At 50.1% G+C, this 1,029,880-nt stretch overlaps 5 protein-coding genes, 2 long non-coding RNA genes and 3 pseudogenes across 8 annotated transcripts; 4 read left to right on the top strand and 6 right to left on the bottom strand.

Moving 5' to 3' along the window:
• Positions 1-18,311: 18,311 nt before the first annotated feature.
• Positions 18,312-20,815, top strand: LOC131559855 (serine/threonine-protein kinase pim-1-like; the record flags this gene model as incomplete). The annotated part of the gene is made up of 6 exons (XM_058808359.1): positions 18,312-18,488; positions 18,555-18,911; positions 19,028-19,078; positions 19,276-19,642; positions 20,284-20,450; positions 20,699-20,815. Coding segments are annotated over 6 exons (1,236 nt in total), but the record flags the coding sequence as incomplete, so codon positions are not given.
• A 17,620-nt stretch (positions 20,816-38,435) lies between these two features.
• On the bottom strand, positions 38,436-39,092 carry LOC131559606 (zinc finger protein 3 homolog). Its single transcript, XM_058808023.1, has one exon. It carries the CDS (start codon positions 39,090-39,092, stop codon positions 38,436-38,438), a length of 657 nt encoding a protein of 218 aa, XP_058664006.1.
• A 16,118-nt stretch (positions 39,093-55,210) lies between these two features.
• Positions 55,211-967,214, top strand: LOC131559605 (zinc finger protein 11-like; annotated as a pseudogene).
• Positions 70,778-71,728, bottom strand: LOC131559857 (olfactory receptor 14C36-like). Its single transcript, XM_058808362.1, has one exon. It carries the CDS (start codon positions 71,708-71,710, stop codon positions 70,778-70,780), a length of 933 nt encoding a protein of 310 aa, XP_058664345.1. The 5' UTR covers positions 71,711-71,728.
• Positions 132,654-134,136, bottom strand: LOC131559866 (uncharacterized). 2 transcript variants are annotated; one of them, XR_009274926.1, is made up of 4 exons: positions 134,051-134,124; positions 133,465-133,500; positions 132,859-132,931; positions 132,654-132,773 (listed from the first exon to the last, which is right to left on the bottom strand). It is a non-coding gene; the product is annotated as an uncharacterized LOC131559866 (long non-coding RNA). The 2 variants fall into 2 exon arrangements; XR_009274927.1 differs by having other exon boundaries at positions 132,661-132,773; positions 133,320-133,500; positions 134,051-134,136.
• On the bottom strand, positions 141,155-142,844 carry LOC131559865 (uncharacterized). The gene is made up of 5 exons (XR_009274925.1): positions 142,755-142,844; positions 142,305-142,340; positions 142,141-142,179; positions 141,683-141,751; positions 141,155-141,290 (listed from the first exon to the last, which is right to left on the bottom strand). It is a non-coding gene; the product is annotated as an uncharacterized LOC131559865 (long non-coding RNA).
• On the top strand, positions 375,565-376,515 carry LOC131559856 (olfactory receptor 14C36-like). Its single transcript, XM_058808360.1, has one exon. The coding sequence runs from the start codon at positions 375,583-375,585 to the stop codon at positions 376,513-376,515; it is 933 nt and encodes a 310-aa protein (XP_058664343.1). The 5' UTR covers positions 375,565-375,582.
• LOC131560133 (zinc finger protein 850-like) lies at positions 638,129-854,386 on the bottom strand (annotated as a pseudogene).
• Positions 967,215-977,617: 10,403 nt separating the features above from the next.
• On the top strand, positions 977,618-978,489 carry LOC131559849 (olfactory receptor 14J1-like; annotated as a pseudogene).
• A 20,273-nt stretch (positions 978,490-998,762) lies between these two features.
• LOC131559604 (olfactory receptor 14A16-like) lies at positions 998,763-999,695 on the bottom strand. Its single transcript, XM_058808022.1, has one exon. It carries the CDS (start codon positions 999,693-999,695, stop codon positions 998,763-998,765), a length of 933 nt encoding a protein of 310 aa, XP_058664005.1.
• Positions 999,696-1,029,880: the final 30,185 nt, after the last annotated feature.

Raw genomic sequence — 1,029,880 nt, 5'->3', positions numbered from 1 at the left:
AAAGGGAGAAAGGGAGAAAGGGAGAAAGGGAGAAAGGAGAAAGGGAGAAGGAGGGAGAAAGGGAGAAAGGGAGAAGGGAGAAAGAAAGGGAGAAAGAAAGGGAGAAAGAAAGAAGAAAGAAAGGGAGAAAGAAAGGGAGAAAGAAAGAAAGAAAGAAGAAAGAAGAAGAGAAAGAAAGAGAAAGAAAGAAAGAAAGAAAGAAAGAAAGAAAGAAAGAAAGAAAGAAAGAAAGAAAGAAAGAAAGAAAGAAAGAAAGAAAGAAAGAAAAGAAAGAAGAAAGAAAGAAAGAAAGAAGAAAGAAAAGAAGAAAGAAAGAAAGAAAGAAAGAAAGAAGAAAGAAAGAAAGAGAAAGAAGAAAGACAGAAGAAAGAAAAGAAAGAAAGAAGAAAGAAAGAAAGAAGAAAGAAAAGAAGAAAGAAAGAAAGAAAGAAAGAAAGAAAGAAAGAAAGAAAGAAAGAAAGAAAGACCGAAAGAAAGAAGAAAGAAAGAAAGAAAGAAAGAAAGGAGATATGAGATTCAGGCTCTGGGCCTCTTCTTCCCATCAGTAATCCATCTCATCCTTACCTGTGTGTGTTACACGTCTTTCTTTTGTGTGTAAAAATGTTCTGTTTTGAAGTAACAAGAATCTGGAGAGTGGTAGATTTGCCTTTGTAGGAAAGAAGGGAAAGAAAAATGGAGGCAGGCTTTGCTGCTTCATTGCTCAGTAGCTCTAACCAGAGTCTGGGGTCAGGATGTGAGCTGAGCCCCCAGACTGGGTCTGGCTCCTCTGTTTTCCTCTGAGCATGCTGGTGTGGGACATCCCATCCACCCAGGCACAGCTGGAGTCAGGCACAGTGTCCCCATGTGTCACCAGCACGGGATGCCCCAGCCTCAGCTGGGTCCCCAGCCCTGGCACTGGTGGCTCCTGGAGCTGGGGACGCAGCTGTGGGGAGCTCTGCTGTTCGCTGGGATTTGTCTCCTGGTGGATTTTAATAATTATTTTATTAAGGGGAAGGTGTGGTGCCCTCAGATAACTTATTATGGATGCTCTGGCAGTGTGATTATTTCAGTACTGCAGTACTGCCGGTGTGGTTTGCTGGAACATTCACATATTGATTCCAGATTCCTTTGTTGCCTGTACTAGAAAGAAAGTCCCTTTTCCCTCACTCCCTGTGTGGAGAGAAACAAAGAGTAAAGGAAGGTAGATGTTACCTGAGGCTTGCTCACACACCGAGGTAATTTTTGAGAGCTGCAGAGCCACTTACTGACTCATATCTGGGGCTTGTTTTCAAACCCTTGATAGATTTTGAATTATCTTACAATGGCAAACACGGATGCTCACTTGGGGACGAGCCAGGGATCTGCCTTAGTGAGCTGGATCACCTTTGTTCTGCTTGTTCCAGCCTTCCCAGGGGACATTCCTGTGCCAAGGGGGCAGGGTGGTGCTGCAGGGGGAGAGTCTCCTGTCCCTCTTGGGCTCCTCTTGATGGGCAGTCAGTGGCTGTCAGCTTTGTTCAAGGGGTGGGGATGGGATGGGATGGGATGGGATGGGATGGGATGGGATGGGATGGGATGGGATGGGATGGGATGGGATGGGGAAGCCACTGCCAGGAGTGCAGTGAGTTACTGCACAACCTTGGTGGGAGGTTTGCAGGTCAGTGTGTGATGTACAACTTGCCACCCTGTAGCTGTGCAGTGAGTTGGGGCTCAGCCCTGTCCCCATGCTGGAACACAAACCCACCTGTGGAATGTGGAATGATGTGCTGGAAAGGAGCCCAGGATGAGACCTTTCTCCTTTAGTGAGGAAACACGGCTGATCATTTGGTTGCTCTAGAAGAAGAGAGATGGGGTTCTTTGGTTATCACTGCGTGCTGCATATTCCACACAGCAGCCCTCTGCTTTTACTAATGTGGTGCACAACGTGCCTGATCCTCCCTCAGTTGTGAGCCTGGTGGAAGCATGTCCTGTTTTCCATTTGTTTATTAATTTATCATCTTGTTTTTAGCCTCTGTAAAGCTTGATATTGCTATAGAGCCTGGGAAACGTGCACAGAGCAGAGTAACAGATAGTTGTGATTTGGTTACAAGGCAATAATTTAAGTGGACAGGTTTAGCTGATAACATAAAGCACACGAGAGAAATCGCTTTGGTTTATAAATGTCAGCAGAGCCCCTGTGAGGGAGCTGCTGCCTGGTGCTGCTGCTCCAGCCAATATATTATAAGGAGATATAAACAGATGTCTGAAAAAATCTGGCTGACCAAGATTAAAAGAATGGGGCTATAAATTAAAGTCTTCCTCGGCGTCTCTTTAAGCATCTTTATGGACAGAGTGCATCCAAATGAAGGAGTGCCAGTGCTCAGAGTGACCTCCAGGTGCTTTGGGCTGCAGAGGCAGCACCCACGGGTGGGGACAGCTTGTGGGGATGGCAGTGTCTGTCAGAGCTGGCATGGGAGACCAAAGCCTGTCCTGGTGCTTCTGCAGCTGATAAAGGGATTAAATCAGGAGCAGGAATAACACCATCCCTGCAGTGTCGCCACAGGATCAGTGTCTCCTGCTTGGAAAATAAATGCTGTCACTCTGCTTTGACATTTATTCCCAATGAAGGCCTTGTCATTTGTGCAGTGACAAGGGTTTCATCCTCTGGGAGTACCTTTCCTGTTGGACACTGTCTTTTTGGCTGTGAGGCAGCTGAGTGACTGAGGAGCAGGTGGGTGGCACGTCCCCAGCAGCGGCATTGGGAGCTCTGCTCACACCCTGGGGCTTTCTCCTGATCCATCATGCCAAGGCAATGCAATAACACCTATTCCAACTGAGAGCAGGTTCAGACTGGATATTGGGGAGGAATTCTTCCCTGTGAGGGTGGGCAGGCCCTGCACAGGGTGCCCAGAGCATCTGTGGCTGCCCCTGGATCCCTGGCAGTGCCCAATGCCAGGCTGGACATTGGGACAGTGGGAGGTGTCCCTGCTGTGGCAGGGGGTGGCACTGGATTAGCTTTAAGGTTCCTTTCCACCCAAGCCATTCTGTGAGTCTGTGATCTTATTTTTAATTGATTTTAATTTATTTTAGTTGTGGTTAAAAAAATCCCAAGAGTGGGATATTTTTTAATTGGTAAGGGTTCCAAACCAGTTGTGGGAGCAGGAATTTGCTGCTTCCCCCTCCACAGCTGGAATCCTTCTTGCAGGTTTGTGGAGGGGATTTCACAGCTATTTCTGCTCACTGGGTAGTTGATTTAAAGCTGGAAAATTAACTAGAATGGAAACTCTTCTTTCCCTTTATGAGGAGCAAGGGATGAGGTCTGGCAGCTGTAGGATTTGCAGCTCTCAGGGAAGAGGGACGATTCAGTAACACATCTATGCAGTGCCTACCTGTGGATACACATATTTTATTTGCCTGAGGTGTCAAGGAGAAAAAATGTTACGAAATGGCTTAAATGAAAACGTGGTTTCGTATTTTTTCAATTGAGTTTCATTTCTCAAATGCAACTTAATGCAAACAATAAGTAAGAAATTAATTTCTCTTGGAAAAAGCTATTAACCGAATGGTTCTGTTTTAGCAGCATGTGAAGCTGTGTAATTGCTTACACATGTATTGCTCCAGTGTGTGCTCCCAGTTGTTGAATAGTATCAAATTATAGGAATCAAAGAGAATCAACTATTTTTAAGGGAAATGTCTGGAAGCTACATACTGAAACATGATTAAAATTCAAGATTTCCAACTTACTCGTCTAAATCATCAATTTTAATCACATTATTCAAGCCAACCTACCCTCAAACACACTTTTGACTTCAAAATACCCCAAACTAAATAAGACAGAAGACCTTCCTTGAACAGCTGTAACATTTTTAATGTCAATGTCAATCTTTTTATTGAAAACAGAGATTTTTTCATGGTTTTTTTATTAAAGCAGCACATTTGTCCTGTTGTGCCATGAACCTGGGTCGCTGTGCTGGGTGGGGAGGGGAGATCTCTGGAGCACCAAGAGCTGCTTAAACACATCAGGGCTGTGAGTTTTGCTCTGGGGTTCGGATGCTCCTGGTTAAATCCCATTTAGTGTGCAAAGGAGGAGCAGGAAGGGTTTGTGCCTGGGCTGATGCAGCCTCGGGGATTTGGCTGTGCTGGGGGTGCAGCTCATGAGCACCAGGCCTGGGTTTGGTTTTGTTTTCTGCTTGCTGATTAGACAGATGAGTAATGCCATGGTTGACTCTCACATTTAAAAGGGAAATGTTAACAGAAGTTTTATAGTTGTGTTTCACCCCTTTGTGTTGTTATCAGGGATGCCCTGGGTTTGGGACATTTGGGAGGGTCACTCGTTCCTGTGGCAGCACCTGAGCCCCACTCAAGGTGTCAGGAAGGGATCTCCACCCCTGGGCAGGGAAGGAGGAGTCGATGGACAGAACTTTGGGGGGGCTAAAGGGTTAAAAGATGAAACCTCCTTGGTGTGGGTGAGCACATGGTGGGGAAAATCCTCTGCTCCCAGCACTGTCATATTGTCTCTATTCAGTCTTCTGTTTTATTTTTGATAGGGTTTTAATAAACCTTTTAAATTTTTTGGAAGTGAGTAGCATTTCTCACACTGAGAATAGAGGGCTGGGCCCCCCAGTTCCCCAGCCTTCTGGAGCCTGCTCCTGTTCTTTCCCTTTTGGATGATTCCCTCGATGGGATTCCATCCCTCTCCCTCCTCTCCCCTGGCAGGATGCAGCTGGAGCTGTGCTGTGCTCCCTGTCAGGGGCCATTCCCGGCTGTGTGACAGCCCAGAGCTGCCGCAGCCACTGCTGGGGCTGTGACCTGGCCTGCCCAGCGCTGGTGGCACAGCCAGGAACGCTTTGGGCTTTGGGGGGAGGCAGCCAGCCGGGCCCTGGCTGTGTCTGCGGAGGAGGGGATCGTCCTCCCGCCTCCCGTTCAGCCCGCGATGGCATTTCATCCTTCAGAGCCTGGCCTGGAAGGGACCTCCCAGCTCACCTTGTTCCACCTCCCTGCCATGGGCAGGGACGTCTCCCACTAGAGCAGGTTAGCATTGGCTGTGTTTTCCTTGCTGACAGAGCCCTGTCCTGGTGTTGCCTGAGCCAGGGACAGGAGATGTGATGTTGGCCTTTTCATGGAGATCCTACAAACTCCTTTCTGACCAGCACTCCACTGCCAGCAAGGGGCACACATTGGTGAGGGCACCAAATTCCTGCAGAGCCCGATTTCTCAGTGTGGGAGGATGCTCCCATAGATAGACAGAGATTAAAGGTCCTGTGTATCACAAATTTAAGGAGCAGGAGAAGGTTGGGATCTGTCCATGGAAAGCATTCCAAGTGTGGAGGAGGAACATGTAGCCTATCCTCCCCTAAAACGGGGAGATAATCACACCTGTCCTCTCACATATGCAACCAATGCAACTTCCAATGGACAGGACTGATGGAGAGAAAGAGAGTCTACCAGAAATACAAACCTTGTTTTAATAGGAAATCCTCCAAGATGGATTTTCCTGCATTTTCTAAAAGCATTTATACCTATTGGATGACTACAGGCTTTGAAATGTTTCTGTCTGAATTGTGACAAACATCCCAGACTTACACAGGAGGGACCAGGTCCTTTGATCAGGGAAATGTCTCTTTGGTCTTGAACAGGGAGGGATCAATCCAGTTGTTCCCAAGACCAGAGCATTTTGTCTGTGAGTACATGTATTTATTCTGCAAAATAATTACCCTTGCCTTCACTTCCCTTTGGTAGGAGATGCTCCCTGTCTCCTGCAAGCTGTTACTCTATCCCAGGTATCTTTTTAGGTAAAAATAAGAGAGAAAGGAAAGGTTGAATAAGAAATCCTCCTCAGAAGGGGGAAGATGAGCAGCTTTGGTCTGTCTGTCCATCTGTGAGCAGCTCTGTGGCTGTTCACCTGCATCCTTGCTGTCCTGGGCAGGCAGAATTCCTGCATTAGGAGAAGAAGAAATGCCATCAAGAGGTAGCAACAAAATATTGCCTCCCTTTGACCCCAGTGCTAGACTGGCCATTGAGATGTGTTTGTGGTGAAAACCACTCTGAATTTCATATCTTTTCTGCATTTAAAACTGAAGCTTAATGCATTCTGTGTAGTTTTGTTGGCAGATAGTAGTGATCATAAATTCCTTTTAATACAGTATTTCTACACCAGCACAGCCTTGATGTGCAGCATACCTGGCTGTACTCTGCGGGATGCTTTGATTTCCCTTTGGCAGCTGCATTTTATTCTGTCTGACCCAATCAGACACAATTCCCCTATCTCCATGTAGCCTTCAAATCCACTCCTGGTGTGGAGTTTTAGTGCTCTGCTAGGACCTGGGCTAGAAGGGAAGGAATCAGTGTCTGCTGGGCTCAGGGTTCCACCTCCACTGTGGATCAGAGCCAGCCTGGCAGTGGAGGGACACCTTGGGTGGCTCAGGGTGGCAATTCTGGGAGGGAAAAGCAGCACTTCAGGGGTGCTGCTGCATGGGAGGAGGTCAGTGGTAGATATCCCACTCCTCACTGTATGGGATGGGGAGGAGCTGCTCCCAAGGAAGAGCACGTGTCTTCAGTTCCCAGTTCCTCCCCAAGCTGGAGCAGTGCAGTGCTCTGAAATAACGTGACCTTTGCTTGCAGGTCAGGCTGTTCCTGCAGAGTCACACGTGCGGCTGAACCTGCGGACAGGAGAGAGAGAAGCCAAACTCCCGGACAGAGAATATGGGGAAGGTGACACGAGAGAAGAGAGAAGAAGAAAAAGGTACAGATATACAAGGCTTTGGGTTGGGAGGGCTGTGGGATTCATGCCTTTTATTAGAGGCCAGGTTCCCTGGTACACTCAATTCCTGCATCTTCCAGAGACTTCATTGCTGGGTGAGGAGCTCAGCAGTGCTGAAAGCAGAGGCCTGTCCTTTGTGTTCCATTTGGGATGGCAGTGGAAGTGCCGTGAGTACACTTTCAGAGCACTTCATGGCTTCTCATGCCACGACACCAAAACAGCTTCCACATAGCCTGTGGAGTTCTGGCAAAGTCTTTGGGTTGTCCTTGATTTGCTATGTTTGGAGTGTGATAGTTCTCTCTGCGCTTTTTAGGCCGAGCTACTTCCAGGAGTCTGTCTTTTGGAATTTATCTGCTGCAATCTAAAAACCTTTCTCCCGTACTGCTGTGATGACATCTTGTACTGCAACATGCAAAATGATTTGAGCTTCTGCTCAAACTAATGTTGCCTTAGCTAGGCTAGCATCATGGTGTAAGGATGTCCTAATGGTTAATGCTTCGGCCATTTGTGCAATGGTAGGTTTCAGGGACAGTGACATGAGGGATGAGAGAAAGAGGAAAAAGAGATATGCAGGTCATTGGGTTAGATAGCCTGTGGAATTTATGCCATTTATTGGAGTCCAGAATCTCTGGAGCACATAATTCCTGCCTCTTTCTGAGATTTCATTGCTGGGTGAGGAGCTCAGCAGTGCTGAAAGCTGAGGCCTGTCCTTTGTGTTCCCTTTGGGATGGCAGTGGAAGTGCCCTGAGTGTACATTCAGAGGCACCTTCATGGCTTCTCATGCCATGACACCAAAACTAAATGTGCAAGGTGGCTTCCTAGAATGACATTTAGTCCTTTGAAATATCTGCAGGCAGTGTTCTGAAACTGCTTTCTGAGCCTGCTCCGTGGGATCAGCTGTGAGAGGCTGAGGGCTGGCCTGAGCCCGGTGCTGTGTCCCCCTGGGAGCAGCCCCACAGGCTCACGTGCAGAGAAGGCCCTGCCAGAGGCCCTGGAGATCTCACCTGCCCTGCAGCCACCATTGTCAAGGTGCTGTAAACATCAGCTGGTGCTGACTTTCCCCTTGGACCCTTTGGTTTAGTCACTATGGGGAATTTCTTTCCTGAAGCCCGTGGGATTTCACCCTGGCAGCTGTGATGGGGATGCTCGGGGAGTGTGGGGCTTTGGGGGCAGCTGCCCGGGCAGGGGCTGAGCTTGGGGCCCTGTTGGGCCCATGGCCCCAAGCAGCAGCAGCAGCAGCAGCCGCAGCCGCAGGGCCCAAAGCCCCGTGCCCTCTGCCCAGCACAGGCTGCCCTGTCCCTGCAGCTGTCACCCGAGTGGGGCCCAGGGGCCAGTGGCCGCTGGCAGCAGCAGGAATGCGGGCAGGGTGAGGATGCCCTGGCTTGGCTTTTGTCTCTGGAACAATGCGGGCTCAGGGCAGTGCAGAGCAGGCTGGGAAGCAGAGCCCAGGGTCTTTGGAGGCACAAAGGCTTAAAGATCAGCCCCTGCAGCAGCCCAGATGCAGGTGGCCCAGTTGCCAAGGCTGTGGTGGCCTTCTGTGCGTGCAGGTGGATTTTGCATGGCTGTGGCCTGCTGGCCGCTCTGGGCCCAGGAGTGCCTGTGGCTGCAGCAGGAAGGGTGGCTGAAGGTTTGCTGCCTGCGTTGGTGGCATGGCTGCAGGGGCCAGTGCAGTGAGAGCCCCCTGGGTGAGAGCTGGTGAGAGCTGAGCTCTTGGGGACAGCGCTGTGCCCCAGGCCAGGAAGAGCAGCAGTGCCCAGGGCCAGGAGTGGTGTCAGTGGGAGCCCCTGTGCACAGGGACCCCCAGCCCCGGGGTGGCCGTGCCAGCACCCCCAGGGACGCCTGCCTGTGGGAACGCAGAACAAGTGGAACCCAAGTGTGCAAAGGCTGCCTTTGCCCAAAGGAATGGCCAAGAGAAGTCAGGTTTTAAAAAGAAACAGGATTTATTTGCCGAAGATCGGCAAATCTAGGATTTACAGAACATTTTCTGCTATGACAATCGTTATAACTGTAAAAACAGCAATGTAGAGAACATATTTACATGAGATCTGAGGGGCTAACAATCTTCAAAACATATTTACAGAGAACTTCTAATGTAGTCAACATATTTACAGAAATCTTCAAAACTTTCAAACATATTTACAAAAGCGTGGCATCTGTGCCATCATGTGCATGAGCCCTAGAAGAAAGGAAACAGCAGAGCTGGAGTCAGCTGGCAGCACTGGGCCCAGCAGGGCTGGCAGCTGGGCCCCAGGGGCTGGGCCGGGGCTGGCAGGGCTGGTGTGGCCCCAGGCAAGCGCAGGGCAGGCCGGGGCTGGTGCTTGTGGCAGCACAGTCCAGGCCCCCTGCGGGCACCGTGTCCCTGAGCGGGACCATCAGCCCAGCCCCAGCCTGGCGTCACTGGACCCAGTGTGTGTGCGGGCAGGGCGTGGGAAGCATCTGCCTGTCTTACCTGTGGGGCTCCATCTTCATCCAAGGACCATGGGCTCCTCCTCATCCTTCTCGTCTACTTCCATGTCCTCGGTGTCATCCTCCTCATCTACGTCCATCTCCTCGATGGTGTCCTCCTCGTCTACTTCCATGTCCTCCACAGTGGAGGACATGGAAGTAGAGGAGGAGTCCACCTCCATCATTTCTTCATCATCCAGCCCCTGGTCCACTTCCATAGCCTCCACAGTGTCTCTGTCAATCTGCAAGGGGCAGCACAATCTCCCAGTGGGCTTCCTGTCCCACACAATCCATTCCTACATGGCTGCAGCCTGCCCAAGCCGGGTGACCCCTGCCTGGAATGGCACTGTACCTCCATTGGCACAGAAGAGCACATCGTGCCGGGGTTGGCACTCCAGAACAGGCAGCAGGGAAAGACCAGGCAGCAGGAGCACCTCAGAGCTGAGGGTCAGAGTGCAGGGTGAGCAGCAACTGACCCTTGGCAGCCGGTGAAGTGTCTGCTGTGCTCGTTTCCAGGTCCTGGACGTTCCACCTGGAACCCTCTGTGAGCTGTGATGTCACTGAAGTTTCAGGGCCGCTGCGCAGTGGGAGATGGGGATGGCAGAATGATCAAATCCTTGAATGGTTTTGCTTGGACGGGACCCTCAAAATGATGTGGCTCCAAGCTGAGCAAGCTCCCAGCAGAGCAGGTTGCTGCGGCCCCTGTCCCACCTGGCCTTGGATGTTGCTGGGGATGGGGCATCCACAGCCTCTCTGCACTGGTCCCTGTGTCAGGGACAAGCACCCTGAGAGTAAAGAACTTCTTCCCATCATCAAATCTCCTCTACCTCTTGCAGTTTGATCTCATTCCCCCGTGTCCTGTCACTACAGTTCCTGACCAAGAGTCCTCTCCTAATTCCCTGGGTCAGGCTGTTCCTGCAGGGTCACACGTGTGGCTGGACCTGCAGACAGGACAGGGAAGCCAAGTTCCCAGTAAGAGAAAATGGGGAAAATGACACGTGAGATGAGAGAAGACAGAAAATGTAGAAAAATGCAAGGCATTGGTTGGGTTGGGCAACGGGATTCATGCCTTGTATTAGAGGCCAGGTTCCCTCGTGCACTCAGTTTCTGTGTTCCAGCCTGCCCACAGCCAGCCTCTATGAGGGACCTGCACTCCCAGAGCTGGGAGCGCACTTGCTTAAACTGCTGGTGAACGAGGCGAGTGAGGGATCTTTGTGTGGAACTCCAAACACTGTGGATTGCCCTGAAGAGGGTCTAGGAAGGTGACAAATTGGGGCTGGGCACACAGATGGAAAATGGGAGAAAAATCAGAGTAGCATTGCAGTGAGCCAGGACCAAAACTGTAGAAGAGAGGGGAGAACCTTCCAGGGGGTGTACATATAAGGAAAACACAGCAGTTCTACTCGGTGATACGAAACAAACGAGCTGTATCATCCGGAGCCTGCAAATGCCCATGGGTGGCACCATTGCATTCAGAGCGGTGTCTCTCTTTTTCCTTGGTCACTTTGCCCTGAGGTATTACTGTTCCAGTGGTAGGCCTCGGGGCCCTCAACACTCCCCCCTTTTTGTTGTCTATAAAGAAGGCTTCTGCCCTAGAGTTTTGGAGGCAGTTAGCAAAATAGGACGAAATAACCAACACAATGAATACAATAAACAAAGTCCACACAAGAGTCTTAACTAAAGATGAAAGCCAGCCTTTCATCCCCCCTTTGTTTGGAAAGTCCAGTGAACCAGTTGTAGTTGCCTTCCATCTGGATCTTTTTTCCTTGATCTTTTAGCAGCTGGATGCCCTGGTACACTGACTCCCTATGTGAGAACAGGTTGAAAAAACACATGCCTTCAAATGCCTGACAGGCATGGCCATGGACAAGAAATTGTGGCTTGTCTGTGGAAGCACCCAGCTGAAGGCATGTGGCTCCGTGAGGAGCATCCAGATTCCTGCTGCAGCGGCAACCAACGGCAGCATCCTCTGACTTTAGCTAATTTAGTATCTGGAGGCTTTGGTGGCTGGAAATTAAACAGATAAAGAGATTAGAAGATGAAATTTAAGTTCTGGTGCCACTAAACTTTCTCTCCCGTAAGGCAAGGGTGTGAACACAGCTTATCAGAAGAATCATGTATCAATGCTAAAATATAATTTTTACAAATGTTAAGACATAGTTCCTGGTTAGTGGTGTCTGAGCTATCTTGGTCTTGGTGTGTGTGGTCAACGCTGCTTAGGAGATCTTCTTCTGTCCTTCTCCTTGTTCTTTTCCAGGCTGCTGCTGTCCCTCTTAGGCTTCCGCTCTGTTCTTCTGGTGGTGGCTCTGGTGTTTGCCTCACCATTCCCAGAAAGAGTGTTTATGTATTTTGCTGGGATCGATCCTAGGAGTGTTGCTGTAAAGACAAGGGCATCTTCGCATCCCCAAGTATTTAATGGGAAAGGGCCCATGAATTTGTTTAGATTCAGGGTCTTTGATCAACACAGGTGGCTGTTCTTTTAATTGGGCTGCAGTTGAATTAGTAAACTGCCTGATGACTGGGGGAGTTGGCTCCATAAAGGAGTTGGTCAAAAAGTTGAATACATAAAAGGCCTTGGCCAGTCTGTCAATGGAAGATAATATCTGGATTACCCCTCTCATTTGATCAAGGATCCTTTTTGTGGATCAGTGGGCCCTCTCAGCTATGGACTTTCCAGTGACGGAGTGTGGAATGCCTGTGATATGTTTTATACCCCAGTGGTTAGAAACTTGCTGGAATCAGTGCAAGGTATAAGCAAGAGCAGTATCAAATTTTATTTCCTGTAGAACTGCTAAGGTGGAAAAAACTAAAAAGTAATGTTTTATAGCATCTTCTGATTTTTCACCAGCATGGGCAGAGGTGAAAACCGCACTGGAAAAGATGTCGAATGAGACCTGGATGTATTTTAGTCTGGCGAAAGGGGCTTAGTGTGTGATGTCTGATTGCCAGACGTGAAGACTCTCTAGTCCTCTTGGATTGACTGCAGCTCTGACAGAAGCAAGGCCATGTTCCTGAAAATTTGGGCAGGTGGCTACATGGATCTTGCCGGGTCTCGGGTAATTTTGAACATCCTGAGCAGCGCAGGAATGTTTTGATGGTAGAATTGATGGCTGATCCTAGCCTGTGTAAAAAAGATCTAAGGCATATTGCAGTGGTTCAGATGTTTGAAGTAGGCAATTGAGGTCCTCTTGAGTGAGAAGTAAGTAAATATTCACAAGGTCTGTTCCTGCAAGGGAGCACAGACGCTGTCTAGGTTTCCTGCAATAGTTCTGCAATAACTTTCTGTTGGGTTGTTATTGTTTTAGTAGGTTGGTGTGCTCTGAAAACGCATTCAATTATTATCAGGATCTGAGATAGTATAGTCCCACTGAAACAATAATGTATGGAGTTTTGGACTTACACCAGGGATTGCCAGGGAGAAAGGAAAATTAGGATGGTATCTGTGTGCCTGTTTAGTTTGAATCACCCAGGATACCTTTTGTACAGCTGCTTCGGCCTCCGGTGTCAGTGATCACAGGAATCGAGTCCTTCACTGCCTTAAAGGAGGAGCAGGAACAGTAGCATGAGATCTTCTGTGGTGATTCCCAGCAGTGAACGTACACAACTGATGCTTCCACAGAGCTGGTGGAGTCTCTGCAGAGTCTTTGGGTTGTCCTTGATGTGCAGTTTTTGGGGTGTGATGATTCTCTCTGTGCTTTTTAGGCCTTGCTTCTTCCAGGGCGCTGTCTTTGGACTTTATGTGCTGTAATCTTAAAACCTTTCTGCTGTACCACCGTGATGACATCTTGTACTGCAACATCCAAAATTATTTGAGCTTCTGCACAAAGGTCTGTATCGTCGATGTAATGAAAACTTATAGCATTAGGCTGTCTTTTCCAGCTGGGCAATAGAATTTGGTCTCCAAGGCATTGACAAGTAGTTGGGTTCTTCTTCATTCTTTGAGGCAATACGGTCCACTGGTACCTCTGTTAAAGGTGATTGTCAATTTACAGATGGAAAAGGCAAACAAAGGGCTCTCATTGGGGTGCAAGGGGATGTCAAAAAAGCAGTCAATTAGATGTATAACAACCATCTGCCAAACTCGAGGTAACATGGAGGCTGAGGGCAGGCCGGACAGAAGGGCACCCATGTCCTCAATGACCTCGTTGGTTTTCCTGAGGTCCTGCAGTAGCTGCCTCTGGTCTTTGCCAGGCTTTGTATATCAGGGACAGGCAGATTGCAGGGGCTAGTAGATGGTAAAATGTGGCCCACAGACGGCTGCTCCTGCACGTGGGACTGCAAGGCCTTTAACTTTCTGCCTGGGAGGGGCCACTGATCCACCCATATGGGGTCGTTGATCTTCCAGGTTGACTGAAGTGTGGCACAGTACTCAGTGGCCACATCTAGAAATCCTGAGGTGTTGATAGGATCTCTAGCCTTGTCCCTCATTGGGACAAGAGGTCTCTTCCCCAAAGTGTTATTGGTGCCCGGGTGACGAATGATCTTACTGTAGCAACTGTGCCCTCAGGACCTTCCATGCAGAGTATACCTTGACTCCTGAAGCTGGTAGTGGCTCCCCTGCTAGCTAATATTTACCCCAGCAGCTGGGTCCAGGAGCCATTATTTTAGTGAATCAGAGCGGGAAATTATGGTGATGTCAACTCCTATATCTAATAATCCTGAAAGACATCTCTTTCTCGCTTTAAATGACAAAGCACACTTTAGAACGGGTCTATTTCTGCCTGTTGTCTGTGCCCACATCACCATTGGATCAGCTGGTGTGGTGATCATGTCCCGTAGGAGGTCGGCTCTGACTGTAACTGTTCCTTTTGGAATGGAAAGTGGAGGGTCTAAGCATAGAGCCTGGACAGTTATCTCCTGCAAAGACATCAGGGCGAGTACCTCAGATAGTATCGTGAGTGTCTCCATCCCTTCCCTGGTGTTGGTTAAAATCAAAATGTGTGTCAGTGTGTTGGATAATACTCTTTTCTTGACCTACAGATGGGGACACTGAGAGGTGTTTTAAAAACTTTTATTCCATTTTCAGTCTCATGAGAAGGATGAGACAGTACAGATGTTACAATTCACGCCATCAAAATCCGAAGCCAACTACTTCCTAATTATTATACATTATAAGCGTTTCTTGGTCTATCAGCCTTTTGCCATGCCACGTTGTAGATGCCTTAAAGCCAATTAGTTAAAACTACCCCTCGTGGGTCCCACTACAATGCATCTTTCATAGCTCTGTTTTTCCAAAGTCTTAGTTGCAAGGCCATCTTTTGAAACTTTTTGCTAGTTCCATTTCTCTCTCAACAATATCTGTCCTATTCCACGGCATTTTTAAGTTAGTATTTCTTGTCTCAAGATTTATATACAGATTCATACTTTGTGGGCCTTCTATTAGGCCCTAAAAACTTTCTACAAATCTATTTCCCACATCAGTGCACTTGGCTCCTTCTCTCCTCATTGTGCCTGGCAAGCACAGGAGCCCAGAGCTCCTGCAGAACCCATCACAGCACTCAGTGGGAGCAAACTTGTGTCCAGTCCTCACCTGGAGCTGTGGTGCCCAGCATTCCACCACACTGGAATGAGGAACTGTTCCTGCTCTTTCAGAAGGAGCTAATGAGCTTTGGCCTTCAGATCAATTGTCTGCAGGCTCCTGCAGTGCCTGGTGCTGCTCCCTTGCCAGCGGCACCCCAGGCCAAGGGGGCACATCTGGGCTGCTGTGTCTGGCTCTAGGGCTCCCTGTTCTGGGCAGTGAGGAGGAGCTGTAGAGGCTCTGCAGGACTGACAGGATGGGCTTTGGGGTTGGCAGGAGAAGCTGAGGGACCTGGGCTGCTGGAGCTTCTGAAGAGGAGGCCCAGGGCTCCTCCTGCAACTGCTCCAAGGGTGGTTTCAGAGAATCCCAGAATCAGCGAGGTTGGAACAGACCTTGGAGATCATCAAGTCCACCCTGTGCCCTGACACTGCCTTGTCTCCCCTGAGCCTCCTCTTCTGCAGGATAAACAACAACAGCTCCCTCAGCTGCTCCTCCAATCTCTTGTGTTCCAGATCCCTCAGCAACCTTATTGCCCTTCTCTGGACACGCTCCAGCCCCTCCATGTCCTTCCTAAATTGGGGGCACCAGAACTGCAAACAGCACTCGAGGTGCTGCCCAAGCAGTGCTGAGCACAGGGGAAGAATCCCTGCCCTGGTCCTGCTGGCCACACCATTCCTGAGCCAGGCCAGGAGCCATTGGCCTCCTTGGCCACCTGGGCACACTGCTGGCTCATGTCCAGCCTGCTTTCCATCAGTCCCTGCAGGTCCCTTTCTGCCTGGCTGCTGTCCAGCCCTTCTGGCGCCATGTTGAGGGAGGGAGGCAGGGAGGGAACGGGTCCAGATCCAATCCTTCCTGAAATGTGGTGTTTGCTGGCACTGCCAGTTCCCAGACCTTGATATTTCCATATTCTGGTACAGCCCAAGTGCAGCAATTTGCTGGCAAAGAAAGCCAAAACCAAGCAAATACCTGGTACCTACAGCAACCCGATCTCGGGTTTGCTGACACCGCCAGTACCCAGATCGGGAATGTTCCAGAAATCTGCACAGCTTAATTCCAGCAGTTTGCTGGCACAGAAAATTAGCATCTGGAAATTTCTCAGTGACAGCAAAACCTAAATGCAGCAATTTTCTTGCAAAGAAAGCCAGAACCCAGCACCTTCCCGCTGCTGCCACCAGCACCACCCAGATCTGGTGTTTGCTGCACAAGTGCCCAGATCTGGAAATTTCCCATTGCTGGCACAGCCCAAGTCCAGCAATTTGCTGGTACAGAAAGCCAAAATCCAGCAATCTCCTGATGCCAGTACAGGTGGCCAGACCTGGTGTTTGCTGCCACTGCCAGTGCTCAGATCTGGATAGTTCCCTGTTCTGGCAAAGCCAAGTCCAGCAATTTTCTGGTCAAGAAAGCCACAATCTGGCAATTCCCTTCTACCGTCACTGGAAATGCCAAGATCCAGTGTTTGCTGGCACCACCAGTGCCCAGATGTGGGGATTTCCCGGTGCCGGCACAGCAAATTTCTTTGCCAGTAATTTTCTGGCAAAGAAAGCCAAAACCTTGCAAATACCTGGTACCTACAGCAACCCAATCTTGTGTTTGCTGACACCACAAGTGCCCAGATTTAGAATTTTTCAGGTCCCTGCACAGCATAATTCCAGAAATATGCTGGCACTGAAATTTAACATTTGGCAATTTCCTGGTGCTGGTACATTCCCCACCCAGATCTGGTGTGCGCTGGCACTGCCAGTGCCCACATCTGGCAATTTCCCTCTTCTGGCACCGCCCAGCTCCAGCAATTTGCTGGCAAAGAAAGCTAAAACCTGGCAATTTCCCCTTGCCAGCACTGCCCAATCTGGAGTTTGCTGGCAGCAGGATTGCAGGAAAGAAGGAAGGAAAGAAGGAAAGAAAAGAGGAAGGCATCCAGATCCAGTCCTTCCTGGAGCCTGAAATGGGCTCTTTGCTGGCAATGCCAGTGCCCAGATCTGGATATTTCCCTATTCTGGCACAGCAATTTGCTGGCACAGAAATCCAAAACCCGTGGCATCTTCCTGCTACTGGCTCTGGCACCACCCACATCTTGTGTTTCATGTAACCAGAACCCAGATTTGGAAATTTCTCAGCACCAGCAGAGCCCAAATCCGGCAGATTTCTGTCACTGGCAATGACACCACCCAGATCTGGTGTTTGCAGCCAGCGCCAGCACCCAGATCTGAAAACTTCCTGGTGCTGGCACAGCCCAAGTCCAGTGATTTGCTGGCACAGAAAGCCAAAATTTGGAAATTTCCAGGTTTGGGCTCCAGCATTATCCAGATCTGGTGTTTGCTGGCAACGCCAGTGCCCAGATTTGGAAATTTCCCGGTGCCTTCACAGCCCAGGCCTAACAAGTTTTTTTAGCTAGCTGGGGCAGAGAAGTTCCTTGGACTGTGACTTTCCTTTTTCTTGGAACTGTTTACACCTGCTCTGGACTGAAAACCCAGACAAACACCGGCAGCTCACACCTGTGGCCCCCCGAGCTCTGGGACACTGCATTCCAGAACCAGAGGGACTTAGAAGAGACTGAGTGAGCCAACTACAACCCACAAAAAGAACTTTCTGAATTTGCCATCTCTTCAGCACTGTCAGAGGTTTTATATAATATTATTCATTTTTCATGCTTGTGAATACTTCACTTGTTAAATAAACTTGGGTTTTTTTCACTTTTCTCCAGGGAAGTCTTTCCCTGAACTAGTAGGGGGAGGGGCCGCTTGAACTTGCTTTCTAGGCGGACCCGTTTTGGAGATTTCCTCCCCAAATTTGCCCTAAGCCAGCACAAACAGTCATCATGAAAATTTCACCAGTGGCATAATTTCCTGGTGGCAAATCTTGTGACAGAAGCTTGACCTTGTTCTCCATGAGAGAATCTTGGGAAGAGCAGACAGGAGAAGATTCCTGGAAAACTGAAACAGCTTTCCAGAAGGGAAATGGAAATGAAAAAAACAATCCAAGGTGTTTTCCTCTATTTATTTCTATGCTCCCCTTTTCTATGTTGCATCCCAGTAATTCCAGATGCACCTCACCTCTAAGATCGGTGGCTTAGTGATTTTTAGATACTAAAATACCATGAGCCACACACAGTTTTCCTTCCCCTGTTTTTACAGGAAAGCAACACTGGAGATGTAAGTGCAGTGCTTGGGTCAGGTAGGAATCCTACCCCATGGGAAGGTGGCCCGACAGTGTCTGACCCTCAGCAAGGACAATGCACAGCAGCAAGCGAGGGGATCGCTGTGCCAGTGTGCAGGAGTCAGGGCTCTGCATCCGGGCTCAGCACTGCAAAGTTCCCGTGTTTGGGCAGACGGAGGGGCTGTCCCCGGGGCGCGCGGGGCTCGAACGTGGGGCTCGTGGGGCGAGCGGGGAACGGACACGGGGACGAACGGCCCCGGTGCCTCAGCTGCAGCAGCGGCAGCAGCAGTGGCAGCAGCAGTGGCAGCAGCGGTGGCAGCAGTAGCGGCGGCAGCAGAAGCAGCAGCAACAAAGAGATATTTTGAATAATCTCTTTCTCTTCTCTCTTTCTTTCTCTTTCTCTCCCTTTCCCGCTGTCGGGCACCTTTCTCTCGGGGTCCTTGCCCGGCCTCACTCTCCTCTCCCCGCCTCCCTCTCCCCTGCCGGGCTGGGCCATGCCCCCGGCCCCGGGCGGGGCTGCCCCGAGCCCGGCCCCGGCCGTCCCGCCGCGGTCTCGCCTCCGCCCGGCTCTGGCCGTACTGGCGGTGGCGCAGCTGGGCGGGCATCATTGCCTGGTGCGGGGGCGGCATCGCCGCCCGTCGGCTCCGCCTGGCCCGAGCCCGGCCCCGGACCCGACGCAGGGTCCAGTCCCGACCCCGGCCCCGGCCCCGCACCCGGCCCCAGTCCCGGCCCCGGCCCGTGCTCTTCCCGGGGCCCGCGGAGGACACACGCGGCGCGGCCGCTCCCGCCGCCTCCGCTGCGGCTTCCCCGGCCCGAGCTCCGCCGCTCGGCAGCGCGGCCGCCGGCCCCGAGCCTCCCGTGCCGCGTTCCCGGGAGCAAACGCCTGGGCATGGCCGGCCCGGGGCGGGTGAGGGGCGCTCGGGGGCCGTTGCTGGCCCCGGGCCGAGCGCTGACAGCCGCGTCCCGCCCGCAGGGACGGCGCAGGAGGCCCTGCAGGAGCGGTACCGGCTGGGCTCGCTGCTGGGGCGCGGCGGCTTCGGAAGAGTCTTCGCGGCCACGCGGCTCTCGGACGGCGCGCCGGTGAGCGGCGGGGCCGGCGGCGGGCGCAGGAGGAGGGGATGGAGGAGGAGGAGGGCGGAGGATGGGGCTCGCAGTGCGGGCGGCGAGCTCACCCCGCTGCTGCCCTTGGCTTGCAGGTGGCCATTAAAAGGGTGCCACGGAATCACGTCCGGCACTGGGGCGAGCTGGTGAGTGAGCGGTGCCAGCAGCCGGGGCTGCCGGCCGGGGATGAGCCGAGGCCCGGCACGGTGGGAGCCACCAGGACGCCCCGAGGGAGAGCGGGCGTGGGGCCAGCGCAGGGCGCAGAGCATCCCGGGCTGGCTGAGGGCTTCCCCAGGCCTGGCACGGCATCGGCCCCACTGACGGCATCGTGCTCCTCCCGCAGCCCGACGGCACCAGCGCACCCCTGGAGGTCGTGCTGCTGGCCAAGGTGTCCACTGGCTTCCCTGGTGTGGTCCAGCTGCTGGAGTGGCTCGAGCTCCCCAGCTGCATCGTGATGGTGCTGGAGCGGCCAGAGCAGTGTCAGGACCTGCAGCATTTCATTCGGGCACGGCAGTTCCTGCCCGAGGAGGTGGCGCGGGAGCTGTTCCGCCAGGTGCTGGAGGCCGTGCAGTACTGCACCAGCTGCGGGGTCCTGCACAGGGACATCAAGCCAGAGAACATCCTGGTTGACCTGGACACCGGGCAGGCCAAACTCATCGACTTTGGCTGTGGCACCTACCTGCAGGACACAGTCTACACTCACTTTGCAGGTGAGCCTACCCAGGGCTGCGCTCCCGCTGCTGATATCTCATGGCCCAACATCTCCCAGCCCAAGCTGGCTGTGGCAGCGGGAGTTCTCCCTTTTGCTGCCAGTCAGGGCACTGAATCTTCAGCTGAGTTACTTTAGAGCAGGGCTGGGTGGGCAGCCATCTTCCAGCCCTGCTGGCAGTCTCTGCCAGCCACTCTGCCCAGGACTGGGGCTGGGCTGGGGCAGCCAGCCCGACCAAACCCCCCGTGGGTGGGGGTAGCAGAGAGGGAGGGCGGAACCTGTGCCCCAGCCACTTTGGTGTGCAGACAAGAGGAAGGGCTTGGGCTGCTCCACTTGCCCTGTTTGCCTTGGCTTCATAATATCTTTGGGGCAATGCAGGCAGGGAGGATAAGGGCAGGTTTTTTCCCCAGCATGGAGGGGTTTTTCCTTTGCATGTCATGGTCGGGCCTAGCCAGGGCTGCCCTCTTCCAACACCAGAGGCTTCTTTTCCAACCCTAACGTTGTGCACAAGTCCCAGGTGCTGGTGAGAGGGCAGTGGTCGCCCTGTGTGCCCCTGATGCAGCCCCCGCACACTCAGGGATGCTGGGGCCAGGCTCGGGGAGCAGCAGCATCCCCCTGATGAATTCCATCTGTATTCCATAGGAACACTGTCGTACAGCCCCCCGGAATGGAACGACTTTGGCTGGTACCATGGCGAGCCAGCTACCATCTGGTCCCTGGGCATCCTGCTACACCAGATGGTCTGCGGGGAGCACCCTTTCAGGAGGGGCCAGAACCTCAGCTGGGGCCAGCTCCCGCTGCCACAAAGGCTCTCTCAAGGTGGATCCTCTTCTCTGGGCACGGGGGGAATCCCAGTGCTGGGAGCCAGCAGCAGGGTTGTGGGCATCCCGCTCTGGCAGCTGCTGAGGAGGTGGCACATGTCCTGCTCTCCTCCAAAACAGGGAATTGATGGGAAAGTTTAGGCCCAGCTCTGAGCACATCCAGCATGGCCTGGGAACAGGAATAGTGGGGTAAAGCAGACAGGAGCCTTCTCTGGCCGACCGGCAGTTTCTGCTTTCTCTCACCAACGTGCAAAGACCTGATCAGGTGGTGTTTATCCATGAACTCATTGGACAGACCCACACTGGAAGACCTGTTCTGTGATCCTTGGATGTGGGATATTCCTCTGCCATAGAAGAAGGGAGAGAGCCACAGGCACACTTTGATCCAGAGCCCTGGTAAGTTCCTGCTCCACATATGCCTTGGCAGTCAGAAGCAAAGGAACCCAGAGCTTTTTGTGCTGCCAGTGTCACTGCACCAGGGTCATGGGATGGGAACACGCAGCCCTTGTGCTGGAGCTGAGCTGCTCTGCCCAGCACTGGTGGCCACCATCCAAGCTGGTTTTGCTTGTCCTGGTTCCCTGACAGCTGGGGCCCTGGGCAGAGCCCTGAGAGCCTGGTCTGCCCCCAGGGAAGGAGAAGGAGCCCCTGGAGAAGCTGTACCAGGTGGGGATGCTGCTGCTGCTGCTGCTGCTGCTGGAGACAGCGAGGGTGACATCAGGGATGACAAGCTCTTCCTCAGCCTGGCCACTGGAGGCTGAAGGTGATGCACTTTGATTCTGGCACCTTCATCAAAGCCAAACTCCACAGGGAATTTGCAGATGAGTCCCCATCTGGGGAAATTCTGCCAGATTTGGGCATGACCCTGCGTGGCGGGGAACCAAAGGCTCCCCCTTTGCTGGGGCAGATGCAACTCATTCTTCAGTCGCTGCCCAGCTGCTTTTGGCAGGGCTGGGGCATGGGCTGGGGTGGGTACGAAATGGGAGTGGGCTCCTGTCCCTGCCAACAGCCCCCAGCACCCCCCATGCCCTGGGCTGGGGCTGGGGCTGGGGCAGCCAGCTTGACACAAACTAAGCGCATGGTGGGAGCAGAGGTGGGGCTCCAGAACCCGTGCACAGCTGCTTTGCTGTGCAGGCAAGGAAGGGCTTGGGCTGCTCCACTGCCCTTGTTTGCTTTGGGGTCACTGTGATTTTGGGGGGCAGTGCAGGGGGGAAGACAGAAAGTGTGGGCTTCCCTCACCAGTGGGTGTGTTTTTCCCTGGCATGCAGGGGTTGGGCCTTCCTCAAGGCCCTGACAGAGATAAGAGTTTTTACCATTTGTCTTGTTTTCCCTTTTTGCATCTAACCTCTTTTCAATAATGTGTTGTTTGTTTTTCCAGAGGAAATGTTCCAGGTGGTCCAGTGTGGATGGGGAAGTGCTTGGGAGCAGCTGTGGCGTGGATGGGCCGTGCCCTTGGGGAAGGCTGAGGCCATGGTTTGGGAGCAGCTTTTCTTCCAGCTGTGGATGGTGTGAGGTGGGTCCCTGTGTGCTTGGCAGGGTGGGATCAGAGCTTTTGGGAGCTGGCAGCGAGCACAGGAGCATCCTGCTCTGGGCAGCTGCTGAGGGCTGGATGTGCCATGGCTGGCTGCAGGCTGGGCACATGTGCTGCCCTCCTGCTCTGCTGCCAAAGGCAGCAGCGATGGGCAGCTCTGGGCACAGCTCTGGGCACAGCCAGCATGGCCTGGGCACCACAGGCCTTGGCACAAGGGCACAGGAGCCCTCAGCTGACGGGCCCTTTCTGCTTTCTCCCCTCTCAGCCGGGCTCTGCGGGTGCTGAGGCTGCTCTGGGCTCTGCCAGGGCTCTGCTGGGCTCAGCCCTGGGCCCAGCTGGGCTGGCTCTGCCCTCACATTGCTCTGACAGCTCTGTATCAGACGAGCCTGTTGCGAGCACAGTGCCTGAGCTTTCTGCTTTGGCGGGTGAGTGAGACTCTGCTGCAGGCCCAGAGATTGCTGCTGGGGACACACATGCAATTGGCAAGGACCCAAACTCTCCACAGTCCCAGTGGAATGCCTGGATCTGTACAGGGTGTTTTGTCTGTCCCATTCTTCCTTCCTTATTGGCTGGAATTGTGCAATTGCACTTTGTTCCTCCTCTAGCAGTGCCACGAGTGGGCCAAAGCTGGCGAGTGGGCCGTGCTCCTGAGGCAGTGCGGTCTGGAGGTAATGGATGGAGAATTGCCCTTCTGCACTGCCAAACCAGAGCAAAAAGTTGTGAGTGGGATTTTGTATCTCTAAGAAATCCCTGACAGTTTCAAAGGGAATGTGCAGCTCATTCCCAGGCCAAGAAGGAAGGTGATCTTCTAAAGGATTTGGGCTTTGACAGAGTTTCCATTCCCAGTCCTGCTTGGAGCTGGAAGGGCACAAATCAATTTCCTCTTGCTTCGACCACAATTTCAAATACCAATATTGGAAACAAAGCCCAAAATCTTTTAAAAGGCTGGTGAGGTCAGTAAGATGGATCCATGCCATCAGCACATTTACAATGTAAAGAACTGACTTCTCTTTTGAAAAAGATCATTTACCTCTTAATGCAAAGAATGTGTCTTTGCATCTATGTTTTTTTTTTTTTCACTAATATTGTGTTATGTTTTTTCACTAACACTTGGATTTTATTCTTATCTTTTACAATTTACCTAGTTTTTTCCTTTTTCCTTTTTTTCCCTCTAAATAGAAAACATGTCCTACAGAAGAAATGTCCTTTGCTCCTGGTTTCCATGTGGAGCAGCTCCCTTCCTGCTGGCTGAGCTGCTCAGGCAGAGCCCGGCAGCTCCTGGCCCTGCAGGGCTGAGGCTTTTCCCCGTTGCTGGGCACAGACTGATGGAGCAGCACTGCTCAACTCAGGTGCACAGAGGGACCAGCAGCAGCTGCCTTTGGCCACCTGAGGCTCCAAGGCCCAAACTCTGAGCAGCCAGGGCTGGAAGAGACTGGCAGGATCTGATCCCTGACTCTGGGCCAGGGCTGCACAAATGACCCCACAGCAGCAGCAGCAGCAGCAGCAGCAGCAGCAGCAGCAGCAGCACATGGAGCTGACTTTGAGCACAGCCCCTGCCCCTCTTCCCTCCCGTGTGCAGCGGTGTCACAGCAGCCTGAGGCACCTGGGAGCCCCCAGTGCCAGCAGGGACTGGAGATGGCAGCCCTGGGCTCCTGGAGGCTGTGCAAGGAACAGAGCTGGGCACTCCCTGTCCTTGGGAGCTTCCAGATGGAAAAGGCTGCTGTGCCCAGGCAGCTCCAAGGGCACAGAAAGGAGGCTCTGGAGCACTGGATCTGTGCCAGTGCCACAGTCCCGGGCAGCAGCCAGCGAGCCCTGGGGGAACAGAGGGCACAGCAAGAGGGACAGAACCAGGCAAGGGCAGAGACTGGAGAGAGCCAGGCCCGGGAGCAGGAACAGCTGCTCCATTGCACTCTTGGAGAAAGCTCTTGGCTGGTTCAAAGCACTGAAAGGCGTGGAGGGCAGAGAGGAGGCCACAGCAAACAATGCTCCTGTTTGCACAGCCTCCCCTCTCCATGTCCCAGAAGGAATTGCATGGACTGTGTTCTTCTCTCTGAGTTGTCTCGTTCAGCATGAGCAGCTCAGCACCAGGAGTTGAAGGAGCTGAAGCCTCAGGCCACAGGAGCTGGGCAAGAGGGAACTTTTGGAGCAAAGTAATGCTGCTAAAATAGCCCCAGCTGAATGCAGTGGATAGAATCATGGAATCACAGAATCCTTTCTGTTGGAAAAGCCCTCTGAGCTCACCCAGTGCAGCCACTCACCCAGCAGTGCCAAGCCCAGCACTAAACCATGTCCCTGAAATGCCAAGGCCTGGACACCAGCCCAGAGTGAGGCCTGGACAGCAGGCCCTGAGCCAAAGGTGGCCTCTGGATGAACCTTCCAAGCAAAGGTTATCTTTGTATCTGCTCCCTAATGAAATATGCATGGTCATTAGCACTGTGATAGATGTAGCCACTCCTTAGTGAAACATGTATTGACCTTTGTGTATTTAGAAGCCAGACAAGGCCATGAAATCTGACATCTTGCCTTGTTTGGGGCTGTAGGGTCAAAGTCACCTCCCTTGGTTCCTCCTGGGGCCCTGGCCAGGCTTTGGGAGGCACCCAAGAGGAGGATGAAAGCAGATGTTGCCACACTAGCAGTGCTGTCAGTTTGTTCATTCAGCACTGTCAGAGCTGGGCCCTCTCCCAGTGGGGTTGGAGCCTCACCTGGGGCTGGAGGCACCTGCAGGAATTCCCAGTGCCCAGGAGTGGCCCTGCAGCCCTTGGCTGTGACAGCTTCCCCAGCTGCTGTGTGGGTCTGGGGGATGGTAAAGGCTGAGGGTAAATGCTGCTGGATCTTTGTTAATCACTGCTGCAATCTTTGGTGGGGATGGTTGGGTGCATTGCTGAGCTGTTCTTTTTGTGATTCTTTGCTGCTCTGAACTGCAGGAAATGACACTGATTCCTTCAGCTGGAGTCTGTGTCTTTAGTGCTGACCCTGCCCACTGGTAAAACAAAACGGGCACAGTCTGTCCAGATCCCAACAAAATGTCACTTGTTCAGTGTAAATGTGAGGAATCAGTCCCATCAGAAATTCCCAGGTGGGAAGCCCTTCCCTGGAGTTCCCTGGCTCTGGAGTGGGCTGAGGTCGCAGTCCTGTGGGAGCAGTGGGGCAGTTGGGTAAAAGAAGCTGCACCCCTGGATGGCTTCAAATGCATCCAAAAATTGCATATGGAAAAGGAAAAGACCTTGTGGGTTTGGGCAGACAAAGATGAATTTGTTGTGAGTACATAGGAAACAGCACCTTCAGAAGAAACAATTATTGTTGGAATGCTCCCACATGGAGCAAAAGAAGAAGGTTTTAATCTTGAGCTGATATGCATTTGTGCAAATGAAATATCTATAAACATAATAATTATATATGTATTTATAGTATAATAAGACCTCAATATGTATATTTATATAAATTTATTTATGTCTGTATCTATATTTCTATATCACTATCTATCTATAAAATTATATAATAAGGTGAAACAGTGCTGAAAGTAGTAATTTGGTATCTTTGGCTGCTCAGGGATGTAACACTAAATACCCTACAGAACAGGATTGGCCAGGACCCTAATGTCAGTGGTCAACTTTTTGAGATTGTATACAATGAAAAAGGGAGAAAAGGAGGAAATTGGCTATTTTTGCAGGGTTTGCTGATACTGTGATGCAGAGTGCTTTTCTGTTCCTGTGAAAAATACAGTGATTTTGCCTGCTGGGTTTTTCATGTACCAGATTATGCACAAGCTGCAGGAATTGGTTTAAAGGGTGAAGGGGTTAAAAGAGCAGTTGGAAAAATGAGGAGATGGGAACCTTTGCCCATGGAGAACCCATCTCCCAGATGTGCTCCATGTCCTTCACAATGGCCCACTGGGGAAATGGAACCCCCTGGCTGTGCACGGCTGCCCCCATTTTGCAAATCCAACCATGGGCAGTGAGACTTGGGCTGCCTGGGAAATTGTTTTGGCTCTGATGGCCCCTGGCAGGGCCAGGCCAGAGGCTGCAGGGCTGGGCCTTCATGCATTGGAATTAATGAGGAGAAATTCAAAGCAAATAAGAGCCATCAGTACTGAAACAGGAATTCAGATTCCTCCAGGACACTTTGCTTTGGTAACTGCGCCCTTGGAGCTTGGCCTTGCAAAGTGTTCCTGTCATGGCAGGAGTAATTGATGCAGAATATCCAGGAGAAATTGCAGTAATTCTGTAAACAATAGTGACCAGGATTGGATTAGTCAACCCTGTGACAGGGTAGCACAATTATTGATACTGCATTTTTCGGAGTGATTGTGAAAAAAGGAGATCGACCTCCAATCACCACTGTTTGTGCAAATAAAGGGCTTGGGTGCAGCAGTCCTAATATTGGAGCCAGATTGTGGGTCCTGAGGCCAAAAGGCCCTCCCAAGGCAGCTGAAGGAGCAGCTCCTAGGAAAGACAACTCTGAGTCCTGAAACCTGGGCAGGAACAATGGGAATGTGTCCCTGCAGCCAAGGATTCTGTGTGAGAACAAGTAGATCTGCCAGGATACTGTTTTACACATCCTGCCAGACCAGATCTCCCTGTTTGCCCCAAGGACCCCTTTGGGAAATGCTCTGATCCACGGGGCTCCGTGTGAAGGCTGCTGTGACACTGAGGGACTTGCACAGGAATTCCATCCAGGAGCCTGGGTGCCCCTCAGGGACTGGGACCCGGCCCCTTCCAGCCAGAGGGGAAAGGGCCCCCCAAGCCTTGTTAGCCACAGACAGCATGGTAAAGCTGAACAGCAAAGGGCCTCGGGGGCATTATTCTGGAATTAAAAAGGTGCCAGCTCCATGGACAACAGAATTCTTATTCCTAATTTGAATGGGATTGAGCAAAAAGAATGAAGAACGGTGTCACTAAAGTACTACTGATGTCTGTAAGGTGTACCTTGATAGTCAGCCAGAATCTTTGTCTGCCACAATCACCTCTCGTGTTTCACCAAGGGATTGGTCATCAAAATGTAATGATGGCTTATGATGGATTGCTGAGCTTCTTTTGTAATTCTTTGCTAATGATGATGTGCTTTGCTGAGCTTATCCTTTTGTAAATCTCTGCAGCTGTGCATGATATATATAAATGACACAATTCCTTCAGTTGGTGTCTGTGTCTTTGGTAGTGACTCTGCTCACTGGAGAAACAGGGCCCCCTCTTGCCTAACTGTTCCCTGGGAAGGCAAAAGCCCTCCCTCCAAAATTCCCCCCTTCATACCATGAGCATGATGTGCTCTGGTCTGGGGTATGCCCGGGCTCAGTTGGGGTCCCCTGTCCTGGCTGTGTCCCCTACCCAGCTCCCCCGCAGCCCCAGCCCCTCCCCAGCGTGGCTGGACGAGGGGCAGGACAGGCCTTGGCTGTGCTGCAGCTCAGCAAGAACAAAACCATCTCTGCGTGCTCAGCCCTGTGCTCAGCACCCGGCCCAGCAGTGTCTCAGTGCCAGGGGCTGTGCCCTCAGTCCCTGCCGGGGGTTTCCATGGCAACTGCCAGGCCAGGTGACCCAGGTGTCCCCCCAGTGCTGGTTGCCATGGAAACAGTGCCCAGCCCTGCCCCTTTCTGTCTGGCTGACCTGGCCTTTGGCCCTGGCAGTGCCGGTGTCTGCTGGTTCCTGGTGCCAGAGCGGCCAGCGCGGCACAGGGCAGGTGGCCGTGGCACAGCCCCCAGCAAGGGATCCCCTCTGGCTCTGGGCACTGACACCAGCCCTGAGCAAGGGCCAGGGCAGCTTTCCATGGCCACCAACCATCACAACGGCTCTGGGCATTGGTTGCCATGGCACCAAACCAAGGAATGGGTCCCTGTGGCCGTTGCCATGGCACCTGGTGGCACCAACGAGTGTCCCTGCAATTGTACCTGGAACAGCCCTGGCACCGCTTTGTCCCAGAGTTGCCATGGCAGCTGAGGGCAGCAACAGCTGGTGCCCTGCAAGGGCCCTGGGGCAGACGGGAAGGAGCAGCAGAGCAGGGGTTGATCCATCCCCAGTGCGCTGCACAGCCCAGGGCAGCATCCCAGAGCGTCCTCATGGAGCTGCCAACAACATCCCCCCTCTGCAGCCCTGGCCTCTCCCCCAGCTCACACAGGTGCCCCATCCTTGCAGGCACAGACACAGCAGCACTGGCTCAGCAGCCCCTGTTTGCATTGCACAGAGCAGGCAGGAGCACCCCCATGCTGTTGCTGTGGGGACATGAACCTGAGGGAGCACAAATGCCATCAGCCCTGGGGCCAGCAAGGGCTGGGGGAAGGCAGAGAAACCACCCAGGTTTGTCCTGGCCTCTGCAGTCAGCCAGAAAGTTTGTTCCCATCAGCTGGGAGTTTCCTGTGAGTGCCATCCTGTGGGTGCCCTGTGATGGCACTCAGGGTGATCTGTTCCATAACCTTGCTGGGCACCCAGGTCAGGCTGACAGGACTGGAGGTCCCCAGCTCCTCCTTCCAGCCCTTCTTGGGGATGGGCTCACATTGGCACCTCCAGTCCTCTGGGAGCTCCCTGCTCAGCCAGCACTGATGGTAAATGATGGAGCACAGCCTGGGGAGCTCATCCACAGCTCTCTCATTGCCCTAGGATGGATCCTGTCTGATCCCATTCACTTGTGAGCATCTGAGTGGCTCAGCAGGTCACCCACTGCTTCCTCCTGGATTCCAGGGGCTGTTCTGCTCCCTGTGTCCATCTACCAGCTGAGGAGAACACTTGTCCTGAGGATATCCTCTCCTAATATTGAAAATTGAAACAAACTAGGGGTAAAGTAGCTCAGCCTTTTCCTTATCTTTTGTTACTATATTCTCCACTGCATCCAATAAAGAGTAGAGGTTCTCCTACCCCTCCTTTTTGCTATTATTCTTTTTATGAAAACATTTTTATTCTTTTTGCAGAACCCTCCAGGTTAAGTTTTAATAGAGTTTTCAACTCTCAGCTTTTCTTTCTGTATGACCCAGCAACATCCTTAAAGACTTCCTGAGTTGCTGGTCCTTTTTCCACCCCTGAGTCTCCAGGAAAGCTCCATGGGCAGCCAGGCCAGTCATTTTCCTCACTAGCTCATCTTCTGCTGCACTGGGACAGGCTGCTTCTTCCCCCTTATGATTACTTCCTTGAAATGTCTCCATCCTTCCAGGACCCCTTTGCTTTTACGGGCTGTTTCCCTTAAAGCAATCAGTACCTGATTAGGTATTCCCCAAATCTGCAGCCTAAACAGGCCAAAGTCTGCCTTTCCTAATTCCAGTACAGAATTTGGTTGCTGCCCCTCCCTCTTTCACAGAACATTGAACACTTCATTATTTCATGGTCACTGTGCCCCAGGCAGCCTCTGAGCCCCACATCCGCCACCAGCCCTTCTCTGTTTGTGAACAGCAGCAGACAGAACTTTCCTCGGCAGTAGGAGTGTTACCAAAAATTTGGTAAAACAGAAAATTCCTTAACCCCAGTGTAGCATTAAGAAGCAGCATTCTTTATTCAGCTGGATGCACAGGGGAGAGCTCCTCCCAAAGCCGTGCATGCTGAGTACAGGAAAGTTTCTGTTTATATTCTGTATTTTTCATACATATTCATTGATTGTCCTGGACTAAAAATACATATGATAATCATTTCCCCAAAATAATTAATATATTTCCCCTCCCCTTTACCCATGCATTCTCCTGTCCTGGGGGTCTCCCTGGTGGTCCCTGGTGGTCATGGACCCCAATGTTCCCGTGGGCCTGGCTGAGCTGGCAGGACACTGAGGCTGCTGAACTTCCAGTTCCCCTTCTCACACAATGGGCATTGTGTGGTTTCCACAGGCCTGGGGTTGTGGAGAACAAGCTCCCGGCGTGAGCTCACCTGGTGAAGACAATTGATCATCTGGTACCATGTGGTCACAGAGTGGGCTATGACATCACAGAGTGGTTTAGGTGAGGTCATCGAACAGCCATGGCATCATAGTCTGCCTTTGTGACATCAGAGATCCAGCTGTGACATCACAGGGCAGAGGTCTGACATCACAGTGCAGACTATGGCATCACAGACTCTGGTGTGACATCGGAGACCAGCTGTGTGACATTGCAGAATGGGCTGTGACATCACAGAGCAGGTTGTGACATCCCAGAGGGGCTGTGTGACATTAGAGAATGGGCTGTGACATCCCAGCAGGGCTGTGTGACATCCCAGAGGGGCTGTGTGACATCCCAGCAGGGCTCTGTCTGGTCACTGGGTTGGTCACTCTGCCCCAGCTCCCCCTCACAGTTTCTCCCAACAAGTCCAATGCTGTCCATTCCCAGCAAGGTCCCTGTCCCCCAGGATCCCCCCGGCCCACCTGGAGCCACAGCCTCCACCAAAGGATGTTCTGTCGATGGAAGGAGACCCAGACATCGGTTTGATCATCACAGGCCCAATTTTATTGATCAGTACGGCGGGTTAAATACAGTTAATAATGAGCTTTATACATATTGCAAAAGTTGAGCTCAGGATTGGTCAGTTACATATCAGCACCTACGCCTACTTCTGCATTCCTATGGTTCTACTTTTGATACTTTTCACATATTCTCAGGATATATTCAGGACTAATCTCTACTCCCTTTCCTCATGTTGCAGCAAGGTCACTGCTGACCTTTCCTTTTAGCTTGCTGACTGCTGGCTTTTCTCCTTCAGCTTAACCAGCGGCATTATTTCAGCGTGGCCTTTCTCAGCTAACCAATTATTAATAAATCTCTCCACAATGTTCCACAGGATCCACCCCAGAGCCTGACAGGGGAAAAGGGGCCAGGGCTGTGTGACCAGGACAGCAAGGACAGGGATTATCCAGGTCACTGTGGCCTGGGTTGGGTTTCCCAGGGCAGGAAAGATGTCTGGCAGCTGGAGCAGGGTCTGGGAAGGGCCTCCAAGGTGGGGCTGGAGCCCTTGGGCTGTGAGCAGAGGCTGAGGGAGCTGGGCTGGTCCAGCCCGCAGCAGGGAAGGCTGAGGGGCTCCTCATGCCAGCCTGGCAGTGCCAGCAAAGAGCTGATGGAAAACACAGAGCCAGGCTCTTCACCGGGGGCTGGGGGGAGACAAAATCCAATGGGTGGAAGGGGAAAGAGGGGAGATCAGCCAGGGCATGAGAAGATGAAATGAGTCAGGCTGGTTTCAGCATTTCCTCAACACCAAGAGCAGCCTGACCTCCCTTCTCCATCCACCACTGATAGATTTGCAAATCAGGAATTGTTTGAGCTGTTCTGTCCTCAGTCCAGGACAAGAATCCTGATACAAGAACTTAATTGTGTTTATATCTATCACAGAACCACATTAGTCAAAAATTAATTTTAGTATGCAAATCAGTTGTGAACAGTGGACTCATCAGACACTGCTGGGACATTGCACATAGCTCAGGGAAGAGTTTGTAATTGTGTGATTGTTATTTTAATGGTGTAATTTTTATTAAGTTATATCCTGTTCAACTCTGGTCTGTTGGCTAGGTCCAGTGTGGGCTGGAGGGAGCTCAGATTTGCACAAGGCTGCTCTGAATGCCAGCCTTGGATGGGGAAAATGGTGGGGTGGGGGAAGGGACAGAGTCTGATTGATTGTCAGCCATGAAAGGTCCTGATTTTCATACCCAGTCAAACTGCATGAGGAGGTACTTGGATTCAATGTCAATTGGAGATTGCACATTTCAATGAATTACTAGTAAAAAAAAAATTACAGGACCTAAAAAAATATTTTCTTCCTTTTTTTTTTTAATTCAGGGTATTCACATTGAATTGGCTTCTGAAATCATACTAATTAACCACACATTTGATTTGAACACCTAAATCAAATTATCCCCAGAGATTTGGCTTGTTAAGGTGTTCTGAATGTTAATGAGTGCTGGGACACTGAATTCCTGCACTGAAGAACTGAAGGCTGAACAAGCCTCTGGAGCAGGAAAATTCAGCAGCAGCCTCCAAAGTGCTGAGGATGTCAGCAGTCCCCACTGAGGCCATCCCTGCCCAGATACCGTGGGGGAATGGGCAGACAAGGAGAGCGTCCCTGGGGCTGGGGCAGCACAACTCAGAGGCACCAGTGGCTCCAGCTGGGAAATGGAGTGTGGAATGTGGCTGGGAAAGCCCTGCCTGGGCTGTGCCAAGCAGGACACACAAGCCCTGACTTCCATCCAGTAGAAAACTCTGTCAAGGAGATATTTAAAAGCAATTACAATTGTTTCTGTATTCTGAATTGGACTTCCTGGAGAAATACCAACAAGAGATCCTCAGGAGCTCAAAACAACAAAACAGTCTTTACTGGTAACTTTAGAAAATCTGAGAATTTTTGGCAAAAGATTTAATATGACATTCAATCAACACACAACACTTCTTAAAGCACTGACTTGGCCCATTCAACTTCACAAACTCTAAGCTATTTGAATTTTACATTACTCAAATTTGCAAAAGGACCGAAATAGAAGAAAAGGACAGAAAGAGAGAGAAGCAAAAAGGATACAGAGGAGCATACACAGAGGTACCAACTCCTGGATTCCAGTAGCGTTCAGATGGAAATTCCAAGAGGAGGTAGGGTCAAGATATGTGCTTGCCTTGTGGTCAGCCTTCAATACCCCTTGGTCTTCCTGGGCCCTTCCCCCAGGTGGGACTGTGGCTCATTTGGTCCCTCAGGAGCTGGGCTGGGGCTGCAGAGGTGGCTGTGGAGCATTGCCTGTGCTGTGCCAGGCACTGGCAGACACTGCTGGGCTGGGATAGAGGCTCTGGGGGGACTGGGGTCACAGGGCAGGGCAGGGCTGGGCTTCCAGGACAAGGGAGGGCTGGACCTGCCCCTTCCTCCCCTATTTGAATAAGATCCCAATATTACCAGGTAGATTGTGCCATGGCTCCTCTGACCCCTGCTCCTGGGCCAAAGGCGGCAACTGTGGTGTTTCACCTCAGAGACACTTTTGGCTGGCTGGATGGTGCAGCTGAGCACCAAAACAAGTCCAGGCTTGTGGAAACTCAGTTTGCCTCAGGTGAGAAGGCTTCAGGCTAAGGTGAGGAGGAAAAGGAGAGAGATTCTGCTGGAGGGTTAATATCAAGAGTTTATTCCATGGTCACAGACGTCTGAATCTTAGGTAACAGCACCAACAAAATCCCGACCGCATGGCCTGAGTGACTTTTTAAGCTCCGGGGGGAGGGGGAGGGAAGGGACAGGTGAGCCACCAACCAGTTGGGAGGGGCAGGGTCTCAGGAAACGATGACACCCAGACAGACCAATGACCTCTGGGCACAGGGGCATCTTTTGAACCTGACCAACCACACGATGGCCTTGCTGGAATGTTAAGACTGATTGACAACCCCGCAGGGGGCAAGGGGGAAGGGGAAGAGAGATATTGCCACACCTGGGAAGGGGCTGGGAAGTTTAAAACAGGAAATTGAAACACACTGCAACACTCCCCACACATGAAATGTCTTGAGACAAGAAATTCCTCCACTCTGTCACAATAGGGAATACTGGAGGTGAAATCCCAATTCTGGCCATGGGCACCGAGATAAGAAGGACAGTTCTTTTCCTTAGGAATGAAAGCCCCAGTTCTCAGTAAATTTCTGGTTTGATTGTTTGGATTCTGTTTGGTTTTGTTGTTGCTTTGTTTCCCTGGTGTGCCTGAAGTGTCCAGTCAGGAGCAGAGTGACTCTTGCCAAGGAACTTTGTGCTGCTGTCCCTTAATATTCAGTCTGGTTATTGCTGCTCCCTTGCTGGGGATTTCTTCAGCGCACTCAAGGCCTTGTTGGTAACAGGGTGAAGGAGCCCTGGCCCAGGCTCTGGCCCAGGGGGACATGGAGACGCTGCCGACGGGTTCCTGTCCCCCTGTGCCACCCGCAGGGCCCCGTCCCCCCGTCCCCGTGTCAGGCTCTGGGGTCGATCACGTGGAACATCCTCTGGGGGAGGCTGCGGGGCCGGGGGTGGGGGGACCCGGGGGGAAAGGGGACCCCGCTGTGCACGAGCAGGGTTGGACTGCTCTGGGGGGACTGTGAGGGGGGCCGGGGCAGAGTGACCTCCCCAGTGACCTCACACAGCCCCTGTGATGTCGCACTGCCCCTGTGATGTCACAGTGCCCCAGTGATGTCACACTGCCCCCGTGATGTCACACAGCCCCTGTGATGTCACACTGCTCCTGTGATGTCACACTCCCTCTGTGATGTCCCAGAGCCAACTCTGAGACGCCACGCTATGATGTGATACAGCTGCTCTGTGATGTCACAGAAGTCTCTGTGATGTCAGAAAGTCACTCTATGATTTCACAATCTCTACTGGGATGTCACAGCCTGTTCTATGATGTTACACAGCCACCCAGTGTTGTCACAGCCAACTCCCTGATGTCACAGAGCCACCTTCTATGATGTCAGGATCTGCTCTATGGCCTCACACCCTACTCTATGATGTCACAGCCAGCTCTGTGATGTAACAACCCCCCTCAGTGATGTCACAAAACCCTCTCTGTGATGTCATACTGACACTCTGTAAGGTCACAGCACATACTTTGACCTCACTGCCAGCTCAATGATGTCATGCAGTCATGCCATGATCTCACAGCCTGTTCTGTGATGTCACAAAGTCCCCTCTATGACACTGTAGCTGCTCAGTGACCTCACAAAACAAATTCTGTGATGTCACACAGCCCCTGGCTGACATCCCAGCTGCTCTGTGCCTCTATGACACAGCCACAGAGGTGCTGCTGTGACACAGCCCCCTCAGGGCCATCCCACAGCTCCTGGCAGTGCTGAGCCCCTGTGAGCTCTGTCTGTGCCCTGCTGGTGTCCCTGAGGGACCCTGGCAGTGCCCCAGCCCTGCTGGGCTGTGCACAGGAGCTGCTCCTGGCCAGAGCTGTCTCTCTGCAGTGCTGCCCTTGCCAGGAGCTGCCTCTGGGCCAGGAGCCCGGCTCAGCTCAGCAGCACAGACACAGCAGAGGGACTTTAATGAGCCTCTGGGGCTTTGCGGCTCTTTGCATCAGACTCAGTCCCTCGGAGTGTGCTCAAAAAACCTTCTCAGGGACTCAAAAAGAGGGTGAAACACTGAAGTTTCTCATACTTTAAATAGATCCATCTGAGGGACAGGACTGAGAAAGTGTCCCCAGGTTCCAGGTAGAGCAGAACACTGGTGGCAGTGATGACAGGTGGGGACAAGCGAGGAAAAGGTGTTTCTGCTGCTGAGCAAACCTGCGCCTCTGTTCCTGCAGGCTGTCAGCATCCCCCAGCTGCCCCACGTGGCTGGGCCCTTCCTTTGCTGACAGCTCTGCCTCCTGCCTGCCTCTGCCTGCCCACACAGAGCCTTGGGCTGCTCTCGGCTCCTGCTGGGGACCTGCTGCACCACAGCCCTGCCCTGCCAGGGAAATTCCTTTCTGCTGGTGTTCAGTCTGGACCTCCCAAGCTGCACTTGCTGATATTCGGTCTTCTTCAGGCTTATTCCTACTATGAAGAAAAGCTCCAGCCTCTCTGAAACCACCCATCCATCCCCTTCAGTCCTCAGTCTCTACACCACTGACCACAGAGGCCACAGACTCTCCCTGCTGGTTTTGTGATGAGGCCTCCAAACCCCATTCTGGGAGATTTTTCAGTCCTCTCCAAGGTCTGTGAAAAGGGAAAAGTAGCATTCGAAGTTATTTTCTCCTAAATCCTACAGTGACAGAAAACGAGTCAGTATCTTTAAACTGAATGGGGACAAATTAACATTTGTTACAAGGAGGAAATATTTTACAATTAAGAAAGTGGCAGGAAACTGCAACCGTTTTTTCAGAGAAGTGGATTCCCCATCCCAGGAATTGTCCAAGAGCAGGAGCTTTGTGCAGCGTTGCCCATTGAAACCCTCTCATCTCCAGTGACAGAATTCCTGCATTGTGGGTTCTCTGAAGTGCTGGGTGCCCTCACAAGGCTTCTGGCCAGAATGTCTGCTGAGGGCAGCCAGGCTGCTGCAGGGGCAGTGACCTCACAGCCATCACCATGGCAGCCCTGTCCCCTGGGCCTGGCTCTGCCCTTTCCTCTGCCCCTGCCTTGGCTCTGCGGGCATGAAGAGTTTTGTCATTAATATCTTGTCCCCAAGGTGCTGGGGCCAGTGGCTTCCCAGTCAGGCTCCTGGAGCAGAAGTGGCTTTTCAGAGCCCAGCCAGGAATGAGCCCTGAGGCAGCAGCTCTGCAGAGGTGGCCACCAGGCCAGGCTGCCAAGGGAGGCTTCTGGCCGTGGCCTGCAAGCAGCTGCTGCTGCCAAGGTGCCTTTGGTGCCTCAGGCTCTCCCTGGCACAGCTCCCAGCACGGCACTCTGCCCTTGTGCCCGAGCCCTTCCCTGTGCTGGGGCTGGCCTGGGGCTTTTCCTGCAGCGGGACCTGCCCTGCTGATGGCACAGGAAAGGCAATTCCTGCTGGAGCAGGAGGCTCTGCCTGCAATGGGCTCCAACAAGGTCCTGTTTGCAAAGCCCCCAGTGGGAAATGAAGGAGGGGAGTCACACTACTTTGGGGGTGAATAGTGCTGAAACCAGCCTGACTCCTCCATCTCAAAGTTCAACATCCTCAGAGGGAGCTGAAGCTGTGGCAGAGCTGGAAAAATCCCCAGAGAAAGGAACAACCAAGTGACACCACTGAGAGCTTCTGCAGCGCTGCTGAGCTGGCCCAGCCTGGGCACATCTGACTGACAGGGCAGCACCTCAGACAAGAAAAGCCCTGTCCCAAATTTTAATGGCAGCATCTCCTGACATTTCCCTTCTTGAGGGGTGTGGGGATTCCTCCCAGCGGTGGGGAAACCCTCAAGGTCACTGCTCCAGGCTGAGCCAAAGGGAATTGCCCATGGTCATTGGTCTGGGGGAGTGACATCAATCTCTGCTTAATTACAGGTTTTGCTTAATACAGTTGCTTTGAAATAATTTCCTAGTGCTCTGTATAATATATTTTACATCTCTTACATCCTGGCATAAATATTTCTGATTAAGGCAATTTTGTCTAATCATTACCATAATAGATAATACATATTTATATAAATATATCTGCCCATGACAGGAACCCTGTGAGTGTCTGGGACATCCTGGGTCTTTGGCAGCCTGGGAACTCCTGGGATGTCACTGTGGAGCCCCCGTGAGTGCCTGTGACAGATTTGTGCCTTTGCAGCCCAAGGTGTCCTGGGATGTCACCATGGAATGGCTGAGACTGCTTCTGACCACAGGGCTCTTTACCATCCCCAGAAAGCCCTGGGAGGTCTCCATGGAGCCCCTGTCTGTGCCTGTGACATTCCAGCTCTGGAACAGCCTGGAGACTCTTGGAAAGTCCCCAAGGAACCCCTCTGAGGGCCTCTGACAAATCTGATCTTAAGCAGGCAACCATCACCAGCTCCCTGTTGCTATGGTCAGTTTCCATGGCAACCATCACCAGCCCCCTGTTGCTATGGTCAGTTTCCATGGCAACCATCACCAGGCCCCCTGTTGCTATGCTCAGTCCCTCGGCAGCTCCATGGAGACCCCATGCCAGGGGTGGTTGCCATGGACACCAGCTCAGGCCACAGCCCATTGCCATGGCAACCATTTGCAGCCCCATCCCCAGGCTCATGGGATCCCAGAATCACAGAATTGGCTGAGCTGGGAGGGACCCATCAGGATCCTCCAGTCCAACTGCTGGCCCTGCACAGGACACCCCAACAATGCCAGCCTGGGCCTGGGCCTGGCAGCGCTGCCCAAACGCTGCTGCAGCTCAGAGAGCCCTGGAGCTGGGACCCTTCCCTGGGGAGCCTGGGCAGGGCCCCAGCAGCCTCTGGCCAAAAACCTTTTCCTGAAATCCAACCGGAGCCTGCCCCGACTCAGTGGCAGCCGTTCCCTCCACTCCTGTCCCTGGGCACCAGAGGGAAGAGGTTCCCTAAGGCCCAGCCAGGGACCCGCTCCAAAGGCTGTTGCCATAGCCACCAGGGCTGGCACCAGCGGGGATGCTCTGTTTCCACGGGCTGGAGTTCAGGAATGGGATTCCCCAATTTCCTGCCCCCGCTAAACCCGTGCTGCCCTCACTGCCCTCCCGCCTCCCCTGGAAAGCCCAAAGGCAAAGATCCCGGGCTGGGATAAGAACAATTTATTAGGAACAGGAACAAGATAAGGGACAAACAGAACTGAAAAAATATTGATAACAGAAGGGATAAATGAAACAGTTCACTTGGAAAACTAAAACACAACTCACTGGGTATTCCTGGCCACAATTTCCCCTGTTTGGAAAGGACACCCTTCTTCTCAAGGAGAGAGAGAGAGAGTGTCCCTTTTCTGCACCTGGAAATTCTCTGAGGTGGGAGTGAATGTAATGACACAGCCATGGTAAGACCCTCATGTTTTTCAATGCCACATCATGACACTGGTAGGGGCAGGGAAAGGGACGGGTGTCTTTCCAGCATGGATCATGGGGAACATGGATCACCAGGGCTCTTTCCAATGTGGATTCTCCCATGGGGGATGAAGCTGGAGTGGTGGATGAAGCTGTTCCTGCATTTGTGGCATTTGCAGGGATCCCTTACTGGTGGCTCCGTTGGTGTCTGGTCAAGTGAGAGCTGGTGGTGAAGCTCTTCCCACACTGGGGACACTCGTAGGGCCTCTCCCCTGTGTGGATGCGCCGGTGCTTGATGAGGTCGGAGTTGTGCTTGAAGCCCCTCCCGCACTCAGGGCAGAGGAAGGGCCTCTCCTCAGTGTGAATCCGCTGGTGCTGGAGGAGATTGGAGCTGGTCTGAAACCTCTTCTGACACTGGGGACACTCGTAGGGCTTCTCCCCAGTGTGGATGCGTTGGTGGGTCACAAGGTTGGATCTGTAGCTGAAGCCCTTCCCACACTCCCCACACTTGTAGGGCCATTCCCCAGTGTGGATCATCTGGTGGCTGATCAGGTGGCAGCTCCGCCTAAAACTCTTCCCACACTGCAAGCACTTGTGGGGCTTCTCCCCATCATGAAACTGCTCATGGACCACCAGCTCTGAACTCTGGCTGTAGCTCTGCCCACCTTCCTGGCTCAGGGTGGCTCTTTCCTCTTCAGAGCACCCTGGGCTGGGATTGGAGCCCCTCCTCATGGGGGATGTCTGAGGTTTTTCTTCCCTGTTGGATTCCTGTGCATTAGAATCACTCAAAGCAGCCTCTTTCATGAGGTTCTGCCATGCAGATTTTTCCTCCCTGGTCTCCATCCTCAGTTCCTTCCCTGGGGAAGGAAGGACAAGGAGAGTATGGGATTTGCCTCCATGCCAGAGGGAAGGGGAAGGAGATTCCCCCAGTGCATCCCCGGCAGGATGGCATTGGCAGCAGGGTTGTGCTGCAGCCAGGGGCTTTGCTGGGCTGGGAGATACAGCAGGAGAGAGGGGGAAATAGGAACTGACTTCCTTCTCACCTATCTGGGTGTCCCGGGGATCCTTCCTCTTCCTCACAGCCTCCTTCTCCATCCAATCAAGGTTTGGGAATGGGAAATCCTGTTCTGGGAAGAAAACAAAGGGTGTGCACATTGTCTTTTGTACTGGTTTGAAGGCAAACCTGGGGAGGGTCTAAACCAGAATTACAATTTAAAATAAAATTAAGATCAAGGCAATGATACAGAAACACTGACTTAAACTGACAGAGTCAGGATATAACCTGATACCCTGTTGGTCAGGGTGGTGGCAGCAGTCCCAGTAGATGGTGGTGCAGTCCTGTTGGAGAGATGAACACGATTCTGTCAAAGCAGTGATCCTGTAGAAGGGTCTGGTCTTCCTCTGGATGTCCAGTGGTGGCTAGGGAGTTCTTGACCTCTGGGAATTCAGAAGGCAAACTGCTCCTGGTGTAGCAAAGTGTGAGCTTATATCCAGGTAGGAATGCTTGGATCCTCCCCCTGGGCGGAGCATCCCACAATGGGAGGATGGAATTTTATCAGTCCTGCAGTGACACTCAATGGCCCATTCACAGGAGATATCTCCCCTGGAGGGCATTATCAGGGCTGAGTCATGGAAGAGATAAAGAACACTGCCCCGCCTGTTTATAAGAGTTGCTGAAGGTGGGGATTGAAAACATGCATTTGGTTACATCTTGCATTGCACCCTGAAACAGTGGGGTAATCCCTGCTCAGGGGGTGAACACCACCCCCCTTACCCAAACTGGCTCAGGTGTAAAACCCCCACCCTGGGAATGCCACGCATACAGGGGACAATGTCACACTTACCCTGCCCCAGGGGAGGGCTCTTTTTCCTGTCATTCCCTTCCTGTCCCCCTTTTCTATCCCATTTACTGTTCAATAAAATTCATTTTGGGTTTGGTCTCATTAGCACCTTAATTGGGGCAGAGGAATCTCTCTAACACTTTTCTTAACCAGACTCACCAGACTGTGAAATTATTTTGGCACAGTGAGTTTAGGCACTGTTCTCTGACCCCAAGTGCCTTTGACAACAGCATGGTTCCCTCCTCTGAGGAGGTTGTGGTTCTCTCTGGAGGAACTCTTTGAAACTGGGCTGCAGCTTCCTCTGAGTGACTTATGGGAGAATTGATGAGGTAAATCGCCTTTGTGGGCCCGGAGTGTAAAGAAAATATTTTGTTGTCCTTCTATTACAGCGACCTGATGAAGGTCTTCAGGGTGAGAGAAGTGGACGAGAACCTTGGTTCATGATCAGAAGACTGGATTTATTGATATATTATATATAATACATTATAACTATACTAAAAGGAATAAAGAGGAAAGTTGCAGAGGCTTGCTAAGCTAAGAATAGAAAGAAAAGAATGAATAACAAAGTTCTATGTCCAGCAGAAAGCAAGGACCAACTCTCCTGTGAGTGGTCAGCAAATTCAAACACTCACAGAAGACCAATCACAGATGCTCCTGTTACATTCCACATCAGCAGATAATTATTGTTTGCATTTTTCTTCTGGGGCCCCAGCTTCCCAGAAAGGACAAATCCTAAAAGAGAGGATTTTATGAAAAAATGTCTGCGACATCCTTCCTTGAAATGTTTTTTAAAATCACAGGAGGAAAGGGAGCAAATGATACCAGCGAGACTGACAAGGTTCATTCACCCCATGGTGAGGAACATAAGGCTGCTAAAAGTCCTACAAGAAGCTCAGCTCAAGTAGCTAAATTCCCAAATAACTCCTGAATTCCCAGGCTTGAGTGCTTTGCGAAATGTGAGAATCATTTTTCTCTTAAACCCTGTCGCCTTTGTGACTGCTACAAAGAGTTTACTTTCCTTTTAACGATATCTGTATTGGGCTGAATTTACACTTTTATCAGAATGTGCTAGCAGCTGAGCTGGAGCTGTGCAGGAACCAGTAGAACTTGGAATTGCCAGAAATTTTCATCACATCTGACTTGTGGAAAATCAAATATTCATCAAAGTGATTTATGCAGAGTCAAGTTTGATTTCTGCCAAATTATTTTGTCCAGTGCCCAGGGGATGCTCGAGGGGTCTCTGTGCCTCTCGCCCTGGGGGATGCTTGGCAGGGGTTTGGGGGGGGTTGTCCCTGTCCCTGTCACCCCAGGCCATTCCCCAGGGGGTCTCCATCATTCTCTCCCCGGGGAATGCCTGGAGGGTCTCCCTCCCTCTCATACCCTGTGCCAGGGGGTACTCAGGGCAGTCTCTGTCCCTCTCAGCCCAGGGGATGCTCGGGGGTCTCTGTCCCCTCACCCTAGGGGATGCTTGGGGGGTCTCCATCCCTCTGGCCTCAGGGAATGCCTGTGCAGGGCTGGGAACCAGGGGCTCTGTGTCCCTCTCACTGCTGAGGGTGCTCAGGGCTGGGGGGGCTCTCTGACCTTCTCACACCTGGGGAGACCGGGGGGGGTCTCTGTCCCTCTCAGCCCTGCTGTGACCCCACCCAAACATCATCGGGCTCAGAGGGACAGAGACAGCCCCAAAGCCCCAGAAGGGCTGAACCTGGGATTTGGTTTGGGGCTTAGGGTTTAGGAAGGGGCTGGAATTGGGGCTGGGCTTGGAGTTGGGGCTGAGATTTGGATTAGCGCTGGGATTGGGGTTAAGGCTGGACATGGGATTGGCTTTAGGGCTGGGGTTGGGATTGGGTCTAGGGCTAGACAATCTGGCACTGGGATGAGATTAAATACAGAACTGTGAGTGTGTCTAAACATGGAGTGAGATTGAGACCAGGGTCAGGGTCAGGTTTGGGACTGAGCTCACCCAGGGCAGGACAGGGGGGATGTCACTGCAGGATGTCCCTGGCATCATCCCAGCCCTCCTCAGGCACCTCCAAACATGAGGGGCAGCTGGGTGCCCCAAGATCCAGGTGCTCCCACGCTGCCCCTCAGTACCAGGCAAGCATTCCCTGAGGGCAGCCCTGACTGTGACCACTGGGGCTCTGGGAACAGCCCTCACATCACTGTGGGAGCAGCAGCAGACAGGATGAGAGATTCCCACGCCCAGTTTTTCCTTTGGAAGGGTGAAGCCCAGCTGCCCTTTTCTTTTGGTGCCTCCTCCTCTCCTCAGATGAGGATGTCAAACTCCCCAGGAGCAGGAAAATCCCCATTCCCTCTTTCCTTGTGGCTGCAGCCTGGAACATCCACCCAGAATGAAGGACTTTCTGAAAGCCCTGCTGAATGACACTGGCAAGAGGTTTGTGAGAAGGGGAAGAAATTGTATTTTGATAGTAAATAAAACGTGCAAAATTATTCCTTTCTGTTATATTACTTTTCAGTCAGTTCTGGCCTGTTTTCAGAGTGCCACCTTCTCAGCTGACTGTGTTTGTGCCCTCTTTTCTCTCCTGCCTCTCTTTGTCTGCTCTGTTTCTCTCTCAGTGTCTCCCTTGACCCAGGGATGCTCACACCAAAGACCGTGCCCGGATTTAATTCCCAATTCAGGAGCTACAACAACCATGGGGGAAGTTATGAAGGCTCGCAGTAAAATGCCACTGTAAGATCTTGCTCCACTTGGCTTTTGGCTACTTCTTGACAGCTTTGCCCTCAAGGGCAGGAACATCTTTTCATAGCTGAAAACTGGAATTCCAGACCCTGGCAGTGTGTGCCGTGGATCCCAGAGGGGCATTCCCGAGGCTCCCAGGGTGCTGCTCCTGCCGTGCCTCCCAAGGAACTTCTCTCCCAAGGGGAGAAGCTCCAGCACCTCTGTGGGCTCCCAGAGCACACAGCAAAGGTGACTTTGATGGACATTTTCCAGGGACTGGGGTGGGAAGAGACCCTGTCCATGGATTACGACCCCGCGAGGGAGAGATGCCTCTGCCCCAGTGAAGGAGCGAATGAGAGCGTGGGAAAGCAACCGACGATTATTGAGCGTGGACTGAACGGAACAAGAAATGGGGAGGAGAAAGGGAGAAAAAGAAAGCGGGAAGAGGTCTCAAAGAGAGAAAGAAAAAGGAAAGAGGTCTCAGAAAACAGAAGGAAATGGGAAAAGGCTCCCGCCCGTACTCCGCAGCTCCCAGGAACACCCGCAGGGCGTAGCGCCTTTTACAATTCCAGCCAATCAGAGGACGCGGTAAACAATTTCCAGCCAACCAGAGCTTTTCTCGCCGATGACTCACCGGTTGCCAGGCGGGCCCGCAGAGCCCGGCGGCCCCGGAGCGGAATTTGGGGCTCGGGCCGGGGGGACGGATCCGCCCCGGGGGGTCCCCGAGCCCCTGCCCAGCCCTGGGGCCGATCGGGGGCTCCCCCACCCAGCAGCCGGTGCTGCGGGGCCGCGGGGCAGAGCGGTGGGAAAGGGGGGTCCGGGCTGGGAGCGGAGGAAATGCGGGAGGAAGAGGAGGGAGAGGAGGAGCAGGAGCAGGAGCGGGAGAATCGCGGCGCCCGCAGCGCCCGCACGCCGAGCCTGCAGCACCCCCTGCCCCGGGAGCATCGCCCCCAGCCCCGAGCCGCAGGGGAGGGCGGAGGCCGAGCTCGCCCCGGCTCCAGCCAGGGGTCTCCAGGAGGATTTTTTGGAGAGTGTTCGGAGCCGGCAGATCCCGGACTCGAGCCCTGGATATCTCCGGGCTCCCTAAGAGGAGCTTTTTCGGGGGGAGAGGAGCCGCGATCGCCCCTCGGAGGGTCCCGGGGGTCCACGTGGGGATGGCCTGGTACCGACGGGGCGGGACATTGATTTTGGGGATCCCCGTGAGACCCGGGGCTGTGGAACAGGGGAACCCCCGGGGCGGGGAGAGGGGAAGGGGCGATACCGGAGATGGGGGACCCCCGGCAGCCCGGAGATGAGGCGGGGACGGGACCCCCTGACCCTGACAGGAGTGTCCTGGGGTGACTTCATGATGCTCGTACCCCCATCGGTCTGTTTAGCCCAGAAATGAGTTCTGCACCTTTAAGGCTGGTTCTGAGAGTGAAGAGGAGGAGGAAGAAGCTGCAGTTTGTTTTCAGAAACTGCACTCACTCCTCCACATTCCAGCTGCTGGATTGACAGACAGCAGGACAGAGCTGTCCTTTGCTTTTAGTTAGTTTTTAGCTCGCTGAGGCAGAGAAGTTCCCTGGACTGTGGTTTTTCTTTTTCTTTGGAGCTGTTTAAACCTGCTCTGCACTGAACAGCCAGAACACCACCGGCAGCTCGCACCTGTGGCCCACCTGGCTGAGCCTGGGCCACAGCATTTCCAGTGCTGGAGGGACTGAAAAGAGACTGATAAGAGACTGATAAAACACTGATAAGACACTGAGTGCGTGGAGCTACAACCCAAGGAGGAACTTTCAGAGTTTGTCATATATTTTGGAGCAGCAAGAGGTTTTATTGCTTAATATTGTTCAATTTTTGTGCTGGTAAATGCTTTGCCTGTAAAGTAACGTTTTTTTTTTTTCCACTTTCCTCTAAGGAAATATTTTCCCAAACTGGCTGAGGGTGGGGCTGCTGAATCGGCATTCTAGAGGAAACTCCTTTTGGAGGGTTTCAACCAAATTTGCCCTAATCCAGGACAAGGTGGTAGAAAGAAGGGGGAACCCCAAGTGGCTGGATTGAGGGGAGGCTGGAGAAGGGGACCTTGGGATCCCAGAACCTCCTAGAATCCAAAAGCAGGACCCTGGAGAGGGGGGATGCCCAGGCCCCATGGGATCCCCAGAAGCCCTGAGATGGGGGACCAACCATAACCCAAGAGGGATGAGACTGGAAATGGGAAACTCCTGGTGGCTTTTTTTTATTCACTCTTGATTTTGGGACATCAGGTGACTTATAGAAATGGACGTGGGTGGGAGGAATCCCCAACCATAGGCATTCACACCTTGTTTTTCCCTAAACCAGGATTTTCCCCAAACCTTCCCACCATAACATCTCCTCTGTCCCACTCTGGGTGAGCTCAATCCCAAACCTGACCCTGATCCTGGTCTCAATCTCACTCCACGTTTAGACACACTCACAGTTCTGTATTTATTCTCATCCCAGTTTCAGACTCGTCTATCCCAATACCCAATCCCAACCCCAGCCCTAAAGCCAATCCCATGTCTAGCCTTAACCCCAATCCCAGCGCTAATCCAAATCTCAGCCCAAAATCCAACCCCAGCACCAATTCCAGCCCCTTCCGAAACCCTAAGCCCCAAACCGAATCCCAGGTTCAGCCCTTCTGGGGGTTTGGGGGTGTCTCTGTCCCTCTGACCCCGATGATATTTGGGTGGGGTCACAGCAGGGCTGAGAGGGACAGAGACCCCCCCAGTCTCCCCAGGTGTGAGAAGGTCGGAGAGCGCCCCCAGGCCCGAGCACCCTCAGCAGTGAGAGGGACACAGAGCCCCTGGTCCCCAGCCCTGCACAGGCATTGCCTGCGGCCAGAGGGATGGAGACCCCCCTGAGCATCCCCCAGGGTGAGGGGACAGAGACCCCCAAGCATCCCCTGGGCTGAGAGGGACAGAGACTGCCCCAAGCACCCCCTGGCACAGGGTATGAGAGGGAGGGAGAACCCCCCAGGCATCCCTCAGGGTGAGAATAATGGAGACCCCCTGGGGAATGGCCTGGGGTGACAGGGACAGGGAAAACCCCCCCTAAGCATCTCCCAGGGCAAGAGGAACAGAGGCTTCACAAGCATCCCCTGGGCACCAGACAAAGTAATGTTGTTTCTTGTCAGAAATCAAAATTGACCCTAGATAAAATGCCTTTAATTTACTCTTCCCACAAGTCACTTGTGATGGAAAGGCAAATAAATCTCAAAATTTTATAAACTTACAATAGAAGCTATTTTGTGGCAAATCCAAATTCCTTTGATCTTGCACAGCTCCAGCTCAGCTGCTGGAACATTGTAAAAAAAGAAAAATGGAAAATAGGCCCAATACGGATTATGAAAAGGAAGGGGAAGCTATGTGTAGCTGTCACAAAGGTGACAGGGACAAAGAGAAAAATTATTCTAACATTTGGCAAAGTCCCCCAGCCTTTGAAACAGACCTCCCCTGGAGGGGGCCAAGTGTGACATTGTCCCCTGTGTGTGTGGCCTTTTCAGGGTGGGGGTTTTACAGCTGAGCCAGTTTGGGTAAGGAGGGTGGTGTTCACCCCCTGAGCAGGGATTACCCCACTGTTTCAGGTTGCCATGCAAGATGTAACCAAATGCATGTTTTCAATCCCCATCTTAATCAACTCTTATAAACAGGTGGGGCAGTGTTCTTTATCTCTTCCATGACTCAGCCCTGATAACGCCCTCCAGGGGAGATGTGGAGAGTCTGGTTCAAGCATGGCTTAAAGAAAGAGGCCATGAAGGTACACAGCTGAGGGAAAAGTAAAAGGTAGCTGTAAAGCAGCATTTCCCAGGCTTAATTCTGTAAATAATTAGGCTCTCAAGCACCACTTTATAAACAATAAGATTCTCAGACAGTCTTCCCATAACAGGCAAAACATTCTGTCCCTGGGCTCTCTGGGAACAGATAGCTGCTCTGGGAACAGATATGAAGGTTTTGAGAACTTTTCATATCACAGTGAGAACGCTGGTCCTGTTTTCAATAAACAAACCAAAGGTATTGTAAAACAAAAGGAGGGGCTAGAGTTTTTTCTGTAACCTATGGTGAGCTCGGATTTTGTAATATGCATGAAGTTAATTAACACTATTATAAAAGATGACTGATCTGATCAATGAATCGGAGTCGATGCTCATCAATCGGAAGGTCGTCTCCCTTCACTTCAATATATGGTGACCTCGCCGTGATACTGCGACACCACGGAAAGTGAAGAAAGGGTCAGGTTCCGAAGTCCGAAGTAGCAGCCAGAACAGCAGAAGCACGAAGGAAAAAAAGCGGAGAAAAAGATGCCGAGACGCGCCGTGCTCTGGGTGATCATAAAGACTAGCCTGGCCGAAACGTGCGGCCGAGACCTTGAGGAGCTGCAAAAAGCGCGCTTACGATTTATAGGTATGGAAAGGCAAGCCGCATATGATCTTTTTATTGCTTTCTTGCAGAAAAGGCAGATTAAGGGGATAGATTTACAGAAAGAATTACCAGCACTTTTGGCTTATGGTTTGGAATGGGGGATTTTTGTAAACCCCCACACGGTTCACAAGCTGTCGGAATGGCGTAAATTCGGTGATATATTATGACAGGCTACTTTAGAGGATGATAAAACTGCCAAGAAGTTGGGTAAATTATGGCGTGTCATTAATAACGAATTATTGCAGTTTCAGGCTGAAAAAAAGGCTGCTCACCAGGCTACTGCTGCTCATGACCGTAATAAAGATTACGACCAAGATAGGGAATTTGATAAGGAGTCGGGAACTCCTCTCGGCCCCGCAATGAGGACGGTTTTATTACCTGCCTCACCACCCTCCTTGACAAGCCAAGCTGCAAGCCAGGCTACAAGCCAGGCTACACAGACCGCTTTATTACCCGCTTCGCCGCCCCCCTTAACGAGCCAAGCTGCGCAGGGTGCCTTATTGCCTGCCTCACTGCAGGCTACACAGAGCACTTCTGAGTCTCCCGTATCTGCTGTATCACAGCAGCCATGGCCAAAACCGCATACTCTGTTCCCGAAAAGCAATCAGTTGATCCCTGGGGAAGAAAATGACCTAGTGGCGGCTATTGCGAGGGAAAGATGAGACGCGTGGGCTGCCTTGGCCAAAGATGCAATGGAAAAGGGAGATCAAGAGCTCATAACTGTGGCTAGTGAGCTGGCTTGTTCGGTTATTTTCAGTTCTCAGGACGGGGGGGGGCATCCAGGCAACAATCACTGCTATTGATTGGAAAATGTTGTCTCAATTACGAGCTAATGTTAGTCAGTTTGGAGTTAAAAGCGAACCAGCCAAACAAATGCTCGATTATATTTTTGACACTTGCATCCTTCTCATTAATGATTGTCGTGGATTAGCCAAATTGATTTTTACCCAACATCAGCAATTGCTGCATTAGCGCATTGGCAAGCGCTTGTTAACCAGTGTGTGGCAGTACAAAGGCAGCAGGGTGACCCTCTCCATGGCATTACTGTTAATGAGCTTATGGGCCTGGGACCTTTTCTTCGTACTGAGGCACAAGCTCTACTGGGCCAGGAGAAGTGCCGGGAGGCTATGAGGTTAGTTAGACTCGCTATAGAAAGGGTGAAAGAACCAGGAGGGGTACCTGTATATATGGGAATCAAACAAGGCAGAGAGGAATCATTTGGCTCTTTTATTGATAAAGCTGGTGCTGCAATTGAGAGAGCTGGGGTACCCGAATATATGCGTGGAGCCCTTCTCAAGCAGTCTGCTCTTCAAAATTGTAATTCTGCTACTGGGAGCATACTTAATACCCTAGGTGCCAATTGGACTATAGAGGAGGCATTAGAGAGGATGGCTCTCATACCTACAGGACAGCAGGCTTTTGTGGTAGATGCGATCAAACAGTTAGGAATAGGCTTGCAAGAACAGGCAAAGACCTCTCAGAGTCAGGTGTTGGCCGCTCTTGCACCTCTCCAAGTGTCAGCTGCATTGGCAACAGCAAATAGAGGGGGCCGCATGAAATGCTACCGATGCGGAGGCATGGGCCACATGCGCCGGGAATGCCAGGCTGTAGGACTCTGGTGCCAGAAATGCCGTTTGGACACTCATAATATGGGCGCTTGTAGACGGAAGTCGGGAAACTTCCCCAGGAGCGCACATCCCAGCAGTGGCCGCGTCCAGACACAAGTCGCCGCTGCAGCAACAACAGCACCCCCTCCTGCCTCCAACCCTCCGCAGCAGGGAGCCTCCAATCCACCACAGCAGGGAGCCTCGGCATGGACCTGGCAGCCGCAGTAGACGTGACATTGATGACTCCGCACCCGCAAAAAATCCCAACAGGGGTCCAAGGACCTATTATCATACAGGATAAAGCGGTGGGTGCTCTGCTCTTCGGAAGATCATCTGCATCTATGTTGGGACTGTTTGTTTTGCCTGGCGGTATTGACGCGAATTACATGGGAAAGATTATGGTGATGGCATACACCCCTTTTCCTCCTCTTCAAATTAATAAGGGACAAAGGATTGCTCAGTTGGTACCACTTGAGGAAATGACTAAGGGAATACAACCCATAAAAGGTCAAGAGAGGGGAGAAAGTGCTTTTGGCTCTACGGGAGGCCTTACTTTGTTGACTCTAAACCTTGCTGAGAGACCCAAGAAAAGGGTAGAAGTAGAGTTCAAAGGAAAAAAAAAGGTCATTTTCAGGCCTACTGGATACTGGAGCAGATTCCAGCATCATTAGTCCTAGCTGCTGGCCTCAACACTGGCCTTTGCAGCCAGCAGCCACTGCAGTATCCGGGGTCAGAGGATTTACCCTGGCTAGCCGATCGCCTCCCCTCCGAGTTCACATAGATGGGAAACAGCTCACAGCAATTTTTTCAGTGGTCCAACTACCACCCACTGTTCAATGCCTTATAGGGCGGGATGTTATGGCCCAGCTAGGGGTGGTCTTGACTAATGAACACCCTTTGGAGTAAAAGCCATTGCTTGGACTTTCCCAATTCCCATTACCTGGATTGTTGACACCCCGGTATGGGTTAAGCAATGGCCTTTGAAAGGGGAAAGTCTTCAACACGCACATCAGCTCGTCTCCGAACAATTTCAACAGGGACACTTGCGTTTATCTACCAGCCCCTGGAATACTCCAATTTTTGTAATTAAGAAGAAGTCTGGAAAATACAGGTTGCTCCATGATTTGTGTGCTGTTAATGATCAGATGGAACCTATGGGCTCATTACAACCTGGATTACCTAACCCGGCCATGATTCCAATGGATTGGCCTCTGCTGATTATTGACTTAAAGGATTGCTTTTTTACCATCGCACTCCATCCACAAGATATGCGACGGTTTGCTTTCACATTACCTGCGATCAACAAAGAAGCACCTGATCAGAGATTTGAATGGACCGTTCTTCTGCAGGGCATGCGCAACAGCCCCACCTTGTGTCCGCTTTATGTCAATGCAGCATTGCAGCCACTTAGGAAACAATGGCCTAACAGTGATATATCATTATATGGATGATGTATTATTTGCTCAGCCTATGCCTTTCACACAACAACAAGTCCAGAAAATAAGAACCACACTGGCACAATACTCTCTAGTAGTAGCTTCTGAGAAGATCCAAACAACTGCTCCCTGGAAATACCTGGGATTGTCCATGACAGAACAAACAATCAAACCTCAAAAATTGCAATTAAAACTAAAAATTACCCCTTTAAACGATGCTCAAAAATTCTTGGGTGATTTACAGTGGTTAAAACCAATGGTGGGAATACCCAATGAACTGCTCGATGAGTTGCGCCCACTGTTAAAAGGAACTGACCCTACTTATCCGGTGTGTATTACTGACAAACAACAGCGGGTCATTCAGCAAATTGTGGACTGTGTTACACATGGGCATGTTTATCGAAGGGATCCAGACCTACCCATAGATTTGGCCATTTGGAATGGCCCACAATATCTTTTGGGGGCACTTACGCAATGCAAACAAGAAACGGGGGAAACACGGATATTAGAATGGATCTCCCCTCCGCTGCAGCAAACTAAGACTCTTTTTAGAAAAATTGAAATGTTAGCGTATCTGATAAAGAAGGGCAGAGAAAGGATGTTGCAGGTGGCTGGGGCAGAACCAGCTGCCATTAAGATACCAATGAAAAAGGATACCTTGGACTGGTATTTGACTAATTCAGAAGATTTGCAGGAAGCTCTCTTAGGTGCATGTTGCCCCATTGAAACAGATCAGCTTCGACCAGCTTTGATTTAATGGATAGGGGACTGGGACTGGATAACTCGTCCAAAGCGAGAGAATTCCCCTATATCATGTGCCATTACTGCATTTACAGATGCTGGCAGGAAATCAAGAACTGCTGCAATAACCTGGCAAGAAAAGGGAGTATGGAAACATCACATTCTGCAAGCGGAAGCAGTGGACAGCTTACAAACCATGGAGCTGTTAGCGGTGGTATGGGCAATGGCACAGCTTAAGGAACCTTTGAATGTTGTTACAGATTCTCTGTATGTAGCAGGAGTTGTAGCAAGAATTGAAGACGCTTCCATAAAAGAGGTGCAAAATCAAAGACTATATGAACTATTATTGCAGTTAAAGAGAGCTACAAGATCCAGGGAACATGCTTATGCCGTAATTCATATTAGAAGTCACAAATGGGATGTTGGTTTAGGAGAATGGAATGATAGGGCAGATAGATTGGTCACCATTACCCAAAGCACACCTCTGTCAAGTCACCAATTGGCACGAGAAGCCCACTCAATGTTTCACCAAAATGCAAAAGGCTTAAGTAGAGAATTTAAGATAACACTTACAGAAGCAAAAGCCATTGTGAGGGCTTGCCCGACTTGTAGTCACCATAATGGGGGAAGTGGTTTAGGCCTAGGAGTAAACCCACAAGGCCTGCAAACAAACGAATTATGGCAAATGGACGTTACACACATCCCTAGTTTTGGCAGGCTAAAATACGTACATGTGTCTATCGATACTTATAGCAAATATATATGGGCAACGGCTCAGACAGGAGAAAGAGCTATACACGTGGAAAGGCATTTGTACAGTTGCTTTGCAGTGATGGGTACACCAAAAAGAATTAAAACAGATAATGGTTCTGCCTATATCAGTCAAAGGATAGGGAGATTCTTAAGAAGTTGGGGGATTTAACATGTTACAGGGGTCCCAAATTCCCCAACAGGGCAGGTTATCATCGAAAGGGCACATGGTACCTTGAAGAAGTATTTAGCCAAGCATGAGGAAGTAACTGACCCCCAGGCAAGATTATTAAAAAGTCTATTTGTGATTAATCATTTGTGTGTATTCGGAGATGTAGGGCAACCCCCGGCAGAACTTCACTATAAGCCACAAGAGATTGGTGAGCAGAAAAAGGAAGTATGGGTAAAATACCGAGATCCCAAGACAGGGTTATGGAAGGATCCTGCTAAGGTCCTGTTCTGGGGAAGGGGATATCTTTGTATCTCCACCCCTACAGGAGCATTGTGGGTACCTGCCAAGTGGACTAAACCTGTTCTTGATGCAGCGATTGGTGGACCAACTCACGGAAGAGGACAAGGACCGTCTAGAGAAGAAGCTGCCCCTGATCCTGCGACCACTACTGCTACAACTGAAGGGACACTCGAAAGCGATCGACAGGGCCGTAACACGCCGTTGCCGGACGGCCAGGGAACTGATTGACATTGTCGAATCATTATCATCTTCGCACATAAGAGGACCGGCAAAAGAGAACTGCCTTGAATGCCACAGCCCAAATTGTGCTGCTTGGGTTGCACTGTGTTGTGGGGGTTGTGATAGGACCCTTTGGGTGGAACAGTCGTCGCTTTTGCATTTGTGGTGTAGCACCTGTAACTATAGACATACATGGGAATATAATTGGGAGTGGGCACTACAGAATCAGACAGGGCTAAACACTGCCTCAGCTTTATATCTTTATGAATCTCACGAGCAGAAAATCTTGGCCTACTATCGGTGGGAGGTACAGTGTATTTTGAAAAGAGTTAAAGCTCAAAGTGCATCATATATAGCCTCTGCAAGGTGTAGAAAACTGGTACCCTTAACACAACATTCCGTTGTAGGGCCTATAAGAGGAGATCCCAATCAGGCATTAGATCACTGCATTAGAAGGTTACAAAGGTGTGGTCTTCAGGTATCGGGAACAGTAAGGTTAAAAACTGATAAAAAAAAGAAGGTAAAAGTAAGAACAGAAAAATGTGGTTCGCTTTTGTTATATTGCTTGGTGTAGTGGTGGCTGAAGAATTAAGGGTAACACACTTTAATCAACCTAGAGATAATGTATGGATAACACTTGCTAGACAGATTAACCAATCATCTCTTTGTCTCAGCCTTGGAGAAGTTACTAATCCATTTCGAACGTGTTTAGTTGGACTTCCAGTATGGTCTCCTCAAGAATTTTGCAGTTTTATTAATAACCACACTTTATGCATGCGCAATATGACAAATATTAAATTGCCCTTACAAAGAGGGTATACTGCCAGCCAGAGTGACGGCTACGGCCAATGCCTGCTAATTCAATCACTTAATACTCCTTTGCATTCCCCTCCTGAGGAGTTAGATCTTTTTGGAAGTGCAAACGCTAGTATGACCAGCACTTCCAACGGTGGGTGGTTCAGCTTTGATTCCTTTAATCCTCAAAAGGTGAATCAGCATAGGCGGACATGGGCTACTCTGGATTCATCTCTAAGCCCGGACATAGTGTCCAAGCAACTTTATAACCAATATAAAGGCTCTAGTATCATGACACCTAAGAAATTACCCACAGGGATATTTCCAATTTGTGGAGATAGAGCCTGGAATGGCATACCAGCCCAGCCGCAGGGTGGACCTTGTTATTTAGGTAAGTTATCATTATTCCACCCCAATATATCTTTGTTAATGCAACTAAGTCATAATACAAGCAGGCAGAGGCACAGCTTACATAACTTAGACTGTAGTCAAATAGGAGATCCATTATTCTGGAGTAAACTGAAACAAGTGGTGGATTCAACTATCCTACCAGGAGGTGCTGCAAACAAAGCGATGAACTTAGCAAAACAAATAGGGTGCTGGGCTAAGGGTGAATTAAATAAAACGTCACAGATATTAGATATGTTAACTGCAGATGTACAAGGTGTTAATCACGCTGTTTTACAAAATAGAGCTGCCATAGATTTTCTGCTTCTAGCACAAGGCCATGGGTGTGAAGAGTTTGAAGGGATGTGTTGCATGAATTTATCTGATCATTCTGTATCTATTCATGCTAAGATAAAAGAGCTACAGCAAGGGCTTAACAATCTTAAAGAAGAAGAAGGATTGGGGATTGATGAGTGGCTTAAAAGTTTAGGATTGGGACCATGGTTAAGGAACCTTGTGATATATGCTATAGTGATATTAGGTGTACTTTTAGTGCTTTATTTATTTTACCTTGTTTTTGTAGTTGTATCCAAAATATGGTTGGTAGAATGATAGAGAAAACTTGGCAAACTAACCTCCTTTCTCAAAAAGAAAAAGAAGGGGGAAGTGTGGAGAGTCTGGTTCAAGCATGGCTTAAAGAAAGAGGCCATGAAGGTACACAGCTGAGGGAAAAGTAAAAGGTAGCTGTAAAGCAGCATTGCCCAGGCTTGATTCTGTAAAAAATTAGGCTCTCAAGCACCACTTTATAAACAATAAGATTCTCAGACAGTCTTCCCATAACAGGCAAAACATTCTGTCCTTGGGCTCTCTGGGAACAGATATGAAGGTTTTGAGAACTTTTCATATCACAGTGAGAACACTGGTCCTGTTTTCAATAAACAAACCACAGGTATTGTAAAACAAAAGGAGGGGTTAGAGTTTTTTCTGTAACCTATGGTGAACTCGGATTTTGCAATATGCATGAAGTTAATTAACACTATTGATCTGATCAATGAGTCGGAGTCAATGCTCATCAATCAGATGGTCGTCTCCCTTCACTTCAATAGGGAGATATCTCCTGTGAATGGGCCATTGAGTGTCACTGCAGGACTGATAAAATTCCATCCTCCCATTGTGGGATTCTCCACCCAGGGGGAGGATCCAAGCATTCCTACCTGGATATAAGCTCACACTTTGCTACACCAGGAGCAGTTTGCCTACTGAATTCCCAGAGGACAAGAACTCCCTAACCACCACTGGACATCCAGAGGAAGACCAGACCCTTCTACAGGATCACTGCTTCGACAGATTCGTGTTCATTTCTCCAAGAGGACTGCACCACCATTTACTGGGACTGCTGCCATCATCCTGACCAACAGGGTGTCAGGTTATATCCTGACTCTGTCAGTTTAAGTCAGTGTTTCTGTATCATTGCCTTGATCCTTATTTTTTTACTGAATTGGAATTCTGGCTTAGACACTTCCTCAGGTTTGCCTTTAAACCAGTACAAAGCTCACTGTGCTCATCCCTTGTTTTCCTCCCTTGTTTTAGGAATATCCTATTCCTAAAACTTGGCCAGATGGCGGAAGACACTTCAAGGAAGATGAGGATGCCCAGGACACCCAGGCAGGTGAGAAGGAAGTCAGTTCCTATTTCCCCCTCTCTCCTGCTCCATCTCCCTGCCCAGAAAATCCCCTCGCTGCAGGACATCCCTGCTGCCGACGCCATCCTGATGGGTATGCACTGTGGGGATCTCCTTCCCCTTCCCTCTTGCACCGAGGGAAATCCCATCCTGTGCTTGTCATTCCCCTACCAGAGAAGGAGCTGAGGATCAAGATCAGGGACGACAAATCCCCACAGCAGAACCACATGGAAGAGGCCGGTTTGAGTGGCTCCATGGGAAAAGAATCCAATGGGGAGGAAAAGCCCGGAGATCCCCCATGAGGAGGAGGGGCTCCAAACCCAACCCAGGGTTCTCTGAGGAGGAAAGACCCACCCTGAGCCAGGAAGGTGGACAGAGCTTCAGTCAGAACTCGGAGCTGGTAGTCCATGGGCAGCTTCATGATGCGCAGAAGCCCCACAAGTGCTTGGAGTGTGGGAAGAGCTTCAGGCAGAGCAGCACCCTGATCAGCCACAGGATCCACGCTGGGGAATGGCCCTATGAGTGTGGGGAATGTGGGAAGGGCTTCAGCTCCAGTTCTGCCCTTGTCATACACCAACGCATCCACAAGGGAGAGAGGCCCTACGAGTGTCCCCAGTGTCAGAAGAGGTTTCAGAGCAGCTCCAGTCTCCTCCGACATAAGCGGATTCACACGGATGAGAGGCCCTTGCGCTGCCCTGAGTGCGGGAAGGGCTTCAAGCACAACTCCAACCTCATCAGGCACCGGTGCATCCACACTGGGGAGAGGGAGAGGCCCTACGAGTGTGCCCAGAGTGGGAAAAGCTTCACCCAGATCTCTGTCTTAACCAGACACCAATGGAGGCACCTGTAAGGGAAGCTCTGCCAATGCCCCAATGCAGGAGGACTTTGGTGCACTGCCCAAACTTCATCCATAGTTGGAGGATCCAGGTTGGGAAGAGCCCTTGTGATCCATTTTTCCTTCTGATCCATGCTAGGAAGATACCTGTCCCTTTTCCTGCCTCGGCCAATGACATGATGTGGGATGGAAGAACATGAGGGTCTGGCAATGACTGTGTCAGTACATTCACTCCCACCTCAGGACATTGCCAGGGACAGGAAAGGGACACTCTCTCTCTTTCTCTGTCCCTGAGGAGAAGGGTGTCCTTTCCAAGCAGGAGGAAATACGTGGCCAGGCAGACCCAGTAAGTTGTGTTTTAGTTTTCCCTGTAAGCAGTTTTATTTATACACTCTATCATCAATATTGTTTCTGTTCCATTTGTTCCTTATCTCATTGTTGTTCCCAATAAATTGTTCTTATCCCAGCCCGGGATCTTTGCCTTTTGTGCTTTCCATGGGAGACGGGAGGGCAGCGAGGGCAACGCGGTTTTAGCGGGGGCAGGAAATTGGGGAATCCCATTCCTGAACCACGGCGCCTGGAAACCGAGCATCCCAGCTGGTGCCAGCCCTGGTGGCCATGGCAGCAGCCTTGGGAGCGGGTCCCTGGCTGGGGCTGTGGGAACCTCTTCCCTCTGGTGCCCAGGGACAGGAATGGAGGGAACGGCTGCCACTGAGTCGGGGCAGGCTCCGGTTGGATGCCAGGAAAAGGATTTTGCCCAGAGGCTGCTGGGGCCCTGCCCAGGATCCCCAGGGAAGGGTCCCAGCTCCAGGGCTCTCTGAGCTCCAGCAGCGTTTGGACAGCGCTGCCAGGCCCAGGCTGGCATTGTTGGGGTGTCCTGTGCAGGGCCAGCAGTTGGACTGGAGGATCCTGATGGGTCCCTCCCAGCTCAGCCAATTCTGTGGTTCTGGGATCCCATGAGCCTGGGGATGGGGCTGCCAATGGTTGCCATGGCAACGGTCTCTGGCTGCAGGCCTGAGCTGGTGTCCATGGCAACCACCCCTGGCATGGGGTCTCCATGGAGCTGCCGAGGGACTGAGCATAGCAACAGGGGGCCTGGTGATGGTTGCCATGGAAACTGACCATAGCAACAGGGGGCTGGTGATGGTTGCCATGGAAACTGACCATAGCAACAGGGGCTGGTGATGGTGGCCTGCTTAGGATCAGATTTGTCACAGGCCCTCAGAGGGGTTCCTTGGGGACTTTCCAAGAGTCTCTAGGCTCTTCCAGAGCTGGAATGTCACAGGCACAGACAGGGGCTCCATGGAGACCTCCCAGGGCTTTCTGGGGATGGTAAAGAGCCCTGTGGTCAGAAGCAGTCTCAGCCATTCCATGGTGACATCCCAGGGCACCTTGGGCTGCAAAGGCACAAATCTGTCACAGGCACTCACGGGGGCTCTATGGTGACATCCCAGGAGTCCCCAGGCTGCCAAAGACCCAGGATGTCCCAGACACTCACAGGGTTCCTGTCATGGGCAGATATATTTATATAAATATGTATTATCTGTTATGGTAATGATTAGACAAAATTGCCTTAATCAGAAATATTTATGCCACGATGTAAGAGACGTAAAATATGTTATACAGAGCACTAGGAAATTATTTCAAAGCAACTGTAATAAGCAAAACCCGTAATTAAGCAGAGATTGATGTCACTCCCCCAGACCAATGACCATGGGCAATTCCCTTTGGCTCAGCCTGGAGCAGTGACCTTGAGGGTGTCCCCACTGCTGGGAGGAATCCCCACACCCCTCAAGAAGGGAAATGTCAGGAGATGCTGCCATTAAAATTTGGGACAGGGCTTTTCTTGTCTGAGGTGCTGCCCTGTCAGTCAGATGTGCCCAGGCTGGGCCAGCTCAGCAGCGCTGCAGAAGCTCTCAGTGGTGTCACTTGGTTGTTCCTTTCTCTGGGGATTTTTCCAGCTCTGCCACAGCTTCAGCTCCCTCTGAGGATGTTGAACTTTGAGATGGAGGAGTCAGGCTGGTTTCAGCACTATTCACCCCCAAAGCAGTGTGACTCCCCTCCTTCATTTCCCACTGGGGGCTTTGCAAACAGGACCTTGTTGGAGCCCATTGCAGGCAGAGCCTCCTGCTCCAGCAGGAATTGCCTTTCCTGTGCCATCAGCAGGGCAGGTCCCGCTGCAGGAAAAGCCCCAGGCCAGCCCCAGCACAGGGAAGGGCTCGGGCACAAGGGCAGAGTGCCGTGCTGGGAGCTGTGCCAGGGAGAGCCTGAGGCACCAAAGGCACCTTGGCAGCAGCAGCTGCTTGCAGGCCATGGCCAGAAGCTTTCCTTGGCAGCCCGGCCTGGTGGCCACCACTGCAGAGCTGCTGCCTCAGGGCTCATTCCTGGCTGGGCTCTGAAAAGCCACTTCTGCCCCAGGAGCCTGACTGGGAAGCCACTGGCCCCAGCACCTTGGGGACAAGATATTAATGACAAAACTCTTCATGCCAGCAGAGAAAAGGCAGGGGCAGAGGAAAGGGCAGAGCCAGGCCCAGGGGACAGGGCTGCCATGGTGATGGCTGTGAGGTCACTGCCCCAGCAGCAGCCTGGCTGCCCTCAGCAGACATTCCGGCCAGAAGCTCTGGGAGGGCACCCAGCACATCACAGAACCCACAATGCAGGAATTCTGTCACTGGAGATGAGAGGGTTTCAATGGGCAACGCTGCACAAAGCTCCTGCTCTTGGACAATTCCTGGGATGGGGAATCCACTTCTCTGGAAAAACACTCTCCATTTTTTGCCACTTTTATAATTGTAAAATATTTCCTTCTCCTAACAAATGTAAATCCACCCTCATTCTGTTTACAAATATTGAAACTTCTGTCACTGCAAGATTTGGGAGAAAATAACTTTGATCACTTTTTTCCATTTCACAGCTCTTGAAAAGGACTCAAAAATCTCCCAGAATGGGGTTTGGAGGCCTCATCACAAAACCAGCAGGGGGAGTCTGCGGCCTCTGTGGTCAGTGGTGTAGAGACTGATGACAGAACAGGAATAGCCTGGGAGGGATGGATGGGTGGTTTCAGAGAGGCTGGAGCTTTTCTTCATTGTGTAAAACAGCCAGAGAAAGGAATAATGGCACCAAGGGCAGCTGGGGAGGCCCAGTTACAACACAACGAGAGCGAAATTTCTCTCCCAGGGCAGGGCTGTGGTGCAGCACGTCCCCCAGAAGGAGCCTGGAGCAGCGCAAGTATTTGTGTGGGCAGGCAGGGGCAGGCAGGAGGCAGAGCTGTCAGCAAAGGAAGGGCCCAGCCAGGTGGGGCAGCCGGGGGATGCCGACAGCCTGCAGGGACAGAGGCGCAGGGCAGGGACACCGTGGGACAGCCTGGGCTGCACAGGGCACAGGGATGGGCAGCAGCTGCAAGACAGCCCTGACAGAGCCAACTTGGCCAGCACTTTGGCCATGGCTGCTGGGCCTGGGGCCAGAAGGGGACAAGTGACCCTTGCAGGGCTGGGGCCTCATTGCCTCCTTGGCCCTGCTCAGCAGCCTGGCAGGGGCCGCCCCATGCTCCTGCCCTTGGCATTGCACATCCCCACATGCCAGTGCCCATCCTGGGAAGAGCCCTGAGCAAGGAGGGAGGGACAGGATCTGCCTGGCCAGGGGCTGGGGCTCAGGCCTGGGCCCTTTGCATTCCTGAAACACATCCAGGTGTGCTCAGCACCAGAGACACCTTTGCCTTGCTTGTCCCCACCTGTCATCACTGCCTCCAGTGTTCTGCTCTACCTGGAACTTGGGGACGCTTTCTCACTTGTGTCCCTGACAGGGATCTCTTCAAAACACAAGAAACTTCAGGGTTTCAATAGAACTGAGTCCCTGAGGGTCCTGTGACATCCCTGAGGAGATTGTGACATCACAGAGCTGGCTGTGACATCACAGAGTAGGAGTTGAGACCATAGAGCAGAGTCTGCCATCATAGAGGGCGGCTCTGTGGCATCAGAGAGTGGGTTGTGACATTACCTGGTAGCTGTGTAACATCATAGAGCAGGCTGTGACATCACAGAACAGATTGTGACATCATAGGGTGACTTTGTGACATCAGTCTTCTGTGACATCACAGCACTGCTGTATGAAATTACAAGGTGACATAGAGTTGGTTCTGTGCCATCACAGGGGCAGTGTGACATCACAGGGCTCTGTGACATCACAGAGATGGCTGTGTGATATCAAAGGGGCAGTGTGACATCACAGGGGCAGTATGACATCACAGGGATCTGTGTGACATCACAGGGGCCTGTGTGAGGTCACTGGGGAGGTCACTCTGCTCCGGCCCCCCTCACAGCTCCCCCCAGAGCAGTCCAACCCTGCTGGTGCACAGCGGGGTCCCCTGTCCCCCTGGGTTCCCCCGGCCCCGCAGCCTCCCCCAGAGGATGTTCCACGAGATCGACCCCAGGGCCTGACACGGGGCCAAGGGGCCGGGGCCCTGGGGGTGGCACAGGGGGACAGGAACCTGTCGGCAGCGTCCCCGTGTCCCCCAGGGCCAGAGCCTGGACCAGGGCTCCTTCATCCTGTTACCAATGAGGGCTTGAGAGCGCTGAAAAAATCCCCAGCAAGGGAGCAGCAAAAACCAGATTCAATATTAAGGGACAGCAGCACAAAGTTTCTTGGCAAGAGTCACTCTGCCGGTGATTGGACACTTCAGGCACAACAAGGAAACAAAGCAACAACAAAACCAAACAGAAGTCAGGCATTCAAACCAGAAATTAACCAAGAAATGTCCCTGTGTGTGTGTGACACAAGTGAGGGTACGGATAAAAGGAATACGGCCCAAAGGCTTAACAGGCCTCACACCTAACAGGACTTAAACCTTAAATGTGACTGATACCTTAAACATTAAAGTTTAGCAAAACAATAGCATTTAGCATTTTTTAACCTAACTTATAACCTATGACTTAGCAATTAAACAGAGGAATAACACTTAACAATATTTAACTTAACCAATAACTTAAATAAAATGTAACAATTTAGCAAAAGAACAACTCTTAGCAGCATTTAATTTAGCTTAGAACTTGTGACTTAACCTTAATTACTGATATGTGGATATCTGACTGACTCAGCTATCCAAGGCACTCAGACCCCTCAGAGAGCAGCATTTCTGCCACATTTCCCCAGCACAGGCACTCCTGTGTGCACACAGACACCAAGAGTCAGTGCAAGGCACCTGTGAGCAATTCCCCTGAAGGCAGAAAATGCTCCCTGTGGATGCTTTGGCATCTCCCCAGCAAAGGGCAAAGGGTTGAGCCTGGAGGAGTGGGGGGATCGGCCCAGGCTCCGTCGTTGTTCAGGATCCCCGAGTGCAGCAAACGGGAGAGTTCCCGGCTGGGAGAGGCCCCACTCAGAGGGAGTCACTGGCCCAGGAGAGCTCCAAGGGCTCCTTTAGGAGCACTGTTTGTGGGGCCCCAAGAGAGGGGCTTCAGTCCCAGCAATGGTTCATCCTGGCCGCACTTGGCACCAACAGCTTTCTTTGGCAGTGTGAGAACAGGGATGTTGTGCCAGTGAGGGAACAACAACAGTTCCCAGGGCTGCTCCTACAGAAACCAGGAGCTGGTTGGGTAGCAGCAGTGCCTGGAGCAAACAGTGTTTGTGATGAGCTGCAGAGGAGCTGAGCCCAGGGGCTGTTGGCCAAGGCCGAGGCCCAGGGAGCATTTCTCAGCTGGCAGGGCGGCCTGAGAAGGGGAGGGGGGAATGCAGCGGCACAGGGCCCATGGAACCAAGGGACCATTGTGACACTGTGGGGCCCTGTGAGACCAAGGGACCAATTTGACACTGTGGGGCCCTGTGAGACCAAGGGACCATTGTGACCCTGTGGGGTCCTGTGATACAAAGTGACCATAGTGACTCTGTGGGGTCCTGTGAGACCAAGAGACCATTGGGACACTGTGGGGCCTCATGGAATCATGGAGAGCACTGTGACATTGCTGGGTCTCATGGAACCAAGGCGACTGTACTGACGCTGTGTGGCTCCATGGATTGTAGGGATCACTGTGACACTGAGAGACCCCATCAAACCAAGGGTCCATTGTGACACCAAGGGGCCTCATGGCACCATGGAGACCACTGTGACACTTTGGGGTGTCATGGGACCAAGGGGCCATTGTGACACTGCGAGACTCCATGGAGCCAAAGGTCCATTATGACATTGCAGGGTCTCATGAAAACATGGGGAGACCATTAAGACACTTCACAGTCTCATGGAACCAAGGAGCCATTGTGACACTGAGCGGACTCATGGAATCGTGGAGACCATTGTGATACTGCAGGGCCTTATGAAACCTAGGGACCATTGTGACACTGCTGGACCCCTTGGAAACAAGTCACCATTATGGCACTGTTTGTATGACCCCATAAAAACAAGGGAACACAGAACAGCTCTGGCTGGTTTGGCTTCCCAGGGACCATCTGACTGGTCCAGCTGACCTTAGCATGTTGAGGGTCTCTTCTCTTCTGCTGCTGAAACACTGGGGCTCCATGTTTTCCTTCCTATGGAAATGATCTCTCCTCCTCCAAGCACCTATAACCAGAACTGGGATTTCACCTCCAAATTTCCTTATATCCAGTGATTGTTCCAATAGGAAAATTGCCAGGAGAAGTCTGTCTTGCAGTCGTTTCACAAGGGTCACTTCCCGTCTCTCCTCAAACCACTGGGGAAGGCTCCATGCTTTCCTTCCCATGGAAAAGAACTGTCCGGCTTCTCCAGGTGCCTATGGCCAAGATTGGGCTTCCACCTCCAAAATTCCCATAATCCAAAGACTGCTCCCAGACAAAATCTGCCATTCCTGACAAGTCTGGCTGGCTTTGGCCTAGTCAGTCTCTCACCTGCCTTCCAAATCTTGGGGCTCTGTGCTTTCCTTCCTATGGAAAAGAACTGTCCTGCACCTCTAGGCACCCATGGCCAGAATTGGGATTTCACCTCCAACATTCCCTATTCTGATAGACTGGAGGAGATTGTTGGCTTGAAACATTTCATGTGTGGGGAGGAAGGGGCAGGTCCAGCCTTGCCCTGCCCTGGAACCCCAGCCCTGCCCTGCCCTGGAACCCCAATCCCCCCAGAGCCTCTATCCCAGCCCAGCAGTGTCTGCCAGTGCCTGGCACAGCACAGGCAATGCTCCACAGCCACCTCTGCAGCCCCCAGCCCAGCTCCTGAGGGACCAAATGAGCCCAAGGCCCACCTGGGGGAAGGGCCCAGGAAGACCAAGGGGAATTGAAGGGGAATTGAAAAAGCAAAATATAAGCATATAAAAAACAATATGAAACCATCAAAGTCAGTAAAGAAGAAAATAAATCACAAATAAAAAAAGAAGAAAAATTACCTAAATCTAAAAACTATAATCCTCTTATAAACTATAAAGAAAAAAACTCTTTTTCTTTAAAACACAAAAAAAATTAAAAGTATTTTCAAAATAATATCAAACAAAAACCTCCATACTAAAATAAACAAATGTTAAAATAACTGGAATTTCATCAAAAGTTTAAACAGGAAAAAAAGTCCAGTATCCTCAAGAGAAAATCTCTATTCCCAGAGATAAAAATAATTTTAAAAGTAAATAATAAAAACTTTTACCTTTAAACAACTCATCTTTTAAACAATACCCCATAAGTCAACATGGCCCATCAGCAAACTGTAAAAAAGCTTGAAGCAATAAAAACAACTTCACAACTTCACAATACCTAACTTCCGCCAGCAACTGCTATCCATGACCAAATAAAGAACCACAAAAGCCCTATTTTTTCCTCTTGTAAAAAAATCTCCATAAGCTTAACACCAAAACTTCTCTCTCAAGGTAATCTAAAAAAAAGACTATTCTAGAAATAGCAAACTAACTAGAAATTTTAAGTTTAGTTTCTCCACATTGTCAGTAAAAAGTTGTAAAGACAAAAAAAGTGTAATAAAGAGTTTATTTTAATTCTTTCTACTTTTTACTTTTTAAATTTATTTTAATAACATTTTCTTTATACCCTTTTTAAATTTTAGGCCTACTTTATCTTTCTTGTAATACTATCTTACAACAAAATACATACATAAATAATTAACCAACAATAAAACCCACCACATTTACAAATCAATTAATTAAGAAATCTCAAGATTAGAAAAATCTTGAATTAACAAACCAAAACCACTACAAAGTCCTAAAGAACCTTTTGCCAAAGTTTCTCTGATTTTGTAAAGTTACCAGTAAAAGCTGTTTGGTTGTTTTGAGCTCCTGAGAATCTCCTGTTGGTATTTTTCCAGGGAGTCCAATTCAGAATACAGAAACAATTGTAATTCCTTTAAAATGTCTCAGAGAGAGATTTGTTTCAGGGATGGGGGTCAGGGCTTGTGTGTCCTGCTTGGCCCAGCCCAGGCAGGGCTTTCCCAGCCACATTGCACACTCCATTGCCCATCTGGAGCTGCTGGTGCCTCTAAGTTGTGCTGCCCCAGCCCCAGGGACGCTCTCCTTGTCTGCCCATTCCCCCACGGTCTCTGGGCAGGGATGGCCTCAGTGGGGGCTGCTGACATCCTCAGCACCTTGGAGGCTGCTGCTGAATTTTCCTGCTCCAGAGGCTTGTTCAGCCTTCAGCTCTTCAGTGCAGGAATTCAGTGTCCCAGCGCTCATTAACATTCAGAACAGCTAAACAAGCTAAGCTTCTGGGAATAATTTGATTTAAGTGTTCAAATCAAATGTGTGGTTAATTAGTATGATTTCAGAAGCCAATTCAATGTGAATACCCTGAATTTAAAAAAACAGCAAGAAAATATTTTTTTAGGTCCTGTAATTTTTTTTTACTAGTAATTCATTGAAATGTGCAATCTCCAATTGACATTGAATCCAAGTACCTCCTCATGCAGTTTGACTGGGTATGAAAATCAGGACCTTTCATGGCTGACAATCAAACAGACTCTGTCCCTTCCCCCACCCCACCATTTTCCCCATCCAAGGCTGGCACTCAGAGCAGCCTTGTGCAAATCTGAGCTCCCTCCAGCCCACACTGGACCTAGCCAACAGACCAGAGTTGAACAGGATATAACTTAATAAAAATTACACCATTAAAATAACAATCACACAATTCCAAACTCTTCTCTGAGCTATGTGCAATGTCCCAGCATGTCTGATGAGTCCACTGTTCACAACTGATTTGCATACTAAAATTAATTTTTGACTAATGTGGTTCTGTGATAGATATAAACACAATTGAGTTCTTGTATCAGGACTCTTGTCCTGGACTGAGGACAGAACAGCTCAAACAATTCCTGATTTGCAAATCTATCAGTGGTGGATGGAGAAGGGAGGTCAGGCTGCTCTTGGTGTTGAGGAAATGCTGAAAGCAGCCTGACTCATTTCATTTCCTCATGCCCTGGCTGATCTCCCCTCTTTCCCCTTCCACCCATCGGCTTTTGTCTCCCCCAGCCCCCGGTGAAGAGCCTGGCTCTGTGTTCTCCATCCCCTCCTCGCTGGCACTGCCAGGCTGGGATGAGGAGCCCCTCAGCCTTCCCTGCTCCAGGCTGGACCAGCCCAGCTCCCTCAGCCTCTGCTCAAAGCCCAAGGGCTCCAGCCCCACCTTGGAGGCCCTTCCCAGACCCTGCTCCAGCTGCCAGACATCTTTCCTGCCCTGGGCAATCCAAACCAGGCCACAGTGACCGGGATAATCCCAGTCCTTGCTGTCCTGGTCACACAGCCCTGGCCCCTTGTCCCCTGTCAGGCTCTGGGGTGGATCCTGTGGAACATCCTTTGGTGGAGGCTGTGGCTCCAGGTGGGCCGGGGGGATCCTGGGGGACAGGGACCCTGCTGGGCATGGACAGCATTGGACTTGTTGGGAGAAACTGTGAGGGGGAACTGGGGCAGAGTGACCAACCCAGTGACCTGACACAGCCTGCTGGGATGTCACACAGCCCCTCTGGGAAGTCACACAGCCCCTCTGGGATGTCACAGCCTGCTCTGGGATGTCACAGCCCATTCTCCAATGTCACACAGCTGGTCTCTGATGTCACACCAGAGTCTGTGATGCCATAGTCTGCACTGTGATGTCAGACCTCTGCCCTGTAATGTCACAGCTGGATCTCTGATGTCACAAAGGCAGACTATAATGCCATGGCTGCTCGATGACCTCACCTAAACCACTCTGTGATGTCATAGCCCACTCTGTGACCACATGGTACCAGATGATCAATTGTCTTCACCAGGTGAGCTCACACCTGGAGCTTGTTCTCCACAACCCCAGGCCTGTGGAAACCACACAATGCCCATTGTATGAGAAGGGGAACTGGAAGTTCAGCAGCCTCAGTGTCCTGCCAGCTCAGCCAGGCCCATGGGAACATTGGGGTCCACGACCACCAGGGACCACCAGAGAGACCCCCAGGACAGGAGAATGCATGGGTAAAGGGGAGGGGACATATATTAATGATTTTGGGGAAATGATTATCATATGTATTTTTAGTCCAGGACAATCAATGAATATGTATGAAAAATACAGAATATAAACAGAAACTTTCCTGTACTCAGCATGCACAGCTTTGGGAGGAGCTCTTCCCTGTGCATCCACAGAATCACAGAATCACAGAATCACAGAATTTTCAAGACTGGAAGAGACCTATAAGATCATCTAGTCCAGCCGATGTTCTAACTGTTCAGCTAGATCATGGCAGCAAGTGCCACATCCAGTCTTTTTTTAAATTCTTCAAGGGATGATGCCTCTACCACCTCACTGGGTAAATGATTCCAGTTTCTGACCACTCTTTCTGTGAAGTATTTCCTTCTTACTTCTAACTTACATCTAGCTTGACGCAACTTGAGACTGTGTCCTCTTGTTCTATCCGTTGTCGCCCGGAGAAAGAGGCCGACCCCCAGCTCACTACAGCCACCCTTCAGGAAGTTGTAGAGAGTGATGAGGTCACCCCTTAGTCTCCTTTTCTCCAGGCTGAACAACCCCAGCTCCCTCAGTCGCTCTTCATATGGCTTGTGTTCCAAGCCCCTTATTAGTTTCGTTGCTCTCCTCTGGACACGCTCAAGTAACTCAACGTCCCTCTTAAAGTGAGGGGCCCAGAACTGGATACAGCTGAATAAAGAATGCTGCTTCTTAATGCTACATTGGGGTTAAGGAATTTTCTGTTTTACCAAATTTTTGGTAGCACTCCCACTGCCAAGGAAAGCTCTGTTTGCTGCTGTTCACAAACAGAGAAGGGCTGGTGGCAGATGGGGGGCTCAGAGGCTGCCTGGGGCACAGTGACCATGAAATAATGAAGAGTTCAATGTTCTGTGAAAGAGGGAGGGGCAGCAACAAAACTTCTGCACTGGGAATAGGAAGGGCAGACTTTGGCCTGTTTAGGCTGCAGATTTGGGGAGTACCAAATCAGGTAGTGATTGCTTTAAGGGAAACAGCCCTTAAAAACAAATGGGGCCCAGGAAGGATGGACACTTCAAGAAAGTAATGTTAAGTGGGAAGCATCAACATTGGATAGAAGATCCGGAAACTTAGGAAGTGTTTAAGGATGTCGTTAGGTCATGCAGAATGAAAAGCTGAGATGTGAAAGCTCAATTAGAACTTAACCTGGCCACTTCTGTGAAAAATATTAGGAAATGTTTCTATAAATAAACTATTAGCAAAACATGGGATAAGGCGAACCTCTACTCTTTATTGGATGCAGTGGAGAATATAGTAACCAAAGATAAGGAAAAGGCTACACTACTTAACACCTTGTTTGTCTCAATTTTCAATATTAGGACAGGTTTCTGACAGGACAAGTGTTCTCCTGAGCTGGTAGATGGGCACAGGCAGCAGAACAGCTCCTGGAATCCAGGAGGAAGCAGTGGGTGACCAGCTGAGCCACTCAGATGCTCACAGGTATATGGGATTGGATGGGATCCATCCTAGGAGGTTGAGGGAGCTGTTGGATGAGCTCCCCAGGCTGCTCTCCATCATTTACCATCAGTGCTGGCTCAGCAGGGATCTCCCAGAAAACTGGAGGTGCCAGTATGAGCCCATCCCCAAGAAGGGCTGGAAGGAGGATATGGGTGGCAGGTCCTGCCTGAGTGATCTGATCTCCTTTTATGACCAGGTGACCTGTCGCTTTCTCGGCTGTTTCAATGACCTGGAAAGGCCCGGGGTGGCCTTGGACAGCCCGCGCTTCAAAGGACGAGAAGAGGCTTCAGGTTTTTTCTCGGTCTCGGTGTTTATTAATTGTTTATCTAAAAGATTTTCTCTCGGCCCGACAGAGGTCTGCACGGCAAGCCAGCCACGAGCACACTGCGAGCCCCCGGGGCGGTCACCTATCTTTATACTCAAAATTACGTATACAATATTTATCAATTTTCCCCAATACCTTTTACCCTTATTAACCAGTGCACTTTTAGTAAAAACCAATCCCAAACTGCCAACATCACCACAGAAGATGGAGGCCAAGAAGAAGAAGAAGAAGGACAGGACACACCCCAATTCCTCCATCTTACTTCTTTAGACCCTCCCTATACAGAAATCTTAAACCCTGTGTTTCACTCTAATTAACTTATCCCTTCACCATTTACCCCAGTGAAATCCTCCCATCCTCATACAGGTGTCGTCTCCTGTGTAGGATCAAAGTCCAGCCACCAGACACTTCTGGCAATATTCCAGGACTCCCGCGCCCCCCAAGGGTGGTCTCGATCACTCTGCACATCAGTCCTGAGGTGCTGAGATCCCACAGTGACCCACCTGCGGATGCAGGAAAGGCTGTGGAGGTTGTGTGCCTGGAATTCAGCAAAGCCTTTGACACTGTCTCTGACAGCATTCCCTGGAAAAGCTGCAGCCCACAGCTTGGGCAGGTTCTCTCCTCGCTGGGAGATTTAAGAGCTGGCTGGAGGCTGGGCTCAGAGAGTGGTGGGGATGGTGCTGCACCCAGCTGGTGTCCAGGCACTGGTGGTGTCCCCCAGGGATCTGTGTTGGGCCCAGTCCTGTTTAATATCTTCACTGGTGATCTGGGTGAGGGGATCGAGTCCACCCTTCACAACTTGCAGATGGCACCAATCCAGGTGTGAGTGTAGATCTGCTGGAGGGCAGGACAAGAAGACACAGCCTGAAGCTGCACCAGGGGAGGTTCAGGCTGGAAAATAGGAATGAGTTCTTCACATAAAGGGTGAGTGAGAATTGGAATGGCTGGCCAGGGGGAGGTGGCAGAGTCCCTGTCCCTCTTCAGTGGCACTTAGTGGCATGGTCTGTGTGACAAGGCAGTATTAGGGCATTGGTTGGACTTGATGATCCCAAAGGTCTTTTCCAGCCTATTTCATTCTGTCATTCTGTGATAATTGGGACACTCTGGGGCCATTGTGACACTGCAAGGCCTCATGGAACTAAGAGGACCATAGTGACACCATGCAGCCCCACAGAACCAGGGGTCCACTGTGGTGCTCTGAGGCGAAATGGAACCAGGCAGTGCACCGTGACACTCTGGGTCCTTGTGGAACCACAGAGGCCATTGTGACACTGAAGGGCCTTGTGTAACCAAGGGGTTTCACCATTTTGACACTAGAACACCAAGGAGACCATTGGGAGACTCCAGGGCCCAGTGGAACCAAGGGGCCATTCTGACACTGCAGGGCCTCATGGAACCAAGGGGCCATTGTGACAGTGCAGGATCCTGTGTCACCAAGGGGCCACTGTGACACGAGGGGGCCTCAGGGGATCTGGAAGAACGTTGTGACACTGTGTGGCCTCGTGGAAACAAGGAGTCCATTGTGACACTGAGGGGACTTGTGGAACTACAGAGACCATGGTGATAGTGTGGGACCTCATGTACCCATGGGGCCATTGTGACACTCTGGGGCTTCATGGAACCAAGGGGCCACTGTGAAACTGCAGCACCAACAAGAACATGTGAAGCCCCATGGAACCAAGGAGTGCATTGTCACATTTTGGGGCCCCACGGAACCAAGGAGACCATTGTTGCTCTGCATGGTCTCATGGACCCAAGGAGAACAGTGTGACAGTGCAGAGGCCATTGTGACACTGAGAGGCCCCCTGGAACCTAGGACATCTTTGCAGATGACACCAAGCTGGATGTGAGTGTTCATCTGTGGGAGCATAGAAGGGCTTTGCAGAGAGACCTGGACAGGCTGGATTGAGGGGCTGAATCCAGCAATTTCAGGTTTAAAAAATCCAAGTACCAGGCCCTGCAATTTGGCCCCAGTGCTATAGGCTGGGAATGGAGTGGCTGAACAGCAGCCAGGCAGAAAGGGACCTGCAGGGACTGATGGACAGCAGGCTGGACATGAGCCATCAGTGTGACCAGGTGGCCAAGAAGGCCAATGGCTCCTGGCCTGGCTCAGGAATGGTGTGGCCAGCAGGAGCAGGGCTGATGTGCCAGCACTGATCTGCCCCCAGCTCTGCATACAGACATTGTTGCTGCAGCTCCAGAGAAGGCAACAAAAGGGCATCTCTGCAGAAAATTTTGCTGGGACATCCTTTACTTCCTTTAAATACACCAAGAGTGCAGTCCCCAAATGACACAGTCTGTGGCCACAGGGAACGTTGAGAGAAACAAAATGAGAAATGGCACAAGCAATGATGTTTCTTTGTGGACAGAATGGAAAAACTAAAACAAAGGAAAGAAATCTCCAAAATGAAACCAACAAGAAGTATCAAAAACTAGTTTTATTACAAGTGATTTGCAGAAATTGACCAGCAATTTAATGTTCCTGAAAGCACCCAGTCATCAGTCTCCTCACAGCAGCCTTGAGCTCCTGGTTCCTCAGGCTGTAGATGAGAGGGTTCAGGGCTGGAGGCACCACTGAGTACAGAACTGACACAGCCAGATCCAGGGATGGGGAGGAGAGGGAGGGAGGCTTCAGGTGAGCAAATATGACAGTGCTGATGAACAGGGAGACCACAGCCAGGTGAGGGAGGCAGGTGGAAAAGGCTTTGTGCCGTCCCTGCTCAGAGGGGATCCTCAGCACGACCCTGAAGATCTGCACATAGGAGAAAACAATGAACATAAAACAACCAAATAGCAAGCAGGCACTAACTGCAATTAGCCCCAGTTCCCTGAGTGAGGAATTTGAGCAGGAGAGCTTGAGGATCTGGGGGATTTCACAGAAGAACTGGCCCAGGACATTGCCATGGCACAGGGGCAAGGAAAATGTATTGGCTGTGTGCAGCAGCGAATAGAGAAAGGCACTGGCCCAGGCAGCTGCTGCCATGTGGGCACAAGCTCTGCTGCCCAGGAGGGTCCCGTAGTGCAGGGGTTTGCAGATGGACACGTAGCGGTCGTAGCACATGATGATCAGAAGAGAAAGCTCTGTTCCAAGGAAGAAGTAAATCAGAAATAGCTGTGCAACACATCCTTTGTAGGAGATGTTCCTGGTGTCCCAAAGGGAATTGTGCATGGCTTTGGGGACAGTGGTGCAGATGGAGCCCAGGTCGCTGAGGGCCAGGTTGAGCAGGAAGAAGAACATGGGCGTGTGCAGGTGGTGGCTGCAGGCTATGGCACTGATGATGAGGCCGTTGCCCAGGAGGGCAGCCAGGGAGATGCCCAGCAAGAGGCAGAAGTGCAGGAGCTGCAGCTGCTGCATGTCTGCTAATGCCAGCAGGAGGAAGTGGCTGATGGAGCTGCTGTTGGACATTTGCAGTGTCTTGGCATGGGGATCTGTAAAAAAAGTAATCATCGAATAGTTGTGCTTGGAGAGGACTTTTAATATCCTAGCATAGTGTGGGGGCTTTTTCCCCCGACTGCCTGCCCAGGGCTCTGCTGCCTGGAGCTGTCCCTGCCAGCAGCTGCTTCCCTGTGCCCAGGGCTGAGCCCTGCCAGTGCTGCCAGAGCCCAGCCCAGCCCTGGGGGCTCAGTTCTGCCCTGCAGACCCCTCCCAGCTCTGGCACTGCCCAGGGGCAGCTCTGCCTCTGCAGGCTCTGATGGAAACATCAGAGCAACTCTGAGGAGGCTGGAAAAACAACACTGATGATGCCTCTAAGGGGCCCTGTGCTGATTTTGTTACTGCCAGGTTTATTAACATCTGAGAGAAAATGTTTTCATTTTTCCCAACCTGAACTGAGAGATGAATATCTATGTGCAATTTCCTACCCAGGCAACCTAGACTAGTAGATTAAAAAAGCAGGATTTTCCCTTTTGTGCAGCCCCTGCCTTGCTGTGGTCCCTGGTATAATCTACTTGGAAATGTTCTGCAGTTAAATGCCATGCTGGGAGCAGTCCTGAACAATGCAACATCCTCCCCACACAAGGAGAACACTTCCAAGCCTTACCAGCTGTCTCCTCCCACCCAGATCTTGTCCCCCAGTGCTGGGAGCAGCTGCCAAGGATGGCTGAGAGCTGTCCCTGGCAGGCAGCAGAGTCCCTGCCCCAGCACAGCGCCCTGGGCTGCAGGACCCTGCTCTGCAGGACAGCCCTGGGCACCCCTGGCTGCTCTGCACAAGAGACAATCAGAGAATGTACTCACAGGGTCTGTAGGCATTGGGATGTTCCAGCTTTAGGAGATCACTCCAGGAGCTGCAGCTGCATTGTCCTGCAGCCAGAGGTTCCTGTGCCAAGGGCTGGCAGTGATTCTGCCCCAGGCACTTCTCAGCACCTTCCCAGCCCTGAATGATTGAAGCTCTCTGTGCCTCTGTGCTGTGCCCGGGGTGGCTGCAGGCAGTGCCTCAGCCCTGCTGGGCTGGCAGAAGAGCTGCTCATCAAGAGAAATGTGCTTTTGAAGCTTTGCTTGGTTACCAGGAGTTGCCTCTGTGCCAGGAGCCCAGCCCAGCTCATCAGCACAGACACAGCACAAGGACTTTAATGAGCCTCTGGGGCTTTGTGCTCAGGCCTTGAACATCAGTCCCTGAGAGGGAGCTGAAGAAACCTCTCCAGAACTCCAAGTCAGAATCCCACTCCAAAGTTTCTTGGACTTTTAATGGGTCCCACTGAGAGACACAACTAAGAAACTGTCCCCAGGCTCCAGGCAGACCAGAGAACTGCAGGCAGTGATGACAGGTGGGGACAAAGAGAAGCCAAGTCTTGGTGCCCTGGGGCACAGCAGCAGGGTCTGTGCCACCAAGGGCTGTGAGGAGACACCTTGTCCTGAGGCACTGGAGCCTCCTGGCACAGCCCCAGCCAGTCTGGGCACTGTCAGCCCCTTGTCCTGCCCTCAGCATCCCCCTCCTAGCCCACATCCCAGTGGCCTCAAGGATCTGCTGGAAGGAGTCCCTGGAGAGCCTTGCTCAGGAATGGCCCTTGGGGCTCCTTCATGCTCCCAGGGACTGCATTTTTTCAAAGGACTTTGGGTTTTGCTTTTGCCTTGGAGTCTCTGAGAGGTTTGTGCAGTCATGGCCTCCAATTCTCTGTTGTAATTAGTCCCTGGAGAGGCTTTGTCAGTAAAAACACTCAGTGGGGCTCATTAATGCTTCGAGGTACTTCAGTTTTTTTAAGGTACTTGGTGTTTCCCTTTTGATACAGACTCTGTGAGCGGTTTGTTCAATCATGGCCCCAATTATCTGCTTGAATGAGTCCCTTGAGATCTTTGTACTGACACTCAGTGGGGCTCATTAATACTTTGAGTTAGTCAAGATTTTCAAGGTACTTTGGATGTTCCTTTCTACTCTGAATCTCTTAGAAGTCTTTTGTCCAATTATGGCCTCCAATTCTCTCCTCCAAGGAGTCCATGAGGAGCCTGTGTTGGGGATGGACCTCAGTGAGACCCATTCATGCTTTGAGACACTTTGGGTGTTTCCTCTGACTTTGACTCCTGGAAAGGTTTGTGCCATCTCCTCTCACTCCCTGAGGTTCCAGGGCTCAGCTCCAAATGCACCACGGAGCTCATGAGGATCAAGAAAGTCCTGACAAACCATGGCTCTGCCTTGATTTCTCTCTGGTCTAATGCATTTTATCAGGAAGTTTTCTGTAGTGGTTTTGGTTCATCACTTTGAGATTTCTCGGCCAATGTATCAAACACTGTGGTGGGTTCAGTGTTGGCTAATTAGCACTGCACTCACTAGAATATACTTACTCATTTCCTGCCGTGAGGTAGGATTAGGAGTAAGGCAACATAGGCTCAAAACTTTTAGAGGATATAAAGAGAAGTTTATTAATAGTACCTAGAAGAAAGAGTAATAAGAATCAGAACAAAACTTTCAGAACACTTCTCCTCTCCCTATAACCTTTTCTGTCTTACTGACAATATAAAGAGAGAAAACCTAAAATTTCAGTCATTTTACCACCTCTAGAATAGTCTTTTTTCATTTCATTCAGGGAGAGAAGTCTCTCTTCCGTGATAGGGAGATTTCTCCATAAGAAAAGAGTTCTCTCATGGCTCTCAATTTCTATGAATAGAAGCCGCCTGGAAAAATCTGCAATTGTGAAGTCCTTCCCATTTGTTCACAGCTTTTCCCACAGCTGTGTTTATGGGCCATGTTGTTTAAAGGTGAGCTGTTCAAGAGCAAATGTGCTCTTCATCTATTTCTGACATCATCTTATGTTTTCTATTTCTGAAATCATCTTCAGCATTGGGAACAGAGGTCTTCTTCTTCTTTCCCTGAGGGCACAGGGTCTCATCACTCTCTTTCTATATTTAAACCTCTCATGGGATCACAGCTACTTCAATATTTGCTTACTTTAGCATGGAGGCCTTTGCTGAACTAGTCATCTCCACATACTTTCCATTGCATTATAGGAAAAAGAGAGTCTGATCTATCGATTCTATCCTTCTCCATAGCTTTACAAGAGAATTTCAGCCCCAAGATCAAGGCATCTTCTCATCCCCCCCATCAGGGACTCGACTTCCTCTTCACCTCAGTGTCTTCCTGTTGCTCCTCTGTGTGCCTGCTCTTTGTCCTTTTCTCTCACTCTATGGAGGATGGAGGCACTGAAAGAGTTCATATCTCACCTGGGGACTGCAGATGGTTCCGTGACCCCGGCCGGGCTCAGTGCTTGCAGCCGGAGCTGTTTTACAATGGAGGTTTCTGCAGCGGCTGCACTGGAGCTGTGTCAGGATGGGCTGCGCTGGGGCAGGGCCAGGATCTCTGCCAGAACACAGCAGCAGCACGGGTGGGGGCCGATGGCTTCTCCTCCCCCTGCCTTGCCCGGCAGCCGATGGGGCCTGGCGGGGTCCCTGGGAAGGGGCCCGGGCCCACAGCAGGAGCCGCCCGGCCCGGCCTGGCTGAGATGGGGGCTGGGTCAGCCTTGTTAACCTCTTTGCCAGCCAGAAGGGAAAGAGACCCTCCCGGGCTTTCTCATCTTTAACATGTGTCTTCACAGAGGTGTGTACAGTTTCCTTAGTGGTTTAACAGATTGTCAATTCTCAAAGCTAATTACTTGTTGTGTTTATTGTCAGAAATGGAGGAAACTGCTAGCAGCTTCTCTTAGAACATCACTTCCATGGTGCGTAACCACCACAACAGCACAGAGCAAAGAAATCCTTTGTCCATATGTAGTGGTCATGTGCCCGAGGCCTCAAAACACCACATTGGGAGATCTCTGGGCCCTCTCCAAAGTGGTTTCATTTGAAAACATTCAGCTCATTGTCTAAGAAAATCACCAGAGGACAGGGCCAGCCTGACCGTTCTGTCCTGGCTACTTTTGTCTGGGAGCAATCCTTGGATATACAGAATTTGGGAGGCCAAATTCTAATTTTGGCCATGGTCCCTGGACATGAAGGCTGGTTCTTTTCCATAAGAATGAAGGAACAGAGCCCCAGGGTTTCAGGGGAAGATGAGAGGCGAATGCCAGAGGCCAAGCCATCCAGAGTTGGCAGGTTTTCTTCTGAGAGGTACCCTTGCATTCAGGAATTGTTTTAGGGAGAATATGAATTTTGGCAATGGCATCTGAAAAGAGGGATGGTTCTTTTCATAGCAAGGAAAGCACGGAACCTCAGTGCTCCAGGAGCTGATAAGAGGCAGCCCTTGACATCCTCGCATTGCCCAGACCTGTCAGGTGGCCCCTGGGAGGCCAAGCCAACCAGACCTGTTCCACTTTCCCTGGGTTCCATGGGGCCCCACAGTGTCGCAATGGTCCCTTGCTTCCATGAGGCTCTGAGGTGTCATAATGGTGACACCAGGTCCTGAAGGGTCCTAATGGTCTCTATGGTTCCATCAGGCCCCACAGAGCCATAATGGTCTCTGGGTTCCATGAAGCCCTGCTGTGTCACCACGGCCCCTTGGTTGCATGGGCTCCAGTGGTGCCACAATGATCCCCTTGGCTCCATGAGGTTCCATAGTGTCAGCATGGTGTCCTTGGACCTGCTGAGACTCTCAGTGTGTTCCCAGACACCCCCAGCATGGTTACTGACATTCCCAGTATATCCCAGTTGCCTTCAGCATACTCACAGTCATTCCCAGTCACATCCACTTGGCCCAGTAAGGTTCACTTTCCACCAGTATGACCCCAGTCACTCCCAGTGAAGGGAGGGGACCGGGACAGACTGGGACAGGCTGGGATGGACTGGGACACAGGGATACACCAGGATAAACTGAGATACACCAGGTCACACTGGGATACACCGGGTCATATTGGGATACAGCAGGATACACAAGGATACACCGGGATACACCGTGCCCAGCACTGGGACCCACTGGGTGCAGGATCAGAGCACACTGGGACTCAGCAGGGCCAGAACTGGGGCAACAGGGATCACAGTGGGACCAACTGGGATATACTGGGAGTGACTGTAACCATACTGGGGGTGACTGGGAACACACTGAGAGCGACTGGAGTAACTGAGTCTACACTGGGGGCAACTGGGATTGACTGGGACTGTGCTGGGGAAGACTGGGATCACAGTGGTTTCCTACCGGGGTCATACTGGGAGTGACTGGGTCTGTGCTAGGGTGTCGTGGTTTTGGTTTGCTAATATAAGATCTCTTTAATTTTGAGATTTTTTTTGGCTAATGCACTAAAGAATGTGGTGGGTTTGGTGTTGGCTAATTACTAATACAATTATTTTTGGTTGTGAGATAGGATTAGGAGAAAGGTAAAGCAGGCTCAAAACTTTAAAAGGGTGGAAAGAAAAATTTTAATAATAGTAAGTAAAAAGAAAAAAAAAGGTAGTAAGAATCAAAGCAAACTTTTTAGAATACTTCTCCCCACAACTTTTTCTTTCTCACTGACAATGTAAAGAAACTAAACTTAAGATTTCTAGTCAGTTTACTACCTCTCAAAGAGTCTTTTTTTAGTTCACTTAGGGAGAGAAGTCCCTCTTGATAAAGTTATGGAGACTTTTCTACAAAAGGAAAAAACAGTTTTCTCATGGTTCTCAATTTTGTCATGAATAACAACCGCCAGGGGAACCTTGCTATCGTAAAATCTTTCTTATTTCTACCAACCTTCCCACGGCTTAGAGATGGGCTATGTTGATTGATGGGGTATTGTTTTAAAGATGAGCTGTTCAAAGGCAAAAGTTCTCATTATCTATCTCTAAAATCATCTTCATCTCTGGGAACACAGATCTTCATTTTTAGAAGCACAAGACTGCGCTCTTTCTTTGTGCAAACTTCTCATGGGATTACAGCTATTTCAACATCTGCTTACTTTAACATAGAAGCCTTTACCTAATATCAATTCAAACACTTTCATTTCCTTATCGTTTTATGTATTATAAGGGAAAAGAGTCTTTTCTTTATGGCTTACAAGAGGTTTTCAGCTCTAAAAACAAAGCATCTTCTCACCCCTCCCATCTGGGACTTACTTACCTTCTTCTTTATTACCTTTAATGTCTTCATCTTGTTTTTAATATACTTGCATTTTTCTCTTTTCTCTCACTCAAAAGAAGATTGAAGTACTGAAAAAGTTAACATCACGCCTGAAGCCTACCTAACCCACCGGTAACTACTAACAGAAAGCTGTGGCTCAGTTGTGTTCAGATCAGCTTTATAGTTAGTGTTTAGTTTTCCACACCAGCCACAGAAGTCTCTGGTCTCAGCCACGCTAAGAAGAAGAAGAAGCAGCAGCCTGACAGCGAGATCTTCACAGCCACAGCCAGCCCTGCTCTGGCTAAAGCTCTGCAGCCTCCCCTGTCTCCTTGCCCGGCAGCTGCTGAAGCCCAGCCCGGCCAAACCAGAGCCCATGGAGAGAGAAGCCAGCAAGCAACCCAGAAAATAGAAAAGAAGCCCAGCCTGCAGCAAGATGGCCTGGCCCAGCCCAGCCCAGCCCAGACACAGAGCAGAAGCCCAAACCAAAACCCAGCACCTCCCTGCCGACCAACAAAGAAAAGAAAAGTTTCTGAATTTTTTGGTCTTTACCATGTGTGTTTCACAAAAGCATGTCTTAGCTTTTCAGCAGCTCAACAGACTGTCAGATACACAAAAAACTTTGCATCACTTCCCTAAATTTCCTCCCATTCCAAAACATAACACAGGGGCCACTGGGAGCAACTGGGATCAGACTGGGAGGAAATGGGAGAAACCAGGACCATACTAGGAGCAACTGGGATCATCATGGCATCAGAGTAGGATCATACTGGGAGGGACTGGGTCTGTGCTAGAGGCAACTGGGATCACACTGGGAGGAAATGGAACTATGCTGGGACAAATGGGATCATACTGGGAGCAACTGGCACCACACTGAGGGTGACTGGGATCCTTCTGGAATCATACTGGAAGTGACTAGGAGCAGGCTGACGGCAATTTGGACCATGGTGGAGCAACTGGGATATACAGGGAGTGACTGTAATCATGCTGGAGGTGACTGGGAGTGGCTGTGAGCAAATGGAATCATACCGGAAGCTACTGGGAGCAACTGGGAGTGAGTGGAAACACATTAGGGACAACTGGGATGTACTGGGAGAGACCAGGAGTGACTGGAATCACAAAAGAACCATAAAGGAAGTCACTGAAATAATACTGGGAGTATCTGGGATTGACTGGAATCCTACTGGGCGTGACTGGAATCCTACTGGGTGACTTGGAGTGACTGGGACCATACTGGAGGCAAACGGCACCGTACTGAGAGTGACTGGGTTCATCCTGGAATCATACTGGGAAGGACTGGAACCATACTGGGAGTGCCTGGAACTATAGTAGGGGTGAATGGGAACACCTGGGATCATACTGGGATCATGCTGAGAGTGACTGGGATGATACTGGGAACATCCTGAGTGTAACTGGAAGTGACTGGGACCATTCTGGGGGTGACTGGGAGCCACAGGGCCCATGCTGGGAGTGACCTGGGGGAACTGGGGGAACTGGCCCAGCTGGGGCTCAGGGTTGTTCTCCCCCAGGGCTGCCCTGGCTCCTGCTGCCACCCTGGGCCCCACAGAACCAAGGGAGAGGGGACAGGGACAGGGGACAGGGGCAGGGATGTGGAGAGGTAGAAGGGAGTTCCAGGGGGTCCTTGAGCCCAGGAAAGGGGAGTCCGGGGTTTCCCAAAAAGGGGAGACCAGGGTGGGGACACCGGGGATGTTTGAGAATGAGGAGTTCAGGGGGTCTCTGGTTTTGCACAAAGCTGGGGCTGGGAGCTGGGAAAGGCAGGAATGGGGGACCAAGGCATTCCAGGGAGTCCCAGGGTCAAGCCAATGGCCAGTCTGGAGGCTGGGAGCCATGGGATGGCCAGGAAAAGGGGAGCAGGGAGCCCTGATGTCCAGAAATGGGGTGTGAAAAATGCCTGTATTTTATGATTGGCTTTTCGCAAATATTAAAATGAATATTATATGTGTTGTATTAGAAAGCAATGCTGTATTAATTTTCTTAAGTACTGTGGTAAATATAGTTTTAGGTTATAAAAATTGTTAAAATAGAAACTATGCTATGTAAGATGTTTGTTTAAAAGAAAGGACTTGCAGCGAGATAACAGCCACAGGACACCTAGATCTTTCAGAGAAAAAGAATTTATGGCCTTCTTATCAGAAGAAACGAACTTCTTCCCACCTTGGAGGTGCTATTAGGATTAGAGGGAAGAAGTTGACACTGATCAGACAGAATCCTCTGTTTGAATGGAATTTATGCATCATGTATGAAGTGTATGAATATGCAACGGGCTATTGTTTTTAAGGGTTAATCCTTTGTTACCGGGGGTCCTTTTTTGGGCTTGTGCTGCCCAGAAAAGGTACCCGGATGTCCGTAACTCTTTGTTTTTATTGTCTCATAATGTCTTAATTCAATTTGTCCAAATTGTTATTGCTCTGTGTTACTATATAGCCATCTTATTACTATTAAACTTTAAAAATTTTAAAAACAAGTGATTGCCGTTTTTCACAATTTGGTAGCATAGAATGGTTGCTAACACCTCGCTGCCGGTGCTTTAGGAGAGTCAGAGTGGGGAAGGCGTGCCCTGCCCTCTTTGGCAGCCTTGCTCTGCTTCCCCTGAAGTGACCGACAGACGCAGGTTACGATCTGTGGACAAAAGGAGACAATAAAACAAAGAGAACGGGAAAAGGCTCCCTACAACTGCTGTAATTTGCCCCCTAAGAGTAGTAGTGCGCACGAAGAACCCGGGAAGGAAAAAGGATTGGTAAGTACTTCTGGGGGGGGCAGGCACGGGGGATGAATGCGTGTGAATGAGAGGAGGGCTGCTTGTCCCAGACCTGCACAGTGAGTGCAGAGTCTCCCATGCTGCGTTTCCGACTTTTCGCTGGAAAAGTGGCCAGTAAAGAGACAAAGCGACTCATAAGAGAGTGAAAGAATCCCCCGGAGTAACTGGGACTGGGTCTCAGGGAGGGGTTGGACCCCTTGGAGGTGGGGAGCAAGGTTTCCTAGCCCAATCCACTAGGAAACAGGACAGGAGGGGCCCCTAAAACCTGCTGGGCTGAGGGATTTATATTCCAAGAGCATCCAAGAGCAGGGTTGAGCAGAATTCTGTCCGAGTGAGGATATGCCCAAGAACACTCAGGGCGGGACAACACAGCTAGATTGAGGAATAAAAAAATGCCCAAGAACATCCAGGGTTGGACAACACAGCAGAACAAATTAAATGCCAAAGAGTATCTGTAGTTGTACCACACCGCTGGGTTGAGGGACAGAAAATGCCCAAGAGCATCTGGGGTTGAACAACACAGCTGAATTGAAGGAAAATTACCCGAGACCATCTGGGGTTGGACAACACAGCAGGATTGAGGGAAAAATTGCCCAAGAGCATTTGGGGTTGGATAACACAGCTGGGTTGAGGGATATCCAATAGCACCGGGACTGGCCAGTAACACCTAAACTTGTAATAGGTGATGTGAAAGTAAAAGGTACCTTATTGTTGTTTTGTGGTGTGTGAGAGTGAGACACACACAGAGTCAGCCTCAACTTGCCGGGCGGGTGGGAAGGGGGAGGCAGCGGAAAGAGGAGTGAGTGACCTGCACACCAGGCTGTAGCTCCCGGGTGGGTGGGGGCTTCTGGGCCGAAGAGGAGTGAGTGACCTGCGAACCAGGCTAGCGTTCCCTGGGCGTGTGAGGGGCTGTAGCTGAAGAGTGTGAAAGACACGCAGACAGCCTCACAGGTGCACGGACACCAGAGGCAGCCAGAGTCAGGGCCCTTCTAGGGGGCCTGGTGACACTGAGACCTGGAGGTAAACCCCAAAGCAAAAGAGGGGGCCACAAGGACCTGTGATTTCCTAGCAATAAGGATCCACTTTGTGTCTTGACGGTGTGAAGGAATGTGTGAAAGTGAATGAGAAATAAAAGTGAGTGAATGTAGACGAATGAAAGTATAGGTAATGTCGACTGTGCATTTTAAGCTTTACCATATCTCCTTGGAGGGAGGTGGATTGTATTGAAAAGCAGTGTGAGAAAAAGATTTTCAGGTGTAAGTAGTTGAAAGAAAAGTGGTATTTAAGTTGTTAGTAAAAAGTGAAAAACTGAAGCAGGGGACGAATAGATAGAATATTGAAAAATGAGACAGAAATCCAGTAATGTGAATACAGGAAAAGAAAAGCAGAAAAAAATTACCAACAGAAATACCCCAAGACAGCACTTTGGGAGTTATGTTAACAAACAGAAATACAACTCATTGCAAAATACAGGATATGCAGGATATGCAGAAGTTGATGAGAAAAAACATGCAAACTTGTGAATTATATACTTAAAAACAGCATTAGAAAATTTAACACAAAAGAGTTATATATTGATTTAAGGTATGCCTTTAGAGTAGCACATACCTTAAGAAAAATTTTAAAAGGGAGATTGCTTAATTAAAGAAGAAAAAGATTAGTACATGAGAAACTTATTTTCGAGGTTTTAGAGGCATTAAAATTACCTAAGAGAGATAGCAATAGTACATATTAAAGGACACCAAAAGGTAAAGACCTAGAAATAAGAAGAAATAAAATAAATAATTGGCAGATCAAGAAGCTAAAGATGCAGCAGAAAATAGAGCTGAAAGAGTTAATATTAACTCCAAATGAAGAAAAAAAAAGGGGGGGGGAATTAAAACAAGATCGTGGCGAACAAGATAAATTGGGGAAATAGAAACATCTTGATATGGAAGACAATTGGATAATAAAACGCTTACGAGGGAGTAGCAGAAGACATGTATCAAAAAGCCCGGTGGGATACACAGGCTAGGTGTGATCATTTTTTTAAAAGAACTATGGGCGCATTGAGACTTTTAGAGTAAAAAAACAAGTACCTGAAACATGTATAATTTGCCAAAAGATAAATAAAAGGGTGATGAGAAAAACAATATGAGAAGGTCGTCAGTTAGCTCGTCGACCATTTCAAAGCATCCAAAAAGCAAAACGGGGAAAGTATAGAGCTGAGAACAAATTACCTCATCCATTCCCGTTCGCTCCCCCACTCGTTCGCACCAGCCCTCCCAGCCCCTGTGCCGGCTACGGCACACTCCGTCTGTCCCGGTCCGTCTGTCCCGGTCCGTCTGTCCCAGTCCGGCCGCCTGGCCCGCGTTCTTGCCGGGGCTGGGGGCCTGTCCTGCCGTGTGCACCGTGGTTACCGCGCTGATCGCACCGAGGGGGTCCCGTCTGTCCCATCCCCGGCTGCCCTGACTCTGTCGGCTCCCGCCGCTGCAGCCGGGGTCAGTCCCGGCTTTGTCTCTGCCGGATCAGCCACCGTGAGCCGTGTGGGGGCGATCCCCGCTCCAGCTCGGGCTGCACCGGAACGGCCCCTCGGGCGATTCAAACCATAGACCCCGCCTTTGGAGCACCCAGACCCTGAACTGTGCCGATCCCCTCGGGCGATCCCGACTGCAGACCCCGCCTTTGGAGCACCCAGACCCTGAGCTGGGCCGATCCCCTCGGGCGATCCCGGCTGCACACCCCGCCTTTGGAGCTCCCAGACCCTGAGCTGGGCCGATCCCCTCGGGCGATCCCAACCACAGACCCCGCCTTTGGAGCACCCAGACCCTGAGCTGGGCCGATCCCCTCGGGCGATCCCAACCACAGACCCTGCCTTTGGAGCACCCAGACCCTGAGCTGGGCCGAGTCTCCCCGTCCTGCCCTGAGCTCCATTGCCTTGGTAACCACAGCTCCGGCTGCTCAGGGAAACTCTCTAAAGGAATCACTTTATCGAAACACTAAAAATTCAGTTAGAAGAAAGCCCTCTCCTGATTCTTCCTAAAAATACGTGAGAAAGGCTGTAGAAGATAAAAATCCAAAAAGAATGGGATAAAGAGATTGGTCTATTTCCATTAAGAGAGGTTCTCAAAGCGGGGTGATGGATCAGAGTTTGTAAATGCTTCTTTGACTTTGTCTGAGGTCTGAAATTTTAAGAAATAAATAAAAGAGGTATTTGGAGAATCCCATAGGCATAGCTGAACAATTAGACCAACTTTTAGATCCAAACATGTATACTTGAGAAGAGATGTGGTTGGTAATGAAAATAATATTTTTCTCAGGAAGAAAAGCAATTAATCAGAGCAACTGAAATAAAAGCTTAAGAAAAAGATAATCCGCAGGGACCCCCAGAGAAGACAAAATGCCAACTGTACCTCCTGAATGGGGTTAAAATAATGAGGAGGGGAGTAAACACATGAACAGTTATTGTAATTACATAACCAAGAGAATAAATGAGACAGCATATCAAAGGCGAAATGTGAAAACAAAAGATTTTTGAGAGACAGATTTTAGAGGGGAAAGAAAAAACTCCAACTAAATAGATAAACAAACTTTAGAGAAAAAGGAAAATGGTCCTAAGTAAGCAGAAGATCTGAAAATCTTTAAAGAAATAGGCCCATAAAAAAAAAGTCATAGGCTCTAATTGTTTTGGGGGGAAACAAATACCATCAGGAGCCTGTGATAACTTTAAAAGTGGGTCCCCAAGAAGAAGAATTGGAATTTGGTATAGACACAGGGGCAGAGAAAACCTGCCTGTTAAACGTTCCAAAAGGTTATAGTGTGAGCAAACACATAGTGAAAGTAACAGGGGCAAAAAGAGGAAGTTTTACATTTCTGGTCATTAAAGATGTGGTAATTGAGGGAAGAAATTAAAATTTAGATGGGAGATGTGTTATTGGTCCCAGGGGCAGGTAGCAATTTATTGGGAAGAGTCTTACAAGTGCAATTAAGAGTAAGAGTTATATCAGAAAATAAGAAAATGACAGCTACAGTTTTGAAATTAAGCAAAGAGGATGAAGAAAAAAAAAAAAACAACAACGAAGTTTGGGCTGGAGAAAGAAATAGGGGAAGAATAAATATCGACCCCATAAGGGTTACAACTGAGAGAGAAGAAAGAGACAAGTTGAAGTAGAGAAGTAGTTAGGAAACTCTGAGATGTTAGAATGTGAAGTGATGACATCTTGGTGCTCGAAGAGAGCAGAAGTGTGAATGTAAGTTTTTTGCATGAAAGGCAGAGAAGTGTCTTAACACATGGTTGTTAAGAGGTTATTCAATGCCACACTGGGGTCCGGAAAAGCCTTAGCAGAACGGGCCCTCCTTGAAGAGAAAAGAGGATAAGTTGACGAGAGAAAGAGAAAGAATGTCAGGAGCACCTGGGCACGCCAAGTTTGGGGTTGTCAAGGCTGGGAGGTGTCTGAGCGCTCCCTACGAGCGGCGGACTCTCGGGGGCTGCGGCAGGGACCGATCCATGGAGGTGCCCCGGGCGGCGCTGGCAGCAGAGGACACAGGTTTGCGGCCAGGAGTGGGCTGGCTCCGGGGCAGAGCTGCCGGGGGGCTCCCAGACTGTCGGGGTCCCGAGCCCAGGATGGCAGCGTCGGCCCGGGAAGTGGGCCGAGAGAGAGAAGGAGAGAGAGAGAGAGAGAGGGCAAAAGAGACCCAGGGCAGCCCCCAGGGTCCCCATGCCCGGGGCTGCTCTCCCCGGCTCCGGCCCTGCAGCCAAGGGGCCGCACCGGGGGAAGGGCCAAGAACAGCACTGACAGCAAGGCCGTGAAGAGAGGGGGAGAGGGGCTAGCACTCAAAGATAAAATCAAAGCGGAGATTGATGACTCTCCAAACCTCACATAGCGGTTTGTTTTTCTTAAGTAATAAGTTTTTTGTTGTTTTTTTTCTTTTGTGTGTTTTGTTTGCCGTTAACGAGAAGGATTTTTTCCTGAAGAAGAGGCTGCTGTAGAGAAAGCTTTTAGCTAAACCCAGAAAGTTTAGAAGGAAAGCGAATAGTAAAAGTTAATGCAGTATTATCTTTCTTTTATTACTATGCTATTAAGAAGTCCTTTCCAGGTACTACTGAAGCAACAATCAAAATCACCGAAAGAGAGTGAATTCATGCCAGCAGAATCAAAGGACTTGTGAAGAAACTTGAGGAAGGGACTATCACATTTAAACCGGGTGATACTGAACTGACTTTCCAATGGGGACTGAGTGGTAATGGTTTGAGAAAACCCAAATGATCCAAGAAATGTACAAAGAATTACACTGAATTAAGAAATAAGATAATGCTTATATCACTGGTTTTGAGCACTACCTGAATAAAGCATCTCCTTGGGGGAGGAATACCTCAGATAGAAAGATCAAGAATGTTTTTGTATTCTGACCTTAGCCCTAGAATTGTACAAGGGAGAAGGGGAATTACTATTTCCATTAGTAAACTTTACTTGATTCATTCCAATACTGGACATGCTAGGTGGGTTATAAGTAAATGCTTAAATTGTAAGAGTAATTAGTGTTGTGATGCGCAAAATTTATGCTCTTATTGCAAAAAGTGTTAAAGTACTGACTTGGTTTTGTGGATGGGAATTATTAGTGCCTGTTAAATGAGAGACACCTGAGGAACAGTAAGAGACCACAGTTAAAGAGTGTCAAAAACAATTTGCCTAGCAATTAGTTAAGAGAAAGTGACAAGAAAATAGAGGGCAAGACCAGGTTGGCCTCTGTATTTCGGCACCGAGAAGATCAAATACACCTGCTGTGGGTTGCAACCTCACAGGCATGGGAGGTGGGAGTATAAGCCATACTGGCCCTCTGTTATTCCTGTTTCTGGCACTCATTTGTTGTCTTTTCCCTTTCGGGATACCAGCAGGATTGTGTCACAAATGCTACAGAAAGCATCACATAGAAAGAAACCAAAGTTCCTCCTTTATTACACACACCTATGTCAACAGCCACTGCTATAACCCATCCAAATTAAGAACTTGTAGGCAAAACAGAGTAAATTATTAGATTACAAGAAACTTAAGAAAAAGTGGCAATAGATTTAGAACTGAATGTCCAAAAGGAGAGAGATGGATTTGTTTTAAATTTAATCTTGAAGATACGGTTCAAGATTTGGAAAAAAACCCCAAATAATAAACAAAAAGGTAAAACCAGCACAGCAATCTAACTCTGTATTGACTCCAAATTATCTGTTGAATTGTATTACAAGACTCCAAGCAGTTATAGAAATGATAGCAAATAAGGCTGCCCAGGCATTAGAGTTAATATTAAGTCAGCTAAGCCAAACAAAAACTGTAGGGTATCAGAAAGGTTCGCTTTAGACTATTTATTGGCCAAAGAAGGGGGTGTTTGTGGAAAGTTCAATATATCAGATCGTTGAAAATTGATGACCACAGAAAAGTCATTCTAGCAAAAGCAAAAGAAATCAAAAAGAAAAATATATACGCATACAATAACCCAGGTACCAGTCCAAAAATTAGAAAACAATGTTAAAATCTAGCTGGTGGGGTAATGTATTAGAAGAAATTAAGATCTTTCATTTGTGTTACAACTGTTTTTATATTTCTTTCTTGTGTAATCCCGTGTTTTATTTTACCAGCATAGTCCAGAAGATATAAGTAGAAAAAAAATATTGCTCAAGCCAAATGATTTACAAAGAACAGGAGTGAGGATTGTGAAAAATGCATGTATTTTATGATTGGCTTTTCGCAAATATTAAAATGAATATTATATGTGTTGTGTTAGAAAGCAATGCTGTATTAATTTTCTTAAGCACTGTGTTAAATATAGTTTTAGGTTATAAAAATAGAAACTATGCTATGTAAGATGCTTTGTTTAACAGAAAGGGCTTGCAGCGAGATAGCAGCCACAGGACACCTAAATCTTTCAGAGAAAGGGAATTTATTGCCTTCTTATCAGAAAAAATGAACTTCTTCTCACCTTGGAGGCTCTGTTAGGATTAAAAGGAAGAAGTTGACAGTGACGAGACAGAATCCTGTATTTGAATGGAATTTATGCATAATGTATGAAGTGTATGAATATGCAACAGGCTATTGTTCTTAAGGGTTAATTCTTTGTTAATGGGGATCCTTTTTCAGGCTCCTGATACCCAGAAAAAGGTACCCAGACATCCGTAACTCTTTGTTTTTATTGTCTCATATTGTCTTAATTCAATTTGTCCAAATTGTTATTACTCTAATTGTGTTACTATTTTTATAACTATTTTATTACTACTAAACTTTTAAAATTTTAAAAACAAGTGATTGGCGTTTTTCACACTGACTGTTCACCGCTGCCAATGCTGACAGTATTCTCCTAACACACCTAAGCTTCCTGTCTTTCAGTGAGAGAAAGATTCAGCTAAAGTCAAGGAAACAGGGCAGGGGAGATGGAAACCTTCCCTTGCGATGCTTTTGGGAAGGCCTGAAGGGACCCTGCCTTCCCTTGGAACAGAGGTGCTCACCATGCATGGTGTTGCCTGACCTGCCCTAGGTGCTCCTCTATTCCAGAAGGACTTTTGCCCACTTCATCACTTGTCTGTCCCTCCAATTCCAGGGCCTCAAACCTGCTCTGTGAGATACTAAACCTGTAAGTCAGCTGTAAGTTTTCAGAATATGGCACTGACCATGGCTCTAAGTAAGTTTTTTTAATCAGGCTTACAATATATTTTAAGAAGAAGAAGGAACAGAAGGGGTAGATACCACACAAGAATCCAGCACAGTCTTCCCAGCTTTTTTGTCTGGGTTCTATGAAGCACACTGCCCAGTGCTTGCATTATGCTGTCTTTTCATGTGTTCTGGTGACCAGAACCATCCCATGGCCAGGCCCAGGATAATTTGGGTGCCAAAGTCCCATTGCCTGCAAACATCACACTCTTTTTTACCCAGCTGGTGCTCATCTCAGCATATTTGCTGAGACGACTTTAGGACTGTTTTCCTTAACTTGGCAGTTCTAGCAGATGTCCTTATGGCCCCTAAATTCTGCATCCTTTGTGTCCACTATCAGTGGGCATCCTTCTTCCCAAGCTTTGTCAACCTCACTCTGGGTCTGAAATCAGTGAAACGGGCCCAGCCCTGAGTCTTAAAGACAATTCTAGCAACAACTACTTTGCTTTTCTAACACCTGGCCATCACTTCGAGCTTGTAGGCTGCTATGTGTGTCACAGGTTAAATGTCTCTTCCTGTTGATCAGGCTTGGAAGCATGGACAGCCCAGGCATGACAGGACATGTTTTCTTCAGGAAATGGGACGTAGGGCCCAGTTTGCAACAGGTCCAGGCCCGCGCCTTCCAGAGCGCCAGAAGGTTCGCGGCGCCATTGCAGGGCTTAGGGCGCCACCTTGTGGGCGAGAGCCGCCATGACAGTGCGGGCGCCGTGCAGCGGGGCCGGAGGGCGGGAAAGGGCGGGCGGGTGTGAGGGGCGGGGCGGATCGTGCCCAGAGCCGAGCCCGCGCTGTACCTCGGCGCCTTCCCGGCTCGGTGTTGGGAGCGAGCCGCCGCTGCTCGGGCTCTGGGAGAAGCGTGTGGCCGCTGCGGAGTCCCAGCCCGCAGATCTGGCTGCTGGCCGAGGCTGCAGTGCAGAGCTGCCATGCCAGAGCTGCCGTGCGCCGTGGCGCTGCCAGAGCCCCTGGCAGAGCCGGGCTGGAAGTGCCGACAGCTGAGGGAAGCCCTGCCATGGCAGCGCCCCAAGCTCTTGTTTATCCCACAGAAAGAGAGGATCAGCACCTGGAGGTGACTGCGTCATTCCTGGAAAGGGACTATCTGCTTACAGTTGCGATGTCTGGCAGCAAGCAGGATGGCGCTGGTGCCAGGGAGCCAAGTGAGGGCAAAGCAGCCCTCTGACAGCCTGGCCCAGGGGCTCTTGTGGCAGCAGGCAGCGTGGGGATCAGAACAGAGGCAGGGGGAGGCAGGAGCTGCTCGGCCATGCTGGGGCTGGGAGCCTCCTTCCTGCCCAAGTGAGGACCAGCTGGGCCAGGGGGCAGCTCCTGGGACAGCCGTGCCCACAATGGCCCCTGCTCTGCAAGGCATCCAGCCCTGCCCATCAGCCAGGCAGGGACAGAGCAGCCTTGGGGCCGATGCTGCTGCAGGCTCAGAGCCCCGCAGAGCTGCTCATGCCCCGTGCTATTGGCTCTGTCCCCTGCAGCCTGCATGCTGTGTCGCCGTGCAGAGGCTGAGCCCTGTGCCTCCCCTGGCCCTGGCAACTGTTCCTGTGCTGCTCCTGCACTGCCCAGGGCACCCACGGGCCCTGCTTGGGCCGCACGCAGACCAGAACCAGCTGGGGCTGTGACAGCTCTGCTGCTCTGGGCCCAGTCCTCGGGCACAGCACCCGCCTGTCCCTGGGCTGGGGGCAGTGCCCAGGCTGGGCTTGGCAGAGCCCGTCCGCTCCTGGAGGGCTGGGGGCACTGCTCTGGCCTGGCCTGGCCCTGGGGTCCCTTGGCATTCCTGCTTGCCCTTGCATCCACCAGGGATGGGCTGCAGCTCAATGGCCCCGGCCTGGCCGCACACTCAGGCCTGGAGCCTTCCCGTGGCTCCCCAGAGCACGAGAGCCTCAGCCCCAGCTCCCAAACACGACCTAACAGGGTTTGCTGATATTGATCCCTGTTGGACCTTTGAAAGCATTTTGAAAGTAACCTTGTTTGGCAACTCCTTCAAGGAACAAACGTGATTCGCTTCTAATCAGTAAAAACTTTATTGGTTTGCTTGCACTTCCTGTAGGGTATGCTAATGCTTCCTTTGGCGTTCCAGAAAATAATGAAAATCTAACAAATTCTAAAGAGAAGTTCTTGAATCCACTATGAGGAGAAGTCTCTACATTCACTATCCTTACATACACTTAAGTAGCTGCTCCTGTAACATACAAAGATGTAGTGGTTTACCTGACTGGACCACACAACAGGATGTTATACACACCGCTACACTAAAAAACTTCTCTTCCCTGTTCATCACAAATTTAAAGCTCTTCTCGAGGTCCTGACTTAATTTTGCATGCACATTCATACCTGCAATCCCTCCCCATGCTCAGTTTTCACCTGGACTTACCAGGGAACAGATGTTCCATACTCACCTCAAGCAATAATCTACGTCTGTCTTCCTAACCCTCTTTTTCTTCACTGACTTCTACTAATCTATAAAATAACTGTGGACCCTCTGCACAAAAGAAACAACCAATTAATAGCCTTAAACACTTGTGATTGTGCTGCTGCTTCTAACAATCTTGACCAACACAGCACTAAAATCAGAAATCAATTCTCACATCCTTCCTGTTCTCCTGCCCCCACCACACCTTGGCTCCAGCAGAAATGTTCCCTACTGCAGCCTGGTGTGCTAAGAACAATCAAAGGCAGCAGCACTTTTCCTCAACATGCTGCAATCTGAATTGCACTGAAATTGCAGCTGTTGCATTGGAAGCTCAGCACCAGCACCCCACATCTTCCCCGAGAACTGAGGCCTGAGCTCCCCATTTCAACACACCCTGTAAATCAGGCTGCCTGGAAGATTGCAGGCTGGGAACTGTGTGAACACAGCAGTGCATTTCAGCAGAGTTATGGAAGTCTCATGGAAGGCACATCCTTTATGCTTAAGATTCTATTCTACAAAGTCTAACCAGCAATTGTTTTGGTGGCCTGTGCAGGTTTTGGGGACTGTGCATGTTTCCTTTGGATGTTGTTTTCTTTGTTTCTAAATACAAAATTCACTGGATTCAGAAGCGAAACCCCAGATTCATTAGAACAAAGAACCACAGGGACATATGTGGCTGACAAGAACACTCATCATTTCTAACAGTAACACCAGAAAGAGAGGAAAAAGATAAAGATGATTTAAATACCTGAAAGGACTCGAAATGTCTACGTAAGCTGTCAAGTGACTAAGTTTTTGGTAAACTCTAAAAGTCCAGATTCCTATTCGGTAATTGTCTGAAAGAAAAGAAAGCCAGAAATCTGGTTGACCTTTATTTTGCCAGGACTTTCTCACGGGATTCTACCATAACTTGGATCACAAGTGAGGGTGGCAAATTTTGACTAGAAAACTTTGATAACTAGGAAGCATTTTTTCCTCCTCACTGAATTACAGGAAGGCTTTAAAAGGAAAAAAAAAAATAAAAGAGCACAAAGAAATTCTATCATACCTCTTAGGCGTTCATCATCTTTGGAGAACAAAAAAAAAACTCTAGCACTTCCTGTGCATGGTAAAGAAAGAAAACCTAGAAAAGGACAAAGGGATTTGAGCATCCTAAATTGTACTATCAAATTTCACAAGTTAACACAAGTTAATCCTGTAGTGCTTCAGAGAAATGCCATACATTGAAAAGCTTTATTCCCTAGAAACCAAATAGATCTTTTTATTTTCCAAATCCTCTTTTAAAGAGAAAACGGACTGTGTCTTTGGCTTTTGGCCAAACTCAGTTTGGAGTTGGTCAAACCAAAATGACCCAGTTAATTTCCTGTGCTCTACTCTTTCTTTCCATATTCACATTCACATCCAATGGGCTGCTGGGAGTTTTGACTCTGTGCAGCACGAACGGTTTTCCAAGATGACTTTCATTGCTCAGAGGTGTGAAATGTCAGTTTCCCATTCCCTGAGTGCTGCTATTAATATTCCCACAGCATCCAACTACTACAGCCAAGTAGACAACAAAGAAAAATGGAACTTGCATTTCTTGGTCCTGTTCAATTTCTGACATCTCAGGCTCATCGTCACCCCTCAGAACTGCTGTCCTGGAAACGTGGATCCTCTTGCCATGTGGCTTTTACCGGCTTTATTGTCCCAAGCGCGTGAGGCTCTGCAATGACAGCACCAATAGAGAAAAAAAGCCAAAACCAGATTATTGCTCTAATTGTCAGGAAAAATGCCTCCTTTCAAGTGAAATACTTACAGTGGAGAAGAGAGATTTAGGAAGAACAGAGTCTGCCCCTGCCAGATTTTCTAAGCTACATTTCTGCTCCAGTATTTTCCACTTTGTTCCAGGGATCCCTTATGTATTCTTAAACATTTCTCATTGCATTCAGAAGACACTGAATACCTTCTCAGTTCAGCTCAAGTCTGGGGGGCTCATTGCTTTGTGCTGTTGCGTTGGATTTTTTAATATTTTGGGTAACTTCACAGGGTTTCTTTTCTCTCCTACATGACTGGGACTCGAGTTAATGTTGTTTCATCTTCATTTCAGACGGCCTCATTTTATCTAAGGTTAGGACACCCCAATGATCATGTGTCATTCCATTTCCTTTTTCTAAAGGTCCAAGAGTAGAATTCAGTAACAAACAGAATGTTCATGGATCTTGGGGCCAGCTCTCGGACTTTGCTCCTCCCTCTACATTACCGCACATTTCCTTAAAAGCCTTGTGAGTTCCTATGAAACTTGATATGACTGGTGTGTCACCTTTTTCCCTGTTTGAGGAATTCAGGGCATGAGAACAAGCTTTTTCACCACTCAGCAAAAACCCCCAATGCCTTCTCAAAGCATGCCTTTCAGAATTCCTGAGATGCAAGCATGAGGCACCTCTCAATAATCTACCACAACCCTGGCAAGCAGAAATGAAGATCAAAATGCTTCTGCCTAATTACTGACTTCTGTTGCTGAAAATCCCCTGCATCCTGACCTTTTTTACACCATATTGCCCTACAGTGCCTGCCAGAAGCTCTTCCTTAGCAATGGCACTGTTAGATGGGTTCTGCTGTTACCTTCTTTGATGCCCAGCTCCTCTGTGACTCCAAAGAAAGAAAACTTGAAGTAACTCATCTCCTGAGCTGCATCATCCTCAGGCAAATGTCCCAAACGGTCATCTGGGGCAGAGTCCTGTGCATCCTCTTTGTCCCAGGGTATTTCCTCAGTCTGTTCTGGTTTGTTCTTTGAAGGTCTTTCAAAGAATAAACCAGAATAGACGGAGGAAATACCGTCTATTCTGGTTTGTTCTTTGAAAGGCCTCTTTCAATTCCGCAGCAATGGTGTAGGAGTTGTCTTCAGACACATGAGGCAGTGTCTCACTCTCTTTCTTCTTTTTTTGGCTTTACTGAAATGAGATTGTTCAAGGATAGCAACACAGCAAATGTCCTTTTCAGACACAGCTTCCCTAAGAGCCACCTTGCTCTGAATGTCTCCCTAAGCATATCCAAGCCTATTAAGGAGTGGTTCATTATCAAGGGTAAGCAGTGGGGAAACATCTGAGGTTGAAGTCTAAAGGAAGGAACAAGAGTCCTTTCTAATTAGCCACATCTTTAAGTGACTTTTCACTGAATACACAGTTACACAGAAATCAAGGTATTTAGCCCAGACTTCTTCCTGCCAGTAGAAACATCAAGAGCTAATAGGGTTTGCCCACAGAGCTGCACATCTCAGGGTCCCTGCACTGACCGTTCTCACCTTCACTTCCGGCAAGGAACACACGGCCTAGAAAGAAAAGATGACAGTGCTACGTGCTGCTGTTGGAGGTCCCAGTTGAGGTCCGACGTCGCTGGTGGGAGCGGCTGCTCCTACGGGATGTCCCCGACCATGTCCCCCTACGCCTGGGCCTCTCAGCACTCGCTGCTGTCCTCCTGCTCCTGTCCTGGCAACTCCTGGACCGCACAGTTTGAGTCGAGGCCCGGCGCTGCTGGCAGGAGCGGCTGCGTCTGGGGGATGGCCCTGACCATATCTCCCTTTGCCTGGGCCTCTCAGCCCTTGGCCTTGTTCCACTGCTGCTGCCACGGCGACTCCTGGAGCAGACAGGTGGACTCTGGGCCCAGCCTTGCTGGCGGGAGCGCCTGCGTCTGGGGGATGGCCCTGACCATGTCTCCCTTCGCCTGGGCCTCTCAGTCCTTGGCCCTGTCCCTCTGTTCCTGTTATGGCAACTCCTGGAGCGGACAGGTGGACTCTGGGCCCAGCCTTGCTGGCGGGAGCGCCTGCGTCTGGGGGATGGCCCGGACCATGTCCCCCTTCGCCTGGGCCTCTCAGCCCTTGGCCTTGTCCCACTACTGCTGCCACGGCGACTCCTGGAGCGGACAGGTGGACTCTGGGCCCAGCCTTGCTGGCGGGAGCGCCTGCGTCTGGGGGATGGCCCTGACCATGTCTCCCTTCGCCTGGGCCTCTCAGTCCTTGGCCCTGTCCCTCTGTTCCTGTTATGGCAACTCCTGGAGCGGACAGGTGGACTCTGGGCCCAGCCTTGCTGGCGGGAGCGCCTGCGTCTGGGGGATGTCCGTGATGGTGTCTCCCTTTGCTTGGGCCGCTCAGCCCTTGGCCCTGTCCTACTGTTCCTGTCACGGCGACTCCTGGACCGGACAGGTGGACTCTGGGCGCAACTTTGCCAGCGAGAGGAGCTTCTCCTGCGGCCGGGCCCAGCATGTCTGGAATGGACCCTGTCCTCAGGGTCAGGGGACGTGCTGCACGTTGCCCTTGATCTGCTGATGCTGCTGGTGTCCAGTGAGGAAGATGGCAGCGCCTGCTGCCATGCTGCGTGTTGGGGCCTGCTGTGGCTGCCCATCTCTGGAGATGGAGGTGGGGAAACCAGCACCAATGGCACAGGGCTGTGGGAGCTGGAGCTGATGGCCTCTGACCAGCCACGAGCAGATTGCAGTCCTGACTGTCTGGCTGGCCTGGGGCCATTGAGCTCTGACTCATCCCTGGAGGCTGTAAGGGCAAGCAGGAATGTCAAAGATCACCCAGGCCCCGGCCAGGCCAGGCCAGAGCAGTGCCCCCAGCCCTCCAGCAGTGGATGCTGCGCTCTGCCAAGCCCGGCCTGGGCACTGCCCCCAGCCCAGGGACACCGGGGACTTTGACTCATACATGTTCCGAGCCCAGCACAGCTGTCACACTCCCATCTCTGTGTGCTGTTCCTCAGGCCAGAGCAGCGCCTGTGGGTGCCCTCAGCAGCACAGGAGGAGCACAGGAGCAATTGCCAGGGCCTGGGGAGGCAAACAAGCTCATAGCACTGAGAACAAAGTGTACCAGCACGTGGTTGTCTAGCCAAGCGCTTCTGCTTCTTCCCACTTTGAGCCCTTGCCGAGACACAGGTTCCCTGCAGAGCCCCAGGTGCAGCTTCCCAACTTACCCCTGTTCCTCTGCCTCCTCCCTGCCTCCGGGGTAAAGGCAATCCTTGGCGTTGCACTGGCCGTGCCTCGCTCCTAGATCTGCGAAGGCATCGTTGTCCTCCCATGTTGGCTGTCTGATGGAGAAAGGAAGAGATGATGAATTTCTGCTGCTCTCCCTCACGGAGGTCCGGGGTGTCCCAGCTCTTTCTCCAGCACTTTTCCAAGTTGGGGGTGAAGCTGAAGCCCAGACTCACAGGACAGAGCAGGGCCAGGGCTCCTGGGGCAGGGCCTGGCACAGCACAGCACTTGCACCCTCCTGGCTGGTGGGCCAGGCAGAAGGACACCAACCTGAAGGGGACTCGGATCCCCAGGATGAACATTTCAACAGGGAATTCCCCTCTGTCTCTGCACAGGGGGCACTGGAAATACATAGCACCAGCGCGCAAGGCCTGTCCCTGCAGGGCAAACACAGGCAGGGTGAGTGAGGCCCTGCTGCTGCTGCTGAGCACCTGCTGTGCCCCGGGGCTGAGGGGAGGGCTCCTACCTGGATGCAGTCCCTGTGGAACCAGGCCCTTTTGCACGTTGGGCACACCAGGGTTGTGAAGGTCTTTCTGTCCTCCACAGGCTCCAGGCAGATGAGGCAAACGGTGTCCGGCTCAGGAGTCGCCTCCACCTCCTGCTCTGGACAGTGCTCAGGGCAGAAAGAGCTGGGGGCAAAGGGATGGGGAAAGTGAGAAATGCTGGATCATTCCCCAGGGGTGGCCATAAAGAGAGATGAGGTACCTGAACGGAGTAACGTATACATTGACACAGCCGCCCTCCTTGGTACAGGGCAGGTGTAACCATCTGTCACAGTGCTCCCTGCAGCACATGATGGTTGCCCCGCTCTGGCCGCAGACGCAGCAGTGCTGGAAAGAGCCAAGCAGCTGCAGCAGCAGCAGCAGCAGCAGCAGCCTCGAGGCCTCCCCAGGCAGCCCCAGGGCTTCAGGCAGGGCGCAGGACGTGGCCGCTGCTGGCTCCCAGCCCACAGAGCCGCCAGCTGGAGGAGGGAGGCTCCTGTGGCAGGGTCTCTGTGCCAGAGCTGCTGGGAGCCAGACTTTGTCCCAGCTGTTGGGCTGGCCTTTCTTTCCTGCAGTCTGGGCTAAGCTCTGGCAAACCTCGCCAGGCACAAATCTCCCTGCTCTTGTCAGGCTCTCACCTTCTGTGCCGCGCGCCGCACTGCAATTAGGAGATCTCGAGGGAGAAAGCCCATGAGTCCCCTGCGGTCCGTCTCTTGCTGAAATAGTAGAGTGGTGAAGAACTGCAGCCAAGGGGAGAAGCTGATGAGGAGAGGGCGGCAGGAGCTGCCCATTGCAAAGGTGGAGAGAGCGCCCGGAGCCACTCACCATGCAGAACACGTGGGCACAGAGCCCACCCTTCTGCAGTTTGTCACCACACATGTCCGGGTCAGCCTCGGCACGGCGACACAGCATGCAGGCTGCAGGGGACAGAGCCAATGGCACCGGGCATGAGCAGCTCTGCGGGGCTCTGAACCTGCAGCAGCATCGGCCCCAAGGCTGCTCTGTCCCTGCCTGGCTGATGGTCAGGGCTGGAGGCCTTGCAGAGCAGGGGCCATTGTGGGCACGGCTGTCCCAGGAGCTGCCCCCTGGCCCAGCTGGGCCCCACTTGGGCAGGAAGGAGGCTCCCAGCCCCAGCATGGCCGAGCAGCTCCTCCCTCCCCCTGCCTCTGCTCTGATCCCCACGCTGCCTGCTGCCACAAGAGCCCCTGGGCCAGGCTGTCAGAGGGCTGCTTTGCCCTCACCTGGTGTCGTGGGTTGACAGCCTTTATCCCAATATCGCGTGTTGTGTCTGGCAGCTGTGCCTTTTCTCTCTTCTCCCCCCCCCCCGGCCGTCTTGCTGCGGCGGGGCGGGGAAGAGAGGGGGGAGTGTTTGACCAGGCCTTTTTGCTGTTGGCTTTTGCTGCTTGGCTTGGCTAGCCGCTTTGCTTGCTTGCTTTCTGCTTTTTGTGCTGTTTTTTTTTCCTTTTCTCTTGCTCCCTCTTTCTTACCCTCCCCTGAAGATACTGGACCGGCTCCGGACCTGACCTGTAGACGTCCAGGACACCCGAAGCTTGCAGAGAAGCACCGCGCCCTCTCAACACACAGTCTGTTTTTTTCTTTTTTCTTTTCTTTTCTTGTGTTGGGGAGTGTTCTTTTGTTACTTGTAAATAAATAGGTTTTGTTTTCCACTTTGCTCCTCCGAGAAATTCCTTCCCAAACCCGGTGTTGGGGGAGGGGTGGTTGGAGGTTTGTTTTGTTTTGGGGGGCTCCCTTTTGGAGATTTCCCCTAATTTGTCCTAAACCAGGACAATATACTTTTTGGTGCGTTGGCCGGGAAAAAGGGAGGCCAAAAAACAGTGGAAAAAAAACCTATAACAATAATATTTTGGTTTTGGCTATTTTGTGGGCATATTGGTGATTCATAATGTCATTTGGAGTGGAAGCTTGCCGGTCGTTCTGGTCCCTAGGGGTTTTTGAAGTTTTAATACTTTTGTGGTCCCTAGGGTTATTTCCTTACCCAAAAATAGCTCTGATGTTGGCCCTAATAAGTAGCTTTTGTAAGCGGGGGGCACTAACCAGAATAGTCATTGTGCTGGTCTTATGTATGATGATGTGTCGGATAAAAATGCTGGACTTTATTTCAGGAATGTATGGACTGTTATTATGGTTGTTTACTCAGTTTGTTTGGGGAGAAGAAGGGGAAGGGGCTTTTCAGCCTTTGTCTTCCTTCTTGTCCTCCAAATTGTTGACATCTCTATTAGAAAATACTGAATTTCCCCTGAGTTTGAAAGAATCCATCTTTCTGGCATTTAATTTATTAAGCCTTTTCTATACTGTCTGGAGTGTGTATAAAATGAAGACTGAGATTTCTAGAGGGGTTAGAGACACTCCTGACTTAGGAGTAAAACAAAGCAGGAAAAATCTTGACTGGAGTGGGAAATGGGAGGACATGGGCCAGACTTTAAAGGAATTTTCTGATCCTATGGACTGGGACTTTCCATCTGATCAAATTCAGAATCCAGTCGAGGTGGCAAAGTATTTGAGGGAGAAGTGCCATGGTAATACTAAGGAAGAAAGGATTACTGCAGTGAGCTGGGCCTTGGCATTTGTTTACCGTACTCTGCTAGATACTGTGGAGCAGCAGATAGCAGAAAGGGAACAGGGAGATAAGTTAGTTACTACCCCAGTTACCCAGGCTGCAGCTAACATCCCAGGCTCCAGGCTAGCAGCTGCATCAGACAGTAGGCCCCAAACCATGGCTGTTGCAGCTAATACAAGAGGTGGAAAGTGTAAAGGCAAGACCGATCGAAAGGTGGAGGATGATGAGGATGATGATGCAGGAGAAGGACCCTCACCAAAATCAGAGGCCACATCAAGAGGCACAGAATCTGGAGCTAATATTGACTCCTTTTCTCTGAAGGACCTCAGAGGCCTAAGAAAGGATTACAGACGACAACCTGACGAATCTATAATTAGTTGGTTAGTCCGCCTTTGGGATGCTGCAGGGGAGGTTACGATTTTGGATGGTACTGAAGCGAGGCATTTGGGATCCCTGTCACATGATCCTGTCATCGATCAAGGTATGATGAGGGGGGCTAACCCTCACAGCCTCTGGGAACGGGTCCTAAGAAGCGTAGCAGAACGATACTGTGTACGGATGATCTCTATATGCAGCAGACACGGTGGAAGACCATAGAACAGGGGATCCAACGCCTGAGAGAGATGGCGGTGGCAGAGCTCATTTTCTCAGATGAGCAACAACAACTAGAAATCCGGACCTGGTACCATGCACACCTGTAATGTGGAGGAAACTTGTGCGACTTGGGCCACCTGAATACGCTTCTGCCCTAGCAATAATGAAGCGGGATGATACATATGAGACTGTGCTCGATATGGCAAAGAAGCTTCGAGCGTATGCAGATGCTGTGCATGGCCCAACTCATGCCAGAATTGCAGCAGTGGAAACCCGACTGCAGAAACTAGAGGATAAAATTGAGGAGAATCATAAGAAACTCCGGGAAGAGATTAAGGAGGACCTTATTCAAATCTCAGCTGTACGAATTAGAGGTCCTGGTGTCCAACGCTGGCGCTCCTTTGATGGGGAGAGAAGGTACACCCCACGGACTGAGTTATGGGTTTTTCTGCGTGAGTCTGGAGAAGACATGAGGAGATGGGATGGAAAACCCACCGCTGCTTTGGCACAACGGGTGCGTGATTTGAAGAAAAGAGAAAGTATCACCAAAAGGATAGCAGCTCCGGTCGCTCGTAGCCGAGATGTTAAGTATAATGATGACGATGACATGTCCGATCCCCTTGAAGGAACTTCTAAGGCATATGGCCAAGGAAAGAAGGACAATCTGGCTTAGAGGGGCCCTGCCTCCAGCCAGGAAGAGACACGGGAGAACCGGGTTTTTTGGAAGGTGTGGATCAGATGGCCTGGCACATCGGAGCCACAAGACTATGAAGCATTGGTTGACACTGGATCACAGTGTACCTTAATGCCATCGGAACACGTGGGGACAGAACCTGTTTCCATTGCTGGAGTGACGGGAGGATCACAACAGTTGACTTTGTTGGAAGCTGAGGTGAGCTTGACTGGGAAGGAATGGCAGGAACACCCGATTGTGACTGGTCCAGAGGCTCCGTGTATTTTGGGCATAGACTTCCTCCGGAATGGCTATTACAAAGATCCTAAGGGATTCAGGTGGGCTTTTGGAATAGCTGCAGTGGAGATAGAGGGTATTAAACAATTGAACACCTTGTCTGGACTATCAGAGAACCCATCTGCAGTAGGACTCTTGAAGGTAGAGGAGCAGCGAGTGCCAATTGCCACCTCAACAGTGCACCGCAGGCAGTACCGGACGAATCGAGATGCCGTGATCCCCATCCACAAAATGATCCGAGAGCTGGAGAGCCAAGGGGTGGTCAGTAAAACCCACTCACCCTTTAACAGCCCTATCTGGCCTGTGCGAAAATCTGACGGAGAATGGAGACTGACTGTGGACTATCGTGCCTTGAATGAAGTGACTCCACCACTGAGTGCGGCTGTACCGGACATACTGGAACTGCAGTACGAGCTGGAGTCTAAGGCAGCAAAGTGGTATGCGACCATCGATATTGTTAACGCGTTTTTCTCCATCCCTCTGGCAGCAGAATGCAGGCCTCAGTTTGCTTTTACATGGAGGGGAGTGCAGTATACCTGGAACCAACTGCCCCAGGGGTGGAAACACAGTCCTACCACCTGTCATGGACTGATCCAGGCTGCACTAGAAGAGGGTGAGGCTCCAGAACATCTGCAATATATTGATGATATCATTGTTTGGGGGAGCACGGCAATAGAAGTGTTCGAGAAAGGAGAGAAGATAATTCATATTCTCTTGGAAGCTGGATTTGCCATTAAGAAGAGCAAAGTCAAGGGACCTGCCCGAGAAATTCAGTTCTTGGGGGTGAAGTGGCAAGATGGACGGCGTCAGATTCCTGTGGATGTTATTAATAAAATCACTGCCATGTCCCCACCAACTGATAAAAAGGAAACACAAGCTTTCTTAGGCGCTATAGGTTTCTGGAGGATGCACATCCCTGAGTATAGTCAGATTGTGAGACCCCTTTATCTGGTTACCCGCAAGAAGAACGACTTCCATTGGGGCCCTGAGCAGCAGCAAGCTTTTGTCCAAATCAAGCAGGAGATCGCTCATGCTGTAGCCCTTGGTCCAGTCAGGACGGGACCAGATGTGAAGAACGTGCTCTACTCTGCAGCTGGGAGCCATGGTCTGTCCTGGAGCCTTTGGCAGAAGGTACCTGGCGAGACCCGAGGCCGACCATTGGGATTTTGGAGTCGGAGCTACAGGGGGTCTGAAGATAACTATACTCCAACAGAAAAGGAAATCTTGGCCGCCTATGAAGGAGTCCAAGCCGCCTCGGAGGTGATTGGTACAGAGGCACAACTCTTTTTGGCACCCCGACTACCGGTGTTGGGATGGATGTTCAAAGGAAAGGTTCCCTCTACCCACCATGCCACCAATGCTACTTGGAGTAAGTGGATTGCCCTCATTATGCAGCGCGCTTGAATTGGGAAGTTAAATCGCCCTGGGATCCTGGAGATAATTAGAAATTGGCCTGAAGGTGAAAGCTTTAGTGTCGCAGATGAGGAACAAGAGCCAGTGACCCGGGTTGAGGAAGCTCCGCCATACAATCAGTTACCAGTAGAAGAAACACGTTATGCTCTATTCACCGATGGTTCTTGTCATGTCATAGGGATGAAACAGAGGTGGAAAGCAGCTGTGTGGAGTCCCACTCGACGGGTTGCAGAGGCTACTGAAGGAGAGGGTGAATCCAGTCAATTTGCTGAAATCAAAGCTATTCAACTGGCCCTAGGTATTGCAGAGAGAGAGAGGTGGCCAAGGCTCTATTTGTATACCGATTCCTGGATGGCAGCCAATGCTCTATGGGGATGGCTGAAGAGATGGAAAGAGGCGAACTGGCAGCGAAGAGGAAAACCAATTTGGGCTGTGGAAGAGTGGAAAGATATCGCTACTCGGGTAGAGAAGTTACCTGTGAAGATTCGCCATGTAGATGCCCATGTCCCCAGAAGTAGAGCTAATGAAGAGCAGCAAAACAACCAGCAAGTACATCAGGCTGCAAAGATAGGGGAGTTGAAGATAGATCTCGACTGGGAGCATAAGGGAGAGTTATTCTTAGCACGATGGGCCCATGATGCCTCAGGCCACCAGGGTAGAGATGCCACCTATAAGTGGGCACGAGACCGAGGGGTGGATCTAACCATGGACAGTATCTCTCAGGTTATTCGTGACTGTGAGACGTGCGCTGCCATCAAGCAGGCCAAGCGGGTGAAGCCCCTCTGGTATGGGGGGCGGTGGTCTAAGTACAAATATGGGGAGGCCTGGCAGATTGATTACATCACACTGCCTCAAACCCGCCAGGGCAAGCGCTATGTACTGACCATGGTAGAAGCCACCACGGGATGGTTGGAAACCTACCCTGTGTCTCATGCCACAGCCCGTAACACTATCTTGGGCCTTGAAAAGCAGGTCCTTTGGAGGCACGGTACTCCCGAGAGAATTGAGTCGGATAATGGGACTCATTTTAAAAACAATCTTATTAATACTTGGGCTAGGGAACATGGCATCGAGTGGATATACCATATCCCCTATCATGCACCAGCTGCAGGGAAAGTGGAAAGGTACAATGGATTGTTAAAAACCACCTTAAAAGCATTGGGTGGGGGGTCTTTAAAAAACTGGGAGCAGCATTTGGCAAAGGCTACCTGGTTAGTTAACACTCGAGGTTCCACCAACCGAGCAGGTCCTGCTCAGTGTGAGCTCCTTAATATAGTAGATGGGGATAAAGCCCCAGTGGCCCATGTCAGAGGTTTGTTGGGAAAGACAGTATGGATCAACCCTGCCTCGAGTACAGACAAACCCATCCGTGGGATTGTCTTTGCTCAAGGACCAGGTTATACATGGTGGATAATGCAGAAAGATGGAACAACACGGTGTGTACCTCAGGGAGACCTGATTGTGGGATGAGACTCATATATGAATGTCATTGTTTGTTGAATGTGAGACAGAAGGAAACTGTAAGTGTCAAAGGTCTGAGCAAGTAAGATGAGAGGAATGCGTAAGTGTCAAAGGTGTGAGTAAGTGAAATGAAAGTTTTTATTGTATATTCACAATATGGGATAAGGGGTGGAGTGTCGTGGGTTGACAGCCTTTATCCCAATATCGTGTGTTGTGTCTGGCAGCTGTGCCTTTTCTCTCTTCTCCCCCCCCCCCGGCCGTCTTGCTGCGGCGGGGCGGGGAAGAGAGGGGGGAGTGTTTGACCAGGCCTTTTTGCTTTTGGCTTTTGCTGCTTGGCTTGGCTAGCCGCTTTGCTTGCTTGCTTTCTGCTTTTTTGTGCTGTTTTTTTTCTTTTCTCTTGCTCCCTCTTTCTTACCCTCCCCTGAAGATACTGGACCGGCTCCGGACCTGACCTGAGACGTCCAGGACACCCGAAGCTTGCAGAGAAGCGCCGCGCCCTCTCAACACACAGTCTGTTGTTTTGTTTTCTTTTCTTTTCTTGTGTTGGGGAGTGTTCTTTTGTTACTTGTAAATAAATAGGTTTTGTTTTCCACTTTGCTCCTCCGAGAAATTCCTTCCCGAACCCGGTGTTGGGGGAGGGGTGGTTGGAGGTTTGTTTTGTTTTGGGGGGCTCCCTTTTGGAGATTTCCCCTAATTTGTCCTAAACCAGGACACCACCGAAGATGGATGACAAGAAGAAGAAGAAGAAGTTCAGGACACGCCCTAATTCCTCCATTTTGTCTCCTAGAACCCCCCTGTATGGGGATTCTAAAACTTGTGTTTTCACATTATAATTAATCTATCCCTTCAGCATTTATCCCCGTGTGATCCTCCCATCCTCATATAGGTGTTGTTTCCTGTGCAGGATCAAAGTCTAACCACCAAACACTTCTGGCAACGTTCCAGGACCTCCGAGCCCCCCAAGGGTTGTCTTGGTAACTCTGCACATCAGGAATGTGCTGAGTTCCCACAGGGACCCAATGAGGGATGGAGGGAAACACGAGCCAGGAATAGGGGAACCTTGGGAGGGACCTGCAGCAAGGATTGCAGGAGACAGCAAAGGTGTCAGAGAAGGATGGGAGTACCCATGTAGGGGCTGGAGGTCCCAGGGAGGGACCTGAGAAAGGATATTGGGAGCCAGGGAGTGATCTGGGAAAGGTTGGGTGGCCCAGAGCAGGCGTCAGGGAGGGCTGGGGGGTTCCAGGCAGGGTGGGGGACCTGAGGCATCTGTGGGGGCTCCCTGTGCCCATCCACTCACTCACTGTGCACCGTGACGCGGAGCCGGGTGCTGCTCTTCCACACGGCCCCTGCCCCAACACTGCACCTCACAGACATAATTCCCCAGTTGGGACACCCCCATGGTGGGCACCAGCAGCTGCGGGGACCCTGTGGGTCCCCCACCACCTGCCTGTCCTGGTAGAACACATGCAGGAGAGGGGCTCGGGGACGCAGGGGGCTGGGGGTGCTGAGGCAGCTCAGAGTCAGGGGGGAACCTACAGTGAGCTCGGGGGGACCCTCCAGCACCGGCACCGTGAAGAGCTCTGGGAAGGTGAGGGGAGGTGAGGACTGTGACTCTGAGTCTGCTGGGAAGTGGCTTTGGGATTGTCAAGATATTGGAGTTTCAGCCACAGGGGTGCTCACTGTGCACTTTCACTGTCACTGGTGCTGCTAGCCGTGACTGCCAGGACCCCACCAAGCCCTCACATCTGTAGCGGCCACTGTGGTGCAGCTGCAGAGGTGAAAGGGACAGCGTGGTCCCCTTTAGGGACCTCCCGAGATCCTTCTCTTCTCGGTAAAACTGCACCCTGGTGAATGGTTGTCCTGCCGGCACTGGCAGTGTAGTGTCAAGGTGTGCCCCTCTAGCAGTGCCTGTGCTGGCACCTGCAGCACCAGTGGGTCTGTGGGACAGGAAGGTCACATCTCACTGATGAGACCGGGCTGAGGTGGGTGCCAATAGCACTGGGGACATCCGGGTGCTCTGGGGTGCTCTGGGGTGCACTGGGATGTCCCTGTGTGCAGGTCACAGGCCCTTGCCACACGAGGGATGTGAGGCCACTCATGGAGCGGAGCTCACCCTGTCCTCTCAGGAGCCATGCTGATCTTTAAAGATCCCCCTCATCATCTAAGACTGTCACAGGGAGGCTGAGCCCGGTTCTCAGTCTGTCACATGTGTAGGTTCCTCTCTCGGTGACACTGAGGCGGTGCTGTCCCTCCTGCCACCAGCACTGCCTGTTCTTGTACCGGGTGGTGGCACAGGCAGTCCCCGAGCCCTGGCAGGTCAGTGTCACCCGGTCCCACAGCACCGCTGGCCTCCAGGGAGGCTCCACCAGGAGCTGGGTGGTCTGGGCACCTGTGGGTGACAGGAGACACCAGCCTGCCAGGGCCAGTGTGGGGCTGGGGACAGCAGGGTGGGGCCATGGCATCCCCCGAGGACTCACCAGTGAGGCTGAGGGTCTGGGCTGGAAGGGAGAAGGGACAGGGCTGGATGGGGGTGGCACCATTGGGGAAAGCACCACATGGGGTATGGGGGATGGGGGCTGTCCCCAAAGTGCCCTTGTGTGACATAGACCCCTTGGGGACAGAGACACTGCGGGCACTCCTTGCTCAGGCAGGACACTGGGTCACACTGTGGACACCCCTGAACTGGGGACGCCATGGTCACCCCATGCTGGCACAGGTCACCCCCACCAGGCCCATGAGGCCTCTGCAAATCCTTGCCCCAACATTTTTGTCCCTACATTCCTGTCCCTTGTTCCCATCCCCTCGGCCACCCCATGGCTCCGGTCACCTCATGCTCTGGCTCTGCTGGCATTGGGGGCCTCAGGGGACCCTGCAGCCCCCCTGTACCCCCTGCCCTCCCCATCCCCAGGGTGTCAGGCCCGTGCCTGGGGCACTCACCCCACAGGAGCAGCGTCACCTTGCCGGCCATCCCGGTGTCCCCAGCCATGTGCACTGGCTGTCACTCATTGCTGTGGCAACCGCTCCCCTGGCTGGCTTCTCTTTGAATCCAGTGGAAGGAAGCAAGGTCACGTTTTGTCCCCACGTGTAGGTAGCCCTTGGTGGGGGCAGGGTGGCCACAAGCTGGGGACAGGCTGTGGGTAGGGTGGGGACAGGATGGGGACAAGGCTGGGGGTGACATGGTGGGACATGGGGTTTGCAGGACTGGGGGGCTCAGAGGGTTTGAGGAGCCAGGGCTGTGTGTCCAGGGGAATGAGGGATCCCAGGGGAATGGTGTCCCTGGGAATGGGGGTCTGTCATGGTTTAGGCCATGGTCCTGGAGAGAACCAAGGTCCTGGGGGAAGGGAGAATTCAGGGGTTGGAATTAACAGGAGGGGGTTCCTCGGGAATGGGGCGCTTGACCATGGAGATCCTGGGCAATGTCAGTACTGAGATGGGGGTTGCAGAGAGGGTGGGACATAAGGGATGGGGGTCCCATGGTTTTCCAGGGGAATGAGGGTGCCAGGGATGGGCAGTGGCTGGGTGAGCCCGTGGGTCTCAGCTACTTTATGGGGTGCTTCAGATTTTGGGGTGACCCAGAGCCAGCTCATCCCCCACAAGGTGCCGGAGGCCTGGGGGTTGCCTCAGACAGATTCCGAGGGACACTGGGTCGGTGTCCCCACACACCCAGTGACTCTGCCCTTTCTTCATTTCCATTTCCATAATTTTATCCCTCAATTTCACAACCCCCTGAGTATGTGGCTTGATGATCCTGAGCAGGCCCTGAGCAGAGAATGGGTTGGGGGAATCCCAGGGTGGGGCAAGCAAGACTGAGGGGTTTGCAGGGAGGGTTGGGGAGGCTGTGAGGTGTGAGGGTATCTGGCTATGCCTCCCCAACATTTTCACTTTCCTGCAGCAGAAGGAAGAGGCCGTTTGTGCTGAGTGTCACATGGTGGTGGGGGAAGGGTCTTTCCTGGGGAGCACATCCAGGGGTCTCCTGTCCTGGGGGGATCCGGTCCCAGAGGGGACACATGCTGGACAAGAGGGTCCTGTCCTGGGGGATGGCAGCTCCGGGGGGCTCCAGACTTCTCCATTCTTGCTCATCCCCTGCAGGATCTGAGCTGGCAAGAGCAGCTGAGGAATAGAGCCCTGGTCAGGAAGGAGCTCCCAAACTCCTGCTCCTTGAAGCCAGTGGCCATCCAAGGGTGGGTCCTAGCCATGGCCAAGCTCCACTGCACAGGGATGGCCGTTGCCCAGCCCTGCTCTGGCCAGCCCCAGGTGGCAGCCAGCACCTGAGGGTCCCCCTGCCCCCTTGGCTTTGATTCTGGCAGCTCTAGAGCTGCTGCAGATGTAAGAATTCTTTGCAGGAAAAAGGCCTGCCTGTGGTTTCCTCAGCTCTGCAAAAAGTAGAAACCCTGATGGGAGCCCAAGCAGTGGCTCTGCGAGGGCCTTTAATGGTATTCAGAGCAGGGCAGGCTAGAAACCCACCCTGCAGGGGCAGCTGTGGGGAAACCAGTCTGGAAATGCAGCAATATATAATTTTGTCCCTGTGCCCAAGGGACTGAGAGAGCTCCAGCATTACTGCAAATCCCACACCAATCTGCTCAACAGCCTGACCTGGACCCTCCTCCTCCTCCTCCCTGCCTTGCCGTGCATGGACAGTGGCCGGATGCCCGGCACCCACCACAGCCACTCTCTCACTGCCCTCCGCACCTGGATGGGAGAGAAAATTGAGCAAAGGGTTCCTGGGTTGAGACAAGGTCCAGGAGAGCTCACTCATCAAATCCTGTCACTGGTAAAACTGCCTCGGAATTAGAGATATGAGTTGAATTTATTGCTGACAAAATCAGAGCAGGATAAGGAGAAGTCAAATAAACTCCTCAGTACACCTTCCCCCTGTTGTGAATGACAGTGTAGTCACTGGCTTTCACTACTATATTGGTTATTGCAAATTATTTTGATATGATACAGTTTGTAATCACTTTTTAACTGCTTTTGATAGACCACAGTTTGTCAGCCTTTTTAACCTAATCCCTGTGTAGAATATATATTTATAGCATGATAAATATATTATAGTTTAGGCTCTCACAAAAGATCAAGATAGAGACAATGTGATGTGTATTACAACATTAATTATTGCAAAAGTAGCTAATGCCTTTATTTGTGTAACTAAGTGACAATTATGAGAATAACTCAGATAATTACGTGAAATAGCACATTGTGAAATGTTCATATAATGTACTTGATAGTGGAACCCTGGAAAAAGTTAAAGATAGAATCTAAAATGTTAGGCTTTGTGCTTTCCCAGATCAACTGCACCTGCGTAAGCAGTATGATAAATTATATAATTGTTAGATGTGATGATTGTTTAGTAATTAAATGTAATTATTATATAACCATAAGAAGAATAGTGAGAAACTATGTTGGAAATTCAGAGAGGGGCTAAATTTATGTATACAATAGAACAATATAAGTTTAATAATTAACATGAAAGTTATGTAACGATAGAGTATAAAACATGATCATTTCGGATGTATGGTCGGAGTCAGATTTGGGTTGAATATACCCCGATTCCCAGAGCTCTTAATAAAAAGCACCGCATATAATCGCTCCGTGATTATGTGTTTTTGAACGCTAACATTTTGGTGACCCGAAGATGGGACCCTTGTGTGTGCTGCTGAGCGAGATCGTGACTCGATCACGCTCCAGCCGGCACCGAGGGATTCTCAGGGAGCCCATCGGCCGCGAACGCTTCCGCCGCTCACAAACATCCCCGGGAGAAAGGTAAGGTGCTTTTTACTTTGGTTTGGATGCCTGCCAATAAGTCGCAGCGAAAGCTACGCTTGGTTGGGCTAAAGGAATTCCTGTTGGTGTAAGCCTAGGCGCCGTTCCGTAAGACAATCGCGAAAGTGTTGCAGGTTCGGCATTTGTGGTATTTTTGAAATGGAGAAACTTAAAGGGATTTTGGGCAGTAACACCGCTATCCCACAAAATTCTCCTTTGGGGTGCTTATTAGCACATTGGAAACAAGGTAACTTTGGGGAAGGATTACGTAAAACTAAGTTGATTGATTATTGTAATTCATGGTGGCCAGAATATGCCTTGGAGAATGGTGAAAAATGGCCAAAATACGGTACTCTGCAATATAACACTATTTTGCAGTTAATGTCGTTTTGTAAACAAGAAGGAAAATGGGATGAAGTCCCATATGTTGATTTGTTTTTCTGCTTACGGGGAAAGCCAGAATGGCAGAATGAATGTGGATTATTAATGGTTAAAACATCTGCAAAGTGTGGGGTTTGTGAGGAACATTGTTTAGAACACTTGGCGTTAAGAGAAAGCTTGAGTAGGGAAAATTATACAGATATTGATTTACAAGTAGCGCCAATAGGAACAAGAGAACCTAACCCTATCCCACCTGTTTCATCTGTCCCTATCCCACTACCTGCTCCTCACCCACCTACCCCTGAACCTGTCTCATCTAGTAGACCTTTCCCTCTTTATCCTCCTCTCCCATCATCACCCGATCCCTCTTCCTCGGAAGATGAGCAAAACCTAACTGTGATAGAAAGGGGAAAGAGGTATGTGAGTGAAAAAGGTAGCGATGGTAATGAATCAGTGACCCCAATAGCTCATAGAACCCGGGGTCGGGCAAAGCTTGCTCCAGTTGTGCATAGAGATGGCATAAGGAAACAAAAATGGACTGTGATTGCCCCCTTGTGACAAGGTGTCGGAGTGGAAGGGCCAGTATTTGTAAAAGTGCCTTTTTCCCCGTCAGACTTAGTTATTTGGAAACAGTCAGACGGATCTTATAGAGAAAATCCTGATAAAGTGGCACGTGTAGTAAAAATGGTTTTGAAAACGCAAAATCCTGACTGGGATTACATACAGGTGATATTAGATACTCTGATATATTCTACTGAAAAAGAAATGGTACTTAAGGCACCCAAAGAGAGGGCAAGAGAAGATATTAGAAATGGGCTGGTAACAGGGAACTTAGATGTGAATTTCCCAATTGAGGATCCAAATTGGGACCCTAATTTATCATGTGATATGAGGAGAGTACAGAAATACCAAGAGTGGATCCTAATAGGAGTTCAGAATGCTGTGCCCAAAACTATAAATTGGTCCAAACTATATGAGGTTCGACAGGAAAAGAAGGAATCTCCCACTGCATTTTTGGAGAAGCTTAAGGAGGTAGCAAGGAAATATACAGACCTCCAAATGGATACAGAGCAAGCAAAGGTTCAGCTTGCTCTCATATTCTTGGGCCAATCACAGGATGACATTCGTAGAAAATTGCAAAAATTAGAAGGGGAAGAATTAAGGAATTTGGATAAGTTACTCGAGGTCGCCTGGAAAGTATATAACAATCGGGAAAAAGAAGCTAGTAAAAGGCAGCAGCAGAATCTTTTGGCAGTAATACAGGGGAGAGGGAACCCAAATTTCAGGGGGCATAACAGGAATGGTCGGGGTAGGAGACCAGTTACCCAGGGGTTAAGCCTGAATCAATGTGCATATTGTAAGCAGGAGGGGCATTGGAAGCGAAATTGCCCAAGTTTGAATAACCAGTTTGACCAGGGCAATCAGTTCCAGCAGGCTACCAAGGAGATGGTCCTGGGGGAGTATACCAGCTGACTAGACCTAGAACCGGGAGAACAAGTTAAGGAACCTGTTGTAAATATACAGTTAGGGCATAAAGAGGTCAGATTTCTAATAGATACGGGAGCTACTTTTTCTGTATTGAATGATTTGGAAGGACAAATTGGGGACAAGGAAACGACAATAGTCGGCGCTACAGGGAAAGAGGAAAAACGGTCTTTTCCTGCAACCCCTAAATTTGTGTTTTGGAAATAAGGTCATGACACACGAATTCTTATATGTACCTGAGTGTCCAATTCCGCTTTTAGGGAGAGATTTGCTAGCAAAACTTGATGCGGTAATAACCTTTGAAAATGGAGAACTTATAATGAAAATACCTGAATCAAAGACGGGACAGATATTAATGATCAAAGAAAAACCTGTCCCCTCTATCCCTAGGGAGGTAGCAGATGCAGTGATTCCCTCTGTATGGGAGACGGATATACCAGGGAAATCTAAAATTGCACAACCAGTGCATGTAGAGTTAAAAGAAGGGGCAAGGGCTGTACAAGTCAAACAATATCCCATAAAACCAGAAGCACGGCAAGGAATAGTAAAGATTATTGAGAAATTCTTGAAATACCAAATTTTAGAAGAATGTGAATCAGAATTTAATACACCAATATTTCCAGGAAAGAAGCCAAATGGTGAATATAGATTAGTGCAGGATTTGAGAGCAATAAATAAAATAACAAAGGACATTTATCCAGTGGTAACAAATCCTTATACATTGCTAACATCTGTAAAGGAGATATATAAATGGTTTACCGTAATTGATTTAAAAGATGCCTTTTTCTGCATCCCCCTTGACAAAGAAAGTAGGAAACTATTTGCCTTTAAGTGGGAAAACCCAGGGAACGGAAGAAAGACCCAGCTCACCTGGACATGATTACCACAAGGCTACAAGAACTCGCCCACCCTATTCGGAAACCAACTGGCAAAGGAACTGGAAATTTGGACTGAAAATGGGCAAGTACCAAGAGACCAATACTTATTGTTGCAGTATGTTGATGATATACTAATAGCTACAGAAGAAAGAGCAACCTGTATAAAGGTAACCATTGAGATTTTAAATTCACTGGGGATGGGAGGCTATAAAGTATCCAGAGGAAAGGGACAAATCGCACAACAGACTGTGATTTACCTGGGATGTGAAATTTCACAAGGGCAACGAAAACTAGGTACTAATCGTATCCAAGCTATTTGTGCTATTCCAGAGCCCCAGAATTTACATGAGCTGCGAGTCTTCCTCGGGATGGCAGGATGGTGTCGCTTGTGGATCATGGACTATGGACTGATTGCAAAACCCCTATATGAAGCTCAGAAGACACAGCCATTCACCTGGGGCAAACAGAAAGAAGCCTTCCTAAAATTAAAGGAAGCACTGATAACTGCTCCAGCATTAGGGTTACCTGATCTGTCTAAAGATTTTCAGCTGTTTGTACATGAAAGGCTGCGCCTAGCACTAGGAGTCCTGACACAACGTCTGGGAAGCTGGAAAAGGCCGGTGGGCTACTTTTCCAAACAACTCGACAACATAAGTGCCAGGTGGCTCCCATGTCTGCGGGCAGTCGCAGCTACTGTAATCCTGATACAAAAAGTCAGGAAACTTACTATGGGAAGGCACATAGATGTCTATGTACCACACATGGTAACCACTGTCTTAGAACAAAAGGGGGGCCATTGGCTATCTCCCAGCAGGATGATGAAATTCCAGGTAGTCCTGACTGAGCAGGATGATGTCACATTAAAAACAACTAACCTTTTGAATCCAGCTTTGTTCCTAGGTACCACAACTGAAGAAGGCCCATTAGAACACAACTGTGTAGAAGTAATAGAGTACACCTATTCAGCAAGAGAAGACCTGAAAGACGTCCCACTAGAGCAGCCGGAGTGGGAGCTGTTTACAGATGGGAGCAGCTTTGTGGAAAATGGAATCAGATACGCTGGATATGCGGTAACAACAAACAACAGTGGAGGCAAAGGCATTACCACCAAATACATCTGCCCAGAAGGCAGAACTGGTTGCTTTAACCAGGGCACTAGAATTAAGTGAAGGGAAAAAGGTGAATATCTGGACTGACTCAAAATATGCCTTTGGAATGGTGCATGTACATGGAGAACTGTGGAAAGAAAGAGGACTGTTATCTTCTCGGGGTTCGCACATTAAACATCAGGATGCAGTCCTGCAATTGATAAAGGCAGTACAAAAACCTGAACAAGTAGCAATCATACACTGCAAAGCACACCAATCATGAAACTCCAAAATCTGTGAGGGAAATCGAAAGGCAGACTGGGCAGCCCGACAGGTTGCTCGAAAGGTACAAACAACAATGGCATTGATACCTTTGAAGCTTAATGTATCCCAATTCAATTTGCCTCCAAAACCAAAACCAATTCAATTTGCCTCCAAAACCATATTCAGTAGAAGATGAGAGACTGGCACGTTTGCTAAATGCACAAAAGAATTCAGAGGGATGGTATGTGACTGCACAAGGACAAATAGTGGTACCCCCCTTGATAATGAGAGAGGTTCTACAAATTAAACATAACGAATGTCACTGGGGAGCAGAGGCATTGGTAAAATTGCTAAAGCAGAGTTTAATTTCAGTACGGATGTTAACAATGGCAAAATCAGTAATGTCAAAGTGTGATATCTGCTTGAAAAACAACCCAGTGGTCAGGCGACAGGCACAGCTAGGAAGAATTCGGATAGGAATAGAGCCAGGAGACTATTGGCAGGTAGATTTTGTAGAACTACCAAGGACTCGAGGATACAAATACCTGTTAGTGGGGGTTCACACATTCTCTGGCGGGCCAGAAGCCCTTCCCTGTCGCACGAACCAAGCAAAGGAAACGGTTAAGTGGTTACTACAGGAGATTATTACCAGGGGTATCATCAGATAGGGGACCCCATTTCATAGCTACAGTAGTAAGAGAGGTAAGTAGATTGCTGGGGATAAATTGGGACCTCCACACACCATGGAGACCCCAGTCACGTGGACAGGTAGAGAGGATCAATCAGACACTAAAAAGGCAAATCAGTAAAATATGCCAAGAAGCCAAATTGCAGTGGCCCCAGGTTTTGCCAATAGCACTGTTGAGGATTCGGATAAAGCCTAGGAGTGGGATGTCAGTCAGTCCTTATGAGATATTGTATGGGAAACCATATGAATCTCCTGAGCCTAACCCTAATGTACACGTCACAGGAAAGCAGGAAGTGTATAATTATGTTCTGTCTCTTGGGAAAACTTTAGCTCGGCTCCGGAGTATCCTTGTGTGGAATAGACCACTGACTCTCGAGAACCCAGTTCATAACATACATCCAGGAGACGAGGTGTACATCAAGAACTGGAACAAGGAACCGCTGAAAGAAAAGTGGAGTGGACCCCATCAGGTACTACTGACCACCTTTACAGCAGTCAAAGTAGCCGGCGTGGAACCCTGGATCCACTACACCCGAGTGAAGAAAGTCCATCCTGGATCACAGACTGTATAAACTCTGGAATGAACAAAGGCTGCAGATAAGACGCTTTTAATTGCTTTCAGAATGCTATCAGTAATTGTGCTAACGTTATGGTTATTAATATCTTTGGGATGTGGAATGCAAAATGATCAACCAACCACTCTTCATTCTAGAATGAAGAGAGAGGTACAAACGGAAACACAGGTGATAAAGGTTTCTAATGCAGTTTGGGCTGAGAATGTAATGATCGGATTAGTCAAAGATTTTGCCAAAATGCAAAACACCAGCCAGATAACTGCCTGTCTGCCAATACCAAAGGCAACAGGAGACCCAGTAAATTGGGGAATCATAACATCAAAACTACCTGAAATACAAAAGAACAAAACAATTACATGTAAACTGGTACCCGAATCGAGGCAAGTTACAGAAACAACTCTGGTATGGGAATGTGAGGCCAAGGATAGGAAAGATCAGATAGAACCTTGGGACAGTGTGTGGTCTGTGAGTATTCTTCAAAGATTCCAATATATGGCAAACACCTCTTGGTGTATTAAGTGGGAAGGCCCCGAGAATGAAACAGATCCAGCAATAACGAACACTGACACTAGTAGCAGAACAAGGGCAGACAAAGTAAATTGGTGGGCATGTAATAAAACTTACGACGGCACTTCAGATGATGAAGACATAAAACAGATGCCACCCCTGGCAATAGCCCTACAAATTGGTTGCGCTTGCAGAGGGATCAAACATAAACAAGGCAAAGTGAATTATAAAGTAATTATAGGGTGTACCAGGATTACAATCCGAGGTCCAGGACAATTTGTACGGGCAGCAAGTGATGGTACCTGGACAACACATCTGCCTGTAGACGGGAAAGTAAAGGAGATTACTTTAGGCCTGCCAACCTTATGTCCAATTTGGAAAAAGTCCCCATTTAATGGAAAACATGAACTTCTGCAGATAAGAGCAAGACGAGAAGTTCTAGACAATGAAAATCCAGATGACACTTGGCAAGAACCCTCTAGTGGAGTGAAATTTGGATGGGCCCTAGACTCATTGCTTGGTCCTATAGCAAACTATAAGAGCAGAGAGATGCTGTACAAACTTACAGGTCAGGTAGGTAGACTGGCAAGAGTCACCCGGGAAGGATTTAAAGAATTAAATATACAATTACAAGCCACCACAAAAATGACTTTACAAAATCGATTGGCCCTAGATATGTTACTCCTGAAAGAGCATGGAGTATGTGGATTTTTAAAGGGACAAGTTGGTCATTGCTGTGTTCACATCCCAAATGTAACTGCAGATGTAGAATATGACATCAATCAGTTGAAACAAATAGATCATGAAGCACAAGAAGAGCAAAAGGATTTGGCTACAAGCTGGTTAGGAAAAATCTTTAAAGGATTGGGGTGGAATGTGAGTTCATGGATTAAATCTATCATTGAGAGTGTGATAATCTTACTAATTGTATTCTTAGCAATTTGGTTAGTTTACAGCATCTTAAAGGGAGAGATACAGAAGAAAACATCCTGGAACCAGAGGATAATAAAGGCACTAACACGAGATCCACGCCCACCATCTTCTGGTTCTCCAGTTCATAACAGCATCCACGACAACGTTTACATCAACCCTGGATTTGAAGAACCATGTACGAACTGAGGAATAAAGGACTGTATCAAGTGAAAACATTTACACCTATAGTGAAGTGAAAATGCTTTGAAAGGGGGGAGAATGATAGTGGAACCCTGGAAAAAGTTAAAGATAGAATCTAAAATGTTAGGCTTTGTGCTTTCCCAGATCAACTGCACCTGCGTAAGCAGTATGATAAATTATATAATTGTTAGATGTGATGATTGTTTAGTAATTAAATGTAATTATTATATAACCATAAGAAGAATAGTGAGAAACTATGTTGGAAATTCAGAGAGGGGCTAAATTTATGCATACAATAGAACAATATAAGTTTAATAATTAACATGAAAGTTATGTAACGATAGAGTATAAAACATGATCATTTCGGATGTATGGTCGGAGTCAGATTTGGGTTGAATATACCCCGATTCCCAGAGCTCTTAATAAAAAGCACCGCATATAATCGCTCCGTGATTATGTGTTTTTGAACGCTAACATCAGGACCCCCCAGAGCCCCCCCCAAACTCGCGCAGGACCATCCCAACGCCCCCAGACCCTCCCAAAACCTTCCTACGACCCCTCCCCAAAACCCTCCCAGACCCTCCCACGACCACCCGCTTCGTGATCCCTCTTAGGACCCATCCGCGCCCCCCAGGTCCCCCCACAATGCCCCAGGACCCCTCCCCAAAGCCTCAAAGCCCCTCCCCCCCGCCGCCGATGCCCTCTCAGGCCCCTCCCGCTCCTGTCCCGAGCCCGGCGGGTCCCGGCGGCGGCGGGGAACGGGGCGCCGCTTCCAGCTCGCCTCTGATTGGCTGGGCTGGTGCCGGGGAGGCGGGCGTTGCTGAGGGGAGCTGCACTGTGATTCGTTGGTTCGGGGCCGTGCAGCGCGGTGATTGATTAGTTCGGCGGGACGCGCCGCTCTTGGCTGGGGGAGCCGGCGCACGCGGCGGAGGCGCGGGGAAGTTTGAGCGAGTCTGGATCGTTCTCAGGTGGGTTTCGGGGGATCTGAGGGAAAGTGGGAAGGTCTGAGGGGATTTTGGGGGATTGTGAGGTTGGTCCGGGGAGAAATTTGGGGGAGTCGGAGGGGATTTCATAGGGTTTTGGGGGGAATTGAGGAGTCTGAGGGGGATTTGGGGCAGTCTGATGGATTTTGGGGGGTCTCAGGTGGGTCTGGGGTGAATTTTTGGGGGAAATGGGGGGTCTGAGGGTCCTGGGGAGGTTTTGGTGTCCAGGGTGGTCCTGGGCCAACACTGGGGGAACTCGGGGGGGTTTGGGGTTCCTGGAGGGGTCCCGGGGGAGATTTGGGGGTCCCGGGGGTCCCAGGCCCACCCTGAACCGGGGTCTGGGGTTTTGGGGGGGAGGGGGCACAGCAGCGGTTCCCCCCCCCCTCCGGTTTTTGGGGTCTCCCATGGTGCCCCCTCCCCAAAAAGCTCTGAGGGCCCCCTGAAGTGGCTCCTGTTCCACCGGCCGGTGCCCCCTGTTCTGAATAAGAAGCTTGACTAGGCCAATATTCAAGCAGCAATCAATTATTTATTATGGTAAAGTATGAGCAATACAGCGCTGGGTACAGTGGGGGAAGTTTTCCCTCCAACTGCACGCCGATAATTGATGGTTACAGGTATTTATAGGGGTAGTCATCAGTTTTTTTCAGCAGTTTCTATTTCTAATCTTTTACTCATCAGCAATTTTTATTCCAAATTATTACATCACAATTCTACACACTATTGTGATTTTAATTTCTCAGGATGTATCTCAAAGGAGTATCTCCAGATGTTGATGGTCTAGTTTCTGAAAGAAGAAAGACGAATCCCATCTGGTGGGGTCTAGCTCCCCAGATGTGTGTCCACCTTTTAATTGCAGAGACTATAAATCTCATAACAGTGATGTCTAACTTCCCTTTGGTTGAAACTATAAACTCTTGAGGTGATGTTCATCTTCCTTTCTCAAGCTGTTTTTCTCTGCTTCAAGAAGGCGTGAGATAAGCGTATTTCCTTTACATGTATTCCAAAGCTATCGTTTCAAGGATACAAGTAATTTTCTAAAATTATACTTCAAAAGGTTATTATTGCAGAGCTTTTTTATGGATTAAATTCAAGGAAAAAGGAACATCCTTAATACCTTAATTCCAATGCTCCTAAATCAACTAGGGTTAATTGCAAACAAAAGATAGGTTCAAAGGCCTTTTTCCATATTTTATTTTCCTCAGTTACTTTTAGAATTCACAGCTCTCCCATTGTCGATGTCCACATTTAGCATTCACAAATACACACGTCGCTTGTTTGTACCTGACACGAAACACAGCTTTGCATCTCACAGTCCCCCCTCTGCTTGTATAAATTATTATTTATCTTACTCATTCGTGTCTGGGCTTCAAATCTGGCCAAAACTTTGGAAGCTTTCTCTTTTTGGTCTCTTTTCTTTAATTTCATTATTTTGGTTATCTTAGCTGTTTTCTCAAATCGACCAACTTCTCCGGTAGCCAATGCTGAGTCGGTTACTGCAATCTGCATGCTTTGAATAACTGAGTGGATTAGTCAGATAAAACATGGAATAAGGCAAGGTAGAAACAATAACCCAGCTAATGAGCACAATAGCAGGAACTCTATTTTCTTCTACCAAACTCTTATTCCAAGTATCTGGTCCCACCATGAGGCTTGAAGAATGGAATTCTGTTTTTGGACAGGGACATGAGCTACTCTTTTGATCTCTGCTGCTAAACTTCGAAAGGTTTTTCTGTAATCATCAATCTCAACTTTTCTATCTACGGGGCAGTTAGCTGTAAGCTTTTTGTTTATAAATCTCATATATACAACTTGGGGCTTTCTATAGGTCATTTATATTCTCAGGTTTTAAATTTTCTCCAACTCAGTATAATTTGCCACTCATAGTGCACATTTTTAATTGGTTATGGTCATAGCACACTTCCCTAACATGGGAATGTGTCATGAGCGTTGATTCTATTTTTCCCCCAATCCAGACAGTATGATTGCATTTGTCACAGACAGCGGGAGCAATAGGCTCTGATCCTGCAGCTTGCTCGTGGATTATGTGGAGTTCAGGAGTGAGGATATTAAGGCCCATTGCCTGGGATGCAGTGATCAATACAGTGAAAATAATCCTCAGAGGGTTTAACTCTCTACCTCTCTCAAGGCCCCTTGGGTTGCGTCCAAGGGCCGAGATGTAGATCTTCTCGATAGCAGAGTTTATACCCTGGGATTTAGTCACTGATATCTTTTGTTTCATTTTTGCCTTTTGCCTCATGAGCCTTCAGATCTCTATTTATCGTGGTTGTGGTCCGATTCTTTTTAATTCAGGCCAATTGGCCCCTGAGTTTGGGGGATGTGCGACTACAATAGGGTTGGTGTATGTGCCTCCCCTCTTCCAGCGATACTTGGCTTCCTGCCACTCTTTTGCTTTGATTTGATATTTAACTGGTATCCAATTGCCATTGTCACACTCTACTTTTTCTATTTTGGCTTTTGGTACTTCTTGTAAATCAATTCTTGCTCTTGTTTTGTGTACTCAAGTTCTCTACCAATCTTTATCACCTGTTTTAATATATCTTTTCCTTACTGCAGCCCACAAAGTTTTGTCACTTTCTTTCTCTATTTCTTTCATACAATTACAGCAGAGAGCATTAGGGATCTGTCCCCTTGGTAGGTTTGTATACTAAAATTCTTCACACTCTATACAATTAAAACAACTCTATGGATAACACAGTTTGGAGTAGTACAGTTTACTTCTTGTGAGTACAGCTGGTTTTGCAGCTTAAGGTAGGAGCATTTTCGTGACATACATCAGTCTCTTTTTAACTTGATATTCAGTTCTCCGGGGATAGATGCAATTCTCCACTGGGATTCAGCAGGCGTCTCTGTCGGTGGTTCCGTCTCTGTCGTGGTTCCGCTGGTCCTTTGATCCATGACGCCTGTGTCCAGCCTTTTTCCGCAGTTGGACAGCACTATCGGTGGTCAGCAGAGTTAAATATGGACCTTCCCACCTAGGAGACAAACTTTCTTCTTTCCACCTTTTAATCAGCACCCAGTCACCTGATTTTATTTGATGTATGCTAAATCTGAGAGGGGCTGATTGAGCAATTACCCCTTTCTCCCTTAGTTCTAGGACATGTTGTCCCATCTTCTGGATGTATTTTTGAATAGTCATATCGGCTGTGACTACTGATGTTTGGGGTACTTCCTGGGAATCAGGCATTCCATAAAGCATCTGATATGCAGAAAGTCCTGTATCTGCATTTTGAAGTGTCCTTATATTAAGCAATGCTAAAGGTAAACATTTTACTCATGACATTTGGGTCTCAATCATTAATTTTGTTAACTGCTGTTTTATTGTTTGGTTCATTCTTTCTACTCTCCCAGAGCTCTGGGGGTGCCAAGGGGTGTGATATTCCCAAGAAATCCCCATGGCTTGTGTTACTCCTTTTATGATGCTGGAAGTAAAGTGGGAGCCCTGATCAGAATCATTTGCCCTGATAACCTCAAATCAAGGAATGATTTGTTCTAACAATATTTTAACTACAAACTTCGCTGTGGCTTGGGCAGCTGGGTAGGCTTCTACTCAATGAGTTAGTTGATCTACTAATACTAACAAGTATTATCTGCTTACCTTTGGTAATTTAGTATAATCTACTTGAACTCTTTCAAATGGTCAGTAGGCTATTTTTCTACTACTGGTTGGAGCTTGTCTCACTACCTTTTTGTTAACCTTTTGACATGTCAAATACCTCTGTGTTATTTGTTTCGCTATTTCAAAAATTCTAATACATGTATAATATTTTAAAAAATGATCACATAAGGCTCTTGTTCTCCCATGAGTACGTTAGTGTAACTGGCTTAGAATCTTTCTAGCATAAGCTTTAGGTAAAATCTCTCTCTCATCTTTCCCCTGACATTTATTCAGGGCCTTGCTAATATTTTGCCCTCTGGGGACTGCTTCCCGGATTCCTTGAATAATTATATTCCTGAGATCTACCATATTCTTCCTGTCTTGGTCATTGTTATGGTCCCAGTTAGGGGCTGCCAGGGGCCATTTCATTTCTCTTAAAGGTCCCTGCTGGTGATCTCTATCCTAAATTCTCATGCCAGCCTGTCTTATCAGCTGCCTCTCCTCTGCTGTAAATAAAATACTTAAAATTGACTGAATCTCTATCTAGGTGTAAATACTGGGTCTTAGAAACTGATCTAACCTTTCAGACACCCCCAGGGGATCTTCAAGTAACTTTGCTATTTCTTTTTTAAAAGCCCTTACATCCCTGGTGTTCAGGGGTGCTGACACATATCGATGACTGGTCTCTCTTGATTTCTTACTAATGGTACTTCTCTCAATGGGTACAGCTGCCCCCCCTTCCCTTCTTTATTGCTATCCCCAATGCTTTCTGCTCATGCCCTTTCCTGGCTTCTCATTCTGTGTGCTGGTGGTGAATCAAGTACCGGGAGCGGAGCCACCGGGGCTTGTGACAGCAGGAGCAGGAGCCACCGGGGCTTGTGGCAGCGTCAGTGGAGCCACCGGGGCTTGTGGCAGTGTCAGTGGAACCACCGGGGCTTGTAGTAGTGGCAGTGGAGCCACCGGGGCTTGTGGCAGTGGCAGTAGAACCACCGGGGCTTGCGGTGCAGGGGGTGCTGGAATGGGTGCAAAGGGTGCTGGGTTAGGTGCTGGATGAGGCACCTCTGCCAGTGCAGCTGGCTGTGGTAGATAAGGGGGGGGGAAGGTTATCTAAGGAGTCCCACTGATCCCTTTCCTTATTGGTTTTTAATGCATACAGAGGTGTAGGCCAGGACCCATGCCATAAAGCAGCATAATCACTTTCTTCTTGGTTAATAGGGTCCTTTTTATTTACATAGGCATTCAAGGCCTTACAGATCCACCCTTCAGATGACCCGTACATTGGTCAGTATAAATTATCAGGTCGTATAATTTCCTTAGTCCATTGTACCACACAATATTGTATCATTTTCTCTTTACTTTTTCCTCTCCTGGATTCACATTTATCCTACAATTTTAACATTACCCCAAGGGGGCTGTCCTGGGGTATATCTGGCAAAATGTTCCCTCTTTTTCCAGTACTTTCAGTACCTTTATTTTCCTGCTGGTTTATACCAGCTCCTGGGTTTTTGCTCTGGCATTGACCCATTTTATCCCCAAATGGGTGTTCCCTCACTCACTTTGACCTCACTTGTTCAGACCTTAGTCCTTTCTTGTCAGGAATTTCCTTAATAAAAGGTCCCTTCTAATGCCTCCCGCCTCTGATTTTCCACAAGGAAAAAAAAATCCTCTCCATAACTATTATCTTACCTCCCCCGACCTTTTATACACAGAAAATCCTCCTCCACACGCTTTGTTCCTTCATCTGCCGCCCCCCTCGCAGGGTAGCGAAACTGTGGTTAGAAGAACTCCTCACTCGTGTCGTGACTAGGTCACGTCTCATACACACACCATTCACACTCTTACACACCTACACCCATGCTTATCCCACCAAACCAAGCGATACTTACAGCCTCCTTTTCTTGCCTGGGTCTTCGTGCACGAGTTTATTACAGGTGAATTTACTGCAGTCTACTCTGGGAGCTCAAAATTCATTGCTCATAATTTACCTTATGGATTTCCTCTTCCCTGAGAGATTCCCCCGTCACTCAGAGCCACCGGAGGCAGAAGCCTCCAAGGTGGGGCGCCTCCCTGAGATCAGGAGTCTCCCTCAATGGATTTGGAAATTCCCGGCCAACGCAGCAAATTTGTTATGAATAAGAAGCTTGACTAGGCGAATATTCAAGCAGCAATAAATTTATTACTTAATATGGTAAAGTGTGAGTAATACAGCACTGGGTACAGTGGGCGAAGTTTTCCCTCCAACTGCACACCGATAATTGATGGTTACAAGTATTTATAGGGGTACTCATCAGGTTTTTTTTCAACAGTTTCTATTTCCAATTTTTACTCATCAGCTATTTTTATTCCAAATTATTACATTAAAATTCTATACACTATTGTGATTTTAATTTCTCAGGATGTATCTCAAAGGAGTATCCCCAGATGGTCACGGTCCCATTTCTGAAAGAAGAAAGACGAATCCCATCTGGTGGGGTCCAGCTCCCCAGATGTGTCCACCTTTTATTGCATAGACCATAAATCTCATAACAGTGATGTCTAGCTTCCCTTTGGTCGAAACCATAAATCCTTGAGGTGATGTTCATCTTCCTTTCTCAAACTGTTTTTCTCTGCTTCAATAAGACGTGAGATAAGCATATTTCCTTTACATGTATTCCAAAGCTATCGTTTCAAGGATACAAGTAATATTCTAAAATTATACTTCAAAAGGTTATTATTGCAGAGCTTTTTTATGGATTAAATGCAAGCAAAAAGCAACATTCTTAACACCTTAATTCCAATGCTCCTAAATCAACTAGGGTTAATTGCAAACAAAAGATAGGTTCAAAGGCCTTTTTCCATGCTTTATTTTCTTCAGTTATTAGAATTCACAGCTCTCCCATTGTCGATGTCCACACATTTCGCATTCGCAAGTACACACGTCTCCTGTTTGTACCTGACGTGAAACACAGCTTTGCATCTCACAAGCTCAGTGCTCTTTAGCAGTTTAGAGAAACCTGGGATGTCACTGTGTAGCCATTTTCAGTGCCGGTGACATCAGAGTTCTTTAGCAGTGCAGAAACACAGGGGATGTCAGCACAGAGCTGCTGTCATTGCCTGTGACCTCACTGCTCTTTAGGAGCACAGCGGCCACTGGCTTGTCACGATGGAGCCCCTCTGAGTGGCTGTGACAAAGCACTTCTTTAGCAGCCTGGAGCCCCCTGGGATGTCCCTGTGTATTTCCTCTAACAGCATGTGACCTTATGGTTCTTTTGCAACCTTGGACACATTGGAATGTCACTGCAGAGCCTGTGAGTGCTTGTGATATTACAGCTCTTTAGCAGCATGGAGACTTCTAGGATGACACCATGGAATCCCTATGAATGCCTGTGACATCACGGCTGCTTAGCAGCCTAGAGACACTTGGGATGTTGCCACTGAGACCCTGTGACAGTGTGTGAGGTCAGTGCAGTTTAGCAAACAGGGGACTCCTGGGATGTCCTCATGGAGCCCTTGGGATTGGACATGACCTCAGAGTTCTTTAGGAGCTTGGAGACCTCTGGGATGTCACCACAGAACCTCAGCGAGTGCCTGTGCCAAATGGGCCCCTTAGCATGTCAAGACACCTCTGTTGTCCTCATGGACACCAGCAACTGCCTGTGACCTTGCAAGTCAGACCCAGTGCAATCTCCACCCCAATTCCATACAATTTGTGTCATGCTTGGATCCCATATAGTCTATATACTCTCATTGCTAGAATCCCTAAGCCTTCTCTATACCAAACATACATTTTATTAGCTACTATCACCTGTCCTTTCATATTATTCCAGATGATCTCCATTTCACCGGAGAGTGAGGTCAGGACAGGAGAAATAGTACACCTGATGGTGTACTATTGGGCACTGGCATCGTCTCTGTTCATCATAATCTTTTTCTTGCTCCTTGCCAAAATTCATTCTTCCATGTCCGTTCTTCCCTCCTGCTACTTTACCTCCTATAACATACAACTTATGGTGTAGCTTATTGTTACCCCAAGGTTAAATCTCCTTGAAGTACACACAAGGTCTCCCCATCCTCCCGAATCACCCACCAAGTACACCCAGGTCCTCGGGCAAAGACGATCCCACAAATGGGTTTGCCTTTTCCCATGGGGGAAGAAATCCACACTGACTTCCCCAGCCACTTCCCTATGTGTAATGCAGGAACCTTGTCTCCTTCCACAGTGTCTAAGGGCTTGGTTTAGGTGGGACCAGGGCAGTAAGCAGATACCCTGGTATTGACTAGCCAAGTGGCTTCTGCCAAGTTTGCATCCCAGTGCTTCCAAGTCTCATTACCTAATACCCTAAACATAGTTTTTAGCAGCCCATTTTATCTTTTAATCTTCCCAGAGTCCTGTGGATGGTAGGGAATGTGATATATCCACTTAGAGCCATGCATCTTTGCCCAGGAGTTTGTAAGATTGTTGTGAAAATGAGTCCTACTGCCTGACTGAATTCTAGCTGGGGTTCCATGTCACCACAAAATGCGTCTTTCAAGACCTGAAATTGTTTTGGGCAGTGGGATGGTTTACTGGGTATGTTTCCAGCCAGCCAGTTGTAGTCTCTGTCCTGATGAGGATATAACTCTTGCCTTGGCATGTTGGTGGCAATGACCCAATGTAATCAGTTTGCCAGGCTTCACCATTCTGGAAACCCAGCCACTGCCCTCCACTCCAAAGATGCTTCACACGTGTGGCTTGCTTGATGACAGTGCATTGTTTCACACTGATGGACTCCATGGTCAGATCCACCCCTTGATCAAGACCCCATCTATGTGTTGCATCCCTTCCAAGATGCCCTGATGTTTCATGGGCCCATTGGGCTGTAAATAGCTCACCCTTTCTTTCTCAGTCTAGGTCTATCTGAGCTATTGCAATTTTGACGGCCTTATCTATTGGTCCATTGTTTTGATCCTCCTCAGTGGAGAATCATAGCTCAGCCAGGGACTTGTTTATGGAACCAAGCTGAGTTTCTTACTTATAGCCAAATTAATTGCCCAGTACAAGCCAGCTTGTACTGTAACATCTCACTGGCCATGATGGGTCTGTTGAAGGGTGAGCAGGTTCTGCTGATTACTCCTTGGCTCTCCAGTTGTCGAGTTAGTTCTTGGATAGGAGTTACAGAGTCTTGGTTTGTGTGATACTGCCACCAGTGCACTGTCCTGGTAGCAATTGGTACTTACAGGTCTTGCACCTGCAGCAATCCTACAAGGGATCTTCTGAGAGGCCAGGCAGGGTGGATAACTGTTTGATCTTCTCTGCATTCACTGTAGCTACACCAAAAGCCCATTGACACCCTTTCAAATCTTGAAGTACCTTTTCCTGAGGTAGTTGATGCCTAGGATACACAGGGCCTCTGGGCCAGTCACAGTGGGGTGCTTTTGCCATCTGTCTCCTGTTAAGCTCACCCCAGTCTCTATTACAGACAACTCCTGGCCTCCCCCTGTCACTCCAGAGATCCAATAGGTTCTGCACTCTTGTGCCTTGGTGGCGTCAGTGTACACTGTGCACTGGTATCTACTAAAGCTTTGTAGTTCTGTGGATCTGATGTGCCAGGCCATGGAATCCACACAGACAGGGGTTTTGGTAGGCCTACAGAGGAGTCTTGGCTCTGGAGCCTGGAGCACCACCTCCCCCTCCTTCTCCACTGACCTTGTATTCCCTCGCATGTTCTTACCTCCTTCTCTTCTTTAACTAGATGCAAAAACCTGTGACTTTGTTTTGATTTCTCTCTTGTCATGATATGTCATCACAGAGGCATTCCCAGCCTCTCTCATTGGCCCAGTTTTGGCCAGGAGCATGTCCCTCCTCCGAGCCATTAAGGATTATCTCTGCTGGACATGGTCAACACTTTCAGCAGCTTCCTACAGGAGCCATCTTTGTGGCCCCCCTGCTGCCAAAAACCAGGCTGTGCAAAACTCACCTTTTGGGTTACATCTTCTTGTAACGATGTGTCAGTGCATTCATATCCAATTGTCACATCCACCAGAATGCCTGTTTTTCTCTTACAAAGATCAGATCTGCTATGTAGTTCACTGTTGTGTTCCCTCACAATGTGGTTCTTGAAGCAGTGTCCTTTTTAGCTTTGTTGATTAATATGTCACAGATGTAGTTTTGTCTTTTAATCCTAGCCTTTTGTGTTGTTAGACAGTTTCTAATGATGTGGGAGCATGTTTCATTTTCAGGCTTGCAGTGTCTGCAGCTTTTGACGCATTGATCTTATCTTTCTCTTGCCAGGAATTTCCTTGTGTAGACATTGGCCCACAGCTGCAGTGCTGTTACTAGTTTTCTGTGAGGTGTGCCTCTGTATCTCGAGATCTAGAAATTGCTGATGTTATCCTTCTTAAAGTCTGTAATAGCACAGCCTTGGGATACCAGCTGTTTCCATTTCTTAAGTTCCTGTTTCCTCCAGTTACATGCTTGTAGGTACTGAGTTTTTGGAGTAGCTGCTTTCCATTCTGATGTTGTATCATCACCAGCACCATCCAGCAGTTCTATCTAGGTTTAGGCTTCCATATTGACAGGATCTTTTCTGGATCTCCTGCAGCTCTCATCCATAATTTCCTATATACTTGACCTAAGCATTCTTCTTTCAGGATCAATCTTAAGGCATCATCCGAACATTGGACAAGTCCATGTAATTTTCAAGCCTGTGTACTTGGATTGAGTCCCATCAACTTCGTGATACCCAAACCTCCATCCTTGGCTACACTTAACACCATGTTTGTGTGATGCAGTTTGACATTACACATGCATGGTGTTAAGTGTAGCCATTCCTTGATAGTTGATCGAATCTGTAGGTCAGGGGATTCAAGGAGCCCTGATTTTGCATCCATGTGGTCTGCCAAGTACATTAGTCTGGGGATGATGAATGTTTTTTTGGAGTGCCAGTTTTCTGAAGAGGTTTTAACATGATGATATATATTCTCATCCATATTACTCACCAAGCTAACTACATGGGAGTCCACTTCCCTTTGCTGCAGACCATGTAGAAAATGTGCTGGTGGCTCACGGTGTCAAAAGCCTTAGCGGTGTCCACAAGTACGACACCCAGCAGTCTGTGTTCTCTTTTGGCAGGTCAAATTATTGTTTGCAGGAGTATCAATTTCTCAGAGCATCCCCCTGCTCTTATAAAGCCTCTTTGGCTTGGATTGAGGGGGCATACCTTAGTCTGCCTTGCTGTCGTTATTCTGGAGAACAGTTGTAACAAGACAGAACCAATCTTGATGGGTCTCCAGTTATTAATGTCCTTTAAATGTTCTGATTTGGTTGACCTTGGCATTAACAGTCCTGCATCCCCTCACCATACCTAGGATTTTACCTGATGTTAACCAAAGGTTGAATATCTCCATGATCCAGGAGAATTCAGGGATCATCCATCTTCTTGATGTCCTTTAGGGTGATCCCATCTGGACCAGGAGCTGAGTTTCGGCTGATTTCTCACACATTCTTCTCAATTTCTTTAGCTGTAATTAAGTCCCTGAAAGTGCAGTTGTTGGCTTTCCCTTTAATTTGGAAATTCCCAAGGCTCTTAGTGTTTTCCATCAGGCTTTAACTTCTGAATAAACTTTGCTGGGTGGAATGCCACTGGACAAACATTCAACATCATCCAGAATAATTTACCCTATTTAGATGGAATAGGTGCTAGAAGCACAGCTAATTAACTCTCTTGATTGCTTTCTTCATGATCCACTTCTGGTGACCTCAAGTTTCTTTCTTGGGTCCCTATTTTGTTCTTATCTGTGGTTGATGTTCTTATCTGGCTTACCATGTGCAGGCATCAGAAGCAGTCCTGCACTGACTCATTGACCAGTGATGTCATCCCCTGGCCATTAAGTAACTGCTTGAATGCCCTCGGGAAGGGGTTGAGTTTCCCAGCTGAAAGCCATTCACCAGGAGTTCTCTGATAATGGGCCTGAGCTACCCCTCCTTTTGCTAGTTGATGTTCCCCAGCTGTTCCTCCTAATTTTCTGGACAATGACTCATGCCAGGTTCTGTTTTCATACCCACCGCTGGTTCTCTGGGGAACAGTCTCCTTTTGTCAGGAATTTGCTTTGCTGTCTTGGATGGAATGTGTTCAGCTATGAGTTTATGGATGTTTTTGTTTCTCTGAAACAGAGCTTCTAACCTGATCAGTAGATGTTCTTCCTCCTTGGTCCAACACCTTTTGTGAGCTCCTCAAGCAGGTGGAGGTCTCCTTTGCATGGGAAGCAACAATCCTCTCCCGATTTCTGACAATTGGATGTACCAATCTTTTGTGTTGTTCCAGACTGATTTTTGTTTGTAAGTACCATCCCCATGGCTCGCACATCCACTACCCAGTTGCAGCTATTTCAGCCATTGTCCTGCATTTAGAAGATGACATGCAATACTGTGATAGTTACTGTTTTTCCTCCTGTGCTTAGCAGATCGAAAACAAATCCTCCTTTTGCTGTAGGCTCTTTTCAGGTGTTCAGTTAAGCCCAACACACAGTCCATACAGGTTCCACAGCCTGGACATGGTGGATTTTTGTCAGAAATCATCACTGTTGGAATGCCCTAAGGCATCTGATTAACATGTTCCTGGCATGGGTGGGGATATTGCCAGCATGTTGTTCTCCAGCTGAGGAGGCGATGTTTCCATTGTGCTTTCTCTCTCATGCTCACCACTTTTTTCCCTGTGGTTAAGTACCAACAGCTCATTGGTCCTCTGGAGACAGCTGTCTTTTCCCACACTTCGATGATGTGTAAGATGTTCATGCACCTCTGGCAGCCTGGTCAAATTCTCCCAACTTGTGGACAAGTGAACACATTCATTCATTTCAAACACTCCCTAGTTATAAAATTCCTATGTCACCAGTTTGATTTCATTTTCCACCAAATCTAAGGGGGCAGATGGTAAATTTGCAGACAACAGGTGTACAAGGGGTCTAATTTCAAATTTCTGGATCCCAGGTCTACCCAGTCAGAAAGGCTGGCCTGGGTGCAGGTTGATTCCTGGAATAAGCATACCAACGGCCCCATTTTACAGGTCTAGAATTTTAGTTTGTCGCAAATTAAGGAGAGGAAGTATTAGATTGCTAGTGGAGCCCCTGACCACTTGATGATCTTTGCCCAGTACAAACCCATGGGCCAGGTTTTGGGACAGAAGCTATGCAGCTCTTACCTTAAATTTGTTTCACTTTATATCTGGACGTCATTGGCTGGTGATTCCAAAAATACTTTCACAGACAGAATCACTAGGTTGGAAGAGACTTTTAGGATAATGAAGTCCAACCCGTGCCCTAACACTACCTCAACTAAATCCACGGCACTGAGTGCTACATCCAGTCATTTTTAAACATATCCAGAGATGGTGACTCCACCACCTCCCTGGGCAGACAACTCCAGTACTTTATCACTCTTTCAGGAAAAAACTTTTTGTACCCAACCTAAATTTTGTCCAACCTAAATTTCCCTTGGTGCATCTTGAGACTGTGTCCTCCCATTCTGTGAGTTGTTGCTTGGAGAAAGAGACCAACTCCCACATGACTACAACCACCTTGTCAGGTAGCTGGTGAGAGTGGTAAGGTCACCTCTGAGTCTCCTTTTTCTCCAGGCTAAACAACCCCATCTCCCTCAGTCGTTCCTCACAGGGCTTGTGTTCCAAACCCCTCACCAGCCTTGTTGCCCTCCTCTGGATGTGCTCAAGCGTCTCAATGTTCTTCCTAAACTGAGGGCCCAGAACTGGACACAGCACTCAAGGTGCAGCCTAGCAGTGCCCAGTACAGGGGCAGAATGAGCTCCCTGCTCCTGCTGGCCACACCATTCCTGACCCAGGCCAGGAGCCATTGGCCTTCTTGGCCACCAGGGCACACTGCTGGCTCATGTTCAACTGGCTGTCATCAGCACCCCCAGGGCCCTTTCTGCCTGAGCACTGTCCAGCCACACCGTCCCCAGCTTGGAACATTGTAGGGGGGTTATTGTGGCCAAAATGCAGGACTTGGCACTTGGACTGGTTAAACATCACTTTCTTGGACTCTGCCCATCCATCCAACCATTCCAGGTCTCTTTGCACGGCCCTCCCACCTTCCAATAGCTTGACACACACTCCCCCCTTAGTGTCATCTTCTAACTGGCTAATGGTAGACTTAACACCCTCATCCATGTCATCAATAAAGATATTGAACAGAACTGGCCCCAGTACGGACCCCTGAGGGACAGCTCTGGTGCCTGGCTGCCAGCTGGATGCAGCACCATTCACCACCACTCTCTGGGCCCATCCAGCCAGCTCTGAGCCCAGCACAGAGTGCTCCTGTCCCAGCCATGGGCAACAGCTTTTCCAGGAGCGTGCTGTGGGAATGTCTCAGTTTTAAAAGACAGGTGTCTGCTGAGGAAAGCAGGAGCCTCTCTTGAAATGGAAAATGCAAACCCCCCTCTCTCTGAATTACTATATTTTTGAATTTAAAGGACTCTCAGGCAAAGATATGGCAATAGGAATAACAGCTGTTTATTAGGAAAAATAAAAATAAAAATGCAGTAATACAAAACAACACTGCCAGAGCCAGAATACGACCTGACACCCTCTTGGGTCACAGTATTGGTAGCAGTCCTATTAAATGGTGGCTGCAGTCCTCCTGAAGTGACAGATGTGGTTCTGTTGGAGCAGTGATCCTGTAGAAGGGTGTAGTTTTCCTCTGAAGATCCAGTGGTAGTGTAGATGGGCCTGGTCTTCCTCTGGGAATCCAGTGGAAAAGGCTGCCTGTTGTGTTCCAAATTTCAGATTATATCCAGATAGGAATTCTTGGCTCCTCCTCCTGGGCAGAGCATCTCCCAATGGGATGATGTAATTTTTATCAGTCATGCAGTGAGACTCTGTGGCCCATTAACAGAAGATACCTCCCTGGGGGGAGGATTGGGTCGGGAAGAGATAAAGAAAACTGCCTCACCTGATTTTAGCAGGTGGCCCATTAACAGAGAATATCCCTTCCAGAGTTATGAGAGATAGGTCTGGAAGAGATAAAGAACACTGGCTCACCTGATTTCAACCGATGATGATAGAAAAATACTTCTGGTTACATCTTGCATTTCAGCCTAAGACACTCCGGGACACCAGGGATATCTCCTAAGGGAAATGGGCTGCTCAGGTAATTTTCCTCTTCCTCTGCCTTGGAGCAGAATATTCTCTTCTCCCCATCATGACCTATGTCTGCTCTGTCTCCATCTGCAAAGCCTTGTGGTCACTCTGGTACCCTCCTGGGCAGCAGAGCTTGTGCCCCGCATAGCAGCAGCTGCCTGGGCCAGTGGGTTTCTCTCTGCTCTGCTGCTCATAGCCAGGACATTTTCCCTGCCCCTCTGCCAGGGCAATGCCCTGCGCCAGTTCTGCTGTGAGGCTTCCCCAGGGCAGTGCCAGCGGCAGCGGCTCCCTCAATGGAGTAACTGGAGGCAGAGAAAACCAGCAAGCCCTTGGTTAGCATCTGTGACAGCCGGTGACAGCCGGTCTCCTCGCTCACTCTCAAACTGGTCCTAGTCCAACCAGAGCTGGGCAGAGCAGTTCTCATTAGGTCTGGGCACCAGAGTGTTGCCACCCTCACATCTCTGGGTATTGCTGCAGCTGCACCTGGCTCAGGGACTGGGCAGACCTTGCAGCCGGCCAGTACCACCCTCCCGAGCTGCACACAGCTGGGCCCCAAGGAACATCCAGATCAAGTAGACCTGGCATCCTTCTTCCACCCCAGACATGGGGAAACCCCAGAGTCCCATTCCACCACAGAACTGGGTAGACCCAGCAGCCCCATCCAACCCAGAAACCAAATTTCAACATCAAAAAATATATTTTTGACAAAAATAAACTGTTTTAGTTTTTTTTTTTTAAATAGACGCATTTCTACATTGAAGAAAGAAACTCCTTCGGAAATACATTTTTTAAACTGTTTTTGGATCGGACCCACAACACCACAGTGGTGATCACAGCCAGCATCTGCTCTTGGCTCTGCCTGCACACCCACCCATCCACCCACTCAAATTGCCACCACCAGACCCCACACAACCCACAGCAAACAACCTGGGTGGGGGGATGGTGTAGGGGCAGCAGAGCCTGGCATGAAGTGACCAGAACCTAGGCCGAGCTCCCCTGCACACCGGGAGAGAGCAGGAGAGCGGAAATCCAGACACAAGGACAAACGCACGGAGGGAGACATAGAGACATAAATACAGAACACAGCTTTGCTGACAGGGTTTTTTATTATTCAGGGGAAATGGCCCTGGGCTCAGAGGGATCCTCCAGGATCGATCATCTCCTCTTGCCACCGGAGGAGGACAGGACACAGATGTCAGCACCACTTAGAATCCTAAAACACAAAGCCCAAAACGTCACCCTTCTGTTTCCATTGGGATGTGAGAGGGCCCACTCCTGTCCCTACAGGCACAGCTCACCTCCTCATGGGTCAGGCGGGTCCTGCTGCCCCAGAAAACAACACCCCTGCTTCAATACTTAACACAGAGTGGACTGGGAATAAAGACAACGTTAGAGACACACTCAGGGCATAGGCCTGGACTGGGTGGCAGGGGAGAGCAGGGGGCCTTGGGGAAGGGGCTGTGGCAGCAATGGGGTGCAGGAGCCGCTGTGCTGCTGCCCAGAAGAACTGGGCTCCTGGCCATGAGCCACAGCTGGGGCAGGGGTGTGCCCTGGCTCATCCAGGGGGTCCTGGGGTGACAGGGATGGAATGCAGCAGGGCCCTGGGCAAAGGCTTCACTGGGGAGGAGCCCTGGGGGAGGGCATTGTCTGGGCTGTCAGGAGGGGTGCACTGGGCTGTGCTAGGACAGACTGGGATGGCCTGGGCTGTGGTGGCCATGCAAGGGGAGGGTCTGACACCGGCAGAACTCGTGGTACCCACCAGAGGCGTCTCCAGGACCACAACATTGTCTAAATCCAACTGCAGAGAGACCAGGAGATGTCCCCAGTGCCAGCAAGGGATGGGGGGAACCCTCTGCCCCCCAGTTCCCTGAGGGGATGCCCTCCAATGCCAGCAGACCACTCACCTCCCAGAGATCATCTTGGGTTCCTTCCAGGAGTGCCTGGAAAGGAGAACAAAGGCTGGGTCTGAACTGGACCTCGTGGCACTGTGGGGGGACATGGGTGCAGGGAGAAGGGTGCGGGCAGAGGGATGGGAATTCAGGGCCTCCAAGGAGATCTGTTTGAGGTGGGGGGAGATCCAGAGACACTGATCTGGGGTCACTTGAGGGCTCAGAGGACAGGGCTGGGAGTGTGGAAGGAGCAGGGTGTGAGGTACAGGGGAGGAGAAAGGAATTGATATGTAGGGACATGGGAGTGCAAGGGAGGGGCTTGGTGGGGACAGAAGAACGAGGATGGGTGGGGACAAAACCAACAGTACTGGGAGATGGTGTGGGAGTGGAGGGTGAGTCAGGGAATTTACAGGGGGACCCCTCTGCAGTGGCCAGGAAGAAAGACAAAGGATTGAGGGGGGACATGGAAGGAAAGGCCTCAGGAAGGGTCAGTGGGAGGGCAGCTGGGGACCCTGAATGGGACACAGAGGAGGGACCAAAAGGGTGGGATGGGAGGCCAGAAAGGGCAGGATGTGGCGACAGCGTTTGGCTGGTGCCTCACCTTGGCCTGTGCTGGCGGGCACAGCAGGATGGAGAAGAGCAGGGCCACGCTGAGCACAGCCACCTTCATCTTCCTCTGGCTCTGGGCAGCGCTGCTTGAGGCTCCAGCAGGTGAGGAGCACCTTTATCCCTGCCGGGACTCCTCCCTGCACCCTCCCTGCCAGCCCCCAGGCCAAAGCCCGGCTTGGCACAGCCCCAGCCCTGGCCACAAGCCTAGCCCTGGCACAGAGTCCATCCCACCCACCTGTGGCACGGATCCAGCCCTTTTGCCTGGCATCCCTCCAGCTTCCTGCACAGGGCAGCTGCCGCTGGAAGGGCCCGGGCACCTGTGGGGCTAAGGGGGGCAGCCAGGGAGCCAAAGGCACCTGAGGACCCTGTGGGGACAATCCCCAGTCCAACACAATCCATCCTCCAACAGCCCCAGTGCCAGATCCCCCATCTCCTGCTGCCCCTCCCCTCCCAGAGCTTTCCCTGTGGGACACCCCAGAGCGGAGCCCGGCCCCAAACCCAACATTGTGGGAGAACAAGGGGAACAAGGGACGTGTGATCAGGTGGCTGATTGGCATCTCAGACACCGCAGACACTGGGGAGCACTGGGCAATGCTGATCACCTGCAGACAAGGCTGAGGGCTGGGGAATGGCTCAGCAGTGACAATTCCCACATCCACACAACTCGATATCCCTTTCCCCGCAGATGCCAAACCCGACCAAGCTCCATGCCCAGAGCACTGTCCAGAGGGGAATATGCCCTGCCCTGCCCCTCATCCTGTCACACCTGCAGCCACGGAGCCCTCCCAGAGCACCTGGGTCATGGCCCTGGCTCTGGGCCGAGGCCAGCACTGGCCCTGACCAGGATGTGCCCATCCCAGGGCACATGGGGAAGTGGGCACCTGTCCCCAGGCAGCCACTCGGAGCTAACTGGGGTAACAGAGGTGCCCTGTGAGGAGGAGGGGTGTTGGTGCCCTGCCAGCATCTCTGACGAGCCCTGTTTACCCAAGCCCTGAGGCACCAGGAGGACATTCAGACATCTTGGGCTTCCAGGAAGGAAAATCCACAGAGAGGTGGTTCCTGAGAACTGTCCAAGGCTGTGATTCCTGTTTGACATTCCGGGGCATTAGTGAAGGGTTCTGCACCTCTCTTTTTCCAGGGACATTTTTGATCCAGCAGAGATGTCTTGTGGGCCACCTGGGAAAACATTTCAGGCCACTGCCTTGACTGTTTGCTCTGGAACTTGCCCCAGGAGCTGCAGGGCCCAGGAAGATTTTTCTGTGGAGAGCCCCAGGGCTGAGAGACCAGAAGTTACCCTTGGGAGATCCTTGACTGATGGACAAGAGCTGTGATGTCTTTGGGTTGCTGAAGACACCATGGAATGGAATTGAGGACGTGTCCACAGGATTCTAATTGCAGAATAATGGCCAAGGTGAGATCCAGACCTCCTTGGAGATCAGTGCCAGTCAGGGGGGTGGCTCTGGACAGCCACTGACCATGTGCCACCAGCCCAGGCAGAAGGAGCTGGACAAGCTCAGAGAGTCCCAGTGTAGGCAGATTGGCCCTGCAGCTTCAGGGACCCCATGGGAATGTCCCTGCCCCCCTCAGGGCTGTGCATGAGCTGTGCAGAGTCTCTCCCTCCAGCTCTCAGCAGCATTTCAGCAATGAGCTTTTTCCCCTCTTTGACTGACTGGTGCTTTTGCACAAACAATTTACATCGGGGTCCTCGGCACAGGAAAGGCTCAGACTTCATGGAGCAGCGCCAGAGCAGGCTGAGATGCTCCAAAGGGTTGGAGCACCTCTGTGACAGAGACAGGCTGGGGGAGTTGAGGTGGTTCAGTCTAGATCAGAAAAGGCCATGGAAAGACCCAGTTCAGACCTTGCAGGACTTCAAGGAACCTCCCAAGAAATGTGGGGAGAAATGTTTTAGTAGGGCTTGTCTCACTGGGGAAGGGGAAATGGTTTTAAAGCAGAAGAGAATAAGTTCAGACTGGAGATAAGGTAGAAATCTTTGATGCTGTGGTGGTGAAACACTGGCACAGGTTTCCCAGGCACCTGGTGGATGCCTCATCCTTGGAAATATTCCCGGTTGGATGGGCTCTGAGCAGCAGGATGGAGCAAAAGATGTCTCTGCTCCCACCCCACAGGAGGCCCTGTGGTGTCAGCTTCCAGCATGGTCGGTGTCTCTTGTAGGATTCGATTCCCCAGGAGAGCAGAGGGAACACACAGAAGCACAGATGGCAGGAACATCCTCCCATGGAGGTGGGAATATTCTGGATCCACAGGCTCAGGCTGCACTGTTTTGTGTCTGTAGATGGACACCAGTGTCAGAAGAGACTGAGAACCAGGAGGCCCCACAGTGTCTCTGAGTTCCCTTGGTTCCGGGAGGCCACACAGAGTCCCAAGGTGTGGCAGTAAGTTCCTTTGTTATGAAACTGTGCTGTTATAAAAAAAAGTAGTTTGTTCCAGTTGCCCCCCATGCATGTTGGTTTGTCCCAGAGATCCCATCCCCCTGTCCATCTCCCTCAAGAGCTCCCCCTAATTCCAGATCCTTCCCTGCCACTGAGGGAAACCCTGCCCTCCTCCCTTGTCCATTACAGAAACCCCACCTTTCTCTCTAGAAACTTCTGTGTCCATCTTGTATCCCTCGAATGCCAATTGCTATGCTCAGTCCACTCTCCTCCCCTGTTGTTCCCCACTGGCTGCCATAATGTGTGCCCTGCCCTGTGCTCCTCCCCAGGTTTCTGCCATTGCTTCTGGTTTGCATCCTCCCCATGTTCCCTGTCCCGTACTGAAGCTATTGGAACCCTGGATTTGCTGTCACTTGTCCCTGCACCCTCTCAGAGATTAAATCCTCTTGGGAACCTGCACAAGTGATCTCTCTCTTTCCTTGGCTCTGGGTTTCTCAGCTCAGGACAACATCAGTGGCTGCACAGAGCAGCTGCTGCTTCTGGGAGAGAGCGGCCCTGCTTGTACCACCAGCCAAACCAGCCCCAAGGGCGGACAGGGAGTGGCCACTCCTGGCACAGGCCAGGAGACAGGGCTGGCTGCAGACATCTCCGAGTGGCCGCCGTGTTACCAGGGCCCCTTTGGCTCCATGAGGCCCCACAGAATCCCAGGGTCCCTTTGGCTCCATGAGGCCCCACAGACTCCCAGGGTCCCTTTGGCTCCATGAGGCCCCACTGAATTCCAGGGCCCCTTTGGCTCCATGAGGCCCCACAGAATCCCAGGGCCCCTTTGGCTGCACGAGGCCCCACAGAATTCCAGGGCCCCTTTGGCTCCGTGAGGCCCCACAGAATCCCAGGGCCCCTTTGGCTCCATGAGGCCTCACAATGTCACAAGGACCCCTGGACACCACAAGGCCCTGAGGTATCCCAGTGGATCCTTGGTTCCAACTGGCCTTGCTTTGTCACAAGGGCCTCTGGATTCCCTGAGACCCCACAGTGTCACAGTGTCCCCTTGTTTCCACAAGCCACAGGGTCACAATGAACATCTTTAGGCACCAGAGTGTCACAGCATCCCCTTAGTTCCATGAACTCCACAGTGTCACAATGTCCCCTTGGTGCCACTTAGTCCTGCAGTGTCACAATGGTTCCTGGGAACCATGAGGCCCTGAGGGATCACAGTGGATGGTTCCATGAGGCCCCACAGGTTGGCATCTCCTCTTGGTTCCACAAGGGCCCATGGCCACAAAGGGGCTTCTGGATTCTACAAGGGCCCAGAGTGTAACAGAGCCCCTGTGATCCCATGAGTCCCGGCAGTGTCACCATGTCCCCATGAGTCCCTGCAGTGTCACAATGTCCCCATGAATCCTAGCAGTGTCACAATGTCCCCAGGAGGCTCTGCAGTGTCACAGAGGAGCAGCACTGGAGTGGGCACAGCCCCAGGGGAGGTTTGGCAGCGTTCCCCTCTCTGTGACACCACAGCGGTGGCAGCCACAATGCTCCCCACTCTGTGACACTACAGGTGTGGCAGTACTATGTCCCGTCTCTGTGACACCACAAGGGTGGCAGCCCCAAAATTCCACTCTTTATGACCCCACAGCAATGGCTGCCCCAACATTCCCTTCTCTGTCACACCAGAGCAGTAGCAGCACCAACATTCCCCTCTCTGTGACACCATAGTGGTGGCAATCCTGACCGTCCCCTCTCTGTGACACTTCAGTTAGGGCAGCCCTAAGTCCCTTATCTGTGACACCACAGCTGTGACACCCCCAGTCCCCCCTCTCTGTGACACCAGAGGTGGCACCCCCAGCATTCCCCTCTGTCTGACACGAACACAGTGGCAAACCAAAGATTCCCCTCTCTATGAGAAAGCAGTGGTGGCAGCCCCAACATTCCAACATCACATCGGTGGCAGCCCCAACGTTCCCCTGTCTATGACAACACAGAAGTAGCAGCCCCAACATTCCCCTCTCTGTGACACTGCAGCAGTAGCAGCCCCAGTGTTCCCCAGGCTGTGACACTGCAGCGGTGGCAGCCCAAAATTTCTCTCAGTGACACCATTGCTTTGGCAGCCCCAGTGTCCCCCTCTCTGTGGCACCGCAGTGGTGGAAGCCCCCAAGTTCCCCTCTCTATGACACTGCAGGAGTGGCTGTCTAAAGTTCTACTTTCTATGACAGCACCACAGTGGCAGTTCCAACATTCCCCTCTTTGTGATATTTCAACATTTGCAGACGCAGTGTTGCCCTGTCAGTGACACCACAGTGGTGGCAACCTCAGTGTTCCCCTCTCTGTGACATGACAGCGGTGGCATTACCAGTGTCCCCTTGTTTATGACACCAAAGCGATTGCAACCCCTGTGTTCCTCCGTCTGTGACACCACAGAGGTGGCACCCCCAGCGTTCTCCTGTCAATGACAGCATTGCAGGGGCAGGCCCAACCTTCCCCTCTCTATGACACTGCAGGGATGGCAGCCCCAAATGTTCTCCTGTTTGTGACACCACTGCGGTGGCAGCCCCAGTGTTCCCTTCCATGACAGCACAGCAGCAGCTGCCCCAACCTTCCCCTCTCTGTGACCCCACAGCCCTGGCAGCCCCAGTGTTCCCCTCTCTGTGACACCACAGCTGTGGCAGTCCTGTTTTCCCGGTCTCTGTGACACCACAGCTGTGGCAGTCCTGTTTTCCCGGTCTCTGTGACACCACAGCTTTGGCAGTCCCGTTGTCCCAGTCTCTGTGAGACCACAGTGGTTGCTGCCCAAACGTTCCCCTCTCTGTGACACTGCAGCTGTGGCAGCAGCACTTGAACAGAAGCAGCAGCTGTGGAACAACAGGGGAGCAGGGGAGGAGCAGAGACAGAGCTCTGGAACAGCGGGGGATGAGCAGTGGTAGAGCAGTGTTGGAGCAGTGGTGGAGCAATGGTGGACGAGCAGAGGAAGTGTGCTGGAACATCCCCAGAGCAGCAGTGGAGCAGCTTTTGAGGAGCAATGGAGTGACCATGGAAAAGGTGGAACAGTGGTGGCACAGGAAACACAGCCATGAACAGTGGTGGCACATTGGTGACACAGTGGTAGCACATACGTGGCACACTGGTGGCATTTTGGTGGCAAATTGGAGACATGTTGGTGGCACACTGGTGGAACTTTGGTGGCATATTTGAGACATGTTGGTGGCACGGTGGCACACTGGTGGCACACTGGTGCACATTAGTAGCACATTGGTGGCACATTGGAGGCATGTTGGTGGCATGTTGGTGGCATGTTGGTGGCACGTTTGTGGCATGTTGGTGGCACAGGCCCCACAGCCATGGAGCAGCGCCGGAGATGCCGAAGCTGCGGGACACGGAGCAGCTCCAAGCGCTGTGTCCTGCAGGAGCCGGCCCCTCACACCAGAGCAATCCCATCAGGCTGACCCAGAGCGGGGGCAGCAGCAGGAATTGCTGCTGGGCTCTGGAAGACATGGATGGAGAACACTTAATGGTGCCCTGGGGGTTTGATCCTGCTCATTGTGGCCTCTTTAGTGATGCTGGGACAGTTCCAGTCCACCTGAAGTCATGAACTCAGGAGATACTCAGGACAAAAGCAATCAACTGCCTTCTTTACTGCAGGGAAACACAGCTTGGGAGAAGTTTAATGATTCCTGATTTAGGAACCAAACTGGGTCAGTTATTGGCCTGTGGTTTGTTCTAGTCCAGGGAGCAATTTCCAAAGTGCTGCGCTTTGGCATTAAAAATGAGCAACATGCCTCATCATCTGGATATTGCACTTGGAGTACAGAGCTATTTGTGGTTGTTATGATCGAGAAAATCACTGGAATTCTTTTCTCGATTTCACTCTTTCTTCTTCTCTCTGGGATGAAGCCTCCAACACTCCCTGCAGGTCTGCTTTCCAGAATCTGCTCCTCTGGAGTTGGGATGGGACAAATGAGCAGTGGGAAGAGGGAGGAAAATGAACCATTCAAACTGCAAACTTTATTTTTGTAACCTCTGGGTTTCAGTGTTTAGAAGCCGGCATTGATAGTTTTCTCTGACCAAATCCCTCATTTCTCACTTTTGCCCTGGCAGAAAACCTTCCTTTGGCCCCATTTAGGAACTGACCCTTGGAAACACCTCACTGAAGATGCTTTTTTGGTTGGTTTTGCTAACAGATGACAAGAAAATCAATGCAAAGGGAGGGATGAGGGAGAGGGCAGAAACAATTCCTTTCTTTTGTCTTCCTGGTGGAAAATCTCCTGTGGAGCTTGTGCTGCAGCCGGAGATGGCCAAGGCCAAGGGCTGAGGGAAGCGATTCAGCTGAGGCAGCTGAGACATCTCTTCCCTGGTTTGCAGCCCTGGGGCTGGCAGGGGACACAGCTGCCCCCCATGCACCCCACACCCCCTGGAATGGGGGATTCTTCCTGCCTCTGCTAGATGCTCCTTCTCTATCCCTGGCCTGGGTGCTCCTGGTCTGAGCTCCCTGCCATGGTCACTGCTGGGGGTGGGGAGCAGGAGGGAGGAGTTCAGCGCCAACCTGGGAGGTGCCAGCGGGGTCAGAGATGTGTGGAGGTGACAGTGACAGAGTGACAGGATATGCAGATGGACACAGGGACAAGAAACACCTCTGGGGGAAACTTGCCTCTTTGAGATTTAGGGAAATTTCCTTTGGGACACACACATGGACACAGACACACAAACACAGAGTGTAGCTTTGCTGAAAGGGTTTATTTCTCATTTGAGGAAAAAGGCCCAGGGCTCACAGGGGATCAGGTGATTTCTCCAGAAGTGATCATCTCCTCATGCAACTGGAGGGGGACAGGACATGGTTTTCACCAACAGTTCCTAAGACAGAGAGCCCAAAATGTGATCCCCTGTATCCCCTGGGACAGGTGAGGGGCCGTGTGCCCACCCCTGTTTCTGGAGGGTGAAAAGAATTGACGTCTGGATAAACCCAGGACAGGATTTGGCCCCTCAGATCCACAGGGTTCCCAGACCCCCTAAGCCCTGGGATGCTCCAAAACTGGCCTAAGAAATGCCCCCAGGGGGACTGTGGGGTTCCCAGAGCTGCCCAAGTGCAAGGAAAGACTTGGGGTCTGCTTGGAGCAGCACCCCCAAGAAACAATCAGTGAAAGCTCCTTTCTGTCCCTCTGCTGGCCCCAAACTCTGCCCACCCAGGACACCCAGGGTCCGCACAGGATCATGTGGGAGCCAAAGGAGCACCAAGTGCTGCTCACCTATCCATGGAGAGCGGCAGCCAGGCGCTTCTGCCGCAGGAGAGCCTGCAGCTCTTCAGCCACAGGGGGCTGGGGACAAAGGCAGCATTAGAGACACACTGGGGGCACCGGGCTGCACTGGGAGGCAGGGGAGAGCAGGGGGGCCTTGGGGAAGGGGCTGTGGCAGCAGTGGGGTGCAGGAGCCGCTGTGCTGCTGCCCAGAAGCACTGGGCTCCTGGCCATGAGCCACAGCTGGGGCAGGGGTGTGCCCTGGCTCATCCAGGGGGTCCTGGGGTGACAGGGATGGAATGCAGCAGGGCCCTGGGCAAAGGATTCCCTGGGGAGGAGCCCTGGGGCAGGGCATTGTCTGGGCTGTCAGGAGGGGTGCACTGGGCTGTGCTGGGACAGACTGGGATGGCCTGGGCTGTGGTGGCCATGCAAGGGGAGGGTCTGACACCGGCAGAACTCGTGGTACCCACCAGAGGCGTCTCCAGGACCACAACATTGTCTAAATCCAACTGCAGAGAGACCAGGAGACCTTGCTGGTCACTGGGATGTCCCCGGTGCCAGCAAGGGATGGAGGGGACACCACTGCCCCCCAGTTCACTGAGGGGATGCCCTCCAATGCCAGCAGCCCACTCACCTCCCGCAGATCATCTTGGGTTCCTTCCAGGAGTGCCTGGAAAGGAGAACAAAGGCTGGGTCCGGACTGGAACTTGTGGGGCTGGAGTGACACACAGGTGCAGGGAGCAGGGCGCAGGCAGAGGGATGGGAATTCAGGGCTTCCAAGGAGATCTGTTTGAGGTGGGGGGAGACCCAGAGACACTGATCTGGGGTCAATTGAGGGCCCAGGGGACAGGGCTGTGGGTGTGGAAGGAGAAGGGTGTGAGGTACAGGGTAGGAGAAAGGAATTGAGGTGTAGGGACATGGGAATGCAAGGGAGGGGCTTGGTGGGGACAGAAGAACGAGGATGGGTGGGGACAGTGGGAGGGCAGCTGGGGACCCTGAATGGGACACAGAGGAGGGACCAAAAGGGTGGGATGGGAGGCCAGAGAGGGCAGGATGTGGCAACAGTGTTTGGCTGGTGCCTCACCTTGGCCTGTGCTGGCGGGCACAGCAGGATGGTGAAGAGCAGGGCCACGCTGAGCACAGCCACCTTCATCTTCCTCTGGCACTGGGCAGCACTGCCTGAGGCTGCAGCAGGTGAGGAGCACCTTTATCCCTGCCGGGAGTCCTCCCTGCACCCTCCCTGCCAGCCCCCAGGCCAAAGCCCGGCTTGGCACAGTCCCCAGCCCTGGCCACAAGCCTAGCCCTGGCACAGAGTCCATCCCACCCACCTGTGGCACGGTTCCAGCCCTCTTGCCCGGCATCCCTCCAGCTTCCTGCACGGGGCAGCTGCCCCTGGAAGGGCCCAGGCACCTTGGGGCTAAGGGGGGCAGCCAGGGAGCCAAAGGCACCTGGGGACCCTGTGAGGACAATCCCCAGTCCAACACAATCCATCCTCCAACAGCCCCCAGTGCCAGATCCCCCATCTCCTGCTGCCCCTCCCCTCCCAGAGCTTTCCCTGTGGGACACCCCAGAGCGGAGCCCGGCCCCAAACCCAACATTGTGGGAGAACAAGGGGAACAAGGGACGTGTGATCAGGTGGCTGATTGGCATCTCAGACACCGCAGACACTGGGGAGCACTGGGCAATGCTGATCACCTGAAGACAAGGCTGAGGGCTGGGGAATGGCTCAGCAGTGACAATTCCCACATCCACACAACTCGATATCCCTTTCCCCGCAGATGCCAAACCCGACCAAGCTCCATGCCCAGAGCACTGTCCAGAGGGGAATATGCCCTGCCCTGCCCCTCATCCTGTCACACCTGCAGCCACGGAGCCCTCCCAGAGCACCTGGGTCATGGCCCTGGCTCTGGGCCCAGGCCAGCACTGGCCCTGACCAGGATGTGCCCATCCCAGGGACATGGGGAAGTGGGCACCTGTCCCCAGGCAGCCACTCGGAACTAACTGGGGTAACAGAGGTGCTCTGTGAGGAGGAGGGGTGTTGGTGCCCTGCCAGCATCTCTGACAAGCCCTGTTTACCCAAGCCCTGAGGCACCAGGAGGAGGTTCTGACATCTTGGGCTTTCCAGAAGGAAAATCCACAGTGAAGTGGTTCCTGAGAGCTGTCCAAAGCCATGATTCCTGTTTGACATTCCAGGGCATTAGTGAAGGATTCTGCACATCTCTTTCCCCAGGCACAATGTGGATCCATCAGAGAAGTGTTATGACTCAGGTGGAAAAACAATTCAGGCCACTGCCCTGACTGTTTGCTCTGGAGCTCACCCAAGGAGGCGCAGGGCCCAAGGGGGAAGATTTTCCTTGCGGGTTTTGCTGCTTTGTGCCCTTGGAGGAGAGATCAGAGTGTCCTCCTAGGGGATTCTTGACCAGATGGACAAGAGCTGTGACACCTTGGAAAGAAATTGAGGCTAAGGTCACCTTTGAGGGAAACTGAGGAAGTGTCTGCAGGACCCTAAATAGTGAATGAATGGATGAAGGAGATTCTCACTGTCCTGACCCACTATCCAGCAAAACCACAGCCAAGGGAAGAGGCCTGGTGGAATCAGGGGGGAAGCAGACCTTGTTGAGCCTGGCGCACACTGGGCAGTGTGGGGTGATCCCCTGCTGGTGTCCCAGCTGTCAGTGTAATACCACTGCTCTGGTGGACTGGATCCTTAAGAAACAAAAGAAGTGATCAAGCTCAGGGGAGGAGGGTATTTGGTCACACTTCTCTTCTCTGGGAGTTTCTTTCCGAGGGGGGACATTCCATGAGAATTGGGATGCGGTAAAGGACAGGGCTGAGGGCAGCTGCTCCCTCTCTCTCTGGGCTTTGGATGAGGACGCTGGGAGCGTTGCTTGGGAAAAGGAATTGGTTGCTGCGGGTGGCCAGAGCAGCTTCCCCAGGCAGGTGCTGTCAGGTGCCTGCAGCACCGAAAGCGTCTCCACTTGGGGCTGCCTTGACAACTCCCCCAGCCCAGCAGACCCTGAGCCCGGATGGTGCAATCAAAGCCTCACCAGAGGGACGAGAGGACTCCTCACATAGCAGATCCAGCCGGGTTTATTAAGGGAAAATCCAAGGGTCCAGTGAAGTGAGGGTGAAGAGGGAAACAGGAACAAACAGGAACACAACATGTGTCGAAGGGAACCAGAGGCGAAGAGCCAGGAGCAGGGCTGGGGCCAGGGTATATTACTGGAGGAAGGCAGGAGGGGTCAGGGTACAAATTATCCAATGGGGAAGGGAGCCAGGGGTGGAGTTAAGGTGGGGTGACACAGGACACACCAATGGGGGAGCAGAGTGGGAGGGGTCTCTAAGGGAAAGCCAATGGAGGAACGGGGAGTACAGAACTTTCTGGAACTGGGGGACGAACAGCAGTCGATTGACAACAGCACATTAACATTAACAAGCAAAGAACCATGGGGAATTGTGGCAGTCTCTCACCTTAACTTAAACAGTGGTGTCCTCCCATGGCATTCCAGGTTCCTCTTCTCCATGGCAGTCTCCAACATCTCCCTCTTTTTTATTTATTAAATAAACATTTCCCAGTGTTTTGTCAATTGTTTTCTTAAAACACATCAGTGCTGCTGAAACGATAACAACTATAAGAAGGACCCACAATAAACTTTTAAGAATGGGGGCCACCCCCACAGGAACACTCCACTGCATGAGCTTTTTGTCCATCATGTCCACAACTTTTTTTCAGTAAGAAGAGTCTTCATTTGCTCTTGCATTGGTTTGATGTTGGCCTGGATCAATGTGCTTTTCGATGGCAGGTTAAAACAACAAAGCCCTTTGAAATCTTCACAACCATGGCCATGGGAGAGCAGCAGGAAGGCGATGGCTGCTCTGTTCTGAAGGGTGGCATGTCTGGTGGTTTCCTCGTCCGCTAGAAGGTCTGATAAGGCAGCGGACGTAGCGTTAGTCTGCTTACTAAGCCAGCACTCCAGGTGAAAAAGCTCACCGAGGGCCTTCGCAGCTGCAACCCATGGTAGAAAGATGGAAACAATGATGGTGGCAGCAGCTGTTAAGGTATTTTGGGGTGTCCTGGGAGTGGCCATCTGGTCCTCAAGTGAATCAGTTATCGACTGGTCGAGCACTGATAGAAACATGAATGGTCAAGTTAGTTGTCATTGTAATTTTCTTCATTTTGTCCCTATGGAAGGGAGGGCGAGGGATTGGCAATTGGGGTGGGTGGAGACAATTGCCTTGGCTTGGTCTCTGGAAATCTTAAACTGACGTACTAAAGCTGGAGCATTCTTATGGAAGAATGCATGGCTTAGACAAGCCTGTTGAAAGACATGAGGTGCAGCAGGGGAAATGTGGGTGACACTTGTTGCCAATGCTAACAAGTCTGCTCTCCGGTTGCCCTCAGTGATGTATCTTGGCAGCTCTGTGTGCGACCGGATGTGCAGGATGTGATAAGGTTGCTCTCTGTGGGAGATGAACCAAATTAATTCAGAGAGCAAGGTGTATAATTTTTTATTTTGGACTTTCTTGAGCAGAGCATGCTCTGCCTGCTCTGCTTTCCCGGTGACAAATGCAGAGTCTGTGATTAAATTGAAGGGTTGTTGGAATGTTCAAAACACCCTCACTGCTGCAGTAAGTTCTGCAGTCTGGGGGGAACCTTCAACAACCCGGATATCAGACTCCTCCTTCTGAGTGTGCGGGTCCCTCCAGTGAACACTGACTTGTGAGAATTGCCTGAACCGTCAATGAACTCTGTGATAGCATTTTTGAGTGGAGTTTTACTTTTATATGATTTTGGGGACAAATGCAGTGAATCTTTACAAAGTCTGTGTTCAGGATAATGAATGGAAATTTTTCTGGGATAGCTGTCTAATGAAATTTGCGGGTGTTCATTTGTTTGTAATAGAGAATCCAATTGTTCCAAAGTATAAAAGAGGTAAATGCACACCAGATCGCAAGCTGCGAGGGTCCGGAGGTGATGTTGGCCTATAATAATAAGTTTGGCTCCAAGTTCTGGTGGGGTGTAACTGTTTTATGTGGTTGGTGCGGCAGAAAAAGCCACTCGATGATGATGAGTGGGTTTTTTGCAGTATCATCCCACTGAAAGAGCAATGCATGGGAGTTTGGGCACTTACCAAAAATACCGAGGCTGAGGGGAAGGGACCAGTCTGTCCAATGTGCCTGGTGGTGTTTGATGGCGTTGGTGACTCTCTCCAAAGCTTCACAGGCTTCTGGTGTTAACGAGCGTGGGGAAGCCAGGTTGCCGTCTCCTCGTAGAAGGTTGAAGAGCGGTGTCAGTTCTTCTGTGGTGAGGCCCAGGAGAGGTCAGATCCACGTGATGACGCCACACAGCTGTTGCATGTCTCTTAATGTGTTGGCGTGCTCGTTGATGGATAGACTTTGAGGCACCATGGTCCTTCCTGTGAATAAAAACCCGAGGTGCTTCCATGGGCTCAATAGGTGGATTTTTTTCCTGAGCTATCTGAAACCCCGCGCTTTCGACAGCTGCGACACTCTTGGAAAGTGCTGCGTCTAAGTGAGACTTGGTGGAAGCACAGATTTGTACATCATCCATATAATGTAGGTGTGAGACTCCGTCCGAAGTTTCTCTCACCTGCCTCACGGTTGTCATTGGGGACCACTGAAGAAAAGACCCGTGTCTGAGGTTTCTGGCCCTGTTGGAGAAAGTTACATGCCAAGGGCCCCGAGACCTGAGCACAGCTCCCGGTATTGCTAAGCTATTGTTCACAGGTATGTTTGCTGTATGCTACACTGAACCCAATGAAAGGAAGAAGGGGGCACCTTGCCTTTGTGCAACAATAGCCTTGGAAGTTGTCCCACCTCTCGACCTGGCTGGACTTCTGAGTTTTGGGTGGTCCCCACAGAAAACCCCTCACTTGCCTTACGACTGCCGTGACAGACAGACTGAGACGTAAGAAGCCTCTCCATCAAAGACCGAGACATGAAATCCCTACGTGAAAAGGCCCCCCACACTCTTTCCAAGGACTGGGACTGAGGGCCCCTAACCTGGGGGAGGTGTGTGGGGGAGGCAAGCTGACCAAAGGAAGATGGATGTTGCAGGTGCGAGCAGTGGACCAAGAAGATAATGGCTCCTGCCCACTGCTGAGAACATGGACTGTGTGTACCCTTCTCTAAATACCACTTTTTCCCCCCAAAATACAATAGACTACCTTTGATTCAGTTTCAAGTTTTACCCCTTCCCCCATCAAAAAAAGGAGTATAATAAGAGTTTGGATGAACTGCAACCCTGAGATCTCCCCAGACGTGACCTGGTGAACTCCATTGGCTGGACATTGAAGGACTTCGCCGTTCTACGTTTGGTAGCTTTGTACCTTCCTTTCTCTTCCTCCCTCTTTTTCTCTTTTCCCCAATTCCTCCCCAATGCATTTTGTTGTGGTTATTCAATAATGGTACATTTGTTTTGATTATCATTGCAACCCCCTGTACCGTGTCGGTGTTTTTTGCACTCTGAGATCAACCCACGAACCATCACGAAACCCGTTCATAAGGATGGATCGTGACAGTTGCATACATAATATATAAACCTTCTATCAAGCCTTAAAAATTCTCTACAAATTCATTTCCAACATTACTGGGTCTGGCACTGCCATGATCTGGTGCTTGCTGCCACCACCAGTGCCCAGATCTGGAAATTCCCTTGTTCTGGCAGAGCCAAGTCCAGCAATTTTCTGGTAAAGAAAGCCAAAATCTGGCAATTTCCCACTGCCGGCACCAGCAATGCCAAGATCTGGTGTTTGCTGCCACTGCCCGTACCCCAATCTGGACATTTCTTGGTTCCAACACAGCCCAAGTGCACCAATTTTTTGGAAAAAGAAGACAAAGGGCAGCAATTTCCTGGTGCCAAGACTGTCACCACCCAGACCTGGTGTTTGATGGCACCGCCCATGCCCAGATCTGGATATTTCCCTGTGCCACCACAGCCCAAGTGCAGTAATTTGCTGGCAAAGAAAGCCCAAACCAGGCAAATACCTGGTGCCTACACTACTCTGATCTCATGTTTGCTGACACCGCCAGTGCCCACATCCGGAATTTTTCAGATGCCTGCACAGCATAATTCCAGCAGTTTGCTGACACGGAAAGTTCACATTTGGCAATTTTCTGGTGCCTGCACATTCCCCACCCAGATCTGGTGTGTGCTGGCACTGCCAGTGCCCAGATCTGGCAATTTCCTCGTGCCAGCAAAACCCAAATGCAGCGGTTTTCTGCAAAGAAAGCCAAAACCCGGCACCACCCAGATCTGCTGTGCTGGGGTTGGTTTAAAAGAAGAGGAAGACCTCAGCTTAAGGCCATGGGAAAACCCTCTTTAGTTGGGGTGAGCAGGAGCTCCCACCCTTGATCTCCTCGTTCAGTTATACAGATTGTCACTGGCAAGTTCTGAGTTCTCTTTGCTACCATTGGTTACTTTTTACTGCAAAAATTGTAGTATTCTTAATCCTTCCTTCCTCTTGGATCTTTCCCTCAGATCCCAACTTAACCCCTTGTGAAGGTCCACCCGAAATGAACGGGTGACAGATGATTTTTTGGTGCAAAAAATAACCAACAAAGGCACAGGGGTTTTGCAGTAACAAATCAACAAATTGCAATTTTATTGATGATAACCACAGCTGAATATGCGTTTGGTTAGGGAATCTGGGGAAGAGAAGGGTAGGACAAGGGAAAAAGGGAGGAAAGTTGGTTAGGGAAGGGGTATAGCTACCAAAATGTGATGTCTTCAGGGTCCCGCCGCCGAAACTCGCTGGTGCACGCTTTGGGGAGATCTAAACAAACAGTCAAAGTGAACCCCAAATATACTGTTCTTGGTTGGGGGAAGGGTGGCTGAAATTAGGTTTCCATGGAGGGGAAAAGAATAGGAACAGGAGGAGGGGGAGAGGTTATTCCATTGTTTTCATGGCCGAATGCTCGCAGGTACGTTGACTCTGGGCAGGTTTCCCCCCCTCCCCAAGTTGGGAAGGGGTACAGTCCCAGTCTCTGGAAGGAGGTTGCCATGGGGGTGCCAAAGAGGTACCATGGGGGTGCCAGGGGGGTTCCTTGTCTTGTCTTGGTTCCTTGATGAGGGGATTCGCATCTCTGTTTGTCTGTCACAGTGGTTGAAGGCAGACAAGAGGGGTCTTCTCTTGGAGGGGGGAGCCACCCCAGAGATCAGTCCAGCCAAGTCAGGAGGTAGAGAGCCATTGTTCAGAAAAGGGCAGCATGCCCCTTTGAGTTCAGCATGGCATGTTCTGCAAACACCACCTGTGAACACACTGAATAAGCATGAGACTTTCTTTCCCAGCTGGCTTAACAGTTTTTTATCATGACAATTGTGAGGCAAAAATGAAGGATTTTTGGAGGGACTTCCACACCCCTCCCCATATATAAATGTATAAATATCCCTGCTAGACCCTGGACCCATGCTTTTTTCTGCTTCACTCTCCATACCGTGCATGCCGTCCTGTTTGTTGTGTTTGCCTTCATTAAAGTTCTGTTTCCAGAGCACCAGATGAAAGCAGTCTCTGTCTGTAAAGTGGCCAGAGCCAGTTCTCAGGGAAACCACTGGTCACCAGTCCAGACGAGGACCAGAAGGTTTCACTGGTGTTTGCGGGCACTGCCAGTGCCCAGATCTGGAAACGGCCCTGTTCTGGCACAGCCCAAGCGCAGCAATTTCCTGGCACAGAAATCCAAAACCCGGCAACTTTCTGCTACTGGCTCTGGCACCGCCCACGTCTTGTGTTTGCTACGCCAGTGCCCAGATTTGGAAATTTCCTGGTGCCAGCAGAGCCCAAATCTGGCAGATTTCTGTCGCTGGCAATGACACCACCCAGATCTGGTGTTTGCTGGCAGTGCCAGTGCCCAGATCTGAAAACTTCCTGGTGCTGGCACAGCCCAAGTCCAGTGATTTGCATAGCCATGGAGCAGAGAGCCCCGAGAGTGCCCAAGCTGCTCTGGCTGGAGGAGGAGGAGGAGGAAGAAGGCCCTGGAGCTGCCCCAGCACAGGAGACTGAGGAGGTGGTGCCGTTGAATCCACCGCAGGAGGGTGAGTGGCAGTGCTGGGCTGCAGGGCTGGAGCCTGCAGCCAACTTGGCCCCATGCCATGCCATGCCATGCCATGCCATGCCATGCCATGCCATGCCATGCCATGCCATGCCATGCCATGCCATGCCATGCCATGCCATGCCATGCCATTCCCTGGGGAAATGCCCATGGACAGGACAGAAAAGAGGCTGGGCAGATACCCCACAATGGCCGTGCTCCATCCCCTGGGGCATCCTGGGGCTCTCCCTTCCTGGAAGCGCAGGGCTGGCCTGTGTTCTCCAGCCTCTCCCACAGCCTCTCAGCTCTGGCTGCACTCGCTCTTTGCCAGATGCAGCCAAGGACCGGACTCAAGAGCAGGAATCCAGCCGTGGCCTCTTCCGCAGAGCAGCGCAGGTACCTGCAGCCATCCCCACCTGGGCCGGGCCTGCTGGCACTGCTCGGCCAGACCGGTGCTTGGAGCAGGCCATGGAACGTCTCTCTCTTCCAGCCCTTCCTTCTGCTGCAGACACTGCGGAGGCTCCTGCGCCTTGGCCGCACAAAGACCGGCGGCACTGGCACCAAGGGCACAGCCCAGCCCGACTCCAGGCCCGGCCACCTGCGGGCAGAGCCTGCTGCCAGCTCAGCATCCTCGGAGCTCGCAGCAGCCTCTGAGCAGGACAGGGCCCAGTGCAGGGCGAAGGCTGGCATGGCCCTGACTGAGGGCATGGCCACCATCCACACCTAGGCTCAGGGCAGGCTAGACACTCAGGCCATGCCCACACTGACCGGGACTCCTGTACCCACTCTGGAGGTTTTCCAGAAGGGTGCTGCTTCTCCACAGCAGGTAAGCAGCCTGGGGCCAGGGCTGAAGGCCTCCCAGGATCATGTGGCCCCTAAAGCTACATCTGCTGGACCCCCTCAGCCTTTGAGGTCATCACAGTGGCTGGGAAGGCAAGCAATTCTTGGGGGAAGCTGGGCAAGTTGCTCCCTTGGACAGCACTCCAAGTCTTCCCCACACTGCCTCCTCCAGGTGTAAGCCACGGTCAGGGACATTCTCCAGAGACTGGTGTCCTCTGTCACCGTGGACGCCGGGCTGCAAATGGAGATTCTGAGCCTGACAGAGGAACACCCTGCTCAAGTGGTGATGAGCCTCCTATGCTGTGCCCCAACGTTTGACAGGTATGGAGCATAAGTGCCTCAAGAGCTCACTGGCTCCTAGGGCCCCATGCCCTGTCCAGCAGGCTCTGCCAGACAGGCAGAGAGCTGCGGGAGCCTCGGGCCCCTCTGTTTCCTGAGGCTCTGCCATGCTCCCTCTCTGCCCCTCAGGGCACCGGGGCTCTGTCCCCCGGCCCCATGCAGCTGCACGGGGCACAGTGCTGACTCACAGCTCTGGTCCCACAGAGCCACCACGCTGATGTGGAGAGGCATGGACATGTCCGGAGTGTCCGCCCAGGAGGTGCTTCCAGCGCTGCTCTCTGCCATGGAGGAGCAGCCACCCTACGGCAGCTTCTCCTGTGGGGACAACGAGGCCGTCCTTGCCCTGGCTGTGAGTTTCTGGAGCTTTCCTTTGCTCGCCCTCTCGGTCACCTCTCCAGCAGCTCTCCCTGCTCTCCCCAGCCTGGGCTGAGAGCTGGCCTAGGGGCAGGCTCAAGGGCAGCAGACTGCATACTCCCACTGCGTCTCCACTCGGGCCCTGCCTCGTGGACACCTCGGCACTGATCACTGCCTTGGGGTAGGCAAGTGCTGCTTGTCTTGCCAAAGGGCTGCTTTGTCTCTTGCAGGCAACTTTGGTGCTGTGGAGGATTGCCCCCATGTGCGAGTGGCACTGCGCCATTCTGCTTCATTCTCCCCAACTGTTTGTGGCTCTGTTCTTGCAAATTGTCACCACCACAGAACAGATGCCAGGGGACGTTGAAACCTGGAGATTCTGGAGAGCGTGCCAGGAGGAGCACGGCCTTCCCTGCCACCCCCACAGGTGCCAGTCGCCCTGTCCTTCCCACGCCCTCGCGGCCAGGGCCAGCGCTCCCAGAGTGACCTGGCCTTTGCTCGGCACGCAGGTTTGCAGTGCAGACCATGAGGACTCTGCTCTCCCAACTGGGCTTTGGAAATAATCTGCTGGCTCTGGAGCACAAGCAGCTCTGGGGCACCCTGCTCTGTGCTGACACCCAGCACTATGCAGCAGGTCTGCTGGCCAGGGGGGATCCCCTACTCCTGCCACCACCGCCAGCATTTGTGCCCCCTGCCCAGAGTGCCCCACACAGTCCCCGGGGCTGTAAGCGAGAGGGCCTTGTCAGCGAGGGAGGGCCGAGCAGACTGGGAAAGGCTGGGAGAGGAGGATGCCCAGCAGCAGCCGCCTCCCAAGGGGCCCATGTGCCCTTGCAGAGTGCTGGGGAAAGATCAGACCTCTGTGAGACCCTGCCTGGGAGAGGTCTGCCCGCCCGGCTCAGGGCCTTGGTGCCTTTTCCCCTGGCAGGGAGATGCGCTGTGGCTTGAGCCCCTTGTGTGCCCACATGGCCTCACACCTGCTCAGCCTGCTCGTCGGGAAGCAGCCCCGCTGGCATCTGCCTGCCCTGGCCTTCTTTGTGGTGGTGAGCCTGATGGCCAGCGCTGCCTGGCTGAGCTGCCTCCCAGCTCTCTGGCCTCTCGTAGCTGCAGCCGCCTGGCACGCCGCCCATGCCCTGTGCTGCTGCCTGGGCCTGGCCCTGTGCAGCTCCGGGCTCCTGCCAGCTGACTCCTCTGGCACTGCCCTCCTGTGCCTGACACTCACCTCCTGGAGTGTCTGGACCTGAGCAAACATGGTCCCAGTGCCCTGCTGGTGGTATCCTGGCACCTGCCCAGCCAGTGCAGGGACAGGCTGTGCCTGGCAATCAGAGGCCTCGTGGTGCTCAGCCAGGAGCCCTTGCTGGTGAGAAGGGGACAGGGGCTGAAGGCACGCTGGCAGTGTGGGGCTGGGCAACGCAGACCTCTGGGCTTGGCAGGGCTTTGGCAGCAGAGGCAGCTGCTCCCAGCTCTCCTGCCTCCTGCTTCAGCTGTCCCAGTGCCCCAAGCAGCTGTTGGTGCTGCGGCCGTTCACAGCTTCACAGCACAGCCTGGTCTTACACACAGGGAGGAGGAATACGCAGCCTGTATCAACACCTGTTGCAGCAGCTGGCTGATCCAGATGCAGAGGTGGTCCAGATGAGCCTCTGTGTGCTCACACGTATGCTCCAGGACAAAGACCTCCTGCTACCCAGCGTCACCGCCCTGAAGCTGGCTGAGTCCCTCCTGCCACACTTTGAGAACTGTGCTCTGTAAGGCTCTGTGCCCCCAGCCAAGGGCACTGGACATTGCCTGGAAACTTTGTGCTCTGTGCAGTTCTGAGCCTTTGGCCCAGTGGGCCCAGAGTAGTTGGTGCTTAGGACTTTTCCTTTCCTTCCAGGACAACAGCCATGTGCAGCTGCTCTCCATTCAGCTCTTCTGCAAGGTGATGGAGCTGGTAGTGGAAGACGGGGAAGAGCTTCTCACAACAACCGTGAACCAGAGCCTGCTCCCTCTATTCTTGCGCTGACACGATGAGAACCTGCACGTGGCCGAGGTGAGGTTTTGTGCGATGCTGCCGCATCCCTGGCAGGGGGCTCAGCCGCCTCCTGCCCTGGCATCTGGCAGGCTCCAGCCTCCCCTGGCCGTGGCGCAGGGACACAGGTCCTGTGCCCTGGGCTCTGGTACCACCTGCAGCTCTCTGCCGCTCTCCAAGCCTCTTTCCAAGCCCTGCTTTGTGTGGCACGCTTCCTGAGGAGGAGGGACCTTGAAGAGCTGTTGACGAAGGCGCAGCGGATTAAGTTCACTGAGAGCCTGGTGAGGACAGCCCGGGAGCCCAAGCCCTGCCCCCGGAGCTCGGTGTGGGGGCCTGGCAGCTGTGGCCCTGCCCAGCGCCGCAGCCGGGCCCGCCAGCCTGCTCCCCCCGCGCTACTCCCTGCCCTGGGCCGTGTGGGCCGGCCCGGCCGGTGCTGGGCGCAGGGAGTGCCCGACCGAGGGGCAGAGCCCGCGCCGAGCCTTCTGTGTCAGTGCTCCCCGCAGCTGCTGCAGGACGAGAGCTGAGCGGCCGAGCACCTGCGCTGGGCCCTGCTGCACCTGCAGAGCCCACAGAGGCCCCTGCGAGAGGCGACCGTCAGGTTCATGGGTGAGCCAGCAGCCCGGCGCCCCTCCCTGCCCCCGGCCCGGCTGCTGCCCCGGCTACAGTGAGAGCCGCGTCCGGGCCACTGCAGCCGGCTGGGATGGCCCCGGCAGGAAGCTTTCCTTGGATTCCCTCAATCTGGCCTCTGACCTTGGCTCTGTTCCTCTCTCTTCCAGCTCTTCAAGCCCTGAAAGAAGAGGAGAGTCCATCGTGCACGAGCAAACTTCTTCAGATGACCTTTGAAAGAAGATCTTCAGGACTTTGTCTGATGGATCAGATGTACCAGTGTCCATCGGCGATTTCCAGTGCCCATTGAGGATGGGACTGCCTGCAGAGCAGGATGGACCAGCTGGAGCTCCAGGCACAGCTCTGGCTGCTCACAGCTGAGCCTGTGCGAAGCTCCAGGAGCTCCTGCCATCTCTCTCCCTGTTGGCAGCTCTCTCCCTGCAGCCCTCAGGCCCTGCCCATCCCCTTTTCTGCCTCCTAGCTCACCCCTTTGCTTCGTTTTCCCTTAATAAACTGTTTGGGTTTTTCACTTTACACACGTCTCTGTGGAGCTGAAGCAGCGCAAAACCTGAGCCCGGGGATGCGCAGGGCCCTGCTGCCATTCTCCTCCGCACTGTGTTCCGTGCACGGACAGAGAGGAACAAGGGCAGCTCAGGCTGCAAAGGTGCCTGTCCTGCTGCTCCAGCTGCACAGCACCATGGAGTTAAAGGTCGTGCTGAGCACGCTGAAGGGAGCAAGGACCCTGGGTTTTAGAAGAGCCAGCTCAAGTATGCTGTGAACCCAGCTGTGCGGGATTCCATGGCAAGCATCCACTGAGGGCAAAGGAGCTTGCAATGCCGGAGGGTTTCACAAAGAGATTCCTGAAAGAACAGCAGCGCTCCATCCCTACACAGGGACAGGAAGAGGGCAGAAGCAGAGACCGTCATGGCCTAACAGTGAGCTCTGGGTGTGCCTAAAAGCAAATGGAGCAGCAGCAGCAGCAGCAGCAGCAGCAGCAGCAGGGAGTGGCTGAGACTGGGAGGCGTGACCGTCCCAGTGGCTGCAGCACTGTCAGTCAGTGCCTGCAGGCTCGGTGTGGTTCTGGCATCTCTGGTCTCCCCACAATGAGGAATGGCAGCCCCTGCCTCAGGCCCAGTCAGAAACGCAACCAAGTGAGACCAGAGGGAGGAGACCCTTCCCACCTCTGTTGGGCAGGGCTGCAAAACAGCCGCTGCGTCTTCCTGCCCCTCTGTTTGGGCTGTGCTTAGCCCAGAGCCGGCCAGCTTGTGCTCTGCTGTCCCAGGAGCATTCTGGGCGGGCAGGAGAAGGGCTGCGAGCACGGCACAACGTCCTGCAAGGGGCTCACCAGAGCCTCCTGCGGGAACAGGCTGTGGGGTGCGGAGGTTCTGGTACCTCACACCATAACCAATATGATCTAGTGAAGCCAAATTTACTATCCTTTAAAAGAGTATATTTAAAATAAATCTCTGCTGTCCACGCATCTCTACCTAATACATGATTGGTTAATCCTAGGTGTTCACGCATCTAAAATAGAATGCTGATTGGATCATCTAATTTTTTACGCATCTTGCTGGGGTTGTCTGGCCTACCCATGGCTCACTTTCCCAAGCTTGCTGACAAACGTGCTGAGTCCCGATGACTCTTCTTCTTGTGTCTTTTTTGAGGACATACCAAGCCCGATTCTGAATATGTCCATAATTCATTCTTTGTGAACGGTTCATTGTCCATTATTACAAGCAGGCTGGATTGTGCATCGTCTGAATATGGCCACTCTCTTGCAAAAACTCCTCCATTCTGTCTCTGAGCCAGCATTTGAGCCGGTTAAACAAAATCCTCCCTCTCACGCTGTAAAGAATGTGGAATTAGAGTTGGAATGTGACCCTGAAATAGAAGCAGCTAAGCAACTAAAGTAGAAAAAAGTTAGTCCAGAAGCTATTGTAGAAGGGACTTTTCTCTCCAATGATGTAGAAGCTTTTCCTGTAGTAACTAATGCTGCAAGCAGAGTTTGAAAACCTTTCGATTGGAAGATTTTAGAAAAGATGAGAGCTGCAATTTCACAATTTGGTTGAAAATGCCAACTTGCACAGTCACTTCTGCAGTATATTTTTCCATCTAACACATTAATTCCAGCTGATGTGCATACCCTAATAAGACTTAGAATGCCACCCCATCAGCAGGTGATGTTTCATAAAAGCTCGGAGGAAAAGTGTGCTCAAGAAGCAGTTAAGACCTAGAGTACAGGGTGATCCTCTGTATGGTTTAACAGCACAACAGTTACTTGGCAAGGGGCCCTGGGCTACTGCCACTGCCCAGGCTAGGAGCATTGATCAAGTCTTACAGATGAGCCAACAACTAACATGTAAAGCATTTCTTGCACTTCCAGATAAGTTACACACTATGTCTTTTACACAGATTTGTCAAAGAAAGAATAAAGACTTTGATAAATTTGTAGACAAATTGCATGAAGCTATCTATAATCATTCTGATTTAGATTCAGACACAAAAATACAATTGGATGGACTTTGGGGTCATTCCTCCATTCCAAATGGCTTTCCCTTCAGTCACAAGAGGCTTCCATCTCTTCCAAAAATTGCCTGCTGAAACTCTTCTGCTCCCTTGCAAATCAGTTCACTAATCCAGCATAACCCTTGAAGCATGGACAGATGACTCTTCAACTAATTATAGTTGAAAAGATGGGTATTTATTTCAGCCCTGGTCACATGTGAACTAGTTTCCAAAGACACGTGCAAGGAGTTGCAGACTCCTGCTCTATATTTCTACAGAAAAGGTTTTACATTAGGTTTCTAAGGACCCATAATACATAATTATTACCTCCCTGCTTCGCATTTTTATCAGCTGAATATCTATTACAGCTGCGCAATTGTATTCCCTTAACTGGGTTGGTGAGATTTTGAAATGAGGGAGTGGTTGTATGGGAGGAAGAAAGCAGTCTTCCTCATGGTGAACTCTTCTCTCATGGCCAGTTGGCAAGACCTTTTGACCTGCTGCTCATGGTCCAAGCCTCTCCTAACTGTTCAATTATTCTTAAGGCAAGGTCTTTCTATGGTCTCAGCTTCTTCACAATTGCTTCCTCTATCCCTGTCACTCCTAGCTTTATGTTCCTAATATATTTGGTACTCTTTAACTAAGGTACATGATTTCTGCTAGCTGTATTACTAACTTAGCTTCTTACCTCATTTTAAAATCTTAACTAAAATATGCAGTCTTCTACTATCCCAATTCTATTCCCAGCTGAGCCCTCGACTCATCCTCACTTTTCAATTATCCTCATTAAATTTTCAGCTAACCCCTTGACTCACCTCAGGCACATCCCCGACTGCCTCTCTCCCAGTAGCTCAGAGCTGCGTTGCACAGCGCTTGCTGTGCACCACAAAGCACAAAGCAGGCTGGCCTGGTGGGCCTGAATATTTCTGCCAAACACTCTGCATCTCACACCTTTGCTCTGGCTCAGTGCAGAACTGCAGGGTTGCAGGCGCTTCCTCCCAGAGCTGCGTGAGGCGCTGGCTCCTGCAGATGGGCCCTGCCAAGCTGTCCCTGCCTCACGCTGGCCTCGCTTCCCTGGCACAAGTGCCGGGCCTGAAGGAGCTGCCCTGTGCTCCAGCCTGCCGAGCAGCCCGGCTCCCTGCCCCAGTGCCCAGAGTGCTGCACACACTGCTGGCCTTTGCCAGGAGTTGCAGGGCAGCCGGCAGAAGAGGAGGAATCCTCAGCCAGCCCAGCGGCCCACGGCTGCCCTTGGCCTTTCTCTGCTCCTGGGCACACTCCAGACGGCCATGGCCTCCAGGCCAGGCTGTGCCCAGCACGGCTGCGCTTCCCCTCGGCAGCAGCCAGCTGCCACCTGGGCTCTGAGAGCGGAGGATTCGCCCGCTCCCAGCAAGAGGCACCCAGGGCCCGGCTGCTGCCTCTTGCAGCTCCAAGGGCCTCCTTCCAGCCTGCCTCTGCTGGGGCTCAGGCTGCTCCGGCCTCTGCCGGGGCTCTGCTGGGGCTCCAGCCCGGGCAAGGCTGGGCCCGCTCTCACCTCACAGGCGCTGACAGCTCTGCACCACAGGAGACCTTCCCGAGCACCCTCTCTGATCTTTCTGCTTTCTTACTTGAGCAAGGCTCTCCTCCAGCCAAAGAGATTATTGCATTTAGGGATACAAATCCAAGTGGCAGGAACCCCATTGCTCTCCAGTCACAGCTGAAGGCCTGCATCTGCACAGGGTGTTTGGGCTGCCTCATTCTTCCTTTGGTTTTGCCTTCAAATGCCATTGCCCTTTCTGCCTCAACTAGAAATACCACAGCTGTGCCATAACCTGCCAGTGGGTCATATTCCAAAGGCAGTGCAGTCTGGAGAGGATGAATGAAGAAGAGCCCTCCTCACTTATGAAACCATACAAAAAAAGCCATATGTGTGACTTAGCACCAATAAAAAACAATTGGTAATTCAGAAGGAAATGTTGAATTTTCTGAAGGGGTCAGAAGGAGGAGAATCTTCAAAGTGAGTTGATGTTTCAGAAACTTTATTAATTACAACTCTAATCTATAATTCTATGCTACAAATCTCTTCAGCAACACTACTCTACAATCCTACTCTAAATTGGTAACAGAGATAACATCTTGACATGATTGCTACGTTCTAGTCTCCTAGGGTTAGGGTTAGAGTTAGGCATGGGCTTAGGTTTAGGCTTAGGCTTATGTATAGGTTTAGGTTTAGGCTTAGGCTTAGGGTTGGGGTTAGGGTAAGGGTTAGGGTTTGGGTTTGGGTTAGCATTTAAGGTTAGGGTTACGATTTAGGGTTAGGGATTAGGGTTAGGGTTATTCGTCTTCTTCACTGAGTTGATGACTTGTGCCAGGATGAATGGTGGCTTGGCTGAAGTTACAAATTGATGCTGTCCACCGGAAAAAAAAATACAACAAAGAACAGAGAACCATTACTTTCCAAGCTCATTGCCTCAGGGACTCAGTCAGGATACATCAAGTTCCTGGAAAGACCCAGAAAGAGGAGCAATGGGACCATCTGCTCCTCAGCCATCCCCAATGTGCAAGACCTTGCCATCACAGGCAAACCTGGCCCAGAATCCCACTCATCTGTTTATTGTGATGTCTTCATCTTGCTGGGATTTTTGCCCTGCCAGTGCTCTAGAAATGGCGCTTTCTGTCCCTGGGTTTTCTTCCTTTCAGGAAACTCCAATGACTCACATAGGTCCCTGCCTTTGAAAGACAGGCACTGTGCTGATTCCCACAGGGACAGAAAGCAGTGTCTGCCTTTCCATGCCCTGCCCCTCGTGTGCTGGATGGCACCTTCCTTCCCAGCAGGGCCAGCCCAGTGGCACTGGGCCCTGCAGTTCCCTCTCTGCCACACAACCTGGCAGTAACCCTGGCACAGTTCCCGTCTGCTTGAGCGTGCCAGGCAGCAGATGGGGCTGGGACAAGTCCCTCCCAGCTGTCCCTGTTTGCGTGGCAGAAACCTCTGAGGGTGGGCTGGGGGGCACAAACCAGGGCCCCTCAGAGGCTCACAGTGAGCCCCCCACAGCCCCTCCGGCCCACAGCCAAATCTCTGACCCCTAGGCTGGGACTGGCTTCCTTGGGTTCCTCCACCACCATTTCATGTCTCTGTACCCTGCATTGCTCTACTTCAATTCTTTTGCCATTAGATAAAACTGAACACTCCACCAAATCACAAAAGAGGGCAACAGAAACAGTCAGAGGACAGAGCACCTCCCCTCACAGGAAATGCAGAGGGAGCTGGAGTTATTCAGTTTTGTGAAGAACAGGCCCCAGGGAGACTTTATTGCCACTTTCCAAGACTTCAGAGTGGCTTTGAAGAAAGTGGGGGACATCTTTTTTAACAGGGCCAGTTACAATAGGATATGGACAAATAGTTTTAAACACTAAGGGCATCTAATCAGAATAGGTCTAAGGAAGAACTTGTTTACTCGGAGCATGGTGCCACCCTGGCACAGCTTACCCCAAGAGCTTGTAGGAGCCCCATCCCTGCAACCATTCCAGCTCCAGTGGCAAAGGGCTCTGAGCAACCCGATCTCTTTAAAGATGTCCCTGCTCATTGCAGGACACTTGCACCAGAGGACATTTACAGGGCCCTGCCAGCCCAGCCCAGTCTAGGATTCCTCACCATTTTCATTTGAAGAGCAGCAAGAGTGGAGGTGAGGAGGAAGGGGGCTCATCTGCTGCCTTGGGGGCTTGAGTGGAGGAGGAGCCCATCCCTCAGAGCCTGTTTCACCTGCAGCCCCTTCACATTTTACCTGCAGAAGCTCCTTGGCAGACCAGCGCTGCTCCTCGTCTGTCTGCAGGCAGCAGCTCAGGAAGTCACGCAGCAAAGCCGAGAGGAGCTTGGGCTGCCGCAGCTGTGGAGTCCCTACTGTGGTTATCAGGTATGTAGCCTGGAGAGAAAGGAGACACCAGGCTCCACCTCCTGCTTTCACATCTCTAAGGCTCTCCCAGATCCCTTTGTTTAACCTCTGTTCTTCAGTGGCAGTTTCTGCCCTGGCACAGACTCAGAGATGACTTTCCTTTACCAACCAAAAACCCAAACCCCAATGCAGCCACAGCTTTTCCACCATCCTGCAGATCTTGCCTTGGCAGCTGATTTCATTGCCTGACCTAGTTAGTGGGAACTACATCAGCAAAAGGACATCTGCTTCTCTGAGGATTCATGCCAGCTTGAGAGGGCTTTTGGAAGAGGGACTTTGCTATACTAACTAATTTCAAGGGTTAGTACATGAAAGGCATCTCTGCAGTGCTTGTTGGTCTTTTAAGCGCACGTGCCCTAGAACAAAACTCATCAAGCTTTTTGTGCTGTTCTTGAAAACAATGGGAATTGGAAGAAAAGAAAGGAAATCCATCAGTGAATAGCCAGGTAGGGAAACAAACATTTACAATCTCCTCTTCATCACAGACACATTAAGATGCCTGCACAAATGTATTGGGATGAAAATGCCTGCTTGGGCACACAGGAGCCACTTGCAGCTCTGTCTCTCAGCAGTCTGAAAATTTCAGCTTCCCATTTTTGCAGCAAAAGAAAAATTGTCTAGGTCAGAAGAAGGAGAGGTTCCATCCCTATGGACACCCTCTAGTCATTTGGCTGCTCAAGTCAATGCATTAATGGTAGGCCCATGCCAGAAAGTACCAGGAAACAAACAGGAGGTTTTGGCAGGCTCTCCACATCACCAGGCTCTGGCTTGGTGACGTGCAGAATGTTGCTTGGGCTAGGAGAGAAACACGGTCACTGAGTGTTTCAGCGGCACTGCACAAGAAGCAGAAGAGACTCTGTGGCCTTTACACCCTCATGCCCATGTTTTCCAGTGAGAAGAAACTGCACACAGGATTAGGTTCCTCTCTAAAGACCACGGTTTTAGAAACTTTGTTGGGTTTGGGTTTCCTTCCTTCATTTCTGGAAAGATAACAACACTTTTAAGATGCTTTTTTCCTGTTATTAAGGCCATCTACACAGACAAAAGAACTGGAACCACTAACCCAAAGGAAAGTGTTGAGTGAGAATGGAGTTTGTTTGGAGTTTGTTTGCATGTGGTAAGGCTTGAGTTCCCCCACTGATGCAACCAAAAGTCCAGCAGATGCTGATGTGTTGCAGGGACATTTGTAGGAGGGGACCTTGGTGGAAGTAGTTCCAGCAGATGGCAATGGGATTTTGTCCAGTGGCACACAGGACATGGGAGAGGTGAGAAAGACAGTGGGATCAGTGAGTATTTTCTCCTTACCGTGCCAGAACTTTCGCCCAAGTAAGGAGGTTCTTGTTCTATCATTTCAATTCCCACAATTCCAAAAGACCATATGTCCACTTTGGGGCCATATGGTTGACCTGTCACCACTTCAGGCGCCATCCACCAAGGAGTCCCGGTTACCGAGCACCGTCTGCTCTGCTCAGGGGTGAGCTGAGTAGCGAGGCCAAAATCAGCTGAGGAGAAAACAAAATACTGCTTTTATCTGAATTCTGTGCAATTAGGAAAGCAAGCAAAAGAATTCCCCACCAGAAGTTTGAAATTGCTCTGTTGAATCTCCTGGCATTGGTGACTTTAAAAATCCCCCCATGTTTTACACTGCCTCTAGCAGTGGCTTTTGTTCTTTGGAAACTTTAGACTTGTAACTCCCTCCCTCTGGAAGGGACCCACACAGAGCAAGGCCACTCTTGACTGCTTGTGGCTCCTTCTACCTCTGTGCACGTTGCAACTGTGCCCTCAGCTCGCAGCAGGGGTCCCTGCACTGCCACCAGCACCATTTTTGGGGAGCTGGCAGTCACGCCAAGCAGCCCCACACCCACATCCCTGGAACGCTGCACCTGACCAAGAATATACTGACCCAGTTTGACAGAACCGTCGGTTCTGAGAAGGATGTTGTCACTCTTCATGTCTCGATGGATCACATCGTTTGCATGAAGAAAATCCAGTCCTTGCAGGCACTGAGCGAGAAAAGAGAAACAGAAGGGCAAAAATGAGTGATGTGATTTCATCACACAAGAAAGGAAACAAAAAATCTAAAAGATTCCCTCTCCAGGGGAATGGGGAGTAATGGCAGAACAGTAATGGCCACTGAGAGGAAGAGCTTGCTGCTCCAACACTTGCAGAGCAGGACCTTTCTGAGGAAAGGCACGTCAGCTTTTGAAAGAGCAACAGCACCTGCTGTTGTAGGCTGTCCCCTGCCAACCAGCCAGGATGACTCCTGCTGCAGCGCATGTGCTCAGAAGCAAAGAGCATTCTGGCTGCACTCCTATCCTTTTTAGCTGAGCACTGAGAGAAACGAGTCTGTCTCTTCTTTCTTTGCTGTTTGTTTCAAATCCTGCCACCAGCACCTTTGCTTTTACAGGCAAGGAATGCAGTGAAGACAGACTCCAGGCAAACATTTAGAGAGGCAAGGTGGAGAACAGCAAATACAAATACAAGAGACAGAGCGAGAATACAACAGCAGGAGATAAGAGTGCTGGCACTGAGTACAGGGAGTTCAGGGGCACTGGCAGGCCTTTCACTTGAGATGCTTTTACTTGCCCATAGCATACCAGCAACACAGAAACAAAGTTCGGCACAGGAAACCTCCCCTGTTCTGAGCCCCTGTTTCCCAGACAATCCTGCCCAAGCCCTTGGAAACACAGCTGGGATTGCTGACCTCCCGACTGATGGCTGACATCTCATCTTCAGACAGGCAGGTCTGGCTGACGATGTCGCTCAGGACACCTCCATCCATGTACTCTATAACCAGCAAGAGTTCCTTGCCCAGAAGGTAGCTGAAAGAAGGAAACAAGCAGGTAGAGATGAACATGCATGGCTATGTTGATTTTTTGCTTCCAGGTTTCTTATTTCCAGATGCCTTTGTGACAAGGACAGAATCAAAGGAATAGACATTCCCTCTTGGCTGTGCATTATTTGCAATCTGTGCAGTCTCATAGAGAAAGACACATCTGTGAAAAAGGAGATGTCTTAGATGGGCAGCAAATGAAAAGTGCAGTTAGAAACAGCCCAGATAAAAAACATGTCAGGCATGGTGTTTCTGGAAATAAGCACCTAGTCTTCCTGGCATGCATAGCAATGGCAAAGAGGGGCAACAATCCAAGGGAAATCCACTTTAGGATGGTTCATCTGCACTTAAGAAACTTTAAAAAATCAATCCCAAATAAATGTGGAGGCAGTGAACTTTGAGGCTATTGAGTTAGGAAGATAGAGCTGATCCAGGTTTTGAATAATTTTGGAGTAATTATCAAATTAGGTGTGCCAGGGAAGACTCATGCAGACAAGATGCACTCTCTTCTCATCCATTGGAGATGAGTAGAGAAATATGAATAAATAAAAATTAACAGCTTTACTTGCTGCCACTGACCAAAGTGGGTTTTGAACCTCTCATGTTTGCTTTATGTAAACACACATCCATGGGATAAGACCATGACCTCTCACCTGTCTAAATAATTCACAACATTGGGACTCCTATAGCACTTCATGATCATTATTTCAATAAAGGTTAGCTCCTTCCTCCTCACTCCTTGAAGATTTATTTTTTTTATTGCCACCTAAAATGACATTGAAAATCAGTAACTTGAGAGGTTGGTGGCACGAGACCACAAGGCAGGTGGAGCGAGTGATTTTGCAATGACACAGCTTAGCTGTGCCAAACTGCCTTGTGATTAGGCACTGCAGTAATCAGGAACTGACATTCCAACAGCCCATTTCTCTGCTCCCTTGGGAGCCAGTTACAGGACACGTGGGGCCACTGACATTTGGCCTTGACCACTTGGTAACAGCGGTGTCTCAGTTATCACCCACAAACCTCTAACCACACTCTCTGCTGCTTTGTTTGGGACTCAGAAGAAGGAATCCATGCCTTAATACTCTGTGGGTACATCTTGTGATATGGGCAGGGCTTAGGGCTTTCAGGGACGCCTTGCAGATCTCTCCCTACATGCAGTTCCCAAGTGCAGCACTGCAGGTGGCTAAGGAACTACCAGTAACTTTCAGATGGATTTGCTGGCAGCCAGAAATGAGAATTCAGGACTCTGAAGCTGCAGCCCCTAAGAGCAGTGAGGTGCTCGCAGGCACCACCTTTGTTTTAGCAATGGAGAGCGAGTGAGCGCGTCCTTCTCTGAAAGGAACCGCTGCCCTCCGTGCCTTCCTTCTGGCAGCTGAGGAGGACAAAGTCCCAAATGTGTTCTGTGGGCTGGCACCAGTCTGTGCTTCTTGTGCCTTTTCAGCACAGCTCTGCCCAAAGCTCCAGCCACAACTCACACCAGAGGGGAAAGCCCTCGAGTGCAGTGAGCCTGCAGGGGCTGTTGACATTTACCTCTCCTCCTGTGGCAGTGTCGAGTGCTCTGTAAACATCTCCAAAAGTCCTAGAAACAAAACAGAAGCAGAGAAAGGAGAAGCTGTTTAGATCTTGCAGTGAAAGCCAGCCCACATAGGAGATCTCTGCTGGAAGTGTCAAAACCTGCAGGATGCAGGAGGGCTCTGCCAGAAGGGAGATGATGCATTTTCCTCTCAAGTGCATGGGCACTGGGCCTGTTCCTGAAGCACTGGGGTTCAATTTCTAAAGGGAGTTTAGTCTTTCCTCTTGGGTTTCACTGTCTAAACAATGTGGTTCCTATCCTGACCACAGAGTGTTTCTGTCTTCAAACCAGGGGAAAGAATTGTTCCTGGGAACTGTTATCTCACAGCTTTGATAGGGCATAGGTTGCTCTTTCAGGCAAGCAAGTTTCTTCTCTTTTCATTAGTGTGCCAGTATGATTTTGAGACATACACAAAATGCTAAAGAAATTAACACAGAGCTGTCCCACACTTGAGAGACAAGGAGACCTTCCAGGTCCTGTTCCTTGATGCAGGCAATACCTCGGTAGCAAGGCATCTCTGACAATGCCTTCTGAGCCCACTCACAAATTCTGAGCAGCATTGAGAGATGGGACAATCTATCCCCAGTGTGTGATCATCTTTGCAGCTGGCCTGACTTCACGCTGGGTAGACATTCCACCTCAAAAACACCTGGCCCACGGTTGTGCAGGAGTAACTGCTGTTGGACTCACCCGCTGCCAATATAATTCAGATGCGTGTATTTCATCAGGGGATTTTCAGTGGTGTTCACCATTCTCCCTGAGGGAAACAAAATGCAAGATGCTGACTTTAAGGCAGAGATCCCAGCTTCCAGGAGATACAAAAGGCAGCCCCAGTGCCTGGAGCTCTGAGCCCTTTGTGGTCGGCTGGGTAACAACAACCACAACCAGGCAGACAGCCCTGCAGCACAGGTGGCCAGCACAGAGACTGATTTGTACAGTCCTTTGAAGAGTTCTCTTGACAGGAAACAAAGCACAGGGACATACAATCCCAGGAGAGGAGGACATCTTCCCCAACTTTCAGCAGTTTGCCAAAGGAATGCCTTCCCATTTGTAAACCAGAGCAGCTCCAGCTGTAACCTATCCTGACGGGGCTTTCAGCATCAGGACCCTGACCTGTTTATGAGCAGGCTGAGCTCAAAGCTGCCCCTCTCCCAGCTAAGGAAGGCTCCAGCCTCTGCAGTCCCTCCAGCCCTCAGGGACAGGGCAGCGACCACAACAAGGCTGGCAAAGCCCAAGCATGAGCACTGACAGGCACTGATGGGAAGAAGCCAGAGTGAGCCTGAGCCCCAGACAAGCTGTTGCCCCCATTCAGGACACAACAGGATGGGCTTTGAGATCAGCCACACCGAGGCACAGATCAGTGCCCTTTTTGTCCCAACTGGTGATGGCAGACACAGAATCCACTGGGCTCTGGTCTCAGCCCCACCAGGTCTCTTATCTGAGAGCACAGCACTGGCAGCTGTTACGGGCAAGAAGCAGATTCATTGGGTTGTGCTGCAGAATCACAAAGGGCTTGATGTGTTTTCCTGGAGACTGATCTGAGCAGGGCCTGGGCCAATGGGTAGGATTCTAACAGTCATGGGAAAGAGTGGGAATCAGGTATGGAAAAGTGCCATGGATCTGAGGGATATACCATGGCTGGGCTGGAGGCTCTCTCCTGAGAAATGCCTGCAGTACAGTTTTATCTGATCACACCACTTGGATGTGTCTCCTGGACACATCTTGATAAGCATAAAACTAGAAGATTAAATAAAGTTTGTTATCAAAGTCTCTGTTTTTTCTTTGGGGGCACATGGAAAATACCTTGTGCTCTCTATTTGTCCTGTAACCTGATGTTCTTTCAAAGTAGTTCTTATTGACAAAAAGATAGCATTCTCTTCTTGACAAAAATATAGCATTCTCATGAAAATAAACTGCAGATGTAGTAGTGGTAACAGTAACAGTCATAAAAATGACATCAGTAAAATGTGGGGTAGAAGGGCTCCTTCAGGATGGAGAAAAACACAACAAAAAACCCCCACCAAAAATGAACAACAGAAAAGCAATCCCACCCTACCCCCCCAAAAAAATCCCCAACCAAAAAGACAAAACTCCAAAGTCAGTCCATTTCTGTGAAGTTTTTTTGCTGTGATGACTGGTTGGAAGTCAGGAGTCTAAGGAGAATTTAGGAAGCTAAAAATTCTGTTCAGATTGGCCACTAGCACACAGGATTGCCTGGATCATTTGCTAGGTCACAGCCTTCTGCTGATCCAAGAACAATCCCTGCTTCAGCCTTTAGCAGAGAGGGAAGCTCAGGCAAACCCAAGCCAGTGCCAGGTGCCCTCAGAGGCAGCAGGAACACCCAGAGCTCTCTCGCTGCCTCGGAGCACAGCACTGCCTCTGGGGAGTCCTAAATGGCCCTGGGACACCGAGCTCAGGAGGAGCATTTGGTACAGCTCTGCTGACACCTGCACACAACACACTGTCCCTCAGATAAGAAACACCCCAGACATACCCAGCAGCTCCAGGTACTCCTCCTCAATCTCCTGTTCCCGGGATGTTCCCGAGCCTGAGTTCCCAGGTTTTACAGAAGGGCTTCCTCGAGGTGATGCTGCTGCGGCAGCAGGTTCAGAGCCTATGATGTGCTGGACCTGGAGCATTTCTGGTGGGCACTGTTCCTGTGCCTCACTCCTAACTTGGGGTCCTTCATTGCCACACATTCCCTGCAAGTCTTTGCAGGCTGCCCGTTGAGATGTCAACACTTGCACCTCAAGTCAAACAGAACAAAGCAGTCAGACACTACAGCTTGTCCCTGTCAACCAGGAGTCATCGACTGTGAGGAAAGGCAAAGAACAGATTGACAGGGGATACAACAGCTTGTTTCAATCCTCCATCTGGGTCACCAAGTTCCACTGTAAAAACACCTCAAGAAAAAAGGAGAGCAGGAACAGGCCAGCAGGAATCAATTTGGATGACTGCTGGCCAAAAGGCCAAAGGACAAGTTTCACTGTCCAGGGCAGATGTTGAGATTCAGCACACCAGGAAATGTCCTTCAGAGGGACTGTGATACACACACTACAGCAGCATGGCACTCAAAGGCAGCACCCCACTCCCTGCTGCTCTGCACTGGAAAGGCAAGAAGGGCAGAAACCACCAGATTGGTGACTGCAGTGGCTGCATCCCTCTTTCACTCACTTGGTTTTGCAGAGACTGACGGAAATGATTAAGTTTCTCTCTGATGATTTTCATTTCTTCCTCCAGCCGCTTATGCCTTGCCTTGATCATACTGTGAGCTGTCTGAAGCTCTGCATCCAGCTGTTCCTTCATGTTCTCTAATAAACAAAAGAGAGGACATTTCATGAGTGGAGTGGCTGCCACTCTTTCATTCACCTGGTTTTGTTGATCGCCCCTCTGCTGATGGAGATTCTCCTCTTGAATTCTTCCCATGTCTTCCTTGTTCTTTCTCTTCACTGCCATGATGTCACTCTGAGCTTCGGGCAGCTCTGCTTGTGGCTCTGCCTTGATGTTCTGTACACACAAAAGCAGAGCAAGGGACTGAGAGCTGCCATCAGGCTCAGCTTTTTTCCTCTTGCAGCCTCCAAATCACATTTATTCAGCCCCTTCTTTCTGCTTCCCTCCCCACATCTGCCTCCATTGCAAAGCTCCTGTCCCAGGGCTGATCTCTGCAGATTGCAAGGCTCTGTGCTTCCATTGCCTGTGGGACTCCTGGCCTCCTCAGTCCCAAGAGCTCTGGTTTATGCCCCTCTTCCTGCCCTTCCCTCTGTCCCCTGGCCAGTCAGGCTTACCTGGCCATTCTCCTGTGGCTCTTCCACCTGCTGCCTGAGTTGCTCTTCCTGCTCTCGGGCTAGGAACAGCTCTCCCTGAGTCTGGCATGGCAGCTCAGATGAGGCAGTGTGCTCCTGCTCTTTCTCTAGAAGCACCTGCACAGAAAGCAAGAGAAGATGGGTTTCAACTTCCCATACGCCCTTTGTGGGCCAAGACTCACAGACTGCTGGGCTCACACGTTCCCAAAGCACTGTGCTGCTGCTCTCCTGGGTCGTTCTCTGCCCGAGGGGAGGCAGAGATTCCAAAGTGACCCTGGCCCTACAATCAGGGGCCATCTGGGACTGAAGCTCCAATAGCCTCTCAGGCAGCTGACAGGGAAGGGGTGGCATTTCTCAAGGGTCTGGTGAGGGCCTCCCTCTGCTTCTGCCGTGTCCTGTTTGTCTTTCAGTAGTGACTGACTCCCCGCCCTGTCCCACAGCTCCATCCTGGCTCAGCAGGGGCTTCCTGGGTGAGCTCACTCCTTGTGAGAGACACTTCTGGAGTTCACCTTCTCTTCAGGCCTGCACCAGCATTCCTCCTTCCTGACATCCACACTCTTGTTAGAAAACCAGGTCATTCAGGAGATAAGGATGCATGCAAAGATCTCTGATGGAAGTCAGAGAACCTCTATGGCCACCTCAGTATATGGAGGAGGACCAAGGTGTTTCTTCTCCCTCTTTTGTCAACTGAGAATTCTGACCAGCAGTAACAGAGTTTCTCATAAGGCCCCATTAATGAATGCACTCACACAGCCCTGGGGATGCCAGTGAAAGAAACCATGTGTCATGTATGGCATGGCATGTATGACCAGAGTCACCAGACCCCAGCTACAGCATGGGATAGTTCCACTGCCTTAAGACATGCAAAAAATTAAAGGACAAATGAAGGCTTCAGGTCAGAAAAGGCTGGAGTAGAAAAACATGAGTGGAAAAAACAACCATCTCTGGAGGGGTAAACATCTCTGCCTGCTCAGGATCAGTCAATGGAATTTGTCTCTCCTTCTCTCCTGAAAGGATGCCTTTAGGGGAGCTTTGCATCTTCCACTGCTTTGGAGCAGAGCCAGGAAGATTAAAATAGATAGATAGACAGATCTCACTTTTATCATCTCTCTTTACTGTGCTGTAGTATTTACATTCTTTGAATGGAGAGAGATATAATTCTCTCTCCTAGGTTTTTTTTAAGGGAAGGTAGTGAGAAACTCATAGAAGGAGAGAAAACAATTATTATCTCTACTTGCTGTTCTTGTTTTTTAGTACATGAAGAATGTGTTATAGTGATTGTTTACTGAAAGTGATTTGTTAATTGGATTTTAGTGATAGTTGTTTAGACTGATTAGATAATTAGATAAAAGGCTGTGTGGAGACAGTCACGAGTTTTTCTTTCGTATGTTTTTAGTATAATATCTCTTTAGTATAGTTTTAATATAGTACTAGTGTAATATAACATAGCTTAATAAAGCATTTGTTTAAACTTCTAAATCATAGCGTGAAAGCACATTTTTCGCCACGTGGGGGTCACCCTGGATCAATCCTGTCCTTTCTGTCGCTACACACATCAGCACTCGGCAGCAGTCCCCCAAAAGGCAGCCATCCTGAACTTGCTCTCCTGTTGCTTCAGTAACCCATACTCTTGGGGAATCTGGAGCATGTAGGTCCTTATGGAATGCAATCAGACCCAGAGCGCTGCACTGGGAACGGCTCTCTTTGTGCATCTGTGCTCGGGCAAGTTCTTCACTTGGACTCGACCACACTGATGGTGCTAAAGTGGCTGGAATCAGAAATGCAGCCCAGCCCCTCCCAGCTCCTCTAATCTCTGAGCACCAGCTGGAATGCAAGGGCATTGATTTCCTACTCAGTTCCCAAACACAACACACACTGATTCCCTGGGCAGCCAAAAGACACGGGAGCCGTTTACTTGAAAAGGATGGGCAAGCCCTACTGGCTGGTCTGGCACCAGAACAGCTCGTTCTGCACCAACATCCCTGCCCCCAACTATGTGTTCTTGTGCAAAAATACTGCATTATCCAGAACTGCCTCCTTGAACACTAAAATTCTAGCAGAATTTCTGCCAGTGCTGGAAAAGGGCAGGAAAGATTGAGAAAAAAGCTCCCTTGCTCCCTGGAGAAGGAGAAATTGCACAAGGCTTCTCCTTCTAGCAAACAAACAAATAAACAAAATATGAAAGTGTTACCTACTCCAGTGTCTAAAGCACTTGGATGCAGTGAAGAGATGTTTGGCAGGGAAACAGCCCTTGTGCTGAGCATTGGCTCTATGGATCCAAGGCAGGGATCAATGGCAGTCTGCCCGAAGGTCCCTCATGAGCCCCCATGGTCCAGGCTAAAGCTCCCTCAGCACCTCCTCCCTGGCCTTGTGCTGCACCCCTTGCCCAGCTCCCCTGTCCCTCTGTGCCCACGCTGCAGCCCCTCCATGACTTTCTGCTTCCCAGGGCCCACAGCTGCACACAGCACTCCAGCTGTGGCCGCAGCGCTGCCCAGCACAGGGCCACGCTCCCTGCCCTGCTCCTGCTGCCCCACTGCTGCTGGCACAGCCACCGTGCCCTTGGACTTCTTGGCCCCCTGGCCCCACGCTGCCTCATCTTCAGCTGCTCACGGCCGCCAGCCCTGCGTCCTTTGGGCCCACGCAGCTCCCCAGCCACAAAGGTGCCCATTGCACTTCAGATACTGCAGGCACCATTGCAAGGTGTACATCCTGGGTTTAGCATTACAAGACAGCAGTCAAGGACTTGCAGCTTTGCTCCCACTCTAGGCTCCAATGCAGTTTTCAAATGCAGTTTTCAAAGCAGACTACACAATAGAAGGTATCGACAGACACATGCAGTGTCTGGTTTTTACCTCAGAAGAAGGGTTCAGAACTACTCTCTTTGTTTCTTTTGCCACGCCTGACAAGAATGCCGCCCCACAGCTTCATGGACAACACAGTCATCTCCTCACAGCTTATCAAAGACCAAGAAACAGGCAGACTCAGAGCACCTATCTGCTCTGCTACTGGCTGCTCTGCCTGAAGAGGCAAAAGAGCAACCTGGCAACAAAGGCACCAAAATCCCTGACTTCAAGCAGGACCTCTACATCCCCAGTGTGTCTCTGAAATACTCCCAAGTAAACACACCCAAGAAGTTTGTGGAGACAAAGCACCAGAAAGAACTTGTGTGGTCAGATCAACACTTTTTTTTTGTGCCTGCAGCTACTTGGCCAGTCTGTGCAGGGGGACAGGTCTCTTCACGCCACAGTGTCCCCTGTGTATCCAACAAGGCTGAGCACAGTGTCTTTGACATGCTCCCCCCTCTGGGATCAGGGAGCCTTCATGCTTCAGGCTGGCCCCTATCAAAATGCCAGGAAGCTGGTGCCTAAACTTGACAGACCAAAGCCCATTGTCCATCTCTCACAGGCTGGGGGCAATCACTGGGTCCTGGCAGGACTCCAGCACTCAGCATCCTCAGCCAGCAACAGTAAGTGCTGGCTGGTCAGAAACTTGCAGCTCTGCCCTGCACTAAAGACAGCAGCACACACAGCTGGCACCTACTGGCTCAGAATGTTCAGGCTGTGGTGTGAGCACAGCTGGAGGCTGGTGCTCATCCACCCCTTCTGCCTCCTCTTCGGCCTCCTCTCCATTAGCAGAGGGAGCCAGGGGAGAGACTGCTGTTGGTTCTGTGATCTGTGGACAGACAGCAGTGTGAGGGACACAAAGTTACCTATAATTTATAACCTTATTTCTATTCAGCACTTTATGCTATTCAGCTCTATTTCTACAACCAGCTCTGCTAAGGACAAATCAAAAACTTTGATAACAATGGGATTTTAAGTCACTGCAACTAAATTTAAATGGGCTAATTCAACAGAATTGCTAATAGTTCTGAATTAGACATTTCGCCCTGGCTACTATCAAGAAGCAACATTCTCTCTGCAAAATGAGCTTTTCATTCCTTGAAAGTTCTGAAATGGAAAATTGGGAAATAACCAGCGATGCCTTTGTTATTGCTGCTGCAGACATGGATATGGATTTTCTTTCAGCCTACCCAGCTGGCCCTCTACACTCTACTGCCACAGGCCAAGCTCACAGCTTGCTCTACAATTCTTAAGCACCAGGAACATGAAATGTTCCTTTCTCACTCACCTCAGGATCAGCACCTCTGAATACACGCTTCAGGTGACCTGGAGTGGGCACGGGAAAATGAACAAGTGCTGTGAGAAAACTGCCTGGGCTGCTGAATCCCACAGAAGAGAAGAAGTCAACCCAAACAGAGAGTATTTTTCTTTATCAACATCCCTCCACATGACATAGTTCCTTCACACAGCCGGCAAGAAATCAGGACAATAATCTTGGTTGTGCCTACACTTTGGCCAGTTTAGCCAGTAAATGAATACAAACATGATCAAGAAAATGCAAATTGTTCTTCAACACTCAATGCTTCTGTTCTGTCCAGCAGATAAAGCAGCTATTGTTCTCTTATCTTTCAGGTACTTTTTTAAAAAAAGAAGTTGCATGCACTAATTTCCATTAAGTTGCTGAAAACAGTCACCCAGAAAAGCTTGCCCCGAATCCCCCTGAGCTGTGGCAGTTCTATTGTGAAACAGCACAGCAGCAGCTCCAGGCCTCAGGAGCAGACACTCACTGCTTTGGCACTTGCACTTCACTGCAAAGGGAATCACTCTTTTAGCACTCTGTCAAGGGTCAAAATAGACAGTCAAATCCTTTCATTACAAAATTTGGAACAAAAGAAGCTTTCCCTGAGTTCTGGGGAGAACTACAAAGTCCTTAGAAGGCCTTCTGAGAAGGCCTCCCAGTCTGCATTTTGGAAGCTGTCCTGCTTGTCCCAGCAACCTGAGGAAATGACAGACTCTGCTGCCACAGACTCTCCCGTGGAGGGAACGGAGCCCTGCAGGTTCCCCTGCAAATGCTGCCCCTGTGGCTACAGACACCCCCTTTTAGCTGGGCCTCTTGACAGGAGCTTTACCAAACCACGGGCATCCTAATGCTCTTTCTCTTTCAAAATCAGAAACTCGGCCCCCAAGAAAGAGCAGGAAGACATACAAAAGCCAGGTAAGGATACACCCTAACCTAAGTAGAATGGAAAACTCTACTTACGTGCAAAGTGTGTAACATAATACGTGGAAAAAGAAATGCCATAAGCAGCAAAAGCTGCTGTGGCCAGATGGTGAAACATTGTCATTTTTGAAAACTAGGTAAATAGAAGAAACAAGGCTCTTGTCAGTGGGCAGCTACCCACTGACAAATACCCCAACCAGAAAAGTTCTCCTCAACTGAGCAAGGCCTAGGGCTGCTCTGACACTCAGGCCTTCCATGCACCAAGGCAACCTTCTGATGTCACAACGACAAGGTGGCAACCATGCCCTGACATCACAAAGCAAACGCTCCATGTTGGTCTGTGAGTTTATGCAAAGCAATAACCAACCTTCCCTACAGCAAACACAAAAGAGCCTGGGAAGTTTTTCTGTGTCACAAAGCAGCGCAAAACCCCCTCACGGGCCAAACCCTGTTCAGGGATCCAAGAGGAACTCCAGGAGTGCCCCAAGCACCTACAGCCTGTACCCCAACTGAGCACTCAGATGGGAAACAAGCAAAGGAAACCAGACCAAGATAATGGCCCACAGCATTGCACATGTGAGAAATGACTCTCACTTTTAAAATTTTAAAGGTTTAGTAAACCTTAACAAAGGACTGAATCAGGAAAAGTTGCAGCATTGGGAGTCTCTGTGACTAGCAGCCATGTGCTCATCTACAAAAAGGATGCTCTGCCTTTTATACCCTCAGCCCCTCCAAAAGTTTTGTCAGTCAACTCTTTCTCTGCTGTCCATTGGTGGAGATTACTTTCTTGCATGCTGACTGGAGGTCAGGTGTTGTTACACCCTGCCTGCTGGTCACAAGCCAGCCCTCCCCAAATGCCCTGACTACCCAGGCTGTTGCAAGGGGGACGGGAAAGAGGACTATGGGAGGATATATTACAATATAATCACTGCACATTTGAACATCCACATAACATCTACTTCTTAATTGTCAGAGCCAACCATTGCATTACTCGTCTAGAACACACAGAACCAGGAGAGAAGCCACTGTTGGCATCACAGCTGAAATGTTTCCTAACAAATCTCCCCACATATTTGCACCTTTATTGGACATGCCCAGGGCTCCGGTGCGGGTACATCTCTGCCTCTCTTCCCCTTTGGCAGCAGTCGAACTGGCAGCACCTGCCCGCCAGCAGCAGCTGCTCCCAGCTGGGAACGCCACTGGCGCTGCTGATTTCCAGAGGCTTCTGTGTGCCAGGGGAAGCCAAGGCAGGAGCGGGTTGAACGGTGCTGGCGCTGCTGCTGCTCTGTGCCAGAGAGCCCCGGCTGGGCAGGGCACGGTGCCCACTGCGCTGCGGGCTCCTTCTCCTGCCACAGCTGGGCACACCTGGCAGCAAGACATGACAACCTGTGGGCAAGCCAAGGGGTTTCTGGGGCTGCACTGCTCTGCACACACCCAGCACACCTGCAGCACAGAATTTTAACCCTCAAATAGGTAAATCAAAGGGAAACAGCAGGAAAAGATTTCATTTTGACCATTCTTACCTGCTCAACAGAAGTCTTCAAAATGAACGTTACCAAGCAGGGCCCAATCCCTGCTGCCAGCTCAGGGTTAGAAGAGAGACAATCCTTGATCTCAGCACTGGGTGTGTGGGGAATCACTTCCCTAATACGTGCACACTCAGCAATCTCACTTACTAGTTTGTGTCCATCGATCTAAGACATATTCAATACTTTGCTGAAACTCACAGGCTAAATATTCCCCTATCACAGACACCTTTTCATTAAAATCCTTTCGTTAGGATTTTTCCTGCTGAAGCTGAGAAGTTTCAGCAACAAAGTGTAAACAATGGTTATCTACTGCTGTGGAACGTAACAGGTGGATGCATGATTGGTCTCCTGTGGATGTTTGGATTTACTGACAACTCATGGCAGAGCTGGGTCTTGCTCTCTGCCAGGAGACAGACCTTTGGTATTCATTCCTTTTATATTCTTAGCTTAGCTAGCCTTCTGACAACTTTTCCTTCTATTTCTTTTAGTATAGTTATAATGTAATATATATCATAAAATAATAAATCAAGCCTTCTGAACATGAGGTCAACTTTCTCACCTCTCTCTTCATCCTGCAACCCTTGTGACCATCATCACATTCCCCCAAATTATTTGATTTACTGATTGATACTTATTGACACTTAAATCACTTCTCCGAATTTACTGACAAGAGAATAGGAGTGTCCTGTATATCCCTACTGGTCATTGCCCCAGGTTCAGGAGGAGACAGACCCATGCACAAAATAACCCAGGACAAAACTGGGCTTGCAAAGCAAATTCATTCTGTTTGTTGCACTAGCAAATAATACATACCAAGCCCTGGATTCCTAAAAATTTGCTGAGCAGGAGAAGGAGGTGGAGTGTGGTGCTCAGCAGCAGGGGCAGGTAGGCAATGCACTTTCAGGACATCCCCTGGATCAAAACGCTGTGCATCTCATCCTTCTCACCCTTCCAGCTCAGAACCAGGCCTGGGATCTCCTGCTCAGGAGTGGAATTTCCCAGTTACAGCATTGGCTCACACATGGCTGGCGTGTGAGATGAGACCAATGAATCCAGGATTTAAAAGAACTGGAAGAGTTAAAATTTTAGCAAGATTTAGTTAGGGGGAAAGAGTATAGCAAGAAGAGTAGAAATAATAGGGGATAGTTAATTTTTAGCAGATAAGGTAGTTAAGGCTAGGGTAATATATCACTTGCCTGTCTTTACTATGTTTAAAGAAGCAGGATGGGATGCAGATTTCTTTGTGACAAAGAAGAGGACCGTAGCCTGCACCTGGGCCCCAAAACTTCAGCTATAGCCAAGGGGTGTGAAAGCCTGCCAACAGATCATAAGGAAAGAGGTCAAATTGAGGAAGACGTCTTTGCCTTCATCAGAAGGAGACCATTCCCCACTTGAAAACCCACTCACCCATGTGATGTGAAACAATCCGCAAATGTGAAGGAACTTTGGACTCAGTTATAATACATTTGAATACAAAGGGGGTAGGTGGGGTTACCTAATGAATATGTATTAGTTGTTTTGGGAATTATATGAATATGTAAGATTTTTTTAGATCAGTAGAGAGACAGTTCTTCTTCACACATGTCTTTAGGAGACAACTCCTCCTGTGCCTGGTGCTGTAATAAACACACCACCTTCTACCTTTAACTGTGGGGAGTTCTATTCCACACCTCATTTGGTGACCGCGGCAGGAACGCTTCCCTGCTCCAGTGAGAACATCCGGGCTCTGGACGTCTCTGGGCGCTGCCAGGGCATTCCTTTCCTGGAGGCACCTCCGCTCTCAGCTGCTCCTCGTGGGGGACAGACAAGACTGCTGGCACTGTGGAGAAAGGGAACGTTTAACTCTGTATAAAGTAACCCGTAAGGCATATGCAGGGGAAGGGCTGTTCACAAGTCACACAGAGATGTCCTGTGCGCAACGTACACCTGTACAGTTTGGGTTTGGGTCTGGCTGCTGGCAGAAAGGATTTGCTGTGTCAATAAGGGCCTGCTAGCAATTCTGGGGGTGAATTGAGCAAATCCTGTTTTATTGCTGCTATTTTTCCTGTGTGTTGTAATTGTGGCTGTGTTTTCAGTGTGTGAATGTTTGAGGAAGATGATGTAGGTGGATGCTGATGTGGTGTATGGTGTGTGTTGTGTTGAGAAGAGTGAGCTCTCTGTCCCCTCATAAAGAGATATTCCCTTCCCGGTGAGCCTGTGTGTGTGGACTTTCTAGTTGCAGGGATTGGTGCTCCCTGTGACACCTGGTGCTTGGGAATACAGGGGGGTTGAGTGGTTTTTCTCCCACATTGTGGTCATTTGGGACTGCACGGTTGTGTTTGGGGAGATTTTAGGATTTTGTTTTCAACAACTGCAGTAATTTATGCAGAAAACTACAGTGTGGTGATTTATTATGTTAAACTATGGCAGTTCCTTTCTACTGCCCCCCTCTCCAAGCATTTAAAGTCTCCTGCCACGAGGTGGACGTTCTCTTTCCTTCCCTGGACATCCTCTTTCCTCTCCTGGACACTCCCTTTCTCTCCTGGCGCTGTTCTCCATTAAAGCTGTGGGACTTTGGTCCCGGGAAGAGAGAGCGCCTCTCGTCTTTTGCTTTTGTCATTGTCAGTGTCACTGGGCCCAGAGCTCGCCAAACTGATCCCCCACAAGATGAAAACTGACAAATGGTCCCATATACACAGCTCAAAAATTGGCCACATTTTTGATGGACTGGGGTGTTCGCCACATTTTTGGAATTCCCTATTCCCACACAGGTCAGGCAATTGTTGAAAGGATGCACCACACTCTAAATCCCATTCTAGATCAGTAAAAGGGGGAGTGGCCCAAGCAACACCCCAGATGACGCTGAGCAAAGCTTTTTATGTCTTTATGTTTTGAATAGCGCATTTGCAGGACCTAATCCTCCAATTTTTAGGCACTTTTAAAACAGCACACAGGCAAAATTGAAAGAAAATCCTGCAGTTTGGATCAGAAACCTTGAGTTAGGACAAATTGAAGGACCATTTGCACTAATCACTTGGGGCAAAGGGTATGCTTGTATTTGCAAAGGTGTCGGACCTAAGTGGGTCCCCGTGAAGGACATGAAACCGTCTCATACATGAGAGTGCAGTGACAATTCCACCAGCAGGGAAATGAGCACACAGACGTGAGCCGCACAGAGAAGCTACAGTTCATGCCTGATGTTCCCTGTTCAACCTGTGAAAGCTACAAATCTTGAGTTTGATGTTGATTATTGGACTGTGAAAATGGTTTGTATCGTAGAGCTCTTTCAGCAAAAGCATGGTGTCCACTGTGTTCAAAAGAATTCTAAGATATCCAAATTTGTAAAAATTGAAGGTTAGAGGGACAGTTTAGTGCCCTGTAGTTGGCCAGTCCCTGAACAAATGCTAAAAGATTTGCTTGAAAACTGAAATAGATGAGGAAACTTTTGCCAAAAAACAGCTGAACAGGAACACGGAGTTTGATCAAAGGATATACTGGCACTTGTTGGTTTTGCTGCTTGCTTTTGCATGCATACATGCCTGTAGATCAACCAAAAATGAATGTTTGCCTTGCTTTAGCCAAGTCAGCAGGCTCAGACACCGTGTGTTTGACCCATTTCAGCCCAGACAAATCCTTTGCAACCCGTCTGGCCGGTGTGCCTGTGCCAGCCAAGGAGCAGCCAATACCCAATCGTGACAAATATTAGTGTGAGGCTGCCAACGAGACCAATTCCATAACAGCTGCCATCACTGGGCCCCTGATCATCTTAAAGCACCTTCTGAACCTCAAGAATTGGAATTCTTGGTTCATTGGTGATGGAATTTTGTGCTGAGTTTCAGTACCAGGGAGATCAACAGTTAAATATTACTCCCCATCATCCTGAGGACAGATACTCAAGTTTGTGGTGCAATTGTACTACCCCAGTGCCCCCTAAGGGTGAAACTCTGACAAGTAGATGACCTAGATGAGTCCTCAAGCCAATTAGCAACAGAATATTGGCTCATTTGTGGAGATAGAGCCTGGCAGGACATTCCCTCAAAAATTAAATGTGGCCCATGTAGCATCAGACAACTCACTGTGATAGCACCTAGCATTAAATAAGCCATCAAGAGAAAACAGAGCAAAAAGATGTGCCCATTATAAAGAAAACTGTAATAGCAATTTCAGACCCTAGGACCCTGCAAAATGAGGTACATCGAATTTATTTCTCCATCAACTTGCCTCGGGCGAGGCATTGAAACCATTACACCGATTGGGGTGTTGGCTGAAGAAAGAAGACAGTGCTACTTCCATTGCAATTAGTGACATGATGACTGATGTTAGTTCTGTCAGACATGCAACCTTACAGAACAGAGCAGCAATTAATTTTCTTTTACAGGCACATGGGCATTGTTGTGAGGAATTTGAAGGATTGTGTTGCATGAACCTGTCTGATCACTCACTGAATCCATCCACAAAAGCATACAAAAGCTGAAAGATTTGACAGCTCCTGTTAAAGAAGATGGTGGGTCATGGTTAGATGATTTGTAACAAGGATGGAGCTTTGCACCTTGGCCAAGGGAACTTTGTAGAATAGGTCTCTATATGTATTGGGAGTTTTGGTAGTGATAGTAGTAGTAATACCTTGCATACTTTGGTGTGTGTAATAAATGATGGACAAAACTATCAAAAAGTTTTTATCATACAAGAGAGAGAGGGAGGAAATGGATTCAAGAACTCACAGAGAATTCTTGAAATCTCACAGAGATGGTGGGTGAAAGTATAGACATGGAGGAAGGTTTTGAATTAAGACCTTGGAACAGGCTAAACTTTTTTGGACAATGACTTGTAATTGCTGTCAGACATGACTTATGCCCTTTGTACTGACTGGACTTTCACAGCATTAAAATTGCTGTCTTGGAATATAGCAAGGCTTAATGCTAGCAAAAAGGATGGTTTAAGCAAGTAATAAGCAGGTATGCTATAGTAAAAGTATGAAATGCAAGGTAGTTAACAAACAACATGGTTACAAAGGTTTCTTTTTAGTTGTACCGAGAGAGGGAATTGTGGGAATCCTTCAAATCAGAGGGTTTTGGGAAAGCTGCAAAAGGCAGGCCTCAGAGACAGCAGAACAGCAATTAGAGCTAAGCAGCAGCCATAAGACTTGTCAGCAGAAAAGTTATATAAGTGGTAGAAAAATAAGGACAAATAGAACAATGGTCTGTGTATTAATGCTTGGCTAGAATGACTCCCTAAGCTTCAAAAAAGTATTTTTAGCAAGGTATTAGGAACTTCTAAGCTTAAAAATGGAGCTCTGTCCATTGTGTTTTAAGGCTTACAAGAGGGTATTGTATTCAAAATAAGCAAACAGTGTTTTAACAAAAGGTACGTGTGCTTATAGTGATTGGATAGAACTACTGTCAATATGCTTTTGCTTTGTGTGATTGGTCAAAAAACTTTTAAAGTAAGTTGTAATATTAAGTTCATTGCCTGCTGCCAGCGATGTGAGCTGCTGGCATCTTCCCATGGTCATAACCATGTAATGAGACTGATGCTGGAAAACAAGCAGCTCGAGGCGCGTTCCTCAGCAGCCCCGTCCCGTTCGTGATTTGTACACAGACCCCCAGCTGGCAAGGGTATATATGTGTTAAATTGCATCTATGATAAATTAATATGTATTATTTCATTCATTTTGATATCTTTTAATTTCATATAGATTTATATCTTTTCATTTCATATAGATTTGTTTTCTTCCTCCAGCTTCGGAGTGTGATGATTTACCGCAGTGCAAAACCTTCTGCCCACTCAGCAGTCAGCCCCCAGGTGTGTGCATGCACACCCACCCACTGTGCCTGCTCTTCTCAGCATCTCAGGGCTGCTGTTTGCACAGAATTGGGATGAATTTAACTCGACAGAGCCACGAGTGGGGTGTCCAGCTTGCCACTCATGTGGCAATGAACAACACAGAGCTCCCAAACCACATTATCACAGGTCATTTCATTCCTGCTGGGCAATGAGGAACTCTTAAAAGACACAGAAAAGGGGTGGAAAACATTGGCATTGAGCTACTGCTGGTATCCTCCTGGAGGAAAATCTCATGGGTTTCTTATGGTGGTAGCTTTCCAAAGCCTAGGAAAACAGCTCAGCAGTGGTAGCCCAATTGTGAATGGTTTTCCTGACTTGGCAAAGCTGGGGTGTTAACAATGGACTCTGTCCTTGATTCAAATCACCTGCCCTTACCTGCAGACAAAAGCACCACCACCACCAGCAGAAGCTATATCGGTCAATTTTCTCAAAAAGCTGTGTTAAATTTGGGAGAGGAAAGGAAAACACATCAGACACTGTGGATTAATGACAAGATTCTGAGGATCAGTTCCAAAGCAAAGGGCAGCAGCTTCTCTCTGGGCCACTCCTTGTGCTCCAAGGCAGCCGGGCTGCCCTGGCTGCCCAGGACCCTGCGCCCCGCGGGCTCTGCAGAGCTGCACAGCGGGGAGGCAGCTTCGGGCACCTCAGCCCCTGGGCAGGAGGGGCTGCTTGCTCTGCAGGGCTGCCTGTGGGCAAAGCAGGGTGCTGGCCTTCTGCTCTTGGCCCCAGCCTGGCCTTGCAGGGCTAATCCTGTTCCCTATCTCAAATGTGCTAAGGACAGACTTGTTTGTTTGCAGCTCTGCACAGGTGTGATTTGCACCACAAAATACTGAAGGACTAAGGCCTGAACAACAGATCCTGACTGAAGCCTCAACAACAGGACCTGAGCCAAAGCTGCTCTCTAGATCACCTTCCCAACCCAATGTTCCATGTATCTGCTCCTTAACCAAGTGTTATTATCAAAAGGAATGTTGCATCCATTCACTGGTGAAACACGTCTTCACCTTTCTGCATGAGGAAAAAGGACAAGGCCACACCTGGCCTTGGTTCCTCCTTGAGCCCTGGCCAGGCTCAGGGAGAAAACCAAGAGGAGAATGACACCAGCTGTGCCCCAGCAGAAGCTCTGGCACATTGCTCGTCCAGCACGATCAGAGCCGGGCTACTCTCACAGCGCACTCGGGAGCCTCGTGGCCACCAAAGGTGGAGGCACTGCAGGATTTCCCGGTTCCTGGCCATGGCTCTGCAGGGCTGGGCTGGGACAGCTTCCCCCAGCTGATGTGCAGCTCTGGATGAAGGGGAAACCATTGGGGTACCTGGTGATGCATCTTCCTTAATCACCAGAGGCACCCTTTTGTAATAATGCTGAGGTGCATTGCTTAGCTTATCCTTTCCTGACTCTTCTTTGCACTTTTCCATTACAGTAAATCACACTGTTCCTTCAGCTGGTGTCTGTGTCTGCATCTCTGACCCTCCCCACCATCAAAACAAACACACAGCCAGTTTAGCATGAGACCTGCCTTTCTGCCAGCCCACCTCTTGGCAAACACCCCTGATGGCCATCTCCACAAATGAAATTCCCACTTTGCAACTTCCTTTTCTGCAGGCAGGTGAGAAAAGGATCCACTCCCAGTTCTGGACACCTCCAGAAACTAGCTGCTTTCAGCATTCACAACCCTGAAGTATCAACCTCCTTCCTTAACCGGCCACAGGGAGCTCCCACCAAGAGGCCTTTTGTCCAAGGATACCCACAGGAGAGCTGGAGAAGGGAGCAGTTTGAAACACAACTGCTTCAGAGTTTAAACCTGCCTTTACCAAATGAGCACACACCAACCTGTCCCAAAGGGAAAGCAGGCAGGATAGAGAAGCTCCTCTCCCACAACAGCAAACTCTGTGTTTCCTTCTTTTCCAGCTGGAGAGTGGAGGCCATGGGCTGCACCTCACTTTGGGAAGGAGCCCTGGGAATTGGCCTGATCTGGGAGGGCAGCAAAAGGAATTCCCCAAAAAGTAGGAAAAGATTGTCTGGAAGGAATAGATGATGACAATATTTCTTCAGAAAAGCAAAAAAAGGATAATTGTGATGAACAAACATTCCCAGACCTGAGATGGAGATCTTCGGGGCATCTTCAATTCCCCCACTGCTGGTGTGCCTTGGTGATTTTGGGGAAAAGAAGCGTTCGGCCCATTCAGCCTTTGTACTGGCAGTAGGGTGCAGGCCTGTGGCAAGGCCGAGCCTGCCTCGTGGGCTGGGCCTGGGCTGTTGGGCTCGGGTCCCTGGGCCAAGGCTACCTCCTGGCCTCCTAATGGGGTTGGGGATTTTGCTTCCCCCTTCTGGTCCTGGGCCACCGCTTTGTGGGCCAGATCTGGGGTTCCTTGTCCGTCCACATGGGCCAGGGTCCCCCAAGGCCTCTCTGGCTGCTCTGCTGCTGCTGCTCTTTCAGACAAAGACAAAGAGACAAAAAAAAAAAAAAAAAAAGAAAAAAAAAAACAGGGTTGAAAGAGCTGGCAGCAGCTCAAAAGCATTGAAGGGCCAAAAATTAGCTTCAGCCCAAGTTGTTCAGTAAAGGGCTGTGGGCAAGACATTCCACATTCCAGAAATTTTCTCAAATTGTTTGAAATTGTTTGATGACTGTCAATGGACTTTGGATAACTATTGATGGATTTTTCTGTAGCAAGCCTGTTTCAGGACCAAAAGGGACTTTCAGAGATGGAAAAGAGGAATATCTTCAGTCCATGGACTTTTCCTGAAACTCAGCTCCTTGAACTTGAATTTTCTTTGCATTGTTTTTGCTTTATCTTATATTGTAAAATTGTTTTAGTAATATGATAGAATTTTATGTTCTACAGGTGAAGAAATTCCCTGTTCATTCCACAGGAGCACTTGAGTGATGTTTGATTGGCAACAGATAACCAGTCAAGTGTTGGTCCTTTTCTCTGCATGAGCCCAGCAGAGAAAATTACAAGCATTTTCCTTTTTAATTTAACTAAATAAAAAAAGGTGACATGTTGCAGACATCTTTTATGAAAAATCCTTTCTTAGGATTTTTCCTTCTGAGAAGCTGCAGTTTCAGCAACAATATGTAAACAATTATTATCTGCTGCTGTGGAATGCAACAGGTCCACCTGTGATTGGCCCATCTTGGATCTTTATAATGAGTGGTCAATCAAGGACCGAGCTATCTCGGACAAAGCCCGAGAGAGCTGCCTTTTGTTATCATTCTTTTCTATTCTTAGCTTAGCTTATGAGAGGAAACCTTACCTTCTTTTCCATTTTAGTATAGTTGTAATGTAATACATATATCATAAAATAATAAATCAAGCCTTCTGAACATGGAGTCACCATTCTCATCTCTCCCTTCACCTGAAAACCCCTGTCACCACGGTCACAGGAGGGTCTCTCTTGCCTTGGTGAGCCCTCAGCCCTCTGTGATATACCTCACCTCAATGCACACTTCAGGTGCTTTGTTGTTTTCTTTTTCTTCCTCCAAAACACCAAGAGATCAAAATTCTTGGTAAAAACAGGACTTCTACTTTCAGTAAAAGTCAAAAAGAAGCTCTGCAAGGCTTCTTCCTAGATACAGATAAAATACTCTGGTGATCTTATCACATCCTGTTCTCAAACTTTTGGCTCCAGCTTCTACTCTGGAACACCATGACTTCCTTGTAATCTGAAAGAGGGAACAAATCAAACCTCAAAAACAGGTCCTACCTTTAAAACCAGTGTCCCTCCCACCAGAAACTTTTTTTCCTGTTGTGATAGATGAGTCATGTGATGATTGACTCTCACAATTATTAGACAAATATAATGTATGTGAAAAGAGCACATTATATGGCTCTATGCAGATATTTACCATATGTGTTTTGATGTATTGATTAGTAGTGCTGTATTAACATTTTAATAATATGATAAATGTAGTCTTGTAATTGAAAGGTAGCTTTTGTAATTAAAATAAGAACTATGTCAGTGGGATTTTTTTAAGAAAGGAATGAGGCACTCGCACCTGATAGCAGCCACAGGAAACCTAAATCTTTCAGAGAAAAGAATTCATTGCCCTCTTATCAGAAGAAACGAACTTCTTCTGCCTCGAAAGCACTGTTAGGATTAGAAGGAAGAAGTTGATGATGACCAGACAGAATCCTGTATTTGAATGGAATTTATGCATCATGTATGAAGTGTATGAATATGCAACGGGCCATTCCTTTTAAGGGTTAATCCTTTGTTAATGTGTGTCCTTTTTCGGGCTCCTGCTGCCCAGAAAAAGGTACCCGGACATCCGTAACTCTTTGTCTCTATTGTCTCGTATTTTCCTAATTCAGCTTGTCCAAATTATTCTAATTGCATTACTATTTTTATAACAATTTTATTACTAATGAACTTTTAAAAATTTTAAAAACAAGTGATGGGCATTTTTCACAATGTATACAGGTTAAGAAAAGTTTATAGATTTATAGTTGGGCTGTATCCCTCGCGTGGTTATCAAGGGAAAACTGGGGTTGGGACATCTGGGAGGGCTGGCGTGTCGCTATGGCCACACCTGACCCCCAGTCAGGATTTGAGGAAGAGATCTCCACCAGTGGACAGCGAAGAAGGGGTTGATGGACAGAACTTCAGGAGGGGTTAAAGGGTTAAAAAGGGAAAACCTCCATTGTGAGGGGCCTGAGAACATGGTGGGGGAAATCTTTTGCTCCTGGTGCTGTACCATTTTCTTCATTCAATCTTCTGTTGTATTTTTGATAAGGTTTAATAAACCTTCCTAAACTATGAAAAGTGAGTAGCTATTTCTCACACTGTGGTCTGCAACTCTCACTCTTTATTACAATAGAATGCTTCTTTTTATTAGGTTTACATCAGTTCCATATGCTTTTATGAGCTTTTATGCCTTTTTATCTATATATGTTTATTACCACTATCTGCTTATTGCAACATTCCAGGAATCGCTTTTGACTCTTCTCTCCATATTCCTGCAGAAGGTCAGATCACTGTGGATTTTACACCAATAAAAATCCAGGTTGTTCAGATCCTAGGTGTGATGGGCAGGAACAATTTCCCTGCTGACACAGGGACTGATGACAAATCCCTCTGTTGTCACTGAAAACAAAAGAAAGGAGGAAGTTTCTGCCCATTGGAAAGTCCCCGTTTGCCCTGGAGGACTCTGCCTCTTCTTTCTCAGCAGCAGCTCAGCAGCCGGATGCCAAGGACAAGAGAGGGAGGGGTGGTTGATTTGTGTGACAATTTAACAGCCCTTGCAAACAAGAGCTGAGTCTGTCAGTAACATCTCTGCAGAGGCAAGTCCTTGCTGAGGATGCAGAGCTGAGTCACTTGTGTTTAGTTTGCATCTAGTTAATGGCATGGTGGGTTTTCATGCTGCAGGTGTGGCCCCTGTGACAGCAGCCTGTTCATCCTTCAGGGGGTTTGCACCCACAGAGACAGTGCTGCTCCTGCCAACACACCACAGTTTGTCCTCATGCCAAAAAGTCCAGGCAGAACTTACTTCTTAAAGGAGCATTTTCCTTTTGCTCTCAAACCAAAGATTTAGATGTAATGGTATAATAGAAACAAATCTCTTCCCCTGTTGTCTGTTGGAACAGGAGGAAAATCCTATGACATCCAGATAGCAAGGCGCTGATTGCACTTCCACTCTGGAAATGATTTGCAGGAGCAAGTAAATAAAATTCTCTGCTAGAACAGCGAAGTCCTGCCACTCTAAATCAGTGTGGTGCCTGAAGGATTTTGTAGCAGAGTTGCACCTAAGTTGATGCTCAAGAAGTTTATAAGGTCCAACATAGACCTAAGGTTTGCACAGCAGAGTTTAGGCTGACAGCTAAGGGAGCGTAAATTAAATGGTCTTTCCAACCCAGAAGGCTGATGAGAATTGTTGGTATTTGTGCTGTCCTTCCTTGTTTAAAGGATAGCAACATATTTGATGAGATTTTGGAATTGCAGCTAAAAGTCATGGCCAGATTTAGTCACCTAAGTGAAATCACCAGATTTCTAATTGTGGAGGTCAATATCAGTGTAACTGCTTCTGGTAATACAAAAAGCTCTTTCAAGACACTTCTTAAGAGAAATGTCTTTTTCCTTTTCACTCTTAACTGCAAAGCCCCTCCAGGATGTACAGCAAACAGGTTATCTAGACTGTCCTTTGTTAATAACAAGAAACTTCCCCTTAAATCAGCCTGAATTGCACAATTCTCATCTGTATGAAGGAATTTCATTTAGTCTCTGCTGTAAAGAAGTGATTTCTATGCAACAGGGCTGACAAAGGGCTGACCCAAATTAACAAGAGGGGTATTTGTAAGAGCTGCCATTACTCATCACACACTTTAAACAACCCATACCACTGAGCCCAAAGCTAATATGGCTCTGTGTTAAACATTTCTGATGGATTACACATCCTTGTGTGAAGATGGAATTAGGATATAAAGCCAGTATTTTTGCATATACAAGCATTGTGCAAGAACATTGCATCTTCAAAATGGAAACCAAATATCACCTGTACAGGGTAAATGCTGCAATAACATGAATACACTTCTCCCATCAGGTTCACAGGCAGCTTAACCAATTCTGTGCTTGCAGATAATCTGTTCTGGCATCTTTTAGGGCCCTGAACCAGGAAAGTCACACTGAAATACTGTGAGACCATGAAAATTTCTCCAGATCCAAACCACTCTCCAGGTGACACAAGTGACTGCAGCAACCCCCAACAACGCAGCAAAGACCAGGTTTGCTGTGTTCTCTTTGTCATTGTAGGTTTGTAATTCAGGCTCACAGAAAGGCTTGAGTTGGAAGGGGCCTTAAAGACCCTCTAGATCCAACCCCCTGCCATGGGCAGGGACACCTTCCACTAGACCAGGTGGCTCAGAGCCCCTGCAAGCTTTGGCAAATACCCAAGGACACCTTTTCCTCTGTTTTGCAAGGTCAGATTTCCATGCTCACTTTCACAGATGGCTCCAGTCTGACACAGGGCATTGCTGATTGGTCACTCTTATCTCCACAGCCCAGGAGAGATCCTGTTTTGGATGGCTCTCACTGCTCCCAAGGCCCCAGGGACCAGCCGCTGCCTCTCCTCCTTCTGCTTTCCCTTCCAGGATCAGAGATTTCCTGCTGCTTCCTCCACATGTGAGACAACTGGAGGAGATGAGGGGCTGAGGATGTGGCTTCTGACAGAGAGTTGATAACGCTCAGCTGAGTATTTTATTCTCCTGCCACTAAGCTGTCAGGCTGCTGCTGAAATTCCTCCTGCTTGGAAAGGGCTGGTGTGAGCAGCAGGAATTGTTGCTGGCTGGAACTTTTCCAAGAGCTGGACAAAAGAAGCATTTTGTGGAAGGGCACCAGCTGCCCTTGGTCAGCAGCACAAGGTGTGAGGTCCCCTTTGAAGCCCATCCCTGCACAAGGAAAGCCTGGCCTTCTCCAGTGCCCAGAGCACTTTCCAGGCTTTCAGACTGGCCTCATCCCTCACCCTGGAGAAGCAGGTTGCTGTTGGAACTCTCATATCCACAGTTTCTGACTGGATTGCCGTGTAGTACCACAGACAGCCCTGGAGACACCAGTACAGACTCCATCTGCAATAAAAGGGGACTTTGTTCCAGCTTTTCCCTTGGACCAGCGTGCAGCAAGCCCACCTGGGCCTCATTCAGGTCTGTCTGGGTGGTAGTCAGCTTCTGTGGGATCTCAGCACCTCAGGATGGAGGTGCAGAGTGGCCGAGAACACCCTTGGGGGGCTCGGGAGTCTGGAATGTTGCCAGAAGTGTCTGGTGGCAGGGCTTTGATCCTACACAGGAGACGACACCTGTATGAGGACTGGGAGGATTCCACTGGGTGAATGGTGAAGGGATAAGTTAATTAGAGTGTAAAACACAGGGTTTAGGATTTCTGTACAGGGGGGTCTAAAGAAGTAAGATGGAGGAATTGGGGCGTGTCCTGTCCTTCTTCTTCTTCTTCTTGGCCTCCATCTTCTGTGGTGATGGTGGCACTTTGGGATTGGTTATTACTAGAAGTGCACCGGTTAATAAGGGTAGAAGGTATTGGGGAAAAATTATAAATACTGTACACGTAACTTTGGGTATAAAGATAAGTGACCGCCCCGGGGGCTTGCGGAGTGTGCCCATGGCTGGCTTGCTGTGCAGACCTCTGTCGGGCTGAAAGAAAATCTTTTAGATAAACAATTAATAAACACCGAAACCGAGCAAGTGGCATCCCTGAGCTATCTCCGGACATAAATCAGCCGGGAGAAACAGAAAGCGACAAGTGGCGTTCGCTGCGTGGGCTACTCCCCACCAACCCTTTTGGGGGGGGATCAGCCCTGAAGAGCTGAAGAGCTGAAGAGCTGAAGAGCCGAGAGGGCAGCTCCGATCTAGGATGAGTTCCCAGGAGAGCACTGATAGCTCCTGAGGAGAGAAGCCTGAAGAAAAAAGAAAAAGAAGAAAGAAAAAAAAACGGCCAGAATTACATCTCTCAGCTTCTGCCGAAGACAGTTCGTAGCAGAGCAGTCCGGATCGGAACCGGCAGGCGCCTCTGGATTCCTTCTCCTGTGACCTGCTGGACAGAGACAGGGAGCCTTCGGACAGCTCTGACAACAGATTCGGTGAGAAGGTCAAAAAATAAGAACACGGGGGGCACACTCTCCCAAAAACAACGGGAAATTTTGTCCGCCTTACAAGGTGTGGCTCAAGCATATACAGAAGGGATCCCAAAGAAAGAATTAAAACAGTTATTGTTGTGGGCAAGGCTTAATTACCCACTGGCCGAAACATGCCTGCTATTCGAAGTGGGGTTTTGGCAGGAAATCAATAGGCACTTATATTTCTTAGCGACAAAAAAAGACGAGACAGCGTTAAAGCTGCTCTCGCCGGCAAGAGTAATGCTAGAAAGGCATTTCGGTACAGTCGAAAAGACTGGGAGAGCAACGAAAAGTTGCGGCACCCTCGGAAGGTGGGGGGGAGGAATGCTCCAGGAAAAAATTAGCTCTGGCCTCAAGAAGCCAGGGGGAAAGGGCTCTCGAGAAAAGAGAGCAGGAAATAATATTAAAGCCCCCGGTCCCAAAACCCAGAAACCCCAGGAAGCTTCTAAAGCATCCTGAAACTCCGGAGAGTACAGGAGAGTCAGGATCGGAAGGGGGGGTGAAGGGGGAAGAGAAGGGATCGAGGGGGGGCGCTTTCCCGCGGCGCGGCAGCGGCGGAGCAGGTGGGGAGCGCGGGTGAAGAGATAAAGGGAGACACGAATTCCAGTGCGGCTTTTGTCAGCGCAGAACCGGGGGTGGCAGCCGCTCCGGCCGGCAGAGTAGCGGAGACGCGCGTGGTGGGCAAAACTCGCAACAATCCGGGAGCAAAGTCGGGTCGGATCTTGGAGAGGACCCGGGTGCCGGCGGGGGGCGGGCGGCACACACCGGCAGGAGGAGCCAGGGACACAATGTCAGAGGGGGAGGAGACAGAGTCAGGGACAGACCGAGGGGAGGAAGCCTCGGAGGTGGAACAAGGGGGGGAGAGTGACGTCAGCTCGGGAGAGACAGGGAGCGGCTCGGAGAGCACCCATGCGCAGAGAGTAGAGCGCGGGCGGGCCAGGTTCCCTGTGACGTCTCGGGCGAGGAGGGGCCGTGCTCGGGATCCTATGTCCCAGCGGCTCCACACCCTCTTCGGACTTGGTACCTCTGGATGAAACCCTCGGAGTTCCAGACTCATCCCTTCAAGGGAGACGTTCTGGTGTTCAAGCTCCATTTTCAGCTGAATTAAAAGCCAGGCAGACACGGTCTCAAACGAGATCACGAACACGGCAGTTGACAGGACGAGGGGCAGTCGAGCTCATGCTGTCATCCGAGCTGGGGAGACCGGTGACAGCGCCACCTAGTGGGGGGCAAGGCTTTCACTTGTATCTCCACAGATCGAGGTCTGACGTGGGTGTCGGCACGACACGTGAAACCATTTCGAGTGCGAGAACATGAAAACGTGGATCCCAGAAACAAAGATCCAAGAAACAAAGAGACGAGTACTCAGACAGGGGTCGAGACTCAGATTGCCAAGACGACTCGGAAGAGAAATAAAAAGAAACTAAGGACTTTGGGGGAATTCTCTGTTAAGGTCCTGAATGAAATGCAAAGCAATGATGTCACACAAAAGCGAAGCCATGAGTTTTATGATGCTTATGCGCATCATTCTTTCATTCATTGCAATAAGCAATGGGGGTAATTTACCTATTAGTCAGCCAAAGCAAAATGTATGGTAGAATTCTTTGACATCTCTCCCATTTGGAGAGGAATTTTAAGAGTAGGGTTCTATGTTTTAATAGTTCTCCTAGTCCTCATACTTGTCGTCCCATGCATATTTGCATGTTTAAAACACACTATGAATCGGATAGCAAAAGAGGTCTTCCTGGTGCAAACAGAGGGGGGAGATGTGGGATCTCAGCACCTCAGGATGGAGGTGCAGAGTGGCCGAGACCACCCTTGGGAGGCTCGGGAGTCCTGGAATGTTGCCAGAAGTGTCTGGTGGCAGGGCTTTGATCCTACACAGAAGACGACACCTGTATGAGGACTGGGAGGAATTCACTGGGTGAATGGTGAAGGGATAAGTTAGTTAAAGTGTAAAACACAGGGTTTAGGATTTTGGTACAGGGGGGTCTAAAGAAGTAAGATGGAGGAATTGGGGCGTGTCCTGTCCTTCTTCTTCTTCTTCTTGGCCTCCATCTTCTGTGGTGATGGTGGCACTTTGGGATTGGTTATTACTAGAAGTGTACCGGTTAATAAGGGTAGAAGGTATTGGGGAAAAATGATAAATATTGTACACGTAACTTCGGGTATAAAGATAAGTGACCGCCCCGGGGGCTTGCGGAGTGTGCCCATGGCTGACTTGCTGTGCAGACCTCTGTCGGGCTGAAAGAAAATCTTTTAGATAAACAATTAATAAACACCGAGACCGAGACAAGATCAGAAGTCTCTCCTCGTCCTTTGAAGCGCCGGGCTCTTCAAGGCCATCCCTGGGCCTTTCCAGGCCACCTAGACAGCACAGAAAACTTACAAGTGGCGTCCCTGAGCTATCTCCGGTCATAAATCAGCAAAGAGAAACATGAAATCTACAGAAGGGATTGTGAACTTCTTCTTCAGTGAGATTTGATAAAACTCGAGTCTCATTTCAGTGTTGCGGCTGACCCACAGGGGTACAGCTTCCAGTGGTGTCTGACTGGCAGGATCACCACTGGAGAAACTCACAGGGACCTCAATGAATCAGGTCCCTGTTTGGGTGCCAGGTGTAGTGTTGTGGCACTACTGAGGCTCTTGGAGTGTCCAGCACTCATGAGCCCAAAGCTCACTGCTACCTTAGAAAGCCGAGAGAATAGGCAGGATGGGTCTTCATATGATCTCCTGCAAAGTGGGTTTATTGGTACAGGAACAGGGTACACAGCTGAACAGGCCCCAGGGACGAAGACAGAATGTAGGCTGAGGGAAAAGGGCCTTATATGGGGTAGTGAGGGTGGAGCTGAGGGTCAGGGCACAATGGATATGGGGGAAAATGGTGCAGAGGAGAGGTCAGAGGTCAGGTCAACCAATAGGGAAACAAGGGTGAAGGAACACAGCAAACTAGGGCCAATGGAGGGACAGAGAGAAAAGAGCATTCTAGGGCTAAACAAATGTAGGCAATAGGAGTTGAACTAGGGTAATTAGGCCAATGGGCCAATGGGGTAACATAACGTGACATAGATCATATGTCTGCAAAGATCTATGGGAGAAGAAAGTGTCTCACCCTAACCTGAAAGCCTATTCCTCTTATCTGGAACCAGTTCTCCATGTTTGGAAGATTGAGACTCTGATGGCAGGGCTCTGGGCCTCCACACATCCTCACAGCTGGCCCAGGGCAGGTCTGGAGTGGTCTTGGTGGCAGATTGGACTTGGCACAAACTTGAGGAGGGAGTCTGTTTTCAACAGGGAGCTTAGGAGTTTCAGATTACTAAAATAAATAAAGAAAACCCCCTCTTTGCCTGGCTGCAGCCAGTTCTCCAAGCTAAGCTGACCCCAGGTGAGTGAGGAGAGACAGGACTGGTTTGGAAATGTCGAGCAAGGCTCTCCACACTGGGTCAGATCTCAAGACACAGCTTCTCAGAGCAGGCCAGACCTCCTTAGGAAAGCCCCTGGGTCTATCAGTCACAGAATGCTGCTAGCATTTCTTCTCTAAAGAGAACATACACCCTTAAAACAGGAATGTGGATTTATTAGAAGCTATTTGAAATATTTCTCTGTAACAATAGAAAAAGAACTTCCTAGTGAACTGCACTACAGTTGAGGGAAATCAAAGCAAAACCATGATTTGTCAGGAGTGCTTGATCATAATGAGCCCCATGGTGCATTAGGAGCTGAGCCCTGGAACCTCAGGGCCTGAGAGGAGATTGCACAAACCTTTCCAGGAGTCAAAGATGGACAAAAACCCCAAAGTTTCTTGAGGCATGAATGGGTCCCTCTGAGGTCCATCCCCAACACAGGCTCCTCATGGACTCCTTGGAGAAGAGAATTGGAGGCCAGGATTGCATGAAATCCTCTAAGAGACTCTGTGCAGAAAGGAAAATCCAAAGTACTTAAAAACCTTGAGTATCTCAAAGTATTAATGAGCACTACTGGGTGTCAGTACAAAGCTCTCAAGGGACTCATTAAAGAAGAAAATTGGGGCCATGATTGCACAAAACTCTCACAGAGTTTGTATCAAAAGGGAAACACCAAGTACCTTAAAAAATCTGAAGTACCCTGAAGTATTAATGAGCCCCACTGAGTTTTGTTACTGACAAAGCCTCTCCAGGGACTAATTACAGCAGATAATTGGAGGCTGTAACTGCACAAACCTCTCAGAGACTCCAAGGCAAAAGCAAAACCCAAAGTCCTTTGAAAAACCTGCACAGAGGCTCCTGGCCCAGAGGCAGCTCCTGGCAAGGGCAGCGCTGCAGAGAGACGGCTCTGCCCAGGGGCAGCTCCTGTGCACAGCCCAGCAGGGCTGGGGCACTGCCTGCAGCCCCCCTGTGCACAGCACAGGGGCACACAGGGGTTAAACTCAGCCTGGGCTGGGAGCACAGAGCAGAGCTCACCCAGGGCTCACTAGAGCAGAAATCAGCCCAGGTTTGAAACAGTCATTCCCTGGCTGTGGGAAGAGAAGCTGCAGTTCCTGCAGGGATCTCCTGGAGCTGGCACATCCCACGGCTTTTAGGACCTTTCAGGAGGACTCTCAGAGCTGCTCCAGGGCAGGGCTGTGGCCCTAGGGCAGGGCTGGCTTTCCCTGCTGCCCCAGCCCAGGCACAGCCCAAGGCAGCTCCTGTTGCCAGGCTCTGCTGCAGGGCTGAGCAGCCGGGGCTGCAGCCAGGGGTGCCCAGGGCTGTCCTGCAGAGCAGGGTCCTGCAGCCCAGGGCGCTGTGCTGGGGCAGGGACTCTGCTGCCTGCCAGGGACAGCTCTCAGACAGCCCTGGCAGCTGCTCCCAGCACCGGGGAGAAGCTCTGGGGGGAAGGAGCCACCTTGAGCAAGGCAGGGGCTGCTGATGAGAGGGGCTGGGTGGGGCAGGGCTGCTCCCAGCTCCAGACCAGCCTGGGTACATCTCCAGAAGACACTTCCCAAAGAAGGTAAGCCTGGGATTGCTGTAAAGATCAGGAGCTTTCCTGAGAGTGTTTCAATTTTCTTCTTGGAGAAGGATGGGAAATTTGGGGTGATGACAAAAAGATTTTTGCTTTTTATACATTTTGAATGTATTCATAGTTCTGTAAATTACTATTATATAGTTATAAAACTATAATCCTTACTCTAGTAAACTCTTAACCAACTCTGTTAAATCACTATTATATACTTATATAACCATAATCCTTAATTACCATTAGTATGTTTCCTAACCTTTCTCTTAGATTTTAGAAAAATAGACATTTTAGACTGTCTAAATATATTCCTGAAATACTGTGTAGTCTTATTATCAGGAAGAGGATCTATAGGAGCATTTTTTTAATTGACCAGAATGTGAGCAGTCACAACAAATATTTTTGGCAAAGAAGCCTTTGGACCTAATCCAACAGGTTGTACCAGGGGTGTGTAACTAGGGAAACTGAATCTCCTATTAGATGTTACTGTTAAATTTTCTTTATCAATCAACCTTAATAAAGTGTGTAAATCAGGGCCCAGGTGTGCCCCATCCCCACTGCGATGCCTGGAAGCTTCCAATAAATGTGTGGTTTTTACTTTACTGTTCTAACACTGTTGCAAGTGGGTTTTTTTTCTCTTTGGGTTATGGACAACAGAGTGATGAGAGAAGCAGAACAGGAATTATAATCCCAGATTCACAGAACATTCTGAGTTGAAAGGGACACACAGGATCATCAAAGGAATGTTTGGACATTTACACAGACTCCAGAACTGTAACTTTGGGTGGTCAGTCTCTCTGCTGGGAGCCTCCCAAAGGGCCCTCAGCCACTTCTCAGCCCTGGGCAGCAGCAGCATCACCTCTGCAGGGCCCAGCAGGGCACTCCTGAGCTGCCCTTGCCCAGCTGCATACAGAGCCTGCCCCAGCCAGGGCCCTGCACACAGGCAGGTTTCTGTAGGGCCCCGGCCAGGGCACACGGGCTGGGATGGGCTCTGTGAGTGCTGGCAGGGACAAGGCTCCTCTCAAGAGGGAATGTCCAGGCCCAGGGAGATGCTCAGGGAAGGAGAGGGGGCTGAAGAGAGCAGTGCTGGGGGCAGGATGAGGGCACTGTTGGTGTGTGGGAGGTGCCAGGCACAGCTGGGCACGGGAACACTGTCCTGAGTGCCCGGCTGTCTCTGCCCTGCCCTCTCAGGCACAGCACCACAACATCTTCTCTTGGTTCTGCCCTGCCCTGATATTGTCACTGTTATCTGCTGCTCTCAGGGAGGTTCTGGCATTTGCATCAGCTGAGTCAGGCACTGCCCTTGGCATTCCTGCCAGGCAGGGCTGTCCATGGGAATGGGGTGTCCAAGCTTCCCTGGCACCTGTGAGGCTGTGGGCAAAGCAGTCCATGGGAAAGGGGAATGAGCTGAGCCCCCTCCCTGAGATCCCACCATGGGCACAGCCAGGGATCTCCTTGCTGTGCCCTTCCAAGCTCTGAGCTGCCCTCCTGGGTGCAAATCTGTGCCAGAGCCTCTGGGACTTCCCTGAATGTCCCATGGGGAACTGCAGAGGTGCCAGAGCTGAGGAAATACTGCTGGGTTTGCCAAGGGAGCCGTGAGTGTCCTTGGCACAAAGGGGTGCTGAGACCTTGCCCAGAGACCTTGAGAGAGGGTGAGACATTCAGGGATCCCTCTGCTCTGGGCAGGGTCTGGTTTATCCCAGGGTGATCCAGGAGTGTGATTGTGCTCTGATTGCAGCCAAAGGTGCAAAGGAAGTTGGGAACAAGCCCATCCATCCCCTCACCTTCCCTCAGCCACAGGGAATCCTTTGCCTCTCCCATCTCTCAGTGGCAAACTCTGAGTGCAGCAGGAATGCTGGGGATTTCTGACCTCAGAGAGCCAGAAATTATGTGTGGGGAGGAAAACAATTCCTAAAAAAACCTTCTGCTATTCATATCTTATGGGACTGTGAATGCAGATGCTACCAAGCCTGTCTGCTTTAGAAGCTATTCCCCTGTCAAATCTTGAACATCCAGCCTTGTCCCTCTGCCACATGGCCACAAACCCAGGGCACTGGGGCAGAGATGGCTCCTCGAGAGCCCCCAAGCACAGGCCTGGCTGCTCCTGGCACACTCAGCCAGCACAACTGGAGCTCAGGCAGGGACCTGGGTGAAGGTTTTCCCAGAGCAGGAACAAGGCTACAGGGACAGTCTGCGGGGAATGGCCCAGGCTTGGCTCAAAGCAGCCCCTCCTGACTTGTCACTGTCCTTTCTCCATTATCAGATCCCCAAGTGCAGCCCCAGCAAATGTCCAACAGCAGCTCCATCAGCCACTTCCTCCTGCTGGCATTGACAGACACACGGCAGCTGCAGCTCCTGCACTTCTGCCTCTTGCTGGGCATCTCCCTGGCTGCCCTCCTGGGCAACGGCCTCATCATCAGCGCCGTAGCCTGTGGCCACCACCTGCACACGCCCATGTTCTTCTTCCTGCTCAACCTGGCCCTCAGCGACCTGGGCTCCATCTGCACCACTGTCCCCAAAGCCATGCACAATTCCCTCTGGGACACCAGGAACATCTCCTACACAGGATGTGCTGCTCAGCTCTTTTTCTTTCTGTTCTTCATCTCAGCAGAGCTTTTCCTCCTGACCATCACGTGCTACGACCGCTATGTGTCCATCTGCAAACCCCTGCACTACGGGACCCTCCTGGGCAGCAGAGCTTGTGCCCACATGGCAGCAGCTGCCTGGGCCAGTGCCTTTCTCTACTCACTGCTGCACACAGCCAATACATTTTCTGTGCCCCTGTGCCATGGCAATGTCCTGGGCCAGTTCTTCTGTGAAATTCCCCAGATCCTCAAGCTTTCCTGCTACAAATCCTATCTCAGGGAATTTGGGCTCATTGCAGTTAGTGTCTTTTTTGGTTTTGGCTTTTTTGTGTTCATTGTTTTCTCCTATGTGCAGATCTTCAGGGTTGTGCTGAGGATCCCCTCTGAGCAGGGGCGGCACAAAGCCTTTTCCACCTGCCTCCCTCACCTGGCTGTGGTCTCTCTGTTCCTCAGCACTGGCACATTTGCACATCTGAAGCCCCCCTCCATGTCCTCCCTATCCCTGGATCTGGCCCTGTCAGTTCTGTACTCAGTGGTGCCTCCAGCCCTGAACCTCTTCATCTACAGCCTGAGGAACCAGGAGCTCAAGGCTGCAGTGAGGAGACTGATCACTGGATGGTTCCAGGAACATTAAACTGCTGGCCAATTTCTGCCAATCACTTGTACTAAAAGACATCTTTCATACTTCTTGTTGCTTTGGTTGTGGTTTGTTCTTTTTTCCTTTGTATTAGTTTTTCGTATTGTCCACAAAGAAATGTCAATGTTTGTGCCATTTCTCATTTTGTTTCTCTCCAACTTCCATGTGGCCAGAGACTGTGTCAATGAGGGGCTGCACTCCTGGTGGCTTTAAAGGAGCTAAAGGATCTCCCAGCAAAGTTTTTTCCAGAGATGCCCTTTTGTTGCGTTCCCTGGAGCTGCAGCAGCAATATCTGTGTGCAGAGCAGGGGGCAGATCAGTGCTGAGTACATCAGCTTTGGTCCTGCTGGCCACACCATTCCTGATCCAGGCCAGGAGCCATTGGCCTTCTTGCCCACCTGGGCACACTGCTGGCTCATGTCCAGCCTGCTGTCCATCAGTCCCTGCAGGTCCCTTTCTGCCTGGCTGCTCTCCAGCCACTCTGTCCCCAGCCTGTAGCACTGCAGGGGTTGTTGTGGCCAAAGTGCAGGACCCGGCCCTTGGACTTTTTAAACCTCACCTTGTTGGATTCATCCCGTGGATCCAGCCTGTCCAGGTCACTGTGCAGAGCCTTCCTATGCTTCCACAGAATCAACACTCAGATCCAGCTTGGTGTCATCTGCAAAGATGTCCTTGGTTTCGTTGGGGCCCCTCAGTGTCACAATGGCCTCCTTGTTACACCAGGCCCTGCACTGTCACACTGGTCTCCTTGGTTCCATGAGACCATGTGTCGCAGACATTTCTCCACAGAAATCCTCTCTTTCAGATTTCTGCGTCTTCGGGAGGCCAGAGGCCCCCGAAGAGAAGGTAAACAATTATTATCAGCTGCTGGGGAATGCAACAGGAACACCTTGATTAGCTAATTTTCTGTGTTTATAATTAAGAGCCAATCACCAGTGCAAGCCAGGGGACTGAGTCCTTGGCCACAGCTTTGTTGTGGATTCTTTTCTATCTATTCTTAGCTTAGCTAGCAGCTCTGCAAACCTCTCTCTATATTCTTATTAGTATAACTATAATGTATTTTATCATATATTAATAAATTCAGCCTTCTGATTCAAGAAACAAGATTCACCGTCTCTCTCTCACCAGCTGCGCCCACTCAGGTCGCAGTAATAACCATGCAGAGCAACAATGGTGTCCTTGGTTCCATTGGGCCCCAAAATGTGACAGTTGACCCCTCGGTTCTGTGGGGATTCACAGTGTCACAATGTTCTCGTTGGTGCTGCAGTTTCACAGTGGCCCCTTCGTTCCATGGGGCCTCAGAGTGTCACAATGGCCCCATGGTTACATGAGGTCCCACACTGTCACCATGGTCTGTGGGGTTCCACAAGTCACTTCAGCATCACAATGGACTCTTGATTCCATCCCGCAGTGTCAGAACAGCCCCTCGGCTCCTCTGGGCCCTGGAGTCTCCCAATGGTCTCCTTGGTTTTGCAGTGTCAAAATGGTGAAACCCCTTGGTTACATGAGGCCCTGCAGTGTCACAATGGCCTCTGTGGTTCCACGAGGACCCAGAGTGTCACAGTGCACTCCCTGGTTCCATTTGGCCCCACAGCACCACATTGGACCCCTGGTTCTCTGGGGCTGCATGGTGTCACCATGGTCCAATTAGTTCCATGAGGCCCTGCAGTGTCACAATGGCCCCAGAGTGTCCCAATCATCACAGAATGACAGAATCAAATAGGCTGGAAAAGACCTTTGGGATCATCAAGTCCAACCAATGCCCTCATACTGCCTTGTCACCCAGACCATGCCACTAAGTGCCACTGGAGAGGGACCATGACTCTGCCACCTCTCCCCTGGCCATCCCATTCCAATGCCCACTCACCCTTTCTGTGAAGAACTTCCTATTCTCCAGCCTGAACCTCCCCTGGTGCAGCTTAAGGCTGTGTCTTCTTGTCCTGCCCTCCAGCAGATCCACACTCACACCCAGCTTGGTGCCATCTGCAATTTTTGAATGGTGGACTCGATCCCCTCACCCAGATCACCAGTGAAGATATTAAACAGGACTGGGCCCAACACAGATCCCTGGGGGACAGCACCAGTGCCTGGACACCAGCTGGGTGCAGCACCATCCCCACCACTCTCTGGGACCAGCCTCCAGCCAGCTCTTTACCCTGGGAAGGGTGAACATGTCCAAGCCATGGGCTGCAGTTTTTCCAGGGAATTCTGTGGCTCATGGTTTTAAAGACTTTGAAGTCCAGGCACACAACACCCACAGCCTTTCCTGCATCCACAGGCGGGTCACCTGGTCATAAAAGGAGACCAGGTTGGTCAGGCAGGACCTGCCACCCCTAAATCCACGCTGGCTGTCTCTGATCCCTCAGCCATCCTGTGGGTGCCCTGTGATGGCACTCAAGGTGATCTGTTCCATAACCTTGCTGGGCACCCAGGTCAGGCTGGCAGGCCTGGAGTTCCCCAACTCCTCCTTCCAGTCCTTCTTGGGGATGGGCTCACACTGGCACCTCCAGTCCTCTGGAACCTCCCTGCTGAGCCAGGACTGATGGTAAATGATGGAGAGCAGCTTGGGGAGCTCATCCACCAGCTTCCTCATCTCCCTGGGATGGATCCCATCTGATCCCACACACCTGTGAGCATCTGAGTGGCTCAGCAGGTCAGCAACTGCTTCCTCCTGGATTACAGGGGGCTGTTCTGCTCCCTGTGCCCATCCACCAGCTCAGGAGAACACTACTCCTGAGGGCAACCTGTCCTAATATTGAAATTTGTGGCAAACAAGGTGTTAAGTAGCTCAATCTTGTCTTTATCTTTAGTTACTGTATTTCCTACTGCATCCAATAAATAGTAGAGGTTCTGTTTGTCTGGTGTTTTGCTATAATTTTATTTATAGAAACATTTCCTATTATTTTTCACAGAAGTGGCCAGGTTAAGCTCTAGTTGAGCTTTCACCTCCTTCCTTTTCTTTTTGCATAACTTAACAACATTCTTAAACACTTTCTGAGTTACCTGTTCTTCTCTCCAAAAGTGATGCACCCTCCTTTTACCCCTGAGTTCCCACAAAGGCTCCATGGGCAGCCAGGACAGTCATTTTCCTCACTAGATCATATTTTGCCACACTGACAGAAGCTCCTCCATCCCCTTAAGATTACTTTCATGAAGTGTGTCCATCCTCCCTGGACCCCCTATTTTTTAAGGGCTGTTTCCCTTTAAAGAATCAGTACCTGAATTGGTACTCCCCAAATCTGCATCCTAAATAAGCCAAAGTCTGCCCTTCCTAATTCCAGTGTAGAAGTTTTGTTGCTGCCCCTTCTTCTTTCACAGAACATTGAAAACTTGATTATTTCATGGTCACTGTGCCCGAGGCAGCCTCCGAGCCCCACATCTGCCACCAGCCCTTCTCTGTTTGTGAACAGCAGCAGACAAAGCTTTCCTTGGCAGTGGGAGTGTTACCAAAATTTTGGTAAAACAAAAAACTCCCTAACCCCAATGTAGCATTAAGAAGCAGCATTTTTTATTCAAGTGGATTTATGGGGGCATAGCTCCTCCCAAAGCTGTGTGTACTGAGAACAGGAAAGTTTCTGTTTATTTTCTTATTTAGCACACATATTCATTGACTATTCTGAACTAAACACAAATATGATAATAATTATCCAAAAATCATTAACATATTTTCCCCGCTATTTACCCATGAGTTCTTCTGTCCTGGAGGTCTCTCTGGTGGTCCCTGGTGGTTGTGGACCCCAATGTTCCTGTGGGCCTGGCTGAGCTGGCAGGACACTGAGGCTGCTGAACTTCCAGTTCCCCTTCTCACACAATGGGCATTTTGTGGTCTCCATAGGCCTGGGGTTTGGAGAACAAGCTCCAGGTGTGAGCTCACATGGTGGAGACAATTTATCATCTGATAACATGAGGTCACAGAGTGGGTTATGACATCACAGAGTGGGTTATGTGAGGTCATTGAGAATCTATGACATCACAGACTGTCTCTGTGACATCACAGAGCCAGAAATGACATCACAGGGCAGAGATCTGACATCACGGAGAAGATGATGACATCAGAGATTTGGTAGTGACATTAGAGTCCAGTTCCATGACATTAGAGAATGGGCTGTGACATCACAGAACAGGCTGTGTGACATCCCAGCAGGGCCGTGTCAGGTCACTGGGTTGGTCACTCTGCCCCAGCTCCCCCTCACAGTTTCTCCAAACAAGTCCAATGCTGTTCATGCCCAGCAGGGTCCCTGTCCCCCGGGATCCCCCTGGCCCACCTGGAGCCACAGCCTCCACCAAAGGATGTTCCACAGGATCCACCCCCGAGACTGACAGGGAACAAGGGGCCAGGGCTGTGTGACCAGGACATCAAGGACATGGATTATCCAGGTCACTGTGGCCTGGGTTGGGTTGGCCAGGGCAGGAAAGATGTCTGGCAGCTGGAGCAGGGTCTGGGAAGGGCCTCCAAGGTGGGGCTGGAGCCTTTGGGCTGTGAGCAGAGGCTGAGGGAGCTGGGCTGGTCCAGCCTGTAGCAGGGAAGGCTGAGGGGCTCCTCATCCCAGCCTGGCAGTGCCAGCAAGGAGGGGATGGAGAACACAGAGCCAGGCTCTTCACCGGGGGCTGGTGGGAGACAAAAGCCAAAGAGGGGAGATCAGCCAGGACAGGAGGAGATGAAATGAATCAGGCTGGCTTCAGCATTTCCTCAACACCAAGAGCAGCCTGACTCCCTTCTCCATCCACCACTGACAGCTTTGCAAATCAGGATTTGTTGGAGCTGTTCTGTCTTCAGTCCAGGACAAGAATCCTGATACAATACCTTAATTGTGTTTATATCTATCACAGAACCATGTTTGTCAAAAATTAATTGTAGTATGCAAATCAGTTGTGAATGTTGGACTCATCAGACACTGCTGGGACATTCCACATGGCTCAGGGAAGAGTTAGTAATTGTGTGATTGTTATTTTAATTGCATAATTTTTATTAAGTTTTATCCTGTTCAACTGTGGTGTGTTGGGTAGGTCCAGTGTGGGCTGGAGGGAGCTCAGATTTGCACAAGGCTGCTCTGACTGCCAGGGCTTGGATGGGGGAAATGGTGGGGTGGGGGTAGGGACAGAGTCTGATTGATTGTCAGCCATGAAGGGTTTGGTTTTCATGCCCAGTCAAACTGCATGAGGAGGTACTTGGATTCAATGTCAATTGGAGATTGCACATGTCAATGAATTACTAGTAAAAAAAAAAAAAATTACAGGACCTAAAAAAAAAAATTTCTTGCTGTTTTTTTAAATTCAGGGTATGCACATTGAATTGGCTTCTGAAATCTGACTAATCAACCACAAAAGATTTGAACACTTTAATCAAACTATCCCCAGAGGCTTGGCTTGTTAAGGTGTTCTGAATATCAATGAGTCCTGGGACACTGAATTCCTGCACTGAAGAGCTGAAGGCTGAACAAGCCTCTGGAGCAGGAAAATTCAGCAGCAGCCTCCAAGTTGCTGAGGATGTCAGCAGCCCCCACTGAGGCCATCCCTGCCCAGAGACCATGGGGGAATGGGCAGACAAGGAGAGCGTCCCTGGGGCTGGGGCAGCACAACTCAGAGGCACCAGCGGCTCCAGCTGGGAAATGCAGTGTGGAATGTGGCTGGGAAAGCCCTGCCTGGGCTGTGCCAGGCAGGACAGACAAGACCTGACTTCCATCCAGTAGAAAACTCTGTCAAGGAGATATTTAAAAGGAGTTACAATTGTTTGTGTATTCTGAGTTGGACTCCCTGGAAAAATACCAACAAGAGATCCTCAGGAGCTCAAAACACAAAACGGCCTTTACTGGTAACTTTAGAAAATCAGATAATTTTTGGCAAAAGATTTAATATGACATTCAATCAACAAAAATCACTTCTCAAAGCATTGACTTGGCCCATTCAACGTCACAAACTCTAAGCTATTTGAATTTTACATTACTCAAATTTGCAAAAGGACCAAAATAGAAGAAAAGCACAGAAAGAGAGAGAGGCAAAAAAGATACAGAGAAGCACACACACAGCTACCAACTCCTGGATTCCAGCACTGTTCAGATGGAAATTCCAAGAGGAGGCAGGGTCAAGATGTGTGCTTGCCTTGGAGTCAGCTTTAACTACCCCTTGGTCTTCCTGGGCCCTTCCCCCAGATGGGACTTCAGGTCACTTGGTCCCTCAGGAGCTGGGCTGGGGGCAGCAGAGGAGGCTGTGGAGCATTGCCTGTGCTGTGCCAGGGACTGGCAGACACTGCTGGGCTGGGATAGAGGCTCTGGGGGGATTGGGGTTCCAGGGCACGGCAGGGCTGGGGTTCCAGGGCAGGGCAAGGCTGGACCTGCCCCTTCCTCCCCCGCACACAAAATGTTTTGAGCCAACAATCTCCTTGAGACTGTCACAATAGGGAATGTTGGAGGTGAAACCCCAATTCTGGCCATGGGCACCTGGATGAGGAGGACAGTTCTTTTCCATAGGAAGGAAAGCACAGAGCCCCAGTGTTTGGAGAGCCTCACTAGGCCAAGGCCTGGCAGACTTGCCAGTAATGGCAGATTTTGTCTAGGACCAGTCTTTGGATGTAGAGAATTTTTGAGGTGGAATCCAATTTCAACCATGGGCACCTGGAGAAGCAGGACAGTTCTTTCCCATAGGAAGAAGAACACAGAGCCTAACCCAGGGTTTTGGGGACAGATGAGGGTGATTCTTGTGAAACCATTGCCAGCCAGACTTGTCCTGGCAATATTCCTATCAGAACAATCTCTGTATATAAGGAAATTTGGAAGTGAAATCCCAATTCTGGCTATGGGTGCCTGGAGGAGAAGGACAATTCTTTTCCATTGGGAAGGAAAGCACAGAGCCCCAGTGTTTCAGCAGCAGATGAGAAGAGACCCTCAACATGCCAAGGTCATCTGGACAAGTTAGGCAGCCAACGAGAGGCCAAACCAGCCAGATCTGTTTCATGTTCCCTTGCTTTTATGAGGCCTTGCAGTATCACCATGGTCCCTTTGGTTCCATGGGGCCCTGCAGTGTCACAATGGTGCTTTGATTCCATGGAGTCCAGCAGTGTCACAATGGCGCCCAGGTTCAATGGGGTCCCAGAGTGTCACAATGGTCCCAACAATTCCATGAGGCCTTGCAGTGTCACAGTGATCTCCATTGTTCCACAGGCCCCACAATGTCACGTGACTCCTCTGTTCCATGAGCTCTGCAATATCACAGTGGACCTTTGGACCCTGGGGGTTTGCTGTGTCACAATGGTCTCCTTTGGCTCCACAGTGTCACAATGGACCACTGATGACACGAGGCCCTGCAATGTCACAATGGTTGGTTCCATGCAGCCCTGCAGTGTCACAAAGGCCTCTTGGTTTCACAAGGCCTCACAGCATCACAATGGTCCTCTTGGTTCTGTAGGGACCTCCAGGGTCACAATGGCCTCACTGGTTCCATGGAGCCTCATACTGTCACAATGGTCTCTATGATTCCATGAGGTCCTGCAATGTCACACTGGACCTTTGGCTCCATGGCATCTCACAGTGTCACAATGGCCCCTTGGTCTCATGACACCCCAAAGTTTCACAATGGTCTCCATGGTTCCATGAAGCTCCGCAGTGTCACAATGGACCCTTGGTTTGATGCGGCCTCTCAGTGTCACAATGATCCGTGCATTCCATGGAGCCACACAGCATCAGTACACTCCCCTTGGTTCCATAAGGCCCAGCAATGTCACAGTGCTCTCCATGATTCCATGAGGCTCCACAGTGTCACAATGGTCCCTTGGTCTCACAGAGCTCCACAGTGTCACAATGGTTCCTTGGTTCCATGGGCCCTGTGCTGCTGCATTCCCCCCTCCCCTTCTCAGGCCACCCTGCCAGCTGAGAAATGCTCCTTGGGCCTCGGCCTTGGCCAACAGCCCCTGGGCTCAGCCCCTCTGCAGCTCATCACAAACACTGTCTGCTCCAGGCACTGCTGCTGCCCAACCAGCTCCTGCTTTGTGTAGGAGCAGCCCTGGGAACTGTTTTTGTTCCCTCAGTGGCACAACATCCCTGTTCACACAATGCCAAAGAAAGATGCTGATGCCAAGTGCGGCCAGGATGAGCCATTGCTGGGACTGAAGCCCCTCTCTTGGGGCCCTGCAAACAGCGCTCCAAAAGGAGCCCTTGGAGCTCTCCTGGGCCAGCGACTCCCTCTGAGTGGGGCCTCTCCCAGCCGGGAACTCTCCCGTTTGCTGCACTTGGGGATCCTGAACAACAACAGAGCCTGGGCCGATCCCCCCACTCCTCCAGGCTCAACCCTTCACCCGCTGGGGAGATGGCAAAGGATCCACAGGGAGCATTCCCTGCCCTCAGGGAAATTTCTCACAGGTGCCTTGCACTGACTCTTTGTGTCTGTGTGCACACAGGAGTGCCTGTGCTCGAGAAATGTGGCAGAAATGCTGCTCTCTGAGGGGTTTGAGTGCCTTGGATAGCTGAGTCAGTCAGGCCTGTAAGTGAGGTTAAGTCATGAGGCCTAAGCAAAGTTAAATGCTGATAAGAGTTGTTCCTTTGCTAAGCTGTTATGTTTAATAAAAGTTATTGGCTAAGTTAAGTACTGTTAAGTGTTATATCACTGTTAAATCATTAAGTCATAGGTCTTAAGTTAGATTAAATACCATTAAGCGCTATTATTTACTAAATTGTGAAGTTGAAGGTATCAGTTAAGGTTAAGGTCTTAGTTCAGTTCTGTTAAGTTTGGGCTCTGGTAAATATCCTTGTGTCACACACACACACAGGGACAGTTCTTGATTCTTTTCTGGTTTGGTTGCCTGGATTTTGTTTGGTTTTGTTGTTGCTTTGTTTCATTAATGTGCCTGAAGTGTCCAGTCAGGAGCAGAGTGACTCTTGCCAATGAACTTTGTGCTGCTGTCCCTTAATATTAAATCTGGTTTTTGCTGATCCCTTGCTGGGGATTTCTTCAGCGCTCTCAAGCCCTCCTTGGTAACAGGGTGAAGGAGCCCTGGCCCAGGCTCTGGCCCTGGGGGACACGGGGACGCTGCCAGGGGGTCCCTGTCCCCCTGTGCCACCCCCAGGGCCCCCCCCCCCCCGTCCCCGTGTCAGGCTCTGGGGTCGATCTCGTGGAACATCCTCTGGGGGAGGCTGCGGGGCCGGGGGCGGGGGGACCAGGGGGGACAGGGGACCCCGCTGTGCACGAGCAGGGTTGGACTGCTCTGGGGGGAGCTGTGAGGGGGGCCGGGGCAGAGTGACCTCCCCAGTGACCTCACACAGCCCCTGTGATGTCACACTGCCTATGTGATATCACACAGCCCCTGTGATGTCACACAGCATCTTGTGATGTCACAACACCTCTGTGATGTCACACAGCACCTGTGAGGCCACACAGCCATCTCTGTGATTTCACAGGGCCCCCGTGATGTCACACAGCCCCTGTGTGATGTCACACAGTCCCCTGTGATGTCACACAGTCCCCTGTGCTGTTACACAGTTGCTCTGGGATGTCACAGAAGGTACTGTTATGTCAAAGAATCACACTGCATTGTCACAGTTTGTTCTGTGATGTCACAGGCTGCGCTACGATGTTACACAACCACCCAGTGATGTCACAACCCATTCTCTCATGTCACAGAGCCACCCTCTATGATGGCAAGGTTCTGTGGCCTCACACTGTGATGTCAGTGATGTCACAATCCCCTCAGTGATGTAACAAAACCCTCTCTGTGATGCCATACTGCCACTCTGTAATGTCACAGCACACATTTTGATGTCACATCTCGCTCCATGATGTCATACAGCCATGCCTTGATGTCACAGCCTGCTCTGTGATGTCACACAGTCCCCTCTATGTTGCTGTAGCTGCTCAGTGACCTCACTCAATAAACTCTGTGATGTCACCATCCAACCTGTGGCCCTGGCACACAGCCCACTCTGTGCTGTCACACAGCCCCTTGCTGACATCACAGCTGATCTGTGCCTCTATGACACAGCCCCAGAGGTGCTGCTGTGACACAGCCCCCTCTGGGATGTCCCACAGCCCCTGCCAGTGCTAAGCCCCTGTGAGCTCTGTCTGTGCCCTGCTGGTGTCCCTGAGGGGCCCTGGCAGGGCCCCAGCCCTGCTGGGCTGTGCACAGGAGCTGCTCCTGGCCAGAGCTGTCTCTCTGCAGCGCTGCCCTTGCCAGGAGCTGCCTCTGGGCCAGGAGCCCGGCCCAGCTCAGCAGCACAGACACAGCACAGGGACTTCAATGACCCTCTGGGGCTTTGGTGCTCTTTGCATCAGACTCAGTCCCTCACAGTGTGCTCTAAAAACCTTCTCAGGGACTCAAAAAGAGGGTGAAACACTGAAGTTTCTCATACTTTAAATAGATCTTTCTGAGGGACAGGACTGAAAAAATGTCCCCAAATTCCAGGTAGAGCAGAACACTGGTGGCAGTGATGACAGATGGGGACAAGCAAGGGAAAGGTGTCTCTGATCCTGAGCAAACCTGTGTCTCTGTCCCTGCAGGCTGTCGGCATCCCCCAGCTGCCCCACCTGGCTGGGCCTTTCCTTTGCTGACAGCTCTGCCTCCTGCCTGCCTCTGCCTGCCCACACAGAGCCTTGGGCTGACCCAGGCTCCTGCTGGGGACGTGCTACACCACAGCCCTGCCCTGGCAGGGAAACTCCTTTCTCCTGGTGTCCAGTCTGGACTTCCCCAGCTGCACTTGGTGCTAATATGTCTTCTTCAGGCTCATTCCTACTTATGAAGAAAAGTTCCAGCCTCTCTAAAACCACCCTGTCATCCCTCCATGGTTACTCCTGTTCTTTTCCCAGTCTCCACACCACTGACCCCAGAGCCATTAGCCTCTACCTGCTGGTTTTGTGATGAGGCCTCCAAACCCCATCTTGGGAGACTTTTGTGTTTTCTCCAAGGTCTGTGAAAAGGGAAAAATAGTGGTCAAAGGTATTTTCTCCCAAATGTTGCCTTGACAGTACAAGGATCAATATCTCTAAACTAAACAAGGGTGGATTTACATTTGTTAGAAGTAGGAAATATTTTACAGCTATGAGAGGGGCACAAAACCACAGCTCTTTTTCCAGAGAAGTGGATTCCCTATCACAGGAATTGTCCAAGATCAGGAGCATTGCGCAGCCTGACCCAGTGAAACCCTCTCCTCCCCAAGGACAGAATTCCTGTTGTGTGGGTTCTCTGATGTGCTGGGTGCCCTCACAAGGCTTCTGGCCAGAATGTCTGCTGAGAGGAGCCAGGCTGTTGCAGGGGCTGTGACCTCACAGCCATGACCATGGCAGCCCTGTGCCCTGGGCCTGGCTCTGTGGGCATGAAGAGTTTTGTCATTAATGTCTTGTCCCCAAGGTGCTGGGGCCAATGGCTTCCCAGTCAGGCTCCTGGGGCAGAAGTGGCTTTTCAGAGCCCAGCCAGGAATGAGCCCTGAGGAAGCAGCTCTGCAGGCTGGGCTGCCAAGGGAGGCTCCTGGCCATGGCCTGCAAGTAGCTGCTGCTGCCAAGGTGCCTTTGGTGCCTCAGGCTCTCCCTGGCACAGCTCCCAGCATGGCACTCTGCCCTTGTGCCCGAGCCATTCCCTGTGCTGGGGCTGGCCTGGGGCTTTTCCTGCAGCAGGACCTGCCCTGCTCATGTCACAGGAAAGGCAGATCCTGCTGGAGCAGGAGGCTCTGCCTGCAATCGGCTCCAGCAACTCCAGCAAGGCCCTGCTGACCTCAAAATTGCTTCATAGAACATTATATTCTAATAATTGTTATGGCACCTGTACTGTGGAGTAAATAATTCTGGTTAAGATCTTCCTGTAAAATCATGATCACAATCAATCAGAGCGGTATTTGTATAAATGTATCTGGTATTCTGTCATTAATCCTGTGGGACAAATTGGGTTAAAGTTCAATTCTACCTGTCCAATCTTTTACACCTTTGACAAGTCTGGGGCTCCCCCTCGTTCCAACGCCGAGGTCTCCTCCCCTCGGTCTGTCCCTGACTCTGTCTCCTCCTCCTCTGACGCTGTGACCACTCCTCCCACCGGTGTGTGCAGCCCGCCCCCCGCCGGCACCCGGGTCCTCTCCAAGATCCGAGCGGACCTCCGCACCGGGTCTGACGTCACAATCGCGCACCTCCCGCATCTCACTACGGTGGCCCTTTGGGGCTGCGCAATTTCCCCCATTTTGCCGCCCGTGTTTACCGCCCCCACGCTGGTTTGTGACTCTCCCCCCCGGTTCTTGCGAGTTTTGCCCGCTGCGCGCGTCTCCGCTACTCTGCCGGCCGGGGTGGCTGCCACCCCCGGTTCTGCGCTAACAAAAGCCGCACCTGAATTCTTCTCTCCCTTTATCTCTTCACCCGCGCTCCCCGCCTGCTCCGCCGCTGCCGCGCCGCGGGAAAGCGCCTCCCCCGATCCCTTCTCTCCCCCCTTCACCCCCCCTTCCGATCCTGACTCCCCTGTACTCTCCGGAGTTTCAGGACGCTTTAGAAGCTTCCTGGGGTTTCTGGGTTTTGGGACCGGGGGCTTTAATATTATTTCCTGCTCTCTTTTCTCGAGAGCCCTTTCCCCCTGGCTTCTTGAGGCCAGAGCTAATTTTTTCTCAGAGCTTTGCTCCCCCCCTCCTTCAAAGGGTGCCGCAACTTTTCGTTGCTTTTCCAGTCTTTTCGACTGCTCCGATATGCCTTCCAGCATCAATCTCGCCGGCGAGAGCAGCTTTAACGCTGTCTCATCGTTTTCTGTTGCTAAGAAATATAAGTGCCTATTGATTTCCTGCCAAAACCCCACTTCAAATAGCAGGCATGTTTCGGCAAGTGGGTAGTTAAGCCTTGCCCACAACAATAGCTGTTTTAATTCTTTCTTTGGCATCCCTTCTGTGTATGCTTGAGCCACGCCTTGTAAGGCGGACAAAATTTCGCTTTGTTCTTGGGAGAGTGTGCCCCCCATATTCTTATTTTTTGACCTTCTCACCGAATCTGTCGCCAGAGCTGTCCGAAGGCTCCCGGTTTCTGTCCAGCAGGTCACAGGAGAAGGAATCCAGAGGCGCCTTCCGGTTCCGATCCGGACTGCTCTGCTACGAACTGTCTTCAGCAGAAGCTGAGAGATGGAATTCTCAGTGACTGCTGTTTTTTGCAGACTCTTCTGTCCATTTTTTTTTTTCTTTTTTCCTCAGGCTTTTCTCCTCAGGAGCTGTCAGTGCTCTCCTGGGAACTCGTCCTAGATCGGAGCTGCCCTCTCAGCTCTTCAGCTCTTCAGCTCTTCAGCTCTTCAGGGCTGATCCCCCCCCGAAAGGGTTGGTGGGGAGTAGCCCACGCAGCGAACGCCACTTGACGGTTTCCTACCGGCTGATTTATGACCGGAGATAGCTCAGGGACGCCACTTGTCGGTTTTCTCATGGCTGATTTAGGTGGCCTGGAAAGGCCCAGGGATGGCCTTGAAGAGCCGACGCTTCAAAGGACAAGGAGAGACTTCTGATCTTGTCTCGGTCTCGGTGTTTATTAATTGTTTATCTAAAAGATTTTCTTTCAGCCCGACAGAGGTCTGCACAGCAAGTCAGCCATGGGCACACTCCGCAAGCTCCCGGGCGGTCACGTATCTTTATACCCGAAGTTACGTGTACAATATTTATAATTTTTCCCCAATACATTCTACCCTTATTAACCGGTGCACTTCTAGTAATAACCAATCCCAAAGTGCCACCATCACCACAGAAGATGGAGGCCAAGAAGAAGAAGAAGAAGAACAGGACACGCCCCAATTCCTCCATCTTACTTCTTTAGAACCCCCCTGTACCAAAATCCTAAATCCTGTGTTTTACACTCTAATTAACTTATCCCTTCACCATTCACCCAGTGAATTCCTCCCAGTCCTCATACAGGCGTCGTCTCCTGTGTAGGATCAAAGTCCAGCCACCAGACACTTCTGGCAACATTCCAGGATTCCCGAGCCCCCCAAGGGTGGTCTCGGCCACTCTGCACCTCCATCCTGAGGTGCTGAGATCCCACATGTCCCCCTTCTGTTTGCACTAGGAAGACTTCTTTTGCTATCCGATTCATAGCGTGTTTTAAACATGCAAATATGCATGGGACAACAAGTATGAGGACTAGGAGAACTATTAAAACATAGAACCCTACTCTTAAAATTCCTCTCCAAATGGGAGAGATGTCAAAGAAGTCTACCATACATTTGCTTTGGCTGACTAATAGGCAAATTACCCCCATTGCTTATTGCAATGAATGAAAGAACGATGCGCATAAGCATCATGAAACTCATGGCTTCACTTCTGTGTGACATCATTGCTTTGCTTTTCATTCAGGACCTTAACAGAGAATTCTCCCAAAGTCCTTAGTTCCTATTTATTTCTCTTCCGAGTCGTCTTGGCAATCTGAGTCTCGACCCCTGTCTGAGTACTCGTCTCTTTTTTTCTTGGATCTTTGTTTCTGGGATCCGCGTTTTCATGTTCTCGCACTCGAAATGGTTTCACGTGTCGTGCCAACACCCACGTCAGACCTCGATCTGTGGAGATACAAGCGAAAGCCTTGCCCCCCACTAGGTGGCACTGTCACCGGCCTCCCCAGCTCGGATGACAGCATGAGCTCGATTGCCCCTCGTCCTGTCGACTGCCGTGTTCGTGATCTCATTTGAGACCGTGTCTACCTGGCTTTTAATTCAGCTGAAAATGGAGCTTGAACACCAGAACGTCTCCCTTGAAGGGAAGGGACTGGGACTCCGAGGGTGACAACCAGAAGCATCAATCTGAAGAGGGTGTGGAGCCGCTGGGACATAGGATCCTGAGCATGGCCCCTCCTCGCCCGAGACGTCACAGGGAACCTGGCCCGCCCCCGCCCGCGCTCTACTCTCTGCGCATGGGTGCTCTCCGAGCCGCTCCCTGTCTCTCCCGAGCTGACGTCACTCTCTCCCCCTTGTTCCACCTCCGAGGCCTCCCCCCTTGGTCTGCCCCTGACTCTGTCTCCTCTCCCTCTGACGCTGTGTCACTGGCTCCTCCCGCCGGTGTGTACAGCCCGCCCCCCGCCGGCACCCAGGCCCGCCCTGCAATTCGACCCGACTTTCCCCCCGGGTTCTTGCGAGTTTTGCCCGCCACGTGCGTCTCCGCTATTTTTGCCGGCCGGAGCGGCCGCCACCGCCCGGCGCCGCGCTGACAAAAGCCGCGTCTGCACTCTAGTCTCCCTTTATCTCTTCACCCGCGCTCCCCGCCGGCTCCGTCGCTGCCGCGCTGTGCCCCCCGCGAGGAAGCGCCTCCCCCCTTCACCCCCCCTTCCGATCCTGACTCCCCTGTACTCTCCGGAGTTTCAGGACGCTTTAGGAGTTTCCTGGGGTTTCTGGGTTTTGGGACCGGGGGCTTTAATATTATTTCCTGCTCTCTTTTCTCGAGAGCCCTTTCTCCCGGCTTCTTGAGGCCAGAGCTAATTTTTTTTTTTTCCTGGAGCCTTGCTTCCCACCCTCCACCCTCCTTTTGAGGGTGCCGCAACTTTTCGTTGCTCTCCCAGTGTTTTCAACTGCTCCGATATGCCTTCCAGCATTATCCTTGCCGGCGAGAGCAGCTTTAACGCTGTCTCGTCCTTCTTTGTTGCTAAAAAATATAAGTGCCTATTAATTTCCTGCCAAAACCCCACTTCGAATAGCAGGCATGTTTCGGCCAGTGGGTAATTAAGCCTTGCCCACAACAACAGCTGTTTTAATTCTTTCTTTGGGATACCTTCTGTATATGCTTGAGCCACGCCTTGTAAGGCGGACAAAATTTCCCGTTGTTTTTTTGGGAGAGTGTGCAATTATGTTCTTATTTTTGACCTTCTCACCGAATCTGTCGTCAGAGCTGTCCGAAAGCTCCCTGTCTCTGTCCAGCAGGTCACAGGAGAAGGAATCCAGAGGTGCCTTCTGGTTCCGATCCGGACTGCTCTGCTACGAACTGTCTTCGGTAGAAGCTGAGAGATGGAATTCTCAGTGACTGCTGGTTTTTTTTGCAGACTCTTCTGGCCGTTTTTTTTCTTCTTTCTTCTTTTCCTTTTTTCTTCAGGCTTCTCTCCTCAGGAGCTGTCAGTGCTCTCCTGGGAACTCGTCCTAGATCGGAGCTGCCCTCTCGGCTCTTCAGCTCTTCAGCTCTTCAGCTCTTCAGGGCTGATCCCCCCCAGAAGGGTTGGTGGGGGGTGCCCACGCAGCGAACGCCACTTGTAAGTTTTCGGTGCTGTTTAGGTGGCCTGGAAAGGCCCAGGGATGGCCTTGAAGAGCCCGGCGCTTCAAAGGACGAGGAGAGACTCCTGATCTTGTCTCGGTCTCGGTGTTTATTAATTGTTTATCTAAAAGATTTTCTTTCAGCCCGACAGAGGTCTGCACAGCAAGTCAGCCATGGGCACACTCCGCAAGCTCCCGGGCGGTCACGTATCTTTATACCTGAAGTTACGTGTACAATATTTATAATTTTTCCCCAATACATTCTACCCTTATTAACCGGTGCACTTCTAGTAATAACCAATCCCAAAGTGCCACCATCACCACAGAAGATGGAGGCCAAGAAGAAGAAGAAGAAGAAGGACAGGACACGCCCCAATTCCTCCATCTTACTTCTTTAGACCCCCCTGTACTAAAATCCTAAATCCTGTGTTTTACACTCTAATTAACTTATCCCTTCACCATTCACCCAGTGAATTCCTCCCAGTCCTCATACAGGCGTCGTCTCCTGTGTCGGATCAAAGTCCAGCCACCAGAGACTTCTGGCAACATTCCAGGACTCCCGAGCCCCCCAAGGGTGTTCTCGGCCACTCTGCACCTCCATCCTGAGGTGCTGAGATCCCACACACATCATCTGTAGGGATTTTTTCTGGCTTTTATAATTCTTCTTTGCAAATATACTCTTAAAGAACTAATTTTTAAATTTATGCAGGGTATTAACAGACGCTCAGTTGATGAATTTAAGCTGCCATTCGGTGTGTCGAGCCGTGGCGAAATCACTGATTCAGGTACCATTGGAATATTTGCCATGCACCTTCTTTAGATTTTTATATATTGTCAAGTTTTTATTTTCATGAGCAGTCTCACAGTTTCCTATCTATAACTCTTAAATACAGGTTCACTGTTAATTTTTTTAGAAATACATTGATCAAAATCTCTTCATGTTTCAGATACAATTTCACAGCAAGTGAAACTTTGCTCTGAAGTAGATGAAGAGGTCAGCTGAGTATCAACTCTGCATATCTCATTCCTTGGGGTCTTTTGAATTTGTTCCCAAACAGTACCTAAAGCATTATTCAGTAGATATTTCAGGGCTAAAAGTAGTCGTCAAAAGGGAATAATGTTTTCTGTCTCCTGTTTAAAGCTGAATCACTTAGAGGAGATATTTGTGATTTAGTGAACATGCCTGGAAACAAATCTTTAAAAATTAAGGTGATTGCAATATTGTTGTGGTTTTTTCTTTGTTTGAAGTGCCTGTGTAGTCTAAGAGCTTTAATTAGAATAAGATTTAAGCACTTAAGTATCCTTGTGGAACTGGTTCTGAATATTCTGTTGAGGGGCAGAAGGGTTGAAGTCAGAGTATTCTTTGGAAAACTGAAGTGGATTATCCCAATTGCCTTGTCTGGCTTTATTTTATCTGTAAAACAATGAATTCAGTGGTTTCCTCAAACACTGGGTTCTTTTCACAGTGTCTTTACCAGCAGATCTCTGCTGTAGCACACTTCAGTACAGCTCATTTTTTGCAATAGCTTCTGTACTTTGCAGCTACAAAACACTGTTTGCTACCACAAAATAAAACACATTTCTTGTGCTCTCCCTGCTGATTTTCATATCCCTGACAACTTTTTAGACTTTTTTAATCCTAAGCTATTAAAGTACTATCAGGACTGTAACAAAACTGTGGTGCAGCCAGAACAAGGATGGTGTTTGGGGCTGTTGTAAGTGAACCAAAGGGCCCTTGGGGCTCGTGTGTTGCTTTCCCTGCCTCGACCACTGGCCCAGCACTGCTTGTAGGACACTTTCAAGGTGTTCTAAGGACACAAGGGTGGTGGTGGTTTTCCTTCCTGCTCTGTGTGTGAGCAGAGAACTGCTGGGACACTTGGATATTTATAAATCCCTGGGTCCAGATGGGGTGCATGCCAGGGTGATGAGGGAGCTGGCAGATGAACTTGCCAAGCCTCTCTCCATCATTTATCAGGAGTTGTGGCTCACTGTGAGGTTCCAGATGATTGGACACTGGCCAGTGTGACACCCATGTACAAAAAAGGTAGGAAGGAGGATCCTGGTAATTCCAGGCCAGTCAGCCTGGCCTCAGTGCCAGGTGAGAAAATGGAGCAGTTCACACTGAGTGCTATCACACAGCACTCACAGCCTGGCCAGGCTATCAGACCCAGCCAGCATGGCTTTACCAAGGGTAGGTCATGTCTGACCAACCTGGGCTCCTTCTGTGAGCAGGTGACCGCCTGGTGCATGCAGGAAAGGCTGTGGGTGTTGTGTATCTGGGCTCCAGCAAGGCCTTTGGCACTGTCTCCCACAGCACACTCCTGGAGAAGCTGCAGCCACGGCTGGGACAGGAGCACTCTGTGCTGGGCTCAGAACTGGCTGCATGGCCGGGACAGAGAGTGATGGTGAATGGTGCTGCATCCAGCTGGCAGCCAGGCACCAGTGCTGTCCCTCAGGGCTGTACTGGGACCAGTTCTGTTTAATGTTTTTATAGACGGCATGGGTGAGGGCTCGAGTCCTTCATGAGTAAATTTGCAGAGGACATTAAGCTGGGAGCTTGTGTTGATCTATTGGAAGGAAGGAGGGCTCTGCAGAGAGACTTAGATCAGTTGGATGAATGGGCAGAGTCCAGCAGCATGAAGTTTAATCAGTCCAAGTGATGACTTCCACATTTTGGCCACAAAAGTCCCCTACAACGTTCCAAGCTGGGGACAGTATGGCTGGGCAGTGCTCAGGCAGAAAGGGCCCTGGGGGTGCTGGTGACAGCCGGTTGAACATGAGCCAGCAGTGTGCCCTGGTGGCCAAGAAGGCCAATGGCATCCTGGCCTGGATCAGGAATGGTGTGGCCAGCAGGAGCAGGGAGCTCATTCTGCCCCTGTACTGGGCACTGCAGAGGCTGCACCTTGAGTGCTGTGTCCAGCTCTGGGCCCTCAGCTTAGCAAGGACGTTGAGATGCTGGAGCACATCCAGAGGAGGGCAGCAAGGCTGGTGAGGGGTTTGGAACACAAGCCCTGTGAGGAACGTTTGAAGGAGCTGGGGCTGTTTAGCCTGGAGAAGAGAAGGCTCAGGGGTGACCTTATGGCTCTCTACAGCTTCCTGCAGGGAGGTTGGAGCCAGGTGGGTCGGTCTCTTCCACAGGGCAGCACTGACAGAACCAGAGGACACAGTCTCAAGCTACAGCAGGGAAGGGATAGGTTGGATATTAGGGAAAAATTTTTCACCAAAGGAATAATGAAGCACTGGAATGCTCTTCCCAGGGAGGTGGTAGAATCACCATCTCTGGATGTGTTTAAAAAAGCCTGGACATGGCACTTGGTGCTGCAGTTGAGGTGTCAGGGCATAGGTTGGACTCGATGATCTGAGAGGTCTCTTCCGGCCTCATTATTCTGTGATTCTGTGATTCTGTGTGTGTCCATGGCAATATCACAGGTACTCCTGGGCAAAGTCTCTGAAGCTGCTTTTACTTAACTCAGCAGTGTCTGTCAGAAGGAGAGGACAGAAATGGGGTGAAGTACCTGCTAGAAGGAATTTTGGCTTCACTGATAATTCTGACAAAACTTTTATTGATTTTGGTGGACTGCAGTTATCTGTGTCTTTAAGCCCATCTATTTGGTGATGTCTGAAGGAGGTTTGGAATATTTCCTTGTATTTGTTTCTCCTATGTGCTCTGTAATGCCTTTTGATACATACATAGAGGATGCACAAAGATTTAAACTTGGGCTCCTGATCATATCTAAGCTTATATCACCATCTGTAGAAAAATATTACTCTTGTGATGTTTCTAAGAGATAAATACATTATCTACAACAGTATTAATTACATATTATATCCTATTAATTAGATAGTATTTGAGATTAAATTGTGGAACCTGTTTTAATAGAATCCAGAAACAATGAATGAATTGTTCTCAAAACTCTACAAAGAGGCTGAGAAGATCAAGCAGTGGAAACTGACTGTGGAAAGTGAACTAAACCAGAAAGAAAGAAAACTCCAAGAGAATAGAAAGATTATTGAAGCACAGAAGAAAGCCATTCAAGAACTGCAGGCCAGTATTGTACAGTGTACATTGAATAGATGAAGTTCAGTGCTTCCTGATTCAGTATGACACTATTTTGATACAGTTAAATATTAAAGACTGTTGCAGTTTGGTTTGTGCCTTGAGAAAATGATTATTTTGAGAAGTTGCAGGCACCTGTCCTGTGTGAGGGTGGGTATGAAGAATATACCTGTAAGTGTCTCTGTTGCTGGTAAATTATTGTTCATTAATTATTACATCTTTCATGCAAAAGATGACTCAGCATGTAATACCAGATAAAACAGATTTCTGTCTACTGATGCCCCAAATTACTTTTTCATGAGGGATTTGAGAAGTCAAAGTGCATTTCTAATAAATTTTTCAATAACAATGTCTTTTTGCATTTGTTCCCTATGAAATCAGTTTGAAAATGAAAAACTCCATTTGAAACTGAAAGATGAGATATGTGAAAATAAAGATCTCTTGAAAGAGTAAGTAATAGAACCAAGTATATATTTTTGTGGTGGAAATAATCAGTTTCCATGTGGGCAGTTTTATGTAGCTGTTAAATTTTCAAGGTCATTTCCATTGTTACTCCTTAGGTACACAAAGCACTGTGCACTCCTGTGCAAACATGACATTTTTCCCTCCTTTAGAGCTGCTGCTTCGAGACATCTGTGTAATCTGCTCAAGGAAACCTGCACTCGCTTTACAGAGAAGACCAGCAAATGTAAATGCTTTTTTAGTTTTTATTTATCAGAGTAAATGTGCTTCTAGCTTGCTCTAAATTCACAAATAGAAGAAAGAAGAAGAAATTTCTCGTGCTGTTCAGAAAAGTTCTCCAGTTGAGATCGACTGGATGTGGCTCTCAGAATGAGAAGTGAATTTTAAGTGGCTCACAAAATTGGAAGTGAAGCCCCAGGTCTAACAGACTTGTGGTTTGTAATGCTGAATGCAGAGGGCTTTAGAAGGCAGTGAGATTGCTTGCTGCAAGGTTACCAGCCTGGGAGCTCTTTGGGTGCCCAAACAGTGCTCCAGGTTTGAGGCAGTGCCCACAGCCCCGACTGGCACTGGAGCCACTGCAGAGCAGGGCAGGGCTCCCCAAGGCTGCTCAGCCCATTGAAGCTTTGCAGCCCCAGCCACACTCTGGGAATATATTCAGACATAGGAAGTGACACTTCATGCCTGGTTTTAGGCAGTAGAATCTACTCTAAATTCCCAGCACTCTGGAACAAATTTCCAAAGCTGACATTTCCTGTTTTCAGCCATCACATATTTATTGGGAAAAAAGGTCTGAACCCCAAGGTATAATGAGTAACTGGAATTCTTCTATGAAACTGAACAAGCCAATACAGTTGGATAACTTAATGAAGTTTAAATTATTGAGGTTTTAAAATACGTTCTTGACTGGAAATCCTACTTTATATGCAACTTAGAATTGGTATTATAATCATTAGAATTTTACTAACTTGATCGTGGATACTTAAGAAGTGTCTATTTCTTTTTAGCCTTAATTCTAAAAACACTTGTATATAGATGTACTGTTCTTTTTTGATAGCTGTTTCTTTTACTGTTCACTTTTTAATTGTTTTCTTAGGAAAAAATAGTATCAATTACAAAAGTGAAAGGAAAGAAGGAAAATATGGACATGGAGTGTTGCAATTTTATAATGACAGCTCTGTGGTTATAGGTATCTGCTGATAGGAAGAAATTCAGTGCTAAACCCTAGATTACAGTTTATAAAGTCAAACAGTTTTGATACATTATTATTAAATGGCATTAATACTATAATAATTAATATGGTCACATAAACTGATCCAGAATTACACTTTTCACAGAAAAAATATCTTAGGAAGGAAATTAAAAAAGTTGAGCTTGCTTAATGTTTCATTGAAATACACATTTTCCCTAGATTCTGTAACTTTTGGCAGCGTGTTTCATAATGACTTATTTAATAAGAATGGAGTTGATAATTCCTTTTTAAATTTATTATGCTGATTAAGTATAATGACCTGGACAGCTGGCATTCTTGTTCAAAAGAAAAACTTTCTCATATGTTCTTGCTTTGATAGATGAACAGGAAAAGGAAGCAACAATACAATTGTATGAGGAACTTCACAGCAACATAGAAGTAAGTGAGCAAGCTTGATGAAAGGAATGTGAGTTATGTGAGCTGAGCTGAGTTCCATGTTTATATTGGGATACTGTTTGTATCTATCATGTGTGGGTCTCATGTCATGTGTGATGCAGGAAGTTGGGTTTTCAATCCCTTTTCAAGAGTTATTTTTGCGTTATATCAAACACATTCAATGGAGAAGGTGCAGCAGTGTGTGGGATGTAGATCCTGTGGTCTGGGTGATATGTGCTGTGGTCTGGGTGATGTGTGCTTAGTGCTGGGTCACTGCCACAACTTCTGGCTTCTCTTTGGGCTCTGTTTCACCTCCCTGCTGGTTCCTCAGAAGGGCTGAGGTGGGCAGCAGCCCCTGGAGAAGTTCCAGGGTTTCCGATATTGAACTTCAAATATTAAATTTTGTTTTTAGAGAATGGCAGTGGCATTTGAAGAGCTTTGTGTGCAAGCAGAGAACGACAGATTGGAAATTAGTTTCAAATGTGAGAATTCTGTTTATTGAGTTTATGCAGCTGGCTCAGTTTTGTACTTCATAGCTTGTGTTACACATGCAGTGTCAGGGCAGAGAAATGTGAAGGGCTGGAATGGTGACCAGCTCACACTGAGACACTGGGACCCTTCTTTTATTCATGCTGCCTTTGTTCACTGCCTGGCCCCTTCTGTTGCTGTTCCACTGGGCCAAAGCTGGAACTTTATTTCTCAAACAGTCACTCAAAATTGAAGTTTTTTCTGTGAAGTACAGTCTAGAGATCAATACTTACTTCCCATAGTTTGTTTATTTAAATGACAATGCACTAGTGTATAGCTGCAGAAACTTTAGCTAAATGCTCTCTCTGTGTATGTATACTCTGGTGTGTTCCTGTTTCATTTTTCACATGCTCTTTTCTGTTTGTATTTTGATTATAAAATCAAACATTGCCTCAACAATTACTCTGGGGAAACAAATGGTACAGCTGTACAATTCCAAGCAATCTTAAAGTGGAAGTTGTATTGAACTTGGAGTACATTTCAGCTAGAATGTTAAATATGGATGTTACTGTATCTCCAAAGGAAAAGAAGAAGCAGAAAAAGTGGACAAGTTTGAGAAAGATTGCAAACTGGAAGTGTTTTGCGGAGAAAAGAAGAAACCTCACAACTTTATAAAAGTTGTAAAGCCCGGTATGTTTATTTTACGACGCGCGCCGGACGCAAGTCCCCCAACAAGGCATGCGTGCCTCTGAAGACCTCAGGTCGCCTTTTATCCCCCTCCCAAATGCATATGCATACAGTTTCACAATAAGTTCATACATATTCATTCCGCGTGACATTTAGCACTAGTTCTTCTTTATCAGAGGAATTCCTAGGTCTGGGGCAGATCGACCTTGCGGTAATTTCTGTTTTTCTTTCTCTGTCTCCTTGCTGTCTCTGGAATGCGGCTTTTCTTTCAGCTTTGGCCCTACAGACCTCTCACCTCTTCCAGGCACTTCACCTAATTCAGAATGGATCTCCACTCCGTCTCAAAGGAGAAATTAAATTGCAAACACAACAGAAGAAAAACCACCTTCATCTTAAAACTAAAATCCTCTTATAAACTATAAAGAAAAAACTCTGTCTCATAATAATATAAAACGTATACAAAACCCCTCAAATTAATATCCTTCAAAACCCTCCATACTAAAATAAAGAAATGATAAAATAACTGGAATTCATAAAAATTTTAAACAGAAAGAAAAAGTAATCCAGTACCCTCACAAGAAGATGTCTTCCGAAAGATAAAAATAATTTTAGAATAAGTAACAAAATTTTTTACCTTTAAAGGATTACTCTTTGAAACAACACCTCATAAGTCGACATGGCCCATCAACAAGCTGTTAACAATCTTGTAGCAATAAAAACCACTTCACAATAACAAAGTTCCCCAGAAGACTGTTATCCATAACAAAATTAAGAATCACAAAAAATATTTTTTCCTCTTGTAAAAAAACTCCACAACTAAACAAGAAAAACTTCTCTCCCAAAGTAAACTAAAAAAAGGCTATTCTAGAAATAGTCAATGAACTAGAAGTTTTAAGTTAATTTTAAGTTAATTTTAAGTTAAATTTTACTTTCTTTACATTGTCAGTAAAAAGAAAAATGTAAAGAAAAAAGGTATTCTAAAGAGTTTACCTTAATTCTTACTACTTATTTATTTTTAATTAAATTTTAATAAATTTTTTTAATTTCCTTTAAAAATTTTAAGCCTACTATACCTTTCTCATAATCCTATCTCACAACAAAATAAATATATAAATAATTAACTGACACTAAAACTCACCACACTCACCAATACATTAATTAAGAAATCTCAAGAACAGAGAAAACTTAAATTAATAAAACAAAACCACTAAAATGTCATAATAAAACTTTTGCAGAAGTTTCTCTGATTTTCCAAAATTGCCAATAATGACTGTTTTGTTCTTCTGAGCTCCTGAGAATCTCTTGTTGGTATTTCTTTAGGGAGTCAAACTCAGAGTACACAAACAATGGTAATTCCTTTTAAATGTCTCCTTGAGAGAGTGCTTTGGGGGATGGGAGTCAGGGCTTGTGTGTCCTGCTTGGCCCAGCCCAGGCAGGGCTTTCCCAGCCACATTCCACACTCCATTTCCCAGCTGGAGCCGCTGCTGCCTCTGAGTTGTGCTGCCCCAGCCCCAGGGACGCTCTCGTTGTCTGCCCATTCCCCCACGGTCTCTGGGCAGGGATGGCCTCAGTGGGGGCTGCTGACATCCTCAGCACCTTGGAGGCTGCTGCTGAATTTTCCTGCTGCAGAGGCTTGTTCAGCCTTCAGCTCTTCAGTGCAGGAATTCAGTGTCCCAGGGCTCATTAACATTCAGAACACCTTGACAATCCAAGCCTCTGGGAATCATTTGATTTCAGTTTCCAAATCATTTGTAGTTAAGTAGATCTCAGAAGTGTACTTAAAGTGAACACATGATATTTAAAAAGACAGCAAGAAAAGATTTCTTAGGTCCTGTTTAGTTTTTTTTCCTGTTAATTTATTGATATATGCAGTCTCCAACTGACACTGAATCCAAGTACCTCCTCATGCAGTTTGAATAAATATGAAAATCAAGACCCTTTATATCAGACCATCAATCAGACTCTGTCCCTACCCCACCCCACCATTTCCCCCATCCAAGGCCTGGCACTCAGAGCAGCCTTGTGCAAATCTGAGCTCCCTGCAGCCCAGGCTGCACCTGCGGCTTTCAGCTCCTTGGCTCCAACTCCCACCTGCTTTCCTTGGAGAAGAAGCTGCCCGAGGCACAGAGGGACGTTCATTTCTTGTCAGCCAACAAAGCCAAGGGAAGGCACAGCTCCATCAAATGCAAAAGTCATTCTTCTCCCTGGCTCTGCCCTGCCCCTGATCCCCACAGCCTGTCCTGTTTCCTTCATCCCTCATTTGCCAGGGACTCTCTGGGACAAGGGAGCTCTGCTCTGGCTATAGAGGGAGGTCCAGGTGCCACCACTGGAGTGGGAATCACAACTCATCAGGTTTGTGTCCTTTGGGGGTCAGGAACTGGTGAGACTCAGGCACAGAAATTTTCTCTTCATGGCCAACAGACCACAGTGGAACAGGACACAATTTAATAACAATCGCACTCTTCCCTGAGCCATGTGCTATGTCCCAGCAGCACCCGATGAATCCACCATCCACAAGTGATTTCCATACTAAAATTACTTTCAGACAAACATGGTTCTATCATAGGTATAAACACAATTAAGTTCTTGCATCAGGATGCTCAACCTGGAGTGGGGTAAAACAGTTCCAACAATTCCTGATTTGGAAAGCTTCCAGTGGTGGATGGAGAAGGGAGGTCAGGCTGCTTTTCCTGTTGAGGAAATGCTGAAACCAGCCTGACTCATTTCATCTCCTCCTGTCCTGGCTGATCTCTCCTCTTTCCCCTTCCACCCATTGGCTTTTGTCTCCCACCAGCCCCCTCCCCGTGAAGAGCCTGGCTCTGTGTTCTCCATCCCCTCCTGGATGGCACTGCCAGGCTGGCATGAGGAGCCCCTCAGCCTTCCCTGCTCCAGGCTGGACCGGCCCAGCTCCCTTAGCCTCTGCTCACAGCCCAGGGGCTCCAGCCCCACCTTGGAGACCCTTCCCAGACCCTGCTCCAGCTGCCAGACATCTTTCCTGCCCTGGGAAACCCAAACCTGGCCCCAGTGACCTGGATAATCCCCGTCCTTGATGTCCTGGTCACACAGCCCTGGCCTCTTGTCCCCATGTCAGGCTCTGGGGTGGATCCTGTGGAACATCCTTTGGTGGAGGCTGTGGCTCCAGGTGGGCCGGGGGGATCCCGGGGGACAGGGACCCTGCTGGGCATGAACAGCGTTGGACTTGTTGGGAGAAATTGTGAGGGGGAGCTGGGGCAGAATGACCAACCCAGTGACCTGACACAGACCTGCTGGGATGTCACAGAGCCCCTCTGGGATGTCACAGCCTGCTCTGTGATAGCACAGCCCATTCTCTAATGTCACACAGCTGGTCTCTAATGTCACAGCCAACTCTGTGATGTAATCTTCTGCTCTGTGATTCCAGATCTCTGCCCTGTGATATCACAGCGCGCTCTGTGACGTCACAGAGGCAGTCTATCATGTCATAATTCTCGATAATGTCACATGACCCACTCTGTGATGTCATAGCCCACTCTGTCACCTCATGTTACCAGATCATAAATTGTCTCCACCAGGTGAGCTGACACCTGGAGCTTGTTCTCCAAAACCCCAGGCCTATGGAAACCACACAATGCCCATTGTGTGAGAAGGGGAACTGGAAGCTCACCAGCCTCAGTGTCCTGCCAGCTCAGCCAGGCCCACAGGAACATTGGGGTCCACGACCACCAGGGACCACCAGAGAGACACCAGGACAGAAGAACACATGGGTTAAGGGGAGGGGAAATATGTTAATGATTTTGGGGAAATGATTATCATATTTATGTTTAGTCTGTGAAAATCAACTAATATGTGTGCAATATACAGAATATAAACAGAAACTTTCCTGCACTCAGCCTTCAGGGCTTTGGGAGGAGCTATCCCCCGTGCATCCAGCTGAATAAAGAATGCTGCTTCTTAATGCTGCATTGGGGTTAAGGAGTTTTCTGTTTTTACTAAATTTTTGGTAACATTCCCACTGCCAAGGAAAACTCTATGTCCTACTGTTCACAAACAGAGAAGGGCTGGTGGCAGATGTGGAGCTCAGAGGTTGCCTGGAACAGAGTGACCATGAAAAAATCAAGTTTTCAATATTCTGTGAAAGAAGGAAGGGCAGCAACAAAACTTCTACACTGGAATTAGGAAGGGCAGACTTTGGCCTATTTAGGATGCTGATTTGGGGAGTACCAAATCAGGTACTGATTTTTTGAAGGGAAACAGCCCTTAAAAACCAAGGGTTCCAGGAAGGATGGAGACATTTCAAGAAAGTAATCTTAAGGGGGAAGGAGCAGCCTGTCCCAGTGTGGCAAAAGATGAGCTAGAGAGGAAAATGTCTAGCCTGGCTGCCCATGGAGCTTTTGTGGGAAGTCAAGGGAAAAAAGATGGAGCATCACCTTTAGACAGAAGGTCAGGACACTTAGGAAATGTTTAAGGATGTTATTAGGTCATGCTGAAAGAAAAGTTAACATGTGAAAGCTGTATTAGAGATTACCCAGGACACTTCCGTGAAAAATAATAGAAAATATTTCTATAAATAAATTAATAGCAAACAATGGGATAAGGAGAACCTCTACTCTTTATTGGATACACTGGAGAATATAAAAACTAATGATAAGGAAAAGGCTGAACTACTTAACACATTATTTGCCTCACCTTTCAATATTAGGAAAGGTTGTCCACAGGACAAGTGTTCTTCTGAGCTGGCAGATGGGCACAAGGAGCAGAACAGCCCTTGGAATCTAGGAGGGAGCAGTTGGTGACCTGCTGAGCCACTCAGATGCTCACAGGTGTATGGGATTGGATGGAATCCATCCCAGGGGGATGAGGGAGCTGTGGATGAGCTCCCCAAGCTGCTCTCCATCATTTACCATCAGTCTTGGCTCAGTGGGGAGGTTCCAGAGGACTGGAGGTGCCAGTGTGAGCCCATCCCCAAGCAGGGCTGGAAGGAGGATCTGGGGAACTCCAGGCCTGTCAGCCTGACCTGGGTGCCCGGCAAGGTTATGGAACAGATCACCTTGAGTGCCATCACAGGGCGCCCACAGGATGGCCGAGGGATCAGAGCCAGGCAGCGTGGATATAGGGTGGCAGGTCCTGCCTGACCAACCTGGTCTCCTTTTATGACAAGGTAACCCATCTGTGGATGCAGGAAAGGCTGTGGATGTTGTGTGCCTGGAATTCAGCAAAGCCTTTGACACTCTCTGACAGCATTCCCCGGAAAAACTGCAGGCCACGGCTTGGGCAGGTTCCCTCCTCGCTGGGAGATTTAAGAGCTGGCTGGAGGCTGGGCCCAGAGAGTGGTGGGGATGGTGCTGCACCCAGCTGGTATCCAGGCACTGGTGGTGTCCCCCAGGGATCTGTGCTGGGCCCAGTCCTGTTTAATATCTTCACTGATGATCTGGGTGAGGGGATCGAGTCCACCATTCACAAATTGCAGATGGCACCAAGCTGGGTGTGAGTGTGGATCTGCTGGAGGGCAGGACAAGAAGACACAGCCTTAAGCTGCACCAGGGGAGGTTCAGGCTGGAGAATAGGAAGTTCTTCACAGAAAGGGTGAGTGGGCATTGGAATGGCTGGCCAGGGGGAGGTGGCAGAGTCACTGTCCCTTTCCAGTGGCACTTGTCTGGGTGACAAGGCAGTATTAGGGCATTGGCTGGACTTGATGATCCCAAAGGTCTTTTCCAGCCTATTTGATTCTTTCATTCTGTGATAATTGGGACACTCTGGGGCCATTGTGACACTGCAGGGCCTTGTGGAACTAAGAGGACCATGGTGACACCGTGCAGCCCCATAGAACCAGGGGTCCTCTGTGGTGTTCTGGAGCCAAATGGAGCCAGGGAGTGCATCGTGACACTCTGGGTTCTCGTGGAACCACAGAGACCATTGTGACACTGCATGGCCTTGTCTAACCAAGGGGTTTCACCATTTTTGCACTGCAAAACCAAGGAGACCATTGGGAGACTCCAGGGCCCAGTGGAACCAAGGGGCTGTTCTGACACTGCAGGGCCTCATGGAATGAAGGGGACACTGTGACACTGCAGGATCCTCTGTAACCAAGGGCCCACTGTGACACGAGGGGGCCTCCAGGAATCTGCAAGAACGTTGTGACACTGTGTGGCACCGTGAAAACAAGGAGTCCATTGTGACACTGAGGGGACTTGTGGAACCACAGGCACCATGGTGACAGTGTGGGACCTCATGTGACCATGGGGCCATTATGACACTCTGGGGCCCCATGGATCCAAGGGCCCACTGTGAAACTGCAGCACCAACGAGAACATTGTGACACTGTGAAGCCCCATGGAACCAAGGAATCCATTTTCACATTTGGGGTCCCATGGAACAAAGGAGACCATTGTGACAGTGCAGGGCCTGGTGTAACCAAGAGGCCATTGTGACAGTGAGGGGCCCCTTGGAACCAAGGACATCTTGGCAGATGACACAAAGCTGGATGTGAGTGTGGATCTGCTGGAGGGTAGGAGGGCTCTGCACAGGGCCCTGGACAGGCTGGATCCAGGGCCCAAATCCAACAAGGTGAGGTTGAACAAGTCCAAGTACCTGGTTCTGCCCTTTGGCCAACAACAACCCCTGCAGTGCTACAGGCTGGGGACAGAGTTGCTGGAGAGCAGCCAGGCAGAAAGGGACCTGCAGGGACTGATGGACAGCAGGCTGGACATGAGGCAGCAGAGTGCCCAGGTGGGCAAGAAGGCCAATAGCTCCTGGCCTGGATCAGGAATGGTGTGGCCAGCAGGAGCAGAGCTGCTGTGCCAGCACTGATCTGCCCCCAGCTCTGCACACAGACATTGCTGCTGCAGCTCCAGAGAAGGCAACAAAAGGGCATCTCCGCAGAAAACTTTGCTGTGGGAGATCCTTTATTTCTTTTAAAGGCACCAAGAGAGCAGCTCCTCATTGACAAAGTCTGTGGCCACAGGGAAGGTGGAAAGAGAAAAAATGAGAAACGGTATAAAGCGTGATAGTCCTTTGTGGACAGTGTGGAAAAATGAATACAAAGGGAAAAAAGAACAAAACACAACCAAAGAAACCAGAAGTGTGAAAGATGTCTTTGTGTGAGTTGCAGAAATTGGCCAGCAGTTTAATGGTCCTGAAACTAGCCAGTCATAAGTGTCCACACTGCAGCCTTGAGCTCCTGGTTCCTCAGGCTGTAGATGAGGGGGTTCACAGCTGGAGGCACCACTGAGTACAGAACTGACATGGCCAGATCCAGGGATAGGGACGAGATGGAGGGGGGCTTCAGGTGAGCAAATGTGGAAGTGCTGAGGAACAGAGAGAGCACAGCCAGGTGAGGGAGGCAGGTAGAAAAGGCTTTGTGCCGTCCCTGCTCAGAGGGGATCCTCAGCACAGCCCTGAAGTTCTGAACATAGGAGAAAACAATGAACATGAAACAACACAATGCGAAAGAGATGGAAAACACCATGGACCCAAATTCCCTGAGGTTTGAGTGAGCAGGAGAGCTTGAGGATCTGGGGGATTTCACAGAAGAACTGGCCAAGGGCATTGCCATGGCACAAGGGCAGGGAAAATGTATTGGCTGTGTGCATGAGAGCATTGAGAAAGCCACCGGCCCATGCAGCTGCTGCCATGTGGGCACAAGCTCTGCTGCCCAGGAGGGTCCCGTAGTGCAGGGGTTTGCAGATGGACACATAGCGGTCGTAGCACATGATGGTCAGGAGGGAAAGCTCTGCTGAGATGAAGAACACAAAGAAAAAGAGCTGAGCAGCACATCCAGTGTAGGAGATGGTCGTGGTGTCCCAGAGGGAATTGTGCATGGCTTTGGGGACAGTGGTGCAGATGGAGCCCAGGTCACTGAGGGCCAGGTTGAGCAGGAAGAAGAACATGGGCGTGTGCAGGTGGTGGCCGCAGCTACGGCACTGATGATGAGGCCGTTGCCCAGGAGGGCAGCCAGGGAGATGCCCAGCAAGAGGCAGAAGTGCAGGAGCTGCAGCTGCCGTGTGTCTGCCAGTGCCAGCAGGAGGAGGTGGCTGATGGAGCTGCTGTTGGACATTTGCTGTGGCTTCACATGGGAACCTGTTCATGGAGAAAGGAACAGTGAAGAGTTAGAGGAAATAACTCTGTAACCAAAATCAAAGCCATTTCCCATACACCCTCCTCTGTAACACACAGACATTCTTTTGTCTTCATGAGTTCATTATAAGCTCTCCCAGAACTTTCCTGGTGTTCTTGTTTATAAATCCTCAGCATTTCTGCTGCCCTCAGGGAGAACAGAGCAAGTTCTTTGAGGTAAACTGATGAGTGGAGAATGAGGGGAGATGGTCTGTCATTTTGACCTCTTCAGGATTTTTCTGGGTTTTAATCTTTCTCCTGGGGAGGATGATCACCTTCCCATGCTTCCCCTAAAGAAGTCCCATGCACTGCTGAGAGGAGATGTTTCCACAACAGCCCAGCTCCACATTTGTAGCCAAGGACTCACGTTGCTCATTTCACCAACCCAGCAGCATTTTCAGTGTCACAACAGCTCTGCATTTCCCCATCAATCCTATAACTCAGAGATGCTCTAGGAAAGGTTCGCACCCTGGATTGGGGGTCCCAGCTTGGACTGAAATCTCAAAGAGACTTCCAAGTGTCCTTATGCTGGCATTGGATGAAGGGAGATACAGCTCCTTCCCTGGCTGCACTGACAGCATTGCCCAGAGCCGGGTGCTGGGGACAGCATCACCCTGAGCCAGCTGTGCCCCCTCCAGAGCCCCCAGGGCCGGGCAGCTGCTCCCAGCCCTGTGCTCTGCAGAGGGAACTGGGCCTGGGGCTGCAGAGCTGCCCCACGGCTCTGCTGCAGCTCTGCCTGCACAGGAGGGGCTGCATGCCTTGGAGCCCCGGCTCTGAGGGCAGAGGCTGGGCTGGGGCACAGGAGGGCTTGTTCAGAGGGAGGGGCTGCACTGGAGGGGCTCCTGTGGACATCTCTAAACTCTCCCTGCCACAGTATTTCTGGGGTTTGTTTTCTGTCATTGCCTGATCTTGTCTCTGCTTCCTGGAGATTTCCCTCCTGCAGCTGTTTCCCTGTGCCTGATCTCCCTGCCAGCACTCACGGACCTCAAATCTCTGTGCTCTCTCCTTGGCCTGACAGAACACTGCCTGTTTGCAGGGCACTGGCTGGGGGCAGGTTCTGTTTGCAGCTTGGAGAAAGGACAGCTCAGACTGAGCCTGATGGCTCCAGCAAAGGTGAGGCTGGTGCTGTCCATGGGCAGAGTGGCTGAAAGAAAATACGAGATCTCCTACTGATCACTAAAACGTATAGTTTGCATTGTCTCAGGCACTTGTCAAAATTAATAATAAATAATTAATAATCAACCTTTAATATTTATCTCCCCCTCCATGCCATTGTCCAATATTAGGAAAATGAATACAATATCTTAGAAAATTTCCTCATTTTTTACAAAGTCCTTGTCTTGGAAATATTCCATGACTGATGAGACCCCCTCAGCTTGACAGAGTTTCATGAGCATTTTACCTCCCCTGCACCACAAATACTCAGAGTTGTACTCACAGGGTCTGCAGGCATTGGGATGTTCCAGCTTTAGGAGATCATTCCAGGAGCTGCAGCTGCATTGTCCTGCAGCCAGAGGTTCCTGTGCCAAGGGCTGGCAGTGATTGTGCCCCAGGCACTTCTCAGCACCTTCCCAGCCCTGACTGATTGAAGCTCTCTGTGCCTCTGTGCTGTGCCCAGGGTGGCTTCAGGCAGTGCCCCAGCCCTGCTGGGCTGGCAGAAGAGCTGCTCATCAAGAGAAATGGGCTTTTGAAGCTCTTCTTGGTTACCAGGAGCTGCCTCTGTGCCACCAGCCCTGCCCAGCTCAGCAGCAGAGACACAGCACAAGGACTTTATTGAGCCTCTGGGGCTTTGTGCTCAGGCCCTGAGCATCAGTCCCTGAGAGGGAGCTGAAGAAACCTCTCCAGAACTCCAAGTCAGAATCCAACTCCAAAGTTTCTTGGACATTTAATGGGTCCCACTGAGGGACACGACTGAGAAAGTGTCCCCAGTCCCCAGGCAGAGCAGAGAACTGCAGGCAGTGATGACAGGTGGGGACAAAGAGAAGCCAAGTCTTGGTGCCCTGGGGCACAGCAGCAGGGTCTGTGCCACCAAGGGCTGTGAAGAGACACCTTGTCCTGAGGCCCTGGAGCCTCCTGGCACAGCCCTAGCCAGGCTGGGCACTGTCAGCCTCTTTTCCTGCCATCAGCATCCCCCCCTAGCCCACATCCCAGTGTCCTCAAGGATCTGCTGGAAGGAGTCCCTGGGGAGACTTGCTCAGGAATGGCTCAGGGGGCTCCTGAATGCTCCCAGGGACTGCAGGTTTTTCAAAGGACTTTGGCTTTGGCTTTTGGCTTGGACTCTGAGAGAATTGTGCAATGATGGCCTCCAATTATCTGCTGTAATTAGTCCCTGGAGAGGCTTTGTCAGTAACCACATTCAGTGGGCTCATTAATGCTTCAAGGTACTTCAGTTATTTTAAGGTTCTTGGTGTTGTCCTTTTGATACTGACTCTGTGAGAGGTTTGTGCAATCATGGCCCCAATTATCTGCTTTAATGAGTCCCTGGGGAGCTTTGTACTGACGCTCAGTAGGGCTCATTAACACCTTGAGATACTCAAGGTTTTTAAGGTAGTGTATGGATTTAAGAATATTTTAGGTACTTTTAAGGATTTTCCTTTCCTCACTGAGTCTCTGGGAGGTTTTTGTGCCTTCCTGGCCTCCAATTCTCTCCTCCAATGAGTCCATGAGGAGCCTGTGTTGGATATCTTCCCCTTTTCTGCTTTATAGCAAAGATGGAACTGAAAGAATTTTGTAAGACTTTCTAAAAGCATCCAATGAAACATGGGAAAATTAACAATACAAGAATAACCACTAAGAGAGTTAAATGTCCTGTTTTAGCTAGACATCATACAACCCTTTAGTCCCTTGCATTGGAAGGGTTTATTGACCCAGTCTTTGTTTTCCACTTGAAGCTTCTTGAACCCTTCCTTCAATACCTGAATGCTCTTGTGGATTGACTCACTGTGCCTGGAGAGGTTCATGCAACACATGCCCTCAGTCTACACAGCCATGCCCATGTGCCCAGAGTAAAAACTCTATCACTGTTCTGCAAGGTGGCATGTCTGATGGTCTCTATGTCTGAGAGCAGGCCACTCAATGTGCAGGAGGTAGCATTGGTTTGCTGACTTAGCAGGCACCCAAGATGGTCTAATTGTCCTAAAGCTTTAGCTGCAGTCACCCAAGGTAGTCCAAATTGAGGGTGCTACCATCCAATACCTGGATTAAAGCTTTCAAAGCCATCTCTTTGATATCATCCAATACTTCTCTGGAGATAGCTGCTGTTTGATCATCTGGTAGGCTGTGTTGTCCTTCTCCAGCTAGATGATTGATTGTCAGTTCTGCCCTTGCCTCATTATTAGCATAGTCTGCTATTAATTGATTTAGTAAACACTTCATCCCCCTTCCCACAGGGTGTAATTTGTAGGTGACAACAACATGGTCAAAATATATTTTAAATCATAGGAGTTTAAGATATGTGCTGTAAACATGGCACTGATTAGGCCATTAAAAGAAGGCAAGTCCTTCCTCTGGTCTTTAGCTGTCCTATGCAGATCCTTGATTTCCCCATAAACCAGTGGCTGATACCTGGGATTCTGCTCCCTTCTTTCGAAACATCCCAGAGCAACGAGGAGTTTTGAGACTATTTGCCAGTCTCCTTCCTTAACTGCTTCTTTCCTTTCCTAGGAATATTTTGGGGTTGAAGGTAGGGGTGGCTCTGGGGAATCCAAACTGTCTTCTGGGAAGGAAGAATACCTTGGAGGAGAAACATTTGGATTAGAAATTGTGGGACATTTTGGCTTAGTATCTTTGACTTGGGGGTTATATTCTTGCTGGAGGGTGAGGCAAAGGGCATTGCCATTTAGTCAGGTGTTGGGAAGGAAGGTCCTTGATTTAGGATGGTGGACTTCTGGGGTGGAGTTCTGGAGGCATTGCCCAGGGTGAAAGTGGAATGATTGACAGTGGGGCATGACTCACAGTTGTGGGGGTGTAGTCTGGAGGTTTGTTCAGGGTGGAAGAGAAGGTTGTGGTAGAAGAAAGTGGAGGAGCCAAGATAGAGTGAGGATGTTTGGGCTCCTGAGCCACATTCAGGCTCCTTCCATCTTGAGTCTCCAGGGCATGATGCTCCAAGACAACCTGGCATTGCCATCTTGGATCATCGTGGAAGGTCTGATAAAGGCAGGTTTGGGGGGAGGTCCCAAGTTAGGAGTGACCAACGGATAAAGTTTTTGATACACTGATTGCTGATGAAGTATCTCAAGGATAGTGTGGAAGATGGGGAGCATGTGGGGTGCAATGGGGTCGCTTTTGATCGAAAGGTTGTACAGTTTAACTCCCACTGAGTCCCAAAATTCAGTGATATGGATTTTTTCATCAGAGGCATCTGGAAAATTTTTAATGATTGATTTTAATTCATTCTTTGAAAATATTTTGTCATGATCAGTGAGAATTAACTTAAAGCATCCATATATACTCCTTTCTACTTTGGACATCTGACTGCCCATTTTTCTCTTTCTCTGCCTCATGGGGAACAGCCACCAGAACACACTAAATCAATTATGGGATGTGGGTGCATATTGTAAAAACACAGTGGCAAAATGGGCAATAAATGTCTTGCATTTCCCCAAATCCACCTGCAATCCTATGCAGGTGAAACCGTCATCGTCCCTGCCGATCCTGGGCAAGGTCCCTTGAAACAACGATGAATCCGCTTGGCCCAGCACAATCCACAATCCCAGGGAGTGCTGCCCTATCCATCAGCTAACCACTCTGATGTGACTAAATGTCATGGTCCCTATTCGGGTGCCAAAAGTCACAATGAGGGTGGCTGTGACAAACCTTTCTGGTTCTCCAACTTCAGGGCAAGGGTGGTGAAAATGAAAAGGAGCAAATGCTGGGGAAGATGAAACAGGAAAGCATTATAAACATGATTGCCTGGCAAAAGATTTTGAGAATATGGAAACTATAAGTGAGACTGAAATGAAAGCAAGCTTTGAGATACCAAGCCTTAGTTACTGAACAACTAGAAAACAATGGTATGGCTGGTTGAAAGCAATCTTCCTTTGATGAAATAATACCCTCTGCTTGCAGACAAGTCCAAGGGTACGAGCAGACCCTACTAGCCGGGCAGAAGTGGTTCAAGGAGTAATTTTTAGGGTTTAAAATGTAACACAGTATGGTAATGTAATAATTCTTATAGGCTGTGTGTAAATGCTATAAAATTTGTATCTTGTACTAGATTGGTTAGTGAAAATTAGAATATGCAGCACAGAAGAAGATTTCTTCTTTTGTAACAGGAACTCCCCTCCTCTTTCGGGTATCCATTTTGGGCGCCTCTTTCGAGCTCCTCTTTAGGGCCTGCTTTGAGCTGTGGCTGGCAGCTCCAAAACAGGCCCCTGCACCCACACCCTTTGCAATAAACCACAAGTTCTGAGACCTGACTTCAGAAATCTCTCGTCTCCGTCCGTCCCGATCATCCTACCTTCTGATGCTCCTACACTCCTCTACCCCCTCTTTTCCTGTATTTATACTCTAAACTCTCCTTTGTCTTTAACCCCCGGACACCAGGAGCATTTGACTCAAAAAAATCCTCTATGCCCGGACGCTCCCGTGTCTGACCTACCAAGCAGCTGCTGTGTATGTGTATGTGTGTGTGCGTGTCTGTCTGTCTGTCTGTGTTGTCTGTGTGTGTCTGTGTGTGTGTGTGTGTCTGTATGCCTATGTGGCTCTGTGTGTGTGTCTGTGTGTCTGTGTGTGTGTGTGTCTGTGTGTCTGCATGTGTGTGTCTCTGTGTCTGTGTGTGTGTCTGTGTGTGTCTGTCTGTCTGTGCTGGTTCTCTCATGGCTTCTGCTCATTGGTACAAGGTTGTGTCAACCACCACGGACCACAACAAAAACTCCTTTCCTTCATCTACTTTGTGGTGTAAATGAACCATTCTATCTAATCATGATCAGAAAAAATCAGAGCTGTATTTATATAAATTTATCTGGAATTCAATCTTTAATCCTGTGGGACAAGTTGCTTAAAAGTTCCAATTCCACCAGTCCAATCATTTACACCTTTGACAAAATCTGGGGCTGGGATTGGATCCAGCCGCTCACATCTCCTCTCTTAGAAGGAATTTTAGAAGTCTAGGGGTCCTGCAGGGTTTGAGAACCCCTGGCGGCTGCTGGGTGTAATTTCTCCATCTCATGACTCAGCAGGAGTTTTCCTAATAAAGAAATAAAGCTTTTGCCTGAAGCTCCCACTGTGCCCATGACAGGAACCCCTGTGAGTGTCTGGGACATCCCAGCTCTTTGGCAGCCTGGGCACTCCTGGGATGTCACCGTGAAGCCCCCATGAGTGTCTGTGGCAGATTGGTGCCTTGGCAGCCCAAGGTCCCCTGGGATGTCACCATGGAATGGCTGTGACTGCCTCTAACCATAGGGCTCTTTACCATCCCCAGAAAGTCCTGGGAGGTGTCCATGGAGCTGCTGTCTCTACCTGTGACATTCCAGCTCTGGAACAGCCTGGGGACTCTTGGAAAGTCCCCAGGGAACCCATCTGAGGGCCTGTGACAAATCTGATCCTTAGAAGGCAACCATCGCCAGGCCCCTGGTGCTATGGTCAGTCTCCATGACAACCATCACCAGCCCCCTCTTGCTATGGTCAGTTTCCATGGCAACCATCACCAGCCCCCTGCTGCTATATTCAGTCCCTTGGCAGCTCATGGAGACCCCATGCCAGGGGTGGTTGCCATGGACACCAGCTCAGGCCTGCAGCCAGAGCCCGTTGCCATGGCAACCATAGGCAGCCCCATCCCCAGGCTCATGGGATCCCAGAACCACAGAATTGGCTGAGCTGGGAGCAACCCATCAGGATCCTCCAGTCCAACTGCTGGCCCTGCACAGGACACCCCAACAATGCCAGCCTGGGCCTGGCAGCGCTGTCCAAACGCTGCTGCAGCTCAGAGAGCCCTGGAGCTCGGACCCTTCCCTGGGGAGCCTGGGCAGGGCCCCAGCAGCCTCTGGGCAAAAATCTTTTCCTGACATCCAACTGAGCCTGCCCCAACACAGCTGCAGCCGTTCCCTCCACTCCTGTCCCTGGGCACCAGAGGGAAGAGGTTCCCACAGCTGTGGAGAGATTTATTAATAGTTGGTTAGCTGAGAAAGGCCATACTGACATAATGCCGCTGGTTAAGCTTAAGGAAGAAAGTCAGCAGTCAGCAAGCTGAAAGGAAAGGTCAGCAGTGACCTTGCTGCAACATGAGGATAGGGAGTAGAGATTATTCCTGAATATATCCTGAGAATATGTGAAAAGTATCAAAAGTAGAACCATAGGAATGCGGAAGTAGGCGTAGGTACTGATATGTAACTGACCAATCCTGAGCTCAACTTTTGCAATATGTATGAAGCTCATTATGAACTGTATTTAACCCACCGTACTGATCAATAAAATTGGGCCTGTGATGATCAAATTGATGTCCGGGTCTCCTTCCGTCGACAAATGGTGGAGAATGCGGGCAACGCCGAATCTCTGTCCTTTTTTCTCGGATTAAAAGAAAAAGGGGATTACGCCACGGTCAAGGAAGTTGGGTTTGGGTCCTTGCAGCCAGGACGGTCCGGAATTTGAAGCACCCTTGATGTTCACAATGGCGAATCAAGCCAATACGTGCTGCGGGAGCCTGGAGAGCTGCAACAGCGCGTGCTGATTAATAGGTGTGGATAGGCAAGCGGCATATGATTTATTCGCCACGTATTTAGAACGGCGAGGAATAAAAGGGATAGATTTAAAAAAGGAATTACCAGGGTTATTAGCTTATGGCCATGCTAAAGGTATCTTTGTTAACCCACATACAGTTCATGAGCTAGCAGAGTGGAAGAAGTTTGGGGAAATACTATGGGATACAGTGTTAGATGATGATAAGTCAGCAAAGAAATTAGGAAAGCTATGGCGGGTGGTGTATAACACGTTACTTCAGCAGGTATCTGAGAGAAAGGCAGCAGAAAGGGCGACAGAAGCTCATAAGAGGAATATAGGGTATGGTCGTGAGGATGATCCCCTGGCATCTTCTGTAACTAAGATACTTATGCCTAAGGGTCCTCATCAAAGTGGTGTGGAGGATTTTCCTATAGGCGCAGTGGAACCGTCTGCACCTTTCCTGTCAGAGGGGGAGGGCGAGTCGGATGGTGGGGGTAAGAGAAAACCAGCTTTGCCTCTGCCACCAACTTCAGGCGGGTTGGATGGTGGGGGTGGGAGCAAACCAGCTTCGCCTCCGCCGCCAGCTTTGCCTCCGCCGCTTCCCCCGAGTGAGCCGGCTCCAGTTACAGCTTCGGCGGGGGGGTCGCTTCCCCTGCCCGAGCCGGCTCCAGCAGGGGTGCCGTTTCCCCCGCGTGAGCCGGCTCCGCTCGAGCCGGCTCTGGTTTCACTGTCAGCTCCAGCGGGGGGGCCGCTTCCCCCGCGTGAGCCAGCCTCTGCTTCACTGCCTTCCCTGTGCGAAAACTCGGTGTCTGCACCGAAGTGCCAGCAGCATAGCACCCTTAAAGAGTCAGATCCCATCCCAGGGGCACACTGTGATCCATGGGGGGAGATGGCTAAACAGAGGAGGGAAGCTTGGGCTGCTTTGGCGAAAGAAGTAATGCAAATGGGGGATGGTGAGGCGGTGGAAATAGCTTCTATTCTTGCATGTCCAGTCACATACACACCACAGTATGATGCACAGGGGAACCTTACGCATAATATAGCAGAATATACTCCCTTAGATTGGAAGCTGTTAACTCAGCTACGTTCTACGGTTAGTTAGTTTGGAGTAAAAAGTGAACCTGTTAGGCAAATGCTAGATTATCTTTTTAATACTCAGGTTTTATGTCCTAATGATTTAAGAGGAATAGTTCGGTTGATATTCACTCAGCATCAGCAGTTATTGTTTAACGCACATTGGCAGGCGTTGGTAGATGAGTTGGTTGCTGTACAACGAGCTCAGGGAGTGACAGTAGAGGAGCTGATGGGCTTAGGGGCATATTTGCATACAGACGCACAGATGATATCGGGAGCAGATAAACTTAGAGAGTCTATGCGGCTAGTGCGTGCTGCAATAGACATGGTTAAAGAGCCAGGAGGGTTACCGGCTTATATGGGTATTAAACAAGGTAGAGAAGAATCATTTGGGAATTTTATCGATAGAACAGCTACTACTATAGATCGGGCTGGTGTTGCAGGGCGCTATTGAAGTAGTGTGCTTTGCAAAATAGCAATCCAGCAACACAAAGAGTCCAATTTAGGGGCAAATTGGACTATTGAGGAAGCATTAGAGTGAATGGCATTAATGCCAACAGCTTCACAGGCATGTATAGCAGAAGCCTTAAAGGAATTAGGATTAGGGTTACAAAAGCAAGCAGAGTTTACTCAGAGTCAGGTGTTAGCTGCTCTTGCTCCTCTCCGAAGCGGCTCACTGGCAGTCACACAAGGAGGCTCGAGACCATTCATCAAGTGTTACCGATGCGGCAATGAGGGACAGACACAAGTTGCCGCCGTGACATCGGAGACACCAGCTGCTGCCGTGACATCACTGCCACGTCCTGCCTGCAACCTGCAACAACAGGGAGCCTCGGCTTGGACTTATCAGCAGCAGTAGACGTCACACTAATGACGAACCAGCCTGAGAGGATACCCACTGGAATAAAGGGCCCTCCTATATTAAATGGACAAACATGTGGAGCATTAGTGCTGGGACGTTCTTCTACAACTATGTTGGGATTATTTGTTTTGCCTGGTGTTATCAATGCAGACTTTACAGGGGAAATACAAATCATGGTTTACACCCTTTATCCTCCGATTAAAATTACAAAAGGACAACGCATCGCACAATTGGTACCACTATCACAAATGACATCGGAAATACAATCATTTACTGGTCAAACACGGGATGAAAAAGGTTTTGGCTCTACTGGTATTACACTTTTAACTGTGGATTTACAAAATAGACCAAAGCAAAAAGTTGAAATTACTTATGGGCATCAAAGCATAACTCTTTATTGATTATTGGATACAGGAGCAGATACCAGCATCATTTCTCCAGAAGTGCGGCCACAACATTGGCCTCTATTTCCATCATCAAACACAAGCATGTTTGGCTAAGGTTTTGTATGTGATTAACCATTTATGCATTTTTGGGGAAGACGATACCCCTCCTGCAATGAAACATCATCCGAGGTCAGGTCAGGAAAATACTAAGGAAACAGAGGTCTGGGTTAAGTATAAGAACCCAAGTACAGGATTATGGGAAAAACCTGCAAAAGTATTATATTGGGGTCAGGGGTATCTTTGTGTTTCCTCACCTACAGGGCCTTTGTGGGTGCCTGCTAAGTGGACTAAACCTGTTTTTGATGCAGCCTCTGGTGGATCGCCTTACGGGGGAGGACAGGGAGCGACTGGGGAAGAAACTGCTTCTAGTCCTACGACCGCTACTGTTACAGTTGAAGGGGCACTCGAAAGTGGTGGACAGAGCACTGACACGTCACTATCAGACAGCCCAGGAGTTGATTGGTTTTATTGACTCATTATCAACTTTTCGCTTAACAAATCCAGCGAAACTACATTGTCTTGACTGTCACAATCCACATTGTGCTGCCTGGATAGCTCTACGTTTTGGGGGTTGTGAAAGAACTTTTTGGATAGAACAATCATTATTGTGGGATTTGTCGTGTCATACTTGTGAACACGAGCACACGTGGGGCAAAAGCTGGCAAGATGAATTAAGGAGACAAACAGGGCAAAACACATATATAGCTTTAAATCTTTATGAGTCTCCTGAACAGAAAATTCTTGCTTATTATCGATGGGAGGTACAATGTATTGTGAATAGAATTAAGGTTCAAAGTAAATCACGTATAGTTTCTATAAGGTGTAGGAAATTAGTGCCTTTAACACAGCATTCAATTGTTAGGACCCTTCAAAGGGGATCTGATAGAGCATTAGATTGCTGCATTGACAAGTTGCAAAAATTGAGTTTGCAAGTGGCAGGACCAGTAAGGTTAGGAGCAGCAAGATTGAAGACAGATAAGAAAAAGAAGGCAAAAAAGGGAATGCTCTCATTTGAATAAGGATATCAGTGATTGCTAATTAATTTTCTATGATTAGGACAATTTTACAGTTGTGGGACCCTCGGGAGGATATAGTTGTTGAGGAAGATAACGAACAAGAACTACGGTTACGAAATAAGATACGCCTTGTATTAAAGAAAGAGCTTGAACTATTAGCCTCATATAGTAAAAAAGCTGAAGAGGCTTTGCGATCACCACCACTGAATTGGTTGCATTGGGTTGAAGAAACAGACTTTTATACTGGTCCTTACTTATATTCACTTCCTTGTTATGTTTGCAAAAGGGATAATGATAAATGCTATGCATGGGTAGCTTTGCATTGTGCAGATTGTAATCAGGTTTATTGGTATTCACAGAGGTCAATAGACTATTTATGGTGTGCACCTTGTTCTGGAAGGTGGATTTGAAATTTTATCTGGGTTAGAGCTCTTGAACAAAGTACTGGCCTGCCAGGACGGACAGGATTACAGCTTTTTGAGAGTGCGGAACAAGTGGTTATAGCATATCTTAGGTGGAAGTTGCAGGAAAACTTTAGAATATTTGAAATTAATAAAGCCTCACGCATCATAGCAGCTCACTGTAAAGCTGAATTGCCTTCAAACTTATCTCATGCTATACTTGTGAGCAAGGATGCTGATTTGGAATTAGATCAGTATATTCAAAAATTGACTCAGCCTTACAATAGACAATCTAGCAAACCAGGGAAAAGACAACGAAGAAAGGAAAAACAAAGCAAGCAGAAGGAAAGAAAGGAGAAGCAAAGCAAGCAGAAAGAAAAATGAGATTTGTTCTTATTATACTGCTCAATGCTGTAGCAAGTGAAGCAGTAGGAATAGCACACTTTAGTCAACCAAGAGAAAATTTATGCGTGACACTTGCTAATCAAACTAACCAATCATCGCTTTGTCTTAGTCTTGGAGGAGTCACTAACCCATTTCGAACATGCCTGGTGGGACTTCCGGTATGGTCTCCTGGAGAATTTTGCAGTTTGATAAACAATCAAACCTTATGTATGTCTAACATGTCAAACATCACATTGCCAGTACAACAAGGGTATACTGCAAGTCAGAGTGATGGCTATCATCAATGCTTACTAATCCAATCACTTAACACCTCTTTGCATTCTCCTCCTAAGGAATTGGATCTTTTTGGAATTTCAAACACCAGTATGTCTAACACTACAGCTGGCGGATGGTTTAGCTTCAAATTTTTGGATGCTCAGAATTTAAACCAACCTAAAGAAACATGGGCCACCCTAGATTCATCCCTGAATGTGAGTGAATTCTCTCCACAGCATTACAGTCAATGTAACGGCACAAATATCACGGCACCAATGAAATTACCCACAGGAATATTTTTGATTTGTGGAGACAGGGCGTGGAATGGTATACCAGCTAAACCACAGGGTGGACCCTGTTTCTTGGGAAAATTGTCGTTGTTTCACCCTAACGTGTCCTTACTAATGCAGCTGAGTCAAAATTCAAACAGGAAAAAACGTAGCATACATGACTTAGACTGCAGCCAGATAGGAGATCCACAGTTTTGGGGCACATTCAAACAAGTAGTGGTTTCCACTATCTTGCCAGGAGGATCTGCCAATAAAGCCATGAATTTAGCAAAACAATTAGGATGCTGGGCAAGGGATGAGCTGAACAAGACATCACAAATTCTAGACATGCTAACCGCAGATGTGCAAAGTGTTAACCATGCTGTTTTGCAGAATAGAGCTGCTGTAGATTTTTTGCTCTTAGCACAAGGGCATGGATGTGAAGAGTTTGAGGGAATGTGTTGCATGAATCTGTCTGATCATTCAGTGTCCATTCACATTAAGATAAAAGAATTGCAACAGGGACTTCACAAACTTAAGGAAGAAGACGGTTTAGGAATTGACGAATGGCTTAAAGGCTTAGGACTTGGGCCATGGCTGAGGAACCTCATGATCTATGCTATAGGGCTACTGGGTGTAATTTTACTGTTTTTGCTTATTTTGCCTTGTATCTTTAACTGTATTCAAAACATGGTCAGCCGTACAATAGCAAAAACATGGCAAACTAATCTCCTTGCTCAAGAAGAAAACGGGGGAAATGTGGAGAGATTTATTAATAATTGGTTAGCTGAGAAAGGCCATACTGACATAATGCCGCTGGTTAAGCTTAAGGAAGAAAGTCAGCAGTCAGCAAGCTGAAAGGAAAGGTCAGCAGTGACCTTGCTGCAACATGAGGATAGGGAGTAGAGATTATTCCTGAATATATCCTGAAAATATGTTGAAAGTATCAAAAGTAGAACCATAGGAATGCAGAAGTAGGCATAGGTGCTGATATGTAACTGACCAATCCTGAGCTCAACTTTTGCAATATGTATGAAGCTCATTATGAACTGTATTTAACCCACCGTACTGATCAATAAAATTGGGCCTGTGATGATCAAATTGATGTCTGGGTCTCCTTCCGTCGACACACAGCCTCAGCCAGGGACCCGCTCCCAAGGCTGTTGCCATGGCCACCAGGGCTGGGACCAGCTGGGATGCTCGGTTTCCATGGGCCTGGGTTCAGGAATGGGATTCCCCAATTTCCTGCTCCTGCTAAAACCGTGCTGCTCTCGCTGCCCTCCCTCCTCCCATGGAAAGCACAAAAGACAAAGATCCCGAGCTGGGATAAGAACAATTTACTGGGAACACCAATGAGATAAGAAAAAAATAGGAACAGAAACAATATTGATAACAGAGGGGATAAATAAAACTCTTTACAGGGAAAACTACAACAGAACTCACTGGGTCTTCCTGGCCACAATTTCTCCTTCCTGGGAATTTCACCCTTCTCCTCAGGGAGAGAGAGAGTCCGTTTCCTGCCCTGGCAATGACCTGAGGTGGGAGTGAATGTAATGAGAAGGCCATGGCCAGACCTTCTTTGTTTTCCATCCCAAATCATTACATTGACAGGGACAGGAAAAGGTACAGGTGTCTTCCCAGCATGGATCATAGGGAACATGGATCATCAGGGGTCTTCCCAACGTGGATACTCCAATGATTTGAGTTGGGGCAGTACACAAAATCCTCCTGCACTTGGGGCATTGGCAGGCCTTCCCTTACCGTTGGTATCTGGTCAATTGAGAGCTCTGGGTGAAGCTCTTCCCACTCTGGGGACACTCGTAGGGCCTCTCCCCAGTGTGGATGCACTGGTCGGTGACTAGGCTGGAGTTTTGCTTGAAGCCCTTCTCACACTCAGGGCAGAGGAAGGGCCTCTCCTCTGATTGAATCTGCTGGTGGCTGCAGAGATTGGAGCTGGTCTGAAACTTCTTCTGACTCTGGGGACATTCGTAGGCCCTCTCCCCAGTGTGGATGTGTTAGTGCCTGATGAGGTGGAATTTCTGCTTGAAGCCAATCGTACAGTCAGGACAGCGGAAGGGCCTCTCCTCAATGTGAAATCGCTGGTGCTTGAGGAGAGTGGAGATGGTGCTAAACCTCTTCTGACACTCAGGGCAATTGTATGGCCTTTCCCCAGAGTGGATCCTCTGGTGGTAGAGCAAGAGGGACTTCAGCCTGAAGCTCTTCCCACATTCCCAACATTCATAGGGCCGTTCCCTGGTTTAGGTTCTCTGGTGGCAGATCAGGTTTGAGCTCTGGCTAAAGCTCATCCCACATTCTCCACACTCGTAAGGCCTCTCCCCAGTGTCGATGTGCTGGCTCCTGATGGGGTGGGAGTTGTGCTTGAAGCCCATCCCACAGTCTGGGCAGCAGAAGGGCCTCTCATCCATGTGAATCCGCTAGTGCTGGAGGAGGTGGGAGCTGGGGTGAAACCTCTTCCCAAACTCGGGACACTCGTAGGGCCTCTCCCCAGTGTGGATGCGTTGGCGCCTCATGAGGTGGGAGCTGCAGCTAAAGCCTTTCCCACACACCCTACATTCATAGGAGCATTCCCAGTGTGGATCATCTGGTGCTAGATGAGGATGCTGCTGTGCCTGAAGCTCTTCCCACACTCCGAAAACTTGTGGGGCTTCTGCCCATCATGAAGCTGCTCAGGAACCACCAGCTCCAACCTCTGGCTGAAGCTCTGTCCACCTTCCTGGCCCAGGGTGGGTCTTTCCTCCTCAGAGTGCTCTCAGCTGGCTTTCCAGACCCTCTTCCTGTGGAATCTCCTGGGATTTTCCTCCCAGTTGGATTCCTGTGTCTTGGAGTCACTAAAAATGGCCTCTTCCATGAGGTTCTGCTTTGGGGATTTGTCCCTTCTGGTCTCCATCCTCAGTTTCTTGTCTGGGGGAAGAAGGACAAGGAGAGGATGGGATTTGCCTCCATGCCAGATAGAAGGGGAAGGAGATTCCCCCAGTGCATCCCCAGCAGGATGGCGTTGGCAGCAGGGTTGTCCTGCAGCCAGGGGCCGTGCTGGGCTGGGAGATGGAGCAGGAGAGAGGGGGAAAGGGGCACTGACTTCCTCCTCACCTTCCTGGGTGTTCCCGGGTATCTTCCTTTTCCTTACAGACTTCTCCTCCATCTGGCGCAGGTTTGGGGATGGGAATTTCTTTTTTCAGGAGAAAAACAAGGGATGAGCACATGGTCTTTTGTACTATTTGAAGGCAAACTTGGGGCAGAGTCTAAGCCAGAATTACAATTTAATAAGAAAATGAAGATGACGCAATGATACAGAAACACTGCCGTAACAGTCAGGATATAACCTGACTCACTGTTGGTCAGGGTGGTGGCAGCTGTCCCATTAAATGGTGGCTGCAGTCCTGTTGGAGTGATGAACGTGATTCTGTCGAAGCAGTGATCCTGTAGAAGGGTCTGGTCTTCCTCTGAAGGTCCAGTGGTGGTTATGGAGCTCTTGTCCTCTGGGAATCCAGCAGGTAAGCTGCTCCTGGTGTTGCAAGACTCAACTGATATGCAGGTAGGAATGCTTGGGCGGAGCATCCCACAAGGGGATGATGGAATTTTATCAGTCCTGCAGGGACACTCAATGGCCCATTCACAGAAGATATCTCCCCTGGAGGGCATTATCAGGGCTGAGTCATGGAAGAAATAAAGAACACTGCCCCGCCTGTTTATAACAGTTGATGAAGATGGGGATTGCAAACATGCATTTGGTTACATCTTGCATTGCAACCAAAAACAGTGGGGTAATCTCTGCTCAGGGGGTGAGCACCACCCCTCTTATCCAAACTGGCTCAGCTGTAAAACCCCCACCCTGGGAAGGCCACACACACAGGGGACAATGTCACACTTGCCCTGCCCCAGGGGAGGTCTCTGTCCCTTGTCACTCCATTCCTCTCCCCCCCTTTTCTCTTTCTTTCCATCTCTCTCTCTACCTCACATTTACTGTTCAATAAAATCCACTCTGGATTTGGTCTCGTTAGCACCTTAATTGGTGCAGAGGCATCTCTCTCTAACAATTTTCTTAACCAGATTGCGACATTATTTTGGCACAGTGAGTTCAGGCACTGTTGCCTGTCCCCAAGTGCCTTTGACAACAGACTGGTTCCTTCCTCTAAGGAGTTTGTGGTTCTTTCTGGAAGAACTCTTGGAAACTTGGACACAGTCCCTCCTTCATCCTGGGTAACTTATGGGAGAACTTATGAGGAAAATGGCTTTTGTGGACGGCCAGTGAAAAAGAAAATATTTTCTTGTCCTTCCTTGAAAAGTTTGTTAAAATCACTGGAGGAAAGGGAGCACATGATATCAGCAAGACTGACAAGGTTCATTCACTCCAAGGTGAGGAACACAAGGCTTCTAAAAGTCCCAGAAGAAGCCCAGATCAAGTATCTAAATTCCCAAATAACTCCAGCCAGGGGTCTCCAGGAGGATTCTTTTGGTGAGTGTTCGGAGCCGGCAGATCCCAGACTCGAGTCCCGAGTATCTCCAGGCTCCCTAAGAGGAGCTTTTTTGGGGGGAGAGGAGCCATGATCACCCCTCAGGGGGGTCCCGGCGGGTCCATGTAGGGATGGCCTGATACCGATGGGGCGGGACATTGGTTTTGGGGATCCCCGTGAGAGCCGGGGCTGTGGAACGGGGGAGCCCCGGGGCAGGGAGAGGGGAAGGGGCGATACTGGAGCTGGGGGACCCCCGGCAGCCCGGAGATGAGGCGGGGACAGAACCCCCTGACCCTGACAGGGGCGTGTCCTGGGGTGACTTCATGATGCTCGTACCCCCAAAGGTCTGTTTAGCCCAGAAATGAGTTCTGCACCTTTAAGGCTGGTTCTGAGAGTGAAGGGCAGGAGGAAGAAGCTGCAGTTTGTTTTCAGAAACTGCACTCACTCCTCCACATTCTGGCTCCTGGAATGTAGTGATGCCTTAAGGAGCTGGAATAGAGGCCAGATAAAGTTAAGTGGAGTAAATTAGATATTTATTGAAGTGCCTTCAAAGGTCACACCCTGGGAGTACTGGAGCCACAGATGTGGCTCTGCCTGGATGGCTCTGAGATGGGAGCAAAAGAGGGCTTGGTCACGAGATCTCACATTTTTGTAAATGTTAGTACATTTATATATAGGAGTTAACTGCCCAATTAATAGCTTCAATAGCTTCAAATTATGAAGTTTTGTCTTCCTTGCTTGCTTGCCTGCCCTCCTCTTTTCATGTTGTTTATGCTTTGGGCCTGAAGTTTGAAGAGATTGTCCTTGAGTCTCCAGCTAGAACAGGATTGTTTTGTCTTCGCCACTCTGTGAAAAGATATCAGTAACACTTAATATAAAGCTAAAAGCTGCACACCAAAACACAGTAGAAAAACTTAAAACCTAAGCTATCAGTTGTCTGCTGACAGCCAGACAGCAGGAAAGAGCTCTCCTTTGCTTTTAGTTAGTTTTTAGATCACTTGAGGCAGAGAAGTTCCCTGGACTGTGGTTTTCTTTTTCTTTGGAGTTGTTTAAACCTGCTCTGCACTGAACACCCCGACCGCACCAGCAGCTTGCACCTGCGGCCCTCTAGGCTGAGCCTGGGCTGTGGCATTTCCAGTGCCAGAGGGACTGGTAAGAGACTGATAAGAGACTGATAAGAGACTGAGTGAGCTGAGCAACTGCCCACAGAGGCACTTTCATCTCTTTCATCTCTTTCATCTCAAACAGAGGAGTTTGTCATCTCTTTTGTAGCGGGAAGAGGTTTTATTGTTTAATATTGTTCATTTTTTTGTGCTAATGAATACTTTGCCTGTTAAATAAACAGGTTTTTTTCCCCGTTTTCTCCGAGGAAATATTTTCCTGATCTGGTTGGGGGAGTGGCTGCTTGAATTTTCTTTTTAGAGAAAACCCTTTTGGAGGTTTTCTCCCAAATTTGCCCAAATCCAGGACATGGTGGTGGGAAGACAGAGGACCCCCAAGTGGCTGGAGTGGGGGGAGGCTGGAGTGGGGGACCCTGAAATCCCCCAGCATCCCTAAGCAGGACCCAGGAGAGAGGGATCCCCAGGACCCGTGGTATTCCCAGCATCCCTGAGGACGGGAACCACCAGAAACCCAGAGGGATGAGACAGGAAATTGGACACTCCTTGTGGCTTTTTTTTTTCTTGATTTTTGGAAGTTTTTATGGACACCAGATGACTTCTGGAGATGGATTTGGTTGGGAGGAATTCCCAATCCAAGGGATTCACACCTTGTTTTTTCCAAACCAGGATTTCCCATTCCCAAACCTCGGCTGAATGGAGGAGGAGAAGGCTACAAGGAAGAGGAAGATGCCCCAGAACACCCAGGCAGGTGAGGAGGAAGTTAGTGCCCCTTTCCCCGTCTCACCTGCTCCATCTTCCAGCCCAGCATGGCCCCCAGCTGCAGGACAACCCTGCTGCCAACGCTATCCTGCTGGGGATGCACTGGGGGGATCTCCTTCCCCTTCCCTGTGGCATGGAGGCAAATCCATTCCTCTCCTTGTCCTTCCTACCCCAGAGAAGGAGCTGAGGATGGAGACCAGGGAGGACAAATCCCTGCACCATAACCTCGTGGAAGAGGCTGTTTTGAGCAGTGCCACAGTGCAGAATTCCAATGGGGAGGAAAAGTTCCAGAGATCCCACAGGAGGAGGGGCTCCAAAGCCAGCCCAGGCTTCTCTGAGAAGGAAAGACCCACCCTGAGCCAGGAAGGTGGACAGAGCTTCAGCCAGAGCTCAGAGCTGGTGGCCCATGAGCAGCTTCACAATGGGGAGAAGCCCCACAAGTGCTTGGAGTGTGGGAAGAGCTTCATGCAGAGCAACCACCTCATCAGCCACCAGATGATCCACACCAGGGAATGGCCCTACAAGTGTGGGGATTGTGGGAAGGGCTTCAGCTGCAGCTCTGCCCTCGTCACCCACCAACACACCCACACTGGAGAGAGGCCCTACGAGTGTCCCCAGTGTCAGAAGAGGTTTCACACCAGCTCCAATCTCCTCCTGCACCAGCTCATTCACACGGAGGAGAGGCCTTTCCGCTGCCCTGACTGCAGGAAGGGCTTCAAGCCCTCATCAGGCACCGGCGCATCCACAACAGGGAGAGGCCCTACGAGTGTCCCCAGTGTGGGAAGAGCTTCTCAGACCGCTCGTTCTTTACCCGACACCAACAGAGTCACCAGTAAGGGCAGCCCTGTGAGTGCCCCAACTGCAGGAGGAGCTTCATGCACTGCTCCAGCTTCATCCCCCATGGGAGAACCCACAATGGTCAGAACCCTGGCGATCCACATTCCCTGTGATCCATGTTGGGAAGACACTGGGCTGGTTATTCTTTTATTTTGGCCCTAATTTTCTTTGGATTCATCTTCATCCCTTTAAACCAGAGGAAATTGGGGTAAAAATCAATAAATTCATTGAAGGCATCTAAAGTCTCACTTTTTACTTGTGTTTCAGGGGAACCTGAGATTCAGGGAAATAATTGGGAGAATTTGGGGTTTTGGGGGGTATTTTGTGTACTCATTTCCCTTTTCTTGGCACTCAAAGAGACAAGAGGGGATGTTGGGAATTTAGCTGCTAGAAACTGGAACAGTACAAAGCCGTGGTTAATTGCAAGTCCTGCACCTGTGAGATAGCGTGTCCTTGGGCCTAGCTGTAGTATAATAACAAATAGTGGAAGAGACATGAGAAAAGAGAGATGTAACCCCTAAGGAATGAGGAAGAGTTCATGGTATAGTTTAACCAATAGATTGCTTGGCTTACAGAATATTCATAAGATTATTATTTGCTGTATAAGTGTTTGATGCATTCTTCAATAAACGGGACCTGTGATGAACCACCTGGTGTCTGGGTCCCCTTCCTTCAACAAGGGTTCAATCTGTCACCTCAATGCCACTGAAAACTACTCAATCCCAACCCAAAATTCCTTGATTCCACTGCTCTTTGGTGTGGAATGGGGTTGGAATGGGATTGAGCAAAGATGGCTTCAAATCAGGAGGGTTGAGATGGGCATTGGGTGGGACAGGATGGGTGGTGTGGTGTTTGGGAGGTGGAAAATGGGGGAAATATGGCTTGGGAAGGTGGCCATGATGTCCAGGAGGGGTGGGATGTGTTGGGACTGGGGAGGTGGGTTGGGGTCTGAAATGAGACAGCCAAAGTTTGGGGATGATGAAGGGAGGGGGAGCCCATTACTGAATGAGTTTTTGAATAATCCACATTCCTGAAGAGATTTTGAGGTCTCTCATGTTTCTGAGGCAGTTTTGGGGCACTCCCCAGCTCATGGGAGTTTCCTGAGAGCAGCTCTATGGAGCCCCATTGCCAGAGGTGGTTGCCTTGGGCACAAGCTTCGAGTTGTAGCCAGAGTCCGTTGCCTCAGTGCTGGAGAGCAGAGAAATGATGAACGGCCCCCAGACATCTCCAGTGTGTTTTTGGGGGCAGGGAGAGTTCTGCATAGGTGGGGTGGTCACTGTCCCACCCCAGCCACTGCAGCCTCTGGTGCAGCCCCAAAGTGGCTGCCAAGCCCCTGGCACCCCGAAAACCCCACCTGAGAGAGGGACCAGAGCAGGTCAGGCTGTGACACGGGTGTGACACTGACATTTCCCACGGCCCCAGAGCTCACAGCAGCTGAGATCCAAGGCTGACTGTGAATCTCTCCCTCTCTCTCTTCTCCTGACTTCCTCTTCTCAAAATCTGGTTAACTTGCAATTGGACAGGTTAGAGTTTGCTAAGTCAGTGCTATATGAAGTGCTTTACTGTAATTCAATGCTGTTTAAGATTTCCCAAGTACCTCATTCTCTGAAGTTTGCAACTAAAAGTTTGTTCTCCACCCTCCTGAGAAGTTTGTTGTTTTCTCCCCCTGGCCATCTGTCCTGCAGGCTGTGCCCCCTGTGCGTGCTGCTCCTCTGCCCTGGCCGGCTGCACTCGCCCATCTCACTGTGCCCCAGCATTTCTCACCCAGCGTTTCTGTGCCCTCCCTGGGCTCCCTGCACCCAGCGCTGCCGGCTCCTGGCACACAGAGCCAGGGCAGGAGCCCACCCTGCCAAGGGGCTCTGGGGCAGGGCGGGGGCTGCGATGGCTTCTGAGCTCAGCAGCTGCTCCTGGCATGGTTCCATGGGGACCGAGCACAGCAACGCTGCTGAGCATTGTCCCTGCTGAGGGTCACACACTGCCGGGGCACATTCCCTGCCTGCAGGATTGCTGAACATTGTCCCTGCTGAGGGTCACACACTGCCGGGGCACATTCCCTGCCTGCAGGATTGCCGAGCATTGTCCCTGCTGAGGGTCACACACTGCCGGGGCACATTGCCTGCCTGCAGGATTGCTGAGCATTGTCCCTGCTGAGGGTCACACACTGCCGGGGCACATTCCCTGCCTGCAGGATTGCTGAGCATTGTCTCTGCTAAGGGTCACACACTGCTGGGGCACATTCCCAGCCTGCAGGATTGCTGAGCATTGTCCCTGCTGAGGGTCACACACTGCCGGGGCACATTGCCTGCCTGCAGGATTGCTGAGCATTGTCCCTGCTGAGGGTCACACACTGCCGGGGCACATTCCCTGCCTGCAGGATTGCTGAGCATTGTCTCTGCTGAGGGTCACACACTGCCGGGGCACATTGCCTGCCTGCAGGATTGCTGAGCATTGTCCCTGCTGAGGGTCACACACTGCCGGGGCACATTCCCTGCCTGCAGGATTGCTGAGCATTGTCTCTGCTGAGGGTCACACACTGCTGAGGCACAATCTCTGTCTGCAGGATTCATGCCCGAACCAAGCACTGCACTGATGGCTCCAGTGTTGCTTTCCAACAAAAACAGGGGAAGGCAAACTGTGTGCAGCTCATGGTATTTTAGAGTGTCTAAAACTCGCTAAGTCATTGATCTTAGAGGTGAGATCCATTTGGAATTCATGGCATGGAGAAGAAGTGCAAGATGGAAAAGGGGAGCATAGAAAAAAACTGAGGAAAACATTTCAGATGATTTCTTTCCATTTTCGTTGCACTTCTGGAAAGCTGGTTCAGTTTTCCAGGAATCTTCTCCACAGTCCTGTCTGCTCTTAAAAACTTTTCCTGGAGAATGAGGTCAAGCTTCTGTCACACGATGTTCCACCAACTGCAGCTTCTCTTGGTCTTCCACACTGTGTGTGCAGCAGGACTCTTGCAGCAAAGCAGGACAAATGTTTGGAGAACTTGACAACTTGTCCTTTCTTTTCCTGGTGGACTGGGGAGTTGTGGCATTGGTGAGGTTTTCATTGTGACTGTTCCACCCTTGGAAAACAGGAGGTGGTACCAGGACTCGTTGGGGAATGCAACCCTGACTGAATTCAGAGAATTTCCAGAAGTTGCAGCAAGAAATGGAAAGTTGTGTGATAATCATTCACACATCTCCATAAACACCTGGAAAGTGATCTAGAACATGAAAATTGGTTGTCAGAGGCAGTTTCTTTCTGTTTTCAGTTTAGATGATTCTACATCTCTTGTGCTGGTATAAATCAAGAGCATGAAAACAATCACTTCATGATAAGCATCAGAACAAGCTGCATCTCCCAGAGTAGAAGACTGAAAGAATCTGAAAAGGAGAAATGCAGTGAATGACTTGGTGAACTTTGTCTGTAAGAAGGGTAATTTTTTCTAAGAGTTTCTAATCCATTTCCTCTGCTTTTCTCCTTCTTAATATGGCCATTTCCATGCCAGATTCCTCATGAAATGAGAAGCCTGAGCTTGCAGACGTGCATGAAAGATGTCCTGTTCCTCTGCAGGGGCAGTCAGGCTGAAACAGGAAACAGTTTTGAAATAATTGTGTGATAGATGAGTAATGCAATGGCTGAGTCTCACAATTAAAAGGCAGATATTATGGATATCTTAAGACAAGTTTTATAGACTTATAGTTGTTTTACCCCCCTTATATTGTTATCACAGGGTTACCTGGTAGTTGGGGTATTTGGGAGGGTTGGCTTGTTACTATGGCAACACCTGACTGCCAATCAAAGTGTAAGGAAGTGACCTCCACCACTGGACAGTGAAGAAAGAGTTGATTAACAAGATTTTGAGAGGGGCTAAAGGGTTAAAAGGCGAAACATCGATTGTGTGGATGAGCATATGTTGGGAAAAATCCTTTGCTCCCTGTGCCATAATATTTTCTGTGTTCAGTCTTTTGTTGTTCTTTTTGATAAAGTTTTAATAATCCTTTTAAATTTTTGGAAGTGAGCATAATTTCTTACAAATGGGGACTCGTCTGCAAAATAAACCTGGTGTCCTTAGGAGTTTTCAAAAGGGGCGCCCCCTTCCACCTATTGGACGGAGTCTACTGGACTCTCCCAGTTCCACCAATGGTTGCAGGTTGGAAGCTCAAAGACACCAGGAGGCTGGATAAAGAAAAGAGTGGAAGAGGGGTGAGCACATCCACATAACTATTTTTGGCCAGATTGTGACTCCATAATTCCAGTATATGAAAGTGATCTTCACATTAGTAATATACTGGATCCATCCTGGTCTCTTGAAGCGTCAGGATATTGGACATTAGAAAGGAAAAAGGAACAGTGGGATGCATGGAGGGGGAGGAAAGCGGGGATCCCATAGACAAGGACCCCATGGCTGGTGGGACATGTAGGATTGAAGGGTTTGTGGGGAGCTGGGAGCAGGGTTCACCCATCAGGGAAACCGTGTTTGTGCTGGGACGGGGACCCACAGTGGGATTCCCATCCACCAAACACCAAGGGAGCTGGTGAGCTCCACATGGCGCAGTGGCTTGTGTGGTGCTCAGAGTGGGGGCAGTCTCTGGGGCACAGCCAGCGCTGTAATTTCCAGGGCCAGCCGAAGCCGGGCTGGAAGCGGGGTGACCACCAAGGGGTTTGCTGCAGGGAGTCACCCAGGAGCCAGTGCAGCAGTTTGTGTGCTGCCGAGCCAAGGGGTCGGGGCAGTCCGGCCACCAAGCTAAGTCATGTCAGGGCAGAGCTGCCAAACCAAGGGGGTCAGGCTGGGCCGGCTGCTGAGCTGAGCCAGACAGGGGCAGGCAGAGCTGCTGAGGCTGAGTCGAGTCAGGCCAGAGGCAGGACCGCAGCCATTGAGCCAAACTGGGATGGGCGGAGCCTGCAAGTTGAATTGGAGTGAGCGGAGCTACCGAAGGCAAACCAAGTTAGGTTTGAAGCGGGATGGAAGCCACTGCATCAAATCAATAATCGATAATTATACATGGTGGAGTTGCTGAAGCCGAGCTATGTTGGGCCAGGGGTGGGACTGCAGCTGCTGAGGGGAATTGGGCCAGGGGCAGGTCATAGCCGAGCTGAGCCAGGTGGGACAGGGAGCAGAATGCGACCATGGGACCAGAGCATTGAACCGCGGAGGAGAGGAAGGGCAGGGACCAATCTGGTAATACGGAAGCCCTGGATTGTAAGAATTTTTTCTTTTTTAACTGGTAAAAAGAGAAGTACAGGTTTTTGGGTTTTTTCTCTCTTCCCTTTTCTTCTCTTTCCTCCTTCCCTTGTTTGTTTTATTCCCACTTCCCCTTTCCTTTTCCCTTCTGAGAGAGGCAGGCTCTGTCTGGAGGGCCTGTGGTTGGAAAGGTAGGGTTCTGTCAGAGGAGGGCCTGTGATTGGCCAGTCAGGATGGGACTGTGGGCAAATATGGAATCCCTAAGGGGAGAAGTTATAAATTGAAGAGCTAACAATAGTTATACCCCCAGATGGCCCACTGGGAAGGAAACTAGCCTGGTGGAAATATGACCCAAATACCAGAGATAAGGATGAGCTCAAAATGATTCACTAGTGCATGGTAGAATGGACCAGAAGGGAAATTAGGAGCAATCATGTATACTGGCTGAGATATGGGTCAGATGAAGGATGGATGTGTCAGGCATTAAACATCCATGTAAGAGCTAAGAAACCATTCAATCAGGAAGAGAGTGACTATGCTGCCTGCTGTGGGAGGGAGAGTTCACCCTCAAAGGTGAGCATGTTTAAGGTATCAGAAAATAAAGAATGGGACCCATTAGAACACTTAACCCCTCCACCTCCAATAGCCTCAGATGCACCTCCCCTACCCCCTGATGGGCCTAGCCAGAACACCAGGAGCAGGGTAGAACAAAGACAGGAAAGCAGATCAGGGGATGGGAACCAAGCAGCGGGATTATATCCCCTGAGGGAAATACCCCTGTGTGGGGTACAGGGAGGAATTAGATTTGTAACCATGCCTCTCAGTTCTTCTGATGTGAGAATGTTCAAGAAATAATTGAAAGGATTACTAGAGGACCTCACTGGATCAGTGGAACAGTTAGACCAGTCTCTAGGGCCCAATATTCATACATGGGAAGAGATGCAATCAATAATGACCATGCTATTCACACCAGAAGAAAGACAGATGATCTGAGTGGCAGAGATATGGATATGGGAAAGGGAGTGTGTGCAAGGACCTCCTGGAGATCTGAAAATGCCCACAGTGCACCTCACCAGCGACCACAACAGCACTGGGGGGAGGCAAGACATGGAGGAATATAGAACATTGATTATAAGAGGTATCAAAGAGGCATCTCCATGTAATTAAAATGCTCGTAAAGCTTTTGATGAGCAGCAAAGGAAGAAAGAAACCCCAACAGAGTGGCTAGAAAGACTGAGAAGGAATATGAGGCAATATTCAGGGGTTGACCCTGATACAGTGGCCGCACAGGTCTAACTAAAGATAAATTTTGTCACTCAAGCCTTGCCAGATATATGGAGAAAGTTAGAAAAGTTAGATGGTTGGCAAGAAAGCAGGTTAGAGGATCTGTTAAGGGAAGCACATAAAGTCTATGTAAAGAGGGACTAAGAGAAGATCAAGACAAAAACCAAGGTAGTGGTAACTGCCATTAGGGAAGGAAACCAGCATTTAAAGAACAACCCAGGTAAGGGAGGAGGATTCCAAGTGCAGGAAGATAGATGGAGGGGAGATTCACCTCCTTGGGACCGGGCATAAAAAGGAGAGTTTGGGAAACAGGGGAAACTACGACCAGTTGGCCTTTACTGTAAAGAGAATGGGCATATCAGAAAGAATTGCCCCCAGAGGGAAAAGGAGCAGAGGATGTATGAGACTGAGCAAAAAGGAGAAATGGAAGACTAGGGGTGTCAGGGGCTCTACCTCCTGGGTACCATCAGGAGCCCTTGATAACTTTAAAAATAGATCCCCAGGAGGAAGAATTTGAATTCTTAGTAGACACAGGGGCTGAAAGAACTTGTGTTTGTAGAATCCCAAAGGGGTGCAAAAAGGGTCAAGATACTGTGCAAGTAGTAGGTGCTAAAGGAGGGTTCAAAGCCTCAGTTATAATGCAAATAAAGTTTGAAGGAACAAAAAAAATAGGAATTGGGGATGTTCTATTCGTTCCAGAAGCAGGATGCGATCTATTAAGGTGAGATTTACAAGTGCAGCTAAGCATTTTAATACTCCCAGAGGAAGGAAAAATGGTAGTTAAACTTCTCCAATAAGGGAAGGGATGAGGGCAAAATTCATGAGATGGTGTGGGCAAAACCATAGAATTGAGGCAAATTGAACGTGAAACCTACAGTAATAAAATTAATTGATGACAGCTATCCAGTCTGTGTATGACAATACCCACTCTCCCTGGAAGGGAGATGAAGACTGCAGCCACTGATCCAGGATCTACTTGAGGATGAGACCTTAGAACCATGTATGTCCCCCCATAATACACCCATATTACCAGTAAAGAAGTCAGATGGGACTTACAGACTTGTTCAAGATTTGAGAGAAGTGAACAACAAAAGAGTGAATCGGTACCCAGTAGTGCCTAACCCCTATACACTACTGAGTAATATCCCCCCAGCACACCAGTGGTTTAGTGTCATAGACCTAAAAGATGCTTTTTGGGCAGGTCTACTGGCAAAGAAAAGCAGGGATATATTTGCTTTTGAATGGGAGGATGCTGATTCTGGGAGTAAGAAACAGTTTTGGTGGACTAGGTTACCCCAAGGGTTTTCCAAATCTCCAAACCTCTTCGGTCAAGCCCTAGGAGAAGTAACACAATTCTTCTCCATCAAACCTGAGATAAAGCTCATCCAATATGTAAATTATTTCCTTTTCACAGGACAGGAAGAAAAATAAGTTTGGCAATTCACCATAGTGTTGTTAAATTTTCTCAAGGACCAAGGACTTTCGGTATCAAAAGGGAAACTCAAATTTGTAGAGAGGGAAGTAAAATTCCCTAGGACATGTGATTTGTCAAGGGAGCTGGTGGCTGAACCCTGAGAGAATTACGGGGTTAGTCTCACTCCCACTGCCAAAAACAAAGAGAGAAATCAGAAACATTTCTAGGCTTGTTGGGATATTGTAGGCTATGGATTGAAGGATGCACTCAGGCCATCCAGTTCTTGTATGAAAAGTTAGTGGAAGAAGAGATTAGGTGGGGAAAAGATGACGAACAAAAGTTTGAAGCTTTAAAGCAAAACATTGTCAGTTCACCAGCACTGAGTCTTCCTGCCTTCTATCTGTTTGTGAATATGGAAAAAGGGGTAGCACATGGAGTATTAGCCCAGGACTGGGGAGGATCCAGGAAACCAGAGGGCTATTTATCAAAATTATAGACCCTGTCAGCTGGAGATGGCCAACCTGCATTCAGGCTGTGGCAGTTACTGCCATACTCATAGCAGAAAGCAAAAAATTAACCTTTTGGGGGAAAATTGAAGATATATATTGCAAAATCAGTAAGGAGTATCCTGAGCCAAAAGGCTGAGAAATGGCTCACTGATTCCCGAAGGCTAAAGTATGAAGACATCTTAAAAGATAATGGTTTAGAGCTAATTATGAGTAACCAACTCAACCCTGCCCAGTTTTTGCATGGAGAAACATATGAGAAACTAAAACATAATTGCCTAGAGGCTATAAACTATCAAACTAGAGTAAGAGAGAACATAACAGATCAAACACTACAAGGTGGAAAATTATTGTACCTCAATGGATCTTCATGGGTAATAAAGGGGCACAGAGTATTGGGGTACGCTATAGTGCATGAAGGGTTAGAGGCCATAGAAAAGAGAAAGTCACCTTCCAACTGGTCAGCACAAGCGTGTGAGTTGTGTGCCCTAAAACGAAGTCTGGAAACATTATCATGGAAAAGGGGAACAATATATACAGGACTCAAAATACACTTTTGGAATAGTGCATAAGTTTGGAAAAATTTGGGAAGAGAGGGGGCTATTAAATTCAAAAGGAAAGGGACTGATTCACGAAAATTTTGTCTTAGAAGAGTTAGAAACCTTACAATTGCCAGAAGTAGCAGTGGTCTATGTTCAAGGGCATCAAAAAGAGGCAACACAGGAGGCGCGAGGGAACAATTTAGCTGATTTTGAAGCTAAAAATGCAACTGAATCAGAGACAGATAAACTAATAATGGTATTAACACCCATAAAAGAAATGCAAAAAGTCCCCATATTCAGTGGGACAAAAGAGGAAGAACTCATTGAAATAGGAGTCAAGAAAGAAAACAAAGGGAAGTGGAGATGAGCAGGTGGGAGACAAATATTGAATAAACCCCTTGCCAGGAAAATGTTAGAAGGCATACGTGGAACAACACATTGGGGTACACAAGTACTAGGTGATCAATTTCTAAGGGATTTGGGCTGCATAGGAATTTTCAGAATAGCTAAGCAAGTAACTGAACAGTGTGTGATATGTCAAAAAGTGAATAAGAAAATCGTGAGCAAAACACCCAGGGGAGGGTGAGAACTAGCCTTAAGGCCCTTCCAAAACATCCAAGCTGACTTTACCGAGCTTCCCCAGGTACAATGGTGTAGGTTTTTGCCAGTGATAGTAGATCACGTGACTCATTGGGCAGAGGTGGTACCCACTGTGAAAGCCAATGCTAGTGTTGTGAGTAAAACACTTCTAGAATCAATCATTCCCAATATGGGAGGGCAAACAGGATTGATTCAGACCAGGAAACTCAGTTCACATTGAAGATATTGCAGAAAGTTGTTCAGGCCCTGGGAATAAAATGGGAATTACACACTCCATCGTATCCACAGAGTTCTGGTTGGTAGAGAGAATGAATCAAATTCTTAAAAGAGCTCCAGTTAAGCTAATGATTGAAACTCAGATGTCATGGATAAAATGTCTCCCTTTGGCCTTATTAAGAATTAGAACCCAATCCCAGTCAGATCTGGGGGTGTCACCCTATGAAATGATGTTTGGCTTACTCTTCCTGACCTCACCCCAGAAGGTTGCCACCCATGAGGAAGGGGAAGCCAATGCCAAGAAATAAGTTATGTCCATAGCACAATCCTTAGAAGGGCTAAGACATAAAGGGGCAATTCCTCAAACTACCACCCTGGATTTCAGGATCCATAATATTGATCCTGTGAATTGGGTGATGAATAAGTCATGGGAGATCAGCCTCTAACTCCTCAGTGGGAAGGTCCCTTTCAGGTACTGCTCACCACCGAATCGGCTGTGTGAACTGCAGAGTGGGGATGGACTCATGGCAACAGAGTCAAAGGCCCAGTACAAGAACCCAAAGAGTGGACTATAACACCCAAGCTGGGTGAAACAAGACTGACTCTCAAGCAGAGACTGAAAGACAAGCAGGAAAACACCAAGACAACCAAAAAGTAGAGTCAAACTTCCACCAACCAGCTCGAGAACTGTCTTCCTGTTTTAGTGGGTGAGAATTACCAGCATCTGTTGAGGAGAAGCACACAAGGGACTGTAAAAGGTAATGAGGCAGCATCCTTAAGAAGTAAGACAAGCAATAGAGGGCAAGATCGGGTTGGCCCCTTTGTTCACTACCAAGAAGGCTCCATAGCCCTGCTGTGGGTAGAAACCCTGTTGGCATGGTAAGGTGGGGACAAAAGGCCATGCCACACCTCTATCATTGCTCAGTTGTCTTTTAATTCAACAGGGACTGGAGGGCAGGACTGAATTGGCCTCTATGCTCATCCCTAACACACACTGATTATGGGTAGCAGCCACATAGGCACGGTAGGTGGGAGTCAAAGCCATACTGGACCTCTGTGATGCCCTTTTATCCATTCCAAATAAGTGTGTCTAAGGAAAATCTGAGATTTTTTCTGCTGTTGCCACTGTCCTTGCCCACATCAACAGATGCTGGTATGACTCATTCAAGAGACAGAGAAAGTTTTATACTTAATCGTTCGAGCAAAATTACTTATAGAAAAAGAAAAGGGGGGTTTGTTATAGATGAGTAATTCTATGGTTGACTCTCACAGTTAAGGAGTGAATATTAAATATATGTTAAGAGAAGTTTTCTAGATGTATAGTTATCTTTCTCGTCCCCCTTGCATTGTTATCACAGGATAGCCTCAGTAGTCGGGGCATTTGGGAGGGTGGGCTTGTTACTATGGCAGCACCTGACTTCCAATCAAGGTGTAAGACAGTGATCTCCACCACTGGACAGTGAAGAAGGAGTCGATTGACAAGACTTTGGGAGGGGCAAGAGGTATAAAAGACAGAACATCCATTTTGTAGATAAGCATGGTGACAGAATCCTTTGCTCCTGGCACTGTTATTTTCTTTATTAAATCTTCTGTTGTATTTTGAAAAGTTCTTAATAATTTAAATTTTTGAAAATGAAAATGGTTTCTCACATGAGGTTGGGAAATGTGAGGCAAGGTTGTCCATACTAGGTGAGCTCCAAGGTACAACTTCACTGACCTGGCCAGACCTCCTTAGGAGCACCCCTACATCAATATAAATCACTTAATGCTCCAATCAGCCCTTCTGCAAAGAGAACAGTAATAAAATACACTCTTTAAAATAGGATTACATATTACTTAAAAGCTCTTTGAAATATTTCTCCACAACTGTAAAAGAAAATCTTCCTGATGAACTGCATAAGAGCAGAGGGAAATCAAGGCAGAACCATGGTTTGTCAGGACTTGCTTGATCCTAATGAGCCCTGTGGTGCATTTGGAGCTGAGCACTTGAACGTCAGGGCCTGAGAGGAGATTGCACAAACCTTTCCAGGAGTCAAAGTCAGAAGAAAACACCAAAGTGTCTCAAAGCATGAATTTCACTGAGGTCCATCACCAACACAGGCTCCTCATGGACTCCTTGGAGGAGAGAATTGAAGGCCAGAATTGGAATAAACATCTCTCAGAGATTCAGAGTGCAACGGAAAATCCAAAGTACCTTAAAAACCTTGAGTATCTGAAAGCATTAATGAGCCCAACTGAGTGTCAGTACAGAGCTCTCAGGGAACTGATTAAAGCAGATAACTGGGGCCATGATTGCACAAATCTCTCGCAGTCTGTATCCAAAAGGCAACACCAAATACCTTAAAATAGCTGAAGTACCTTGAAGCATTAATGGCCCACTGGGTGTCATTACTGATAAAGACCCTCCAGGGACTAATTAAAGGAGATATTGGAGGCAGGGACTGCACAATCTTTTTCATAGAGTCTGTATCAAAAGGGAAACACCAAGTACCTTAAAATAACTGAAGTACCTTGAAGTATTAATGAGCCCCACTGAGTGTTGTTACTGACAAAGCCTCTCCAGGGACTAATTACAGCAGATAATTGGAGGCCAGGATTGCACAAACCTCTCAGAGAATCCAAGGCAAAAGCCAAACCCAAAGTCCTTTGAAAAGCTTACAGTCCCTGCAGGGAGCATTCAGGAGACCCCAGGGCCATTGCTGAGCAAGGCTCCCCAGGGACTCCTTCCAGCAGAGCCTTGAGGCCACAGGGATGTGGGCTAGGGGGGGATGCTGAGGGCAGGACAAGGGGCTGACAGCACCCAGCCTGGCTGGGCTGTGCCAGGAGGCCCCAGTGCCTCAGGACAAGGTGTCTCCTCACAGCCCTTGGTGGCACAGACCCTGCTGCTGTGCCCCAGGGCACCAAGACTTGGCTTCTCTTTGTCCCCACCTGTCATCACTGCCTGCAGTTCTCTGCTCTGCCTGGGGCCTGGGGACACTTTCTCAGTTATGTCCCTCAGTGGGACCCCTTAAAAGTCCAAGAAACTTTGGAGTTGGATTCTAACTTGGAGTTCTGGAGAAGTTTCTTCAGCTCCCTCTCAGGGACTGATGTTCAGGGCCTGAGCACAAAGCCCCAGAGGCTCATTAAAGTCCTTGTGCTATATCTGTGCTGCTGAGCTGGGCTGGGCTCCTGGCACAGAGGCAGCTCCTGGTAACCAAGAAGAGATTCAAAAGCACATTTCTCTTGATGAGCAGCTTTACTCCCAGACCAGCAGGGCCGGGGCACTGCCTGCAGCCACTCTGGGGCACAGCACAGAGGCACAAAGAGCTTCAGTCAGTGAGGATTGGGAAGGTGCCGAGAAGTGCCTGGGGCACAATCACTGCCAGCCCTTGGCACAGGAACCTCTGGCTGCAGGACAATGCAACTGCAGCTCCTGGAGTGATCTCCTCAAGCTGGAACATCCCAATGCCTACAGACACTGTGAGTACATTCTCTGATTGTCTCTTGTGCAGAGCAGCCAGGGGTGCCCAGGGCTGTCGTGCAGAGCAGGGTCCTGCAGCCCAGGGCGCTGTGCTGGGGCAGGGACTCTGCTGCCTGCAAAGGACAGCTCTCAGCCAGCCCTGGCAGCTATTCCCAGCACTGGGGGACAAGATCTGGGTGGGAGGAGACAGCTGGTAAGGCTTGGAAGTGTTCTTGTGAGGGGAGGATGCTGCATTGTTCAGGATGGCTCTCAGCATGGCATTTAACTGCAGAACATTTCCAAGTAGATTATACCAGGGAGCACAGCAAGGCAGGGGCTGCAGGAAAGGGGAAGTACTGCTTTTTTAATCTATTGTTATGGGTTACCTGAATGGGAAATTGACTGTAGATATTCATTTCAGTTATGCTTGAGGGAAATAAAAAAAAAATTATTTCTGATCTAAACAAATCAGGCAGTGACAGAAATCAGCACAGCGCCCCTCCCAGGCAGAATCATTGTCGCTTTTACAGCCTCCTCAGTGTTGCTCTGACTTTGCATTAAGAGCCTGCAGAGCCAGAGCTGCCCGTAGGCAATGCCAGAGCTGGGAGGTGTCTGCAGGGCCGAGCTAAACCCCCAGGGCTGGATTGGTCTCTGGCTGCACTGGCAGGGCCCAACCCTGGGCACAGGGAAGCAGCTGCTGGCAGGGACAGCTCCAGGCAGCCGAGCCCTGGGAAGGCAGTGGGGGGAAAGTGCCCCCAGGCTGTGGTGGGATATTTAAAGTGATCTCAAACAAAAATATTTCATGATTAATTTCTTTACAGATCACCATGTCAAGGCACAGCAAATGTCCAACAGCAGCTACATCAGGCACTTCCTCCTGCTGGCATTGACAGACACGTGGCAGCTGCAGCTCCTGCACTTCTGCCTCTTGCTGGGCATCTCCCTGGCTGCCCTCCTGGGCAACGGCCTCATCATCAGCGCCATACCCTGCAGCCACCACCTGCACACGCCCATGTTCTTCTTCCTGCTCAACCTGGCCCTCAGCGACCTGGGCTCCATCTGCACCACTGTCCCCAAAGCCATCCACAATTCCCTCTGGGACACCAGGAACATCTCCTACACAGGATGTGCTGCACAACTCTTTTTCTTTATGTTCTTCATTGGAGCAGAGTTTTCCCTCCTGACCATCATGTGCTATGACCGCTATGTGTCCATCTGCAAACCCCTGCACTACGGGACGCTCCTGGGCAGCAGCGCTTGTGCCCACATGGCAGGAGCTGCCTGGGCCTGTGGCTTTCTCAGTGCTCTGCTGCACACAGCCAATACATTTTCCCTGCCCCTGTGCCATGGCAATACCCTGGACCAGTTCTTCTGTGAAGTTCCCCAGATCCTCAAGCTCTCCTGCTCACTATCTTACCTCAGGGAACTTGGGCTACTTGCTGTTAGTGTCAGTTTATCTTGTGGCTGCTTTGTGTACATTGTTTTCTCTTATGTGCAGATCTTCAGGGCCGTGCTGAGGATCCCCTCTGAGCAGGGACGGCACAAAGCTTTTTCCACCTGCCTCCCTCACCTGGCCGTGGTCTCCATGTTCCTCAGCACTGCAGCACTTGCTCATCTGAAACCCCTCTCCATGTCCTCCCCATCCCTGGATCTGACCCTGTCAGTTCTGTACTCAGTGGTTCCTCCAGTACTTAACCCCCTCATCTACAGCCTGAGGAACCAGGAGCTCAAGGCTGCAGTGTGGGGACTGATGACTGGATGGTTTCACAAACATTAAACTTCTGGCCAATTTGTGCAACTCACTTGTAATAAAAGCCATCTTTGATACTCCTTGTTGGTTTAATTTTGGAGGATTTTACTGTTTTATTTTTTTTCATATTGTCCGCAGAGAAATGTCACTTTTTGTGCTATTTCTCATTTTCTTTCTCTCCAACTTCCCTGTAGCCACAGACTGTTTCAATGAAGAGGTATTCCCTTGGAGGGTTTAAAGGAAGTATAGGATCTCCCAGCAGAGTTTTCTGCAGAAATGCCTTTTGTTGCCTTCTCTGGAGTTGCAGCAGCAATGTCTGTGTGCAGAGCTGGGGGCAGATCAGGGCTGGCACAGCAGCTGTGCCCAGCAGCAGCAGCGCTTGGTGTTGCCAGTGCTGCTACCGTGGCCCTGCCCCGCTGCCCTGGTGGCCTTGGTGTTGCTGCAGGACCTGAGTGCTCTCGGGGCCAGGCACAGCCCTGGGGGTGGCAGTGCCGGGGCTGCAGCAGGGACAGGCCATGGGCACTGCTGGGGCAGCGCTGACGCCTCAGGCCAGGCCCTGGGGGCTCCAGGCCCCTTTCCCAGGCTCTCCCAAGAACACAGCCAGGCCAATGCTCAGCACAGAAAAGCCCCGTGAGCAGCCCCAGGCTGGCCGTGGGCAGGCTGGGGGCAAACAGCATGGCTGGGGCTCTGCAAGGGCCCTGGGGCAGATGGGAAGGAGCAGCAGAGCAGGGGCTGATCCATCCCCAGTGCGCTGCACAGCCCGAGGCAGCATTCCAGACCATCTTGATGGAGCTGCAAACAACATCCCCCCTCTACAGCCCTGGCTTCTCCCCCAGCTCACACAGGTGCCCCATTCTTGCAGGCACAGACACAGCAGCACTGGCTCAGGAGCCCCTGTTTGCATTGCACAGAGCAGGCAGGAGCACCCCCATGCTGTTGTTGTGGGGACATGAACCTGAGGGAGCACAAATGCCATCAGCCCCTGGGGCCAGCAAGGGCTGGGGGACACCAGGGAAACCACTCAGCTTTGTCCTGGTCTCTGCAGTCAGCCAGAAAATTTGTTCCCATCAGCTGGGAGTTTCCTGTCCCGCTGCAGATGCTGTTGCTCCGAGCCAGAGCTACCCTGGCAGCCACTCCCAAACTGCCCTGAGCATTTCCTTTGCTTCACCTTTGCTTTCTTTACTCTTCCCTTTTACAAATTTCTTCCTGTTTCCCATCCCTCTTCCGTCCCCTGCAAACAGCCCATCCCTGTTTGCCCTTTCCTCTCTGGCCCCACTCCCCATTGCAGTTCCTGACTTGCCCCCATGGGAACATCCCTTGGGCAGCAGGATCATCCTACAAGTGCTGCAGGAATTGTCTGCAGGCCCCTGCAGTGCCTGGTGCTGCTCCCTTGCCAGAGGCACTGCAGGCCAGGGGAGCACATCTGGGCTGCTGTGTCTGCTCTGGGGCTCCCTGTTCTGGGCAATGAGGAGTAGCTGCAGAGGCTCTGCAGGACAGGCAGGACAGACAGGGCTGGCAGGAGAAGCTGAGGGACCTGGGCTGCTGGAGCTTCTGAAGAGGATGCCCAGGGCTCATCGTGCAACTGCTCCAAGGGTGGTTTCAGAGAATCCGAGAATCAGCAAGATTGGAAAAGACCTTGGAGATCATCAAGACCAGCCTGTGCCCTGACACTGCCTTGTCTCCCCTGAGTCTTCTTTTCTCCAGGCTAAACAACCTCACGTCTCCCACCTGCTCCAAACAGGACTTGTGCTCCAGACTGCTCACCAGCCTTGTCGCCCATCTCTGGACAATCTCCAGCCCCTCCATGTACTTCCTAAACTGGGGGACCCAGGACTGGACACAGCATTTAAGGAGCTGCCCAACCAGTGCCCAGCACAGGGGAACAATCCCTGCCCTGCTCCTGCTGGCCACACCATTCCTGAGCCAGGCCAGGAGCCATTGGCCTTCTTGCCCACCTGGGCACTCTGCTGCCTCATGTCCAGCCTGCTGTCCATCAGTCCCTGCAGGTCCCTTTCTGCCTGGCTGCTGTCCAGCCACTCTGTCCCCAGCCTGTAGCACTGCAGGGGTTGTTGTGGCCAAAGTGCTGTGCCCGGCACTTGGGCTTGTTAAACCTCACCTTGTTGGATTTGAGCTCTGAATCCAGCCTGTCCAGGGACCTGTGCAGAGCCCTCCTACCCTCCAGCAGATCAACACTCCCAGACAACTTGGTGTCACCACATTTCCATGAGGCCCCAGAGTGTCCCAATTGTCTCCATGATTCCATGAGGCCTCCCAGTGTCACAATGTCCCTTTGGTTTCATGGGACACCTTGGTGTCACAAAGTCCGTTGGATCCTTGGGCCATGCAGTGTCACAATGGCACCATGGTCCCCCAAGACCCTGCAGTGTCACAACGGATCCTTCATTCCATGAGGTCTGGCAGTGCAGCAATGCTCTCCTTGGTTCCACAGTGTCACAATGGCCTCTTGGTCCCAAGGGTCACCACAGTGTCCAACATTTTTTTCTTCATTCCACGAATCCCTGAGGAGCAGCAATGGCCCCTTGGTTCCATGGGGCCCTACAGTGTCACAATGGCCCCATCATGACACCAGGTCCTGCTCTGTCACAATGCTCTGCATGGTCCCACAAGGCCCTGCAGGGTCACAGTGGCCTCTTGGTTCCCTGAGGCCTCAGAGGGCCACCATGAATTCCTTGGTGCTGCAGTGTCACAATGGAGCCCTGGTGATACAAGATCCTGCACTGTCACCAGGGACCTTTGGTTCCATGGGGCCCCACAGTGTCACAATTGTTCCCTCGGTTCCCAGAGTCCTTGCAATGGAGTAATGGCCCTTTGGTTCCATTGTCCCGAGGCTCTTCCTGGAGTCTCCTTGGTTCCACAGTGTCACAATGGCCCCTTGGCTCTGTGCTGCCATGTCGTACACAGTGTCACCATGGTCCTCTTTGTGCCACCAGGCCCCACAGGGTCACATTGGCCCCTTGCTTCCCCAGGGCACTGCAGTGTCACAATCATCAGAGAATCAACCAGGCTGAAAAAGTCCTTGGAGAGCATCAAGTCCAATCTGGGACCCAACACCACCTTGTCACCCAGACCAGACCATGGCACTGAGTGCCACATCCAGTTTTTCCTTAAACACTTCCAGGGATGGTGACTCACACATCTCTCTGGACAGCCCATTGCAGTGCCCAATCACCCCTTGTGAGGAGAATATTTCCTAATGTCCAGCCTAAATGTCCCCTCGTGCAGCTTATGTCTGTGTCCTCTTGTCCTCTCACTGTTCCTTGGGAAAAAAGCCTGATCCCCACCTGGCTGCACCCTCCTTTCAGGGAGTTGTATAGAGCAATGAGGTCTCTCCTGAGCCTCCTCTTCTCCAGGATGAACAACCCCAGCTCCCTCAGCTGCTCCTCACATCACTTGTGCTCAAGACCCCTCACCAGCCTTGTTGCCCTTCTCTGGAAACACTCCAGCCACTCCATGTCCTTCCTAAATTGAGGGCCCAGAACTGGACACAGCACACGAGCTGCTGCCGAACCAGTGTTGAGCACAGGGGAAGAATCACTGTCCTGCTCCTGCTGGCCACACCATTCCTGATCCATAGGAGGGCCAGGGGTTGGATGAGGGAAATGGTGGGGAGGGAGTGGGGACAAAGTATTATTGATTGTCAGCCATAAAGGGTCTTGATCTTCATATCTGTTCAGACTGCATTAGAAAGTACAGGGGGTCAATATCAATTGGACAGTGCTGATAGAAATCTATGAACAGGAAAGAATAAATGTTAAAACAATTTCTTCTGCTTTTTTTTTTTTTTTCAGTATAGCAGATTCACTTTGAATACACTTTTGAAATTTGTCTAATTAACCACAGAAGAATTTGAAACTTCAATTATTACCAAGGGCTTTTCTTGTTTGAGTGTTTTGAACTAGTGTTTATGAGCGTTTTTCAGTGAATTCCTGAACTGAACAGCTGAAGAAAGAAGAGGCCTCTAGAGGAGTAAAATTCATCAGCAAACTCCAAGTGGCTGAGGATCCATCCCCATCAGAGCAGCAATGAACAGAAATGGGCACAGCTTTGTGGCTACCCCAGCATTGGGATGGGCCCTGGGCCTGGAGCAGGAGCAGCTCTTGAAGGGCCCCAAGGCCGGGGCTCTTGTGCTGCCCTGGGTAGATGGGATGGCAGCATGGGCTGCAGAGCTCTCAGCACCTCAGCCCAAGGGGAGCAGGGCAGCCAGGGAGCCTCCTTTGGCCTTGGCCAAGCACCTTCCCCCATGGCTGGGGCTGAGTCCTGTGGCAGCTGCAGCTGCTGCTGTGCCCTTGCCAGGGGCTGAGGCCATGGGGCAGTGGCCAGATCAGCCTGGCCTGAGCAGAGATAAGGGGCCAGAGCCAGCTGGGCTGGGCCGGGCAGAGGTCCCTGGTGCTGCCCAGAGCTCAGGGCAGCTGGCAGAGCTTGCAGGGAGCTGGGCTGGGCTCAGAGAGCCTGGCCCGGAAACCATCAGTGTCCATCTCAGCCTGGCTGAACGTGCAGGGGCAGGACTCAGGCCAGGCCTTATGGGGCAGGGCCAGCGCCTGTGCAAGGCATTGCAAACAGGCAAGTGGCCCAGAGAGGAGGCTGCTCTGTGCCCTTGGTGGTACGGACAGAGCAGGGAGGGGGCCCAGGACATTTGTCACTGTCAGCCTCTGTGCCCAGGCCTTGGCAGCCCTGGCTGCTGAGCCCAGCTTTGGCCTGGGCTGAGTTTGGCTGAGGCCCAGCTCCACCCTCCTGTGGGGCTCAGGGCCTGTTCCCAGCCATGGCCAGCCCTGGCCAGACTCTCTGCTGGCCCAGAGACCGGCAGAGCCCAGGGCAGGGCTGTATGTGCAGCCCCAAAGGTGCCACAGGCCCTGCAGGAGCTGGCAGAGGCTGCCCAGCAGGGAGGCCATGGGGCACAGAGCCCCAAGGCTGCTGTGGGCACCACGGCACAGGGGCCGTTCCCAGCCGCAATGCTCCTGGCCTGGGCTGGGCCTGCACAGGGGCTGGGCCACCATGGCTGGGCCAGCACAGGGCCACAAAGGGGCCATGCAGCCGCTGCTGGAGCTGACAGCAAGGCCAGGAACACACAAGCAATTGCTGAGCATGGCCTGCGCTGGCCAGGCCTGACTGTGCCAAAGGCAGAGCTCAGCTGCCCTTGGGGGCTGCAGGAACAGTCCAGAGCCCAAAGAGCCTCCATGGCTGTGCTGGAGACCAAGGCTGCAGCAGGGAAATGCAAGGCTGCTGAGGGATGGTGAGGGCATTGAATTCCAGCTCACACCTCAACTATCTGATGATCCCAGCACCATGCTGGGCCCTGTTTCAGACTGGAGCAGAGCAAATGTTGATGGGACAGCAGCCCTGTGGAGCTGTCAGGGACCTTCAGCTTCCAAGGTACTCTGCTTTTCTTTAGGTGCTCTTGAAGAGATCCAATCCCAGCTGGGCACCTCTGGGCACAAGTGGCACTGCCTGTTCATGGGCACACAACTTATGTCTGCCTGGAAAGGGGCACAGGTTTTAATACCTGTTTATATAATATTATACAAGCAAATCTTTATTACCTGGGTCATTTGAGTACTTTTAAGAAATGACAAAATTTTCCCATTAGGAACGGGGATTTCCTGGAAGCATCCTGATGGCAGAACAAGAAGAAATATTGATCTTCTCATCTACTTGCGTCACCAATATTCAGTTTATTATTTAATCTCATTCTTCCATCAGGTGTTTCCTGCTCTTCTGTTTTAATGACCATTTCTAAGAACATCTTTTCATTTAGAGCAGATGGATCTTTGTATTTCCTGCTGCTCCCAGATTTGCTTCTCTAGGTCCTTTCTGGTCATTCAAGTACCTCTGACATGGTTTGAGAGGAAGTAGGTTTTCTGGGATATGCTGTGGTCACACCAATGGGGTTCAGATTTGAATATTGACACCTGGTGTGGCCACTGGGGACATTGGATACGCCTCTGAGAACACAGGGGTTGAAAAGCAGAGCACTTCACTGGGAAGCTCTCTTGGATTTCCGGTGGGAAAAGAGTTTGAATCTCTCTCCCCGTCCCAGCTACCGGCTGGGCAGGGGGAGGGTAAAGCCATGCGGCTGTGAGGTAGGCTGGGCCTTGGACAGAGATGGGAGGTAGGCCTGGCCCAAGGGTGGAAGAGAGAGAAGCACCGGGAGGTATTGGGAAGCCCCCCTGAGAGAGTCGGTGCCTGGGGCTGTTACCTTGAAATTTGATATCATGTGTTGGCGGCACAGCCTGACCTGCGGGGTGGGGGGGGTGGGGGGTTTGCAGCAAGAGGGTGTCTGGCCACTTGTGGGAGTTTTAACCCCTTTTTAGATAATGAAAGCTTTACAGAATATTAACCTTTCCTAGAAGAGAGATAGAGTGGAAGATGAAGAAGGAAATGGGCAAGTGTGATGAAGGTTTGGGCCAGTGAGAGATGTTGGAAGAATAGAGAAGAATCTTAGGTTGGAAGAGATGATGGAGTGGCTTGCTGGACTCTTCTTGTATAGCCATGGACAGAACCATGTTCCTTGTGACACAGAGACTGCATCCAGGGGGAGGCAATGGTTCCGAACCAAGAGCGTTCAGTGTTGGTACCCCTCGGCCTGAGGGAGTGAAATTCAGGGGGGACAGGTGTCCGAAAGTTGAGACTGTGCTCTTCTTGGATTGGGACAAAGCATCCTTAAAAGACAACCCTAGAAGCATCTCTGGTTCATGTTCAATGGGGAAAGCACTGGACATGAAAGGAAGAGGTCACTATGGCACAAGAAGGACTCCTCTCCTCTTGACGAATTGAGAATTGATTATCTACAGGGTGGTGATGGACCAAGAGTTGGTGATTTGGAGGATAGACTTATTGGAAATTTGGTGGGGGGAGGAGGAAATGTATTTCTAAGGTTTTCATTTTCCCTGTGTGCTTCTTTTTACTTATAGTTGTAGTTTAGTTAATAAAATTTTCTTTATTTCTAAGTGGGAGCCTGCTTTGCTTATTCCTGGTCACATCTCACAGCAGAAACCAGGGAGAAGGTATTTTCATGGGGGCACTGGCATTGTGCCAGTGTCAAACCATGACAGCCTCCCAATTGACTGGTTTAATGCTTTGAGGTGCAAGAAGTTGACCAATATTTCTGAAGTTCAAATAAATATATAAATAATCACCTAAATTATGTTTATATTTATCACAGAATTGTTTTTTCTTTTGGCCTTATTTAAAACTGTTCCTGTATGGAAATCCCTGGGGGCTATGGGACATGTCGCATGCTGCTGGGACATCTCAGAAAGCTGAGAGAAGAGCTGTGATGGTTATTAAACTGCTCAAATGTTCAACTTGTGTTTGTTGGCAAGAAACCTTTCTGTGCCTCTGAGTGTCACCCGGCCCTGAGCCCAAAGGACACAAACCTGATAAGTTGTGATTCCCACTGAAGGGACTGCACTTGGACCTTGGCTCTGCACAGGAGAGCTCTTCATCCACTTTCTCTCTTTTCCTCCCTCTGGGCATGGAGGGAGCTCCTGACTTCAGTGTGTGACTCGTGTGTGCAAAGAGCAAATCTGGGCAGAACTGGGGCAGGGAGGGTTTGGGGGGTCCTTGGGATCTGTGCTGAGTTCAGAAGGTGTTTTCCATTGCTCTGAGATGTCTGCTGTGCAAAGTGGGTTGAAATTCCAGCAGAGAAATGACTTTTGCATTTGATGGAGTTGTGACTTGCCTTGGCTATGTTGGCTGACAAGAAATGAAAATCCCTCTGTGTCTCGGGCAGCTCCTTCTCCAAGGAAAGCAGGTGGGAGTTGGAGCCAAGGAGCTGAAAGCTGCAGGTGCAGCCTGGGCTGCAGGGAGCTCAGATTTGCACAAGGCTGCTCTGAGTGCCAGGGCTTGGATGGGGGAAATGGTGGGGTGAGGGTAGGGACAGAGTGTGATGGATTGTCAGCCATGAAGAGTCTTGATTTTCATATCTATTCAAAGTGTATGACAAGGTACTTGGATTCCCTGTCAGTTGGAGATTGCACATATCAATAATTAACATGATAACAAACCTAAACAGGACCTAAACAATCTTTTCTCACTGTCTTTCTAAATAGAATATATTCACTTTGAATACCCTACTGAGATCTACTTAAAACAAAGAATTTGAAAATTAAAATCAAAATATTCCCAGGGGCTTGGGTTCTTAAGGTGTTCTGAATGTTAATGAGCCCTGGGACACTGAATTCCTGCACTGAAGAGCTGAAGGCTGAACAAGCCTCTGCAGCAGGAAAATTCAGCAGCAGCCTCCAAGGTGCTGAGGATGTCAGCAGCCCCCGCTGAGGCCATCCCTGCCCAGAGACCGTGGGGGAATGGGCAGACAAGGAGAGTGTCCCTGGGCCTGGGGCAGCACAACTCAGATGCACCAGGGGCTCCAGCTGGGAAATGGAGTGTGGAATGTGGCTGGGAAAGCCCTTCCTGGGCTGTGCCAAGCAGGACAGACAAGCCCTGACTCCTATCCACTAAAAAACAACACTTTCAATGAGATATTTAAAAGAAATTACAATTGTTTGTGTACTCTGAGATGGACTCTCTAGAGAAATACCAACAAGAGATTCTCAGGAGCTCAAAACAACAAATCAGCCTTTACTGGCAACTTTAGAAAATCAGACACGCTTTGCCAAAAGATTTGTTATAACACTGTAGTTGTTTATGGTTTGTTAATTAAAGATTTTTCTAATCTTGAGATTTCTTAATTAATGTGTTGATGAGTGTGGTGGGTTTTAGTTTCAGTTAATTATTTATGGATTTACTTTTATTACTTTTTAAAACTCTTCAATTTCAAACTATGGCAGATATTTAATCAACAAAAAACACTTCTCAAAAACATTGACTTGGCCCATTCAACTTCACAGTCTAAGCCTGGTTAACCTAATGTTAATCAAAATTTGCAGGAGCACAGAAACAGAAGAAGACATAGAAAGAGAAAGACCAAAAAGATACAGAGAAGCACACAGACAGCTACCACCTCCTGGATTCCAGCACTGTTCAGATGGAAATTCCAAGAGGAGGTAGGGTCAAGATGTGTGCTTGCCTTATGGTCAGCCTTTAATACCCCTTGGTCTTGCTGGACCCTTCCCCCAGGTGGGCCTTGGGCTCATTTGGTCCCTCAGGAGCTGGGCTGGGGGCTGAAGAGGTGGCTGTGGAGAGTTGCCTGTGCTGTGCCAGGGACTGGCAGACACTGCTGGGCTGGGATAGAGGCTCTGGGGAGATTGGGGTTCCAGGGCAGGGCTGGGCTGGGGTTCCAGGGCAGGGCAAGGCTGCACCTGCCCCTTCCTCCCCCACACACTAAAAGTTTCAAGCCAAAGATCTTCTCCAGTCTGCCACAGTAAGGCAATGTTGGACGTGAAATCCCAATTCTGGCCATGGGCACCTGGCCGAGAAGGACAGCTCTTTTCCATAGAAAGGAAAGCACATAATCTTGCCAAGTGTTCTGGGAACAGATGAGAGGTGACCCTCATGAAACCACTGCCAGCCAAACTTGTCCTGGCAATATTCCTATGGGAACAATCCCTGGATATAAGGAAATTTGGAGGTGAAACTCCAATTCTTGCCGTACGTGCCTGGAGCAGAATGTCAGATCTTTTCCATAGGAAGGAAAGCACGGAGCACCACTGTTTCAATAGTGGATGAGACCCTCAACATGCCAAGGTCAGCCTGACTAGTCAGGTGGCTCTTGGGAGGTCAAACCAGCCAGACCTGTACTGTATTCCTTTGTTTTTATGGGGCCCTGAAGTGTCACAATGGTGCCTTGGTTCTGTGGGGCTCCACACTGCCACAATGGCTCCTTCATTCCAAGAAGATCTGAAATGTCACAATGGACCCCTTGTTCGATGGGATCCCACAGTGTCACAGTGGCTCCCAGGTTTCACAATGGTCCCACTGATTCCATGAGGCCTTGCAGTGTCACAATGGTCTCCATGGTTCCCCAGGCCCCACAATGTCACAGGACTCTTCTGTTCCATGAGCCCTGCAATGTCACAATGGACCTTTAGACCCTGGAGGTTTGCAGTGTCACAATGGTCTCATTTTGGCTCCACAGTCTCACAATTGTCCATTGATGACAGGAGGCCCTGCAATGTCACAATAGACCTTTGGCTCCATGCAGCCCTGCAGTGTCACAAAGGCCTCTTGGTTTCACCAGGCCCCATAGTATGAAAATAGTCCTCTTGGTTCTGTGGTGACCCCCAATGGTCTCACTGGTTCCATGAGGCCTCACAGTTTTCACAATGCTTTGCTTATTCCATGGATCCTCATAGTGTCACAATGATCTCCATGTTTCCATGAGTCCCCCCAGTGTAACAATGATCTTCTTGGCTCCATGGTGCCCCACAGTGTCACAATGGCCCTTTGGTTCCATGAGGCTGTGAAGTGTCACAATGGCCTCTCCATGATTACACAGGGACTTGCAATGTCACAATGGACCTTTGGCTCCATGGGGTCTTGCTGTATTACAATGATCCCTACATTCCATGGAGCCACACAGAGTCAGCACAATCCCCTTGGTTCCATGAGGCCCAGCAATGTCACAGTGTTCTCTATGATTCCATGAGGCCCCACAGTGTCACAATGGTCCCTTGGTCTCACAGAGCCCCACAGTGTCACAATGGTCCCTTGGTTCCATGGCCCTGTGCTGCTGCATTCCCCCCTCCCCTTCTCAGGCCACCCTGCCAGCTGAGAAATGCTCCTTGGGCCTCGGCCTTGGCCAACAGCCCCTGGGCTCAGCTCCTCTGCAGCTCATCACAAACATTGTCTGCTCCAGGCACTGCTGCTACCCAAACAGCTCCTGGTTCCTTTAGGAGCAGCCCTGGGAACTGTTTTTGCTCCCTCAGTGGTACAACATCCCTGTTCTCACACTGCCAAAGAAAGCTGTTGATGCCAATTGCGGCCAGGATGAGCCATTGCTGGGACTGAAGCCCCTCTCTTGGGGCCCTGCAAACAGCGCTCCAAAAGGAGCCCTTGGAGCTCTCCTGGGCCAGCGACTCCCTCTGAGTGGGGCCTCTCCCAGCTGGGAAACTCCTGTTTGCTGCACTCGGGGATCCTGAACAATGACGGAGCCTGGGCCGATCCCCCCACTCCTTCAGGCTCAGCCCTTTGCCCTTTGCTGGGGAGATGCCAAAGGATCCACAGTGAGCATTTCCTGCCCTCAGGGGAATTTCTTACAAGCGCCTTGCACTGACTCTTTGTGTCTGTGTGCACACAGGAGTGCCTGTGCTGGGGAAATGTGGCAGAAATGCTGCTCTCTGAGGGCTTGGAGTGCCTTGGATAGCTGAGTCAGTCAGGCCTGTAAGTAAGGTTACATCATGACAAATAAGTTGAGTTACATGGTATTAAGAGGGGTTTTTTTGCAAAGTTTACTATGCTATAAGCTAAGTTGAATATTGTTTATTGTTATTCCACTAATAAATCCTTAAGTCATTGGTTGTAAGTGAGGTTAAATACTATTAAGTGCTGTTATTTTCCTAAATTGTGAAGTTGAAGGCATCAGTTAAGGTTAAGGTATCAGTGAAGTCCTGTTAAGTTTGACCTTTGTCAAGCTTTTATTTCTTTATTCATTTTATCCTTGCCCTCGCTGTCCTTGTGTCTCACTCACACTGGGAGAGTTCTCAGCTCATTTCTGGTTTGATTGCCTGGATTCTGTTTGGTTTTGTTGCTGCTTTGTTTCTTTGGTGTGCCTGAAGTGTCCAGTCAGGAGCAGAGTGACTCTTGCCAATGAACTTTGTGCTGCTGCACCTTAATATTAAATCTGGTTTTTGCTGCTCCCTTGCTGGGGATATTTTCAGCACTCTCAAGGCCTCGTTGGTAGCAGGATGAAGGAGCCCTGGCCCAGGCTCTGGCCCTGGGGACACAGGGACGCTGCCGGAGGGTCCCTGTCCCCCTGTGCCACCCCCAGGGCCCCAGCCCCCCGTCCCCGAGTCAGGCTCTGGAGTCGATCTCGCGAAACATCCTCTGGGGGAGGCTGCGGGGCCGGGGGCGGGGGGACCCTTGGGGACAGGGGACCCCGCTGTGCAAGAGCAGGGTTGGACTGCTCTGGGGGGAGCTGTGAGGGGGGCTGGGGCAGAGTGACCTCCCCAGGGACCTCACACAGCCCCTGTGATCTCACACAGCTAACTATGAGATGTCATCCTATGATGTGCTACATCTGCTTTTGATGTCACAGAGGTCTCTGTGATGTCACAACCTGCTCTATGATGTTACACAGCCACCCAGTGATTTCACAACCCACTCTCTGATGTCACAGAGCCACCCACGATGATGGCAGAGTCTGCTCTATTGCCTCACACTATGATGTCACAGACAGCTTTGTGATGTCACAAACCCCTCAGTGATGTCACGAGACCTTTACTGTGATGTCATACTGGCACTCTTTAATGTCATATCACATACTTTGAACCTCACAGCCCCCTCTATGATGTCATCAGGCCATGCCATGGTGCCACAGCCTGCTCTGTGATGTCACAGAATACCCTCTATGATGCTGTAGCTGCTCAGTGACTTCCACAACAAACTCTCTGATGTCATAGACCAATCTATTGACTTCAAAATTGCTTCCTAGAGCACTATATTCTAATAATTGATAAAGCTCCTGAACTGTGGAGTAAATAACTGAGGTGAAAATCTTTCTGTCCGATCATAATCAGAATCAATCAGAGCTGTATTTATATAAATATATCTGGTATTCCATCATTAATCCTGTGGGACAAATTGGGTTAAAGTTCAATTCCACTTGTCCAATCTTTGACACCTAAACCTTTAAAAAATTCTTGGGCTGGGATTGGATCCAACTGTTCCCAGTCTCCTCTCTTAGAAGAAATTTTAGTCTAGGAACCCTGCAGGGGTTTGAGGATCCATGGTGGCTGTTGGGTACACTTTCTGCACCTCAAGTCTCAGCAGGAGTTTCTCCAATAAAGAAATAAAACTTTTGCCTAAAGCTTCCACTCTGCCCATGACAGGAACCCCTGTGAGTGTCTGGGACATCCCGGCTCTTTGGCAGCCTTGGGACTCCCGGGATGTCACCGTGAAGCCTGCGTGAGTGTCTGTGACAGATCGGTGCCTTCGCAGCCCAAGGTGCCCTGGGATGTCACCATGGAATGGCTGTGACTGGCTCTGACCACAGGGCTCTTTACCATCCTCAGAAAGCCCTGGGAGGTCTCCATGGAGCCCCTGTCTCTGCCTGTGACATTCCAGCTCTTGAAAAGCCTGGAGACTCTTGAAAAGTCCCCATGGAACCCCTCTGAGGGCCTGTGACAAATCTGATCCTTAGCACACAATCATCACCAGCCCTCTGTTGCTATGGTCAGTTTCCATGGCAACCATCACCAGCCCCTCTGTTGCTATGGTCAGTTTCCATGGCAACCATCACCAGCCCTCTGTTGCTATGGTCAGTTTCCATGGCAACCATCACCAGCCCCTCTGTTGCTATGGTCAGTTTCCATGGCAACCATCACAAACCCCTGTTGCTATGGTCCGTTTCCATGGCAACCATCACCAGCCCGCTGTTGCTATGATCAGTTTCCATGGCAACCATCACCAGCCCTCTGTTGCTATGGTCAGTTTCCATGGAAACCATCACCAGCCCCTCTGTTGCTATGGTCAGTTTCCATGGCAACCATCACAAACCCCTGTTGCTATGGTCAGTTTCCATGGAAACCATCACCAGCCCTCTGTTGCTATGGTCAGTTTCCATGGCAGCTCCATGGAGACCCCATGCCAGGGGTGGTTGCCATGGACACCAGCTCAGGCCTGCAGCCAGAGCCCGTTGCCATGGCAACCATAGGCAGCCCCATCCCAGAACCACAGAATTGGCTGAGCTGGGAGGGACCCATCAGGATCCTCCAGTCCAACTGCTGGCCCTGCACAGGACACCCCAACAATGCCAGCCTGGGCCTGGCAGCGCTGTCCAAACGCTGCTGGAGCTCAGAGAGCCCTGGAGCTGGGACCCTTCCCTGGGGAGCCTGGGCAGGGCCCCAGCAACCTCTGGGCAAAAATCTTTTCCTGACATCCAACCTGAGACTGCCCTGACTCAGCTGCAGCCGTTCCCTCCACTCCTGTCCCGGGGCACCAGAGGGAAGAGGTTCCCACAGCCCCAGCCAGGGACCCACTCCCAAGGCTGTTGCCATGGCCACCAGGGCTGGGACCAGCTGGGATGCTCGGTTCCATGGGCCGGGCTTCAGGAATGGGATTCCCCAATTTCCTGCTCCTGCTAAAACCGCGCTGCCCTCACTGCCCTCCCACATCCCATGGAAAGCACAAAAGGCAAAGATCCCGGGCTGGGATAAGAACGATTTATTGGGAACAGCAACGACATAAGGAACAAACAACACCAGAAACAATATTGATAACAGAAGGGTCTGTTTGCAGGGAAAACTCAATAAGACTCACTGGGTCTTCCTGGCCACAATTTCCCCTTCCTGGAAATTTAATCCTTCTCCTCAGGGAGAGAGAGAGTCCATTTCCTGCCCTTGGCAATGACCTGAGGTGGGAGTGAATGTAATTACAGGGCAATGGCCAGACCTTCATGTTTTTCCATCCCACATCATGTCATTGGCAGGGACAGGAAAATGTACATGTGTCTTCCCAGCACGGATCATGGTGAACATGTATCATCAGGGCGCTTCCCAACGTGGATAATCCAATTATTTAAGTTCGGGCAGTGCACAAAATCCTCCTGCACTTGGGGCATTGGAGGCCTTCCATTACCAGTGCCTCCGTTGGTGACTGGTCAAGTGAGAGCTGCTGGAAAAGCTCTTCCCACACTGAGGACACTCGTGGGGCCTCTCCCCAGTGTGGATGCGCCGGTGGGTGATGAGGGTAGATTTTTACTTGAAATCCTTCCCGCAGTTGGGGCAGCGGAAGGGCCTCTCCTCTGTGTGAATCTGCTCATGCAGGAGGAGATTGGAGCTGCTCTGAAACCTCTTCCCACAGGTTGGGCACTCGTAGGGCCTCTCTCCAGTGGGGATATACCAGTGCCTGATGAGGTGGGAGTTGTTCTTGAAGCCCTTCCCACACTCAGGGCAGGGGAAGAGCCTCTCCTCTCTGTGAATCTGCTGGTGCTGGAGGAGACTGGAGATGGTCTGAAACCTCTTCTGACACTGGGGACACTCGTAGGGCCTCTCCCCAGCGTGGATGCGTGGGTGCCTGATGAGTTCTGACCTGTAGCTGAAGCCCTTCCCACACTCCCCACATTCATAGGGCCATTCCCCGGTGTGGATGCGTTGGTGGCTGATCAGGGTGCTGCTCTGCCTGAAGCTCTTCCCACACTCCAAGAACTTGTGGGGATTCTCCCCATCATTAACCTGCTCATGGACCACCAGCTCTGAGCTCTGTCTGAAGCTCTGTCCACCTTCCTGGCTCAGGCTGGGTCTTTCCTACTCAGAGCACACTAGGCTGGGTTTGCAGCCCCTCCTCCTGTGGGATCTCTGGGGATTTTCCTCCCTGTTGGATTCCGGTTCCTGGACTCCCTCACACAGCCTCTTCCTCCAGGTTCTTCCTACGCGGGGGTTTTTCCTCCCTGGTCTCCATCCTCAGCTTCTTGTCTGGGGGAGGAAGGACAAGGAGAAGATGGGATTTGCCTCCATGCCAGAGGGAAGGGGAAGGAGATCCCCCCAGCGCATCCCCGGTAGTATGGTGTTGGCAGCAGGTTTGTCCTGCAGCTGGGGACTGTGCTGTGCTGGGAGATGGAGCAGGAGAGAGGGGGAAAGGGGCACTGACTTCCTCCTCGCCTGCCTGGGTGTCCTCATCTTCCTCGCAGCCTCCTCTTCCATCTGGCAAATGTTTGGGAATGGGAAATCCTGTTTTCAGCAGAAAACAACAGATGAGCACATTGTTTTTTTTACTGTTTTCAGCAGAAAAGAACATATGAGCACATTGGTTTTTTTACTGGTTTGAAGGCAAACCTGGGAAAGGGTCTAAGCCAGAATTCCAATTCAAAAACAAAATTAGGAACAAGGCGATGATACAGAAACCCTGCCCTAAACTGACAGAGTCAGGATATAACCTGACACCCTGTTGGTCAGGGTGGTGGCTGCAGTCCTATTAAGTGGTGGCTGCAGTCCTGTTGGAGTGATGAACGTGATTCTGTCCAAGCAGTGATGCTGTAGAAGGGTCTGGTCTTCTTCTGAAGGTCCAGTGGTGGTTATGGAGCTCTTGTCCTCTGGGAATCCAGCAGGCAAGATGCTCCTGGTGTTGCAAGGCTCAGCTTATATCCAGGTAGGAATGCTTGGATCCTCCCCCTGGGCGAAGCATCCCACAATAGGATGATGGAATTTCATCAGTCCTGCAGTAGCACTCAGTGGCCCATTCACAGGAGATATCTCCCCTGGAGGGTGTTGTCAGGGGTGAGTCATGGAAGAGATAAAGAACATTGCCCCACCTGTTTATAGCAGTTGATGAAGATGGGGATTGAAAACATGCATTTGGTTTACATCTTGCATTGCAACCTGAAACAGTGGGGTAATCACTGCTCAGGGGGTGAACACCACCCCCCTTACCCAAACTGGCTCAGGTGTAAAACCCTCACCCTGGGAAGGGCACACACACAGGGGACTCTGTCACACTTGCCCTGCCCCAGGGGAGGTCTCTGTCCCTGTCACTCCCTTGCTCTACTCCCTTTTCTCTTTCTTTCCATCTCTCTCTCTACCTCACATTTACTGTTCAATAAAATCCACCTTGGATTTGGTCTTTTTAGCACCTTAATTGGGGCAGAGGAATCTCTCCAACAGTTTTCTTAACCAGATTGTGACATTATTTTGCCATAGGGGGTTCAGGGCACTGTTCTCTGACCCCAAGTGCCTTTGACAACAGCATGGTTTGCTCCACTGAGGAGGTTGTGGTTCTCTCTGGAGGAACTCTTGGAACTTGGACACAGGTTCCTCTGACCAACTTATGGGAGAACTGATGAGGAAAATGGCTGTTGTAGGTGGCCGATGACAAAGAAAATATTTTGTTGTCCTTCCTTGAAAAGTTTGTTAAAATCACTGGGGGAAAGGGAGCAAATGATACCAGTGAGACTGACACGGTTCCTTCACTCCAACGTGAAAAACACTAGGCTGCTGAAAGTCCCAGAAGAAGCCCAGCTCAAGTAGCTAAATTCCCAAATAACTCCAGCCAGGGGTCTCCGGGAGGATTTTTTGAAGAGTGTTCGGTGCCGGCAGATCCCGGACTCCAGCCCCGGATATCTCCGGGCTCCCTAAGACGAGCTTTTTCGGGGGGAGACGAGCCACAATCACCCCTCGGAAGGGTCCCGGGGAGTCCACGTGGGGATGGCCCGGTACCAACGGGGCAGGACATTGGTTTTGGGGATCCCCGTGAGAGCCAGGGCTGTGGAATGGGGGAGCCCCGGGGCGGGGAGAGGGGAAGGGGCGATACCGGAGCTGGGAGACCCCCGGCAGACCGGAGATGAGGCAGGGACAGAACCCCCTGACCCTGAAAGGGGTGTTATGGGGTGACTTCATGATGCTCGTACCCCATCGGTCTGTTTAGCCCAGAAATGAGTTCTGCACCTTTAAGGCTGGTTCTGAGAGTGAAAGGGAGGAGGAAGAAGCAGCAGTTTGTTTTCAGAAACTGCACTCACTTCTCCACATTCCGGCTTCTGGATGGACAGACAGCAGGACAGAGCTCTCCTTTGCTTTTAGTTAGTTTTTAGATCTCTGAGGCAGAGAAGTTCCCTGGACTTTCTTTTTCTTTGGAGCTGTTTAAACCTGCTCTGGACTGAACAGTCAGAATACCACCGGCAGCTCCTCCCTGAGGCCCACCGGGATAAGCCTGGGCCTAGGCATTTCCAGCGCTGGACAGAACTGATAATAAACTGATAATAGACTGATAAGAGACTAATAAGACACTGATAAGGCACTGATAAGATGCTGAGTGCCCGGAGCTACAACCCAAGGAGGGACTTTTGGAGTTTGTCATCTATTTTGGAGCAGCAGGAAGTTTTGTTCTTCAGTATTGTTCCATTATTGTGCTGGTGAATGCTTTGCCTGTAAAATAAAGTTTTTTTCCACTTTTCTCCCCAGAAATATTTTCCCGGACTGGCTGAGGGTGGGCTGCTGAATCGGCATTCTAGAGGAAACTCTTTTTGGAGGGTTTCAACCAAATTTGCCCCAAACCAGGACAGGGTGGTGGAAAGAAGGGGGAACCCCAAGTGGCTGGATTGAGGGGAGTCTGGTGAGGGGGACCTTGGGTCCCCAGAACCTCCCAGAATCCAAAAGCAGGACCCTGGAGAGGAGGGATCCCAAGGACCGATGGAATCCCCACCAGCCCTGAGATGGGGGACCAACCATAACCCAAGAGGGATGAGACTGGAAATGGGAAACTCCTGATGGCTTTTTTTTATTCACTCTTGATTTTTGGACATCAGGTGTCTTCTGGAAATGGACGTGGATGGGAGGAATCCCAACCCAAGGCATTTACACCTTGTTTTACCCCCAAACCAGGATTTCCCCAAACCTTCCCACTGTGACATCCCCCCTGTCCCACTCTCGGTGAGCTCAATCCCAAACCTGACCCTGATCCTGGTCTCAGCCTCACTCCAAGTTTAGACACACTCACCATTTTGAATTTATTCTCATCTCAGTCCCAAACTCATCTATCCCAACCCCAGCCCTAAAGCCAATCCCATGTCTAGCCTTAACCCCCATCCAAGCTCTAATCCAAATCTCAGCCACAACTCCAACCCAGCCCCAATTCCAGCCCCTTCCTAAATCCTCAGCCCCAAACAAAATCCCAGGTTCAGCCCTTCTGGGGCTTTGTGGGTGTCTCTGTCCCTCTGACCCTGATGATGTTTGGGTGGGGTCACAGCAGAGCAGAGAGGGACAGAGACCCCGCTGGCCTCCACAGGTGTGAGAAGGTCAGAGAGCCCCCCCAGCCCCGAGCACCCTCAGCGGTGAGAGTGACACAGATCCCCTGGTCCCCAGCTCTGCACAGGCATTCCCTGAGGCCAGAGGGATGGAGACACCCCCGAGCATCCCCCAGGGTGAGGGGACAGAGACCCCCGAGAATCCCCTGGGCTGAGAGGGACAGAGACTGCCCCAAGCACCCCCTGGCACAGGGGTGAGAGGGAGGGAGACCCCCCAGGCATTTCCTGGGGTAAGAAATGATGGAGATCCCCTGAGGAATGGCCTGGGGTGACAGGGACAATCCCCTGGGGAATGGCCTTGGGTGACAGGGACAAGGACACCCACAGGGCATGGGCTAGGGTGACAGGGAGAGAGACAATCCCAACAAATTCCTCCTGAGCATCCCCCAGGGCAAGAGGCAAAGAGACCCCTTGAGCATCCCCAGGGCACTGGACAAAATAAACTAGGCAGAAATCAAACTTGATCCTATATAAAATACTTTGATGAATATTTGATTTTCCAGAGAGTCACATGTGATGGAAATGCAAACAAATCCCAAAAAGGAATAAACTGACAATAGAAGAATTTCTGTGGCAATTCCAAGTTTCATTGGTTCCTGCACAGCTCCACCTCAGCTACTGGCAGGTTTGAAGAAAAGAAAAGTGGAAATTAGGCCCAATACAGATTATTAAAAGGAAGGGGAAACTCTGTGTAGCTGTCACAAAGGTGACAGGGATGAAGAGAATAATGATTCTCACATTTGGCAAAGAACACAAGCCTGTGAATTCCAGAGTTATTTGGGAATTTAGCTACTTGAGCTGGGCTTTTTGTAGGATTCATAACAGCCTTGTGTTCCTCACCATGGGGTGAATGAACCGTGTCAGTCTCACTGGTATCATTTGCTCCCTTTCCCCCAGTGATTTTAACAAACTTTTCAAGGAAGGACAACAAAATATTTTCTTTGTCATCGGCCACCTACAACAGCCATTTTCCTCATCAGTTCTCCCATAAGTTGGTCAGAGGAACCTGTGTCCAAGTTCCAAGAGTTCCACTTAATAGGACTGCAGCCACCACCCTGACCAACAGGGTGTCAGGTTATATCCTGACTCTGTCAGTTTAGGGCAGGGTTTCTGTATCATCGCCTTGTTCCTAATTTTGTTTTTGAATTGGAATTCTGGCTTAGACCCTTTCCCAGGTTTGCCTTCAATCCAGTGCAAAATTTAGTGTGCTCATTCCTTGTTTTCCTCCCAAAACAGGATTTCCCATTCCTAACAGTTAGCCAGATGGAGGGAGAGACTGCAAGGAAGAGGAAGATGCCCCAGGACACCCAGGCAGGCGAGGAGGAAGTCAGTGCCCCTTTCCCCCTCTCTCCTGCTCCATCTCCCAGCACAGCACAGTCCCCAGCTGCAGGACAAACCTGCTGCCAACACCATACTACCGGGGATGCACTGGGGGGATCTCCTTCCCCTTCCCTCTGGCACGGAGGCAAATCCCATCCTCTCCTTGTCCTTCCTCCCCAGGGAAGGAGATGAGGATGGAGACCAAGAAGGACAAATTCCCCCAACAGAACCTTGTGGAAGAGGCCGTTTTGAGCAGTGCCACGGTGCAGAATTCCAACAGGGAGGAAATGCCTCAAAGATCCCACAGGAAGAGTATTACTGCGACCTGTGTGGGCCGCAGCTGGTGAGAGAGAGACGGTGAATCTTGTATCTTGATCAGAAGGCTTGATTTATTAATATACGATATAATACATTATAGTTATACTAATAAGAATATAGAGAGAGGTTTTGCAGAGCTGCTAGCTAAGCTAAAAAGAGATAGAAAAAAACCCACAACAAAGTTGTGGCCAAGGACTCAGTCCCCTGGCTGAGTGCATTCCTGCAGGCCTGAACCCTGCTGCCAGCACAATGGCAGCACGGGTAGTGAGACGCTTCCTTTCCCCTAAACCACTGAGGCATGCCAGCAGCAGGGAAATAGAAGCTGCCCCGAGAATCTTCATCTCGGGTCTGGGAAAGTTTGTTTCCCACAGCATCACGGCACCACCCCCACTGGGCTGGGGATCAAAGGCAAAACTTTTGGGAGCCCCCTCCCCCTCGCCGCTAGGGCACAAGAGGGGCAGCAGAGATGGCTGCCTCCATGGGACAGCAACCGAAACACCACCCCCCAAACCGCCGAGTTTGAAAGCCGGCAGCTGGACTGCCACAACAGTGAGCTGGCGGGCAGCCCCCGCTGCACGGAAGGAGAGACCCCCCTCCGGAGCGACTGCTGGGACGTCCGGTGGAAGCATCGGGGAGGGAGCCGGAACTGGGGGGGGAACCGCGCTGAGCGTGGGATCCGCCGCGGGCTGCTCCAAGGGTCCCGCGGGTTCAACGGCGTTTTCTGCTGCTGACTCCGGGGTCCGCTGCGGAGGCGCAGTCACAGTCGCCGTCGCAGTGCAAACAGGCAGCAGCGGAGCTGAGAGAGACGGCGGAGCGTCGCTGTTGCTTAGCAACAGGTCAATCGTCGAAAGTGCTGTCTCTTCTGCCTTCTCCGACACAGGCTCTGGCGGGGGCAGGGAGGCCGGTGAAACCGCGGGCGGGACCTCCTGGAGAGGCGGAGACGGGATCTCCTGGAGTGACAGCTCTAGCAGGGCCATGGAGGAAACCTCGGAGACCGGTGCCGCCCCCATCTCTGAAGGCGGAGACTGAGAGGCCGGCGCTGGCTTGAGCGGCCGCTCCCATCCCCCCGGAGAGAGAGAAGGGGGGGAAGGAGAACACTCCATCTGAGCATGCTCCGGAGAAAGAGTAAAAAAAACTTCTTCGCGCCGCGAAGTTTCGGCCCCCCCCGCCGCGAAGCAGGGGGGGGGGGAAAAAGCCCAAAGTCGTCACCCACCGGGTCTTCTGCCAAGGGCGGTGGAAACGGAGCTTGGCCATAACAGTTAGAAATCCATTGAAAACAAGCTGCTCTGCGTTTCAGGACTGGGAAAAGCTTTATAAATGCTGGGTAGATGGAAGGCAGGACACGTCCCTCAATGTAGACGCACTGGATAATGGAGTCCATGCACTCCCAGACAAAAACATCTAAAGCATACAGAATATCAGCAAAGAACCCAAAAAGCTTTGCCCATCTAAAGAACCCATAGATATCTGTTTCTGACAAAAACCATCTTCTCTGCACCAATATTTCCAGAGGGCTATGAGCTTTTCCTCTGAAGGAGAGAATTGAATCTCTTCTGGCAAGGCATGGGTCCGCCATACAAACAGCCACAAGCTACGAAGGGCTGGTTCATCAGGGATAGAAAAGTGAACAGTACCTTTTGAAAGAGTCCAGCTTGCTCTGGCCAGCTCCACAGGTCTGCTGCTCTTTTCCATCATCTTTCCTGATGGTTTTCCAGAAGAAGGTTCTCTTTGTGGTCAGCCTTGGCTGTGAACTCTGTCCAAATCTTCAGTTCTTCAGCTCCTGGCTTGAATCCACTTTCTGATCACTTCAGAGCAACCATCAAATGCCACACATACAGGATTTTTACCCAGTGCAGCAATTTTGCTCCTCTGGTCTTATCAGATTAATTTTTGCTCTGACACGAGGGGTCACCAGATATTACTGCGACCTGTGTGGGCCGCAGCTGGTGAGAGAGAGATGGTGAATCTTGTATCTTGATCAGAAGGCTTAAATTATTAATATACGATATAATAAATTATAGTTATACTAATAAGAATATAGAGAGAGGTTTTGCAGAGCTGCTAGCTAAGCTAAAAAGAGATAGAAAAAAACCCACAACAAAGTTGTGGCCAAGGACTCAGTCCCCTGGCTTGAACTGATGATTGGCTCTTAAGTATAAACATAGAAAATGAGCCAATCAAGGTGAATCCTATTGCATTCCACAGCAGCTGATAACAATTGTTTACCTTCTCTTCTGAGGCCTCTGCCTTCCAGAAGACACAGAAATCTGAAAGGAAGGATTTCTGTGGAGAAATGTCTGCGACAGAAAAGGGGCTCCAAAGCCAGCCCAGGGTGCTCTCAGGAGGAAAGACCCACCCTGAGCCAGGAAGGTGAACAGAACTTCAGCCAAAGCTCAGAGCTGCTGGTCCATGAGAAGCTTCATGATCGGAAGAAGCGCTATAAGTGCTTGGAGTGTGAGAAGAGCTTCAGGCACAGCAGCACCCTGATGAGCCACCAGATGATCCACACTGGGGAATGGCCCTACAAGTGTAGGGAGTGTGGGAAGGGCTTCAGCTACAGCTCTGCCCTCATAACCCACCAACGCATCCACACTGGGGAGAGGCCCTACAAGTGTCCCTAGTGTCAGAAGAGGTTTCAGACCAGCTCCAGTCTCCTCCAGCACCAGCAGATTCACACAGAGGAGAGGCCCTTCCGCTGCCCTGGCTGTGGGAAGGGCTTCAAGCGCAACTGCACCCTCCTCAGCCACCGGCGCATCCACACAGGGGAGAGGCCCTACGAGTGTGGGGAATGTGGGATGAGCTTTAGCCAGAACTCTAACCTGATCTCCCACCAGAAGACCCACACCAGAGAACAGCCCTATGAATGTGGGAAGAGCTTCAGTATGAAGTCTCTCTTGAGCTGCCACCAGAGGATCCACACTGGGGAAAGGCCGTACAAGTGTGGTGAATGTGGGATGACCTTTAGTAGGAGGCCCCAACTGATCATCCACCAAATGACCCACACTGGGGCGAAGCCCTACAAGTGCCCTGAGTGTCAGAAGAAGTTTCACACCAGTTCTCATCTCGTCCAGCACCAGCAGATTCACACAGATGAGAGGCCCTTCCACTGCCCTGCCTGCAGGAAGAGCTTCAAGCACAACTCCTCCCTCATCACCCACCGGCGCATCCACACTGGGGAGAGGCCCTATGAGTGTCCCCAGTGTGGGAAGAGCTTCTCCAGCAGTTCTCACTTTACCAGACACCAACGGAGTCACCAGTAAAAGAAACCCTGCACATGCCCTAACCGCAGGAAGAGTTCATGCACTGTTCCAGCTTTATCCCCCGTTGGAGAACCCACATTGGGAAGAGCCCTGGGGACCCATTTTCCCTGTGATCCATGCTGGGAAGACAGCTGTACCTTTTCCTGCCCCTGCCAATGATATGATGTGGGATGGAAGAACATGAGGGTCTGGCCATGGCCCTGTCATTACATTTACTCCCACCTCAGGTCATTGCTAGGGGCAGGAAAGGGATTCTCTCTCTCCCTGAAGAGAAGGGTGAAATTTCCAGGAAGGAGAAATTGTGGCCAGGAAGACCCAGTGAATTGTGTTTAGTTTTCCCTGTAAATAGTTTTTCTTATCCCTTCTGGTATCAATATAATTTCTGTTCCATTTCTTCCTTATGTCGTTGCTGTTCCCAATAAATCGTTCTTACCCCAGCCCGGGATCTTTGCCTTTTGTGCTTTCCATGGGATGTGGGAGGGCAGTGAGGGCAGCGCGGTTTTAGCAGGAGCAGGAAATTGGGGAATCCCATTCCTGAAGCCCGGCCCATGGAACCGAGCATCCCAGCTGGTCCCAGCCCTGGTGGCCATGGCAACAGCCTTGGGAGTGGGTCCCTGGCTGGGGCTGTGGGAACCTCTTCCCTCTGATGCCCCGGGACAGGAGTGGAGGGAACGGCTGCAGCTGAGTCAGGGCAGTCTCAGGTTGGATGTCAGGAAAAGATTTTTGCCCAGAGGCTGCTGGGGCCCTGCCCAGGCTCTCCAGGGAAGGGTCCCAGCTCCAGGGCTCTCTGAGCTCCAGCAGTGTTTGGACAGCACTGCCAGGCCCAGGCTGGCATTGTTGGGGTGTTCTGTGCAGGGACAGCAGTTGGACTGGAGGATCCTGATGGGTTGCTCCCAGCTCAGCCAATTCTGTGGTTCTGGGATCCCATGAGCCTGGGGATGGGACTGCCAATGGTTGCCATGGCAACGGGCTGTGGCTGCAGGCCTGAGCTGGTGTCCATGGCAACCACCCTTGGCATGGGGTCTCCATGGAGCTGCCATGGAAACTGACCATAGCAACAGAGGGCTGGTGATGGTTGTGTGCTAAAGATCAGATTTGTCACAGGCCCTCAGAGGGGTTCCATAGGGACTTTCCAAGAGTCTCCAGGCTTTTCAAGAGCTGGAATGTCACAAGCAGAGACAGGGGCTCCATGGAGACCTCCCAGGGCTTTCTGAGGATGGTAAAGAGCCCTGTGGTCAGAGCCAGTCACAGCCATTCCATGGTGACATCCCAGGGCACCTTGGGCTGCGAAGGCACCGATCTGTCACAGGCACTCACGCGGGCTTCATGGTGACATCCCAGGAGTCTCCAGGCTGCCAAAGAGCCGGGATGTCCCAGACACTCACAGGGGTTCCTGTCATGGGCAGAGTGGGAGCTTCAGGCAAAGTTTATTAGAGAAGCCCCTGTTGGCTCACGAGTTGCAGAAAGGATCCCCAAATGTCACTGTTGAATTTGAGATTACATAGACTCGGATCAGACATCTAAGGGCTAAAAGCCACCTATTTTTTCAATACTTTTCTTTTATACCTTGCTTTGCTACAGGTGTACCTCATTGGTCATTTAATCCACAGATTTCACATGATTGGCCAATTAAGGCAACATCCTTCAGTAAACAACTTTATGGAAAAAACAACTTACTATAAATATTGTCACGGTACCAGTTATTGATGTTGGTTTTACCTTGGCCATTCTGGGGGCTGCCTGGATGGGGGAAACCTTCCTGGAGCAGTTCAGTGCCAGGAAAAAGGAAATGCACAGGACCTTTTTTATCTTCAGCTTCTAGTTTATTGTTATCTTTTCTCAAGTTTTGCATTGCTGTCCACATCAGGCTTAGCATGCTGGAAATACACCTCAAAATGGCCCCAAAATATTCCGTTTCAAGGTCTTTAAAAGTTATCTCATCCAATTAACTCTTAAAACATCTACTATCTCTCCTTATCAACCAATAACTCATCCCTTGACTGTCCATATAATCTCTGCACTGTGCTTTCCTTGACCAATGACTCTGTGCCACCAACACTGCAGAACATGGAGTAGATGAAGAAGATGAAAGGGACTGCATCTAAATTCCTCCATCTTGCTTCCTATCTAGACGACCCTTAAAAATCCTAAAAGATAAATTTCTCACCCAAGGGACATAGTGTACAACCTTTTAATTTATTTCACACTTTGGTAAATTCTAATCTGTCTCAAAGTCCTGGAAGTCCTCTCCATGGGTGAAGGTTAAAGGCAGGGTTTCTCTGGGGGTCAGGACCCCTCAGAGCAGACAGAGAAATATTCCCTGTGCCTTGGATTCCCACACATTTAACCTAAAAATCCTTAACATGTGAAGTTACCAAAAAATGTTCCAGGAAAGTAGGATTAGAAGGAGAAAAAAATGAAGAACAACAGAAAGACAGAAGATCCATAGAAAGACACACATATAGGGACTAACTGCTGGGGTTCCAACATCACTAACAAAAGAACACCAGGAGAAGGCAGAATCCAGACCTTGGGCTGGCCTTGTGCTCCAGCTTTTAAACCCCTGGGCCTTCATGTGCCCACCCCTGGGGTGGGACTGCTAGTTTCTTGTCCAATCAGAGCCAGGGTAGCACCAGCTGCTAAGTGTGTGATTGATTGATTAACAGCTGGGCTAATTAGAACTGGGTCAGCATCACTTCCTGTTGTGTGATTGACAGCTCTGCCAGGCCAGGGCTGGGGCTCAGTCCCACCACAAACCAAGGCCTGACCCGGCCCTGGCCCCACACGGGCATTCTGAGCATCCCAAGGTGTCTTAGGACATCGATCTCATCCAGCCTCTGACAGCGACCACGTTGACACTATGGAACCTCATGGAGCCATGGGTCAGTTGTGACAATGGAGATCCAAGGAAACTATGCTGAGACTGTGGAATCAAGGAATCATGGAATCGAGGAGACCATTGTGCAAATCACAGGCCCTATGGAAGCAAGGATCAATGATCAAACTGTGGTTTGATTGTGATAGATTTAAAATAGAAACAAGGAGTCATTGTTCCACAGCGGGGCTGCATGGGGCCAATGGACCCTTGTGACTCTGATGGGGCTGATGGAACCAAGAAGCAATTGTGACATTGCCAGACCTCATGGAATCAAGGAGACCATTGTGACAGTGTTAGGACCCATGAAGTCAATGGAACATGGAACAGGTCTGCCTGGTTTGGACTCCTGGGGTCTGTCTGACAGGTCCCACTGAATTTGACATGTCAAGGGCCACTTCTCATATGACCATGAAACACTGGGGCTCTGTGCTTTTATTCCTATGGGAAAGAACTGTCTTTCTTGTCTAGGCATCCATGGCCAAAATTGGGATTCTGCATCTAAAATTTTCTATATCCAAGGGTTACTCCCAGACAAAATCTGCCCATACGAGTCAAGTCTGGGAAGCCTTAGCCTCTGGTGACTGCCTCTCATCTGCCCCTGCACCACTAGGGCTTGGTTGTTTCCTTCCTATGGAGACCATTGTGACACTGTGGAGGATTTGAAACCAGTGGGCCATGGTAACACTGCAAGCCTTTGTGGAACCTGTTATACTGTAGGAACTTGTGGAACCAAGGGGAACACTGTGACCCTGCAGGGTACCATGGATCCAAGGGGCCACTGTGACACTGTAGGGCCTCCTGGAACCAAGGACATCTTTGTGGCCCTGTTGGGCCACATGGTCCCAAGGGGCCAGTGTCAAGCAGCAGGGCTTTGTGGAACCAAGACGCCATTGTTGCATTTCAGGGCCTCGTGCAGCCAAAGGGCCATTGTGATGCTGCAGGGCACCATGGATCCATGGAGACCATTGTGACACTGTGGGGCCCCATGGAATCATGGAGACCATTGTGACTCTGCAGGCCCTCATGGAAGGAAGGGGCCATTGTGACGCTATGGGAACTTAAGGAACCAAGAGAATCATTGTTGCACTACTTGCCCTCAATGGAACCAAGGGGCCACTGGACACAGCAAGGCTTCATGGATCCAATAGACCATTATGTCACTGTGGGGCCTTGTGGAACCATGGAGACCATTAAGATGCTTAAGGACTTGTGTAATCAAGGGGCCATTATGACACCTTAGGGCATCATGGAAGCAAGACAACCGTTGTGGCACTGCAAGCCCTCATGGAAGCAAGGAGCCATTGTGACACTGCAGGGCCCTGTGGAAGCAAGGGAACATGAAATAGGTGTGGCTGCCTTGGCCTCCCAGGGGTCACCTGACAGATCTGGCTGACCTTGGAATGTGGAAGGCCACTTCCATCTGCCCCTGAAACACTGGGGCTCTGGGGTCTTCTTTTTATGGAAAAGAACTATCCTTTTTTTTCCAGGAATCCATGGCCAAAATTAGGATTACACCTCCAAATTTTTATGTAATAACAGATTCTTCGCAGACAAAAGTTGCCAGGACAGACAAGTCTGGCTGATCTTTAACTCCTAAATGGTAGCACTCACCTATTTTCCAAACACTGGAAAGGGCTCTGTACATTTGTTTTCATGAAAAAAACCTCCATCTCTCTTTTCCAGGCACAAATGCTTTAAATTAGGACTCCACATTCATAATTTCAAATATCCAAGAGTTGCTCCAAGCAAACCTGCCAGGACAGACAGGTCAGGCTTGCCTTGGCCTCTGGTGGTTGCTGTTCATCAGTTCCTGAAACATGGGGCTCCATGGTTTCCCTCCTATTGAGATCAGTGTGACACTTGGTAGCCTTGTGAAATGAAGGGGCCATTGTGACACTGCAGAGCACCATGGATCCAAGGGACCATTGTGACACTGTGGAGCCTTGTGGAACCCAGGATATCATTGTGGCTCTGTTGGGCCACATGGTCCCAAAGGGCCAGAGCAAAGCAACGATGTGGGAGTTAGCCCAGTTGTAACTCAGAGTCAGCCAGATTTTACCCCGGAAGAACTGGGCACGAGTTTCAAGCCCTGGGAATCATTTGTCTAACTTAGGGTGAGCTTGAGAGTTCCCCCGTGAGCCTTTAGTGTTGTTATGCTAATTTGTCCAAGTTCTACTCCCCTACTGGTTACTTGTTTCCCCTACAGGGTTATTGTTCTAGAGTGTTCTACTCCCAAGTGTACATGCTGTTGCTTCCCCTTTGTCTCGGGTCTTTAGATCCTGCCCCTCATACTGTGCTCAACTTCTACATGTTTATTGTTTTTCACCCTATTGTTAAAGTTCCTTTTAAAAAACTCCATTGATCCTGCTCCTTTTCATTTTTGCCACCCTCGCCCTGAAGTCAGGGAACCAGAGAGGTTTTTTGCAACCCCCTTCAATGTGACCTTTGGTGCCTGAAGAGGGACCCTGACATTCAGGGATCCCTGTGTCAGTCATGTCAGCTGGGGTTAGATGATGGATAGGCCAGCGCTCCCTGGGATTATGGATTGTGCCGGGCCCAGCGGATTCGTCGATTCTTCGAGGGGCCTTGCCTAGAATCGGCAGGAACAACGACGGTTTCGCCTGCATAGGATTGCAGGTGGGTTTGGGGAAATGCAAGACATTTATTGCCCATTTTGCCACTGTATTTTACAACATTCACCCAAGTCCCATAATTGATTTGGGGTGTGCTGATGGCTCTTTCCCATAAGGCAGCAAAAGAGAAAAATGGGCAGCCAGATGTCCACAGTAGAAAGGAGCATATATGGATGCTTTAATTCTCACTGATCATGACCAAATATTTTCAAATAATAAAATAAAATTAATAATGAGGTGGATCATTAAAAATTTTCCAGATGCCTCTGCTGATGAAATACATACCACTGAATTTTGGGTCTCAGTGGAAGTTAAATTGTGCAACCTTTCAATCAAAAGGGACCTCACTGCACCCAGAGCCACCCTGAATCTGCATACTCCCCATCTTCCACACCATCCTTGAGATCCTTCATCAGCAAGCAGTGTGTTGAAAACTCAATCCATGGGTCACTCCTAACTCAGGACCTCCCCTCAAACCTGCCTTTTTCAGACCTTCCACAGTGGTCCAAGATGGAAATGGCCACACGGTCTTGGAGCATCATGCCCTGGAGACTCAAGATGGAAGGAGCCTGAATGTGGCTCGGGCGCCCAAACATCCTCCCTCCATCTTGGGGCCTCCACTTCCTGCTATCACAACCTTCTCTTCCACCCTAAATGAACCTCCAGACTCCATTCCCACAACTGCATGTCATGCCCCACTGTCAATTATTCAACCTTCACTCTGGGCCATGCCTCCAGAACTCCACCCTTGAAGTCCACCATCGTAGATCAAGGCCCTTCCTCCTCAACACCTGACAAAATGGCAGTGCCCTTTGCCTCGCCCTCTGACAACAATACAACCCCATGATCAAAGATACTAAGCCCAACTGTCACACTATTTTCTAATCCGAATGTTTCTGCTCCAAGTTATTCTTCCTTCTCAGAAGGATTCACCAGAGCCACCTCGCCCCTAAACTCCACAAGATCCCTCGGAACGGATCCGGACAGAAGCAGTTAAGGAAGGGGACTGGCAAATAGTCTCAAAGCTCCTCATTTCCTCCGTATGTTATGAAAGAAGGGGGCAGAATCCCAGGTATCAGCCATTGGTTTATGAGGAAATCAAGGATCTGTGTAGGGCAGCTAAAGATCATAGGAAAGACTTACCTTGTTTTAATGGCCTAATGAGGGCCATTTTTACAGCACATGTTTTAACCCCGTACGATTTAAAATATTTTCTGACCATGTTGTTGTTGCCTATGGAATACACCCTATGGGAAGGAGGATGGAAGTGTTTACTAAATCACTTCATAGCAGAATATGCTAATAATGTGGCAAGGGCGGAATTGACAATCAACCATCTAGCTGGAGAAGGACAACACAGCCTAACAGATGATCAAGCAGCAGGTATCCCCAGAGAAGTATAGGATTATATCAAAGAGATGGCATTGCAAACTTTAATCCAGGTATCAGATGGTAGCACACTCAGTTTGGACTGTCTTGGGTGGCTGCAGCTAAAGCTTTAAGAAAATTAGAGCATCCTGTTAAGAAGCAAACCAATGCTACCTCCCTCACATTGAGTGGCCTACTCTCAGACATAAAGACCATCAGACATGCCATCTTGCAGAACAGCAATAGAGTTTTTACTCTGGGCACATGGGCATGGCTGTGTAGACTCTGAGGGCATGTGTTGCATGAACCTCTCCAGCCACAACGAGCCCATCCACAAGAGCATTCAGGTACTGAAGGAATAGTTTAAAAAGCTTCAAGTGGAAAACAAAGACTCGTTCAATAAACACTTCCAATCCAAGCGGCTAAAGGGTTGGATGATCTCTAGTTGAAACAGGACTATTAATTCTCTTAGTGGTTGTTGTTGCATTGTTAATTGTCCCATGTTTGTTTGGATGCTTTAAGAAAGCCTTGTAAAATTCTTTCAGTTCCATCTTTGCTGTAAAACAGAAAAGGGGAAGACACCCAACACAGGCTCCTAATGGACTCCTTGTAGAACTGGCAGTCAGGATGGCACAAACATCCCTCAGAGATCAGTGTGGGAAGGAAAATCCTTTTAAGCACCTAAAAGTATTCTTAAGTACCTTAAAAACCATGAGTATCTCAAGGCATTAATTAGCCCTACTGAGTACAAAGCTCTCCAGGGATTAATTCAAGCGGATAATTGGGGCCATGATTGCAGAAACCTCTCATAGAGTCTGTATCAAAAGGAAAACACCAAGTACCTTAAAAAACTGACATACCCTGAAGTATTAACGAGCCCCACTGAGTGTTGTTACTGACAAAGCCTCTCCAGGGACTAATTACAGCAGATAATTGGAGGCCAGGATTGCAAAAACCTCTCAGAGACTCCAAGGCAAAAGCCAAACCCAAAGTCCTTTGAAGAAACTGCAGTCCCTGCAGGGAGCATTAGGAGCCCCCAGGGCTATTGCTGAGCAAGGCTCCCCAGGGACTCCTTCCAGCAGATCCTTGAGCTACTAAGATGTGGGCTAGGGGGGGATGCTGAGGGCAGGACAAAGGGCTGACAGTACCCAGTCTGGCTGGAGCTGTGCCAGGAGGCCCCAGGGCCTCAGGACAAGGTGAGGCTCCTCACAGCCCTTGGTGGCACAGACCCAGCTGCTGTGCCCCAGGGCACCAACACTTGGCTTCTCTTTGTCCCCACCTGTCATCACTGCCTCCAATTCTCTGCTCTGCCTGGGGCCTGGGGACACTTTCTCTGTTGTCTCACGCGGTGGGACCCATTAAAAGTCCAAGAAAGTTTGAAGTTGGATTCTGCCTTGGAGTTCTGGAGAGGTTTCTTCAGCTCCCTCTCAGGGACTGATGTTCAGGGCCTGAGCACAAAGCCCCAGAGGCTCATTAACGTCCTTTTGCTGTGTCTCTGCTGCTGAGCTGGGCTGGGCTCCTGGCACAGAGGCAAATCTGGGTAAGCAAGAAGAGATTCAAAAGCACATTTCTGTTGGTGAGCAGCTCTTCTGCCAGCCCAGCAGGGCTGGGGCACTGCCTGCAGCCCCTCCGGGCACAGCACAGAGGCACAGAGAGCTTCAATCAGTCAGGGCTGGGAAGGTGCTGAGAAGTGCCTGGGGCACAATCACTGCCAGCCCTTGGCACAGGAACCTCTGGCTGCAGGAAAATGCAGCTGCAGCTCCTGGAGTGATCTCCTCAAGCTGGAACATCCCAATGCCTACAGACCCTGTGAGTACATTCTCTGATTGTCTCTTGTGCAGAGCAGCCAGGGGTGCCCAGGGCTGTCCTGCAGAGCAGGGTCCTGCAGCCCAGGGCGCTGTGCTGGGGCAGGGACTCTGCTGCCTGCCAGGGACAGCTCTTAGCCAGCCCTGGCAGCTGCTCCCAGCACTGGGGGACAAGGTCTGGGTGGGAGGAGGCAGCTGGCAAGGCTTGGAAGTTTTCTCCTTGTGTGGTGAGGATGCTGCATTGTTCAGGACTGCTCGCATCATGGCATTTAACTGCAGAATATTTCCAAGCAGATTATAGAGGAAGAACAGAAATGCAGGGGGCACATAAAAGGGAAAATCTTGCTTTTTTAATCTACTGCTCTGGGTTTCCTTAGTGTGAAATCGCAAACAGATATTCATCTATCAGTCCAGCAGGAGAAAAAAAATTTTTTTCTCAGATCTGAATAAACCAGGCAGTGACAGATATCAGTCCAGGGCCCCTTAGAGGCAGCATCAGTGTCAATTTTCCAGCCTCCTCAGCGTTGCTCTGACGTCGCCATCAGAGCCTGCAGAGCCAGAGCTGCCCCTGGGCAGTTGAGCTGGGAGGGGTCTGCAGGGCAGAGCTGAGCCCCCAGGGCTGAGCTGGGCTCTGGCAGCACTGGCAGGGTCCAGCCCTGGGCACAGGGAAGCAGCGGCTAACAGGGACAGCTCTGGCAGCAGAGCCCTGGGCAGGGAGTGGGGGGAAAGTGCCCCCAGGCTGTGCTGGGATATTGAAAGTCCTCTCAAACCAAATTATTCCATGATTCCTTTTATTTCAGATCCCCATGCCAAGGCATCATAGGAAATGTCCAACAGCAGCGCCATCAGCCACTTCCTCCTGCTGCCATTGGCAGACATGCGGCAGCTGCAGCTCCTGCACTTCTGCCTCTTGCTGAGCATCTCCCTGGCTGCCCTCCTGGGCAACGGCCTCATCATCAGCGCCGTAGCCTGCGGCCACCACCTACACACACCCATGTTCTTCTTCCTGCTCAACCTGGCCCTCAGCGACCTGGGCTCCATCTGCACCACTGTCCTCAAAGCCATCCACAATTCCCTCTGGAACACCAGGAAAATCTCCTACTCAGGATGGGTTGCTCAGCTATTTTTCTTTCTGTTCTTCATCTCAGCAGAGCTTTTCCTCCTGACCATCAGGTTCTATGACCGTTACGTATCCATCTGCAAACCACTGCACTACAGGACCCTCCTGGGCAGCAGAACTTGTGCCCACATGGCAGCAGCTGCCTGGGCCAGTGCCTTTCTCAGTGCTCTGCTGCATACAGCCAATACATTTTCCCTGCCCCTGTGCCATGGCAATGCCCTGGGCCAGTTCTTCTGTGAAATCCCCCAGATCTTGAAGCTCTCCTGCTCAAATTCCTACCTCAGGGAACTTAAGGCTATTGTTTTTTCCATCTCTTTAGCATTTGTCTGTTTTGTGTTAATTGCTTTCTCCTATGTTCCGATCTTCAGGACCGTGCTGAGGATTCTCTCAGAGCACGGATGGCAGAAAGCCTTTTCCACCTGCCTCCCTCACCTGGCCGTGGTCTCCCTGTTCATCAGCACTGCAGCATTTGCCTACCTGAAGCCCCCCTCCATGTCCTCCCCATCCTTGGATCTGGCCCTGTCAGTTCTGTACTTGGTGTTGCCTCCAGCCCTGAACCCCCTCATCTACAGCCTGAGGAACCAGGATCTCAAGGCTGCAGTGTGGAGAGTGGTGACTGGATGGTTTTGGAAACATTAAACTTCTGGCCAACTTCTGCCAATCACTTGTAATAAAAGTCATTTTAGATACTTCTTGTTGGTTTCATTTTGGCTTTGTTTTACTTTTTTAATCATGTCTGATATTGTTGGATTGGATGTGACCTACGCACACGTGACTTGGGTCAAGGAAGAAAAGGTTTTTATATTGTGTGTTCTCTAGTTTATATGCTTTTTAGAAAGCACCATCTTAAGTCATTAATTACATCACAATAACTTCTTATATTCATTGGAGTAAAGCTATTAGTATCAATAAAATTCACAAAAGTTTTACAGAAATTAAATAAGGCTCATATACACATTTATGCATGCACCTAGTCTAACTTACAATAATTTGCATGTATCTTTTCTAATCTGTTTCCATGCTGATGCCTTGTCTTCTTCCTTGCTATGGATAGACTCTTAAATCATCAATTTTTATTTCATCTATTAATTCAGCTTTCCTTATAAACTAGCTGTCAAGCCCCACTATATTGTTCACAGAGAAATATCATTATTGATGCCATTTCTCATTTTGTTTCTCTCCATCTTCCCTGTGGCCACCCACTATGTCAATGAGGTGCTGCACTCTCAGTGGCTATAAATGAACTAAAGGATGTCCCGGCAGAGTTTTCTGCAGAGATGCCCTTTTGTTGCCTTCTCTGGAGTTGCAGCAGCAACGTCTGTGTGCAGAGCTGGGGGCAGATCAGGGCTGGCCCAGCCACTGTGCCCAGCAGAAGCAGCACTTTGTGTTGCCAGTGCTGCTGCCGTGGCCCTGCCCTGCTGCCCTGGTGGCCCTGGGGTTGCTGCAGGGCCTGAGTGCTCTCGGGGCCGGGCACAGCCCTGGGGGTGGCAGTGCCGGGGCTGCAGCAGGGACAGGCCATGGGCACTGCTGGGGCAGCGCTGACACCTCAGGCCAGGGCCCTGGGGACTTCAGGCTGATTGCCTAGGCTCTCTCAAGAGCACAGCCAGGCCAATGCTCAGCACAGAAAAGCCCCGTGAGCAGCCCCAGGCTGTCTGTGGGCAGGCTGGGGGCAAACAGCATGGCTGGGGCTCTGTAAGGGCCCTGGAGTAGATGGGAAGGAGCCGCAGATCAGGGGCTGATCCACCCCAGTGCGCTGGACAGCCCGAGGCAGCATTCCAGACCATCTTGATGGAGCTGCCAACAACAACGTCCCCCCTCTACAGCCCTGGCCTCTCCCCAGCTCACACAGGAGCCCCATCCTTGCAGGCACAGACATGGCAGCACTGGCTCAGGAGCCCCTGTTTGCATTGCACACAGCAGGGGGAGCACCCCCATGCTGTAGCTGTGGGGACATGAACCTGAGGGAACACAAATGCCATCAGCCCCTGGGGCCAGCAAGGGCTGGGGGACAGCAGCAAAGCCACTCAGCTTTGTCCTGGCCTCTGCAGTCAGCCAGAAAGTTTGTTCCCATCAGATGGGAGTTTCCTGTCCCACTGCAGATGCTGTTGTTCAGAGCCAGGGCTGCCTGGCAGCCACCCCCAAACTGCCCTCAGCATTTCTCCTGCTTCACCTTTGGTTTCTTTACTCTTTCCTCGTACAAATTTTTTCCTATTGCCCACTCCAGGGCTCCAAGAACTGGACACAGCACTTGAATTGCTGCCCAACCAGTGCTGAGCATAGGGGAAGAATCACTGTCCTGCTTCTGCCGGGCACACCATTCCTGATCCATAGGAGCGCCATGGCTTGGATGAGGAAAATGGTGGGGAGAGGGTGGGGACAAAGTGTTATTGTCAGCCATTAAGGGTCTTGACTTTCATATCTGTTCTGACTGCATTACAAGGGCCTGGGGATCAATATCAATTGGACATTGCTATCAATCTATATCAGGAAAAGTAACCAGGACAAATTAATTATCTCTGCATTGTTTTCAATAGAATATATTGCAGTCTCAAAATGGTCTCCTTGGTTCATTGAGGCCTTGAAGTGTCACAATGGTCTCCTGTATTCCATGTCCCTGCAATGTCACAATGAACCTTTGGTTCCTTGAGTCCTACATTGTTCCATGAATCTTTTGTTCCATGGGGCCCTGTAAGTGTCGCAATCTTCTCCTTGGTTCCATGGTGCCACACAGTGTCACAATTGCTCTTTGACCCAACAGGGCCTCATAGTGTCACAATGGACTCCTTGGTTCCATGGGGATGCAAAGTGCCACGATGGCCTTTTGGCTTCATAAGGCCTCAAAGTGTAAAAATGGCCTCCATTGTTTCCCAAGGCTGTGCTGTTTCACAATGGACCCTCTACTCCATGATGCCCCAGAGTGTCACAACGGCCTCTTTGGTTCTGCACTTTAAGAATGCCCCTTTGGTCCCTTGGAGTCTTACAGTGTCACTATTGTGCCCTTGGTTCCATGAGGCCCTGCAGTGCCACTATGGTCCCTTGGTTCCCCGAGACCCCATGTGTCACGATGCCTCCTTGGTTCCATGATGCCCCGTAGCACAGCGATGGTCTCCTTGGTTCCACAGTGTCAGAATGGCCCCTTTGTCCCATGGAGCCCCAGAGCGTCACTGTGGTCCCCTTGATTCCATGAGGCCCTGCTGTCCTACAATGGTCCCTTCGTAACAATGGCTTTCAAAGGCTCATAATGGTCTCTGTGGTTCCAAGAGGCCCTGCAATATCCCAATGGACCCTAGGTTCCAAGGGGTCTGCAGTGTCACAAGGCTGCCTTTGCTCAACAAGGCCCTGCAGGGCTGTAGTGGCCCCTTGGTTCCATGAGGCAAAGCAGATTTAGAATGGCCCCTTGGTTCCATGGAGCACCACAGTGTCACCATGGTCCTATTGGTTCCACAGGGCCTCACAGTTTAACAATGGACCTTTGGTTCTATGAGGTTCCACTGCATCACAATAGATTTTGGTTCCATGAATTTCCTCAGTGTTTCAGTGGCCTCTTGGCTCCATGTGGCCCTGCTGTGTTAGTGTCAGGGGTTCCATGAGGCCCCACAGTGTCCAAATGGTCTCCTTGGTTCTGTTAGCATACAAAAACACATAATCACGGAGGGAATATATGCGGTGCTTTTTCTTAAAGAGCTCTGGGAATCGGGGTATTACCCAAACCTGATTCCAACCATACATCTGAAATGATCGTGTTTTTATATTCTATCATTATATAACTTTCATGTTAATTAATAAACTTATATTTTTCTATTGTATACATAGATTTAGCCCCCCTCTGAATTTCCAACATAGTTTCTCATTATTTTTCTTAGGGTTATATAATTATTATATTTAATTACTAAACAATCATCACATCTAACAATTAAATAATTTATACTGCTTACACAGGTGCAGTTGATCTGTGAAAACACAAAGCTTAACATTTTAGATTCTATCTTTAACTTTTTCCAGGGCTCCACTATCAGTTCTGTGAAACCCTACAGAGCCACAATGGACCCTTGGTTTCATGAGGCCTTGCTGTGTCACAATGGACCCTTGGTTCCATGAGCTTTCACACTGTCAACAATGATCTGAGTTCCACAGTGTCACCATGGATCCTTTGTTCCATCACCTTCCATAGCATAACATGACAACCTTAATTCCAGAAGGATCTGCAGTGTCACAATGGACCATTGGTTCCATGCAGCCCCAAACTCTCACAATGACCCCATAGTTCCAGGAGCTTCCATACTGTCAGCAATGGTCTCCTGGGTTCATGAGGCCTGGCTCTGAAACAATGGACTTGTGGTTCCATGGCATTCCACTGCATCACAATGGACCCTTTGTTCCATGAGGTTCCAAGTGTCACAGATGGATCCTTGGTTCTGTGAGCCTCGGCTGTCACCAAATGCCCAAAATATTAGAATAAGACTCTTTAACACTAATTTGGTGTTTAGCATAGCATAATTTATTCAGGCCTGAGATCCAGCGGGTGATAACTCGTTACATTGACACATGAATCTATCACTGTATCACTAATATACAGTCACTACATATATATTAAAATACACCTATTTCCATAAAACCCATCCCAAGTTCCCAGATTCGGTCCTTGCTTTTTCTATTACTGCATTCTTGAGCCAGATGTCTTCATCTTCTCTTCCAAATATTCCTGCTGGGAAAGCAGCCCCTGAAGGCCTTGTTTCTCTGCTGAAAGTCTAGAGACAGAGTAAAAATGGAATTAAACTTTTTTTATATTAGGCCCAAGGCTTTGTGTGGGCAGGCAGAGGCAGGCAGGAGGCAGAGCTGGCAGCTAAGGAAGGGACGAGCCAGGTGGGGCAGCCGGGGGATGCCGACAGACTGCAGGGACAGAGGCGCAGGGCAGGGACACCGTGGGACAGCCTGGGCTGCACAGGGCACAGGGATGGGCAGCAGCTGCAAGACAGCCCTGATAGAGCCAACTTGGGCAGCACTTTGGCCATGGCTGCTGGGCCTGGGCCTGAGGCCACAAGGGGACAAGGTACCCTTGCAGGGCTGGGGCCCCATTGCCTCCTTGTCCCTGCTCAGCAGCCTGGCAGGGGCGGCCCCATGCTCCTGCCCTTGGCATTGCACATTCTCACATGCAAGTGCCCATCCTGGGAAGAGACATGAGCAATGAGGGAGGGACAGGATCTGCCTGGCTAGGGTCTGGGGCTCAGGCCTTGGCCCTTTGCATTCATGGCACACATCCAGGTGTGCTCAGCATCAGAGACACCTTTGCCTTGTTTGTCCTCACCTGTCATCACTGCCTCCAGTGTTCTGCTCTAGCTGGAAACTGGGGACACTTTCTCAGACCTGTCCCTCAGAAGGATCTATTTTATGTATGAGAAACTTCAGTGTTTCAATCTCACTTTGAGCTCTTGAGAAGTTTTCTTGAGCAAACACTGAGGGACTGAGTCTGATGCAGAGAGCACCAAAGCCCCAGAGGCTCATTAAAGTCCCTGTGCTGTGTCTGTGCTGCTGAGCTGTGCTGGGCTCCTGGCAAGGGCAGCGCTGCAGAGAGACAGCTCTGGCCAGGAGCAGCTCCTGTGCACAGCCCAGCAGGGATGGGGCACTGCCAGGGCCCCTCAGGGACATGAGCAGTGCACAGAGAGAGCTCATAGGGGCTCACCCCTGGCAGAGGCTGTGGGATTTCCCAGAGGGGGTTGTGTCACAGCAGCACCTCTGGGGCTGTGTCATAGAGGCAAAGAGCAGCTGGGATGTCAGCAAGGGGCTGTGTGAAAGCACAGAGTGGGCTGTGTGAGGTGACAGATTGGGCTGTGACATCACAGAGTTTGTTGAGTGAAGTCACTGAGCAGCTACAGCATCATGGAGGGGACTGTGTGACATCACAGAGCAGGCTGTGACATCATGGCATGGCTGTATGACACCATGGAGCAGGCTGTGAGGTCAAAGTGTGTGCTGTGATATTACAGAGTGGCAGTATGACATCACAGAGAGGGTTTTGTGACATCACTGAGGGAGTTGTGACATCACAGAGTTGGCTGTGACATCATAAAGTAGGGAGTGAGGCCATAGAGCAGATCCTGCCATCATAGAGGGTGGCTCTGTGACATCAGAGATTGGGTTGTGACATCACCAGGTGGCTGTGTAACATCATAGAGGAGGCTGTGACATCACAGAACAGACTGTGACATCACAGTGTGACTTTTCGACATCGCAGAGCCTTCTGTGACATCATAGAAGCTGCATGACATTCCAGGGTGACATCCCAGAGTTGCCTCTGAGACATCACAAGGGACTGTATGATATCACAGGGGCTTTGTGACATCACAGGGGCTGTGTGAGGTCTCTGGGGAGGTCACTCTGCCCCAGCCCCCCTCAGAGTCCCCCTTCACAGTCCAACCCTGCTCGTGCACAGCGGGGTCCCCTGTCCTCCTGGGTCCCCCCGCCCCGAGCGCCGCAGCCTCCCCCAGAGGATGTTCCATGAGATCAAACCCAGAGCCTGACACAGGGACAGGGGGACAGGGCCCTGGGGGTGGCACAGGGGGACAGGGACCCCCCGGCAGCGTCCCTGTGTCCCCCAGGGCCAGAGCCTGGGCCAGGGCTCCTTCACCCTGTTAGAGATAAATATCATAATATTGCCTTTAGCAAATATTAAAATGGATTTTATATGTGTGATGCTAAAGTAACTTTGTTCTAAAGATATAGCTTTTATTTCTGTTGTTAATTAAGCTCAGTGAAATAGCTGCTTGTGTTGAACTGCCTGCTTGGATGGGATGACATCCAATGCACTCAGGATGAGGACACCTGTACAGATCTGCCAACTATCAGCACTCACTGTCTGAAGGCAGAGTGGACCAAGGCCCAAAAACTGGAGGTGATAAAGAGAAGGAGCCAAAACCACAGCCAAGAAACACACATGCTCTAAAAAGGCAGACCCAAGGAGGGGCCATGTAAATTGTTGCTGGAATATGTAAAGTAGTTTATGGATATGCATGAGGGTCTATGAATATGCAACAGGCTGATGTAAGGGGAAAGCTGTCTCCTCTGGCATTTGATCTCCTTCCCTGAAGAGGTGCAGTTCTTTGATTTCCTCTTCACAAGGGGCACAGTCCTCAGGGTTTGGTCTCAGCTTAGGCATGGGGTATTGTTTTTTGGATGATGATGATGATGATTGCCAAAACCCTCCATAAAATCTTCCCAGAAAACCTCCAAATTTTCATCAAACCCTCCCAAGCCTCCTCCCAACCCCCTTAGGATGAATTTTTGGTGGATTTTAGAGTGTTTGGGTACCTCATGTATGCTCAAGTGGGCGTAGGATTCAAACCCACTCAAAATTCCCCCTAAAATTCCCCTAAAATCCCTCCAAGTCTCCCCCAAAAGCCCTCAGGATAGATTTGGAGGAAATTTTGAATTTCAGGTAATTTTGGGTAAATTCTGGGTGGATTTTGGGTGGTTTTCATACCTCCCGGACACCAAATTTGGTGTAGGATTCTAACCTAGACAAAATCTCCCCAAATCTCCTCAAAACAGCCCAAATTCTCTCCCCTCCTCTCCCCCCTCAACCCACTGGTGGATTTTGGGTTAATTTGGAGGAAATTTTGGGTGGTTTTCATATCTTGTGGATGCCCAAGCAGAGGAAGGATTCAAACCCAGCCTAAACCTCTCCAAATCCCCATGGTGACACCATGGTGGAATCTCACGGAACCAAGTGTGAATTGTTACAGGACCCAGGAGACCATGGTGACACCATGGTGGAATCTCATGGAACCAAGTGCCCAGAGTTTCACGGCTCAGCCTCATGGAGCTCTGGAGACCATTGTGTCCCCATGGGAACACATGGAACAAAGGCTCCTTAGTGACACCGCAGGGCCTCATGGAATGCAAGAGATCCTCCTGATGGAATGGAAACTCATGGAACCAAGGATCCACTGTTTTACAGCGTGGCTACATGGAATGCAAGAGATCATTGTGATGGAATGGAAACTGATGGATTCAAGGGTCCACTCTTTTGCTGTGTGGCCTCATGGAATGCTGGAGACTATTGTGGCACCATGCAAACCAATGGAACAAAGGCCCCTCTGTGACCCAGCAGGGCCTCATGGAACCAAGGACACTGCTGTGATGCAATGGAGTCTCATGGAACTAAGGTCCAGTTGTGACAAAGCTGGGCCTCATGGAACCAAAGACACTCCGTGATGCAATGGAATCTCTAGGATCCAAGGATCAATTGTCAACACATCAGGTTCTCATGAAACCAAGCAGAACATTGTGACACAGTGGAATCTCATGTAGAGAAGCAAGGCTCTGCTTGGATCAAGTGGGGCCTCATGGGACACAGGTGCCACTGGGACATTGTCAGGCCTGGTAGGAACAAGACACCACTGTGGCAGACCAAGGCCTCATGGGACCTGGGAGACCACTGTGACACAATGGAACCTGATGGAACCAAGGGCCCATTGTGACACAGCAGGGTCTCATGGGACCCCTGTGCCACTGGGACATTGCCAAGGCTCGTGCAAGCAAGGCTCCACTGTGACAAAGGCAGGCCTCATGGCACCCAGGAGACCATTGTGGGACAATGGAATCTCATGGAATCAAGGCCCCATTGTGACAAAGCACGGCCTCATGGAAGCCCAGTGCCACAGGGACACCTCCAACCTTGGCAGAAGCAAGTGTTCATTGTGACACAGCACAACCTCAAACCACAGGAGAGCAGAGGGATGCCATGGAATCGTGGGGAACCAAGTGTCAATTCTAAACACAGCGAGGACTCATGGAACCCAGGAGACCATTGTGATGCTGCACTTTGTCACAATGGGGCCGTGCTTCTATGAGAATCCATGGGCCCACAATTTTCTCCTGGGTTCCAAGAGGCCCCACTGTGTCACAATGGCCCCTTGCTCTCACGAGCCACAGCACGGTCCCCGTTGCCCCTGGGTTCTGTGAGGCCATGCAGCGTTCACAACTGACATTTGCTTCCATGAGCTTCCATTGGTCACAATGGTCCCCATGTGTCCATGAGGTTCTGCAGTGTAACAGCGGGCACTGGGTTCCACAAGAGCTGGCAATATCCTGCTGGCACCTGTGTCCTGTGGGCCCCACTTTGCCAAAGCAGAGCCTTGGCTCCATGAGATTCCAGGCTGTCCCAGTGCTCTGCTGAGTTCCATGAGGCTGTGCTGTGTCACAATGGACAATGAGTTCCACCTGCCCTGGCAATATCCAAGTGGCCCCTGGCTTCCATGAGGCCCCGTTATGTTTGCAGGTGACACTTGGTTCCCAAAGATGTCATTGTCACGCCACTCTCCTGTGTGCCCTGAGGCCTTGATGTGAAATAATGGAGACTTGTTCCTAGCAGACCTGGCAGTGCCCTAGTGGCATCGGTGTCACCATGAGGCCCCACTTAACCACAGCAGAGCCTTGGCTTAACAACTGACCCTTGTTTCCTTGAGATTCCATTGGTGAAAAACACGTTCACCCTCCTGTAAAAATGTACAAAGTTTAATAAAGGACAGTGGGAGACCAGGACCATGGAACAAAGGTTATTACGGCCCGGTGCATCTTGGACCTCAGCCAGGAGCACCCTGTTACCTTCGAGATCCCCCTGAAATACCTTTCCCCTTACATCAGCCTGTTGCATATTCATAGACCCTCATGCATATCCATAAACTACTTTACATATTCCAGCAACAATTTACATGGCCCCTCCTTGGGTCTGCCTTTTTAGAGCATGTGTGTTTCTTGGCTGTGGTTTTGGCTCCTTCTCTTTATCACCTCCAGTTTTTGGGCCTTGGTTCACTCTGCCTTCAGATGGTGAGTGCTGATAGTTGGCAGATATGTACATCCTGTGTGCACTGGATGTTATCCCATCCAAGCAGGCAGTTTAACACAAGCAGCCATTTAACTGAGCTTAATTACAACAGAAATAAAAGCTATATCTTTACAAAAAAGTTACTTTAACATCACACATATAAAATCCATTTTAATATTTGCAAAAAGCCAATGTTATAATATTTATCTCTAACAGGGTGTGTCGACGGAAGGAGACCCAGACATCAATTAGATCATCACAGGCCCAATTTTATTGATCAGTACGGTGGGTTAAATACAGTTAATAATGAGCTTCATACATATTGCAAAAGTTGAGCTCAGGATTGGTCAGTTACATATCAGCACCTATGCCTACTTCTGCATTCCTATGGTTCTACTTTTGATACTTTTCACATATTCTCAGGATATATTCAGGAATAATCTCTACTCCCTCTCCTCATGTTGCAGCAAGGTCACTGCTGACCTTTCCTTTCAGCTTGCTGACTGCTGACTTTCTTCCTTCAGCTTAACCAGTGGCATTATGTCAGTATGGCCTTTCTCAGCTAACCAATTATTAATAAATCTCTCCACAAGGGTGAAGGAGCCCTGGCCCAGGCTCTGGCCCTGGGGGACACGGGGACGCTGCCAGGGGGTCCCTGTCCCCCTGTGCCACCCCCAGGGCCCCGGACCCCATCCCTGTTTCAGGCTCTGGGGTCGATCTCGTGGAACATCCTCTGGGGGAGGCTGCAGGTCCGGGGGCGGGGGGACCCGGGGGCACAGGGGACCCCGCTGTGCACGAGCAGGGTTGGACTGCTCTGGGGGAACTGTGAGAAGGGCCGGGGCAGAGTGACCTCCCCAGTGACATCACACAGCACCTGTGATCTCACACAGCCCCCTGTGCTGTCATACAGCCCCCTATGTGATTTCACACATTCCCCATGATGTCACACAGCTTTCCTGTGATGTCACCCAGTAATTTGATACAGCTGCTCTGTGATTGATACAGCTGCTCTGTGATGCCACAGAGGACGCTGTGATGTCAGAAAGTCACCATGGGATGTCACAGTATGTTCTGTGATGTCACAGTCTTTTCTGTGATGTCACTGCCTGCTCTGTGATATTACACAGCCACCCGGTGATGTCACAACCCACTCTCTGATGCCACAGAGCCACCCTCCATGATGGCAGAGTCTGCTCTATGGCCTCACATCCTACTCTTTGACATTATATGCAGCTCTGTGATGTGACAGCCCTGCTAGCGATGTCACAGAACCCTCAAGAATTCAGTTATATTGAAACACTGAAATTTCTTGTACTTTGAAGAGATCCCTGTCAGAGACACCACTGAGAAAGTGTCCCCAGGCTCCAGGGAGAGCAGAACACTGAAGGCAGTGATGGCATCTGGGGACAAGGAAGGGAAAGGTATCTCTGGTTCTGAGCACACCTGGGTGTGTGTCAGGAATGCAAAGGGCCAAGGCCTGAGCCCCAGCCCCTGGCCAGGCACAACCTGTGCCGCCCTCCTTGCTCAGGACTCTTCCTGGGTTGGGTACTGGCATGTGGGGATGTGCAATGCCAAGGGCAGGAGCATGGGGCGGCCCCTGCCAGGCTGCTGAGCAGGGACAAGGAGGCAATGGGGCCCCAGCCCTGCAAGGGTACCTTGTCCCCTTGTGGCCTCAGGCCCAGGCCCAGCAGCCATGGCCAAAGTACCGCACAAGTTGGCTCTGTCAGGGCTGTCTTGCAGCTGCTGCCCATCCCTGTGCCCTGTGCAGCCCAGGCTGTCCCACCGTGTCCCTGCCCTGCGCCTCTGTCCCTGCAGGCTGTCGGCATCCCTCGGCTGCCCCACCTGGCTGGGCCCTTCCTTTGCTGACAGCTCTACCTCCTGCCTGCCTCTGCCTGCCCACACAAAGCCTTGGGCTTCACACCAAAAGGGTTAATTCCATTTTTACTATGCCTGTGAACTTTTAGCGCAAGAAGAAATAATGCAGGGGCTGCTTTCCCATCAGGAATGGTTGGAAGAGAAGATGAAGACATCTGGCTCAAGGTGCAGTGATAGAAAAAGCAAGGACTGAATCTGGGAACCTGGGGTGGGTTTTGTGGAAATGGGTAAATTTTAATATTCGTGTAGTGACTATTAAATACCAGTGTATCGCGTAGTATATAAGTAATACACTGGTAGAATCACATATCCATGTAAGGAGTTATCCCCTGCTGGAGCTCAGGCCTGAATAAATTATGCTCTCTTGAGCACCAAATTAGTATTAAGGAGTCTTATTCTGATATTTTGGACATTTAGTGGCTGCAGAGGCTCACAGAACCAAGGATCCATCTGTGACACTTGGAACCTCATGGAACAAACGGTCCATTGTGATGCAGTGGAATTCTGTGGAACCAAAAGTCCCTCGTATCAGAGAAAGGCCTCGTGGAACCCAGGAGACCATTGCTGACACTATGGAAGTTCATGGAGCCATGGGGTCATTGTGAGAGTTTGGGGCTGCATGGAACCAATGGTCCATTGAGACACTGGAGAACCTTCTGGAATCAAGGGGGGTCATGATATGCTATGGAACCTCATGGAACAAAGGATCCATGGTGACACTGCAGTGCTCAGACCATTGTTGACAGTGTGAAAGCTCCTGGAACCAAAAGTTCATTGTGACCCAGCAAGGGCTCCTGGAACCAAGGGTCCATTGTGGCTCTGTAGGGCCTCACAGAACAAAGGAGACCATTTGGACACTGTGGGGCCTTATGGAACCCCTGACACTGACACAGCAGGGCCACCAAGAGCCAAGGGGCCATTGAGACACTGAGGAACCTCATGGAACCAAAGGTCCATTGTTACACTGCAGGGCCCAGTGGAACCAATGGGACCATGGTGACACTGTGGTGCTCCATGGAACCAAGGGGCCATTCTGATTCTGCTTTGCCTCATGGAAACAAGGGGCCACTATGACACCGCAGAGCCTCGTGGAACTAAAGCAGCCTCGTGACTCTGTGGCCCCCCTTGGAAGAAAGGGTCCGTTGGGATATTGCATGGCCTCATGGAACCATGGAGACCATTATGAGCCTTAGGAACCCATTGTAACCAAGGGACCATTGTAGCACGGCAGGACCTCATGGAATCAAGAGGACCACAGTGACACCGTGGGGCTCCATGGGACAAAGGGGCCATTGTGATGCTGTGGAGCCAAGGAGGCCATTGCTGTGCTACAGAGCATCATGGAACCAAGGAGGCATCGTGACACATGGGGTCTCGGGGAACCAAGGGACCATTGTGGCACTGCAGGGCCTCATGGAACCAAGGGCACAATAGTGAGACTGCGGAGCTCCAAGGGACCAAAGGGGCATTCTTAAAGTGCAGAACCAAAGAGGCCGTTGTGACACTCTGGGGTATCATGCAGTTGAGAGTCAATTGTGACACAGCACAGCCTTGTGAAACCATGGAGGCCATTTTTACACTTTGAGGCCTTGTGGAACCAAAGGGCAATCGTGGCACTTTGCATCCCCATGGAACCAAGGAGTCCATTGTGACACTATGAGGCCCTGTTGGGTCAAAGGGCAATTGTGGCACTGTGTGGCACCATGGAACCAAGAAGAAAATTGTGACACTTACAGGGCCCCATGGAACAAAAGATTCATGGAACAATGTAGGACTCAAGGAACCAAAGGTTCATTATGACATTGCAGGGCCTCATGGAATACAGGAGACCATTGTGACACTTCAAGGCCTCATTGAACCAAGGAGACCATTTTGAGACTGCAATATATTCTATTGAAAACAATGCAGAGATAATTAATTTGTCCTGGTTACTTTTCCTGTTTATAGATTGGTATCAGCAATGTCCAATTGATATTGATCCCCAGGCCCTTGTAATGCAGTCAGAACAGATATGAAAGTCAAGACCCTTAATGGCTGACAATAACACTTTGTCCCCACCCTCTCCCCACCATTTTCCTCATCCAAGCCGTGGCGCTCCTATGGATCAGGAATGGTGTGGCCGGCAGGACCAGGGCAGTGATTCTTCCCCTATGCTCAGCACTGGTTGGGCAGCAATTCAAGTGCTGTGTCCAGTTCTTGGAGCCCTGGAGTGGGCAATAGGAAAAAATTTGTACGAGGAAAGAGTAAAGAAACCAAAGGTGAAGCAGGGGAAATGCTGAGGGCAGTTTGGGGGTGGCTGCCAGGCAGCCCTGGCTCTGAACAACAGCATCTGCAGTGGGACAGGAAACTCCCATCTGATGGGAACAAACTTTCTGGCTGACTGCAGAGGCCAGGACAAAGCTGAGTGGCTTTGCTGCTGTCCCCCAGCCCTTGCTGGCCCCAGGGGCTGATGGCATTTGTGTTCCCTCAGGTTCATGTCCCCACAGCTACAGCATGGGGGTGCTCCCCCTGCTGTGTGCAATGCAAACAGGGGCTCCTGAGCCAGTGCTGCCATGTCTGTGCCTGCAAGGATGGGGCTCCTGTGTGAGCTGGGGAGAGGCCAGGGCTGTAGAGGGGGGACGTTGTTGTTGGCAGCTCCATCAAGATGGTCTGGAATGCTGCCTCGGGCTGTCCAGCGCACTGGGGTGGATCAGCCCCTGATCTGCGGCTCCTTCCCATCTACTCCAGGGCCCTTACAGAGCCCCAGCCATGCTGTTTGCCCCCAGCCTGCCCACGGACAGCCTGGGGCTGCTCACGGGGCTTTTCTGTGCTGAGCATTGGCCTGGCTGTGCTCTTGAGAGAGCCTAGGCAATCAGCCTGGAGCCCCCAGGGCCTGGCCTGAGGTGTCAGCGCTGCCCCAGCAGTGCCCATGGCCTGTCCCTGCTGCAGCCCCGGCACTGCCACCCCCAGGGCTGAGCCCGGCCCCGAGAGCACTCAGGCCCTACAGCAACACCAGAGCCACCAGGGCAGCAGGGCAGGGCCACGGCAGCAGCACTGGCAACACAAAGTGCTGCTGCTGCTGGGCACAGCTGCTGTGCCAGCACTGATCTGCCCCCAGCTCTGCACACAGACGTTGCTGCTGCAACTCCAGAGAAGGCAACAAAAGGGCATCTCTGCAGAAAACTCTGCCGGGACATCCTTTAGTTCATTTATAGCCACTGAGAGTGCAGCACCTCATTGACATAGTGGGTGGCCACAGGGAAGATGGAGAGAAACAAAATGAGAAATGGCATCAATAATGATATTTCTCTGTGAACAATATAGTGGGGCTTGACAGCTAGCTTATAAGGAAAGCTGAATTAATATATGAAATAACAATTGATGATTTAAGAGTCTATCCACAGAAAGAAGAAAAGGCATCAGCATGGGAACAGATTAGAAAAGATACATGTAAATTTTTGTAAGTTAGACTAGGTGCATATGTAAATGTGCATATGAGCCTTATTAAAATTCTGTAAAACTTTTGCCAATTTTATTGATACTAATAGCTTTACTCCAATGAATGTAAGAAGTTATTGTGATGTAATTAATGACTTAAGATGATGCTTTGTTAAAAGCATATAAACTAGAGAACACACAATATAAAAACCTTTTCTTCCTTGACCCAAATCATGTGTGCGTAGGTCACATCCAATCCAACAATATCAGACATGATTAAAAAAGTAAAACAAAGAAAAAGAATCTCCAAAATGAAACCAACAAGAAGTATCTAAAATGACTTTTATTACAAGTGATTGGCAGAAATGGGCCAGAAGTTTAATGTTTCCAAAACCATCCAGTCATCAGTCTCCTCACAGCAGCCTTGAGCTCCTGGTTCCTCAGGCTGTAGATGAGGGGGTTCAGGGCTGGAGGCAACACTGAGTACACAACTGACAGGGCCAGATCCAGGGATGGGGAGGACATGGAGGGGGGCTTCAGGTAGGCAAATGCTGCAGTGCTGATGAACAGAGAGACTACGGCCAGGTGAGGGAGGCAGGTGGAAAAGGCTTTGTGCCATTCGTGCTCTGAGGGAATCCTCAGCACGGTCCTGAAGATCGGAACATAGGAGAAAGCAATTAACACAAAACAGACAAATGCTAAAGAGATGGAAAAAACAATAGCCTTAAGTTCCCTGAGGTAGGAATTTGAGCAGGAGAGCTTCAAGATCTGGGGGATTCCACAGAAGAACTGGCCCAGGGCATTGCCATGGCACAGGGGCAGGGAAAATGTATTGGCTGTATGCAGCAGAGCACTGAGAAAGGCACTGGCCCAGGCAGCTGCTGCCATGTGGGCACAAGCTCTGCTGCCCAGGAGCGTCCCATAGTTCAGGGGTTTGCAGATGGACATGTAACGGTCGTAGAACATGATGGTCAGGAGGAAAAGCGCTGCTGAGATGAAGAACACAAAAAAAAAAAATAGCTGAGAAGCCTATCCAGTGTAGGAGATGGTGCTGATGTTCCAGAGGGAATTTTGCATGGCTTTGGGGACAGTGGTGCAGATGGAGCCCAGGTCGCTGAGGGCCAGGTTGAGCAGGAAGAAGAACATGGGTGTGTGCAGGTGGTGGCCGCAGGCTACGGTGCTGATGATGAGGCCGTTGCCCAGGAGAGCAGCCAGGGAGATGCCCAGCAAGAGGCAGAAGTGCAGGAGCTGCAGCTGCCGCGTGTCTGCAAGTGCCAGCAGGAGGAAGTGGCTGATGGAGCTGCTGTTGGACATTTGCACTGTCTTGGCATGGAGATCTGTAAAAAAATAATCATTCAATAATTGGGTTTGGAGAGGATTTTAAATATCCCAGCACAGCTTGGGGGCACTTTCTCCCCACTGCCTGCCCAGGGCTCGGCTGCCTGGAGCTGTCCCTGCCAGCAGCTGCTTCCCTGTCCCCAGGGCTGGGCCCTGCCTGCATTGTCAGAGCCCAGCCCAGCCCTGGGGCCTAAGCGCTGCCCTGCAGACCCCTCCCAGCTCAGGCACTGCCCAGGAGCAGCTCTGGCTCTCCAGGCTCTAATGACAACGTCAGATCAACCCTGAGGATCCTGGAAAAGCAACACTCATGCTGCCTGTGAGGGGCCCTGCACTGATTTCTGTCAGTGCCTGGTTTATTCAGATCTGTGAGAATTTTTTTTTTTCTCAGCCTGAATTGAGGTGTAAATATCTATGGAAAATTTCCCATCCAGGCAACCCAGAGCAGTAGATTCAAAAAGGAGGAATTCCTCTTTTATGCAGCCCCTGCCATGCTGTCCTCCCTGTATAATCCACTTGGAAATGTCATGTAGTTAAATGCCATGCTGGGAGCAGTCCTGTACAATGCAGCATCCTCACCACACAAGGAGAAAACTTCCAAGCCTTGCCAGCTGCCTCCTCCTACCCAGACCTTGTCCCCCAGTGCTGGGAGCAGCTGCCAGGGCTGGCTGAGAGCTGTCCCTGGCAGGCAGCAGAGTCCCTGCCCCAGCACAGGGCCCTGGGCTGCAGGACCCTGCTCTGCAGGACAGCCCTGGGCACCAGCGGCTGCTCTCCACAAGAGACAATCAGAGAATGCACTCACAGGGTCTGTAGGCACTGGGATGTTCCAGCATTAGGAGATGGCTTCAGAAGCTGCAGCTGCATTTTCCTGCAGCCAGAGGATCCTGTGCCAAAGGCTGGCAGAGATTCTGCCCCAGGCACTTCTCAGCACCTTCCCAGCCCTGACTGATTGAAGCTCTCTGTGCCTCTGTGCTGTGCCCGGAGTGGCTGCAGGCAGTGCCCCAGCCCTGCTGGGCCGGCACAAGAGCTGCTCATCAAGAGAAATATGCTTTTGAAGCTCTTCTTGGTTACCAGGAGCTTCCTCTGTGCCAGGAGCCCAGCCCAGCTCAGCAGCAGAGACACAGCAAAAGGACGTTAATGAGCCTCTGGGGCTTTGTGCTCAGGCCCTGAACATCAGTCCCTGAGAGGGAGCTGAAGAAACCTCTCCAGAACTCCAAGTCAGAATCCAACTCCAAAATTTCTTGGACTTTTAATGGGTTCCTCTGAGGGACACGACTGAGAAAATGTCCCCAGGCCCCAGGCAGAGCAGAGAATTGGAGGCAGTGATGAGAGGTGGGGACAAAGAGAAGCCAAGTGTTGGAGCCCTGGGGCACAGCAGCAGGGTCTGTGCCACCAAGGGCTGTGAGGAGACACCTTGTGCTGAGGCCCTGGGGCCTCCTGGCACAGCTCCAGCCAGGCTGGGCACTGTCAGCCCCTTGTCCTGCCCTCAGCATCCCCCCCTAGGCCACATCCCTGTGGCCTCAAGGATCTGGTGGAAGGAGTCCCTGGGGAGCCTTGCTCAGCAATGGCCCTGGGGGCTCCTGAATGCTCCCTGCAGGGACTGCAGGTTTTTCAAAGGACTTTGGGTTTTGCTTTTGCCTTGGAGTCTCTGAGAGGCTTATTGCAAGCATGGCCTCCAATTATCTACTGTAATTAGTCCCTGGAGAGGCTTTGTCAGTAACAACACTCACTGGGGCTCAATAATGCTTCAGGGTACTTCAGTTATTTTAAGGTACTTGGTGTTTCCCTTTTGATACAGACTCTGTGAGAGGTTTGTGCAGTCATGGCCTCAAATTATCTGATTTAATGAGTCCCTTGAGAGCTCTGACACTCAGTGGAGCTCATTAATACTTTGAGATACTTGAGGTTTTAAAAGTACTTTGGATTTTACTTTCCACATTGAGTCTCTAAGAGGTTTTTGTGCCATCCTGGCCCCCACTTCTGTCCACCAAGGAGTCCATGAAGAGCCTGTGTTGGGGATGGACCTCAGTGGGACCCATTCATGCCTTGAGACACTTTGAGTGTTTCCTCTGACTTTGACTTGTGGAAAGGTTTGTGCCATCTCCTCTCAGGCCTTGAGGTTCCAGGGCTCAGCTCCAAATGCACCACAGGGCTCATTATGATCACACAAGTCCTGTCAAACCATGGCTCTGCTTTGATTTCCCTCTGGTCTCATGCAGTTCTTCAGGAAGGGTTCTGTAGTGTTTTCGGTTCACCAATTTGAGATTTCTCATCAATTATTGTGGTGGGTTCAGTGTTGGCTCATTACCCTTGCACTGACTAGAATATACTTACTGTGAGAGAGGATTAGGAGAAAAGGAAGGCAGTCTCAAAACTTTTAAAGGGTATAAAGAAAAGTTTATTAATAGTAATGAATATTTAGGGTAATATGAATCAGAACAAAACTTTCAGAACACTTCTCCTCTTCCTACAACTCTTTCTTCCTTATCGACAATGTAAACAGACAAAATCTAAAATTTTCTGTCAGTTTGCCACCTCTAGAATAGTCTATCCTTAGTTCACTTAGGGAGAGGAGTCTCTCTTTCATGCAATGGAGACTTCTGCAGAAGAAAACCAGTTCTCTGCAGAAGAGAGCCAGTTCTCTCATGGCTCTCATTTCCCACGAATAGCAGCCACCCAGACACATGGGCAGTTCTGAATTTCCTTCCATTTTTTCACAGCTTTTCCCACAGCTGTGTTGATGGGCCATGTCAACTTATGGGGTATTAGTTTAAAGAAGAGCTGTTTAAGAGGAAAGGTTCTCCTCATCTATTTTTGAAATCATCTTCATCTCTGAGAACAGAGATCTACTTCTTCTCTCCGTGAAGGCACATGGTCTCATCACTCTGCTCTCTTTCAATGTTCAAACTTCTCATGGGATCACAGCTACTTCAACATTTGCTTCCTTTAGCATGGAGGCCTTTGCTGAACAAGTCATCTTCCCATACTTTTCAATGCATTACAGGGAACAAGAGAGTCTGATGTATCAATTACCTCCTTCTCCATAGCTTTACAAGAGGATTTCAGGATTTCAGGCCTAAGATCAAGGTATCCCCTAATCTCTCCCATCTGGGACTCAGCTTTCCCTTCACTGACCTGGGTGTTTTCATGTTGCTCCTCTGTGTGCCTGCACTTTGTCCTTTTCTCTCACTCGATGGAGGATGGAAGCACTGAAAGAGTTCATATCTCACCCAGGGCCTGCAGATGGTTCCGTGACCCCGGCCGGGCTCGGTGCTTGCAACCAGAGCTGTTTTATGATGGAGGTTTCTACAGTGGCTGCGCTGCGGCTGTGTCAGGATGGGCCACACTGGCGCAGGGCCAAGATCTCAGCAGCCAGGCCAGAACACAGCAGCAGCAGCTCGGCCAGGGCCGATGGCTTCTCCTCCCCCTGCCCAGGGCTTGCGGGTGAACCCCAACAGTGGCAGAATCTTGGCCGAGCCGGCCCGGCCCGGGGCTGCTCCTGGGGCCTGGCGGATCCTGGCTGGGCCTGGGCTGGCGGCAGGGCAGGGCTCAGCAGTGCCCAGATGGTCACAACTGCAGCCATGGCCTGGCCCGGCCTCGGCCCCGTGGCCTCCCCTGCCCTGCCCGGCAGACAATGGGGCCTGGCGGGGTCCCTGGTGTGAGATGCAAAGCTGTGTTTTGTGTCAGGTACAAACAGGTGATGTGTGTATTTGTGAATGCAAAATGTGTGGACCCCGACAATGGGAGAGCTGTGAATTCTAATAATAACTGAGGAAAATGAAGCATGGAAAAAGGCCTTTGAATCTATCTTTTGTTTGCAATTAATCCTAGTTGATTTAGGAGCATTGGAATTAAGGTGTTAAAGATGCTGCGTTTGGCTTGCATTTAATCCATAAAAAGCTCTGTAATAATAACCTTTTGAAGTATAATTTTAGAATATTACTTGTATCCTTGAAACTATAGCTTTGGAATATATATAAAGGAAATATGCTTATCTCACGCCTTATTGAAGCAGAGAAAAATAACTTGAGAAAGGAAGATGAACATCACCTCAAGGGTTTATGGTTTCAACCAAAGGGAAGCTGGACATCATTGTTATGAGATTTATAGTCTCTGCAATTAAAAGGTGGACACACATCGGGGGAGCTGGACGCCACCAGATGGGATTCGTCTTTCTTCTTTTGGAAACCGGACCATCACCATCTGGGGATACTCCTTTGAGATACATCCTGAGAAATTAAAATCACAGTAGTGTATAGAATTGTGATGTAATAATTTGGAATAAAAATTGCTGATGAGTAAAAGATTAGAAATAGAAACTGCTGAAAAAAAATTGATGGGTATCCCTATAAACACCTGTAACCATCAATTATCAGTGTGCAGTCAGAGGGAAAACTTCCCCCACTGTACCCAGGGCTGTATTGCTCATACTTTACCATATTAAATAATAAATTGATTGCTGCTTGAATATTGGCCTAGTCAAGCTTCTTATTTATTCATAACACCATAAAGAGAAATAAATAAATAGCCAATGGAGATTAATGAATGAATGAAGGGAATTGTATTACTTACACCAACGACCAATAATTTCTTTCGTTCTTAAAAATGTATTGGTTTTTTAATAGAAACAAAATAAATAGGGCAGGAGATATTTTTCCTTCTCAATGTCTTTATTAAAAACCAGCTCAGGTGGGGTGATTCGCTGGGTCTCACACCGCTGCTGCCCCCAGAAGTGGTACAGAGGAGGAGGAAGAGTCCAGTTTGTCCACTGGTCAGCAGGCAGAGCTGGGGGTTCCTTCCTCACCAGAGCACCAGGTGATTCCCAGTATTTTGGTTTGACATTTGAGGTCCTCTTTCCAGCCAACATGTTTTAGGTTAGGGTGAAGGGTAAAAATGGTCTTAGTGGACACTGGATTCTGTTCTAGCCATCAATTTGAACCCTCAATTCCATGTTGGTTTGTTGTTTTTAGGGGTTTTTGGCTAGGTTTGGTGAGGGGCTTCCTCATTTGCATGCCAACCCCGATGTCATTTGCATGCCAACTTGGTTGTCCCCTCTCTTCACTGTCCCAGGTGCCATCCTACAGGAAGCAGGAGGGTGCCACTCGACAAAAGTTGGAATTCCCAACCATCAACAACAGGTAGTTAAAGAAAAACTATTAGCAACAGGTGATTACAATAATAAACAGTTAGAACTCCACCCTGGCAGCAACTGGCCCAACCTGTCAACACTGCAACCTTTTAATAAAATGGGCAACTTTTCTACTCATAACAGTATGACATCACAGAGAGGGTTTTGTGACATCACTGAGGGAGTTGTGACATCATACAGCTTCTGAGAATTTCTTGCTGGTATTTCTCCAGTGAGTTCAACCAGAGGACACAAACAATTGTAATTCCTTTCAAATGTCTCCTCGAGAGAGTTGTTTGGAGGATGGGAGTCAGGGCTTGTCTGTCCTGCTTGGCACAGCCCAGGAAGGGCTTTCCCAGCACCATTCCACACTCCATTTCCCAGTTGGAGCCGCTGGTGCATCTGAGTTTTGCTGCCCCAGGCCCAGGGATGTTCTCCTTGTCTGCCCATTCCCCCACGGTCTCTGGGTAGGGATGGCCTCAGTGGGGGCTGCTGACATCCTCAGCAACTTGGAGGCTGCTGCTGGATTTTACTGCTCCAGAGGCTTGTGCAGTCTTCAGCTCTTCAGTGCAGGAATTCAGCGTCCCAGGGCTCATCAACATTCTGAACACCTGAACAAGCCAAGCCCTGGGAATAATTTCATTTTAATTTTCAAATCCTTTGTGGTTAATTCAGTAGTGCATCCAAACTGAAAATATTCTATTTAAAAAGACAGCGAGAAAAGGTTTTTTTTTTTTAGTTTTTTTTTCCCTGTCAATAAATTGATATGTGCAATCTCCAATTGACACTGAATCCAAGTACCTCCTCATGCAGTTTGAATGGACTTGAAAATCAAGACCCTCTGTGGCTGACAATCAATCAGACTCTGTCCCTACCCCCACCCCACCATTTCCCCCATCCAAGCCCTGGCACTCAGAGCAGCCTTGTGCAAATCTGAGCTCCCTCCAGCCCAGGATGCACCTGCAGCTTACAGCTCCTTGGCTCCAACTCCCACCTGCTTTCCTTGGAGAAGGAGCTGCCCGAGACACAGAGGGATGTTCATTCATTGTCCAGCAACAATGCCAAGGGAAGGCACAGCTCCATCAAATGGAAAAGTCATTCCTCTGTTGGATATTAAATCTGCTTTCCACAGCAGACATTCTCAGAGCAATGGAGAACACCTTCTGTGCCCAGCACAGATCCCAAGGTCCCCCCAAACCCTCCCTGCCCTGATTCTGCCCAGATTTGCTCTTTGCACACACGAGTCACATGCTGAAGTGTCGCAGACATTTTTTCACAGAAATCCTTTCTTTCAGATTTCTGCATTTTCTGGGAAGCAAGGGCCTCAGAAAAAGAATGTAAACAATTATTATCAGCTGCTGTGAAATGCAACAGGGGCCTCTGTGATTGGTCTCATGTGGTTGTTTATAATTAACGGCCAATCACAGAAGCAAGCTGGGGACAGAGTCCCTGGACACAACTTTGTTATAGATTCTTTCTTTCTATTCTTAGCTTAGCTAGCAGCTCTGCAAACTTCTCTCTATTTATTCTATTTAGTATAGTAATAATGTATTATATATCATATATCAATAAATCCAGCCTTCTGATCAAGAAAAAAAAAAAAATAGCAGGCAGCATCTCTGAAGCATTGAAGGGCCAGAAAAGGACATTCCAAAATTGCTCAAATTTTTTGAAATTGTTGTAAGACTGTCAATGGTTTGTGATAACTATTGATGGGACTTCTGCAGAAGTCTGTTTCAGGATGCTGTAATATCTGGTGACCCCTCATGTCAGAGCAAAAATTAATTTGATAAGACCAGAAGAGCAAAATTGCTGCACTGGGTAAAATCCTGTGTGTGTAGCATTTGATGGTTGCTTTGAAGTGACCACAGAAGTGGATTCAAGCCAGGAGCTGAAGAACTGAAGATCCTGATTTGGATAGAGTTCACAGCCAAGGCTGACCACAAAGAGAACCTTCTTCTGGAAAACCTTCAGGAAACATGGTAGACAAGAGCAGCATACCTGCAGAGCTGGCCAGAGCAAGCTGGACTTTTGAAAAAGGTACTGTTCACTTTTCTATCCCTGAGGGTTCAGCCGCGAGGAAATTATGGCTGTTTATATGGGGGAGATACCCCTTGAAGTATGAGGTTCGTTTTACTCCTTCAGAGGAGAAGCTTATTGCCCTCTGGCAACACTGGTGTAGAGAAGATGGTTTTTTTCTGTCAGAAACAGATCTCTATGAGTTCTTTCGATGGGCAAAGTTTTTTGGGTTCTTTACTGATGTCCTATATGCTTTGGATGTTTTTGTCTGGGAGTGCATGGACTCCATTCTCCAGTTTGTCTGGAGCCAGGGACATGTCCTTCCTTCTATTTACCCAGCATTTATAAAGCTCTTCCCAGTTTTGAAACGCAGAGCAGCTACCTTTCAATGGATTTCTAACTGCTATGGGCAGGCTTCGTTTCCACCGTCCCCGGGAGAAGACCCCGTGGGGGGTGAGTTTGGGCTTCCCGGCCCCCCCTGCTTCATGGTGGGGGGGGTGAAACTGTGCCGCGCGAAGAAGTTTTTTTACTCTGTCTCTGGAGCCTACGCAGATGGGATTTTCTCCTCCCCTGCCTTCTCTCTCTCCGGGGGGATGGGAGGAGGCAGTGCTGCCACAGCCGGCCTCTCAGACTCTGCCTTCAGACATGGGGGCGGCACCAGTTTCTGAGGTTTCTCCACCTCTGCCAGCTCCGCCTCTCTGAGTGATCCTGTCTCCGCCTCTCCAGGCGGTCCCGCCCACGGTTTCACCGGCCTCCCCGCCCCTGCCAGCGCCTGTGTCGGAGACTGTAGAGACAGCACTTCCGGTCCCTGCTGAGTTGCTAGGCAAAACGACGACGTGTCTCCAGCTTCTGGCTCAGCGGAGGAGGAGATTCCTTCGGCCACTCCGCTGCTTCCATCAGCCTTCCCGCCACCTCAAGCCGAGACAGTCCCTGTTCAGGATGGTATGGAAGACGGTCCCGAACCCGCGGTAACCTCGGGGCAGCCCGTGGCTGTTCCTACAATCAGCGTGATTCCCTCTCCGGTTCCAGCCTCTCCCCCACCACTTCCATTGGCCCTCCCGCCGCTCTGGCTGATCGCCCCAGCGGCTCTGCTGTTGTCGGAGGCTCTGCCCTCCGTGTCGGCGTCAGAGACTGCCCTGGAACTGGCGGTTTGTTTGAGTTTGGACCATCCCGGACTGGCTGCTGTAGCAGCCGCCCCGGCGGGGGGTCTCTCCTTCCGTGGAGCGGGGGCTGCTCGCCAGCTGACTGTCGGGGCAGCCCATCTCCCAGTTTTTAAGATCAGCATTCTCGGCGGTTTGGGGGGTGGTTTTTTGGGGATGGTCCCATGGAGGCCGCCCCCTCTCCTGTGTCCTAGTGGCATGGGGGGGCAAGTGCATCCCGAGAGCCCTGCCTCTGATCCCCAGCCCGGAGGGGGTGTGGATGATGCCGCGGGGCGGATAAGAGACAAACCCGATGCATTGCAGAGGGAGAAGGCACAGCTGGACGAGACCATAGCTGGTTTGCTGTGGGAAACAAACATCTCCAGACCCCAGATGAGATTTCTGGGGAAGGCTTCTATTTCCTCACTGCTGGCATGCCTCAGTGGTTTTGGGGAAAGGAAGCATCTCACTACCCGTGCTGCCATTGTACTGGCAGCAGGGTGCAGGCCTGTGGGAATGCAGAGCCTGCCTCATGGGTTTGGCCTGGGCCATTGGGCTCAGGAAGTTCCTGGGCCGGGCCCACTGCATGGCCTCCTTATGTTTCTGGGAATTCTGGTTTGTCCTACCGGTCCTGGTCCCCCTTTGTGGGCCAGTTTTGGGGTTCCTGGTCCAGCATGGGCCAGGGCCCCCAGGGCCTTTCCTTCTCTGGAACTGCTCTGCTCTGCTGCTGCTCTTTTGTTTTTCGATCAAAAAAAAAAAATTAAATAAAAAAGATTGAAAATAGCGGGCAGAGCTCTGAAGCACTGAAGCATTGAAGGGCCAGAAAAGGACATTCCAAAATTGCTCAAATTGTTTAAAATTGTGTTATGCTGTTTTCAGGACCAAAAAGGATTCTCACATATCCCAAAAGAAACAACTTCAGCTGATGGACTGTTCCTGAAACTCAGCTGCATGGACTTGACTTTTCTTTGCATTGGTTTTTTGTGTTTTCTTAGATTGTAGGATTGTTTTAGTGATTTGTTAGTTATTGTATATTTTACAGATGAAGGAATTTCCTGTTCATTTCACATCAGCATTTTTTCTTTTAATTTGGAAAGGTGAGATGTCACAGACATTTTTTCACAGAAATCCTTTCTTTCAGATTTCTGCATTTTCTGGGAAGCAAGGGCCTCAGAAAAAGAATGTAAACAATTATTATCAGCTGCTGTGAAATGCAACAGGGGCCTCTGTGATTGGTCTCATGTGGTTGTTTATAATTAACGGCCAATCACAGAAGCAAGCTGGGGACAGAGTCCCTGGACACAACTTTGTTATAGATTCTTTCTTTCTATTCTTAGCTTAGCTAGCAGCTCTGCAAACTTCTCTCTATTTATTCTATTTAGTATAGTAATAATGTATTATATATCATATATCAATAAATCCAGCCTCCTGATCAAGAAACAAGATTCTCATCTCTCTCTCACCACCAGCGACCCATTCAGGACACAGTAATAATGAAGTCAGGAGCTTCCTCCATGTCCAGAGGCAGGAAAAGAGAGAAAGGGGATGAAGAGCTGTTCTGTGGAGAGTCAAGGTCCAAGCGCCCCTGGCGTGGGAGCCACAACTCATCAGGTTTGTGTCCTTTGGGCTCAGGGACTGGTGACACTCAGAGGCACAGAAAGGTTTCTTGCCAAAAAAAACCAAGTTGTATATTTGAACAGTTTAACAACCATCACAGCTCTTCCATCAGCTCTCTGTGATGTCCCAGCAGCATGTGACATGTCCCCCATCCCCCAGAGATTTCTGTACTTGAAGAGTTTTAGACAAAGACATGAGGTAATTCTGTGATAGATAAAAATACAATTTAAATTATATTTATTATATATTTATTTGAACTTCAGAAACATTGGGCAATTTCTTCCAGCTCAAAGCATGCAGCCAGTCATTTGAGAGGCACTTGAATGACCAGAGAGCATCTGGGGGAGGAAATCTGGGAGGAATGGGAAGAATAAAGATCCACCTGGTCTAGTGAAGAGATGTCTTTAGACATGGCCATTTGACCAGGAGAGCTGGAAAAATCGGATGGAAAGAGAAATTAAATAATAGACTGAATATTGGTTACACAGTAGATGGTGAGACAGAGTAAAGATCCATTCTGAATTCGGTGAAGTGTCTAAGAGAGGTGAAAAGTCTGTGAGGCCAAAGCTGAAGGAAAACCTCGTATGCCGAGACAGCAAGGAGACAGAGAAAGAAAAACAGAAAAGACCACAAGGTCGATTTGCCCCTGACTTAAAAATTCCTTTGATAAAGAAGAACTGGTGCTAAATGTCACACGGAATGAATATGTATGAACTTATTGTGAAACTGTATGCATATGCATTTGGAAGGGGGATAAAAGAAGACCCGAGGTCTTCAGAGGCACGCATGCCTTGTTGGGGGTCTTGCGTCCGGCGCGTGTCGTAAATAAAGCATACCGGGCTTTACAACTTTTATAAAGTTGTGAGGTTTCTTCTTTTCTCCGCAAAACATTATGGCGAGCCAAGCCAGGAGTTCTCTGTCCCCGCAGGGGCAGGGGGGATAGATGGACCTCCAAGGCGCGCCCTAGGATTTTTTCCTGGAGGGGCTCCGCTCGTCTCAACTTGCCACCTGAGAGGACAGACAACGACCTGCTGGCCTACGGAAGAAGATACGGTATGTACTGAGGGGCCCCGGGGGAGGGAAAGGAGAGCAAGAGAGTAAACCACCCGGAGATGTCTGGGTTCAGCTGTTAGAGCAGCTGTATTAGAGACGGGGTTCATCGTTCTGATAGAGCAGACCGCTGGTGGCTCTGGGGGTGAGCCGGGTGAACCCGTGTATGTGTGTTGGGGGTTCATAGTTCTGATAGAGCAGAACCGCTAGAGGCTCTGGGGGTGAGCCGGGTGAACCTGTGTATGTGTGTTGGGGGTTCATAGTTCTGATAGAGCAGAACTGTTGAGCCCGCGTGTGTTTTGTTTGCATGTGTGTGATGTCCGGACACTGTGTTGCTGTATGGTTAATGTGTGCATTGTGTGGTCGGTGCACTGTGTTTCTAATCGTGCAAGTGTATAAGTGTATGGTGTATAAAAGAGAATAAATCTATAGTGCGGGGGGGTCAGTACTACCCGTGTTTGAAGCAGCCGAGTGAGGCCTGAGGCGCCGGCTGCAGCAGGCTGCGGGGGCAGGGACAGAAGTGCCCCACAGAGAAGCGAGTGGAAGAATGTCAGTGATGGTACTTATTGTGTTTAAATGTAGTGATTTGTGTAAATCTGGTACATTTTAACTGTGAGTATGAGTATGAGCTCAGAGAGTTCTTTTGCCTTGGATGTTTGATTTTGATTGTGTCCAAGAAAATTGATGTGAGTAAATGCTGAATTATGGTATGCTGTGTTGTGTTGAGAAAAGTGAGCACTTTGAGAGATATGCCCTTTCCCAGTGGTTTTGTGTGGTGATTTTCTTCCGCTGCATTGTGGTACTTTGATTCTCAGATTGTATAGTAGTGTTTGTGGAGATTTTAAGATTTTGTTGCAACAAGAGTGGCATTTTACATAGGAGAACTATAGTACGGTGATTTATGCTTAATTACGATAGAGTTAAAGAAATTCCATGAATTCCCCCCCCTCACAGCAATTCAAGCCTTGGCTCTAGTGAATTTGAGATAAAGGGGGGGTGCGGGTGCGAGTGTTTGTGTCTGTGGGCATATCAGAGTTTTGGCTGTGACTAGCACAGCCTTTTTGCAAAGCAGTAAAACAAGTGTAAGTAGACACAGGGCTTAATTAGATTGTGCAAGAAGAGAACTAGAAAAGACTGATATTTTGTTTGATCAGAATATAGTGTCTATATCACGTTTTTGATTAGCATGCTGTGTGAGGTGACAGTGGCTGTCCCCTGGGCACAGGGACAGCTCTGGCTGCCCCGTCTCCCCAGGGAACACGGGAATGGCCTGTGAGCAAAAGCTGGATGTGCAGGTATTATTGCAGTGCGGTGTTTATGAGAAACACTGGTTTTGCTGTTCTAATAAGTGTCAAGGCACATGTAAATTAGAAGTTTCTGGTCAAGCGGATTCAGAACCTAAGGTCTTAGAACTTGTGTGTGGGAACCACATCTGATACCTGCCACCTGGAACTGTGTGTATAGGAGGAAAGTTGAGAAACTACTGTGAAGGTCTGTAAAAAGGTTTGAGTGGAAGCGAGACAGGGCAAGGAGAAATAAATAATGAGAACTGACCAGAGCAAAGAGGTTCCTAAATTAGCCCCTTTTGGGAGGGGCTCACTGGGAGAAGGCTGCCAGTAGGAGCAGCTCAGAAAATAAAAAGATTTATAATACTTCATTGCTGTTAGTACTGTTTTAAAATAGGAGGATAAACGGGATAGAGTTTTGTATGCTGAAATGTCTTTGTGTTTTAAGGAATCACCCAGATTTCTTGAAAAGGGAAAGCAAGGCAAAGAGAAAGCAAATCAAACATGTTGTTCAGCATGCAGCATAAGATAGCAACGTATGAAACCAGGCAAGGATCATCATGCTGAAATGCAAAGCAATCACAGTTCACAAAATGAGTACATGTGATTTGCTAAAGGCTCCTCCCAAGGTAAGGGAGGAAGGGTAAAGATGACCTCCCCAAAAGGGAAGAATTTTTGTTGACACAAGGGCCATATATTCAGTTTTAAATAAAACTTTAGTACCTGTGGAGAATGTTTATGTTGCAGTGTGGGGAACAACTGAACAACTGGCCAGTCTGAGAAGGCATCCTGGCATCCTTGTGCAAACCTTTAAAGTAATATGTGTACTATGTGTACCTAAAAGCTTTTGTACAATTCGCTCAATTTGCTAAACATTCTCAAATGAGAAAGGTTACTCTGGAGGCAAATGATATAAAGATGTTAGGCTTAACATTAACAGACACTGAAATTAAGAGAGACATTAGTAAGGAGATATTAGAATAAGTAAACAAATGTTTTCAAGGGTATGGGCCTCTGCTGTACCAGGGAGACTGAAAGATGCTCCCCCATGAGCATCAAGTTTAAGGAAAGAACACAACTAGTGAGAACTGAGTAGTACCCTCAAAAGGAAGATAAGGAAGGAATCAGCCCAATAATTGATAGTACTGGACTAAGGGCTGTCAATAAGATAACACAGAATTTATACCCTGTGGTAGCAAATCCATATACCTTACTAACTTGTTTAACACCTGAGCTAACCTGGTTCACTGTTTTAGGCCTAAGAGATGCCTTCTTTTGCCTCCCTATCCACAAAGCCAGCCAGAAAATTTTTGCATTCAAACACAAGCTCACATAGTCCATGTGCCTGAAGGCTTCAAAATTCCCCACTCCAATTGGAGAACAGCTTGCAAAGACCCAGAGTCCCAGGAAGCTCCACAAGAGGAAAGGAGGCTGTTGCAGTACATGGACGATCTTCTAGTAGCCACTCGGATGAGGGAAGCGAGAGAAGCCTGGACGGTAAGCCTTTTGAATTTCCTAGGACTCCAAGGACGCAGAGTCTCAAAGAAAAGGCACAGGTAGTGAAACAGAAGGTAATCTACCTGGGGTAAGAAGTGAGTGCTGAGCAGCAGACTTTAAGGCAGGGAAGCCCTATGCCAAACCCTGAAACCCCAGACAATGAAAGAACTCCGAACCCTCTTAGGCATGGTAGGGTAGTGCCAGCTGTGGGTTTATAATTATGGACTTCTCGCCAGACCCCTCTATGCTCTTATTGCCAATGGAAACAGAGATCTCCAGTGGACACAAGACACCACATGGGCCTTTCGCCAGCTAGAGAGAGTGCCCTCATGTCAGTTCCAGCTTTGAAACTTCCAGATGTAAGTAAAACATTCTTCCTATTTTTCCCATGCAAGGAATTGCCCAGGGAATACTGGCTCAGGACTTGGACCCTTAATGAAGGGCAGTTGCTTACTTCTCTAAGCAACTAGATGCAACAGCCAAAGGATGGCCAGGTTGCCTCAGAGCTGTAGCAGCAGTCGTGCTGAATATTCAAGAGGCATGCAAGTTTACCCTGGGACAAAAATGACTGTGCTAGTGTCCCACACAGTGTCCGCAGCACTGGAAGTAAAGGGTGGCCACTGGCTCTCACCACAGAGGTTTCTGAAATGCCAGGCCATCATGGTAGAGCAAGACGATGTAGAGATAGTGGTGACTAATATTGTCAACCCAGCTTCTTTTCTCAGTGGACACCATAGTTGCCTAGAGACCACCGAAGCTACGTACTCCCGCCGCCCAGACTTAAGGGACACTCCTCCGGACTATGCAGAGACCTGGTTCACTGACAGGAAAGCGACATTACAAAGTTCACAGTGACTACCTGCAGAGAGGTAATAGAGTCTGGACCCTTACCAACAGGTACCTCTGCACAGAAGGCTGAGATAATTGCCCCGACCCATGCCCTGGAAAGGGCAAAAGGGAGGAGAATAACCATCTACACAGACCCAAGGAATGCATTTGGAGTCACACATGCACATGGAGCCATCTGGAAAGAGAGGGGACTGCTGACCTCACAGGGAAAGAAGAGACAATCCAGCTGCTGGAAGCAGTTCAGCTATCTGAAAAGGTATATTAAGGCACACTAGAGAGTGAGCTTAAAATTGGAGGAAAGAAATGAGCTGGCGGATGGAGAGGCAAAGAAAGCAGCAAAGGGTGAGGTACAGATTTTCCTCGAAGGTAAGCCATAATACAATAATACTAACCAAAAGAGACGTACAACTGCAAGGGGTGGGCTACCATTGAAAGAGAGCTAGGAATCCCTTCCCATTTTTGTGGTTACTAGTGAAGGAAGGGCACTAGAAAACACACTAGGGCCTAAGTACTTAGAAGCCTTTTATAGAGTGTGGCTCCTTTTCGAAATGACCAAGGCTGCGAGTGATACAGAGTGCATTGAAATGAAGTGTTGACTTTGAAGCAGTAATTTCCACAGGCTTTCTAGAACACACATCTGATTGAAACAATCGTTATATTGTTGTCAGGAATTTATATGCCACTATCACTCAGGTAAGCCGACAATGTGATCCTTGCCTCCAGACTAACCCCAAAATACGCCCCTGGCCAAAACTCGGTCAGACTGGGAGAGGCCATGGGCCTGTACAGCAGTGGCAAATTAACTTTTCAGAACTCCCAAGGAAAGGGGGGTATCAGTATTTACTGGTATTGATAGATACATTTTCAAGGTGGCCAGAAACATTCCCCACCAGAACTGTCAAAGCTCAAGAGGTGACCAGATTATTTTTATAAGGAATAATACCACGCTTCAGAGTTCCAGCCACTATATTCTCGAATAAAGAATCACACTTCATTTCCAAAATAGTGCAACAGATTAGTAGCCATCTGGGCACAGATCAGGAACTTCACACCCCATACCACCCCCAATCAAGCAGCCAGGTGAAGAGAATGAATAAGACTGGGGCAAGAAGTTAATCTACCCTAGCCCAAGCTCTTCCACTAGCAATATTGCAAATTCAAACTAAAACCTTGAGCTAAAGGAATGCTGAGTCCTTTTGGAATGCCTTATAGAAGACCATATAGAATAAAAAGGGAATGTCCAGAATGTCCACCTACATGGTGGCATTAAGCAAACAGCTCAGAGTAATTGAGAAACATGTGGCTGGAACTTGGAGCAGGGAGTTAGATAGCCTGGGGATGATGTATATGTTAAGTCTCTTACAGAGAAGACTTCGGAACCACAGTGGGACAGACCACTGCGAGTACTTCTCACCACCTTCACTGCAATCAAAATCAAGGAGCAGATTGCCTGGATCCATCACTCTCGGGTGAAGAAGGCCCAGAAACCCCTTCAGGAGTGACGCCAGGAGACAATGAACTGAGATTAAAACTTACTCGGGCAAAATGAGTATATTGCGGTCGGGAGTAGCTCATATTTTAGTTTGTAGAATTGTATTGTGTGTAATCATAACTGAAGTTTCAGAACTTGAGAGTACCTCTGTTCAAAGCAATGCTAAATGGCCTTGGTCCCTGGCATTTAATCAGTATACTGGATCATAGGAAAACCTTCTGAGATAAAAGATTTAAACATATCTACTGTAGTCATCCACGAGAATCAGATATGTGAGGAGCAAGAATGGCAAGAACAGGAACTGTGGACTCTTCAAGGAATCAGAGGAGAAGAAATCAAAGTAGGGTGCCAGGTCATCAATAGGGTAGCTTATGAGAGACCAGATGTAATTAGTGTCTGAACCTCCCCTGGTGTATATGAACACCAGGAAGTCTGTGATAACCTAAGTGAATCAGACTGTTGGTGTAATTTCACCTTGATACAGCCTGTAGAAGTGACCTGCCTTTGAGCTCGAATTATTATCAGATTTTCATTTGAATTCAAAGTGGACTCTGCACTTTTTACCACAGCAGGGCCTTATACACCCCCTACTAGTTCAGACTCTACCCAAACTCCAAACTTGAACCTAACGTAGTAAAGAATGTGACTGAACAACAGCTCCTTAGGTCATTTTCCAAGCCGGTTGGCTGAACACTCAGGCAATGACTGGTAAAGGCTGCTGAACTGCAGGTGGTAAATTAACCCAAGCAAGAAAGGTGATTTTCTTTATAGCTATCCCTTTTCCTACTGAGATTTGGATCAGTGATTGTCCCAGTCTGAGGCAGTTGGATTCTGCTTAAAAGAGGTAGAGAGAGACTCCCCCTCAGAGCTCAGCAGCAGGCTGTAGGATTTTGAGCATCACTTTTGTGCTGAGTGTTTCAAGTAGCAGAAACCTGGTCCCAGTTTCTTCTGAGGCACTGCAAATGAATTTAGGCTCTTCTCTTAGACTTCCCCTTCATTACTTACTTGAGGCTTGAACCTGAAGCTAGGGGCAAGGTGGGTGAAGTTTCGTAGACCAGGAGAGACATTCCTGCTTGCCATACATCTGGGAAATCAAGTGCTCTGGAGGGGGAAGGAGATTCCTGAGGTCTCTACATTTCAGAACAAACATCTGCCTCAAATATGACCTAAACCTCTGTCAGATACACTTGTGAAGTGTGTCTGAATTTGCAGTGTGAGCCCAGCACATCCCTCTGGCAGGGAGGGATGGTCATAAACAGAAAGCAGTTCCTGTTCCCCATAACAAACATCTAACTGGCATATTAGGGACAAGATTAGGAGTTTTAAATGGAATTGATTCAGAAATACTGGTGAATAAACTGGCCACTGCAGCAGGTAGCCTAACAAAATTGAAGCAGCCTTTATAGTAATCTCTATTGGCATTAGAAACTAGCCAGTGACAGATTTCAAAAGTACTGCCAAAGTAAGGAAGTATGAAAAGGCCGGGGACCAAGACCACAAGTTGATAGTAGAAACACTTAATATAGTACAAGATAATGTGTCTTTAGCTTTCAGTTGTATACTAGCACAGTTATGGATACAAGCAACAGCAGCTCTGATCATATGGGAAAGGGGTGAAGGTAATTTTCCAGCTAAAATTCAAGAAATTGTGTGGGATAATGCAATTGATGTTGAAAGGAAGTTTCAAACCTGGTGGACTATGGTGAATTTCACCTATGATCCTGTTTCTAATGTGGCAACTGCCTTTGTGCTTATCATACATAATGCCACTGTTTATGTTATCCATCCCATCGTTGCTCTAGGATTAAACCATGAAACTTAGAATCCTGCACTGCTAGAGAACAGATGGGATTCATTTGTGAAAGCAATACTATTAACGCTCAGGATGTGTGTTTGGACACTGAGCAGAGTATTTGTCGCTTCGAAATTCATCCAGTCACTGACCAGAAAACTGTGCTCGTATATACTGGAAAAGGGGGTATGCTTGAGAACTGTTTGTTCTGCTGTATGCTACAATGAATAGCTGTACTAACATCTTTGTCAAAAGCACATGGTGAAGCACTAAAAGACACTTACTGTTGTGAAGGTTTTCATTAAGTAAAAGAATTTACTTATTTCCTAGGAAAGGGGGGAATGAGACAGAGTAAAGATCCATTCTGAATTAGGTGAAGTGTCTAAGAGAGGTGAAAAGTCTGTGAGGCCAAAGCTGAAGGAAAACCTCGCATGCCGAGACAGCAAGGAGACAGAGAAAGAAAAACAGAAAAGACCACAAGGTCGATTTGCCCCCGACTTAGAAATTCCTTTGATAAAGAAGAACTGGTGCTAAATGTCACACGGAATGAATATGTATGAACTTATTGTGAAACTGTATGCATATGCATTTGGAAGGGGGATAAAAGAAGACCCGAGGTCTTCAGAGGTACGCATGCCTTGTTGGGGGACTTGCGTCAGGCACGCATCGTAAATAAAGCATACCGGGCTTTACAACTTTTACGAAGTTGTGAGGCTTCTTCTTTTCTCCGCAAAACAATGGGAAGATCAGTATTTCTTCTCATGCCATCAGCACACTTCCAAGAAATCCCCTTTCCTGGTGGGAAAACTGCCATTCTTAAAAGTACTCAAATGACAGAGAAAATAAAGATTTGCTTGTATATTATGATAGAAACAGGGATTAACAGCTGTGCCCCTCTTCAGGCAGACATCAGCTGTGTGCCCATGAACAGGCAGTGCCACTTGTGCCCTGAAGTACCCAGCTGGGATTGGATCTCTATGAGAGCACCTGAGGGAGAGCAGAGCACTTTGCAAGCTGCAGGTCCCTGACAGCCCTGCAGGGCTCCTGTCCCATCAACATCTGCTCTGCTCCAGTCTGAAACAGGGCCCAGCATGGTGCCGGGATCATCAGAGATCTGAGGAGTGTGCTGGAATTCAATGCCCTCCCCATCCCGCAGCAGCCCTGCATTTCCCTCCTGCAGCCTTGGTCTCCAGCACAGCCATGGAGGCTCTTTGGGCTCTGGAGTGTACCTGCAGCCCCAAGGGCAGCTGAGCTCTGCCTTTGGCACAGTCAGGCCTAGCCAGTGCTAGCCATGCTCAGCAAATCCCTGTGTGTGCCTGGCCTTGCTGTCAGCCCCAGCAGCGGCTGCGTGACCCCTTTGTGGCCCTGTGCTGGCCCAGCCATGCTGGCCCAGCCCCTGTTCAGGCCCAGGCCAGGAGCATTGCGGCTGGGAACGGCCCCTGTGCCATGGTGCCCACAGCAGCCTTGGGGCTCTGTGCCCCATGGCCTCCCTGCTGGGCAGCCTCTGCCAGCTCCTGCAGGGCCTGTGGCACCTTTGGGGCTGCACAGACAGCCCTGCCCGGGCTCTGCCAGCCTCTGGGCCAGCAGAGAGGCAGCCAGGGCTGGCCATGGCCGGGAACAGGCCCTGAGCCCCACAGGAGGATGGAGCTGGGCCACAGCCAAACTCAGCCCAGGCCAAAGCTGGGCTCAGCAGCCAGGGCTGCCAAGGGCTGGGCACAGACACTGGCACTGACAAATGTCTTGGGCCCCCTCCCTGCTCTGTCCATGCCATCAAGGGCACAGAGCAGCCTCCTCTCTGGGCCACTTGCCTGTTTGCAATTCCTTGCACAGGCGCTGGCCCTGCCCCACAAGGCCGGGCCTGAGTCCTGCCCCTGCACGCTCAGCCAGGCTGAGATGGACACTGACGGTTTCTGGGCCAGCTCTCTGAGCCCAGCCCAGCTCCCTGCAAGCTCTGCCAGCTGCCCTGAGGTCTGGGCAGCACCAAGGGCCTCTCCCCAGCCCAGGCCAGCCAGCTCTGGCCCCACAGCTCTGCTCAGACCAGGCTGCTCTGGGCACTGCCCCACAGCCTCAGTCCCTGGCAAGGGCACAGCAGCAGCTGCAGCTGCCACAGGACTCAGCCCCAGCCATGGGGGAAGGTGCCTGGCCAAGGCCAAAGGAGGCTCCCTGGCTGCCCTGCTCCCCTCGGGCTGAGGTGCTGAGAGCTCTGCAGCCCCTGATGCCATCCCATCTGCTCAGGGCAGCATAAGAGCTGCCGCCTTGGGGCCCTCAAGAGCTGCTCCTGCTCCATGCCCAGGGCTCATGCCAAAGCTGGGGCAGCCACAAAGCTGTGCCCATTTCTGTTCATTGCTGCTCTGATGGGGACGGATCCTCAGCCACTTGGAGGTTGCTAATGAATTTTACTCCTCCAGAGACCTCTTCTTTCTTGAGCTCTTCAGTTCAGGAATCCAGTGACCAAGGCTGATAAACATCTGTTCAAAACACCCGAACAAGAAAAGGCCCAGGGAATATTTTAAATGTTCAATTCTTCTGTGGTTATTTAGAAATATTTCAATTGTATTCAAATTTAATATACTATTTTGAAAACAAGGCAGACTTTCCACTGTCATATTTTCTGAAAAATATTTTTGCCAGGATTTCTTCTCCTGGGAAGCTAAGAAGCCTCAGAAAAGAATGAAAATAATAATTATCAGATTGCTTCTGCTGTGTTTGCTGCTTTGGAATGTGGTCTGGATGTTGTTAACCAACAGGTGCATGTTTGATTGGTTTCCTGTGAATTGTTTCTACTTAATGACCAATCACCATCAGGTGTGGTGGCCTCTGAGGAGTCAGTCATGAGTTTTTAATTATCATTCTTGTTAAGCCTTCTGGCTGTATCCTGTCTTATCTTTTAGTATGGTTTTAGTATAGCATTCGGTAATGTAATGTTATGTAATATGACATGACATGACATGACATGACATGACTTACATAACATAATATAACATAACATAGCATAACATAACATAACATAACATAACATAACATAACATAACATAACATAACATAACATAATATCAGCCTTCTGAGAACATGAAGTCAGATTCTCATCTCTCACCTCGTCCTGGGGACCCTCACAAACTCAATACAGACAGAACTGTTTTGTACTGCTTTCTTTTCCCGTTTATAAATTGATATCAGCAAAGTCCAATTGATATTGACCCCCAGCACCTTCAAATTCAGTCTGAACAGATATGAAAATCAAGGCTCTCCAACAGGCTGACAAACAATATCCTTTTGTCCCCCCTACCCACCATTTCCCTCCAACCCCTGGCACTCCTGTGGATCAGGAATGGTGTGGCCAGCAGGACGAGGGCAGTGATTCTTCCTCTGTGCTGGGCAATGGTTGAGCAGCACCTCGAGTGCAGTGTCCACTTCTAGGCCCCCTGATTCAGGAAGCACATGGAGGGGCTGGAGCATGTCCAGAGAACGGCAACAAGGCTGGGGAGGGGTCTGGAGCACAAGTGCTATGAGGAGCAGCTGAGGGAGCTGGGGCTGTTTATCCTGGAGGAGGCTAAGGAGAGAAAAGCCAGTATCAGGGCACAGGTAGGACTTGATCTCCAAAGCCTTTTCCAGCATTGCTGATTCTGGAATTCTCTGGAACCACCCTTGCAGCAGTTGCAGGGTGAGCCCACAGCTTCCTCTTCAGAAGCTGCAGCAGCCCAGGTCCCTCAGCTTCTCCTGCCAGCCCCAAAGCCCATCCTGTCAGTCCTGCAGAGCCTCTGCAGCTCCTCCTCACTGCCCAGAACAGGGAGCCCCAGAGCCAGACAAAGCAGCCCAGATGTGCCCCCTGGCCTGGGGTGCCTCTGGCAAGGGCGCAGCACCAGGCACTGCAGGAGCCTGCAGACAATTCCTGCAGCACTTGTAGGATGTCCTGCTGCCCAAGGGATATTCCCATGGTGCCAAGTCAGGAACCGCAATGGGGAGTGGGGCCAGAGAAGAAAGTGCAAACAGGGATGGGCTGTTTGCAGGGGAGGGAACCAGGCTGGGCAAACAGGAGGAAGAAATTTATACCAGAAGAGTAAAGAAAGCAAAAGGGAAGAAAAGGAGAAATGCTGAGGGCAGTTTGGGGGTGGCTGCCAGGCAGCCCTGGCTCTGAACAACAGCATCTGCAGTGGGACAGGAAAATCCCAGCTGATGGGAACAAACTTTCTGGCTGAGTGCAGAGGCCAGGACAAAGCTGAGTGGTTTCCCTGGTGTCCCCCAGCCCTTGCTGGCCCCAGGGGCTGATGGCATTTGTGCTCCCTCAGGTTCATGTCCTCACAGCAACAGCATGGGGGTGCTCCTGCCTGCTGTGTGCAATGCAAACAGGGGCTGCTGAGCCAGTGCTGCTGTGTCTGTGCCTGCAAGGATGGGGCACCTGTGTGAGCTGGGGGAGAGGCCAGAGCTGCTGAGGGGGTATGTTGTTGGCAGCTCCATAAGGATGCTCTGGGACGCTGCCCTGGGCTGTACAGCGCACTGGGGATGGATCAGCCCCTGCTCTGCTGCTCCTTCCCATCTCCCCCATGGCCCTTGCAGAGCCCCAGCCATGCTGTTTGCCCCCAGCCTGCACATGGCCAGTCTGGGGCTGCTCAGGGGGCCTTTCTGTGCTGAGCATTGGCCTGGCCGTGTTCTTGAGAGAGCCTGGGCAAGGAGCCTGGAGCCCCCATGGCCTGGCCTGAGGCGTCAGCGCTGCCACAGCAGTGCCCATGGCCTGTCCCTGCTGCAGCCCCAGCACTGCCACCCCCAGGGCTGTGCCTGGCCCTGAGAGCACTCAGGCCCTGCAGCAACACCAGGGCCACCAGGGCAGCGGGGCAGGGCCATGGCAGCAGCACTGAAAACACCAAGTGTGGCTGCTGCTCCTGGGTACAGCTGCTGTGCCAGCACTGATCTGGCCCCAGCTCTGCACACAGCCATTGCTGCTGCAGCTCCAGAGAAGGCAACAAAAGGGCATCTCTGCAGAAAACTCTGCTGGGAGATCCCTTTGTTCATTTATAGCCACTGAGAGTGCAGCCCCTCATTGACATAGTCTGTGACCGCAGGGAAGATGGAGAGAAACAAAATGAGAAATGGCTTTAATAATGATATTTCTCTGTGAACAATATAGTGGGGCTTGACAGCTAGCTTACAAGGAAAACTGAATTAATAGATGAAATAACAATTGATGATTTAAGAGTCTATCCGTAGCAAGGAAGAAAACAAGGCATCCGCATGAGAACAGATTATAAAAGATACATGTAAATTTTTGTAAGCTAGACTAGGTGCATACGTAAATTTGTATATGAGCCTTATTAAAATTCTGTAAAACTTTTCCCAATTTTATTGATACTAATAGCTGTACTCCAATGAATATAAGAAGTTATTGTGATGTAATTAATGACTTAAGATGATGCTTTGTTAAAAGCATATAAACTAGAGAACACACAATATAAAAACCTTTTCTTTTTTGACCCAAATCATGTGTGCGTAGGTCACATCCAATCCAACAATATCAGACATGATTAAAAAAGTAAAACAAAGAAAAAGAACCTCCAAAATGAAACCAACAGGAAGTATCTAAAATGACTTTTATTGCAAGTGATTGGCAGAAATGGGCCAGAAGTTTGATGTTTCCAAAACCATCCAGTCATCAGTCTCAACACTGCAGCCTTGAGCTCCTGGTTCCTCAGGCTGTAGATGAGGGGGTTCAGGGCTGGAGGCAACACCAAGTACAGAACTGACAGGGCCAGATCCAGGGATGGGGAGGACATGGAGGGGGGCTTCAGGTAGGCAAATGCTGCAGTGCTGATGAACAGAGAGACCACAGCCAGGTGAGGGAGGCAGGTGGAAAAGGCTTTGTGCCGTCCCTGCTCTGAGGGAATCCTCAGCACAGCCCTGAAGATCTGCACATAGGAGAAAACAATGAACACAAAACAACCAAGTGCTAAAGAGATGGAAAAAACAATAACCTTAAGTTCCCTGAGGTAGGAATTTGAGCAGGAGAGCTTCAGGATCTGGGGGATTTCACAGAAGAACTGGCCCAGGGCATTGCCATGGCACAGGGGCAGGGAAAATGTATTGGCTGTGTGCAGCACAGCACTGAGAAAGGCACTGGCCCAGGCAGCTGCTGCCATGTGGGCACAAGCTCTGCTGCCCAGGAGGGTCCCGTAGTGCAGGGGTTTGCAGATGGACACGTAACGGTCGTAGCACATGATGGTCAGGAGGAATAGCTCTGCTGAGATGAAGAACACAAAAAGAAAGAGCTGAGAAGCACATCCAGTGTAGGAGATGGTGCTGATGTTCCAGAGGGAATTTTGCATGGCTTTGGGGACAGTGGTGCAGATGGAGCCCAGGTCAGCGAGGGCCAGGTTGAGCAGGAAGAAGAACATGGGCGTGTGCAGGTGGTGGCCGCAGGCTACAGTGCTGATGATGAGGCCGTTGCCCAGGAGGGCAGCCAGGGAGATGCCCAGCAAGAGGCAGAAGTGCAGGAGCTGCAGCTGCCGCGTGTCTGCCAATGCCAGCAGGAGGAAGTGGCTGATGGAGCTGCTGTTGGACATTTGCTGTGCCTGGCTATGGGGGCATGTTCATGGAGAAAAGGATAGTGAAGGGTTAGAGAAGATCCCTGTATCCAAAATCAAAGCCAATTCCCATACACCCTCCTCTGTAATACACAGACAGTGTCTTTAGTTTTTTTTTAGTTAGGAGGTTTTCTATATATGCTCCCACATATCTCTGCTGCTGCTCCTGCATATCAGAAACCCTCAGCATTTCTGAGGGACTCAGGGAGAGCAGAGAAACTGGAGACGGGGGGGAGATAGTCTGTCACTTCATTCTGTTTGGAATTTTTTTGGGCTTTCACTGTTCTCAAATGGAGGATATTCACACTCCCACGTTTTCCTTAAAATTCCTCAGGTACTGCAGAGAGCAGATGGATGCACCACAGCCCAGCTCCACATTTGTAGACAAGGACTCACATTGCTCATTTCAACAACCCAGCATCATTTCAGTGTCAGAACACCTCTGCCTTTCCCCATCAATCTTATAACCCAGAGATGTTACAGGACAGGTTTGCACCCTGCTTGGAGCATTGAAGCTCCAAGCTTGGACTGAAATCTCAGAGGGACTTCCAAGTGTCCTTGTGATGGCATTGGATGAAGGGAGATGCAGCTCCTTCCCTGGCTGCACTGACAGCATTGCCCAGAGCTGGGCACAGGGGACAGCGTCACCCTGAGCCAGCTGTGCCCCCTCCAGAGCCCCCAGGGCCAGGCAGCTGCTCCCAGCCCTGTGCTCTACAGAGGGAACTGGGCCCAGGGCTGCAGAGCTTCCCCACGGCTCTGCTGCAGCTCTGCCTGCACAGGAGGGGCTGCACGCCTTGGAGCCCCGGCCCTGAGGGCAGAGGCTTGAGTGGGGCACAGGAGGGAGGGGGCTTGTTCAGAGAGAGGGGCTGCACTTGAGAGGATCCTGTGGACATCTCTAAACTCTCCCTGCCACAGCATTTTTGGGTTTTGTTTTCTCTCATTCCCTGATCTTCTCTCTGCTTCCTGCAGATTTTCCTCCTGCAGGTGTTCCCCTGTGCCTGATCTCTCCCTGTCAGCACTCACAGAGCCCAAATCTCTGGGCACTCTCCCTGGCCTGACAGAACCCTGCCTGTTTGCAGGGCACTGGCTAGGAGCAGGTTCTGTTTGCAGCTTGGAGAAAGGACAGCTCAGACTGAGCCTGATGGGTCAAGCAAAGGCAATGCTGGTGCTGTCCATGGGCAGAGTGGCTGAAAGAAAATTAGAGATCTCCTACTGATCACTAAAACGTATAGTTTGCATTGTCTCAGGAACTTGTCAATATTAATAATAAATAATTAATAATAAACCTTTAATATTTATCTCCCTCTCCCTGCCGTTGTCCAATATTAGGAAACTGAATACAATGTCTTAGGAAATAACCTCATTTTTTACAAAGTCCTTGTCTTGGAAATATTCTATGACTGATCAGAAACCATCAGCATGTCAGACCTTCAAGAGCATTTCACCTCCCCCACACCAGAAATATTCAGAGTTGTACTCACAGAGTCTGTAGGCACTGGGATGTTCCAGCTTGAGGAGATGGCTCCAGGAGATGCAGCTGCATTGTCCTGCAGCCAGAGGTTCCTGTGCCAAGGGCTGGCAGTGATTCTGCCCCAGGCACTTCTCAGCACCTTCCCAATCCTCACTGACTGAAGCTCTCTGTGCCTCTGTGCTGTGCCCGGAGTGGCTGCAGGCAGTGCCCCAGCCCTGCTGGGCTGGCACAAGAGCTGCTCATCAAGAGAAATGTGCTTTTGAATCTCTTCTTGCTTACCAGAAGCTGCCTCTGTGCCAGGAGCCCAGCCCAGCTCAGCAGCAGAGACACAGCACAAGGACATTAATGAGCCTCTGGGGCTTTGTGCTCAGGCCCTGAACATCAGTCCCTGAGAGGGAGCTGAAGAAACTTCTCCAGAACTCCAAGTCAGAATCCAGCTCTGAAGTTTCTTGGACTTTTAATGGGTCCCACTGAAGGACACGCCTGAGAAAGTGTCCCCAGGCCCCAGGCAGAGCAGAAAACTGGAGGCAGTGATGAGAGGTGGGGACAAAGAGAAGCCAAGTCTTGGAGCCCTGGGGCACAGCAGCAGGGTCTGTGCCACCAAGGGCTGTGAGGAGACACCTTGTGCTGAGGCCCTGGGGCCTCCTGGCACAGCCCCAGCCAGGCTGGGCACTGTCAGCCCCTTGTCCTGCCCTCAGCATCCCCCCCTAGGCCACATCCCTGTGGCCTCAAGGCTCTGCTGGAAGGAGTCCCTGGGGAGCCTTGCTCAGCAATGGCCCTGGGGGCTCCTGAATGCTCCCTGCAGGGACTGCAGGCTTTTCAAAGGACTTTGGGTTTGGCTTTTGCCTTGGAGTCTCTGAGAGGTTTGTGCAATCCTGGCCTCCAATTATCTGCTGTAATTAGTCCCTTGAGAGGCTTTGTCAGTAACAACACTGAGCAGGGCTCATTAATACTTCAAGGTACTTCAGTTATTTTAAGGTACTTGGTGTTTCCCTTTTGATACAGACTCTGTGAGAGGTTTGTACAATCATGGCCCCAATTATCTGCTTTAACCAGTCCCTTGAGAGATTTGTACTGACACTCAGTGGGGCTCATTAATGCTTTGAGATACTCAAGGTTTTTAAGGTAGTATGGATTTTTCCTTTCTACACTGAATTTCTCAGAGATTTTTTTTGCCATCCTGGCCTCCAATTCTCTCCTCTAATGAGTCCATGAGGAGCCTGTGTTGGGGATGGACCTCAATGAGACCCATTCATGCTTTGAGACACTTTGGGGTTTTTCTCTGACTTTGACTCCTGGAAAGGTTTGTGCAATCTCCTCTCAAGCCCTGATGTTCAAGGGCTCAGCTCCAAATGCACCACGGGGCTCATTAGGATCAAGCCTGTCCTGACAAACCATGGCTCTGCCTTGATTTCTCTCTGGTCTGGAGCAGTTCTTTAGGAAGTATTCCTTTTACAGTTATGGAGAATTATTTTAAACAGCTTCTAAGAAATATGTATTCCTGTCTTCAAGGGTGTCTTTTATTGCTGTTCTTACTATACAAGAGGTGATTGTAGCATTCTGTGATTGATATTGATCCAGGGTCTCTCCTAAGTTGGTCTGGCCAGGTCAGGGAAGTTGTACCTTGGAGCTGACCCAGTGTGGACAATCTTGCCCTACATTCCCCAACCCCATGTGAGAAACAATTTTTAATTTCAAATATTTTAAATGGTTTTTTAAGGCCATATCAAAATACAGCAGAAGACTGAATAAAGAAAAGAATACAGCACCAGGAGCAAAGGATTCAGTCACTGTGTGCTCATCTACAAAATGGATGTTCTGTCTTTTACACCTCTTGCCCCTCCCAAAGTCTTGTCAATCGACTCCTTCTTCACTGTCCAGGGGTGGAGATCACTGTCTAACACCTTGATTGGAGGTCAGGGGCTGCCATAGTAACAAGCCAACCCTCCCAAATGCCCCAACTACTGAGGCCATCCTGTGATAACAATGCAAGGGGGAGGGGAAGGATAACTGTACATCTAAAAAACTTTTCTCAACATATATTTAATATTCACTCCTTAATTGTGATAGTCAACCATAGAATTTCTCATCTATAACAAGCTCCCCTTTTCTTTTTCTGTAAGTCCTTTTGCTTGAACAATTAGGTAAAAACTTTCTCTCTCTCTTGAATGAGTCATACTAGCATCTGTTGATGTGGGCAAGGACAGTGGGACAGGAGAAAAAATCTCAGTTTTTTCTTAGACACACTTCTTCGGTATGGACAAAAGGGCATCACAGAGGTCCAGTATGGCTTTGACTCCCATCTGCCGTACCTATGTGGCTGTTAGCCATAGTCAGTGTATCTTAGGGGTGAGTACAGAGGCCAATTCGGTCCTGCCCTCCAGTCCCTGTTGAATTAAAAGGCAACTGAGCAATGATAGAGGTCTGGTATGGCCTTTAGTCCCTTCCTTACCATGTCTTAGGGGTTGCTACCCACAGCAGGGCTATGGAGCCTTCTTGGTAGTGAACAAAGGGGCCAACCTGATCTTGCCCTCTAGTCCTTGTCTTACTTCTTAAGGATGCTGCCCCATTATGTTTTACAGTCCTTTGTGTACTTCTCCTCAACAGATGCTGGTAGTTCTCACCCACTAAAACAGGAAGACAGTTCTCGAGCTGTTTGGTGGAAGCTTAACTCTACTTTTTGGGCGTCTTGGTGTTTTTTTCTGGTTGTCTTTCAGTCTCTGCTTGAAAGTCAATCTTGTTTCACCCAGCCTGGATGTTATACTCCATTCTTTGAGTTCTTCTACAGGGCCTTTGACTCTGTTGGCATGAGTCATCCCCACTCTGCAGTTCACACGGCCAATTCGGTGGTGAGCAGTACCTGAAAGGGACCTTCCCACTGAGGAGTTAGAGGCTGATCTCTCCATGGATTAATTATCACCCAATCCCCAGGATTAATATTATGGATTCTGAAATCCAGGGTGGTAGTTTGAGGAATTGCCCCTTTATGTCTTAGCCCTTTGTCCTGGTTTAGGACAAATTAGGGGAAATCTCCAAAAGGGAGCCCCCCAAAACAAAACAAACCTCCAAGCACCCCTCCCCCAACACCGGGTTCAGGAAGGAATTTCTCGGAGGAGCAAAGTGGAAAACAAAACCTATTTATTTACAAGTAACAAAAGAACACTCCCCAACACAAGAAAAGAAAAGAAAACAAAAAAAACAGACTGTGTGTTGAGAGGGCGTGGCGCTTCTTTGCAAGCTTCGGGTGTCCTGGAGCTCTCAGGTCAGGTCCGGAGCCGGTCCAGTATCTTCAGGGGAGGGTAAGAAAGAGGGAACAAAAGAAAAGGAAAAAAAACAGCGCAAAAAGCAGAAAGCAAGCAAGCAAAGCGGCTAGCCAAGCCAAGCAGCAAAAGCCAAAAGCAAAAAGGCCTGGTCAAACACTCCCCCCTCTCTTCCCCGCCCTGCCGCACCAAGACGGCTGGGGGGGTGGAAGAGAGAAAAGGCACAGCTGCCAGACACAACACACGATATTGGGATAAAGGCTGTCAACCCACGACACTCCACCCCTTATCCCATATCGTGAATATACAATAAAAACTTTCATTTCACTTACTCACACCTTTGACACTTACGCATTTCTCTCATCTTACTTGCTCAGACCTTTGACACTTACAGTTTCCTTCTGTCTCACATTCAACAAACAATGACATTCATATATGAGTCTCATCCCACAATCAGGTCTCCCTGAGGCACACACTGTGTTGTTCCATCTTTCTGCATTATCCACCATGTATAACCTGGTTCTTGAGCAAAGACAATCCCACGGATGGGTTTGTCTGTACTCGAGGCAGGGTTGATCCATACTGTCTTTCCCAACAAACCTCTGACATGGGCCACTGGGGCTTTATCCCCATCTACTATATTAAGGAGCTCAGACTGAGCAGGACCCGCTCAGTTGGTGGAACCTCGAGTGTTAACTAACCAGGTAGCCTTTGCCAAATGCTGCTCCCAGTTTTTTAAAAACCCCCCACCCAATGCTTTTAAGGTGGTTTTTAACAATCCATTATACCTTTCCACTTTCCCTGCAGCTGGTGCATGATAGGGGATATGGTGTATCCACTCGATGCCATGTTCCCTAGCCCAAGTATTAATAAGATTGTTTTTAAAATGAGTTCCATTATCCGACTCAATTCTCTCGGGAGTACCGTGCCTCCAAAGGACCTGCTTTTCAAGGCCCAAGATAGTGTTACGGGCTGTGGCATGAGACACAGGGTAGGTTTCCAACCATCCCGTGGTGGCTTCTACCATGGTTAGTACATAGCGCTTGCCCTGGCGGGTTTGAGGCAGTGTGATGTAATCAATCTGCCAGGCCTCCCCGTATTTGTACTTAGACCACCTCCCCCCATACCAGAGGGGCTTCACCCGCTTGGCCTGCTTGATGGCAGTGCACGTCTCACAGTCACGAATAACCTGAGAGATACTGTCCATGGTTAGATCCACCCCTCGGTCTCGTGCCCACTTATAGGTGGCATCTCTACCCTGGTGGCCTGAGGCATCATGGGCCCATCGTGCTAAGAATAACTCTCCCTTATGCTCCCAGTCGAGATCTATCTTCAACTCCCCTATCTTTGCAGCCTGATGTACTTGCTGGTTGTTTTGCTGCTCTTCATTAGCTCTACTTCTGGGGACATGGGCATCTACATGGCGAATCTTCACAGGTAACTTCTCTACCCGAGTAGCGATATCTTTCCACTCTTCCGCAGCCCAAATTGGTTTTCCTCTTCGCTGCCAGTTCGCCTCTTTCCATCTCTTCAGCCATCCCCATAGAGCATTGGCTGCCATCCAGGAATCGGTATACAAATAGAGCCTTGGCCACCTCTCTCTCTCTGCAATACCTAGGGCCAGTTGAATAGCTTTGATTTCAGCAAATTGACTGGATTCACCCTCTCCTTCAGTAGCCTCTGCAACCCGTCGAGTGGGACTCCACACAGCTGCTTTCCACCTCCGTTTCATCCCTATGACACGACAAGAACCATCGGTGAATAGAGCATAACGTGTTTCTTCTACTGGTAACTGATTGTATGGCGGAGCTTCCTCAACCCGGGTCACTGGCTCTTGTTCCTCATCTGCGACACTAAAGCTTTCACCTTCAGGCCAATTTGTAATTATCTCCAGGATCCCAGGGCGATTTAACTTCCCAATTCGAGCGCGCTGCGTAATGAGGGCAATCCACTTACTCCAAGTAGCATTGGTGGCATGGTGGGTAGAGGGAACCTTTCCTTTGAACATCCATCCCAACACCGGTAGTCGGGGTGCCAAAAAGAGTTGTGCCTCTGTACCAATCACCTCCGAGGCGGCTTGGACTCCTTCATAGGCGGCCAAGATTTCCTTTTCTGTTGGAGTATAGTTATCTTCAGACCCCCTGTAGCTCCGACTCCAAAATCCCAATGGTCGGCCTCGGGTCTCGCCAGGTACCTTCTGCCAAAGGCTCCAGGACAGACCATGGCTCCCGGCTGCAGAGTAGAGCACGTTCTTCACATCTGGTCCCGTCCTGACTGGACCAAGGGCTACAGCATGAGCGATCTCCTGCTTGATTTGGACAAAAGCTTGCTGCTGCTCAGGGCCCCAATGGAAGTCGTTCTTCTTGCGGGTAACCAGATAAAGGGGTCTCACAATCTGACTATACTCAGGGATGTGCATCCTCCAGAAACCTATAGCGCCTAAGAAAGCTTGTGTTTCCTTTTTATCAGTTGGTGGGGACATGGCAGTGATTTTATTAATAACATCCACAGGAATCTGACGCCGTCCATCTTGCCACTTCACCCCCAAGAACTGAATTTCTCGGGCAGGTCCCTTGACTTTGCTCTTCTTAATGGCAAATCCAGCTTCCAAGAGAATATGAATTATCTTCTCTCCTTTCTCGAACACTTCTATTGCCGTGCTCCCCCAAACAATGATATCATCAATATATTGCAGATGTTCTGGAGCCTCACCCTCTTCTAGTGCAGCCTGGATCAGTCCATGACAGATGGTAGGACTGTGTTTCCACCCCTGGGGCAGTCGGTTCCAGGTATACTGCACTCCCCTCCATGTAAAAGCAAACTGAGGCCTGCATTCTGCTGCCAGAGGGATGGAGAAAAACGCGTTAGCAATATCGATGGTCGCGTACCACTTTGCTGCCTTAGACTCCAGCTCGTACTGCAGTTCCAGTATGTCCGGTACAGCCGCACTCAGTGGTGGAGTCACTTCATTCAAGGCACGATAGTCCACAGTCAGTCTCCATTCTCCGTCAGATTTTCGCACAGGCCAGATAGGGCTGTTAAAGGGTGAGTGGGTTTTACTGACCACCCCTTGGCTGTCCAGCTCTCGGATCATTTTGTGGATGGGGATCACGGCATCTCGATTCGTCCGGTACTGCCTGCGGTGCACTGTTGAGGTGGCAATTGGCACTCGCTGCTCCTCTACCTTCAAGAGTCCTACTGCAGATGGGTTCTCTGATAGTCCAGACAAGGTGTTCAATTGTTTAATACCCTCTATCTCCACTGCAGCTATTCCAAAAGCCCACCTGAATCCCTTAGGATCTTTTTAATAGCCATTCCGGAGGAAGTCTATGCCCAAAATACACGGAGCCTCTGGACCAGTCACAATCGGGTGTTCCTGCCATTCCTTCCCAGTCAAGCTCACCTCTGCTTCCAACAAAGTCAACTGTTGTGATCCCCCCGTCACTCCAGCAATGGAAACAGGTTCTGTCCCCACGTGTTCCGATGGCATTAAGGTACACTGTGATCCAGTGTCAACCAATGCTTCATAGTCTTGTGGCTCTGATGTGCCAGGCCATCTGATCCACACCTTCCAAAAAACCTGGTTCTCCTGTACCTCTTCCTGACTGGAGGCAGGGCCCCTCTAAGCCAGATTGTCCTTCTTTCCTTGGGCATATGCCTTAGAAGTTCCTTCAAGGGGATCGGACATGTCATCGTCATCATTATACTTAACATCTCGGCTACGAGCGACCGGAGCTGCTATCCTTTTGGTGATACTTTCTCTTTTCTTCAAATCACGCACCCGTTGTGCCAAAGCAGCGGTGGGTTTTCCATCCCATCTCCTCATGTCTTCTCCAGACTCACGCAGAAAAGCCCATAACTCAGTCCGTGGGGTGTACCTTCTCTCCCCATCAAAGGAGCGCCAACGTTGGACACCAGGACCTCTAATTTGTACAGCTGAGATTTGAATAAGGTCCTCCTTAATCTCTTCCCGGAGTTTCTTATGATTTTCCTCAATTTTATCCTCTAGTTTCTGCAGTCGGGTTTCCACTGCTGCAATTCTGGCATGAGTTGGGCCATGCACAGCATCTGCATACGCTCGAAGCTTCTTTGCCATATCGAGCACAGTCTCATATGTATCATCCCGCTTCATTATTGCTAGGGCAGAAGCGTATTCAGGTGGCCCAAGTCGCACAAGTTTCCTCCACATTACAGGTGTGCATGGTACCAGGTCCGGATTCCTAGTTGTTGTATCATCTGAGAAAATGAGCTCTGCCACCGCCATCTCTCTCAGGCATTGGATCCCCTGTTCTATGGTCTTCCACCGTGTCTGCTGCATATAGAGATCATCTGTACACAGGTATCGTTCTGCTATGCTTCTTAGGACCCGTTCCCAGAGGCTGTGAGGGTTGGCCCCCCTCATCATACCTTGATCGATGACAGGATCATGTGACAGGGATCCCAAATGCCTCGCTTCGGTACCATCCAAAATCGTAACCTCCCCTGCAGCATCCCAAAGGCGGACTAACCAACTAATTATAGATTCGTCAGGTTGTCGTCTGTAATCCTTTCTTAGGCCTCTGAGGTCCTTCAGAGAAAAGGAGTCAATATTAGCTCCAGATTCTGTGCCTCTTGATGTGGCCTCTGATTTTGGTGAGGGTCCTTCTCCTGCATCATCATCCTCATCATCCTCCACCTTTCGATCGGTCTTGCCTTTACACTTTCCACCTCTTGTATTAGCTGCAACAGCCATGGTTTGGGGCCTACTGTCTGATGCAGCTGCTAGCCTGGAGCCTGAGATGTTAGCTGCAGCCTGGGTCACTGGGGTAGTAACTAACTTATCTCCCTGTTCCCTTTCTGCTATCTGCTGCTCCACAGTATCTAGCAGAGTACGGTAAACAAATGCCAAGGCCCAGCTCACTGCAGTAATCCTTTCTTCCTTAGTATTACCATGGCACTTCTCCCTCAAATACTTTGCCACCTCGACTGGATTCTGAATTTGATCAGATGGAAAGTCCCAGTCCATAGGATCAGAAAATTCCTTTAAAGTCTGGCCCATGTCCTCCCATTTCCCACTCCAGTCAAGATTTTTCCTGCTTTGTTTTACTCCTAAGTCAGGAGTGTCTCTAACCCCTCTAGAAATCTCAGTCTTCATTTTATACACACTCCAGACAGTATAGAAAAGGCTTAATAAATTAAATGCCAGAAAGATGGATTCTTTCAAACTCAGGGGAAATTCAGTATTTTCTAATAGAGATGTCAACAATTTGGAGGACAAGAAGGAAGACAAAGGCTGAAAAGCCCCTTCCCCTTCTTCTCCCCAAACAAACTGAGTAAACAACCATAATAACAGTCCATACATTCCTGAAATAAAGTCCAGCATTTTTATCCGACACATCATCATACATAAGACCAGCACAATGACTATTCTGGTTAGTGCCCCCCGCTTACAAAAGCTACTTATTAGGGCCAACATCAGAGCTATTTTTGGGTAAGGAAATAACCCTAGGGACCACAAAAGTATTAAAACTTCAAAAACCCCTAGGGACCAGAACGACCGGCAAGCTTCCACTCCAAATGACATTATGAATCACCAATATGCCCACAAAATAGCCAAAACCAAAATATTATTGTTATAGGTTTTTTTTCCACTGTTTTTTGGCCTCCCTTTTTCCCGGCCAACGCACCAAAAAGTATATTGTCCTGGTTTAGGACAAATTAGGGGAAATCTCCAAAAGGGAGCCCCCCAAAACAAAACAAACCTCCAACCACCCCTCCCCCAACACCGGGTTTGGGAAGGAATTTCTCGGAGGAGCAAAGTGGAAAACAAAACCTATTTATTTACAAGTAACAAAAGAACACTCCCCAACACAAGAAAAGAAAAGAAAAAAGAAAAAAACAGACTGTGTGTTGAGAGGGCGCGGCGCTTCTCTGCAAGCTTTGGGTGTCCTGGACGTCTACAGGTCAGGTCCGGAGCCGGTCCAGTATCTTCAGGGGAGGGTAAGAAAGAGGGAGCAAGAGAAAAGGAAAAAAAAACAGCACAAAAAGCAGAAAGCAAGCAAGCAAAGCGGCTAGCCAAGCCAAGCAGCAAAAGCCAAAAGCAAAAAGGCCTGGTCAAACACTCCCCCCTCTCTTCCCCGCCCCACCGCAGCAAGACGGCCGGGGGGGGGGGAGAAGAGAGAAAAGGCACAGCTGCCAGACACAACACACGATATTGGGATAAAGGCTGTCAACCCACGACACCAGGTGAGGGCAAAGCAGCCCTCTGACAGCCTGGCCCAGGGGCTCTTGTGGTAGCAGGCAGCGTGGGGATCAGAGCAGAGGCAGGGGGAGGGAGGAGCTGCTCGGCCATGCTGGGGCTGGGAGCCTCCTTCCTGCCCAAGTGGGGCCCAGCTGGGCCAGGGGGCAGCTCCTGGGACAGCCGTGCCCACAATGGCCCCTGCTCTGCAAGGCCTCCAGCCCTGCCCATCAGCCAGGCAGGGACAGAGCAGCCTTGGGGCCGATGCTGCTGCAGGTTCAGAGCCCCGCAGAGCTGCTCATGCCCGGTGCCATTGGCTCTGTCCCCTGCAGCCTGCATGCTGTGTCGCCGTGCCGAGGCTGACCCGGACATGTGTGGTGACAAACTGCAGAAGGGTGGGCTCTGTGCCCACGTGTTCTGCATGGTGAGTGGCTCCGGGCGCTCTCTCCACCTTTGCAATGGGCAGCTCCTGCCGCCCTCTCCTCATCAGCTTCTCCCCTTGGCTGCAGTTCTTCACCACTCTACTATTTCAGCAAGAGACGGACCGCAGGGGACTCATGGGCTTTCTCCCTCGAGATCTCCTAATTGCAGTGCGGCGCGCGGCACAGAAGGTGAGAGCCTGACAAGAGCAGGGAGATTTGTGCCTGGCGAGGTTTGCCAGAGCTTAGCCCAGACTGCAGGAAAGAAAGGCCGGCCCAACAGCTGGGACAAAGTCTGGCTCCCAGCAGCTCTGGCACAGAGGCCCTGCCACAGGAGCCTCCCTCCTCCAGCTGGCGGCTCTGTGGGCTGGGAGCCGGCAGCGGCCACGTCCTGCGCCCTGCCTGAAGCCCTGGGGCTGCCTGGGGAGGCCTCGAGGCTGCTGCTGCTGCTGCTGCTGCTGCAGCTGCTTGGCTCTTTCCAGCGCTGCTGCGTCTGCGGCCAGAGCGGGGCAACCATCATGTGCTGCAGGGAGCACTGTGACAGATGGTTCCACCTGCCCTGTACCAAGGAGGGCGGCTGTGTCAATGTATACGTTACTCCGTTCAGGTACCTCATCTCTCTTTATGGCCACCCCTGGGGAATGATCCAGCATTTCTCACTTTCCCCATCCCTTTGCCCCCAGCTCTTTCTGCCCTGAGCACTGTCCAGAGCAGGAGGTGGAGGCGACTCCTGAGCCGGACACCGTTTGCCTCATCTGCCTGGAGCCTGTGGAGGACAGAAAGACCTTCACAACCCTGGTGTGCCCAACGTGCAAAAGGGCCTGGTTCCACAGGGACTGCATCCAGGTAGGAGCCCTCCCCTCAGCCCCGGGGCACAGCAGGTGCTCAGCAGCAGCAGCAGGGCCTCACTCACCCTGCCTGTGTTTGCCCTGCAGGGACAGGCCTTGCGCGCTGGTGCTATGTATTTCCAGTGCCCCCTGTGCAGAGACAGAGGGGAATTCCCTGTTGAAATGTTCATCCTGGAGATCCGAGTCCCCTTCAGGTTGGTGTCCTTCTGCCTGGCCCACCAGCCAGGAGGGTGCAAGTGCTGTGCTGTGCCAGGCCCTGCCCCAGGAGCCCTGGCCCTGCTCTGTCCTGTGAGTCTGGGCTTCAGCTTCACCCCCAACTTGGAAAAGTGCTGGAGAAAGAGCTGGGACACCCCGGACCTCCGTGAGGGAGAGCAGCAGAAATTCATCATCTCTTCCTTTCTCCATCAGACAGCCAACATGGGAGGACAACGATGCCTTCGCAGATCTAGGAGCGAGGCACGGCCAGTGCAACGCCAAGGATTGCCTTTACCCCGGAGGCAGGGAGGAGGCAGAGGAACAGGGGTAAGTTGGGAAGCTGCACCTGGGGCTCTGCAGGGAACCTGTGTCTCGGCAAGGGCTCAAAGTGGGAAGAAGCAGAAGCGCTTGGCTAGACAACCACGTGCTGGTACACTTTGTTCTCAGTGCTATGAGCTTGTTTGCCTCCCCAGGCCCTGGCAATTGCTCCTGTGCTCCTCCTGTGCTGCTGAGGGCACCCACAGGCGCTGCTCTGGCCTGAGGAACAGCACACAGAGATGGGAGTGTGACAGCTGTGCTGGGCTCGGAACATGTATGAGTCAAAGTCCCCGGTGTCCCTGGGCTGGGGGCAGTGCCCAGGCCGGGCTTGGCAGAGCGCAGCATCCACTGCTGGAGGGCTGGGGGCACTGCTCTGGCCTGGCCTGGCCGGGGCCTGGGTGATCTTTGACATTCCTGCTTGCCCTTACAGCCTCCAGGGATGAGTCAGAGCTCAATGGCCCCAGGCCAGCCAGACAGTCAGGACTGCAATCTGCTCGTGGCTGGTCAGAGGCCATCAGCCCCAGCTCCCACAGCCCTGTGCCATTGGTGCTGGTTTCCCCACCTCCATCTCCAGAGACGGGCAGCCACAGCAGGCCCCAACACGCAGCATGGCAGCAGGCGCTGCCATCTTCCTCACTGGACACCAGCAGCATCAGCAGATCAAGGGCAACGTGCAGCACGTCCCCTGACCCTGAGGACAGGGTCCATTCCAGACATGCTGGGCCCGGCCGCAGGAGAAGCTCCTCTCGCTGGCAAAGTTGCGCCCAGAGTCCACCTGTCCGGTCCAGGAGTCGCCGTGACAGGAACAGTAGGACAGGGCCAAGGGCTGAGCGGCCCAAGCAAAGGGAGACACCATCACGGACATCCCCCAGACGCAGGCGCTCCCGCCAGCAAGGCTGGGCCCAGAGTCCACCTGTCCGCTCCAGGAGTTGCCATAACAGGAACAGAGGGACAGGGCCAAGGACTGAGAGGCCCAGGCGAAGGGAGACATGGTCAGGGCCATCCCCCAGACGCAGGCGCTCCTGCCAGCAAGGCTGGGCCCAGAGTCCACCTGTCTGCTCCAGGAGTCGCCGTGGCAGCAGCAGTGGAACAAGGCCAAGGGCTGAGAGGCCCAGGCAAAGGGAGATATGGTCAGGGCCATCCCCCAGACGCAGCCGCTCCTGCCAGCAGCGCCGGGCCTCGACTCAAACTGTGCGGTCCAGGAGTTGCCAGGACAGGAGCAGGAGGACAGCAGCGAGTGCTGAGAGGCCCAGGCGTAGGGGGACATGGTCGGGGACATCCCGTAGGAGCAGCCGCTCCCACCAGCGACGTCGGACCTCAACTGGGACCTCCAACAGCAGCACGTAGCACTGTCATCTTTTCTTTCTAGGCCGTGTGTTCCTTGCCGGAAGTGAAGGTGAGAACGGTCAGTGCAGGGACCCTGAGATGTGCAGCTCTGTGGGCAAACCCTATTAGCTCTTGATGTTTCTACTGGCAGGAAGAAGTCTGGGCTAAATACCTTGATTTCTGTGTAACTGTGTATTCAGTGAAAAGTCACTTAAAGATGTGGCTAATTAGAAAGGACTCTTGTTCCTTCCTTTAGACTTCAACCTCAGATGTTTCCCCACTGCTTACCTTTGATAATGAACCACTCCTTAATAGGCTTGGATATGCTTAGGGAGACATTCAGAGCAAGGTGGCTCTTAGGGAAGCTGTGTCTGAAAAGGACATTTGCTGTGTTGCTATCCTTGAACAATCTCATTTCAGTAAAGCCAAAAAAAGAAGAAAGAGAGTGAGACACTGCCTCATGTGTCTGAAGACAACTCCTACACCATTGCTGCGGAATTGAAAGAGGCCTTTCAAAGAACAAACCAGAATAGACGGTATTTCCTCCGTCTATTCTGGTTTATTCTTTGAAAGACTTTCAAAGAACAAACCAGAACAGACTGAGGAAATACCCTGGGACAAAGAGGATGCACAGGACTCTGCCCCAGATGACCGTTTGGGACCTTTGCCTGAGGATGATGCAGCTCAGGAGATGAGTTACTTCAAGTTTTCTTTCTTTGGAGTCACAGAGGAGCTGGGCATCAAAGAAGGTAACAGCAGAACCCATCTAACAGTGCCATTGCTAAGGAAGAGCTTCTGGCAGGCACTGTAGGGCAATATGGTGTAAAAAAGGTCAGGATGCAGGGGATTTTCAGCAACAGAAGTCAGTAATTAGGCAGAAGCATTTTGATCTTCATTTCTGCTTGCCAGGGTTGTGGTAGATTATTGAGAGGTGCCTCATGCTTGCATCTCAGGAATTCTGAAAGGCATGCTTTGAGAAGGCATTGGGGGTTTTTGCTGAGTGGTGAAAAAGCTTGTTCTCATGCTCTGAATTCCTCAAACAGGGAAAAAGGTGACACACCAGTCATATCAAGTTTCATAGGAACTCACAAGGCTTTTAAGGAAATGTGCGGTAATGTAGAGGGAGGAGCAAAGTCCGAGAGCTGGCCCCAAGATCCATGAACATTCTGTTTGTTACTGAATTCTACTCTTGGACCTTTAGAAAAAGGAAATGGAATGACACATGATCATTGGGGTGTCCTAACCTTAGATAAAATGAGGCCGTCTGAAATGAAGATGAAACAACATTAACTCGAGTCCCAGTCATGTAGGAGAGAAAAGAAACCCTGTGAAGTTACCCAAAATATTAAAAAATCCAACGCAACAGCACAAAGCAATGAGCCCCCCAGACTTGAGCTGAACTGAGAAGGTATTCAGTGTCTTCTGAATGCAATGAGAAATGTTTAAGAATACATAAGGGATCCCTGGAACAAAGTGGAAAATACTGGAGCAGAAATGTAGCTTAGAAAATCTGGCAGGGGCAGACTCTGTTCTTCCTAAATCTCTCTTCTCCACTGTAAGTATTTCACTTGAAAGGAGGCATTTTTCCTGACAATTAGAGCAATAATCTGGTTTTGGCTTTTTTTCTCTATTGGTGCTGTCATTGCAGAGCCTCACGCGCTTGGGACAATAAAGCCAATAAAAGCCACATGGCAAGAGGATCCACGTTTCCAGGACAGCAGTTCTGAGGGGTGACGATGAGCCTGAGATGTCAGAAATTGAACAGGACCAAGAAATGCAAGTTCCATTTCTCTTTGTTGTCTACTTGGCTGTAGTAGTTGGATGCTGTGGGAATATTAATAGCAGCACTCAGGGAATGGGAAACTGACATTTCACACCTCTGAGCAATGAAAGTCATCTTGGAAAACCGTTCGTGCTGCACAGAGTCAAAACTCCCAGCAGCCCATTGGATGTGAATGTGAATATGGAAAGAAAGAGTAGAGCACAGGAAATTAACTGGGTCATTTTGGTTTGACCAACTCCAAACTGAGTTTGGCCAAAAGCCAAAGACACAGTCCGTTTTCTCTTTAAAAGAGGATTTGGAAAATAAAAAGATCTATTTGGTTTCTAGGGAATAAAGCTTTTCAATGTATGGCATTTCTCTGAAGCACTACAGGATTAACTTGTGTTAACTTGTGAAATTTGATAGTACAATTTAGGATGCTCAAATCCCTTTGTCCTTTTCTAGGTTTTCTTTCTTTACCATGCACAGGAAGTGCTAGAGTTTTTTTTTTTGTTCTCCAAAGATGATGAACGCCTAAGAGGTATGATAGAATTTCTTTGTGCTCTTTTATTTTTTTTTTCCTTTTAAAGCCTTCCTGTAATTCAGTGAGGAGGAAAAAATGCTTCCTAGTTATCAAAGTTTTCTAGTCAAAATTTGCCACCCTCACTTGTGATCCAAGTTATGGTAGAATCCCGTGAGAAAGTCCTGGCAAAATAAAGGTCAACCAGATTTCTGGCTTTCTTTTCTTTCAGACAATTACCGAATAGGAATCTGGACTTTTAGAGTTTACCAAAAACTTAGTCACTTGACAGCTTACGTAGACATTTCGAGTCCTTTCAGGTATTTAAATCATCTTTATCTTTTTCCTCTCTTTCTGGTGTTACTGTTAGAAATGATGAGTGTTCTTGTCAGCCACATATGTCCCTGTGGTTCTTTGTTCTAATGAATCTGGGGTTTCGCTTCTGAATCCAGTGAATTTTGTATTTAGAAACAAAGAAAACAACATCCAAAGGAAACATGCACAGTCCCCAAAACCTGCACAGGCCACCAAAACAATTGCTGGTTAGACTTTGTAGAATAGAATCTTAAGCATAAAGGATGTGCCTTCCATGAGACTTCCATAACTCTGCTGAAATGCACTGCTGTGTTCACACAGTTCCCAGCCTGCAATCTTCCAGGCAGCCTGATTTACAGGGTGTGTTGAAATGGGGAGCTCAGGCCTCAGTTCTCGGGGAAGATGTGGGGTGCTGGTGCTGAGCTTCCAATGCAACAGCTGCAATTTCAGTGCAATTCAGATTGCAGCATGTTGAGGAAAAGTGCTGCTGCCTTTGATTGTTCTTAGCACACCAGGCTGCAGTAGGGAACATTTCTGCTGGAGCCAAGGTGTGGTGGGGGCAGGAGAACAGGAAGGATGTGAGAATTGATTTCTGATTTTAGTGCTGTGTTGGTCAAGATTGTTAGAAGCAGCAGCACAATCACAAGTGTTTAAGGCTATTAATTGGTTGTTTCTTTTGTGCAGAGGGTCCACAGTTATTTTATAGATTAGTAGAAGTCAGTGAAGAAAAAGAGGGTTAGGAAGACAGACGTAGATTATTGCTTGAGGTGAGTATGGAACATCTGTTCCCTGGTAAGTCCAGGTGAAAACTGAGCATGGGGAGGGATTGCAGGTATGAATGTGCATGCAAAATTAAGTCAGGACCTCGAGAAGAGCTTTAAATTTGTGATGAACAGGGAAGAGAAGTTTTTTAGTGTAGCGGTGTGTATAACATCCTGTTGTGTGGTCCAGTCAGGTAAACCACTACATCTTTGTATGTTACAGGAGCAGCTACTTAAGTGTATGTAAGGATAGTGAATGTAGAGACTTCTCCTCATAGTGGATTCAAGAACTTCTCTTTAGAATTTGTTAGATTTTCATTATTTTCTGGAACGCCAAAGGAAGCATTAGCATACCCTACAGGAAGTGCAAGCAAACCAATAAAGTTTTTACTGATTAGAAGCGAATCACGTTTGTTCCTTGAAGGAGTTGCCAAACAAGGTTACTTTCAAAATGCTTTCAAAGGTCCAACAGGGATCAATATCAGCAAACCCTGTTAGGTCGTGTTTGGGAGCTGGGGCTGAGGCTCTCGTGCTCTGGGGAGCCACGGGAAGGCTCCAGGCCTGAGTGTGCGGCCAGGCCGGGGCCATTGAGCTGCAGCCCATCCCTGGTGGATGCAAGGGCAAGCAGGAATGCCAAGGGACCCCAGGGCCAGGCCAGGCCAGGCCAGAGCAGTGCCCCCAGCCCTCCAGGAGCGGACGGGCTCTGCCAAGCCCAGCCTGGGCACTGCCCCCAGCCCAGGGACAGGCGGGTGCTGTGCCCGAGGACTGGGCCCAGAGCAGCACAGCTGTCACAGCCCCAGCTGGTTCTGGTCTGCGTGCGTCCCAAGCAGGGCCCGTGGGTGCCCTGGGCAGTGCAGGAGCAGCACAGGAACAGTTGCCAGGGCCAGGGGAGGCACAGGGCTCAGCCTCTGCACGGCGACACAGCATGCAGGCTGCAGGGGACAGAGCCAATAGCACGGGGCATGAGCAGCTCTGCGGGGCTCTGAGCCTGCAGCAGCATCGGCCCCAAGGCTGCTCTGTCCCTGCCTGGCTGATGGGCAGGGCTGGATGCCTTGCAGAGCAGGGGCCATTGTGGGCACGGCTGTCCCAGGAGCTGCCCCCTGGCCCAGCTGGGCCCCACTTGGGCAGGAAGAAGGCTCCCAGCCCCAGCATGGCCGAGCAGCTCCTGCCTCCCCCTGCCTCTGTTCTGATCCCCACGCTGCCTGCTGCCACAAGAGCCCCTGGGCCAGGCTGTCAGAGGGCTGCTTTGCCCTCACTTGGCTCCCTGGCACCAGCGCCATCCTGCTTGCTGCCAGACATCGCAACTGTAAGCAGATAGTCCCTTTCCAGGAATGACTCAGTCACCTCCAGGTGCTGATCCTCTCTTTCTGTGGGATAAACAAGAGCTTGGGGCGCTGCCATGGCAGGGCTTCCCTCAGCTGTCGGCACTTCCAGCCCGGCTCTGCCAGGGGCTCTGGCAGCGCCACGGCGCACGGCAGCTCTGGCATGGCAGCTCTGCACTGCAGCCTCGGCCAGCAGCCAGATCTGCGGGCTGGGACTCCGCAGCGGCCACACGCTTCTCCCAGAGCCCGAGCAGCGGCGGCTCGCTCCCAACACCGAGCCGGGAAGGCGCCGAGGGACAGCGCGGGCTCGGCTCTGGGCACGATCCGCCCCGCCCCTCACACCCGCCCGCCCTTTCCCGCCCTCCGGCCCCGCTGCACGGCGCCCGCACTGTCATGGCGGCTCTCGCCCACAAGGTGGCGCCCTAAGCCCTGCAATGGCGCCGCGAACCTTCTGGCGCTCTGGAAGGCGCGGGCCTGGACCTGTTGCAAACTGGGCCCTACATCCCATTTCCTGAAGAAAACATGTCCTGTCATGCCTGGGCTGTCCATGCTTCCAAGCCTGATCAACAGGAAGAGACATTTAACCTGTGACACACATAGCAGCCTACAAGCTCGAAGTGATGGCCAGGTGTTAGAAAAGCAAAGTAGTTGTTGCTAGAATTGTCTTTAAGACTCAGGGCTGGGCCCGTTTCACTGATTTCAGACCCAGAGTGAGGTTGACAAAGCTTGGGAAGAAGGATGCCCACTGATAGTGGACACAAAGGATGCAGAATTTAGGGGCCATAAGGACATCTGCTAGAACTGCCAAGTTAAGGAAAACAGTCCTAAAGTCGTCTCAGCAAATATGCTGAGATGAGCACCAGCTGGGTAAAAAAGAGTGTGATGTTTGCAGGCAATGGGACTTTGGCACCCAAATTATCCTGGGCCTGGCCATGGGATGGTTCTGGTCACCAGAACACATGAAAAGACAGCATAATGCAAGCACTGGGCAGTGTGCTTCATAGAACCCAGACAAAAAAGCTGGGAAGACTGTGCTGGATTCTTGTGTGGTATCTACCCCTTCTGTTCCTTCTTCTTCTTAAAATATATTGTAAGCCTGATTAAAAAAACTTACTTAGAGCCATGGTCAGTGCCATATTCTGAAAACTTACAGCTGACTTACAGGTTTAGTATCTCACAGAGCAGGTTTGAGGCCCTGGAATTGGAGGGACAGACAAGTGATGAAGTGGGCAAAAGTCCTTCTGGAATAGAGGAGCACCTAGGGCAGGTCAGGCAACACCATGCATGGTGAGCACCTCTGTTCCAAGGGAAGGCAGGGTCCCTTCAGGCCTTCCCAAAAGCATCGCAAGGGAAGGTTTCCATCTCCCCTGCCCTGTTTCCTTGACTTTAGCTGAATCTTTCTCTCACTGAAAGACAGGAAGCTTAGGTGTGTTAGGAGAATACTGTCAGCATTGGCAGCGGTGAACAGTCAGTGTGAAAAACGCCAATCACTTGTTTTTAAAATTTTAAAAGTTTAGTAGTAATAAAATAGTTATAAAAATAGTAACACAATTAGAGTAATAACAATTTGGACAAATTGAATTAAGACAATATGAGACAATAAAAACAAAGAGTTACGGATGTCTGGGTACCTTTTTCTGGGTATCAGGAGCCTGAAAAAGGATCCCCATTAACAAAGAATTAACCCTTAAGAACAATAGCCTGTTGCATATTCATACACTTCATACATTATGCATAAATTCCATTCAAATACAGGATTCTGTCTCGTCACTGTCAACTTCTTCCTTTTAATCCTAACAGAGCCTCCAAGGTGAGAAGAAGTTCATTTTTTCTGATAAGAAGGCAATAAATTCCCTTTCTCTGAAAGATTTAGGTGTCCTGTGGCTGCTATCTCGCTGCAAGCCCTTTCTGTTAAACAAAGCATCTTACATAGCATAGTTTCTATTTTTATAACCTAAAACTATATTTAACACAGTGCTTAAGAAAATTAATACAGCATTGCTTTCTAACACAACACATATAATATTCATTTTAATATTTGCGAAAAGCCAATCATAAAATACATGCATTTTTCACAATCCTCACTCCTGTTCTTTGTAAATCATTTGGCTTGAGCAATATTTTTTTTCTACTTATATCTTCTGGACTATGCTGGTAAAATAAAACACGGGATTACACAAGAAAGAAATATAAAAACAGTTGTAACACAAATGAAAGATCTTAATTTCTTCTAATACATTACCCCACCAGCTAGATTTTAACATTGTTTTCTAATTTTTGGACTGGTACCTGGGTTATTGTATGCGTATATATTTTTCTTTTTGATTTCTTTTGCTTTTGCTAGAATGACTTTTCTGTGGTCATCAATTTTCAACGATCTGATATATTGAACTTTCCACAAACACCCCCTTCTTTGGCCAATAAATAGTCTAAAGCGAACCTTTCTGATACCCTACAGTTTTTGTTTGGCTTAGCTGACTTAATATTAACTCTAATGCCTGGGCAGCCTTATTTGCTATCATTTCTATACCTGCTTGGAGTCTTGTATTACAATTCAACAGATAATTTGGAGTCAATACAGAGTTAGATTGCTGTGCTGGTTTTACCTTTTTGTTTATTATTTGGGGTTTTTTTCCAAATCTTGAACCGTATCTTCAAGATTAAATTTAAAACAAATCCATCTCTCTCCTTTTGGACATTCAGTTCTAAATCTATTGCCACTTTTTCTTAAGTTTCTTGTAATCTAATAATTTACTCTGTTTTGCCTACAAGTTCTTAATTTGGATGGGTTATAGCAGTGGCTGTTGACATAGGTGTGTGTAATAAAGGAGGAACTTTGGTTTCTTTCTATGTGATGCTTTCTGTAGCATTTGTGACACAATCCTGCTGGTATCCCGAAAGGGAAAAGACAACAAATGAGTGCCAGAAACAGGAATAACAGAGGGCCAGTATGGCTTATACTCCCACCTCCCATGCCTGTGAGGTTGCAACCCACAGCAGGTGTATTTGATCTTCTCGGTGCCGAAATACAGAGGCCAACCTGGTCTTGCCCTCTATTTTCTTGTCACTTTCTCTTAACTAATTGCTAGGCAAATTGTTTTTGACACTCTTTAACTGTGGTCTCTTACTGTTCCTCAGGTGTCTCTCATTTAACAGGCACTAATAATTCCCATCCACAAAACCAAGTCAGTACTTTAACACTTTTTGCAATAGGAGCATAAATTTTGCGCATCACAACACTAATTACTCTTACAATTTAAGCATTTACTTATAACCCACCTAGCATGTCCAGTATTGGAATGAATCAAGTAAAGTTTACTAATGGAAATAGTAATTCCCCTTCTCCCTTGTACAATTCTAGGGCTAAGGTCAGAATACAAAAACATTCTTGATCTTTCTATCTGAGGTATTCCTCCCCCAAGGAGATGCTTTATTCAGGTAGTGCTCAAAACCAGTGATATAAGCATTATCTTATTTCTTAATTCAGTGTAATTCTTTGTACATTTCTTGGATCATTTGGGTTTTCTCAAACCATTACCACTCAGTCCCCATTGGAAAGTCAGTTCAGTATCACCCGGTTTAAATGTGATAGTCCCTTCCTCAAGTTTCTTCACAAGTCCTTTGATTCTGCTGGCATGAATTCACTCTCTTTCGGTGATTTTGATTGTTGCTTCAGTAGTACCTGGAAAGGACTTCTTAATAGCATAGTAATAAAAGAAAGATAATACTGCATTAACTTTTACTATTCGCTTTCCTTCTAAACTTTCTGGGTTTAGCTAAAAGCTTTCTCTACAGCAGCCTCTTCTTCAGGAAAAAATCCTTCTCGTTAACGGCAAACAAAACACACAAAAGAAAAAAAACAACAAAAAACTTATTACTTAAGAAAAACAAACCGCTATGTGAGGTTTGGAGAGTCATCAATCTCCGCTTTGATTTTATCTTTGAGTGCTAGCCCCTCTCCCCCTCTCTTCACGGCCTTGCTGTCAGTGCTGTTCTTGGCCCTTCCCCCGGTGCGGCCCCTTGGCTGCAGGGCCGGAGCCGGGGAGAGCAGCCCCGGGCATGGGGACCCTGGGGGCTGCCCTGGGTCTCTTTTGCCCTCTCTCTCTCTCTCTCTCCTTCTCTCTCTCGGCCCACTTCCCGGGCCGATGCTGCCATCCTGGGCTCGGGACCCCGACAGTCTGGGAGCCCCCTGGCAGCTCTGCCCCGGAGCCAGCCCTTTCCTGGCCGCAAACCTGTGTCCTCTGCTGCCAGCACCGCCCGGGGCACCTCCATGGATCGGTCTCTGCCGCAGCCCCCGAGACCCCGCCGCTCGTAGGGAGCGCTCAGACACCTCCCAGCCTTGACAACCCCAAACTTGGCGTGCCCAGGTGCTCCTGACATTCTTTCTCTTTCTCTCGTCAACTTATCCTCTTTTCTCTTCAAGGAGGGCCCGTTCTGCTAAGGCTTTTCCGGACCCCAGTGTGGCATTGAATAACCTCTTAACAACCATGTGTTAAGACACTTCTCTGCCTTTCATGCAAAAAACTTACATTCACACTTCTGCTCTCTTCGAGCACCAAGATGTCATCACTTCACATTCTAACATCTCAGAGTTTCCTAACTACTTCTCTACTTCAACTTGTCTCTTTCTTCTCTCTCAGTTGTAACCCTTATGGGGTCGATATTTATTCTTCTCCTATTTCTTTCTCCAGCCCAAACTTCGTTGTTGTTTTTTTTTTTCTTCATCCTCTTTGCTTAATTTCAAAACTGTAGTGTCATTTTCTTATTTTCTGATATAACTCTTACTCTTAATTGCACTTGTAAGACTCTTCCCAATAAATTGCTACCTGCCCCTGGGACCAATAACACATCTCCCATCTAAATTTTAATTTCTTCCCTCAATTACCACATCTTTAATGACCAGAAATGTAAAACTTCCTCTTTTTGCCCCTGTTACTTTCACTATGTGTTTGCTCACACTATAACCTCTTGGAACGTTTAACAGGCAGGTTTTCTCTGCCCCTGTGTCTATACCAAATTCCAATTCTTCTTCTTGGGGACCCACTTTTAAAGTTATCACAGGCTCCTGATGGTATTTGTTTCCCCCCAAAACAATTAGAGCCTATGACTTTTTTTTTATGGGCCTATTTCTTTAAAGATTTTCAGATCTTCTGCTTACTTAGGACCATTTTCCTTTTTCTTTAAAGTTTGTTTATCTATTTAGTTGGAGTTTTTTCTTTCCCCTCTAAAATCTGTCTCTCAAAAATCTTTTGTTTTCACATTTCGCCTTTGATATGCTGTCTCATTTATTCTCTTGGTTATGTAATTACAATAACTGTTCATGTGTTTACTCCCCTCCTCATTATTTTAACCCCATTCAGGAGGTACAGTTGGCATTTTGTCTTCTCTGGGGGTCCCTGCGGATTATCTTTTTCTTAAGCTTTTATTTCAGTTGCTCTGATTAATTGCTTTTCTTCCTGAGAAAAATATTATTTTCATTACCAACCACATCTCTTCTCAAGTATACATGTTTGGATCTAAAAGTTGGTCTAATTGTTCAGCTATGCCTATGGGATTCTCCAAATACCTCTTTTATTTATTTCTTAAAATTTCAGACCTCAGACAAAGTCAAAGAAGCATTTACAAACTCTGATCCATCACCCCGCTTTGAGAACCTCTCTTAATGGAAATAGACCAATCTCTTTATCCCATTCTTTTTGGATTTTTATCTTCTACAGCCTTTCTCACGTATTTTTAGGAAGAATCAGGAGAGGGCTTTCTTCTAACTGAATTTTTAGTGTTTCGATAAAGTGATTCCTTTAGAGAGTTTCCCTGAGCAGCCGGAGCTGTGGTTACCAAGGCAATGGAGCTCAGGGCAGGACGGGGAGACGGCCCAGCTCAGGGTCTGGGTGCTCCAAAGGCAGGGTCTGTGGTTGGGATCGCCCGAGGGGATGGGCACAGCTCAGGGTCTGGGTGCTCCAAAGGCAGGGTCTGTGGTTGGGATCGCCCGAGGGGATCGGCCCAGCTCAGGGTCTGGGTGCTCCAAAGGCAGGGTCTGTGGTTGGGATCGCCCGAGGGGATCGGCCCAGCTCAGGGTCTGGGAGCTCCAAAGGCGGGGTGTGCAGCCGGGATCGCCCGAGGGGATCGGCCCAGCTCAGGGTCTGGGTGCTCCAAAGGCGGGGTCTGCAGTCGGGATCGCCCGAGGGGATCGGCACAGTTCAGGGTCTGGGTGCTCCAAAGGCGGGGTCTATGGTTTGAATCGCCCGAGGGGCCGTTCCGGTGCAGGCCGAGCTGGAGCGGGGATCGCCCCCTCACGGCTCACGGTGGCTGATCCGGCAGAGACAAAGCCGGGACTGACCCCGGCTGCAGCGGCGGGAGCCGACAGAGTCAGGGCAGCCGGGGATGGGACAGACGGGACCCCCTCGGTGCGATCAGCGCGGTAACCACGGTGCACACGGCAGGACAGGCCCCCAGCCCCGGCAAGAACGCGGGCCAGGCGGCCGGACTGGGACAGACGGACCGGGACAGACGGACCGGGACAGACGGAGTGTGCCGGAGCCGGCACAGGGGCTGGGAGGGCTGGTGCGAACGAGTGGGGGAGCGAACGGGAATGGATGAGGTAATTTGTTCTCAGCTCTATACTTTCCCCGTTTTGCTTTTTGGATGCTTTGAAATGGTCGACGAGCTAACTGACGACCTTCTCATATTGTTTTTCTCATCACCCTTTTATTTATCTTTTGGCAAATTATACATGTTTCAGGTACTTGTTTTTTTACTCTAAAAGTCTCAATGCGCCCATAGTTCTTTTACAAAAATGATCACACCTAGCCTGTGTATCCCACCGGGCTTTTTGATACATGTCTTCTGCTACTCCCTCGTAAGCGTTTTATTATCCAATTGTCTTCCATATCAAGATGTTTCTATTTCCCCAATTTATCTTGTTCGCCACGATCTTGTTTTAATTCCCCCCCCCTTTTTTTTTCTTCATTTGGAGTTAATATTAACTCTTTCAGCTCTATTTTCTGCTGCATCTTTAGCTTCTTGATCTGCCAATTATTTATTTTATTTCTTCTTATTTCTAGGTCTTTACCTTTTGGTGTCCTTTAATATGTACTATTGCTATCTCTCTTAGGTAATTTTAATGCCTCTAAAACCTCGAAAATAAGTTTCTCATGTACTAATCTTTTTCTTCTTTAATTAAGCAATCTCCCTTTTAAAATTTTTCTTAAGGTATGTGCTACTCTAAAGGCATACCTTAAATCAATATATAACTCTTTTGTGTTAAATTTTCTAATGCTGTTTTTAAGTATATAATTCACAAGTTTGCATGTTTTTTCTCATCAACTTCTGCATATCCTGTATTTTGCAATGAGTTGTATTTCTGTATGTTAACATAACTCCCAAAGTGCTGTCTTGGGGTATTTCTGTTGGTAATTTTTTTCTGCTTTTCTTTTCCTGTATTCACATTACTGGATTTCTGTCTCATTTTTCAATATTCTATCTATTCGTCCCCTGCTTCAGTTTTTCACTTTTTACTAACAACTTAAATACCACTTTTCTTTCAACTACTTACACCTGAAAATCTTTTTCTCACACTGCTTTTCAATACAATCCACCTCCCTCCAAGGAGATATGGTAAAGCTTAAAATGCAGTCGACATTACCTATACTTTCATTCGTCTACATTCACTCACTTTTATTTCTCATTCACTTTCACACATTCCTTCACACCGTCAAGACACAAAGTGAATCCTTATTGCTAGAAAATCACAGGTCCTTGTGGCCCCCTCTTTTGCTTTGGGGTTTACCTCCAGGTCTCAGTGTCACCAGGCCCCCTAGAAGGGCCCTGACTCTGGCTGCCTCTGGTGTCCGTGCACCTGTGAGGCTGTCTGCGTGTCTTTCACACTCTTCAGCTACGGCCCCTCACACAGCCAGGGAACGCTAGCCTGGTTCGCAGGTCACTCACTCCTCTTCGGCCCAGAAGCCCCCACCCACCCGGGAGCTACAGCCTGGTGTGCAGGTCACTCACTCCTCTTTCCGCTGCCTCCCCCTTCCCAACCACCCGGGAAGTTGAGGCTGACTCTGTGTATGTCTCACTCTCACACACCACAAAACAACAATAAGGTACCTTTTACTTTCACATCACCTATTACAAGTTTAGGTGTTACTGGCCAGTCCCGGTGCTATTGGATATCCCTCAACCCAGCTGTGTTATCCAACCCCAAATGCTCTTGGGCAATTTTTCCCTCAATCCTGCTGTGTTGTCCAACCCCAGATGGTCTCGGGTAATTTTCCTTCAATTCAGCTGTGTTGTTCAACCCCAGATGCTCTTGGGCATTTTCTGTCCCTCAACCCAGTGGTGTGGTACAACTACAGATACTCTTTGGCATTTAATTTGTTCTGCTGTGTTGTCCAACCCTGGATGTTCTTGGGCATTTTTTTATTCCTCAATCTAGCTGTGTTGTCCCGCCCTGAGTGTTCTTGGGCATATCCTCACTCGGACAGAATTCTGCTCAACCCTGCTCTTGGATGCTCTTGGAATATAAATCCCTCAGCCCAGCAGGTTTTAGGGGCCCCTCCTGTCCTGTTTCCTAGTGGATTGGGCTAGGAAACCTTGCTCCCCACCTCCAAGGGGTCCAACCCCTCCCTGAGACCCAGTCCCAGTTACTCCGGGGGATTCTTTCACTCTCTTATGAGTCGCTTTGTCTCTTTACTGGCCGCTTTTCCAGCGAAAAGTCGGAAACGCAGCATGGGAGACTCCGCACTCACTGTGCAGGTCTGGGACAAGCAGCCCTCCTCTCATTCACACGCATTCATCCCCCGTGCCTGCCCCCCCCAGAAGTACTTACCAATCCTTTTTCCTTCCCGGGTTCTTTGTGCGCACTACTACTCTTAGGGGGCAAATTACAGCAGTTGTAGGGAGCCTTTTCCCGTTCTCTTTGTTTTATTGTCTCCTTTTGTCCACAGATCGTAACCTGCGTCTGTCGGTCACTTCAGGGGAAGCAGAGCAAGGCTGCCAAAGAGGGCAGGGCGCGCCTTCCCCACTCTGACTCTCCTAAAGCACCGGCAGCGAGGTGTTAGCAACCATTCTATGCTACCAAATTGTGAAAAACGGCAATCACTTGTTTTTAAAATTTTTAAAGTTTAATAGTAATAAGATGGCTATATAGTAACACAGAGCAATAACAATTTGGACAAATTGAATTAAGACATTATGAGACAATAAAAACAAAGAGTTACGGACATCCGGGTACCTTTTCTGGGCAGCACAAGCCCAAAAAAGGACCCCCGGTAACAAAGGATTAACCCTTAAAAACAATAGCCCGTTGCATATTCATACACTTCATACATGATGCATAAATTCCATTCAAACAGAGGATTCTGTCTGATCAGTGTCAACTTCTTCCCTCTAATCCTAATAGCACCTCCAAGGTGGGAAGAAGTTCGTTTCTTCTGATAAGAAGGCCATAAATTCTTTTTCTCTGAAAGATCTAGGTGTCCTGTGGCTGTTATCTCGCTGCAAGTCCTTTCTTTTAAACAAACATCTTACATAGCATAGTTTCTATTTTAACAATTTTTATAACCTAAAACTATATTTACCACAGTACTTAAGAAAATTAATACAGCATTGCTTTCTAATACAACACATATAATATTCATTTTAATATTTGCGAAAAGCCAATCATAAAATACAGGCATTTTTCACACCCCATTTCTGGACATCAGGGCTCCCTGCTCCCCTTTTCCTGGCCATCCCATGGCTCCCAGCCTCCAGACTGGCCATTGGCTTGACCCTGGGACTCCCTGGAATGCCTTGGTCCCCCATTCCTGCCTTTCCCAGCTCCCAGCCCCAGCTTTGTGCAAAACCAGAGACCCCCTGAACTCCTCATTCTCAAACATCCCCGGTGTCCCCACCCTGGTCTCCCCTTTTTGGGAAACCCCGGACTCCCCTTTCCTGGGCTCAAGGACCCCCTGGAACTCCCTTCTACCTCTCCACATCCCTGCCCCTGTCCCCTGTCCCTGTCCCCTCTCCCTTGGTTCTGTGGGGCCCAGGGTGGCAGCAGGAGCCAGGGCAGCCCTGGGGGAGAACAACCCTGAGCCCCAGCTGGGCCAGTTCCCCCAGTTCCCCCAGGTCACTCCCAGCATGGGCCCTGTGGCTCCCAGTCACCCCCAGAATGGTCCCAGTCACTTCCAGTTACACTCAGGATGTTCCCAGTATCATCCCAGTCACTCTCAGCATGATCCCAGTATGATCCCAGGTGTTCCCATTCACCCCTACTATAGTTCCAGGCACTCCCAGTATGGTTCCAGTCCTTCCCAGTATGATTCCAGGATGAACCCAGTCACTCTCAGTACGGTGCCGTTTGCCTCCAGTATGGTCCCAGTCACTCCAAGTCACCCAGTAGGATTCCAGTCACGCCCAGTAGGATTCCAGTCAATCCCAGATACTCCCAGTATTATTTCAGTGACTTCCTTTATGGTTCTTTTGTGATTCCAGTCACTCCTGGTCTCTCCCAGTACATCCCAGTTGTCCCTAATGTGTTTCCACTCACTCCCAGTTGCTCCCAGTAGCTTCCGGTATGATTCCATTTGCTCACAGCCACTCCCAGTCACCTCCAGCATGATTACAGTCACTCCCTGTATATCCCAGTTGCTCCACCATGGTCCAAATTGCCGTCAGCCTGCTCCTAGTCACTTCCAGTATGATTCCAGAAGGATCCCAGTCACCCTCAGTGTGGTGCCAGTTGCTCCCAGTATGATCCCATTTGTCCCAGCATAGTTCCATTTCCTCCCAGTGTGATCCCAGTTGCCTCTAGCACAGACCCAGTCCCTCCCAGTATGATCCTACTCTGATGCCATGATGATCCCAGTTGCTCCTAGTATGGTCCTGGTTTCTCCCATTTCCTCCCAGTCTGATCCCAGTTGCTCCCAGTGGCCCGTGTTATGTTTTGGAATGGGAGGAAATTTAGGGAAGTGATGCAAAGTTTTTTGTGTATCTGACAGTCTGTTGAGCTGCTGAAAAGCTAAGACATGCTTTTGTGAAACACACATGGTAAAGACCAAAAAATTCAGAAACTTTTCTTTTCTTTGTTGGTCGGCAGGGAGGTGCTGGGTTTTGGTTTGGGCTTCTGCTCTGTGTCTGGGCTGGGCTGGGCTGGGCCAGGCCATCTTGCTGCAGGCTGGGCTTCTTTTCTATTTTCTGGGTTGCTTGCTGGCTTCTCTCTCCATGGGCTCTGGTTTGGCCGGGCTGGGCTTCAGCAGCTGCCGGGCAAGGAGACAGGGGAGGCTGCAGAGCTTTAGCCAGAGCAGGGCTGGCTGTGGCTGTGAAGATCTCGCTGTCAGGCTGCTGCTTCTTCTTCTTCTTAGCGTGGCTGAGACCAGAGACTTCTGTGGCTGGTGTAGAAAACTAAACACTAACTATAAAGCTGATCTGAACACAACTGAGCCACAGCTTTCTGTTAGTAGTTACCGGTGGGTTAGGTAGGCTTCAGGCGTGATGTTAACTTTTTCAGTACTTCAATCTTCTTTTGAGTGAGAGAAAAGAGAAAAATGCAAGTATATTAAAAACAAGATGAAGACATTAAAGGTAATAAAGAAGAAGGTAAGTAAGTCCCAGATGGGAGGGGTGAGAAGATGCTTTGTTTTTAGAGCTGAAAACCTCTTGTAAGCTATAAAGAAAAGACTCTTTTCCCTTATAATACATAAAACGATAAGGAAATGAAAGTGTTTGAATTGATATTAGGTAAAGGCTTCTATGTTAAAGTAAGCAGATGTTGAAATAGCTGTAATCCCATGAGAAGTTTGCACAAAGAAAGAGCGCAGTCTTGTGCTTCTAAAAATGAAGATCTGTGTTCCCAGAGATGAAGATGATTTTAGAGATAGATAATGAGAACTTTTGCCTTTGAACAGCTCATCTTTAAAACAATACCCCATCAATCAACATAGCCCATCTCTAAGCCGTGGGAAGGTTGGTAGAAATAAGAAAGATTTTACGATAGCAAGGTTCCCCTGGCGGTTGTTATTCATGACAAAATTGAGAACCATGAGAAAACTGTTTTTTCCTTTTGTAGAAAAGTCTCCATAACTTTATCAAGAGGGACTTCTCTCCCTAAGTGAACTAAAAAAAGACTCTTTGAGAGGTAGTAAACTGACTAGAAATATTAAGTTTAGTTTCTTTACATTGTCAGTGAGAAAGAAAAAGTTGTGGGGAGAAGTATTCTAAAAAGTTTGCTTTGATTCTTACTACCTTTTTTTTTCTTTTTACTTACTATTATTAAAATTTTTCTTTCCACCCTTTTAAAGTTTTGAGCCTGCTTTACCTTTCTCCTAATCCTATCTCACAACCAAAAATAATTGTATTAGTAATTAGCCAACACCAAACCCACCACATTCTTTAGTGCATTAGCCAAAAAAAATCTCAAAATTAAAGAGATCTTATATTAGCAAACCAAAACCACGACACCCTAGCACAGACCCAGTCACTCCCAGTATGACCCCGGTAGGAAACCACTGTGATCCCAGTCTTCCCCAGCACAGTCCCAGTCAATCCCAGTTGCCCCCAGTGTAGACTCAGTTACTCCAGTCGCTCTCAGTGTGTTCCCAGTCACCCCCAGTATGGTTACAGTCACTCCCAGTATATCCCAGTTGGTCCCACTGTGATCCCTGTTGCCCCAGTTCTGGCCCTGCTGAGTCCCAGTGTGCTCTGATCCTGCACCCAGTGGGTCCCAGTGCTGGGCACGGTGTATCCCGGTGTATCCTTGTGTATCCTGCTGTATCCCAATATGACCCGGTGTATCCCAGTGTGACCTGGTGTATCTCAGTTTATCCTGGTGTATCCCTGTGTCCCAGTCCATCCCAGCCTGTCCCAGTCTGTCCCAGTCCCCTCCCTTCACTGGGAGTGACTGGGATCATACTGGTGGAAAGTGAACCTTACTGGGCCAAGTGGATGTGACTGGGAATGACTGTGAGTATGCTGAAGGCAACTGGGATATACTGGGAATGTCAGTAACCATGCTGGGGGTGTCTGGGAACACACTGAGAGTCTCAGCAGGTCCAAGGACACCATGCTGACACTATGGAACCTCATGGAGCCAAGGGGATCATTGTGGCACCACTGGAGCCCATGCAACCAAGGGGCCGTGGTGACACAGCAGGGCTTCATGGAACCCAGAGACCATTATGGCTCTGTGGGGCCTGATGGAACCATAGAGACCATTAGGACCCTTCAGGACCTGGTGTCACCATTATGACACCTCAGAGCCTCATGGAAGCAAGGGACCATTGCGACACTGTGGGGCCCCATGGAACCCAGGGAAAGTGGAACAGGTCTGGTTGGCTTGGCCTCCCAGGGGCCACCTGACAGGTCTGGGCAATGCGAGGATGTCAAGGGCTGCCTCTTATCAGCTCCTGGAGCACTGAGGTTCCGTGCTTTCCTTGCTATGAGAAGAACCATCCCTCTTTTCAGATGCCATTGCCAAAATTCATACTCTCCCTAAAACAATTCCTGAATGCAAGGGTACCTCTCAGAAGAAAACCTGCCAACTCTGGATGGCTTGGCCTCTGGCATTCGCCTCTCATCTGCCCCTGAAACCCTGGGGCTCTGTTCCTTCATTCTTATGGAAAAGAACCAGCCTTCATGTCCAGGGACCATGGCCAAAATTAGAATTTGGCCTCCCAAATTCTGTATATCCAAGGATTGCTCCCAGACAAAAGTAGCCAGGACAGAACGGTCAGGCTGGCCCTGTCCTCTGGTGATTTTCTTAGACAATGAGCTGAATGTTTTCAAATGAAACCACTTTGGAGAGGGCCCAGAGATCTCCCAATGTGGTGTTTTGAGGCCTCGGGCACATGACCACTACATATGGACAAAGGATTTCTTTGCTCTGTGCTGTTGTGGTGGTTACGCACCATGGAAGTGATGTTCTAAGAGAAGCTGCTAGCAGTTTCCTCCATTTCTGACAATAAACACAACAAGTAATTAGCTTTGAGAATTGACAATCTGTTAAACCACTAAGGAAACTGTACACACCTCTGTGAAGACACATGTTAAAGATGAGAAAGCCCGGGAGGGTCTCTTTCCCTTCTGGCTGGCAAAGAGGTTAACAAGGCTGACCCAGCCCCCATCTCAGCCAGGCCGGGCCGGGCGGCTCCTGCTGTGGGCCCGGGCCCCTTCCCAGGGACCCCGCCAGGCCCCATCGGCTGCCGGGCAAGGCAGGGGGAGGAGAAGCCATCGGCCCCCACCCGTGCTGCTGCTGTGTTCTGGCTGAGATCCTGGCCCTGCCCCAGCGCAGCCCATCCTGACACAGCTCCAGTGCAGCCGCTGCAGAAACCTCCATTGTAAAACAGCTCCGGCTGCAAGCACTGAGCCCGGCCGGGGTCACGGAACCATCTGCAGTCCCCAGGTGAGATATGAACTCTTTCAGTGCCTCCATCCTCCATAGAGTGAGAGAAAAGGACAAAGAGCAGGCACACAGAGGAGCAACAGGAAGACACTGAGGTGAAGAGGAAGTCGAGTCCCTGATGGGGGGGATGAGAAGATGCCTTGATCTTGGGGCTGAAATTCTCTTGTAAAGCTATGGAGAAGGATAGAATTGATAGATCAGACTCTCTTTTTCCTATAATGCAATGGAAAGTATGTGGAGATGACTAGTTCAGCAAAGGCCTCCATGCTAAAGTAAGCAAATATTGAAGTAGCTGTGATCCCATGAGAGGTTTGAATATTGAAAGAGAGTGATGAGACCCTGTGCCCTCAGGGAAAGAAGAAGAAGACCTCTGTTCCCAATGCTGAAGATGATTTCAGAAATAGAAAACATAAGATGATGTCAGAAATAGATGAAGAGCACATTTGCTCTTGAACAGCTCACCTTTAAACAACATGGCCCATAAACACAGCTGTGGGAAAAGCTGTGAACAAATGGGAAGGACTTCACAATTGCAGATTTTTCCAGGCGGCTTCTATTCATAGAAATTGAGAGCCATGAGAGAACTCTTTTCTTATGGAGAAATATCCCTATCACGGAAGAGAGACTTCTCTCCCAGAATGAAATGAAAAAAGACTATTCTAGAGGTGGTAAAATGACTGAAATTTTAGGTTTTCTCTCTTTATATTGTCAGTAAGACAGAAAAGGTTATAGGGAGAGGAGAAGTGTTCTGAAAGTTTTGTTCTGATTCTTATTACTCTTTCTTCTAGGTACTATTAATAAACTTTTCTTTATATCCTCTAAAAGTTTTGAGCCTATGTTGCCTTACTCCTAATCCTACCTCACAGCAGGAAATGAGTAAGCATATTCTAGTGAGTGCAGTGCTAATTAGCCAACACTGAACCCACCACAGTGTTTGATACATTGGCCGAGAAATCTCAAAGTGATGAACCAAAACCACTACAGAAAACTTCCTGATAAAATGCATTAGACCAGAGAGAAATCAAGGCAGAGCCATGGTTTGTCAGGACTTTCTTGATCCTCATGAGCTCCGTGGTGCATTTGGAGCTGAGCCCTGGAACCTCAGGGAGTGAGAGGAGATGGCACAAACCTTTCCAGGAGTCAAAGTCAGAGGAAACACCCAAAGTGTCTCAAAGCATGAATGGGTCTCACTGAGGTCCATCCCCAACACAGGCTCCTCATGGACTCCTTGGAGGAGAGAATTGGAGGCCATAATTGGACAAAAGACTTCTAAGAGATTCAGAGTAGAAAGGAACATCCAAAGTACCTTGAAAATCTTGACTAACTCAAAGTATTAATGAGCCCCACTGAGTGTCAGTACAAAGATCTCAAGGGACTCATTCAAGCAGATAATTGGGGCCATGATTGAACAAACCGCTCACAGAGTCTGTATCAAAAGGGAAACACCAAGTACCTTAAAAAAACTGAAGTACCTCGAAGCATTAATGAGCCCCACTGAGTGTTTTTACTGACAAAGCCTCTCCAGGGACTAATTACAACAGAGAATTGGAGGCCATGACTGCACAAACCTCTCAGAGACTCCAAGGCAAAAGCAAAACCCAAAGTCCTTTGAAAAAATGCAGTCCCTGGGAGCATGAAGGAGCCCCAAGGGCCATTCCTGAGCAAGGCTCTCCAGGGACTCCTTCCAGCAGATCCTTGAGGCCACTGGGATGTGGGCTAGGAGGGGGATGCTGAGGGCAGGACAAGGGGCTGACAGTGCCCAGACTGGCTGGGGCTGTGCCAGGAGGCTCCAGTGCCTCAGGACAAGGTGTCTCCTCACAGCCCTTGGTGGCACAGACCCTGCTGCTGTGCCCCAGGGCACCAAGACTTGGCTTCTCTTTGTCCCCACCTGTCATCACTGCCTGCAGTTCTCTGGTCTGCCTGGAGCCTGGGGACACTTTCTTAGTTGTGTCTCTCAGTGGGACCCATTAAAAGTCCAAGAAACTTTGGAGTGGGATTCTGACTTGGAGTTCTGGAGAGGTTTCTTCAGCTCCCTCTCAGGGACTGATGTTCAAGGCCTGAGCACAAAGCCCCAGAGGCTCATTAAAGTCCTTGTGCTGTGTCTGTGCTGATGAGCTTGGCTGGGCTCCTGGCACAGAGGCAACTCCTGGTAACCAAGCAAAGCTTCAAAAGCACATTTCTCTTGATGAGCAGCTCTTCTGCCAGCCCAGCAGGGCTGAGGCACTGCCTGCAGCCACCCCGGGCACAGCACAGAGGCACAGAGAGCTTCAATCATTCAGGGCTGGGAAGGTGCTGAGAAGTGCCTGGGGCAGAATCACTGCCAGCCCTTGGCACAGGAACCTCTGGCTGCAGGACAATGCAGCTGCAGCTCCTGGAGTGATCTCCTAAAGCTGGAACATCCCAATGCCTACAGACCCTGTGAGTACATTCTCTGATTGTCTCTTGTGCAGAGCAGCCAGGGGTGCCCAGGGCTGTCCTGCAGAGCAGGGTCCTGCAGCCCAGGGCGCTGTGCTGGGGCAGGGACTCTGCTGCCTGCCAGGGACAGCTCTCAGCCATCCTTGGCAGCTGCTCCCAGCACTGGGGGACAAGATCTGGGTGGGAGGAGACAGCTGGTAAGGCTTGGAAGTGTTCTCCTTGTGTGGGGAGGATGTTGCATTTTTCAGGACTGCTCCCAGCATGGCATTTAACTGCAGAACATTTCCAAGTAGATTATACCAGGGACCACAGCAAGGCAGGGGCTGCACAAAAGGGAAAATCCTGCTTTTTTAATCTACTAGTCTAGGTTGCCTGGGTAGGAAATTGCACATAGATATTCATCTCTCAGTTCAGGTTGGGAAAAATGAAAACATTTTCTCTCAGATGTTAATAAACCTGGCAGTAACAAAATCAGCACAGGGCCCCTTAGAGGCATCATCAGTGTTGTTTTTCCAGCCTCCTCAGAGTTGCTCTGATGTTTCCATCAGAGCCTGCAGAGGCAGAGCTGCCCCTGGGCAGTGCCAGAGCTGGGAGGGGTCTGCAGGGCAGAACTGAGCCCCCAGGGCTGGGCTGGGCTCTGGCAGCACTGGCAGGGCTCAGCCCTGGGCACAGGGAAGCAGCTGCTGGCAGGGACAGCTCCAGGCAGCAGAGCCCTGGGCAGGCAGTCGGGGGAAAAAGCCCCCACACTATGCTAGGATATTAAAAGTCCTCTCCAAACACAACTATTCGATGATTACTTTTTTTACAGATCCCCATGCCAAGACACTGCAAATGTCCAACAGCAGCTCCATCAGCCACTTCCTCCTGCTGGCATTAGCAGACACGCAGCAGCTGCAGCTCCTGCACTTCTGCCTCTTGCTGGGCATCTCCCTGGCTGCCCTCCTGGGCAACGGCCTCATCATCAGCGCCGTAGCCTGCAGCCACCACCTGCACACGCCCATGTTCTTCTTCCTGCTCAACCTGGCCCTCAGCGACCTGGGCTCCATCTGCACCACTGTCCCCAAAGCCATGCACAATTCCCTTTGGGACACCAGGAACATCTCCTACAAAGGATGTGTTGCACAGCTATTTCTGATTTACTTCTTCCTTGGAACAGAGCTTTCTCTTCTGATCATCATGTGCTACGACCGCTACGTGTCCATCTGCAAACCCCTGCACTACGGGACCCTCCTGGGCAGCAGAGCTTGTGCCCACATGGCAGCAGCTGCCTGGGCCAGTGCCTTTCTCTATTCGCTGCTGCACACAGCCAATACATTTTCCTTGCCCCTGTGCCATGGCAATGTCCTGGGCCAGTTCTTCTGTGAAATCCCCCAGATCCTCAAGCTCTCCTGCTCAAATTCCTCACTCAGGGAACTGGGGCTAATTGCAGTTAGTGCCTGCTTGCTATTTGGTTGTTTTATGTTCATTGTTTTCTCCTATGTGCAGATCTTCAGGGTCGTGCTGAGGATCCCCTCTGAGCAGGGACGGCACAAAGCCTTTTCCACCTGCCTCCCTCACCTGGCTGTGGTCTCCCTGTTCATCAGCACTGTCATATTTGCTCACCTGAAGCCTCCCTCCCTCTCCTCCCCATCCCTGGATCTGGCTGTGTCAGTTCTGTACTCAGTGGTGCCTCCAGCCCTGAACCCTCTCATCTACAGCCTGAGGAACCAGGAGCTCAAGGCTGCTGTGAGGAGACTGATGACTGGGTGCTTTCAGGAACATTAAATTGCTGGTCAATTTCTGCAAATCACTTGTAATAAAACTAGTTTTTGATACTTCTTGTTGGTTTCATTTTGGAGATTTCTTTCCTTTGTTTTAGTTTTTCCATTCTGTCCACAAAGAAACATCATTGCTTGTGCCATTTCTCATTTTGTTTCTCTCAACGTTCCCTGTGGCCACAGACTGTGTCATTTGGGGACTGCACTCTTGGTGTATTTAAAGGAAGTAAAGGATGTCCCAGCAAAATTTTCTGCAGAGATGCCCTTTTGTTGCCTTCTCTGGAGCTGCAGCAACAATGTCTGTATGCAGAGCTGGGGGCAGATCAGTGCTGGCACATCAGCCCTGCTCCTGCTGGCCACACCATTCCTGAGCCAGGCCAGGAGCCATTGGCCTTCTTGGCCACCTGGTCACACTGATGGCTCATGTCCAGCCTGCTGTCCATCAGTCCCTGCAGGTCCCTTTCTGCCTGGCTGCTGTTCAGCCACTCCATTCCCAGCCTATAGCACTGGGGCCAAATTGCAGGGCCTGGTACTTGGATTTTTTAAACCTGAAATTGCTGGATTCAGCCCCTCAATCCAGCCTGTCCAGGTCTCTCTGCAAAGCCCTTCTATGCTCCCACAGATGAACACTCACATCCAGCTTGGTGTCATCTGCAAAGATGTCCTAGGTTCCAGGGGGCCTCTCAGTGTCACAATGGCCTCTTGGTTACACAAGGCCCTGCACTGTCACACTGTTCTCCTTGGGTCCATGAGACCATGCAGAGCAACAATGGTCTCCTTGGTTCCGTGGGGCCCCAAAATGTGACAATGGACTCCTTGGTTCCATGGGGCTTCACATGTTCTTGTTGGTGCTGCAGTTTCACAGTGGCCCCTTGGTTCCATGAAGCCCCAGAGTGTCACAATGGCCCCATGGGTACATGAGGTCCCACACTATCACCATGGTCTCTGTAGTTCCACAAGTCCCCTCAGTGTCACAATGGACTCCTTGTTTCCACGAGGCCACACAGTGTCACAACGTTCTTCCAGATCCCCTGAGGCCCCCTCGTGTCACAGTGGCCCCTTGGTGACACAGGATCCTGCACTGTCACAATGGCCCCTTGGTTCCATGAGGCCCTGCAGTGTCAGAATGGCCCCTTGGTTCCACTGGGCCCTGGAGTCTCCCAATGGTCTCCTTGGTGTTCTAGTGTCAAAATGGTGAAACCCCTTGGTTACACAAGGCCCTGCAGTGTCACAATGGCCTCTGTGGTTCCACAAGGACCCAGAGTGTCACGGTGCACTGCCTGGTTCCATTTTGCCTCAGAGCACCACAGTGGACCCCTGGTTCTGTGGGGCTGCATGGTGTCACTATGGTCCTCTTAGTTCCATGAGGCCTTGCAGTGTCACAATGGCCCCAGAGTGTCCCAATCATCACAGAATGACAGAATCAAATAGGCTGGAAAAGACCTTTGGGATCATCAAGTCCAACCAATGCCCTAATACTGCCTTGTCACACAGACCATGCCACTAAGTGCCACTGAAGAGGGACAGGGACTCTGCCACCTCCCCCTGGCCAGCCATTCCAATTCTCACTCACCCTTTATGTGAAGAACTCATTCCTATTTTCCAGCCTGAACCTCCCCTGGTGCCGCTTAAGGCTGTGTCTTCTTGTCTTGCCCTCCAGCAGATCTACACTCACACCTGGATTGGTGCCATCTGCAAGTTGTGAAGGGTGGACTCGATCCCCTCACCCAGATCACCAGTGAAGATATTAAACAGGACTGGGCCCAACACAGATCCCTGGGGGACACCACCAGTGCCTGGACACCAGCTGGGTGCAGCACCATCCCCACCACTCTCTGACCCCAGCCTCCAGCCAGCTCTTAAATCTCCCAGCGAGGAGGGAACCTGCCCAAGCTGTGGGCTGCAGCTTTTCCAGGGAATGCTGTCAGAGACAGTGTCAAAGGCTTTGCTGAATTCCAGGCACACAACCTCCACAGCCTTTCCTGCATCCGCAGGTGGGTCACTGTGGGATCTCAGCACCTCAGGACTGATGTGCAGAGTGACCGAGACCACCCTTGGGGGGCGCGGGAGTCCTGGAATATTGCCAGAAGTGTCTGGTGGCTGGACTTTGATCCTACACAGGAGACGACACCTGTATGAGGATGGGAGGATTTCACTGGGGTAAATGGTGAAGGGATAAGTTAATTAGAGTGAAACACAGGGTTTAAGATTTCTGTACAGGGAGGGTCTAAAGAAGTAAGATGGAGGAATTGGGGTGTGTCCTGTCCTTCTTCTTCTTCTTCTTGGCCTCCATCTTCTGTGGTGATGTTGGCAGTTTGGGATTGGTTTTTACTAAAAGTGCACTGGTTAATAAGGGTAAAAGGTATTGGGGAAAATTGATAAATATTGTATACGTAATTTTGAGTATAAAGATAGGTGACCGCCCCGGGGGCTCGCAGTGTGCTCGTGGCTGGCTTGCCGTGCAGACCTCTGTCGGGCCGAGAGAAAATCTTTTAGATAAACAATTAATAAACACCGAGACCGAGAAAAAACCTGAAGCCTCTTCTCGTCCTTTGAAGCGCGGGCTGTCCAAGGCCACCCCGGGCCTTTCCAGGTCATTGAAACAGCTGAGAAAGCGACAGGTCACCTGGTCATAAAAGGAGATCAGATCACTCAGGCAGGACCTGCCACCCAGATCCTCCTTCCAGCCCTTCTTGGGGATGGGCTCACACTGGCACCTCCAGTTTTCTGGGAGATCCCTGCTGAGCCAGCACTGATGGTAAATGATGGAGAGCAGCCTGGGGAGCTCATCCAACAGCTCCCTCAACCTCCTAGGATGGATCCCATCCAATCCCATATACCTGTGAGCATCTGAGTGGCTCAGCTGGTCACCCACTGCTTCCTCCTGGATTCCAGGAGCTGTTCTGCTGCCTGTGCCCATCTACCAGCTCAGGAGAACACTTGTCCTGTCAGAAACCTGTCCTAATATTGAAAATTGAGACAAACAAGGTGTTAAGTAGTGTAGCCTTTTCCTTATCTTTGGTTACTATATTCTCCACTGCATCCAATAAAGAGTAGAGGTTCGCCTTATCCCATGTTTTGCTAATAGTTTATTTATAGAAACATTTCCTAATATTTTTCACAGAAGTGGCCAGGTTAAGTTCTAATTGAGCTTTCACATCTCAGCTTTTCATTCTGCATGACCTAACGACATCCTTAAACACTTCCTAAGTTTCCGGATCTTCTATCCAATGTTGATGCTTCCCACTTAACATTACTTTCTTGAAGTGTCCATCCTTCCTGGGCCCCATTTGTTTTTAAGGGCTGTTTCCCTTAAAGCAATCACTACCTGATTTGGTACTCCCCAAATCTGCAGCCTAAACAGGCCAAAGTCTGCCCTTCCTATTCCCAGTGCAGAAGTTTTGTTGCTGCCCCTCCCTCTTTCACAGAACATTGAACACTTCATTATTTCATGGTCACTGTGCCCCAGGCAGCCTCTGAGCCCCCCATCTGCCACCAGCCCTTCTCTGTTTGTGAACAGCAGCAAACAGAGCTTTCCTTGGCAGTGGGAGTGCTACCAAAAATTTGGTAAAACAGAAAATTCCTTAACCCCAATGTAGCATTAAGAAGCAGCATTCTTTATTCAGCTGGATGCACAGGGGAGAGCTCCTCCCAAAGCTGTGCATGCTGAGTACAGGAAAGTTTCTGTTTATATTCTGTATTTTTCATACATATTCATTGATTGTCCTGGACTAAAAATACATATGATAATCATTTCCCCAAAATCATTAATATATGTCCCCTTCCCTTTACCCATGCATTCTCCTGTCCTGGGGGTCTCTCTGGTGGTCCCTGGTGGTCGTGGACCCCAATGTTCCCGTGGGCCTGGCTGAGCTGGCAGGACACTGAGGCTGCTGAACTTCCAGTTCCCCTTCTCACACAATGGGCATTGTGTGGTTTCCACAGGCCTGGGGTTGTGGAGAACAAGCTCCAGGTGTGAGCTCACCTGGTGAAGACAATTTATCATCTGGTACCATGTGGTCACAGAGTGGGCTATGACATCACAGAGTGGTTTAGGTGAGGTCATCGAGCAGCCATGGCATTATAGTCTGCCTTTGTGACATCAGAGATCCAGCTGTGACATTACAGGGCAGAGGTCTGACATCACAGTGCAGACTATGGCATCACAGACTCTGGTGTGACATCAGAGACCAGCTGTGTGACATTGGAGAATGGGCTGTGACATCCCAGAGCAGGCTGTGACATCCCAGAGGGGCTGTGTGACTTCCCAGAGGGGCTGTGTGACATCCCAGCATGCTGTGTCAGGTCACTGGGTTGGTCACTCTGCCCCAGTTCCCCCTCACAGTTTCTCCCAACAAGTCCAATGCTGTCCATGCCCAGCAGGGTCCCTGTCCCCCAGGATCCCCCCGGCCCACCTGGAGCCACAGCCTCCACCAAAGGATGTTCCACAGGATCCACCCCAGAGCCTGACAGGGGACAAGGGGCCAGGGCTGTGTGACCAGGACAGCAAGGACTGGGATTATCCCGGTCACTGTGGCCTGGTTTGGATTGCCCAGGGCAGGAAAGATGTCTGGCAGCTGGAGCAGGGTCTGGGAAGGGCCTCCAGGATGGGGCTGGAGCCCTTGGGCTTTGAGCAGAGGCTGAGGGAGCTGGGCTGGTCCAGCCTGGAGCAGGGAAGGCTGAGGGGCTCCTCATCCCAGCCTGGCAGTGCCAGCGAGGAGGGGATGGAGAACACAGAGCCAGGCTCTTCACCGGGGGCTGGGGGAGACAAAAGCCGATGGGTGGAAGGGGAAAGAGGGGAGATCAGCCAGGGCATGAGGAAATGAAATGAGTCAGGCTGCTTTCAGCATTTCCTCAACACCAAGAGCAGCCTGACCGCCCTTCTCCATCCACCACTGATAGATTTGCAAATCAGGAATTGTTTGAGCTGTTCTGTCCTCAGTCCAGGACAAGAGTCCTGATACAAGAACTCAGTTGTGTTTATATCTATCACAGAACCACATTAGTCAAAAATTAATTTTAGTATGCAAATCAGTTGTGAACAGTGGACTCATCAGACATGCTGGGACATTGCACATAGCTCAGAGAAGAGTTTGGAATTGTGTGATTGTTATTTTAATGGTGTAATTTTTATTAAGTTATATCCTGTTCAACTCTGGTCTGTTGGCTAGGTCCAGTGTGGGCTGGAGGGAGCTCAGATTTGCACAAGGCTGCTCTGAGTGCCAGCCTTGGATGGGGAAAATGGTGGGGTGGGGGTAGGGACAGAGTCTGTTTGATTGTCAGCCATGAAAGGTCCTGATTTTCATACCCAGTCAAACTGCATGAGGAGGTACTTGGATTCAATGTCAATTGGAGATTGCACATTTCAATGAATTATTAGTAAAAAAAAATTACAGGACCTAAAAAAATATTTTCTTGCTGTTTTTTTAAATTCAGGGTATTCACATTGAATTGGCTTCTGAAATCATACTAATTAACCACACATTTGATTTGAACACTTAAATCAAATTATTCCCAGAAGCTTAGCTTGTTTAGCTGTTCTGAATATTAATGAGCGCTGGGACACTGAATTCCTGCACTGAAGAGCTGAAGGCTGAACAAGCCTCTGGAGCAGGAAAATTCAGCAGCAGCCTCCAAGGTGCTGAGGATGTCAGCAGCCCCCACTGAGGCCATCCCTGCCCAGAGACCGTGGGGGAATGGGCAGACAAGGAGAGCGTCCCTGGGGCTGGGGCAGCACAACTTAGAGGCACCAGCAGCTCCAGATGGGCAATGGAGTGTGCAATGTGGCTGGGAAAGCCCTGCCTGGGCTGGGCCAAGCAGAACACACAAGCCCTGACCCCCATCCCTGAAACAAATCTCTCTCTGAGACATTTTAAAGGAATTACGATTGTTTCTGTATTCTGAATTGGACTCCCTGGAAAAATACCAACAGGAGATTCTTAGGAGCTCAAAACAACCAAACAGCTTTTACTGGTAACTTTACAAAATCAGAGAAACTTTGGCAAAAGGTTCTTTATGACTTTGTAGTGGTTTTGGTTTGTTAATTCAAGATTTTTCTAATCTTGAGATTTCTTAATTAATTGATTTGTAAATGTGGTGGGTTTTATTGTTGGTTAATTATTTATGTATGTATTTTGTTGTAAGATAGTATTACAAGAAAGATAAAGTAGGCCTAAAATTTAAAAAGGGTATAAAGAAAATGTTATTAAAATAAATTTAAAAAGTAAAAAGTAGAAAGAATTAAAATAAACTCTTTATTACACTTTTTTTGTCTTTACAACTTTTTACTGACAATGTGGAGAAACTAAACTTAAAATTTCTAGTTAGTTTGCTATTTCTAGAATAGTCTTTTTTTTAGATTACCTTGAGAGAGAAGTTTTGGTGTTAAGCTTATGGAGATTTTTTTACAAGAGGAAAAAATAGGGCTTTTGTGGTTCTTTATTTGGTCATGGATAGCAGTTGCTGGCGGAAGTTAGGTATTGTGAAGTTGTGAAGTTATTTTTATTGCTTCAAGCTTTTTTACAGTTTGCTGATGGGCCATGTTGACTTATGGGGTATTGTTTAAAAGATGAGTTGTTTAAAGGTAAAAGTTTTTATTATTTACTTTTAAAATTATTTTTATCTCTGGGAATAGAGATTTTCTCTTGAGGATACTGGACTTTTTTTCCTGTTTAAACTTTTGATGAAATTCCAGTTATTTTAACATTTGTTTATTTTAGTATGGAGGTTTTTGTTTGATATTATTTTGAAAATACTTTTAATTTTTTTTGTGTTTTAAAGAAAAAGAGTTTTTTTCTTTATAGTTTATAAGAGGATTATAGTTTTTAGATTTAGGTAATTTTTCTTCTTTTTTTGTTTGTGATTTATTTTCTTCTTTACTGACTTTGATGGTTTCATATTGTTTTTTATATGCTTATATTTTGCTTTTTCAATTCCCCTTCAATTCCCCTTGGTCTTCCTGGGCCCTTCCCCCAGGTGGGCCTTGGGCTCATTTGGTCCCTCAGGAGCTGGGCTGGGGGCTGCAGAGGTGGCTGTGGAGCATTGCCTGTGCTGTGCCAGGCACTGGCAGACACTGCTGGGCTGGGATAGAGGCTCTGGGGGGATTGGGGTTCCAGGGCAGGGCAGGGCTGGGGTTCCAGGGCAGGGCAAGGCTGGACCTGCCCCTTCCTCCCCACACATGAAATGTTTCAAGCCAACAATCTCCTCCAGTCTATCAGAATAGGGAATGTTGGAGGTGAAATCCCAATTCTGGCCATGGGTGCCTAGAGGTGCAGGACAGTTCTTTTCCATAGGAAGGAAAGCACAGAGCCTAATGTTTGTAAGGCAGGTGAGAGACTGACTAGGCCAAGGCCAGCCAGACTTGTCAGGAATGGCAGATTTTGTCTGGGAGCAGTCTTTGGATTATGGGAATTTTGGAGGTGGAAGCCCAATCTTGGCCATAGGCACCTGGAGAAGCCGGACAGTTCTTTTCTATGGGAAGGAAAGCATGGAGCCTTCCCCAGTGGTTTGAGGAGAGACGGGAAGTGACCCTTGTGAAACGACTGCAAGACAGACTTCTCCTGGCAATATTCCTATTGGAACAATCACTGGATATAAGGAAATTTGGAGGTGAAATCCCAGTTCTGGTTATAGGTGCTTGGAGGAGGAGAGATCATTTCCATAGGAAGGAAAACATGGAGCCCAAGTGTTTCAGCAGCAGAAGAGAAGAGACCCTCAACATGCTAAGGTCAGCTGGACCAGTCAGATGGTGCCTGGGAAGCCAAACCAGCCAGAGCTGTTCTGTGTTCCCTTGTTTTTATGGGGTCATACAAACAGTGCCATAATGGTGACTTGTTTCCAAGGGGTGCAGCAGTGTCACAATCGTCCCTAGGTTTCATAAGGCCCTGCAGTATCACAATGGTCTCCACGATTCCATGAGTCCACTCAGTGTCACAATGGCTCCTTGGTTCCATGAGACTGTGAAGTGTCTTAATGGTCTCCCCATGTTTTCATGAGACCCTGCAATGTCATAATGGACCTTTGGCTCCATGGAGTCTCGCAGTGTCACAATGGCCCCTTGGTCCCATGACACCCCAAAGTGTCACAGTGGTCTCCATGGTGCCATGAGGCCCCTTGGTGTCACAATGGACCCTTGGTTTGATGGGGTCTCTCAGTGTCACAGTGATCCCTACAATCCATGGAGCCACACAGCGTCAGTACAGTCGCCTTGGTTCCATGAGACCCAGCAATGTCACAGTGCTCTCCATGATTCCATGAGGCCCCACAGTGTCACAATGGTCTCTTGGTCTCACAGGGCCCCACAGAGTCACTATGGTCACTTTGTATCACAGGACCCCACAGGGTCACAATGGTCCCTTGGTCTCACAGGGCCCCACAGTGTCAAATTGGTCCCTTGGTCTCACAGGGCCCCACAGTGTCACAATGGTCCCTTGGTTCCATGGGCCCTGTGCTGCTGCATTCCCCCCTCCCCTTCTCAGGCCGCCCTGCCAGCTGAGAAATGCTCCTTGGGCCTCTGCCTTGGCCAACAGCCCCTGGGCTCAGCTCCTCTGCAGCTCAACACAAACACTGTCTGCTCCAGGCACTGCTGCTACCCAACCAGCTCCTGGTTTCTGTAGGAGCAGCCCTGGGAACTGTTGTTGTTCCCTCACTGGCACAATATCCCTGTTCTCACACTGCCAAAGAAAGCTGTTGGTGCCAAGTGCGGCCAGGATGAACCATTGCTGGGACTGAAGCCCCTCTCTTGGGGCCCCACAAACAGTGCTCCTAAAGGAGCCCTTGGAGCTCTCCTGGGCCAGTGACTCCCTCTGAGTGGGGCCTCTCCCAGCCGGGAACTCTCCTGTTTGCTGCACTCGGGGATCCTGAACAACGACGGAGCCTGGGCCGATCCCCCCACTCCTCCAGGCTCAACCCTTTGCCCTTTGCTGGGGAGATGCCAAAGCATCCACAGGGAGCATTTTCTGCCTTCAGGGGAATTGCTCACAGGTGCCTTGCACTGACTCTTGGTGTCTGTGTGCACACAGGAGTGCCTGTGCTGGGGAAATGTGGCAGAAATGCTGCTCTCTGAGGGGTCTGAGTGCCTTGGATAGCTGAGTCAGTCAGATATCCACATATCAGTAATTAAGGTTAAGTCACAAATTCTAAGCTAAATTAAATGCTGCTAAGAGTTGTTCTTTTGCTAAATTGTTCCATTTTATTTAAGTTATTGGTTAAGTTAAATATTGTTAAGTGTTATTCCTCTGTTTAATTGCTAAGTCATAGATTATAAGTTAGGTTAAAAAATGCTAAATGCTATTGTTTTGCTAAACTTTAATGTTTAAGGTATCAGTCACATTTAAGGTTTAAGTCCTGTTAGGTGTGAGGCCTGTTAAGCCTTTGGGCCGTATTCCTTTTATCCGTACCCTCACTTGTGTCACACACACACAGGGACATTTCTTGGTTAATTTCTGGTTTGAATGCCTGACTTCTGTTTGGTTTTGTTGTTTCTTTGTTTCCTTGTGCCTGAAGTGTCCAATCACCGGCAGAGTGACTCTTGCCAAGGAACTTTGTGCTGCTGTCCCTTAATATTGAATCTGGTTTTTGCTGCTCCCTTGCTGGGGATTTTTTCAGCGCTCTCAAGCCCTCATTGGTAACAGGATGAAGGAGCCCTGGTCCAGGCTCTGGCCCTGGGGGACACGGGGACGCTGCCGACAGGTTCCTGTCCCCCTGTGCCACCCCCAGGACCCCGGCCCCCCGGCCCCGTGTCAGGCCCTGGGGTCGATCTCGTGGAACATCCTCTGGGGGAGGCTGCGGGGCCGGGGGAACCCAGGGGGACAGGGGACCCCGCTGTGCACCAGCAGGGTTGGACTGCTCTGGGGGGAGCTGTGAGGGGGGCCGGAGCAGAGTGACCTCCCCAGTGACCTCACACAGGCCCCTGTGATGTCACACAGATCCCTGTGATGTCATACTGCCCCTGTGATGTCACACTGCCCCTTTGATATCACACAGCCATCTCTGTGATGTCACAGAGCCCTGTGATGTCACACTGCCCCTGTGATGGCACAGAACCAACTCTATGTCACCTTGTAATTTCATACAGCAGTGCTGTGATGTCACAGAAGACTGATGTCACAAAGTCACCCTATGATGTCACAATCTGTTCTGTGATGTCACAGCCTGCTCTATGATGTTACACAGCTACCAGGTGATGTCACAACCCACTCTCTGATGCCACAGAGCCACCCTCTATGATGGCAGACTCTGCTCTATGGTCTCAACTCCTACTCTGTGATGTCACAGCCAGCTCTGTGATGTCACAATCTCCTCAGGGATGTCACAGGACCTTCAGGGACTCAGTTCTATTGAAACCCTGAAGTTTCTTGAAGATCTCTTGTGTGACAGAGATCCCTGTCAGGGACACAAGTGAGAAAGCGTCCCCAAGTTCCAGGTAGAGCAGAACACTGGAGGCAGTGATGACAGGTGGGGACAAGCAAGGCAAAGGTGTCTCTGGTGCTGAGCACACCTGGATGTGTTTCAGGAATGCAAAGGGCCCAGGCCTGAGCCCCAGCCCCTGGCCAGGCAGATCCTGTCCCTCCCTCCTTGCTCAGGGCTCTTCCCAGGATGGGCACTGGCATGTGGGGATGTGCAATGCCAAGGGCAGGAGCATGGGGCGGCCCCTGCCAGGCTGCTGAGCAGGGACAAGGAGGCAATGAGGCCCCAGCCCTGCAAGGGTCACTTGTCCCCTTCTGGCCCCAGGCCCAGCAGCCATGGCCAAAGTGCTGCCCAAGTTGGCTCTGTCAGGGCTGTCTTGCAGCTGCTGCCCATCCCTGTGCCCTGTGCAGCCCAGGCTGTCCCACGGTGTCCCTGCCCTGCGCCTCTGTCCCTGCAGGCTGTCGGCATCCCCCAGCTGCCCCACCTGGCGGGGCCCTTCCTTTGCTGACAGCTCTGCCTCCTGCCTGCCCCTGCCTGCCCACACAAATACTTGCGCTGCTCCAGGCTCCTTCTGGGGGACGTGCTGCACCACAGCCCTGCCCTGGGAGAGAAATTTCGCTCTCGTTGTGTTGTAACTGGGCCTCCCCAGCTGCCCTTGGTGCCATTATTCCTTTCTCTGGCTGTTTTACACAATGAAGAAAAGCTCCAGCCTCTCTGAAACCACCCATCCATCCCTCCCAGGCTATTCCTGTTCTGTCCTCAGTGTCTACACCACTGACCACAGAGGCCGCAGACTCCCCCTGCTGGTTTTGTGATGAGGCCTCCAAACCCCATTCTGGGAGATTTTTGAGTCCTTTTCAAGAGCTGTGAAATGGAAAAAAGTGATCAAAGTTATTTTCTCCCAAATCTTGCAGTGACAGAAGTTTCAATATTTGTAAACAGAATGAGGGTGGATTTACATTTGTTAGGAGAAGGAAATATTTTACAATTATAAAAGTGGCAAAAAATGGAGAGGGTTTTTCCAGAGAAGTGGATTCCCCATCCCAGGAATTGTCCAAGAGCAGGAGCTTTGTGCAGCGTTGCCCATTGAAACCCTCTCATCTCCAGTGACAGAATTCCTGCATTGTGGGTTCTGTGATGTGCTGAGTGCCCTCCCAGAGCTTCTGGCCAGAATGTCTGCTGAGGGCAGCCAGGCTGCTGCTGGGGCAGTGACCTCACAGCCATCACCATGGCAGCCCTGTCCCCTGGGCCTGGCTCTGCCCTTTCCTCTGCCCCTGCCTTTTCTCTGCTGGCATGAAGAGTTTTGTCATTAATATCTTGTCCCCAAGGTGCTGGGGCCAGTGGCTTCCCAGTCAGGCTCCTGGGGCAGAAGTGGCTTTTCAGAGCCCAGCCAGGAATGAGCCCTGAGGCAGCAGCTCTGCAATGGTGGCCACCAGGCCGGGCTGCCAAGGGAGGCTTCTGGCCATGGCCTGCAAGCAGCTGCTGCTGCCAAGGTGCCTTTGGTGCCTCAGGCTCTCCCGGGCACAGCTCCCAGCACGGCACTCTGCCCTTGTGCCCGAGCCCTTCCCTGTGCTGGGGCTGGCCTGGGGCTTTTCCTGCAGCGGGACCTGCCCTGCTGATGGCACAGGAAAGGCAATTCCTGCTGGAGCAGGAGGCTCTGCCTGCAATGGGCTCCAACAAGGTCCTGTTTGCAAAGCCCCCAGTGGGAAATGAAGGAGGGGAGTCACACTGCTTTGGGGGTGAATAATGCTGAAACCAGCCTGACTCCTCCATCTCAAAGTTCAACATCCTCAGAGGGAGCTGAAGCTGTGGCAGAGCTGGAAAAATCCCCAGAGAAAGGAACAACCAAGTGACACCACTGAGAGCTTCTGCAGCGCTGCTGAGCTGGCCCAGCCTGGGCACATCTGACTGACAGGGCAGCACCTCAGACAAGAAAAGCCCTGTCCCAAATTTTAATGGCAGCATCTCCTGACATTTCCCTTCTTGAGGGGTGTGGGGATTCCTCCCAGCAGTGGGGACACCCTCAAGGTCACTGCTCCAGGCTGAGCCAAAGGGAATTGCCCATGATCATTGGTCTGGGGGAGTGACATCAATCTCTGCTTAATTACGGGTTTTGCTTAATACAGTTGCTTTGAAATAATTTCCTAGTGCTCTGTATAATATATTTTACGTCTTTTACATCATGGCATAAATATTTCTGATTAAGGCAATTTTGTCTAATCATTACCATAACAGATAATACATATTTATATAAATATATCTGCCCATGACAGGAACCCTGTGAGTGTCTGGGACATCCTGGGTCTTTGGCAGCCTGGGGACTCCTGGGATGTCACCATAGAGCCCCTGTGAGTGCCTGTGACAGATCGGTGCCTTTGCAGCACAAGGTGCCCTGGGATGTCACCATGGAATGGCTGAGACTGCTTCCGACCACAGGGCTCTTTACCATCCCCAGAAAGCCCTGGGAGGTCTCCATGGAGCCCCTGTCTGTGCCTGTGACATTCCAGCTCTGGAAGAGCCTAGAGACTCTTGGAAAGTCCCCAAGGAACCCCTCTGAGGGCCTGTGACAAATCTGATCCTAAGCAGGCCACCATCACCAGCCCCTTTTGCTATGGTCAGTTTCCATGGCAACCATCACCAGCCCCCTGTTGCTATGGTCAGTTTCCATGGCAACCATCACCAGCCCCCTGTTGCTATGCTCAGTCCCTCGGCAGCTCCATGGAGACCCCATGCCAGGGGTGGTTGCCATGGACACCAGCTCAGGCCTGCAGCCAGAGACCGTTGCCATGGCAACCATTGGCAGCCCCATCCCCAGGCTCATGGGATCCCAGAACCACAGAATTGGCTGAGCTGGGAGGGACCCATCAGGATCCTCCAGTCCAACTGCTGGCCCTGCACAGGACACCCCAACAATGCCAGCCTGGGCCTGGCAGCGCTGTCCAAATGCTGCTGGAGCTCAGAGAGCCCTGGAGCTGGGACCCTTCCCTGGGGAGCCTGGGCAGGGCCCCAGCAGCCTCTGGGCAAAATCCTTTTCCTGGCATCCAACCGGAGCCTGCCCCGACTCAGTGGCAGCCGTTCCCTCCACTCCTGTCCCTGGGCACCAGAGGGAAGAGGTTCCCACAGCCCCAGCCAGGGACCCGCTCCCAAGGCTGCTGCCATGGCCACCAGGGCTGGCACCAGCTGGGATGCTCGGTTTCCATGGGCCGGGGTTCAGGAATGGGATTCCCCAATTTCCTGCCCCCGCTAAAACCGCGCTGCCCTCGCTGCCCTCCCGTCTCCCATGGAAAGCACAAAAGGCAAAGATCCCGGGCTGGGATAAGAACAATTTATTGGGAACAACAATGAGATAAGGAACAAATGGAACAGAAACAATATTGATGATAGAGTGTATAAATAAAACTGCTTACAGGGAAAACCAAAACACAACTTACTGGGTCTGCCTGGCCACGTATTTCCTCCTGCTTGGAAAGGACACCCTTCTCCTCAGGGACAGAGAAAGAGAGAGAGTGTCCCTTTCCTGTCCCTGGCAATGTCCTGAGGTGGGAGTGAATGTAATGACACAGTCATTGTCAGACCCTCATGTTCTTCCATCCCACATCATGTCATTGGCCGAGGCAGGAAAAGGGACAGGTATCTTCCTAGCATGGATCAGAAGGAAAAATGGATCACCAGGGCTCTTCCCAACCTGGATCCTCCAACTATGGATGAAGTTTGGGCAGTGCACCAAAGTCCTCCTGCATTGGGGCATTGGCAGAGCTTCCCTTACAGGTGCCTCCATTGGTGTCTGGTTAAGACAGAGATCTGGGTGAAGCTTTTCCCACACTGGGGACACTCGTAGGGCCTCTCCCTCTCCCCAGTGTGGATGCACCGGTGCCTGATGAGGTTGGAGTTGTGCTTGAAGCCCTTCCCGCACTCAGGGCAGCGCAAGGGCCTCTCATCCGTGTGAATCCGCTTATGCCGGAGGAGACTGGAGCTGCTCTGAAACCTCTTCTGACACTGGGGACACTCGTAGGGCCTCTCTCCCTTGTGGATGCGTTGGTGTATGACAAGGGCAGAACTGGAGCTGAAGCCCTTCCCACATTCCCCACACTCATAGGGCCATTCCCCAGCGTGGATCCTGTGGCTGATCAGGGTGCTGCTCTGCCTGAAGCTCTTCCCACACTCCAAGCACTTGTGGGGCTTCTGCGCATCATGAAGCTGCCCATGGACTACCAGCTCCGAGTTCTGACTGAAGCTCTGTCCACCTTCCTGGCTCAGGGTGGGTCTTTCCTCCTCAGAGAACCCTGGGTTGGGTTTGGAGCCCCTCCTCCTCATGGGGGATCTCCAGGCTTTTCCTCCCCATTGGATTCTTTTCCCATGGAGCCACTCAAACCGGCCTCTTCCATGTGGTTCTGCTGTGGGGATTTGTCGTCCCTGATCTTGATCCTCAGCTCCTTCTCTGGTAGAGGAAGGACAAGCACAGGATGGGATTTCCCTCGGTGCAAGAGGGAAGGGGAAGGAGATCCCCACAGTGCATACCCATCAGGATGGCGTCGGCAGCAGGGATGTCCTGCAGCGAGGGGATTTTCTGGGCAGGGAGATGGAGCAGGAGAGAGGGGGAAATAGGAACTGACTTCCTCCTCACCTGCCTGGGTGTCCTGGGCATCCTCATCTTCCTTGAAGTGTCTTCCGCCATCTGGCCAAGTTTTAGGAATAGGATATTCCTAAAACAAGGGAGGAAAACAAGGGATGAGCACAGTGAGCTTTGTACTGGTTTAAAGGCAAACCTGAGGAAGTGTCTAAGCCAGAATTCCAATTCAGTAAAAAAATAAGGATCAAGGCAATGATACAGAAACACTGACTTAAACTGACAGAGTCAGGATATAACCTGACACCCTGTTGGTCAGGGTGATGGCAGCAGTCCCAGTAAATGGTGGTGCAGTCCTCTTGGAGAAATGAACACGAATCTGTCGAAGCAGTGATCCTGTAGAAGGGTCTGGTCTTCCTCTGGATGTCCAGTGGTGGTTAGGGAGTTCTTGTCCTCTGGGAATACAGTAGGCAAGGTGCTGCTGGTGTAGCAAAGTGTCAGCTTATATCCAGGTAGGAATGCTTGGATCCTCCCCCTGGGTGGAGCATCCCATAATGGGAGGATGGAATTTTATCAGTCCTGCAGTGACACTCAATTGCCCATTCACAGGAGATATCTCCCTATTGAAGTGAAGGGAGACGACCTTCCAATTGATGAGCATTGACTCGGATTCATTGATCAGATCAGTCATCTTTTATAATAGTGTTAATTAACTTCATGCATATTGCAAAATCCGAGCTCACCATAGGTTACAGAAAAAACTCTAACCCCTCCTTTTGTTTTACAATACCTGTGGTTTGTTTATTGAAAACAGGACCAGCGTTCTCACTGTGATATGAAAAGTTCTCAAAACTTTCATATCTGTTCCCAGAGCAGCTATCTGTTCCCAGAGAGCCCAAGGACAGAATGTTTTTCCTGTTATGGGAAGACTGTCTGAGAATCTTATTGTTTATAAAGTGGTGCTTGAGAGCCTAATTATTTACAGAATCAAGCCTGGGAAATGCTGCTTTACAGCTACCTTTTACTTTTCCCTCAGCTGTGTACCTTCATGGCCTCTTTCTTTAAGCCATGCTTGAACCAGACTCTCCACACTTCCCCCTTCTTTTTCTTTTTGAGAAAGGAGGTTAGTTTGCCAAGTTTTCTCTATCATTCTACCAACCATATTTTGGATACAACTACAAAAACAAGGTAAAATAAATAAAAGCACTAAAAGTACACCTAATATCACTATAGCATATATCACAAGGTTCCTTAACCATGGTCCCAATCCTAAACTTTTAAGCCACTCATCAATTCCCAATCCTTCTTCTTCTTTAAGATTGTTAAGCCCTTGCTGTAGCTCTTTTATCTTAGCATGAATAGATACAGAATGATCAGATAAATTCATGCAACACATCCCTTCAAACTCTTCACACCCATGGCCTTGTGCTAGAAGCAGAAAATCTATGGCAGCTCTATTTTGTAAAACAGCGTGATTAACACCTTGTACATCTGCAGTTAACATATCTAATATCTGTGACGTTTTATTTAACTCACCCTTAGCCCAGCACCCTATTTGTTTTGCTAAGTTCATCGCTTTGTTTGCAGCACCTCCTGGTAGGATAGTTGAATCCACCACTTGTTTCAGTTTACTCCAGAATAATGGATCTCCTATTTGACTACAGTCTAAGTTATGTAAGCTGTGCCTCTGCCTGCTTGTATTATGACTTAGTTGCATTAACAAAGATATATTGGGGTGGAATAATGATAACTTACCTAAATAACAAGGTCCACCCTGCGGCTGGGCTGGTATGCCATTCCAGGCTCTATCTCCACAAATTAGAAATATCCCTGTGGGTAATTTCTTAGGTGTCATGATACTAGAGCCTTTATATTGGTTATAAAGTTGCTTGGACACTATGTCCGGGCTTAGAGATGAATCCAGAGTAGCCCATGTCCGCCTATGCTGATTCACCTTTTGAGGATTAAAGGAATCAAAGCTGAACCACCCACCGTTGGAAGTGCTGGTCATACTAGCGTTTGCACTTCCAAAAAGATCTAACTCCTCAGGAGGGGAATGCAAAGGAGTATTAAGTGATTGAATTAGCAGGCATTGGCGGTAGCCGTCACTCTGGCTGGCAGTATACCCTCTTTGTAAGGGCAATTTAATATTTGTCATATTGCGCATGCATAAAGTGTGGTTATTAATAAAACTGCAAAATTCTTGAGGAGACCATACTGGAAGTCCTACTAAACATGTTCGAAATGGATTAGTAACTTCTCCAAGGCTGAGACAAAGAGATGATTGGTTAATCTGTCTAGCAAGTGTTATCCATACATTATCTCTAGGTTGATTAAAGTGTGTTACCCTTAATTCTTCAGCCACCACTACACCAAGCAATATAACAAAAGCGAACCACATTTTTCTGTTCTTACTTTTACCTTCTTTTTTTTATCAGTTTTTAACCTTACTGTTCCCGATACCTGAAGACCACACCTTTGTAACCTTCTAATGCAGTGATCTAATGCCTGATTGGGATCTCCTCTTATAGGCCCTACAACAGAATGTTGTGTTAAGGGTACCAGTTTTCTACACCTTGCAGAGGCTATATATGATGCACTTTGAGCTTTAACTCTTTTCAAAATACACTGTACCTCCCACCGATAGTAGGCCAAGATTTTCTGCTCGTGAGATTCATAAAGATCTAAAGCTGAGGCAGTGTTTAGCCCTGTCTGATTCCGTAGTGCCCACTCCCAATTATATTCCCACGTATGTCTATAGTTACAGGTGCTACACCACAAATGCAAAAGCGATGACTGTTCCACCCAAAGGGTCCTATCACAACCCCCACAACACAGTGCAACCCAAGCAGCACAATTTGGGCTGTGGCATTCAAGGCAGTTCTCTTTTGCCGGTCCTCTTATGTGCAAAGATGATAATGATTCGACAATGTCAATCAGTTCCCTGGCCGTCCGGCAACGGCGTGTTACGGCCCTGTCAATCGCTTTCGAGTGTCCCTTCAGTTGTAGCAGTAGTGGTCACAGGATCAGGGGCAGCTTCTTCTCTAGACGGTCCTTGTCCTCTTCCGTGAGTTGGTCCACCAATCGCTGCATCAAGAACAGGTTTAGTCCACTTGGCAGGTACCCACAATGCTCCTGTAGGGGTGGAGATACAAAGATATCCCCTTCCCCAGAACAGGACCTTAGCAGGATCCTTCCATAACCCTGTCTTGGGATCTCGGTATTTTACCCATACTTCCTTTTTCTGCTCACCAATCTCTTGTGGCTTATAGTGCAGTTCTGCCGGGGGTTGCCCTACATCTCCGAATACACACAAATGATTAATCACAAATAGACTTTTTAATAATCTTGCCTGGGGGTCAGTTACTTCCTCATGCTTGGCTAAATACTTCTTCAAGGTACCATGTGCCCTTTCGATGATAGCCTGCCCTGTTGGGGAATTTGGGATACCTGTAACATGTTAAATCCCCCAACTTCTTAAGAATCTCCCTATCCTTTGACTGATATAGGCAGAACCATTATCTGTTTTAATTCTTTTTGGTGTACCCATCACTGCAAAGCAACTGTACAAATGCCTTTCCACGTGTATAGCTCTTTCTCCTGTCTGAGCCGTTGCTCATATATATTTGCTATAAGTATCGATAGACACATGTACGTATTTTAGCCTGCCAAAACTAGGGATGTGTGTAACGTCCATTTGCCATAATTCGTTTGTTTGCAGGCCTTGTGGGTTTACTCCTAGGCCTAAACCACTTCCCCCATTATGGTGACTACAAGTCGGGCAAGCCCTCACAATGGCTTTTGCTTCTGTAAGTGTTATCTTAAATTCTCTACTTAAGCCTTTTGCATTTTGGTGAAACATTGAATGGGCTTCTCGTGCCAATTGGTGACTTGACAGAGGTGTGCTTTGGGTAATGGTGACCAATCTATCTGCCCTATCATTCCCTTCTCCTAAACCAACATCCCATTTGTGACTTCTAATATGAATTACGGCATAAGCATGTTCCCTGGATCTTGTAGCTCTCTTTAACTGCAATAATAGTTCATATAGTCTTTGATTTTGCACCTCTTTTATGGAAGCGTCTTCAATTCTTGCTACAACTCCTGCTACATACAGACAGTCTGTAACAACATTCAAAGGTTCCTTAAGCTGTGCCATTGCCCATACCACTGCTAACAGCTCCATGGTTTGTAAGCTGTCCACTGCTTCCGCTTGCAGAATGTGATGTTTCCATACTCCCTTTTCTTGCCAGGTTATTGCAGCAGTTCTTGATTTCCTGCCAGCATCTGTAAATGCAGTAATGGCACATGATATAGGGGAATTCTCTCGCTTTGGACGAGTTATCCAGTCCCAGTCCCCTATCCATTAAATCAAAGCTGGTCGAAGCTGATCTGTTTCAATGGGGCAACATGCACCTAAGAGAGCTTCCTGCAAATCTTCTGAATTAGTCAAATACCAGTCCAAGGTATCCTTTTTCATTGGTATCTTAATGGCAGCTGGTTCTGCCCCAGCCACCTGCAACATCCTTTCTCTGCCCTTCTTTATCAGATCCGCTAACATTTCAATTTTTTGAAAAAGAGTCTTAGTTTGCTGCAGCAGAGGGGAGATCCATTCTAATATCCGTGTTTCCCCCGTTTGTTGTTTGCATTGCGTAAGTGCCCCCAAAAGATATTGTGGGCCATTCCAAATGGCCAAATCTATGGGTAGGTCTGGATCCCTTCGATAAACATGCCCATGTGTAACACAGTCCACAATTTGCTGAATGACCCGCTGTTGTTTGTCAGTAATACACACCGGATAAGTAGGGTCAGTTCCTTTTAACAGTGGGCGCAACTCATTGAGCAGTTCATTGGGTATTCCCACCATTGGTTTTAACCACTGTAAATCACCCAAGAATTTTTGAGCATCGTTTAAAGGGGTAATTTTTGGTTTTAATTGCAATTTTTGAGGTTTGATGGTTTGTTCTGTCATGGACAATCCCAGGTATTTCCAGGGAGCAGTTGTTTGGATCTTCTCAGAAGCTACTACTAGAGAGTATTGTGCCAGTGTGGTTCTTATTTTCTGGACTTGTTGTTGTGTGAAAGGCATAGGCTGAGCAAATAATACATCATCCATATAATGATATATCACTGTTAGGCCATTGTTTCCTAAGTGGCTGCAATGCTGCATTGACATAAAGCTGACACAAGGTGGGGCTGTTGCGCATGCCCTGCAGAAGAACGGTCCATTCAAATCTCTGATCAGGTGCTTCTTTGTTGATCGCAGGTAATGTGAAAGCAAACCGTCGCATATCCTGTGGATGGAGTGCGATAGTAAAAAAGCAATCCTTTAAGTCAATAATCAGCAGAGGCCAACCCATTGGAATCATGGCCGGGTTACGTAATCCAGGTTGTAATGAACCCATAGGTTCCATCTGATCATTAACAGCACGCAAATCATGGAGCAACCTGTATTTTCCAGACTTCTTCTTAATTACAAAAATTGGAGTATTCCAGGGGCTGGTAGATAAACGCAAGTGTCCCTGTTGAAATTGTTCTGAGACGAGCTGATGTGCGTGTTGAAGACTTTCCCCTTTCAAAGGCCATTGCTTAACCCATACCGGGGTGTCAACAATCCAGGTAATGGGAATTGGGAAAGTCCAAGCAATGGCTTTTACTCCAAAGGGTGTTCATTAGTCAAGACCACCCCTAGCTGGGCCATAACGTCCCGCCCTATAAGGCATTGAACAGTGGGTGGTAGTTGGACCACTGAAAAAATTGCTGTGAGCTGTTTCCCATCTATGTGAACTCGGAGGGGAGGCGATCGGCTAGCCAGGGTAAATCCTCTGACCCCGGATACTGCAGTGGCTGCTGGCTGCAAAGGCCAGTGTTGAGGCCAGCAGCTAGGACTAATGATGCTGGAATCTCCTCCAGTGTCCAGTAGGCCTGAAAATGACCTTTTATTTTTCCTTTGAACTCTACTTCTACCCTTTTCTTGGGTCTCTCAGCAAAGTTTAGAGTCAACAAAGTAAGGCCTCCCGTAGAGCCAAAAACACTTTCTCCCCTCTCTTGACCTTTTATGGGTTGTATTCCCTTAGTCATTTCCTCAAGTGGTACCAACTGAGCAATCCTTTGTCCCTTATTAATTTGAAGAGGAGGAAAAGGGGTGTATGCCATCACCATAATCTTTCCCGTGTAATCCGCGTCAATACCGCCAGGCAAAACAAACAGTCCCAACATAGATGCAGATGATCTTCCGAAGAGCAGAGCACCCACCGCTTTATCCTGTATGATAATAGGTCCTTGGACCCCTGTTGGGATTTTTTGCGGGTGCGGAGTCATCAATGTCATGTCTACTGCGGCTGCCAGGTCCATGCCAAGGCTCCCTGCTGTGGCGGATTGGAGGCTCCCTGCTGCGGAGGGTTGGAGGCAGGAGGGGGTGCTGTTGTTGCTGCAGCGGCGACTTGTGTCTGGGCGCGGCCACTGCTGGGATGCGCGCTCCTGGGGAAGTTTCCCGACTTCCGTCTACAAGCGCCCGTATTATGAGTGTCCAAACGGCATTTCTGGCACCAGAGTCCTACAGCCTGGCATTCCCGGCGCATGTGGCCCATGCCTCCGCATCGGTAGCATTTCATGCGGCCCCCTCTATTTGCTGTTGCCAATGCAGCTGACACTTGGAGAGGTGCAAGAGCAGCCAACACCTGACTCTGAGAGGACTTTGCCTGTTCTTGCAAGCCTATTCCTAACTGTTTGATCGCATCTACCACAAAAGCCTGCTGTCCGGTAGGTATGAGAGCCATCCTCTCTAATGCCTCCTCTATAGTCCAATTGGCACCTAGGGTATTAAGTACGCTCCCAGTAGCAGAATTACAATTTTGAAGAGCGGACTGCTTGAGTAGGGCTCCACGCATATATTCGGGTACCCCAGCTCTCTCAATTGCAGCAGCAGCTTTATCAATAAAAGAGCCAAATGATTTCTCTCTGCCTTGTTTGATTCCCATATATACAGGTACCCCTCCTGGTTCTTTCACCCTTTCTATAGCGAGTCTAACTAACCTCATAGCCTCCCGGCACTTCTCCTGGCCCAGTAGAGCTTGTGCCTCAGTACGAAGAAAAGGTCCCAGGCCCATAAGCTCATTAACAGTAATGCCATGGAGAGGGTCACCCTGCTGCCTTTGTACTGCCACACACTGGTTAACAAGCGCTTGCCAATGCGCATTAAACAGCAATTGCTGATGTTGGGTAAAAATCAATTTGGCTAATCCACGACAATCATTAATGAGAAGGATGCAAGTGTCAAAAATATAAACGAGCATTTGTTTGGCTGGTTCGCTTTTAACTCCAAACTGACTAACAGTAGCTCGTAATTGAGACAACAATTTCCAATCAATAGCAGTGATTGTTGCCTGGATGCCCCCCCCCCGTCCTGAGGACTGAAAATAACCGAACAAGCCAGCTCACTAGCCACAGTTATGAGCTCTTGATCTCCCTTTTCCATTGCATCTTTGGCCAAGGCAGCCCACGCGTCTCATCTTTCCCTCGCAATAGCCGCCACTAGGTCATTTTCTGCCCCAGGGATCGACTGATTGCTTTTCGGGAACAGAGTATGCGTTTGTGGCCATGGCTGCTGCGATACAGCAGATACGGGAGACTCAGAAGTGCTCTGTATAGCCTGCAGTGAGGAGGGCAATAAGGCACCCTGCGCAGCTTGGCTCGTTAAGGGGGGCGGCGAAGCGGGTAATAAAGCGGTCTGTGTAGCCTGGCTTGTAGCCTGGCTTGCAGCTTGGCTTGTCAAGGAGGGTGGTGAGGCAGGTAATAAAACCGTCCTCATTGCGGGGCCGAGAGGAGTTCCCGACTCCTTATCAAATTCCCTATCTTGGTCGTAATCTTTATTACGGTCATGAGCAGCAGTAGCCTGGTGAGCAGCCTTTTTTTCAGCCTGAAACTGCAATAATTCGTTATTAATGACATGCCATAATTTACCCAACTTCTTGGCAGTTTTGTCATCCTCTAAAGTAGCCTGTCATAATATATCACCGAATTTACGCCATTACGACAGCTTGTGAACCGTGTGGGGGTTTACAAAAATCCCCATTCCAAACCATAAGCCAAAAGTCCTGGTAATTCTTTCTGTAAATCTATCCCCTTAATCTGCCTTTTCTGCAAGAAAGCAATAAAAAGATCATATGCGGCTTGCCTTTCCATACCTATAAATCGTAAGCGCGCTTTTTGCAGCTCCTCAAGGTCTCGGCCACACGTTTCAGCCAGGCTCGTCTTTACAATCACCCACAGCACGGCGCGTCTCGGCGTCTTTTTCTCTGCTTTTTATCCTTCGCGCTTCTGCTGTTCTGGCTGCTACTTCGGACTTCGGAACCCGACCCTTTCTTCACTTTCCGTGGTGTCACAGTATCACGGCGAGGTCACCATATATTGAAGTGAAGGGAGACGACCTTCCGATTGATGAGCATCGACTCCGATTCATTGATCAGATCAGTCATCTTTTATAATAGTGTTAATTAACTTCATGCATATTACAAAATCCGAGCTCACCATAGGTTACAGAAAAAACTCTAACCCCTCCTTTTGTTTTACAATACCTGTGGTTTGTTTATTGAAAACAGGACCAGCGTTCTCACTGTGATATGAAAAGTTCTCAAAACTTTCATATCTGTTCCCAGAGCAGCTATCTGTTCCCAGAGAGCCCAAGGACAGAATGTTTTTCCTGTTATGGGAAGACTGTCTGAGAATCTTATTGTTTATAAAGTGGTGCTTGAGAGCCTAATTATTTACAGAATCAAGCCTGGGAAATGCTGCTTTACAGCTACCTTTTACTTTTCCCTCAGCTGTATACCTTCATGGCCTCTTTCTTTAAGCCATGCTTGAACCAGACTCTCCACATCTCCCCTGGAGGGCGTTATCAGGGCTGAGTCATGGAAGAGATAAAGAACACTGCCCCACCTGTTTATAAGAGTTGATGAAGATGGGGATTGAAAACATGCATTTGGTTACATCTTGCATGGCAACCTGAAACAGTGGGGAAATCCCTGCTCAGGGGGTGAACACCACCCCCCTTACCCAAACTGGCTCAGCTGTAAAACCCCCACCCCGAAAAGGCCACACACACAGGGGACAATGTCACACTTGGCCCCCTCCAGGGGAGGTCTGTTTCAAAGGCTGGGGGACTTTGCCAAATGTTAGAATAATTTTTCTCTTTGTCCCTGTCACCTTTGTGACAGCTACACATAGCTTCCCCTTCCTTTTCATAATCCGTATTGGGCCTATTTTCCACTTTTCTTTTTTTACAATGTGCCAGCAGCTGAGCTGGAGCTGTGCAGGACCAAAGGAATTTGGATTTGCCACAAAATAGCTTCTATTGTAAGTTTATAAAATTTTGAGATTTATTTGCCATTCCATCACAAGTGACTTGTGGAAAGAGTAAATTAAAGGCATTTTATCTAGGGTCAATTTTGATTTCTGACAAGAAACAGCATTACTTTGTCTGGTGCCCAGGGGATGCTTGTGAAGCCTCTGTTCCTCTTGCCCTGGGAGATGCTTAGGGGGGGTTTTCCCTGTCCCTGTCACCCCAGGCCATTCCCCAGGGGGTCTCCATCATTCTCACCCTGAGTGATGCCTGGGGGGTTCTCCCTCCCTCTCATACCCTGTACCAGGGGGTGCTCGGGGCAGTCTCTGTCCCTCTCAGCCCAGGGGATGCTCAGGGGTCTCTGTCCCCTCACCCTGGGGGATGCTTGGGGGGTCTCCATCCCTCTGGCCTCAGGCAATGCCTGTGCAGGGCTGGGGACCAGGGGCTCTGTGTCCCTCTCACCGCTGAGGGTGCTCGGGGCTGGGGGGGCTCTCTGACCTTCTCACACCTGGGGAGGCCGGGGGGGGGGTCTCTGTCCCTCTCAGCCCTGCTGTGACCCCACCCAAACATCATCGGGGTCAGAGGGACAGAGACACCCCCAAACCCCCAGGAGGGCTGAACCTGGGATTTGGTTTGGGGCTAGGGTTTAGGAAGGGGCTGGAATTGGGGCTGGGGTTGGATTTTGGGCTGAGATTTGGATTAGCGCTGGGATTGGGGTTAAGGCTAGACATGGGATTGGCTTTAGGGCTGGGGTTGGGATTGGGTCTTGGGATAGACAAGTCTGAAACTGGGATGAGAATAAATACAGAACTGTGAGTGTGTCTAAACATGGAGTGAGAATGAGACCAGGATCAGGGTCAGGTTTGGGATTGAGCTCACCCAGAGTGGGACAGAGGGGATGTTATGGTGGGAAGGTTTGGGGAAAATCCTGGTTTAGGGAAAAACAAGGTGTGAATGCCTATGGTTGGGGATTCCTCCCACCCACGTCCATTCCTATAAGTCAGCTGATGTCCCAAAATCAAGAGTAAATAAAAAAAAGCCACCAGGAGTTTCCCATTTCCAGTCTCATCCCTCTTGGGTTATGGTTGGTCCCCCATCTCAGGGCTGGTGGGGATCCCATGGGGCCTGGGGATCCCCCCTCTCCAGGGTCCTGCTTTTGGATTCTGGGAGGTTCTGGGGTGCAAGGTCCCCTTCTCCAGCCTCCCCTCAATCCAGCCACTTGGGATTCCACCTTCTTTCTACCACCTTGTCCTGGATTAGGGCAAATTTGGTTGAAACCCTCCAAAAGGAGTTTCCTCTAGAATGCCGATTCAGCAGCCCCACCCTCAGCCAGTTTGGGAAAATATTTCCTTAGAGGAAAGTGGAAAAAAAAAAAAAAACGTTACTTTACAGGCAAAGCATTTACCAGCACAAAAATTGAACAATATTAAGCAATAAAACCTCTTGCTGCTCCAAAATATATGACAAACTCTGAAAGTTCCTCCTTGGGTTGTAGCTCCAAGCACTCAGTGTCTTATCAGTGTTTTATCAGTCTCTTATCAGTCTCTTATCAGTCCCTCCAGCACTGGAAATGCTGTGGCCCAGGCTCAGCCAGGTGGGCCACAGGTGCGAGCTGCCGGTGGTGTTCTGGCTGTTCAGTGCAGAGCAGGTTTAAACAGCTCCAAAGAAAAAGAAAAACCACAGTCCAGGGAACTTCTCTGTCTCAGCGAGCTAAAAACTAACTAAAAGCAAAGGAGAGCTCTGTCCTGCTGTCTGTCAATCCAGCAGCTGGAATGTAGAGGAATGCAGTGTATGAAAACAAACTGCAGCTTCTTCCTCCTCCCCTTCGCTCTCAGAACCAGCCTTAAAGGTGCAGAACTCATTTCTGGGCTAAACAGACCGATGGGGGTACGAGCATCATGAAGTCACCCCAGGACACGCTCCTGTCAGGGTCAGGGGGTCCCGTCCCCGCCTCATCTCCGGGCTGTCGGGGGTCCCCCAGCTCCGGTATCGCCCCTTCCCCTCTCTCCGCCCCGGGGGTCCCCCGTTCCACAGCCCCGGCTCTCACGGGGATCCCCAAAACCAATGTCCCGCCCCGTCGGTACCGGGCCATCCCCACGTGGCCCCCCGGGGCCCTCCGAGGGGCGATCGGGGCTGCTCTCCCCCCGAAAAAGCTCCTCTTAGGGAGCCCGGAGATACCCGGGGCTCGAGTCCGGGATCTGCCGGCTCCGAACACTCTCCAAAAAACCCTCCCGGAGACCCCTGGCTGGAGCCGGGGCGAGCTCGGCCTCCGCCCTCCCCTGCGGCTCGGGGCTGGGGGCGATGCTCCCGGGGCAGGGGGTGCTGCCGGCTCGGCGTGCGGGCGCTGCGGGCGCCGCGATTCTTCCGCTCCCGCTCCTCCTCTCCCTCCTCTTCCTCCCTCATTTCCTCCCCTCCCAGCCCGGACCCCCCTTTCCCACCGCTCTGCCCCGCGGCCCCGCAGCACCGGCTGCTGGGTGGGGGAGCCCCCGATCGGCCCCAGGGCTGGGCAGGGGCTCGGGGACCCCCCCGGGGCGGATCCGTCCCCCAGGCCCGAGCCCCAAATTCCGCTCCGGGGCCGCCGGGCTCTGCGGGCCCGCCTGGCAACGGGTGAGTCATCGGCGAGAAAAGCTCCGGTTGGCTGGAAATTGTTTACCGCGTCCTCTGATTGGCTGGAATTGTAAAAGGCGCTACGCCCTGCGGGTGGTCCTGGGAGCTGCGGAGCCCGAGGGGAGCCTTTTCCCATTTCCTTCTGTTGTCTGAGACCTCTTTCCTTTTTCTTTCTCTCTTTGAGACCTCTTCCCGCTTTCTTTCTCTCCCTTTCTCCTCCCCATTTCTTGTTCCGTTCAGTCCACGCTCAATAATCGTCGGTTGCTGTCCCACGCTCTCATTCGCTCCTTCAGTGTGGCAGAGGCGTCTCTCCCTCGCGGGGTCGTAATCCATGGACAGGGTCCCTTCCCACCCCAGTCCCTGGAAAATGTCCATCAGAGCCACCTTTGCTGTGTGCTCTGGGAGCCCACAGAGCTGCTGGATCTTCTCCCCTTGGGAGGCACGGCAGGAGCAGCACCCTGGGAGCCTCGGGAATGCCCCTCTGGGATCCACGGCACACACTGCCAGGGTCTGGAATTCCAGTTCTCAGCTATGAAAAGATGTTCCTGCCCTTGAGGGCAAAGCTGTCAAGAAGTAGCCAAAAGCCAAGTGGAGCAAGATTTTACAGTGGCATTTCACTGCGAGCCTTCATAACTTCCCCCATGGTTGTTGTAGCTCCTGAATTGGGAATTAAATCCGGGCACGGTCTTTGGTGTGAGCTGCCCTGGGTCAAGGGAGACACTGAGAGAGAAACAGAGCAGACAAAGAGAGGCAGGAGAGAAAAGAGGGCAGTCAAACACAGTCAGCTGAGAAGGTGGCACTCTGAAAACAGGCCAGAACTGACTGAAAAGTAATATAACAGAAAGGAATAATTTTGCACGTTTTATTTACTATCAAAATAAAATTTCTTCCCCTTCTCACAAACATCTTGCCAGTGTCATTCAGCAGGGCTGTCAGAAAGTCCTTCATTCTGGGTGGATGTTCCAGGCTGCAGCCACAAGGAAACAGGGAATGGGGATTTTCCTGCTCCTGGGGAGTTTGACATCCACAGCTGAGGAGAGGAGGAGGCACCAAAAGAAAAGGGCAGCTGGGCTTCACCCTTCCACAGAAAAACGGGGCGGGGGAATCTCTCATCCTGTCTGCTGCTGCTCCCACAGGGATGTGAGAGCCGATCCCAGAGCCCCAGTGGTCACAGTCAGGGCTGCCCCCAGGGAATGCTTGCCTGGTACTGAGGGGCAGCGTGGGAGCACCTGGATCTTGGGGCACCCAGCTGCCCCCCATGTTTGGAGGTGCCTGAGGAGGGCTGGGACAACGCCAGGAACATCCTGCAGTGACATCCCCCCTGTCCTGCCCTGGGTGAGCTCAGTCCCAAACCTGACCTTGATCCTGGTCTCAATCTCACTCCATGTTTAGACACACTCACAGTTCTGTATTTAATCTCATCCCAGTGCCAGACTTGTCTAGCCCTAGACCCAATCCCAGCACCAGCCCTAAAGCTAATCCCATGTCCAGCCTTAACCCCAAACCCAGCGCTAATCCAAATCTCAGCCCCAACTCCAAGCCAAGCCCCAATTCCAGCCCCTTCCTAAATCCTCAGCCCCAAACCAAATCCCAGGTTCAGCCCTCCTGGGGGTTTGGGGGTGTCTCTGTCCCTCTGACCCCAATGATGTTTGGGTGGGGTCACAGCAGGGCTGAGAGGGACAGAGACCCCCCCGGCCTCCCCCATGTGTGAGAAGGTCAGAGAGCCCCCCCAGCCCCGAGCACCCTCAGCGGTGAGAGGGACACAGAGCCCCTGGTCCCCAGCCCTGCACAGGCATTGCCCGAGGCCAGAGGGATGGAGACCCCCCAAGCATCCCCCAGGGTGAGGGGACAGAGACCCTTTGAGCATCCCCTGGGCTGAGAGGGACAGAGACTGCCCTGAGTACCCCCTGGCACAGGGTATGAGAGGGTGGGAGGTTCTCCAGGCATTCTCTGGGGTGCGAATGATGGAGACCCCCTGGGGAATGGCGTGGGGTGACAGGGACAGGGACAACCCCCCCAAACCCCTGCCAAGCATCCCCCAGGGCGAGAGGCACAGAGACCCCTCGAGCATCCCCTGGGCACTGGACAAAATAATTTCACAGAAATCAAACTTGACTCTGCATAAATCACTTTGATGAATATTTGATTTTCCCACAAGTCAGATGTGATGCAAATGCAAACAAATCCCAAACATTAATAAACTGACAGTACAAGCAATTTTGTGGCAATTCCAAGTTCCACTGGTTCCTGCACAGCTCCAGCTCAGCTGCTAGCACATTCTGATAAAAGTGTAAATTCAGCCCAAGACAGATATCATTAAAAGGAAAGTAAACTCTTTGTAGCTGTCACAAAGGCGACAGGGATGAAGAGAAAAATGATTCTCACATTTCGCAAAGCACTCAAGCCTGGGAATTCAGGAGTTATTTGGGAATTTAGCTACTTGAGCTGAGCTTCTTGTAGGACTTTTAGCAGCCTTGTGTTCCTCACCATGGGGTGAATGAACCTTGTCAGTCTCGCTGGTATCATTTGCTCGCTTTCCTCCTGTGATTTTAAAAAACATTTCAAGGAAGGATGTCACAGACATTTTTTCATAAAATCCTCTCTTTTAGGATTTGTCCTTTCTGGGAAGCTGGGGCCCCAGAAGAAAAATGCAAACAATAATTATCTGTTGATGTGGAATGTAACAGGAGCATCTGTGATTGGTCTTCTGTGAGTGTTTGGATTTGCTGACCACTCATGGGAGAGTTGGTCCTTGCTTTCTGCTGGACACAGAACTTTGTTATTCATTCTCTTCTTTCTATTCTTAGCTTAGCAAGCCTCTGCAACTTTTCTCTTTATTCCTTTTAGTATAGTTATAATGTATTATATATCATATATCAATAAATCCAGCCTTCTGATCATGAACCAAGATTCTCGTCCACTTCTCTCACCCTGAAGACCTTCATCAGGTTGCTGTAATAGAAGGACAAGAAAATATTTTCTTTACACTCCAGGCCCACAAAGGCGATTTACCTCATCGGTTCTCCCATATGTCACTCAGAGGAAGCTGCAGCCCAGTTTCAAAGAGTTCTTCAGGAGAGAACCACAACGTCCTAAGAGGAGGGAACCATGCTGTTGTCAAAGGCACTTGGGGTCAGAGAACAGTGCCAAAACTCACTGTGCCAAAATAATTTCACAGTCTGGTGAGTCTGGTTAAGAAAAGTGTTAGAGAGATTCCTCTGCCCCAATTAAGGTGATAATGAGACCAAACCCAAAATGAATTTTATTGAACAGTAAATGGGATAGAAAAGGGGGCACAGGAAGGGAATGACAGGAAAAAGAGCCCTACCCTGGGGCAGGGCAAGTGTGACATTGTCCCCTGTATGCGTGGCATTCCCAGGGTGGGGGTTTTACAGATGAGCCAGTTTGGGTAAGGGGGGCGGTGTTCACCCCCTGAGCAGGGATTACCCCACTGTTTCAGGTTGCCATGCAAGATGTAACCAAATGCATGTTTTCAATCCCCAACTTCAGCAACTGCTATAAACAGGTGGGGCAGTGTTCTTTATCTCTTCCATGACTCAGCCCTGATAATGCCCTCCAGGGGAGATATCTCCTGTGAATGGGCCATTGAGTGTCACTGCAGAACTGATAAAATTCCATCCTCCCATTGTGGGATGCTCCGCCCAGGGGGAGGATCCAAGCATTCCTACCTGGATATAAGCTGACACTTTGCTACACCAGCAGCACCTTGCCTACTGAATTCCCAGAGGATGAGAACTCCCTAGCAACCACTGGACATCCAGAGGAAGACCAGACCCTTCTACAGGATCACTGCTTCGACAGAATCATGTTCATCTCTCCAACAGGACTGCACCACCATCTACTGGGACTGTTGCCACCACCCTGACCAACAGGGTGTCAGGTTATATCCTGACTCTGTCAGTTTAAGGCAGTGTTTCTGTATCATTGCCTTGATCTTCATTTTCTTTTAAATTGTAATTCTGGTTTAGACCCTCCCCAGGTTTGCCTTCAAATCAGTAAAAAAGACAATGTGCGCACCCTTTGTTTTCTTCCCAGAACAGGATTTCCCATTCCCAAACCTTGATTGGATGGAGAAGGAGGCTGTGAGGAAGAGGAAGGATCCCCAGGACACCCAGATAGGTGAGGAGGAAGTCATTTCCTATTTCCCCCTCTCTCCTGCTCCATCTCCCAGCCCAGCACAGCCCCTGGCTGCAGGACAACCCTGCTGCCAACGCCATCCTGCCGGGGATGCACTGGGGGAATCTCCTTCCCCTTCCCTCTGGCATGGAGCCAAATCCCATCCTGTCCTTGTCCTTCCTTCCCCAGGGAAGGAACTGAGGATGGAGACCAGGGAGGAAAAATCTGCATGCCAGAACCTCATGAAAGAGGCCGTTTTGAGTGATTCTAGCGCACAGGAATCCAACAGGGAAGAAAACACTCAGGAATCCCGCATGAGGAGGGGCTCCAAACCCAGCCCAGGGTGCTCTGAAGAAGAAAGAGCCACCCTGAACCAGGAAGGTGGGCAGACCTTCAGCCAGAGTTCAGAGCTGGTGGTCCATAAGAAGCTTCATGATGGGGAGAAGCCCCACAAGTGCTTGCAGTGTGGGAAGATCTTTAGGTGGAGCTGCCACCTGATCAGCCACCAGATGATCCACACCAGGGAATGGCCCTACGAGTGTGCGGAGTGTGGGAAGGGCTTCAGCTACAGATCCAACCTTGTGACCCACCAACGTCTCCACACTGGAGAGAGGCCCTACGAGTGTCCCCAGTGTCAGAAGAGGTTTCAGAGCAGCTCCAATCTCCTCCAGCACCAGCGGATTCACACCAAGGAGAGGCCCTTCCTCTGCCCTGAGTGCGGGAAGGGCTTCAAGCACAACTCCAAGCTCATCAAGCACCGGCGCATCCACACTGGGGAGAGGCCCTGCCAGTGCGCCACATGTGGGAAGAGGTTTCAGACAAGCTCCCATCTCCTCCTGCATGAGCCGATTCACACGGATGAGAGGCCCTTCCACTGCCCCGACTGTGGGAAGGGTTTCAAGCACAACTCCACCCTCATCACCCACCGACGCATCCACACAGGGGAGCGGCCCTGCGAGTGTCCCCAGTGTGAGAAAAGCTTCACCAGCAGCTCTCACTTTACAAGACACCAACGGAGCCACCAGTAAGGGAAGCCCTGCAAATGCCAAAAATGCAGGAACAGCTTCATGCACCACTCCAGCTTCATCCCCCATTAGAGGGCCCACATTGGAAAGAACCCTGGTGATCCAGTTTCCCTGTAGTCTATGCTGGGAAGACACCTGTCCCTTTTTATGCCCTTGCCAAAGACATGATGTGGGACGGAAGAACATGAGGGTCTGGCCATGGCCGTGTCATTACATTCACTCGCACCTCAGAACATTGCCAGGGGCAGGAAAGGGACTCTCTCTCTCTCTCCCTGAGGAGACGGGTGAAAATTCCAGACAGGGGAAATTGTGGCCAGGAAGAGCCTGTTGTTGATGTATTAGTTTTCCCAGTAAACTGTTTCATTTATCCCTTCTGTTATCAGTATCATTTCTGTTTCTGTTTGTTCCTTATCTCATTGTTGTTCCCAATAAATTGTTCTTATCCCAGCCTGGGACCTTTGCCTTTTGTGCTTTCCATGGGAGGCGGGAGGGCAGTGAGGGCAGCGCGGTTTTAGCGGGGGCAGGAAATTGGGGAATCCCATTCCTGAACCCCGGCGCATGGAAACCGAGAATCCCAGCTGGTGCCAGCCCTGGTGGCCATGGCAGCAGCCTTTGGAGTGGGTCCCTGGCTGGGGCTGTGGGAACCTCTTCCCTCTGGTGCCCAGGGACAGGAGTGGAGGGAACGGCTGCAGCTGAGTCGGGGCAGGCTCAGGTTGGATGTCAGGAAAAGGTTTTTGCCCAGATGCTGCGGGGGCCCTGCCCAGGCTCCCCAGGGAAGGGTCCCAGCTCCAGGGCTCTCTGAGCTGCAGCAGCGTTTCGGCAGCGCTGCCAGGCCCAGGCTGGCATTGTTGGGGTGTCCTGTGCAGGGCCGCCAGCAGTTGGACTGGAGGATCCTGATGGGTCCCTCCCAGCTCAGCCAATTCTGTGGTTCTGGGATCCCATGAGCCTGGGGATGGGGCTGCCAATGGTTGCCATGGCAACTGGCTGTGGCTGCAGGCTTGAGCTGGTGTCCATGGAAACCATCCCGGCATGGAGTCACCATGGAGCTGCCAAGGGACTGACCATAGCAACAGGGGGCTGGTGATGGTTGCCTGCTAAGGATCAGGTTTCTCACAGGCCCTCAGAGGGGTTCCTTAGGGACTTTCCAACAGTCTCCAGGCTGTTCCAGAGCTGGAATGTCATAGGAAGAGACAGGGGCTCCATGGAGACCTCCCAGGACTTTCTGGGGATGGTAAAGAGCCTTGTGGTCAGAGGCAGTCTCAGCCATTCCATGGTGACATCCCAGGAGACCTTGTGCTGCAAAGGCACCGATCTGTCACAGGCACTTACGGGGGCTCCATGGTGACATCCCAGGAGTCCCCAGGCTGCCAAAGACCCAGGATGTCCCAGACACTCACAGGGTTCCTGTCATGGGCAGATATATTTATATAAATATGTATTCTCTATTATGGTAATGATTAGACAAAATTGCCTTAATCAGAAATATTTATGCCAGGATGTAAGAGACGTAAAATATATTATACAGAGCACTAGGAAATTATTTCAAAGCAACTGTATTAAGCAAAACCTGTAATTAAGCAGAGATGTCACTCCCCCCGACCAATGACCATGGGCAATTCCCTTTGGCTCAGCCTGGAGCACTGACCTTGAGGGTTTCCCCACTGCTGGGAGGAATCCCCACACCCCTCAAGAAGGGAAATGTCAGGAGATGCTGCCATTAAAATTTGGGATGGGTTTTTCTCATCTGAGGTGCTGCCCTGTCAGTCAGATGTGCCCAGGCTGGGCCAGCTCAGCAGCTCTGCAGAAGCTCTCAGTGGTGTCACTTGGTTGTTCCTTTCTCTGGGGATTTTTCCAGCTCTGCCACAGCTTCAGCTCCCTCTGAGGATGTTGAACTTTGAGATGGAGGAGTCAGGCTGGTTTCAGCATTATTCACCCCCAAAGCAGTGTGACACCCCTCCTTCATTTCCCACTGGGGGCTTTGCAAACAGGACCTTGTTGGAGTTGTTGGAGCCCATTGCAGGCAGAGCCTCCTGCTCCAGCAGGAACTGCCTTTCCTGTGCCATCAGCAGGGCAGGTCCCGCTGCAGGAAAAGCCTCAGACCAGCCCCAGCACAGGGAAGGGCTTGGGCACAAGGGCAGAGTGCTATGCTGGGAGCTGTGCCAGGGAGAGCCTGAGGCACCAAAGGCACCTTGGCAGCAGCAGCTGCTTGCAGGCCATGGACAGAAGCCTCCCTTGGCAGCCCAGCCTGGTGGCCACCACTGCAGAGCTGCTGCCTCAGGGCTCATTCCTGGCTGGGCTCTGAAAAACCACTTCTGCTCCAGGAGCCTGACTGGGAAGCCATTGGCCTCAGCACCTTGGGGACAAGATATTAATGACAAAACTCTTCATGGCAGCAGAGCCAAGGCAGGGGCAGAGGAAAGGGCAGAGCCAGGCCCAGGGGACAGGGGTGCCATGGTGATGGCTGTGAGGTCACTGCCCCAGCAGCAGCCTGGCTGCCCTCAGCAGACATTCTGGCCAGAAGCGTTGTGAGGGCACCCAGCACCTCAGAGAACCCACAATGCAGGAATTCTGTCACTGGAGATGAGAGGGTTTCACTGGGCAAGGCTACACAAATCTCCTGCTCTTGGACAATTCCTGGGATGGGGAATCCACTTCTCTGGAAAAACAGCTGCAGTTTTCTGCCACTTCATTAATTGTAAAATATTTCCTCCTCCTAACAAATGTTAATTTGTCCCCATTCAGTTTAAAGATACTGACCCATTTTCTGTCACTGTAGGATTTAGGAGAAAATAACTTCGAATGCTATTTTTCCCTTTTCACAGACCTTGGAGAGGACTCAAAAATCTCCCAGAATGGGGTTTGGAGGCCTCATCACAAAACACCAGGCAGAGTCTGTGGCCTCTGTTGTCAGTGGTGTAGAGACTGAGGACTGAAAGGGAATAGCCTGGGAGGGATGGATGGGTGGTTTCAGAGAGGCTGGAGCTTTTCTTCATAGTAGGAATAAGCCTGAAGAAGACCTAATAGCACCAAGTGGAGCTTGGGAGGTCCAGACTGATCACCAGGAGAAGGGAATTTCCCTGTCAGGGCAGGGCTGTGGTGCAGCAGGTCCCCAGCAGGAGCCGGGAGCAGCCCCAGGCTCTGTGTGGGCAGGCAGGGGCAGGCAGGAGGCAGAGCTGTCAGCAAAGGAAGGGCCCAGCCAGGTGGGACAGCCGGGGATGCCGACAGCCTGCAGGGACAGAGGTGCAGGTTTCCTTAACAGCAGAAACACCTTTCCCTTGCTTGTCCCCAGCTGTCATCACTGCCACCAGTGTTCTGCTCTACCTGGAACCTGGGGACATTTTCTCAGTCCTGTCCCTCAGATGGATCTATTTAAAGTATGAGAAACTTCAGTGTTTCACCCTCTTTTTGAGTCCCTGAGAAGGTTTTTTGAGCACACTGTAAGGGACTGAGTCTGATGCAAAGAGCAGCAAAGCCCCAGAGGGTGATTAAAGTCCCTGTGCTGTGTCTGTGCTGCTGAGCTGGGCCGGGCTCCTGGCCCAGAGGCAGCTCCTGGCAAGGGCAGCGCTGCAGAGAGACAGCTCTGGCCAGGAGCAGCTCCTGTGCACAGCCCAGCAGGGCTGGGGCACTGCCAGGGCCCCTCAGGGACACCAGCAGGGCACAGACAGAACACACAGGGGCTCAGCACTGGCAGGGGCTGTGGGATGGCCCTGAGGGGGCTGTGTCACAGCAGCACCTCTGGGGCTGTGTCACAGAGGCACAGAGCAGCTGGGATGTCAGCAAGGGGCTGTGTGACAGCACAGAGTGGGCTGTGTGAGGTCACAGATTGGGCTGTGACATCACAGAGTTTGTTGTGTGAGGTCACTGAGCAGCTACAGCGTCATAGAGGGGACTTTGTGACATCACAGAGCAGGCTGTGAGATCATGGCGTGGCTGTATGGCATCATAGAGCAGACTGTGAGGTCAGAGTATGTGCTGTGACCTTACAGAGTGTCAGTATGACATCACAGAGAGGGTTTTGTGACATCACTGAGGGGGTTGTTACATCACAGAGCTGGCTGTGACATCATAGAGTAGGGTGTGAGGCCATAGAGCAGATCCTGACATCACAGAAGGTGGCTCTGTGACATCAGGGAGTGGGCTGTGACAACACTGGGTAGCTGTGTAACATCATAGAGCAGGCTGTGACATCACAGGAGAGATTGTGAAATCATAGAGTGACTTTCTGACATCACAGAGACTTCTGTGCCCTCACAGAGCAGCTGTATCACATCATAGCGTGGCGTCTCAGAGTTGGCTCTGGGACACCACAGGGGCAGTGTGATATCACAGGGGCAGTGTGACATCATAGAGGCAGCTGTGTGACATCACAGGGGCTGTGTGAGGTCACTGGGGAGGTCACTCTGCCCCAGCCCCCCTCACAGCTCCCCCCAGGGCAGTCCAACCCTGCTCATGCACAGCGGGGTCCCCTGTCCCCCCGGGTCCCCCCTCCCCCGGCTCCGCAGCCTCCCCCAGAGGATGTTCCATGAGATCGACCCCAGAGCCTGACATGGGGACAGGGGGCCGGGGCCCTGGGGGTGGCACAGGGGGACAGGGACCCCCCGGCAGCATCCCTGTGTCCCCCAGGGCCAGAGCCTGGGCCAGGGCTCCTTCACCCTGCTGCCAACGAGGCCTTGAGAGCGCTGAAAAAATCCCCAGCAAGGGAGCAGCAAAAACCAGACTGAATATTACGGGACAGCAGCACAAAGTTCCTTGGCAAGAGTCACTCTGCTCCTGACTGGACACTTCAGGCACAACAAGGAAACAAAGCAACAACAAAACCAAACAGAATCCAGGCAACCAAACCAGAAATTAACCGAGAAATATCCCTCTGTGTGTGTGATACAAGTGAGGGTAAGGATAAAAGGAATACGGCCCAAAGGCTTAACAGGCCTCAAACTTAACAGGACTTCCACCTTAAATGTGACCGATACCTTAAACATCAAAGTTTAGCAAAACAACAGCATTTAACACTATTTAACCGAACTTATAACCTATGACTTAGCAATTTAACAGAGGAATAACACTTAACAATATTTAACTTAACCAATAACTTAAATAAAATGGAACAATTTAGCAAAAGAACAACTCTTAGCAGCATTTAATTTAGCTTAGACCTTGTGACTTAACCTTTCTTGCTGATATCTGGATATCTGACTGACTCAGCTATCCAAGGCACTCAGACGGCTCAGAGAGCAGCATTTCTGCCACATTTCCCCAGCACAGGCACTCCGGTGTGCACACAGACACAAAGAGTCAGTGCAAGGCACCCGGGAGCAATTCCCCTGAGGGCAGGCAATGCTCACTGCTGATGCTTTGGCATCTCCCCAGCAAAGGGCAAAGGGTTGAGTCTGGAGGAGTGGGGGGATCGGCCCAGGCTCCGTCGTTGTTCAGGATCCCTGAGTGCAGCAAATGGGAGAGTTCCCAGCTGGGAGAGGCCCCACTCAGAGGGAGTGGCTGGCCCAGGAGAGCTCCGAGGGCTCCTTTTGGAGCGCTGTTTGCAGGGCCCAAGAGAGGGACTGCAGTCCCAGCAATGGTTCATCCTGGCCACACTTGGCATCAGCAGCTTTCTTTGGCAGTGTGAGAACAGGGATGTTGTGCTACGGAGAGAACAAAACCAGTTCCCAGGGCTGCTGCTAAAGGAACCAGGAGCTGTTTGGGCAGCAGCAGTGCCTGGTGCAGACAGTGTTTGTGATGAGCTGCAGAGGAGCTGAGCCCAAAGGCTGTTGGCCAAGGCCGAGGCCCAAGGAGCATTTCTCAGCTGGCAGGGCGGCCTTAGAAGGGGAGGACGGAATGCAGCAGCACAGGGCCATGGAACCAAGGGACCATTGTGACACTGTGGGGCCCTGTGACACCAAGGGACGATTGTGACACTGTGTGCCCTGTGAGACCAAGGGACCATTGTGACAGTGTGCGCCCTGTGAGACCAAGGGACCATTGTGACACTCTGGGGCATCATGGAATCATGGAGACCAGTGTGACATTGTGGGGCTTCATGGAACCAAGGGGACCGTACTAACACTGTGTGCTTCCATGTAAGGTAGGGAACATTGTGACCCTGAGAGCCCCCATCAAACCAAGGACCATTGTGACACTGAGAAGCCTCATGGAACCTAAAGGAGAGACCATTAGGACACTTCACAGCCTCATGGAACCAAGGGGCCATTGTTACACTGTAGGGCACCATGGCACAAAGGACACCATTGTGATACTGAGGAGACTCATGGAATCATGGACAACATTGTGACACTATGAGGCCTCAGGGAATAAGCAAAGCATTGTGACACTGTGAGGCCTCATGAGGCCTCATTGTGACCCTGGGGCTCCCTACAGAACCAAGAGGACCATTGTGATACTCTGGGGCCTTGTGAAACCAAGAGTTCATTGTGACACTGCAAGGCTGCATGGAACCAAAGCTCCAGGGTGACACAGGGCCCCTCTGTCACAATGGTCCATTGTGACACTGTGGAGCCAATGGAGACCATTGTGACAACGCAAAGCCCCAGGGTGCAAGGTCCATTGTGGCATTGCAGGATCATGGAATAGCGGAGTTACGTGATATTGTGGGGCCTGGGGAACCACGGAGACCATTGTGACACATCAAGGTTTCATGGAATCATTGGGATCATTGTGACACTGTTGGACCCGTTGAACCAAGGGTCTGTTGTGACACTGTAGGTCTTCTTGTAATTAACAGGCCATTGTGACACTGTGGGGTCCCATAAAACTAGGAGAACATAGAACAGGTCTGGCTTCACCACAAGTCTGGCTGACTGGTCCAGCTTTCCTTGGCACATTGAGAGTCTCCTCATCTGCTGTTGAAACACTGGGGCTCCGTGCTTTTCTTCCCATGGAAAATAACTGGATTTGTCCTCCAGGCCCCCATGGCCAGAATTGGGATTTCACCTCCAAAAATTCCATATTTCCAGGGATTGTTCCAATAGGAAGATTTCCAGGACAAGTCTGGCTGGCAATGGTTTCACAAGGGTCACCTTTCATCTGTCCCCAAAAAACTGGCGAAGGCTCTGTGCTTTCCTTCCTATGGGAAAGAACTGTCCTTCTAGTCCAGGTGCCCATGGCCAAGATTGTTGTAGGGATATCACCTACAACATTCCCTGTTGTGAGAGACTGGAGGAGATTGCTGGCTCAAAACATTTTCTTGGGAGGGGGGTCACAGGGGAGGAAGGACGAGGTCCAGCCTTGACCTGCTCTGTAAGCCCAGCACTGCCCTGCCCTGGAACACCAGCCCCTCCCTGGCCTGGAACCCCAATCCCCCCAGAGCCTCTATCCCAGCCCAGGAGTTTCTGTCAGTCCCTGGCACAGCACATGCAATGCTCCACAGCCACCTCTGCAGCCCCCAGCCCAGCTCCTGAGGGACCAAATGACCCCAAGTCCCACCTGGGGGAAGGGCCCAGGAAGACAAAAGGGTATTTAAGGCTGACCACAAGGCAAGCACACATCTTGACCCTACCTCCTCCTGGAATTTCCATCTGAACAGTGTTGGAATCCAGGAGTTTGTAGTTCTGTGTGTACTCCTATGTATCTTTTTTGTCTTTCTCTCTTTATAATACCCTCTTGCAAATTTTGATTAACATTACATTGAACAGTCTTGTAGTTTGTGAAGTTGAATGGGCCAAGGTAATGCTTTCAGAAGTGTTTTTTGTTGATTGGATGTTGTAATAAACCTTTGCCAAAGTTTTTCTGCTTTTCTAAAGTTTGCAATAAAGACTGTTTAGTTGTTTTGAGCTCCTAAGAATTTCTTGTTGGCATTTCTCTGGTACATCCAACTAAGAGTACAGAAACAACTGTAATTCCTTTTAAATGTCTCATTGAGGGAGTTTTTTGGGGAATGGCAGTAAGGGCTTGTCTGTCCTGCTTGGCACAGCCCAGGCAGGGCTTTCCTAGCCACATTCCACACTCCATTTTCCAGCTGGAGCCGCTGCTGCCTCTGAGTTGTGCTGCCCCAGCCCCAGGGACGCTCTCCTTGTCTGCCCATTCCCCCACGGTCTCTGGGCAGGGATGGCCTCAGCAGGGGCTGCTGACATCCTCAGCACCTTGGAGGCTGCTGCTGAATTTTCCTGCTGCACAGGCTTGTTCAGCATTCAGCTCTTCAGTGCAGGAATTCAGTGTCCAAGGGCTCATTGACATTCAGAACACCTTAACAAGCCAAGCCTCAGGGGAAAATTCGATTTAATGTTCAAATCATTTGCGGTTAATTTGACAGATTTCAGTAGTGTGTTCAAAGTGAATGCATTATATTTAAAAATACAGTGAGAAAATATTTTTTTCATCCTGTATAGCATTTTTTCCTGTTCACAAATTGATATGTGCAATCTCCAATTGTCACTGAATCCAAGTACCTCCTCATGCAGTTTGAATGGATATGAAAATCAAGACCCTCCATGGCTGACAATCAATCAGACTCTGTCCCTATCCCCACTCCACCATTTCCCCATCCAAGCCCTGGCACTCAGAGCAGCCTTGTGCAAATCTGAGCTCCCTCCAGCCCAGGCTGCACCTGCAGCTTTCAGCTCCTTGGCTCCAACTCCCACCTGCTTTCCTTGGAGAAGGAGCTGTCCAAGACAGAGGGATGTTCATTTCTTGTCAGCCAACAAAGTCAGGGGAAGGTACAGCTCCATCAAAGGCAAAAGTCATTTCTCTGCTGGATATTAAATCTACTTTCCACAGCTGACAGTCTCAGAGCAATGGAAAACACCTTCTGTGCCCAGCACAGATCCCAATGTTTCCCCAAACCCTCCCTGCCCCGATTCTGCCCAGATTTGCTCTTTGCACACGAGTCACAGGCTGAAGTCAGGAGCTCCCTCCATGCCCAGAGGAAGGAAAAGAGAGAAAGGGGATGATGAGGTCTCCTGTGCAGAGCCAAGGTCCATGTGCAGCCCCTGCAGTGGGAACCACAACTCATCATGTTTGTGTCCTTTGGGCTCAGGGACTGGTGACACTCAGAGGCACGGAAAGGTTTCTTGCCAACAGACACAATTTGTACATTTGAACAGTTTAATAACCATCACAGCTCTTCCCTTAGCTCTCTGTGTTGTCCCAGCAGCATCTGACATGTGCCCCGTCCCCCAGGGATTTCTGTACATGAACAGTTTTAGACAAAGACATAAGGTAATTCTGTGATAGATAAAAACACAATTAAAAGGATATTTATTATATATTTATTTGAACTTCAGAAATATTGGGCAATTTTTTCCAGCTCAAACTATGAAGCCAGCCAGTTGAGAGGCACTTGAATGACCAGAGAGCATCTAGAGGAGGAAATCAGAGAGCAGTAGAAGTACATAGATCCACCTGCTGTAATAGAAGAGATGTCCTTAGATATTGCCATTTCAACAGAGGAGCTGAAAACACCTGAAGGAAAAGGGAAAAGAAGTAATAAACAGAATATTGGTGACACCAGTAGAAGGGAAGATCAGTATTTCTCCTCCTGCCATCAGTACACTTCCAGGAAATTCCTGTTCCTGGTGGGAAAATTGTGCCATTTCTTAAAAGTACTGAAATGACCCAGATAATAAAGATTTGTTTGTATATGATGAAACTAACAGGTATTAAAACCTGTGCCCCTTTCCTGGCAGACTTATGCTGTGTGTCCATGAACAGGCAGTGCCACTCATACCCTGAGGTGCCCAGCTGGGATTGGATCTCTCCAAGAGCAACTGAGGGAGAGCAGAGCACCTTGCAAGCTGCAGGTCCATGACAGCTTCACAGGGCTCCTGTCCCATCAACATCTGCTCTGCTCCCATCTGAAACAGGGCCCAGCATGGTGTCGGGATCATCAGAGAGCTGAGGTGTGTGCTGGAATTCAATGCCCTCCCCATTCCGCAGCAGCTCTGCATTTCCCTCCTGCAACCTTGGTCTCCAGCACAGCCATGGAGGCTCTTTGGGCTCTGGACTGTTGCTGCAGCCCCCAAGGGCAGCTGAGCTCTGCCTTTGGCACAGTCAGGCCTGGCCAGCACAGGCCATGCTCAGCAATTGCCTGTGTGTGCCTGGCCTTGCTGTCAGCCCCAGAGCACCTGCGTGGCCCCTTTGTGGCCCTGTGCTGGCCCAGCCATGGCGGCCCAACCCCTGTGCAGGCCCAGCCCAGGCCAGGAGCATTGCGGCTGGGAACGGCCCCTGTGCTGTGGTGCCCACATCAGCCTTGGGGCTCTGTGCCCTGTGGCCTCCCTGCTGGGCAGCCTCTGCCAGCTCCTGCAGAGCCTGGGGCACCTGTGGGGCTGCACAGACAGCCCTGCCCTGGGCTCTGCCGGCCCCTGGGCCAGCAGAGAGGCAGCCAGGGCTGGCCATGGCTGGGAACAGGCCCTGAGCCCCGCAGGAGGATGGAGCTGGGCCACAGCCAAGCTTAGCCCAGGCCAAAGCTGGGCTCAGCAGCCAGGGCTGCCAAGGCCTGGGCACAGAGGCTGGTGCTGACAAATGTCCTGGGCCCCCTCCCTGCTCTGTCCATGCCACCAAGGGCACAGAGCAGCCTCCTCTGTGGGCCACTTGACTGTTTGCAATGCCTTGCACAGGTGCTGGCCCTGCCCCACAAGGCCTGGCCTGAGTCCTGCCCCTGCGCGCTCAGCCAGGCTGAGATGGACACTGATGGTTTCTGGGCCAGGCTCTCTGAGCCCAGCCCAGCTCCCTGCAAGCTCTGCCAGCTGCCCTGAGCTCTGGGCAGCACCAAGGGCCTCTCCCCAGCCCAGGCCAGCCGGCTCTGGCCCCACAGCTCTGCTCAGGCCAGGCTGCTCTGGGCACTGCCCCACGGCCTCAGCCCCTGGCAAGGGCACAGCAGCAGCTGCAGCTGCCACAGGACTCAGCCCCAGCCATGGGGGAAGGTGCTGGGCCAAGGCCAAAGGAGGCTCCCTGGCTGCCCTGCTCCCCTCGGGCTGAGGTGCTGAGAGCTCTGCAGCCCCTGCTGCCATCCCATCTGCCCAGGGCAGCACAAGAGCCTCGGCCTTGGGGCCCTCAAGAGCTGCTCTTGCTCCAGGCCCAGGGCCCATCCCAGAGTTGGGGCAGCCACAAAGCTGTGCCAAATTCTATTCATTGCTGCTCTGATGGGGATGCATCCTCAGCCATTTGGAGGTTGCTGATGAATTTTACTACTCCAGAGGCCTCTTCGTTCTGGATCTCCTCAGTTCAGGAATTCAGTGACAAAAACTGATAAGTATTTGCTCAAACGAACTGAACAAGGAAAGCTCTTGGGAATAATTTAGATTTTCAATTTTTCTGTGGTGTACACATTTCTAAAATATATTCAAAGTTTATCTGCTATCTTAAAAAATAAAATCAGAGAGAAATGTTTTTTCCTCTTTCCTTTTCCTCTTTATAGGTTCATATCTACAATTTACAATTGATATTGACCCCCAGCACCTTCTAATGCAGTCTGGACAGAGATGAAAATAAAGATCCTTCATGGCTGCTGACAACCAATCCTACTTTGTTCCTACCTCCTCCCCACCATTTCCCTCATTAAAGCCCTGGGACACGTATGGATGAGAAACGGTGTGGCCAGCAGGAGCAGAGCACCCAATTTTCCTCTGTGCTTGGCACTGGTTGGGCAGCACCTCGAGTGCTCTTTGCAGTTCTGGGGCCCCCAATTTAGGAAGGACATCGAGGGGCTGGAGCGTGTCCAGAGAAGGTCAGCAAGACTTCGGAGGGGTCTGGAACACAGGTCCTGGGAGGAGTGGCTGAGGGAGCTGGGGTTGTTTATCCTGGAGAAAAGGAGGCTCAGGGGAGACAAGGTGGTGTCAGGGCACAGGTTGGACTGGATGATCTCCAAGGACTTTTCCAATCTTGCTGATTCTGGGATTCTCTGAAAGCACCCTTGGAACAGTTGCAGGATGAGCCCTGGGCCTCCTCTTGAGGACCTCCAGCAGCCCAGGTCCCTCAGCTTCTCCTGCCAGCCTCAAAACCCATCCTGTCAGCTCTGCAGAGCCTCTGCAACTCCTCCTCACTGCCCAGAACAGGGAGCCCCAGAGCCAGACACAGCAGCCCAGATGTGCCCCCCTGGCCTGGGGTGCCTCTGGCAAGGGAGCAGCACCAGGCACTGCAGGAGCCTGCAGACAATTCCTGCAGCACCTGTAGGATGATCCTGCTGCCCAAGGAATGCTCCCATGGGGCCAAGTCAGGAACTGCAATGGGGAGTGGGGCCAGAGAGGAAAGAGCAAACAGGGATGGGCTGTTTGCAGGAGAGGAAGCAGGCATGGGTAATAGGAAGAAATTTGTAACAGGAAGAGTAAAGAAAGCAAAGGTGAAGCAAAGGAAATGCTCAGGGCAGTTGGGGGTGGCTGCCAGGTAGCCCTGGCTCTGACCAACAGCGTCTGCAGTGGCACAGGAAACTCCCAGCTGATGGGAACAAACTTTCTGGCTGACTGCAGACGCCAGGACAAAGCTGAGTGCTTTCCCTGGTGTCCCCCAGCCCTTGCTGGCCTCAGGGCCTGATGGCATTTGTGCTCCCTCAGGTTCATGTCCCCACAGCAACAGCTTGGGGGTGCTCCCACCTGCTCTGTGCAATGCAAACGGGGGCTATTGAGGCAGTGCTGCCATGTCTGTGCCTGCAAGGATGGGGCACCTGTGTGAGCTGGGGGAATGGCCAGGGCTGCAGAGGGGGGACCTTATTGGCAGCTCCCTGAGGACACTCTGGGACACTGCCCTGGGCTGTGCAGCACACAATGGGGATGGATCAGCCCCTGCTCTGCTGCTCCTTCCCCTCTCCCCCAGGGCCCTTGCAGAGCCCCAGCCATGCTGTTTGCCCCCAGCCTGCCCACGGCCAGCCTGGGGCTGCTCACGGGGGTTTTCTGTGCTGAGCATTGGCCTGGCTGTGTTCTTGAGAGAGTCTGGGCAAGGAGCCTGGAGCCCCCAGGGCCTGGCCTGAGGCATCAGCGCTCCCCCAGCAGTGCCCATGGCCTGTCCCTGCTGCAGCTCCGGCACTGCCACCCCCAGGGCTGTGCCCAGCCCTGAGAGCACTCAGGCCCTACAGCAACACCAGGGCCTTCAGGGCAGTGGGGCAGGGCCACGGCAGCAGCACTGGCAATACCAAGTGCTGCTGCTGCTGGGCACAGATGCTAGGCCAGCACTGCTCTGCCCCCAGCTCTGCACACAGACATTGCTGCTAAAGCTGCAGAGAAGGCAACAAAAGGGCATCTCTGCAGAAAACTCTCCTGGGAGATCCTTTAGTTCATTTAAAGGCACCAAGAGCATAGCCCCCCATTGACACAGTCTGTGGCCACAGGGAAGGTGGAGAGAAACAAAATGCGAAATGGCAGAAAGAATGACACGTCTTTGTGGATAGTATGAAAAAAATAAAGCAAAGAAAACAAACTTCCACACTGAAGCCAATAAGAAGTATCAAAGATGATTTCATTAGAAGTGATTTGCAGAAATGGGCCATCAGTTTAATGTTCCTGAAAGCATCCAGTCATCAGTCTCCACACTGCAGCCTTGAGCTCCTGGTTCCTCAGGCTGTAGATGAGGGGGTTCAGGGCAGGAGGCACCACTGAGTACAGAACTGATAGGGCCAGATCCAGGGATGGGGAGGACATGGAGGGGGGCTTCAGGTAGGCAACTGCTACAGTGATGACCAACAGAGAGACCACAGCCAGGTGAGGGAGGCAGGTGGAAAAGGCTTTGTGCCGTCCCTGCTCAGAGGGGATCCTCAGCACAGCCCTGAAGATCTGCACATAGGAAAAAACAATGAACACAAAACAGCCAAATACCAAACAAACACTAACTGCAACGACCCCGAGTTCCCTGAGATATGATATAGAGCAGGACAGCTTGAGGATCTGAGGGATTTCACAGAAGAACTGATCCAAGGCATTGCCATTGCACAGGGGCAGGGAAAATGTGTTGGCTGTGTGCAGCAGTGAATAGAGAAAGGCAGTGGCCCAGGCAGCTGCTGCCATGTGGGCACAAGCTCTGCTGCCCAGGAGGGTCCCGTAGTGCAGGGGTTTGCAGATGGACACATAGCGGTCGTAGCACATGATGGTCAGGAGGGAAAACTCTGCCGAGATGAAATATCCAAAAAAAAAGACCTGTGCAGCACATCCTGTGTAAGAGATGGTCCTGGTGTTCCAGAGGGAATTGTGCACGGCTTTAGGGACAGTGGTGCAGATGAATCCCAGGTCGCTGAGGGCCAGGTTGAGCAGGAAGAAGAACATGGGCGTGTGCAAGTGGTGGCCGCAGGCTACGGCACTGATGATGAGGCCGTTGCCCAGGAGGGCAGCCAGGGAGATGCCCAGCAAGAGGCAGAAGTGCAGGAGCTGCAGCTGCCGCGTGTCTGCCAGTGCCAGCAGGAAGTAGTGGCTGATGGAGCTGTTGTTGGACATTTGCTGGGGCTGCACATGGGAACCTGTTCATGGATAAAGGACAGTGACAAGTCAGGAGAGGCTGCTTTGAGCCAAATCTGGGCCATTTCCTGCAGACTGTCTGTCCTGGTTTAGGGCAAATTTGTTAGAGAATCTGCAAAGGAGGGCCCCTCCAGAAAGCAAACCCACACAGCCCCTCAGCTGGTTCAGGAAGATTTCCTCGGAGAGAAGTGGAAAGAACCTGTTTATTTGACTGGCACAGCACCCCTCAGCACACAAAATGCACAATACCAGATGACACTGCTCTGAGAAAGATGACAAAATCAGAAAGTCTCTTCCAGGGGTGGTTGCTCTGTTCTCAGTCCCTCCAGTGCTGGGGCAGCTGCTGCATCCAAACGGTGCAAACCCTCGGTGTTCCCAGGTCCCAGTCTGGAGCAGGTTCGAGATGGTCACAGAAACAGGAGAGGAGAAACAGTCCAGGAAGGAATTTGGACTGTTTAGCTAAACTAGCTAATAAGCAGAGGCCAAAGCAGAGCAGAAGCGAGAGCAGAAACGAGAGCAAGCAAAGCAGCAAGCCGAAAGCAAGAAGCGAAAACAGCCCTATATACTGCCCATTTCTGTGTCCCTGATAAGAGAAACCCAAACAAAACTTTCACTCTTCAGAGATGGTCTTAAAGGCACAGAACATATGAATGGGGTACAAGCATCATAACGTCACCCCAGGACACTGTCCCACTGGGACTCACCCACCCTTGTTCCTGCTCTGGGAAATCCTTCACCCGGGTCCCTGCCTGAGCTCCAGTTGTGCTGGCTGAGTGTGCCAGGAGCAGCCATGTCTGTGCATGGGGGCCCTCAAGGAGCCATCCCTGCCCTACTGCCCTAGGTTTGTGGCCATGTGGCAGAGGGACAAGGCTGGATATTCAGGATTTGTCAGGGGAATCACTCAGAATGAAGACAGGCTTGGTAGCATCTGCACTCCTAGTTTTTTAGGACATGGGTGGCAGGAGCTGGTTTAAGGAATTGTTTTCCTACCCACACATCATTTCTGGCTCTCTGAGGTCAGAAATCCCCGGCATTCCTGCTGCACTCAGAGTTTGCCACTGAGAGACGAGAGAGGCAAAGGATTCCCTGTGGCTGAGGGAAGATGCGGGGCTGGATGGGCTTGTTCCAAACTGCCCTGGCTTTGCACCTTTGGCTGAAATCAGAGCACAATCACACTCCCGGATCACCCTGGGATAAACCTGACCCTGCCCAGAGCAGAGGGATCCCTGAATGTCTCACCCTCTCTAAAGGTGTCTGGGCAAGGTCTCAGCACCTCCTTGTGCCAAGGACACTCACGGCTCCCTTGGCAAACCCAACAGCATTTCCTCAGCTGTGGCAGCTCTGCCCTTCCCCGTGGACATTCAGGGAACTCCCAGAGGCTCTGGCACAGATTTGCACCCAGGAGGGCAGCTCAGAGCTTGGAAGGACACAGCAAGGAGATCCCCAGCTGTGCCCATAATGGGATCTCAGGGAGCGGGCTCAGGTCATTCCCCTTTCCCATGGACTGCTTTGCCCACAGCCCCACAGGTGCCAGGGAAGCTTGGACACCCCACTCCCATGGACAGCCCTGCCTTGCAGGAATGCCAAGGGCAGTGCCTGACTCAGCTGCTGCAAATGCCAGAGCCTCCCTGAGAATGGCAGATAATAGTGACAATATCAGGGCAGGGCAGAACCAAGAGATGTTGTGGTGCTGTGCCTGAGAGGGCAGGGCAGAGACAGCCAGGCACTCAGGACACTGTTCCTCTGCCCAGCTGTGTCCAGCACCTCCCACACACCAACAGTGCCCTCCTGCCCCCAGCACTGCTCTCTTCAGCCCCCTCTCCCTCCCTGAGCATGTCCCTGGGCCTGGACATTCCCTCCTGAGAGGAGCCTTGTCCCTGCCCGTGCTCACAGAGCCCATCCCTGCCTGTGTGCCCTGGCTGGGGCCCTGCAGAAACCTGTCTGTGTGCAGGGCCCTGGCTGGGGCAGGCTCTGTGTGCAGCTGGGCAAGGGCAACTCAGGAGAGCCCTGCTGGGCCCTGCAGAGGTGATGCTGCTGCTGTCCAGGGCTGAGGAGTGGCTGAGGGCCCTTTGGGAGGCTCCCAGCAGAGAGACAGACCACCCAAAGTTACAGTTCTGGAGTCTCTGTAAATGTGCAAACATTCCTTGGACGATCCGGTGTGTCCCTTTCAACTCAGAATGTCCTGGGATTCTGGGATTACAATTCCTGTTCTTTTTCTCTCATCCCCTTGTTTTTTATAATCAAAAGAGAAAAAAAATCAAAAAACCCTTGCAACAGTGTTAGAACAGTAAAGTAAAAACCAGACACTTATTGGAAGCTTCCAGGTGTCCCAGTGGGGATGGGGAACACCCGGGCCCTCATTTACACAATTTATTAAGGTTGATTAATTAGGATATTTAACAGGAACATCCAAGAGGAGATTCACTTACCCCAGTTGCACACCCCTGGCTCAATCCATTGAAGTAAGTCCAAGGGCTTCTTTGCCTTCTATTTTTGTTATGACTGCTCTCATTCTGGTCAAAAAACAAAATGTTCTTGTAGGTCCTCTTCCTGATAATAAGACTATACAGGATACTATATGTATTGTATACTATATGTATTTCAGGAATGTATTTAGACAATCAGCTTATTTTTCTAAAATCATAGAAAAAGCTTAGGGAAAATAATAGAAAATACAGGATGATAGTTATAGAAGTATATAATAGTAATAAAGTTCATTAAGAGATTAATAGACTTAAATAAGGATTATAGATTTATAACTATGTAAAAGTAATTTATAGAGCTACAAATATATGAAAAATGTATAAAATGAAAAAATCTTTTTGTCCTCACCCCAACATTCCCATCCTTCTCCAAGCAAGAAATTGAAAACACTCTCAGGAAAGCTCCTGATCTTTACAGCAATCCCAGGCTTACCTTCTTTGGGAAGTGTGCTCTGGAGCTGTACGCATGCTGGTCTGGAGCTGAGAGCAGCCTGCCCCATCCAGCCCCTCTCAGCAGCAGCCCCTGCCCTGCTCAGGGTGGCTCCTTCCCCCCACAGCTTCTCCCCAGCGCTGGGAGAAGCTGCCAGGGCTGACTGAGAGCTGTCCCTGGAAGGCAGCAGAGTCCCTGCCCCAGCATAGCGCCCTGGGCTGCAGGACCCTGCTCTGCAGGACATCCCTGGGCACCTCTGGCTGCTCTGCACAAAAGACAATCAGAGAATGTACTCACAGGGTCTGTAGGCACTGGGATGTTCCAGGTTTAGGAGATGGCTGCAGGAGCTGCAGCTGCATTGTCCTGTAGCCAGAGGATCCGGTGCCAAGGATTGGCAGTGATTCTGCCCCAGGCACTTCTCAGCACCTTCCCAGCCCTGAATGATTGAAGCTCTCTGTGCCTCTGTGCTGTGCCCGGGGTGGCTGCAGGCAGTGCCCCAGCCCTGCTGGGCTGGCAGAAGAGCTGCTCATCAGGAGAAATGTGCTTTTGGAGCTCTTCTTGGTTACCAGGAGGTGCCTCTGTGCCAGGAGCCCAGCCGAGCTCAGCAGCACAGACACAGCACAAGGACTTTAATGAGCCTCTGGGGCTTTTTGCTTAGGCTCTGAACATCAGTCCCTGAGAGGGAGCCGAAGAAACCTCTCCAGAACTACAAGGCAGAATCCAACTCCAAAGTTTCTTGAAGTTTTAATGGGTCCCACTGAAGGACACAACTGAGAAAGTGTCCCCAGGCCCCAGGCAGAGCAGAGAACTGCAGGCAGTGATGACAGGTGAGGACAAAGAGAAGCCAAGCCTTGGTGCCCTGGGGCACAGCAGGGTCTGTGCCACCAAGGGCTGTGAGGAGACACCTTGTCCTGAGGCCCTGGGGCCTCCTGGCACAGCCCCAGCCAGGCTGGGCACTGTCAGCCCCTTGTCACGCCCTCAGCATCCCCCCTAACCCACATCCCTGTGGCCTCAAGGATCTGCTGGAAGCAGTCCCTGGGGAGCCTTGTTTAGGAATGTCCCTGGGGGCTCCTTCATGCTCCCTGAAGGGACTGCAGGTTTTTCAAAGGATTTTGAGTTTGGCTTTTGCCTGGCAGTCGCTGAGAAGTTTCTGCAATCATGGCCTCCAATTATCTGCTGTAATTAGTCCCTGGAGAGGCTTTGTCAGTAACAACACTCAGTGGGGCTCATTAATGCTTCAAGGTACTTCAGTTATTTGGTACTTGGTGTTTCCCTCTTGATACAGACTCTCTGAGAGGTTTGTGCAATCATGGCCCCAATTATCTGTTTTAACGAATCCCTTGAGAGCTTTGTACTGACACTCAGTGGTGCTCATTAATACTTTGAGATACTCAAGGTTTTTAAAGTACTTTGGATTTTCCTTTCCACACTGAATCTCTTAGAAGTTTTTGTGCCATCCTGGCCTCCAGTTCTCTCCTCCAAGGAGTCCATGAGGAGCCTGTGTAGGGGATGGACCTCAGTGGGACCCATCCATGCTCTGAGACACTTTGGGGTTTTCTTCTGACTTTGACTCCTGGAAAGGTTTGTGGAATCTCCTCTCAGGCCGTAAGAATCCAGGGCTCAGCTCCAAATGCACCACGTGGCTCATTAGGATCAAACAAGTCTTGACAAACCATGGCTCTGCCTTGATTTCCCTCTGCTGTAGTGCAGCTCCTCAGAAATATTTCTGTAGTGGTTTTCGTTCACCAATTTGAGATTTCTTGGAGAATGCAGCAATTATTGTTGTGAGTTCAGTGTTGGCTAATTACCAGTGCACTCACCAGAATATACTTACTCATTTCCTCCTGTGTGATAAGATTAGGAGAACGGCAAAGCAGATTCAAAACTTTAAGAGGGTATAAGGAAAAGTTCATTAAGAGCAACTAAAAGAAAGAGTAAGAAGAACAAAACTTTCAGAACACTTCTCCTCTCCCTACAACCTTTTCTTTCTTACTGACAATAAAAAGAGACAAACTTAGAATTTTCAGTCAGTTTACCTCAACTAGAATAGTCTTTCTTGAGTTCACTTAGGGAGAGGAGTCTCTCTTTAATGCTATGGAGACTTCTCCAGAAGAAACACTTCTCTTGTGGCTCTCAATTTCCATGAATAGCAACTGCCCAGAAAAATCTGCAACTGTGACATCCCTCCCAGTTTTTCAAAGCTCTTTTACAGTTGTGTTTATGAGCCATGTCAACTTGGTGGGGTATTAGTTTAAAGATGAGCTGTTTAAGAGCAAACGTTCTCCTCATCTATTTCTGAAATAATCTTCATCTCTGAGAACAGAGATACTTTTCTTCTCTCAGTGAAGGCACAGGATGTCATCACTCTTCCATTTTTCAATGTTCTAACTTCTCATGGGATCACAGCTACTTCAACATTTGCTTACTTTAGCATGGAGGTCTTTGCTGAACAAGTCAGTTCCCCATAATTTTCAATGCGATACAGGGAAAAAGAGAGTCTGATGTATCAGTTACATCCTTCTCTATTGCTTTACAAGAGGATTTCAGCCCCAAGATCAAGGCATCTCCTCATCCCTCCCATCTGGGACTCAACTTCCCCTTCACTGACCTTGGTGTCTTCATGTTGCTCCTCTGTAGGACTGCACTTTGTCCTTTTCTCTCACTTGAGGGAGGATGGAAGCAGTGAAAGAGTTAATATCTCACCTGGGGCCTGCAGATTGTTTCGTGACCCCAGCTGGGCTCAGTACTTGCAGCCAGACCTGCTCCATGTTCCCTTGGTTCCATGGGGCCCCACAGTGTCCCAATGGTCCCTTGCTTCCATGAGGCCCTGAGGTGCCACAATGCCCCCTTGGTGACACGAGGGCCTGAAGGGTCACAATGGTCTCCATAGTTCCATCAGGCCCCAAAGAGTCATAATGGTCTCTGGGTCCATGGAGCCTTTCTGTGTCACCATGGCCCCTTGGTTCCATGGGCTCCAGTGGTGCCACCATGTTCCCCTTGGTTCCATGGGCTCCAGTGGTGCCACAATGATCCCCTTGGTTCCATGGGCTCCAGTGGTGCCACCATGATCCCCTTGGTTCCATGAGGCCCTACAGTGTCCCAGGGATCTCCATGGGGAGGAAAGAACCCTGCCCCAGTGTTGCAGGGGCAGCTACCAGAGGGCAAGGCCAGCCAGACTTGATGGTACTGGCAGATTTTGCCTGGGAGCAACCCTTGGATATTCAGAATTTTAGAGATGGAATCCCAATTTCAGACATGGACACCCAGAGGAGAAGGATGGTTTTTTTCCATAGGAAGGAAAGCACGGAACACTGGTGTTTGAGAGGCAGATGAAAGGTGGTCATCAGAGGCCTAGGCCAGCCAGACTTTCTGTCCTGGTAGCTTTTGTCTGAAAGCAACCCTTGGATATACAGAATTTTGTGTGGTGGAGCCCCAGTTTTGGCCATTTCTGTGTAGATAAGAAGGACGGTTCTTCTCCAAAGGAAGGAAAGCACCAAGCCCAAGTGTTTCAAAGGCAGATGAGGAGAGAGGTGGCTCCTTGGATGCCAAGCCAGCCCGACCTGTTTGCCCTGGCAGCTTTTCTCATGGAAGAATCCTTGGATATATGGAATTTGGGAGGAGGAATCTCAATTTCTCACCCAAGTGACATAAGAAGAAGGATGGTTCTTTTCCATTGGAAGGAAAGCACCAATCCCCAGTTTCTGGAAAGTAGGTGAGAGGCAGCTCCCAAGAGGCCAAGAGCAGCCAGACCTGTCTGTCCTGGAAGCTTTCACCTGGGAGCAGTCCTTGGATGTGAGGAGTTTTGGAGGTGGAATCCCAGTTTTGGCCATGGGCACCTGGTGAAGATGGGTGTTTTTTTCCCACAGCAAACAAAAGCACAAAGTCCAAGTGTTTTGGAAGCAGGTGAGAGGTGGCCACCCTCAGGCCAAGCCAGCCAGACCTGTCTCTCCTGGCACCTTTTGTCTAGGGGCTATCCTTGGAGATAGGGCATTTTGGAGGTGGAATCTCAGTTTTGGCCGTGGGTGCCTGGACAGGAAGAAGAGTTCTTTTCATTAGGAAGGAAAGCACAGAGCCCCAGTGTTTCAGAGGCAGATGAGGGCCAGCCCTCAGCAAGCCAAGGCCAGCCAGACTTGTCAGTCCTGGCAGCTTTTGTCTGGGAGCTATCCTTGGATATAGGGAATTCCAGAGGCAGTTGCCCAATTTTGGCCATGAGTGCCTGGTTGAGATGGATGTTTTTTTCCCATAAGAAAGAAAATCCCCTGGTCTCACCTTTTGAAAGGCAGATGAGAGGTGGCCCCTGGGTGGCCAAGGCAGGCAGATCTGTCTCTCCTGGCAGATTTCATCTGGGAACAATCTGTGCATATAAGGAAATTTAGAGAAGGAATCACAATTTGGCCATGGGCCACTGGAGGAGAAGGACAGTTCTCTCCCATAGGAAGTAAAGCCCAGAGCCCCAGTGCTCCAGGGGTAGATGAGAAGCAGCCCTCAACATGCCAAGGTCAGCTGGACCTGTCAGGTGGTCCCCAGGAGGCCCAGCGAGCCAGATCTGTTCCATGTTCCCTTGGTTTGGTGGGACCCCACAGTGTCACAATGGTCTCTCCTTGGTTCCATGAGGCTCTGCAGTGTCACAATGTTCCCCTTGCTTCTGTAGTGTCACAATGGCCCCGTGCTTCCATGGGACCTTGAAATGTCACAATGGCTTCATGGTTCCACAAAGCCCTGATGTGTCACCGTGGCCCCTCGGCTCCATGCGCCCTTGCTATGTCACATAGGCTCATCTGTTACACTATGGGCTGCACAAGGTCACCATGGACGCTTGGTTTCTTGGGGCCTCCGAGTTTCACAATGGTCTCCTTGATCCCATGAGGCACCACAGTGTCACAAGAGCCCCTTGGCCCCATGAGGTTCTGTAGAGTCACCATGGTTGTTGTCAGAGGCTGGATGAGATCGATGTCCCGAGACACCTTGGGATGCTCAGAATGCCCATGTGGGGCCAGGGCCAGGTCAGGCCTTGGTTTGTGGTGGGACAGAGCCCCGCCCCCAGCTCTGGCCTGGCAGAGCTGTCAATCACACAGCAGGGGGTGATGCTAACCCAGCTCTGATTGGTTGAGCTGTCAATCAATCACACACCAGGAGCAGCTGGTGCCTGCCCTGACTCTGATTGGACAAGCAACTGGCAGTCCCACCCCAGGGGCAGGCCCATGAAGGCCCAGGGGTTAAAAGCCGGAGCACGAAGCCAGCTCATGGTGTGGATCCTGTCTTCTCCTGGGGTTCCTCTGTTGGTGATGCTGGAACCTGAGTAGCTGGTGCCTTTCTATATGTGCGTGTCTTTCTAAACATCTTCTGTCTTTCTGTTATTTTCTATTTTTTCTCCTTCTAATCCTACTTACCTGAAATTATTTTGGGTAACTTAATATCATACGGGTTAAAGGTTTTGAGGTTAAATGGGCTAAGTTTAATGAAGTTAAAGCTATGATGAGAGATTTATGTTGAAGTGGATGTTGTATTAAAACATTTGCCAAAGTTCCTCGACTGTCTATATTTTGTCAGTACAATTTTGTGTCATTTTGACATCTTACCTCAGTTGGTTAGAGCATTGTGCTGGCATCACTGAGGCTGTGGGTTCAATCCCTGTGTGGGCCATTCACTTAAGGTCCGGACTTGATGATCCTTGTGGCCCCTTCCTACCAATAATACTCTTTGTATCTGTCCATTTTGAGAGTGTCTGTTTGATGTTTCTCCTGTGCACCAAAACTCGAGTAAATGAACCTTTGGTTACTCCCAGCATTTCAGTGTTATAGGGTGTTCCAGCCCTGCAGGCTTACAGTGGCCTCTTGTTTCCATGAGTCCCCACAGTGTCCCACTGGCCCCTTGGTTCCGTGAGGATCTGCAGTGTCACAGAGGTTTATTACATTTGTCCTTTCTTGCCCTCACATCCCCCTGCCCCACAAACAACCCTGAGCCATCCTTGAGGGACAGGCCCTGCTGGCCCAGGCTGGGCTCAGGCCTTGGCCTTTCTCCTTCCCCCAACCAGCCCAGGCCTTGCTCAACATTGCAGTTCCCTGCTCAGAGCCTTTGGCTGCCTGCAATCCTGGCCTCAAGGATCTGCCCTCATCAGTCCCTGGGGAGCCTTTGGCACTTCCTACCCTCGTTGGGGCCCAGTGATGCTCCAAGGGACTTGGAGTTTTGCTTCTGACTCCTTCAGCAGCTTCTTCATCCTTCTCTCAGTGCCTGAGGGTCCTGGACTCAGCCTCAACCCATGTAAGGGCTGATTAAAATGCAGAAAGCCCTCTAGAAGCTCTTTCCCTTCCTTCAGTGGTGTTCATGTCTCCAGGCCTTGTGCAGCACACTGGAGTCTGTTTAGAGCATCTTTAAGGAGGAAGATTTCAAAGTGCACCTCATGACATTTTCATTAATCAAGTGAGTAATTTTTTATTTTCCAGTTACAAAAAGAGCTGATAGAAGCATTCCCAGGTGATCTTGATGCTTAGGAGGTCTGGGCACAGAGAAGAATGAGCCCCTTGAGGGCTGACCCAGTTTGGATAAGCTGTTCCTCACCACCAGCCTCACCATGTCTGACATGACCCACCTGGCACTGACATCCCTGTGCCCTGCAGCAGAACCTTGTTCCCTGAGCTCTGCAGCTCCATATCCCAGCCCATTGCACCATGTCCCACCTGCTCTCCTCAGGGCTCTGCCTGCACACAGGCCCAGGAGAAGTTTTCCTTCTGGGAAGGAAAAAATGGAAAAGCCTGAGCAGGTTTCCAAAACAAAAAACCCCACTCAGGAACCACCTGCTCAGGCCAGGCTGCCCTGGAAAGGTGTCACCTTTCTCCAAGGGACAGTGTGAGGAGAAATGATCTCTGGAAGCAGAATTCTCTGAGTCTCCCAGCTGAATTCTCTGTCCCTGTCTTTTCCCTGGATCTCTGTTGCAGATGGAAGCTGCTGGTGCCATCCTCACCTTTAACCTCTCTCTTGAATTACAACAGATGTTCCCAGGTGTGTTAAGCAGGATTTGCTCAATGTTTCTACAAAAGTTTTGTCTTCCTTATGGAATGAAGGGGCCATTTTGGGACCGAGGGGTTGATGTGGAAGCAAGGAGTCAATTGTGACCCTGGGGTCCCATGGAACCAAGGGGCCATGATGACACAGCAGGGCCAGGTGGATCCAGTGGTCCATTGTGACACTGTGGATCCAAGGAGACCATGGAGACACCCCCAGAACCTCATGGAACCAAGGAGTCCATGGTGACCCAGCAGGGCTGCATGGAGCCAATAGTCCATGGTGACACTGCCCATCCAAGGAGGCCATTGTGACACTGCCCATCCAAGGAGGCCATTGTGACACTGTGGAAGCTCATGGACTAAGGGAGGCCATTGTGACACAGAAGAACCTCATGGAACCAAATATCCATGGTGACACAGCAGGGCATCATGGGAACCAAGGAACCGCTGCTGGCAGTAGGGAAACTCATGGACCCGGGGCCCTTGTGGTACTGCAGAACCAAGAGAGCAGCTGGACCTTGTTCCCTGGCCCTGCACAGCTCCTTGGGAGGCACGGCAGGAGCAGCACCCTGGGAACCCTGGGAATGCCCCTCTGGGATCCGTGGAACACACTCCCAGGGGCTGGAATTCCAGTTCCCAGCCAGGAAAAGGTGTTCCTGCCCTGGGATGCAAAGACCTTAAAAGGAGATAAAAGCCAAGCGCAGCAAGATCCTACAGTGACATTTCACTGCCAGCGTTCATAACTTCACCCATGGTTGTTGTAGCTCGTGGATTGGGAATTAAATCAGGGCAGGGTCTGTGGTGGGAGCTGCCCTGGGTCAAGGGAGCCACTGAGAGAGAAACAGAGCAGGCAAAGAGAGGCAGGAGGGAAAGGAGGGCACAAACACAATCAGCTGAGAAGGTGGCACTCTGAAAAACAAACTGGAAATGATGGAAAATTAATGGGACAGAAACTAATAGTTCTGAAAATTTTATTTACTATCAAAATGCATCCCACACACCCAGGTCCCACAATCCCGATCCCACACCCTCAAATTTGGATCCCACTTCTCCCAGTCTGTAGCCAATCCCATCTCACCCTGGAGGCTGTGGAATTCAGTAATTTTAGCATAGGATTGACTTTTTTGAGGTGGGAACAAGGCAATTTGAGGTTGGATTGAGCCCTTTGGGGTCAGATTGTGGTGTTTTCAGTGGGACTGAGTCATTTTGAGGTGACAGATCAATTTCTCTTTACTTTTGGAGTGCAAAGATATGGAGAACACTTCCTGAAATGCCCCAAGAACCCACAAATCTTCCAGAATATGTCCCCAAACTATAAATGCCTTCTCAAGTAACTGTTAACTGATGGAACTTTCGACATCTTTGATAAATTTCTTTCTTTTTAATCCTATTTCAGATGTTTTTAAGCGATAAAGAAAAATCATGAGGAAATTGGGACCAAACCAAAAGGATAACAAGCCAAGTGTCCTTCCAGCACAGATCACTGAATGTGAGTTACCAGGGCTCTGCCCAACGTGGATCCTCCCAGGGTGTTGAAGCTGGAGCGGTGCACGAAGCTCTTCCAGCAGTTGGGGCATTTGCAGGGTTTCCCTTACCAGTGCGTCCATTGGTGTCTGGTAAAGTGACAGCTCATGGAGATGCTTTCTCCACACTGGGGACTCTTGTAGGGCCTCTCCCGAGTGTGGATGCGCCAGTGGGTGATGAGGTGGGAGTTGTCCTTGAAGCCCTTCCCACAGCTGGGGCAGCGGAAGGGCCTCTCCTCTGTGTGAATCCACTGGTGCTTGAGGAGATTGGAGCTGGTCTGAAACCTCTTCTGACACTCACAGCACTTGTATGGCCTCTTCCCACTGTGGATCATTTGGTGGATGATCAGCTGGGACCTCCGACTGAAGGTCATCCCACATTCCCCACCACTGTATGGACTTTCCCCAGTGTGGATTCTCTGGTGGTGGATCAAGTGGAAGCTGCAGCTGAAGCTTATCCCACATTCCCCAAACTCATAGGGCCTCTTGCTGGTATGGATGTGCCGATGGTTGACAAGGGTGGAGTTGTGCTTGAAGCCCTTCCCGCAGTCAGGGCAGCAGAAGGGCCTCTCCTCGGTGAATCTGCTGGTGGTGGATGAGATGGGAGCTGATCTGAACCTCTCCTGACAAATGGGTCTCTCATAGAGCCTCTCCCCAATATGGATGTGTTGGTGGATGGCAAGGGCGGATCTGTAGCTGAAGCCCTTCCCACACTCCCCACACTCATAGGCCCATTCCCCGGTGTGGATCATCTGGTGGCTGATCATGTGGTTGCTCTGCCTGAAGCTCTTCCCACACTCCAAGCACTTGTGTGGCTTCTCCCCATCATGAAGCTGCTCATGGACCACCAGTTCCGAGCTCTGGATCAACCTCTGTCCACCCTCCTGGCACAGGGTGGGTCTTTCCTCCTCAGAGCACCCTTGGCTGGCTTTGGAGCCCCTCCTCTTGTGGAATCTCTGGGGATTTTCCTCCCCGTTGGATTCCTGTGCCATGGAGCCACTCAAAACAGCCGCTTCCATGAGCTTCTGTTGTGGGGATTTGTCGTCTCTGGTCTCCATCCTGAGCTCCTTCCTTGGGGGAGGAAGGACAAGGAGAGGATGGGATTTGCCTCCTTGCCACACGGAAGGGGAAGGAGATCCCCCTAGCCCATCTCCGGCAGGACAGCCTTGGCAGCAGGGTTGTCCTGCAGCTGGGAGCCAACCTGGGCTGGGAGATGGAGCAGGAGAGAGAGGGAAAGGGGCACTGACTTCCTCCTCACCTGCCTCGGTGTCCTGGGCATGTTCCTTTTCCTTGCAGCCTCCTCTTCCATCTGGCAAAGGTTTGGAAATGGGAAATCCTGTTTTTGGAGGAAAACAACAGATGAGCACGTTGAGTTTTGTACTGGAAGGCAAACCTGGGGAAGGGTCTAAGCCGGAATTACAATTTAAGAGGAAAATGAAGATCAAGGCAATGATACAGAAACACTGCCTTAAACTGACAGGGTCGGGATATAACCTGCTGGTCAGGGTGGTGACTGCAGTCTAATTAAATAGTGGCTGCAGTCCTGTTGGAGAGATGAACGTGATTCTGTCAAAGCAGTGATCCTGTAGAAGGGTCTGGTCTTCCTCTGAAGGTCCAGTGGAGGTTATGGAGCTCTTGTCCTCTGGCAGTCCAGTAGGCAAGCTGCTCCTGGTGTTGCAAGTCTCAGCTTATATCCATGTAGGAATGCTTGGATCCTCCCCTTGGGCAGAGCATCCCACAAGAGGATGATGGAATTTTATCAGTCTTGCAGTGCCACACAATGGCCCATTATCAGAAGATATCTCCCCTGGAGGGCGTTATCAGGGCTGAGTCATGGAAGAGGTAAAAAACACTGCCCCACCTGTTTATAACAGTTGATGAAGATGGTCATAAAAACATGCATTTGGTTACATCTTGCATTGCAACCTGAAACAGTGGGGTAATCTCTGCTCAGGGGGTGAATACCACCCCGCTTACCCAAACTGGCTCCGGTGTAAAATCTCCACTCCGGGAAGGCCAGGCACATAGGGGACAATGTCACACTTACCCTGCTCCAGGGGAGGGCTCTTTTTCCTATCATTCCCTTCCTGTCCCCCCTATTCTCTCCCATTTACTGTTCAATAAAATTCATTTTGAATTTGATTTCATTATCATCTTAACTGGGGAGAGGAATCTCTCTAACAATTTTCTTAACCAGACTCACCAGACTGTGAAATTATTTTGGCACAGTGAGTTTTGGCACTGTTCTCTGACCCCAAGTGCCTTTGACAAACAGCATGGTTCCCTCCTCTGAGGCTGTTAGCATTCAAAAACACATAATCCCGGGGGTTATATGCGGTGCTTTTTATTAAGAGCTCTGGGAATCGGGGTATATTCAACCCAAATCTGACTCCGACCATACATCCGAAATGATCATGTTTTATACTCTATCGTTACATAACTTTTATGTTAATTATTAAACTTATATTGTTCTATTGTATACATAAATTTAGCCCCTCTTTGAATTTCCAACATAGTTTCTCACTATTCTTCTTATGGTTATATAATAATTACATTTAATTACTAAACAATCATCACATCTAACAATTATATAATTTATCATACTGCTTACGCAGGTGTAGTTGATCTGGGAAAGCACAAAGCCTAACATTTTAGATTCTATCTCTAACTTTTTCCAGGGTTCCACTATCATTCTCCCCCCTTTGAAGGCATTTTCACTTCACTATAGGTGTAAATGTTTTCACTTAATACAGTCCTTTATTCCTCAGTTCGTATTTGGTTCTTCAAATCCAGGGTTGATGTAAACGTTGTCGTGGATGCTGTTACAAACTGGAGAACCAGAAGATGGTGGGCGTGGATCTTGTGTTAGTGCCTTTATTATCCTCATGTTCCAGGATGTTTTCTTCTGTATCTCTCCTTTTAGATGCTGTAAACTAACCAAATTGCTAAGAATACAGTTGGTAAGATTATCACATTCTCAATGATACATTTAATCCATGAACTCACATTCCACCCTAATCCTTTAAAGATTTTTCCTAACCAGGTTGTAGCCAAATCCTTTTGTTCTTCTTGTGCTTCATGGTCTATTTGTTTCAGCTGATTGATGTCATATTCTACATCTGCAGTTACATTTGGGATATGAACGCAGCAATGATCAACTTGTCCCTTTAAAAATCCACATACTCCATGCTCTTTCAGGAGTAACATATCTAGGGCCAATCGATTTTGTAAAGTAATTTTTGTGGTGGCTTGTAATTGTATATTTAATTCTTTAAATCCTTCCCGAGTAACTCTTGCCAGTCTACCTACCTGACCTGTAAGTTTGTACAGCATCTCTCTACTCTGATAGTTTGCTATAGGAGCAAGCAATGACTCTAGGGCCCATCCAAATTTCACTCCACTAGAGGGTTCTTGCCAAGTGTCATGTGGATTTTCATCATCTAGAACTTCTCGTCTTGCTCTTATCTGCAGAAGTTCATGTTTTCCATTAAATGGGGACCTTTTCCAAATTTCCAAATTGGACATAAGGTTGGGAGGCCTAAAGTAATCTCCTTTACTTTCCTGTCTACAGGCAGATGTGTTGTCCAGGTACCATCACTTGCTGCCCATACAAATTGTCCTGGACCTCGGATTGTAATCCTGGTACGCCCTATAATTACTTTATAATTCACTCTGCCTGGTTTATGTTTGATCCCTCTGCAAGCACAACCAAATTGTAGGGCTATTGCCAGGGGTGGCATCTGTTTTATCTCTTCATCATCTGAAGTGCAGTCGTAAGTTTTATTACATGCCCACCAACTTACTTTGTCTGCCCTCGTTCTGCTACTAGTGTCAGTGTTCGTTATTGCTGGATCTGTTTCATTCTCGGGGCCTTCCCACTTAATACACCAAGGGGTGTTTGCCATATATTGAAATCTTTGAAGAATACTCACAGACCACGCACTGTCCCAAGGTTCCATCTGATCTTTCTTATCCTTGGCCTCACATTCCCATACCAGAGTTGTTTCTGTAACTTGTCTCGATTCGGGTACCAGTTTACATGTAATTATTTTGTTCTTTTGTATTTCAGGTAGTTTTGATGTTATGATTCCCCAATTTACTGGGTCTCCTGCTGCCTTTGGTGTTGGCAGACAGGCAGTTATTCAGCTGGTGTTTTGCATTTTGGCAAAATCTTTGACTAATCCAATCATTACATTCTCAGCCCAAACTGCATTAGAAACCTTTATCACCTGTGTTTCTGTTTGTACCTCTCTCTTCATTCTAGAATGAAGAGTGGTTAGTTGATCATTTTGCATTCCACATCCCAAAGATATTAATAACCATAACGTTAGCACAATTACTGATAGCATTCTGAAAGCAATTAAACACATCTTATCTGCAGCCTTTGTTCATTCCGGAGTTTATACAGTCTGTGATCCAGGATGGACTTTTTTCTCTTGGGTATAGTGGATCCAGGGTTCCACACCGGCTACTTTGACTGCTGTAAAGGTGGTCAGTAGTACCTGATGGGGTCCACTCCACTTTTCTTTCAGCGGTTCCTCGTTCCAGTTCTTGATGTACACCTTGTCTCCTGGATCTATGTTATGAACTGGGTTCTCAATGGTTTATTCCACACGAGGATACTCCGGAGCCGAGCTAAAGTTTTCCCAAGAGACAGAACATAATTATATACTTCCTGCTTTCCTGTGATATGTACATTAGGGTTAGGCTCAGGAGATTCATATGGTTTCCCATACAATATCTCATAAGGACTGACTGACATCCCACTCCTAGGCTTTATCCGAATCCTCAACAGTGCTATTGGCAAAGCCTGCGGCCACTGCAATTTGACTTCTTGGCATATTTTACTGATTTGCCTTTTTAGTGTCTGATTGATCCTCTCTACCTGTCCACTTGACTGGGGTCTCCACAGTGTGTGGAGGTCCCAATTTATCCCCAGCAGGCTACTTACCTCTTTTACTACTGTAGCTATGAAATGGGGTCCCCTATCTGATGATACCCCTAGGGGTACCCCGAATCTGGGAATAATCTCCTGTAGTAACCACTTAACTGTTTCCTTTGCTTGGTTCGTGCGACAGGGAAGGGCTTCTGGCCACCCAGAGAATGTGTCAATCCCCACTAACAGGTATTTGTATCCTCGAGTTTTTCGTAGCTCTACAAAATCTACCTGCCAATAGTCTCCTGGCTCTATTCCTATCCAAATTCTTCCCAGCTGTGCCTGTTGCCAGGCCACTGGGTTGTTTTCAAGCAGATATCACATTTTGACATTACTAATTTTGCCATTGTTAACATCCGTACTGAAATTAAACTCTGCTTTAGTAATTTTACCAATGCCTCTGCTCCCCAGTGACATTCATTATGTTTAATTTGTAGAACTTCTCTCATTATCAAGGGGGGTACCACTATTTGTCCTTGTGCGGTTACATATCATCCTTCTGAATTCTTTTGTGCATTTAGCAAACGTGCCAGTCTCTCATCTTCTACTGAATATTTTGGTTTTTGAGGCAAATTGAATTGGGATACATTAAGCTTCAAAGGTATCAATACCATTGTTGTTTGTACCTCTCGAGCAACCTGTCGGGCTGCCCAGTCTGCCTTTCGATTTACCTCACAGATTTTGGAGTTTCCTGATTGGTGTGCTTTGCAGTGTATGATTGCCACTTGTTCAGGTTTTTGTACTGCCTTTATCAATTGCAGGACTGCATCCTGATGTTTAATGTGCGTACCCCGAGAAGATAACAGTCCTCTTTCTTTCCACAGTGCTCCGTGTACATGCACCACTCCAAAAGCATATTTTGAGTCAGTCCAGATATTTACCTTTTTCCCTTCACTTAATTCTAGTGCCCTGGTTAAAGCAACCAGTTCTGCCTTCTGGGCAGATGTATTTGGTGGTAATGCCTTTGCCTCCACTACTGTATTGACTGTTGTTACCGCATATCCAGCGTATCTGGTTCAGTTTTCCATGAAGCTGCTCCCATCTGTAAACAGCTCCCACTCCAGCTGCTCTAGTGGGATGTCTTTCATGTCTTCTCTTGCTGAATAGGTGTACTCTATTACTTCTAAACAGTTGTGTTCTAATGGGCCTTCTTCAGTTGTGGTACCTAGGAACAAAGCTGGATTCAAAAGGTCAGTTGTTTTTAATGTGACATCATCCTGTTCAGTCAGAACTACCTGGAATTTCATCATCCTGCTGGGAGATAGCCAATGGCCCCCCTTTTGTTCTAAGACAGTGGTTACCATGTGTGGTACATAGACATCTATGTGCCTTCCCATAGTAAGTTTCCTGGCTTCTTGTATCAGGATCACAGTAGCTGAGACTGCCCACAGACATGGGGGCCACCCGGCACTTATGTTGTCGAGTTGTTTGGAAAAGTAGCCCACTGGCCTTTTCCAGCTTCCCAGACGTTGGGTCAGGACTCCTAGTGCTAGGCGCAGCCTTTCATGTACAAACAGCTGAAAATCTTTAGACAAATCAGGTAACTCTAATGCTGGAGCAGTTGTCAGTGCTTCCTTTAATTTTAGGAAGGCTTCTTTCTGTGGTTTGCCCCAGGCTTCATACAGGGGTTTTGCAATCAGTCCATAGTCCATGATCTAAAAGCGACACCATCCTGCCATCCCAAGGAAGACTCGCAGCTCATGTGAATTCTGGGGCTCTGGAATAGCACAAATAGCTTGGATACGGTTAGTACCTAGTTTTTGTTGCCCTTGTGAAATTTCACATCCCAGGTAAATCACAGTATGTTGTGCAATTTGTGCCTTTCCTCTGGATACTTAATAGCCTCCCATTCCCAGTGAATTTAAAATCTCAATGGTTACCTTTATACAGGTTGCTCTTTCTTCTGTAGCTATTAGTATATCATCAACATACTGCAACAATAAGTATTCGTCTCTTGGTACTTGCCCATTTTCAGTCCAAATCTCCAGTTCCTTTGCCAATTGGTTTCCGAATACGGTCAGCGAGTTCTTGTAGCCTTGTGGGAGTCGTGTCCATGTGAGCTGGGTGTTTCTTCCATCCCCTGGGTTTTCCCACTCAAAGGCAAACAGTTTCCTACTTTCTTTGTCAAGGGGGATGCAGAAAAAGGCATCTTTTAAATCAATTACGGTAAACCATTTATATATCTCCTTTTCGGATGTTAGCAATGTATAAGGATTTGTTACCACTGGATAAATGTCCTTTGTTATTTTATTTATTGCTCTCAAATCCTGCACTAATCTATATTCACCATTTAGCTTCTTTACTGGAAATATCGGTGTATTAAATTCTGATTCACATTCTTCTAAAATTCAGTATTTCAAGAATTTCTCAATAATCTTTACTATTCCTTGCCGTGCTTCTGGTTTTATGGGATATTGTTTGACTTGTACAGCCCTTGGCCCTTCTTTTAACTCTATGTGCACTGGTTGTGCCAATTTAGATTTCCCTGGTATATCTGTCTCCCATACAGAGGGAATCACTGCATCTTCTACCTCCCTAGGGATAGAGGGAACAGGTTTTTCTTTGATCATTAATATCTGTCCCATCTTTGATTCAGGTATTTTCATTATAAGCTGTCCATTTTCAAAGGTTATTACTGCATCAAGTTTTGCTAGCAAATCTCTCCCTAAAAACGGAATTGGACACTCAGGTACATATAAAAATTCATGTGTTATAATCTTGTTTCCAAAACACAAATCTAGGGGTTGCAGGAAAGGCCGTTTTTCCTCTTTCCCTGTAGCGCCGACTATTGTCGTTTCCTTGTCCCCAATTTGTCCTTGCAAATGATTCAATACAGAAAAAGTAGCTCCCGTATCTATTAGAAATCTGACCTCTTTATGCCCTAACTGTATATTTACAACAGGTTCCTTAACTTGTTCTACCGGTTCAACGTCTAGTCAGCTGGTATACTCCCCCAGGATAATCTCCTTGGTAGCCTGCTGGAACTGATTGCCCTGGTCAAACTGGTTATTCAAACTTGGGCAATTTCGCTTCCAATGTCCCACCCCATTGCAATATGCACATTGATTCAGGCTTAACCCCTGGGTAACTGGTCTCCTACCCCAACCATTCCTGTCACACCCCCTGAAATTTGGGTTCCCTCTCCCCTGTATTACTGCCAAAAGATTCTGCTGCTGCCTTTTACTAGCTTCTTTTACCTGATTGTTATATACCTTCCAAGCAACCTCGAGTAACTTATCCAAATTCCTTAATTCTTCCCCTTCTAATTTTTGCAATTTTCTACGAATGTCATCCTGTGATTGGCCCAAGAATATGAGAGCGAGCTGAACCTTTGCTTGCTCTGTATCCATTTGGAGGTCTGCATATTTCCTTGCTACCTCCTTAAGCCTCTCCAAAAACGCAGTGGGAGATTCCTTCTTTTCCTGTCAAACCTCATATAGTTTGGACCATTTGATAGTTTTGGGCACAGCATTCTGAACTCCTGTTTGGATCCACTCTTGATATTTCCATAATCTCCTCATATCGCACAATAAATTAGGGTCCCAATTTGGATCCTCAATTGGGAAATTCACATCTAAATTCCCTGTTACCAGCCCATTTCTAATATCTTCTCTTGGCCTCTCTTTGGCTGCCTTAAGTACCATTTCTTTTTCAATAGAATCCATCAGAGTATCTAATATTACTTGTATGTCATCCCAGTCAGGATTTTGAGTTTTCATAACCATTTTTACTACACGTGCCACTTTATCAGGATTTTCTCTATAAGTTCCGGCTGACTGTTTCCAAATAATTACGTCTGCCGGGGAAAAAGGCCCTTTTACAAATACTGGCCCTTCCACTCCTACACCTTGTCGCAAGGGGGCAATCACAGTCCGTTTTTGTTTCCTTATGCCGTCTCTATGCACAACAGGAGCAAGCTTTGCCTGACCCCGGATTCTATGGGCCATTGGGGTCACTGATTCATTACCATTGCTATCTTTTTCACTCGCATACCTCTTTCCCCTTTCTATCACAGTTAGATTTTGCTTATTTTGCGAGGAGGAGGGATCGGGTGATAATGGGAGAGGAGGATAAAGAGGGAAAGGTGTACTAGACGAGACAGGTTCAGGGGTAGGTGGGTGAGGAGCAGGTAGTGGGATAGCGACAGATGAAACAGGTGGGATAGGGTTAGGTTCTCTTGTTCCTATTGGAGCTACTTGTAAATCAATATCTGTATAATTTTCCCTACTCGAGCTTTCTTTTAACGCCAAGTGTTCTAAACAACGTTCCTCACAAACCCCACACTTTGCAGATGTTTTAACCATTAATAATCCACATTCATTCTGCCATTCTGGCTTTCCCCATAAGTAGAAAAACAGATCAACATATGGGACTTCATCCCATTTTCCTTCTTGTTTACAAAATGACATTAACTGCGAAATAGTGTTATATTGCAGAGTACCGTATTTTGGCCATTTTTAACCGTTCTCCAAGGCATATTCTGGCCACCATGAATTACAATAATCAATCAACTTAGTTTTATGTAATCCTTCCCCAAAGTTACCTTGTTTCCAATGTGTTAATAAGCACCCCAAAGGAGAATTTTGCGGGATAGCGGTGTTACTGCCCAAAATCCCTTTAAGTTTCTCCATTTCAAAAATGCCACAAATGCCGAACCTGCAACGCTTTTGCAATTGTCTTACGGAACGGCGCCTAGGCTTGTACCAACAGGAATTCCTTTAGCCCAACCAAGCGTAGCTTTCGCTGCGTCTTATTGGCAGGCATCCAAACCAAAGTAAAAAGCACCTTACCTTTCTCCCGGGGACGTTTGTGAGCGGCGGAAGTGGTCGCGGCCGATGGGCTCCCCAAGAATCCGTCGGTGCCGGCTGGAGCGTGATCGAGTCGCGAACTTGCTCAGCGGCACTCACAAGGGTCCCATCTGTGGGTCTCCAAAATGTTAGCGTTCAAAAACACATAATCACGGGTGATTTTATGTGGTGCTTTTTATTAAGAGCTCTGGCAATCAGGGTATATTTAACCCAAATCTGACTCCGACCTTACATCCGAAATGATCATGTTTTATACTCTATTGTTACATAACTTTCATGTTAATTGTTAAACTTATATTGTTCTATTGTATACATAAATTTAGCCCCTCTCTGAATTTCCAACATAGTTTCTCACTATTCTTCTTATGGTTATATAATAATTACATTTAATTACTAAACAGTCATCACATCTAACAATTATATAATTTATCATACTGCTTATGCAGGTGCAGTTGATCAGGGAAAGCACAAAGCCTAACATTTTAGTTTCTATCTTTAACTTTTTCCAGGGTTCCACTATCAGTATCACTTTCCTGCCTTGGACTCCAGCTCGTACTGGAGCTCTAATATGTCTGGCACGGCAGCACTCGGTGGTGGAGTCACTTCATTCAATGCACGGTAGTCCACAGTCAATCTCCATTCTCCTTCAGATTTACGCACAGGCCAGATGGGGCTGTTGAAGGGTGAGTGGGTCTTGCTGACAACCCCTTGGGTCTCCTGCTCTCGGATCATCTTATGGATGGGGATCACAGCATCTCGAGTGGTTCTATACTGTCATCAATGCACTGTGGAAGTGGCAATTGGCACCTGTTGCTCTTCTCTCGTCAGGCCTCCTACTGCAGATGAATTCTCAGACAGTCCAGGCAAGGTGTTCAATTGCTGCACACCCTCTGTCATTACAGCCGCTATTCCAAATGCCCACTTGAGTCCTTTCAGGTCTTTGAAACATCCGCTTTGAAGGTAGTCTATGCCCAAAATACACGAGGCCTCTGTAACATCACGATAGGATGTTTCTTCCACTCATACCCAGTCAGGCTCCCATCAGCTTCCACCAAACTAAAATCCTGTGATCCCCCTGTCACACCAGCAATAGAAACAGATTCTGTCCCCACATGTCTTGATGGGATTAATGTGCATTGCGCACCAGTATCAACCAAAGCTTTGTACTCTTATGGTTCCGATGTTCCGGGCCAACGAATCCACAAAGACCAGAAAACACGATTTTCCCTGGCCTCTACTTGGCTAGAGGCAGGGCCCCTCTAAGCCTGGTTATCCTTCTTTCCCTGGGCATATGTCTTGGATGTTCCTTCAATGGGATCAGACATGTCATCATCATCATACCTGGCAGTTCGGCTACAGGCAACTGGAGCTGCTTTCCTCCTGGTGACTTCCTTCAGTTCATGCACCCGTTGTGCCAGAACAGCAGTAGTTTTTCCATCCCACCTTCCCATGTCTTCTCTGCAATCACACAGGAAGAACCACAGCTCAGCTCATGGGGTGTACCTTCTCTTGCCATCTGGGGAACATCTGCCTTGGATACCAGAACCTCTGATCTGTACTGCTGAGATTTGGAGGTCTTCTTTAATCTCCTCTCTGAGCTTCCTTTGATTCTCCTCTATCTTACCCTCTAAGTTCTGCAGACGTGTTTCCACCGCTGCGATTCTGGCATGTGTCGGGCCATGTACAGCATCTGCATATGCTCGGAGCTTCCTTGCCATATCCAGCACAGTCTCATCCCTCTCATCCCACTTCATTATGGCTAAGGCAGAAGCATATTCATGTGACCCATTTCTTGTCACACAAGTTTCCACCACATCACAGATGTGCATGGTACTAAGTCTGGATTCCTAGTTGTTACGTCATCTGAGAAGACAATCTCTGCCACTGCCATTTCTCTCAGGCTTTGGATCCCTTGTTCCATGGTCTTCCATTGTGTTTGCTGCATATAAAGATCATCTGCACACAGATATCTTTGTGCAATACTTTCTAAGACCCCTGCCCAGAGGCTGTGAGTGTTAGCCCCCGCTCATCATTCCTTGGTTGATGACAAGATCATATGACAGGGATCCCAAATGCCTCACTTCAGTGCCATCCAGAATTGTAGCCTTGCCCGCAGCATCCCAGAGATGGACTAACCAACTAATTATGGATTCATCAGGTCATCGGGTGTAATCCTTCCATAAGCCACGAAGGTCCTTCAGGGAAAAGGACTCAATATTTGCGTCTGATCTTGCACCTGCTGCTTGGACTCCTGATTTTATGTCAGGAGACATCGAGGTTCCTTCTCCTGTATCACCATCATCATCATCATCCACTGGTCGATTAGTTTTTTCCGTGCATTTCCCACTTCTAGTACTGGTAGCAACAGCCATGGGTTTAGATGCTGGCTTAGGCTCACTATCTGGCTTGGCTGCTGGCTTCGAGCCTGGGCTGGTGGCTATAGCTTGAGTGACTGGGATAGCTGATTTATCTCCCTGCCCCCCTGCCTCTGTCTGCTGCCCTACACTATCGAACAAAGTGCGATAAGCATAGGCCAGGGCCCAGCTTATTGCAATTAGCCTTTTCTCCTTAGAATCATCATGGCACTTCTCTTTTAGGTATTTCCCCACTTCTGCTGCATTCTGAATTTGTTCCCATGGAAAATCCCAGTCTACAGGTTCAGAAAATTCTTTCAGGGTTTGGCCTATATTTTCCCACTGTCCACACTACTCAGGATTTTTCACGCCTGCATCTACTTCTGGGTCAGGCGTCTCACCAGCTCCTCTGGATATCTCAGCCCTCATTCTAGAGAAGCTGCAGACCATATAGAGGAAGCTTACCAGATTAAATACCAGAAAGATGGTCTCTTTAACATTCAGGGGAAACTGAACATTCTCAAAAAGTGACATAACCTATTCAAAGGAGAAGAAGGAAAAGGAAGGTTGGAAAGTCTCATTCTTGGCTCCACCTCTAGCAGACTGAGTGTAATTACTAATAAATTCCCAAAACGTACTACTGGAATTGGGATGCAGGGTAGGATGAAGAAACCATAAACCATACATATTGTAAACAGACGCCAGTATCTTTGTAAATGCTTTATAAATCATTATCACCAAGGCCAGCACAACAGCTATTCCAATCCGTACCCCTCTACCGTAAAAAATTACTTGTTATGGACAATAATCCTAGTGACCAGAATGGAACCTCAAAAAGGTCTATAGCCCAGAGCCCCACGAAGGCTTTCATCCCCAGAGACATCAGGGGTTCAAGCAGCATGGCTACTAACTGCTTTAACAACAAAAAACACACAATTAATAGAGTTTTTTTCCACCTTTTCCAGCCACGCGTTGGGCGCCAATTCATGTATTTGTCCAGGTTTAGAGCAAATCTGGGGAAGAATCCCCCAAAGGAGCTCCGGTGGGAAAAGCAGATCCAATCGGCCCCTCCCCCCAACTGGCCCGGGGGGAAAAAATACCTCCTTGGAGAAAGGGGGAAAAAACCTGTTTATTAAAAAATAAAACCAAAACAATATCAAACAATGAGACCCCTTGCCACTCTAAAAGAGATGACAAACTGAGAAAACCCTGGGTTGAAGCTCAGCTCACTCAGTCTCTGATCAGTCCCTCCGGTGCGCTTCTTCTCTCCCCCACCTTTCACTCTCTGGAACACTCTTAAAGGTGCAAAATGTATTATACAACAGAAACAGAATGAGATGATTGGGGATAAAAGCATCTTATAGTCAACCCAGGACACTGTCCTCCTCTTTTCTCTTTCTTTCCAGATCTCTCTCTATCTCATATTTACTGTTCAATAAAGTACACTTTGGATTTGGTCTCGTTAGCACCTTAATTGGGGCAAAGGCATCTCTGTAACAATTTTCTTAACCAGACTGTGACATTATTTTGGCACAGTGAGTTCAGAGCACTGTTCTCTGACCCCAAGTGCCTTTGAAAACCGCATGGTTCGCTCCACTGAGGAGGTTGTGGTTCTTTCTGGAAGAACTCTTGAAAACTTGGACACAGTCCCTCCTTCTTCCTGGGGAACTTATGGGAGAACTGATGAGGAAAATGGCTGTTGTGGGTGCCATGTGTAAAGAAAATTTTGTTGTCCTTTATTGAGAAGTTTGTTAAAATCACTGGAGGAAAGGGAGCAAATGATACCAGCGAGACTGAAAAGGTTCATTCACCCCCCACTGAGGAACACAAGGCTTCTGAAAGTCCCACAAGAAGCCCAGCTCAAGCAGCTAAATTCCCAAATAACTCCAGCCAGAGGTCTCCAGGAGGATTTTTTTGGACAGTGTTCGGAGCCGGCAGATCCCGGACTCGAGCCCCGGATATCTCCGGGCTCCCCAAGAGGAGCTTTTTCGGGGGGAGAGGAGCCACGATCGCCCCTTGGGAGGGTCCCGGGGGTCCACGTGGGGATTGCCCAGTACCGATGGGGCGGGACATTGGTCTTGGGGATCCCCGTGAGAAGTGGGGCTGTGGAACGAAGGATCCCCGGGGTGGGGAGAGGGGAAAGGGCGATACCGGAGCTGGGGGACCCCCAGCAGCCCGGAGATGAGGCAGGGACGGGACCTCCTGACCCTGCCTCATGCATGCCCTGGGGTGACTTCATGATGCTCGTACCCCCAATGGTCTGTTTAGCCCAGAAATGAGTTCTGCACCTTTAAGGCTGGTTCTGAGAGTGAAGGGGAGAAGGAAGAAGCAGCAGTTTGTTTTCAGATACTGCACTCATCCTCCACATGCCAGCTCCTGGATGGAAAGAGGGCAGACAGAGCTCTCCTTTGCTTTTAGTTAATTTTTAGCTCTCTGAGGCAGAGAAGTTCCCCTAACTGTTGTTTTTCTTTTTCTTTGGTGCAGTTTAAAATTGCTTGAAACGGAACACCCAGAACACCACCAGCACCTCGCACCTGTGGCCCACCAGGCTGGGCCTGGGCTGGGCATTTCCAGTGCTGCAGAGACTGATAAGAGACTGATAAGACACTGATAAGACACTGAGTGAGCCCAGCTACTGCCCATGGAAGGACTTTGTGAGTTTGTCATCTCTTTTGGAGAAGCAAGAGGTTTTATTGTTTGATATTGTTCATTTGTTTTGTTGGTGAATGCTTTGCCTGCTAAATAAAGAGATTTTTTGCAATTTTCTCCAAGGAAATATTTTTCTGAATCAGCCAGGGAAGAATCTGCTTGAATCTCCTGTCTAGAGAAACCTCTTTTGGGGATTTTCTCCCAAATTTGCTTTAAACCAGGACAGGGTGGTGGCAAGTGGGGGGAGCCCCAAGTGGCTGGATTGAGGGGAGGCTGGAGAGCAGGACCCCAAAATGCCCCAGAATCCCTAAGCAGCCCTGAAGAGGGGGCATCCCCAGGACCCATGGGATTCCCACCAGCCCTGAGATGGGGGACTAACCAGAACCTGAGAATGACGAGACCGGAAATGGGAAACTCCGGGTGGCCTTTTTTTATTCACTCTTGATTTCTGGACATCAGGTGACTTCTAGACATGCACTTGGGTGGGAGGAATCCCCAACACAAGGCATTCACACCTTTTTTTTCCCCAAACCAGGATTTTCCCCAAACCTTCCCACTGTGATATCCCCCCTGTCCCACTCTGGGTGAACTCAGTCCCAAACCTGACCCTGATCCTGGTCTCAATCTCAGACCATGTTGAGACACACTCACAGTTCTGTATTTAATCTCATCCCAGTCCCAAACTCGTCTAGCCCCAGACCCAATCCCAACCCCAGCCCTAAAGCCAATCCCATGTCTAGCCTTAACCCCAGTCCCAGCTCTAATCCAAATCTTAGCCCCAACTCCAAGCCCAGTCCCAATTCCAGCCCCTTCCTAAATCCTCAGCCCCAAACCAAATCCCAGGTTCAGCCCTTCTGGGGGTTCGGGGGTGTCTCTTTCCCTCTGACCCCAATGATGTTTGGGTGAGGTCACAGCAGAGCAGAGAGGGACAGAGACCCCCCGGCCTCCCCAGGTGTGAGAAGGTGGGAGAGCTCCCCCAGCCCTGAGCACCCTCAACGGTGAGAAGGACACAGAGCCCCTGGTCCCCAGCCCTGCACAGGCATTCCCTGGGGCCAGAGGGATGGAGACCCCCTGAGCATCCTCCAGGGTGAGGGGACAGAGAGCCCCGAGCATCCCCTGGGCTGAGAGGGACGGAGACTGCCCTGAGCACCCCCTGGCACAGGGATGAGAAGGAGGGAGACCCCCCAGGCATTCCCTGAATGAAAATGATGGAGACCCCCTGGGGAATGGCCTGGGGTGACAGGGACTGGAACAACCCCTCCAGCCGCTCCAAAGCATTCCCAGGGCATGAGGTACAGGGACCCCTTGAGCATCCTCTGGGCACTGTGTTATAAATAAGAAGCTTGACTAGGCCAATATCCAAGCAGAAATCAATTTATTAATTAATATGTTAAATTATGAGCAATACAGCGCTGGGTACAGTGGGGGAAGTTTTCTCTCCAACTGCACACCGATAGTTGAGGCTCACAGGTATTTATAGGGGTACGCATCAGCTTTCTCAGCAGTTCCAATTCCGAATTTTTACTCATCAGCAGTTTCTATTCCAAATTTTTACATCCCAATTCTATACCTATTGTGAATTAGTTTTTATCAAGATATATCCCAGAAAGGAGTGTCCCCATATGGTGGTGGTTCGGTTTCTGAAAGAAGGAAGAAGTCTCCCAGATGGTGTGGTCCAGATTCCAGATGTGGATCCACCTTTTATTGCAGAGACTATAAATCTCATAACAATGATGTCCAGCTTCCCTTGGTCAAAACTATAAATCTTGAGTTGATGTTCATCTTCCTTTCTTAAGCTGCTTTTCACTGTTTTGTTAAGGCATGAGATAAGCATGTTTCCTTTATATATATTATAAAGCTATAGTTTCAAAGATCCTTACTACAAGCAATATTCTAAAATTATACTTCAAAAGGTTATTATTGCAAAACTCTTTCAGGCTTAGCTACAAGAAGAAAGTTAATGTCAAAGAGTAACATCCTTAAAGCTTTAATTCAAATGCTCCTAAATCAACTTAAGACTTATAAAGGTTAATTATGAACAAAAGATAGGTTCAAAGGCCTTCTTCCATGCTTTACTTTCCTCAGTAATTGTTAGAATTCGTCTTTATAACTGTCCCATGGTCCTTTTCCAGACATATTACAATCACAAATACACAAGTTGCCTGTATGTACCTGACACAAAACACAGCTTTGTATTTCACAGGGGGGCACAGGGACGGCTCCTGTGAGAAGCTGCTGGAAGCTTCCACTGTGTCTGGCACAGCCAATTCCTGGTGGCTTCAAAGATGGACCTGCTGCTGGCAAAGGCTGGGCCAGTTACAAATGGTGGCAATGCCTCTGCGATAACAGATTGTAAAAGAAATCAAAATAGAGATTGTGGCGCAGTTTTAACTGCAGTCAGAGGAGAGCAGAGGGAGAACATGTGAGAAGAACAACTCTGCAGACATCAAGGTCGGTGCAGAAGGAGAGGCAGGAGGTGCTCCAGGCACTGGAGACCCAGGCACCTTGCAGGAGAGCCATGGAGAGAAGGGGCCCTGCTCCCAGGCTGGAGCAGCCTGTCCCTGGAGGAATGCACCCCCTGGAAGAGTGACCCATGCTGCAGCAGTTTGGGAAGGACTGCTGTCCCTGGCATGGACTCACACTGCAGCAGTTTGCAGAGGGCTGTTGCCCCTGAAATGGACTCACATTGGAGAAGCTCCTGCAGAACTGTCTCCCCTGGGAGGGACCCACAGTGCAGCAGGGGAACCACTCCTCTCCCTGAGCCGGGCCAGAAGCCATGGGTGATGAACTGAACATAACCCCCATTCCCTATCTCCCTGCACTGCTGGGGTGGGAGGCAGAGCTGGAAGGAGGGAGGTGAGGGGCATATTTTATTTCCCCTTTTCTTGCTCTGATTTTGTTAGCAATAAATGAATTTCACATCTCTAAGCTAAGCCTGTTTTTCCCAGGACAGTATTTGATGAGTGATCTTGCCCAGTCCTTATCTCAACCCATGAACCCTTTATTAAATTCTCTTTGTCCAGCTGCAGAGGGGAGTGAGTGAGCAGCCCCCATGGATGCCTGGCATTTGGCCTGGGTCAACCCACGACACCATGGTACCACAGGGTCACAATGGACCCTTGGTTCTATGGGGTCTCATTGGTTCCATCAGGCCCTGCAGGGCCACTTCATTCAACAAGGCCCCAAAGTTTCACCATGGTCTCCAGGATTCCATGAGGCCCTGCAATGTCAAAATGGACCTTTGGATCCATGGGGGCCCACAGTGTCAGAATGGGCTCTTTTGGGTCTACAGCTACACAATGGCCCCTCGGTTCCATGTGTCCTGCACTGTTCCATGAATCCTTAGTTCCATGGGGTCCTGTAGGGTCACAATGGTCTCCTTGGTTTCATGGTGCCACACTTGCCATAATTTCCATGGTATCACAACTGCCTTTGGATCCCAAGAGGCCCCAGAGTGTGACAATGGCCCCTTGCTTGCATGACACCCTGTAGTGTCACAATGGTGCCCATGATTCCATCAGGCCCTGCAGTGTCACCGGGGACAGTTGGTTCAATGACACTCCCTAACGTCACCACGGCCCCTTGGTTCCACAGAGCCCCACTGTGTCACTGTGGTCTCTTTGGTTCCAAGGCTCAGAAGTGCCAGAATGACCCTTTGGTTCCATCAGGCCTTGAAGGTTCAAAATGGTCTCCATGGTTTCATGAGTACCCCCTGTGCCACAAGAGACTCTCGGTTCCCTGAAATTCTTCAGGGTCACAATGGGCCCTTGGTTCCATGAGGTTTGGTAGAGTCACAATTGACTCCTGGGTTCCATGAAGCCCTGCTGTGTCACAATGCCCATGGTTCCATGAGTGTCCATGGTGTCACCACGGTCTCCTTGGACCCCCAGTATCACCATGGTCTCCTTGGCACCATCCAGGCCTTGTAACAAGAGACAGGGAGCCATTTTGTGCCTTAAATGAAAGGCTGCAGAACTCATGCTTGTGAGGCTGTGTCACTGATAAGAAACAAACACCACCTGAATATGAATGCCAAATATCATCTCAAGTACCTTCAATCTCAGCCTCAACAGAGGTAGAAAATACAGAGATTCCCCAGCAAATTAAAAACAGGGACCATATTTTGAATGCTGCATTCAAGTGCATTCAAATGCACTCGCTAATATGGGGAGGTGATGATCCCCTATTCCAAGAGTGAACTTAAGAAGGGCTGACTATTGAAGGAACTACAGAGAACCACAATATAAGAAAGGCAGGTGGCACAGGTAATTCTGGGATACAGAGACCAGAAAGCAAGATCAGATGAACCAGTGCAGTTGCCACCAAGAAGATCACGTTCACATGCTGTGGGCAGCAACCCCATCAGGCTGTGTCACAATCCCCTGGTACAAGGGGGGTCACGATGGTTCATTTCACTGATCTCAGGGCGCAAAGACACACAGCAAGGGACTTTCAGTATTAACCAAAACAAATGCACCTTTTATTGAGTGTCCACAGCAGATGCAGCACAAGGATTAGAAAGGAGATAAAGGACAGAGAGACAGAGAAAAGGAGCGGGGGGATAGCTGCCAACAGAGAGATGAAATCCTCGTGGTCCAGCCAATAGATCTGTCTGGTCATGTCGGGGAGAGTCTCAAAGTCTTTGGTTAACTCAAGGCTCTTTTATAATCTACCGCCGGGAGGGGAGCAGGACGGCACATGGAGGGAACAGTGGAGAATAAATCCATTGGGAACAGGTACAGACAGTTCAGTTCTGAACAGCACAAACCAGTGCCAGCAGTGAGCGGGGCCCGTTGTTTCAGGACTGGTTCCTAAGGGAAACATCCCGCTTCCCATGGCAGACATCCTGCTCCAGTCAGGCTAGCACCCCTGGGTTAGAATTTGAAGGGTCTCAGTCTCACTTCTTGGGGAGGGCTTCAATCTCCATCCTTAATGGTGGCTGTGAGGCAGATGAGGGATCTTTGGACCGTCTCTAACAGACTGACATCCCAAAACATAAAAAATAATTATGCATTTCCCCTTAAAAAAAAAAAAAAAAACTGAATTGATAAAATTATAATTAGTTTTCTTATTTTAATAGTATAATTCTATATTTGTAATACCAAATTTTATAATTAATATTATAAAGTCCATACCTTTTTAGCAAGCAAAAAATTTATTGGTCATTGTTTCTAAGTAACACAATTCCCTTCATTAATTAATTGAGCAGTGTGGCTATTGATTTTTCCTTCTTTATGCTAATCAGTCCTATTTTAAATCCTTTTGTCATCTTTTATATAATTTTAACAGACAGGGTAAAAGAGGCCAATTTGGGGTCCCTGGTGACATTTCTGGGGCACATTTGGGGTAGTTCTGGGTCTGACACCAGTTTTAAGACACAGAAAAACTAAGATTAGTATTAACACCCATGAGAGATATGCAAAAAGTCCCCATATTGAGTGTGGCAGAAGAGGAAGAACTCCTCAAAACAGGAGAGAAGAAAGATAATGAAGGGAAGTGGAGATTAGCAGATGGGAGGCAAATGTTGAATAAACCCTTTGCCAGGAAAATGCTAGAAGGCATACATGGAACAACACATTGGAGTACAGAAGCGCTAAGTGATCGGTTTCTGAGGGACTGGAGATGCAGAGGAATTTTCAGAATAGCTAAGCAAGTAACTGATCAGTGTGTGATAAGTCAACAAGTGAATAAGAAAATCATGAGGAAAACACCCAGAGGAGGGTGAGAACTGCCTTACAGCCCTTCCAAAACATCCAAGTAGACTTTACAGAGCTTCCTCAGGTACAACAGGGAAAGTTTTTGCCAGTGATAGTAGATCACGCGACTCATGGGGTGGTAGCCACTGTGAAAGCCAATGCCAGTGTTGTGAGGAAAACACTTCTAGAATGAATCATTCCCCAATATGGGATGGCAAACAGGATTGATTCAGACCGGGGAACTCATTTCATATCTACGATATTGCAGAAAGTTGTTCAGGCCTTGGAAGAAAATTAGGAATTACACACTCCACGGCATCCACAGAGCTCCGGTTGGGTTGGGAGAATGAATCAAACTCTTAAAAGAGCTCTAGTTAAGCTAATGACTGAAACCCCAAATGTCATGGATAAAATGTCTCCCTTTGGCCTTATTAAGAATTAGATGCCAACCCCAGTCAGATCTGGGGGTGTCACCCTATGAAATGATGTTTTGGTTACCCTTCCAGACCTCACCCCAGAAGGTTGCCACCTATGAGGAAAGGGAAGCCAATGCCAAGAAATAAGTTATGTCTATAGCACAAACCTTAGAAGGGCTAAGGCATAAAGGGGCAATTCCTCAAACTACCACCCTGGATTTCAGAATCCATAATATTAATCCTGGGGATTGGGTGATAATTAATCCATGGAGAGATCAGCCTCTAACTCCTCAGTGGGAAGGTCCCTTTCAGGTACTGCTCACCACTGAATTGGCCGTGTGAACTGCAGAGTGGGGATGACTCATGCCAACAGAGTCAAAGGCCCAGTAGAAGAACTCAAAGAATGGAGTATAACATCCAGGCTGGGTGAAACAAGATTGACTTTCAAGCAGAGACTGAAAGACAACCAGAAAAAAATACCAAGACGCCCAAAAAGTAGAGTTAAGCTTCCACCAAACAGCTTGAGAACTGTCTTCCTGTTTTAGTGGGTGAGAATTACCAGCATCTGTTGAGGAGAAGTACACAAAGGACTGTAAAACATAATGGGGCAGCATCCTTAAGAAGTAAGACAAGGACTAGAGGGCAAGATCAGGTTGGCCCCTTTGTTCACTACCAAGAAGGCTCCATAGCCCTGCTGTGGGTAGCAATCCCTAAGGCATGGTAAGGAAGGGACTAAAGGCCATACCGGACCTCTATCATTGCTCAGTTGCCTTTTAATTCAACAGGGACTGGAGGGCAGGACCGAGTTGGCCTCTGTACTCACCCCTAAGATACATTGACTATGGGTAGCAGCCACATAGGCACGGCAGATGGGAGTCAAAGCCATACTGGACCTCTGTGATGCCCTTTTGTCCATACCAAATTAAGTGTGTCTAAGAAAAAACTGAGATTTTTTCTCCTGTCCCGTTGTCCATGCCCACATCAACAGATACTAGTATGACTCATTCAAGAGAGAGAGAAAGTTTTTACCTAATTGTTCAAGCAAAAGGACTTACAGAAAAAGAAAAGGGGAGCTTGTTATAGATGAGTAATTCTATGGTTGACTATCACAATTAAGGGGTGAATATTAAATATATGTTGAGAAAAGTTTTTTAGATGTATAGTTATCCTTCCCCTCCCCATTGCATTGTTATCACAGGATGGCCTCAGTAGTTGGGGCATTTGGGAGGGTTGGCTTGTTACTATGGCAGCCCCTGACCTCCAATCATGGTGTTAGACAGTGATCTCCACCACTGGACAGTGAAGAAAGAGTCGATTGACAAGACTTTGGGAGGGGCAAGAGGTGTAAAAGACAGAACATCCATTTTGTAGATGAGCACACAGTGACTGAATCCTTTGCTCCTGGTGCTGTATTCTTTTCTTTATTAAGTCTTCTGTTGTATTTTGATATGGCCTTAAAAAACCATTTAAAATATTTGAAATTAAAAATTGTTTCTCACATGGGGTTGGGGAATGTAGGGCAAGGTTGTCCACACTGGGTCAGCTCCAAGGTACAACTTCCCTGACCTGGCCAGACCTCCTTAGGAGAGACCCTGGATCAATATCAATCACAGAATGCTGCAATCACCTCTTGTATAGTAAGAACAGCAATAAAAGACACCCTTTAAGACAGGAATACATATTTCTTAGAAGCTGTTTAAAATAATTCTCCATAACTGTAAAAGGAATACTTCCTAAAGAACTGCTCCAGACCAGAGAGAAATCAAGGCAGAGCCATAGTTTGTCAGGACAGGCTTGATCCTAATGAGCCCCGTGGTGCATTTGGAGCTGAGCCCTTGAACATCAGGGCTTGAGAGGAGATTGCACAAACCTTTCCAGGAGTCAAAGTCAGAGAAAAACCCCAAAGTGTCTCAAAGCATGAATGGGTCTCATTGAGGTCCATCGCCAACACAGGCTCCTCATGGACTCATTGGAGGAGAGAACTGGAGGCCAGGATGGCAAAAAAAAATCTCTGAGAAATTCAGTGTAAAAAAGGAAAAATCCATACTACCTTAAAAACCTTGAGTATCTCAAAGCATTAATGAGCCCCACTGAGTGTCAGTACAAAGCCCTCAAGGGACTGGTTAAAGCAGATAATTGGGGCCATGATTGCACAAACCTCTCACAGAGTCTGTATCAAAAGGGAAACACCAAGTACCTTAAAATAACTGAAGTACCTTGCAGTATTAATGAGCCCTGCTCAGTGTTGTTACTGACAAAGCCTCTCAAGGGACTAATTACAGTAGATAATTGGAGGCCAGGATTGCACAAACCCCTCAGAGACTCCAAGGCAAAAGCCAAACCCAAAGTCCTTTGAAAAACCTGCAGTCCCTGAAGGGAGCATTCAGGAGCCCCCAGGGCCATTGCTGAGCAAGGCTCCCCAGGGACTCCTTCCAGCAGATCCTTGAGGCCACTGGGATGTGGGCAAGGGGGGGATGCTGAGGGCAGAACAAGGGGCTGACAGTGCCCAGCCTGGCTGAGGCTGTGCCAGGAGGCCCCAGGGCCTCAGGACAAGGTGTCTCCTCACAGCCCTTGGTGGCACAGACCCTGCTGTGCCCCAGGGCACAAAGACTTGGCTTCTCTTTGTCCCCAGCTGTCATCACTGCCTCCAGTTTTCTGCTATGCCTGGGGCCTGGGGACACTTTCTCAGTCGTGTCCTTCACTGGGACCCCTTAAAAGTCCAAGAAAGTTTGGAGTTGGATTCTGACTTGGAGTTCTGGAGAGGTTTCTTCAGCTGCCTCTCAGGGACTGATGTTCAGGGCCTGAGCACAAATCCCCAGAGGCTCATTAAAGTCCTTGTGCTGTGTCTGTGCTGCTGAGCTGGGCTGGGCTCCTGGCACAGAGGCAGCTTCTGGTAAGCAAGAAGAGATTCAAAAGCACATTTCTCTTGATGAGCAGCTTTACTCCCAGACCAGCAGGGCTGGGGCACTGCCTGCAGCCACTCCGGGCACAGCACAGAAGCACAGAGAGCTTCAGTCAGTGAGGATTGGGAAGGTGCTGAGAAGTGCCTGGGGCAGAATCACTGCCAGCCCTTGGCACAGGAACCTCTGGCTGCAGGACAATGCAGCTGCAGCTCCTGGAGCCATCTCCTCAAGCTGGAACATCCCAATGCCTACAGACTCTGTGAGTACAACTCTGAGTATTTCTGGTGTGGGGGAGGTGAAATGCTCTTGAAGGTCTGACATGCTGATGGTTTCTGATCAGTCATAGAATATTTCCATGACAAGGACTTTGTAAAAATGAAGTTATTTCCTAAGACATTGTATTCAGTTTCCTAATATTGGACAACGGCAGGGAGGGGGAGATAAATATTAAAAGTTGATTATTACTTATTTATTATTAATGTTGACAAGTGCCTGAGACAATGCAAACTGTATGTTTTAGTGATCAGTAGGAGATCTCTAATTTTCTTTCAGCCCCTCTGCCCATGGACAGCACCAGCATCGCTTTTGCTGGACCCGTCAGGCTCAGTCTGAGATGTCCTTTCTCCAAGCTGCAAACAGAACCTGCTCCCAGCCAGTGCCCTGCAAACAGGCAGGGTTCTGTCAGGCCAAGGAGAGTGCACAGAGATTTGGGCTCTGTGAGTGTTGGCAGGGAGAGATCAGGCACAGGGAAACACCTGCAGGAGGAAAATCTGCAGGAAGCAGATAGAAGATCAGGCAACGAGAGAAAACAAACCCCAGCAATGCTCTGGCAGGGAGAGTTTAGAGATGCCCAAAGGGTCCCCTCCAGTGCAGCCCCTCCATCTGAACAAGCCCCCTCCCTCCTGTGCCCCCAGCCAAGCCTCTGCCCTCCGGGCTGGGGCTCCAAGGCATGCAGCCCCTCCTGTGCAGGCAGAGCTGCAGCAGAGCCGTGGGGCAGCTCTGCAGCCCTGGGCCCAGTTCCCTCTGTAGAGCACAGGGCTGGAAGCAGCTGCCCGGCACTGGGGGCTCTGGAGGGGGCAGAGCTGGCTCAGGGTGACACTGTCCCCAGTGCCCGGCTCTGGGCAATGCTGTCAGTGCAGCCAGGGAAGGAGCTGCATCTCCCTCAATCCAACACCATCATAAGGGCACTTGGAAGTCTCCCTGAGATTTCAGTCCAAGCTGGGAGCTTTAATCCAGGGTGCAAACCTGTCCTAGAGCATCTCCGAGTTTTAAGATTGATAGGGAAAGGCAGAGGAGTTGTGACACAGAAAATGTTGCTGGGTTGGTGAAATGAGCAACGTGAGTCCTTGGCTACAATTGTGGAGCTGGGCTGTGGTGTATCCATCTTCTCTCAGCAGTACATGGGAGATTTTTAGGGAAAACGTGGGAAGCTGATAATTCTCCCCTTGAAAAGGTTAAAGCCCAGAGAAACTCTGAACAGGTCAGAATTACAGATCATCTCCCCTCATCTCTTTGCCTCACAGAATTTGCTCTTTTCTCCCTGAGGGTTTCTAATATCCAACAACACCAGCAGAGATATGAGAGTGCTTAAAAAAACCCCAGAAAAATAACATCATGTCCATCTGCATTACAAAGGAGGGTGTATGGGAAATGGCTTTGATTTTGGTTACAGGCATTTCCTCTAACTCTTCACTGTTCCTTTCTCCATTCTTTTCACAGGTTCTCCTTTCTCTTCACAGGTTCCCATGTGAAGCCACAGCAAATGTCCAACAGCAGCTCCATCAGCCACTTCCTCCTGCTGGCGTTGGCAGACACACGGCAGCTGCAGCTCCTGCACTTCTGCCTCTTGCTGGGCATCTCCCTGGCTGCCCTCCTGGGCAACGGCCTCATCATCAGCGCCGTAGCCTGCGGCCACCACCTGCACACGCCCATGTTCTTCTTCCTGCTCAATCTGGCCCTTGCTGACCTGGGCTCCATCTGCACCACTGTCCCCAAAGCCATGCACAATTGCCTCTGGGACACCAGGAATATCTCCTACACAGGATGTGCAGCCCAGGTTTTTCTGATCATCTGCTTCCTCGGAACAGAGCTTACCCTCCTGACCATCATGTGCTATGACCGATATGTGTCCATCTGCAAACCCCTGCACTACGGGACCTTGCTGGGCAGCAGAGCTTGTGCCCACATGGCAGCAGCTGCCTGGGCCAGTGCCTTCCTCAATGCTCTCATGCACACGGTCAATACATTTTCCCTGCCCCTGTGCCATGGCAATGCCCTGGGCCAGTTCTTCTGTGAAATCCCCGCCATTCTCAAGCTTTCCTGCTCACACTCCAACCTCAGGGAACTTGGGTTCATTGTGGTTAGCCTTTGTTTAGGACTCAGCTGTTTTGCGTTCATTGTTTTCTCCTATGTGCAGATCTTCATGGCCGTGCTGAGGATCCCCTCTGAGCATGGACGGCACAAAGCCTTTTCCACCTGCCTCCCTCACCTGGCCGTGGTCTCCATGTTCCTCAGCACTGCAGCACTTGCTCATCTGAAACCCCTCTCCATGTCCTCCCCATCCCTGGATCTGGCCCTGTCAGTTCTGTACTCGGTGGTGTCACCAGCCCTGAACCCCCTCATCTGTAGCCTGAGGAACCAGGAGCTCAAGGCTGCAGTGTGGAGACTGATGACTGGATGGTTTCAGAAACATTAAACTTCTGGCCAACTTCTGCATATCACTTGTAACGAAACTCATTTTTGATAGTTCTTGATGGTTTCATTTTCGGAATTAGTTTCCTTTGTTCTACATCTATTAATCTTGATAAAGAAATATCATTCCTTGTGCCATTTTTCATTTTGTTTCTCTCCATTTTCCCTGTGGGCACAGACTGTGTCAATGAGGGGCTATGCTCTTTGTGGCTTTAAAGGAACTAAAGGATCTCCCAGCAAAGTTTTCTGCAGAGATGCCCTTTTGTTGCCTTCTCTGGAGCTGCAGCAGCAATGTCTGTGTGCAGAGCTGGGGGCAGATCAGGGCTGGCCCAGCCACTGTGCCCAGCAGAAGCAGCAATTGGTGTTGCCAGTGCTGCTGCCGTGGCCCTGCCCCACTGCCCTGGTGGCCCTGGTGTTGCTGCAGGGCCTGAGTGCTCTCAGGGCTGGGAACAGCCCTGGGGGTGGCAGTGCCGGGGCTGCAGCAGGGACAGGCCATGGGCACTGCTGGGGCAGCGCTGACGCCTCAGGCCGAGGCCTGGGGGCTCCAGGCCCCTTTCCCAGGCTCTCCCAAGAACACGGCCAGGCCAATGCTCAGCACAGAAAAGCCCCGTGAGCAGCCCCAGGCTGGCGGTGGGCAGGCTGGGGGCAAACAGCATGGCTGGGGCTCTGCAAGGTCCCTGAGGCAGACGGGAAGGAACAGCAGAGCAGGGGCTGATCCACCCCCAGTGCGCTGCACAGCCCAGGGCAGTGTCCCAGAGCATCCTCATGGAGCTGCCAACAACATCCCCCCTCTGCAGCCCTGGCCTCTCCCCCTGCTCACACAGGTGCCCCATCCTTGCAGGCACAGACACGGCAGCACTGGCTCAGCACCCCCTGTTTGCATTGCACAGAGCAGGGGGAGCACCCCCATGCTGTTGCTGTGGGGACATGAACCTGAGGGAGCACAAATGCCATCAGCCCCTGGGGCCAGCAGGGGCTGGGGGACACCAGGGAAACCACTCAGCTTTGTCCTGGCCTCTGCACTCAGCCAGAAAGTTTGTTCCCATCAGCTGAGAGTTTCCTGTCCCACTGCAGACGCTGTTGCTCAGAGCCAGGGCTGCCTGGCAGCCACCCCCAAACTGCCCTGGGCATTTCCTTTGCTTCACCTTGGCTTTCTTTACTGTGTCTGGCACAAATTTCTTCCTGCTGCCCATCCCTGTTCCCTCTCCTGCAAACAGCCCATCCCTGTTTGCCCTTTCCTCTCTGGCCCCACTCCCCATTGCAGTTCCTGACTTGGCCCCATGGGAACGTCCCTTGGGCAGCAGGATCATCCTGCAAGTGCTGCAGGAATTGTCTGCAGGCTCCTGCAGTGCCTGGTGCTGCGCCCTTGCCAGAGGCACCCCAGGCCAAGGGGGCACATCTGGGCTGCTCTGTCTGGCTCTGGGGCTCCCTGTTCTGGGCAGTGAGGAGGAGCTGCAGAGGCTCTGCAGGACTGACAGGATGGGCTTTGGGGCTGGCAGGAGAAGCTGAGGGACCTGGCCTGCTGGAGCTTCTGAAGAGGAGGCCCGGGGTTCATCCTGCAACTGTTCCAAGGGTGCTTTCAGAGAATCCCAGAATCAGCAAGGTTGGAAAAGACCTTGGAGGTCATCAAGTCTAACCTGTTCCCTGACACTGCCTTGTCTCACCTGAGCCTCCTCCAGGATAAAAAACCCCAGCAGCTCCCTCAGCCACTCCTCAAAGCTCTTGTGTTCCAGACCCCTCCTCAGCCTTGTTGCCCTTCTCTGGACACGCTCCAGCTCCTCCATGTCCTTCCTAATTAGAGGGGCCCAGAACTGCAAACAGCACTCGAGGCGCTGCCCAAGCATTGCTGAGCACAGGGGAACAATCCCTGCCCTGCTCCTGCTGGCCACACCATTCCTGATCCAGGCCAGGAGCCATTGGCCTTCTTGGCCACCTGGGCACTCTGCTGCCTCATGTCCAGCCTGCTGTCCATCACTCCCTGCACGTCCCTTTCTGCCTGGCTGCTGTCCAGCCACTCTCTCCCCAGCCTGTAGCACTGCAGGGGTTGTTGTGGCCAAAGTGCAGGACCTGGCACTTGGACTTGTTAAACCTGACCTTGTTGGGTTTGGCCTCTGCATCTATCCTGTCCAGGAGCCGTGGTCCCAGCATGAGCCCAGTTGCTGCCCCTGTGTGCTTCCAGTTTTCTTGTCACTCCCATGATGATCCTGGTCACTTCCCCTCACTCCTGGCAGGATCCCTCTTCTTCCCAGTATGAGCCCAGGCACTCCCAGTCATTCCCCGTTATGATGCAATTTGTCCCCAACATGGTCCCAGTTGCTCCCACTTTCATCCATTGTGTTCCCCATTCTCCCAGTTGCCCCTAGTATAGTCCCAGTAACTCCCAGTATGATCCCAGTCTCTCCCAGCAGGGCCTCAGTCACTCACACTTGCCCCCAGCTGCCCCCAGCATGGTCCCAGTTTCCCCAGCGCATTCCCAGTGGCTCCCAGTGTGGTTCCAGTCACCACCTGCATGGTCTCAGGCACTCCCAGCATATCCCAGTTGCCTGAACATTCTTGTATTCATTGCCAGGCACTCCCAGTTACCTCAGCGTGGTTCAGCTGCCCCCAGTTTCATCCCAGTCACTGCCAGGATATCCCAGTTGTCACCAGCATGCATCCTGTCATTCCCAGTTTCTCCCAGTTCCTCCCAGTGTGTGCACAGTCAGCTCCCAGCATGGGCCTGGTAGCTCTCAGGAACCCCAGTCAGGGTCTATTGACACCCACTATAATCCCAGTGTGATCCCAGTCACTCCCAGTATGATGCCAGTCACCCCCAGTGGGATCCCAGTTGTTCCCTGTCAATGCCAGCAGGACCCCAGTAGTGTCCAGTATGATCCTCATGACTCCCAGTCTCTCCCAGTATATCTCAGTCACCCCCAGCATGTTCCCGGTCACTCCCAGTTCCTCCCAGTTCCTTTCAGCATGATTCCAGTTGCCCACAGCCCCTCCTAGTCAATCCCAGTATGATTCCAGCCACCCACAGTGTGATCCCAGTCTCAGCCAGCATGGACCCAGCTGCTCCCACTGTGATCCCAGTATGATCCCAGCTGCTGCCAGAATAGTCCCAGTTGTTCCCAGTTCCTCCCAGTATGATCCCAGTTGTCCCTCGAATAGTCCCAGTCCCTCTCGGCATAGTCCCACTCACTCCCACTTGCCCCCAGCATGGTCCCAGCTGCTCCCAGTGTGGTCCCAATTCCTCCCAGCATGTTTTCAGTCACTCCCAATCAACCCTCAGTTGCTTCCAGCCTGATGCCAGTTGCTCACAGCCACTCCCAGTCACCCTCAGTGCACTCCCAGTTGCTCCAAGAATGACCCAGTGTGATCCCAGTCAATCCCAGCATGGGCCCAACTGCTCCCACTGTAATCCCAGTAGGAACCCAGTTGTCCCCAGGATGGTTCCAGTTGCTCCGTGTTGCTCCCAGTGTGATGCCATTTGCTCCCAGTATAGTCCCACACACTCCCCATATGATCCCAGTCATCCCCAGTATGGTTACTGACACTCCCAGTATATCCCAGTCTCCCTCAGCATGCCTGAAGTCATTCCCAGACACCCCAGTAAGCTGATTTACATCCCAGTATGATATCAGTCATGCCCAGTATATCCCAGTTGCCTCCAGCCTGCATCCAGTCATTCCCAGTTCCTCCAGTTTGCTTGCAGCATGATCCCAGTTGCCCAAAGTGTGAACCCAGTTGCTCCCTTTCAACACCAATAGGAGCTAGGAAGTTCCAGTTTGATCCTTGTCACATGCCAGCACTCCCAGTATGGTCCCAGTATAATCCCAGTAACTTCCAATCACTCCCAGTATGGTCCCAGTTGCCTCCAACTAGATCAGCCCAGTCAGTCCCAGTATGATGCCATTTGCTCCCAGCATGCTCCCAGTTGCTCCCAGTCACCCCCACTGTGGAGGATGATGTGCAGGGTGTGTTCCCAGTCGCTCTCAGATACTCCCAGTATTAGTCCCTCCCAGTATGATCCAGAGATGACCCCAGTGTGCTCCCAGTCCCTGCCAGTATGAACCAGTTGTGCTCCACATGGTCCCAGTTGTTCCCTTTCACCCTCACTTTTGTTCCAGTCACTCCCAGTCTCTCCCAGTGTACCCCAGTTCCCTCCAGCACATTCCCAGTCACTCCCAGTTCCTTCCAGCATGATCCCATTTGCTCACAACCACTCCCAGTCAGCCTCAGTCTAGTGGCACTCACTGCCAGTATGATCCCAGTCACCTCCAGCATGACCCCAGTTCATCCCAGTATAAACCCAGTGGCTTCCAATCATGCCCATCATGCACTCAGTCACTCCCAGTTCCTCCCAGTTGCTCCTTGCATGATCCCAGTTGCTCAGAGCTGCTCCTGGTCACCCTCAGAATGATCCCAGTCATTCCCAGTATATCCCATCTGTCCCCGATATGGTCTCAATTGACCCCTGCAGGCTCCTACTCCATTCCAGTGTGATCCCAGTATGATCCAGTCTCCCTCAGTGTGATCACAGTTTACCCCAGCATGGGCCCAGCTGCTCCCAGTATGATCCCCGTAGTATCCCAGTACAATCCCAGTCATTAGAGATGTTGATCTTTGACATCTCTGAAGGTCCCTTTTGGTCCTGAAACAGACTTGCAGAATCCTGAAACAAAGAACTGCTGAAGAAAAATCACTAATAAATATTAAAAGAAATCCATTGATATTTATAAAACAATATTGAGAAAATTTCTGGAATGCCTTGGCCGCTGTCCTTAATTGAATCACTTGGGCTGAGTCTGACTCATGGCTTTCCAGTACTTTGAGCTGGTAGCTCTGTCCACCTTCCACAGAGCAGTGCCCAGGGTCCAGGTAGGGGGATCACAGCCCCCAAACCCGGCGGTGGGCAGGCCAAACAGCCCAGACCTGGCCTGCAGGGCAGGGTCTTTGTTCTCACAGCCCACCCCCACCATGCTGCCAGTACCTTGGCAGCAGGAGTGACCGAACGCTTTTTCCCTCTCCCCACAGAACCACCAGTGCACACTGGTGATGGGAAGGAGAAGCTTTCCCAGGAATATCCATCCTGGATCTGTGGGTCTTCTTTCCCCGGAAAAAGTGAGCGATGCTCGCTCTCCAACCCCCCCCCCCCCCCCCACCCTGCGATTCAAATTCCAATGTTCCTGTTTTCTGCTACTCAACATCACCCCCATCCCCTCCGGGCTTGTGGCCAGAGGCAGCACCTCTGGGAGCCAAATCCCCACGCCGCTGGCGCACGTGAGGGGAGTCAGGCACCCCAAATCCCAGGGAGACGCCCCTGACCAAACGTGGATCAGCCTGTGAAAAATGTTGTGTCCCAGAAAAACACTCAGTTTGAAAGTTTTCAGCTGGGAGGCCCCGGCTGTCAGCAAATGAGCCGCGCCTCCCCTGAGGGACAGGCCAGCGTCCCCTTCTTCTCTCCCAGCTCCCACCACAGGGGTGTTATAAATGAGAAGCTTGACTAGGCCAATATTCAAGCAGCAATCAAGTCATTAATTAATATGGTAAAGCATGAGCAATAAAGCGCTGGGTACAGTGAGGGAAGTTTTCCCTCCAGCTGCACAGTGATAGTTGAGGCTTACAGGTATTTGTAGGGGTACTCATCAGCTTTTTCAGTAGTTTCTATTCCCAATTTTTATGTCACAATTCCATACCTATTATGATTTAGTTATTCTCAGGATGTATCCCAGAAAGGAGTATCTCAAGATGCTGGTGGTTCAGTTTCTGAAAGAAGGAAGAAATCTCCCAGATGGTGTGGTCCAGAATCCAGATGTGGGTCCACCTTTTAATTGCAGAGACTATAAATCTCAAAACAGTGATGTCCAGGTTCCCTTGGCTATTAATCCTTGGGTTGAGGTTCATCTTCCTTTCTCAGGCTGCTTTTCACTGTTTTGTTAAGGTGTGAGATAAGCGTGTTTCCTTTTATTTATTCTAAAGGTATAGTTTCAAAGTTCCTTACTACAAGCAATATTCTAAAATTATACTTCAAAAGGTTATTATTGCAAAACTCTTTCAGGCTTAGCTACACGCAGAAAGTTCCTGTCAAAAAGCAACATCCTTAAAGCTTTAATTCAAATGCTCCTAAATCAACTTAACACTTATAAAGGTTAATTAAGAAAAAAGGATAGGTTCAAAGGCCTTCTTCCACGCTTTACGTTCCTCAGTAATTATTAGAATTTGTCTTTATACCTGTCCCATGGTCGGTTTCCACACATATTACAATCACAAATACACACGTTGCCTGTATGTACCTGACACGAAACACAGCTTTGTATTTCACAGGGGGGCACAGGGATGGCTCCTGTGAGAAGCTGCTGGAAGCTTCCACCATGTCTGGCACAGCCAATTCCTGGTGGCTTCAAAGATGGACCTGCTGCTGGCAAAGGCTGGGCCAGTTACAAATGGTGGCAATGCCTCTGTGATAGCAGATTTAAAAGGAAATCAAAATAGAGATTGTGGCGCAGTTTTAACTGCAGCCAGAGGAGAGCAGAGGGAGAACATGTGAGAAGAACAACTCTGCACACATCAAGGTCAGTGCAGAAGGAGGGGCAGGAGGTGCTCCAGGCCCTGGAGACCCAGGCACCCTGCAGGAGAGCCATGGAGAGAGGGGCTCTGCTCCCAGGCTGGAGCAGCCTGTCCCTGAAGGAATGCACCCCCTGGAAGGGTGACCCATGCCGCAGCAGTTTGGGAAGGACTGCTGTCCCTGGGATGGACTCACATGGGAGAAGCTCCTGCAGAACTGTCTCCCTTGGGAGGGACCCACGGTGCAGCAGGGGAACCACTCCTCTCCCTGAGCCGGGCCAGAAGCCATGGGTGATGAACTGACCATAACCCCCATTCCCTGTCTCCCTGCACTGCTGGGGTGGGAGGCAGAGCTGGAAGGAGGGAGGTGAGGAGCTTATTTTATTTCCCCTTTTCCTGCTCTTACTTTGTTAGTAATAAATGAATTTCACATCTCTAAGCTAAGCCTGTTTCTCCAGGACAATATTCGATGAGTGATTTCACCCAGTCCTTATCTCAACCCACGAACCATTTATTAAATTTTCTTTGTCCAGCTGCAGAGGGGAGTGAGTGAGCAGCCCACATGGATGCCTGGCATTTGGCCTGGGTCAACCCACGACACCTTGGTACCACAGGGTCACAATGGACCCTTGGTTCTATGGGGTCTCATTGGTTCCATCAGGCCCTGCAGGGCCACTTCATTCAACAAGGCCCCAAAGTTTCACAGTGGTCTCCAGGATTCCATGGGACCCTGCAATGTCAAAATGGACCTTAGGATCCATGGGGGCCCACAGTGTCACAATGGGCTCTTTTGATTCTACAGCTTCACAATGGCCCCTTGGTTCCATGTGTCCTGCACTGTTCCATGAATCCTTAGTTCCATGGGGTCCTGTAGGGTCACAATGGTCTCCTTGGTTTCGTGGTGCCACAGCTGCCATAATTTCCATGGTCTCACAATTGCCCTTGGATCCCAGGAGGCCCCAGAGTGTGACAATGGTCCCTTGCTTCCATGACGCCCTGCACTGTCACAATGGTGTCCGTGATTCCATCAGGCCCTGCAGTGTCACCATGGGCAGTTGGTTCAAGGACACTCCACAATGTCACCACGGCCCCTTGGTTCCACAGAGCCCCACTGTGTCACTGTGGTCCCTTTGCTTTCAAGGCTCAGAAGTGCCAGAATGACCCTTTGGTTCCATCAGGCCTTGAAGTTTCAAAATGGTCTCCATGGTTTCATGAGTACCCCCTGTGTCACAAGAGACTCTTGGTTCCCTGAAGTTCTTCAGTGTCACAATGGGCCCTTGGTTCCAAGAGGTTTGGTAGAGTCACAATTGACTTCCTGGTTCCTTGAAGCCCTGCTGTGTCACAATGCCCATAGTTCCAAGAGTGTCCATGGTGTCACCACGGTCTCCTTGGATCCCCAGTATCACCATGGTCTCCTTGGTAGCATCCAGGCCTTGTAACAAGAGACAGGGAGCCATTTTGTGCCTTAGATGAAAGGCTGCAGTACTCATGGTTGTGAGGCTGTGTCACTGATAAGAAACAAAAACCACCTGAATCTGAACGTGAAATATCATCTCAAGTACCTTTAATCCCAGCCTCAACAGAGGTAGAAAATACAGAGATCTCCCAGTAAATCAAAAACAGGGACCATATTTGGAATGCAGGCAAAATGCATTCGAATGCACTCGCTATGATGGGGAGGTGATGATCCCCTATTCCAAGAGTGAACTTAAGAAGGGCTGACGATTGAAGGAACTGCAGAGAACCACAATATAAGAAAAGCAGGTGGCAAGGGTAATTCTGGGATAGGGAGACCAGAAAGCAAGAGCAGATGAACCAGTGCAGTCGCCACCAAGAAGATCAGGTTCACACGCTGTGGGCAGCAACCCCATCAGGCCGTGTCACCATCCCCTGGTGCAAGGGGGGGTCACAATGGTTCATTTCAGTGATCTCAGGGTGCAAAGACACACAGCAGGGGACTTTCAGTATTAACCAAAACAAATGCACCTTTTATTGAGAGTCCACAGCAGATGCAACAGAAGGATTAGAAAGGAGATAAAGGATAGAGAGACAGAGAAAAGGAGGGGGGGAATAGCTGCCAACAGAGAGATGAAATCCTTGTGGTCCGGCCAATAGATCCGTCTGGTCACGTTGGGGAGAGTCTCAAAGCCTTTGGTTAACTCAGGGCTCTTTTATAATCTACTGCCGGGAGGGGAGCAGGATGGCACATGGAGGGAACAGTGGAGAATAAATCCATTGGGAACAGGTACAGACAGTCCAGTTCTGAACAGCACAAACCGGTGCCAGCAGTGAGCAGGGCCCGTTGTTTCAGGACTGGTTCCTATGGGAAACATCCCGCTTCCTATGGCAGACATCCCGCTCCAGTCAGGCCTGCACCCCTGGGTTAGAATTTTATCTCAGTCTCAGTCCTTGGGGAGGGCTTCCATCTCCATCCTTGACGGCGGCTGTGAGGCAGATGAGGGATCTTTGGACCGTCTCCTACAGACTGACATCCCTAAACATAAAAATAAATGTGCATTTCCCCTTAAAAATAAAATTTACGGAATTAGGAAAATTATAAATATTTTTATTATTTATGGTAGTAATATTCTATATTTGTATTACAAAATTTTAATATTTGTATTTAAAAATCCATACCTTTTTAGCAAGCAAAAAATTTATTGGTCATTAGTTCTAAGTAACACAATTCCCAACATTAATTCATTGACCAGTGTGGCTATTAATTTCTACTTCTTTAGGCTAATCAGTCCTATTTTAATCCTTTTGTTATCTTTTTTATCATTTTAAAAGACAGGATAAAAGGGGCCACTTTGCGGTCCGTGGAGACATTTCTGGGGCACATTTGGGGCAGTTTTGGGTCTGGAGAGGAAATTCAGAGAGAACTTGATGGTCTGGAGGACACTCGGGGGAGCCGGGTGGGCACTTGGTGGGGCACTCAGGGCTTCCAGTTCGGGGTCCGGGGCAGCACTTGGGGGTCCAGGGGGGCGCTTGGAGGTCAGGGAGGGGAATTTGGGGCCCTTCGGGGTCCGGGTAGGCCCTTGGAGGACTCTGACAGGGCTCTCTGGGGCGCGAGCGGTGATGGGAGTTGTAGGCGCGGGTCTAATGCAGTTTAACGGGGCCGCGGAGCATCATGGAAGTTGGAGGCGCAGCTGCAATGGACGTGGGCGGAGGTGCGGGGCATGACGGGAGATGAAGTCCCGGCTAAAACACCACTGGGCAAGTGCCGCAGAGCATGATGGGAGCTGTAGTCCCGGAAGTGGCTCCAACGCTTTGTTTGGAGGTCCGGGAAGGCGGACACTTCTGCATCCGAGCCGCGACTTGAGGTCCTAGGGGGAACGTAAACGGTTCGAGAGAACTTGAGGGGAGCTCGGGGAGCTCGAACCGGGCTCTTTAGGGCGCGGGGCACGGCAGGAGTTTTAGGCGCCTGACTGTTCTGTTCTGAGGGGCTCTGGGGCCGCGGGGGATGAGAGGAGATGAATTCCCAGAAGTGGCTGTACCGGGCATCTGTGGGGTTGGGAGCACTCAGGGCGTCCGGGGACGCTTTTGGGGAGTCCCGAATGGGCGCTGAGGGGGCAGTGAGGGATCCTGGAGGGTCTGGGGGACGCTTAACGGACAAAGGGGTGGCGGATCCCAGGGAGAGCGCGGGGTATGACGGGCGTTGTAGTCCCGGCTCCAATGCGGCTCAATCGGGCCGCGGGGCATGACGGGAGCTGTGGCTACCCTAGGCACCGTCCCCGAGTCTCCGATCTCTGGCGCTGATTGGCTTCGGTCAGTGATGGGCAGAAGCCTCGGCAAATGGGATGCGGCAGAAGCGGGAACAGCCCATTCAACTTCTCCAGTCCTTCCCAGTACAGCCCAGTTCATCCCCAGTACAGCCCACGTCATCTACAGCCCAAGTAGAACCCATTTCAACCCCAGTGACACTCCAATCCCTCCCAGTACAGCCCAGTCCTTCCACATACACCTGAGTTTATACCCAGTCCCTCCAAGTTCCCTCCAGTGTCATCCACAGGGTGCCCCAGTGTCCCCAGTCCTCCCCGCAACAGCCCCAGTGTCACTCTCAGTATGCCCCAGTGTCTCCCACAGCATTCCCAGTGCTCACAGTATGTCCCAGTCCTCCCGAGTGCCATTCCCAGTATGTCCCAGTGTCTCCCACAGCATTCCAAGTGTTCCCCAGTATGTCCCAGTCCTCCCCAGTGTTTCCAAGGACAGTTTCATTTCTCTTGGTGGCCGTGGCAGCCAAACCCAGCAGTGGGGTCAGTGCAGTGCCCATGGCCACAGCCCCTTGCAGGGGCCCAGTGCAGCTTGGGCTGATGATCCACCCTCACAGCTGGCCCAGGGCAGCTCTGCAGTGCCTTTGGTGGCACCTGGGGCTGGCACACACCTGAGCAGTGTGTCTGTTTGGAGTGGGGAAACTTAGTAGTTTGAGATGGCTGCAAAAAGTACAAAAGGGGAAAACCCCTCTCAGGCTGGGTGCAGCCAGCTCTGCAAGCACAGCAGGGCCCAGGGCAGTGAGGACAGACAGGATGGGGCTGGGCAATGTGGAGCAAGGTTGTCCACAATGGTCAGAGCTCCAGGCACAGCTCCTGTGAGCAGGCCAGAGCTGCTGAGGAGAGACCTGGGTCAATGTCAATCACAGAATGCTGCAATCAACTCTGCTCAAAGGAGAAATTTAATAAAAGACACCCTTTAAAATAGGAATGTATATTTTATTACTGCTCTTTGAAACCTTTCTCCATAACTGGACTAGGAAAACTGTAATGACCCTCTCAGGGCTTTGCTGTTGTTTACATCAGACTCAGTCCTTGAGAGTATCTTGAAAAACTTCTCAAGAACACAAAGTTAAATTTAGACTCCAAATTTTCTTGGAGTTTTAATGGGTCCCACTGAGGGACATGACTGAGAAAGTGTCCCCAGGTTCCAGATAAAGCAAAACACTGGAGGCAGTGATGGCAGCTGGGGACAAACAAGGCAAAGGTGTCTCTGGTGCTGAGAAAACCTGGATGTGTTTCAGGAATGCAAAGGGCCAAGGCCTGAGCCCCAGCCCCTGGCCAGGCAGATCCTGTCCCTCCCTCCTTGCTCAGGGCTCTTGTTGGGATGGGCACTGGCATGTGGGCATGTGCAATGCCAAGGGCAGGAGCATGGGGCGGCCCCTGCCAGGCTGCTGAGCAGGGACGAGGAGGCAATGAGGCCCCAGCCCTGCAAGGGTCACTTGTCCCCTCGTGGCCTCAGACCCAGGGCCAGCAGCCATGGCCAAAGTGCTGCCCAGGTTGGCTCTGGCAGGGCTGTCTTGCAGCTGCTGCCCATCCCTGTGCCCTGTGCAGCCCAGGCTGTCCCATGGGGTCCCTGCCCTGCGCCCCTGTCCCTGCAGGCTGTCGGCATCCCCCGGCTGCCCCACCTGGCTGGGCCCTTCCTTTGCTGACAGCTCTGCCTCCTGCCTGCCCCTGCCTGCCCACACAGAGCCTGGGGCTGATACCAAAAGGGTTTATTCAGTTTTTCCTGTGCCTGTGAACTTTCAGCACAGGAACAAGGCATTCAGGAGCTGCTTTCCCAGCAGGAATGGTTGGAAGAGAAGATGAAGACATCTGGCTCAAGGGTGCAGTGATAGAGAAAACAAGGACTGAATCTGGGAACTTGGGGTGGGTTTTATGGAAATGGGTAAATTGTAATTCACATTTAGTGACTGTATAGAAGCAACACGCTGGTAGAATTACATGTCCATGTGAGGTTGGGAGTTATCCCTCACTAGAGCTCAGGCCTGAATAAATGACACCCTCTGAAACAGCAAATTTGTGTACAGGGACAAAGCAGCTCTGTGCTCAGTGGAGTGGAGACTGAGGACAGCAGAGGAGCCCTGGGAGGGACTGAAGGGAGATTTCAGAGATGGTGGATCCTTTTGGCATAATATAAAACAGACAGAGGGAGAAATAATTAATGCAAAGGGCAGATAGGGAGAGCCAGACAGAACCCAAACAGAAAGGAATCTCCCTGCCAGGGCAGGGCTGTAGTTCAGCATGTGCCCCAGCAGGAGCCTTTGTGTGGGCAGGCAGAGGCAGGCAGTCGTGTCCCTCAGTGGGAGCCATTAAAACTTCAAGAAAATTTGGAGTCTAAATTTACCTTTGAGTTCTTGAGAAGTTTTTTCAAGACACTCTCAAGGACTGAGTCTGATGTAAACAACAGGAAAGCCCTGAGAGGGTCATTAAAGTTTTCCTAGTCCAGTCATGGAGAAAGATTTCAAAGAGCAGTAATAAAATATACATTCCTGTTTTAAAGGTGTATTTTATTAAATTTCTGTTAAGAGCAGAGGTGATTGCAGCAGTCTGTGATTGATATTGACCCAGGGTCTCTCCTCAGCAGCTCTGGCCTGCTCACAGAAGCTGTGCCTGGAGCTCTGACCCAGTGTGGACAACCTTGCTCCATGTTGCCCAGCCCCATCCTGTCTGTCCTCACTGCCCTGGGCCCTGCTGTTCTTGCAGAGCTGGCTGCACCCAGCCTCAGAGGGGTTTTCCCTTTTTGTACTTTTTGCAGCAATCTCAAACTGCTGAGTTTCCCCAGTGCAAACAGACACAGTGCTCAGGTGTGTGCCAGCCCCAGGTGCCACCAAAGCCCCTGCAGAGCTGCCCTGGGCCAGCTGTGAGGGTGGATCATCAGCCCTGCAAGGGGCTGTGGCCATGGGCACTGCACTGACCCCACTGCTGGGTTTGGCTGCCACGGCCACCGTGAGAAATGAAACTGTCCTTGGAAACACTGGGGAGGACTGGGACATACTGGGGACACTGGGAACGCTGTGGGAGACACTGGGACATACTGGGAGTGACACTGGGGAGGTCTGGGACATACTGGGGACACTGGGAACGCTGTGGGAGAGACTGGGACATACTGGGAGTGACACTGGGGGGGGACTGGGACATACTGGGAACACTGGGAACGCTGTGGGAGACACCGGGACATACTGGGAGTGACATTGGGAAGGTCTGGGACATACTGGGAGTGATACTAGGGAATACGGGTGCAAACTGAGGACACTGGGGCCATTGCGGGGAAGACTGGGGACACTGAGGCATCCTGTGCATGACTCTGGGAGGAAACTGGAAGGGACTGGGAATAAACTCAGGTATACTGGAAGAGACTGGGCTGTAATGGGAGGGAGTGGAGAAGTTGAATGGGCTGTTCCCGCCTCCACCGTATCCCATTTGCCGAGACTCCCGCCCATCACCGCCCAAAGCCAATCACTGCCAGAGATTGGCAGTGCTCGGGGCCGGTGCCTACGGTAGCCACAACTCCCGTCATGCCCCGCGGCCCGATTGAGCCCCATTGGAGCCGGGACTTCAACGCCCGTCATGCCCTGCGCTCCACAGAACCCCGGGATCCGCCCCCCCTTTGTCCCTTAAGTGTCCCGCCGACCCTCCAGGATCCCTCAGTGCCCCCTCAGCGCCCATTCGGGACTCCCCAAAAGCGTCCCCGGACGCCCTGAGTGCTCCCGACCCCACAGATGCCCGGTACAGCCACTTCTGGGAATTCATCTCATCTCCTCCCCCGCAGAGCCCCTCAGAACACAGTCCTGCGCCTAAAACTCCTGCCGTGCCCCGCACCCTAAAGAGCCTTGTTAGAGGTCCTCGAACTCCCCGCAAGTTCTCTCCAACCGCTTACATTCCCCCGAGGATCTCAAGTCGCGGCTCGGACGCAGGAGTCTCCCCGAAGAGCCTTCCCGTACTCCCAAACAAAGCTTTGGAGCCACTTCCGGGACTACGACTCCCATCATGCTCTGTGGCTCATGTCCAGAGCTTTTCCAGCCGGGACTTCATCTCCCGTCATACCCTGCGCCCCACTGAGAGCTATTGCAGCTGCGTCTCGAACTCCCGTGATGCTCCGCGGCGCCGTTTAACCGTATTAGACCCGCGCTTACAACTCCCATCACCCCTCGCGCCCCAGAGATCCCAGTTTGAGCCCCCCAAGGGCCCGCCCGGACCCTGAAGGGCCTCAAATTCCCCTCCCTGACCTCCAAGGGCCACCCTGGACCCCCAAGTGCTGCCCCAGACCCCGAACTGTCCCTCAGAATCCCTCAGTGCCCCTCCAAGTGCCCACCTGGCTCCTGCAAGTGTCCTCCAGACCATCAAGTTCTCTCTGAATTCCCTCTCCAGACCCTGAACTGCCCCAAATGTGCCCCAGAAATGTCTCCATGGACCCCAAAGTGGCCTTTTTTACCCTGTCTGTTAAAATGATAAAAAAGATGACAAAAGGATTTAAAATGGGACTAATTAGCATAAAGGAGAAATCGAGAGCCGCACTGGGCAGTGAATTAATGAAGGGAATCATGTTACTTAGAACCAATGACCAATAAATTTTTTGCTTGCTAAAATGGTATGGGTTTTTTAATATAAACATTCAAATTTGGTAATACAAATATAGAATAATAATACTCTAAATAAGAAAAATATTATAATTTTATTAATTCAGTTAATTTTCTTTTAAGGGAAGATGAATAATTATTTTTATGCTTTGCGATGTCAGTCTTTAAGAGACGGTCCAAAGATCCCTCATCTGCCTTACAGCCACTGTCAAGGACGGAGATTAAAGCTCTCCCCAAGGACTGAGACTGAGACCCTTCAAATTTTAACCCAGGGGTGCAGGCCTGACTGGAGCTGGATGTCTGCCATAGGAAGCGGGATGTTTCCCATAGGAACCAGTCCTGAAACAACGGGCCCCGCTCAATGCTGGCACCCGTTTGTGCTGTTCAGAACTGGACTGTCTGTACCTGTTCCCAATGGATTTATTCTCCACTGTTCCCCCCATGTGCCGTCCTGCTCCCCTCCTGGCAGTAGATTATAAAAGAGCCCTGAGTTAACCAAAGGCTTTGAGACTCTCCCTGACGTGACCAGACGGATCGATTGGCCGGACCACAAGGATTTCATCTCTCTGTTGGCAGCTATTCCCCCCCTCCTTTTCTCTGTCTCTCTATCCTTTATCCCCATTCTAATCCTTGTGCTGCATCTGCTGTGGGCACTCAATAAAAGGTGCATTTGTTTTGGTTAATACTGAAAGTCCCCTGCTGTGTGTCTTTGCACCCTGAGATCACTGAAATGAGCCATTGTGAACCCCCTTGCACCAGGGGATGGTGACACGGCCTGATGGGGTTGCTGCCCACAGCATGTGAACGTGATCTTCTTGGTGGTGACTGCACTGGTTCATCTGCTCTTGCTTTCTGGTCTGCCTATCCCAGAATCACCTGTGCCACCTGCTTTTCTTATATTGTGGTTCTCTGCAGTTCCTTCAATAGTCAGCCCTTCTTAAGTTCACTCTTGGAATAGGGGATTATCACCTCCCCATCATAGCGAGTGCATTTGAATGCACTTGAATGCATTTTGTCTGCATTCCAAATATGGTCCCTGTTTTTGATTTACTGTGGAATCTCTGTTTGTATTTTCTACCTCTGTTGAGGCTGGGATTGAAGGTACTTGAGATGATATTTCGCGTTTAGATTCAGGTGTTTTTTGTTTCTTATCAGTGACACAGCCTCACCACCATGAGTTCTGCAGCCTTTCATCTAAGGCACAAAATGGCTCACTGTCTCTTGTTACAAGGCCTGGATGGTACCAAGGAGACCATGGGTGATACTGGGGATCCAAGGAGACCGTGGTGATACTGGTGATCCAAGGAGACTGTGGTGACACCATGGACACTCATGGAACCATGGACATTGTGACACAGCAGGGCTTCAAGGAACCAGGAAGTCAATTGTGACTCTACCAAACCTCTTGGAACCAAGGGCCCATTGTGACACTGAAGAACTTCAGGGAACCAAGAGTCTCTTGTGACACAGGGGGTACTCATGAAACCATGGAGACCATTTTGAAACTTCAAGGCCTGATGGAACCAAAGGGTCATTCTGGCACTTCTGAGCCTTGAAAGCAAAGGGACCACAGTGACAGTGGGGCTCTGTGGAACCAAGGGGCCGTGGTGACATTGTGGAGTGTCCTTGAACCAACTGCCCATGGTGACACTGCAGGGCCTGATGGAATCACGGACACCATTGTGACAGTGCAGGGCGTCATGGAAGCAAGGGACCATTGTCACACTCTGGGGCCTCCTGGGATCCAAGGGCAATTGTGAGACCATGGAAATTATGGCAGCTGTGGCACCACGAAACCAAGGAGACCATTGTGACCCTACAGGACCCCATGGAACTAAGGATTCATGGAACAGTGCAGGACACATGGAACCAAGGGGCCATTGTGAAGCTGTAGAATCAAAAGAGCCCATTGTGACACTGTGGGCCCCCATGGATCCTAAGGTCCATTTTGACATTGCAGGGTCCCATGGAATCCTGGAGACCACTGTGAAACTTTGGGGCCTTGTTGAATGAAGTGGCCCTGCAGGGCCTGATGGAACCAATGAGACCCCATAGAACCAAGGGTCCATTGTGACCCTGTGGTACCAAGGTGTCGTGGGTTGACCCAGGCCAAATGCCAGGCATCCATGTGGGCTGCTCACTCACTCCCCTCTGCAGCTGGACAAAGAAAATTTAATAAATGGTTCGTGGGTTGAGATAAGGACTGGGTGAGATCACTCATCAAATACTGTCCTGGGAAAAACAGGCTTAGCTTAGAGATGTGAAATTCATTTATTACTAACAAAGTCAGAGCAGGAAAAGGGGAAATAAAATAAGCCCCTCACCTCCCTCCTTCCAGCTCTGCCTCCCACCCCAGCAGTGCAGGGAGACAGGGAATGGGGGTTATGGTCAGTTCATCACCCATGGCTTCTGGCCCTGCTCAGGGAGAGGAGTGGTTCCCCTGCTGCACCGTGGGTCCCTCCCAAGGGAGACAGTTCTGCAGGAGCTTCTCCCATGTGAGTCCATTTCAGGGGCAGCAGCCCTCTGCAAACTGCTGCAGTGTGAGTCCATGCCAGGGACAGCAGTCCTTCCCAAACTGCTGCGGCATGGGTCACTCTTCCAGGGGGTGCATTCCTCCAGGGACAGGCTGCTCCAGCCTGGGAGCAGGGCCCCTGTCTCCATGGCTCTCCTGCAGGGTGCCTGGGTCTTCAGTGCCTGGAGCACCTCTTGCCCCTCTATCTCCACCGACCTTGATGTGTGCAGAGTTGTTCTTTTCACATGTTCTCCCTCTGCTCTCCTCTGACTGGAGATAAAATTGTGCAACAATCTCTATTTTTATTTCTTTTTCAATTTGTTATCACAGAGGCATTGACACCATTTGTAACTGGCCCAGCCTTTGCCAGCAGCAGGTCCATCTTTGCAGCCACCAGGAATTGGCTGTGCCAGACATGATGGAGGCTTCCAGCAGCTTTTCACAGGAGCCATCCCTGTGCCCCCTTGTGAAATACAAAGCTGTGTTTCGTGTCAGGTACATACAGGCAATGTTTGTATTTGTGATTGTAATATGTGTGGAAACTGACCATGGGACAGTTATAAAGATGAATTCTAATAATTATTGAGGAAAGTAAAGCATGGAAGAAGGCCTTTGAACCTATCTTTTGTTCGCAATTAACCTTGATAAGTCTTAAGTTTTAGGATTTAGGAGCATTTGAATTAAAGCTTTAAGTATGTTGCTTTTTGACAGGAACTTTCTGCGTGTAGCTAAGCCTTAAGGAGTTTTGCAATAATAACCTTTTGAAGTATAATTTTAGAATATTGCTTGTAGTAAGGATCTTTGAAACGATAGCTTTAGAATATATAAAAAGAAACATGCTTATCTCACACTTTAACAAAACTGTGAAAAGCAGCTTGAGAAAGGAAGATGAACATCAACTCAAGGATTAATAGTTTCAACCAAGGGGAGCTGGACATCACTGTTTTGAGATTTATAGTCTCTGCAATTAAGCGGTGGACCCACATCAGGAATCTGGACCACAGCATCTGGGAGATTTCTTCCTTCTTTCAGAAACCGAACCACCAGCATCTGGGGATATTCCTTTCTGGGATACATCCTGAGAAAAACTAAATCACAATAGGTATGGAATTAGGAATAGAAGACTTGGGAATAGAAACTTCCGAGAAAGCTGATGAGTACCCCTATAAATGCCTGTAAGCCTCAACTATCAGTGTGCAGTTGGAGGGAAAACTTCCCCCACTGTACCCATCGCTGTATTGCTCATGCTTTACCATATTAATTAATGAATTGATTGCTGCTTGAATATTGGCCCAGTCAAGCTTCTCATGTATAACACCCCTGTGGTGGGAGCTGGGAGAGAAGAAGGGGACGCTGACCTGTCCCTCAGGGGAGGCGCGGCTCATTTGCTAACAGCTGGTGCCTCCCAGCTGAAAACTTTCAAACTCAGTGTGTTTCTGGGACACAACATTTTTCACAGGCTAATTCATGTTTGGTCAGGGGCTTCCCGCTGGGATTTGGGGTGCCTGACTCCCCTCACGTGCGCCAGCGGCGTGGGGGATGTGGCTCCCAGAGGCGCTGCCTCTGTCCACAAGCCTGGAGGGGATGGGGGTGATGTTGAGGAACAGAAAACAGGAACACTGGAATTTGAATCATGGGGTTGGGGTAGAGGGGCAGGGGGGCGGGGGTTGGAGAGCGAGCATTGCTCACTTTTTCCGGGGAAAGAAGACCCGCAGATCCAGGTTGGAGATCCCTGGGAAAGCTTCTCCTTCCCAGCTGCCGGCGTGCACTCGTGGTTCTGTGGGGAGAGGGAAAAAGCGTTCGGTCACTCCTGCTGCCGAGGCACTGGCAGCACAGTGGGGTTGGGCTGTGAGAACAAAGACCCTGCCCTGCAGGCCAGGTCTGGGCTGTTTGGCCTCCCCACCGCCGGGTTTGGGGGCTGTGATCCCCCTACCTGGAGCCGGGGCACTGTTCTGTGGAAGGTGGACAGAGGTACCAGCTCAAAGTACTGGAAAGCCACGAGTCAGACTCAGCCCAAGTGATTCAATTAAGGACAGTGTCCAAGGCATTCCAGAAATTTTCTCAATATTGTTTGATAATTATCAATGGATTTTTAAAAATAGTTATTAGTGATTTTTCTTCAGCAGCTCTTTGTTTCAGGATTCTGCAAGTCTGTTTCAGGACCAAAAGGGATCATTCAGGGATGTCAAAGATCAACATCTCCAATGACTGGGATTGTACTTGGATGCTACAAGGATCATACTGGGAGCAGCTGGGCCCATGCCGGGGCAGACTGCGATCACACTGAAGGAGACTGGATCATACTGGGATCACACTGGAATGGAGTAGGAGCCTGCAGGGGTCAATTGAGACCATATCGGGGACAGATGGGATATACTGGGAATGACTGGGATCATTCTGAGGGTGACCAGGAGCAGTTCTGAGTAACTGGGACCATGCAAGGAGCAACTGGGAGGAACTGGGAGTGACTGGGTGCATGATGGGCATGATTGGAAGCCAGTGGGCTTATACTGGGATGAACTGGGGTCATGCTGGAGGTGACTGGGATCATACTGGCAGTGAGTGCAACTACACTGAGGCTGACTGGGAGTGGTTGTGAGCAAATGGGATCATGCTGGAAGGAACTGGCAGTGACTGGAGAATGGGCTGGAAGGAACTGGGCTACACTGGGACATACTGGGAGTGTCTGCAATGAAAGGAAGGGTGAAAGAGAGCAACTCAAACCATGTGGGACACAACTGGTTCACACTGGCAGGGACTAGGAGCACTCTGGGCTCATCTTTGGATCATACTGGGAGGGACTGGACTAATACTGGGAGTGACTGAGAGTGACTGGGAACACACCCTACACATCATCCCCCATACTGGGGGCGACTGGGAGTATGCTGGGAGCAAATGGCATCATACTGGGACTGACTGGATTGGTCTAGCTGGAGGCAACTGGGACCATACTGGGAGAGACTGGAAGTAACTGGGATTATAATCGGACCATACTGGCAGTGCTGTCATGTGACAAAGATCATACTGGAGCTTCCTAGGCTCCTATTGGTATTGAAAGGGAGCAACTGGGATCACACTTTGGGCCACTGGGAGCAACTGAGAGAAACTGGGATCGTGCTGCAAGCAAACTGGAGGAACTGGCAATGACTGGATGCAGGCTGGAGGCAACTGGGGTATGCTGGGCATGACTGAGAACATACTGGGAGAACAAGCACCTTACTGGGATCACTGTGAGTGTCTGGGAAGAACCATGGACATGCTGAGGGAAACTGGGATGTACTGGGAGTGTTTGTAATCATACTGAGAATGACTAGAAACAAGAGGGACCATGCTGGGGAGAACTGGGACCATGGTAGGGGCAACTGGGAGTGAGTGGGAGTGACTGGGTCTACACTGGGGGCAACTGGGCATGACTGGGATCATTCTGGCAGGGACTGGGATCACATGGGGAGTGACTGGGACTACAGAAGGGACAAGAGCGTTCAACTGGGATCACACTGGGAGGAACAGGGAGCAACTGGAACCATGCTGGGGGCAACGTGGATCAAACTGGATCATACTTGGAGCAACTGGGACTGCACTTAGGGTGACTAGGAGTGGCTGTGAGCAACTGGGATCAGGCTGGAAGCAACTGAGGACAACTGGGACTAACTGGGAACCTGCTGGGAGTAATTGGAATATGCTGGGAGTGATTGAAACCACAGTGGGGGTAAATGGGAGCAACTGGAACCCCCCTAGATGATAACGGGAGCAGCTGTGCCCATGCTGGGTCATACTGGAACTAACAGGCATCATACTGGCAGTGACTGGAAAAGTATTAGGAGTATCTGAGAGTGACTGAGATCCTACTGGAACCAAACTGGGAGTGACTGGAAAGGTGCTGGCTGTGACTGGAACCATGCTGGAGGTGACTGGGAGCAACTGGGCCCACACAGGGAGTGAAAGGGAGTCACTCTGAGCATGACTGGAATCATACTGGGAGGATCTACGAGTGACTGGGATCATACTGGGGGTGGTTGTAATCATACTGGTGTGGACTGGGTGCAACTGGGATCATCCTGGGGGCCACTGGCATTACAGCAGATGAGAATGGATCCTGACTGGGGGTTACTGGGAGCTACTGGGCCCATGCTGGGAGGAAAATGTGGACAGAGTGGGAGCAACTGGAATCAACTGGAAGGTACTGGAACCATGCTGAGGGGACTGAGACTACAACTGGGATCATATTGGGAGCAACTAAGACCTTACTTCAGGCAATTGCCAGAAACTGAAATCATGCTGGAGGCAACTGGGAGGAACTGGGAAAGACTGGGATCATTCTGAGCTAACCAGAACATTACTGGGCACACTGGGATATACTGGGAGTGTCTGTGACCATACTGGGTGGACTGGAATCACACTGCAAACAGCTGGGACCATGCTGGGGGCAACTGGGAGTGAGTGGGACCATGCTGAGAGGGACTGGGACTATTCGAGGGACAACTGGGATCATACTGGGAGGAACTGGGAACAACTGGGACTATTCGGGCAGCAGCTGCGATCATACTGGGATCACAGTGGGAGCAGCTGGGTCCGTGCTGGCTGAGACTGGGATCACACTGTGGGTTACTGGAATCATACTGGGATTGACTGGGAGTGGCTGTGAGCAACTGGAATCATGCTGAAAGGAACTGGGAGGAAGTGGCAGTGACTGGGAGCATGCTGGGGTTGACTGGGATATACTGGGAGACACTGGGAGTCATGAGGATCATACTGGACACTACTGGGGTCCTGCTGGCATTGACAGGGAACAACTGGGATCCCACTGGGGGTGACTGGCATCATACTGGGAGTGACTGGGATCACACTGGGATTATAGTGGGTGTCAATAGTCCCTGCCTGGGGTTCCTGAGAGCTACCAGGCCCACGTTGGGAGCTGCCTGCGCACACACTGGGAGGAACTGGGAAAAACTGGGAATGACAGGATGCATGCTGGTGACAACTGGGATGTCCTGGCAGTGACTGGGATGAAACTGGGGGCAGCTGAACCACGCTGAGGTAACGGAGAGTGCCTGGCAATGACTACGAGAATGTTCAGGGCAACTGGGATATACTGGGAGTGCCTGAGACCATGCAGGTGGTGACTGGGACCACACTGGGAGCCACTGGGAATGTGCTGGGGGGAACTGGGACCACACAGGGGGCAACTGGAGGCAAGTGTGAGTGACTGGGGCCCTGCTGGGAGAGACTGGGATCATACTGGGATCACACTGGCAGTGAGGAAGAGCAGCGCGATGGCTCCAGCGCTGGGGCTGGGGGCGCTCCTGGGGAGTCAGGGGGGAGTGGGACCCCCGGCACCGGGACCCTGAACTGCCACTGACAGCACCGGGACCCCCTGCTCCCTTCATCCTGCACAGGTACCCCCTGAATCCCCCATTCTGGGCATCAGGACCCCCTTCTCCCCTTTTCCCGGCCATCCCATGGCTCCCAGCCTCCAGACTTGCTGTAGGCTTGACTCTGGGACACCCTGGAATGCCTTGGACCCCATTCCTGCCTTTCCCAGCCCCTAGCCCCACCTTTGTGCAAAACCAGACACCCCCTGAACTCCCCCTTTCCGAACATCCCGGGTGTCCCCACCCTGGTACCTTCTTTTTGGGAAACCTTGGACTCCCCTTTCCTGGGCTCAAGGACCACCTGGGACTCCCTTCTACCTCTCCACGTCCCTGCCCCCCATTTCTGTGACCCTGAGACTCCCCTGCACCCCTATTCCTTAGAACTGAGATGCCCTTTTACGCCTTTACCCAGCACTGAGACCCCCCCCCTCTCCCTCGGCTGTGCCCTGTCCCCTGTCTCTCAGCTGTCCCCTTTTCCTCGGCTTTGTGGGGCCGGGGGTGGCAGCAGGACCCGGGGCAGCCCTGGGGGAGAACAACCCTGAGCCCCAGCAGGGCCAGTTCCCCCAGTTCCCCCCAGGTCACTCCCAGCATGGGCCCTGTGGCTCCCAGTCACCCCCAGGATGCTCCCAGTCACTTCCAGTTACACTCAGTATGATCCCATTATCATCCCAGTCACTCCCAGTATGATCCCAGCATGGTCCCAGGTGTTCCCATTCACCCCTACTATAGTTCCAGGCACTCCCAGTATGTTTCCAGTCCCTCCCAGTATGATTCCAGTATGAACCCAGTCACTTTCAGTATGGTGCCATTCGCCCCCAGTATGGTCCCAGTCATTCTAAGTTACCCAGTACGATTCCAGTCACTCCCAGTATGATTCAAGTCACTTCCAGATACTCCCAGTATTCTTCCACTAACTTACTTTATGCTTCCTCTGTGATCCCAGTCACTTCTGGTCTCTCCCAGTATATCCCAGTTGCCCCCGGTGTGTTTTCATTCACTCCCAGTTGCTCCCAGTAGCTTCCAGCATGATTCCAGTTGCTCATAACCACTCCCAGTCACCTCCAGCATGATTCCAGTCACTTCCTGTATATCCCAGTGGCCCCAGCATGGTCCCAGTTGCCCTCTGCCCTCTCCTATTCACTTCCAGTATCATTCCAGAATGACCACAGTCAGCATCAGAGTGGTGCCATTTCCTCCCAGTATGATCCCAGTATGGTCACTCCCAGTATGGTCCTAGGCTGAAGCCAGTCTGATCCCAGTTACTCCCAGCATGGTCCTAGCTGCTCCCAGTCTGACCCCAGTTGCTCTCAGTGGCCCCTAGCATAGACCCAGTCACTCCAAGTATGATCCCAGTATTAGTCCACTCTGATCCCAGTCTCCCCCAGCATGGTCCCAGTCAATCCCAGTTGCCCCCAGTGTAGACTCAGTCACTGCCAGTTGCTCCAGGCACCCATGGCCGAGATTGGGTTCCACCTCAAAATTCCCTAAATCCAAAGAGTGCTCCTAGACAAAATCTGCCATTCCTGACAAGTCTGGCTGGCCTTGGCCTAGTGAGGCTCTCACCTGCCCTCCAAACACTGGGGCTCTGTGCTATGGAAAAGAACTGTCCTTCTCATCAAGGTGCCCATGGCCAAATTTGGATTCCACATCCAACATTCCCTGTTGTGACAGACTGGAGGAGATTGTTGGCTCAAAACATTTTGTGTGTGAAGGAGAAAGGGGCAGGTCCAGCTCTGGCCCTGCCCTGGAACCCCAGCCCTGCCCTGCCCTGGAACCCCAGTCCCACCAGAGCCTCTATCCCAGCCCAGCAGTGTCTGCCAGTCCCTGGCACAGCACAGGCAATGCTCCACAGCCAACGCTGGAGCCCCCAGCCCAGATCCTGAGGGACCAAATGAGCCCAAGTCCCACCTGGGGGAAGGGCCCAGGGAGACCAAGGGGTATTTAAGGCTGATCACAAGGCAAGCACACATCTTGACCCTACCTCCTCTTGGAATTTCTATGTGAGCAGTGCTGGAATCCAGGAGTTGGTAGCTCTGTGTGTGCTTCTCTGTATCTTATTTGTCTTTCTCTCTTTCTATTTCCCTCTTCTTGCAAATTTTGATTAACCTAAAATTGAAAAGGCTTAGAGGTTGTGAGATTGAATGGGCCAAATTCATTCTTTGAGAAGTGTTTTTATTTTTTTTTTTTGACTGAATGTCCTACTAAACCTTTTGTGAAAGCTTCTCTCATCTTCTAAATTTCCCAGTAAAGTCCAGTTTGCTGTTTTGAGCTCCTGAGAATCTCTTGTTAGTATTTCTCCAGGGAGTCCAGCTCAGAAGACACAAACAACTCGAATTCCTTTTAAATGTCTCCTTGAGAGACTTGTTTGGGGAATGGGGGTCAGGCTTGTCTGTCCTGCTTGGCCCAGCCCAGGCAGGGCTTTCCCAGCCACATTCCACACTCCATTTCCCAGCTGGAACCGCTGATGCCTCTGAGTTGTGCTGCCCCAGCCCCAGGGATGCTCTCCTTGTCTGCCCATTCCCCCACGGTCTCTGGGCAGGGATGGCCTCAGTGGGGGCTGCTGACATCCTCAGCAGCTTAGAGGCTGCTGCTGAATTTTCCTGCTGCAGAGGCTTGTTCAGCCTTCAGCTCTTCAGTTCGGGAATTCAGTGTCCCAGGGCTCATTAACATTCAGAACAGCTGAACAAGCCAAGCCTCTGGGAATATTCTGATTTAATTTCCAAATCTTTTGTGGTTAAGTAGATCTCAGTAGTGTATTCAAAGTGAATACATGATATTTAAAAAAACAGTGAGAATAGATTTTTTAGGTCTTGTTTAGTTTTGTTTTCCTGTTCATAAATTGATATATGCAGTCTCCTATTGTCACTGAATCCAAGTACCTCCTCATGCAGTTTGAATAGATATGAAAATCAAGACCCTTCATGGCTGACAATCAATCAGACTCTGTCCCTACCCACATCCTACCATTTCCCCCATCCAAGCCCTGGCACTCAGAGCAGCCTTGTGCAGATCTGAGCTCCCTCCAGCCCAGGCTGCACCTGCAGCTTTCAGCTCCTTGGTCCCACTCACACCTGCTTTCCTTGGAGAAGGAGCTGCCCAAGACACAGACATTTATTGTCAGCCAACAAAGCCAAGGAAGGCACAGCTCCATCAAATGCAAAAGTCATTCCTCTGCTGGATATTAAATCCACTTTCCACAGCACACAGTCTCAGAGAAATAGAAAACACAACTTCTGTGCCCAGCACAGATCCCAAGGTCCCCCGAACTCTCCCTGCCCTGATTCTGCCCAGATTTGCTCTTTGCACACACGAGTCACAGGCTGAAGTCAGGAGCTCCCTCCATGGCCAGAGGGAGGAAAAGAGAGAAAGGGGATGAAGAGCTCTCCTGTGCAGAGCCAAGGTCCAAGTGCCCCTGCAGTGGGAACCACAGCTCATCAGGTTTGTGTCCTTTGGGCTCAGGCACTGGTGACACTCAGAGGTACAGAAAGGTTTCTTGGCAACAAACACAAGTTGAACATTTGAACAGTTTAATAACGATCACAGCTCTTCCCTCAGCTCACTGTGATGTCCCAGCAGCATCTGACATGTCCACCATCCCCCAGGGATTTCTGTACAGGAACAGTTTTAGACAAAGACATACGATAATTCTGTCATAGATACAAACACAATTAAAATTATGATTAATGATATATTTATTTTAACTTCAGAATGATTGGGCAACTTCCTGCAGCTCACAGCATGAAACCAATCAGTTGGGTGGGCACAGAGCAGCCTCCTCTCTAGGGCACTTGCCTGTTTGCAATGCCTTGCACAGGCACTGGCCCTGCCCCAAGGCCTGGCCTGAGTCCTGCCCCTGCACGCTCAGCCAGGCTGAGATGGACACTGATGGTTTCTGGGCCAGGCTCTCTGAGCCCAGCCCAGCTCCCTGCAAGCTCTGCCAGCTGCCCTGAGCTCTGGGCAGCACCAAGGGCCTCTCCTCAGCCCTGCCCAGCCGGTTCTGGCCCCACAGCTCTGCTCAGGCCAGGCTGCTCTGGGCACTGGCCCCACAGCCTCAGCCCCTGGCAAGGGCACAGCAGCAGCTGCAGCTGCCACAGGACTCAGCCCCAGCCATGGGGGAAGGTGCTTGGCCAAGGCCAAAGGAGGCTCCCTGGCTGCCCTGCTCCCCTTGGGCTGAGGTGCTGAGAGCTCTGCAGCCCCTGCTGCCATCCCATCCACCCAGGGCAGCACAAGAGCCCCGGCCTTGGGGCCCTCAAGAGCTGCTCCTGCTCCAGGCCCAGGGCCCATCCCAAAGCTGGGGCAGCCACAAAGCTTTGCCCATTTCTCTTCATTGCTGCTCTGATGGAGATGGATCCTCAGCCACTTGGAGGTTGTTGATGAATTTTACTCTTCCAGAGGCCTCTTCTATCTTGAGCTCTTTATTTCAGGAATTTAGTGAGAAAATCACAAAACATTTGTACAAAACACCTGAACAAGACAAGTCCTTGAGAAAAAATTAAGTTTTCAAATCTTCTGTGGTTAATTAGACAGACTTTAGAAGTTAATTCAAAGTTAATATATTGTATTGGAAAAAATGCAAAGTGAACTGTTTTTTCCTGTTTTCTATTCTTGCATATAGATTGATATCAGCAATGTCCAATTGATATTGACCCAGAGAACCTTCTACTACAGCCTGAATATGTATGAAAATCAAGACACTTCATGGCTGACAATCAATCACACTCTGTACCCACCCCCTCCCCACTATTTCCCTCATCCAAACCCTAGCACTCCTATGGATCAGGAATGGTGTGGCCAGCAGGAGCAGGGCAGTGATTCTTCCCCTGTTCTCAGCACCTTGAGTGCTGTGTCCAGTTCTGGGCCCCCAATTTAGAAAGGACATGGAGGGGCTGGAGCGTGTCCAGAGAAGGGCAACAAGGCTGGTGAGGGGTCTGGAGCACAAGTCCTGTGAGGAGCGGCTGAGGGAGCTGGGATTGTTTATCCTGGAGAAGAGGAGGCTCAGGGGAGACAAGGCAGTGTCAGGGGAAAGGTTGGACTTGATGATCTCCAAGGTTTTTCCAACCTTGCTGATTCTGGGATTCTCTGAAAGCACCCGTGGAACAGTTGCAGGATGAACCCCGGGCCTCCTCTTCAGAAGCTCCAGCAGGCCAGGTCCCTCAGCTTCTCCTGCCAGCCCCAAAGCCCATCCTGTCAGTCCTGCAGAGCCTCTGCAGCTCCTCCTCACTGCCCAGAACAGGGAGCCCCAGAGCCAGACAGAGCAGCCCAGATGTGCCCCCTTGGCCTGGGGTGCCTCTGGCAAGGGAGCAGCACAAGGGACTGCAAGAGCCTGCAGACAATTCCTGCAGCACTTGTAGGATGATCCTGCTGCCCAAGGGATGTTCCCATGGTGCCAAGTCAGGAACTGCAATGGGGAGTGGGGCAAGAGAGGAAAGGGCAAACAGGGATGGGCTGTTTGCAGGGGAGGAAACAGGGGTGCACGAGAGCAAGAAATTTATATCAGGGAAAGAGTAAAGAAAGCAAAGGTGGGACAAAGGAAATGCTGAGGGCAGTTTGGGGGTGGCTGCCAGGCAGCCCTGGCTCTGAGCAACAGCATCTGCATTGGGACAGGAAATTCCCAGCTGATGGGAACAAACTTTCTGGCTGAGTGCAGAGGCCAGGACAAAGCTGAGTGGTTTCCCTGGTGTCCCCCAGCCCTTGCTGGCCCCAGGGGCTGATGGCATTTGTGCTCCCTCAGGTTCATGTCCCCACAGCAACAGCATGGGGGTGCTCCCCCTGCTCTGTGCAATGCAAACAGGGGGTGCTGAGCCAGTGCTGCCGTGTCTGTGCCTGCAAGGATGGGGCACCTGTGTGAGCTCGGGGAGAGGCCAGGGCTGCAGAGGGGGGATGCTGTAGGCAGCTCCATGAGGACACTCTGGAACGCTGCCCTGGGCTGTGCAGCGCACTGGGGATGGATCAGCCCCTGCTCTGCTGCTCCTTCCCATCTGCCCCAGGGCCCTTGCAGAGCCCCAGCCATGCTGTTTGCCCCCAGCCTGCCCATGGCCAGCCTGGGGCTGCTCACAGAGCTTTTCTGTGCTGATCATTGGCCTGGGCATGTTCTTGAGAGAGCCTGGGCAAGGAGCCTGGAGCCCCCAGGCCCTGGGCTGAGGCGTCAGCGCTGCCCCAGCAGTGCCCATGGCCTGTCCCTGCTGCAGCCCCAGCACTGCCACCCCCAGGGCTGTGCCCGGCCCTGAGAGCACTCAGGCCCTACAGCAACACCAGGGCCACCAGGGCAGCGGGGCAGGGCCACGGCAGCAGCTGGCAACACCAAGTGCTGCTGCTGCTGCTGGGCACAGCTGCTGGGCCAGCACTGATCTCGCCCCAGCTCTGCACACAGACATTGTTGCTGCAGCTCCAGAGAAGGCAACACAAGGGCATCTCTGCAGAAAACTTTGTAGGAGATCTTTTAGTTCCTTTAAAGCCATCGACAGCAAAGCCCCTCAATGACACAGTCTGGGGACACAGTGAAATTTGAAGAAACAAAGTGAGAAATGGCAGAAACAGTGGCCTTGGTTTAGGGAGAATATTAAAAAATGAAAACAGAGTAAAAACTAACCAATCCAACAAGAAGTATCAAAAATTACTTTTATGACAAGAAATATGCAGAAATGAGCAACCAATTTAATGTTTCCTAAATTGTCCACTCATCATTCTCCACACTGCAGCCTTGAGCTCCTGGTTCCTCAGGCTGTAGATGAGGGGGTTCAGGGCTGGAGGCACCACCGAGTACAGAACTGACAGGGCCAGATCCAGGGATGGGGAAGAGATGGAGGGGGGCTTCAGGTAGGCAAAAAGGCAGTGGTGACAAACAGGGAGACCACAGCCAGGTGAGGGAGGCAGGTGGAAAAAGCTTTGTGCCGTCCCTGCTCAGAGGGGATCCTCAGCACAGCCCTGAAGATCTGCACATAAGAGAAAACAATGAACACAAAACAGCCACATGATAAACTGACACTAACAGCAAGTAGCCCAAGTTCCCTGAGGTAAGATAGTGAGCAGGAGAGCTTGAGGATCTGGGGAACTTCACAGAAGAACTGGTCCAGGGCATTGCCATGGCACAGGGGCAGGGAAAATGTATTGGCTGTGTGCAGCAGAGCATTGAGAAAGCCACAGGCCCAGGCAGCTGCTGCCATGTGGGCACAAGCTCTGCTGCCCAGGAGGGTCCCGTAGTGCAGGGGTTTGCAGATGGACACATAGCGGTCGTAGCACATGATTGTCAGGAGGAAATACCCTGCTGAGATGAAGACCATTATGAAAAAGACCTGAGCAGCACATCCTTCATAGGAGATGTCCCTAGTGTCCCAGAGGGAATTGTGCATGGCTTTGGGGACAGTGGTGCAGATGGAGCCCAGGTCGCTGAGGGCCAGGTTGAGCAGGAAGAAGAACATGGGCGTGTGCAGGTGGTGGCCGCAGGCTATGGCGCTGATGATGAGGCCGTTGCCCAGGAGGGCAGCCAGGGAGATGCCCAGCAAGAGGCAGAAGTGCAGGAGCTGCAGCTGCCACGTGTCTGCCAATGCCAGCAGGAGGAAGTGCCTGATGGAGCTGCTGTTGGACATTTGCTGTGGCTGCACATTTCAACCTACAGAATGGGGAAAACACAGGGCAATGGAGGAAAGATTTCTCACATAAAAATCAAAGCAGTTTCTCACAAACACTTTCCTGCCACTAAACACCTCCCTGTTGTCTGTGTCTAGGGGACCTTCCTTCAACTCTGTTGCTGGAGCCCTGATTGTTGCTGGCCAATACTGTGTGAGGAGCTGGACCTTGGCCTGCAGGACACCTGAGAGTCAGCCCTAACCCTCCAGTCAGTGCAGGGGAACAGTGAGGGCAGGGGCAAGTCCTTGTGTGTGAACTTGGACAAGGAATGTTCTCCTGGAGCAGAGGAGCTGCCTGTGTGAAGGGATGGGGATTGCAGGAGGCAGAAAAAGGGGTTTAGCTGCACCTGGGGAGAAGAGAGTCCAGGGAGGCAGGAGGATTGTCTGAGGCTTAGTACAGACTGAGGGGAGCTGCTCTGTCCCTCTCTACTGTTCCAGCTGCCCTGGACTTGCACCTTTCTGAGATCCACTCCCGTGTTACCCTGGACAGCCAGGAGACACAGCTGAGAGAAGAGGGATCCCTGGCACACAAAGTGGCTCCTGCCTTTCCAAGAGTCAGGAGAGTGGGCTCATTGCCAGCCTCCCAGGCTGCCCTTCCCAGAGCTCCCTGGGCACAGGGAGCTGGGACACCCCATTGCTGTGCTCAGCCTGCACAGGAGGAGCCCAAGGGCTGGGCCTAGCCCTGCAGCTGGAACTGCCATTGCAGAGAGCCCCTCAGCAATGCCAGCAGCACCTGGGCAAGGCAAGGAGAAAGAGAGAGCCGGGCCTGAGGAAAAGCCATTCCCTGGCTAGCCCTGCCCAGCCCCTGCCAGGCAGCAGCAGGGCAGGACAGTGGCCCTCAGGCCCTGGTCAGTAGGGAATGGGCAAATGGCCACAGAGATGCCCTTCATCTCTGGGGCTGCTCTGCCCGCCCAGGAGGGACTGAGGGCCCTGAGCCCCCGGGCTGAGGGCTGTGCTGGCTGCGAGGGGACACAAGAGCTGTGCTGCTCAGGGCAGTGTCTGCCCTGCAGGGCAGGCCTGGCAGGTGCCACATCTGCCCTGCAGCAGGGCTTCCCGCAGCACTGCCGCCGTCCCTCCCTGCCCACAGCTCTGCTGCTGGAGCTGTCCCAGCCCCAGCTGCTCCTGTGGCCCCAGGCTCCTTCTCTGCCAGAGCTGCCAGAGCCCAGCCCAGCCCCTGGGCCAGCTCTGCCCTGCAGCTGCTCGGCCCTGCAGGGATTAAAGAACAGCTCCCCCAGCCTGGGCACCATGGAAAGGTGATGCTGCATGGATCTGGAGGCTGGGCAGGTGCAGACACTTGCTGAGGTTCCCAGGAATCCTCACTGTGATGGTTTAGGAGTCTCAGCCCCTGCTGTGCACTGCACAGCTGAGTTTCTATTGCCCCCAAACTGAGCCAGGCAAAAATGGGAGCACAGATTCTGGAAAGCAGAGACCCAAGCAGGAAACTCCTGCCCTAAATGAGTTCATGAAAAGTCCCCTCAGAAATGAGCTGGGCATGAGCTGCATCTCAGAGCAGCCCTGGCTGCAGCCCCAGCTTCACCCCCTGCAGCCGTCCCTGGCAGCAGGAGCCGTCCTGCCCTGTCCCTCTGACGGTGCCCCTGGCAGCCCCACTCTGCAACACATCCTCCTCCTCCTCCTCCTCTGCCACAGAAAACTCACCACGTAGAGGATTGTGGAGATGTTTCCCCAAGTGAAGTCTCAGCTCAATGTCTTCCTAATCTTGATTGCCTTCAGCCTGTCTCTGTCTGGCTCCTGTCCCCTCAGTGCCTGCAGGCAGAGCCCTCAGCCCTGCTGGACTGGGAGAGGAGCTGGCCCTGGGAAGAGCTGCTCCTTTAAAGCTCAGCAGCACAGACACAGCACAAGGACTTCAATGAGCCTCTAGGGGATTTGGTGTTGTTTACATCAGACTCAGTGCCTAAGAGGGTGTTCATAAAACTTCTCAAGAACTCAAAATTAAATTGAAACTCTGAAGTTTCTTGAAGTTTTAATGGGTCTCACTGAGAGACCCGACTGAGAAAGTGTCCCCAGGTTCCAGTCAGAGCAGAACGCTGGAGGCAGTGATGACAGCTGGGGACAAACAAGGCAAAGGTGTCTCTGGTGCTGAGCAAACCTGGATGTGTTTCAGGAATGCCAATGGCCAACGCCTGAGCCCCAGCCCCTGGCCAGGCAGATGCTGTCCCTCCCTCCTTGCTCAGGGCTCTTCCCAGGATGGGCACTGGCATGTGGGGCTGTGCAATGGCAAGGGCAGGAGCATGGGGTGGGCCCTGCCAGGCTGCTGAGCAGGGACAAGGAGGCAATGAGGCCCCAGGCCTGCAAGGGTCACTTGTCTCCTGCTCCTGCCTCAGGCCCGGGGCCAGCAGCCATGGCCAAAGTGCTGCCCAAGTTGGCTCTGCCAGGGCTGTCTTGCAGCTGCTGCACATGCCTGTGCCCTGTGCAGCCCAGGCTGTCCCACGGTGTCCCTGCCCTGCGCCTCTGTCCCTGCAGGCTCTGGGAACAGGTGCCCCTCTACATTTTGGCCACATACCTTGGCAGATTGAAATGTTGTCCATATGGATGGCTACAGAACACCAAAACATAAATTCTCATCCTTTTTTTCTGAATATATAGGATCATAAGTCCGTATACTATGCTTTGGTGGTTTTCTTTATAATGAAACTGACCTTTCTGAATAGAAGACTGCCCTTCTTTGTGTGTAATATCTAATACAAAGGTAAAAATAATTAGGAATCATTTTAGGCATTGGAATTCTTGACCATAGCACTCCAGGAAGGGAAATTTAGAATACATGTGTTTTTCAATACAACTATTGTTCTGGAAGCTTGAAACATAACTGAAGAGGACAACTGGGAAGTGACTTTGTCCTGCAGTCTTATGGTGCTTCTTTTTTAAGAAATTCATGCGTGAAATTATAACTAACCTGATGTAATTTTTATTTTTAGAGGAAAAAAGGGATCATTAAGGGTAACTAAGGCGTATCCATAAGACATTCCATAAATCTTTAGATTACTGAGCCCCAAAGGATAAGTTATCATGGTATACCATGATAAAGGTGAGACAGAGTAAAGATCCATTCTGAATTAGGTGAAGTGTCTAAGAAAGGTGAAAAGTCTGTGAGGCCAAAGCTGAAGGAAAAACTCGCATGCCGAGACAGCAAGGAGACAGAGAAAGAAAAACAGAAAAGACCACAAGGTCGATTTGCCCCCGACTTAGAAATTCCTTTGATAAAGAAGAACTGGTGCTAAATGTCACGCGGAATGAATATGTATGAACCTATTGTGAAACTGTATGCATATGCATTTGGAAGGGGGATAAAAGAAGACCCGAGGTCTTCAGAGGTACGCATGCCTTTTTGGGGGACTTGCGTCCGGCGCGCATCGTAATAAAAGCATAGCGGGCTTTACAATTTTTACAAAGTTGTGACGTTTCTTCTTGTCTCTGCAAAACATTATGGCGAGCCAGCCGGGAGTTCTCTGTCCCTGCAGGGGCAGGGGGGATAGACGGACCTCCAAGGCGCGCCCTAGGATTTTTTTCCTGGTGGGGCTCCACTCGTCTCAACTTGCCACCTGCAAGGACAGACAAGGACCTGCTGGCCTGCGGAGGAAGATACGGTATGTACTGAGGGGCCCCTGGGGGAGGGAAAGGAGAGCAAGGGAGTAAACCACCCAGAGACGTCTGGGTTCAGCTGATGGAGCAGCTGTATTTGAGACGGGGTTCATCGTTCTGATAGAGTGGAACCGCCAGCAGCTCTGGGGTGAGCTGGGTGAACCTGTGTATGTGTGTGTTGGGGGTTCATCGTTCTGATAGAGCAGAACTGCTGAGCCCGTGTGTGTTTTGTTTGTGTGTGTGTGTGATGTCCGGGCACTGTGTCGCTGTATGGTCAATGCATTGTGTGGTCAGTGCACTGTGTTTCTAATCGTGCAAGTGTATAAGTGTATGGTATATAAAAGAGAGTAGATCTACAGGGCCCTACAGTGCGGGGGGGGGGGGGGGGGGGGGTCAGTACTACCCGTGTTTGAAGCAGCCGAGTGAGGCCTGAGGCGCCGGCTGCAGCAGGTTGTGGGGGCAGGGAGAGAAGTGCCCCCGCAGAGAAGCGAGTGGAGGAACGACAGTGATTGTGTTTAAATGTAGTGATTTGTGTAGATTTGGTACATTCTAACCGTGAGTATGAGCTCAGAGAGTTCCTTTGCCTTGGATGTTTGGACTTGATCTCTAGACTGTGTGCTGTTATTCTGATTGTGTCCAGGAAAATTGATGTGAGTAAATGCCGAATTATGGTATGCTGTGTTGTGTTGAGAAAAGTGAGCACTTTGAGAAATATGCCCTTTCCCAGTGATTTTGTGTGGTGATTTTCTTCCACTGCATTGTGGTAATTTGATTCTCAGATTGTATAGTAGTGTTTGTGGAGATTTTAAGATTTTGTTTGCAACAAGAGTAGCATTTTACATAGGAGAACTATAGTACGGTGATTTATGCTTAACTACGATAAAGCGAGTTAAAGGAATTCCAAGAATTCTCCCCCTCACAGCAATTCAAGCCTTGGCTCTAGTGAATTTTAGATAAAGGGGAGGTGGGGGTGTGTGTGTCTGTGGGCATATCAGAGTTTCGGCTGTGACTAGCACAGCCTTTTTGCAAAGCAGTAAAACAAGTGTAAGTAGGCACAGCGCTTAATTAGATTGTGCAAGAAGAGAACTAGAAAAGACTGATATTTTGTAAAACAGAGTTTATATAGAAGAGATGAATGAGATGAATTAGTTAATGAGACTTATGAGATTTATGAGACTTCAGCTGGTACTGCAGTAAGTCTGGACTGGAAGCAATCTGCTGTAGGGATTTAAAGTTCTCTGTAACAAACAGAATAGCCTGCCTTTGCGGGCAATTTCGGGGAGCCTTTGGTGCATCGAGAGGCTGGCACGCTGCATGAGGTGACAGTGGCTGTCCCCTGGGCACAGGGACAGCTCTGGCTGCCCTGTCTCCCCAGGGAACACGGGAATGACCTGTGGGCAAAAGCTGGATGTGCAAGTATTATTGCAGCGCAGTGTTTGTGAGAAACGCAGGTATTGCTGTTATAATAAGCGTCAGGGCACAAGCCCCGAGTGCAAATTAGAGGTTTCTGATCAGAACCTAAGGTCTTAGAGCTTGTGTGTGTAGGAATCACATCTGATATCTGCCACCTGGAGCTGTGTGTGTGTGGGAGGAAAACTGAGAAACTACTGTGAAGGTCTGTGAAAAGAGGTTTGAGTGGAAGTGAGATAGGGCAGGGAGAAAGAGATAATGAGAACTGACCAGAGCAAAGAGGTTCCTAAATTAGCCCCTTTTGGGAGGGGCTCACTGGGAGAAGGCTGCCAGTAGGAGCAGCTCAGAAAATAAAAAGATTTATAATACTTCATTGCTGTTAGTACTGTTTTAAAATAGGAGGATAAATGGGATAGAGTTTTTGTATGCTGAAATGTCTTTTTGTTTTAAGAAATCACCCAGAATGGCAAAGAGACTGTAAGATCAGACCGCCCTCTGGTCTTGGCCCTTGAAAAAGGAAAACAAGGCAAAGAGAAAGCAAATCAAACATGTTGTTCAGCATGCAGCATAAGACAGCAACGTATGAAATCAGGCAAGGATTATCATGCTGAAATGCAAAGCAATCACAGTTCACAAAATGAGTATATATGATTTGCTAAAGGCTCCTCCCAAAGTAAGGGAGGAAGGGTAAAGATGACCTCCCCAAAAGGGAAGAATTTTTGTCGACACAAGGGTCATATATTCAGTTTTAATAAAGCTTTAGTACCTGTGGAGAATGTTTATGTTGTAGTGTGGGGAATGAACAACAACTGGCTAGTCTGAGAAGGCATACTTGTGCAAACCTTTAAAGTAACATGTGTACTATGTGTACCTAAAAGCTTTTGTACAATTCGCTCAATTTGCTAAACATTCTCAAATGAGAAAGGTTACTCTGGAGGCAAATGATATAAAGAGGTTAGGCTTAACATTAACAGACACTGAAATTAAAGACATTAGTAAGGAGATATTAGAATAAGTAAATAAGTGTTTTCAAGGGTATGGGCCTCTGCTGTACCAGGGAGAGTGAAAGATGCTCCCCCATGAGCATCAAGCTTAAGGAAAGAACACAACTAGTGAGAACTGAGTAGTACCCTCACAAGGAAGATAAGGAAGGAATCAGCCCAATAACTGATAGAACTGGATTAAGGGCTGTTAATAAGATGACACAGAATTTATACCCTGTGGTAGCAAATCCATATACTTTACTAACTTGTTTAACACCTGAGCTAACCTGGTTCACTGTTTTAGGCCTAAAAGATGCCTTCTTTTGCCTCCCTATCCACGAAGCCAGCCAGAAAATTTTTGCATTCAAACACAGCTCAAATACTCCGTGTGCCTGAAGGCTTCAAGATTCCCCACTCCGATTGGAGAACAGCTTGCAAAGACCCAGAGTCCCAGGAAGCTCACAAGAGGAAAGGAGGCTGTTGCAGTACGTGGACGATCTTCTAGTAGCCACTCGGATGAGGGAAGCAGGAGAAGCCTGGACGGTAAGCCTTTTGAATTTCCTAGGACTCCAAGGACGCAGAGTCTCAAAGAAAAAGGCACAGGTAGTGAAACAGAAGGTAATCTACCTGGGGTAAGAAGTGAGTGCTGAGCAGCAGACTTTAAGGCAGGGAAGCCATATGCCAAACCCTGAAACCCCAGACAACGAAGGAACTCTGAACCTTCTTAGGCATGGTAGGGTAGTGCCAGCTGTGGGTTTATAATTATGGACTGTTCGCCAGACCCCTCTATGCTCTTATTGCCAATGGAAACTGAGATCTCCAGTGGACAAAAGACGGCACGCGGGCCTTTCGCCAGCTAGAGAGTGCCCTCATGTCAGCTCCAGCTTTTAAACTTCCAGATGTAAGTAAAGCATTCTTTCTATTTTTCCACGCAAGGAATTGCCCAGGGAATATTGGCTCAGGACTTGGGCCCATACTGAAGGGCAGTTGCTTACTTCTCTAAGCAACTAGATGCAACAGCCAAAGGATGGCCAGGTTGCCTCAGAGCTGTAGCAGCAGTTGTGCTGAATATTCAAGAGGCATGCAAGTTTACCCTGGGACAAAAATGACTGTGCTAGTGTCCCACACAGTGTCCGCAGTACTGGAAGTAAAGGGTGGCCACTGGCTCTCACCGCAGAGGTTTCTGAAATGCCAGGCCATCATGGTAGAGCAAGACGATGTAGAGATAGTGGTGACTAATATTGTCAACCCAGCTTCTTTTCTCAGTGGAATCAAGGAGAAGCAGTACACCATAGTTGCCTGGAGACCATTGAAGCTACCTACTCCAGCCGCCCAGACTTAAGGGACACTCCTCCAGATGATGCAGAGACCTGATTCACTGACAGGAAAGCGACATTGCAAAGTTCACAGTGACTACCTGAAGAGAGGTAATAGAGTCTGGACACTTACCAACAGGTACCTCTGCGCAGAAGGCTGAGATAATTGCCCTGACTCGTGCCCTGGAAAGGGCAAGAGGGAGGAGAATAACCATCTACACAGACTCAAGGTATGCACATGGAGCCATCTGGAAGGAGAGGGGACTGCTGACCTCACAGGGAAAGAAGAGACAATCCAGCTGCTGGAAGCAGTTCAGCTACCTGAAAAAGCATATTAAGGCACATCAGAGAGTGAGCTGAAAATTGGAGGAAAGAAATGAGCTGGCGGATGGAGAGGCAAAGAAAGCAGCAAAGGGTGAGGTACAGATTTTCCTCGAAGGTAAGCCATAATACAATAATACTAATCAAAAGAAACGTACAACTGCAAGGGGTGGGATACCATTGAAAGAGAGCTAGTAATCCCTTCCCATTTTCGTGGTTACTACTGAAGGAAGGGCACTAGAAAACACACTAGGGCCTAACTACTTAAAAGCCTTTTATAGAGTGTGGCTCCTTTGTCAAAATGACCAAGGCTGCCAGTGATACAGAGTGCATTGAAATGAAGTGTTGACTTTGAAGTAGTAATTTCCACAGGCTTTCTAGAACACACATCTGATTGAAAGAATTGTTGTATCGTTGTCAGGAATTTATATGCCAGTATCACTCAGGTGAGCCGACAGTGTGATCCTTGCCTCCAGACTAACCCCAAAATAGCCCCCGGCCGAAACTCGGTCAGACTGGGAGAGGCCATGGGCCTGTACAGCAGTGGCAAATCAACTTTTCAGAACTCCCAAGGAAAGGGGGGTATCAGTACTTACTGGTATTGATAGATACATTTTCAGGGAGGCCAGAAACATTCCCCACCAGAACTGTCAAAGCTCAAGAGGTGACCAGAATATTTTTACAAGAAATAATACCACGCTTCAGAGTTCCAGCCACGATATCCTCAGATAAAGAATCACATTTCATTTCCAAAATAGTGCAACAGATTAGTAGCCATCTGGGCACAGATCAGGAACTTCACACCCCATACCACCCCCAATCAAGCGGCCAGGTGGAGAGAATGAATAAGACTGGGGCAAGAAGTTAATCTACCCTAGCCCAAGCTCTTCCACTAGCACTATTGCAAATTCAAACTAAACCTTGAGCTAAAGGAATGCTGAGTCCTTTTGGAATGCCTTTTAGAAGACCATATAGAATACAAAGGGAATGTCCAGAATGTTCACCTACATGGTGGCATTAAGCAAACAGCTCAGAGTACATGTGGCTGGAACTCGGAGCAGGGAGTTAGCCTGGGGATGATGTAGAGGTTAAGTCTCTTACAGAAAAGACTTCGGAACCACACAGTAGGAGAGACCACTGCAAGTACTTCTCACCACCTTCACTGCACTCAAAATCAACGAGCAGGACGCCTGGATTCATCACTCTCGGTTGAAGAAAGCCCAGAAACCCCTTAAGGAGTGACGCCAGGAGACAATGAACTGAGATTAAAACTTACTCGGGCAAAATGAGTACATTGCGGTCGGGAGTAGCTCATATTTTAGTTTGTAGAATTGTTTTGTGTGTAATCATAACTGAAGTTTTAGAACTTGAGAGTACCTCTATTCAAAGTAATGCTGAATGGCCTTGGTCCCTGGCATTTAATCAGTATACTGGATCCATAGGAAAACCTTCTGAGATAAAAGATTTAAACGTATCTACTGTAGTAATCCACAAGAATCAGGTATATGAGGAGCAAGAATGGCAGGAACAGGAACTGTGGACACTTCAAGGAATCTGAGGAGAAGAAATCAAAGTAGGGTGCCAGGTCATCAAAAGGACGGCTTATGAGAGACCAGATGTAATTAGTGTCTGAACCTCCCTTGGTGTATATGAACACCAGGAAGTCTGTGATAACCTAAGTGAATCAGACTGTTGGTGTAATTTCACCTTGATACAGCCTGTAGAAGTGACCGGCCTTTGAGCTCGAGTTGCTATCAGACTTTCATTTGAATTCAAAGTGGACACTGCACTTTTTACCACAGCAGGGCCTTATACACCCCCTACTAGTTCAGACTCTACCCAATAGTAAAGGATGTGACTGAAGAACAGCTATTATTCAATCCAGAATGGTCTCTCAAACGTGTGGAGTTGATAATGCAAATTAACATCTCAAAAATCCAACCAGCCTGCTCCTCCTTCCAAAAAACTTCCTTCGAGGGCTGGACAACATGGTTACAAAAACAGGCATATCTCAGGAGCAGAACAAGAAAGTAAGGAGCCAGCCTTCCTGGTGCCTAAAACCAGGAACACCAAGAAATCAGTTTCCTTACATCATTTTCCAAGCTGATTGGCTGAAAACCCAGGCAATGGCTGGTAAAGGGTGCTGAACTGCAGGTGGTAAATTAACCCAAGCAAGGAAGGTGATTTTCTTTACTTATAGCTATCCCTTTCCTATTGAGATTTGGATCAGTGATTGTCCCAGTCTGAGGCAGTTGGATTCTGCTTAAAAGAGGTACAGAGACCACCCCCCCCGTCAGAGCTCAGCAGCAGGCTGTAGGATTTTGAGCATCACTTTTGTGCTGAGTGTTTCAAGTAGCAGAAACCTGATCCCAGTTTGTTCTGAGGCACTGCAATGAATTTAGGCTCTTCTTTCAGATTTCCCCTTCATTATTTACTTGAGGTTTGGACCTGCCCTGAACACAGTCCACAGCTTGATCTCAGCAAGGGGCAAGGTGGGTGAAGTTTTGTAGACCAGGAGAGACATTCCTGCTTGCCACACATCTGGGAAATCAGGTGCTTTGGAGGAGGAAGGAGAGGTAGATTCCCTGAGGTCTCTACATTTCAGAACAAACATCTGCCTCAAATATGACCTAAACCTCTGTCAGATACACTTGTGAAGTGTGTCTGAATTTGCAGTGTGAGCCCAGCACATCCCTCTGGCAGGGAGGGATGGTCATGGACAGAAAGCAGTTCCTGTTCCCCATAACAAACATCTAACTGGCATATTAGGGACAAAATTAGGAGTTTTAAATGGAATTGATTCAGAAATACTGGTGAATAAACTGGCCACTGCAGCAGGTAGCCTAACAAAATTGAAGCAGCCTTTATAGTAATCTCTATTGGCATTAGGAACTAGCCAGTGACAGATTTCAAAAGTACTGCCAAAGTAAGGAAGTATGAAAAGGCCGGGGACCAAGACCACAAGTTGATAGTAGAAACACTTAGTATAGTACAAGATAATGTGTCTTTAGCTTTCAGTTGTATACAAGCACAGTTATGGATACAAGCAACAGCAGCTCTGATCATATGGGAAAGGGGTGAAGGTAATTTTCCAGCTAAAATTCAAGAAATTGTGTGGGATAATGCAATTGATATTGAAAGGAAGTTTCAATCCTGGCAGACTATGGTGAATTTCACCTATGATCCTGCTTCTAATGTGGCCACTGCCTTTGTGCTTACCATACGTAATGCCACTGTTTATGTTATCCATCCCATCATTGCCCTAGGATTAAACCATGAAAGAACAATACTCTATCCTTCAGAACATAGAGTGTGGGCACGAAAGATGAATGGAAAGGGGCAGACAGTAAACTTAGAATCCTGCATTACTAGAGAAACAATGAGATTCATTTGCGAAAGCAATACTATTAATGCCCAAGATGTGTGTCTAGACACTGAACAGAGTATTTGCCACTTTGAAATTCATCCAGTCACTGACCAGAAAACTGTGCTCGTATATACTGGAAAAGGGTGTATGCCTGAGAACTGCCTGTGCTGCTGTAAAAATTGATAGCAATGATGTTATTTTGTCTAGTAGAAATCATTCTAATTTCTGTATTTGTAATTTTGTTAGGATTATTGGGTGTGATTTTTGTACTCAGCCCAAGTGACATCCCACCAGCTGGTTAAAACCAATTATACAATGTATCACAGATTATCACCTACCCCTATTGAGATGGACCTTACATTGGTAAAACAATTAATTAAGCACCAAGACCTACAGCAAATCTTGAAAGAAATCCAAGAAAGTGGAAAGAAAACCTTAATTACTGTCCAACATGATACAAAAGAAAAAACTAGAATTCTGCAAAGAATAGAACAAAATGCAGATTATCACTGGTGGGATGTGATCTTTGGGTGGTCACCAACTGCAAATGGAATCTTTAATAAGTTGTGCCACCCCATTGTAGTTTTGCTAATATTAGTTGGGATAAGCTTAGGATTATCTATTATATTGTTAATTTGGAACTGGAGAATGCTACAACGAATAGCTGTACTAACATCTTTGTCAAACGTACATGGTGAAGCACTAAAAGACACTTATTGTCGTGAGGGTTTTCATTAAGTAAAAGAATTTACTTATTTTCTAGGAAAGGGGGGAATGAGACAGAGTAAAGATCCATTGTGAATTAGGTGAAGTGTCTAAGAAAGGTGAAAAGTCTGTGAGGCCAAAGCTGAAGGAAAAGCTCGCATGCCAAGACAGCAAGGAGACAGAGAAAGAAAAACAGAAAAGACCACGAGGTCAATTTGCCCCGGCCTAGAAATTCCTTTGATAAAGAAGAACTGGTGCTAAATGTCACGCGGAATGAATATGTATGAACTTATTGTGAAACTGTATGAATATGCATTTGGAAGGGGGATAAAAGGAGACCTAAAGTCTTCAGGGGTACGCTTGCCTTTTTGGGGAGGCTTGCATCCGGAGCGCGTCATAATAAAAGCATACCGGGCTTTACAACTTTTATGAAGTTGTGAGGTTTCTTCTTTTCTCCGCAAAACACTGCACAGCATAATTCCAGCAATATGCTGGCACTGAAAGTTCACATTTGGCAATTTCCTGGTGGTGGCACATTCCCCACCCAGATCTCATGTGCGCTTGCACTGCCAGTGCCCACATCTGGCAATTTCCCTCTTCTGGCACCACCCATGTCCAGCAATTTGCTGGCAAAGAAAGCTAAAACCTGGCAATTTCCCCTTGCCAGCACCGCCCAATCTGGAGTTTGCTGGCAGCAGGATCCCAAGAAAGAAGGAAGGAAAGAAGGAAATAAAAGAGGAAGGCATCCAGATCCAGTCCTTCCTGGAGCCTGAAATGGGCTGTTTGCTGGCACTGCCAGTGCCCAGATCTGGAAATTTCCCTATTTTGGCACAGCCCAAGTGCAGCAATTTACTGGCACAGAAATCCAAAACCTGTGGCAGCTTCCTGCTACTGGGTCTGGCACCACCCACATCTTGTGTTTCATGTAACCAGAACCCAGATTTGGAAATTTCCCAGTGCCAGCAGAGCCCAAATCTGGCAGATTTCTGTCGCTGGCAATGACACCACCCACATCTGCTGGCAGCACCAGTGCCCAGATCTGAAAACTTCCTGGTGCTGGCACAGCCCAAGTCCAGTGATTTGCTGGCACAGAAAGCCAAAATTTGGAAATCTGCAGGTTCTGACACCAGCACCATCCAGATCTGGTGTTTTCTGGGATCGCCAGTACCTAGATTTGGAAATTTCCCAATTCCTTCACAGCCCAGGTCTAGCAATGTGGTTTTAGCTAGCTTAGGAAGAGAAGTTCTTTGGACTGTGACTTTCCTTTTTCTTGGAACTGTTTAAACCTGCTCTGGACTGAAAACCCAGACAAACACTGGCAGCTCACACCTGTGGCCCCCCGAGCTCTGGGACGCTGCATTCCAGCACCAGAGGGACTTAGAAGAGACCGAGTGAGCCAACTACAACCCACAAAAAGGACTTTCTGAATTTGCCATCTCTTCAGCACTGTCCAAGGTTTTATTTAATGTTGTTCATTTTTCATGCTTGCGAATATTTACTTGTTAAATAAACTGGGCTTTTTTTCACTTTTCTCCAGGAAAGTCTTTTCCTGAACTAGTAGGGGGAGGGACTGCTTGAACTTCTTTCTAGATGGACCCCTTTTGGAGATTTCCTCCCAAAATTTGCCCTAAACCAGCACAAACAGTCATCATGAAAATTTCACCAGTGACATAATTTCCTGGTGGCAAATCTTGTGACAGAAGCTTGACCTTGTTCTCCATGAGAGATTCTTGGGAAGAGGAGACAGGAGAAAATTCCTGGAAAACTGAAACAGCATTCCAGAAGGGAAATGAAAATGAAGGAAACAATCCAAGATGTTTTCCTCTGTTAATTTCTATGCTCCCCTTTTCCATGTTGCACTACCTCTCCATCCAGTAATTCCAGATGCACCTCACCTCTAAGATTGGTGACTTAGGGATTTTTAGACACTTTAAAATACCATGAGCCACACACAGTTTTCTTTCTCCTGTTTTTACTGGAAAGCAACACTGGAGATGTAAGTGTGGTGCTTGGGTCAGGTAGGAATCCTACCCCAAGGGAAGGTGGCCCAACAGTGTTTGACCCTCAGCAAGGACAATGCACAGCAGCGAGCCAGGGGATTGCTGTGCCAATGTGCAGGAGTCAGGGCTCTGCATCTGGGCTCAAGGCTGCAAAGTTCCCGTGTTTGGGCAGACGGAGGGGCTGTCCCCGGGGCACGCGGGGCTCGAACGTGGGGCTCGTGGGGCGAGCGGGGAACGGACATGGGGACGAACGGCCACGGTGCTTCAGTTGCAGCGGCAGCAGCGGCGGCAGCAGCAGCGGCGGCAGCAAAAGCAGATATTCTCTAACACTCTTTCTCTTTCTTTCTCTCTCTCTCCCTTTCCCGCGGTCGGGCACCTTTCTCTCGGGGTCCCTTGCCCGGCGTCCCTCTCCTCTCCCCGCCTCCCTCTCCCCTGCCGGGCTGGGCCATGCCCCCGGCCCGCCCCCGGCCCCGGGCGGGGCTGACCCGAGCCCGGCCCCGGCCGTCCCGCCGCGGTCTCGCCTCCGCCCGGCTCTGGCCGTACTGGCGGTGGCGCTGCTGGGCGGGCATCAGTGCCTGGTGCGGGGGCGGCATCGCCGCCCTTCGGCTCCGCCTGGCCCGAGCCCGGCCCCGGACGCGACGCAGGGTCCCGTCCCGACCCCGGCCCGGGCCTCGGCCCCGGCTTCTCCCGGGGCCTGCGGAGGACACACGCGGCGCGGCCGCTCCCGCCGCCTCCGCTGCGGTTTCCCCGGCCCGAGCTCCGCCTCTCGGCAGCGCGGCCGCCGGCCCCGAGCCTCCTGTGCCGCGTTCCGAAGAGCGAACGCCGGGGCATGGCCGGCCCGGGGTGGGTGAGGGGCGCTCGGGGGCCGTTGCTGGCCCCGGGCCGAGCGCTGACCGCCGCGTCCCGCCCGCAGGGAAAACGCAGCAGGGCCTGAAGGAGCAGTACAGGCTGGGTTCGCTGCTGGGGCGCGGCGGCTTCGGCAGCGTATTCGCGGCCACGCGGCTCTCGGACGGCGCCCCGGTGAGCGGCGGACAAGGAGGAGGGGGCGGAGGAGGAGGAGGAGAAGGGCAGAGGATGGGGCTGGGCAGGGCAGGCGGCGAGCTGAGCCCGCTGCTCCCCTTGACTTGCAGGTGGCCATCAAAAGGGTGCCACGGAACCGCGTCCGGCACTGGGGCGAGCTGGTGAGTGAGCGGGGACAGCAGCCGGGGCTGCCGGCCGGGAATGAGCCGAGGCCCGGCAGGGTGGGAGCTGCCAGGACACCCCGAGGGAGAGCGGGCGTGGGGCCAGCGCAGGGCGCAGAGCATCCCGGGCTGGCTGAGGGCTTCACGAGCCCCGGCATGGCATCAGCCCCACTGACGGCATCGTGCTCCTCCCGCAGCCCGACGGCACCAGCGCACCCCTGGAGATTGTGCTGCTGGCCAAGGTGTCCACTGGCTTCCCTGGTGTGGTCCAGCTGCTGGAGTGGCTTGAGCTCCCCAAGGACATCTTGATGGTGCTGGAGCGGCCAAAGCGGTGTCAGGACCTGAATCGTTTCATTCGGGCACGGCGGTTCCTGCCCGAGGAGGAGGCGCGGGAGCTGTTCCGCCAGGTGCTGGAGGCCGTGCGGCACTGCACCAGCTGTGGGGTGCTGCACCGCGACATCAAACCAGGGAACATCCTGGTTGACCTGGACACTGGGCAGGCCAAACTAATTGACTTTGGCTGTGGCACCTACCTGCTAGACACAGTCTACACTCACTTTGCAGGTGAGCCCACGCAGGGCTCCTGGGCCCAGCATCTCATGACCCAACATCTCCCAGCCCAAGCTGGCTGTGGCAGCAGGGATTCTCTCTTTTGCGGCCCTTCATGGCACTGAGTCTTCAGCTGAGTTTCTTTTGAAACTCAGGGCTGAGTGGGTAGCCATCTTCCAGCCCTGCAGGCAGCCTTTGCCCCCCACTCTGCCCAGAACTGGTGCTGGGGCAGCCAGCCCAACAAAAACACCCGTGGGTGGGGGTAGCAGAGAGGGGGGACCGGAACCTGTGCCCAGCCGGTTTGGTGTGCAGGTGAGAAAGGGCTTGGACTGCTCCACTCACCTGGTCTGTTGGGGTTCATAATGTTTTTTGGGGCAATGCAGGCAGGGAGGATGAGAGCATGGTTTTTCCCAGCACTGGGTGGGTTCTTCCTTGTTATGGTCAGGCCTTGCCAGGGCTTCCACTGCCCCCTTGAAATACTAGAGGTTTCTTTTCCAACCCCAAGTCTGTACACAAGTTCCAGGTGCTGATGAGAGGGCAATGCTCACCCTGTGTGCCACTGAGGCAGCCTCCACATGCCCAGGGATGCTGGGGCCAGGCTCTGGGAGCAGCAGCATCCCCCTGATGAACTCCATCTGTATTCCATAGGAACACGGTCATACAGCCCCCCGGAATGGACCCACTTTGGCTGGTACTATGGCAAGCCAGCTACCATCTGGTCCCTGGGCATCCTGCTGCACCAGATGGTCTGCGGGGAGCACCCTTTCAGGAGTTGCCAGAACATCAGCTGGGACCATCAGCTCTCACTGCCACAACGGCTCTCTCAAGGTGGATCCTCATGTCTGGGCACGGGGGGAATCCCAGTGCTGGGAGCCAGCAGTGGACTCGTGAGCATCCTGCACTGGCAGCTGCTGAGGAGGTGGCACATGTCCTGCTCTCCTCCAAAACAGGGAGTTGATGGGAAAGTTCAGGCCGAGCTTTGAGCACATCCAGCATGGCCTGGGCATTGGAATGGTGGGGCAAAGCCGATAGGAGCCTTCTCCAACTAACTGGTGGTTTCTGGTTTCTCTGCCCAGAGTGCCAAGATCTGATCAGGCGGTGTTTATCCATGCTGGACTTGGAAAGGCCCTCATTAGAAGACCTGTTCTGTCATCCTTGGATGCAGGATATTCATCTGCCCTAGAAGAAGGGAGAGAGCCACAGGCACACTTTGATCCAGGACCCTGGTAAGTTCCAGCTCCACACATGCCTTGGCAATCAGAAGCAAAGGAACCCAGCCCTTTTTGTGCTGCCTGTGTCACTGCACCGGGGTCATGGGATGGGAACACACAGCCCTTGTGCTGGAGCTGAGCTGCTCTGCCCAGCCCTGGTGGCTTCCATCCAAGCTGGTTTTGCTTGTCCTGGTTCCCTGACAGCTGGGGCCCTGGGCAGAGCCCTGAGAGCCTGGTCTGCCCCCAGGGAAGGAGAAGGAGCCCCTGGAGAAGCTGTACCGGGTGGGGCTGCTGCTGCTGGAGAGAGTGAGGATGACACCAAGGATGACAAGCTCTTCCTCAGCCTGGCCAGCTGAAGATGATGGAGTTTGATTCTGGCACCTTCTTCAAAGCCAGGCTCCACAGTGAATTTGCAGATGAGTCCACATGCAGGGGGATGCTCTCCGGTTTGGGCATTGCCCAGCCTGGCTGGGAACCAAAGGCTTCCCCTTTGCTGGGGCAGATGCAACTCATTCTTCAGTGGCTACCCAGCTGCTTTTGGCAGGGCTGGGAGGATGGGCTGGGGTGGGTACGAAATGGGAGTGGGCTCCTGGCCCTGCCAACAGCCCCCAGCACCCACCATGCCCCTAGCTGGGGCTGGGGCTGGGGCAGCCAGCCTGACACAAACAAACCCCCATGGTGGGAGCAGAGATGGGGCTCCAGAACCTGTGCCCAGCTGCTTTGCTGTACAGGAAAGGAAGGGCTTGGGTTTCTCCACTGCCCTTGTTTGCTTTGGGGTCACCGTGATTTTGGAGGGCAGTGCAGGGGGGAAGAGAGAAAGTGTGGGCTTCCCTCACTCATGGATGGGTTTTTCCCTAGCATGTGGGGGTTTGGCCTTCCTCAAGGCCCTGACAGAGATAAGAGTTTTTACTGTTTTTCTTGTTTTCTCTTTTTGTCTCTAACCTCTTTTCAATAATGTGTTGTTTGTTTTTCCAGAGGAATCATTCCAGGTGGTCCAGTGTGGATGGGGAAGTGCTTGAGAGCAGCTGTGGCATGGATGGGCCGTGCCCTTGGAGAAGGCTGAGGCCATGGTTTGGGAGCAGCTTTTCTTCCAGCCGTGGCTGGTGTGAGGTGGGTCCCTGTGTGCTTGGCAGGGTGGGATCAGAGCTTTTGGGAGCTGGCAGCGAGCAAAGGAGCATCCTGCTCTGGGCAGCTGCTGAGGGCTGGATGTGCCCTGGCTGGCTGCAGGCTGGGCACATGTGCTGCCCTCCTGCTCTGTGCCAAAGGCAGCAGGGATGGGCAGCTCTGGGCACAGCCAGCATGGCCTGGGCACCGCAGGCCTTGGCACAAGGGCACAGGAGCCCTCAGCTGACGGGCACTCTCTGCTTTCTCTCCTTGCAGCCGGGCTCTGCGGGTGCTGAGGCTGCTCTGGGCTCTGCCAGGGCTCTGCTGGGCTCAGCCCTGGGCCCAGCGGGGCTGGCTCTGCCCTCACATTGCTCCGACAGCTTTGCATCAGACGAGCCTGTTGCGAGCACAGTGCCTGAGCTTTGTGCTTTGGCAGGTGAGTGAGACTCTGCTGCAGGCCCAGAGATTGCAGCTGGGGACACACATCCAACTGGCACGGACCCAAACTCTCCACAGTCCCAGCTGAACACCCGGATCTGTACAGGGTGTTTTGTGCGTGCCATTCTTCCTTCTTGATTGGCTGGAATTGTGCAATTGCACTTTCTTCCTCCTCTAGAAGTGTCACGAGTGGGCCAAAGCTGGCGAGTGGGCCGTGCTCCTGAGGCAGTGCAGTCTGGAGCTGGTGGATGGAGAATTGCCCTTCTGCACTTCCAAACCAGAGCAAAAAGCCGTAAGTGAGACTTTGTGTCTCTAAGAAATACCTGACAGTTTCAAAAGGAATGTGCAGCTCATTTGCAGGGTGAGAAGGAAGGTAATCTTCTAAAGGATTTGGGGTTTGACAGTGTTTCCATTCCCAGCCCTGCTTGGAGCTGGGAGGGCACAAAGCAATTTCCTCTTGCTTTGACCACAAATTCAAATACCAATATTGGAAACAAAGCCCAACATATTTTAAGAGGCTTTTGAGGTCACAAAGATGGATGCATGCCATCAGCGCATTTACAATGTAAATAACTGAGTTGTGTTTTTAAAATGATCATTTACCTCTTAATGCAAAGAATGTAACTTGGCATTTATGTTTTGTTTTTTTCATTAATTCTATGGGTTTTTTTTCACTAACACTTGGATTTTATTCTTATCTTTTACAATTTATCAATTTTTTTTCCTTTTTCCTTTTCTTTCCTTTAAATAGAAAACCTTTCCTATCAAAGGAATGTCCTTTGCTCCTGATTCCCGCGTAGAGCAGCTCCCTTCCTGCTGGCTGAGCTGCTCAGGCAGAGCCCGGCAGCTCCTGGCCCTGCAGGGCTGAGGCTTTTCCCCGTTGCTGGGCACAGACTGATGGAGCAGCAGTGCTGAACTCAGGCACACAGAGGGACCAGCAGCAGCTGCCTTTGGCCACCTGAGGCTCCCAGGCCCAAACTCTGAGCAGCCAGGGCTGGAAGAGACTGGCAGGATCTGATCCCTGACTCTGGGCCGGGGCTGCACAAATGACCCCACAGCAGCAGCAGCAGCAGATGGAGCTGACTTTGAGCACAGCCCCTGCCCCTCTTCCCTCCCGTATGCAGCGGTGTCACAGCAGCCTGAGGCACCTGGGAGCCCCCAGTGCCAGCAGGGACTGGAGATGGCAGCCCTGGGCTCCTGGAGGCTGTGCAAGGAACGGAGCTGGGCACTCCCTGTGCATGGGGAGCTTCCAGATGGAAAAGGCTGCTGTACCCAGGCAGCTCCAAGGGCACAGAAAGGAGGCTCTGGAGCACTGGATCTGTGCCAGTGCACAGTCCTGGGCAGCAGCCAGCGAGCCCTGGGGGAACAGAGGGCACGGCAAGAGGGACAGAAGCAGGCAAGGGCAGAGACTGGAGAGAGCCAGGCCCGGAAGCTGGAACAGCTGCTCCGTTGCACTCTTGGAGAAAGCTCTTGGCTGGTTCAAAGCGCTGAAAGGTGTGAAGGGCAGAGGAGGAGGCCACAGCAAACAATGCTCCTGTTTGCACAGCCTCCCCTCTCCGTGTCCCAGAAGGAATTGCATGGACTGTGTTCTTCTCTCTGAGCCATCTCGTTCAGCATGTGCAGCTCAGCACCAGGAGCTGAAGGAGCTGAAGCCTCAGGCCACAGGAGCTGGGCAAGAGGGAACTTTTGGAGCAAAGGAATGCTGCTAAAATAGCCCCAGCTGAACGCAGTGGATAGAATCATGGAATCACAGAATCCTTTCTGTTGGAAAAGCCCTCTGAGCTCACCCAGTGCAGCCGGTCACCCATCAGTGCCAAGCCCAGCACTAAAGCACGTCCCTGAAGTGCCAAGGCCTGGACACCAACCCTGAGTGAGGCCTGGACAGCAGGCCCTGAGCCAAAGGTGGCCTCTGGATGAACCTTCCAAGCAAAGGTTATCTTTGTATCTGCTCCCTGATGAAATATGCATGGTCATTAGCACAGTGATAGATGTAGCCACTCCTCAGTGAAACATGTATTGACCTTTGTTTATTTAGAAGCCAGACAAGGCCATGAAATCTGACATCTGGCCTTGTTTGGGGCTGTATGATCAAAGTCAGCTCCCTTGGTTCCTCCTTGAGCCCAGGCCGGGCTTTGGGAGGCACCCAAGAGGAGGATGAAAGCAGATGTTGCCATACGAGCAGTGCTGTCAGTTTGTTCATTCAGCACTGTCAGAGCTGGGCCCTCTCCCAGCGGGCTTGGAGCCTCACCTGGGGCTGGAGGCACCTGCAGGAATTTCCAGTGCCAGGAGTGGCTTTGCAGCCCTTGGCTGTGACAGCTTCCCCAGCTGCTGTGTGGGTCTGGGGGATGGTAAAGGCTGAGGGTAAATGCTGCTGGATCTTTGTTAATCACTGCTGCAATCTTTGGTGGGATGGTTGGGTGCATTGCTGAGCTGCTCCTTTTGTGATTCTTTGCTGCTCTGAACTGCAGGAAATGACACTGATTCCTTCAGCTGGAGTCTGTGTCTCTGGTGCTGACCCTGCCCACTGGTAAAACAAAACTGGCACAGTCTGGCCAGATCCCAACAAAATGTCACTTGTTCAGTGTCAATGTGAGGAATCAGTCCCATCAGAAATTCCCAGCTGGGAAGCCCTTCCCTGGAGTTCCCTGGCTCTGGAGTGGGCTGAGGTTGGATCCCCTTGTGAGCAGTGGGGCAGTTGGGTAAAAGAAGCTGCACCCCTGGATGGCTTCAAATGCACCCAAAAATTGCAAATGGAAAAGGAAAAGACCTTGTGGGTTTAGGCAGACAAAGATGAATTTGTTAAGAGTACATTGGAAACAGCACCTTCAGAAGGAACAATGATTGTTGGAATGCTCCCACATAGAGCAACAGAAGAAGGTTCTAATCTGGAGCTCAGATGCATTTGTGCAAGTGAAATATTAATATAATAAATAACTATATATATATATTTATAGGATAATAAGACCTTAATATATATATTTATCTTTATATATGTCCATATCAATCTATATCTATATTTCTTTATCACTGTCTACATATAAAATTATCATAATGTGAAGTAGTGCTGACAATGCTAATTTGGTAGCTTTGGGTGCTGAGGGATGTAACACTGAGTACCCTACAGAACAGGATTAGCCAGGACCCTAATGTCAGTGGCCAACTTTGTGAGATTGTATACAATGAAAAAGGAGGAAGGGAAGAAATTGGCTATTTTTACAGGGTTTGCTGATACTGTGAAGCAGAGTGCTTTGTCTGTTCCTGTGAAAAATACAGTGATTAAGCCTGCAGGGTTTTTCATGTACCACAGTATCCACAAGCTGCAGGACTGGTTGAACAGGTTGTTAAAAGAGCAGTTGGAAAAATGAGGAGATGGAACCTTTGCCCATGGAGAACCCATCTCCCAGATGTGCTCCATGCCCTTCGCAGTGGTCCACGGGGGAAATGGAAACGCCCTGGCTGTGCACGGCTGCCCCCAATTTGCAAATCCAACCCTGGGCAGTGAGACTTGGGCTGCCTGGGAAATTGTTCTGGCTGTGATTGCCCCTGGCAGGGCCAGCCCAGAGGCTGCAGGGCTGGGCCTTCATGCATTGGAATTAATGAGAAGTTCAAAGCAAATGAGAGCTATCAATACCAAAACAGGAATTCGGATTCCTCCAGGACACTTTGCTTTGGTAACTGCTCCCTTCGAGCTTGGCCTTGCAAAGTGTTCCTGTCATGGCAGGAGGAATTGATGCAGAATATCCAGGAGAAATTACAGTAATTCTGTTAAACAATAGTGACCAGGATTGGATTATTCAACCCCATGACAGGGTAGCACAATTACTGATCTTGCAATTTTTAGGACGATTTTGCAAAAAGGAGATCCACCTCCAGTCACCACCGTTTGTGGAGATAAAGGGTTTGGATGCAGCAGCCCTGATAATGGAGCCAGAGTGTGGGTCCGGAGGCCAAATGGCCCTCCCAAGGCAGCTGAAGGAGCAGCTCCTGGGGAAGACAACTCTGAGTCCTGAACCCTGGGCAGGAACAATGGGAATGTGCCCCTGCAGCCAGGGATTCTGTGTGAGAACAAGTAGATCTGACAGGATATTGTTTTACACATCCTGCCAGACCAAATCTCCCTGTTTGCCCCAAGGGCCCCTTTGGAAAATGCTCTGATCCACGGGGCTCCATGGGAAAGCTGCTGTGACACTGAGGGACTTGCACAGGAATTCCATCCAAGAGCCTGGGTGCCCCTCTGGGACTGGGACCCGGCCCCTTCCAGCCAGAGGGGAAAGGGCTCCCCCAGGCCTTGTTAGCCACAGACAGCATGGTAAAGCTGAACAGCAAGGGGCCTGGGGGCATTATTCTGGAATTAAAAAGGTGCCTGGTCTATGGACAACAGAATTCTTGTTCCTAACTCAAATGAGATTGAGAAGAAAACAATGAAGAACAGTGTCACTAAAGTACTGCTGATGTCTGTAAGGTATACCTTGATTGTCAGCCAGAATCTTTGTCTGCCACAAACACCTCTGGTGTTTCACCAAGGGATTGGTCATCAAAATGTAATGATGAGTTATGATGGATTGCTGAGCTTATCCTTTTGTAATTCTTTGCAGCTGTGCATGATATAAATGACACAATTCCTTCAGTTGGTGTCTGTGTCTTTGGTAGTGACCCCGGGCCCTGGTGAAACAGGGCCCCCTCTTGCCCAAGTGTTCCCTGGAAAGGCAAAAACCCTCCCTCCAAAATTCCCCCCTTCCTCCCTGTTCCCCCTTCATACCCTGAGCATGATGTGCTCTGGTCTGGGCTATGCCCGGGATCAGTTGGGGTCCCCTGTCCCGGCTGTGTCCCCTGCCCAGCTCCCCCGCAGCCCCAGCCCCTCCCCTGCGTGGCTGGACGAGGGGCAGGACAGGCCTTGGCTGTGCTGCAGCTCAGCAAGAGCAAAACCATCTCTGCGTGCTCAGCCCTGTGCTCAGCACCCGGCCCAGCAGTGTCTCAGTGCCAGGGGCTGTGCCCTCTGTCCCTGCCAGGGGTTTCCATGGCAACTGCCAGGCCAGGTGACCCAGGTGTTCCCCCAGTGCCGATTGCCATGGAAACAGTGCCCAGCCCTGCCCCTTTCTGTCTGGCTGACCTGGCTTTTTGCCCTGGCAGTGCCAGTGGCTGCTGGTTCCTGGTGCCAGAGCGGCCAGCGCGGCACAGGGCAGGTGGCCATGGCACAGCCCCCAGCAAGGGATCCCCTCTGGCTCTGGGCACTGACACCTGCCCTGAGCAAGGGCCCAGGGCAGCTTTCCATAGCCACCAACCATCACAACGGTTCTGGGCATTGGTTGCCATGGCACCAAACCAAGGACCAGTCCCCCTGGCCGTTGCCATGGCACCTGGTGGCACCAAGGAGTGTCACTGCAATTGTACCTGGAACAGCCCTGGCAGCGCTTTGTCCTGAGGGTTGCCATGGCAGCCGAGGGCAGCAACAGCTCTGCAGGCAAGTGGCCATGGAACCTGGCTGCAGAAATGGCTCCTTGGGCTGGTTTCCAAGGAAATCTGAACTGATGGGGGTTGCCATGGCACCCAAACCCAGCAGTGGGGTCCTTGCAGTGTCCATGGCAACAGTCCCTTGCAATGGCACCACTGCATGTTGGGATGATGATCCACCCTCACAGCTGGCCCAGGGCAGGTCTGGAGTGCTCCTGGTGGCAGCTTGGGCTTGGCACACACTTGAGGAGGATGTCTGTTTGCAATGGGGAAACTCAGGAGTTTTAGATTGCTTCAAAAATCAAAGAAGGAAAATCCGTCTTTGGCTGTGTGCAGCCACTTCTCCAAGCAAAGCAGGTTCCAGGTGAGTGAGGAGAGAGACGATGGGCTTGGGGAATATGGAGCAAGGTTGTCCACACTGGCTCAGAGCTCAAGGCACCACTTCTCTGAGCAGGCCAGGGCTCCTTAGGAGAGTCCCTGGATCAATATCAGTCACTGAATGCTGCAATCACCTCTTGTGTAATAAGAACAGCAATAAAAAGACACCCTTTAAAATAGGACTACATATTTCCTGGAAGCTCTTTGAACTATTTCTCCATAACTGTCAAAGGAAAACCTCCTAATGAACTACACTGGAGCAGAGGGAAATCAAGGCAGAGCCAGGGTTTGTCAGGACTTGCTTGATCCTCATGAGCCTCACTGTGCATTTGGAGTGAGCCCTTGAACCTCAGGGCCTGGGAGGAGATTGCACAAACCTTGCCAGGAATCAAAGGCAGAGGAAACACCCCAAGTGTCTCCAGGCATTCATGGCTCCCTCTGAGGTCCCTCTCCAACACAGGCTCCTCATGGACTCCTTGGAGGAGAGAATTTGTGGCCAGGATGGCACAAAAACCTCTCAGAGAGTGTGGAAAGAAAAATCTAAAGTACCTTCAACACCTTGAGTGTCTCAAAGCATTAATGAGCCCCATTTCGTGTCAGTACAAAGCTCTCCAGGGACTAATTAACGCAGATAATTGGGGCCATGATTGGACAAATATCTCCCAGAGTCTATCCCAAGGGAAACACCAAGTACCTTAAAAGAACTGAAGTACCTTGAAGCATTTATGAGCCCCACTGAGTGGTGTTACTGACAAAGCCTCTCTAAGGACTAATTGCAACACATAATTGGAGGCCATGACTGCACAAAGCTCTCAGAGACTCCAAGGCAAAAGCAAAACCCAAAGTCCTTTGAAAAACCTGCAGTCCCTGGGAGCATTCAGGAGCCCCCAGGACCATTCCTGAGCAAGGCTCCCCAGGGACTCCTTCCAGCAGATCCTTGAGGCCACTGGGATGTGGGCTAGGGGGGATGCTGAGGGCAGGACAAGGGGCTGACAGTGCCCAGCCTGGCTGGGGCTGTGCCAGGAGGCCCCAGGGCCTCAGGACAAGGTGTCTCCTCACAGCCCTTGGTGGCACAGACCCTGCTGTGCCCCAGGGCACCAAGAACTGGCTTCTCATTGTCCCCAGCTGCCATCAGTGCCTGCAGCTCTCTGCTCTTCCTGGGGCCTGGGGACACTTTCTCTGTCGTGTCCCTAACAGGGATCTCTTCAAAGTACAAGAAACTTCAGTGTTTCAATAGAACTGAGTTCTTGAGGGTTCTTGAAGGTTCTGTGACATCCCAGAGCTGGCTGAGACATCACAGACCTGGCTGTGACAGAGCAGAGCAGGGTGTGAGGCCATAGAGCAGTGTCAGCCATCACAGAGGGTGGCTCTGAGGCATCAGAGAGTGGGTTGTGACATCACCTGGTGGCTGTGTAACATCATAGAGCAGGCTGTGACATCACAGAACAGATTGTGACATCACAGGGTGACTTTGTGACATCAGTCTTCTGCGACGTCAGAGCACTGCTGTATGAAATCACAGGGTGACATGGAGTTGGCTCTGTGACATCACAGGGTCAGTGTGATATCACAGGGTCAGTGTGACCTCACAGGGGCTGTGTGACATCACAGGATGCTGTGTGACATCACGGGGGCTGTGTGAGGTCACTGGCGAGGTCACTCTGCCCCGGCCCCCCTCACAGTTCCCCCCAGAGCAGTCCAACCCTGCTTGTGCACAGCGGGGTCCCCTGTCCCCCCGGGTCCCCCCGCTCCCGGCCCCGCAGCCTCCCCCAGAGGATGTTCCACGAGATCGACCCCAGAGCCTGACATGGGGATGGGGTGCCAGGGCCCGGGGGTGGCACAGGGGGACAGGGACCCCCCGGCAGCGTCCCCGTGTCCCCCAGGGCCAGAGCCTGGGCCAGGGCTCCTTCACCATCATGAATGAGGGCTTGAGAGCACTGAAAAAATCCCCAGTAAGGGATCAGCCAAAACCAGATTTAATATAAAGGAACAGCAGCGCAAAGTTCCTTGGCAAGAGTCACTCTTCTCCTGACTGGGCACTTCAGGCACACCAAGGAAACAAAGGAACAACAAAACCAAACAGAATTTAGGCAATCAAACCAGAAATTACCCAAGAACTGTCCCTGTGTGTGTGTGTGAGACACAAGGACAGCAAGGGCAAGGATAAAAGGAACATGGCCTGAAAGCTTAACAGAGCTCAAACTTAACAGGACTTTACTAATACATTAACCTTAACTGATACTTTCAACCTCACAGTTTAGCAAAGGAGCAGAGTATAACAGCATGTAACCTAACTTAAACCTATGACTTTGCATATTAACAGAGGAATAACACTTAACAATACTGAACTTAACATATAACTTATACTAAAGGTAACCGCTTAGCAAAAGAAAACCTCTCAGCAGCATTTAACTTCATTTAGGCCTTGTGATTTAACCTTCCCTACAGGCCTGACTGACTCAGTTATCCCAGGCACTCCAACCCCTCAGAGAGCAGCATTTCTGCCACATTTCCCCAGCACAGGCAGTCCTGTGTGCACACAAAGTGTCGGTGCAAGGCACCTGTGAGCAATTCCCCTGAGGGCAGGCAATGCTCCTTGTGGATCCTTTGGCATCTCCCCAGCGGGTGAAGAGTTGAGCCTGGAGGAGTGGGGGAATCGGCCCAGGCTCTGTGGTTGTTGGGGATCCCTGAGTGCAGCAAACAGGAGAGTTCCCGGCTGGGAGAGGCCCCACTCAGAGGGAGTCACTGGCCCAGGAGAGCTCCAAGGGCTCCTTTTGGAGCGCTGTTTGCAGGGCCCCAAGAGAGGCGCTTCAGTCCCAGCAATGGTTCATCCTGGCCACACTTGGCACCAACAGCTTTCTTTGGCAGTGTGAGAACAGGGATGTTGTGCCACTGAGGGAAAAAAACAGTTCCCAGGGCTGCTCCTAAAGGAACCAGGAGCTGGTTGGGCAGCAGCAGTGCCTGGAGCAGACAGTGTTTGTGATGAGCTGCAGAGGAGCTGAGCCCAGGGGCTGTTGGCCAAGGCCGAGCCCCAAGGAGCATTTCTCAGCTGGCAGGGTGGCCTGAGAAGGGGAGGGGGGAATGCAGCAGTACAGGGCCCATGGAACCAAGGGACAATTGTGACAATGTGGGGCCCTGTGAGACCAAGGGATCATTATGACACTGTGGGGGCCTGTGAGACCAAAGGATGACTGTGACACTGTGGGACCTTGTGAGACCAAGGGACCACTGTGACACTGTGGGACCTCATGCAATCATGGAGACCACTGTGACATTGCTGAGCCTCATGGAACCAAGGGGACTGTCCTGACACTGTGTGACTCCATGAAATGTAGGGTTCATTGTGACACTGAGAGGCGCCATCAAACCAAGGTTCCATTGTGACACTACCAGGAGTCCTCAAACTGTGGAGACCATTATGACACTTTGGGGTGTCATGGAACCAAGGGGCCATTGTGACACTGCAAGACTCCATGGAGCCAAGAGTCCAAACTGTGACATTGCAGGGCCTCATGGAACCGTGGAGAGACCATTAGGGCACTTCACAGCCTCATGGAATGAAGGAGACCATTGTGACACTGAGAGGCACCATGGAATCATGGAGACCATTGTGACACTACAAGGCCCCATGGAATAACCAAAGCATTGTGTCACTGTGAGGCCTCATGGAACCAGTGAGACCACTGGGACCCTGGAGGTCCCCACAGAACCAAGAGGACTATTGTGATACTTTAAGGCCTCGTGAAACCAAGAGGCCTTTGTGACATTGCAGGGCTGCCTGGAACCAAAGGTCCAGTGTGACATTGCAGGCCCTCATGTCATCAATGGTCCATTGTGACACTGTGGAGCCAAAGGAGACCATTGTGACACGGCAAACCCTCAGGGTCCTAAGGTCCATTGTGACATTGCAGGGCTCATGGAACAGAGGAGTCACGTGACATTGTGGGGCCTGGGGAACCATGGAGACCACTGTGACACTGCAAGGCCTCGTGGAATCAGTGGGACCATTGTGAGACTTCAGGGCCTTGTGGAGCCGAGGGGACATTGTGACACTGCTGGGCCCCATGGAAACAAGACACCAATATGTCACTGATATTTTTTCATAAAAATCCTTTCTTTGGGATTTTTCCTCTTCTGGGAAGCTGAGGCCCCAGAAGAAGAATGTAAACAATTGTTATCTGCTGCTGTGGAATGTAGCAGGTGCACCTATGATTGGCCCATGTTCCATGTTTGCAATTAAGGGCCAATCAGGACCAAGCTCTCTGGGACAGGTTCACAGAGAGCTCTCTTGTTTATTGCTATTCCTATTCTTTTCTTAGCTTAGCAGCTTCTGAACTTTTCTCTCAATTCCTTTCAGAATAGTCATAATGTATTATATATAATGAATTAATAAATCCAGACTTCTGATCATGAAGCCAAGATTCTCGTCTATCTCTTCACCCCTGAGGAACCCTTGCAAAGCCATGTAACACCATTATGGCACTGTGGGGCCTCATGGATCCAAGGCACCATTGTGACACTATGGGGCCCCACAAAACCAGGGGAAGATGGAACAGGTCTTGCTGGTTTGGCCTCCCAGGGGCCACCTGACTGGTCCAGCTGACCTTGGAACATTAAGACTCTCTTGTCATCTGCTTCTGAAACACTGGTACTCCATGCTTTCCTTCCCAATGGAAAAGAACTGTTCTTTTCTGCCAGGCACCCATGGCCAGAATTGGGATTTCACTTCCAAATTTCCCTATATCCAGAGATTGTTCCAGTAGGAATATTGCCAGGACAAGTCTAGCTGCCAGTGGTTTCATGAGGGTCACTTTCCATCTGTCCCCAAAATACTGGGGAAGGCTCTATGCTTTCCTTCCTGTGGAAAGAACTGTCCTGCTTCTCCAGGTGCCCATGGCCAAGACTGGCCTTCCACCTACAAAATTGCTTCAGTTCAAAAATGCTCCCAGACAAAATCTGCCCTTATTGACAAGTCTGCCAGGCCTTGGCCTTGTGAGGCTCTCAGCTGCCTTCCAAACACTGGAGCCCTGTGTTTTCCTTCCTGCGGAATAGAACTGTCCTTCTCCTCCAGGCACCCATGGACAGAATTTGGATTTCACCTCCAACATTCCCTGTTGTGAGAGACTGGAGGAGATTGTTTGCTCAAAACATTTTTGCACAGGGGAGGAAGGGGCAGGTCCAGCCTTGCCCTGCCCTGGAACACCAATGCTGCTGTGCCCTTGAAACCCCAATCGCCCCAGAGCCTCTCTCCCAGCCCAGCAGTGGCTGCCAGTCCCTGGCACAGCACAGGCAATGCTCCACAGCCACCTCTGCAGCCCCCAACCCAGCTCCTGAGGGACCAAATGAGCCCAAGTCCCACCTGGGGGAAGGGCCCAGGGAAACCAAGCTGACCACAAGGCAAGCACACATCTTGACCCTACCTCCACTTGGAATTTACATCTGAACACTCCTGGAATCCAGGACTTGGTAGCTGTGTGGGTGCTTCTGTATATGTTTTTTGTTTTTCTCTTTCTGTGTATATTTCTTCCATTTCTCTTCTCTTGCAAATCTTGAGTAACTTAAAACTGCACAGGCTTAGAGTTTGTGAAGGTGAATGGTCCAATTTAAAGCTTTGATAAGTGGGGGCTTTTTTCATTAAATGTCATATTAAACCATTTGCCAAGTTTCCATAATTTTCTAATATAACTAGTAAAAGCTATCTTGTTCTTTTGAGCTCCTGATGATCTCTTGTCAGAATTTCTGCACTGTGTCCAAGTCAGAGGAAACAAACAATTGCAATTTCTTTTAAATCTCTCATTGAGAAAGTTTTTTAGTGGATGGGAGTCAGGGCTTGTCTCTCCTGCTGGACACAGCCCTGGCAGGGCTTTCCCAGACACATTTCGCACTCCATTTCCCAGTTGGAGCCGCTGGTGCCTCTGAGTTGTGCTGCCCCAGCCCCAGGGATGCTCTCCTTGTCTGCCCATTCCCCCATGGTCTCTGGGCAGGGATGGCCTCAGTGGGGGCTGCTGACATCCTCAGCAACTTGGAGGCTGCTGCTGAATTTTCCTGTTCCAGAGGCTTGTTCAGCCTTCAGCTCTTCAGTGCAGGAATTCAGTGTCACAGGGCTCATTCACATTCAGAACAACTTAACAAGCCAAGCCTCTGGGAATAATTTGATTTCAGTTTTCAAATCATCTGTGGTTAACTTGACCAATTTCAGTAGTGTGTTCAAACAGAATATATTCTATTTACAAAAATAATGAGAAAACTTTTTTTAGGTCCTTCTTCAGTTTTTTTCCTGTTCATAAATCAATATGTGTAGTCTCCAATTGACATTGAATCCAAGTACCTCCTCATGCAATTTGAATAAAGATGAAAATCAAGACCCTTCATGGCTGACAATCAATCAGACTCTGTCCATACCCCCACCCCACCATTTCCCCCATCCAAGCCCTGGCACTCAGAGCAGCCTTGTGCAAATCTGAGCTCCCTCCAGCCCAGGCTGCACCTGCAGCTTTCAGCTCCTTGGCTCCAACTCCCACCTGCTTTCCTTGGAGAAGGAGATGCCCAAGAAAAAGAGGGATGTTCATTTCTTGTCAGCCAACAAAGCCAAGGGAAGGCACAGCTCCATCAAATACAAAAGTCATTCCTCTGCTGGATATTCAATCCATTTTCCACAGCAGGCAGTCTCAGAGCAATGGAAAACACCTTCTGTGCCCAGCACAGATCCCAAGGTCCCACCAAACCCTCCCTGCCCCAATTCTTCCCAGATTTGCTCCTTGCACACACGAGTTACACACTGAAGTCCATGCCCAGAGGGAGGAAAAGAGAGAAAGGGGATGAAGAGCTCTCCTGTGCAGAGCCAAGGTCCAAGTGCAGCCCCTGCAGTGGGAACCACAACTCATCAGGTTTGTGTCCTTTGTGGTCAGGAACTGGTGGCATCCAGAGGCACAGAAAGGTTTCTTGCCAACAAACACAAGTTGAACATTTGAACAGTTTAAGAACCATCACAGCTCTTCCCTCTTCTCTCTGGGATGTCCCAGAAGCATCTGACGTGTCCACCATCCCCAGGGGATTTCTGTACAGGAAGAGCTCTAAAAAAAGGACATAAGAAAACACAATACTGTGATAAATATAAACACAAATGAGATTAAGTTTAATTATACATTAATTTGAACTACAGAAATATTGGGCAAATTCTTGCAGCTCAAAGCATGAAATCAGTCAGTTGAGAGGTACTTCAATGACCAGAGAGGACCTAGAGGAGTAAATCTGGGGGCAGCAGGAAGTACATAGACACACCTGCTTTAAAAGAAGAGATGTCTTTAGACATGGCCATTTAACCAGGAGGGCTGGAAAGACTTGATGGAAAAGAAAGATTAAATCATAGAATAAATATTGCTGCCACAAGCAGAGGGGAAGATCAGTATTTTTTCTCCTTCTGCCATCAGTATGCTTCCAGGAAATTCCTGTTTTTGATGGGAAAACTTTGCTATAATTTCAAAGTACTCAGATTACCCAGATAATAAAGATTTGTTTGTATATTAGAAACTAACAAGTATTTAAACCTGTGCCCCTTTCCAGGCAGACATCAGCTGTGTGCCCATGAACAGGCAGTGCCACTTGTGCCCTGAGGTGCCCAGCTGGGACTGGATCTCTCAGAGAGCACCTGAGGGAGAGCAGAGCACCTTGCAAGCTGCAGGTCCCTGACAGACCCACAGGGCTCCTGGCCCATCAACATTGGCCCTGCTCCAGTCTGAAACAGGGCCCAGCATGGTGCCGGGATCATCAGAGAGCTGAGGTGTGTGCTGGAATTCAATGCCCTCCCCATTCTACAGCAGCCTTGCATTTCCCTCCTGCAGCCCTGGTCTCCAGCACAGCCATGGAGGCTCTTTGGGCTCTGGACTGTTCCTGCAGCTCCCAAGGGCAGCTGAGCTCTGCCTTTGACACAGTCAGGCCTGGCCAGCGCAGGCCAAGTTCAGCAATTGCTTGTGTGTGCCTGGCCTTGCTGTCAGCCCCGGCAGCGGCTGCGTGGCCCCTTTGTGGCCCTGTGCTGGCCCAGCCATGGTGGCCCAGCCCCTGTGCAGGCCCAGCCCAGGACAGGAGCATTGCGCCTGGGAATGGCCCCTGTGCCGTGGTGCCCACAGCAGCCTTGGGGCTCTGTGCCCCATGGCTTCCCTGCTGGGCAGCCTCTGCCAGCTCCTGCAGAGTCCCTGGCACCTGTGAGGCTGCACAGACAGACCTGCCCCGGGCTCTGCCGGCTTCTGCCGGCCTCTGGGTGAGCAGAGAGGCAGCCAGGGCTGGCCATGGCCGGGAACAGGCCCTGTGTCCCGCAGGAGGATGGAGCTGGGCCACAGCCAAACTCAGCCCAGGCCAAAGCTGGACTCAGCAGCCAGGGCTGCCAACACATGGGCACAGAGGCTGGTGCTGACAAATGTCCTGGGCCCCCTCCCTGCTCTGTCCGTGTCACCAAGGGCATAGAGCAGCCTCCTCTCTGGGCCACTTGCCTGTTTGCAATGCCTTGCACAGGCGCTGGCCCTGCCCCACAAGGCCTGGCCTGAGTCCTGCCCCTGCCTGCTCAGCCAGGCTGAGATGGACACTGATGGTTTTTGGGCCAGGCTCTCTGAGCCCAGCCCAGCTCCCTGCAAGCTCTGCCAGCTGCCCTGAGCTCTGGGCAGCACCAAGGGCCTCTCCCCAGCCCAGCCCAGCCGGCTCTGGCCCCACAGCTCTGCTCAGGCCAGGCTGCTCTGGGCACTGCCCCACGGCCTCAGCCCCTGGCAAGGGCACAGCAGCAGCTGCAGCTGCCACAGGACTCAGCCCCACCATGGGGGAAGGTGCTTGGCCAAGGCCAAAGGAGGCTCCCTGGCTGCCCTGCTCCCCTCGGGCTGAGGCGCTGAGAGCTCTGCAGCCCCTGCTGCCATCCCATCCGCCCAGGGTAGCACAAGAGCCCCAGCCTTGGGGCCCTCAAGAGCTGCTCCTGCTCCAGGCCCAGGGCCCATGCCAAAGCTGGGGCAGCCACAAAGCTGTGCCCATTTCTGTTCATTGCTGCTCTGATGGGGACGGATCCTCAGCCGCTTGGAGGCTGATGATGAATTTTCCTACTCCAGGGCCTCTTCTTCCTTGAGCTCTTCACTTCAGGAATTGAGAAAAGATCATAAATATTTGTTCAAAAGACCCAAAACAAGAAAAGTCTATGGGAATAATCTAAGTTTTCAATTCTTCTGTGGTTATTTAGACAGATTTCATAAGTCTATTCAAAGTGAATATACCATATTGAAAACAATGCAGAGAGACCTGTTTTGTCCTGGTTTATTTTCTTCTTTATAGATTGATATCAGCAATCCCCAGTGGATATTGATCCCCAGCACCTCCTAATGCAGTTTGAACAGATATGAAAATCAAGACCCTTTGTGGCTGACAATCAATCACACTTTGTCACTACCCCCTCCCCCCCCATTTCCCTCACCCAACCCCTGGCACTCAGAGCAGCTGAGGAATGGAATCACATCCAGGGGCGTCCCCAGGGCTCAGGACTGGGGCCAGGTCAGTGAAATCTCTTTATTGCTGATCTGGATGAGGCCATCGAGGGCACCCTCAGTCAGTTCACAGGTGAGCCCAAGCTGGGTGGGAGTGTGGCTGGAGGGCAGGAAGCTCTGCAGAGGGATCTGGACAGTCTGGAGCCATGGGCCCAGGACAGCTGGATGAGGTTCACCAAGGCCAAGGGCCAGGTCCTGCCCTGGGCACACAACGTGGTTCTGTGATAGATATAAACATAATTAAGTTCTTTATCAGGATGCTTAACCTGGAGTGGGGGCAAAATAGCTCAAACAATTCCTGATTTGGAAAGCTGCCAGTGGTGGATGGAGAAGGGAGGTCAGGCTGCTCTCGGTGTTGAGGAAATGCTGAAAGCAGCCTGACTCGTTTCATCTCCTCCTGTCCTGGCTGATCTCCCCTCTTTGGCTTTTGTCTCCCCCCAGGCCCCCCGGTGAAGAGCCTGGCTCTCTGTTCTCCATCCCCTCCTCGCTGGCACTGCCAGGCTGGCATGAGGAGCCCCTCAGCCTTCCCTGCTCCAGGCTGCACCAGCCCAGCTCCCTCAGCCTCTGCTCACAGCCCAGGGGCTCCAGCCCCACCTTGGAGGCCCTTCCCAGACCCTGCTCCAGCTGCCAGACATCTTTCCTGCCCTGGGCAACCCAACCCAGGCCACAGTGACCTGGATAATCCCAATCCTTGATGTCCTGGTCACACAGCCCTGGCCCCTTGTCCCCATGTCAGGCTCTGGGGTGGATCCTGTGAAACATCCTTTGGTGGAGGCTGTGGCTCCAGGTGGGCCGGGGGGATCCCAGGGGACAGGGACCCTGCGGGGCATGAACAGCATTGGAGTTGTTGGGAGAAACTGTGAGGGGGAGCTGGGGCAGAGTCACCAACCCAGTGACCTGACATAGCCCTGCTGGAATGTCACACAGCCCCTCTGGGATGTCACAGCCTGCTCTGTGATGTCACAGCCCATTCTCTGATGTCACACAGCTGGTCTCTGATATCACAGCCAACTCTGTGATGTCATTGTCTACTCTGTGATGTCAGATCTCTGCCCTGTGGTGTCACAGTCTGCTCTGTGATGATGTCTATGATGTCATACCTGCTCAATAACCTTACATACTGCACTCTGTGATGTCATAGCCCACTCTGTGACCTCATCTAACCAGATGATAAATTGTCTACACTAGGTGAGCTGACACCTGGAGCTTGTTCTCCAAAATTCCAGGCCTATGGAAGCCACACAATGCCCATTGTGTGAGAAAGGGAACTGGAAGTTCAGCAGCCTCAGTGTCCTGCAAGCTCAGCCAGGCCCTCTGGAACATTGGGGTCCACGAGCACCAGGGACCACCAGAGAGACCCCCAGGACAGAAGAATGCATGCAAAAGGGGAGGGGAAATATGTTAATGATTTCAGGGAAATTATGTCATATGTTTAGTCCGGGACAATCAATGAATATGTGTGCAAAATACAGAATATAAACAGAAGCTTTCCTCTACTCAGCCTGCATAGCTTTGGGAGGAGCTCTCCCCCATGCATCCAGCTGAATAAAGAATGCTGCTTCTTAATGCTACATTGGGGTTAAGGAGTTTTCTATTTTACTGAATTTTTGGTAACACTCCCACTGCCAAGGAAAGCTCTGTCTGCTGCTGTTCACAAACAGAGAAGGGCTGGTGGGAGATGTGGGGCTCAGAGGTTGCCTGGAGCACAGTGACCATGAAATAATCAAGTTTTCAATGTTCTGAGAAAGAAGGAGGGGCAGCAACAAAACTTCTACACTGGAATTAGGAAGGGCAGACTTTGGCTTATTTAGGATGCAGATTTGGGGAGTACTGAAGCAGGCACTGATTTTTTTTAAGGAAAACATCCCTTAAAAACAAAGGGGTCCAGGAAGGATGGACACAGTTCAAGGAAGTAATCTTAAGGGGGAAGGAGCAGCCTGTCCCAGTGTGGCAAAAGATGAGCTAGTGAGGAAAATGACTGGCCTGGCTGGCCGTGGAGATTTTGTGGGAACTCAAGGGTAACAAGAAGTGCATCAACTTTGGACAGAAGGTCAAGCAGCTTAGGAAATGTTTAAGGATGTTGTAAAGTCGTGCAGAAAAAAAGTTTAGAGGTGAAAGCTCAATTAGAGTTTAACCTGACCACTTCCGTGAAAAAAAAAATAGACAATGTTTCCACAATTAAATTAATAGCAAAACATGGGATAAGGAGAACCTCTTCTCTTTATTGGATGCAGTGGGGAATATAGTAACTAAAGATAAGAAGAAGGCAGAGCTACTTAACATCTTGTTTCTCTCAATTTTCAATATTAGGACAGGCTGTCCTCAGGACAAGTGCTCTGCTGAGCTGGTAGATGGGCACAGGGACCAGAACAGTCCCTGTAATCCAGGAGGAAGCAGTTGATGACCTGCTTAGCCACTCAGATGCTCACAGGTGTATGGGATTGGATGGGATCCATCCTAGGGCAATGAGGGAGCTGTGGATGAGCTCCCCAAGCTGCTCTCCATCATTTACCATCAGTGCTGGCTCACCAGGGAGGTCCCAGAGCACTGGAGGTGCCAATGTGAGCCCATCCCCAAGAAGGGCTGGAAGGAGGATCTGGGGAACTCCAGGCCTGTCTGCCTGACCTGGGTGCCCGGCAAGGTTATGGAACAGATCACCTTGAGTGCGAGTGCCATCACAGGGCACCCACAGGATGGCTGAGGGGTCAGAGCCAGCCAGGGTGGATTTCAATGTCTGCATGGAATGGTCTGGATGAGGGGATTGTGTCCAACATCAGCAAATCTGCAGATGACACCAAACTGGGTGTGAGTTTGGATCTGATGGAGGATGGAGGTAGGAGGGCTCTGCACAGGGCCCCGGACAGGCTGGATCCAGGTGTGATTTAACAAGGATGTGTGATTCAAGAAGGTGAGGTTTAACAAGTCCAAGTGCCGGGTCCTGCACTTTGGCCACAACTACACCTGCAGCACTACAGGCTGGGGACAGAGTGGCTGGAGAGTGGCCAGGCAGAAAGGGACCTGCAGGGACTGATGGACAGCAGGCTGGACATGAAGCAGCAGTGTGCCCAGGTGGGCAAGAAGGCCAATGGCTCCTGGCCTGGCTCAGGAATTGTGTGGCCAGCAGGACCAGGGCAGGGATTCTTCCCCTGTGCTGGGCACTGTTTGGGCAGCACCTCTAGTGCTTTGTCTAGTTCTGGGTCCCCTGGGGTGGGGAATTAGAAGAAATTTGTATCAGGAAGAGTAAAGAAAGCAAAGGTGAAGCCAAGGAAATGCTCAGGGCAGTTTGGGGGTGGCTGCCAGGCAGCCCTGGCTCTGAGCAACAGCATCTGCAGTGGGACAGGAAACTCCCAGCTCATGGGAACAAACTTTCTGGCTGAGTGCAGAGGCCAGGACAAAGCTGAGTGGTTTCCCTGGTGTCCCCCAGCCCTTGCTGGCCCCAGGGGCTGATGGCATTTGTGCTCCCTGAGGTTCATGTCCCCACAGCAACAGCATGGGGGTGGTCCCCCTGCTCTGTGCAATGCAAACAGGGGCTCCTGAGCCAGTGCTGTCGTGTCTGTGCCTGCAAGGATGGGTCACCTGTGTGAGCTGGGGGAGAGGCCAGGGCTGCAGAGGGGGGATGTTGTTGGCAGCTCCATGAGGACGCTCTGGGACGCTGCCCTGGGCTGTCCAGCGCACTGGGGATGGATCAGCCCCTGCTCTGCTGCTCCTTCCTGTCTCCTCCATGGGCCTTGCAGAGCACCAGCTGTTGCTGCCCTCAGCTGTCATGGCAACGCTCAAGACAAAGCGGTGCCTGGGCCGTTCCAGGTACAATTGCAGTGACACTTGTTGGGTCACCTGGCCTGGCAGTTGCCACGAAACCCCTGGCAGGGACTGAGGGCACAGCCCCTGGCACTGAGACACTGCTGGGCCGGGTGCTGAGCACAGGGCTGAGCACGCAGAGATGGTTTTGTTCTTGCTGAGCTGCAGCACAGCCAAGGCCTGTCCTGCCCCTCGTCCAGCAACGCAGGGGAGGGGCTGGGGCTGTGGGGGAGCTGGGCAGGGGACACAGCCAGGACAGGGGACCCCAACTGACCCCGGGCATAGCCCAGACCAGAGCACATCATGCTCAGGGTGTGAAGGGGGGAACAGGGAGGAAGGGGGGAATTTTGGAGGGAGGGTTTTTGCCTTCCCAGGGAACACTTGGGCAAGAGGGGGCCCTGTTTCACCAGGGCCCGGGGTCACTACCAAAGACACAGACACCAACTGAAGGAATTGTGTCATTTATATCATGCACAGCTGCAAAGATTTACAAAAGGATAAGCTCAGCAAAGCACATCATCATTAGCAAAGAATTACAAAAGAAGCTCAGCAATTCATCATAAGCCATCATTACATTTTGATGACCAATCCCTTGGTGAAACACCAGAGGTGTTTGTGGCAGACAAAGATTCTGGCTGACAATCAAGGTATACCTTACAGACATCAGCAGTACTTTAGTGAAACCGTTCTTCATTGTTTTTTTCTCAATCTCATTTGAGTTAGGAACAAGAATTCTGTTGTCCATGGAGCTGGCACCTTTTTAATTCCAGAACAATGCCCCCAGGCCCTTTGCTGTTCAGCATTACCATGCTGTCTGTGGCTAACAAGGCCTGGGGGGGCCCTTTCCCCTCTGGCTGGAAGGGGCCGGGTCCCAGTCCCTGAGGGGCACCCAGGCTCCTGGATGGAATTCCTGTGCAAGTCCCTCAGTGTCACAGCAGCCTTCACATGGAGCCCCGTGGATCAGAGCATTTTCCAAAGGGGCCCTTGGGGCAAACAGGGAGATCTGGTTTGGCAGGATGTGTAAAACAGTATCCTGGCAGATCTACTTGTTCTCACACAGAATCCTTGGCTGCAGGGACACATTCCCATTGTTCCTGCCCAGGTTTCAGGACTCAGAGTTGTCTTTCCTAGGAGCTGCTCCTTCAGCTGCCTTGGGAGGCCTTTTGGCCTCTGGACCCACACTCTGGCTCCAGTATTAGGACTGCTGCACCCAAGCCCTTTATTTGCACAAACAGTGGTGATTGGAGGTCGATCTCCTTTTTTCACAATCATTCCTAAAAATGCAGTATCAATAATTGTACTACCCTGTCACAGGGTTGACTAATCCAATCCTGGTCACTATTGTTTAAAGAATTACTGTAATTTCTCCTTGATATTCTGCATCAATTCCTCCTGCCATGACAGGAACACTTTGCAAGGCCAAGCTCCAAGGGAGCAGTTACCAAAGCAAAGTGTCATGGAGGAATCTCAATTCCTGTTTCAGTACTGATAGCTCTCATTGGCTTTGAATTTCTCCTAATGAATTCCAATGCATGAAGGCCCAGCCCTGCAGCCTCTGGGCTGGCCCTGCCAGGGGCCATCACAGCCAGAACAATTTCCCAGGCAGCCCAAGTCTCACTGCCCATGGTTGGATTTGCAAATTGGGGGCAGCCGTGCACAGCCAGGGGGTTTCCATTTCCCCCATGGGCCATTGTGAAGGGCATGGAGCACATCTGGGAGATGGGTTCTCCATGGGCAAAGGTTCCCATCTCCTCATTTTTCCAACTGCTCTTTTAACAACCCCTTCACCTGTGCACTTAATCCTGCAGCTTGTGCATAGTCTGGTACATAAAAAACCCTGCAGGCGAAATCACTTTATTTTTCACAGGAACAGACAAAGCACTCTGCATCACAGTATCAGCAACCCCTGCAAAAATAGCCAATTTTCTCCCTTTCTCCCTTTTTCATTGTATACAATCTCAAAAAGTTGACCACTGACATTAGGGTCCTGGCCAGTCCTGTTCTGTAGGGTATTTAGTGTTAATTCCCTGAGCAGCCAAAGATATCAAATTACTACTTTCAGCATTACTTCACATTATTATATAATTTTATAGATAGATAGTGATATAGAAATATAGATAGATACAGACATAAATAAATTTATATAAATAGACATATTGAGGTCTTATTATACTATAAATACATATATATAATTATTATGTATATAGATATTTCATTTGCACAAATGCATATCAGCTCAAGATTAAAACCTTCTTCTCTTGCTCCATGTGGGAGCATTCCAACAATAATTGTTTCTTGGGAAGGTGCTTTTTCCTATGTACTCACAACAAATTCATCTTTGTCTGCCTAAACCCACAAGGTCTTTTCCTTTTCCATGTGCAATTTTTGAATGCATTTGAAGACATCCAGGGGTGCAGCTTCTTTTATCCAACTGCCCCACTGCTCACAAGGGGATCCAACCTCAGCCCACTCTAGAGCCAGGGAACTCCAGGGAAGGGCTTCCCAGCTGGCAATTTCTGATGGCACTGATTCCTCACATTGACACTGAACAAGTGACATTTTGTTGGGATCTGGCCAGACTGTGCCAGTTTTGTTTTACCAGTGGGCAGGGTCAGCACCAGAGACACAGACTCCAGCTGAAGGAATCAGTGTCATTTCCTGCAGTTCAGAGCAGCAAAGAATCACAAAAGGAGCAGCTCAGCAATGCACCCAACCATCCTCACCAAAGGTTGCAGCAGTGATTAACAAAGATCCAGCAGCATTTACCCTCAGCCTTTACCATCCCCCAGACCCACACAGCAGCTGGGGAAGCTGTCACAGCCAAGGGCTGCAGAGCCACTCCTGGCACTGGAAATTCCTGCAGGTGCCTCCAGCCCCAGCTGAGGCTCCAAGCCCGCTGGGAGAGGGCCCAGCTCTGACAGTGCTGAATGAACAAACTGACAGCACTGCTAGTGTGGCCACATCTGCTTTCATCCTCCTCTTGGGTCCCTCCCAAAGCCTGGCCAGGGCTCAAGGAGGAACCAAGGGAGCTGACTTTGACCATACAGCCCCAAACAAGGCCAGATGTCAGATTTCATGGCCTTGTCTGGCTTCTAAATACACAAAGGTCAATACATGTCTCACTAATGAGTGGCTACATCTATTACAGTGCTAATGACCATGCATATTTCATCAGGGAGCAGATACAAAGATAACCTTTGCTTGGAAGGTTCATCCAGAGGCCACCTTTGGCTCAGGGCCTGCTGTCCAGGCCTCACTCAGGGCTGGTGTCCAGGCCTTGGCACTTCAGGGATGTGCTTTAGTGCTGGGCTTGGCACTGCTGGGTGAGCGGCTGCACTGGGTGAGCTCAGAGGGCTTTTCCAACAGAAAGGATTCTGTGATTCCATGATTCTATCCACTGCATTCAGCTGGGGCTATTTTAGCAGCATTCCTTTGCTCCAAAAGTTCCCTCTTGCCCAGCTCCTGTGGCCTGAGGCTTCAGCTCCTTCAGCTCCTGGTGCTGAGCTGCACATGCTGAACGAGATGGCTCAGAGAGAAGAACACAGTCCATGCAATTCCTTCTGGGACACGGAGAGGGGAGGCTGTGCAAACAGGAGCATTGTTTGCTGTGGCCTCCTCTCTGCCCTTCACACCTTTCATCGCTTTGAACCAGCCAAGAGCTTTCTCCAAGAGTGCAATGCAGCAGCTGTTCCTGCTCCTGGGCCTGGCTCTCTCCAGTCTCTGCCCTTGCCTGCTTCTGTCCCTCTTGCCGTGCCCTCTGTTCCCCCAGGGCTCGCTGGCTGCTGCCCAGGACTGTGCACTGGCACAGATCCAGTGCTCCAGAGCCTCCTTTCTGTGCCCTTGGAGCTGCCTGGCACAGCAGCCTTTTCCATCTGGAAGCTCCCCATGGACAGGGAGTGCCCAGCTCTGTTCCTTGCACAGCCTCCAGGAGCCCAGGGCTGCCATCTCCAGTCCCTGCTGGCACTGGGGGCTCCCAGGTGCCTCAGGCTGCTGTGACACCGCTGCACACGGGAGGGAAGAGGGGCAGGGGCTGTGCTCAAAGTCAACTCCATGTGCTGCTGCTGCTGCTGCTGCTGCTGTGGGGTCATTTGTGCAGCCCTGTCTGCCCAGAGTCAGGGATCAGATCCTGCCAGTCTCTTCCAGCCCTGGCTGCTCAGAGTTTGGGCCTGGGAGCCTCAGGTGGCCAAAGGCAGCTGCTGCTGGTGCCTCTGTGTGCCCAAGTTTGGCAGTGCTGCTCCATCAGTCTGTGCCCAGCAACGGGGAAAAGCCTCAGCCCTGCAGGGCCAGGAGCTGCCGGGCTCTGCCTGAGCAGCTCAGCCAGCAGGAAGGGAGCTGCTCCACATGGAAACCAGGAGCAAAGGACATTTCTTCTGTAGGACATGTTTTCTATTTAGAGGGAAAAAAAAGGAAAAAGGAAAAAACTAGGTAAATTGTAAAAGATAAGAATAAAATCCAAGTGTTAGTGAAAAAACATAAAACAGTGTTAGTGAAAAAAACAAAACATAAATGCAAAGACACATTCTTTGCATTAAAAGATTTTGGGCTTTGTTTCCAACATTGGTATTTGAAATTGCGGTCGAAGCAAGAGGAAATTGCTTTGTGCCCTTCCAGCTCCAAGCAGGACTGGGAGTGGAAACTCTGTGAAAGCTCAAATCCTTTAGAAGATCACCTTTCTTCTCGGCCTGGGAATGAGCTGCACATTCCCTTTGAAACTGTCAGGGATTTCTTAGAGATACAAAGTCCCACTGACAGCTTTTTGCTCTGGTTTGGCAGTGCAGAAGGGCAATTCTCTATCCATTAGGTCCAGACTGCACTGCCTCAGGAACACGGCCAACTCGCCAGCTTTTGCCCACTCGCGGCACTGCTAGAGGAGGAAGAAAGTGCAATTGCACAATTCCAGCCAATCAAGAAGGACGAATGGGACAGACAAAACATCCTGTGCAGATCCAGGTGTTCAGCTGGGACTGTGGAGAGTTTGGGTCCTTGCCAATTGCATGTGTGTCCCCAGCTGCAATCTCTGGGCCTGCAGCAGGGTCTCACTCACCTGCCAAAGCAGAAAGCTCAGGTGCTGTGCTCGCAACGGGCTCGTCTGATGCAGAGCTGTCAGAGCAATGTGAGGGCAGAGCCAGCCCTGCTGGGCCCAGGGCTGAACCCAGCAGAGCCCTGGCAGAGCCCAGAGCAGCCTCAGCACCCACAGAGCCCAGCTGCAAGGAGAGAAAGCAGAAACCGCCTGTCAGCTGAGGGCTCCTGTACCCTTGTGCCAAGGCCTGCGGTGCCCAGGCCATGCTGGCTGTGCCCAGAGCTGCCCATCCCTGCTGCCTTTGGCAGCAGAGCAGGAGGGCAGCACATGTGCCCAGCCTGCAGCCAGCCACGGCACATCCAGCCCTCAGCAGCTGCCCAGAGCAGGATGCTCCTGTGCTCGCTGCCATCTCCCAAAAGCTCTGATCCCACCCTGCCAAGCACACAGGGACCCACCTCACGCCAGCCACGGCTGCAAGAAAAGCTGCTCCTAAACTATGTCCTCAGCATCCTCCAAGGGCACGGCTCATCCACACCACAGCTGCTCCCAAGCACTTCCCCATCCACACTGGACCACCTGGAACGCTTCCACTGGAAAAACAAACAACACATTATTGAAAAGAGGTTAGATGCAAAAAGGGAAAGCAAGAAAAATGGTAAAAACTCTTATCTCTGTCAGAGCCTTGAGGAAGGCCCAACCCCTGCGTGCCAAGGAAAAACACACCCACTGGTGAGGGAAGCCCACACTTTCTGTCTTCCCCCCCGCACTGCCCCCCAAAATCACGGTGACCCCAAAGCAAACAAGGGCAGTGGAGCAGCCCAGCCCTTCCTTGCCTGCACAGCAAAGCAGCTGTGCGCAGGTTCTGGAGTCCAATCTCTGCTCCCACCATGGGGCTTTGTTTGTGTCGGGCTGGCTGCCCCAGCCCCAGCTAGGGGCACGGTGTGTGCTGGGGGCTGTTGGCAGGGCCAGGAGCCCACTCCCATTTCGTACCCACCCCAGCCCATGCCCCAGCCCTGCCAAAAGCAGCTGGGCAGCCGACTGAAGAATGAGTTGCATCTGCCCCAGCAAAGGGGGAGCCTTTGGTTCCCCGCCACACTGGGTCATGCCCAAATCTGGCAGAATTTCCCCAGATGGGGACTAATCTTCAAATTCCCTGTGGAGTTTGGCTTTGAAGAAGGTGCCAGAATCAAAGTGCATCACCTTCAGCCTACTGTGGCCAGGCTGAGGAAGAGCTTGTCATCCCTGATGTCACCCTCGCTGTCTCCAGCAGCAGCAGCAGTAGCAGCAGCAGCATCCCCACCTGGTACAGCTTCTCCAGGGGCTCCTTCTCCTTCCCTGGGGGCAGACCAGGCTCTCAGCTGTCAGGGAACCAGGACAAGCAAAACCAGCTGGGATGGCAGCCACCAGCGCTGGGCAGAGCAGCTCAGCTCCAGCACAAGGGCTGCGTGTTCCCATCCCATGACCCCGGTGCAGTGACACTGGCAGCACAAAAAGCTCTGGGTTCCTTTGTTTCTGACTGCCAAGGCATATGTGGAGCAGGAACTTACCAGGGCTCTGGATCAAAGTGTGCCTGTGGCTCTCTCCCTTCTTCTATGGCAGAGGAATATCCCACATCCAAGGATCACAGAACAGGTCTTCCAGTGTGGGTCTGTCCAAAGAGTTCACGGATAAACACCACCTGATCAGGTCTTTGCACTCTGGGGAGAAAAAGCAGAAACTGCCGGTCGGCCAGAGAAGGCTCCTTTCTGCTTTACCCCACTATTCCCGTGCCCAGGCCATGCTGGATGTGCTCAGAGCTGGGCCTAAACTTTCCCATCAACTCCCTGTTTTGGAGGAGAGCAGGACATGTGCCACCTCCTCAGCAGCTGCCAGAGTGGGATGCCCACGAGCCCACTGCTGGCTCCCAGCACTGGCATTCCCCCCGTGCCCAGAGAAGAGGATCCACCTTGAGAGAGCTGTTGTGGCAGCGGGAGCTGGCCCCAGCTGAGGTTCTGGCCCCTCCTGAAAGGGTGCTCCCCGCAGACCATCTGGTGTTGCAGGATGCCCAGGGACCAGACCGTTGCTGCCTCGCCATGGTACCAGCCAAAGTCGTTCCATTCCGGGGGGCTGTACAACAGTGTTCCTATGGAATACAGATGGAGTTCATCAGGGGGATGCTGCTGCTCCCAGAGCCTGGCCCCAGCATCCCTGGATGTGCGGGGGCTGCATCAGGGGCACACAGGGTGACCACTGCCCTCTCGCCAGCACCTGGGACTTGTGCACAAAGTTAGGGTTGGAAACAAAGCCTCTGGTGCTGGAAGAGGGCAGCCCTGGCTAGGCCCGACCATGACATGCAAAGGAAAAACCCACTCCATGCTGGGGAAAAAACCTGCCCTTATCCTCCCTGCCTGCATTGTCCCAAAAATATTATGAAGCCAAGGCAAACAGGGCAAGTGGAGCAGTCCAAGCCTTTCCTCTCATCTGCACACCAAAGTGGCTGGGCCACCGGTTCCGCCCTGTTTTGCGGAGAAAAGAAGAAACCTCACAGCTTCGTAAAAGTTGTAAAGCCCGGTATGTTTATTTACGATGCGCGCAGGACGCAATTCCCCCAACAAGGCATGCGTACCTCTGAAGACCTCGGGTCTGCTTTTATCCCCCTTCCAAATGCATATTCATACAGTTTCACAATAAGTTCATACATATTCATTCCGTGTGACATTTAGCACCAGTTCTTGTTTATCAAAGGAATTTCTAGGCCGGGGCAAATTGACCTTGTGGTCTTTTCTGTTTTTCTTTCTCTGTCTCCTTGCTGTCTTGGCATGCGAGCTTTTCCTTCAGCTTTGGCCTCACAGACTTTTCATCTTTCTTAGACACTTCACCTAATTCACAATGGATCTTTACTCTGTCTCATTCCCCCTTTCCTAGGAAATAAGTAAATTCTTTTACTTAATGAAAACCTTCACAACAGTAAGTGTCTTTTAGTGCTTCACCATGTACGTTTGACAAAGATGTTAGTACAGCTATTCGTTGTAGCATTCTCCAGTTCCAAATTAACAATATAATAGATAATCCTAAGCTTATCCCAACTAATATTAGTAAAACTACAATGGGGTGGCACAACTTATTAAAGATTCCATTTGCAGTTGGTGACCACCCAAAGATCACATCCCACCAGTGATGATCCATATTTTGTTTCATTCTTTGTAGGACTCTGGTTATCTCCTTTGTATCATGTTGGACAGTAATCAAGGTTTTTTCTGCTTCCTTGGATTCCTTTCAAGCCTTCCAATAGGTCTTGGTACTTAATTAATTGTTTTACCAATGTAAGGTTCATCCCACTAGGGGTAGGTAGTAGTCTGTGATACAGTGTGTAATTGGCTTAAATCAGCTGGTGGGATGTTACTGGTACCAAATATGAAAAACTACACTTAATAATCTTAACAAAATTACAAATACAGAGATTAGAATGGTTTCTACTACACAGAATAACATCATTGCTATCAATTTGTACAGCAGCACAAGCAGTTCTCAAGCATACCCCCTTTTCCAGTATATACGAGCACAGTTTTCTGGACAGTGACTGGATGAATTTCGAAGTGACAAATACTCTGCTCAGTGTCCAAACACACATCCTGAGCATTATTAGTATTGCTTTCGCAAATGAATCCCATCTGTTCTCTAGCAGTGCAGGATTCCAAGTTTACTGTCTGCCACTTCCCATTCATCTTTTGTGCCCACACTCCATGTTCTGAAGGATAGAGTATTGTTTTTTCATGGTTTGATCCCAGAGCAACGATGGGATGGATAACATAAACAGTGGCATTATGTATGGTAAACACAAAGGCAGTTGCCACATTAGAAACAGGATCATAGGTGAAATTCACCACAGTCCGCCAGGATTGAAACTTCCTTTCAATATCAATTGCATTATCCCACACAATCTCTTGAATTTCAGCTGGAAAATTACCTTCACCCCTTTCCCATATGATCAGAGCTGCTGTTGCTTGTATCCATAACTGTGCTTATATACAACTGAAAGCTAAAGACACATTATCTTGAACTATACTAAGTGCTTCTACTATCAACTTGTGGTCTTGGTCCCTGGCCTTTTCATACTTCCTTACTTTGGCAGTACTTTTGAAATCTGTCACTGGCTAGTTCCTAATGCCAATAGAGATTACTATAAAGGCTGCTTCAATTTTGTTAGGCTACCTGCTGCAGTGGTCAGTTTATTCACCAGTATTTCTGAATCAATTCCATTTAAAACTCCTAATCTTGTACCTAATATGCCAGTTAGATGTTTGGTATGGGGAACAGGAACTGCTTTCTGTCCATGACTATCCCTCCCTGCCAGAGGGGTGTGCTGGGCTCACACTGCAAATTCAGACACACTTCACAAGTGTATCTGACAGAGGTTTAGGTTATATTTGAGGCAGATGTTTGTTCTGAAATGTAGAGACCTCAGGGAATCTCTTTCCCCCTCCAAAGCACCTGATTTCCCAGATGTGTGGCAAGCAGGAATGTCTCTCCTGGTCTACAAAACTTCACCCACCTTGCCCCTAGCTTCAGGTCCAAGCCTCAAGTAAATAATGAAGGGGAAGTGTGGAGAGATTTATTAATAATTGGTTAGCTGAGAAAGGCCATACTGAAATAATGCCGCTGGTTAAGCTGAAGGAAGAAAGTCAGCAGTCAGCAAGCTGAAAGGAAAGGTCAGCAGTGACCTTGCTGCAACATGAGGAGAGGGAGTAGAGATTAGTCCTGAATATATCCTGAGAATATGTGAAAAGTATCAAAAGTAGAACCATAGGAATGCAGAAGTAGGCGTAGTTGCTGATATGTAACTGACCAATCCTGAGCTCAACTTTTGCAATATGTATGAAGCTCATTATTAACTGTATTTAACCTGCTGTACTGATCAATAAAATTGGGCCTGTGATGATCTAATTGATGTCCTGGTTCCCTTCCGTCGACAAATGGTAGAGAATGCGGGCAACGCCAAATCTCTGTCCTTTTTTCTCGGATTAAAAAAAAAGGGGATTACGCCACGGTCGAGGAAGTTGGGTTTGGGTCCTTGCAGCCAGGACGGTGCTGGAATTTGAAGCACCCTTGGTGATCACAACGGTGAATCAAGCCAATACGTGTCGCGGGAGCCTGGAGAGCTGCAACAGCGCGCGCTGATTAATAGGTGTGGATAGGCAAGCGGCAAATGATTTATTCGCCACGTATTAAGAACGGCGAGGAATAAAAGGGATAGATTTAAAAAAGGAATTACCAGGGTTATTAGCCTATGGCCATGCTAAAGGTATCTTTTCTAACCCACATACAGTTCATGAGCTAGCAGAGTGGAAGAAGTTTGGGGAAATACTGTGGGATACAGTGTTAGACGATGATAAGTCAGCAAAGAAATTAGGGAAGTTATGGTGGGTGGTGTATAACATGTTACTTCAGCAGGTATCTGAGAGAAAGGCAGCAGAAAGGGCGACAGAAGCTCATAAGAGGAATATAGGGTATGGTCGTGAGGATGATCCCCTGGCACCTTCTGTAACTAAGATACTTATGCCTAAGGGTCCCCAGCAAAGTGGTGTGGAGGATTTTCCTATGGGCACAGTGGAACCGTCTGCACCCTTCCTGTCAGAGGGGGAGGGCGAGTCGGATGGTGGGGGTAAGAGCAAACCAGCTTTGCCTCCGCCACCAACTTCAGGCGGGTCTGACGGTGGGGGTGGGAGCAAGCCAGCTTCGCCTCCGCCACCAGCTTTGCCTCCGCCGCTTCCCCTGAGCGAGCTGGCTCTGGTTACAGCCGCAGCGGGGGGGCCGATTCCCCCGTGCGAGCCGGCTGCAGTGGGGGGGCCGATTCCCCCGCGCGAGCCAGCTCCGCTTGAGTCGGCTCCGGTTTCACTGTCAGCTCCAGCGAGGGGGGCGCTTCCCCCGCGCGAGCCAGCCTCTGCTTCACTGCCTTCCCTGTGCAAAAGTTCGGTGTCTGTACCGAAGTGCCAGCAGCATAGCACCCTTAAAGAGTCAGATCCCATCTCAGGGGCACACCATGGGGGGAGATGGCTAAACAGAGGAGGTAAGCTTGGGCTGCTTTGGCGAAAGAAGTAATGCAAATGGGGGATGGTGAGGCGGTGGAAATAGCTTCTAGTCTTGCATGTCCAGTCACATACACACCACAGTATGATGCACAGGGGAACCTTACGCATAATATAGCAGAATATACTCCCTTAGATTGGAAGCTGTTAACTCAGCTATGTTCTATGGTTAGTCAGTTTGGAGTAAAAAGTGAACCTGTTAGGCAATTGCTAGATTATATTTTAATACTCAGGTTTTATGTCCTAATGATTTAAGAGGAATAGTTCGGTTGGTATTCACTCAGCATCAGCAGTTATTGTTTAACGCACATTGGCAGGCGTTGATAAATGAGTCGGTTGCTGTACAACGAGCCCAGGGAGACCCATTACATGGAGTAACAGTAGAGGAGCTGATGGGCTTAGGGGCATATTTGCGTACAGAGGCACAGATGATATCGGGAGCAGATAAACTTAGAGAGTCTATGCGGCTACTGCGTGCTGCCATAGATATGGTTAAAGAGCCAGGAGGGTTACCGGCTTATATGGGCATTAAACAAGGTAGAGAAGAATCATTTGGAAATTTTATCGATAGAGCAGCTACTGCTATAGATCGGGCTGGTGTTGCAGGGCGCTATTGAAGTAGTGTGCTTTGCAAAATAGCAATCCAGCAACACAAAGAGTGTTAGTTACTTTAGGGGCAAATTGGACTATTGAGGAAGCATTAGAGCGAATGGCATTAATGCCAACAGCTTCACAAGCATTTATAGTAGAAGCCTTAAAGGAATTAGGATTAGGGTTACAAAAGCAAGCAGAGTCCACTCAGAGTCAGGTGTTAGCTGCTCTTGCTCCTCTCCGAAGCGGCTCACTGGCATTCACGCAAGGAGGTTCAAAACCATTCATCAAGTGTTACTGATGCGGCAATGAGGGACAGAAACAAGTTGCCGCCGTGACATCGGAGACACCAGCTGCTGCCGTAACATCGCTGCCACCTCCTGTCTGCAACCAGCAACAACAGGGAGACTCGGCTTGGACTTATCAGCAGCAGTAGACATCACACTAATGACGAACCAGCCTGAGAGGATACCCACTGGAGTAAAGGGTCCTCTTATATTATATGGACAAACATGTGGAGCATTATTGCTGGGACGTTCCTCCACAACCGTGTTGGGATTATTTGTTCTGACTGGTGTTATTGATGCGGATTATAAAGGGGAAATACAAATCATGGTTTACACCCTTTATCCTCCGATTAAAATTACAAAAGGACAACGCATCGCACAATTGGTACCACTATCACAAATGACATCGGGAATACAATCATTTACTGGTCAAACACGGAATGAAAAAGGTTTTGGCTCTACTGATGTTACACTTTTGACTGTGGATTTACAAAAGAGACCAAAGCAAAAAGTTGAAATTACTTACGGGCATCAAAGCATAACCCTTTATGGATTATTGGATACAGGAGCAGATACCAGCATCATTTCTCCAGAAGCGTGGCCACAACATTGGCCTCCATTTCCATCATCAAACACAAGCATGTTTGGCTAAGGTTTTGTATGTGATTAATCATTTATGCATTTTTGGGGAAGAAGATCCCTCCTGCAATGAAACATCATCCGAGGTCAGGTCAGGAAAATACTAAGGAAACAGAGGTCTGGGTTAAGTATAAGAACCCGAGTACAGGATTATGGGAAAAACCTGCAAAAGTATTATATTGGGGTCGGGGGTATCTTTGTGTTTCCTCACCTACAGGGCCTTTGTGGGTGCCTGCTAAGTGGACTAAACCTGTTCTTGATGCAGCCTCTGGTGGATCGCCTTACGGAGGAGGACAGGGAGCGACTGGGGAAGAAACTGCTTCTAGTCCTACAACCACTACTGTTACAATTGAAGGGGTACTCAGAAGCATTGGACAGAGCACTGACACGTCACTATTGGACAGCCCAGAAGTTGATTGGTTTTATTGACTCATTATCAACTTTTCGCTTAACAAATCCAGCAAAAGAACATTGTCTTGACTGTCACAATCCACATTGTGCTGCCTGGATAGCTCTACGTTGTGGGGGTTGTGAAAGAACTTTTTGGATAGAACAATCATTATTGTGGGATTTGTGGTGTCACACTTGTGAGCACAAGCACACGTGGGGTAAAAGCTGGCAAGATGAATTAAGGAGACAAACAGGGCAAAACGCATATATAGCTTTAAATCTTTATGAGTCTCCTGAACAGAAAATTCTTGCTTATTATCGGTGGGAGGTACAATGTACTGTGAATAGAATTAAGGTTCAAAGTAAATCATGTATAGTTTCTATAAGGTGTAGGAAATTAGTGCCTTTAACACAGCATTCAATTGTAGGACCCTTCAAAGGGAATCCTGATAGAGCATTAGATTGTTGCATTGACAAGTTGCAAAAATTGAGTTTGCAAGTGGCAGGACCAGTAAAATCAGGAGCAGCAAGATTGAAGACAGATAAGAAAAAGAAGGTAAAAAGGGAACGGTCTCATTTGAATAAGGATATCAGTGATTGCTAATTAATTTTCTATGATTAGAACAATTTTACAGTTGTGGGACCCTCGGGAGGATATAGTTGTTGAGGAGGGTAATGAACAAGAACTACGATTACGAAATAAAATACGCCTTGTATTAAAGAAAGAGCTTGAACTATTAGCCTCATATAGTAAAAAAGCTGAAGAGGCTTTGCGATCACCACCATTGAATTGGTTGCTTTGGATTGAAGAACCAGACTTTTATACTGGTCCTTACTTATATTTACTTCCTTGTTATGTTTGCAAAAAGGATAAAGGTAAGTGCTATGCATGGGTAGCTTTGCATTGTGCAGATTGTAATCAGGTTTATTGGTATTCACAGAGGTCATTGGGATATTTATGGTGTGCACCTTGTTCTGGAAGGTGGATTCGAAATTTTTTCTGGGTTAGAGCTCTTGAACAAAGTACTGGCCTGCCAGGACGGACAGGCTTACAGCTTTTTGAGAGTGCAGAACAAGTGGTTATAGCATATCTTAGGTGGAAGTTGCAGGAAAACCTTAGAATATTTGAAATTAAAGCCTCACGCATCATAGCAGCTCACTGTAAAGCTGAATTGCCTTCAAACTTATCTCATGCTATACTTGTGAGCAAGGATGCTGATTTAGAATTAGATCAGTATATTCAAAAATTGACTCAGCCTTACAATAGACAATCTAGCAAACCAGGGAAAAGACAACGAAGAAAGGAAAAACAAAGCAAGCAGAAAGAAAGAAAGGAGAAGCAAAGCAAGCAGAAAGAAAAATGAGGTTTGTTCTTGTTATACTGTTCAATGCTGTAGCAAGTGAAGCAGTAGGAATAACACACTTTAGTCAACCAAGGGAAAATTTATGGGTGACACTTGCTAATCAAACTAACCAATCATCTCTTTGTCTTAGTCTTGGAGGAGTCACTAACCCATTTCGAACATGCCTGGTGGGACTTCCGGTGTGGTCTCCTGGAGAATTTTGCAGTTTGATAAACAATCAAACCTTATGTATGTCTAACATGTCAAACATCACATTGCCAGTATAACAAGGGTATACTGCAGGTCAGAGTGATGGCTATCGTCAATGCTTACTAATCCAATCACTTAACACCTCTTTGCATTCTCCTCCTGAGGAATTGGATCTTTTTGGAAGTACAAACGCCAGTATATCTAACACTACAGCTGGCGGATGGTTTAGCTTCAAATTTTCGGCTGCTCAGAATTTAAACCAACCTAAAGAAACATGGGCCACCTTAGATTCATCCCTGCATGTGAGTGAATTCTCTCCACAGCATTACAGTCAATGTAACGGCACAAATATCACAGCACCAGTGAAATTACCCACAGGAATATTTTTGATTTGTGGAGACAGGGCGTGGAATGGTATACCAGCTAAACCACAGGGTGGACCCTGTTTTTTGGGAAAATTGTCACTGTTTCACCCTAATGTATCCTTGCTAATGCAGCTGAGTCAAAATTCAAACAGGAAAAAACGTAGCATACATGACTTAGACTGCAGCCAGATAGGAGATCCACGGTTTTGGGGTACATTCAAACAAGTGGTGGTTTCAACTATCTTGCCAGGAGGATCTGCCAATAAAGCCATGAATTTAGCAAAACAATTAGGATGCTGGGCAAAGAATGAGCTGAACAAGACATCACAAATTCTAGACATGCTAACTGCAGATGTGCAAAGTGTTAACCACGCTGTTTTGCAAAATAGAGCTGCTGTAGATTTTTTGCTCTTAGCACAAGGGCATGGATGTGAAGAGTTTGAGGGAATGTGTTGCATGAATCTGTCTGATCATTCGGTGTCCATTCACACGAAGATAAAAGAATTGCAACAGGGACTTCACAAACTTAAGGAAGAAGACGGTTTAGGAATTGACGAATGGCTTAAAAGCTTAGGACTTGGACCGTGGCTGAGGAACCCTGTGATCTATGCTATAGGACTTCTGGGTGTAATTTTACAGTTTTTGCTTATTTTGCCTTGTATCTTTAACTGTATTCAAAACATGGTCAGCCGTACAATAGCAAAAACATGGCAAACTAATCTCCTTGCACAAGAAGAAAATGGGGGAAATGTGGAGAGTATTATTAAGAATTGGTTAACTGAGAAAGGCCATACTGAAATAATTCCGCTGGTTAAGCTGAAGGAGAAAAGTCAGCAGTCAGCAAGCTAAAAGGAAAGGTCAGCAGTGACCTTGCTGCAACATGAGGAGAGGGAGTAGAGATTAGTCCTGAATATATCCTGAGAATATGTGAAAAGTATCAAAAGTAGAACCATAGGAATGCAGAAGTAGGCGTAGGTGCTGATATGTAACTGACCAATCCTGAGCTCAACTTTTGCAATATGTATGAAGCTCATTATTAACTGTATTTAACCCGCCGTACTGATCAATAAAATTGGGCCTGTGATGATCAAATTGATGTCTGGGTCTCCTTCCGTCGACACTCAGGCGCTGTGCTCGCAACAGGCTCGTCTGATGCAAAGCTGTCGGAGCAATGTGAGGGCAGAGCCAGCCCAGCTGGGCCCAGGGCTGAGCCCAGCAGAGCCCTGGCAGAGCCCAGAGCAGCCTCAGCACCCGCAGAGCCCGGCTGCAAGGAGAGAAAGCAGAAAGTGCCTGTCAGCTGAGGGCTCCTGTGCCCTTGTGCCAAGGCCTGCGGTGCCCAGGCCATGCTGGCTGTGCCCAGAGCTGTGCCCAGAGCTGCCCATCCCTGCTGCCTTTGACAGCAGAGCAGGAGGGCAGGACATGTGCCCAGCCTGCAGCCAGCCACGGCACATCCAGCCCTCAGCAGCTGCCCAGAGCAGAATGCTCCTGTGCTCGCTGCCAGCTCCCAAAAGCTCTGATCCCACCCTGCCAAGCACACAGGGACCCACCTCACGCCACCCACGGCTGCAAGAAAAGCTGCTCCCAAACCATGGCCTCAGCCTTCTCCAAGGGCACGGCCCATCCACGCCACAGCTGCTCCCAAGCACTTCCCCATCCACACTGGACCACCTGAAACATTTCCTCTGGAAAAACAAACAACACATTATTGAAAAGAGGTTAGATGCAAAAAGGGAAAACAAGACAAATGGTAAAAACTCTTATCTCTGTCAGGGCCTTGAGGAAGGCCCAACCCCTGCATGCCAGGGAAAAACACACCCACTGGTGAGGGAAGCCCACACTTTCTCTCTTCCCCCCTGCACTGCCCCCCAAAATCACGGTGACCCCAAAGCAAATAAGGGCAGTGGAGAAACCCAAGCCCTTCCTTGCCTGCACAGCAAAGCAGCTGTGCACAGGTTCTGGAGTGCCACCTCTGCTCCCACCATGGGCTTTGTTTGTGTTGGGCTGGCTGCCCCAGCTAGGGGCACGGTGGGTGCTGGGGGCTGTTGGCAGGGCCAGGAGCCCACTCCCATTTTGTACCCACCCCAGCCCATCCTCCCAGCCCTGCCAAAAGCAGCTGGGCAGCGACTGAAGAATGAGTTGCATCTGCCCCAGCAAAGGGGGAGCCTTTGGTTCCCCGCCACGCTGGATCATGCCCACATCTGGCAGAATTTCCCCAGATGGGGACTCATCTGCAAATTCCCTGTGGAGTTTGGCTTTGAAGAAGGTGCCAGAATCAAAGTGCATCACCTTCAGCCTCCTGTGGCCAGGCTGAGGAAGAGCTTGTCATCCCTGATGTCACCCTCGCTGTCTCCAGCAGCAGCAGCAGCAGCAGCAGCAGCATCCCCACCTGGTACAGCTTCTCCAGGGGCTCCTTCTCCTTCCCTGGGGGCAGACCAGGCTCTCAGGGCTTTGCCCAGGGCCCCAGCTGTCAGGGAACCAGGACAAGCAAAACCAGCTGGGATGGTGGCCACCAGCGCTGGGCAGAGCAGCTCAGCTCCAGCACAAGGGCTGCGTGTTCCCATCCCATGACCCCGGTGAAGTGACACTGGCAGCACAAAAAGCTCTGGATCCCTTTGTTTCTGACTGCCAAGGCATATGTGGAGCAGGAACTTACCAGGGCTCTGGATCAAAGTGTGCCTGTGGCTCTCTCCCTTCTTCTATGGCAGAGGAATATCCCACATCCAAGGATCACAGAACAGGTCTTCCAGTGTGGGTCTGTCCAAGGAGTTCACGGATAAACACCACCTGATCAGGTCTTTGCACTCTGGGGAGAGAAAGCAGAAACTGCCGGTCGGCCAGAGAAGGCTCCTGTCTGCTTTACCCCACTATTCCCGTGCCCAGGCCATGCTGGATGTGCTCAGAGCTGGGCCTAAACTTTCCCATCAACTCCCTGTTTTGGAGGAGAGCAGGACATGTGCCACCTCCTCAGCAGCTGCCAGAGCGGGATGCCCATGACCCCGCTGCTGGCTCCCAGCACTGGCATTCCCCCCGTGCCCAGAGAAGAGGATCCACCTTGAGAGAGCCGTTGTGGCAGCGGGAGCTGGCCCCAGCTGAGGTTCTGGCCCCTCCTGAAAGGGTGCTCCCCGCAGACCATCTGGTGTTGCAGGATGCCCAGGGACCAGACCGTTGCTGCCTCGCCATGGTACCAGCCAAAGTCGTTCCATTCCGGGGGGCTGTACAACAGTGTTCCTATGGAATACAGATGGAATTCATCAGGGGGATGCTGCTGCTCCCAGAGCCTGGCCCCAGCATCCCTGGATGTGCGGGGGCTGCATCAGGGGCACACAGGGTGACCACTGCCCTCTCGCCAGCACCTGGGACTTGTGCACAAAGTTAGGGTTGGAAAAGAAGCCTCTGGTGCTGGAAGAGGGCAGCCCTGGCTAGGCCCGACCATGACATGCAAAGGAAAAACCCACTCCATGCTGAGGAAAAAACCTGCCCTTATCCTCCCTGCCTGCATTGCCCCAAAAATATTATGAAGCCAAGGGAAACAGGGCGAGTGGAGCAGCCCAAGCCCTCCCTCTTGTCTGCACACCAAAGTGGCTGGGGCACAGGTTCCGCCCTCCCTCTCTGCTACCCCCACCCATGGGGGTTTTGATCGGGCTGGCTGCCCCAGCCCTGCCCTAGTCCTGGGCAGAGTGGCTGGCAGAGTGTGCCAGCAGGGCTGGAAGATGGCTGCCCACCCAGCCCTGCTCTAAAGTAACTCAGCTGAAATCTCAGTGCCCTGACTGGCAGCAAAAGGGAGAACTCCGGCTGCCACAGCCAGCTTGGGCTGGGAGATGTTGGGCCATGAGATGTCAGCATTGGGAGCGCAGCCCTGGGTAGGCTCACCTGCAAAGTGAGTGTAGACTGTGTCCTGCAGGTAGGTGCCACAGCCAAAGTCAATCAGTTTGGCCTGCCCGGTGTCCAGGTCAACCAGGATGTTCTCTGGCTTGATGTCCCTGTGCAGGACCCCGCAGCTGGTGCAGTGCCGCATGGCCTGCAGCACCTGGCGAAACAGCTCCTGGGCCACTTCCTCGGGCAGGAACCGCCGTGCCCGAATGAAATGATGCAGGTCCTGACACTGCTCTGGCCGCTCCAGCACCATCACAATGCAGTTGGGGAGCTCGAGCCACTCCAGCAGCTGGACCACACCAGGGAAGCCAGTGCACACCTTGGCCAGCAGCACGACCTCCAGAGGTGCGCTGGTGCCGTCGGGCTGCGGGAGGAGCACGATGCCGTCAGTGGGGCCGATGCCGTGCCAGGCCTGGGGAAGCCCTCAGCCAGCCCGGGATGCTCTGCGCCCTGCGCTGGCCCCACGCTCGCTTTCCCTCGGGGCGTCCTGGTGGCTCCCACCCCGGCTGCTGGCCCCGCTCACTCACCAGCTCGCCCCAGTGCCGGACGCGGTTCCGTGGCACCCTTTTGATGGCCACCTGCAAGCCAAGGGCAGCAGCGGGGTGAGCTTGCCGCCCGCACTGCGAGCCCCATCCTCTGCCCTCCTCCTCCTGCATCCCCTCCTCCTGCGCCCGCCGCCGGCCCCGCCGCTCACCGGGGCGCCGTCCGAGAGCCGCGTGGCCGCGAAGACTCTTCCGAAGCCGCCGCGCCCCAGCAGCGATCCCAGCCGGTACCGCTCCTGCAGGGCCTCCTGCGCCGTCCCTGCGGGCGGGACGCGGCTGTCAGCGCTCGGCCCGGGGCCAGCCACGGCCCCCGAGCGCCCCTCACCCACCCCGGGCCGGCCATGCCCAGGCGTTCGCTCTTCGGAACGCGGCACGGGAGGCTCGGGGCCGGCGGCCGCGCTGCCGAGAGGCGGAGCTCGGGCCGGGGAAGCCGCACCGGAGGCGGCGGGAGCGGCCGCGCCGCGTGTGTCCTCCGCAGGCCCCGGGAGGAGCACAGGCCGGGGCCGGGGCCGGGGCCGGGGTCGGGACTGGACCCTGCGTCGGGTCTGGGGCCGGGCTCGGGCCAGGCGGAGCCGAAGGGCGGCGATGCCGCCCCCGCACCAGGCACTGATGCCCGCCCAGCAGCGCCACCGCCAGTACAGCCAGAGCCGGGCGGAGGCGAGACCGCGGCGGGACGGTCGGGGCCGGGCACGGGGCAGCCCCGCCCGGGGCCGGGGGCGGGCCGGGAGCATGGCCCGGCCCGGCAGGGGAGAGGGAGGCGGGGAGAGGAGAGGGACGCCGGGCAAGGACCCCGAGAGAAGGGTGCCCGACAGCGGGAAAGGGAGAGAGAGAGAAAGAAAGAGAGAAAAGAAAGAAAGAAAGAGATTATTCCAAATATCTCTTTGCTGCCGCTGCTTCTGCTGAAGCCGCTGCTGCTGCCGCCGCTGCTGCTGCTGCAACTGAAGCACCGGGGCCGTTCGTCCCCGTGTCCGTTCCCCGCTCGCCCCACGAGGCCCACGTTCGAGCCCCGCGCGCCCCGGGGACAGCCCCTCCGTCTGCCCAAACACGGGAACTTTGCAGTGCTGAGCCCAGATGCAGAGCCCTGACTCCTGCACACCGGCACAGCGATCCCCTCGCTTGCTGCTGGGCATTGTCCTTGCTGAGGGTCAGACACTGTCGGGCCACCTTCCCTTGGGGAAGGATTCCTACCTGACCCAAGCACTGCACCTACATCTCCAGTGTTGCTTTCCTGTAAAAACAGGGGAAGGAAAATGTGTGTGGCTCATGGTATTTTAGAGTGTCTAAAAATCCCTAAGTCAGCGATCTTAGAGGTGAGGTACATCTGGAATTACTGGGTTGCAACATGGAAAAGGGAAGCTCAGAAATAAATAAAGAGAAACATCTTTGATTGTTTCTTTAATTTTCATTTCACTTCTGGGAAGCTGTTTCAGTTTTCCAGGAATCTTCTCCTGTCTGCTCTTCCCAAGAACCTCTCATGGAGAACAAGGTCAAGCTTCTGTCACAAGAATTTCCATCAGGAAATTATGCCACTGGTGCAATTTTCATTGTGACTGTTTGTGCTGGTTTAGGGCAAATTTTGGGAGGAAATCTCCAAAAGGGGTCCGTCTAGAAAGCAAGTTCAAGCAGCCCCTCTTCCTACTAGTTCAGGAAAAGACTCGAGAAAAGTGGAAAAAAAACCAGTTTATTTAACAAGTAAAGTATTCACAAGCAAGAAAAATGAATAATATTAAATAAAACCTCTGACAGTGCTGAAGAGATGGCAAATTCAGAAAGTCCTTTTTGTGGGTTGTAGTTGACTCACTTCATCTCTTCTAAGTCCCTCTGCTGCTGGAATGCAGCGTCCCAGAGCTTGGGGGGGCCACAGGTGTGAGCTGCTGCCGGTGTTTTTCTGGGTTTTCAGTCCAGAGCAGGTGTAAACAGTTCCAAGAAAAAGGAAAGTCACAGTCGAAAGGAACTTCTCTGCCTAAGCTAGCTAAAACCAAATTGCTAGACCTAGGCTGTGAAGGCACCGGGAAATTTCCAAATCTGGGCACTGGCGGTCCCAGCAAACACTAGATCTGGATGGTGCTAGAGTCAGAACCTGCAAATTTCCAAAATTTTAGATTTCTGTGCCAGCAAATCACTGGACTTGGGCTGTGCAGGCACCAGGAAATTTCCAAATCTGGGTACTGGGGCAGCAAACACAAGATGTGGGAGGTGCCAGACCCAGTAGCAGGAAGTTGCCAGGTTTTGGATTTCTGTGCCAGCAAATGGCTGTACTTGGGCTGTGCCAGAATAGGGAAATTTTTGGATCAAGGCACTGGCAGTGCCAGAGAAGCCCACATTTCAGGAAGGATTGGATCTGGACCCTTCCCTTCCCTTCCCTTCCCTTCCCTTCCCTTCCCTTCCCTTCCCTTCCCTTCCCTTCCCTTCCCTTCCCTTCCCTTCCCTTCCCTTCCCTTCCCTTCCCTTCCCTTCCCTTCCCTTCCCTTCCCTTCCCTTCCCTTCCCTTCCCTTCCCTTCCCTTCCCTTCCCTTCCCTCCCCTCCCCTCCCCTCCCCTCCCCTCCCCTCCCCTCCCCTCCCCTCCTGTTCAGAAGCTCCAGCAGCCCAGGTCCCTCAGCTTCTCCTGCCAGCCCCAAAGCCCATCCTGTCAGTCCTGCAGAGCCTCTGCAGCTCCTCCTCACTGCCCAGAACAGGGAGCCCCAGAGCCAGACACAGCAGCCCAGATGTGCCCCCCTGCCCTGGGGTGACTCTGGCAAGGGAGCAGCACCAGGCACTGCAGGAGCATGCAGACAATTCCTCCAGAACTTGTAGGATGATCCTGCTCCCTAAGGGACGTTCCCATGGTGCCGAGTCAGGAACTGCAATGGGGAGTGGGGCCAGAGAGGAAAGGGCAAGAAGGAATGGGCTGTTTGCAGGGAAGGGAACAGGGGTGGGCAATGGGAAGACATTTGTATCAGGAAGAGTAAAGAAAGCAAAGGTGAAGCCAAGGAAATGCTGAGGGCAGTTTGGGGGTGGCTGTCAGGCAGCCCTGGCCCTGAGCAACAGCGTCTGCAGTGGGACAGGAAACTCCCAGCTAATGCGAACAAACTTTCTGGCTGACTGCAGAGGCCAGGACAGAGCTGAGTAGTTTCCCTGGTCCCCCAGCCCTTGCTGGCTCCAGGGGCTGATTGCATTTGTGCTCCCTCAGGTTCAGGGGAAGCGGGGGCTCGGAGCCAAGAGAGTTCGGTGTTGAGACCCCTCGGCCCCAGGGGGTGTAGAAGAAATGGGGGGGACAAAGGTCCCAGAGATGAGGCTGTGCTCTGCTTGGAATGAGACGAGGCATCCTTAAAAAGGTCCACCCTGAAAGCAGGCCTCTGCCTCATCCCATGCCTGGTGGTGAGAGCACCTTGGCATGGAAAGAAGATGTCACGAGATAGCAGGACTCCGGGCGGTGCTAATTGTGACAAGAAGTCCGTGGCACAAGGAAGGACTCCATCTACTCTTCATGAGCTGAAGATTTGATTTTCTAAAGGGTGGTGCCAGACTGATTGTGGATAATTTTGGGAAATGTAAAGGAGGAGGGGGAAGTGTTTCTGTGTAGTTTTCATTTTCCTTGTGTTTTTTTTTTTTTCTTTGTGGTTTAGTTTTTTGTAGTTTAGTTAATAAAGTTTTTTTTCCTTTTTCTGTAAGCAGGAGCCTGCTTTGCTTATTTCCGGGTACCACCTCACAGCAGATGCCAGGGAGACAGAATTTTTCATGGAGGCACTGGCATTGTGCCAGTGTCAAACCATGTCAGTTATACAAGGCCCTGCAGTGTCACAATGACCCCTTGGTTCCAGTGGTCCTGAAGTGTCCTAATGGTCTCCATGGTTCAATGAGGCCCCACAATGTCACAATGGACTTTTGGTTCCATGAGCTTTCGTACTGCCAACAACAGTCTCCTTGGTTCCACAGTGTCACAATGGACCCTTTGCTCCATGAGGTTCATTGGTGTAACATGGACACCTTGATTCCATGAGGTTGTGTAGTGTCACAATGATCTCCTTGGTTCTGGGGCCCTGCTGTGGCTGCTGTGTAACAATGGACCTGTGGTACCATGAGGTTCCATAGTGTCACCATGGTCCCTTTGGTTCCACAAGGCCTTGCTGTGCCACAATGGCCCTTTGGTTCCATGAGGTTCTGTACTGTCAACAATGATCTCCTTGGTTCCGCAGTGTCTCAATGGATCCTTGGTTCCATGAGGAGCCTGTCGTCCCACACCCCCTCACAGCTCCCCATGGCCCCTCATAGCCCCTCGTGGCTCCCTCACAGCTCCCCATGGCCCTTCACAGCCCCTCATGGCTCACTCACAGTTCCCCATAGCCCCTCACAGACTCTTACAGACCCTCTCAGCTCCTTGTAGCCCTTCATGGCCCTTCACAGCCCCTCATGACTCCCTCACAGTTCCCCATGGTCCCTCACAGCTCCCCATGGCCCCTCATGGCCCCTCACAGCCTCCCACAGCTCATGGCTCCCTCACAGTCCCCAAGACCCCTCACAGCCCCTCACTGTGGATGCTCTGGAAGAGAGAGAGAAACAGCAAGTGTTTCTCACAGCAGCATGTGAGAATTCTTAGGGTATTGTAGGGATGTGATAACTTGTTAAGTATAAACAATCTGCAGGTGGTATTCTTCTACTTTGTCTTTCTGTTCTTCTCAAGGACAGTGTAATGCATTTTTGTTAACCAGCCAATCAAATAGAATAAATCATCTCATGCTATAAAAACCACAAGGTTCTCTTGAATAAAACCTTCTTTCACTCTCTCTACAAACTGCCTCCCGCCTGTTCCTGTGTCATTCTCGACTCAAGAGTGACACCTCACAGCCCCTCATGGCCCCTCACAACCCCTCACAGTTCCTCACAGCCCCTCACGGCCCCTCACAACCCCTCACAGTTCCCCATGGCCCCTCATGGTCCCTCACAGCCCCTCACACCCCCTCACAGCCCCAGACGCGGGGCGCCTCCCAGAGAAGGAGGGGTCGGGCCCTGCTTGTTCTCCCTTCATTTCATTCCCTTCATTACAGCGACAAGTAAAGAAAGGCTGAAATGGAGCCTTTCCCCAGCGTTTCCCTTGGGGTTAACTGCGGGCTGAAGCTCTGTGCTGGCCCCGGCCCCAGCGCCACCATCCCTGCAGCCGCCAGGCCTTTGCTGTCCCCCCGTGTCCGTTCCCTGTCCCCGAGTCCCGCCCGGCTCTGGCAGCAGCAGCAGCCACAGGGCAGGGGGCGCCGGCCCGGCCCAGCCGGGGCTCCCGGCCCGGAGCAGCAGCAGCGCCGGCCCCTTCCCGCCTGCTCCTGCCTCGGCTCCCAAGGGCTTTTTCCAGCTCAGTTCTGGAGCAGAGCAGCCAGCACCCACACACAGCCCTGACTGCTCAGGGCCTGACTGTGCTGCCCCAAGCCAGACCTCAGAGGAAGAAAGGATCGGATTCCAGAGCTGTTTACAGCACTGTTTTACTCACCCTGAGGTGGCAGCAGGAGGCTGCTGGTGCCTTTGCCTTGGGAATTGGGGATCATGGCTGCTCTTGGCCCTCTTCTGCTTGCCACCTGAATTTTATCCATGAAACTGCAAGTGCCGCTTTCAGTTGGTGCTACCCACGGTGCTTTCATGACAGTGAAGTCAGTATTTTTGTCGCAGGCATAAAGATCAATAGATACTGGAATGCTCACCAACCTCAAGCTCTAAGGTGAGGGGAATTAAAGCCTCACAGGCCACATTTGCAGTGGTCAAACACAGCCCTGTTGCTGGCACTGATGAAATAGAATAAGCTGACAGAGGCCATCACAAAAATTGCCTCTGCAGTGTGGAATTAAACTAAAAAATCCACCAGGAGAAACAGAAACCAGAACTTCTCGACTCGCTTCATGGCTCCTTCCCAGCAGCAGGAAACAGAGATGCCCAGAGGTGTTTTGCAGTGCTGCTGCCCCCAGTTTACAGCCAGGCTTGTATTCCCTAACAATTCCTGGTACCACCTCCTGTTTTCTTAGCCTGGAACAGTAACAATGAAAACCTCACCAATGGCACAACTCCCCAGTCCACCAGCAAAAGAAAGGATAAGTTGTCAAGTTCTCCAAACCTTTGTCCTGCTTTGCTGCAAGAGTTCTGCTGAAGGCACAGTGTGGAAAGCCAAGAGAAGCCGTAGTTGGTGGCACATCTTGTGACAGGAGCTTGACCTCATTCTCCAGGAAATGTTTTTGAAAAGAGCAGACAGGATTACAGAGAAGATTCCTGGGAAACTGAATCAGCTTTCTAGAAGTGAAATGAAAATGGAAAGAAATAATGTGAAATGTTTTCCTCAATTTATTTCTGTGCTCCCCTTTTCCATCTTACACTACTTCTCCATGCCATTAATTCCAAATGCATCTCACCTCTAAGATCAATGACTTAGTGAGTTTTAGACACTCTAAAATACCATGACCTGCACAGTTTGCCTTCCCCTGTTTTTGTTGGAAAGCAACGCTGGAGACACAAGTGCAGTGCTTGGGTCGGGCACGAATCCTGCAGGTAGGGAATGTGGCCCGGCAGTGTGTGACCCTCAGCAGGGACAATGCTCAGCAATGCTGCAGGCAGGGAATGTGCCCCGGCAGTGTGTGACCCTCAGCAGGGACAATGCTCAGCAGCGTTGCTGTGCTTGGTCCCCATGGAACCATGCCAGGAGCAGCTGCTGAGCTCAGAAGCCATCGCAGCCCCCGCCCTGCTCCAGAGCCCCTTGGCAGGGTGGGCTCCTGCCCTGGCTCTGTGTGCCAGGAGCCGGTAGCGCTGGGTGCAGGGAGCCCAGGGAGGGCACAGAAACGCTGGGTGAGAAATGCTGGGGCACAGCGAGATGGGTGAGTGCAGCTGGCCAGGGCAGAGGAGCAGCACGCACAGGGGGCACAGCCTGCAGGACAGATGACCAAGGAGAGAAAACAACAAACTTCTCAGGAGGGTGGAGAACAAACTTTTAGTGGCAAACTTCAGAGAATGAGGTACTTGGGAAATCTTAAACAGCATTGAATTACATTAAAGCACTTGACAAAGCACCGACTTCGCAAACTCTAACCCGTCCAGCTTCAAGTTATGCAGATTTTGAGAAGAGGAAGTCAGGAGAAGAGAGAGTGGGAGAGAGAGATCCACAGTCAGTCTTGGATCTCAGCTGCTGTGAGCTCCAGGGCCGTGGGATGTGTCAGTGTCACACCCGTGTCACTGCCTGACCTGCTCTGGTCCCTCTCTCAGGTGGGGTTTTTGGGGTGCCGGGTGCTTGGCAGCCACTTTGGGGCTGCACCAGAGGCTGCAGTGGCTGGGGTGTGGCAGTGACCGCCCCACCTATGCAGAACTCTCCCTGCCCCCAAACACACACTGGAGATGTCTGGGGCTGTTCATCATTTCTCTGCTCTCCAGCACCAAGGCAACGGACTCTGGCTACAGCTCTGAGCTCAAGCCCAAGGCAACCACCCCTGGCAATGGGACTCCATAGAGCCATTCCCAGGAACCCCCAAGAGCTGGGGAGTGCCCCAAAACTGCCTCAGAAACATGAGATACCTCAAAATCTCTTCAGGAATGTAGATTATTCAAAAACTCACTCAGTAATGGGCTCCCCCTCCCTTCATCATCCCCAAACTTTGGCTGTCTCACTCCAGACCCCAGCCCACCTCCCCAATCCCAACCCCAACTCATCCCACCACTCCTGGACATCATGACCCCCCCGGCCCCAAGCTGTACTTCCCCAATTTCCCACCTCCCAAACACCATCCCACCCTTTCTGCCCCACCCAATGCCCATGTCACCCCTCCTGATTTGCAACCCACTTCGCCCAATCCCTTTCCAACCCCATTCCACACCAAGGGGCTGTGGAATCAAGGAATTTTGGGTTGGGAGTGAGTAGTTTCAGTGCTATTGAGGTGACAGATAAAACCCTATTGTCTCTTTGAGTGCCAAGAAAGGGAGACAACTAAACCAAACACCTCCAAAACCCCCAAACTCCCCCAATAATTTCCCTGAATCCCAGATTCCTCTGAAGCACATGTAAAAAGTGAGGCTATAGATGCCTTTGATGAATTTATTGATTTTTACCCCAGTTTTCTGTGTTTTAAAGGGATGAAGATGAATACAAAGAAAATTAGGGTCAAAACAAAAGAATACCCAGCCATCTTCCCAATGCAGATCACCGGGAATGTGGATTGCCAGGGCTCTGACCAACATGGGTCCTCCCATGGGGGATGAAGCTGGAGCAGAGCATGAAGCTCCTCCTGCAGCTGGGGCACTCGCAGGGCTGCCCTTACCGGTGCCTCCGTTGGTGTCGGGTAAAGAACGAGCGGTTTGAGAAGCTCTTCCCACACTGGGGACACTCGTAGGGCCTCTCCCCGGTGTGGATGCACCGGTGGGTGACGAGGCTGGAGTTGTGCCTGAAGCCCATCCTGCAGTCAGGGCAGCGGAAGGGCCTCTGCTCTTTGTGAATCCGCTCATGTACAAGGAGGTGGGTGCTGGTGTGAAACCTCTTCTGACACTTGGGACACTCTTAGGGCCCCTCCCCAGTGTGGAACCTCTGGTGGACAACCAGGTCAGACCTGTGGCTGAAGCTCATCCCACATTCCGAGCACTCGTAGGGCCGTTCCCCCGTGTGGATCCTCTGGTGGCAGATCAGGTTGAATCTCTTCCTGAAGCTCTTCCTACACTCCAAGCACTCATAGGGCCTCTTGCTGTCATAAAGCTGCTCATGCGCCACCAGCTCTGAGTTCTGGCTGAAGCTCTGTCCACCTTCCTGGCTCAGGCTGGGTCTTTCCTCCTCAGAGCACCATGGGCTGGGTTTGCAGCCCCTCTTCCTGTGGAATCTCTGGGGATTTTCCTCCCTGTTGGATTCCTGCACTGTGAAGCCACCCAAAATGGCCTCTTCCACGAGGTTCTGCTGTGGGGATTTTTCCTCCCTGGTCTCCATCCTGAGCTCCTTCCCTGGGGGAGGAAGGACAAGGAGAGGATGGGATTTGCCTCCGTGCCAGAGGGAAGGGGAAGGAGATCCCCCCGGTGCATCCCCAGCAGGACAGCGTTGGCAGAAGGGCTGTCCTGCAGCCAGGGGCTGTGCTGGGCTGGGAGATGGAGCAGGAGAGAGGGGGAAAGGGGCACTGACTTCCTCCTCACCTGCCTGGCTGTCCTGGTGCATCTTCCTCTTCCTCCAAGCCTTCTCCTCTTCCATCCAGCCAAGGTTTGGGAATGGGAAATCCTGGCATTGGGAAAAACAAGGTGTGAATGCCTTGGGTTGGGGATTCCTCCCACCCAAGTCTATCTCTAGAAGTCATCTGGTGTCCATAAAAACCTCCAAAAATCAAGAGTGAATAAAAAAAAGCCATCAGGAGTGTCCCATTTCCAGTCTTATCCCTCTGGAGTTCTGGTGGTCCCCTGTCTCAGGGCTGCTGAGGATCCCCCCTCTCCAGGGTCCTGCTTAGGGATGCTGGGGGGTTTTGGGGTTCCCCTCTCCAGCCTCCCTCTGGTCCAGCTACTTGGGGCTCCCCTCTCTTCCCACCACTCTCTCCTGGTTTAGGGCAAATTTGGGAGAAAATCTCCAAAAGATTTTCCTCTAGAAAGCAAATTCAAGTGGCCCCTCTCCCAACCAGATTAGGAAAATATTTTCTCAGATAAAAGGAGAAAAAACCTGTTTATTTAACAGGCAAAGTATTCAGCAGCACAAAAAAATTACCAATATTAAAAAAAAAAAACCTCTTGCCACTCCAAAATAGATGACAAACTCAAAAAGTCCCTCTGTAGGCAGTAGCTCGGCTCCCTCAGTCTGTTATCAGTCTCTTATCAGTCTGTTATCAGCTCCTCCAGCACTGGAAATGCCGCGGCCCAGGCCCGGCCAGGTGGGCCACAGTGGAAGCTGCCAGTGGTGTTCTGGGTGTTCAGTCCAGAGCGGGTTTAAACAGCTCCAAAGAAAAAGAAAAATCACAGTCCAGGGAACTTCTCTGCCTCAGAGAGCTAAAAACGAACTGAAAGCAAAGGAGAGCTCTGTCCTGCTGTCTGTCCATCCACAGACAACTGATACCTTAGGTTTTAAGTTTTTCTGTTCTGTTTTGATGTGCAGCTTTTAGCTTTATATTAAGTGTTACTGGGATCTTTTCTCAGGGTGGTGAAGACAAAACAATCCTGGAGACTCAAGGACAATCTCATCAAACTTCAGGCCCAAAGCATAAACAACATGGAAAGAAGATAGCAGGCAAGCAAGCAAGGAAGATGTAACTTCATAATTTGAAACTATTAATCGAGCAGTTAACTTCTATATACAAATGGACTAAAACTTATAAAAATGTGAGATCTCATGACCAAGCCCTCTTTTGCTCCCATCTTGGAGCCATCCAGGCAGAGCCACAGTTGTGGCTCCTGTGCTGCCAGGGTGTGGCCTTTGAAGGCATTTCAATAAAAATCAACTTTATTCCTCTTAGCTCCATCTGGCCACTGTTCCAGCTCCTTAAGGCACCACAACAGTCCAGGAGCTGGAATGTGCAGGATGAGTGCAGTTTCTGAAAACAAACTGCTGCTTCTCCCTCCTCCCCTTCACTCTCAGAACCAGCCTTAAAGGTGCAGAACTCATTTCTGTGCTAAACAGACCGATGGGGGTACGAGCATCATGAAGTCACCCCAGGACACGCCCCTGTCAGGGTCAGGGGGTCCCGTCCCTGCCTCATCTCCGGGCTGCCGGGGGTCCCCCAGCTCCGGTATCGCCCCTTCCCCTCTCCCCACCCCGGGGGTCCCCCGTTCCACAGCCCCGGCTCTCACGGGGATCCCCAAAACCAATGTCCCGCCCCGTCGGTACCGGGCCATCCCCACGTGGACCCCCGGGACCCTTCCGAGGGGCGATCGCGGCTCCTCTCCCCCCGAGAAAGCTCCTCTTAGGGAGCCCGGAGATATCCGGGGCTCGAGTCCGGGATCTGCCGGCTCCGAACACTCTCCAGAAAAATTCTCCTGGAGACCCCTGGCTGGAGCCGGGGCGAGCTCGGCCTCCGCCCTCACCTGCGGCTCGGGGCTGGGGGCGATGCTCCCGGGGCAGGGGGTGATGCAGGCTCGGCGTGCGGGCGCTGCGAGCGCCGCGATTCTCCCGCTCCTGCTCCTGCTCCTCCTCTCCCTCCTCTTCCTCCCGCATTTCCTCCGCTGCCAGCCCGGACCCCCTTTCCCACCGCTCTGCCCCGCGGCCCCGCAGCCCCGGCTGCTGGGTGGGGGAGCCCCCGATCGGCCCCGGGGCAGGGCAGGGGGCTCGGGGACCCCCCCGGGGCGGATCCGTCCCCCCGGCCCGGGCCCCAAATTCCGCTCCGGGGCTCTGAGGGCTCTGAGGGCCCGCCTGGCAACCGGTGAGTCATCGGCGAGAAAGGCTCTGGTTGGCTGAAAATTGTTTAGCGCCTCTTCTGATTGGCTGGAATTATGACAGATGCTGCGCCCTGCGGGTGTCCCTGGGAGCTGCGGAGTCCGGCCCAGAGCCTTTTCCTATTTCTATCTGTTCTCTGAGACCTCTTTCCTTTTTCTTTCTCCCTCTGAGACCTCTTCCCGATTTCTTTCTCTCCTTCTCTCTTCCCCATTTCCTGTTCAGTTCAATCCAAGTTCGAGCAGATCCGCAGGTTGCGTTCCCATGGTCTCATTCGCTCCTTCCCTGGGACAGAGGCGTCTCTCCCTCGCGAAATCGTAACCCATGGGCAGGGTCCTTTCGCAGCCCAATCCTTCCAGGATTTTGTTGGGGACTCGCTCCCATTTCCTATCTCTCTCTGCTTCCAGCGGGGAAGGTGCTGGAAAATGCCCGGCAAAACCACCTTTGATATGTGCTCTGGGAGCCCACAGAGCTGCTGGACCTTGTCCCCTGGCCCTGCACAGGTCCTTGGGAAACACGGCAGGAGCAGCACCCTGGGAGCCTCGGGAATGCCCCTCTGGCATCGATGGCACACACTCCCATGTGCTGGAATTCCAGTTCCCAGCCAGGAAAAGATGTTTCTGGCCTGGAAGGCAAAGCTCTCAAGAAGGGACCAAAGGCCAAGTGGAGCAAGATCTTACAGTGACATTTCACTGCCAGCCTTCCTGACTTCACCCATGGCTGCTGTAGCTCGTGGATTGGGAATGAAATCATGTCAGCGTCTTTGGTGGGAGCTGCCCTGGGTCAAGGGAGACACTGAGAGAGAAACAGAGCTGGGAAAGAGAGGCAGGAGAGAAAGGAGGGCACAAACACAATCAGCTGAGAAGGTGGCACTCTGAAAACAAACCAGAATTGATTGAAAATGAATGGGACAGAAAGTAATAACTTTGCACCTTTTATTTCCTATCAAAATACAATTTCTTCATTTTCTCACAAACCTCCTCCCCATGTCATTTAGCAGGGCTGTCAGAAAGTTCTTTGTTCTCTGTCAATGTTCCAGGCTGCAGGCACAAGCAAACAGGGAATGGGGATTTTCCTGCTCCAGGAGAGTTTGACATCCTCAGCTGAGGAGCAGAGGAGGCACCAGAAGGAAAGGGCAGCTGGGCTTCACCTTCCACAGGAAAGAGAGGGAGGGGAAATCTCCCATCCTGTCTGCAGCTGCTCCCACAGAAATGTGAGGGCTGATCCCAGAGCCCCAATGGTCACAGTCAGGGCTGCCCTCAGGGAATGCTTGCCTGATATTGAGGGGCAGTGTGGGAGCACCTGGATCTTGGGGCACCCAGCTGCCCCCCGTGTCTTGAGGTGCCTGAGGAGGGCTGGGATGATGCCAGGGACATCCTGCAGTGACATCCCACCTGTCCTGCCCTGGGTGAGCTCAGTCCCAAACCTGACCCTGATCCTGGTCTCAATCTCACTCCATGTTTAGACACACTCACAGTTCTGTATTTTATCTCATCCCAGTCCCAGACTCTTTAGCCCCAGACCCAATTCCAACCCAAGCCCTAAAGACAATCCCATGTCTAGCCTTAACCCCAATCCCAGCTCTAATCCAAATCTCAGCCCCAATTCCAAGCCCAGCCCCAATTCCAGCCCGTTCCTAAATACTCAGCCGCAGACCAAATCCCAGATTCAACCTTTCTGAGGGTTTGGGGGTGTCTCTGTCCCTCTGACCCCGATGATGTTTGGGTGGGGTCACACCAGTGCTGAGAGGGACAGAGACACCCCTGGCCTCTTCAGGTGTGAGAAGGTCGGAGAGCCCCCCAAGCCCTGAGCACCCTCAGCGGTGAGAGGGACACAGAGCCCCTGGTGCCCAGCCCTGCACAGGCATTGCCTGAGGCCAGAGGGATGGAGACCCCCCCAAGCATCGACCAGGGTGAGGGGACACAGACTGCCCCGAGCACCCCCTGGCACAGGGGTGAGAGGGAGAGAGACCCCCCAGCCATTCCCTGGGGTGAGAATGATGGAGACCCCCTGGGGAATGGCCTGGGGTGACAGGGACAGGGACAAACCTCCCAAGCATCACCCAGGGCGAGAGGCACAGAGACCCCTTGAGCATCCTCTGGGCACTGAACAAAATATACTAATTTCTGGTCAGAAATCAAACTTAACCCTACATAAAATGCCTTGAATTTGCTCTTCCAACAAGAGGCTTTTGATGGAAATGCAAAAAAAAACCCAAACTTTAATAAACTGACAAAAAAAGCAATTCTGTGGTAATTCCAAGTTTCATCAGTCCTGCACAGCTCCAGCTCAGCTGCTGGCACATTCTGATAAAAGAAATGTGGAAATTCGGCCAAATTCAGGTTATGAAAAGGAAGGTAAAGCTCTGTGTAGGTGTTCACAAAGGAGACAGAGACAAAGAGACAAAGTATTCTTATATTTGGCAAAGCCCCCCAATCTGTGAAAGAGAAAATGTGGCTGGAGAAGTGAGTGACAGGGACAGAGGCCTCCCCTGGGGAGGCAAGTGTGACATTGTCCCCTGTGTGTGTGGCCTTCCTAGAGTGGGGGTTTTACACCTGAGCCAGTTTGGGTAAGGGGGGTGGTGTTCACCCCCTGAGCAGGGATTACCCCACTGTTTCAGGTTGCCATGCAAGATGTAACCAAATGCATGTTTTCAATCCCCATCTTCATCAATGTCTATAAAAAGGCAGGGCAGTGCTCTTTATCTCTTCCATGACTCAGCCCTGATAACGCCCTCCAGGGGAGATATCTTCTGTGAATGGGCCATTGAGTGTCACTGCAGGACTGATAAAATTCCATCATCCCATTCCACAATGGGATGCTCCACCCAGGGGGAGGATCCAAGCATTCCTACCTGGATATAAGCTGAGGTTTTCAACACCAGGAGCAGCTTGCCTACTGGATTCCCAGAGGACAAGAGCTCCATAACCACCACTGGACCTTCAGAGGAAGACCAGACCCTTCTACAGGATTACTGCTCTGACAGAATCATGTTCATCACTCCAACAGAACTGCAGTCACCATTTAATGTGACTGCTGCCACCACCCTGACCAACAGGGTGTCAGGTTATATCCTGATTCAGTTTAAGGCAGTGTTTCTGTATCATTGCCTTGATCCTAATTTTCTTCTTAAATTGTAATTCTGGCTTAGACTCTCCCCCAGGATAGTCTTCAAACCAGTAGAAAACTCAATTTGGTCATCCCTTTTTTTCCCCCCAAAACAGAACTTCCCATCCCCAAACTTTCACCAGACGGAGGAGGAGGCTGCGAGGAAGAAGAAGACGCCCCGGGATACTCAGGCAGGTGAGGAGGAAGTCAGTGCCCCTTTCCCCCTCTCTCCTGCTCCATCTCTCAGGCCAGCATGGCCCCAGCTGCAGGACAGCCCTGCTGCCAATCCCATCCTGCCAGGGATGCACTGGAGGGATCTCCTTCCCTTCCCTCTGGCCTGGAGGCAAATCCCATCCTCTCCTTGTCCTTCCTACCCCAGGGAAGGAGCTGAGGATGGAGACCAGGGAGGACAAATCCCCAGGGCAGAACCTCATAGAAGAGGCTGTTTTGAGTGACTCCATGGCACAGGAATCCAACAGGGAGGAAAATTCCAGAGATCCCACAGGAAGAGGGGTTGCAAACCCAGCCTGGGGTGCTCTGAGGAGGAAAGACCCACCCTGTGCCAGGAAGGTGGGCAGAGCTTCTGCCAGAGCTCGGAGCTGGCGGTCCATAAGAAGCTTCATGATGGGGAGAAGCCCTACAAGTGCTTGGAGTGAGGGAAGAGCTTCAGGCAGAGCAGCACCCTGATCCAGCATCGGATGATCCACTCCAGGGAATGGGCCTACGAGTGTTGTGAGTGCCAGAAGAGGTTTCAGACCAGCTCCCATCTCCTCCTGCATGGGCGGATTCACAGAGAGGAGAGGCCCTTCCGCTGCCCTGAGTGTGGGTTGGGCTTCAAGCAAATCTCCCACCTCATCACCCACCAGCGGATCCACAGTGGGGATAGGCCCTTTATGAGTGTCTGGAATGTGGCAAGAGCTTCAGCTGCAGCTCCAGCCTGCTCCACCACCAGGGAATCCACACTGGGGAAAGGCCATACAGATGTGGAGAATGTGGGATGACCTTCATTTGGAGGTCACAGGTGATCATCCATCAATGCATCCACACTGGGGAGAGGCCCTACAGGTGTCCAGAGTGTCAGAAGAGGCTTCAGACTAGCTCCAATCTCCTCAAGCACCAGTGGATTCACACCGAGGAGAGGCTCTTCCACTCCCCTGACTGCAGGAAGGGCTTCAAGCACCAGTCTCACCTAATTACCCACTGGCACATCCACACTGGGGAGAGGCCCTACGAGTGTCCGCAGTGTGGGAAGAGCTTCTCCATGAGGTCTCAGCTGACAAAACACCAACGGACGCACGGGTAAGGGAAGCCCTGCGAGTGCCCCAACTGCTGGAAGAGATTCGTGCACCACTCCAGCTCCATCCCCCATGGGAGGATTCACATTGGGCAGAGCCCTAGTGACCCACATTCAGTGATCTGTGCTGGGAGGACACCTGGCTGGTTATCCTTTTGGTTTGGCCCGAATTTCCTCTTCATTTGTCGTTATCACTTAAAAACACCTGTAATAGGACAAAAATGAAGGAAATTGATCAGAGATGTCTAAAGTTCCATCACGTAACAGATACTTGAGCAGGAATTTATGGTTTTGGGACATATTCAGGAAGATTTGTGGGTTCTTGGGAGGTTTCAGGAAGTGTTCTCCATGTCTTTGCAGTCCAAAACTCAATATAGATTGATCTGTCACCTCAAAACCACTCAGTCCCACTGAAAATATCACAATCTTACCCCAAATGGATCAATCCCACCTCAAATATGCTTGTTCCAACATCAAAAAAAATCAGTCCCACATCAAGACTATTTAATTCCAAAGCCTTCAGGGTGAGATGGAGTTGGAAGGAGATTGGCAGAAGGGGCATCCAAATTCTCCAAGTGGAATCAGGATTGTGTGGGGCTGGGTGTTTATTTCATAGTAAATAAACTTTCAGAATTATTGATTTCTGTCCCATGCATTTTCCATCAGTTCTGGTTTGTTTTTCAGAGTGCCACCTTCTCAGCTGATTGTGTTTCTGTCCTCCTTTCTCTCCTGCCTCTCTTTCCCTGCTCTGTTTCTCTCTCAGGGTCTCCCTTGACCCAGGGCAGCACCCACCAAAGACCCTGACATGATTTCATTCCCAATCCACGGGCTACAACAACCATGGGTGAAGTTAGGAAGGCTGGCAGTGAAATGTCACTGTAAGATCTTGCTCCACTTGGCCTTTGGTCCCTTCTTGAGAGCTTTGCCTTCCAGGCAAGGAACATCTTTTCCTGGCTGGGAACTGGAATTCCAGACCCTGGGAGTGTGTGCCATCGATGCCAGAGGGGCATTCCTGAGGCTCCCAGGGTGCCGCTCCTGCCATGCCTCCCAAGGAACTGTGCAGGGCCAGGGGACAAGGTCCAGCAGCTCTGTTTTTTCTGCAGTGCCACAAGGGCCCTTGGTTCCATGAGTTTCCCTATTGACAGCAGCAGTTCCTTGGTTCCCATGATGCCCTGCTGTGTCACCATGGATATTTGGTGTCATGAAATTCTTCAGTGTCACAATGGCCTCCCTCCCTCCATGAGCTTCCACAGTATCAAAATGAACTCCTTGGATGAGCAGTGTCACCATGGACCATTGGCTCCATGCAGCCCCGCTGGGTCACCATGGCCCCTTGGTTCCATGGCACCCCAGGGTCACAATTGGCTCCTTGCTTCCAAGTCACCCCCTCAGTGCCAAAATGGTCCCTTCATTCCATGAGGAGCACAAAAGTTTTGTAGAAACATGGAAAAATCCTGCTTAATACACCTGGGAACATCTGCTTGCATTCAAGAGAGATCTTAATGGTGAGGGTGGAACCAGCAGGTTCTATCTGCAATAGAGATCCAGGGAAAGGACAGGGACAGAGAATTCAGCTGCAAGACTCAGAGAATTCTGCTCCCAGAGATCATTTCTGCTCACCCTGTCTCTTGTAGAAAGGTGAGACCATTCAAGGCAGCCTGGATGGAGCAGGTGGTTCCTGAGTGGGGCTTGTTCTTCAGGAAACCCATTCAGGCTTTTCCATTTGTTCTGTTTTGAAAGCAAAACCGGTGAGAGACTCCAAGTCAGAAATACAATTTATTAGGAAAAGAAAAAAGTAATAAAACAAAATGCATGCAATAAGACAAAAGAGAAACCACTGACAAAGTCAGAATACAACCGGACACCCTGTTGGTCAGGGTGTTGGTAGCAGTCCAATTGGAATGGTGGCTGCAGTCCTCCTAGAGTGGCAGATCTGTTTATGTTGGAATAGTGATCCTGTAGTAGGGTGTAGCCTTCCTCTGAAGATCCAGTGGAAAAGGCAGTTGTTCCTCTGGGAAATCCAGTGAAAAGGCAGCTTGTTCTATCTGAAACCCCAGATAATATCCATGTTGGGATGCTTAGCTCCTCCCCTCTGGGCAGAGCATCTCACAATGGGCTGATATCATTCTATGAGTCATAAGGTGGGTCCATGAAACAGAAATGGCTCCCAAAGGAAGGTCTCTCTGAGTCATGTGGCAAGGCATTGATAGGCCCATTACCAGCAGATAAGGAATAAAACAATGCCCCTCCTGCTTTCAACTGCTCTTGAGGATGGAAATAGAATACATCTTTATATTTTAACCTAGGACATCTATCACCGATGGAAGGGTGGGACGAAATAACTTCATCTTCGGTGTCATTTTCTGCTCTGCTCGGAGTTTCCCGAGGGCTCGTAGTGCTGTTGGCTTCAGGAACAGTTTGGGCAATAGCTGTAGGACTGAGGGCTTGGTGGGAAACGAGAACTGTTGTTATTCTTGTATTTACAGTCTTTTGCTACATGTCCAGTTTTCCTGCAGTTATAACAGTTTCCACTGCCTTTATTACATTCTGTATTGTGGGGAAGCACGTTTACTGCAACCAGTGCTTCCATTGTACCCTGGCCTGTGGCCTTGGCTAGGCTGGAGTCACAGTCTGAGACCGCTTGGTGGGCGCAAGCATCAACCATCTGAGTGATGGTCAGCTCAGGGTCAAGGGGGAATGTGTGCAGAACCTTTCTGAAGTCAATACTGGCATTACAGAAAACTAATTTTTTAATAAGATAGTCCCAGACCTTTTGATTGTTTGCCTGTTTTTCCAGTGCTTTCATAAGGTGCTTTAAAAACTTGATATAGCTCCTGTCCAGGCATTGGCAATAGTCAGTCAAGTCAGTGTGGGATGCAGAAGCCTCAGATGTTTGGAGGGAGGTAGACCATGCAGCATGTTTGAGATCTTACAGTATTGACTGGGGGAGGACTTCAGCCTGATATTGCAGTCTAGTACAGTCTCCTTCCCTGGTAATGCGGTCCATCATGAGGTGTTGTTGCCCTTCTTCCTTAACATAGCCTTTTGGTAACTCGTTAAATTTATTTATCCAAACTCCTTTCCACAAAATAAATTTGTCAGGTGACAATATGAATTTCATGCACTGTTTTAAATTTTATAGCACCATTGTGTGGGCAGTAAATGGCACATCCAGCAAATTGTTAAAATAGGGAGAAGCCCTCCCATAATCCTTTGCAGCCTTTACTAAGTCCTTCATTTCTCTGTGGGGAATAGATTCCAATTTAGGTTTTGGCCCCTGCTTATACTGCACAGGTGCCACCTGAATCTTGGATGCCACCTCCCAGTCCCCCTCCTTTGCAGCTTTTCTCCGCATCCTCTGCCAAGAATCCTCCGGCTCATCCTCACTCTCAGATAAGCTATCGCTCTCTTCCTCTGTGGAGGAAGCAGGTCTGCTGGCAGAGGTGCGGGCCTTTCTGCTGATTGGCAATGCCCGGTGTTAAAAGCCTTTGGTAGCCGAAATGGCTTCTTTGCGGTTGGCCCCACATCCAGTTCTGGTGATGTGGGAACTGGAAGAGGCTGGACTGGAGAAGGGGCCTGGAAGTGGAGAGGTGGAGCCCGCACTGGGGAGGAGCTTTCCCATGACAGGGGGGGACCCAACATGGGGGCAAAACTTGACGTCAAGGTGGGACCCATCACAGAGGAAGCACCCAGACCAAAGGCGGGAAATGGGGATGAGGGCAGGAAAGTATCTAAAATGGCGGTCTCTCTCACAGGAGTATTGCCATCTTGTGATTTATAGGAAGGGCGATTAGGACTAGAGGGTGAAGGAATGTGGGCGAGGGAATATCTCAGGGTAGACTGGCCACTACCACCCTGAGGAGAGGACAGAAAAGGAGGGGGGATGGCAGACAGCAGATGGCTTGTCTGTTCCAAAGGCCAGGCTCCATCTCCCGTCCTGTTCTCAGGGCACGTGGGTTCGGGAACATGGGGGGAGGATTGAATAAACCAGGACAAAGGGTTGGAACCATGAACTTGTAAAATGATCCTATAAATTAAATGAAACAACAGATAAAATTTCCCAACTTTTAAAACCCCTTGTGTTTGTAAAATATAAAGCTTTTTCCCAACAGCATCCACAAATGGTAACTGATAGATAGAAAAAACAGAGATATCAGGAAGCTCCTCAAATAACCATGAACAATGCCTTTTAAACTCCCCTCAAAAAATGAACTCCCCTCTAAATTTAAAACTCTCCAAAACTTAACAAAAACATCCTTTTCAGCTTGGGACTGATTATTTCCCAGAGTTGCCCCCAATGGAAGAGGGAATTCCCACCCACTGGAACAGAAAATCAAAAGCCCAAACCCCTGGGAGCTCTCTGCCACTCAGTCAGTCACTCAGTCTCACAGGCACAATCTTCAGCCAAAGTGGTCCTGTGGGGCTGTCAGTGAAGTTGGTCCCACAGATGTTGAAGGGTGTGGGATCTCAGCACCTCAGGATGGAGGTGCAGAGTGGCCGAGACCACCCTTGGGGGGCTCGGGAGTCCTGGAATGTTGCCAGAAGTGTCTGGTGGCAGGGCTTTGATCCTACACAGGAAATGACACCTGTATGAGGACTGGGAGGAATTCACTGGGTGAATGGTGAAGGGATAAGTTAGTTAAAGTGTAAAACATAGGGTTTAGGATTTTGGTACAGGGGGGTCTAAAGAAGTAAGATGGTGGAATTGGGGCGTGTCCTGTTCTTCTTCTTCTTCTTCTTGGCCTCCATCTTCTGTGGTGATGGTGGCACTTTGGGATTGGTTATTACTAGAAGTGCACCGGTTAATAAGGGTAGAAGGTATTGGGGAAAAATTATAAATATTGTACATGTAACTTCGGGTATAAAGATAAGTGACCGCCCCGGGGGCTTGCGGAGTGTGCCCATGGCTGACTTGCTGTGCAGACCTCTGTCGGGCTGAAAGAAAATCTTTTAGATAAACAATTAATAAACACCGAGACCAAGACAAGATCAGGAGTCTCTCCTCGTCCTTTGAAGCGTCGGGCTCTTCAAGGCCATCCCTGGGCCTTTCCAGGCCACCTAGACAGCACAGAAAACTTACAAGTGGCGTCCCTGAGCTATCTCCGGTCATAAAACAGCAAAGAGAAACATGAAATCTACAGAAGGGATTGTGAACTTCTTCTTCAGTGAGATTTGATAAAACTCGAGTCTCATTTCAGTGTTGCGGCTGACCCACAGGGGTACAGCTTCCAGTGGTGTCTGACTGGCAGGATCACCACTGGAGAAACTCACAGGGACCTCAATGAATCAGGTCCCTGTTTGGGTGCCAGGTGTGGTGTTGTGGCACTACTGAGGCTCTTGGAGTGTCCAGCACTCATGAGCCCAAAGCTCACTGCTACCTTAGAAAGCCGAGAGAATAGGCAGGATGGGTCTTCATATGATCTCCTGCAAAGTGGGTTTATTGGTACAGGAACAGGGTACACAGCTGAACAGGCCCCAGGGACGAAGACAGAATGTAGGCTGAGGGAAAAGGGCCTTATATGGGGTAGTGAGGGTGGAGCTGAGGGTCAGGGCACAATGGATATGGGGGAAAATGGTGCAGAGGAGAGGTCAGAGGTCAGGTCAACCAATAGGGAAACAAGGGTGAAGGAACACAGCAAACTAGGGCCAATGGAGGGACAGAGAGAAAAGAGCATTCTAGGGCTAAACAAATGTAGGCAATAGGAGTTGAACTAGGGTAATTAGGCCAATGGGCCAATGGGGTAACATAACGTGACATAGATCATATGTCTGCAAAGATCTATGGGAGAAGAAAGTGTCTCACCCTAACCTGAAAGCCTATTCCTCTTATCTGGAACCAGTCCTCCATGTTTGGGAGATTGAGACTCTGATGGCAGGGCTCTGGGCCTCCACACATCCTCACAGCTGGCCCAGGGCAGGTCTGGAGTGGTCTTGGTGGCAGATTGGACTTGGCACAAACTTGAGGAGGGAGTCTGTTTTCAACAGGGAGCTTAGGAGTTTCAGATTACTAAAATAAATAAAGAAAACCCCCTCTTTGCCTGGCTGCAGCCAGTTCTCCAAGCTAAGCTGACCCCAGGTGAGTGAGGAGAGACAGGATGGGGTTTGGAAATGTCGAGCAAGGCTCTCCACACTGGGTCAGATCTCAAGACACAGCTTCTCAGAGCAGGCCAGACCTCCTTAGGAAAGCCCCTGGGTCTATCAGTCACAGAATGCTGCTAGCATTTCTTCTCTAAAGAGAACATACACCCTTAAAACAGGAATGTGGATTTATTAGAAGCTATTTGAAATATTTCTCTGTAACAATAGAAAAAGAACTTCCTAGTGAACTGCACTACAGTTGAGGGAAATCAAAGCAAAACCATGATTTGTCAGGAGTGCTTGATCATAATGATCCCCATGGTGCATTAGGAGCTGAGCCCTGGAACCTCAGGGCCTGAGAGGAGATTGCACAAACCTTTCCAGGAGTCAAAGATGGACAAAAACCCCAAAGTTTCTTGAGGCATGAATGGGTCCCTCTGAGGTCCATCCCCAACACAGGCTCCTCATGGACTCCTTGGAGAAGAGAATTGGAGGCCAGGATTGCATGAAATCCTCTAAGAGACTCCGTGCAGAAAGGAAAATCCAAAGTACCTTAAAAACCTTGAGTATCTCAAAGTATTAATGAGCACTACTGGGTGTCAGTACAAAGCTCTCAAGGGACTCATTAAAGAAGAAAATTGGGGACATGATTGCACAAAACTCTCACAGAGTTTGTATCAAAAGGGAAACACCAAGTACCTTAAAAAATCTGAAGTACCCTGAAGTATTAATGAGCCCCACTGAGTTTTGTTACTGACAAAGCCTCTCCAGGGACTACTTACAGCAGATAATTGGAGGCTGTAACTGCACAAACCTCTCAGAGACTCCAAGGCAAAAGCAAAACCCAAAGTCCTTTGAAAAACCTGCACAGAGGCTCCTGGCCCAGAGGCAGCTCCTGGCAAGGGCAGCGCTGCAGAGAGACGGCTCTGCCCAGGGGCAGCTCCTGTGCACAGCCCAGCAGGGCTGGGGCACTGCCTGCAGCTCCCCTGTGCACAGCACAGGGGCACACAGGGGTTAAACTCAGCCTGGGCTGGGAGCACAGAGCAGAGCTCACCCAGGGCTCACTAGAGCAGAAATCAGCCCAGGTTTGAAACAGTCATTCCCTGGCTGTGGGAAGAGAAGCTGCAGTTCCTGCAGGGATCTCCTGGAGCTGGCACATCCCACAGCTTTGAGGACCTTTCAGGAGGACTCTCAGGGCTGCTCCAGGGCAGGGCTGTGGCCCTAGGGCAGGGCTGGCTTTCCCTGCTGCCCCAGCCCAGGCACAGCACAAGGCAGCTCCTGTTGCCAGGCTCTGCTGCAGGGCTGAGCAGCCGGGGCTGCAGCCAGGGGTGCCCAGGGCTGTCCTGCAGAGCAGGGTCCTGCAGCCCAGGGTGCTGTGCTGGGGCAGGGACTCTGCTGCCTGCCAGGGACAGCTCTCAGCCAGCCCTGGCAGCTGCTCCCAGCGCTGGGGAGAAGCTGTGGGGGGAAGGAGCCACCTTGAGGAAGGCAGGGGCTGCTGATGAGAGGGGCTGGGTGGGGCAGGGCTGCTCCCAGCTCCAGACCAGCCTGGGTACATCTCCAGAGGACACTTCCCAAAGAAGGTAAGCCTGGGATTGCTGTAAAGATCAGGAGCTTTCCTGAGAGTGTTTCAATTTTCTTCTTGGAGAAGGATGGGAAATTTGGGGTGATGACAAAAAGATTTTTGCTTTTTATACATTTTGAATGTATCCATAGTTCTGTAAATTACTATTATATAGTTATAAAACTATAATCCTTACTCTAGTAAACTCTTAACCAACTCTGTTAAATCACTATTATATACTTATATAACCATAATCCTTAATTACCATTAGTATGTTTCCTAACCTTTCTCTTAGATTTTAGAAAAATAGACATTTTAGACTGTCTAAATATATTCCTGAAATACTGTGTAGTCTTATTATCAGGAAGAGGATCTATAGGAGCATTTTTTTAATTGACCAGAATGTGAGCAGTCACAACAAATATTTTTGGCAAAGAAGCCTTTGGACCTAATCCAACAGGTTGTACCAGGGGTGTGTAACTAGGGAAACTGAATCTCCTATTAGATGTTACTGTTAAATTTTCTTTATCAATCAACCTTAATAAAGTGTGTAAATCAGGGCCCAGGTGTGCCCCATCCCCACTGCGATGCCTGGAAGCTTCCAATAAATGTGTGGTTTTTACTTTACTGTTCTAACACTGTTGCAAGTGGGTTTTTTTTCTCTTTGGGTTATGGACAACAGAGTGATGAGAGAAGCAGAACAGGAATTATAATCCCAGATTCACAGAACATTCTGAGTTGAAAGGGACACACAGGATCATCAAAGGAATGTTTGGACATTTACACAGACTCCAGAACTGTAACTTTGGGTGGTCAGTCTCTCTGCTGGGAGCCTCCCAAAGGGCCCTCAGCCACTTCTCAGCCCTGGGCAGCAGCAGCATCACCTCTGCAGGGCCCAGCAGGGCACTCCTGAGCTGCCCTTGCCCAGCTGCATACAGAGTCTGCCCCAGCCAGGGCCCTGCACACAGGCAGGTTTCTGTAGGGCCCCGGCCAGGGCACACGGGCTGGGATGGGCTCTGTGAGCACTGGCAGGGACAAGGCTCCTCTCAAGAGGGAATGTGCAGGCCCAGGGAGATGCTCAGGGAAGGAGAGGGGGCTGAAGAGAGCAGTGCTGGGGGCAGGATGAGGGCACTGTTGGTGTGAGGGAGGTCCCAGGCACAGCTGGGCAGGGGAACAGTGTCCTGAGTGCCCAGCTGTCTCTGCCCTGCCCTCTCAGGCACAGCACCACAACATCTTCTCTTGGTTCTGCCCTGCCCTGATATTGTCACTCTTATCTGCTGCTCTCAGGGAGGTTCTGGCATTTGCAGCAGCTGAGTCAGGCACTGCCCTTGGCATTCCTGCCAGGCAGGGCTGTCCATGGGAATGGGGTGTCCAAGCTTCCCTGGCACCTGTGAGGCTGTGGGCAAAGCAGTCCATGGGAAAGGGGAATGAGCTGAGCCCCCTCCCTGAGATCCCACCATAGGCACAGCCAGGGATCTCCTTGCTGTGCCCTTCCAAGCTCTGAGCTGCCCTCCTGGGTGCAAATCTGTGCCAGAGCCTCTGGGACTTCCCTGAATGTCCCATGGGGAACTGCAGAGGTGCCAGAGCTGAGGAAATACTGCTGGGTTTGCCAAGGGAGCCGTGAGTGTCCTTGGCACAAAGGGGTGCTGAGACCTTGCCCAGAGACCTTGAGAGAGGGTGAGACATTCAGGGATCCCTCTGCTCTGGGCAGGGTCTGGTTTATCCCAGGGTGATCCAGGAGTGTGATTGTGCTCTGATTGCAGCCAAAGGTGCAAAGGCAGTTGGGAACAAGCCCATCCATCCCCTCACCTTCCCTCAGCCACAGGGAATCCTTTGCCTCTCCCATCTCTCAGTGGCAAACTCTGAGTGCAGCAGGAATGCTGGGGATTTCTGACCTCAGAGAGCCAGAAATTATGTGTGGGGAGGAAAACAATTCCTAAAAAAACCTTCTGCTATTCATATCTTATGGGACTGTGAATGCAGATGCTACCAAGCCTGTCTGCTTTAGAAGCTATTCCCCTGTCAAATCTTGAACATCCAGCCTTGTCCCTCTGCCACATGGCCACAAACCCAGGGCAGTGGGGCAGAGATGGCTCCTCGAGAGCCCCCAAGCACAGGCCTGGCTGCTCCTGGCACACTCAGCCAGCACAACTGGAGCTCAGGCAGGGACCTGGGTGAAGGTTTTCCCAGAGCAGGAACAAGGCTACAGGGACAGTCTGCGGGGAATGGCCCAGGCTTGGCTCAAAGCAGCCGCTCCTGACTTGTCACTGTCCTTTCTCCATTATCAGATCCCCAAGTGCAGCCCCAGCAAATGTCCAACAGCAGCTCCATCAGCCACTTCCTCCTGCTGGCATTGGCAGACACGCGGCAGCTGCAGCTCCTGCACTTCTGCCTCTAGCTGGGCATCTCCCTGGCTGCCCTCCTGGGCAACGGCCTCATCATCAGCGCCGTAGCCTGTGGCCACCACCTGCACACGCCCATGTTCTTCTTCCTGCTCAACCTGGCCCTCAGCGACCTGGGCTCCATCTGCACCACTGTCCCCAAAGCCATGCACAATTCTCTCTGGGACACCAGGAACATCTCCTACACAGGATGTGCTGCTCAGCTCTTTTTCTTTATGTTCTTCATCTCAGCAGAGCTTTTCCTCCTGACCATCCCGTGCTACGACCGCTATGTGTCCATCTGCAAACCCCTGCATTACGGGACCCTCCTGGGCAGCAGAGCTTGTGCCCACATGGCAGCAGCTGCCTGGGCCAGTGCCTTTCTCTACTCACTGCTGCACACGGCCAATACATTTTCCCTGCCCCTGTGCCATGGTAATGTCCTGGGCCAGTTCTTCTGTGAAATTCCCCAGATCCTCAAGCTCTCCTGCTCCAAATCCTACCTCAGGGAACTTGGGCTCATTGCAGTTAGTGTCGTTTTTGGTTTTGGCTTTTTTGTGTTCATTGTTTTCTCCTATGTGCAGATCTTCAGGGTTGTGCTGAGGATCCCCTCTGAGCAGGGGCGGCACAAAGCCTTTTCCACCTGCCTCCCTCACCTGGCTGTGGTCTCTCTGTTCCTCAGCACTGGCACATTTGCACATCTGAAGCCCCCCTCCATGTCCTCCCTATCCCTGGATCTGGCCCTGTCAGTTCTGTACTCAGTGGTGCCTCCAGCCCTGAACCTCTTCATCTACAGCCTGAGGAACCAGGAGCTCAAGGCTGCAGTGAGGAGACTGATCACTGGATGGTTCCAGGAACATTAAACTGCTGGCCAATTTCTGCCAATCACTTGTACTAAAAGACATCTTTCATACTTCTTGTTGCTTTGGTTGTGGTTTGTTCTTTTTTCCTTTGTATTAGTTTTCGTATTGTCCACAAAGAAATGTCACTGTTTGTGCCATTTCTCATTTTGTTTCTCTCCAACTTCCATGTGGCCAGAGACTGTGTCAATGAGGGGCTGCACTCCTGGTGGCTTTAAAGGAGCTAAAGGATCTCCCAGCAAAGTTTTTTCCAGAGATGCCCTTTTGTTGCGTTCCCTGGAGCTGCAGCAGCAATATCTGTGTGCAGAGCAGGGGGCAGATCAGTGCTGAGTACATCAACTTTGGTCCTGCTGGCCACACCATTCCTGATCCAGGCCAGGAGCCATTGGCCTTCTTGGCCACCTGGGCACACTGCTGCCAAAAGCCCAGCCTGCTGTCCATCAGTCCCTGCAGGTCCCTTTCTGCCTGGCTGCTCTCCAGCCACTCTGTCCCCAGCCTGTAGCACTGCAGGGGTTGTTGTGGCCAAAGTGCAGGACCCGGCCCTTGGACTTTTTAAACCTGACCTTGTTGGATTCATCCCGTGGATCCAGCCTGTCCAGGTCACTGTGCAGAGCCTTCCTATGCTTCCACAGAATCAACACTCAGATCCAGCTTGGTGTCATCTGCAAAGATGTCCTTGGTTTCGTTGGGGCCCCTCAGTGTCACAATGGCCTCCTTGTTACACCAGGCCCTGCACTGTCACACTGGTCTCCTTGGTTCCATGAGACCATGTGTCGCAGACATTTCTCCACAGAATTCCTCTCTTTCAGATTTCTGCATCTTCGGGAGGCCAGAGGCCCCCGAAGAGAAGGTAAACAATTATTATCAGCTGCTGGGGAATGCAACAGGAACACCTTGATTGGCTCATTTTCTATGTTTATAATTAAGGGCCAATCACCAGTGCAAGCCAGGGGACTGAGTCCTTGGCCACAGCTTTGTTGTGGATTCTTTTCTATCTATTCTTAGCTTAGCTAGCAGCTCTGCAAACCTCTCTCTATATTCTTATTAGTATAACTATAATGTATTATATCATATATTAATAAATTCAGCCTTCTGATTCAAGAAACAAGATTCACCGTCTCTCTATCACCAGCTGCGCCCACATATCTGGTGACCCCTCGTGTAAGAGCAAAGATTAATAAGACCAGAGGAGCAAAATTGCTGCACTGGGTAAAAATCCTGTATGTGTGGCATTTGATGGTTGCTTTGAAGTGACCACACAAGTGGATTCAAGCCAGGAGCTGAAGAACCGAAGATCCTGATTTGGACAGAATTCACAGCCAAGGCTGACCACAACAGAACTTTCATCTGGAAAACCATCAGGAAAAATGATGGAAAAGAGCAGCAGACCTATGGAGCTGGCCAGAGCAAGCTGGACTCTTTCAAAATGGACTGTTCACTTCTCTATCCCTGATGAACCAGCCCTTCGTAGCTTGTGGCTGTTCGTATGGCAAACACATGCCTTGTCAGAAGAGATTCAATTCTCCCCTTCAGAGGAAAAGCTCATAGCCCTCTGGAAATATTGGTGCAGAGAAGATGGTTTCTTTTTGTGAGAAACAGATATCTATGAATTCTTTAGATGGGCAAAGCTTTTTGGGTTCTTTGCTGATATTCTGTATGCTTTGGATGCTTTTGTCTGGGAGTGCATGGACTCCATTATCCAGCGCGTCTACATTGAGGGACGTGTCCTGCCTTCTATCTACCCAGCATTTATAAAGCTTTTCCCTGTCCTGAAATGCAGAGCAGCTCTTTTTCCATGGATCTCTAATTGTTATGGCCAAGCTCCGTTTCCACCGCCCTTGGCAGAAGACCCCGTGGGTGATGACTTTGGGCTTTCCGCCCCACCTTGCTTCGCGGCGGGGGGGGCTGAAACTTCGCAGCGCGAAGAAGTTTTTTTTACTCTTTCTCCGGAGCATGCTCAGATGGAGTGTTCTCCTTCCCCCCCTTCTCTCTCTCCGGGGGGATGGGAGCGGCCGCTCAAGCCAGTGCCGGCCTCTCAGACTCCGCCTTCAGACATGGGGGCGGCACCGGTCTATGAGGTTTCCTCCATGGCCCTGCTAGAGCTGTCACTCCAGGAGATCCCGTCTCCACCTCTCCAGGCGGTCCCACCCGCGGTTGCACTGGCCTCCCTGCCCCCGCAAGAGCCTGCGTCGGAGAAGGCAGAAGAGACAGCACTTCCGGCGATTGACCTGTTGCTAAGCAACAGCAACGCTCCGCCGCTTCTCCCTGCTCCGCTGCTGCCGTGCCTGCCGCCGCTTTCAGAGCCAAGGGATGCAGCAACGGCGTGTTCCCGCGCGTCCCCGCCTCCTCCAGCCGAGACAGTTCAGGATGGGGCTGAAAACGGAGCTGAACCTGCGGGACTCTCGGAGCAGCCCGCGGCTGATCCCACGATCAGCGTGATTCCCTCCTCAGCCGGCTCCTCCGCGGCCAGAGTCACTGCCGCGTTCCAGGCCAGCCCCAGCGTCACCCACAGCCCCGCGGGCCCCCACCCCGGCCCGGCGCCCCCCATGGCCGGCCCGCCAGCCCCGGGCCCGCCCCAGGAAGCGGCCCCGGAGGCTGGTCTCTCCTTCAGTGGAGCGGGGGCTGCCCACCAGCTGACTCTTGCGGCAGTCCGGCTGCCAGCTTTCAAGCTCGGCGGTTTGGGGGGTGGTGTTTCGGTTGCTGTCCCATGGAGGCTGCCATCTCTGCCGCCCCTCTTGTGCCCTAGCGGCGAGGGGGAGGGGGCTCCCGAAAGTTCTGCCTTTGGTCCCCAGCCCGGTGGGGGTGGTGCCGTGATGCTGTGGGAAACAAACATTCCCAGACCTGAGATGAAGATTCTCGGAGCAGCTTCTATTTCCCTGCTGCTGGCATGCCTCAGTGGTTTAGGGGAAAGGAAGCGTCTCACTACCCGTGCTGCCATTGTGCTGGCAGCAGGGTTCAGGACTGCGGGAATGCAGAACCTGCCTCATGGGTTTGGCCTGGGCCGTTTGGCTGAGGAAATTCCTGGGCCGGGCCCACTGCGAGGCCTCCTTATGTTTTTGGGGATTCTGGTTTGTCCTACCGGTCCGGGTCCCCCCTGTGTGAGCCAGTTTTGGGGTACCTGGTCCAGCATGGGCCAGGGCCCCCAGCGCCTTTCCTTCTCTGGCACTGCTCTGCTCGACTGCTGCTTCTTGTGCTTTTCGATTAAAAAAAAAAAAAAAAATTTAAAAATTAAATAAAAAATATTGAAAATACTGGGCAGCAGCTCTGAAGCATTGAAGCACTGAAAGGCCAGAAAGGACATTTCAAAATTGTACAAATTGTTTAAAATTGTATTAAGACTGTCAATGGTTTTTGATAACTATTGATGGAACTCTTTTTCAGAAGTCTGTTTCAGGACCAAAAGGACTCTCAGATATTCCAAGGGAAACAACTTCGGCTCTTGGACTGTTCCTGAAACTCAGCTGCATGGACTTGAATTCTCATTGCATTGTTTCTTGCAATTTTCTTATATTGTAGGATTGTTTTAGTGATTTATTAGTATTCTATATTTTATAGGTGAAGGAATTTCCTGTTCATTCCACATCAGCATTTTTCTTTTATTTTATACAATTTAGAAAGGTGAGATGTCGCAGACATTTCTCCACAGAAATACTCTCTTTCAGATTTCTGCGTCTTCGGGAGGCCAGAGGCCCCCGAAGAGAAGGTAAACAATTATTATCAGCTGCTGGGGAATGCAACAGGAACACCTTGATTGGCTCATTTTCTATGTTTATAATTAAGGGCCAATCACCAGTGCAAGCCAGGGGACTGAGTCCTTGGCCACAGCTTTGTTGTGGATTCTTTTCTATCTATTCTTAGCTTAGCTAGCAGCTCTGCAAACCTCTCTCTATATTCTTATTAGTATAACTATAATGTATTATATCATATATTAATAAATTCAGCCTTCTGATTCAAGAAACAAGATTCACCGTCTCTCTCTCACCAGCTGCGCCCACTCAGGTCGCAGTAATAACCATGCAGAGCAACAATGGTGTCCTTGGTTCCATTGGGCCCCAAAATGTGACAGTTGACCCCTCGGTTCTGTGGGGATTCACAGTGTCACAATGTTCTCGTTGGTGCTGCAGTTTCACAGTGGCCCCTTCGTTCCATGGGGCCTCAGAGTGTCACAATGGCCCCATGGTTACATGAGGTCCCACACTGTCACCATGGTCTGTGGGGTTCCACAAGTCACTTCAGCATCACAATGGACTCTTGATTCCATCCCGCAGTGTCAGAAGGCCCCTCGGCTCCTCTGGGCCCCGGAGTCTCCCAATGGTCTCCTTGGTTTTGCAGTGTCAAAATGGTGAAACCCCTTGGTTACATGAGGCCCTGCAGTGTCACAATGGCCTCTGTGGTTCCACGAGGACCCAGAGTGTCACAGTGCACTCCCTGGTTCCATTTGGCCCCACAGCACCACACTGGACCCCTGGTTCTCTGGGGCTGCATGGTGTCACCATGGTCCAATTAGTTCCATGAGGCCCTGCAGTGTCACAATGGCCCCAGAGTGTCCCAATCATCACAGAATGACAGAATCAAATAGGCTGGAAAAGACCTTTGGGATCATCAAGTCCAACCAATGCCCTCATACTGCCTTGTCACCCAGACCATGCCACTAAGTCCCACTGGAGAGGGACAGTGACTCTGCCACTTCTCCCCTGGCCAGCCCATTCCAATGCCCACTCACCCTTTCTGTGAAGAACAACTTCTTATTATCCAGCCTGAACCTCTCCAGGTGCAGCTTAAGGCTGTGTCTTCTTTACCTGCCCTCCAGCAGATCCACACTCACACCCAGCTTGGTGCCATCTGCAATTTTTGAATGGTGGACTGGATCCCCTCAGCCAGATCACCAGTGAAAATATTAAACAGGACTGGGCCCAACACAGATCCCTGGGGGACAGCACCAGTGCCTGGACACCAGCTGGGTGCAGCACCATCCCCACCACTCTCTGGGACCAGCCTCCAGCCAGCTCTTTACCCTGGGAAGGGTGAACATGTCCAAGCCATGGGCTGCAGTTTTTCCAGGGAATTCTGTGGCTCATGGTTTTAAAGACTTTGAAGTCCAGGCACACAACACCCACAGCCTTTCCTGCATCCACAGGCGGGTCACCTGGTCATAAAAGGAGACCAGGTTGGTCAGGCAGGACCTGCCACCCCTAAATCCACGCTGGCTGTCTCTGATCCCTCAGCCATCCTGTGGGTGCCCTGTGATGGCACTCAGGGTGATCTGTTCCATAACCTTGCTGGGCACCCAGGTCAGGTTGGCAGGCCTGGAGTTCCCCAACTCCTCCTTCCAGTCCTTCTTGGGGATGGGCTCACACTGGCACCTCCAGTCCTCTGGAACCTCCCTGCTGAGCCAGGACTGATGGTAAATGATGGAGAGCAGCTTGGGGAGCTCATCCACCAGCTTCCTCATCTCCCTGGGATGGATCCCATCTGATCCCACACACCTGTGAGCATCTGAGTGGCTAAGCAGGTCAGCAACTGCTTCCTCCTGGATTACAGGGGGCTGTTCTGCTCCCTGTGCCCATCCACCAGCTCAGGAGAACACTACTCCTGAGGGCAACCTGTCCTAATATTGAAATTTGTGGCAAACAAGGTGTTAAGTAGCTCAACCTTGTCTTTATCTTTAGTTACTGTATTTCCTACTGCATCCAATAAATAGTAGAGGTTCTGTTTGTCTGGTGTTTTGCTATAATTTTATTTATAGAAACATTTCCTATTATTTTTCACAGAAGTGGCCAGGTTAAGCTCTAGTTGAGCTTTCACCTCCTTCCTTTTCTTTTTGCATAACTTAACAACTTTCTTAAACACTTTCTGAGTTACCTGTTCTTCTCTCCAAAAGTGATGCACCCTCCTTTTACCCCTGAGTTCCCACAAAGGCTCCAGGGGCAGCCAGGACAGTAATTTTCCTCACTAGATCATATTTTGCCACACTGACAGAAGCTCCTCCATCCCCTTAAGAGTACTTTCATGAAGTGTGTCCATCCTCCCTGGACCCCCTATTTTTTAAGGGCTGTTTCCCTTTAAAGAATCAGTACCTGAATTGGTACTCCCCAAATCTGCATCCTAAATAAGCCAAAGTCTGCCCTTCCTAATTCCAGTGTAGAAGTTTTGTTGCTGCCCCTTCTTCTTTCACAGAACATTGAAAACTTGATTATTTCATGGTCACTGTGCCCGAGGCAGCCTCCGAGCCCCACATCTGCCACCAGCCCTTCTCTGTTTGTGAACAGCAGCAGACAAAGCTTTCCTTGGCAGTGGGAGTGTTACCAAAATTTTGGTTAAACAAAAAACTCCCTAACCCCAATGTATCATTAAGAAGCAGCATTTTTTATTCAAGTGGATTTATGGGGGCATAGCTCCTCCCAAAGCTGTGTGTACTAAGAACAGGAAAGTTTCTGTTTATTTTCTTATTTAGCACACATATTCATTGACTATTCTGAACTAAACACAAATATGATAATAATTATCCAAAAATCATTAACATATTTTCCCCGCTATTTACCCATGAGTTCTTCTGTCCTGGAGGTCTCTCTGGTGGTCTCTGGTGGTTGTGGACCCCAATGTTCCTGTGGGCCTGGCTGAGCTGGCAGGACACTGAGGCTGCTGAACTTCCAGTTCCCCTTCTCACACAATGGGCATTTTGTGGTCTCCATAGGCCTGGGGTTTGGAGAACAAGCTCCAGGTGTGAGCTCACATGGTGGAGACAATTTATCATCTGATAACATGAGGTCACAGAGTGGGTTATGACATCACAGAGTGGATTATGTGAGGTCATTGAGAATCTATGACATCACAGACTCTCTGTGACATCACAGAGCCAGAAATGACATCACGGAGAAGATTATGACATCAGAGATTTGGTAGTGACATTAGAGTCCAGTTCCATGACATTAGAGAATGGGCTGTGACATCACAAAACAGGCTGTGTGACATCCCAGCAGGGCCGTGTCAGGTCACTGGGTTGGTCACTCTGCCTCAGCTCCCCCTCACAGTTTCTCCAAACAAGTCCAATGCTGTTCATGCCCAGCAGGGTCCCTGTCCCCCGGGATCCCCCTGGCCCACCTGGAGCCACAGCCTCCACCAAAGGATGTTCCACAGGATCCACCCCCGAGACTGACAGGGAACAAGGGGCCAGGGCTGTGTGACCAGGACATCAAGGACATGGATTATCCAGGTCACTGTGGCCTGGGTTGGGTTGGCCAGGGCAGGAAAGATGTCTGGCAGCTGGAGCAGGGTCTGGGAAGGGCCTCCAAGGTGGGGCTGGAGCCCTTGGGCTGTGAGCAGAGGCTGAGGGAGCTGGGCTGGTCCAGCCTGGAGCAGGGAAGGCTGAGGGGCTCCTCATCCCAGCCTGGCAGTGCCAGTGAGGAGGGGATGGAGAACACAGAGCCAGGCTCTTCACCAGGGGCTGGTGGGAGACAAAAGCCAAAGAGGGGAGATCAGCCAGGACAGGAGGAGATGAAATGAATCAGGCTGGCTTCAGCATTTCCTCAACACCAAGAGCAGCCTGACTCCCTTCTCCATCCACCACTGACAGCTTTGCAAATCAGGATTTGTTGGAGCTGTTCTGTCTTCAGTCCAAGACAAGAATCCTGATACAAAACCTTAATTGTGTTTATATCTATCACAGAACCATGTTTGTCAAAAATTAATTGTAGTATGCAAATCAGTTGTGAATGTTGGACTCATCAGACACTGCTGGGACATTCCACATGGCTCAGGGAAGAGTTAGTAATTGTGTGACTGTTATTTTAATTGCGTAATTTTTATTAAGTTTTATCCTGTTCAACTGTGGTGTGTTGGGTAGGTCCAGTGTGGGCTGGAGGGAGCTCAGATTTGCACAAGGCTGCTCTGAGTGCCAGGGCTTGGATGGGGGAAATGGTGGGGTGGGGGTAGGGACAGAGTCTGATTGATTGTCAGCCATGAAGGGTTTGATTTTCATGCCCAGTCAAACTGCATGAGGAGATACTTGGATTCAATGTCAATTGGAGATTGCACATGTCAATGAATTACTAGTAAAAAAAAAAAAAAAATTACAGGACCTAAAAAAAAAAATTTCTTGCTGTTTTTTTAAATTCAGGGTATGCACATTGAATTGGCTTCTGAAATCTGACTAATCAGCCACAAAAGATTTGAACACTTTAATCAAACTATCCCCAGAGGCTTGGCTTGTTAAGGTGTTCTGAATATCAATGAGTCCTGGGACACTGAATTCCTGCACTGAAGAGCTGAAGGCTGAACAAGCCTCTGCAGCAGGAAAATTCAGCAGCAGCCTCCAAGTTGCTGAGGATGTCAGCAGCCCCCACTGAGGCCATCCCTGCCCAGAGACCGTGGGGGAATGGGCAGACAAGGAGAGCGTCCCTGGGGCTGGGGCAGCACAACTCAGAGGCACCAGGGGCTCCAGCTGGGAAATGGAGTGTGGAATGTGGCTGGGAAAGCCCTGCCAGGGCTGTGCCAGGCAGGACAGACAAGACCTGACTTCCATCCAGTAGAAAACTCTGTCAAGGAGATATTTAAAAGGAGTTACAATTGTTTGTGTATTCTGAGTTGGACTCCCTGGAAAAATACCAACAAGAGATCCTCAGGAGCTCAAAACACAAAACGGCCTTTACTGGTAACTTTAGAAAATCAGAGAATTTTTGGCAAAAGATTTAATATGACATTCAATCAACAAAAATCACTTCTCAAAGCATTGACTTGGCCCATTCAACGTCACAAACTCTAAGCTATTTGAATTTTACATTACTCAAATTTGCAAAAGGACCAAAATAGAAGAAAAGCACAGAAAGAGAGAGAGGCAAAAAAGATACAGAGAAGCACACACACAGTGACCAACTCCTGGATTCCAGCACTGTTCAGATGGAAATTCCAAGAGGAGGCAGGGTCAAGATGGGTGCTTGCCTTGGAGTCAGCTTTAACTACCCATTGGTCTTCCTGGGCCCTTCCCCCAGATGGGACTTCAGGTCACTTGGTCCCTCAGGAGCTGGGCTGGGGGCAGCAGAGGAGGCTGTGGAGCATTGCCTGTGCTGTGCCAGGGACTGGCAGACACTGCTGGGCTGGGATAGAGGCTCTGGGGGGATTGGGGTTCCAGGGCAGGGCAGGGCTGGGGTTCCAGGGCAGGGCTGGGGTTCCAGGGCAGGGCAAGGCTGGACCTGCCCCTTCCTCCCCTGCACACAAAATGTTTTGAGCCAACAATCTCCTTGAGACTGTCACAATAGGGAATGTTGGAGGTGAATCCCCAATTCTGGCCATGGGCACCTGGATGAGGAGGACAGTTCTTTTCCATAGGAAGGAAAGCACAGAGCCCCAGTGTTTGGAGAGCCTCACTAGGCCAAGGCCTGGCAGACTTGCCAGTAATGGCAGATTTTGTCTAGGACCAGTCTTTGGATGTAGAGAATTTTTGAGGTGGAATCCAATTTCAACCATGGGCACCTGGAGAAGCAGGACAGTTCTTTCCCATAGGAAGAAGAACACAGAGCCTAACCCAGGGTTTTGGGGACAGATGAGGGTGATTCTTGTGAAACCATTGCCAGCCAGACTTGTCCTGGCAATATTCCTATCAGAACAATCTCTGTATATAAGGAAATTTGGAAGTGAAATCCCAATTCTGGCTATGGGTGCCTGGAGGAGAAGGACAATTCTTTTCCATTGGGAAGGAAAGCACAGAGCCCCAGTGTTTCAGCAGCAGATGAGAAGAGACCCTCAACATGCCAAGGTCATCTGGACAAGTCAGGCAGCCAACGAGAAGCCAAACCAGCCAGATCTGTTTCATGTTCCCTTGCTTTTATGAGGCCTTGCAGTATCACCATGGTCCCTTTGGTTCCATGGGGCCCTGCAGTGTCACAATGGTGCTTTGATTCCATGGAGTCCAGCAGTGTCACAATGGCGCCCAGGTTCAATGGGGTCCCAGAGTGTCACAATGGTCCCAACAATTCCATGAGGCCTTGCAGTGTCACAGTGATCTCCATTGTTCCACAGGCCCCACAATGTCACGTGACTCCTCTGTTCCATGAGCTCTGCAATATCACAGTGGACCTTTGGACCCTGGGGGTTTGCTCAATGTGTCACAATGGTCTCCTTTGGCTCCACAGTGTCACAATGGACCACTGATGACACGAGGCCCTGCAATGTCACAATGGTTGGTTCCATGCAGCCCTGCAGTGTCACAAAGGCCTCTTGGTTTCACAAGGCCTCACAGCATCACAATGGTCCTCTTGGTTCTGTAGGGACCTCCAGGGTCACAATGGCCTCACTGGTTCCATGGAGCCTCATACTGTCACAATGGTCTCTATGATTCCATGAGGTCCTGCAATGTCACACTGGACCTTTGGCTCCATGGCATCTCACAGTGTCACAATGGCCCCTTGGTCTCATGACACCCCAAAGTTTCACAATGGTCTCCACGGTTCCATGAAGCTCTGCAGTGTCACAATGGACCCTTGGTTTGATGCGGCCTCTCAGTGTCACAATGATCCGTGCATTCCATGGAGCCACACAGCATCAGTACACTCCCCTTGGTTCCATAAGGCCCAGCAATGTCACAGTGCTCTCCATGATTCCATGAGGCTCCACAGTGTCACAATGGTCCCTTGGTCTCACAGAGCTCCACATTGTCACAATTGTCCCTTGGTTCCATGGGCCCTGTACTGCTGCATTCCCCCCTCCCCTTCTCAGGCCACCCTGCCAGCTGAGAAATGCTCCTTGGGCCTCTGCCTTGGCCAACAGCCCCTGGGCTCAGCTCCTCTGCAGCTCATCACAAACACTGTCTGCTCCAGGCACTGCTGCTGCCCAACCAGCTCCTGGTTTCTCTAGGAGCAGCCCTGGGAACTGTTTTTGTTCCCTCAGTGGCACAACATCCCTGTTCACACAATGCCAAAGAAAGATGCTGATGCCAAGTGCGGCCAGGATGAGCCATTGCTGGGACTGAAGCGCCTCTCTTGGGGCCCTGCAAACAGCGCCCCAAAAGGAGCCCTTGGAGCTCTCCTGGGCCAGCGACTCCCTCTGAGTGGGGCCTCTCCCAGCCGGGAACTCTCCCGTTTGCTGCACTTGGGGATCCTGAACAACCACAGAGCCTGGGCCAATCCCCCTACTCCTCCAGGCTCAACCCTTCACCCGCTGGGGAGATGGCAAAGGATCCACAGGGAGCATTCCCTGCCCTCAGGGAAATTGCTCACAGGTGCCTTGCACTGACTCTTTGTGTCTGTGTGCACACAGGAGTGCCTGTGCTCGAGAAATGTGGCAGAAATGCTGCACTCTGAGGGGTTTGAGTGCCTTGGATAGCTTAGTCAGTCAGGCCTGTAAGTGAGATTAAGTCATGAGGCCTAAGCAAAGTTAAATGCTGATAAGAGTTGTTCCTTTGCTAAGCTGTTATGTTTAATAAAAGTTATTGGCTAAGTTAAGTACTGTTAAGTGTTATATCACTGTTAAATCATTAAGTCATAGGTCTTAAGTTAGATTAAATACCATTAAGTGCTATTATTTACTAAATTGTGAAGTTGAAGGTATCAATTAAGGTTAAGGTCTTAGTTCAGTTCTGTTAAGTTTGGGCTCTGGTAAATATCCTTGTGTCACACACACACACAGGGACAGTTCTTGATTCTTTTCTGGTTTGGTTGCCTGGATTTTGTTTGGTTTTGTTGTTGCTTTGTTTCCATGCTGTGCCTGAAGTGTCCAGTCAGGAGCAGAGTGACTCTTGCCAATGAACTTTGTGCTGCTGTCCCTTAATATTAAATCTGGTTTTTGCTGATCCCTTGCTAGGGATTTTTTCAGCGCTCTCAAGCCCTCCTTGGTAACAGGGTGAAGGAGCCCTGGCCCATGCTTTGGCCCTGGGGAACACGGGGACGCTGCCAGGGGGTCCCTGTCCCCCTGTGCCACCCCCAGGGCCCCGTCCCCCTGTCCCCGTGTCAGGCTCTGGGGTCGATCTCGTGGAACATCCTCTGGGGGAGGCTGCGGGGCCGGGGGGACCCGGGGGGACAGGGGACCCCGCTGTGCACGAGCAGGGTTGGACTGCTCTGGGGGGAGCTGTGAGGGGGGCCGGGGCAGAGTGACCTCGCCAGTGACCTCACACAGCCCCCGTGATGTCACACTGCCTATGTGATATCACACAGCCCCTGTGATGTCACACAGCATCTTGTGATGTCACAACACCTCTGTGATGTCACACAGCCCCTGTGAGGTCACACAGCCATCTCTGTGATTTCACAGGGCCCCCATGATGTCACACAGCCCCTGTGTGATGTCACACAGTCCCCTGTGATGTCACACAGTCCCCTGTGCTGTTACACAGTTGCTCTGGGATGTCACAGAAGGTGCTGTGATGTCAAAGAATCACACTGCATTGTCACAGTTTGTTCTGTGATGTCACAGCCTGCGCTACGATGTTACACAACCACCCAGTGATGTCACAACCCATTCTCTCATGTCACAGAGCCACCCTCTATGATGGCAAGGTTCTGTGGCCTCACACTGTGATGTCAGTGATGTCACAATCCCGTCAGTGATGTAACAAAACCCTCTCTGTGATGCCATACTGCCACTCTGTAATGTCACAGCACACATTTTGATGTCACATCTCGCTCCATGATGTCATACAGCCATGTCTTGATGTCACAGCCTGCTCTGTGATGTCACACAGTCCCCTCTATGTTGCTGTAGCTGCTCAGTGACCTCACTCAATAAACTCTGTGATGTCACCATCCAACCTGTGGCCCTGGCACACAGCCCACTCTGTGCTGTCACACAGCCCCTTGCTGACATCACAGCTGCTCCGTGCCTCTATGACACAGCCCCAGAGGTGCTGCTGTGACACAGCCCCCTCGGGGACATCCCACAGCCCCTGCCAGTGCTGAGCCCCTGTGAGCTCTGTCTGTGCCCTGCTGGTGTCCCTGAGGAGCCCTGGCAGTGCCCCAGCCCTGCTGGGCTGTGCACAGGAGCTGCTCCTGGCCAGAGCTGTCTCTCTGCAGCGCTGCCCTTGCCAGGAACTGCCTCCGGGCCAGGAGCTCAGCAGCACAGACACAGCACAGGGACTTTACTGACCCTCTGGGGCTTTTGTGCTCTTTGCATCAGACTCAGTCCCTCACAGTGTGCTCAAAGAACTTCGCAGGGACTCAAAAAGAGGGGGAAACACTGAAGTTTCTCATACTTTAAATAGATCTTTCTGAGGGACAGGACTGAGAAAATGTCCCCAAATTCCAGGTAGAGCAGAACACTGGTGGCAGTGATGACAGATGGGGACAAGCAAGGGAAAGGTGTCTCTGATCCTGAGCAAACCTGTGTCTCTGTCCCTGCAGGCTGTCGGCATCCCCGGCTGCCCCACCTGGCTGGGCCCTTCCTTTGCTGACAGCTCTGCCTCCTGCCTGCCTCTGCCTGCCCACACAGAGCCTTGGGCTGACCCAGGCTCCTGCTGGGGACGTGCTACACCACAGCCCTGCCCTGGCAGGGAAACTCCTTTCTCCTGGTGTCCAGTCTGGACTTCCCCAGCTGCACTTGGTGCTAATATGTCTTCTTCAGGCTCATTCCTACTTATGAAGAAAAGTTCCAGCCACTCTAAAACCACCCTGTCATCCCTCCATGGTTACTCCTGTTCTTTTCCCAGTCTCCACACCACTGACCCCAGAGCCATTAGCCTCTACCTGCTGGTTTTGTGATGAGGCCTCCAAACCCCATCTTGGGAGACTTTTGTGTTTTCTCCAAGGTCTGTGAAAAGGGAAAAATAGTGGTCAAAGGTATTTTCTCCCAAATGTTGCCTTGACAGTACAAGGATCACTATCTCTAAACTAAACAAGGGTGGATTTACATTTGTTAGAAGTAGGAAATATTTTATAGCTATGAGAGGGGCACAAAACCACAGCTCTTTTTCCAGAGAAGTGGATTCCCCATCACAGGAATTGTCCAAGATCAGGAGCATTGCGCAGCCTGACCCAGTGAAACCCTCTCCTCCCCAAGGACAGAATTCCTGTTGTGTGGGTTCTCTGATGTGCTGGGTGCCCTCACAAGGCTTCTGGCCAGAATGTCTGCTGAGAGGAGCCAGGCTGTTGCAGGGGCTGTGACCTCACAGCCATGACCATGGCAGCCCTGTCCCCTGGGCCTGGCTCTGCGGGCATGAAGAGTTTTGTCATTAATGTCTTGTCCCCAAGGTGCTGGGGCCAATGGCTTCCCAGTCAGGCTCCTGGGGCAGAAGTGGCTTTTCAGAGCCCAGCCAGGAATGAGCCCTGAGGAAGCAGCTCTGCAGGCTGGGCTGCCAAGGGAGGCTCCTGGCCATGGCCTGCAAGCAGCTGCTGCTGCCAAGGTGCCTTTGGGGCCTCAGGCTCTCCCTGGCACAGCTCCCAGCATGGCACTCTGCCCTTGTGCCCGAGCCATTCCCTGTGCTGGGGCTGGCCTGGGGCTTTTCCTGCAGCGGGACCTGCCCTGCTCATGGCACAGGAAAGGCAGATCCTGCTGGAGCAGGAGGCTCTGCCTGCAATGGGCTCCAGCAACTCCAGCAAGGCCCTGCTGATCTCAAAATTGCTTCATAGAACATTATATTCTAATAATTGTTATGGCACCTGTACTGTGGAGTAAATAACTCTGGTTAAGATCTTCCTGTAAAATCATGATCACAATCAATCAGAGCGGTATTTGTATAAATGTATCTGGTATTCTGTCATTAATCCTGTGGGACAAATTGGGTTAAAGTTCAATTCTACCTGTCCAATCTTGTACACCTTTGACAAGTCTGGGGCTGGGATTGGATACAGCCACTCCCATTCTCCTCTCTTAGAAGGAATTGTAGAAGTTGAGGGATCCTGCAGGGGTTTGAGGATCCATGGTGACTGTTCAGTGTCATTTTTCCACCTCATAATTTAGCAGGAGGTTTTCCAATAAAGAAATAAAGCTTTTGCCTGAAGCTCCCACTGTGCCCATGACAGGAACCCTGTGAGTGTCTGGGACATCCCGGCTCTTTGGCAGCCTGGGGACTCCTGGGATGTCACTGTGGAGCCCCCCATGAGTGGCTGTGACAGATCGGTGCTTTTGCAGCCCAAGGTCCCCTGGCATGTCACCATGGAATGGCTGTGACTGCCTCTGGCCACAGGGCTCCTCACCATCCCCAGAAAGCCCTGGGAGGTGTCCATGGAGCCCCTGTCTGTGCCTGTGACATTCCAGCTCTGGAACAGCCTGGAGACTCTTAGAAAGTCCCCATGGAATCTCTCTGAGAGCCTGTGACAAATCTGATCCTTTGCAGGTAACCATCACCAGCATCCTGTTGTTATGGTCAGTTTCCATGGCAACCATCATGTGCCCCCTGTTGCTATGGTCAGTTTCCATGGCAACCATCACCAGCCCCTGTTGCTATGGTCAGTTTCCATGGCAACCATCACCAGCCCCTGTTGCTATGGTCAGTTTCCACGGCAACCATCACGTGCCCCCTGTTGCTATGGTCAGTTTCCATGGCAACCATCACCAGCCCCCTGTTGCTATGGTCAGTTTCCATGGCAGTTCCATGGAGACCCCATGCCGGGGTGGTTGCCATGGACACCAGCTCAGGCCTGCAGCCACAGCCATTGCCATGGCAACCACTGACAGCCCCATCCCCAGGCTCATGGGATCCCAGAACCACAGAATTGGCTGAGCTGGGAGGGACCCATCAGGATCCTCCAGTCCAACTGCTGGCCCTGCACAGGACACCCCAACAATGCCAGCCTGGGCCTGGCAGCACTGTCCAAATGCTGCTGCAGCTCAGAGAGCCCTGGAGCTGGGACCCTTCCCTGGGGAGCCTGGGCAGGGCCCCAGCAGCCTCTGGGCAAAAACCTTTTCCTGACATCCAACCTGAGCCTGCCCCGACTCAGCTGCAGCCGTTCCCTCCACTCCTGTCCCTGGGCACCAGAGGGAAGAGGTTCCCACAGCCCCAGCCAGGGACCCGCTCCCAAGGCTGCTGCCATGGCCACCAGGGCTGGGACCAGCTGGGATGCTCGGTTTCCATGGGCCAGGATTTAGGAATGGGATTCCCCAATTTCCTGCTTTTGCTAAAACTGCACTGCCCTCACTGCCCTCCCGCCTCCCCTGGAAAGCGCAAAAGGCAAAGATCCCAGGCTGGGATAAGAACAATTCATTGGGAACAGCAACAAGATAAGGAAGAAGCCGAACAGAAACAATATTGCTAACAGAAGGGATAAATGAAACTGTTTACAGGGAAAACTACAACACAGCCGCCTGGCTCTTCCCAGAAACATATATCCCCCACCTGGAAAGGACACCCTTCTCCTGAGGGAGACAGTCCCTTTCCTGCCCCTGGCAGTGACCTGATGTGGGAGTGAATGTAATGACATGCCAATGGCCAGACCCTCATGTTCGTCAGTTCCACACGATGTCATTGACAGCGGAAGGAATAGGCAATAGGTGTCTTCCCAGCATGGATCACAGGGAACCTGGATCACCCAAGCTCTTCCCAACACAGTTTTCTCATGGGGGATGAAGCTCTTCCTGCAGCTGGGGCATTTCCAGCTTCCCTTACTGGTGCCTGCGTTGGTGTCTGGTCAAGTCAGTGCTGCTGGTGAACCTCTTCCCACATGTGGCGCCCTGGTAGGGCCTCTCCTCAGTGTGGGTGTGTAGGTGGGTGACAAGGTGGGAGTTTTGCTTGAGGCCCTTCCCGCAGTTGGGGCAGCAGAAGGGCCTCTCATCTGTGTGAATCTGCTCATGCAGGAGGAGATTGGAGCTGCTCTGAAACCTCTTCCCACAGGTGGAGCACTCGTAGGGCTTCTCCCCACTGTGGATGCACTGGTGCCTGATGAGGTTGGAGTTGTGCTTGAAGCCCTTCCCACACTCAGGGCAGCGGAAGGGCTTCTCCTCTGTTTGAATCCGCTGGTGCTGGAGGAGATTCCAGCTGGTGTGAAACCTCTTCTGACACTCAGGACACTCGTAGGGCCTCTCCCCAGTGTGGATGCATTGGTGCCTGATGAGGGCGGATCTGTAGCTGAAGCCCTTCCCACACTCCTCACACTCATAGGGCCATTCCCCAGTGTGGATCATGTCATGACAAATCAGGGTGCTGCTCTGCCTGAAGCTCTTCCGACACTACCAATAATTGTGGGGCTTCTCCCTATCATGAAGCTGCTCATGAACCACCAGCTCTGAGTTCTGGCTGAAGCTCTGCCCACCTTCCTGGCTCAGGCTGGGTCTTTCCTACTCAGAGCACTCTGGGCTGGGTTTGCAGCCCATCCTTGTGCGGAATTGCTGGGGCTTTTCCTCCCTATTGGATTCCTCTGCCCTGGAGTCACTCATAACAGCTTCTTCCACGAGGTTCTGCTGTGGGGATTTGTCCTCCCTGGTCTCAATCCTCATCTCTTTGTCTGGGGGCAGAAGGACAAGGAGAGGATGGGATTTCCCTCCGTGCCAGAGGGAAGGGGAAGGAGATCCCCCCAGGCAATCCCTGGCGGTAGGACAGTGTTGGCAGCAGGGTTGTGCTGCAGCCAGGGGCTGTGCTGGGAGATGGAGCAGGAGAGAGGGGAAAGGGGCACTGACTTCCTCTTCACCTGCCTGGGTATCCCGGGGCATCTTCCTCTTCCTCGCAGCCTCCTTCTCCATCTGACAAAGGTTTCGGGATGGGAAATCCTGTTTTGGGAGAATAACAAGGGCTGAGCACTTTGAGTTTTTTTTCTGGTTTGAAGGCAAACCTGGGAGACAGTCTTTCACAGACTGGGGGGCTTTGCCAAATCTAAGAATATTTTGTCTTTTTGTCCCTATCAACCTTGTTAACACCTGCATAGAGCTTTACCTTCCTTTTCAAAATGTGAATTCGGCCAAATTTCCACATTTCTTTTTTCAGAATGTGCCAGCATCTAAACTGGAGCTGAGCAGGACTAATGGAACTTGGAATTGCCAGGAATTTGCTTCTTTTGTCATTTCATTAAAGTTTGGGGTTTTTTTTTGCATTTCCATCAAAAGTGTCTTGTGGGAAAAGCAAATTCAAGTCATTTTTTGGAGGGTTAAGTTTGATTTCTGAGCAGAAACAATTTTACTTTGTTTCTGTCACCCCAGAGAGGGATAGAGACCCCCCCAGCCTCCCCAGGTGTGAGAAGGTCGGAGAGCCCCCCAGCCCCAAGCACCCTCAGCGGTGAGAGGGACACAGAGCCCCTGGCGCCCAGCCCTGCACAGGCATTGCCTGAGGCCAGAGGGATGGAGACCCACCGAGCATCCCCCAGGGTGAGGGTACAGAGAGCCCCGAGCATCCCCTGGGCTGAGAGAGACAGAGACCCCCCTGAGCACCCCCTGGCACAGGGGTGAGAGGGAGGGAGACCCTCCAGGCATTCTCTGGGGTGAGAATGATGGAGACCCCCTGGGGAATGGCCTGGGGTGATTGGCCCTGTGGACAGGGACAATAGCAACAAATTCCTCCTGAGCGTTCCCGAGGGTAAGAGGCACAGAGACCCCTTGAGCATCCCCAGGGCACTGGACAAAATAAATTAGGCAGAAATCAAACTTAATCCTACATAAAATACTTTCATGAATATTTGATTTTCCCAAGAGTCACATGTGATGAAAATGCAAACAACTCCCAAACAGGAATAAACTGACAATAGAAGAAATTCTGTGGCAATTCCAAGTTTCATTGGTTCCTGCACAGCTCCAGCTCAGCTGCTGGCAGGTTCCAATAAAAGAAAAGTGGAAATTAGGCCCAATACAGATTATTAAAAGGAAGGGAAAACTTTGTGTAGCTGTCACAAAGGTGACAGGGATGAAGAGAATACTGATTCTCACATTTGGCAAAGAACCCAAGCCTGTGAATTCCAGAGTTATTTTTGAATTTAGCTACTTGAGCTGGGCTTTTTGTGGGATTTATAGCAGCCTTGTGCTCCTCATTATGGGGTGAATGAACCTTGTCAGTCTCGCTGGTATCATTTGCTCCCTTTCCTCCAGTGATTTTAACAAACATTTCAAAGAAGGACAAAAAAATATTTTATTTTTCACTGGCCACCTACAACAGCCATTTTCCTCATCAGTTCTCCCATAAGTTGCTCAGAGGAAGCTGTGTCCATGTTTCCAAGAGTTCCTCCAGAGAGAACCACAACCTCCTCATAGGAGGGAACCATGCTGTTGTCAAAGGCACTTGGGGTCAGAGAACAGTGCCCTGAACCCACTATGGCAAAATAATGTTGCAATCTGGCTAAGAAAATTGCTGGAGAGATGCCTCTGCCCCAATGAAGGTGCTAAAAAGACCAAATCCAAGGTGGATTTTATTGAACACTAAATGTGAGGTAGAGAGAGAGATGGAAAGACAGAGAAAAGGGGGGAGAGTAAGGGAGGGACAGGAACAGAGACCTCACCTGGAGCAGGGCAAGTGTGACATTGTCCCCTGTGTGTGTGGCCTTCCCGGGGTGGGGGATTTACACTTGAGCCAGTTTGGGTAAGGGGGGTGGTGTTCACCCCCTGAGCAGGGATTACCCCACCGTTTCAGGTTGCCATGCAAGATGTAACCAAATGCAGGTTTTCAATCCCCATCTTCATCAACTGCTATAAACAGGTGGGGCAGTGTTCTTTATCTCTTCCATGACTCAGCCCTGATAACACCCTCCAGGGGAGATATCTTCTGCTAATGGGCCATTGAGTGTCACTGCAGGACTGATAAAATTCCATCATCCCATTGTGGGATGCTCCACCCAGGGGGAGGATCCAAGCATTCCTACCTGGATATAAGCTGAGGCTGGAAATACCAGGAGCAGCTTGCCTAATGGATTGCCAGAGGACGAGAGCTCCATAACCAGCACTGGACCTTCAGAGGAAGACCAGACCCTTCTACAGGATCACTGTTTTGACAGAATCACCTTCGTCACTCCAACAGGACTGCAGCCTCCATTTAATGGGACTGCAGCCACCACCGTGACCAACAGGGTGTCAGGTTATATCCTGACTCTGTCAGTTTAAGGCAGGGTTTCTGTATCATTCCCTTGATCCTAATTTTGTTTTTGAATTGGAATTCTGGCTTAGACTCTCCCTCAGGTTTGCCTTCAATCCGGTGCAAAATTTAGTGTGCTCATTCCTTGTTTTCCTCCCAAAACAGGATTTCCCATTCCTAAAACTTAGCCAGATGGAGGGAGAGACTGCGAGGAAGATGCCCCGGGATACCCAGGCAGGTGAGGAGGAAGTCAGTGCCCCTTTCCCCCTCTCTCATGCTCCATCTCCCAGCCCAGCACAGCCCCCAGCTGCAGGACAACCCTGCTGCCAACGCTGTCCTACCAGGGATGCACTGGGGGGATCTCCTTCCCCTTCCCTCTGGCACGGAGGCAAATCCCATCCTCTCCTTGTCTTTCCTCCCCCAGAGAAGAAGCTGAGGATGGAGACCAAGAAGGACAAATTCCCCCAACAGAACCTTGTGGAAGAGGCCGTTTTGAGCAGTGCCACGGTGCAGAATTCCAACTGGGAGGAAATGCCTCAGAGATCCCAAAGGAAGAGGGGCTCCAAAGCCAGTCCAGGGTACTCTCAGGAGGAAAGACCCACCCTGAGCCATGAAGGTGGACAGAGCTTCAGCCAAAGCTCAGAGCTGGTGGTCCATGAGCAGCCTCATGATTAGAAGAAGCCCTACAAGTGCTCAGAGTGTGAGAAGAGCTTCAGGCACAGCAGCACCCTGATCAGCCACCAGATGATCCACACTGGGGAGAAGCCCCACAAGTGCCCTGAGTGTCAGAAGAAGTTTCACACCAGTTCTCATCTCGTCCAGCACCAGCGGATTCACACGGTTGAGAGGCCCTTCCGCTGCCCTGACTGCGGGAAGGGCTTCAAGCACAACTCCACCCTCATCACCCACCGGCGCATCCACACTGGGGAGAGGCCCTACGAGTGTCCCCAGTGTGGGAAGAGCTTCACCAGCAGCTCTCACTTGACCAGACACCAACGGAGTCACCAGTAAAATAAACCCTGCACATGCCCCAACTGCAGGAAGAGTTCATGCACTGCTCCAGCTTTATCCCCCATAGGAGAACCCACGTTGGGAAGAGCTCTGGGGACCCATTTTCCCTGTGATCCATGCTGGGAAGACAGCTGTACCTTTTCTTGCCCCTGCCAATGATATGATGTGGGATGGAAGAACATGAGGGTCTGGCTATGGCCCTGTCATTACATTTACTCCCACCTCAGGTCATTGCCAGGGGCAGGAAAGGGACTCTCTCTCTCCCTGAAGAGAAGGGTGAAATTTCCAGGCAGGGGAAATTGTGGCCAGGCAGACCCAGTGAATTGTGTTTAGTTTTCCCTGTAAATAGTTTTTCTTATCCTTTCAGTTATCAATATAATTTCTGTTCCATTTGTTCCTTATCTCATTGCTTTTCCCAATAAATTGTTTTTATCCCAGCCCGGGATCTTTGCCGTTTGTGCTTTCCATGGGAGGCGGGAGGGCAGCGAAGGCAGGGCGGTTTTAGCGGGAGCAGGAAATATGGGAATCCCATTCCTGAACCCCAGCCCATGGAAACCGAGCATCCTAGCTGGTCCCAGCCCTGGTGGCCATGGCAACAGCCTTGGGAGCGGGTCCCTGGCTGTGGCTGTGGGAACCTCTTCCCTCTGGTGCCCAGGGACAGGAGTGGAGGGAACAGCTGCAGCTGAGTCAGTACAGGCTCAGGTTGGATGTCAGGAAAAGGTTTTTGCCCAGAGGCTGCTGGGGCCCTGCCCAGGCTCCCCAGGGAAGGGTCCCAGCTCCAGGGCTCTCTGAGCTCCAGCAGCGTTTGGACAGCGCTGCCAGGCTCAGGCTGGCATTGTTGGGGTGTCCTGTGCAGGGCCAGCAGTTGGACTGGAGGATCCTGATGGGTCCCTCCCAGCTCAGCCAATTCTGTGGTTCTGGGATCCCATGAGCCTGGGGATGGGGCTGCCAATGGTTGCCATGGCAACGGGATGTGGCTGCAGGCCTGAGCTGGTGTCCATGGCAACCACCCCTGGCATGGAGTCTCCATGGAGCTGCCAAGGGACTGAGCATAGCAACAGGGGCTGGTGATGGTTGCCATGGAAACTGACCATAGCAACAGGGGGCTGGTGATGGTCGCCTGCTAAGGATCGGGTTTCTCACCGGCCCTCAGAGGGGTTCCTTAGGGACTTTCCAGGAGTCTCCAGGCTGTTCCAGAGCTGGAATGTCACACACAGAGACTGGGGCTCCGTGGACACCTCCCAGGGCTTTCTGGGGATGGTGAAGAGCCCTGTGGTCAGAGGCAGTCTCAGCCATTCCATGGTGACATCCCAGGAGATCTTGGGCTGCAAAGGCATCGGTCTGTCACAGGCACTCACGGGGGCTCCACGGTGACATCCCAGGAGTCCCCAGGCTGCCAAAGAGCCGGGATGTCCCAGACACTCACAGGGTTCCTGTCATGGGCAGATATATTTATATAAATATGTATTCTCTATTATGGTAATGATTAGACAAAACTGCCTTAATCAGAAATATTTATGCCAGGATGTAAGAGACGTAAAATATATTATACAGAGCACTAGGAAATTATTTCAAAGCAACTGTATTAAGCAAAACCTGTAATTAAGCAGAGATTGATGTCACTCCCCCAGACCAATGACCATGGGCAATTCCCTTTGGCTCAGCCTGGAGCAGTGACCTTGAGGGTGTCCCCACTGCTGGGAGGAATCCCCACACCCCTCAAGAAGGGAAATGTCAGGAGATGCTGCCATTAAAATTTGGGACAGGGCTTTTCTCGTCTGAGGTGCTGCCCTGTCAGTCAGATGTGCCCAGGCTGGGCCAGCTCAGCAGCTCTGCAGAATCTCTCAGTGGTGTCACTTGGTTGTTCCTTTCTCTGGGGATTTTTCCAGCTCTGCCACAGCTTCAGCTCCCTCTGAGGATGTTGAACTTTGGGATGGAGGAGTCAGGCTGGTGTCAGCATTATTCACCCCCAAAGCAGTGTGACCCCCCCCCCCCCCCTTCATTTCCCACTGGGGGCTTTGCAAACAGGGCCTTGCTGGAGTTGTTGGAGCCCATTGCAGGCAGAGCCTCCTGCTCCAGCAGGAACTGCCTTTCCTGTGCCATCATCAGGGCAGGTCCCACTGCAGGAAAAGCCCTAGGCCAGCCCCAGCACAGGCAAGGGCTCGGGCACAAGGGCAGAGTGCCATGCTGGGAGCTGTGCCAGGGAGAGCCTGAGGCACCAAAGGCACCCTGGCAGCAGCAGCTGCTTGCAGGCCATGGCCAGAAGCCTCCCTTGGCAGCCCGGCCTGGTGGCCACCATTGCAGAGCTGCTGCCTCAGGGCTCATTCCTGGCTGGGCTCTGAAAAGCCACTTCTGCCTCAGGAGCCTGACTGGGAAGCCATTGGCCTCAGCACCTTGGGGACAAGATATTAATGACAAAACTCTTCATGGCAGCAGAGCCAAGGCAGGGGCAGAGGAAAGGGCAGAGCCAGGCCCAGGGGACAGGGCTGCCGTGGTGATGGCTGTGAGGTTACTGCCCCAGCAGCGGCCTGGCTGCCCTCAGCAGAAATTCTGGCCAGAAGCCTTGTGAGGGCACCCAGCCTATCAGAGAACCCTCAATGCAGGAATTCTGTCACTGGAGATGAGAGGGTTTCAATGGGCAATGCTGCACAAAGCTCCTGGTCTTGGACAATTCCAGGGATGGGGAATCCACTTCTCTGGAAAAACAGCTGCAGTTTCCTGCCACTTTATTAATTGTAAAATATTTCCTCCTTCTAACAAATGTTTATTTGTCCCCATTCAGTTTAAAGATACTGACCCGTTTTCTGTCACTGTAGGATTTAGGAGAAAAAAACTTCGAATGCTACTTTTCCCTTTTCACAGACCTTGGAGAGGACTCAAAAATCTCCCAGAATGGGGTTTGGAGGACTCATCACAAAACCAGCAGGGAGAGTCTGCGGCCTCTGTGGTCAGTGGTGTAGAGACTGAGGACTGAAAGGGAATAACCTGGGAGGGATGGATGGGTGGTTTCAGAGAGGCTGGAGGTTTTCATCATAGTAGGAATAAGCCTGAAGAAGACCTAATAGCACCAAGTGCAGCTTGAGAGGTCCAGACTGAACACCAGGAGAAGGGAATTTCCCTGTCAGAGCAGGGCTGTGGTGCAGCACGTCCCTAGCAGGAGTCTGGAGCAGCCCAAGGCTCTGTGAGGGCAGGCAGAGGCAGGCAGGAGGCAGAGCTGTCAGCAAAGGAAGGGCCCAGCCAGGTGGGGCAGCCGGGGATGCCGACAGCCTGCAGGGACAGAGGCGCAGGTTTGCTCAGCAGCAGAAACACCTTTCCCTCACTTGTCCCCAGCTGTCATCACTGCCACCAGTGTTCTGCTCTACCTGAAACCGGGGGACACTTTCTCAGTCCTGTCCCTCAGATGGATCTATTTAAAGTATGAGAAACTTCAGTGTTTCACCCTCTTTTTGAGTCCCTGAGAAGGTTTTTAGAGCACACTGTGAGGGACTGAGTCTGATGCAAAGAGCACCAAAGCCCCAGAGGGTCAGTAAAGTCCCTGTGCTGTGTCTGTGCTGCTGAGCTGGGCCGGGCTCCTGGCCCAGAGGCAGCTCCTGGCAAGGGCAGCACTGCAGAGAGACAGCTCTGGCCAGGAGCAGCTCCTGTGCACAGCCCAGCAGGGCTGGGGCACTGCCAGGGCCCCTCAGGGACACCAGCAGGGCACAGACAGAGCTCACAGGGGCTCAGCACTGGCAGGGGCTGTGGGACATCCCAGAGGGGGCTGTGTCACAGCAGCACCTCTGGGGCTGTGTCACAGAGGCACAGAGCAGCTGGGATGTCGGCAAGGGACTATGTGACAGCACAGAGTGGGCTGTGTGGAGTCACAGATTGGACTGTGACATCACAGAGTTTTTTTGTGTGAGGTCATTGAGCAGCTACAGCATCATAGAGGGGACTGTGTGATATCACAGAGCAGGTTGTGACATCATGGCGCAGCTGTGTGACATCATAGAACTGGTTGTGAGGTCAAAGTGTGTGCTGTGACATTACAGAGTGTCAGTATGACATAACGGAGAGGATTTTGTGACAACACAGGAAGGGGTTGTGACATCACACAGCTGTCTGTGACATCATAGAGTAGGGTGTGTGGCCATATAGCAGATCCTGCCATCATAGAGGGTGGCTCTGTGACATCAGAGAGTGGGTTGTGACATCACTGGCTGGGTGTGAAATATCATAGAGCAGGCTGTGACATCACAGAACAGACAGTGACATCACAGGGTGATTTTCTGACATCACCGAGTCTTCTGTGACATCAGAGAGGGTGTGTGACCTCACAGAGATGGCTGTGTTACATCCCAGGGGCTGTGTGAAATCACGGGGGCTGTATGACATCACAGGGGCTGTGTGAGGTCACTGGGGCTGTGTGACATCATGGGGGCTGTGTGAGGTCACTGGGGAGGTCACTCTGCCCCAGCCCCCCTCACAGTTCCCCCCAGAGCAGTCCAACCCTGCTCGTGCACAGCGGGGTCCCCTGTCCCCCCGGGTCCCCCTGCCCCCGGCCCCGCAGCCTCCCCCAGAGAATGTTCCACGAGATCAACCCCAGAGCCTGACACGGGGACGGGGGGCTAGGGCCCTGGGGGTGGCACAGGGGGACAGGGACCCCCCGGCAGTGTCCCCGTGTCCCCCGGGGCCAGAGCCTGGGCCAGGGCTCCTTTACCCTGGTACCAACGAGGCCTTGACAGCACTGAAAAAATCGCCAGCAAGACAGCAGCAAAAACCAGATTTAATACTAAGGGAAAGCAGCACAAAGTTCCTTGCAAGAGTCACTCTGCTCCTGACTGGACACTTCAGGCACACCAATGAAACAAAGCAACAACAAAACCAAATCCAGTCAATCAAACCAGAAATGAACCAAGAACTGTCCCTCTGTGTGTGTGTGTGTGTGTGTGTATGTGTGTGTGCGTGTGTGTGTGTGTTTGTGACACAAGGACAGTGAGGGCAAGGATAAAAAGAATACGGCCTGAAAGCTTAACAGAGCCCAAACTTAACAGGACTTAACATAACCTTGACTGATATTTTAAACTTGACATTTAACAAAAGAACAGCACTTAACTATGTAAGTATTAACTTTTTAACCTAACTTATAACCTATGACTTTGCAATTCAACAGAGGAATGACATTTATCAGTATTTAACTTAGCTAATAACCTAAACCTAAAAACTTAGCAAAAGAACAACTCTTAGCAGCATTTAACTTAACTTAGACCTTGTGACTTAACCCTCCTTACAGGCATGACTGACTCAGCTATCCAAGGCACTCAAGCCCCTCAGAGAGCAGCATTTCTGCCACATTTCCCCAGCACAGGCACTCCTGTGTGCACGCAGACACCAAGAGTCAGTGCAAGGCACCTGTGAGAAATTCCCCTGAGGGCAGGAAATGCTCCCTGTGGATCCTTTGGCATCTTCCCAGAGGGTGAAGGGCTGAGCCTGGAGGAGTGGGGGGATCGGCCCAGGCTCCATCGTTTTTGGGGATCCCTGAGTGCAGCAAACGGGAGAGTTCCCGGCTGGGAGAGGCCCCACTCAGAGGGAGTCACTGGCCCAGGAGTGTCACTATAGGACACGAAAGAACACAAGCTCGCATCGTTGTTGCCAAGGTGAAGAAAAAAGGGGAAGTTTATTTTCTGACTCCAACATTTACAGTTTTCCAAAAGTGATAGTGGATTGGAGGGTCACAGTCCCACCTCTCCAATGACACTGGACAAACCAACAGTCCATCAACTTTCTCCTCCTCCATAAAGGAATGCAAAACAATGAATTATTTACAGAAAGTGTGTGAGAAAGTTCACTTCAAGAATGTCAACATCAGAAGGCTTAGAAAATCTTAAAATACCAGGGCGACACATCACCCTTTTCCGTTTAAAAAAGAAAAAAAAGAAAATGAACAATATGAAAAAGAAAACATGAACACTGTTCAGTGTCCACTTGCCGAGGAATCATCGGAGTGATCACTCTCATCATCTGCATCCGAATCATCACTCAATGATTCACCCACTTGATGCCTTTCAGGTTGGTCACGGTTTCCATCTTGCTCATCGGCTGGATTCTGTCTCTGCAGTCACAGGTCAGGGCGAAAACATTTGGAAGGTACCCAGCGTACCCCAGTATCTGTGGATACACAAGCATACCCGCACCCCGAAGCAATAAGGTCATAGGGACCTTCCCACTTGTTTGGTGACTAAATTCCGCACCCGAACCTTCGCTCGAGGCTGATGTGCCTCGTCCGCAGCCTGCAGTGAGAGATGGTGATTCAAAATGACAGGGTTATTTGAGTTCTGCGGCACTGTGAGATGACTGATTGTACACAAAGCTTTTGCGAACCGACTGTGCGGGGTTTCACCCTGCATTCCCCATTTTTGTTTTTGAAAAACCTGCTTCAGAGTACCATGAGTGTGTTCTACAATACCTTGACCAGCTGGAAAATGAGGGATACCAAACTTGGGTGAGACACCCCACAACTGCAGGAACTGCCGCACCTTTTGCAATGCGTAAGCAGGACCATTGTCGGTTTTCACAGCAGAATGTATGCCCAGAACGGCACAGGCCTGCCTCCAGTGGGCAAGGACATCACGGGCCTTCTCCCCTGTGTGAGCCGAAGCCCATATCGCAGAGGAGAACATGTCCACAGTGACATGCACATACTTGAGCCGACCAAACTCAGCAATCTGGGTGACATCGGTCTGCCAAAGCTCCAAGGCCCTAAGGCCTCTGGGGTTTACCCCTGCCGGCAAAAGGCAGAGCAAGTGCATGGCAGTTGTCACATGTCTCAACAATGTCATGAGCCTCAGTTGGTGTCAGCTGAAACTGCTTCTGCAGGGTATGTGCATTTTGGTGGAAAACCCCATGGGATGCCTTGGCCTGCGCGAGTGTATCAGGCTGAGGTGCTACCCATGCTGGGTTAGCCAGCTTGTCAGCCCTCGCGTTACCTTCCACTATAAAGCCTGGTAAATTGGTGTGACTCCTCACATGCAGAACATAGAATGGATGAACTCGGGCCTGAATGGCACACCACAAGGTCTTCAGTAAATGAAACAAGGCAGGATTACTGACCTCCTTCAAAACAGAATGACCCAACCTCTGTGCGGTATTGGCCACATAGGCGGAATCCGTGACCAAGTTGAAAGGTTCCTGGGAAAATTTCTCAAATGCCATGACAGCAGCCCTCAGTTGCAACCAATTGGGCTGACCCATCCTCATGACCTTCCAGAATCTGCCACTCAGATACGTCACTCCAGGTAACAATGGCCTTTCCTGTTTTCTCTGAAGACGGTGGGTCCTTGCACAGGTTCCTAGCTATTTTTGGGCCGCAAAGAGATTTGTGTGAATTTTGCCATATGCAGTAGCCTATGACTGGGCAGATGATAAATGATCTGCCCTGAAAAGTTTTCCAGAGCACTCTGCAGGGACACACTGTTTGCAAAGCTCCAGTCAAAATCCTCCCGTTGCACCGGGAGTATGATCTTTGCAGGATCTGCACCCATCAATTGCAAACACCGTTGCCAGCATTTGAGTTTCAAGCAAGCAATCAGCTCAAACAATGCAGTTGCCGTCTTCTGCAACTGATGGGGCAGAAAAACCCATTCCAACACGTGCAAGGAATCAGACCATTTGTCACTCCATTGGCCAATGATACCTGTGGGATGCGAATCTGGAGTGGTGATGAACACAGTGACATCAACGGAGGGATCAATGCAATAAACCTGACAAGCCGAAACAGCTTGCTGAACCACCTGCAACACCTTATACGCCTCAGGGGTCAGTGTGCGAGGCGACTTTAGATCAGAGTCTCCTTTCAACAAATCATACAGAGGAGACAGCTGTGCATCGGTTAGTCCCAAGTATGGATGTTACCAAGTGATGACACCTACATATTTCTGAGCATCATTCAGTGTCTTCACAGAATGCACAAATTGCACCTTCTGGTGACGGATCGTCCGTTCCAGAATTTTGACTCCTAAGTACTTCCAAGGTGGTTTTTGTTGAACCATTTCTGGAGCCACCTGCAGTCCATGAGCATGCAAAGCATCGAGCAACTGAGGCTGAATCCTCAGCAGCTCATCCTGGGTGGACGCGGCCACCAAAATGTCGTCCATATAATGCTACAGACGCGCATCAGGAAACTGCTTGCGAACTCCAGACAAGGCACAGGCCACATACCACTGGCATATGGCAGGAGAATTGTGCATGCCCTGGGGCAATGTCCTCCATTGATATCTCTGTGCAGGTTCAGCCTCGTTAATCGCTGGTACTGAGAAGGCAAATTTCGGTCTGTCATCGGGATGCAAAGGAATCATAAAGAAACAATCCTTCAGATCCACAATGAGGATCGGCCAGCCTGCAGGAAGCATGGTAGGCGATGGCATGCCCGCCTGCAATGGTCCCATGCTTTCCATCACGGTATTGACCTTCCGGAGGTCTTCCAACAACCTCCATTTCCCAGATTTCTTTTTGATGCAGAAGATAGGAGTGTTCCAGGGAATGGTAGAAGGCTCCAGATGACCCTGGTCCAATTGCTCCTGCACCAGATTCTGAAGGGCGACCAATTTATCTTGAGGGAGGGGCCACTGCTTCTCTGAGATAGGTCTGTCCACCAGCCACCAAAAAGGAGAAGAAGAACACTCTGCGCCCTTCATCGCAGTGGCCCCCATCAAAAATCCATCCCGATGCACACCCCCCAGACAGACAGAACATCCCTCCCCCAGAGATTGGCCGGAGTAGAAGTAACATGAGGCCTAACCCAGGCTGTCTGTCCCTCTGGGTTCGCAACCAGCACAGGACACTGGCTCACATAGCATTGCGCTGTCCCTCCCAGGCCCACAACAGACATCTCCACTGGATCCAGGGGCCAGTCTGGGGGCCAGGCAGCAAGGGAGAGAACCATGATGTCAGCACCACTGTCAAGAAGCTCGTGGAGGTGGATTTCCAACGGTGTCGCACCAGGAACTGTGGAGAGATTTATTAATAGTTGGTTAGCTGAGAAAGGCCACGCTGAAATAATGCCGCTGGTTAAGCTGAAGGAGAAAAGTCAGAAGTCAGCAAGCTAAAAGGAAAGGTCAGCAGTGACCTTGCTGCAACATGAGGAAAGGGAGTAGAGATTAGTCCTGAATATATCCTGAGAATATGTGAAAAGTATCAAAAGTAGAACCATAGGAATGCAGAAGTAGGCGTAGGTGCTGATATGTAACTGACCAATCCTGAGCTCAACTTTTGCAATATGTATGAAGCTCATTATTAACTGTATTTAACCCGCCGTACTGATCAATAAAATTGGGCCTTTGATGATCAAATTGATGTCTGGGTCTCCTTCCGTCGACAAGGAACAGACAGGGTACACAGCATCTTGGGATGGTCCTTGGTCAGGACAGCAGTTCAGCGAACTTGAGGTGGCCCAGTGGATCCAAAGCCACCAGCTCCATGCGACCGGTTAGCTGTTCCTGTGAACAGACGACTTAAAAGGCACAAGTTGAGCAAGTCGCATCCCTTTTGGGATCGTGACGGGACGGGGTAGGTATGGAGACCATGGCACAAATCTGCCTTGTGAAATCTGCATCAATGAGCCCCAGGTGCACAGTGATGCCCTGAAGGGTGGCACAAGACCTCCCCATAAGGAGAGCACTCATGCCCCCACCCAAGGGACCAAAGGCATCCAGGAGAACCTTGTGTATTTTACAAGATTCTAAGACAACTGTTCCTGCAGTGCAGACATCCACACCTGCTGACCCGCAGGTGCTGGCTGCACGCCAGCAAAGGACATCTCCATCGGCTCCTGGGTATGGAGAGAAGCTTGTGTCTGGGCGCATCCCTACTGTGCGCTCTGCTTCACGTTTCCCGAGTCCGGTAAACCCTGGCCATTAACATGAACAGTTGCCTTGCAGATATTGGACGTGTGATTTGACCTACCACACTGACCGTGGAAGAACATGGGGAATTTGACCTTCTGTGCTTTCTTCCCCTGCTTCTTGCCAGCCTGCGCAGTCCCTGCTGTGGCCGCCTGCCCTGCGGTGCCGCCCAAACTGGCAGCCACAGCAGCCAACTTCTGACCCCAGGGGATGATGTCCGCACAGGCCTCCGCCATCTGGGAGACAGTAGGAAAACCAGGCACAGCCGCTATGACCCTCTTATAAGCAGCATTGCAATTACACCTCACAAGGTTTGCAATCACAATCCTCCTTGGCCCGGGATCAGGCACCTGCCTCTCCACATATGCAGTCAGCCTTGCCGCAAATGCCATGAAAGACTCATCAAATCAACCCCCTGGACAATGGTCGCAAGCGGCAGCCATTTCCAGGGTCTGAACAATCACTGCAAAGCCCAACATGTGACATTGGTCAAGCACAAGGGGATTGAATCCAGCCTGCCCCTGAGCATTTTCATAAAGCCCCGTGCCCAACAGCTTGTCAGCAATAACCCCACACCTGGGGTCCTGCGGTGCCAGTGCAGCATTCTGCACCACCGCATGGGCCACCAAAAGAGACCACTTGGTCTCAAAAACACCAAATTGCACAGGGTCAAAAAGAGAATGTGCCACACGATGGATGTCATGAGGTGCCAGCACGTCTGAAGAAACCCTCTGGAGAGTCTGCATAATCTCAGCAGACCCCAAACCATCCTGTGAGATGCAAAGCTGTGTTTCATGTCAGGTACAAACAGGTGACGTGTACTTGTGAATGCAAAATCTGTGGACACCGACAATGAGATAGTTGCGAATTCTAATAATAACTGAGGAAAATAAAGCATGGAAAAAGGCCTTTGAACCTATCTTTTGTTTGCAATTAACCCTGGTTGATTTAGGAGCATTGGAATTAAGGTGTTAAGGATGTTGCTTTTTGCTTGCATTTAATCCATAAAAAGATCTGCAATAATAACCTTTTGAAGTATAATGTTAGAATATTACTTGTATCATTGAAACTATAGCTTTGGAATATATATAAAGGAAATATGCTTATCTCTCGCCTTATTGAAGCAGAGAAAAACAGCTTGAGAAAGGAAGATGAACATCACCTCAATGATTTAGGGTTTTGACCAAAGGGAAGCTGGACATCACTGTTATGAGATTTATAGTCTCTGCAATTAAAAGGTGGACCCACATCTGGGGAGCTCGACCCCACCAGATGGGATTCGTCTTTCTTCTTTCGGAAACTGGACCGTCACCATCTGGGGATACTCCTTTGAGATACATCCTGAGAAATTAAAATCACAATAATGTATAGAATTGTGATGTAATATTGTGGGATCTCAGCACCTCAGGATGGAGGTGCAGAGGGGCCGAGACCACCCTTGGGGGGCTCGGGAATCCTGGAATGTTGCCAGAAGTGTCTGGTGGCAGGATTTTGATCCTACATAGGAGATGAGACCTGTATGAGGACTGGGAGGAATTCACTGGGTGAATGGTGAAGGGATAAGTTAGTTAAAGTGTAAAACACAGGATTTAGGATTTTGGTACAGGGGGGTCTAAAGAAGTAAGATGGAGGAATTGGGGCGTGTCCTGCTCTTCTTCTTCTTGGCCTCCATCTTCTATGGTGGTGGTGGCACTTTGGGATTGGTTATTACTAGAAGTGCACCGGTTAATAAGGGTAGAAGGTATTGGGGAGAAATGATAAATATTGTACACGTAACTTCGGGTATAAAGATAAGTGACTGCCCAGGGGTTTGAGGAGTGTGCCCATGGCTGACTTGCTGTGCAGACCTCTGTCGGGCTGAAAGAAAATCTTTTAGATAAACAATTAATAAACACCAAGACCGAGACAAGATCATAAGTCTCTCCTCGTCCTTTGAAATGCTGGGCTCTTCAAGGCCATCTCTGGGCCTTTCCAGGCCACTTAAACAGCACAGAAAACCTTACAAGTGGCGTCCCTGAGAAATCACCAGGACATAAATCAGCCGGGAGAAAAATGAAATCTACATAATATTTTGGAATAAAATTTGCTGATGAGTAAAAAACTGGAAATAGAAATTGCTGAAATAAAACCGATAAGTACCCCTATAAATACCTTTAACCATCAACTATAGGTGTGCAGTTGGAGGGAAAACTTCCCCCACTGTACCCAGGGCTGTATTGCTCATACTTTACCATATTAAATAATAAATTGATTGCTGCTTGAATATTGGCCTAGTCAAGCTTCTTATTCATAACAATGCTGAGCAACCACATCACAGACTTCTCTCTCCAGCTTATATGAAAGGGGTTCATGGGTGTTATGAGTAACACCCCTGAGCATAGGGAAAGCCTGAGAACCCCATGGCAAAGCCACCACACCTGCTGTGTCCCGGTCCTTGGGCCCCACATGGACAAAAGGAGATGACTGACTTGGAGCCAGGTCAACACCACTCGCCCCTGCATCCCCTGCAGCACCGGCAGAGCCAGAGGAGCCCACTCTGTGATCCTGCGCATGCCACAAGGACACAGGCTCATTCATCTCGTCGGTCTTAGTTTTGGCTTCTCGCCAGAAACACACAGGGTTCCTCAGATGCACGGTCACCTGGCACGAGGGAAGCGTCCACAAAATTGACGAGGAGGGGTCCACGGCCCCGAGCACCCACCGGCCTCCCGCCGGCCGTGTCGGCATTTGCACTAAAGGTAAGTACCTCAGCACCCTGTCATGCTGCAGCCCTGGCAGGGGGCACCTTGGCAGGCACAGGTGCCAGCACGCCCTGCAAACCTGGCGTGGGCTGGGACGAGACCGGCGTGGGCCCCCCGGCCCTCAACATGGGGGAGGAGCAGGATGCCGAGAGAGGTGGGGCCCGCGGAGCCACATCACTGCAGGGCAGCACAAGGGAGCCCGGCACAGCCCCTATGAGCGTCCATCCTGAGCCGCAAGACTCCACAGCGGGCACCACCCCGACCGAGAGGAGTGGGGTGGCTTTCTGCCCAATGGAGGGGGGCCGGACGGAACACCGGCCACGGCCTCACACCCGGCAGCTTCCACCGACTGTGCATCCCCGGCAGACTGCACAGACTCAGAGATAGGCGAAGCAACGCCCCCCACCAACGAGCCCAACTCGAAGGCGGTTGAACTTGCCCCTGCTGTGCTCAGGGGGAATGTCGTGGAAACACCGCAGTTCGAACACAGAGTCGTCACCGAATCAGACTCAATCTGAAGTGGAGGCTGATCCTCAAGTGCTGGGAGACACAAAGAGAGGGCAGCACACCCCCTGCCCCGCTGCCCGCATGGGGCGGGGCAGGGCGAGGACAGCCCACTGAATCCACAGACCCCCCCAGAAGCCCATGGGGCTCCTCCCCCCAGACTCAGCACCAGCTGGCCAGGAGCCCAATCCACCCCGGGGGAACAATCGGCATCCCCCCATTTGGACCCATAACCCAGCACACCGTCCCAGGGCGGGGGAGAGAGCTCCACATTGCACAGAAACTCAAACTCCCCCTCGTCCACGTCTGAGACAGAAGGGCTCCTCTGGGAACTCCAAGAGGTACAAGAACCAGACCCTCGCCAAAGCTCCTCACACTTTTTCCACTGCACCAGCAGCGATCCCACATCTACGGTGCAATCATCAAAGAGGGCCTCCATGAGGCGGACCCCCACGAGAGACCACTCCTCCCTGGAGAACACCTTCGCAGGGTCTGAAAAGAGCTCTTGCTCTCGGGCCCACAGAAACAATCTCTCAAAATCATCCCAGGAAATAGAAACCTGTTTCCACTCCAGGACCCCCTTCCAAAGATCCAAAATGAGGGAATCCTCCTTGAAACCCATAGAGGTACCATTACCCCAAGAACAGCAGGCAAAGCACCAAAGAGGGGGGACAATACAAACTCACCGGCAATCCAGACTCTGTCTCAGCCTAGGCTGCAGTACACTCAGGCAGTCACCAGACGTCACTAGAGGATAGGAAAGAACAGAAGCGCACCCCGCTGTTCTCAAGGTGAAGGAAAAAAGGGAAATTTATTTTCTGACTCCAACATTTATAGTTTTCCAAAAGTGACAGCGGATTGGACAGTGACCGTGCCACCTCTCCGATGACACTGGTCAAACCAACAGTCCATCAACTCTCTCCTCCTCCATAAAGGAATGCAAACCAATGAGTTATTTAGAGAAAGTGAGAAAGTTCACTATAAGAATGTCAACATCAGAAGGCTTAGAAAGTCTTAAAAAAACAGTGTGACAGAGGGGTCAATTAAAACAGGGCAGGGGTCAATTAAATCAAGGGAGGGTCTTTGGTGGTCACTGGGGCAATTAAATCAAAGGAGGGTATCTGGTGGTCCCTGGGTTAAGGGAGACACTGAGAGAGAAACAGAGCAGGCAAAGAGAGGTGGAGAGAAAGGGGGACACAAACACAATGAGCTAAGAAGGAGGCACTCTGCAAACAGGACTGCAATGAACTGAAAATGAACAGGAAAGAAATCAATAAGTCTGAGAGTTTTATTTGCTATCAAATACATCCCACACACCCTGATCCATAGAATCCCCATCCCACCAATCTAATTGAGATCCCACTACTCCAAATCACCTCCAAACCCCATCTCACCCTGGTGGCTGTGGAATCGAGTAAGTTTCTGAAGAGGCAGAGTTTTTTTGAGGTGGGAAAAAGCCCTTTTGATGTAGGCCTGAGTTCTCTTAGTGTAAGACTGAGCTGTTTTCAGTGGGATTTGAGGTGACAGATCCATCCCTCTCAGCTTTTAGACTGCAGAGAGGGGGAGAAGATAAAAAACTTAATTCAAAACGAAAAGGAGAAGCAGCCAGGTGTGTTCCCAACATGGATCACAGGGAATGTGAGTGACCAGGGCTGTGCCCAAAGTGCCTCCTCCAGCGGGGGATGGAGTTGGAGCAGTGCACGAAGCTCTTCCCACACTCGGGGCACTCACAGGGCTTCCCTTAGTGGTGCCTCCGTTGGTGTTGGGTCAAGTGAGAGCTGCTGGAGAAGCTCTTCCCACACTGGGGACACTCGTAGCGCCTCTCCCCAGTGTGGATGCGCTGGTGGGTGATGAGGATGGAATTGTACTTGAATCCCTTCCCGCAGTCTGAGCATTGGAAGGCCCTCTCCTCTATGTGAATCTGATAGTGCAGGAAGAGACAGGAGCTGGTCTGAAACCTCTTCCTGCATTTATCACACTCGTAGGGCCTCTCCCCTGTGTGGATGCACCAGTGCTTGACGAGGGTGGAATTGCGCTTGAATCCCTTCCCACACTCACGGCATTGGAAGGGCCCCTCCTCTGAGTGACTCTGATACTGCCGGAGGAGATGGGAGCTGATCAGAAATCTCTTCCCACACTTGGAACACTCATAGGCCCTCTCCCCAGTGTGGATCCTCTGATGCTTGATAAGGGCAGAGCTTCTCCTGAAGCTCTTCCCACACTCCACGCTTGTGTGGGGCCACTCTCCATCATGGAGCTGCTCATGGAGCACCAGCTCCGAGCTCTGGCTCCATCTCCGGCCGCCTTCCCGCCCCAGGCTGGCTCTTTCCCCCTCAGATCCCCGCCAGCTGCGTTTGCAGCCCCTCCTCGTGCGGCATCTCCAGGGCTTTTCCTCCCCGTTGGCTTCCTGCGCTGTGGAGCCGCTCAAAACGGCCTCTTCCACCAGGTTCTGCACGGGCATTTGTCCTCCCTGCTCTCCATGCTCAGCTCCTGCTCTGGGGGAGGAAGGACAAGGACAGGATGGGATTTGCCTCCGTGCCACAGGCAAGGGCAAGGAGATCCCCCCAGGGCTGACCTGCAGCTGGGGCCGTGCTGGGCTGGGAGATGGAGCAGCACAGAGGGGAAAGGGGCACTGACTTCCTCCTCACCTGCCTCAGTGTCCCAGGGCATCTTCCTCTTCCTCACAGCCCCCCAGGGGTTGGGAATAGGAAATCTGGTTTAGGGAAAACAGGGGATGAGCACGTTGAGTTTGAAGGTCCGTCTGCCCGACTCCATCTCTAAAAGTCACTCCAGAAAACCTCCCAAACACCAAGATTCAGCCCTGAAAAAGCCTGCCAGGAGTTCCCCGTCCCTGGTCCCTCCCCTCTGGTGTTACAGTGTTCCCCCCTGTCCCAGCTGCTGGGGTCACGCTTGGATTGGGGGTCCCCCTTGTGCTCGGTGCCTGCCCCAGCTTATACAGGGATCAACTGGGATCATACTGGCAGTGAGTGCCACTACACTGAGGCTGACTGAGAGTGCTTGGGAGCAAATGCAATCACACTGGAAGGAACTGGGAGTTACTGGGAACATGCTGGAGGGAACTGGGCTACACTGGGAGATACTGGAAGTGACTGGAACAAAAGTGAGGGTGAAAGGGAGCAACTGGAACCATTTGGAGCACAACTGGTTCATACTGGCAGGGAATGGGAGCACACTGGGCTCATTTTTTTGGATCATTCTGGGACGGACTGGACTAATTCTGGGAGTAACTGAAAGTGACTGGGAACACACCCTGCACATCGTCCTCCGTACTGGGCCTGACTGGGAGCAACTGGGAGCAAATGGCGTCATACTGGGACTGACTGGGCTGATCTAGGAAGCAACTGGAACCATGCTGGAGGCAGCTGGGACAATACTGGGAGAGATTGGAAGCAACTGGGATTTTACTGGGACCACACTTGGAGGGCTGGCATGTAACTGGGATCAAACTGGAGCTTACTGGGATCATACTGGAGTTGAAAGGAAGTGACTGGGATGACATTTTGGGCTACTGGGAGCAACTGAGAGAAACTGGGACGATGCTGCAAGCAAACTGGAGGAACTGGGAAGGACTGGATGCATGCTGGAGGCAACTGGGATATACTGGGCATGATTGGGGGATCATACTGGGAGAACTGACACCTTACTGGGGCCACTGGCAGTGCCTGGAAATGACTACAGACATGCTGGGGGCAACTGGGATATACTGGGAGTGTCTGTAACCATGCTGGGGGGACTGGAACCACACTGGGAACAACTGGGACCACGCTGGGGGCAACTGGGAGTGAGTGGGACCATGCTGGGAGGGACTGGGATCATATGGGGAGTGACTGGGACTAGAGCAGGGACTACTGGGCCCAACTGGGACCATACTGGGAGAGTCTGTAACCATAGGGGAGTGATGGAAGCACACTGGGAACAGCTGGGCCCATGCTGGGAGCAACTGGGATCACACTGGGGGCACTGGCATCAGACTGGGAGTGACTGGGAGACACTGGGATTAGACTGCAGGTGACTGGGATCATACTGGGAGTGGCTACACTTATACTGGGATTATACTGGGTGTGAATGGAACCTGACTGGGGGTTACTGGGAGCTACTGGGCCATGTTGGGAGGAAATGTGACACACGGGGAGCAACTGGGATCGGCTGGAAGGTACTGGAACCATGCTGAGAGGACTGAGACTACAACTGGGGCAACTGGGATCATACTGGGAGCAATTGGGACCACACTTTGAGCAACAGATATAAACTGGGATTATGCTAGAAGAAACTGGGAGTGGCTGGGAAAGACTGGGATCATTCTGAGGTAACTAAAACAAACTTCCCAGTTCCATAGTGGGGGGACTGGAACCACACTGGGAACAGCTGGGATCATGCTGGGAGCAACTGGGACAATGCTGGGGGAAACTGAATCTACCCTGGAGGCAACTGGGCACAACTGGGACCCTGCTGGGAGGGACTGGGACTACTCTTGGAGCAACTGGGATAATAATGGGAGGAACTGGGAATGACTGGAATTATGCTGGGAGCAACTGGGATCACAAGCGAGAGCAGCTGAATCCATACTGGGTTACGCTGGGATCTCGTTGAGAGCTACTGGAATCATACTGGGATAGACTGGGAGTAGCTGGTTTTGTGGATTTTGGGGGGTTTGAATTTTGGGGGGTTTTATTGGCATTTTGAGGGGGAGTTTTTCTGGGGGTGTTTGGGGGTTTATTGAAAATTTTTGTGGCTCTTTTTGAATTTTGGGGGTTTTACTGTGATTTTCTCAGGAATTTTTGGGATTCTCAGAAATTCTTAGGTTTTATTGGGATTTTTAGGAGATTTTGGAGCATCTTATTAGAATTGTGGTGGGATTCAGTGGGATTCATTGGGGATTTGGGGTTTTTGGGAATTTTGGTGGGATTTGTAGGGATTTATGGGGGTTTTTCAGTGTTGCCAGGATGTCTTTGGATCTTGGGAAGATTTTTTTGGGACTTTTTATGGTTTTGGGGGCATTTTTGGGGGATTTGCAGAGTTTAATCAGGATTTTTTGGGCTACTGGTATTAGAAAGAATTTTGTGGGCTTTTATTGGGATTCCAGGGTGTTCTAATGGGAATTTGAGAGATGTAATTGGGATTTAGTGGGTTTTATTGGGACTTTTGGGGCTTTTAAGGAGATTTAGGTGCCTCTCAGCCCCTCCCCACACCCGGGAACAACTTCAAAGCACCCTCAGACCACCCAAGGTCCCCCAAAATCCCCTAAAAATTATAATAGGATCCTCCAAAACCACAGACGATCCCACAAAATCCCAGTGGAATTTAACAAAATTTAAAAATACTCCCAAAACTTTCAAGAAATTCTCCCTCCAAAAAAACCACAACCCCAATAAAATCCCCCAAAATCCAAAACAACCTAAAGTCCTGAAACCCCTCAAAACCCAATAATTCTCCCCTAAACTCCCAATAAAATCCCTCAAAGCAAAAAAATGCTCTCCAAAATGCCCTCAAAACCCACCCCAGACTCAGAGGGGCCGTCCTGGATCAGAGGGCACCGGCCGGTGGAACAGGAGCCACTTCAGGGGGCCCTCGGAGCTTTTTGGGGAGGGGGGCACCATGGGAGACCCCCCAAAAACCGGGGACGGGAACCCCTGCTGTGCCCCCTCCCCCCTCCTCTCAGACCCCGGTTCAGGGTGGGCCTGGGACCCCCCGGGACCCCTCCAGGAACCTCAAACCCCCCAGAGCTCCCCCAGTGTTGGCTCAGAACCACCCTGGACCCCCAAAACCTCCCCAGGACTCTCAGACTCCCCAAATTCCCCCCAAAATTCACCCCAGACCCACCTGAGACCCCCCAAAATCCATCAGACTGCCCCACATCCCTCTGAGACCCTCCCAATTCCCCTCAGATCCCCCTAAACCCACCCGAGAAGGCTCCAGACCCTCTCAAGCTCCCCCCAAAGCTCCCTAAAGCCCCGTCAGACCCACCAAAGTCCCCTCAGACCCCCTCATTCCCCCTAAACTCACCGCACACCCCCCTATTTCCCGTCGATGCCCCCAAAAAGCCCCAAGTTCCCCTCAGACCCGCCCCAAACCCCCTCAGTTTCCCCCGGGCCCCACCTCAGCTGCTCTCCCCTCACAAACGCCCGCCTCCGCCACGTGCGCGGGCTTCCAACAATAGCGGCGCGCTCCGGCCAATCAACCAATCACCGCGCTGCACTCTACAAACCAACTAATCACGGCGTGGCTCCCCTCAGCAACGCCCGCCTCCGCCACGCCACCCCAGTCAATCAGAGGCGAGCAGGAAGTGGCGCTCCCTCCCCTGCCGGTCCCGGCACCCCGGGCTCGGGCGGGTCCCCTGGGAGGCGCTGGGAGCGGCGGGAGCGCTCCGGGAGCTGCTGAGGCGGCCGGGACAGGAGCGGGAGGGGCCTTAGAGGGGATCGGGGGAGGGTCTGGGGTCTCTCAGGGGGTCCTGGGCCAACACTGGGGGTCTCTGGGGTGTTTGGCGTTCCTGGAGGGGTCCGGGGGAGATTTGGGGGTCCCTGGGGGTACCAGAACCACCCTGAAGCGGGGTCTGGGGGGGAGGGGGCACAGCAGGGGTTCCCCCCCTCCGGTTTTTGGGGGTCTCTCATGGTGCTCCCCTCCCCAAAAAGCTCCGAGGGCCCCCTGAAGTGGATCCTGTTCCACCGGCTGGTGCCCCCTGATCCAGGATGGCCCCACTGAGTCTGGGGTGGGTTCTGGGGGGATTTCTGGGGGCTTTTTGGGTGGGATTTTGGGAGGGTTTTTGGGAATTTGGAGGTGGCTTTTTGGGCTTTGGGGGATTTTGTTGTTTAGGGGGGAGTTATTGGGTTTTTGGGGAGAATTATTGTGTTTTGGGGCGGGGAGTGGATTTGGAGGGTTTTGGATTTTGAGGGAGTTTATTGGTTTTGCAGGGGGTTGATATTTTGGGGGGAATTTATTGAAAATATTGGGAATATTTTTTAATTTTGGTGAGTTTCACTGGGATTTTGTGGGATTCCCTGGGGTTTTGGAGAATCTTATAGTAATTTTTACTGGATTTTGGGGGGGTTTAGTGGAATTTTGGGGGCCTTGGGAGGTCTGAGAAGGCTTTGATCTTGTCCGTGTGTGTGGAGAAGGGCTGAGAGGCATGAAAATCTCCTCAAAACACCCAAAAGTCCCAATAAAACCCCTAAAGTCCCAACTAAACCTCACAGAATCCCATTAGAACACCCTAGAATCCCAATAAAACCCCACAAAATCTCTTGAAATCCCAACAACCGCCCCCCCCCCCCAATCCCGATTAAACCCCAGAAATCCCCAAAAAATGTCCCCAAAACCACAAGAAACCCCACAACCCACCCCCCCAAAGACTGAAAGAAATCCTGGGAACACCCAAGGTCCAAAGGTCCGTTGTGATATTCAGGGCTCATGGAACAGAAGAGTCATATGTTATTGTAGGGCCTGCGGAACCACAGAGACCATTGTGACAGTGCAAGGCCTCATGGAATCATTTGGACCATTGTGACACTTGGAACCTTCTGGAAACTGGGGGCCATTGTGACATTGTGCGACTCCACTGAACCAAGGGTCCATTATGACACTGCTGGACCCCATGGAATCAAGGCACCATTGTGACATTATGGAGCCTCTTAAAACCAAGGGGATATGTCGGGTTTTCTGGCTGTTGCTGTTTAGGTGGCCTGGAAAGGCCCAGGGATGGCCTTGGAGAGCCGACGCTTCAAAGAACGAGGAGAGACTTCTGATCTTGTCTCGGTCTCGGTGTTTATTAATTGTTTATCTAAAAGATTTTCTTTCAGCCCGACAGAGGTCTGCACAGCAAGTCAGCCATGGGCACACTCCCCAAGCCCCTGGGCGGTCACTTATCTTTATACCCTAAGTTATGTGTACAATATTTATCATTTTTCTCCAATACCTTCTACCCTTATTAACCGGTGCACTTTTAGTAATGACCAATCCCAAAGTGCCACCACCACCACAGAAGATGGAGGCCAAGAAGAAGAAGAAGAAGGACAGGACACGCCCCAATTCCTCCATCTTACTTCTTTAGACCCCCCTGTACCAAAATCCTAAACCCTGTGTTTTACATTTTAACTAACTTATCCCTTCACCATTCACCCAGTGAATTCTCCCAGTCCTCATACAGATCTCATCTCCTGTGTAGGATCAAAATCCTGCCACCAGACACTTCTGGCAACATTCCAGGATTCCCGAGCCCCCCAAGGGTGGTCTCGGCCTCTCTGCACCTCCATCCTGAGGTGCTGAGATCCCACAGGGATACAGAACATATCTGACTGGTTTCGCCTCCCATCGACTGCCTGACTGGTCCAACTGACCTTGGCATGTTGAGGGTCGCTTCTCATCTGCTAATGAAACACTGGGGTTCTGTGCTTTCCTTCCCAATGGGAAAGAACTGTCCTTCTCCTTCAGGCGCCCATGGCCAGAATTGTGATTTCACCTCCAAGTTTCCTTATATCCAGGGATTGTTCCCATACGAATATTTCCAGGACAAGTCTGGCTGGCAGTGGTTTCACAAGGGTCACGTCTCTTCTATCCACAAAACACTGGGGAAGGCTCCATGCTCTCCTTCCTTTGGAAAAGAACTGTCCTGCTTCTCCAGGAACCCATGGCTGATATTGGTGTTCCACCTCCAAAATTCCCTATATTCAAACACTGCTCCCAAACAAAATCTGCCATTACTGATAAGTCTGCCTGGCCTTGGCCTAGTGAGGCTCTCACCTGCCTTCCAAACACTGGGGCTCTGTGCTTTCCCTCCTATGGAAAAGAACTGTCCTTCTAGTCCAGGTGCACATGGCCAGAATTGGGGTTCCACCTCCAACATTCCCAACTGTGACAGACTGGAGGAGATTGTTGGCTCAAAACATTTCATGTGTGAGGGAGGAAGGGGCAGGTCCAGCCTTGCCCTGCCCTGTAACCCCAGCTCTGCCCTGCCCTGGGACCCCAGTCCCCCCAGAGCGTCTATCCCAGCCCAGCAGTGGCTGCCAGTCCCTGGCACAGCACAGGCAATGCTCCACAGCCACCTCTGCAGCCCCCAGCCCAGTCCTGAGGGACCAAATGAGCCCAAGGCCCACCTGGGGGAAGGGCCCAGGGAGACCAAAGGGGTATTGCAGGCTGACCACAAGGCAAGCACACATCTTGACCCTGCTTCCTCTTGGAATTTCCATCTGAACAGTGCTGGAGTCCAGGAGTTGGTAGCTCTGTGTGTGCTGCTCTGTACCTTTTATGTCTTTCTCTCTTTCTAATTCCCTCTTTTTGCAAATTTTGATTAACATTCCATTGAACAGGCTTAGAGTTTGTGAAGTTGAACGGGCCAAGTTAATGCTTTTAGAAGTGTTTTCTGTTGATTGAATGTTGTATTCAACATTTTGCCAAAGTTTCTCTGCTTTTCTAAAGTTCGCAATAAAGACTGTTTAGTTGTTTTGAGCTCTTAAGAATCTCTTGTTGGTATTTCTCCAGTACATCCAATTCAGAGGACACAAATAATTGTAATTCCTTTTAAATGTCTCATTGAGGGAGTTTTTTAGGGAATGGCAGTCAGGGCTTGTGTGTCCTGCTTGGCACAGCCCAGGCAGGACTTTCCCAGCCACATTCCACACTCCATTTCCCAGCTGGAGCTGCTGGTGCCTCTGAGTTGTGCTGCCCCAGCCCCAGGGACGCTCTCCTTGCCTGCCCATTCCCCCACGGTCTCTGGGCAGGGATGGCCTCAGTGGGGGCTGCTGACATCCTCAGCAACTTGGAGGCTGCTGCTGAATTTTCCTGCTCCAGAGGCTTGTTCAGCCTTCAGCTCTTCAGTGCAGGAATTCAGTGTCCCAGGACTCATTAACATTCAGAACACCTTAAGAACCCAAGCCCCTGGGAATAATTTGATTTAAGTGTTCAGATCTTTTGTGGTTGATTAGTCAGATTTCAGAAGTCTATTCAATGTGAATACCCTGAGATTAAAAAAACAGCAAGAAAATATTTTTTTATGTCTTGTAATTTTTTTTTCACTAGTAATTCATTGACATGTGCAATCTCCAATTGACATTGAATCCAAGTACCTCCTCATGCAGTTTGAATAGATATGAAAATCATGACCCTTCATGGCTGACAATCAATCAGACTCTGTCCCTGCCCCAACCCCACCATTCCCCCCATCCAAGCCCTGGCACTCAGAGTAGCCTTGTGCAAATCTGAGCTCCTCCCAGCCCACACTGGACCTACCCAACAGACCACAGTTGAACAGGATACAATTTAATAGCAATCACACAATTAAAATAACAATCACACAATTACAAACTCTTCCCTGAGCCATGTGCAACATCCCAGCAGTGTCTGATGAGTCCATCATTCACAAGTGATTTCCATACTAAAATTTATTTCACACAAACATGGTTCTGTGATAGATATAAACACAATTCTTGTATCAGGATTCTCGTCCTGGAGTGAGGACAGAACAGCTCGAACAATTCCTGATTTGCAAAGCTGTCAGTGGTGAATGGAGAAGGGAAGTCAGGCTGCTTTTGGTGTTGAAGAAATGCCGAAACCAGCCTGACTCATTTCATTTCCTCCTGTCCTGGCTGATCTCCCCTCTTTCCCCTTCCACCCATTGGCTTTTGTCTCCCACCAGGCCCCCCAGAGAAGAGCCTGGCTCTGTGTTCTCCATCCCCTCCTCACTGGCACTGCCAGGCTGGGATGAGGAGCCCCTCAGCCTTCCCTGCTCCAGGCTGGAAAAGCCCAGGTCCCTCAGTCTCTGCTCACAGCTCTGGACAAAATTGGTTCTTCTCCAAAATTCTCTACATGCAAGGGTTTCTCCTGGACAAAAGCTGCAAGGACAGACAGGCCTGGCTCAATTTGGCCTCTGGTGGTTGCCTCTAATCTGCCCTGGAAACACTGGGGCTCTGTCCTTTCCTTCCTGAGGGAAAGAACTGGCCTTCTCATCCAGGTGCTCATGGGCTGAAATTGGGATTCTTCCCCCAAAATCCTGTATATCTGGGATACAGAATATTTATACCTGAGATACAAGATATTTATTCTGTTGCTCCCAGAAGAAAGCTGGGACAGACAGATCTGGCTGGTCTCGGCCTCTAGTGGCTGCTGTTTATCAGCTCCTGGAAGACTGGGGCTCCATGCTTTCCTTCCTGCTTTCCTTCCTGTGGAATCATGATGACACTTCAGGGCCTCATGGATCCAAGTACCATTGTGACAATGTGGGGCCTCGTGGAACCAAGGACATCACTGTGACTCTATTGGGCTGCATGGTCCCAAGGGGCCAGTGTGCAGCAGCAGGGCTTTGTGGAGCCAAGAGGCCATTGCTGCATTTCAGGCCCCCTGGTGCCAACGGATCACTGTGATCCTGCATGGCACCAGGGATCCATGGAGAGCATTGTGGCATTGAGAGGCCCCATGGAATCATGGAGACCATTGTGACACTGTGGGGCCCCACAGAACCAAAGGGCAACTGTGACCCTGCAGGGCCTCATGGAAGCATGGGGCCATGGTGACACTGCAGAAGCAAGGAGGACATTGTGACACTGCAGGGCCTCATGGAACCAAGGGAACATGGAACAGATCTGGCTAGCTTGGCCACCCAGGGCCCACTTGACAGGCCCAGCTGATCTTGGAATGTTGAGGGCTGCCTCTCATTAGCCCCTAGAGAACTGGTGCCCAGTGCTTTCCTTCCTATGGAAAAGAACCATTTGTCCTTTGAGGTGCCCACAGCCAAAATTGATACTTCCCTCGAAAACTCCCTGTATGCAAGGGTTGTCCCAGACAAAAGCTGCCAGGACAGAGAGCTCTGGCTGGCCTTGGCCTCTGGTGGTCACCTCTCATCTCAAGGAAGCCCTGAGGAAAGTATTTGAACAGGTTTGACTGCTGGGACATCAATGAGTCTCACGCTCTTAAAAACTCAGATGCTCTTCTGATTATGTGTCTTTTCTTTCTTATTGTGTATTATGTGTGAAGTGTTATTTTCAGCTAAAAATATTATTCTTATCACTTTACCTGAGTTATCTGAAACAAAACAGCTCATCTACATATGACTCCATGTCACCTGTATAAGCAAACACAAGAAACAATCCAGCAGGAATTATTTGTCCCTGCTTCCATCTATCACATCTCTGGAGATGGAGGTACAGCCCCAGCACTTGGCAGGGCTCAGGGGCTCACAAGCTCAGCTCCCACACAGAGAACTTGCAGACTCTGGAGTGCTCTTCTTGGTCTCTGCACGCTCAGCCAGGCTGAGATGGACACTGATGGTTTCTGGGCCAGGCTCTCTGAGCCCAGCCCAGCTCCCTGCAAGCTCTGCCAGCTGCCCTGAGCTCTGGGCAGCACCAAGGGCCTCTCCCCAGCCCAGCCCAGCCGGCTCTGGCCCCACAGCTCTGCTCAGGCCAGGCTGCTCTGGGCACTGCCCCACGGCCTCAGCCCCTGGCAAGGGCACAGCAGCAGCTGCAGCTGCCACAGGACTCAGCCCCAGCCATGGGGGAAGGTGCTTGGCCAAGGCCAAAGGAGGTTCCCTGGCTGCCGTGCTCCCCTCGGGCTGAGGTGCTGAGAACTTGGCAGCCCCTGCTGCCATCCCATCTGCCCAGGGCAGCACAAGAGCCCCGGCCTTGGTGCCCTCAAGAGCTGCTCCTGCTCCAGGCCCAGGGCCCATGCCAAAGCTGGGGCAGCCACAAAGCTGTGCCCATTTCTGTCCATTGCTGCTCTGATGGCGATGGATCCTCAGCCACTTGGAGGTTGCTGATGGGTTTTACTACTCCAGGGGCCTTTTCTTTCTGGAGCTCCTCAGTTCAGGAATTCAGTGAGCAAAGCTCATAAACATTTGTTGAAATACCCAAACAGGAAAAACCACCAGGAATAATCTATATTTTCAGTTCTTCTGTGGTTAATTAGACAGATTTCAGAAGAGTATTCAAAGTGAATCTGCTGTATTGAAAACAATGCAAGTTTGGTTTTCATTTCCTGTTTATAGATTGATATCAGAAATGTCCAATTGATATTGACCCCCAGACTCTTCTAAAGCAGTCTGAATACACGTGAAAATCAAGACCCTTCATGGCTGACAATCAACAACACTTTGTCCCCAACACCTCCCCACCTTTTCTCTCATACAACCCCTGGCACTCCTATGGATCAGGAATGGTGTGGCCAACAGGAGCAGGGCAGGGATTCTTCCCCTGTGCTCAGCACTGCTTGGGCAGCACCTCGAGTGCTGTGTCCAGTTCTGGGCACCCCCAATTTAGGAAGGACATGGAGGGGCTGGAGCGTGTCCAGAGAAGGGCAACAAGGCTGGGGAGGAGTCTGGAACACGAGTCCTGTGAGGAGTGGCTGAGGGAGCTGGGGTTGTTTATCCTGGAGGAGAGGAGGCTCAGGGGAGACCTCATCACTCTCTACAACTCCCTGACAGGAGGGTGCAGCCAGGTGGGGCTCTGGCTCTTTTCCCAGGGAACAGTGACAGGACAAGAGGACACAGCCTTCAGCTGCACCAGGAAACATTTAGGCTGGACATTAGGAAATATTCTCACACAACTGGGCATTGGAATGGGCTGCCCAAGGCCGTGGGTGAGTCACCATCCCTGGAACTGTTTAAGGAAAGATTGGATGTGGCCCTGAGTGCCATGGCCTGGGTGACAAGGTGGTGTTGGGTCCCAGGTTAGACTTGATGCTCTCCAAGGTCTTTTCCAGCCTGGCTGATTCTCTGACGATTGTGACAGTGCAGGGCCCTGGCAAAGCAAGGGGCCATTGTGACACTGCGGGGCCTGGTGGTACTAAGAGGACCATGGTGACACTGTGTAGGACATGGCAGCACAAAGCCAAGGGGCCACTGTGACACTGTGGGGCTGAATGGAAGCGAGGGGTCCATTGTGACAGTCTGGATCCTGGTGGAACCACAGAGGCCACTGTGAAACTGCAGGGCCTTGTGGAACCAAGGGGCCATTGTGCCACTGCGGAACCAAGGAGACCCTTGGGAGAGCCTGGGGACAATGGAATCAAGGGGCCATTGCTCTATTGCAAGGACTCTGGGAACTGAGGGAACAACTGTGACCCTGTGGTGCCCCATGAAACCAAGGGTCCTGATGACACTGCAGGATCTTGTGTCAACAGGTCTCCATTGTGACACTGCAGCACCAAGGAATTCATTGTGGCACTCTGAGGCCTCCTGGAACCACAGAGGCCACTGTGACCCTGCAGGGCCTTGTGGGACCATGCAGAGCATTGTGACAGAGCAGGACCTGGCGTCATGCTGGGGCCATTGTGACACTGCAGGGCCCCATGGAACTAAGGGGTCAGTGCTGCTCCTCAGGGACTTGTGGAATGAAGGAAACATGTTGGACACTGGTGGCCCTTGGGACCAAGAGGCCATTGTGACCTGGTGGAACAAAGGAGAGCATTGCTGCACTGCCAGACCTCATGGAACAAAAGATCCATTGTGACACTGTGGGGCCTTGTGGGCCCAAGGATCCAAGGGACTTCGTGACATCAAGGAGTCCCATGGAACCAAAGGGACAGTGTAACACTGAGAGGCCTCATGGAATCATGGAGACCATTGGGATACTTGGGGACCTCATGGAACCCTGGTGACACCAAGTTGTCTGGGGTTGTGGATCTGCTGGAGGGTAGGAGGGCTCTGCACAGGTCCTTGGACAGGCTGGATCCAGGGCCCAAATCCAACAAGGTGAGGTTTAACAAGTCCAAGTGCTGGGTCCTGCACTTTGCCACAACAACCCCTGCAGCACTACAGGCTGGGGACAGAGGGGCTGGACAGCAGCCAGGCAGAAAGGGACCTGCAGGGAATGATGGACAGCAGGCTGGACATGAGCCAGCAGTGTGCCCAGGTGGCCAAGAAGGCCAATGGCTCCTGGCCTGGCTCAGGAATGGTGTGGCCAGCAGGAGCAGGGCAGGGATTGTTCCACTGTGCTCAGCACTGCTTGGGCAGCACCTCGAGTGCTGTTTGCAGTTCTGGAGCCCCCAATTTAGGAAGGACATGGAGGGGCTGGAGTGAGTCCAGAGAAGGGCAACAAGGCTGTGGAGGGACCACAAGAGCTTTGAGAAGCAGCTCAGGGAGCTGGGGTTGTTTATCCTGGAGGAAGCTCAGGAAAGACCAGGTGGTGTCAGGGCACAGGGTGGACTTGATGATCTCCATGGCCTGTTCCACCCTTGCTGATTCTGGGATTCTCTGAAACCACCCTTGGAGCAGTTGCAGGAGGAGCCCTGGGCCTCCTGTTCAGAAGCTGCAGCAGCCCAGGTCCCTCAGCTTCTCCTGCCAGCCCCAAAGCCCATCCTGTCAGTCCTGCAGAGCCTCTGCAGCTCCTCCTCACTGCCCAGAACAGGGAGCACCAGAGCCAGACACAGCAGCCCAGATGTGCCCCCCTGGTCTGCGGTGTCTCTGGCAAGGGAGCAGCACCAAGCACTGCAGGAGCCTGCAGACAATTCCTGCAGCACTTGTAGGATGATCCTACTGCCGAAAGGGACATTCCCATCTATAGTATAGGTGGCCTTTGAGTCCTAGTCAAATATCTGTATTGTACTTGAATATCAGTATATAAGCCTTTCCCAGGTAAGTCCCAGTTGTTCTTGATGGGCTGCAGCTGCGATGTCCTTCATTGGGCTGCAGCTGTGGCTAGGGAAGATAACTGGGATAAAAGGGGGTGGGTTGGTGAGTCAGGGAGAGCCTTGTCGGTGCCCTGACTAAGAAGGAAAAACATGCAGAAGAAGGAGTCTGTGCTGTGAGGGTCTTTAGGTATAAGAAAACAGCGAGTACATGAGGTATGGGACTTTAGAAATATAACAACAGTATGGGACTTTAGAAATATAGTAATAACACCCATGGGGCCAAGTCAGGAACTGCAATGGAGAGTGGGGCCAGAGAGGAAAGGGCAACCAGGGATGGGCTGTTTGCAGGGGAGGGAACAGGGGTGGGCAATGGCAATACATTTGTATCAGGAAGAGTAAAGAAAGCAAAGGTGAAGCCAAGGAAATGCTCAGGACAGTTTGGGGGTGGCTGCCAGGCAGCCCGGGCTCTGAGCAACAGCATCTGCAGTGGCACAGGAAACTCCCAGCTGATGGGAACAAACTTTCTGGCTGACTGCAGAGGCCAGGACAAAGCTGAGTGGTTTCCCTGGTGTCCCCCAGCCCTTGCTGGCCCCAGGGACTGATGGCATTTGTGCTGCCTCAGGTTCATGTCCCCACACCAACAGCATGCGGGTGCTCCCCCTGCTTTGTGCAATGCAAACAGGGGCTGCTGAGCCAGTGCTGCCGTGTCTGTGCCTGCAAGGCTGGGGCACCTGTGTGAGCTGGGGGAGAGGCCAGGGCTGCAGAGGGGTGATGTTGTTGGCAGCTCCATCAGGACACTCAGGGACGCTGCCCTGGGCTGTGCAGCGCACTGGGGATGGATCAGCCCCTGCTCTGCTGATCCTTCCCATCTTACCCAGGGCCTTTGCAGACCACCAGCCATGCTGTTTGCCCCCAGCATGCCCACGGCCAGCCTGGGGCTGCTCAAGGGGGTTTTCTGTGCTGAGCATTGGCCTGGGTGTGTTCTTTAGAGAGCCTGGGCAAAGAGCCCGGAGCCCCCAGGGCCTGGGCTGAGGCGTCAGCGCTGCCCCAGCAGTGCCCATGGCCTGTCCCTGCTGCAGCCCCGGCACTGCCACCCCCAGGGCTGTGCCCGGCCCCGAGAGCACTCAGGTCCTGCAGCAACACCAGGGCCACCAGGGCAGCGGGGCAGGACCAAGTGGTCCTGATGGTGTTGGCAACACCAAGTGCTGCTGCTGCTGGGCACAGCTGCTGTGCCAGCCCTGATCTGCCCCCAGGTCTGCACACAGACATTGCTGCTGCAGCTCCACAGAAGGCAACAAAAGGGCATCTCTGCAGAAAACTCTGCTGGGACATCCTTTAGTTCGTTTAAAGCCACTGAGAGCGCAGCTCCTCATTGACACAGTCTGTGGCCACAGGGAAGGTGGAGAGAAACAAAATGAGAAATGGCACGAACAATGATATTTTTTGTTGACAATATTTAAAAATTAAAACAGAGAAAAAAAATCCAAAATAAAAGAAACCAGAAGTTTCAAAGATTACTGTTATTACAAGTGATTTGCAGAAACTGGCCAGCATTTTAATGTTTCTGAAAGCATCCAGTCATCCATCTCCTCACTGCAGCCTTGAGTTCCTTGTTCCTCAGGCTGTAGATGAGGGGATTCAGGGCTGGAGCTGCCACCGAGTACAGAATTGACAGGGCCAGATCCAGAGATGGGGAGAAGATGGAGGAAGGTTTCAGGTGAGCAATTGCTGCAGTGCTGAAGAACAGGGAGAGAACGGCCAGGTGAGGGAGGCAGGTGGAAAAGGCTTTGTGCCGTCCCTGCTCAGAGGGGATCCTCAGCACAGCTCTGAAGATCTGCATATAGGAGAAAACAATGAACACAAAACAACCACATGATAAACAGGCACTAAAAACAATGAGCCCAAATTCCCTGAAATAGGATTTGGAGCAGGAGAGCTTGAGGATCTGTGGCATTTCACAGAAGAACTGGCCCAGGGCATTGCCATGGCACAAGGGCAGGGAAAAGGTGTTGGCTGTATGCAGCAGAGCATGGAGAAAGCCACTGGCCCAGGCAGCTGCTGCCATGTGGGCACAAGTTCTGGTGCCCAGGAGGGTCCCGTAGTGCAGAGGTTTGCAGATGGACACGTAGCGGTCGTAGCACATGATGGTCAGGAGATAAAACTCTGCTGAGATGAAGAACATAAAGAAAAAGAGCTGAGCAGCACATCCTGAGTAGGAGATGTTCCTGGTGTCCCAGAGGGAATTGTGCATGGCTTTGGGGACAGTGGTGCAGATGCAGCCCAGGTCACTGAGGGCCAGGTTGAGCAGGAAGAAGAACATGGGCGTGTGCAGGTGGTGGCCACAGGCTATGGCACTGATGATGAGGCCGTTGCCCAGGAGGGCAGCCAGGGAGATGCCCAGAAAGAGGCAGAAGTGCAGGAGCTGCAGCTGCCACGTGTCTGCCAATGCCAGCAGAAGGAAGTGGCTGATGCAGCTGCTGTTGGACATTTCTTCTGTCTTGGCATGGGGACCTGCAGAAAAAGTAATGATGGAATAATTGGGTGTGGAGAGGACTTTAAATATCCCACCACAGCCTGGGGGCACTTTCCCCCCACTGCCTGCCCAGGGCTCTGCTGCCTGGAGCTGTCTCTGCCAGCAGCTGCTTCCCTGTGCCCAGGGCTGGGCCCTGCCAGTGCTGCCAGAGCCCAGCCCAGCCCTGGGGGCTCAGCTCTGCCCTGCAGACCCCTCCCAACTCTGGCACTGCCCAGGGGCAGCTCTGGCTCTGCAGGCTCTGATAGGAATGTCAGAGGAATGCTGAGGAGGCTGGAAAAGCAACAGTGATGCTGCCTGTGAGGGGCCCGGTGGTGATTTCTGTCACTGCCTGATTTGTTTAGATTAGAGATAATTTTTTTTTTTTTTCCTCAAGCTGAACTTAAATGAATATTTATGGTCAATATCCCATTCAGGTAACCCAAAACAATAGATTAAAAAAGCAGGACTTCCCCTTTCCTGCAGCCCCTGCCTTGCTCTGCTCCCTCTATAATCTACTTGGAAATGTTCTGCAGTTAAATGCCATGCTGTGAGCAGTCCTGAGCAATGCAGGATCCTCACCACACAAGGAGAACACTTCCAAGCCTTACCAGCTGTCTCCTCCCACCCAGATCTTATCTCCCAGTGCTGGGAGCACCTGCCAGGACTGGCTGAGAGCTGTCCCTGGCAGGCAGCAGAGTCCCTGCCCCAGCACAGCGCCCTGGGCTGCAGGACCCTGATCTGCAGGACAGCCCTGGGAACTCCTGGCTGCTCTGCACAAGAGACAATCAGAGAATGTACTCACAGGGTCTGTAGGCATTGGGATGTTCCAGCTGTAGGAGATCACTCCAGGAGCTGCAGCTGCATTGTCCTGCAGCCAGAGGTTCCTTTGCCAAGGGCTGGCATTGATTCTGCCCCAGGCACTTCTCAGCACCTTCCCAGCCCTGACTGACTGAAGCTCTCTGTGCCTCTGTGCTGTGCCAGGGGTGGCTGCAGGCAGTCCTCCAGCCCTGCTGGGCTGGCAGAAGAGCTGCTCATCAAGAGAAATGTGCTTTTGAAGCTCTTCTTGGTTACCAGGAGCTGCCTCTGTGCCAGGAGCCCAGCCCAGCTCAGAGAGCATAGACACAGCAGAAGGACTTTAATGAGCCTCTGGGGCTTTGTGCTCAGGCCCTGCACATCAGTCCCTGAGAGGGAGCTGAAGAAACCTCTTCAGAACTCCAAGTCAGAATCCAACTCCAAAATTTCTTCGACATTTAATGGGTCCCACTGAGGTTCACGACTGAGAAAGTGTCCCCAGGACCCAGGCAGAGCAGAGAACTGGAGAGAGTGATGACAGGTAGGGACAAAGAGAAACCAAGTCTGGTGCCCTGGGGCACCGCAGAGTCTGTGTCACCAAGGGCTGTTAGGAGCCACCTTGTCCTGAGGCCCTGGGGCCTCCTGGCACAGCCCCAGCCAGGCTGGGCACTGTCAGTCTCTTGTCCTGCCCTCAGCATCCCCCCTAGCCCACATCCCAGTGGCCTCAAGGATCTGCTGGAAGGAGTCCCTGGGGAGCCTTGGTCAGAAATGGCCCTAGGGGCTCCTTAATGCTCCCTGCAGGGACTGCAGTTTTTTCAAAGGACTTTGGGTTTGGCTTTTTCTTTGGAGTCTCTGAGAGGTTTGTGCAATCATGGCCTCCAATTATCTGCTGTAATTAGTCCCTGGAGAGCCTTTGTCAATAATAGCACAGTGGGACTCATTAATGTTTCAAGGTACTTTAGTTATTTTAAGGTACTTGGTGTTTCCGTTTCTGATGGAAACTCTGTGAGAGGTTTGTGCAATCATAGCCCCAATTACCTGCTATAACGAGTCCCTGGAGAGCTTTGTACTGAAACTCAGTGGGGCTCATTAATACTTTGAGATACTCAAAATTTTTAAGGTACTTTATGGATTTAAGAATACTTTTAGGTACTTTTAAGGATTTTCCTTTCCACACTAAGTCTCTGAGAGGTTTTTTTGCCATCCTGGCCTCCCATTCTCTCTTCCAAGGAGTCCATGAGGATCCTGTGTTGAGTATCTTCCCCCTTTCTGTTTTACAACAAAGATGGAACTGAAAGAATTTCGTAAGACTTTCTAAAAGCATCCAAAAAAACATAGGACAATTAACAATACAACAACAACCATTAAGAGAATTAATAGTCCTCTTTCAGCTAGACATCCTCCAACTCTTCAATTCCTTGGATCTGAAGAGTATTGAACCAGCCATTGTTTTGCACTTGAAGCTTCTTGAACCTTTCCTTGAGTACCTGAATGCTCTTGTGGATTGTCTCCCTGTGGCTGGAGAGGTTCATGCAACACATGCCCTCAGACTCTTCACAGTCATGCCCATGTGCCCAGAGTAAAAACTCTATCACTGTTCTGCAAGGTGGCATGTCTGATGGTCTCTATGTCTGAGAGCAGGCCACTCAATGTGAGGGAGGAAGTATTGGTTTGCTTACTTAACAGGCACCCAAGATGGTCTGATTGTCCTAAAGCTTTAGCTGCAGCCACCCAAGGTAGTCCAAACTGGGGGTGCTACCATCCAATAACTGGATTAAAGCTTGCAAAGCCATCTCTTTGATATCATCCAATACTTCTCTGGAAATACCTGCTGCTTAATCAGCTAGTAGGCTGTGTTGTCCTTCTCCAGCTAGATGGTTGATTGTCAATTCCGCCCTTGCCATATTATTAGCATAGTCTGCTATTAATTGATTTAGTAAATACTTCCCACAGGGTATATTCTGTAGGGGACAACAACACAGTGGTAATATATTTTAAATCATAGGGGGTTAAGACATGTGCTGTAAACATGGCCCTCATTAGGCCATTAAAATAAGGTGAGTCCTTTCCATGGTCTTTATCTGCCCTACACAGATCCTTGATTTCCCCCTAAATCAATGGCTAATACCTGGGATTCTGCCCCCTTCTTTCATATGGGGGCAACTGTAAGGTTTTCTGTTGCTGTTTAGGTGGCCTGGAAAGGCCCAGGGATGGCCTTGAAGAGCCCAGCATTTCAAAGGACGAGGAGAGACTTCTGATCTTGTCTCGGTCTTGGTGTTTATTAATTGTTTATCTAAAAGATTTTCTTTCAGCCCGACAGAGGTCTGCACAGCAAGTCAGCCATGGGCACACTGCACAAGCCCCGGGGCGGTCACTTATCTTTATACCCGAAGTTACGTGTACAATATTTATCATTTCTCCCCAATACCTTCTACCCTTATTAACCGGTGCACTTTTAGTAATAACCAATCCCAAAGTGCCACCACCACCATAGAAGATGGAGGCCAAGAAGAAGAAGAAGAAGAACAGGACACGCCCCAATTCCACCATCTTACTTCTTTAGACCCCCCTGTACAGAAATCCTAAACCCTGTGTTTTACACTTTAACTAACTTATCCCTTCACCATACACCCAGTGAATTCCTCCCAGTCCTCATACAGGTCTCGTCTCCTGTGTAGGATCAAAATCCTGCCACCAGACACTTCTGGCAGCATTCCAGGACTCCCGAGCCCCCCAAGGGTGGTCTCGGCCTCTCTGCACCTCCATCCTGAGGTGCTGAGATCCCACAGGCAACGAGGAGTTTCGAAGTTATTTACCAGTCTCCTTCCTTAACTGGAGGCATGGCCCAGAGTGGAGAGGATGATTGACAGTTTGGGCATGACCCGCAGTTTTTTGGGTGGAGTCTGGAGGTTTGTTCAGGGCAGAAGAGAAGATTGTGGTAGCAGAAGTGGAGAAGCCAAGATGGAAGGAGGATGCTCAGGCTCCTGAGCCACATTCGGGCTCCTTCCACCTTGACTCTCCAGGGAATGATGCTCTAAGACAGCCTGGCCATCGTCATCTTGGACCATCGTGGAAGGTCTGAGAAAGGCAGGTTAGAAGGGAGGTCCCCAGTTAGGAGTGACCAACATGTTACGGATACGAACGAGGCCAAACTTTCTCCAGAGAAAGAGGTTCTTGTTTATTAAAATAGCTACAAGGAACGGAGTGCCCAGGATAAGCCCAGGCACCCACACAGCGAGCCAAAAATGAAAACAGTGCGCTCACCCCAAGTGCACTGGGTTCTGCCAAACAACAAGTACCCCAAAAGAAGAAGAACCCTGACCCAAATGAACTCCCCACATTTATAGTCCTCCTCGAGTCCAGGATTGGTGCACTTTGGATCCTCATGATGATTGGTCCATTTCCAGGCTTCTCATTGGTCTTTACCGCCGTTCATTCTGGACCAATCGTTTCTGCAGGGCTTCAAATGATTGGTCAGATGTTTCATCCAATCTCTCTTCGACCTTGCCTTGCCCCATCAGACCCCTGTTTCACCAAACCCTGGACCCTTCTAGGATGTTCTTATAAGCCCCCTCCTTTAACATAATACAAATAACATAACATAATTAATACAATATAATTGAACTATATCCTATTTTAACTTAACTTTTACCCATAACAACTAGATTGAGTTTTCAACACACTGCTTGCTGGTGAAGGGTCTCAAGAATGGTATGGAAGATGGGAAGCATGCGGGGTGCAGTGGGGTCCCTTTTGATCAAATGGTTGTACAATTTAACTCCCACTGAGTCCCAAAATTCAGTGGTATGGATTTCGTCAGCAGAGGCATCTGGAAAATTTTTAATGATCCACCCCATGATTGATTTTAATTCATTCTTTTAAAATATTATGTCATGATCAGTGAGAATTAAAGCATCCATATATGCTCCTTTCTACTTTGGACATCTGGCTGCCCATTTTTCTCTCTCTGCCTTATGTGGAAGAGCCACCAGAACACCCCCAATCAATAATGGGACTTGGGTCCATATTGTGAAAACACAGTAGCAAAATGGTCAATAAATGTCTTGCATTTTCCCAGACCCACCTGCAATCCTATGCAGGTGAAACCGTTGTTGTCGCTGCAGATTCTGGCCAAGGTCCCTTGAAGCAATTCAAGGTCCCTTGAATCTGCCGGGCGGCACAATCCAAACTTCTGGGAGGCACTGGCCTATCCATCAGCTAACCCCAGCTGATGTGACTGACACAGGGAGCCCTGAATGTCAGGGTCCCTTTTCGGGTGCCAAATGTCACAATGAGGGTAGCTGCAACAAACCTCTCTGGTTCCTTGAGTTCAGGGTGAGGGTGGCGAAAATGAAAAGGATTGGATTCGATAGAGTTGGCCAAAAAGAACTTTAATAACAGGGTGAAAAACAATAAACATGGAGAAGTCGAGCACAGTACGAGGGGCAGGATCTTAAGACTTGAGACAAAGAGGAAGCAACAACATCGACACCGGGGACTAGAAAACTAGAACAATAACCATATGGAAGAAACAAGTAACCAGTAAACCAATAGGGGAGTAGAACTAGGACAACTTAGCATAACAACACTAAAGGCTTATGGGGGAACTCTCAAGCTCACCCTAAATTAAATGAATGATTCTTAGGTAGAACCTCACTTCCAGTACTTCCGGGGTAAAATCTGACTCACTCTGAGTTACAGCCAGGCAAACTTCCACATTGCTGATTTGCACTGGCCCCTTGGGATCATGAAGCCCAGCAGAGCCACAATGATGTCCTTGGTTCCATGAAGCTCTACAGTGTCACAATGGTCCCTTGGATCCATGGTGCTCTGCAATGCCACAATGGCCCCTCCATTTCACAAGGCTCCCAAATGTCACATTGGTCTCCATAGGAAGGAAACCATGGAGCCCCATGTTTCAGGAGCTGATGAATGGCGGCGACCTATAGGTGGCCATTGAATCTTAGTATGCATTGTATAGGTGGCCTTTGAGCCATAGTAAAATATATCTATTGTATCAGTGGCCTTGCCACGATCCTAGTTGTTCTAAATGGGCTTCAGCTGTGATGTCCTTAATTGGGCGGCAGCTATGGCTAATGAAGATAACTGGGATAAAAGGGGGTGGGTTGGCCGATCAGGGAGAGTTTTGGGGGAGCTCTGATGAAGAAGCTGGAACAACACTGCTGTGAAGAGCTGCTTATGAGAGAACCACCCAGAAGGTGTGGCACTCCAGAAATATGATATCAACAATATGATAACAACAGCCACCAGAGGTCAAGGCAAGCCTGACCTGTCTGTCCTGGCAGGTTTGCCAGGAGTAACCCTTGGATATTCAAATTTATGAATGTGGAATCCTAATTTCAGACATAGTGCCTGGAGAAGGATTTTTTTTTTTCCATACAAATAAAAGCACAGAGCCCTTCCCAGTGTTTGGAAAACAGGTGAGTTCTGGCACTCAAGATTTAAAGACCAGCCAGACCTGTCTGTCCTGGCAGCTTTTGTATGGTAGCAATCCCTGGATACACAGAAATTTGGAGGTGGAATCCAAATTTTGGCCATGGATGCCTGGAAAAAATGGACAGTTATTTTCTATACAAAGGAAAGCCCAGAGTACCAGTGTTTCAGGGACAGATAGGAGTGGCCTTCCACATTCCAAAGTTAGCCAAACCTGTTAGTTGACCCCTTGGAGACCAAGGCAGCAACATCTATTTCATGTTCCCTTGCTTCCATGATGCCCTCAGGTGTCATAATGGCCCCATGATAACACAAGTCCTTAAGGATCTTGATGGTCTCCAGTGTTCCACAAGGCCCCACAATGTCATAATGGTCTATTGGTTCCATGAAGTCCCACTGTGTCATCATGGTCCCTTGGTTCCATTGGGGCCAGTAGTGCAACAGTTCCCTTGGTTCCACAAGTTCCCATAGTGTCACAATGGCCCCTTCCTTCCACAAGGCCCTGCAGGGCCACAGTGTTCTTTGGTTCCATGGGGCCCCACAGTGTCACAGTGGTCTCCATGATTCCATGGGGCCTTGTAATGCCACAATGCTCTCCATGAATCCACGGTGCCCTGCAGGATCACAACAGCCCTTTGGCTCCATGAGGCCCTGAAATGCAGCAATGGTCTCTTGGTTTCACGAAGTCCTGCTGCTTCACACTGACCCCTTGGGACAGTGCGGCTCAACTGGGCCACATGGTCTTGGTTCCAAGAGAACAGAAAGATGTCCTTGGTTCCATGAGGCCCCACAGTGTCACAGTGGCCCCTTGGATCCATGGTACCCTGCAGGGTCACAATGTTCCCCTTGGTCCACAAGTTCCTACAGTGTAACAGGTTCCACAAGGGCCTGCAGTGTCACCATGGCGATTGGTTCCACAATGCCCCGCAGTGTCACAATGGTCTTCATTGGAAGGAAACAAGTGAAACAAGTGAGCCCCAGTGGTGCAGGGGCAGATGAGAGGCAGTCACCAGAGGCCAAGTCTAGCCAGACTTGACTATATCGGCAGATTTTGTCTGGGAGTAACCCTTGGATATAGAGAATTTTAGATGCAGAATCCCAATTTTGGCCATGGGTGCCTAGCCAAGAAAGACAGTTCTTTCCCATAGGAAGGAAGGAAAGCCCGGAGCCCCAGTGCTTCACAACCAGATGGGAAGTGGCCCTTGACATGTCAGATTCAGTGGGACCTGACAGCCCCCAGGAGTCCAAACTAGGCAGACCTGTTCCATGTTCCATTGATTTCATGGGTCCCCACATTGACACAGTATTCCCTGATTCCATGAGATCTTGCAATGTCACAATGGCTTCTTGGTTTCATGAGCCCCAACAGAGTCACAAGGGTCCTTTGTCTTCATGCGGCCCCTCCATGTCACAATGGCTCCTTTTTTATATGGGCCCCACTCTTTAATAATTGACCCTTGCTTCTATAGGGCCCCTGAGTTGCACAATGGTCTCCTTGATTCCATATGAGCTTCCATACTCACACCATAGTCTCCTTGGACCTCCATTGTCACAACTGACACTTGATTCCATCAGTTTCTGTAGTGTCACCGTGGTCCCTGTCAGAGGCTGGATGAGATCAATGTCCCGAGACACCTTGGGATGCTCGGAATGCCCTTGTGGGGCCAGGTCCAGGTCAGGCCTTGGTTTTTGGTGGAACAGAGCCCCTGGCCTGGCAGAGCTGTGAATCACACAGCAGGGGATATCCTGTCGCACCTCTGATTGGCCCAGCTCTCAATCAATCACACACTAGCAGCTGGTGCCTACCCTGGCTCTCATTGGGCAAGCAACTGGCAGTTCCACCCCAGGGGTGGGCCCATGAACACCCAGGGTGTTAAAAGCCGGAGCACAAGGCCAACCCAGGGTCTGGGTCCTGCCTTCTCCTAGGGTTCCTTTGTTATTGAGGCTGGAACCTGTGCAGTTGTTACCCATGTGCGTATCTTTCTATAGATCTTCTGTCTTTCTGTTGTTCTCTATTTCTTCTCCTTCTAATCCTACTTACCTGGAACATTTTTGGGTAACTTAACATCTTAAGGGTAAAGTTTTTTAGGTTAATGGTCTAAGTTAATGAAGTTAATGCTTTGATAAGAGTTTTATGTTGAAGTGGATGTTGTATTAAATGCTTTGCCCAAGTTCCCTGATTGTCTATCTTTTGCAAGTAAAATTTGGAGTAATTTTGATCTCTTAGCTCAGTTGGTCAGAGCATGGTGCTGGTATCACTGAGGCTGTGGGTTCAATCCCTGTGCGGGCCATTCACTTAAGAGCTGGACTTGATGATGCTTGTAGGTCCCTTGCTACCAAGAATATTCTTTAACATCTGTCTGTGTTGAGAATATCTGGTTGATGTTTCTCCAGTGCACCAAACTCCAGGAAAGGAAGCTTTGGTTACCCCCAGCATTTCAGTGTTCTGGGGTGTTCCAGTCCTGCAGGCTCACAATGGCCTCTTGTTTTCATGAGGCCCCACAGTATCCCACTGGCTGCTTGGTTTCATGAGGATCTGCAGTGTCACACAGGTTTATGACATTTGTCCTTGCTGCCCCTCAAATCCCACTGCCCCACAAACAGCCCTGAGCTACCCATGAGGGACAGGCCCTGCTGTCCCAGGCTGGGCTCAGGGCTTGGCCTTTCTGCTTCCCCCAGCCAGCCCAGGCCTTGCTCAGCATTGCAGTTCCCTGCTCTGAGCCTTTGCCTGCCTGCAATCCTGCTCTTAAGGATCTTCTCTCAGCAGTCCCTGGGGAGCCTTTGTCAGTCCCTGCCCTCAGTGGGGCCCAGTGATGCTCCAAGGGACTTGGAGATTTGCTTCTGACTCCTTAAGCCACTTCTTCAGCCTTCTCTCAATGCCTGAGGGTGCTGGACTCAGCCACAAATCCACTGTGGGAATCAATAAAATAGAGAAAGTCCTCGGGGGCTCTTTCCCTTCCTTCAGTGGTTTTCAAGTCTCCAGGGCTTGTGCAGCTGATTGGAGTCAGTTTGTTGTTCTGTTAAGGAGGAAAATTTCAAAATACACCTCATGACATTTTTTTTAAACAAGTGAGTATTTTTTTTTTTATTTTCCAGATCAAAGAAGAGCTCATAGAAGCATTTCCCAGGTGATCTTGATGCTGAATGTCTCCTTAGGAGGTCTGTGCACAGAGAAGAATGAGCCCCTTGAGGGCTAACCCTGTTTGGACAAGCTGCTCCTCACCCCAAACCTCACCATGTCTGACATGGCCCACCTGGCACTGACATCCCTGTGCCCTGCAGCAGAACCTTGTCCCCTGAGCTCTGTAGCTCCATGTCCCAGCCCCTTGTACCATGTCCCACCTGCTCTCCTCAGGGCTCTGCCTCTGCACAGGCCCAGGAGAAGTTTTCCTATTGGGAAGGAAAGAATGGAAAAGCCTGTGCAGGTTTCCTGAACGAACCCAACTCAGGAACCACCTGCTCAGCCCAAGCTGCCCTGAATGGGGTCACCTTTCTCCAAGGAATAGCAGAAATGATCTCTGGAATCTCTGTGAGCAGAAATGATCTCTGGAAGCAGAATTCTCTGAGTCTTGCAGCTGTATTCTCTGTCCTTGCCCTTTCCCTGGATCTCTTTTGCAGATGGAAACTGCTGGTGCCATCCTCACCTTTAACCTCTCTCTTGAATGCAAACAGATGTTCCCAGGTGTGTTCAGCAGGATTTACTCAATGTTTTTACAAAACTTTTGTGTTCCTCATGAACAAAGGGACCATTTTGGCACTAAGGGGGTGACGTGGAAGCAAGGAGCCAATTGTGACCCTGGGGTGACATGGAACCAAGGGGCCATGGTGATACAGCAGGGCCACGTGGATCCAGTGACACTGTGGATCCAAGGAGTCCATGGAGACACCTCCAGAACCTCATGGAACCAAGGAGTCCATGGTGACCCAGTGAGGCAGCATGGAGGCAATTGTCCATGGTGACACTGCCCATCCAAGGAGTCCATTGTGACACTGGAAGCTCATGGAGCAAGGGAGGCCATTGTGACACTGAAGAACTTCATGGCACCAAATATCCATGGTGACACAGCAGGGCATCATGGAAACCAAGGAACCACTGTTGGCAGTAGGGAAACTCATGGAACCAGGGGCTGTTGTGGCACTGCAGAACCAACAGAGCTACTGGACCTTGTCCCCGGGCCCTGCACAGCTCCTTGGGAGGCATGGCAAGAGCAGCACCCTGGGAGCCTCAGGAATTCCCTTCTGGGATCCATGGCACACACTCCCAGGGGCTGGGATTCCAGTTCCCAGACAGGAAAAGATGTTCCTGTCTCTGAAGGCAAAGCTCCTAAGAAGGAGCCAAAAGCCAAGTGGAGCAAGATCTTAGAGTGACATTTCACTGCCAGCCTTCATAACTTCACCCATGGTTGTTGTAGCTCCTGGATTGGGAATTAAATCAGGGCAAGGTCTTTGGTGGGAGCTGCCCTGGGTTGAGGGAGACACTGAGAGAGAAGCAGATCAAGCAAAGAAAGGCAGGAGAGAAGAAAGGAGGACAAACCAAATCAGCCTAGAAGCTCACACTCTGAAAAACAGAACTGGAACTGATGGAAAATGAATGGGACAGAAACCAATAGTTCTGAAAGTTTTATTTACTATCAAAATACATCCCACACACGCAGCCCCCCACAATCCCCATCCCACACCATCAAATTTGGATCCCACTTCACCCAGTCTGTATCCAATCCCATCTCACCCTGGAGGCTGTGGAATTGAGTAATTTGAGCATGGGACTGTATTTTTTTGAGGTCTGAACAAGGCAATTTGTAATGGGATTGAGCCCCTTGAGGGTAAGATTGAGGTGTTTTCAGTGGGACTGAGTCATTTTGAGGTGACAGATCAATCCATCTGTAGTTGGGAGTGCAAAGATATGGAGAACACTTCCTGAAGTCCCCCAAGACTCCACAAATCTTCCAGAATGTGTCCCAAAACCATAAATTCCTGCTCAAGTAACTGTGAACTGATGGAACTTTCAACATCTTTGATAAATTTCTTTGTTTTTAGTCCTTTTTTAGGTGTTTTTAAGTGATAAAGAAAAATCAAGAGGAAATTGGGGCAAAACCAAAAGGATAACCAGCCTTGTGTCCTCCCAGCAGAGATCACTGAATGCAGGTCACCAGGGCTCTGCCCAACATGGATCCTCCTATGGAAGATGGAGCTGGAGCAGGGCACAGAGCTCTTCCTGCAATTGGGGCCTTTGCAGGGCTTCCCTTACTGGTGATTCCATTGGTGTCTGGTCAAGTGAGAGCTCATGGACAAACTCTTTCCACACTGGGGACACTCATAGGACCTCTCCCAAGTGTGGATGTGCCGGTGGGTGGTGAGGTGAGACTTGTGCTTGAAGCCCTTCCTGAAGTCAGGGCAGTGAAAGGGCCTCTCATTGGTGTGAATCTGCTGGTAGAGGAGGAGATTTGAGCTGGTCTGAAACCTCTTCTGACACTTGGGGCACTCATAGGGCCTCTCTCCAGTGTGGATGTGTTGGTGGGTCACAAGGTTGGATCTGTAGCTGAAGCCCTTCCCACACTCCTCACACTTGTAGGGCCATTCACCAGTGTGGATCATCTGGTGGCTGATCAGGTATAAGCTCTTCCTGAAGCTCTTCCCACACTCCAAGCACTTGTAGGGCTTCTCTTCCACAAGGTTCTGCCACGGAGATTTGTCCTCCCTGGTTTCCATCCTCCTTGTCTGGGGGAGGAAGGACAAGGAGAGGATGGGATTTGCCTCCATGCCAGAGGGAAGGGGAAGGACATCCCCCCAGTGCATCCCCAGAAGGACGGGGTTGGCAGCAGGGTTGTCCTGCAGCCAGGGGCCATGCTGGGCTGGGAGATGGAGCAGGAGAGAGGGGGAAAGGGGCACTGACTTCCTCCTCACCTGCCTGAGTTTCCCAGGGCATTGTGTCAGTTTGAAAAGACAGGCGTCCACTAAGGAAGGCACGAGCCACCCTTGAAATGGAAACTGGAAAAACCTTCTCCTCGGAATTATTATAATTTTGAAATTAAGGTGCTCTCAGGCAAAGATATGAGAATTGGATTAACAGTTCTTAAGTACGAAAATTAAAAATAGAAGTGCAATAGTACAAAAAAACCCACTGGCAGGGTCAAAATATGACCTGACACCCTGTGGGTCAGGGTGTTGGTAGCAGTTCCATTAAAGTGTGGCTGCAGTACTCCTTGATTGACAGATGTGCTTTTGTTTGAGCAGTGATCTTGTAGAAGGGTGTAGTCTTCCTCTGAAGGTCCAGTGGTGGTGTAGATGGGCCTGATCTTCCTCTGGGAATCCAGTGGAGAAGAAAGCTGCTCCTCTAGGAATCCAGTAGGAAAAGAGTCACTGTGGTGTTCGAAATCTCAGATTATATCCAGGAGGAATGCTTGGCTCCTCACTGTGGGTGGAGCTTCTCGCAGTGGGATAATGTAATTTTATCAGTCATGCAATGAGACTCAGTGGCCCATTAACAGAAGATATTGCCCTGGTGGGAGGATTAGTTGTTGAAGATACAATGTAAACTGCCCAATTAACAGATGATAACTGCTCCACAGATAGGAATAGAATACACACACCCAATTCCAACCTAAGGCAGTGGCTCAAGGGTTGGTGTCATGGACAGAATTTTGCATTCTTTGATCACGGGGCAACTTTTATAGCGCCTGGCCTGCTGGAACCAGATGGGCTCCATCTCTCAGTTAAGGATGGAAGCTTTTTAGCTCATGAACTGGCAGAACTTGACAGAACTTTAAACTAGGTTTGAAGGGGGAAGGGGATGCAGCTGGGCTGTCTGGAAGCAGGCACAAGAGTGGTAAGCCTGAGTTAGGAGTGAAATCAGCCCAGCTGGGGTGGATGTATACCAGTGTATGCAGCGTGGGCTACAAACAAGAAGAGTTGGGAAGCCATGGTCCAACAGCAGAGCTGTGATGTAATTGCCATCAGGGAAATGTGGTGGGATGACTTACATGGCTGGAGCACTGCACTGGATGGCTACAAGCTCTTCAGGAGAGACAGGAAAGGGAGAAGGGGTGGAAGGGTGGCCCTTTATATTAGAGAGGCTTTGGACACCACAGGTATTGAAACTAACGATGATGAAGCTGAATACCTGTGGGTGACAATTAGAGGGAAGGCCAACAAGGCTGACATCCTACTGGGAGTCTGTTATTGTCCACCCAACCAGGAAGAAGAGCTGGACAACTCATTCTATAAACAGCTAGAGAATGTTTCTGGATCATCAGCCCTTGTTCTTGTAGGCAACTTCAACCTGCTAGACATCTGCTGGGAACTCAATACAGCTGAAAAAAGGCAGTCCAGGAAATTTTTAGAGGGTTTGGAGAACAATTTTTTGTCACAGCTGATGGGTAAGACCAGCAGGGGAGGGACTGTGTTAGATCTGTTGTTTGCAAGCAGAGATGGTCTGGGGGGAGATGTGGTGGTTGGAGGTCACTTGGGGAACAGTGATAATGAAATTATAGAGCTCCCAAAATTTGTTGAAATCAGGATGAACATCAATAAGACTTTTACATTGGACTTCCCATAGGGCAGACTTTGGTCTATTCAGGACACTTATTCAGAGAGTTCCTTGGGAAGCAGCCCTTAAAAACAAAGGAGTTCAGGAAGGGTGGGCATGCTTCAAAACAGAGATCTTGAGGGCACAGGAACAGACTCTCCCTGTGTGCCAAAAGACGAGTTGATGAGGTAAATGCCCAGCCTGGATGGGTAAGAGGATTTTGGAGGAACTTAAGAATAAAAAGAGGAGGTATCATCTTTGGAAGGAGGGTCAGGTCCCGCAGGTAGTGTTTAAGGGGGCCACTAGAGCATGTAGAAAAAAACAAAATTAAAGAGCTCAGTACTTGAAATTGCTACAGGATGTGCTACTCAGGTATTCTTCTTTCTCTTCTTTATGTCAGCAGAATATTCTCTCCTGACCGTCATGTGCTATGACCGCTACGTGTCCATCTGCAAACCCCTGCACTACAGGACCCTCCTGGGCAGCAGAGCTTTTGCCCACATGGCAGCAGCTGCCTGGGCCAGTGCCTTTCTCAATGCTCTCATGCACACAGCCAATACATTTTCCCTGCCCCTCTGCCATGGCAATGCCCTGGGCCAGTTCTTCTGTGAAATTCCCCCGATTCTCAAACTCTCCGGTTTAAATTCCCACCTCAGGGAACTTGGAAATCTTGCTGTCAGTATGTGTTTAGTATTTGGTTGTTTTGTATTCATTGTTTTCTCCAATGTGCAGATCTTCAGGGCTGTGCTGGGGATCCCCTCTGAGCAGGGACGGCACAAAGCCTTTTCCACCTGCCTCCCTCACCCGGCCATACTCTCACTGTTGGTCATTACTGGCATATTTTCGTACTTGAAGCCCCCCTCCATCTCCTCCCCATCTCTGGATCTGGCCCTTTCACTTCTGTACTCAGTGATGCCTCCACCCTGAACCCCCTCATCTACAGCCTGAGGAACCAGGAGCTTAAGGCTGCAGTGAGGACACTGATGACTGGATGGTTTCAGAAACATTAAACTGCTGGCCAATTTCTGCAAATCATTTATAATAAAAGTCATCTTTGATACTTCCTGTTTCTTTGTTTGTGGATTTTTTTTCTTTTGCTTTACTTCTTTCATATTGTCCACAGATAAATGTCATTGTTTGTGCCATTTCTCATTTTGTTTCTCTCCATCTTCCCTGTGGCCACAGACTGTGTCAATGAGGGGCTGTGCTCTTGGTAGCTTTTAAAGGAACTAAAGGATCTCCCAGCAAGGTTTTCTGCAGAGATGCCCTTTTGCTGCCTTCTCTGGAGCTGCAGCTGCAATGTCTGTGTGCAGAGCTGGGGGCAGATCAGGGCTGGCCCAGCAGTTGCCAGTGCTGCTGCCGTGGCCCTGCCCCGCTGCCCTGGTGGCCCTGGTGTTGCTGTAGGGCCTGAGTGCTATTGGGGCCGGGCACAGCCCTGGGGGTGGCAGTGCTGGGGCTGCAGCCGGGACAGGCCAAGAAATATAAATAATTTGTAATATAAGTAATCTGTAATATAAATAATCTTTGATAGCTCTTTTGGATTTGTTCTTTTTTTCCCTGGGTTTTAGTTTTTATTATTGTCCACAAAGTAAAAGCATTGTTTGTGCCATTTCTCATTTTGTTTCTCTACACCTTCCCTGTGCCCACAGACTGTGTCAATGAGGGGCTGTGCTCTTGGTGTCTTTAAAGGAGCTAAAGGATCTCCCAGCAAAGTTTTCTGCAGTGATCCTCTTTTGTTTTCTTTTCTGGAGCTGAAGTAGCAATGTCTGTGTGCAGAGCTGGGGGAAGATCAGTGCTGAGTACATCAGCTTTGGTCCTGCTGGCCACACCATTCCTGATCCAGGCCAAGAGCCATTGGTCTTGTTGGCCACCTGGGCAGGCTGGCTGCCTCATGTCCAGGCTGCTGTGCATCAGTCCCTGCAGGTCCCTTTCTGCCTGGCTGCTGTCCAGCCACTCTGTCCCCAGCCAGAAGCACTGCAGGGGTTGTTGTGGCCAAAGTGCAGGACCCAGCACTTGGACTTGTCAAACCTCACCTCCTTGGATTCATCCCCAGGATTCAGGTTGTCCACGGCCCTGTGCAGAGCCCTCCTACCCTCCAGCAGATCAATACTCATACCCACTGTGGTGTCTTCTGCAAAGATATCCTTGGTTCCAAGGGGGCCCTCAGTGTCACAATGGCCTCTTGGTTACACCAGGCCCTGCACTGTCACACTGGTCTCCTTCATTCCATCGGCCCCAAAATGTGACAATGGACTCCTTGGTTCCAGGGGCTTCACAGTGTCACAATGTTCTCATTGGTGCTGCAGTTTCACAGTGGCCCCTTGGTTCCATGAGGCCCCAGAGTGTCACAATGGCCCCATGGTCAAATGAGGTCCCACACTGTCACAATGGTCCCTGTGTTTCCACAACTCCCCTCAGTGTCACACTGGACTCCTTGTTTCCACAAGGCCACACAGTGTCACAACATTCTTTCAGATTCCTTGAGGCCGCATCGTGTCACAGTGGCCCCTTGGTTCCGTGAGGCCTCACAGTGTCAGAACGGCCCCTTGGATCCACTGGGCCCTGGAGTCTCCCAATGGTCTCCTTGGTTTTGCAGTGGCAAAATGGTGAAACCCCTTGGTTACACAAGGTCTTGCAGTGTCAAATGTCCCCTTGGTTCCATGAGGCCCTGCAGTGTCACAATAGCCCCAGAGTGTCCCAATCATCAGAGAATGACATAATCAAATAGGCTGGAAAAGACCTTTGGGATCATCAAGCCCAACCAATGCCCTCATACTGCCTTGTCACCCAGACCATGCCACTAAGTACCTCTGGAGATGGACAGTGACTCTGCCACCTCCCCCCTGGCCAGCCCATTCCAGTTCCCACTCACCCTTTCTGTGAAGAACTTCCTCCTATTGTCCAGCCTGAACCTCCCCTAGTGCAGCTTAAGGCTGTGTCTTCCTGTGCTGCCCTCCAACAGATCCACACTTACACCCAGCTTGGTGTCATCTGCAATTTGTGAATGGTGGACTCGATCCCCTCACCCAGATCACCAGTGAATATATTAAACAGGACTGGGCCCAACACAGATCCCTGGGGAACAGCACCAGTGCCTGGATACCAGCTGGGTGCAGCACCATCCCCACCACTCTCTGGGCCCAGCCTCCAGCCAGCTCTTAAATCTCCCAGCGAGGAGGGAACCTGCCCAAGCTGTGGGCTGCAGCTTTTCCAGGGAATGCTGTCAGAGACAGAGTCAAAGGCTTTGCTGAATTCCAGGTACACAACATCCACAGCCTTTCCTGCATCCACAGGTGGGTCACCTGGTCATAAAAGGAGACCAGGTTGGTCAGGCAGGACCTGCCATCCCTAAATCCCCTCTGGCTGGCTCTGATCCCTCGGCCATCCTGTGGGCGCCCTGTGATGGCACTCAAGGTGATCTGTTCCATAACCTTGCCGGGCACCCAGGTCAGGCTGACAGTCCTGGAGTTCCCCAGCTCCTCCTTCCAGCCCTTCTTGGGGATGGGCGCACACTGGCACCTCCAGTCCTCTGGGACCTCCCTGCTGAGCCACCACTGATGGTAAATGATGGAGAGCAGCTTGGGGAGCTCATCCACAGCTCTCTCATCCCCCTAGGATGGATCCCATCTGATCCTATACAACTGTGAGTATCTGAGTGGCTCAGCAGGTCAGCAACTGCTTCCTCCTGGATTCCAGGGCCTGTTCTGCTCCCTGTGCCCATCTACAAGCTCAGGAGAACACTTGTCCTGAGGTAAACCTATCCTAATATTGAAAATTGATGCAAACAAGGTGTTAAGTAGCTCAGCCTTTTCCTTATCTTCAGTTACTATATTCTCCACTGCATCCAATAAAGAGTAGAGGTTCTTCTTCTCCATTCTTTTGCTATAATTTTTAAATAAAAACACTTTTTTTTTCTTCACAGAAGCCACTAGATTGAATTCTAATGGAGCTTTAACCTCTCTAATCTTCTTTCTGTATAACCTAACGACATCCTTAAACACTTCCTGAGCTGCTGGTCCTTTTTCTCCCTGAGTTCCCACAAAGGCTCCATGCCCTGCCAGGCCAGTAATTTTCCTCACCTGCTCATCTTTTGCCATACTGGCACAGGCTGCTCTTTCCCTTTTTAGATTACTTTCTTGAAATGTGTCCATCCTTGCTGGACCCCTTTGTTTTTAAGGGATGTTTTCCTTAATAAAAATCAGTGCCTGATTCAGTACTCCCCAAATCTGCATCCTAAATAGGCCAAAGTCTGCCCTTCCTAATTCCTGTGGAGAGATTTATTAATAGTTGGTTAGCTGAAAAAGGCCATACTGACATAATGCCGCTGGTTAAGCTGAGGGAGGAAAGTCAGCAGTCAGCAAGCTGAAAGGAAAGGTCAGCAGTGACCTTGCTGCAACATGAGGAGAGGGAGTAGAGATTAGCCCTGAATATATCCTGAGAATATGTGAAAAGTATCAAAAGTAGAACCATAGGAATGCAGAAGTAGGCGTAGGTGCTGATATGTAACTGACCAATCCTGAGCTCAACTTCTGCAATATGTATGAAGCTCATTATTAACTGTATTTAACCCGCCGTACTGATCAATAAAATTGGGCCTGTGATGATCAAATTGATGTCTGGGTCTCCTTCCGTTGACAATTTTTTCTCTGGCCTGCCGAGATCTTTTCATCAGGTCAGACAGAGGCACAGTCTCCATCCCAGAGCTGGTATCTACGTTTTATCCTATGAACTATGTGTACTTTATTTATCATTATTTTCCAATACCTAAAGACACACAGCAGGGGACTTTCAATCAAAATAAATGCACCTTTTAGTGAGTACCCACAGCAGATGTAACAGAAGGATTAGAGAGGAGATAAAGGACAGAATGAGAGAGAAAGGAGGGCTGGGTTGGGGGAATAGCTACCAACAGAGAGATGAAATCCTTGTGGTCTGGTCAATAGATCCATCTGGTCACATCGGGGAGAATCTCAAAGTCTTTGGTTAACTCAGGGCTCTTTTATAATCTAGCGCCGGGAGGGAGCAGGACGGCACATGGAGGGAACAGTGGAGAATAAATCCATTGGGAACAGGTACAGACAGTTCAGTTCTGAACAGCACAAACCGGTGCCAGCAGTGAGCGGGGCCCGTTGTTTCAGGACTGGTTCCTATGGGAAACATCCTGCTTCCCATGGCAGACATCCCGCTCCAGTCAGGCCAGCACCCCTGGGTTAGAATTTGAAGGGTCTCAGTCTCAGTCCTTAGGGAGGGCTTCAATCTCTGTCCGTGACTGTGGTCGTGAGGCAGATGAGGGATCTTTGGACCGTGTCCTACAGAATGAAATCCCAAAGCATAAAAAATTTATGCATTTTCATTTAAAATTAAATGTAATGAATTAACAAATGATAACTAATTTTTCTTGTTTATAATAGTATTATTCTATATTTGTATTACCAAATTTAAATTTTTATATTAAAAAATCCCTACTTTTTTAGCAAGCAAAAAATTTATTGGTCATTGGTTCTAAGTAACACAATTCCCTTCATCAATTCATTAACCAGTGTGCTATTGATTTCTCTATCTTTATGGTAATTAGTCCTATTTTCAATCCTTTTGTCATCTTTTTTTTCATTTTCACAGAAAGGGTAAAAGGGGCCACTTCGGGGTCCATGGAGAACTTTCTGGGGCACGTTTGTGGCAGTTTTGGGTCTGGGGAGGGAATTCAGAGAGAACTTGAGGGTCTGGAGGACACTTGGGGGAGCCGGGTTGGCACTTGAAGGGGCACTCAGGGATTCCAAGGGACAGTTCGGGGTCGGGGGCAGCACTTGGGAGTCCAGGGGGGCCCTTGCAGGTCAAGTAATTTGGGGCCCTTTGGGGTCTGGGCGGGCCCTTGGGGGGCTCTGATGGGGCTTTCAGTGGCGTGAGGATTGATGGGAGTTATAGGCGCGGGTCTAATACAGTTTAACGGGGCCGTGGAGCATCACGGGAGTTCGAGGTGCAGCTGCAATGGCTCTCAGTGAAGGCGCGGGGCATGACGGGAGATGAAGTCCCGGCTGAAACAGTGCTGGACATGCGCCGCAGAGCATGATGGGAGCCGTAGTCCCAGAAGTGGCTCCAGCCCTTGGTTTGGGGGTCCGGGAAGGCTCCTGGCAGACACTTCTGCATCCGAGCCGCGACTTGAGATCCTCGGGTAAACATAAACTGTTCGGGAGCACTTGCGGGGAGCTCCGGGAGCTCTATCCGGGCTCTTTAGGGCGTGGGGCACAGCAGGAGTTTTAGGCGTGGGACTGTGTTCTGAGGGGCCATGGGGCCGCAGGGGATGAGAGGAGATGAATTTCCAGAAGTGGCTGTACCGGGCATCTGTGGGGTTGAGAGCACTCAGGGGATCCAGGGATGCTTTTGGGGGCTCCCGAATGGGCGCTGAGGGAGCACTGAGGGATCCTGGAGGGTCTGGCGGACACTAAAGAGACAAAGGGGGAGCAGATCCCGGGGTTCTGTGGAGCGCGGGGCATGACGGGTGTTGTAGTTCCGGCTCCAATTGGGCTCAATTGGGCCGCGGGGCATGACGGGACCTGTAGGCAAAAAAAGGTGGTGCCAATATCAGACACCACTACTGAGGTCCTAAACCAGGCGCTGATTGCCTTTGGGCGGTGATGGGCGGGTGTTTCGGCAAATGGGATGCGGCAGAGGCGGGAACAGCCCATTCAACCTGTCCAGTCCCTCCCAGTACAGCTCAGTTCATCCCCAGTACAGACCAGTACATCCCCAGTACAGCCCAGTTCATCCCAAGTAGAACCCAGTTCAACCCCAGTGCCCCTCCTGTCCCTCCCAGTACAGCCCAGTCCCTCCCAGTTCCCCCCAATATCATCCACAGGATGCCCCAGTGTCCCCAGTCTTCCCCGCAATTGCCCCATTGTCCCCAGTATGTCCCAGTCCTCCCCAGTGTTTCCAAGGACAGTTTCATTTCTCTCGGTGGCCGTGGCAGCCAAACCCAGCAGTGGGGTCAGTGCAGTGCCCATGGCCACAGCCCCTTGCAGGGGCCCAGTGTAGCTTGGGCTGATGATTCACCCTCACAGCTGGCCCAGGGCAGCTCTGCAGTGCCTTTGGTGGCACCTGGGGCTGGCACACACCTGAGCAGTGTGTCTGTTTGGAGTGGGGAAACTTAGTAGTTTGAGATGGCTGCAAAAAGTACAAAAGGGGAAACCCCTCTCAGGCTGGGTGCAGCCAGCTCTGCAAGCACAGCAGGGCCCAGGGCAGTGAGGACAGACAGGATGGGGCTGGGCAATGTGTAGCAAGGTTGTCCACACTGGGTCAGAGCTCCAGGCACAGCTTCTGTGAGCAGGCCAGAGCTGCTGAGGAGAGACCCTGGGCCAATATCAATCACAGAATGCTGCAATCACCTCTGCTCTAAGTAGAAATAAAAAAAAATACCTCCATTAAAAAAAAAAATTTGTATTTCTGAAAAGTTCTTTTAAATCTTTCTCCATAACTGGACTAGGAAAAATTTAATGACCCTCTCAGTGCTTTTGTGTTGTTTGCATCAGACTCAGTCCTTGAGAGCGTCTTCAAAAAACTTCTGAAGTGCTCAAAGTTAAACTGAAAGCCTGAACTTTCTTGAAGTTTTAATGGCTTCCACTGAGGGACATAACTGGGAAAGTGTCCCCAGGTTCCATTTAGAGCAGAACACTGGAGGCAGTGATGACAGCTGGGGACAAAGAAGGCAAAGGTGTCTCTGGTGCTGAGCAAACCTGGATGTGTTTCAGGAATGTAAAGGACCAAGACCTGAGCCCCAGCCCCTGGCCAGGCAGATCCTGTCCCTCCCTCCTTGCTCAGAGCTCTTCCCAGGATGGGCACTGGCATGTGGGGATGTACAATGGCAAGGGCAGGAGCATGGGGCGGCCCCTGCCAGGCTGCTGAGCAGGGACAAGGAGGCAATGAGGCCCCAGGCCTGTAAGGGTCACTTGTCTCCTGCTCCTGGCTCAGTGCTTTCCTTTTATGAAAAAGAACCATCCCTCTTTCCCAGGCACCCATTTTGGGAAACAGGACTTCCATACAACTAACCAGTATGATCAAGCAGAAGCCATTTATTGCTTACATTATGCACTTATTTATACATTTATATATATATACATCTGCATAAATATACTTATTTATACATTCCATTTTTACCCTGCCTGTGAACTTTCAGCACAGGAACAAGGCATGCAGGGGCTGCTTTCCCAGCAAGGGTGGTTGGAAGAGGAGAAGAAGACATCTGGCTCAAGGGTGCAGGGACTGAGAAAACGAGGAGTGAATCTGGGAACTTGGAGTGGGTTTTTTGGAAATGGGTAAATTCTGACTGTATATAAGGAAGACACTGATAGAATTACATGTCCATGTGATGTTAGGATTATCTCTCACCAGATCTCAGGCCTGAATAAATGATGCCCTCTTAAACACCAAAATAATGTTTGGAGCCTTATTCTGATATTTCAGACATTTGGTGACAGTGGTTCCTCACAGAACCAAGCAGTCAGCTGTGACACTGTTCAAACTCATGGAACAAAGGGTCCATTCTGGCACAGCAGAACCCCATGGAAACAAAATCTATTTTGGCACATTGGGGCCACATTGACCCAATGTACAATTGTGATATTGCGGATTGAAGGAGACCATTGTGACCCTGAGAAACCTCTTGGAACCAAGGGGCCATTGTGACACAGCAAGGCCTGGTGGAACCATGGGTCCATTGTGACACTGCAGAACCTCACGGAACCAAGGTGAGTGTGTTCTACTGCGGAACCTCATGGAACAAAGGGTTCCATGAGAACCACTAGAGAACCAAGGAGACTGCTGCTGGCAGTGTGAAAGCTCATCGAATCAGAAGTCCATTGTGATGCAGCAAGGCCTGATGGAACCAAGGGTCCCTTGTTAAATTGTGTGGCCTCATGGAACCATGAGCCATTGTGACACAGCGTGGCCACATGGAGCCAAGGGGCCACTGTGACCCTGCAGATCCAAGGAGACAATTGGCACTGAAGAGCCTGATGAAGCCAGGAGTCCATTGTTACACTGTGGAACCAAGGGGAGCACAGTGACATTGTGGGGCTTCATGGAACAATGGAGACTCTTCTGACACTTTCGACCCACTGGAACCAAGGGGCCATTGGAGTATGGCAGGGCCTGATGGAATCAAGGGCACTGCAGTGAATGCTGTGGGTGTCCATGGGAAGAAGGGTTTATTCTGACACTGTAGAACCAAGGATACCATTGTGACACTCTGGGCATCATGGAACCAAAGGTCCATTGTGACACAGCAAGGCCTCATGGAACCATGGAGGCCATTTTTATGCTTGGAGGCCTTGTGGAACCAAAGGGCCATTGTGGCACTTCAGGGCCTTGTGGAGCCAAGGGGACCATAGTGACACCGTGGGGCTCCATGAAACCAATGGTCTGTGGTCATACTGCAAGGCCTTATGGGATCATGGAGACCATTGTGACACTACAAGCCCTCATGGAAGCAAGGAACCATTGTGACACTGTGGAGTCTTGGCAGGCCAAGGGGCAGTTGTCACACTGTGTGGCACCATGGAACCAAGGAGTCCATTGTGACACACCAGGGCCCCATGGAACTAAGGATTCATGGAACAATGCAGGACCCCATGGAACCAAAGGTCAATTGTGACATTCAGGGACCCGATGGAATCCTGGAGGCCTTGATGACACTTGGAGGCCTTGTTGGATCAAGGGGCTCTGCAGGGCCCCATGGAACCAAGGAGACCCTTCTGACATTGTGAGTCCCCATGGAACCAAGGATCCATTGTGACACTGCAGCACCAAGGAGACCCCTGTGACTCTTCAAGGCCTCATAGAAGCAAGGGACCATTTTGACACTCGGGAGCCCCATGGAAACAAGAGGCCAGTGTGACACAGGAATGCCTCATGGAACCGTGGAGACCATTATGATGCATGGGGCCTCATGGAACCAAAAGAGCATTGTGAAACAGCAAGGCCTCATTGAACCAAGGGCACAATAGTGACACTGTGGGGCTCCATGAGACCAAGGGGAGATTCTTCAAGTGCAGAATCAAGGAGACCATTGTGACACTGTGAGGCATCATGGAACAACAGGTCCATTGTGACACAGCATGGCTGCAGGAAACCATGGAGGCCATTTCTACACCTTGAGGCCTTGTGAAACCAAAGGGCCATTGTGGCACTTTGTGTCTCGATGGAACCAGGTAGTCCATTGTGACACTATGAGGCCCTGTTGGACAATTTTGGCACTGTGTGGCACCATGGAACCAAGGGACCATTGTGACACTACAGGAACTAAGGATGTTATGTCCCTATGGAACTAAGAATTCATGGAACAATGTGGGACTCATGGAACCAGAGGTCCATTGTGACTTTGCAAGGCCTCACGGAACTAAGGGGAGGGACAATTGTGACACTGTGGGGCCCAATGGAAGCAAGGGGCCAGTGTGACACAGTTGGGCCTCATGCAGCCAAGGGGCCACTGGGATCCTGAGGAAGCCAAAAGAACCAAGGGGCCGTTTTGACACTCTGCAGCTGTGGAGACCCTGAGAGGTATTCCCTGGGTTAGGCAGACACAAGAAGCTTCCCTCAAAAGCTGTTCGACCCCATTGGCTCCTTCCCCTTGTTCTGTGTCCCTCAGCCACTCCCTCCCTATTCCCCCATTGGCGCCATCTTTGTACTGCCCCCATGGCACTGATCAGCCCCTTCCTCTGGAGATACAGAAACCTGGACTCCCCTCAGGAGTCCTGCCTTGTAACCCTGAACATCTCACCGCACAGCTGAATTAAACATCTGTGGATACCATGCAAATGCCCTTTTTGCTTCCCTACCCTGGGCTTTAATAGCAGCTATTCCAGCTGAAACAATGGTCCATTATTGCTGTGTGGATCCAAGGAGATCATGGTGACACTGTGGCATCTCATGGATCCAGGGGCCATTGTGACACTGAAGAACTTCATGGAACCCAGGGTCCATTGTGACACAGCAGGGCCTCGATGAACAAAGGAATCATTGCTGACAGTACAGAAACTCATGGAAACAAGGGGCCGTGGTGACACAGCAGGGCCACATGGAACCCAGGAGATCAGTGACATTTAGGGACCTCATGGAACCAGGGTCCATAATAGCACTGCAGAAACAAGGAGACCATTGTTGATGCTGTGAAAGGTCCTGGAACTAAGCAGCCATCGTGACATTCCAGGGCCTTGTTGAACCTGGCAGACCATTGTGACACCACAGAACCTCATGGCACTGAGGATTTATTGTGACACAGCAGACCGTGGAAGCTCATGGAACAATGGGTCCATTGTGACAAAACAATGCCTTGTGGAACCAAGGAGACCATTGTGACATCAGGGAACATTGTGGAACCAAGGAGACCATTGTGACATTATGGAACCTCATGGAACCAAGGGTCCCTTGTTACAGTCCAGACCAAGGAGGCCATGGTGACAGTACAGAACCTCATGCGAGCAAGATTCCCTTGTTATGCAGTGGGGCTTCATGGAACCAAGGAACCACTGTGACACAGCAGGGTCACATGGAACCAATGGTCCATGGAGATACTGCGGATCCAGGGAGTCCATCATGATGCTGTGGAACCTCGTGGAACCAAAGGACCCTTGTGGCACTCTGGGGCCCAACGGAACCAAATATTCATGGTGACACAGCAGGGCTGCTTCTGACCGATTGTCCATTGTGACAAGAGACCAGGGTGACACTCTGGTAGTTGATGGAACCAAGGGGCTGCTGTGACACAGCAAGGCCTGGTGGAACCGAGGAGAGCATTGTGGCAGTGCAGAACCAAGGAGGCCATTTCGACAGTACGGAACCCAGTGGAATCAAGGATCCATTGTTCTGCAGCAGGGCCTCATGGAGCCAAGGGGCCATTGTGAAACTGTGGGGCATAATGGAATCAAGGACACCACTGATACTGAAATCCAGTGGATAGAAACTTTTGAACACATCTTTGAGTAATTGAAAGCAGGTATTCTTTATTACAGTATGGTGGTCACTTGGGCCATCCTTCCTCCATTCGAGTGCACTAAGCATCAAATGAACAGAGTTTTTATCACTCACACTGATTATGTATCCATTAGCTATCCCCACTTCCTTTGCGTTTATTTGACATTGTTGCACCCCTTATCACAAATCCTTTCATGGTTCTTTGAGTTTTGTCTTCAACATCTGGAGTCGTTTTTAGATGGCTGTTCCTTGATCCCCTTTTGAGTAAGGGCAATATTATTGTTTTGCATAACTTCTGTTTTGTCAGCCTTGCAGAGCTGAGCTGCATTGTGCTTGCATTTCTTGGGACTTCTGTTTGCCAGAGGTACATCCTTAATCAGTTCCTCCAAGGCTGTTCTGTTCTACTGTCCTTGACAAGAGTAAATGTTGTTCTGTTCTCCTGTCCTTGTCTCAGTATGAGGTGTCTGCAACCCCCCCAACCTATGGGCCTGGGGTGGGCAAGTGTTCCTGGGGAACAAGGATGGGACAGCTGGGCTGGACTGACCCAAGTGATGTTCCATTCCATGTCACACCATGATCAGCAATCAACTGAGAGAAGCGGGGGGACATGGGAGGTAGGGAATAATTTCTTTTTTAAGACATTTTTCTTTCAAAACAGCACCTACACATGCAGAATCCTTGCATGCCACAAGGTGGTTTAACATTTTCTGCTAGTAGGAGATTTCCTGTGGATTTGCTTTTCTTCTGTGGCTTTTTCTTTTTGTGGTTGGTTTGTTTGTGGGGTTTTTGTGTTGTTGTGGGTGGGTGTTGCTTTGGGTTTTTTGATTTGGTTTGAGTTTTTCATTTTTTCGTTGGGTTGGGGTTTTACCCTATTGAAATGACTTTCTTTTGAAGCATACGTATTTTCTGCCCTTCCTTGTGGCTTGCTTGGCACCTGATGGCAAGATAAATTTCCCCAACTCAGTCAGCTTGCCCAATTACATTTTGCAGTCACCATTAATGAGACGAGTTCAGTCACAGACTCCCTGCAATTTGGCAGCATCCACAAAGGAATTGAAAGTACATTTCATGCCCTTTTAGAGATGACAGAAATATTCCACAGTGGTGGTCAAAGGCTGGTCACTGAGGGATGTCACCAGGGCATGGCCGCCAAGAGGACTCTGTACCATGGATGACATTTGACCCTCATTGTTCAGCCAAACTCCCACCCAGCCCCTGTTCCACTCCTTCAGCCCAGCTCTCTCCAGTCTGGCTCTGAGGAGGCCACAGCAGACCCTGTCCCAGGCCTGGCTGAAGTCTGGGCACACAACATCCCCTTCTGTTCCCTCCCATGTGGGTTCTGCAGTCCCTTCCCTGTCCTGCTAGTGCCTGGAATGGCTGCAGGAGGATTTGCCACATCCCCTTCCCTGCTGAGCCTGAGCAGGCTGTGACTCTCCCAGTCCCCCTCCCTGCCCTGTTTGCAGACTGGTTCCATGTCTGCCCTTCCCAAGTGCCCAGGACCCTCTGGGATGGCTCTGGCCTTTCCAAGGGGTTCGAGAGAGGTCCCACAGTGACGCTGCCCAGCCTTCTCAACAGCCCTGACACCAAAGGCCTTTTACACCTCCCTCAGCGTCAGCTCAGTGCCCAGAACACAGCACAGCCCTGTCAGGTCCTCGGGCTGGTTCAGAAGGGAGGCAGCTCTGATTTCTCCCCTCAGACCCTCACTTTATCCAACGTCCCTTTGTGCACTCCATGGCTGCCCTGGGCATTTTTTCCTGGGAGCCTCCCTGCCTGGGATATTTCTCTCTGTGCAGTCCTAACCACAACCCAGCAAAGGATTCAGGTGTTTGCCCAGAGGACGTTACTCTCAGAGTGAAGTGGCCTCAAGGCCCTGTTTGTGCCACTGGAACTGTGCCAGCCCCGGGTGCTGCTGATGGTGTTTGTGCTCACTGGGGTTCATCTCCCCACACACACATGATGCACTGCTGAGATCTCCTCAGCACAGAGCAAACATGGCCTGCTGGCCTGGTCACTTGGTGTCCCTCCATGCAGGGACAAACAACCTCCTGCAGGTGGGGAGAGGCCAGTGCTGGCAATGGTGGTTGCAGGGGCTGGTGTGGGACAATTTCCCTGGGCCACCTTCCCAGGCTGCCCCAGAACAAAGACACAGCCCAGGCCCTGCTCTGCTGCTGCCTCAGGTCCATACCAGGAGCTCTGGCTGTGCCAGGACACTGCTGTGAGCCCCCCCTGCACACTCCGCCCCTGCCCCAGGCACTGGGCTCAGCTGTGCCAGGGCATTCCTGGGGCACATTGCTGATAGCAGCTCTGGAGGGGAGCAAAGCCTCCCTGCCCTGCCCTCAGGAGATGCCCTTTGCTGCTAGGGCTGCTGTGCTGGAGCCCAGCTGTGTCCCAGCAGTGCCCACGGCCTGGCCCAGCCTGTGGCCACAGCAGGGACACACAGCAGGACAGTGACCAAGCTGCAGGAGCACTCCGGCCTTACAGCCACAGCAGGACTGGCAAGGACAGGGTGCAGTTGGGCAGAGCAGATGTGGGAAGAGCCAGAGCCATTATCCCTGGCTGTGCTGCTGTGCTGGGAGTCTCTACCCTGCAGCCCTGCTCACAGGCACTGCCCCTGCAGGGAAAGAGAAGGGCTCAGGAAGAATTACGGGCACACAGGTCAGGGCAAGCACTTGTTTTTATTTAAATCTCAAGGGAAAAAGCCTCTTGCAAGTCTTCATATTTAAAAAGAAGGTAGATATTAATGTAGAAATGCTAAGTTCAATACTGCAGTATTTTGTAAAAAACATACCAACAATAGAAAAAAGTTACAAAATAAAAACAGAGACATAGGGGAAAAAAGGATGAGATTCTAAAGAGTTACATTCTGAAGGCTCTGCATCAGAAAATGGTTCTGAAATGCTTCTGAAAATACAGTACAATCAATTTTCTCAGGGCCTCCTTGAGCTCCTGGTTCCTCAGGCTGTAGATGAGTGGGTTCAGGGCTGGAGGCACCACTGAGTACAGAAGTGACAGGGCTAGATCCAGAGATGGGGAGGAGATGGAGGGGGGCTTCAGGTAGGCAAAAAACCCAGTGCTGAGAAACAAGGAGACCACGGCCAGGTGAGGGAGGCAGGTGGAAAAGGCTTTGTGCTGTCCCTGCTCAGAGGGGATCCTCAGCACGGCCCTGAAGATCTGCACATAGGAGAAAACAATGAACACAAAACAAGCAAAGAATAGAAGAGCACTTAGCACAAGAAGCCCAAGTTCCCTGAGGTAGGATTTGTAGCAGGAAAGCTTCAGGATCTGTGGGATTTCACAGAAGAACTGGCCCAGGGCATTGCCACGGCACAGGGGCAGGGCAAATGTATTGGCTATGTGCAGCAGAGAATAGAGAAAGGCACTGGCCCAGGCAGCTGCTGCCATGTGGGCACAAGCTCTGCTGCCCACGAGGGTCCCGTAGTGCAGGGGTTTGCAGATGGACACGTAGCGGTCGTAGCACATGATGGTCAGCAGATAAAACTCTGCTCCAATGAAGAATGTAAAGAAAAAGAGCTGAGCAGCACATCCAGTGTAGGAGATGTTCCTGGTGTCCCAGAGGGAATTGTGCATGGCTTTGGGGACAGTGGTGCAGATCATGCCCAGATCACTGAGGGCCAGGTTGAGCAGGAAGAAGAACATGGGCGTGTGCAGGTGGTGGCCGCAGGCTACAGCGCTGATGATGAGGCTGTTGCCCAGGAGGGCAGCCAGGGAGATGCCCAGCAAGAGGCAGAAGTGCAGGAGCTGCAGCTGCCGCGTGTCTGCCAATGCCAGCAGGAGGAAGTGCCTGATGCAGCTGCTGTTGGACATTCCTAACTCTGGGCATTGTGGACTGTAGAAACAAGACATTGAAAAGCTGAGACCAAGCTCTTGGAATCAACCCTATAGGGTTATTTTAGGAATTCCCTCAAAACTACTTCTCTACCTGTGGGGAAACTTCACTCAATATGTTTATTCTTGAGCTTGGGTTTATGCTCCTGATTTACTGATTCATCTTAAGCACTGCTCTCAGCCTGAACCCTGGGGAAGCCCACAGGGAAAACAGGGCTCCCTCTGCCCCATTGCAGTCAGACCTGCTGGTCCCCACACAGGTGCACTTTGCCGATTCCACCTCCCTCTAGTTCAGGGTGATCCAACTTAAACTGAGCTTGAAAAATTAAGTCGAGTTTTTAAAGACTCCAGTTTAAAAGTCAATTTATCTAAGCCCTTCTCTCTTTCCCTACACAGCTGGACAGGGAGGGATGCCAAGGGTTGGTCTGGCTCTCTGCTGCCTCGATTTGTGCCTACTGGGAGTTGTTTCTCTCTATCCAAGCCTTGTCCCTGCCAGTGCTGCCAGAGCCCAGCCCAGCCCTGGGGGCTCAGCTCTGCCCTGCAGACCCCTCCCAGCACAGGGCACTGCACAGGGGCATCTCCCTGGCAGCAGGGCCTTAAGGGCAGGCCAGACAAACAGGGATGCTGCAAGCCAAGGTGGTGGTGCTGCTGTCTATAGGGAGAGGAGGCTGAGGAGGCACTTTCTGAGGGAGATCTGAGGCCCATTTGCTGATGCCCAGGGTGACAGTGCAGGAGTCTCAGTGACACAGCCAAAGATGACAGCCCCTTTCCCTTCCCTTTAGGAGAAAGCTGAGAGCAGCCCGGGCCATACAGCACCATCTCCAGAGCAGGAAGAATCTGCCCTGATGGGGGTGGCTCCTTCCACCTCCAACTTCTTCCCTGCAGCAACCATGGGGAGCTGCCAGGCAGGCTGAGAGCTGCCCCTGGCAGGTGGCACATGCCCTGGGCTGGCCAAGAGCCCTGAGGGCTGCAGGAGCTACTCTGCAGGACAGCCCTGGGCAGCCCTGGCTGCAGCCCCAGCTTCACCCCCTGCAGCCGTCCTTGGCAGCAGGAGCCGTCCTGCCCTGTCCCTCTGATGGTGCCCAGGGCAGCCCTGCTCTGCAGCACATCCTCCTCCTCCTGCTCCTGTGCCACAGAGAAACTGGGAGAGTCCTCCTGACACATCCCCCAGGCTGTGGGGTGTGCTGGCTTCAGGAGATCCCTCCAGGAGCACAGGGGACATTGCCCTGCACCCACACACTCACCATGCACAGGGCTGTGAAAATGTTTCCCCAGGTGAAGTCTCAGCTCAATGTCTTCCCAATCCTGATTGCCTTCAGCCTGTCTCTGCCTGGCTCATGTCCCCTCAGTGCCTGCAGGCAGAGCCCTCAGCCCTGCTGGGCTGGGAGAGGAGCTGGTGCTGGGAAGAGTTGTTCCTTTAAAGCTCAGCAGCACAGACACAGCCCAAGGACTTTAGTGAACCTCTTGGGACTTTGGTGTTGTTTCCATCAGACTCAGTCCCTGAGAGAGTGCTCAAAAACTTCTCAAGAACTCAAAATTAAATTGAAACTCTTAAACATCTTGAAGATTTAATGGTTCCCACTGAGGAACACGACTGAGAAAGTGTCCCCAAGTTCCAGTTAGTGCAGAACACTGGAGGCAGTGATCACAGCTGGGGACAAAGAAGGCAAAGGTGTCTCTGGTGCTGAGCACACATCACCTGGATGTGTTTTAGGGATGCAAAGGGCCCAGGCCTGAGCCCTAGCCCCTGGCCAGGCAGATCCTGTCCCTCCCTCCTTGCTCAGGGCTCGTCCCAGGATGGGCACTGGCATGTGGGCATGTGCAATAGCAAGGGCAGGAGCATGGGGCAGCCCCTGCCAGGCTGCTGAGCAGGGACAAGGAGGCAATGATGCCCCAGGCCTGTAAGGGTCACTTGTCCCCTCGTGGCCTCAGGCCCAGTCCCAGCAGCCATGGCCAAAGTGTTGCCCAAGTTGGCTCTGGCAGGGCTGTCTTGCAGCTGCTGCCCATCCCTGTGCCCTGTGCAGCCCAGGCTGTCCCACGGTGTCCCTGCCCTGCGCCTCTGTCCCTTCAGGCTGTCGGCATCCCCCGGCTGCCCCACCTGGCTGGGCCCTTTCTTTGCACCCAGCTCTGCCTCCTGCCTGCCTCTGCCTCTCCACACAAAGCATTGGGCTGCTTCAGGCTCCTGCTGCAGATGTGCTGCACCACAGCCCTGCCCAGGGAGGGAAATTCCTTTCTCCTTGTTCCCAATCTGGGCCTCCCCAGCCACCCTTGGCATTGATTTTTTCTATTCAGGCTGTTCTCTACTTTGTCAGAATTATTCACCAACTCTGAAAGCACCCTTCAGTCCCTCCCAGGGCTCTCCTCTGCTGTCCTCAGTTTCCACCCCACTGAGCACAGAGCTCCTTTAGCCCTATACAGTGCTCATGTGCTAGAGGCCATGGGCACCTGGACAAGAGGCACTGTTCTTTTCTACAGGAAGGAACCCACAGAGCCCCAGGGTTTTGAAGGCAGATCAGAGGCAGTCACCAGAGGCCAAGGCCAGCCAGACCTGTCTTTCCTTACAGCTTTTGTCTGAAAACAACCCTTGGATATTTGTGGAGTTTTGGAGGTGGAATTCCATTTAAGCCATGATTGCTTGGAACAGAATGGCAGTTCTCCACAGGAAGGAAAGGGCAGAGCCCCAGTGTTTCAAAGGCTGATTAGAGGCAGACCCAAGGAGGCCAAGGCCAGCCAGACCTGTTTGTCTTGGCAACTTTTGTCTGGGAGCAGTCCTTGGGTAGATAGATCTTGGGAGGCCAAATTCCAGTTTTGTCCATGAGCACCTGGAGAAGAATGACAGTTCATTTCAATAGGAAGGAAAGTACAGAGCCCCAGAGTTTCAAAGGCAGATAAGAGCTAGCTGGCCCTCAGGAAGCCAAGGAAACCTAGACAGTCCTGGCAGCTTTTGTCTGGGAGCTGTCCTTGGATATAAGGAATTTTGGAGGCAGATTCCCAATTTTGGCTATGAACACCTGTACTTGAAAGATGATTTTTCCATGGAAAAAAAAGCACAGCCCCCCAGTGTTTTGAAGGCAGATAAGAGGTGGCCGCCAAGATGCCAAAGCCATCCAGAGCTGTCTGTTCTGGCAGGCTTCATACAGGAATCATCCTTTGATATAACTGAATTTGGATGTGGAATCCCAATTTCAGCCATGAACCCCTGGAGGAGTGGAAGAGTTCTTTCCCACAGGAAGGAAAGCACAGAAGTTCAGGGTTTTAGGGTCAGATGAGAACCAACCCTCAACATGCCAAGGTCAGCTGGACCAGTCAGGCCAAGCCAACCAGAACTTTTCCATGTTCTTGGATCCTTGGGGCCCTGCAGCATCCCAATTGCCCCTTGGTTCCATGAGGCCCCGTAGTATCACAACAGATCTTTGTTTCCCCAAGTCCAGTGATGTCACAATGGTCTCTTTGGGTCCCCATTGGCACAATGGCCCCTTGCTTCCATGAGGCCTTGCAGTGTCAAAATAGTTTCCTTGGTTCCAGGGCACTGTGCAGAGTACCACAATGGCCCCTTGGTTCTGTTGGGCTCCCCAGGATCACAATGAACCGTTGGTTCCAACAGGCATGGCTGTGACACACTGGCCTCTTGCTTCCATGAAATCTTGCAGTGTCACAATTGCTTTGGTTTTATGAGACCCTGTGGTGTCACACTGGCCCCTTGGTGCCATGGGGACTCAGAGTGCCAGAACAGTCTCATTGCTTTTATGAGGCCCTGCAGTGTCACAAGGAGTTCCTTGGTTCCACAGGACCCTGCAGAGCCCCTTGACTCAACAAGGCCGCAAAGTGCCATAATGGTCTCCAGGATTCCGTGAGGCCCAGCAGCGTCACAAGGGCACCTTGGCTCAATGAAGCCCTGAAGTATGGAATGGCCTCTTGATTCCATTGGGCTTCTCACTGTTACATGAGTTCCTGGTTCCACCGAGCTTTGCAGTGTCACAGTGGTCTCCTTGGTTCCAGAGAGTCAGAATGTCCCTGTGGTCTCATAGAGCCCCACTACGATCCCCTTGATTCCATGAGGCCCAGCTGTGTTACAATGACCACCTTAGTTAAATGAGGCCCTGCAGTATCACAACGGCCCCTTGGTTCCATTGGGACCTGAAGTGTCGTAATGGTCTCCATGGTTCCATGAGGCCCCGGAATGTCACAATGGCCTTTTGGTTCCATGAGCTTTTGTACAGCCAACAACATTCTCCTTGTCTCCACAGTGTCATAATGGATCCTTTGTTCCATGACGTGCCTGGCCTCCCACAGCCTCTCAGAGACCGTCTCCCCCTCAAGGTCCCCAACAGCCCTTCATGGCCCCTCAAAACTCCTCCTGGCCCCTCATGACACCTCACAGTTCCATCATGGCCCATCACAGTCCCTGACAGCCTCCCACAGCTCCTCACAGCCCATCATGGCCCATCCCAGATCTCCTCCCAGCCGCTCACAGCCCCTCACAGCCCCTCACAGCCCCAGGCCTGGGGCTCCTCCCAAAGGAGGAGGGGTCGGGCCCTGCTTGTTCTCCTTTCATTTCAGTCATTTCACAGCCACGAGTGCAGAACAGCTGAAATGGAGCCTTTCCACAGTGTTTCCCTTGGGGTTAACTGCGGGCTGAAGCTCTGTGCTGGTGCTGGCCCGAGCGCCACCATCCCTGCAGCCGCCAGGCCTTTGCTGTCCCCCCGTGTCCGTTCCCTGTCCCCGAGTCCCGCCCGGCTCTGGCAGCAGCAGCAGCCGCAGCGCAGGGGGCGCCGGCCCGGCCCAGCCGGGGCTCCCGGCCAGGAGCAGCAGCAGACCCGGCCCCTTCCCGCCTGCTCCTGCCTCGGCTCCCAAGGGCTTTTTCCAGCTCAGTTCTGGAGCAGAGCAACCAGCACCCACACACAGCCCTGACTGCTCAGGGCACACCTGTGCTGCCCTGAGCCAGCCCTCAGAGGAAGACAGGATCGGATTCCAGAGCTGTTTACAGCACTGTTTGACTCACCCTGAGGTTACAGCAGGAGGCTGCTGCTGCCTTTGCCTTTGGAATTGGGGATCATGGTTGCTCTTGGCCCTCTTGTGCTTGCCACTTGAATTTTATCCATAAAACTGCAAATGTCTCTTTCAGTTGGTGCTATCCATGGTGCTTTCATGACAGTGAAGTCAGTATTATTGTGGCAGTCATAAAGATCAGCAGATACTGGAATGCCCACCAGCCCCTGAGCACTAAGGCAAGGGGAATTAAAGCCACACAGGCCATTTGCAGAGTTCAAACAAAGCCCTGTTGCTGAAGCTGTTGAAATAGAAAAAACTGACAGAGGCCACCACAGAAATTGCCTCCACAGTGTGGAATTAAATTAAAAAATTCACCAGGAGAAACAGAAACCAGAACTTCTTGACTCGCTTCATTGCTCCTTCCCAGCAGCAGGAAACACAGATGCCCAGAGGCGTTTTGCACTGCTGCTGCCCCCAGTTTGAGCCCAGGCTCTGCCCAGTCCCAGCGGGAACCTGAGCCCAGCCCAGGGAGCTCAGCGCACACAGGGCCAGGCCCAGAGCCCCGGGCATGGCCGCCCATTGCGGGGCAGCAGCGCAGATGGAATGTCCTGCGGCCAATCCTCCTGCTCCTGCCACACAGCGCCAGCCTTCTCCCCCTCCTCCTCCTCTCCCAGCACGGCACAAATTCCAGTGTGGAGGAGGCTTCCCCAGACATGGCTTGGGCTCCTGTTCCAGCCTGAGTGTCCCTGCAGAGGTACAGGGCATCTTTCAGGCACTTCCACAAGCTCAGGCTTCGCACTTCATGGAGAATCTGGGATGCAAATGGCCTTGTTAAGGAAGACAAAGACGAGGGAATGGATTAGTAGTTATTAGATAAAGATCACTTTTCTTCCAGGCAAGGTTCACCAAATCATTCTCTGCAGTTTTCCTTTTCAGAGTCTTTCAGTTGGCTGCTCTGGGAGGTTCAGCTTGTTCTGCTGCTTCTCATGAACTGATTGTGCTCTTGATTTATGCACCAAGGCACCAGATGTGGAATCATCTACACTGAACTCAGAAACAAACTCCCTCTGTTAGAGCATTTTCACATTCCAGATAATTTTCAAGATTTCTGTTGACAGGTTGGAATGATCATCACACAACTCTCCACTTGTGGCTGCAGGCTCTGGAGATTCTTTCTCTGCATTCAGCCAGGTTTGTATTCCCTAACAATTCCTGGTACCACCTCCTGTTTTCTTAGCCTGGAACAGTAACAATGAAAACCTTACCCACAGCACAACTCCCCAGTCCACCAGGAAAAGAAAGGACAAGATGTCAAGTTCTCCAAACCTTTGTCCTGCTTTGCTGCAAGAGTCCTGCTGCATGCACAGTGCGGAAAGCCAAGAGAAGCTGCAGGTGGTGGCACATCTTGTAACGGGAGCTCAACCTCATTCTCCAGGAAAGATTTTTGAAAAGAACAGACGGGATTACGGAGAAGATTACCGAAAAACTGAACCAGCATTCCAGAAATGAAATGAAAATGGAAAGAAACCATCTGAAATGTTTCCCTCAATTTATTTCTATGCTCCCCTTTTCCATCTTGCACTACTTCTCCGTTTCATTAATTCCAAATGGATCTCACCTTTAAGGTTTAATGACTTAGCGAGTTTTAGACACTGTAAAATACCATGAACTGCACACAGTTTGCCTTCCCCTGTTTTTGTTGGAAAGCAATGCTGGAGTCATCAGTGCAGTACTTGGGTCGGGCACGAATCCTGCAGCCGTGACCGTGGTCACAGGGGTTTTCCGGATGAGAGAGAGAAGAGAATGTTAACTGCATGATCAGAAGGCTTGATTCATTATTTTATGATATATATATATATTACATTATAACTATACTAAAAAGAAAAGAAAAGGAAAAGTTTCCTCAGAAGCTCCTAAGCAAAGAATAGAAAAGAATGATAACAAAGATCCGTGTCTCGGCAGAGAGCAAGAGCCAGCTCTGCCGTGAGTATTCAGTACATCCAAACATCCACAGGAGACCAATCATGGATCCACTTGTTGCATTCCACAGCAGCAGATAACCATTGTTTACATTTGTTGCTGAAACTTCTCAGCTTCAGCAGGAAAAATCCTAATGAAAGGATTTTAATGAAAAGATGTCTGTGACATGCAGGCAGGCAATGTGCCCCAGCAGTGTGTGATCCTCAGCAGGGACAATGCTCAGCAATCCTGCAGGCAGGGAATGTGCCCCGGCTGTGTGAGACCCTCAGCAGGGACAATGCTCAGCAATCCTGCAGGCAGGGAATGTGCCCCGGCAGTGTGTGACCCTCAGCAGGGACAATGCTCAGCAGCGTTGCTGTGCTCGGTCCCCATGGAACCATGCCAGGAGCAGCTGCTGAGCTCAGAAGCCATCGCAGCCCCCGCCCTGCCCCAGAGCCCCTTGGCAGGGTGGGCTCCTGCCCAGGCTCTGTGTGCCAGGAGCCGGCAGCGCTGGGTGCAGGGAGCCCAGGGAGGGCACAGAAACGCTGGGTGAGAAATGCTGGGGCACAGCGAGATGGGCGAGTGCAGCCGGCTAGGGCAGAGGAGCAGCACGCACAAGGGGCACAGCCTGCAGGACAGATGCCAAGGGGAGAAAACAACAAACTGCTCAGGAGGGTGGAGAACAAATTTTTAGTTGCAAACTTCAGAGAATGAGGTACTTGGGAAATCTTAAACAGCATTGAATTACAGTAAAGCACTTCATAAAGCACTGACTTAGCAAACTCTACCCTGTCCAATTGCAAGTTAACCAGATTTTGAGAAGAGGAAGTCAGCTGAAGAGAGAGAGGAGAGAGAGATCCACAGTCAGTCTTGGATCTCAGCTGCTGTGAGCTCCGGGGCCATGTGACGTGTCAGTGTCACACTCGTGTCACAGCCTGACCTGCTCTTGTCCCTCTCCCAGGTGGGCTTTTCAGGGTGCCATGGGGCTTTGGGGCTGGGCCAGAGTCTGCAGTGGCTGGGGTGGGGCAGGGACCACCCTACCTATGCAGAACTCTCCCTGCCCCAAATATAGACTGGAGATGTTCATCATTTCTCTGCTCTCCAGCACGAGGCAACGGACCGTGGCTACAGCTCTGAGCTCGTGCCCATGGCAACCACCCCTGGCAATGGGGCTCTGTTGGGAAGAATAAAAGTTACGCAAGAATGTCTCACAGATATGTATGCTCGGCAGAAAGATTTTTGAATGTAAAATCTGAACAAGGAATATAAATGAAAGCAACTTTTGATATAGAAGAAAAGAATTGCTGAGCCAGTCTTACTGGATAGCTAAGGCGAAGGGTATCTTACTTAGAAGGGGTTTTTATGGCTTAGAGCAAAGGATAAACCCATGTCAAACAAGATGTTTTTACCAAGCAAAAGATACCACTGGCAAACAAGACTGCCGAGTAGAAAAAAGGTCTCAGAATTTTCCACTGCAAGAAAACTGAAAACCCACTTCTAGCTTGTTAATCTAAACAAGCTTAACTGTAACGTAGTAACTTTAATGATTGAAGAATAGTAATATGAATATGGTAATCATAATAGTTCTGATAGGCTATAGGTAAAAGTTAAGGTATAGACTGGTTCTTCTGTATTAGGATGCTCAGCAAGGAAAGCATATAATGCATTTGTAACCTAAACTAAAGGGTTTTCAGGCTTGTCTGAAGCTGGAGCTGACAGCTGCAGGCATAGGCTCTGTCACCCACGACCCTGGACTGCTGTAGCATCTTAGACACAATAAACTGCACCTGGCATCCCGCATCTCTCATTCCAGCTCTAACGCTATGGAAACTCATGGAACCATGGTCCGTTGTGACAATGAAGGTCAAAGGACACCATGGTGACACTACAGAACCTCATGGAACCAAGGGGCCATGGTGACACTGTGGTGCCTCATGGAATCAAAGAGACCATTGTGAAACTCGGGGACCCCAAGAAACCAAGGGTCCATGGTGACCTTGTGGAGCCTATAGTGTCACAGAGGAGCCACTGTGACACAGCGGGGGCGCATGGAGCTGAGGGGCCATGGTGACACATCAGGGCTTTGTGGAACCAGGAAGCCGTTGAGACATTGCAAGGCCTCATGGAAGCACGGAGCCATTGTGACACTACAGAAGCAAGGGGAACATTGTGACACTCCAGGGCCTTATGGAACCAAGGAGACCATTGTGACACTGTGGGTCCCATGGAACCAAGGGAACATGGAGTAGGTCTGGCTGGCTGGGCCTCCTGGGGACCACCTGACAGGTCCAGCTGACCTTGGCATGTTGAGGGCTTCTCATCTGCCCCTGGAGCATTGGGGCTCTGGGTTTTCCTTCCTGTGGGAAAGAACTGTCCTTCTCCTCCAGGCCATTGCCAAAACTGGGATTCCCTCTCCAAATTGCCTTCTATGCAAAGATTGTTCTCAGATGAAATCTGCCAGGACAGACAGATCTTGCTGCCTTGGCTAACCAGGGGCCACCTCTCATCTGCCTTTCAAACACTGGGACCATGTGTTTTTCTTTCTTATGGGAAAAAACATCCATCTCGACGAGGCACCCATGGCCAAAATTGGGCATCTGCCCCCAGAATTTCCTATATCCAAGGATAGCTCCCAGACAAAAGGTGCCAGGACTGACAAGCCTGGCTGGCCTTGGCACTCATCTGCCTCTGAAACACTGGGGCTTAGTGCTTTCCTTCCTTATGAAAAGAACTCTTTTTTCTGTCCAGGTGCCCACAGCCAAAATTGAGATTCCACCTCCAAAAGTCCCTATGTCCAAGGATAGCCCCTAGACAAAAGGTGCCAGTAGAGATAGGTCTGGCTGGCTTGGCCTCAGGGTGGCCACCTCTCATCTTCTTCCAAAACACTCGGACTTTGTGCTTTTCTTTCCTATAGAAAAAAACGATCCATCTTGACCAGGTGCCCATAGCCAAAACTGGGATTCCACCTCCAAAACTTTGTACATCTAAGAATTGCTCCCAAGAGAAAGCTGCCAGGACAGCCAGGTCTGGCTGCCCTTGCCCTCTTGGGGGTTGCCTCTCCTCTGCTTTCCAAATACTGGGGCTTGGAGCTTTCCTTCCAAGGAAAAGAACCATCCTTCTTATGTATGTAGAAATGGCTGAAAATGGGATTCCACCTCCCAAATTCCCTAGATCCCAGGGTTTCCTTCAGACAAAAGCTACCAGGACAGAGAGGTCTGGCTGGCCTAGGCCTCTGATGTCTGCCTTTCATCTGCCACTCAAACACCAGTGTTTGGTGCTTTCCTTCCTATGGAAAAGAACCATCCTTCTCCTCCAGGTGTCCGTGTCTGAAATTGGGATTCCACCTCTAAAATTCTGCATATCCAAGGGTTGCTTCCAGGCAAAATCTGCCAGTACCATCAAGTCTGGCTGGCCTTGGCCTCTGGTGGCTGCCCCTGCAACACTGGGGCAGGGTTCTCTCTTTCCCATGGAGATCACTGGGACACTGTGGGGACCTCATGGAACAAATGGGGTCACTGTGGCCCCACTGGAGCCCATGGAACCAAGGGGATCATTGTGGCACCACTGGAGCCCATGGAACCAAGGGGATCATTGTGGCACTACTGGAGCCCATGGAACCAAGGAGATCATTGTGGCACCACTGGAGCCCATGGAACCAAGGGGCCATGGTGACACAGAGGGGCTTCATGGACCCAGAGACCGTTATGACTCTGTGGGGCCTGATGGAACCATGGAGACCATTGTGACCCTTCAGGGTCTCGTGTCACTAAGGGGGCATTATGACACCTCAGGGCCTCATGGAAGCAAGGGACCATTGGGACACCGTGGGGCCCCATTGAACCCAGGGAACATGGAACAGGTCTGGCTGGCTTGGCCTCCCAGAGGCCACCTGACAGGTCTGGCTGATCTTGGAATGTCAAGGGCTGCCTCTCATCAGCTCCTGGAGCACTGGGGCTCTGTGCTTTCCTTGCTATGGAAAAGAACTTTCTGTCTTTTCAGATGCCCATTGTCAAAATCGGAAGACACCCTTAAAAATTTCCTATATGCAAGGGTACCTCCCAGAAAAAAAGCCTGCTACCTTTGGCTGGCCTTGCCCTCTGGTGATCACCACTCATCTGTCCCAAAGCACTGTGGCTCTGTTCCTTCATCCTACAGAAAAGAACCAGCCTTCTTGTCCAGGGACCATGGCCAAAGCTAAAATTTGGCGTCCCAAATTCTGTATATCCAAGGATTGCTCACAGACAAAAGTAGCCAGGACAGACAGGTCAGGCTGGCCCTGTCCTCTGGTGATTTTCTTAGACAATGAGCTGAATGTTTTCATTTGGAAACACCTTGGAGAGGGCCCAGAAATGTCCCAAGGAGGGGTTGGAGGCCTTGGGAACATGAGCACTGTATAGGGACAAAGGAGCTCTGTGCTCAGTGGGGTGGAGACTGAGGACAGTGGAGCAGAGCCAGGAGAGTGTTTAAAGAGCAATTTCAGGGATGGTGGATCCTGTTGGCATAGTGGAAAACAGCCAGAGAGACAAAGAATTAATGGGAAGGGCAGCTGCGGAGGCCCAGACTGGCACCAGGAGAAAGGAATTTCCCTGCCAGGGCAGGGCTTTGGTACAGCATGTCCCCAGAAAGATCCTGGAGCAGCCCAATGCTTTGTGTGGGCAGGCAGAGGCAGGCAGGAGGCAGAGCTGTCAGCAAAGGAAGGGCCCAGCCAGGTGGGGCAGCCGGGGGATGCCGACAGCCTGCAGGGACAGAGGCGCAGGGCAGGGACACCGTGGGACAGCCTGGGCTGCACAGGGCACAGGGATGGGCAGCAGCTGCAAGACAGCCCTGCCAGAGCCAACATGGGCAGCACTTTGGCCGTGGCTGCTGGCCCTGGGCCTGAGGCCACGAGGGGGCAAGTGACCCTTGCAGGCCTGGGGCCTCATTGCCTCCTTGTCCCTGCTCAGCAGCCTGGCAGGGGCCGCCCCATGCTCCTGCCCTTGCCATTGCACATCCCCACATGCCAGTGCCCATCCTGGGAAGAGCCCTGAGCAAGGAGGGAGGGACAGGATCTGCCTGGCCAGGGGCTGGGGCTCAGGCCTTGGCCCTTTGAATTCCTCAAACACATCCAGGTGATGTGTGCTCAGCACCAGAGACACCTTTGCCTTGCTTGTCTCCACCTGCCATCACTGCCTCCAGTGTTCTGTTCTGACTGGAACTTGGGGACACTTTCTCAGTTGTGTCCCTGACAGAAATGTCTTCAAATACAAGAAATTTCAGTGTTTCAATGTAACTGAGTTATTGAGTGTTCTGTGAGATCACAGAGCTGGCTGTGATGTCACAGAGGAGGGTGTAATGCCATACAGCAGACTCTTCCATCATAGAGTGTGGCTCTGTGGCATCAGAGAATGGGTTGTAGCATCACCAGGTGGCTGTGTAACATCATAGGGCAGGCTGTGACATCACAGAACAGACTGTGACATCACAGGGTAACTTTGTGACATAGCAGTCTTCTGTGACATTACAGCACTGTTGTATGACATCACAGGGTGACATCATAGAGTTGGCTCTGTGACATCACATGGGCTTTGTGTCATCTCAGGAGGCTTTGTGACATCACAGGGGCAGTGTGACATCACAGAGATGTCCATGTGACATCAAGGTGGGCGTTGTGATGTCACAGGGGTAATATGATATCACAGAGATAGCTATGTGACATCCCAGGAAGCTGTGTGACATCACAGGTGGTTCTATGACATTGGCTGCATGATATCCAAGGGGTCAGTGTGACACCACAGGGACTGTGTGAGGTCAGTGGGGAGGTCACTCTTCCCTGGCCCCCCTCACAGTTCCCCCACAGCAGTCCAACCCTGCTCGTGCACAGCGGGGTCCCCTGTCCCCCCGGGTTCCCCTCGCCCCTGGCCCCGCAGCCTCCCCCAGAGGATGTTCCACGAGATCGACCCCAGAGCCTGACACGGGGATGGGGGGCCGGGGCCCTGGGAGTGGCACAGGGGGACAGGGAACCCCCGGCAGCGTCCCCGTGTCCCCAGGGCCAGAGCCTGGGCCAGGGCTCCTTCACCCTGTTATGAACGAGGCCTTGAGAGCGCTGAAAATATCCCCAACAAGAGAGCAGCAAAAAACAGATTTAATATTAAGGGACAGAAGCACAAAGTTCCTTGGCAAGACTCACTCTGCTCCTGAGGGGACATTTCAGGCACACCAAGGAAACAAAGCAACAACAAAACCAAACCAAATCCAGGCAATAAAACCAGAAATGTATAGAGAACTGTCCCTGTATCTGTGTGTGACACAAGAACAGTGGGGGCAAGGATAAAAGGAATATGACCCAAAAGCTTAACAGGGCTCAAACTTAACAGGACTTAACCCTAACTGATACCTTCAACTTCACAATTTAGCAAAAGAACAGCACCTTACAGTATTTGACCTAACTTAAAACCTATGACTTGGCAATTTAACAGAGTAATAACACTTAAAAACATTTAACTTAGCTAATAACTAAGACTTAACAACTTAGCAATAGAACAACTCTTAGCAGCATTTAACTTAGCTTAGACCTTGTGACTTAACTTCACTTACAGGCCTGACTGACTGAGCTATCCAAGGCACTTCAACCCCTCACAGAGCAGCATTTCTGCCACATTTCCCCAGCACAGGCACTCCTGTGTGCACACAGACGCAAAGAGTCAGTGCAAGGCACCTGTGAGCAATTCCCCTGAGGGCAGGCAATGCTCCCTGTGGATGCTTTGGCATCTCCCCAGAGGTGAAGGGTTGAGCCTGGAGGAGTGGGGGGATCGGCCCAGGCTCCGTTGTTGTTCAGGATCCCCGAGTGCAGCAAACGGGAGAGTTCCTGGCTGGGAGAGGCCCCACTCAGAGGGAGTGGCTGGCCCAGGAGAGCTCCAAGGGCTCCCTTTGGAGCGCTGTTTGCAGGGCCCCAAGAGAGGCGCTTCAGTCCCAGCAATGGTTCATCCTGGCCGCACTTGGCACCAACAGCTTCCTTTGGCAGTGTGAGAACAGAGATGTTGTGCCCCTGAGGGAGCAGAAACAGCTCCCAGGGCTGCTCCTAGAGGAACCAGAAGCTGGTTGGGCAGCAGCAGTGCCTGGAGCAGACAGTGTTTGTACTGAGCTGCAGAGGAGCTGAGCCCAGGGGCTGTTGGCCAAGGCCCAGGCTCAAGGAGCATTTCTCAGCTGGCAGGGCGGCCTGAGAAGGGGAGGGGGGAATGCAGCAGCACAGGGCCCATGGAACCAAGGGACCATTGTGACACTGTGGGACCCTGTGAGACGAAGGGACAAGTGTGACACTGTGGGGCCTTGTGAGACCAAGGGACCATTGTGACACTGTGGGGTCCTGTGACACCAAGGGACCAGTGTGACACTGTGGGGCGTAATGGAATCATGGAGGGCACTGTGATACTGCTGGGCCTCACGGAATCAAGGGGACCGTACTGACACTGTGGCTCCATGGAATGTAGGGGTCATTGTGACACTGAGGGATCCCATGAAACCAAGGGTCCATTGTGACACCACAGGGCCTCATGGAACTGTTGAGACCATTGTGACACTTTGGGGTTTCATGGAACCAAGGGGCCATTGGGACACTGCGAGACTCCGTGGAGCCAAGGTCCAATGTGATATTACAGGGGCTCATGGAAACATGGAGACAGCATTAAGACACTTGACGGCCTCATGGAACCCAGGGGCCATTGTGACACTGAGGGGACTCATGAAATCATGGAGATCATTGTGACACTATGAGGCCCCATGGAATAAGCAAAGCATTGTGACACTGCAGGGCCTCATGGAAGCAGTGAGACCATTGTGACCCTGGGGGTCCCCATAAACCAAGAGCTCCATTGTGATACTCTGGGGCCTTGTGAAACCAAACATCCTTTGTGACACTGCAGGGCTGCATGGAACCAAAGGTCCATTGTGACATTGCAGGGCCTCGTGTCATCAGTGGTCCATTGTGACACTGGGCCACCAAAGGAGACCATTGTGACACTGCAGGGCTTCACGGAACCTCGAGGCCATGGTGACATTGTGGAACTCCATTGAACCAAGGGTTCATTGTGACACTGCAGGGCTGCATGGAACCAAAGCTCCAGGGTGACACAGAGTGGCCTCCTGTCATCAGTGGTCCATTGTGACACGGTGGAACCAAAGAGACCATTGTGACACTGCAAACCCCCAGGGTCCGAAGGTCCATTGTGACATTGCAAGGCTCATGGAAAAGAAGAGTCACATAACATTGTGGGACCTGGGGAACCACGGAGACCATTGTGACACTGCAAGGGCTGATAGAATCAGTGGGACCATTGTGACACTGCAGGTCTTCTTGTAATCAAGGGACCATTGTGACACTTCTGGACACCATAGAAACAGGTCACCATTATGGCACTGTGAGGCCTCATAGATCCAAGGCACCATTGTGACAGTGTGGGGCCCCATAAAACCAAAGGAACAAAGGACAGGTCTGGTTGGTTTGGCCTCCCAGGGGCCACCTGACTGGTCCAGCTGACCCTGGCATGTTGAGGATCTCTTCTCATCTGCTGCTGAAGCACAGGGACTCCATGCTTTCCTTCCTATGGAAAAGAACTCTCCTTCTCCTCCAGGAACCCATGGTCAGATTTGGGATTTCTCCTCCGAATTTCCTTATATCCAGGAATTGTTCCCATAGGAATATTGCCAGTACAAATCTGGCTGCAGTGGTTTCACAAGGGTCACATCCCATCTGTCCCCAAAACATTGGGGAAATCTCTGCGCTTTCCTTCCTATGGCAAAGGACTGTTCTGCTTCTCCAGGTGTCCATGGCTGAGATTGTGTTGTCACCTCCAAAATTCCCTATATCCAAAGACTGCTCCCAGACAAAATCTACCATTGCTGACAAGTCTGGCTGGCCTTGGCCTTGTGAGGCTCTCACCAGCTTTCCAAACACTGGGGCTCTGTGCTTTCCTTCCTATGGAAAAGAACTGCCGTTCTCTTTCAGGCGCCCATGGCCAGAACTGGGGTTCAACCTCCAATATTGCCTGTTGTGACAGACTGGAGGAGATTTCTGGCTCAAAACATTTCATGTGTGAGGGAGGAAGGGGCAGGTCCAGCCTTGCCCTGCCCTGGAACCTCAATCCCCCCAGAGCCTCTATCCCAGCCCAGCAGTGTCTGCCAGTCCCTGGCACAGCACAGGCAATGCTCCACAGCTACCTCTGCAGCCCCCAGCCCAGCTTCTAGGGACCAAATGAGCCCAAGGCCCACCTGGAGGAAGGGCCCAGGAAGACCAAGTGGTATTGAAGACTGACCATACGGCAAGCACACATCTTGACCCTACCTGTGGAGAGATTTATCAATAGTTGATTAGCTGAGAAAGGCCATACTGACATAATGCCGCTGGTTAAGCTGAGAGAGGGAAGTCAGCAGTCAGTAAGCTGAAAGGAGAATTCAGCAGTCGGTGACCAATGACAGGCAAGGACAGAATGCCCTTGCCGCAACATGAGGATAGGGAAGAGAGATTCTTCCTGAGAATATGTAGAAAGTATCAAAAGTAGAACCATAAGAATGCAGAAGTAGGCGTAGTTGCTGATATGTAACTAACCAATCCTGAGCTCAACTTTTGCAATATGTATGAAGCTCATTATGAACTGTATTTAACCTGCTGTACTGATCAGTAAAATTGGGCCTGTGATGATCTAATTGATGTCTGGGTCTCCTTCCGTCGACAAATGGTGGAGAATTTGGGCCAAATTTCTGTCCTTTTTTCTCGGATGAAAAGAAAAAGGGGATTACGCCACGGTCGAGGAAGTTGGGTTTGGTTCCTTGCAGCCGGGACGGTGCCGGAATTTGAAGCACCCTTGAGGTTCACAACGGTGAATCAAGCCAATATGTGTCGCAGGAGCCTGAAGAGCTGCAACAGCGCGTGCTGACTAATAGGTATGGATAGGCAAGCGGCATACGATTTATTCGCCGCGTATTTAGAACGGCGAGGAATAAAAGGGATAGATTTAAAAAAGGAATTACCAGGGTTATTAGCCTATGGCCGTGCTAAAGGTATCTTTGCTAATCCGCATACAGTTCATGAGCTAGCAGAGTGGAAGAAGTTTGGGGAAATACTGTGGGATACAGTGTTAGACGATGATAAGTCAGCAAAGAAATTCGGGAAGTTATGGCGGGTGGTGTATAACACGTTACTTCAGCAGGTCTCTGAGAGAAAGGCAGCAGAAAGGGCGACAGAAGCTCATAAGAGGAATATAGGGTATGGTCGTGAGGATGATCCCTTTGCACCTTCTGTAACTAAGATACTTATGCCTAAGGTTCCTCAGCAAAGTGGTGTGGAGGATTTTCCTATAGGCACAGTGGAACCGTCTGCACCCTTTCTGTCAGAGGGGGAGGGCGAGTCGGATGGTGGAAGTAAGAGCAAACCAGCTTTGCCTCCGCCGCTTGCCCCAAGTGAGCCAGCTCCGGTTACAGCTCCAGCGGGGGGGCCACTTCCCCCACGCGAGCCGGCTCCAGTGGGGGGGCCGCTTCCCCCACGCGAGCCAGCCTCGGCTCCACTGCCTTCCCCGTGCGAAAACTCGGTGTCTGCACCGAAGCGCCAGCAGCATAGCACCCTTAAAGAGTCAGATCCCATCCCAGGGGCACACCGTGATCCATGGGGGGAGATGGCTAAACAGAGGACGGAAGCTTGGGCTGCTTTGGCGAAAGAAGTAATGCAAATGGGGGATGGTGAGGCGGTGGAAATAGCTTCTAGTCTTGCATGTCCGGTCACATACACACCACAGTATGATGCACAGGGGAACCTTACGCATAATATAGCAGAATATACTCCCTTAGATTGGAAGCTGTTAACTCAGCTACGTTCTACGGTTAGTCAGTTTGGAGTAAAAAGTGAACCTGTTAGGCAAATGTTAGATTATCTTTTTAATACTCAGGTTTTATGCCCTAATGATTTAAGAGGAATAGTTTGGTTGATATTCACTCAGCATCAGCAGTTATTGTTTAATGCACATTGGCAAGCTCTGGTTAATGAGTCGGTTGCTGTACAACAAGCCCAGGGAGACCCATTACATGGAGTAACAGTAAAGGAGCTGATGGGCATAGGGGCATCTTTGCGTACAGAGGCACAGATGATATCGGGAGCAGATAAACTTAGAGAGTCTATGCGGTTAGTGCGTGCTGCAATAGATATGGTTAAAGCGCCAGGAGGGCTACCGGCTTATATGGGTATTAAACAGGGTAGAGAAGAATCATTTGGAAATTTTATCGATAGAGCAGCTACTGCTATAGATCGGGCTGGTGTTGCAGGGCGCTATTGAAGTAGTGTGCTTTGCAAAATAGCAATCCAGCAACACAAGGAGTGTTAGCTACTTTAGGGGCAAATTGGACTATTGAGGAAGCATTAGAGCGAATGGCATTAATGCCAACAGCTTCACAGGCATTTATAGCAGAAGCCTTAAAGGAATTAGGATTAGGGTTACAAAAGCAAGCAGAGTCTACTCAGAGTCAGGTGTTAGCTGCTCTTGCTCCTCTCCGAAGCGGCTCACTGGCATTCACACAAGGAGTTTCGAGACCATTCATCAAGTGTTACCGATGAGGCAATGAGGGACAGATACAAGTTGCCGCCGTGACATCAGAGACACCAGCTGCTGCCGTAACATCGCTGCTACCTCCTGTCTGCAACCCGCAACAGCAGGGAACCTTGGTTTAGACTTATCAGCAGCAGTACATGTCACGCTAATGACGAACCGGCCTGAGAGGATACCAACTGGAGTAAAAGGTCCTCTTATATTAAATGGACAAACATGTGGAGCAATATTACTAGGACGTTCCTCCACAACCATGTTGGGATTATTTGTTTTGACTGGTGTTATTGATGCAGACTATACAGGAGAAATACAAATCATGGTTTACACCCTTTATCCTCAGATTAAAATAACAAAAGGACAACGCATCGCACAATTGGTACGGCTATCACAAATGACATCGGGAATACAATCATTTACTGGGCAAACATGGGATGAAAAATGTTTTGGCTCTACTGGTGTTACACTTTTGACTGTGGATTTACAAAATAGACCAAAGCAAAAAGTTGAAATTACTTATGGGCATCAAAGCATAACCCTTTATGGATTATTAGATACAGGAGCAGATACCAGCATCATTTCTCCAGAAGCGTGGCCACAACATAGGCCTCTATTTCCATCATCAAACACAAGCATGTTTGGCTAAGGTTTTGTATGTGATTAATCATTTATGTATTTTTGGGGAAGACGATACCCCTCCTGCAATTAAACATCATCCGAGGTCAGGTCACGAAAATACTAAGGAAACAGAGGTCTGGGTTAAGTATAAGAACCCGAGTACAGGATTATGGGAAAAACCTGCAAAAGTATTATATTGGGGTCGGGGGTATCTTTGTATTTCCTCACCTACAGGGCCCTTGTGGGTGCCTGCTAAGTGGACTAAACCTGTTTTTGATGCAGCCTCTGGTGGATCGCCTTACGGAGGAGGACAGGGAGCGACTGGGGAAGAAACTGCTTCTAGTCCTACGACTGCTACTGTTACAATTGAAGGCGTACTCGGAAGTGGTGGACAGAGAACTGACACATCACTACCGGACAGCCCAGGAGTTGATTGGTTTTATTGACTCATTATCAACTTTTCGCTTAACAAATCCAGCGAAAGAACATTGCCTTGACTGTCACGATCCACATTGTGCTGCCTGGATAGCTCTACGTTGTGGGGGTTGTGAAAGAACTTTTTGGATAGAACAATCATTATTATGGGATTTGTGGTGTCACACTTTTAAGCACGAGCACACGTGGGGTAAAAGCTTGCAAGATGAATTAAGGAAACAAACAGGGCAAAATGCATATATAGCTTTAAATCTTTATGAGTCTCCTGAACAGAAAATTCTTGCTTATTATCGATGGGAGGTACAATGTATTGTGAATAGAATTAAGGTTCAAAGTAAATTACATATAGTTTCTATAAGGTGTAGGAAATGTGTGCCTTTAACACAGCATTCAATTGTAGGACCCTTCAAGGGGAATCCTAATAGAGCATTAGATTGCTGCATTGACAAGTTGCAAAAATTGAGTTTGCAAGTGGCAGGACCAGTAAAATTAGGAGCAGCAAGATTGAAGACAGGTAAGAAAAAGAAGGCAAGAAAGAGAACGACCTTATCTAAATAAGGATATCAGTGATTGCTAATTAATTTTCTATGATTAGGACAATTTTACAGTTGTGGGACCCTCGGGAGGATATAGTTGTTGAAGAAGATAATGAACAAGAACTAGGATTACGAAATAAGATACGCCTCGTATTAAAGAAAGAGCTTGAACTATCAGCCTCATATAGTAAAAAAGCTGAAGAGGCTTTGCAATCACCACCATTGAATTGATTGCATTGGGTTGAAGAAACAGACTTTTATACTGGTCCTTACTTACATTCACTTCCTTGTTATGTTTGTAAAAGGGATGTTGATAAGTGCTATGCATGGATAGCTTTGCATTGTGCAGATTGTAATCAGGTTTATTGGTATTCACAGAGGTCAATAGACTATTTATGGTGTGCACCTTTTTTTGGAAAGTGGATTCGAAATTTTATCTGGGTTAGAGCTCTTGAACAAAGTACTGGCCTGCCAGGACGGACAGGATTACAGCTTTTTGAGAGTGCAGAACAAGTGGTTATAGCATATCTTAGGTGGAAGTTGCAGGAAATACTTAGAATATTTGAAATTAATAAAGCCTCACGCATCATAGTAGCTCACTGTAAAGCTGATTTGCCTTCAAACTTACCTCATGCTATACCTGTAAGCAAGGATGCTGATTTGGAATTAGATCAGTGTATTCAAAAATTGACTCAACCTTACAATAGACAATCTAGCAAACCAGGGAAAAGACTACGAAGAAAGGAAAAACAAAGCAAGCAGAAAGAAAAATGAGGTTTGTTCTTGTTATACTGCTCAATGCTGTAGCAAGTGAAGCAGTAGGAATAACACACTTTAGTCAACCAAGAGAAAATTTATGGGTGACACTTGCTAATCAAACTAACCAATCATCACTTTGTCTTAGTCTTGGAGGAGTCACTAATCCATTTCGAACATGCCTGGTGGGACTTCCGGTATGGTCTCGTGGAGAATTTTGCAGTTTGATAAACAATCAAACCTTATGTATGTCTAACATGTCAAACATCACATTGCCAGTACAACAAGGGTATACTGCAGGTCAGAGTGATGGCTATCATCAATGCTTACTAATCCAATCACTTAACACCTCTTTGCATTCTCCTCCTGAGGAATTGGATTTTTTTGGAAGTACAAACGCCAGTATGTCTAACACTACAGCTGGTGGATGGTTTAGCTTCAAACTTTTGGGCTGCTCAGAATTTAAACCAACCTAAAGAAACATGGGCTACCCTAGATTCATCCCTGAATGTGAGTGAATTCTCTCCACAGCATTACAGTCAATGTAACGGCACAAATATCACAGCACCAATGAAATTACCCACAGGAATATTCTTGATTTGTGGAGACAGGGCGTGGAATGGTATACCAGCTAAACCACAGGGTGGACCCTGTTTTTTGGGAAAATTGTCATTGTTTCACCCTAATGTGTCCTTGCAAATGCAGCTGAGTCAAAATTCAAACAGGAAAAAACGTAGCATACATGACTTAGACTGCAGACAGATAGGAGATCCACAGTTTTGGGGCACATTCAAACAGGTGGTGGTTTCAACTATCTTGCCAGGAGGATCTGCCAATAAAGCCATGAATTTAGCAAAATAGTTAGGATGCTGGGCCAAGGATGAGCTGAACAAGACATCACAAATTCTAGACATGCTAACCGCAGATGTGCAAAGTATTAACCATGCTGTTTTGCAAAATAGAGCTGCTGTAGATTTTTTGCTCTTAGCACAAGGGCATGGATGTGAAGAGTTCGAGGGAATGTGTTGCATGAATCTGTCTGATCATTCGGTGTCCATTCACACTAAGATAAAAGAATTACAATAGGGACTTCACAAACTTAAGGAAGAAGATGGTTTAGGAATTGACGAATGGCTTAAAGGCTTAGGACTTGGACCGTGGCTGAGGAACCTTGTGATCTATGCTATAGGACTTCTGGGTGTAATCTTACTGTTTTTGCTTATTTTGCCTTGTATCTTTAACTGTATTCAAAACATGGTCAGTCATACAATAGCAAAAACATGGGAAACTAATCTCCTTGCACAAGAAGAAAACGGGGGAAATGTGGAGAGTATTATTAATAATTGGTTAGCTGAGAAAGGCCATACTGACATAATGCCGCTGGTTAAGCTGAAGGAGGAAAGTCAGCAGTCAGCAAGCTAAAAGGAAAGGTCAGCAGTGACCTTGCTGCAACATGAGGAAAGGGAGTAGAGATTAGTCCTGAATATATCCTGAGAATATGTAGAAAGTATCAAAAGTAGAACCATAGGAATGCAGAAGTAGGCGTAGGTGCTGATATGTAACTGACCAATCCTGAGCTCAACTTTTGCAATATGTATGAAGCTCATTATGAACTGTATTTAACCCGCCGTACTGATCAATAAAATTGGGCCTGTGATGATCTAATTGATGTCCTGGTCTCCTTCCGTCGACAGAAGAGGGGAGAGGAGGGGCCCCACAACCCCCCTCTCCCAGCAGATGTTCACAAGGACAGGAGGAAAGAAGCTGAAGATACAGTTGCTAATAATGAGCAGAAAGGAAGCAAAATCTGGTTGGATCCCAGAAAATGCTAATTGTAAGGGATTTATCCCCTTGATATGTAGATGCAGTGATATGTTTGTCTTGGCTTACATTGTACTGGCTCGGTGCGCATGTGTAACCCAAAGGTGAATTAAAGGACAATGAAGAAGACTGAAGGGCCTTCATCAGTGACGACCCCCAAAGACTTGTGCAACCACCAAACCAAGTGGCGGCGCATGTGTGATAAAGGTGGTAATGAAGGCAGAGATAGAGATATGACGAACCGAAAATAGGAGGAGATGGCATTGACACATGGCATATAAGGGGTGATTTTCACTTGGCAAGCTTGTACGTGATGTGGCAAGGGTCCCAAAACCCTGCCCTCCGTACTCCGCGGTTATCGTTTGCTTATGTGCTATTATTGGAACCAAATTACCCCATATTTTAATAAAATTATATTGTATCCAATTTTATTTTTTTTTATTTTAACTATTCAATTAAAATTGCTACTACTGTTAATATTGTTTGGTTTTTTTACGATGGGATAATTGGGCTAACAAAACATTGTGAAGTTGTTTTTATTGCCAGAAGCTTTTTTACAGCTAGTTCATGAGCCATGTTGACTTATGGGGTATTGTTTTAAAGATTAATTCTTTAAAGGTAAAATTTTTTTTTATATAATTTTAATTTTTTTTTATCTCTGGGAATAGAAATATTCTCTTGGCGGTACTGGATTACATTTTAATTTCTGTATGAACTTCTGATGAAATTACAGTTATTTTAACATTTGTTTATTTCAGTATGGAGGTTTTTGTATTATATTAATTTCAATTTTTTTATATCTTAATTGTTTTATGTGTTATAATGAAAAAGATTTTTTTCCTTATAGTTTATAAGAGGATTTTAGTTGTAAGATTAAGGTATTTTTTCTTTGGTTTTTTTTTGGGGGGAGTTCATTTCTCCTCTATTGACTTTCATGATTTTATGTTGCTTTTTGAAATGCTTGTATTATCTTTTCCTTTTACTTGAGAGAGGATTGAAGTATAGAAAGGGTTAACACCTGACCTGCCAGTAACTTCTGGTGGAAATTGTGGTTGGGTTGTGTTAGAATTGGTTTTACTGATAGTTTTGGGGTTTTTTTGTGTTTAATTTTAGTTGTTGGGTTATTTTTTACAGGTTGTAGGTTGTAGGGGTTTGTGTTTTACTGTTTTGGGGGGAGGGGACTTGGTAGTAAGATTTTAATAGCTGTGCCTGGCTTTGTTCTGGTCGGGGTTTTGTAGCCTCTTTTGTTTTCCTGTTTGGTAGTTGTTGGGGTTTGGTTTGGTTAGAGTGGAGCTGATGGGGAGCGGGGCAGCCTGGGGAGGAGGGAAGGGGCTCAGCCCATGGCAGGGTTGCTTGGTTTGGTTTGGTTTGGTTTGGTTTGGTTTGGTTTGGTTTGGTTTGGTTTGGTTGAAATGGAGGCTGGGGCTCGCTGCTTCTTTGTTGACTGGAAAAGAAAGAGGAGGTTCCAGGGCTTTTTCATCTTTAACATTTGTGTTTCACAGAGGTGTGTTCAGTATCTTAGTGGTTTAATAGATTGTCAGTTACACAAAAAGTTTTGTATTACCTTTTAAAATTCTTCTCATGTCAAACGATGACAGACAGTCAACAAAAAACACTTCTCAAAGTGCTGACTTGGCCCATTCAACCTCAGAAACTCTAAGTCTGTTCAATTTATTGTTAATCAAAATTTGCAGGAGCACAAAAACTGAAGAAAAAGACATAGAAAGCAAGAAAGACAAAAAAGATACAGAGAAGCACACACAGCTACCAACTCCTGGATTCCAGCAGTATTCACATGGAAATTCCAAGAGGAGGCAGGGTCAAGATGTGTGCTTGCCTTGTGGTTGTTTTGCCTTTTCAGACTGGCCAGTTGTTCATTCCCCACACTACAACATAAACATTCTCCACAGGTACTAAAGCTTTATTAAAACTGAGTATATGACCCTTGTGTCGACAAAAATTCTTCCCTTTTGGGGAGGTCATCTTTACCCTTCCTCCCTTACCTTGGAAGGAGCCTTTAGCAAATCATATGTACTCATTTTGCGAACGGTGATTGTTTTGCATTTCAGCATGATAATCCTTGCCTGATTTAATATGTTGCTATCTTATGCTGCATGCTGAACAACATGTTTGATTTGCTTTCTCTTTGCCTTGTTTTCCTTTTTCAAGGGCCAAGACCAGAGGGTGGTCTGATCTCACAGTCTCTTTGCCATTCCGGGTGATTTCTTAAAACAAAAAGACATTTCAGCATACAAAAAAACTCTATCCCATTTATCCTCCTATTTTAAAACAGTACTAACAGCAATGAAGTATTATAAATTTTTTTATTTTCTGATCTGCTCCTACTGGCAGCCTTCTCCCAGTGAGCCCCTCCCAAAAGGGGCTAATTTAGGAACCTCTTTGCTCTGGTCAGTTCTCATTATTTATTTATCCTTGCCCTATCTCGCTTCCACTCAAACCTTTTTACAGACCTTCACATTAGTTTCTCAACTTTCCTCCTATACACACAGCTCCAGGTGTTGCCCGATTGATAAATGACACAAAACTCAGATAAGTTTTGTGGGTGCTTTATTAAGGGCCCAGGGAACTGGGGGACTCATGTCCCAAAATCCGAGCCCCCAAATTCACGTATGGGTGCTTCCCTCTTATACATGCGATTCATAACAAAGTCTCCAAGAAACAGTTTTCCCGTTCCCCTTGCCTAGTCTCTAAGAAACAGTTCCCCGTTCCCCTTGCCTGGTCACAGACCCCTTGTGATACATTCCTTGGTTCACAAACAAGATCATTAATCCTCTGCTTATCTTATTCTAAGAGCATTGTATGCTGCCTTCAGACAGGTTAGCATTCTTACTTTCCTGCACTAGTTTAATTATTTATTAAATCCCTAAGACTACCTGCTAGGTTACACACACAAAACTCAACACACTTTTCAATGGCTACAGAACTACTTTTTAACAGACCAGTTCACACACAACTCACTATAATTAAATATTTTGCTAAATTTCATTTCTTTCCAACATTTCCCCCCTTTTGAGCATCCTTCAGTCCTGCTGCAAGGATGCTCAATCAACAGTATTGATAGTAACATCTTTATAATGAGGTGGGGAGTGTTCTTCATTCTGCCGCCCGCGGGTCATCGCCTTCAGCAACCGGAGAGATCGCCTCTTTTCCTTTTCAATCACACCTAAGAGGCATCTATATACAATCCATATAGTCACTAAAAATACTAAAAACATTAGTACATACTGTATAGCAGACGTAATCCAGCCAGACAGGTGAAGCCCCAAAGAATCAAATACTGCTCCTATCCAATTATGCTGTGCTTCCTTTTCAATTTCCTTGGTTTTTGTTTCACTTCTGCCAGCTGAGAAATATCTTTCTCAACTTCAAGTGTAACATTTGGAATATGTACACAGCAATGATCTATTCTCCTACTCAGGTAACTACAAACTCCATGTTCCTTTAACAGTAGCAAATCCAATGCCATTCTGTTTTGTAGGGTCATTCTTGATGTAGCTTGCAATTGCAAATTTAGATCTTTAAATCCCTTCTTAGTAGCTGCTGCCAACCTTTCTGTCTGTCCTAACAAATTGTTGAGCATTTCCCTGTTTCCATATGTCGCTACCGGAGGGAATAATGACTCTAATATCCATCCAAATTGCACTCCTGAGCCAGGTTCATGCCACTGCTCCTCTAGGGATTCTTCCCTCTTTCTGAGTCCTGTCGTTTGGATCAATCTATTCTGTTTCCAGTATGGACACAATGTGGGAACCCCTAGGGTGATTTGTGTTACTGATCCATCTAGAGGTAAATGTGTGGTCCACTGTCCGTGTCCCAACACCCAGACTAAATTTCCAGGGCTATGCACAGTAGTATATCTGCAATCTATAGGTCCATCCATGGATTCTCTGCTAACCGTGTGATCATACCCCCTACACTCGCATCCCCACTTTAATGCCATTTTCACCGGTACCAATACGATTCGGTCTTCCGGTGTATCACATGTAAAAACCTCAGTACAATTCCAATCCTCTTTCTGCGGTCTGAACTCTCAGGAAGATGTAGACGTGACAAGGGCCCTATAATGTGACTGATTCTTTACTCCTGACCATTGGATGCACCACTGTACTTCCCCAAGGTAATTATAGTGTTCCAAAACACTAGGTCCCCATAATGTCTTCCAACTATTCCAGGTGTCAAAATTCTGTGTGACATTCTGACAACTCATCTCATTTCGTTGGGATTTCGTTCTTATTCGTACTGTATTGCATGGCTCATCTATTGGGGTTGCAATTAAACACCTCCTGGTATTTTGAATCCAACCATAATGATTGGATTTCTTTTCACATTCCTCTCTAGTCATAGCCCGAATGGTCATACACAAATCCCTCCATACATCTACTGGTTTGGGAACTGACTGGCAGGACAATGAAACATTCTTGAATGTTTCAGGCATTTTGGTTACCGGTATTATTCCCCAGGGAATTGGTTCACCTGCAGCCTGTGGTAACGGCAGGCAAGCTGTTATTTTAGTCACATTCTGCATGATCCCAAAATCTCTGATTAATCCTACCACTAAGTTTTCCTGCTCAGTATTTCGTTCTATTGTATCATTAACCTCCCGTCTACGCCTTCTACCATGTCTCTGTAAGGATAACATCATTCTGTCATGCCTCCACCATGCATTTCCTATTCTAGGATTAGTGACATTCGACCTCCCACAACCTTTGCCTTCCTTCCCCCACCAACTGGTCCCGTCCTCTATTCTGTCCCAGGTCAGTTCCCTATTTTGCTTCTACCATTTGACCCAAAGGTTCCTTTGATATCTTGATCTTACTAGGAAGGAACAATTTATTCTGAGAGGTGGCCCATCCCACATGTCCACTGCCATTGATACTGGATTAACCTTTATGTTTTCAGCACGATCCCCTGTCCATGGCAAAACCCTCATACTCACTCTTTTGTAATGAAAACTATCCCGTATTTTGACCAAACATGTATATTCTCCTGTATCGTTTGTGGTTACCTTGGTAAGATTCAGTACCGTGTTTCCTTGTTGTTTATCCTGATCCCAACCGACTCCTATCTTGCCTCGGCTTCTTTCAGCCCCCCGTTGCCATATTGCAATAACTTCACCGGCCTCAACTTTCTGGCTGTCAAATATAACAAAACTTAATTGAACATCCATCCCTTCCATGACTGTAACCTTTGTTTCTTCAACCTGTACAAGAGTAGACCCTTGAACGGGTAATAGTCTCATGATCACTAGCAGTAATATAATTAAGAAGGCGGCTTTGCGCGGAAGATCATCCGGGTTGGAGACACTATCTGGGTTTCCCATGGGAACGGTGCCTTCTTTACCCTGGTGTAATGGATCCAAGCATCCATCCCCTGGACCTTCACCGCTGTGTAGGTTGTCATCATCACCTGGTGGGGTCCGCTCCATGATTCCCGTAGCGGATCCGTGATCCACTTCTTGACGTACACCTGGTCCCCAGGCTGGATGTCGTGGACAGAATTCTCCAGCGTGAGCGGTCTATTCCCCTGTAACGTATTTCTTAAAGAATTCAAGATCTTATTAAGTGACATAACATACTCTGCAATCGCCTGGTCCCCACTCACATGTACCTCCCCTTTTAATACAGTTGCATGATATGGTTTGCCATATAGTATCTCATATGGACTTACGCCTACCTTTTCCCTTGGTTTAATTCGAATCCTGAGTAGGGCCAAAGGCAAAGCTCGAGGCCAGTGCAGTTTAGCTTCCTGGCAAATCTTTTTGATTTGTCCTTTCAGGGTTTGATTCATCCTTTCCACCTGCCCACTAGACTGAGGTCTCCAGGGGGTATGCAAATTCCAGGTTATATCTAACATTCGTGCTAATTCCTGCACTACCCCGGCTATAAAATGCGGACCCCTATCTGATGACAATCCTAAAGGTACTCCAAATCTTGGTATTATTTCTTTTAACAAGGTTTTTACCACCTCTTTAGCCTGATTAGTTCTACATGGAAAAGCTTCCGGCCACCCTGAGAACGTACATACGTACACTAACAAGTATCTGTATCCCTGTGCCCTAGGCAATTCAGAAAAATCAACTTGCCAGTAATCTCCTGGTTGTGGCCCGACTTGCAACTTTCCCATTTGTATTTGTCTCCTAACTACTGGATTATTTTTCAAACATACCGGGCACATTGCATTAACTCTTTTTGCCATTGTTAACATCTGATTAGAGATTATCTCATTCTTCAAAAATTTTACCAATACTTCTGCCCCCCAATGACATTTATTATGTTCTGATTCCAAAATAAATTTCATTATGCGGGTAGGTACCACTATTTGTCCCATTGGTGGAACGTACCACCCAAGTTGATTCCTCTGTGCCTCTAGCAAGTTTATTAGTTTTCCATCTTCTATTGAATATTTGGGCTCCTGATTCAGGTATGGGGTAGCCGGATTTGTTCTTACTGGTACCAATGCCATTTGAGTCCATACTTCCCGTGCCACTTGCCGTGCTGTAACATCAGCAAATCGATTTCCTCTGTAAACGTCTCCTTCCGCAGTCTGATGTCCTCTAACATGCATTACTGCAACTGCTTTGGGACTGTGTACCGCATCCAGTAGCTGTAGCACTTCTTCCCGGTGCTTGATGTTGGTTCCCTGTGAATTCAAAAGCCCCCTTTCCTTCCATAACGCTCCATGTACATGAACCACACCAAAGGCATATTTAGAATCTGTCCAGATATTAACCCTTTTGTCCTTGCTCAAATACAGGGCTCTGGTGAGTCCAATCACCTCTGCCTTCTGGGCCAAAGTTCCAGGTAACAAAGCCTTTGCCTCTATTACCTGATCCAATGTTACCACTGCATACCCGGCATAGCGAGTCCCATTCTCGACAAAACTGGATCCATCAGTGTATAGTTCCCATTCAGGTTCTTCCAATGGTTCATCCTTTAGGTCAGGTCTGCTGGCATTTACTTGTTCAATTACCTCTACGCAATTGTGCACCAGTCCCCCAGCTTCCTGGTCACTGCGTAAAAACTCTGCTGGATTAACATGATTAGTAGTCCTTATTTCAATATCATCCTGTTCTCTCAGGATGGCCTGGTATTGCAACATTCGACTGGATGATAGCCAGTGACCCTCCTTTTGCTCCAAAACGGCCATGACCATATGGTGAACAAACACTTTCATTTTTGCCCCCAAAGTCAATTTCCAGGCCTCTTGAATAAGAATTATTGTTGCCGCCACGGCTTGTAAACATGAGGGCCACCCGGAACTTACCGAATCCAGTTGTTTAGAGAAGTATCCCACTGGCCTCTTCCAGGATCCCACCTTCTCACCCCCAATGCCAGTTTTTGCCTCTCATTCATGTACAACTGGAATTCCTTGGTCAGGTCAGGGAGTCCTAGGGCTGGGGCCTCCTTTAGTGCCTGCTTCAATTCCTGGAAGGCCTTCTTTTGCTGTGTTGTCCACTCCAACCGATGCTGCTTCAAGGCCTCATACAGTGGCTTGGCTAGGAGACCGAAATTCATGATCCACAGTCAACACCATCCCACCATTCCTAGAAAAGATCTCAATTCCTGATGGTTACAAGGCAAAGGAATAGCACATATTGCCTCTATTCGGTTTACTCCCAAACATCTCTGCCCTTGTGTGATCTCACAACCAAGGTAAATAACGCTATTTTTGACCAATTGAGCTTTTTCCTTAGAAACCTGATACCCTGCTTGGCCAAGCATGTTGAGTAATTTAATTGTTAATTCCACGCACATTTCCCTTTCCTTAGTAGCCAGAAAAATGTCGTCCACGTACTGCAGGACTACATACAAGGATGGGGATATTGTTACCTGAGTTATCTTCCATTCCTCCAGCTCCTTGGCCAGTTGGTTTCCAAAAATAGTAGGGGAGTTTTTAAATCCCTGTGGGATTCTGGTCCACATAAGCTGCTTCTTTCTCCCAAAATCAGGACTTTCCCACTCGAAGGCAAAATATTTCCTACTCTCTACTGCCAGTGGGATGCAGAAGAAGGCATCTTTAAGGTCAATCACTGAGAACCATTTAAACTCCTCCGATACAGATGTTAACAAGGTATAACGATTAGCAACAACTGGATGTATGTCTTTCACTATTTCATTAATAGCCCTTAAGTCCTGTACCAAACGGTACTTACCATTAGGTTTCTTTACTGGAAAAATTGGAGTATTATACTCCAATTCACATTCCTGTAATATTCCTTGAACCAAAAATTGTTTAATTAACGGAGCTACTCCCCTCCTTGCCTCAAGCTTCAAGGGGTATTGCTTTATCCTCACTGGTCGGGCCCCTTCCTTTAGTTTCACCTTTACTGGCTGTGCAGCTTTAGATTTTCCGGGGACCCCTGACTCCCATACCCAGGGTACTACAGCCTGCTCAATTTCTTCTGGAATAGGAGAAGCATCCACTTCCTTGATCACAAAAATGCCTGCTATTTGTTCTTCAGGTATTTCCAATTTCACCCTTCCCCCCTCAAATATTATTTTCACATTAAGTCGGGACAACAGGTCTCTGCCAAGAAGGGGTGTGGGGCAGTTTGGCATATACAAAAATTGGTGATCTAATTCCTTCCCCGCAAACCTAAGATTTAAAGGTTGTAAAAATGGTTGATCCTCTAGCTTCCCTGTTGCCCCCACCACCTGTACCGTTGTGTCACTCAAAGGTCCCAATCATCTATTGAGTACAGAATACGTAGCTCCAGTGTCTACCATAAATTCTTGATCCTTTCCATCTATCTCTAAAACTACCCTCAAATCCTTTTCTAGTCAGCTTTGATTCTGATAGTTTCCCAAAACTAATGCTTGAGCGACCTCTGCTGGTCCTCCCATAAATCCTCCCAGAGGAGCATTCCCCATTGGACCTGTCCTTAATCCTATGTTTCCCATGCCCATACCTCCTCTAACCGGGCATTCATTTTTCCAGTCTCCCAATTGTCGGCAAAACGCACACTGGTTTGGATCCAACCTCCCCATGTTAGGTGCAAACCCAAATCCTCCCCAACCTCTTGCCAACCCCCTTTGTCCGTGATTAGCTCCTCCCCGACCTCGACCCCTAATGGGTCTTTCTCCTGCCCCTGTCTGTTGCATTACAGCCAGAATACTAGCTTGTTGTCTTTTTGCAGTTTCTTTTTCCCTGTTGTTGTATACCTTCCACGCTACCTCCAGCATTTTATCCAAACTTCGAGTATCCTCCCAGCTTTTGTAACTTTTTCCTAATATCCTCTTGTGATTGCCCCATAAACAAAAATGCCAATTGAAGTTTTCCTGATTGATCCTCTACATCTAAATTAGTAAACTTCCGAGCCATGTCTTTTAATCATTCTAAAAAGGCAGACGGAGACTCATTCTTGTCCTGCTTGACCGAATACAACTTAGACCAGTTCATAGTCTTAGGTATTCCTGTCCTAATTCCTTCCACTCACAATTCCTGATATCGTTTTACAGCCCTTATTCCTCCCGCAGAGTTTGGGTCCCACCTAGGTGTGAAGGTCCGCCCGAAATAAACGGGTGACGAATGATTTTTGGGTGCAAAAATAACCAACACAAGGCACAGGGGTTTTGCAGTAACAAATCAACAAGGTGCAATTTATTGATTATAACCACAGCTAAATATGCGTTGGTTAAGGGATCCGGGGAAGAGAAGGGTAAGACAAGGAAAAAGGGAGGAAAGGAGGTCAGGGTATGGGGTATAGCTACCAAAACGTGATGTCTTCGGGGTCCCGCCGCCGAAACTCGCTGGTACACGTCTTGGGGAGATCTCCAAGGACAGTCGGGCCGAACCCCAATATATATACTGTTCTTGGTTGGGGAAAGGTAACTGAAATTAGGTTTCCATGGAGGGGAGAAGTCCATTGTTTTCATGGCCGAATGCTCACATGTACATTAAGTTTTCCCCCTCCCTGAATTGGGAGGGAGTACAGTCCCAGTCTCTGGAAGGAGGTTGCCAGGGGGGTGCCATGGGGGTGCCAATAGGGTGCCAGAGGGGTTCTGGGTTCCTTGACGAGGGGATTCGCATCTCGGTTGGTCCATCACGGTGGTTGAAGACAGGCAAGAGGGGTCTTCTCATGGTGCGGGGGGGGGGAGCCACCCCAGAGCTCAGTCCAGCCAGCTCAGGAGTTTGGAAGAAAGTCCAGTTCAATTGTCCAGAAAAGGGCAGCATGCCCCCTTCAAGTACAGCATGGCGTGTTCTGCAAGCATCACTTGTGAACACACTAGATAAGCAGGAGACTTTCTTTCCCAACCGGCTCAGCAGTATTTACCCTTCGGTAGTCTTTTCTCATGACAATTGTGAGGCAAAAAATGAAGGATTTTCGGATGGACTTCTACACTAGGTTCCTCACTTGGTACCAATTCATCAACTGTTTCATTTAGTTGTCTCAACCGAATTTCCTCATGAGCCTTTTCTCTAGTGGCTCTAATAACCATTTCCTTTTCCGTGGAATCCATTATAGTATCTAATAATACCTGTAAATCATTCCAGTCTGGATTCTGAGTCTTTATTACCATTTTAACCACCCTTGCCACCCTTTCAGGATCTTCCCGATAACTCCCCGCTGATTGCTTCCATATTACCAAATCCCCGGGGGAGAAAGGCACCTTTATAAGTATCCTTTCTCCCTGTGGTCCCACAGCTTCCCTTAACGGCGCAATTAACTGTGGCCCCTTCTGCCCCTTCCTTCCCTGGCGAGTCCGCCCTGCTAACAGAGTTCTTTTAACACTCTCATTCTTTTCACCATCACCACCATCACTATCATTCTCACTAGATCCCATTTTTATAGCTATATCCGTAGGGGGAGCAGGGGGCACATTAGGAGCAACCGGAACCCTCGAGGGTGCTATACAATAGGACAAATCTTCCTCGATTGAAGGATACAAATTATGCTCCTTTCTTTCTTTACATCCCACACACTCCCTCTCATCATTCACTTCTAAAACCAAGATACCGCACTCTTTTTGCCATTCCTCTTTCCGGTACAAAACGAAAAACAAATCCAAATATGGTATTTCATCCCATTTCTCATTTCTCCTTAAAAATTGCATCAAAGATTCCATTATCCCCAATTCCAGTGTACCATTCACCGGCCATCCCGCTTCCCCAATCTCATATTCAGGCCACCAATGACTACAATAATCTATCATTTTACTTTTATCCAATTCTTGATAATACCCCTCACTTTTCCACCGTTTCAATCTACAACCTAATGGTGTATTTCCAGGTATTTTACCATTGGCTTGCACTAAGGTTTTAAAAGTTTTAAAAGACATCATATTACAGCCTTTAATTCCACCTTTAATCCCAATAAACCAATATACCTTAAAACAATATACCTTCTCGCCGTCCTTCCATAAAAAAAAAAAACAGGAGGCGAGTTCCGGTCCTGCGTCCTTAGACGTCTTATGGCCGGAGCCTAGGCTTTTTTACCAACCACCAAATCCAAATCCAATTATCACCTTTTTCCAATATAAAGCACCTTCGGGCTTACCTTGGCAGTTGTCCGACAGGCGCGAGGTCGGGTACGACCGATGTCTCCCCAAGAAGTGCTCGGTGCTGGCTTGGAGTGGATCGGGACGCGAACCGACCCAGCAACCCTCGGAGTCCTGCCGCGGTCGCCAGAAAACTGTTGCCCAATTGATAAATGACACAAAACTCGGATAAGTTTTGTGGGTGCTTTATTAAGAGTCCGGGGAGCTGGGGGACTCACGTCCCAAAAACCCGAGCCCCCCGATTTCACATATGGGTGCTTCCCTCTTATACATGCGATTCACAACAAAGTCTCCAAGAAACAGTTCCCCATTCCCCTTGCCTAGTCACAGACCCCTTGTGATACATTCCTTGGTTCACAAACAAGATCATTAATCTTCTGCTTATCTTATTCTAAGAGCATTGTATGCTGCCTCCAGACAGGTCAGCATTCTTACTTTCCTGCACTAGTTTAAATATTTATTAAATCCCTAAGACTACCTGCTAGGTTACACACAAAACCCAACACACTTTCAACGGCTGCAAAACTACTTTTTAACAAACCAGTTCACACACAACTCACTCTAATTAAACATTTTGCTAAATTTCATTTCTTTTCCAACACTTTGTTGAGCTTATCCTTTTGTAAATCTTTGCAGCTGTGCATGATAGAAATGACACAATTCCTTAACTTGGTGTCTGTGTCCTTGGTAGTGACCCTGCCCACTGGAGAAACAGGGCCCCCTCTTGCCTAAGTGTTCCCTGGGAAGGCAAAAGCCCTCCCTCCAAAATTCCCCCCTTCCTCCTCGTTCCCCCCTTCATACCCTGTGCATGATGTGCTCTGCTCTGGGCTATGCCTGGGGTCAGTTGGGGTTCCCTGTCCTGGCTGTGTCCCTGCCCAGCTCCCCCGCAGCCCCAGCCCCTCCCCAGCGTGGCTGGACGAGGGGCAGGACAGGCCTTGGCTGTGCTGCAGCTCAGCAAGAACAAAACCATCTCTGCGTGCTCAGCCCTGTGCTCAGCACCCGGCCCAGCAGTGTCTCAGTGCCAGGGGCTGTGCCCTCAGTGCCTGCCAGGGGTTTCCATGGCAACTGCCAGGCCAGGTGACCCAGGTGTCCCCCCCAGTGCTGGTTGCCATGGAAACAGTGCCCAGCCCTGCCCCTTTCTGTCTGCCTGACCTGGCCTTTGGCCCTGGCAGTGCCAGTGGCTGCTGGTTCCTGGTGCCAGAGCGGCCAGCGCGGCACAGGGCAGGTGGCCATGGCACAGCCCCCAGCAAGGGATCCCCTCTGGCTCTGGGCACTGACACCAGCCCTGAGCAAGGGACCAGGGCAGCTTTCCAGATCAGCAATAAAGAGATTTAACTGACCTAGCCCCAATCCTGAGCACTGGCGACATCCCTGGATGTGACTCCATTCCTCAGCTGCTCTGAGTCACAGGGCTTGGATGGGAGAAATATTGGGGTGGGGGTAGGGACAACATCTGAGTGATTTTCAGCCATGAAGGGTCTTGATTTTCATATCTTTTCAAACTGCATTAGGAGGTGCTGGGGGTCAATATCAATTGGACATTGCTGACCTCAGTCTATGAACAGGAGAACAAAACTGAACAGGACAAAGCAATTCTCTCTTCATTGTTTTCAATATAGTAGATTCACATTGAGTAGAGTTGTGAAAGCTGTGTAATTAACCACAGAAGGATTAAAGACTTGAATTATTCCCAAGGGCTTGTCTTGCTTGGGTGTTTAGAAGAAATGTTTATGAGCTTTTCTCACTGAATTCCTGAACTGAAGAGCCCAAGAAAGAAGTGGCCTGTGGAGTAATAAAATTCATCAGCAGCCTTCAAGTGGCTGAGGATCCATCCCCATCAGAGCAGCAATGAACAGAAATGGGCACAGCTTTGTGGCTGCCCCAGCTTTGGCATGGGCCCTGGGCCTGGAGCAGGAGCAGCTCTTGAGGGCCCCAGGGCCAGGGCTCTTGTGCTGCCCTGGGCAGATTGGACGGCAGCAGGGGCTGCAGAGCTCTCAGCACCTCAGGCAGAGGGGAGCAGGGCAGCCAGGGAGCCTCCTTTGGCCTTGGCCAAGCACCTTCCCCTATGGCTGGGGCTGCGTCCTGTGGCAGCTGCAGCTGCTGCTGTGCCCTTGCCAGGGGCTGAGGCCGTAGGGCAGTGCCCAGAGCAGCCTGGCCTGAGCAGAGCTGTGGGGCCAGAGCCGGCTGGGCTGGGCTGGGGAGAGGCCCTTGGTGCTGCCCAGAGCTCAGGGCAGCTGGCAGAGCTTGCAGAGAGCTGGGCTGGGCTCAGAGAGCCTGGCCCAGAAACCATCAGTGTCCATCTCAGCCTGGCTGAGCGTGCAGGGGCAGGACTCAGGCCAGGCCTTGTGGGGCAGGGCCACCATGGCTGGGCCAGCACAGGGCCACAAAGGGGCCATGCAGCCGCTACCAGGGCTGACAGCAAGGCCAGGCACACAGAAGCAATTGCTGAGCATGGCCTGCACTGGCCAGGCCTGACTGTGCCAAAGGCAGAGCTCAGCTGTCCTTGGGGGCTGCAGGAACAGTCCAGAGCCCAAAGAGCCTCCATGGCTGTGCTGGAGACCAGGGCTACAGGTGGGAGATGCAGGGATGCTGAGGGATGGGACAGGATGGAATTCCAGCTGACTCATCATCTTGCAAGGGGCCCATCTTAGCTTGGCACCTCAGGGCACATCGGCCCTACAAGTAGAACTGCCTGGATGAACAGAACATCAGAACAAGTGATGTCTGCCTGGAAAGGAGCACAGGTTTTATTACCTGTTGTGTCCTCTGAGTTGGATGTACTGCAGAAATACCAACAAGACATTCTCAGGAGCTCAAAACAACCAAACAGCCTTTACTGAGAAATTTAGAAAATCAGTGAAACTTTGGCAAAAGATTTAATATGACAGTCAATCAACAAACACTTCTCAAAGCATTAACTTGGCCCATTCAACTTCAGGAACCCAAGCCTTTTCAATTTTAAGTTAATAAAACTTTGCAAGGGGAAAGAAATAGAAGTAGACACAGAAAGAAAGAAAGAAAATAAGATATAGAGAAGCACCCACGCCCGGATTCCAGTGTTGTTCAGACGGAAATTCCAAGAGGAGGTAGGGTCAAAATGTGTGCTTGCCTTGTGGTCAGCCTTAAATACCCCTTGGTCTTCCTGGGCCCTGCCCCAGGTGGGCCTTGGGGTCATTTGGTCCTTCAGGAGCTGGGCTGGGGGCTCCAGAGGTGGCTGTGGAGCATTGCCTGTGCTGTGCCAGGGACTGGCAGACACTGCTGGTCTGGGATAGAGGCTCTGGGGGTATTGGGGTTGCAGGGCAGGGCAGGGCTGGGGTTCCAGGGCAGGGCAAGGCTGGACCTGCCCCTTCCTCCCCACACATGAAATGATTCAAGCCAACAATCTCCTCCAGTTTGTCACAATAGGCAGTGTTGGAGATGGAACCCAAATTTGGCCATGGGCACCTGGCCGAGAAGGACAGTTCCTTTCCACAGGAAGGAAAGCACAGAGCCTTCCCCAGGGTTTTGGGGACAGATGAGAGGTGACCCTTGTGAAACCACTGCCAGACAGATTTGTCCTGGCAATATTGCTGTGGGAACAATCCCTGGATATAAGGAAATTTGGAGGTGAAATCCCAGTTCTGGCCATGGGTGCCTGGAGGAGAAGGACAGTTCTTTCCCATAGGAAGGAAAGCACAGAGCCCCAGTGTTTCAGCAGCAGATGAGAAGAGACCCTCAACATGCCAAGGTCAGCTGCACCGGTCAGGTGGCCCACGGGAGGCCAAACCAGCCAGACCTGTTCTGTCTTCCCTTGGTTTTGTGGGGCCCTGACGTGTCACAAGGGTGTCTTGGTTCCATGGGGTCCCAAAGTGTCACAATGGCCCCCAGGTTCCTGAAGGTCCTGCAGTGTCTCAATGGTCCCAAGGATTCCACGGGGCCTTGCAGTGTCACAATAGTCTCTGTGGTTCCACAGGCCCCACAATGTCATGTCACTCCTCTGTTCAGTGAGGCGTGCACTGTCAAAATGGACCTTTGGACCATGGGGGTTTGTGGTGTCACAATGGTCTCCTTTGGCTCCACAGTGTCACAATGGACCATTGATGACAGGAGGCCACTCTGTGTCACCCTGGAGCTTTGGTTCCATGCAGCCCTGCCGTGTCACAATGGTCCTGCTTGGTTTCTTAGTGTCACAATGGACCACTGAGGACAGAAGGCCTCGCAATGTCACAACGGCCCCTTGGTTCCATGCAGCCCTGCAGTGACACAAAGGCCTCTTGGTTCCATGGTGCCCCACAGTGTCACAATGGTCTCATGGTCTCACAAGGCCCCACAGTGTCACAATGGTCTCCATGATTCCATGAGTCCCCTCAGTGTCAAAATGGCTGCCTGGTTCCATGAGGCTGTGAAGTGAGTTAATGGTCTTTCCATGGTTCCATGAGACCTTGCAATGGCACACTGGACCTTTGGTTCCATGGAATCTCACAGTGTCACAATGGCCCCTTGGTTCCATGACACCCCCAAGTGCCATAATGGTTTCCAGGGTTCCATGAGGCCCAGCAATGTCACAAGGGCCCCTTGGTTTGATGGGGCCTCTCAGTGTCACAAGGACCCCTACATTCCATGGAGTCACACAGCATCAGTACAGTTCCCCTGGTTCCATGAGGCGCAGCAATGTCACAGTGCTCTCCATGATTCCATGAGGCCCCACAGTGTCACCATGGTCCCTTGGTCTCACAGGGCCCCACAGTGTCACAATGGTCCCTTGGTCTCACAGGGCCCCACAGTGTCACAATGGTCCCTTGGTCTCACAGGGCCCCACAGTGTCACAATGGTCTCTTGGTCTCACAGGGTCCCACAGTGTCACAATGGTCCCTTGGTTCCATGGGCCCTGTGCTGCTGCATTCCCCCCTCCCCTTCTCAGGCCACCCTGCCAGCTGAGAAATGCTTCCTGGGCCTCGGCCTTGGCCAACAGCCCCTGGGCTCAGCTCCTCTGCAGCTCATCACAAACACTGCCTGCTCCAGGCACTGCTGCTGCCCAACCAGCTCCTGGTTCCTGTAGAAGCCGCCTTGGGACCTGTTTGTGTTCCCTGAGTGGCACAACATCCCTGTTCTCACACTGCCAAAGAAAGCTGCTGATGCCAAGTGCGGCCAGGATGAACCATTGCTGGGACTGAAGCGCCTCTCTTGGGGCCCTGCAAACAGCACTCCAAAAGGAGCCCTTGGAGCTCTCCTGGGCCAGCCACTCCCTCTGAGTGGGGCCTCTCCCAGCCAGGAACTCTCCCGTTTGCTGCACTTGGGGATCCTGAACAACGATGGAGGCTGGGCCGATCCCCCCACTCCTCCAGGCTCAACCCTTCACCCGCTGGGGAGATGCCAAAGGATCCACAGGGAGCATTTCCTGCCCTCAGGGGAATTTCTTACAGGTGCCTTGCACTGACTCTTTGTGTCTGTGTGCACACAGCAGTGCCTATGCTGAGGAAATGTGGCAGAAATGCTGCACTCTGAGGGGCTTGAGTGCCTTGGATAGCTGAGTCAGTCAGGCCTGCAAGGAAGGGTGAGTCACAAGCTGTGAACTATGTTAAATGCTCCTAAGGGTTGTTCTTTTACTAAGTAATGAAGTTTAGTATAAGTTATAAGATAAGTTGAATATTGTTAAGAGTTATTCCACTGTGAAATCATTAAGTCCTAGGTTATAAGTAAGGTTAAATACTGTCAAGTGCTGTTCTTTTGCTAAATGCTGAAGTCTAAGGTATCAATCAAGGTCTGTTAAGTTTGAGCTCGGCTTAGCTTTGTGGCTGCATTCCTTTTATCCTTGCCCACACTGTCCTTTAGTCACACACACATGCACACACACACACACGGAGAGTTCATGGTTCATTTCTGGTTTTATTGCCTGGATTCTGTTTGGTTTTGTAGTTGCTTTGTTTCCTTGGTGTGCCTGAAGTGCCCAGTCAGGAACAGAGTGACTCTTGCCAAGGAACTTTGTGCTGCTGTCCCTTAATATTAAATCTGGTTTTTTCTGATCCCTTGCTAGGGATTTTTTCAGCGCTCTCAAGCCCTCCTTGGTAACAGGGTGAAGGAGCCCTGGCCCAGGCTCTGGCCCTGGGGGACATGGGGACGCTGCCGGGGGGTCCCTGTCCCCCTGTGCCACCCCCAGGGCCCCGTCCCCCCGTCCCTGTGTCAGGCTTTGGGGTCGATCTCGTGGAACATCCTCTGGGGGAGGCTGCGGGGCCGGGGACGGGGGGACCCGGGGGGACAGGGGACCCCGCTGAGCACGAGCAGGGTTGGACTGCTCTGGGGGGAACTGTGAGGGGGGCTGGGGCAGAGTGACCTCCCCAGTGCCCTCACACAGCCCCTGTGATGTCACACAGCTCCTGAGATGTCACACAGCCCCTGAGATGTCACACTTCCCCTGTGATGTCATACTGCCCCTGTGATGCCACACAGCATCCTTGTGAGGTCACACAGCCCCTGTGATGTCACTGGCTACCAGTGATGTCACACAGCCTCCTATGATGTCACACAACCACTCTGTTATGTCACACAGATTCCATATGATGCCATTCAGCTGATATGTGATGTCACAGAGCAGATTTGTGATGTCACAGCCTTCTTTGTGGCATCACACAGCTGCCCTATGATATCATACTCTATTTCACAACCCACATTGTGATGTCAAAGAAACACCTTCTAGGATGTCACAGCTGGCTCTGTGATGTCACTCCCCTCTCAGTGTTGTCACACAGCCCACTCTGTGCTGTCACACAGCCCCTTGCTGACATCCCAGCTGCTCTGTGCCTCTGTGACACAGCCCCAGAGGTGCTGCTGTGACACAGCCACCTCGGGGACATGCCACAGCCCCTGCCAGTGCTGAGCCCCTGTGAGCTCTGTCTGTGCCCTGCTGGTGTCCCTGAGGGGCCCTGGCAGTGCCCCAGCCCTGCTGGGCTGTGCACAGGAGCTGCTCCTGGCCAGAGCTGTCTCTCTGCAGTGCTGCCCTTGCCAGGAGCTGCCTCTGGGCCAGGAGCCCGGCCCAGCTCAGCAGCACAGACACAGCACAGGGACTTAATGACCCTCTGGGGCTTTGGTGCTCTTTGCATCAGACCCAGTCCCTCAGAGTGGGCTAAAAGAACTTCTCAAGAGCTCAAAGTGAGATTGAAACACTGAAGTTTCTTGTATTTTAAATAGATCCCTGTGAGGGACAGGACTGAGAAAGTGTCCCCAGGTTCCAGGGAGAGCAGAACACTGGAGGCAGTGATGACAGCTGGGGACAAGCAAGGCAAAGATATCTCTGTGCTGAGCACCCCTGGATGTGTTTCAGGAATTCAAAGGGCCAAGGCCTGAGCCCCAGCCCCTGGCCAGGCAGATCCTGTCCCGCTCTCCTTGCTCAGGGCTCTTCCCGGGATGGGCACTGGCATGTGGGCATGTGCAATGCCAGGGACAGGAGCATGGGGCATCCCCTGCCAGGCTGCTGAGCAGGGACGAGGAGGCAATGAGGCCCCAGGCCTGCAAGAGTCACTTGTCCCCTCGTGGCCTCAGGCCCAGGGCCAGCAGCCACGGCCAAAGTGCTGCCCATGTTGGCTCTGGCAGGGCTGTCTTGCAGCTGCTGCCCATCCCTGTGCCCTGTGCAGCCCAGGCTGTCCCACGGTGTCCCTGCCCTGCGCCTCTGTCCCTGCAGGCTGTCGGCATCCCCCGGCTGCCCCACCTGGCTGGGCCCTTCCTTTGCTTACAGCTCTGCCTCCTGCCTGCCCCTGCCTGCCCACACAGAGCCTGGGGCTGCTCCAGGCTCCTGCTGGGGATGTGCTGCACCACAGCCCTGCCCTGCCAGGGAAATTCCTTTCTGCTGCTGCCCAGGCTGGGCCTCCCCAGCTGCCCTTGTGCGGGTTGCGGAGGTTCAGGGAGATCACACCACAACCAATATGATCCAGTGAAGCCAAATTTATTATCCCTAAAAAGACTATATTTATAATAAATCTCTACTGTCCACGTGTCTCTAGCTAATACATGATTGGTTAATCCTAGCTGTTTACACATCTAAATTAGAATGCTGATTGGATCACCTAATTTTTCACGCGTCTTGCTGTCGTCTTCTGGCCCACTCATGGTTCAATTTTTTCCTTCTTTCCCAAGCTTGCTGTCAAACTTGCTGAGTCCTGATGACTCTTCTTGTATTTTTCTCAAGGATATACCAACCCCATTTCTGAATATGTCCATTATCCATTGTTTGTGAATGTGTCTGTGGTCCATTAGTACAAGCAGGTTGGATTGTGCATCGGCTGAATATGGCCCTTGTCTAGCAAGAACTCCTCAATCTGCAAAAAACTCTCAACAGTTCCCCGGTTTTGTTTTTGCACAAGCCAGACTGATTTCAAAGCACGCTCAATTATTTTCTGCACAGCAAGGCACTACAAGCAGAATTGAAACAAGAAGACAAAGTATCATTATGCCAAAGGGTACTAAATCATTGAGCCAGCCTGTTATTCCCCAGGATTTTAGCCACTCATCAAAAGAATTCTCAACCACTGCGAGCTTTTTCATATTCTCCTTAAGCAATGACAATTTCTTGTCAATAGATCCAGAGTGGTCAGAGAGATTCATGCAACACATCCCTTCAAAATCTTCACGCTCATCTCCTTGTGCTAGCAACAAAAAATTTATAGCAGTCCTATCCTGTAACACAGCGTGGTGTATGCTACCTACATCAGTGGTAAGCTCATTCTGGATTGCAGATGTAATGTTAATTTGTTTTCCTGTCCAACAAGCCAATCATTTGAATGATGTAAGGGCCTGTGATGAAGCTAATCCTGGTGTAAAAGGTGATGCCAGGATAACCGAAGGCCAATTCCACAATTCTACATTATCCTTGCAGTCTGAGCCTAATAGATGCTCACTACATTTTGGACGTTGGAATTTGTGCCTGATGTCAAGCATCTGTTGAATGCTAGGGGCAAACAGTGTCAATTTCCCAAACTAGCATGGTCCTCCTAATCCTTTCTGAGGAATTGCAGGCCAAGTTTTATCTCCACCAAAGAGAAACAAAAGTAGAAAAAAGTTATTGCAGAAGCTATTGTAGAAGGGACTTTTCTCTCCAATGATGTAGAAGCTTTTCTTGTAGTAACTAATGCTGCAAGTAGAGTTTGAGAACCTTTCGATTGGAAGATTTTAGAAAAGATGAGAGCTGCATTTTCACAATTTGGTTGAAAATGCCAACTTGCACAGTCACTTCTGCAGTATATTTTTCCATCTAACGCATTAATTCCAGCTGATGTGCATACCCTAATCAGACTTAGAGTGCCACCCTATCAGCAGGTGATGTTTCATAAAAGCTGGGAGGAAAAGTGTGCTCAAGAAGCTGCAAGACCTAGAGTGCAGGGTGATCCTCTGTATGGTTTAACAGCACAACAGTTACTTGGCAAAGGGCCCTGGGCTGCTGCCACTGCCCAGGCTAGGAGCATTGATCAAGTCTTACAGATGAGCCAACAACTGGCATGTAATGCATTTCTTGCACTTCCAGATAAGTTACACACTATGTCTTTTACACAGATTTGTCAAAGAAAGAATGAAGACTTTGATAAATTTTTAGACAAATTGCATGAAGCTATCTATAATCATTCTGATTTAACTTCAGACACAAAGATACAATTGGATGGACTTTGGGATCATTTCTCCATTCCAAATGGCTTTCCCTTCAGTCACAAGAGCCTTCCATCTCTTCCAAAAATTGCCTGCTGAAACTCTTCTGCTCCCTTCCAAATCAGTTCACTACTCCAGCATAACCCTTGAAGCACAGACAGATGACTCAACTAATTATAGTAGAAAAGAAGGGTATTTATTGCAGCCCTGGTCACCTGTGAACTAGTTTCCAAAGACACATGCAAGGAGTTGCAGACTCCTGCTCTCTCTTTCTACAGAAAAGGTTTTACATTAGGTTTCTAAGGACCCATAATACATAATTATTACCTGCCTGCTTCACATTTTTATCAGCTGAATATCGAATACAGCTGCACAATTGTATTCCCTTAACTGGATTGATGGGATTTTGAAATGAGGGAGTGGTTGTATGGGAGGAAGAAAGCCGTCTTCCTCATGGTGAACTCTCCTCCCATGGCCAGTTGGCAAGACCTTTTGACCTGCTGCTCATGGTCCAAGCCTCTCCTAACTGTTCAATTATTCTTAAGGCAAGGTCTTTCTATGGTCTCAGCTCCTTCACAATTACTTCCTCTATCCTTGTCACTCCTAGCTTTATGTTCCTAATATATTTGGTACTCTTTAACTAAGGCACATGATTTCTGCTACCTGTATTACTAACTTAGCTTCTTACCTCATTTTAAAATCTTAACTAAAATATGCAATCTCCTACTATCCCAATTCTATCCCCAGCTGGCCCCTCAACTCATCTGCACTTTTCAATTATCCTAATGACATTTTCAGCTAACCCCTTGACTCACCTCAGGCACAACCTCGACTGCCTCTCTCCCAGCAGCTCAGAGCTGCATTGCACAGCGCTTGCTGTGCACCACAGAGCACAAAGCAGGCTGGCCTGGTGGGCCTGAATATTTCTGCCAAACACTCTGCATCTCACACCTTTGCTCTGGCTCAGTGCAGAACTGCAGGGTTGCAGGCACTTCCGCCCAGAGCTGCGTGAGGCGCTGGCTCCTGCAGATGGGCCCTGCCAAGCTGTCCCTGCCTCACGCTGGCCTCGCTTCCCTGGCACAAGTGCCGGGCCTGAAGGAGCTGCCCTGTGCTCCAGCCTGTCGAGCAGCCCGGCTCCCTGCCCCGGTGCCCAGAGTGCTGCACACACTGCTGGCCTTTGCCAGGAGTTGCAGGGCAGCCGGCAGAAGAGGAGGAATCCTCAGCCAGCCCAGTGGCCCGCGGCTGCCCTTGGCCTTTCTCTGCTCCTGGGCACACTCCAGACGGCCATGGCCTCCAGGCTGGGCTGTGCCCAGCACGGCTGCGCTTCCCCTCGGCAGCAGCCAGCTGCCACCTGGGCTCTGAGAGCGGAGGATTCGCCCGCTCCCAGCAAGAGGCACCCAGGGCCCGGCTGCTGCCTCTTGCAGTTCCAAGGGCCTCCTTCCAGCCTGCCTCTGCCGGGGCTCAGGCTGCTGTGGCCTCTGCCAGGGCTCTGCTGGGGCTCCAGCCCGGGCAAGGCCGGGCCCGCTCTCACCTCACAGGCGCTGACAGCTCTGCGCCACAGGAGACCTTCCCGAGCACCCTCTCTGATCTTTCTGCTTTCTCACTTGAGCAAGGCTCTCCTCCAGCCAAAGAGATTATTGCATTTAGGGATACAAATCCAAGTGGCAGGAACCCCATTGCTCTCCAGTCACAGCTGAAGGCCTGCATCTGCACAGGGTGTTTGGGCTGACTCATTCTTCCTTTGGTTTTGCCTTCAAATGCCATTGCCCTTTCTGCCTCAACTAGAAATACCACAGCTGCGCCATAACCAGCCAGTGGGTCATATTCCAAAGGCAGTGCGGTCTGGAGAGGATGAATGAAGAGGAGCCCTCCTCACTTATGAAACCATACAAAAAAAGCCATATGTGTGACTTAGTACCAATAAAAAACAATTGGTAATTCAGAAGGAAATGTTGAATTTTCTGAAGGGGTCAGAAGGAGGAGAATCTTCCAAGTGAGTTGATGTTTCAGAAACTTTATTAATTACAACTCTAATCTATAATTCTATGCTACAAATCTCTTTAGCAACCCTACTCTACAATCCTACTCTAAATTGGTAACAGAGATAACATCTTGACATAATTGCTATGTTCTGGTCTCCCAGGGTTAGGGTTAGGGTTAGGGTTAGGGTTAGGCTTAGGGTTAGGCTTAGGCTTAGTCTTAGGCTTAGGTTCAGGTTTGGGTTTAGGTTTAGGCTTTGGCTTAGGCTTAGGGTTTGGGTTGGGGTTAGGGAAAGGGTAAGGGAAAGGGTAAGGGATAGTGATAGGGATAGGGTTAGGGTTTGGGTTAGCATTTAAGGTTAGGGTTAGGTTTTAGGTTTAGAGTTTAGGGTTAGCGTTATTCGTCTTCTTCACTGAGTTGATGACTTGTGCCAGGATGAATGGTGGCTTGGCTGAAGTTACAAATGGATGCTGTCCACCGGAAAAAAAAATACAACAAAGAACAGTGAACCATTACTTTCCAAGCTCATTGCTTCAGGGACTCAATCAGGATACATCAAGTTGCTGGAAAGACCCAGAAAGAGGAGCAATGGGACCATCTGCTCCCCAGTCATCCCCAATGTGCAAGACCTTGCCATCACAGGCAAACCTGGCCCAGAATCCCACTCATCTGTTTATTGTGATGTCTTCATCATGCTGGGATTTTTGCCCTGCCAGTGCTCTAGAAATGGCGCTTTCTGTCCCTGGGTTTTCTTCCTTTCAGGAAACTCCAATGACTCACATAGGTCCCTGCCTTTGAAAGACAGGCACTGTGCTGATTCCCACAGGGACAGAAAGCAGTGTCTGCCTTTCCATGCCCTGCCCCTCGTGTGCTGGATGGCACCTTCCTTCCCAGCAGGGCCAGCCCAGTGGCACTGGGCCCTGCAGTTCCCTCTCTGCCACACAACCTGGCAGTAACCCTGGCACAGTTCCCGTCTGCTTGAGCGTGCCAGGCAGCAGATGGGGCTGGGACAAGTCCCTCCCAGCTGTCCCTGTTTGCGTGGCAGAAACCTCTGAGGGTGGGCTGGGGGGCACAAACCAGGGCCCCTCAGAGGCTCACAGTGAGCCCCCCACAGCCCCTCCTGCCCACAGCCAAATCTCTGACCCCTAGGCTGGGACTGGCTTCCTTGGGTTCCTCCACCACCATTTCATGTCTCTGTACCCTGCATTGCTCTACTTCAATTCTTTTGCCATTAGATAAAACTGAACATTCCACCAAATCACAAAAGAGGGCAACAGACACAGTCAGAGGACAGAGCACCTCTCCTCACAGGAAATGCAGAGGGAGCTGGAGTTATTCAGTTTTGTGAAGGACAGGCCCCGGAGAGACTTTATTGCCACTTTCCAAGACTTCAGAGTGGCTTTGAAGAAAGTGGGAGACATCTTTTTTAACAGGGCCAGTTACAATAGGATATGGACAAATATTTTTAAACACTAAGGGCACCTAATCAGAGTAGGTCTAAGGAAGAACTTGTTTACTCAGAGCATGGTGCCACCCTGGCACAGCTTGCCCCAAGAGCTTGTAGGAGCCCCATCCCTACAACCATTCTGGCTCCGGTGGCAAAGGGCTCTGAGCAACCTGATCTCTTTAAAGATGTCCCTGCTCATTGCAGGACACTTGCACCAGAGGACATTTACAGGGCGCTGCCAGCCCAGCCCAGTCTAGGATTCCTCACCATTTTCATTTGAAGAGCAGCAAGAGCGGAGGTGAGCAGCCTCATCTGCTGCCTTGGACTTGAGTGGAGGAGGAGCCCATCCCTCAGAGCCTGTTTCACCTGCAGCCCCTTCACATTTTACCTGCAGGAGCTCCTTGGCAGACCAGCGCTGCTCCTCGTCTCTCTTCAGGCAGCAGCTCAGGAAGTCACGCAGCAAAGCCGAGAGGAGCTTGGGCTGCCGCAGCTGTGGAGTCCCTACTGTGGCTATCAGGTATGTAGCCTGGAGAGAAAGGAGACACCAGGCTCCACCTCCTGCTTTCACATCTCTAAGGCTCTCCCAGATCCCTTTGTTTAACCTCTGTTCTTCAGTGGCAGTTTCTGCCCTGGCACAGACCCAGAGATGACTTTCCTTTACCAACCAAAAACCCAAACCCCGATGCAGCCACAGCTTCTCCACCATCCTGCAGATCTTGCCTTGGCAGCTGATTTCATTGCCTGACCTAGTTAGTGGGAACTACATCAGCAAAAGGACATTTGCTTCTCTGAGGATTCATGCCAGCTTGAGATGGTTTTTGGAAGAGGGACTTTGCTATACTAACTAATTTCGAGGGTTAGTACATGAAAGGCATCTCTGCAGTGCTTGTTGGTCCTTTAAGCGCACGTGCCCTAGAACAAAACTCATCAAGCTTTTTGTGCTGTTCTTGAAAACAATGGGAATTGGAAGAAAAGAAAGGAAATCCATCAGTTAATAGCCAGGTAGGGAAACAAACATTTACAATCTCCTCTTCAACAAGACACATTAAGATGCCTGCACAAATGTTTTGGGATGAAAATGCCTGCTTGGGCACACAGGAGCCACTTGTAGCTGTCTCTCAGCAGTCTGAAAATTTCAGCTTCTCATTTTTGCAGCAAAAGAAAAATTGTCTAGGTCAGAAGAAGGAGAGGTTCCATCCCTATGGACACCCTCTAGTCATTTGGCTGCTCAAGTCAATGCATTAATGGTAGGCCCATGCCAGAAAGTGCCAGGAAACAAACAGGAGGTTTTGGCAGGCTCTCCACATCACCAGGCTCTGGCTTGGTGACGTGCAGAATGTTGCTTGGGCTAGGAGAGAAACACGGTCACTGAGTGTTTCAGCAGCACTGCACAAGAAGCAGAAGAGACTCTGTGGCCTTTACACCCTCATGCCCATGTTTTCCAGTGAGAAGAAACTGCACACAGGGTTAGGTTCCTCTCTAAAGACCACGGTTTTAGAAACTTTGTTTGGTTCGGGTTTCCTTCCTTCATTTCTGGAAAGATAACAAGACTTTTAAGATGCTTTTTTCCTGTTATTTAGGCCATCTACACAGACAAAAGAACTGGAACCACTAACCCAAAGGAAACTGTTGAGTGAGAATGGAGTTTGTTTGGAGTTTGTTTGCATGTGGTAAGGCTTGAGTTCCCCCACTGATGCAACCAAAAGTACAGCAGATGCTGATGTGTTGCAGGGACATTTGTAGGAGGGGACCTTGGTGGAAGTAGTTCCAGCAGATGGCAATGGGATTTTGTCCAGTGGCACACAGGACATGGGACAGGTGAGAAAGACAGTGGGATCAGTGAGTATTTGCTCCTTACCGTGCCAGAACTTTCGCCCAAGTAAGGAGGTTCTTGTTCTATCATTTCAATTCCCACAATTCCAAAAGACCATATGTCCACTTTGGGGCCATATGGTTGACCTGTCACCACTTCAGGCGCCATCCACCAAGGAGTCCCGGTTACCGAGCGCCGTCTGCTCTGCTCAGGGGTGAGCTGAGTAGCGAGGCCAAAATCAGCTGAGGAGAAAGCAAAATACTGGTTTTATCTGAATTCTGTGCAATTAGGAAAGCAAGCAAAAGAATTCCCCAGCAGAAGTTTGAAATTGCTCTGTTGAATCTCCTGGCATTGGCGACTTTAAAAATCCCCCCATGTTTTACACTGCCTCTAGCAGTGGCTTTTATTCTTTGGAAACTTTAGACTTGTAACTCCCTCCCTCTGGAAGGGACCCACACAGAGCAAGGCCACTCTTGACTGCTTGTGGCTCCTTCTACCTCTGTGCACGTTGCAACTGTGCCCTCAGCTTGCAGCAGGGGTCCCTGCACTGCCACCAGCACCATTTTTGGGGAGCTGGCAGTCACGCCAAGCAGCCCCACACCCACATCCCTGGAACACTGCACCTGACCAAGAATATACTGACCCAGTTTGACAGAACCGTCGGTTCTGAGAAGGATGTTGTCACTCTTCACGTCTCGATGGATCACATAGTTTGAATGAAGAAAATCCAGTCCTTGCAGGCACTGAGCGAGAAAACAGAAACAGAAGGGCAAAAATGAGTGATGTGATTTCATCACACAAGAAAGGAAACAGAATCTAAAAGATTCCCTCTCCAGGGGAATGGGGAATAATGGCAGAACAGTAATGGCCACTGAGAGGAAGAGCTTGCTGCTCCAACACTTGCAGAGAAGGACCTTTCTGAGGAAAGGCACGTCAGCTTTTGAAAGAGCAACAGCACCTGCTGTTGTAGGCTGTCCCCTGCCAACCAGCCAGGATGACTCCTGCTGCAGCGCATGTGCTCAGAAGCAAAGAGCATTCTGGCTGCACTCCTATCCTTTTTAGCTGAGCACTGAGAGAAACGAGTCTCTCTCTTCTTTCTTTGCTGTTTGTTTCAAATCCTGCCACCAGCACCTTTGCTTTTACAGGCAAGGAATGCAGTGAAGACAGACTCCAAGCAAACATTTAGAGAGGCAAGGTGGAGAACAGCAAATACAAATACAAGAGACAGAGCGAGAATACAACAGCAGGAGTTAAGAGTACTGGCACTGAGTACAGGGAGTGCAGGGGCACTGGCAGGCCTTTCACTAGAGATGCTTTTACTTGCCCATAGCATACCAGCAACACAGAAACAAAGCTCGGCACAGGAAACCTCCCCTGTTCTGAGCCCCTGTTTCCCAGACAATCCTGCCCAAGCCCTTGGAAACAGAGCTGGGATTGCTGACCTCCCGACTGATGGCTGCCATCTCATCTTCAGACAGGCAGGTCTGGCTGACGATGTCGCTCAGGACACCTCCATCCATGTACTCTATAACCAGCAAGAGTTCCTCGCCCAGAAGGTAGCTGAAAGAAGGAAACAAGGGGGTAGAGATGAACATGCATGGCTACGTTGATTTTTTGCTTCCAGGTTTCTTATTTCCAGATGCCTTTGTGACAAGGACAGAATCAAAGGAATAGACATTCCCTCTTGGCTGTGCATTATTTGCAGTCTGTGCAGTCTCATAGAGAAAGACACATCTGTGAAAAAGGAGATGTCTTAGATGGGCAGCAAATGAAAAGTGCAGTTTAGAAACAGCCCAGATAAAAAACATGTCAGGCATGGTGTTTCTGGAAATAAGCACCTAGTCTTCCTGGCATGCATAGCAATGGCAAAGAGGGGCAACAATCCAAGGGAAATCCACTTTAGGATGGTTCATCTGCACTTAAGAAACTTTAAAAAATCAATCCCAAATAAATGTGGAGGCAGTGAACTTTGAGGCTATTGAGTTAGGAAGATACAGCTGATCCAGGTTTTGAATAATTTTGGAGTAATTATCAAACTAGGTGTGCCAGGGAAGACTCATGCAGACAAGATGCACTCTCTTCTCATCCATTGGAGATCAGGAGAGAAATATGAATAAATAAAAATTAACAGCTTTACTTGCTGCCACTGACCAAAGTGGGTTTTTAACCTCTCATGTTTGCGATATGTAAACACACATCCATGGGATAAGACCATGACCTCTCACCTGTCTAAATAATTCACAACATTGGGACTCCTATACCTCTTCATGATCATTATTTCATTAAAGGTTAGCTCCTTCCTCCTCACTCCTTGAAGATCTATTTTTTTTATTGCCACCTAAAATGACATTGAAAATCAGTAACTTGAGAGGTTGGTGGCACGAGACCACAAGGCACGTGGAGCGAGTGATTTTGCAATGACACAGCTGAGCTGTGCCAAACTGCCTTGTGATTAGGCACTGCAATAATCAGGAACTGACATTGCAACAGCCCATTTCTCTGCTCCCTTGGGAGCCAGTTACAGGGCACGTGAGGCCACTGACATTTGGCGATGACCACTTGGTAACAGTGGTGTCTCAGTTATCACCCACAAACTTCTGACCGCACTCTCTGCTGCTTTTTTTGGGACTCAGAAGAAGGAATCCATGCCTTAATACTCTGTGGATACATCTTGTGATATGGGCAGGGCTTAGGGCTTTCAGGGACGCCTTGCAGATCTCTCCCTATGTGCAGTTCCCAAGTGCAGCACTGCAGGTGGCTAAGGAACTACCAGTAACTTTCAGATGGATTTGCTGGCAGCCAGAAATGAGAATTCAGGACTCTGAAGCTGCAGCCCCAAAGAGCAGTGAGGTGCTCGCAGGCACCACCTTTGTTTTAGCAATGGAGAGCGAGTGAGCGCATCCTTCTCTGAAAGGAACCGCTGCCCTCTGTGCCTTCCTTCTGGCAGCTGAGGAGGTCAAAGTCCCAAATGTGTTCTGTGGGCTGGCACCAGTCTGTGCTTCTTGTGCCTTTTCAGCACAGTTCTGCCCAAAGCTCCAGCCACAGCTCACACCAGAGGGGAAAGCCCTCGAGTGCAGCAGAGCCTGCAGGGGCTGTTGACATTTACCTCTCCTCCTGTGGCACTTGTCGAGTGCTCTGTAAACATCTCCAAAAGTCCTAGAAACAAAACAGAAGTAGAGAAAGGAGAAGCTGTTTAGATCTTGCAGTGAAAGCCAGCCCACACAGGAGATCTCTGCTGGAAGTGTCAAAACCTGCAGGATGCAGGAGGGCTCTGCCAGAAGGGAGATGATGCATTTTCCTCTCAAGTGCATGGGCACTGGGCCTGTTCCTGAAGCACTGGGGTTCAATTTCTAAAGGGAGTTTAGTCTTTCCTCTTGAGTTTCACTGTCTAAACAGTGTGGTTCCTATCCTGACCACAGAGTGTTTCCCTCTTCAAACCAGGGGAAAGAATTGTTCCTGGGAACTGTTATCTCACAGCTTTGATAGGGCATAGGTTGCTCTTTCAGGCTAGCAAGTTTCTTCTCTTTTCATTAGTGTGCCAGTATGATTTTGCGGCATACACAAAATGCTAAAGAAATTAACACAGAGCTGTCCCACACTTGAGAGACAAGGAGACCTTCCAGGTCCTGTTCCTTGATGCAGGCAAGACCTCGGTAGCAAGGCATCTCTGACAATGCCTTCTGAGCCCACTCACAAATTCTGAGCAGCATTGAGAGATGGGACAATCTATCCCCAGTGTGTGATCATCTTTGCAGCTGGCCTGACTTCACGCTGGATAGACATTCCACCCCAAAAACACCTGGCCCATGGTTGTGCAGGAGTAACTGCTGTTGGACTCACCCGCTGCCAATATAATTCAGATGCGTGTATTTCATCAGGGGATTTTCAGTGGTGTTCACCGTTCTCCCTGAGGGAAACAAAATCCAAGATGCTGACTTTAAGGCAGAGATCCCAGCTTCCAGGAGATACAAAAGGCAGCCCCAGCACCTGGAGCTCTGAGCCCTTTGTGGTCGGCTGGGTAACAACAACCACAACCAGGCAGACAGCCCTGCAGCACAGGTGGCCAGCACAGAGACTGATTTGTACAGTCTTTTGAAGAGTTCTCTTGACAGGAAACAAAGCACAGGGACATACAATCCCAGGAGAGGAGGACATCTTCCCCACCTTTCAGCAGTTTGCCAAAGGAATGCCTTCCCATTTGTAAACCAGAGCAGCTCAAGCTGTAACCGATCCTGACGGGGCTTTCAGCATCAGGACCCTGACCTGTTTATGAGCAGGCTGAGCTCAAAGATGCCCCTCTCCCAGCTAAGGAAGGCTCCAGCCTCTGCAGTGCCTCCAGCCCTCAGGGACAGGGCAGCAACCACAACAAGGCTGGCAAAGCCCAAGCATGAGCACTGACAGGCACTGATGGGAAGAAGCCAGAGTGAGCCTGAGCCCCAGACAAGCTGTTGCCCCCATTCAGGACACAAAGGGATGGGCTTTGAGATCAGCCACACTGAGGCACAGATCAGTGCCCTTTTTGTCCCAACAGGTGATGGCAGACACAGAATCCACTGGGCTCTGGTCTCAGCCCCACCAGGTCTCTTATCTGAGAGCACAGCACTGGCAGCTATTATGGGCAAGAAGCAGATTCATTGGGTTGTGCTGCAGAATCACAAAGGGCTTGATGTGTTTTCTTAGAGACTGATCTGAGCAGGGCCTGGGCCAATGGGTAGGATTCTAAGAGTCATGGGAAAGAGTGGGAATCAGGTATGGAAAAGTGCCATGGATCTGAGGGATATACCATGGCTGGGCTGGAGGCTCTCTCCTGAGAAATGCCTGCAGTACAGTTTTATCTGATCACGCCACTTGGATGTGTCTCCTGGACACATCTTGATAAGCATAAAACTAGAAGATTAAATAAAGTTTGTTATCAAAGTCTCTGTTTTTTCTTTGGGGGCACATGAAAATACCTTATGCTCTCTATTTGTCCTGTAACCTGATATTCTTTCAAAGTAGTTCTTATTGACAAAAAGATAGCATTCTCTTCTTGACAAAAATATAGCATTCTCATGAAAATAAACTGCAGATGTAGTAGTGGTAACAGTAACAGTCATAAAAATGACATCAGTAAAACGTGGGGTAGAAGGGCTCCTTCAGGATGGAGAAAAACACAACAAAAAACCCCCACCAAAAATGAACAACAGAAAAGCAATCCCACCCCACCCCCCAAAAAAAATCCCCAACCAAAAGGACAAAACTCCAAAGTCAGTCTATTTCTGTGAAGTTTTTTTGCTGTGATGACTGGTTGGAAGTCAGGAGTCTAAGGAGAATTTAGGAAGCTAAAAATTCTGTTCAGTTTGGCCACTAGCACACAGGATTGCCTGGATCATTTGCTAGGTCACAGCCTTCTGCTGATCCAAGAACAATCCCTGCTTTAGCCTTTAGCAGAGAGGGAAGCTCAGGCAAACCCAAGCCAGTCCCAGGTGCCCTCAGAGGCAGCAGGAACACCCAGAGCTCTCTCGCTGCCTCGGAGCACAGCACTGCCTCTGGGGAGTCCTAAATGGCCCTGTGACACCGAGCTCAGGAGGAGCATTTGGTACAGCTCTGCTGACACCTGCACACAACACACTGTCCCTCAGATAAGAAACACCCCAGACGTACCCAGCAGCTCCAGGTACTCCTCCTCAATCTCCTGTTCCCAGGATGTGCCCGAGCCTGAGTTCCCAGGTTTCACAGAAGGGCTTCCTCGAGGTGATGCTGCTGCGGCAGCAGGTTCAGAGCCCATGATGTGCTGGACCTGGAGCATTTCTGGTGGGCACTGTTCCTGTGCCTCACTCCTAACTTGGGGTCCTTCATTGCCACACATTCCCTGCAAGTCTTCGCAGGCTGCCCGGTGAGATGTCAACACTTGCACCTCAAGTCAAACAGAACAAAGCAGTCAGACACTACAGCTTGTCCCTGTCAGCCAGGAGTCATCGACTGTGAGGAAAGGCAAAGAACAGATTGACAGGGGATACAACAGCTTGTTTCAATCCTCCATCTGGGTCACCAAGTTCCACTGTAAAAACACCTCAAGAAAAAAAGGAGAGCAGGAACAGGCCAGCAGGAATCAATTTGGATGACTGCTGGCCAAAAGGCCAAAGGACAAGTTTCACTGTCCAGGGCAGATGTTGAGATTCAGCACACCAGGAAATGTCCTTCAGAGTGACTGTGATACACACACTACAGCAGCATGGCACTCAGAGGCATGGCCCCACTCCCTGCTGCTCTGCACTGGAAAGGCAAGAAGGGCAGAAACCACCAGATTGGTGACTGCAGTGGCTGCATCCCTCTTTCACTCACTTGGTTTTGCAGAGACTGACGGAAACAATTAAGTTTCTCTCTGATGATTTTCATTTCTTCCTCCAGCCGCTTATGCCTTGCCTTGATCATACTGTGAGCTGTCTGAAGCTCTGCATCCAGCTGTTCCTTCATGTTCTCTAATAAACAAAAGAGAGGATATTTCATGAGTGGAGTGGCTGCCACTCTTTCATTCACCTGGTTTTGTTGATCGCCCCTCTGCTGGTGGAGATTCTCCTCTTGAATTCTTCCCATGTCTTCCTTGTTCTTTCTCTTCACTGCCATGATGTCACTCTGAGCTTCGGGCAGCTCTGCTTGTGGCTCTGCCTTGATGTTCTGTACACACAAAAGCAGAGCAAGGGACTGAGAGCTGCCATCAGGCTCAGCTTTTTTCCTCTTGCAGCTTCCAAATCACATTTATTCAGCCCCTTCTTTCTGCTTCCCTCCCCACATCTGCCTCCATTGCAAAGCTCCTGTCCCAGGGCTGATCTCTGCAGATTGCAAGGCTCTGTGCCTCCATTGCCTGTGGGACTCCTGGCCTCCTCAGTCCCAAGAGCTCTGGTTTATGCCCCTCTTCCTGCCCTTCCCTCTGTGCCCTGGCCACTCAGGCTTACCTGGCCATTCTCCTGTGGCTCTTCCACCTGCTGCCTGAGCTGCTCTTCCTGCCCTCGGGCAGGGAACAGCTCTCCCTGAGTCTGGCATGGCAGCTCAGATGAGGCAGTGTGCTCCTGCTCTTTCTCCGAAGCACCTGCACAGAAAGCAAGAGAAGATGGGTTTCAACTTCCCATACGCCCTTTGTGGGCCAAGACTCACACACTGCTGGGCTCACACGTTCCCAAAGCACTGTGCTGCTGCTCTCCTGGGTCGTTCTCTGCCCGAGGGGAGGCACAGATTCCAAAGTGACCCTGGCCCTACAATCAGGGGCCATCTGGGACTGAAGCTCCAGCAGCCTCTCAGGCAGCTGACAGGGAAGGGGTGGCATTTCTCAAGGGTCTGGTGAGGGCCTCCCTCTGTTTCTGCCGTGTCCTGTTTGTCTTTCAGTAGTGACTGACTCCCCGCCCTGTCCCACAGCTCCATCCTGGCTCTGCAGGGGCTTCCTGGGTGAGCTCACTCCTTGTGAGAGACACTTCTGGAGTTCACCTTCTCTTCAGGCCTGCACCAGCATTCCTCCTTCCTGACATCCACACTCTTGTTAGAAAACCGGGTCATTCAGGAGATAAGGATGCATGCAAAGATCTCTGATGGAAGTCAGAGAACCTCTATGGCCACCTCAGTATATGGAGGAGGACCAAGGTGTTTCTTCTCCCTCTTTTGTCAACGGAGAATTCTGACCAGCAGTAACAGAGTTTCTCATAGGGCCCCATTAATGAATGCACTCACACAGCCCTGGGGATGCCAATGAAGGAAACCATGTGTCATGTATGGCATGGCATGTATGACCAGAGTCACCAGACCCCAGCTACAGCATGGGATAGTTCCACCGCCTTAAGACATGCAAAAATTTAAAGGACAAATGAAGGCTTCAGGTCAGAAAAGGCTGGAGTAGGAAAACATGATGGGAAAAATCACCATCTCTGGAGGGGGAAACATCTCTGCCTGCTCAGCATCAGTCAATGGAACTTGTCTCTGCTTCTCTCCTGAAGGGATACCTTTAGGTGAGCTTTGCATCTTCCACTGCTTTGGAGCAGAGCCAGGAAGATTGAAATAGATAGATAGACAGATCTCACTTTTATCATCTCTCTTTACTGTGCTGGAGTATTTACATTCTTTGAATGGAGAGAGATATAATTCTCTCTCCTAGGTTTTTTTTAAGGGAAGTTAGTGAGAAACTCATAGAAGGAGAGAAAACAATTATTATCTCTACTTGCTGTTCTTGTTTTTTAGTACACGAAGAATGTGTTATAGTGATTGTTTACTGAAAGTGATTTGTTAATTGGATTTTAGTGATAGTTGTTTAGACTGATTAGATAATTAGATAAAAGGCTGTGTGGAGACAGTCACGAGTTTTTCTTTTGTATGTTTTTAGTATAATATCTCTTTAGTATAGTTTTAATATAGTACTAGTGTAATATAACATAGCTTAATAAAGCATTTGTTTAAACTTCTAAATCATAGAGTGAAAGCACATTTTTTGCCACGTCGGGGTCACCCTGAATCAATCCTGTCCTTTCTGTCGCTACACACATCAGCACTCAGCAGGAGTGCCCCAACCAGCAGCCATCCTGAACTTGCTCTCCTGTTGCTTCAGTAACCCACACTCTTGGGGAATCTGGAGCATGTGGGTCCCTATGGAATGCAGTCAGACCCAGAGCATTGCACTGGGAACGGCTCTCTTTGTGCATCTGTGCTCGGGCAAGTTCTTCGCTTGGACTCGCCCACACTGATGGTGCTGAAGTGGCTGGAATCAGAAATGCAGCCCAGCCCCTCCCAGCCCCTCTAATCTCTGAGCACCAGCTGGAATGCAAGGGCATTGATTTCCTACTCAGTTCCCAAACACAACACACACTGATTCCCTGGGCAGCCAAAAGACACGGGAGCCGTTAACTTGAAAAGGATGGGCAAGCCCTACTGGCTGGTCTGGCACCAGAACAGCTCGTTCTGCACCAACATCCCTGCCCCAAACTATGTGTTCTTGTGCAAAAATACTGCATTGTCCAGAACTGCCCCCTTGAAAACTAAAATTCTAGCAGAATTTCTGCCAGTGCTGTAAAAGGGTAGGAAAGACAGAAAAAAGCTCCCTTGCTCCCTGGAGAAGGAGAAATTGCACAAGGCTTCTCCTTCTAGCAAACAAACAAATCAACAAAATGTGAAAGTGTTACCCACACCAGTGTCTAAAGCACTTGGATGCAGTGAGGGGATGTTTGGCAGGGAAACAGCCCTCGTGCTGAGCACTGGCTCTATGGATCTAAGGCAGGGATCAATGGAAGTCTGCCTGAAGGTCCCTCACGAGCCCCCATTGTCCAGGCTAAAGCTCCCTCAGCACCTCCTCCCTGGCCTTGTGCTGCACCCCTTGCCCAGCTCCCCTGTCCCTCTGTGCCCACGCTGCAGCCCCTCCATGACTTTCTGCTTCCCAGGGCCCACAGCTGCACACAGCACTCCAGCTGTGGCCGCAGCGCTGCCCAGCACAGGGCCACGCTCCCTGCCCTGCTCCTGCTGCCCCACTGCTGCTGGCACAGCCACCGTGCCCTTGGCCTTCTTGGCCCTCTGGCCCCACGCTGCCTCATCTCCAGCTGCTCACGGCCGCCAGCCCTGCGTCCTTTGGGCCACGCAGCTCCCCAGCCACAAAGGTACCCATTGCACTTCAGATACAGCAGGCACCATTGCAAGATGGCCTTCCTGTTCTACCACCTCATGTTCCAAGTGGATATCATAAAGTTTGATAGGAATAGGATTCTAAGTCCCTCTCTTTAAATTAAAATGATCCAATTCAACTATACAGGAAATCACTCTTAATTAAATTTTCCCTATCTGCTGTGTGCAAGCATCGTTCTCTTTTCAAAACTAGGTTTTTAGTTCTTCAAACTCTGAGAAGGAAATTTTTAAATATCTATCTCTGCCTTTGTTACTTTTGTTACAGGCATGAATATGGTTTTTCTTTCGGCCTTCCTAGCTGGCCCTCTTCAGTCTACTGCTACTGGCCAAGCTCACATCTTCCTCTACAATTCTTAAACACCAGGAACATGAAATGTTCCTTTCTCACTCACCTCAGGATCTTCAGCACTGCTGAATACACGCTTCAGGTGACCTGTAGTGGGAAGGGAAAATGAACCAGATGCTGTCAGAAAACTGCCTGGGCTGTTGAATCCCACAGAACAAGTCAACCCAAACAGAGCTGATTTCCCGTTTCACAACATTCCTCCAGCAGACACATTTCATCCACACATCCAGCAAGGGATCAGAGATATTCTTGCTTATGCCTACACTTCAGCCTGTTTTGCCAGTAAATGAATACAAATATGACCAAGAAAATGCAAATTGTTCTTTAACACTCAATGCTCCTGTTTTACCAAACACATAAAACAGCTTCTGAAATCCTCTCCTTCAGGTACTCTTTTTTTTTTCTGGTCAGTTACACGCACTAATTCTGATTAACTTGCAGGAAACAGTTGCCCAGAAAAGCTTCCCAAAATTCCCCTGAGCTGTGGCAGTCCTATTGTGGAAGAGCACAGCAGCACCTCTAGGGTTCAGAAGCAGACACTCACTGCTTTAGAGTTTGCACTTCCTTTTAAAGGGAATAACTATTTTAGCACTCAGTAAAAGGTTATTAAGTTAGACAGTCAAATCCTTTCATGACAAAATTTAAAAAGAAATAAGCTTTCTCTGAATTCTGGGAACAACTGCAGAGTTTTTAGAAGGCATTCCAATAAGCTCTGCCAGTCTACATTTTCAAAGGTGTCCTGCTTGTCCCAGCAAATAGAGGAAATGGCAGACTCTGCTGCCACAGACTCTCCTGTGGAGAAAACAGAGCCCTGCAGGTTCCCCTGCAAATGCTGCCCCTGTGGCTACAGACACCCCCTTTTTAGCTGAATCTCTTGCTTTACCAAACCAGTGGCATCCTAATGCTCTTTCTCTTTCAAAATCAACTCAGCCACCAAGAAAGAGCAGGAAGGCATGCAAAAGCCAGGTTAGGATACACCCTAACCTAAATAGAGTTGAAACCGCTATTTACTTGCCAGGCGAGTCATGAAATAGGCAGAATAAACAGTGCCATACACAGTGCAAACTGCAGCAGTGAGTTTCTCAATCATTGTAGCACTGTTGTTCAAGTTTAACTCCAACACTACAAAAACCAAGACTCCTGTCAGTGTGCAGCAACCCACTGACAAAGGCCACAATCAGGAGAATGCTCCTAATCTCAGCAAGCCCTAGGGCTGCTCTGGCACTGAGGCCTTCCGTGCACCAAGGCAACCTTCTGGTGTCAACATAACGATGTGGCAACCATGCCCTGACGAAGCAAAGTATGACAAAGTAAAGCATCACAAAGCATGTTAGTCTGTGAATTTATGCAAAGCAATAACCAACCTTCCCTACAGCAAACACAAAAGAGCCTGGGAAGTTCTCCTCTGACACAAAGCAGCACAAACTCCCCCCATGGGCCAAACCCTGTTGTTCAAAGAATCCAAGAGGAACTCCAAGAATGCCCCAAGCACCTACAGCCCCAGCTGAGCACTCAGATGGGACACAAGCAAAGGAAACCAGACCAAGAAAATGGTCCACAACATGGCAGATGTGAGAAATGACTCTCACTTAAACATTTTAAAGGTTTATTAAACCTTAACAAAGGACTGAATAAGGAAAAATTGCAGCATTGGGAGTCTCTGTGACTAGCAGCCATGTGCTTATCTACAAAAATGATGCTCTGCCTTTTATACCCTCAGCCCCTCTAAAAGTTTTGTCAGTCAACTCTTTCTCTGCTGTCTGTCGGTTTCTCCCGGCTGATTTATGACCGGAGATAGCCCAGGGACGCCACTTGTTGGTTTCTCCCAGCTGTTTGGGTGGCCTTGGACAGTCCGGCGCTTCAAAGGACGAGAAGAGACTTCTGATCTTTTCTCGGTCTCGGTGTTTATTAATTGTTTATCTAAAAGATTTTCTTTCGGCCCAACAGAGGTCTGCACAGCATGTCAGCCATGGGCACACTGCGAGCCCCCGGGGCGGTCACTTGTCTTTATACCCGAAGTTACGTATACAATATTTATAATTTTTCCCCAATACCTTCTACCCTTATTAACCGGTGCACTTTTAGTAATAACCAATCCCAAAGTGCCACCATCACCACAGAAGATGGAGGCCAAGAAGAAGAAGAAGAAGAACAGGACACGCCCCAATTCCTCCATCTTACTTCTTTAGATCCCCCTGTACAGAAATCCTAAACCCTGTGTTTTACACTCTAATTAACTTATCCCTTCACCATTCACCCAGTGAAATCCTCCCATCCTCATACAGGTGTCGTCTCCTGTGTAGGATCAAAGTCCAGCCACCAGACACTTCTGGCAACATTCCAGGACTCCCGAGCCCCCCAAGGGTGGTCTCGGCCACTCTGCACCTCCATCCTGAGGTGCTGAGATCCCACAGCTGTCCATTGGTGGAGATGACTTTCTTGCATCTTGACTGGAGGTCAGCTGTTGTTACACCCTGCCTGCTGGTCACAAACCAGCCCTCCCCAAATGCCCTGACTACCAAGGCTATTACAAGGGCGACGGGAAAGAGGACTATGGGAGGATATATTACAATACCATCACTACACATTTGAACATCCACATAACATCTACTTCTTAATTGTCAGAGCCAACCATTGCATTACTCATCTAGAACAGAACCAGGAGAGAAGCCACTGTTGGCATCACAGCTGAAATGCTTCCTAACAAGTCTCCCCACATATTTGCACTTTTATTGGACATGCCCAGGACTCCAGTGCGTGTACATCTCTGCCTTTCTTCCCCTTTGGCAGCAGTCGAACTGGCAGTATCTGCCCGCCAGCAGCAGCTGCTCCAAGCTGGGAACACCACTGGTGGTGCTGATTTCCAGAGGCTTCTGTGTTTCAGGGGAAGCCAAGGCAGGAGCAGGTTGAACGGCGCTGGTGCTGCTGCTGCTCTGTGCCAGAGAGCCCCGGCTGGGCAGGGCACGGTGCCCACTGCGCTGCGGGCTCCTTCTCCTGCCACAGCTGGGCACACCTGGCCGCAAGGCATGACAACTTGGGGGCAAGCCAAGGGGTGTCTGGGGCTGCACTGCTCTGCACACACCCAGGACACCTGCAGCACACAATTTTAACCTTCAAACAGGTAAACCAGCGGGAAACAGGTGGAAAATATTTCATTTTGACCATTCTTACCTGCTCACAGAAGTCTTCAGAATGAACATTACCAGGCAGGGCCCAATCCCTGCTGCCATCTCAGGGTTAGAAGAGAGGCAATCCTTGATCTCAGCACTGGGTGTGTGGGGAATCACTTCCCTAACATGTGCACCCCCAGCAATCTCACTTACTAGTTTGTATCCATGGATCTAAGACATATTCAATACTTTGCTGAAACTCACAGGCTAAATATTCCCCCAAATTATTTGATTTACTGATTGATACTTATTGACTTACTGATACTTAAATCACTTCTCTGAATTTACTGACATGAGAATAGGAGTGTCCTGTAGGTCCCTGCCGGTCTTTGACACGGGCTCAGGAGGAGACCCATGCACAAAATAAACCAGGACAAAACTGGGCTTGCAAAGTAAATTCATTCTATTTGTTGCAGTAGCAAATAATACATACCAAGCCCTGGATTCCTAAAAATTTGCTGAGCAGGAGAAGGAGATGGAGTGTGGTGCTCGGCAGCAGGGGCAGGTAGGCAGTGCACTTTCAGGACATCCCCTGGATCAAAATGCTGTGCATCTCATCCTTCTCACCCTTCCAGCTCAGAACCAGGCCTTGTATCTCCTGCTCAGGAGTGGAATTTCCCAGTTATGGCATCGGCTCACAGATGGCTGGCACGTGAGATGAGGCCAATGAATCAAAGATTTAAAAGAACTGGAAGAGTAAAATTTTAGCCAGATTTAGTTAGGGGGAAAGAGTATTGCAAGAAGAGTAGAAATAATAAGGGATGGTTAATTTTTAGCAGAGAAGGTAGTTAAGACTAGGGTAATATATCACTTGCCTGTCTTTACTATGTTTAAAGAAGCGGGATGGGATGCAGATTTCTTTGTGACAAAGAAGAGGACCGTAGCCTGCACCTGGGCCCCGAAACTTCAGCTATAGCCAAGGGGTGTGAAAGCCTGCCAACAGGTCATAAGGAAAGAGGTCAAATTGAGGAAGACGTCTTGGCCTTCATCAGAAGGAGACCATTCCCCACTTTAAAACCCACCAACCCATTTGAAGATAAAGAATCCACAAATGTGAAGGAACTTTGGACTCAGTTATAATACATTTTAATTCAAAGGGGGTAGGCAGTGTTACCTAGTGAATATGTATTTGGTTTTTTGGGAATTATATGAATATGTAAGACATTTTAGATAAGTAGAGCAGCAGTGATTCTTCACACATGACTTTAGGATACAACTCCTCGTGTGCCTGGCACTGTAATAAACATACCACCTTCTACCTTTAACTGTGGCGAGTTCTATTCCACACCTCATTTGGTGACCGTGGCAGGAACGCTTCTCTGCTCCAGTGAGAACAACCGGGCTCTGGACGTCTCTGGGCGCTGCCAGGACATTCCTTTCCTGGAGGCACCTCCTCTCTCGGCTGTTCCTCATGGGGGACAGACAAGACTGCTGGGACTGAGGAGAAAGGGAACGTTTAACTCTGTATAAAGTAACCTGTAATGCGTACGCAGGGGAAGGGCTGTTCCTAAGTCACACAGAGATGTCCTGTGCATAACATACACCTGTACAGTTTGGGTTTGGGTCTGGCTGATGGCAGAAAGGATTTGCTGTGTCAATAAGGACCTGCTGGCAATTCTGGGGGTGAAATGAGTAAATCCTGTTTTATTGCTGCTATTTTTCCTGTGTGTTGTAATTGTGGTTGTGTTTTTAGTGTGTGAATGTTTGAGGAAGGTGATGTGGGTGGATGCTGATGTGGTCTATGGTGTGTGTTGTGTTGAGAAAAGTGAGTTCTCTGTCCCCTCATAAAGAGATATTCCTTTCCCGGTGAGCCTGTGTGTGTGGACTTTCTAATTGCAGGGGTTGGTGCTCCCTGTGACACCTGGTGCTTGGGTATACAGGGGGGTTGAGTGGTTTTTCTCCCACAGTGTGGTCATTTGGGACTGCAGGGTTGTGTTTGGGGAGATTTTAGGATTTTGTTTGTAACAGGTGCCGCAATTTATGCAGAAAACTACAGTGTGGTGATTTATTATGTTGAACTATGGTAGTTCCTTTCTACCACCCCCTTCCCCGAGGGTTTAAAATCTCCTGCCACAAGGTGGATGCTCTCTTTCCACCCCTGGACATCCTCTTTCCTCTCCTTGACACTCCCTTTCTCTCCTGGAGCTGTTCTCCATTAAAGCTGTGGGACTTTGGTCCCGGGAAGAGAGAGCGCCTCTCGTCTTTTGCTTTTGACCTTGTCAGTGTCACTGGGTCTAGAGCTCGCCAAACTGATCCCCCATGAGATGAAAACTAACAAATGGTCCCACATACACAGCTCAAAAATTGGCCACATTTTTGATGGACTGGGGTGTTTGCCACATTTTTGGAATTCCCTATTCCCATACAGGTCAGGAAATTGTTGAAAGGATGCACCACACTCTAAAACCCATTCTAGATCAACAAAAGGGGAATGGCCCAAGCAATACCCCAGATGAGGTTGAGCAAAGCTTTAGATGTATTTATGTTTTGAATAGCTCATTTGCAGGACCTAATCTTCCAATTTTTCGGCACTTTTCAAACAGCACACAGGCAAAATTGAAAGAAAATCCTTCAGTTTTGATCAGAAACCTTGAGTTAGGACAAATTGAAGGACCATTTCCACTAATCACTTGGGACAAATGGTATTTGCTTGTATTTGCACAGGTGCCGGACCTAAGTGGGTCCCCGTGAAAGACATGAAACCGTCTCATACACAAAAGTGCGCCGACAATTCCGCCAGCAGGGAAATGAGCACACAGACATGAGCCGCATGGAGAAGCTACGGTTCATGCCAGACGGTCCCTGTTCAGCCTGTGAAAGCTACAATTCTTGAGTTTGATGTTGATTTTTGGGCTGTGAAAATGGTTTGTATCATAGAGCTCTTTCAGCAAAAGCGTGTTGTCCATTGTGTTCCAAAGAATTCTAAGATATCCAAGTTTGTAAAAATTGAAGGTTAGAGGGACAATTTAGTGCCCTATAGTTGGCCAGTCCCTGAACAAGTGCTAAAAGATTTGCTTGAGAACTGAAATAGATGGGGAAGCTTTTGCCAAAAAACAGCTGAACAGGAGCACCGAGTTTGATCAAATGATATACTGGCACTTGTTGGTTTTGCTCACTTGCTTTTGCATGCATACATGCCTGTAGATCAATGAAAAATGAATGTTTGCCTTGCTTTAGCCAAGTCAGCAGGCTCAGACACCTGGTGTTTGACCAATTTGAGCCCAGACAAATCCTTTTCAACCTGTTTGGTCAGTGTGCCTGTGCCAGCCAAGGAGTAGCCAATACCCAATCGTGACAAATATTGGTGTGAGGCTGCCAATGAGACCAATCCCATAACCAGCTGGCATCACTGGGCCCCTGATCTTCTTAAAGCACCTTCTGAACCTCAAGAATTCAAATTCTTGGTTCATTGGTGATGGAATTTTGTGCTGAGTTTCAGTACCAGGGAGATCCACAGTTAAATGTTACTCCCCATGATCCTGAGGACAGATACTCAAGTTTTTGGTGCAATTGTACTACCCCAGTGTCCCCTAAGGGTGAAATTGCTGACGAGTAGATGACCTAGATGAGTCCCCATGACAATAAGCAACAGAATATTGTCTCATTTTTGGAGATAGAGCCTGGCAGGACATTCCCTCAGAAATTAAACGTGGCCCATGTAGCATCAGACAACTCACTGTGATAGCACCTAGAGTTAAATAAGCCATCAAGAGAAAATACAGAGAAAAAAGATGTGCCCATCATTATAAAGAAAACTGTAATAGCAATTTCAGACCCTAGGGCCCTGCAAAATGAGGTACATCAACTTTATTTCTCCATCAACTTGCCTCGGGCAAGGCATTGAAACCATTATACCAATTGGGGTGTTGACTGAAGAAAGAAGACAGTACTACTTCCATTGCAATTAGTCACATGATGACTGATGTTAGTGCTGTCAGACATGCAACCTTACAGAACAGAGCAGCAATTGATTTTCTTTTACAGGCACATGGGCATCGTTGTGAGGAATTTGAAGGATTGTGTTGCATGAACCTGTCTGATCAATCGGAATCCATCCACAGAAGCATACAAAAGCTGAAAGATTTGACAGCTCCAATTAAGGAAGATAGTGGGTCATGGTTAGATGATTTGTTTCAAAGACAGAGCTTTGCACCTTGGCTAAGGGAACTTTGTAGAATAGGTCTCTGTAGCAGAATGAGGCCTTTGTCGGGGATGAGGCATTTGTCGGTAAGGGAAAAGTTGGACACTCAATATGAGTGATAAGCAAGTTCCGTTTAGTGAAGAGAGCATCAGACACTTATACAGCAAGTAATAAGATTATGAATATTCTGCAAGCCAAGCAAACTATTGGTTAAACTATACCATCAACTCTTCCTCATTCCTTTGGGCCTACATTCCCTATTTCCCACATCTCTCTGTCCACTTGATATCATACCCAGCTAGGCCCAAGGACACGCTATCTTGCAGGTGCAAAACTCAAACTAGCTGTGTTCGATACTTTCTCAGCTCCTGGTTGGCGAACAAGCAAATATCCACGTGACTTCTGTCGAGTAGCCATTTCTCCAAAATTCCACTGTTTTTTTGTTGCACAGGCAAGGTTTGATGGGTTAACTGCATCATACTCTTTGCAATACAAGAATAGGCAATTCTAACAACTATTACATTACAAGCAGTATTCTCAACTAGCAAGGTTTGTCTCTTACAAGGGATCTAAGCTAGGGAGACAAACCGAAAAGGCTATCACTATTTGTAGGATATGCCATACGACAGATACAAGAAGGATTCTATGCTGCTACAAGACTCAACAAAACTCAGGTGTGCCAATACAACCTACAAAAATAAGCTACAGGAGCAACATGTGTGCAGGTTTCATCTGCGTCGATTGTCTGGTAAGTTTGCTTTCCATTCTCAAACAGCAGATATACTTCAAACAGGAATGGCTCTACTCACAAGTGCTTCTGATTGTCTCTTCCAACTAGAGTTTCTCTGATGTTCACGACAACACCTTGCACAAAAGTCATAAAATAAATGCCTAGCATAAAAGCATAAATCTATATAACATCACTTAAACTTAATAGCACTTAGATTTAAAATACTTAAACTTAAAATATTTAAACTTAACAGAACTTAACATCACTTAAACTTATCTTTACTTAAACTTAACAGAAATTAATCTCAACAGTCTTTAACTTAGCAGAACTTAAGTTTAACAGACCTTAACCTTAACAAAACTTAACCTTAACAGAACTTAAACTTAACAGATTTTCAAATCAACAGAACTTACATGTAAAATCACTTAAATTTAACAGAACTTAACTTTAACAGAAATGAAATGACTTTAAATTCTACATAACTTAAACTTAATATAATTTAAATGTAACAGAATCTAACTTCACTTAAATCTAATAGCACCTAAATTTAACAGAAACTAAACTGAACAGCACTTAAACCTAACAGGACATAACAAAACAACCTTAACGGTATTTAACATTTAATGGCACTAAATAGATAATTTAACTTAAACTATTAGCAACAGATAGAACCTACTATAGAAATAGAATAGAATGTAGAATTTACTATAACTTACTTACAGGCCTGACTCTAAAATACTAAGCTAAAACAACTTATTTCATGTGTTTGCTACAGCATTTTTACTCTTGAATGCACCTAAACATAAGGAGTTTGTCCAAGGTATAGCTGAGGAAAAATTCTTTTGAATTCAGTGCTTGCTTTTACATCTACTACATCCAACCAAAGCTCAAAGAATACAAAAAGTACACTTATTACATCTTGCTTATACAATTGCTTTAACACGTCTTTAACATTTTTAAATTTTTCAAAATACAATTTCGGAGTTTGATATTCCACCGACTGAGTTATCTGGGCTTCTGATGTTAAAGTCTATGTTAATACAGGTGATTTTAAGGCAGCAATAATGGATGCTAAGCCAAATCGGCCGAAATTTGGCCCCGCATTCACTACTCATTCTATTTCACAGTCTCTGTCAGGAAGAATAAAAAGTCTTTTAAACTTAGGTGAGGAACGTCTTGATAGTAATGCTCCTTGGTGTCGTGTTGTGGTGTGCTGTAATGTCCCATTTTGGCCTTCCAGGTCATTTCCCCAAGTGTGCCTATACCTCTCTCCCTTCCACCTTGCCCCCATGCTGAGTGAGTCCTGTCAATCAGGCTTAACATTCCAGCAAGGCGTCGTGTGGTTGGTCAAGTTCAAAGGATGCCCCTATGCCCAGAGGTCATTGGCCTATCTGGGTGTCATCTTCCCCTGAGACCCTGCCCCTCTCACCTGGTTGGTGGCTCACCTGTACCTCCCCTCCCCCTGTCCCTGAGCTTAAAAAGGTCATCAGACCATGCGGCCAGGCATTTCTGTTGGAGCAGTTCCTCACGTTCAGTCCTCTGTAACCATGGAATAAACCTCTGGACATTAAACCCTCCAGCAGAATCCTCTCCTTTTTCTCTTCACCATCGCCTGAAGCTAATCCTCCTGAGGTAAACGGGGTTCCTAACAAGCCTGGACTTGTTCAGTGCCCAGCTGCAACCACCAGCAAGCCAAGGTATCTCTGGGGTGATACACCGCAGTTGCTGCCTTTGGCCCAGCAGCGAGGGTCAGACTGGCCCAGGCACTATCTTACTGGTAATATTGGGAGCCTTTTTCCAATAGTGTAGCTTACTTATTATCACTGGTTTCTTAATTGCAGTAGGGATCTTTTCTTTCGTTGACAAGAGTCACATTTATTATGGCTATTAGGTCTAAAACTGAAGCTTTTGCTGGCCGCGGGGTGGAGGTGGGAAAGTAGTCGTGCTTGGAAGGCCCTGGGATCGGACAGCTGCTGCTCGTGTCGCTGTGGTGCGGTGGGTTAACGGAGCTGCTGCTGGACGCAGCGCAGCATTTTGGTGGTGCGAGTTGCGGCCCCGCAGCGGGGGCCCCCCCCACCGCACTGCGCCCTCTTTGTGCCATCGCCGCCGCCACTTCAGGCTGCTAGCAGAGCACGGCGGGCCCTGCCACGGGCTGCCCGTCAGCTGCTGAGCCCCGCGCACCCAGCCTGGCCAGTGCGCACCACACCGCACCGCGGGCACAGCACCGCCCGCCTCGCTCGGACTCCGTGGCTGTTCGTATTGCTGCTCGTCGAGCGCCGGCTGGCCGCACCGAGTTTTGCGCGCCGGAGACACTGTCCGTGGCGGCGCCGGCTGAGCCTCTCAGCTATGCTTGGAGTCTGTTAAGGTACAGTTTGTTTAGGTTGCCAAGTCAAAACTAAGGCCCCTGCCAGCCGCGGGGCGGAGGGAGAAGCGCTCGCGCTGGAAAAGCGCTCTGGTCCCCCGCTGCTTGTGTCGGAGTGGGCGAACCCCCCGCGCTGGGCTTTTTGTTACGTGAGACTCGCCAGCAGGCTGACTCACTGCGTGCGTCGCACCCAGCGCTGCACCCGTAGCGGCGCGCTTCGCTCCCCCCATGGCGGCTCCGCTCAGCGCCACTACCGCAGCTGCAGCGCAGCATCTCAGGCGAGCCGCCTGGCGCGGCTGCTCCTCATGGCGCAGCGCCCATGCCGAGTTCAGAGTGGCACAGCCCCGTAGGCACCCCGAGCCACGGCTGCTGCCGCGATCACAGCAGGGTCGCTGATTTATTGTGCGTATACTTGCAGTGCCAGCACCACAAGTTTTTGCAAGTCTGTGAAAAACGCCAGTCACTTGTTTTTAAAATTTTTAAGAGTTTAATCGTAATAAAATAGTTAAAAAAATAGTAGCACAATTAGAGTAATAACAATTTGGACAAATTGAATTGGGACAATATAAGACAATAAAAACAAAGAGTTACGGACGTCCAGGTACCTTTTTCTGGGCTTCACGAGCCCGAAAAAGGACACATGTTAACTAAGGATTAACCCTTAAGAACAATAGCCTGTTGCATATTCATACATCTCATACATGATGCATAAATTCCATTCAAACACAGGATTCTGTCTGGTCAGTGTCAACTTCTTCCTTCTAATCCTAACTGTGCCTCTAAGGCGGGAAGTAGTTTGTTTCTTCTGATAAGAAGGCAATAAATTCCCTTTCTCTGAAAGATTTAGGTGTCCTGTGGCTGCTATCTCGCTGCAAGCCCTTCTTGTTCAACAAAGCATCTTACATAGCATAGTTTCTATTTTAACAATTTTTATAGCCTAAAACTATATTTAACACAGTACTTAAGAGAATGAATACAGCATTACTTTCTAGCACAACACATATAATATTCATTTTAATATTTGTGAAAAGCCAATCATAAAATACATGCATTTTTCACAAAGTCTATATAGAGCAATCTCGGGAATTCTCTTCCCAAGTCAACAGTCTATAGTCCCCGCTTTTCTAAAAAGCATTTAGAAGGATTATATGCCACTTTTCCCTGTGTTACCTTTTAACCTGTCATTCATTCAGCGCGCTGCAGCATTTCCAGGACGTTGGCGGCATTCTGTCAGCTGGACTCTCCTGTGAGATCGCCAGGACACCGCAGCCCGCCCTTTTGCCTTTCTCCAGGACTCCCATATGGGGTCCCGCTTTTTGTGCCTCCCGGGCTGCGTCGGGACTGACACCCAAATACTGCACTGACTGTGGCTCGCAGGCCCAAATCTTCTGTAAAGTCCGTAGGGTCTGTAGGGTCTGTAGAGTCCATAGGGTCGCCGTTCGGGTGTCCATTTGTCGCAGAATGAGGCCTTTGTGGGGGATGAGCCATTTGTCGGGTCCAGGGAAAACTCGGGACTCAATACGAGTCATCAACAAATTCCATTTATTGAAGAGAGCATCAGACACTTATACAGAATTGTGCAGCAATTCTGCTAGCTCAGCCTGTTGCAGTCGAGTGTGGAGTGCCAACGTGGGAGGCTGAAAGAAAGGCCAACTGCACAGTGGCATCAGCAGCAGCAAAGGGAGCACTGGTTGTTTGCTGATTTTCCAGGGAAGAGCCTTTCAAGAGATGAAAGGCCAATGGGACAGCTCCAAGGCATCTTACTGCTTCTAGGTAGCAGGGAAGCTCAAATGCACAGCAAGATGGAGTAGCACCTCATTCAGCCAATTTCCTCGGGTTTTCATACCTCAGAGTCCCACTTGGATCAAAGTCTATGATTTCCCCTTCTTCTGGGTCCTTTCCCAGCTCAATAGAAAGCACCTCTTAAGGGACTGACTTTTGCCCATCTCTCTCACTTCTGTCTGTCTGCAGGGCTCAACAGCAGGGTCAGCAGCTCCTCTGGCTGCCTCTGTCATTGAGGAAGAGGCTGAAGAGGAGCAAAGGAACATCAAGCTTCCAGCTGCTGTCCCTCCACAGCCTGAACGTGCATAGCCAGTAAGTGGCAGCTGAGCTTGGCACTGCCTTTGGTGCAGGGCCAGGCTTCCAGTTTTGGAGCAGCCCTTGTTGCTAGTGGCTGAAGATGCTGGCGGCTGTGTGCCTGCTGTGACGTAGTGCTGTTCAGGCAATCCAGGGGTCCCCAGCCAATGGGTTCTGAAGTTGGACATTTAAGCTGGGATGCTGAGAGGGCCCGAGAATGTCTCTTGGGATCAGACAGGAGGCAGCATTCAATGATTCTCAGTGTAGGAGTCAGCCCCTTGTGCCAATGGTCAGTGCAGGCTGCCTGTGGTCAGCGGACAGAGTGGCCCAAAGACACAGTTGACAGCCTTGCAGGCGACCTGGGAGACATTGACCCCTGGAAGAGACCTGCCCTCTCCATGGACTAATTAGCTTCAGGCTGTGCTTCCAGCTGCTCAGAGCAGAGTTTGGAGAGGAGAATCCTTGGCAGCCCTACATTGTAAAGGGCCAGTGGGTCTGCCAGGGCTGGAAGGCATCCCTGAAGGGCCGCTCCCTAAAGGCTGCCATGGAGAGGAATCCATGAAACAGATCAGAGAAGAGACATGCTGTGGGCTTCTGAGCAGACCACTGCATGCCAGCTCCGGGCTGATTTCATTTGCCAGGGAAAGACAGGAAGAGGAAAGCAATGAGGCTCTGCAGCCTTGCTCTGATCTCTTTGGATCTTGGCAGCTCCATGGCTACCTTGTTGCCAGTGTCTTGCAGAAAAGCTGCAAACACAGAGCATGGAGGTGGCTGTGAGGGGCTAGATCCAAGCAGCCTTTGGGCTTTTCCCAGAGTTGCCTTTGAGAAGGGGACATGGGAAATGCCCCAGCTGGAGAGGCCTGGCAGTGGCTGACAGCACCTTGCCAAGGCCTTGGTCTGGCTGTGCGCTGCGCGGGGCATGTGTGCCAGCCATGCTTCTGACGAGCAATCCTTCCTTGTCCCAGCTCAACACAGGCTCTGCAATTCAACCTGGTGCCGCTGGAGCAGCGTGGCCTGCAGCAGCCAGCTCACCCCCTGCTGCTGGTGCTGCCTGCAGCAGTGCAGCCCAGCAGCCCGAGATGAGGGAGGAGCAGGGCCTGAAGACACTGAGTAAGTCGGGTGCATTTCTTGTCTGCCAGAGCAGTGTGTTTTGTGTGTATCTGGGTGTAGGCTGCGCCAGAAGCTGCCCCTCGGTCTCAGAGGAATTTAGGCCTCTCTGCAGAACCTGTTGTTGTGCTTTGAGGCAGTGCGGCAGCGCTCAGGGAGTCCCTGCTGCCTGTGAGGGCAGCTGGGCCTGGCTTGGCTCTGCCTGGGCTGCCTTCTGTGCCAAAGACAAAAGCAGAGATTGTTTCTGCTTGAGCAGAAGGCTGGCACCTAGCAAGTGACTAGGCCCCAGGGAGCTCTCTGGCCCCAGCTGTTTTCGGGCTCTCATTCTTACTCCTCCTCTGGCTCAGACACTTTGTGCCCCTCGCAGTGGACCTGCCAGTGATGGTGGCTGTGACTGCAGAGGCTGCAAAGGCCCTTGGTTACCTCTTAGGGCCCCCTTCTTATGGGCTCCTCATTTTGGCTTATGGCATGGGATGGTGTGCTTGAATGAAATCAAGGCCTTCTTGGAAAGGCCACCTGATGCAAGGTGGAGAAGATGGCCCTCCCACTTGCTGGTCTCAGCAGCTGGAAGCCAAGAGACCACAAAGGGCCCAGAGCTGCCAGCAGTGGAGCTGCCTTTGGGAGGCTCTGGGCAGCGGCGTCTCTGTGTGCGAGTGAGCGCCCTGCACTGCTTTTGTCTTTCAGGGAGCATTGTGAGTGTGGGCCAGCCAATGAGCAAATACATGGCATTTGAAGAACTGGGACGAAGGTAAGTGTGGCATCAGCTCCTTTTACAAAAGTGTGAGCCAGGTCTTTGGCTGGTGCAATATCAAGCGTCAAGTCAATCAAGCTCCAATCATGGTCAGGCTCTGGTTTGACCTTCTGTCGCCTGCCTGGACTGCTCGGTCGGAGCAATCCGAAGGCCTCATCAAAGACAAGTTGATGCTGGCATTGTTTTGCTTGCAGCAATGAGGAGCAGGAGCTGGGAAATGCCCTGGCCCTGCAGCTTTCTGGCCTGAAAGAGCACCTTGCCATTCAAGAAATGTCAGATTCTCAAGGACAGTCTTCTGACTCTAATTGTTCTCACTTTTTTGACACACACATGAATACACACCCACACAAGGAGGAGAGTTCCCCTTAGGTTTGGAAATGACCTGGCTGGGCGTGAGCCTTGGAGGTTTCCAGCAGCCCTTGGTCTTCATGCTGCACCTTAGTGTTCCCTTGGACAGGCTGCCCCGCACGGCAGAGGGCTCGCGGGCTGACGTGCTGTTGGCCGAAGAGATGCTGCAGCCAGGCATTTTCTAAGGAAGGCGTGCAGGCAGCCTGGGGAGATCTGCTGCCTAGGCTTGATTTCACTGCCAAGGGCTAAAGGGCTCTTTCAGCTGCTTTTGTCTTTCCAGGGGATTTGGAGCTATTTATAAAGCCCTTGACACCAGCAGCGGCCAACAGGTAAATTACCAACAGCCACATGCCATTTTGCAGCTCTGGAGCCCTTTCCCCGCTGCTGTGAGCTCTGCCTGGAGGTTTGGCTGGCAGCTCCATGTGTGCAGCAGAGGCTGTTCCTCTGAAGTACAGTCTAGGCTCAGGGGGCAGAATGCATTTGGGATGGCCTTTGGTGCTTCTGCTAAGCTCTGCTCTCTAGTGAGAAGGCACTTTGGCCCAGCCCGCTGCCTCACTGCACCAGCACTCGCTCCGTGCTCCTTGTGATCTTGAGCAGGGTGCGTCTTCTCAAGGGAACGGTGGTCAATGTCATTTCAGGTGGCAATCAAGATAATGTCACTTGAGGAGGGGATGTCTGAGGAGCTGGCTGCCAATGAAATCCTAGCCATGAGGGACAGCAGGAGTCCCAATATCATTGCCTACTTAGACAGATTGGCATATTCTCGTGTCAATGTAGCTTTAGCTAGTGCAAGCCCCAAGAGACAATGCCCTTTGGTCACTGGCAGAGAAGGGAGCTGGTGATGATTTCTCTGCTGGTCTCCAGAGCGTGGGAGGAGGTGGAGCTGGTGTTCAATAATCTTTTGTGGTACACGTAGCTTGGAGAGCAGTTGCAAAAACCTGGCTCAGGCCCTGGGGTGACTGAGGCTGTGCACTTTGCTGTCTCTCCATGCCGTGGTTTTCTTCTTTCAAGCTACCTGGTGGATGGGGAGCTCTGACTGGCCATGGAGTTCATGGACGGTGGCACGTTGTTTGATGTGCTTGGGGCAGTGTACCTGGAGGAAGGACAGATAGGCACTGCCTATCGGGAGGTGAGGGATCCCGCTTGTGCTTCCCCAAGCCTGCCCAGGATGCTGCTTGCCAGCTGGAGGTTAGGGAGAGCCGAGATTTCTTGCTCTCACCTTTCTTTTGCTGCTGCTGCTGCTGCTGCTCTCATGACACACAGGAGAAGAAAGAGCATGGGAAGTGAACTGCCTGCCGCTGTCCCCGCACTCCTCAGGCTCTGTTCTTGCACTCTTCCATCCTGTCTGTCCTGTGGCACTGGTGCTTGCTCACTTGCTTGGTTTCACTTGCTTCCTCTTCTCAGCTTTGCCTGGCAATGTTTTCCTGGAGCCTGTCTGTCTGTCCTACATTCCTTGCCACTGGAAGACAGCATGCAGGTGGCAGAATTTCAAGCTAAGGGAGAGGAGCTGGTGTTAGCTTCAAAGGATAGCATTGCAGCCCCAATGGCGATGGATTGTGGAACAGCTCTAAGGTGCTGCTTCCTCCTCTGCTGCCACTAGTCTTCCCCAAAAATTTTTGCCATGCTGCCTCCCAGCCAAAGGTGATGCGCTTCCTACTGAAGGCTGGTGGAACTTTTGGAAGCCCAGATGCCTTTGCTTGGAAATCAAGAACAAACTTCCAAGAGTTTTGAAGCAGCGAGCTCTTCTTGGTGACAGCATGTCGTGGGTTGACAGCCTTTATCCCAATATCGTGTGTTGTGTCTGGCAGCTGTGCCTTTTCTCTCTTCCCCCCCCCCCCCCGGCCGTCTTGCTGCGGCGGGGCAGGGAAGAGAGGGGGGAGTGTTTGACCAGGCCTTTTTGCTTTTGGCTTTTGCTGCTTGGCTTGGCTAGCCGCTTTGCTTGCTTGCTTTCTGCTTTTTGCGCTGTTTTTTTTCTTTTCTCTTGCTCCCTCTTTCTTACCCTCCCCTGAAGATACTGGACCGGCTCCTGAGACGTCCAGGACACCTGGAGCTTGCAACAGAAGCTTGACGCCCTCACAACACAGTCTGTTTTCTTTCTTTTCTTGTGTTGGGGAGTGTTCTTTTGTTACTTGTAAATAAATAGGTTTTGTTTTCCACTTTGCTCCTCCGAGAAATTCCTTCCCGAACCCGGTATTGGGGGAGGGGTGGTTGGAGGTTTGTTTTGTTTTGGGGGGCTCCCTTTTGGAGATTTCCCCTAATTTGTCCTAAACCAGGACACAGCACCATGATGCTGCGCCCTCGCTCACAGCTGCCTGAGAAAGTCGTCAATCCCATTGAGCTCTTTCCTTTCTGGTGGGATGAAATCAGACCGTGCACGTTAACTTTCCCTCCCTCCTTTTTCTCTCTCAGTGCCTGCAAGGACTGCATTTCTTTCATTCCCGCCAAGTCATACACAGACACATCAAAAGCAACAACGTCCTTGTGGGCATGGATAGATCTGTCAAGTTGGGTGGATATCCCTGCTGGGCTGCAGCATTTCCAGCACATGCCGTGCGCTTGCATTTTGGTGAGTGCCACTTGGGCAGAAGTGCCGCTAGGCCAGTGCATGAATGGTGAGGGTGTTTTGGAAGTGGCCGATGCTTTATTTGCCTGGCTCCAGGTGCGTGGCAGGAGAGCTCAGCTGCTTTTTCAGCTCCATTCAGCATGGCCTGGTCAGACTTGGAGTGGGCAATGGTTTTGGCCGCTTTGCCAGTGGTAGCTGGCTTTGACAGGCTCTGTTTTTGTCCTCAAAGTCCTCGGTGACTTTGGCCTCTGTGCTCAGCTCAGCCCTGAGCGCAGCAAGTGCAGCTCCAGCATCGGCACTCCCAGCTGGATGGCACCGGAGGTGGTGAGAGGAGAAGCCTGCAGCCCCAAAGTGGACATCTGGTCCCTGAGGATCATGGGGCTGGAAATGGTGGAAGGGGAAGCTCCTTACGAGGGGGAAGCCCGTCTCAGGGTAAGGTGCAGCTTAGCAAGAGGGCTCTGTGTGGAGAGAGCTGATGTGGCTAGCAAAGGAGCAGCCGCAGTGTCCTCTTGCATCCTTGTGCTGTAGGTTTATGAACTGATAGAAAGGAACGGGCCCCCAAAACTGCAGAAGCCCAGGCACCACTCAGCTCTCCTGTGTGACTTCCTCCGCTGCTGCCTGCAGGCAGACGAGGACAGGCGCTGGTCTGCCCAGGAACTCCTGCAGGTAAGAAAAAGCAAAGGGGCAAAAAGCTCTGTCAGCTGAGGACACCTGCATGAAGGGATGAGGAGGAGTGTGGGCCACGTGGCGCAGACAGCTCCCAGGACAGGAAGGCGCAGGGGGACACGCTGCCCTCGGTGCTCTCGGTGTGTCTTCCTGGTAGCCAGGGAATCCTGCTTGAGCCCGTGAGGGTGGGATCATGGAAAGTAAGAGTTTCTTTCTTTGTTCTTTTTCCTATGGGCAGCATCCCTTTGTGACCTCAGGCCATCCTGCCTCCAGCCTGGCTGCTCTGATCATTTCAGCCAAGCAAGTGCAGGAAGACTGGAGAGGAGACACCTGCACCTGAGGAGGGCCTGAGGAGGCCCTTATGCCCCACCAGCCGAGAGGAGGGAAAAGGGGATGTGTCATCTTTAGGCAGAGCTTCAGCCATCCCCCGAGTATTAAGAGGAGCTGTGCCATAGATAGGAAATGTGACAGTTTACATATTTGCTCAGTTTAGGTGTTAGATAGGTTAGGTTAAGTTAGGTGTGTGTTAGGTTCAGTTTAAAGCTCTGTTGTTTTTTCTTTCTCAAAAAGATGAGAGTTGAAAAAAATTAGGAAATATAGGGATCAAGTTTTAAGGACTGTGAAACGTAGATAGCTTAGATAAAAGAGGATTGTTTAGCTTAGAATAGAGTGTTGTAAATTTAGGAAAGCTTTTAAGTAGAAATGAAGGAATTGTCATAATAAGAATTAAGCTGTGAGAGGAAAAGCTGGGCTGCAGCCCGACTGGAGCTTGCAGGCGCTCCAAGCTGTCAGCCTGAACAGGCCACCTGCAGGACAGAAGGATGAAGATGGAGTAGTGAGGGGATACTTTGTTTCAGCCCGACTGCCAATAAAAGTCTAAAATATCCAGAGTATTGTAAGACTCCCTTCCTTGCCAGGCTGTAGCTAACGGGACAGTCCCTTTCAGAGGCCCAAAGAACATAGTGAGGTAAGCAGCTTTGCTTGCCTGAAGTGTGGAGTGCCCATGGGAAGCTGTGAGACTTGTGGGTAATGAATGCCAGGAGATGAGCTCACATTCAGGACAACACTAGGAGGCAGATGTGCAGTCCTTTCTGGGCCTCTTGTCTTGGAGATGTCAGGGTGATCAGCAGCAATCACCATTTTGTTCCCACCCTCCTCTCACTATGTCACCTATGGGATGGAACGGCATTCTCATAGCGGCATCTGGCCCTTCCTCCCTGCTTCTCTTTTCCCCCCTTTTCAGCCCAGAGCCCCAGGGACCATCTGGGCCAGCCTCATCCCCCACAGGTGTGTGCAACCACCAGGGCCTCCTCAGAGCCCCATTCCCACTCTGCTGCCTCCTTGGTCTTTTCCCACATCTGGGCCAGCCTGCTGTTGCCAGCTGTTGGGCACACACACACACACACACACACACACACACACAGAGCATACCACACCTGTCAGGGAGCAATTTGATGCAGGAGCCCCTGATAACCACGGCTCACCAGCCCGGCACTTTTCCCACCCAGCTGTGGCTCCATTTGGACTCCATCTGCTGGGATACCCACTGTGAGGGACTGCTCAGGGCCTGGATGCTCCTTGAATGGTGTCCACAGGCCTGATTTCCACACCTCCCCATTCCTCCTACCCCTAAGGCTGCCTCAGCCTTCTAAACACAATTGTTCTTACTCTAATGGCTTCCTGTGCTTTCCTTCATACTGTAAGCAGGAGTACACAGTTTTCATTGTCTTTATTCTAGAATTGATAAAAAGAAGTTGGAAATGCTGCTAGAGTTTTTCATTTAAAACTTGAAGCATCTGCAAAAAGTAGAGAAGCTTTCTGTGGAGCTTTTCAGTTAATTTGAAGTCTCCTACCTCTTCACTCAGTTTCAGCATATCTGTTGATTTTCCTTTGCTGTCATCTTTTAAGCTTCATCACTTGTCTATCGATCTGTAAAAAACCTATAAACCCAACGCAAATTTACTATCCTTTGTATTTTTCCTCTTCTGGAAAAGCTGAGACTACTGTGATCTTCTCCTGTGATCTAGACTTTGATTCCCATCTTGGCTCTGGCTAAGAGCAGAACAAATGGAATTTATTACCTGCTAGTAAGATCTGCTAGCAAAGGTCACAGTTAGAGTTAAGCATGGTGCTTCTCTCCCTTTGTTAAATACACATCTTTGTGTCTAGGCCTGGTAGTTTCCAGGAGCACCTGGAAGCTACTGCCAAGGACAAAAGTCTCACTCTTGCTGGTTTGGACACGGATTTTTTGGTAGGATTTTGATCTACATCTACAGTGACCTACAGGAACTGGATCTTTGACACAAAATGCCTTTAGCAACATTTCAAAGCATAGTGGGCAATGAAGTCCAGATACTAATGAGTTGTGGTTTGTTTGAACCCTGTGTAACATCTGGTACAATATCCCAAAACATGTAATTTTTGAGTGTTTCAGGCATTTAAAATTTAGGCTTATTCTTGTCAACACTTTTCTTTCCTCCCTTCAGAAATCTGCATGCCCAGGTACTAATTTCTTTCTCAGTTTGTAGACAAGTTACCTGTCAGACAGTACTTGTTTCTTGACCCAGAGATGGGGCAACTGTCACCATTAGGCTGGACGTGACATACACATGTGATCAGGGTCCAAGAAGAAAAAAGATTTTTTTATTCTGCATGTTCTCCAGCTTACACATGCTTAACCAAGCATGATCTTAAGTCCGCCGCTGGCCTTGGCTTGCAGGTGGCCATCAAGGGAGTGTCCCGGGAGCGCATCTTGGAGTGGGCATGGCTGGTGAGTGAGCGGGGCCAGCGGGGCGTGCCGGGCGGGGCTGAGGTGAGGCCCGGCAGGGCGACAGCCAGAACGCTGCGAGGGCAGCGAGCGTGGAGTGAGCAGGGGCCGCGCAGCGCCCCGGGCCGGGCCATGGCGAGCCGTGGCGGGGCCGGGCAGGGGCTGCCCGAGGTGCGGCGCAGCATCGTTGCCATCGCTGACGGCATCATTGTCCCCCCGCAGCGCAAGGGCGCCCTTGTGCCCCTGGAGCCAGCGCTGCTGTGGAAGGTGTCGTGGCCTGGCTTCTGCAGCATCATGCGGCTCCTGGACTGGTTCGAGGTGCCTGAGGGCTTTGCGCTGCTCATGGAGCATCCGCAGCACTGTCAGCACCTCTGGTACTTCCTGCATAAGCGGCGGTTCCTGACGGAGCCCGTGGCACGGGGGCTGTTCCGCCAGGTGCTGGAGGCCGTGTGGCGCTGCAGCAGCTGCGGTGTCCTGCTCCACCACATCAAGGCCGAGAACACCCTTGTCAACCTGGCCACGGGTGAGGCGAAACTCCTCGACTTTGGCTGCAGCACGATCCTCCAGGACACGTTCTACACCCAGATGTCAGGTGAGCCCAAAGCCGGGGCCCAGCAGGGCAGCAAAGTTCCCCCCTTGACTGGCAGAGGAGGAAGAGGGAGGGAAGAAAGGAGGGAGAGAAGGAGGGGGAATCCTTTTTCAGCCAGCTTCAGACAAGTTGTTTTTTTGGCAGGGCAGGGGCTGGCTGTTGTGGAACGGGAGCTGGCTGGGAGGGAGGGAGAAGCATGGGCCTGATGAGCTGCGCCCGTGTCCCATAGGAACACCGGAGTACAGCCCACCAGAGTGGATCCTCTTTGGCTGCTACCATGGCCGGCCAGCCACCATCTGGTCCCTGGGCATCCTGCTCTATGAGCTGGTCTGCGAGCACCTTCCTTTCCACACCAACGAGTACATGGTCCGGGGCCAGTTCTTCTTCCCGCCACGGGTGTCTCAAGGTGGGGATGTGCCTTCAAGGCATGAGGGGAAGAACGGGATTGGGAGGGGCAGCTGGCACATAAGCGTCCTGCTCTTGCAGCTGGTGAGGAGGTGGATCTCCTGGGCTTAGCTGAAGGATGTGGCACCTATGCCTCTCTGCTGGTGTCATCCGCAAGAGAGGATCAATAGAAAGCTTTTGGGTGCAGCTCTGAGCACTCCTGGTGTGGCCTGGGCACTGTGGAATGTGGGAGAGCATGGACAGGAGCCTTGTCCCGCTGAGCGGCAGTTTCTGGTTTCTCTCCGCAGAGTGCCAGCACCTCATCAGGTGGTGTTGATGCATGGACCCCACAGACAGGCCATCACTGGAAGACCTTTTTGAGCATTCTTGGCTGCAGGAGCCCTGCCTGGCCCAGGAGACAGCAGAGATGCATCCCTGTGCACAGTAGGATCCAGGAGCCAGCAAGTAGCACCAGCACGCGTCTCGTGGCACTGGAAGAAAACCCCGGAGCATTTCCCTGCGACCGCAGTGCTGAGGAAAGAGTGCAGCCGAGGAGATGCTTCAGCTGGTCCCCGTGAGCTGTGAAGGGAGCGGATCCATGCTGCCCATCCCATTGGAGAAGTGGTGACAGTGCGGTGATGGTGCCACGGACTGGGACAGGGGAAACATCCCCCTGCAGCTCAATGGCATTGTGATGTCCCCACAAGCCGAGGCACAGCTGGCGTGTTCTTCTGGAGCACGACATGGAGCTGGGAACACCATCCTGGAGCTGGCCGCTGGCAGGGCAGGGCTGATTTGCTTTGGCTGTGGCCCCTGCATGGAAGACACGTTCTGCGCCCCGATGGAATCAAGATGAGTCCTCAGCCGGCGCAGGGGTGGGGGGATGTTGGTGCTTTCAGGCACGGCAGGGCTCGGCCTGGCCATGCACTGGAGGTTCCCCACTCAGCAGCGCTGGGGAATATTAATTGTTCTGCCGGCCGCCGAGCTGCTTTTTGGCGGGACAGGGGACAGGTGCTGTGGAAGGGGAGCCGGCTCCTGGTCTTGCTGACAGCTTCTACCAGCCAGCCTGGCACGGGCTGAGGCAGGGGCAACCAGCCTGACAAAAGCATCCATCTATGTGCATGGGGGACAGCAGAGGGGGATGAGTTCCAAAGCTGTGCCCCAGCTGGTCTGAAAGCCCTTGAGGAAGGGCTGCATTTATGGGCAGGAAAGGTGGGGATTTTCCCCACCCATGGACAGGTTTAATTCTCACATGGAGTGGTCAGACCCTCCACAGGCTTGTGAAACAGTGACAGGCTTTGTGCTTTTTCTTGTTCCCAGGTCTAGTTTTGAATTGACTTTCATGCTTTTGTTCTTTGTTTTTCCCAGGAGGATTACACCTGGTGCCCGGACCGGATGGGGAAGCGCCTGCAGCATCCGTGGAGCGCGTCCAGTGCCAGTGCTACCCCAGGGGCCATGGTCTGCGGGGACAGCCCCTTCTAGAAGGACAAGGACCTGGTGCATGATCGGCTCCTCTCCTGGCAGCAGCTCTCCAGAGGTGGGCACCCGGCTCCACAGCTTGGCTGGCAGAAGGGCTCCAGGCAGGTGGCAGCGGGCACATGGGTATCCCGCTCCTGCAGCTGCTGAGGAGGTTGCTGTGCTGTGATTAAGCAGAGGAGGTGGAACGTGGCCTGCCCCGCTGCCCTTCTCTAAAAACAGAGAATGGGTTGGGAGGTTTGGGCTCTGAGCACAGCCAGCAGCCTGGCCCGGGCACAGCCATGGCGGGACAGGGGGACAGGAGCCTGCTGCGACTGACCATGGGTCTCTGGTTTCTCTCCGCAGGCTGCCAGCACCTCATGCCATGGGAATGGCCCCACTTGGCCTGCCAGGCTGGGAGGGCTGGAGGGCGGCTGGCGTTCATTTGCTGTCAAAAATAAATTGGGTTGTTTTGTCATTGTCATCATCGGAGCGCTTCTTTCATCCTTTTCCAAGCTTTTGGCCTTCTGTGATAAATGGATGTGGTTCATGCTAAGAAAATTGTAATTATATCAATGTTTTTGGAAAATAATTGGAAATGTAAATGTGATTAATATTATGAAGCAAATGGGTTTCTTTGTAGATGATACATGTGGGAAAAAGTATACAGGAGATTGGAATTGGCCTTGATGAACAAAAGTTAGGAAGACTCCCAAGTCAGAATTGGCATCAAGACAAAGTTAAGACAACTCCCAGGACAGGATCGGCTGTGACATGAATAAAGTTGGGACAATTCCAGACAGGGAGTCTAAAATAGTGCTCTTATCTATAAAATAATAAGGCTTACTTGGAACACAGTGCTCACTTACATAACACAGGACTTGGGGCACGTGCACAACCTGCCAGGTTATTCAGAGGACAGCGAGGAAGACTGCTGGCCTTCCTCCAAGAAGAGCACCAAAGAGCCATAAGCCCCCTTAGCCACTGCGGAAGCATGCGCTGTGTGTGCTGTGGTGATGTAGATTTCAAGAATCGGAAATAGGAGGAGATTTACAGGAAAATATTGATGAATATGTATTAGCACACAGTATATAAGTTGTGTTGGGATCCTTTTGCCTTTTGCATGTGAGGCAGGGTGGGAAGCCCTCTCCATACCCCGATCGATGGGTTTTGCTTATGCTTTATCTGAACCACTGCCAAATTTCTTTTTGTAACTACTGGATGCTATTCGATAGTATTATTTTATCTCAATTAAAACTGCTGCTAAATTGTAAGTTTGTGGTTTATTAGACATATGGGATCACATATATAAGATCAGGAATATGACTTAATAGTTTACAAAACCAAAATGAATATTATTCAGCTAAATTAACAAGGAATAGAAAAGCATTTGAGACTTAATCACAAAGGATAAACTAACAGAAATGATGATACTTGATTAAATGAATACGTTTTTACTTAATGAGTTAATAGCTCAGTCTCCTCTGGCTTTTGATCTCCCCCCCGGAAGGGGTGCAGTTCTTTGATCTCCTCTCCATGGGGGGCACAGTCCTTAGGGTTTGGTCTAGGCTTTGGCATGGGGTGTTGTGTTTTGGATGATGATGACTGCCAAAAACCCCCATAAAATCTCCCCCAGAACCCCCAAATTCACTCAAACCCCCTCAAACTTCCTCCCAACCACCACAGGAAAAATTTTGGGTGGATTTTGTGAGGGGGTTTGGGTACCTCATGCATGCCGAAGTGGGCGTAGGATTCAAACCCACTAAAAATTCCCCCCTAATATTCCCCTAAAATCCCTCCAAATCTCCCCCAAACCCCCAGAGGATGGATTTGGAGGAAATTTTGGGTTAATTTTTGGTAATTTTGGGTAAATTCTGGGTGGATTTTGGGTGGTTTTGGTACCTCCCGGACACCAAATTTGGCGTAGGCTTCAAACGCAGACAAAATATCCCTCAAATCTCCTCAAAACCCTCCAAATTCTCCCCCAAAATGTGGGGGTTCCCAGGAGGGGGCACCGCTGATCCAGGGCATCGAGGCGCTGCCTGCAATCATCCATTACCGCCCCCAACGAGCTTCCAGGGCTGTACCCTCCATGAGCTGCAGCAGACGTGTCAGGAAAGTTGAAAAGAGCCCGTAAAATGGTCCTTGTTGCAGGCAGATCAGCCACTTGTAGCTCTTCAAAACTCCCTCCCATGAAAAACAAAAGAACTTAAACCATTCCTAAATGTGAAAAACACGTTCACTCTCCTGTGAAAATGTAAAAAGTTTAATAAAGGACAATGGGAGACCAGGACCATGGAGCAAAGGTTATCACTGCCGGGTGCATCTTGGCACCTGGGATCCCCCTGAAATACCTTTCCCCTTACATCAGCCTGTTGCATATTCATAGACCCTCATGCACAGCAAACTTTACCCCCAAACTAGTTTACATGCTTCAAGAACGGTTTAGCATGGCTCTTCCTTGGATCTGCCTTTTTAGGGCATGCAGATTCCTTGGTTGTGGTTTTAGTCCATTCTTATCACCTCCAGTTTTTGGGCCTTGGTCCACTCTGCCTTCAGACGGGGAGTGCTGATAGTTGGCAGATCTGTACAGGCGTCCACATCCTGTGTGCATTGGATGTTATCCCATCCAAGCAGGCAGTTTAACACAAGCAGCTATTTCACTAAGCTTAATTAATGACAGAAAACAAAACTATATCTTTACAACACAGTTACTTTAACATCACACATATAAAATCTAATTTAATATCTGTGAAAAGCCAATATTATAATTCATATCCATAAAAATAAACCTCTCGCTGAATGATGGTAGATGTCGGTCCCATGGCCCAGTCCCAGTACTGGGAATTTTGCTTCCCTTACTGGAAATTCCCCTCCTCGTAAGCTTTCTACCCCCATGTTTTTAAGGTCACTATCGTTATACACATATATTATAATATTGGCTTTTCAAAGATATTAAAATGTATTTTATATCTGTGTGTTAAAGTAACTGTTATTGTCTTGGTTTGAAAAGACAGGTGACAGCTAAGGAAGGCAGGTTCCTCCCCTGGAATGGAAAATGTAAACTCCCTCCCTCTGAATTGTTGTAATTTTGAAATTAAGGGGCTCTCAAGCAAAGATATGGGAATAGGAATAACAGGTTTTATAAGGAAAAATTAAAAATACAAATGCTGTAGTACAAACAAACAAAACCACTGACAGAGTCAGAACAGTACCTGACACCCTGTGGGTCAGGCTGTTGGCAGCAGTCCCAGTGAATGGTGGCTGCAGCCCTCATGCAGTGCCAGGGGTGGTTCTGTTGGGGCAGGGATCCTGGAGAAGGGTGGAGTTTTCCTCTGAAGGTCCAGGGTGCTGCAGATGGGCCTGGTCTTCCTCTGGGAATCCAGTGGAGAAGACAGCTGCTCCTCTGGGAATGCAGTGGGAAAAGGCTGATCCTCTGGGAATCCAGTGTGAAAAGGCTGCTGTGGAATTCCAAACCTCAGATTCTATCCAGGTAGGAATGCTTGGCTCCTCCTCCTGGACAGAACATCACCCAATGGCAGGATGTCATTTTATCACCCATGCAGGGACACTCAATGTCCCATTAACAGCAGATAATTAATAATTAATGGCCAGTCCATTATCAGAAGATATCTCCTGGAGGGAGGATTGGTTGTGGAAGAGATAAACTGCCCAATGAACAGAAGATAACTGCTCTACCTCTGACAGATGGCAAACAGAACACACACTGATCTTGCAATCCAGGACCTGTCCTCACTGGCTGCCCCCATTCTCCAGAGTTCATGGTATCCAGGGAGGCTGCAGCTGCTGATGCCAGAAACAAACAAGTTGAGTCTTGGTTTCAGAAAGCTCCAGAATCCATTTCTGAACCCCGACAGACAGGACAAAGGCAGAGCCATGGGGTTTTTATAGGGTATCCCAGGGCTGGAGTTGGGGTTTGGGTCAAGGGAGGAGTTCTTAGCAACACAAGAAGGGTGAAATCAAATTCCTGCCTCTTAGACACAGAGCCACTCCACACAGAATGTATCCCAAGTCCTAAATTCCCCCTCAAACTCCTGATTAATGGAGGGACTTTGGACATCTTTGATCAATTTCATTCATTTAACACTGTTTGGCTGCTTTTAAGAAATGAAGATGAAGCAGAAGAAAATTCAGGCCAAATGGAAAGGAGAAGCAGCCAGGTATGTTCCCACCATGGATCACAGGGAATATGAGTGACCAGGGCTGTGCCCAAAGTGCCTCCTCCAGTGGGGGATGCAGCTGGAGCAGCGCACAAATCTCTTCCTGCACTCGGGGCACTCGCAGGGCTTCTCTTACTGGTGGCTCCGCTGGTGCTTGTTCAAGTGAGAGCACTGTAAGAAGCTCTTCCCACACTCCTCACACTCGTAGGGCCTCTCCCCAGTGTGAATGCACCGGTGGGTGACGAGGGTGGAGTTGTGCTTGAATCCCTTCCTGCAGTCGGGGCATTGGAAGGGCCTCTCCTCTCTGTGAATGTGATAGTGCTGGAGGAGACAGGAGCTGGTCTTAAACTTCTTCCTGCATTTATCACACTTGTAGGGCCTCTCCCCAGTGTGGATCTTTTGGTGGCAGATCAGGTGGGAATGCTGCCTGAAGCTCTTTCCACATTTCCCACACCTGTGCGACCATTTTCCAGTGTGGATGTTCCAGTGCTGAATCAGGTTGGCGCTGTGTCTGAACCTCTTCCCACACTCCCCACACTCGTAGGGCCGTTCCCCAGTGTGGGTCCTCTGGTGCCTGATGAGGGTTGAGCTCCGACTGAAGCTCTTCCCACATTCCTCACACTCGTGGGGCCTCTCCCCAGTATGGATTTGTCGGTGCATGACAAGATGGCCGCTCTGCCTGAAGCCCTGCCCACAGTCGAGGCAGCGGAAGGGCCTCTCCTCTGTGTGCGTGCGCTGGTGCTGGAGGAGATCAGAGCTGGACTTAAATCTCTTCTTGCATTGATCACACTCGTAGGGCCTCTCCCCAGTGTGGGTCCTCTGGTGCCTGATCAGGGTGGAGCGCCGGCTGAAGCTCTTCCCACACTCCTCACACTCGTAGGGCCTCTCCCCAGTGTGGACCACCTGGTGCCTCATCAGGTGGGATCTCAAACTGAAGCGCTTCACACATTGCCCACACTCATAGGGCCTCTCCCCGGTGTGGATTACCTGGTGCCGGATCACGCTGGAGCTCCGGCTGAAGCTCTTCCCACATTCCTCACACTTATGGGGCCTCTCCCCGGTGTGGATTTGTTGGTGCATGACAAGATGGGACTTGTGCCTGAATCCCTTCCCACAGTCGGGGCAGCGGAAGCGCATCTCCTCTGTGTGCGTGCGCTGGTGCTGGAGGAGATCAGAGCTGGTCTTAAATCTTTTCCTGCATTGATCACACTTGTAGGGCCTCTCCACAGTGTGGGTCCTCTGGTGCTTCATCAGGTCAGAGCTCCTCCGGAACCTCTTCCCACACTCCACACGTTTCTGGGGTTTCTCCCCATCATGGAGCTGCTCATGGAACACCAGCTCCGAGCTCTGGCTCCATCTCTGGCTGCCTTCCCGGCCCAGGCTGGCTCTTTCCCCCTCAGATCCCCGCCAGCTGCGTTTGCAGCCCCTCCTCGTGCGGCATCTCCAGGGCTTTTCCTCCCCGTTGGATTCCTGCACTGTGGAGCCGCTCAAAACGGCCTCTTCCACCAGGTTCTGCCGTGGGCATTTGTCCTCCCTGCTCTCCATGCCCAGCTCCTGCTCTGGGGGAGGAAGGACAAGGACAGGGATTTGCCTCCATGCCACAGGCAAGGGCAAGGAGATCCCCCAGGGCTGTGCTGCAGCCGGGGGCCATGCTGGGCTGGGAGATGGAGCAGCACAGAGGGGAAAGGGGCACTGACTTCCTCCTGACCTGTCTCCGTGTCCTGGGGCATCTTCCTCTTCCTCACAGCCTCCCAGGGGTTGGGAATGGGAAATCCTGGTTTGGGGAAAACAAGGGATGAGCACATTGAGTTTGAAGGTCCCTCTGCCCAAGTCCATCTCTAGGAGTCACTGGCAATCTGGGTGGCATAAAAACCTCCCAAACACCAAGATTCAGCCCTGGAAAAGCCTCCCAGGAGTTCCCTGTCCCTGGTCCTTCCTCTTTGGTGTTTGGCGGTTCCCCCTGTCCCAGCTGCTGGGGTCACGCTTGGATTGGGGGCCCCCATTCTCCTCGGTGCCTGCCCTCCCAAGGCTGCTGACAGTCCCAGCAATGCAAAAAGCTCCCCTTTTTTCTCTCTCCCCATTTTGGGATGCTGGGGCTGTTTGGGCTCCCGGGCTTCCTTCTCCCCTCATTCTCTGCTCTGGGCTGCAGCGGCTCCAAGGAGTCCCACCTGCCCCTCTCCAGGCTCTTGAGGCTCCCGCCAATGGCGGCGCTCCCCCCTCTCTGGGCTCCCCACTTTGGGCTCCTGGGGCACACAGGGCTCTGCTCCTCCAGGCTGCCTCTGCCGGCAGCCGCCACCAGCACCCCCCGATGTCCCCCCCGAGGGACCTTTTCCACTCAGCCTTGGACTGCTTCATTCTCCAAACATCCCCCCAAAAAACCCAACCCAGGGACCCCCCGGGATATCTGGGCTGAGCTCCCCGCCCCCACTCACCTGCACGATGGTGAGGGGGGGGCAATGATCCCACAGGTGGGGGCTGCGAATTCAGGGAAGGAATGACCGCGTGGTTTTCTCCTTTCCTTGATGCTCCTTTGTCCCTCCTCTTCCTCCCTCTCCTCTTCCATCCCTCCTCCCCCTAACCCCGCCTCCTCCTCCCCCTCCATCCCTGCCCTTCCCTCCCTCCTCCTCCTCCCCCAGCAGCAGCCACACCCTCGGTGCCCCGTTCCCGCAGCCCTGGCAGCCCGCGGCAGGAGCGGGGACAGGTCGGGATGGGCAGCGTGGGGCTCTCGGCTGCTCCCAGCCACTGGGGGTGGGGGGAACCTGGCCCGGGCCAAAGGAGAGGCAAACTGGGCAAACTGGGGGCTGCACATCCCAACTGGGCCTTGCTGGGGACCCTGCCTGGCCACTGCCAGCCCTTGGGGCTCCTCTCGGCACATCCGCCAGGGGGGAACGCACACAGGGCTGGGGGATCCCAGCAGTGGCAGCACTGGGACTGGTTTCTACTGGGAGTGACTGGGAATCACTGTGAGCATGCTGAGGGACACTGGGATATACTGGGAGCGTCTGTTAACCACACTCGGGTGACTGGAACGACATTGGGAACAGGTGGGACCATGCTGGGGAGAACTGGGACACCATGCTGGGGGTACCTGGGAGTGAGTGGGAATGACTGGGGGTACACTGGGGACAACTGGGCATGACTGGGACCATGCTGGCAGGGACTGGGATCATCTATGGAGTACCTGGCACTATACTGGGACAACCGGGATCACACTGGGAGGAACAGGGAGTGACTGGAACCTTGCTGGGGGCTACTGGGATCCTACTGGGATCACAGTAGGAGGAGCTGGCCAATGCTGGGAGTGACTGGCATCATACTGGATCATACTGGCAGCAACTGGGACTGTACTGAGGATGACTGGGAGTGGCTGTGAGCAACTGGCATCAGGCTGGAAGCAACTCAGGGCATCTGGGAATGACTGGGAACATGTTGGGAGCAACTGGGATACACTGGGAGAGACTGAAACCACAAAGGGGGTAAATGGCAGCAACTGGAGCCACACTGGATGATCATGGGAGCAACTGTGCCCATGCTGGGATCCTACTGGGATCCTATGGGAAATGGCTAGGATCATACTGGGAGTGACTGGGAAGGTGCTGGTTCTGACTAGAACCATACTGGAAGTGACTGGGAGCAACTGGGCCCACACTGGGAGTGCCAGGGAGTCACTCTGAGCATGACTGCAATAATGCTGGGAGTATCTGGGACTGACTGGCGTCATACTGGGGGTGACTGGAACCATACTGGGAGTGACTGGGAGTGGCTGTGAGCAACTGGGATCATGCTGAAAGCAACTGGGGGGAACTGGGAGTGACTGGGAGCATGCTGGGGCTGACTGGGATATACTGGGGGACACTGGGAATCACTGGGATCATACTAGAGGCTCCTGGGGTAATCCTGGCATTGACAGGGAGCAACTGGGATCATACTGGGGGCCACTGGCATAATACTGGGAGTGACTGGGATCATCCAAGAAGCAAGTGGAACCATACTGGGAGTGACTACTGCTCCTGCTGGGGTCATCCTGGGAGCCACTGGGAACACACTTTGTTCAACTGCCAGATCATGGGATCATCCTGGAGGCAACTGGGAGGAACTGGAAAAGACTGGGATCATTCTGATCTAACTAGAACTGTACCAGGCCAACTGGGATATGCTGAGACTGTCTGTGACCATACTGGGGGGACTGGAAGCACACAGGGAACAGCTGGGACCATGCTGGGGGCAACTGGGAGTGAGTTGGACCTCGGTGAGCGGGACTGGGACTATTCTAGGGACAACTGGGACCATGCTGCAAGGAACTGGGAACAACTGGAACTACTCTGGCAGCAACTGGGATCATACTGGTTTGACAGTGGGAGCAGTTGGATCCATGCTGGGTGAGACTGGGATCACACTGAGGGTGACTGGAGTCATACAGGGATTGACTGAGAATGGCTGTGAGCAACTGGAATCATGCTGAAAGCAACTGAGGGGAACTGAGAGGGACTGGAAGCATGCTGGGGAGGACTGGGATATACTGGGAGAGACTGGGAATCACTGGGATTATATTGGAGGCTCCTAGGGTCATACTGGCATTGACAGGGAGCAGCTGGGATCACACTGGGGGCCACTGGCATCAGACTGGGAGTGAGTGGAGTTACACTGCAAGTGACCGGGATCATACTGGGGGTAACTGGGATCATACTGGGACTGACAGGGATCATACTGGGAGTAGCTACAATCAGACTGGGATTGTAGGGGGTGTGACTGGTCCCCGTCTGGGGGGTGCTGGGAGCTGCCAGGTGCATGCTGGGAGCCGACTGCGCAGCCACTGGGAGGAACTGGGAGCAGCTGGGAATGGCAGGATGCAGCTGCAGCAGCTCCCCGGTGGCCCCGTGCCAGTGCCGCTCGTGGTGCCGGCTCTGGCTGTGCCGAGATCCCGCTGGAAGGGGATCCCAGCCAGAGACCCCATGGACACCAACTGGGAGAACCCCAGGCCAGGCTACGACAGCGCCACGGGCAGGGAACGCAGGGACAGAACTGGGGGGACACCGAGACTGGGAGGCTGGGGGGCACAGGGGAACCAAAGGGGGAACCAAAGGGAGAGCTGGGAGAGCAGGGAACAGGGTTTGGGGGTTCCAGGACTGAGAAAAGCAGAGGCTGCAGTGGGTAGAGGGGGCACAGGCTGGGCTAAGGGGGTTCCTGCATGCAGGAAAGGGAGCTCCAAGGGTCCCTGGTGTCCCCATTCCCAGCAAAAGGTGGGAAAACCCGGGATGGCCGGGAATAAGGGTCCCAGGTGTCGTCGGTGTTAAGGAAAGAAGGGGCTGGGGGCTGGGAAAGGCAAGAATTGGGGTCCAGGGGGTCTCTGCGGGAAGGAAAAGGGGGCTCTAGGGGCTGGGAGAGGCGAGATGGCCGAGAAGGGGGTGCAGGGTGGATCCCATGCCCGGGAGTGGGGGTGTGGGGGTTGTTGGTGTCAGATAAGGGGGTGCACGGTGGATCCCCTGACCGGGAATGGGGGTGCGGGGGTTGTTGGTGCCGGATCAGGGGGTGCAGGATGGATCCCCTGCCCGGGAATGGGGATGCGGGGGGATCCCGGTGCCCAGGAATGGGGTTTCAGGAACCGCCGATGCTCCGGGATGGGCGATCAGAGCGTCCCGGTGCTGGGGATCCCCCTCAGCTCTCGCCGCCCCCCGGGCCCCAGGAGCGCCCCCAGCCCCAGCGCTGGAGCTATCGTGTTGCTCCTCCTCACTCCCAGTGTGATCCCAGTATGGTCCCAGTAGAACTCAGTCACCCGAGAGCTGCTCCCAGGATGATCCCAGTACAGCCCAGTCACTCCCACTGATGCCATCCCCCCCACCCCTCGCTCCGTTCCGACCTGACCCAGCTCCATCCCCGCTCCTCCCGCCGGCTGCGAGGGCTCCGGGACCGGACGAGGAGAAGGAGGGAGGAAGAGGCGGAGCGGCAGCAGGAAGCGGCGGGAGCAGAGCACAGCCGGAATCGTGCGGCTCCAGCGCTGCCTTAACTCTGGAACCCAAGAGCATCGCCCCCCATCCCGCAGGTGCCCGGGGAGGTTCCCCCCTGTCCCAGCTGCTGGGGATCACGCTTGGACTGGGGGTCCCCCGTCTACTCGGTGCCCGCCCTGCCCAGGCTGCTGGGAGACTCGGCGATCCAAAAAGTTCCCCGTTTTCCATCTCCCCATTTCGGGATGCCGGGGCTGTTTGGGCTCCCTTCTTCCCTCATTCTCTGCTCTGGGCTGCAGCGGCTCCAAGGAGTCCCCCCTGCCCCTCTCCAGGCTCTTGAGGCTCCCGCCAATGGCGGTGCTCCCCCCTCTCTGGGCTCCCCACTTTGGGCTCCTGGGGGACACAGGGCTCTGCTCCTCCAGGCTGCCTCTGCCGGCAGCCGCCACCAGCACCCCCCCGATGTCCCCCCAAGGGGCCTTTTCCGCTCAGCCTTGGACTGCTTCATTCTCCAAACATCCTCCCAAAAAACCCAACCCAGGGACCCCCCGGGATATCTGGGCTGAGCTCCCCCCCCCTCCCCCAATCGCCGCTCACCTGCACTTTGTGGGGGGCGATGATCCCACCGGTGGGGGCTGAGAATTCAAGGAAGGCACGACTGAGTGCTTCTTTCTCCTTTCCTTGATGCTCCTTTGTCCCTCCTCTTCCTCCCTCTCCTCTTCCATCCCTCCTCCCCCTAACCCCGCCTCCTCCTCCCCCTCCATCCCTGCCCTTCCCTACCTCCTCCTCCTCCCCCAGCAGCAGCCACACCCTCGGTGCCCCATTCCCGCAGCCCTGGCAGCCCGTGGCAGGAGCGGGGACAGGTCGGGATAGGCAGCGCGGGGCTCTCGGCTGCTCCCAGCCTCTGCGGGCGGGGGGAACCCGGCCCGGGCCAAAGGAGAGGCAAACTGGGCAAACTGGGGGCTGCACATCCCAACTGGGCCTTGCTGGGGACCCTGCCTGGCCACTGCCAGCCCTTGGGGCTCCTCTCGGCACATCCGCCAGGGGGGAACGCACACAGGGCTGGGGGATCCCAGCAGTGGCAGCACTTCCAGGGACTGGGCTGCACTGGGATCCTACTGGGAGTGACTGGGACTGTACTGGCTTTGTACTGACATCATACTAGGATCGTACTGGGATTGTACTGGGTTTGTGTTGATATTATACTGGGAACATACTGGGAGTGGCTGGGATTGTACTGTGTTTGTACTGACATCATACTTGGATCGTACTGCCATTGCAGGCCAGCGTGTGATCGCACTGATGGACACTGGGATCATACTGGGAGTGAGCAGGAGCCTGCGGGGAGCAATTGAGACCATGTTAGCGGCAAATGGGATACACTGGGAGGGACTGGGATTATACTGAGGATGACTGGGAGTAGCTGTGAGCAAGTGAGGACATGATAGGAGCAACTGGGAGGTAGTGGGAGTGACTGGCTGCATGCTGCAGGTGATCGGAAACTGCTGAACTTCAACTGGGATCATGCTGGAGGTGACTGGGATCATACTGTAGTGAGTGCCACTACACTGAGGCTGACTGGGAGTGCTTGTAAACAAATGAGATCATACTGGATGGAAGTGGAAAGATGCTGGAGGGAACTGGGGTCCACTGGGACATACTGGGAGTGAGTGGAACAAAAGTGAGGGTGAAAGGGAACAACTGGGACCATGTGGAGCACAACTGGTTCATACTGGCAGGTACTGGGAGCACACTGGCCTCATCTTTGGATCATACTGGGAGGGACTGGACTAATACTGGGAGTAACTGAAAGTGACTGGGAACACACCCTGCGCATCATCCCCCATTCTGGGCCTGACTGGGAGCAACTGGGAGCACACAGGGAGCAAATGGCGTCAAACTGGGACTGACTGGGTTGATCCAGGAAGCAACTGGAACCATGCTGGAGGCAGCTGGGACCATACTGGGAGAAATTGAAGCAACTGGGATTACACTGGGACCACAGTGGGAGGGCTGGCATGTGACTGGGATCAAACTGGAGCTTACTGGGATCATACTAGGGTTGAAAGGGAAAGACTGGGATCACACTTTGGGCTACTGGGAGCAACTGAAAGAAACTGGGACGATGCTGCAAGCAAACTGGAGGAACTGGGAAGGACTGGATGCATGCTGGAGGCAACTGGGATATACTGGGCATGACTGGGGGATCATATTGGGATAACTAACACCTTACTGGGGCCACTGGCAGTGCCTGGAAATGACTACAGACATGCTGGGGGCAACTGGGATATACTGGGAGTGTCTGTAACCATGCTGGGGGGACTGGAACCACACTGGGAACAACTGGGACCACACTGGGGGCAACTGGGATCACTCTGGGGGCAACTGGGAGTGAGTGGGACCATGCTGGGAGGGACTGGGATCATATGGGGAGTGACTGGGACTAGAGCAGGGGCAACTGGGTCCAACTGGGACTGTACTGGGAGTGTCTGTAACCATAGGGGAGTGATGGAAGCACACTGGGAACAGCTGGGCCCATGCTGGGAGCAACTGGGATCACACTGGGGGCACTGGCATCAGACTGGGAGTGACTGGGAGACACTGGGATTAGACTGCAAGTGACTGGGATCATACTGGGAGTGGCTACACTCATACTGGGATTATACTGGGTGTGAATGGAACCTGACTGGGGCTTACTGGGAGCTACTGGGCCAATGTTGGGAGGAAAATGTGACACACTGGGAGCAACTGGGAACAGCTGGAAGGTACTGGAACCATGCTGAGAGGACTGAGACTCTAACTGGGGTAACTGGGATCATACTGGGAGCAACTGCGGCCACCCTTTGAGCAACAGATGGAAACTGGGATTATGCTAGAGGAAACTGGGAGTAACTGGGCAAGACTGGGATCATTCTGAGGTAACTAAAACAAACTGGGAGTGTCTCTAACCATACTGGGGGGACTGGAACCACACTGGGAACACCTGGGATCATGCTGGGAGCAACTGGGACGATGCTGGGGGAAACTGAATCTACCCTGGAGGCAACTGGGCACAACTGGGACCCTGCTGGGAGGGACTGGAACTATCCTTGGGGCAACTGGGATCATAATGGGAGGAACTGGGAACAACTGGAATTATGCTGGGAGCAACTGGGATCACACTGGGATCACAGTGAGAGCAGCTGAGTCCATACTGGGTTACACTGGGATCTCGTTGAGAGCGACTGGAATCATACCGGGATCGACTGGAAGTGGCTGGTTTTGCGGATTTTGGGGGATTTTATTGGCATTTTGAGGGGGAGTTTTTCTGGGAGTGTTTGGGGGTTTATAGAAATTTTTGTGTCTGTTTTTGAATTTTGGGGGTTTTACTGGGATTTTCTTAGGATTTTTTGGGATTCTCAGAAATTCTGGGGGTTTTATTGGGATTTTTAGGAGATTTTGGGGCATTTTATTGGAATTGTGGTAACATTCACATGTAGTAGGATCCCATGTAGTAGGATTCATAAGGGATTTGGGTTTTTTTGGGATTTGGGGGGTTTTTGTGGGGTTTTTTGGGTATTGCCAGGATTTCTTTGGATCTTGGGGGAGATTTTGTGGGACTTTTTATGGTTTTGAGGACATTTTTCGGGGATTTGCAGATTTTAATCAGGATTTTTGGTGTTATTGGGACTTCAAAGGATTTTGTGGGCTGTTATTGGGATTCTAGGATGTTCTAATGGGATTTTGAGAGATTTAATTGGGATTTTGTGGATTTTATTGGGACTTTTGGGGGTTTTAAGGAGATTTTGGTGCCTGTCAGCCGTTCCCCACACCCAAGGAATGCTCCAAAGTCCCCAAAAATTCCACGAAAACCCCAAAAAATCCCAAAAAATTACAAGAAAGTCCTCAAAACCCCCAGAGAATCTCCAGAAATCCCAGTGGAACTTACCAAAATTTTAAAAAATTGCCAAAAATTTTAATACATCCCGCCACTCAAAAACCCCCCTCCAACCCAAACAAAACACCTAAAATCCAAACCCCTCCAATCAACAAAACACCCCAAAATCACATAACCATCCCAAAACCCAATAATTCTCCCCAAAAATTCCCCCCAAACCCCCAACAAAATCCCCCAAAGCCCAAAAAAGCTGTCCCAAAATTCCCAAAAATCCTCCAAAACCCCAAAATCCCCACAAATCCCCCCAAACCCCCCAGACTCAGTGGGGCTGTCCTGTATCAGGGGGCACTGGCCGGTGGAACAGGACCCACTTCAGGGGGCCCTCAGAGCTTTTTGGGGAGGGGGCACCACGGGAGACCCCAAAAACCAGGGAGGGGGGAGGGGAAGCCCTGCTGTGCCCCCTCCCGCCGAAACCCCCAGACCCCAGTTCAGGGTGGGCCTGGGACTCCCCGGGACCCCCAAATCTCCCCCGGGCCCCCATCCAGGAACCCCAAACCCCCCAGAGCTCCCCCAGGGTTGGCCCAGGACCACCCTGGACACCAAAACCTCCCCAGGACCCTCAGACCCCCCCCCATTTCCTCCGAAAATTTACCCCAGACCTACCTGAGACCCCCCCAAATTCATCAGACTGCCCCAAATCCCCCTCAGACCCCTCAATCCCCACCAAATCCTATGAAATTCCGTCAGAATCCCCCACATATCTCCAGAGCCACCTCAAACCCCCCAGATCCACTCACAACGCCCCAGTTTCTCTCGAAATCCCCCAAAATCCCCTCAGACCCTCCAAATTCCCCTCAGATCCCTCTTAACCCACCTGAGAATGCTCCAGACCCTCTCAAGTTTCCCCCCAGGCTCCCCAAAGCCCCCTCAGACCCCCTCATTGTCCCCAAACGCATGCACACCCCCCTATTTTGCGTCGATGCCCCCAAAAATCCCCAACTTCCCCTCAGACATGCCCCAAACCCCCCCAGTTTCCCTCCGGTCCCACCTCAGCCCTGCTCTCCCCTCACAATCTCCCGCCACCACCGCGCGCACGGACTCTCAACAATGGCGGCGCACCCCGCCGAACCAAACAATCAACGCGCCGTACATCACTGAAACAACCAATCACGGTGCCGGTCCCCTCAGCAAGGCCCGCCTTCCCCGCGCTGCCCCAGCCAATCCGAGGCGAGCCGGAAGCGGCCACCCCTTCCCGCTGCCCCTGGGACCCGCCGGGCTCAGGACAGGAGCGGGAGGGGCCTGAGAGGAGATCAGGGGGAGGGGGGGGGGGGTCCTTGGAGGGCCTGGGGGGGTTTTGGGGTGGGGTCGTAGGAAGGTCTTGGGAGGGTCTGGGGGTGTTGGGATGGTCCTGGGGGGAGTTTGGGGAGGGCTCTGGGGGGTCCTAAGGGTGTCCTGGGAGGGTTCTGGAGGTTTTGGGGAGGGGCTCTGAGGGCTCTGGAAGGGTTTGGGGAGAGGATCTGGAGGGGTCTCAGGGGACATCCAGGGCTGGGCCTGATTGGGGTCTGGGGGCAGGTTCCTTCCAGGCACAGGCATTCCAGGATTCTGTCAGGGACTCCCTTCCCTTCTTCCCTCTGCTCCCAGCTGCAGAATGTGCAGCAAAGCCGCCTTTGCTGTCTGCTCGGGGAGCCCAGCCAGCTGCTGGAGCCTGACCCTGCCCTGCACAGCTGCCTTGGCAGGCACGGCAGGAGCAGCGCCCTGGCAGCCTCAGCAATTGCCCTCTGACTGAGACAGAGTAAAGATCCATTCTGAATTAGGTGAAGTGTCTAAGAAAGGTGAAAAGTCTGTGAGGCCAGAGCTGAAGGAAAAACTCGCATGCCGAGACAGCAAGGAGACAAAAAAAGAAAAACAGAAAAGACCACGGGGTCAATTTGCCCCCGACATAGAAATTCCTTTGATAAAGAAGAACTGGTGCTAAATGTCATGCGGAATGAATATGTAGGAACCTATTGTGAAACTGTATGCACATGCATTTGGAAGGGGGATAAAAGGAGACCTAAAGTCTTCAGGGGTACGCATGCCTTTTTGGGGAGGCTTGTATCTGGCGCGCGTCATAATAAAGGCATACCGGGCTTTACAACTTTTATAAAGTTGTGAGGTTTCTTCTTTTCTCCGCAAAACATTATGGCGAGCCAAGCCAGGAGTTCTCTGTCCCCGCAGGGGCAGGGGGGATAGACGGACCTCCAAGGCGCGCCCTAGGATTTTTTTCCTGGTGGGGCTCTGCTCATCTCACTTGCCACCTGCGAGGACAGACAAGGACCTGATGGCCTGCGGAGGAAGATATGGTATGTACTGAGGGGCCCCTGGGGGAGGGAAAGGAGAGCAAGGGAGTAAACCACCCAGAGACATCTGGGTTCAGCTGATAGAGCAGCTGTATTAGAGACGGGGTTCATCGTTCTGATAGAGCGGAACCGCTAGGGGCTCTGGGGGTGAGCCGGGTGAACCCGTGTATGTGTGTATTGGGGGTTCATTGTTCTGATAGAGCAGAACTGCTGAGCCCGTGTGTGTTTTGTTTGTGTGTGTGTGTGTGTGTGTGTGTGTGATGTCCGGACACTGTGTTGCTGTATGGTTAATGCATTGTGTGGTCAGTGCACTTTGTTTCTAATCATGCAAGTGTATAAGTGTATGGTGTATAAAAGAGAGTAGATCTACAGTGCTATACGGTGCGGGGGGGTCAGTACTACCCGTGTTTGAAGCAGCCGAGTGAGGCCCGAGGCTGCAGCAGGCTGCGGGGGCAGGGAGAGAAGTGCCCTGCGGAGAAGCGAGTGGAGGAATGTCAGTGATGGTATTTATTGTGTTTAAATGTAGTGATTTGTGTAGATTTGGTACATTTTAACCGTATGAGCTCAGAGAGTTCCTTTGCCTTGGATGTTTGGACTTGTTCTCTAGACTGTGTGCCGTTATTCTGATTGTGTCCAGGAAAAATTGATGTGAGTAAATGCTGAATTATGGTATGCTGTGTTGTGTTGAGAAAAGTGAGCACTTTGAGAAATATGCCCTTTCCCAGTGATTTTGTGTGGTGCTTTTCTTCTGCTGCATTGTGGTAATTTGATTCTCAGATTGTATAGTAGAGTTTGTGGAGATTTTAAGATTTTGTTTGCAACAAGGGTAGCATTTTACATAGGTGATTTATGTACGGTGATTTATGCTTAACTACGATAAAGCGAGTTAAAGGAATTCCAAGAATTCTCCCCCTCACAGCAATTCAAGCCTTGGCTCTAGTGAATTTGAGATAAAGGGGGGGGTGCGAGTGTTTGTGTCTGTGGGTGTGGGATCTCAGCACCTCAGGATGGAGGTGCAGAGAGGCCGAGACCACCCTTGGGGGGCTCGGGAATCCTGGAATGTTGCCAGAAGTGTCTGGTGGCAGGATTTTGATCCTACACAGGAGATGAGACCTGTATGAGGACTGGGAGGAATTCACTGGGTGAATGGTGAAGGGATAAGTTAGTTAAAGTGTAAAACACAGGGTTTAGGATTTTGGTACAGGGGGGTCTAAAGAAGTAAGATGGAGGAATTGGGGCGTGTCCTGTCCTTCTTCTTCTTCTTCTTGGCCTCCATCTTCTGTGGTGGTGGTGGCACTTTGGGATTGGTTATTACTAAAAGTGCACCGGTTAATAAGGGTAGAAGGTGTTGGGGAGAAATGATAAATATTGTACATGTAACTTAGGGTATAAAGATAAGTGACCGCCCCGGGGGCTCGCAGTGTGCCCATGGCTGACTCGCTGTGCAGACCTCTGTCGGGCTGAAAGAAAATCTTTTAGATAAACAATTAATAAACACCAAGACCGAGACAAGATCAGAAGTCTCTCCTCGTCCTTTGAAGCGTCGGCTCTTCAAGGCCATCCCTGGGCCTTTCCAGGCCACCTAAACAGCACAGAAAACCTTACATGTGGGCATATCAGAGTTTCGGCTGTGACTAGCACAGCCTTTTTGCAAAACAGTAAAACAAGTGTAAGTAGACACAGTGCTTAATTAGATTGTGCAAGAAGAGAACTAGAAAAGACTGATATTTTGTTTGATCAGAACATAGTGTCTATGTCACGTTTTTGATTAGCATGCTGTGTGAGGTGACAGTGGCTGTCCTCTGGGCACAGGGACAGCTCTGGCTGCCCCGTCTCCCCAGGGAACACGGGAATGGCCTGTGGGCAAAAGCTGGATGTGCAGGTATTATTGCAGTGCGGTGTTTATGAGAAACACTGGTATTGCTGTTTTGCTGTTCTAATAAATGTCAGGGCACTTGCCCCGAGTGTAAATTAGAGGTTTCTGGTCAAGTGGATTCAGAACCTAAGGTCTTAGAGCTTGTGTTTGGGAATCACATCTGATATCTGCCACCTGGAGCTGTGTGTGTGTAGGAGGAAAACTGAGAAACTACTGTGAAGTTCTGTGAAAAGAGGTTTGAGTGGAAGCGAGATAGGGCAGGGAGAAATAAATAATGAGAACTGACCAGAGCACATGTAAACAGGTTCCTAAATTAGCCCCTTTTGGGAGGGGCTCACTGGGAGGAGGTTGCCAGTAAGAGCAGCTCAGAAAATAAAAGGATTTATAATACTTCATTGCTGTTAGTACTGTTTTCAAATAGGAAGATAAATGGGATAGAGTTTTTTTTTGCATGCTGATATGTCTTTTTGTTTTAAGAAATCACCCAGAATGGCAAAGAGACTGTGAGATTAGACCGCCCTCTGGTCTTGGCCCTTGAAAAAGGAAAACAAGGCAAAGAGAAAGCAAATCAAACATGTTTTTCAGCATGCAGCATAAGATAGCATTGTATGAAATCAATCAAGGATTATCATGCTGAAATGCAAAGCAATCACAGTTCACAAAATGAGTACATATGATTTGCTAAAGGCTCCTCCCAAGGTAAAGGAGGAAGGGTAAAGGTGACCTCCCCAAAAGGGAAGAATTTTTGTCAACACAAGGGTCATATATTCAGTTTTAATAAAGCTTTAGTACCTGTGGAGAATGTTTATGTTGTAGTGTGGGGAATGAACAACTGGCCAGTCTGAGAAGGCATACTGGTGCAAACCTTTAAAGTAACATGTGTACTATGTGTACCTAAAAGCTTTTGTACAATTCGCTCAATTTGCTAAACATTCTCAAATGAGAAAGGTTACTCTGGAGGCAAATGATATAAAGAGGTTAGGCTTAACATTAACAGACACTGAAATTAAAGACATTAGTAAGGAGATATTAGAATAAGTAAATAAGTGTTTTCAAGGGTATGGGACTCTGCTGTACCAGGGAGAGTGAAAGATGCTCCCCCATAAGCATCAAGCTTAAGGAAAGAACACAACTAGTGAGAACTGAGTAGTACCCTCAAAAGGAAGATAAGGAAGGAATCAGCCCAATAACTGATAGTACTGGATTAAGGGCTGTCAATAAGATAACACAGAATTTATACTCTGTGGCAGCAAATCCATATACCTCACTAACTTGTTTAACACCTGAGCTAACCTGGTTCACTGTTTTAGGCCTAAGAGATGCCTTCTTTTGCCTCCCTATCCACGAAGCCAGCTAGAAAATTTTTGCATTCAAACTCAAACTCACATGGTCCATGTGCCTGAAGGCTTCAAGATTCCCCACTCTGATTGGAGAACAGCTTGCGAAGACCCAGAGTCCCAGGAAGCTCCACAAGAGGAAAGGAGGCTGTTGCAGTAGGTGGACGATCTTCTAGTAGCCACTCGGATGAGGGAAGTGAGAGAAGCCTGGACGGTAAGCCTTTTGAATTTCCTAGGACTCCAAGGACGCAGAGTCTCAAAGAAAAAGGCACAGGTATTGAAACAGAAGGTAATCTACCTGGGGTAAGAAGTGAGTGCTGAGCAGCAGACTTTAAGGCAGGGAAGCCTTACGCCAAACCCTGAAACCCCAGACAACGAAGGAACTCTGAACCTTCTTAGGCATAGCAGGGTAGTGCCAGCTGTGAGTTTATAATTATGGACTGTTTGCCAGACCCCTCTATGCTCTTATTGCCAATGGAAACTGAGATCTTCAGTGGACAAAAGACGCCACACGGGCCTTTCGCCAGCTAGAGAGAGTGCCCTCATGTCAGCTCCAGCTTTGAAACTTCCAGATGTAAGTAAACCATTCTTTCTATTTTTCCACGCAAGGAATTGCCCAGGGAATATTGGCTCAGGACTTGGGCCCATACTGAAGGGCAGTTGCTTACACTTCTCTAAGCAACTAGATGCAACAGCCAAAGGATGGCCAGGTTGCCTCAGAGCTGTAGCAGCAGTTGTGCTGAATATTCAAGAGGCACGCAAGTTTACCCTGGGACAAAAATGACTGTGCTAGTGTCCCACACAGTGTCCGCAGTACTGGAAGTAAAGGGTGGCCACTGGCTCTCACCGCAGAGGTTTCTGAAATGCCAGGCCATCATGGTAGAGCAAGACGATGTAGAGATAGTGGTGACTAATATTGTCAACCCAGCTTCTTTTCTCAGTGGAATCAAGGAGAAGCAGTACACCATAGTTTCCTGGAGACCATTGAAGCTACCTACTCCAGCCGCCCAGACTTAAGGGACACTCCTCCGGATGATGCAGAGACCTGATTCACTGACAGGAAAGCGACATTGCAAAGTTCACAGTGACTACCTGAAGAGAGGTAATAGAGTCTGGACACTTACCAACAGGTACCTCTGCGCAGAAGGCTGAGATAATTGCCCTGACTCGTGCCCTGGAAAGGGCAAAAGGGAGGAGAATAACCATCTACACAGACTCAAGGTATGCACATGGAGCCATCTGGAAGGAAAGGGGACTGCTGACCTCACAGGGAAAGAAGAGACAATCCAGCTGTTGGAAGCAGTTCAGCTACCTGGAAAAGCATATTAAGGCACACCAGAGAGTGAGCTGAAAATTGGAGGAAAGAAATGAGCTGGTGGATGGAGAGGCAAAGAAAGCAGCAAGGGGTGAGGTACAGATTTTCCTCGAAGGTAAGCCATAATACAATAATACTAATCAAAAGAGACATGCAACTGCAAGGGGTGGGCTACCATTGGAAAAGAGCTAGTAATCCCTTCCCATTTTTGTGGTTACTAGTGAAGGAAGAGCACTAGAAAACACACTAGGGCCTAACTACTTAAAAGCCTTTTATAGAGTGTGGCTCCTTTCTCAAAATGACCAAGGCTGTGAGTGATACAGAGTGCATTGAAATGAAGTGTTGACTTTGAAGCAGTAATTTCCACAGGCTTTCTAGAACACACATCTGATTGAAACAATCGTTGTATCGTTGTCAGGAATTTATATATGCCACTATCACTCAGGTAAGCTGACAATGTGATCCTTGCCTCCAGACTAACCCCAAAATACCCCCCGGCCGAAACTCGGTCAGACTGGGAGAGGCCATGGGCCTGTACAGCAGTGGCAAATTAACTTTTCAGAACTCCCAAGGAAAGGGGGGTATCAGTATTTACTGGTATTGATAGATACATTTTCAGGGTGGCCAGAAACATTTCCCACCAGAACTGTCAAAGCTCAAGAGGTGACCAGATTATTTTTACAAGAAATAATAGCACGCTTCAGAATTCCAGCCACAATATCCTCAGATAAAGAATCACATTTCATTTCCAAAATAGTGCAACAGATTAGTAGCCATCTGGGCATAGATTAGGAACTTCACACCCCATACCGCCCCCAATCAAGTGGCCAGGTGGAGAGAATGAATCATTTGATTAAGCAGCAAATCATAAGACTGGGGCAAGAAGTTAATCTACCCTAGCCCAAGTTCTTCCACTAGCACTATTGCAAATTTAAACTAAATCGTGAGCTAAAGGAATGCTGAATCCTTTTGGAACGCCTTATAGAAGACCATATAGAATACAAAGGGAATGTCCAGAATGTCCACCTACATGGTGGCATTAAGCAAACAGCTCAGAGTAATTGAGAAACATGTGGCTGGAACTCGGAGCAGGGAGTTAGATAGCCTGGGGATGATGTATATGTTAAGTCTCTTACAGAGAAGACTTTGGAACCACAGTGGGAGAGACCACTTCAAGAACTTCTCACCACCTTCACTGCAATCAAAATCAAGGAGCAGAATGCCTGGATCCATCACTCTTGGGTGAAGACCCAGAAGCCCCTTCAGGAGTGACACCAGGAGACAATGGACTGAGATTAAAACTTACTCGAGCAAAATGAGTATATTGCGGTCGGGAGTAGTTCATACTTTAGTTTACAGAATTGCTTTGTATGTAATTATAACTGAAGTTTTAGAACTAGAGAGTACCTCTATCCAAAGCAATGCTGAATGGCCTTGGTCCCAGGCGTTTAATCAGTATACTAGATCCATAAGAAAACCTTCTGAGATAAAAGATTTAAACATATCTACTGTAGTAATCCACGAGAATCAGGTATATGAGGAGCAAGAATGGCAGGAACAGGAACTGTGGACACTTCAAGGAATCAGAGGAGAAGAAATCAAAGTAAAGTGCTGGGTCATCAATAGGACGGCTTATGGGAGACCAGATGTAATTAGTGTCTGAACCTCCCCTGGTGTATATGAACACCAGGAAGTCTGTGACAACCTAAGTGAATCAGACTGTTGGTGTAATTTCACCTTGATACAGCCTGTAGAAGTGACCGGCCTTTGAGCTCGAATTGCTATCAGACTTTCATTTAAATTCAAAGCAGACACTGCACCTTTTACCACAGCAGAGCCTTATAAAAAACCCATACTAGTTCAGACTCTACCCAAACTAAGGAGCCAGCTCTCCTGGTGCCTAAAACCAGGAACACCAAGAAATCAGTTTCCTTAGGTCATTTTCCAAGCCGGTTGGCTGAACACTCAGGCAATGGCTGGTAAAGGGTGCTGAACTGCAGGTGGTAAATTAACCCAAGCAAGGAAGGTGATTTTCTTTATTTATAGCTATCCCTTTTCCTACTGAGATTTGGATCAGTGATTGTCCCAGTCTGAGGCAGTTGGATTCTGCTTAAAAGAGGTAGAGAGAGACCCCCCCCCTCAGAGCTCAGCAGCAGGCTGTAGGATTTTGAGCATCACTTTTGTGCTGAGTGTTTCAAGTAGGAGAAACCTGATCCCAGTTTCTTCTGAGGCACTGCAATGAATTTAGGCTCTTGTCTCAGATTTCCCCTTCATCATTTACTTGAGGCTTGGACCTGCCCTGAACACAGTCCACAGCTTGATCTTAGCTAGGGGCAAGGTGGGTGAAGTTTTGTAGATCAGGAGAGACATTCCTGCTTGCCACACATCTGGGAAATCAGCTGCTTTGGAGGGGGAAGGAGAGGTTAGATTCCCTGAGGTGTCTACATTTCAGAACAAACATCTGCTTCAAGTATGACCTAAACCTCTGTCAGATACACTTGTGAAGTGTGTCTGAATTTGCAGTGTGAGCCCAGCACATCCCTCTGGCAGGGATGGTCATGGACAGAAAGCAGTTCCTGTTCCCCATAAAAAACATCTAACTGGCATATTAGGGACAGGATTAGGTGTTTTAAATGGAATTGATTCAGAAATACTGATGAATAGACTGGCCCCTGCAGCAGGTAGCCGAACAAAATTGAAGCAGCCTTTATAGTAATCTCTATTGGCATTAGGAACTAGCCAGTGACAGATTTCAAAGTACTGCCAAAGTAAGGAAGTATGAAAAGGCCGGGGACCAAGACCACAAGTTGATAGTAGAAGCACTTAGTATAGTTCAAGATAATGTGTCTTTAGCTTTCAGTTGTATACAAGCACAGTTATGGATACAAGCAACAGCAGCTTTGATCATACGGGAAGGGGGTGAAGGTAATTTTCCAGCTGAAATTCAGAAAATTGTGTGGGATAATGCAATTGATATTGAAAGGAAGTTTCAATCCTGGTGGACTATGGTGAATTTCATCTATGATCCTGTTTCTAATGTGGCCACTGCCTTTGTGCTTACCATACATAATGCCACTGTTTATGTTATCCATCCCATCGTTGCCCTAGGATTAAACCATGAAAAAAACAATACTCTATCCTTCAGAACATAGAGTGTGGGCATGAAAGATGAATGAAAAGTGACAGACAGTAAACTTAGAATCCTGCATTACTAGAGAACAGATGGGACTCATTTGTGAAAGCAATACTCTTAATGCTCAGGATGTGTGTTTGGACACTGAACAGAGTATTTGTCACTTTGAAATTCATCCAGTCACTGACCAGAAAACTGTGCTCGTATATACTAGAAAAGGGTGTATATGTCTGAGAGCTGCCTGTGCTCCTGTGCTGCTGTAAAAATTGATAGCAATGGTTTTTATTCTGTCTAGTAGAAATCATTCTAATTTCTGTATTTGTAATTTTGTTAAGATTATCAGGTGTGATTTTTCGTACTTGGCCCCAGTGACATCCCACCAGCTGATTAAAGCTAACTACACGATGTATCACAGACTACCATCTATTCCTATTGGGATGAACCCTACATTAGTAAAACAATTAATTAAGCACCAAGGCCTATTGGAGATCTTAAAGGAAATCCAAGAAAGAAGAAAGAAAACCTTAATTACTGTCCAACATGATACAAAGGAGATAACCAGAGTTCTACAAAGAATAAAACAAAATATGGATCATCACTGGTGGGATGTGATCTTTGGGTGGTCACCTACTGCAAATGGAATCTTTAATAAGTTGTGCCACCCCATTGTAGTTTTACTAATATTAGTTGGGATAAGCTTTGGATTATCTATTATATTGTTAATTTGGGACTGGAGGCCAACGAATAGCTGTATTAACCTATTTATCAAACGTACATGGTGGAGCATTAAAAGACACTTATTGTCATGAGAGTTTTCATTAAGTAAAAGAATTTACTTATTTCCTAGGAAAGGGGGGGATGAGAGAGAGTAGAGATCCATTCTGAATTAGGTGAAGTGTCTAAGAGAGGTGAAAAGTCTGTGAGGCCAAAGCTGAAGGAAAAGTCAGATGCCGGAGACAGCAAGACGACAGAGAAAGAAAAACAGAAATGACCACAAGGTCAATTTGCCCCCGACCTAAGAATTCCTTTGATAAAGGAGAACTGGCGATAAATGTCACATGGAATGAATATGTATGAACCTATTTTGAAAAGGTATGTATATGCATTTGGAAGGGGGATAAAAAGAGACCTGAAGTCTTCAGGGGTACACATGCCTTTTGGAGAGGCTTGCGTCCGGCGTGCATCGTAATAAAGGCATACCGGGCTTTACAACTTTTATAAAATTGTGAGGTTTCTTCTTTTCTCTGCAAAACAGGGGGACCAAGGTTCTCTGCTGCAGGTGTGCTGGGTGTGTGCAGAGCAGTGCAGCCCCAGAAACCCCTTGGCTTGCCCACAGGTTGTCATGCCTTGCTGCCAGGTGTGCCCAGCTGTGGCAGGAGAAGGAGCCCGCAGCGCAGTGGGCACCGTGCCCTGCCCAGCCGGGGCTCTCTGGCACAGAGCAGCAGCAGTGCCAGCGCCGTTCAACCCGCTCCTGCCTTGGCTTCCCCTGGCACACAGAAGCCTCTGGAAATCAGCACCACCAGTGGCGTTCCCAGCTGGGAGCAGCTGCTGCTGGCAGGCAGATGCTGCCAGTTCAACTGCTGCCAAAGGTGAAGAAAGGCAGAGCAGAGGAAGAGATGTACATACAGAGCAGTCCTGGGAACATCCTATGAACATGCAGATATATGGGGTGATTTGTTAGGAATTACTTCAGCTGCTATGCCAATAGTGCTTTCTCTCCTGGTTCTGTACAATGCTTTGGGCCATTTTCTTGGTCTGGTTTCCTTTGCTTGGGTCCCATCTGAGTGCTCAGCTGGGGTACAGGCTGTAGGTGCTTGAGGGACTCTTGGAGTTCCTCTTGGATCCCTGAACAACAGGGTTTGGCCCATGAAGGGAATTTGTGCTGCTTTGTGATAGAGAAGAACTTCCCAGGCTCTTTTGTGTTTGCTGTAGGGAAGGTTGGTTATTGCTTTGCATAAATTCAAAGACCAACATGGAGTGTTTGCTTTGTGATGTCAGGGCATGGTTGCTACATTGTCGTAGTGACATCAGAAGGTTGCCTTGGTGCACGGAAGGCCTGAGTGTCAGAGCAGTCCTAGCACTTGCTCACATCAGGAGAACCCTCCTGGTTGGGGAATTTGTCAGTGGGCAACTGCCCACTGACAAGAGCCTTGTTTTTTCTATTATTTACCTAACTTTCAAAAATGACAATATTTCACCATTTGGCCACAGCAGCTTTTGCTGTGTATGGCATTTCTTTCTTCATGTATTACGTGACACACTTCACCCGTAAGTAGAGGTTTCCCTTCTACTTAGGTTGGGGTGTAACCTAACCTGGCTTTTGTATGTCTTCCTGCTCTTTCTTGGTGACTGAGTTGATTTTGAAAGAGAAAGAGCATTAGGATGCCACTGGTTTGGTAAAGCTCCTGTCAAGGCGTTCAGCTAAAAAGGGGGTGTCTGTAGCCAGAGGGGCAGCATTTGCAGGGGAACCTGCAGGGCTTCCGTTCTCTCCACAGGAGAGACTGTGGCGGTAGGGTCTGTCATTTCCTTAATTTGCTGTGAGAAGCAGGACAACTTCCAAAATGCAGACTGGGAGGCCTTCTCAGAAGGCCTTCTAAAGACTTTGTAGTTCTCCCCAGAACTCAAGGAAAGCTTCTTTTATTCTAAATTTTGTAATGAAAGGATTTGACTGTCCATTTTGACTCCTGACTGAGTGCTAAAATAGTGATTCCCTTTGCAGTGAAGTGCAAACACCAAAGCAGTGAGTGTCGGCTCCTGAGTCCTGGAGCTGCTGCTGTGCTGTTACACAATAGAACTGCCACAGCTCAGAGGGATTTGGGGCAAGCTTTTCTGGGTGATTGTTTTCAGCAACTTAATGGGAATTAGTGCATGCAACTTCTTTTTTTTTAAAAAGTACCTGAAAGACAGGAGAACAAAAGCTGCTTTATCTGTTGGACAGAACAGAAGCATTGAGTGTTGAAGAACAATTTGCATTTTCTTGATCACATTTTTATTCATTTACTGGCTAAACAGGCTGAAGTGTAGGCACAACCAAGATTATTGTCCTGATCTCTTGCTGGCTGTGTGAAAGAACTATGTCACCTGGAGGGATGTTGATAAAGAAAAATACTCTCTGTTTGGGTTGACTTCTTCTCTTCTGTGGGATTCAGCAGCCCAGGCAGTTTTCTCACAGCACTTGTTCATTTCCCTTGCCCACTCCAGATCACATGATCCTTGTATTCAGAGGGCTGATTGTGAGGTGAGTGAGAAAGGAACATTTCATGTTCCTGGTGCTTAAGAATTGTAGAGCAAGCTGTGAGCTTGACCTGTGGCAGTAGAGTGTAGAGGGCCAGCTGGGCAGGCTGAAAGAAAATCCATTTCCATGTCTGCAGCAGCAATAACAAAGGCATCGCTGGCTATTTCCTAATTTTCCATTTCAGAACTTTCAAGGACAGAAAAGCTCATTTTGCAGAGAGAATATTGCTACTTGATAGTAGCCAGGGCGTAATGTCTAATTCAGAACTATTAGCAATTCTGTTGAATTAGCCCATTTAAATTTAGTCGCAGTGACTTAGAATCCCATTGTTATCAAAGTTTCTGATTTGTCCTTAGCAGAGCTGGTTGTCAGCTAGGGCTGCCCTGCTCCTGCCCTGTCCCCAACGGCTCTGCAAGCACCTTGAGGGGACACAAAGGCTGAGCCAAAGGGTGAGAATTGCACAAGGGGCTGAAAAGAGCTCCTGAGGGCTTTCTGTATTTTGATGATCCCCACAGTGGATTTGGGGCTGAGTCCAGGACCCTCAGGCACTGAGAGAAGGCTGAAGAAGCTGCTCAAGGAGTCAGAAGCAAAACTCCAAGTCCTTTGGAACATCACTGGGCCCCACTGAGGGCAGGGACTGACAAAGGCTCCCCAGGGACTGCGGAGAGTAGATCCTTGAGGCCAGGATTGCAGGGAGTCAAATGCTCCGAGCAGGGAACTGCAATGCTGAGCAAGATCTGGGCTGGGCTGGGGGAAGCAGAAAGGCCAAGGCCTGAGCCCAGCCTGGAACAGCAGGGCCTGTCCCTCACGGGTGGCTTGGGGTGGTTTGTGGGGCAGTGGGATGTGAGGGGCAGCAAGGACAAATGTCATAAACCTGTGTGACACTGCAGATCCTCAAGGAACCAAGTGGCCAGTGGGACACTGTGGGGCCTCATGGAAACAAGGAGACCATTGTGAAACTCGGGGGCCCCATGGCACCAATGGTCCATGGTGACCTTGTGGAGCTCGTAGTGTCACAGAGGAGCCACTGTGACACAGCAAGGGCACATGGAGTTGAGGGGCCATGGTGACACATCAGAGCTTTGTGGAACCACGACTCCATTGTGACATTGCAAGGCCCCATGGAAGCACGGGACCATTGTGACACTGCAGGAGTAAGGGGAACACTGTGACACTGCAGGGCCTCATGGAACCAAGGAGACCCTTGTGACACTGTGGGGTCCCATGAAACCAAGGGAACATGGAACAGGTCTGGCTGGCTGGGCCTCCTGGCAATCACCTGACAGGTCTGGTTGACCTTGGCATGTCGAGGGCTGCTTCTCATCAGCCCGTGAAGCATTGGGGCTCTTGGCTTTCCTTCCTAAGGGAGAGGACTGTCCTTCTCCTCCAGGGGACCATGGCCAAAATTGGTATTCCTCCTCTAAATTTCCTTATATGCACAGATTGTTCTCAGATGAAATCTGCCAGAAGAGACAGGTCTGCCTGCCTTGGCCACCCAGGGGCCACCTCTCATGTGCCTTTGAAACCCTGGGACCATGTGCTTTTCTTGCTTAGGAAAAAAAAACATCCATCTCAACCAGGTGCCCATGGCCAAAATTGGGAAACTGCCTCTGGAATTCCCTATATCCAAGGACAGCTTCCAGACAAAAGCTGCCAGTACTGACAAGTCTGGCTGGCCTTGGCTTCCTGAGGGCTGGCACTCATCTGCCTCTGAAACACTGGGGCTCTGTGCTTTCCTTCCTAATAAAAAGAACTCTTCTTCCTGTCTAGGTGCTCATTGCCAAAATTGATGTTCCACCTCCAAAATGCCCAATGTCTAAGGATATCCCCTAGATGAAAGGTGCCAAGAGCGACAGGTCTGGATGCCCTTGGCCTAAGGTTGGCCACCCTTCATCTTCTTCCAAAACACTTGGACTTTTCACTTTTCTTTCCTATAGGAAAAAAAAAATCCATCTTGACCAGGTGCCCATGGCCAAATCTGCCATTCTACCTCCAAAACTCTGTATATCCAAGAATTGCTCCCAAGTTAAAACTGCCAGGACAGACAGGTCTGGCTGCCCCTGGCCTCTTCGGAGCTGCCTCTCACCTACTGTCCAAACACTGGGGCATAGTGTTTTCCTTCCTATGGCACTGAACAGTCCTTCTTATCTGTGCAGAAATGACCAAAAATGGGATTCCACCTCCCAAAATCCCTATATCCAAGAGTTGCTTTCAGACAAAAGCTACCAGGACAGAGAGGTCTGCCTGGCCTAGGCTTCTGATGGCTGCCTTTCATCTGCCCCTCAAACACCAGTGTTTTGTGCTTTCCTTCTTATCAAAAGCACGATCCTTCTTCTCTAGGTGTCCATGTCTGAAACTGGGATTCCACCTCTAAAATTCTGAATATCCAAGGGTTGCTCCCAGGCAAAATATGCCAGTACCATCACGTCTGGCTGGCCTTGGCCTCTGGTGACTGCCCCTGCAACACTGGGGCTGGGGTCTTTCCTTCCCATGGAGATCCCTGGGACACTGTGGGGACCTCATGGAACCAAGGGGAACATTGTGGCACCACTGGAGCCCATGGAACCAAGGGGCCATGGTGACACAGCGGGGCTTCATGGAACCCAGAGACCATTATGACTCTGTGGGGCCTGATGGAACCATGGAGACCCTTCAGGGCCTCATGCCACCAAAGGGGGATTATGACACCTCAGGGCCTCCAGGAAGCAAGGGACCATTGGGACACTGTGGGGCCCCATGGAACCCAGGGAACATGGACCAGGTCTGGCTGGCTTGGCCTCCCAGGGGCCGCCTGACAGGTCTGGCTGATGTTGAGATGTCAAAGGCTGCCTCTCCTCAGCTCCTGGAGCACTGGGACTCTGTGTTTTCCTTGCTATGGAAAAGAACCATTCCTCTTTTCAGATATGCATTGCCAAAATTGGTACTCTCCCTAAAATTTTCCTATATGCAAAGGTATCTCTCAGAACAAAATCTGCCAGCTCTGGCTGGCCTTGGCCTCTGGTGGTCACCTCTCATCTGCCCCTGAAACAGTGGATCTCTGTCCCTTCATTCCTATGGAAAAGAACCAGAATTCTTGTCTAGGGACCAAGGCCAAAATTAGAATTAGGCCTCCCAAATTCTGTATATCCAAGGATTGCTCCCAGACAAAAGTGGCCAGGACAGACCGGTTGGGCTGGCCCTGTCCTCTGGTGATTTTTTTGGGTTATTAGCTGAATGTTTTCATTTGAAAACACCTTGGAGAGGGCCCAGAAATCTCCCAAAGAGGAGTTTTGAAGCCTCAGGCAGATGACTAGTACATATGGACAAAGGAGTTCTGTTCTCTGTGCTGTTGTGGTGATTTTGCATAACTGAAGTACTGTTCTAAGAGAAGCTACTAGCAGTTTCCTCTGTGTCTGACAAAATAACCAATCAGTAATTAGCTATGAGAATTGACAATCTGTTAAACCACTAAGGAAACTGTGCACGCCTCTGTGAAGACAGATGCTAAAGATCAAAAAATCGCTGGGGTTCACCCGCAAGCCCTGGGCAGGGGGAGGAGAAGCCATCAGCCCCCGGCCGTGCTGCTGCTGTGTTCTGGCCAGACTGCTGAGATCCTGGCCCTCCCCCCAGTGCAGCCCATCCTGACACAGCCCCAGAGCAGCCACTGCAGAAACCTCCATTGTAAAACAGCTCCGGCCACAAGCACCGAGCCCGGCCGGGGTCACGGAACCATCTGCAGGTCCCGGGTGAGATATGAACTTTTTCAGTGCTTCCATCCTCCCTCGAGTGAGAGAAAAGGACAAAGTGCAGGCTCATAGAGGAGCAATATGAAGACCCCAAGGTCACTGAAGAGGAAGCTGAGTCCCTGATGGGAGGGATGAGGAGATGTCCTGATCTTGGGGCTGAAATCCTCTTGTAAAGCTATGGAGAAGGATGTAATTGATACATCAGACTCTCTTTTTCTCTATAACGCACTAAAAAGTATGAGGAAATTACTTATTCAGTAAAGCCTTCTATGGTAGAAGCTCTCTGGCCACAGTGAGAAACACAACTTTTCCAGGCATTGTTTTGGAAAAGCCTTTGGAGAAGATCAGAAAAACGAAAAAATTCTTAGCTTAACTTGCTGCACTTGGTATTTTAAACAAGTTGAATGTTTTATGGAGATTTGTTTACCAAAGGGTGGGTTCTTAATTAGCCAATGGTGATGGTGTTTGGATTGGAGGACCATTTAGGTCCACCTGTAGCAAACTGGGGTATAAAAGTATGGCTTTCTTAATAAAGATTATTGATCAGCCTTCTGTGAATCATTGAGTCAATGTCTATTATTACCCGGCTGGGAGCCCTTAACATGAGAAACATCCATGCTAAAGTAAGCAAATGTTGAAGTAGCTGTGATCGCATGAGAAATTTGAACAGAGAAAGAGAGAAGAGTGTTGAGACCCTGTGCCCTCATGAAGAGAAGAAGATCTCTGTATTCAGAGATGAAGATGATTTCAGAAATACATGAAGAGGACTTTTGGTCTTCAACAGCTCATCTTTAAAATAATACCCCATAAGCAGACATGGCTTATGAACACAGCTATGGGAAAAGTTGTGGAAAAAATGGGAGGGACTTCACAATTGCAGATTTGCCGGGCAGCTGCTATTCACTGAAATTGAGAGCAATGAGAGAATTATTTTCTTATGGAGAAGTCTCCATAGGATGAAGGAGAGACTCCTCTCCCCAAGAGAACTGAAGAAAGGCTCTTATAGAAGTGGTAAACTGACTGAAACCTTTAGGTTTTGTCTCATTACATTGTCAGTAACAAAGAAAAGGTTTTAGAGAGAGAAGTATTCTAAAAGTTTTGTTCTGATTCTTATTTCTCTTTCTTTGAGTTACTATTAATAATCTTTTCTTTATACCCTTTTAAAGTTTTGAGCCCACTTTGCCTTTCTCCTAATTCGATCTCACAGCAGAAAATCAGTAAGAATAGTCTAGTGAGTGTACAGGTAATGTGCCAAAACTTAACCCCCTACACTAATTGATGCATTGGCTAAGAAATCTCATATTGGTGATCCAAAACCACTACAGAGAACTTCCTGATGAACTGCATGAGAGCAGAGGGAAATCAAGACAGAGCCATGGTTTGTCAGTACTTGCTTGATCCTAATGAGCAATGTGGTGCATTTGGAGCTGAGCCCTGGAACCTCAGGGCATGAGAGGAGATTGCACAAACCTTTACAGGAGTCAAAGTCAGAGGAAACACTCAAAGCGTCTGAAAGCATGAATAGGTCCCACTGAGGTCCATCCCCAACGCAGGCTCCTCCTGGACTCCTTGGAGGAGTGAACTGGAGGCCAGGATGGCACTTAATGCTCTCAGAGACTCAGTGTGGAAAGGAAATTCCAAAGTACCTTAAAAACCTTGAGTATCTCAAATCATTGATGAGCCCCACTGAGTGTCAGTACAAAGCTCTCAAGGGACTCATTAAAGCAGAAAATTGGGGCCATGATTGCAGAAACTTCTCATAGAGTTTGTATGAAAAGTGAAACACCAAGTACCTTAAAATAACTAAAGTACCTTGAGGCATTAATGAGCCCACTGAGTGTTGTTACTGACAAAGGCTCTCAAGGGACTCAAAGCAGATAATTGGAGGTCATGTTTGCAATACACCTCCCAGAGACTCCAAGTCATAAGCAAAACCCAAAGTCCTTTGAAAAACTCTGTGAGCATGAAGGAGTCCCTAGGGTCATTCCTGAGCAAGGCTCCCCAGGGACTCCTTCCAGCAGATCCTTGAGGCCACTGGGATGTGGGCTAGGGGTAATGCTGAGGGCAGGACAAGGGGCTGACAGTGCCCAGCCTGGCTGGGGCTGTGCCAGGAGGCCCCAGTGCCTCAGGACAAGGTGTTTCCTCCCAGCCCTTGGTGGCACAGACCCTGCTGTGCCCCAGGGCACCAAGACTTGGCTTCCCTTTGTCCTCACCTGTCATCACTGCCTCCAGTTCTCTGCTCTGCCTGGGGCCTGGGGACACTTTCTCTGTCGTGTCCCTGAGTGGGATCCATTAACACTTCAAGAAACTTTGGAGTTGGATTCTGGCTTGGAGTTCTGAAGAGGTTGAGTCAGCTCCCTCTCAGGGACTGATATTCAGGGCCTGAGCACAAAGCCCCAGAGGCTCATTAAAGTCCTTGTGCTGTGTCTGTGCTGATGAGCTGGGCTGGGCTCCTGGCACAGAGGCAGCTTCTGGTAACCTAGCAAAGCTTCAAAAGCACATTTCTCTTGATGAGCAGCTCTTCTGCCAGCCCAGCAGGGCTGGGGCACTGCCTGCAGCCACCCTGGGCACAGCACAGAGGCACTAAGAGCTTCAATCAGTCAGGGCTGGGAATGAGAAATACCTGGGGCAGAATCACTGCCAGCCCTTGGCACAGGAACCTCTGGCTGCAGGACAATGCAGCTGCAGCTCCTGAAGCCATCTCCTAAAGCTGGAACATCCCAATGCCTACAGACTGTGAGTACAATTCTGAGTATTTCTGGTGCAGGGGAGGTGAAATGCTCACGAAGCTCTGACATGCTTAGGGGTTCCGATCAGTCAAGGAGTATTTCCAAGACAAGGATTTTTATAAGAACGTGGAAATTGCCAAAGATTTTTTATTCCATTTCATACTACTGAACAAGGGCAGGGAAGGGGGTATAAATATTAAAGGCTGATTATGAATTTTGACTAGTGTCTGAGACATTCGTACTGTTCCTATTAGTGATCAATAGGTTCACAGGAGATCCCTAATGTGCTTTCAGCCACTCTGCCCATGGACAGCACCAGCATCACTTTTGCTCTTAACCATCAGGCTCAGTCTGAGCTGTCCTTTCTCCAGGCTGCAAAGAGAACCTGCCCCCAGCCAGTGCCCTGCAAACAGGCAGGGTTCTGTCAGGCCGAGGAGAGTGCACAGAGATTTGGGGTCTGTCAGTACTGGCAGGGAGAGATCAGGCACAGGGAAACACCTGCAGGAGGAAAATCTCCAGGAAGCAGAGAGAAGATCAGGCAATGAGAGAAAACAAAGCCCAGCAATGCTGTGGCAGGGAGAGTTTAGAGATGTCCATAGGAGCCCCTACAGTGCAGCCCCTCCCTCTGAACAAGCCCCCTCCCTCCTGTGTCCCCAGCCAAGCCTCTGCCCTCAGGGCTGGGGCTCCAAGGCATGCAGCCCCTCCTGTGCAGGCAGAGCTGCAGCAGAGCCGTGGGGCAGCTCTGCAGCCCCGGGCCCAGTTCCCTCTGCAGAGCACAGGGCTGGGAGCAGCTGCCCGGCACTGGGGGCTCTGGCAGGGGGCACAGCTGGCTCAGGGTGACGCTGTCCCCAGTGCCCGGCTCTGGGCTATGCTGTCAGTGCAGCCAGGGAAGGAGCTGCGTCTCCCTTCATCCAATGCCAGCATAAGGACACTTTGAAGTCTCCCTGAGATTTCAGTCCAAGCTAGGAGCTTCAATCCAGGGTGCAAACCTCTCCTAGAGCATCTCTGAGTTATAAGATGGATGGGAAAAGGCAGAGGTGTTCTGACACTGAAAATGCTGCTGGGTTGTTGAAATGAGCAACGTGAGTCCTTGGCTACAAATGTGGAGCTGGACTGTGGGGGATCCATCTGCTCTCAGCAGTACCTGGTGACATTTTAGGGGAAGCATGGGAAGGTGGTCTCCCTCCACCTGGGAAAGGTTAAAGCTGAGAGAAACTCTGAACAGGTCAGAATGACAGACCATCGCCCCTCACCCTTCACTCATCACTTTGCCACCCAGAACTTGCTCTGTTGTCCCTGAGTGCAGTAAAAATATTGAGGGTTTCTGATATCCAAGAATACCAGGAGAGACATGGGGGGAGCTCAAAAACAATGACTCAGAAGTCTTAAACACAGCAACATGTTAATTTTCAATAAAAATAATCTGTGCGTGTTACAGAGGAGGATTTGTAGGAAATGGCTTTGGTTTTGGTTAGAGGTATCTCCTCTAACTCTGCACTGTCCTTTGTCCGTGAACAGATCCCCATGTGCAGCCCCAGCAAATGTCCAACAGCAGCTCCATCAGGCACTTCCTCCTGCTGGCATTGGCAGACACGCGGCAGCTGCAGCTCCTGCACTTCTGCCTCTTGCTGGGCATCTCCCTGGCTGCCCTCCTGGGCAACGGTCTCATCATCAGCGCCGTAGCCTGCAGCCACCACCTGCACACACCCATGTTCTTCTTCCTGCTCAACCTGGCCCTCAGTGACCTGGGCTCCATCTGCACCACAGTGCCCAAAGCCATGCACAATTCCCTCTGGGACACCAGGAACATCTCCTACATCGGATGTGCTTCTCAGCTCTTCTTCTTTCTGTTCTTCATTGCAGCTGCGTTCTATCTTCTAACCATCATGTGCTACGACCGCTATGTGTCCATCTGCAAACCCCTGCACTACGGGACCCTCCTGAGCAGCAGAGCTTGTGCCCACATGGCAGCAGTTGCCTGGGCCAGTGCCTTTCTCAATGCTCTCCTTCAAACGGCCAATACATTTTCCCTGCCCCTGTGCTATGGCAATGCCCTGGGCCAGTTCTTCTGTGAAATCCCACAGATCCTCAAGCTCTCCTGCACACACTCAAACCTCAGGGAATTGGGGCTCCTTGCTGTTAGTGCCTGTTTAGCATTTGGTTGTTTTGTGTTCATGATTTTCTCCTATGCGCAGATCTTCAGGGCTGTGTTGAGGATCCCCTCTGAGCAGGGACGGCACAAAGCCTTTTCCACCTGCCTCCCTCACCTGGCAATGGTCTCCCTGTTCATCAGCACCTCATTTTTTACCTACCTGAAGCCCCCCTCCATCTCCTCCCCATTTCTGGATCTGTCAGTGTCAGTTCTGTACTCGGTGGTGCCTCCAGCCTTGAACCCCCTCATCTACAGCCTGAGGAACCAGGAGCTCAAGGCTGCAGTGAAGAGACTGATGACTGGATGGTTTCAGGACCGTTAAACTGATGGTCAATTTCTGCCAATCATTTGTAATAAAAGTAATCTTTGATACTTCTTCTTGGTTTCATTTTGGTAGTCCTTTTTCTTAGTTTTTCTTCTTAATGTTGTCCACAAAGTAATGTTATTGTTTGTGACATAGCTCATTTTGTTTCTCTCCAACTTCCCTGTGACCACAGACTCTGTTAATGAAGGGCTGTTCTCTTGGTGGCTTTAAAGGAACTAAAGGATCTCCCAGCAGAGTGTTCTGCAGAGATGCCCTATCGTTGCCTTCTCTGGAGCTGCACCAGCAATGTCTGTGTGCAGAGCTGGGGGCAGATCAGCGCTGGCACAGCAGCTGAGCCCAGCAGCAGCAGCACTTGGTATTGCCAGTGCTGCTGCCATGGCCCTGCCCCACTGCCCTGGTGGCCCTGGTGTTGCTGTAGGGCCTGAGTGCTCTCGGGGCTGGGCACAGTCCTGGGGGTGGCAGTGCTGGGGCTGCAGCAGGGACAGGCCATGGGCACTGCTGGGGCAGCACTGATGACTCAGGCCAGGGCCTGGGGCTCCAGGCTCCTTGCCCAGGCTCTCTCAAGATCATGGCCAGGCCAATGCTCAGCACAGAAAGAGCCCGTGAGCAGCGCCAGGCTGGCTGTGGGCAGGCTGGGGGCAATCAGCATGGCTGGGGCTCTGCAAGGGCCCTGGGGCAGATGGGAAGGAGCAGCAGAGCAGGGGCTGCTCCATCCCCAGTGTGCTGGACAGCCCAGGGCAGCATCCCAGAGCGTCCTCATGGAGCTGCCAACAACATCCCCCCTCTGCAGCCCTGGCCTCTCCCCCAGCTCACACAAGTGCCCCATCCTTGCAGGCACAGACACAGCAGCTCTGGCACAGCAGCTCCTGTTTGCATTGCACACAGCAGGCGGGAGCACCCCCCATGCTGTTGGTGTGGGGACATGAACCTGAGGGAGCACAAATGCCATCAGCCCCTGGGGCTAGCAAGAGCTTGGGAACTTGAACACCTTCCCCCATTTCTGGGGCTGAGTCCTGTGGCAGCTGCAGCTGCTGCTGTGCCCTCTGGGCTGAGGCCGGGGGGCAGGTGCCCAGAGAAGCCTGCCCTGAGCAGAGCTGTGGGGCCAGAGCCAGCTGGGCTGGGCTGGGGAGAGGCCCTTTGTGCTGCCCAGAGCTCAGGGCAGCTGGCAGAGCTTGCAGGGAGCTGGGCTGGGCTCTGAGAGCCTGGCCCGGAAACCATCAGTGTCCATCTCAGCCTGGCTGAGCGTGCAGGGGCAGGAATCAGGCCAGGCCTTGTGGGGCAGGGCCAGCACCTGTGCAAGGTATTGAAAACAGGCAAGTGGCCCAGAGAGGAGACTGGTCTGGGCCCTTGGTGGCAGGGACAGATCAGGGCAGGGGCTCAGGACATGTCACCACCTGCCTTTGTTCCTGCTGGTTGATGCGCTCCTGTCAGACTTTGACAGGCAGATCCTGTCCCTCCCTCAGTGCTCAGAGCTCTTCCTGGCCATGGGCACTCGCATGTGGGGATGGGCAATGCCAAGGGCAGGAGCATGAGGCAGCCCCTGCCAGGCTACTCAGCCGGGACAAGGAGGCAATGAGGCCCCAGCCCTGCAAGGGTCACTTGTCCCCTCCTGGCCTCAGGCCCAGGCCTAGCAGCCATGGCCAAAGTGCTGCCCAAGTTGGCTCTGTCAGGGCTGTCTTGCAGCTGCTGCCCATCCCTGTGCCCTGTGCAGCCCAGGCTGTCCTACGTTGTCCCTCCCTTGCGCCTCTGCCCCTGCAGGCTGTCGTTATTCCCTGGCTGCCCCACCTGGCTGGCCCCTTCCTTTGCTGACAGTTCTGCCTCCTGCCTGCCTCTGCCTTCCCACACAAAGCCTTGGGCTTCTCCAGGCTCGTTCTGATGGATGTGCTGCACCACAGCCCTGCCCCGGCAGGGAAATTCCTTTGTTTGGTGTCCAGTCTGGGCCTCCCCAACTTGGCAATAATTCTTCCTTTCTCCAGCTGTTCTTTACTATGCCAAAAGAATCCACCATCTCTGAAAGCACCCTTCAGTCCCTCCCAGGGCTCTCCTCTGCTCTACTCAGTTTCCACCCCACTATGCACAGAGCTCCTGTGTCCCTATACAATGGTCAAATTCCTGATGCCAGCAGCACCTGGAAAAGAGGGACAATTCTTTTCTATCGGGAGGAAACTACAGAACCCCAGGGTTTGAAGGCAGATGAGAGGCAGTCACCAGAGACCAAGGCTAGCCAGACCTGTCTGTCTTCGCAGCTGTTGTCTGAAAGCAGCCTTTGGATATATGGGGAGTTTTGAGGGTGGAATTCCATTTCAGCCATGGTTCCTGGACTGGAATGGCAGTTGTCCATAGGAAGGAGAAGGGTGGAGTCCCAGTGTTTCAAAGGCTGATTAGGGGCAGCCCCAAGGAGGTCAAGGCCAGCCAGACTTGTTGTCAGGGAAGAATGCTTGGACAGACAGAATTTGGGAGGCCAAACCCTGCTTTTATCTATGGGCATCAGGACAAGAAGACAGTTCTTTTCCACAGGAAGGAAAGTACAGAGCCGCAGTGTTTCAAAGGGAGATGAGAGCTGGCCCTCAGGAAGCCAAGGCAACCTGGACAGTCCAGGCAGCTTTTGTCTGGGAGCTATCCGTGGGTATAAGGAATTTTAGAGGTGCATTCTCAATTTTGGCCATGGATGCCCTGGACTTGAAAGACGTCTTTTTCCATGGGAAGAAAAGCACAGGCCCCCAGTGTTTTGAAGGCAGATGAGAGGTGGCCCCCAAGAAGACAAGGCCAGGCAGAGCTGTCTGTCTTGGCAAGTTTCATATGGGAATAATCCTTGGATATAATCAAATCTGGAGGAGGAATCCCAATTTCGGCCATGAACCCCTGGAGGAGAAGGACAGTTCTTTCCCACAGGAAGGAACACACAAAACTCCAGGGTTTCAGGAGAAGGTGAGAAGTGATCTTCAACATGCCAAGGTCAGCTGGACCAGTCAGGCAACCCCCAGGAGGCCCAGCCAGCAAGACCTGTTCCGTGTTCTTGGATCCTTGGGGCCCTGCAGCATCACAACGGCCCCTTGGTTCCATGAGGACCTGTAGGATCACAACAGATCTTTGTTTCCATGAGGCCCAGTGATATAATAATGGTCTCCTTGGCTCCACAGTGACACACTGGCACCTTGCTTCCATGAGGCCTTGCAGCGTCAAAATGGTTTCCTTGTTTCCATGGAACTATGCAATGCCACAATGGCCCATTGGTTCCATGAGGCCTCAGAGTCTCAAATTGGCCCCTTGGTTCTACTGGGCTCCTCAGGGTCACAATGGCGCCTAGGTTCCACCAGGCCTGGATGTGTTACACTGGCCCCTTGCTTCCATGGGGGCCCACAGTGTCACAGTGGCCCCTTGGCTCCAGTGGGTTCTGAAGTGTCATAATGGACTCCATGGTTCTATGAGGCCCCACAATGTCACAATGGACTTTTGATTCAAAGAGCTTTTGTACTGCCAACAACAGCCAACAACAGTCTTTTTGGTTCCATGGTGTCACACTGGACCCCTGGTTTTATGGGGACTCACAGTGTCAGAAGGGTCTCCTTGGTTCCATGAAGCCCTGCACAGCCCGTTGATTCAACGAGGCCTCAATGTGTCATTATGGCCTCCAGGATTCCATGAGGCCCTGCAGTGTCACAAGGCACCTTTGGTTCCATGTGTTCAAGCACTGTTCCATGAATGCTTAGTTCCATGGGGCCCTGTAGTGTCACAATGGACTCCTTGATTCCATGGAGCCACACAGCATGACAACTGCCCCTTGGCCTGCCAAGATTCCATAGTGTCACAATGGTTCCTTGCTTCCATGAGGTCTTGTAGCGTCACAATGGCCCCTTGGTTCTGTGAGGCGTTGTGGTGTCACAACCCTCTCCATGATTCCATAAGGCCTTGCAGTCACCACAGACCATTGGTTTCACTGCGCCCCACAGTGTCTCTCTGTGTCCCCTTGGCTCCACAAGGCTTTCAAGTGCCACAAAGGCCCTTTGGTTTCTCAAGGCCTCAAAGTGTGAAAATGGCCTTCATGGTTCCATGAGGCCCTGCTGTGTCACAATGGACCTTTGGTTCCATGAGGCCCCAGTGTCACAATGGTATCTCGGGTTCCATTGGACCCTTCATCCCATGAAGACCCACAGGGATCACTGTAGTTCCCTTGATTCCATGATGCCCTGCCACGCTATAATGGCCCCTCGGTTCCAGTGGGTCCCAAAATGTCAGAACAGTCTTCATTTTTCCATGAGGCTTCTCAAAGTCACTGTGGTCCCCTTAGTTCCACAGGGCCCCACAGTGGAACAATGGACTCTTGGTTCCTTGAGGTTCCTCAGTCGCAATGGTCTCCTTGGATCAAGAGTGTCACAGTGGCCCCTTGGCTCCATGTCACCAGGCTGAGTCACAATGGCCCCTTAGTTCCAAAAGGTTTCTCAGAGTCACAATGGTCTCCTTGGATCCGCAGTATCACAATGGAACACTGGTTCAATGTGGCCCCAATGTGCCAAAATGGATTTTGGTTCCATGGGGTTCCGCTGGGTCACAATGGACCCTTTGTTCCATGAGTTTGCTCAGTGTCACAGCTGATTCCTTGGATCTGTGAGGCCTCGCCGTCACCAAATCTCCAAAATATCAGAATAAGACTCATTAACACTAAATTGCTATTTAAGAGGGTATCATTGATTCAGGCCTGAGGTCTAGCGAGGGATAACTCCTAACCTTATGTGGGCATGTAATTCTACCAGTGTCACTAAATGTGTATTACTATTTACCCATTACCACAAAACCCACCCCAAGTTCCCAGTTTCAGTCCTTCTTTTTTCTGCCATTACATCCTTGAGCCATATGTCTTCTTGTCTTCCAACCATCCTTGCTGGGAAAGCAGCCCCTGCATGACTTGTTCCTGTGCTAAAAGTTCACAGGCACAGGAAAAATTGAATTAACCCTTTTGATATGACGCCCAAGGCTTTGTGTGGGCAGGCAGATGCAGGCAGGAGGCAGAGCTGTCAGCAAACGAAGGGGCCAGCCAGGTGGGGCAGCTGGGGGATGCCAACAGCCTGCAGGGACAGAGGCTCAGGGCAGGGACCCCATGGGACAGCATGGGCTGCACAGGGCACAGGGTTGGGCAGCAGCTGCAAGACAGCCCTGACAGAGCCAACTTGGGCAACACTTTGGCCAGGGCAGATGCAAGAGCACTGAATCCCCAGAGGGTCATTAAAGTCCTTGTGCTGTTTCTGTGCTGCTGAGCTGGGCCAGGCTCCTGGCCCAGAGGCAGCTCCTGGCAAGGGCAGCGCTGCAGAGAGACAGCTCTGGCCAGGAGCAGCTCCTGTGCACAGCCCAGCAGGGCTGGGGCACTGCCAGGGCCCCTCAGGGACACCAGCAGGGCACAGACAGAGCTCACAGGGGCTCAGCACTGGCAGGGGCTGTGGCATGTCCCAGAGGGGGGCTGTGTCAGAGCAGCATCTCTGGGGCTGTGTCATAGAGGCACAGAGCAGCTGGGATGTCAGCAAGGGGCTGTGTGACAGCGCTGAGTGCGTTGTGTGAGGTCACACGTTGAGCTATGACATCACAGAGTTTGTTATGTGAGGTAATTGAGCAGCTACAGCATCATATAGGGGATTCTGTGACATCACAGAGCAGGCTGTGACATCATGGCATGACTGTGTGACATCACAGAGCGGGCTGTGAGGTCAAAGGGTGTGATGTGATATTACAGAGTGGCAGTATGACATCACAGAGAGGATTTTGTGACATCACACAGCTGTCTGTGACATCATAGAGTAGGGTATGTGGCCATAGAGCAGATCCTGCCATCATAGAGGGTGGCTCTGTGACATCAGAGAGCAGATTGTGACATCACTGTCTGGGTGTGAAATACCATGGAGCCGGCTGTGACATCACAGAAATGCCATTGACATCACAGGGTGACTTTCTGACATCACAGAGTCTTCTGTGACATCACAGGGGCTGTGTGAGGTCACAGAGATGGCTGTGTTACATCCCAGGGGGTGTGACATCACAGATGGCTTTGTGACATCACAGGGGACTGTGTGACATGACAGGGGCTATGTGAGGTTGCTGGGGAGGTCACTCTGCCCCGGCCCCCTCACAGTCCCCCCAGAGCAGTCCAATGCTGCTCATGCGCAGTGGGGGCCCCTGTCCCCCCGGGTCCCCCCGCCCCTCGGCCCTGCAGCCTCCCCCAGAGGATGTTCCATGAGATCGACCCCAGAGCCTGACACGGGGATGGGGGGCCGGGGCCTTGTGGGTGGCACAGGGGGACAGGGACCCCCCTGGCAGCATCCCCGTGTCCCCCAGGGCCAGAGCCTGGGCCAGGGCTCCTTCACCCTGTTATGAACGAGGCCTTGAGAGCGCTGAAAAAATCCCCAGCAAGGGATCAGCAAAAACCAGATTTAATATTAAGGGACAGCAGCACAAAGTTCCTTGGCAAGAGTCACTCTTCTCCTGACTGGACACTTCAGGCACACCAAGGAAACAAAGCATCAACAAAAGCAAACAAAAACAGTTCCTAGGGCTGCTCCTACAGAAACGAGGGGCTGGTTGGGCAGCAGCAGTGCCTGGAGCAGAGAGTGTTTGTAATGAGCTGCAGAGGACCTAAGCCCAGGGGCTGTTGGCCAAGGCCGAGGCCCAAGGAGCATTTCTCAGCTGGCAGGGTGGTCTGAGAAGGGGAGAGGGGAATGCAGTAGCACAGGGCCTATGGAACCAAGGGACCATTGTGACACTGTGGGGCCTCATGGAATCATGGAGAGCACTGTGACATTGCTGGGCCTCATGGAACCAAGGGAACCGTATTGATGCTATGTGGCTCCATGGAATGTAGGGTTCATTGTGACACTGAGAGGCCCCATCAAACCAAGAGTCAATTGTGACACTGCATGGACTCGTGGAACTGTGGAGACCATTATGGCACTTTGGGATGTAATGGAACCAAGGGGCCATTGTGACACTGTGAGATCCCATGGAGTCAAAGGTCCAGTGAGACATTGCAAGGCGTCATGGAACTGTGGAGGCACCATCAGGACACTTCACAGCCTCATGGAACCAACGGGCCATTGTGACACTTAGGGGCATCATGGAACCAGTCAGACCATTGTGACACTGAGGGTTCCCACAGTATCAAGAGGACCATTGTGATACTGTGGGGCCTTGTGAAACCATGAGGCCTTTGTGACACTGCAGGTCTGTGTGGAACCAAAGCTCCAGGTTGACACAGAGGGCCTTGAGTCATCAACGGTCCATTGTGACACTGTAGAGCCAAAGGAGACCATTGTGACACTGCAAACCCCCAGGGTCCAAAGGTTCATTGTGACATTGCAGGGCTCATGGAATAGAGTAGACACGTGTCATTGTGGGACCTATGGAACCACGGAGACCATAGTGACACTGCAAGGCCTCATCAAGTTGTTGGGACCATTGTGACTCTTTGGGGCCTTCCAGAATATAGGGGCCATGTGACACTCTGGGAGCCCATCAAACCAAGGGTCCATTGTGACACTGCAGGTCTTCTTGTAATCAATGGGCTACTTTGACAACATGGGGCCTCATAAAACCAAGGCAAGACAGGTCTGGCTGGTTTAGCCTCCCACGGACTGCCTGACTGGTCCAGCTGACCTTGCCCATGTCCAGGGTCTCTTCTCATATGCTATTGAAACACCGCGGCTCTGTGCTTTCCTTCCCAATGGAAAATAACTGTTCTTCTCCTCCAGGCACCCATGGTCTGAATTGGGATTTCATCTCCAAATTTCCTTATATCCAGGGATTGTTCCCATAGGAATATTGCCAGGACAACTTGGTCTTGCAGTGGTTTCACAAGGGTCACTTTCCATCTCTCCCCAAAACATTGGGGAAGGCTCCGTACTTTCCTTCCTGTGGGAAAGAACGGTCCTGCTTCTCCAGGTACCCATTGCTGAGATTCAGTTCCACCTACAAAATTCCTTAAATCCAAAGACTACTTCCAGACAAAATCTGCCATTCCTAACAAGTCAAGCTGGCCTTGGACTAGTGAGGTTCTCCAAACACTGGGGTTCTGTGCTTTCCTTCCTATGGAAAAGAACTGTCCTACTCAGTCAAGGTGCCCATGGCAAGAACTGGGATTTCCATCTTCTAACATTCCTTATTGTGACAGTCTGAAGGAGATTGTTGGCTGGAAACATTTCATGTGGGGGGGCAGGAAGGAGCAGGTCCAGCCTTGCCCTGCCCTGGAACCCCAGCTCTGCCCTGCCCTGGAACCCCAATCCCCCCAGAGCCTCTATCCCAGCCCAGCAGTGGCTGCCAGTCCCTGGCACAGCACAGGCAATGCTCCACAGCCACCTCTGCAGCCCTCAGCCCAGCTCCTGTGGGACCAAATGAGCCCAAGTCCCACCTGGGGGAAGGGCCCAGGGAGACCAAGGGGTATTTGAGGCTGACCACAAGGCAAGCACACATCTTGACCCTTCCTCCTCTTGGAATTTCCATCTGAACAGTGCTGGAATCCAGGAATGGTAGCTGTGTGTGTGCCTCTCTGTATCTTTTTTGTCTTTCTCTCTTTCTGTGTCTTCTGCTATTTCTGTGCTCCTGCAAATTTTGAGTAACATTACGTGTAACAGGCTGAGAGTTTGTGAAACTGAATGGACCAAGTCAATGCTTTGAGAAGAGTTTTTTGTTGATTGAATGTCTGTCGTAGTTTGACATGAGAAGAATTTTAAAAATACAAAACTTTTTGTGTAACTGACAATCTGTTAAACCACTGAGATACTGAACACGCCTCTGTGAAACACATATATTAAAGATGAAAAACCCAGGAACCTCCTCTTTCTTTTCCAGTCAACAAGAAAGTAGTGGGCCCTGGCTCCAGCCCCCATTTCAACCAAACCAAACCAAACCAAACCAAACCAAACCAAACCAAACCAAACCAAACCAAACCAAACCAAACCAAACCAAACCAAACCAAACCAAACCAAACCAAACCAAACCAAACCAAGCAACCCTGCCCTGGGCTGAGCCCCTTCCCCTCTCTCACGGCTGCCCTCCTCCATCGGCCCCATTCTAACAAAACCAAACCCCAACAGCTACCAAACAGGAAAACAAAAAAAGGTACAAAAACCCAACCAGAACAAAGCTAGCCACAGCTATTAAAATCTTATCATCAAGTTGTTGTCCTCCCCCTCCCAACACAACTCAAACCAAAAACCCCTACAACTCATAACCTATAAAAAATAACCCTACAACTAAAGTTAAACACAAAATAAACCCAAAAACCAACCATAAAACCAATCCTACACAGCCCAAAACCAACTCCCACCACGTTACTGTCAGATCACGTGTTAATCCTTTCAATATATCAATCCTCCATTGAGTAAAAGAAAAAAACAAAATGCAAACATATTAAAAAACACCCATCAAAGTCAGTAAAAAATAAATGCAATCTCAAATAAAAAAGAAGAAAAAATACCTTAATCTTAAATCTTAAATCCTCCTATAAACTATAAAGAAAAAACTCTTTTATAGCACATAAAATTATAAAAAAATATTCAAATTATTATCAAACAAAAACCTGAATACTAAAATAAACAAATGTTAAAATCACTGTAATTTCATAAAAAGTTTAAAAAGGAAAAGAAAAAACCAATAATCCAATACCCCTAAGAGAAGAACTCTATTCCAGAAGATAAAAATAATTGTAAAAGTAAATAATAAAATCTTTTAACTTTAAACAACTCATCTTTAAAACAATACCTCATAAGTCAGTATGGCCCATCAACAAGCTGTACAAAAGCTTGTAGCAATAAAAACAACTTCACAATATCTAAGTTCCCCAGACAACTGTATTCATGACAAAATTAAGAACCACAAAAAAAAATACTTTTTTCCTCTTGTAAAAAAACTCCATAGGTTTAACACAAGAAACTTCTCTCCCAAAGTGATCTTAAAAAAAGACTATTCTGGAAATAGTAAGGTAACTATAAATTTTAAATTTAGTTTCTTCACATTGTCAGAAAAAGTTGTAAAGAAAAAAAAGTGTACTAAGGAGTTGATTTTAATTCTTACTACTTTCTTCTTTTCTACTTTATTTTTCATAAAATTTTCTTTATACCCTTTTAAAATTTTAAGCCTACTTTACGTTTCTTGTAATCCTATCTCACAACAAAATAAATACATAAATAATTAATCGACACTAAAACCCCACCACACTCATCAATATATTAATTAACAAATCTCAAGATTAGAAAAATCTGAATTTAACAAACAAAACAAACTACAATGTTACAATAAACGTTTGACAAAGTTTCTCTGATTTTCTGAAGTTGCCAGTAAAGGCTGTTTGGTTGTTTTGAGCTCCTTAGAATCTCCTGTTGCTATTTCTCCAGTGAGTTTAACTCAGAGGACGCAAACTATTGTAATTCCTTTAAAATGTCTCTTTGAGTGAGTTGTTTTGGGGGGAGTCAGGGCTTGTGTTTCCTCCTTGGCACAGCCCAGGCAGGGCTTTCCCAGCCACATTCCACACTCCATTTCCCAGCTGGAGCCACTGGTGCCTCTGAGTTGTGCTGCCCCAGCCCCAGGGGCGCTCTCCTTGTCTGCCCATTCCCCCACGGTCTCTGGGCAGGGATGGCCTCAGTGGGGGCTGCTGACATCCTCAGCAGCTTGGAGGCTGCTCCTGAATTTGACTGCTCCAGAGGCTTGTTCAGCCTTCAGCTCTTCAGTGCAGGAATTCAGTGTCCCAGGGCTCATTAACATTCAGAACACCTGAACAAGCCAAGCCTCAGGGAATAATTTGATTTTAATTTTCCAAATCCTTCGTGGTTGATCAGACAGATTTAAGAAATGTATTCAAACTGAATATATTCTATTTAAAAAGACAGTGAGAAAAGATTTTTTAGGTCCTGTTTAGGTTTTTTTTTTCCCTGTTAATACATTGATATGTGCAATCTCCAACTTAAATTGAATCCCAGTACCTCCTCATGCAATTTGATTAGATATGAAAATCAAGACCATTCATGGCTGAAAATAAATCAGACTCTGTCCCTACCCCCACCCCACCATTTCCCCCATCCAAGCCCTGGCACTCAGAGCAGCCTTGTGCAAATCTAAGCTCCCTCCAGCCCAGGCTGCACCTGCAGCTTTCAGCTCCTTGGCTCCAACTCCCACCTGCTTTCCTTGGAGAAGGAGCTGCCCGAGACACAGAGGGATGTTCATTTCTTGTCGGCCAACAAAGCCAAGGGAGGGCACAGCTTCATCAAATGCAAAAGTCATTCTTCTGCTGGATATTAAATCTACTTTCCACAGCAGACAGTCTCAGAGCAATGGAAAACACCTTCTGTGCCCAGCACAGATCCCAAGGTCTCCCCAAACCCTGCCTGCCCCCATTCTGCCCAGATTTGTTCTTTGCACACACGAGTCACACGCTGAAGTCAGGAGCTCCCTCCATGCCCAGAGGGAGAAAAGAGAGAAAGGGGATGAAGAGCTGTCCTGTGCAGAGCCAAGGTCCAAGTGCAGCCCCTGCAGTGGGAACCACAACTCATCAGGTTTGTGTCCTTTGGTCTCAGGGACTGGTGACACTCAGAGGCACAGAAAGGTTTCTTGCCAGCAAAAATAAAATTGAACATTTGAAAAGTTTAATCACCATCACTGAACTCCTCCCTTAACTCTCTGGGATGTCCCAGCAGCATCTGACATGTCCCCTGTCATCAAAGAATTTCCATACAGGAGCTGTTTTAGACAAGGATTAAGGAAAATTTTGTGATAGATATAAACACAATTTAGATGTTGACTAATGTGATATTTATTTGAACTTCAAAAAGACTGGTCAACTCCCAGAAACTCAAAACATGGAACCAGTCAGTTGAGAGATACTCGAATGACCAGAAAGCATCCGCAGGAGGATATCTGAGAGCAGCAGGAGGAACATAGATCCAGCTGGTGCAGTGAGGAGATGTCCGTAGACATGGTCATTTAACCAGGAGAGCTGGAAACACCTTGTCCCTGTTTAGGGCACATTTGGTAGAGAATCTCCAAAGGAGGGCCCCTCCAGAAAGCAAACGCACACAGCCCCTCCCCCCAACCAGTTCAGGAAGAATTCCTCAGAGAGAAGTGAAAAGAACCTGTTTATTTAACAGGCCCAGCACCCCCCAGCACACAAAATGAACAATACCGGATGACACCGCTGTGAAAAAGGTCACAAAATCAGAAAGTCTCTTTCTGGGCTGGTTGCTCTGTTCTCAGTCTCTCCAGTGCTGGGGCAGTTGCTGCAGGCCAAACAGTGCAAACCCTTGGTGTTCCCAGGTCCCAGTCCGGAGCAGGTTCAAGATGGTCGCAGAAAAAGGAGAGGAGAAACAGTTCAGGAAGGAATTTAGACTGTTTAGCTAGAACTAGCAGAAGCAAAAGCAAGCAGAAGTGAGAGCAGAGGGGAGAGAGAGAGAACAAAGCAAAAAGCCAAAAAGCAAAAAGCGAAAACAGCCCTATGTACTGCCCGTCCCTGTGTCCCTGATAAGAGAAACCCAAACAAATCTTTCACTCTTCAAAGACAGTCTTAAAGGCACAGAACATGAATGGGGATACAAGCATCACAACATCACCCCAGGATACTGTGGAACTCAGATTATTGTTGATAGTGCAAAAAGCTCGTGGAACCAAGGGTCCATTGTGGCTCTGTAGGGTTTCACAGAACCAAGGAGACCATTTGGACAGTGTGGGGCTGCATGGAGCCAAGGGCCCACTGAGACACTGAGGAATCTTATGGAACCAAAGGTCCGTTGTTACACTACAGGGACCTGTGGATCTAATGGGACCATGGTGACACTGTGGTGCTCCATGGAACCAAGGGGCCATTCTGATTCTCCTTTTCTTCATGGAACCAAGGGGCCACTACAGCACTGCAGGGCTTGTCGAACTAAGGCAGCCTTGTGACACTGCGGGCCCCCTTGGAACCAAGGGTCCATTGGGATATTGTGGGGTGTCATGGAACCACAGAGACCATTATGAGCCTTTGGAACTCATTGTGACCAAGGGGCCATTGTAGAACGGCAGGGCCTCATGGAATCAAGGGGACCACAGTGATATTGTGGGGTTCCATGGAACAAAGGGGACATTGTGATACTGTGGAATCAAGAACATTGCTGTGCTACAGGGCATCATGGAACCAAGCAGGCCATTGTGACCCATGGGGCTTCGTGGAACCAAAGGACCAGTGTGGCACTGCAGGGCCTCATGGAACCAAGGGCACAAAATAGTGACACTGTAGTGTCACTACAATAGTGACACTGTGGGGCTCCAAGGGACCAAGGGGACATTCTTAAAGTGCAGAACCAAGGAGTCCATTGTGACACTCTGGGACATCATGGAGTCATAGGTCCATTGTGAAACAGCACACACTTGGGAGACAATGGAGGCCATTTTTACTCTTTGAGGCCTTGTGAAACAAAGGTTCATCACGGCACTTGGCATCCCCATGGGACCAAGGAGTCCATTGTGACACTATGAGGCCCTGTTGGGCCAAAGGTCAATTCTGGCACTGTGTGGCACCATGGAACCAAGGCGGCCATTTTGACACTGCCGGGCCTCATTGAACCAAGGGTCCATTGTGATACTGCGGTACCAAGGAGAACCTTGTGACACTGCAAGGCCTCATGGAAACAAGGGGCCAGTGTGACACAGCCTCGTGGTACCAAGGATACAATTTGACTCCATCAGTGTGACACTGTGCGGCCTTAGAGGTCCAAGGAAACAGGTAAAAGGTCGGATTGACTTGGCCTCCCAAAATCCACCTGACAGGTCCAGTTGATCTTGGAATATTGAGGGCTGCCTCTCATCAGCCCTTGGAGAACTGGGACCCTGTGCTTTCCTTCCTATGGAAAACCATCCATCCTTCCAGGTGCCCACAGCCAAAATTGATGCTCCCCCTGAAAAATTCCCTATATGCATGTGTTCTCACAGACAAAAGCTGCCAGAACAGAGAGCTCTGGCTGGCTTTGGCCTCTTGTGGTCAACTCTCATCTCAGTGAAGCCCTGAGGAAAATATTTGAACAGGCTTGACTGCTGGAACATCAATAAGTCTCTTGTCCTCTGACAAACACAGATGCTCTTCTGATCATAATTGTCTTTTTTCCCTTATTGTGTATTATACCTGAAATATTATATTCAGCTAAAAAATATTATTCTTATCTCTCTCACAGTGTTATCTGAAACAAAACACCTCATGTACATGTGGATCTAGGTCACCTGTATAAGCAAACACCAGAAAGAATGCAGCAGGAATTATTTGTCCCTGCTCCCATCTGTCACATCACCTCTGAAGCTGGAGGTGCAGCTCCAGCACTTGGGAGGACTCAGGGGGTCACAAACTCAGCTCCCACGCAGAGAATTTGTGGATCCTGGGGTGCTCTTCTTGGCCCCTGCACGCTCAGCCAGGCTGAGATGGACACTGATGGTTTCTGGGCCAGGCTCTCTGAGCCCAGCCCAGCTCCCTGCAAGCTCTGCCAGCTGCCCTGAGCTCTGGGCATCACCAAGGGCCTCTCCCCAGCCCAGCCCAGCCGGCTCTGGCCCCACAGCTCTGCTCAGGCCAGGCTGCTCTGGGCATTGGCCCCACGGCCTCAGCCCCTGGCAAGGGCACAGCAGCAACTGCAGCTGCCACAGGACTCAGCCCCAGCCATGGGGGAAGGTGCTTGGCCAAGGCCAAAGGAGGCTCCCTGGCTGCCCTGCTCCCCTCGGGCTGAGGTGCTGAGAGCTCAGCAGCCCCTGCTGCCATCCCATCTGCCCAGGGCAGCACAAGAGCCCTGGCCATGGGGCCCTCAAGAGCTGCTCCTGCTCCAGGCCCAGGGCCCATGCCAAAACTGGGGCAGCCACAAAGCTGTGCCCATTTCTGTTCATTGCTGCTCTGATGGGGTTGGATCCTCAGCCTCTTGGAGGTTGCTGATGAATTTATTACACCAGATGCCTCTTCTTCTTCTTTCAGCTCTTCAGTTCAGGAATTCAGTGAAAAAGGCTCATAAATATTTGTTCAATACACCCAAACAAGAAAAGTCCCAAAGAATATTCTAAGTTTTCAACTCTTTTGCAGTTAATTAGACAAATATCAGAAGTGTATTCAAAGTGAATCTGCTATACTGAAAGAAAAAAAAGCAGAGAGAACTTTTTGTTGTTTTCTTTTCCTTTTTAAAGACTGATATCAGCAATGCCCAATTGATACTGATCCCCAGTACCTCCTAATGCAGTTTGAACAGATATAAAAATCAAGACCCTCCATGGCTGACAATCAATAACACTTTGTCCCCACCCCATCCCCACCATTTCCCTCATCCAACCCCTGGCACTCCTATGGATCAGGAATGGTGTGGCTAACAGGACCAGGACAGTGATTCTTCCCCTGTGTTCAGCACTGGTGGCACAGCACCTCGAGTGCAGTGTCCAGTTCTGGGCCCCCCAATTTAGGAAGGACATGGAGGGGCTGGAGCAAGTCCAGAGAAAGGCAACAAGGCTGGTAAGGGGTCTGGAGCACGACTCCTCTGAGGAACAGCTGAGGCAGCTGCGGTTGTTTATCCTGCAGAAGAAGAGGCTCAGGGGAGACCTCATTACTCTCTACAACTCCCTGACAGGAGGGTACAGCCACGTGGGGGTCGGGCTCTTTTCCCAGGGAACAGTGACAGGACAAGAGGACACAGCCTTCAGCTGCACCACAGGACAATTACACTGCACATCAGGAAATATTCTTCACAGAAATTATGATTGGGCATTTGAATGGGCTGCCCAAGGTGGTGGGTGAGTCACTGTCCCTGGAAGTGTGTAAGGAAAGACTGGATGTGGCACTCAGTGCCATGGCCTGGGTGACAAGGTGGTGTTGGGTCCCAGGTTGGACTTGATGCTCTCCAAGGTCTTTTCCAGTCTGGTTGATTCTCTGATGATTGTGACACTGCAGGGCCCTGGGGAGCAAGAGGCCATTGTGACATTGCAGGGCCTGGTGGCACTAATAGGACCATGGTGACACTGTGTACGACATGGCAGCACAGAGCCATGGGGCCACTGTGACACTGTGGGGCTGAATGGAAGCAAGGAGTCCATTGTGACAGTCTGGGTCCTGCTGGAACCACAGAGGCCACTGTGAAACTCTAGGGCCTTGTGGAACCAAGAGACCATTGTGCCACTGCGGAACCAAGGAGACCCTGGGGACAATGGAATCAAGGGGCCATTGCTCCATTGCAAGGACTCTGGGAGCTGAGGGAACAATTGTGACACTGTGGTGCCCCATGGAACCAAAGGTCCCTGGTGACACTGCAGGATCTTGTGTCACCAGGGCTCCATTGTGACACTGCAGCACCAAGGAATTCATGGTGGCACTCTGAGGCCTCCTGGAACCAAGAGGCCGCTGTGACCATGCAGGGCCTTGTGGATCCATGCAGAGCATTGTGACAGAGCAGGATCTGGTGTCATGATGGGGCCATTGTGACACTGCAGGGCCCCATGGAACACAGGCACCAGTGCTGCTCCTCAGGGACTCCTGGAATGAAGGAAACATGTTTGACACTGTGGTGGCCCTTGGCCCAAAGAGGCCACTATGACACTGTGGAACCAAGGAGAGCATTGCAGCACTGCCAGACTTCATGGAACCAAGGATCCACTGTGACACTGCAAGGCCTTGGGGGACCACAGCGCCATTGTGATACTGTGGGGCCCAAGCGATCCAAGGGACTTTGTGACACCAAGGTGTCCCATGGAACCAAAGGGACATTGTGACACTGGGTGGCCTCATGGAATCATGGAGACCATTGGGACACTCTGGGGCCTCATGGAAATGTGGTGACACCAAGATGGCTGGGAGTGTGGATCTGCTGGAGGGTAGGAGGGCTCTGCACAGGGCCCTGGACAGGCTGGATCCAGGCACCAAATCCAACAAGGTGAGGTTTAACAAGTCCAAGTGCCGGATCCTGTACTTTGGCCACAACAACCCCTGCAGCACCAGAGGCTGGGGACAGAGTGGCTGGACAGCAGCCAGGCAGAAAGGGACCTGCAGGGACTGATGGACAGCAAGCTGGACATGAGCCAGCAGTGTGCCCAGGTGGCCAAGAAGACCAATGGCTCCTGGCCTGGATCAGGAATGGTGGGGCCAGCAGGAGCAGGGCAGGGATTCTTCTCCTGTGCTGGGCACTGGTTAGGCAGCTGCTTATAATACTGTGTCCAGTTCTGGGGCCCCCAATTTAGGAAGGCCATGGAGGGGCTGGAGTGTGTCCAGAGAAGGGCAGCAAGACTGGGGAGGGGTCTGGAGCACAAGTCCTGTGTGGAACAGGTGGGAGAGGTGGAGTTGTTTAGCCTGGAGAAAAGAAGACTCAGGGGAGACAAGGCAGTGTCAGGGCACAGCCTAGACTTGATGATCTCCAAGGTCTTTTCCAACCTTGCTGACTCTGGGGTTTTCTGAAAGAACCCTTGGAGCAGTTGCAAGAGGAGCCCTGGGCCTCCTCTTCAGAAGCTCCAGCAGCCCAAGTCCCTCAGGTTCTCCTGCCTGCCCCAAAGCCCTTCCTGTCAGTCCTGCAGAGCCACTGCAGCTGTTTTCATTGCCCAGAACAGGGAAAGCCAAAGCCAGACACAGCAGCCCAGATGTGCCCCCCTGGCCTGGGGTGCCTCTGGCCAGGAAGCAGCACCAGGCACTGTAGGAGCCTGCAGACAATTCCTGCAGCACTTATAGGATGATCCTGCTCCCCACAGGACGTTCCCATGGGGCCAAGTCAGGAACTTTAATGGGGAGTGGGGCCAGAGAGGAAAGGGCAAACAGGGATGGGCTGTTTGCGGGGAGGGAACAGGGCTGGGCAAGAGGAAGAAACTTGGACAAGGGAAGAATAGAGAAAGCAGAGGTGAAGCAAAGGAAATGCTCAGGGCAGTTTAGGGATGGCTGCCAGGCAGCCCTGGCTCTGAGCAACAGCGTCTGCAGTGGGAAAGGAAACTCCCAGCTGATGGGAACAAACTTTCTGGCTGAGTGCAGAGGCCAGGACAAAGCTGAGTGGTTTCCCTGGTGTCCCCCAGCCCTTGCTGGCCCCAGGGGCTGATGGCATTTGTGCTCCCTCACGTTCATGTCCCCACAGCAACAGCATGGGGGTACTCCTGTCTGCAGTGTGCAATGCAAACAGGGGCTCCTGAGCCAGTGTTGCCATGTCTGTGTCTGCAAGGATGGGGCACCTTTGTGAGCTGGGGGAGAGGCCAGGGCTGCGGAGGGGGATGTTGTTGGCAGCTCCATGAGGATACTCTGGGACTCTGCCCTGGGCTGTCCAGCACTCTGGGGATGGATCGGTCCCTGATCTGCTGTTCCTTCCCATTTCCCCAGGGCCCTTGCAGAGCCCCAGCCATGCTGTTTGCCCCCAGCCTGCCCACAGCCGGCCTGGCGCTGCTCACGGGGGTTTTCTGTGCTGGGCATTGGCCTGGGTGTGTTCATGAGAGAGCCTGGGCAAGGAGCCTGGAGCCCCCAGGCCCTGGCCTGAGGCGTCAGCACTGCCCCAGCAGTGCCCATGGCCTGTCCCTGCTGCAGCCCTGGCACTGCCACCCCCAGGACTGTGCCCGGCCCTGGGAGCACTCAGGCCCTGCAGCAACACCAGGGCCACCAGGGCAGCGGGACAGGGCCACGGCAGCAGCACTGGAAACACCAAGTGTTGCTGCTGCTGGGCTCAGTTGCTGGGCCAGCCCTGATCTGCCCCCAGCTCTGCACACAGACATTGCTGCTGCAGCTCCAGAGACGGCAACTAAAGGGCATCTGTGCAGAAAATTTTGCTGGGAAATCCTTTATTTCCTTTAAAGCCACCAAAAGAGCAGCCCTTCATTGCCACAGTCTCTAGCCACAGGGAAAATGGAGAGAAACAAAATGAGAAATGGCACAAACAATGACGTTTATTTGTGGAATATATTAAAAAAGTAAAACAAAAGAAACAAACTTCCAAAATGAAACTAGCAAGAAGTATCAAGAATTACTTTTATTACAAGTGATTTGCAGCAATTGGCCAACAGTTTAATGTTTCTGAAAGCATCCAGTCATCAGTCTCCACTCTGCAGCCTTGGGCTCCTTGTTCCTCAGGCTGTGGATGAGGGGGTTCAGGGCTGGAGGCACCACTGAGTACAGAACTGACAAGGCCACATCCAGGGATGGAAAAGAGATGGAGGGCGGCTTCAAGTGAGAAAATATGGCAGTGCTGAGGCACAGAGAGACCACAGCCAGGTGAGAGAGGCAGGTGGAAAAGGTTTTGTGCCATCCCTGTTCAGAGGGGATCCTCAGCACAGCCCTGAAGATCTGCACATAGGAGAAAACAATGAACACAAAGCAGCCAAATGCTAAACACACACTAACAGCAATTAGCCCAAGTTCCCTGAGGTAGGAATTTGAGCAGGAGAGCTTGAGGATCTGAGGCATTTCAGAGAAGAACTGGTCCAGGGCATTGCCACGGCACAGGGGCAAGGAAAATGTATTGGCTGTGTGCATGGGAGCATTGAGAAAGACACTAGCCCAGACAGCTGCTGCCATGTGGGAACAAGCTCTGCTGCCCAGGAGGGTCCCATAGTGCAGGGGTTTGCAGATGGACATGGAGCGGTCGTAGCACATGATGGTCAGGAGGGAAAAGTCTGCTGAAATGAAAAAGGGAAAAAAAAGAGCTGTGCCGCACGTCCTTTGTAGGAGATGTTCCTGGTGTCCCAGAGGGAATTGTGCATGGCTTTGGGGACAGTGGTGCAGATGGAGCCCAGGTCGCTGAGGGCCAGGTTGAGCAGGAAGAAGAACATGGGCGTGTGCAGGTGGTGGCCGCAGGCTACAGTGCTGATGATGAGGCCGTTGCCCAGGAGGGCAGCCAGGGAGATGCTGAGCAAGAGGCAGAAGTGCAGGAGCTGCAGCTGCCGCGTGTCTGCCAATGCCAGCAGGAGGAAGTGCTTGATAGAGCTGCTGTTCGACATTTGCTGTGTCTTGGCATGGGGTACTTTGCTGGAGAAAAGGACAATTAAGAGTTACTGATTTCTGTAACCAAAATCATAGCCATTTCTCATATGCCCAGCTCTATAATACACATGCACATATTTCTGTGTTTAAGAGTTCTGAGGTTATCTTTTTAGGCTCCCCTGTATCTGTCCTGATGTTCTTGGATATCAGAAACTCAGCATTTCTCCCGCCCTCAGGGAGAACAGAGGGGTTCATGTTGCCTTCCCTGAGGCAATATGAACAGTGGAGCCTGGGAGGAGGTGGTGTGTCCCTTCATTCTGTTTGGAGTTTATCTGGGCTCTCACTCTTCTTAAGTGGAGGGTGTTCACATGCCCAAATTTTCCTTAAAGACAAACACATATTCCTGAGGGCAGATAGATCCACGACAGCTCAGCCCCATGTTTTTAGCCAAGGACTCACGTTGTTCATTTCACCAACCCAGCAGCATTTTCCATGTCAGAACACCTCTGCCTTTCCCCATCAATCTTATAACTCAGAGATGCTTTAGGACAGGTTTGCACCCTGGATTGAAGCTGCCAGCTTGGACTGAAATCTCAGGGAGACTTCCAAGTGTCCTTCTGATGGTGTGATAAATAGGTATGATTCGTGCTGATAAAAATTGAAACAGTAATCAATATTGATACAGTAATTAATATTTGAGAATAATAAAATAGTTAAAAGTTGTAATGCCAAAGAAGAGAGGGAGAGGAGGGGCTCCACCCCCCCTTCCCAGCAGATGTTCTCAAGGACCACAGGAAAGAAGCTGAAGATACAGTTGCTTAAAACAGAGCAAGAATCTGGTTCGGTCCCAACAAATGCTAATTATAAGGGATTTATTGCCTTGATATGTAGATGCAGTGATATGTTAGTCTTGGCTTACATTGTACTGGCTTGGTGTGCATGTGTAACCCAAAGGTGAATTAAAGGACAAAGAGGAAGAGGAGAGGTCTTCATCCAAAACGACCCCCAAAGACTTGTGCAACCACCAAACCGAGTGGTGGCGCATTTTTGATAAGGGTGGTAATGAAGGCGGAGATGGAGAGATGACAAACTGAAAGTGGGAGGAGATGGTATTGACACATGGCATATAAGGGGTGACTTTCACTTGGCAATCTTGTACGTGAAGGGGCAAGGGTCAAGAACCCTGCACACTGTACCCTGCAGTATCTTTTGCTCATGCGCTATTATTGGAAAAAAATTATCCCTTATTTTAATCAAATTATATTGTATCCAATTTTATATTTTTTATTTTAATTATTCAATTAAAATTGTTACTACTTTAAATATTGTTTGGGGTTTTTTTATGATGGGATAATTGGGCAAACATAACCATGGCACTGGATGAAGGGAGATGCAGCTCCTTCCCTGCCTGCACTTACAGCACTGCCCAGAGCAGGGCACTGGGGACAGCATCACCCTGAGACAGCTGTGCCCCCTGCCAGAGCCCCCAGGGCCGGGCAGCTGCTCCCAGCCCTGTGCTCTGCAGAGGGAACTGGGCCTGGGGCTGCAGAGCTGCCCCACAGCTCTGCTGCAGCTCTGCCTGCACAGGAGGGGCTGCACGTCTTGGAGCCCTGGCCCTGAGGGCAGAGGCTTGGCTGGGGGACAGGAGGGAGGGGGCTTGTTCAGAGGGATGGGCTGCACTGGAGGGGATCCTGTGGACATCTCTAAACTCTTCCTACCACAGCATTGCTGTATTTTGTTTTCTCTCCTTGCCTGATCTTCTCTCTGCTTCCTGGAGATTTTCCTCCTTCAGGTGTTTCCCTGTGCCTGCTCTCTCCCTGCCAGCACTCACAGACCCCAAATCTCTGTGCCCTCTCCTTGGCCCTACAGAACCCTTCCTGCTTGCAGGGCACTGGCTGGGGGCAGGTTCTATTTGCAGCTTGGAGAAAGGACAGCTCAGACTGAGCCTGATGGCTCCAGCAAATGTGATGCTGGTGCTGTCTATGGGCAGAGGAGGGGCAGAAAGCTCATTAGGGATCTCCTATGAACATATTGATCACTAAATTTACCAGGTCAGATATTACAGGCAATTGTCAAAATTTATAATCATCCTTTAATATTAACCTCCCATCCCTGCCATTCTTAGTAGTAGGCATTGGAATAGTAGGAAACTGAATGCAAAGTCTGAGAAATTTCTTATATTTTATGAAAACCCTTGACTTGGAAATATTGTATGACTGAACAGAACCCCTCAGCATGTAAGAGCTTCATGAGCATTTCACCTCCCCTGCACCAGAAATACCCAGAATTGTACTCACAGAATCTGTAGGCATTGGAATGTTCCAGCTTTAGGAGATGGCTCCAGGAGCTGCAGCTGCATTGTCCTGCAGCCAGAGGTTCCTGTGCCAAGGGCTGGCAGTGATTCTGCCCCAGGCACTTCTCAGCACCTTCCCAGCCCTGACTGATTGAAGCTCTCAGTGCCTCTGTGCTGTGCCCAGAGTGGCTGCAGGCAGTGCCCCAGCCCTGCTGGGCTAGCAGAAGGGCTGCTCATCAAGAGAAATGTGCTTTTGAAGCTCTTCTTGGTTACCAGGAGCTGCCTCTGTGCCAGGAGCCCAGCCCAGCTCATCAGCACAGACACAGCACAGAGACTTTAATGAGCCTCTGGGGCTTTGTGCTCAGGCCCTGAATATCAGTCCCTGAGAGGGAGCTGAAGAAACCTCTCCAGAACTTCAGGTCAGAATCCAACTCCAAATTTTCTTGGACTTTTAATGGGTCCCACTGAGGGACACAACTGAGAAAGTGTCCCCAGGCTCCAGGCAGAGCAGAGAACTGGAGGCAGTGATGACAGGTGGGAACAAAGGGAAGCCAAGTCTTGGTGCCCTTGGGCACAGCAGGGTCTGTGCCACCAAGGGCTGGGAGGAGACACCTTGTCCTTAGGCACTGGGCCTCCTGGCACAGCTCCAGCCAGGCTGGGCATTGTCAGCCCCTTGTCCTGCCCTCAGCATCCCCCCTAGCCCACCTCCCAGTGGCCTCAAGGATCTGCTGGAAGGAGTCCCTGGGGAGCCTTGCTCAGGAATCGCCCAGGAGGCTCCTTAATGCTCCCAGGGACTGCAGGTTTTCAAAGGACTTTGGGTTTTGCTTTTGCCTTGGAGTCTCTGAGATGTTTGTGCAATCATGTCCTCCAATTATCTGCTGTAATTAGTCCCTGGAGAGGCTTTGTCAGTAGCAACATTCAGTGGGACTCATTAATGCTTCAGGGTACTCAGTTTTTTTAAGGTACTTGCTGTTTCCCTTTTGATACAGACCCTGTGAGAGATTTGTGCAATCACGGCCCCAATTATCTATTTTAATGAGTCCCTTGAGAACTTTGTACTGACACTCAGTGGGGCTCATTAATACATTTAAGAGATACTCAAGGTTTTTAAGGTACTTTGGATTTTTCTTTCCAGACTCAGTGTCCGAGCAGGTTTTTGTGCCATCCTGGCCTCCAGTTCTCTCCTCCAAGGAGTCCATGAGGAGCCTGTGTTGGGGATGGACCTCAGTGGGACCCATTCATTCCTCGAGACACTTTGGGATTTTCTTCTGACTTTGACTACTGGAAAGGTTTGTGCAATCTCCTCTCAGGCCCTGAGGTTTCAGGGCTCAGCTCCAAATGCACCCCACAGGGCTCATTAGGATCAAGCAAGTCCTGACAAACCATGGCTTTGTCTTGATTTCCTTCTTGTCGAGTCCAGCAGGAAGAGTTCAGCAGGAAGATTTCCTTATACAGTTATGGATAAATATTTCAAAGAGCTTCTAAGAAATATGAATTCCTATCTTAAAGAGTGTATTTTATTACTGTTCTCTTTAGAGAAGATATGATTGCAGCATTCTGTTCTTGATATTGATGTAGGGCCGCTCCTAAGGAGTTCTGGCCAGGTCAGAGAAGTTATACCTTGAGAGCTGATCCACTTTGGACAACCTTGCCTCACATTCCCCAATCCCATGTGAGAAACTATTTTACTTTCAAAAATTTAAATGCCTTTTTAAGACCTTATCATAATACAACAGAAGACTGAATAAATAAAAGGATACAATGCCAGGAGCAAAAATTCAGTCACTGCGTGCTCATCTACAAAATGAATATTCTGTCTTTTATACCTCTAGCCCCTCCCAAAGTTTTGTCAATCGACTTCTTCTTCACTGTCCAGTGGTGGAGATCACTGTCTTAAACCTTTATTGGAGGTCAGGTGCTGCCATAGTAACAAGCCGACCCTCCCAAATGCCCAAACTACTGAGGCCATCCTGTGAGAACAATGCAAGGGGGAGGGGAAGGATAACAATACATGTACAAAACTTCTCTTAACATATATTTAATATTCACCCCTTAATTGAGAGAGTCAACAATAGGATTACTCATCTATAACAAACTCCTCTTTTCTTTTTTTATAAGTTATTTTGTTCAAACAGTTCAGTCAAAAATTTTCTCTCTCTTTTGAATGAGTCATACCAGCATCTGTTGATGTGGGCAAGGACAATGGGAACAGGAGAAAAAAATCTCAGGTTTTCCTTGGACACACTTATTTGGAATGGACAAAAGGACATCCCAGAGGTCCGGTATGGCTTTGACTCCCATCTACTGTGCCTATGTGGCTGCTACCCATAGTCAGTGTATCTTAGGGGTGAGTACAGAGGCCAACTCGGTCCTGCCCTCCAGTCCCTGTTGAATTAAACGACAATTGAGGAATTATAGAGGTCTGGTATGGCCTTTTGTCCCTACCTTACCATGCCTAAGGGGTTGCTACCCACAGCAGGGCTATGGAGCCTTCTTGGTAGCAAACAAATGGGCCAACCTGGTCTTTCCCTCTTTCCTTTGTCTTTTTTTTCTGGAAGAAGCTGTCTCATTACCTTTTACCATCCCTTGTGTACTTCCCCTCAACAGATGCTGGTAATTCTCACCCATTAAAACAGAAAGACAGTTCTCGAGCTGGTTGGTGGATGCTTGACTCTACTTTTTGGGCATCTTGGTGTATTTCTGGCTGCCTTTCAGTCTCTGCTTGAGAGTCAATCTTGTTTCACCTGGCCTGGATGTTACAGTCCACTCTTTGGGTTCTTCAACTGGGCCTTTGACTCTGTTGGCATGAGTCCATCCCTGCTCTGCAGTTCACACCGCTGATTTGGTGGTGAGCAGTACCTGAAAGGAACCTTCCCACTGAGGAGTTAGAGGCCGATGTCTCCATGACTTAATCATCACCCAATCCTCAGGATTAACATTATGGATTCTGAAATCCAGGGTGGTAGTTTGAGGAATTGCCTCTTTATGTCCTAACCCTTCTAAGGTTTGTGCTATAGACATAACTTATTTCTTGGCATTGGCTTCCCCTTCCTCATAGGTGGCAACCTTCTGGGGTGAGGTCAGGAAGGGTAACCCAAACATCATTTCATGGAGTGACACCCCCAGATCTGATTGGGGTTGGGTTCTAATTCTTAGTAAGACCAAAGGGAGACATTTTATCCATGACATTTGGGTTTCAATCATTAGGTTCACTAGAACTCTTTTAAGAGTTTAATTCATTCTTTCCACCCAACTGAAATTCTGTGGATGCCATGGAGTGTGTAATTGCCATTTTACTCCCAAGGCCTGAACAACTTTCTGCAATATCTTTGATGTGAAATGAGTTCTCCAGTCTGAATCAATCTTGTTTACCATCCCATACTGGGGAATGATTGATTCTAGAAGTGTTTTACTCACAACACGGGCATTGGCTTTCACAGTGGGTACCACCTCTACCCAATGAGTCATGTGATCTACTATCACTGGCAAAAATTTCCACTGTTGTACATGGGGAAGCTCAGTAAAGTCTACTTGGATGTTTTGGAAGGGCCCTAAGGCTAGTTCTCGCCCTCCTCTGTGTGTTTTCATCATGATTTTCTTAGTAACTTTTTGACATATCACACACCCTTCAGTTACTTGCTTATCTATTCCAGAAATTCCTATGCATCCCCATTCCCTTAGAAATTGATGACTTAGCACTGGTGTACCCCAATGTGTTGTTCCATGTATGCCTTCTAGCATTTTCTTGGCAAGGGGTTTATTCAACATTTGCTTCCCATCTGCCAATCTCCACTTTCCTTCATTGTCTTTCTTGGCTCCTATTTTGAGGAATTCTTCCTCTTCTTTCCTACTGAATCCAGTGATTTTTTGCATTTCTCTCATGGGTGTTGGTATTATTATTAGTTTTTCTGTCTCTGATTCAGTTGCATTTGTAAATTCTAAATTTTCTAAATTGTTCTGTCACACCTCCAGAGTCATCCCTTTTTGATATCCTTTAACATATATCACCCCTACTTCCTCTGGTAATTGCAATGTTTCTAGCATTGTTTTTTAAAATAAGTTTTTTGTGAATCAGTCCCTTTCCCTTTGAATTTAATAGCCCCCTCTCTTCCCAAATGTTTCCAAATTTATGCACTACTCCAAAAGCATATTTTCAGTTTGTATATATTGTTCCCCTTTTCTGTGCTAATGTTTCTAGAGCTCGTTTTAGGGCATACAGCTCACATGCTTGGGCTGACCAGTTGGAAGGCACCTTTCCTTTTTCTATGGCTACCAACCCTTCATGCACTATAGTGTACCCTGACACCTTATGCCCCTTTATTACCTGTGAAGATCCATTGATGTACAATCATTTTCCAACTTGGAGTGGTTTATCTGTTTGGTCCTCTCTTACTTTTGTTTGATAGTTTATAACCTCTAGGCAGTTATGTAATAATTCCTCATCTGTCTCCATACAAGAACTGGGCAGGTAGAGTTGGTTACTCACGATTAGCTTTAAACCATTTTCTATTAAGATTGCTTTATAAGTTAACATACAGGGATCTTTGAGCCATTTCTCAGCCTTTTCACCTAGGATACTTCTAACTGAGTGTGGGGTACATATTTTCAATTTTCCCCTAAAGGTTAATGTCTTGGTTTGAAAAGACAGGTGTCCACTATGGAAGGCAGGAGTCTCCCTTGAAGTGGAAAATGTAAGCCCCCTTCCTTCGAATTGTTATAATTTTGGAATTAAGGGAGGGGGCTTTCAGGCAAAGATATGGGAGCAGGAATAACGGTTCTTTATTAGGGAAGAAAATTAAACAAATAAACAATGCAGTAATACAAAACAGCACTGACAGAGTCAGAATATGACCTGACACCCTGTTGGTCAGGGTGTTGGTAGTAGTCCAATTGAAATGGTGACTGCAGTCTTCCTAAAGTGGCAGGTGTGGTTCTGTTGAAGCAGTGATGCTGTAGAACAGTGTAGTCTTCCTCCGAAGATTCATTGGTGGTGTAGATAGGTCTGGTCTTCCTCTAGGAATCCAGTGGAAAAAGCTGCCGCTACTCTGGGAATCCAGTGAAAAACTTGTTCTGGTGTACCAAAATCTCAGATTATATCCAGTTAGGAATACTTGGCTCCTCCCTCTGGGTGGAGCATCTCACAATGGGATGATGTAATTTTGATTAGTCATGCTCCACGCCCTTTGCCCAGGCTCCCTCAAGAACACAGCCAGGCCAATGCTCAGCACAGAAAACCCCATGAGCAGCCCCAGGCTAGCCGTGGGCAGGCTGGGGGCAAACAGCATGGCTGGGGCCCTGGGGCAGATGGAAAGGAGCAGCAGAGCAGGGGCCGATCCATCCCCAGTGTGCTGGACAGCCCAGGGCAGCGTCCCAGAGCATCCTCATGGAGCTGCCAACAACATCCCCCCTCTGCAGCCCTGGCCTCTCCCCCAGCTCACACAGGTGCCCCATCCTTGCAGGCACAGACACGGCAGTACTGGCTCAGCAGCCCCTGTTTGCATTGCACACAGCAGGCAGGAGCATGCCCAAGCTGTTGCTGTGGGGACATGAACGCGAGGGAGCACAAATGCCATCAGCCCCTGGGGCCAGCAAGGGCTGGGAGACACCAGGGAAACCACTCAGCTTTGTCCTGGCCTCTGCAGTCAGCCAGAAAGTTTGTTCCCATCAGCTGGGAGTTTCCTGTCCCACTGCAGACGCTGTTGCTCAGAGCCAGGGCATCCTGGCAGCTACCCCCAAACTGCCCTGAACAATTCCTTTGCTTCACCTTGGATTTCTTTACTCTGTCTGGCAAAAATTTCTTCCTGTTGCCCAGCCCTGTTCCCTCTTCTGAAAACAGCCCATCCCTGTTTGCCCTTTCCTCTCTGGCCCCACTCCCCATTGCAGTTCCTGATTTGGCACCACAGGAACATCCCTTGGGGAGCAGGAGCAACCTGCAATTGCTGCAGGAATTGTTTGCAGGCTCCTGAAGTGCCTGGTGCTGCTTCCTGGCCAGAGGCACCCCAGGCCAGGGGGGCACATCTGGGCTGCTGTGTCTGGCTCTGGGGCTCCCTGTTCTGGGCAATGAGGAGGAGCTGCAGGGGCTCTGCAGGACTGACAGGAAGGGCTTTGGGGCTGGCAGGAGAAGCTGAGGGACCTGGGCTGCTGGAGCTGCTGAAGAGGAGGCCCAGGGCTCATCCTGCAACTGCTCCAAGGGTGATTTCAGAGAATCCTAGAATCAGCAAGCGTGGAATAGACCTTGGGGATCATTGAGTCCAACCTGTGCCGTGACACTGCCTTGTCTCTCCTGAGCCTCCTCTTCTCCAGGATAAACAACCCCAGCTCCCTCAGCCACTCCTCACAGAACTTGTGTTCCAGACCCTTCCCCAGCCTTGTTGCCCTTCTCCGGACACGCTCCAGCCCCTCCATGTCCTTCCTAAATTGGGGGCCCAGAACTGGACACAGCACTGGAGATGCTGCCCAACCAATGCTGAGCACAGGGGAAAAATCGCTGTCCTGCTCCTGCTGGCCACACCTTTCCTGATCCATAGGAGTGCCAGGTGTTGGATAAGGGAAATTCTGGGGAGAGGGCGGGCACAAAGTTTGATTGATTATCAGCCATGAAGGGTCTTGCTTTTCATATCTGTTCAAACTGCATTAGGATGATCTGGGGATCAATAACAATTTGATATTGCTGATACCAATCTACAAACATAAAAAGAAAACTTAACATGAGAAAACACTTCTCTATGCCTTGTTTTCCATATACTATATTCACTTAGAACACACTTCTGAAATCTGTCTATTTATTCACAGAAGAATTATTACCAGAAAGAATAATTTTTCCCACAGAAGAGTTAATATAGATTATTCCCTGGAGCCTTTTTTCCCCTGTGTTTTTTGCGCAAATGTTTATGAGCCTTTCTCTCTGAATTCCTGAAGCGAAGAACTCCAGAAGCAAGAGGCCACTGGAGTAGGAAAATTCATCAGCAACCTCCAAGTGGCTGAGGATCCATCCTCATCAGAGCAGAAATGAAGATAAATGGGCACAGCTTTGTGGCTGCCCCAGCTTTGGCACGGGCCCTGGACCTGGAGCAGGAGCAGCTCTTGAGGGCCCCAAGGCCACGGCTCTTGTGCTGCCCTAGGCAGATGGGATGGCAGCAGGGGCTGCTGAGCTCTCAGCACCTCAGCCCGAGAGGAGCAGGGCAGCCAGGGAGCCTCCTTTGGCCTTGGCCAATCACCTTCCCCCATGGCTGGGGCTGAGTCCTGTGGAAGCTGCAGCTGCTGCTGTGCCCTTACCAGGGGCTGAGGCTGTGGGGCAGTGCCCAGAGCAGCCTGGCCTGAGCAGAGCTGTGGGGCCAGAGCTGGCTGGGCTGGGCTGGGGAGAGGCCCTTGGTGCTGACCAGAGCTCAGGGCAGCTGGCAGAGCTTGCAGGGAGCTGGGCTGGGCTCAGAGAGCCCGGCCCGGAAACCATCAGTGTCCATCTCAGCCTGGCTGAGCGTGCAGGGGCAGGACTCAGGCCAGGCCTTGTGGGGCAGGGCCAGCGCCTGTGCAAGGCATTGCAAACAGGCAAGTGGCCCAGAGAGGAGGCTGCTCTATGCCCTTGGTGGCGTGGGCAGAGCAGGGAGGGGTCCCAGGACATTTGTCAGTGCCAGCCTCTGTGCCCAGGCCTTGGCAGCCCTGGCTGCTGAGCCCAGCTTTGGCTTGGGTTGAGTCTGGCTGTGGCCCAGCTCCATCCTCCTGCGGGGCTCAGGGCCTGTTCCTAGCCATGGCCAGCCCTGGCTGCCTCTCTGCTGGCCCAGGGGCCGGCAGAGCCCGGAGAAAGGGCTGTCTGTGCAGCCTCACAGGTGCCATGGGCTCTGCAGGAGCTGGCAGAGGCTGCCCAGCAGGGAGGCCATGGGGCACAGAGCCCCAAGGCTGCTGTGGGCACCACGGCACAGGGGCCATTCCCAGCTGCAATGCTCCTGGCCTGGGCTGGGCCTGCACAGGGGCTGGGCCACCATGGCCTGGCCAGCACAGGGCCACGCAGCTGCTGCTGGGGCTGACAGCAAGGCCAGGCACACACAAGACATTGCTGAGCATGGCCTGCGCTGGCCAGGCCTGACTGTGCCAAAGGCAGAGCTCAGCTGTCCTTGGGGGCTGCAGGAACAGTCCAGAGCCAAAGAGCCTCCATGGCTGTGCTGGAGACCAGGGCTGCAGGAGGGAAATGCTGCGGGACGGGGAGGGCATTGAATTCCAGCACACACCTCAGCTGTCTGATGATCCCAGCACCATGCTGGGCCCTGTTTCAGACTGGAGCAGAGCAGATGTTGATGGGACAGGAGCCCTACAGGGCTGTCAGGGACCTGCAGCTTGCACGGTGTTCTGTTCTCCCTCAGGTGCTCTCAGAAAGATCCAATCCCAACTCGGCACATCAGGGCACAAGTGGCACTGCCTGTTCATGGGCACACAACTGATTTCTGCCTGCAAAGGGGCTCAGGTTTTATTACCTGTTAGTTTCATAATATACAAGCACATTTTTATTATCTTGGTACCTTGACTACTTTTATGATGTCACAAAGTTTTCCCACCAGGACCAGGAATTTCCGAGAGGTGTGCTGATGACATAATGTGAAGAAATACTGATCTTCCTCTCTTCTTGTCTCACCAATATTCAGTGTATTACTTCCTCTTTCTTCAGGTGTTTCCAGCTCTCCTTTTTAAATGGCCATGTCTAAGGACATCTCTTCAGTAGACCAGCTCGATCTATGTCCTTCCCATTCCTCCCAGTTTTTCTCCTCTGGATGCTCTCTGGCCTCTCAACTGAGTCATTTCATGCTTTGAAACTCAGGGAGTGCCTCAATCTTTCTGAAGTTCAAATAAATATAGCAATATTCAACATCTTGTTGTGTTTATATCTATCACAGAATTACCTTATGTCCTTGTCTAAAACTGTTCCTGTACAGAAATCCCTTGGGAATGGGGAACATGTCAGATGCTGCTGGGACATCCCAGAGAGCTGAGGGAAGAGCTATGATTGTTATTAAACTGTTCAAATGTTCAACTTGTCTTTGTTGGCAAGAAACCTTTCTGTGCCTCTGAGTGTCACCAGTCCCTGAGCCCAAAGGACACAAACCTGATGAGTTGTGGTTCCAACTGCAGGGGCTGCACTTGGACCTTGGCTCTGCACAGGAGAGCTCTTCATCACTTTTCTCTTTTCCTCCCTTGTGATATGGAGGGAGCCGCTGACTTCAGCGTGTGACTCGTGTGTGCAAAGAGCAAATCTGGGCAGAATCAGGGCAGGGAGGGTTTGGGGGACCTTGGGTTCTGTGCTGGGCACAGAAGGTGTTTTCCATTGCTCTGAGACTGTCTCCTGTGGAAAGTGGATTAAATATCCAGCAGAGGAATGACTTCTGCATTTGATGGAGCTGTGCCTTCCCTTGGCTTTGTTGGCTGTCAAGAAATGAACATCCCTCGGTGTCTCAGGCAGCTCCTTCTCCAAGGAAAGCAGGTGGGAGCTGGAGCCAAGGAGCTGAAAGCTGCAGGTGCAGCCTGGGCAGGAGGGAGCTCAGATTTGCACAGGGCTGCTCTGGGTGCCAGGCCTTGGATGGGGGAAATGGTGGGGTGGGGGTAGGGACAGAGTCTGATTGATTGTCAGCAATGAAGGGTCTTGATTTTCATATGTATTCAAACTGCATGAGGAGGTACTTGGATTCAATGCCAATTGGAGATTGCTATTAACATTCCCCTGTTAATAAAATTAATAAAAGAACCCTAAACAGGACCTAAAAAATGTTTTCTCACTGTCTTTTAAAATAGAACATACTCAGTTAAATGCGCTTCTGAAATCTCTCTTATTAACCACACAAGATTTGGAAACTGAAATAAAATTATCTCTAGAGACTTGGCTTGTTAAGGTGTTCTGAATGTTAATGGGCCTTGGGACACTGAATTCCTGCACAGAAGAGCTGAAAGCTGAACAAGCCTCTGGAGCAGGAAAATTCAGCAGCAGCCTCCAAGTTGCTGAGGATGTCAGCAGCCCCCACTGAGGCCATCCTTGCCCAGAGACCATGGGGGAATGGGCAGACAAGGAGAGCGTCCTTGGGGCTGGGGCAGCACAACTCAGAGGCACCAGTGGCTCCAGCTGGGAAATGGAGTGTGGAATGTGGCTGGGAAAGCCCTGCCTGGGCTGTGCCAAGCAGGACAGACAAGCCCTGATACCCAAAACTCAAACAGTTCTCTCAAGGAGACATTTAAAAGGAATTACAATTGTTTGTGTACTCTGATTTGGACTCCCTGGAGAAATACCAAGAAGAGATTCTCAGGAGCTCAAAACAACATAAAAGCCTATACTGGGAACTTTAGAAAATCGGAGAAACTTTAGCAAAAGGTTTATATGACATTGTAGTGGTTTTGGTTTGTTAATTTATGATTTTTCTAATTTTGATATTTCTTAATTAATGGATTGATGAGTGTGGTGGGGTTTAGTGTCAGTTATTTATGTATGTATTTTGTTTTGAAACAGCATTATGAGAAAGGTAAAGTCGGCTTAAAATTTTTAAAAGGTATAAAGAAAATATCATTAAAAATAAGTTAAAAAATAAAAAAGGTAGTAAGAATCACAATAAACTTTTTGGAACACCTTTTATTCTTTACAACTTTTATTTTACTGACAATGTAAACTTAAGTAAACTTAAAATTTCTAGTTAGTTTACTATTTCTAGAATAGATTTTTTTAGTTTACTTAGGGAGAGAAGTTTTCTTGTTATGGTTATGGCCATTTTTTTTTAAGAGGAAAAAATAGTTTTTGTGGTTCTTAATTTTGTCATGGCTAACAGCTGTCTGGGGAAATTTGGTATTGTGAAGTTGTTTTTATTGCTACAAGATTGTTTGCATCTTGTTGGTGGGCCACGTCGACTAATGAGGTATTGTTTTAAAGATGAGTTGTTCAAAGGTAATGTTTTTATTGTTTACTTTTAAAATATCTTTATCTCTGGGAATAGAGATCTTCTCTTGAGGGTACTAGATTACTTTTCATTTCTGTTTAAATTTTTATGGAATTACAGGGTTTTTTTTCTCTTAGTATGGAGGTTTTTGTTTGATATTAATTTGAATATTTTTTTATAGTTTTAAGTGTTATAAAGAAAAAGAGGGTTTTTATGGTTTATAAGAGTATTTTAGTTTTAGGATTAAGGTATTTTTTCTTCTTTTTTAATTGGGATATTTTTTCTTCTTTACTGATCTTGATGGTTTAATTGTTTTTTTTTTTTTAATATATGTTTGTACTTTATTTTTCTTTTACTTGGAAGAGGATTGAAATATGGGAAGGGTTAACACCTGACCCACCAGTAACTTGTGGTGGAAGTAATGGTTGGGTTGTGTTAGGATTGGTTTTATAGCTGGTTTTTGGGGGGTTTTTTTTGTTTAATTTTTTGTTGGAGGGTTATTTTTTATGGGTTATAGGTTGTAGGGGTTTTTGGTTTCAGTTGTGTTGGGGAGAGGGGACTTGATGGTAAGATTTTATTAGCTCTGGCTAGCTTTGTTCTGGTTGGGATTTTGTGGCCTCTTTTATTTTCCTGTTTGTTAGTTGTTGGGGTTTTGCTTGGTTAGAATGGGGCTGATGGGGACAGGGGATAGCCTGGGGAGGGGAGAAGGGGCTCGGCCCATGGCACGGTTGCTTGGTTTGCTTTGCTTTGCTTTGCTTTGCTTTGCTTTGCTTTGCTTTGCTTTGCTTTGCTTTGCTTTGCTTTGCTTTGCTTTGCTTTGCTTTGGTTGAGATGGGGGCCAGGGCCAGGGCCCGCTACTTCTTTGTTGCCTGGAAAAGAAAGAGGAGGTTCCTGGGTTTTTTTATCTTTAACATATGTGTTTAACAGAGGCATGTTCAGTATCTTAGTGGTTTAATAGGTTGTCAGTTACACAAAAAGTTTTGTATTACTTTGTATAATTCTTCTCATGTTCAAACTACGACAGACATTCAACCAACAAAAAACACTTCTTAAAGCATTGACTTAGCGCTTTCAACCTCACAAACTCTAAGCCTGTTCAATTTAATGTTAATCAAAATTTGCAGGAGAACAGAAACAGAAGAAGACACAGAAAGAGAAAAACACAGAAAAGATACAGAGGAGCACACATACAGCTACCAACTCCTGGATTCCAGTGTTGTTCAGATGAAAATTCCAGGAGGAGGAAGGGTCAAGATGTGTGCTTGCCTTGTGGTCAGCCTTCAATACCCCTTGGTCTCCCTGGGCCCTTCCCCCAGGTGGGACTTGGGCTCATTTGGTCCCTCAGGAGCTGGGCTGGGGGCTGCAGAGGTGGCTGTGGAGCATTGCCTGTGCTGTGCCAGGGACTGGCAGCCACTCCTGGGCTGGGGTAGAGGCTCTGGGGATATTGGGGTGCCAGGGCAGGGCAGTGCTATACCTGCCCTTTCATCCCCACACATGAAATGTTTTGAGCCAACAATCTCCTCCAGTCTATCACAGTAAGGCAATGTTGGAGGTGAAATCCCAATTCTGCCCATGAGCACCTGGAGGAGAAGGACAGCTCTTTTCCATAGCAAAGAAAGCACAGAGCCCCAGTGTTTCAATAGTGAATGAGAAGAGACCCTCAACTTGCCAAGGTCAGCTGGACCAGTAAGGGGGCCCAGGAGGCCGAACTAGCCCAACCTGTTCCATGTTCCCTTAGTTTTATCGTGCCCTATAGTGTTACAATGACACCTTGGTTCCATGAGGCCTTGCAGTGTCACAGTGGTCTCTGTTGTTCCCCAGGCCCCACAGTGTCACAGGACTCCTCTGTTCCATGTGCCCTGCAATGCCACAATGGACCTTTGGACTCTGGGGGTTTGCAGTGTCACAATGGTCCCCTTTGGCTCCACAGTGTCACAATGGACCATTGATGACAGGAGGCCCCTCTGTGTCACCCTGGAGCTTTGGTTCCATGCACCCCTGCAGTGTCACAAAGGCCTCTTGGTTTCACAAGGCCCCAAAGTATCACAATGGTCCTCTCGGTTCTGTGGGGACCCCCAGGGTCACAATGGTCTCACTGGTTCCATAAGGCCTTAAAGTGTCACAATGCTTTGTTTATTCCATGGGGCCTCATATTGTCAAAGGGTCTCTGTGATTCCATGAGTCCCCTCAGTGTCAGAATGGTCTCCTTGGTTTCATGGTGCCCCTCAGTGCCACAATGGCCCCTTGGTTCCATAAGGCTGTGAAGTCTCTTAATGGCCTCTCCATGGTTCCATGAAGCATGGCAATGTCACAATGGACCTTGGTTTGATGGGGGCTCGCAATGTCACAATGATCCCTACATTCCATGGAGCCACACAGAGTCAGTACGGTCCCCTTGGTTTCATGAGGCCCAGCAATGTCACAGTGCTGTCCATGACTCCATGAGTCTCAACAGTATCACAATGGTCCCTTGGTCTCACAGGGCCCCACAGTGTTACAATGGTCCCTTGGTTCCATGGGCCCTGTGCTGCTGCATTCCCCCCTCCCCTTCTCAGGCCGCCCTGCCAGCTGAGAAATGCTCCTTGGGCCTCGGCCTTGGCCAACAGCCCCTGGGCTCAGCTCCTCTGCAGCTCATCACAAACACTGTCTGCTCCAGGCACTGCTCCTGCCCAACCAGCTCCTGGTTCCTTTAGCAACAGCCCTGGGAACTGTTTTTGTTCCCTCAGTGGCACAACATCCCTGTTCTCACACTGCCAAAGAAAGCTGTTGATGCCAAGTGCGGCCAGGATGAACCATTGCTGGGACTGAAGCCCCTCTGTTGGGGCCCTACAAACAGTGCTCCAAAAAGGAGCCCTTGGAGCTCTCCTGGGCCAGCCACTCCCTCTGAGTGGGGCCTCTCCCAGCCAGGAACTCTCCCATTTGCTGCACTCGGGGATCCTGAACAATGACAGAGCCTGGGCCGATCCTCCCACTCCTCCAGGCTCAGCCCTTCACCCACTGGAGAGATGCCAAAGGATCCACAGTGAGCATTTCCTGCCCTCAGGGGAATTTCTTACTGGTGCCTTGCACTGACTCTTTGTGTCTATGTGCACACAGGAGTGCTTGTGCTGGGGAAATGTAGCAGAAATGCTGCTCTCTGAGGGGTTGGAGTGCCTTGGATAGCTGAGTCAGTCAGATATCCATGTATCAGTAAGTTTTAGTCACGAGGTCTAAACAAAGTTAAATGCTGCTAAGAGTTGTTCTTTTTCTAAGTTGTTAAATTTTATTTATTAGCTAAGTTAAGGATTGTTAAGTGTGATTCCTCCGTTAAGTTTCTAACTCATAGGTTTTAAGTTAGGTTAAATAGTGTTAAGTGCTGTTCTTTTGCTAAATTCGGGAGTTGAAGGTATCAGTTAAGGTTAAGGTGTAAGTTAAGTCCTGTAAAGTTTGAGCTCTGTTAAGCTTTTTGGCCATATTCATTTTATCTTTGCCCTCACTGTCCTTGTGTCTCACACATACCCAGGAAGAGTTCTTGGCTGATTTCTGGTTTGATTGCCTGGATTTTGTTTGGTTTTGTTGTTGCTTTGTTTCCTTGCTGTGCCTGAAGTGTCCAATCAGGAGCAGAGTGACTCTTGCTAAGGAACTTTGTGCTGCTGTCCCTTAATATTCAATCTGGTTTTTGCTGATCCCTTGCTGGGGATTTTTTCAGCGCTCTCAAGGCCTCGTTTGTAACAGGGTGAAGGAGCCCTGGCCTAGGCTCTGGCCCTGGGGGACACGGGGACGCTGCCGTGGGTCCCTGTCCCCCTGTGCCACCCCCAGGGCCCCGGCCCCCTGTCCCCATGTCAGGCTCTGGGGTCGATCTCATGGAACATCCTCTGGGGGAGGGTGCGGGGCCAGGGGCAGCGGGACCTGGGGGGACAGGGGACCCCGCTGAGCACGAGCAGGGTTGGACTGCTCAGGGGGGAACTGTGAGGGGGCCGGGGCAGAGTGACCTCCCCAGTGACCTCACAGCCTCTGTGATTTCACACAGCCCCTGTGATGTCACACAGCCACCTGTGATGTCACACTGCCCCTTATGATGCCACACAGCTCTTTTGCAATGTCACATAGACACCAATGATGTCACAGCCCACTCTGGAATGTAACACATCACACTTGTGATGCCACAGAACCAAATCTGGGATGTCACCCTGGAATGTTATGCAGCTGCATTGTGATGTCACAGAAAACACTGTGATGACAAAAAGGCACCCTGTGATGTCACTATCTGTTCTGTGTTGTCACAGCCTGCTCTATGATGTTGCACAGCCAACCAGTGATGTCACAACCCGCTCTCTGATGTCACAGAGACATCCTCCATGATGGCAGGATCTGCTCTATGGCCTCACACCCTACTCTTTATTGTCACAGGCAGCTGCGTGATGTCACAACAGTCTCAGTGATGTCACAAAACCCTCTCTGCGATGTCATACTGCTACTCTGTAATGTCACAGCACACACTCTGACCTCACAGCCAGCTCTATGATGTCACACAGCCATGCCATGATGTCACAGCCTGCTTTGTGATGTCACACGGTCCCCTCTATGATGCTGTAGCTGCTCAGTGACCTCACACAACAAACTCTGTGATGTCATAGTCCAATCTGTGACCCCACACAGCCCACTCTGTGCTGTCACACAGCCCCTTGCTGACATCACAGCTGCTCTGTGCCTCTATGACACAGCCACAGAGGTGCTGCTCGGACACAACCCCCCTCTGGGACATGCCACAGCCCCTGGGAGTGCTGAGCCCTTGTGAGCTCTCTCAATGCCCTGCTGGTGTCCCTGAGGGGCCCTGGCAGCGTCCCAGCCCTGCTGGGCTGTGCACAGGAGCTGCTCCTGGCCAGAGCTGTCTCTCTGCAGCGCTGCCCTTGCCAGGAGCTGCCTCTGGGCCAGGAGCCCAGCCCAGCTCAGCAGCACAGAAACAGCACAAGGACTTTAACGACCCTCTGGGGCTTTGGTGCTCTTTGCCTGCCATTGCCAAAGTGTTGCCCAAGTTGGCTCTGGCAGGGCTGTCTTGCAGCTGCTGCCCATCCCTGTGCCCTGTGCAGCCCAGGCTGTCCCATGGTGTCCCTGCCCTGAGCTTCTGTCCCTGCAGGCTGTCGGCATCCCCTGGCTGCCCCTCCTGGATGGCCCCTTCCTTTGCTGAGTGCTCTGGTTCCTGCCTGCCTCTGCCTGCCCACACAAAGTCTTGGCCTTGATACCAAAAGGGTTCATTACATTTTTACTGTGCCTGTGAACTTTTAGCACAGGAACAAGGCATGCACAGTCTTCTTTCCCAGCAAGGATGGTTGGAAGACAAGAAGACATCTGGCTCAAGGATGTAATGGCAGAAAAAAGAAGGACTGAAACTGATAACTTGGGGTGGGTTTTGTGATAATGGGTAAATAGTAATGCACATTTAGTGACACTGGTAGAATTACATGCCCACATAACGTTAGGAGTTATCCCTCGCTAGACCTCAGGCCTGAATCAATGATACCCTCTTGAATAGCAATTTAGTGTTAATGAGTCTTATTCTGATATTTTGGAGATTTGGTGACGGCGAGGCCTCACAGAACCAAGGAATCAGCTGTGACACTGAGCAAACTCATGGAACAATGGGTCCATTGTGACCCAGCGGAACCCCATGGAACCAAAATCCATTTTGGCACATTGGGGCCACATTGAACCAATGTTCCGTTGTGATACTGCAGATCCAAGGAGACCATTGTGAATCTGAGAAACCTCTTGGAACCAAGAGGCCATTGTGACACAGCATGGTGACATGGAGCCAAGGGGCCATTGTGACACTCTTGATCCAAGGAGACCATTGCCACTGAGGAACCTCATGGGACCAAGAGTCCATTGTTCCACTGTGGGACCCTGTGGAACCAAGGGGACCACAGTGACTTTGAGAAGCCTCGTGGAACAATGGAGACTGTTCTGACACTTTGGGACCCACTGGAACTGAGGGGCCATTATAGCATGGCAGGACATCATGGAATCAAGGGAACTACAGTGATCCCTGTGAGTCTCCATGGGATGAAGGGTCCAATGGAACCAAAGATACCATTGTGATACTCTGGGGCATCAGGGAACCAAAGGTCCATTGTGACCCAGCAGGGCCTCATGGAACCATGGAGGCCATTTTCACACTTTGAGGCCTTGTGGAACCAAAAGGCAATTGTCACACTTCAGAGCCTTGTAGAGCCAAGGAGACCACAGTGATACTGTGGGGCTCAGTGAGACCAATGGTCTGTTGTGACACTGCAAGGCCTTATGGAATCATGGGGACAATAGTGACTCCAAAGGTCTCACTGAACCAAGGGGCCATCGTGACGCTACAAGGCCTCATGGAAGCAAGGAACCGTTGTAACACTATGGAGTCTTGGCAGGCCAAGGGACAGTTGTCACACTGTGTGGCACCCTGGAATCAAGGAGTCCATTGTGACACTACAGGGCCCTATGGTACTATGGATTCATGCGACAGTGTGGGACTCCATGGAAGCAAAGGTCCATTGTGACATGGTGGGGCCTCATGGAATCTTGGAGGCCATTCTGACACATTGAGGCCTCGTTGAATCAAGGAGCTCTGCAGGGCCTCATAGAACCAATGAGACCCTTCTGACATTGGGTGCCCCCATGGAACCAAGGGTCCAGTGTGACACCATGGAACCAAGGAGACCCCTGTGACACTGCAAGGCCTCATGGAAGCAAGGGACCATTGTGACACTGTGGGGTCCCATGGAAACAAGTGGCCAGTGTGACACTGTGGGGCCCTATGGATCCTAAGGAACAGGGAACAGCTCTGGTTGGCTTGGCCTGACTGGTACAACTGCCCTTGGCTTGTCGAGGGTCTTTTCTCATGTACTCCTGAAACATTGGGGCTCTGCACTTTCCTTCAGATAGAAAAGAACTGTCCTTCTCATTCAAGCATCCATGGCGAAAATGGGATTCACCCTCCCAAATTCCCAATATCCAGGGATTGCTCCCAGACAAAAGCTGCCATTACGAACAAGTCTGGCTGACCTTGACTTTCTGAGAGCTGGCTCTCATCTGCCTTCAAACACTGGAACTCTGTGCTTTCCTTTCTATGGAAAAGAACCTTCCCTCCTGCACAGGCACCTTTGGCCAAAACATGTACTTTTCCTCGGAAATTCCCTATATGCAAGGGTTTCTCCTGTACAAAAGCTGCCAGGACAGACTTCTCTGGCTGGACTTGGCCTCTGTTCTGCCCTGAAACACTGGGGCTCTGCCCTTTCCTTTCTGTGGAAAAGAACCATCCTTCTTCTCCACGCACTCTGGCTGAAATTAGGATTCTACCTCCAAAAGTCCTATATCCAAAGATTGCTCCTACACAAAAGCTGCCATTACAGACAGGTCTGGCTGGCCTTGGCCTCCTTAAGGCCAGCTCTCACCTGCCTTCCAAACACAGGGGGTCTGTGCTTTCCTTCCTATGGAAAAGAACTGGCCTTCTCCTCCAGGCAAAAAGGGCTGAAATTTGGATTCAACATTCAAGATTTCAAAAATCCAAGGGTTGCTCCAGGAAAAACTTGCCAGGAAAGACAGGCCTGGCCTTGGCCTCTGGTGACTGCAGTTCATCAGCCCCTGAAATATGGAGGCTCTGTGGTTTTCTTTCTGTGGAGACCAATGTGACGCTGTGGGGCCTCATAGAACCAAAGACATCACTGTGGCTATTTTGGCCTGCATGGTCCCAAGGGCCCAGTGTGAAGCAGCAAGGCTTTGTGGAACCAAGAGGCCATTGCTGCATTTCAGGGCCTTGTGGAGCCAAAGGGCCGCTGTGATCCTGCAGGGCACTGTGGATCCATGGGGACCATTGTGGCATTGCTAGTGTGACATAAACTTTAAGGGCTTTAGGGATTTCAAAGGCGCTGAGGTTTTAGTTATGGATAAGCTTTATTAGAGTTAATAAAAAAAATGGGTAGGCTTTGATGAAGTTAAGAGTTAGTAGTTAACTAATAATTGATTGCTTGTCAACATAATGTTTGGTTAGCTGGCTTTATAATGAAGAATATAGAAACTGATATGTATCTTTTAGGATCATAAGACAATTGTAGGTCTCCTCTGTTCCAAAACCAATTGAAAACGGGAATGGGAGTACTACCAAGGGTTCATTTGTCGTATTTGCATTGAAAATGTAGAAAGGTCAGAACAAGGAAAACTTCATTTACTTCCTCATTTTGGGACCTGTCCCCATGAAAGGGACTACCGACTCATTTAGAGGAACAAACTACGCATGCTTAATAGCTTTTGAACTAATTACCATACAAAGTGGGGAATGGGATGTACCAAAGTTATGAATATGCATTTGTATTTTGGGTATTCAATATTTGTATAGATAAAAGGACTCTGTAATCACCTGTAAATTGCGGTGTGTATGTGGGAGCTATCCCACATGCTGCCCGGTGTCACAATAAACATACACTTTCTAACTGTTAGAGAGTCTTTGTCTGTCACAGTTGGATATAGGTACTAGACCAATATACATATTTTTAATAAATCAAAAGGCCCCAAGGAATCATGGAGACCATTATGACACCGTGGGGCCTCACAGAACCAAGGGAACATGGAACAGGTCTGGCTGGCCTGGCTTCCCAGAGTCCACCTGACAGGTCCAGCTGATCTTGGAATGTTCCTCTCATCAGCCCCTGAAGAACTGGCACCATGTGCTTTCTCTGATATGGAAAAGAACCTCTGGTCTTTACAGGTTCCCAGTGCCAAAAATGATACTCCTTCTGAAAAATTCCCTATATGCAAGGGTTCTCCCAGACAAAAGCTGCCAGGAAAGAGTGCTCTGGCTGGCCTTGGCCTCTGGTGGTTACCTGTCATCTCAAGAAAGCCCTGAGGAAAGTATTTGAACAGGTTTGACTTCTGGAATATCAATGAGACTCCTGTCCTCCGAAAAACTCAAATGCCTGCCTGATCATGTGTCATTTTTTGTCATTGTGTTATTATACATCAAATATAATTTTCAGCTAAAAAATATTATTCTTATCACTGTCCCAGTGTTTTCTGACACAAAACCCCTTGTCTACATATGGATCCAGGTCACCTGTATAAGCAAACCCAATAAAGAATCCAGCAGGAATTCTTTGTCTCTGCTCCTATTTGTCACATCTCCTCGGGAGCTGGAGGTACAGCCCCAGCACTTGGGAGGGCTCAGGGCTCACAAGCTCAGCTCCCACACAGAGAATGTGCAGACCCTGGCTGCGCTTCTTGGCCCCTGCGTGCTCAGCCAGGCTGAGATGGACACTGATGGTTTCTTGGCCAGGCTCTCGGAGCCCAGCCCAGCTCCCTGCAAGCTCTGCCAGCTGCCCTGAGCTCTGGGCAGCACCAAGGGCCTCTCCCCAGCCCAGCCCAGCCGGCTCTGGCCCCACAGCTCTGCTCAGGCCAGGCTGCTCTGGGCACTGCCCCACGGCCTCAGCGCCTGGCAAGGGCACAGCAGCAGCTGCAGCTGCCACAGGACTCAGCCCCAGCCATAGGGGAAGGTGCTTGGCCAAGGCCAAAGGAGGCTCCCTGGCTGCCCTGCTCCCCTCTGGCTGAGGTGCTGAGAGCTCTGCAGCCTCTGCTGCCATCCCATCTGCCCAGGGCAGCACAAGAGCCCCGGCCTTGGGGCCCTCAAGAGCTGCTCCTGCTCCAGGCCCAGGGCCCATCCCAGAGCTGGGGCAGCCACAAAGCTATGCCCATTGCTGTTCATTCCTGCTCTGATCAGGATGGATCTTCAGCACCTTGGAGTTTCCCATACGAATTTTACTTCTCCAGAGGCTTGTTCTGGCTTCAGCTTTTCAGTTCAGGAATTCAGAGCTGAAGGGCTCATTAACATTTTAAAACACTCTGACAAGACAAGCCCTTGGGAATAATTTCATTTAAGGTCTACAGATTTTTGTGGTTAATTAGATGGATTTCAGAGTTGTATTTGAACTGAATCTACTATATTGAAAACCATGAAACAAAGATAGTATTTTTTCCTGTTAATTTTCTTTTCCTGCTTGTAGATTGATACCAGCAATTTCCTGTTGATATTGATCTTAGCACATCCTAATGCAGTGTGAGTAGACATGAACATCTTTGTGGCTGACAATCAATGAGACTTTTTCCCGACCCCCTCCCCACCATTTCCCTCATCCAACCCCTGGGGCCCTGAGCAGCCTTGTGTAATACTGAGCTTCCTCCACTGCAGGCTGCACCTGCAGCTTTCAGCTCCTTGGCATCAACCACCACCTGCTTTTTTTGCAGAAGAAACTGCCTGAGACAAACAGGGGGTCTGTGCTGTCCATCCCCCTCCTCGCCGGCACTGCCAGGCTGGGATGAGGAGCCCCTCAGCCTTCCCTGCTCCAGGCTGGACAAGCCCAGCTCCCTCAGCCTCTGCTCACAGCCCAAGGGCTCCAGCCCCACCTTGAAGGCCCTTCCCAGACCCTGCTCCAGCTGCCACATCTTTCCGGCCCTGGGGAACCCAGACCAGGCCCCAGTGACCTGGATAATCCCCGTCCTTGATGTCCTGGTCACACAGCCCAGCCCCCTGTCCCTGTGTCAGGTTTTGGGGTTGATTTTGTGGAACATCCTTTGATGGAGGCTGTGGCTCCAGGTGGGCCGGGGGGATCCCAGGGGACAGGGACCCTGCTGGGCATGAACAGCTTTGGACTTCTGGGGGGAAACTGAGAGGGGGAGCTGGGGCAGAGTGACCAACCCAGTGACCTCACACAGCATTCCTGTGATGTCACACAGTCACCCGCCCCCTCCTCGATGTCACAGTCTGCTCTGTGATGTCACAACCCATTATCTAATGTCACACAGCTGGTCTCTGATGTCACAGCCAACTCTGTGATGTCATAGTCTGCTCTGTGATGTCAGTCCTCTGCCCTGTGATTTCACAGGTGGTTCTGTGATGTCACAGAGACAGTCCATGATGCCATAGCTGCTCGATGACCTCACATAACCCACTCTGTGATGTGATAGCCCACTCTGTGACCTCATGTCACCAAATGATAAATTGTCTACACCAGGTGAGCACACACAATGCTGATTCTCCAAAACCCCAGGCCTATGGAAACCACACAATGCCCATTTTGTGAGAAGGGAACTGAAATTCACCAGCCTCAGTGTCCTGCCAGCTCAGCCAGGCCCACAGGAACACTGGGGTCCACGAGCACCAGGGACCATCAGAGAGACCCCCAGGACAGGAGAATGCATGGGTAAAGGGGAGGGGAAATATGTTAATGATTTTGAGGAAATGATTATCAGATGTGTGTTTAGTCCAGGACAATCAATGAATATGTGTGCAAAATACAGAAAAGAAACAGAAACTTTCCTGTACTCACCATGCACGGCTTTGGGAGGAGCTATACGCCGTGCATCCAGCTGAATCAAGAATGGTGCTTCTAATGCTACTTTGAGGTTAAGTAATTTTCTGTTTTACTGAATTTTGTAACACTCCCACTGCCAAGGAAAGCTCTGTCTGCTGCTGTTCACAAACAGAGAAGGGCTGGTGGCAGATGTGGGGCTCGGAGGCAGTCTGGGGCACAGTGACCATGAAATAATCAAGTTTTCAATGTTCTGTGAAAGAAGGAGGGGCAGCAACAAAACTTCTACACTGGAATTAGGAAGGGCAGACTTTGGCCTGTTCAGGATGCAGATTTGGGGAGTACCAAATCAGATGCTGATTTTTAAAAGGAAAACAGCCCTTAAAAACAAAGGGATCCAGGAAGGATGGACACATTTCAAGAAAGTAATCTTAAGGGGGAAGGAGCAGCCTGTCCCAGTGTGGCAAAAGATGAGCTGGTGAGGAAAATGACTGGCCTGGCTGTCCATGGAGCTTTTGTGGGAACTCAGGGAAAAAAGAGGGAACATCACATTTGGACAGAAGGCCAGGCAACTTAGGAAATGTTTAAGGATGTAGTTAAGTCATACACAAAGAAAAGGAAAGAGGTGAAAGCTCATTTAGAACTTAATCTGGCCATTTCTATAAAAAATAATACTGAATGTTTCTCCAAATAAATTACTAGAAAAACATGGGATTAGGACAACCTCTACTCTTTTTTAGGTACAGTGGAGAATATAGTAACTAAAGATGAGGAAAAGCCTGCGCTACTTAATACCTTGTTTGTCACAATTTTAAATTTTAGGATAGGTTGTCCTCAATACAAGTATTCTCCTGATCTGGTAGATGGGCACAAGGAGCAGAACAGCCCCCTGTAATCCAGGAGGAAGCAGTGGGTGACCTGCTGAGCTACTCAGATGCTCTCAGGTGCATGGGATCAGACGGGATCCATCCCAGGGGGATGAGGGAGCTGGTGGATGAGCTCCCCAAGCTGCTCTCCATCATTTACCATCAGTCCTGGCTCAGCAGGGAGGTCCCAGAGGACTTGAGGTGCCAATGTGAGCCCATCCCCAAGAAGGGCTGGAGGAGGATCTGGGGAACTCCAGGCGTGTCAGCCTGACCTGGGTGCCAGGTAAGGTTATGGAACAGATCACCCTGACTGCCATCCCAGGGCACCCGCAGAATGCCTGAGGGATCAGAGCCAGCCAGCGTGGGTTTCAATATCTGCATTGATGATCTGGATGAGGGGATTGACTCCATCATGAGCAAATTTGCAGATGACACCAAGCTGAGTATGAGTGTTGATCTGCTGGAGAGTAGGAGGGCTCTGCACAGAGCCCTGGACTGGCTGGATCCAGGGGCCAAATCCAACAAGGTGAGGTTGAACAAGTCCAAATGTCAGGTCCTGCACTTTGGCCACAACAACCCCTGCAGCACTACAGGCTGGGGACAGAGTGGCTGGACAGCAGCCAGGCAGAAAGGGACCCGGGGGCACTGATGGACAGCAGGTTGGACATGAGGCAGCAGTGTGCCCAGGTGGCCAAGAAGGCCAATGGCTCCTGGCATGGATCAGGAATGGTGTGGCCAGCAGGACCAGGGAAGTGATTCTTCCCCTGAGCTCAGCACTGGTTGGTCAGCACCTCAAGGGCTTTGTCCAGTTCTGGGCCCACTGGAGTGGGCAATAGGAAGAAATTTGCATCAGAAAGAGTAAAGAAAGCAAAGGTGAAGCAAAGGAAATGTTCAGGGCAGTTTGGGGGTGGCTGCCAGGCAGCCCTGGCTCTGAGCAACAGCGTCTGCAGTGGGAAAGAAAAGTCCCAGCTGATGGGAACAAACTTTCTGGCTCAGTGCAGAGGATAGGACAAAGCTGAGTGGTTTCCCTGGTGTCCCCCAGCCCTTGCTGGCCCCAGGGGCCGATGGCATTTGTGCTCCCTCACGTTCATGTCCCCACAGCAACAGCATGGGGGTGCTCTCCCTGCTCTGTGCAATGCAAACGGGCTGCTGAGCCAGTGCTGCCGTGTCTGTGCCTGCAAGGATGGGGCACCTGTGTGAGCTGGGGGAGAGGCCAGGGTTGCAGAGGGGGGATGTTGTTGGCAGCTGCATCAGGACGCTCTGGGACGCTGCCCTGGGCTGTCCAGCACACTGGGGATGGATCAGCCCCTGCTCTGCTGCTCCTTTCCATCTGCCCCAGCGCCCTTGCAGAGCCCCAGCCATGCTGTTCGCCCCCAGCCTGCCCACGGCCAGCCTGGGGCTGCTCACGGGGGTTTCTGTGCTGAGCATTGGCCTGGCAGTGTTCTTGAGAGAGCCTGGGCAAGGAGCCTTGAGCCCCCAGGCCCTGGCCTGAGGCATCAGCGCTGCCCCAGCAGTGCCCATGGCCTGTCCCTGCTGCAGCCCCGGCACTGCCCCCCCCAGGGCTGTGCTTGGCCCCGAGAGCACTCAGGCCTTGCAGCAACACCAGGGCCACCAGGGCAGCGGGGCAGGGCCACGGCAGCAGCACTGGCAACACCAAGTGCTGCTGCAGCTGGGCACAGCTGCTGTGCCAGCACTGATCTGCCCCAGCTCTGCACACAGACATTGCTGCTGCAGCTCCAGAGAAGGCAACAAAAGGGCATCTCTGCAGAAAACTTTGCTGGATGAGCATTTAGCTCCTTTAAAACACTGAGGGTGCAACCCCACATTGACACAGTCTGTGGCCACAGTGATTGTGGAGAGAAACAAAATGGGAAATGGCATTATCAGTGACATTTCTCTGTGGAAAATACAGAAGGGCTTGACAGCTAGCTTACAAGCAAAGCTGAGTTAATGGATTAAAAACCAGTTGATGATTTTAAAATGTTTGCATAGCCAGGAAGAAGACAAGGCATCAACATGGAAACACATTTGAAAAGATAGATGCAAATATTTGCAAGCTAGGCTAGGTGCATACGTAAATGTGCCTTATTAAATTTCTGTAAAACTTTTGCTAATTACATTGATACAAAGATCTTTGCTCTAATTAATATATTTTATTGTGATGTAATTAATGACTTTAAGATGATGCTTTCTTAAAAGTATATAAACTAGAGAACACATGTTGGTCACGTCCAATCTAAGAGTATCAGACAAGATTAAAAAAGTAAAACAAAGAAAAGAAACCTCCAAAATGAAACCAACAGAAGGTATCAAAACCGAGTTTTATTACAAGTGATTTCCAGAAACTGGCCAGCAGTTTAATGTTTTTGAAAGCCTCCAGTCATCAGTCTCCACACTGCAGCATTGAGCTCCTGGTTCCTCAGGCTGTAGATGAGGGGATTCAGGGCTGGAGGTACCATCGAGTATAGAACTGACAGGGCCAGATCCAGGGATGGGGAGGACATGGAGGAGGGTTTCAGATGAGCAAACGCTGCAGTGCTGAGGAACAGGGAGAGCACAGCCAGGTGAGGGAGGCAGGAGGAAAAGGCTTTGTGCCGTCCCTGCTCAGAGGGGATCCTCAGCACAGCCCTGAAGATCTCCACATAGGAGAAAACAATGGACACAAAACAACCAAAATTTAAACACACACTTACAGCAATTAGGACAAATTCCCTGAGATAATGTTTGGAGCAGGAGAGCTTGAGGATTGCGGGTATTTCACAGAAGAACTGGCCCAGGGCACTGCCATGGCACAGGGGCAGGGAAAATATATTGGCTGTGTGGATCAGCGAAAAGAGAAGGGCACTGGCCCAGGCAGCTGCTGCCATGTGGGCACAAGCTCTGCTGCCCAGGAGGGTCCCATAGTGCAGGGGTTTGCAGATGGACACGTAGCGGTCATAGCACATGACAGTCAGGAGATAAAACTCTGTTGCTGCGTAGAAAACAAAAAAAAAAACTTGGGCAACACATCCTGTGTAGGAGATGTCCCTGGTGTCCCAGAGGGAATTGTGCATGGCTTTGGGGACTGTGGTGCAGATGGAGCCCAGGTCACTGAGGGCCAGGTTGAGCAGGAAGAAGAACATGGGCGTGTGCAGGTGGTGGCCGCAGGCTACGGCGCTGATGATGAGGCCGTTGCCCAGGAGGGCAGCCAGGGAGATGCCCAGCAAGAGGCAGAAGTGCAGGAGCTGCAGCTGCCGCGTGTCTGCCAATGCCAGCAGGAGGAAGTGCCTGATGGAGCTGCTGTTGGACATTTGCAATGTCTTGGCAGGAGGATCTGTAAAAAAAGTAATCATGGAATAGTAGGGTTTGGAGAGGATTTTAAATATCCCAGCAGAGCCTTGGGGCACTTTCCCCCCACTGCCTGTCCAGGGCTCTGCTGCCTGGAGCTGTCCCTGCCAGCAGCTGCTTCCCTGTGCCCAGGGCTGAGCCCTGCCAATTCTGCCAGAGCCCAGCCCAGCTTTGGGGGCTCAGCTCTGCCCTGCAGACCCCTCCCAGCTCTGGCACTGCCCAGAGGCCTCTCTGGCTCTGCAGGCTCTGATGGCAATGTCAGAGCAACCTTGAGGAGGCTGGAAAAGCAACACTGATGCCACCTGTGAGGGGTCCTGAGCTGATTTCTGTGACTGCATGGTTTATTCAGATCTGAGAAAAAATGTTTTTGTTTTTCTCAGCCAGAATTAGGAGATGAATATCTATGGGCAATTGCCCATCCAGGCAACTGAGACCAGTAGGTTAAAAAACAGGAATTCCTCTTTTATGCAGCCCCTGCCTTGCTGTGCTCCCTGTATAAAATACTTCGAAATGTGCAGCAGTTATATATCATGCATGATCAATTCTGAACAATGCAGCATCCTCACCACCACAAAGAGAACACTTCCAAGCCTTACCAGCTGTCTCCTCCCACCCAGACCTTGTCCCCCAGTGCTGGGAGCAGCTGCCAGGGCTGGCTGAGAGCTGTCCCTGGCAGGCAGCAGAGTCCCTGCCCCAGCACAGCACCCTGGGCTGCAGGACCCTGCTCTGCAGGACAGCCCTGGGCACCCCTGGCTGCTCTGCACAAGAGACAATCAGAGAATGTACTCACAGGGTCTGTAGGCATTGGGATGTTCCAGCTGCAGGAGATGGCTCCAGGAGCTGCAGCTGCATTGTCCTGCAGCCAGAGGTTCCTGTGCCAAGGGCTGGCAGTGATTGTGCCCCAGGCACTTCTCAGCACCTTCCCAGCCCTGACTGATTGAAGCTCTCTGTGCCTCTGTGCTGTGCCCAGGGTGGCTGCAGGCAGTGCCCCAGCCCTGCTGAGCTGAGAGAAGAGCTGCTCATCAAGAGAAATGTGCTTTTGAAGCTCTTCTTGGTTACCAGGAGCTGCCTCTGTTGCCAGGAGCCGGGCCCAGCTCATCAGCACAGACACAGCACAAGGACTTAAATGAGTCTCTGGGGCTTTGTGCTCAGGCCCTGAACATCAGTCCCTGAGAGGGAGCTGACTCAACCTCTTCAGAACTCCAAGTCAGAATCCAACTCCAAATTTTCTTGGACTTTTAATGGGTCCCACTGAGAGAAATGACTGAGAAAGTGTCCCCAGGCCCCAGGCAGAGCAGAGAACTGCAGGCAGTGATGACAGGTGGGGACAAAGAGAAGCCAAGTCTTGGTGCCCTTGGGCACAGCAGGGTCTGTGCCACCAAGGGCTGGGAGGAGACACCTTGTCTTGAGGCACTGGGGCCTCCTGGCACAGCCCCAGCCAGGCTGGGCACTGTCAGCCCCTTGTCCTGCCCTCAGCATCCCCCCTAGCCCACCTCCCAGTGGCATCAAGGATCTGCTGGAAGGAGTCCCTGGGGAGCCTTGCTCAGCAATGGCCTGGGGGCTCCTGAATGCTCCCTTCAGGGACTGCAGGTTTTTCAAAGGACTTTGGGTTTGGCTTTTTTATTAGAGTCTCTGAGAGGTTTGTGCAATCATGGCCTGCAATTATCTGCTGTAATTAGTCCCTGGAGAGGCTTTGTCAGTAACAACACTCATTGGGGCTCATTAATACTTCAGGGTACTTCAGTTATTTTAAGGTGCCTGGTGTTTCTCTCTTGATACAGACTCTGTGAGAGTTTTGTGCAATCATGGCCCCAATTATCTGCTTTAATGAGTCCCTTGAGAACTTTGTACTGACACTCAGTGGTGCCCATTTAATGCTTTGAGATACTCAAGGTTTTTAAGGTACTTTATGCATTTAAGAATACTTCTAGGTACTTTTAAGGTGTTTCCTTCCCACACTGAGTCTCTGAGAAGTTTTTGTGCCATCCTGGCCTCCAGTTCTCTCCTCCAAGGTGTCCATGAGGATCCTGTGTTGTGTATCTTCCTCCGTTTTGTTTTACAACAAAGATGAAACTGAAAGAATTTCGTAAGATTTTCTAAAAGCATCCAAACAAACATGGGACAACTAATAATACAACAACAACTAAGAGAATTAATAGTCCTGTTTTAGCTAGATATTATCCATCCCTTTAGTCCCTTGGATTGGAAGAGTTTATTGAACCAGTCTTTGTTTTTCACTTGAATATTCTTGAACCCTTCAGTACCTGAATGCTCTTGTGGATTGACTCACTCTGCCTGGAGAGGTTCATGCAATACATGCCCTCAGAGTCTACACTGCCATGCCCAGGTGCCCAGAGTAAAACCTCTATTGCTGTTCTGCAAGGTGGCATGTCTGATGGTCTCTATGTCTGAGAGCAGGCCACTCAATGCAAGGGAGATAGCATTGGCTTGCTTACTTAACAGGCACCCCAGATGGTCAAATTGTCCTAAAGCTTTAGCTGCAGCCACCCAAGGTAGTCCAAATTGGGGGTGCTACCATCCGATACCTGGATTAAAGCTTGCAAAGCCATTTCTTTAATGGCTTTCTTTAATCATCCAATACTTCTCTGAGGATACCTGCTGCTTGATCATCTTATAGGCTGTGTTGTCCTTCTCCAGCTAGATGGTTGATTGTCAATTCTGCCCTTGCCTCATTATTAGCATAGTCTGCTATTAATTGATTTAGTAAACACTTCCATCCCCCTTCCCACAGGGTGTATTCTGTAGGAGATAACAACATGGTCCTAATATATTTTAACTCATAGAGGGTTAAGACATGTGCTGTAAACATTGCCCTAATTAGGCCATTAAAACAAGCTCAGTCCTTCCTATGGTCTTTAGCTGCCCTACACAGCTCCTTGATTTCCTCCAATGGCTAGGAATGAAACCAATTAAACCAATGGCTGATACCTGGGGTTCTGCCTCCTTCTTTCATAACATCCTGGGGCAATGAGGAATTTCAAGACCATTTGCCAGTCTTGTTCCTTTCCTAGGGATCTTCTGGGAGTGAGGGGTGAGGTGGATCTGAGGAGTCCTAACTGTCTTCTGGGGAGGAAGAATAACTTGGAGCAGAAACATTTGGATTAGAAATACTGTGACAGTTGGGCTTTGTATCTTTGATCATGGGGGTATATTGTTGCCGGAGGGTGAGGCAAAGGGCACTGCCATTTTGTCAGGTGTTGAGGAGGAAGGCCCTTGATTTAGGATGGCGGACTTCCAGGGTGGAGTTCTGGAGGCATGGCCCAGGATGGAGGTGGAATGATTAAGAGTGGGGCATGACCCACAATTGTGAGGGTGGAGTCTGGAGGTTCATTCAGGGTGGAAGAGAAGGTTGTGGTAGCAGGAAGTGGAGGAGCCAGAATGGAGGGAGGATGGTCAGTCTCCCAAGCCACATTCGGGCTCCTTCCGTCTTGAGTCTCCAGGGCATGATGCTCCAAGACCGTGTGGCTGTCTCCATCTTGGACTGCCGTGGAAGGTCTGAGAAAGGCAGGTTTGAGGGGAGGTCCTGAGGTAGGAGTGACCAATGGATTGAGTTGTCAACACATTGCTTCCTGGTGAAGGTGGTGTTGAAGATGGGGAGTATGTGGGGTGCAATGGGGTCCCTTTTGATCAAAAGTTGTACAGTTTAACTCCCACTGAGTCCCAAAATTCAGTGGTATGGATTTCATTAGCAGAGGTGTCTGGAAAATTTTTAATGGTCCACCTTGTGATTGATTTCAATTCGTTCTTTGAAAATACTTTGTCATGATCAGTGAGAATTAAAGCATCCATATATGCTCCTTTCTACTTTGGAAATCTGGCTGCCCATTTTTCTCTTTCTCTGCCTGTGAAGGTCCGCCCGAAATGAACGGGTGACGAATGATTTTTGGGTGCAAAAATAACCAACAAAAGGCACAGGGGTTTTGCAGTAACAAATCAACAAGGTGCAATTTTATTGATTATAACCACAGCTAAATATGTGTTTGGTTAAGGGATCTGGGGAAGAGAAGGGTAAGACAAGGGAAAAAGGGAGGAAAGAAGGTCAGGAAATGGGGTATAGCTACCAAAATGTGATGTCTTCGGGGTCCCGCCGCCGAAACTCACTGGTACACGTCTTGGGGAGTACTCAAAAGGCAGTCAAACCGAACCCCAATATATATCTTGGTTGGGGGAAGGGTGGCTGAAATTAGGTTTCCATGGAGGGGAGAAGAATAGGAACAGAAGGAGGGGGTGAGACAGTTCCATTGTTTTCATGGCCAAATGCTCACAGGTACGTTAGGTTTTTCCCACTCCCTGAGTTGGGAGGGAGTACAGTCCCAGTCTCTGAAAGGAGGTTGCCAGGGGTGTGCCATGGGGGTGCCATGGGGGTACCAATAGGGTACCAGAGGGATTCTTGGTTCCTTGATGAGGGGATTTGCATCTCTGTTGGTCCGTCACGGTGGTTGAAGACAGGCAAGAGGGGTCCTCTCACGGAGCAGGGAGGAGCCACCCCAGAGCTCAGTCCAGCCAGGTCAGGAGTTTGGAAGAAAGTCCAGTTTAATTGTCCAGAAAAGGGCAGCATGCCCCCTTCGAGTACAGCATGGCGTGTTCTGCAAACATCACTTGTGAACACACTAGATAAGCAGGAGACTTTCTTTCCCAACTGGCTCAGCAGTTTTAACCCTTCGGTAGTCTTTTCTCATGACAATTGTGAGGCAAAAAATGAAGGATTTTTTGGATGGACTTCTACACTGCCTTATGAAGAAGAGCTACCAGAACAGCCCAAATCAATTATGGGACTTGGGTGCATATTGTAAAAACACAATGGCACAATGGCAAAATGGGCACTAAATGTCTTGCATTTCCCTAAACCCACCTGCAAACCTATGCAGGTGAAATCGTCATTGTCCCTGCATATCCTGGGAAAGGTCCCTTGTAACAATGATGAATCCAAAATCCCAGGGAGCACTGGCCTATCCACGAGCTAACCCCAGCTGATGTGACTGACACAGGGATTCCTGAGTGTCAGGTCCCTGTTCGGGGGCCAAATGTCACAATGAAGGTGGCTGTGACAAAACTCTCTCATTCCCTGACTTCAGGGTGAGGGTGGCAAAAATGAAAAGGAGCAGGATCAATGGAGTTGTTTAAAAGCAACTTTAATAACGGGGTGAAAAACAATAAACATGGAGAAGTTGAGAACAGTATGAGGGGCAGGATCCAAAGACCTGAGTCAAAGGGGAAGCAACAACATGTACATTTGGGAGTAGAAAACTAGAACAACAACCATATAGGGGAAACAAGTAACCAATAGGGGAGTAGACACTTGGACAAGTTAGCACAGCAACACTAAAGGCTTGTGGGGGAACTCTCAAACTCACCCTATGTTAAACAAATGATTCCTAGGGCTTGAAACTCATGCCCAATCCTTTTAGGGTAAAATCTGACTGACTCTGAGTTACAGCTGGGCTAACTACCACACTGCTGATTTGCACTGGCACCTTGGGATCATGTGGCCCAACAGAGCCACAATGATGCCCTTGGTTCCACGAGGCTCCACAGTGTCACAATGGTCCCTTGGATCCATGGTGCTCTGCAGTGTCACAATGGCCTCTTCATTTCACAAGGCTCCCAATGTCACATTTGTCTCCATAGGAAGGAAGCCACGGAGGCCCCATGTTTCAGGAGCTGATGAACGGCAGCCACCAGAGGCCAAGGCAAGCCTGACTTGTCTGTCCTGCAGGTTTGCTTGGAGCAACCCTTGGATATTCAAAATTATGAATGTGGAATCCTAATTTCAGAATTTTATGTCTGGAGAAGCATGATTTTTTCCATACAAAGCAAAGCACAGAGCCCTTTCCAGTGTTTGGAAAACAGGTGAGTTCTGGCACTCAGGAATCAAAGACCAGCCAGACTTGTCTCTCCTGGCAGCTTTTGTCTGGCAGCAATTCTTGGATAGAGAGATATTTGGAGGTGGAATCCAAATTTTGGCCATGGCTGCCTGTAAAAAGTGAAAAGAAGAGCCCAGAGCCCCAGTGTTTCAGGGGCAGATGGGAGCAGCCTTCCACATTCCAAGGTCAGACAGACCTGTCAGGTGGCCCCTGGGAGACCAAGGCAGCCACACCTATTTCATGTTCCGTTGCTTCCACAGGGCCCTGCAGTGTCACAATGGCTCCTTGCTTCCATTATGCCCTCAGGTGTCATAATGGCCATTTGATTACACAAGTCCGTAAGGATCCTAATGGTCTCCATGGTTCCACAAGGTCCCACAGTGTCATAATGGTCTATTGGTTCCTTGAAGCCTTGCTGTGTCCAATGGCCCCTTGGTTCCATTGGGGCCCAGTAGTGCAACAATGATTCCCTTAGTTCCACAAGTTCCCAGAGTGTCACAATGGACCCTTCCTTCCATGAGGCCCTGCAGAGTCACAATGGTCTCCATGATTCCACGGGGTCTTGCAATGTCACAATGCTCTCCATGGATCCATGGTGCCTCGCAGGATCACAACGGCCCTTTGGCTCCACGAGGCCCTGAAATGCAGCAATGGCCTCTTGGTTCCACAAAGCCCTGCTGCTTCACACTGGCTCCTTAGGACCATGCAGCCCAACAGAGCCACAAAGATATTCTTGGTTCCACAAGGCCCCATAGTGTCACAGTGCCCCCTTGGATCCATGGTACCCTGCAGGGTCACAATGTTCCCCTTGGTTCCAAAAGTTCCTACAGTGTAACAGGTTCCACAAGGGCCTGCAGTATCACCATGGCCCATTGGTTCCACAATGCCCTGCAGTGTCACAATGGCCTCCATAGGAAGGAAACAAGTGAGCCCCAGTGGTGCAGGGGCAGATGAGAGGCAGTCACCAGAGGCCAAGTCTAGCCAGACTTGACTGTATGGGCAGCTTTCATCCAGGAGTAACCCTTGGATATAGAGAATTTTAGACACGGAATCACAGTTTTGGCCATGGGTGCCTAGACAAGAAAGACAGTTCTTTCCCATAGGAATAAAAGCACAGAGCCCCAGTGCTGCACGGTCAGATGGGAAGTGGCCCTTGACATGTCAAATTCAGTGGGACGTCTCAGACAGCCTCCAGGAGTCCAAACCAGGAAGACCTGTTCCATGGTCCATTGACTTTATGGGTGCTAACACTGTCACAATGCTCTCCTTGATTCCATGAGGTCTGGAAATGTCACAATGGCTTCTTGGTTTCATGAGCCTCAACAGAGTCACAAGGGTCCATTGGCCCCACGCAGCCCCGCTGTGAAACAATGGCTCCTTGTTTCTATTTTAAATCAATCACAATCAAACCACAGTTTGATCCTTGATCCTTGCTTCCATGGGGCCCATGATTTGCACAATGATCTCCTTGATTCCATGATTCCTGGATTCCACAGTCTCACCATCGTTTCCTTGGATCTCCATTGTCACAACTGACCCATGGTTCCATGAGGTTCCGTAGTGTCACCGTGGTCGCTGTCAGAGGCTGGATGAGATCGATGTCCTGAGACACCTTGGGATGCTCGGAATGCCCGTGTGGGGCCAGGGCTGGGTCAGGCCTTGGTTTGTGGTGGGACAGAGCCCCGCCCCCAGCCCTGGCCTGGCAGAGCTGTCAATCACATAGCAAATGCTGTGATAACCCCACCCTGATTGGCTGAGCTGTCAATCAATCACACACCAGCAGCTGGTGCTACTCTGGCTCATACTGGACAAGCAATTGGCAGTCCCACCCCCGGAGCGGGCCCATGAAGGCCCAGGGGGTTAAAAGCCGGAGCACGAGGCCAGCCCATGGTCTGGATTCTGCCTTCTCCTGGGGTTTCTCTGTTAGTGACGCTGGAACCCCAGCAGTTGGTACTTATGTGTGTGTCTTTCTATGGATCTTCTGTCTTTCTGTTGTTCTCTATTTCTTCTCCTTCTAATCCTACTTACCTGGAACATTTTTGGTAACTTCACATGTTAAGGGTTAAAGGTTTTTAGATTAAATGTGTGGGAATCCAGGGCAAAGGGAATATTTCTCTGTGGGGGTTCTGACCCCCACAGAAACACTGCCTTTAACCTTCCCCCATGGAGAGGACTTCCAGGAGTTTGAGACAGATTACAATTTACCAAAGTCTGAAATAGATTATAGGGTAGTATAGCATGTCCCTTGGGTGAGAAATTTAGATTTTGGGATTTTTAATATGATGTAGATAGGAAGCAAGATGGAGGCATTTGGATGTAGTCCCTGTCTTCTTCTTCATCCACTCCATTTTCTGCAGTGTTGGTGGCACAGGGTGATTGGTCAAGGAAAGCACAGTGCAGAGGTTACCTGGACAGTCAAGGGATGAGTTATTGGTCGATAAGTAGAAATAATGTAAGTTTTAAGAGTTAATTGGGTAAGACAACTTTAAAAGACCTTGAAACCGTACATTTTAGAGCCATTTTGAGGTGTTTGTCCAGCTTGCTGAACCTGGTATACACAGCATGCAAAACTTTAGAGAAGATAACAATAAACAAGAAGCTGAAGACAAAAAAAGTCGTGTGCATTTCCTTTTACCTGGCACAGAACTGCTACAGGAGGGTTTCCCACATCCAGAGAGCCCCCAGAAAGGCCCAGCATAAAACAAACATCAATAACTGGCACCATGACAATATTTGTAATAGGTTGTTTTTTCCATAAAATTTTTAATGAAGAGTGTTGTCTTAATTAGCCAATCATGTGAAATATGTTGATTAAATGACCAATGATGTCCACCTCTAGGAAATTAAGGTATAAAAGAAGAGGATTGAAAAAAGGGTGGCTTTGAGCCCTTAGACTTGTGATCGGAGTCTGTGTTATCTCTGATTGAATGGTGACATTTTGGTATCTGTGGGGGCTGTTGGGGCTCCTTTCTGAACCTCAAGACCCAAGAGGATCTTCTCTAATAAACTCTGCCTGAAGATCCCACTGTGCCCATGACAGGAACCCCTGTGAGTGTCTGGGACGTCCTGGCTCTTTGGCAGCCTGGGGACTCCTGGGATGTAACTTTGGAGTCCCCATGAGTGCCTGTGATAGATCGGTGCCTTTGCAGCCCAAGGTGCCCTGGGATGTCACCATGGAATGGCTGTGACTGCCTCTGACCACACGGCTCTTTACCATCCCCAGAAAGCCCTGGCAGGTCTCCATGGAGCCCCGGTCTGTGCCTGTGACATTCCAGCTCTGGAACAGCCTGGAGACTCTTGGAAAGTCCCTATGGAAAACCTTTGAGGGCCTGTGACAAATCTGATCCTTAGCAGGCAACCATCACCAGTGCCCTCTTGCTATGGTCTGTTTCCATGGCAACCATCACCACCTCCCTTTTGCTATGGTCAGTTTCCATGGCAACCATCACAAACCCCCTGTTGCTATGGTCAGTCCCTTGGCAGCTCCATGGAGACCCCATGATGGGGTGGTTGCCATGGACACCAGCTCAGGCCTGCAGCCAGAGCCCATTGCCATGGCAATGATTTTCAGCCCCCCATCCCCAGGCTCATGGGATCCCAGAACCACAGAATTGGCTGAGCTGAGAGGGCCCCATCAGGATCCTCCAGTCCAACTGCGGGCCCTGCACAGGACACCCCAACAATGCCAGCCTGGGCCTGGCAGCGCTGTCCAAATGCTGCTGGAGCTCAGAGAGCCCTGGAGCTGGGACCCTTCCCTGGGGAGCCTGGGCAGGGCCCCAGCAGCCTCTGGGCAAAAACCTTTTCCTGACATCCAACCTGAGCCTGCCCCGACTCAGCTGCAGCCGTTCCCTCCACTCCTGTCCCTGGGTACCAGAGGGAAGAGATTCCCACAGCCCCAGCCAGGGACCCGCTCCCAAGGCTGCTGCTATGGCCACCAGGGCTGGGATCAGCTGGGATGCTTGGTTTTCATGGGCCGGGGTTCAGGAATGGGATTCCCTAATTTCCTGCTCCTGCTAAAACCACACTGCCCTCGCTGCCCTCCCGCCTCCCATGGAAAGCACAAACAGCAAAGATCCTGGGCTGGGATAAGAACAATTTACTGGTAACAGCAACGAGATAAGGAACAAACAGGAACAGCAACAACACTGATAACAGTAGAGATCAGAAAAACTATTTACAGGGAAAACTGCAACACCACCGACTGTCTCTTCCCGGCCACATATTCACTCCTGCCTGGAAAGGACACCCTTCTCCTTGGGGAAGACAGAATCCCTTTCCTACCCCTAGCAATGATCTGATTTGGGAGAGAATATAATGACGCAACCATGGCCAGACCCTCATGTTCTTGGACCCACATCATGTCATTGGCAGGGGCAGGAAAAGGGACAGGACTCTTTCAAGCATTAATGACAGGGAACATGGATCACCAGGGTTCTTCCAAATGTGGCTACTCCAATGGGGGATGAAGCTGGAGCAGTGCACAAAGCATTTCCTGCAGTTGCGGCATTTGCAGAGCTTCCCTTACCAGTGCCTCCATTGGTGTTTGATCAAGTGAGAGCTCTGGGTGAAGCTCTTCCCACACTGGAGACACTCGTAGGGCCTCTCCCTAGTGTGGATGCGCCAGTGGGTGATGAGGTGGGAGTTGCGGGTGAAGCCCTTCCTGCAGTTGGGGCAGCACAAGGGCCTCTCCTCTGTGTGAATCTGCTGGTGCCTGAGGAGAGTGGAGGTGGTGTGAAACTTTTTTGGACACTCAAGACACTCATAGGGCTTTTCCCTGGTGTGGATGCGTTGGTGGGTGACGAGCTTAGAGCTGCACCTGAAGCCCTTCCCACATTCCCCACATTTGTAAGGCCATTCCCCAGTGTGGATCATCTGGTGGTGGATCAGGAAATTGCTCTGGCAAAAGCTTTTCCCACACTCCAAACACTTGTAGGGCTTCTCCCCATTGTGAAGCTGCTCATGCACCACCAGCTCTGAGTTCTAGCTGAAGCTCTTTCCACATTCCTGGAACAGGGTGGGTCTTTGCTCCTCAGAGCACCCTGGGCTGGATTTGGAGCCCCTCCTCCTGTGGGATCTCGAGGGCTTTTTGTCTCTGTTGGAGTCCTGTGCTTTGGAGCTGCTTAAAACAGCCTTTTCCACAAGGTTCTGCTGTGGGGATTTGTCCTCCCTGGTCTCCATCCTCAGCTTCTTGCCTGTGGGAGAAAGGACAAGGACAGGATGCGATTTGTCTCTGTGCCACAGGGAAGGAGAAGGAGATTCCCCCCCATTGCATCCCTGGCAGGACGGGGTTGGCAGCGGCATTGTCCTGCAGCTGGGAGCCGTGCTGGGCTGGGAGATGGAGCAGGAGAGAGGGGGAAAGGGGCACTGACTTCCTCCAAAACTGCTTGGGAGTCCTGAGGCATTGTCTCAGTTTGAATAGACAGGTGTATGCTAAGGAAGGCAAGAGCCTCCCTTGAAATGGAAAAGGTAAACACTCTCCCCCCGAATTGTTATAATTTTGAAATTATGTGGCTCTAAGGCAAAAGATATGGGAATAGGAATAAAAGTTATTTAGCAGTAAAATTAAAATATAAATGCAATAGTACAAAGAAAAAGTCCTAACAGATTCAGAATACGACCTGATACCCTGTGGGGCGCAGTGGCGGTAGCAGTCCCAGTAAATGGTGGCTGTATTCCTTCTGCAGTGACAGGTGTGGCTCTGTTGAAGCAGGGATCCTGTAGGAGGGTGGAGTTTTCCTCTGAAGGTCCAGTGGTGGTGGTTTTGGGCCTGCTCTTCCTCTGGGAATCCAGTGGAAAAGGCTGACTCTGGTCTTCCAGCTCTCTGATTATATCCAGGTAGGAATGCTTGGCTCCTCCCTCTGGGCGGAGCTTCTTGCAATGGGATGATGGAATTTTATCAGTCATGCAGGGGCACTCAATGGCCCATTAACAGAAGATATCTCCTGGGAGGGAGGATGGGTTGTGGAAGAGATAAAGAAAAGTGCCCAATTAACAGAAGATAACTGCCCCATCAGATAGGAATAGAATACAGCCCCCATGTCCAACCTAAGACAGCTGGGAAATGCTTTGCAGTATTCTGTGTCTGTGTGTCCGTGTTCGTGTGTATTTTACACTCCAAGTCCCCCAAATTTCCAAGAGGTTTTCCCAGAGGCGTTGTCTTGTCCCGGTGTCCATCTGCACCTCCCGTCACTGTGTCACTGTCACCTGCAGCCATCTCTGAGCCCACTGGCACCTCCCAGGTTTGCACTGAATCCCTCCCTGCTGCCCTCCAGCACTAGCAATGCCCATGGCAGGGAGCTCAGAGCAGGAGCAGCCAGGCCAGGGCTAATGCCAGGATCATGAGCGCCTGGCAGAGGCAGGAGGAATCCCCCATTCCAGGCGGTGCAAGAGGGGCACCCATGTCCCCTCTCAGCCCCAGGGCTACAGACCAGGGAGGAGATGTCTCAACTGCCTCAGCTGAATTGCTTCCCTCAGCCCTTGGCCTAGGAAGTCTCTGGCTGAAGCACAACCTCTAGAGGAGAGTTTCTACAAGGAAGAGAAAAGAAAGGAATTGTTTCTTCCCTTTCCCTCATCCCTGCCCCTTGTGCTGATTTTCTTGTCATCTCTTAGCAAAACCAACAGAAAAGCATCTGCAATGAGGTGTTTCCCAGGGTCAGTTCCTAAATAGCACAAAGGAAGGTTTTCTGCCAAGGGAAAAAGTGCAAAATGTGGGATTTGTTCAGACAGTTTAAAACATAACAATTTCTAAGCACTGGAAATCCAGAGGCCATAAAAACAGAGTCTGCAGTTGTGATGGTCCATTGTCCTCCCTCTTCCCACTGCTGATTTGTCACATCCCAACTCCAGAGGAGCAGATCATGGAAAGAAGACCTGCAGGGAGTGTTGGAGGCCTAATCCCAGAGACAGGAAGAAAGAGTGAAATCAGGAAAAGATTTCCAGTTTTTTTTCCTATCATAATGACCACAAATAGCTCTGTAGTCCATGTGCAATATCCAGATGAAGAGGAACGTTCCTGGTTTTTAATGCCACATTGCAGTACTTTGGAACATCTTTCTGGATGAGAACAAACCACAGGCCAATAACTGACCCACTTCGGTTCCCAAATCAGAAATCATTAAACTTCTACCAAGATGTCTTTCTCTGCAGGTGTCCCAGATTGCAGGCAAGATGGATTCTATTTGCCATCTGTATGGCAGTTTTCCTTATCTCTTCCACAAACAGTCCTCCCTCTGGGGGGCACATCTGCTGATAACAGACTATTGAATGTCACCGCATGGCTGATGAGAACTACAGCATCCCATTGGGAGATGCTCTGCCCAGAGGGAAGAGCCAATCATTCTAGCCAGATAGAATCTGGAGATTCTGGAACAGCAGCTTCTCTACTGGATTTCCCAGAGGAACAGCAGCTGCCTCTTCTTCCATTGGATCCTCTGAGCAACACTACACCCTTTTCTACAGGAGCCCTGCTCCAACAGAACCACACCTGCCACTCCAGGAGGACTGTAGCCACATTTCCACTTGGATTGCTACCAACAGCCTGACCAACAGGATGTCCGGTTGTGTTCTGACTCTGTAAATGCTTTTTTAGTTTACTGCATTGTTGATTTTATCCTTTTATTTTCTTCCCTATTACAGAAATGTTATTTCCTGCTCCCATACTTTTTACCTGAGACCCCATTAATTTAAAATTTATAGCAATTCCCAGGGGGAGGGTTCACATTCTCCATTTCAGGAGAGGCTCCTGCCTTCCTTAGCAGGCACCTGTCTTTCCAAACCAAGGCAGCAGGACAGAAGGCACTTTGATTCCTTTTGTCCCAAGTTTCTCCTGAGTTCATGACTTCAGATGAACTGGAATGGTCCCAACAGCACAAAAGCAGCCACAATGAGCAGGATCGAACCCCCAGGCCACCATTAAATGGACTCAATCCACGCCTTGCACAGCCCAGCAGCAATTCCTGTCTGTGCCCCAGCTCTGGGTCAGCCTGAGGGGCATTGCTCTGATGTGTGCGGGGCCGGCTCCTGCAGGACACAGCGCTGGGAGCCGCTCTGTGTCCCGCAGCTTTGGCATCTCAGGCGCTGCTCCACAGCTGCGGGGCCATGCCACCACTTTTCCATGGCTGTAGTCCCTGTGCCACCACTGTTCCATGGCTGTAGTTCCTGTGCCACCACCATTCCATGGCTGTAGTTCCTGTGTCACCACTGTTCCACCTTTTCCATGCTCACTCCACTGCTGCTCAAAAGCTGTGCTGTGCTTTTCGTCTGCTCTTCCACTGCTGCTCCTCTGCTGCTCCAACACCGCTCATCTCCCACTGTTCCACTGCTCCTTCTCTGCTCCTCCCTTGCTCCCCTGGTGTTCCACGGCTGCTGCTTCTGTTCTAGTGCTGCTGCCACAGCTGTGGTGTCACAGAGAGGGGAACATTTGGGCAGCAACCACTGTGGTGTCACGGAGACCGGGACAATGGGGCTGCCACAGCTGTGGTGTCACAGAGAGGGGAATATTGGGGTGGCTGCTGCTGTAGTGTCATAGAAGGGAACACTGGGACTGCCATCACTGGGGTGTCACAGAGAGGGGACTGTTGGGGCTGCCACCACAGTGGTATCATACACATGGGAATGCTGGGGCCACCAGTTCTGTATTGTCATAGAGAGGAGAATATTGGGGCTGCCTCTACCATGGAGTCATAGAGAGAGAAATGTTGGGGCTCCCAAAGCTGTGGTGTCACAGACAGGGCACTCTGGGGCTTCTACTGCTGTGGTGTCACAGAGAGGGGGACTTGATGCTGCCACATCTATGGTGTCACAGAGAAGGAAATGTTGGGGCTGACTCTGGTCTGATTCCTCAGACAAGGGAATGCTGAGGCTGCCACTGTTGTGGTATCACAGAGAGGGGAATGTTGGGGCTGCCATCCTTGTGGGCTCGAAGACAGGAGAACCTTGGGGCTGCTACCCCTGTTTTGTCATACAGAAGTCAATGTTGGGACTGCAATCTCAGTGGTGTCACAGAGAGTGGAATGCTGGGGGAGTCACCCCTGTGGTGTCACAGACAGGGAAGCATTTGGGACTGCCACCCCTGTGGTGTCACAGAGAGGAGAACACTGGGGTTGCAATTGCTTTGGTGTCATAGACAGGGGGGACATTGGTATTGCCACTGCTGTCATGTCACTGACAGGGAAACACTGGGGCTGCAAATGCTGAGGTGTCACAGAGAGGGGAATGTTGGAACTGCCACTGTGGTGCTGCCATAGAGAGTAGAACTTTGGACAGCCAACCCTGCAGTGTCATAGAGAGGGGAACTTTGGGGCTTCCACTGCTGTGGTGTCACAGAGAGGGGAACATTGGGGCTGCTACTACTGTTTTCTCATGAAGAGGGGAATCTTTGTTCTGCCATTGTGTTGGTGTCATACAGAGGGGAACGCTGTGGGTGCCACCTCTGTGGTGTCACAGAGAGGGGGATGAGGGGTGGCACAGCTGTGTTGTCACAGAGACGGGAACACTGGGGCTGTAACCACTGTGGTGTCAAAGAGAGGAGAACATTGTGGCTTCCACTATGGTGGTGTCACAGAGAAGGGATTTAGGGCTGCCACTGCTGTGGTGTCACAGAGAGAGGAATGCTCAGTTTGGAACCGCTGTGGTATCATAGACAGGGGAACATTGGTGTTGCCACCATTGTTGTCTCACACACATGGGAACACTGCCAAACCTTCCCTGGTGCTGTGCCCACTCCAGTGCTGCTCCTCTGTGACACTGCAGTGCCTCTGGGGACATTGTCACACTGCAGTGCTTCCTGGGCACATTGTGACTCTCTGGAGACTCATGGGACTATAGGGGCCCTGTCACACTCCAGGGTCTTGTAGAATCCATGTAACCAAGAGGACAGTGTGAAGCTCTGTGGCTTCATGGAACCATCCATTGTGATACCTCAGGGCCTCATGCTTCCCACATTTCTGTAAACAGCAGAGTTCTCAGGCTTGTTTTTTAATAACAAGTAAATATCTTGTCCTTGGATAAGTTTTGGGAAAGCAAAAGTGACAAACATGAAGGCCTTGAGAACCATTCATATCAGGCTGAGAAAACAAATCTTGGTTTCAATAACAAACCACAAATATTGAAAACAAAAGGAGGGGTTGGTGTTTAATCTGTAACCAATGATGAGCTTGGGTTTTGCAATATGTATGAACTTAATTAACACGGTTATAAAATGTGCATGCTGGATCAATAAATTGGAGTTCGATGCTGATCAGAGGATGGTTCGTCTCCCCTCGCTTTCTACACAGGAGCACAGGTTGCTTTTGAGATTTCGAAATGGGAAGCTGTGGGTTGGATGTTGTGGGACTGTACTGCATCTGGCTGGAGTGAGGCAAAAGAGGTGTCTAAATATGCTACTTTGTGGAAAATTATCATGGAGGTGTTTCAAGCCCTGAAGGCAGAGAGGAAAGCTGCTGCTGCGGCATGTGCAGCCCTTGCCTCTGAGTCAGAACAGCCTCAGGCATTTCCAGTAACTTCAGTTCAGCAACTGCTTTCTACCACCTTAGACATTCTCTCACGCAGCAAACAACCCCTCAGCTCAGAATGGAGCATTACACCAACTGCTCCTCCAGCTCAGAGCGAGAATGAGGAAGCTGCTGCCTCTTCAGGGGCTTAGGCTGCAGACCAAAGGACAGTTGTACTCAGAGTGAAGAAACTATTGATAACAGTAACTTAGAAACTAAACATGCTGAAAGTGAAAAGGATAAGGAGATGTTATTATGAGTAATACTTCTATGGAACAGGATTAAAAGTCTTTAGTGGACAGTTTGCAAAAATTGGTAATTCAACAAAAGGATTCAGTTGTCCCCAAAAGAGACTATTCTTTTGAGAAAATGGACTTGCCAATGATAGCAGGTTCAGACAGACAACCAGGAAACCAGTTACCACCCTATCAGTTTGTCTCTGAGGCAGCATTCGAGCCGATTAGACAAAATCCTCCCTCTCATGCTGTAAAGAATATGGAATTAGAGTTGGAATGTGACCCTGGAATAGAAGAAGCTCAGAAACAAAAGTGGAAGGGAGTTATTCCAGAAGCTATTGTAGAAGGGACTTTTCTCTGCAATGATGTAGAAGCTTTTCCTGTAGTAACTAATGCTGCAAGTAGAGTTTGAAAACCCTTCAACTAGGAGATTTTAGAGAGGTTAAGAGCTGCAATTTCACAATTTGGTTTAAAATCCCAACTTGCACAGTCACTTTTGCAGTATATTTTTACATCTAACATATTAATTCCAGCTGATGTGTATACCTTAATAAGACTCATAATGCCACCCCATCAGCAGGTGATGCTTCATAAAAGCTAGGAGGAGAAGTGTGCTCAGGAAGCTGCAAGACCTAGAGTGCAGGGTGATCCTCTGTATGGTTTAACAGCACAACAGTTACTTGGCAAAGGGCCCTGGGCTACTGCCACTGCCCAGGCTAGGAGCATTGATCAAGTCTTGCAGATGAATCAACAACTAGCATATAATGCTATCCTTGCACTTCCAGATGGATTACACACTAAGTCTTTTACACAGATTCGCCAAGGAATGAATGAGGACTTTGATAAATTTTTAGACAAATTGCAAGAAGCTATCTATGATCATCCTTGTTTGGATTCAGACACAAAGATACAATTGTTTAATATGTTTGTTTTTGACAATGCTAATGATAAAACTCAACAGATTTTGGGAAAAATAAAGAAGGGAGCTGATGTTACAGAAATGCTGGAACTCATGGCTAGAACTACAGAGAGACAAAAAGCAGCTTATGTAGTTGCTGCAGTACAGGATGCAGTAAAACCATTGCTTTCTAATGGTTCTAAATGGTTCTAATGGTTCTAAAACCATTGCTCCCTTTACTGCAAAAGGGAGCCAAAGGAAAGAACATTAACTGCTTTGGATGTGGTAAAATCAGACATGTTAGGAGTCAGTGTCACTCTGCAACTATGAAAAAATTTTGTTCTATCTGAAAAAAAGATAACCACAATACTAAAGAATGTCGGTTCCAGGGAAACGGGTCTCGGAACGCCTTCTCTCCGGGCATCACACAGCAAGTACAGAGAGCTGCCTGGAGAGCTCAGCCTCCCACGGAGGAGGAGGAGGACTTTACTCACTCAGATCATCAACTTCTGGAAGCGCCGGAGTGGATGTAGAAACCGCAATAGACGTGACCATCACGGACTCTGCTGTGCACCTGATAGATAGTAATGTAAAAGGATCCGTGGGGAATGGGCTTAGTGCTTTTCTGTTAGGGAGATCATCTGCCAGTAAAAAGGGATTGGATGTAATTCCTGGGGTTATTGATGCAGACTATCAAGGGGTTGTTAAAATTATGGTCAGAACATTTTTCCCTCCTGTATCTATTACCAAAGGTTCACGAATTGCTCAGCTTGTTCCTTTTAAGCCTTGTGTCCCCTGTACAGGCTACAAGGAATGGGGAACAGGAAGTTTTGTTTCCACAGGTAAACCAGAAGTATATTGGGCCATGGACATCACAAGAGGTAAACCAGACAAACAGGTAACCCTGACACATCCTAATGGTGATTCTATTACAAAGAAACTCATAATTGACACTGGAGCAGATGTAACCATAATTTCAAACACAATATGGCCAAAAACTTGGGCATTGGTCAATCCTACTTTAGGCATTGCAGGTACTGGAGGGACTCAGGCAACTCAGATGAGCAGGGAAATAATTACTTTTACTTTCCCAGATGGAGTGAATGTGTCTACAAGGCCTTATGTCATGCAAACTCCTGGTTCTTTACTAGGTCTTCTTGGTGGGGATCTGTTAAGTCAATTAAAAGCTACCATTGTCACACAGCCTTTCTAGCAGCGGCCACTGGGGGGCAGCCAATCCTCAAAATTAGCTTAGCCACTAATACACCTGTGTGGATTGATCAGGGGCCGCTGTCAAAGGAAAAATTCCCCATAATCCAACAATTAGTGCAAGAACAGCTTGAGGAAGGACACATAAAGCCATCCACTAGCCCTTGGAACACTCCAACTTTTACCACCCTGAAAAAGAGTGGGAAATGGAGGTTGCTACATGACTTACGTGCTGTTAATGCAGTAATTCTAAGTATGGGTGCCTTGCAACCTAGTCTTCCATCTCCTACTATGATACCTGAGTCATAGAATCTATTGATCATTGATCTCAAAGATTGTCTTTTCACCATCCCCTTGCATCCAGAAGACACTAGTAATTTTGCCTTTTCTGTTCCATCTATCAATAAGGCAGAACCCTACAAAAGGTATGAATGGATTTGTTTCCCCGAAGGCATGCAAAATTCCCCTACAATGTACCAAAATTATGTGGCTTAGGCATTAGAACCTGTTTGGCAGCAATTCCCTGAGTATATCATCTATCACTACATGGATGATATATTAATGGCTGGAAAATAATTAGACTCTGTAACTCTTCTAAAAACTGTGACAGTGTTGCTAGAAGAAAGGAGTATAAAAATTGCTCCTGATAAGGAGCAATCTTCTGCTCCTTAGAAATATTTCAAGTAGCAGATTGATCAGTCTGTAGTGAAGCCACAAAAACTCACCATTACCATTGAAATTAAAACTGTACATGATATCCAGAAGTTAGTAGAAGATATTTAATAGATTAGAACTATATGTAAGATAATTTAGAAAGAACTTGAACCATTAATACAGTTTTTAAGTACTTCGTCTCAAGCAGATGAACGCCGGACCCAAGATTAAGAAACAACAGCAAGCCTTAGATCACATTGCCACAAAGGTTGCTACCTCACATGCACATCATCTGATTGAAGATGTTCCAGTTCAATTGATGATCATCAACCAGAGCAAAGAAGATGGCAATTATGCCAAGCATCCTTTCGCCTTGATTTATCAATAGGTTAAAACTCAAGCTAATCCTTTTGTTATTTTAGAATGAGTATTTTTACCTGTAAAACAATCTAGAACTACTACCACTCAACTGGAACTTTTTGCTCATTTGATTATGAAAGGTAGTGAGTGAATATTAGAATTCTAGAGACGTGAACCATATTCAATTGTAGTACCATTAGCTAACTAATATCTTAAATAGAGAATTAAGCATTCTGTTTCTTTACAGATAGCTTTAACTAAATATGATGGTAAAGTTCACAATACTTATCCACAGCACCAGCTGTTATCTTTAGTGGAGCATCATTTAGAGGTGATTCCCTCCTGAAGGGAACTGAGGGCCCCATATGTCGACCAGACCCATCCCACAGGGAAGTCTGTTGCCTCCCTGGGACCTGGGTACAAAATATCACTGAGAGACTTCCTGGGCTGATTCAGCCCTCTGATTATTACCCACTGCTGATACTCCAGGCTGGTAGTGATGAGATTGAGAAGAGGAGTGTCAAGGCAATTAGAAAGGACTTCAAGGTACTGGGTCAGGTAGTTGATAGGGCAGGAGCACAGGTAGTGTTCTGCTCAGTCCCATTGGTGGCGGAGGAAAATGATGAAAGAAACAGAAGAATCTGCATCATCAACAAGTGGCTTAAGGGTTGGTGTCACCGGCAAAATTTTGGATTCTTTGATCATGGGGAAAATTTTACAACATCTTCTCTGCTGGAACCAGATGGGGTACACCTCTCTGTTAAGGGCAAAAGGTTTTTAGCTCATGAACTGGCAGACCTCATTGAGAGAGCTTTAAACTAAGTTTGAAGGGGGAAGGAGAACCAGCTGAGCTATCTGGAAACAGGCCCAAGAATTGCAAGGCTAAGATAGGGGTGAAGTCAGTAGCCCAGATGAGGTGCATGTATACCAATGCACGCAGTTTGGGCAATAAACAAGAAGAGCTGGAGGCCATGGTGCAACTGCAGAGCTATGTTGTAGTTGCCATCATGGAAATGTGGTGGGATGACTCACATAACTGGAGTGCTACACTGGATGGATACAAGCTCTTCAGAAGAGATAGGAAAGGAAGAAGAGGAGGTGGGGTGGCCCTTTATATTAGGCAAACTTTTGATGCCATCAAAATTGAAACAAAGGAAGATGGAGTTGAATGTCTATGGATAAGAATTAAGGGGAAGGCCAACAAGGCTGACACCATATTGAGAGTCTGTTATCATCCACCCAACCAGGAAGAAGAAGTAGATGACTTATTTTATAAGCAGTTAGGCAATGTCTCAAGATCATCAGCCCTTGTTCTTGTGGGTGACTTCAACCTACCAGACATCTGCTGGGAACTTAATACAGCAGTAAAAAAGGCAGTCCAGGAAATTCTTAGAATGTATGGAGGACAACTTTTTGTTGCAGCTGGTGGATGAACCGACCAGGGAAGGGACTATGTTAGATCTGCTGTTTGCAAATAGAGATGGGCTGGTAGAAGATGTGGTGGTTGGAGGTCGTTTGGGGCAGAGTGATCATGAAATAATAGAGTTCTCAATATTTGGTGAAGTCAGAAAGAGCACCAGTAAAACTCTTGCACTGGACTTCCGGAGGGCAGACTTTGGCCTGTTCAGGGGACTTATTCAGAGCGTACCTTGGGAAGCAGCCCTTAAAAACAAAGGAGTTCAGGAAGGGTGGGCATACTTCAAAACAGAGATCTTGAGGGTGCAGGAACAGACCATCCCTGTGTCCCGAAAGATCAGTCAACGGGGTAAACGTCCAGCCTGGCTGGGCAAGGAAGTTTTGGAGGAACTTAAAAATAAAAAGAGGATGTATCAGCGTTGGAAGAAGGGTCAGGTCTCTAAGGAAGTATTCAAGAGGACTGCTAGAGTATGCAGAAAAAAATTAGGGAGGCCAAAGCTCAGTTCGAACTCAGAATGGCGACTACTGTTAAGGATAATAAAAAATGTTTTTATAAATATATTAATGGTAGGAAGAAAGGTAAGACCAGCCTTTGTTCTTTATTGGACAAAGGTGGGAACTTAGTATCTGCAGATGAGGAGAAGGCAGAAGTGTTAAATGCCTATTTTGCCTCAGTTTTTAATGGGAAGATGACTTGCACTCAAGACACCCACCCGTCTGGGCTGGTTGATGGTGTCAGGGAGCAGAATGGTCCCCACATTATCCAAGAGGAGGCTGTCATAGAACTACTGAAATGCTTGGATGTTCATAAATCTATGGGACCAGACGGGATCCACCCCAGGGTAATGAGAGAGCTGGCAAATGAGTTTGCAAAGCCACTCTCCATCATTTACCAACAGTCATGGCTTACTGGTGAGGTTCCGGATGACTGGAAGCTGGCTAATGTGATACCCATTCACAAAAAAGGTGCAAAGGAGGATCCTGGCAATTATAGACCAGTCAGCCTGACCTCTGTACCTGGCAAAATAATGGAACAGTTTATATTATGCGCCATCATGCAAAATTTGCAGGATGGCCAGGGTATCAGACCCAGCCAGCATGGATTTAGGAGGGGTAGATCATGTTTGACCAACCTGGTCACCTTTTATGACCAGGTAACCCAGCTAGTGGATGCAGGGAAGGCTGTAGATGTTGTTTACTTGGATTTCAGCAAGGCCTTTGACACTGTCTCCCATAGCTTACTCCTAGACAAACTCGCAGGCCGTGGTCTGGACAGGAATACTCTTTGCTGGGTTCAGAACTGGTTGGATGGCTGGGCCCAGAGAGTGGTGGTGAATGGTGCTGCATCCAGCTGGCGACCAGTCAGCAGTGGTGTCCCTCAGGGGTCTGTGCTGAGGCGAGTTCTGTTCAATATTTTTATTGACGACATGGATGAGGGTTTAGAGTCTTTCATTAGCAAATTTGCAGATGACACTAAATTGGGAACGTGTGTAGATCTGCTAGAGGGACGTAGGACTCTGCAGAGAGATTTGGAACGGTTGGATGGATGGGCAGAATCAAATGGGATGAACTTCAATAAGTCCAAGTGCCAAGTACTGCACTTTGGCCACAATAACCCCCTGCACCGATATAAGCTGGGGATGGTGTTGCTGGACAGTGCTCAGGTGGAAAGGGACCTGGGGGTGCTGGTTGACAGTCAATTGAATATGAGCCAGCAGTGTGCCCAGGTGGCCAAGAGGGCCAACGGCATCCTGGCCAGTATCAGGAATGGTGTGGCCAGCAGGAGCAGGGAGGTCATTCTTCCCCTGTACTCGGCACTGGTGAGGCCTCACCTGGAGTATTGCATCCAGTTCTGGGCCCCTCACTTTAGGAGGGACGTTGAGATGCTTGAGCGTGTCCAGAGGAGAGCAATGAGGCTGGTGAGGGACTTGGAGCACAAGCCGTATGAAGAACGACTGAGGGAGCTGGGGTTGTTCAGCCTGGAGAAAAGGAGACTCAGGGATGACCTTATCACTCTCTTCAACTTCCTGAAGGGTGGCTGTGGTGAGCTGGGGGTCGGTCTCTTTCTCCGGGCGACAACAGATAGAACAAGAGGACACAGTCTCAAGCTGCGTCAAGGGAGATGCAAGCTAGAATTAAGAAGGAAGTATTTTACAGAAAGAGTGGTCAGATACTGGAATCATCTACCCAGTGAGGTGGTGGAGTCATCATCCCTCGAAGAGTTCAAAAAAAGACTGGATGTGGCACTTGCTGCCATGATCTAGTTGAATTGTTAGAACATGAGGTTGGACTTGATGATCGTACAGGTCTCTTCCAGCCTTGAATTTCTGTGATTCTGTGATCAGCGTCTGGAGGACAGACCCTAGAGATCTGACTGTGTCCAAGTGTCTAATGTCATGGTTTGATGCTGGCACAATGCTAATGCTCTCATGAAAATACATTATTTTTGGTGTCTGCTGTGAGATGTGACTAGGAATAGAGCAAAGCAGGCTCTCTCTAGAAATAAAGAAGAGACAACTTTATTAATTAACTTACAACTATATGTAAAAAGAAATACACAGAAAGAATGAAAACTTTCTAAAAACATTTCCCCCACCCCCCACCAAATTTCAAATTCATCTGTTTCTCAGATCACCAACTCTCAGTCCATCACCATCCTTTAGATAATCAATTCTCAGTTCATTAAGGAGTGAGGAGTCTTTCTTGTGCCATAGGCTTCCCCTGGAAACACAGTTGAAACGTGTTGTGTTTCCTGTCACACGTGGCACTGCCTGGAGATCATCTGCTATCGTGACATCTTCCTTCCATGTCCATGTATACCATTGCAGGCAGCATGGGTAACAAACAAGAAGAGCTGGAGGCCATGGTCCAACTGCAGAGCTGTGATGTAATTGCCATCAGGGAAACATCATGAGATGACTCACATGGCTGGAGTGCTGTGCTGGATGGCTACAAGCTCTTCAGCAGAGACAGGAAAGTGAGAAGAGGTGGAGGGGTGGCCCTTTATATTAGAGAGGTTTGGACAACAGGTATTGAAATTAATGATGATGAAATTACATGTTCTATGGGTAAGACTTAAGGGGAAGGCCAACGAGGCTGACATCCTCCTGGGAGTCTGTTATCGTCCACTGAACCAGGAAAAAGAGGTGGACAATTTATTCTATAAGGAGCTAGAGAATGTTTCAGGTTCATCAGCTCTTGTTCTTGTAGGTGATTTCAACCTGCCAGACATTTGCTGGGAACTCAGTACAGCTGAAAAAAGCCAGTCCAGGAAATTTCTAGAGTTTGTGGAGGATAACTTTTTTCATAGCTGGTGAGTGAGCCCAGCAGGGGAGGGACTATGTTAGATCTGTTGTTTGTAAATAAAGATGGTCTGGTGGGAGATGTGGTGGTTGGAGGCTGCCTGGGGAACAGTGATCATGAAATTAGAGAGTTCTCAATATTTGGTGAAGTCAAGAGCAACATTTAGAAGATTTTTACATTGGACTTCTATAGGGCAGACTTTGGCCTGTTTAGGAGACTTATTCAGAGAGTTCCTTGGGAAGCAGCCCTTAAAAACAAAGGAGTTCAGGAAAAGTGGACATGCTACAAAACAGAGATCTTGAGGGCACAGGAACCAACTGTCCCTGTGTGCCAAAAGGTGAATCAACAAGGCAAACATCCAGCCTGGATGGGCAAGGAGGTTTTGGAGGAACTCGGGAATAAAAAAAGGATGTATCATCTTTGGAAGGAGGGTCAGATCTCTCAGGAAGTATTTAAGAGGGCTGCTAGAGTATGTAGGAAAAAATTAGGGTGGCTAAAGCTCAATTTGAACTTAATAAAGTCACTTAATGGTGACTTTTATAAGGGATAATAAAAAATGTTTTTATAAATATACTACTGGTAAAAGGAAGAGTAAGGCCAGCCTTTGTTCTCTGTTGGATGAGGGAGGGAACTTAGTAACTGCAGATGAGGAGAAGGCAGCGGTGCTTAACGCCTTTTTTTTCTCAGTCTTTAGTGGGAAGATGGCTCAGGACAGCTGTCCTCCTGGGCTGGAAGATGGGGTCAGGGAGCAGAATGGGCCCCCTGTTATCCAGGAGGAGGCAGTCAGAGAACTGCTGAGCTGCTTGGATGTTCATAAATCCATGGGACCAGATGGGATCCAGCCCAGAGTGATGAGGGAGCTGGCAGATGAGCTTGCCAAGCTGCTCTCCATCATTTACCAGCAGTCCTGGCTCACTGGTGAGGTTGCAGATGACTGGAAGCTGGCCAATGTGATACCCATTCACAACAGGGGTGGGGAGCAGGATCCTGGTAATTATAGGCCAGTCAGTCTGACCTCAGTACCCAGTGAGGAAATTGAACAGTTTATACTGAGTGCTATCACACAGCACTTACAGGATGGCCGAGGGTATCAGAGACAGCCAGCAGGGGTTTAGGAGGGGAAGGTCGTGTTTGACCAACCTGACCTCCTTTTATGACCAGGTGACCCTCCTGGTGGATGCAGGGAAGGCTGTGGATGTGTCTGTCTGGGCTCCAGCAAGGCCTTTGGCATTCTGTCCCACAGCACACTCCTGGAAAAGCTGCAGCCCATGGCTGGGACAGGAGCACTCTGTGCTGGGCTCAGAACTGGCTGGATGGGCCCAGAGAGTGGTGGAGAGCAGTGCTGCATCCAGCTGGCAGCCAGGCACCAGAGGTGTCCCCAGGGCTCTGTGCTGGGGCCAGCTCTGTTCAATATTTTTATTGACCACATGGATGAGGGGAGTGAGCCTTTCATTAGTAAATCTGCAGATGACATTCAGCTGGGAGTGTGTGTCCATCTGTTGGAAGGTAGGAGGGCTCTGCAGAGAGACCTGGAATGGTTGGGGGGATGGGCAGGGTCAATGAGAGGAAATTTAATAAATCCACGTGCCAAACCCTTCATTTTTGGCCACAATAACCCCCTGCAGCGCTATAGGTTGGGGCCTGTGTGGCTGGACAGTGGCCAGGCAGAAAGGGACCTGGGGGAACTGGTCAACAGCAGCTGAACATGAGGCAGCAGTGTGCCCTGGTGTCCAAGAGGGCCAATGGCTCCTGGCCTGGATCAGGGACAGTGTGGCCAGGAGCAGGGAGGTCATTCTTCCCTTGCACTTGGAACTGGTGTACCTGGCATTCTTCCCCTGTACTGTATCTTGAGTGCTGTGTACAGTTCTGAGCCCCCCAATTTGGGAAGAACACTGAGGGGCTGGAGCGTGTCCAGAGAAGAGCAACAAAGCTGGTGAGGGGTCTGGAGCACAAGTCCTGTGAGGAGTGGCTGGGGGAGCTGGGGTTAACTAGCCTGGAGAAAAGGAGACTCAGAGGTGACCTTATCCCTCTCTACAACTTCCTGAAAGGTGGTTGTAGCCAGGTGGTGGTCGGTCTCTTTCTCCAGGTAACAACTGACAGAACAAGAGGACAGAATTTTAAGTTGTGCCAAAGGAAATTTAGGTTGTACATTAGGAAAAAGTTTTCAACACAAAGGGTGATAAAGTATTAGATTGGTTTGCCTGGGGAGATGGTAGAGTCACCATCCCTGGATGTGTTTAAAAAAAGACAGGATGTGGCACTGGGTGCCATGGTCTAGTTGAGCTGGTGTTGGGGCTGGGTTGGACTTGATCATCTTGAAGGTCTCTTCTAACCCAGTAATTCTGTGATTCTGTGACTCAATGATTGTAATGGGTCCCTCCCAGCTCAGCCCTTCCTGCAATTCTCACCCTTTGGCTCAGCCTTCGTGTCCCCTCGAGGTGCTGGCAGAGCTGTTGGGGACACGGCAGGAGCGAGGCAGCCCCAGAGTTCCCCTGTGTGTGACACCCCAGTGGTGACAGCCCCAGTGTCCCCTGTGTGTGACACCCCAGTGGTGACAGCCCCAGTGTCCCCTGTGTGTGACACCCCAGCGGTGACAGCCCCAGCGTTCTCTCCCTGCAGTTGCTCCAAGGGAAGTGTCCAGAGCTGCGTCCAGTCCATGGAACAGAGCAGCCACTGTCCACCCTGGCCTGGGCGGATGTGAATTCTGTTATAAATGAGACTAGGCCAATATTCAAGCAGCAATCAATTCATTAATTAATATGGTAAAGTATGAGCAATACAGTGCTGGGTACAGTGGGGGAAGTTTTCCCTCCAACTGCACACTGATAGTTGAGGCTTACAGGTATTTATAGGGGTACTCATCAGCTTTCTCAGCAGTTTCTATTCACAATTTTTACTCATCAGCAGTTTCTATTCACAATTTTGATGTCACAATTCTATACACTACTGTGATTTAGTTTTTCTCAGGATGTATCCCAGAAATGAGTATCCCCAGATGCCGATGTTTTGGTTTCTAAAAGAAGGAAGAAATCTCCCAGATGGTGTGGTCCAGAATCCAGATGTGGGTCCACCTTTTAATTGCAGAGACTATAAATCTCATAACAGTGATGTCCAGCTTCCCTTGGTCAAAACTAATAATCCTTGAGTTGATGTTCCTCTTCCTTTCTCAAGCTGCTTTTCACTGTTTTGTTAAAGTGTGAGATAAGCATGTTTCCATTATATATATTCTAAAGCTATAGTTTCAAAGACCCTTACTACAAGCAATATTCTAAAATTATACTTCAAAAGGTTATTATTGCAAAACTCTTTAAGGCTTAGCTACAAGCAGAAAGTTCCTGTCAAACAGCAACATCCTTAAGGCTTTAATTCAAATGCTCCTAAATCAACTTAAGACTTATAAAGATTAATTACGAACAAAAGATAGGCTCAAAGGCCTTCTTCCATGCTTTACATTCCTCAATAATTATTAGAATTTGTCTTTCTAACTGTCCCATGGTCGGTTTCCAAACATATTGCAATCACAAATACACGCGTTGCCTGTATGTACCTGACATGAAACACAGCTTTGTATTTCACAGGGGGCCACAGGGATGGCTCCTGTGGGAAGCTGCTGGAAGCTTCCACCATCTCTGGCACAGCCAATTCCTGGTGGCTTCAAAGATGGACCTGCTGCTGGCAAAGGCTGGGCCAGTTACAAATGTTGGCAATGCCTCTGCGATAACAGATTTAAAAAGAAATCAAAATAGAGATTGTGGTGCAGTTTTAACTCCACTCAGGAGAGCAGAGGGAGAACATGTGAGAAGAAAAACTCTGCACACATCAAGGTCAGTGCAGAAGGAGGGGCAGGAGGTGCTCCAGGCACTGCAGACCCAGGCACCCTGCAGGAGAGCCATGGAGAGAGGGGCCCTGCTCCCAGGCTGCAGCAGCCTGTCCCTGCAGGAATGCACCCCCTGGAAGAGTGACCCATGCTGCAGCAGTTTGGGAAGGACTGTTGTCCCTGGCATGGACTCACACTGCAGCAGTTTGCAGAGGGCTGCTGCCCCTGAAATGGACTCACATGGGAGAAGCTCCTGCAGAACTGTCTCCCCTGGGAGGGACCCACGGTGCAGCAGGGGAACCACTCCTCTCCCTGAGCAGGGGCAGAAGCCATGGGTGATGAACTGGCCATAACCCCCATTCCCTGTCTCCCTGCACTGCTGGGGTAGGAGGTAGAGCTGGAAGGAGGGAGGTGAGGAGCTTATTTTATTTCCCCATTTCCGGCTCTGACTTTGTTAGTAATAAATGAATTTCACATCTCTAAGCTAAGCCTTTTTCTCCAGGAAAATATTCGATGAGTGATCTCACCCAGTCCTTATCTCAACTCACGAACCATTTATTAAATTCTCTTTGTCCAGCTGCAGAGGGGAGTCAGCGAGCAACCCACATGGATGCCTGGCATTTGGCCTGGGTCAACCCACGACACCTTGGTACCACAGGGTCACAATGGACCCTTGGCTCCATGGGGTCTCATCGGTTCCATCAGGCCCTGCAGGGCCACTTCATTCAATAAGGCCCCAAAGTTTCACAGTGGTCTCCAGGATTCCATGGGACCTTGCAATGTCAAAATGGACCTTAGGATCCATGGGGGCCCACAGTATCACAATGGGCTCTTTTGGTTCTACAGCTTCACAATGGCCCCTTGGTTCCATGTGTCCTGCACTGTTCCATGAATCCTTAGCTCCATGGGGTCCTCTAGGGTCACAATGGTCTCCTTGGTTTCATGGTGCCACAGTTGCCATAATTTCCATGGCATCACAACTGCCCTTGGATCCCAAGAGGCCCCAGAGTGTGACAATGGCCCCTTGCTTCCATCAGGCCCTGCACTGTCACAATGGTGTCCGTGATTCCATCAGGCCCTGCAGTGTCCCAATGGGCAGTTGGTTCAATGACACTCCACAATGTCACCACGGCCCCTTGGTTCCACAGAGCCCCACTGTGTCACTGTGGTCCCTTTGCTTCCAAGGCTCAGAAGTGCATGAATGACCCTTTGGTTCCATCTGGCCTTGAAGTTTCAAAATGGTCTCCATGGCTTCATGAGTACCCCCTGTGTCACAAGAGACTCTTGATTCCCTGAAGTTCTTCAGTGTCACAATGGGCCCTTGGTTCCAAGAGGTTTGGTAGAGTCACAATTGACTCCCTGGTTCCTTGAAGCCCTGCTGTGTCCCTCAGTGGGAGCCATTAAAACTTCAAGAAAATTTGTAGTCTAAATTTACCTTTGAGTTCTTGAGAAGTTTTTTCAAGACACTCTCAAGGACTGAGTCTGATGAAAACAACAGGAAAGCCCTGAGAGGGTCATTAAAGTTTTCCTAGTCCAGTCATGGAGAAAGATTTCAAAGAGCAGTAATAAAATATACATTCCTGTTTTAAAGGTGTATTTTATTAAATTTCTGTTAAGAGCAGAGGTGATTGCAGCATTCTGTGATTGATACTGACCCAGGGTCCCTCCTCAGCAGCTCTGGCCTGCTCACAGAAGCTGTGCCTGGAGCTCTGACCCAGTGTAGACAACCTTGCTCCACATTGCCCAGCCCCATCCTGTCTGTCCTCACTGCCCTGGGCCGTGCTGTGCTTGCAGAGCTGGCTGCACTCAGCCTCAGAGGGGTTTTACCTTTTTGTACTTTTTGCAGCCATCTCAAACAGCTGAGTTTCCCCAGTGCAAACAGACAAACTGCTCAGCTGTGTGCCAGCCCCAGGTGCCACCAAAGGCACTGCAGAGCTGCCCTGGGCCAGCTGTGAGGGTGGATCATCAGCCCAAGCTGCACTGGGCCCCTGAAAGGGGCTGTGGCCATGGGCACTGCACTGACCCCACTGCTGGGTTTGGCTGCCACGGCCACCGAGAGAAATGAAACTGTCCTTGGAAACACTGGGCAGGACTGGGACATACTGGGGAACACTGGGAACGCTGTGGGAGACACCGGGACATACTGGGAGTGACATTGGGGAGGTCTGGGACATACTGGGAGTGATACTAGGGAATACGGGTGCAAACTGAGGACACTGGGGCCATTGCGGGGGTGACTGGGGACACTGAGGCATCATGTGCATGACTCTGGGAGGAAACTGGAAGGGACTGGGAATAAACTCAAGTATACTGGGAGAGACTGCGCTGTAATGGGAGGGAGTGGAGAAGTTGAATGGGCTGTTCCCGCCTCCACCGTATCCCATTTGCCGAGACTCCCGCCCATCACCGCCCAAAGCCAATCACTGCCAGAGATCGGAGACTTGGGGACAGTGCCTACAGTAGCCACAACTCCCGTCATGCCCTGGGCCCAATTGACCCCCATTGGAGCCGGGACTACAACGCCCGTCATGCCCCACGCTGCACAGAACCCCGGGATCCGCCCCCCCTTTGTCCCTTAAGTATCCCGCAGACAATCCAGGATCCCTCAGTGCCCCCTCAGCGCCCATTCGGGACCCCCCAAAAGCGTCCCCGGATCCCCTGAGTGCTCCCGACCCCACAGATGCCCGGCACAGCCACTTCTGGGAATTCATCTCATCTCCTCCCCCGCAGAGCCCCAGAGCCCCTCAGAACACAGTCCTGCGCCTAAAACTCCTGCCGTGCCCGCACCCTAAAGAGCCTTGTTAGAGGTCCTCGAACTCCCCGCAAGTTCTCTCGAACCGCCTGCTTTCCCCCGAGGATCTCAAGTCGCGGCTCGGACGCAGGAGTCTCCCCGAAGAGCCTTCCCGGACTCCCAAACAAAGCGTTGGAGCCACTTCCGGGACTACGACTCCCATCATGCTCTGTGGCGCATGTCCAGCGCTTTTCCAGCCGGGACTTCATCTCCCGTCATGCCCTGCGCCCCACTGAGAGCCATTGCAGCTGCGTCTCGAACTCCCGTGATGCTCCGCGGCCCTGTTTAACCGTATTAGACCGTCGCCTTCAACTCCCATCAACCCTCGCGCCCCAGAGATCTCAGTCAGAGCCCCCCAAGGGCCCGCCCGGAGCCCGAAGGGCCCCAGATTCCCCTCCCTGACCTCCAAGGGCAACCCTGGACCCCCGGGTGCTGCTCCGGACCCCGAACCGTCCCTTGGAATCCCTGAGTGCCCCTCCAAGTGCCCACCTGGCTCCTGCAAGTGTCCTCCAGACCATCAAGTTCTCTCTGAATTCCCTCTCCAGACCCTGAACTGCCCCAAATGTGCCCCAGAAATGTCTCCATGGACCCCAAAGTGGCCTTTTTTACCCTGTCTGTTAAAATGATAAAAAAGATGACAAAAGGATTTAAAATGGGACTAATTAGCATAAAGGAGAAATCGAGAGCCGCACTGGGCAGTGAATTAATGAAGGGAATCATGTTACTTAGAACCAATGACCAATAAATTTTTTGCTTGCTAAAATGGTATGGGTTTTTTAATATAAACATTCAAATTTGGTAATACAAATATAGAATAATAATACTCTAAATAAGAAAAATATTATAATTTTATTAATTCAGTTAATTTTCTTTTAAGGGAAGATGAATAATTATTTTTATGCTTTGCGATGTCAGTCTTTAAGAGACGGTCCAAAGATCCCTCATCTGCCTTACAGCCACTGTCAAGGACGGAGACTAAAGCTCTCCCCAAGGACTGAGACTGAGACCCTTCAAATTTTAACCCAGGGGTGCAGGCCTGACTGGAGCTGGATGTCTGCCATAGGAAGCGGGATGTTTCCCATAGGAACCAGTCCTGAAACAACGGGCCCCGCTCAATGCTGGCACCCGTTTGTGCTGTTCAGAACTGGACTGTCTGTACCTGTTCCCAATGGATTTATTCTCCACTGTTCCCCCCATGTGCCGTCCTGCTCCCCTCCTGGCAGTAGATTATAAAAGAGCCCTGAGTTAACCAAAGGCTTTGAGACTCTCCCTGACGTGACCAGACGGATCGATTGGCCGGACCACAAGGATTTCATCTCTCTGTTGGCAGCTATTCCCCCCCTCCTTTTCTCTGTCTCTCTATCCTTTATCCCCATTCTAATCCTTGTGCTGCATCTGCTGTGGGCACTCAATAAAAGGTGCATTTGTTTTGGTTAATACTGAAAGTCCCCTGCTGTGTGTCTTTGCACCCTGAGATCACTGAAATGAGCCATTGTGAACCCCCTTGCACCAGGGGATGGTGACACGGCCTGATGGGGTTGCTGCCCACAGCGTGTGAACGTGATCTTCTTGGTGGGGACTGCACTGGTTCATCTGCTCTTGCTTTCTGGTCTGCCTATCCCAGAATCACCTGTGCCACCTGCTTTTCTTATATTGTGGTTCTCTGCAGTTCCTTCAATAGTCAGCCCTTCTTAAGTTCACTCTTGGAATAGGGGATTATCACCTCCCCATCATAGCGAGTGCATTTGAATGCACTTGAATGCATTTTGTCTGCATTCCAAATATGGTCCCTGTTTTTGATTTACTGTGGAATCTCTGTTTGTATTTTCTACCTCTGTTGAGGCTGGGATTGAAGGTACTTGAGATGATATTTCGCGTTTAGATTCAGGTGTTTTTTGTTTCTTATCAGTGACACAGCCTCACCACCATGAGTTCTGCAGCCTTTCATCTAAGGCACAAAATGGCTCACTGTCTCTTGTTACAAGGCCTGGATGGTACCAAGGAGACCATGGGTGATACTGGGGATCCAAGGAGACCGTGGTGATACTGGTGATCCAAGGAGACTGTGGTGACACCATGGACACTCATGGAACCATGGACATTGTGACACAGCAGGGCTTCAAGGAACCAGGAAGTCAATTGTGACTCTACCAAACCTCTTGGAACCAAGGGCCCATTGTGACACTGAAGAACTTCAGGGAACCAAGAGTCTCTTGTGACACAGGGGGTACTCATGAAACCATGGAGACCATTTTGAAACTTCAAGGCCTGATGGAACCAAAGGGTCATTCTGGCACTTCTGAGCCTTGAAAGCAAAGGGACCACAGTGACACAGTGGGGCTCTGTGGAACCAAGGGGCCGTGGTGACATTGTGGAGTGTCCTTGAACCAACTGCCCATGGTGACACTGCAGGGCCTGATGGAATCACGGACACCATTGTGACAGTGCAGGGCGTCATGGAAGCAAGGGACCATTGTCACACTCTGGGGCCTCTTGGGATCCAAGGGCAATTGTGAGACCATGGAAATTATGGCAGCTGTGGCACCACGAAACCAAGGAGACCATTGTGACCCTACAGGACCCCATGGAACTAAGGATTCATGGAACAGTGCAGGACACATGGAACCAAGGGGCCATTGTGAAGCTGTAGAACCAATAGAGCCCATTGTGACACTGTGGGCCCCCATGGATCCAAAGGTCCATTTTGACATTGCAGGGTCCCATGGAATCCTGGAGACCACTGTGAAACTTTGAGGCCTTGTTGAATGAAGTGGCCCTGCAGGGCCTGATGGAACCAATGAGACCCCATAGAACCAAGGGTCCATTGTGACCCTGTGGTACCAAGGTGTCGTGGGTTGACCCAGGCCAAATGCCAGGCATCCATGTGGGCTGCTCACTCACTCCCCTCTGCAGCTGGACAAAGAAAATTTAATAAATGGTTCGTGGGTTGAGATAAGGACTGGGTGAGATCACTCATCAAATACTGTCCTGGGAAAAACAGGCTTAGCTTAGAGATGTGAAATTCATTTATTACTAACAAAGTCAGAGCAGGAAAAGGGGAAATAAAATAAGCCCCTCACCTCCCTCCTTCCAGCTCTGCCTCCCACCCCAGCAGTGCAGGGAGACAGGGAATGGGGGTTATGGTCAGTTCATCACCCATGGCTTCTGGCCCTGCTCAGGGAGAGGAGTGGTTCCCCTGCTGCACCGTGGGTCCCTCCCAAGGGAGACAGTTCTGCAGGAGCTTCTCCCATGTGAGTCCATTTCAGGGGCAATAGCCCTCTGCAAACTGCTGCAGTGTGAGTCCATGCCAGGGACAGCAGTCCTTCCCAAACTGCTGCGGCATGGGTCACTCTTCCAGGGGGTGCATTCCTCCAGGGACAGGCTGCTCCAGCCTGGGAGCAGGGCCCCTGTCTCCATGGCTCTCCTGCAGGGTGCCTGGGTCTTCAGTGCCTGGAGCACCTCTTGCCCCTCTATCTCCACCGACCTTGATGTGTGCAGAGTTGTTCTTTTCACATGTTCTCCCTCTGCTCTCCTCTGACTGGAGATAAAATTGTGCAACAATCTCTATTTTTATTTCTTTTTCAATTTGTTATCACAGAGGCATTGACACCATTTGTAACTGGCCCAGCCTTTGCCAGCAGCAGGTCCATCTTTGCAGCCACCAGGAATTGGCTGTGCCAGACATGATGGAGGCTTCCAGCAGCTTTTCACAGGAGCCATCCCTGTGCCCCCTTGTGAAATACAAAGCTGTGTTTCGTGTCAGGTACATACAGGCAATGTTTGTATTTGTGATTGTAATATGTGTGGAAACTGACCATGGGACAGTTATAAAGATGAATTCTAATAATTATTGAGGAAAGTAAAGCATGGAAGAAGGCCTTTGAACCTATCTTTTGTTCGCAATTAACCTTGATAAGTCTTAAGTTTTAGGATTTAGGAGCATTTGAATTAAAGCTTTAAGTATGTTGCTTTTTGACAGGAACTTTCTGCGTGTAGCTAAGCCTTAAGGAGTTTTGCAATAATAACCTTTTGAAGTATAATTTTAGAATATTGCTTGTAGTAAGGATCTTTGAAACGATAGCTTTAGAATATATAAAAAGAAACATGCTTATCTCACACTTTAACAAAACTGTGAAAAGCAGCTTGAGAAAGGAAGATGAACATCAACTCAAGGATTAATAGTTTCAACCAAGGGGAGCTGGACATCACTGTTTTGAGATTTATAGTCTCTGCAATTAAGCGGTGGACCCACATCAGGAATCTGGACCACAGCATCTGGGAGATTTCTTCCTTCTTTCAGAAACCGAACCACCAGCATCTGGGGATATTCCTTTCTGGGATACATCCTGAGAAAAACTAAATCACAATAGGTATGGAATTAGGAATAGAAGACTTGGGAATAGAAACTTCCGAGAAAGCTGATGAGTACCCCTATAAATGCCTGTAAGCCTCAACTATCAGTGTGCAGTTGGAGGGAAAACTTCCCCCACTGTACCCATCGCTGTATTGCTCATGCTTTACCATATTAATTAATGAATTGATTGCTGCTTGAATATTGGCCCAGTCAAGCTTCTCATGTATAACACCCCTGTGGTGGGAGCTGGGAGAGAAGAAGGGGACGCTGACCTGTCCCTCAGGGGAGGCGCGGCTCATTTGCTAACAGCTGGTGCCTCCCAGCTGAAAACTTTCAAACTCAGTGTGTTTCTGGGACACAACATTTTTCACAGGCTAATTCATGTTTGGTCAGGGGCTTCCCGCTGGGATTTGGGGTGCCTGACTCCCCTCACGTGCGCCAGCGGCGTGGGGGATGTGGCTCCCAGAGGCGCTGCCTCTGTCCACAAGCCTGGAGGGGATGGGGGTGATGTTGAGGAACAGAAAACAGGAACACTGGAATTTGAATCATGGGGTTGGGGTAGAGGGGCAGGGGGGTGGGGGTTGGAGAGCGAGCATTGCTCACTTTTTCCGGGGAAAGAAGACCCGCAGATCCAGGTTGGAGATCCCTGGGAAAGCTTCTCCTTCCCAGCTGCCGGCGTGCACTCGTGGTTCTGTGGGGAGAGGGAAAAAGCGTTCGGTCACTCCTGCTGCCGAGGCACTGGCAGCACAGTGGGGTTGGGCTGTGAGAACAAAGACCCTGCCCTGCAGGCCAGGTCTGGGCTGTTTGGCCTGCCCACCGCCGGGTTTGGGGGCTGTGATCCCCCTACCTGGAGCCGGGGCACTGTTCTGTGGAAGGTGGACAGAGGTACCAGCTCAAAGTACTGGAAAGCCACGAGTCAGACTCAGCCCAAGTGATTCAATTAAGGACAGTGTCCAAGGCATTCCAGAAATTTTCTCAATATTGTTTGATAATTATCAATGGATTTTTAAAAATAGTTATTAGTGATTTTTCTTCAGCAGCTCTTTGTTTCAGGATTCTGCAAGTCTGTTTCAGGACCAAAAGGGATCATTCAGGGATGTCAAAGATCAACATCTCCAATGACTGGGATTGTACTTGGATGCTACAAGGATCATACTGGGAGCAGCTGGGCCCATGCCGGGGCAGACTGCGATCACACTGAAGGAGACTGGATCATACTGGGATCACACTGGAATGGAGTAGGAGCCTGCAGGGGTCAATTGAGACCATATCGGGGACAGATGGGATATACTGGGAATGACTGGGATCATTCTGAGGGTGACCAGGAGCAGTTCTGAGTAACTGGGACCATGCAAGGAGCAACTGGGAGGAACTGGGAGTGACTGGGTGCATGATGGGCATGATTGGAAGCCAGTGGGCTTATACTGGGATGAACTGGGGTCATGCTGGAGGTGACTGGGATCATACTGGCAGTGAGTGCCACTAGACTGAGGCTGACTGGGAGTGGTTGTGAGCAAATGGGATCATGCTGGAAGGAACTGGCAGTGACTGGAGAATGGGCTGGAAGGAACTGGGCTACACTGGGACATACTGGGAGTGTCTGCAATGAAAGGAAGGGTGAAAGAGAGCAACTCAAACCATGTGGGACACAACTGGTTCACACTGGCAGGGACTAGGAGCACTCTGGGCTCATCTTTGGATCATACTGGGAGGGACTGGACTAATACTGGGAGTGACTGAGAGTGACTGGGAACACACCCTACACATCATCCCCCATACTGGGGGCGACTGGGAGTATGCTGGGAGCAAATGGCATCATACTGGGACTGACTGGATTGGTCTAGCTGGAGGCAACTGGGACCATACTGGGAGAGACTGGAAGTAACTGGGATTATAATCGGACCATACTGGCAGTGCTGTCATGTGACAAAGATCATACTGGAGCTTCCTAGGCTCCTATTGGTATTGAAAGGGAGCAACTGGGATCACACTTTGGGCCACTGGGAGCAACTGAGAGAAACTGGGATCATGTTGCAAGCAAACTGGAGGAACTGGCAATGACTGGATGCAGGCTGGAGGCAACTGGGATATGCTGGGCATGACTGAGAACATACTGGGAGAACAAGCACCTTACTGGGATCACTGTGAGTGTCTGGGAAGAACCATGGACATGCTGAGGGAAACTGGGATGTACTGGGAGTGTTTGTAATCATACTGAGAATGACTAGAAACAAGAGGGACCATGCTGGGGAGAACTGGGACCATGGTAGGGGCAACTGGGAGTGAGTGGGAGTGACTGGGTCTACACTGGGGGCAACTGGGCATGACTGGGATCATTCTGGCAGGGACTGGGATCACATGGGGAGTGACTGGGACTACAGAAGGGACAAGAGCGTTCAACTGGGATCACACTGGGAGGAACAGGGAGCAACTGGAACCATGCTGGGGGCAACGTGGATCAAACTGGATCATACTTGGAGCAACTGGGACTGCACTTAGGGTGACTAGGAGTGGCTGTGAGCAACTGGGATCAGGCTGGAAGCAACTGAGGACAACTGGGACTAACTGGGAACCTGCTGGGAGTAATTGGAATATGCTGGGAGTGATTGAAACCACAGTGGGGGTAAATGGGAGCAACTGGAACCCCCCTAGATGATAACGGGAGCAGCTGTGCCCATGCTGGGTCATACTGGAACTAACAGGCATCATACTGGCAGTGACTGGAAAAGTATTAGGAGTATCTGAGAGTGACTGGGATCCTACTGGAACCAAACTGGGAGTGACTGGAAAGGTGCTGGCTGTGACTGGAACCATGCTGGAGGTGACTGGGAGCAACTGGGCCCACACAGGGAGTGAAAGGGAGTCACTCTGAGCATGACTGGAATCATACTGGGAGGATCTACGAGTGACTGGGATCATACTGGGGGTGGTTGTAATCATACTGGTGTGGACTGGGTGCAACTGGGATCATCCTGGGGGCCACTGGCATTACAGCAGATGAGAATGGATCCTGACTGGGGGTTACTGGGAGCTACTGGGCCCATGCTGGGAGGAAAATGTGGACAGAGTGGGAGCAACTGGAATCAACTGGAAGGTACTGGAACCATGCTGAGGGGACTGAGACTACAACTGGGATCATATTGGGAGCAACTAAGACCTTACTTCAGGCAATTGCCAGAAACTGAAATCATGCTGGAGGCAACTGGGAGGAACTGGGAAAGACTGGGATCATTCTGAGCTAACCAGAACATTACTGGGCACACTGGGATATACTGGGAGTGTCTGTGACCATACTGGGTGGACTGGAATCACACTGCAAACAGCTGGGACCATGCTGGGGGCAACTGGGAGTGAGTGGGACCATGCTGAGAGGGACTGGGACTATTCGAGGGACAACTGGGATCATACTGGGAGGAACTGGGAACAACTGGGACTATTCGGGCAGCAGCTGCGATCATACTGGGATCACAGTGGGAGCAGCTGGGTCCGTGCTGGCTGAGACTGGGATCACACTGTGGGTTACTGGAATCATACTGGGATTGACTGGGAGTGGCTGTGAGCAACTGGAATCATGCTGAAAGGAACTGGGAGGAAGTGGCAGTGACTGGGAGCATGCTGGGGTTGACTGGGATATACTGGGAGACACTGGGAGTCATGAGGATCATACTGGACACTACTGGGGTCCTGCTGGCATTGACAGGGAACAACTGGGATCCCACTGGGGGTGACTGGCATCATACTGGGAGTGACTGGGATCACACTGGGATTATAGTGGGTGTCAATAGTCCCTGCCTGGGGTTCCTGAGAGCTACCAGGCCCACGTTGGGAGCTGCCTGCGCACACACTGGGAGGAACTGGGAAAAACTGGGAATGACAGGATGCATGCTGGTGACAACTGGGATGTCCTGGCAGTGACTGGGATGAAACTGGGGGCAGCTGAACCACGCTGAGGTAACGGAGAGTGCCTGGCAATGACTACGAGAATGTTCAGGGCAACTGGGATATACTGGGAGTGCCTGAGACCATGCAGGTGGTGACTGGGACCACACTGGGAGCCACTGGGAATGTGCTGGGGGGAACTGGGACCACACAGGGGGCAACTGGAGGCAAGTGTGAGTGACTGGGGCCCTGCTGGGAGAGACTGGGATCATACTGGGATCACACTGGCAGTGAGGAAGAGCAGCGCGATGGCTCCAGCGCTGGGGCTGGGGGCGCTCCTGGGGAGTCAGGGGGGAGTGGGACCCCCGGCACCGGGACCCTGAACCGCCACTGCCAGCACCGGGACCCCCTGCTCCCTTCATCCTGCACAGGTACCCCCTGAATCCCCCATTCTGGGCATCAGGACCCCCTGCTCCCCTTTTCCCGGCCATCCCATGGCTCCCAGCCTCCAGACTTGCTGTGGGCTTGACTCTGGGACACCCTGGAATGCCTTGGACCCCATTCCTGCCTTTCCCAGCCCCTAGCCCCACCTTTGTGCAAAACCAGACACCCCCTGAACTCCCCCTTTCCGAACATCCCGGGTGTCCCCACCCTGGTACCTTCTTTTTGGGAAACCTTGGACTCCCCTTTCCTGGGCTCAAGGACCACCTGGGACTCCCTTCTACCTCTCCACGTCCCTGCCCCCCATTTCTGTGACCCTGAGACTCCCCTGCACCCCTATTCCTTAGAACTGAGATGCCCTTTTACGCCTTTACCCAGCACTGAGACCCCCCCCCTCTCCCTCGGCTGTGCCCTGTCCCCTGTCTCTCAGCTGTCCCCTTTTCCTCGGCTTTGTGGGGCCGGGGGTGGCAGCAGGACCCGGGGCAGCCCTGGGGGAGAACAACCCTGAGCCCCAGCAGGGCCAGTTCCCCCAGTTCCCCCCAGGTCACTCCCAGCATGGGCCCTGTGGCTCCCAGTCACCCCCAGGATGCTCCCAGTCACTTCCAGTTACACTCAGTATGATCCCATTATCATCCCAGTCACTCCCAGTATGATCCCAGCATGGTCCCAGGTGTTCCCATTCACCCCTACTATAGTTCCAGGCACTCCCAGTATGTTTCCAGTCCCTCCCAGTATGATTCCAGTATGAACCCAGTCACTTTCAGTATGGTGCCATTCGCCCCCAGTATGGTCCCAGTCATTCTAAGTTACCCAGTACGATTCCAGTCACTCCCAGTATGATTCAAGTCACTTCCAGATACTCCCAGTATTCTTCCACTAACTTACTTTATGCTTCCTCTGTGATCCCAGTCACTTCTGGTCTCTCCCAGTATATCCCAGTTGCCCCCGGTGTGTTTTCATTCACTCCCAGTTGCTCCCAGTAGCTTCCAGCATGATTCCAGTTGCTCATAACCACTCCCAGTCACCTCCAGCATGATTCCAGTCACTTCCTGTATATCCCAGTGGCCCCAGCATGGTCCCAGTTGCCCTCTGCCCTCTCCTATTCACTTCCAGTATCATTCCAGAATGACCACAGTCAGCATCAGAGTGGTGCCATTTCCTCCCAGTATGATCCCAGTATGGTCACTCCCAGTATGGTCCTAGGCTGAAGCCAGTCTGATCCCAGTTACTCCCAGCATGGTCCTAGCTGCTCCCAGTCTGACCCCAGTTGCTCTCAGTGGCCCCTAGCATAGACCCAGTCACTCCAAGTATGATCCCAGTATTAGTCCACTCTGATCCCAGTCTCCCCCAGCATGGTCCCAGTCAATCCCAGTTGCCCCCAGTGTAGACTCAGTCACTGCCAGTTGCTCCAGGCACCCATGGCCGAGATTGGGTTCCACCTCAAAATTCCCTAAATCCAAAGAGTGCTCCTAGACAAAATCTGCCATTCCTGACAAGTCTGGCTGGCCTTGGCCTAGTGAGGCTCTCACCTGCCCTCCAAACACTGGGGCTCTGTGCTATGGAAAAGAACTGTCCTTCTCATCAAGGTGCCCATGGCCAAATTTGGATTCCACATCCAACATTCCCTGTTGTGACAGACTGGAGGAGATTGTTGGCTCAAAACATTTTGTGTGTGAAGGAGGAAGGGGCAGGTCCAGCTCTGGCCCTGCCCTGGAACCCCAGCCCTGCCCTGCCCTGGAACCCCAGTCCCACCAGAGCCTCTATCCCAGCCCAGCAGTGTCTGCCAGTCCCTGGCACAGCACAGGCAATGCTCCACAGCCAACGCTGGAGCCCCCAGCCCAGATCCTGAGGGACCAAATGAGCCCAAGTCCCACCTGGGGGAAGGGCCCAGGGAGACCAAGGGGTATTTAAGGCTGATCACAAGGCAAGCACACATCTTGACCCTACCTCCTCTTGGAATTTCTATGTGAGCAGTGCTGGAATCCAGGAGTTGGTAGCTCTGTGTGTGCTTCTCTGTATCTTATTTGTCTTTCTCTCTTTCTAATTCCCTCTTCTTGCAAATTTTGATTAACCTAAAATTGAAAAGGCTTAGAGGTTGTGAGATTGAATGGGCCAAATTCATTCTTTGAGAAGTGTTTTTATTTTTTTTTTTTTGACTGAATGTCCTACTAAACCTTTTGTGAAAGCTTCTCTCATCTTCTAAATTTCCCAGTAAAGTCCAGTTTGCTGTTTTGAGCTCCTGAGAATCTCTTGTTAGTATTTCTCCAGGGAGTCCAGCTCAGAAGACACAAACAACTCGAATTCCTTTTAAATGTCTCCTTGAGAGACTTGTTTGGGGAATGGGGGTCAGGCTTGTCTGTCCTGCTTGGCCCAGCCCAGGCAGGGCTTTCCCAGCCACATTCCACACTCCATTTCCCAGCTGGAACCGCTGATGCCTCTGAGTTGTGCTGCCCCAGCCCCAGGGATGCTCTCCTTGTCTGCCCATTCCCCCACGGTCTCTGGGCAGGGATGGCCTCAGTGGGGGCTGCTGACATCCTCAGCAGCTTAGAGGCTGCTGCTGAATTTTCCTGCTGCAGAGGCTTGTTCAGCCTTCAGCTCTTCAGTTCGGGAATTCAGTGTCCCAGGGCTCATTAACATTCAGAACAGCTGAACAAGCCAAGCCTCTGGGAATATTCTGATTTAATTTCCAAATCTTTTGTGGTTAAGTAGATCTCAGTAGTGTATTCAAAGTGAATACATGATATTTAAAAAAACAGTGAGAATAGATTTTTTAGGTCTTGTTTAGTTTTGTTTTCCTGTTCATAAATTGATATATGCAGTCTCCTATTGTCACTGAATCCAAGTACCTCCTCATGCAGTTTGAATAGATATGAAAATCAAGACCCTTCATGGCTGACAATCAATCAGACTCTGTCCCTACCCACATCCTACCATTTCCCCCATCCAAGCCCTGGCACTCAGAGCAGCCTTGTGCAGATCTGAGCTCCCTCCAGCCCAGGCTGCACCTGCAGCTTTCAGCTCCTTGGTCCCACTCACACCTGCTTTCCTTGGAGAAGGAGCTGCCCAAGACACAGACATTTATTGTCAGCCAACAAAGCCAAGGAAGGCACAGCTCCATCAAATGCAAAAGTCATTCCTCTGCTGGATATTAAATCCACTTTCCACAGCACACAGTCTCAGAGAAATAGAAAACACAACTTCTGTGCCCAGCACAGATCCCAAGGTCCCCCGAACTCTCCCTGCCCTGATTCTGCCCAGATTTGCTCTTTGCACACACGAGTCACAGGCTGAAGTCAGGAGCTCCCTCCATGGCCAGAGGGAGGAAAAGAGAGAAAGGGGATGAAGAGCTCTCCTGTGCAGAGCCAAGGTCCAAGTGCCCCTGCAGTGGGAACCACAGCTCATCAGGTTTGTGTCCTTTGGGCTCAGGCACTGGTGACACTCAGAGGTACAGAAAGGTTTCTTGGCAACAAACACAAGTTGAACATTTGAACAGTTTAATAACGATCACAGCTCTTCCCTCAGCTCACTGTGATGTCCCAGCAGCATCTGACATGTCCACCATCCCCCAGGGATTTCTGTACAGGAACAGTTTTAGACAAAGACATACGATAATTCTGTCATAGATACAAACACAATTAAAATTATGATTAATGATATATTTATTTTAACTTCAGAATGATTGGGCAACTTCCTGCAGCTCACAGCATGAAACCAATCAGTTGGGTGGGCACAGAGCAGCCTCCTCTCTAGGGCACTTGCCTGTTTGCAATGCCTTGCACAGGCACTGGCCCTGCCCCAAGGCCTGGCCTGAGTCCTGCCCCTGCACGCTCAGCCAGGCTGAGATGGACACTGATGGTTTCTGGGCCGGGCTCTCTGAGCCCAGCCCAGCTCCCTGCAAGCTCTGCCAGCTGCCCTGAGCTCTGGGCAGCACCAAGGGCCTCTCCTCAGCCCTGCCCAGCCGGTTCTGGCCCCACAGCTCTGCTCAGGCCAGGCTGCTCTGGGCACTGGCCCCACAGCCTCAGCCCCTGGCAAGGGCACAGCAGCAGCTGCAGCTGCCACAGGACTCAGCCCCAGCCATGGGGGAAGGTGCTTGGCCAAGGCCAAAGGAGGCTCCCTGGCTGCCCTGCTCCCCTTGGGCTGAGGTGCTGAGAGCTCTGCAGCCCCTGCTGCCATCCCATCCACCCAGGGCAGCACAAGAGCCCCGGCCTTGGGGCCCTCAAGAGCTGCTCCTGCTCCAGGCCCAGGGCCCATCCCAAAGCTGGGGCAGCCACAAAGCTTTGCCCATTTCTCTTCATTGCTGCTCTGATGGAGATGGATCCTCAGCCACTTGGAGGTTGTTGATGAATTTTACTCTTCCAGAGGCCTCTTCTATCTTGAGCTCTTTATTTCAGGAATTTAGTGAGAAAATCACAAAACATTTGTACAAAACACCTGAACAAGACAAGTCCTTGAGAAAAAATTAAGTTTTCAAATCTTCTGTGGTTAATTAGACAGACTTTAGAAGTTAATTCAAAGTTAATATATTGTATTGGAAAAAATGCAAAGTGAACTGTTTTTTCCTGTTTTCTATTCTTGCATATAGATTGATATCAGCAATGTCCAATTGATATTGACCCAGAGAACCTTCTACTACAGCCTGAATATGTATGAAAATCAAGACACTTCATGGCTGACAATCAATCACACTCTGTACCCACCCCCTCCCCACTATTTCCCTCATCCAAACCCTAGCACTCCTATGGATCAGGAATGGTGTGGCCAGCAGGAGCAGGGCAGTGATTCTTCCCCTGTTCTCAGCACCTTGAGTGCTGTGTCCAGTTCTGGCCCCCCAATTTAGAAAGGACATGGAGGGGCTGGAGCGTGTCCAGAGAAGGGCAACAAGGCTGGTGAGGGGTTTGGAGCACAAGTCCTGTGAGGAGCGGCTGAGGGAGCTGGGGTTGTTTATCCTGGAGAAGAGGAGGCTCAGGGGAGACAAGGCAGTGTCAGGGGAAAGGTTGGACTTGATGATCTCCAAGGTTTTTCTCTGAAACCACCCTTGGAGCAGTTGCAGGAGGAGCCCTAGGCCTCCTATTCAGAAGCTCCAGCAGCCCAGGTCCCTCAGCTTCTCCTGCCAGCCCCAAAGCCCATCCTGTCAGTCCTGCAGAGCCTCTGCAGCTCCTCCTCATTGCCCAGAACAGGGAGCCCCAGAGCCAGACACAGCAGCCCAGATGTGCCCGCCTGGCCTGGGGTGCCTCTGGCAAGGGAGCAGCACAAGGGACTGCAAGAGCCTGCAGACAATTCCTGCAGCACTTGTAGGATGATCCTGCTGCCCAAGGGATGTTCCCATGGTGCCAAGTCAGGAACTGCAATGGGGAGTGGGGCAAGAGAGGAAAGGGCAAACAGGGATGGGCTGTTTGCAGGGGAGGAAACAGGGGTGCACGAGAGCAAGAAATTTATATCAGGGAAAGAGTAAAGAAAGCAAAGGTGGGACAAAGGAAATGCTGAGGGCAGTTTGGGGGTGGCTGCCAGGCAGCCCTGGCTCTGAGCAACAGCATCTGCATTGGGACAGGAAATTCCCAGCTGATGGGAACAAACTTTCTGGCTGAGTGCAGAGGCCAGGACAAAGCTGAGTGGTTTCCCTGGTGTCCCCCAGCCCTTGCTGGCCCCAGGGGCTGATGGCATTTGTGCTCCCTCAGGTTCATGTCCCCACAGCAACAGCATGGGGGTTCTCCCCCTGCTCTGTGCAATGCAAACAGGGGCTGCTTAGCCAGTGCTGCCGTGTCTGTGCCTGCAAGGATGGGGCACCTGTGTGAGCTGGGGGAGAGGCCAGGGCTGCAGAGGGGGGATGCTGTAGGCAGCTCCATGAGGACACTCTGGAACGCTGCCCTGGGCTGTGCAGCGCACTGGGGATGGATCAGCCCCTGCTCTGCTGCTCCTTCCCATCTGCCCCAGGGCCCTTGCAGAGCCCCAGCCATGCTGTTTGCCCCCAGCCTGCCCATGGCCAGCCTGGGGCTGCTCACAGAGCTTTTCTGTGCTGATCATTGGCCTGGGCATGTTCTTGAGAGAGCCTGGGCAAGGAGCCTGGAGCCCCCAGGCCCTGGGCTGAGGCGTCAGCGCTGCCCCAGCAGTGCCCATGGCCTGTCCCTGCTGCAGCCCCAGCACTGCCACCCCCAGGGCTGTGCCCGGCCCTGAGAGCACTCAGGCCCTACAGCAACACCAGGGCCACCAGGGCAGCGGGGCAGGGCCACGGCAGCAGCTGGCAACACCAAGTGCTGCTGCTGCTGCTGGGCACAGCTGCTGGGCCAGCACTGATCTCGCCCCAGCTCTGCACACAGACATTGTTGCTGCAGCTCCAGAGAAGGCAACACAAGGGCATCTCTGCAGAAAACTTTGTAGGAGATCTTTTAGTTCCTTTAAAGCCATCGACAGCAAAGCCCCTCAATGACACAGTCTGGGGACACAGTGAAATTTGAAGAAACAAAGTGAGAAATGGCAGAAACAGTGGCCTTGGTTTAGGGAGAATATTAAAAAATGAAAACAGAGTAAAAACTAACCAATCCAACAAGAAGTATCAAAAATTACTTTTATGACAAGAAATATGCAGAAATGAGCAACCAATTTAATGTTTCCTAAATTGTCCACTCATCATTCTCCACACTGCAGCCTTGAGCTCCTGGTTCCTCAGGCTGTAGATGAGGGGGTTCAGGGCTGGAGGCACCACCGAGTACAGAACTGACAGGGCCAGATCCAGGGATGGGGAAGAGATGGAGGGGGGCTTCAGGTAGGCAAAAAGGCAGTGGTGACAAACAGGGAGACCACAGCCAGGTGAGGGAGGCAGGTGGAAAAAGCTTTGTGCCGTCCCTGCTCAGAGGGGATCCTCAGCACAGCCCTGAAGATCTGCACATAAGAGAAAACAATGAACACAAAACAGCCACATGATAAACTGACACTAACAGCAAGTAGCCCAAGTTCCCTGAGGTAAGATAGTGAGCAGGAGAGCTTGAGGATCTGGGGAACTTCACAGAAGAACTGGTCCAGGGCATTGCCATGGCACAGGGGCAGGGAAAATGTATTGGCTGTGTGCAGCAGAGCATTGAGAAAGCCACAGGCCCAGGCAGCTGCTGCCATGTGGGCACAAGCTCTGCTGCCCAGGAGGGTCCCGTAGTGCAGGGGTTTGCAGATGGACACATAGCGGTCGTAGCACATGATTGTCAGGAGGAAATACCCTGCTGAGATGAAGACCATTATGAAAAAGACCTGAGCAGCACATCCTTCATAGGAGATGTCCCTAGTGTCCCAGAGGGAATTGTGCATGGCTTTGGGGACAGTGGTGCAGATGGAGCCCAGGTCGCTGAGGGCCAGGTTGAGCAGGAAGAAGAACATGGGCGTGTGCAGGTGGTGGCCGCAGGCTATGGCGCTGATGATGAGGCCGTTGCCCAGGAGGGCAGCCAGGGAGATGCCCAGCAAGAGGCAGAAGTGCAGGAGCTGCAGCTGCCACGTGTCTGCCAATGCCAGCAGGAGGAAGTGCCTGATGGAGCTGCTGTTGGACATTTGCTGTGGCTGCACATTTCAACCTACAGAATGGGGAAAACACAGGGCAATGGAGGAAAGATTTCTCACATAAAAATCAAAGCAGTTTCTCACAAACACTTTCCTGCCACTAAACACCTCCCTGTTGTCTGTGTCTAGGGGACCTTCCTTCAACTCTGTTGCTGGAGCCCTGATTGTTGCTGGCCAATACTGTGTGAGGAGCTGGACCTTGGCCTGCAGGACACCTGAGAGTCAGCCCTAACCCTCCAGTCAGTGCAGGGGAACAGTGAGGGCAGGGGCAAGTCCTTGTGTGTGAACTTGGACAAGGAATGTTCTCCTGGAGCAGAGGAGCTGCCTGTGTGAAGGGATGGGGATTGCAGGAGGCAGAAAAAGGGGTTTAGCTGCACCTGGGGAGAACAGAGAGTCCAGGGAGGCAGGAGGATTGTCTGAGGCTTAGTACAGACTGAGGGGAGCTGCTCTGTCCCTCTCTACTGTTCCAGCTGCCCTGGACTTGCACCTTTCTGAGATCCACTCCCGTGTTACCCTGGACAGCCAGGAGACACAGCTGAGAGCAGAGGGATCCCTGGCACACAAAGTGGCTCCTGCCTTTCCCAGAGTCAGGAGAGTGGGCTCATTGCCAGCCTCCCAGGCTGCCCTTCCCAGAGCTCCCTGGGCACTGGGAGCTGGGACACCCCATTGCTGTGCTCAGCCTGCACAGGAGGAGCCCAAGGGCTGGGCCTGGCCCTGCAGCTGGAACTGCCATTGCAGAGAGCCCCTCAGCAATGCCAGCAGCACCTGGGCAAGGCAAGGAGAAAGAGAGAGCCGGGCCTGAGGAAAAGCCATTCCCTGGCTAGCCCTGCCCAGCCCCTGCCAGGCAGCAGCAGGGCAGGACAGTGGCCCTCAGGCCCTGGTCAGTAGGGAATGGGCAAATGGCCACAGAGATGCCCTTCATCTCTGGGGCTGCTCTGCCCGCCCAGGAGGGACTGAGGGCCCTGAGCCCCCGGGCTGAGGGCTGTGCTGGCTGCGAGGGGACACAAGAGCTGTGCTGCTCAGGGCAGTGTCTGCCCTGCAGGGCAGGCCTGGCAGGTGCCACATCTGCCCTGCAGCAGGGCTTCCCGCAGCACTGCCGCCGTCCCTCCCTGCCCACAGCTCTGCTGCTGGAGCTGTCCCAGCCCCAGCTGCTCCTGTGGCCCCAGGCTCCTTCTCTGCCAGAGCTGCCAGAGCCCAGCCCAGCCCCTGGGCCAGCTCTGCCCTGCAGCTGCTCGGCCCTGCAGGGATTAAAGAACAGCTCCCCCAGCCTGGGCACCATGGAAAGGTGATGCTGCATGGATCTGGAGGCTGGGCAGGTGCAGACACTTGCTGAGGTTCCCAGGAATCCTCACTGTGATGGTTTAGGAGTCTCAGCCCCTGCTGTGCACTGCACAGCTGAGTTTCTATTGCCCCCAAACTGAGCCAGGCAAAAATGGGAGCACAGATTCTGGAAAGCAGAGACCCAAGCAGGAAACTCCTGCCCTAAATGAGTTCATGAAAAGTCCCCTCAGAAATGAGCTGGGCATGAGCTGCATCTCAGAGCAGCCCTGGCTGCAGCCCCAGCTTCACCCCCTGCAGCCGTCCCTGGCAGCAGGAGCCGTCCTGCCCTGTCCCTCTGACGGTGCCCCTGGCAGCCCCACTCTGCAACACATCCTCCTCCTCCTCCTCCTCTGCCACAGAAAACTCACCACGTAGAGGATTGTGGAGATGTTTCCCCAAGTGAAGTCTCAGCTCAATGTCTTCCTAATCTTGATTGCCTTCAGCCTGTCTCTGTCTGGCTCCTGTCCCCTCAGTGCCTGCAGGCAGAGCCCTCAGCCCTGCTGGACAGGGAGAGGAGCTGGCCCTGGGAAGAGCTGCTCCTTTAAAGCTCAGCAGCACAGACACAGCACAAGGACTTCAATGAGCCTCTAGGGGATTTGGTGTTGTTTACATCAGACTCAGTGCCTAAGAGGGTGTTCATAAAACTTCTCAAGAACTCAAAATTAAATTGAAACTCTGAAGTTTCTTGAAGTTTTAATGGGTCTCACTGAGAGACCCGACTGAGAAAGTGTCCCCAGGTTCCAGTCAGAGCAGAACGCTGGAGGCAGTGATGACAGCTGGGGACAAACAAGGCAAAGGTGTCTCTGGTGCTGAGCAAACCTGGATGTGTTTCAGGAATGCCAATGGCCAACGCCTGAGCCCCAGCCCCTGGCCAGGCAGATGCTGTCCCTCCCTCCTTGCTCAGGGCTCTTCCCAGGATGGGCACTGGCATGTGGGGCTGTGCAATGGCAAGGGCAGGAGCATGGGGTGGGCCCTGCCAGGCTGCTGAGCAAGGACAAGGAGGCAATGAGGCCCCAGGCCTGCAAGGGTCACTTGTCTCCTGCTCCTGCCTCAGGCCCGGGGCCAGCAGCCATGGCCAAAGTGCTGCCCAAATTGGCTCTGCCAGGGCTGTCTTGCAGCTGCTGCACATGCCTGTGCCCTGTGCAGCCCAGGCTGTCCCACGGTGTCCCTGCCCTGCGCCTCTGTCCCTGCAGGCTCTGGGAACAGGTGCCCCTCTACATTTTGGCCACATACCTTGGCAGATTGAAATGTTGTCCATATGGATGGCTACAGAACACCAAAACATAAATTCTCATCCTTTTTTTCTGAATATATAGGATCATAAGTCCGTATACTATGCTTTGGTGGTTTTCTTTATAATGAAACTGACCTTTCTGAATAGAAGACTGCCCTTCTTTGTGTGTAATATCTAATACAAAGGTAAAAATAATTAGGAATCATTTTAGGCATTGGAATTCTTGACCATAGCACTCCAGGAAGGGAAATTTAGAATACATGTGTTTTTCAATACAACTATTGTTCTGGAAGCTTGAAACATAACTGAAGAGGACAACTGGGAAGTGACTTTGTCCTGCAGTCTTATGGTGCTTCTTTTTTAAGAAATTCATGCGTGAAATTATAACTAACCTGATGTAATTTTTATTTTTAGAGGAAAAAAGGGATCATTAAGGGTAACTAAGGCGTATCCATAAGACATTCCATAAATCTTTAGATTACTGAGCCCCAAAGGATAAGTTATCATGGTATACCATGATAAAGGTGAGACAGAGTAAAGATCCATTCTGAATTAGGTGAAGTGTCTAAGAAAGGTGAAAAGTCTGTGAGGCCAAAGCTGAAGGAAAAACTCGCATGCCGAGACAGCAAGGAGACAGAGAAAGAAAAACAGAAAAGACCACAAGGTCGATTTGCCCCCGACTTAGAAATTCCTTTGATAAAGAAGAACTGGTGCTAAATGTCACGCGGAATGAATATGTATGAACCTATTGTGAAACTGTATGCATATGCATTTGGAAGGGGGATAAAAGAAGACCCGAGGTCTTCAGAGGTACGCATGCCTTTTTGGGGGACTTGCGTCCGGCGCGCATCGTAATAAAAGCATAGCGGGCTTTACAATTTTTACAAAGTTGTGACGTTTCTTCTTGTCTCTGCAAAACATTATGGCGAGCCAGCCGGGAGTTCTCTGTCCCTGCAGGGGCAGGGGGGATAGACGGACCTCCAAGGCGCGCCCTAGGATTTTTTTCCTGGTGGGGCTCCACTCGTCTCAACTTGCCACCTGCAAGGACAGACAAGGACCTGCTGGCCTGCGGAGGAAGATACGGTATGTACTGAGGGGCCCCTGGGGGAGGGAAAGGAGAGCAAGGGAGTAAACCACCCAGAGACGTCTGGGTTCAGCTGATGGAGCAGCTGTATTTGAGACGGGGTTCATCGTTCTGATAGAGTGGAACCGCCAGCAGCTCTGGGGTGAGCTGGGTGAACCTGTGTATGTGTGTGTTGGGGGTTCATCGTTCTGATAGGGCAGAACTGCTGAGCCCGTGTGTGTTTTGTTTGTGTGTGTGTGTGATGTCCGGGCACTGTGTCGCTGTATGGTCAATGCATTGTGTGGTCAGTGCACTGTGTTTCTAATCGTGCAAGTGTATAAGTGTATGGTATATAAAAGAGAGTAGATCTACAGGTCCCTACAGTGCGGGGGGGGGGGGGGGGTCAGTACTACCCGTGTTTGAAGCAGCCGAGTGAGGCCTGAGGCGCCGGCTGCAGCAGGTTGTGGGGGCAGGGAGAGAAGTGCCCCCGCAGAGAAGCGAGTGGAGGAACGACAGTGATTGTGTTTAAATGTAGTGATTTGTGTAGATTTGGTACATTCTAACCGTGAGTATGAGCTCAGAGAGTTCCTTTGCCTTGGATGTTTGGACTTGATCTCTAGACTGTGTGCTGTTATTCTGATTGTGTCCAGGAAAATTGATGTGAGTAAATGCCGAATTATGGTATGCTGTGTTGTGTTGAGAAAAGTGAGCACTTTGAGAAATATGCCCTTTCCCAGTGATTTTGTGTGGTGATTTTCTTCCACTGCATTGTGGTAATTTGATTCTCAGATTGTATAGTAGTGTTTGTGGAGATTTTAAGATTTTGTTTGCAACAAGAGTAGCATTTTACATAGGAGAACTATAGTACGGTGATTTATGCTTAACTACGATAAAGCGAGTTAAAGGAATTCCAAGAATTCTCCCCCTCACAGCAATTCAAGCCTTGGCTCTAGTGAATTTTAGATAAAGGGGAGGTGGGGGTGTGTGTGTCTGTGGGCATATCAGAGTTTCGGCTGTGACTAGCACAGCCTTTTTGCAAAGCAGTAAAACAAGTGTAAGTAGGCACAGCGCTTAATTAGATTGTGCAAGAAGAGAACTAGAAAAGACTGATATTTTGTAAAACAGAGTTTATATAGAAGAGATGAATGAGATGAATTAGTTAATGAGACTTATGAGATTTATGAGACTTCAGCTGGTACTGCAGTAAGTCTGGACTGGAAGCAATCTGCTGTAGGGATTTAAAGTTCTCTGTAACAAACAGAATAGCCTGCCTTTGCGGGCAATTTCGGGGAGCCTTTGGTGCATCGAGAGGCTGGCACGCTGCATGAGGTGACAGTGGCTGTCCCCTGGGCACAGGGACAGCTCTGGCTGCCCTGTCTCCCCAGGGAACACGGGAATGACCTGTGGGCAAAAGCTGGATGTGCAAGTATTATTGCAGTGCAGTGTTTGTGAGAAACGCAGGTATTGCTGTTATAATAAGCGTCAGGGCACAAGCCCCGAGTGCAAATTAGAGGTTTCTGATCAGAACCTAAGGTCTTAGAGCTTGTGTGTGTAGGAATCACATCTGATATCTGCCACCTGGAGCTGTGTGTGTGTGGGAGGAAAACTGAGAAACTACTGTGAAGGTCTGTGAAAAGAGGTTTGAGTGGAAGTGAGATAGGGCAGGGAGAAAGAGATAATGAGAACTGACCAGAGCAAAGAGGTTCCTAAATTAGCCCCTTTTGGGAGGGGCTCACTGGGAGAAGGCTGCCAGTAGGAGCAGCTCAGAAAATAAAAAGATTTATAATACTTCATTGCTGTTAGTACTGTTTTAAAATAGGAGGATAAATGGGATAGAGTTTTTGTATGCTGAAATGTCTTTTTGTTTTAAGAAATCACCCAGAATGGCAAAGAGACTGTAAGATCAGACCGCCCTCTGGTCTTGGCCCTTGAAAAAGGAAAACAAGGCAAAGAGAAAGCAAATCAAACATGTTGTTCAGCATGCAGCATAAGACAGCAACGTATGAAATCAGGCAAGGATTATCATGCTGAAATGCAAAGCAATCACAGTTCACAAAATGAGTATATATGATTTGCTAAAGGCTCCTCCCAAAGTAAGGGAGGAAGGGTAAAGATGACCTCCCCAAAAGGGAAGAATTTTTGTCGACACAAGGGTCATATATTCAGTTTTAATAAAGCTTTAGTACCTGTGGAGAATGTTTATGTTGTAGTGTGGGGAATGAACAACAACTGGCTAGTCTGAGAAGGCATACTTGTGCAAACCTTTAAAGTAACATGTGTACTATGTGTACCTAAAAGCTTTTGTACAATTCGCTCAATTTGCTAAACATTCTCAAATGAGAAAGGTTACTCTGGAGGCAAATGATATAAAGAGGTTAGGCTTAACATTAACAGACACTGAAATTAAAGACATTAGTAAGGAGATATTAGAATAAGTAAATAAGTGTTTTCAAGGGTATGGGCCTCTGCTGTACCAGGGAGAGTGAAAGATGCTGCCCCATGAGCATCAAGCTTAAGGAAAGAACACAACTAGTGAGAACTGAGTAGTACCCTCACAAGGAAGATAAGGAAGGAATCAGCCCAATAACTGATAGAACTGGATTAAGGGCTGTTAATAAGATGACACAGAATTTATACCCTGTGGTAGCAAATCCATATACTTTACTAACTTGTTTAACACCTGAGCTAACCTGGTTCACTGTTTTAGGCCTAAAAGATGCCTTCTTTTGCCTCCCTATCCACGAAGCCAGCCAGAAAATTTTTGCATTCAAACACAGCTCAAATACTCCGTGTGCCTGAAGGCTTCAAGATTCCCCACTCCGATTGGAGAACAGCTTGCAAAGACCCAGAGTCCCAGGAAGCTCACAAGAGGAAAGGAGGCTGTTGCAGTACGTGGACGATCTTCTAGTAGCCACTCGGATGAGGGAAGCAGGAGAAGCCTGGACGGTAAGCCTTTTGAATTTCCTAGGACTCCAAGGACGCAGAGTCTCAAAGAAAAAGGCACAGGTAGTGAAACAGAAGGTAATCTACCTGGGGTAAGAAGTGAGTGCTGAGCAGCAGACTTTAAGGCAGGGAAGCCATATGCCAAACCCTGAAACCCCAGACAATGAAGGAACTCTGAACCTTCTTAGGCATGGTAGGGTAGTGCCAGCTGTGGGTTTATAATTATGGACTGTTCGCCAGACCCCTCTATGCTCTTATTGCCAATGGAAACTGAGATCTCCAGTGGACAAAAGACGGCACGCGGGCCTTTCGCCAGCTAGAGAGTGCCCTCATGTCAGCTCCAGCTTTGAAACTTCCAGATGTAAGTAAACCATTCTTTCTATTTTTCCACGCAAGGAATTGCCCTGGGAATACTGGCTCAGGACTTGGGCCCATACTGAAGGGCAGTTGCTTACTTCTCTAAGTAACTAGATGCAACAGCCAAAGGATGGCCAGGTTGCCTCAGAGGTGTAGCAGCAGTTGTGCTGAATATTCAAGAGGCACGCAAGTTTACCCTGGGACAAAAATGACTGTGCTAGTGTCCCACACAGTGTCCGCAGTACTGGAAGTAAAGGGTGGCCACTGGCTTTCACCACAGAGGTTTCTGAAATGCCAGGCCATCATGGTAGAGCAAGATGATGTAGAGATAGTGGTGACTAATATTGTCAACCCAGCTTCTTTTCTCAGTGGAATCAAGGAGAAGCAGTACACCATAGTTGCCTAGAGACCACTGAAGCTACCTACTCCAGCCGCCCAGAATGAAGGGACACTCCTCCGGATGATGCAGAGACCTGGTTCACGGACAGGAAGGCAACATTGCAAAGTTCACAGTGACTACCTGCAGAGAGGTAATAGAGTCTGGACCCTTACCAACAGGTACCTCTGCGCAGAAGGCTGAGATAATTGTCCTGACCCGTGCCCTGGAAAGGGCAAAAGGGAGGAGAATAACCATCTACACAGACTCAAGGTATGCACATGGAGCCATCTGGAAGGAGAGGGGACTGCTGACCTCACAGGGAAAGAAGAGACAATCCAGCTGCTGGAAGCAGTTCAGCTACCTGAAAAAGCATATTAAGGCACACCAGAGAGTGAGCTTAAAAATGGAGGAAAGAAATGAGCTGGCGGATGGAGAGGCAAAGAAAGCAGCAAAGGGTGAGGTACAGATTTTCCTCGAAGGTAAGCCATAATACAATAATACTAATCAAAAGAGACGTACAACTGCAAGGGGTGGGCTACCATTGAAAGAGAGCTAGCAATCTCTTCCCATTTTCGTGGTTACTACTGAAGGAAGGGCACTAGAAAATGCACTAGAGCCTAACTACTTAAAAGGCTTTTATAGAGTGTGGCTCCTTTCTCAAAATGACCAAGGCTGCGAGTGATACAGAGTGCATTGAAATGAAGTGTTGACTTTGAAGTAGTAATTTCCACAGGCTTTCTAGAACACACATCTGATTGAAAGAATTGTATCGTTGTCAGGAATTTATATGCCACTATCACTCAGGTGAGCCGACAGCGTGATCCTTGCCTCCAGACTAACCCCAAAATACCCCCTGGCCAAAACTCGGTCAGACTGGGAGAGGCCATGGGCCTGTACAGCAGTGGCAAATTAACTTTTCAGAACTCCCAAGGAAAGGGGGGTATCAGTATTTACTGGTATTAATAGAAACATTTTCAGGGTGGCCAGAAACATTCCCCACCAGAACTGTCAAAGCTCAAGAGGTGACCAGATTATTTTTACAAGAAATAATGCCACGCTTCAGAGTTCCAGCCACAATATCCTCAGATAAAGAATCACATTTCATTTCCAAAATAATGCAACAGATTAGTAGCCATCTGGGCATAGATTAGGAACTTCACACCCCATACCACCCCCGATCAAGCGACCAGGTGGAGAGAATGAATAAGACTGGGGCAAGAAGTTAATCTACCCTAGCCCAAGCTCTTCCACTAGCACTATTGCAAATTCAAACTAAACCTTGAGCTAAAGGAATGCTGAGTCCCTTTGGAATGCCTTATAGAAGACCATATAGAATACAAAGGGAATGTCCAGAATGTTCACCTACATGGTGGCATTAAGCAAACAGATCAGAGTACATGTGGCTGGAACTCGGAGCAGGGAGTTAGATAGCCTGGGGATGATGTATATGTTAAGTCTCTTACAGAGAAGACTTCGGAACCACAGTGGGAGAGACCACTGCAAGTACTTCTCACTACCTTTACTGCAATCAAAATCAAGGAGCAGGACGCCTGGATTCATCACTCTCGGGTGAAGAAGGCCCAGAAACCCCTTGAGGAGCGACGCCAGGAGACAATGAACTGAGATTAAAACTTACTCGGGCAAAATGAGTACATTTCGGTCGAGAGTAGCTCATATTTTAGTTTGTAGAATTGTTTTGTGTGTAATCATAACTGAAGTTTTAGAACTTGAGAGTAGCTCTATTCAAAGCAATGCTGAATGGCCTTGGTCCCTGGCATTTAATCAGTATACTGGATCCATGGGAAAACCTTCTGAGATAAAAGATTTAAACGTATCTACTGTAGTAATCCACGAGAATCAGGTATGTGAGGAGCAAGAATGGCAGGAACAGGAACTGTGGACACTTCAAGGAATCTGAGGAGAAGAAATCAAAGTAGGGTGCCAGGTCATCAATAGGGTAGCTTATGAGAGACCAGATGTAATTAGTGTCTGAACCTCCCCTGGTGTATATGAACACCAGAAGTCTGTGATAACCTAAGTGAATCAGACTGTTGGTGTAATTTCACCTTGATATAGCCTGTAGAAGTTACCTGCCTTTGAGCTCGAATTACTATCAGACTTTCATTTGAATTCAAAGTGGACACTGCACTTTTTACCACAGCAGGGCCTTATACACCCCCTACTAGTTCAGACTCTACCCAAACTCCAAACTTGAACCTTACATAGTAAAGAATGTGACTGAACAACAGCTATTATTCAATCCAGAATGGTCTCTCAAATGTGTGGAGTTGATAATGCAAATTAACATCTCAAAAATCCAACCAGCCTGCTCCTCCTTCCTTAAAACTTCCTTTGAGGGCTGGACAACATGGTTATAAAAACAGGCATATCTCAGGAGCAGAACAAGAAAGGAAGGAACCAGCTCTCCTGGTGCCTAAAACCAGGAACACCAAGAAATCAGTTTCCTTAGGTCATTTTCCAAGCTGGTTGGCTGAACACTCAGGCAATGGCTGGTAAAGGGTGCTGAACTGCAGGTGGTAAATTAACCCAAGCAAGGAAGGTGATTTTCTTTACTTATAGCTATCCCTTTTCCTACTGAGATCTGGATCAGTGATTGTCCCAGTCTGAGGCGGTTGGATTCTGCTTAAAAGAGGTAGAGAGAGACCCCCCCTCAGAGCTCAGCAGCAGGCTGTAGGATTTTGAGCATCACTTATGTGCTGAGTGTTTCAAGTAGCAGAAACCTGATCCTAGTTTCTTCTGAGGCACTGCAATGAATTTAGGCTCTTCTCTCAGACTTCCCTGTCGATGGAAGGGAACCAGGACATCAATTTGATCATCACAGGCCCAATTTTATTGATCAGTACGGCGGGTTAAATACAGTTAATAATGAGCTTCATACATATTGCAAAAGTTGAGCTCAGGATTGGTCAGTTACATATCAGCAACTACGCCTACTTCTGAATTCCTATGGTTCTACTTTTGATACTTTTCACATATTCTCAGGATATATTCAGGAATAATCTCTACTCCCTATCCTCATGTCGCAGCAAGGTCACTGCTGACCTTTCCTTTCAGCTTGCTGACTGCTGACTTTCTTCCTTCAGCTTAACCAGCGGCATTATGTCAGTATGGCCTTTCTCAGCTAACCAATTATTAATAATACTCTCCACATTTCCCCCGTTTTCTTCTTGAGCAAGGAGATTAGTTTGCCATGTTTTTGCTATTGTTCAGCTGACCATGTTTTGGATACAGTTAAGGATACAAGGCAAAATAAGCAAAAACAGTAAAATTACACCCAGTAGGCCTATAGCATAGATCACAAGGTTCCTCAGCCACGGTCCAAGTCCTAAGCCTTTAAGCCATTCGTCAATTCCCAAACCGTCTTCTTCCTTAAGTTTGTGAAGTCCCTGTTGTAATTCTTTTATCTTAGTGTGAATGGACACCGAATGATCAGACAGATTCATGCAACACATTCCCTCGAACTCTTCACATCCATGCCCTTGTGCTAAGAGCAAAAAATCTACAGCAGCTCTATTCTGCAAAACAGCATGGTTAACACTTTGCACATCTGCAGTTAGCATGTCTAGAATTTGTGATGTCTTGTTCAGCTCATCCCTTGCCCAGCATCCTAATTGTTTTGCTAAATTCATGACTTTATTGGCAGATCCTCCTGGCAAGATAGTTGAAACCACCACCTATGGCCCCAAAACCGTGGATCTCCTATCTGGCTGCAGTCTAAGTCATGTATGCTACGTTTTTTCCTGTTTGAATTTTGACTCAGCTGCATTAGCAAGGACACATTAGGGTGAAACAGTGACAATTTTCCCAAAAAACAGGGTCCATCCTGTGGTTTAGCTGGTATACCATTCCACGCCCTGTCTCCACAAATCAAAAATATTCCTGTGGGTAATTTCATTGGTGCTGTGATATTTGTGCCGTTACATTGACTGTAATGCTGTGGAGAGAATTCACTCACATGCAGGAATGAATCTAAGGTGGCCCATGTTTCTTTAGGTTGGTTTAAATTCTGAGCACCCGAAAATTTGAAGCTAAACCATCCGCCATCTGTAGTGTTAGATATACTGGCGTTAGTACTTCCAAAAAGATCCAATTCCTCAGGAGGAGAATGCAAAGAGGTGTTAAGTGATTGGATTAGTAAGCATTGACGATAGCCATCACTCTGACCTGCAGTATACCCTTGTTGTACTGGCAATGTGATGTTTGACATGTTAGACATACATAAGGTTTGATTGTTTATCAAACTGCAAAATTCTCCAGGAGACCACACCGAAAGTCCCACCAGGCATGTTCGAAATGGGTTAGTGACTCCTCCAAGACTAAGACAAAACGATGATTGGTTAGTTTGATTAGCAAGTGTCACCCATAAATTTTCCCTTGGTTGACTAAAGTGTGTTATTCCAACTGCTTCACTTGCTACAGCATTGAGTAGTATAACAAGAACAAACCTCATTTTTCTTTCTGCTTTCTTTGCTTCTCCTTTCTTTCCTTCTGCTTGCTTTGTTTTTCCTTTCTTCGTTGTCTTTTCCCTGGTTTGCTAGATTGTCTATTGTAAGGCTGAGTCAATTTTTGAATATACTGATCTAAATCTAAATCAGCATCCTTGCTCACAAGTATAGCATGAGATAAGTTTGAAGGCAATTCAGCTTTACAGCGAGCTGCTATGATGCGTGAGGCTTTATTAATTTCAAATATTCTAAGGTTTTCCTGCAACTTCCACCTAAGATATGCTATAACCACTTGTTCTGCACTCTCAAAAAGCTGTAATCCTGTCCGTCCTGGCAGGCCAGTACTTTGTTCAAGAGCTCTAACCCAGAAAAAATTTCGAATCCACCTTCCAGAACAAGGTGCACACCATAAATATCCCAATGACCTCTGTGAATACCAATAAACCTGATTACAATCTGCACAATGCAAAGCTACCCATGCATAGCACTTATCTTTATCCTTTTTGCAAACATAACAAGGAAGTGAATGTAAGTAAGGACCAGTATAAAAGTCTGGTTCTTCAATCCAAAGCAACCAATTCAATGGTGGTGATCGCAAAGCCTCTTCAGCTTTTTTACTATATGAGGCTAATAGTTCAAGCTCTTTCTTTAATACAAGGTGTATTTTATTTCGTAATCGTAGTTCTTGTTCGTTATCCTCCTCAACAACTATATCCTCCCGAGGGTCCCATAACTGTAAAATTGTTCTAATCATAGAAAATTAATTAGCAATCACTGATACCCTTATTCAAATGAGACCGTTCCCTTTTTACCTTCTTTTTCTTATCTGTCTTCAATCTTGCTGCTCCTGATTTTACTGGTCCTGCCACTTGCAAACTCAATTTTTGCAACTTGTCAATGCAGCAATCTAATGCCCTATCAGGATCTCCTTTGAAGGGTCCTACAATTGAATGCTGTGTTAAAGGCACTAATTTCCTACACCTTATAGAAACTATACGTGATTTACTTTGAACCCTAATTCTATTCACAATACATTGTACCTCCCATCGATAATAAGCAAGAATTTTCTGTTCAGGAGACTCATAAAGATTTAAAGCTATATATGCGTTTTGCCCTGTTTGTCTCCTTAATTCATCTTGCCAACTTTTGCCCCACGTGTGCTCGTGCTCACAAGTGTGACACCACAAATCCCACAATAATGATTGTTGTATCCAAAAAGTTCTTTCACAACCCCCACAACGTAGAGCTATCCAGGCAGCACAATGTGGATTGTGACAGTCAAGACAATGTTCTTTTGCTGGATTTGTTAAGCGAAAAGTTGATAATGAGTCAATAAAACCAATCAACTCCTGGGCTGTCCGATAGTGACGTGTCAGTGCTCTGTCCAACGCTTCCGAGTACCCCTTCAATTGTAACAGTAGTGGTTGTAGGACTAGAAGCAGTTTCTTCACCAGTCACTCCCTGTCCTCCTCCGTAAGGCGATCCACCAAAGGCTGCATCAAAAACAGGTTTAGTCCACTTAGCAGGCACCCACAAAGGCCCTGTAGGTGAGGAAACACAAAGATACCCCCGACCCCAATATAATACTTTTGCAGGTTTTTCCCATAATCCTGTACTCGGGTTCTTATACTTAACCCAGACCTCTGTTTCCTTAGTATTTTCCTGATCTGACCTCAGATGATGTTTCATTGCAGGAGAGGTATCGTCTTCCCCAAAAATGCATAAATGATTAATCACATACAAAACCTTAGCCAAACATGCTTGTGTTTGATGATGGAAATGGAGGCCAATGTTGTGGCCACGCTTCTGGAGAAATGATGCTGGTATCTGCTCCTGTATCCAATAATCCATAAAGGGTTATGCTTTGATGCCCATAAGTAATTTCAACTTTTTGCTTTGGTCTCTTTTGTAAATCCACAGTCAAAAGTGTAACACCAGTAGAGCCAAAACCTTTTTCATTCCGTGTTTGACCAGTAAATGATTGTATTCCCGATGTCATTTGTGATAGTGGTACCAATTGTGCGATGCGTTGTCCTTTTGTAATTTTAATCGGAGGATAAAGGGTGTAAACCATGATTTGTATTTCCCCTTTATAATCCGCATCAATAACACCAGTCAGAACAAATAATCCCAACATGGTTGTGGAGGAACGTCCCAGCAATAATGCTCCACATGTTTGTCCATATAATATAAGAGGACCCTTTACTCCAGTGGGTATCCTCTCAGGCCGGTTCGTCATTAGTGTGATGTCTACTGCTGCTGCTAAGTCCAAGCCAAGGCTCCCTGTTGTTGCTGGTTGCAGACAGGAGGTGGCAGCGATGTTACGGCAGCAGCTGGTGTCTCCGATGTTACGGCGGCAACTTGTGTCTGTCCCTCATTGCTGCATCGGTAACACTTGATGAATGGTTTTGAACCTCCTTGCGTGAATGCCAGTGAGCCGCTTCGGAGAGGAGCAAGAGCAGCTAACACCTGACTCTGAGTGGACTCTGCTTGCTTTTGTAACCCTAATCCTAATTCCTTTAAGGCTTCTACTATAAATGCCTGTGAAGCTGTTGGCATTAATGCCATTCGCTCTAATGCTTCCTCAATAGTCCAATTTGCCCCTAAAGTAGCTAACACTCCTTGTGTTGCTGGATTGCTATTTTGCAAAGCACACTACTTCAATAGCGCCCTGCAACACCAGCCCGATCTATAGCAGTAGCTGCTCTATCGATAAAATTTCCAAATGATTCTTCTCTACCTTGTTTAATGCCCATATAAGCCGGTAGCCCTCCTGGCTCTTTAACCATATCTATGGCAGCACGCACTAACCACATAGACTCTAAGTTTATCTGCTCCCGATATCATCTGTGCCTCTGTACGCAAAAATTCCCCTAAGCCCATCAGCTCCTCTACTGTTACTCCATGTAATGGGTCTCCCTGGGCTCGTTGTACAGCAACCGACTCATTTACCAACGCGTGCCAATGTGTGTTAAACAATAACTGCTGATGCTGAGTGAATATCAACCGAACTATTCCTCTTAAATCATTAGGACATAAAACCTGAGTATTAAAAAGATAATCTAGCATTTGCTTAACAGGTTCACTTTTTACTCCAAACTGACTAACCGTAGAACGTAGCTGAGTTAACAGCTTCCAATCTAAGGGAGTATATTCTGCTATATTATGCGTAAGGTTCCCCTGTGCATCATACTGTGGTGTGTATGTGACTGGACATGCAAGACTAGAAGCTATTTCCACCGCCTCACCATCCCCCATTTGCATTACTTCTTTCGCCAAAGCAGCCCAAGCTTCCCTCCTCTGTTTAGCCATCTCCCCCCATGGTGTGCCCCTGAGATGGGATCTGACTCTTTAAGGGTGCTATGCTGCTGGCGCTTCGGTACAGACACCGAACTTTCGCACGGGGAAGGCAGTGAAGCAGAGGCTGGCTCGCGCGGGGGAAGCGGCCCCCCCGCTGCAGCCGGCCCGCGCGGGGGAATCGGCTCCCCCGCTGGAGCCGTAACCAGAGCCGGCTCGCTCAGGGGAAGCAGCGGAGGCAAAGCTGGCGGCGGAGGCGAAGCTGGCTTGCTCCCACCCCCACCGTCCGACCCGCCTGAAGTTGGTGGCGGAGGCAAAGCTGGTTTGCTCTTACCCCCACCATCCGACTCGCCCTCCCCCTCTGACAGGAAGGGTGCAGATGGTTCCACTGTGCCTATAGGGAAATCCTCCACACCACTTTGCTGGGGACCCTTAGGCATAAGTATCTTAGTTACAGAAGGTACCAGGGGATCATCCTCACGACCATACCCTATATTCCTCTTATGAGCTTCTGTCGCCCTTTCTGCTGCCTTTCTCTCAGATACCTGCTGAAGTAACGTGTTATACACCACCCGCCATAACTTCCCTAATTTCTTTGCTGACTTATCATCATCTAACACTGTATCCCACAGTATTTCCCCAAACTTCTTCCACTCTGCTAGCTCATGAACTGTATGTGGGTTAGAAAAGATACCATTAGTATGGCCATAGGCTAATAACCCTGGTAATTCCTTTTTTAAATCTATCCCTTTTATTCCTCGCCATTCTAAATATGTGGCGAATAAATCATATGCCGCTTGCCTATCCACACCTATTAATCAGCGCGCGCTATTGCAGCTCTCCAGGCTCCCGCGACACGTATTGGCTTGATTCACCGTTGTGAACATCAAGGGTGCTTCAAATTCTGGCACCGTCCCGGCTGCAAGGACCCAAACCCAACTTCCTCGATCGTGGCGTAATCCCCTTTTTCTTTTAATCTGAGAAAAAAGGGCAGAGATTCGGCGTTGCCCGCATTCTCCACCATTTGTCGACGGAAGGGAACCAGGACATCAATTAGATCATCACAGGCCCAATTTTATTGATCAGTACAGCAGGTTAAATACAGTTAATAATGAGCTTCATACATATTGCAAAAGTTGAGCTCAGGATTGGTCAGTTACATATCAGCACCTACGCCTACTTCTGCATTCCTATGGTTCTACTTTTGATACTTTTCACATATTCTCAGGATATATTCAGGACTAATCTCTACTCCCTCTCCTCATGTTGCAGCAAGGTCACTGCTGACCTTTCCTTTCAGCTTGCTGACTGCTGACTTTCTTCCTTCAGCTTAACCAGCGGCATTATGTCAGTATGGCCTTTCTCAGCTAACCAACTATTAATAAATCTCTCCATACTTCCCCTTCATTATTTACTTGAGGCTTGGACCTGAAGCTAGGGGCAAGGTGGGTGAAGTTTTGTAGACCAGGAGAGACATTCCTGCTTGCCACACATCTGGGAAATCAGGTGCTTTGGAGGGGGAAGGAGATTCCCTGAGGTCTCTACATTTCAGAACAAACATCTGCCTCAAATATGACCTAAACCTCTGTCAGATACACTTGTGAAGTGTGTCTGAATTTGCAGTGTGAGCCCAGCACATCCCTCTGGCAGGGAGGGATAGTCATGGACAGAAAGCAGTTCCTGTTCCCCATACCAAACATCTAACTGGCATATTAGGGACAAGATAAGGAGTTTTAAATGGAATTGATTCAGAAATACTGGTGAATAAACTGGCCACTGCAGCAGGTAGCCTAACAAAATTGAAGCAGCCTTTATAGTAATCTCTATTGGCATTAGGAACTAGCCAGTGACAGATTTCAAAAGTACTGCCAAAGTAAGGAAGTATGAAAAGGCCGGGGACCAAGACCACAAGTTGATAGTAGAAGCACTTAGTATAGTTCAAGATAATGTGTCTTTAGCTTTCAGTTGTATATAAGCACAGTTATGGATACAAGCAACAGCAGCTCTGATCATATGGGAAAGGGGTGAAGGTAATTTTCCACCTGAAATTCAAGAGATTGTGTGGAATAATGCAATTGATATTGAAAGGAAGTTTCAATCCTGGCGGACTATGGTGAATTTCACCTATGATCCTGTTTCTAATGTGGCAACTGCCTTTGTGCTTATCATACATAATGCCACTGTTTATGTTATCCATCCCATCGTTGCTCTAGGATTAAACCATGAAAAAACAATACTCTATCCTTCAGAACATAGAGTGTGGGCACGAAAGATGAATGGAAAGTGGCAGACAGTAAACTTGGAATCCTGCACTGCTAGAGAACAGATGGGATTCATTTGTGAAAGCAATACTATTAATGTTCAGGATGTGTGTTTGGACACTGAACAGAGTATTTGTCACTTTGAAATTCATCCAGTCACTGACCAGAAAACTGTGCTTGTATATACTGGAAAAGGGTGTATGCTTGAGAACTGCTTGTGCTGCTGTACAAATTGATAGCAATGATGTTATTCTGTCTAGTAGAAACCATTCTAATCTCTGATTTGTAATTTTGTTAAGATTATTGGGTGTGATTTTTGGTATTTGGTACCAGTAACATCCCACCAGCTGATTTAAGCCAATTACACAATGTATCACAGACTACCACCTACCCCTAGTGGGATGAACCTTCCATTGGTAAAACAATTAATTAAGCACCAAGACCTATTGGAAGGCTTGAAAGGAATCCAAGGAAGCGGAAAGAAAACCTTAATTACTGTCCAACATGTCACAAAGGAGATAACCAGAGTTCTACAAAGAATAAAACAAAATATGGATCATCACTGGTGAGATGTGATCTTTGGGTGGTCACCAACTGCAAATGGAATCTTTAATAAGTTGTGCCACCCCATTGTAGTTTTACTAATATTAGTTGGGATAAGCTTAGGATTCTCTGTTATATTGTTAATTTGGAACTGGAGAATGCTACAACGAATAGCTGTACTAACATCTTTGTCAAACGTACATGGTGAAGCACTAAAAGACACTTACTGTCGTGAAGGTTTTCATTAAGTAAAAGAATTTACTTATTTCCTAAGAAAGGGGGGAATGAGACAGAGTAAAGATCCATCCTGAATTAGGTGAAGTGTCTAAGAAAGGTGAAAAGTCTGTGAGGCCAAAGCTGAAGGAAAAACTCGCATGCTGAGACAGCAAGGAGACAGAGAAAGAAAAACAGAAAAGACCACAAGGTCGATTTGCCCCCGACTTAGAAATTCCTTTGATAAAGAAGAACTGGTGCTAAATGTCACGCGGAATGAATATGTATGAACTTATTGTGAAACTGTATGCATATGCATTTGGAAGGGGGATAAAAGAGGACCCGAGGTCTTCAGAGGTACGCTTGCCTTTTTGAGGGACTTCCGTCCGGCGCGCGTCATAATAAAAGCATAGCAGGCTTTACAACTTTTACAAAGTTGTGAGGTTTCTTCTTTTCTCCGCAAAACAAAGGGTGCCTTTATCAACACCATATGGATCACTGCTTATCTGGCTTTTGGACACTCAACTTTTCAGCTACCTCATACAGACATGTTCATACACACAGACAAGAGTGCAAAAAGGTTTCTCATCTGACTTCACCAGATCCCAGTGGCTCTGCAGAGCAGTCAGAAAACACACATAGAGTCCAATGACGAAACAGGGTACTGTGGAACAGTGCAGGGACCAGGTGCAAGGCAGGGCCTTACAAGCCCACTGATCAGCATTTGTCAGCATCTGTCAGCATGACTGACCCCACTTACTGTATTATTCCTTTATTTTCCTAGGTCTATTTCTCTCCAAACTACCTTGATCCCTCCCTTTTCCTTCTTTGGCTCTTCCCCTAACATTCCACATTAAGCCTAGTGAAATTCAAAATGCTGCTTCCTTGCACCCCAATATTAACCCTGTAACACTAGGCAGTAATACCAGCCATTCTGCAAAGCCATCTGGAGAGCCACTCTGCTGACTCATGGTGATAAGTTTTCTTCCCAGATCATGAGGCTGAGGCTCTCCTGGAACATCTGGGAATGTTTGTATTTATGTATTTATAAATATATTTTTTAATTTAATGTATTTTATTTCTTTATTTATTTAACATCTTTTACCATGGTCCACATGTTCCATATGGTATACCATGTCCCCTGCTACAGAAGACTCCAGTATCACTGCTCTTACTTTCAAAATGAAGACAATAATAAATAAATTTCTGTCCGTCAGTGGAACCAAACTAATGACAGAGGTCTGATGTCAATCTCTCCTGGTCACCTTATGTTACAGTGATTGACAGGGGTGTTGGTCAACTAAATATCCCCAAGGATGTAGCCATCTTTTGGCAATGTGGAACAGGTCTTAGACCACATAAGCCATGTTGTAAAACTAATCCCCTGGCTACCCCACCTGGCTGGCCCCTTCCTTTGCTGACAGCTCTGCCTCCTGCCTGCCTCTGCCTGCCCACACAAAGCCTTGGGCTGACCCAGACTCCTTCTGGTGTTGGACCAGAGCCCTGCCCTGGGAGGGAAATTTTGTTCTCCAGCTGTCCAGTCTGGACCTCCCCAGCTGCCATTTTTATTAATTCTTTCTTTTTCTATCTTTTTTCTATTATGTCAAAAGGATCCACCATCTCTGAAACCACCCTTCAGTCCCTCCCAGGGCTCTCCTCTGCTGTCCTCAGTCTCCACCCCACTGAGCACAGAGCTCCTCTGTCCCTGTACAGTGCTCATGTGCTTGAGGCCATGGGTGCCTGCACAAGAAGGATGGTTCTTTTCTACAGGAAGGATCCCACAGAGCCCCAGGGTTTTGAAGGCAGATTAGAGGCAGTCACCAGAGGCCAAGGCCAGCCAGACCTGTCGGTCCTTGCAGCTTTTGTCTGAAATGAGCCTTTGGATATTTGGGGAGTTTTGGAGGTGGAATTCCATTTCAGCCATGGGTGCCTGCACCAGAATCTCCACCTGCACCAGTTCTTCTCCACACGAATGAAAGGGCAGAGCCCCAGTGTTTCAAAGGCTGATTAGAGGCAGCCCCAAGGAGGCCAAGGCCAGCCAGACCTGTTTCCCTTGGGAATATTTGTCTGGGAGCAATCCTTGGGTAGACAGAGTTTGGGAGGCCAAATCCCAGTTTTGTCAATGGGCTTCTGGGCAAAAGGAGGACAGTTCTTTTCCATTGGAAGGAAAGTACAGCGCCCCAGTGTTTCAAAGGCAGATGAGAGCTGGCCCTCAGGAAGCCAAGGGAACCTAGACAGTCCTGGCAGCTTTTGTCTGGGAGCTGTCCTTGGATATAAAGAATTTTTGAGGCAGATTCCCAATTTTGGCTATGGACATCTGGACTTGAAAGATTTTTTTTTGCATGGAAAGAAGAGCTTGGCCGCTCAGCATTTTGAAGGCAGATGAGAGGTGGCCCCCAAGATGCCAAGACCATCCAGAGCTGTCTATTCTGGCAGGTTTCATGTGGGACAATCTTTGGATATAATCAAATATGGAGGTAGAATCCCAATTTCAGTCATGAACCCCTGGAGAAGGAGAGTTCTTTCCCACAGGAAGAAAAGCACAGAACTCCAGGGCTAGATGAGAAGCAACCCTCAACATTCCAAGCTCAGCTGGACCAGTCAGGCCAAACCAACCAGAACTTTTCCATGTTCTTGGATCCCTGGGGCCCTGCAGCATCACAATTGCCCCTCGGAGGCCCCACAGTATCACAACAGATCTTTGTTTCCACAAGGCCCAGCAATACCACAATGGTCGCCTTGGCTCTGCAGTGGCACAATGACCCCTTGCTTCCATGAAGCCTTTCAGTCAAAATTATTTATTTCGTTCCATGGAATAGCACAATGGCACAATGGCTCCTTGGTTCTATTTGGCTCTCCAGAATCACAATGGACCCATGGTTCCTCAGAGCATGGCTTTGGCACAATGGCCTCTTGGTGCCATGGGGACTCAGAGTGCCAGAATGGTCTCATTGTGAGGCTCTGCACTGTCATAAAGAGTTCCTTGGCTCCACAAGGCCTTGCAGAGCCCATAGACTCAACAAGGCCTCAAAGTGCCATAATGGTCTCCAGGATTCCATGAGGTCCTGCAGTGTCACACGGGCACCTTGGCTCCACGAAGTCCTGAAGTACGGAATGGCCCCTTGATTCCATTGGGCTCCTCACTGTTACATGAGTTCCTGGTTCCACCAAGCCTCGTAGTATCACAATGGTCTCTTTTGTTCCACAGAGTCAGAAAGTTCCTTTAGTCTCATGGAGCCCCAGTGTAATCCCCTTGATTCCATGAGGCCCTGCCGTGCTACAATGACCCCTTGGTTAAACACGGCCCTGCAGTGTCACGATGGCCCCTTGGTTCCAGAGGGTCCTGAAGTGTCATAATGGTCTCCATGGTTCCATGAGGCCCCAGAATGTCACTATGGACTTTTGACTCCATAAGTTTCCATACTGCAAACAACAGTCTCTTTGTCTCCACAGTGTCATAATGAATCCTTTGTTCCATGAGGTGCCTGGCCTCCCCCAGCCTCTCAGAGAGCCTTCTCCCCCTCAAGGTCCCCAACAGCCTTTCATGGCTTCTCAGAGAACCCCATGGCCAGTCAAATTTCCTCATAGCCGCTTACAACCCCTCACGGTTCCATCATGGCCCCTCACAGCCCCAGGCCTGGGGCTCCTCCCAAAGGAGAAGGGGTCGGGCCCAGCTTGTTCTCCTTTTATTTTGGACCCTTCACAGCCACGAGTAAAGCAAGGCTGAAATGGAGCCTTTCCCCAGCGTTTCCCTCAGGGTTAACTGCAGGCTGAAGCTCTGTGCTGGCGCTGGCCCCAGCGTGACCATCCCTGCAGCCGCCAGGCCTTTGCTGTCCCCCCGTGTCCGTTCCCTGTCCCCGAGTCCCGCCCGGCTCTGGCAGCAGCAGCAGCCGCAGCGCAGGGGGCGCCGGCCCGGCCCAGCCGGGGCTCCCGGCCAGGAGCAGCAGCAGCGCCGGCCCCTTCCTGCCTGCTCCTGCCTCGGCTCCCAAGGGCTTTTTCCAGTTCAATTCTGGATTAGAGCAGCCATCACCCACACACAGCCCTGACTGCTCAGGGCTCGCCTGTGCTGCCTTCAGCAAACTCTCAGAGAAAGAAAGGATTGGGTTCCAGCACTGTTTTCAGCACTGTTTCACTCACCCTGAGCTGACAGCAGGAGACTGCTGTTGCCTTTGCCTTGGGAATTGGAGATCCTGGCTGCTTTTGCCACTCTTCTGCTTGCCACTTTAAATTTATCTGTAGAACTGCAATTGCCTTTTTTGATCAGTTTTGTAATGGTGAATGTGGGAATCCATAAAATTAGAGGGTTTTGGGAAAGCTGCAAAAGGCAGGCCTCAGAGCCAGCAGGACTGTGATTAGAGCTAAGCGGTAGCCATGAGATTTGTCAGCAGAAAAGTTATATTAGAAGTAAGGACAAATAGAACAACGGTTGGTGTATTAACGCTTGTCTAGAATAAATCCCTAAGCCCAGGGATATTAGGAAGTTCTAAGCTTAATAATGGAGCTCTGTGCGTTGGGATTAAAGGCTCACAAGCAGGTATTGTATTCAAAACAAGCAAGCATTGTTTTAACCAAAGGAACCTGTGCTTATAGTGGTTGCATAGAACTACTGTCAATATGCTTTTTCATTGTGTGATTGGTCAAAAAACTTTTAAAGTAAGTTGTAACATTAAGTTCTTTGTCTGCTGCCGAGGACACGAGCTGCTGGCATCTTCCCATTGTCATACCCATGTAATGAGACTGATGCTGGAAAATAAACAGCTCCAGACACGTTCCTCAGCAGTCCCATCCTGTTGGTGATTTGTACATAGCCCCTGGCTGGCAATAGGTGAACTCAAGCTTTTGGTCCCAGGCATCATGCTTAGCAGATCTTGAAATTCTCACAAATCCCTGAGCACAGAGTCAAGGAGAATAAAGCAGCCACACAGGTGACATTTGCAGTGCTCAAACACAGCCCTGTTGCTGCTGCTGAAATAGAATCAACTGACAGAGGCCATCACAGAAATTGCCTCTTGAGAGTCAAATCAAATGAAAAAATCCACCAGGAGAAAGAGAACGCAGAACCTCTTGACTCCATCCATTGTTTCTCCCGAGCAGCAGCAGCAGCAAATGGAGATATGCAGAGGTATTTCCAGCTGCTGCTGATCCCAGCTGGAGCCCAGCCTGCTGCCCAGGCCCAGTGGGAAGCTGAGCCCAGCCCAGGGAGCTCCTGCAGTGTCAGGAGCTCAGCACACGCGGGCCCAGGCCCAGAGCCTTGGGCATGGCCGCCCATTGCGGGGCAGCGGCGCAGACAGAATGTCCTGCGGCCCAAACCTCCTGCTCCTGCCACACAGCACCAGCGCTCTCCCCCTCCTCCTCCTCTCCCAGCACGGCACAAATTCCAGCTCGGGGGTGGTGGCCCCAGAGAGGGCTCAGGCTCCTGCCTCAGCCTCAGTGTCCCTGCAGAGGAACAGGGCATCTTTCAGGAACTTCCACAATCTCAGCTTTCCCATTTCATGCAGAATCTGGGATGAAAATGGCCTTGTTAAGAAGGACAAAAGCAGACGGAATGGATTGGAAATTATTAGGAAAAATGATCCTTTGTACAGGCAAAGCTCACTAAGTCATTCCCTGCATTTCTCCTTTTCACATTCTTTCAGTCATCTCCTGAGAGGTCCAGCTTGTTCTGGTGCCCTTCATGAACAGATTGTACTCTTGATTTATATCAATGCATGAGATGTAGCAACATCTGAACTGAACACTGAAACAAATTCTCTCTGTCAGCCCATTTTCATCTTCTAGATCATTTTCAAAATGTCCATGGGGATGTTGGAATGATTATCCCACTGCTGTCTTTTTCTGGCTGCAGGCTCTGGAGATTCTTTCTCTGGATTCAGTCAGGCTTGCATTCCCTAACAATTCCTGGTAGCCAGTCATGTTTTCTTAGTGTAGAACAGGAACAATGAAAACCTTACCAATGGCACAAGTGCCCAGCCCACAAGGAAAAGAAAGAACAAGCTGTAAAGTTCTTCAAACATTTGTCCTGCTTTGCTGCAAGAGTCGTGCTGCACACATGGTGTGGAAAGCCATGAGAAGCTGCAGTTGGTGGCACATCTTGTGACAGAAGCTGCACCTCGTTCTCCAGGAAATGTTGTTGGAAAGAGCAAACAGGACTGTGGACAAGATTCTGGAAGAACTGAAACAGCTTTTAGGAAATGAAATGAAAACAGAAAGAAACAATCTGAGATGTTTTACTCTATTTAGTTTCATGCTCCCCTTTGCACTGCTTCTCCATCCCATGAATTCCAAATGGATTTCACCTCTAAGATCCATGACTTGGCATGTTTTAGACACTAAAATTCCATGAGCTATACACAGTTTGCCTTCCCCTGCTCTTTTTTTTTTCTTGGAAAGTAATCCTGGAGAGGTAAATGCAGTGCATGGGTCAGGTACAAATTCTGCATTCAGGAAATGGGCTCCAATAGTGTTTGACCCTCAGTAGGGACAATGCAGTGACCAAGGGGATTCCTGTGCCACTGCCCAGAGTCCAGATTCTGGGTCTTGGCTGAACACGGCAAAGTTCCCGTGTTTGGACAGGCTCAGGGGCTGCCCCCGGGGAGCGCGGGGCTCGGCCCGGGGGCGAGCGGACAACGGACAAACGGACATGGGGACAAACGGCCCAGGTGCTTCAGTTGCAGTGGCACCAGCGGCAGCGAAAGCAGCGACTTTGGTGACTCCCTCTCGCTTCTGCCCTCCCTCTCCCTCAGTCCCGCACCTGTCTCGGTCTCCCTTTCCTGGTGTCTCCTCCTCTCCCAGTCTCTCTCTCCCCATGCCCGGCCGGGCCATGGCCCCGGCCCACCCGCAGCCCCGGGCGGGGCTGCCTCGTGCCCGGCCCCGGGCGTCCCGCCACAGTCTCGCCTCCGGCTGGCTCTGGCCGTGCTAGAGGTGGCGCTGCTGGGCGGGCATCAGTGCCTGGGGCTGGGGTGGCATCGCCTCCCTTTGGCTCCGCCTGGCCCGAGCCCAGCCCCGGCCCCATTGCCAGCCCCGTTCCTGGCTCCTGCCGGGGCTCGCAGAGGACACACGCAGCGCAGCCGCTCCCGCCGCCTCCAGTGCAGCTTGCCCGGCCCGAGCTCCTCCGCTCGGCAGCGCAGCTGCCGGCCCCGAGCCGCCGCTGTCCCGTTCCCAGGAGCGAACGCCTGGGCATGGCCAGCCCGGGGCGCTTGAGGGGTGCTCGGGGGCGTTGCTGGCCCCGGGCCGAGTGCTGACAGCCGCGTCCCGCCGTCAGGGAAGGCGCAGCAAGGCCTGAAGGAGCGGGACAGGCTGGGCTCGCTGCTGGGGCGCAGCGGCTTCAGCAGCGTCTTCCTGGCCACAGTGCTCTCGGACGGCGGCCCGGTGAGCAGCGGGGCCGGCGGCGGGCACAGGAGGAGGGGGCGGACAAGGAAGAGGAGGAGGGCAGAGAATGGGGCTGGTGTCCAGGTTTAGATCAAATTTGGGGGAAAATACCCCAAAGGACTCTGGTGGGAAAAGCAGACCAAATCGGCCCTTCCCCCCAACTGGTCTGGGAGGGAAAAAATACCTCCTTGGAGAAAGGTAGAAAAAACGGTTTATTAAACAATAAAACCAACACAATATCAAACAATGAGACCCCTTGCCACTCTAAAAGAGATGACAAACTGAGAAAACCCCGGGTTGTAGCTCGTCTCACTCAGTCTCTGATCAGTCCCTCCAGTGCTGGAATTGTCACAGGCCAGGCCCGGCCCGGTGGGCCACAGCTGCAGCTGCCGGTGCTCTCCTGGGTGTTCAGTCCAGAGCAGTTTCAAGAGGTCCAAAAAAAAAGGAAAAAAAACAGTACAGGGAACTTCTTTGCCTCAGCTAGCTAACACTAACTAAAAAGCAAAGGAAGAGCTCTGTCCTGCTGTCTGTCCATCCACAGACAACACAGTCCAGGAGCAGGAATGTGGATGTGAAGTGCAGTGTCTGAAAACAAACTGCGCGCTTCTTCTCTCCCCTCCTTCACTCTCTGGAACACTCTTAAAGGTACAAAACTTATTATTCAACATGAACAGAATGAGACGATTGGGGATAAAAGCATCATATAGTCAACCCAGGACATTCCACCCCTTATCCCCATATCTTCTGCTTACTACTAAAACTAATATAAATTCTAACTCTACAAGTACATACATGATACATCCATTATACAGCTATACACGGACAATGGTAATAACATTCAGCAAACAGTAATATTTACACAGGTTTTATCCAACAATCAGATATCCCTGAGGTACACATCGTGTTCTTCCATCTTTTTGCATTATCCACCATGTGCAACCTGGTCTCTGAGCAAAAGCAACCCCACGAATGGGTTTGTCTGTATTTGAGGCAGGATTAATCCAAACTGTCTTCTCTAATAAACCTCTGACATGTACCACTGGGACTTTGTCTCCATCTACTCTCTGCAAAGGCTCAGATTGGGCAGGGCCCACTCGGTTAGTAGAGCCTCGGGTGTTAACTACCCAGGTGGCTTTTGCCAGATGCTGCTCCCAGTTCTTAAAAGATCCCCCACCTAATGCTTTCAATGTGGTTTTCAACAGTCTGTTGTACCTCTCCACTTTTCCTGCAGCTGGTGCATGGTAGGGGATATGGTACACCCACTCAGTGCCATGTTCCCTAGCCCAGGTGTTGATAAGGCTGTTCTTGAAATGGGTCCTGTGGTCTGATTCAGTCCTCTCAGGGGTACCATGTCTCCACAGAACTTGCTTTTCAAGGCCCAGGATGGTGTTCTGGGCCGTAGCATGAGACACAGAGTAGGTTTCCAACCATCCAGTGGTGGCTTCCACCATGGTCAGCACGTAGGTCTTGCCCTGGCGTGTCTGGGGCAGTGTTTTGCAGTCAATCTTCCAGGCCTCCCCATACTTTTACTTGCACCACCACCCACCGTACCACAGGGGCTTCACTCGCTTGGCCTGCTTGATGGCAGCACACATCTCACAGTCATGGATAACCTGAGAAATACTGTCCATGGTTAGATCCACCCCTAGGTCTCATGTTGAGATGAAGGGAGAACGACCATCCTTTAATGCATTGAACTGAGGTTTATTGATCGATCAGTCACTTTAAATAACAGTGTTAACGAACTTCATGCATATTCCAAAATCCACGTTCATGATAGGCTAACAGAGAAAACTCTAACCACTCCTTTTGTTTTACAATACCGATAATTGTTTACACAAAACAAAACCAGTGTTCCCACTGTGATATGAGAGGTTCCCAAAACTTCCATATCTGTTCCCAGGGTGCCATCTTTTCCCAGAGAGGGTGTTTTGCTTATTATGGGAAGACTGCCTGAGAACCTTATTGTTTATAAAATGATGCCTGAGAAAGTCTAATTGTTTATAGAAATCAGGCTGGGAACTGCTTTGCAACTAGCTTTTACTTTTCTCTCAATTGTATATCTTCATGGCCTTTTTCTTTAAGCCATGCTTGAACTAAACTCCCAACATTTCCCCCATCTTTTTCTTTTTGAGAAAGGAGGTTAGTTTGCCACGTTTTCTCTATCATCCTACTAACCATTTTTTGAATACAGCTACAGAAACAAGCTAAGATAAATAAAAGCAATAAGAGTACACCTAATATCCCTATAGCATATATTACAAGGTTTCTTAGCCATGGTCCCAATCCTAAACTTTTAAGCCACTCATCAATTCCCAATACTTCTTCTTCCTTAAGGCTGTTAAGCCCTAGCTGTAGCTCTTTTATCTTAGCATGAATAGATACAGAATGATCAGATAAATTCATGCAACACATCCCTTCAAACTCTTCACACCCATGGCTTTGTGCTAGTAGTAAAAAATCTATGGCAGCTCTATTTTGTAAAACAGCGCGATTAACATTCTATACATATGCAGTTAACATATCTAATATCTGTGATGTCTTATTTAATTCACCCTTAGACCATATCCTGGTTTAGGACAAATTAGGGGAAATCTTCAAAAGGGAGCCCCCCAAAACAAAACAAACCTCCAACCACCCCTCCCCCAACACCGGGTTTGGGAAGGAATTTCTCAGAGGAGCAAAGTGGAAAACAAAACCTATTTATTTACAAGTAACAAAAGAACACTCCCCAACAGAAGAAAAGAAAAGAAAACAGACTGTGTTGTGAAGGGCGCTGAGCTTCTCTCACAAGCTCCAGGTGTCCTGGACGTCCAGGTCAGGTCCGGAGCCGGTCCAGTATCTTCAGGGGAGGGTAAGAAAGAGGGAACAAAAGAAAAGGAAAAAAAAGAAACAGTGCAAAAAGCAGAAAGCAAGAAAGCAAGCGGCTAGCCAAGCCAAACAGCCAAAAGCCAAAAGCAAAAAAGGCCTGGTCAAACACTCCCTCCTCTCTTCCCCACCCCGCCGCAGCAAGACGGCTGGGGGGGGGAAGAGGGAAAAGGCACAGCTGCCAGACACAACACATGATATTGGGATAAAGGTTGTCAACCCATGACAGCCCAACACCCTATTTGCTTTGCTAAAGTCATTGCTTTGCTTGCAGCACCCCATGGTAGGAGAGCTGAAACCATTTGACTACAGTCTAAATCATGTAAGCTGCGCCTTTGCCTGCTTGTATTATGACTTAGTTGCATTAACACAGATATATTAGGGTGGAATAATGATAACTTGGCCGAATAACAAGGTCCACCCTGAGGTTGGGCTGGTATTCCATTCCAGGCTCTATCTCCGCAAATTAGAAATATCCCTGTAGGTAATTTCTTAGGTGTCATGATACTAGAGCCTTTACATTGGTTATAAAGCTGTTTGGACACTATGTCTGGGCTTAGAGATGAATCCAGAGTAGCCCATGTCTGTTTATGTTGATTCATCTTTTGAGAATTAGAGTAATCACAGCTAAACCACCCACCGTTGGAAGGGCTGGTCACGCTAGCATTTGCACTTCCAAAAAGAACTGACTCCTCAGGTGGGGAATGCAAAGGAGTACTAAGTGATTGAATTAACAGGCATTGGTGATAGCCGTCACTCTGACTGGCAGTATACCCTTTTTGTGCAGGCAACTTAATATTTACCATATTGCGCATACATAAGGCACGATTATTAATAAGACTGCAGAATTCTTGAGGAGACCATACTGGAAGCCCTACCAAACATGTTCGAAAAGGGTTAGTAACTCCTCCAATGCTGAGACAAAGCAATGACTGATTAATCTGTCTAGCAAGTGTTATCCATACATTATCTCTAGGTTGATTAAACTGTATTACCCTTAATTCTTCAGCTACTACTACAACTAGCAATATAACAAAAATGAACCTCATTTTTCTGTTTTTACTTTGACCTTCTTTTTCTTATCAGTTTTTAACCTTACTGTTCCCGGTACTTGAAGACCACACCTTTGCAACCTTCTAATGCAGTTAGCTAATGCCTGATTGGGATCTCCTTTTATAGGCCCTACAACAGAATGTTGTGTTAAAGGCACCAGTTTTCTACACCTTACAGAGGCTATATATGATGTACTTTGAGCTTTAACCCTTTTCAAAATGCACTGTACCTCCCACCGATAATAAACCAAGATTTTCTGCTCATACGATTCATAAAGATCTAAAGCTGAGGCAGTGTTTAGCCCTTTTTCATTCTGCAGTGCCCACTCCCAATTATGTTCCCAGGTATGTCTATAATTACAGGTGTTACACCATAAATGAAAAAGTGACAACTGATCCACCCAAAAGGTCTTATCACAACCCCCACAACACAGTGCAACCCAAGCAGCACAATTTGGGCTGTGACATTCAAGGCAGTTCTCTTTTGCCGGTCCTTTTATATGGAAAGATGATAATGATTCAATAATGTCAATCAGTTCCCTGGTCATCTGGCAACGGCATGTTATGGCCCTGTCAATTGCTTTCGAGTGTCCCTTCAGTTGTAGCAGTAGTGGTCGCAGGATCAGGAGCAGCTTCTTCTCCAGACGGTCCTTGAGATTTTCACATCCACCCTTTTCTTGGGTTTCCCAGAAAAGTTCAAAATCAGTTTTACAGTCTGTAATCCTTTAGTCATTTGGCTCAAATGGCATCAGCTGGGTGATTCTCAGTCCTTTGTTGATTTGGAGTGGTGAGAAAGTAGTATGCACTTGAAGCACTTAAAATACTTAACTTAGCAGACTTATTTTCAAATCAACAGAACTTAACTGGATTCAAATCCTACATAACTTAAACCCAAATACAATTTAAACTTAACAGACCTTGAACTTAACAGAAAATAAATTTAATAAACTTAACCTTAATAGTATTTAGCATTTAACGGCACTCAATAGATAATTTAACTTAAACCACTTAACAACAGATAAACTTACCATAGGAATAATATATAGCATTTACTATAACTTACTTACAGGCCTGATTCCAAAATATTAAGCCAAAATAACTTTCTTCACGTGTTTGCTATAGCATTTCTATATCAAAAAGCACACTCACAACATCTCACTCATACAATCAGTCCAACACATCTTAACATTTTTAAATTTTTCAAAATATAATTTTAGAGTTTGATGTTCCACCGACTGAGCCATCCGGGCTTCTGATGTTAAAGTCTATGTCAATGCAGGTGATTCTGACAGCATAACCAATGCCGAGCCAAATCGGCCGAAATTTGACTCCCACATTCATTTACGCTGATTCCTGTTTCACAGTCTCTGCCAGGAAGAACAAAAGTTCCTTTAACTTCACTTGTTTACCATCACTGGTTTCTCAATTTCAGCAGGGATCCCCTCCCTTGTTGACAAAGGGTCACATCCATTAGGCTGTTAGGTCCAAAACCGAGGGTCTTTGCCAGCTGCGGGGCGGAGAAACAAGTTCTGGCGCTGGAAAAGCACTCTGGTCGCCGCTTGTGCCGGAGCGGATGGGCCCCCCCCCGCTCCGCGCTGCGGATCATTCCCTCTGCGGCGGTCCCGCTCCCCCCGCGGCGGCTCTCTGTGGTGTCGGGTTGGAGACAGGAGAGGGTGCCGATGCTGCAGCAATGACTTCTGTTGGTGTCTGGTTGTCTGAGCGGCATTTTTGGCCCCAATTATTTGGTGTTGCAAATGCAGCTGATGCTTGGAGAGGTGCAAGAGCGGCTAATACCTGACTCTGAGAGGATTTTGCCTGCTCTTGCAAGCCTATTCCTGACTGTTTCATCACATCTACCACAAAAGCCTGCTGTTCTGTGGCCTTAGAGGGCCATCCTCTCTAATGCCTCTTCTATAGTCCAATTGGTACCTAGGGTGTTAAGTACTCTCCTAGTAGTAGAATTACAATTTTGGAGAGCACATTCCTTGAGTAATACCCCCCTAAGATATTTTGGCACCTCAGCTCTTTCAGTTGCTGCAGCAACCTTATCAATAAAAGAGCCAAATGATTCCTTTCTGCCTTGCTTGATTCCTATATATACAGGTATCCCTTCTGGTTCCTTTACCCTTTCCATCACGAGTCTGACTAACCTCATTGCCTCCCGGCACTTCTCCTGGCCTATTAAGGCTTGTGCCTCAGTACGAAAGAAAGGTCCCAGACCCATAAGCTCATTAACAGTGACGCCATGGAGGGGGTCACCCTGCTGCCTTTGTACTGTCACACACTCGCTAATGAGCGCTTGCCAATGAGCATTAAACAGCAATTGTTGATGTTGGGTAAAGATTAATTTAACAATGCCACGACAATCATTAACGAGAAGGATGCTGGTGTCAAAAATATAGTCGAGCATTTGTTTGGCTGGTTCGCTTTTAAAGCCAAACTGACTAACAGTAGCTCGCAATTGAGATAACATTTTCCAGTCAAGAGCAGTGATTGTCGCCTGTATGCCCCCCCGGCCTGAGCAGTGAAAACAACCGGACAAGCCAGCTCGCTAGCCTTGCTTATCAGCTCTTGATCTCCCTTTTCCATGGCATCTTTGGCCAGGGCAGCCCACGCATCTCGTCTATCCTTCGCAATCGTCGCCGCTAGGTCATCCGCCCCAGGGATCGACTGATTGCTTTTCGGGAACGGAGTATGCGTTTGTGGCCCCGGCTGCTGCGATACAGCAGATACGGGAGACTCAGAGGTGCTCTGTGTAGCCTGCGGCAAAGCGGGCAATAAAGCACCCTGCAGAGCTTGGCTCGTTAAGGGGGGCTGGCTCGTTAAGGGAGGCGGCGAAGCAGGTAATACAGCGCTCTATGGAGCCTGGCTTGTAGCCTGGCTCGCAGCCTGGCTCGCAGCCTGACTCACAGCCTGACTCGCAACCTGGCTCGCAGTCGGGCTCGCAGCCTGACTCGCCGAGGGAGGTGGTGAGGCTGGTAATAAAACCGTCCTCGTAGCGGGGCCGAGAGGAGTTCCCGACTCCTTATCAAACTCCCTGTCTTCATCGTACTCTTTGTTACGATCATGAGCGGCAGTAGCCTGGTGGGTAGCCCTTTTTTCAGCCTGAAACTGCAACAGTTCGGTATTAACGACCCGCCATAATTTACCCCACTTTTTAGCAGTTTTATCATTGTCTAACGTAGCCTGCCATAATATATCACCAAATTTATGCCATTCCGACAATTCGTGAACCGTGTGGGGATCTACAAAGATTCCCCTTTCCAGACCATAAGCCAAAACACCCGGTAATTCTTTCTGTAAGTCTATTCCCTTAATTTGCCTTTTTTGCAAGAAAGTAATAAAAAGTTCATATGGGGCTTGCCTTTCCATACCTATATAAGTGCGCACTTTGCAGCCAGGCCCGTCTATACAGTCGCCCAGGGCACGGCGCGTCTCGGCGGGTTTTCCTCCGCTTTTTTCTTCGCGCCTATTTGCCGTTCCGGCTGCTTTGGAACCCGAACCAGTCCTCACTTCCCGTGGTGTTCGCAATCCCTGTGGTGTTCGCGATCCTCGTGGTGTTTGCTATCACATCTGGGTGTCACCATTTATTGAAGTGAAGGGGAAACGACCATCCTTTAATGCATCAAACTCCGATTTATTGATTGACCAGTCACTTTAAATAACAGTGCTAATTAACTTCATGCATATTCCAAAATCCAGGTTCACGATAGGCTAACAGAGAAAATTCTAACCACTCCTTTTGTTTTACAATGCCTATAATTGTTTATTAAAAACAAAACCAGTGTTCCCACTGTGATATGAAAGGTTCCCAAAACTTCCATATCTGTTCCCAGGGTGCCATCTTTTCCCAGAGAGGGTGTTTTGCTTATTATGGGAAGACTGTCTGAGAACCTTATTGTTTATAAAGTCATGCCTGAGAAAGTCTAATTTTTTATAGAAATCAGCCTGGGAACTGCTTTTGGAACTGCTTCACAACTACCTTTTACTGCTCTCTCAACTGTATGCGTTCATGGCCTTTTTCTTTAAGCCAATGCTTGAACTAAACTCTCCACATCCTGGCTCAGGGAAAAAGGCCAGTTGTGAGCGCTGTCCAGCCCAGTGTCCAAATGGAATGGTGCTTTCACATCTCTTATCAAGGGTTACTTAGTGGAGAGCCCCTTCCTTGTGAGGCTTTGTTCTCTGCTAGCTGTGGATTGAATCACGGGAGGAGGGATCGGATTCTGGCATCATTTTAAAAATGTTTTCATTCTGTTTGCTGAGGGGAACAAATTACACAGAAGACCTCTCAGCACTGTGACAAAAGAGTGGCTCTAAAACCCTTTTCAGCCAAACAAGTGTTTGAGCTGAAGGCCTGATGGATGGTGCTTAAAGATGTGGTTACTGCAGCAAGGTTGGCATTAAAAATCACTGGGTGCAAGAAAGTTCTCCCAGGGGTTACTGTGGAGGTTGTCTCCCTGTAATCCTGGTGTGAGCAGCCCTTAACACCCTGAGTCCACCACTGAGCTCTGTGGCATCAGCCATGGGAGAGCAGCAGCACAGCAAGCACCAGTGGGTCACTTGTCTCTTGCTAAATGAGAAACTGCAATGGGATCAGCCCTTTTTGGGTGGCATCACTGTGGCAGGAGGGCTGGAACTGGATGATCTTTAAGGTCCCTTCCAACCAAACCATTCCATAATTCATTCCCTGCCCCTGTTCAAGTGGGGTTCAAGCAGAAAGCAGAGCTGCTGCTTTGGGACCTGTGAGGAGCCTGGGCAGGAGCACACCTGCTGTTGGGATGTACCAGAACAGGGTGGCTTTGGGGCTTTCCCAGGAATGCCTTTGCTGCCAGCAGCTGTGCTGGATGTTGAACAGGGGACAGATTCACCCTTGGCAAGCTTGAAAGCATTTCAGATGGCTTCTGTCCCTGCTCCAGTGCAGCACAGAACAAAATCAGATGTTGGAGAAGATGTCATACTTAGACATCACCATCTGACATGTTGATTTCCAGGATGTTTATTAACATAGCTTGGAATGTCACAGAAAGGTTTGTCAGATAAACTAGCCAACTGAAGTTCTTACATGAGACTTCCTTGGTTTTATTCATGTGCTTTGAAGTCTTCATTTAGTCTCTCAACAATTCATCCCATTCAGGCCTTTCTGGAAGAGCCTCTGCAAGGTCTGTGGCTGGGGGATCAGGCCCTGCCTGCTCCCTGTGTGTCTGGGTGTGGAATCCTTTGAATCCCTCAGGGCAATCCCCAGGGCCTTGCCCTGGAAGAATATGCTGTAGAGTCTCCACCTAGGCTGAAAGGGAAAATTTCCCCATGGAGCCTTGCACAACACTATGAACCACCCCAGTTCCTTTCCCCATAGGTCCCAAACTCTGGTAGTTTCTCCTTTCCCTGTTGCCTCATTGGTTGTGGTATCCCTGGTGGCTGGCTCTGTGTCTTCCCTGTAGGGCAGTGCTCTTTGCCCTGCCCTTTGTGCCACCCCAGTGCCTTTGGACCATTGGCCACTGACCCCTAATTAACCCTGTGCACACCACATGTCCAGCTCTTTTGTCTCTGATTCCCCTTTGGCGTGCTGGAATAAGCCTTTGCTGGAATTTGTCATACAAAAGGCCCTTCTGCGTCTCGTGGCTGAACTGGCCATGGTGAGTGTGGTGTGTGGACTTGGCTGCTCTCCCTGAATGTTTACCCAAGCAGCTTTTCCAAGGAGATGCTTATTGGGAAATAGGCAGGAGCATCCACCATCCAAACCCCTGTGTTGCTCCATCGGGGTGCCCTGGGAGGCAGAAGGAAGCAGCAGTGCCAATTGTTTGCTCATGCTGTAAGAACAGAACTCCTCTCTTAGGGTTTCCTCTGCAACCCCAGGAAGAGAAGGACATCTCTGTCCTTGTCAGCCCTCTGGGCAATGATCAGACAGAACAGCGATGAAACCAGGCTGGCAGCACCAGGGCTGGTTGCTCGCAGGCAGAGGCAGCCCAGCTCCTCCAGCCCGAGCTGGGCAGTGCCTGGGAGAGGTGGCACCGTGGCACTGGGCATGGTGCATCATCCCAGGGGTTCCTCCTGCATCCCATCCCCTGCAGAGCCCCTGCTGTCCCTGGTTACCTGAGCAATGGGGAGGCAGTGCCCAGGCTGGTGCTGCTCTGAGGAGATGCTGCACTCAGCAGGCAGCTCTGGCTCCCCAGCAGTACCGTGGGAGGAGGAGCTGCCCATGGAGTGCATTTGTAAAGCATTTCTTCCCCAGGAAGAGGAGTTTGTCACAGGAGTTTGTATGTACTTGGGATGTGCACACAGGTGTCTGAGCTTCCTCCCTGCCTGAGGTGGGGAATGCTGGGGGTGCTGGGGCAGCTGCTGGGGGAGCTTCCAGGCCTGGTGCTGTGAAACCTCCCCACCAGCTATCAGGAGGAGGTGACACAGAGCATATTAATGACATTTTCTAGTGGCGCATAATTGGGAGGAGCAGTAAATGCCAGACAGTGAACTAATGCTGAGTGAAGAAGGGACAGACAGAAATAAAATGAGATTCAGGCTCTGAGCCTCTTCTTCCCATCAGTAATCCATCTCATCCTTACCTGTGCCTTTTACATGTCTTCCTTTTGCATGTAAAAATGTTTTGTTTTGAAGTAACAAACAATCTGGAGAGTGGTAGACTTGCCTTTGTAGGAAAGAAAGGAAAGAAAAATGGAGGCAGGCTTTGCTGCTTCGTTGCTCAGCAGCTCTAACCAGAGTCTGGGGTCAGGGTGTGAGCTGAGCCCCCAGACTGAGTCTGGCTCCTCTGTTTTCCTCTGAGCACGCTGGTGTGGGACATCCCATCCACCCAGGCACAGCTGGAGTCAGACACAGTGTCCCCATGTGCCACCAGCACGGGATGCCCCAATCCCAGCCGGGTCCCCAGCCCTGGCACTGGTGGCTCCTGGAGCTGGGGACGCAGCTGTGGGGAGCTCTGCTGTTTGCTGGGATTTGTCTCTTGGTGGTTTTTAATCATTATTTTATTAAGGGAGAAGGTGTGGTGCCATCAGATAATTTATTATGGATGCTCTGGCAGTGTGATTATTTCAGTACTGCGGCACTGCCGGTGTGGTTTGCTGGAACATTCACATATTGATTCCAATTTGTTGCCTGTACTAGAAAGAAAGTCCCTTTTCCCTCACTCCCTGCGTGGAGAGAAACAAAGAGTAAAGGAAGGTAGATGTTATCTGAGGCTTGCTCACACACCAAGGTAATTTTTGAGAGCTGCAGAGCCACTTACTGACTCATAACTGGGGCTTGTTTTCAAACCCTTGATAGATTTTTGAATTCTCTTACAATGGCAAACAAGGATGCTCACTTGGGGACAAGCCAGGAATCTGCCTCAGTGAGCTGGATCACCTTTGTTCTGCTTGCTCCAGCCTTCCCAGGGGACATTCCTGTGCCAAGGGGGACAGGGTGGTGCTGCAGGGGGAGAGTCTCCTGTCCCTCTTGGGCTCCTCTTGATGGGCAGTCAGTGGCTGTCAGCTTTGTCCAAGGGGTGGGGATGGGGTGGGATGGGATGGAATGGGATGGGATGGGATGGGATGGGATGGGATGGGATGGGATGGGATGGGATGGGATGGGATGGGGTGGGATGGGAAGCCACTCTCAGGAGTGCAGTGAGTTACTGCACAACCTTGGTGGGAGGTTTGCAGGTCAGTGTGTGATGTACAACTTTCCAGCCTGTAGCTGTGCAGTGAGTTGGGGCTCAGCCCTGTCCCCGTGCTGGAACACAAACCCACCTGTGGAATGTGGAATGATGTGCTGGAAAGGAGCCCAGGATGAGACCTTTCTCCTTTAGTGAGGGAACACAACTGGTCATTTGGTTACTCTAGAAGAAGAGAGATGGGGTTCTTTGGTTATCACTGCGTGCTGCATACTCCACACAGCAGCCCTCTGCTTTTACTAATGTGGTGCACAATGTGCCTGATCCTCCCTCAGTTGTGAGCCTGGTGGAAGCATGTCCTGTTTTCCATTTGTTTATTAATTTATCATCTTGGTTTTAGCCTCTGCAAAGCTTGATATTGGTATAGAGCCTGGGAAACGTGCACAGAGCAGAGTAACAGATAGTTGTGATTTGGTTACAAGGCAATAATTTAAGTGGACAGGTTTAGCTGGTAACATAAAGCACACGAGAGAAATCGCTTTGGTTTATAAATGTCAGCAGAGCCCCTGCGAGGGAGCTGCTGCCTGGTACTGCTGCTCCCGCCAATATATTATAAGGAGATATAAAGAGATGTCTGAAAAAATCTGGCTGACCAAGATTAAAAGAATGGGGCTATAAATTAAAGTCTTCCTCGGCGTCTCTTTAAGCATCTTTATGGACAGAGTGCATCCAAATGAAGGAGTGCCAGTGCTCAGAGGGACCTCCAGGTGCTTTGGGCTGCAGAGGCAGCACCCAGGGGTGGGGACAGCTTGTGGGGACAGCAGTGTCAGTCAGAGCTGTCCTGGTGCTTCTGCAGCTGATAAAGAGATTAAATCAGGAATAGGAATAACGTCATCCCTGCAGTGTCGCTGCAGGATCAGTGTCTCCTGCCTGGAAAATAAACGCTGTCGCTCTGCTTTGACATTTATTCCCAATGAAGGCCTTGTCATTTGTGCAGTGACAAGGGTTTCATCCTCTGGGAGTACTTTTCCTGTTGGACACTGTCTTTTTGGCTGTGAGGCAGCTGAGTGACTGAGGAGCAGGTGGGTGGCACGTCCCCAGCAGCAGCACTGGGAGCTCTGCTCACACCCTGGGGCTTTCTCCTGATCCATCATCCCAAGGCAATGCAATAACACCTATTCCAACTGAGAGCAGGTTCAGATTGGATATTAGGGAGGAATTGTTCCCTGTGAGGGTGGGCAGGCCGTGGCACAGGGTGCCCAGAGCAGCTGTGGCTGCCCCTGGATCCCTGGCAGTGCCCAAGGCCAGGCTGGACATTGGGACAGTGGGAGGTGTCCCTGCCATGGCAGGGGGTGGCACTGGATGAGCTTTAAGGTTCCTTTCCACCCACGTCATTCTGTGATTCTGTGATCTTTTTTTTAATTGATTTTAGTTTATTTTAGTTGTGGTTAAAAAAATCCCAAGAGTGGGATATTTTTTAATTGGTAAGGGTTCCAAACCAATTGTGGAAGCAGGAATTTGCTGCTTCCCCCTCCACAGCTGGAACCCTTCTGGCAGGTTTGTGGAGGGGATTTCACAGCTATTTCTACTCACTGGGTAGTTGATTTAGAGCTGGAAAATTAACTAGAATGGAAACTCTTCTTTCCCTTTATGAGGAGCAAGGGATGAGGTCTGGCAGCTGTAGGATTTGCAGCTCTCAGGGAAGAGGGATGATTCAGTAACACATCTATGCAGTGCCTACCTGTGGATACACATATTTTATTTGCCTGAGGTGTCAAGGAGAAAAAATGTTACAAAATGGCTTAAATGAAAACTTGGTTTTGTATTTTTTAATTGAGTTTCATTTCCTAAATGAAACTTAATGCAAACAATAAGTAAAAAATTATTTCCTCTCGGGAAAGAGCTATTAACAGAATGGTTCTGTTTTAGCAGCATGTGAAGTTGTGTAATTGCTTACACATGTATTGCTCCAGTGTATGCTCCCAGTTGTTGAATACTATAAAATTATAGGAATCAAAGAGAATCAACTATTTTTAAGGGAAATGTCTAGAAGCCACATACTGAAACATGAATAAAATTCAAGATTTCCAGCTTACTCCTCTAAATCAGCAATTTTAATCACATTATTCAAGCCAACCCACCCTCAAACACACTTTTGACTTCAAAATACCCCAAACTAAATACAACAGAAGACCTTCCTTGAACAGACGTAACATTTTTAAGTGTCAACATCAATCTTTTTGTTGAAAACAGAGATGTTTTTCATGGTTTATTTATTAAAGCAGCACATTTGCCCTGCTGTGCCATGAACCAGGTATCTTTTTAGGTAAAAGTAAGAGAGAAAGGAAAGGCTGAATAAGAAATCCTCCTCATAAGGGGGGAGGGTGAGCAGCTTTGGTCTGTCCGTCCATCTGTGAGCAGCTCTGTGACTGCTCACCTGCAGCCTCACTGTCCTGGGCAGAATTCCTGCATTAGGAGAAGAAGAAATGCCATCAAGAGGTTGCAACAAAATATTGCCTCCCCTTCACCCCAGTGCTGGGCTGGCCATTGAGATGTGTTTGTGGTGAACTGATGAAAACCACTCTGAATTTCGTATCTTTTCTGCATTTAAAACTGAAGCTTAATGTATTCTGTGTATTTTTGTTGGCAGATAGTAGTGATCATAAATTCCTTTAATACAATATTTCCGCACCAGCACAGCCTTGATGTGCAGGGTACCTGGCTGTACCCTGTGCGATGTTTTGATTTCCCTTTGGCAGCTGCATTTTATTCTGTCTGCCCCGATCAACAGCAATTCCCCTTTCTCCATGTAGCCTCCAAATCCACTCCTGGTGTGGAGTTTTAGTGCTCTGCTAGGACCTGGGCAAGAAGGGAGGAAGGAACCAGTGTCTGCTGGGCTCAGGGTTCCACCTCCACTGTGGATCAGAGCCAGCCTGGCAGCAAGGGGACACCTTTGGAAGCTCAGGGTGGCATTTCTGGGAGGAAAAAGCAGCACTTTAGGGGTGGTCTCAATTCCTGCCTATTCCTGAGACTCCATTGCTGAGTGAGGAGCTCAGCAGTGCTGAAAGCAGAGGCCTGTCCTTTGTGTTCCCTTTGGGATGGCAGTGGAAGTGTCCTGAGTGCACATTCAGAGGCATCTTCATGGCTTCCCATGCCACGACACCAAAACTGCTTCCACAGCGTTGGTGGAGTTCTTGCAGAGTCTTTGAGTTGCCCTTGATTTGCAGTGTTTGGGGTGTGATGGTTCTCTCTGTGGTTTTTAGGCCGAGGTACTTCCAGGGGGCTGTCTTTTGGAATTTATCTGCTGCAATCTCAAAACCTTACCCCTGTACTACTAGAACTTTGAACCCTCGAGAAAACTATAAATCATGTGAAAAATTGGGTAAAATTTTGTGAATCTTACCACCCCCTGAGTTTGCAAAAGACAGAGTCTTCCCCTAACTGAGTCCCAAAATGCTCCATGACAAACTGAATCAACAGAAATGTCTGGGAACTCCTTAAAGAGCCAATGAACAAAAGGCTTCAAACTTCCCGTAGTAGAAGTCTTCCCCTCTGAATGGAGAACCTCCCTAACTTGAACATATATGCCCCTCTCAGCTTTGGATAATTGGTTACCCATAGCTGCCCCTGATGTAAAGGGTCGCCCACCCACAGGACTAAAATATCACCCAAGGACCCTGCACTCCAAGTGGCTGTCCCCCAACTCACTGCTCTGGCGGCTCTGGATGCAGGTGTTTCAAAATGTCCCATGGGCTTCACCAGCTGAGCCGGCCCTCCTGCTGCTGGAGGATGCCAATGCTGCCTTCAGCAAGCCCTGATAAAACTCAGGTCCCATTCCAGGGCGGAGGCTGACCTGAGGCATCTTCTCTCCGGTGACGGTGGCACAGCTGGATCATCACTGGAGTCGCTTTCAAGGAATTCTGAAAGAAGGTCTCTGTTTGGGCACCCCTTGTTGTGGCATGTCCACATCCAGCCTCTGTGAGAGACCTGCACTCCCAGAGTTGGATGCAGGTTTCCTTAAACTGCTGATGAATGAGGCAAGAGAGGGGTCTTTGTGTGGAACTCCAAACACTGTGGATTGTGCTGAAGAGGGTCCAGGGCCAGAGACAAAATGGGGCTGGGGACACAAGGTTTTATATGGGGGATAAAAGGGTCTTATATGCAGTAACCCGGGACCAACAGGGGAAAAGAGAGGTGAGAACATCCTAGGTGGAGTACATATAAGGAAAAAAAGAAGTTCATGATACCAAGAAACCCTGTTGAATCCCCATAAGCCTGCAAAAGCCATTGGGCAAGATCATTGCATTTAGAGGAGTGTCTCACTTTAATTCATTATCTTTGCCCTGAGATATTGCAGTTCCAGTGGTAGGCCCCTGGGCCTCCACAAAACTACTACTTCCTGAGATTTCATTACTGGGTGAGGAGCTCAGTAGTGGTGAAAGCAGAGGCCTGTCCTTTGTGTTCCCTTTGAGATGGCAGTGGAAGTGCCCTGAGTGCTCATTCAGAGGAACCTTCATGGCTTCTCATGCCAAAACACAAAAAACTAAATGCGCAAGGTGGCTTCTTTGAATGATGTTTAGTCCTTTGAAATATCTGCAGCAAGCGGTCTGAAACTACTTTCTGAGCCTGCTCCTTGGGATCAGCTGTGAAGGGCTGAGGGCTGGCCTGAGCCCGGTGCTGTGTCCCACTGGGAGCAGCTGCACAGGCTCACGTGCAGAGCAGGCACTGCCAGAGGCCCTGGAGATCTCACCTGCCCTGCAGCCACCTTTGTAAGTGTGCTGTAAACACCAGCTGGTGCTGACTTTCTCCTTGGACCCTTGGTCTATTTCCAATGGGGAATTTCATTCCTGAAGTCTGTGGGATTTCCCCTGGCAGGTGTGATGAGGATGCTCAGGGAGTGTGGGGCTTTGGGGGCAGCTGCCCAGGCAGGGGCTGAGCTCGGGGCCCTGTTGGGCCGATGGCCCCCAGCAGCAGCAGCAGCAGCAGCAGCAGCAGCCCCAGGGCCCAAAGCCCCATGGCCCCTGCCCAGCACAGGCTGCCCTGTCCCTGCAGCTGTCACCCGAGTGGGGCCCAGGGGCCAGTGGCCACTTCCAGCAGCAGGAATGCGGGCAGGGTGAGGATGCCCTGGCTTGGCTTTTGTCTCTTGAACAAAGCGGGCTCAGGGCAGTGCAGAGCAGGCTGGGAAGCAGAGGCCGAATCCTTTGGAGGCTACAAGCCTTAAAGATCAGCCCCTGCACAGCCCAGGTGCAGGTGGCCCAGTTGCCAAGGCTGTGGTGGCCTTCTGTGCGTGCAGGTGGATTTTGCATGCCTGTGGCCTGCTGCCAGCTCTGGGCCCAGGATTCCCTGTGGCTGCAGCAGGAAGGGTGGCTGAAGGTTTGCTGCCTGCTTTGGTGGCATGGCTGCAGGGGCCAGTGCTGTGAGAGCCCCCTGGGTGAGTGCTGGTGACAGCTGAGCTCTTGGGGACAGCGCTGCGCCCCAGGCCAGGAAGAGCAGCAGTGCCCGGTGCCAGGAGTGGTGTCAGTGGGAGCCCCTGTGCACAGGGACCCCCAGCCCCAGGGTGGCTGTGCCAGCACCCCCAGGGACCTCCAGCCCTGGGAACCCGGATCAAGAGGAACCCACAAGTGTGCAAACGCTGTCTGTGCCCAAAAGAATGGCCAAGAGAAGTGAGATTTTAAAAAGAAACAGTATTTATTTGCCAAAGATTGGCAAAAAGTAGTATTTACAGAACACGTTTCATTAAAGCCATCCTTATAACAACAACAACAACAATAATGTACAGAACATATTTACATGGGACCCAATGGAATAACAATCTTCAAAACGTATTTACAGAAAACTTCTAACGTACTGAACGTATTTACAAGCAACTTCTAGACTTTGAAACGTATTTACAAGGTCATCACATCTGTGCTATCATGTGCATGAGTCCTGGAAGAAAGGAAGCAGCAGAGCTGGATTCAGCTGCCAGCACTGGGCCCAGCAGGGCTGGCAGCTGGGCCCCAGGGGCTGGGCCGGGGCTGGCAGGGCTGGCGTGGCCCCGGGCAAATGCAGGGCAGGCCGGGGCTGGTGCTTGTGCCAGCACACTCCAGACCCCCTGCGGGCACCGTGTCCCTGAGTGGGGCCATCAGCCCAGCCCCAGCCTGGCGTCAGGGGACCCAGTGTGTGTGGCCAGGGCGTGGGAAGCAGCTGCCTGTCTTACCTGCGGGGCTCCATCTTCATCCAAGGACCATGGGCTCCTCCTCATCCTTCTCGTCCACTTCCATTTCCTCGATGTCATCCTCCTCATCAACCTCCATCCCCCTTCGATGTTGTCCTCCTCCTCTACTTCCATGTCCTCAACAGGATCTTCCTCGTCCACCCCCATCATCTCCTCCCTCTCCAGCTCCATGTCCACTTCTATCTCCTCCACAGTGTCTCTGTCAGTCTGCATGGGGCAGCACAATCTCCCTTTTGGCTTCCTGTCCCACATCATCCATTCCCACATGGCTGCAGCCTGCTTATCCCAGGTGCCCCCCTGCCAGGCATGGCACTGTACCTCCACTGGCACAGCAGTGCACATCCTGCTGGGATTGGCGCTCCAGAGCAGGCGGCAGGAAAAGCCCAGGCAGCAGCAACAGCTCAGCAGTCAGTGGCAGAGTGCAGAGCGAGCGGCAACTGACCCTTGGCAGTGCCTGCTCTGCTCCTTTCCAGGTCCTGGATGTTCCACCTGGAACCCTCAGGGAGATGTGATGTAACTGAAATTTCATGGCAACTGTGCAGTGGGAGATTGGGATGGCAGAATGATCAAATCCTTGAATGGTTTGGCTTGGAAGGGACCCTAAAGCTCATCTGGTTGCAAGCTGAGCAACCTCCCAGCACACCAGGTTGCTGTGGCCTCTGTCCCACCTGGCCTTGGATGTTGCTGAGGATGGGGCATCCACAGCCTCGCTGCACTGGTCCCTGTTTCAGGGACAAGCACCCTGAGAGTAAAGAACTTCTTCCCATCATCAAATCTCTTCCACCTCTTGCAGTTTGATCCCATTCCCCCTTATCCTGTCTCAACAGTTCCTGACCAAGAGTCCTCTCCCACTTCCCTGTGGATCAGGCTGTTCCTGCAGGGTCACATGTGTGGCTGAACCTGCAGACAGGAGAGAGACAAGCCATGTACCTGACAGTTTCTCGGCTGTTTAGGTGGCCTGGAAAGGCCCAGGGATGGCCTTGAAGAGCTCGCGCTTCAAAGGACGAGAAGAGACTTCAGATCTTTTCTCGGTCTCGGTGTTTATTAATTGTTTATTTAAAAGATTTTCTTTCGGCCCAACAGAGGTCTGCACAGCATGTCAGCCATGGGCACACTGCGAGCCCCCGGGGCGGTCACCTATCTTTATACTCGAAGTTAGGTACACAATATTTATTATTTTTCCCCAATACCTTTTACCCTTATTAACCGGTGCACTTCTAGTAATAACCAATCCCAAAGTGCCAACATCACCACAGAAGATGGAGGCCAAGAAGAAGAAGGAGAAGAACAGGACACGCCCCAATTCCTCCATCTTACTTCTTTAGACCCCCCTTTACAGAAATCCTAAACCCTGTGTCTTACACTCTAATTAACTTATCCCTTCACCATTGACCCAGTGACATCCTCCCATCTTCATACAGGTGTCGTCTCCTGTGTAGGATCAAAGTCCAGCCACCAGACACTTCTGGCAACATTCCAGGACTCCCGAGCCCCCCAAGGGTGGTCTCGGCCTCTCTGCACCTCCATCCTGAGGTGCTGAGATCCCACATGTACCCACTCAGAGAAAATGGGGAAAGTGACAAGAGAGATGAGAGCAGGAGGAAAAAGTAGAGACATGCAAGGCATTGGTTTGGGTGTGCTGTGGGATTCATGCCTTTTATTAGAGGCCAGGTTCCCTGGTGCACTCAGTTCCTGTGTTGCAGCCTGCCCACTGCCAACCTCGGTGAGTGATCTGCACTCCCAGAGCTGGGAGCACGCTTGCTTAAACTGCTGGTGGATGAGGCTCTAAAGGGATCTTTGTGTGGAACTCAAAACACTGTGGTTTTCACTGAAGAGGGTCCAGGGAGGGAGATAAAATGGGTCTGGGGACACAGGGTTTTAGATGGGGTGGGAAAGCAGGGTAGCATTGCAGTAAGCCAGGACCCATAGGGGACTAGAGAGAGGAGAACATTCTAGAGGGAGTACATATAAGGAAAAAACAGCAATTGAACTGGGTGATACCAGCAAAACATGCTGCATCACCATGAGCCTGCAAATGCCCATGGGTGACACCATTGCATTCAGAGGCATGCCTCTCTTCATCACTTTACCCTGAGGTATTACAGTTCCAATGGTAGGCTTCTGGGCCTTCACAACTCCCTCCTTTTTGTTTTCTATAAAGAAGGCTTCTGCCATAGAGGTTTGCAGGAATTTAGCAAAAAAAGGATAATATAACCAACACAATGAATACAATAAACAAAGTCCACAAAACAGTCTTTACTAGAGATGAAAGCCAGCCTTTCATCCCCCAGTGTTTGAAAAGTCCACTGAACCAGTCGTTGTTGCCTTCCGTCTGGATCTCGTTTCCTTGATCCTTTAGTAGCTGGATGCTCTGATATACTGAATCCCTATGTGACAGCAGGTTGAAAAAAAACATGCCTTTAAATGCCTGACAGCCATGGCCATGGACAAGAAATTGTGGCTTGACTGTGGAAGCACCCAGGTGAAGGCATGCGGCTCAGTGAGGAGCATGCAGATTCCTGCTGCAGCAGCAACAAACGGCAGCATTCTCTGACTTTAGCTCATGTACTATCTGGAGGCTTGGGTGGCCTAAAAGTAAACAGATAAAGAGAAGGTGAAACGTAAGTTCTGGTCCCACTAAACTCTCTCTTCTGTAAGCCAAGGGTGTGGACACAGCTTATTAGAAGAATCATATATCAATGCTAAAATATAGTTTTTACAAACTTTAAGTCATACATCGTGGTTGTGGTTTGAGAGGAAGTGAGTTTTTTGGGATGGTGTGGTCACACCAATGGGTGTTCAGATTTGAATATTGGCACCTGGTGTGGCCACTGGGGACATGGATACCCCTCTGCGAATACAGGGGTTAAAAGCAGAGAACTCCCAGGGAAAGCTCTCTTGGGTTCTGGCAGGGAAAAAAGGTCAGAGCTCCCATGCCATCTGGGTGGGGGAAGCGAAGCCATGCAGCCAGGTGAGGAAGGTCTGGCCCCAAGGATGGAAGGATGGAAGAGTGGAAGAGCACCGAGAGGCATCGGGCAGCCACCCACTCCCAGGAGAGAGAGAGAGATAGAGAGAGAGAGAGCGAGCCAGCCTGTGTCTGTGACTGTGCTACCTTGAAACTTGATAACGTGTGCCCGCAGCACGGATGAGAAGGAGAAGGGAGGGAGGAGGGCTGCAGCAAGAAGGTGTCCAGCCGCTGTGGGAGTTCTGGGCGGGCTGAGCCCAAGATTTTAACCCTTATTTTGGACAATGAAAACTTTGCAGAACAGTAACCTTCCTGGAAGAGAGATGCAGATGTAACAGAGGAAGAAATGGGCAAGTGTGATGAAAGTTCCTGTAAGTGAAAGATGTCAGAAGAGCGGGGAAGAATCTTAGGTGAGAAGAGATGATGCAGTGGGCTTAGCTGGACTTTTCTTGTATAGCCCTGGACAGAACCATGTTTCCTGTGACACAGAGACTGCATCCAGGGGGAGGCAATGGCTCAAAGCCAAGAGGGTTAAGTGATGACATACCTTGGCCCAAGGGGTGAAATTTGGGAGGGACAGGTGTCCCAAAAGTGAGAGACTGTGCTCTTTTTGGAACGGGACAAAGCATCCTTAAAAGGAAAACCCTAGAAGCAGCTCTGGTCCATGTGCAGTGGTGAGAGCGCTGGACATGGAAGGAAGAGTGGAAGATGGATCTGCCATCACGATGGCAGATGTTGTCCAGGCGGTGCCACGAGTGACATGGAAACACATATGTGGGAATCCATAAAAATCAGAGAGTTTTAGGAAGGTTGTAAAAAGGACAGGCCGCAGAAACAGCAAGAATTGTGAAGTGCTAAAGCAGCAAAAAAAGATATATAAGCTGTAGTGAAGACAACAGGGCTGTGTAATGGGCCTGTTAATTTGCAAAAAGTTTATTTAGTATATATCTAGAAGGTTATGCTTATGAATGCAGCTTTATTCATTGTCTCTTATAAACAAGGCGTTGTGTTGGAGAATCGGCTGCTCATGTTTTAACCAAAGCTACGTGTGTTTAAGATGATTGGATAGAACTACTGTCGGTATGCTTTTGCTCTATGTAATTGGCTGAGATGCATTTATGGTATGTTGTAACATTAAGTTTCTTTGGCCTGCTGCCTGGTCAGCGAGCTGTACGCATCTTTCCATTGTCATAACCATGTAATGAGATTGATGCTGAAAACATAAAAAGCTCTAGACGCTGATCAAAGCAGCCCCATCCTGTTTGCGTCTGTATATAAACTGGCAGCATACCAAACATGAGGTTTTGACAGTGTTTCCTGGGGAAACCTATGGCACAGGAAGGACTCCTGTCCTCTTGATGAACAAAGAATTGATTATGTAAAGGGTGGTGATGGACTGAGAGCTGGTGATCTGAGGGATGGATGTATTGGAAATTTGGTGGGGGGAGGAGGAAATGTTTCTGGAAGGTTTTCATTTTCCCTGTGTGTTTCTTTCTACTTGTAGTGTCGTTAATAAAGTTTTCTTTTCTTTATTTCTAAGTGGGGGCCTGCTTTGCTTATTCCTGTCACATCTCACAGCAGAAACCAGGGAGAGTGTATTTTCATGGGGGCACTGGCTTTGTGCCAATGTCAAACCATGAAATATATATATAATAAAATAACAAATCAAGCCTTCTGAAATATGGAGTCAAATCCTCATCTCTTCCCACATGCAAAGACCCCTTTGACCACCATCACATGTGCCCTGGCTGGCTGCAGGCTGGGCACATGTGCTGCCCTCCTGCTCTGCTGCCAAAGGCAGCAGGGATGGGCAGCTCTGGGCACAGCTCTAGGCACAGCCAGCATGGCCTGGGCACCGCAGGCCTTGGCACAAGGGCACAGGAGCCCTCAGCTGAGAGGCGGTTTCTGCTTTCTCTCCTTGCAGCCGGGCTCTGCGGGTGCTGAGGCTGCTCTGCGCTCTGCCAGGGCTCTGCTGGAGCTCAGCACCGGGCTGGAATCAGCCAAAGAAGAAATGGTCTGACCTGCAGCATTTGCTTGAGCATTTTGGCAGCACAGCTCAAGTTTGCAGAGCGTGCCCCTCCAAGGGAAAACATAACACCCCTGAAAAAATAAACTTGTTCAGTAACTTCTGAAATGAAATCAATCTGGCATGAGCCCAAATGACATTTCTCAGTTTGCTCAAGCTGTAGCTCAGCCCTTCTCTGAACAGTTCTCTCTCCCACCCTCCTTTTACTTCCCAACTGCTCCCTCTTTTCCCTCAGTGAGTTCCCAGTCCATTGCAGTCTCCATCACACTGTTGCCTTCCTTGGTGCCCCTCACCACAAGGAAGGCTGAGCCCCAGGCTTAGGGACTCATCCTGTCACTGGCTGAGGAGCAGCAATGTCTCAGAGGTCCAGTGGGATTTTAGTGTCATTCAGAGCCACTCTCCAGCCCTCAGCTCTCCTCACTGCTGAGCTCCCACTCCCTTTTCCTCATCCTTGCAGCAGGATGAGCTCTGTGAATCCCCTTGAGCCTCCCCACCCTTCCCAGCCCATGCACCCCCCTCAGTTAGGCTGAAGCTGAAGCTTCTCTGTCTCCTCTGGCACACCAGTCCAGTTCCCTGTGCGGGGAGCCCCAGCCCCAGAGCACAGCACACAACAGTGCAGTCCGGGCTGGAGCAGCTGCCCTGCAGCCCTGGCTTGGCTGTTTGTGGCAAGGCAATGCCCCCTGTTTCCAGCTGTCCCTGCAGGATGGCCCCAGGGCAGAGCCCAGCCGGGCTCCCACTGCAGCCCCTGGAGCTTGGGGCAGACAGTGCTCCCAGAGCTGAGGTTCCTGGGGAGCACCCGGATCTGTGCCTTGCACTCTGTTGCCGTGTGTCACAGTGCAGGCTGGCTCGGGCTGTGTGAATGTACCAGCCCTGGTTTGATTGCCAGGGGCCTCGCCCAGTCACATCTCTCCCAGGGCTGCAGCATTTTACTGGCCAGAATCTGACAAGGCATAAAGATCAGAGCAATGAAAGTTTCCAGACAGGGTTTTTCAAAGGCCCTTTAGAAGGAAGGGCTTGAGAATGAACGCTCTCTGTTTGCCACATGAACATAGGGGTGAATACTCTCTCTGTCTCGAACCCACTCCCCGAAACAAAAGTTAAAGCCACCCACTCCCTCACACATCCCCCTTGTGCCTTCCCACTGCCATGTCCTGTCAGGGCTTCCGAGACCCTCATCCCTTCATGGCCCTGTCCCCTCAGGCTTTGCCACAGCCTGGCCAAGCTTCCCGGCAGCAGAGCCACAGCCCCAGAGCAGCTCCAGAGGAGCCCCATCCAGAGGCACCTGGGAGCCCTCAGCACTGCAGCCAGCAGCTGACGGGCAGGAGGACACGGATGGCGCTTCCTGGCTGGCACAGGGCTTGTGGCCATCTCCAGGCACCGCTCTGGCAGGGATCCCTGCAGCTCCAGCCCCTGCCCAGCTGCTCTGTGGGCAGCACAAAGGCTTCAGCAGAACCAACAAAGGCCAAAAGGCTTCTGGCCATTTTCCCTGCGACACTGCATGCCTGGGCAGCTGGCTGAGAACAAGCACCCTTTTCCCCATCTTCTCTTATGCCCTACAGACCCTGTGCAGGAAAAGAAAGATCCTGGGACTCCGTATATTGTAAGATATTCTATTCTATTCTACTCTAAGATATTCCATACAAAACAAAAACGAAAATACAAACAGAAAAATATTCAAGAACAAAAAGAAAATCCCTGCTTGCCCAAATGGCCCCAGCAGACACAGTCTTCACATCATCTCTCTGCGGAGCTCCAGCAGAAAACCAAAGCAGTGCTGCACAGATGAGGCCGTTTCCTCCATGCACTGTGGAATCCATCTCGCAGCTGACGCCATGGGGAGTAGGGAGCTCCCTGTATGGCTCGGAGAACTAAACAAGATTCAATGGCAGCAAAGGAGGATTGAGAGTTTCTGGAGAGGCAGCCTTGGGGCCTGCAAAGGCCACTTGCAGAAACTCACAGCCAGGGCAAAGACAGCCGTTTCGTCCCCGTCGGAGGTGCAGGTGCTGTACTCTGGCCAGCTCCCCAGCACATCCAGGAGGATCAGCTGCGCCAGCTCCGCAGTCCTGGCTGAGCCCATGATGGTCTTCCACATGGCCATGGCAGCTCTGTGGGGTTAGAGCTGTGTCTCAGGGGTGGTCTCAGACACAGCTGCCGGGGGCAGCTGAGCCGGCTGCCAGTTCTGCCTCTGCCCACTGCCCCCCGGCCAGCAGCAGCCAGGCAGCCCAGCCCTGTGGGGACAGAGCCCTGAGAGGCGGCAAGGGAGCATGGCAGCAGGCTCAGGGGCTGACATGGCAGGGCTGGGAAAGGGAGCAGCCAGAGGGCCCTGGAACTCTCTGTTGCTCCGACACCTGGGGCAGGCTGTGCAGGGTGATGGGCTGGAGAGGCCTGAGCCCTGTGGGCAGGTGGGCCCCATACCTGTCACAGGACGGGGCCACACGCAGGAGCGTCATGACTGCGTCATTTGGCTGTGCTTCGGTGAGATCCAGCAGGGTCTTGTCCAGCCTGTGCTCAGCAGAATCATTGGCCACGAGCCACTGGTGGATGTAGCTCACCATGGCAGGCACCTGGAGAAGGCACGGGGAGACTTGGAAAGCTGCCAGAGGGAGCAATGTTCCCAGCTTCCCCAGAGGAGTTCTTCCCTTCCCACCCCACTGCCATGTGGCCTGAAAGACTCACAGCAAGCAGCATGCGTGGACTGGGAGGCCAAGCAATTGCTGGGAGGATCAAAGCCTGGCCACAGGCTGCTTACTTGCTTTGGAGTGTAAAAATCTTCCTCTACAAGCATAGACAGCAGGGCAGCACTGGTCTTGCATAGGAAGATGGGCGAGTATGGTCTGAGGCCTACGCCTGTGGCGATGGTTTCTTCCTCCTCAATTCTCTTGAGGAAGTGGCAAACAAACTGTAGGAGAAGGGCAAGAAGCCGAGGATGTTGCATGGAGTGCCGCACACACGGTGCTGGGCTGAGCATGGACAGCAGGCCCAGCCCAGGTGGGGGTGGCTGCAGGTACCTGCGCTGTTCTGCGGAAGCGGCCACGGCTGGACTCCTGCTCTTGTGTGCGCTCCAGGGCTGCATCTGGAAAAGAGCGAGCGCAGCCAGAGGTGAGGGGCTGCGGGAGAGGCCGGAGAACACGGGCCAGCCCTGCGATCCGCAGGCCGAGAGAGCCCCGGGATGCTCCAGGGGATGGAGCACGGCAACTGCGGGGTGTCTGCCCGGCCCTTCTTCCATCCTGTCCGTGGGCATGTCCCCAGGGGATAGCATGGCACGGCACGGCATGGGGTCCAAGCTGGCAGCAGGCACCAGTCCTGTGGCCCAGCTCTGCCACTCACCCTCCTGCGGTGGCTGGAGTGGCACCACCTCTTCAGTCTGCTGTGCCGGGGCAGCTCCAGGGCCTTCTTCCTCCTCCTCCACCCAGGCCAGCTCAGGCACTGCCGGGTGTCTCTGCTCCATGTCTCTGCCTGGATTTGTGGCTATTTGCAGGAGAGTTGCCTTGGAAAAGCTCCAAGGCACCAAGTCCTGCAGTGGTGCCTGGAAGGCACCTTCAAGTAAGAAGCCTCAGGAAGCCTACAGGACAGCAAGTCCTGCACTCGGTCTCAAGGGCCCCTGCCACAAGGACAGGGGACTCCTGACAAGGACTATGATATGGCCTCAAGGGCACCTGCAGAAGAGAAGCCTCAGGGAGACCACGGGTCAGCAAGTCCTGTGGTCCGGCCTCGAGCTCAGCTGCAGGAACAAGGCTTCAGAAAAGCTCCGGGTGGGACGCGAACGGGCACGCTGTGCGGGGGCTCCTCATGGCACCGCTCTGTCCCGTCCTGTCCCGTCGCGTGCTCTGAGCACTGTGGCGTGCTCTTGTCACCTCCAGCTCCTATGTCACCCCGTGTCACAGAGGGCCCTTGGACACCCGTTCCATGTCACAGTGACTGTGCGGCACCGTGTCACCAAGGGCCCTTGCACACACTGCCGCCTGCCCTGGGGCCACGCCCAGCCCACCCAAAGTGGCCCAGTTTGGAAGGAATGGCTGGCCCCAGGAGTCTAAGCAAGGCCGACAGGATCTTTAAGAAGGGCTCAGAGCATCAGCAAACGCTGCCATGCTCTGTGGGCTCAGGGCAGCAGAAGGAGCCCCCAGGGCTGCCGACGCAGCCGTTCTGGGAAGGGCACGGGGCCTTGCAGGGAAGCTGGCACGGCCTCCTTGGGAGACGTCGTCCCGGCTGGTGGCCATCCTAAAGCTGCCGGTGTGACACGCACAAGGAACGTGTGGGCCCGGGCACGAATGCTGCTCTGAGGCCTGGGGCCCGGGGAGCGCTGACATCAGCAGGTGTGGCAGAGTGCCCGGCCAAGCAGACCTGCCACCCCCCGAGCCCTGGCAGCGCTGGTGCCTGTCTCCTGCCCCAGAGACCTGTGCCCCCGGGGGGCTTCTGTGCCAGAAGGAGCCAAAGGCCACATGCCTTGGGGGCTGTGCCTCTTTCCTGCAGGGGCTGATGGCAGGAGCACCTGGAGCAACTGCTGGCACACTTGGTCTCTGTCAGATGATGTTGCTCCTTCCTGAAATGAATTTTTCTCATGGAAGGCATTGGCAGTAGCACCAGAGCACCATCCATTGCTGAGTTTGGCAGGGCAATAAGAATGCAAAGTTACCAGTCTGAAATTTCCTTGTGCTTTTCTCACCCTCTTTCCCACATTCTGGAAAAAACGGCATCTGCCCAACCTCTGCTATTCTCAGCTTCAGTTGCTGCATGTCTTGCTCTGGCAGCTCATGTCCAAACAAAACTGTGTCCCTGCTGAGCACAGCAATGAGCGGCCACAAAGTGGCAAGTTCCCCAGTGAAGATCAAGGCAGAGACGTGGAAGTGCGGAGAATAAGGACAACTCTGGGAGGAGAAGCTCTTCTGTGTCTCTGATGATGGTGCCCACACCCTGAAGCAGCAGCCAAGAGAAGCGCTGGAAGCAGACGGGCGCACTTTTGGGCAGTACAATATCAAAAGATATGAAACCATTAGCCAGAATGCAAAGGAGGACTGCAAGGATGGAGTGTGGCCTGGAGGGGAAGCCATCCAGGTGCAGCTGAAGCCACTTTGTTCAGCCTGGAGGAGGGTAAAGGGCGTCATTGTGGTCTTCAACATCCTCCTGAGAGGAATCAGAGGGGCAGCTGCAGCTCTCGTCACTGTTGGGACCAGTGATAGGACTGGAGAAAAGGGCAGGGAGCGGGGACAAAGGAGAAGTTTCATTTCCGTATCAGATCAAGGTTTTTCACCCAGAGCACGGTCTGGCACTGGGACGGGTTCCCCATTGACGCAGCCCAGTGGAGCCCGGGCTGGCTCTTGGGAAAACTGCGGCGCTGCGCCAGGAGCGGGGAACGGCCAAGGCTTGGGTCCTGCCCGCGGCTGACCCTGGTGAGCCACTGCTCAGTGGTTCGGGATGCACTAACTGCAGCACAGAGCAGGCCAAAGAGAAGGAGGAGGCTCCTCGATTGTGAGGTTCCACAGGCCAAGGCTTATTCCAAGGGAAGGATTCAGCAGCAAAGAGCCGCCAACACTTCTGTGCACGGGATTTTATCGGGGTACAACTCAGGGGGTGGATACAAACGATTGAGCAATAAGGAATCTGCAGGGGAGGAGCGAGGGGATTCCATCAGTTGCTTGGGACTAATTAGGACAGATGGGAAGAGAGGGTAGGTCACATGCGCCAGTGGGGCTTCCAGCAATAGAGGGATTCCAAAGGGGTGGTGCAGTCAGGGGTTGGTCCAAGGCAAAAGTGACAGGGAAGGTTCAGGAATAAAGAGCTGGATTATCTTGGGAGGCAGGGAAGGAGCTGGAACAAAGAGTGGGGAATGGCATGAGGGAGACAGCTTTGAGGGAGGGCAGAGCCTAGGGGTAAACCAACTTGGGGAAAATACGGGGTACATGAAAACAAACCATTCTACGATAACTGATAAATAAACACGAACTGGAACACCCCAGGGAAATGGTCACAGCACCAAGCCCATCTGAGTTTGAGAAGTGTTCAAAGAACATTGAGCAGTCACGCAAGCTTTTAGACACTACATCAGAAGTAGAAAGTGTACGATAGTCAAGAGAGGGAAAAAGAAAAAGAGCTCCCTGCAGCCATGGTGGCAGCTCTGGATCGGCACCAGGGAGAGGACGGATGTAGGCGTGGTTGAAGCAGAGGCAGGGGCGAAAATAGCAGAGGCAGAGGAGGTTCAAAGCAGCCACAGACCAAGCTGGGGCCAAATTAATGTGCATCATGTAATAAATCAGGACACTGGAAATAGGGCCAGTGCCCAGAGTAAGCAGACAAAGTACACAAAACTCTTGCAGCCACTCTAGATGATAAGAAATGACCGAGACTGGCAATTCTTACCCTAGCAGGCCACTGTTTAAAATACAGCTAAAGAATGATGAAGAAGTTGAAATTTTAAGAAATAGTGGAGACACATTTTCACTCTTGAATCAAGAACTGATACCCAAAAGTGAAAACTATCTTCAAGCAATAGGAGCAACTATAGGGCAGCCAGAAAATGCATTCTTCCTGAAACCACTTTGATGTAAAATCAAGAAGAAAATGGGAATACATCAGTTTCTTTCTTTACCAAACTCAGCCAAATCTGTCCTATGCAGGGATTTGCTTGAAAATTTAGAAGCAACAGCTCCGTTTAGAAAAAGAAAACTTCAATGGAAGGTACCTGAAGACAAGTGAGCGGTTTTAGCAGTAGGACTGACAATTGACACCAGACCAACAAACAAGAAGAGCTAGTTAGAGCAAGTATTGAATCAGGTGTACCCAAGAGTATGGGATACTGGTAGCCCAGGAAAATCAAAACGAGCAGACCCTATGAAAATTGAGCTACAGACAAGAGTTAGGGCAGTAGTCAGAAAGCAATACCCTTGAAGATTAGAAGCTAGGAAAGGAATAGAGCCAACAATCAATTAAATCCCTGACATCAGGACTATTGGAAGAATGGCAGTCAAAATTTAATACTGCTAGATCAGCAATAAAGAAACCTAACGGAACTCAGAGACTAGTGCCAGATTTCCAGGCAATTAATGGTTTATACCTTACTAGTTTACTAGCTAAACTTGGAGATGATTTTATTTGGTGCGGGGAATGTCCATGGGCAGGTGCTGTCGAGAGCCGTTCCCTCCTGGTCTGAGAGAACAGCTCCCCCAGCCCTCCTTGCTCCCAGGCCCGGAGGTTGTAACGTGCCCTCGACCGGCAGCCGAAGGAGGGCACTTGACACCGTGTCTGATGCAACAGGGTTTATTGAAGGTAGGTCAGAGGGTGCAGGTTGGGTGAGGGTGAGAAGAGGGACAGGAAGAGGCAGGAGCACAAGCACTGTAACATGACACATAAGGCACCTGCAAGCTGCTGGGGAAGCCTCAAGTCTGCTCAGTGAGCCACGTGTGCCCTCAGCATTGGGACAGCCACCTTTCCCTCAGTGAGCCTCACATCCCAGGGTCAGCAAATCAAGAGGCACCAGGCATGCTGTAGGTGACTCAGAGCGAGTGCAGTGGGTCATGGTGGCCAGGGGCCAGAAGCAGGCAGAAAGCCAACGGGGCTTGGAAAAGGCTCTGCTCTGCTTACAGCGTAGGCTGAGGGCTGGGAGAGCTCCATTTCCCCCTTGAGATGTTGGAGATGGGGCCTCTCACCCTCCTAATAGGGCTGTCCCCGGCTGCAGACAGCCAGAGGAGTACAACAACACAAGGCCGAGAGCAGCAAAGCAAAGAGCCAGCCGTGCACAGCACAGGGAGGTGGCCCAGTGCAAAGCCAGCGTGGCACCCTGAAGGTGCCCGCTGCACTCTCATGTGTCCCTGGCCTGGGCAGGACAGGAATGTCCGTGGTCCAAGAGGGCCCTTCTGTGGCCCCTGTGGGCTCAAAGCTGCTGCTCTTCTGGCTCAATGGGGCCTAAAGCCACAGAGCTCGGCCTCCCCCACAGCAATAGGAACAAGACTTGGATATCAGGCAGTGGAGCTCAATGCCTAAGGCTGAGGGGCGAGGGGCTCCAGTCTGGAGCACAGGGAGGGCACCCCCCCAGCCCCACAACAGCTGGCCTCACAGCCCTGAAAGGCCAGGACCAGGGTTCCATGCCTGATTTCAGGGCGTCCCTCCAACCGGCCACCAACCTGGAAGTGCCAGAGCAGCCGGCTGTGGGGATCAAGGCGGCTGCCAGGGGGCTGCCTATGGCCTCTGCCAGCCAATTGCTCAGGGCTTAGCAGTGCCTCAGCCCCTCAGGGTCTCCACCAGCCTGGCCAAGCTTCCCGGCAGCAGCGCTGCAGCCCCAGAGCAGCTGCAGAGGAGCCCCATACAGGGGCACCTGGGAGCCCTCAGCACTGCAGCCAGCAGCAGAAGGGCAGGAGGACACGGATGGCCCTTCCTGTCCAGCACAGGGCTTGTGGCCATCTCCAGGCACCGCTCTGGCAGGGATCCCCGCAGCTCCAGCCCCTGCCCAGCTGCTCTGTGGGCAGCACAAACGCTTCAGCAGAACCACCAAAGGCCAAAAGGCTTCTGGCCATTTTCCCTGCAACACTGCACGCCTGGGCAGCTGGCTGAGTACAAGCAACCTTTTCCCCCTCTTCTCTTTTGCCCTACAGACCTTGCGTAGGAAAAGAAAGAACCTGGGACTCTGTGTATTGTAACGTATTTTATATTTACATACTCAACAATGAAAATGCAAACACAAAAAAGTTAAAGAGGAAAAAGAAAATTCCTGCTGGCTTAAATGGCCCCAGATCATCTCTCTGCAGAGCTCCAGCAGGACAGCAAGGCAGTGCCACACAGACGAGGCCGTTTCCTCCATGCACTGCGGAAGCGATCTCGCAGCTGACGCCATGGGGAGTAGGGAGCTCTCTGTATGGCTCGGACAACTAAACAAGATTCAATGGCAGCATTTCTGATTGCAGGACTGCTGTCATATGCCATTTCTTCAAGGGCTGCAAGAGAGAGGAACAGAGGCAAGGTCAGATCCTGCATGTGCAGGGAGCCAAGGAGAGCCCCCTGCCAGGGCCATCCCGGTCGTCTCTTGCCATGGCCCGCAGGGAGCAGGGAGCAAGGGGAACAGCCTGAAGTTGCTGGCCACAAATGCCACACGTAGCCCTGGTATGTCTGTGTGCTCTGCCCACGGGTGCAGATCCCTCCGCAGCCGGGGCAGGGCTTGCAGCTGCCCCCTCCAGCCCCCACGGTCAGTCCGCTGCCCTCAATCACTCACCAGCGCAGATCAGCTGGAGCTCTTGCTGCTGCCCTCTCAGGTGCCGCCCGGCCATGCCTGTGAACACAGAGCCTGTCACGGCGCCAGCAGCACAGCTCCCTGCCAGCGGCGCTGCCGGCGCTGTGGCCACACGGGCTGCTGGCCGGGCAGGGCTCAGCCCGGGCCCTTGCCGCACGCTGCCGCCCCAGGGCACGGCTGCCAGAGGGCGGCAGCAACGCCCAGGCCAGGCGGGGCTCCACGGCGCCGGGCCCGGCTGGCGCTGCCGGGGCAGCAGGCGGGGCCGCAGCCGAGCTGCGGCGGGCCGGGCCGGGGAGGAGCCCGGGCTCGGGACTCACCCATGAACCTGACGGCCGCCTCTCGCAGGGACTCCTGTGGGCTCTGCAGGTAGTGCAGCGCCCGGCGCAGGTGCTCGGCCGCTCGGCTCCTGTCCTCTGCCAGCTGCAGAGAGCGGCAGGAGGGAAGGGTTGGCGCGGGCTCAGCTCCTGGGCCGGGCGCTGCCTGCGCCCATCGCCGGCCTCGCCTGCCCGCACAGCCCTGAGGCGCGGGCAGCAGCCCCTGGCCAAGGGCTCCCGAGGGGAGGGGGCGGAGGGCCGGCTGCTGCCCGGGGAGCCGTGGTGCCGCCCCGCAGCCCCGCCGGGCCGGGGCTCCATGGGCACCCGACTCAGGCCCACGGGAGCCTGGAGAAGAGCCCGCGCGGCCTCTGGCTGCAGCAGCGGGCACAGCTGCCAGCCCCGCACGCTGAGCACCGCCCTCAGGGACCTTGGCCATGCTGAGGCTGGAGGGTCTCTGCTGTTCTTACCAGGCACTCCCCAAAGCTCTGATCCATGTGTAGCATTTGTTCTATATCTCTCCTCTTCAGGAATCTGGCTGAGGAATGCAGCGTTTCCCGGGAGGCCTGGAGAGGGACAGAGATGCACAGATGGCCCCACAGTCCTGGGCACAGCAGCATCCCAATGGCACAGGCTGGAGGAGGCTGCAGCCCACAAGGTGCCAGGGCAGGAGGCAGCCCAAGCCCCTGCCAGGGGGACCGCAGCTGGCCACAAGTGCTCACCTCAGCAACAATCTGATTCTCATCATGGCAGTGGAAGCAGAGAGGGAGCAGGCTCTGGCGCACGTGGCACTTGAGGGCCTTTCTTCCCTCTTCTGTTAATAAGTCCAGCATCTCTTGAAATAGAGCCATGGAGCTCAGCTGCACCTGGATATCATCCTGGATGAAAGGAAAGGGCAAAAGACCTGAGCATCAGCTGCTTCAGGCCCCCCAGGGCACAGGCGTGCATCTGCAGGGGGCAGCAAGGGTCCGTGCAGCAGCCAGTGGCTGTGGCTGTGGGCACAGAGCCTTACGCTGTCAAAGAGTGGCAGGAGCGCCTCAGGCAGCTGCAGGGCGATGGGGGTGGCTATTGGAGCACCATTATCCAGGAGCAAATATCTGAGGAGAAGAATGCTCATCCTGATCATGTCGCTGTCATTTTCCTCCAGGAGCTCCACAAGACTTCCAGTCAGGCTCCGCATTTTTTCAGCCTGTGCGGAACACGACTTTGTGAAAGGCCGCCCTGCTGCCGCAGGGCCCAGAGGCCAAAGGCCTGTCCCAAAGCACTGGGGCAGCTGAAGCGGGAAGCAGGAGAGATGGGAACAGCTGCCCCAGCGGCCGAAGCCCAGACAAGGCCAAGTGACTGCGTTGCCCAGCCCCACGCTGCCTGCACGGCTTCAGCCACTGCCCCCTTCTCACCATCAAGGGATTCTTGCCCAGCACTACGAGGCCTCGGAGTGCCAAGTAACGCCTGGCCATGTGCTCGCTCTGCAGGTTCTGTGCCAGGATCTCCAGAACGCTGTCACTGCATTCGCTCAAGTCCAGGCACTCGAGGACCTGAAAGGCACAGGGCAGTGACAGGGGAGCCAGCCGGCAGGGGCCCGGAAGCGCACAGGGCCGGGCCCAGGCAGCAGCACAGGGCACGGGCACTGTCCTGGCAGCTGTGGCTGCGAGAGGCCAGAGGGCTGGGAGGCAGCTCAGCCAGGCAGCGCTGGCCTTGAGGCTCACCTCCACAAGGAATGCCAGGGCAGGGAAATCCCAGTATGGCATCTCTTTGCCGAGCAGGGCGAGCAGGTAGAATGCAATTGCGGAACAAAAGTGGATGGCTAAGCGGCGAATTTCTCTGAAGAGCGGAAAAAGGAAACAAGACCCTGATGCAGTGTGGCAAACCTCTCCCAGGCATGACTCACCCAGTTCTCATCTTTCCCCAGCACCCTTCCAGCAAGGGGACGTGGGCCATTTGGGAGTTGGTTGCTCATGGGCACCCTCCTGTGCCAGCCTTTTCCAGTCTGCTTGGCCGTCCCTCAGTGACAAGGCCCTCTGACCCATGGCCACCATGGACACTTTGTGGGGCACCTGGGCACAGAGCAGCAATGTCAGAGGCAGTGGGGAGAAGGGGGTCTCACCTGGCAAGCAGAGCCACGGCAAAGTGGTGAGTGTCAAGAGAGAGCAGCGTGTCCCAGGCACACCTGCGCTCCATTGCCACCACCACATCTTCGCAGCGGAGAAGGCAGAGCAGGGACTTCAGGGTGCGCACAGCAAACCTGTGTGCACAGCAAAGCCCAGGTCACACTGGCAGCACTGGCTCCTTGGCAGGCCACGTGGCAGCGACAGGAGGAGTGGGATGGAGCACCTGTTGGGGTTGGTGGCAAGGCCGTGCTCTTCCTGGCATCGCTTCCAGAACGTGTCGACCTCCTCTGGCATATCCAGAGTGCTGAAGAACACTTGGAATAGCAGATGCACAAATAGGCGGGGGAAATACACCTTCAAGATCCGTGGGAGACAGGGCACCTGGAGGATCTTCCACATCACCACAGTTGCCTGCAAGGGACAAAGCCCCCCGAGACAGCGCTCAGTGCCGAGGTGTGCGTGGGGCAGGGCCCGAGCGTGGCAGGGAGAGACCCGGAGAGACCTTGGCAGGCGGAGAACGGGGCCTGGTGGGCCTGAAGCTGCCCCTGGGCCAGGTTTCAGGCCAGCGCCTGAGGCAGGGAGATGCAGTGGGGGAAGGAGGATGGAGAGCTGCTGGAGAGGCAGCCTTGGGGCCTGCAAAGGCCAGTTGCAGAAACTCACAGCCAGGGCAAAGACAGCCGTTTCGTCCCCGTCGGAGGTGCAGGTGCTGTACTCTGGCCAGCTCCCCAGCACATCCAGGAGGATCAGCTGCGCCAGCTCCGCAGTCCTGGCTGAGCCCATGATGGTCTTCCACATGGCCATGGCAGCTCTGTGGGGTTAGAGCTGTGTCTCAGGGCGGGTCTCAGACACAGCAGCGGGGGCAGCTGAGCCGGCTGCCAGTTCTGCCTCTGCCCACTGCCCCCCGGCCAGCAGCAGCCAGGCAGCCCAGCCCTGTGGGGACAGAGCCCTGAGAGGCGGCAAGGGAGCATGGCAGCAGGCTCAGGGGCTGACATGGCAGGGCTGGGAAAGGGAGCAGCCAGAGGGCCCTGGAACTCTCTGTTGCTCCGACACCTGGGGCAGGCTGTGCAGGGTGATGGGCTGGAGAGGCCTGAGCCCTGTGGGCAGGTGGGCCCCATACCTGTCACAGGACGGGGCCACACGCAGGAGCGTCATGACTGCGTCATTTGGCTGTGCTTCGGTGAGATCCAGCAGGGTCTTGTCCAGCCTGTGCTCAGCAGAATCATTGGCCACGAGCCACTGGTGGATGTAGCTCACCATGGCAGGCACCTGGAGAAGGCACGGGGAGACTTGGAAAGCTGCCAGAGGGAGCAATGTTCCCAGCTTCCCCAGAGGAGTTCTTCCCTTCCCACCCCACTGCCATGTGGCCTGAAAGACTCACAGCAAGCAGCATGCGTGGATTGGGAGGCCAAGCAATTGCTGGGAGGATCAAAGCCTGGCCACAGGCTGCTTACTTGCTTTGGAGTGTAAAAATCTTCCTCTACAAGCATAGACAGCAGGGCAGCACTGGTCTTGCTTAGGAAGATGGGCGAGTATGGTCTGAGGCCTACGCCTGTGGCGATGGTTTCTTCCTCCTCAATTCTCTTGAGGAAGTGGCAAACAAACTGTAGGAGAAGGGCAAGAAGCCGAGGATGTTGCATGGAGTGCCGCACACACGGTGCTGGGCTGAGCAGGGACAGCAGGCCCAGCCCAGGTGGGGGTGGCTGCAGGTACCTGCGCTGTTCTGCGGAAGCGGCCACGGCTGGACTCCTGCTCTTGTGTGCGCTCCAGGGCTGCATCTGGCAAAGAGCGAGCGCAGCCAGAGATGAGGGGCTGCGGGAGAGGCCGGAGAACACGGGCCAGCCCTGCGATCCGCAGGCCGAGAGAGCCCCGGGATGCCCCAGGGGATGGAGCACGGCAACTGCGGGGTGTCTGCCCGGCCCTTCTTCCATCCTGTCCGTGGGCATGTCCCCAGGGGATAGCATGGCACGGCACGGCACGGCATGGGGTCCAAGCTGGCAGCAGGCACCAGTCCTGTGGCCCAGCTCTGCCACTCACCCTCCTGCGGTGGCTGGAGTGGCACCACCTCTTCAGTCTGCTGTGCCGGGGCAGCTCCAGGGCCTTCTTCCTCCTCCTCCACCCAGGCCAGCTCAGGCACTGCCGGGTGTCTCTGCTCCATGTCTCTGCCTGGATTTGTGGCTATTTGCAGGAGAGTTGCCTTGGAAAAGCTCCAAGGCACCAAGTCCTGCAGTGGTGCCTGGAAGGCACCTTCAAGTAAGAAGCCTCAGGAAGCCTACAGGACAGCAAGTCCTGCACTCGGTCTCAAGGGCCCCTGCCACAAGGACAGGGGACTCCTGTCAAGGACTATGATATGGCCTCAAGGGCACCTGCAGAAGAGAAGCCTCAGGGAGACCACGGGTCAGCAAGTCCTGTGGTCCGGCCTCGAGCTCAGCTGCAGGAACAAGGCTTCAGAAAAGCTCCGGGTGGGACGCGAACGGGCACGCTGTGCGGGGGCTCCTCATGGCACCGCTCTGTCCCGTCCTGTCCCGTCGCGTGCTCTGAGCACTGTGGCGTGCTCTTGTCACCGCCAGCTCCTTTGTCACCCCGTGTCACAGAGGGCCCTTGGACACCCGTTCCATGTCACAGTGACTGTGCGGCACCGTGTCACCAAGGGCCCTTGCACACACTGCTGCCTGCCCTGGGGCCACGCCCAGCCCACCCAAAGTGGCCCAGTTTGGAAGGAATGGCTGGCCCCAGGAGTCTAAGCAAGGCCGACAGGATCTTTAAGAAGGGCTCAGAGCATCAGCAAACGCTGCCATGCTCTGTGGGCTCAGGGCAGCAGAAGGAGCCCCCAGGGCTGCCGACGCAGCCGTTCTGGGAAGGGCACGGGGCCTTGCAGGGAAGCTGGCACGGCCTCCTTGGGAGACGTCGTCCCGGCTGGTGGCCATCCTAAAGCTGCCGGTGTGACACGCACAAGGAACGTGTGGGCCTGGGCACGAATGCTGCTCTGAGGCCTGGGGCCCGGGGAGCGCTGACATCAGCAGGTGTGGCAGAGTGCCCGGCCAAGCAGACCTGCCACCCCCCGAGCCCTGGCAGCGCTGGTGCCTGTCTCCTGCCCCAGAGACCTGTGCCCCCGGGGGGCTTCTGTGCCAGAAGGAGCCAAAGGCCACGTGCCTTGGGGGCTGTGCCTCTTTCCTGCAGGGGCTGATGGCAGGAGCACCTGGAGCAACTGCTGGCACACTTGGTCTCTGTCAGATGATGTTGCTCCTTCCTGAAATGAATTTTTCTCATGGAAGGCATTGGCAGTAACACCAGAGCACCATCCATTGCTGAGTTTGGCAGGGCAATTAGAATGCAAAGTTAACTGTTGACGGAAGGAGACCCAGACATCAATTTGATCATCACAAGCCCAATTTTATTGATCAGTATGGCGGGTTCAATACAGTTCATAATGAGCTTCATACATTTTGCAAAAGTTGAGCTCAGGATTGGTCAGTTACATATCAGCACCTACGCCTACTTCTGCATTCCTGTGGTTCTACTTTTGATACTTTCTACATATACTCAGGATATATTCAGGAATAATCGCTACGCCCTATCCTCATGTTGCAGCAAGGTCACTGCTGACCTTTTCTTTCAGCTTGCTGACTTCTGACTTCCCTTTCTCAGCTTGACCAGTGGCATTATGTCAGTATGGCCTTTCTCAGCTAACCAATTATTTATAAATCTCTCCACATTTCCCCCGTTTCTTCTTGAGCAAGGAGATTAGTTTGCCATGTTTTTGCTATTGTACGGCTTACCATGTTTTGAATACAGTTAAAGATACAAGGCAAAATAAGCAAAAACTGTAAAATTACACCCAGAAGTCCTATAGCATAGATCATAAGGTTCCTCAGCCACGGTCCATGTCCTAAGCCTTTAAGCCATTCGTCAATTCCTAAACCGTCTTCTTCCTTAAGTTTGTGAAGTCCCTGTTGCAATTCTTTTTTCTTAGTGTGAATGGACACTGAATGATCAGACAGATTCATGCAACACATTCCCTCAAACTCTTCACATCCATGCCCTTGTGCTAAGAGCAAAAAATCTACAGCAGCTCTATTCTGCAAAACAGCATGGTTAACACTTTGCACATCTGCAGTTAGCATGTCTAGAATTTGTGATGTCTTGTTCAGCTCATCCCTTGCCCAGCATCCTAATTGTTTTGCTAAATTCATGGCTTTATTGGCAGATCCTCCTGGCAAGATAGTTGAAACCACCACCTGTTTGAATGTGCCCCAAAACCGTGGATCTCCTATCTGGCTGCAGTCTAAGTCATGTATGCTACGTTTTTTCCTGTTTGAATTTTGACTCAGCTGCATTAGCAAGGATACATTAGGGTGAAACAATGACAATTTTCCCAAAAAACAGGGTCCACCCTGAGGTTTAGCTGGTATACCATTCCACGCCCTGTCTCCACAAATCAAAAATATTCCTGTGGGTAATTTCATTGGTGCTGTGATATTTGTGCTGTTACATTGACTGTAATGCTGTGGAGAGAATTCACTCACATTCAGGGATGAATCTAGGGTGGCCCATGATTCTTTAGGTTGGTTTAAATTCTGAGCACCCGAAAATTTGAAACTAAACCATCCGCCATCTGTAGTGTTAGATATACTGGCGTTTGAACTTCCAAAAATATCTAATTCCTCAGGAGGAGAATGCAAAGAGGTGTTAAGTGATTGGATTAGTAAGCATTGACGATAGCCATCACTCTGACCTGCAGTATACCCTTGTTGCACTGGCAATGTGATGTTTGACATGTTAGACATACATAAGGTTTGGTTGTTTATCAAACTGCAAAATTCTCCAGGAGACCACACCGGAAGTCCCACCAGGCATGTTCGAAATGGATTAGTGACTCCTCCAAGACTAAGACAAAGCGATGATTGGTTAGTTTGATTAGCAAGTGTCACCCATAAATTTTCCCTTGATTGACTAAAGTGTGTTATTCCTACTGCTTCACTTGCTACAGCATTGAGCAGTATAACAAGAACAAACCTCATTTTTCTTTTTGCTTGCTTTGCTTCTCCTTTCTTTCCTTCTGCTTGCTTTGTTTTTCCTTTCTTCGCTGTCTTTTCCCTGGTTTGCTAGATTGTCTATTGTAAGGCTGAGTCAATTTTTGAATATACTGATCTAATTCTAAATCAGCATCCTTGCTCACAAGTATAGCATGAGATAAGTTTGAAGGCAAATCAGCTTTACAGCGAGCTGCTATGATGCGTGAGGCTTTATTAATTTCAAATATTCTAAGGTTTTCCTGCAACTTCCACCTAAGATATGCTATAACCACTTGTTCTGCACTCTCAAAAAGCTGTAATCCTGTCCAACCTGGCAGGCCAGTACTTTGTTCAAGAGCTCTAACCCAGATAAAATTTCGAATCCACCTTCCAAAACAAGGTGCACACCATAAATATCCCAATGACCTCTGTGAATACCAATAAACCTGATTACAATCTGCACAATGCAAAGCTACCCATGCATAGCACTTATCTTTATCCCTTTTGCAAACATAACAAGGAAGTGAATGTAAGTAAGGACCAGTATAAAAGTCTGGTTCTTCAATCCAAAGCAACCAATTCAATGGTGGTGATCGCAAAGCCTCTTCAGGTTTTTTACTATATGAGGCTAATAGTTCAAGCTCTTTCTTTAATACAAGGTATATCTTATTTTGTAATCGTAGTTCTTGTTCGTTATCCTCCTCAACAACTATATCTTCCCGAGGGTCCCACAACTGTAAAATTGTTCTAATCATAGAAAATTAATTAGCAATCACTGATACCCTTATTCAAATGAGACCGTTCCCTTTTTGCCTTCTTTTTCTTATCTGTCTTCAATCTTACTGCTCCTGATTTTACTGGTCCTGCCACTTGCAAACTCAATTTTTGCAACTTGTCAATGCAGCAATCTAATGCTCTATCAGGATCCCCTTTGAAGGGTCCTACAATTGAATGCTGTGCTAAAGGCACTAATTTCCTACACCTTATAGAAACTATACGTGATTTACTTTGAACCTTAATTCTATTCACAATACATTGTACCTCCCATCAATAATAAGCAAGAATTTTCTGTTCAAGAGACTCATAAAGATTTAAAGCTATATATGCGTTTTGCCCTGTTTGTCTCCTTAATTCATCTTGCCAGCTTTTACCCCACGTGTGCTTGTGTTCACAAGTGTGACACCACAAATCCCATAATAATGATTGTTCTATCCAAAAAGTTCTTTCTCAACCCCCACAACGTAGAGCTATCCAGGCAGCACAATGTGGATTGTGACAGTCAAGGCAATGTAATTTCGCTGGATTTGTTAAGCGAAAAGTTGATAATGAGTCAATAAAACCAATCAACTCCTGGGCCGTCCGATAGTGACGTGTCAGTGCTCTGTCCACCGCTTCCGAGTACCCCTTCAATTGTAACAGTAGTGGTTGTAGGACTAGAAGCAGTTTCTTCCCCAGTCGCTCCCTGTCCTCCTCCGTAAGGCGATCCACCAGAGGCTGCATCAAAAACAGGTTTAGTCCACTTAGCAGGCACCCACAAAGGCCCTGTAGATGAGGAAACACAAAGATACCCCCGACCCCAAGATAATACTTTTGCAGGTTTTTCCCATAATCCTGTACTTGGGTTCTTATACTTAACCCAGACCTCTGTTTCCTTAGTATTTTCCTGACCTGACCTCGGATGATGTTTCATTGCAGGAGGGGTATCATCTTCCCCAAAAATGCATAAATGGTTAATCACATACAAAACCTTAGCCAAACATGCTTGTGGATCTGCCAAATCTTGATGTTTTTCAATATACTGCTTAAGGGTACCGTTTGCTCTTTCCACTATTGCCTGTCCAGTAGGAGAGTGTGGAATACCTGTCACGTGCTTAACAGACCACTGATTCAAAAATTTCCAAACCCTAGCACTTACATAAGCTGGACCATTATCGGTTTTGATACTCTTTGGAACTCCCATAACAGCGAAACAACTTAACAGGTGTCTGATAACATGTATAGCCTTTTCTCCTGCTTGAGCCGTAGCCCATATGTAATGACTATATGTATCTATGATGACGTGCACATGCTTGACTTTACCAAATCTGGCTATGTGTGTAACATCCATTTGCCATTTCTCATTTATTTCTAAACCTCGAGGATTAACCCCGATGCCTAGACCTATCCCACCATTATGATAACTACATGTTGGACATGCTCTGACAATGGCCTTGGCTTCTGACAAACTCAGCTCAAAGTGTTTTGCTAAACCTCTTGCATTTTGATGATATCTACTATGTGCTTCTCTGGCCAATGTGAGCTTGTCAATAGGACAAGAATTATTAATGGGTAGGGTAACCAATTTATCTGCACGTTCATTCCCTTCTCCTAAACCTTCAGACCACTTATGACTCCTAATATGAATCACAGAATATGGTGCATTTCTTTCTCTTAAAGCCTTCCTTAACTGTATCAGTAACTCATACAATCGTTTATTATTCACTTCCTTAATTGCTGCTTCCTCTATTCGTTTGACTACTCCTGCAACATACATAGAGTCTGTGACCACATTTAAAGGCTCCTGTAAGTTGGACACCACCCATACTACTGCTAACAATTCCAAAGTTTGTAAGCTATCTGCAAGGTCTGCTGTGAGGAGTTGATGCTTCCATTGTCCCTTTTCTTGCCAGGTAACAGCAGCACACCTTGATTTCTTTCCTACATCTGTAAAAGCTGTAATAGCTCCTTCTATGGGGCGTTCTTCTTTCAAAGGTCGAGTGATCCAGTTCCATTCTGTCATCCATTGCAAAACTCTAGGCACTAATTTACTAGTCTCTACTTTAGCAGGTGACATCAATAATGCTTCTTGTAAATTCTTCGAATTAATCAAGTACCAGTCCAAGGTTTCCTTTTCCATAGGCAATCTAATAGTAGCAGGTTCTCTACCATCCACTTCAAGAATTCTGAGACGCCCCCAGTCTAATAGTAGCAGGTTCTCTACCATCCACTTCAAGAATTCTGAGACGGCCCTTTTTGATTAATGCAGCCACTTGTTCAATTTTTGAAGATATTTTTTTCTTATTCTGTAGTGGTGGTGATAACCATTCCAACACCCGTATCTGCCCTGTTTTCTTTTGCAACTGAGAGAGAGCACCAAGCAAGTGGCACGGGCTATTCCAGATAGTAAGGTCAATGGGGTGGTCGAGTTGTCGACGAGACACATACCCTTGCTGTACACAGTTACTAATTTGCTGCAAAGCAAGATGATGCTCCTTTGTCAGGTGTACAGGAGTAGTAGGGTCCACGCCTTTTAACAAAGGCCGTAGGGTTTCTAATAAATGATTTGGTATTCCCACAATAGGCTTCAGCCACTGTAAGTCTCCCAGCAACTTCTGTGCATCATGTAGAGTTTTAATGTCCAATTGTAATTCCAATTTTTGTGGTGTTACTATTTGATCCGTCAGAGTCCATCCCAAATATTTCCAGGGCTTTGCAGTCTGAATTTTCTCTGCAGCAATAACAAGTGAATATGCAGCAAGAGTATTTTTAATGGTGTAATCTGTAAAGAGGAGAATGGCTGTTGCTGTGCAAACAAAATATCGTCTATGTAATGATATATTATAGTTGCTGGCCATTTGCAACGTAGTGGCTGTAATGCAGCATCAACATAAAGCCAACATAAAGTGGGGGAGTTGCGCATGCCCTGCGGAAGAGACGTCCATTCAAATCTTTTATCCGGTTCTCCACGATTTATTGCTGGTAAAGTAAAAGCAAATCTCTTCATATCATCAGGATGCAGGCCAATAGTGAAAAAACAATCCTTTAGGTCAATAATTAAAAGTGGCCAGTGTTCTGGAATCATAGCTGGATTTGGAAGACCAGGCTGTAAGGCCCCCATTGGTTCCATTTGGTCATTTACAGCCCTCAAATCATGTATTAGACGATATTTCCCTGATTTCTTTTTGATTACAAAAATAGGTGTATTCCAACGGCTTGTGGATAGTCGTAGGTGTCCCTTTGTATATTGTTCCTGTACCAGTTCATGGGCATGCATAAGACTCTCCCCTTTTAATGGCCATTGCTTAACCATCACCGGTGTATCCGTTTTCCAGGTGTGTGGAATGGGGAAAGTCCAAGCAATGGCAATTACCCCAAAGGGTGCTGATTAGTCAACACCACTCCCAATTGTGTTAAAATGTCCCTTCCAATTAAGCAGGAAACTGTAGGAGGAAATTGAACAATTGAAAACACAGCAGATATTTGTTGATTCTCAATGCACACTACAAAGACGGCGATCTGCTTGCCAATGTAAATCCTCCCACTCCTGTGAGCATGTTTGATGAAGGAAATAGAGGCCAATGTTGTGGCCATGCTTCTGGAGAAATGATGCTAGTATCTGCTCCTGTATCCAATAATCCATAAAGGGTTATGCTTTGATGCCCATAAGTAATTTCAACCTTTTGCTTTGGTCTATTTTGTAAATCCACAGTTATAAGTGTAACACCAGTAGAGCCAAAACCTTTTTCATCCCGTGTTTGTCCAGTAAATGATTGTATTCCTGATGTCATTTGTGACAGTGGTACCAATTGTGCAATGCGTTGTCCTTTTGTAATTTTAATCGGAGGATAAAGGGTGTAAGCCATAATTTGTATTTCCCCTGTAAAGTCTGCATCGACAACACCAGGCAAAACAAATAATCCCAACATAGTTGTAGAGGAATGTCCCAGCAATAATGCTCCACATGTTTGTCCATTTAATATAAGAGGGCCCTTTACTCCAGTGGGTATCCTCTCAGGCTGATTCGTCATTAGTGTGACGTCTACTGCTGCTGATAAGTCCAAGCCGAGGCTCCCTGTTGTTGCGGGTTGCAGACAGGAGGTGGCAGCGATATCACGGCAGCTGCTGGTGTCCCGGATGTCACGGCGGCAACTTGTGTCTGGGCGCGGCCCCCGAGATGCGCGCTCCGCTGATGGTTTCCCGACCGGCGCCTACAAGCCGTAGTGTTGTGGGAGCTGGAACGGCAGTGTTGACACCATATGCCAGTCGCTCGGCACGCTCGGCGTGTGTGTCCTTCGTTGCCGCATCGGTAACACTTAAGGAATGGCTTTGAACCTCCTTGCGTGGAGCCGCTTCGGAGAGGAGCAAGAGCAGCTAACACCTGATTTTGAGCGGATTCTGCTTGCTTTTGTAACCCTAATCCTAATTCCTTTAAGGCTTCTACTATAAATGCCTGTGAAGCTGTTGGCATTAATGCCATTCGTTCTAATGCTTCCTCAATAGTCCAATTCGCCCCTAAAGTAGCTAACTCTCTCTGGGTTGCTGGATTGCTATTTTGCAGGTCACACTTCTTCAATAGCGTCCCCTTCATGTAGTCTGTGACACCAGCCCGATCTATGGCAGTAGCTGCTCTATCAATAAAATTCCCAAATGATTCTTCCCTTCCTTGCTTAATACCCACATAAGCCGGTAACCCTCCTGGCTCTTTAACCATGTCTATTGCAGCACGCAGTAACCTCATAGCCTCTCTAAGTTTATCTGCTCCCGATATCATCTGTGCCTCTGTACGTAAATATGCCCCTAAGCCCATCAGCTCCTCTACTGTCACCCCATGTAATGGGTCTCCCTGGGCTCGTTGTACAGCAACCGATTCATTCACCAATGCTTGCCAATGGGCGTTAAATAATAACTGCTGATGCTGAGTAAATATCAATCGAACTATTCCTCTTAAATCATTAGGACATAAAACCTGAGTATTAAAAAGATAATCTAGCATTTGCCTAACAGGTTCACTTTTTACTCCAAACTGACTAACCGTAGAACGTAGCTGAGTTAACAGCTTCCAATCTAAGGGAGTATATTCTGCTATATTATGTGTAAGGTTCCCCTGTGCATCATACTGTGGTGTGTATGTTACTGGACATGCAAGACTAGAAGCTATTTCCACCGCTTCACCATCCCCCATTTGCATTACTTCTTTCGCCAAAGCAGCCCAAGCTTCCCTCCTCTGTTTAGCCATCTCCCCCCATGGATCACGGTGTGCCCCTGGGATGGGATCTGGCTCTTTAAGGGTGCTATGCTGCTGGCGCTTCGGTGCAGACACCGAGTTTTCGCACGGGGAAGGCAGCGAAGCAAAAGCTGGCTCGCGCGGGGGAATCAGGGGCCCCCCCGCTGGAGCTGACAGTGAAACCGGAGCCGGCTCAAGCGGAGCCGGCCTGCGGGGGGCAATCAGCCCCCCCGCTGGAGCCGGCTCGGGCGGGGGAATGGGCCGCCCCCCCGCCGAAGCTGTAACCGGAGCCGGCTCGCTGAGGGGAAGCGGCGGAGGCAAAGATGGCGGCGGAGGCGAAGCTGGCTTGCTCCCACCCCCACCATCCAACCCGCCTGAAGCTGGTGGCGGAGGCAAAGCTGGTTTACTCTTACCCCCACCATCCGACTCGCCCTCCCCCTCTGACAGGAAAGGTGCAGACGGTTCCACTGCGCCTATAGGAAAATTCTCCACACCACTTTGAAGGGGACCCTTAGGCATAAGTATCTTAGTTACAGAAGGTGCCAGGGGATCATCCTCACGACCATACCCTATATTCCTCTTATGAGCTTCTGTTGCCCTTTCTGCTGCCTTTCTCTCAGAGACTTGCTGAAGTAACGTGTTATACACCACCCGCCATAACTTCCCGAATTTCTTTGCTGACTTATCATCGTCTATCACTGTATCCCACAATATTTCCCCAAACTTCTTCCACTCTGCTAGCTCATGAACTGTATGAGGGTTAGAAAAGATACCCTTAGCATGGCCATAGGCTAATAACCCTGGTAACTCCTTTTTTAAATCTATCCCTTTTATCCCACGCCGCTCTAAATAGGCGGTAAATAAATCATATGCCGCTTGCCTATCCATACCTATTAATCAGCGCGCGCTGTTGCAGCTCTCCAGGTACCCGCGACACGTATTGGCTTGAGTCGCTGTTGTGAACCTCAAGGGTGCTTCAAATTCAGGCACCGTCCCGGCTGCAAGGACCCAAACCCAACTTCCTCGACCGTGGCGTTAATCCCTTTTTCTTTTAATCCGAGAAAAAGGGCAGAGATTCGGTTATGCCCTCATTCTCCACCATTTGTCGACGGAAGGAGACCCAGACATCAATTTGATCATCACAGGCCCGATTTTATTGATCAGTACGGCGGGTTAAATACAGATCATAATGAGCTTCATATATATTGCAAAAGTTGAGCTCAGGATTGGTTAGTTACATATCAGCACCTACGCCTACTTCTGCATTCCTTATGGTTCTACTTTTGATACTTTTCACATATTCTCAGGATATATTCAGGACTAATCTCTACTCCCTCTCCTCATGTTGCAGCAAGGTCACTGCTGACTTTTCCTTTTAGCTTGCTGACTGCTGGCTTTTCTCCTTCAGCTTAACCAGCGGCATTATTTCAGCGTGGCCTTTCTCAGCTAACCAATTATTAATAAATCTCTCCACAATCCACCCTCACCGCTGGCCCAGGGCAGCTCTGCAGTGCCTTTGGTGGCACCTGGGGCTGGCACACACCTGAGCAGTGTGTCTGTTTGCACTGGGGAAACTCAGCAGTTTGAGATTGCTGCAAAAAGTACAAAAAGGGAAAACCCCTCTCAGGCTGGGTGCAGCCAGCTCTGCAAGCACAGCAGGGCCCAGGGCAGTGAGGACAGACAGGATGGGGCTGGGCAATGTGGAGCAAGGTTGTCCACACTGGGTCAGAGCTCCAGGCACAGCTTCTGTGAGCAGGCCAGAGCTGCTGAGGAGAGACCCTGGGTCAATATCAATCACAGAATGCTGCAATCACCTCTGATCCAAAGAGAAATGTAATAAAAGACACGCTTTAAAACAGAAATGTATATTTTATTACTGCTCTTTGATATCTTTCTCCATGACTGGACTAGGAAAACTTTAATGACCCTCTCAGGGCTTTGCTGTTGTTTACATCAGACTCAGTCCCTGAGAGTGTCTTGAAAAAAACTTTTCAAGAACACAAAGTTAAATTTAGACTCCAAATTTTCTTGGAGTTTTAATGGCTCCCTTTGAGGGACACGACTGAGCAAGTGTCCCCAGGTTCCAGTTAGAGCAGAACACTGGAGGCAGTGATGACAGCTGGGGACAAAGAAGGCAAAGGTGTCTCTGGTGCTGAGCAAACCTGGATGTGTTTGAGGAATGCAAAGGGCCAAGGCCTGAGCCCCAGCCCCTGGCCAGGCAGATCCTGTCCCTCCCTCCTTGCTCAGGGCTCTTCCTGGGATGGGCACTGGCATGTGGGGATGTGCAGTGCCAAGGGCAGGAGCATGGGGTGGCCCCTGCCAGGCTGCTGAGCAGGGACAAGGAGGCAATGAGGCCTCAGGCCTGCAAGGGTCAGTTGTCCCCTCATGGCCTCAGGCCCAGGCCCAGCAGCCATGGCCAAAGTGCTGCCCAGGTTGGCTCTGGCAGGGCTGTCTTGCAGCTGCTGCCCATCCCTGTGCCCTGTGCAGCCCAGGCTGTCCCATGGTGTCCCTGCCCTGCGCCTCTGTCCCTGCAGGCTGTCGGCATCCCCCAGCTGCCCCACCTGGCTGGGCCCTTCCTTTGCTGACAGCTCTGCCTCCTGCCTGCCCCTGCCTGCCCACACAGAGCCTTGAGCTGATACCAAAAGGGTTCATTCCATTTTTACTGTGCCTGGGAACTTTCAGCACAGGAACAAGGCATGCAGGGGCTGCTTTCCCAGCAAGGATGGTGGGAAGAGAAGATGAAGACATCTGGCTCAAGGGTTCAGGGATAGAGAAAACAAGGACTGAATCTGGGAATGTGGGGTGGGTTTTATGGAAATGGATAAATTGTAATTTACATTTAGTGACTGTATAGAAGCAACACGCTGGTAGAATTACATGTCCATGTGAGGTTGGGAGTTATCCCTCACTAGAGCTCTGGCCTGAGTGAATGACACCCTCTGAAACAGCAAATTCGTGTACAGGGACAAAGCAGCTCTGTGCTCAGTGGGGTGGAGACTGAGGACAGCAGAGGAGCCCTGGGAGGGACTGAAGGGAGGTTTCAGAGATGGTGGATCCTTTTGGCACAATAGAGAAAAGCCAGAGAAAGAAAGAATTTATGCAAGGGGCAGATAGGGAGAGCCAGACAGCACACAAACAGAAAGGAATTTCCCTGCCAGGGCAGGGCTGTAGTGCAGCACCTCCATAGAAGGAGCCTTTGTGTGGGCAGGCAGAGGCAGGCAGTTGTGTCCCTCAGTGGGAGCCATTAAAACTCCAAGAAAATTTGGAGTCTAAATTTAACTTTGTGTTCTTGAGAAGTTATTTCAAGACACTCTCAAGGACTGAGTCTGATGTAAACAACAGCAAAGCCCTGAGAGGGTCATTAAAGTTTTCCTAGTCCAGTCATGGAGAAAGATATCAAAGAGCAGTAATAAAATATACATTTCTGTTTTAAAGCGTGTCTTTTATTACATTTCTCTTTGGATCAGAGGTGATTGCAGCATTCTGTGATTGATATTGACCCAGGGTCTCTCCTCAGCAGCTCTGGCCTGCTCACAGAAGCTGTGCCTGGAGCTCTGACCCAGTGTGGACAACCTTGCTCCACATTGCCCAGCCCCATCCTGTCTGTCCTCACTGCCCTGGGCCCTGCTGTGCTTGCAGAGCTGGCTGCACCCAGCCTGAGAGGGGTTTTCCCTTTTTGTACTTTTTGCAGCAATCTCAAACTGCTGAGTTTCCCCAGTGCAAACAGACACACTGCTCAGGTGTGTGCCAGCCCCAGGTGCCACCAAAGGCACTGCAGAGCTGCCCTGGGCCAGCTGTGAGGGTGGATCATCAGCCCAAGCTGCACTGGGCCCTGCAAGGGGCTGTGGCCATGGGCACTGCACTGACCCCACTGCTGGGTTTGGCTGCCACGGCCACCAAGAGAAATGAAACTGTCCTTGGAAACACTGGGGAGGACTGGGACATACTGGGGAACACTGGGAACGCTGTGGGAGACACCGGGACATACTGGGAGTGACATTGGGGAGGTCTGGGACATACTGGGAGTGATACTAGGGAATACGGGTGCAAACTGAGGACACTGGGGCCATTGCGGGGAAGACTGGGGACACTCGGGCATCCTGTGCATGAAACTGGGGGGATACTGGAAGGGACTGGGAATAAACTCAGGTATACTGGGAGAGACTGGGCTGTACTTGGAGGGAGTGGAGAAGTTAAATGGGCTGCTCCTGCCTCCACCGCATCCCATTTGCCGAGATTTCGGCCCATCACCGCCCAAAGCCAATCAGTGCCAGAGATCGGAGACTCGGGGATGGTGCCTACGGTATCCACAACTCCCGTCATGCCCCGCAGCCTCATTGAGCCCCATTGGAGCCGGGACTACAATACCCGTCATGCCCCGCGCTCCACAGAACATCCGGGATCCGCCTCCCCTTTGTCCCTTAAGTATCCCCCACACCCTCCAGGATCCCTCAGTGCCCCCTCAGCGCCCATTCGGGACCCCCCAAAAGCGTCCCCGGATCGTCTGAGTGCTCCCGACCCCACAGATGCCAGGTACAGCCACTTCTGGGAATTCATCTTCCCTCCTCTCCCGCGGCCCCAGAGCCCCTCAGAACACAGTCCTGCGCCTAAAACTCCTGCCGTGCCCGCACCCTAAAGAGCCTTATTAGAGGTCCTCGAACTCCCCGCAAGTTCTCTCGAACCGCCTACTTTCCCCCGAGGATCTCAAGTCGCGGCTCGGACGCAGGAGTCTCCCCGAAGAGCCTTCCCGGACTTCCAAACAAAGCGTTGGGGCCACTTCCGGGACTACGGCTCCCATCATGCTCTGCGGCGCATGTCCAGCACTATTCCAGCCGGAACTTCATCTCCCGTCATGCCCCGCGCTTCCACTGAGAGCCATTGCAGCTGCGTCTCGAACTCCCGTGATGCTCCGCGGCCCTGTTTAACCGTATTAGACCGTCGCCTACAACTCCCATCAACCCTCGCGCCCCAGAGATCCCAGTCAGAGCCCCCCAAGGGCCCGCCTGGACCTCGAAGGGCCCCAAATTCCCCTCCCTGACCTCCAAGGGCCACCCTGGACCCCCAAGTGCTGCCCCAGACCCCGAACTGTCCCTCAGAATCCCTGAGAGCCCCTCCAAGTGCCCACCCGGCTCCCCCAGGTGTCCTCCAGACCCTCAAGTTCTCTCTGAATTCCCTCTCCAGACCCTGAACTGCCCCAAATGATCCCCAGAAATGTCTCCATGGACCCCAAAGTGGCCTTTTTTACCCTGTCTGTGAAAATGATAAAAAAGATGACAAAAGGATTTAAAATGGGACTAATAAGCATAAAGGAGAAATCAAGAGCCGCACTGGACAGTGAATTAATGAAGGGAATCGTGTTACTAAGAATTAATGACCAATACATTTTTTGCTTGCTAACATTGTATGGGTTTTTTAATATAAACATTCAAATTTGGTAATACAAATATAGAATAATAATACTCTAAATAAGAAAAATAATTATAATTTTATTAATGCAGTTAATTTTCTTTTAAGGGGAGATGAATAATTATTTTTATGTTTTGCGATGTCAGTCTGTAAGAGACGGTACAAAGATCCCTCATCTGCCTCACAGCCGCTGTCAAGGACGGAGATTAAAGCTCTCCCCAAGGACTGAGACTGAGACCCTTCAAATTCTAACCCAGGGGTCCTGGCCTGACTGGAGCTGGATGTCTGCCATGGGAAGCAGGAGGTTTCCCATAGGAACCAGTCCAGAAACAACGGGCCCCACTCACTGCTGGCCCTGGTTTGAGCTGTTTAGAACTGGGCTGTCTGTACCTGTTCCCAATGGATTTATTCTCCACTGTTCCCTCCATGTGCCGTCCTGCTCCCCTCCCGGCGGTAGATTATAAAAGAGCCCTGAGTTAACCAAAGGCTTTGAGACTCTCCCCAACGTGACCAGACGGATCTATTGGCCAGAGAATGAGGATTTGTTGGTAGCTATTCCCCTCTCCTTTTCTCTGTCTCTCTATCCTTTATCCCCATTCTAATCCTTGTGCTGCATCTGCTGTGGGCACTCAATAAAAGGTGCATTTGTTTTGGTTAATACGGAAAGTCCCCTCCTGTGTGTCTTTGCACCCTGAGATCAGTGAAACGAACCATCGTGACCCCCCTTGTACCAGGGGATGGTGGCATGGTCTGATGGGGTTGCTGCCCACAGCGTGTGAACGTGATCTTCTTGGTGGCGGCTGCACTGGTTCATCTGCTCTTGCTTTCTGGTCTGCCTATCCCAGAATCACCTGTGCCACCTGCTTTTCTTATATTGTGGTTCTCTGTAGTTCCTTCAATAGTCAGCCCTTCTTAAGTTCACTCTTGGAATAGGGGATTATCACCTCCCCAGCATATCAAGTGCATTTGAATGCACTTGAATGCATTTTGCCTGCATTCAAAATGTGGTTCCTGTTTTTGATTTACTGTGGAATCTCTGTATTTTCTACCTCTGTTGAGGCTGGGATTGAAGGTACATGAGATGATATTTCACGTTCAGATTCAGGTGGTTTTTGTTTCTTATCAGTGACACAGCCTCAGAACCATGAGTTCTGCAGCCTTTCATCTAAGGCACAAAATGGCTCCCTGTCTCTTGTTACAAGGCCTGAATGGTACCAAGGAGACCATGTCGACACTGGGGATCCAAGGAGACCGTGGTGACACCATGGACACTCATGGAACCATGGGCACTGTGACACAGCAGGGCTTCATGGAACCAAGGAGTCAATTGTGATTCTACCAAATCTCATGGCACCAAGGGCCCATTGTGACACTGAAGAACTTCAGGGAACCAAGAGTCTCTTGTGACACAGGGGAAGGTTCTCATGAAACCATAGAAACCATTTTGAAACCTCAAGGCCTGATGGAACCAAAGGGTCATTCTGGCACTTCTGAGCCCTGGAAGCAAAGGGACCACAGTGACACAGTGGGGCTCTGTGGAACCAAGGGGCCGTGGTGACATTGTGGAGTGTCACTGAACCAACTGTCCACGGTGACACTGCAGGGCCTGATGGAATCATGGGCACCATTGTGACACAACAGGGTGTCATGGAAGCAAGGGGCCATTGTCACACTGTGAGGCCTCTTGGGATCCAAGGGCAGTTGTGATACCATGGAAATTATGGTAACTGTGGCACCACAAAACCAAGGAGACCATTGTGACACTACAGGACCCCATGGAACTAAGGATTCATGGAACAGTGCAGGACACATGGAACCGAGGGGCCGTTGTGAAGCTGTAGAACCAGAAGAGCCCATTGTGACCCTGTGGGCCCCCATGGATCCAAAGGTCCATTTTGACATTGCAGGGCCTCATGGAATCCTGGAGACCACGGTGAAATTTGGGGCCTTGTTGAATTAAGTGGCCCTGCAGGGCCTGATGGAACCAGGGAGACCCCATAGAACCAAGGGTCCATTGTGACCCTGTGGTACCAAGGTGTCGTGGGTTGACCCAGGCCAAATGCCAGGCATCCATGTGGGCTGCTCACTCACTCCCCTCTGCAGCTGGACAAAGAGAATTTAATAAAGGGTTCATGGGTTGAGATAAGGACTGGGCGAGATTACTCATCGAATATTGTCCTGGAGAAACAGGCTTAGCTTAGAGATGTGAAATTCATTTATTACTAACAAAGTCAGAGCAGGAAAAGGGGAAATAAAATAAGCCCCTCACCTCCCTCTTTCCAGCTCTGCCTCCTTCCCCAGCAGTGCAGGGAGACAGGGAATGGGGGTTATGGTCAGTTCATCACCCATGGCTTCTGGCCCTGCTCAGGGAGAGGAGTGGTTCCCCTGCTGCACCGTGGGTCCCTCCCAAGGGAGACAGTTCTGCAGGAGCTTCTCCCATGTGAGTCCATTTCAGGGGCAGCAGCCCTCTGCAAACTGCTGCAGTGTGAGTCCATGCCAGGGACAACAGTCCTTCCCAAACTGCTGCAGCATGGGTCACTCTTCCAGGGGGTGCATTCCTGCAGGGACAGGCTGCGCCAGCCTGGGAGCAGGGCCCCTCTCTCCATGGCTCTCCTGCAGGATGCCTGGGTCTGCAGGGCCTGGAGCACCTCCTGCCCCTCCTTCTGCACTGACCTTGATGTCTGCAGAGTTTTTCTTCTCACATATTCTCCCTCTGCTCTCCTGAGTGGAGTTAAAACTGCACCACAATCTCTATTTTGATTTCTTTTTAAATCTGTTATCGCAGAGGCATTGCCAACATTTGTAACTGGCCCAGCCTTTGCCAGCAGCAGGTCCATCTTTGAAGCCACCAGGAATTGGCTGTGCCAGAGATGGTGGAAGCTTCCAGCAGCTTCCCACAGGAGCCATCCCTGTGGCCCCCTGTGAAATACAAAGCTGTGTTTCGTGTCAGGTACATACAGGCAACGTGTGTATTTGTGATTGCAATATGTTTGGAAACCGACCATGGGACAGTTAGAAAGACAAATTCTAATAATTATTGAGGAATGTAAAGCATGGAAGAAGGCCTTTGAGCCTATCTTTTGTTCGTAATTAATCTTTATAAGTCTTAAGTTGATTTAGGAGCATTTGAATTAAAGCCTTAAGGATGTTGCTGTTTGACAGGAACTTTCTGCTTGTAGCTAAGCCTTAAAGAGTTTTGCAATAATAACCTTTTGAAGTATAATTTTAGAATATTGCTTGTAGTAAGGGTCTTTGAAACTATAGCTTTAGAATATATATAATGGAAACATGCTTATCTCACACTTTAACAAAACAGTGAAAAGCAGCTTGAGAAAGGAAGAGGAACATCAACTCAAGGATTATTAGTTTTGACCAAGGGAAGCTGGACATCACTGTTATATGATTTATAGTCTCTGCAATTAAAAGGTGGACCCACATCTGGATTCTGGACCACACCATCTGGGAGATTTCTTCCTTCTTTTAGAAACCAAACCATCGGCATCTGGGGATACTCATTTCTGGGATACATCCTGAGAAAAACTAAATCACAGTAGTGTATAGAATTGTGACATCAAAATTGTGAATAGAAACTGCTGATGAGTAAAAATTGTGAATAGAAACTGCTGAGAAAGCTGATGAGTACCCCTATAAATACCTGTAAGCCTCAACTATCAGTGTGCAGTTGGAGGGAAAACTTCCCCCACTGTACCCAGCACTGTATTGCTCATACTTTACCATATTAATTAATGAATTGATTGCTGCTTGAATATTGGCCTAGTCTCATTTATAACAGAATTCACATCCGCCCAGGCCAGGGTGGACAGTGGCCGCTCTGTTCCGTGGACTGGACGCAGCTCTGGACACTTCCCTTGGAGCAACTGCAGGGAGAGAACACTGGGGCTGTCACCGCTGGGGTGTCACACACAGGGGACACTGGGGCTGTCACCACTGGGGTGTCACACACAGGGGACACTGGGGCTGTCACCACTGGGGTGTCACACACAGGGGACACTGGGGCTGTCACCACTGGGGTGTCACACACAGGGGAACTCTGGGGCTGCCTCGCTCCTGCCGTGTCCCCAACAGCTCTGCCAGCACCTCGAGGGGACACAAAGGCTGAGCCAAAGGGTGAGAATTGCAGGAGGGGCTGAGCTGGGAGGGACCCATTACAATCATTGAGTCACAGAATCACAGAATTACTGGGTTAGAAGAGACCTTCAAGATGATCAAGTCCAACCCAGCCCCAACACCAGCTCAACTAGACCATGGCACCCAGTGCCACATCCTGTCTTTTTTTAAACACATCCAGGGATGGTGACTCTACCATCTCCCCAGGCAAACCAATCTAATACTTTATCACCCTTTGTGTTGAAAACTTTTTCCTAATGTACAACCTAAATTTCCTTTGGCACAACTTAAAATTCTGTCCTCTTGTTCTGTCAGTTGTTACCTGGAGAAAGAGACCGACCACCACCTGGCTACAACCACCTTTCAGGAAGTTGTAGAGAGGGATAAGGTCACCTCTGAGTCTCCTTTTCTCCAGGCTAATTAACCCCAGCTCCCCCAGCCACTCCTCACAGGACTTGTGCTCCAGACCCCTCACCAGCTTTGTTGCTCTTCTCTGGACACGCTCCAGCCCCTCAGTGTTCTTCCCAAATTGGGGGGCTCAGAACTGTACACAGCACTCAAGATACAGTACAGGGGAAGAATGCCAGGTACACCAGTTCCAAGTGCAAGGGAAGAATGACCTCCCTGCTCCTGCTGGCCACACTGTCCCTGATCCAGGCCAGGAGCCATTGGCCCTCTTGGACACCAGGGCACACTGCTGCCTCATGTTCAGCTGCTGTTGACCAGTTCCCCCAGGTCCCTTTCTGCCTGGCCACTGTCCAGCCACACAGGCCCCAACCTATAGCGCTGCAGGGGGTTATTGTGGCCAAAAATGAAGGGTTTGGCACGTGGATTTATTAAATTTCCTCTCATTGACCCTGCCCATCCCCCCAACCATTCCAGGTCTCTCTGCAGAGCCCTCCTACCTTCCAACAGATGGACACACACTCCCAGCTGAATGTCATCTGCAGATTTACTAATGAAAGGCTCACTCCCCTCATCCATGTGGTCAATAAAAATATTGAACAGAGCTGGCCCCAGCACAGAGCCCTGGGGACACCTCTGGTGCCTGGCTGCCAGCTGGATGCAGCACTGCTCTCCACCACTCTCTGGGCCCATCCAGCCAGTTCTGAGCCCAGCACAGAGTGCTCCTGTCCCAGCCATGGGCTGCAGCTTTTCCAGGAGTGTGCTGTGGGACAGAATGCCAAAGGCCTTGCTGGAGCCCAGACAGACACATCCACAGCCTTCCCTGCATCCACCAGGAGGGTCACCTGGTCATAAAAGGAGGTCAGGTTGGTCAAACACGACCTTCCCCTCCTAAACCCCTGCTGGCTGTCTCTGATACCCTCGGCCATCCTGTAAGTGCTGTGTGATAGCACTCAGTATAAACTGTTCAATTTCCTCACTGGGTACTGAGGTCAGACTGACTGGCCTATAATTACCAGGATCCTGCTCCCCACCCCTGTTGTGAATGGGTATCACATTGGCCAGCTTCCAGTCATCTGCAACCTCACCAGTGAGCCAGGACTGCTGGTAAATGATGGAGAGCAGCTTGGCAAGCTCATCTGCCAGCTCCCTCATCACTCTGGGCTGGATCCCATCTGGTCCCATGGATTTATGAACATCCAAGCAGCTCAGCAGTTCTCTGACTGCCTCCTCCTGGATAACAGGGGGCCCATTCTGCTCCCTGACCCCATCTTCCAGCCCAGGAGGACAGCTGTCCTGAGCCATCTTCCCACTAAAGACTGAGAAAAAAAAGGCGTTAAGCACCGCTGCCTTCTCCTCATCTGCAGTTACTAAGTTCCCTCCCTCATCCAACAGAGAACAAAGGCTGGCCTTACTCTTCCTTTTACCAGTAGTATATTTATAAAAACATTTTTTATTATCCCTTATAAAAGTCACCATTAAGTGACTTTATTAAGTTCAAATTGAGCTTTAGCCACCCTAATTTTTTCCTACATACTCTAGCAGCCCTCTTAAATACTTCCTGAGAGATCTGACCCTCCTTCCAAAGATGATACATCCTTTTTTTATTCCCGAGTTCCTCCAAAACCTCCTTGCCCATCCAGGCTGGATGTTTGCCTTGTTGATTCACCTTTTGGCACACAGGGACAGTTGGTTCCTGTGCCCTCAAGATCTCTGTTTTGTAGCATGTCCACTTTTCCTGAACTCCTTTGTTTTTAAGGGCTGCTTCCCAAGGAACTCTCTGAATAAGTCTCCTAAACAGGCCAAAGTCTGCCCTATAGAAGTCCAATGTAAAAATCTTCTAAATGTTGCTCTTGACTTCACCAAATATTGAGAACTCTCTAATTTCATGATCACTGTTCCCCAGGCAGCCTCCAACCACCACATCTCCCACCAGACCATCTTTATTTACAAACAACAGATCTAACATAGTCCCTCCCCTGCTGGGCTCACTCACCAGCTATGAAAAAAGTTATCCTCCACAAACTCTAGAAATTTCCTGGACTGGCTTTTTTCAGCTGTACTGAGTTCCCAGCAAATGTCTGGCAGGTTGAAATCACCTACAAGAACAAGAGCTGATGAACCTGAAACATTCTCTAGCTCCTTATAGAATAAATTGTCCACCTCTTTTTCCTGGTTCAGTGGACGATAACAGACTCCCAGGAGGATGTCAGCCTCGTTGGCCTTCCCCTTAAGTCTTACCCATAGAACATGTAATTTCATCATCATTAATTTCAATACCTGTTGTCCAAACCTCTCTAATATAAAGGGCCACCCCTCCACCTCTTCTCACTTTCCTGTCTCTGCTGAAGAGCTTGTAGCCATCCAGCACAGCACTCCAGCCATGTGAGTCATCTCATGATGTTTCCCTGATGGCAATTACATCACAGCTCTGCAGTTGGACCATGGCCTCCAGCTCTTCTTGTTTGTTACCCATGCTGCCTGCAATGGTATACATGGACATGGAAGGAAGATGTCACGATAGCAGATGATCTCCAGGCAGTGCCACGTGTGACAGGAAACACAACACGTTTCAACTGTGTTTCCAGGGGAAGCCTATGGCACAAGAAAGACTCCTCACTCCTTAATGAACTGAGAATTGATTATCTAAAGGATGGTGATGGACTGAGAGTTGGTGATCTGAGAAACAGATGAATTTGAAATTTGGTGGGGGGTGGGGGAAATGTTTTTAGAAAGTTTTCATTCTTTCTGTGTATTTCTTTTTACATATAGTTGTAAGTTAATTAATAAAGTTGTCTCTTCTTTATTTCTAGAGAGAGCCTGCTTTGCTCTATTCCTAGTCACATCTCACAGCAGACACCAAAAATAATGTATTTTCATGAGAGCATTAGCATTGTGCCAGCATCAAACCATGACATTAGACACTTGGACACAGTCAGATCTCTAGGGTCTGTCCTCCAGACGCTGATCACAGAATCACAGAAATTCAAGGCTGGAAGAGACCTGTACGATCATCAAGTCCAACCTCATGTTCTAACAATTCAACTAGATCATGGCAGCAAGTGCCACATCCAGTCTTTTTTTGAACTCTTCGAGGGATGATGACTCCACCACCTCACTGGGTAGATGATTCCAGTATCTGACCACTCTTTCTGTAAAATACTTCCTTCTTAATTCTAGCTTGCATCTCCCTTGACGCAGCTTGAGACTGTGTCCTCTTGTTCTATCTGTTGTCGCCCGGAGAAAGAGACCGACCCCCAGCTCACCACAGCCACCCTTCAGGAAGTTGTAGAGAGTGATAAGGTCACCCCTTAGTCTCCTTTTCTCCAGGATAAACAACCTCAACTCCCTCAGTCGTTCTTCATACGGCTTGTGCTCCAAGTCCCTCACCAGCCTCATTGCTCTCCTCTGGACACGCTCAAGCATCTCAACGTCCCTCCTAAAGTGAGGGGCCCAGAACTGGACGCAATACTCCAGGTGAGGCCTCACCAGTGCCGAGTACAGGGGAAGAATGACCTCCCTGCTCCTGCTGGCCACACCATTCCTGATACTGGCCAGGATGCCGTTGGCCCTCTTGGCCACCTGGGCACACTGCTGGCTCATATTCAATTGACTGTCAACCAGCACCCCCAGGTCCCTTTCCACCTGAGCACTGTCCAGCAACACCGTCCCCAGCTTATATCGGTGCAGGGGGTTATTGTGGCCGAAGTGCAGTACTTGGCACTTGGACTTATTGAAGTTCATCCCATTTGATTCTGCCCATCCATCCAACCGTTCCAAATCTCTCTGCAGAGCCCTACGTCCCTCTAGCAGATCTACACACGTTCCCAATTTAGTGTCATCTGCAAATTTGCTAATGAAAGACTCTAAACCCTCATCCATGTCGTCAATAAAAATATTGAACAGAACTCGCCTCAGCACAGACCCCTGAGGGACACCACTGGTGACTGGTCGCCAGCTGGATGCAGCACCATTCACCACCACTCTCTGGGCCCGGCCATCCAACCAGTTCTGAACCCAGCAAAGAGTATTCCTGTCCAGACCACGGCCTGCGAGTTTGTCTAGGAGTAAGCTATGGGAGACAGTGTCAAAGGCCTTGCTGAAATCCAAGTAAACAACATCTACAGCCTTCCCTGCATCCACTAGCTGGGTTACCTGGTCATAAAAGGTGACCAGGTTGGTCAAACATTATCTGCCCCTCCTAAATCCATGCTGGCTGGGTCTGATACCCTGGCCATCCTGCAAATTTTGCATGATGGCGCATAATATAAACTGTTCCATTATTTTGCCAGGTACAGAGGTCAGGCTGACTGGTCTATAATTGCCAGGATCCTCCTTTGCACCTTTTTTGTGAATGGGTATCACATTAGCCAGCTTCCAGTCATCCGGAACCTCACCAGTAAGCCATGACTGTTGGTAAATGGTGGAGAGTGGCTTTGCAAACTCATTTGCCAGCTCTCTCATTACCCTGGGGTGGATCCCGTCTGGTCCCATAGATTTATGAACATCCAAGCATTTCAGTAGTTCTATGACAGCCTCCTCTTGGATAATGTGGGGACCATTCTGCTCCCTGGCACCATCAACCAGCCCAGACGGGTGGGTGTCTTGAGGGCAAGTCATCTTCCCATTAAAAACTGAGGCAAAATAGGCATTAAACACTTCTGCCTTCTCCTCATCTGCAGATACTAAGTTCCCACCTTTGTCCAATAAAGAACAAAGGCTGGTCTTACCTTTCTTCCTACCATTAATATATTTATAAAAACATTTTTTATTATCCTTAACAGTAGTCGCCATTCTGAGTTCGAACTGAGCTTTGGCCTCCCTAATTTTTTTCTGCATACTCTAGCAGCCCTCTTGAATACTTCCTTAGAGACGTGACCCTTCTTCCAACGCTGATACATCCTCTTTTTATTTTTAAGTTCCTCCAAAACTTCCTTGCCCAGCCAGGCTGGACGTTTACCCCGTTGACTGATCTTTCAGGACACAGGGATGGTCTGTTCCTGCACCCTCAAGATCTCTGTTTTGAAATATGCCCACCCTTCCTGAACTCCTTTGTTTTTAAGGGCCGCTTCCCAAGGGACGCTCTGAATAAGTCCCCTGAACAGGCCAAAGTCTGCCCTCCGGAAGTCCAGTGCAAGAGTTTTACTGGTGCTCTTTCTGACTTCACCAAATATTGAGAACTCTATTATTTCATGATCACTCTGCCCCAAACGACCTCCAACCACCACATCTTCTACCAGCCCATCTCTATTTGCAAACAGCAGATCTAACATAGTCCCTTCCCTGGTGGGTTCATCCACCAGCTGCAACAAAAAGTTGTCCTCCATACATTCTAAGAATTTCCTGGACTGCCTTTTTTACTGCTATATTAAGTTCCCAGCAGATGTCTGGTAGGTTGAAGTCACCCACAAGAACAAGGGCTGATGATCTTGAGACATTGCCTAACTGCTTATAAAATAAGTCATCTACTTCTTCTTCCTGGTTGGGTGGATGATAACAGACTCTCAATATGATGTCAGCCTTGTTGGCCTTCCCCTTAATTCTTATCCATAGACATTCAACTCCATCTTCCTTTGTTTCAATTTTGATGGCATCAAAAGTTTGCCTAATATAAAGGGCCATCCCACCTCCTCTTCTTCCTTTCCTATCTCTTCTGAAGAGCTTGTATCCATCCAGTGTAGCACTCCAGTTATGTGAGTCATCCCACCACATTTCCATGATGGCAACTACAACATAGCTCTGCAGTTGCACCATGGCCTCCAGCTCTTCTTGTTTATTGCCCAAACTGCGTGCATTGGTATACATGCACCTCATCTGGGCTACTGACTTCACCCCTATCTTAGCCTTGCAATTCTTGGGCCTGTTTCCAGATAGCTCAGCTGGTTCTCCTTCCCCCTTCAAACTTAGTTTAAAGCTCTCTCAATGAGGTCTGCCAGTTCATGAGCTAAAAACCTTTTGCCCTTAACAGAGAGGTATACCCCATCTGGTTCCAGCAGAGAAGATGTTGTAAAATTTTCCCCATGATCAAAGAATCCAAAATTTTGCCGGTGACACCAACCCTTAAGCCACTTGTTGATGATGCAGATTCTTCTGTTTCTTTCATCATTTTCCTCCGCCACCAATGGGACTGAGCAGAACACTACCTGTGCTCCTGCCCTATCAACTACCTGACCCAGTACCTTGAAGTCCTTTCTAATTGCCTTGACACTCCTCTTCTCAATCTCATCACTACCAGCCTGGAGTATCAGCAGTGGGTAATAATCAGAGGGCTGAATCAGCCCAGGAAGTCTCTCAGTGATATTTTGTACCCAGGCCCCAGGGAGGCAACAAACTTCCCTGTGGGATGGGTCTGGTCGACATATGGGGATGGGTCTGGTCGCCATATGGGGCCCTCAGTTCCCTTCAGGAGGGAATCACCTCTAAATGATGCTCCACTAAAGATAACAGCTGGTGCTGTGGATAAGTATTGTGAACTTTACCATCATATTTAGTTAAAGCTATCTGTAAAGAAACAGAATGCTTAATTCTCTATTTAAGATATTAGTTAGCTAATGGTACTACAATTGAATATGATTCACGTCTCTAGAATTCTAATATTCTCTCACTACCTTTCATAATCAAATGAGCAAAAAGTTCCAGTTGAGTGGTAGTAGTTCTAGATTGTTTTACAGGTAAAAATACTCATTCTAAAATAACAAAAGGATTAGCTTGAGTTTTAACCTATTCATAAATCAAGTCGAAAGGATGCTTGGCATAATTGCCATCTTCTTTGCTCTGGTTGATGATCATCAATTGAACTGGAACATCTTCAATCAGATGATGTGCATGTGAGGTAGCAACCTTTGTGGCAATGTGATCTAAGGCTTGCTGTTGTTTCTTAATCTTGGGTCCGGCGTTCATCTGCTTGAGACGAAGTACTTAAAAACTGTATTAATGGTTCAAGTTCTTTCTAAATTATCTTACATATAGTTCTAATCTATTAAATATCTTCTACTAACTTCTGGATATCATGTACAGTTTTAATTTCAATGGTAATGGTGAGTTTTTGTGGCTTCACTACAGACTGATCAATCTGCTACTTGAAATATTTCTAAGGAGCAGAAGATTGCTCCTTATCAGGAGCAATTTTTATACTCCTTTCTTCTAGCAAAACTGTCACAGTTTTTAGAAGAGTTACAGAGTCTAATTATTTTCCAGCCATTAATATATCATCCATGTAGTGATAGATGATATACTCAGGGAATTGCTGCCAAACAGGTTCTAATGCCTAAGCCACATAATTTTGGTACATTGTAGGGGAATTTTGCATGCCTTCGGGGAAACAAATCCATTCATACCTTTTGTAGGGTTCTGCCTTATTGATAGATGGAACAGAAAAGGCAAAATTACTAGTGTCTTCTGGATGCAAGGGGATGGTGAAAAGACAATCTTTGAGATCAATGATCAATAGATTCTATGACTCAGGTATCATAGTAGGAGATGGAAGACTAGGTTGCAAGGCACCCATACTTAGAATTACTGCATTAACAGCACGTAAGTCATGTAGCAACCTCCACTTCCCACTCTTTTTCAGGGTGGTAAAAGTTGGAGTGTTCCAAGGGCTAGTGGATGGCTTTATGTGTCCTTCCTCAAGCTGTTCTTGCACTAATTGTTGGATTATGGGGAATTTTTCCTTTGACAGCGGCCCCTGATCAATCCACACAGGTGTATTAGTGGCTAAGCTAATTTTGAGGATTGGCTGCTCCCCAGTGGCTGCTGCTAGAAAGGCTGTGTGACAATGGTAGCTTTTAATTGACTTAACAGATCCCCACCAAGCAGACCTAGTAAAGAACCAGGAGTTTGCATGACATAAGGCCTTGTAGACACATTCACTCCATCTGGGAAAGTAAAAGTAATTACTTCCCTGCTCATCTGAGTTGCCTGAGTCCCTCCAATACCTGCAATGCCTAAAGTAGGATTGACCAATGCCCAAGTTTTTGGCCCTATTGTGTTTGAAATTATGGTTACATCTGCTCCAGTGTCAATTATGAGTTTCTTTGTAATAGAATCACCATTAGGATGTGTCAGGATTACCTGTTTGTCTGGTTTACCTCTTGTGATGTCCATGGCCTAATATACTTCTGGTTTACCTGTGGAAACAAAACTTCCTGTTCCCCATTCCTTGTAGCCTGTACAGGGGACACAAAGCTTAAAAGGAACAAGCTGAGCAATTTGTGAACCTTTGGTAATAGATACAGGAAGGAAAAATGTTCTGACCATAATTTTAACAACCCCTTGATAGTCTGCATCAATAACCCCAGGAATTACATCCAATCCCTTTTTACTGGCAGATGATCTCCCTAACAGAAAAGCACTAAGCCCATTCCCCACGGATCCTTTTACATTACTATCTATCAGGTGCACAGCAGAGTCCGTGATGGTCACGTCTATTGCGGTTTCTACATCCACTCCGGCGCTTCCAGAAGTTGATGATCTGAGTGAGTAAAGTCCTCCTCCTCCTCCGTGGGAGGCTGAGCTATCCAGGCAGCTCTCCGTACTTGTGTGATGCCCGGAGAGAAGGCATTCCAAGACCCGTTTCCCTGGAACCGACATTCTTTAGTATTGTGGTTATCGTTTTTCAGATAGAACAAAATTTTTTCATAGTTGCAGTGACACTGACTCCTTACATGTCTGATTTTACCACATCCAAAGCACTTAATGTTCTTTCCTTCGGCTCCCTTTTGCAGTAAAGGGAGCAATGGTTTTAGAACCATTAGAACCATTTAGAACCATTAGAAAGCAATGGTTTTACTGCATCCTGTACTGCAGCAACTACATAAGCTGCTTTTTGTCTCTCTGTAGTTCTAGCCATGAGTTCCAGCATTTCTGTAACATCAGCTCCCTTCTTTATTTTTCCCAAAATCTGTTGAGTTTTATCATTAGCATTGTCAAAAACAAACATATTAAACAATTGTATCTTTGTGTCTGAATCCAAACAAGGATGATCATAGATAGCTTCTTGCAATTTGTCTAAAAATTTATCAAAGTCCTCATTCATTCCTTGGCGAATCTGTGTAAAAGACTTAGTGTGTAATCCATCTGGAAGTGCAAGGATAGCATTATATGCTAGTTGTTGATTCATCTGCAAGACTTGATCAATGCTCTTAGCCTGGGCAGTGGCAGAAGCCCAGGGCCCTTTGCCAAGTAACTGTTGTGCTGTTCAACCATACAGAGGATCACCCTGCACTCTAGGTGCTTCCTGAGCACACTTCTCCTCCTAGCTTTTATGAAGCATCACCTGCCGATGGGGTGGCATTATGAGTCTTATTAGGGTATACACATCAGCTGGAATTAATATGTTAGATGTAAAAATATACTGCAAAAGTGACTGTGCAAGTTGGGATTTTAAACCAATGGGATTGTGAAATTGCAGCTCTTAACCTCTCTAAAATCTCCTAGTTGAAGGGTTCCCAAACTCTACCTACAGCATTAGTTACTACAGGAAAAGCTTCTACATCATTGGAGAGAAAAGTCCCTTCTACAATAGCTTCTGGAATAACTCCCTTCCACTTTTGTTTCTGAGCTTCCTCTATTCCAGGGCCACATTCCAACTCTAATTCCACATTCTTTACAGCATGAGAGGGAGGATTTTGTCTAATCGTCTTGAATGCTGCCTCAGAGACAAACTGAGAGGGTGGTAACTGGTTTCCTGGTTGTCTGTCTGAACCTGCTATCATTGGCAAGTCCATTTTCTCAAAAGAATAGTCTCTTTTGGGGACAATTGAATCCTTTTGTTGAATTACCAATTTTTGCAAACTGTCCACTAAAGACTTTTAATCCTGTTCCATAGAAGTATTACTTATAATAACATCTCCTTCCTTATCCTTTTCACTTTCAGCATGTTTAGTTTCTAAGTTACTGTTATCAATAGTTTCTTCACTCTGAGTACAACTGTCCTTTGGTCTGCAGCCTAAGCCCCCGAAGAGGCAGCAGCTTCCTCATTCTCGCTCTGAGCTGGAGGAGCAGTTGGTGTAATGCTCCATTCTGAGCTGAGGGGTTGTTTGCTGTGTGAGAGAATGTCTAAGGTGGTAGAAAGCAGTTGCTGAACTGAAGTTACTGGAAATGCCTGAGGCTGTTCTGACTCAGAGGCAAGGGCTGCACATGCCGCAGCAGCAGCTTTCCTCTCTGCCTTCAGGGCTTGTAACACCTCCATGATAATTTTCCACAAAGTAGCATATTTAGACACCTCTTTTGCCTCACTCCCGCCAGATGCAGTACAGTCCCACAACATCCAACCCACAGCTTCCCATGTCAAAATCTCAAAAGCAACCTGTGCTCCTGTGTAGAAAGCGAGGGGAGACGAACCATCCTCTGATCAGCATCGAACTCCAATTTATTGATCCAGCATGCACATTTTATAACCGTGTTAATTAAGTTCATACATATTGCAAAACCCAAGCTCATCATTGGTTACAGATTAAACACCAACCCCTCCTTTTGTTTTCAATACTTGTGGTTTGTTATTGAAACCAAGATTTGTTTTCTCAGCCTGATATGAATGGTTCTCAAGGCCTTCATGTTTGTCACTTTTGCTTTCCTAAAACTTATCCAAGGACAAGATATTTACTTGTTATCAAAAAACAAGCCTGAGAACTCTGCTGTTTACAGAAATGTGGGAAGCATGAGGCCCTGAGGTATCACAATGGATGGTTCCATGAAGCCACAGAGCTTCACACTGTCCTCTTGGTTACATGGATTCTACAAGACCCTGGAGTGTGACAGGGCCCCTATAGTCCCATGAGTCTCCAGAGAGTCACAATGTGCCCAGGAAGCACTGCAGTGTGACAATGTCCCCAGAGGCACTGCAGTGTCACAGAGGAGCAGCACTGGAGTGGGCACAGCACCAGGGAAGGTTTGGCAGTGTTCCCATGTGTGTGAGACAACAATGGTGGCAACACCAATGTTCCCCTGTCTATGATACCACAGCGGTTCCAAACTGAGCATTCCTCTCTCTGTGACACCACAGCAGTGGCAGCCCTAAATCCCTTCTCTGTGACACCACCATAGTGGAAGTCACAATGTTCTCCTCTCTTTGACACCACAGTGGTTACAGCCCCAGTGTTCCCGTCTCTGTGACAACACAGCTGTGCCACCCCTCATCCCCCTCTCTGTGACACCACAGAGGTGGCACCCGCAGCGTTCTCCTCTGTATGACACCAACACAATGGCAGAACAAAGATTCCCCTCTTCATGAGAAAACAGTAGTAGCAGCCCCAATGTTCCCCTCTCTGTGACACCACGGCAGTGGAAGCCCCAAAGTTCCCCTCTCTATGACACTGCAGGATTGGCTGTCCAAAGTTCTACTCTCTATGGCAGCACCACAGTGGCAGTTCCAACATTCCCCTCTCTGTGACACCTCAGCATTTGCAGCCCCAGTGTTTCCCTGTCAGTGACATGACAGCAGTGGCAATACCAATGTCCCCCCTGTCTATGACACCAAAGCAATTGCAACCCCAGTGTTCTCCTCTCTGTGACACCACAGGGGTGGCAGTCCCAAATGCTTCCCTGTCTGTGACACCACAGGGGTGACTCCCCCAGCATTCCACTCTCTGTGATACCACTGAGATTGCAGTCCCAACATTGACTTCTGTATGACAAAACAGGGGTAGCAGCCCCAAGGTTCTCCTGTCTTCGAGCCCACAAGGATGGCAGCCCCAACATTCCCCTCTCTGTGATACCACAACAGTGGCAGCCTCAGCATTCCCTTGTCTGAGGAATCAGACCAGAGTCAGCCCCAACATTTCCTTCTCTGTGACACCATAGATGTGGCAGCATCAAGTCCCCCTCTCTGTGACACCACAGCAGTAGAAGCCCCAGAGTGCCCTGTCAGTGACACCACAGCTTTGGGAGCCCCAACATTTCTCTCTCTATGACTCCATGGTAGAGGCAGCCCCAATATTCTCCTCTCTATGACAATACAGAACTGGTGGCCCCAGTGTTCCCATGTGTATGATACCACTGTGGTGGCAGCCCCAACGGTCCCCTCTCTGTGACACCTCAGTGATGGCAGTCCCAGTGTTCCCTTCTATGACACTACAGCAGCAGCCACCCCAACATTCCCCTCTCTGTGACACCACAGCTGTGGCAGCCCCATTGTCCCGGTCTCCGTGACACCACAGTGGTTGCTGCCCAAACGTTCCCCTCTCTGTGACACCACAGCTGTGGCAGCAGCACTAGAACAGAAGCAGCAGCCGTGGAACACCAGGGGAGCAAGGGAGGAGCAGAGAAGGAGCAGTGGAACAGTGGGAGATGAGCGGTGTTGGAGCAGCAGAGGAGCAGCAGTGGAAGAGCAGACGAACCGTGCTGAAACAGCACAGCACAGCTTTTGAGCAGCAGTGGAGTGAGCATGGAAAAGGTGGAACAGTGGTGACACAGGAACTACAGCCATGGAATGGTGGTGGCACAGGAACTACAGCCATGGAACAGTGGTGGCACAGGGACTACAGCCATGGAAAAGTGGTGGCATGGCCCCGCAGCTGTGGAGCAGCGCCTGAGATGCCGAAGCTGTGGGACACAGAGCGGCTCCCAGCGCTGTGTCCTGCAGGAGCCGGCCCCGCACACATCGGAGCGATGCCCCTCAGGCTGACCCAGAGCTGGGGCACAGACAGGAATTGCTGCTGGGCTGTGCAAGGCGTGGATTGAGTGCATTTAATGGTGGCCTGGGGGTTCGATCCTGCTCATTGTGGCTGCTTTTGTGCTGTTGGGACCATTCCAGTTCATCTGAAGTCATGAACTCAGGGGAAACTTGGGACAAAAGGAATCAAAGTGCCTTCTGTCCTGCTGTCTTGGTTTGGAAAGACAGGTGCCTGCTAAGGAAGGCAGGAGCCTCTCCTGAAATGGAGAATGTGAACCCTCCCCCTGGGAATTGCTATAAATTTTAAATTAATGGGGTCTCAGGTAAAAAATATGGGAGCAGGAAATAACATTTCTGTAATAGGGAAGAAAATAAAAGGATAAAATCAACAATGCAGTAAACTAAAAAAGCACTTACAGAGTCAGAACACAACCTGACATCCTGTTGGTCAGGCTGTTGGTAGCAATCCAAGTGGAAATGTGGCTGCAGTCCTCCTGGAGTGGCAGGTGTGGTTCTGTTGGAGCAGGGCTCCTGCAGAAAAGGGTGTAGTGTTGCTCAGAGGATCCAATGGAAGAAGAGGCAGCTGCTGTTCCTCTGGGAAATCCAGTAGAGAAGCTGCTGTTCCAGAATCTCCAGATTCTATCTGGCTAGAATGATTGGCTCTTCCCTCTGGGCGGAGCATCTCCCAATGGGATGCTGTAGTTCTCATCAGCCATGCAGTGACATTCAATAGTCTGTTATCAGCAGATGTGCCCCCCAGAGGGAGGACTGTTTGTGGAAGAGATAAGGAAAACTGCCATACAGATGGCAAATAGAATCCATCTTGCCTGCAATCTGGGACACCTGCAGAGAAAGATATCTTGGTAGAAGTTTAATGATTTCTGATTTGGGAACCGAAGTGGGTCAGTTATTGGCCTGTGGTTTGTTCTCATCCAGAAAGATGTTCCAAAGTACTGCAATTTGGCATTAAAAACCAGGAACGTTCCTCTTCATCTGGATATTGCACATGGACTACAGAGCTATTTGTGGTCATTAGGATAGGAAAAAAACTGGAAATCTTTTCCTGATTTCACTCTTTCTTCCTGTCTCTGGGATTAGGCCTCCAACACTCCCTGCAGGTCTTCTTTCCATGATCTGCTCCTCTGGAGTTGGGATGTAACAAATCAGCAGTGGGAAGAGGGAGGACAATGGACCGTCACAACTGCAGACTCTGTTTTTATGGCCTCTGGATTTCCAGTGCTTAGAAATTGTTATGTTTTAAACTGTCTGAACAAATTCCACATTTTGCACTTTTTCCCTTGCAGAAAACCTTCCTTTGTGCTATTTAGGAACTGACCCTGGGAAACACCTCATTGCAGATGCTTTTCTGTTGGTTTTGCTAAGAGATGACAAGAAAATCAGCACAAGGGGCAGGGATGAGGGAAAGGGAAGAAACAATTCCTTTCTTTTCTCTTCCTTGTAGAAACTCTCCTCTAGAGGTTGTGCTTCAGCCAGAGACTTCCTAGGCCAAGGGCTGAGGGAAGCAATTCAGCTGAGGCAGTTGAGACATCTCCCTGGTCTGTAGCCCTGGGGCTAGCAGGGGACACGGGTGCCCCCCTTGCAGCCCTTGCACCCCCTGGAATGGGGAATTCCTCCTGCCTCTGCCAGGCGCTCATGATCCTGGCATTAGCCCTGGCCTGGCTGCTCCTGCTCTGAGCTCCCTGCCATGGGCATTGCTAGTGCTGGAGGGCAGCAGGGAGGGATTCAGTGCAAACCTGGGAGGTGCCAGTGGGCTCAGAGATGGCTGCAGGTGACAGTGACACAGTGACGGGAGGTGCAGATGGACACAGGGACAAGACAACGCCTCTGGGAAAACCTCTTGGAAATTTGGGGGACTTGGAGTGTAAAATACACACGAACACGGACACACAGACACAGAATACTGCAAAGCATTTCCCAGCTGTCTTAGGTTGGACATGGGGGGTGTATTCTATTCCTATCTGATGGGGCAGTTATCTTCTGTTAATTGAGCAGTTTTCTTTATCTCTTCCACAACCCATCCTCCCTCCCAGGAGATATCTTCTGTTAATGGGCCATTGAGTGCCACTGCATGACTGATAAAATTCCATCATCCCATTGCGAGAAGCTCCGCCCAGAGGGAGGAGCCAAGCATTCCTACCTGGATATAATCAGAGAGCTGGAAGACCAGAGTCAGCCTTTTCCACTGGATTTCCAGAGGAAGAGCAGGCCCAAAACCACCACCACTGGACCTTCAGAGGAAAACTCCACCCTCCTACAGGATCCCTGCTTCAACAGAGCCACACCTGTCACTGCAGGAGGAATACAGCCACTGTTTACTGGGACTGCTACCGCCACTGCGCCCCACAGGGTATCAGGTCATATTCTGAATCTGTTAGCACTTTTTCTTTGTACTATTGCATTTATATTTTAATTTTACTGCTAAATAACTTTTATTCCTATTCCCATATCTTTTGCCTTAGAGCCACATAATTTCAAAATTATAACAATTCGGGGGGAGAGTGTTTACCTTTTCCATTTCAAGGGAGGCTCTTGCCTTCCTTAGCATACACCTGTCTATTCAAACTGAGACAACGCCTCAGGACTCCCAGGCAGTTTTGGAGGAAGTCAGTGCCCCTTTCCCCCTCTCTCCTGCTCCATCTCCCAGCCCAGCACGGCTCCCAGCTGCAGGACAATGCCGCTGCAAACCCCGTCCTGCCAGGGATGCAATGGCGGGGAATCTCCTTCTCCTTCCCTGTGGCACAGAGACAAATCGCATCCTGTCCTTGTCCTTTCTCCTACAGGCAAGAAGCTGAGGATGGAGACCTGGGAGGACAAATCCCCACAGCAGAACCTTGTGGAAAAGGCTGTTTTGAGCAGCTCCGAAGCACAGGACTCCAACAGAGACAAAAAGCACTCGAGATCCCATAGGAGGAGGGGCTCCAAATCCAGCCCAGGGTGTTCTGAGGAGCAAAGACCCACCCTGTGCCAGGAAGGTGGAAAGAGCTTCAGCTAGAACTCGGAGCTGGTGGTGCATGAGCAGTTTCACAATGGGGAGAAGCCCTACAAGTGCTTGGAGTGTGGGAAAAGCTTTTGCCAGAGCAATTTCCTGATCCACCACCAGATGATCCACACTGGGGAATGGCCCTACAAATGTGGGGGATGTGGGAAGGGCTTCAGGTGCAGCTCTAAGCTCGTCACCCACCAACGCATCCACACCAGGGAACAGCCCTATGAGTGTCTTGAGTGTCCAAAAAAGTTTCACACCACCTCCACTCTCCTCAGGCACCAGTAGATTCACACCGAGGAGAGGCCCTTCTGCTGCCCCAACTGCAGGAAGGGCTTCACCCGCAACTCCCACCTCATCACCCACCGGCGCATCCACACTAGGGAGAGGCCCTACGAGTGTCTCCAGTGTGGGAAGAACTTCACCCAGAGCTCTCACTTGATCAAACACCAATGGAGGCACTGGTAAGGGAAACTCTGCAAATGCCCCAACTGCAGGAAATGCTTTGTGCACTGCTCCAGCTTCATCCCCCATTGGAGTAGCCACATTTGGAAGAACCCTGGTGATCCATGTTCCCTGTCATTAATGCTTGAAAGAGTCCTGTCCCTTTTCCTGCCCCTGCCAATGACATGATGTGGGTCCAAGAACATGAGGGTCTGGCCATGGTTGTGTCATTATATTCTCTCCCAAATCAGATCATTGCTAGGGGTAGGAAAGGGATTCTCTCTTCCCCAAGGAGAAGGGTGTCCTTTCCAGGCACGAGTGAATATGTGGCCGGGAAGAGACAGTCGGTGGTGTTGCAGTATTCCCTGAAAATAGTTTTTCTGATCTCTACTGTTATCAGTGTTGCTGTTCCTGTTTGTTCCTTATCTCGTTGCTGTTACCAGTAAATTGTTCTTATCCCAGCCCAGGATCTTTGCTGTTTGTGCTTTCCATGGGAGGCGGGAGGGCAGCGAGGGCAGTGTGGTTTTAGCAGGAGCAGGAAATTGGGGAATCCCATTCCTGAACCCCGGCCCATGAAAACCAAGCATCCCAGCTGATCCCAGCCCTGGTGGCCATAGCAGCAGCCTTGGGAGCGGGTCCCTGGCTGGGGCTGTGGGAACCTCTTCCCTCTGGTGCCCAGGGACAGGAGTGGAGGGAACGGCTGCAGCTGAGTCGGGGCAGGCTCAGGTTGGATGTCAGGAAAAGGTTTTGGCCCAGAGGCTGCTGGGGCCCTGCCCAGGCTCCCCAGGGAAGGGTCCCAGCTCCAGGGCTCTCTGAGCTCCAGCAGCGTTTGGATAGCACTGCCAGGCCCAGGCTGGCATTGTTGGGGTGTCCTGTGCAGGGCCCGCAGTTGGACTGGAGGATCCTGATGGGTCCCTCTCAGCTCAGCCAATTCTGTGCTTCTGGGATCCCATGAGCCTGGGGATGGGGGGCTGAAAATCATTGCCATGGCAACGGGCTCTGGCTGCAGGCCTGAGCTGGTGTCCATGGCAACCACCCCATCATGGGGTCTCCATGGAGCTGCCAAGGGACTGACCATAGCAACAGGGGGTTTGTGATGGTTGCCATGGAAACTGACCATAGCAAAAGGGAGGTGGTGATGGTTGCCATGGAAACAGACCATAGCAAGAGGGCACTGGTGATGGTTGCCTGCTAAGGATCAGATTTGTCACAGGCCCTCAAAGGTGTTCCATAGGGACTTTCCAAGAGTCTCCAGGCTGTTCCAGAGCTGGAATGTCACAGGCAGAGACAGGGGCTCCATGGAGACCTGCCAGGGCTTTCTGGGGATGGTAAAGAGCCCTGTGGTCAGAGGCAGTCACAGCCATTCCATGGTGACATCCCAGGGCACCTTGGGCTGCAAAGGCACTGATCTGTCACAGGCACTCATGGGGACTCCAAAGTTACATCCCAGGAGTCCCCAGGCTGCCAAAGAGCCAGGACGTTCCAGACACTCACAGGGGTTCCTGTCATGGGCACAGTGGGATCTTCAGGCAGAGTTTATTAGAGAAGATCCTCTTGGGTCTTGAGGTTCAGAAAGGAGCCCCAACAGCCCCCACAGATACCAAAATGTCACCATTCAATCAGAGATAACACAGACTCCGATCACAAGTCTAAGGGCTCAAAGCCACCCTTTTTTCAATCCTCTTCTTTTATACCTTAATTTCCTAGAGGTGGACATAATTGGTCATTTAATCAACATATTTCACATGATTGGCTAATTAAGACAACACTCTTCATTAAAAATTTTATGGAAAAAACAACCTATTACAAATATTGTCATGGTGCCAGTTATTGATGTTTGTTTTATGCTGGGCCTTTCTGGGGGCTCTCTGGATGTGGGAAACCCTCCTGTAGCAGTTCTGTGCCAGGTAAAAGGAAATGCACACGACTTTTTTTGTCTTCAGCTTCTTGTTTATTGTTATCTTCTCTAAAGTTTTGCATGCTGTGTATACCAGGTTCAGCAAGCTGGACAAACACCTCAAAATGGCTCTAAAATGTACGGTTTCAAGGTCTTTTAAAGTTGTCTTACCCAATTAACTCTTAAAACTTACATTATTTCTACTTATCGACCAATAACTCATCCCTTGACTGTCCAGGTAACCTCTGCACTGTGCTTTCCTTGACCAATCACCCTGTGCCACCAACACTGCAGAAAATGGAGTGGATGAAGAAGAAGACAGGGACTACATCCAAATGCCTCCATCTTGCTTCCTATCTACATCATATTAAAAATCCCAAAATCTAAATTTCTCACCCAAGGGACATGCTATACTACCCTATAATCTATTTCAGACTTTGGTAAATTGTAATCTGTCTCAAACTCCTGGAAGTCCTCTCCATGGGGGAAGGTTAAAGGCAGTGTTTCTGTGGGGGTCAGAACCCCTCAGAGCAGACAGAGAAATATTCCCTTTGCCCTGGATTCCCACACATTTAATCTAAAAACCTTTAACCCTTAACATGTGAAGTTACCAAAAATGTTCCAGGTAAGTAGGATTAGAAGGAGAAGAAATAGAGAACAACAGAAAGACAGAAGATCCATAGAAAGACACACACATAAGTACCAACTGCTGGGGTTCCAGCGTCACTAACAGAGAAACCCCAGGAGAAGGCAGAATCCAGACCATGGGCTGGCCTCATGATCTGGCTTTTAACCCCCTGGGCCTTCATGGGCCCACTCCTGGGGTGGGACTGCCAATTGCTTGTCCAGTATGAGCCAGAGTAGCACCAGCTGCTGGTGTGTGATTGATTGACAGCTCAGCCAATCAGGGTGGGGTTAGCCCAGCATTTGCTATGTGATTGACAGCTCTTCCAGGCCAGGGCTGGGGGCGGGGCTCTGTCCCACCACAAACCAAGGCCTGACCCAGCCCTGGCCCCACACGGGCATTCCAAGCATCCCAAGGTGTCTCAGGACATCGATCTCATCCAGCCTCTGACAGCGACCACGGTGACACTACGGAACCTCATGGAACCATGGGTCAGTTGTGACAATGGAGATCCAAGGAAACGATGGTGAGACTGTGGAATCCAGGAATCATGGAATCAAGGAGATCATTGTGCAAATCATGGGCCCCATGGAAGCAAGGATCAAGGATCAACCTGTGGTTTGATTGTGATTGATTTAAAATAGAAACAAGGAGCCATTGTTTCACAGCGGGGCTGCGTGGGGCCAATGGACCCTTGTGACTCTGTTGGGGCTCATGAAACCAAGAAGCCATTGTGACATTTCCAGATGGAATCAAGGAGAGCATTGTGACAGTGTTAGCACCCATAAAGTCAATGGACCATGGAACAGGTCTTCCTGGTTTGGACTCCTGGAGGCTGTCTGAGACGTCCCACTGAATTTGACATGTCAAGGGCCACTTCCCATCTGACCGTGCAGCACTGGGGCTCTGTGCTTTTATTCCTATGGAAAAGAACTGTCTTTCTTGTCTAGGCACCCATGGCCAAAACTGTGATTCCGTGTCTAAAATTCTCTATATCCAAGGGTTACTCCTGGATGAAAGCTGCCCATACAGTCAAGTCTGGCTAGACTTGGCCTCTGGTGACTGCCTCTCATCTGCCCCTGCACCACTGGGGCTCACTTGTTTCCTTCCTATGGAGGCCATTGTGACACTGCAGGCCCTTGTGGAACCTGTTACACTGTAGGAACTTTTGGAACCAAGGGGAACATTGTGACCCTGCAGGGTACCATGGATCCAAGGGGCCACTGTGACACTGTGGGGCCTCAGGGAACCAAGGACATCTTTGTGGCTCTGTTGGGCCCCATGGTCCCAAGGGGCCAGTGTGAAGCAGCAGGGCTTTGTGGAACCAAGAGGCCATTGCTGCATTTCAGGGCCTCGTGGAGCCAAAGGGCAGTTGTGATCCTGCGAGGCACCGTGGATCCATGGAGAGCATTGTGACATTGCAAGACCCCGTGAAATCATGGAGACCATTGTGACTCTGCAGGGCCTCATGGAAGAAGGGTCCATTGTGACACTGTGGGAACTTGTGGAACCAAGGGAATCATTGTTGCACTACTGGGCCCCAATGGAACCAAGGGGCCATTGGACACAGCAAGGCTTCAAGGAACCAGTAGACCATTATGACACTGTGGGACCTTGTGGAACCATGGAGACCATTAGGATCCTTACGGACTTGTGTAATCAAAGGGCCATTATGACACCTGAGGGCATAATGGAAGCAAGGAGCCATTGTGACACTGCAGGGCCCTGTGGAAGCAACGGAACATGAAATAGGTGTGGCTGCCTTGGTCTCCCAGGGGCCACCTGACAGGTCTGTCTGACCTTGGAATGTGGAAGGCTGCTCCCATCTGCCCCTGAAACACTGGGGCTCTGGGCTCTTCTTTTCTCTTTTTACAGGCAGCCATGGCCAAAATTTGGATTCCATCTCCAAATATCTCTCTATCCAAGAATTGCTGCCAGACAAAAGCTGCCAGGAGAGACAAGTCTGGCTGGTCTTTGATTCCTGAGTGCCAGAACTCACCTGTTTTCCAAACACTGGAAAGGGCTCTGTGCTTTGCTTTGTATGGAAAAAATCATGCTTCTCCAGACAAAAAATTCTGAAATTAGGATTCCACATTCATAATTTTGAATATCCAAGGGTTGCTCCAAGCAAACCTGCAGGACAGACAAGTCAGGCTTGCCTTGGCCTCTGGTGGCTGCCGTTCATCAGCTCCTGAAACATAGGGCCTCCGTGGCTTCCTTCCTATGGAGACAAATGTGACATTGGGAGCCTTGTGAAATGAAGAGGCCATTGTGACACTGCAGAGCACCATGGATCCAAGGGACCATTGTGACACTGTGGAGCCTCGTGGAACCAAGGACATCATTGTGGCTCTGTTGGGCCACATGATCCCAAGGTGCCAGTGCAAATCAGCAGTGTGGTAGTTAGCCCAGCTGTAACTCAGAGTCAGTCAGATTTTACCCTAAAAGAATTGGGCATGAGTTTCAAGCCCTAGGAATCATTTGTTTAACACAGGGTGAGTTTGAGAGTTCCCCCATAAGCCTTTAGTGTTGCTGTGCTAACTTGTCCAAGTGTCTACTCCCCTATTGGTTACTTGTTTCCCCTATATGGTTGTTGTTCTAGTTTTCTACTCCCAAATGTACATGTTGTTGCTTCCCCTTTGTCTCAGGTCTTTGGATCCTGCCCCTCATACTGTTCTCAACTTCTCCATGTTTATTGTTTTTCACCCCGTTATTAAAGTTCCTTTTAAACAACTACATTGATCCTGCTCCTGTTCATTTTTGCCACCCTCACCCTGAAGTCAGGGAATGAGAGAGGTTTGTCACAGCCACCTTCATTGTGACATTTGGCTCCCGAACAGGGACCTGACACTCAGGAATCCCTGTGTCAGTCACATCAGCTGGGGTTAGCTGGTGGATAGGCCAGTGCTCCCTGGGATTTTGGATTCATCATTGTTTCAAGGGACCTTTCCCAGGATATGCAGGGACAATGACGATTTCACCTGCATAGGTTTGCAGGTGGGTTTAGGGAAATGCAAGACATTTAGTGCCCATTTTGCCATTGTGCCATTGTGTTTTTACAATATGCACCCAAGTCCCATAATTGATTTGGGCTGTTCTGGTAGCTCTTCTTCATAAGGCAGTGTAGAAGTCCATCCAAAAATCCTTCATTTTTTGCCTCACAATTGTCATGAGAAAAGACTACCGAAGGGTTAAAACTGCTGAGCCAGTTGGGAAAGAAAGTCTCCTGCTTATCTAGTGTGTTCACAAGTGATGTTTGCAGAACACGCCATGCTGTACTCGAAGGGGGCATACTGCCCTTTTCTGGACAATTGAACTGGACTTTCTTCCAAACTCCTGAGCTGGCTGGACTGAGCTCTGGGGTGGCTCCTCCCTGCTCCGTGAGAGGACCCCTCTTGCCTGTCTTCAACCACCATGATGGACCAACAGAGATGCAAATCCCCTCATCAAGGAACCAAGAATCCCTCTGGTACCCTATTGGTACCCCCATGGCACCCCCATGGCACCCCCCTGGCAACCTCCTTTCAGAGACTGGGACTGTACTCCCTCCCAACTCAGGGAGTGGGAAAAACCTAACGTACCTGTGAGCATTTGGCCATGAAAACAATGGAACTGTCTCACCCCCTCCTCCTGTTCCTATTCTTCTCCCCTCCATGGAAACCTAATTTCAGCCACCCTTCCCCCAACCAAGATATATATTGGGGTTCGGTTCGACAGCCTTTTGAGTACTCCCCAAGACGTGTACCAGTGAGTTTCGGTGGCGGGACCCCGAAGACATCACATTTTGGTAGCTATACCCCATTTCCTGACCTTCTTTCCTCCCTTTTTTCCTTGTCTTACCCTTCTTTTCCCCAGATCCCTTAACCAAACACATATTTAGCTGTGGTTATAATCAATAAAATTGCACCTTGTTGATTTGTTACTGCAAAACCCCTGTGCCTTTTGTTGGTTATTTTTGCACCCAAAAATCATTCGTCACCCGTTCATTTCGGGCGGACCTTCACAGGCAGAGAAAGAGAAAAATGGGCAGCCAGATTTCCAAAGTAGAAAGGAGCATATATGGATGCTTTAATTCTCACTGATCATGACAAAGTATTTTCAAAGAACGAATTGAAATCAATCACAAGGTGGACCATTAAAAATTTTCCAGACGCCTCTGCTAATGAAATCCATACCACTGAATTTTGGGACTCAGTGGGAGTTAAACTGTACAACTTTTGATCAAAAGGGACCCCATTGCACCCCACATACTCCCCATCATCAACACCACCTTCACCAGGAAGCAGTGTGTTGAAAACTCAATCCATTGGTCACTCCTACCTCAGGACCTCCCCTCAAACCTGCCTTTCTCAGACCTTCCACGGCAGTCCAAGATGGAGACAGTCACACGGTCTTGGAGCATCATGCCCTGGAGACTCAAGACGGAAGGAGCCCGAATGTGGCTTGGGAGACTGACCATCCTCCCTCCATTCTGGCTCCTCCACTTCCTGCTACCACAACCTTCTCTTCCACCCTGAATGAACCTCCAGACTCCACCCTCACAATTGTGGGTCATGCCCCACTCTTAATCATTCCACCTCCATCCTGGGCCGTGCCTCCAGAACTCCACCCTGGAAGTCTGCCATCCTAAATCAAGGGCCTTCCTCCTCAACACCTGACAAAATGGCAGTGCCCTTTGCCTCACCCTCCGGCAACAATATACCCCCATGATCAAAGATACAAAGCCCAACTGTCACATAATTCTAATCCAAATGTTTCTGCTCCAAGTTATTCTTCCTCCCCAGAAGACAGTTAGGACTCCTCAGATCCACCTCACCCCTCACTCCCAGAAGATCCCTAGGAAAGGAACAAGACTGGCAAATGGTCTTGAAATTCCTCATTGCCCCAGGATGTTATGAAAGAAGGAGGCAGAACCCCAGGTATCAGCCATTGGTTTAATTGGTTTCATTCCTAGCCATTGGAGGAAATCAAGGAGCTGTGTAGGGCAGCTAAAGACCATAGGAAGGACTGAGCTTGTTTTAATGGCCTAATTAGGGCCATGTTTACAGCACATGTCTTAACCCTCTATGAGTTAAAATATATTAGGACCATGTTGTTATCTCCTACAGAATACACCCTGTGGGAAGGGGAATAGAAGTGTTTACTAAATCAATTAATAGCAGACTATGCTAATAATGAGGCAAGGGCAGAATTGACAATCAACCATCTAGCTGGAGAAGGACAACACAGCCTATAAGATGATCAAGCAGCAGGTATCCTCAGAGAAGTATTGGATGATTAAAGAAAGCCCTTAAAGAAATGGCTTTGCAAGCTTTAATCCAGGTATCGGATGGTAGCACCCCCAATTTGGACTACCTTGGGTGGCTGCAGCTAAAGCTTTAGGACAATTTGACCATCTGGGGTGCCTGTTAAGTAAGCAAGCCAATGCTATCTCCCTTGCATTGAGTGGCCTGCTCTCAGACATAGAGACCATCAGACATGCCACCTTGCAGAACAGCAATAGAGGTTTTACTCTGGGCACCTGGGCATGGCGGTGTAGACTCTGAGGGCATGTATTGCATGAACCTCTCCAGGCACAGTGAGTCAATCCACAAGAGCATTCAGGTACTGAAGGGTTCAAGAATATTCAAGTGAAAAACAAAGACTGGTTCAATAAACTCTTCCAATCCAAGGGACTAAAGGGATGGATAATATCTAGCTAAAACAGGACTATTAATTCTCTTAGTTGTTGTTGTATTATTAGTTGTCCCATGTTTGTTTGGATGCTTTTAGAAAATCTTACGAAATTCTTTCAGTTTCATCTTTGTTGTAAAACAAAACGGAGGAAGATACACAACACAGGATCCTCATGGACACCTTGGAGGAGAGAACTGGAGGCCAGGATGGCACAAAAACTTCTCAGAGACTCAGTGTGGGAAGGAAACCCCTTAAAAGTACCTAGAAGTATTCTTAAATGCATAAAGTACCTTAAAAACCTTGAGTATCTCAAAGCATTAAATGGGCACCACTGAGTGTCAGTACAAAGTTCTCAAGGGACTCATTAAAGCAGATAATTGGGGCCATGATTGCACAAAACTCTCACAGAGTCTGGATCAAGAGAGAAACACCAGGCACCTTAAAATAACTGAAGTACCCTGAAGTATTAATGAGCCCCACTGAGTGTTGTTACTGACAAAGCCTCTCCAGGGACTAATTCCAGCAGATAATTGGAGGACATGATTGCACAAACCTCTCAGAGACTCTAATAAAAAAGCCAAACCCAAAGTCCTTTGAAAAACCTGCAGTCCCTGAAGGGAGCATTCAGGAGCCCCCAGGCCATTGCTGAGCAAGGCTCCCCAGGGACTCCTTCTAGCAGATCCTTGAGGCCACTGGGAGGTGGGCTAGGGGGGATGCTGAGGGCAGGACAAGGGGCTGACAGTGCCCAGCCTGGCTGGGGCTGTGCCAGGAGGCCCCAGTTCCTCAAGACAAGGTGTCTCCTCCCAGCCCTTGGTGGCACAGACCCTGCTGTGCCCAAGGGCACCAAGACTTGGCTTCTCTTTGTCCCCACCTGTCATCACTGCCTCCAGTTCTCTGCTCTGCCTGGGGCCTGGGGACACTTTCTCAGTCATTTCTCTCAGTGGGACCCATTAAAAGTCCAAGAAAATTTGGAGTTGGATTCTGACTTGGAGTTCTGAAGAGGTTGAGTCAGCTCCCTCTCAGGGACTGATGTTCAGGGCCTGAGCACAAAGCCCCAGAGACTCATTTAAGTCCTTGTGCTGTGTCTGTGCTGATGAGCTGGGCCGGGCTCCTGGCACAGAGACAGCTCCTGGTAACCAAGAAGAGCTTCAAAAGCACATTTCTCTTGATGAGCAGCTCTTCTGCCAGCCCAGCAGGGCTGGGACACTGCCTGCAGCCACCCCGGGCACAGCACAGAGGCACAGAGAGCTTCAATCAGTCAGGGCTGGGAAGGTGCTGAGAAGTGCCTGGGGCAGAATCACTGCCAGCCCTTGGCACAGGAACCTCTGGCTGTAGGACAATGCAGCTGCAGCTCCTGGAGCCATCTCCTAAAGCTGGAACATCCCAATGCCTACAGACCCTGTGAGTACATTCTCTGATTGTGTCTTGTGCAGAGCAGCCAGGGGTGCTCAGGGCTGTCCTGCAGAGCAGGGTCCTGCAGCCCAGGGTGCTGTGCTGGGGCAGGGACTCTGCTGCCTGCCAGGGACAGCTCTCAGCCAGCCCTGGCAGCTGCTCCCAGCACTGGGGGACAAGGTCTGGGTGGGAGGAGACAGCTGGTAAGGCTTGGAAGTGTTCTCTTTGTGGTGGTGAGGATGCTGCATTGTTCAGAATTGATCATGCATGATATATAACTGCTGCACATTTCGAAGTATTTTATACAGGGAGCACAGCAAGGCAGGGGCTGCATAAAAGAGGAATTCCTGTTTTTTTAACCTACTGGTCTCGGTTGCCTGGATGGGCAATTGCCCATAGATATTCATCTCCTAATTCTGGCTGAGAAAAACAAAAACATTTTTTCTCAGATCTGAATAAACCATGCAGTCACAGAAATCAGCTCAGGACCCCTCACAGGTGGCATCAGTGTTGCTTTTCCAGCCTCCTCAAGGTTGCTCTGACATTGCCATCAGAGCCTGCAGAGCCAGAGAGGCCTCTGGGCAGTGCCAGAGCTGGGAGGGGTCTGCAGGGCAGAGCTGAGCCCCCAAGGCTGGGCTGGGCTCTGGCAGCACTGGCAGGGCTCAGCCCTGGGCACAGGGAAGCAGCTGCTGGCAGGGACAGCTCCAGGCAGCGGAGCCCTGGACAGGCAGTGGGGGGAAAGTGCCCCAAGGCTCTGCTGGGATATTTAAAATCCTCTCCAAACCCTACTATTCCATGATTACTTTTTTTACAGATCCTCCTGCCAAGACATTGCAAATGTCCAACAGCAGCTCCATCAGGCACTTCCTCCTGCTGGCATTGGCAGACACGCGGCAGCTGCAGCTCCTGCACTTCTGCCTCTTGCTGGGCATCTCCCTGGCTGCCCTCCTGGGCAACGGCCTCATCATCAGCGCCGTAGCCTACAGCCACCACCTGCACACGCCCATGTTCTTCTTCCTGCTCAACCTGGCCCTCACTGACCTGGGCTCCATCTGCACCACGGTCCCCAAAGCCATGCACAATTCCCTCTGGGACACCAGGGACATCTCCTACACAGGATGTGTTGCCCAAGTTTTTTTTTTTGTTTTCTACGCAGCAACAGAGTTTTATCTCCTGACTGTCATGTGCTATGACCGCTACGTGTCCATCTGCAAACCCCTGCACTATGGGACCCTCCTGGGCAACAGAGCTTGTGCCCACATGGCAGCAGCTGCCTGGGCCAGTGCCCTTCTCTTTTCGCTGATCCACACAGCCAATATATTTTCCCTGCCCCTGTGCCATGGCAGTGCCCTGGGCCAGTTCTTCTGTGAAATACCCGCAATCCTCAAGCTCTCCTGCTCCAAACATTATCTCAGGGAATTTGTCCTAATTGCTGTAAGTGTGTGTTTAAATTTTGGTTGTTTTGTGTTCATTGTTTTCTCCTATGTGCAGATCTTCAGGGCTGTGCTGAGGATCCCCTCTGAGCAGGGACGGCACAAAGCCTTTTCCACCTGCCTCCCTCACCTGGCTGTGCTCTCCCTGTTCCTCAGCACTGCAGCGTTTGCTCATCTGAAACCCTCCTCCATGTCCTCCCCATCCCTGGATCTGGCCCTGTCAGTTCTATACTCGATGGTACCTCCAGCCCTGAATCCCCTCATCTACAGCCTGAGGAACCAGGAGCTCAATGCTGCAGTGTGGAGACTGATGACTGGAGGCTTTCAAAAACATTAAACTGCTGGCCAGTTTCTGGAAATCACTTGTAATAAAACTCGGTTTTGATACCTTCTGTTGGTTTCATTTTGGAGGTTTCTTTTCTTTGTTTTACTTTTTTAATCTTGTCTGATACTCTTAGATTGGACGTGACCAACATGTGTTCTCTAGTTTATATACTTTTAAGAAAGCATCATCTTAAAGTCATTAATTACATCACAATAAAATATTATATTAATTAGAGCAAAGATCTTTGTATCAATGTAATTAGCAAAAGTTTTACAGAAATTTAATAAGGCACATTTACGTATGCACCTAGCCTAGCTTGCAAATATTTGCATCTATCTTTTCAAATGTGTTTCCATGTTGATGCCTTGTCTTCTTCCTGGCTATGCAAACATTTTAAAATCATCAACTGGTTTTTAATCCATTAACTCAGCTTTGCTTGTAAGCTAGCTGTCAAGCCCTTCTGTATTTTCCACAGAGAAATGTCACTGATAATGCCATTTCCCATTTTGTTTCTCTCCACAATCACTGTGGCCACAGACTGTGTCAATGTGGGGTTGCACCCTCAGTGTTTTAAAGGAGCTAAATGCTCATCCAGCAAAGTTTTCTGCAGAGATGCCCTTTTGTTGCCTTCTCTGGAGCTGCAGCAGCAACGTCTGTGTGCAGAGCTGGGGCAGATCAGTGCTGGCACAGCAGCTGTGCCCAGCAGCAGCAGCAGCACTTGGTGTTGCCAGTGCTGCTGCCGTGGCCCTGCCCCGCTGCCCTGGTGGCCCTGGTGTTGCTGCAGGGCCTGAGTGCTCTCAGGGCCAGGCACAGCCCTGGGGGTGGCAGTGCCGGGGCTGCAGCAGGGACAGGCCATGGGCACTGCTGGGGCAGCGCTGACGCCTCAGGCCAGGCCCTGGGGGCTCCAGGCTCCTTGCCCAAGCTCTCTCAAGAACACTGCCAGGCCAATGCTCAGCACAGAAACCCCTGTGAGCAGCCCCAGGCTGGCCATGGGCAGGCTGGGGGCAAACAGCATGGCTGGGGCTCTGCAAGGGCGCTGGGGCAGATGGAAAGGAGCAGCAGAGCAGGGGCTGATCCATCCCCAGTGTGCTGGACAGTCCAGGGCAGCGTCCCAGAGCGTCCTGATGCAGCTGCCAACAACATCCCCCCTCTGCAACCCTGGCCTCTCCCCCAGCTCACACAGGTGCCCCATCCTTGCAGGCACAGACACGGCAGGACTGGCTCAGCAGCCCGTTTGCATTGCACAGAGCAGGGAGAGCACCCCCATGCTGTTGCTGTGGGGACATGAACGTGAGGGAGCACAAATGCCATCAGCCCCTGGGGCCAGCAAGGGCTGGGGGACACCAGGGAAACCACTCAGCTTATTCCTGGCCTCTGCACTGAGCCAGAAAGTTTGTTCCCATCAGCTGGGACTTTTCTTTCCCACTGCAGACGCTGTTGCTCAGAGCCAGGGCTGCCTGGCAGCCACCCCCAAACTGCCCTGAACATTTCCTTTGCTTCACCTTTGCTTTCTTTACTCTTTCTGATGCAAATTTCTTCCTATTGCCCACTCCAGTGGGCCCAGAACTGGACAAAGCCCTTGAGGTGCTGACCAACCAGTGCTGAGCTCAGGGGAAGAATCACTGCCCTGGTCCTGCTGGCCCCACCATTCCTGATCTATGCCAGGAGCCATTGGCCTTCTTGGCCACCTGGGCACACTGCTGCCTCATGTCCAACCTGCTGTCCATCAGTGCCCCCGGGTTCCTTTCTGCCTGGCTGCTGTCCAGCCACTCTGTCCCCAGCCTGTAGCGCTGCAGGGGTTGTTGTGGCCAAAGTGCAGGACCCGACATTTGGACTTGTTCAACCTCACCTTGTTGGATTTGGCCCCTGGATCCAGCCAGTCCAGGGCTCTGTGCAGAGCCCTTCTACTCTCCAGCAGATCAACACTCATACTCAGCTTGGTGTCATCTGCAAATTTGCTCATGATGGAGTCAATCCCCTCATCCAGATCATCAATGCAGATATTGAAACCCACGCTGGCTGGCTCTGATCCCTCAGGCATTCTGCGGGTGCCCTGGGATGGCAGTCAGGGTGATCTGTTCCATAACCTTACCTGGCACCCAGGTCAGGCTGACACGCCTGGAGTTCCCCAGATCCTCCTCCAGCCCTTCTTGGGGATGGGCTCACATTGGCACCTCAAGTCCTCTGGGACCTCCCTGCTGAGCCAGGACTGATGGTAAATGATGGAGAGCAGCTTGGGGAGCTCATCCACCAGCTCCCTCATCCCCCTGGGATGGATCCCGTCTGATCCCATGCACCTGAGAGCATCTGAGTAGCTCAGCAGGTCACCCACTGCTTCCTCCTGGATTACAGGGGGGCTGTTCTGCTCCTTGTGCCCATCTACCAGATCAGGAGAAAACTTGTACTAAGGACAACCTATCTTAAATTTTAAAATTGTGACAAACAAGGTGTTAAGTAGCGCAGGCTTTTCCTCATCTTTAGTTACTATATTCTCCACTGTACCTAAAAAAGAGTAGAGGTTGTCCTAATCCCATGTTTTTCTAGTAATTTATTTGGAGAAACATTCAGTATTATTTTTTATAGAAATGGCCAGATTAAGTTCTAAATGAGCTTTCACCTCTTTCCTTTTCTTTGTGTATGACTTAACTACATCCTTAAACATTTCCTAAGTTGCCTGGCCTTCTGTCCAAATGTGATGTTCCCTCTTTTTTCCCTGAGTTCCCACAAAAGCTCCATGGACAGCCAGGCCAGTCATTTTCCTCACCAGCTCATCTTTTGCCACACTGGGACAGGCTGCTCCTTCCCCCTTAAGATTACTTTCTTGAAATGTGTCCATCCTTCCTGGATCCCTTTGTTTTTAAGGGCTGTTTTCCTTTTAAAAATCAGCATCTGATTTGGTACTCCCCAAATCTGCATCCTGAACAGGCCAAAGTCTGCCCTTCCTAATTCCAGTGTAGAAGTTTTGTTGCTGCCCCTCCTTCTTTCACAGAACATTGAAAACTTGATTATTTCATGGTCACTGTGCCCCAGACTGCCTCCGAGCCCCACATCTGCCACCAGCCCTTCTCTGTTTGTGAACAGCAGCAGACAGAGCTTTCCTTGGCAGTGGGAGTGTTACAAAATTCAGTAAAACAGAAAATTACTTAACCTCAAAGTAGCATTAGAAGCACCATTCTTGATTCAGCTGGATGCACGGCATATAGCTCCTCCCAAAGCCGTGCATGGTGAGTACAGGAAAGTTTCTGTTTCTTTTCTGTATTTTGCACACATATTCATTGATTGTCCTGGACTAAACACACATCTGATAATCATTTCCTCAAAATCATTAACATATTTCCCCTCCCCTTTACCCATGCATTCTGCTGTCCTGGGGGTCTCTCTGATGGTCCCTGGTGCTCGTGGACCCCAGTGTTCCTGTGGGCCTGGCTGAGCTGGCAGGACACTGAGGCTGGTGAATTTCAGTTCCCTTCTCACAAAATGGGCATTGTGTGGTTCCCATAGGCCTGGGGTTTTGGAGAATCAGCATTGTGTGTGCTCACCTGGTGTAGACAATTTATCATTTGGTGACATGAGGTCACAGAGTGGGCTATCACATCACAGAGTGGGTTATGTGAGGTCATCGAGCAGCTATGGCATCATGGACTGTCTCTGTGACATCACAGAACCACCTGTGAAATCACAGGGCAGAGGACTGACATCACAGAGCAGACTATGACATCACAGAGTTGGCTGTGACATCAGAGACCAGCTGTGTGACATTAGATAATGGGTTGTGACATCACAGAGCAGACTGTGACATCGAGGAGGGGGCGGGTGACTGTGTGACATCACAGGAATGCTGTGTGAGGTCACTGGGTTGGTCACTCTGCCCCAGCTCCCCCTCTCAGTTTCCCCCCAGAAGTCCAAAGCTGTTCATGCCCAGCAGGGTCCCTGTCCTCTGGGATCCCCCCGGCCCACCTGGAGCCACAGCCTCCATCAAAGGATGTTCCACAAAATCAACCCCAAAACCTGACACAGGGACAGGGGGCTGGGCTGTGTGACCAGGACATCAAGGACGGGGATTATCCAGGTCACTGGGGCCTGGTCTGGGTTCCCCAGGGCCGGAAAGATGTGGCAGCTGGAGCAGGGTCTGGGAAGGGCCTTCAAGGTGGGGCTGGAGCCCTTGGGCTGTGAGCAGAGGCTGAGGGAGCTGGGCTTGTCCAGCCTGGAGCAGGGAAGGCTGAGGGGCTCCTCATCCCAGCCTGGCAGTGCCGGCGAGGAGGGGATGGACAGCACAGACCCCCTGTTTGTCTCAGGCAGTTTCTTCTGCAAAAAAAGCAGGTGGTGGTTGATGCCAAGGAGCTGAAAGCTGCAGGTGCAGCCTGCAGTGGAGGAAGCTCAGTATTACACAAGGCTGCTCAGGGCCCCAGGGGTTGGATGAGGGAAATGGTGGGGAGGGGGTCGGGAAAAAGTCTCATTGATTGTCAGCCACAAAGATGTTCATGTCTACTCACACTGCATTAGGATGTGCTAAGATCAATATCAACAGGAAATTGCTGGTATCAATCTACAAGCAGGAAAAGAAAATTAACAGGAAAAAATACTATCTTTGTTTCATGGTTTTCAATATAGTAGATTCAGTTCAAATACAACTCTTAAATCCATCTAATTAACCACAAAAATCTGTAGACCTTAAATGAAATTATTCCCAAGGGCTTGTCTTGTCAGAGTGTTTTAAAATGTTAATGAGCCCTTCAGCTCTGAATTCCTGAACTGAAAAGCTGAAGCCAGAACAAGCCTCTGGAGAAGTAAAATTCGTATGGGAAACTCCAAGGTGCTGAAGATCCATCCTGATCAGAGCAGGAATGAACAGAAATGGGCATAGCTTTGTGGCTGCCCCAGCTCTGGGATGGGCCCTGGGCCTGGAGCAGGAGCAGCTCTTGAGGGCCCCAAGGCCGGGGCTCTTGTGCTGCCCTGGGCAGATGGGATGGCAGCAGGGGCTGCAGAGCTCTCAGCGCCTCAGCCCGAGAGGAGCAGGGCAGCCAGGGAGCCTCCTTTGGCCTTGGCCAAGCACCTTCCCCTATGGCTGGGGCTGAGTCCTGTGGCAGCTGCAGCTGCTGCTGTGCCCTTGCCAGGCGCTGAGGCCGTGGGGCAGTGCCCAGAGCAGCCTGGCCTGAGCAGAGCTGTGGGGCCAGAGCTGGCTGGGCTGGGCTGGGGAGAGGCCCTTGGTGCTGCCCAGAGCTCAGGGCAGCTGGCAGAGCTTGCAGGGAGCTGGGCTGGGCTCCGAGAGCCTGGCCAAGAAACCATCAGTGTCCATCTCAGCCTGGCTGAGCACGCAGGGGCCAAGAAGCGCAGCCAGGGTCTGCACATTCTCTGTGTGGGAGCTGAGCTTGTGAGCCCGGAGCCCTCCCAAGTGCTGGGGCTGTACCTCCAGCTTCCAAGGAGATGTGACAAATAGGAGCAGAGACAAAGAATTCCTGCTGGATTCTTTATTGGGTTTGCTTATACAGGTGACCTGGATCCACATGTACACGAGGTGTTTTTTTTCAGATAACACTGTGAGAGAGATAAGAATAATATTTTTTAGCTGAATATAATATTTCAGGTATAATACACAATAAGGGAAAAAAGACAATTATGATCAGAAGAGCATCTGTGTTTGTCAGAGGACAAGAGACTTATTGATGTTCCAGCAGTCAAGCCTGTTCAAATATTTTCCTCAGGGCTTCACTGAGATGACAGTTGACCACAAGAGGCCAAAGCCAGCCAGAGCTCTCTGTTCTGGCAGCTTTTGTCTGTGAGAACACATGCATATAGGGAATTTTTCAGGGGGAGCATCAATTTTGGCTGTGGGCACCTGGAAGGACAGATGGTTTTCCATAGGAAGGAAAGCACGGGGTCCCAGTTCGCCAAGGGCTGATGAGAGGCAGCCCTCAATATTCCAAGATCAACTGGACCTGTCAGGTGGACTCTGGGAGGCCAAGTCAATCCGACCTGCTACCTGTTTTCTTGGACCTCTAAGGCCACACAGTGTCACACTGATGGAGTCAAATTGTATCCTTGGTACCACGAGGCTGTGTCACACTGGCCCCTTGTTTCCATGAGGCCTTAGAGTGTCACAGGGTTCTCCTTGGTACCGCAGTATCACAATGGACCCTTGGTTCAATGAGCCCCGGCAGTGTCAAAATGGCCTCCTTGGTTCCATGGTGCCACACAGTGCCAGAATTGACCTTTGGCCCAACAGGGCCTCATAGTGTCACAATGGACTCCTTGGTTCCATGGGGATGCCAAGTGCCGTGATGAACCTTTGTTTCACAAGGCCTCAAAGAGTAAAAATGGCCTCCATTGTCTCCCAAGTGTGTGCTGTTTCACAATGGACCTATGACTCCATGATGTCCCAGAATGTCACAATGGCCTCCTTGGTTCTGCCCTTTAAGAATGTCCCCTTGGTCCCTTGGAGCCCCACAGTGTCACTATTGTAGTGACACTACAGTGTCACTATTTTGTGCCCTTGGTTCCATGAGGCCCTGCAGTGCCACACTGGTCCTTTGGTTCCACGAAGCCCTATGGGTCACAATGGCCTGCTTGGTTCCATGATGCCCCGTAGCACAGCAATGTTCTCCTTGATTCCACAGTATCACAATGGCCCCTTTGTTCCATGGAAACCCACAATATCACTGTGGTCCCCTTGATTCCATGAGGCCCTGCCGTGCTACAATGGCCCCTTGGTCACAATGGGTTCCTGTGGGATCTCAGCACCTCAGGACTGAGGTGCAGAGGGACCAAGACCACCCTTGGGGGGCTTGGGAGTCCTGGAATGTTGCCAGGAGTGTCTGGTGGCTGGACTTTGATCCTACACAGGAGACGACACCTGTATGAGGATAGGAGGCTTTCACTGGGGTAAATGGTGAAGGGATAAGTTAATTAGAATGTAAGACACAGGGTTTAGGATTTCTGTACAGGGGGGTCTAAAGAAGTAAGATGGAGGAATTGGGGCGTGTCCTGTTCTTCTTCTTCTTCTTCTTCTTCTTCTCGGCCTCCATCTTCTGTGGTGATGTTGGCACTTTGGGATTGGTTATTACTAAAAGTGCACTGGTTAATAAGGGTAAAAGGTATTGGGGAAAATTGATAAATATTGTATACGTAACTTTGAGTATAAAGATAGGTGACCGCCCCGGGGGCTCGCAGTATGCTCATGGCTGGCTGCTGTGCAGACCTCTGTCGGGCCAAGAGAAAATCTTTTAGATAAACAATTAATAAACACCAAGACCGAGAAAAGATCTGGAGCCTCTTCTCGTCCTTTGAAGCATGGGTTGTCCAAGGCCACCCTGGGCCTTTCCAGGTCACCTAAACAGCCGAGAAACTGTCAGGTTCCAAAGCTCATAATGGTCTCTGTGGTTCCATGACGCCCCACAATATCCCAATGGACCCTTGGTTCCAAGGGGGCCCGCAGTGTCACAAGGCTGCCTTAGTTCGACAAGGCCCTGCAGTGCTGTAGTGGCCCCTTGGTTCCATGAAGAAAAGCAGAATCAGAATGGCCCCTTGGTTCCATGGAGCACCACAGTGTCACCATGGTCCCATTAGATCCACAGGGCCCTGTAGTGTAACAACGGACCTTTGGTTCCATGAGATTCCTCAGTGTCTCAGTGGGCCCTTGGCTCCATGCAGCCCCACACTGTCCAAATGGTTTCCTTGGTTCTGTGAAACCCTACAGAGCCACAATGGACCCTTGGTTCCATAAGCTTTTTGCACTATCAACAATAATCTGAGTTCCACAGTATCCTGGGGTGACGTGATGCTTGTATCCCCATTCATGTTCTGTGCCTTTAAGACTGTCTTTGAAGAGTGAAAGTTTTGTTTGGGTTTCTCTTATCAGGGACACAGGGACAGGCAGTACATAGGGCTGTTTTCGCTTTTTGCTTTTTGGCTTTCTGCTTTGCTCTCTCTCTCTCTCTCTCTCCCCTCTGCTCTCGCTTCTGCTTGCTTTTGCTTCTGCTAGTTCTAGCTAAACAGTCCAAATTCCTTCCTGAACTGTTTCTCCTCTCCTTTTTCTGCGACCATCGTGAACCTGCTCCAGACTGGGACCTGGGAACACCAAGGGTTTGCACTGTTTGGCCTGCAGCAACTGCCCCAGCGCTGGAGAGACTGAGAACAGAGCAACCAGCCCAGAAAGAGACTTTCTGATTTTGTGACCTTTTTCACAGCGGTGTCATCCGGTATTGTTCATTTTGTGTGCTGGGGGGTGCTGGGCCTGTTAAATAAACAGGTTCTTTCCACTTCTCTCTGAGGAATTCTTCCTGAACTGGTTGGGGGGAGGGGCTGTGTGCATTTGCTTTCTGGAGGGGCCCTCCTTTGGAGATTGTCTACCAAATGTGCCCTAAACAGGGACAAGGTGTTTCCAGCTCTCCGGGTTAAATGACCATGTCTACGGACATCTCCTCACTACACCAGCTGGATCTATGTTCCTCCTGCTGCTTTCAGATATCCTCCTGCAGATGCTCTCTGGTCATTCCAGTATCTCTCAACTGACTGGTTCCATGTTTTGAGTTTCTGGGAGTTGACCAGTCTTTTTGAAGTCCAAATAAATATCACATTAGTCAACATCTAAATTGTGTTTATATCTATCACAAAATTTTCCTTCATCTTTGTCTAAAACAGCTCCTGTATGGAAATTCTTTGACGACAGGGGACATGTCAGATGCTGCAGGGACATCCCAGAGAGTTAAGGGAAGAGTTCAGTGATGGTGATTAAACTTTTCAAATGTTCAATTTTTTTTTTGCTGGCAAGAAACCTTTCTGTGTCTCTGAGTGTCACCAGTGCCTGAGCCCAAAGGACACAAACCTGATGAGTTGTGGTTCCTATGCCAGAGGCACTTGGACCTTGGCTCTGCACAGGAGAGCTCTTCATCCTCTTTCTCTCTTTTCCTCCTCTGGGCATGGAGGGAGCTCCTGACTTCAGTGTGTGACTTGTGTGTGCAAAGAACAAATCTGGGCAGAATTGTGGCAGGCAGGGTTTGGGGAGACCTTGGGATCTTTTCTGGGCACAGAAGGTGTTTTCCATTGCTCTGAGACTGTCTCCTGTGGAAAGTAGATTTAATATCCAGCAGAAGAATGACTTTTGCGTTTGATGAAGCTGTGCCCTCCCTTGGCTTTGTTGGCCGACAAGAAATGAACATCCCTCTGTGTCTCGGGCAGCTCCTTCTCCAAGGAAAGCAGGTGGGAGTTGGAGCCAAGGAGCTGAAAGCTGTACGTGCAGCCTGGGCTGGAGGGAACTCAGATTTGCACAAGGCTGCTCTGAGTGCCAGGGCTTGGATGGGGGAAATGGTGGGGTGGGGGTAGGGACAGAGTCTGATTGATTGTCAGCCATGAACGGTCTTGTTTTTCATATCTAATCAAACTGCATGAGGAGGTACTGGGATTCAATTTAACTTGGAGATTGCGCATATCAATGTATTAACAGCGAAAAAAAAAACTAAACAGGACCTAAAAAAACTTTTCCCACTGTCTTTTTAAATAGAATATATTCAGTTTTAATACATTTCTTAAATCTGTCTGATCAACCACGAAGGATTTGGAAAATTAAAATCAAATTATTCCCTAAGGCTTTGGCTTGTTCAGGTGTTCTGAATGTTAATGAGCCCTGGGACACTGAATTCCTGCTCTGAAGAGCTGAAGGCTGAACAAGCCTCTGGAGCAGTCAAATTCAGCAGCAGCCTCCAAGGTGCTGAGGATGTCAGCAGCCCCCACTGAGGCCATCCCTGCCCAGAGACCGTGGGGGAATGGGCAGACAAGGAGAACGTCCCTGGGGCTGGGGCAGCACAACTCAGAGGCACCAGCGGCTCCAGCTGGGAAATGGAGTGTGGAATGTGGCTGGGAAAGCCCTGCCTGGGCTGTGCCAAGCAGGACAGACCAGCCCTGACTCCCCCCAAAAAGCTCACTCAGAGACATTTTAAAGGAATTACAATAGTTTGCATCTTCTGAGTTAAACTCACTGGAGAAATATCAACAGGAGATTCTCAGGAGCTCAAAACAACCAAACAGCCTTTACTGGCAACTTCAGAAAATCAGAGAAACTTTGTCAAACGTTTATTGTAACATTGTAGTTTGGTTTTTTTGTTAATTTCAGATTTTTCTAATCTTGAGATTTCTTAATTAATATATTGATGAGTGTGGTGGGTCTTAGTGTCGATTAATTATTTATGTATTTATTTTGTTGTGAGATAGGATTACAAGAAACATAAAGTAGGCTTAAAATTTTAAAAGGGTATAAAGAAAATTTTATGAAAAATACATTAGAAAAGTAGAAAGTAGTAAGAATTAATATAAACTCCTTAGTACACTTTTTTTTCTTTACAACTTTTTCTGACAATGTGAAGAAACTAAATTTAAAATTTATAGTTACCTTACTATTTCCAGAATAGTCTTTTTTTTTTAGATCACTTTGGGAGAGAAGTTTCTTGTGTTAAACCTATGGAGATTTTTTACAAGAGGAAAAAAGTATTTTTTTTGTGGTTCTTAATTTTGTCATGAATACAGTTGTCTGGGGAACTTAGATACTGTGAAGTTGTTTTTATTGCTACAAGCTTTTGTACAGCTTGTTGATGGGCCATACTGACTTATGAGGTATTATTTTAAAGATGAGTTGTTTAAAGTTAAAAGATTTTATTATTTACTTTTACAATTATTTTTATCTTCTGGAATAGAGTTCTTCTCTTGGGGGTATTGGATTATTGTTTTTTTCTTTTCCTTTTTAAACTTTTTATGAAATTACAGTGATTTTAACATTTGTTTATTTTAGTATTCAGGTTTTTGTTTTATAATAATTTGAATATTTTTTATAATTTTATGTGCTATAAAAGAGTTTTTTCTTTATAGTTTATAGGAGGATTTAAGATTTAAGATTAAGGTATTTTTTCTTCTTTTTTATTTGAGATTGCATTTATTTTTTACTGACTTTGATGGGTGTTTTTTAATATGTTTGCATTTTGTTTTTTTCTTTTACTCAATGGAGGATTGATGTATTGAAAGGATCACCTGACCTGACAGTAACTTGTGGTGGGAGTTGGTTTTGGGCTGTGTAGGATTGGTTTTATGGTTGGTTTGTGGGTTTATTTTGTGTTTAACTTTAGTTGTAGGGTTATTTTTTATAGGTTATGAGTTGTAGGGGTTTTTGGTTTGAGTTGTGTTGGGAGCGGGAGGACAACAACTTGATGATAAGATTTTAATAGCTATGGCTAGCTTTGTTCTGGTTGGGGTTTTGTACCTTTTTTTGTTTTCCTGTTTGGTAGCTGTTGGGGTTTGGTTTTGTTAGAATGGGGCCGATGGAGGAGGGCAGCCTGGAGAGAGGGGAAGGGGCTCAGCCCAGGGCAGGGTTGCTTGGTTTGGTTTGGTTTGGTTTGGTTTGGTTTGGTTTGGTTTGGTTTGGTTTGGTTTGGTTTGGTTTGGTTTGGTTTGGTTTGGTTTGGTTTGGTTGAAATGGGGGCTGGAGCCAGGGCCCACTACTTTCTTGTTGACTGGAAAAGAAAGAGGAGGTTCCTGGGTTTTTTCATCTTTAATATATGTGTTTCACTGAGGCGTGTTCAGTATCTCAGTGGTTTAACAGATTGTCAGTTACACAAAAAGTTTTATATTACTTTTTAAAATTTTTCTCATGTCAAACTATGACAGACATTCAATCAACAAAAAACTCTTCTCAAAGCATTGACTTGGTCCATTCAGTTTCACAAACTCTCAGCCTGTTACACATAATGTTACTCAAAATTTGCAGGAGCACAGAAATAGCAGAAAACCCAGAAAGAGAGAAAGACAAAAAAGATACAGAGAGGCACACAAACAGCTACCACTCCTGGATTCCAGCACTGTTCAGATGGAAATTCCAAGAGGAGGAAGGGTCAAGATGTGTGCTTGCCTTGTGGTCAGCCTTCAATACCCCTTGGTCTCCCTGGGCTCTTCCCCCAGGTGGGACTTGGGCTCATTTGGTGCCTCAGGAGCTGGGCTGGGGCTGCAGAGGTGGCAGTGGAGCATTGCCTGTGCTGTGCCAGGGACTGGCAGACACTGCTGGGCTGGGATAGAGGCTCTGGGGGGATTGGGGTTCCAGGGCAGGGCAGGGCTGGGGTTCCAGGGCAGAGAAAGGCTGGACCTTTCCCTTCCTCCCCCACACATGAAATGTTTCCAGCCAACAATCTCCTCCAGTGTCTCACAACAGGGAATTTTGGACGTGAAATTCCTATTCTAGCCATGGGCACCTGGCTGAGAAAGGTAGTTATTTTCCATAGGAAGGAAAGGACGGAGCCCCGTTGTTTCAGTAGCGGATGAGAAGTGATCCTCAACATACCAAAGTCAGCCTGACCAGTCAGGTGGCTCCTGGGAGGCCAAACTAGCCAGATCTGTTTGGTGTTCCCTTGCATTTACGGGACCCTGAAATGTCACAATGGCCCCTTGGTTCTATGGGGCCCCACAGGGCCACAATGGCCCCTTGATTACAAGACCTGCAGTGTCACAATAGACCCTTGCTTCAATGGGGTCCCACAGTGTCACAATGTCCCCTAGGTTCCATAAGGCCCCATGGTTTCACAATGGTCTCAACATTTCCATGAGGCCCTGCAGTGTCACAATGGTCTCCATGGTTCCCCAGGCCCCACAGTGTCACGTGACTCCTCTGTTCCATGAGCCCTGCAATGTCACAATTGTCCTTTGGGCCCTGGGAGTTTGCAGTGTCACAATGGTCTCCTTTGGCTCCACAGTGTCACAATGGACCATTGATGACAGGAGGCCCCTCTGTGTCACCCTGGAGCTTTGGTTCCATGCAGCCCTGCAGTGTCACAATGGTCCCCCTTGGTTTCCCAAGGCCCCAGAGTATCTCAACAGTGCTTTTGATTCTGTGAGGACCCCAAGGTCACAATGGTCTCACTGGTTCCATGAGGCCACATAGTGTCACAATGCTTTGCTTATTCTATTGTGCCCCAGAGTGTCACAATGGCCCCTTGGTTCCATGAGGCTGTGAAGTGTCCTAATGGTCTCTCCATGGTTTCATGAGGCCTTGCAATATCACAGTGGACCTATGGCTCCATGCGGTCTCGCAGTGTCACAATGGCCCCTTTGTCCCATGACACCCCGAAGTGTCATAATGGTCTCCACAGTTCCATGAGGCCCCACAGTGTCACAATGAACCCTTGGTTTGATGGGGCTTCTTAGTGTCACAATGATCCCTACATTCCATGGAGCCACACAGCGTCAGCATGGCCTCCTCAGTGTCACAATGGTCCCTTGGTCTCACAGGGCCCCACAGTGTCACAATGGTCCCTTGGTCTCACAGGGCCCCACAGTGTCACAATGGTCCCTTGGTTCCATGGGCCCTGTGCTGCTGCATTCCCCCCTCCCCTTCTCAGGCCGCCCTGCCAGATGAGAAATGCTCCTTGGGCCTCGGCCTTGGCCAACAGCCCCTGGGCTCAGCTCCTCTGCAGCTCATCACAAACACTGTCTGCTCCCGGCACTGCTGCTGCCCAACCAGCTCCTGGCTTCTGAAGGAGCAGCTCTGGGAACTGTTTCTGTTCCCTCAGTGGCACAACATCCCTGTTCTCACACTGCCAAAGAAAGCTGTTGATGCCAAGGGCGGCACCAGGATGACTTAGCCTTACCTACATTGCCTGTAGGTAAGGTTAAGTCACAAGGTCTAAGTGAAGTTAATCACTGCTAAGAGTTGTTGTTTTCCCAAGTTGTTATGTTTAATATAAGTTAAAAGCTGAGTTAAATACTGTTAAATGTGAATCCTCTGTTAAATTGCAAAGTCATAGGTTATAACTAAGATTAAATCCTGCTAAATGCTGGTTTTTGCTAAATTGTGAAATTGAAGGTATCAGTAAAGGTTAAGGTATAAGTTAAGTCCTGTTAAGTTTGAGCTCTGTTAAGCTTTTGGGCCATATTCCTTTCATCCTTGCCCTCACTGCCCTTGTGTCACACACACACACAAACACACACACACACACAGAGGGACAGTTCTTGGTTGATTTCTGGTTTGATTGCCTGGATTTTGTTTGGTTTTGCTGTTGCTTTGTTTCCTTGGTGTGCCTGAAGTGCCCAGTCAGGAGCAGAGTGACTCTTGCCAAGGAACTTTGTGCTGCTGTCCCTTAATATTAAATCTGGTTTTTGCTGATCCCTTGCCAGGGGTTTTTAAGCGCTCTCAAGGCCTCGTTCGTAACAGGGTGAAGGAGCCCTGGCCCAGGCTCTGGCCCTGGGGGACACGGGGACGCTGCCAGGGGGTCCCTGTCCCCCAGTGCCACCCCCAGGGCCCCCCCCCCCCGTCCCCATGTCAGGCTCTGGGGTCGATCTCGTGGAACATCCTCTGGGGGAGGCTGTGGGGCCAGGGGCGGGGGGACCTGGGGGGACAGGGGACCCCGCTGTGCACGAGCAGGGTTGGACTACTCTGGGGGGAACTGTGAGGGGGGCCAGGGCAGAGTGACCTCCCCAGTGACCTCACACAGCCCCTGTGATGTCACTCAGCTCCCTGCGATGTCACACACACCCTGTGATGTCACTCCCCAATCACTGATGTCACAAAGCCATCTGTGACCTGTCACACAGCCCCCTGTGATGTCACACAGCCCTTATGATGTCACACGGCCCCTGTGATGTCACACAACCTTGGCTCAGTGCTGGACAGCCTCATCCCCATCCCAGCTATGGTCTCTCCCTCCTGCCCCATCCCTCAGCCGGTGCTGCCCTTGGGTCGCTGGGCCTTGGCTTCCTCTTCTCCCTGGGCATCCCCTGCTGCCCGCCCGCCCAGGGTGTCCCGGGGAGCTGCTGCCCTGAGCCAGGGGCTCTGCTCTGCTGCCCTGGGCACCACAGGGCTCCCAAAACACCCCACGGCCAGGGCAGGCCCCGAGTGTCACCATGTCCCCTTGGTTCCATCAGGTTCCGCAGTGTCACAGTGCTCCCTGCGCTCCCTGAGGCACCACATCACCCAGCCCAGGCCATTGCCGGGGTTCCAGTCAGTCCCAGTATGATCCCAGTGACTCCCACTCTCTCCCAGTATATCCCAGTTGTCCCCAGCATGCTCCCAGTCACTCCCACTTCCTCCCAGTTGATTCCAGCATGATTCCAGTCAGTCTCAGTATGGTTCCAGTTGCTCCCAGTGTATCCCAGTGTATCCAGGAGTTCCCAACACGGTGTAAACTGCCCTCAGCATGCTCCTACTCACTCCCAGTGGGATTCTAGTCCCCATCTGTATTGTCCCAGTTGCCTCCACCATGGTTCCAGTTGCTCCCAAATTCCTTCCAGTATGATCCCAGTTGCACCCACTTGCCCCAGTATAGTCCCAGTCACTGCCAGTAAGATCTCAGTCCCCCCAGTATAGACACAGTCACTCCCAGTTTCTCCCAGTTTCCCCCTCAACATGGTCCCAGCTGTTCCCAGTGTTGTCCCGTCCAGTATCGTTCCAGACACTACCAGTATATCCCAGTTGCCCCCAGCATGCTCATTCCCAATCACTCCAGTTGCCCCAGCATGGTTCCAGTTGCCCCCAGGATGACCTCATTCATTCCCAGTCACCCCAGTTGCCCCCAGTATGCACCCATCATTCTCAGTAGTTCCCAGTAGCCCTCAGTGTGCTCCCAGTCACTCCCAGTATTTCCATGTCTGTGGTTCAAGTGCTGCTCCCAGCCCTGATCCGTGGGGATGGGAATGTCCCGCTCTCTTGCTGGGGCAGGGTCACACGTGAGCCAGGTGTGCAGGGTGGGAACTTGCCCTGACCCCAAGCACTGTCCCAGCTGCAGGATCTGCTTCCCGTTGGCCTCTTCCTCTTGTGGCCCCGAGCCCAGCCTGGTGCTGAACAAAGGGGCTGGGCCGAGGTCATCCCCTGGCAGGGGCTGCTCACCCCCTCTGCCCCCTCCCCAAATTCCCTTTGGGGGAGCAGGAGCTGGGGAGGAGCCTTGTGGGGGGGGACAAGGGGGTGACACTGGGATGGGGGGATCACACACGCTCTGGGGGGGACACACACAGTCCCTGGGAACCCCCCCTCACCTTCTCCTGCAGCACCAGGAGGATGAACCCCAACATGGAGCCCCTGACCCCTGGCAGTATCTTGTGGGGTGGGGTCTGGTGGCAGCTTTGGGGTTCTGGGGGACCACGACCACCCAGAAACCCCCTCCCACCCCCACAGCCACTCCTGCACCCCTCAAACCACCCCACAGCTCCTGGCTAGGACATCCCCAAACACTCCCTGCAACATAAATGTCCCCAAAAATCACAAAACCCCTTTCCATCTTCCCAAGACCCACCTAAATTCTCTCCATAACATGCAGCTCTGCCAACACACAAAAACCCTCACAACCCTGGGCGGGGGGAACCCGGCCTGGGCAAAAGGAGAGGCAAACTGGGCAAACTGGGGGCTGCACATCCAGACTGGGCCTTGCTGGGGACCCTGCATGGGACTGCCAGCCTTTGGGGCTCCTCTTGGGAGATCCAGGAGGGGGAAACACAGAGACGGGTGGGGAGTGGAATCACTGGGAGGGACTGGTTTGTACTGAGATCATACTGGGAGCAGCTGGGCCCATGCCTGGGGAGACTATAATCACACTGAGAGAGACTGGGATCATTCTGGGATATACTGGGAATGAGTGGGATTATGCTGAGGGTGACCAGGAGCAGCTGTGAGCAACTGGGATCATGCAAGGAGAAACTGGGAGGAACCGGGAGTGACTGGGATCATACTGGGGGTGGTTGTAACCATACTGGGAGTGACTGGGTGCAACTGGGATCGTCCTGGGAACCACTGAGATTACTGCAGATGAGAATGCATCCTGACTGGGGGTTACTGGGAGATACTGGGCCCATGTTGGGAGGAAAATGTGGACACACTGGGAGGAACTGGGATCAACTGGGAAGTACTGGAACCATGCTGAGGGGACTGACATCACAACTGGAGCAACTGGGAGCAACTGGGACCATGCTTTGGGCAAGCCAGAAACTGGGATCAGGCTGGAGCAACTGGAAATAACCAGGAAAGACTGGGACTATTCTGAGGGAACCAGAACCTTTCTGGGCACACTGGGTCATACTGGGAGTGTCTGTGACCATACTGAGGGGGACCACAAAGGGGGCAACTGGGAGTGAGTGGGACCACGCTGAGAGGGACTGGGGCTATTCTAGGGACATCTGGGATCATACTGGCAGGAACTGGGAACAACTGGAACAGTTCTGGCAGCAACTGGGATCATACTAGGATCACAGTGGGAGCAGCCGAGTCCATGCTGGCATTGACTGGGATCTCACTGAGGGTGACAGGAATCATACTGGGATTCACTGGGAGGGGCTGTGAGCAACTGGAATCATGCTGAAAGCAACTGGGAGGAAGTGGGAGTGACTGGGGACATACTGGAGGTAACAGGGAGAGGCTGGGAGTCACAGGGATCATGCTGGAGGCTACTGGGGTCCTGCTGGCATTGACAGGGAGAAACTGGGATCACACTGGAGGTCACTGGGATCATACTGGAAGTGACTGGGATCATACTGGGATTACAGTGAGTGTCAGTAGGCCCTGACTGGGTGTTATTGGGAGCTACCAGGCCCATGCTGGGAGACAACTGTGCACACAATGGGAGCAATTAGGAATGACAGGATGCATGCTAATGACAACTGGGATGTGCTTGCAGTGACTGGGATAAAACTGGGGGCAGCTGAACCCCACTGAGGTAACTGGGAGTGCCTGGCAATGGCTACGAGAATGTTCAGGGCAACTGGGATATGCTGGGAGTGCCTGAGACCATGCAGGTGGTGACTGGGACCACACTGGGAGCCACTGGGAATGTGCTGGGGGAACTAGAACCATGCTGGGGGACACTGGGGGCAAGTGTGAGTGACTGGGGCCCTGCTGGGAGAGACTGGCATCATACTGGGAGTTACTGGGACTATACTAGGGGAAACTGATAGAACTGGAAACACACTGGATGAAAGTGGGAGCAACTGGGACCATGATGGGGACAAATTGCGTCATAACGGGGAATGAGTGGGAGTGCCTGGGCTCATACTGGGAAGAAGAAGGATCCTGCTAGGAGTAAGGGGAAGTGACCAGGATCATCCTGGGAGTGACAAGGAAACTGGAAGCACACAGGGGCAGACACTGGGCTCATGCTGGGAGCAGGGCTCCTGGACAGGATGGATGCAGGGGCTAAACCCAACAAGGTGAGATGTCACAAGTCCAAGTGCCAGGTCCTGCACTTTGGCCACAACAACCCCTGCAGCGCTACATGCTGGGGACAGAGTGGCTGGACAGCAGCCAGGCAGAAAGGGACGTGCAGGGAGTGATGGACAGCAGGCTGGACATGAGCCAGCAGTGTGCCCAGGTGGGCAAGAAGGCCAATGGCTCCTGGCCTGGATCAGGAATGGTGTGGCCAGAAGGAGCAGGGCAGTGATTGTTCCCCTGTGCTCAGCACTGCTTGGGCAGCACCTCAAGTGCTGTGTCCAGTTCTGGGCCCCAAATTTAGGAAGGACATGGAGGGGCTGGAGCGTGTCCAGAGAAGGACAACAAGGCTAAGGAGGGGTCTGGAGCACAAGTCCTGTGAGGAGTGGCTGAAGGAGCTGGGGTTGTTTATCCTGCAGAAGAGGAGGCTAAGGGAGACAAGGCAGTGCCAGGGCTCAGGTTGGACTTGATGATCTCCAAGGTCTTTTCCAACCTTGCTGATTCTGGGATTCCCTCGAAGCACCCTTGGAGCAGCTGCAGGAGGAGCCCTGGGCCTCCTCTTCAGCAGCTCCAGCAGCCCAGGTCCCTCAGCTTCTCCTGCCAGCCCCAAAGCCCATCCTGTCAGTCCTGCAGAGCCTCTGCAGCTCCTCCTCACTGCCCAGAACAGGGAGCCCCAGAGCCAGACACAGCAGCCCAGATGTGCCCCCCTGGCCTGGGGTGCCTCTGGCAAGGGAGCAGCACCAGGCACTGCAGGAGCCTGCAGACAATTGCTCCAGCACTTGTATGATGATCCTGTTGCCCAGGGGATGTTCCCATGGGGCCAAGTCAGGAACTGCAAAGGGGAGTGGGGCCAGAGAGGAAAGGGTAAACAGGGATGGGCTGTTTGCAGGGAAGAGAACAGGGGTGGGCAAGAAGAAGGAATGTGTAGCAGGAAGAGGAAAGAAAGCAAAGGTGAAGCAAAGGAAATGCTCAGGGCAGTTTGGGGGTGGCTGCCAGGCAGCCCTGGCTCTGAGCAACAGCAGCTGCAGTGGGACAAGAAACTCCCAGCTGATGGGAACAAACTTTCTGGCTGACTGCAGAGGCCAGGACAAAGCTGAGTGGTTTCCCTGGTGTCCCCCAGCCCTTGCTGGCCCCAGGGGCTGATGGCATTTGTGCTCCCTCAGGTTTATGTCCCCACACCAACAGCATGGGGGTGCTCCTGCCTGCTGTGTGCAATGTAAACAGGGGCTGCTGAGCCAGTGCTGCTATGTCTGTGCCTGCAAGGATGGGGCAGCTGTGTGATCTGGGGGAGAGGCCAGGGCTGCAGAGGGGGGATGTTGTTGGCAGCTCCATCAGGACGCTCTGGGGCCCTGCCCTGGGCTGTGCAGCGCACTGGGGATGGATCAGCCCCTCCTCTGCTGCTCCTTCCCGTCTCCCCCAGGGCCCTTGCAGAGCCCCAGCCATGCTGTTTGCCCCCAGCCTGCCCACGGCCAGCCTGGGGCTGCTCACGGGGCTTTTCTGTGCTGAGCATTGGCCTGGGTGTGTTCTTGAGATAGCCTGGGCAAGGAGCCTGGAGCCCCCAGGGCCTGGCCTGAGGCGTCAGCGCTGCCCCAGCAGTGCCCATGGCCTGTCCCCGCTGCAGCCCCGGCACTGCCACCCCCAGGGCTGTGCCCGGCCCCGAGAGCACTCAGGCCCTACAGCAACCCCAGGGCCACCAGGGCAGCAGGGTGTTGCCAGTGCTGCTGCTTCTTGGCACATCTGCTGGGCCAGCACTGATCTGCCCCCAGCTCTGCACACAGACATCGCTGCTGCAGCTCCAGAGAAGGCAACAAAAGGGCATCTCTGCAGAAAACTTTGCCGGGAGATCCTTTAGTTACTTTAAAGCCACCAAGAGTGCAGTCCCTCATTGACACAGTCTGTGGGCAGAGTGAATGTGGAGAGAAACAAAATGAGAAATGGCACAAACATTGACATTTATTTGTGGACTGCATGAATACCTAAAACAAAGGAGAAAATCCCACCAAAACCAAACCAACAAGAAGTATAAAGATGACTTTTATTACAAGTGATTTGCAGAAACTGGCCAGCAGTTTAATGTTTCCGAAACCATTGAGTCATGAGTGTCCACACTGCAGCCTTGAGCTCCTTGTTCCTCAGGCTGTAGATGAGGGGGTTCAGGGCTGGAGGCATCACTGAGTACAGAACTGATAGGGCCAGATCCAGGGGTGGGGAGGAGATGGAGCGGGGCTTCAGGTAAGCAAATGTGCCAGTGCTGAGGAACAGGGAGAGCACAGCCAGGTGAGGGAGGCAGGAGGAAAAGGCTTTGTGCCGTCCCTGCTCACAGGGGATCCTCAGCACGGCCCTGAAGATCTGCACATAGGAGAAAACTACAACCACAAAACAACCAAAAAACAGAAAAGCACTACCTATGAGTAGACCAAGTTCCCTGAGGTAGGAATTTGCGCAGGAGAGCTTGAGGATCGGGGGGATTTCACAGAAGAATTGTCCCAGGGCATTGCCATGGCACAGGGGCAGGGAAAATGTATTGGCTGTGTGCAGCAGTGAATAGAGAAAGCCACTGGCCCAGGCAGCTGCTGCCATTTGGGCACAAGCTCTGCTGCCCAGGAGGGTCCTGTAGTGCAGGGGTTTGCAGATGGACACGTAGCGATCATAGCACATGATGGTCAGGAGGTAGTACTCAGCTGACATGAAGAGCATAAAGAAAAAGAGCTGAGCAGCGCATCCTGTGTAGGAGATTGTCCTGGTGTCCCAGAGGGAATTGTGCATGGCTTTGGGGACAGTGGTGCAGATGGAGCCCAGGTCGCTGAGGGCCAGGTTGAGCAGGAAGAAGAACATGGGTGTGTGCAGGTGGTGGCTGCAGGCTACAGCGCTGATGATGAGGCCGTTGCCCAGGAGGGCAGCCAGGGAGATGCCCAGCAAGAGGCAGAAGTGCAGGAGCTGCAGCTGCTGCGTGTCTGCCAATGCCAGCAGGAGGAAGTGCCTGATGGAGCTGCTGTTGGACATTTACTGGGGCTGCATATGGGGATCTGTTCATGGAGAAAAGGACAGTGAAGAGTTAGAGGAAATACCTGTATCCAAAATCAAAGCCAATTCCCATACACCCTCCTCTGTAACACACAGACATGGTCTTCGGTTTTTTTAGTTAGGAGGTTTTCTCTATAAGCTGCCCCATATGTCTGCTGGTGCTCCTGCAATCAGAAACCCTCAGCATTTCTGGTGCACTCAGGGAGAAAGATCTGTGATGCAAAGTGGAGATTGAGGGGAGATGGTCTGTCACTTCATTCTGTTTGGAGTTTGTCTGGGCTTCCACTGTTCGCAAATGGAGGATGTTCACACTCCCACGTTTTCCTTAAAATTCCTCAGGTACTGCTGCGAGCAGATGGGTGCACCATACCCCAGCACCACATTTGTAGCCAAGGACTCACATTGCTCATTTCACCAACCCAGCATCATTTTCAGTGTCAGAACAGCTCTGCCTTTCCCCATTAATCTTATAACCCAGAGATGTTCTTGGACAGGTTTGCACCCTGCATTGAAGCTCTGAGCTTGGACTGAAATCTCAGAGAGACTTCCAAGTGTCCTTATGATGGCATTGGATTGAGGGAGATGCAGCTCCTTCCCTGGCTGCACTGACAGTATTGCCCAGAGCCTGGCACTGGGGACAGCATCACCCTGAGCCAGCTGTGCCCCCTGCCAGAGCCCCCAGAGCCGGGCAGCTGCTCCCAGCCCTGTGCTCTGCAGAGGGAACTGGGCCCGGGGCTGCAGAGCTGCCCCACGGCTCTGCTGCAGCTCTGCCTGCACAGGAGGGGCTGCACCCCTTGGAGCCCCAGCCCTGAGGGCAGAGGCTTGGCTGGGGCACAGGAGGGAGAGGGCTTGTTCAGAGGGAGGGGCTGCACTGAAGGGGATCCTGTGGGCATCTTTAAGCTCTCCCTGCTACAGCATTGCTGGGTTTTGTTTTCTCTCATTGCTTGGTCTTTTCTCTTCCTCCTGCAGATTTTCCTCCTGCAGGTGTTTCCCTGTGCTTGATCTGTCCCTGCCAGCACTGACAGACCCCAAATCTCTGTGCACTCTCCTTGGCCTGACAGAACCCTGCCTGTTTGCAGGGCACTGCGTGGGAGCAAGTTCTGTTTGCAGCTTGGTGAAAGGACAGATCAGACTGAGCCTGATAGCTCCAGCAAAGGTGGTGCTGGTACTCTCCGCTGGCAGAATGGCTGCAAGCACATGAGGGATCTCCTGTGAACCTATTGATCACTGAAAGTAACAGTTCAGATGTCTCTGGCACTTGTGAAAACTAATAATGGTATTTCATAAGCAACATGTAATATTTTTCCCCACTCTCTACCATTCTCCATTGTAGGAAACTTAATACCTACCTAGTCTTTGGAAATTTCCTCATTTTTGTAAAATTCGTTGTTTTGGAAATATTCTGTGACTGATGAGAAGCCCTGAGCATGTCAGAGTTTCATGAGCATTTCACATCCCCTGCACCAGAAATACTCAGAGTTGTACTCACAGAGTCTGTAGGCATTGGGATGTTCCAGCTGTAGGAGATCACTCCAGGAGCTGCAGCTGCATTGTCCTGCAGCCAGAGGTTCCTGTGCCAAGGGCTGGCAGTGATTCTACCCCAGACACTTCTCAGCAACTTTCCACCCCTGACTGATTGAAGCCTCCTGTGCCTCTGAGCTGTGCCTGGGGTGGCTGCAGGCAGGGCCCCAGCTCTGCTGGGCTGGCAAAAGAGCTGCTCATCAAGATAAATGTGCTTTTGAAGCTTTTCTTGGTTACCAGGAGCTGTCTCTGTGCCAGGAGCCCAGCCCAGCTCAGCAGCACAGACACAGCACAAGGACTTAAATGAGCCTCTGGGGCTTTGTGCTCAGACCCTGAACATCAGTCCCTGAGAGGGAGCTGAAGAAACCTCTCCAGAGCTCCAAGTCAGAATCCAACTCCAAAGTTTCTTGAAGTTTTAATGGGTCCCACTGAGGGACAGGACAGAGAAAGTGTCCCCAGGCCTCAGGCAGAGCAGAGATGTGGAGGCAGTGATGACAGGTGGGGACAAAGAGAAGCCAAGTCTTGGTGCCCTGGGGCACAGCAGCAGGGTCTGTGCCACCAAGGGCTGTGAGGAGACACCTTGTCATGAGGCCCTGGGGCCTCCTGTCACAGCCCCAGCCAGGCTGGGCACTGTCAGCCCCTTGTCCTGCCCTCAGCATCCCCCCCTAGCCCACATCCCAGTGGCCTCAAGGATCTGCTGGAAGGAGTCCCTGGGGAGCCTTGCTCAGGAATGGCCCTGGGGGCTCCTGAATAGTCCCAGGGACTGCAGATTTTTCAAAGGACTTTGGGTTTGGCTTTTACCTCGGAGTGTCTGAGAGGTTTGTGCAATCATGGCCTCCAATTATCTGTTTTAATTAATCCCTGGAGAGGCTTTGTCAGTAACAACACTCAGTGGGGCTCATTAATGCTTCAAGGTACTTCACTTATTTTAAGGTACTTGGTGTTTCCCTTTTGATACAGACTCGGTGAGAGGTTTGTGCAATCATGGCCCCAATTATCTGCTTTAATGAGTCCCTTGAGAACTTGGTACTGACACTCAGTGGGGCTCATTAATGTTTTGAGATACTCAGGGTTTTTAAGATATTTATGGATTTAAGAACAGTTTTAGGTACTTTTAATAATTTTCCTTCCTACACTGAGTCTCTGAGAGTTTTTTGTGCCATCCTGGCCTCCAGTTCCCTCCTCCATGGAGTCCATGAGGAGCCCGTGTTGGGTATCTTTCTCTGTTCTGCTTTACAACAATGATAGAACTGAAAGAATTTTGTAAGACTTTCTAAAAGCATTCAAACAAACATGGGACAAATAACAATACAACAATCACTAAGAGAATTAATAGTCCTTTTTTAGCTAGAAATCATCCAACCCTTTAGTCCCTTGGATTGGAAGAGTTATTCACCCAGTCTTTGTTTTCCACTTGAAACTTCTTGAACCCTTCCTTCAGTACCTGACTGGTCTCGTGGATTGACGCGCTTTGGCTGGAAAGGTTCTTACAACACAGCTCTCAGAGTCTACACTGCCATGCCTATGTGTCCAGAGTAAAAACTCTATCACTGTTCTGCAAGGTGACATGTCTGATGGTCTCTATGTCTGAGAGCAGGCCACTCAATGTAGCATTGGCTTGCTTACTTAACAGGCACCCAAGATGGTCTAATTGTCCTAAAGCTTTAGCTGCAGCCACCGCCACCCAAGGTAGTCCAAATTGGGAGTGCTACCATCCGATACCTGGATTAAAGCTTGCAAAGCCATCTCTTTGATATCATCCAATACATCTCTGGGGATACCTGTTGCTTGGTCATCTGGTAGGCTGTGTTGTCCTTCTCCAGCTAGATGGTTGATTGTCACTTCTGCCCTTGCCTCATTATTAGCATAGTCATTGCTATGAATTGATTTAGTAAATACTTCCATCCCCCTTCCCACAGAGTGTGTTCTGTAAGTGACAGAAACATGGTCATATTACATTTTCAATCATAGGAGGTTAAGACATGTGCTGTAAACATGGCCCTCATTAGGCCATTAAAACAAAGTAAGTCCTTCCTATGGTCTTTAGCTGCCCTACACAGATCCTTGATTTCCCTGTAAACCAATGGCTGATACCTGGGATTCTGCCCCCTTCTTTTGTAACATCCCGGGGCAATGAGGAGTTTCATGACTATTTGCCAGTCTCCTTCCTTAACTGCTTCTTTCCAGATCTTTTCCTAGGGATCTTCAGGGTTGAGGTGTGAGGTGGCTCTGGGGAATCCAAACTGTCTTCTGAGGAGGAAGGGTAACTTTGAACAGGAACATTTGGTTTAGAAATAGTGTGAAAGTTGGGCTTAGTATCTTTGATCATGGGGTTATATTGTTGCCGGAGGGTGAGGCAAAGGGCACTGCCATTTTGTCAGGTGTTGGGGAGGAAGGGCCTTGATTTGGTATGGTAGGCTTCTGGGATGCAGTTCTGTAGGCATGGTCCAGGGTGAAGGTGGAATTATTGACAATTGGGCCTTACCCGCAGTCATGGGGGTGGAGTCTGGAGGTTCATTCAGGGCAGAAGAGAAGGTTGTGGTTGCAGGAAGTGGAGGAGCCATGATGGAGGTAGGATGGTGGGGCTCCTGAGCCACATTTGGGCTCCTTCCATCTTGAGTCTCCAGCGCATGATGCTCCATTGCCATCTTGGACCATCATGGAAGGTCTGAGAAAGTCAGGTTTGAGGGGAGGTCCTGAGTTAGGAGTGACCAACGGGTTGAGTTTTCAACACACTGCTTGCTGGTGAAGGGTCTCAAGGATGGTGTGGAAGATGGGGAATATGTAGATTCAGAGTGGCTCTGGGTGCAATGGGGTCCCTTTTGATCGAAAGGTTGCAAAATTTAACTCCCACTGAGTCCCAAAATTCAGTGGTATGGATTTCGTCAGCAGAGGCATCTGGAAAATTTTTAATGATCCACCTGATCATTGATTGATTTTAATTCATTATTTGAAACTATTTGGTCATGATCAGTGAGAATGAAAGCATCCATATATGCTGCTTTCTACTTTGGACATCTGGCGGCCCATTTTTCTTTTTCTCTGCCTTATGGGGAGGAGGCACCAGAACACCCCAACTCAATTATGGGACTTGAGTGCATATTGTAAAAATGCAGTGGCAAAATGGGCAATAAATGTCTTGCATTACCCCAAACCCACCTGCAATCCTATGCATGTGAAACCGTTGTTGTTCCTGCCGATCCTGGGCAAGGTCCCTTTAAGCAACGATGAATCAGCAGGGCCTGGCACAATCCAAAATCCCAGGGAGCACTGGCCTATCCATCAGCTAACCCCAGCTGACGTGACTGACACAGGGATCCCTGAATGCCATGGTCCCTGTTCGGGTGCTAGATATCACAATGAAGATGGCTATGAGAAACCTCTCTGGTTCCCTGACTTCAGGGCAAGGGAGGCAAAAATGAAAAGAAGCAGGATCATTGGAGTTGTTAAAGAACTTTAATTACAGGGTGAGAAACAATAAACATGGAGAAGTCAAGAACAGTATGAGGGGCAGGATCCAAAGACCTGAGACAAAGGGGAAGCAACAACATAGACACTTAGGGGTAGAATACTCTAGAACAATAACCCTATAGGGGAAACAAGTAACTAATAGGGGAGTAGAACTTGGACAAATTAGCATAGCAACACTAAAGGCTTATGGGGGAACTATCAGGTGCACCCTAAGTTAAACAAATGATTCCCAGGGTTTGAAACTCATGTCCAATGCTTTTGGGATAAAATCTGGCTAACTCTGAGTTACAGCTGGGCTAACTCCCACACCGCTGCTTTGCTCTGGCGTCTTGGCACCATGCGGCCAAATAGAGCCACGATTATGTCCTTGGATCCACAAGGCTCCAAAGTGTCACAATGGTCCCTTGGATCCATGGTGCTCTGCAGTGTCACAATGGCCCCTCCATTTCACAAGGCTCCCAATGTCACATTGGTCTCCATAGGAAGGAAACCACGGAGCCCCCATGTTTCAGGAGCTGATTAACGGCTGCCACCAGAGGCCAAGGCAAGCCTGATATGTCTGTCCTGGCAGGTTTACTTGGAGCAACCCTTAGATATTTGAAATATGAATGTGGAGTCCTAATTTCACACATTTGTGCCTCAAGAAGAGGGATGTTTTTCTTCCACAAAAAGAAAAACAGGGAGCCCTTTCCAGTGTTTGGAAAATAGTTGAGTGCTAGCACTCAGGAGTCAAAGACCAGCCAGACCTGTCTGTCCTGGCAGCTTTTGTCTGGCAGCAATCCTTGGATACACAGAAATTTGGAGGTGGAATCCTAATTTCGGCCATGGATACCTGGAAAAGATGGACATTTGTTTTCCATACAAAGGAAAGCCCAGAGCCCCAAGGTTTCAGGGGCAGATGGGAGTGGCTTCCACATTCCAAGGTCAGCCAGACCTGTCAGGTGACCCCTGAGAGGTCAAGGCAGCCACACCTGTTTCATGTTCCCTTACTTCCACAGGGCCCTGCAGTGCCACAATGGTTCTCTTACTTCCATGATGTCCTCAGGTGTCATAATGGCCCCTTGGTTAGACAAGTCCTTAAGGATCTTAATGGTCTCCATGGTTCCACAAGGCCCCACAGTGTCCTAATGGTCTATTGGTTCCATGAACCCCCTCTGTGTCACCATGGCCCCTTGGTTCCATTGGAGCCCAGTAATGATGCAATGATCCCCTTGTTTGCACAACTTCCCACAGTGTCATAATGGCCTCTTCCTTCCATGAGACCCTGCAGGGTCACAATGGCCCTTTGGTTCCATGGGGCCCCACAGTGTCACAATACTCTCTGTGATTCCATAGGGCCTTGCAATGTCACAATGGTCTCCATGGATCCACGATGCCCCGCAGGATCACAATGACCCTTTGGCTCCACAAGGCCCTGAAATGCAACAATGGCCTCTTGGCTCCACAAAGCCCTGCGGCTTCACACTGGCCCCTTGGGACTATGTGGCCCAACAGAACCACAGTGATGTCTTTGGTTCCATGAGGCCCCCCAGTGTCACAGTGGCCCCTGGGATCCATGGTACCCTGCAGCGTCACAATGTTCCCCTTGGTTCCACAAGTTCCTACAGTGAAATAGGTTCCACAGGGGTCTGCAGTGTCACCATGGCCTATTGGTTCCGCAATGCTCCGCAGTGTCACAATGGTCTCCCTAGGAAGGAAACAAGTGAGTCCCAGTGGTGCAGGGGCAGTCTCCAGAGGCCATGTCTAGCTAGACTTGACTGTATTAGTAGATTTTATGTGGGAGCAACCCTTGGATATAGGGATATTTAGAGGGGGAATCCTAATTTCAGCCGTGTGAGCCTAGACAAGACAGATAGTTCTTTCCCATAGGAATAAAAGCATGGAGTCCCAGTGCTTCATGGTCAGATGGTAAGTGGTCGTTGACATATCAAATTCAGTGGGTCCTGTCAGATCGCCCCCAAGAGGCCAAACCAGGCAGACCTGTTCCATGTTCCCTTGATTTCATGGGTCTCTATTACAGCGACCTGAGTGGGTCGCTGCTGGTGAGAGAGAGACGGTGAATCTTGTTTCTTGAATCAGAAGGCTTGATTTATTAAGATATGATATAATACATTATAGTTATACTAAATAGAATATAGAGAGAGGTTTGCAGAGCTGCTAGCTAAGCTAAGAATAGATAGAAAAGAATCCACAACAAAGTTGTGTCCAGGGACTCAGTCCCCTAGCTTGCACTGATGATTGGCCCTTAATTATAAACATAGAAAATGAGCCAATCAAGGTGAATCCTATTGCATTCCACAGCAGCTGATAACAATTGTTTACCTTCTCTTCGGGGGCCTCTGGCCTCCTGAAGACGCAGAAATCTGAAAGAAAGGATTTCTGTGAAGAAATGTCTGCGACAGGTCTCCACACTGTCACAGTGTTCTCCTTGATTCCATGAGGTCTTGATTTGTCACAAAGGCTTCTTGGTTTTAGGAGCTTCAACAGAGTCACAAGGGTCCCTTGTGCGGCCCCGCTGTGTCACAATGGCTCCTTGTTTCTATGGGCCCACAGTTCAATCATTGACCCTTGCATTCATAGTACATCGAGCTGCACAAAGGTCTCCTTGTTTCATGAGGTTCCGTAGTGTCACCGTGGTCGCTGTCAGAGGCTGGATGAGATCGATGTCCTGAGACACCTTGGGATGCTCGGAATGCCCGTGTGGGGCCAGGGCCGGGTCAGGCCTTGGTTTGTGGTGGGACAGAGCCTCGCCCCCAGCCCTGGCCTGGCAGAGCTGTCAATCACATAGCTCTGAGGCCAGAGGCCCCACTGTGTCACACTGGGCCTCGGTTCCATGAGGATCTGGAGGGTGACACAGGTTTATGACATTTGTTGTTGCTGCCCCTCACATCCCAGTGCCCCACAAACAGCCCCAAGCCACTCGTGAGGGACAGGCCCTGCTGTCCCAGGCTGGACTCAGGGCTTGGCCTTTCTGCCTTTGTTGTAGTGTGTTTTTATACTTTGAAGTAGTTTTGTTTTGTATCCCTATATTTTTCCCAAATGGTTTATCCCAGACTATGCCCCCCTCCCCTTACCTGTGTTATTCCTCTCCCTGGATGAGATCATCCCCAAACCCCCACCCTGGCCCTCTGTCAATCACTCAGCATCCCATCCCCTCCATCTAGAAGCTTCAGTCAAAGTCGTCAAGTGATTAGCCAGAGGCCAGGGGTCAGCCCCCCAAGCCTTGCCCCTTATGCTGTCCTTAATGTCTATCCCCCAGCACCCATCCCTTAGGGTCACTCATTGGTTAGTAAAATGTTAACTACTTTCGGTTTCCACCTCCCTTTAAATGTAACCTTGGCACATCTCCCAGGGCTCTCAGCAGGAGGCCCCTGAGGTGCAGGGGCTCCTTTTGGACTCCTGGAATAAAACCTTGGATTAACCCCTGCTAAGAGTCGGCCCTTTATCTCCTACCGATGTCTCTGGTGTCCCTTCTGCTGCAAAGGCGACCAGCCCATGTGCCCTCAGTACCCTCGGGGCACAGAGAGCATCTCCCCGCTGTTGGAGCGCCCCCCCGGTGTCTGCCGACTCGGGACTGGCCAAGGGTTCCTGAGAGGTTCACAGAGGGACCGAGACATTCCTTCCCCCAGGCAGCCCAGGCCTTGCTCAGCATTGCAGTTCCCTGCTCAGAGCCTTTGGCTCCCTGGAATCCTGGCCTCAAGGATCTGCTCTCAACAGTCCCTGAGGAGCCTTTGGCACTCCCTGCCCTCAGTGGGGCCCAGTGATGCTCCAAGGAACTCAGAGTTTTGCTTCTGACTCCTTAAGCATCTTCCTCAGCCTTCTCTCAGTGCCTGAGGGTCCTGGACTCAGCCCCAAATCCACCATCAGGATCATTAAAATACAGAAAGACCTCGGGGGTTCTTCCTCTTCCTGCAATTGTCTACAGGATTTCAGGGCCTGTACAGGTGTACAGGCCCTTAAATCAGTTTGGAGTCAGTTTGGAGTTCTTTTAAGAATGGAGAATTAAGAGTGCACCTTAGGACCTTTTTTTTAATCAAGTGATATTTTTTTTATTTTCCAGTTCAGAGAAGAGCTGCTAGAAGCATCCCCCAGGTGATCTTGATGCTGAATGTCTCCTTAGGAGCTCTGGGCACAGAGAAGAATGAGCCCCTTGAGGGCTGACCCTATTTGAATCAGCTGCTCCTCACCCCCAGCCTCACCATGTCTGACATTGCCCATCTGGGACTGACATCCCTGTGCTCTGCAGCAGAACCTCGTCCCCTGAGCTCTGCAGCTCCATGTCCAGCCCACTGCACCATGTACCACTTGCTCTCCTCAGGGCTCTGCCTGCACACATGCCCAGGAAAAGTTTTCCTGTTGGTAAGGAAAGCATGGAAAAGCCAGAGCAGGTTTCCTACACTAAAAACCCCACTCAGGAGCCACCTGCTCAGTACAGGCTGCCTTGAATGGTGTCACCATTCTCCAAGGGACAGTGTGAGCAGAAATGATCTCTGGAAGCAGAATTCTCTGAGTCTTGCAGCTGAATTCTCTGTCCTTGTCCTTTCCCTGGATCTCTGTTGCAGATGGAAGCTGCCAGTGCCATCCTCACCTTTAACCTCTCTCTTGAATGCAAACAGATGTTCCCAGGTGTGTTAAGCAGGATTTGCTCAATGTTTCTACAAAACTTTTGTTGTTCCTCATGGAATGAAGAGGCCATTTTAGCACTGAGGGGGTGGTATGGAAGCAAGAAGCCAATTGTGACCCTGGGGTGCCATGGACCCAAGGGGCCATGGTGACACAGCAGGGCCACGTGGATCCAGTGGTCCGTTGTGACACTGTGGATCCAAGGAGACCATGGAGGCACCTCCAGAACCTCATGGAACCAAGGAGTCCATGGTGACCCAGCGGGGCTGCATGGAGCCAATGGTCCATGGTGACACTGCCCATCCAAGGAGGCCATTCTAATACTGTAGAAGCTCATGGAGCAAGGGAGGCCATTGTGACACTGAAGAACTTCATGGCACCAAATATCCATGGTGACACAGCAGGGCATCATGGCAACCAAGGAACCGCTGTTGGCAGTAGGGAAACTCATGGACCCAGAGGTCCTTGTGGTACTGCAGAACCAGCAGAGCTGCTGGACCTTGTACCCTGGCCCTGCACAGGTCCTTGGGAGGCATAGCAGGAGCAGCACCCTGGGAGCCTCAGGAATGCCCCTTGGGGATGCACAGCACACACTCGCAGGGGCTGGAATTCCATTTCTCAGCCAGGAAAAGATATTCCTGCCCTGGAAGGCAAAGCTCTCAAGAAGGAGCCAAAAGCCAAGTGGAGCAAGATGCTACAGTGACATTTCACTGCCAGCCTTCATAACTTCACACATGTTACATGTTGTAGTTCATGGACTGGGAATTAAATCAGGGCAAGGTGTTTGGTGGGAGTGGCCCTAGGTCAAGAGCAGAGAGGGACAGAGAAGGCAAAGAAAGGAAGTAGAGAAAGGAGGGCACAAACACAATCAGCTGAGAAGGTGTAACTCTGAAAACAGAACTGCAACTGACTGAAAATGAATGGGACAGAAAGAAATAATTTTGCACCTTTTATTTCCTATCAAAATACAATTTCTTCCCCTTCTCACAAACCTCCTCCCCGTGTCATTGAGCAGGGCTGTCAGAAAGTCCTTCATTCTGAGTGGATGTTCCAGGATTTTGCTGCTCCTGGGGAGTTTGACATCCTCAGGTGAGGAGAGGAGGAGGCACCAGAAGAAAACGGCAGCTGGGCTTCACTGTTTCTCAGGAATTAGCGTGGGGGGGACTCTCCCATCCTGTCTGTAGCCGCTCCCACAGGGATGTGAGGGCTGATTCCAGAGCTCCAGGGGTCACAGTCAGGGCTGCCCTCAGGGAATGCTTGCCTGGTATGGAGGGGCAGTGTGCGAGGACCTGGATCTTGGGGCACCCAGCTGCCCCCCATGTTTGGAGGTGCCTGAGGAGGGCTGGGACAATGCCAGGGACATCTTGCAGTGACATCCCCCCTGTCCTGCTCTGGGTGAGCTCAGTCCCAAACCTGACCTTTATCCTGGTCTCAATCTCACTCCATGTTTAGGCACACTCACAGTTCTGTATTTTATCTCATCTAAGTGCCAGATTCATCTAGCCCCAGACCCAATCCCAACTCCAGCCCTAAAGCCAATCCCATGTCTACCCTTAACCCAATCCCAGCTCTAATCCAAATCTCAGCCCCAGCTCCAACCCCAGCACCAATTCCAGCCTCTTCTTAAATCCTCAGCCCCAAGCCAAATCCCAGGTTCAGCCCCTCTGGAGCTTTGGAGTTGTCTCTGTCCCTCTGACCCCAATGATGCTTGGGTGGGGTCACACCAGGGCTGAGAGGGACAGAGACCCCCCCAGCCTCTGCAGGCATGAGAAGGTTGGAGAGACCCCCAGCCCCAAGCACCCTCAGAGGTGAGAGGGAAACAGACCCCTTGGTCCCCAGCCCTGCACCGGCATTCCCTGAGGCCAGAGGGATGGAGACCCCCCAAGCATGCCCCAGGGCAAGGGGACAGAGACCCCTGAGCATCCCCTGAGCTGAGAGGGACAGAGAATGCCCTGAGCACCCCCTGGCACAGGGGTGAGAGAGAGGGAGACCCCCCAGGCATTTCCTGGGGTGAGAATGATGGACACTCCCTGGGGAATGGCCTGGGGTGACAGGGACAGGGACATCCCCTGGGGAATGTCCTGGGGTGACAGGGACACCCCCTGCGGAATGGTCTATGATGACAGGGACAGGGACACCCCCTCCAGCTGCTCTGAAGCATTCCCAGGGCATGAGGCACAGAGGCCCCTCGAGCATCCACTGAGCACTGTTTTATAAATAAGAAGCTTGACTAAGCCAATATTCAAGCAGCAATCAATTTATTAATTAATATGGTAAAGCATGAGCAATACAGCACTGGGTACAGTGGGGGAAGTTTTCCCTCCAACTGCACACCCATAGTTGAGGCTTACAGGTATTTATAGGGGTACTCATAAGCTTTCTCAGCAGTTTCTATTCCCAATTTTTACTCATCAGCACTTTCTGTTCCCAATTTTTACATCACAATTCTATACCTATTGTGATTTAGTTTTTCTCAGGATGTATCCCAGAAAGGAGTATCACCAGATGGAGGTGGTTCGGTTTCTAAAAGAAGGAAAAAGTCTGGCAGAAGTTGAGGTCCAGCTCTCCAGATGTGTGTCCATCTTTTAATTGCAAGGACTATAAATCTCATAACAGTGATGTCCAACTTCCCTAGATTGAAAATACAAATCCTTGAGTTGAGGTTCATCTTCCTTTCTCAAGCTGCTTTTCACTGTTTTGTTAAGGTGTGAGATAAGCAGGTTTCCTTTATATATATTCTAAATGTATAGTTTCAAAGATCCTTACTACAAGCAATATTCCAAAATTATGCTTCAAAAGGTTATTATTGCAAAACTCTTTCAGGCTTAGCTACAAGCAGAAAGTTCCTGTCAGAAAGCAACATCCTTAAAGCTTTAATTCAAATGCTCCTAAATCAACTTAAGACTTATCAAAATTAATTACAAACAAAGAATAGGCTCAAAGGCCTTCTTCCATGCTTTACTTTCCTCAGTAATATTAGAATTTGTCTTTATAAGTGTCCCATGGTTGGTTTCCACACATATTACAATCACAAATACACACATTACCTGTATGTACCTGACACGAAACACAGCTTTGTATTTCACAGGGGGGGATAGGGATGGCTCCTGTGAGAAGCTGCTGGAAGCTTCCACCGTGTCTGGCACAGCCAATTCCTGGTAGCTTTAAAGATGGACCTGCTGCTGGCAAAGGGTGGGCCAGTTACAAATGGTGGCAATGCCTCTGAGATAACAGATTTAAAAAGAAATGAAAACAGAGATTGTGGCACAGTTTTAACTCCAGTCAGAGGGAGAACATGTGAGAGGAACAACTGTGCAGACATCAAGGTCAGTACAGAAGGAGGGGCAGGAGGTTCTCCAGGCACTGGAGACCCAGGCACCCTGCAGGAGAGCCATGGAGAGAGGGGCCCTGCTCCCAGGCTGGAGCAGCCTGTCCCTGGAGGAATGCACCTCCTGGAAGAGTGACCCATGCTGCAGCAGTTTGGGAAGGACTGTTGTCCCTGGCATGGACTCACACTGCAGCAGTTTGCAGAGGGCTGCTGCCCCTGAAGTGGACTCACATGGGAGAAGCTCCTCCAGCACTTTCTCCCTTGGGAGGGACCCACGGTGCAGCAGGGGAACCACTCCTCTGCCTGAGCAGGGGCAGAAGCCATGGGTGATGAACTGACCATAACCCCCATTTCCTGTCTCCCTGCACTGCTGGGGTGGGAGGCAGAGCTGGAAGGAAGGAGCTGAGGGGCTTATTTTATTTCCCCTTTTCCTGCTCTTTGTAAGTAATAAATGAATTTCACATTGTCGCAGACATTTTTTCATAGAAATCCTTTCTTTGGGATTTGTTCATCTTCCGGGAAGCTGAGGCCCCAGAAGAAGAATGTAAACAATGTTTATCGGCTGGTGTGGAATGCAACAGGTGCAGCGGTGATTGGTCTTCTGTGAGTGTTTGGATTTGCTGACCATTCACAGGAGAGTTTGTCCTTGCTTTCTGCTGGACACAGAACTTTGTTATTCACTCTTTTCTATGCTCTTCATAGCTTAGCAGCCTCTGCAACTTCGCTCTTTATTCCTTTTAGTATAGTTATAATGTATAATATATCATATGTTATAATATATTATATATCATATATCAATAAATCCAGCCTTCTAATCATGAACCAAGGTTCTCGTTCACTTCTCTCACCCTGAAGACCTCATCAGGACACTGTAATAGCTCCCAGTACTTGATTCACCACCAGCACACAGAATGAGAAGCCAGGAAAGGGCACGAGCAGAAAGCAGTAGGGATAGCAATAAAGAAGGGAAGGGGGGACAGCTGTACCCATTGAGGGAAGTACCATTATTAGGAAATCAAGGGAGACCAGTCATTGGGCATGTGTCAGCACCTCTGAACACCGATCATGTAAGGGCTTTTAAAAAAGAAATGGGAAGGTGTCCTGGGTTGACTATATGATGCTTTTATCCCAAATCATCTTATTCTGTTTATGTTGAATAATAAGTTTTGTACCTTTAAGAGTGTTCCAGAGGGTGAAGGGGGGAGAGAAGAAGCGCACAGTTTGTTTTCAGACACTGCACACCTCCTCCACATTCCTGCTCCTGGATTGTGTTGTCTGTGGATGAACAGACAGCGGGACAGAGCTCTTCTTTTGCTTTTTAGTTAGTTTTTAGCTAGCTGAGGCAAAGTTCCCTGGACTGTCTTTTTTCCTTTATCTTTGGATCTCTTGAAACTGCTCTGGACTGAACACCCAGGAGAGCACCGGCAGCTGCAGCTGTGGCCCACCGGGCCGGGCCTGGCCTGCGACAATTCTAGCACCGGAGGGACTGATCAGAGACTAAGTGAGCTGAGCTTCAACCCGGGGTTTTCTCAGTTTGTCATCTCTTTTAGAGTGGCAAGGGGTCTCATTGTTTGATATTGTTTTGGTTTTATTGTTTAATAAACAGGTTTTATCCACCTTTCTCCAAGGAGGTATATTTTTTCCCTCCCGGACCAGTTGGGGGGAGGGGCCTATTCGATCTGCTTTTTTCCCACTGGAGCTCCTTTGGGGGATTCTTCCCCAAATTTGCTCTAAACCTGAAAAAATACATGAATTAGTGCCCAATGTGGGACTGGAAAATGTGGAAACAAAGCTCTATTAATTGTGTGTTTGTTGTTGTTAAAGCAGTTAGTAGCCATGCTGCTTGAATCCCTGATGTCTCTGGTTGTGAAAGCCTTCATGTGGCTTTGGGCTCTAGACCTTTTTGAGGTTTCAATACCTTTCTGGTCACTAGGATTGTTGTCCTTAACAAGTAATTTTTACGGTAGAGGGGTATGGATTGGAATAGCTGTTGTGCTGGCCTTGGTGATAATGATTTATAAAGCGTTTACAAACTGACCTTTGTTTACGATATGTATGGTTTATGGTTTCTTCATCCTACCCTGCATCCCAATTCCAGTAGTCTGTTTTGGGAATTTATTAGTAATTACACTCAGTCTGTTAGAGGAGGAGCCAAGAATGAGACTTTCCACCCTTCCCTTTCCTTCTTCTCCTTTGGATCTGTTATGTCACTTTTTGAGAATGTTCAGTTTCCCCTGAATGCTAAAGAGACCATCTTTCTGGTATTTAATCTGGTAAGCTTCCTCTATGTGGTCTGCAGCTCCTCTAGAATGAGGGTTGAGATATCCAGAGGAGCTGGTGAGACCCCTGGCCCAGAAGCAGATGCAGGCATGAAAAATCCTGAGTGGTGTGGAGAATGGGAAAATATAGGCCAAACCCTGAAGGAATTTTCTGATCCTGTAGACTGGGATTTTCCATGGGACCCAATTCAGAACCCAGCAGAAGTGGGGAAATACCTAAAAGAGAAGTGCCATGACCATTCTAAGGAGAAAAGGCTCATTGCAATAAGCTAGGCTCTGGTCTATGCTTATTGCACTTTGTTAGATATTGTAGAGCAGCAGACAGAGGCAGGGGGGCAGGGAGATAAATCAGCTATCTCAGTCACTCAAGCGGTAGCAAACAGTCCAGGCTCAAAGCCAGCAGACAAACCAGATAGTGAGCCTAAGCCAGCATCTAAACCCATGGCTGTTGCTGCCTGTACGAGAAGTAGGAAATGCACGGAAAAAACTAATCGACCAGTGGATGATGATGATGATGATGGTGATACAGAAGAAGGAACCTCAATGCCTCCTGACATAAAATCAGGAGTCAAAGCAGCAGGTGCAAGATCAGACGCAAATATTGAGTCTTATTCCCTGAAGGACCTTCGTGGCCTAAGGAAGGATTACACCCGACGACCCGATGAATCCATAATTTGTTGGCTGGTCTGTCTCTGGGATGCTGCAGGCAAGGCTACAATTCTGGATGGCACTGAAGCGAGGCATTTGGGATCTCTGTCACAGGATCCTGTCATCGACCAAGAAATGATAAGGGGGGCTAACCCTCACAGCCTCTGGGAACGGGTCCTAAGAAATGTCGGACAAAGATACCTGTGTGCAGACGATCTCTATATGCAGCAAACCCAGTGGAAAACCATAGAACAAGGGATTCAACGCTTGAGGGAAATGGCAGTGGCTGAGATTGTCTTCTCAGATGATGGAAACATTGTAAATCCAGACTTGGTACCATGCACATCTGTGATGTGGAGAAAACTTGTACGACTTGGGCCACCAGAATATGCTTCTGCTTTAGCAATAATGAAGTGGGATGATGGTGAGGAGACTGTGCTGGATATGGCAAAGAAGCTCCGAGCATATGCAGACACTGTGAATGGCCCAACACATGCCAGAATTGCAGCAGTGGAAACATGTCTGCAAAAATTAGAGGACAAGATGGAGGAGGGTCACAAGAAACTGAGGGAGGAGATGAAAGAGAGCTTTCTCCAAATCTCATCATGGCAGATCAGAGGTTCTGGTACCCAACACAGACGTTCCCCAGATGGAGAGAGAAGGTACATCCCACGAGCTGAGCTGTGGTTCTACCTGCGTGATTGTGGAGAAGACATGGGGAGATGGCATAGAAAACCTACCACTACTCTGGCACAACGGGTGTGTGAACTGAAGACTCAGAGAGGAAGTTCCAAAAGGGAAGCAGCTCCAGTGGCCAGTAACTGAACTGTCACATATGATGATAATGAAAATATTTTTGATCCCCTTGAAGGAACCTCCAAGGCATATGCCCAGGGAAAGAAGGATAACCAGGCTTAGAGGGGCCCTGCCTCTAGCCAGGTAGAGGCTGGGGAAAACCGTGTTTTTTGGACTGTGTGGATTCGTTGGCCTGGCACATCTGAACCGCAAGTATACAAAGCTTGGTTGACACTGGTGCGCAATGTACATTAATCCCATCGAGACATGTAGGGACAGAGTCTCTTTCTATTTCTGGTGTGACAGGGGGATCACAGGAATATTTCTTTGGTGGAAGCTGAGGTGAGCCTGACTGGAAATGAGTGGAAGAAACACTCTATTGTGACTGGCCCAGAGGCCCCATGTATTTTGGGCATAGACTTGCTCCAAAGTGGGTATTTCAAAGACCCAAAGGGACTCAGATGGGCATTTGGAATAGCTGCTGTAGAGACAGAGGGTGTCAAGCAGTTGAACAGCTTGCCTGGACTGTCAGAAAGCCCATCTGCAGTAGGTCTCCTGAAGGTGGAAGAGCAACGAGTACCAATTGCCACCTCAACAGTGCACCACTGACAGTACCGAACGAATCAAGATGCTGTGATCCCCATCCACAAAATGATCCGTGAGCTGGAGAGCCAAGGGGTGGTCAGCAAGACCCACTCACCCTTCAACAGCCCCATTTGGCCTGTGCGAAAATCTGAAGGAGAATGGAGATTGACAGTGGACTATTGTGCATTGAATGAAGGGACTCCACCGCTGAGCGCTGCTGTGCCGGACAGGCTGGAACTCCAGTACGAGCTGGAGTCCAAGGCAGCAAAGTAGTACGCCACTATAGACATTCCCAATGCATTTTTCTCCATTCCTCTGGCAGCAGAATGCAGGCCTCAGTTTGCTTTCACCTGGAGAGGCGTGCAGTACATCTGGAACCGACTGCCCCAGGGGTGGAAGCACAGCCCCACCATCTGCCATGGACTGATCTGTTGCAGAATTTTATTCAGACATGGCTTATAGAAGGGGCTGTGATTACATACAGCTGGTTAAAAAGTAAAAGGCAGCTGTAAGCAGCAAGTTCTCAGGCTTTTTCCCTAACAACAGTAAACACCATGTCCTTCAGTAAAGTGATGAGAAAAGCATTGTGGAAAACATGGAGGCCTTGAGAATAATAAATAACAAGTCAATAACAGGATGAGAAAAACAAGTATTAGTCTCAACAAGAAAACCACAGTTTTCGGCAACAAAGGAGGGGTTGGTGTGTAATCTGTAACCAATGATGAGCTCGGGATTTGCAATATGTATGAACTTAATTAACACTACTATAAAAGTGTGCAAGCTGGATCAATAAACCAGAGTTCGACGCTGATCAATAAGGATGTGGTTGGCTCCCTTCGCTTCCTCACTGATCCAGGCTGCACTGGAAAAGGGTGAGGCTCCAGAACACCTGCAATATATTGATGACATAATTGTGTGGGGGAAGACAGCAGCAGAGGTGTTCGAGAAAGGGAAGGAAATCATCCAGATTCTCTTAAAAGCTGGCTTCGCCATCAAGAAGAGCAAAGTCAAGGGACCTGCTCAAGAGATCTAGTTTCTGGGAGTGAAGTGGCAAGATGGACAGCGTCAGATTCCCACCGATGTCATCAACAAGATCACACTAATGTCACCACCATCCAGCAAGAAAGAAACACAAGCTTTCCTAGGTGCCATAGGTTTTTGGAGGATGCATATTCCCGAATACAGTCACATCGTGAGCCCTCTCTACCTGGTCACCCGTAAGAAGAACACTTTCCACTGGGGCCCGGAGAAGCAACAAGCCTTTGCACAGATCAAGCAGGAGATAGCTCATGGAGCAACCCTTGGCCCAGTCAGGACAGCACCAGAGGTGAAGAACATGCTCTACTCTGCAGCCAGGAACCATGGCTTGTCCTGGAGCCTTTGGCAGAAGGTGCCTGAGGAGACTCGGGGTCAACCAATGGGATTTTGGAGTCAAAGCTACTGAGGGTCTGAAGCCAACTATACTCCCACAGAGAAAGAAATCTTGGCTGCCTATGAAGGAGTCCAGGCTGCCTCAGAGGTAATAGGCATTGAAGCACAACTCCTCCTGGCACCCCAACTACCAGTATTGGGGTGGATGTTCAAAGCAGAAGTTCCCTCTATGCACCATGCCACCAGTGCTACATGGAGCAAATGGATTGCTGTTATCACGCAGTGCACCCGTATTGGAAAACTGAATCGCCCTGGGATTCTGGAAATAATTACAATCTGGCCGGAAGGTGAAAACTTTGGTCTCGCTGATGAAGGGGAACAGAAGTGACACGGGCTGAAGAAGCTCCACCATACAACCAACTGCCAGCAGAAGATACACGCTACGCTCTCTTTACTGATGGTTCGTGCCTTATTGTGGGAATGAACCAGAAGTGGAAAGCAGCCATATGGAGCCCCACATGACAGGTGGCAGAGGCCACTGAAGGAGAAGGTGGATCAAGCCAACTTGCTGAACTCAAAGCTGTTCAACTGGCCCTGGACATTGCTGAGAGAGAGAAGTGGCCAAAGCTCTACCTTTATACTGATTCATGGATGGTAGCCAATGCTCTGTGGGGATGGCTGGAAAGGTGGAAAGAGGCTAACTGGCAGCGTAGACGAAAACCAATTTGGGCTGCTGAAGAGTGGAAAGACATTGCTAACAGGGTAGGGAAACTGCCTGTGAAGGTCCGCCATGTAGATGACCATGTACCCAAGAGTAGAGCTGATGAGGAGCACCAAAACAATGAGCAAGTAGATCAGGCTGCAAAGATAGGGGTGTCCAAAACAGACCTAGTTTGGGAACATAAGGGAGAGTTATTCCTAGCTCGATGGGCCCATGATGCCTCAGGCCATCAGGGCAGTGATGCCACCTATAAGAAGGCGCGAGACCGAGGGGTGGATTTAACCATGGACAGTATTTCTCAGGTTATCCATGACTGTGAGACGTGTGCTGCCATCAAGCAGGCCAAGCGAGTGAAGCCCCTCTGGTACGGTGGGCGGTGGTCCAAGTACAAGTATGGGGAGGCCTGGCAGATTGACTACATCACACTGCCCCAGACACACCAGGGCAAGTGCTACGTGCTGACCATGGTGGAGGCCACCACTGGATGGTTGGAAACCTACCCTGTGTCTCATGCTACAGCCCGGAACACCATCCTGGGCCTGGAAAAGCAAGTTCTGTGGAGAAATGGCACCCCTGAGAGGATTGAGTCAGACAATGGGACTCATTTCAAGAACAGCCTTATCAACACCTGGGCTGGGGAACATGGCATTGAGTGAGTGTACCCACTACCATGCACCAGCTGCAGGAAAGGTAGAGAGGTATAAAGGACTACTAAAAACCCAGTTGAAAGCCTTAGGTGGGGGATCTTTCAAGAACTGGGAGCAGCAACTGGCAAAAGCCACCTGGGTAGTTAACACCCAAGGCTCTACTAACCGAGTGGGCCCTGCCCAATCTGAGCCTTTGCAGAGAGTAGATGGAGACAAAGTCCCAGTGGTACATGTCAGAGGTTTATTAGGGAAGACACTTTGGATAAATCCTGCTTAAAATACAGTCAAACCCATTCGTGGGGTTGTTTTTGCTCAGGGACCAGGTTGCACATGGTGGATAATGCAAAAAGATGGAGGAACACATTGTGTGCCTCAGGGAGATCTGATTGTTGGATAAAATCTGTGTAAATATCACTGTTTGCTGAATGTTATTACCATTGTCTGTGTATAGCTGTAAAATGGATGCATCATGTATGTACTTGTAGAGTTAGAATTTATATTAGTTTTAGTAGTAAGAAGACGATATGGGGATAAGGGGTAGAATGTCCTGGGTTGACTATATGATGCTTCTATCCCCAATCGTCTCATTCTGTTTATGTTGAGTAATAAGTTTTGTACCTTTAAGAGTGTTCCAGAGACTGAAGGGGGGGAGAGAAGAAGCGCACAGTTTGTTTTCAGACACTGCACACGCTCCTCCACATTCCTGCTCCTGACTGTGTTGTCTGCGGACAGACAGCGGGACAGAGAGCTCTTCTTTTGCTTTTAGTTAGTTTTTAGATATCTGAGGCAAAGAAGTTCCCTGGACCAATTTTTTTTTTTTCCTTTTTCTTTGGATCTCTTGAAACTGCTCTGGACTGAACACCCAGGGGAGCACTGGCAGCTGCAGCTGTGGCCCACCGGGCTGGGCCTGGCTTGCAACAATTCCAGCACTGGAGGGACTGATCAGAGACTGAGTGAGATGAGCTACAACCTGTGGTTTTCTGTTTGTCATCTCTTTTAGAGTGGCAAGGGGTCTCATTATTTGATGTTGTTTTGGTTTTATTGTTTAATAAACAGGTTTTTTCCACCTTTCTCCAAGGAGGTATTTTTTTTTCCTCCCGGATGAGCTGGGGGGAGGGACTGATTGGATCTGCTTTTCCCACCGGAGCTCCTTTGGGGGATCCTCCTCTGTGGGATCTCAGCACCTCAGGACTGATGTGCCGAGTCAACAAGACCACCCTTGGGGGGCTCGGAGGTCCTGGAATGTTGCCAGAAGTGTCTGGTGGCTGGACTTTGATCCTGCACGGGAGACGACACCTGTATGAGGATGGGAGGATTTCACTGGGATAAATGGTGAAGGGATAAGTTAATCAGAGTGTGAAACACAGGGTTTAGGATTTCTGTACAGGGGGGTCTAGAGAAGTAAGATGGAGGAATTGGGGCGTGTCCTGTCCTTCTTCTTCTTCTTCTTAGCCTCCATCTTCTGTGGTGATGGTGGCACTTTGGGATTGGTTATTACTAAAAGTGCACTGGTCAATAAGGGTGAAACGTATTGGGTAAAACAGGTAAATATTGTATACGTAGTTTTGAGTATAAAGATAAGTGATCGCCCTGGGGGCTCGCAGTGTGCTCATGGCTGGCTTGCTGTGCGGACCTCTGTCGGGCCGAGAGAAAATCTTTTAGATAAAAAAATAATAAACACTGAAGACCGAGAAAACGCCTGAAGCCTCTTTTCGTCCTTTGGAGCACAGGCTGCCCAAGACCATCCCCGAGCCTTTCCAGGTCATTAAAACAGCCAAGAAACCAAGAAGTGGCGTCCGCTGCGTGGGCTACTCCCACCAGACAGGGGGGTGTCAGCCCTGAAGAGCTGAAGAGCTGAAGAGCCGAGAGGGCAGCTCCGGCCTTGGACGAATTCCCAGGAGAGCACTGATAACTCCTGAGGAGAGAAGCCAGAAGAAAGAAAAAAAAAAAAAAAAAAAAAAAGCCAAGAGAGTCTGCAAAAAACAGCAGTCACTGAGAATTACATCTCTCAACTTCTGCCGAAGAAAGTTCGTAGCAGAGCAGCCCAGATCGGAACCAGAAAGGCGCCTCTGGATCCATCTCCTGTGACCTGCTGGACGGAGATCGGGAGCCTTCGGACCGCTCTGATGACAAATTCGGTGAGAAGGTCAAAAATAAGAACATGGGGGGCACACTCGCCCAGGAACAGCTGGGAATATTGTCCGCCTTACAAGGCGTGGCTGAATCATACACGGAAGGAATCCCAAAGAAGGAGTTAAAACAGTTATTATTATGGGTGAGGCTCAATTATCCATTTTCAGAGACATGTTTGCTATTCAAAGTATGTTTTTCACAGGAAATTAACAGACATTTATATCTCTTAGCAACAGAAAAAAGATGAGACAGTGTTAAAGCTGCTCTCGCCAGCAAGAATAATGCTAGAAGGCATTTCAGTGCAGTCAAAAAGACTGGAAAAGCAACGAGAAGTTGCAGGACCCTCAGAAGAAGGAGAGGGAGAGCAAAGCTCTCAGCAAAATTTAGCTCTGGCCTCAGGTAGCCAGGGGGAAAAGGCTCTCTAGGAACGGGAGCAGGAAATAGTATCAAAGCCTCCGATTCCAAGACCCAGAAACCCCAGGAAATCCCTAAAACATCCTGAAACACTGGAGAGTAAGGGGGAGTCAGGGTCCGACTCAGACGTGAGATCAGAAGGGGGGATGCAGGGGGGAGAACAGAAGGGGTTGGAAGGGGCGCTTTCTCGCGATGGGCACGGCGGCGCGGCGGCGGCAGAGCAGGGCGGCCAGGCTGCGGCGGTGCAGGCGGGGGGCGCGGGTAAGGAGGTAACCGGACACGCGAGTTCCGCTGCGGCTTTTGTCAGCACAACGCCGGGAGCGGCAGCTGCTCCAGCCGGCGCGGTGCCAGAAACGCGCGCGAGGAGCAGGTCTCGCAAAGACCCGGGGGGGGGGGGAGTCACAAACCAGCGCAGGAGCTTTAGACACAGGTGGCGAATTGGGGGAAGTGGTACAGCCCCAAAGGGCCACCATAGAGAGACGCAGGAGGCGCACAGTTGTGACGTCAGACCCGGTGCGGAGGTCGGCTCGGATCGCAGAGGGGGCCCGGGTGCTGGCGGGAGGCGGGCTGCGCACACTGGTGGGGGGTGTGGACACAGCGTCAGAGGGGGAGGAGAGTGAGTCGGGGACAGACCGAGGGGAGGAGATTTCGGAGGTGGAACGAGGGGGAGAGAGTGACGTTAGCTCGGGAGAGACAGGGAGCGGCTCAGAAAGCACGCATGCGCGGAGAGCAGAACGCGGGCGGGGGCCGGCCAGGTCCCCTGTGACGTCTCGGGTGAGGAGGGGCCGTGCTAGGGGTTCTATGTCCCAGGGCTCCACACCCTCTCCAGAATCAGTGCCTTTAATCACAACCCTCGGAGTCCAAGTCTCTTCCCTTCAAGGGAGACGTTCTGGTGTTCGAGCTCCATTTTCAGCTGAATTAAAAGCCAGGCAGACTCGGTGTCAAACGAGATCGCAGACACGGCAGTCAACTGGAAGAGGAGCAGTTGAGTTCATTCCATCATCCGAGCCAGGGAGGCTGGTGACAGCGCCACCTTGTAGGGGGATGACAGAAGTGCACGACATGTCAGATCTGTTCGGTGGAGCCACAGCGCCATCTCGTGGCGAGACTGCAACAATGCAGCAATTTTTCCCAACATTATACAAAAGGGAAAGTACTTCTAAGAAGACAATGATAACACAACAAATGGATTATTCGTCAACTTCGGGATTTCGCGAAGACGATGAAAGTTCAGATGAAGCACAGCAACAAGGAGAAGATGTCATAAGGATCACAGCATCGGAAGGTGTTCCGGCATGGATGCTGTCAGCAGCAGAAGCAGCAAAAAGCTTCTTGCATTCATTTGATACAGCGAAAAAGAAATATCAACAGGATTATTTCCGGGTTCAGGAGATCTGACAATGTCGGTGACATATGATGCCCAGGGACAGAATCCAAGATAGGAAAGGATGGGTCATGAGACACTTAAAGACTTAGGGAAGGTGGCTCAAACTTTTGGGCTGAACTCACAATACTTCAAACAATTACTAAGAGGGACATTCACCACGTATGACCTCACGCCATATGATATTCGAAGTATTGTGGCAATGATTCTCACTGACACACAGAGTCTCATCTGGGAAAAAAGGTGGAGAAAATATCTTGCTGAATTGTGGAATAGATATCAAGGTGGGCCAAACGCGAACCTCACAGAAGGGCAGTTAGCAGGGGATCCTCCAGATGACAACCCAGGGGAACAAGCCGTGTGGCTTCCACGAAGAGTGTTAAGCGACATCAAAGAAGCAGCACGAATGGCAATCATGCAGATTACACCAACAGGAGCTCCAGATGTTCCGTTCTCTTGCATCAGGCAAGGTCCCGCAGAACCATTCATGTCGTTCATCGATCGACTCACGCAAGCCGTGGATCGACAAGTGACGATCGAAGAAGCGAAGAGGCCTCTCTTGGAGAGCTTAGCTTTCAGCAATGCCAACCCGGATTGTCAACGGGTGATTAGCGCCATGCCAGGACGGCCATCCTTGGCAGAGATGGTGGAGGCATGCAGCAAGGTGGGGACACCTCAGCATGTCGCATCGATTGTGAAGAATGAATTAAGAGAGGAATGGGAAGAACAGATAAAGGGACATTCAGAGAGGCAATCAGAGGATAAGACATTAGAAAAAATACTATAAAAAATACTCCATCAACAGGACAAGAACATCAACAAAGTTCTTGCATTGATGCAGAAGAAGAGCAATCCCCCCAGGAGGACAGTGCTACAAATGTAGGGAGTTTGGGCACATGAGAAAGAATTGTCCACGAACACATACGCCAACGCCAGCACAGAAAGCGGAAAGGCCAATTTGTGCACGGTGCAGAAAAGGAAGACACTCTGTGAAAGAATGTTATTCCCAGACAGACGTGGAAGGAAATCCATTACGGCATCCGGGAAACGGCAGAATCAGAGCAGGAAATTGCCAGCGCGCTCAGACACAAGTACTGGCGGTGTGACAAGAACAGACAGGGCAATCATCAGTGAGCGACAAGCAGATGCCCTCAGCAAAACCCTCAGTCGATTCCATAGCGACCCAGACCTCCTCCCACCAGGGGCACAGTGTGCATTGGCAGCTTCAAAACTAGTATGCTTTCTAGATGAAAATCATGCAGAGATACCAACGGGTATCCGCGGGGATTCATACAAAAAACAAGATATCTTGATAGTTGGGCAAGATAAATGCAGTATCCTTGGGCTCATAGTTTATCCAACCGTTGTCTCAGCGGACAAAAATACAGAATTGACAGTTTTGGCAAGAGCGCTTCGTCCACCATTGACTGTACCGGAAAATACTGTGGTTGCGAGAGCTTTCGCCTTGCCGCCACCTTGGAGAGGTCATGTCAATCTTCGACAAAGAAGGTTTCCCTATGAAGGAACATGTTGAAGTACATACAACATGGGTGAAGCACATAGGTCGAGATCGACCCACGCTCACGTGCCAATTGACATGTGGGGACAGGACGATAGCAATCAGAGGTATGCTCGACACAGGGGCGGATGTAACGGTAATATCGTACATCTTTTGGCCACGCAGCTGGAGCTTGGTCGCGCCCTTGGGTTCTCTCTCAGGCATAGGGGGAGCATCTCTGTGTCTGCAAAGTGAGAATTCTGTCGTTGTCACGGGACCAGGAGACAAGACGGCGATCATTCGTCCTTTTGTCATCAAAAGCCGATCACAGTCTGGGGTCGGGACCTTTTGGTACAAGGGGGCTCGAAGATCGAAGTGGATTTTTAATAGGGGTCACTGTGGCACTCGCCACACTGAAGCTGACATGGAAAACAGATGATCCAGTTTGGGTGGATCAGTGGCCCCTTGAGCGGAAAAAGTTGAGTGCTTTGAAAGACCTGGTCCAAGAACAATTGCAGAAGGGACACATCAGGCTAACAGACAGCCCTTGGAATTCTCCAGTGTTTGTCATCAAGGAAAAGCTATCGGGCAAATGGAGATTGTTACACGATCTCAGGAAGATCAACGAAGTCATAGAAGACATGGGACCACTTCAGTTGGGACTTCCATCTGTCTCAATGATTCCCAGAGAATGGCCGCTTGTGGTCATTGACCTCAAGGATTGTTTTTTCAGTATTCCACTCCATCCAGATGATGCTCCGAGATTTGCCTTTTCAGTTCCGAGTATCAACAAGGAAACGCCTCTGCAGCGGCACCATTGGGTCGTTCTTCCACAAGACCTAAAAAATTCTCCGATGATCTGTCAATGGTACGTGGCAAAAGCTGTGGCAACAACGCGGAAGAAATTTCCAAAGGTGAAGATCATTCATTACATGGATGATTTGCTCATTGCAGCGTCAACACGACAGGAGCTGCAAGAAGCTCGTGACTGTGTGATCACAGAGGTGCAAAAGGCAGGTCTGGAAATCAGCATTTCGAAGATTCAGGAGGTTGCGCCTTGGAAATATCTAGGGTGGAAAATTTCAGAGAGAACAATAAAACCTCAAAAAATGGAGATCAGCACTAAGATCAGCAATTTGCATGATTTGCAACAGCTTTTGGGAGAAATCAACTGGATGAGGCCAGTTTTGGGAATCACAAACAGCGACATTCCAGCGTTGCTCGATCTTTTGAGAGGAGACACAGACATTCGATCTCCCAGGACACTCACGCCAGAAGCGAAGAAAGAGTTGGAAAAAGTCACAGACGCGATACAGAAAAGGCAGGCACATCGATTTGTTCCAACGTTGCCTTTTAAGTTGGCAGTGCTGGGGAAGAAAACACAGTTCCATGGTTTGATCTTCCAATGGGACAAATCGCAAAAGGACTCTTTGATAATCATAGAGTGGATTTTCCTACCACACAGGCCCGCAAAAACAATTCTCACAGATTTGGAGATGGCAGCACAAATCATCATAAAGGCGAGAACAAGGTTGCTGACAATGGCAGGAAGAGAATTCTCAGTCATCAGATTACCTCTGAAGCAAGACTATTTCGATTGGGCAATGCAACAATCGAAAGACTTGTTAATCACGTTGTTAGCATTCCCAGGAACTTGCACAGTCCATTTTCCACAACATAGAATACTACAATCACAAATATGCTACAGAGCGAAACCAAGAATAAGTGAAGAACCTTTGGACGGGATCACAGTGTTCACAGATGGCTCAGGGAAGACACACAAGTCAGTGATCACGTGGAGACACTCAACGACAGGGGATTGGGAATCAGACATGAGGATGGTTCAGGGCTCTCCACAAATTGTGGAGTTGGCAGCCGTTGTCCGAGCATTTCAGTTGTTTGAACAACCTCTCAATCTGGTGACAGACTCTGCATATGTTGCGGGTGTGGTCAAGAGATTGGAGGGTTCGCTCTTGAAAGAAGTCAGTAATGAGGTTTTATACTCATATCTGAGAGCTTGAAAACACTGCTAGAAAGCAGGGAAAAAGGATATTTTATCATGCACATTAGAGCGCACACAACACTTCTGGGGTTTTTAGCGGAAGGGAATGCTCGGGTGGACAGGTTGACAATGACCATTTTGCAAACACTGCCAGACATTTTTGAGCAGGCAAGATTAAGTCATGTGTTCTTTCATCAGAATGCACAAGTGCTGATGGAGTCCTTTTGTCTCACAAAGAGTCAGGCGAGGGAGATCATTAGTGCTTGTCCAGACTGTCAGCTTGTGCAGCCACCTTCTTCTACCGGAGCAATCAATCCGCGGGGACTGCAAAGTCTTCAATTCGTGACAAGCTGATGTCACGAAGTATCCATCCTTTGGGAGGCTCAAAAATGTTCATGTTTCTGTAGATACATTCTCAGGTGCAGTCTTTGCTTCAGCACATGCAGGGGAAACAGCAGACCATGCTTGTTGACATTTTCTGCAAGTATTCGCATCATTAGGTGTGCCTCAGGAGATAAAAACAGACAATTGTCCAATGTATACAGGCAGGGTGCTTGACAGATTCCTGAAAAGATGGGGTGTCAAACATACGTTTCGTATTCCACATTCGCCCACAGGTCAGGCAATCATTGAAAGAACACATCACACCCTGAAATCCCTTCTGGACAGACAAAGAAGGGGTGAACCAGAGGCAACACCTCACATGAAATTAAATAAGGCATTGTATGTGTTGAATTTTCTAAATAGCTCATCCTCAGAACCTAATCCACCAATCGTGAGGCATTTTCTAAACAGCACACAGGCAAAGCTAAGGGAAAATCCTTTAGTTTTGATCAGAAACCCAGAGACAGGACAAATAGAGGGTCCTTTCAAACTAATCACTTGGGGCAAGGGTTTCGCTTGTGTTTCCACAGATCGAGGTCTGAAGTGGGTGTCGGCACGACACGTGAAGCCATTCCGAACACGAGAATGCTGATCCGAGAAACAAAGAGATGAGTACTCAGAAGTCGAGACTCAGACTGCAAAAGGCGACTCAGAAGAGAAATAAAAAGAAACTAAGGACTTTGGAGATTTTTCTTTAAGGTCTTGAGTGGAAAACAAAACAATGATTTCACACAGAAGTGAAGTCATGACTTTCATGATGCTTATGTCCATCATTTTTTCATTCATTGCAATAAGCAATGGGGAAAATTTACCTATTAGTCAACCAAAGCAAAATGTATGGGAGACTTTAGCTCAAGCAGCGAATCTGGATAGTATTTGCCTGACACACTGGAGGCCAGGGAAACCATTTTCAGCATGCATGGTTGGATTGCCAGTGGATGAATGGCCAATTCCAGGGCACTCCGCAGTTAACATTTCGCAGGTCATTAAAGATCCTGTGAAAGAGTGGTGTGCTTGGACACATCTACTTCCTGTGGCTTCTACAGAACCTCAGGAATTGGAGATTTTTGGGTCCATGACAATGGAACTCTGCATGCAGTTTGAAACTCCGAAGGTCACAAAGGCAAAAACTATCGATTTGACTCCCAATCCTGAATTCTATAAGAATGCATCATCATGGTGTAAATACACAGAGAAAACTGCCAGAGGATCGATCCAAGTCCCAGTGCAATTGCCACGGGGTTTGTTTTTAATTTGCGGGGACAGAATTTGGCATGGCATTCCTGCTAATGCCACGGGAGGTCCATGCAGCATTGGGGAAATTTCAATGTTATCGCCTGATTTGAACATGCTAAGAGAGAAAAAGCGCAAAGAAAAAAGATCAATACAACATTATGCGGCAGATTGCAATGACGAAATATTTTCTTGGGACAAGGCAGCGAGAATTGCTACAGCAATCTTCTCACCTCAAACAGCATCAGGGGTAGCCTTGACTCAAATTGACCGCATGGGTTGTTGGTTGAGCAAACATGCGCAGTCTGTGTCTGTCGCGTTGGATGACATGTTAAAAGACATCAGTGGTGTAAGACAGGCGACTCTTCAAAACAGAGCGGCAATTGATTATCTATTGCTCACTCATGGACATGGGTGTGAAGAATTTGAAGGGATGTGCTGCATGAATCTCTCCGATCATTCAAGATCAATTCATGAAAGTATTCAAAACATAAAGGACAGCAAGCATAAATAAGCTTGGCGAGATCACAGGATCATGGATCGATGATCTGGTAGAATTCTTTGACATCTCTCCCATATGGAGAGGAATTTTAAAGATAGGATTCTATATCTTAATAATTCTCCTAGTCCTCATACTTGTTGTCCCATGCATCTTTGCATGTTTAAGACGTGCCATGAGTCAGGTAGCAAAAGAGGTCTTTTTAGTGCAAACAGAAGGGGGAGATGTGGGATCTCAGCACCTCAGGACTGATATGCCGAGTCAACAAGACCACCCTTGGGGGGCTCGGAGGTCCTGGAATGTTGCCAGAAGTGTCTGGTGGCTGGACTTTGATCCTGCACGGGAGACGACACCTGTATGAGGATGGGAGGATTTCACTGGGATAAATGGTGAAGGGATAAGTTAATCAGAGTGTGAAACACAGGGTTTAGGATTTCTGTACAGGGGGGTCTAGAGAAGTAAGATGGAGGAATTGGGGCGTGTCCTGTCCTTCTTCTTCTTCTTCTTAGCCTCCATCTTCTGTGGTGATGGTGGCACTTTGGGATTGGTTATTACTAAAAGTGCACTGGTCAATAAGGGTGAAAGGTATTGGGGAAAATAGGTAAATATTGTATACGTAGTTTTGAGT

Source organism: Ammospiza caudacuta, chromosome 7 (genome assembly GCF_027887145.1).
Source record: "Ammospiza caudacuta isolate bAmmCau1 chromosome 7, bAmmCau1.pri, whole genome shotgun sequence".
Lineage (NCBI taxonomy): Eukaryota > Metazoa > Chordata > Aves > Passeriformes > Passerellidae > Ammospiza > Ammospiza caudacuta.
The sequence above is the reverse complement of the archived record's forward strand: the minus strand, read 5'-3'. Positions and strand labels throughout refer to the sequence as shown.

Coding starts and splice junctions, on each gene's coding strand:
- LOC131559606 (XM_058808023.1), bottom strand. CDS start 39,092: ATGGAGACCAGGGAGGAAAAATCTGCATGGCAGAACCTCATGAAAGAG.
- LOC131559857 (XM_058808362.1), bottom strand. CDS start 71,710: ATGTCCAACAGCAGCTCCATCAGCCACTTCCTCCTGCTGGCATTAGCA.
- LOC131559856 (XM_058808360.1), top strand. CDS start 375,583: ATGTCCAACAGCAGCTCCATCAGCCACTTCCTCCTGCTGGCATTAGCA.
- LOC131559604 (XM_058808022.1), bottom strand. CDS start 999,695: ATGTCCAACAGCAGCTCCATCAGGCACTTCCTCCTGCTGGCATTGGCA.